Raw genomic sequence first — 1,153,433 nt, 5'->3', positions numbered from 1 at the left:
TACAATAGAAAAGTTAGAGAAAAGAAGAAGTTGAATATGTCGTGTAATCTAGGCATGCATTTTTTTTAGATTTTTTTATATAAGCATTTTTCTCAAAATTTTATCAAGAAAGAAAGACGAGAAGAATAACAAATGGTAATATTCAAGCCTACCACGTGTCATCTAGTCTAGAAATGTATTGTTTTTATAATTTTTCATGTAAGCAATTTTCCAAAATTTTATCAAAAAAATACTAGAAGAATAAGAGATGACAATATCCAAATCCATCATTTTATGTAATAACATTTTCATCCTTAACTATAGCCTTATGCAATATAAAAGTTTTAATTTTAATTTAAAAAACTAAAAAAATATTATTTTAAAACAATATTAATGTACCAAAGCATAAAAAATTTGAAGATATATTCATTCCATTTTAGAATCATACAATATATATATTTTTAATTATTAACTTATACCTTTATACCTGTATTTTGATTCATTTTACTAACATTATTATTATTATTTTAATAAAATAATAATAAAATTAATTAATATCTTAAATACATACAATAATGATAATTAATAACACCATAAATATATAAGGAAATCCACTATCCAAATAACCCTCTTAAATTAAAAAGAAGCGTAAAAACTTAAGACTCTCATAGCCATGCAACAACATAATAAATAATATCTTACAAATGCAATGACAAATCAGAGATAAAAAAAATGTAGACTCACCACAACTCAAACAAAAAAAAATCATTAATCTAATATTAACTTTAATATTTTGATCCTCAAAAAGGATTTTGAGAAAGCCGAAGGAAATTCCTAGTTATTAAACGTAATCATTTGTTAAATTAAAATCACATTATACTGTTGGACCTTTTGGAATTAAAAGGATATAAATGTACAGGAAGGACCCCCAAACCATATGTAATCGTTTAAATATTCAGATTAAAGAGGAAACCTTTTTTTTGAACCTGAGTTCCATGTAGAATGGGAAACAAAAAAATATAGTTGTCATAATTGCTTTTTAATTTTGTATTTAAAGGATGAAAAAAAAGAATGAAAAGGTTCCCAACCAAAAAATACCAAACAAAAACTCAAGGGAATTTGTTAAGTAAAACCTATTTGAATTAAGTAAATTAACAACTAAATATTATCGTTGACTATATAGAAATATTATCTTCCTTTACAAAGGTCATAATAGCTTAAACCTCTATAAGTCGAATAAGAAAACACCATGAAATTAATACCTTTTAGTCTTCTCCGCTCTTGCTTCCCATGCTGCTCTGATAGACATCTAAAACGGGCTCCATCGAATCTCTGGGGAAATTTCATCCATGGCTTTCCTGAATGTAGAAATGAGATCTGAATCAAATGGTTTTCGTGATTGAATCTACAGGAGTTGAGGGCGAATCCACCCCAGAGGAAGAAAAGCCGTTGAGAAATCCATTGCCGTTGTCGAAATTTTTCTTCAAATTCGTGTTGGATGTTGTTGAAGACGCCTACGAATTTTCGTATGCAATTTTTACGCCAGGGGTAACCTTGTGCCTTATATGTTGCATGGACCTTAGTCGGAGGAAGCAGAGTACAATAAGCAAGCGAGCTGCATTCTGTCAAATCAGAAGGTCGTGGTGTGGACTTTTGTCTGAGGGAGGGGAATGCATTAATCCAGGGAACTGCATGTCATCAAATACAAAGGTTATGGCAAAATTATCATGCATTTTTTTCTGGATCTTTTGCTAAGCCTGAGGTTATTGAAGCAAAACTTAACTCTGGCAAGCCACAAGAATCCTCATACACAACTTTCAATCAAGGGCTGGATAGACACTTCAATGTACAAGGACAAACTGATCAATGTTCAAAGTACATCCTCAGATTCATAACTCTATGGTCTTGATGTAAATTAGGAAAATTTGGTCTCATAAATGAGTACACTATTTATAGTCATACATGAGTTCAAACTTCAAACTGCTATAAGAAAAGTCTATGATTTTGCTTTTACAGGCCTGCTTCTGTGAATGTTAGACAGGCAATAGGTTCTTGTCGGCAATCAACAGCTTCAGCAAGCTAGCCACCCACTTTTCACCTCAGGTTTGACTGTTTCTTCCTACCTAAGGTCTTGTGTGTGTTGATATATAAAAAGAAACAATCAGGGTGCCTTAAGATTTATTTTTCATGTTAATATGGGCCAGTAATTCATTACCAAATAGAATGTACTTCTCATATGCTCTGGATCTTGACCTGAATGTGCTTGCAATTCATTGAGTGTAGTGGGAAAGCCCTTATTGTCTATGGGGGCGGTGTGCACCTTTGTTTTTGGGCATGAGCCAGCTGTCATGATTGTAGCTAGTCCGTGCCTAGGATGTCTTAAGATTTGTTTTTCATGTTAATGTGGATCAATAATGATTTATCAAATAGATTTTATTTCTCATCTGCTATGCATTTTGACATTTTGACAATAATGCACTTGCAATTATTGAGTGTAGTGAGCAGGGAGCCTGGCAAGGCCTCATTGTCGTCTTTGTCTCCGGGCATGGGCCAGTGGTTGCATGGAAGCTCCTAAATTCCTTCATAATGAGTGCATTGTTTTGTGTAATGCCTTTGGGTAGGTTATTAACAAAATTGTCTTTGTTGATTTCTTTTAATTGTCATGTAGTTCGGAAAATGCAAATTCTTTCACAATGAAGGTAATACTCTGCATATTATTAAGTAATTGTGTAAATTGAAATGTTTGCAACTTGTATAGACTACAGTAAATACTGTTGCAACCAGAGGAAGAACTGTTGAGAAATGATTCTGCAGATGCTGCCCTGGAAGGAACTACTCCTAAGCCAAAGAAAACTATTGGAAAAATTTAGGTTCAAGGTATAGTAGCTTTTATTCTTTTCATGGTTATTTTGTATTGACTTGATATGGATGCATCAATAATAAGTACAGTTGATTTGTTTTTATTCCTTATTTTCTAAATGGCACATATCTCGTTCTTCTTGAAAGGTAGTGAAAAAGAAACAAATAGATGTAGAGAATAGAGATCTATTGTGCTGTTATAATTTCCATCAAAATGTTTCCATTAAGTAGGTTTGGGAGTTTATGGTTGTTTGATTGCACTTGAAATAAAGCAAGTGAATGTAAAACACCTCATGATTCAGAAAGATAGTTTAAACTGAGCTTTCAATACATAATTTTTGATGCAGTGCGTAAAGTCAAGATCATGCCAGATATGCCATCCAGATGTAGTTTTCAGTCTTGTAGGTCATCCTTTCTAAATATGGAGTCCCTACGCTCCCGATCTTCAAATTTACAGTCCACAGTTTTGGCTGGATGGGAAGCAGTGAGAAAAATTTGTGTTAGACCCCATCCTCCTCTACGTGCCACATATTCTCAGTGTGGTCTTGCTTATGTGCAAGCTAGTGTAGAATACATACGAGAGGTGTCTACCCTTATAAAAGCAGGGGCGACATCACTTCGCAACAGCAAATCAAATGAAATGACACAAGGTGTGACTTATCTTCTATAACTTTGTAGAGGTTTTAGACCATCTTTGTCCATGTCTGGCTATTAAAAAAGATATTCAGTCACATAGCACAATTTGAACCTCTCTGTTACAGGGATGTAGGTTATTAACAAATTTTTCTTTGTTGATTTCTTTTAATTGTCATGTAGTTCGGAAAATGCAAATTCTTTCACAATGAAGGTAATACTCTACATATTATTAAGTAATTGTGTAAATTGAAATGTCTGCAACTTGTATAGACTATAGAAAATACTGTTGCAACCAGAGGAAGAACTGTTGAGAAATGATTTTGCAGATGCTGCCCTGGAAGGAACTACTCCTAAGCCAAAGAAAACTATTGGAAAAATTAAGGTTCAAGGTATAGTAGCATCTGATTCTTTTCATGGTTATTTTGTATAGACTTGATATGGATGCATCAATAATAAGTACAGTTGATTTGTTTTTATTCCTTATTTTTTAAATGGCACATATCTCGTTCTTCTTGAAAGGTAGTGAAAAAGAAACAAATAGATGTAGAGAATAGAGATCTATTGTGCTGTTATAATTTCCATCAAAAATTTTCCATTAAGTAGGTTTGGGAGTCTATGGTTGTTTGATTGCACTTGAAATAAAGCAAGTGAATGTAAAACACCTCATGATTGAGAAAGACAGTTTAGACTGAGCTTTCAATACATTGTTTTTGATGCAGTGCGTAAAGTCAAAATCATGCCAGATATGCCATCCACATGCAGTTTTCAGTCTTATAGGTCATCCTTTCTAAATATGGAGTTCCTACGCTCCCTATCTTCAAATTTACAGTCCACAGTTTTGGCTAGATGGGAAGTAGTGAGAAAATTTCTTGTTAGACCCCATCCTCCTCTATGTGCCACATATTCTCAGCGTGGTCTTGCTTATGTGCAAGCTAGTGCAGAATACATACGAGAGGTGTCTACCCTTATAAAAGCAGGGGCGACATCACTTCGCAACAGCACATCAAATGAAATGACACAAGGTGTGGCTTATCTTCTATAACTTTGTAGAGGTTTTAGACCATCTTTGTCCATGTCTGGCTATTAAAGAAAATATTCAGTCACATAGCACAATTTGAACCTCTCTGTTATAGGGATGTAGGTTATTAACAAAAATGTCTTTGTTGATTTCTTTTAATAGTCATGTAGTTCGGAAAATGCAAATTCTTTCACAATGAAGGTAATACTCTGCATATTTTTAAGTAATTGTGTAAATTGAAATGTCTACAACTTGTATAGGCTACAGAAAACACTGTTGCAACCAAAGGAAGAACTGTTGAGAAATGATTCTGCAGATGCTGCCCTGGAAGGAACTACTCTTAAGCCAAAGAAAACTATTGGAAAAATTAAGGTTCAAGGTACAGTAGCATCTGATTCTTTTCATGGTTATTTTGTATTGACTTGATATGGATGCATCAATAATAAGTACAATTGAGTTTTTTTTTTTCCTTATTTTCTAAATGGCACATATCTCGTTCTTCTTGAAAGGTATTGAAAAAGAAACAAATAGATGTAGAGAATAGAGATCTATTGTGCTGTTATAATTTCCATCAAAATATTTCCATGATCAATGTTCAAAGTACATCCTCAGATTCATAAATATATGGTCTTGCTGTATATTAGGAAAATGTGGTTTGATAAATGAGTACACTTGTTTATAGTCATACATGAGTTCAAACTTCAAACTGTTATAAGAAAAGTCTCTGATTTTGATTTTACAAGCCCACTTCTGTGAATGTTAGAGAGGCAGCAGGTTCTTGCCGGCAGTCAATAGCTTCAGCAAGCCAGCCACCCCCTCTTCACCTCATGTTTGACTGTTTCTTCCTACCTAAGGTCTTGTGTGTGTTGTTATATAAAAAGAAACAATCAGGATGTCTTAAAATTTATTTTTCATGTTAATGTGGATCAGTGATTCATTACCAAATAGAATGTACTTCTCATTTGCTCTGGATCTTGACCTCAATGTGCTTGCAATTCAGTGAGTGTAGTGGGCAAGCCCTCATTTTCTATGGGGGATGTGTGCACCTTTGTTTTTGGGCATGAGCTAGCTGTCATGATTGTAGCTGGTCCGTGCCCAGGATGTCCTAAGATTTGTTTTTCATGTTAATGTGGATCAATAATTATTTATCAGATAGATGTTATTTCTCATCTGCTATGCATTTTGACAATAATGCGCCTGCAATTATTGAGGGTAGTGAGCAGGGAGCCTGGCAAGCCCTCATTGCCTATGAGACCTGTGTGTGTCTTTGTCTCCGGGCATGGGCCAGTGGTCACATGGAAGCTCCTAAATTCCTTCATAATGAGTGCATTGTTTTGTGTAATGCCTTTGGTTAGGTTATTAACAAAATTGTCTTTGTTGATTTCTTATAATTGTCATGTAGTTCGAAAAATGCAAATTCTTTCACAATGAAGGTAATACTTTTCATATTATTAAGCAATTGTGTAAATTGAAATGTCTGTAACTTGTATAGACTACAACAAATATTGTTGCAACCAGAGGAAGAACTGTTGAGAAATGATTCTGCAGATGCTGCCCTGGAAGGAACTACTCCTAAGCCAAAGAAAACTATTGGAAAAATTAAGGTTCAAGGTATAGTAGCATTTGATTCTTTTCATGGTTATTTTGTATTGACTTGATATGGATGCATCAATAATAAGTACAGTTGATTTGTTTTTATTCCTTATTCTCTAAATGGCTCATATCTCATTCTTCTTGAAAGGTAGTGAAGAAGAAACAAATAGATGTAGAGAATAGAGATCTATTGTGCTGTTATAATTTCCATCAAAATTTTTCCATTAAGTATGTTTGGGAGTCTATGGTTGTTTGATTGCACTTGAAATAAAGCAAGTGAATGTAAAACACCTCATGATTCAGAAAGATAGTTTAAACTGAGCTTTCAATACATTATTTTTGATGCAGTGCGTAAAGTCAAGATCATGCCAGATATGCCATCTAGATGTAGTTTTCAGTCTTGTAGGTCATCCTTTCTAAATATGGAGTCCCTACGCCCCAAATTTTGCATGGAGCATAGGAAGAGAAACAAAGAAACATGCCAAGGCAGTGATGGTGTTGAAATGACTACACATAGTGAAAAAACTTACATGAGATCATGTTGTCTGTGTTGGATATGTGTTACCCTAAAGAACATTGGAGACGAAGCTCTGGAAATGTCAATGAGTTGACAGTAGGATGAGCTTGAGACACACGCGTGTAGACAGAATGTTGAATTCAAAATCAATCCACATATTGTGCTCCAAACATCATTCAATTACCCTCAAAATAGTGCAGGTTGACCACAAAGAAATAACCCTGAATTTGTGTGAATAAGAAACTTCCTCAAGGCCGAAATGTAGGTGATACGTATCTACAAAAGAAAAAAGACTGGATTCCTTTTAGGTAGGTGTCTTTCCAGGCATAAAAAATACTGGATTCCTTTGTTGAACTGACTTGGCCATCACCACCTAAGTCATTTTGGGAATTTTTGGCCTTCTTTTTGTTATTGTATGTATCGGTAGCATTGATGTTGTTTGCTTTATCCTTGAAAGATTGCCAAAAAGAATGTAGTTACACTGGTAATGAATCTCCGACCCTGCGAACAACAAGATGACCATAAGGACCATGGCCATCAAAAAACCCCATAGAAGATTGAATCATCTGAAACAAAATCCTGTGAATGATAACAAAAGAATAACCAGAATATGAACTTTTTATTTCCAAATTAGGACAGAGCAAAATTTTGCTAAAAAATTGGATATCGTTTGAACTGAAAAAGGAAAGGATAACTCTGGACATGAAAGTGTCAGAACATTTCATTTATGAGCTCTTGAGAAAAGAAAATTCACAGCATAAATGGCAATGTCCAAGAGTCGCATAGTAGTCCTTGCTCCATTCATTACTAAGGGCTAGGATACATGTTGTACTGAATAGTGCGTGCACATTGTTGTTAGGGCATACATGTAGATTGCATATGTTACATTTGACATTCTAAATAAGTACCCTCTTACATGAGGAACACACTGCTGTTTATTTTATGTTCAAAACCACCAACAAATAAGAGTAACTAATTTAGATATAAGCTACCAAACCAGTTTCAAATTTCTTACAGTAGCTAACTACATAAAATTATACATATAAAAAGCTTACCATACAAGTACTTCTCCAGAATATGAACCACGTGATGACTGGTTATTTAGAATAAATGCATGAAGTAGACCCTGAGCTGAGTGGGTTTGCTATGGAGTACCAGATATTCAGTCACTTTATATGATCGTGGTCTCACTTCAAGTAAGTTAAATTTTGCACCTGATATTTGTAGAAGGTAAATAAGATCTTGTTGATGAATATACTCACGAGAAGAGCTTTGAGACGATGCAGATACAATAAAGGATTGACCAAATCAAATCAGAAACCAAGAAGATGGTTTGAACAAATGGACAGCCAAGTGGCTTGTGCAGGTATTTAGAACTCACAATGTCTGCCACCATTGAACATTCTCTCTTGTCAATAATCCTAACAGGGAAATTTTAGCAACACCCTTTTCCCTGAATTTTCAATAAGAGGTGTAATGGCATGCTCAGTTATGACAACTTCAACTCTTGTTTTAGTAACAAGCCCACCAATTGATCTGATACACACAATGAGTGAAAATGAGTCAATATTACCAAACACTAATAAGGATAACTTGAAACTACAACCTGAAAACTAATTAAAGAGATATTGATCTTATCCGTACATTCCAGATCCTTTTGGCCCCCCTTGTTTTCTTGCTTTCTCTTCAAAATCGGGTAGATTCCTACCACTGATCTTTTGTCATCAGAAGGCATGTCAGAGAGACAAATCAACATTATACTTGGAGAAAAGGAGAGATTGGTTGAAGAACCGGGACTTATTGGATTGGGAAGGCTCTTCAAAAGCAATCTTTCCCTCTTAATTTTTGACCTAGGTGACTGGAGGGGAGGAGATTTTGCATGGAGCACAGGAAGAGAAACAAAGAAACATGCCAAAGTAGTGATGGTGTTGAAAGGACTACACATAGTGAAAAAAATTACATGAGATCATGTTGTTTGTGTTGGATATGTGTTACCCTGAAGAACATTGGAGACGAAGCTCTGGCAATGTCAATGAGCTGACTGTAGGATGAGCTTGAGACACACGCGTGCAGATAGAATGTTGAATTCAAAATCAATCCACATATTGTGCTCCAAAAATCATTCAATTACCCTCAAAATAGTGTAGGTTAACCACATAGAAATAACCCTGAATTTGTGTGAATAAGAAACTTCCTCAAGGCCGAAATGTAGGTGATACGTATCTGGAAAAGAAAAAAGACTGGATTCCTTTCAAGTAGGTGTCTTTCCAGGCAGAAAAAAGAATGGATTCCTTTGTTGAACTGACTTGGCCATCACCACCTAAGTCATTTTGGGCATTTTTGGCCTTCCTTTTATTATTGTATATATCGGTAGCATTGATGTTGTTTGCTTTATCCTTGAAATATTGCCAAAAAGAATGCAATTACACTGGTAATGAACCTCTGACCCTGCGAACAACAAGATGACCATAAGGACCATGGCCATCAAAAAACCCAATAGAATATTGAATCATCTGAAACAAAATCCTGTGAATGATAACAAAAGAATAATCAGAATATGAACTTTTTATTTCCAAATTAGGACAGAGCAAAATTTTGCTAAAAAATTGGATATCATTTGAATTGAAAAAGGAAAGGATAACTCGGAACATGAAAATTTCAGAACATTTCATTTATGAACTCTTGAGAAAAGAAAATTCACAACATAAATGGCAATGTCTAAGAGTCGCATAGTAGTCCTTGCTTGATTCATTACTAAGGGCTAGGATCCACGTTGTAATAAATAGTGCATGCACATTGTTGTTAGGGCATATATGTAGATTTCATATGTATTAGTAGCATTGATGTTGTTTGCTTTATCCTTGAAAGATTTCCAAAAAGAATGAAGTTACACTAGTAATGAACCTTTGACCCTGCAAACAACAAGATAATCATAAGGACCATGGCCATCAAAAAACCCCACAGAAGATTGAATCATCTGAAACAAAATCCTGTGAATGATAACAAAAGAATAATCAGAATATGAACTTTTTATTTCCAAATTAGGACAGAGCAAAATTTTGCTAAAAAATTGGATATCATTTGAACTGAAAAAGGAAAGGATAACTCTGAACATGAAAATTTGAGAACATTTCATTTATGAACTCTTGAGAAAAGAAAATTCACAACATAAATGGCAATGTCCAAGAGTCGCATAGTAGTCCTTGCTCCATTCATTACTAAGGGCTAGGATCCATGTCGTACTGAATAGTGCATGCACATTGTTGTTAGGGCATACATGTAGATTGCATATGTTACATTCGACATTCTAAATAAGTACCCTCTTACATGAGGAACAAAGTGTTGTTTATTTTATGTTCAAAACCACCACCAAATAAGAGTAACTAATTCAAATATAAGCTACCAAACCAGTTTCAAATTTCTTGCAGCAGCTAACTACATAAAATTATACATGTAAAAAGCTTACCATACAAGTACTTATCTAGAATATGAACGACGCGATGACTGGTTATTTAGAATAAATGCATGAAGCGGACACTCAGCTGAATGGGTTTGATCTGGAGTACCAGATATTCAACCACTTCATATGATCATGGTCTCACTTCAAGTAAGTTAACTTTTGCACCTGATATTTGTAGAAGGTAAATAAGATCTTATTGATGAATATACTCATGAGAAGAGCTCTGAGACGATGCAGATACAATAAAGGATTGACCAAATCAAATGAGAAACCAAGAAGATGGTTCGAACAAATGGACAGCCAAGTGGCCTGTGCACGTATTTAGAACTCACAATGTCTGCCACCATTGAACATTCTCTCTTGTCAATAATCCTAACAGGAAAATTTTAGCAACACCCTTCCTTGAATTTGTAATAAGAGGTGCAATGGCATGCTCAGTTATGACAACTTCAACTCTTGTTTTAGTAACAAGCCCACCAATTGATCTGATACACACAATGAGTGAAAATGAGTCAATATTACCAAACACTAATAAGGATAACTTGAAACTACAACCCGAAAACTAATTAAAGAGATATTGATCTTATCCATACATTCCAGATCCTTTTGGCCCCCCTTGTTTTCTTACTTTCTCTTCATACTCGGGTAGATTCCTACCACTGATCTTTTGTCATCAGAAGGCATGTTAGAGAGACAAATCAACATTATACTTGGAGAAAAGGGGAGATTGGTTGAAGAACCGGGACTCATTAGATTGGGCAGGCTCTTCAAAATCAATCTTTCCCTCTTAATTTTTGACCCAGGTGACTAGAGGGGAGTACATTTTGCATGGAGCACAGGAAGAGAAACAAAGAAACATGCCAAAGTAGTGATGGTGTTGAAAGGACTACATATAGTGAAAAAACTTACATGAGATCATGTTGTTTGCGTTGGATATGTGTTACGCTGAATAACATTGGAGATGAAGCTTTGTCAATGTAAATGAGCTGATAGTAGGATGAGCTTGAGACAGGCGCGTGCAGACAAAATGTTGAATTCAAAATCAATCCACATATTGTGCTCCAAACATCATTCAATTACCCTCAAAATAGTGCAGGTTAACCACACAGAAATAACCCTGAATTTGTGTGAATAAGAAACTTCCTTAAGGCCGAAATGTAGGTGATACGTATCTACAAAAGATCGCCAATAATATTCCTTAGAGGGAGGCAAGAACTCGCTTGAAGATAAGCCCATTCTACCTCAACCTAGAAATTCGAATTGACTTCAAAAAGGACCGAAATAGAATATTAAATGGGTGCTTGAACATTCCATAGAAATCTTTGTGAAGAAGGATGAATTCAGACCTTAGATTGTATTCTTTGAAGGTCAAACCCTTGCAAGGAAGCAGGCCAAATATGACCTCTAGGACCTGTGCATCTAGCCTCAGAAAGGGTCCAGAGAAGTCTACTAAAAGAGAGCGAAATAAGGGACAAAAAGTCCACTCAGTTGATTCCAAAATTCCAAAAAAAAAAAAAACATAACCAAAAACATAAAACATAAACCCAATCAACTCCAAAAAGGTGACCTATTACTACATGTGTGCGTGATTGCTAAAGGCTGCAGAAATTAGAGATGTGCTAAAGGCTGCAGAAATTAGAGGTATATGTATCAATGCTGTTGACAGTAAAAAGCAGAGTTTCCTTAGTGATATCAAATTTGATTGAACTGTGCAACAATAAGATAATTGTTGGGAATACTTTTTGTAAGCTAATTGTTGGCCATACTTTCTGTAAAATAATCTTAGAGGGAGGCAATAACTCACTTGAAGAAAAGCCCATTCTACCTCAACCTAGAAATTCGAATTGACTTCAAAAAGCACTGAAGTAGAATGTTAAATGGATGCCTGAACTTTCCATAGAAATCTTTGTGAAGAATGATGAATTCAGACCTTAGATTGTATTCTTTGAAGGCGAAACCCTTGCAAGGAAGTAGGCCAAATATGACCTCTAGGACCTATGTATGTAGCTTCAGAAAGGGTCCAGAGAAGTCTATTAAAAGAGAGTGAAATAAGGGACAAAAAGTTCACTCAGTTGATTCCAAAATTCCAACAAAAAAACATAACCAAAAACATAAAAGATAAACCCAATCAACTCCAAAAATGTGACCTATTACTACATGTGTGCGTGATTACTAAAGGCTGCAGAAATTAGAGATGTATGTATCAATGCTGTTGACAGTAAAAAATAGAGTTTCCTTAATGATGTCAAATTTGATTGAACTGTGCAACAATAAGATTATTGTTGGGAATACTTTCTGTAAGCTAATTGTTGGCCATACTTTCTGTAATATGTTTATTCTTTATCAAAGTATTCGTTTGTTGTATTTGTGTTCTTCAATTTATGCCTTACGGCGTTTCCTTTGCAAAATCTAGTGCAAATGCTAGTATTTAATTACCATGAATCCTCCCTTACCAAGGTGGCAAGATATTTTCTTAGGAGCGTAGTAAAAAGTCAATAAGAAAGAAGGAAAAAATTGAAAGATTATTTTATAAAGAGCAAGAAATGACATATATACTAATTATGTAATCTTAATTTTCCATACTTGAACTATACTAATTAGGTAAGCTTAATTTTCTATAGGTATATTATCATTTATTTCTATTATATTTTGAGAAAATGAAAAATGTGGTTTTGAATTTATAATAAAATAAAATTGTGATTTTTATAATTGAAAAAAATTAAAATTATTTAAAATATTTTAAAATTAAAATTTAATATTTATATAATTTCACTATATATTTTATAATTTAATATTATTATTATTTTTATTTAAATTAATTTAAAAAATAGATTTAATTTATTTTTTTCTAATATTTTAGATTTGTCTTAACTTTTATTTTTTATTATCTATATATAGATATTTTAATTAGTAGCTAAAGCTTCATATCTATACGATATGATACGCCACTTTCATTTACCTTTAAGAAACTTTAGAGGATTTTTTATATTATACTTTTATATCTACACACTATACACTTATTTTATTAAAATAATGTATTAGATATATTTACATTTAATTAAATATTTTAGAGATTATTTTTAATTATTTTAATTTTAAATAAATTTAAAAATTATATATTTAAATTTTTATATTTAATTATTAATTTATATAAATAAGGGCATTCAAAATTAAAGACTAACTCATTAAAATTAAAAGGAACATTCAGAATTGTTAACACATAAGTTCATATATATAAAATGTTTTCGCAAATTTATTATCGTGAAATATTCTATCAAAATAAAAGACTAACTCATTAAAATAAAAAAGAGCATTCAAAATTATTAACACATAACTTCATATATATAAAATGCTTTAGCATATTTATTATCGTGAAAGACTAAGTCATTAAAATAAAAAAGAGCCTTCAAAATTATTAACACATAACTTCATATATATAAAATGCTTTAGCATATTTATTATCGCGAAATATTTTATAATGATGGTGTTGATGAATTTCCCAAAAAAATGATATGGTTTATTAAATTCTAAGTATGTAAGAGATTAATTTTTAAGTAGGTAAGAGATTAAGAGAGTAAGATGGAGAGAAAAATATTCTAACAAAAGTATAAAGTCAAAAGTAAAAGAAATTAGTTGCGAAAAATCAATCGGAAGAAAATAATAATAATAAAAATATAAATAATAATAATAAAAATATAAATAATAATAATAAAATTATTAAAAAAATAAATAAGAAAACAAAAGGTTTAGATAATAAGGGAATTAAGGACTAAAATATAAATGAAAATTTATTCAAAATAATAAATAATTAATAGAAGTGAATAATTCTAATTATGTAGATAATAAGGACCAATTTGTAAGTTGCGGAAAGAGTTTGTATTCAAAATTCGTAGTCCTCAGAAGGATATTTCTAACAAGGTATTGTACGCGTCAAATGAAGATCGTATGCCAATGTTACAACTTTAGGAATTTGATGTACCAAAAGCTCACAAATTTTTGGTGCTTCATCTCCTAGGGTTATTTTTTTGGATGTTTAGGGATTTCTTTGTTTCTTAATAATAAAAAAGTCTTCAAGCCTCATTGTAACACACTTTAGAGGCATGTAGCCATCACATCTTTTTTGATAGATAAGCTATCATCACTTAAGCTTGTTTATTTCTAGCCTGCATGTAAACAATTTTAGTATTTTGTTACTAATGGATTGAAGTTTAGTTTCGTTGTAGCTTTGTGTTTCTATTTGAATATGGATTTCATTCCGTTCCTACATAAATCTGGTTCAAAGATACCACTATTCAAATGGAGCTAGTCCCAACTATAAATATAAACATGATAATATTTGCAATGGAATTTTGATGAAGACATTTACCATTTTATTAACATAGGATAAAATATTATAACTATTAAAATAACAGACACCATTGTAGAGCTTTCCTATGGTTATATACCAGAAAGAGATTTGCATACCTATTTGAACGTCAATTTACATAACCTTGAATACACTTATATACAAAATATATATACCAAGGTTTAGTGCATGACATGGTTCAAGCTAGCCTTTGATCAAAATTAAATGACATTATACCCAAGGGTTACTTAGGTTGTTAAGAGAAGTCTCTAGAGCTTGTAGCTTGATGGAAATTATTATCCATAATTCACTATTCAATAGCATGATCGAGTGTGAATTGCACTGCTTTAGAGTACTTGAAACATGTGTTCACAAGTATATATATTAGGTGTTCATTGTCCATGAACAATTCTCCTTATTTCATGTTTTATCTTTCTTATGCTTATCACATGCCATTTTTATGTTCATTTATTTTTTATGAATTCATACAGTTCCAATGTAGTCTTAATTAGGCATATCTACTTACAATTATTATTTTCAATTCAATGGTTACGAAATAGACTTCAATACCTAATTAGATGGATTGGAAAATATGGTATCTAAATATGTTCATGCCCTTGTTTAAAATCCATTCAAAGAATTTTTAGAAATGGTTGACTCATTATTTTATAAGAAGATGGCATACTTTTATGCCCATTACAAAAATGTTGTCACTCAATGAAATGGTTGACTCATTATTTTATAAGAAGATGGCATACTTTTATGCCCATTACAAAAATGTTGTCACTCAAAGAGCTTTGCTACAATAACAGAAGAATAGAAAAGGGGAGGCATTATCTAAGGAGAATGATGAATATATCCATGTTAATGAAAACAACAAAAGGATTTGTAATGCCCTACTTGATCCTATAAAGCTAATTTTGAATAGTGATTAATGAACCTGCAAATATTTACGTACAATTATTAAGTAATATTGGATATATCTACACTTTTGTATGTGTAATTTTATTTTAATAATATGATTTTTATTATTTATTTTTCAAATCAAATACCTATATTTTTATTCCCAATGTGTCTTCTCAAATCTACTTTTCGATAAGATATGGTCTTCTCCAATTTAAATCTAGACCAAATATTTATATTTATATTCTCAATGTGTCTTCTCAAATATACTTTGGATCAGATATGGTCTTCTACAATTTAATTATAGAATAAATATCTATATTTCTATTCCTAAAGTGTCTTTCCAAAACTACTTTTGGATAATATATGGCCTTATCCAATTTAATTCTACATAAAATATTTATATTTCTATTCCCAAGGTGTCTTCTCAAATTTAGTTTTGGATAAGATATGGTCTTCTCCAATTTATTTTTAAATTAAATATCTATATTTATGTTCCCAATGTGTCTTATCAAATCTACTTCTGGATAATATATGGTAATGTTAAGTGGTTGAGGGTGCTGAGAGAAAGAGACATAAAGGGAAAGAGGATTAAAGGAGAAGTGGGGGGAGTGGGGGGGATATCCTTGTTCGTTATTTTGCCATTAGAAGATTTTAATCTGGAGAGGAGGAATGTGATGAGAAAATAAGGGAGATAATGGAGAGAAAAATGGGAGAGGATCTATTTCACATTGTTGGTTTTAATTTGGACACACTACACCTAGTAGGAATTGGTTTTCTTGGGCTAGGGAACTTGTGGAGGTTCCTTGCGCTAGGAAATCTGTGGAGATTCCCTTGGCTAGGAAATCATTCCTAGTTGGTTGGGAGGTAAATTCAGCCTCGTAGCCCAACAGAACCATCTTAATAGATTCATAAGCATCACAACCAAGCTACTGATATAGATATTCTTCCATTTCTTTCTTCCATTTCTTGATTACTTATGTAAATTGTTGCAATGAAATTTCTTACTTGTTTAATATGTTGTAAGAAAAAAATTACTTATACATTATCATCAAACAATTGTTGAGCTATAAATAGGTTATTTTCCTTCTTATTATGTTTAAATTAAATAATAAATTTGGTTTAGTTAGAATACCTAGGTTAATTCCTCATAGGATTATGGTTGAAAATGAAAGCATTCTTGAAATAGTGGAATTTGCAGTGCCCCCTAAAAGAATGAGGTAAAATTTTAAGTTATCAATGCAATATTTACCCTTGTAAATTGTTATGTATTCCCCACACATAAATACACACAAAAATTATCAACCCATAAAATCAACTACTGCTTCAAATTAGGGTGCATGTAGAACCAGGAATAATTTAGAAGCACTTCCAACGGATGTCCAACCATCAAATTGACAACTTATGATACAAGGCCAAAATCCATGTTGCATTTTAGAAAAACCCTTCTTGTTTTTCCACATGATGAAACATACAACAAGGATTCTTGGTATCATTTGGCCATTCAAGCCCACATGATCCCTTTGCTTCAATTGAGAGACTAGTCAACCAAGGTTTTCATTCTAAACTAATAGCTACTCCTATTCTTTTTCTTCATAGAGTATCCATATTGACAAAAACATATATTACAATTTGAACATTCTTGGAAGCCTCAAAGTCCTTTGGATATGATCCATGAACTCATTTAAATTATGTTAAGTTATAGGTTCCAAGCTACAAAATCCATTTTCTTCAAATAACAATCCTAAGCGTTCCACTTTGTCTAAGCTAGTACAAAAAAAAAACAAAAAACATTGAATTAAAAATAGAAAAATTCTTCATCTATAAGGTTATAATATGTCCTTAAATCACATTCATTTATATAATAGAGGTTATAAAGAATAATTTCTATGCAACTATACCCAATATATGTGGTTTTTTTCCTTGTTTGTCTATTTGACATCCAAATGTAAGACACCCTGATGCATATGCACATGAATAAATATAAAGTGTGAAATACTCCAAAATAAATTAATAAAATAAAAAATGATTAACCATTTACTTTTTCTACATTTCAAATTAGTTAATTTTTTTTTCCTTGGGGCATGTTTTCCTACTATTTCTTAACATGCTAGTGTTCAAGAAAGAGATGAATTGTTGATTCAAGAAAAGGAAAGTCACTTTGGAAAAAAAGGATGAGATGAAAGAATTAAGTGGATGTGTTAACCTATGGGGCTTCACTCAATGAAGCTCCAACATATCATGTGTGTCTATGGCATACTAAATAATATTGTTAATTTGACTACATATTAGAAAATGCAACTAAAAATCACATTATTTAACCCCCTACCAATACGAACCAAATACACTTTCCCAATTTAAAAACACATATTTTCACTAAGTATTGAAGGTATCCATTTTTTCATTAATATTTTTTATACCCGTTTATATTTTTATCATTAATTTTAAGCCCAGTTTTTATACCCTTCAATTTAAAAACCATTTAACCCCTATTATATGCTTAATATATTATTTAATTTTTTCCCTCAATATATATGACCAAATATGATATATTACTCCACACTAAAACCCCAATGTGTTGATCTTAGAACAAATGCTTCAACACCTCTTCTATGTGAAAAAGATAAAGGCTCAGAAGCAACTTGTATATCTTCAATGGAGTAATAATAAAACGCTCATCCTTAATCATAAACTTTTGTTACATTTTTGTTTTTTAATATTGCCCTCTAATACATTAATGCTTGCAAAGCTTTAAATGCCTTCCTTGCCTAAACTATGTGAACCATGTGAGAAGACCTCTAAGGAAAGTTTTGAGTTTAATATTGGCTCAAATTTTCCTATGAATTTCATTGGCATGCCCAAAGACAACTCACTTCGGATTTTGACTTCTATGTTTGTTTGAAATAGAAGAAATTTTCAGACCAGCTCTGCCAATATTGAAGAAGAAGAACAAGTCCACGTAAGAAGAAAGGATGGATATTGCATGGGGGATTCACTCAATGCACCTCGAACATAGTACATGCATTTGTGGCATACTAAACAATACCCTTAATTTTAATACATATTGGAAAATACCTCTAAAAACCACATTATTTAACCCCCTACCAATACTGACCCAATACACCTTGCCAATTTAAAAACCCACTAATTTTACTAGATATTGTAGGTATCCATTTTTTCATTAACATTTTTTTATACCATTTTATATTTTTTCATTAAATTTGAGCTCCATGTTGAAAATGCAACAAGAAAATCGTAATTTAATGTGTCCTTGAAGTGAATTGTAATTCCACATCTCATGACAACTTGTAATAGTTAACTAAGTTAATTTGACTTAGTTAGCTCAGTTAATTCGAGTTGAGGGTATAACTAGAGTCATGTAGAGTGTCTCCTACAATTAGGAGAACTATTTGAGTTTATTTTGAGCTGTAATTATTTAATTAAGTCCAACTGAGTTAAAATCACTTAAACTAATTCCAACTGATGGATGAACTAGTGGCAGATCGAGCAATGAGGTGTAACCTACAACAGTGCAGTGTAACTTATTGTACTAGTGTGTAACTTACTGTAGTTGGGTGTAAACTATAGTAGTGGAGTGTAACATGCGGTAATGGAGTGTAACCTACAGTGTTCAACTAGTAAACTGAAGATTCACTCATAATTAACTCGTACATGTCAGATCAGAGAAAGAACCAGTTGATATTAGACTTTAGGGACAATGTACTATCATTTTAATTAAACTAACGGTCCATACAATCAGAGGAAGGCCTATGAGGATTGCGCAATTCATAATTGTGTAATTTCCCAAATAAATAGAGGCTACTTCCCAATGGTACAACACAAGGAAACAAGTACTTAGACAAGCAATAATTTGGCTAAGTATTGGCTTGATCTTGTTTGTGAAGTAGTGAGATAGATAGAGATAGTGCATAGGTTTCTCAGGCTTGATCAAAGCATTGTAATCTTCTCATATTTTTTTATTAATCCAATATACAAATAACAAAGGTTTTTAGCTATGGTTTTCCCTAGAAAATAATTTTGTTATGTGTGATTAAATTATTTCTCTTATGTGCTTTGTGATTTCATTGATCATTTATTGTTTCCGCTGATGAGTAGGGTAGATTCAAGTCAATTGTTTTAGTGTATTAAAATTTGTAGTTTTAATCTACAAGGAATTTCTACATGGTATCATAAATGAAATCACAATAGAAGAGGAGAATATGAGTTTGTCTTTTGCAGGAGAAATCAATTTTGCAGTATCATACTTCAGAGCCAGCAGGATTTCGTTCTATGGATTGAGACTCGAATATTCCCTTGAGGGTATTTTGAACTATATTGATTTGAAGGATAGGATGGAGGTACTGTTGGAAGACAAAGAGCTTAAGGATTTAATAAACAAAGATATTCCTCAGCCAGATTATGCTTAAGGTCTAGCAGTGGAGAAAGTGTGTGGCAAAGCCAAGAAGGATTATCCTAGAAAGAGTTCGAGATCATATTGTCTCAAACCTCCATGGTAAGGAGACTCCATTTTTATTTTGGAAGGCCTTGACAGACCTATTTCAAAATAGTAGTGACCAGAGGAAGCTCACACTGAAGCACAAGATGAGAAAGATCAAGGTGGAGAAGGGTGACACTATACCGAAGTACTTAACCAAGTTCACCCAATGTCGATATGAGCTTGTAAGTGTCGGTGTTACAGTTGCCAAAGACAATATCGTGAGCCTAGCACTTCTAGGCCTTCCCAAGAGCTGACACAGGTATGAGGACTTAGTTAATGGGAGAGAGAAGCTACCAGAGTGGGAGCATTTCTGGTCTGACTTGGTACAAGAAGAGATTTGGTAGAACACCAGAGATGGATCCTCATCCAAGTATGAAGATGAGGATAATTCTGCCTTAGATGGAAAGGCAAAGAAAGGGACGGTAAATTCATCCCATTGTAAATCATATTCCATTAAGGGTGGTAAGAAGGACCTGTCGAAGATTAAGTGTTTTCATTGTCATGAGCTAGGACAGTATGCCTCAAAGTGTTTGCACAAGAAGGCCAATAAGAATCCCAAAGGAGGAGCGATAGGTGAAGCTTTTGCTTCACAATTCAAGCTGGATTTCACCCTCATCGCTTGCATGGTGACATCAGTGACGGGTAGTGTGTGGTACCTAGATAGTGGAGCCTTATTCCATATGACCAATAATAAAGAGTTCTTCGGTGACTTGGAGGAGAAGGACCTCCAGATGCGCATCATGATGGGATATGATGGGAGTTATAGCACGACCAACATCGATACTATTACTTTTTATAGGGACTCTTGTTCTCTTCTCACAATAAAAGATGTCATATATGTGCTAGGTTTGAAGAAGAATTTTGTTTCAGTTGCCATGTTGGAGGACCATGGCTATGATGTGATATTTAGCAAGGGAAAGGATCTCCTTCATCACATAGCCTCAGGACAAGTGAAGAATATCAATATTTGGGTGAATAACCTTTACAAATTAGATGTAGAAGGTTGTGCTACTTTGAGCACTAAAGTAGAGAAGGTGCAAATTCGATACATCGATGAGTTATGGCATAGAAGATTGGGTCACTTGCACCATCGATATTTGAATATCATGAGAAAAATTCTACAGGACTTCCGAAGGGTACACTAGAGAAGAGAGACACATGCAAAGGGTGTACACTAGGGAGGTACACCAAAAATTCCTTTCATGATAAAGACAGTCAAGCGCAAGTGATCCTTGGTAGAGTTCACTCAGATGTGTGTGGACCATTGTCGACAATCTCCATGGCTGAGCACAAGTATTATGTAATATTTATTGATGATTTTTCTCATAAGTGATGGATTTCCTTCATGCGAAAGAAAGATCATACATTCACTAAATCTTATGAATTTAAAGCACTTGTCAAGAAAGATAATTGCAGGAAAGTTAAAACTCTCACAAGAGATAATGGTCGAGAATATGTGTCAAATGAATTCAATAACTTTTTTGCATCAGAAGGCATTCAATGGGATTTAATAGCACCTCATAACCCACAACAGAATGGGGTGTCTAAAAGGAAAAATAAAAGTATTATGAGAGTTGCATGGGTGATGTTACATGATCAAGGCGTACCGTTGCACTTGTGGGTTAGAGCATGCAACACAGTTGTTTATTTGCAGAACAGAAGTCGTCATCGAATTCTCTAGATGAGTACACTAGAAAAATATATTTCAGGTAAGAAACTAGATGTGGCACACTTCAGGATTTTTGGTTCATCAATATACTGTCATGTTACCAAGGATGCACAGAAAAAGCTAGAGCCAATAATTGAGTTGGGCATATATGTGGGGTTCATTGATACACCTCACAACTATCAAGTGTACCTTCCATCCAAGAGGATGACAATGTTTGGTAGAGATGTAAAGTTCGATGAAGAGAAGGCCATGAGATGTTTTGTTGAGAGGTAGCTTAAGTGACATGTGGATGAGGAGTTTTTAGCTCCAAATGAGGAACCTCATGATGATGTGGAGAAACCACATGCAAAGGAGCATAGAGTGGAAGCACCCACTCATGCAGACACTTCCAGAGATGGAAGGAAGTGCACTAGAGAGGCTGACATCTTGATGCATGATGCTAGAGAGAATGTGGGAGCACCCACATCACAATGCAGGTAGAGGAGGTCACGAGATCGGTACATTGACTACATGGCTATGATGAGAAAGAGTGTAGAGGTTGAGCCATCATCAATCGAGGAAGCATTGCAACAACCAGTATGGGTTGATGCCATGGTTGAGGAGTATTACTCCATTATCAGAAACAATGTTTTGGAAGCGGTCCCAAGACCAACAGATAAGTCAGTAGTGAGTTCCATATGGATTTACAAGGTAAATCAAGGAGCACATTGGAGTGTGGAGAAAAAAAATGCTAAATTTGTTGCCAAAGGATTCTCTCAGTTGGAGGGAATTGATTACAATTAGAAACTTTCTCTAGTAGCAAGGTACTCTTCAATAGAATTTATTCTAGCACAATAAGCGTAGATGGGATGGAAGATACATCAAATGGATGTGAAGAAAACATTCCTCAACATTATGATTAAGGAAGAGGTGTACACTGAGTAGCCAAAAGGAATTGAGAACTTCAATAGAGAGTCACATGTGTGAAGACTGAAGCGAGAATTGTATGGACTAAAACAAGAACCTCTTGCTTGGAACACCAAGATTGATAACTATTTCACCAGGTTGGGCTTCACCAGAAGTGAAGAAGATGTGAACCTTTACCATATTATGGTTGAAGGTAAATTGTTGATTATAGTGTTATATATCAATGATTTGATTCTAACAAGCAATGAGAAGTTGATAAAGTATTGCAAAGAGGATCTTGCAAGTGAATTTGAGATGAAGGACCTAGGCCTCACACATTAGTTTCTTGATATGGAAATATTGAAATGAGATGGGGAATTGTTTGTCTCTCACAGAAAGTATGCCAATGAGTTACTGAAGAAGTTACACATGGAGAGTAGAAAACCCATGGAGACTCCTCTAGCATATAATTGGAGGAAGGAAGATGATACTTCAGGTGAAGTAGTGGAGGCTACTATTTATAGACAACTTGTGGGTTCACTTATGTATTTGGTGAACACACGACTGGACATATGTTTTACAGTTAACCAACTTAGTCACTCCATGGTTAAGCCAACCAAACTCTATTGCAAGGCAAATAAACATTTTTTGATATACCTCAGAGGCATCACTCAGTTTGGTCTTTGGTACAAACGGATGGACAGTGTGAAGCTTCAAGTATTTACAGATATAGATTGGGCAGGGATACCATCTGACGGGAAGAGAACATCATGGGGATATTCAATATTGGGTCAACAATGATTTCTTGGTACAACAAAAAGCAGAGACGAGTTGCACTCAGTTTAGAAGAAGTAGAGTACATGGCTGCTAGTTAAGAAACTTATGAGGATATTTGGATGAGGAAGATCCTTGTTGGTTTATTTGGTCAGTAGATGGATCCTATAGTGACTTAATTTCAAAATCATAGTTGTATCAAACTCTATGAGAATCCAATTTCTCATGATTGGGCCAAGCATATCGACATTCGGTATCACCATATGACATTGTGTGCAAAGGAGAATCATGTTGCTAGAGTACATTCCTACAGAGGAGAAATATGAAGATATTTTGACAAAGGCACTGTCAAGATGAAAATTGAAGTTTCACAGAGGTAGGATTGGGGTAGTAAATAATCGCTTTCTTATTTAAAGGGATTGTTGAAAATGCAACAAGCAAATCCTAATTTAATTTGTCCTTGAATTAAATTTGCAATTAAACTATAATTCCACATATCATGACAACCTATAATAGTTATCTAATTTAATTTGACTTAGTTAGCTCAGTTAATTTGAGTTGAGGTTCTAACTAGAGTCATGTAGAGTGTTTCCTACAATTAGGAGCACTAGTTTAGTTTATTTTGAGATGTAATTATTTAATTCCATCCAAATGAGTTAAAGTTAGTTAAACTAGTTCCAACTGAGGGAGGAATTAGTGGGAGTTCCAGTAGTGAGGTGTAAACCACTACAGTGGGGTGTGACTTATTGTAGTGTGGTGTAAATTACTATAGTGGGGTGTAACCTGTTGTAGTGGGGTGTAACTTACTATAGTGGAGTATAGCCCGTGGTAGTGGGGTGTAGCCTACAATAGTGGAGTGGAACATGGAGTAGTAGGGTGTAAGCTCTAGTGATAAACTAGTAAACTAAAGGTTCACTTACAATTAACTCATGCATGTCCTATCAAAGAAATACCCGATTGAGATTGGAGTTCAGGGACAATGTACTATCAATTGTAAAATCATCTAAATTAAACTAATGGTGGATGCAAACATAGGAAGGCCTATGAGGGTTGAAGAATTCATAATTATGGAATTTCCCAATTAACTAGGGGATAATTCCCAAGGGAACAATGCAACGAAATAAGGACTTTGGAAATCAAGAGTTTGGCTAAGTATTGCCTTGAGCTTGCTTGTAAACTAGTGATATTGATAGAGATAGTGATGTTGCACCGACTTGAGAAAATCATTGTAATCTTCTCATATTTTTTTATTAATGGAATATACATATAGCAAGGGTTTTTAGATGTGGAATTCCCCATAATATAATTTTGTTGCATGATTGAATTATTTCTCTTATACGCTTTGTGATTTCATCAATCGTTTATTATTTCTGCTGATGAGTAGAGTAGATTCAAGTCAATTGTTTTATCATATTACAATTTGTAGTTTGAATCTACAAGGAATTTCTACACTCCTTTTTTTATACCCACTAATATAAAATCCCTTTACCCCTTGTTATATCCTCAATATATTATGGCATTCTTTCCTCAATATATATCCCCCAATACGAATTCACATGGTATGGTATTACTCACCCAATGAAGCCACCGTGGGATATTGTAGCTCAATTGCAGTTGAACATGGCATGTAGAGGTTGAGATTTCTATGTTGTTCATCTTTTTGTTTCAAAGAAAAAAAACACAGAATTGGTCATCTCTCATGACTGTATCTTAATTAAAGTATATGGGTTATTTTTGTTGTTCTACTAATTCTATCTGAGCATAAACCCTAATAACCGAGATTTTGTGATTGTATCACCATTTTTTTTTATATTGTTTCTTGGCTAAACCAAGGAGATTAGAAAGTCTATGATCCTTTAATGGAGACAGCCAAAATTCCTCACTACATGCCTACTTTTTCTTTCAGTCTTCAAGCCCTTCATTGAGAATAATCTCTCAACAATAATACTATTGGCATTTGTTCACAGTTGAATGTAGGAAACCCAAGTCAAAATAAAACCTATAATTTAGATAATGCAAGTCCAACCTAAATTCTATGTACTATTCACATAGTATGTGTTCTCATATGTTGAATTTGGGCATTCTTAATATAGTCTTAGTTTTTTTCAAATATGGTTCCTTTCACATTAAGTGTTATTGTTTACAAATGGGTTGTTGCAGTTTCCTTATGGTTGTTCTTGTAAGTAAATATGCCCCTTTGGGGTTATTATTGTTAATTAATGTTCTCCAAAACATGAGTTTTATTAAAGTATTCAATTATTTAGATAATTAGCAAGTTATAAATATATATATATATCTATCTATATATATATATATATATATATATATATATATATATATATATTTATATTTACCACCAAAGTTTCATTTTTTGAACATTTATGAAACCAGTGATGTGCATGCTTTAGCGTTAGTGGTGTAATAAGGCAATTTTGTCTAAGCACCCTCAAAGAGGAAATTTGTATAATGGTTAATTTTATTATACGGTTTTAAATGATTAATTTGAGTTTTTGGGGTCATTATTGATGCAAATTGAATTCTAGAAGAAACACAATGATCAAAGATCAAAAGTGTGTGATGTTGAAGGCATGGAAAACCTTATTGATATATATTTGATGTCAAGAATCTCTTTTGCATTATTTTGAGGGTTATGAGCACGTTTTAGTGGTTTTGGATATATGGTGAAAACATGTTCCAAGATGGATTTTTTGTGACCAGATTGATGAACTAGTTGGAGTAGAGCATGGACAACAATATAACAATAGATAGTTATTTAAATCCAAGACTTATATTATTTGAATATTGAGTGGATCCAGTGTCAAATATTTTGAAAGAGGTCCACAAGTAGTTGAAGAAGGAGATGAGTTCCTCTATTGAGGTTGGAGGCTGAATTGGATTGGAGCCTAGAGCAGGCCAGAGCTTGCTCATAATTGAGATTGGTACCTTAATCATGTTGGAGTCTATAACAGGTTTAATATTGCTCATTATTGAGGTTGGTGACTCGATTAGGTTGTAGCCTATTGCAAGTAGCATCTTGGATTTTTTGTGGATGGATGCCTGTAACAGGTCAGTCCCTGCAAATCTATGTAATGAATTGAAGAATAAGAATAACAATGTTTTTTTTTTTCTACTGTATGGGTTTACACATTAATTTTTTTGTCTACTTATGTTTATGTGAAGGATTCTTGATGTCTTATGGTGATGAGAGCTTCATGATTCAATGCATTATTTATTGATATGTTGCAAATGGTTATGATGCACTAGTACATAATTTTTCATTGATGAAAAGTTGTGAAATGGTTAAATCTTTCACACTAATTCAACCCAACCCCCCGAATGATCTTTGATCCAATATATATAACTCTTATGATTGTATTTATGGCTCCATTCAGATATATTTCATGCTTATTTACATTTTTATTTTTCCCTCTCATTCACCCTCCTCAAAATTCATATTTCATATTTATCCTCTATTCCTAAAATCATCTAATGTAGTTCTGATTACACACACCTCCTTCACAATTACACTTTGGCCTATTTGAATTTTATTTCAGGTAGATTCAGGAACCCTACATTTCTAAGGGCATATCCATGAAATTATAAAAAAATAAGACCTAATTTTTTTACCATGGGTACTTAGAGATCTTATTTAAGTCTTCGTAATATTTCATAGTCTGGAACATCTTAGAAAAATGTTATAGAAAAAATGCCAAGTTAGCATGTATGAAGAATATTTCATGAGCATTCAAGAAACCTAACTTCATCATATCATATCTTAGAAATTAAAACCAAAAAAGGTTTGAAATTTTTGCCATGGCTACAAGATAATATTCCATATTTCTTCTCCAAGTTTCACAGTTTCAAACCTCCAAGAAACAAAGTTATAGCAAAAATCCGAAGTGGACCTATTTGAAGTAGATCTGAAGAGCATTCAAGAACCCTAACTTCCTCATATCATATTTTTGATGTTAAAATGAAAGAAAGCCTAAAAATCATTACAAAGGATAAGAACATCTCCCCTATGTCTCCTCTATCTTTCATGGTCTAAAACATACTCGAAGGAAAGTTATAGAAAAATTTCCAAGCTAACTTGTAACCTTTGTAATGCATTTTTTTTCCCCATCTTGAAGACCCCAAGAGTGTTCCAAAACTTCTATTTTGCAACTCAAATAAATTCTTGCTTGGACACTATATAAATGCACTCATATATCCTTTATTTATAGTGTTTCTATGTTCACTAATGTGGATGACTTGTAGATAGGTTGGGCCAAAATGTACTTTCTCACTGGGCCAACTTGGTTTTGGTGGCCTGAATGATGTGATATAATATCTCATATATCCTCATTGTTATGGAGTTAGAGGGAGTAAAATATACCATTGAAAATGTCTCTAAATAAAATATTCAACCATACCTCTTATGCTTCAATTTTCTCTAGTTATTTTAGAGTAAAGATGCCTTTAAAGATATTTTTCATTTTCATTTTAAATATATTGTCCAACAATTTTCACTTTACAATATTTATCTTAGACATCTATAGTCTACCCTTGTCTTTCACATAAAGGATAATAATATTTATAGCAATCTCTCTTTTCGTCACTAATGGAATCCTTAGTCAATTCTACAACAATACTATAGTACTCCTTAAAGGTGAAAGAATGGAGGTGGGTTACACTTTTTTGAAAGACAGGGCACATTTAGATGGAAAAAAGATGTCTTGATCAAGCCATTTAAGTGTTCGATTGATCCTTTTTCAAGTGTTCAATTGATCCTTTTTTAAGCACAGAGTCGAGCTCCTTAGGCACTAAAAATGTATCTTGATCAAGGGTTAAAAACAAACCCTTGATCGAAATTTATGGCTCAGTTGAGCATTTTGGCTCAATTAGGCCATTTTTTTTATGCAAATAATCAAATAGGATGAGAAATCAACATCTACACTAAAATCAATGCATTTACTACAAAAAATCAAATAGGATTAGAAATAAACATATACACTTAAATCAATGCATCTAAATTATGCTCAAAGAAATCAAATATGATTAGAAATCAACATTTACACTGAAATCAATGCATCTAGTGCTAGCAATCAAATAGGATTAGGAACCAACATCTACACTGAAATCAATGCATCTAATGTAAGCTAAATAAAAAAATATTAGAAATTAATATCTTTAACGAAATTGATGCATCTAATGCAAGAAATGAAATAGAATTATAAATCGACATATACATAGTAATCAACACATATGATGCAAGAAATCAAACAGGATTATAAATCAACATATGTAAACTAAAATGAATGCATCTAGTGCAAGCAAGTTTCCTCCCTTTCTCCCCCCTACATCTATATTAATATCTCCCTCCATATATCCTTCTTTGCCTCTCTATCTCACCCCAACAAACACACACACTCTTGCTCTTCATATCTATCTATCTCTCCCTCCATCTCTCTATCTCTCTCTTCTTCCCTCTCTCCCTCTTCCATTTTTATATCTATCTTCCTCTATCTCCTCTTCTTCACCTCTCTATATCACCCCGGAATCATACACATTATTTCTCCATATCTATTTATACCTCCCTCCCTCTCCCTCTCTCTCTCCCTCTGTCTCTTCCCCTTCCCTCCCTCCATCTCCCCTTCTATCTCTCTTCCCTCTCTCTCCATCTCCCTTGTCACTCCCCCTCTCTTTCTCTCCCTCCACCTTTCTCTCTCTCTATATATTTCTTCTTACCTCCCTCTTTCTCACCCTTCAACTCCATCTCTCTCTTTCCCTCCCTCTCAAGTCCTCTCTCTATTCCTTTCTCCCCCACGTTCCTTTGTCTCTCCCACTCGTCACTCACTCACTCACTCACTCCCTCTTTCTATCTCTCTCGAGCTTCATGCTACAAACATATTGACTGTCTCCCTCCCTCTCTCATTCTCTCTCCCCCTTTTCTACATCTCTCCTTATTTGTCTTTCTATCTCACCTCCAAACATACACATGTTCTCTACATCTCTCTCTCTCTTTCTCTTGCTCTCTCTCCATATTTCTCTCTGTGTATGTCTTGAACTTCTTCATTCCCTATATTTTCCTCCAACTCCATCACTCAAGCTCCCTCTCTCCATCTTTGTGTCCCCCTCTCTCTATTACCGTTATCTCCCACCCTAAACCTCCCTCTCTCCATCTTTGTCTCCCCCTCTCTCTTTATTACCCTTATTTCCCACTCCCTCTCCTCTATATTTAAAAATTTATTTTTATTTCCCAATTGGTCTACTCCTATATTCATACAAAAAAGTTACAGCGAGGCTAGCCTCGAGAATTCATGCCATGAAGTTGGCATAGAGCAGTAAAACTTGACATCCTAACCATGGAACCGGCAAAATGACTTACATCAGAGAGAATAATTTCAAGGAACATTGAACATTCCAGAAAGACTCAAAAAAACTGACCCAAACAGCGATACCGGACTGAGTAAAACACTGCTGTTTCAAGGACCGATTTTTACATAAACAGAAACATAAACAGACCCCGACCTGTATCATAGACAAAAGCCTGAGACAGGCATGAACCCTGTGAATCGAAAAGGAGGTGAGCTTCGTCTTCGGAGGCAAAACCAAAAAACCAGAGGCGCTGACTGGTTCAATCTTCATCTGAGGTAGATGGTTGTTCCTCTAAAATTCGGCACCCAAATTGACCGGAGTCCATGGAGTCAGAAGAATGGACCGCAGAGCTTGAAGGCTCTCCTCTCGTGGGTTCGCTTGGGCTGACATTGGCTTCAGAGTGCGTAGTAGGCATGCCTCTGGTGACATGGCGCGGGGTGGCAATTTGACTTGCCAACCTCTGTTCCGCCGTAGCCCTCTGTTGAACTGCTCCCGAACCCGTGTTATGCTCACACCTTTCGATAGTCACAGAGACGATGAAGGAGGAATTTTCCAGTGAACAAGGAATGCGGAAGCGGGCAGTGGGATGCACGTGATGCATACAGGCTTCACCTCTATCTTGCCCTCTTCCCCTGCCCCTGCCACTTCTGGTGGCTGGAAAGACCGACGCATCTTCAGAGGGGTCCAGAGTGGTGGAGGAGTGCTGGTTGGTGGCTCGACCACGTGAACCGTCGCGCCTGCTTACCATTCTCAGCCTTTCTTTTGGCATTTTTATGGGATGGGGACTGTTAAACTGAGGAGGGAAGGCGGATAAATGACTGAGGGGTGTATGCACCGAGAGAGCCGAAGACTGAGCCTGTGAAAAGCGGTAAGCGTCAGGAACCAGAGCTGAATGGAGGCCAGAGATGGTAAAGGCACATATAGCCCTGCAGAGCCAGACCAACAGGGAAGCACTTTCAGCATGCACCAGTGCCGACGGGAAGCAGGTGGGCGAGCTATCACTCGGAGAGTCGCCCAGGACTGCAACCTTGATGGAGCCGAATGCATACGATAGAACAGCAACAATGAGAATTAAACTGAGCGCCATCGTGCCTATAACCAAAAGCAGGGAAGGCAGAGTTAATGCTGCCATTAATGTATTTGTGCGAGGCCAGCTTTCTAGGCCATGACTCATACACCTGACGCAGATGGGCTGCCACTTGCCCACCTTGCGCGCCTCCATCGTACCTCTATATCTGTCAATCACCCGCATCCAGGAGCGAGTAGTCCTGTTGCACCAGAGAAGTGCATTCATGTTTGAGTTTTTCATCATCTGAGTCGCCGAGAGGTCCTGAGAAATACAGGATCTGCTAGTTTACCCCTTGATTGGCCAGTCTATCTACTACTTTGTTGGCTATGTGTCTTACATGATTGAAGGTGATGCTTTGGGGGTTCCAGAGCTGTTCCTCCAAAAGTTCCAATCTGCTGAGCAGCCTCCAACTAGAAGCTATCTTGGCTGTCGAGGTACCTGCTTGAATCCTGGTGGTTGTTGTTATTAGGATAAGGGAGTCTCCCTCTACCTCTAATGGGAAGAAGTTTTCTTGATCTGCAATGCAAATCCCTTTCCACAGTCCTTCCAATTCAGCAGCGTTGTTGGTGTCTTTGCTGATAGTTCCATAGTAGATATGCAGTGCTACGCCCACATCGTTCCTGAAGACCCCCCCAAAGCTCGTCGACCCAGGATTGCCCTTGGCTGCCCAATCAAAATTCAATTTGTATGAGTTAGATGCAGGAGGAGACCAAGTGAGAGGAGAGGCAGAACTTGTTGGAGGACGAGCTTTGACATGGGACAAAAAGGACAGGTCCAGATTCCAGGCGTTCATGATGAGGCGTTCCTGAGGTGATTCTGGGAGATCCGTGTCTAGCCAGTGTCTGATAGCTAGAGTTTCTTGGATATTTTGCTTCAGAAGAAGCCACAGAGTCTCAATTGTCCTACTCATATTGTTAAAAATTATGTTATTCCTTTCCTTCCAGAGAATCCAGTAGAGAAAGCTTGGGATTAGATTCAACAAAGAGTTTAGAAGAGGGCTTTGAAAAGGGTGCTTTGGCCATTTTCTAATGGTATCTGTTATATCTCCCATCCGTTTTCCTGATCTTCTATTGCATTGGTCAGTTTTCTCCCATAACTGAGTAGCTAGAGGACAAGTCTCCATGAGATGCATGATGGATTCAGAGTTGAGATTGCAGTTGGGACATCTTGATGGGCCAATGAATCCCCTTTTTTGCAGATTGTCCCAAGTGAGGATACGCCTCTTACTTAAGAGCCAAAGAAAGGTGGAGACCTTAGGCCATATTCCTGGTTGACAGACCCGTTCCCAGAGCTGATCCTTGTCTGTCTGAATGGCTGGGTAGCGAAGCTAGTAAGCTTCCTTGGTGGTAAAAATTCCTCTTGGCATATGTCCCCATCGCAGTTTGTCGTGCTGATCTGAGTATTTGATTCTTCTATGATTTAACTCCTGATCGATCTCGGTCTAGGTTTCCCCTTGCCAATTGGCCTGCCAGGTGCTAGCGGGTTTCTAGAGTTGAAAGTCTTGGGGCGTTTGTTGCTGCCAGAATTGATGAACATGGGTGAGATTCACTTGCTGCATAGAAACCTGCCAGATTGGCTTATGGAAAAGAGAGGCTAGTTTTGGGAGCTATTGCCAAGAGTCCTCCTAGAACCTAGCTGTGGTTCTTGAATGAATTTCCTAGAAGCTATGGTCTTGAATGAAGGCGTTGTGAAGCTTGGCAGCATTCCAAATCAAAGAGCCTGGGGTTGTAGTGCTAATTCTTATGAGGTCATTCCATTGACTTCCTGGGGCATATTTTGCTTGCCATAGCTGCGCCCAGGGTATATGTGGTTTGGAGATCCAATTCCACCATATACGGGCTCCCATTGTGTTCTTGCTTTGGAGAGGGTCCCTTAATCCGATCCCACCCTTTGATTTTGGCTGGTAGACCTCCTTCCAATTAACAAGAGCCCATTTCCTATTGAGACCAGAAGATCCCCACAAAAAGTTTCTCTGTAGATTGCGGATTGCCTTAAGGACCCATTTTGGCACTGCCAAAATAGAAAAAAGATACAGAGGCATGGTCTGGAGAACAGATTTGATCAAAATGAGTCTGTCGGCCATATTGAGAGAGCGGAAAGTCCAGGAAGATAGTCTTGAATCCAATTTATCGAGAAGAGTCCTCCAGGAGGTGTGTTTTATGGCTGAGTCCAACAAAGGAGTCCCCAGTTATTTCGAGGGTAGCGCTGCTGTAGAGAATCCCAGAATACGAGGGATGTTCCTTTGAGTAGTGGCAGGGGTGTTAAAAAAGAAGAGTTGGGATTTGGAGGCATTGATAGAGGTACCAGAGGCTTCAGCGAAGAGAGAGAGCAAATCTTTGAAGGCTTTTGCCTCTTGAGAGGGGTGGCCAAAAAGCATAGTATCGTCTACAAACTGTTGGTGGGATAAGGGATGAAGACCAAGGGAGAAATGCCCTTTAGAGCTTGAGAGGATACGGCAGAGTGAAGCAGATGACTGAGCCCTTCTGCCATGAGGACAAAAAGGAAGGGGGATAGGGGATCCCCTTGACGAATACCACGAGAGGGGTGGAAGGGCAATGAGGGGGAGCCATTGAGCAGTACCGAAAAACAGGGAGAGGAGATGAGATTCATGATCCATCTTATCCAAGTGGCGTTGAAGCCAAATGCCAATAGCATCTGATGAATATAGTTCTAGCTAAGTTTGTCAAAAGCTTTAGAGAGATCAAGCTTTAGAATCATACCTGGCTTTTTTAGAAGCTTCAGAGAGTGGATTACTTCATTTGAAAGAATAATGCCATCCATTATCTGATGCCCTTCTACGTATCCAGTCCGCTCCAGCGAGATGAGAAGAGGGAGGAGAGGTTTGAGCCTGTTCGCTAGTACTTTGGAGATGAGCTTGTAGATGACGTTGCATAATGCAATCGGCCTATATTTGTTGGGCGTATTTGGTTCATCCCCGTTAGGAAATAGCACTAAGAAAGTGGCATTTAGGGAGGGGAGAATCCAGTGCATAGATCTTGATTCCTCCACTAATTCCCATACCTCTGTCTTGATGAGCTCCCAAAACTCGTTAAATAAATTGGCGGTGAAACCATCAGGACCAGGTGCCTTGCCATCCTTGAGTTGGGCCATCATAGCTTCTACTTCCCGCAATGAAATAGATTGGAGCAGTTTATTGTTGTGGTCCTCCGTTATGATTTTAGGAATGTGCTGTGTGATGGTTCTAATGGCTTGATCTCTGCTTCCTGGAGGTTCCCTAAGAGTTTCCTGAAAGTACTCTTTAAATTCCTTTTCCATGTCTTCATGCACTTCTAATCTTTCCCCTTGATGATTGTTGATGAATGCAATATTGTTGTGCATTCTTCTTTGAATGGTGGATCTATGGAAGAATTTTGTATTCTTCTCCCCTTCCTTGAGCCACCGAATTCTGGACTTTTGTCGCCACAGGATTTCCTCTTGTTGCCTACGTGCCTCAATTTTAGTCCAAAGGGTCCCCTCCTGATGCGCCTGCTCTTCTGTCCTTCCCTCCAAGATGATAGTCTGTTGAAGTGAGCACATTTGTTGTTCCAACTTTTTTCGATTCTCAAAAATGTTGCCAAACTGAGTACGGTTCCAGACTTTGAGAACTTGTTTTAGGTTTTTTAGTTTCTGTTAGAATTGGAACATTTTGGCTCCTTCAGGTGGGTAAAGGATTTCCAAGCCTCACTGACCACTGCTTTGAAGTTAGGATTTGAGAACCAAAAGGCTTCAAATCGAAAAGGTCTGTTGCATCTTGTACCTGGTCGTGACCATTGTAACATAATGGGCCAGTGATCTGATCCTCCTTGGGGCAATATGGAAGCGTGAAAGTCCCCTCCCAGGTGTATGGCATTGTCCGAGATGAGGGACTGATCTAGCCTGGAAGCAATATGCTGAGTACCCCTCCGCTTATTGGTCGAGGTATATACACCATTGGAAGTCTGAATATCCATTAATTGATTACTTTGAATAAATTCTTTGAAGTCGCTACTGTCACCTTCTAACCTTGATCTACCGCTGTGTTTCTCCTCCAGCGTCGTTATGATGTTGAAGTTGCCACCACCAATCCAGAGGGGGAACTGCCTATGAGAATTGAGAATTGTGAGAGTATCCAAAAGTTCTAGTTTTTGCTGTAAATTTTGCGGAAAATATACATTTGAGAGATGCCCGTGAATGTTTATCTCGATGAGGTGGAAGGATGCTTGGATGAGGAAGTGGGTAGCATGAAAGTCTTGAAGAGTGAGAACCTGCGGGTTCCACATAATTGCCAGCCCTCCGGAAGCTCCGGAGGCGTCTACTGAAACTGAGCAGCTGCCTGACCAGACCTTATTAAGGATTCTTTCTATAGCAGTGTTATTACTTTTCGTTTCTTGAAGAAAAACTAAAGATGGTTTTTCTTGCTGGATCAAGTTTTTTAACATTCTGTGTTTTGAGGGGCTATTGAGCCCTCTCACATTCCAAGAGATGAGCTTCATGAGGAACAGTGGGGTTGGGGTTTGTAGAACTTTGTCAACTTAGGGAATCGCCCGGATTCCATTAGTATTTCTCCTATGATAATGGTCCTTTGCAAATCTATTTTGCACCCTCTTTTCTTCATTTCTTTTAGAATTTTTTTTCCATCCCAGGGGCTTCCTACTTATATACCTAGACATTTATTGTGCTGAACTTTGGTGAGAACTCCTTCCAGCCTTTTGATTTGCCATGGGGGTATTGAATTGTATTCTTTCTGCTTGCATGTTGTTTCCAATTTGAGGATATCCAGACCTTCCAGACTAACATTCTCTGGATCCTCGTCCATTATTGTGGGAGTATTCTGATCTTCCATGGATGCGTTGTCATGCAGACTAAGAGCTAGAGCAGCATCTAGCTCCATTGAAGAAGACTGCTGGCCAGACTCTGGAACAGTTTTCTCCGAGGTAGAGGAATTTAGGCCAGTATCTCGAACATGTTTCTCTGAGTCAGAGGATATTAGAAGGTTGGAGGGAGCGGAGGCTGAGGATGGCCGAGAAGCTTTGATAATCTGGGAGGATGAGGGTGGGGAAGGGATCGCCTGAGGATCTAAGCTTTTATTCTCTGAGGGATCTTGAGAGGAGAGTATTATAAATCTGTTCTGGGATTCAGGATTTTTGGGGCTTTCTGGGGCCATAGGATTTTTCTTTGCATGCCACCGGCGATTAGGGACTTTAATGAATCCTTCAGAGTCTTTGCTAGTTTCATTAGCAGAGGATTTGGGCAGAGTATTCAGAGGACAATCCTGGAAGAGATGGCCATGTTCATGGCATTTTCGACAACGACAAGGAATATGCTCATAGTCTAATGGTTGAATCCATTCAAAATCATCATGAAAGAGACTTACTGAGTCTGCAAGAGCTTTGGTCAGATGCATTTGGACGTAGATCTTGGCGTATGAGGTGTATCTTCAAGTTTTGGTTTCCTCAACAACTTTGATGAAAACCCCCAAGCTATTGCCGATGTCCGTTAGCATTTCCTCTTTCCAGTATTCCACAGGAAGGAAGTACATTCGTATCCATACTGGAGCCCAACTGAAATCTTCTTTATCTGGGTTAAACCTAGCTTTCCAATCACGAAGGTACAAACCCGAGGAGTTAAAGAAGTACGGTCCGCCTTCAAATATGCGAGATTTGTCCTCCACGCAGTGGAAAATGGCCATGAAGAAGCCTTTGGGGCCAAGATGCAGAGTGACTTGTCCTTTGGGCTTCCATTTTGAACTGATCCAACCCTGCAGAGCCTTTTCAGTTGGCCAAAATCCAAGGAATTTGCTTATGAGCACATAGTCCTGCATAAATTGAATTTCACTGTTGATTCGATGACTAGGGAGATCGACTTTGATTCGTTCTGCAGCTTTCGGGATGCATGTTGCCAAGGTCGCCTTTGGCTGTGACGTTGGAGACTTTTGGTTCACGCCTTTGTCTTTGGCATTCACTTCACGTGCTGCTGAGGGGTCAGCTTCATTATTGACAAGTTCAGATCCCTGATCTGTTTATAGGAAAATGCCAACAGGGAACAGAGGTACTGCAGGCCTGGAAATGTCAGAGGCGGAAGCATTGAAAGGAGGGGGGGAAGATCCCGCCCCTCCCGAAGGCGCATCCATGGGAAAGAAGTCAACAGGAGCGCTGTGGCTTGAGCTTTGAAAACTAGGAGTAGGCAGGATTAGGGTTATCTCATAAGGAGCAGAGCGAGGCATTCACAAGAAAACTTTTATTTTGAACCATTTACAAAATTTTAAAATACTTTGACAATTAAAATATTATGTTTAACTTGTATTATTTTGATGTCATAAAACAATTTAATATTTTTATATAATACATATAATGCAACATTTCAAATATGTGTTGTACATTCACCTAGAGGGAAAATGATAACTTTCCATGGAAATATTATATAACATTTTCTGAAATATTAATGGTCGAGTTACCTCCAACCGAGAGACATAGAGAGATTCATGTATTCCAATCAAAATTTTTTAGGTTTTATTTCTTTAGGTAATTTTAGGTTATGATTACTTCAGGATTTTAAAAATATTATATATTTTATTATGTTAGATTTATAAAAAAGATAGGTTAAATAAAATTAACATATTGAGTCATCTTGTGTGACTCCTTTTGTGTTAATGAATCTTTCGTTGATGCCTATGACGTATATCAACCACATTTATTAATATGGTTGTGCTAGTATAAATTATAATATAACAAATTTTATATTATATTAAAGTTAATAATATTATATTAATCTAAAATTAATAAATTTAATAGTAACATTAAAACATATTAATATTAAATTTTTTATATTAATATCATATTTCATAACTTAATTTAATAGTAATAATAATAGTTTTATAATATTAATATTCAATTTAATAAGGTTTCTATATGACATGATGTGGTAAAAACTTAAATTTTAGACCTTTATTGATTCTAAAATCTAAATTATGGGATTCAATTTTTTTATATAAAGACTTGATCGAGCCCCTTTTAAGCACATATATGTCTTAATCGAGAGTTTACAAAATCCTTGATCGAGCTATTTGAATTTGAAATTTAAATGCTTGATTGAGCCTCTGAAGTCATAAAATCCACAATTTTAGCATCCTTTCTGTAAAATTTCTTGCGACAACATTTTGTACCCTAGTGGACTTAGGCAAAAAGTTGTCCTTAGGTGGTGAAGTTGATCATGTTGGATTCATGAAGGAATCCTCTATCCAATGGCATATGAGCGTGATATTTTCGAATTCATATGATATTTTTTAACTAATTTGTTTTAAATATAATGCTTGAAATTTTTTTGAACAATTTTAAAAACTTTGAATAAAAATTCAATATCATAAAATATACACAATGAAAAGATTTCAAAAAATACCACTATGTTCCTTTACGAGTCCTCTTAGAAACAATACTGTTGGTTTTATAATTTATTTAAATATTTGATAAAAATATCTTATGTGAACACGTGTTTGCAAAATGCAATTGAAATATTACCTCACCAATTTCAAAAAATAATAACAAAATATAATTTTGCATAAAAACTAAATTTTTAATACAAAAAACTTACCTCTGTTTGTGTAGATTAGGAATATCTATCTATCTATCTATATATATATATATATATATATATATATATATAGAGAGAGAGAGAGAGAGAGAGAGAGAGAGAGAGAGAGAGAGAGAGATAATTGCATATTTTAGACTAAGTTATGCTATGTGAACAAAAGCATACCTCTTAAGATTAGTGGAAATTCACAAGGACAAGCATTTCATTTAATGGAAAATTGACATATTATACAACACAAAATGTTTTTGCAAAAAATATCATTAGGACAACATAATTCTCCACTTGTCTTTTTACTCCAAATCGAAATTCATGGTGCTTATATGAATTTTGAGGGCTTCAATTTGATAAAAGAGGAAAAACTTGAAATTTCATCACCACATTTGGCCCAAAAGTGTAACCCATCTTCATGAATTCACCCCTAAAATTTAGTTGGTCATCCATCTTACTCCCCCCTATCTTTGGCGTCAATGAAAACTCAAGTTTCAACAAAATTGAGATCAATAAACATAGAAATTTCTCTCATGGACTTGGAAACTAAAAGGATAGATTACAAGCTTAAGCTATGACATGACCAGGTTATGAGCTTGGTCTATGGAATTTGTAAATGGCCATGAGGTTTGATGAGATTTCCCAAACTTCAATTTTTTTTTAGGATTATGGAATTTTAAACCTAAAGGTTAAAGTGCAATAAAGCTTGTGAGATAGAATATATATATCCCCTCAGATTGGATGATTTTGTGATTCATGATATAATGGTAAGATGTTCCGAAGAAATCACTTATAAAACAAAGGGTCGATGCGTTTGAAACCTAAATCTAGTTTCATCATCAGGACCAGGATGAGGAGAAAGATCAATGACCACTAATATATATCTTAGAGATGCAATGGTAAATTTCCAACAGTAAAGAAAGAACAAATAATAAAAGAAAGGTTAAGGGACAAAAATCAATTTATTTATTAGTTATTTTTTAAATTTTATTTTAATTTATTTTATTTTCAAATCTAATTATACAAAAAAAATGATAGACTCTAACAATTTCAATATTTTATTATGTGACCCTAAGCATTTCTAATATTGTGTTATATAATCTAATAAGATAAAAATATAATATCAATAAAAATTGTATTAATTTGAATTAATAATATTTATCTATTAATAAAGGAAAATTATGTGATACAATTATTATTATTAAAAAGCTAATAAATATAATTATAATAATACAATACTATAATAATAATAATATTATTATTATTATTATTAACCACTGTGTGATTAATATGGTTGAATTAGAAACAAGATATTTTTAATAAATTATTATTTTAAAATTAATACAAGTTTAGAAACCTAATACATTAATAAAACTAAAAAATATAATAAAATCACCACAATAAAGGAAAATAGATGTTAACCAAGAAAGAAGAAGGAATCGAGAGGGTTAATAACAAAGAGAATGGACCCACAAGCTAAGTAACTTCCATCCATTGTCTCTATTAAGAGTCTTACTCCTCTTTTCATTTTCAATGGCTTCTCTTAATTTTCAGTGACATAAATGATCAACTTTCGCAAGGAAATTAGAATCCTCTAAGCAAATTTGGTGCTTCGTTAATTCATTATGGTCTGCTAGAGAAGAGGAGTAGGTTCTATAGTGTCTAAGGCTTGCTGTGTGCTCTTGAATCCTTTGTGAAGCGGAATGACCAATCACTCCAATGTAGGGGGTTCCACAAGAATATGGAAGTAAATAAACACCCTTCATGCATTTGGGATCAATAGGGTATTTGATAGATCTCAAAGATCTACGAATGGTTTTTAAAGGTCTAAAGGTGGAGCTAATATTTTGTTTCCTCAAAATCCTAGCAATTTTGTTAGTTTTCCCTTGGATAAAGGGAAGATGGACACTATAGGACACTTCAACCACTTTCTTAGCTCTAGGTCCCTGACTATATTTTAAAAAGGCTCAAAAACATTGAAACTTATTATAACCATTCTTCTTGAAGATATTTAAGAGATGGTTTTTCTCATCCATCAGATGGTCTTCATCAGAAACCCTAAAATCCCTAGTAGCTAGAGTGTTGAGAACACCTAGTTGTTGGGTTGGAAAGTGATGAGATTTAGCATGAAGAAACCGATCATTGTGGGTTTTCTTACGAAAAACCTTGTGGGAGAAAGAACCATCATTTTTATTTGAGAGAACAACATCAAGGAAGGGAAATATTCCATTTATGTCACATTCCATGGTAGATTTAATGGAATCAAATTGATTATTGAGATGCTCGAAAAAAGATACCATTTTTTCCCGACCATGGGGCCATAAGTTTAAGGTATCATCAACAAATGTTTTCCAAATTTTTGATTTAAATCGAGCAGAAAATAAAGCCCTTGATTCAAAAAATTCCATAAAAAGGTTATCAACCACAGGAGAGAGGGGAGAACTCATCGCTGCCCTACATGTTTTCTCATTGTGGATTTTATGACTTCAGAGGCTCAATCAAGCATTTAAATTTCAAATTCAAATAGCTCGATCAAGGATTTTGTAAACTCTCGATTAAGACATATATGTGGTTAAAAGGGGCTCGATCAAGTCTTTATATAAAAATATTGAATCCCATAATTTAGATTTTAGAATCAATAAAACATGTAGGGCAGCGATGAGTTCTCCCCTCTCTCCTATGGTCGATAACCTTTTTATGGAATTTTTTGAATCAAGGGCTTTATTTTCTGCTCGATTTAAATCAAAAATTTGGAAAACATTTGTTGATGATACCTTAAACTTATGGCCCCATGGTCGGGAAAAAATGGTATCTTTTTTCGAGCATCTCAATAATCAATTTGATTCCATTAAATCTACCATGGAATGTGACATAAATGGAATATTTCCCTTCCTTGATGTTGTTCTCTCAAATAAATATGATGGTTCTTTCTCCCACAAGGTTTTTCGTAAGAAAACCCACAATGATCGGTTTCTTCATGCTAAATCTCATCACTTCCCAACCCATAAACTAGGTGTTCTCAACACTTTAGCTACTAGGGCTTTTAGGGTTTCTGATGAAGACCATCTGATGGATGAGAAAAACCATCTCTTAAATGTGTTCAATAAGAATGGTTATAATAAGTTTCAAGGTTTTCAAGCCTTTTTAAAAGCTAGTCAGGGACCTAGAACTAAGAAAGAGGTTTAGGTGGCCTCTAGTGTCCAACTTCCCTTTATCCAAGGGGTGACTCACAAAATTGTTAGTATTTTGAGGAAACAAATGATTGGCTCCACATTTAGACCTTTAAAAACCATTCTTATCTCTTTGAGAACTGTCAAAGACCTTATTGATCCCAAATGTATGAAGGGTGTTTATTTAATTCCATGTTCTTATGGAACCCCCTACATTGGAGAGAGTGGTCGTTCCATTTCACAAATGATTCAGGAGCACGCAACGAACCTTAGAAACTGTAGAACCCACTCCTCTACTCTAGAAAAATGTTCCGAATTAATGAAGCGTCACATTTGTTTAGGGGATTCTATGGCCCTCACGAAGGTTGGTCGTTTCCATCACCGAAAATGAAGAGAAGCCATTGAAATTGAAAAGAGGAGTAAGACTCTTGATAGAGACGATGGATGGAAGTTAAGTAGCTCATTGGTCCCTTCTCTTTTTCTTAAGCCCTTGGTTTCCTTCTTCTTTCTTAGTTAAGATCTGTTTTCCTTTATTGTGTTGAATTTATTATATATTTTAGTTTTATTAATGTATTAAGTTTCTAAAATTTTATTAATTTTAAAATAATAATTTATTAAAAATATATTGTTCCTGATTCAACCATAATAATCACATATTTGTTGATATTATTATTATTATTATTATAATATTTATTAGCTTTTTAATAATAATATTTTTATCACATAATTTATGCTAATATATTTTTATCGTATAATATTATATCATAAAATATTAGAAATTGTTAGGGTCATATAAAAAAATATTGAAATTGTTAGAGTCTATCATTTTTCTGTATAATTAGATTTAAAAATAAAATAAATTAAAATAATAAATAAATTCATAAATAAATAACAAATAATTTGGTTGTTGTCCCTTAATGTTCTTTTTATTAATTGTTCTTTTTAGACTAATGGAAATTTACCATTGCATCTCTGAGATATATAGAAGCCATTGATCTTGCTCCTAGTCTTTGTTCTTGATAATGAACCTAGATTTAGATTTGAAACGCGTTGACCCTTTGTTTTATATGTGATTTCTCCTAAATATCTTACCGTTATACCCTTATCATACATAATAAATTAAATAATAATACAAACTAAGAATAATATTTAAAGAGCATTATTTTAGAATTTCCCATCACCATAAAAGGATAAGTCATTTACCTTCATAGTGCTTCCTATTGCTCCAACATTATCAACATTATCTACATAATGTAAGTTTACATACTACTTCTCACGATAAGTAATTATTTTTAATAACATTTTCAAATAAACATTGCAAATCATACCAATCACATAGGCTTGTACAAAGCCCTAATTTTTTTTTTTTAAATAGAACTACAAATCCTTCGAGGGCTACAAAAGCATTTTTGAATTCACTCGATAAAAAATTTCAAGTGGTTAGCAAAGCACATAATTTCAAGTGGTTAGCAAAGCACATAGATTAAGTTAAAGTAGGAGTATCTTGGCTAATTTAGGGTGTTCTCATACATTATAAAATAAATTTTTTGTTTGATTGAACTAAGTCCAATATTTCTAATGACTAGGGTAAAACTCAAGAAATCTATGCAATAGCTCCTCTAATATGGTTGATGGTTATCTAACCATTATAAAAGTATTTTTTATAGAAAAAGTATCAAACCTAGAATATGATTCATCTAAATTCTTGACTAATTGAAATATATTCAAAACTTGGCATTCAAAGGGAGTAATCGTTTAATTTTGGGTTTATAGATCATTTTCTGCAATTTTATCCATGTTTCTTGTAAGCTTTTTATTTAGGTTTGAAAGACTAGGATTTTCCTAATAATTTGATAGGCATTGATATGCCTATGTAGGTACTAACGATATCAAGAAAAATAAAAAACGATGGACCCTCATGCTCGTTGAAAACAACCAAAAATGATAAGCTTAATTACGACAAACCCATGTAAACATGTACTAATGATTGCAAACATAACTTGTGACGAGATCAAACTATGTATTGAGTGAAAGTAACTAAAATCTAGAAGCTTAAATTAAATACAACCACAATAAACTAGGTATACATAATTAATCAAGTTAATATTTTAGTTTGATAAAGGAATAAAGATATGCTGAACTTGTGACAAGATCAAACTATATATTGAGTGAAAGTAACTAAAATTTGGAAGCTTAAATTAAATACAAGTTACAACCACAATAAATTAGGTATGCGTCATTAATCAAGTTAATATTTTAGTTTGAAAAAGGAATAAAGATATGCTTGTTCTAAGAAAAACAATGAATTAACAAATAAAGTTATTGATTAATTTTTCCCACATATCCTTTGTTATCAAAATAGAGATGATTCGAAATCCATTCCTTCTGATTCCAAAAGTTTTCTTGTATGATTTATTACTACCCCTATCCTTAGATAACGATTTAATGAGATAACCTTCTTACAAATAGCAATATGTACCAATATATCTTAATAACATTGCACGAAAAATTAAGTTGTTCAAGCAAGGTATTTTTGAGGAATTCTTAGGTGTTATTTTGAGTTATATCAAGTTTTTGAAATGATTGCGACTCCTGCATGCTATAGTCCCTATGTGCTTACGTTAAATTATATTTTCATCCAATAATAATGTAAGAATTTAGTGAGTATATTAGTTGCAAAACACTTCCAATACTATTGAATCAACTTTTTAAATAGAATTTAAAAAGAAGAAAAGAATAAAGTTGGTAGTAGATTTAAAAAATTAGTTTGGTTGTATACCTTTTAATCGGCTTACTACTAAACCTTTTATAAAATAAGAGAAAATTCAATGCCTTAAAGAACTTTTTGGAGATGGTGTCAAAACATATTGTAAACATAAATATGTTATTTAATGGTAGTTCACTCTATTCTCAAATGTTGTAAATCAAGTTGTATTTAAGTATTCAATCTTCAATATCTTAATTAAACACATCACAGTTCATAAATCAAAGTAAATTTAATAATTCTTAATAATATTAAATGAAATAGATATTCACCATGATATATTGGAATGAGCTTAATCTCTAAAGACGAAAACAACAAATTAACTATAACATTATAAATTAAATCAAAACATATTATATCTAAAGATAGAGAATCATGATCTATGTAAAATGAAATATTAAGAAGTTTTATTGTATTACATCATAACTTGGACATATGCTCAGAGAGTTCTCTTTGAAATGAGGAAGAAATGCTTATTTATTCCTAAACTTGATTTGAAATTGAAATAAAAAATATTAAATGAATATCCACAAGTTTATCATTTGATTATAACAATTTGCTTATAATTATTGAGTCAATAATATATCCAAGATATTTGGTAAAATCACAACTAATCTCTTCAAAAGCTCCAAGATTAATGATCTCAAATCCATATAAATGCTTCAATAGTTGAAGTGGAAATTCAAATTTGGAAAAAAATGCTAAAAAAGTGTATTAATACAATATATATCTGTTATTGTAATCACCAATAGACTTGCTCATTTTTTAAGGATAACTGAAAACATGTTATTTCCAAATATGTTATCATCAATTCACATAAAATACTAAAATATATGTATTGAAAAATGTTGCACCCAATCCCACACATAAACATAAAAATTAACTTAAAACAAGTTTAAGGGAAATTTTAAAAAATATGGTAATTTCCTTTGCTCGCCTCTATTCATAACTTGATCAATGTTTGTCCTGAAAATGTAGTATATTGAGACTCACGATAACATAAGTTTGAGATTGGATTTGAACTTAGGGGTTGATATGTCAAATATGAAACATAGAAGTGTAGTGTTAAGGGAGATTTGATATCAACCAGAGGTATTGGAACCTATAATGTTTCAACCAACTACTTAAGCTTAGTTAGCAAATCATGCTTTTGGAATTTTGCATAGAAATGATTTTTTCCCAGTTTTCATCATTATTTGATTTCCTTTGGTGCATGCTTTCCAAAAAGTTATGTAGAGGAATTTATTTTGTTTTTGGAATAATGTTTTTCCCACGAAATGCATGAATGGTTTTAATATTTCCCTAGTTTTACATCATTATTTGGTTTCCTTTGGTGCATGCTTTCCAAAAAGTTATGTAGAGAAATTTCTTTTGTTTTTGGAATAATGTTTTTCCAACAAAATGAATGAATGGTTTTCAATTCAAAATTTGTTTTTTCCTAAAATTGTTAGTGCCTTTAAATAATACTATGCACTACAAACTATTTTTCTCATTTGGTTTAAGTTTGATTTTTTGAAATGCTTTGAATTTTGGAAGAGGTGTCTAAATGTTCTTTGATCATAAATAATAACTTTAATTTTTTTATAGAGTGTCAACGTATTGCGCACTCACTAAGTCATGAAAACTTGTTATGCACTGCTTCATTATAAGTAGGGAGGAACAAAGTATGAACTAAACTTGGAAATATCATTTGAAAATGTCCATATATATGGTGGAACTTAGAACTATCTAGGAGATTGAGTCCCCTTATTACACTAATACACATCATGTTGGTCAATGCACTAGCTGTTCAAAACTATTCCATTTACTCACACTAATATCAACTAATTATGGAATAAGACAAGCCAAATGTTTGGAGCTTAAAAGTAATAATTGAAGGGATACCTCTATATGCTACTAATGATTGATCAATTCTTATAAGTAAGGATCATCTGTAATAGCCTGGAGGAGCTACAACTTCCTCATCCCATAATTTCTAAATAATTATTTTAAAAGAAAGTGTTAATAAAGGAAGCTTATATTTTTAAGGAAATGTAAATAAATTCATCAGGGATATGGATGCTCTTATCAGTGGAATAAGTTTACTATGCTAGGATGGCTTCATGAGGGATATTGACACTCAAGGATAGTGGAGAAACATCGTGAGAATATTGAAGTCCATGGTAAAATTAGCTTTGTGATCATAGATTCAAATTAAAACTTGGAGCACGATTTAAAATAATAACTACATAAGTTCTCCCTTTGCTTTAGCTAATGAGTTATTGTAGTTTGGGAATTTAGGCAAATTAGGTTTTCATCACTAAATAAAGTCTTTGTGTGGCCAACTATTCTGGATAAATTGTCTATCAATATATGGCTATGTCTTCATTTTGGTTACTCAAAAAATAGACATACCTTGTAAAAAATTATGGATTCTCCCAATGTGTCTCCATTTGTGGAGAACTCAACACACCTTAAAATTTTATTAACTTATAAAAACACATTAATTTTTATTTTTTTATCTTTAACTTTTCTTTTCTAAAATTTCAAGAAATTTCTAAGCCAAAGGATCAATAATAATTTTCTAGATCATTCATCAAAATAAACTTTTCACTTTTATTAGAGTGATAACTCCACTTTCTAAGCCAAAGGTATCAAGAAGAATCTTCCAGATAATTCATCGAAAAATAAAATTTTCACTTTTATTAAAGTGATAACTCTACTTCCCATTCTATTAAAGTTGCAAGTCTTCCATACTAATTTTTAAGCCTCGGAAGAGTGAACACATGATATATTTCAAACTGAAAATGATACTCTCAATTTTTTTCACAAAGTTAAAAGTGGAAAAAAAAATTCAAATTACACCAAAATTAAAATTCTAACTTCAGCAAAATTTCATTTGAAATTCAAGACCATCATTTCCAAACGTTTCTATTAGAGTGAAAGATGAAATTCTAATTGTATGAAAATTTAAATTCTAATTTTATTGAAAGTCAACTTTTACCTTTTATCAAAATTCAAAATTTCCCTTTTGTCAAATAAAAAAAAGGAGATTAGACTTCAATAACTAAAAAAATTATCAAAACAAAAGTCTCGTACATTAATGAAAACTAAGCTGCCTTTTTATAATTAATAAAGAGCATAATAAAAAAATACTTTGACCAAAACAAAAGTCTCTAAAGTACATCAATGAAAACTAAGATGTCTTTTTATAACTAATAAAGAGCATTAGATTTATCCTTAGTCTTTTCGTGGAGTTTGTCTTTCACCTTTCCTTCTATTTAAGTTATATTTGGTCTTTGGCAAGCTACCTTGTTGACATTTTGAAGTTTTTGGGACTTAATCGATAAGTTTGTGGTTTGCCCAATTAAAAATTCCACACTATAATCATTGAATGACATTGCTCTATAAATGTTTCAACTAACATAAATAACATTTTACTCTTCCAAATTTTGCATTGAATATGTTTCAACTAACATGAATAACATTTTACTCTTCCAAATTTTGTTTCTACTTTTCTAAATTTTGCTTAGTTTTTTTGGCGATAAAACCCATCATTAAAATGTTATCATCATTAAAATATGAATTCAACTCTATTTAGACAATTCAATATGCAATGTTGGTTTCATACCAATATTAGTGATAATTGATGTAAAAGAGAATGAATAATAGTGTTTCGCTTTCTTTAAATGGAGTAAATGACAAAATCGAGTAGATTTGTGTTTCTTATTGCAAAATAAATTCAACATTTTCGTTGTCCTCTAATATTCGCTAAATAATAGAGATAAATACCTTAATATCACTCACTCTAATTAGAAAAATATTACTTCAAAAAAATCAGCCCCCTACTTCTACCTAATAGCATAGCTCGACTACATGCCCGAAATTGATGTGATGGTTATGGTTTTTCTCCACTTGTCTACACAAACCATCCCCTAGCTTCTCTGTTAAAAAAATTCACTAAGGACAGAGGAGAGGAGTCTCCCTCTATAACACCCCTCCATTGTATGTAAAACTCGACTAACCTAAGCTTAGAAAAGTTAGGTCTAATGTGTAACAAGGAAAGCAAATACTTTATTTTTAAATAAATAAAATAATTTAATCACTTGGAAAAATGAGACACCAAGAGATGAGATTCTTACCAAATCCCATTGGTGAATGGGAATGGATAATTCTTTCATGATAACACTCCTAGATCCAATTCTAGATAAGATTAATTGATTGGAGATAAATATCCATTAAGATACTTAGCTGGAGAAAGATGCTAAGTTAATAAAAAAATAAAACCCTTGTGGGAGAGAAAGACAAACTTCTATTAGGAAAAGCCTTGCGAGAGATAAAGGTGACATTTTCTAAGAAAAGCCTAGGAAAATCGATAAAAATTTTCCATAAAAGTGGGATGTCGCTAATGGAAACCATATCATGAAAGAGGGTATTAAATACCAATTGAAGAGATCAACAAGAGGCAGTTTATCCATGGCAAGAACTCTCGGCTCGGGGGTGAACTGAAGGAAGTCAATTCTAGGTTGGGTGGTGGTGCTTAGTTTTCCAAGTGACATTATTTCCATTTCTCTTGTCGGATTCCATTGCATGGGATGTACTATATGTTGTTCCTTACCCTGTATATTGTCGAATTGTCTCAGCATATATGTATAGTTGCATGTGTGATCCTTGTGTAGGAGGATGATTGAATAATGATGCATGAGACAACTAGGTATGATGAATAAACATGTTTTTAAGGTTTCAACATATAGTGAGTGGTTCATGTTATTCATGCTAGGTCTTTTGCATCATGAATTGCATCCACTATAGGTCATATTAACTATTTATTCACTATAATTCGTATTGCATAAGATATATGTCAGTGATACTTTCAACTATGACAACAAGACTACGAACATGCTAGCTATAGTGTATTTATGACATTGTCTCCATTAATGTTTGTGTTGAATCCTCAAATGGAGGAAACTCGAGTGGAGGATCTTGAATGATCACTATTGATTCTTTCCTCTACGATGTGATATATAGAATTGCATGTGTTAACTTCGTTTATAAGATGACTATATATAGATGCATGTGACAACTATTGCATATAATCCAAACTAAACTTAGTGAAGGAACATAATATGTGGTTTTTAATATTGTGTTAAGTAGGTATCTGTCAATAGTATGTGGTTTTTAATATGGTGTCAAGGAGGTATATGAAAAATGGTATCAGAGCTCTAAGTTCAAGAATTTTGGCCTATGGGCCAATCCACCTTTATAAGATATAAATGAGTTGTTAGGTTCTATTCCAATGAGTTCTAGAGTAGTGCCTTGAGACATTAGAATTCATAAGGTTTGAAGTTGATTCTAAAATGATTTCTTGGAGGAGGGTTTTTGAATCCGAAGGTAACTTTAAACTGAGGTTGTAAAAGTTATGTATTTTGAAAAGTAGTTTAATGTTTTTATGACAATTATATATCATGATTAAGGTTTCAATCCTGCATGTTGTAATAAATATTCCTACGGATGTGTTTGTCTCCTACATATTCGACCAAGCATTGTTCCTCAACAATATGTGACCAAAATTCCTCTCATTGAGTATTTGAAATGGCCATTAGGTTGGCCAATAATTTCCAATAGACAAATTCCAAGTGATTTTCCATCGATGTCAAATTCAATGATTTATGGCTCTGAGGTGTAAACTCCTCTCCGAGGGTAGTTGAGCTTCAACTCATATAGACTCTTAGAGTGGAAGGCATGGGATTATCCTCTTTAGGAAACTCACTTGTATTTATGGTTCGTATTAATTTAAAAAGAAATCAGAATGCCTAATCTTACTATATTGAATGCCTATGCTAATTCTTTCCTCTCGATATAGTATGTGCATAGTAATGTGAAGTGTTGATGTGGAACATAGTAAATAAATCTAGTAATTGGAACCTAAAAGTCCACATCGATGATCCAGTATATATATATATATATATATATATATATATATATATATATATATATATATATATATATATATATATATATATATATATATATATATATATATATAGAGAGAGAGAGAGAGAGAGAGAGAGAGAGAGAGAGAGAGAGAGAATACATATTTTAATGACCATTGCAGTGAGTTTTAGAACAAATTACTATATGCATGAAGCACTAAAGAATAGTGTGGGTTGAGAGAAGAATTTAGATGTTTAAACAAGTATGGTGATTGGAGTGTTCCACAAAGACCATATGTTATATAGTTTCGATATGATTAGATCATGGGGTATGAATATTATAGTTACAATCTATTAAAAGGTAACCAACTAAATAAGCTATATATATATATATATATATATATATATATATATATATATATATATATATATATATATATATATATATATATATAAGGGCAATAAGTGAATATATGTTAATATAATTACAGTATTAAGATTCAACATAAATGTTACAATGTAAAGGGAACACTTTACTAATCACCTAAATGATATCAATCACATATGAAATAAAATTGTGTACATGAAGTAATCGTCGTGTGACTATGATTGACATTTAAAGACCATCCTGAGGAAAAGAAAAACGATGTAAATTCCATGAAGTGATATTTATTAGAATGATGAAACATATGGTATGGACATGACCATTATGGGAAATATAGTCAATATAGAAGACAAGAGGAGCAAAAAAAAAAAAAAAAAAACAAATATCATGTGCGTGTCGTCGAATGCGCGAGAATTTTTGTGTTCCCACAGTTTCCTCCACAAAAACGTTGTGCACTGCCAGCCTCGAACCTGTTACCCCACCTCGGGCACTAACTTGGCCTAATCCATAAAGATTTGTGTTTCTCACAACAATTCCAACAACGGTGGATGAAGTGTGTGTCCCATGGCCATATGAGTCCCCTGGACACATGAATCTATTCGATGAGTCTCCAATACCAACACCTCTATTATAGAAATTCCCTCAAAAATTTTTGGCTTCACGTGAAATTGGATGAGAGGGTGTCACCTGTTCCTTTTCATTTTGAGGGAACAGGGCGCAACCTTCTATTCCTTGATGTTTTCTGACTGGTTATATTCTTAATCTCAGAAGAAGAAACACTCACGCAAATGCATTAAATCTTCTCCCACAACTATGAAGTAATGTTTTTTTTCTCTGTGGCATCATATCATGGTGAGTCGTAGCAATGATTTCCTTTCAGTCACCAAGTTCAGGAGGATTAGGTTCATGAGAACGTGACATTGCTATTTCCCTTTCAATACTAGCTTTTTTCACTTTCTTTGTACACTGAGCTAGATTTTGAGAAAAGAAATTAGTGGATATCAATGTTGTCACAAGCAAAACACTTTTGTTTGGACAATGGTCACCCTCATATCCTTAGGTTCAATAGTGTTTATCCAAGATTTATCTCTTGTTCAAGTCACAACATGACCACCATGAAGTAAGAATATCTCAATCGATTGAAAGCATAACCATATCTTCCTATTCGGAATTGAAGAAGAAAATCATTGTAGGACTGTTGTTTCCTTCTACAAATTTGCAATGAAAATTGTTTGCATGTCTCATCCACTGATTAGAAGGGTTATCGGATTGCAACTAATGACCCTACCTATTTTTGAAACAACGCGTTGTTGCAGAATCATCTAGGTTGCATTCAGTGGGATAATGTTATCCTCACCTACACATGTATAAAACCTATCCTCTTTCTTACTTAACGCTTATCCTATCGATTTGTAGGTTTCAATATATATATTCTTGAAAGGGAAAAATCTATTGGCATTCAAAGATCAATGGGGTAAATAGGCCAAGGAAATCTACGGATAATAGTTTTTACTGGTAGCAAGTGCAGAGGCCCCCGAAATTTTTCTGAGGGGAGTTAGTTTTGTTAATTACAACAAAAGCATGCCATTAAATAAGTAAGATGGCGAGAAGTGATGTATTTCATCACAGCCACTATGAGTGGCTAGTTATGTAGTTGAATGTCCTTCATGCATGGTTTGATGATGAAAATATATGTCTATGTAGAGAGACAAATGTAGTTCCTGACAAAAAACACAAAAATAAATAAACAAAGAAATAAATATCACATCGGTGTCATTGAATGTCGCAATAATAATTGTGTTCCTACAGTTACCTCCGCAACAATGTTGTGCACTACTAGCCTCGAATCTGTTACCCCACCTCAAGCACTACCTTGGCCTAATCCATAAAGATTTGTGTTTCCCACAACAATTCCAACAACAGTGGAGGCAGTGTGCATCCCGTGGTAATCTGAGTCCCCTGAAGACACGTACCTATTCCTTTTGTCGGTGAGGCGGTGTCGGTTGTTCCTTTTCATTTTGAGGGAACAGGGCCCGACCTCATATTGCTCGATGTTTTCTGACTGGTTATATTCTTAATCTCGGAAGAAGAAAGGCTCATTGCAAATGCATTAAAACTTCTCCCACAACTATAAAGTAATTTATTTATTTTTTCTGTGTGGCATCATATCATGGTGAGTCATAGCAAGGATTTCCTTTGAGTCGCCAAGTGTGACACTGTTATTTCCCTTTCAATACTAGTTTTTTTCGCTTGCTTTGTTCACTCAACTATATTTTGAGAAAATAAATTAGTGGATATCCACGTTTTCATACAACAAACTCTTTTGTTTGGACAATGGTCACCCTCCTATCCTTAGGTTGGATAGTGTTTATCCAAGCTTTATCTCTTGTTCAATTCACAACATGACCACCATGTAGTAAGAAAAGCTCGATCGATTAAAAGCATAACCATATCTTCCTATTCATAATTGAAGATGAAAAGTGTTGTAGGATTGTTGTTTCCTTCTACAAATCCACAATGACAATTTTTTGCATGTATCATCCACTGATCGGAAGGGTTATCGAATTACAACTAATCACCCTACCTTTTTCTGAAATAGCTCAATGTTGTGGAATTGTTTAGGTTTCATTCAATGGGATAACGTTATCCTCACCTGCACATGCACAAAAATTATCCTCTTTCTTACTTAACACTTATCTTATCGATTTGTAGGTTTCAATATATATATTCTTGAAAGGGACAAATCCTTTGGCATTCAGAGATCAATGGGGTAAAGAGGCCAGGGAAATCGACAGACAATAGTTTTTACTACCAGCAAATGCAAAGGCCCCCAAAGTTTTTCCCAGGGGAGTTAGTTTTGTTAATTACAACAAAAACATGCTTTTAAATGTGACTAAGATGGTGGGGAGTGATGTATTTCATCATAGCCATTGTGAGTGGCAAGCTATGTAGTTGAATTTTCTTCATGCATGGCTTGATGATGAAAATATATGTTTATGTAGAGAGACAAATGTAGTTCCTGACATCAAGTAAATGTTGGAAGGCAGAGTTGGAATGAATCCTATAGGTATTGACATGGGAATAATGTGCTAGTGTGAATGAACATAGATTGAAATGTTAGATCTTGGTTGTCCATATGTGTAATTTTTCTTGCTACTTGAATACCATAGTTTTTCCATTGAGTACAGTGTGCTTGTGTTATGTATGACTAATAGTGTGTTGTGCAGAGGCTACATATCAACTATAAAGATTATAATTTCTATAGATCTTTTCATGGGCTAAGTTTAATGCATGTCGTATATGTGTAAACTCAGAGTTTGATTTATTTTCTTGAGTGTACAGTATTGATTCATTGTCAAGATACTGTTAGGGTCATTTTTTATGACTGTGTTTTGATGTGTTATTTATATAAGTAGATTGGTTTGTGTGAGCTCATGTAATTACGGTTGAATTGGTTAAATAGCCTAAATTCGTGATGTGGTTCCTTAATTCCGAGAGAGTGGAACTTCAAACTCTGTATGCTTTCTAAGGTAAGAGTATTACCAGTTTCAATTTTATTAAATGTCAATTTATTGAAATACTTAATCATAATTTCCTTGATGGCAAGAATATTGTTTCAGCTTATTCTGTATAGAACGGTCATCATGTAAAAACAAGAGTAAATAACGTGTATGCACTTGGAGTATAAAAGAGCTACACAGAGGTGGGTGTACAATTTTCTGTGAGATAATTTTTTTTTGCATCTCATAAAAATATAAATACTTGTTCTTCAAAATTAATTTACATTATGCTTGAAGGATGAATGTTTAGCCTTCTCGTTGGATACGCTGAGTGGATATTTCTAAACTCATGTTGTGATTGATGCCTATGTTTACATATATGTATGGCTTGCATGTAGGGCTCATTGGACGGTTACAATGAGATGCATTGATATTTTTACATGCATGGATGGATCAAAATTCTCACAATTAACCTGAGTGAAAAAAAAAAAAAAAAACTGATTAAGATGCTAGATATTCATATTCGAGCTTAATGAATGAACAAATTTGGAGGATCACAATATATTAGAGACTCAAAATATGTGGGGTATTGGATTCTTGAAAGATACAATAAAGGTAAAATATTAAACTATATCTATCTTATAATTCATTAATTAAATTAAGTTGCACTTATAATGAATTTCTCAAAGTCTTTGGATAGCTATAGTAGCAATGTGGGGAGGAGAAACCCTAAAAGGCTACACTGAAACAAATAATTTTGCAATGATGAATTGTGGTGGATTAAAGAGTAATGCAAGGAAATATCAAACCACTAACATGTTTATTATTTAATAAGTAGAAAAGTTCAAACCTCAATTGGTTACTTGTTATTGTGCGTAATTATCGAATGGTGTGAAGATTAAAATTATACCTATTATATGTGTGAAATTTTTTCAAAACTTAAGGTATTGTTGAATGCTCTTGTGAGGGCAAAAAAACTCTATACCATGATACTTTCATGGTTTTAAATGTTTATAGTAGACCGGGAGAAATAAACAACTTTGTAATAATTGACAAGTATGGTTATTGCATCGAAAGTGGGATGTTATACCAACAATATTAATGAGATATTCAATTTGATAACAGGTAGTACATCTATAAGGAGAACATATATATCATTGAGGAGTCAGAAGGTTCAAATACTAAATGCCTCAACAAAAGAGGAGTAAATATTATAACCAACTTAGGAAAAATAAAAGTATATAAATGGAAACTATGTAAATCATCAGGTAAAAAGTCCATGACATACTATCAACATTAACAAAGTTGATGGTTAATTAAGTGGGTTCCATCCTAGAATAAATTCTAAAGGTCTTGTTTAAGGATATATATTCATAAAGGTTCCAATGAAACATCATTAAGCTCATGAGGGACACGTCGTTGTATGAGACTATGTATTTGTAAAAAAATGCCTTTCAACTTAATATTTGATTGGTGCATCTACATGTAATCCATTTTGGAATGTATTTTTTACTGTTGGGGAAAATGCTATTGAAGGGAACTTAACTTTACAAAGTTATTATATTCAGTAACATATGCATATCTTGTTTGACATGCATAGTTTGTACCTACAAGTGTCCTTGAGTAAAAGAATATCTAAATAATTGTAACTAATATAAATAAGAAGCATAAATTATATGTTCAAATATAGACTGAACCAGGGTCAGAGTTGTCAAGAGTATGCACACATGAACTACAACTTATTGTAAGCATGAAGACATCATACATTAATAACGGTATGACCTTCATAAGTATGTCAATGGGATTGTCACCCAAAAGTACCAATACATAATTGAAGTGTAAAAGCAACTCCTAAGGCTCACAATTAATATTAGTAGGAAAAAATTAAATACAAGTTCAATGCCACATTATTGAGTCTACTCAAACTCCAATGGGTCAACTCAAAGCATGCAACCATAAAATTCACAATCTTGATGTGCATACCCATCCAGACATGGATGGAGTTCCGCTGATATCTTATAATAGGAATCTTTCCAATCTGAAGCAAGAAAAATATGCTTTTAGTGGAACGATTGTAGATTTGGAAAAGGTACTTCATATGGGAACAGATAATATTAAAACAATTTGTGTGTACATATAAACTTTATATGACAAACGTATATGGTGGTGGTTATACACTTGAATTAAAAATAGAGCAATTGAAATGCATCCTAATGACTAGTAAGAAGTACATCAGATTCAGAATATGACTGTTCCAAATTAATAAACCAATCTTTGGTAAACCATAATTTCTCACATTAATACCACTTATGATAATCAAGGGATATTAGGCTGGTTGTAAAATAATTAATGCATCAAGTAAAATGGAACATATAAAATGTTCTAGACAAGGAAGAAAGAGGATAACAAATCATACAACAACTAAGAAGATGATGGCTAAGTGGCACTAGTAATCAAGATTGTTGTGCACAAAGATATTGGGTATCTAGAAATTTATTCAAGTAAATGGACAACCGTATAATATGAAATGCATATTTTGTACCACTATCAAACAATCTTGAAGAAGTCTGCCAGTCAGATTGCATTAATAGTGTTGTTTGGTTCTGAATATGACAACATAACAAGTATTGCATAAACAACGTGGGAATTCATGTTAATGAATTTGATAATTGATAAATGAGTTATATTATTTTGTTTTCCAGGGGTGATTTAATGTTTAAGGTGAAGTGTAAACATGTAAATAACCTAGGTTCACACCTTGGTACACATAGTGCCTAAAAAATTGGAGGGTGTGGAGCTGAGAACCTTCATTTATAAATCATGTATAGGATATATATGTATTTTCATATTGATTGTTCAATTGGTTTTTAGACATACACAAAATTATTCATGGCCAACAACATTTTGGAAGGAGTGTAAAAAGAGCAACAGTAAAGCATATGACATAACTAGTTTATGTGTAGAGTACTTTTGAGTACCAAATAATTATTTTCCTAAAGATAAGGCTAAAAGTTTCTATTAAACCTCAAGTATAATACTCAAATTAATACTAGATTAAAATATTTTTATGATTGGGCGCAGGTAATTAAGACCCGATTTAGTGACAGAGTAAATTCCAAAACTCAAAGTTATTGGTATGATAAAGTTGTAGTATGAATGAGTTTGGTGAAAATATTCCACAACCGCAAAACACATGAAAAGGATTATCTAAATAAAATCACCTGAATACTTTGACATAAAAAATTATTTACTTATGCTCAGATTGCAGAAATTGAACAAGACCATGAAATTCCTTAATTTCCAATCGAAAAACCGAGCACAGTTTGGTCGAACTTGCCTAAAGGTAATATGAATAATTGAAGGAATTTTTGGCATAATACTAACATGGTTGAAAACATGTGGATGAAGGATATGTCATGCAGGTGATGCTATGGACATTGATATTGGGTACACGTGTATAGGTGGTACTGTGTACAAATGGTACATATGGTATTGGTATGGATGCACGTATTGCATGATAATATATGACATGTATAGTTGTGTGTGTGTAATTAACACTATGTGCAGGTGCACAAGATAGAAAAGAAATAACGCGGTGATCATCTAGAAGGGAAACCGACCTCGAGTGCATACAAAAGAAAGAAGCTAAGAATTGATTCAAGGATTAGTATCCATGTTTTATTTTCATTTTGTATGCATGTGATTATGATTCTGATCTATGTGGATTACATGTGGTCTATAATTGATGGATACATATGATTTATATTTTATGGTTATGTTGAGCTAACCTGATGTGATATTTTTATACCTGTTGATTAGTCAAATGTGCTAGCGTTTGGTAGCAACACAAAGGCATTGGAGGAATGCATTGGAAAAACGTGCATTTATTTATGTACAATGAACATGAGTAATCATACTTAAATGGCGGGAAATGTAACCCATAATTACTCCAATAGTAGTATTTTATATCAAGTTATGATATTAACTGTGGTAAACAAAGTTGAGTTTCTGCATCTGAAATCTCTCACAAAATTGATTGAAACAAATGTTACAGGTAACAATGGAAGGAGATTTTTTGGTAGAACTCCTTTGTAATCGATATCAATCGGAACACTTGATTTAGATAGCAAGGCCATGGGAGCCTGTAAAGTCAAGAAACAACTACCTGTGAATGAGAAAATAATGTTATAAAATGTAGTAGGACTTCGTGCAAAATCCTCTTGAACAAATGAAATTGATATCCAAGTTTTCAACAAAATATCACTGAAAAAAGTTGTATATTGAAAATCTGTTATCTTTAGGAGTTGTGGCTAAGAGTTGTAGAGAGTGGGCTGGAGACGACTTGCGCGCATAGCAGCAACCCCTGGTACAGTACTCCCTCCAACGCCATGGCCTCGGGAGGGGGCCTGAGGCCCCTCCTCCTTTGCCTCCTCCACTAGAGATCCTTGCATTCAGGAAGTTGATCGGTGATAGTAGTAAATGCCCAGCAAGGGAAACTCAGTGAAAGTTTGTAAAGAAACTCAACAACATCCCCATAGTCGTCCTGCCCATTGAAGATTCTTGCAGATCTGCTTTGAACTTAGCTGAAAGAGGGTTCATCGGTCAATTTATAGAGCTATGGCCTTCCCCCAAGGCTGTCGAGGCATGGGTACAGAGGAACTGGAGACCACTAGTAAAGAAAGGCATCGAAAGCTTCCTGGTTGGTAAGGGATTTTTTGTCTTTGTTTTTTATTCAGTAGAAGACATAAATATCATCCTTAGGAATCAACCATATTTCATGGGACCTCAGGGTTTGTATCTAAACTCATGGTCACTAGACTTTGATCCAACACAAGATGTGTCATCAGCAGTTCCAGTGTGGGTATGCGTCCCTCATAATCCACTGCACTATTGGAACCTGAAGTCACTAGAAACGATTGGTAACACCCTAGGAAAATAGATAGACAGAGCAGAGAGAAGGGATTAGTATTCATGTGTAAGAATATGTATCGAAGTCAACTTGGAAATAGGGTTACTTGAATCCATAAAGTGAACAATAGAAGACTGGTCTTACATCCAAGAGTTAGACTATCAGCAGCTACCATTCAAATGTAGAAATTGCCATTAATATGGGCATTTCGCAATATACTACAAAAAAAAGGAGGAGGAAGATCTAGAGAAGTAGAAAGGAGAAAAGTGGATCTAGGTGTAGAAAATAGTCCAGGCCAAGGTGAATAGGAGGAATAAAGGGAAAGAGGTACCGATGGAATTTGGAACCCTCTTAACAAGAATGGTTCATATATAGAATATTTTTCGGCATAAATCACATTTAGAAAAACCTTTGTCAAATAGAAGCAAGAGGAGAACAGCCAAAGACAACGACCTCAATAAACCCATTTGAAACCCTCAACACTTCAATCAAAATTCCAAAAACATAGATAGAGGAGATTATACGATAGGTCCCCTCACTTGAAATAGAAAAGAAGAACATAGAAGTAACCCAACTTGACTCCCCCGCGGGAACCTCCACCTCACCCACATATGCAGAAATGACAAGGAAAAAAACCCCGGAATCCTCTGGGTCATCGAAAGACGAGAAATGTGAGAGAAACTCCAAAAGAGTTGGAAGGAAATCTCATAAGGAAACTAGGGAAGAATAGGTGGAGAGGAAAAAAGTGCAAAGCAACCAATCCACCATTTAAATGTCTATCAGGGGAAACACCAGAACAAGGCCCTCTAAGGGGGGATCATCTCACTCCAATTCCATTAAATAATGAAACTAGTCTCTTGGAATTGTAGAGGCTTGGGGAACCCTTTGAAAGCTGAAGCAGTCAAAGATCTTCTGAAAATATAAACTCCTGAGATCCTCATTCTCCAAGAGACTAAGATTGAATGGGAAACCCTTCTTGAGATCGGAAAATTAAAATGGGGAAAAAATGTAAGAAAAGCCATTAGTTCAAGAAGTAACTCTAATGGCCTAGCAACTTTATGGTCAGAGGAAAAGTATCAACTAGAAAGCTGCTTTGAGACCCAACATTGGATATTCACTAAACTTCAGCACCTCTCTAGTAAGCTCTGCATCTCGCTCTTCAACCTTTATGTTCCAGTCCACCTTATAGAGAAGAAAGAATGCTGGAATACATTCTCTGATTTCTTAGACATTTACTCCCCTTAGAATATAATAGTGGCTGGAGATCTCAACCTTGTCAATGGTCCAAAAGAAAAGAAAGGTGGAAATAGTGGCAGGGACCAAATGCTTCCATTAGTAGAGGAGCTCATACTTCATTGGGATCTTCTGGAATTCAAACCGAAGAAAGGTATTTACACCTGGACAAACAATAGAGCTGGGTAGAACATATCTTTGCTCACCTAGATTGCTTCCTAGTGCAGATCTCTTTGTTGCTAGGAAGAATACTGATCTCCTTGAAAATTCTCCCAAAGCTGGCCTCAGATCACAAACCTATTCTCTTACAGTTGGAAGAGGAAGAAAATTTGGGCCCTATCCCCTTTAGATTCAGCTCGCTTTGGTAAGGGAAATAAGGTTCAGGGAAATTGTTTTGGAGGCATGGTCCATACCTATGACAAGATCTCCTAGCTTTGTGTGGGAGCTGAAACTAAAAATAACCAAGAGAACCCTAAAAAAATGGATTAAAGAACCCTCAAATTCTCCTACCAGCAATAGAAAGGAAAGAGTTTAGTTTTTATCAGATCTGAAAATGGATTTGGAAAGTAAAGAGATCTCTACTATAGATTTAGAAAAAGAACAAGCTGCCCAAATCAAATCATTTCGTGCTTTCCACAATGAAGAAGAGACTTGGAGGCTCAAGTCTCGTAGCCTGTGGCTTAAAGCTGGAGATTGAAATACCTCTTTATTCCATAGGCAATATAGAGCCTGGCTATGTCGAAACCATATCTATGAAATCACTTGCTCAGATGGGACTATGCTCAAAGGACAAGAACAGCTAAAAAATGTGGCAAAAGATCATTTCCAGAATCTGTATAAAGAGGAAGGGAATGGGAGTGAAGAGGTCACCTCTGAATTTCTCTCCCAAATTCCATATTTGGTAAGCAAGGAGGACAACAGTAGTCTTACGAAACCTTTCTCTGAGGAAGAAATTTGTAAAGTAATTTGGTCCATGGAACCAGACAAGGCACCAGAACCTGATGGATTCTCAATTCATTTTTACAAAATCTGCTGGGAAATAATTTGATCTTCTGAGGATGATTAAAGCTTTTCATCAAAAGTCTAAAGTGGGAGGAAGTATTAACTCTACCTTCCTTGCATTATTTCCAAAATAACTGAATCCAAGCACTTTTGACAGGTTTAGGCCAATCTCTCTCTACAATGCATCATACAAAATCCTGACAGAACTACTGGAAAACATAATCAAGCCACTACTTGGGAAACTCATTTCTCCCACCCAAGGCGGCTTTGTTAAAGGGAGACATATATTGGACAATGTAATATAGGTACAAGAAGTCATACATTCCAGTTATCTTCACTAGGAGCAAGGTATGCTCATAAAGTTAGACATGGCAAACGCATTCGACAAGGTAAATCTTTCTTTCCTGTACAAAGTCCTCCTTTCCTTTGGTTTCAGCTCTAACTTTGTCGATTTGATTAAATCTTTTACTAAAAAGCCATGGAAAACTCCTTTAGCTAATGGCAGAATAGCAAACTATTTCCAAGCCTCAAGGGGAATAATGTAAGGTTGTCCCCTCTCCCTTTTCTTGTTCATTCTGATGGTAGACTCGCTAAGTAGAAAAATGACAGCTGAAAAGGAAGCAGTGACAGCTCTAAGAGTCAGGTTGATGAAAGGGCTAGAGCCTCTCAATAATGCACTATTTGCAAATGACACTCTTCTTTTTGGTGGAGCCTCCATCAAGATAGCCAAATTTTACAGTGGAATTCTTCAAAAATTATGCAGCATATCAGGAGCTCCTATAAATAAAAGGAAAAGTGCAATATACGGGTGGAATGTGGATCAACAAGAAAATTACAGAATAGCCCTCTCCTTAGGCTTTTTGGGATTCACTTCTTGAGATAAAATCAAATATCTCAGGTTACCAATAACCCTGGGCCCTAACAAATTATCGCTGTGGAAAGAGGTAATAAGAAAAATTAAGTCCAAGATTACAGCTTGGGGAGGTCAATGGCTCACCAATGCTGGAAAACTCATCCTTATAAAATTTGTATTGTCCTCCCTACTAATTTATCAGGATTCCTTTCTTCTGGCTCCAAAGAAGATCATGGAACAGATCTCCAGACTTATCATGGATTTTCTGTGGACAGAAGGAAGAAGAAACCAAAGAAAATTCCATGTAGTGGATTGGGATACAGTTAAACGCCCCATATCTAAAGGAGGCCTGCAAATAAGAGACCCAGGCCTTGCCAATCTAGCTCTTGGAGGTAAAATACTTTAGACCCTCTTCTCAAATAGCAAACACCCTGTCAGTCAAGTCATAAGGAAAAAATATCTAAAAGGCTCATTCCTAAGGAACATACAGATAGATAACAGCATCAAAGGGACGTCGATATGGCATCTTTGCTGCCATGGGATAGAGTTCTTCCAAAAGCACTTGTATCACATTCCTGGCAATCGAAAAAACATGATGCTCTAGCAAGACATCATAATGGGATAGTCGCCTTTGAGCAAAAATGAAGCAATCAAAAAAATCAGGAACTGGCTCATTCGGTAAGGAGTCCTCACCCTGGTAGATATCTTGACATGGGATGAATCATGAAAATGACGAACTTGGGAAATCCCCTGAGTTCCAGATCAAATTCGTAGTAAAAAGACCCTCCTGGAAGAAGCGTTAACGGGACTGGCACCAGTTCACATGCGTTTGATGTACAAGTGGGGATGGTGAAAGACTAGAATCTACAACGCAATGCATGGCTTTTCCTCTCTTCAACCACAACAAGCTTTGAGCCATACTGCATCTGTGTGGAAACAAGTCTGGGACCCTCTCAGTCTCTCCAAAATAAATTTCTTCACCTGGGTATTAATGCATGCGAGAGTGGTAATTGGTGACAATCTGACTAAAAGAGGTATTCACGGGCCATATCGGTGTTCTCTCTGCTGCAAAGCCCAAGAAACCATGGAGCATGTCTTTGTGGACTGCTCTTTTGTTAAATAAGTCTGGGACTGCATCCTTCAAGGCCTTAATGTCTCGGCCCCATCGCAAGTCAAAGTAGCTAACCTTTTTAGCACCTAGAGAATGCATTATCCCCACATGACCCAAAGGAAAATATCATGGAAAAGAATCTGGAAAGCAATACCTAAATATGTGTGCTGGAAAATATGGCTTGCCAGAAATGACTAGATCTTCAACAACATTCTGAACTCTCCTTTGAAGGTGGCAGCAAAAGCAAAAGAATTACTCCTCGAGACTGTTGATGAGACCCAGAAATGGGTAACTATATGGGCTCATTTTTCCTCTTATTTCGATTTAATCCACCATTCTCATTAGTTTGTTGCATGTTTTTGAATATATTTATTCTAATACAATGAATTGGGTTAGTCACTTGCCATCTAGTCTAATAAGTGTTTTATGCAGATTTTTTTGGACAATTTTGGACAAAGACAAGGAATTTATGAGACAATGGCAGCCAAACTCGAGGAAAATAGGGAAGAGAACTTATAGGAGCAGTGTCTCCTTCATTAATGACCCCTTTCCTTAAATACTCCATCAGCAATTCGGAGCAGAAAGGCCCACATTGATGATTCCAAGGGGCAGCCGAGCAAGTCAAGTAGGACTGTTGTTCATCTTTAGTTCTAGGAATCCGAGTTCCTTGATTTTAGGAGGACTGTTGCAAGTCCCCATTTGTATAAATAAGAAGTCTTCGAGCCTCAGTAGGTTAGCCCATTATTAGTAGATTTTCGTACTTTTGTGCAACATTGTGTTCAACTCATTTTTGAGTTCTTTTTTAGAACAGTTTATGTGATGTAACTCCTATTTTTTGATAAATGAAGATGAAACAATTTTTGAACCAGCACTGATCTCTTTCAGAGGGCTGAAGCTCTTGGGTTAGGGCCCTAACCAAGCTTCCCAGCACCTCCTTTGTGTATTTATATGTTTCTTGTTTCCATTCATGAGTTAATTGTTGTTGCATAGATTCATTTTACTTTGTTAGATTAGGTTGCTTTTGATGATTAGCATAGTTGTTTTTGTATCAGTTGTGCAAGTAGGTTGCTAAAGTGATAAAATAAGATTCAAAAAGGCGACAACAGGCCCTGATATCCTTTCTCCCTTCCTAGGAATATCATTTGCGGTCAAGGCACTACTGCTGCCACCGAAAACACAATTTTTTCTCTTCCATGCAACTGCTAGTGTGATAACTTGATTTGGAAAAGTTGATATTAGTTTAGATTCACTTGCTTAGATCATTTCCTATTCTATTATCATAGTTCTCTCGCATGCTTTTATGTTCATAGGGTACTGTTCAACAATTTCTGTTTGTAGGTCAGAAATTAGGTAAGGCTAGAAAATATTTTGTTTTTAGTTCCTTCTTTGATCAGTTTTGCTAAGTAAATGTGCAGATCTCTTGTAGGACATCTCAGCTCACCATCCCTCCATAAAACAACTAGCACCAGCTCACTTCTCCTAGATTTCCCAAATCATTCGCAACCTTTCACCAATTTGCCCTAATTTCTGTGTTTTTGTCCATAAAGCTGTTTTCTTGCCATTTGAGCAAATCCAACCATCTCATTCATCCCTGATCTTCCTTGACAAGTTCTAGACACCTCAACACCTTCATCTAGCCTTCATTTCCCTTTTTCTATCATTTTTCCACCTTCAGAAATCCAAAAACAATTTTCAGCCTCCTCATGTAGATCCTCTTGTAGAACCTCCTGTAGATCCCTTGCAGCCTCATGTAGAATTTCCTATGAGTGATTTCTCGAAGTCTAACCGCAATGGAAGTCTTTAGAAGGGTACTAGGGGCTTCTTAGGACCCCTTGAAACCTTCCTCACCTTCTACAAAAGCCAACTCCAACTTTTTTTGCCACCAAACCTTTGCATAGTCACAACTAGTTAAATCACAAGCATAATAATTTCACATAAAAATACTCAAAAGTACAAAAAGATGATTTCTTCCCATTTCTTTTCAGAAGTAGCTTGAATAAATTCAATTTACCTTTCCAGTAGTCAATGGCACTCACTTCATTGGTTTCCATCTCTTTTCTTTCAAAAGTAGGGTTAGTGGATAAACTAGGGTTTGCTAGGGTTTGCATTTCATTTCAGTTTTCCTTCTCTCTCTGCAAGTAGAATAGCCCCTGTAGAGTTAGCATTCTTCCATCACAATTAAAAGATTCTTCTGAGAACTCATAGAAGTTGGCTTAAGCTCCTAGCGAACTTGCACCAGCTGATCAAGTGACAGCTTACAGTAAGAGCTAGTACTTGTGCATATATCACCGTCGCTTCCAAGTTTGTTACGAACTACAGGGTTGATAAAAGTAAAGAAGGAAGCCCCAGGAGTTGCAGCATTATTGCAGCAATATTGGAGCCCACCATTCTTTTTGGCGCCATTTCTATGAAAGCGTTAGAGTATTTTGTGATTACTGCTTTTCTTCTATTTTCTACTGCAACATTCTTCTAGGTAGTTTATTTAAGCAAAAGTAGAGTAGTTGTTTCATTTCAATTATGCAATTTCAATTATGAAATTTCAATTCTACAATTTCAATTGAACAAAGTAGATTAGTCATTTTCTACTTTCATTTTAATTCTGCAATTTCCATTTTAGCAAAGTAGATTAGTCATTTCCTACTTTCATTTCAATTCTACAATTTCCATTTCAACAAGCGTAGATTAGTCATTTCCTGCTTTCATTTACATTCTGCAATTTCCATTTCAGCAAGATTCATTTCAGTTAGTTGCAATTTGTTGTTCAATCAATTTCAGTTTTTTAGGTACAAGCAGAGATTAAAAAACAAAAATCACCCAAAAAGATATTTCCTTTCATGCCTCGTAGGAACAGAGACAATTCAGGAAAATTCCTACACAACACCCCCACCACATCACTAAGTCACCCTTCTCTCTTCTTTGGTGGCAGTGATCTAGAGGAACCTATAGGTGAACCTTCAGAGATATACGAAGATCATATAACAAAAGAAGAGCAAAAAACCATTCCTCCTGAGACCATGGCTGAAAACAAAAACGTTAGAGGAAATGGGGAAAGAATAGAGGGCACCTTTCTTATCCGGGAGACCAATGGGGACACAAAAATAAAAAACATAACTCTTTTAGCCTTACCTCACTTCCATGGACTGACTACCAAAGATCCTGATACCTTCTTGTTTGAATTTTTTGTTCTCTGTTGAACCTATGACTATGCAGAAGACGAGCAGAAGTTGAAACTGTTTCCTTCTACCCTAAAGGATGCAGCATTGCACTGGTTCATGAGATTGCCTGGAAGCAGTATCACAACTTGGGCTCAGATGCAGCAAGCCCTTAACAACAAATATCGGGACCATTGTAGGTCAAAGGATACAAAGGAAGAAATCTTCTGAATGATCATGGGAAGTGATGAATCTTTAGAAGACTATGAAGAGAGGTTTCAGCTCAGTTATAAAAGGGCTAGGTGCACACTAGACCCCAAATCTCTGAAGTTGGTCCTACTCAGAGGAGTCCCTGAAGACCTTCTAAATACCCTCCATCTGTTGGCTGGGGGAGACATCTACCAACTACCTTATGATGACATAAAGACTGTGTTTAGAAACCATTCTAGGGCAGCTAGAAAGAGAGGTAGGGGAAGTCAACCTTTACCCAGTACATCTTCATCCAGTTCATCCCTTAAAAACAAACTTGAGAATCGGCTGGAAGATTTCAAGAGCGATATGAGGCAAACTCTTGCCATGAAAATGGATATCGTGCATATCAAAACGAAATAAGAGAAAGCCGAGAGGGATTTGGCCATCATTTGTCCCAGGTGCACTAGAAAGCATCCTAGGAATGAATGTCCATTGCACTCTATAGAAGTGTGTTTAGTCTGTGAAGAAGACCATCCTACGAATCAGTGCCCTTCCTTGCCCGGAATTAAAGTTGCATATCAGGGGGCCGAAGGAGCCACTGAACCACTCTATTTCATGAACCAAAGGAGGCCACATGGACCCAGACCTTACCAGTAGGGAATGCAAGGGACATCCCAGACCTATTACAACCCTAATCAAGCCACTTCAATGCCTTCTTGGGTTCTGCCTACTCATCCTTCCTGGTCCACACCCCCTCCTTGGTCATATCCCTCTCAATACTATACTCCTCCAGTTGCTCATTCATTTCACTCTTATGCTCAGCCACAGCCTCAGTGGAGTGCACCTCATCAGGGGTGGAGGCCCCAATACAACTCTCCTCCTGCTCTTTTTCCTTGACGACCTGCTCAAGCGCAACCATTGCCTCCTGCTCCACCAACGAAACCCTAAATACCTGCTCAACCATACCCGAACCCAAATAACAGATAGGCCTGGCAGGTATATATTGGAGAAATATCATGCCTGACCTATGCTGTGGAGATTGAAGAGATTAACCCACGATCTAGGAAGGTTCTCCTAGATAGACAACCTGCTCCTAAGGAGGAAGAGGAACAAAAATGGGAAAGTGAATGAAAAGCCATTCCACCCTTTCCTAACAGACTAACAGGAACCACACAACCGACCCCAGAAGAAACTGAACTTCTAGGAGAACTGAAACAGTTATGTGTAAAGATACCACTTCTCCAAGCCATAAAAGATGTGTGTATATACAACAAGTTGATCAAGGAGAAGTGCTTCAGGCACCCAGGTAGGCATAGGAGAGATGCTCCAACTATCAATGTCATAGGACAACCGTCTGACCTGATGTTGGGGCAGGTAATCTATCCGAAATATCTAGACCTTGGGAGTCTAGATGTCCACATCAATGGCACCATAATCCTCCATACCCTGATTTATCTAGGGGCTACCATTAATGTGATGACCAAGGACACTATGCTCAAGCTCAACCTTTAGGGTTCCCTAAGAAAGACCACAACAGTACTGCAGTTAGCAAACCACTCCACCGTGACCCTTGAGGGGATTGTGGAAGATGTAATGGTCTCTATTGATTCTTGGGAGTACCCTGCTAATTTCCTGGTTCTCTAGCCAAAGGAAAAGCTCACTGGGTATCCTCTCATCCTGGGAAGACCTTGGTTGGCTACTGCAGATGCCTACTTCAGTTGTCGAGCTGGGAACATGACAATCAATAATGGGCATATGTCCAAACAGCTAGTCCTATATCCTCCTGCCCAACCTCTATTAAAACATGATTTACCCCTCTGGTTGGTGGAGGAATATGAGGATGAAGTCTATTCTGCACCATTATGTACAGTAGAGGCTACCATGGGGGACCCACAAACCGAGGATGATCTTATTGAAAACTTGATTCAGAATCCACCCCCTATGTGTTGCCATTAGAAGAGCTGGTGGAAGAAACCCAAGCCAATCCTTTAGTTGATCTCTGTGTGGTTGATTTGACCTCTCTCCGAGTTAAGAATGTGGAATTCGACCCAGAAAGAACCTTGAAGATCAACTCATCCTTATCCATCTCTCAGGAGAAAGAGTTGTGTAGCTTATTGAAAAACCACTTGGATGCTTTTGCTTGGAGCTATAAGGAGATGAAGGGATTCCACCCTTCAGTCTATACTCATCACATTCACATTAAAGAATATTGTAAACCAGTCAGGTAGCCTTAATGGAGGATGAATACAGCCCTTAAGGACATTGTCAAAGAATAACTACAAAAGCTGCTGGATGCAGGATTCATCTACACCATTTCTGACAGCGAATGGATCTCTCCTTTGGTGCTAGTGCCAAAGAAAAATGGGAAGTGGAGAATTTCTGTAGATTATCGGGAACTAAACAAGGTCACCAAGAAATACCATTTCCCTTTGCCTTTCATAGATCAAGTGTTAGATGGCTTGGCAGGGAAGAAGTTCTTCTCCTTCCTAGATGGGTTTAGCGGGTACAACCAAATCCAAATTAGCCTGGAAGACCAAGATAAGACCACTTTCATTTATCCTTGGGGTACTTTCGCATACCAGGTCTTTCCTTTTGGGTTGTGCAATGCTCCCACCACTTTCCAGAGAGTAGTACTGAGCATATTTGCTGAACTGGTTCATGATTCAGTGGAAATCTATATCGATGACTTCACCCCTTATGGTTCTAACTTCCAGGAAGCTTTGACTAACCTGGGAAAAGTTTTAGCCAAGTGCATTGAAATGAACATGTCCCTTAGTCCTGAAAAATGCGAATTCCTATACCTCCAATGCTTGTGGGTATTTCCCCGAGAACGGATTTTTTTTCAGTCTGCTAGGGTTCTGAGCGACCTTCCAACGACGCCGACAGCACACCAGGCAAGATCATCACAGGAGGTGAGAAAGCCTCTGCAGCGTTTCAGAGCTGCAGAGCACTAAGGCTATGCTATGGCACAACCTCTGGGGGGGGCGTCAGAGCCCTCCCCGTCGCAGAGTGACCCTGCGCAAAACGTCATTTTTGGTTCAGTGGACAAGGAAATCCTGAACAGGGGAAAAAAACCCCAAAATGACAACAAGGAAAATGGAAGACGGAAAGAAGGAGACAACGGTCCACAAGAAGGAGTAGAAAAGCCTGAAGAAGGCCTGAAAATTTCCTCAACAACGTGCAGACCTGTGGCCAAGGAGCGGCCATGAATAGAGCTGCCGGGAGACAAGATCGATAGAAGAATAGAGTATATGCGCGATCATGCCCTCATCGGGAAGTTCATAGGGTTCTGGCCTACTGACAAAGCCCTTTATGGTTGGATAGCGGCGAAATGGAAACCTAAAGGAGATGTCACGCTGCAGCTAGGGCCGAAAGGTTTCTTTACAACAATCTTTTTCTGCCAAGAGGATAAGTACAGAATACTAGTAGAAGGGCCCTATTTTGTTAACTCAGCTGGATTATACCTGAGGGAATGGATCCCCAAATTTAATCCAGATAAGGAAGATCTGATGTGGGCGCCAGTTTGGATCAGATTATACTCTCTCCCGGACGAATACTGGGATGAGGACATCCTCAGAGGGATCAGAAATGGGGTGGGAGAGTATATCAGAGCGGCAGAAGAAACCAAATCTCGTAAGTACATCTCCTACGCTCGAATATGTGTTTTCATTCGCCTCAATGAAGCTCTTCCAGAGTCTGTAACCCTCTCACATCGAGATGAAGAATGGATCCAGCCTCTCGACTATGAACATGTTCCATTTCGGTGTAGGAAATGTCATGCCCTAGGACATCTCTTTAGGGATTGCCCTCAAAATGTCCAAATCAGCATCCCTGACTCTTCTGGTACCCCTGGCCAGGATGGCTTCACTAAAGTCTCAAGCAGGAAGCGCTCTCACAAAAAGCCCCAAAATGGGTACAAACCCCAGCCTAACAAATCCCATGGCCCAGTAACCAAGAACAGCTTTGATATTCTTGGCCAATCCTCAGATGAGTTCCCTACCAATGCTGATGCCAACCCTGATCACCCTTCTTCCTCTTCACCTCCCCCTCCATCTAAATCCCCTCCCAAATCTATGTCCCCCATCATCATCCCCACCATTCTTAAACGAGATCAGGAAGGTACCGCAGAATTCCACAAGGAAATGGAAGTTGATGGAAAAGCAGACTTCCCCCAGAATCCAGAGACCAGCATTGAAGACAGCAATCAAGTGCAAATAATGGAAGAAGAGCCAGAAATCATAGATCTGAATGGCTTAGATATTTTGGAATTAGAGCTTGCATGCAAAAAGAAAGCATTCGATTCAATTCCAGAGCTCCAACTTAATAAGCTCGAAGTGATCATCTCACGAGCCTATCATCAGCACCAACTCGGGATACAACCAGGAAGCCAATGGGATGGAAATCTGCGCCCAAAGGACACAAAAAAAAGAGGGAGAAAGACAGATCTACAAAGAACGATAGAGATTGGGAAAATCCTGGTGGACTCAGGCAGATACGCTAAGTTGACAAAGTACTACAAGCCCTCTGTCAATGGTTAATCATGAAGCTAGTGTCTTGGAATGTAAGAGGGCTAAACAGCCCCGGAAAACTCAGGATGTTAAAAAACATGATAAAAAAGGAAAAGCCACAAATGTGCTTTCTCCAGGAAACTAAGTGTAACAGTACTACACTAGGCAGCATTCTTTCAAAAGCCTGGCCTGGGTGTCGCTCGGTTGCAGTAGATGCATCCGGAGCCTCAGGAGGATTAGCAATAGCTTGGCATACCCAAGCAGTATCCCTCTCAGATTTTCATGCAGCACACTACCTTATACAAGCGACCTTTCACATTGTAGGCACCAATATTCACGGTAATTTGTCAAATGTTTACTTCCCGCAAGACACAGGAAGTAAAGTAGCTCTCCTTGACACGATTGAAGCTCTAAGTAACAACAGAAGGCATCCACTGTGGATTGTTGCTGGGGACTTCAACATGATCACCAAAACTGAAGAGAAGATAGGAGGGAGGAGTAGAATGGAACCTGAAGTCAATCGCTTCAAGGAATTTATCCAATCTACATCTCTTATAGATATGCCGTTTTGTAATGGTACCTTCACTTGGAGCAATCGCAGAGCTGGCAAACATCAAATCGCCTCCAAACTGGATCGCTTCCTCCTCTCAGACAACGCGGTCCACCTAGGAGGAGACATCTCAGCAGCCATACTTGCTCACACTGGATCGGATCACTGGCCAATAGCTCTACAATGGCAAAGACCAGGTAACTTAATCAAAAGACCCTTCCGCTTTGAAGGATTCTGGCTTACGCATCCCACTTTCAAGGACTTTGTCAAGACCACCTGGGCATCGTTCATTCCCCCAGAAGGAGCAAAAATGTATCAATTCCAGCAAAAGTTAAGATTTCTCAAAAGTCACCTCAAAAGATGGAACAGGGAAACCTTTGGCAATATCTTCGAGGCGCAGCAAGAGTTAACTCAGGATCTGGAGGTTCTCCACCAAAAGATTATCTCGGAAGGGCACACGGAAGCCACTCTGGAGCAGGAACGACTCATCCATAGCCAGCTGGAGGATAGGAGAAAGCAGGAAGAAATCTACTGGAGGCAAAAGTCAAGAGTCAGATGGCTGAAGGAGGGGGAACGTAATACCAAATTCTTCCACAGAACTACAGTCCAGCGAAGAATGCATAACAATATACCCTTCATCCAAAACCAATCGGGGGCAAAAGTAGAGACACATGAGGAAATTGAAGAGGTGCTCCTCAATCACTTTCAACAGGTCCATCAAGAGCAAAGAGAAGATCGACGACAGGCCATTAACAAAATTATCCGCAATGTTCCAAAGCTCATTACGGAGGAACACAATGAACTCCTAATGCGCCCTATTCTTCCCCAGGAAGTGGATGAGGCAATGACGCAGCTCAAAGAAGGTAAAGCCCCTGGCCCAGATGGGTTTACTACCACATTTTTTCACTCTTTCTGGGATATGATAAAGGAGGAAGTCTGGCAGATTGTTGAAGAATCCAGGGCTATGCGCTGGCTTCTTCCCTCTCTCAACTCCACATTCATCACTCTCATCCCCAAGGAGGAGGATTCCATTACCCCTGATAAATTCAGGCCAATTGCCTTATGCAACGTCATTTACAAAGTCATATCAAAGGTCATAGCAAATCGGCTCAAACCCCTCCTTCCCGGGCTCATCTCTCCAGAACAGTCAGGGTACGTGGAAGGCCGACAAATTATGGATGGTATTCTACTCACTCACGAGATCATTCACTCCCTCAAGCACTCAAAGCAAGAAGGTATGCTTCTTAAATTAGATCTTTCGAAAGCATTTGACAAACTAAGTTGGAGTTATATACATCATATGCTAAAAGCTTTTGGTTTCTGCTCCTCTTGGGTACGATGGATCATGAACCTTATAATGTCCACTCATTTTTCAATCCTTGTGAATGGCATTCCCTCCCGCCCCTTCAAACCCTCCAGAGGTATTCGGCAAGGGGATCCCCTTTCTCCCTTTCTCTTTGTTCTTATGGCTGAAGGGTTAGGTCGTCACATTAAACAAGCCCTCCATTCTCATCAGATCAAAGGCATCTCCGTGCACAACTCCTCAGCCACCTCTCATCAGCAGTTCGTTGATGACACTATGCTCTTTGGTTATCCCTCTGTTCAAGAAGCCCTCCGTCTTAAATCCCTCCTCCAGGATTTTTCGGAAGCATCTGGCACGCATATCAACTGCTCTAAATCGCAGGTTTTCTTCTTTCATACTCCACCTTCGGTCAAATCTGCTGTAACTCACATCTTGGGCTTCCCCTCTGCTTCACTCCCATCCAAATACCTGGGCGCACCCCTCACGGCATCAGCCATTAAGCATCCCGTGTGGCGCTCCCTTCTTGAGAAACTTGAAAACCGTCTCAACCTCTGGACATATAGATCTCTTAACTTAGCCAGTCGAGTTGTTCTCATCAAATCGGTCCTGCAGGCAATGCCTCTGTACCTGTTCTCTATTCTAGCCGCGCCAAAGTGGGTACTAAAAAGCATAAGAAACCTTCAGCGTAATTTTCTATGGAGCAGCTCAGCCACCAATCGCAAATGGGCCCTGGTTAAATGGACCAATGTATGCCTGCCCAAAGACAAGGGGGGCATTGGGCTAAGGGACCCTGAGTACAACAATTCTATTATGAATGCCAAGATCTGGTGGCAATGGATCACTAACCCAGATAAGCCCTGGGTCAAAATCTGGACGGCCAAATATGCCGGAAATAGACCTCAAGAAGAACTCATCAGATTCACTCCTACCGAAAAGGGATCTCTAATATGGAATGCCGCCAAACAGCACTATCAGTTAATTCAAAAGCACAGCTTCTGGGAAATAAGGAATGGCCGCACTGCAAGATTTTGGACTGATGCTTGGAACCAAATGCCCAAACTCAAAAATGTTCTTCACCCTTCTTTGATACCTGAAAGGCAGGAGGAGCAACAGGAAAAAGTTCACCAATTCTGGTCGCCGGAAATGGAGTATGGTTTTAGAAAATGGAAACAGAGCAACCAAATTCTCAACAACATAGATGCTCGGAAGGAAGAAGAGCTAAGGATCGAGCTAAGGAAAAGAAGCATTAGGGAGGATAACGGTGGGGATATCCTCAGATGGGGATACCAACCCAAGGGATCCTACTCTACCTCAGAAGCCTACAAGGTGATATGCAACTCCCCCACGCCCCCAGACCCTTTGTGGAGGAAAATATGAGAGATCGGACCCTGGCCAAAAATCTCCTACTTTCTCTGGCTGGTCGGACATAAAAAAATTCTCACATGGGATAAGCTTAGAAAGCACAACTTCCATGGCCCCTCAATTTGTCATAACTGCTTTCAAAGTGAAGAGACTCTCCAACACCTCTTGGATACCTGTCCTCTAGCCAATCAACTTTGGGACAAGGTCAGTCTCAGATGCCAAATTAGTTGCAGAAGGGAAAACGACATCATCAACTCCATAAGACAATGGCCAAAGCATCCCTACAAAAGCAAGATCCTTAATCATTTATGGAGCATCATCCCGGGGATAGTCCTATGGAATGTCTGGAAGGAAAGAAATCAACGCATATTCAAAAACAAACGATCTCCTACTGAAGAAACCTGGAGCAGGATACACAGGAACATACAAGAGACGGTGGCGCTTCAAGTTTGGACTAAGGAAGAGCTCCCATCCACTGATAATGAACATAACATTCTAAACAATTGGCAGCTGCAGTTACCTCAAGAAACGCTCAAGAATAGCATACCTAACAGCAACTTCAAGGACATCTGCCATTGGAAAGCCCCCCCTAAAAACTCATATAAGTTGAATTTCGATGGGGCTTCCAAAGGCAATCCAGGGGCAGCTGGATTTGGAGGCATACTGAGGGACCATGAAGGCACTCCTATGCAAATATATTTTGGGAACATGGGGTGGGATACCAACAACTCAGCAGAGCTGGAAGGGCTTTGGCAGGGTCTTCAGCAAGCTTGGAATCTCAATCTTCAACCCCTGATTGTAGAAGGCGACTCCCAGATTCTTATCAACATGGCCATCCGTATACAGAACGGCTCGCAAGCGAGGAAAGTAGCCCCCAGTTGGAGACTAGAAGCAAGGCTAAATGACATAGCACAAAAGCTAAGCAACACCAGAGCCATCTCCTTTGTACACACTAAAAGAGAAAGCAACAAAATAGCTGACCTCCTAGCTAACATTGGGGTCGAGACCGAACACCCCCTTCTGTTCGGAAGCATGAATATCATTCCTAACAGGCAACAGCTCCAAGAATGTGAAAGCCTGATCCAAGGAGAGGCCGTCTCCCCGGATGCGGGTGTCACCGAGCCAGGACATGGTGAGCCACATGCCCAGCATGTGCCGCCACGTGATGAACAAAGAGATTTAATGCCCCTCGCCGCCGAGACGTTAAGTCGGGAGAAGCATTATGGAATCCTTAATGAGGACGCTGGGAACGATGGAGAGCCTGCAGAGAGAATTCAATGCGAGCAAAACCCAAGGGAATGTCAGCCGGCTTAAGAGGGAAGGAATGTTGCTGGTCTGGGCACAGAGTGCCGAGCAAGCAACTCAAATTTCTGAGGGAAAATGTGGCACGATTGATGCTGAGAGTGAAGGCATTCATTTGGATGAGGTTTGCTTCTTGCTTGCTTATCCTGGGCATGGTTTATGGGCAGTTGAGCTCTGCCTCGAGTCAATTTGGGGACTGCACTCAATTGGGAGTGAGCGCAGTAACAACAGGCCCTCAAGCACGGTTCTGGAGCAAGTTGAGGGCGGCGCTGAAGCCATGGCGCGATTGCGTGAAAGACAGCCGTGTAGGAGAGGTTCTGGGCGTGGTGAGTCTTCACGTCCCCCTGCAGCGGATGTCCACCATCATTGCTGCTGCTGCTATTGTTACAGAAGGGCGGGAGCCACACCAATTCCAGCCAGTCAGTTTTTGGAGGCCGGCAGCTCCAATGGAGGAGCGCCCATGCTTCCAGCGTTCGGCTCAGTCATTTTTACCCTGGGCAGCTCGCGGGATAATGCTGGCATTAACGCACACATCTCAGTTCTCTTTACGAAGGTTCCTGAGGAGAATGAAGAAGGAACGCAACCGGTCTCTGCTGAGATACTTCCAGAGGGCAATCGGGAGAAACGTCCAGTGTTGCAACCAACAACTGCAGAGGGTAATTCAGAGAAGGAGCTTCAGCAAGCCCCTACCCGACCTCAAGAGCAGGAGCCGCCGGCCACCGCGCAGGATCCTAGGGCAATGTGGGCAGGCATCCCAGAAGGCCAAGGCTGGAGCAGCATTATTGAGGAAAAACCTGAAGATTAACTCCCAGAGGCACTCTCTGGCTTACATTCCTCTCTCTCAGGTCTGGGATAGGTTCGGGGTCTTGGCTGGTATCTGGATTATGCTAAATTTCTATGTTTGTATACTTTCAGTTCTTGTTCATGTTAAGTGTCTGTCTGTTATGCGTCTTGGCAAAGTCTGTTATGAGTCTTTCTGTTGGATGCCCCTGCGCGGGTTGTTTTGTTTCTACCTGGGCCAATGAATCCCCTTTTTTGCAGATTGTCCCAAGTGAGGATACGCCTCTTGCTTAAGAGCCATAGAAAGGTGGAGACCTTAGGCCATATTCCTGGTTGACAGACTCGTTCCCAGAGCTGATCCTTGTCTGTCTGAATGGCTGAGTAGCGAAGCTAGTAAGCTTCCTTGGTGGTAAACATTCCTCTTGGCGTATGTCCCCATCGCAGTTTGTCGTGTTGATCTGAGTATTTGATTCTTCTATGATTTAACTCCTGATCGATCTCGGTCTAGGTTTCCCCTTGCCAATTGGCCTGCCAGGTGCTAGCGGGTTTCTAGAGTTGAAAGTCTTGGGGCGTTTGTTGCTGCCAGAATTGATGAACATGGGTGAGATTTGCTTGCTGCATAGAAACCTGCCAGATTGGCTTATGGAAAAGAGAGGCTAGTTTTGGGAGCTATTGCCAAGAGTCCTCCTAGAACCTAGCTGTGGTTCTTGAATGAATTTCCTAGAAGCTATGCTCTTGAATGAAGGCGCTGTGAAGCTTGGCAGCATTCCAAATCAAAGAGCCTGGGGTTGTAGTGCTAATTCTTATGAGGTCATTCCATTGACTTCCTGGGGCATATTTTGCTTGCCATAGCTGCGCCCAGGGTATATGTGGTTTGGAGATCCAATTCCACCATATACGGGCTCCCATTGTGCTGTTGCTTTGGAGAGGGTCCCTTAATCCGATCCCACCCTTTGATTTTGGCTGGTAGACCTCCTTCCAATTAACAAGAGCCCATTTCCTATTGAGACCAGAAGATCCCCACAAAAAGTTTCTTTGTAGATTGCGGATTGCCTTAAGGACCCATTTTGGCACTGCCAAAATAGAAAAAAGATACAGAGGCATGGTCTGGAGAACAGATTTGATCAAAATGAGTCTGTCGGCCATATTGAGAGAGCGAAAAGTCCAGGAAGATAGCCTTGAATCCAATTTATCGAGAAGAGTCCTCCAGGAGGTGTGTTTTATGGCTGAGTCCAACAAAGGAGTCCCCAGTTATTTCGAGGGTAGCGCTGCTGTAGAGAATCCCAGAATACGAGCGATGTTCCTTTGAGTAGTGGCAGGGGTGTTAAAAAAGAAGAGTTGGGATTTGGAGGCATTGATAGAGGTACCAGAGGCTTCAACGTAGAGAGAGAGCAAATCTTTGAAGGCTTTTGCCTCTTGAGATGAGGGGTGGCCAAAAAGCATAGTATCGTCTACAAACTGTTGGTGGGATAAGGGATGAAGACCACGGAGAGAAATGCCCTTTAGAGCTTGAGAGGATACGGCAGAGTGAAGCAGACGACTGAGCCCTTCTGCCATGAGGACAAAAAGGAAGGGGGATAGGGGATCCCCTTGACGAATACCACGAGAGGGGTGGAAGGGAAATGAGGGGGAGCCATTGAGCAGTACCGAAAAACAGGGAGAGGAGATGAGATTCATGATCCATCTTATCCAAGTGGCGTTGAAGCCAAATTCCAATAGCATCTGATGAATATAGTTCCAGCTAAGTTTGTCAAAAGCTTTAGAGAGATCAAGCTTTAGAATCATACCTGGCTTTTTCAGAAGCTTCAGAGAGTGGATTACTTCATTTGAAAGAATAATGCCATCCATTATCTGATGCCCTTCTACGTATCCAGTCTGCTCCGGCGAGATGAGAAGAGGGAGGAGAGGTTTGAGCCTGTTCACTAGTACTTTGGAGATGAGCTTGTAGATGACGTTGCATAATGCAATCGGCCTATATTTGTTGGGCGTATTTGGTTCATCCCCGTTAGGAAATAGCACTAAGAAAGTGGCATTTAGGGAGGGGAGAATCCAGTGCATAGATCTTGATTCCTCCACTAATTCCCATACCTCTGTCTTGATGAGCTCCCAAAACTCGTGAAAGAAATTGGCGGTGAAACCATCAGGACCAGGTGCCTTGCCATCCTTGAGTTGGGCCATCGCAGCTTCTACTTCCTGCAGTGAAATAGATTGGAGCAGTTTATTGTTGTGGTCCTCCGTTATGATTTTAGGAATGTGCTGCGTGATGGTTCTAATGGCTTGATCTCTGCTTCCTGGAGGCTCCCTAAGAGTTTCCTGAAAGTACTCTTTAAATTCCTTTTCCATGTCTTCATGCACTTCTAATCTTTCCCCTTGACGATTGTTGATGAATGCAATATTGTTGTGCATTCTTCTTTGAATGGTGGATCTATGGAAGAATTTTGTATTCTTCTCCCCTTCCTTGAGCCACCGAATTCTGGACTTTTGTCGCCACAGGATTTCCTCTTGTTGCCTACGTGCCTCAATTTTGGTCCAAAGGGTCTCCTCCTGATGCGCCTGCTCTTCTGTCCTTCCCTCCAAGATGATAGTCTGTTGAAGTGAGCACATTTGTTGTTCCAACTTTTTCCGATTCTCAAAAATGTTGCCAAACTGAGTACGGTTCCAGACTTTGAGAACTTGTTTTAGGTTTTTTAGTTTCTGTTGGAATTGGAACATTTTGGCTCCTTCAGGTGGGTAAAGGATTTCCAAGCCTCACTGACCACTTCTTTGAAGTTAGGATTTGAGAACCAAAAGGCTTCAAATCGAAAAGGTCTGTTGCATCTTGTACATGGCCGTGACCATTGTAACATAATGGGCCAGTGATCTGATCCTCCTTGGGGCAATATGGAAGCGTGAAAGTCCCCTCCCAGGTGTATGGCATTGTCCGAGATGAGGGACTGATCTAGCCTGGAAGCAATATGCTGAGTACCCCTCCACTTATTGGTCCAGGTATATACACCATTGGAAGTCTGAATATCCATTAATTGATTACTTTGAATAAATTCTTTGAAGTCACTACTGTCACCTTCTAACCTTGATCTACCGCTGTGTTTCTCCTCCAGCGTCGTTATGATGTTGAAGTTGCCACCACCAATCCAAAGGGCGAACTGCCTATTAGAATTGAGAATTGTGAGAGTATCCAAAAGTTCTAGTTTTTGCTGTAAATTTTGCAGAAAATATACATTTGAGAGATGCCCGTGAATGTTTATCTCGATGAGGTGGAAGGATGCTTGGATGAGGAAGTGGGTAGCATGAAAGTCTTGAAGAGTGAGAACCTGCGGGTTCCACATAATTGCCAGCCCTCTGGAAGCTCCGAAGGCGTCTACTGAAACTGAGCAGCTGCCTGACCAGACCTTATTAAGGATTCTTTCTATAGAAGTGTTATTACTTTTCGTTTCTTGAAGAAAAACTAAAGATGGTTTTTCTTGCTGGATGAAGTTTTTTAACATTCTATGTTTTGAGGGGCTATTGAGCCCTCTCACATTCCAAGAGATGAGCTTCATGAGGAACAGTGGGGTTGGGGTTTGTAGAACTTTGTCAAATTAGGGAATCGCCCGGATTCCATTAGTATTTATCCTATGATAATGGTCCTTTGCAAATCTATTTTGCACCCTCTTTTCTTCGTTTCTTTTAGAATTTTTTTTCCATCCCAGGGGCTTCCTACTTGTATACCTAGACATTTATTGTGCTGAACTTTGGTGAGAACTCCTTCCAGCCTTTTGATTTGCCATGGGGGTATTGAATTGTATTCTTTCTGCTTGCATGTTGTTTCCAATTTGAGGATATCCAGACCTTCCAGACTAACATTCTTTAGATCCTTGTCCATTATTGTAGGAGTATTCTGATCTTCCATGGATGCGTTGTCATGCAGACTAAGAGCTAGAGCAACATCTAGCTCCATTGAAGATGACTGCTGGCCAGACTCTGGAACAGTTTTCTCTGAGGTAGAGGAATTTAGGCCAGTATTTGGAACATGTTTCTCTGAGTCAGAGGATATTAGAAGGCTGGAGGGAGCAGAGGCTGAGGATGGCCGAGAAGCTTTGATAATCTGGGAGGATGAGGGTGGGGAAGGGATCGCCTGAGGATCTAAGCTTTGATTCTCTGAGGGATGTTGAGAGGAGAGTATTATAAATTTGTTATGGGATTCAGGCTTTTTGGAGCTTTCTGGGGCCATAGGATTTTTCTTTGCATGCCACCGGCGATTAGGGACTTTAATGAATCCTTCAGAGTCTTTGCTAGTTTCATTAGCAGAGGATTTGGGCAGAGTATTCAGAGGACAATCCCGGAAGAGATGGCCATGTTCATGGCATTTTCGACAACGACAAGGAATATGCTCATAATCTAATGGTTGAATCCATTCAAAATCATCATGAAAGAGACTTACCGAGTCTGCAAGAGCTTTGGTCAGATGCATTTGGACGTAGATCTTGGCGTATGAGGTGTATCTTCAAGTTTTGGTTTCCTCAACAACTTTGATGAAAACCCCCAAGCTATTGCCGATGTCCGCTAGCGTTTCCTCTTTCCAGTATTCCATAGGAAGGAAGTACATTCGTATCCATACTGGAGCCCAACTGAAATCTTCTTTATCTGGGTTAAACCTAGCTTTCCAATCACGAAGGTACAAACCTGAGGAGTTAAAGAAGTACGGTCCGCCTTCAAATATGCGAGATTTGTCCTCCACGCAGTGGAAAATGGCCGTGAAGAAGCCTTTGGGGCCAAGATGCAGAGTGACCTGTCCTTTGGGCTTCCATTTTGAACTGATCCAACCCTACAGAGCCTTTTCAGTTGGCCAAAATCCAAGGAATTTGCTTATGAGCACATGGTCCTGCATAAATTGAATTTCACTATTGATTCGATGACTGGGGAGATCGACTTTGATTCGTTCTGCAGCTTTCGGGATGCATGTTGCCAAGGTCGCCTTTGGCTGTGACGTTGGATACTTTTGGTTCACGCCTTTGTCTTTGGCATTCGCTTCACGTGCTGCTGAGGGGTCAGCTTCATTATTGACAAGTTCAGATCCCTGATCTGTTTATAGGAAAATGCCAACAGGGAATAGAGGTACTGCAGGCCTGGAAATGTCAGAGGCGGAAGCATTGAAATGAGGGGGGGAAGATCCTGCCCCTCCCGAAGGCGCATCCATGGGAAAGAAGTCAACAGGAGCGCTGTGGCTTGAGCTTTGAAAACCAAGAGTAGGCAGGGATTAGGGTTATCTCATAAGGAGAAGAGCGAGGCATTCGCAAGAAAACTTTTATTCTGAACCATTTACAAAATTTTAAAATACTTTGACAATTAAAATATTATGTTTAACTTGTATTCTTTTGATGTCATAAAACAATTTAATATTTTTATATAATACATATAATGCAACATTTCAAATATGTGTTGTACATTCACCTAGAGGGAAAATGATAACTTTCCATGGAAATATTATATAACATTTTCTGAAATATTAATGGTCGAGTTACCTCCAACCGAGAGACATAGAGAGATTCATGTATTCCAATCAAAATTTTTTAGGTTTTATTTCTTTAGGTAATTTTAGGTTATGATTACTTCAGGATTTTAAAAATATTATATATTTTATTATGTTAGATTTATAAAAAAGATAGGTTAAATAAAATTAACATATTGAGTCATCTTGTGTGACTCCTTTTGTGTTAATGAATCTTTCGTTGATGCCTATGACGTATATCAACCACATTTATTAATATGGTTGTGCTAGTATATATTATAATATAACAAATTTTATATTATATTAAAGTTAATAATATTATATTAATCTAAAATTAATAAATTTAATATTAACATTAAAATATATTAATATTAAATTTTTTATATTAATATCATATTTCATAACTTAATTTAATAGTAATAATAATAGTTTTATAATATTAATATTCAATTTAATAAGGTTTCTATATGACATGATGTGGTAAAAACTTAAAGTTTAGATCTTTATTGATTCTAAAATCTAAATTATGGGATTCAATATTTTTATATAAAGACTTGATCGAGCCCCTTTTAACCACATATATGTCTTAATTGAGAGTTTACAAAATCCTTGATCGAGCTATTTGAATTTGAAATTTAAATGCTTGATTGAGCCTCTGAAGTCATAAAATCCACAATTTTAGCATCCTTTCTGTAAAATTTCTTGCGACAACATTTTGTACCCTAGTGGACTTAGGCAAAAAGTTGTCCTTAGGTGGTGAAGTTGATCATGTTGGATTCATGAAGGAATCCTCTATCCAATGGCATATGAGCGTGATATTTTCGAATTCATATGATATTTTTTAACTATTTTGTTTTAAATATAATGCTTGAAAATTTTTTGAACAATTTTAAAAAGTTTGAATAAAAATTCAATATCATAAAATATACACAATGAAAAGATTTCAAAAAATACCACTATGTTCCTTTACGAGTCCTCTTAGAAACAATACTGTTGGTTTTATAATTTATTTAAATATTTGATAAAAATATCTTATGTGAACACGTGTTTGCAAAATGCAATTGAAATATTACCTCACCAATTTCAAAAAATAATAACAAAAAATAATTTTGCATAAAAACTAAATTTTTAATACAAAAAACTTACCTCTGTTTGTGTAGATTAGGAATATCTATATATATATATATATATATATATATATATATATATATATATATATATATATATATATATATATATATATAGAGAGAGAGAGAGAGAGAGAGAGAGAGAGAGAGAGATAACTGCATATTTTAGACTAAGTTATGCTATGTGAACAAAAGCATACCTCTTAAGATGTGTGGAAATTCACAAGGACAAGCATTTCATTTAATGGAAAATTGACATATTATACAACACAAAATGTTTTTGCAAAAAATATCATTAGGACAACATAATTCTCCACTTGTCTTTTTACTCCAAATCGAAATTCATGGTGCTTATATGAATTTTGAGGGCTTCAATTTGATAAAAGAAGAAAAACTTGAAATTTCATCACCACATTTGGCCCAAAAGTGTAACCCATCTTCATGAATTCACCCCTAAAATTTAGTTGGTCATCCATCTTACTGCCCCCTATCTTTGGCGTCAATGAAAACTCAAGTTTCAACAAAATTGAGATCAATAAACATAGAAATTTCTCTCATGGACTTGGAAACTAAAAGGATAGATTACAAGCTTAAGCTATGACATGACCAGGTTATGAGCTTGGTCTAGGGAATTTGTAAATGGCCATGAGGTTTGATGAGATTTCCAAAACTTCAAATTTTTTTTAGGATTATGGAATTTTAAACCTAAAGGTTAAAGTGCAATAAAGCTTGTGAGATAGAATATATATATCCCCTCAGATTGGATGATTTTGTGATTCATGATATAATGGTAAGATGTTCCGAAGAAATCACTTATAAAACAAAGGATCGATGCGTTTGAAACCTAAATCTAGTTTCATCATCAGGACCAGGATGAGGAGAAAGATCAATGACCACTAATATATATCTTAGAGATGCAATGGTAAATTTCCAATAGTAAAGAAAGAACAAATAATAAAAGGAAGGTTAAGAGACAAAAATCAATTTATTTATTAGTTATTTTTTAAATTTTATTTTAATTTATTTTATTTTCAAATCTAATTATACAAAAAAAATGATAGACTCTAACAATTTCAATATTTTATTATGTGACCCTAAGCATTTCTAATATTGTGTTATATAATCTAATAAGATAAAAATATAATATCAATAAAAATTGTATTAATTTGAATTAATAATATTTATCTATTAATAAAGGAAAATTATGTGATACAATTATTATTATTAAAAAGCTAATAAATATAATTATAATAATACAATACTATAATAATAATAATATTATTATTATTATTATTAACCACTGTGTGATTAATATGGTTGAATTAGAAACAAGATATTTTTAATAAATTATTATTTTAAAATTAATACAAGTTTAGAAACCTAATACATTAATAAAACTAAAAAATATAATAAAATCACCACAATAAAGGAAAATAGATGTTAACCAAGAAAGAAGAAGGAATCCAGAGGGTTAATAACAAAGAGAATGGACCCACAAGCTAAGTAACTTCCATCCATTGTCTCTATTAAGAGTCTTACTCCTCTTTTCATTTTCAATGGCTTCTCTTAATTTTCAGTGACATAAATGATCAACTTTCGCAAGGAAATTAGAATCCTCTAAGCAAATTTGGTGCTTCGTTAATTCATTATGGTCTGCTAGAGAAGAGGAGTAGGTTCTATAGTGTCTAAGGCTTGCTGTGTGCTCCTGAATCCTTTGTGAAGCGGAATGACCAATCACTCCAATGTAGGGGGTTCCACAAGAATATGGAAGTAAATAAACACCCTTCATGCATTTGGGATCAATAGGGTATTTGATAGATCTCAAAGATCTACGAATGGTTTTTAAAAGTCTAAAGGTGGAGCTAATCTTTTGTTTCGTCAAAATCCTAGCAATTTTGTTAGTTTTCCCTTGGATAAAGGGAAGATGGACACTATAGGACACTTCAACCACTTTCTTAGCTCTAGGTCCCTGACTATATTTTAAAAAGGCTCAAAAACATTGAAACTTATTATAACCATTCTTCTTGAAGATATTTAAGAGATGGTTTTTCTCATCCATCAGATGGTCTTCATCAGAAACCCTAAAATCCCTAGTAGCTAGAGTGTTGAGAACACCTAGTTGTTGGGTTGGAAAGTGATGAGATTTAGCATGAAGATACTGTTCACTGTGGGTTTTCTTACAAAAAACCTGGTGGGAGAAAGAACCATCATAATTATTTGAGATAAGAGCATCAAGGAAGGGAAATCTTGCATTAACCTCAAGTTCCGTGGTAAATTAATGGAATGCGATTGATTATTGAGATGCTCAAAAAAATATACCAAGTTTTCCTGACCAATTGGCCATAAGTTGAAGGTATCATCAGAAAAATATTTTCCACATTTTTGGTTTAAATCGAGCAAAAGCTAAAGTCCTTTATTTAAAATCTTCCATAAAAAGGTTAACAACTATAGGAGAGAGGGGAGAACCCATCGCTACCCCACATGCTTGCTCACAGAATTCACCTTCAAAACTAAAGAAGTTCGAGATAAGGCAAATATCTACAAGCTTAGCCAAAGTGGGATTTGTTAAGTGATTAATAACATCAATAACGTCTTTAATAGCGATGTTCGTATAAAGATAAACAATATCAAAACCAACCATAAAATAGATTTGGCTAAGCTTGTATAGATTTTCCTTACCTCTACCTTCTTTAGTTTTGAAGAAAAATTCTATGAGAAAACATGTAGGGCAGCGATGAGTTCTCCCCTCTCTCCTATGGTTGATAACCTTTTTATGGAATTTTTTGAATCAAGGGCTTTATTTTCTGCTCGATTTAAATCAAAAATTTGGAAAACATTTGTTGATGATACCTTAAACTTATGGCCCCATGGTCGGGAAAAAATGGTATCTTTTTTCGAGCATCTCAATAATCAATTTGATTCCATTAAATCTACCATGGAATGTGACATAAATGGAATATTTCCCTTCCTTGATGTTGTTCTCTCAAATAAATATGATGGTTCTTTCTCCCACCAGGTTTTTCGTAAGAAAACCCACAATGATCGGTTTCTTCATGCTAAATCTCATCACTTCCCAACCCATAAACTAGGTGTTCTCAACACTTTAGCTACTAGGGCTTTTAGGGTTTCTGATGAAGACCATCTGATGGATGAGAAAAACCATCTCTTAAATGTGTTCAATAAGAATGGTTATAATAAGTTTCAAGGTTTTCAAGCCTTTTTAAAAGCTAGTCAGGGACCTAGAACTAAGAAAGAGGTTGAGGTGGCCTCTAGTGTCCAACTTCCCTTTATCCAAGGGGCGACTCACAAAATTTTTAGTATTTTGAGGAAACAAATGATTGGCTCCACATTTAGACCTTTAAAAACCATTCTTATCTCTTTGAGAACTGTCAAAGACCTTATTGATCCCAAATGTATGAAGGGTGTTTATTTAATTCCATGTTCTTATGGAACCCCCTACATTGGAGAGAGTGGTCGTTCCATTTCACAAATGATTCAGGAGCACGCAGCGAACCTTAGAAACTGTAGAACCCACTCCTCTACTCTAGAAAAATGTGCTGAATTAATGAAGCATCACATTTGTTTAGGGGATTCTATGGCCCTCACGAAGGTTGGTCGTTTCCATCACCGAAAATGAAGAGAAGCCATTGAAATTGAAAAGAGGAGTAAGACTCTTGATAGAGACGATGGATGGAAGTTAAGTAGCTCATTGGTCCCTTCTCTTTTTCTTAAGCCCTTGGTTTCCTTCTTCTTTCTCAGTTAAGATCTGTTTTCCTTTATTGTGTTGAATTTATTATATATTTTAGTTTTATTAATGTATTAAGTTTCTAAAATTTTATTAATTTTAAAATAATAATTTATTAAAAATATATTGTTCCTGATTCAACCATAATAATCACATATTTGTTGATATTATTATTATTATTATTATAATATTTATTAGCTTTTTAATAATAATATTTTTATCACATAATTTATGCTAATATATTTTTATCATATTATATTATATCATAAAATATTAGAAATTGTTAGGGTCATATAAAAAATATTGAAATTGTTAGAGTCTATCATTTTTCTGTATAATTAGATTTGAAAATAAAATAAATTAAAATAATAAATAAATTCATAAATAAATAACAAATAATTTGGTTGTTGTCCCTTAATGTTCTTTTTATTAATTGTTCTTTTTAGACTAATGGAAATTTACCATTGCATCTCTGAGATATATAGAAGCCATTGATCTTGCTCCTAGTCTTTGTTCTTGATAATGAACCTAGATTTAGATTTGAAACGCGTTGACCCTTTGTTTTATATGTGATTTCTCCTAAATATCTTACCATTATACCCTTATCATACATAATAAATTAAATAATAATACAAACTAAGAATAATATTTAAAGAGCATTATTTTAGAATTTCCCATCACCATAAAAGGATAAGTCATTTACCTTCATAGTGCTTCCTATTGCTCCAACATTATCAACATTATCTACATAATGTAAGTTTACATACTACTTCTCACGATAAGTAATTATTTTTAATAACATTTTCAAATAAACATTGCAAATCATACCAATCACATAGGCTTGTACAAAGCCTTAATTTTTTTTTTTTAAATAGAACTGCAAATCCTTCGGGCTACAAAAGCATTTTTGAATTCACTCGATAAAAAATTTCAAGTGGTTAGCAAAGCAAATAGATTAAGTTAAAGTAGGAGTATCTTGGCTAATTTAGGGTGTTCTCATACTTTGTAAAATAAATTTTTTGTTTGATTGAACTAAGTCCAATATTTCTAATGACTAGGGTAAAACTCAAGAAATCTATGCAATAACTCCTCTAATATGGTTGATGGTTATCTAACCATTATAAAAGTATTTTTTATAGAAAAAGTATCAAACCTAGAATATGATTCATCTAAATTCTTGACTAATTGAAATATATTCAAAACTTGGCATTCAAAGGGAGTAATCGTTTAATTTTGGGTTTATAGATCATTTTCTGCAATTTTATCCATGTTTCTTGTAAGCTTTTTATTTAGGTTTGAAAGACTAGGATTTTCCTAATAATTTGATAGGCATTGATATGCCTATGTAGGTACTAACGATATCAAGAAAAATAAAAAACGATGGACCCTCATGCTCGTTGAAAACAACCAAAAATGATAAGCTTAATTACGACAAACCCATGTAAACATGTACTAATGATTGCAAACATAACTTGTGACGAGATCAAACTATGTATTGAGTGAAAGTAACTAAAATCTAGAAGCTTAAATTAAATACAACCACAATAAACTAGGTATACATAATTAATCAAGTTAATATTTTAGTTTGATAAAGGAATAAAGATATGCTGAACTTGTGACAAGATCAAACTATATATTGAGTGAAAGTAACTAAAATTTGGAAGCTTAAATTAAATACAACCACAATAAACTAGGTATGCATCATTAATCAAGTTAATATTTTAGTTTGATAAAGGAATAAAGATATGCTTGTTCTAAGAAAAACAATGAATTAACAAATAAAGTTATTGATTAATTTTTCCCACATATCCTTTGTTATCAAAATAGAGATGATTCGAAATCCATTCCTTCTGATTCCAAAAGTTTTCTTGTATGATTTATTACTACCCCTATCCTTAGATAACGATTTAATGAGATAACCTTCTTACAAATAGCAATATGTACCAATATATCTTAATAACATTGCACGAAAAATTAAGTTGTTCAAGCAAGGTATTTTTGAGGAATTCTTAGGTGTTATTGTGAGTTATATCTAAGTTTTTGAAATGATTGGGACTCCTACATGCTATAGTCCCTATGTGCTTACGTTAAATTATATTTTCATCCAATAATAATGTAAGAATTTAGTGAGTATATTAGTTGCAAAACACTTCCAATACTATTGAATCAACTTTTTAAATAGAATTTAAAAAGAAGAAAAGAATAAAGTTGGTAGTAGATTTAAAAAATTAGTTTGGTTGTATACCTTTTAATCGGCTTACTACTAAACCTTTTATAAAATAAGAGAAAATTCATTGCCTTAAAGAACTTTTTGGAGATGGTGTCAAAACATATTGTAAACATAAATATGTTATTTAATGGTATTTCACTCTATTCTCAAATGTTGTAAATCAAGTTGTATTTAAGTATTCAATCTTCAATATCTTAATTAAACACATCACACAGTTCATAAATCAAAGTAAATTTAATAATTCTTAATAATATTAAATGAAATAGATATTCACCATGATATATTGGAATGAGCTTAATCTCTAAAGACGAAAACAACAAATTAACTATAACATTATAAATTAAATCAAAACATATTATATCTAAAGATAGAGAATTATGATCTATGTAAAATGAAATATTAAGAAGTTTTATTGTATTACATCATAACTTGGACATATGCTCGGAGAGTTCTCTTTGAAATGAGGAAGAAATGCTTATTTATTCCTAAACTTGATTTGAAATTGAAATAAAAAATATTAAATGAATATCCACAAGTTTATCATTTGATTATAACAATTTGCTTATAATTATTGAGTCAATAATATATCCAAGATATTTGGTAAAATCACAACTAATCTCTTCAAAAGCTCCAAGATTAATGATCTCAAATTCATATAAATGCTTCAATAGTTGAAGTGGAAATTCAAATTTGGAAAAAAATGCTAAAAAAGTGTATTGATACAATATATATCTGTTATTGTAATCACCAATAGACTTGCTCATTTTTTAAGGATAACTGAAAACATGTTATTTCCAAATATGTTATCATCAATTCACATAAAATACTAAAATATATGTATTGAAAAATGTTGCACCCAATCCCACACATACACATAAAAATTAACTTAAAACAAGTTTAAGGGAAATTTTAAAAAATATGGTAATTTCCTTTGCTCGCCTCTATTCATAACTTGATCAATGTTTGTCCTGAAAATGTAGTATATTGAGACTCACGATAACATAAGTTTGAGATTGGATTTGAACTTAGGGGTTGATATGTCAAATATGAAACATAGAAGTGTAGTGTTAAGGGAGATTTGATATCAACCAGAGGTATTGGAACCTATAATGTTTCAACCAACTACTTAAGCTTAGTTAGCAAATCATGCTTTTGGAATTTTGCATAGAAATGATTTTTTCCCAGTTTTCATCATTATTTGATTTCCTTTGGTGCATGCTTTCCAAAAAGTTATGTAGAGGAATTTATTTTGTTTTTGGAATAATGTTTTTCCCACGAAATGCATGAATGGTTTTAATATTTCCCTAGTTTTACATCATTATTTGGTTTCCTTTGGTGCATGCTTTCCAAAAAGTTATGTAGAGCAATTTCTTTTGTTTTTGGAATAATGTTTTTCCAACAAAATGAATGAATGGTTTTCAATTCAAAATTTGTTTTTTCCTAAAATTGTTAGTGCCTTTAAATAATACTATGCACTACAAACTATTTTTCTCATTTGGTTTAAGTTTGATTTTTTGAAATGCTTTGAATTTTGGAAGAGGTGTCTAAATGTTCTTTGATCATAAATAATAACTTTAATTTTTTTATAGAGTGTCAACCTATTGCGCACTCACTAAGTCATGAAAACTTGTTATGCACTGCTTCATTATAAGTAGGGAGGAACAAAGTATGAACTAAACTTGGAAATATCATTTGAAAATGTCCATATATATGGTGGAACTTAGAACTATCTAGGAGATTGAGTCCCCTTATTACACTAATACACATCGTGTTGGTCAATGCACTAGCTGTTCAAAACTATTCCATTTACTCACACTAATATCAACTAATCTTATGGAATAAGACAAGCCAAATGTTTGGAGCTTAAAAGTAATAATTGAAGGGATACCTCTATATGCTACTAATGATTGATCAATTCTTATAAGTAAGGATCATCTGCAATAGCCTGGAGGAGCTACAACTTCCTCATCCCATAATTTCTAAATAATTATTTTAAAAGAAAGTGTTAATAAAGGAAGCTTATATTTTTAAGGAAATGTAAATAAATTCATCAGGGATATGGATGCTCTTATCAGTGGAATAAGTTTACTATGCTAGGATGGCTTCATGAGGGATATTGACACTCAAGGATAGTGGAGCAACATTGTGAGAATATTGAAGTCCATGGTAAAATTAGCTTTGTGATCATAGATTCAAATTAAAACTTGGAGCATGATTTAAAATAATAACTACATAAGTTCTCCCTTTGCTTTAGCTAATGAGTTATTGTAGTTTGGGAATTTAGGCAAATTAGGTTTTCATCACTAAATAAAGTCATTGTGTGGCCAACTATTCTAGATAAATTGTCTATCAATATATGGCTATGTCTCCATTTTGGTTACTCAAAAAATAGACATACCTTGTAAAAAATTATGGATTCTCCCAATGTGTCTCCATTTGTGGAGAACTCAACACACCTTGAAATTTTATTAACTTATAAAAACACATTAATTTTTATTTTTTTATCTTTAACTTTTCTTTTCTAAAATTTCAAGAAATTTCTAAGCCAAAGGATCAATAATAATTTTCTAGATCATTCATCAAAATAAACTTTTCACTTTTATTAGAGTGATAACTCCACTTTCTAAGCCAAAGGTATCAAGAATAATCTTCCAGATAATTCATCGAAATAAAATTTTCACTTTTATTGAAGTGATAACTCTACTTTCCATTCTATTAAAGTTGCAAGTCTTCCATACTAATTTTTAAGCCTCGGAAGAGTGAACACATGATATATTTCAAACTGAAAATGATACTCTCAATTTTTTTCACAAAGTTAAAAGTGGAAAAAAAAATTCAAATTACACCAAAATTAAAATTCTAACTTCAGCAAAATTTCATTTGAAATTCAAGACCATCATTTCCAAACGTTTCTATTAGAGTGAAAGATGAAATTCTAATTGTATGAAAGTTTAAATTCTAATTTTATTGAAAGCCAACTTTTACCTTTTATCAAAATTCAAAATTTCCCTTTTGTCAAATAAAAAAAAGGAGATTAGACTTCAATAACTAAAAAAATTATCAAAACAAAAGTCTCGTACATTAATGAAAACTAAGCTGCCTTTTTATAATTAATAAAGAGCATAATAAAAAAATACTTTGACCAAAACAAAAGTCTCTAAAGTACATCAATGAAAACTAAGATGTCTTTTTATAACTAATAAAGAGCATTAGATTTATCCTTAGTCTTTTCGTGGAGTTTGTCTTTCACCTTTCCTTCTATTTAAGTTATATTTGGTCTTTGGCAAGCTACCTTGTTGACATTTTGAAGTTTTTGGGACTTAATCGATAAGTTTGTGGTTTGCCCAATTAAAAATTCCACACTATAATCATTGAATGACATTGCTCTATAAATGTTTCAACTAACATAAATAACATTTTACTCTTCCAAATTTTGCATTGAATATGTTTCAACTAACATGAATAACATTTTACTCTTCCAAATTTTGTTTCTACTTTTCTAAATTTTGCTTAGTTTTTTTGGCGATAAAACCCATCATTAAAATGTTATCATCATTAAAATATGAATTCAACTCTATTTAGACAATTCAATATGCAATGTTGGTTGTCATACCAATATTAGTGATAATTGATGTAAAAGAGAATGAATAATAGTGTTTCGCTTTCTTTAAATGGAGTAAATGACAAAATCGAGTAGATTTGTGTTTCTTATTGCAAAATAAATTCAACATTTTCGTTGTCCTCTAATATTCGCTAAATAATAGAGATAAATACCTTAATATCACTCACTCTAATTAGAAAAATATTACTTCAAAAAAATCAGCCCCCTACTTCTACCTAATAGCATAGCTCAACTACATGCCCGAAATTGATGTGATGGTTATGGTTTTTCTCCACTTGTCTACACAAACCATCCCCTAGCTTCTCTGTTAAAAAAATTCACTAAGGGCAGAGGAGAGGAGTCTCCCTCTATAACACCCCTCCATTGTATGTAAAACTCGACTAACCTAAGCTTAGAAGAGTTAGGTCTAATGTGTAACAAGGAAAGCAAATACTTTATTTTTAAATAAATAAAATAATTTAATCACTTGGAAAAATGAGACACCAAGAGATGAGATTCTTTCCAAATCCCATTGGTGAATGGGAATGGATAATTCTTTCATAATAAGGCTTCTAGATCCAATTCTAGATAAGCTTAATTGATTGGAGATAAATATCCATTAAGATACTTAGCTGGAGAAAGATGCTAAGTTAATAAAAAAATAAAACCCTTGTGGGAGAGAAAGACAAACTTTTATTAGGAAAAGCCTCGCGAGAGATAAAGGTGACATTTTCTAAGAAAAGCCTAGGAAAATGGATAAAAAATATCCATAAAAGTGGGATGTCGCTAATGGAAACCATATCATGAAAGAGGGTATTAAATACCAATTGAAGAGATCAACAAGAGGCAGTTTATCCATGGCAAGAACTCTCGACTCGGGGGTGAACTGAAGGAAGTCAATTCTAGGTTGGGTGGTGGTGCTTAGTTTTCCAAGTGACATTATTTCCATTTCTCTTGACGGATTCCATTGCATGGGATATACTATATTTTGTTCCTTACCATGTATATTGTCGAATTATCTCAGCATATATGTATAGTTGCATCTGTGATCCTTGTGTAGGAGGATGATTGAATAATGATGCATGAGACAACTAGGTATGATGAATAAACACGTTTTTAATGTTTCAACATATAGTGAGTGGTTCATGTTATTCATGCTAGGTCTTTTGCATCATGAATTGCATCCACTATAGGTCATATTAACTATTTATTCACTATAATTCGTATTGCATAAGATATATGTCAGTGATACTTTCAACTATGACAACAAGACTACGAACATGCTAGCTATAGTGTATTTATGACATTGTCTCCATTAATGTTTGTGTTGAATCCTCAAATGGAGGAAACTCGAGTGGAGGATCTTGAATGATCACTATTGATTCTTTCCTCTGCGATGTGATATATAGAATTGCATGTGTTAACTTCATTTATAAGATGACTATATATAGATGCATGTGACAACTATTGCATATAATCCAAACTAAACTTAGTGAAGGAACATAATATGTGGTTTTTAATATTGTGTTAAGTAGGTATCTGTCAATAGTATGTGGTTTTTAATATGGTGTCAAGGAGGTATATGAAAAATGGTATCAGAGCTCTAAGTTCAAGAATTTTGGCCTATGGGCCAATCCACCTTTATAAGATATAAATGAGTTGTTAGGTTCTATTCCAATGAGTTCTAGAGTAGTGCCTTGATACATTAGAATTCATAAGGTTTGAAGTTGATTCTGAAAATGATTTCTTGGAGGAGGGTTTTTGAATCCGAAGGTAACTTTAAACTGAGGTTGTAAAAGTTATGTGTTTTGAAAAGTAGTTTAATGTTTTTATGACAATTATATATCATGATTAAGGTTTCAATCCTTCATGTTGTAATAAATATTCCTACGGATGTGTTTGTCTCCTACATATTCGACCAAGCATTGTTCCTCAACAATATGTGACCAAAATTCCTCTCATTGAATATTTGAAATGGGCATTAGGTTGGCCAATAATTTCCAATAGACAAATTCCAAGTGATTTTCCATCGATGTCAAATTCAATGATTTATGGCTCTGAGGTGTAAACTCCTCTCCGAGGGTAGTTGAGCTTCAATTCATATAGACTCTTAGAGTGGAAGGCATGGGATTATCCTCTTTAGGAAACTCACTTGTATTTATGGTTCGTATTAATTTAAAAAGAAATCAGAATGCCTAATCTTACTATATTGAATGCCTATGCTAATTCTTTCCTCTCGATATCGTATGTGCATAGTAATGTGAAGTGTTGATGTGGAACATAGTAAATAAATCTAGTAATTGGAACCTAAATGTCCACATCGTTGATCCAGTATATATATCTATATATATATATATATATATATATATATATATATATATATATATATATATATATATATATATATATATATATATATATATATATATATATATATATATATATATATATATATATATATATATATATAGAGAGAGAGAGAGAGAGAGAATACATATTTTAATGACCATTGCAGCGAGTTTTAGAACAAATTAATATATGCATGAAGCACTAAAGAATAGTGTGGGTTGAGAAAAGAATTTAGATGTTTAAACAATTATGGTGATTGGAGTGTTCCACAAATACCATATGTTATACAGTTTCGATATGATTAGATCATGGGGTATGAATATTATAGTTACAATCTATTAAAAGGTAACCAACTAAATAAGCTATATATATATATATATATATATATATATATATATATATATATATATATATATATATATATATATATATATATATACATAAGGGCAATAAGTGAATATATGTTAATATAATTACAGTATTAAGATTCAACATAAATGTTACAATGTAAAGGGAACACTTTACTAATCACCTAAATGATATCAATCACATATGAAATAAAATTGTGTACATGAAGTAATCGTCGTGTGACTATGATTGACATTTAAAGACCATCCTGAGGAAAAGAAAAACGATGTAAATTCCATGAAGTGATATTTATTAGAATGATGAAACATATGGTATGGACATGACCATTATGGGAAATATAGTCAATATAGAAGACAAGAGGAGCAAAAAAAAAAAAAAAAAAACAAATATCATGTGCGTGTCGTCGAATGCGCGAGAATTTTTGTGTTCCCACAGTTTCCTCCACAACAACGTTGTGCACTGCCAGCCTCGAACCTGTTACCCCACCTCGGGCACTAACTTGGCCTAATCCATAAAGATTTGTGTTTCTCACAACAATTCCAACAACGGTGGATGAAGTGTGTGTCCCATGGCCATATGAGTCCCCTGGACACATGAATCTATTCGATGAGTCTCCAATACCAACACCTCTATTATAGAAATTCCCTCAAAAATTTTTGGCTTGACGTGAAATTGGATGAGAGGGTGTCACCTGTTCCTTTTCATTTTGAGGGAACAGGGCGCAACCTTCTATTCCTTGATGTTTTCTGACTGGTTATATTCTTAATCTCAGAAGAAGAAACACTCACGCAAATGCATTAAATCTTCTCCCAGAACTATGAAGTAATGTTTTTTTTCTCTGTGGCATCATATCATGGTGAGTCGTAGCAATGATTTCCTTTCAGTCACCAAGTTCAGGAGGATTAGGTTCATGAGAACGTGACATTGCTATTTCCCTTTCAATACTAGCTTTTTTCACTTTCTTTGTTCACTGAGCTAGATTTTGAGAAAAGAAATTAGTGGATATCAATGTTGTCACAAGAAAAACGCTTTTGTTTGGACAATGGTCACCCTCATATCCTTAGGTTCAATAGTGTTTATCCAAGATTTATCTCTTGTTCAAGTCACAACACGACCACCATGAAGTAAGAATATCTCAATCGATTGAAAGCATAACCATATCTTCCTATTCGGAATTGAAGAAGAAAATCATTGTAGGACTGTTGTTTCCTTCTACAAATTTGCAATGAAAATTGTTTGCATGTCTCATCCACTAATTAGAAGGGTTATCGGATTGCAACTAATGACCCTACCTATTTTTGAAACAACGCGTTGTTGCAGAATCATCTAGGTTGCATTCAGTGGGATAATGTTATCCTCACCTACACATGTATAAAACCTATCCTCTTTCTTACTTAACGCTTATCCTATCAATTTGTAGGTTTCAATATATATATTCTTGAAAGGGAAAATTCTATTGGCATTCAAAGATCAATGGGGTAAATAGGCCAAGGAAATCTACGGATAATAGTATTTACTAGTAGCAAGTGCAGAGGCCCCCGAAATTTTTCTGAGGGGAGTTAGTTTTGTTAATTACAACAAAAGCATGCCATTAAATAAGTAAGATGGCGAGAAGTGATGTATTTCATCACAGCCACTATGAGTGGCTAGTTATGTAGTTGAATGTCCTTCATGCATGGTTTGATGATGAAAATATATGTCTATGTAGAGAGACAAATGTAGTTCCTGACAAAAAACACAAAAATAAATAAACAAAGAAATAAATATCACATCGGTGTCGTTGAATGTCGCAATAATAATTGTGTTCCTACAGTTACCTCCGCAACAATGTTGTGCACTACTAGCCTCGAACCTGTTACCCCACCTCAAGCACTACCTTGGCCTAATCCATAAAGATTTGTGTTTCCCACAACAATTCCAAAAACAGTGGAGGCAGTGTGCATCCCGTGGTAATCTGAGTCCCCTGAAGACACGTACCTATTTAATGAGTCTCCAATACCAACACCTCTGTTATAGGAATTCCCTCCAAAAAAAATTTGGTTGCAAGTGAAATTGGATGAGGCGGTGTCGGTTGTTCCTTTTCATTTTGAGGGAACAGGGCCCGACCTCATATTCCTCGATGTTTTCTGACTGGTTGTATTCTTAATCTCAGAAGAAGAAAGGCTCATTGCAAATGCATTAAAACTTCTCCCACAACTATAAAGTAATTTATTTATTTTTTCTGTGTGGCATCATATCATGGTGAGTCATAGCAACGATTTCCTTTGAGTCGCCAAGTGTGACACTGCTATTTCCCTTTCAATACTAGTTTTTTTCGCTTGCTTTGTTCACTCAACTATATTTTGAGAAAATAAATTAGTGGATATCCACGTTTTCATACCACAAACTCTTTTGTTTGGACAATGGTCACCCTCCTATCCTTAGGTTGGATAGTGTTTATCCAAGCTTTATCTCTTGTTCAATTCACAACATGACCACCATGTAGTAAGAAAAGCTCGATCGATTAAAAGCATAACCATATCTTCCTATTCATAATTGAAGATGAAAAGTGTTGTAGGATTGTTGTTTCCTTCTACAAATCCACAATGACAATTGTTTACATGTATCATCCACTGATCGGAAGGGTTATCGAATTACAACTAATCACCCTACCTTTTTCTGAAATAGCTCAATGTTGTGGAATTGTTTAGGTTTCATTCAATGGGATAACGTTATCCTCACCTGCACATGCACAAAAATTATCCTCTTTCTTACTTAACACTTATCTTATCGATTTGTAGGTTTCAATATATATATTCTTGAAAGGGACAAATCCTTTGGCATTCAGAGATCAATGGGGTAAAGAGGCCAGGGAAATTGACAGACAATAGTTTTTACTACCAGCAAATGCAAAGGCCCCCAAAGTTTTTCCCAGGGGAGTTAGTTTTGTTAATTACAACAAAAACATGTTGTTAAATGTGACTAAGATGGTGGGGAGTGATGTATTTCATCATAGCCATTGTGAGTGGCAAGCTATGTAGTTGAATTTTCTTCATGCATGGCTTGATGATGAAAATATATGTTTATGTAGAGAGACAAATGTAGTTCCTGACATCAAGTAAATGTTGGAAGGTAGAGTTGGAATGAATCCTATAGGTATTGACATGGGAATAATGTGCTAGTGTGAATGAACATAGATTGAAATGTTAGATCTGGGTTGTCCATATGTGTAATTTTTCTTGCTACTTGAATACCATAGTTTTTCCATTGAGTACAGTGTGCTTGTGTTATGTATGACTAATAGTGTGTTGTGCAGAGGCTACATATCAACTATAAAGATTATAATTTCTATAGATCTTTTCATGGGCTAAGTTTAATGCATGTCGTATATGTGTACACTCAGAGGTTGATGTATTTTCTTGAGTGTACAGAATTGATTCATTGTCGAGATACTGTTGGGGTCATTTTTTATGACTGTGTGTTGATGTGTTATTTATATAAGTAGATTGGTTTGTGTGAGCTCATGTAATTACGGTTGAATTGGTTAAATAGCCTAAATTCGAGATGTGGTTCCTTAATTCCGAGAGAGTGGAACTTCAAACTCTGTATGCTTTCTAAGGTAAGAGTATTACCAGTTTCAATTTTATTAAATGTCAATTTATTGAAATACTTAATCATAATTTCCTTGATGGCAAGAATATTGTTTCAGCTTATTCTGTATAGAACGGTCATCATGTAAAAACAAGAGTAAATAACGTGTATGCACTTGGAGTATAAAAGAGCTACACAGAGGTGGGTGTACAATTTTCTGTGAGATAATTTTTTTTTGCATCTCATAAAAATATAAATACTTGTTCTTCAAAATTAATTTACATTATGCTTGAAGGATGAATGTTTAGCCTTCTCGTTGGATACGCTGAGTGGATATTTCTAAACTCATGTTGTGATTGATGCCTATGTTTACATATATGTATGGCTTGCATGTAGGGCTCATTGGACGGTTACAATGAGATGCATTGATATTTTTACATGCATGGATGGATCAAAATTCTCACAATTAACCTGAGTGAAAAAAAAAAAAAAAAATTTGATTAAGATGCTAGATGTTCATATTCGAGCTTAATGAATGAACACATTTCGAGGATCACAATATATTAGAGACTTAAAATATGTGGGGTATTGGATTCTTGAAAGATACAATAAATCTAAAATATTAAACTATATTTATCTTATAATTCATTAATTAAATTAGGTTGCACTTATAATAAATTTCTCAAAGTCTTTGGATAACTATAGTAGCAATGTGGGGAGGAGAAACCCTAAAAGGCTACACTGAAACAAATATTTTTTCAATGATGAATTGTGGTGGATTAAAGAGTAATGCAAGGAAATATCAAACCACTAACATGTTTATTATTTAATAAGTAGAAAAGGTCAAACCTCAATTGGTTACTTGTTATTGTGCGTAATTATCAAATGGCGTGAATATTAAAATTATACATATTATATGTGTGAAATTTTTTCAAAACTTAAGGTATTGTTGAATGCTCTTGTGAGGGCAAAAAAACTCTATACCATGATACTTTCATGGTTTTAAATGTTTATAGTAGACCGGGAGAAATAAACAACTTTGTAATATTTGACAAGTATGGTTATTGCATCGAAAGTGGGATGTTATACCAACAATATTAATGAGATATTCAATTTGATAATAGGTAGTACATATATAAGGAGAGCATATATATCATTGAGGAGTCAGAAGGTTCAAATACTAAATGCCTCAACATAAGAGGAGTAAATATTATAACCAACTTAGGAAAAATAAAAGTATATAAATGGAAACTATGTAAATCATCAGGTAAAAAGTCCATGACATACTATCAACATTAACAGAAGTTGATGGTTAATTAAGTGGGTTCCATCCTAGAATAAATTCTAAAGGTCTTGTTTAAGGATATATATTCATAAAGGTTCCAATGAAACATCATTAAGCTCATGAGGGACACGTCGTTGTATGAGACTATGTATTTGTAAAAAAATGCCTTTCAACTTAATATTTGATTGGTGCATCTACATGTAATCCGTTTTGGAATGTATTTTTTACTGTTGGGGAAAATGCTATTGAAGGGAACTTAACTTTACAAAGTTATTATATTCAGTAACATATGCATATTTTGTTGGACATGCATAGTTTGTACCTACAAGTGTCCTTGAGTAAAAGAATATCTAAATAATTGTAACTAATATAAATAAGAAGCATAAATTATATGTTCAAATATAGACTGAACCAGGGTCAGAGTTGTCAAGAGTATGCACACATGAAATACAACTTATTGTATGCATGAAGACATCATACATTAATAATGGTATGACCTTCATAAGTAGGTCAATGGGATTGTCACCCAAAAGTACCAATACATAATGGAAGTGTAAAAGCAACTCCTAAGGCTCACAATTAATATTAGTAAGAAAAAATTAAATACAAGTTCAATGCCACATTATTGAGTCTACTCAAACTCCAATGGGTCAACTCAAAGCATGCAACCATAAAATTCACAATCTTGATGTGCATACCCATCCAGACATGGATGGAGTTCTGTTGATATCTTACAATAGGAATCTTTCCAATCTGAAGCAAGAAAAATATGCTTTTAGTAGAAGGATTATAGATTTGGAAGAGGTACTTCATATGGGAAGAGATAATATTAAAATGATTTGTGTGTATATATAAACTTTATATGACAAACATATATGGTGGTGGTTATACACTTGAATTAAAAATAGGGCAATTCAAATGCATCCTAATGACTAGTAAGAAGTACATCAGATTCAGAATATGACTGTTCCAAATTAATAAACCAATCTTTGGTAAACCATAATTTCTCACATTAATACCACTTATGATAATCAAGGGATATTAGGCTGGTTGTAAAATAATTAATGCATCAAGTAAAATGGAACATATAAAATTTTCTAGACAAGGAAGAAAGAGGATAACAAATCATACAACAACTAAGACGATGATGGCTAAGTGGCACTAGTAATCAAGATTGTTATGCACAAAGATATTGGGTATCTAGAAATTTATTCAAGTGAATGGACAACCGTATAATATGAAATGCATATTTTGTACCACTATAAAACAATCTTGAAGAAGTATGCCAGTTAGATTGCATTAATAGTGTTGTCTGGTTCTTAATGGGACTACATAGCAAGTATTGCATAAACAACGTAGGAATTCATGTTAATGAATTTGATAATTGATAAATGAGTTATATTTTTTTGTTTTCCAAGGGTGATTTAATGTTTAAGGTGAAGTGTAAACATGTAAATAACCTAGGTTCACACCTTGGTACACATAGTGCCTAAAAAATTGGAGGGTGTGGAGCTGAGAACCTTCATTTATAAATCATGTATGGGATATATATGTATTTTCATATTGATTGTTCAATTGGTTTTTAGACATACACAAAATTATTCATGGCCAACAACATTTTGGAAGGAGTGTAAAAAGAGCAACAGTAAAGCATATGACATAACTAGTTTATGTGTAGAGTACTTTTGAGTACCAAATAATTATTTTCCTAAAGATAAGGCTAAAAGTTTCTATTAAAACTCAAGTATAATACTCAAATTAATACTAGATTAAAATATTTTTATGATTGGGCGCAGGTAATTAAGACTCGATTTAGTGACAGAGTAAATTCCAAAACTCAAAGTTATTGGTATGATAAAGTTGTAGTATGAATGAGTTTGGTGAAAATATTCCACAACCGCAAAACAGATGAAAAGGATTATCTAAATAAAATCACCTGAATACTTTGACATAAAAAATTATTTACTTATAGTCAGATTGCATAAATTGAACAAGAGCATGAAATTCCTTAATTTCCAATCGAAAAACCGAGCACAGTTTGGTCGAACTTGCCTAAAGGTAATATGAATAATTGAAGGAATTTTTGGCATAATACTAACATGGTTGAAAACATGTCGATGAAGGATATGTCATGCAGGCGATGCTATGGACATTGATATTAGGTACACGTGTATAGGTGGTACTGTGTACAAAGGGTACATATGGTATGGGTATGGATGCACGTATTGCATGATAATATATGACATGTATAGTTGCGTGTGTGTAATTAACACTATGTGCAGGTGCACAAGATAGAAAAGAAATAATGCAGTGATTGTCCGGTATGGAAACCGACCTCGAGTGCATACAAAAGAAAGAAGCTAAGAATTGATTCAAGGATTAGTATCCATGTTTTATTTTCATTTTGTATGCATGTGATTATGACTCATATCTATGTGGATTACATGTGGTCTATAATTGATCGATACATATGATTTATATTTTATGGTTATGTTGAGCTAACCTGATGTGATATTTTTATACCTGTTGATTAGTCAAATGTGCTAGCGTTTGGTAGCAACACAAAGGCATTGGAGGAATGCATTGGAAAAACGTGCATTTATTTATGTACAATGAACATGAGTAATCATACTTAAATGGTGGGAAACATAACCCATAATTACTCCAATAGTAGTATTGTATATCAAGTTATGATATTAACTGTGGTAAACAAAGTTGAGTTTCTGCATCTGAAATCTCTCACAAAATTGATTGAAACAAATGTTATAGGTAACAATGGAAGGAGATTTTCTGGTAGAACTCCTTTGTAATCGATATCAATCGGAACACTTGATTTAGATAGCAAGGCCATGGGAGCCTGTAAAGTCAAGAAACAACTACCTGTGAATGAGAAAATAATGTTATAAAATGTAGTAGGACTTCGTGCAAAATCCTCTTGAACAAATGAAATTGATATCCAAGTTTTCAACAAAATATCACTGAAAAAAGTTGTATATTGAAAATCTGTTATCTTTAGGAGTTGTGGCTAAGAGTTGTAGAGAGTGGACTGGAGACGACTTGCGCGCATAGCAACAACCCCTGGTACAGTACTCCCTCCAACGCCATGGCCTCGGGAGGGGGCCCTGAGGCCCCTTCTCCTTTGCCTCCTCCACTAGAGATCCTTGCATTCAGGAAGTTGATCGGTGATAGTAGTAAATGCCCAGCAAGGGAAACTCAGTGAAATTTTGTAAAGAAACTCAACAACATCCCATAGTCGTCCTGCCCATTGAAGATTCTTGCAGATCTGCTTTGAACTTAGCTGAAAGAGGGTTCATTGGTCAATTTATAGAGCTATGGCCTTCCCCCAAGGCTATCGAGGCATGGGTACAGAGGAACTGGAGACCACTAGTAAAGAAAGGCATCGAAAGCTTCCTGGTTGGTAAGGGATTTTTTGTCTTTGTTTTTTATTCAGTAGAAGACATAAATCTCATCTTTAGGAATCAACCATATTTCATGGGACCTCAGGGTTTGTATCTAAACTCATGGTCACTAGACTTTGATCCAACACAAGATGTGTCATCAGCAGTTCCAGTGTGGGTATGCCTCCCTCATATTCCACTGCACTATTGGAACCTGAAGTCACTAGAAACAATTGGTAACACCCTAGGAAAATAGATAGACAGAGCAGAGAGAAGGGATTAGTATTCATGTGTAAGAATATGCATTGAAGTCAACTTGGAAATAGGGTTACTTGAATCCATAAAGTGAACAATAGAAGACTGGTCTTACATCCAAGAGTTAGACTATGAGCAGCTACCATTCAAATGTAGAAATTGCCATGAATATGGGCATTTCGCAAGATACTACAAAAAAAAGGAGGAGGAAGATCTAGAGAAGTAGAAAGGATAAAAATGGATCTAGGTGTAGAAAATAGTCCAGGCCAAGGTGAATAGCAGGAATAAAGGGAAAGAGGTACCGATGGAATTTGGAACCCTCTTAACAAGAATGGTTCATATATAGAATATTTTTCGGCATAAATCACATTTAGAAAAACCTTTGTCAAATAGAAGCAAGAGGAGAACAACCAAAGACAACGACCTCAATAAACCCATTTGAAACCCTCAACACTTCAATCAAAATTCCAAAAACATAGATAGAGGAGATTATACGATAGGTCCCCTCACTTGAAATAGAAAAGAAGAACATAGAAGTAACCCAACTTGACTCCCCCGTGGGAACCTCCACCTCACCCACATATGCAGAAATGACAAGGAAAAAAACCCCAGAATCCTCTGGGTCATCGGAAGATGAGAAATGTGAGAGAAACTCCAAAAGAGTTGGAAGGAAATCTCATAAGGAAGCTAGGGAAGAATAGGTGGAGAGGAAAAAAGTGCAAAGCAACCAATCCACCATTTAAATGTCTATCAGGGGAAACACCAGAACAAGGCCCTCTAAGGGGGGATCATCTCACTCCCATTCCATTAAATAATGAAACTAGTCTCTTGGAATTGTAGAGGCTTGGGGAACCCTTTGAAAGCTGAAGCAGTCAAAGATCTTCTGAAAATATAAACTCCTGAGATCCTCATTCTCCAAGAGACTAAGATTGAATGGGAAACCCTTCTTGAGATCGGAAAATTAAAATGGGGAAAAAATGCAAGAAAAGCCATTAGTTCAAGAAGTAACTCTAATGACCTAGCAACTTTATGGTCAGAGGAAAAGTATCAACTAGAAAGCTCCTTTGAGACCCAACATTGGATATTCACTAAACTTCAGCACCTCTCTAGTAAGCTCTGCATCTCGCTCTTCAACCTTTATGTTCCAGTCCACCTTATAGAGAAGAAAGAATGCTGGAATACATTCTATGATTTCTTAGACATTTACTCCCCTTAGAATATAATAGTGGCTGGAGATCTCAACCTTGTCAATGGTCCAAAAGAAAAGAAAGGTGGAAATAGTGGCAGGGACCAAATGCTTCCATTAGTAGAGGAGCTCATACTTCATTGGGATCTTCTGGAATTCAAACCGAAGAAAGGTATTTACACCTGGACAAACAATAGAGCTGGGTGGAACATCTCTTTGCTCACCTAGATTGCTTCCTAGTGCAGATCTCTTTGTTGCTAGGAAGAATACTGATCTCCTTGAAAATTCTCCCAAAGCTGGCCTCAGATCACAAACCTATTCTCTTACAGTTGGAAGAGGAAGAAAATTTGGGCCCTATCCCCTTTAGATTCAACTCGCTTCGGTAAGGGAAATAAGGTTCATGGAAATTGTTTTGGAGGCATGGTCCATACCTATGACAAGATCTCCTAGCTTTGTGTGGGAGCTGAAACTAAAAATAACCAAGAGAGCCCTAAAAAAATGGATTAAAGAACCCTCAAATTCTCCTACCAGCAATAGAAAGGAAAGAGTTTAGTTTTTATCAGATCTGCAAATGGATTTGGAAAGTAAAGAGATCTCTACTATAGATTTAGAAAAAGAACAAGCTGCCCAAATCAAATCATTTCGTGCTTTCCACAATGAAGAAGAGACTTGGAGGCTCAAGTATCGTAGCCTGTGGCTTAAAGCTGGAGATTGAAATACCTCTTTATTCCATAGGCAATATAGAGCCTGGCTATGTCGAAACCATATCTATGAAATCACTTGCTCAGATGGGACTGTGCTCAAAGGACAAGAACAGCTAAAAAATGTAGCAAAAGATCATTTCCAGAAACTGTATAAAGAGGAAGGGAATGGGAGTGAAGAGGTCACCTCTAAATTTCTCTCCCAAATTCCATATTTGGTAAACAAGGAGGACAACAGTAGTCTTACGAAACCTTTCTCTAAGGAAGAAATTTGTAAAGTAATTTGGTCCATGGAACCAGACAAGGCACCAGAACCTGATGGATTCTCAATTCATTTTTACAAAATCTGCTGGGAAATAATTTTATCTTCTAAGGATGATTAAAGCTTTTCATCAAAAGTCTAAAGTGGGAGGAAGTATTAACTCTACCTTCCTTGCATTATTTCCAAAATAACTGAATCCAAGCACTTTTGACAGGTTTAGGCCAATCTCTCTCTACAATGCATGATACAAAATCCTGACAGAACTACTGGAAAACATAATCAAGCCACTACTTGGGAAACTCATTTCTCCCACCCAAGGCGGCTTTGTTAAAGGGAGACATATATTGGACAATGTAATATAGGTACAAGAAGTCATACATTCCAGTTATCTTCGCCAGGAGCAAGGTATGCTCATAAAGTTAGACATGGCAAACGCATTCGACGAGGTAAATCTTTCTTTCCTGTACAAAGTCCTCCTTTCCTTTGGTTTCAGCTCTAACTTTGTCAATTTGATTAAAGATTTTACTAAAAAGCCATGGAAAACTCCTTTAGCTAATGGCAGAATAGCAAACTATTTCCAAGCCTCAAGGGGAATAATGTAAGGTTGTCCCCTCTCCCTTTTCTTGTTCATTCTGATGGTAGACTCGCTACGTAACTGACAGCTGAAAAGGAAGCAGTGACAGCTCTAAGAGTCAGGTTGATGAAAGGGCTAGAGCCTCTCAATAATGCACTATTTGCAAATGACACTCTTCTTTTTGGTGGAGCCTCCATCAAGATAGCCAAATTTTACAGTGGAATTCTTCAAAAATTATGCAGCATATCAGGAGCTCCTATAAATAAAAGGAAAAGTGCAATATACGGGTGGAATGTGGATCAACAAGAAAATTACAGAATAGCCCTCTCCTTAGGCTTTTTGGGATTCACTTCTTGAGATAAAATCAAATATCTCAGGTTACCAATAACCCTGGGCCCTAACAAATTATCGCTGTGGAAAGAGGTAATAAGAAAAATTAAGTCCAAGATTACAGCTTGGGGAGGTCAATGGCTCACCAATGCTGGAAAACTCATCCTTATAAAATTTGTATTGTCCTCCCTACTTATTTATCAGGATTCCTTTCTTCTGGCTCCAAAGAAGATCATGGAACAGATCTCCAGACTTATCATGGATTTTCTGTGGACAGAAGGAAGAAGAAACCAAAGAAAATTCCATGTAGTGGATTGGGATACAGTTAAACGCCCCATATCTAAAGGAGGCCTGCAAATAAGAGACCCAGGCCTTGCCAATCTAGCTCTTGGAGGTAAAATACTTTAGACCCTCTTCTCAAATAGCAAACACCCTGTCAGTCAAGTCATAAGGAAAAAATATCTAAAAGGCTCATTCCTAAGGAACATACAGATAGATAACAACATCAAAGGGATGTCGATATGGCATCTTTGCTGCCATGGGATAGAGTTCTTCCAAAAGTACTTGTATCACATTCCTGGCAATCGAAAAAACATGATGCTCTAGAAAGACATCATAATGGGATAGTCGCCTTTGAGCAAAAATGAAGCAATCAAAAAAATCAGGAACTGGCTCATTCAGTAAGGAGTCCTCACCCTGGCAGATATCTTGACATGGGATGAATCATGAAAATGGCGAACTTGGGAAATCCCTTGAGTTCCAGATCAAATTCGTAGTAAAAAGACCCTCCTGGAAGAAGCGTTAATGGGACTGGCACCAGTTCACATGCATTTGATGTACAAGTGGGGATGGTGAAAGACTAGAATCTACAACGCAATGCATGGGTTTTCCTCTCTTCAACCACGACAAGCTTTGAGCCATACTGCATCTGTGTGGAAACAAGTCTGGGACCCTCTCAGTCTCTCCAAAATAAATTTCTTCACCTGGGTATTAATGCATGCGAGAGTGGTAATTGGTGACAATCTGACTAAAAGAGGTATTCACGGGCCATATCGGTGTTCTCTCTGCTGCAAAGCCCAAGAAACCATGGAGCATGTCTTTGTGGACTGCTCTTTTGCTAAATAAGTCTGGGACTGCATCCTTCAAGGCCTTAATGTCTCGGCCCCATCGCAAGTCAAAGTAGCTAACCTTTTTAGCACCTGGAGAATGCATTATCCCCACATGACCCAAAGGAAAATATCATGGAAAAGAATCTGGAAAGCAATACCTAAATATGTTTGCTGGAAAATATGGCTCGCCAGAAATGACTAGATCTTCAACAGCATTCTGAACTCTCCTTTGAAGGTGGCAGCAAAAGCAAAAGAATTACTCCTCGAGACTGTTGATGAGACCCAGAAATGGGTAACTATATGGGCTCATTTTGCCTCTTATTTCGATTTAATCCACCATTCTCATTAGTTTGTTGCATGTTTTTGAATATATTTATTCTAATAGAGTGAATTGGGTTAGTCACTTGCCATCTAGTCTAATAAGTGTTTTATGGAGATTTTTTTGGACAATTTTGGACAAAGACAAGGAATTTATGAGAAAATGGCAGCCAAACTCGAGGAAAATAGGGAAGAGAACTTATAGGAGCAGTGTCTCCTTCATTAATGACCCCTTTCCTTAAATACTCCATCAGCAATTCGGAGCAGAAAGGCCCACATTGATGATTCCAAGGGGCAGCCGAGCAAGTCAAGTAGGACTGTTGTTTATCTTTAGTTCTAGGAAGCCGAGTTCCTTGATTTTAGGAGGACTGTTGCAAGTCCCCATTTGTATAAATAAGAAGTCTTCGAGCCTCAGTAGGTTAGCCCATTATTAGTAGATTTTCGTACTTTTGTCCAACATTGTGTTCAACTCATTTTCAAGTTCTTTTTTAGAACAGTTTATGTGATGTAACTCCTATTTTTTGATAAATGAAGATGAAACAATTTTTGAACCAGCACTGATCTCTTTCAGAGGGCTGAAGCTCTTGGGTTAGGGCCCTAACCAAGCTTCCCAGCACCTCCTTTGTGTATTTATATGTTTCTTGTTTCCATTCATGAGTTAATTGTTGTTGCATAGATTCATTTTACTTTGTTAGATTAGGTTGCTTTTGATGATTAGCATAGTTGTTTTTGTATCAGTTGTGCAAGTAGGTTGCTAAAGTGATAAAATAAGATTCAAAAAGGCGACAACAGGCCCTGATATCCTTTATCTCTTCCTAGGAATATCATTTGCGGTCAAGGCACTACTGCTGCCACCGAAAACACAATTTTTTCTCTTCCATGCAACTGCTAGTGTGATAACTTGATTTGGAAAAGTTGATATTAGTTTAGATTCACTTGCTTACATCATTTCCTATTCTATTATCATAGTTCTCTCGCATGCTTTTATGTTCATAGGGTACTGTTCAACAATTTTTGTTTGTAGGTCAGAAATTAGGTAAGGCTAGAAAATATTTTGTTTTTAGTTCCTTCTTTGATCAGTTTTGCTAAGTAAATGTGCAGATCTCTTGTAGGACATCTCAGTTCACCATCCCTCCATAAAACAGCTAGCACCAGCTCACTTCTCCTAGATTTCCCAAATCATTCGCAACATTTCACCAATTTGCCCTATTTTCTGTGTTTTTGTCCATAAAGCTGTTTTCTTGCCATTTGAGCAAATCCAACCATCTCATTCATCCCTGATCTTCCTTGACAAGTTCTAGACACCTCAACACCTTCATCTAGCCTTCATTTCCATTTTTCTATCATTTTTCCACCTTCAAAAATCCAAAAACAATTTTCAGCCTCCTCATGTAGATCCTCTTGTAGAACCTCCTATAGATCCCTTGCAGCCTCCTGTAGAATTTCCTATGAGTGATTTCTCGAAGTCTAACCGCAATGGAAGTCTTCAGAAGGGTACTAGGGGCTTCTTAGGACCCCTTGAAACCTTCCCCACCTTCTACAAAAGCCAACTCCAACTTCTTTTGCCACCAAACCTTTGCATAGTCACAACTAGTTAAATCACAAGCATAATAATTTCACATAAAAATACTCAAAAGTACAAAAAGATGATTTCTTCCCATTTCTTTTCAGAAGTAGCTTGACTAAATTCAATTTACCTTTCCAGTAGTCAATGGCACTCACTTCATTGGTTTCCATCTCTTTTCTTGCAAAAGTAGGGTTAGTGGATAAACTAGGGTTTGCTAGGGTTTGCATTTCATTTCAGTTTTCCTTCTCTCTCTGCAAGTAGAATAGCCCCTGTAGAGTTATCATTCTTCCATCACAGTTAAAAGATTCTTCTGAGAACTCATAGAAGTTGGCTTAAGCTCCTAGCGAACTTGCGCCAGCTGATCAAGTGACAGCTTACAGTAAGAGCTAGTACTTGTGCATATATCACCGTCGCTTCCAAGTTTGTTACGAACTACAGGGTTGATAAAAGTAAAGAAGGAAGCCCCAGGAGTTGCAGCATTATTGCAGCAATACTGGAGCCCACTATTCTTTTTGGCGCCATTTCTAGGGAAGCGTTAGAGTATTTTGTGATTACTGCTTTTCTTCTATTTTCTACTGCAACATTCTTCTAGGTAGTTTATTTCAGCAAAAGTAGAGTAGTTGTTTCATTTCAATTATGCAATTTCAATTATGCAATTTCAATTGAACAAAGTAGATTAGTCATTTTCTACTTTCATTTTAATTCTGCAATTTCCATTTTAGCAAAGTAGATTAGTCATTTCCTACTTTCATTTCAATTCTACAATTTCCATTTCAACAAGTGTAGATTAGTCATTTCCTGCTTTCATTTACATTCTGCAATTTCCATTTCAGCAAGATTCATTTCAGTTAGTTGCAATTTGTTGTTCAATCAATTTCAGTTTTTTAGGTACAAGCAGAGATGAAAAAACAAAAATCACCCAAAAAGATATTTCCTTTCATGCCTCGTAGGAACAGAGACAATTCAGGAAAATTCCTACACAACACCCCCACCACATCACTAAGTCACCCTTCTCTCTTCTTTGGTGGCAGTGATCTAGAGGAACCTATAGGTGAACCTTCAGAGATATACGAAGATCATATAACAAAACAAGAGCAAAAAACCATTCCTCCTGAGACCATGGCTAAAAACAAAAACGTTAGAGGAAATGGGGAAAGAATAGAGGGCACCTTTCTTATCCGGGAGACCAATGAGGACACAAAAATAAAAAACATAAGTCTTTTAGCCTTACCTCACTTCCATGGACTGACTACCAAAGATCCTGATACCTTCTTGTTTGAATTTGTTGTTCTCTGTTGAACCTATGACTATGCAGAAGACAAGCAGAAGTTGAAACTGTTTCCTTCTACCCTAAAGGATGCAGCATTGCACTGGTTCATGAGATTGCCTGGAAGCAGTATCACAACTTGGGCTCAGATGCAGCAAGCCTTTAACAACAAATATCAGGACCACTGTAGGTCAAAGGATACCAAGGAAGAAATCTTCTGAATGATCATGGGAAGTGATGAATCTTTAGAAGACTATGAAGAGAGGTTTCAGCTCAGTTATAAAAGGGCCAAGTGCACACTAGACCCCAAATCTCTGAAGTTGGTCCTACTCAGAGGAGTCCCTGAAGACCTTCTAGATACCCTCCATCTGTTGGCTGGGGGAGACATCTACCAAATACCTTATGATGACATAAAGACTGTGTTTAGAAACCATTCTAGGGCAGCTAGAAAGACAGGTAGGGGAAGTCAACCTTTAGCCAGTACATCTTCATCCAGTTCATCCCTTAAAAACAAACTTGAGAATCGGCTGGAAGATTTCAAGAGCGATATGAGGCAAACTCTTGCCATGAAAATGGATATCGTGCATATCAAAAGGAAATAAGAGGAAGCTGAGAGGGCTTTGGCCATCATTTGTCCCAGGTGCACTAGAAAGCATCCTAGGAACGAATGTCCATTGCACTCTACAGAAGTGTGTTTAGTCTGTGAAGAAGACCATCCTACGAATCAGTGCCCTTCCTTGCCCAGAATTAAAGTTGCATATCAGGGGGCCGAAGGAGCCACTGAACCACTCTATTTCATGAACCAAAGGAGGCCACATGGACCCAGACCTTACCAGTAGGGAATGCAAGGGACATCCTAGACCTATTACAACCCCAATCAAGCAACTTCAACGCCTTCTTGGAGTCCCCCTACTCATCCTTCCTGGTCCACACCCCCTCCTTGGTCATAACCCTCTCAATACTATACTCCTCCAGTTGCTCATTCATTTCACTCTTATGCTCAGCCACAGCCTCAGTGGAGTGCACCTCATCAGGTGTGGAGGTCCCAGTACAACTCTCCTCCTGCTCTTTTGCCTTGACCACCTGCTCAAGTGCAACCATTGCCTCCTGCTCCACCAACGAAACCCCAAATACCTGCTCAACCGTACTCGAACCCAAATAACAGATAGGCCTGGCAGGTATATATTGGAGAAATATCATGCCTGACCTATGCTGTGGAGATTGAAGAGATTAACCCACGATCTAGGAAGGTTCTCCTAGATAGCCAACCTGCTCCTAAGGAGGAAGAGGAACAAAAACGGGAAAGTGAATGAAAAGCCATTCCACCCTTTCCTAAGAGACTAACAGGAACCACACAACCGACCCTAGAAGAAACTGAACTTCTAGGAGAACTGAAACAGTTATGTGTAAAGATACCACTTCTCCAAGCCATAAAAGATGTGTGTATATACAACAAGTTGATCAAGGAGAAGTGCTTCAGGCACCCAGGCAGGCATAGGAGAGATGCTCCAACTATCAATGTCATAGGACAACTGTCTGACCTGATGTTGGGGCAGGTAATCTATCCGAAATATCTAGACCTTGGGAGTCTAGATGTCCACATCAATGGCACCATAATCCTCCATACCCTGATTTATCTAGGGGATACCATTAATGTGATGACCAAGGACACTATGCTCAAGCTCAACCTTTAGGGTTCCCTAAGAAAGACCACAACAGTACTGCAGTTAGCAAACCACTCCACCGTGACCCTTGAGGGGATTGTGGAAGATGTAATGGTCTCTATTGATTCTTGGGAGTACCCTGCTGATTTCCTGGTTCTCCAGCCAAAGGAAAAGCTCACTGGGTATCCTCTCATCCTGGGAAGACCTTGGTTGGCTACTGCAGATGCCTACTTCAGTTGTCGAGCTGGCAACATGACAATCAATAATGGGCATATGTCCAAACAGCTAGTCCTATATCCTCCTGCCCAACCTCTATTAAAACATGATTTACCCCTCTGGTTGGTGGAGGAAGATGAGGATGAAGTCTATTCTGCACCATTATGTACAATAGAGGCTACCATGGGGGACCCACAAACCGAGGATGATCTTATTGAAAACTTGATTCAGAATCCACCCCCTAGTGTGTTGCCATTAGAAGAGCTGGTGGAAGAAACCCAAGCCAATCCTTTAGTTGATCTCTGTGTGGTTGATTTGACCTCTCTCCGAGTTAAGAATGTGGAATTCGACCCAGAAGGAACCTTGAAGATCAACTCATCCCTATCCATCTCTTAGGAGAAAGACTTGTGTAGCTTATTGAAAAACCACTTGGATGCTTTTGCTTGGAGCTATAAGGAGATGAAGGGATTCCACCCTTCAGTCTATACTCATCACATTCACATTAAAGAATATTGTAAACCAGTCAGGTAGCCTTAATGGAGGATGAATACAGCCCTTAAGGACATTGTCAAAGAATAACTACAAAATCTACTGGATGCAGGATTCATCTACACCATTTCTGACAGCGAATGGGTCTCTCCTTTGGTGCTAGTGCCAAAGAAAAATGGGAAGTGGAGAATTTGTGTAGATTATTGGGAACTAAACAAGGTCACCAAGAAATACCATTTCCCTTTGCCTTTCATAGATCAAGTGTTAGATGGCTTGGCAGGGAAGAAGTTCTTCTCCTTCCTAGATGGGTTTAGCGGGTACAACCAAATCCAAATTAGCCTGGAAGACCAAGATAAGACCACTTTCATTTATCCTTGGGGTACTTTCGCATACCAGGTCTTTCCTTTTGGGTTGTGCAATGCTACCACCACTTTCCAGAGAGTAGTACTGAGCATATTTGCTGAACTGGTTCATGATTCAGTGGAAATCTATATCGATGACTTTACCCCTTATGGTTCTAACTTCCAGGAAGCTCTGACTAACCTGGGAAAAGTTTTAGCCAAGTGCATTGAAATGAACATGTCCCTTAGTCCTGAAAAATGCGAATTCCTATACCTCCAATGCTTGTGGGTATTTCCCCGAGAACGGATTTTTTTCAGTCTGCTAGGGTTCTGAGCGACCTACCAACGGCGCCGATAGCACACCAGGCAAGATCATCACAGGAGGTGAGAAAGCCTCTGCAGCGTTTCAGAGCTGCAGAGCACTAAGGCTACGCTATGGCACAACCTCTGGGGGGGGCGTCAGAGCCCTCCCCGTCGCAGAGTGACCCTGCGCAAAACGTCATTTTCGGTTCAGTGGACAAGGAAATCCTGAACAGGGGAAAAAAACCCCAAAATGACAACAAGGAAAATGGAAGACGGAAAGAAGGAGACAGCGGTCCACAAGAAGGAGCAGAAAAGCCTAAAGAAGGCCTGAAAATTTCCTCAACAACGTGCAGACCTGTGGCCAAGGAGCGGCCACGAATAGAGCTGCCGGGAGACAAGATTGATAGAAGAATAGAGTATATGCACGATCATGCCCTCATCAGGAAGTTCATAGGGTTCTGGCCTACTGAGAAAGCCCTTTATGGTTGGATAGCGGCGAAATGGAAACCTAAAGGAGATGTCACGCTGCAGCTAGGGTCGAAAGGTTTCTTTACAGCAATCTTTTTCTGCCAAGAGGATAAGTACAGAATACTAGTAGAAGGGCCCTATTTTTTTAACTCAGCTGGATTATACCTGAGGGAATGGATCCCCAGATTTAATCCAGATAAGGAAGATCTGACGTGGGCGCCAGTTTGGATCAGATTATACTCTCTCCCGGACGAATACTGGGATGAGGACATCCTCAGAGGGATCGGAAATGGGGTGGGAGAGTATATCAGAGCGGCAGAAGAAACCAAATCTCGTAAGTACATCTCCTACGCTCGAATATGTGTTTTCATTCGCCTCAATGAAGCTCTTCCAGAGTCTGTAACCCTCTCACATCGAGATGAAGAATGGATCCAGCCTCTCGACTATGAACATGTTCCATTTCGGTGTAGGAAATGTCATGCCCTAGGACATCTCTTTAGGGATTCCCCTCAAAATGTCCAAATCAGCATCCCTGACTCTTCTGGTACCCCTAGCCAGGATGGCTTCACTAAAGTCTCAAGCAGGAAGCGCTCTCACAAAAAGCCCCAAAATGGGTACAAACCCCAGCCTAACAAATCCCATGGCCCAGTAACCAAGAACAACTTTGATATTCTTGGCCAATCCTCAGATGAGTTCCCTACCAATGCTGATGCCAACCCTGATCACCCTTCTTCCTCTTCACCTCCCCCTCCATCTAAATCCCCTCCCAAATCTACGTCCCCCATCATCATCCCCACCATTCTTAAACGAGATCAGGAAGGTACCGCAGAAATCCACAAGGAAATGGAAGTTGATGGAAAAGCAGACCTCCCCCAGAATCCAGAGACCAACATTGAAGACAGCAATCAAGTGCAAATAATGGAAGAAGAGCCAGAAAGCATAGATCTGAATGGCTTAAATATTTTGGAATTAGAGCTTGCATGCAAAAAGAAATCATTCGATTCAATTCCAGAGCTCCAACTTAATAAGCTCGAAGTGATCATCTCACGAGCCTATCATCAGCACCAACTCGGGATACAACTAGGAAGCCAATGGGATGGAAATCTGCGCCCAAAGGACACAAAAAAAAGAGGAAGAAAGACAGATCTGCAAAGAACGATAGAGATTGGGAAAATCCTGGTGGACTCAGGCAGATACGCTAAGTTGACAAAGTACTACAAGCCCTCTGTCAATGGTTAATCATGAAGCTAGTGTCTTGGAATGTAAGAGGGCTAAACAGCCCCGGAAAACTCAGGATGTTAAAAAACATGATAAAAAAGGAAAAGCCACAAATGTGCTTTCTCCAGGAAACTAAGTGTAACAGTACTACGCTAGGCAGCATTCTCTCAAAAGCCTGGCCTGGATGTCGGTCAGTTGCAGTAGACGCCTCTGGAGCTTCAGGAGGGTTGGCAATCGCTTGGAATACCCAAGCGGTATCCCTCTCGGATTTTCATGCAGCACACTACCTTATACAGGCGACCTTTCACATTGTGGGCACCAATATTCACGGCAACTTGTCAAATGTTTACTTCCCACAAGACACAGGAAGTAAAGTAGCTCTCCTTGACACGATTGAAGCTCTAAGTAACAACAGAAGGCATCCACTGTGGATCGTTGCTGGGGACTTCAACATGATCACCAAAACTGAAGAGAAGATAGGAGGGAGGAGTAGAATGGAACCTGAAGTCAATCGCTTCAAGGAATTTATCCAATCGACATCTCTTATAGATATGCCGTTTTGTAATGGCACCTTCACTTGGAGCAATCGCAGAGCTGGCAAACATCAAATCGCCTCCAAACTGGATCGCTTCCTCCTCTCAGACAACGCGGTCCACCTAGGAGGAGACATCTCAGCAGCCATACTTGCTCACACTGGATCGGATCACTGGCCAATAGCTCTACAATGGCAAAGACCAGGTAACTTAATCAAAAGACCCTTCCGCTTTGAAGGATTCTGGCTTACGCATCCCACTTTCAAGGACTTTGTCAAGACCACCTGGGCATCGTTCATTCCCCCAGAAGGAGCAAAAATGTATCAATTCCAGCAGAAGTTAAGATTTCTCAAAAGTCACCTCAAAAGATGGAACAGGGAAACCTTTGGCAATATCTTTGAGGCGCAGCAAGAGTTAACTCAGGATTTGGAGGTTCTCCACCAAAATATTATCTTGGAAGGGCACACGGAAGCCTCTCTGGAGCAGGAATGACTCATCCATAGCCAGCTGGAGGATAGGAGAAAGCAGGAAGAAATCTACTGGAGGCAAAAGTCAAGAGTCAGATGGCTGAAGGAGGGGGAACGTAATACCAAATTCTTCCATAGAACTACAGTCCAGCGAAGAATGCATAACAATATACCCTTCATCCAAAACCAATCGGGGGCAAAAGTAGAGACACATGAGGAAATTGAAGAGGTGCTCCTCAATGACTTTCAACAGGTCCATCAAGAGCAAAGAGAAGATCGACGACAGGCCATTAACAAAATTATCCGCAATGTTCCAAAGCTCATTACGGAGGAACACAATGAACTCCTAATGCACCCTATTCTTCCCCAGGAAGTGGATGAGGCAATGACGCAGCTCAAAGAAGGTAAAGCCCCTGGCCCAGATGGGTTTACTACCACTTTTTTTCACTCTTTCTGGGATATGATAAAGGAGGAAGTCTGGCAGATTGTTGAAGAATCCATGGCTATGCACTGGCTTCTTCCCTCTCTCAACTCCACATTCATCACTCTCATCCCCAAGGAGGAGGATTCCATTACCCCTGATAAATTCAGGCCAATTGCCTTATGCAACGTCATTTACAAAGTCATATCAAAGGTCATAGCAAATCGGCTCAAACCCCTCCTTCCCGGGCTCATCTCTCCAGAACAGTCAGGGTACGTGGAAGGCTGACAAATTATGGATGGTATTCTACTCACTCACGAGATCATTCACTCCCTCAAGCACTCAAAGCAAGCAGGTATGCTTCTTAAATTAGATCTTTCCAAAGAATTTGACAAACTAAGTTGGAGTTATATACATCATATGCTAAAAGCTTTTGGTTTCTGCTCCTCTTGGGTTCGATGGATCATGAGCCTTATAATGTCCACTCATTTTTCAATCCTTGTGAACGGCATTCCCTCCCGCCCCTTCAAACCCTCCAGAGGTATTCGGCAAGGGGATCCCCTTTCTCCCTTTCTCTTTGTTCTTATGGCTGAAGGGTTAGGTCATCACATTAAACAAGCCCTCCATTCTCATCAGATCAAAGGAATCTCCATGCACAACTCCTCAACCACCTCTCATCAGCAGTTCGTTGAAGACACTATGCTCTTTGGTTATCCCTCTGTTCAAGAAGCCCTCCGTCTTAAATCCCTCCTCCAGGATTTTTCGGAAGCATCTGGCACGCAAATCAACTGCTCTAAATCGCAGGTTTTCTTCTTTCATACTCCACCTTCGGTCAAATCTGTTGTAACTCGCATCTTGGGCTTCCCCTCTGCTTCACTCCCATCCAAATACCTGGGCGCACCCCTCACGGCATCAACCATTAAGCATCCCGCGTGGCGCTCTGTTGTAGGGAAAAGTATCTGATTCGGATGACCCTATCCCACTCTAAGGGTGATAGTACCTCAGCAACAACTGTAAACAAAACTACTTAAGGTTTACTTCTTTATGAAAGCAAGAGAGAATGAAGAAATGCACTAACCGTTGCCTTGCGCTTAATATTTGCTCCAATCTCTTCTCTTTGCTGCTTGCTCCTAACTCTTTGCTCTTTTGCTGGCCCAGCTACAATGAGATCCTGCAAAATAACAAAGAAGGAAACTACAAGAAGCATGCATTCATAACTGATTCAAGGATTAGCATAAATCAAATATACAATCATCACAATACATCATTGAAACAAATGCACATAGAAGAACCTCAATAGCTTTTATTAATGGAAGAAGTAAAGTTCTGAGAAGGTTACAACCATTGAAGGCTCCAATCCAGCAACACCTCCTAGCAGAAATAATTTCTCCTCTTCACCTCCTTCAAGCAATCACCCAATAGTTCTATAGTGAAACCAACAGCATATCATTACTTTACACAAAATTCCAGCCTCCTAAGCTCATAGGAGAGAGCTCAATATATAGATGAATTGAGAAAGGACGAGTCAACTTGCAACTGATGTGTAGCTGCCTTGTGTCCTCCCTCTCTTCAGTTGATCTTCAGTTCTTAAGTCCACTTGGAGAACCTTGCTTCCACTTGGAGAAACAGAGCCTCTGACTCATCACAAGGCGAAATCCCTGATCCAAGTGTCATTTTTGGAAGATTCCAGAGCAATGACTCAGTGTGCCACTTGTCCCATCTCGCTCAGCGCAGGTGCCCTTTGTTCTACCTGCTTTGCAACACAGGTAAACCATGGAGGAGTTGAGTTTTAGCACAGAAGCCTAGTGGAGCACCTGCTTTGATTTCAGGATTGCTTGTTTTTGAGTGTTTTCAGGTGGAGAACTGATCTGAGAGCTGTTGGTTTGCTGACCTTGTTCCTCTAGGGGTAGGAACATCATGTTTAGGGACTTTGGATCCCTTGGATTATTGACAATTCATGCCTGATGCTGCAAGGCACAAAATTGTCTATAACAGATCCCCCCTAAAGTATGAGGTCGTTTATCGGGTGAAATGCTTTATTAGGAGGATCCGAAGTTCATTCAATCTGCTGAGAAGTGTCCTGTAATAAGATACAATACAATACATTATTTTTCATACTTTTTCATGATCTAGCTGAGGCGGGCATTCCCATGCTCAGCTTTATAAATTCATTTTGGTACATAGAACAGACGATCGTCTGATGGTAGACTGATAATTCTCTGCTGAAATTATCATCCTTTGAGAAGGATGATCATCTGCTGCAATGATGTACACATAAAATGTCTTTATATCCTGAATATATATCGCAGCCCGGATGGATGAAACTAGATCCGGGGTCTTCAATCTCTTCCGATCTTCACTCGATGTACAAGTCGGTCCATGTGAGAATTTCTTGAAGTCGAACATGGAAAGACATCACTTGATTACCGGTCAATGATGTAAACCGTTAACAAACGCGAGAGGAATCACCGATAAGGATGATGACCCTCAAGGTACAGCAGTACAATTCACATGGTGGGAATAAAGGACTTGGTGTCGACCACCATGTAAAATCTTCTGGTCGAAGGTCATTGATGTATACCTGTCGCCGGAAGTGAGAAACTTGCCATTGAGGCATGCAAGCTTCAAAGTACTGAAGGGGTTGTTCCTAGATCAACTCCTTGGATAATGAGCTGATGTCGACAAGGAGCGATCCGTCAAAGGAGGGCCTTAATGAATCCCACATCAGTGACACGGAACGGAGCTAGTGATTGTAATGAGGTGAAAACAAACTGTGATGTATGATTCAGGGTGGCGGTCATGAAATGGATGAAGGACAATGTATGGCAGTGGATGGGACACGGTTGACTCTTTGCAGAACAACATCTCTTGAACATATAACGACACTGATGTGATGGATCGGTAGCATTACCCCAAATGTGGATGGTGTGGCGAGGACCATGGTGATGAGACCGGTGAATGAAACGACCCAACCCGATGTGATACGGAGGACAAAGTGTCATGTTCAAGAGTGACTTGCTACCATTAAAGCTGTGAGGTTCTCCCAATTTTTCCCCAGTCATTGCTGACCAGTACCTCTTTATTTTTGTCAAGCTTGAGGAGGATAACATATGCTTGTTCTATAACCTGCCCTTCGGGCAAGCCCATCGCTATGTTTTAATGAGCCTAGCGATAGGGAAACTCGTTCTCGTCTAAAGACAAGTTTGTCGCTATTTAATGAATTTAACGAGTCTAACGACAAGGATAACTCGGTCCTTTTCATTTTTAGAGAGTCTGAAAAGGTACATAAAGTCAACTCCAGAATTCCTTTTTCGTCATCTAATCCCTTAAGTCCGAAAAAGTATAAAACAATACAGAAGGGATGAGTTTTCGGTACTTTTAACGAGCCGAACAAAACAAGCGCTCGATCTTTTTGTGCAATAATCCCTCAGGTCCAAAAAGATTAAAATCTAGAGGAGGGATAGCTCTTCTGGTCATTTAACGAGCTGGAAGGCCAAAAAACGCGGCAAACTTTTCATATTTTACGAGTCAGGAGAAAAGAGCTCAAAGAAGACTCGTCTTTTGAGGAACGAGTGATAAACAGGGATAGCAGCAGATTCCAGGTACAGGTTGGAATTTTCCAATCACGGCAGTGTCACAAGGATGGCTAAGTGAAATCACTCTTCGCAGCTGTTCCTCAAAATGGGTAAACAAACATATGGAGATGAACGATTGGCCAAATGAACGGATGGAGGTGAGACTGCAAGAACACGACCAAGGGCTTTAATATCGCTGTCAAAGGTTACATTTACCAAGGTTATTTACCGGTTCATTTTTCTGGGCGAGCTTGAACTCTAGGGGAAGATTGCTCACAACTTATGTTTATTTTTTAACGAGCATGAACTATGTGCTAAAACTGCTCGGATCTTGCGTTTATTTTTTAACGAGCATGAACTGTGTGCTAAAACTGCTCGATTATACCAGTCATAAGATAAGAAATGTCTCCTGTGAGATAGCTATTTTTTTTTTATGGAGCTTTATCTCACGAAGCTATGCTCCTAATTTGGCAAATTTTGACCTTTTCCCCACATCCTCTCTTCATGCAAGTTCGGAAACGACTAATCTAAAAAAACAGATAAATAACCGCTCTTTGCTTGCACTCCAAAAGGTTTGCATGCCCCCAGGTATAAAATAGAATTTCAAAGCTGCCCCTCCTCTCCCTCACTTCTGCTTCTCTTTGGGTGTTCCCAGCTACTTATCATCTTGCCAATCTAATGTTAACGATACTTGTCTTCTCGTTATTCTAAGGGATCTTACGCGGTACTTGTCTTCCCGTCGGCCCAGCTTTTAACGAACAGCTATTTGTGACAAGAGAAGAACACTACTCAAAGAAAAAACATTAATGTTATCGAGGGAGGCTTGCCTCTTTCTGGTTACCCGAAGAGTGGTTCTATTTGCTGCCGCAAATCAATCTTTTTCTTCGGCGATGTCTATCATTAGGTTACACAAGGATGGTTACAATTTGTTGCAGCAATAGAAAACTCATTCTTTGGAGGCTGCCCCTACTTATCCTTTAAAACATTTGTTTTAATGGGTGAGGCTTGCCTTTTATCCAAAGACGGTTACTACTTACTGCCACAAACGGATCCCCTTCCTTGGCAGAGCCTACTTATTTAGATAAAGATGAATGACCTTTGTCAAACAAGTAACCTTGACAAAAGAATCCTGTTCCAGAACAACCCCTCTTCCATCCACGGACGGGGTACGGACTAGTCATATTCTTTCGCGGAAATTCTACCCTATACCCAAGGTTTCTTCTGCCCAAAGCAGACCAGGGTGCATGCCCCCTGGGTTCCAGTCTCATCTTTCCGAATCACTCGCATTCATCGGGAAGTAGAACCGGGGGTGGAGGCATTTCTTGAGTGAATAAGCCGTTTAGGATTGGTATTTGACTATTTGCGATGCGAGATCCCGGAAATGAAAGTTGGTCTACGAGCTTGACCATCTTTCCTTCGTGTGGAAAACACATTACTCTAAAGAGTGAGGAGACTATAGCTCCCATGCAATATATATAGTCCCGTCCAAGGAGTAGGTTATAATCCAAGGGTCCTTGGACGACCATGACATTCATATGAACTGTCTTCTTCCTCAATGTAATCGGAACATTGGGGAGGATCCCTAAAGGGCGACTGGTTCCTTTATCAAAACCTGATAGATTTCTCATCTCAGGTAAAAGCACCGGGGAACCCAGTGCTTTCCAAGAAATAGAGGAAAGGATACTCACAGATGCCCCTTCATCAATGATAGTTCCAGCCATTACCATTCTATAGATTTGGACAATGATTCTGAATGGTATATTGGCTGGTAACCGGGGTCTGCCTAGTTGGTTCCAATCAAAGGACACAACCAGGTTGCTTGGTGGTGGGACCGAATACACGGCCGGATACGACCCTGACGATGTTCCTTCCTGCAATAAAGGAATAGGCGCATTGCCCTGATGCTCATCAGAGTCTGTGTTGATGAAAAGAATCTGGATGGTGTCATCCTTATTCTCTTCAGTGAGGGTGTCATTTGAAGATGAGTCTTCAATGACGGAGTCATTTGAGGATGAAACCTCTGAAGGAAGAACCGGGTCAACTACTGTTTCGACCTTTAGACTTTCGTCTGGTCTAGATTCAGTAGGTTCATTCTCAATGACCGACACTTCAGCTGACCACTTGAGCAGGCCAGCTGGATTTTCAACTATCGAGGGACTTGGCGCGAGTTTTTGGTATCCAGGAGGAAGTCGTGACGGTGAAACCGGACGATCTTCCAAAACTCTCTTTGCCTCATCTAAGAATGGACAACGGTGGATGGCGTGATCACCTTCACACAGCATGCAGGGTGATCTTGGTCTCCCTTTTCGTCCTTCACTCTCGCTAGTTGACGGACTGCAACCAACATGACTATCAGAGGTTGATGCTACCGGATTGTGCAACCTGGGGGACCAGTCCCTTAGTATCCGGGGAATACAAGGACAGTCACGGTGGAAGTGGGTCCCTTTGCAAATGACATATGGCGATTTAGGCCCGGTCGGCGCAGTGTGTGGATTTTTGTCAGATGTCTTTTGCTTGCCCCCAGTCGCCTTCGCCATAGGCCCCTTTTGCTTCTTTTCTCTCTTCTTCTTTTCCTTCTTCTCCATGGGAGGCTGACTTCTACCGGCTCTACCTTGTGAAGATGAAGGATCAGAGGAAGAATTGTAAGAAGTGGAAGGCTGGAGGGTAGCTCTAGACTGGTCTGACTGTTGATTTGACTGCTCAGGATTAGTGGTGATCTGAACTACATTAGCTGAAAAGAGCCATACAGGTAGGCCAATTGTCAATCCAGGAAGTGACAATGTGGCCATATGAGGCGCACCAACATCTCCCCAAGAGGAGAAGGGATTGGGACTTCCACCAAGGTGACTTCCTTGGTTGGTGGGCTCCATACTTTTCAACTGAAAGATCAACGTGGGAATAACAGGTGATTATGTTCCGATTAAAATAAATTTTATTAACGACACTTTAGACACAACTTTGCTTTTTCATGTTTTAAGAGTCAAGAAAAAGCTAAAGATGACTCTAGTCCCCTTCGATGTTTTAACGAGCCCGAAGTGACAAATGCTTGGATGGACTTTTTCAGTTATAGAGTTTGAAAAAGGCCAAAAGAAACTGCTCTGGAGTTCTAGGCAGAGGGTGTGCCAAACTTTTCGCGAAACCACAGAATACGTTTTACGGTACGGGTGGTCGATCTTCGTGAATGCTGTGTTCACTGCATCGCGATCAGTAGGGCGGCCGACACGGCTTCTTATGGATAAAGGCTTTGTTCCTATAGGGGTCTCCCAATATATACGCGATGGTACGTGGGAGCACAAGTCCGTATTAGTGCCACTGACTCTCAGGAGGAATCACCCACCTTCGTAGAGATCGACAGTCACTATGTTTAACGACGCCGGAACATGTCTCTACCTAGACCTCTATGTGTTTGTGTTATGTTACAAAGCGTTGTTATGTAAATTGAATTTATTTTAATGTTGATCTTGCTTAGCAGTTTGCCTTTAAGGATCACCACGAGATGTATGTAACAAATTCCTGAATGCAGTCTAAGATGAGAAGCAAACTTTTCAATCTTTCAACTTTGAAAATCTTAACTACTGAGGAGAAGAAAGGCAAATCTTTTCACACAGATCATAGAGCACACACTAATGCAAAATTTCCTAAATCAGCATGCAAACAGTCAAATGCAAAATGCACAATGCATGTATTTTCTTTTCCCTTTCTTAATGTTGATGTATTACAAAAAGAAAGTTGTTATATACCTTTGATTTCGATTTAAAGCGAAAACAAACAAGCTTGTCCAAAATCAAAAGACACCTTAAGATTTACCTATTTAATCACTGGAAATACATGAAATCAAACCATAATGATGAAAGTAAAAATACTAATCAGCTATGGACAGCAAACAAGCTAACTCTTTAGACCAGCAAAATGCCTAACACAGGTTCAGATCTAAGAGGCCAAAGCAAGACTAGTTTACTCTTCGTTATGGGAAATTGTAAATGATGTAAGAAATACAAAAGAACAAGTACAATTTCGTTATATAACAGAGGCGGAATGATGGCAAGTAAGGTTGGTTTCAGAACAGGTACAAGACTGGTAACTGGCTGCAAAATCTATAGTGAAAACAGGCAAGAAAAAGGGAGGAAACCCCACATGCACAAGGCAAAATTGGGCCAACGCAGGTGCTGCATAGCCAGTCTGGCTCTCAGCGCAGGTAGCCCCTTCAGGACCTGCGTTGCAAAGCAGGTAGCCTGTGTACTACCTGCTTTGGAAAACGAAAGTTGCGTTTTCACAGTTTCCGGGTCACAATTTTCTCAAAAATTCACAGTTTTTGCTCAATTCAGAAGCTATCAGTAAAGTACACACAAAGGGATGACAAGGAAGATGAAAAGCTATCACTAAGAGCTTACAAGGATCCTTGTAGATCAGCTCTTCAAATCATGAACATGCTCAGAAATGAGCTAGAGTAGTTGCCCTCTACTTCGCTTTTGATATAGTCAAAAGCTTTTCGATTTGGTATTCTTTTGTTCAGGAAATGAATAGCAAAATACTACAAACAATCAAACAGATACGATCCCCAGTGGAGTCGCCAGTTTGTTGTAGGGAAAGGTATCTGATTCAGATGACCCTATCCCACTCTAAGGGTGATAGTACCTCAGCAACAACTGTAAACAAAACTACTTAAGGTTTACTTCTTTATGAAAGCAAGAGAGAATGAAGAAATGCACTAACCGTTGCCTTGCGCTTAATATTTGCTCCAATCTCTTCTCTTTGCTGCTTGCTCCTAACTCTTTGCTCTTTTGCTGGCCCAGCTACAATGAGATCCTGCAAAATAACAAAGAAGGAAACTACAAGAAGCATCATGGAAAATTTTAGGGGCTAATGTTCGCCCAGTGGGCTAATTTTCCATGATTTTTCCACAAAAAAGATTCGCCAATTTCCAATTTTATAAAAGACGATTCGCCCAAATTTTAGAATATAAAATTATTTTACCTTAAAAATCGCCAACATTATATAGAGACTAAATATAAAATAATTATAAATTTGATTAATTTTACAAATATATCAATAAACATTTATAATTTGCATATTAGGGATTAGTGAGATTCGCCAATGTTTTAAACTTCAAGAAAATTTTCCATCCTTAAAATTTTCCTTGAGAAGCATGCATTCATAACTGATTCAAGGATTAGCATAAATCAAATATACAATCATCACAATACATCATTGAAACAAATGCACATAGAAGAACCTCAATAGCTTTTATTAATGGAAGAAGTAAAGTTCTGAGAAGGTTACAACCATTGAAGGCTCCAATCCAGCAACACCTCCCAGCAGAAATAATTTCTCCTCTTCACCTCCTTCAAGCAATCACCCAATAGTTCTATAGTGAAACCAACAGCATATCATTACTTTACACAAAATTCCAGCCTCCTGAGCTCATAGGAGAGAGCTCAATATATAGATGAATTGAGAAAGGACGAGTCAGCTTGCAACTGATGTGTAGCTGCCTTGTGTCCTCCCTCTCTTCAGTTGATCTTCAGTTCTTAAGTCCACTTGGAGAACCTTGCTTCCACTTGGAGAAACAGAGCCTCTGACTCATCACAAGGCGAAATCCCTGATCCAAGTGTCATTTTTGGAAGATTCCAGAGCAATGACTCAGTGTGCCACTTGTCCCATCTCGCTCAGCGTAGGTGGCCTTTGTTCTACCTGCTTTGCAATGCAGGTAAACCATAGAGGAGTTGAGTTTCAGCGCAGAAGCCTAGTGGAACACCTGCTATGATTTCAGGATTGCTTGTTTTTGAGTGTTTTCAGGTGGAGAACTGATCTGAGAGCTGTTGGTTTGCTGACCTTGTTCCTCTAGGGGTAGGAACATCATGTTTAGGGACTTTGGATCCCTTGGATTATTGACAATTCATGCCTGATGCTGCAAGGCACAAAATTGTCTATAACACGCTCCCTTCTTGAGAAACTTGAAAACCGTCTCAACCTCTGGACATATAGATCTCTTAACTTAGCCAGTTGAGTTGTTCTCATCAAATCGATCCTGCAGGCCATGCCTCTGTACCTGTTCTCTATTCTAGCCGCGCCAAAGTGGGTACTAAAAAGCATAAGAAACCTTCAGCGTAATTTTCTATGGAGCAGCTCAGCCAACAATCGCAAATGGGCCCTGGTTAAATGGACCAATGTATGCTTGCCCAAAGACAAGGGGGGCATTGGGCTAAGGGACCTTGAGTGCAGAAATTCTATTATGAATGCCAAGATCTGGTGGCAATGGATCACTAACCCAGATAAGCCCTGGGTCAAAATCTGGACAGCCAAATATGCCGGAAATAGACCTCAAGAAGAACTCATCAGATTCACTCCTACCGAAAAGGGATCTCTAATATGGAATGCAGCCAAACAACACTATCAGTTAATTCAAAAGCACAGCTTCTGGTAAATCAGGAATGGCTGCACTGCAAGATTTTGGATTGATGCTTGGAACCAAATGCCCAAACTCAAAAATGTTCTTCACCCTTGTTTGATACCTGAAAGGCAGGAGGAGCAACAGGAAAAAGTTCACCAATTCTGGTCGCCGGAAATGGAGTATGGTTTTAGAAAATTGAAATAGAGCAACCAAATTCTCAACAACATAGATGCTCGGAAGGAAGAAGAGCTAAGGATCGAGCTAAGGAAAAGAAGCATTAGGCAGGATAACGGTGGGGATATCCTCAGATGGGGATACCAACCCAAGGGATCCTACTCTACCTCAGAAGCCTACAAGGTGATATGCAACTCCCCCACGCCCCCAGACCCTTTGTGGAGGAAAATATGGGAGATCGGACCCTGGCCAAAAATCTCCTACTTTCTCTGGCTGGTCGGACATAAAAAAATTCTCACATGGGATAAGCTTAGAAAGCGCAACTTCCATGGCCCCTCAATTTGTCATAACTGCTTTCAAAGTGAAGAGACTCTCCAACACCTCTTGGATACCTGTCCTCTAGCCAATCAACTTTGGGACAAGGTTAGTCTCAGATGCCAAATTAGATGCAGAAGGGAAAACGACATCATCAACTCCATAAGACAATGGCCAAAGCATCCCTACAAAAGCAAGATCCTTAATCATTTATGGAGCATCATCCCAGGGATAGTCCTATGGAATGTCTAGAAGGAAAGAAATCAACGCATATTAAAAAACAAACGATCTCCTACTGAAGAAACCTAGAGCAGGATACACAGGAACATACAAGAGATGGTGGCGCTTCAAGTTTGGACTAAGGAAGAGCTCCCATCCACTGATAATGAACATAACATTCTAAACAATTGGCAGCTGCAGTTACCTCAAGAAACGCTCAAGAATAGCATACCTAAGAGCAACATCAAGGACATCTGCCATTGGAAAGCCCTCCCTAAAAACTCATATAAGTTGAATTTCGATGGGGCTTCCAAAGGCAATCCAGGGGCAGCTGGATTTGGAGGCATATTGAGGGACCATGAAGGCACTCCTATGCAAATATATTTTGGGAACATGGGGTGGGATACCAACAACTCAACAAAGCTGGAAGGGCTTTGGCAGGGTCTTCAGCAAGCTTGGAATCTCAATCTTCAACCCCTGATTGTAGAAGGCGACTCCCAGATTCTTATCAACATGGCCATCCGTATACAGAACGGCTCACAAGCGAGGAAAGTATCCCCCAGTTGGAGACTAGAAGCAAGGCTAAATGACATAGCACAAAAGCTAAGCAACACCAGAGCCATCTCCTTTGTACACACTAAAAGAGAAGGCAACAAAATAGCTGACCTCCTAGCTAACATTGGGGTCGAGACCGAACACCCCCTTCTGTTCGGAAGCATGAATATCATTCCTAACAGGCAACAGCTCCAGGAATGTGAAAGCCTGATCCAAGGAGAGGCCGTCTCCCTGGATGCGGGTGTCACCGAGCCAGGACATGGTGAGCCACATGCCCAGCATGTGCCGCCACGTGATGAACAAAGAGATTTAATGCCCCTCGCCGCCGAGACGTTAAGTCGGGAGAAGCATTGTGGAATCCTTAATGAGGACGCTGGGAACGATGGAGAGCCTGCAGAGAGAATTCAATGCGAGCAAAACCCAAGGGAATGTCAGCCGGCTTAAGAGGGAAGGAATGTTGCTGTTCTGGGCGCAGAGTGCCGAGCAAGCAACTCAAATTTCTGAGGGAAAATGTGGCGCGATTGATGCTGAGAGTGAAGGCATTCATTTGGACGAGGTTTGCTTCCTGCTTGCTTATCCTGGGCGTGGTTTATGGGCAGTTGAGCTCTGCCTCGAGTCAATTTGGGGACTGCACTCAATTGGGAGTGAGCGCAGTAACAACAGGCCCTCAAGCACGGTTCTGGAGCAAGTTGAGGCCGACGTTGAAGCCATGGCGCGATTGCGTGAAAGATAGCCGTGTAGGAGAGGTTCTGGGCGTGGTGAGTCTTCACGTCCGCCTGCAGCAGATGTCCACCATCATTGTTGCTGCTGCTATTGTTACAGAAGGGCGGGAGCCACAAAAATTACAGCCAGTCAGTTTTTGGAGGCCGGCAGCTCCAATGGAGGAGCGCCCATGCTTCCAGCATTCGGCTCAGTCATTTTTACCCTGGGCAGCTCGCGGGATAATGCTGGCATTAATGCACACATCTCAGTTCTCTTTACGAAGGTTCCTGAGGAGAATGAAGAAGCAACGCAACCAGTCTCTGCTGAGATACTTCCAGAGGGAAATCGGGAGAAACGTCCAGTGTTGCAACCAACAACTGCATAGGGTAATTCAGAGAAGGAGCTTCAGCAAGCCCCTACCCGACCTCAAGGGCAGGAGCCGCCGGCCACTGCGCAGGATCCTAGGGCAATGTGGGCAGGCATCCCAGAAGGCCAAGGCTGGAGCAACATTATTGAGGAAAAACCTGAAGATTAACTACCAGAGGCACTCTCTGGCTTACATTCCTCTCTCTCAGGTCTGGGATAGGTTCGGGGTCTTGGCTGGTATCTGGATTATGCTAAATTTATATGTTTGTATACTTTCAGTTCTTGTTCATGTTAAGTGTCTGTCTGTTATGCGTCTTGGCAAAGTCTGTTATGAGTCTTTCTGTTGGATGCCCCTGCGCGGGTCATTTTGTTTCTACCTGGGCCAATGAATCCCCTTTTTTGAAGATTGTCCCAAGTGAGGATACGCCTCTTGCTTAAGAGCCATAGAAAGGTGGAGACCTTAGGCCATATTCCTGGTTGACAGACCCGTTCCCAGAGCTGATCCTTGTCTGTCTGAATGGCTGAGTAGCGAAGCTAGTAAGCTTCCTTGGTGGTAAACATTCCTCTTAGCGTATGTCCCCATCGCAGTTTATCGTGCTGATCTGAGTATTTGATTCTTCTATGATTTAACTCCTGATTGATCTCGGTCTAGGTTTCCCCTTGCCAATTGGCCTGCCAGGTGCTAGCGGGTTTCTAGAGTTGAAAGTCTTGGGGCATTTGTTGCTGCCAGAATTGATGAACATGGGTGAGATTTGCTTGCTGCATAGAAACCTGCCAGATTGGCTTATGGAAAAGAGAGGCTAGTTTTGGGAGCTATTGCCAAGAGTCCTCCTAGAACCTAGCTGTGGTTCTTGAATGAATTTCCTAGAAGCTATGCTCTTGAATGAAGGCGCTGTGAAGCTTGGCAGCATTCCAAATCAAAGAGCCTGGGGTTGTAGTGCTAATTCTTATGAGGTCATTCCATTGACTTCCTGGGGCATATTTTTCTTGCCATAGTTGCGCCCAGGGTATATGTGGTTTGGAGATCCAATTCCACCATATACGGGCTCCCATTGTGTTGTTGCTTTGGAGAGGGTCCCTTAATCCGATCCCACCCTTTGATTTTGGCTGGTAGACCTCCTTCCAATTAACAAGAGCCCATTTCCTATTGAGACCAGAAGATCCCCACAAAAAGTTTCTCTGTAGATTGCGGATTGCCTTAAGGACCCATTTTGGCACTGCCAAAATAGAAAAAAGATACAAAGGCATGGTCTGGAGAACAGATTTGATCAAAATGAGTCTGCCGGCCATATTGAGAGAGAGGAAAGTCCAGGAAGATAGCCTTGAATCCAATTTATCGAGAAGAGTCCTCCAGGAGGTGTGTTTTATGGCTGAGTCCAACAAAGGAGTCCCCAGTTATTTCGAGGGTAGCGCTGCTGTAGAGAATCCCAGAATATGAGCGATGTTTCTTTGAGTAGTGGCAGGGGTGTTAAAAAAGAAGAGTTGGGATTTGGAGGCATTGATAGAGGTACCAGAGGCTTCAGCGAAGAGAGAGAGCAAATCTTTGAAGGCTTTTGCCTCTTGAGATGAGGGGTGGCCAAAAAGCATAGTATCGTCTACAAACTGTTGGTGGGATAAGGGATGAAGACCAAGGGAGAAATTCCCTTTAGAGCTTGAGAGGATACGGCAGAGTGAAGCAGACGACTGAGCCCTTCTGCCATGAGGACAAAAAGGAAGGGGGATAGGGGATCCCCTTGACGAATACGACGAGAGGGGTGGAAGGGCAATGAGGGGGAGCCATTGAGCAGTACCGAAAAACAGGGAGAGGAGATGAGATTCATGATCCATCTTATCCAAGTGGCGTTGAAGCCAAATGCAAATAGCATCTGATGAATATAGTTCCAGCTAAGTTTGTCAAAAGCTTTAGAGAGATCAAGCTTTAGAATCATACCTGGCTTTTTCAGAAGCTTCAGAGAGTGGATTACTTCATTTGAAAGAATAATGCCATCCATTATCTGATGCCCTTCTACGTATCCAGTCTGCTCCGGCGAGATGAGAAGAGGGAGGAGAGGTTTGAGCCTGTTCGCTAGTACTTTGGAGATGAGCTTGTTGATGACGTTGCATAATGCAATCGGCCTATATTTGTTGGGCGTATTTGGTTCATCCCCGTTAGGAAATAGCACTAAGAAAGTGGCATTTAGGGAGGGGAGAATCCAGTGCATAGATCTTGATTCCTCCACTAATTCCCATACCCCTGTCTTGATGAGCTCCCAAAACTCGTTAAATAAATTGGCGGTGAAACCATCAGGACCAGGTGCCTTGCCATCCTTGAGTTGGGCCATCGTAGCTTCTACTTCCTGCAATGAAATAGATTGGAGCAATTTATTGTTGTGGTCCTCCGTTATGATTTTAGGAATGTGCTGTGTGATGGTTCTAATGGCTTGATCTCTGCTTCCTGGAGGTTCCCTAAGAGTTTCCTGAAAGTACTCTTTAAATTCCTTTTCCATGTCTTCATGCACTTCTAATCTTTCCCCTTGATGATTGTTGATGAATGAAATATTGTTGTGCATTCTTCTTTGAATGGTGGATCTATGGAAGAATTTTGTATTCTTCTCCCCTTCCTTGAGCCACCGAATTCTGGACTTTTGTCGCCACAGGATTTCCTCTTGTTGCCTATGTGCCTCAATTTTAGTCCAAAGGGTCTCCTCCTGATGCGCCTGCTCTTCTGTCCTTCCCTCCAAGATGATAGTCTGTTGAAGTGAGCACATTTGTTGTTCCAACTTTTTCCGATTCTCAAAAATGTTGCCAAACTGAGTACGGTTCCAGACTTTGAGAACTTGTTTTAGGTTTTTTAGTTTCTGTTGGAATTGGAACATTTTGGCTCCTTCAGGTGGGGTAAAGGATTTCCAAGCCTCACTGACCACTGCTTTGAAGTTAGGATTTGAGAACCAAAAGGCTTCAAATCGAAAAGGTCTGTTGCATCTTGTACCTGGCCGTGACCATTGTAACATAATGGGCCAGTGATCTGATCCTCCTTGGGGCAATATGGAAGCATGAAAGTCCCCTCCCAGGTGTATGGCATTGTCCGAGATGAGGGACTGATCTAGCCTGGAAGCAATATGCTGAGTACCCTTCCGCTTATTGGTCCAGGTATATACACCATTGGAAGTCCGAATATCCATTAATTGATTACTTTGAATAAATTATTTGAAGTCGCTACTGTCTCCTTCTAACCTTGATCTACCGCTGTGTTTCTCTTCCAGCGTCGTTATGATGTTGAAGTCGCCATCACCAATCCAGAGGGGGAACTGCCTATTAGAATTGAGAATTGTGAGAGTATCCAAAAGTTCTAGTTTTTGCTGTAAATTTTGCGGAAAATATACATTTGAGAGATGCCCGTGAATGTTTATCTCGATGAGGTGGAAGGACGCTTGGATGAGGAAGTGGGTAGCATGAAAGTCTTGAAGAGTGAGAACCTATGGGTTCCACATAATTGCCAGCCCTCTGGAAGCTCTGAAGGCGTCTACTGAAACTGAGCAGCTGCCTGACCAGACCTTATTAAGGATTCTTTCTATAGAAGTGTTATTACTTTTCGTTTCTTGAAGAAAAACTAAAGATGGTTTTTCTTGCTGGATGAAGTTTTTTAACATTCTGTGTTTTGAGGGGCTATTGAGCCCTCTCACATTCCAAAAGATGAGCTTCATGAGGAACAGTGGGGTTGGGGTTTGTTGAACTTTGTCAACTTAGGGAATCGCCCAGATTCCATTAGTATTTCTCCTATGATAATGGTCCTTCGCAAATCTATTTTGCACCCTCTTTTCTTTGTTTCTTTTAGAATTTTTTTTCCATCCCAGGGGCTTCCTACTTGTATACCTAGACATTTATTGTGCTGAACTTTGGTGAGAACTCCTTCCAGCCTTTTGATTTGCCATGGGGGTATTGAATTGTATTCTTTCTGCTTGCATGTTGTTTCCAATTTGACGATATCCAGACCTTCCAGACTAACATTCTCTGGATCCTTGTCCATTATTGTAGGAGTATTCTGATCTTCCATGGATGCGTTGTCATGCAGACTAAGAGCTAGAGCAGCATCTAGCTCCATTGAAGATGACTGCTGGCCAGACTCTGGAACAGTTTTCTCTGAGGTAGAGGAATTTAGGCCAGTATCTGGAACATGTTTCTCTGACTCAGAGGATATTAGAAGGCTGGAGGGAGCGGAGGCTGAGGATGGCCGAGAAGCTTTGATAATCTAGGAGGATGAGGGTGGGGAAGGGATCGCCTGAGGATCTAAGCTTTGATTCTCTGAGGGATCTTGAGAGGAGAGTATTATAAATCTATTCTGGGATTTAGGCTTTTTGGGGCTTTCTGGGGCCATAGGATTTTTCTTTGCATGCCACCGACGATTAGGGACTTTAATGAATCCTTTAGAGTCTTTGCTAGTTTCATTAGCAGAGGATTTGGGCAGAGTATTCAGAGGACAATCCCGGAAGAGATGGCCATGTTCATGGCATTTTCGACAACGACAAGGAATATGCTCATAGTCTAATGGTTGAATCCATTCAAAATCATCATGAAAGAGACTTACCGAGTCTGCAAGAGCTTTGGTCAGATGCATTTGGACGTAGATCTTGGCGTATGAGGTGTATCTTCAAGTTTTGGTTTCCTCAACAACTTTGATGAAAATCCCCAAGCTATTGCCGATGTCCGTTAGCGTTTCCTCTTTCCAGTATTCCACAGGAAGGAAGTACATTCATATCCATACTGGAGCCCAACTGAAATCTTCTTTATTTGGGTTAAACCTAGCTTTCCAATCACGAAGGTACAAACCTGAGGAGTTAAAGAAGTACGGTCCGCCTTCAAATATGCGAGATTTGTCCTCCACGCAGTGGAAAATGGTCGTGAAGAAACCTTTGGGGCCAAGATGCAGAGTGACTTGTCCTTTGGGCTTCCATTTTGAACTGATCCAACCCTGCAGAGCCTTTTCAGTTGGCCAAAATCCAAGGAATTTGCTTATGAGCACATGGTCCTGCATAAATTGAATTTCACTGTTGATTCGATGACTGGGGAGATCGACTTTGATTCGTTCTGCAGCTTTCAGGATGCATGTTGCCAAGGTCGCCTTTGGCTGTGACGTTGGAGACTTTTGGTTCACGCCTTTGTCTTTGGCATTTGCTTCACGTGCTGCTGAGGGGTCAGCTTCATTATTGACAAGTTCAGATCCCTGATCTGTTTATAGGAAAATGCCAGCAGGGAACAGAGGTACTGCAGGCCTGGAAATGTCAGAGGCGGAAGCATTGAAAGGAGGGGGGGAAGATCCCGCCCCTCCCGAAGGCGCATCCATGGGAAAGAAGTCAACAGGAGCGCTGTGGCTTGAGCTTTGAAAACCAGGAGTAGGCAGGGATTAGTGTTATCTCATAAGGAGCAGAGCGAGGCATTCGCAAGAAAACTTTTATTCTGAACCATTTACAAAATTTTAAAATACTTTGACAATTAAAATATTATGTTTAACTTGTATTCTTTTGATGTCATAAAACAATTTAATATTTTTATATAATACATATAATGCAACATTTCAAATATGTGTTGTACATTCACCTAGAGGGAAAATGATAACTTTCCATGGAAATATTATATAACATTTTCTGAAATATTAATGGTCGAGTTACCTCCAACCGAGAGACATAGAGAGATTCATGTATTCCAATCAAAAATTTTTAGGTTTTATTTCTTTAGGTAATTTTAGGTTATGATTACTTCAGGATTTTAAAAATATTATATATTTTATTATGTTAGATTTATAAAAAAGATAGGTTAAATAAAATTAACATATTGAGTCATCTTGTGTGACTCCTTTTGTGTTAATGAATCTTTCGTTGATGCCTATGACGTATATCAACCACATTTATTAATATGGTTGTGCTAGTATAAATTATAATATAACAAATTTTATATTATATTAAAGTTAATAATATTATATTAATCTAAAATTAATAAATTTAACATTAACATTAGAACATATTAATATTAAATTTTTTATATTAATATCATATTTCATAACTTAATTTAATAGTAATAATAATAGTTTTATAATATTAATATTCAATTTAATAAGGTTTCTATATGACATGATGTGGTAAAAACTCAAAGTTTAGATCTTTATTGATTTTAAAATCTAAATTATGGGATTCAATATTTTTATATAAAGACTTGATCGAGCCCCTTTTAACCACATATATGTCTTAATCGAGAGTTTACAAAATCCTTGATCGAGCTATTTGAATTTGAAATTAAAATGCTTGATTGAGCCTCTGAAGTCATAAAATCCACAATTTTAGCATCCTTTCTGTAAAATTTCTTGCGACAACATTTTGTACCCTAGTGGACTTAGGCAAAAAGTTGTCCTTAGGTGGTGAAGTTGATCATGTTGGATTCATGAAGGAATCCTCTATCCAATGGCATATGAGTGTGATATTTTCGAATTCATATGATATTTTTTAACTAATTTGTTTTAAATATAATGCTTGAAATTTTTTTGAACAATTTTAAAAAGTTTGAATAAAAATTCAATATCATAAAATATACACAATGAAAAGATTTCAAAAAATACCACTATGTTCCTTTACGAGTCCTCTTAGAAACAATACTGTTGGTTTTATAATTTATTTAAATATTTGATAAAAATATCTTATGTGAACACGTGTTTGCAAAATGCAATTGAAATATTACCTCACCAATTTCAAAAAATAATAACAAAATATAATTTTGCATAAAAACTAAATTTTTAATACAAAAAACTTACCTCTGTTTGTGTAGATTAGGAATATCTATCTATCTATCTATCTATCTATCTATCTATATATATATATATATATATATATATATATATATATATATATATATATATATATAGAGAGAGAGAGAGAGAGAGAGAGAGAGAGAGAGAGAGAGAGAGAGAGAGAGATAATTGCATATTTTAGACTAAGTTATGCTATGTGAACAAAAGCATACCTCTTAAGATGTGTGGAAATTCACAAGGACAAGCATTTCATTTAATGGAAAATTGACATATTATACAACACAAAATGTTTTTGCAAAAAATATCATTAGGACAACATAATTCTCCACTTGTCTTTTTACTCCAAATCGAAATTCATGGTGCTTATATGAATTTTGAGGGCTTCAATTTGATAAAAGAGGAAAAACTTGAAATTTCATCACCACATTTGGCCCAAAAGTGTAACCCATCTTCATGAATTCACCCCTAAAATTTAGTTGGTCATCCATCTTACTCCCCCCTATCTTTGGCGTCAATGAAAACTCAAGTTTCAACAAAATTGAGATCAATGAACATAGAAATTTCTCTCATGGACTTGGAAACTAAAAGGATAGATTACAAGCTTAAGCTATGACATGACCAGGTTATGAGCTTGGTCTATGGAATTTGTAAATGGCCATGAGGTTTGATGAGATTTCCCAAACTTCAATTTTTTTTTAGGATTATGGAATTTTAAACCTAAAGGTTAAAGTGCAATAAAGCTTGTGAGATAGAATATATATATCCCCTCAGATTGGATGATTTTGTGATTCATGATATAATGGTAAGATGTTCTGAAGAAATCACTTATAAAACAAAGGGTCGATGCGTTTGAAACCTAAATCTAGTTTCATCATCAGGACCAGGATGAGGAGAAAGATCAATGACCACTAATATATATCTTAGAGATGCAATGGTAAATTTCCAATAGTAAAGAAAGAACAAATAATAAAAGGAAGGTTAAGAGACAAAAATCAATTTATTTATTAGTTATTTTTTAAATTTTATTTTAATTTATTTTATTTTCAAATCTAATTATACAAAAAAAATGATAGACTCTAACAATTTCAATATTTTATTATGTGACCCTAAGCATTTCTAATATTGTGTTATACAATCTAATAAGATAAAAATATAATATCAATAAAAATTGTATTAATTTGAATTAATAATATTTATCTATTAATAAAAGAAAATTATGTGATACAATTATTATTATTAAAAAGCTAATAAATATAATTATAATAATACAATACTATTATAATATTATTATTATTATTATTATTATTAACCACTGTGTGATTAATATGGTTGAATTAGAAACAAGATATTTTTAATAAATTATTATTTTAAAATTAATACAAGTTTAGAAACCTAATACATTAATAAAACTAAAAAATATAATAAAATCACCACAATAAAAGAAAATAGATGTTAATCAAGAAAGAAGAAGGAATCCAGAGGGTTAATAACAAAGAGAATGGACCCACAAGCTAAGTAACTTCCATCCATTGTCTCTATTAAGAGTCTTACTCCTCTTTTCATTTTCAATGGCTTCTCTTAATTTTCAGTGACATAAATGATCAATTTTCGCAAGGAAATTAGAATCCTCTAAGCAAATTTGGTGCTTCGTTAATTCATTATGGTCTGCTAGAGAAGAGGAGTAGGTTCTATAGTGTCTAAGGCTTGATGTGTGCTCCTGAATCCTTTGTGAAGCGGAATGACCAATCACTCCAATGTAGGGGGTTCCACAAGAATATGGAAGTAAATAAACACCCTTCATGCATTTGGGATCAATAGGGTATTTGATAGATCTCAAAGATCTACGAATGGTTTTTAAAGGTCTAAAGGTGGAGCTAATCTTTTGTTTCCTCAAAATCCTAGCAATTTTGTTAGTTTTCCCTTGGATAAAGGGAAGATGGACACTATAGGACACTTCAACCACTTTTTTAGCTCTAGGTCCCTGACTATATTTTAAAAAGGCTCAAAAACATTGAAACTTATTATAACCATTCTTCTTGAAGATATTTAAGAGATGGTTTTTCTCATCCATCAGATGGTCTTCATCAGAAACCCTAAAATCCCTAGTAGCTAGAGTGTTGAGAACACCTAGTTGTTGGGTTGGAAAGTGATGAGATTTAGCATGAAGATACTGTTCACTATGGGTTTTCTTACAAAAAACCTGGTGGGAGAAAGAACCATCATAATTATTTGAGATAAGAGCATCAAGGAAGGGAAATCTTGCATTAACCTCAAATTCCATGGTAAATTAATGGAATGAGATTGATTATTGAGATGCTCAAAAAAATATACCAAGTTTTCCTGACCAATTGGCCATAAGTTGAAGGTATCATCAGAAAAATATTTTCCACGTTTTTGGTTTAAATCGAGCAGAAGCTAAAGTCCTTTATTTAAAATCTTCCATAAAAAGGTTAACAACTATAGGAGAGAGGGGAGAACCCATCGCTACCCCACATGTTTGCTTACAGATGTCACCTTCAAAACTAAAGAAGTTCGAGATAAGGCAAATATCTACAAGCTTAGCCAAAGTGGGATCTGTTAAGCGATTAATAACATCAATACCGTCTTTAATAGCGATGTTAGTATAAAGATAAACAATATCAAAACCAACCATAAAATAGATTTGGCTAAGCTTGTATAGATTTTCCTTACCTCTACCTTCTTTAGTTTTGAACAAAAATTCTATGAGAAAACATGTAGGGCAGCGATGAGTTCTCCCCTCTCTCCTATGGTTGATAACCTTTTTATGGAATTTTTTGAATCAAGGGCTTTATTTTCTGCTCGATTTAAATCAAAAATTTGGAAAACATTTGTTGATGATACCTTAAACTTATGGCCCCATGGTCGGGAAAAAATGGTATCTTTTTTCGAGCATCTCAATAATCAATTTGATTCCATTAAATCTACCATGGAATGTGACATAAATGGAATATTTCCCTTCCTTGATGTTGTTCTCTCAAATAGATATGATGGTTCTTTCTCCCACGAGGTTTTTCATAAGAACACCCACAATGATCGGTTTCTTCATGCTAAATCTCATCACTTCCCAACCCATAAACTAGGTGTTCTCAACACTTTAGCTACTAGGGCTTTTAGGGTTTCTGATGAAGACCATCTGATGGATGAGAAAAACCATCTCTTAAATGTGTTCAATAAGAATGGTTATAATAAGTTTCAAGGTTTTCAAGCCTTTTTAAAAGCTAGTCAGGGACCTAGAACTAAGAAAGAGGTTGAGGTGGCCTCTAGTGTCCAACTTCCCTTTATCCAAGGGGTGACTCACAAAATTGTTAGTATTTTGAGGAAACAAATGATTGGCTCCACATTTAGACCTTTAAAAACCATTCTTATCTCTTTGAGAACTGTCAAAGACCTTATTGATCCCAAATGTATGAAGGGTGTTTATTTAATTCCATGTTCTTATGGAACCCCCTACATTGGAGAGAGTGGTCGTTCCGTTTCAAAAATGATTCAGGAGCACGCAGCAAACCTTAGAAACTGTAGAACCCACTCCTCTACTCTAGAAAAATGTGCCGAATTAATGAAGCATCACATTTGTTTAGGGGATTCTATGGCCCTCACGAAGGTTGGTCGTTTCCATCACCGAAAATGAAGAGAATCCATTGAAATTGAAAAGAGGAGTAAGACTCTTGATAGAGACGATGGATGGAAGTTAAGTAGCTCATTGGTCCCTTCTCTTTTTCTTAAGCCCTTGGTTTCCTTCTTCTTTCTCAGTTAAGATCTGTTTTCCTTTATTGTGTTGAATTTATTATATATTTTAGTTTTATTAATGTATTAAGTTTCTAAAATTTTATTAATTTTAAAATAATAATTTATTAAAAATATATTGTTCCTGATTCAACCATAATAATCACATATTTGTTGATATTATTATTATTATTATTATTATTATAATATTTATTAGCTTTTTAATAATAATATTTTTATCACATAATTTATGCTAATATATTTTTATCGTATTATATTATATCATAAAATATTAGAAATTGTTAGGGTCATATAAAAAAATATTGAAATTGTTAGAGTCTATCATTTTTCTGTATAATTAGATTTGAAAATAAAATAAATTAAAATAATAAATAAATAACAAATAATTTGGTTGTTGTCCCTTAATGTTCTTTTTATTAATTGTTCTTTTTAGACTAATGGAAATTTACCATTGCATCTTTGAGATATATAGAAGCCATTGATCTTGCTCCTAGTCTTTGTTCTTGATAATGAACCTAGATTTAGATTTGAAAAGCGTTGACCCTTTGTTTTATATGTGATTTCTCCTAAATATCTTACCGTTATACCCTTATCATACATAATAAATTAAATAATAATACAAACTAAGAATAATATTTAAAGAGCATTATTTTAGAATTTCCCATCACCATAAAAGGATAAGTCATTTACCTTCATAGTGCTTCCTATTGCTCCAACATTATCAACATTATCTACATAATGTAAGTTTACATACTACTTCTCACGATAAGTAATTATTTTTAATAACATTTTCAAATAAACATTGCAAATCATACCAATCACATAGGCTTGTACAAAGCCTTAATTTTTTTTTTTTTAAATAGAACTACAAATCCTTCGAGGGCTACAAAAGCATTTTTGAATTCACTCGATAAAAAATTTCAAGTGGTTAGCAAAGCACATAGATTAAGTTAAAGTAGGAGTATCTTGGCTAATTTAGGGTGTTCTCATACTTTGTAAAATAAATTTTTTGTTTGATTGAACTAAGTCCAATATTTCTAATGACTAGGGTAAAACTCAAGAAATCTATGCAATAGCTCCTCTAATATGGTTGATGGTTATCTAACCATTATAAAAGTATTTTTCATAGAAAAAGTATCAAACTTAGAATATGATTCATCTAAATTCTTGACTAATTGAAATATATTCAAAACTTGGCATTCAAAGGGAGTAATCGTTTAATTTTGGGTTTATAGATCATTTTCTGCAATTTTATCCATGTTTCTTGTAAGCTTTTTATTTAGGTTTGAAAGACTAGGATTTTCCTAATAATTTGATAGGCATTGATATGCCTATGTAGGTACTAACGATATCAAGAAAAATAAAAAACGATGGACCCTCATGCTCGTTGAAAACAACCAAAAATGATAAGCTTAGTTACGACAAACCCATGTAAACATGTACTAATGATTACAAACATAACTTGTGACGAGATCAAACTATGTATTGAGTGAAAGTAACTAAAATCTAGAAGCTTAAATTAAATACAACCACAATAAACTAGGTATACATAATTAATCAAGTTAATATTTTAGTTTGATAAAGGAATAAAGATATGCTGAACTTGTGACAAGATCAAACTATATATTGAGTGAAAGTAACTAAAATTTGGAAGCTTAAATTAAATACAAGTTACAACCACAATAAATTAGGTATGTGTCGTTAATCAACTTAATATTTTAGTTTGAAAAAGGAATAAAGATATGCTTGTTCTAAGAAAAACAATGAATTAACAAATAAAGTTATTGATTAATTTTTCCCACATATCCTTTGTTATCAAAATAGAGATGATTCGAAATCCATTCCTTCTGATTCCAAAAGTTTTCTTGTATGATTTATTACTACCCCTATCCTTAGATAACGATTTAATGAGATAACCTTCTTACAAATAACGATTTAATGAGATAATGATGATGGAGAGGAAACAATCCAAATTTATTATTTGGAGGATAAATTAAAAATCTGGTTAAATATGAATATGATTTGCAAGTAATTTTGATGAGTTAGATGAGAATTCAGAGGGTTCGCGTAGCAGACAAGGGTGACAGGGTCACGGACTGGTTTTGACCGTGGGCTAAGCGCGCAGACCTGCCAGGGCAGAGCATATCAGTTTGCTGGCACGGGTTGGGTTAGGTAAAAAAACCAGTGAGGGAGAACCTAACCTTGTGATATCGCCCTGAACGAAATGGGAGAGTCAAGGGGGGGGGAGAGATCCCCTCCTTCAAAAACGTGGTAATGGGGGAGACAAGTACGGGAGGAGAGCAGCATACGGAATGGGAAAATCAAATCCCAGTAATGGGCAACTTATGGCAGAAACGAATGAGAGGAAAATGCTTACCGAGGGCTCAGAAACAGCCTAGGTATGTTGTTCCGCATAATAAATTGGAGGAATACAACTGCTATATGAGGGACCATGCTCTAATCTGCCGATTTGTTGGGTATTGGCCTTCTGAGCGAGAACTCTACAGATGGATTGACCAGCGCTGGAGACCTAAGGGGCAGGTAGATCTCAAACTTGGTGCTCAAGGTTTCTTCACAGCAATATTTTCGAATTTGGAGGACAAGAACAGAATTTTTGAAGAGGGTCCCTATTTCTTGAACAATGCGGGTCTATTCATGAAGTATTGGGAGGAGAGGTATAATCCTGAAAAGGAGAAAATGCTTGATGCACCAATCTGGGTCAGGTTATTTGGGCTTCCTGATGAGTTCTGGGATCCGGAAATCTTGGAAGGAATAGGCAACTCGATTGGCAGCTTTGTCAAAATTGCAGAGGCTACGAAAAGAGGTAAGTATAATGCTTATGCGAGAATCTGCGTTTACATAAACCTGGCTGATCCCCTCCCAGAAAATGTTGAGGTAGAGTACCATGACGAAATCTGGAAATAGCCAATTGATTATGAACATATCCCTTTCCGATGCCGAATCTGTCATGAGTATGGCCATTTATATCGGCAATGTCCTCTTAATAAAGAGGAAGAGAGCAGGAAAAGTCAAGCGAATCAACAGAGAACCACCGGGAGAGCGGAGGATCCAGAGAGAGGATTTCAACAGGTAGTCAGGAAAAGAAGACCGAATAAAGAAGGACCAAAGACTCAATCTCAAAAGCAACCCAGTCAAGCAAGAAATCAGAACAAATATCAAGTATTGCAGAGCGAAGATGAAGAATATGAAGTAAATCTGGAAGATGATGCGGATCCAGAAAATATCCCAATGGAAATCTCAGGAGAGGAGAAAGGGAAAGGAACAACTAACAAAGGAAAAACAGAGGAAGAGGCAACAGAAACAGAATTAGTGGCTCAGATGGAAGTGGAAAACCAGCCTGAAACTGAAGCAGAAGAAGAGAAAATCATGAGAAGGCTGATCCAGGAGTGGAAGTATTTAGACAGCAGATTCATACCTGAAGATCAAAGGCAGCTATATAAGGAAGTATTCCAGAAATACAAAGAGAAAAAAGGAGAACCCCCGGATGCACCAGCAATGTTAGAGAGTGAGCAAAGGACTGAAGATAAAGGAACAGGCACCTCGGGCAAAAACAGCAGAAAAAGAGGCCGGAAACCAATGAGTGAAACGATCCAGACGGTGGGAGAGATATTGATAAACTCAGGTAAGGTGATACCTCTGTCGGAGGTATTCTTCCCCTCATATAAAAAGTTTTAAATGATAGTTGTCAGTTGGAATATTAGGGGTTTGAATAGTAGAGGTAAACAAAGGTATATGAAGGATAAGCTGAAAAAAGAAAAACCTAGTATTCTGATCTTACAGGAAACAAAGATTTTGATTCAACAACTTGAAGAAATCATAGAAAAAAGTAGATTACCATACCAAGTGATGGGGCAAGATGCAATAGGCTTTGCAGGAGGACTCGCAATCCTGTGGAACCCAAATGACATTACTATAGATAACTGGGTGAGTATGAGTGGAATCCTTTCTGGGCTGGGAAGGGTTGTGGGAACCAAACACCAGGTGGTTATTTCAGGAGTTTATGGCCCTCCGACCCCTGGGAATAAGGAACAGTTCATTAACGGTGTTAAATCGGTCCGTAATCTTTATCCTGAAGCTGCTTGGATTATTGGTGGAGATTTCAACCTGATCAGATCCTTGGAAGAGAAAAAAGGAGGGATAAGGAGGAGGGATCACTATATGGACAGATTTAATGAGATGATAGAAGAGCTCCGGCTAGTGGATATCCAGACCATTAACGGGATATACACTTGGAACAATAGAAGGGGAGGAAAAAACCAAATTGCTTCCAGATTAGATAGATTTTTAGTGTCTGAAGCCATAATGAATAAAGATGTTTTTGTGGAGGCCAAGATCATTCCATCTCTGGGATCTGACCACTGGCCGATTCGATTAGAGATTGACATCAAAAAGATCCAGGGGAAAAGGCCTTTCCGATTTGAAGCCTTCTGGTTAAGGGACCCAGAGTTCATCAAGAAAGTTGAGAATTGGTGGAAACAAAGTACTAGTCAGGGCAGATGCAGAATGCAAATGTTCCAGTTAAAATTGAGAGAGCTGAAAGGCAAAATCAAGAAATGGAACAAGGAGGAATTTGGCAACATTTTGGAGGATAAACAGAATCTGGAAGGGGAAATGGCTGATCTCCAACAGAAGATAATTCTGGAAGGAAGAACGGAGGAAAGCATTCTCAAGGAAGGGGTAATCCTCGGCAGATTGGAAGAGAGGAGGAAGCAAGAGGAGATCCTCTGGCGCCAAAAATCTAGGATAAAATGGCTAAGGGAGGGAGAACGAAACACTAAATTCTTTCACCAGGCCATGGTCAAGCACAGGCAGGGAAACATAATCCTATCAATTAAGGACAGAAATGGGGAAAGAGTGGTTGAACATAATGAAATTGAACAAGTTTTGACAGATCACCATAAAGAAATTTTAACTGAACCTCCAGTGGACAGGACGAGAGCCATACAAGAGATATGCTCTGCTATTCCTCGACTGGTCATTGAGGATCAAAATAAAGCGCTCATGAGGGCCGTGACCTTAGCGGAGCTGGAAGAAGTTGTGAAGGCAATGAAGAAAGGGACAGCCCCTGGACCGGACGACTTCACTGTGGACTTTTACCAGGCTGGTTGGCACTTCTTGGGACAAGAAATTCTGGATCTTGTTGAGGAATCAAGAATAAATCAAAAGGTATGGCCAGCTCTTAACTCTACCTTTTATGCTCTTATTCCGAAGGGAGACAACCTGGAGGAGGCTAATGGCTTTAGACCTATAGCTCTCTGTAATGTCATTTACAAAATAATCACGTCCTTGATTGCTAAAAGATTAAAACCTCTCTTAGACAACTTAATCTCGGCTGAACAAACAGGTTTCGTTGAAGGCAGGTAGATCCTTGATGGTCTTGTTATAACTCAGGAGGTGATCCATTCCTTGAAAGCTAAAAAACAAAGAGGTATGATGATAAAATTAGATTTATCCAAAGCATATGATAGACTAAATTGGAAATACCTTGTTGCAGTCCTGGAAAGATTTGGTTTTCACCAAATATGGATTGCTTGGATCTACAATCTGATATCCACTCCTCATTTCTCTATCTTGGTTAATGGAAGTCCTTCAAAAACTTTCAACGCCTCCAGAGGGATTCGTCAAGGTGATCCCTTGTCCCCTTTTTTATTTATCCTAGCTGCTGAAGGACTAGGGAGATTCATCAAACAAGAAAGAGCAGCAAATAGAATTAAAGGATTGCAAATTTGGGGAAATAACTTGCCCCTGACCCATCAACAATTTGTTGATGATATTATGCTGTTTGGGGAACCAACGGTAAGAGAAGTCCAAAATCTAAGGAGGATCCTTGATCTATTTTCAGCTGCCTCGGGGTTAGAAATCAACAAAGATAAATCCTGCATCTTCATCTTCAACACAATAGAACAGGTCAGATCCCATCTAATCAGAATTCTTGGATTCAAAAGGGGGGAATTACCCACCAAATACCTGGGCAATATCCTTGACTTCACTTCTAAAAAGTTGAAAAACTGGCAGGGAGTGCTGGACAAGCTTAATAACAAGATTGCCAATTGGACGTTCAGAGTTCTGAATATTGCAGGAAGAGTTATTCTTGCTAAGTCGGTGCTTCAGGCTATCCCTATCTATCCTTTATCGATTATGGCTGCCCCTGCTGGGGTTTGTGCAAAAATCAGAGAAATTATCCGAAAATTCATATGGAGTGGAGCTGATCAAAAGAAAAAATGGGCTTTGGTCTCATGGAATCAACTAACCGAAAGAAAAGAACAAGGAGGGTTGGGTTTAAGGGACCCGGAAATTCTAAACAAGGTCCTGGGAGCCAAGCTATGGTGGAGATGGCTTAGTGGAGGAACTGATCTATGGAAAACTATTTGGAGGACCAAATATAGAATGCCCAACTCACCGGTTGATATCATAAGACTACAAGAAATTCCCCGAGGCTCCACTATTTGGGAATTAGCCTCTCAAAACAGAGATCTGATTGACAAGCACACTTTCTGGGAAATCAGAGGAGGGTCAGAGGCAAACTTCTGGGAAGATAGCTGGAAACAACGAGAAAGGCTGAACAGCATTCAAATCCTTCTCCAAGTCCGTGATAAAATTGCAGGGAACAGACCGAAGGTAAAGGATTATTGGAAGGAAAATGATCTGTCGGAAGGTTGGAGGGTCTGGGAGGAACCGACAGATTGGGATCAGGGTCTTAATTTTGATCTCCAGGACGCATACCGGAAAGAAATGGGATCAAGGAAACTCAGAGTTTGCCATGGGCAAGATATCCTTCGGTGGGGGAGTTCAATGAAGGGGACTTTCTCTACCAAAGAGGCCTATTTTCTAATGGGGTCACAAAATGGAGGAGACAGGAATTGGGAATGGAAATCTATATGGGAAGCCAATTGGTGGCCTAAGGTATCTATTTTTGTCTGGCTAGCCACAAAGAATAAAATTTTGACATGGGATCGTATCCGTAAGAAGGGTTTCAATGGCCCCTCACAATGCTATCTGTGCAACAATGACGAGGAGGATAGAGATCATCTGCTGGTTCGATGTCCATATGCTGAGAGACTATGGATATCAACTAAACGATTGTTCAATAAGCCAGGATTCAACACTAGAGAATTTAAAGATACAATTTTTCAGTGGAATATGGAAACCTTCCATTGCCGGGTTGTCCAGAGGGCTTGGAACCTGATATCTACTTTCATTCTTTGGACGGTCTGGAAAGAACGGAATAGGAGGATATTCCAGAATGTGGCTAAAACTCCAGATGTAGTTTGGGCGCAGGTGGTAGAGTATACGAGGGAGACCATCCTAGTTGATAAATGGGAAAGTGATGACTGAAAGACTACTCCAGAAGAACAAGAAATCCTAAACAAACTTAATTTAAAACTGGAGATGGTTCACTATAAATGTTCGACCAGCAATGATATGAGAACTCAGAGTCCAAAGAAATTCTCGTACCCGAGGGACCAATTTATCAAGCTTAACTTTGACGGGGCCTCGAAGGGCAACCCAGGAGAAGCTGGATTTGGGGGGATCTTTAGAGACAGTAATAATCAAGTTAGGTGGATCTATGCCGAATGGGGGAGACAAATGACCAATAATGAGGCTGAGTTTTGGGCCCTGCACCAAGGTTTACGAATTGCCATTAGGAATGGCTATACCAACCTAGTAATTACAGGGGATTCGCAGTTGGCTGTGGACATGTTGAGGAGACTCAACAATGGGCAAGGTTGGGAGAAAGTAACCAAAAGCTGGAGGACCGCAGGCATTGTCCAAGAAATAGCCAGCTTGATTAAACGTATAGACTACAACATCATAAGCCATGTGCGTCGGAAAGGGAATCAGGCTGCAGACTGGTTGGCGAATTGGGGCTGCAATGGACGTGGTAGTTCAATTGACAGCCAGTGGAGAGCCATAGAAGGTAATCAGGAGTGGAAGGAGCTGGCAGACCTCATCAAGGTGGATCATGTTCAAGCCACGGAGGATAATGCGCGGTCCAGCGGGTCGGATTAATAGGGAGTTGTGGAGAGCCAGATGTAAGATTAGGATGCAATCGAGATTTGTCAAAAGCATCATGCCAGACAGCAGGACGAAGGACTTAGATCGGGGCGACAGTACTACGGTGACAGGTGAAGCGGTTGGGAATAAGTTCTCTCAACGCAAGGTTATAAATGCCCGAACTATGACTGGAGATGGAGGCGGCTCGTCAGGATTCACAGCAGAGGGAATGAGTAATGATAAGATGGCAGGGAGGAGTGGTTTACCAGAGAGTGACCGGCGGCATTCGATAACCGGTATCTTCTGCGTCCCCGCGGCAAAGAATACTCTATATAATCGAAGCGGGTTGATGGTGAAGGATTTGCGAGAGTTCATCATCCGGGCAAGAGGGGCGGGCTCCATTGAGAGGCATAAAACAGCAGCGAACAGTCCTGGAGACCAAGGATTGAAGAGGGACGATCCCCTGGGAATTATGGAGACTAGGCAGAGGTAGCGACAGGCGATGGAACATCAGGGCGTAGGGGAGGAAACCAGTGATAGAAAGGGCAAGAACCTCATGCAGGAGAAGCCTTCCTTCTCTGTTTGGGAGGCACAGGACGACTCGGAGGAAGACATCGCCCCGGACACGGCTAAGGACAGCGGACGTCAACACGAGCACCTGGTTGAGGAAGGAACCGAGCAGGTGATCGAGAACCCTGCGGGTGCTGAGGATATGATGATTCGGCGTTATGGGTTGAGGAAGCGCGGAACCGTTGCTGACAAAGGAGATGACCGGGCTAGCAAGAGAGCCCGTGGTCGAAAGGGGCATGGAAAGGAGGCTGGGGAAACTTCCAGGCGGGGGCCGGGAAGGAACAGGAAGCCGAAAGAGACTGCTACGGACCGTGTGCGCAAAGCCGAACAGGCTTTCCTTCGCCTTTCCAACCAGGCGGTTCGCAAGGTAATGCAAAGGCTTGAAGAGGAAGCCACCCAAGATTAGCCAGATGAGGAATTAGAAGACTGGACTTTCCTGCTGCACAACCCGGGCCAAACCAGAGGACGCATGTCCTTATATAAACAGTCCCTTCACCTCTACTGGGTGATGAAGGGAATCCTGGCCAAGGCGTTGCTGCAAGTGGTGAAGGAAATGGTGAATTTGGCTAAGGGAGGCCCTGACATCCGTCGGGAACTGAGTTTTCTGCGAGTAGCCATGCTGAAACAGGATGAAGCCATGATGAGGATGGAGGAGAAACTGAACACCATCCAGCAAATGCTAACTCGGGACCAGCCGGAGCAAGCGGAAGAGGCGTTGCAGCAACCTGCGGAAGACCATGAATAACTCAAGATATGTTTAGAACTTGCAAAATTTTTTGTGGTTATAGCTTTGTTTTTGTCAAAGATAGGAGAATGCATATCATACAAAGCAGTAGCTTTTGTAATAGTTTTAGTAAGTTTCAGGACTGCTTAGTTTATTTAGCAAATTCCATCAGACTGTGGACATATTTTTTTTGGGCTGCTATTAAGAATTACAGATGGAAATATGGCCCGGTTTCCCCTAGAGGGCGGGCAGATACTGTTTTATGAACTGATGTAATGTTCTTTTTGATCGAAGTAATAGAATGAGCACCATCTTAGCCTACAAAAAAAAAAAAACGATTTAATGAGATAACCTTCTTACAAATAGCAATATGTACCAATATATCTTAATAACATTGCACGAAAAATTAAGTTGTTCAAGCAAGGTATTTTTGAGGAATTCTTAGGTGTTATTTTGAGTTATATCAAGTTTTTGAAATGATTGCGACTCCTGCATGCTATAGTCCCTATGTGCTTACGTTAAATTATATTTTCATCCAATAATAATGTAAGAATTTAGTGAGTATATTAGTTGCAAAACACTTCCAATACTATTGAATCAACTTTTTAAATAGAATTTAAAAAGAAGAAAAGAATAAAGTTGGTAGTAGATTTAAAAAATTAGTTTGGTTGTATACCTTTTAATTGGCTTACTACTAAACCTTTTATAAAATAAGAGAAAATTCATTGCCTTAAAGAAATTTTTGGAGATGGTGTCAAAACATATTGTAAACATAAATATGTTATTTAATGGTATTTCACTCTATTCTCAAATGTTGTAAATCAAGTTGTATTTAAGTATTCAATCTTCAATATCTTAATTAAACACATCACAGTTCATAAATCAAAGTAAATTTAATAATTCTTAATAATATTAAATGAAATAGATATTCACCATGATATATTGGAATGAGCTTAATCTCTAAAGACGAAAACAACAAATTAACTATAACATTATAAATTAAATCAAAACATATTATATCTAAAGATAGAGAATCATGATCTATGTAAAATGAAATATTAAGAAGTTTTATTGTATTACATCATAACTTGGACATATGCTCGAAGAGTTCTCTTTGAAATGAGGAAGAAATGCTTATTTATTCCTAAACTTGATTTGAAATTGAAATAAAAAATATTAAATGAATATCCACAAGTTTATCATTTGATTATAACAATTTGCTTATAATTATTGAGTCAATAATATATCCAAGATATTTGGTAAAATCACAACTAATCTCTTCAAAAGCTCCAAGATTAATGATCTCAAATCCATATAAATGCTTCAATAGTTGAAGTGGAAATTCAAATTTGGAAAAAAATGCTAAAAACGTGTATTAATACAATATATATCTGTTATTGTAATCACCAATAGACTTGCTCATTTTTTAAGGATAACTGAAAACATGTTATTTCCAAATATGTTATCATCAATTCACATAAAATACTAAAATATATGTATTGAAAAATGTTGCACCCAATCCCACACATAAACATAAAAATTAACTTAAAACAAGTTTAAGGGAAATTTTAAAAAATATGGTAATTTCCTTTGCTCGCCTCTATTCATAACTTGATCAATGTTTGTCCTGAAAATGTAGTATATTGAGACTCACGATAACATAAGTTTGAGATTGGATTTGAACTTAGGGGTTGATATGTCAAATATGAAACATAGAAGTGTAGTGTTAAGGGAGATTTGATATCAACCAGAGGTATTGGAACCTATAATGTTTCAACCAACTACTTAAGCTTAGTTAGCAAATCATGCTTTTGGAATTTTGCATAGAAATGATTTTTTCCCAGTTTTCATCATTATTTGATTTCCTTTGGTGCATGCTTTCCAAAAAGTTATGTAGAGGAATTTATTTTGTTTTTGGAATAATGTTTTTCCCACGAAATGCATGAATGGTTTTAATATTTCCCTAGTTTTACATCATTATTTGGTTTCCTTTGGTGCATGCTTTCCAAAAAGTTATGTAGAGCAATTTCTTTTGTTTTTGGAATAATGTTTTTCCAACAAAATGAATGAATGGTTTTCAATTCAAAATTTGTTTTTTCCTAAAATTGTTAGTGCCTTTAAATAATACTATGCACTACAAACTATTTTTCTCATTTGGTTTAAGTTTGATTTTTTGAAATGCTTTGAATTTTGGAAGAGGTGTCTAAATGTTCTTTGATCATAAATAATAACTTTAATTTTTTTATAGAGTGTCAACCTATTGCGCACTCACTAAGTCATGAAAACTTGTTATGCACTGCTTCATTATAAGTAGGGAGGAACAAAGTATGAACTAAACTTGGAAATATCATTTGAAAATGTCCATATATATGGTGGAACTTAGAACTATCTAGGAGATTGAGTCCCCTTATTACACTAATACACATCGTGTTGGTCAATGCACTAGCTGTTCAAAACTATTCCATTTACTCACACTAATATCAACTAATTTTATGGAATAAGACAAGCCAAATGTTTGGAGCTTAAAAGTAATAATTGAAGGGATACCTCTATCTGCTACTAATGATTGATCAATTCTTATAAGTAAGGATCATCTGCAATAGCCTGGAGGAGCTACAACTTCCTCATCCCATAATTTCTAAATAATTATTTTAAAAGAAAGTGTTAATAAAGGAAGCTTATATTTTTAAGGAAATGTAAATAAATTCATCAGGGATATGGATGCTCTTATCAGTGGAATAAGTTTACTATGCTAGGATGGCTTCATGAGGGATATTGACACTCAACGATAGTCTAGAAACATCGTGAGAATATTGAAGTCCATGGTAAAATTAGCTTTGTGATCATAGATTCAAATTAAAACTTGGAGCATGATTTAAAATAATAACTACATAAGTTCTCCCTTTGCTTTAGCTAATGAGTTATTGTAGTTTGGGAATTTAGGCAAATTAGGTTTTCATCACTAAATAAAGTCTTTGTGTGGCCAACTATTCTGGATAAATTGTCTATCAATATATGGCTATGTCTCCATTTTGGTTACTCAAAAAATAGACATACCTTGTAAAAAATTATGGATTCTCCCAATGTGTCTCCATTTGTGGAGAACTCAACACACCTTGAAATTTTATTAACTTATAAAAACACATTAATTTTTATTTTTTTATCTTTAACTTTTCTTTTCTAAAATTTCAAGAAATTTCTAAGCCAAAGGATCAATAATAATTTTCTAGATCATTCATCAAAATAAACTTTTCACTTTTATTAGAGTGATAACTCCACTTTCTAAGCCAAAGGTATCAAGAAGAATCTTCCAGATAATTCATCAAAATAAAATTTTCACTTTTATTGAAGTGATAACTCTACTTTCCATTCTATTAAAGTTGCAAGTCTTCCATACTAATTTTTAAGCCCCGGAAGAGTGAACACATGATATATTACAAACTGAAAATGATACTCTCAATTTTTTTCACAAAGTTAAAAGTGGAAAAAAAAATTCAAATTACACCAAAATTAAAATTCTAACTTCAGCAAAATTTCATTTGAAATTCAAGACCATCATTTCCAAACGTTTCTATTAGAGTGAAAGATGAAATTCTAATTGTATGAAAATTTAAATTCTAATTTTATTGAAAGTCAACTTTTACCTTTTATCAAAATTCAAAATTTCCCTTTTGTCAAATAAAAAAAAGGAGATTAGACTTCAATAACTAAAAAAATTATCAAAACAAAAGTCTCGTACATTAATGAAAACTAAGCTGCCTTTTTATAATTAATAAAGAGCATAATAAAAAAATACTTTGACCAAAACAAAAGTCTCTAAAGTACATCAATGAAAACTAAGATGTCTTTTTATAACTAATAAAGAGCATTAGATTTATCCTTAGTCTTTTCGTGGAGTTTTTCTTTCACCTTTCCTTCTATTTAAGTTATATTTGGTCTTTGGCAAGCTACCTTGTTGACATTTTGAAGTTGACATTTTGAAGTTTTTGGGACTTAATCGATAAGTTTGTGGTTTGCCCAATTAAAAATTCCACACTATAATCATTGAATGACATTGCTCTATAAATGTTTCAACTAACATAAATAACATTTTACTCTTCCAAATTTTGCATTGAATATGTTTCAACTAACATGAATAACATTTTACTCTTCCAAATTTTGTTTCTACTTTTCTAAATTTTGCTTAGTTTTTTTGGCGATAAAACCCATCATTAAAATGTTATCATCATTAAAATATGAATTCAACTCTATTTAGACAATTCAATATGCAATGTTGGTTGTCATACCAATATTAGTGATAATTGATGTAAAAGAGAATGAATAATAGTGTTTCGCATTCTTTAAATGGAGTAAATGACAAAATCGAGTATATTTGTGTTTCTTATTGCAAAATAAATTCAACATTTTCGTTGTCCTCTAATATTCACTAAATAATAGAGACAAATACCTTAATATCACTCACTCTAATTAGAAAAATATTACTTCAAAAAAATCAGCCCCCTACTTCTACCTAATAGCATAGCTCAACTACATGCCCGAAATTGATGTGATGGTTATGGTTTTTCTCCACTTGTCTACACAAACCATCCCCTAGCTTCTCTATTAAAAAAATTCACTAAGGGCAGAGGAGAGGAGTGTCCCTCTATAACACCCCTCCATTGTATGTAAAACTCGACTAACCTAAGCTTAGAAGAGTTAGGTCTAATGTGTAACAAGGAAAGCAAATACTTTATTTTTAAATAAATAAAATAATTTAATCACTTGGAAAAATGAGACACCAAGAGATGAGATTCTTACCAAATCCCATTGGTGAATGGGAATGGATAATTCTTTCATGATAACGCTCCTAGATCCAATTCTAGATAAGATTAATTGATTGGAGATAAATATCCATTAAGATACTTAGCTGGAGAAAGATGCTAAGTTAATAAAAAAATAAAACCCTTGTGGGAGAGAAAGACAAACTTTTATTAGGAAAAGCCTCGCGAGAGATAAAGGTGACATTTTCTAAGAAAAGCCTAGGAAAATCGATAAAAAATTTCCATAAAAGTGGGATGTCGCTAATGGAAACCATATCATGAAAGAGGGTATTAAATACCAATTGAAGAGATCAACAAGAGGCAGTTTATCCATGGCAAGAACTCTCGACTCGGGGGTGAACTGAAGGAAGTCAATTCTAGGTTGGGTGGTGGTGCTTAGTTTTCCAAGTGACATTATTTCCATTTCTCTTGACGGATTCCATTGCATGGGATATACTATATGTTGTTCCTTACCATGTATATTGTCGAATTATCTCAGCATATATGTATAGTTGCATCTGTGATCCTTGTGTAGGAGGATGATTGAATAATGATGCATGAGACAACTAGGTATGATGAATAAACATGTTTTAAGGTTTCAACATATAGTGAGTGGTTCATGTTATTCATGCTAGGTCTTTTGCATCATGAATTGCATCCATTATAGGTCATATTAACTATTTATTCACTATAATTCGTATTGCATAAGATATATGTCAGTGATACTTTCAACTATGACAACAAGACTACGAACATGCTAGCTATAGTGTATTTATGACATTGTCTCCATTAATGTTTGTGTTGAATCCTCAAATGGAGGAAACTCGAGTGGAGGATCTTGAATGATCACTATTGATTCTTTCCTCTGCGATGTGATATATAGAATTGCATGTGTTAACTTCGTTTATAAGATGACTATATATAGATGCATGTGACAACTATTGCATATAATCCAAACTAAACTTAGTGAAGGAACATAATATGTGGTTTTTAATATTGTGTTAAGTAGGTATCTGTCAATAGTATGTGGTTTTTAATATGGTGTCAAGGAGGTATATGAAAAATGGTATCAGAGCTCTAAGTTCAAGAATTTTGGCCTATGGGCCAATCCACCTTTATAAGATATAAATGAGTTGTTAGGTTCTATTCCAATGAGTTCTAGAGTAGTGCCTTGACACATTAGAATTCATAAGGTTTGAAGTTGATTCTGAAAATGATTTCTTGGAGGAGGGTTTTTGAATCCGAAGGTAACTTTAAACTGAGGTTGTAAAAGTTATGTGTTTTGAAAAGTAGTTTAATGTTTTTATGACAATTATATATCATGATTAAGGTTTCAATCCTTCATGTTGTAATAAATATTCCTACGGATGTGTTTGTCTCCTACATATTCGACCAAGCATTGTTCCTCAACAAGATGTGACCAAAATTCCTCTCATTGAATATTTGAAATGGGCATTAGGTTGGCCAATAATTTCCAATAGACAAATTCCAAGTGATTTTCCATCGATGTCAAATTCAATGATTTATGGCTCTGAGGTGTAAACTCCTCTCCGAGGGTAGTTGAGCTTCAATTCATATAGACTCTTAGAGTGGAAGGCATGGGATTATCCTCTTTAGGAAACTCACTTGTATTTATGGTTCGTATTAATTTAAAAAGAAATCAGAATGCCTAATCTTACTATGTTGAATGCCTATGTTAATTCTTTCCTCTAGATATAGTATGTGCATAGTGATGTGAAGTGTTGATGTGGAACATAGTAAATAAATCTAGTAATTGGAACCTAAAAGTCCACATCCTTGATCCAGTATAGCTATATATATATATATATATATATATATATATATATATATATATATATATAGAGAGAGAGAGAGAGATAGAGAGTTAGAATACATATTCTAATGACCATTGCAGTAAGTTGGAGAACGAATTACTCTGTGCATGAAGCACGAAAGAATAGTGTGGGTTGTGAGAAGAATTTAGATGTTTAAATAAGTATGGTGATTGGAGTGTTCCACAAAGACCATATGTTATATAGTTTGGATATGATTAGCTCATGGGGTATGAATATTATAGTTCCAATCTATTAAAAGGTAACCAAGTAAATAAGCTATATATATATATATATATATATATATATATATATATTTATATTTATATATATATATATATATATATATATATATATATATATATATAAGGGCAATAAGTGAATATATGTTAATATAATTACAGTATTAAGATTCAACATAAATGTTACAATGTAAAGGGAACACTTTACTAATCACCTAAATGATATCAATCACATATGAAATAAAATTGTGTACATGAAGTAATCGTCGTGTGACTATGATTGACATTTAAAGACCATCCTGAGGAAAAGAAAAACGATGTAAATTCCATGAAGTGATATTTATTAGAATGATGAAACATATGGTATGGACATGACCATTATGGGAAATATAGTCAATATAGAAGACGAGAGGAGCAAAAAAAATAAATAAATAAACAAATATCATGTGCGTGTCGTCGAATGCGCGAGAATTTTTGTGTTCCCACAGTTTCCTCCACAACAACGTTGTGCACTGCCAGCCTCGAACCTGTTACCCCACCTCAGGCACTAACTTGGCCTAATCCATAAAGATTTGTGTTTCTCACAACAATTCCAACAATGGTGGATGAAGTGTGTGTCCCATGGCCATATGAGTCCCCTGGACACATGAATCTATTCGATGAGTCTCCAATACCAACACCTCTATTATAGAAATTCCCTCAAAAATTTTTGGCTTCACATGAAATTGGATGAGAGGGTGTCACCTGTTCCTTTTCATTTTGAGGGAACAGGGCGCAACCTTCTATTCCTTGATGTTTTCTGACTGGTTATATTCTTAATCTCAGAAGAAGAAACACTCACGCAAATGCATTAAATCTTCTCCCACAACTATGAAGTAATGTTTTTTTTCTCTGTGGCATCATATCATGGTGAGTCGTAACAATGATTTCCTTTCAGTCACCAAGTTCAGGAGGATTAGGTTCATGAGAACGTGACATTGCTATTTCCCTTTCAATACTAGCTTTTTTCACTTGCTTTGTTCACTGAGCTAGATTTTGAGAAAAGAAATTAGTGGATATCAATGTTGTCACAAGCAAAATGCTTTTGTTTGGACAATGGTCACCCTCATATCCTTAGGTTCAATAGTGTTTATCCAAGATTTATCTCTTGTTCAAGTCACAACATGACCACCATGAAGTAAGAATATCTTAATCGATTGAAAGCATAACCATATCTTCCTATTCGGAATTGAAGAAGAAAATCATTGTAGGACTGTTGTTTCCTTCTACAAATTTGCAATGAAAATTGTTTGCATGTCTCATCCACTGATTAGAAGGGTTATCGGATTGCAACTAATGACCCTACCTATTTTTGAAACAACGCGTTGTTGCAGAATCATCTAGGTTGCATTCAGTGGGATAATGTTATCCTCACCTACACATGTATAAAACCTATCCTCTTTCTTACTTAACGCTTATCCTATCGATTTGTAGGTTTCAATATATATATTCTTGAAAGGGAAAAATCTATTGGCATTCAAAGATCAATGGGGTAAATAGGCTAAGGAAATCTATGGATAATAGTTTTTACTGGTAGCAAGTGCAGAGGCCCCCGAAATTTTTCTGAGGGGAGTTAGTTTTGTTAATTACAACAAAAGCATGCCATTAAATAAGTAAGATGGCGAGAAGTGATGTATTTCATCACAGCCACTATGAGTGGCTAGTTATGTAGTTGAATGTCCTTCATGCATGGTTTGATGATGAAAATATATGTCTATGTAGAGAGACAAATGTAGTTCCTGACAAAAAACACAAAAATAAATAAACAAAGAAATAAATATCACATCGGTGTCGTTGAATGTCGCAATAATAATTGTGTTCCTACAGTTACCTCCGCAACAATGTTGTGCACTACTAGCCTCGAACCTGTTACCCCACCTCAAGCACTACCTTGGCCTAATCCATAAAGATTTGTGTTTCCCACAACAATTCCAACAACAGTGGAGGCAGTGTGCATCCCGTGGTAATCTGAGTCCCCTGAAGACACGTACCTATTTGATGAGTCTCCAATACCAACACCTCTGTTATAGGAATTCCCTCCAAAAAAAATTTGGTTGCAAGTGAAATTGGATGAGGCGGTGTCGGTTGTTCCTTTTCATTTTGAGGGAACAGGGCCCGACCTCATATTCCTCGATGTTTTCTGACTGGTTATATTCTTAATCTCTGAAGAAGAAAGGCTCATTGCAAATGCATTAAAACTTCTCCCACAACTATAAAGTAATTTATTTATTTTTTCTGTGTGGCATCATATCATGGTGAGTCATAGCAACGATTTCCTTTGAGTCGCCAAGTGTGACACTATTATTTCCCTTTCAATACTAGTTTTTTTCGCTTGCTTTGTTCACTCAACTATATTTTGAGAAAATAAATTAGTGGATATCCACGTTTTCATACCACAAACTCTTTTGTTTGGACAATGGTCACCCTCCTATCCTTAGGTTGGATAGTGTTTATCCAAGCTTTATCTCTTGTTCAATTCACAACATGACCACCATGTAGTAAGAAAAGCTCGATCGATTAAAAGCATAACCATATCTTCCTATTCATAATTGAAGATGAAAAGTGTTGTAGGATTGTTGTTTCCTTCTACAAATCCACAATGACAATTGTTTACATGTATCATCCACTGATCGGAAGGGTTATCGAATTACAACTAATCACCCTACCTTTTGCTGAAATAGCTCAATGTTGTGGAATTGTTTAGGTTTCATTCAATGGGATAACGTTATCCTCCCCTGCACATGCACAAAAATTATCCTCTTTCTTACTTAACACTTATCTTATCGATTTGTAGGTTTCAATATATATATTCTTGAAAGGGACAAATCCTTTGGCATTTAGAGATCAATAGGGTAAAGAGGCTAGGGAAATCGACAGACAATAGTTTTTACTGCCAGCAAATGCAAAGGCCCCCAAAGTTTTTCCCAGGGGAGTTAGTTTTGTTAATTACAACAAAAACATGCTGTTAAATGTGACTAAGATGGTGGGGAGTGATGTATTTCATCATAGCCATTGTGAGTGGCAAGCTATGTAGTTGAATTTTCTTCATGCATGGCTTGATGATGAAAATATATGTTTATGTAGAGAGACAAATGTAGTTCCTGACATCAAGTAAATGTTGGAAGGCAGAGTTGGAATGAATCCTATAGGTATTGACATGGGAATAATGTGCTAGTGTGAATGAACATAGATTGAAATGTTAGATCTGGGTTGTCCATATATGTAATTTTTCTTGCTACTTGAATACCATAGATTTTCCATTGAGTACAGTGTGCTTGTGTTATGTATGACTAATAGTGTGTTGTGCAGAGGCTACATATCAACTATAAAGATTATAATTTCTATAGATCTTTTCATGGGCTAAGTTTAATGCATGTCGTATATGTGTAAACTCAGAGTTTGATTTATTTTCTTGAGTGTACAGTATTGATTCATTGTCAAGATACTATTAGGGTCATTTTTTATGACTGTGTTTTGATGTGTTATTTATATAAGTAGATTGGTTTGTGTGAGCTCATGTAATTACGGTTGAATTGGTTAAATAGCCTAAATTCGAGATGTGGTTCCTTAATTCCGAGAGAGTGGAACTTCAAACTCTGTATGCTTTCTAAGGTAAGAGTATTACCAGTTTCAATTTTATTAAATGTCAATTTATTGAAATACTTAATCATAATTTCCTTGATGGCAAGAATATTGTTTCAGCTTATTCTGTATAGAATGGTCATCATGTAAAAACAAGAGTAAATAACGTGTATGCACTTGGAGTATAAAAGAGCTACACAGAGGTGGGTGTACAATTTTCTGTGAGATAATTTTTTTTTGCATCTCATAAAAATATAAATACTTGTTCTTCAAAATTAATTTACATTATGCTTGAAGGATGAATGTTTAGCCTTCTCGTTGGATACGCTGAGTGGATATTTCTAAACTCATGTTGTGATTGATGCCTATGTTTACATATATGTATGGCTTGCATGTAGGGCTCATTGGACGGTTACAATGAGATGCATTGATATTTTTACATGCATGGATGGATCAAAATTCTCACAATTAACCTGAGTGAAAAAAAAAAAAAAAAAAAATTGATTAAGATGCTAGATGTTCATATTCGAGCTTAATGAATGAACACATTTCGAGGATCACAATATATTAGAGACTTAAAATATGTGGGGTATTAGATTCTTGAAAGATACAATAAATCTAAAATATTAAACTATATTTATCTTATAATTCATTAATTAAATTAAGTTGCACTTATAATGAATTTCTCAAAGTCTTTGGATAACTATAGTCGCAATGTGGGGAGGAGAAACCCTAAAAGGCTACACTGAAACAAATATTTTTTCAATGATGAATTGTGGTGGATTAAAGAGTAATGCAAGGAAATATCAAACCACTAACATGTTTATTATTTAATAAGTAGAAAAGGTCAAACCTCAATTGGTTACTTGTTATTGTGCGTAATTATCAAATGGCGTGAAGATTAAAATTATACATATTATATGTGTGAAATTTTTTCAAAACTTAAGGTATTGTTGAATGCTCTTGTGAGGGCAAAAAAACTCTATACCATGATACTTTCATGGTTTTAAATGTTTATAGTAGACCGGGAGAAATAAACAACTTTGTAATATTTGACAAGTATGGTTATTGCATCGAAAGTGGGATGTTATACCAACAATATTAATGAGATATTCAATTTGATAACAGGTAGTACATCTATAAGGAGAACATATATATCATTGAGGAGTCAGAAGGTTCAAATACTAAATGCCTCAACATAAGAGGAGTAAATATTATAACCAACTTAGGAAAAATAAAAGTATATAAATGGAAACTATGTAAATCATCAGGTAAAAAGTCCATGACATACTATCAACATTAACAAAGTTGATGGTTAATTAAGTGGGTTCCATCCTAGAATAAATTCTAAAGGTCTTGTTTAAGGATATATATTCATAAAGGTTCCAATGAAACATCATTAATCTCATGAGGGACACGTTGTTGTATGAGACTATGTATTTGTAAAAAAATGCCTTTCAACTTAATATTTGATTGGTGCATCTACATGTAATCCATTTTGGAATGTATTTTTTACTGTTGGGGAAAATGCTATTGAAGGGAACTTAACTTTACAAAGTTATTATATTCAGTAACATATGCATATCTTGTTTAACATGCATAGTTTGTACCTACAAGTGTCCTTGAGTAAAAGAATATCTAAATAATTGTAACTAATATAAATAAGAAGCATAAATTATATGTTCAAATATAGACTGAACCAGGGTCAGAGTTGTCAAGAGTATGCACACATGAACTACAACTTATTGTATGCATGAAGACATCATACATTAATAACGGTATGACCTTCATAAGTAGGTCAATGGGATTGTCACCCAAAAGTACCAATACATAATTGAAGTGTAAAAGCAACTCCTAAGGCTCAAAATTAATATTAGTAGGAAAAAATTAAATACAAGTTCAATGCCACATTATTGAGTCTACTCAAACTCCAATGGGTCAACTCAAAGCATGCAACCATAAAATTCACAATCTTGATGTGCATACCCATCCAGACATGGATGGAGTTCCACTGATATCTTATAATAGGAATCTTTCCAATCTGAAGCAAGAAAAATATGCTTTTAGTGGAACGATTGTAGATTTGGAAAAGGTACTTCATATGGGAACAGATAATATTAAAACAATTTGTGTGTACATATAAACTTTTTATGACAAACGTATATGGTGGTGGTTATACACTTGAATTAAAAATAGAGCAATTGAAATGCATCCTAATGACTAGTAAGAAGTACATCAGATTCAGAATATGACTGTTCCAAATTAATAAACCAATCTTTGGTAAACCATAATTTCTCACATTAATACCACTTATGATAATCAAGGGATATTAGGCTGGTTGTAAAATAATTAATGCATCAAGTAAAATGGAACATATAAAATTTTCTAGACAAGGAAGAAAGAGGATAACAAATCATACAACAACTAAGACAATGATGGCTAAGTGGCACTAGTAATCAAGATTGTTATGCACAAAGATATTGGGTATCTAGAAATTTATTCAAGTGAATGGACAACCGTATAATATGAAATGCATATTTTGTACCACTATAAAACAATCTTGAAGAAGTATGCCAGTTAGATTGCATTAATAGTGTTGTTTGGTTCTGAATATGATAACATAACAAGTATTGCATAAACAACGTGGGAATTCATGTTAATGAATTTGATAATTGATAAATGAGTTATATTTTTTTGTTTTCCAAGGGTGATTTAATGTTTAAGGTGAAATGTAAACATGTAAATAACCTAGGTTCACACCTTGGTACACATAGTGCCTAAAAAATTGGAGGGTGTGGAGCCGAGAACCTTCATTTATAAATCATGTATGGGATATATATGTATTTTCATATTGATTGTTCAATTGGTTTTTAGACATACACAAAATTATTCATGGCCAACAACATTTTGGAAGGAGTGTAAAAAGAGCAACAGTAAAGCATATGACATAACTAGTTTATGTGTAGAGTACTTTTGAGTACCAAATAATTATTTTCCTAAAGATAAGGCTAAAAGTTTCTATTAAACCTCAAGTATAATACTCAAATTAATACTAGATTAAAATATTTTTATGATTGGGCGCAGGTAATTAAGACCCGATTTAGTGACAGAGTAAATTCCAAAACTCAAAGTTATTGGTATGATAAAGTTGTAGTATGAATGAGTTTGCTGAAAATATTCCACAACCACAAAACAGATGAAAATGATTATCTAAATAAAATCACCTGAATACTTTGACATAAAAATTTATTTACTTATAGTCGGATTGCATAAATTGAACAAGAGCATGAAATTCCTTAATTTCCAATCGAAAAACCGAGCACAGTTTGGTCGAACTTGCCTAAAGGTAATATGAATAATTGAAGGAATTTTTGGCATAATACTAACATGGTTAAAAACATGTCGATGAAGGATATGTCATGCATGTGATGCTATGGACATTGATATTAGGTACACGTGTATAGGTGGTACTGTGTACAAAGGGTACATATGGTATGGGTATGGATGCACGTATTGCATGATAATATATGACATGTATAGTTGCGTGTGTGTAATTAACACTATGTGCAGGTGCACAAGATAGAAAAGAAATAATGCAGTGATTGTCCGGTATGGAAACCGACCTCGAGTGCATACAAAAGAAAGAAGCTAAGAATTGATTCAAGGATTAGTATCCATGTTTTATTTTCATTTTGTATGCATGTGATTATGACTCATATCTATGTGGATTACATGTGGTCTATAATTGATCGATACATATGATTTATATTTTATGGTTATGTTGAGCTAACCTGATGTGATATTTTTATACCTGTTGATTAGTCAAATGTGCTAGCGTTCGGTAGCAACACAAAGGCATTGGAGGAATGCATTGGAAAAACGTGCATTTATTTATGTACAATGAACATGAGTAATCATACTTAAATGGCGGGAAATGTAACCCATAATTACTCCAATAGTAGTATTTTATATCAAGTTATGATATTAACTGTGGTAAACAAAGTTGAGTTTCTGCATCTGAAATCTCTCACAAAATTGATTGAAACAAATGTTACAGGTAACAATGGAAGGAGATTTTCTGGTAGAACTCCTTTGTAATCGATATCAATCGGAACACTTGATTTAGATAGCAAGGCCATGGGAGCCTGTAAAGTCAAGAAACAACTACCTGTGAATGAGAAAATAATGTTATAAAATGTAGTAGGACTTCGTGCAAAATCCTCTTGAACAAATGAAATTGATATCCAAGTTTTCAACAAAATATCACTGAAAAAAGTTGTGTATTGAAAATCTGTTATCTTTAGGAGTTGTGGCTAAGAGTTGTAGAGAGTGGGCTGGAGACAACTTGCACGCATAGCAACAACCCCTGGTACAGTACTCCCTCCAACGCCATGGCCTCAGGAGGGGGCCCTGAGGCCCCTCCTCCTTTGCCTCCTCCACTAGAGATCCTTGCATTCAGGAAGTTGATCGGTGATAGTAGTAAATGCCCAGCAAGGGAAACTCAGTGAAAGTTTGTAAAGAAACTCAACAACATCCCCATAGTCGTCCTGCCCATTGAAGATTCTTGTAGATCTGCTTTGAACTTAGCTGAAAGAGGGTTCATCGGTCAATTTATAGAGCTATGGCCTTCCCCCAAGGCTGTCGAGGCATGGGTACAGAGGAACTGGAGACCACTAGTAAAGAAAGGCATCGAAAGCTTCCTGGTTGGTAAGGGATTTTTTGTCTTTATTTTTTATTCAGTAGAAGACATAAATCTCATCTTTAGGAATCAACCATATTTCATGGGACCTCAGGGTTTGTATCTAAACTCATGGTCACTAGACTTTGATCCAACACAAGATGTGTCATCAGCGGTTCTAGTGTGGGTATGCCTCCCTCATATTCCACTGCACTATTGGAACCTGAAGTCACTAGAAACGATTGGTAACACCCTAGGAAAATAGATAGACAGAGCAGGGAGAAGGGATTAGTATTCATGTGTAAGAATATGCATCGAAGTCAACTTGGAAATAGGGTTACTTGAATCCATAAAGTGAACAATAGAAGACTGGTCTTACATCCAAGAGTTAGACTATGAGCAGCTACCATTCAAATGTAGAAATTGCCATGAATATGGGCATTTCGCAAGATACTACAAAAAAAAGGAGGAGGAAGATCTAGAGAAGTAGAAAGGAGAAAAATGGATCTAGGTGTAGAAAATAGTCTAGGCCAAGGTGAATAGCAGGAATAAAGGGAAAGAGGTACCGATGGAATTTGGAACCCTGTTAACAAGAATGGTTCATATATAGAATATTTTTCGGCATAAATCACATTTAGAAAAACCTTTGTCAAATAGAAGCAAGAGGAGAACAGCCAAAGACAACGACCTTAATAAACCCATTTGAAACCCTCAACACTTCAATCAAAATTCCAAAAACATAGATAGAGGAGATTATACGATAGGTCCCCTCACTTGAAATAGAAAAGAAGAACATAGAAGTAACCCAACTTGACTCCCCCGCGGGAACCTCCACCTCACCCACATATGCAGAAATGACAAGGAAAAAAACCCCGGAATCCTCTGGGTCATCGGAAGACGAGAAATGTGAGAGAAACTCCAAAAGAGTTGGAAGGAAATCTCATAAGGAAGCTAGGGAAGAATAGGTGGAGAGGAAAAAGTGCAAACCAACCAATCCGCCATTTAAATGTCAATCAGGGGAAACACCAGAACAAGGCCCTCTAAGGGGGGATCATCTCACTCCAATTCCATTAAATAATGAAACTAGTCTCTTGGAATTGTAGAGGCTTGGGGAACCCTTTGAAAGCTGAAGCAGTCAAAGATCTTCTGAAAATATAAACTCTTGAGATCCTCATTCTCCAAGAGACTAAGATTGAATGTGAAACCCTTCTTGAGATCGGAAAATTAAAATGGGGAAAAAATGCAAGAAAAGCCATTAGTTCAAGAAGTAACTCTAATGGCCTAGCAACTTTATGGTCAGAGGAAAAGTATCAACTAGAAAGCTCCTTTGAGACCCAACATTGGATATTCACTAAACTTCAGCACCTCTCTAGTAAGCTCTCCATCTCGCTCTTCAACCTTTATGTTCCAGTCCACCTTATAGAGAAGAAAGAATGCTGGAATACATTCTCTGATTTCTTAGACATTTACTCCCCTTAGAATATAATAGTGGCTGGAGATCTCAACCTTGTCAATGGTCCAAAAGAAAAGAAAGGTGGAAATAGTGGCAGGGATAAAATGCTTCCATTAGTAGAGGAGCTCATACTTCATTGGGATCTTCTGGAATTCAAACCGAAGAAAGGTACTTACACCTAGACAAACAATAGAGTTGCTCACCTAGATTGCTTCCTAGTGCAGATCTCTTTGTTGCTAGGAAGAATACTGATCTCCTTGAAAATTCTCCCAAAGCTGGCCTCAGATCACAAACCTATTCTCTTACAGTTGGAAGAGGAAGAAAATTTGGGCCCTATCCCCTTTAGATTCAACTCGCTTTGGTAAGGGAAATAAGGTTCATGGAAATTGTTTTGGAGGCATGGTCCATACCTATGACAAGATCTCCTAGCTTAGTGTGGGAGCTGAAACTAAAAATAACCAAGAGAGCCCTAAAAAAATGGATTAAAGAACCCTCAAATTCTCCTACCAGCAATAGAAAGGAAATAGTTTAGTTTTTATCAGATCTGCAAATGGATTTGGAAAGTAAAGAGATCTCTACTATAGATTTAGAAAAAGAACAAGATGCCCAAATCAAATCATTTCGTGCTTTCCACAATGAAGAAGAGACTTGGAGGCTCAAGTCTCGTAGCCTGTGGCTTAAAGCTGGAGATTGAAATACCTCTTTATTCCATAGGCAATATAGAGCCTGGCTATGTCGAAACCATATCTATGAAATCACTTGCTCAGATGGGACTGTGCTCAAAGGACAAGAACAACTAAAAAATGTAGCAAAAGATCATTTCCAGAATCTGTATAAAGAGGAAGGGAATGGGAGTGAAGAGGTCACCTCTGAATTTCTCTCCCAAATTCCATATTTGGTAAGCAAGGAGGACAATAGTAGTCTTACGAAACCTTTCTCTGAGGAAGAAATTTGTAAAGTAATTTGGTCCATGGAACCAGACAAGGCACCAGAACCTGATGGATTCTCAATTCATTTTTACAAAATCTGCTGGGAAATAATTTGATCTTCTGAGGATGATTAAAGCTTTTCATCAAAAGTCTAAAGTGGGAGGAAGTATTAACTCTACCTTCCTTGCATTATTTCCAAAATAACTGAATCCAAGCACTTTTGACAGGTTTAGGCCAATCTCTCTCTACAATGCATCATACAAAATCCTGACAGAACTACTGGAAAACATAATCAAGCCACTACTTGGGAAACTCATTTCTCCCACCCAAGGCGGCTTTGTTAAAGGGAGACATATATTGGACAATGTAATATAGGTACAAGAAGTCATACATTCCAGTTATCTTCGCCAGGAGCAAGGTATGCTCATAAAGTTAGACATGGCAAACGCATTCGACAAGGTAAATCTTTCTTTCCTATACAAAGTCCTCCTTTCCTTTGGTTTCAGCTCTAACTTTGTCAATTTGATTAAAGCTTTTACTAAAAAGCCATGGAAAACTCCTTTAGCTAATGGCAGAATAGCAAACTATTTCCAAGCCTCAAGGGGAATAATGTAAGGTTGTCCCCTCTCCCTTTTCTTGTTCATTCTGATGGTAGACTCGCTAAGTAGAAAAATGACAGCTGAAAAGGAAGCAGTGACAGCTCTAAGAGTCAGGTTGATGAAAGGGCTAGAGCCTCTCAATAATGCACTATTTGCAAATGATGCTCTTCTTTTTGGTGGAGCCTCCGTCAAGATAGCCAAATTTTACAATGGAATTCTTCAAAAATTATGCAGCATATCAGGAGCTCCTATAAATAAAAGGAAAAGTGCAATATACGGGTGGAATGTGGAACAACAAGAAAATTACAGAATAGCCCTCTCCTTAGGCTTTTTGGGATTCACTTCTTGAGATAAAATCAAATATCTCAAGTTACCAATAACCCTGGGCCCTAACAAATTATCGCTGTGGAAAGAGGTAATAAGAAAAATTAAGTCCAAGATTACAGCTTGGGGAGGTCAATGGCTCACCAATGCTGGAAAACTCATCCTTATAAAATTTGTATTGTCCTCCCTACTTATTTATTAGGATTCCTTTCTTCTAGCTCCAAAGAAGATCATGGAACAGATCTCCAGACTTATCATGGATTTTCTGTGGACAGAAGGAAGAAGAAACCAAAGAAAATTCCATGTAGTGGATTGGGATACAGTTAAACGCCCCATATCTAAAGGAGGCCTGCAAATAAGAGACCCAGGCCTTGCCAATCTAGCTCTTGGAGGTAAAATACTTTAGACCCTCTTCTCAAATAGCAAACACCCTGTCAGTCAAGTCATAAGGAAAAAATATCTAAAAGGCTCATTCCTAAGGAACATACAGATAGATAACAACATCAAAGGGACGTCGATATGGCATCTTTGCTGCCATGGGATAGAGTTCTTCCAAAAGCACTTGTATCACATTCCTGGCAATCGAAAAAACATGATGCTCTAGCAAGACATCATAATGGGATAGTCGCCTTTGAGCAAAAATGAAGCAATCAAAAAAATCAGGAACTGGCTCATTCAGTAAGGAGTCCTCACCCTGGCAGATATCTTGACATGGGATGAATCATGAAAATGGCGAACTTGGGAAATCCTTTGAGTTCCAGATCAAATTCGTAGTAAAAAGACCCTCCTGGAAGAAGCGTTAACGAGACTGGCACCAGTTCACATGCGTTTGATGTACAAGTGGGGATGGTGAAAGACTAGAATCTACAACGCAATGCATGGATTTTTCTCTCTTCAACCACAACAAGCTTTGATCCATACTGCATCTGTGTGCAAACAAGTCTGGGACCCTCTCAGTCTCTCCAAAATAAATTTCTTCACCTGGGTATTAATGCATGCGAGAGTGGTAATTGGTGACAATCTGACTAAAAGAGGTATTCACGGGCCATATCGGTGTTCTCTCTGCTGCAAAGCCCAAGAAACCATGGAGCATGTCTTTGTGGACTGCTCTTTTGCTAAATAAGTCTGGGACTGCATCCTTCAAGGCCTTAATGTCTCGGCCCCTTCGCAAGTCAAAGTAGCTAACCTTTTTAGCACCTGGAGAATGCATTATCCCCACATGACCCAAAGGAAAATATCATGGAAAAGAATCTGGAAAGCAATACCTAAATATGTTTTCTGGAAAATATGGCTCGCCAGAAATGACTAGATCTTCAATAGCATTCTGAACTCTCCTTTGAAGGTGGCAGCAAAAGCAAAAGAATTACTCCTCGAGACTGTTGATGAGACCCATAAATGGGTAACTATATGGGCTCATTTTGCCTCTTATTTCGATTTAATCCACCATTCTCATTAGTTTGTTGCATGTTTTTGAATATATTTATTCTAATAGAGTGAATTGGGTTAGTCACTTGCCATCTAGTCTAATAAGTGTTTTATGCAGATTTTTTTGGACAATTTTGGACAAAGACAAGGAATTTATGAGAAAATGGCAGCCAAACTTGAGGAAAATAGGGAAGAGAACTTATAGGAGCAGTGTCTCCTTCATTAATGAGCCCTTTCCTTAAATACTCCATGAGCAATTCGGAGCAGAAAGGCCCACATTGATGATTCCAAGGGGCAGCCGAGCAAGTCAAGTAGGACTGTTGTTTATCTTTAGTTCTAGGAAGCCGAGTTCCTTGATTTTAGGAGGACTGTTGCAAGTCCCCATTTGTATAAATAAGAAGTCTTCGAGCCTCAGTAGGTTAGCCCATTATTAGTAGATTTTCGTACTTTTGTGCAACATTGTGTTCAACTCATTTTCGAGTTCTTTTTTAGAACAGTTTATGTGATGTAACTCCTATTTTTTGATAAATGAAGATGAAACAATTTTTGAACCAGCACTGATCTCTTTCAGAGGGCTGAAGCTCTTGGGTTAGGGCCCTAACCAAGCTTCCTAGCACCTCCTTTGTGTATTTATATGTTTCTTGTTTCCATTCATGAGTTAATTGTTGTTGCATAGATTCATTTTACTTTGTTAGATTAGGTTGCTTTTGATGATTAGCATAGTTGTTTTTGTATCAGTTGTGCAAGTAGGTTGCTAAAGTGATAAAATAAGATTCAAAAAGGCGACAACAGGCCCTGATATCCTTTCTCCCTTCCTAGGAATATCATTTGCGGTCAAGGCACTACTGCTGCCACCGAAAACACAATTTTTTCTCTTCCATGCAACTGCTAGTGTGATAACTTGATTTGGAAAAGTTGATATTAGTTTAGATTCACTTGCTTAGATCATTTCCTATTCTATTATCATAGTTCTCTCGCATGCTTTTATGTTCATAGGGTACTGTTCAACAATTTCTGTTTGTAGGTCAGAAATTAGGTAAGGCTAGAAAATATTTTGTTTTTAGTTCCTTCTTTGATCAGTTTTGCTAAGTAAATGTGCAGATCTCTTGTAGGACATCTCAGCTCACCATCCCTCCATAAAACAGCTAGCACCAGCTCACTTCTCCTAGATTTCCCAAATCATTCGCATCCTTTCACCAATTTTCCCTAATTTCTGTGTTTTTGTCCATAAGGCTGTTTTCTTGCCATTTGAGCAAATCCAACCATCTCATTCATCCCTGATCTTCCTTGACAAGTTCTAGACACCTCAACACCTTCATCTAGCCTTCATTCCCTTTTTCTATCATTTTTCCACCTTCAAAAATCCAAAAACAATTTTCAGCCTCCTCATGTAGATCCTCTTGTAGAACCTCCTGTAGATCCCTTGCAGCCTCCTGTAGAATTTCCTATGATTGATTTCTCGAAGTCTAACCGCAATGGAAGTCTTCAGAAGGGTACTAGGGGCTTCTTAGGACCCCTTGAAACCTTCCTCACCTTCTACAAAAGCCAACTCCAACTTCTTTTGCCACCAAACCTTTGCATAGTCACAACTAGTTAAATCACAAGCATAATAATTTCACATAAAAATACTCAAAAGTACAAAAAGATGATTTCTTCCCATTTCTTTTCAGAAGTAGCTTGAATAAATTCAATTTACCTTTCCAGTAGTCAATGGCACTCACTTCATTGGTTTCCATCTCTTTTCTTGCAAAAGTAGGGTTAGTGGATAAACTAGGGTTTGCTAGGGTTTGCATTTCATTTCAGTTTTCCTTCTCTCTCTGCAAGTAGAATAGCCCCTGTAGAGTTAGCATTCTTCCATCACAGTTAAAAGATTCTTCTGAGAACTCATAGAAGTTGGCTTAAGCTCCTAGCGAACTTGCACCAGCTGATCAAGTGACAGCTTACAGTAAGAGATAGTACTTGTGCATATATCACCGTCGCTTCCAAGTTTGTTACGAACTACAGGGTTGATAAAAGTAAAGAAGGAAGCCCCAGGAGTTGCAGCATTATTGCAGCAATACTGGAGCCCACCATTCTTTTTGGCGCCATTTCTAGGGAAGCGTTAGAGTATTTTGTGATTATTGCTTTTCTTCTATTTTCTACTGCAACATTCTTCTAGGTAGTTTATTTCAGCAAAAGTAGAGTAGTTGTTTCATTTCAATTATGCAATTTCAATTATGCAATTTCAATTGAACAAAGTAGATTAGTCATTTTCTACTTTCATTTTAATTCCGCAATTTCCATTTTAGCAAAGTAGATTAGTCATTTCCTACTTTCATTTCAATTCTACAATTTCCATTTCAACAAGCATAGATTAGTCATTTCCTGCTTTCATTTACATTCTGCAATTTCCATTTCAGCAAGATTCATTTCAGTTAGTTGCAATTTGTTGTTCAATCAATTTCAGTTTTTTAGGTACAAGAAGAGATGAAAAAACAAAAATCACCCAAAAAGATATTTCCTTTCATGCCTCGTAGGAACAGAGACAATTCAGGAAAATTCCTACACAACACCCCCACCACATCACTAAGTCACCCTTCTCTCTTCTTTGGTGGCAGTGATCTAGAGGAACCTATAGGTGAACCTTCAGAGATATACGAAGATCATATAACAAAAGAAGAGCAAAAAACCATTCCTCCTGAGACCATGGCTGAAAACAAAAACGTTAGAGGAAATGGGGAAAGAATAGAGGGCACCTTTCTTATCCGGGAGACCAATGGGGACACAAAATTAAAAAACATAAGTCTTTTAGCCTTACCTCACTTCCATGGACTGATTACCAAAGATCCTGATACCTTCTTGTTTGAATTTGTTGTTCTCTGTTGAACCTATGACTATGCAGAAGACGAGCAGAAGTTGAAACTGTTTCCTTCTACCCTAAAGGATGCAGCATTGCACTGGTTCATGAGATTGCCTGGAAGCAGTATCACAACTTGGGCTCAGATGCAGCAAGCCTTTAACAACAAATATCGGGACCACTGTAGGTCAAAGGATACCAAGGAAGAAATCTTCTGAATGATCATGGGAAGTGATGAATCTTTAGAAGACTATGAAGAGAGGTTTCAACTCAGTTATAAAAGGGCTAGGTGCACAATAGACCCCAAATCTCTGAAGTTGGTCCTGCTCAGAGGAGTCCCTGAAGACCTTCTAGATACCCTCCATCTATTGGCTGGGGGAGACATCTACCAACTACCTTATGATGACATAAAGACTGTGTTTAGAAACCATTCTAGGGCAGCTAGAAAGAGAGGTAGGGGAAGTCAACCTTTAGCGAGTACATCTTCATCCAGTTCATCCCTTAAAAACAAACTTGAGAATCGGCTGGAAGATTTCAAGAGCGATATGAGGCAAACTCTTGCCATGAAAATGGATATCGTGCATATCAAAAGGAAATAAGAGGAAGCCGAGAGGGCTTTGGCCATCATTTGTCCCAGGTGCACTAGAAAGCATCCTAGGAACGAATGTCCATTGCACTCTATAGAAGTGTGTTTAGTCTGTGAAGAAGACCATCCTACGAATCAGTGCCCTTCCGTGCCCGGAATTAAAGTTGCATATCAGGGGGCTGAAGGAGCCACTGAACCACTCTATTTCATGAACCAAAGGAGGCCACATGGACCCAGACCTTACCAGTAGGGAATTCAAGGGACATCCCAAACCTATTACAACCCCAATCAAGCCACTTCAACGCCTTCTTGGGGTCCCCCTACTCATCCTTCCTGGTCCACACCCCCTCCTTGGTCATATCCCTCTCAATACTATACTCCTCCAGTTGCTCATTCATTTCACTCTTATGCTCAGCCACAGCCTCAGTGGAGTGCACCTCATCAGGGGTGGAGGCCCCAGTACAACTCTCCTCCTGCTCTTTTGCCTTGACCACCTGCTCAAGCGCAACCATTGCCTCCTGCTCCACCAACGAAACCCCAAATACCTGCTCAACCGTACCCGAACCCAAATAACAGATAGGCCTGGCAGGTATATATTGGAGAAATATCATGCCTGACCTATGCTGTGGAGATTGAAGAGATTAACCCACGATCTAGGAAGGTTCTCCTAGATAGCCAACCTGCTCCTAAGGAGGAAGAGGAACAAAAACGGGAAAGTGAATGAAAAGCCATTCCACCCTTTCCTAAGAGACTAACAGGAACCACACAACCGACCCCAGAAGAAACTAAACTTCTAGGAGAACTGAAACAGTTATGTGTAAAGATACCACTTCTCCAAGCCATAAAAGATGTGTGTATATACAACAAGTTGATCAAGGAGAAGTGCTTCAGGCACCCAGGCAGGCATAGGAGAGATGCTCCAACTATCAATGTCATAGGACAACTGTCTGACCTGATGTTGGGGCAGGTAATCTATCCGAAATATCTAGACCTTGGGAGTCTAGATGTCCACATCAATGGCACCATAATCCTCCATACCCTGATTTATCTAGGGGCTACCATTAATGTGATGACCAAGGACACTATGCTCAAGCTCAACCTTTAGGGTTCCCTGAGAAAGACCACAACAGTACTGCAGTTAGCAAACCACTCCACCGTGACCCTTGAGGGGATTGTGGAAGATGTAATGGTCTCTATTGATTCTTGGGAGTACCCTGCTGATTTCCTGGTTCTCTAGCCAAAGGAAAAGCTCACTGGGTATCCTCTCATCCTGGGAAGACCTTGGTTGGCTACTGCAGATGCCTACATCAGTTGTCGAGCTGGGAACATGACAATCAATAATGGGCATATGTCCAAATAGCTAGTCCTATATCCTCCTGCCCAACCTCTATTAAAACATGATTTACCCCTCTGGTTGGTGGAGGAAGATGAGGATGAAGTCTATTCTGCACCATTATGTATAGTAGAGGCTACCATGGGGGACCCACAAACCGAGGATGATCTTATTGAAAACTTGATTCAGAATCCACCCCCTAGTGTGTTGCCATTAGAAGAGCTGGTGGAAGAAACCCAAGCCAATCCTTTAGTTGATCTCTGTGTGGTTGATTTGACCTCTCTCCGAGTTAAGAATGTGGAATTCGACCCAGAAAGAACCTTGAAGATCAACGCATCCCTATCCATCTCTCAGGAGAAAGAGTTGTGTAGCTTATTGAAAAACCACTTGGATGCTTTTGCTTGGAGCTATAAGGAGATGAAGGGATTCCACCCTTCAGTCTATACTCATCACATTCACATTAAAGAATATTGTAAACCAGTCAGGTAGCCTTAATGGAGGATGAATACAGCCCTTAAGGACATTGTCAAAGAATAACTACAAAAGTTGCTGGATGCAGGATTCATCTACACCATTTCTGACAGCAAATGGGTCTCTCCTTTGGTGCTAGTGCCAAAGAAAAATGGGAAGTGGAGAATTTGCGTAGATGATCGGGAACTAAACAAGGTCACCAAGAAATACCATTTCCCTTTGCCTTTCATAGATCAAGTGTTAGATGGCTTGGCAGGGAAGAAGTTCTTCTCCTTCCTAGATGGGTTTAGCGGGTACAACCAAATCCAAATTAGCCTGGAAGACCAAGATAAGACCACTTTCATTTATCCTTGGGGTACTTTTGCATACCAGGTCTTTCCTTTTGGGTTGTGCAATGCTCCCACCACTTTCCAGAGAGTAGTACTGAGCATATTTGCTGAATTGGTTCATGATTCAATGGAAATCTATATTGATGACTTTACCCCTTATGGTTCTAACTTCCAGGAAGCTTTGACTAACCTGGGAAAAGTTTTAGCCAAGTGCATTGAAATGAACATGTCCCTTAGTCCTGAAAAATGCGAATTCCTAATGACTGAAGGGACCGATCCAGGTCATACAATTTCTCAGCAAGGATTACAGGTGGATCCCAACAAGATTGCCATCATCCAAAGGGTCAGCCCTCCTCAAAAGGTAAGAGATGTTCAGAGTTTCCTAGACTTAGCAGGGTATTATAGAAGATTCATTAAGGATTTTAGCAAGCTAGCCTCTCCATTGTTTGGTCTTTTGGGAAAAGATGCTAAGTTCATATGGACTGACAACTGTCAAGAGGCTCTGGATACCTTGAAAGGTAAACTGGTAATTGCCCTAATTTTGAGAGGTCCAAACTAGGCCGCACCTTTCTACATTCATACAGATGCCTCGAACGAAGTGATAAGAGCAGCCTTAGAGCAAGTTGATGAGAAGCTGCCTTATGCCATATATTTTGTAAGTAAAAACTTGTCCAAGGCAAAATTAAACTACACTGTAACTGAAAAGGAGCTCCTAGTTGTAGTCCATTCCCTAGATAAGTTCAGACACTACATCATCGGCTATCAAACATTCGTACACACTGATCATGCTACAATTAGGTATTTGATGAATAAACTAGATGTAAATGCTCGTATTATTAGATGGTTACTTTTATTGAAGCAATTTGATTTTACCATTGTTGATAAGTCGGGTAAGGAAAATGTTTTTTTGATTTTCTGTCTAGACTAGATCTGCCTACAGGTGAAGAAGGAATGGTGGATGATCAAATGCCAGATGAAAACCTATTTTCTATTTCAGTACTCTCTCCATGGTTTGCTGATATCGCAAATTACTTGGTTTCAACACAATTTTCGCCACACCTGTCCTCAAAAGAGAAGAGCAAGATCGTGAGGAAAAGTGCCCCATTCATCTGGATTGGGGGCAATCTTTTTAAACTTAGCCCAGATCGAATTCTTAGGCAATGTGTCACAGAGGAGGAAGTTGTTGACATTCTCCTAACCTCTCATGATGGGCCCTATGGGGACCATTTTGCAGCAAAGAGGACTGCCTTCAAAATTCTGCAAGCAAGTTACTATTGGCCCACTCTTCATCAAGATGTCAGGAGATATATCAGCCAATGTGATCGATGTCAAAGGATGGGGAAACCTACTCCAAGGCATGAGATGCCCCTGCAACCTCAAATGACTTTCAAGCCATTTGAGAAGTGGGGCATGGACTTTGTGGGTTCTATCAACCCTCCTTCAAAATAGAAATCTTACATCATTGTGTGTACTGATTATCTGACAGAATGGGTAGAAACAAAGGTGATTAAGGTAACAACAGAAGAAAAAGTAGCTGAGTTTTTGATGGAAAATATCTTCTACAAGTTTGGTTATCCAAGATAATTAGTCACAGATCAAGGGAGTCAGTTTACCTCCAATCTGATTGAAGACCTACTCACACATCACAAGATTAAGCACATAACTTTGACCCTTTATCATCTGCAAGCAAATGGACAGGTGGAAGTCACTAATAGAGCTTTGGAAGATCTTTTGACCAAGGTAGTGAGTAGCAGCAGAAAAGATTGGGCGGATGAATTGGTTGAGGCCACTTGGGCCTATAACACCACCTAGAAAACCACCACAGGGTTCACACCCTATGAGCTGGTCTATGGGAAGAAGGCTTTGCTGTCAATAGAATTTGAATATAACACATTAAGGATGGCAGCTCAGTTGGACCTAGATCTCAGCCATGCACAAAATGAAAGGTTACTTCAGTTAAATGGATTGGATGAACAGAGATTGCGGGCTCTTCTCTACTCAGAGGTAGTCCAACTTCAAAGAAAAATATGGCATGACAGACACCTCAAAGAAAAACAACTCTAGGAAGGAGATTGGGCGCTGCCGTATGATTCAAGATATAAAGATTTCAAGGGCAAACTAAGGACAAGATGGTTGGGACCGTACAGAGGAGAAAAATGCAATGACAATGGTTCAGTTCTGATCCAGACCTTCGATGAAGAAGACATCCCTATGCTTGTCAATGGGCATAGGTTGAAGCTCTACAGGAAGCCCCTCTCCAAGCAGGAATTCATTGAGAATTTGAGTAAAACAGTGTTGGTAGTGGAGAAGGTCTCTACCACGACTCCACCAACACCGTAAAAAAAAAAAAGAAACAAAAAAAAGAAACAAAAAAAACAAAAAACAAAAAAAAAAGATGAAAAAGAAAAAAACAGAGGAAAAAAACAGGAAAAAAAATAGAAAAAAAAAACTAACTTCTTTTGAATGCATTGCAGATTGCAGGAGGGTAATAGAAGAAAAAAGGACATGGCTAGGCTGCATACACCCTTGATAGCTCATTTCTCCATCACCACTGTCTTTTCCCAGGCCTTGGTCTCACTTGTTCTGGCAATTTTGAATCCTACAGAAAACTCTGTGCATTCTACAGTAGGCTCCTATAAAAACCATAGAGAGCTCCAAATCAAGTTCAGAGAAGAATCCAAGGGCTAGAAATTTGTCCAGAAGGCCCATGGACCTCCATGCCACCATTCATCCTCCTAATTCTCCATTCCATCCCTACACACCTACATTTCCACTCACTTCTTTCTTCCCTGCACAGAAAACACAGAAATTATGTTTCTTTTGTTTGTTTGTTTGTTTTTTTTTTTAAATGATGAATAAAACAACATCATTCTTCCCTTGTTTCTTACCTGATGCATTCTAGTTGTTATTCCTTTCCTTCAGAACCTTCCTCAGCTGTCTCTTCAATCCCTGCTCAAGCATTAGCCAAAAATTTTAAAGGGAGAAGAAGCTACAGGAAATCCTGCAGGATTCCTGTAATAGTTGATCCCTTTAAAAAAACAAGCTCCAGAGGTAGGATCAATGCAGCCAAGATGTATACAGCATGCAAGAGGCCATTCCTGATCTAAGATCACCAGCATGAGGTAGCGAGCCCACCAGTTCAGAGGCCACGGGCACTACCAACAGCAGCAATCAAAAAAACAAAGTGCCAAAGACTGGGCATGTAGAGCACGATAGCGACTAATAGGTAAGCGGCTAAACCCATTACTCTGTTGCATGAATATTATTTAGGAACTACATGAACCATTGAGATGGTCGCGATTAAACAAAATCGGTGGCCAGCTAAATGGCCACTCTCGTTCAGTTCAAACAAGCCTCGTCCAATTCAAACAACAGTTCAGAAGGTGCAATCAGCACGTGTGGTCCGTCAACTCAGGAAGAAAAACTCGTGAGAAGTAGTGGTTGCGGCGTATAATGGGAATGATGGAAGTGATGGCAGGTAAATGACATGAAATACCATAATGGCGCTGGAGTAGGGACCAACAGTCTAGATGGTGATAACATACCCTTCCTGCCACCTCACCTCGTCATTGTAGATCACGCCATAAGCTTAAGTACATTGTGGTAGAAGCCTCCACCATTGGCATTGACGAGTTCTCGGCTGCAACAACTCACCTACCACCTTCAAAACATCGAAATAGTCACTCTCTACCAGTTTTCAAAACCCTTCCACTTATCGAGCTCTACAGGAGCATTATCACACTCTACAGGAGTGGAAACACAGTCTACAGGAGCCTTTCTATAGGAAGGCCAGAGAGCAGCTCTGCAGAGGGAAAAATTCGAAAATTTTGCCAAATTCGAGCTCGAAAAAAGGTAGGCTCAGAAACCAACTCTGCATGTGATATATTTAGAAAAGGTGGTGGGATTTGAAGCAAAGTATTGGGTTGAAAAAGGAAGGGAAAGTGAAAACAAAAGTCTGCCTGTGTTTTTCTGAAATACATACAATCTCTCCATTTTACTCTCTGCACTAAAAGTATGTATTTTTTTCTTCCCCGTATTCTCCTGTAAAGAATGGATGGAACCATAGAAAACCAAGCCTGAAAAAAATTGAATTTGCATTGGGATGTCTGTCTATTTTGTGAGAAAGAAAAAAACATTGTTTTATATACTCTCTGTTTTGTCAAAATATTGATTTCCTTAGAAAGCCCGAGAAGTAAATTTAGGTTGAGAACACAGTTTGAAGGGCAGGAAATATACAATTTGTTTTTTATTAAAAAGAAGAAACACATACAACTCTCTCTAGTTCTAAAGAAAAATCTCAGTTGTTCCTCTATTTTCGGTTTTGAAAATTTGTTGCCTACCTCCTCACCTGAGAATTTACAACAGTCACTAAACATCATGATAGGGGGTTTTACGAGAAAGGAGCCTTCAAACTCCACCAAATTGCATGAACACCCAGAAGTGGTAGCCCTCTTTACTAGAGCAAATTGGATTCCTTTCTTTGAGAGAATTCATGGGTATGATGAGGAAGTGACCGAGGAATTTTTAATGTCTTTAAGACCCCATTCAAAGACCCATGCTACAGTCAGTTTCAGGGGTCTAACCATAGAGCTTACACCAGAATTCATCAGCAGAATCACAGGTCTTCCACTTGGGCTCCCCTGGAGTAAAGAAGAGAACCCACTAAGACAAGTTGCTAAAAAGATATTTTTCCAACCTGATGAACATCCTGTAGAGGATAAGAATGGGGTCAAAAGGACAAGTATACCTCATCCATGGGGTGAGGTCAGATACCAGATCATGAAATATATCTCCTGTGAAGGGAGATATAGTATAGTCTATGGTTATCATTTCAGATTATTGCATGAACTAAGATATGGAATGGACCTACCTGCATCTAGAAAACTCAGTCTCCCATATTTCCTCCTCCAATTTTTGATAGAGTGTGGCACCAAGTTGAATGCAGGGGTCCTAGACTAACTAGCCCACCATTGGCTCATTAAATTACTAGTAGAGGATGCCCTCCTCACGTACACCATCCCTATAGCCTGGGAAATTTTCAGGAACATGACTAGGGAAGATGACATAAAAACTCTCATAGATGACCTTAGTCCATCTGGTAGTGAAGAGGAGGAGTAGAAAGAGGAACTTGAGAAGGAAATCCATGAGGAAGCACAAAATATTCAATTAGAAGAAGAAGAAAAGGAGAAACAGAGAGAAGAGGAGAAACATGACACAACCACAGTTGAACCTAAAGCAGAGAGGAAAACAGCATCAAAAGTAGAGAAGAGGAAGAGGACAAAAGCTGAGAAGAAGAAGCCCAAGACAGCTCAGAAAAACGCTACCACAGGAAAGGGAGAAACTCAACAAGAAAAGCAGAAAACACCACCAGAGATAGCAGAAACAAAAATAGAAACAGCAGACACAGGAAAAACTGCAGAGGATGAAGATGAAAAGCAATAAGAAGAAGTGTCCCCTGAGACACTAGCAAGGGAAGTAGTAGTTGTTCTTGCTGCACTTAGCACTCCAGCTAAGCAAATGGGGAAAAGAAAAAGACAGACATCTATGCATTTCAAAGCTCGGAGGAGCACCAAAATTAAGGTGGGCAAGCCCTAGCCACCTTCGAAACAACCCATCATCATTTAAGATGCACCTACCATAACAAAGGAGGAATCTCCCTCCAAAATCTCCATCACTTACGAGAGAGGGAATCCTAAGACCTCCACCTAGAAGGAAAGGATCAAATTAATGGACTCTAAAGCAGTCCTATAGGAGGCACAAACCTCTCTATAGGAGACATTGGCCAAGCTCAAAGAAACTGAAAAACTGGGAAAGAAGGCAGAGGAACAGTCCCAAGATGAAGGTAAGGCAAAAGAGATACCAGAGCCTGGACCTCAGCCTAACTTAGGCTCCTACTACAATCTTCTGGAAAGTGGGAAGATCATCCCACAAAAATTTGCAGAGCCTCTTTTCTTCGAACTAAAAAAGGAAAGAGTCAGGACACACACCTGGATGCAGATTGCAAAATCCAAAGGGGTCGAAGACATAAGGCACATGGAAAATAAGTTGAGAGAGATGAGCAGAGAATTGAGCGTGGTAAGGCACACAGATAGCATCAGAAGAGCTCAACTACATGAAGAAAATGAATTGTTGAAAAAGCAGCTACAAGAAAGGGAACCTCAAGGAGGAAATAAGTTGTCAATCTTGGAAGGACAATAACAAAAAGAGGAACCCCAGGCAGATAGTGAGGCAATAGAGAGACAACAACAAGAAGAAGAACCATAGACAGATCGTGAGACACTGAGAAAACAACAGCAAGAAAAAGAATCCCAGGCAGAAACTGAAGTGCTGATTTTGAAAAGGCAGCTACAGGAAAAGGAGGCCCAGTTAGCTTGCATGGCCAGCTGGGCAATCGAGGCATTGCAGTGCAGAAAGCCAACCAAATCATATGCACTGTATGTCAAAGATCAGTGGCTCCAATTCTAGATTAAGACACTATCCTAGAGGGGCACAATACCATTTCAAGATTACGGTTAATATATGCATTTATGTGATCATAGCTCAGCTGAGGATAAAACAAAGCTAGAAGAATTTTACCTACACAATATGGCACTTACTGACATGAATTTATGGGATCTAAATGCTGGATTGGGAGAATTACAGCTAATGGCTATGGTTTCATGGATGAGCCATCATGAAAAGATAGCAATGGAAATTCAGAAAAAAATGGAAAAAGAGATAAGTGAGCCCTTGATGATTAGATCAGAATTAGTAGAACCCTTGGCTCTCATCTATTCCCACCAACACCTTGCATCTAATCCTCAAGTTCTCCCTGACTATGTTGACAAGCACAGGCTATTGCTCATTTCAAGGATATGGAGATATTGTTTGGCGATGACTGCCTTCATGCCTGCATGAGAAGGTGGAATACATTGCCACATAGCCTAAGGATCAGGGAGTATCACTCCCCAAACAGAATGCGGGAGGCCATGAGGAGAGTGCCCCTGTATAAGCACTCAATGCAAAACTTGAAAGCCAATTGGATTGGTCTTAAATTCAGTCCTCCATTGCTGCTAGGACTGTTGGAAGGAGTTGAGGAGGAAGAACAGAAACAATGGGAAGAAGTGGATAGGAAAGCAGGTTTCGATGATAGAGAGTAAGATATCACATCAGAGGCTTGGGATGTTATGGAATTTTTTAGAGCCATTAAAGATGAAAAGTTAGATTAGTTGCTCAGATGATGAGCAACCCATTCAGCAGGGTGGTGATGATGAGCCCTAGAAATGGGTAACTATATGGGCTCATTCTACCTCTTATTTCAATTTAATCCACCATTCTCATTAGTTTGTTGCATGTTTTTGAATATATTTATGCTAATAGAGTGAATTGGATTAGTCACTTCGCCATGTAGTCTAATAAGTGTTTTATGCAGATTTTTTTGCACAATTTTGGACAAAGAAATGGAATTTATGAGCAAATGGTAGCCAAACTCAAGGAAATCAGGGAAGAGGACTTGTAGGAGGGGTGTCTCCTTCATTAATGACCCCTTTACTTGAATCCTCCATCTGCAACTCGGAGCACAAAGGCCCACATTGATGATTCCAAGGGGCAGCCGAGCAAGTCAAGTAGGACTGCTGTTTATCTTCAGTTCTAGGAAGCCGAGTTCCTTGATTTTAAGAGGATTGTTGGAAGTCCACATTTGTATAAATAAGAAGGCTTCGAGCCTCAGTAGGTTAGCCCGTTGTTAGTATATTTTTTCACTTTTGTGCAACATTATGTTCAACTCATTTTTGAGTTCTTTTTTAGAACAATTTATGTGATGTAACTGCTATCTTTTGATAAATGAAGATGAAACAGTGTTTGAGATAGCATTGATCTCTTTTAGAGGGATGAAGCTCTTGGGTTAGGGCCCAACCAAGCTTCCCAACATCTCCTTTGTGTATTTATATGTTATCGTGCTTCCATTCATGAGTTAATTGTTGTTGCATAGATTCATTTTACTTTGTTAGATTAGGTTGCTTTTGATGATTAGCATAGTTCTTTTGTAGCAGTTGTGCAAGTAGGTTGTTGCAGTGAAAAAATAAGATTCAAAAAGGCCACAACAGGCCCTGATCTCCTTTCTCCCTTCCTAGGACTATGATTTGAGGTCAAGGCGCTACTGTTGCCACCAAAAACACAGTTTTTGCTCTTCCATGCAACTGCTAGTATGATAACTTGATTTGGAAAAGTTGATATTAGTTTAGATTCACTTGCTCAGATAATTTCCTATTCCGTTACCATAGTTCTCTCACATGCTTTTCTGTTCATAGTGTACTGTTCAACAATTTCTGTTTGTAGGTCAGAAATTAGGTCAAGCTAGAATAATTCTGTTTTTAGTTACTTCTTTGATCAGTTTTGCTAAGTAAATGTGCAAATCTCTTGTAGGACATCTTAGCTCACCATCCCTCCATAAAACAGCTAGCACCAGCTCACTTCTCCTAGATTTCCCAACTCATTCGCAACCTTTTGCCAATCTTCCCTAATTTCTGCGTTTTTGTTCATAAAGTTGTTTTCTTGCCATTTGAACAAATCCAACCATCTCATTCATCCTTGATCTTCCTTGACAAGTTCTAGACACCTCAACACCTTCATCCAGCCTTCATTTCCCTTTTTCCATCATTTTTCCACCTTCAAAACTCCAAAAACAGCTTTTGGCCTCCTCCTGTAGATCCTCCTGTAGAACCTCCTATAGATCCCCTGCAACCTCTTGTAGAATTTCTTGTGAGTGATTTCTTGAAGTCTAATCACAATGGAAGTCTTCAGAAGGGTACTAGGGGCGTCTTAGGACCCCTCCACACCTTCCTCACCTTCTGGAAAAACCAACTCCATCTTCCTTTGCCACCAAACCTCTGTACAGTCACAACCAGTTAAATCACAAGCATAATAATTCCACATAAAAATACTCAAAAGTACAAAAAGATGATTTCTTCCCATTTATTTTCAGAAGTAGCTTGAATAAATTCAATTTAGCTTTTTAGTAGTCGATGGCACTAACTTCATTGGTTTCCATCTCTTTTCTTGCAAAAGTAGGGTTAGTGGGTAAACTAGGTTTTGCTAGGGTTTGCATTTCATTTCAGTTTTCCTTCTCTCTCTGCAAGTAGAATATCCCCTATAGAGTTAGCTTTCTTCCATCACAGTTAAAATCTTCTTCTGAGAACTCATAGAAGTTGGCTTAAGCTCCTAGCGAACTTGCGCCAGCTGATCAAGTGACAGCTTGCAGTAAGAGCTACTACTTGTGAATATTGCACCGTCACTTCCAAGTTTGTTATAAACTACCGGGTTGATAAAAGTAAAGAAGGAAGCCCCAGGAGTTGCAGCGTTATTGCTGCAATGCCGGAACCCACCATCTATGGCCAACCGTCCCCTTAAAAATGATAACATGCTTCTCTCAGAAGAAAAAAAATCGATGGGAACTTATATATTTTGAGACAAGATAAATAACACCACTTGCGCCAGTAAACCTCTTGTATGGAGACTACGAGAAATGGGTGCAGATTTTCAAGCTTGGTGGAGGAAACAGGGTAAAACAACAATATTTTTTTATGGTGCATCCAAGGGCAATCCATGGACAACAAGAGCAAGCAGAGTGATCTACTCCCCAAAGGGTATTCGTGAAGATAGCTTCAGCCGGGGACATGGACAGAGAACCAACAACTAGGCAGAAATTCTTGGGTTGCTAAAAGCTTGTTAGATAGCACGTGAAAAAGGCATTAAGGAAATACAAGTCTTCAGGGACTCAGAAATTTTGATAAAGATATTAAATTTAGAGGACCACTTCAGCAATGCGGCGCTCAACAAGACACTTCAAAGGCTAAGATATGTGCTCCAAGACTTCTCTTCCTATCTCCTTTTCCATATTCTACGTGGATCAAATAAGGAAGCAGATGCAAAAGCAAACTTGGCATGCCTCCTACCACAAGTAACCTTAAGCAAGAATAATGAAGAACCAACATGGAACTTGATCCCGTAATATAGAGTGAATCTACATCTATGTGAGGAAAAGGAGAGTTGTAACTAAAAGGAATCCTAAATATTGTATTGATGGTTGTTTTGGTTTCGGCCCAAACGGTTTTAAATAATTAATATAATCATTATAGTTAAAAGAAAAATGTTATAAAATGTAGTAATACATTGAGGATGGTGTAAATTTAAGGGGGGGAGTATGTAACACCCCTCTATTTTATGTAAAACTCGGCTAACCTAAGATTAGAAAAGCTAGGGCTGATGTATAATAAGTAAATACTTTATAATTAAATAAATAAAATTATTTAATCATTTGGAAAAACGAGACACGAAGAGATGAGATTCTTGTCAAATCTCATTGGTGAATGGGAAGGGATAATTCTCTCATGATAATACTTCGATAAGCTTAATGGATTGGAGATAAATATCCATTATGCTACTTAGCTAGAGAAAAATGCTAAGTTAAGAAAAACATCAAATACTTGGAGAGAAAGGAAAGTTTATATGAGGAAGAGCCTCATAGGAGATAAAGGTGAGATTTTATGGGAAAAGCCTAGGAAAATGGATAAAAAAGATTTGTAAAACCAGGATGCTGCTAATGGAAACCATATCATCAAATAAGGTATTAAATACCCATTGAAGAGATCAACAAGAGGCAGTTTATCCATGGCAAGAACTCTTGGCTTAGGGGTGAATTGGAGGAAGTTGGTTCTGGGTTGGGTGGTGGTAGTTGGTTTCCAGGTGACATTATTTCCATTTCTCTTGTCGGCTTCCATTGCATGGGATGTACTATATGTTGTTCCTTACCTTGTAAATTATTGAATTCTCTCAACATATATGTATAGATTCATGTGTGATCCTTGTCTAGGAGGATGATTGAATAATGATGCATGAGACAACTAGGTGTGATGAATAATTATGTTTTTAAGGTTCCCATCATATAGACAATGGTTCAAATTATTCATGCTAGGCCTTTTGCACCATGAATTGCATCCACTAAAGGTTGTCTTAACTATTTATTCACTATGATTTGTATTGCATAAGATATATGTCAATGATACTTTTGACTATGATAGTAGGACTATGAACATGTTATATGACATTGTCTCCATTAATGCTTGTGTTGAATCCTCAAAGGAAAGAAACTCGAATGTAGGATCCTGAATGATCATTATTGATTCTTTCCTTTGCGATGTGATGTATAGAATTTCTTGTGTTAACTTGGTTTATGAGATGACTATATAAAGATGCATGTGACAACTATTTCATATAATCCAAGCCAAATTAATTGAAGGACATAATATGTGGTTTTTAATATTGTGTCAAGCAGGTATCTGCCAATAGTATGTGGTTTTTAATATGGTGTCAAGGAGGTATGTGACATCATCAACAAATCAGTTGTAGAGGTCAAATCCCCATTTGTGGCAAGCAAATCACAACTGGACAGAGGCTTAATAATAAAAAAAAGAAATTTACTCACGACAAAACAGAGTAAAACAAAATGGTTGTGGTAAAGCTAGTCATGAAATTTTAAAACCAAGTTGCAACAAAACATACTTTGGATTATATTTCAAAACATATGAAAATATACTCACATGATAAATTTGGAGGTTGCAGCTCCAAGTAAAACAAAGAGAAATCTTACTATGTTTTACGCTTCACTAGGGGTTGCAGAGTAACTCCCTATAAAACCCCGTAATTAACTGTTTTCATGCGCGCACCAATATTTGCTCCATGTTTTTCTCTTCTCTACCTCTTAGACTTACACACTCGACTCTACTTGCTTATGAAAATAATTTTTACATTCATATTTATCAAAACATACAACTTTGACTCATTAATAAATGTCAGAGTAAATATTTAAGACACGGGATGGGCGATTATACAAAATGAGTGGTTTTCTGAACTTACAGAGGTTGCGAATTGCAAGTAAGATTTGTGCAGTAAATGTTTACCCATACATATTTACTAACCCTTCATTAATTTCTTTAATTATGCGGAATGACTGGTTTGTACTTCTTATCAGAACTTGAGTTCTTCAACCTATAAACAAAATTGCAACCTGTAATTGAGATTAATTTTCCAACATTCCCCCTTAATCACAACTACTGCCATTGACAATGCCCAAACAATCTCTGAGATTAACAAAATTTTGACGTGCCAATGTCTTTTTGAAAATATTGGAAAAATGTTCTTGTGACGTACAGTGCTGCAACATAATTTCACCATTGTTAATCATCTCTAAAAAAATGATATTTAGCATCAATATGCTTTGTCCTCTTGTGAAAAACAAAATTATTTGACAATCCAATTGTGGAAGTGTTGTCGCAAAAAATAGTTATTGTTCCCTCTTGGTCATGGAAAATAACCCTCAACATCCTTCTCATCAAAATTTCTTGACACGTTGTTGTTGTTGCAGTGACATATTCAACTTATGTTGTTGACAGTGACACTATTGGTTGCTTCTTGGATGTTAATGAAATGGCTCCAAAACCTAAATGGAAAACATATCCTGATGTGCTCTTTCTGTCATCGACACTTCCTACCCAATCACTGCCAGTGTAACCAACTAACATAAAATAATTTGTTGCAGCGTACAAAATACCATTTTATTCTATCCCATTGACATACTTTAAAATCCTTTTATATTCTTTCCAATGTGTCTCCTTGGGTGTCTCCATGAATCTCGACACCAGACTTACTACATACATTATATCAGGCCTAATGGCAGTGAAATACATCAAGTTGGCCACCATACTTTTGTATAATGTCGAATTGACATTGTTTCTGCAATCTTTATTTTCCTAACTTCAACACCATGACAATTGGAGTTTGTGCGGGCTTGTTGTTCTGCATATTAAACATCTCCAAAATGTCTTCTACATACCTTGCTTAACAAATAAAATTGTCATTTTCTATTTTCTTCACTTCTATGCCCAAAAAATAACTTAACAACCCCAAGTCAGTCATTTCAAATTCACTCTTCATGACGTCTTTGAAATCTGTGATGAGGAAATCATCACTGCCTGTAAGAATCAAATCATCTACATATAAGACAACAATCAGAATCTTACCATCACTCTCTTTGATGTAGAGAGTAGGCTCACCATCATATTTATCGAATTCATTGTCCAACAAGTAAGCATCTCTCCTGCTATACCATGCACATGGTGCTTGCTTCAACCCATAAAGAGCTTTTCTCAACCTATACACGTTGTCTTCTTGGCCTTCTACCTCATAACCAGGTGGTTGTGCAACATATACTTCCTCTTTCAGAACTCCATTCAGGAACGTTGATTTTATGTCCATCTGATACACTTTCCATCTATATTGCATTGCAATTGACACGAATGTACCCACTGTCTCCATCCTCGCGACTGGTGCAAATGTCTCTACATAATATCTTGCAGGTTGTTGTATCCTTTGACAACTAGCCTTGCTTTATGCCTTTCAATCTTCCCCTCAATGTTTCTCTTGGTCCTATAGATCCACTTCACTCCAATGACTTATTTTCCTTGCAGAAGGTTCATTAACTCCCACGTGTCATTCTTTTCTATTGCTTCTATTTCTTCTTCCATTGTAACCCATTTTTCTTTTTTGACTACATATTCGAAATGGATTGGGTCATCTCCATGACAAAATAATGCAAATAAGGAATTCAGACCAGTGCTACTATCAACTTCATCTTGCTTATAACTTTCATTTAAATTTCTAGATTTTGGTCTTCTTATGCTTGCGAAAGATGGGCTTGACATGTTACTTGGTGTTGCACTTTGTGACATGCTTGGAGAAGCACTTTCTTGTCTGCACAACATTGTCCTATTACTTGTTGACTATGTTGCTTGCTGCCTTCTTTGTTACACTTGAATAAGAGTAGAGGGGGTCACTGTTGAGGAATTGCTTGCTGTTGTAAATTCTGCTTTGTCCTCACATGGTATACATGCTTTGACATTGACTGTGTTCTCTAAAATTCCATCCCATGCTTCCTCTTATATGAACTACACAACTTTATTGATTGTGACCTTCTTGGTTGATGGATTGTAGAGCTTGTATGCCTTGGACTCATCACTATATCCAACAAATATGCATTTCCTCCCCTTGTTGTCCAGCTTCTTCCTCAACTCATCCAGGACATGTGCATACACCACACATCCAAACACTCTCATGTGAGTCACACCATGCTTTCTTCCACTCCATGCCTCTTCAGGAACTACGTTCTTGACACTTTTGGTTGGACACCTATTCATGATATATTCTGCACAAGCGACAACTTCAACCCAATAATCATTTGGCAAATGTTTTTCCTTCAACATACTCCTTTCCATTTCCATAATGGTCCTATTCTTCCTTTCCGAGACACCATTTTGCTGATGTGTATACCTTGTTGTAAATTTCTTGTGAATTCCATGCTCCTTGAAAAATTGAAGGAAGTCATTTGAGATGTATTCACCATCTCTGTCAGTCCTCAAGACTTTGATGTTGTGTCCACATTCCTTTTCAACAAGAGCTTTTAATTGTCAGAAGCACTCAAACACTTCACTTTTGTGTTTTAGGAAGTAGGCTGATGTCTTCCTTGTATAATCATATATGAAAGTCAAAAGATAATGGTTGCCACCAGTTGATAGTGTCTACATTGGTTTACATAAACCTAAATGGAAAATCTCCAAAGGTGCCTTTGCCCTTATTGACTTTCTTGTTGGAAATGTCTCTCTATGTTGTTTTCCCAAGATGCATCCTTCAGATAGGTTGTCCTATTTTTCTACGAGTGGTAATCCATTCACATTGCTTTTCCTATGCAACAAATTTAGACCTCCAAAGTTGAGATGACCAAATATCAAATGCCATAACCAGTTTTCATCCTTGACCTCAACCTGAAAGTTTACTTGTGTGACAATTGCGTCATTTCCTTCATCCTCTTGTGAATTAATTGACATTTTTTCTTATGCACCTTCTTCCTTCAAATATAATTTTATCTTTAAGGGAAACATTATATTGGTGGTCATATGAACTTTTGCAATCGGTTGTTTGTTTGGAGGCTTACCCAAAATTGTGCACTCATCATTTTTGAAAAAGACATTGTATCCTTTTTCCATGAGTTGTGAAATTCTTCTGAGGCTATGCTTTAGAGCAGGGACAAAATAAACATTTGACATGTATTTATTCTCCCCCTTCTTTGTTAGAATATTGACACTACCTTTTCCCATGACAGAGACTTTTCTATCAATCCCTAATGCTACTTCACATTTCAGACTTTCATCTAGATTGGAAAACATTTCTATGTTCCCTGTCATGTGGTTTCTATAGCCTGAATCTAGAAACCATACATCACTTTATTTTTCTTGTCCTATATTACAAGCTAAGAACATGTTATCATGGTTCTAATTTTCCTTTGTGAAATTTACACTTGGTTTGTTACTTATGTCATATTGCTTATTTCTACATTCATTTGCATAATGATCATACTTCTTAGAGTACTGACATTAGACTTGAGATTTATTATACCTATGACCTTGTGCTTTATTTTGTCTTAGGCCTTGACTTGGATTTTGATTGCTACCTCTTCCGCTTGAACCTGAAGGGCTGCGTCTTCCACCTTTGTGTGGGCTTCTTCCTCTTCCTCTAGAATTTGATCTCCCTCTGCCTCTACCTTGACTAAATGAAACTTTTGTCTTGAAGGCATGATCCAATGAAGAGCTTGTTGCTCTATTCCGTCTATGCTCATGAGAAATTAGTGATGCATGAAGCTCATCCACTGAAAACTATGAGAGATCATTTGTCTCTTCTATGGCCAGAACAATGGCATCAAACCTTGCTGGCAGACTTCTCAAAAATTTCTCAAATATTATTCCTTCCTCAAGTGTCTCAGCATGAGACCTAATTTGAGTAACCAGTCCAATTACATGTGTAAAAAATGAGTCTACATTCACAGACTCTTTCATACAAATTTTCTGAAAGTCTCTCCTTAACATTTGTAGCTTTGACGTCTTAACTTTCGTCATGCCTTGGTAGGCTATCTGGAAATACTTTCATGAACTTCTTGAAAGATGTAGAAGAGTGATTTTGAATCCTTCTTCCTGTTGTCCCTTAACAAATCAATTTATTGTTGTGTCAAGGCAGTGTAAGTTGTTGCATCTGCTAGTCCTTGAAAACCATTATCCACCAAATCCCAAATGCCTTAAGAAGAAAACATAACCTTCATTGTTATAGCCCAGTAGTCATACTAATGTATCTGAGGATTAGTCAAGCTTGTTCTTGATGTTTTCATTTCTCACTGTTAAAAAAAAAATCTCTGTTGGAAAATACACTCCAAAAAAAATCTGCCCTCAAAACAATTGTTTTAACTTCTAGTAAAAACACTCATTTTTACACTAACAAAGTTTAACCCACTCTGATATCATGTTAAAGAAATTGAATAGGGGCAGAGGAGAGGAGTCTCCCTCAACAAATCTATTGGGGAGGTCAAATCTCCAATTGCGGCAAGAAAAACGCAACCAAACACAGGCTTAGAAAAAAACACAAAAATTTACTCACGACAAAACATAGTAAAACAAAATGGTTGCGGTAAAGCTATTCATCAAAGTTTAAAACCAAGTTGCAACAAAACATACTTTGGAGTATATTTAAAAACATACGAAAATACATTCGCATGATAAATTCTGACGTTGTGACTCCGAGTAAAACAAAAAGAAATCTTACTGTGATTTATGCTTCACGAGGGGTTGGAGAGTAACTCTCTGCAAAACCTCGTAATTAATTCTTTTCATGCACCCACCAATATTTTCTCCACGATTTTCTCCTCTCTACCTCTCATACTTACACACTCAACTCTATACTTACTTATGAAGATGAATTTACATTCATATTTATCAAACATACAACTTTGACTCATTAACACATGAGAGAGTAAATATTTAAGACACGGGATGGGCAATTATACAAAATGAGTCATTTTCTGAACTTGCAAAGGTTGAGGACTGCAATTAAGAGTTGCGTAGTAAATGTTTACCCATACATATCTACTAACCCTTCATTAAGTGCTTTAACTATCTGATGTGTTGCAGAATGGTTGGTTTGTATTTCTGCATAGAACTTCAGTCCTTCAGCCTACAAACAAAATCACAACCTGCAGTTGATGTGTACCACATGTATGGTTGTCGTTAGTCTAATTAATGCGTAGTTGGGATTAATTTTCCAAAATTCTCTTGTTGGAATATTCACATGGTTAGCCTCATCTCCCTGTATCTTCTATAAACATGATCTTGATGGTAATAGCTTCATCCCATACTGTCATCAATTCTTCGTCTAGCATTCTGGGCGATCACATGATGATGGCTTCTTTAGTTCCGACTTAATATTTGTGTGGCAATGACCCTTGTGTGGAGGCTAAGATGGGGAGAGCGATAGGAGCTAACATGGAAAATGTGTGTAAAATCGATTCTCTCCGCTTGAATAGGTTTCTAGGCGAGGCTACATTTTGTGATATTTTGATAAAGGTTTTTTATTCTTCTCCAAATCAAGTGTAAGTTCAAGTCAATTGTCACTTCAAAAAGTTCCTATGATTATAATTTCAATAGTAAAAGAAGTTATATCTCAAAGACCCTTTGAAATTAAAGAAAAAATGAAAAATAAAAAAATTATAATAATTATATATCAAACCCAAAACCCAAAACCACCCTCTGTAATGGATGAAACATTCAAATAAAACAATGTAACCATCTAGAGTAAACCCTAAATTTCCATATGATATTAGAAACAATAAAATCTGGTCATGATAACTAATTTTTAATTAGATATTTAAAATATGAGAAAATAAATGAAAGACAAAATAAATCAACTGAATGAAAATCCATTTGAATGAGTTAAATTAACAACTAAATACTAATATTGAGTATCACAAGGCAAATTAGCGATTAGCCATTGAATTCTATTAATTGTGGAATCCCTCCTTTTCTCGGGAAATATAATAAAAGAAATGCATATAAAATTCTTCTCATTTATAAAAGTTAGAGTAGCTAAAAAACTCTCTCGGTCGAATAAAAACACTTCCTGAAATTAATACCTCCTATTTTTTTTATTGATTGCCCTACATCTTACTTGCATTGACATGAAAGGTCGGTAGCGTTCTGCTCAAAAATCAATACATCCTACACAAACCATCGACTACCATTTCAGAAGTGATGTCTTCGGATGCTGAGCTTATGTATTTATGTGACATTTCACAAATTACCCCATTAGAAAAAGGCAAAGTATCCATTTGACATTTCATAAATAACCCATTAGAAAAAGGAAAATGGAGAAAGAGTATCCATTTCTTTTTATTGAAGGTAAATGATTGACTACCATTTCAGAAGTGATGTCTTCGGATGCTGAGCTTATGTATTTATGTGACATTTCACAAATTAACCCATTAGAAAAAGGCAAAGGACAGAGTATCCATTTGACATTTCACAAATAACCCATTAGAAAAAGGAAAATGGAGAAAGAGTATCCATTTCTTTTTATTGAAGGTAAATGACTCACTTGACCATGAAAGACCAGAAGGATTTACGCTTCACGGAGAGCAAGATGCAGAGTGGCATGCCATTAACATTATCACAATAGTAGATTTTGTGGAATTCAAGTGTGGTCTTTTTTTTTCGGAGTTCTCTGAATTTATGGGGCGATTAACATTGTGACAATAGTAGCGTGTGTGGAATTTAAGTGGTATTTTTTTTCGGAGTTCTTGAATTTATGGTTTTTTTGGGTAAGCAACAATACATCAAGTGCAAGTGCATTTATATTAGAGGATTTATATTCACGAAAACATGACATAATATATTAGTAGTTATATATGAGATAAAGGGTTTTATATTGGTAACTATAGAAAATGGAGCTCAAGGTTGATGAAAAAATATAAAGGCGTATAAAAAATGTTAATGAAAAATAAATAGCTATAATATTTAGCGAAAATAGGGGTTTTAAATTGGGAAGGTGTATTGGATTTGTATTAGTAGGGGGTTAAATAATGTGATTTTTAGAGATATTTTCCAATACATAGTCAAATTAAGGGTATTGGTTAATATGCCATAAACACGCTTGATATGTCAAAAGTTATTAAATGAAGCCCCCTGTTTCTGAATTGTTGAAAGAACTTAAATAAAATAACAACAATGATAAGTGTGATCTCACAATGATGGGTGTTCTCTCAGGCCCAAACAACGCAAATGAACTCCAGCCTTTACATCTCTCTGCAGAAGCCACAACAAAGAGAATCCAAGCCTGAGTACAACATAAATCTTTAATAACTTATTTACACCATATCGTTAATAAAGCTTGCAAATATCATTTGAAAATGTTCATATCTATTATGTGATCTCACAATGATGGGTGTTCTCTCAGGCCCAAACAACGCAAATGGGCTCCATCCTTTACGTCTCTTCACAGAAGCCACAACAACGAGAATCCAGGCCTGAGTCACAACATAAATCTTTAATAACTTATTTACACCATATCTTTAATAAAGCTTGTAAATATCATTTGAAAATGTTCATATATATTATGGAACATAGAACTATCTAAGATAATAAGTCCCCTTATTACACTAAGACTTATGCGATTGGTCAATGCACTAGTTGTTTAATGCCATGGAAGGAGGCGAGCCAAACGTTTGGAGCTTAAAATTAATAATTGAAGGTATATCTTTTTACGCTAGGAATGATTGATGATTATTATAAGTAGGGATGATGCCCACCAGCTTGGAGGAGCTACTACTTCTCTCATCCCATAATTTCTAAAGCATAATTTTAAAAGAAAATGATAAGAAAGGAAGCTTAGTTCTTTCTAGGGAAATGAAAATAGGGAAATGTAAATCGATTTATCAAGGCTATGGATTCTCCTGTAAGTTGAGTAAGGTCAATGATGATATTATGACTCTATGAAGGTTATAGACACTTGGGGATAGTGGACCACCATCTTGAGAATTTCATAAGTTTGCTTGGAAGAATATTGAAATCTAGGGTAAAATTAGCTTTCTAAACATAGATTAAAAACCTAAAATTTAGATATTCCTTGACAATATTAACTACACCAAGTTCTCCCTTTGCTTGAGCCAGTGAGTTATTGTAGTTCTAAAATCTAGGTAATCTAGGTTATAATCACTAAATAGAATATATTTGTGGCCCACTATTCCAGGTCATTTGTCTATCAAATTATGGCTACGTCTTCATTTTATTTATTTAAAAAATATAATACATTTGTAAAAATTCATGAATTCTTCCAATATGTCTCCTTTTATTAAGAGTTCAACACAACTTAAAATTTTATAAATTTATATAACCACTTTATTTTGTTCCTTTTGATCTTCAACTTTTCTTTTCTAAAATTACTTCTTTCACCTTAATAAAAATTACACCTATATATATTCCAAGGTTTTAATTGAAATTTCTAAACCAAGAGGTTCAAGAATAATCTTCTAATCATTCATAAAAAAAAATTGAGAGGAAACTCACTTTATTCCAGTTAAAACTCCACTTTCCATAATATTAAAGGTTACGAGTCTTCCATGATAACCTAGGAAAAACGACTTTCCATTGTATTAAAGTTTACAAGTCTTTCATGATAGCTTTTAGTCAAGAGTGCACACACTTTGATATATTTGAAAGTCCAAATACTACTCTAAAAATGTTGCTCAAAATTTAAACATTCATTTTGATGATAGTGGAAAGAAAATTGAGAACTCTACCAAAATTCTAATTCTAATTCTGCTCAAATTTTATTTGAAATTCAAAATTATTTTTTGGAAATTTTTCATGAACTTAAACCTTTTTCTTGATAAGAATGAAAAGTTAAATTATAATGAAATTTAAATTTAACTTGTACTTTTCCTAAAAATCAAATTTTAGCTTTATCATAATGAGCTTTGCTAAAATGAAAAAGAAATTATGTTTCAATAATTAAAAAAAAATCTTTATGAAACTTGACAAGTCATTTTGAGTAGTGTGTAATGTCCATCAATAAAAACTAAGTTATTTTTTATAAATAATAAAGAGCATTAAGCTTATCCTTAAGCTTTTCATTGAATTTGTCTTTCACTTTTCCTTCTATTTAAATTCTATCAAGTAGTGTGCGTCCATTAATGAAAATTAAGTTATTTTTTATAAATAATAAAGAGCATTAAGCTTATTTTTAACCTTTTCACGGAGTTTGTTTTTCATTTTTATTTTTATTTAAATTTTATTTTTAATATAGAATTTGTTTTTCACTTTTCTTTCTATTTAAATTCCATTTTTAATATGGAATTTGTATTTCACTTTTCTTTCTATTTAAATTCTATCTTTGACCAGCTAATCTTTGGCTGACATTTTAAAATTTTATAAAGAATACATAAGTTTTAGATTTGTTCTAACTAAAATTTTCACTTAATGACAACAGAATGACATCGCTCTATAAATGTTTCAACTAACATGAATAAGATTTTATTGTTCCAAATTTGGCTTTGCCTCTTGGCTAGAAAACAAATCATTAAAATATGAATTCAGCTTTATTTAAACAATTAGATGTGCAATACTAGGCTTTCTAGCAATATTAATTGACAATTGGTGTAAAAGCGGAGTGGCTTTCTTTGAATGCTGTGAATTGCAAAATTTAATGGATTTGTCTTTCTTATTGCAAAATAAACAGAACATTCTCTTTATCTTCTCATATTTGCTGAACAATACGAATAACTACTCATTCACTTTCATTCGAAAAATATTATTTAAAAAAGTCGACATCGTATTTCTACCGAATACCAAAACACAACTACATGGTCGAAATTGATGTGATGGCTATGGTTTTCCTCTACTTGTCTGCACAAACCATCCCCTATCTTCTCTTGGTGGCATATTCGCATGGTTAGCCTCGTCTCCCAGGATCTAGATTCTATAAACTTGGTCTTGATGGTAGTCGCTTCATTCCCTACTGTGATCGAGTGTCCCTAGTTTAGCATTCCAGGCAATCACGTGATGATGGCTTCTTCAGCTCAGATTTATTCTCTTCGCGGTAACAATCCTTGTATGGAGGCTAAGATGTTGAAAGCCATAGGAGCTAGCATGGAAAATGTGTGTAAAATTGATTATCTCCACTTGAATGGTTTTTTAGGCGAGGCTTCATTTTGTGGTATTTTGAAAAATGTCTCCACTTGAATTGTTTTTTAGCCGATGCTTCATTTTGTTGTATTTTGAAAAATGTCTCTTATTCTTTTCCCTCAAGTCAGCTATCCATTCAAGGGTTTCAATAATAAAATAGTGAAAAAATTTGTATCTTACGTACTTTTTGCAATTAAAAACTGACCATCCAAATTCAGAGTTACAATAAACTTACAATAAATCAAATAACATCTATTTTAGATCAGTGCAAGAAATTCATCTAAATTTATGTTGAAAATAATTTGAGGTTAATCATAAAATCACATGAAATTCAATAATTAAAAAAAATAATAAAACCATAAAGACTAAAATATATTCAATTCTAGAATGTTTACACTAATGGAAATTCAATAATTAAAAAAAAGAATAAAACCTTAAAGACTAAAATATATTCAATTCTAGAATATTTACACTAATGGAATGTAGTTTTTGAATATTAAACTTTACAATCAGGGAGACCAATAAAGTTTTGTGTTGTTAATTTATATAATAATATTTTTTATTTTTATTTAATTATTTTTATATTCACAATTTTAATATGTTAATTTTTTTTGTTTATATCATATATACTTAAATTATGTAAAGTTATATTTTTTTAAACACTTATAATACAAGTATAATGATAAATAAAATATAAAATAAAATATATAAAATAAACATTTCTAAATTAAAAAAATATTTTAATGTTAAAATTTTGTTGTTATTTTATATATATGTTAATGCTTATATAGGGCCAAATACTTTTCTGGTTTCCCCAAACAAGTTATGAATTTTTACCGGGTGAAGTTGTGTTTCACATCAATGCCAAATGTAACTAGCACCTGTTATACATATCATTGCACTAATTTTATCTATTATGATACAGATGTCAGACGTCATTGCTACAGAGCAGAATCAGAATTCTGTTCATTTCAGCTTTTGCAAGTATAGTGACTTATCTGGCCTTCCTTTTTACAATTTAGTGACAATATCTAAGTGGTTCTCGGACCATAATTCAATTCAAATTTGATTTTGGATGTCTTTTTTATCCTCTATGATCTTTTGATCAGGAAAGGATGTCGATATTTCTAAAATATATCTGATGTTAACATTGCCTACAAAAGACTCAAGGCAATTTCCATCTGCGTGGACCTTTTGGCCAATATTAGTGACCATTATGTATCATAGAAATATGTAATGTTATGTTTGCTTGATGTGCCTGGACACTGGTTGAATCTCAGTTCTCATGATGCTTTTCTGGTTTTATTTTCAAGAATTCTGAATTTCAAATGCCATGATAATAGGTCTATCTACCTAGTGATCCAAGATATCTCCTAATTTTTGTGTCAAACGTTTCAGCTTAGTGGAAAGTTTTTTTTTAGTAATTTCATAATGCTGAGTTATACTAAGGTTTACAATTCTCACACCCAAGTTCGGCTGGCATGGTTTTATTTTCTTAGTACTCCAAGGACAATACTACATCAAATAGTTCCGTTGAGCCATTAGGTCACTCATATGTGAAGAATGTGGAACATATGCCTCCTTTCTATTTTACCTTTGGCACAGTTTCATATTAGGATTTGTTTCATTTGATAAAATGTAGAAATAGAATTAAGATTGGGTACATATTGATAATAATTATTATGATCAAAAGTGATATAATAGTTTGTTGTTAAAAGTTGATGTTTCAATTAATAAAAAACAACTATTGGTGAGCTTTGCTCTACAACAGAGAGTCTGAGAATCTGAACCAGGAGAATATGGCTCTGCGTAACCCTCTACATATTCAATGTACATCACACATTATATAGCAATCATAGATTTAAAGAAGTTAGAACTGTACCCTAGAAAATATAAACTAACTCCTATCCTACCTGGAACCAATTCATTATTCTAAAATATTTTCCAATATCTCTTACAAGCGGATGTTCTTAAATGCCTAGTCCTGGAATAGGAAGTGACTGGTTCCAATCGCTAATTGGCCGGTTGTTCGGAATTTCTCAGTGTAACTTTATAATAAGTGGAACTGCGGAATCTACCCATTTGGTAATTGATCAAACATTCAAATAAAAGAGTGTAACTCTCTTGACTAAACCCTAAATTGGCATGTGAAGTCAGAAAAAAGAAAATCTCAATAAATAAATAATAAAAAAATAATATGAAATCTTCATAATGAAATCGATTTGAATGACGAAAATTGACAACTAAATACTTATATTGAAGATCATAAGGAAAATTAGCCATTGAATGTAAATAACAACTAAAGAAATGAAATCTTCGTAAAGAAATCGATTTGGGTGATGTAAATTAACAACTAGATACTAATATTGAATGTCATAAAGGAATATTAGCCATTGAATGTATTCGTCCTTTTCTGGAGGAATATAATAGATGAAATGGGTGTAGAATTTTTCTTATCTATAAAAGTCATAGTAGCTAAAAACCTCTCGACGTCGAATAAAAATACATTATAAAATTAGTATCTCTTATTTTATATCTTTCCATAGAGAAGAAAAAAAACATTTTTCATTAAGAAAAAAAGGATTACAGTCGAATAACTTCTTTAAACAACATCCTGATCTGATTTACATGAAGAAACAATGACAGAGGGTAGGAAAGACAAATTTGAGCGCTACATAAACTAGCCATGTTGACACAAAGAAGCCATGTTGACACAAAGAAACTACAGGAGGTCCAAAATGTCTATATACCCAGAAGTTCTACCTCGAAAATAACCAGCAATAAACTAAACAACCAGCATCAAACCAAAATAAAACGCTTGCCATAGGATAGGGCCAAAGGATTGCCATAGCATAAGGTCGGAAGAAAACATATTGAGCTTAAAAAAAACTGAAAGTGCTGAAGCTGATGACCAGAGGCGAGTTGAGGTCTCCCTCTTTTCAAGAGAAGAATACCTCCGATTTTATTTCTTGATTTCCATGCATCTTACTTGCATTGACATGAAAGATCGGTAGCGTTATGCCCAAAAAGTAGTACTTCATACACAAACCATGGATCGCCATTTCATAATTGATGTTGTGGATGTATTTATGTGACATTTCACAAAATAACCCATTAGAAAAAGGCAAAAGCACAGAGTATCCATTTGTCATTTATCAAAATAACCCATTACAAAAAAGCAAAATCACAACGAGTATCAAATTAAAGGCAAATGACTGAGTTAAGCATGATAGACTATTAGGATTCACGCTTAACGCTGGCCTAGAGGAGTCAAGCGAAGGAGAGCAAGATGCATACTGACACCGCCATTAACATTACAACAATGGGAGCCTTTTGTGCAATCCAAGTGCGGGATTCTTCCTTTGGGAGTTCTCTGAACTGTTGAGAGAATTTGAGCAGGATAACGGCAATAATTGCCGTGCTCACAAGCCCAGACAGCACGAATAGACTCCCTTCCCTGCGTCTCCTTGCAGAAGACGCAGCAGCTAGAATCCCGGCCTGACTCACCGCATAAATATTTAATAACTTGTATATGCCATATGAACGGTTAGCATGATCTCCCTCTAACTGCGAATTGTGTCGATTTCCGTCGTCTACAAGGTTTGCCGGCTGCAGTTCAGATGTCGGACTGCCATGCTGTGGATCTAATGGCGCACTATCTTCATTCCCACCATCCACCACGTCAATCCGAACCACCTCATCAATGTTATTCATCATAGCATGAACATTAGCATGATTTGAAGCATACTCCTCTGGTGTCTGCTCAAACTCCAGCTCTGGTGGTGTGAAGATCACATCGCCGTCGCTGTTGGGCTCCGTGTTCAGACGATCTGCCATGAGTAATCTGATCGGCCAAATCAAGCTTACAATTAGTAACTTCATTTCATATGAATATTAGCATGAAACAAAACCATGTAAAATATTCAACTTTTGAATTACAAGATATGAGCTTGAGATCAGGAAGCATTCCCAATTCCTATTCTGTAACGATTTCAACACCATAATAAAAGAAAAAGTATACAAGGTTATGCTGAACTTTAGGCACTGGAAGCTTACCGTACATGATGCGTAACCTCTTTTTTGAAAGCAGACAGCAGCCACTATTGGGCGAAGGAGTGCGAAACTCTGGGGACATGATGTAGGTCTGGGGATTTCCACAGCGATGAGGGTGACAGAAGGGCTGAAAACTGAACCTGGGCTAATTGAGAAAATCTCCCCCTGGTCGACTAAACCAGATCCCAACGTGGACCAGAAGGACCAGTTGATGCAGAAGCTCAACATGCTGCTGGATGTTCTAAATGCCGTCAAATCACAATATCTTTTGCGGTTGGATGGACCAGTTGATGCAGAAGCGTTCTGAATTCCCCCAAATCCCAAAGTTTTTGATGCCTGAAAAGCTAATTGAAACAGAAGCATACACTGCCTCACGGATGTTCTAAATGACCTCGAATCACAATTTATTTTGCAGCTGCGTGACGAAAGGCATGGATCTATACATAGAAAATGAAAGCAATTGAAATAACTCGAAAGATATGCCAAAATAGTTTTGGGAAAAAGGAAGCACAGAAGTTCTTGTAAATTAAACTCTTTTACGAATACTTTATTGGCTAACACCTGTTACTCTCGCAACATTTGTGCAGCCAAATGTAGATCTGCTCACTGAACCTAAGGACAGCCTTGTAAACGGTCACATGATACTGATTGATTTATTAAGCTACATAATAAACTATTTAGATGAGCATCATAAGTACCTTTGCAGAGGAACTTAATATGGATAGCAAGGGTGTACTTTTACTTCAACAGGTGACATCTGTTATGAACTAGGGAGAAGCACCTACTTAACATCTTTGTCCAATCTAAGGTTGATCATATATTTCTCCACTGCACTGAAATCCTAGGGCGTCCTTGTAAAATGACTCACAAGACTCCTATTGATAATCTCATCAGTTGAGTACAATTTATTTACACAGAAGTTAAAGATGAGTATTAAAGTGACCTTTATATAATAATATTCCGCAAATGGTGTCCCAGAACCAGAGCAAACGAATGAAGAGAGCAGCACCACTGGATCGGTCAAAGCACTAATCGAACTTGTTCTATTCTCTGTAATCAATGATAACGATACCAGTTAAATAATGTCTTTTATTGCACGATACCTCTGAAAATGGGCTTCTTAGTAGAATGGACAGAGCAGTACCACTGGATCGGTAAAAGCACTAGTGGAACCCTCGTTCTATTCTCTGCAATCAAATAATAACAATACGAGTTAAATAATGCATTTTTTGCAAGTGACATCCAAACCAACATATATTGTACTCCACTGGACTAAATCCCTAAGACAGGATTGTAAGATCTCACATGAAACTCTCCTTTCCTTATCAGTTAAATAAAGTTTCACAAATTAAACCACTGAAACTAAAGACTAGTATCAAAGATACCTCTGAAAAAGAAAGAAAGCTTGATATATATCCAGCGAAAGTGTCCCCGGAACAAAACTGGATCGAAATAGAGCAAAGGAACGAACAAGGGACCGAGCAGAACCAGAGTGGAATGGATAGATAACCCTTACCCCTCATCGTTAAATAATATTCTTTGCGCATGACTGGTAGGTGAAGTACTCTGGTCGGTGAAGTACTCACGGGTGTGCCCTAAAGAAGTCCCTGGAAATTTCCAAGCAATTGCTGGTGGGTCCAAGGTATTAGGTATTAAGTGGGAGTCTCTACTGCAACGGAGTAGAAGTAAAAGTAGTATAGTTGAATGTTGTGGCTCTAATTGCCCTACCCATTGCTAGGCGGGTGCATGGCGTGGTATAGTATCCTACGCAAAAGATAAGATTGGAAAACCCCTCTCGATGTATGTCTACTCGTAGACTCCTATGACGTTGGAAGGGTAGCATCCAATGTCTAAATGTAAACCCTATTAAGTTGGAAGGACGGCAGCCAATCCTTAGATATAGGTTGGGGGCATAAGTGATATATCCCATGCGCATTGTATTTATAGAGTGTTCACCCGCATTAATAATAGTTTATTTTATAAAAATAATGTTGGCTTGTGTACTAACAAATTTAATTTGAGATACTCTTATTAGGTAATTAAGTTTACAGAATAAAATATAAATATAAAATATATAAAATACTATGTTTAGGTTGAATGATCTAAATTGAAAGATGCCTTGTCGTTGTCACTCCGTTAACAAATGAAATTGTAAATGATAATATTTTTGAAATTGTAAATGATAATATTTTTTTATGTCTGAATCAGATTAGGTGTTTAAATTTTGTTTAAATTTTTGATTTTTTACATGAGCATGATTAAAATTTTACTATATCTGCAATTTAACGCCACATATCATAATGAGGAAAAAATAAAATTAAAAATATAAAAAATTATTAAAAATGGTTTGCATATAACTAATATTAAAAAAAATCCAAGGGAGTATTTGCTGTCCATTCTTGTAAAGGGCATTCATAATAAAGTGACACCATGGTTGTAATGTACTATATTAATAAAACAATCACTATTTTTTCATATAATATCATCATATAAATGATAAGATTAATTAATTTCTAAAGGTAATCTTCATATTATATTCATATAAATCATATCATTAAATAATTAATAAATGTAATCTTAATATTTTCATATTTAGCAAATAATGAATTTTGGCATGAGTAACAACATTTATGTTTACCGTTAGAACTATGCAATCATGGATATTTTTGTGTTTTATTTCATAATGTTAAATTGAAACTATAGCGATTCAAATTCCACATGAGCAACTTCATACAAAACGAAATGAGCTCAGTGTGAAAAAAAATTCAACACATTCGCAGATATGGGTGTTCATGAAATTTCATTTTGATAAAGACGTTTTGCTTCACCAACATACAGGTTCAAGGTTCATCATTCAATTCTTTTTATCTTCATAAATTTTATTAGGGTTTTATTTTATGAGGGTTTAATAGATTTGATTTGATATGCATGTTTTCCAAATGGATTTGATAGAGAAGTTCGTTTGGATGAAGTATACCCGTTGGATTTTAGGTTCAATTTGATTTGAAGAATTTAGCCCCGCCTCGGTTGTCAGATAAATTTTATCCCTCATTCATTTCCAAGTACTTTTAATTATGATTGTAAACTAACCTAGAAACCTATTGCTATTTCAACAATCTTCTCCATATTTGTTAATTTCTTCGTAATTGAATACGCCTATAAACAATTTGATTGTTATGTGATAGAATATGAGTGAACTCAACTAAATTCACATGTTCTATTATATGAATAATAATGGCCTAAAACTCAACCATATAGGCCTCGATTTTGGCCTTAAAAAATTGTGGTTCAACCTATAGTGGACTAGGGAAACAAAAAGAAAAAGAACAAGATATAATCTAAGAAACATGCTTAGCAACGACTTTTGTTTTGCCTCAATAAATTTGGGCTTACTTGACTTTAGGTGGTAGTTGTTACAAAACCTTAGGGTTCTTTGATTAATGTTTAATGGCATGAAAGAAGATGACTCTAGTCGCACTCCCATCGATGGACCAACGACTTATTGAAGAGAGAATATCATGTATACTTATTCTCAAGAGAAAATCAGAAATGTTTTGATGAAAGAACTTCTCGTGTGATATTTGTATGAATGTAAAGACTTCCACACAAAAAATCAGCTTGAAACACAGCCTCACCTAAGAAAACGTGTTGTGGTCTTAACCACTTTTGAATCTCTCATCACTGCCACATAAATGCCCTATAATAAAATTTTCAAAGTGAAAATCCTTGGAACGAAAGCCCTAAGTACGCCCCAAATAAAAATCTCTAGCCTAAGAGTGAAAACATGAAAATCGCATGGAAATATTGAAACGTAAGACAGTTGACTGTTTTTCCCAAAAAGTTCAACTCTAGGGTGTGCGATGTTGAAATCTAATTTCAACTACGCACCCAAAAACCAGAGCAGCGCCGGATGCCTACTCAGCAGCGCGGTGGATTGACCAGAATTCGGCACCGGAATTTTCTCGGAGCGATTTGCCGACGAAGGAATAATCCGGCAAGGAGCTCCGATATAATTTGGAGCCGACACGTGGTTCAGCCCTGACGTAACGCAACGTCACTTTCTCGGGTGGTAAAGCTCAGCAGTTAAGTGCCTTCCGATATCAACCTCCGTCGTCCGATCTGGTTGTGTGTTCTCCACCGTCGATCTCCGAAGTTGCAGCCCGTCCACGTCAAGTCAGAATTTTTGCGTGGAGTGTGGACAATGCTTGGTTGACTGTCGTCCTATCTGCGATGGAAGAATTAATGGTTTTTAATGGTTTTCGTATTGTTTGGTGGAGTCCCATTAATATGGGCATGGGCGCTTAGTTTTAACATAGTTTTTATATATATGCGTTGACCATTATTTTCATAAATACACATGGAACGAAAAAAAAGGTGTGCGTGTTTTTATATGTGTTGGTCATTGTGAAATGTGAGCGCGCGAGAGCTGAAGTGTATGCTGTAGTTTTTATTGAGTGGTGCCTGCGAGCAAGTTATTTTGGGCATGGTGGCTGTGCACAATGTGAGTGCGTTTTTTATATATGTAATGCCCATTAAAAACCAGAGGTGAGCGTGGTTTATATGTTTTATACATATATGTTGGCCATCGTGAAAGAGATGAGCGTAGATTGTTTTAAGTGTTGGCCATTGTAAAAATGATGGAGGCAGCATAGTGCACAGCAGTGCGTAGTAAAGCAAAGAGGAGATGAATGCACAACAGTGCTATCCGCAAAGATGAAAGGTGCAGCAGCGAAAGAGCAGGGAGAGCTCAGAATGAAGACCAGCATGTGAAGCAGGGGAAGATATTGCACAACAGTGCATAGATCTTTTTATGTATTGGATTTGCATGGAAATGCAAAAGAAAAGAGTGCTCAAGCATTCTTGAAATTGTGAATGTAATTTACTGCATATGTGTAAAAATAGTTTTACAGCAGTAATGTAAAAATGGGTTTTACAGCAGTAAACCCAGCACAGTGAACTCTCAGGTGGAGAGAAAAGACAGAGTTTTTGCTTTTGCTGAATGCAAGTTTTTGGTAGATCCCTCTGATTGAAAGAGGATGAATGTGTATCAGTGTTTTTGTTTTAATGAATTGAAATGATTTTATGGCTGTGTAATACTCTGTTCTGAGTTTTTTTTTGAAAGAGGTTCTCTGCAAATGATCCTGGAACAGTGGAAACAGAGCATTGCCTCTGTGGTATTTGCTTGAATGGTTTTTGGTATTTTCCCCACCCAAAAAAATACCAAACAGTGGTATCAGAGCTGGTCCAGGCTCTTTGATGGTGACAGAGCTAGTCCAGGCTCTTTGAAGACTCAAAGAAGCTGAAGGAAGGTGTGGTTGCAGCAGTCAAACTTCTCCAGCAGTGTGAAGACTCAGCCAAAAGAGTTAAGGTATTTTTCAAAGTTTTCCTTTCTGTTACTGTTAAGAGAACAGTCAATGATTTAAAAGAAAACACAGTCAAGTATTTAAAGCCTAGATAAGAATGGCGAGGTCAAAGAAGAAAGCCTCCAAGCCTGCTAAAAATGTGTCTCCCTCCTCTACTAAATTAGAAGGCAATCTGTTTGAAAGCATTGTATTTGAGGTTCCAAAGTTTGATGGAAACTTTGATTTATGGGAAATAATGATGAGGGCTTTCCTAATGTCTGAGGGGATTGAAGTCTGGGAGTCAGTGATTGATGACAGCAAGATGGATAAAGAATCCATGCAGTATGATGCACAAGCAGCAAAGACTATCTTGGATGGTCTCCCTGATTCAGTGAAGAGGAACCTTGGAAAATATACATCAGCAAAGGATATATGGGACAGACTGCATGACCTTCATGCAAAGGGAGCACTGACCATGACAATGAGTCAAGAAGAACCCATCATAGAAGCTGAGAATGAAAAGCTTGACCTCATCAAGCTTCAAGTAAAAGAAAGAGATGAAGATCTTGCCAAGGTTAAGAAGGAGCTTGATCAATGCAAGAGGAAGCATCATGAAGAAGTCATGTCTATGACAAATCAGTTGAACAGAGCAAAGAAGCAGGAAGACGCCTTGTCAAGTCAACTTGAACAAAGGCACAAGATAGTGAACAAACTTGTAGAAGAGATTGGACAGTACAAGGTAGAGGTCACCTCCCTTAAGTCTGAACTACAAGAAGCCAGGAAGCAGGCACAAGGAGCTGAAAAGAAAATGGAGAGCAGTCAAGCAGAAATCTCCAAAATGAAGACAAACATCATCTCTCTTAAAATAGTAGCAGCTGAAGCTACTCGTAGCAAGGAAGAAACTGAGGGACAACTAGCAAAGAAAAATAATGAATGTGAAAAGTTAGAAGAAGAGATTGTCCTCCTCAGGAAGAAGGTTGAAGGGATGAACAAAATAATGAAGAGCTCTCAAGCATTGGATGACATGCTTAGCTATCACAGATCCCCATTTGATAAATCAGGACTTGGGTATGTAGGTGAACCCTCAAACAAGGATGAGGATGCTTTAAGCAAAGGAGATGTGAAGAAGCCAGAAAGAGGTGGTGATGCTCCTAGTTCCAGCAAAGGCAAGGAGAAAAATGAAGGCAGCAATAGAGGAAATCCTGCTCCAAGTGGAAAACCAGCTCCAAGAAGAAATGTAGCTGATGTCAAAGAAGCAAGATGCAATGGTCATCAACAAAGGATCTCAAGACAACAAGGCTTCAGAAGTACATCAAGAAAACCTCCATCTCCCAGGTACCAAAGTTCATTTTATGGTTATTGTTATTCTTGCTCAAACTTTGGTCATATGGCAAAAGATTGTAGATCATTTCATAAAGATAAATGTTGTGGTCTTCGACAACCCACAAGAAACAACTTTAGAAGAAATCATGGAATGTTATTCATGAACAATGTTGAATGCTTCAAGTGTCATAACATTGGGCACATGGCACGAGATTGTAACTTGACATGGGCTCTTACACAAGCTAGTCCCACGCAAAAGAAGAAAGTTACACAAGTATGGAGAAGGAAGGAAAGGCAATCTGAAAACCCCTTGAACTCCCCAGTGGATCTAAATTTGTTTTGAGAAGAGTCTGCCAAAAGAAGACAAGCATACATTAAAGGGGAGCTTGTAGTTTTTTATTTGCTGAACTGTATTAACAGTCATTTGTTGATGGAGGATGTATTGCAGCGCAGCAGTTGCAAATGAAATCTTTGTTAATCCCTCTGAAAGGTAATATGCAGCAGTGATGAAATCAACAATGTTTTTGCTTTGTTTTTATGCAATATGCACAGAAATGCATAAAGAAGAAAAGATGCTAGCGCCTGAAATGTAAAGAGCAGCAGCGAGATAAGAGAAAAAAAATGCAAAGCATGGAGACCCTCACAGCAGTGGGAAGATAGAACATAAAACAACAGTTTTTGAATTTTTTTTTGTTATGGAGCACATGCAAAGAAATGCATAAAGAAAAACAGGGACAGCATAGTTTTAAAGCACATGGATGAATGAGAATGTGTATGGCAGCAGAAAAACGAAAGGAATTGCACAGTAGTGCATTGTATAAAATGAATGAAGCTGAAGATCGTGTGAAGCAAGGGTGCATAAGAAATGGCAGCAGCCCGTGTTAATTTTTTTTCGTGGAGAATGAAGTGCCAAGTGTATGTGCACATAGCAGTGCGAATTGCAGCAACAACACAACAGCAAGTGTATGGACAGCAGCAGCTTAAAGAAAAGTTTTCCCATCGTGAAGAAGGAGAAGCACACAACAATGCAAACAAGAAAGATGCAACAGCATTAAAGTTTTGTTGAAGAAATGAGATGTAATGGACAGCAGCACATGCAAAAGAAATTTTCCTTACAGCAGTAAAGGTAAATGTAATGAATTTGTTGTTCATTGAATTGAAATGCAACATATGCAACAGCAGTGAGTGTAAGAAATGTTTACACACAGCAGTGTAAATTTGTAAGTTGGGACAGTGTAATTGTTCCAGAAAAGACAGAGTATTTTGTCTTTGAAGAATGCACAGCAATGCAGAGTTTGTAAAGAAATGTAAGAGCAGTGCAGGTGTAAACGCAGTAGCGTGGAGCAGACACAGCAGTGTGGGGTAGATGCAGCAAAGAAGATGGCACAACAGTGCAGCAGAGAATATGCATCAGCATAAAAGAACATTGTAATGAGTTTGCACACACAGCAGTGCAATGATTGTTTGTTTTGGAACTGCATTTGAAGCAGTCATTTGGTGAAACCCTCTATCAAGAGGATGATGCTTTTCAGCATAGTCATTAGTAAATCCCTCTGTTAAGAGGAAGATGTTTTTTTATAACAGGTGAATCCCTCTGTCATGAGGAAGGTGCTCTTAAGCACAGTTACATGGTGAATCCCTCTGTCATGAGGAAGGTGCTCTTCAGCACATTGTAATGGTGAATCCCTCTGTCATGAGGAAGGTGCTCTTAAGCACAGTTTCAGGTTAATCCCTCTATCAAGAGGAAGACAACTTTGTTTGTTTGTGGAACTACATCAGAAGCAGTTGGTGAATCCCTCAATGTGAGGAAGTGCTTGGGTATGTTTGAATTCCCAGCAGTTGAAATTAAAGGGGAGTGTTGAAATCTAATTTCAACTACGCACCCAAAAACCAGAGCAGCGCCGGATGCCTACTCAGCAGCGCGGTGGATTGACCAGAATTCGGCACCGGAATTTTCTCGGAGCGATTTGCCGACGAAGGAATAATCTGGCAAGGAGCTCCGATATAATTTGGAGCCGACACGTGGTTCAGCCCTGACGTAACGCAACGTCACTTTCTCGGGTGGTAAAGCTCAGCAGTTAAGTGCCTTCCGATATCAACCTCCGCCGTCCGATCTGGTTGTGTGTTCTCCACCGTCGATCTCCGAAGTTGCAGCCCGTCCGCGTCAAGTCAGAATTTTTGCGTGGAGTGTGGACAATGCTTGGTTGACTGTCGTCCTATCTGCGATGGAAGAATTAATGGTTTTTAATGGTTTTCGTATTGTTTGGTGGAGTCCCATTAATATGGGCATGGGCGCTTAGTTTTAACATAGTTTTTATATATATGTTTTATATATATGCGTTGACCATTATTTTCATAAATACACATGGAACGAAAAAAAAGGTGTGCGTGTTTTTATATGTGTTGGTCATTGTGAAATGTGAGCGCGCGAGAGCTGAAGTGTATGCTGTAGTTTTTATTGAGTGGTGCCTGCGAGCAAGTTATTTTGGGCATGGTGGCTGTGCACAATGTGAGTGCGTTTTTTATATATGTAATGCCCATTAAAAACCAGAGGTGAGCGTGGTTTATATGTTTTATACATATATGTTGGCCATCGTGAAAGAGATGAGCGTGGATTGTTTTAAGTGTTGGCCATTGTAAAAATGATGGAGGCAGCATAGTGCACAGCAGTGCGTAGTAAAGCAAAGAGGAGATGAATGCACAGCAGTGCTATCCGCAAAGATGAAAGGTGCAGCAGCGAAAGAGCAGGGAGAGCTCAGAATGAAGACCAGCATGTGAAGCAGGGGAAGATATTGCACAGCAGTGCATAGATCTTTTTATGTATTGGATTTGCATGGAAATGCAAAAGAAAAGAGTGCTCAAGCATTCTTGAAATTGTGAATGTAATTTACTGCATATGTGTAAAATATTTTTACAGCAGTATGTGTAAAAATAGTTTTACAGCAGTAATGTAAAAATGGGTTTTATAGCAGTAAACCGAGCACAGTGAACTCTCAGGTGGAGAGAAAAGACAAAGTTTTTGTTTTTGCTGAATGCAAGTTTTTGGTAGATCCCTCTGAGTGAAAGAGGATGAATGTGTATAAGTGTTTTTGTTTTAATGAATTGAAATGATTTTATGGTTGTGTAATACTCTGTTCTGAGTTTTTTTTTGAAAGAGGTTCTCTGCAAATGATCCTGGAACAGTGGAAACAGAGCATTGCCTCTGTGGTATTTGCTTGAATGGTATTTGGTATTTTCCCCACCCAAAAAAATACCAAACATGCGATCAATAGATTTATGCAGGTAACACGATCGATATGCATAAGAGGAACGAAGCAGGAATTCTTGTTGTTGCGGTTGCATTAATACTGAACGGTACGACGATCTATAGGCCACAGTATCGAGACCCTTGCCATCCAAACTAGCTTAGCTTCAAAATAACAGAGAGAAAACCCAAGTAAAAATATCCATAGACTACCTCCGAATGACTCGAGTTTGGCTTCAGAAAATTGGGCTAAGCGTGTAATGAAGACAAACAGAAAAGCAACAAAATATAACCCACGAAATTGCTTCAAAAACTTCCTTCCATTTGGGATTAAATTAATAGATTTAAATTTATATTTATATTTAAAAATTTGAATTTAGTAGATTTAGATTTAAGTTTAAACTTAATCTATTAAATTTTAATTAATAGTTTTATTCAATCAATTTGTTCAATTAAGTTAATCAAATCGATTTTCCGTTCAATACGGCTATAAACAGTTTGAACTGAATACGAATTGGGTTCAATTGTCATAGAACTTTTGTTTAGAGGTACTTGTCTTAATAGATTTATTCAATTAATAGACTTGAATTTAAATTTAAATTTAATAGATTTATTTAATTAATAGATGAATCTATTACATAAAATGAATTTATTCCATAGATTAAATAGTTTATATGTTTTTTTTGTTTTCTATAAGGAAAAAAACTTTGGTTTTATTAATATATGGAAAAACCAGTATATCTAGTCTTTTAGGAAGCTTCATATCAAGTTCGTCATTTGTGAGAAAACAACATGTGAGCAATGCAACCATGATAAAAAAAATAGTAATAGTCAAAGAGAAAGGCCTCCAAGGCTACAGGCTCACACATGAATCCCAAATATTAGCCCCAATATCAGTACCAAAAAACAATAGATAGTCCATCATAAGTCCACGAACAGAAAAAGAAAGAGCATAAGCAAATAAAGAGTACGTTGGCATATGTGACCATGTAGTGTGATAGAAAGGGCAAGCACAATAACATAAAAAGCCAACAATAGACCATCATTAGGGGAGTGGCATGTATCCAATATCGATCGAGAAACTATCCATTTCCAGAGTAATATTAAAACTTTCAGTGGACGCCATTATACGCATCTTGGACATTATACTTGGACATGGCATATGGGATCGTATTGTGTTATCTATGGATGCGTTGTATAGATACTTTTTGGAATGTGCCCTTGAGATAAATGATGTTCCAGAGCCAACCCTGTACATGTGGATGTGAGATAGTGGAAATTCCCAGCACATGGTTGATAATGGCTTGTGAGTCACCATAGATCTTTAGTCTTTGAATATCCAGGAAACTAGCGAATCATAATAATCACCAAAGTTCAATTGCTTCATCTTTCATGTTAGCCCCCTATCTCTTTCCTAATGGATTCTATATTGTTGGTTTTGATCGATGCGAATCCACCCCTCGCATCCACATATACCTCCCTGTTGAGCACCATCAAAGAAACTGACCGATAAGGATATGTGCGGGCAATTTTTTCTATGTGAGGCTAAATGAGGCACAGTATTGGACAACAGAAGTGGTCTCAGCCATGTTAGAATGTTGTTGATAATCTGGTCCACATTGAGTGTTTTTCCCTAAAAAATAATATAATTTCTTGCCTTCCAGATTTCCCAAAATATCACCAGGGGTATTGCCATCCTATATTTGACCTGTCTACTCCTCCATATCAAGCATGCTTCTATAGAAACATGTGCATTATGAGTGAAAGAGATTAAAACAGAGGTCTTAGTCTACCCTTGTACAACAACTAGGGAAGACAATAGGATGTGCGAATTTCTCTCCTCCTCCCCCGTGCAAAGAACACATAGTCCAGGTCCATTTATGCCTCTCTTCCTTAGATTTTCCTAAGTCAGTGTCTTATTCTTCCATACAAGACAAGTGTATAAAATGATATTGATTGGGATCTATACCTTCCATATGGTAAACCAACAAATGTTCTGTGTGCTATGTATACAATTGCAAATGAAAAAGTAGGTATTAAAGATAGAGATAGAGCCTCATTGCAATTTACCCTCCCATTCAATCTAATGGTCGATCTCGGCTTTGCAAATATTAGAATTACGCATCGCATCAAGAATTATTTCCGAGGCCCCAACCACCTCCCTTGTCAATCCAGTTTCCTCTACCTTCTTCTGTATTGGAATGATCCCTGCCCATGTTTGGATAGCTCGAGCAAAGAAAAAGTACCCTTTCGAATTAAGGTTGCGTTGTGAGAGTATCAGAGTAATGCATCTCAATCCCAGATCCAGAATACGATCCTTGCCTATGATAATCTCCTTCCCCGAGCCAAATATCCAACATGCCCATTTTAAAATCCAGAATTTTACCTTATTGAAGCTGCCCATATGGTGGATCTAACCAGTTTCCCAATAATTCTCTCCCTTATCTAGTGTGTGAACTTTATTCCATTGAGATATTTGGATGTGATGGCATCTCCCCATAGGAATTTTCCGAATAATCCTCGCCATAAAGATTTAATTAGAAGGACCCAACCAAACAATTTTATATTCAACATACCCCAACCTCCTAAACACTTAGGCCTGGAGAGCTTTTCCATCTTTGTGAGGTGGAATTTGAAGGATTTTCCAGATCTAGCCCAAATAAAATTTGTCGTTATCCTATTTATTTTTGAAATGATAGTGGAAGGGAGATAGTAAATATGTGGGCAATATACCGCTAATTGTTGGAGGACCAACTGTGTGCGGGTAACTCTGCCTCTAAGAGTTAAGAATCTATGTTCCCATCCAGATATTTTTTGTGGAATCTATTGACAATCCATAACTAGTCATTGTACCTATAATTATTTGGCTTAATACTGAAACCCAAATATTTCAAACCCAAGTTGATCGATTTTTATTCCACACCAAAAAGGTTTGCAATATGTTCAATATCCTCATGTTTCCCCTCCCCATATAGTAGCATTGATTTTTCGTTGTTCATAAGTAGCCCTGAAGTGCTGCCAAACCTATAAAACATGTTATGTATGGTTTCCCACATAATCATGGATATCATACCAAATACAAGAATGTCACCTACAAAAAGGCTGTGTCAGATCCTAATGCCTTGACCCATAGTGAGTGCTCGAAAATCACCCCCCAAGCAGGCATTTTTAATTTTGTGGCTGAGTTCATCCATGGTCAGAATAAAAATAAATGGGGACAATAAGCATCCCTGTCATAGTCCTCTACTTGCCCCAAAGTATCTCGTAGGATATCCATTAATAATGACTACATATCTCACAGTGGTAACACAAGCCATTATCCACTCAATTTTGTGCATTTGGAAGCCAATTTTGTGTAAAACAATGCATATGTATGTCCAATCAACATTGTCATAAGATTTTTACAGATCCACCTTCATGACAATAGCTTTCATCTTCTTTATGTGGATGGAATGCATGCATTCTTGTGTCGTTGCAACCACATCATGAATCTTTCTGTCCTATACGAAACCATATTGCTTGAGGGAGACGTATGTGGATAATGTATTCTTAATTCTGAGTGCAATGATCTTTGAGCTCAGTTTGTATACCAGGTTTCATAAAGATATGGGCCTATAGTCATTGAAAACCCATGAGTCACCATGTTTTGGAATAAGTGCAATGTACATGGAGTTGATTTCCCTAGTGATGTGTCCTCCAAGTCTAGACTTTTCAACCATCTACTCTAAGTCTGGTCCCATTAGACAAAAAAAATGCAAGAAGAGCTCGACCGTCCATCCATTTGGGCCTCGGCATTTATCCTTGGTGAAATATTTAAGGACAGTGTGGACCTCCTCTAAATTTACAACCATATATAATTCCTCATTCTTATCTGAATCAAACATGGTTGGATATGAATCAGACCCCCAGATTTGGTCCATAATACAAGTGCCTTCTCTTGTTTTGTAGGCATCCTCGAAGAATGTTACAGCTTCCTGCTGGATCTCTGGTAGACTATGTACCATGCTGCCACTAGAGTCCTTAATGCCCCAAATGGTATTAACTTGTCCTAAAAAATTGGCATATCTGTGGAAAAATTTTGTGTTCCTGTTCCCCTCCTTTAAGCGCAATGCCCTGCTCTTTAACCTCACACTAACTTCCTGTACATGTAATATTTTTTGTTTCTTCACCTCCAAGTCTTTGATGTTATTAATGAGTTATGTGGTAGGGTTCCCCACATCCAGTGTCTGACCTAGTCTTTCCTGCTCCACTTTAATGTCTGCTAGCTCCTTAATCATATTTTTTTTCTTCCTGCGTTCCCACTTCCTTACCTCCTTTTTTAATCCGTGTAGCTTCCCAAAAATAACCTACATGGGGGAATTATTTGTATCCCTGTATTGAGTCCAGAAATCCCAAATCTCGGAAATAAAATTATCATCTTCTAGTCAGATATGTTTGAATTTGAAAGGCATGTCCAATATCAACTCCTCCCTCCTCCATAATAAAGTGATGGGCAAGAGGTCGAAAATGTATGTTTTCATGACCTCTGATTGAAGTAGGCCCATTCTCTCTAGTAGATCTTCATGTACGAGGAATCTATCAAGTGGCTTGGCAATGTGATGTGTTCCATCCCTACCATTGTGCTAGGTGGGAACCATTTTCTATGGTCTAATGTCCACTAGGTTATGATGAGAGAAAATTGATTTTAGTCTATCAGCAAGGGGATCCATTCCGCGTGTGGAGCCCCAACATTCGTTCTGTACAATGGTGGAATTTAAATCCCAAGCCACAATGAGGGATCGAATTTTAAGGATACCATGTTAGGTCCCTATAATACTAGTGGTTCCCCCATTACTATTGTCAATGTATCCCTTATTGTTATTATTGTGCCCATATTGTCCGCATATTGTTATTAGTGTGCCCCATAGAAACCCACTATTGTTATTGTTGTGCCCTTATGTTATTACTGTTAAGTCAGCTTGATTATATGGTGACCCATTCGACTCCTATATATAGAAGGGAGGTTTAGTCATTTGTATCATCCAAGAATTTTTCATTTGTGTAATGTAAAGGAGGTTTCCCCCTCGAAGAGGATGAATTCTAAGGCGTTGATCCATATTTTCTATCTTTTTGTGAGTTGGTTTCCTAACATTTGGTATCAGAGCTTTGGATTCTAGGGTTTCGCTGCTCCCAACAAGTCATCATGGAATTTTCGCTATAACTTTTATCTTGCGATGTTTACAAAGCTAAAACAAATGCCCATTTGAGCCGAAATCATTATGAACTTTGGGTCTGAATTTCAGAGCTTGTCTCGCTACAGTTTCGAAGATATGATCTGAGGAAGTTAGGGTTTTTGCAGACTCCCGAATTACATTCCAAACACGTGACCTGGGGAAAATTATCATAACTTTGTTTCTAAGCATCAGATTGAGATTTCGTAAGAAGTTTTAGAAAGAGTATAGCCTCTAGTCTTCTGTATATTAGTTTCAGGTACTGAGGTTGAAACAGTGACACGTGACACTTCATACAAGTTCGCTCCATTGAACTAGTCTATAATCAGGTCATTGTGGGAGATTTGGCATAAGTCTTCCTTGGAGAATCCAATATTGATAAGAATTGTGGGGTTAGAAAGAGGACTCAAAGTACTACTGCAAGACATGATTTCAGATATTCGAGATCCGCAGTTACAGAGATACAACAGATTTAATATCGAGCTCTTACAAAGTGAAAAAGAAGTGTGTAGTTTTTTTTAAATTTTGCATAAGATTGGTTCGAAAAATTTGTTTGAAGGAATTCAAAGGGAATAGTGAAGAATTATTAGCATTAACTGATGCCCCGAAGAAAGAAAATGGAAACACCTAGTAAGAAACCTGAAAGCTCTAGCATGACTCATGAAGAAGAGGAAGAAATGCAACATGATATATCAAAATTACAAGACCACGTACAACAAATTTCACTCTCACAAAAGGTAACTGAAGCCAAGATGAATGGCGTGGAAGATAATATGAATGGCATGCAAGTTAAGATGGATGGCATGGATGCTATGATGAATGGCATGGACGCTAAGATGGAAGGATTGAAGATAAAATTGAATAATTTGCTACAAGAAATGGTTACTAATGGTGAAAGGGTAGAAAAGAAAACTATTAATGAAAACAAAAGAAATGTTAATCATGATTTCATAGACTCTAATGTTGGATTGAAGATCCAGCATGTTACAAAGATCGATATGAGGAAGTTTGATTGCAAGGATCCTGGAAGATGGATACTACAGATGGAGCAATTTTTCGATCTACATAATGTGCAAAACACACAAAAGGTACGTATTGCAACTTTATATTTGGAACCAATTCAGTTTTTATGGTATCAATGGCTTTACTCTTGTAAACAAATTGTCACTTGGGAAATTTTTATGGAAGAAATGAGAGCACATTATGAGGATACAAAAAGCAAGACCTTGTTTAGCCAATTGATAAATATAAAACAAAAGGGTTTAATGATGGAGCACATTGAGGACTTCAAAAAATTGAACATAACGGTAAAATATATTCCAGAGGAGCATACGATTGATGTGTTCATAGGGACTTTAAAGGATAATATCCAACATGAGGTTCACCTTTGGGAACCTGATTCATTGGAGAAGGCATTCAGGTTAGCAAGAAAAATGGAAACCAAAATTATGGCGACCAGGAAGCCTACCACTCACAACTATAAAGATGGAAGTGTTGTTGCCACTAGCCTTCCACAACCTACAAGGTTGACACCACAAAAATTGGAAGAAAAAAGAGAAAAAGGTATTTGTTATAGTTGTGATAACAAATACACTAAAGGTCATAAGTGCGTTGAGAAGAAATTATTCTACATAGATTGTGAAGAGGAGGAAGAAAAGGAACAAGAAATGTCAAAAGAAGAGGATATACTCCAGGAACAAACCCTACATAAAGAATAAATGAAGTCGACCATATCTTGTAATGCATTGGTTGGAATTACCACTCTTCAAACTATCAAGATAGAAGGACATATCAAGAAGAAAAAGGTAATACTGTTGATTGATTCCGGAAGTACCCATAATTTTATTCTTTGTAAGATAGACAAGGAATTGAATTGCTTCCTATATCCAACACCAGAGTGTCAAGTGATGGTTGCAAGTGGAGGAACCATAAGTTGCTCTAGAAAGTGCCATAATATCAAGCTATCCATGGGAGAATATGTATTGAATAGCCCAATTCTTTACATTCCAATGGGTGGTGTTGATGTTGTACTAGGAGTCCAATGGCTATAATCCTTGGGTACAATAGCTTTTAATTTTTAAGAACATTTCATGAAATCCTGCATGGAAGGAAAGGAAGTTGAATTAAGGGGTATTGCAGGGAAACCGAGAAAGATAATCAGCTCTAACGGTATGACAAATCTTCTAAAGAAGGAACAACGAGGTGTAATTGCACAATTATGTTCGCTAGAGGTTCCCACATTGAAATCATATATTTCTCCAAATCTCCAAAAAGTTCATTCCAAGGTATTTGAGACTCCCACAGGCCTCCCACCTATTTGTGATCATGATCATGCTATTCATTTGATTCCAGGAATTTTTTCTCCAAAAATCAGGCCGTACAGATATCCCTATGCCCAAAATAGTGAAATTGAACGTATGGTTGCAGAATTACTAGAGGCTGGTATAATTCAACCTAGTCAAAGTTCTTTCTCTGCTCCAGTAGTATTGGTGCACAAGAAGGATGGATCATGGCGCATGTGTCCAGATTATAGGGATATCAATAAGATCACTATTAAAGATAAATTTACCATACCTGTCATTGATGAATTATTGGATGAGTTGCATGGATCAATTTACTTCACCAAATTGGATCTGCGTTCAGGATGTCATCAAATCAAAATGAAGACTAAAGACATTTAGAAAACAACATTTAGAACTCATGAGGGGCATTATGAAGTTTTTTTCATGCCTTTTGGCCTTACCAATGCACCTTCTACATTTCAAGGTTTGATGAATTCCATTTTCAAACCCTTAGAAAATTTGTGTTAGTATTTTTTGATGATATACTAATCTATAGAAAGTCTTGGAAGGATCATGTTGAACATGTTGACAGGGTGCTCAAACTATTGAAGGAGAAACAATTATATGCAAAAAGCTCCAAATGTTTCTTTTGAGTACAAGAGGTGGAATATCTAGGTCATATTGTATCTCATGAAGGTGTTAAGGTAGACCCTAGCAAAATTAAAGCCATTAAGGAATGGAAAATCCCACATCCATAAAGAATCTACGAGGATTTCTCAGGTTGACAGGGTATGATTGCAATTTTGTTAAGAATTATGGGAGAATAGTAGCACCTTTAACAACATTATTGAAGAAAGATGCATTTTCATGGGCTCGAGAAGAAACAAAGGCCTTCAAACATCTTAAAGAGGCAATGTGCCAAGCACGAGTCTTAGCTATGTCAGACTTCAAAAAACCTTTATTGTGGAATGTGATGCTTCAAGAAATGGAATTGGTGTTGTTTTAATGCAATATGAAAGACCCATTACTTTCGAAAGTCATCCAATCAAAGGAAAGTATTTACACAAAGCTATTTATGAGAAGGAAATATTGGAAATACTACATGCACTTAAGAAATGGCCACCCTACCTAATGGGAAGAAACTTCAAGGTAAAAACGGATCATGATAGTCTTAAATACTTTTTAGAAAAAATATTATCCTCTTAAGAGCAACAAAAATGGGTCACAAAGATGTTGGGTTATGGCTTTGAAATAATCCAAAAAAGGGAAGCAAAATGTTATGGAAGATGCACTCTCAAGAAAGGATGAGGATGTGGAAGCATTGTTGTGTGCCATTTCTATTATCTAACTAGATTGGATAAACGAAGTAAGGTATGAATCAAAGGATGATGAAGAAGTGTGGGAACTCATTCAAAAGTTACAACAAGATCCCAGTACATCTGATACATTTAGTTGGAAAAACGATTCGTTATGGTACAAAGATCGCTTATACCTATGTAAGAATTCCCAACTCAAACAAAATATTCTTATGGAATTGCACACTTCTCCCTTAGGAGGGCACTCAGGATTTTTAAAAACTTACCACAAGGTTAAGAAGGATTTTTTTTGGGATAGCATTAAATAAGATATTCAAAAGTTTGTGGTGGAATGTGTGGCTTGCCAACAAAATAAATTTGAAACAATTCAGACCCTAGGTCTATTACAATCTTTATCCATTCCAAGCCAATGTTGGGAGGAGGTTTCAATGGGTTTTATCATAGGTTTACCCAAGTCCGAAGGAAAGAGTGTCATCATGGTGGTAGTTGACAAACTTACGAAGTATGCACACTTTTGTGCATTTTCGCATCCATTTAAAGTCTGTATAGTTTCTACTGCATTTATGGAAACACTTCAAAAGATACATGGAAACCCAAAGATTATTGTAAGTGACAGAGATCCCATTTTCACTGGAAATTTTTGGATAAAATTATTTTCTTGTCTCGGTGCTCAGTTAGCTCATAGTTCATCTTATCATCCTCAATCTGATTGGCAAACTGAGATAGTAAACAAATGTTTGAAAGGATATCTTCATTACTTTGTATCTGATAAAAAGAAACAATGGGTCAAATGGTTGCCTCTAGTTGAATGGTGGTATAACACTTCCTTCCATACTGCAGCAAAAATGACCCCATTTATGGAAGTTTATGGATATCATCCACCATCCATCACATCATATTTAAGAGAAAATTCTAAGGTTCAAGCACTGGAACATCACATCAAGAATCAACAAAAAGTTCTCCAACTCTTAAAGGATAACCTCACGTTGGCACATAATAGAATGAAACAACATGCAAATCGACATCGCAGCGAAAGAAGTTTTGATGTAGGTGACTTAGTGTTCCTACGACTACAACCATATAAACAAATGTCCCTCAAGAAAGCTATGAAGGATAAGAAATTATCACCAAATTATTATGGTCCATATAAGGCGTTGCAAAATATTTGTACTATGGCATACAAATTGGAGCTTCCTGCAGCTTCCCGAGTGCACCCAGTTTTCCATGTTTCATGTTTAAAGAAGGCCATAGGTGACAAGCTCCTAGTTCAAACAATATTTCCAGAACTTGACGAGGAAAGAAAAATCATATTGGAATCGGAAGCAGTCACAGAAAAAAGAACTCGACAACTACAAAATCGATCAATTTCGGATTATCTCATCAAGTGGAAGAACTTGTCCATTGAAGATTCCACATGGGAGGATGAGAATTTTATACAGAAGAATCCATAACTACTCAAGAGGTGAGGACAATGCTTTTCGGAAGGAGAGGGTCATGTTAGGTCCCTATAATACTAGTGATTCGCCCATTACTAATGTCATTGTATCCCTTATTGTTATTAATATGCCCCTATTGTCCCCATATTGTTATTAGTGTGCCCCATAGAAACCCACTATTGTTATTGTTGTGCCCTAATGTTATTACTATTAGGTCAGCTTGATTATATTGTGACCCCTTAGACTCCTATATATAGAAGGGAGGTTTAGTCATTTGTATCATCCAAGAATTGTTCATTTGTATAATGTAAAGGAGGTTTCCCCCTCAAAGAGGCTAAATTCAAAGGCGTTGATCTATCGTTTCTATCTTTTTGTGAGCTGGTTTCCTAACATATCAACAGCCTCTAGTCTGTCCCAAAATGTAGCTCAATCCCGATACAGATCATATATGTAAATGATGTGGAAACGTCCCACCAGTACCCTTAGTCTACCAAAGAGAAAAATACCAGCGAAACAACTATATGCCTTGAAATTCACCCATCTCGGATTCCACAATGCTGCCAGTCCCCTTGAGAGACCAAGAGAGTAAACAACCACCATATTCTAGTCATGTAGCATTTTCCTAAAATACTTTAACACTTTCTGAGCATTAGTCATGGATTGTTGTAATAGAATAATGTGTGGATCAACAGAAACAAAAAGTCTCGGAGGGAAAGGTATTTATGCGAGTCCCTCAGATCCTACATGTTGAGGGAAAGGCATACAGTCATGTCGCCTGGAGGTCGGGCTACATTTCTCTAAGGGCCTCAGGTTCAAAGGTGTAGCTAATAGATATGGCGACGAGGGAGGAAGAATTAGAAAAAGAAAATGGCATGATCTTGGGCCTCCCACAAAAACGTTTGTTGTCTTCTTTATCCCCGCATCTCATTGTGATTTTAAGAGCTGAATTGGGGCTAATCTTGAGAGAAGTCTGAGGGTGATGCCGATGGATAGTTAATGATTTTAGGTCAAGGGCCGGATTGGAAAGTAGGAATTATATGTAGGAGGGTATAGGTGACCTGGGGGACTAGTGATTCACAGGAAGTTGAGTTTCTAGGGAGTAAGGTATTATCAGGCAATGCCAGAATAGTGGGGCGTGGAGGGGATGTCGAATGTTCAGTGGCTCATATAGGTGCTAGGGATAGTTGTGGTGGAAACACCAGCATAAGGTGTGGGGGAAAACTCAGGGGGATAGGTGGTTATTCTGGTAACAGAGGGCAATTAGCCGAAAGTATAGAGTCTAAGTTAGTGGAATTCAAAGGGGTCATGTGAGGGAAGGATGACTTAGAGAATGCAGAGGTACAGGATGGGTAATCCAAGGATCTCATACCAAAAGAAGTAGGAAGTTTGAAATTAGGGGTACCTAAAATTTGTTGTCGTGGTTTTCCTTTGGACCAGTTGGTACCCTCGTTCCAACCACCATGTAGCAAAACCTCCACCTGTGCATCATCCATCTAGGTCCGAGCCACGTCAGACATAACCTTCTTCCTCCAATGATAAAAGGCCATTGTGCCATGAGATGTCCAATGTGGTGGAAAATTAGAGAGTGAAAGGGAATGCACTAGAAATCCATCCTCTGATAAATGTGGATATTGTTCCAAACCAAATCAATGTGCTCAGGGAGTCCCTCGGAGAAACCCCTCTTAGGTAAGATCCGGGCAACCCATTTTTCTCTGGCCCCCAAACACTTTGGGTTTTCATAGATGAATTTTCTAATAACGTTTCCAATGTTAGTAAAAACCCTTCTAATCTATAATTTGATGGGAAGACTAGACATTTTAACCCAGATCAACTTGTTATGGAGGATATCCCTGCGTGGGTTAAATCCAACATACCATGGATGAATTGATAAAATCCCATGCCAGCACACCCATGGCGACTTGAATATTTTGTCCATATCCTCTTGATGTAAAAAGTGAAAATTGTACCAGGAATTCATGAGACGACTCACTGTAGGCATGTAGATGAGGAGAGATTTCCACTTAGTCGTCACCCAATTCCTCATCTCGTCCTCCTGTATGTCGGTGAAGTATCATCGAGCAACCAAGGCACATTTCTGAATGCTAATCACCCAGCCCAGGAGCACATTGTAACCGAAACTTAATAATTGCATCTATGAAGATGTCCCAACCACCCGACGTCTTCATTTGGTCTTAGGCCCACGAGAGTTGGTGTGTTGCTGTGTAAGCAATGGAGGATCTGCATGTGCAACACTTGTGTAGTCCCCCCTGTGTCATGTGGAATTAATATGTAACCCCACCAAATTGTAATTCTCATGTCCCCCCTCATCCCAGTGTGGATGGCATGGAATAGGTCGTGGGGCCAGTTTTCGGCCAGTAGGGCATGCTTCCTCAGCCATCAGGATGGCACAGATGTACGCCTCATGCTCTGAGGTGTCAGATTTGAAAAGCTATGGTGGGTCCATATACCCCGATAGGAAATACGTGGATGTCAGGTGGCCAATCCAGCACGTAAGGTTAGAGTAGGTAGGAAAAAATATGTGGCAAGGTTAGGTGTAATAAAGTTGAGTTGACGCCAGGAAGGACAAAAGGGAGAAGCTACATATCATTGGTAATTAAAAAAATAATCAAGAGCAGATACGATAGATACAATTCCCATCACAACCTAGGTTATGGAGCACCTAGCACTTGCAACATATACTGCACCAACCACCCCATCACCGCTTCACATCCCAATTTGGAAATTTAATAAAAATAGATATAAACATCCAAAAATATGAACCCATGCTCATAAAGGATGTTTGATAATTGGAATGAGACGACTACAGAATGGAGAGAAATAATCTGAAATGACGTTGCATCGAAAATATGCCCACCTCGACCGTGTGAACACAACCATCAGAAAATTTGAAACAATCATAAATTTTGTTTGTTATGTGATGAGGATGGAATATGCACAAAAATCTAGTATTACTGCCAGAAAAATTGCACCACCCTAGCCACTAGTTTCAGTGCTAACCATGGATAGTCCTAACTAAAAACTAGAACATTGATGGAGATATCATGTCGTGCAACAACATCCCAAGTATGCCCATCACTTGTTGCAACACCGGGCACCAAATTTTTTGTAGGGTCTGGAGATAATAAAAGTATCAAACCAACTTCACTAGAGTGTGGAGTAATTTGTGGTCTCTATACAGGAACCATGTTCTCGGTTCGTAGTGGGGTATGTAATTTTAAGGATGTCGACCCACAAAGGCATGTTGTATCCTTCTAAATAAGCTCAATTGGTCAGAGATGATGCAATATAGTATGTATAAGGAAATGAGAAAAATGATCACAATGTGAAATACCTCAGATGTGAGGATGTGAAACATTGCTAAGGGGAGGGAGGAGGGGAGATTGTCAATGTCCAGTCAACCACTAGAATAATAAAGGACATAGATGGAACCTCAAGTGAGAGGGAGTGACTTCAAAAATCAAGAAAATATCAGTGACGAAAGACAAAATAGTGGAGGAGTGGAGGTAAACATCAAACAAGTGGGAGGATCAGAGAAAGATTAGATCAGTGCACCTCATACACATATAAAAGTAATAACTCCCCTACAGAAGTAGTAGAGAGTGCCAACAAAGATCCTAGTATCAAAACCCTTCCCATGGAAACTCTTTTAGCTTCAAAATAACAAATAAAAAAACCCAAGAAGAAATCTTCATTGATTACATCAGAATGACTTGATTTTGCCCTCAAAAATTTGGGTAAAACCTAAAGGAAAGCAAACAGAAAAGCAAACAAATATAACCCAACAAAGTTCTTCAAAAACTGCCTTTGATTTAGGATTCAATTAATATATTTAATGTTTTTCCTTTCAATATGCCCATAAACACTTTGAAATCAATACTAATTGGGTTCGATTGTCATGTTTGGAAGTACTTGTTTTAATAGATTTATTCAATCAATACATTTAAATTTAAATTTAATAGATATATTTAATTAAATTAATAGATTTATTAAGGTGAGAATTGCAGTAGATGACGGAAGCCTTAGCAATGGAAATTTAGGGTTTGTGTCAGACACTGCAACGACAGACCTGTTGTGACCTCTGTGCCCCTGTAACAATAGAACTACAAGCACTGGCATCTTCATAAGAATACCAAATAGAGCTCTTGATATGGATTTCCTCCCGGGGGGGAACCCATGCCCCCCCCAATGATCAGACAGAACCTCCAAATCAGCCGATCAATGACGGAACAACAGATGGGGAATAGTAGAACGATTGGACAGAGTAGGCAAATCAGAACAACCAAAGAGAAGAAAAGGCACAGGAAGAAGCGGAAACGAACCAGAACACATAAGCGGCTAACGCAGGAACCAATGGAGGTCCTAAAGCAGCATCATCTACCTGCAAACTTATCGTAGTAGTAAGGCCAAAGATTGAACTTCCCAGTCAAAGAATCAACACTCAAATCCAATACATGAAGGATCATGCATTAATAGGGAAATTTATTGGCCTGTGGCCCACAGAGAGGGCCTTGCAGGGCACAATACATTGCAACTGGGACCAAAAGGTTTTTTCACGGTGGTTTTTAACTGTGTAGAAGACAGAAATAGGGTAATCGATGGAGGACCCTATTTCTTCAATGCTGTGGGTCTATATCTAAGAGAATGGATTGAGAGATTTAACCCTGACAAAGAGGATCTAAGCTGGGCACCAGTATGGATTCATCTATACTCCCTCCTGCTGGAATATTGGGATGAAGATTCTCTGAAAGACATAGGAAATGGGTTAGGGGAGTTTATCAAAATTATAGAAGAGACAAAGCTCAAAAGGTACACTTCCTATGCCCGAATCTGCATCTACCTGCATTTGAGTAATGCTCTACCGGATACGGTAAGTCTATTTCATGATGATTTTGAGTGGGTTCAAGCAATAGATTATGAACATGTTCCTTTCAAGTGTAGAAAATGTCATGCCCTTGGCGATCTCTTTTGAGACTGCCCACTAAATGTCAAACATAGATTCTGTACCTCCACAAAGAAACCTTACTCTGAGGGCTTCACCAGGGTAAAACATCAGAAAAAAAATCATAAAAAACCTACATCTCAATCCAAAACTCCTCCAGTCAACCCATACATTCCATTTAACAGAAATAGCTTTGACATCATAGCCCATCCTGTATCAATAGACCCTGAACCCCCTCTAGCCTCCACCGACTCTCTCAAGTCCAACTCCAAGGTCATTCCCACTGGTTCAAAGTATAACCAAAAGTCCTTGCACTCAAAGGAGACCATATCTTCCCCTCACAATAAGACTTCGATTTAGAATCCACATGGCATGGATATTGAAATCCTTCATCAACCACCCAACGCTTCAATGGACATGTTAACAGAAAATAGCAAACCTAATCCGATGGAGGAAGAACCTGAAAGCATAGATCTGGGAGATATAAACATTTTTGGACTAGAACAAGCTTGCAGGGAAAAGGAATTTGACAAAATCCTATATAGGTAGTTGGAAAGCTTGGAAGTCATTCTCTCAAGAGCACATCAACAAAGATCTCTTAGAATCCAACCAGGAATTCATTGGGATGGTAAAAGTATAGCAAAAGACACCAAAAAAAGAGGAAGAAAGACAGACTTATAAAGAACCATCCATATCAGAGAAATGCTAGTGGAATGAGGAAGATATTCCAAGCTTACAAAGTACTATAGTCTCATCCCCAATAATGAACTATGAAGCTCACATCATGGAATATAAGAGGGCTAAATAGCTCAAGGAAATACAGGATGATAAAAAACTTGATATAGCAGGAGAAACCTCAAATCTTATTCATGCAGGAAACAAAATGTAACACTATCACACTTGGCCAAACTATCGCCAAAGCTTGGCCACAAGGTCAAAGAACAACATAGGATGCTCTAGGAGCCTCGGGAGGGCTAGCAATAGCATGGGATGAACGAGCCATCATGCTCACAAACATCCATGCAAGCCATCATTTCATTCAAGCTGACTTCCATATTTTATGAACAAACATACAAGGTCACCTCACCAATGTTTACTTCCCCCAGGACACAGCAAATAAGTTAGCAATACTAAATACTCTAACATTGCTCAACTCCATGAGAACACATCCGCCATGGATAACTGGAGGTGATTTTAATACGATTACCAATTTGGAAGAAAAACGAGGAGGCAGAAGCAAACTGGACAGTGACAGTAAACATCTGAATAATTTCATCCAAAGCAATTGGATCATCGACATGCCTTTCAATAATGGCATTCACACATGGAATAATAGAAGAACTGAAACCCAGCAAATCGCTTCATGACTTGATAGATTTATGCTTTCAGATAATGAAATACATCTTGGAGGAGATCTTTCTGCCTCGATACACCACTTGATGGGTCAGATCACTGGCTAATCTTGCTTCAATGGCAAAGACTACAGAACATCACTCGGAGACCATTTTGATTTGAATCCTTCTAGCTATTGCATCCAGACTTCAAAAATCTGGTCCAATAAGTATGGAAAAGCTTTAGTATTCAAGAGGGATAAAAAATGTTTAAATTGCAACAAAAACTCAAATTCCTCAAAAAGAACATTAAGCAATGGAACCAACAAACTTTTGGAAATATTTTTCAGGCATAGCATGCTTTAGCTCAAGAAATGCAATCCATCCAGCAGATAATCATAACAGAAGGAAGCACGGAATCCCTCTTAGAGCAAGAAAAACACCTTTAGAATCAGATAGCAGAACGAGAAAAGTAGGAGGAAATAATTTGGAGACAAAAATCCAAAGTCAGATGGCTCAGGGAGGGAGAAAGGAATACCAAATTTTTCCATCGCACTACCATACAGAGAAGGATGCACAACAATATCGCTCACATTTAGAATCAGCAAGGAGAGCGATTGGAAAACCATAAGGATATTGAACAAGAGCTACTTGATCACTTAAAAACAGTTCATCAAGAACCAAAAATCGACCGATAGCCAGCTATAGAGAAGATCATTCAAAACATCCCAAGAATTATAATAGAAGAACATAATCAGCTTCTCCTAAGCCCGATTTCCCTACTGGAAGTTCAAACGGTAATGCAACAGCTTAAGGAAGGAAAAGCACCTGGTCTAGATGGTTTCACCTCCAATCTTTTTCATCACTTCTGGGACCTCATTAAAGAAGAGATATGGCAAGTAGTTGAAGAGTTGCGTACTCTTCGATGGATGCTTCCAGCTATGAATGCTACTTTCATTGCTCTCATACCTAAAGAAGAGCAATCTCTCACACCAGACAAATTCAAACCTATAGCTCTATGCAATGTCATCTACAAAATCATTTCTAAAGTCATAGCTTCTTGCCTGAAACCATTGTTACCTATGCTAATCTCGCCAGAGCAATCGGGCTATGTGGAAGGAAGGCAAATCACAGATGGTATCATTCTCACCCATGAGATCATTCACTCCTTGAAACATCTTAAAAAAGCAGGTATGCTCCTAAAAATTGACCTTTCAAAAGCTTTTGATAAGTTAAGTTGGACTTATATCCAAAGGATGCTGCAAGCTTTTGGCTTCTCTCCTCCTTGTATTAGATGGGTAATGAGAATGATAACCTCTCCTATGTTTTCCATTCTAGTCAATGGTGTTCCTACCAACCCCTTTCCACCATCCAGAGGTATCTGTCAAGGGGATCCTTTCTCCCCTTTTATTTTTGTCCTAATGGCGGAAGGGCTAGGCAGAAGTATCAAAAATGCTTTACCTTCACAGCAACTTAGATGAATTTCCTTCCCCAATACCCCTGCTTTTACCTATCAACAATTTGTAGATGACAATATCATGTTCGGTCATCCCTCCGTTCAGGAAGCCCTAAGATTCAAATCCCTTCTGAATGAGTTCTCTAACGCTTCTGGAGCAAGCATTAATAATGTTAAATCCCATATTTTTTTCTTTCATACCCCCCCCCCCCCCCCCATCACTCAATCCTCTATAGCACACATTTTTGGATTCTCAATCGCCTCTCTCCCTTCTAAATATCTGGGTGCCCCTTGACTGACTCTGCTTTAAAGCACTCCTCATGGAAATTGCTTCTAGACAAATTTGAAACTCATCTATCTTCATGGACCTATAGAGCACTCAACATGGCTTGTCATCTAGTTTTAATCAAATCCGTGTTGCAGTCAATGCCACTGTATCTCGTCTCTGTCTTGGAAACACCAAATTGGGTGCTTAAAAAAATAAAAAACATATAGCAGAACTTCTTATGGGGTTCCTGTAGAGCCTCTAACTTGCACCTAATCATCCATTATTACCTACAGCTTTTCCTCAATTATCTCTCTCTTTTGCCTTCTTTTCCTTATAAACCTACCCAGATCATTACATTTGATGTCTTTAAGCATGATTAGTGAACTTTGCTAATGTTAGACTTTTTGTCTAGATTTTTGACATATGCACAGAGATTCCGCAGCTGTCTGGCAATTCCGCAGCCATTCAGCGATTCCGCAGCTATCTGGTCATTCCGTAGCCTTTTCATTGATCTCTATGTTCCACGTGTCATTTTGCAAAACGAATCACATGGGCACGTGGGAATGAAGGTGTTCAAGGTTCCTGTGCTATTGGTTCGGTTAGCAACGTCACCCACAGCTCCGGTCAACGAGGGTCAAGCCACGGTCAACAAAGACAGCTCAAACGGTGCTGCGTGAGCTGATGGGTCACGTCACTCCAGATGGTGATTTATCCGTGTTACGCAGGTTATGGGAGACAGGATCCAACCTTGGATTCAATCTCCATGACAACCGTAAACCTCCAGATCATCCACGGGCCTAATTACGTGTTGCTGAACCTTTAATAAGCATGACAGTTAGTTAATTTTCAGTTTCTTGTTTTACGCATTAGGCAATCGTTCAGATGCCTATAAAAACCAGCGTCTGCGTACGCTTAATTTTAATCTTTAGTTGCTGCGTTTATGTTATTGTTATAATTTTAGTGTATTCAGAAACTCTGTTTTGAAGGTGCTGTTCTAGCACTCTTTACTGTAATTTTCTGCATATGGATTAATAGAAGACAGTGCTATTCTGACTTTTTCACGTAGCTGAGCCTCCTATGGGTTTTGTGGATGGAGGGCCCCCGTTCATAACAGCCCTTGTACAGTAATTTTATGTTCATGTTCTTGCCATTTCCTTATTTTGAATTCAGCACTTTCCTTTTCTTTGAAACATGTACAGTTTGATTTACTTTCACTGTCATTTCATTTCCAGCATTTACTTTGACTGATCAGGATTGTTTTCTGTAGGTGTTAACCCGGGATTGTGTGTCTTTGTGTATTTGCTTTATCTCTAGTGGTATTTTCAGTTGTCATATTCATAATTGCTGCCTTTACTCTGTTTTCTAGTTTAACTTCTAGTTTAGTTTCTCAAGTTGTATGCTAACAGATTGATGGTCTCCTTATCATAAGTTGTTTATCTTTAAGAGATCAGAATACTAATGAATTACAGCTTGCTTTGAGTAGTTTTGGACTTATATCATTAACTCTTTCTTCACTTGTTACACATTACACTGGATGTTGGAAGCAGAATGTTGAAGAAAGGCAAAGTGGTGTTATAATTTGTCATCATTACTTTTTAGACTTACATCTAGCTACTTCTTAATCGTGTTTCACATAGTACTATATGTTGGAAGCAGAGTGTTAGGAAGAGATGAACATTATCATTGGTCTTTAAAGTGATTTTCTTACCTTTTTATTGTAGCAACATGAGTAGTGACTAGTGCCATTAGAAAGTGGTTTTTCTGCTTTGCTTTCAGTTTCATTTCAAGTTATTTCTTTCAAGTTCTTTCTTTGCAAGTTTAGAAGGTAGTTAGAAACCACCAGTAACACACACTCACTCATTTAGAATTCACCTTACACACACTATCACTCATCTGTTTATAAAACTCCATTCCATCTTAGGAAGATAAATTAACCACAAACAACACCCCAAACGACAAAAAGCTCTAAGAGGTTGCTTAAGTACATATAGTACACCTTTACTTCATCAGCTTACGAGCCGCGGGTTGACAATTAATGACATCAATTTAGGAACACTAAATTGACTAAAAATTTTGGTGCCGTTGCCGGGGAAGTGAAATTAAGTAGCCAAATTCTTAGAAAAAAAAAACATAAAAAAAAAAAAAATTTCAAGAAAAGAAGTTGATAACCTATCAAAGTATGCTCTCCTCTTGCACTGCAAAGTGATCTGGAGGATCAGAAAAGAGAAAGTTATTGATTTAGTAGTTTCTTGAGTATGCTCTCTTCTTGCACCTAGAGTGACTTGGAAGATCAGAAAAAGAACTATTAACTTGACTTCAAGAAAAAATAAAAAATGACATGCATAGAGCTAGAGATTCTAGGGGAAGGTTTTTAGCTAGAGCTCGAAGTTCAATCTTCACAAGACCATCTGCTTCAAGGAATAGACAAGAAACACCTCCCTCATCTCTAACCGATACTCCTAGCCCTAGAATTCCTGGAATTCAAGAGCCAAGAATTGACTCCCCCACACCTTCTATTGAATTTGAACCAGAAGGAGACCCTTCTCTTTCTCCTACAGGAAGGCCAATTGTAATTGAGGAACTAGAATCATCTGAAGAAGAAGGAGAAATCTTTTCTCATTCACCCTTTGTAGAAGAACCAGAGGATATTGAAATCCCTAGGGGAACCATCATGACAGAGGAAGAAGGAGGTGGTAGAGGTAGGGGTAGAGGAGGAGGAGGAGACAACAATGGAGGAGGTAGAGGTCCCTTTGGAGGAGGAAATAGAGATGGGGATAACTCATTTGGGTTTCCTATTGTTAATGAGGATTCCCGAGCTACTATGAAAAACATATCGCCATCTGTCCTCCCAAACTTCCATGGGTTAAGAACTGAGGACCCTGAAACATTTTTATTTGAATTTGAAGTTGTGTGTCGAACTTATGACTATCTGGATGATACTCAGAAACTCAAATTGTTCCCCTCAACGTTAAAAGATCAAGCTTTGAAATGGTTCATGGGGTTACTCACTCAATCCATTAGGTCTTGGGATGAAATGAAACAAACCTTTTTGGATAGGTATCAGGACTATTGTACGCCTACTAATCACAAGGAAGAGGTATTTAAAATGATACAAAGAGAAGATGAGAGTTTAGAAGATTTACTTGAAAGATTTCAATATAATTTGAAAAGAGCAAAAATGAGTAACTTAGATGAAGAGACCTTAAAATCCCTCTTATTAAAATCCATTAGAGATGAATGGATAGATATCTTAAACATGATGGGGAAAGGGGATATATCTCAACTTTCACTTAGTGATATAGCAGAGCTATGTGTCCATCTCTCAAGGGGCAAATCAAAAACTCAAAAAGGGCCTAGAGATCCTTCTCTCCTTAGAGCAAATAAATCTGCAACAGGATCAGTAAGTAGGGCTGAAATCGGCAGTATGCTTGATGAATTCAAAACTGACATCTTAGGGAGTCTTAGTGAACAATTAGATACCCTTAAGATCCACAACAAATAAAAAGCAGAAGCTGAGGCTTTGGCCATTTTTTGCCCGAAATGTAGAAAGAAATATGCTTTAAGGGAATGTCCCTTGGATGCACACGTTGTAGAAACATGTGTAATTTGCTCAGAAACTCATGAGACCAAGGATTGTCCTTCAATTCCTGGCCTCAAAGCAGTCTTCAAGAGGATCCAAACACACTTGAATCTCTCTGTTTTGTTGCAAGGAGACCTTGGCAAGGGCAACAAAATCAAGGGTTTAACAACTCTATGAATTTTCAACCCCAACCAAATTGGAATCCTTGGCAACAACCCTGGTCTCAACCTCAAAATCCTTTTCAGTCATGGATGCAAAGCATGCAAAATCCTTATGGGAGACTTGCTCAATTCTATCAATATCCTCCATCTTTTCAGAACCAGCAAGCTCCACAACTTCCAAATCAAGGTCAACAACTATCATTGTCATATCCTCAACAACAACAACCTCCTCCACAAAACCAAAATTATCAACTCTTGCTTCAATCCCAACAGAAGTCAAATCAACTTCCCTCTCAGCCATTACCAAATCCCAATAATAGGAACCCTCAAAATGCTTACATGATGGAAGGTCAACCATTTGCTACCTATATGATTGTTCCTCTCAACGAAGTACAACTCAGATCAGGTAGAATCCTAGATCAACCTTCTATAAATGTGCCAAGCATTTCTGAGGAAGAATCTCTTAAAGTCAATAAGGGTTCTGAAGTTTCACTTCAAAACCAAAATGTCCAAAAAGAAAAAGAAAAAGAAAAAGAATCAACCTCCACAACCCCCATAGTTGAGCAACCTACATCTTTAGCTACACCTCCTTTTCCTGAAAGATTACAAATTGACAAAGGAGTGGAAAAGCAAATTTGGTTGCCTGACTATAACTTTCTAGATGAATTGAAGAATGTCTGTATCAAGATCCCTTTGCTACAAGCCATTAAGGAAATTCCCATTCTAGCGAAGACAATAAAGGAGTTGAGTTTGAAGAAAACAGGAAAGAGAACCAGAGATACCAAAAGGATACATCTGGTTGGAAAAATTGCAGACATTATGATGGGTAAGATTACCATGCAAAAGTATGTGGATCCTGGTAGTCCTATCGTCGAAACTCATATTAATGGGGTTGAAATCCCAAATACTTTGATTGACTTAGGAGCCGCTATCAACATCATGAGTAGACAGACCATGGATCAGTTAAAGCTTCCTAACCTTCTCTTTAAACCTACTTTACTGCAACTTGCAGATCGATCAATCATTAAACCTGATGGTGTATTGGAAGACATTCCAGTCTCTCTAGACTCTTGGGAATATCCAGTTGATTTTATGATTTTAACTCCCAAGAACAATCTAGGAGGACATCCTCTTATCTTAGGAAGACCTTGGCTAGCAACCGCTGATGCTTTCATCAGTTGTAGGTCTGGAGACATGTATATATCAGATGGTAATTCCACCAAGAAATTCAACTTGTATCCCCCAGCAAGAGCAATAACAGAAATAGGAGAAGATGAGTGGGTCGATGATGAGGATACTATACAACCTGTTCTAACCATCTCTGAGATTAGTGAAGACAGTCAAATCCTAAATACATTAGAAAATTTTGAAATATCTTTAGAATATGACTCTACACAATTTCAGTTAGATGCGGACATTGAATATCTTTCCTCTAGATAGATGTCTCTCTTCTCAATGGAAGAGTTTGGTAGTTCTACAGTTGAAATCCTTCCAGGAAAAACATTGAACATCAATAAAAACTTGGAAAGACTACAACAAGAAGAATTAACCAAACTTTTGCAAAAACATTCTACATCATTTGCATGGGAATACACTGACATGAAAGGAATCGATCCTAAGACTTGTATTCATCACATCTATATTGAAGAAAACAGCAGACCTATTAGGCAACCACAGAGACGGATGAATCCAAACCTTAGGGAAATCGTGAAAGAAGAACTTCAGAAATTGCTCAAGGTAAACTTCATTTACCCCATTTCAGATAGCCAATGGGTTTCTCCCTTGGTTATAGTGCCCAAAAAGAATGGTAAATGGAGAGTTTGCATTGACTATCGAGAATTGAACAAGGAAACTTTAAAGGATCATTTTCCTCTACCTTTTATTGATCAGGTACTAGACACTTTAGCAGGTAAAAAGTATTTCTCATTCTTGGATGGTTTTAGTGGGTATAATCAAATTCAGGTAGCACCTGAAGATCAAGATAAGACCACCTTCACCTGTCCTTGGGGAACTTTTGCCTACCGAGTACTTCCTTTTGGATTATGCAATGCACCTGCTACTTTTCAAAGGGCTATATTAGGTATCTTTTCAGATCTAATCCATGATTGTGTAGAGGTTTATATGGATGATTTTACAGTCTATGGTAATACATTTGAAGAAGCTTTGGAAAATTTGGAAAAAGTACTGATAAGATGTAAGGAAACAAATCTTTCTTTAAGTCATGAAAAGTGTTTTATGATGTTTACTGAAGGGATTGTTTTAGGACATGATATTTCAGGAGATGGAATTAAGGTTGATAAATCCAAAGTTGAGGTCATCTCCAAGTTACCTATTCCAAACTGCCAAAAGGATGTTAGAAGTTTTCTTGGGTTTACTGGGTATTATAGAAGATTTATTGAAAACTTCACCAAGATAGCATCTCCTCTCTTCAAATTACTTACAAAGGATTGTGAATTCAAATGGGATCCTGAATGCCAATCTGCATTTGAAGCTTTAAAGACAAGGATATCTGAAGCGCCCATTCTAAGAGGGCCAAATTGGAAACTTCCTTTCCATATTTCCACTGATGCTTCAGATACAGCTCTAGGAGCTGTTTTGGGACAAAAAGACTTGATCCCTTATGCCATTTATTACACCAGTAAAAATTTGACTCCCACCGAGTTAAATTATACTGTGACAGAAAAAGAGTTCTTAGCTGTGGTACATGCGATCAATAAGTTTAGACACTACATAACCGGCTATGAAACTTTCGTTCATACTGATCATTCTGCCATAAGATATTTAATGAACAAACCTGTTACTAATGGCAGAGTCACCAGATGGCTCTTACTTTTGCAAGAATTCAATATTACTGTGTTAGATAGACCAGGAAAACAAAATACAGTAGCTGATTTCTTGTCTAGAATCCAAAATGCTAACGAAGATTCTCCTGTAGAGGATAAGTTTCCTGATGAGTATTTGTTTGAAATAACTACTAAAACCCCTTGGTATGCAGATATTGCTAATTATTTGGTTACAGGGAAGCTACCTCCACATCTTTTTCCTAATGAAAAGAGAAAGATTATTCAGGAGAGTTCAAGTTACTCATCGATTTCTAATGAATTGTTCAAAACAGGGCTAGACTGTGTGATTAGAAGATGTGTTCGGGAAGATGAGATGCCTGACATCCTTAAGGCATGCCATGATGAGCCATGCGGTGGACACTTTACTGACAAGAGAACAGCCTATAAAATCCTTTCTTTGGGATATTATTGGCCTACTCTTTTCAAAGATGCAAAGCAATATGTCAGAAGGTGTGACGGCTGCCAAAGAATTGGGAGACCAACTCGTTCAAGTGAGATGCCATTACAGCCACAGGTACTCATCGAACCTTTTGAAAAATGGGCTTTAGATTTTGTTGGACCCATTAATCCGCCATCAAAACAAAAGAGGTATATATTGGTTTGTACTGACTATGTTACTAAGTGGGTAGAAGCAAAAGCTTTGCCTTCTGCCACTGAAAATTTAGTTGTTCAATTTCTTTTTGAGGATATTTTCACTCGTTTTGGTGTCCCAAGAGAAATTGTAACAGATCAAGGAAGCCAATTTACATCTAATCTGATGGAAAAGCTGATGGAGGAATACAAGATCAAGCATAGAACATCTACTCCTTACCATCCGCAAGCAAATGGTCAAGTGGAATCCACAAATAAAGTCCTTGAGAATATCATCACCAAGACTGTTCATCTGCATAGAAGAGATCGGGCTGAAAGGCTACCTGAAGCCTTATGGGCCTATAGAACTACATGGAGGAGTACCACAGGATATTCTCCCTATGAACTTGTTTATGGGAAAGAAGTCCTACTCCCCATTGAGTTCCAAGTCAAAACTTTCAAGATGGTAGTCCAGTTGGGGATGAATCTTTCAGAAGCCCAGAAGCACAGAATGGAGCAGTTAAATGAATTAGATGAGATAAGACAAGATGCCATTTTAAGAACCGATCTAGTTCAACATCAAAGAACAAAATGGCATGATAGATATATCAAGGAAAAGAAGTTTCAGAAAGGATATTGGGCTCTATTGTTTGATTCAAAGTTCAAAGACTTCAAAGGAAAGTTTCAAACTCATTGGCTTGGGCCATATGAGATTGATGAAGTCTTTAGCAATGGAGCAGTTCGAGTGAAAACTATTGATGAATTTCATACTCCTCTTATTGTGAATGGCCATCGCTTGAAGATCTACCAAAAGCCACTCTCAAAAGAGGAGTTTGTCAAGTTGTTTAAAAAAGATTCTGCAATCAGGTTGGTGGAGAAGAATTCTTCTCCTCCATCAGCCTAATCTTTGGTTTTTTTAATAAAAAAAAAAAGAAAAAAAAAAAGAGAGAAACAAAAAAAGAAGAAAAAAAAAAAAATAATAAATGTATAGGCCTGAAAACCAGTCTCTGATTGGCAGTCCTATGCAGAAAATCTGAGATGAAAATCAGGGTCACCTGACACCTCATATTTTCTAAACAAAAATCTCTTTTTCCTTCTTATTCCATCTCATTTCGTCATTTCATCCACTTCATTCACCATCTCATTCATCCAATCACTCTCACTTCACCTCATTTCTTTCCATCCATCCATTCATTACATTCCATTCCACCAATAAAGTCATTTTTCAGATTTACTTCACATAGCTAAAGTTGTTTTGTGCAGCCAGAGGGTATCACTGCAGTTTCCGCAGCCATTCAGCAATTCCACAGCTCTCTGCACCTGCATAAAAGAAACACAGTCTGTTTAAAAAGAAATTTGCAGTTCAGAAGTCATCAACAATAATTGGAGAAGAGTCATGCAGCAGCAATAAAACAGTGAAGGGTTAGTGGCAAATGAGCAAAAGCAATCCAAGCGCGGATATGAGGTATGATCTAAATTCTAAACCTACGGTTATAAACATTTTGCATAGTTTCCAGATTGTGTTTTTAGCCATTTCATGTAATGATTACCAGTCCTTCCCATCATGCGACCAAAAATCCACGTATCCCTCAAACTTAACGGTCCTTGTTCATCACGATTTTGAAACTCAATCACGGCTGCTCTTCCATTAAAGTTTTTGTACCTGAGTGACGTAGACAATTGTACTACGGCTCTCTGCGTCATGATTCCGCAGCCAAGTGTATACTCATGACCGATGCCTAAGGACCTAACCGTTTCTACCCATCATTCATAACCCTCCTACACTTGTATAATCTCATTCACGCTGGTTCATTTCCGCATTTCCCTTATTCCTCTGTGTTCACTACGCTGCCACCGTAACCATATTCTATTTCACTCTTTCCTCTTTGCTAAACTTTGATTACTGTTGAGAGTGTATTACGGCTGTTACATTGAAGCCGTAAATCTACTATGTTAAGACCACTGTTGAAGCCGTGTAACCCTTTCTCCAAAGTTTTAAAAACGAAGCTGCAAAACAAGCCAGAGAGCTGATGGGTAAACTCTTAAGGGCAGAGCCAGAGGGCTCCAAATTTCTGGAAGGATATCCCCAAGTTAAAGACGCTTTGCAGAAGGCAAATTGGCTCCAGTGCATCCAAAAATTCAAGGGTTACCACAGAGAGGTTACGAAGGCTTTTGCACGTTCTTTCAGAGACAAAGACAATCAAGTGGAGATAGGGGATCTGAAGTTTACAGTCACTGAAAGCAGTCTAGCACAGGCCACCTCACTACCACAAACTGGAGAAAGATGGTTCAAAAACCGATCAGTACAAGACCAACAATGGAAGCAAATTCTAAAGAATCCAGGTATGGACACCAACATTTTTACAAAAGGGATTCCTGTTAATTTTGTCAAAGAAGAATGGACAGCTTTACTTCTACTAGTACACAAATTCTTTACCTGTGAGGGAAGGTTTGGAATTCTATATGTTTACCATGCCAAAGTCATGATGCATTTCTTAGGAGATGACATTAACCTTCCATATTTTTTACTCTCAAGCCTTAGAAAAATGTGTTCAATAGTCCAAAGGAACCCAAGAAACATTGAGCCACATCTGTATCATCATGGGCTTGTTAAGATGCTAGTTGAAGAACAGTTGAAAGCAAAAGGAGATAGATGGGAAATATTTCTTATAAGAAATCATTTCCAAGAGATAGGGGAAGCCTCTGGTGGTTCACCTCAAGTGCCTAAAAAGAGTAGAAGGAAAAGAGGAGAGGAAATTACCCTAGAAATTGTTGCCCAAGTAGAAACTACTGCCCCTAAAACTGCTGTCCTTGAAACTGTCCAAGAAGAAACTGTCCAAGAACAGATTGAAGAAGAAATTGCTGCACATCATTCTGAACAAGAAATTGATCCTGGGCTTGCTGAAGTTACTAACCAAACAGCCCAAGGAATCATTACAGAAACCCTCTCAGAACTTGTCCAAGAAGCTGCTCAAAAGAGAAAGGAGAATAGGAAGAGACAAAAGAAAGATAAAGGCAAAGCTATAGCTCAAGAAACCTACCTTACTCCTGAAAATTCCAGTGAAGAGGACACTCAGCCATTAGCACATAGATTGGCCCAACTCCATGAGGCTGCCCTTTCCAAGAAGATGCAAAAACAAAAGCAAAAACCACAAAAGGAAAAACAGAGCATCACCACCGTGAGAAGGAGCAGAAGGCTACAAGACAAAGTGGGGACCACAAAGGGTAAGGAGTCACTCATTATTGACTTGAGCACACCTGAAAAGGTTGCTACAAGACTTGACTTTGAGAAAAGCCCTCCACATGTTGAGTATGTTGAGACTAGTCCTCCACGTGAGGAAAGTCCTTTTGAGCATGAACCTGAATATGAACATGGATCCGAATTTGAGCATGAGCCTAGTCCAAAGAAGTCACCAGAGATTGACCCAGATCAGCAAAAAGTTTATAATCACCTGGAGACGTTAGAACAAGCTGCTGTTGGTCCAAGCACTGTTCTACCTTTGGAGCAGCAAGTTCACTCACTCAAACAGGAAATTTTTGAGCTTGAAGTTTTAAATCGCCATATCATACAAGAGAATGAAAAATTGAAGGAGCAAGCTAAAGTGGACAAGATGGTCCACGATAATACCATGCTTCATCTGGGCCTGTGGCAAAGGAAAAACAAAAAGCTAAAGAAGAAATGCAGAAAGCTAAGTAGAGCCTTGGTCAATCTAAAGTTCAGATGCTTGGTCAGGAAACCAAGAGTCAATGTGGCCACACAGAGGAAGAGGAGAAGACTAGATGTCTTAGCAGAGGCATCTCAGCAAGTGGATTAAACAGTGTTTTTGATTGCATGAGGACATAGAATACCCTCGTAGTGGGGGTATGTAGAGCCTCTAACTTGCACCTAATCATCCATTATTACCTACAACTTTTCCTCACTTATCTCTCTCTTTTGCCTTATTTTCCTTATAAACCTACCCAGATCATTACGTTTGATGTCTTTAAGCATGATTAGTGAACTTTGCTAATGTTTGACTATTTGTCTAGATTTTTGACATATGCACAGAGATTCCACAACTGTCTGGCAATTCCGCAGCCATTCAGCGATTCCGCAGCTATCTGGTCATTCCGCAGCCTTTTCATTGATCTCTATGTTCCACGTGTCATTTTGCAAAACGAATCACATGGGCACGTGGGAATGAAGGTGTTCAAGGTTCCTGTGCTATTGGTTCGGTCAGCAACGTCACCCACAGCTCCGGTCATCGAGGGTCAAGCCACGGTCAACAAAGACAGCTCAAACGGTGCTGCGTGAGCTGATGGGTCACGTCACTCCAGATGGTGATTTATCCGTGTTACGCAGGTTATGGGAGACAGGATCCAACCTTGGATTCAATCTCCATGACGACCGTAAACCTCCAGATCATCCACGGGCCTAATTACGTGTTGCTGAACCTTTAATAAGCATGACAGTTAGTTAATTTTCAGTTTCTTGTTTTACGCATTAGGCAATCGTTCATATGCCTATAAAAACCAGCGTCTGCGTACGCTTAATTTTAATCATTAGTTGCTACGTTTATGTTATTGTTATAATTTTAGTGTATTCAGAAACTCTGTTTTGAAGGTGTTGTTCTAGCACTCTTTACTGTAATTTTCTGCATATGGATTAATAGAAGACAGTGTTGTTCTGAATTTTTCACGTAGCTGAGCCTTCTTTGGGTTTTGTGGATGGAGGGCCCCCGTTCATAACAGCCCTTGTACAGTAATTTTATGTTCATGTTCTTGCCATTTCCTTATTTTGAATTCAGCACTTTCCTTTTCTTTGAAACATGTACAGTTTGATTTACTTTCACTGTCATTTCATTTCCAGCATTTACTTTGACTGATCAGGATTGTTTTCTGCAGGTGTTAACCCGGGATTGTGTGTCTTTGTGTATTTGCTTTATCTCTACTGGTATTTTCAGTTGTCATATTCATAATTGCTGCCTTTACTCTGTTTTCTAGTTTAACTTCTAGTTTAGTTTCTCAAGTTGTATGCTAACAGATTGATGGTCTCCTTATCATAAGCTGTTTATCTTTAAGAGATCAGAATACTAATGAATTACAGCTTGCTTTGAGTAGTTTTGGACTTATATCATTAACTCTTTCTTCACTTGTTACACATTACACTGGATGTTGGAAGCAGAATGTTGAAGAAAGGCAAACTGGTGTTATAATTTGTCATCATTACTTTTTAGACTTACATCTAGCTACTTCTTAATCGTGTTTCACATAGTACTATATGTTGGAAGCAGAGTGTTAGGAAGAGATGAATATTATCATTGGTCTTTAAAGTGATTTTCTTACCTTTTTATTGCAGCAACATGAGTAGTGACTAGTGCCATTAGAAAGTGGTTTTTCTGCTTTGCTTTCAGTTTCATTTCAAGTTATTTCTTTCAAGTTCTTTCTTTGCAAGTTTAGAAGGTAGTTAGAAACCACCAGTAACACACACTCACTCATTTAGAATTCACCTTACACACACTATCACTCATCTGTTTATAAAACTCCATTCCATCTTAGGAAGATAAATTAACCACAAACAACACCCCAAACGACAAAAAGCTCTAAGAGGTTGCTTAAGTACATATAGTACACCTTCACTTCATCAGCTTACGAGCCCCGGGTTGACAATTAATGACATCAATTTAGGAACACTAAATTGACTAAACAGTTCCACGGGTCAGAACAGAAAATGGGAATTGGTCAATTGGTCAACTGTATGCCTTCCAAAAACATCAAGGGGGACTGGTCTCAGAGATCCTCAACACAACAATGCAGTAATCGGCGCAAAATTATGGTGGAAATGGATTTCGACACTGCATACACCCTGGGAAATCCTATGGATTGCCAAATATGCAAACAACCGCCCAACAGATGAATTAATAAGGATCATAGGCGAAGACAAAGGATCTCTAATATGGAACTCGACCACTCAACCTAAATCTCTTATCCAACAACACAGCTTCTGGGAAATAAGGGATGGCAATAATGCGCAATTCTGGGATGACTCTTGGTAGCAAAGATCAAAATTAAGGGACTTGATCGAACTTGATCAAGCACAATACTGGGCAGCACATCAGATGGAAACAGTTTGCAAACATTGGAAACCCACCCTCATTCAGGACTATAGACAATGGATGAGCTCACCACAAATTATCAGGTAAAGGAATCCTACTACACATAAGGACTTAGATAAAGAGCTCAACAACAAGAAAATCTGCTTCTCTGAAAAGAAGGATAAAATACGATGGGGATATAATGCCAGAGGCACCTATACCACTCAAGAGGCATACAAAATCCTCATTGGAAACCAAACAGTGAAAGATCCTCTATGGGATAAAGTTTGGTCCCCCAACTTTTGGCCCAAGGTATCCACTTTTCTATGGCTAGTTTGAAAAAAAAAATACTCACATGGGATAATCTAAGAAAAAAGAGTTTCCATGGTCCCTCCATATGTGCCAATTGCAAACATCAGGAAGAAACTATTCAACACCTCCTACATAACTGTGAATTGGCAAACAAACTCTGGGAAAAAGTGACTTTTAGATGCCAAAAATAAGGAAGAGATAAAGAAGACATTACCAATACCATCCGCAAATGGGAAATCAACCCGTTTCAAAGCAAACTGCTCAACTTTTTGTGGAAAATTATTCCAGGCCTTCTCATGTGGTCTATATGGAAAGAAAGGAACCATCACATCTTCAAAGATCAATGTACAACCTTAGAAGTTCTATGGAGCAGTTTCTGCAATAATCTTCAGGAAACTTTAACACTCCAAACTTGGACTGAAGAGGATTTTCCTACCTAGCAACAGGAACAGAATATATGGACAAATTGGAACTTGAGGATGAATCAGGCACAGGCCAAAAGCACTAGTCCCTCTTCCCATCATAGCTCCCCAAGCAATTGGACTCCTCTGCCACTTAATATGATTCAATTGAACTTTGATGGAGCGTCCAAACGCAACCCATGCAAAGCACAATATGGAGGAATATTTCGGGATCACAATAGCAAACCTCTTGTAATCTTTATGGGATCAATTGGATGTGATACGAACAATTCAGTGGAGCTAGAAGGGCTATGGCAAGGACTCCTTCTAGCCAAACAACAAAAATTATTTCCCTTAGTAATCGAAGTCAATTCTTAGATTCTAATCAATATGGCCAAATAGATTCTGCAGGGGACCCCTACAAACAAAGTGGTCAGTAGTTGGCGACTGGAAGAAAGGTTAGAGCTCATAAAACATTGCCTCAACAACAACAGAGCAATCACCTTCAAACACATTAGAAGTGATGGAAATAAAGTGGCAGATTTCCTGTCAAATTTGGGGTGGATTGTGATCAGACCTTGCACACAGGCTCATGCAATATTATTACTATGATTCCCATTCACAGGAACTCAAGGAACTAGTTCAAAGAGAGAGAATGCACTCGGATGCGAGTGATTAATGGGAATTCAATGCTAATAAGACAGGAGAACGACAGACGGCGGTGCCACATGGCCACTCCCGTCCTCCTTCATGCCAAATTATGGCAAAATACAAGTTACAGGCAGGCACCATTAAGCTGGTGCACTGGTCGAGGCAACCATATTAGGCTTAAGGCCATTGCAAATATCAACAACAATTCATTATCGCTCTCCCCGCTTGATTGCTCCTGCCCCCACAAGTTGAGGAGCTGAACACACGCACTGTCACAGGGCGATGCTGCTGGCTTCTATGCTGTGTGGATTTGGGCAATGGACACCACTTGACCCATTCCACCCACTATGCTTTGAATTTTACCCAGAATTCCTCTACCTCTAGCCCAATCAACACTAGAAACCCCAGAGAAAACGATACCCTATATGCTTCTAATTATGGTCATAACTCTATTATCCCCGCTCAAAAGATCAATAGCCATCCTGCTGGTCACGTAATGATGTGGATTAGGCATAGAATGTGTAGCAAACGTGGAAGTAGTCGAGGCTGTAGCACTCACCCAGCCACGCAGCCCGCCCCTGATTCAGAAGCCCCTGTCTCCTTCTCCTCTTCTGGCCAATTCAGAGGTCATCTCTCTAACAACTACCTGCATACCCATAGTGGAAGAGGCCGAGCACAGATTCATCATGCCCATAGAGTAAATGCTGCCACTCAAACAACTGACCCTCCTGATCTCCCTCACCCCTCTTACCACACTACCTAGTTTCACTTTCAGAGCATGATGAATCAACCAGCCATCCTCGCCACCATAACTATGGCTTTTAGTGAGGAATTAAATCAGCAGGAGGAGCAAATTTCTTAAACACAAGAACCAGAACCAGAGAAAGGGACGCTAAGCAGGCAGGAGAAGGCCGAGAAGTCGGGTGATACAGGAGCTGGAGTAAACACAGAAAAGAAAATTGTTTCATTTAGACGCAGAGAAAGATACGACAACACCCTGCATGGCGAGGATATGGCCAGTGGTAAGCATGCAGGAGATGAATGTAGGGGAGACACGCAAAAGGAAGGAGGTAGCCAAGGTGGCATGTCTGTTGCGGTGGCAGAGGAGGAAGACTACGTCTGTTGCGTTGTGGAAGAATTGTTGGACTGGGTGGACCACGGTTGCCACATAGTGGAAGAGCAGCCACCTAACGAATAGTGGGCTTCGTTGGACTGCTGAGAATGACAGGTGGGCATTGATGGAGTAAATCATGTTTTTCTTTGTTTTGAATATATGTCTCATTCGGACTGGATCACAACTGGGTTTTACCCATTTCATGCTAGCTAGAATCTGACTGGGTTTATACTCTTTTTGTTCATGAACTAGCTTTATTTAGGGACATTTGCTTATATGGTTGTAGCCGTAGGAATACCCAATCACCTACATCAAAACTTCTTTCACTGCGATGTTGATCTGCCTGTTGTTTCATTCTATTTTGTGCCAACACGAGGTTATCCTTTAAGAGTTGGAGGACTTGTTGTTGATGTTCGATGTGATGTTCCACTACCTGAACCATAGTATTTTCTCTTAAATATGATGTGATGGATGGTGGTTGATACCCATAAAGTGCCATAAATGGGGTCATTTTTGTTGCTGTATGGAAGGAAGTGTTATACCACCATTCAGCCAGAGGCAACCATTTGACCCATTGTGTCTGTTTATCAGATACAAAGCAACGAAGATATCCTTCCAAACATTTGTTTACTATCTCAGTTTGCCCATCAGATTGAGGATGATAAGATGAGCTATGAGCTAACTGAGTACCAAGACAAGAAAATAATTTTGTCCAAAAATTTCCAGTGAAAATGGGATCTCTGTCACTTACAATAATCTTTGGGTTTCCATGTAGCTTTTGAACTGTTTCCATAAATGCAGTAGAAACTGTACTGGCTTTAAATGGATGTGATAATGCACAAAAGTGTGCATACTTGGTAAGTCTGTCAACTACCACCATGATGACACTCTTTCCCTCAGACTTGGGTAAACCTGTGATAAAATCCATTGAAACCTCCTCCCAACGTTGGCTTGGAATGGATAAAGGTTGTAATAGACCCGGTGTCTTAATTGTTTCAACTTTATTTTTTTGGCAAACCAAACATTCCGCCACAAACTTTTGAATATCTGATTTAAGGCCATCCCAAAAAAATTCCTTCTTAACCCTGTGGTAAGTTTTTAAAAATCCTGAGTGCCCTCCTAAGGGAGAAGTGTGCAATTCCATAAGAATCTTTTGTTTTAGCTGGGAATTCTTACAGAGGTATAAGCGATCTTTGTACCATAACGAATCATTTTTCCAGCTAAATGTATCAGAAGTACTGGAATCTTGTTGTAGCTTTCGAATAAGTGCCCACACTTCTTCGTCATTCTTCCATTCCTCCCTTGCTTCGTTTATCCAATCTGGTTGGATAATAGAAATGGCACACAACAATGCTTCCACATCCTCATCCTTTCTTGAGAGTGCATCTGCCACCACATTTTGCTTCCCTTTTTTGTAGATGATTTCAAAGTCATAACCCAACATCTTTGTGACCCACTTTTGTTGCTCTTCAGAGGATAATCTTTGTTCTAAAAAGTATTTAAGGCTATCATGATCCGTTTTTACCTTGAAGTGTCTTCCCATTAGGTAGGGTCGCCATTTCTTAAGTGCATGGAGTATTGCCAACATTTCCTTCTCATAAATAGCTTTGCTTAAAAACTTTCCCTTGATTGGACGACTTTCAAAAGCAATGGGTCTTTCATCTTGCATTAGAACAGCACCAATTCCATTTCCTGAAGCATCACATTCCACAATAAAGGTTTTTGTGAAGTCCGGTGTAGCTAAGACCGGTGCTTGGCACATTGCCTCTTTAAGATGTTCAAAGGCCTTTGTTGCTTCCGGAGTCCATGAAAATGAATCTTTCTTCAATAATGTTGTTAGAGGTGCTGCTATTCTCCCATAATTCTTAACAAACTTGCGATAATACCCTGTCAACCCAAGAAATCCTCGCAGATGCTTTATGGATGTGGGGATTTTCCATTCCTTAATGGCTTTAATTTTGCTAGGGTCTACCTTAACTCCTTCATGAGATACAATATGACCCAAATATTCCACCTCCTGGACTCCAAAGAAACATTTGGATCTTTTTGCATATAATTGTTTCTCCTCCAATAGTTGTAGCACCCTGTCAACATGTTCAACATGATCCTTCCAAGACTTGCTGTAGATTAGTATATCATCAAAAAATACTAACACAAATTTTCTAAGGAATGGTTTGAAAATTGAATTCATCAAACCTTGAAATGTTGAAGGTGCATTGGTAAGGCCAAAAGGCATGACCAAAAATTCATAATGACCCTCATGAGTTCTAAATGCTGTTTTCGGAATGTCTTCAATCTTCATTCTGATTTGATGATATCCCGAACGAAGATCCAACTTGGTGAAGTAAATTGATCCATGCAATTCATCCAGTAATTCATCAATGACAGGAATGGGGAACTTATCTTTAATAGTGAGCTTGTTGAGCTCCCTATAATCCGGACACATGCGCCATGATCCATCCTTCTTGTGCACCAATACTACTGGAGCTGAGAAAGAACTTTGACTCGGTTGAATTATACCAGCCTCTAGCATTTCTGCAACCATACGTTCAATTTCACTTTTTTGGACATAGGGATATCTGTACGGCCTGATGTTTGGAGGAACACTTCCTGGAATCAGATGAATAGCATGATCATGATCACGCATAGGTGGGAGACCTTTGGGAGTCTCAAATACCTTGGAATGATTGTCCAGGACTTTTTGGAGATCTGGAGAAATAGATGATTCCAATGTGGAAACATCTAGCGAACATAATTGTGCAATTACACCTCTTTGCTCCTTTTTTAGAAGCTTTGTCATGCCATTAGAGCTGATTATCTTTCCTGGTTTCCCTGCAATACCCCTTAATTCAACTTCCTTTCCTTCCACAGAAAATTTCATGAAAAGTTCTTGAAAATTAAAAGCTATTGTACCCAAGGATTGTAGCCATTGGACTCCTAGTACAACATCACACCTCCCATTGGAATGGAAAGCATTGGGCTAGTCAATACATATTCTCCCATGGATAGCTTGATATTATGGCACTTTCCAGAGCAATTTATTGTTCCTCCATTTGCAATCATCACTTGACACTCTGGTGCTGGATATAGGAAGCAATTCAATTCTTTTGCTACCCTACAATGAATAAAATTGTGGGTGCTTCCTGAATCAATCAACACTATTACCTTTTTCTTCTTGATTTGTCCTTCTATCTTGATGGTTTGAGGAGTGGTAATTCCCGCCAATGCATTACAAGATATGGTCGGATTTATTTGTTCTTCATCTAGGCTTTGTTCCTGGAATATATCCTCTTCTTTTGACCTTTCTTGCTCCTTTTCTTCTTCCTCTTCACAATCTATGTAGAATAATTTCTTCTCAGCACACTTATGACCTTTTGTGTATTTGCTATCACAATTGTAACAAAGCCCTTTTGCTCTTTTTTCTTCCAATTGTTGTGGTGTCAACCTTGTAGGTTGTGGAAGACTAGGGGCAACAACACTTCCGTCTTTATAGTTGTGAGTGGTATGCTTCCTAGTTGCCATAATTTTGCTTTCCATTTTTCTTGCTAACCTGAATGCCTTCTCTAATGAATCAGGTTCCCAAAGGCGAACATCATGTTGGATATTATCCTTTAAAGACCCTATGAACACATCAATCCTATGCTCCTCTGGAATATCTTTTACCCTTATGTTCAATTTTTGGAACTCCTCAATGTGCTCCATTATTGAACCCTTTTGTTTGAGACTTATCAATTGGCTAAAAAAAGTGTTGCTTTTTGTATCCTCATAATGTGCTATCAATTCTTCCGTAAAAATTGCCCAAGTGATAAATTGTTTACGAGAACAAAGCCATTGATACCATACAAACTGATTTGGTTCCAAATATACAGTTGCCATACGTAACTTTTGTGTGTTTTGCACATTATTGAGATCGAAGAATTGCTCCATCTGTAATATCCATGTGGCGGGATCCTTGCCATCAAACTTCCTCATATCGATTTTTGGAATATGGTGATTCTTCGATCCAACATTAGCGTCTATGGAATCATGATTAACATTTCTTTTGTTCTCATCATGAGTTTCCTTTACTACCTTTTCACCATTAGTAAGTATTTCTTGTAGAAAATTTGTCAAATCTGTCTTCAAATCTGCCATGCCTGTCTTCAAATTAGTGTTCAAATCTATCTTCAAGTTGTCCATCTTAGCTTCCACGCCATTTATCTTAGCCTCCACGCCATTTATCTTAGCATCTGTTAACTTTTGTGAGCGTGACATTTGTTGCACTTGTTCTTGTAATTTTGATATATCATGTAGCATTTCTTCCTCTTCTTCATGAGTCATGCTAGAGCTTTCAGGTTCCTTACTAGGTGTTTGCATTTTCTTTCCTCGGGGCATCAGTTACCGATAATAATGCTCTACTATGCCCTTTGAATTCCTTCAAAATAAATTTTCAAACCAAGCTTAAGCAAAAATTTAAAAAAATCTACACACCTTTTTTCACTTTGTAGGAGCTTGATATTGCCTCTGATGTATCTCTGTACTTTCCAATCATCTAGTTCTGAATTTGTGATCTGTAGTAGCTCTCTATGTCCTCTTTCCAATGCCACCAGTCTGATCCAAATTGGATTCTCCAAGAAAGAGTTATGCACAATCTCCCAAGATGACCTGATTATAGACCTTTCCAGAAGAGCGAACTTGTATGAAGTGCCACGTGTCACTGTTTCAACCTTTGACTCTGAAAAATATATAAAAGAAAACTACAGTCCGTCCTTTTTCTGTACCTTCTTACGAAATTTCAATCCGATGCTCAGAAAGAAAGTTATGACGATTTTCCCCAGGTCACCTGTTTTGAATGTAATTCAGGAGTCTGCAAAAAGACCAACTTCCTCAGATCATATCTCCGAAAATATCGCACGAAAAGCTCTGAAAATTGGACCCAAGGTTCAGCGCGATTTCTTCTCAAATGGGTTTTTTTTGCGACTTCTGAAACGTCACAGAAAAAAGTTATAGCGAAAATGCCACGATGACCTGTTTGGAGCAGCGAAACCCTAGAATCCAAAGCTCTGATACCAAATGTTATGAAACCAGCTCACAAAAAGATAGAAAAGAGAGATCCACGCCTTAGAATTCAGCCTCTTCGAGGGGGCAACCTCCTTTACATTACATAAATGAACAATTCTTGGATGATTCAAATGACAAAACCTCCTTTCTATATATAGGAGTCTAAGGAGTCACAATATAATCCAGCCGACCTAACAATAATAATATAAAGCCACAAAAATAACAATAGAGGGATTCTATGGGGCACAGAAATAACAATAAGGGGGTAATAGGGGCACAACAATATAAATAAGGGGTATAACTATAATAGTAATGGGGTAATCACTAGTATTATAGGGACCCAACATACACTCAGACTGGATTCCTCTCTGTGGGCAGTCTTGTTTTTTGTATTCTAAGATACATACAAAGATAACTTTTTACTGCACCGTAGAGGCCAAAGCCTCCATGTAATTTTACTTTTTTACTTTAATAGACCAGCATTACTTAGAAAAAAAATTAATAGATTTATTCAACATTAAATCAATGTAGTAGATTCTAGAATTTTCTAGAAATTTGCAATAGACGTAAAATAAATAAATAAATAAATAGATCAAGTTAATAGATATATTTTATGTAATCCAAGAATTAGAACAATCCAAGAATTAGAACAAAAGAAAAGAAACAGACAATAAATAAATAGGCATGCATATTAATAGATTTGTTCAAAATAAATCTATTGCATAGTAATAAATTTATGCATACTAAAATCAATGTAATAGATTCATTCAATATAAAATCAATGTTATAGATTTATTCAATATTAAATCAATGTAATAGATTCTATAATATTTCATAAATTTGCAATCGGCATAAGCTCAACATAAAATAATAGATCAAGTTTATAATAATAGATACAATAATTTATTTAGAAAAGGACATAAAATAGGTCCATTTGTTTATGAAAGAAAATACCCCAGCTTTACAATGATTTGACTATTTAATTCATATAATTGTACAAATCATACTCCCCCTTCCATTTAAACCTATAATCTTCTTGAAAAAAAAATGTTCTTAAACCCATATAATTTATAGTATGAAACATGTATTTGTCATCCTTTAAAAGAATAGGATTTCTATACCATAGCAATATTAACAATAACACATCCAAAAAAAATCCAAGAATTAGAATAAAAGAAAAGCATAGAACCAACAAATGGATGGTAAATAGATGAAAATGTATAGTATATCCTTGAAAGCAACTCTTATTCTTATAAAGGTACAATCATCAAATACAAAATATATGTAATGCAAGATTAGGATTATAATATTCATCCAAGTGGTTGATTTTCAAGAATCTTCTTCCATATAGAGATAAATACAACTCTTCAAGCCTACAATAGCTTAAATTCAATATTGGAATTATAATATTAATCCAAGAGGTTGATTTCTAAAAATCTCTTTCCATATAGAGATAAATACAATATACAATCTATTTTATGTGACAGAATTTTTCAGTATCAAATCACAGCACCATTTAGCAATGCGATTTGTTTTATGTAATAAATTTATGTAAAATATATTTTAGGTAATAGATACATTTAACTAAAATCTATTTTATGTAATAGATTTATTTTATTTTATATATTTCAAATTATTTGTAGATTCAATTCATTATTTTATTGATGTCGATTCTATAGAAAGTTCAATATTTTATGCTTATTATTAATATTAATAGACATTGATAAACATAAATATTCAAAATTGGCGTAGAAATTATTGATCTTAATATTTATATTAATATTAATATTATTAATATTATTAATATTAAATATTTAAAATTGACCTAAAAATTATTAATATTAATATGGATATCATTATTATTATTGTTTCTATTTAAAAATTCTGATTGACTGATATTTTCACCTTTGTCCTGAGGATGAAGCACATTAGATGGTTCCAAATGTCAACCAACAATTTATAATCTGATTAATCCGAAAGACTTTATCAAATTATTATTATTATTATTTCATCTTTTAATATGTCTATTAATTAATATCGATATTAGTCTTTAATATTAATATGAAACATCATAACAATATTAATATTGTAAATGAATATTAATATTAATGTTAAACATCAATATCTCTATTAATGTTAATGTTAATTATTATTATTATTATTATTATTATTATTATTATTATTATTATTATTATAGATATTAATGTTAAACATAGAAATTCATAGAAAAATACATTTTGCATCTATACATTAGTGTCAACATTACCATTAAACATCAATATAAATATTTGTATTAAACATTAGACTTGATAAATTTAGGTTTATTTATGTTCAATAAGATTATGATTAAAATATTTGGCATTTTTATATCATTTGGTTCATATAGAATTGGGTTATTTTCTAACACGAGGTTTATAAGATTGAAATTAAAAAATTGATTTAATATTTATATTGAAAATGAAAATTGATATTAGCATTTAAAAAATATTAATATAAACATTAACATCAATATTAAATATAAACATTAATATAAACATAAATATAGGTTTATTAACATTAATAATATTGGATTGTAAACATTAGGTTTATAAAATTGTGAACTTTTGTTGAGTATTGTAATATTGTTATTATCGCTCATCTGATTTTATACAATATGTATGTGTGAAGTTTATTGTATGTGTAGATGCAAAATTATGTATGTGTGTTACTTTTAATATTATTCAACATTAATTCGAAATGGTTTTGTTGCTATCACATTTGTTTTTTTTATGTTAGGTGATTTCATTGTTTGATCATGGATCAATCTTTTTGGAGTTGACTTCCAATTGAAATTCTTGAAATTTTCTTGCTCTGATCCCTTTATCGGCTGTGATAAAGATTAACATTGTTTGTAAGAAATGGAAGAATGTTTTACAAAACCCTTTTTTCTTATTTCATTACAAGCACGTCTCTATAAATGAATTTAGATTTATGGTTCCTTTCCTCAATAATGAAGACAATTATTTTGTTGTTGAATACCTTAATCATAATGTGCAAATATCTCATTTTCATTTCTGATTCATAGATTCAAGATATAGAGTAGCGTCTACTGTTGGACCAATGGTAGTTTTATCCTTACCAATAGAATGCTCCCATTCACACAACTATTTTGTAATGAATCCATTTACAAAGGCCTTTAAAAATATAGGGTCAATACGAATTGGAGACTCGAGATTCTTTTCATTGTTAGAAAATGCAAGCAACAAAAAATATGACTCTGTTGTTCTAAAACATATATGTGATAGAATGCAATCTAAGTTTTATATTTGCAGTAGTCTTGATAGGGTTTGGTGAAGGGTTGATCTTCCATTTGGTGGCACTTCACCCCCTAATAATGGAGTGTTTTATAAAAGTAAATTGTTTTGGCTCTATCTGGAAAAAGGAGTATGAAGATTATCCTCGTTATGAGTATATAATATACTAGTTTGATGTAATAAAAAATGAATGGGGTCTTCCATTTATTCCAATAACTAACATATGGTCTATTTCATTAGAAATATATAGGAATCAGTTGGCATGCCTTTTCAATGATGGCTCCACCTCTGTATGGTCAATTGAAGAACTAAATAATTTCCAGTTAGGTCAATCACACATTAAATGAAGAATTTACTTGTTTTAAGATGATTGGGGCTTCAGATGAAAGTTGTTGGAATAAATTTCTACAAATATAAATGGAAAATGTCCTGGTAATCTTCCATTTCGAACAGTTCATGGTGTGGTTATTATGTGCAACTACAGTGAAGTTTCTTTCCTATTATATGACATGATGATTGACCTCTATTTTCTAATAGATATCGATAATTCAACTAATAAATAAATGTATGGGTTTTGGTAGCTAAAGCTGCAGGATTGGAATGATTTGATTGAGTCTAGAAATGTTTTTGCAATTACTACCTGTATGGATTCTGTCGATAAGATTCCACCATTAAATATGGATATGGATTCTTAGGTTATTATTCCTATTAGGAGTTCTTATCAATACTTTCATTTTATATACTCTCTATGGTTGTGGGAAATATTTCCATTTTTTTTACTTTACATACTTTGGGTCTACAGGTTAATAGTTTAAAATTACAATTGTATGGATATTTATATGGATCCCACTGAGAGTTCAGGAATATGTGTATGTATCGGATGTTGTATATATAACCTCACTGCAATTTTCTGGAAAATATTTCATATTGTATCCCTTTACCTTTACTTAATTACATGTAAATGTGTTTGGATGCTATGTAATTTTATTTGTTTGTATAATTATAATTAGTATGAGTTATGGTATATATGTTATTTCTATTAGTTTTTTCTCATTGATTCTTAAAAAATGTTATATCTTTATGTACATTTTAATATTTACATTTATATTTTGATAGTATATAGTTGCAAATATTTAGATATACTTCCAGGTCATATAATTCTTATAGTATTATGTTACAATTATATGGGTTTCCCAATATAATTCTAATATGAAACGGAAAATTTAGCCTTTTCTGTTTTAGTCATTTAGAAAAAACCATATTTATCTATAGCCATTTGAAAAAAAGAATTATAAATTTTGATAAGTTTATATGGTTGGAAAAATACCATACATGTGCCTTTTTCATTCCTCCATTTTTTTTTATATTAGCTATATGTTATGTTCCATGTTTATGGTTCCATAATAAATATGTTATTATTCATTGTAGACATGTCATCTTAGGGCACAAGAAAGCATACAAGAAAACAGAATTTGCCACCAGCATCGCATGACAAGTCTAATGGAAGTCATTGTTTATGGTATCGATAAAATAGGAAGCAATTAATGAGTGTAGGAGAGATACATATCATAGAAGAACGAGTGAAACCAATATTCAAAATAATTTTCTAATTCCTCATAAGTATCATACTAAGGATGATATCATGGAAATAACATTTCTCATTGATATTTCATTATCAGAATATGCTCCTCAATAGCATAATTTTTTTGTTTGATGCTCTCCAAAAAATGTTCATAATATTGGGGAAACATCTCGCAATCAGGAAGGACATTATATTGATAATGTGGATGAGAATTTTCACCCTAACCCTTCTGTGTCTACAATTCCATGTTTCGAGCAAGGCCAAAGGTTGCAAAACGTCCAGGCTGGTGGTAATGATGACATTGTATGTGATGGTTTGGATGATAGTTTAATTGGAAATTTATTTGATAATTTAGAGCCAGTTGATCGAAACATCTGATCTTCCAATCCCCCTTCTCAAAGTAATGTTGTCTCACCAAGAGAATCAGTCATCCCTGATAGAATTTCATGTGGAACAATGAAGGTATCACAATGATATTTTGATTTTGGCTGCAATAGTGATTGCTCTATTATATTCCTCTATTTACAATTTTTTTTTTTACTTAACTTATAAGGTATTTTCTTCTCTTGGAATAGGATACAACTCATTTTAATAGAGGTGTAGAAATTAACTCCCCAAGTGTTCCATCTACTAATATCAGAAGTGAAGATGAAGCATGTCATAACCTTCCTCTACATTCTCCTGGATGATCAAATTGGAAAACTAATTTAATGTTCAACATATTTGATTTGTATTCCATTTTTTGAATTTTTAATTGGTTTAACATTGAATTTTATTGCATATTTTATTTTCTTTGAACATGACACAACTCATTTCAATAGTGGCATACAAATTAACTTCATAGATGTTCCATCTACTGATGTTAGAAACGAGGAGGAGCCATCTCATAGTGTTTATCCATATTGCCAAATAAATGTAAATTTTGAATGCATTTGCTATTTTTCTCATTTTTTCATTTATAGTTAGTTGGACATTGTATTTTATAACCTTTTATGGAAAAACACAATTTTGTTTGATCAGGTTGGAGAAATTGAATCCAAAACATCAAATTGTCAAACTAATGTAAATGGTCAATGTATTTGATTTGTTTTCCAATTTTTAATATTTATTGGTTGGAAATTTAGTTTTATAATGTATTTTATTTTCTTGAAACAAAAAACAACTCATTTGAATAGAGCCATAAGAACTAACTCCCCAAATGTTTCATCCACTGATGTTAGAAGTAGAGAGAAACCATCTCATAGCCTTCATCCACATCACCAAACAAATGTAAATATTGAATGTATTTGATTCTTTTTTCATTTTTTCATTTATAATTAGTTTGACATTGAGTTTTAAAATCTTTTATGAAAAAGACACCATTTCATCCTCTTAGGTTCGAGAAATGCAAACAAGAAATTTGGAAAGACCCTGTCATAGATCCATTCCACATGTTCCAAATTTGGGAAGGGAATCTCATGTTGTTGAAGATGAAGTACAGTTAAGAAGAAACTTTAATCTTCCAAATAGTTTTGAACATGGTACGACTCATAGATATCATATTCATTTTGATGAAAATATGATTGTAGTGCATAAAATACTTCGAGCAAAGATAGATATCCTGTTAGTTGTCCAAGTGTGCCACATTTGCAAAGAATTATATCCTAGAATCTGGGTTTTGAGAGATTCTAATGGACCCGTTTCCAGACAATGTAAGAATGAAAAGGTGCCCATCATTTTCATCGATACAATAACATGGATCCTAGTGAGAAACCTCATATTTTAATAGTTTTTACTCAAGTTGAAGAAATTATAATAGCCTATGGGAATCCTATTTTGCATGTGACAAATGCTCGAGGTGGGCAATATAAGTATAGTGGCCAAAATTAGCTTTCCTCAAGATATTTCTACCATTGTACAAAGTCTTCCCCGACATGTTGAATATCTTGGCTTTATAATTGTGAGGATCCATGTCGCTCACTGTAAATATTATGAATGTTATGTCAAAATATCTCTAGTGATTGTTGTATTTCTTTTCAAAATCTAGCATGGTCAATATTATCAAGATGTTCTAATTGACTATGATTCAATGAATACTCTTCCCAAAATATCAACATATGTCTCCTCCAGGCTTAAATTTGTTGATTATGATATTGAATAATCTGAGATCAATACAACTAATAATGTAGGGTTTCCTATTGAGTGTTTTCCCTCCCATACTTATTTTGTTGCTCGCCTACCAAATAAATGGAGAGAAGTGGAAGAAATTAGAGCATTTCTTGATAATGTTGATTGTTCACTCATTCAAGAAATGGACTAGCCCAATATTTGAACCTCTCCAGTGAATGAATATAATACAGAGGGGTTATTAGATATCGAATTCCCCACATTTTTCCCCATTGGTGATTTTGAGTGGTTGCAACCACACATTTGTAGTGTTGAACTTCATGAGTGTGCATTGCATCTTATTAAATAATATGATCAGAGATTTGGAAGCCATCCTTGCTTTCAAGATTACCTATTGAACAAGATAATGCATCATCCGAGCCAAGCAACTGCTGCAGTTTTTGTAACGAAACATTTACATGATAACTCACCTATAACAATTGAAGAGTTGTGTCACCAACTTTTGGATTTACTAGATAATAAGTTGGTTGAGAATCTTATGTTGTTTGGTTCTTCTCTAAGAGGTACAAGGGCTTACTGTAATAAGTGTTGGGATTAATTTACTAACATGATTATTGAGTTGGGATGTCAATCTTTATTTTTGACTTTGAGTGTCACTAACACAAAGTGGCCACAATTGCATAACCTCATGCCCATACATTCACATTCTCATTTCTTAAATGCGCATCGTATGAAAATTGAGAATGTTATCCAATACCTTCGTATTTTTGCCATAATTATGCACCATATATTTAATATATTTCGAGAGGAAGTTATCCAAAAATATCTTAAAGCTAAAGACTTCTGGTACAGGTTTGGGTTGCTAAATTTACTTTCTATACTTTGTCAATTGTTTATTTACATTCTACTTATATTGTTTATAGTAACTATATATTCATTTTCTTCATATATGAGTCATAGAGGTTCAACACATATCCATGGTTTCCTATGCTTGCAAGGCACTCCTGACGTGGAAAGACTTGATTGGTTAAATGCTTTTGATGTATAACTTGCAAAGAGATTCTTTGGCAAGTATGTAATTGCGTGGAGTCCACGTGACATACATTGTCACAACATAATGGTTCCATAGACCCTCAATGATGACCCTTTCCTATTGAATACTGATCATATTTTCTCTTGCAAGCCTCATAATGATTATGAAGAATTGTTAAATTGTGTCCAAAGGCACACAACTTGTCGTGTAGATTCTTGTTTTCATGAAAAAGGAAATATTCACACATGTTAGTACAATGCTCCATGGGAACTTTGTGATGAATCAAGATTGTTCATAGATGATCAAGGAAGAAAAAATATGAGCTGACAAGAAATAATGGTAGGCTCAATGTATATAACATTGACCTTCTAACAATGTGGCATGCAAATGTTAATTGTTAACCAATGATTTCTCGGTATGTTGTCTTGAAATATATTGCTAAGTATGCATCAAAAGTAGAAAAAAGTCTTAAAGTTATCATCATATGTTAACTAAAATTTTAAATTCTATTGTCTCTGAGGGTCATGATTTATGTGCATACAAAAGGTTTCTTGTAGAAACGATTGTTTACTGTGACATTGGAGCACATGGAACGTGCCATATGTTTCTTAAGCTACCTCTTGTTGTTTATAGTCGGAAATTTGTTTCCTTAAATGTTGGAAGAAAGGTTTTCAGGAAAATCTCAAGGGATGGCCTGCAATGTTCATCTGAGAATACTTTTGTTCAACATTACCAAAAGATACCTTTTTCATTGAACACCTACATTTGATAGAAACAACAAGATATTTGGCATTTGATAGCAAGCGTAAACAAGGTCCATGGAAGCCTAGATATGTTCATGCTATTGTTCGAGTCTAGCCATGGTTCTATTCCTAGTGAGGCTTTAGATGACTTTGAAACCTTTCTTGGACAGAATTTCCCTTGTACAAGCCATTTTGTGACATTCCTACAACAATTGGCCTTTCAACTGAAATTATTATTAAAAATTGGAGGAATTTTCAATATCGAGCATGGAATGCTGATAGAAATCCATCAATTGTTGAAAATATTCAAGATGAAGAAGATGGTAAGTTTGCTAACCGGGAAATGAATCTTGAATATGATTTTTAGGAATGGCATCTTTTGTCTTGCTTGTTTCCACAAAATGATGTGAATGATTCTTATCTTCACACCCTTGGTCGAAGGGACCTTGATATATCCTTTAACTGGAAAAGTAAAACTATTTTTGATGATTTTGCAGAAGAAGCTATTAATTTAGAAGGAATGGACAATCAAGGGGTGATATTGTTGACCTTTCAAATAGAATAGTTGCATCTCTAGGTTCATTGACAGAAAAACAATGACTTGCTTTTGAAATTATTGTAAGGCACTTTGCTAAATATGAGAGTCGTGAAGCTCTTGTTATGATTGTTCAGGGAACTACAAGCACTAGAAAGTCTTTCCTTAACCAATGTATTTTTAAAGTTCTTTCTAATTTGTCAGGTAATGGAAGAAGTCATTTGCTTCTTATTTCCCCAACAAGAATAGTTTCTTTTAATATACATGGAAAAGAAATACACTCGACTCTAAAAATTCCAATTAAATATATGCAACCACTACAAGGGAAATCACTCGAAATATTATAAGAAGAAAATAGGAATATTTGATATATATTTATTGATGAAATGATATTTATAGGATCAAGGTTATTCATGGAAATAGATAATCAATTATGAGAAGCATTTCTAGAGAAAAATAATTGTCCTTTTGGTGGCAGATCCATCATCCTTGTGGGTGACCTTGAGATAAGCCTTTGTATGTAGGCAACGTAATACGGAAAGTCTTGTGGAAAAAAATCAACATTGTTGTCACTCCTGACACAATATTTCTCCAACGAGGGAATAATGAGAAAGAATCTTGTTTTCGCAGAGTCCTCAATAACATAAGAAATGAAGAATATTTCTTGAAGAATGGGAATTTCTCCTGTCACAGGATGATATGAGGTTGCATCCTAGAGAAATGAATTTATTTAATTCAGCAGTTCACATGTTTCCAACAAATAATTTAGTCTCCTTCCATAATAGGAATATAACACATATTTCATTAAAATTGGAATTATACCGTGGATATAGAATTTTTTTACTTTAACAAGATTTAGTTTTTCCAAAATTAAGAATTAGAAAATGATTTAATTCACTACTTTTAATGGATATATTCACTATTTTTGTGATAACATTATCATAATAAACTATATATATATATGTATATATATATATATATATATATATATATATATATATATATATATATATATATATATAGATACTTACGGAAGGAAATATTTCATGTCTTCGTGTCTTAATGAATAATAATAAGTTATTGCCAATTATTATATTCCTTTTTAACTAATTAGTAATATTTGTAATTTATTAATAATTATTATGATTAATAATAATTAATATTATTTACTGATAACAAATTACTAACTATTATTAAGTAGTTCATAAATGAATAAATTATTATTGAATAATGAAGCAACTAATTAATTAATTAAATTAAATTTATTAGAATTAAATAACATGGAGGCCCGTGATTTTTCACCTTATTGATCAACTAGAAATTGAATTATCTTCAAGACTTAGACAAAACAACTAATAATCAAGTAAAGGCCTATAACGTTCTACAAGGCATATTCCTAGTAATTAGAGAGAATATTCAAAATCTTCCCAATCCTTGGGAACTCCGCTATTATTATCTGTCATTTCATCCACAATAATAAAAATATCATGATAAACTATATATATATATATATATAAACTTGCATAACCAAATCTTTGATGTCTTAATCTTCAACTTACTTAGAATATTTCTTCTAATATTATTTATGGTTTATACTTAAAAAGTTGATTATTATTATTTTATCACCAAAATATTCTATATATTAGCATTATTATTTAATTTAATTAAAATATGATATAGTAAATAGCACACTATGTGTTGTGTCACTATTTTAGTAGAAGGTTAGAGACATTATACAGTGTCCATACAATTTATTTAATGATAGAATTATACCACTAAAATGTTTGTTACCATAACAATTTTAATATAAGGTATTATTACTAGTAATTTTGATTGTGTTGAATACCAGATTTTATTATATTAGGGGATTGAAAACATTTTATAATAGACAAGATAATTTTTTATATAAGGTTCATATTATGTTTAAATTTATTCTTTTAACAGAAAAAACCAATTGTAAAATAGAAATTATAGCAACATAATTTATGTCTATTAGTATTATTTATTGTTTTATATTAACTTAAAGTTACGTTGATCAAGGATCCATTATGAGTAATAAATTATGCAAAAACATTCACATAATATAATTAATAATAATCAATGGTTGATACTATTATTAACCTACATTTTAGTTATATTTTGATATTATGACAACTATCTTATCTATGTTTAAGTTTAGTAGATGACACCATCTTAGAGTGTCAAATATATCAAATTATTAAATAGCATAATCTCAATTTTGTGATCGTTATAATTTACAACAATTTCATTATTGTTATAGTAACCTATTTTTTTATGTTGAGATTTAAGTAAATATACCCTAATAGCCTATCATCTTGATGATCGAAGCATATATTTCTCCCATTGAAAGCATGGCATCTATATCTTATGTCTAAGAAGATGTTAAATAACATGGAAAGCGACAGTTTTCCTAAAATTGTTTGTAATCCTAAGTAAAACCACCATAAATTCAAGAGGAATGGCATAAGGATGAGCAACTTTGGCTAGACCATTGGGAGATAAAGGAGGAGATCATTTTGTAAAATAAATATATTAATATTAAAAATATTATTGCATCAAAATTTAATTATTATTAAATAATGGAGTGATAAAAAGTTAGAAGGTAAAATGAAACTAAGATATTATATTAAGGAGGTGATCAACCCAAATATTGAAAAGTAGAAGTATATAGACCTTGTTTTGAGCAGTGTAAATAAGAAAATAAACATTTTAAAATAAGAAAAAACTCTCATGACGTCCATGGTAAAACTTGGTGTACTGATAAATCCCAAGAACACTACGAGAGAAAAGTGTTTGTCACATTTGTAACACTCAAAGCATTGAATATTAAGAACACTAATTTTTCTTAGATTTTATATCTCATACTCTGATTAGATCTAAATTTCAAAATATGTGTGATAGTACCAACCTTCTTGACCTTCTAACTAAAAAAAACTATGATGATATTGAAATGCTTTTCTTAATGCTTTTCATTTGTAGAAATAAAATTCTAAATAATTATGAGTAATCACTATATGCCTTAGAGAGATCCGAGAGACCATATACACTCTTAGTGGATGTTAATCATCATCATCATCACCACCATCATCATTATATATTATTATAGGAAATTTACACCATTTTATATTTGACAACATAAAAGTAAATTATGAATTGGATCATTTATTTTAATTATTTATATTTTTGTGTTAAAAACTAAGGCGATTGAGGCTTGCTTCATGAATAATAAACTAATGTGTGAGATATTACTTATAAAATTATTTAATGACAATGACATTAAAAATGTTCAATTTATATTATTAATCATTGAGGATTGCTTCATGAATAATAAACTAACATGTGAGATCTTACTTATAAAATTATTTAATGACAATGACATTAAAAATGTTCAATTTATATTATTAATCATTGAGGATTGCTTCATGAATAATAAACTAATGTGTGAGATCTTACTTATAAAATTATTTAATGACAATGACAGTAAAAATGATCAATATATATTATTAATCATTTTAACAATCAAAACCAATTATGAATAAAATTAGCAATAGAGTAGCATAAATTAACTTTTTTCAAATACAAGAGGAAAGAGGGTAAATTGACTAAACCAATTTTTGCAAGTGTTTAATATTTATTCTTGAGCTATTTGAATATATTGAAGAGGACATATAATTGATATTTCTCTAAAACCTAGATTTCTTGCATTATCTCTATAGAAAATAATATTTATACTATATTAAAACTAAGTTCATCAAGATTTAACTCATGAATAATAGATTGCATAAGAAATTTACTATCTATAAAGTTATTTAATGACATATAAATATTGTGTTTGTTACTACTGTTAACTATTTTAATGTTGACACTAAGTAGCTACTTTGTCTATATTTAATGTTATACTAATACAATTTTGGCACACCTTCAAAGTCTATAAGAGAAAATATGTTGTAATTCTACTTGTGTCATTTGATAATAAAACCTTTTTTTTTACGAACTAGAACACAACATAGTACTATATGATTTATAATAAATATAATAAGAAATATTAAGGAAACTCACTTCAAAATTTATTTCAATTGTCTCGCATTTATTCATTAAGTTTTTAAATGGATTGTTTGAAATTAGCTACTCCAATATTGTTTTAATATACCAAGTCTAAAAGATGTATTTAAGTGCATTATTGAATTTGGCTATGCACTTTTGATATAGTGAGAATTAATGTTGATTTAAAAAACTTTGAACTTAAAAATTGAATGAAAGTGTCATGTAATTCAAAAAAACTATCTCACATAATTACATTGAATTTGAACCAAAATGTACATATATGTACTAAATAATATGAAACTCTTCAAAAAATAATATGAATAGAATATTTCATATACAAAAAACATTGAAAATTATTTCTGAAGTGTATTAATAGATACTTCAAAATACAAAATTACATTGATGAACCTTATCCACTTAATCTCAAGATACTCTCTCAAGTAGAACAAGAACAACTTCTACACCACATTTATTTATCTTGGTCTTCTTACAATGTTCTTTCTTTTTCATCCATGCCCAAACTATGGTAAAGTATTTGATACTTTAGAGCCAAGTTCTGTGTCATCAAGATTTCGTACCCAACATTGTTCTAAATGTTTCCCATGTATTTCCCTAAAATAGGTTTACATCAATCAACCTTTACATGAAGAGTGTCACTTCATTATCCTTGAAGATATCTTAGATGGATTTTTCCATCCAAATCATATCTCCTACATCCTCATTTCCTGATCTAACTAGCAACATCTTTCATTTCTCAAAAAAAATACCATAAAATTGAATGTTTCCTTTAGATTGTTACACTTGGGTCCAACATTTGTTGGTTCACCTGTCACATTATCAAAATATCCATCCATAACACTTGAGAGTACATGGAATGGATTATGGTCATCATACATAATTTTCCTTGTCTTGGGCCAGAAATCCTCAAAAGATGAATCACTTTCGTCCACTATTATATGATCATTATAAATTTCCACTAATGTATTAAGAACTTTTTCACAATACTCTATTTTTCCATTATTATATGACAATTGGTGAATCCTAATTGTCAGTAATATCTTTCCACAGTTTTATGTATGATGTTATTCCTTTAGTTCTTTCAAGTAGACATCATCCTCTTTGGGATGTATGAAAGATTTCCTCCTTGTGGGAAGTTTAGGCCAACCTTAATCATCTATATTCCACAACTCAATTAGTTCTAACTACTCAACATCTTTGACATATTCTATGTATCTCAGTACCAAAACATCATCGAGTATAAGAAATTGGAAGTATTGGACATTAGATGTCTCACTAGTGCATGTTTCCCCTACTTGATGTATCCATTAAAGAAACTTTTGAAGTAATACACCTTGTCAATAAGTTTAAGTGGAAACATTCACTTTTCTTCAATTGTGCGATATATATCCATTATTTCAATTAAACAATATACATATTTACTTTTCAAGTTGGAAGAAATTATTCCCTACGTTCCATCTATGTCTTCATGGGTGTGACCCCATGGGCAATAACCCAGCCTTTATAGTGATGAAGACACCAAAAGAAGATAAAAATGATAGAAACCTAAAAAGATAGTGATCCTTATTATCACTTGCTACATTGTCCAATTGTAACAACAAATGTGGAGGAAGAGGTTTAAAATCAACATTCTAGTATTTTGATCTTCCATGCCAATGTTTATATGTATTCTCCATCCTACATATTTGACATTTTTTATCTCTCTTCCACAAAAACACCAAATTCCATTTCACCTAGTGTACCCTCAACCATGTCATCCTGATGGACATTAACTATCATTCCTTTGGAAATGCACATGCTTGTTCCTTTGCATTCATGTGCAAGAGAAACATTTATACATATGAAGGTAACCTTATGCTAGGGAATATTTATGGAATGATCATGATAGTGAGATTCCAAATCAAATTCTCGCCAAATCTCATAAGTTTCCAATGCACCACGTAGTGTATTCTCAAATCTTGTTGTATGTGGTAGAGGAGTATCATGTTTTAACACCTTCTCAATACTAACGACTATGTATCTTTTCTTTACCATCATTCCATGTACCTTATTCCCAAGGTTTGTATTGAATATGGATCCCTCATGTATTTTCACTCCATCTTGAAAAAGATCTACCTTGTCTCCAAGATAAAATGCAGAAAAACCTTTTCCACCTATAAAACGAAGTAAATAAGCTTCATATTTTCTTAAACAAAGCATTTAGTATACTCTCAATAAAACATAGCACATGCTTCCAGATTTTGATTTACCTATGTTGAGCATCAAATCCATGATCTTCGATTGATGAATGTCCCCTTCATCAACATCCTCTGCAATCAAATGTGGTTAAGTGACATCAATTATCAAAACTATAACATAGTATGCATTAACCCATTCTTGAGCATAATAAGTTCCAGTCTTTTTAGATTAAACCCTTCTGAGCCCAATAACTTGACCATTAATTAGGAGGTCAACATAATCCCATTTTGTCAAAATTATTTTTTCCTTTGTAACTCGTACCAATTATATAGCAACTCAATTGTAATTTGTAATTATGATTTAACCATGTAAAGTGTGATTTTATATTTTAGCCAAACGCAACTTTCAAAAAAGTAATATGGATGAAATAATTTAGAATATTATGGTATTCATTTTATATTTACTAAAACATTGTTCTCTGTCATCTAGTGCTTGGTACTAAAACGTACTTTGCACAGGCCAACACACACACACACACACACACACACACACATATAAACCTAACTACTAGATATCTAGGTAGCTTTATAGAATGATAGATATTAATTCATATCAAACCACTAAGTTCTTATTTAACTTTGAAAATGGCACTTGTATTTTTTATGTATGTGTACAAATAATATTCATAAGAAATTTGTAGAAGTTGGAGAACCACAACATGTTCTTTTGGAAAATAAAAGTGTCCTAAATTGACAGCACATAAGATATTATAAAAAATCCCTATGTGAAGCAAAAATTGAATTTATATCTCACTTAGTAGGGATGTTTGATGTTTAAACTTGAAATTTGGAAATCATTCTAGAGGTTTTCTTCCAAATAAAAGTTTTAGTACTATAAATACTAGATAATTCTCATTTTTATTCTAAAAGGTTTGAAATTACATTTCAAAGCTTCAGTCCACTGTTATGACTCCTTACATTTGCACATATGAGGACATACTATTTATAATGGAGACATAGGGATATAAAACTTTAAAACCTCGAAAAGTGTAGATTTGATTTTTGGGAGATAGTTATATTGATGAAAAAAAGTGTGACCTTATGGATCTAGAAATTAGTGAAATTATTTTTTAAAGATCATAGCTATATAATAAAGAGGAGAGAAAAATAATACATTTTTATAAAAGGTTTGTGCTTGTCACTTTATAGTTGCATGCTTGTGAAATGAAATTAAAGAATATAATGCCTCAATAATACATTTGTTCTAAACTCCAAAATTGGATAGAGATCATATTTTCTACATGGAATAGTCCTTATCAAATGGGTGTTATATTTAATTATATCACAAACACAAACATATTTCAAACAACAACATTTTAGAGCAAAAGAAGTCTAGTACATTTTAGAGTTATTTCTAACTCAAACACAAACACATTATCAATAACAACATTACAAGGTGAGAGAAATCTAACATATGCAAGATTTCCTTCTATTCCAAACGAAAGAAAATAAGAATATTGTATGGTGGAAGAAACCTATCCCATGCCAGATTAACTTCTAGCACAAACACAAGCATGTTATGAATACCAACATTGCAATGAAAAAGAAATCTAGTACATGCTAAATTTCATTCCAGTAGATACAAAAGCAAAATGAAAGGTGAAACAAGTCTAACACATGTAATGAGCTTGTGTTTGTACAAGAAAAAAGTGTAGCGCATGTTAGATTTGTTTTACCTTGCAATGCATGTGTTTATGCTAGAAGGAAATTTAACGTGTCTTAGATCTATTTTACTTTGCAATGTTGGTGTTTCTAATATAAACAAATCTAAGACGTGCTACATTTATTTTACACTGCAATGCTTTTGTTTGTTATATAAAGAAATCTAGCATAGACTAGATTTGTTTTACTATGCATTGCTTGTGTTTGTGTTTTTTTTTACCATGCAATGCTTGTGTTTGTGTTTTTGTTTTACCCTATAAAGCTTTTGTGCTTTACTTTACACTAGATTTTTTTTACCTTACCATGTTTATGTTTGTGCTAGAAACAAATTTAGCGAGTTGCAGATTTGTTTTTACGCTATAATGTGTTTGTTTGTGCTAGAAACAAATATAGTCTACACCATATTTATTTTATCTTGCAATTTTTTTGTTTGTACTAGAAACAAATCTAACACACTAGATTTTTTTAACCTTGCAATTCTTTTGTTTGTATTTTTCTTTTACTTTGCAATAATTTTGTGTGTGTTCTTCCTTACACTAGATTTGTTTTACTTTACAATATTTGTGTCTATGTTAGAAATGAATCTAACATGTCACTAGAATTGTTTTACCTTGCAATCGATGTGTTTATGCTAGAAGGAAATATAGCATGTGATAGATTCATTTTACTTGTTAATTTTGGCGTTTGTGCTAGAAACAAATCTAGCACACACTAGATTCATTTTATCTTTCAATTTTTTTTTTCTTTAATGCTATAAAAAAATCTAACTTGTGCTAGATTTATTTACCTTGAAATGCCTATGTTTATGCTAGAAGGAAATCTACCTTGAGTTAAAAAAAAAATTACTATGCAATGTTGGTGTTTGCCTTAGAAAGAAATTGATTTTGGACTAGATTTCTTATACCTTGCAATGTTTATATTTGTGTTAGAAACAAATCTAATGCACATTACATTTGTTTTACTCCGCAAGGTTTTTTCTTATACTAGAAACAAATCTAGTGCATGCTAGATTGGTTTTCTCTCACAATGAATTTTTTGATGCTAGGAACAAATCTAACGTGCACGGTATTTTTTTTTGTTTGTCAAATTATCTATGATCCTCCAAGCTTGACTTGTGTCTTGTGAAACTGCAACCCAAGGGAATCTACTCTGTCTAAGTCACCCACGGATTGCACTCGACCTGGGCCACACATCCTTAATATGACTGGATTTTTTAGCATATCTCCCCCTAGCACAAACACAACCACCCGCTTGAAGTTTGATTCTAGGTCGCCTTGCTAACGAGGCTCATCCTCAACCTATTGTGCTAGTGGGACTTGACATAACACACACTACATTTGTTTTACCCTGCAATTCTTATGTTTGTGTTTTTGTTTTTCCCTACAAATCTTTTGTTTGTTGCCTTGAACTAAATTTGTTTTACCTTGCAATGCTTGTGTTTTTGCTAGAAACAATTGTTTCAAGCACTAACTTTATTTTACCTTCCAGTGTTTGTTTTTGTCTTAGAAACAAATCTAACATGCATTAGATTTGTTTTACCCTATAATACTTTTGCTTCTGTTAAAAACAACTCTAGCATGCGCTAGATTTATTTTACCCTACAGTGATTTCGTTTGTGCTAGAAACAAAGACTACAATGCTTTTGTGTTTTTCCTTGCACTATATTTATTTTACCTTACAGTGGTTTTTTTTATGCTAGAAAGAAACCTACCAAATGCTAGATTTGTTTTACCCTACAATACTTCTATTTGTGATAGAAACAAAACACAAGTTTTGTTTTACCCTGCAATGTTTTTGTTTTCGTTAGAAACACACCTAGTGCATGATAGACTTGTTTTACACTGAAATGGTTTTGATTGTGCTAGAAACAAATATTGCATGCTGTTAGGCCCCAATACTACTATTGTAATCCCTTATTGTTATTAGTACAACCCACTTATTATATTGATGTACCCATGTAGTGCCCATATTGTTGCTATTGTGCCCCATAGAAGCCCACTATTGTTATTATTGTGCCCTTATATTATTATTGTTATGTAGGCTCTGATTAAATTATGACCCCTTAGGATCCTATATATAGAAAGGAGGTCTTTTCATTTGTATCATCCAAGAATTGTTCATTTATGTAATATAAAGGAGGTTGCCCCCTCGAAGAGGCTGAATTCTAAGGCGTTGATCTATCTTTTCTATCTTTTCTTGAGCTGGTTTCATAACATTTGGTATCAGAGCTTTGGATTCTAGGGTTTCGCTGCTCCAAACAGGTCCTCGTGGCATTTTCACTATAACTTTTTTCTGTGATGATTCAGAAGTCACAAAAAAAACCCATTTGAGAAGAAATCGCGTTGAACCTTGGATCCGAATTTCAGAGCTTTTTGCATGATATTTGTGGAGATATGATCCGAGGAAGTTGGTCTTTTTTCAGACTCCTGAATTACATTCAAAAAAGGTGACCTGAGGAAAATTGTCATAACTTTCTCTCTGAGAATCGGATTGAAATTTCGTAAGAAGGTACAAAAACAGGACGGACTGTAGTTTCTTGTGTATATTTTTCAGATCCAAAGGTTGAAACAGTGACACGTGGAACTGCATACAAGTTCACTCTTCTGAAAAGGCCTATAATTAGGTCATATTGGGAGATTGTGCATAACTCTTTATTGGAGAATCCAATTTGGATCAGACTGGTGGCATTGGAAAGAGGACGTAGAGGGCTACTACAAGTCTCATTTTTAGAATTTAAAAATCCGTAAGTACAGAGTTACAGTCGTTTCAAGGTCGAGCTCCTAAAATCAAGAAAAAGCAAGATGAGGAAGTTTGATGGCAAGGATCCAGTAAATTGGATACTTCAGATGGAGCAATATTTTGATCTACATGGTGTACAACTGTTACAAAAGGCAGGTATTGCATCTTCATATTTAGAACTAGATCAATTTTTATGGTATGAAGGGCTTTGTTCTCATAAAAAATTTGTTACGTGATCAGTTTTCACAGAGGAAATGATAGCACATTATGAGGATACAAAGAGCAACACCTTCTTTAGAGTAACACCACAACAATTGGAAAGAGTAAAAGGGCTTTGTGACATAGTGGAAAGAAAAATTATGGAAACCAGGAAGCATACCCCTCACAACTATAAAGATGGAAGTGTTGTTTCTCCTAGCCTTCCACAACCTACAAGGGTTACACCACAACAATTGGAAGAAAAAAGAGAAGAAGGGCTTTGTTACAATTGTGATAGAAAATGCACTAAAGGTCATAAGTGTGCTGAGAAGAAATTATTTTACATAGAATATGAAGAGGAGGAAGAAAAGGATCAAGAAACATCAAAAGAAGAAGATATACGCCAGGACCCCAACCCAGAGAAAGAAGAAATGAATCAGACAATATCTTGTAAAGCATTGGCAAGAATTACCACTCCTCAAACTCTCAAGATAGAAGGACATATCAAGAAGAAAAAAGTGCAAGAAGTGAAAGGTCACATCGAGAAAGAAGAAATGAACCCAACCATATCTTGTAATTCATTGGTCAAAATTACCACTCCTCAAACTATCAAGATAGAAGGACATATCAAGAAGAAAAATGTTCAAGAAGTGAAAGGTCACATCGAGCATCAAGAAATGAATCGGACCATATCTTGTAAAGGATTGGAAGAAATTACCACTCGTCAAACTCTAGAGATAGAAGGACATATCAAGAAGAAAAAGGTTCAAGCAGTGAAAGATCACATCAAGCATCAACAACAAGTTCTCCAACTTTTAAAGGATAACGCCACTTCGGTGAAAAATCAAACGAAACAACAGGTAGATCAACATCGTAGTGAAAAGTGTTTTGATGTAGGTGATTGGGTATTTTTACTGCTACATCTCAAGCAAGCTATTTATGAGAAGGAAATGTTGGCAATACTACATGCACTTAAAAAATGGCGACCTTACTGAATGGGAAGACTCTTCAAGGATGAGGATGTGGAAGCATTGTTTTGTGCTATTTCTATTATCCAACCAGATTGGATAAACGAAGCAAGGGATGAATGGAAGAAGGACAAAGAAGTATGGCCACTTGTTCAAAAGTTGCAAAAGATCCCAATTCAAACAATATTGCCAGAAATTGAAGAGGAAGGAAAAATCATATTGGAACCTGGAGCAGTCATTGAAACAAGAACCCGACAGCTACGAAATCAATCAATTTCAGAGTATCTCATCAAGTGGAAGAAATTACCCGCTGAAGATTCCACATGGGAGGACAAGAATTTTATACAGAAGCATCAAGAACTACTCAAGCGTTGAGGACAACACTTTTTGAAGGAGAGGGGAATGTTAGGCCCCTATACTACTATTGTAACCCCTTATTTTTATTAGTACAACCCACTTATTATATTGATGTACCCATGTAGTGCCCATATTGTTACTATTGTGCCCCATAGAAGCCCAGTATTGTTATTATTGTGCCCTTACATTATTATTGTTATGTAGGCTCTGATTATATTATGACCCCTTAGAATCCTATATATATAAAGGAGGTCTTTTCATTTGTATCATACAAGAATTGTTCATTTATGTAATGTAAAGGACGTTGCCCCCACGAAGAGGCAGAATTCTAAGGCGTTGATCTATCTTCTCTATCTTTTCTTGAGCTGGTTTCATAACATTTTGTTTTTGTCTTGTGAAACTGCAACCCAAGGGAATCTACTCTTTCTAAGTCACCCACGGATTGCACTCGACCTGGGCCACACATCCCTAAGATGACTGGATTTTTTAGCATATCTCCCCCTAGCACAAACACAACCACCCCCTTGAAGTTTGATTCTAGGTTGCCTTGCTAACGAGGCTCATCCTCAACCTATTGTGCTAGTGGGACTTGACATAACGCACACTAAATTTGTTTTACCCTGCAATTCTTATGTTTGTGTTTTTGTTTTTCCCTACAAATCTTTTGTTTGTTGCCTTGAACTAAATTTGTTTTACCTTGCAATGCTTGTGTTTTTGCTAGAAACAATTGTTTCAAGCACTAACTTTATTTTGCCTTCTAGTGTTTTTTTTTGTCTTAGAAACAAATCTAACATGCATTAGATTTTTTTTACCCTATAATACTTTTTGTTCTGTTAAAAACAACTCTAGCATGCGCTAGATTTATTTTACCGTACAGTGATTTCGTTTGTGCTAGAAACAAAGCCTACAATGTTTTTGTGTTTTTCCTTGCACTATATTTATTTTACCTTACAGTGGTTTTTTATGTTAGAAAGAAACCTAGCAAATGCTAGATTTGTTTTACCCTACAACACTTCTGTTTGTGCTAGAAACAAAACACAAGTTTTGTTTTACCCTGCAATGTTTTTGTTTTCGTTAGAAACACACCTAGTGCATGATAGACTTGTTTTACACTGAAATGGTTTTGATTGTGCTAGAAACAAATATTGCATGCACTAGATTTATTTTACCTTACACTGCTTCTTTTGTGTTAGAAACAAATATAATGTGTGCTAGATTTGTTTGACCTTGCAATGCTTATGTTTCTGCTGGAAGGAAATATAGCACACACTAGATGTGTTTTACTTCCTAATTCATATGTTTGCACTAGAAGAAAATGTAACAGACATTAGATTTATTTTTTCTTACAATACGTGTGTACGTGTTAAAAATAAACACAACAGGCACTAGATTTGTTTTATTATGCAACATTTATGTTTTTGCTAAAAATAAATCTAACATACGTTATATTTGTTTTAACGTAGAATGTTTTGTTTTTATGCTAGAAATAAATTCAACACGTGCTAGATTTGTTTTAGCCTACAATGCTTGTGGTTGTGCTAAAAACAAATCCAACATGCCTTAGATTTGTTTTACCTTGTAATGATTGTTTTTGTTTCAAAAATAAATCTAACAAATTTTAGATTTGTTTTACCATATAGTGTTTAATTTTGTGCTAAAAGGAAATCTAGCACACGCTAGATTTGTTTTATATTGTAATGTTTGTGTTTATACTAGTAGGAAATCTATTGTATGACAAATATATTTTTCCTTACAATGCTTGTGTTTGTGTTAAAAACAAATCTAGCGAGAGCTAAATTTGTTTTATCCTACAATGCTTGTATTTGTGTTAGAAATATATCTAGCACCCACTATATTTGTTTTGCGCTGCAATTTTTGTGTTTGTGTTAGAAACAAATCTAGTGGGTGTTAGATTTGTTTTACCCTACAATGCTTGTGTTTTTGGTAGAAACAAATCTAGGTTACATCGGTTTTGTATTACCCTGCAATACTTGTAATTGTATTAGAAACAAATTTAGCATATAGTCCATTTGTTTTACCTTGTAATACTGTTTTCTATGATAAAAACAATTCAAATGCGTGCTAGATTTGTTTTACCTTGCAATGCTTTTGTTTATGTAACAAGGAAATCTAACATGCATTATATTTGTTTTACCCTTCAATGCTTATGTTTGTGCTAGAAACAAATCTAATGCGTAGCAAACTTTCTTTACCTTATAATGTTTTTTACTATGGTAGAAACAAATCTAGTACATTCTGGATTTATTTTGCCCTGCAATGCATGTAATTGTGCTAGAAATAAATCTAGCTTGAAATATATTTGTTTTACCTTGAAATACTTTTTTCTATGGTAGAAACAAATCAAATGTATGGTAGATTTGTTTTATCTTGTAATGTTTTTTTTTTTTTCTAAAAGGAAATCTAACACACATTGTATTTGTTTTACTTTGTAATGCTTTTGTTTGTGTTGGGAGGAAATCTAGCATGCACTAGATTTGTTTTTCCTTACATTTTTTGTGTTTTCATTAAAAAAAATCAAGCAAGTGTTATATTCATTTTACCCTACAATGCTTGTGTTTGTGCTATAAACAAATCTAGTGCACACTATATTTGTTTTACCCTGCAATATTTTTCTTTGTGCTAGAATCAAATCCAGTGCACACTAGGTTGTTTTTACCCTACAATGCTTGTGATTGTTGTATAAACAAATCTAGCACATTTTGGATTTGTTTTACACTACAATCACTACTACACCAAGGGCACTTTTAAAACATTTTTCTAAGATAAAAGAAATCTTTTTCCTTAAAAAGTCACTTTTTATTTTAATTATTTTACATTAAAATTTAATACCAATTGAGTTGTCTTAAATATATAATTTAAGAAAAAAAAATTTGGGACAAAAAAATTTTAAGACAAAAATTTATATTTAAGACAAAAACAAATTGAGACAAAAATATTTTAGACAACTTTATATTTGAGATAATGGCCACTTAAGACGAAACCAATTTAAGACAATTAACAATTAAGACAAAAACATATCAATTTAAGAAAATATTATTTAACAACTACAAAATTGACTCTCACAGTGTACCCTAAGTCAACCAGCTTGTGGGCTACTTTTGTATTGCACCTATACCAACGTTATTATTTCACTTTCCAGTCATGTTATCTTATATAAATACAACGACTTGTTGCTCTCTTCGTTTTGTGGGGGTAGGCGACTCTGAAGAACGTGAAAACTTTCCCAAGGAAGATTTCCCATACATTAATTACTCTTTTGTGCCTTCAATTTATGTTGATATGATTAGAGACAACTTGTATGCATTTACATTAGACACTACTACATGGAGGGGAATTTTATAAGACAAAATAAATCTTTCCTCTTAAAATTTTCAATATGAGGCACTAGTAGAAAAGGTAAAGGATTAGGGGTTCGTCTTTACACTATTCATGGGTTTTTTTGGAAGTAGAGTGATGGAGGTTGACAACTAATGGAATTTAAGGCGATGGAGGCCGACAGCAGAGGTGTACATTGTGAGAGGACTAATGGAGTCACTTTCAATGAATGTGGGTAGGTGGTAACATAGTTGGAGTACCTTTCAGGGTTTCCATCGATTGTGTTTTGATATGCTTTTTTGACTATTTTATTTATTTTGAATGCTAGTTATATCCATTGGTTGTTGTTATTAGCACATTGGTGTGATGGATTAGCAACATGGATTAGATTCACCTAAAGGATTGTTGAAAAATGTAGCAAGAAATTCTCAATTTGATTTTTCCTTGATTAAATTCAGAAAACTTGAATTTCCACATCAGCAGACAACTTGGATGCAATTAGCTTGTATGACATGGCTTGTGTCACCCATTTTACTCAATAAATTCATGTTGGAGGAGTTAAAGTTCAGTTACGCATGTGTGATTGCTAATTTGTAGCAATCACACTCAATTATCTCACGTTGTTTTCAATTAAACTAGTTCTAACTGTTGGAGGAAAAAGTGGAAGGTTAGTTGTGTAGTGGGACTTCAGTCAAATGCAGTGATCATCTAGCTAACTGATCAATCAGCCCAAAATAGCAAGTGCATGCAAAGAATTTGAGTTCTCCAACTATGGTGGAGATTCCAAGGCAGTGTAACATTAGTTATAGACTATTCTTGAGCGTATACGTGTTACATGCAGTCACATGATCAACCTTAGGAATTGCACAATCCATTTTGGAAGAAAACCTAAATAATAGGGGCCTAATTTCTTTAAAGGAATTGAACAAGGAAATAAGGGCTCAAGCAGAGGCAAAAATTGACAAAGTTTGGGTTTGAGCTTCTTAGTGGACAGAGAGATAAGTTATTCACTTACGTGTTGTGCACAGTTGAGTAAAGCAATTGTAATACATCTATATTCATCAAATTCATGCAAGAAGTAATTGGAGTTTTTAGCAGATTGCTTTCCCCAGGAACATATTGTGTGCATGTGTTTCATTTCTTATTACATGTCTTGATTTATTGTTCTAAATTGTGAATTAACTTCTGTAGAGTAGTAGAGTAGGTTTATATCTTATGTTTTTGAAAAAACTTCATGACCAGTTGCAAATATACATCATAATTTCTACATCGTATCATAGCAGGATTCACATTACAGCAGGAATTTCGAATTTGTTTCTCAAGAGGTTCGAATTTTTAGTTTAGTGTAGCAAGATATCTTAGGAGTTGAGAAGATGTCCTTCAACGACCTGAGTCTAGAGTATGCCTTGGAAGGTAGATCTAATTTCATTGACTGGAAGGATCTCATGGAGGAGGTATTCAATGACAATGGATTGCTAGAATACATCAAGAGATATGTTACAAAACCAGCAGAATCTGATGCCCAAAACCTTGCTTAGTCAAAGAAAGTTGTAGCCAGTGTGTGGAGAATAATATTGGAGGGAGTACGGGACCACATTATCAGCAATCACCCTGGGAAAGAAAATCCTTAACAGTAGTGACCATAAAAAGTTGGTGCTCAAGGATAAACTTTGAAATATCAAGATTAAAAGAATGACTTTGTCTTGTAATATCTAAGGAGGTTCACACAAGTTTGTGATGAGGTTGCAGGAGTTGGTATTATTATTTCAAAGGATGACTTGGTAGGAATAGCCCTTCTGGGCCTTCCCAAGAGTTTGCATAGCTGTCAAGATTAAGTGAATGGGAGGGAGAAACTACCGAATAGGGAAAAACTTATGGTACAATTTGGTACAGGAGGAAATAAAGAAGAATACCAAAGATGGGACCTCATTCAAGGGCAAGGATGAAGAAAAATTTTCATTGGTAGAAAAGGGAAAGAAGGGAAAAGGGAAGAAATCTCAAACCAAACCAGAATCCATCCAAAGGGGAAAGAAGAAAGGTTTGTGAAAAATTAAACGCTTTCATTGTCATGAATATGGGCACTATACCATGAAGTGACCACGGAAAAAGACAAGCAAGAACACCTTAGGAGGAGCAGTGGGTAAAGATTTGGCTTCATAGTTCGACCCTAACTTTACCCTTATAGCATGCATGTCCAACATAGTGATGGGGAGCATGTGGTACTTGGAATCAGATGCAATATTCCACATGACAGGGTGTAGATATTTTTTCAGTGACCTAGAGGATAAATATCTCGAGATACACATCAATCTCAGGGACGACAGAAGGTACAACATGACTGGTATTGGTACAGTCACCTTTCAAAGGGAGTCAAGCTCCCCTCTTAGGCTCAAGGATATCATGTTTGTTCTAGGTCTAAAGAAAAATCTCATCTCTGTTGCAGTTTTGGAAGACCATGGTTATGACATGATCTTCAACAAACAAAAAACATTCCTAAGACACATAGCCAATGGACAGGTGAAGAATATCAAGGTTTGTGTGAAGAATTTATGTAAGTTAGATGTGGAAGATTGTGTTGCATTAAGCACTAAGGAAGAGAAAGTGCAAGGCCACGATGTGGGTGAACGTTATCACATAAGACTTGGCCATTTACATCATGAAACCTTGAATATTATACAACAAATAGCCACTAGCCTCCCTAAAGGAGCACTTGAGTAGCAGGATGTATGCAAATGATGTACCTTGGGGAAGTACTTAAAAGCCGCATTCCATGATCAGGACAACAAAGCACATGTAGTCCAAGAAAAGATCCACTCTGATGTCTGTGGAACTTTCTCAATAACCTTCACTCCCAGACAAAAATATCTTGTCCTTTTTATAGATGACTTCTCACATAAGTGTTGGATCTCTTCATGCGGAAGAAAGATGAGACATTCTCCAAATTCATAGAATTCAAGTTGCTAGTTGAGAAAGAAACCACCAAGAAGGTGAAGGCTCTCAGGAGAAATAATGGAGGTGAGAATCTGTTGAATGAATTTAAAAAATTATGTGTGAAAGAAGGCATTCAATGAAAGTTGACAACACCCCACAACCCACCTCATAATGGGGTGGGTAAGAGAAAGAACTGTAGTATTTTGGGAGCAACGAGGGTGATGTTGCATGACCAAGGCTTACCTATACATTTGTGGGTTGAGGCATGCAATACAACATTATGTTTGTAGAACTGAAGTCCTCATCAGATTCTTGGCATGATTACACTGAAGGAGGCTTTCTCGAGAAGAAAGCGAGATGTGTCGCACTTCAAGATTTTTGGAGCCTCTGTGTACTGTCTTGTCTCCAAAGAATCAAGGAATAAGCTTTATTCAACCATAGAATTGGGGGTATTTGTGGGTTACATAGAAACTCCCCACAACAAACATGTGTACTTGTCATCACTCATAATTATATTTTTGTGAAGGGATGTAAATTTTGATGAGGAGAAAGCTATATGGTGCTCTCTTGAGGGGGAGCTTTAGATCCCACCAAAAGATGAGATTTTAGCTCCAAACGAGGGACCTCAGGAAGTTGTAGAGAAACCACAAATTATGGATCAGAGAGTGGATACGTCAACTAAAATAACACCTCTAGAGAAGGCAGAAAAATAAATAAGGAAGTTGATTGACTTGTGCAGGATGCGAGGGAGAATGTCAGATATCCTTCAAATTTCTATAAGAAAAGGAGGTCACTTGAGAGGTACACCGGCTACATGGCTCTTATGGCTGAGCTTATAGAGATTGAGGCATCCTATTTTGAGGAAGAAATAGAGCAACCTATATGGTTTTATACAATGGTGGAGGAATACAAATCCATTGCAAAGAACAGTGTTTTGGAAAAAGTTCCAAGACTGGCATATAAATCAATAGTGGGTTTCAGATGGATCTTCAAGGTGAAGGAGGAAATAGATGGAAACATAGATAAGTATAAGGCCAAATTTGTGGCCAAGGGGTACTCTCAAGTTGAGGGAATTGACTATGAGGAGGCCTTTTCTCTTGTAGCAAGGTACTCATCCATTAGATCAATTCTTGGTCTCGCTATGCAGATGGGGTGGAATATCCACTAGATGGGTGTAAAATTAACATTTGTCAATGGGGTTATTAAGGAGGAGGTGTACATAGAGTAACAAAAAGGTTTTGAGACATTTGATCAAGAGTCTCATGTGTGAATACTCAAGTGAACGTTGTACGATCTCAAGAAAGCACCTTGTGCTTGGTACACCAAGATCGATAGTTATCTCACTGGTTTGGGCTTCACCGTAAGTGAAGCAGATGTAAACCTCATCACATCTAGATAGAAGGTAAATTGCTTATTATTTCCTTAAATGTTGATAATTTTGTTTTAACTAGAGATGAGTACTTGACCATATCTTGCAAGGAGGACCTTGCAAGGGAATTTGGAATGAAGGACATGGGTCTCATGCACTACTTTCTCAGGTTGGAAGTATGCAAAGGTGATGTGGAATTGTTTGTCTCTCAAGGAAAGTATGCAAATGAGATATTGCATAGATTATACATGGAGAGTTTTAAACCCATGGAGACACCTCTAATGAGCAACTAGGGGAAGGAGGATGCCACTTCAAGTGAAATAGTGCTAACACTTAGCGGCAGCTAGTGGGTCTACTCATGTATCTTGTGAACACATGACTAGATATGTGTTGCGTAGTCAACCAAATAAGCCAAGCTATGGTTAGGTAAGCCAAACTATTTTGGAAGGAATCTAAGCATGTTTTATGGTACCTCAGAGGCACTACCTAGTTTGGACTATGGTACAGACAAGTAGAGGGAGTGATGTTGTGCAGCTTCATAGATGCAGATTGGGCAAGAAATCCATCAGAGTGAAAGAGTACATCAATTGGAAGTTTCAGTGTTGGGTCCACAATGGTTTCTTGGTACAACAGGAAAAGATATGTGGTGCTTAGCTAGACAAAAGCATAATACATGGTTGCAGGTCAAGCAACACGTGAGGCAATATGGATGAGAAAAATACTTGTTGGACTATTTTGTCAGATGATGGATCCAATTGTGATAATCAGAGTTGCATCAATCTCTATGAGAATCATGTATTTCATATATATCTAGTATCACCATTTACGGGACTGTGTCTAGAGGCAGATGATGTTGCTATACTCCATTCTTACAAAGGAGCAAGATGTTGACATTTTGACAAAAGCTTTGTCAAGAGCGAAGCTAGAGCTCCATAGGTTTAGGATAGGGGTGGTTGATAATCCCTTTATTACAAATATGGATTCTTCAAAAATGAAGTAAGAAATTCTCAATTTTTTTTTTCCTTGATTAAATTGAGAAAATATGAATTTCCACATCAACGGACAACTTGGATGCAATTGAATTGTGTGGCATGGTTTGTGTCACCCGATTTACTCACTAAATTCAAGTTGGAGGAGTTTGATTTCAGTTAAGCATGTATGATTGCTAATTTGTAGCAATCAAAGTCAGTTATCTCAAGTTGTTTTTAGTTAAACTAGTTCCAACTACTTGAGGAACTAGTGGAAGGCCAATTGTGCAGTGGGACTTCACTCAAACTTAGTGATCATTAGTTAACTAATCAATCAACCCAAAATATCTAGTGCATGGAGAATTTGAGTTCCCTAGATATGGTGGTGATTCCAAGGCAGTTTAACATCAATTATAAACTATTCTTGAGTGTACAGGTGTTGCATGCGGTCAGATGATCAACCATGGGAATTGTGCAATCCGTTTTGTAAAAATTCCTAAATAATATGGGTCTAATTTCTCAAGGAATTACGCAATGAAATATGGGCTCAAGAAGAGGTAGAAATTTACTAGGTCTTAGACAGAACTTCTTAGTGAGCAGAGAGATAGGTTATTCACTTGCAAGTTGTGCTTAGTTGAGCAAAGAAATTGTGATACATTTCTATTCATCGTATTAATGCAAGAAAACATTAGGGTTTTTAGCATATTACTTTCCCCATGAAAAGTTGTGTGCATGTGTGTTATTTCTTATTGCATGTATGAAATTTTTGTTCTAAATTGTGAATTAACTTCCGCACAGCAGTAGAGTAGGTTTACGTCTTGTAATTTTGATTAAAATTCATGAGAAGTTTCAAATCTACACCATAATTTCTACAAGGATAGTGGAGGAAAATTATAGAATATTCGTTAGTAGAAAATATTCCTACTTCAAAATATATATGACACCTTTTGCAAGAAGTAGACGTTGAGGATAAAAGATTAGATTGTGGAAGAATTAGTCACAAAATTGACAAGGGTGATAATTTTGGTTGCAGGGGTGGAGGTAGTTGGATTAAATGTAATTTTGGCCAGAGGTGTGTAGGTAGACAATTCATAGTTACTCCTTTGATTTTTGTCGATGATGTGTTACTCTTTGGTAGATTGACCTCTTTTGATCGGTATTTAGACTCAAGAAAAATATTAAATTTCATATGATTTCTGCTTACCTAGATGATGCATTGGTAATGGAGATTTATCATATTTTTGGTGTTATCTGCACTACATTAGACGCAGATTTTAAATATCTTAGATTTATGCTCCAACCTAATTGTTATGGAATTAAGGATTGGAGTTGACTTATAGAGAAAATCCACTATAAAATTTTATCATGGGCACACAGGTGGCTCTCCCTAGGAGGCAAGTTGACTCTAGTTTGAGCAGTCCTTTAGAGCATCTCTATATATTGGCTTCATATTTTCGCTCTGCCTAAGAATATCATTAAATGTATCTTTCTAGCTTCATCTTGGCATGGGACAATTTGTGTCATAAAGGAAAGAGTGGGCCTGGTTGTTTTTTACTCTATATGGAGGCAATGGATGACTGAACTCATCTATTTCTTTGATTCTCCTTAGCAAAATAAATTTGGAATGGTGTATTTAATATGTTGCATTTACAGGCAGATTAGAACTACTCTTTTGTGGTTGATTGTATTCGGTATTGGATTATTGAATATAAAACATTTGGACCACTTCGAATATACATTGGGGTTTCGACCCAAAGAATGCATTACTGTCCCAAGCTCCTTTGTTGTGATACATCCACCTCCATCCTTGTCAAACAAGCTAAAAGCCTCCCTGAACTCAGACATAACCTCCATCCCATATTCCTTTAGTAGATAAAATCCTTCTCTCATTTTCTGACCATGCCAATCTACCCTCCATCCCATATTCTATCATGAGCCCTGTGTAATCCACCATTTCATTCAAGGATGGGGATTTTGATGCGTACTCTAACCATTTTTGTTAGATATTTTCCCCCTTTTCTATCATAATGCTTAATGGACTACTAGAGGAATGAAGCAACTTCACATCAAGCATCTATGGGAAGAAGGAAGCTACTCCATTCAATGATCTATGGTCATTATGCAAAATCGATGTAGGATCAAGTGAGCAAGCTCAAGCATTTGCTACCATGGATAAAAGAAAAGGGAAGCTTGGTCCTTAGAAAAAGAAAAAGAACATGTTAACGGTTCAATGCTATGGATGTCATGAATACGGGAACTACAAGAGATATTGTCTAAAGCTCAAGAAGGATAACAAGAAAAGAGGAAGGGAAGAATCTTGTATCACTGAAGAAGTGGAAGAAGATGAAAAGAAGAAGTCCAAGAAGGAAGAAGTAAAGGATCTCTACTATGATTGAGATGATCTTCTTCACCTAGTTCTTGTCAAGTCTTTGCTCTTTAGTTCTTGTATAGCTATCATGGTAAGAAACATTAGAGGCAGGATAAGATGCATCATGTTAGGAGATGACATCATAAGAAGCATATGATATAAAGAAAGAGCTCGGGACATCATAAGAAGCTTGCAAAAGAGTTGAAGTAGAAGTCTATGCTAGTCACCTATAGTGGAAATGAGCTCTTGGTAGCCTCATTGGAAGTATACATAGCGCTTATGGATATAATAAATTCATCTAGTACATAACTCATCATACATCATTCAAAAGAAGCATTTGCAGGATAAGGATAGTGAAGATCCTGTATTGGAATCTTCATTGGAAGATTCACCCATTAGAGAAGGCAAATGTCTCACCAAGAATTCCACCTTGTGAGGGATTCATGGAATGATGATATGATGACAAGAGATTAAATCAAGTCAATATGATTGAAAAACTTTCAATCTAGGAAGCTACTGAAGGAAGTCTAGATGATCAAAAAGGAAGAAATGAGGTATGTATGCAAGGATAAATGATCTACCTTATATGCATGATCAAGAGAAAGGGATATCCTCATTTGGAAGGATGCATGAAGGTATGGTTCACATATTGATTAGATGAAATAAACATAATATGTCCTCATATGGAATATGAGGTTGTTGATAATAAAGGAGGGGCTAACGATGAAATTTCCTAGGGGTTAATAAGTGAAGAATGAAAGAAGAGATCGTGAAAAATGAAAATATGGCCACATGGAAAAGGAAGTAAACATTCAATTACTAGAAGAATTGGCTATGACATCTCCATGGAAAAGATATGAAGAGTCTGATGAAGTCTAGAAAATAAGGAGACCCTTGACATTTAATATATTTTTGGAGACAGATCCCAAACCCTATCTAAATGTGTGAATTCAACAATGGCAGTGATGCTAATCGCAAAACCTAAAATATTTAAAACATTAATTTAAGACGAAATAATATTTTTGTATTAAAATTATCATTCTTTTCTTAAGTCTTCTTTTCTTCAAAATTTTATTTTATCTTAATTGTTTTTTTCAAAGCCACTTGTCTTTGGCGCTTTTCAAAGCCCTTTTTCTTAAAATTTTATCATCTTATTCCGGATCTATTTCTAGTGCAGCCGTGCAAGTTCGAGCTTTCTATTCTGTGTGATCTAGGATCCTGAGAATTGTCAGGTTCCTCTTCTCTATCCTCTATGTGGTCTAGGGTCTTGAGGTGTCATGGCAAGAGGAATCTCTGCATCAAGCCACCCCTAAAATCTTTACAATGAAAATGCCCCACATCGAGCCACCCGTGAGCACTGTGATGCAACAGCTGAGAGGCGCCATTGCAAGGGCACTCTGCAATGAAAATTCTCCACATCAAGCCACCCTTAAGTACTCTGATGCAACATCTAAGAGGTGCAGGGCAAGAGGAATTTCTTCTTTGAGGCACCGCTGAGTGGTTCTACTACCCAGGTATGTTCAATGCCCTCTTTGGATTGGGGGAAGTCGGTAGGAGAGAAACCTCATATCCCTCATGCCCATGTGGGAATCCTTTGTTTTTTAACAAAAAATTCAAGGTATTTATTTTTACAACTCTTTGGGTTGTAGACATGTACTGAATGTGTCTTCCCTGAGAGGTCGAGCTCCAGAGTATCCCCGATAAGCAGCATGATGTAGAGAGTAGAAATAAGCCATGGATAAATTTGTATCAAGGATCGTGGGTTGATTACGCCTCAGCACACTCGTTGGGATTAACAAGTGAGGAAACTACTACTTCACAAGAACAATGAATGTGGATGGAGCTTGTAAGTACTATTTTTTATCTCTTCATATTAATTCTTAGCTGTAAGAATCTTGTTCATATGAAATTCATGTATATTGGGTTCAGAAACAAAACAATATTGTATGGAAATAATGAGAGACTAAAGTTTGAACACATGCTTTGCAAAATTAATATTTGTTGGATTACTTCAAATAGGAAAACAATTTCCATAAGTTGAATATCATAGTTGAATTTCAACTTTCATGGTTTCGTCGTGGTTCTTGGATCTGAAAAGGAATTTTATCGATGTACATTGAATAGGTAACTAAAATAGGGTTTCATTATATTTCCTTGGGAGAAACTTAGCATCCCAAAATGGTACCTTGATATCTGCCTATACAAGGGAAAATACCACATTTTTTTATTAGCTATCAAAGGTTAAGGCTTAAACTTGACTCCACTTGTTCACCTTACCTTGGCATAGGAGTCCCTATACTGAAATATTTCTTCCACTCTTACTGCTAAAACAAAGAAAATTATCATCACGTGGCCAGTAGCAAAGACAGATCATGAAAATGGGTTGTTGGTGGATAATTATTCCAAGATTCACATGGAAAATCATCAGTTAGGGTTGACACTTTTTGTTCTACAAAGAGGCCTTTCAACCCTACAAATAATCATGCTAAGATTAAGAGAATGTCCAAAACTAGGAAGGATTCCAGGAAGCCCAAGCAGTCAATATCTTTAGGTAAAAATCTCACAAAATTTCTAAGTTATCTCTTTATGGTTGGTGGTACCAAGAAGGAAAAGTGTTCATAATCTCCTTCTATAAGAGACTCCAATTCATATGATTATTTTGCAATAAAACCACCCTTTGTTTATTCATACTATTCTTCAATCTAATCAAGGCCATGTTTGAGTAAAACATCAAAAGGGTACTCAAACAAAAGGAGTGGGATGAGTCAAAATTCCATCACATTCTGCCCAAAAAGTGTAAATGTGGATTGGGAATTTCACCCATATAAGGAGAAGTGTCTCCATAGAACATAATGGTTTGATAAGATGTGGAATATGTAATTAAGCCATTATTAATGTGTCATAATTACTGTGAAGCAAAATTTCAGAATATGCAAGAATACACAAGAAATGAAAAAAATGCATAGCATAGGATGTGTTGTTAAGGAATGATAATGATATCAAGAATGAAATATCAATAATGATGTATTCACCAGATAGTCAACTTCCCAAGGCCTTGATGGCACAATGAAACATGAGACAACAATAAAGTGGACAAAACAATGAAACCGTGAGATCACATGGTTGATTTTCATTATGCATTAATATTCCCTATTACAAATTCCTCTTATCAGTGCTTTGGGATTAATAATCAGGTTAAAGAGAGTCTTTTTGTAGCTTATCTCTTGCTCAAGGGTTCTCAGATGATCATGTAATCGTGGATAGAGAAATGCATTATTGAGATAAAGAGTAGGGGGTGGGCGGCTATGCAATTAGTTAACATTGGAACTCATCCCTCTGTGCCACCAACTTTTGCAGTGGTATCATGAATATGGAGTAATTTACAAGGAATAATAAGAGGAGAGGTTAGAAAGATGAAAATGCTTTCGAGAAACTTATGTGAATTCTGCCCAAATATCTACCTTAGATTCACAATTAAGTGAAAGTTGCAATCATTTTTCAATTACTTTCTGATACAAGTCCTAATGCTACTACTAGCATGGATAGAAGTTATCATGACAAGCTATCAAAAATAGATTATGTGAGTTAGGACATGCAAAACCATAAAACTAAAACATGATCACAAATAAGGCCATCTCTAGACTCCATAGAATAGAATTTAAGTCTCCACATTAGGAACAAGAAAATTGCTCAAGTCATTAACAAGGAACCCAAGAGTGGAAGAAAAAGTTTTTCTTTGTGGGAGCCAAGGCTATTAAAATATGGAAATCTAGTCTCTTTAGAGGATTCATAGGAAGAGTTATATGATGTGGAGATATCCAATCTAGGATGCATCCACAAATGATAGCATAGTGGGTGATTCTGCAGCAAATTCTGCTCAGGGCTCATATGTAGAGTCATGTTCTTGGAAAAAAGAATAAGAGAGCCTTGTTTGTGGAGGTGTCCCCATGGATCTTAGAAAAGAGCCTTGGCAAGATTTTGTTGGAACTCGAACACAAAGGATAGAGAAATTTTATAAAAAGTTACTTATTCTAGGAGGTGATCAAGGGTTTAAGAGAACAAAAGCTGGTGGTATTCTAAGCAGTGCTTGAAACATGTGTTGCTAAGAAATGGAAAATATAGATTGAGAAGGTTTTTTGTCAAACCTTTCCAGGTCATCTGACATTAGGCGAAGATGGTCAAAATGCTTTGAGATGACTGTTGAATGAATATGCATGCCATAATATACCAATAAGATGGTGGAAGCTTACATGGACAAACTTGTTATTTTAAAAGGAATAACAAATGAACATGTGAGAAACGTTGTAATAAGAAATATATGTTTATGTTTATGCATAAATATCAAGAGGACCCAAGCAAGGTTTCTACAATTGAAGTTGACTTGAACTATATTATATTGGATGGAGAAATAGGATTCTTGATTAATGATGTGAAGTTGGAAATGGTTTTCATGGATATCATAAAGCTACATGATGGAACTCTATGGATTCTTCTAATAAGACAAAAAGATTGAAATCTAAACCATAAATTTGATAGTGGCATATAGTATGATGAAGATGACAACAAATTTAGAGAAGTGGGATATTGCACAGTTGAGGGATATCAACAAATGGAATTTTGTCCTTTTATTGTGCATTATTATTTATCATGAGCACTGAAACTTGTATGTTTGTGGGTCACAATGCAAATATCTTTTTATGCACTCTTAATTAACTTGATATTATCAACTATGATATTTTTTTATTAATTTTACATGTCTTTTTTCAATCAGATGATTGAATAGTACATTTAAATATTATCTTGTTGTGTATGAAGTGATAAGCCTTAGTAACAGTTTCCAAGGAACCTTTCCTGGCTTTGAATACTTGCAATAAACAAATTTTTCTCCTTAGATTGAATTAAAATTTTTATCTCATTCTAATCTATCAAGTTAAAATATCACAATGCTATTTATGTTCATATCTTTGACAACTTATTGGAAGGAGCAGTGGCTTTTAGGTTGCATCCACACATCGACCATGTAAAAAGGGCCTTTTAATGTGGAGAGCTCCACTAAAGAAGACTGTTCTAGATGGACCTGAGTACAATCTCTTACTTCCTGACAGCAAAGGCATTGATGCATATGATCAAACTGTAATCATTAATCATAGAGATCCATAGAGGACCTAATCAAACATAGTCAATAGTTACCTTATGCAGGGCACACAAGTACATGGTCAACTTGCAATAGTTGTCAAGAAGGTTGTAGATTTAAAGAGGGTTAACATGGCACTAAATGGACTCCTAGCTTCATGTGAAGCATTCGTCAATGGGGTTTCTGATCATGAGAACCTTCCTCAAATTAAAATATGCATGATGATTGTATCCAAGAGGAAGACATGGATGGATTTGAAAGCTAACAAGAAGGGCGTCAATGAGAACATTGTTGTATCTGGTTAGAAAAATAAGGGAAAAGGTAAAGTGCCTAGCAAGGGTAAGGGAAAAAGTGAGGAGTCAACCTCATAGTTAGTAAAGGTCCCAAGTAAAAATAAGTGCTTCATTCCTCATAATCATGGTCATTATGCGTGACATTGTCTATAATCTAGATTAGAAGATGGGTAAGTGGAAGCAACAAAAAAAGTAGGTAGTAGCATTTATAGAAACTTAGTTGGATAAGTTTGTTGGCATGCTTGAGAAGGATTTCCCAATGGTATCTTTCCTATCTATCAACACAATTCTTATGAATGTGTTGTATGTGAATATGGGGCTTCTCATCATATGGAACCAACCTGAAAATTATTCTCTAGTTTAACAAAGAAAGACTAAGTAGTATAACATGATCTTGGTGATGCCAAATACCTAGTAGCAAGAGTAGGTATTATTCTCTTCCACCTTGAGCTAGGTTTTAGATGTTGATGATGTTTTTCTTCACCATTACTGCAAAAGGAGCCACCAAAAATAAACGATCATCATGCCTATATTAGGGATTTTTACTTTGCTACCTTGAACCTTTGTGTCGATGGTAGGAAAGTATTGTATACAAGGCATCCTCTATGACATTTATCTAGTGGCTCACTTTCTACTACGTTTCTAGGTCATATGATCAATAAAACATCTTTATCATTATATGTTTATGATATGTAAGGATTGCAAAATGAATGAGTGGACATGTATTTGTACAATGCTTTAGCATTGAAGTATTGCATAGAAATATTATTGTTTGTTTCATCTTAAACTTGCCCAATTTCCAACAATAAACATTACCCTGGATGCATGCTCAAGAGTACGCACAATTAAGATTATGTTGCCATTGTCTGAGATCTTTTGCATACTTCGTGACACAAGACAAAATCATGTAATCAAAAGTTACTAATATCAAAAAATAGCCTTTTTTGTGCCAATGATTTCACCTTACTATACAAGTGAGAGAGTATGGGTTTGATCTATGTGAGGCCTGAATTCAGTATTTGATCCTGAAACTGATCTGGCTTGGCCCAAATTGTTGGCTCTCGTACCATAAACTACCCTTCAAACTCGCTCTTGTATTTTGTTAGTGCATTACATTACAATCCCAACTCAAACTCAAACTCAATTTGAAACCTTATTATTTCCAAAAAGATAAGTTAAGCATTAAATTTATTTTCTTATTTTCTATTATGTGTTATGTGCGAGGAGTTTCCAAAATCTTAATACTGATTTTTTTTTGGTTCATGGAAAAACTATCCTGCACTTGTTTTGGGTGATTGTTTATATTTTTTGAAATTGTGTCCATGCGCAAGCTCTCCTATGATGTATTTTACAATTTTTCCTGTGAGAAATGTATTGAAGAACTGTGTGTACACTGTAGGTTATGATTAGTTTCGCTATAATTGAGTATATATGTTGGTAAAAAATGAGAAGCATAGTTTTTATCTTTCAAATTTTGGATTTTTTAGACACTGAAACTTCTATAAAAATCTGAACTATGTCTTTCTTCATAATTTTTTTGAATTTTCCGCTAAAAAATGATATTTTGTGCTTTACATAAATTAGGGGTAAAAATCACATTTGTTTGATTTGTTTTAATCTTAGGTTCATGATAAAGTAAGTAAATCTTAGGATCATGAAAGAGTAATTTTGTCCTTAACGTCTTAGATTTTTATTTGCTGGATCAATCAAAAGCCTCCAACATTATAGTTTATACAATGTACTTTTAACTACATATAAGTCTATGTTAAGATCCATTATCTAGATTAAGGTACCTACCTACATATTAGTGAAGATATTAGGATTGAAGAGTAAAGTATAAGTTAGTTCTAATGGACTGCTTGCATAAGTGACCTGCCTATTTTTGGTTGGATTTTGAGATCGTGAAACTAATGGTTCACTCTGTGCTTCTTAGGTCCTCCTCTTTTTACTATGGGTTGGGAGGTCCATGGTTGCTACAAGAAAATATTAGATATCATGGTTTGCTTTCCATTGATTTTGCTCATAATTGTCCTAGTGACCCGGAATGCTCCAAAAAGGAATCAACAAAGTTGTAGGAGAGAGGGGTCTTCCTACTCAATCATCTATGTCTTACCTGAGGTAGAAGGTAAGATTATCCCAACCCTCCTAATGGTATTCTTGGTCACTCAGACACTCCAGAAGGTAGAAAAAAAGTTGTAGGAAAGAGGGTTCTCACTGTGTGTTTGTCTGAAAGGTCTTAATTTAGTTAGAGGGTAACATTATGCCAAACTTTCTAATGAAGGTAAGATACCTCACATGCTTCATTTTGAATAAGTCTTGTTAGCTCATCCTCAAAGGTCAACCTTATAAACTTAAGGTAAGTAAATTGTCCTTGATCTCTTAACTGAGCATAGCAATCTATTTGTCTTATTTTGTAAGAATGTTGGTTCTGATCGATAAACTATTTTTGGAGAAGCATTATGAAAGGATTTTTCTATAACTGTTGTGTTTTGTTGATTGATATTAGTTTTTTGATGCTTTGTCTCTATTTTAACGACCCAACTATGTATGGTAAAACATTCTGACACCACCTTCAGTATGACAAAACTGGTATTTACTACTATATTTTTATCTAGGAATATTAATCTTTTAAAACTTTTCCTTGTTTCCAAGCATATACTGTTGAGTTGGAAGCTGAAGTAACATAACTCAAAGAAGAGAACAAGGAATTACGAAAAAAACAGGCATTGTGGGAAAACCTATAATTGATATAAAGATCCATGGGATGTATTTCTTTATTTATATAGTTGGTTGTTTTGTTATCATAAAATCTATGTACTAATCATTAATGGATATTTTTGTCTTAAAAAAAGGCAGAAATGGATCAACAGCTAAAAAATAGGGATAAAAACCTAAAAATCTCGGTTTTCCATCTACTTGGATGAATATACATCTATGCACACCATTTGAATGTGGGGATTAATATTATTGTCATATCATGTTAGAATAATCTAGATAGCAGTTTTGAGGGGGTGTAACATGGTCTTAAACTTTTGTTGTTTACCCATGAACCCATTCATCACCATTTTCCTTAATTTCAATTACTTTTTATATATTCTACTAAGATGTTTGGAGAGGAAAGAAGCTTTAGCACTGTGTTGGTTAAATGTGATTGGTATTTGTTGATTTGATTCTTTTAATTCTTCATTGGTTCTTATATTTTCATTTTAATTTATTATTATTCACATTCACATCTAAAAGGTTATTTGTGATGGTTGAAGACACAAATAATTCATATTGAGGATTTTGGATTTGCAGATATGGGTGAGTTCTTCTAGGGTGAATATATGTGTGTGTGTGTGTGTTTTATCTAGCAAAAGATACACCAAAATTATGAGATTTAAAATCCCTCAAAATTGCAAAGTTATTGGCATATTTGTGTTGCAAGGGATTTTATTGTTTTGTTATTTTGGGTTCGACTTTAATGTAAATCTAGCTATTGTGTTTTCAACCATTCCATTCAAAAGTATCATTTTCAATTTACTAAGATTTGTGACAACTTTGTAAAGTGATTTTTCTAAATTTATTTTGAGACTGATTTTGATATAATTTCAGTTGTGATTTTAATTTGGATGTATTTTTATTTTAACTATTTAATTCAAAATTGTATTGTAATTATAAATGAACTAAAATTAATCAAAATTGCGAGTTATTGATATTTTATTTTCATTAGAGGAAATTTGATTTTAAAAACTTAACATTGAATTTCCATGTCATAATATATAATCCAGTCAAAATCTTTTAAAATAAAAAAGAGATTCACATACCTAATATGACTTCGCAAATTTTAATTATCTAATTTGGGTATAGTTGAATTTTTTTAATAATATGGTTTACCTACCTTAAACATGAATGGTGCCGAAATGACATAAAACTATATTAAATATTAAAAATAAAATTAATATTTAAAGAAGAGTAAATCATGGGTTGATTATTAATTAGAGAAAAAAAATAAAAAATTATAACTCATCTAATATTAATAATATAGTTTTCAATGCATAAAAATTTAGAAACATAATTCATAAAATTAGAAATATTTTAAATATTATATTTTTTCACGTTTAAGAAAACTACCACTTTCCATTTTCATTTATTGAGATTTTACATTTAATTTTGATACTCTTTCTTTCTTTCTTTTTATGTTTTAGAAATTTATTAATAATATAATATTTTATATAATATTAATAATATATTTTTCTATCCACAAATATTTAGAAACAAAATTCATAAAATTAGTAATATTTTTAAAATTTTAAATATTTATCAAATAAAATTAATATTTAAAAAAGCGTCAATCATGGGTTGATTATTAATCAGAGTAAAAAAATTAAAATGTCTAACTCATCTAATATTAAAGATATATTTTTCTATGCAAAAACATTTAGAAACATAATTAATAAAATTAAAAATATTTTAAATATTATATTTTTCAGAAAACTACCACCTCCCATTTCCATTTATTGAGATTTTACATTTAATTTTGATACTCTTTCTTTCTTTCTTTTTATGTTTTAGGCATTTATTAATAATATAATATTCTATATAATATTAATAATATATTTTTCTATCCACAAATATTTAGAAACATAATTGATAAAATTAGTAATGTTTTTAAAATTTTAAAATTTATCTTTTTTCAAAAACATTCATTTCCATTGTTTTTTTAGGATTTACCGCTTTTCAAGCTTTTTTAAGATTTCAAAATTTATGATTCTTCTCTCACTTTATAATTTTGAAAGAACTTGGATATTCTGGATTCTATACGAGGGAAGCAAGGAATTTTGAAATAGAATCAGAGGAATATGAGAATTTTTTTTAAGAGATTTACAGCTTTTCATTTACAGCTTTTTTTTTTCAAGATTTACAACTTTTCATTGTTTTTTAAGATTTCAAAATTTATGATACTTCTCTCATTTTATAATTTTCAAATTACATGTGATTCTGGGCCACTGGGCTATTTTGGATTCTACATGGAGGAAGCAAGGAATTTTGAACAAGAATCAGAGGTATATGAGAAATTATTTTTAAGAGATTTACCGCTTTTCATTTTAAGAATTTTTTTTCAAGATTTCAAAATTTATGATGCTTCTCTCACTTAGCTGTTATGGATTCTACGACACTTAGCTATTCTAGATTCTAAATAGAGGAAGAAAGGAATTTTGAACCAGAATCTGAGGAATATGAGAATTTCTTTTAAAGAGATTTACCGCTTTTCATTTTAAGATTTGTTTTCAAGATTTACAGCTTTTCACTGTTTTTTAAGATTTCAAAATTTATGATGCTTCTCTCACTTTATAATTTTCAAAGTACAGGTGATTCTACAACACTTGGCTATATTCTATGACACTTCACTATTCTAGATTCTACATGGAGGAAGCAAGGAAATTTGAACCAGAATCAGAGGAATATGAGATTTTTTTAAAGAGATTTACCACTTTTCATTTTAAGTTTTTTTTTCTTTTCAAGATTTACCGCTTTTCAAGGAATTTTGAACCAGAATCGGAGGAATATGAGAAACTTTCAGAGGGACTCTCTAGCAGGCAATGGAAATTAGGATCGAATTATTATTAATTTAGATAAGTATTATTATTTGTAAAACTTAATTGTTGTTTTAATCATGTAAACTTATTCTCAATAATAATAATAATTGAAAATTATATATATAACATGATATAAATATATATTAATATAAATGGTTATATAATGTAAGAGACCCTCATATTGCACCACAAAAGGAATCTCAATTAGCCTCATTACATATGGAAAAAACTAGGGAGAGGGTTTGTGAGGACTATCTTAAAAAAAAAATTAACTTGTTTATTAACTATTAGTTAAAAAAATGGGATACTTGCGGATGCTCTGCAACTAGGGTTTCTGCGATTTTAGGGTTGCTGTACTCACCTGCAATGGCAGGTCCTCAGGACAGCGGCCACCAGTGTCAGATCGTGGCAGAGTAGTATTCTACAGATCGCAGGTTTTGGCAGGCGGGTGCAATGAACCCCCTACAGGGGGAAGGAGGGGCGCCTCCTCCTACGAACGACAACCAGCAACGGAATATTGCGGGTTCAGAACAGGAACAGGAGCACGATGATGGTAGCAATAACAAAGGTCAGCAGAACCAGACAGAGCAAGCACAGCAAGACAAGCCGAAAGTAAGCTCGTCCACTTGTAAGCCAGTGGCTACACATAGACCCAAGGTGGAGCTACCGAGTCATCGCATCAATGCGAGAATCCAATATATGAGAGATCATGCTCTCATAGGCAAATTCATCGGAATATGGCCAAACGAGAAAGCGTTGAGAGCCTGGATAAATGTCAAATGGCATCCAAAAGGACACATAACCTTGCACCTAGGGCCGAAGGGATTTTTCACTGCAGTCTTCAACTGCTTGGAGGATAGAAACAGAGTATTCGAAGGAGGCCCTTATTTCTTCAACTCGGCTGGTCTATTTCTCAGAGAATGGATTGAACGATTTAACCCTGATAAGGAAGACCTGAGCTGGGCGCCGGTGTGGATCAGGCTGTACTCTCTGCCATTGGAATATTGGGAAGAGGACTCTCTCAAAGCGATAGGCAAGGTGCTGGGAGACTTCGTCAAGGTAGCAGAAGACACAAAGACGCAGAGATATACCTCATATGCGCGGATCTGCGTTTACATGGACCTGAAACAACCTCTTCCTGATACGGTGAGTCTTTTTCATGAAGATGTGGAATGTATCCAGTTAATTGATTACGAGCATGTTCCATTTAGGTGCAGGAAATGTCATGACCTAGGCCACCTGTTCAGAGATTGTCCATTAAATAGCAAACCCTCAGTTCAAAATGACCAGGAAAACACATCGTCAGATGGCTTCACTAAGGTGACAAATCGAAGAAGGGGAAACAAAAAATCAGTAGCACCCACAAAGACACCTTCAGGGGTTCAATCGAAACCTTCTACTAGTAATAGTTTTGAAGCGCTGGCCAATGAGGATCTGCAAGATCCAGACAATGTAACCCCCAATGAAAAAGAAGCCACTCAGGAAAAAATTCAAGGATCCCAATCAAAAAAGGGGGAAAAGAGTGTAGATCTAGAAGGCAACAAGCTCAAGACAACTTCAAAATCTAGGATCTGCAAGATCCAGACAATGTAACCCCCAATGAAAAAGAAGCCACTCAGGAAAAAATTCAAGGATCCCAATCAAAAAAGGGGGAAAAGAGTGTAGATCTAGAAGGCAACAAGCTCAAGACAGCTTCAAAATCTTGGAGCCTCCCTGATATGGATATAGATGGCACAAACCCTAGTATAGAAAAGGAGAAGGAAGATGATCACGAGCCTCAAATTATGGAGGAGGACACAGAATCAATAGATATTGGCGAACTAGATATCCTGGGCTTAGAACAAGCTTGTAAAACAGGGAATTTCGACAAAATACCTGAAAGACAAGTGGATAACCTAGTGGCGGTCCTCAATAGAGCCCAGAAGAAATATTCACTAGGAGTCCAAATCGGCAGTCAATGGGATGGGAAATTTATCACCAAAGACAACAAAAAAAGAGGACGGAAATCTACTCTAGAGAGAACCATCAAGATTGGAGAGGTTTTAGTAGAATCAGGCAGATATGCCAAGCTAACCAAGTATTTCAATACCAACCCCAAGCCTTCCCAATGAAGCTGATTTCATGGAATATTAGAGGGCTTAATAGCCCAAAGAAAGGAAGACTTTTAAAACGCATGCTAATGGAGGAAAAACCAACAATTCTCTTTTTGCAGGAAACAAAATGTAACTCGACAGTTTTGGAAAAAGTAGCAGCTAAAGCGTGGCCAGGGGGGCTAGTAACAGTTGTTGATGCTCAGGGAGCTTCTGGAGGTCTCGCAGTGCTCTGGGATGCAAGAATGATTCAACTAGCAAATATTCATGCTAATAAACATTTCATACAAGCTATATTCCATATAATTGGAACCAATATATATGGTCACATAACAAATGTGTACTTTCCTCAAGACACCCAACACAAGGTTGAAATTTTGGATGCTTTAACGCAACTTAACACAGAAAGGAAACACCCGCTATGGATTTCTGGAGGAGATTACAACATGATTGCATCATTGGAGGAAAAAAAAGGAGGGCGTTGTAGAATGAACAGGGAAGGAACTACACTAAAGGATTTCATTCGGGATAATTGGATGATAGATCTTCCTACCAATAATGGCCTATTCACCTGGAACAACAAAAGGGCAGCACCATTGCAGATAGCATCGCGTCTTGACCGTTTTCTAATCTCTGATAATGCAGTCCATCTAGGAGGAGCATTCACAGCTTCTATTCTTCCTTTTTCCGGTTCTGATCATTGGCCAATAGCCCTACAGTGGAACAGTCCTGGCTGCAATTCAAGACGTCCTTTCCGGTTTGAGACTTTTTGGTTAACTCATCCGGACTTCCATGAATTTGTCAGAACAACTTGGCAAAAATGTAATCCAACGGATGGCACAAAAATGTCCATTTTCCAAAGGAAGCTGAAATACCTCAAGGGGGAAATAAAACACTGGAATCACTCTGTCTTTGGTAATATTTTCAAAGTGAAGGATGCTCTCAATCAAGAGATGAAAGTTGTGCAGCAAAGAATGATAAATGAGGGACGTTCGGAAGATCTCACCAAGAAAGAGCAGTCCCTAGAAACTCAAATACTCGAAAGAGAGTTACAGGAGGAAACTCTTTGGAGGCAAAAGTCGAGAATTAGATGGTTGAAGGAGGGTGAAAAGAACACGAAATTCTTTCACAAATCCACAGTGCAAAGAAGAATGATTAATCAGATTTCTCATGTCAACAATGAACAAGGCAGAAAAATTGAAACACATGAAGGAATAGAACAGGTGTTCCTCGATTACTTCAAGAAGATGAATCAGGAACCTGACATAAATAGAACGGAGGCTATTGATAGAATCATCAGAAATATACCCAAATTAATCACTGAAGATCATAATACTCTCCTTCTCAACCCTATAAGCCTTCAGGAAGTGGAAGCGGCGGCACATCAGCTCAAAGCAGGGAAAGCGCCAGGACCCGACGGATTTACCTCAAATTTTTTTCACCATTTCTGGGATTTGGTCAAATGGGAAGTTTGGCAGGTGGCGGAAGAATCGCGAACTCTAAGGTGGATGTACCCAGGTCTGAATGCAACATTCATAGCATTAATCCCTAAAGAAGAGGAGTCCAACACACCAGATAAATATCGACCGATTGCTCTATGCAATATTATATACAAGATTGTTTCCAAAGTGATAGCTTCCAGATTGAAGCCTCTGCTCCCCCTTATCATCTCTCCAGAGCAATCTGGTTATGTTGAAGGGAGGCAGATTACGGACGGGATAATCTTAACCCATGAAATAATCCACTCTCTCAAGCACTTAAAAAAACCAGGTATGTTGCTCAAAATTGATTTATCTAAGGCATTTGATAGCATTAGTTGGGAATATATGCATAAGATCCTCCAAGCCTTTGGTTTCGCCCCCTCCTGGATCAGATGGATCAGTAGTCTTATTTCCTCCTCGTTCTTTTCTATTCTCATCAATGGTATCCCGTCGCCCACCTTCCGTCCCTCTCGGGGAATCCGCCAAGGGGACCCTATCTCGCCCTTTCTGTTTGTCATCTTAGCTGAAGGGTTAGGACGAAGCATTAAAGAAGCCCTCCTTTCACATCATCTCAAAGGGTTAGCTTTCCATCATACCCCTGCCTTTTCGCATCAGCAATTCGTTGATGATAACATGGTTTTTGGCCATCCGTCTGTTCAAGAAGCTCGATCTCTTAAATCTATTCTTGCAGACTTCTCGGAGGCTTCTGGAGCTCTCATAAACAAAGTTAAATCCCAGATTTTCTTCTTCAACACTCCACCCACCACCCAGAGAGCTATTGCTCGTATCCTTGGCTTCTCCATAGCTACCCTTCCATCTAAATATTTGGGTGCTCCTTTATTTTCCATGGCTCTCAAGCACTCATCGTGGAACAGTCTTTTAGAAAAACTGGAAGCTAGATTATCTCTCTGGACTCACAGAGCGCTGAATATGGCAAGCCGGCTGGTTCTAATTAAAGTTGTTCTCCAGTCCATGCCTCTTTACCTTTTCTCCATCTTAGCGGCACCCAAGTGGGTTCTTAAGGCCATCAAACAGCTTCAGCGGAATTTCTTGTGGGGGAGAACGGGACCTAATAGAAAATGGGCTTTAGTCAAATGGGAAAAAGCGTGTCTTCCCAAAAAAGCAGGAGGAATTGGGCTAAGAGACCCAGAACATAGTAATATGGTAATGGGAGCCAAGATCTGGTGGAAATGGCTCTCCAATCCTAGTACTCCTTGGGCCTCCCTTTGGACAGCGAAATATGCAAGCAATACGCCCATGGAGGAGAGAATAAGAATGTCAGAAGTCAGTAAAGGATCGGTTATTTGGAATTCAGCCATTCAACACAGAGATATTATTCAAAAGCACAGTTTTTGGGAGGTGAAGGATGGCAACACAGCTAGGTTCTGGGAAGACTCATGGCAGCAGCTTCCAAATCTTAGAAACACCATTCCAGAAATTGCTGATCAAAACATAAATCCACATGATAAGGTGAGCCAATTTTGGAACTCAAACAATGTCCAAGAACATAGAACGTGGAAAGAAGCCAAGCAGATAATACCTCACAGTCCGGAGCAAGTTCAAATCTCTCTTTCATTTGAACTTCAAAAAAGAAAAATTCTCACCTCGGCAGGCACGGATACTCTAAGATGGGGATATGAGGAAAGGGGTACCTTCACAACCAGGGAAGCGTATAAAATAATTATCAAAGAAAAGGTAATTAAGGATAACATATGGGATAAGATATGGAACCCCTCCATTTGGCCGAAGGTCTCAACTTTTCTGTGGCTGCTCTCTCACAATAGGATCCTCACATGGGATAACCTCAGGAAAAGGAACTTCTCCGGGCCATCTATGTGCCCCAACTGCAAACAGGAAGAGGAATCAGCACTGCATCTCATGCTAACCTGCTCGCTAGGGAGGAAATTATGGGAAAAAGCTACTTTCCGTTGTCAGAAGGATGGAAGAGTGATTGGGGACATCAAAGGGACTCTTCGCACCTGGAGCCAAGTGCCATATCAAAGTAAACTCTTAAATAAACTTTGGCAACTCATACCAGGACTTCTAATGTGGAACATTTGGAAGGAGAGAAACAGAAGGATATTCAAAGATCAAGCACAGTCGATAGAGCAGATTTGGATAGGACTGCACCATAATATCAAGGAAACTATGTCTATAAAAGGCTGGTCTAAAGAGGACTTCCCAACTCTCCCGCAGGAACAAGCCATATGGGAAAATTGGCAGATTCAACTAAAGCATCCGGGCTTCTCAAATGATAACCCCTCAAGGCATCCAGATTCTCCTCCAAGTTGGACTCCGCCTCCAATCAACGTATTTCAACTCAACTTCGATGGAGCTTCGAAAGGAAATCCTGGGAAAACAGGTTTTGGTGGGTGCATCAGAAACTACCAGGGAAATCCCCTAATTACCTTTGTCGGCTCAATTGGTTGGAACACCAATAATGCGGCGGAGCTGGAAGGTCTATGGAGAGGACTAAATTTGGCGCAGGAAAAAGGACTCTTTCCTCTTATAGTGGAAGGGGACTCTCAGATTATAATCAACATAGCCTTAAAGCTTATGCAGGGCTCCCCAGTGTATAAGGTAAGCAGCAGTTGGAGAATGGCCACTCGTCTAGAGATGCTCAAACAATGGCTTACTAATCACCAAGCTATCTCCTTTAAACATATTAGAAGGGAAGGGAATAAACTGGCGGACTTTCTTGCCAATCTAGGAGTGGACAGTGGAAAGGAATTCTTTGAAGGCTCAATCTCCAGTATAGCATCAGGGAATCAACTCTCTAACTTCAAAACCATAGTAACCAGTGATATGCAATCGAAGGAAGGATCACACCCGGATGCGGGTGTCTTAATGAGCTGTTAATGCTCAAGCAAATGACGCCGGCACCTGGCAAGTACGCGGGTTCGTTGGGCGATTTGTGGCAGGTTATTTACTGGCATCACAGCGGGTTAGTAAGGCGGTTCGTAGCAGGACATCACCTCGCATTTATGATGCATTGGGTTCAAGGCAAGCAGGGAGGGAATTTTAGGATGGTGAGATCCATTTGCAGCTCATATGCTCTGGCCGCTTCAGACAATTGCAGTGTTACTCGGGTGTATTTTGGCAGGGACATTCCCTGGTGGTTATGTATTCAGGACTTCGGCGCAGGGCAACGCAATTGGAAGCCTCCATGGTTTTACAACTGCATGCTCCTAGCCGGCTTCAGGTATTTGGCTCTGCTTTTCTTAGCAAATATCTGGTATAATCAGTTGATTATCCTCTGGTCCATCTCTGTAAGTAGTCTCACTTCGGTCTCTGTAGAGGGAGTCTGGGAAGGGTGTTCGTTTCAGTCAATCAGGGCGGGGCTTTATCTCATTTCGGTCCATCTCTGTAAGTGGTCTCATTTCGGTCTGCTTTCTTTAGCAATTATCTGGTATGGTCAGTTGATTTTCCTCTGGTCCATCTCTGCAAGTGGTCTCATTTCGGTCTCTGTCGAGGAAGTCTGGGAAGGGTGTTCGATTCAGTCAATCAGGGCGGGGCTATATCTCGTGGTTGGTTGCTTTCTCTGTGTTGGGTTTTCCATCGGGGTCTCTATTTCAGGGGTTTGTCCTCTCCAGTGTCCTACAGATAGCAGCGGGTCGTCTCTGTCTCTCCCTCATTCCTTTAGCACCTTTATTTGGTCTTTCTACTCCACAATGGTTTGGCCTCGTGGCATTTCTCGCCGGGGCAGTCTTTCAGCAGCTCGTGGATGCTCTCGGGGTCGTGGTGGCTCTAGTCCAAGGCGCATCTCCCCGTTAACCTCTGTCCCGCCAACCTCACCGCCTTCAGACCACTCTGGTCCGTCCCTTAACAGTTCCCTTCACTCAGCCCGCTTCAAATTTAAAAGCAGGCTCAACAAGCCAACAATCTCTGCTCTCATCACTGTCATCTTCTCAGAGGAAGAAGATGAGCTCTCAGATTCTGTTGAAACTTCTAAGGAAAGGCCTCTCTCTACAAATTCCAGTGACTCTCAGGGCAGCAAAGCGGGTGTTGTCCTCAACAACCCCACTGTGTTGCAGGAAGACGTGCAGCAAGAAGATTCACGCCATCAGCAAGAATCCTCTAATGAGGAAATCATTGCCTGTGCGCCGGCGCAATTCTCTGGCGTTCTGCACCTTGTGACTCCTCCAGGATGCAACATGATGGAAGTTGAAGATAATGTGATGGTTCATTGGGTCAGCTCACCCAGCAAGGCAAATGAAAAAGACACAGACTTGCCTACTCAGGATTAATGTCCTATGCCTCAGCAAGTCAACTCAGGATGTTAGTTTTTGGATGCTCTTCTCAGTTGGGTATGCTTACGATATCATATGTATGGTCTTTTATCATCCTCCAGGTCACGATTTTGGCTTTCTAGCTTTTTGTAACAGCCGCATAGTACTGCATTTTGTAATAGGGCGGCTCACAACAAAGTGTCGATGCTCTCTGGCTGTAATGGTTTTTGGGTCTATGTTTCTAATCTTTGTAAACAGTCGGCCAGGTGATAGGTGCAACAGTCTTTTTGACAGAGGGCTGGCTATGGCCCCCTCAGAGGTTAAAACCTCTCTGTAAATATTTTTCCTTTTATTATTAATAGATTAGTCTTTACTTACAAAAAAAAAAAAAACTATTAGTTAAAAAAATGTGAAAAGACAAGCAATTTTTTATAATAAAATATTTCAAATATTTGGAAAAATTTATTTGATGATGTTATTTTTTGTGCATATTTGTTTTTATATTAAAAAAAAAAGTTATTGTTAAAACAAATGTTACTAATTTTAATCATTTTTTATCAATGACTAAATTGATTCCTTATATCTAGGAATTTATATGATAGATTTGTCCCGTATATTTAGGAATTTATATAACAAATTTGAAACAATATATTAACTTTTGAATACCAAATTTTAATAGATCTTGTGTTAATAAACTAATTTAAATATAAAATATATATAGAGTTATTTTGATAAAAGTGATATTTATTTGGGTAATTTTAGTAAAAGTAAAATAATAAAAATGAAATATTAAAAAATTGTCTACATTAGATTATTTTATTAATTTTTCCTTAGGTGGTTATTTTTGAGTTGAATTTTCCTAAAAGTGAATTTTAATTGTATTATTATTTTGTTTAACCAAATTGTTTTTAATAGCTATTATTTTTATTGTTATTTTTATTGTGAATCTTTAAAGGATGCTAGCTCAATGGGAGAGTACTTGCTTTATAAGGAGGAGGTTGGTGGTTCGATACCACTGTGTCCTAATATGAAATAATCAATGATATTGTAGTTTATTTTTAATTAAATAATTTTAATGTTGGTTTATTTCAATGGTGAGATATTTTTCTAGATTCATTATTTTATATTGTCTCTAAAGAGACAAAATTGATGTTGTATTGTCTTTGAATGTAATTTTTTATTGTCTGTTGAGAGACAATAGTTAGGATCAAAGACATTGTCTCCTTAAAGACAATATGTCTTTAATCCCAACTATTGTCTCTCGAGAGATAAAAATGAAATTTTCTCTTGAGAGTCAAAAATGAAGATGAAATTGTCTCTATGGAGACAAAAAGGTTTGTGTTATATATTGTCTTTATAGAGACAATATTTTAAAACAATTTAATTTGAGACACCCACTTAAAGACAATATTTGAGACAATACACAAGTTTTCTTTTGTCTCAAGTTAAGACAATTTACTCAAAAATTGTCTTAAATATTGTCTTAAAACCCCCCTTTGTGTTGTAGTGAATGTTTGAGATTGTTCTAGAAAAAAAAAAAAGCTAACATGTACAAAAATTGCTTTACCCTGAAATGCTTGTGATTATGATAAAAATTAATCTAGCACCCACTAGATTCATTCTACCCTACAATGTATGTGTTTGTGGTAGAGAGAAATCTAGTGCACATTACATTTTTTTACTATGCAATGTCTTATTTTTCTTAGAAATAAATCTAACGCACGCTAGATTTGTTTTAACCTTGTAATGCTCATTAGAGGAATTTTGAAGTCTAAAATGGGCCTCTTAAGAAAATTATAAAGTAATAGTGGAAATAATAAAATATCATTACACTATATCATCAAATTTTAGAGGAAGAACAGAATATATATATATATATATATATATATATATATATATATATATATATATATATATATATATATATATATATATATATATAGATATATATATATTATTTTTCAACTCGTATTTTCAACTTATCTCCCTATGCGTTTACTCAAATTTCGAGCAGGAACACTCGTTGGATGAAAAATTGGATTCACCATCTAATGATTACCAATGTTGCATTCTTTCGATGAACCCTCTAAATGAAAAATGAGAAATACATGAAAAATGTGATTGCAATCATAGCTTCTCATGTATTTCTTATTTTTCGTGTAGCAAGGTCCATCAAAAGTTTGCAACATGGGTATTCCTTAGATGAGGAATTAATTTTTTCATCCAACAAGTACTCCCGCTTGAAATTTGAGTAAAACCTTAAGCATATAAGTTGAAAATACAAGTTTAGAAAGTAGTTTTATTGTTTTATTATTTTTTAATCTTTTTATTTTTTTACTCCAAAAATGGTGAATCATCCCCAATAGTTGACATCATCATCTTGAATCCTATTGGTTCTTATAAATTTTATTTTGGTTGTACATTTTTCTTTGGAGGGCCATTTTAGACCTCAAAATTTTTCTAATTTTGGATTTTGCTAGTAACAAATCTAGCATGCACTAAATTTGTTTTACCCTGTAATGCTTTTGTTTGTACTAGGAACAAATCTAACATGCATGGTATTTGTCTTACCTTGCAATGCTTGCTTCTATGCTTTTGTTTTACCCTACAATGCTTCTTTATTTTGTCTTACACTAAATTTGTTTCACCTCACACTGGTTGTTTTTGCACTAGAAACAAATCTAGCTAGCGCTAGATTTGTTTTACCCTGCAATGCTTATGTTTGTGCTAAAAATAAATCTAGTACACTCTAGATTTTTTTTACCACGTAATGCTCACGTTTGTGCTATAAACAAATATAGCACACGCTAGATTTGTTTTACCTTGCAATGCTTTTATTTGGGCAACAAACAAATCTAGCACTTACTATATTTTTTTATGTTATAATGTTTGTGTTTATGCTAAAAGGAAATTTAGCACATGTTAGATTTGTTTTACTTTGCAATGTTGGTGTTTGTGCTAGAAAAAATCCTAGCACTAGATTTGTTTTAGCCCGCAATGCTTTTGTGTGTGTTTATACCTGCACTAGATTTGTTTTACGTTAAAATGTTTTTGTTTATTCAACCCCTAGATTTGTTTTACCCTACAATGCTTTCTTTTGTGCTAGAAACAAATCTAACATATGTTAGATTTGATTTAATCTACAATTCTTTTATTTTTGGTAGAAACAAATCTAACACATGCTAGATTTGTTTTACCCTGCAACACCTTTGTTTTTGTTTGTGTTACAAATCTAGTTGGTGCTAAATTTGTTTTACCTTACAATGCTAGTGTTGGTGCTAAAAATAGATCTAGTGGGTGATGGATTTGTTTTACCCTACAATGCTTGTGTTTGTGCTGGAAACAAATATAGCATGTCCTAGATTTGTTTTTCCTACAATACTTGTGTTTGTGCTAGAATCAAATCTAACATGCACTAAATTTGTTTTACTCTGCATTTCTTTTGTGTGTTAGAAAAAAATCTAAAACGCACTAATTTTTTACCCTGCAATTCTTTTTATTGTGTTTTTTCTTACACTATATTCGTTTTACCTTACAATGCTTATGTCTATGTTGGAAACAAATCTAGTGAGTGTTAGTTTTGTTTTACCATGCAATGCTTTTGTTGATGTGGCCGAAGGTAGAGGAGCACAAAATCATCTAAATCAAAGTGGATGTATGCATCCATGACAGTCTCATTGCTAATGTGGATATTTCCTTAGATGGTTAGTCTAGGTACAAAAATTGGATTACTCAAAGATTCTATTTAGGTGTCATTGTTGTCACGAAGTTGGACACATTTAGAAAGATTGACCCAAATGGGGCCCTACAAAGTGGATCAGAACATTTCACTATAGCAATTCTCTCCTATCAATAAGGTTTGAAGAACTCCTCACTCAAAGGGGATCTATATAGGTTCAAGTACGTGCAACTCTCTATCATAGGTTTTATTTGACAGCCTTCCAACCAATAAGTAAATAATCCCCTCTCGCCCTCCGATTATTTTCTCATGTTATTTCTTTTAAGACCCATATCTACTCTACTATTGGTACCTCTTCCTCCATCCCCACTCCTAGATGGACTCTCCTCGACTCTTGTGGAGCCCTCTATCCATATATCCCTCTTCCCTACCCTATCGCACTCCCCTTCCTGTTCCTCTTCCATTGTTTTCAGGAGAGGAAATGCACCTATGCTCTCTGGCCTAAGAAGAATTATTTTATGATTCTCCCTTCTAGTGATAGCCTAGTGATGGACCCCCTTGCTATATGCACGGTTTGTAGAAAGTCAAATCTACTTAACCCTGAGGAGAAATTAAGAACTCTATGCAATAGCTCCTCCAATATAGTTGATGGTTATCTAAGCATTATAAAAGTATTTTCTATAGAAAAAGTATTAAACCTAGAATATGATTCATTTAAATTCTTGAGTAATTGAAATATATTCAAAAATTGGCATTCAAAGGGAGTAATTGTTTAATTTTGGGTTTATCCATCATTTTATGCAATTTTATCGATGTTTCTTGTAAGCTTTTTATTTGGGTTTGAATGACTAGGATTTTCCTAGTAATTTAATATCCATTGATATCCCTATCTAGGTATTAATGAAATCAAGAACAATAAAAAAAGATGGACCCTCATGCTAGTTGAAAACAACAAAAAATGATAAGCTTAATTATGACAAACCCATGTAAACATTGTCAAACCACGTAGTAACTCCTCAACCAAAATTGGTTCGTGTGTCTTATTCCATCAGGTAGGTAGTCATTATATACATGAGGGAGAGATTGTTCACTTCATCTCCCAATGACTGTTCATATTACTTATTTATCTATTTACATTATATTCACCCAATCCTGAGGATTAGGTGTCAACATTCCCCCCCTTAATATGAAGGGATGTTGGTGAGTCCAAGCATCATTCTGAATCGTTCAAGCTTTTATCTTCCAAGCGCTTTGGGGAAGATGTATGCAATTTGCTAATTAGTGGAACAATGACAGAGATGGATTGTTTTGGCCTCAACATGATGTCGAATCAGAGGATATTTAGTATTGATTTGCTTCGTTCGATCATGGAACTTTGGGTTCTTGGCCAACTTTATTGCAGAGGTATTTCCAATCATGAGTGGATTTGATTGTACTTGTTTTACCTGCAAATCTTCAAGAATTTTCCTAAGCCACACAATTTCTTTTGTTTCTTCAACTGCTGCCACGTATTCTGCTTCTGTTGTGGAATCTGTTGGAACTGATTATTTGCTTGATCTCCAGGAGACAGCTCCTGATCCAAGACTCATAGCATATCCTGAAGTAGATAGCCCAGTTTCTTTGTCTCCATCGAATTCTGAATGAGAGTATCCAATCAAGCTGAAGCCGTCCACCTGTGTATACTTGATTCCAAAGTCTTGGTTTCCCTTCAAGTACATTAGAACTCTTTTTTCAGTAGACCAATGTCCCTAAAAGGCTTTTGCATAAACTTGGAGAGCATTCCAATAGCAAACGAAATGTCTGGTCTGGTAGTAGTTAGGTAGTTGAGACTTCTTACAAGTTGTCTATACTTTGTTGCATCCTCAAATTCTTTTCCTTCAATAGATGTGAGCTTTAAGTTTTATTCCATTGGAGTAGTAAGAGGATTTCATTTTGTCATGCCAAATCTGTTCAACAGATCTCCAATGTATTTCTTTTGAGAAATAATATGGACTTCAGATGTTGGGTTACTTCAATGCCAAGATAGTAATGAACATAGCCCAAATCAGTCATTTCAAAACTTTTCCCCAATTCCTTCTTTATGGATGCAATGTAGCTTTCATTGTTCCCTGTCATCAAAAGATCATCTACATATACCACAAGATATACAACTGTTTTGCCAACTTTCTTGACAAATAAAGTTGCATCATCAAGATCATAATGTTTGAAATTGAGTTTCAGAAGATGCTCAGTTAGTTTTTCATACCAGGCTCACGGTGCTTGTTTGAGGCCATACAAGGACTTCACAATTTTGCATACTTTATTTTCATGTCCTTTCACAGCAAATCCTGTAGGCTGAGACATAAAAACATTCTCTTTTAGAACTCCATTTAAGAAAGCAGTTTTTACATCCATTGATGGACTTTCCAACCGTTATAAGCTGCTAGGGAAAAAAGTGTCTGGATGGTAGCCCATTTTGTGTGGGGGAAAAAGTCTCCTCATAATGGACCCCTTCCTTCTGTGGAAAACATTTTGGCACAAGCCTAGCTTTGTGCTTGTCAAGTGAGCCATCAGCTTTATACTTGTTCATGTAGACCCACTTGCAGCCAATTGGTTTAGTTCCTAATGGAGGATCAACCAGCTTCCAAGTGACGTTCTTTATGAGGGTATCATACTCCTTTTGCATCACTTCTTTCCATTCATCATGAGAAGAAACTTCTTTGAATGAAGTTGGTTCAAAAACTGTAGACAAGTTCAATTCACAATCATAAGAAACATCCATATCAACAGGTGAATTAGAGTCATCCACATCACCTCCATTCTGCCGGTTTGAATTTCTAGTTCTTGTCTTTCCAACCTCATCAGGATGAACACTTTCAAGTGTCTTTGTCAGCCACTTTGGGGGACCTTTTTCAAATCGTCCAAGCTGCTCCGCTGATTGAGTTGGGACTGAATCAAGATTGAGTCTCCCAATTCTATCAATCACATCACTTAAAGCATCATCTGTTGTTGGAGTTTCATGCGGGGGAGAGTGTTCCTCAGAAGAATATTCCACATGTTGATCTAGTATAGGAATCCCCCCTTCAAGATGTGGAATCTAATTATCAAATTCTTGAAATGATTTTTCTTTTGCTAATCTATCCAAGTGATCAAGTTGTCACTCAACAACACTGTCATTTTTGGATGATTCAAGAAAAATTAAATCTCTAGATACAACAAACTTTTTATTTACTTCATTATAGAGATGGTATGCCTTGGAGGTTTTTGAATACCCGAGGAAGACATACTTATGACTTCTAGCACCAAGTTTGTTTATATGTACCTTTGGTATCAAAGCATAATAGGTGGAACCAAGGACCCTGAGATGCTTTACCGAAGGAACATATCCATACCACATTTCATATGGAGTCTTGTTTCTAATAGCATTAGATGGACATCTATTCTTTATATATGCATCACATATAATAGAATCAGCCCAAAACATTATCTTTACATTTTTGAAGAAGAGCATGGATCGTACCATATTTAAGATTGTCCTATTCATTCTTTCAGCTACACCGTTCTGTTGGGGATTATAAGGTATAGTTGTTTGATGTTTGATCCCATGTTGGCAAAGATAGTTTTCAAATTCATTTGATGTGTGTTCTTTTCCATTATCAGTGCGAATAGACCCAATATGAGATTGTGCATCATTTTCAATCCATTTATGAAAATTCTTGAATGTTTGAAAAGCATCAGATTTGTTCTTCAATAAATAAACCCAACACATTCTGGTGTAGTCATCAATAAATGTCATCATATATTTATTTCGATTTGCAGAAGGAACAGGCATTGGACCACATAATTCTGAATGAATGAGTTAAAGTTTTCTATGTGCTCTTGAATGTGAATCATGAAAAGACTGTTTGCTATGCTTTCCTAGAATGCAAGCATCACATTGCTTAAGTTTCCTAGGAATTGTAGGCAAACTAGCAACACCATTTTTCTCCAACAAGTGGAGGTTGTCATAATTCAAATGTCCAAATCTAGCATGCCATAATAAACTTGATGGAAGAGTACCTTCTTCATGATGAGAATTGTATGAAAAATGTTGTGCACGAGCAGAGGTTCCTTGCAGCTTGAGAAGCCTTTCTTCTTCTATTCCCATCATGACAAGTGAGTGGTCAGATGCTTTTCTCACCTCAAGCTTGCCATCAAACATATGAATGGAGTGACCTTGCTGGCGGATGTGAACCAAGGACAGCAAGTTTCTCTTCAGCTGTGGGAGATATAGAACATGGTGCAGAAGAAAGTCTGGAAGACCAAGCAATTTAAGCCTGATTGTGCCAAGCCCTGATGGCTTGATTTTTGATTGGTCTGCAAAGTATACTGCTCCATCAACATTGTCAGTAAATTCTTCAAAAAAATATTTTCTATGAGTCATGTGGCAGGTTGCTCCTGAATCAAGCAACCAATCATTTTTCCAAGAAGCAAGTGAAGCATTAAATAAATCTTCATTTACTCCAATGTCACATTGTGCCACAACATAGTGAGTGGATTCAGGTGCTTTACCTTTGTCTGTATCATTAGTTTTACCTTTCTGTTGGTTTCTTTGCTGCTCAATTTTATCCCATGGTAGCTTGCATGTAGAATCATCATGTGATCCATTTCTTTTACAGTGAATGCAATGCAAATCTGCCTTTTCTCCTTGAGAATGTCTCCCCCCCGGCTCTGAAATATCTTCCTCTTCCTCTTTGACCACCTCTTCCTCTTGAAGAATCTTGAGCAGGATGTTTTTCTTTATGAGCAAGGCACACAGCCTCTTCAGAAGATTCAGGGGTTGTCTTCTCTCCAAAAGCTTTCTCTCTTTCAATAAACTTTTTCACAAGAGAGTCAAAGGTGATATCTTTGAGATTTCCTGCAATGACTCAAGATAATTGGAGTAAGTAGGATAAAGTGCCTTGAGAAAAGCGATAAGAGGAATATCCAATTCAACCTTAGTGGATTTGATATCATTCATTATAGACTTTACTTCAGATGCAAGAGCAAGAGGATCATTATTTTGCAGTTCAAGAGTGAAGAGTTTAATCATGAGTTGAACAACTTCAAGTGAAGAATGTGAGTCATAGAGTTCTTTCAGCTTTTGTAAGACTTTAAAGGTAGTTGAAAATGACGAAATATGGTGACTCACCTCTTCATTTACAGATGCCACAATTAATGCATAAGCTTTGTTTTTCTTGTTCTCCCAAATGACGAGCTCTTTGTCTGAGGTAGGATGTTTTGGTTCATTGTCTCTGTCTTCGACACACACTCCTTTCCACAACTCATTGAAAATGAGGGTGTGTTTTATCATCTGGGACCACTCAGGATAGTTCTCCTTGCCAATGAGAACTATTCCCATAATAGATATGATTGAATTCATACTGTAAAAAAAATTACTTCTGCTGATAGAAAAATACTTCTGCCAATATACAGTAAAATTGTACTTCTGGTGGTAATTAAAAATTACAATTCAAAGAAATATATTTTTGATATGACTTGACAGAAGATTCAATTGTCAATATGTGTGACTAATCCTTAACTTATTGCATCAAGGTTCAAGATCTCTTCAAGAAATATATTCTTATGTATCTTAGAGCAACTATAACTACTACGTGAGGTATGTCCACGCTACAGGCATTGTTTATAAATCATACTACATTGCAGATTCACGCAAACGTATATATATTGACATTCCATGGTAATCCTCCTCTTTCTGTAGCAATCCACATGCTCACGAATTCCAAAAAACGATAAGGGCCTTACACTTCCATGCAAATTACTATATAGACATAAGCCCCACCACTAGATTTCTCACATGCAATATTCAGATAACTGAAACATTTATTGAAATCTAAAAAGTCTTAGCTTCATTAAAATTTTCAAAGCACTGAAAAGACTTAATGCGTAGCACTTCACCGTAAGAAGACTCATACCCCGCATCTCCACCATTACAAAGCTTTATCAACGCAGGAGAGGTTCACCATTAACAACGCAACAGAGGTTCACCATTAAAAAGGTTTACCAATGGACCAACGTTCACGTCAGGTTCACCATTACAAAACAGTTCAACGAACCAGCGTATGGTTCAAAAAAAATTTGACAGCAGTGTACAACATATAGCAAAGAACTGTATGCATTCAACGGATAGAAGACAGAGTAGGAATAACTATGAGTGAGAGCAAGAGTTCATTAGGATAGTTCAACGCATGTCAGGCCAGCGTACAACACACAACAGTGATTGTGGAGGGGACAGAGAGCAGTAGGCAGTGGACAGAGAGCAATAGGAAGTGGGGATTACAACTATTTTGGGAGCTGGCTCTGCTACCATGTCAGACCAGGTAGTAACTCCTCAACCAAAATTGGTTCGTGTGTCTTATTCCATCAGGTAGATCTTCATATACATGAGGGAGAGATTGTTCACTTCATCTCCTGATGATTGTTCATATTACTTATTTATCTATTTACATTATATTCACCCAATCCTGAGGATTGGGTGTTAACAAACATGTACTAATGATTACAACCATAACCTGTGACAAGATCAACATATATATTGATTGAAAGTAACTAGAATCTAGAAGCTTAAATTAAATACAACCACAATAAACTAGGTATGTATCATTAACCAAGCTAATATTTTAGTTTAATAAAAGAATAAAGATATGCTTGTTCTAAGAAAAACAATGAATTAAAAAATAAAGTTATTGATGAATTTTTCCCACATCCTTTGTTATCAGATTAGAGAGGATTCGAAATCCATTTCTTTTGATTTCAAAAGTTTTCCTGTATGATTTATTACTACCCTTATCCTTAGATAATTATTTAATGAGATAACCTTCTTACAAATAGCAATATGTGCCAATATATCTTAGTAAAATTGCACGGAAAATTAAGTTGTTCAAGCAAGGTATTTTTGAGGAATTATTAGGTGTTATTGTGAGTTATATCAAGTTTCTGAAATACTTGGGAATCCTACATGCTATAGTCACTATGTGCTTATGTTAAATTATATTGTCATTTGAGGAATTCTTAGGTGTTATTGTGAGTTATATCAAGTTTTTGAAATGCTTGGGACTCCTACATGCTATAGTCACTATGTGCTTACATTAAATTATATTGTCATCCAATAATAATGTAAGAATTTAGTGAATATATTTGTTTCAAAACAATTCCAATAGTATCGAATCAACTTTTTAGTCTAGAATTGGCATTAGAATAAATAGAATTTCAAAGGGAGAAAAAAATAAAGTTGGTAGTAGATCTAAAAAATTACTCTGGTTGTATACCTTTTAATAGGCTTATTACTACTCAACCTTTTACAAAATAAGAGAAAATTCATTTCCTTTAAGAATTTTTTTGTGATGGTGTCAAAACATATTGTAAACAGAAATATGTTACTTAACTTTATTTCACTCTATTCTCAATGTCATAAATCAAATTGTATTTATGTATTCAATCTTCAATATTTTAACTATGGAAATTAAACACACCACAATTCATGAATCAAATTAAACTTGATAATTCCTAACAATATCAAATGAAATAAATACCCACCATGATATATTGGAATGAGCTCAATCTCCAAAGAGGAAAATGAAAATTTAACTATAACACCATAAATTAAATCAAAACATACTACACCTAAAGATAGAGAATCATGATCTATGTAAAAGGAAATATTAAGAAGTTTTATTCTATTACATCATAACATGGACATATGCTCCAAGAGTTCTCTTTGAAATGGGAAGAAATGCTTATTTATTCATAAAATTTACTTGGAATTGAAATAGCAAATATTAAATGAATATCCACAAGTTTATCATCTGATTATAACTATTTGCTAATAAGTATTGAGTAAATAATAGATTCAAGATATTTGGTAACAACTCACAACTAATCTCTTCAAAATATCCAAGATTTTTTCCATATATTGGACGATTGATTAATGATCTCAAATCCATATAAATGCTTCAATAGTTGAAGTGGAAATTCAAATTTGGAAAAAATGGTAAAAATATGTATTAATACAATATTTGTCTTTTATTGTAATCACCAACAAACTTGCCCATTTTAAAACATGTTATTTTCAAATATTTTATCATAAATTCACATCAAATACTAAAATATATGTATTGAAAAATGTTGCACCCAATCCCACATATAAACATAAAAATTAACTTAAAATAATTTTGAGGGAAAGTGTAAAAAATATGGTAAGTTCCTTTGCTCGACTCTATTCATAACTTGATCAATGTTTGTCCTCAAAATGTAGTATAGTGAGACTCGAGATAACATAAGTTTGAGATTGGATTTGAGCTTAAGGGTTGATATGTCAAATATGAAACATAGAAGTGTAGTGTTAAGGGAGATTTGATATCAACAAGTGGTATTCAAACCTATAATGTTTTAGCCAACTACTTAAGCTTAGTTAGAAAACCATTCTTTTGGAATTTTGCCTAGAAATGAATTTTTCCCAGATTTACATCATTATTTGATTTCCTTTGGTGCATTCCTTCCAAAAAGTTATGTAAAGGAATTTATTTTGTTTTTGGAATAGTGTTTTTTCCAACAAAATGCATGAATAGTTTTCAATTCAATATTTTTTTTCCTAAAATTGTTAGTGCCTTTAAATAATACTATGCACTACAAACTATTTTTCTAATTTTGTTTAAGTTTAAGCTTTTGAGATGCTTTGAATTTTGAAAGAGGTGTCTAAATGTCCTTTGATCATAAATAATAAGTTTAATTTTTTCTAGAGTGTCAACTTATGACACACTCATTAAGTCATGAAAACTTGTTATGCATTGCTTCATTATAAGTAGAGAGAAACAAAGTATGAACGAAACTTGCAAATTTCATTTTAAAATGTCCATATATATGGTGGAAATTAAAACTATCAAGGAGACTGAGTCCCCTTAGTACACTAATACACATCTTGTTGGTCAATGCACTAGTTGTTTAAAACTATTCCATTTACTCACACTAATATCATCTAAACTTATGGAATAAGACAAGCCAAATGTTTGGAGCTTACAAGTAATAGTTGAGGTCATATCTCTATACCCTACTAATGATTGATCAATTCTTATAAGTATGGATCATGCCTAACATCCTAGAGGAGCCACTACTTCCTCATCCCATAATTTCTAAAGAATTATTTTAAAACAAAGCGTTAGTAAAGGAAGTTTATAATTTTTAAGGAAATGTAAATAAATTCATCAAGGATATGGATGCTCCTACCAGTGGAATAAGTTTAGTGATGCTAGGATGGATTCATGAGGGCTATGGACACTCAAGGATAGTGGAGCAACATCGTAAGAATATTGAAGTCCATGGTAAAATTAGCTTTGTGATCATGGATTCAACTTAAAAATTGGAGCATGCTTTAAAATAATAACTCTATAAGTTCTTCCCTTTCTTTAGCTAATGAGTTATTGTAGTTCGGGAATTTAGAAAACTAGGATTTCACCACTAAATAAATTCTTTGTGTGGCCAACTATTCTAGATAAATTTTCTATCAATATATGGCGATGTCTCCATTTTGGTTACTCAAAAAATTGACGTGTGTTGTGAAAATTCATGGATTCTCCCATTGTGTGTCCATTTATTGAGACCTCAACACACATTGAACTTTTGTTAACTTATAGGAGCACATTATTTTATTTTTTTGATCTTCAATTTTTCTTTCCTAAAGTTTCTCTTTTTGAAATAATGAAAATTTTACCTTAATAAGTTTTTTTCTTTCTAAGTTTTTGAATCTCTCAAAAATTTCAAGAAATTTATAAGCCAAAGGTATCAAGAATAATCTTCAATATCATTCATCGAAATAAAATTTTCACTTTATTGAAGTGATAACTCTACTTTCCATTCTATTAAAGTTACGAGTCTTCCCTACTAATTTTTAAGCCTCGGAAGAGTGAAAACATGATATATTTCAAAGTGAAAATAATACTCTCAATTTTTTTCACAAATTTAAAAGTGGAAAGAAAAATTTCCTCCAAAATTAAAATTCTAACTTCAGGAAAATTTCATTTGTGATTCAAGACCATCCTTTCCAAACGTTTCTATTAGAGTGAAAGCTTAAATTCTAATGGTATGTAAAATTTAAATTCCAATTTTATTGAAAGTCAACTTTTAGCTTTTATCAAAATTCAAAAATGCCCTTTGCTCAAATAAAAAAAAAAAAAGGATATTATGCTTCAATAACTACAAAAAAATAAAAATAAAAATAAAAAAATAAAGATAAAAATTTATCAAAACGAAAGTCTCTAAAGTACATCAATGAAAACGAAGATGCCTTTTTATAATTAACAAAGAGCATAATAAAAAAATACTTTTATCAAAACTAAAGTCTCTAAAGTAAATCAATGAAAACTAAGATGTCTTTTTATAATTAACAAAGAGAATTAGATTTGTCGTTAGTCTTTTCGTGGAGTTTGTGTTTCACCTTTCCTTCTATTTAAATTATATTTCGTCTTCGACAAGCTACCTTGTTGACATTTTGAAGTTTTTATGACTTAATCCATAAGTTTGTGGGTTGCCTAATTAAAAATTCCATACTATAATCATTGAATGACATTGCTCTATAAATGTTTCAACTAACATAAATAACATTTTACTCTTCCAAATTTTGCATTGAATATGCTTCAACTAACATGAATAACATTTTACTCTTCCAAATTTTGCTTAGTTTTTTTTGGCGATAAAACCCATCATCATTAAAATATGAATTCAACTATACTTAGACAACTCAATATACAATGTTGGTTGTCATACCAATATTAATTGATAATTGATATAAAAGATAATGAATAATAGTGTTTGGATTTGTTTAAATGGGTAAATTGCAAAATCTAGTAGATTTGTGTTTCTTATTGCAAAATAAACTCAACATTTTCATTGTCCTCTAATATTCACTAAATAATACAGATAAGTACCTTAATATCACTCACTCTAATTAGAAAAATATTACTTAAAAAAAAATCAATAGCCTATTTCTACCTAATAGAATAGTTCAACTACATGCTCAAAATTGATGTGATGGATATGGTTTTTCTCCACTTGTCTACACAAACCATCCCCTAGCTTCTTTGCCAAAGAAGTTTACTGCGGGCAGAGGAGAGGAGTCTCCCTCTGTAACACCCCTCCATTGTATGTAAAGCTCGGCTAACCTAAGCTTAGAAAAGCTATGTCTCATGTGTAACAAGCAAAGTAAATACTTTATTATTAAATAAAATAATTTAATCACTTGGAAAAACGAGACACCAAGAGATGAGATTCTTGCCAAATCCCATTGGTGAATGGGATGGGATAATTGCTTCATGATAAGACTTCTAGATCCAATTCTAGATAAGCTTAATTGATTGGAGATAAATATCCATTAAGCTACTTAGCTGGAGAAATATGCTAAGTTAAGAAAAACATAAAAGCCTTGTGGGAGAGAAAGACAAACTTTTATCAGGAAAAGCCTCACCAGAGATAAAGACGAGCTTTTCTAGGAAAATCCTAGGGAAATGGACTAAAAATATCCATAAAAGAAATATGTCGCTAATGGAAACCATATCATGAAAGAGGGTATTAAATACCCGTTGAAGAGATCAGCAAGAGGTAGTTGGTCCATGGCAAGAACTGTCAGCTCAGGGGTGAACTGGAGGAAGCCGGTTCTAGGTTGGGTGGTGGTGCTCAGTTTTCCAGGTGACATTATTTCCATTTCTCTTGTTGGATTCCATTGCATGGAATGTACTGTATGTTGTTCCTTACCATGCATATTGTCGAATTCTCTTAGCATATATGTATAGTTGCATGCATGATCCTTGTGTAGGACGATGATTGAATAATGATGCATGAGACAACTAGTGATGATGAATAAATATGTTTTTAAGGTTGCATCTTACAGTCAGTGGTTTAGGTTATTCATGCTAGGCCTTTTGCACCATGAATTGAATCCACTAAAGGTCGTATTAACTATTTATTCACTATGATTGGCATTGCATAAGATATATGTCAGTGATGCTTTTGACTATGACAATAGGACTATGGACATGATAGCTATAGTGTATTTATGACATTGTCTCCATTAATGTTTGTGTTGAATCCTGAAAGGAAGGAAAATCGAGTGCATGATCTTGAATGATCATTATCGATTCTTCCCTTTGCGATGTGATATATAGAATTACATGTGTTAACTTGGTTTATGAGATGACTATATAGATGCATGGGACAACTATTGCATATAATCCAAGCTAAATTTAGCGAAGGAGCATAATATGTTGTGTTTAATATTGTGTAAAGGAGGTATCTGCCAATAGTATGTGGTTTTTAATATGGTGTCAAGGAGGTATGTGAAAAATGGTATTAGAGCTCTAAGTTTAAGAATTTTGGCCTATGGGCCAATCCACCTCTATAAGATATAAATGAGTTGTTATTTTATGTTCCAATGAGCTCTAGAGTAGTGACTTGAGATATTAGAATTCATAAGGTTTGAAGCTGGATCTGAAAAATGATTTATTGGGGGGTTTTTCAATCCGAAGGTAATTTTGAACTGAGGTTGTAAAAGTTATGTATTTTGAAAAGTAGTTCGATGTATATATGACAATTATATATCATGATTAAGGTTTCAATCCTGCATGTTGTAACAAATATTCTTACGGATGTGTTTGTCTCCTACATATTCGACCAAGTGTTGTTCCTCAACAATATGCAACCAAAAGTCCTCTCATCGAGTATTTGAAATCAATAATTTTCAATAGACAAATTCCAAGTCCTTTCGATCCATGTCAAATGCAACGATTTATGGATCTAAGGTGTAAACTCCTCTCTCGGGGTAGTTGAGCTTCAACTCATATAGAATCTCAAGGCATGGGATTCTCCTCCTTAGGCAACTCCCTTGTCTTTATGGTTCGTATTACTTTAAAAAGAAATCAAAATTCCTAATATTAATATATTGAATTCCTATGCTATTTCCTTCCTCCAGATATAGTATGTACATAGTAATGTGAAGTGTTGATGTCGAACATAGTAAAGAAATCTAGTAATTGGAACCTAAAGGTTCACATTGTTGATCCAGTAGATATATATATATATATATATATATATATATATATATATATATATATATATATATATATATATATATATATATATATATATATATATATCGATCGATAGAGAGAGAGAGAGAGAGGGATAGAATACATATTTTAATGACCATTACAGTGAGTTTTAGAACAAATTACTATATGCGTGAAGCACTAAAGAATAGTGTGGGTTGAGAAAATAATTTAGATGTTTAAACAAGCACGGTGATTGGAGTATTCCACAAAGACCATATGTTATATAGTTCCGATATGATTATCTCATGGGGTATGAATATTATAGTTACAGTCCTTTAAAAGGTGAACAACTAAATAAGCTATAGATATATATATGTAAGGGAAATAGGTGAATATATGCTAATATAATTGTAGTATTAACATTTAACATAAAAATTAGAATATAAAGGGAACACTTTACTAATCACCTGAATGATATTAATCGCATATAAAATGAAATTGTGTACATGAAGTAATCTTTGTGTGACTGTGATTGACATATAAAGACCATGCTGACGATAAGAAAAATGATGTAAATTCCATGAAGTGATCTTTATTAGAATGGTGGAACATATGGTATCAATATGAACATTCTGGGAAATATAGTCAATATAGAAGAAGAGAGGAGAAAAAAAATAATAAAAAAATCACCTCGGCGTCATCGAATGCCAGAAGAATATTTGTGTTCCTACAGTTACCTCCCCAACAACGTTGTGCGCTGCCAGCCTTGAACCTATTACCCCACCTCAGGCATTGGCTTAGCCTAATCCATAAAGATTTGTGTTTCTCAGAACAATTCCAACAATGGTGGAGGCAGTGTGTGTCCCGTGGCTATTTGAGTCCCCTGGAGACACAAACTCATTCGATGAGTCTCCAATACCAGCACATCTGTTATAGAAATTCACTCTTAAATTTTTTTTGGCTACATGTGAAATTAGATGAGGTGGTCTTGCCTATTCCTTTTCATTTTGAGGGAATAAGGCCCAAACTTGTATTCCTCAATGTTTTTTGACTAGTTATATTCTTAATCTCAAAAGCAGAAAGGCTCACTACAAATGCATTTAAACTTCTCCCACAACTATGAAATAATATTTTTTTCCTTTGTGGCATCATATCATGGTGAGTCGTAGCAACAATTTCCTTTCAGTTGTCAATTTTAGGAGGATCATGTTCATGAGAGTGTGACATTTCTATTTCCCTTTAAATACTAGTTTCTTTCACTTACTTTCTTCAGTGAGCTAGATTTTTAGAAAATAAATTAGTGGATATCCATGTTGTCACACCACGAATGCTTTTGTTTGGACAATCGTCACCCTCATATCCTTAGGTTGGATAGTGTTTATACAAGCTTTATCTCTTCTTCAAGTCACAACACGAGCACCATTAAGTAATAAAAGCTCGATCGATTGAAAGCATAACCACATCTTCCTATTCGGAATTGAAGAAGAAAATTGTTGTAGGACTATTGTTTCCTTCTACAAATCCATAATGACAATTGTTTGCGTGTCTCATCTGCTGATCGAAAGGGTTATGGAATTGCAAGTAATGGCCCTACCTATTTCTGAAATAGCTCATTGTTGTTATCGTCTAGGTTTCATTTAGTGGGATAACATTATCCTCACTTACACATGGATAACACTTATCCTCTTTCTTACTTAACGCTTATCCTATCGATTTGTGGGTTTCAATATATATATTGTTGAAAGGGACATATCTGTCTGCATTCAAATATGAATGGGGTAAAGAGGCCAAGGAAATCGACGAACAATAGTTTTTACTGCCAACAAGTGCAAAGGACCCCATAGTTTTTCCGAGGGGAGTTAGTTTTGTTAATTACAACAAAAACGTGTCCTTGAATCTGAGTAAGACGATAAGAAGTTATCTATTTCATCATAGCCATTTCGAGCAGATATCTATGTAGTTGAATTTTCTTCATGCATAGGTTGATGATGAAAATATGTGTCCATTTAGAGAGATAAAGATAGTTCCTGACGTCTAGTGAATGTTCAAAGAAAGAGTTGGAATGAATCCTATAGGTATTAACATAGGAATGATGTGCTATTGTGAATGGACATAGATTGAAATGTCAGATCCAGGTTGTTCATATGTGCAATTTTTCTTGCTACATTAATACCAGATCTTTTCCATTGAGTATGGTTTTGTTGTGTTATGTATGACTAACAGTGTGTTGTGTAGGGGCTACTTATCAACTATAGAGATTATAATTTCTATAGATTTTTTCATGGGTTGAGTTTAATGCATGTCGTATATGTCTAAACTCGAAGTTTGATGTATTTTTTTGAGTGTACAATATTGATTCATTGTTTAGATACTGTTGAGGTCATTTTCTATGATTGTGTGTTGATGTGTTATTTTTATAAGTAGATTGGTTTCTATGAGCTAATGTGATTATGGTTAAATTGGTTAAATAGAATAGATGCATGGTGTGGTTCCTTAATTCCGAGAGAGTGGAAGTTCAAAATATCTATGCTTGTTAAGGTAAGAGTATTACTAGTTTCAATTTTATTAAATGTTAATTTACTAAAATACTTCATTATAATTTCCTTGACGGCAAGAATGTTGTTTCAGCTTATTCGGTATAGAGCGGTCATCACGTAAAAACAAGAGTAAATGACGTGTGTGCAATTGCAGTATAAACGAGCTAAAGAGAGGTGGGTGTACAATTTTCTATGAGATAATTTTTTTTTATACATCTCATAAGAATATAAATACTTGTTCTTCAAAATTAATTTACATTATGCTTGAAGGATGCATGTTTAGCCTTCTCATTGCATACACTGAGTGGATATTTCTAAACTCATGTTGTGATTGATATCTATGTTTACATATATGTATGACTTGCATGTAGGGCTCATTGCATGGTTATAATGAGATGCATTGATATGTTTACATGCATGGATGGATCAAAATTCTCACAATTAAACTCAGTAAAAATTAAAAGTTATCTGATTAAGATGTTAGATATTCATAATCAAGCTTAACAAATGAAAAAAGTTGGAGAATCAGAATATATTAGAGACTCAAAATATGTGGGGTATTGGATTCTTGAAAGATAGAATAAATTTCAAGTATTAAACTATATCTATCCTATAATTCATTAATTAAATTAAGTTTCACTTATAATAAATTTCTCAAAGTCTTTGGATAGCTATAGTAGCAATGTGGGGAGGAGAAACCCTGAAAGGATACATTGAAACAAATATTTTTGCAATGATGAATTATGGTGGATTAAAGAGTAATGCAAGGAAATATCAAACCACTAACATGTTGATTATTTAATAAGTAGAAAAGGTCAAACCTCAATTGGTTACTTGTTATTGTGCGTACTTATCGAATGATGTGAATATTAAACTTCTACATCTTATATGTGTGAAAGTTTTTAAAAACTTCAAGTATTGTTGAATGCTCTTGTGAGGGAACATAAAATCTATACCATGACACTTGCAGGGTTTTAAATGTTCATAGTAGAGTAGGAGAAACAAACAACTTTGTAATAATTGTAAAGTATGGTTGTTGCATCAAAAGTGGGATGTTATACCCACAATATTAAGATAAAATAGCACACAGCAATATATTCTATATTTTTTGAATGAGGAAATTACACACATATTTATAAAAGCAGTAGTCTTAAGATAGGAATTCTATCTTAGACGTACAGTAGTGTGGTTGAGAGATTCTCTCAACCACACACTAAACTAGGAGAAACTAAATTCCTATTATGTAGGAACAAACTCCTCAAATGGAGAATTACAACCATAGACAAGTAGGAATTAATTATTTCTAACTCCCCCCCTTAATGACTACTTGTCATGATAGTGAAATCCACTAGCATCAGGCTAATTGCATGTACAGAACCTCCAAAACACAATCTGCCTCCCTCAAACAAATCCACAACTTCTCTGATCTGCCTCCTCTCGCAAATTGTCAAATGAAGATGAGGATTCCCGCGGATCCCCTTCTACTCAGAAAATTAAAAAATCATATGAGTCTGAGCCAGGTGTTTTGCAGTCCACCTGCTCAATTGAGCACAAAGCTCTCGTGTACAGTCGCCACAAAGGCATCTCAAGCCACAGAGGCGATTCTGCCACAAAGGCACCTCAACCACAAAAAACTCTATAAATGGTTTCTGGCTCACCACCAACCCTCACTTTACAATGACAAAAGATGGTTTCAGGCTGACCATAAACCATTACAAAGTGGTCATTCCACATTTTGGAGTTTCTGGGTACATACAATGACCATTACAACAATTGGTCTTGCTTATAACATGCTAGGAAGTCTATTCCACAAACCACACTGACTCAAACAAACATCTATTTTGTTGTCCACCATAAACGTTGTCGCTGCTCCTTTACCTCCTCTTTTCAATTGTTCATATCATCTTCAACATTATCTTTGGCATCTGTCTAATAGTTATCTTGGATTTCCATATTCCACACAAGTGATTGGTTAGAGTAGCCAATTCTATCCAAATCACTACACATCATATTGAGTTGGCTAGACTCAATATGTTAATCAATTCCAAGACAATTCTATTATCTATAAACAACATGATATTCTTTACACACAATTGAGAAACATATTTCATTTATCATGACCAAAGATATTTATGATTACCATCAGGAAAGCCTTGAGGAGTCATGGGAGATCCAAGGTTGCCACACCTCATGGGTTGAAGTCAAACTGATCAACCATTGTTGCACACGGCACCAGTCCACGCCATTGCTCCAGTTCTTGGAATACACTTTCCAACAGCTCAAAATCAATTTTATTAGACAAAATGAGAGCTTGTATCACAGAGAGAAAATCCTTCTCGAATGGCATCACCGAAGTCTTCAGACCCTTAATACTTTCTACAATCTCTAAAATGTTGGTTGTGCCGAAGTCACTGTCACTGCTGTAACAACCGCCATCTTGCCCAGAGCTTCCATTCTCCATGAAATCTTGCACCATAGCAGCTAAATCATGCTCGCTCTCATAGCTTCCCTTATCGCCAGAACTCAGAGAATAATTTGCAGCAAGATGCCGTAGGGATTGGAGGCCGCCAGGATGAATGACAGCCTCCCTTGACTATGTCAAAGCTTCTGTAAGGTTACTTTTGCTCTTAATGTAGGACTCGCCTCTACCTTCCAACATACTAGGTCCATCAGGCCCCAGTTTTGATATACCAGGCATTACTCGGAATATACAGGTAATGCACCAGCTCTTATATAAGAGGCGCTTCTAGCCCAGCCGTAACAAAGAAGAGCCTAACTGTAACAGATAAGTTTTGTTTTAGCAAACCTTCAACACGACCTTAAGGTAAAATCTTAAAATAGTCTCAAAAGAAATAAGAACAAAATTCCTTAGGGCCACGGTTCGAAGGCGATCCAGCGAAATATTCGAATCGCCTATCCATTGCTGAAGCTAATCCATTTCTGAAAATATCCACGCTAGATTTTCCACACCACGGGTAATCACAAATTCAAGCAATTAGAAGAGGTGCAATATACCTCATCACCGATCCCTGATCTGCCACTCTACTCGAGCAATCAATGTCTACCCAAAACAAAAACACGCCGGCGATATACCGAGATTTTTTTAGTCGTGCTGAGGGAGGACAAGAAAAACAATCACCCACAAAGACTACCCAATTCAATGGGCTATTGCTATTCCAATTTAACGGATCCATTCGCAGGAACAAGCCACAACTCAAACGAGTTGCTGCTCCATGCTCACCGCACCACTTAGGCCTTGATGCCACCAGCCACCACACAGATCCACGATCGATCCACTATAGCCTTTATACACAGACGATTGAGGCGTAAACACTCTTTGGCTTGACCCTGGGAAGTTAAACCAATGCTCCCATTATAGAGATCCAAGGCAGACAGCGACTCCACAACACTATAAACACAACAACACCAACGCTGTACGTAGACACAATCATTGCTGCTCCACAAATTCATATCTGTAGACACGAAACGTTAATGGGAAGACTCCCCTTCGACAAGAATAGCCTGATACTCCACAGACTCACCAGAAACGCTGCGAACCCTCCTTAGAATCTCAGGTAGCGGCTCGCGGCTCTTGACTCTCTCACTCCAGCTCTGGAGCTCCATGAATTCAACGCTTAACCATGGTTGAATAATGATGAAATCCCTGTTAATGATGTTGGGCCGCACCATAAAAGTCCATGACTGCACATTTCTCTCTAGGAAAGATCTGGTCAATGACAATGGCCACACAAACTCTCTGCAATCTCCGGCTTGAAGCTCCCAGGTAGCTTCCCCCCATAATTCAGCAGAGAGATTGGCCTCATAGTGCCCTTCCTCGTCGGCCATGGCAGATCCACACAGGTAGAAGATCTCAACACCAGCTTGCCTTCCTTTGCCAAACTTGATCCGGCAATCGAACGCTGGTGAAATCTACAAACAATTCAACAAAAATGGGTAGTATCTGCGACCCTACGAATCTTGAATGTTCGATTCCTTACATTCTTTCTGTAGTCTCCGGACACACATATCGCTTGCGGATTACCACCATAGGATCCTAACATCGATCCCGATCTACCAACAGATCTCCATGCGGTTGGGCAGAAAAAACTTCCGAGGCCAAACAAAAAATTCGGCTCTCAGCCCTTGTCACACCATGCTTTGCCGAAGACAATGCCTTTCCTTGCCACAAGCGGCAGCTCAGCGGAAGTCAGAAAAAGAAAGGCCTTCTGCAAAAGCAGCACAACAATTCAAGTTGCAGCAATCCAAGACCCGTCCTCTTCTCACACGAAAGTGATTCAAGAAGCACCGATGGTCACTCTCCAAAAAGAAGTGGCCTCCTACAGCCTCCTCACACGGTGGACTCAGCGCTACGTGACTACAGACTTGGCACGCCGGCGAAAAAATAAAGAACACGTAAGGCAAGAACTGTATCGGTGCGACTATGGCACTAGATCCACGCTCAATTTCTCTTGAAAATTGCGCTTCCAAAATCTGCTTCCCAGGCACATAGTTCTTCCCAGCTTTCACTGTTTAAGGTTACAGAAAGTCCTCAGACCTTGAATCCACCAGAACCCGGCAGATCAACCTTGATGCGACCTCCTCCAGGCATACGAGATACAATGCCCCAGGGTGGGCGCCAAAGGCCCCAGCAATGAGTCTGAAAGCAACGATCCACAATTCTCCCTCAGGCGGACACGGAGCCACCACGCAGCCACACTTAGCTCCAAGTTGTTAATCTCTTTATTTCCTTAGCCCAAGAGTGGCCAAGCCCTTACAGGCTCTGATACCAAGATAAAATAGCACACAACAATATATTCTATATTTTTTGAATGAGGAAATTACACACATATTTATACAAGCAGTAGTCTTAAGATAGGAATTCTATCTTAGACGTATAGTAGTGTGGTTGAGAGATTCTCTCAACCACACACTAAACTAGGAGAAACTAAATTCCTATTATGTAGGAACAAACTCCTCAAATGGAGAATTACAACCATAGACAAGTAGGAATTAATTATTTCTAACTTATTAATGAGATATTCAATTTGATAACAGGTAGTACATTTGTAAGAAGAATATATATATCATTGAGGAGTGATAATGTTCAAATACTAAATGCCTCAACATAAGAGGAGTAAAGAATATAACCAGCTTAGGAAAAATAAAAGTATATAAATGGAAACTATATAAATCATCAGGTAAGAAGTCCATGACATACTATCAACATTAACATAAGTTGATGGTTAATTAAGTGGGTTCCATCCTAGAATATTTTCTAAAGGTCTTGTTTAAGGATATCTATTCATAAAGGTTCCAAAATCATTAATATCATGAAGGACAGGTCATTGTATGAGACTATGTATTTGTAAAAAATGTCTTTCAACTTAATATTTGATTGGTGCATCTACATGTAATGATGCAATCCATTTTGGAATGTATTTTTTCCTGTTGGGGAAAATTCTATTGAAGGGAACTTAACCTTACCAAGTTATTATATTTAGTAACATATGCATATTTCATTGGACATGCATAGTTTGGACCTACATGTGTCTTTGAGTAAAACAATATCTAAATAATTGTAACTAATATAAATAAGAAGCACAAATTATATGTTCAAATCTAGACTGAACCAGGGTCAGAGTTGTGAAGAGTATGCACACATGCAATACAACTTATTGTATGCATGAAGACATCATACATTAATAATTGTATGACCTTCATAAGTAGGTCAATGGGACTGTCACCCAAAAGTACCAATACATAATGGAAGTGTAAAAGCAACTCCTAAGGCTCGCAAATAATATTGGTAAGACAAAATTAAATACAAGTTCAATGCCACATTCTTGAGTCTACTCAAACTCCAATGTGTCAACTCAAAGAATGCAACCACAAAATTCACAATCTTGATGTGCATACCCATCCAGACATGGATGGAGTTCGACTGATATCTTACAATAGGAATCTTTCCAATCTAAAGCAAGAAAAATATGCTTTCAGTAGAAGGATTGTAGATCTAGAAAAGGTACTTCATATGGGAAGAGACAAGATTAAAATTATCTGTGTGTATATATAAAATTTATATGACAAAAAAAATTATATGGTGGTTCTTATGCACTTGAATTAAAAATAGAGCAATTCAAATGCAACCTAATGACTAGTAAGAAGTACACTAGATTTAGAATATGGCTAATATGAATTAATAAACCAATCTTTAGTGAAGCATAATTTTTCACATTAATACAATTTATGATAATCAAGGGATCTTAGGCTGATAGTAAAATAATGCATGCATCAATTAAAATGGTACATGTAAAAGTTTCTAGACGAGGAAGAAAGAGGATAAAAAATCATACAACAACTAAGACAATGATGGCTAAGTGGCACTGGTAATCGTGATTGTTGTGCAAAAAGATATTGGGTATCTAGAAATTTATTCAAGTAAACGGACAACCCTATAATATGAAATGCATATTTTGTACCACTATCAAACAATCTTGAAGAAGTATGCTACTCAGATTGCATTAATAGTGTTGTTTGGTTCTGAATAGGGCAACATAACAAGTATCACATAAATGACGTGGGGATTCATGTTAATAAATTTGGTAATTGATAAATAAGTTATATTCTTTTGTTTTCGAGGGTGATTTAATGTTTAAGGTGAAGTGTAAACATGTAAATAACCTAGGTTCACACCTTGTGTTATAGACATTTTTGTGCCTTACATCTCTGAGCATGAAATGTCCATAAACCAAGGGATCTAAAGTCCCTAAAAGTGTTGTTCCTGCCCCTAAAGGAACAAGGCCAGCAAACCACAGCTTCTCACAGAAGTTCTCCACCAGAAACTGCTCAGAAACAGTCAAATCAGATCATTTCAGTGGCTCCACTAGCCACCTGCGTTGCAAAGCACCCCAGTACACTAGCTAGGTGCGTTGCAACACACTCAAATGCACTACCAGGGTGCGCTGAGTGGGAAATGACAAATGGCAGTGTCATTCCGCGAGGTGTAAAGACAATGGAAGCTTCCAGAATCTTCCTCCATGACACTTGCCTCACTGAGTTCGACCAGTGATGAGTAAGAGGCTCTCAACCTCCAAGTGGAAGCAAGAACTGACAGAGAGAAAGGACACTAGTCAGATGACAAGCTGACTCATCCTCTCTCCAAACATCTATATATGGATCCCTCATCCCAGAGATCCAGAGGCTGGAATTTTGTACATTGCAGAGAATTGTTGTTGGTTTGAGATTAGTGCATTGGGTGCTTTATGCTTTGAGGGAGGTGAAGAAGGGATTCCTTTGTTGGGAGTTTGATGCTGGATTGGGACTCACTTGGTTGTATCTCCTCCTGAACCTTGTTATTACATCAATAAAACTATTTGAGTTTCTCCTACATGCTTATGTGTCTTTGATGTATGATTGCATTAGTATGTTTAGCTTATATCTAATCCTAAGCTAGTTATGAATATGAATCCATGTCTTTGTGTAGTTTTCCCCTTTTGTGATCTTGCAGGAACTTGGTGAAGCTAGGCAAGCGAGAAAGAAAGTAGCTGGGAGCTATCAAAGAGAAGAGAAACCGGATCAAAGGACTAGCGCAAGACACCGGTTAGTCCATCTCATCTCTCTTCATTCTTAATTCATAAAGAAGAATACAAGAATAGTTGTTTCTGTTTGTTGCTAAGGCACTATCACACCTTATGTGGATAGGGTTGTCCTGAATAAGCACTTTTCCCCACAACAAATTGGCGACTCCGCTGGGGAGATCTGTCTAATTAGTTTATTTGTGTTTCTATTACTGTTTGTTTCATAGATTTACAAGTAGCAATCGAACTGCATCTACCATTTTCAAATGCAAAGTAGACAACTGCTACTTTGATCCACTCACTGGATTTGTCTATGATCTGAATAATGGACTCACAAATGATCTGATAACCCTTTGTGATAGCTCTTAGTCCTCCTTCAAATCATCCCTCTGATTTTACCTTGCTTGTTGCTTTGATTTGGCATAAAACCGTAGATTAAACTGCAAACCGTGACCCAGAACCCGGAGAGAACTCTCGTTTCTGCTTCAGCGCAGGCTCTGTGAAGAGACTCTGCATTTCAACGCAGGTCCCGAGAAGGCTACCTGCGCTACAATTCAGTTTCTCTGTGCAACAGGTGCGCTGATCAGCCTTTGCCCTGTGCAACTGAGGTTCTTTGCTCCGTTTTGTCCAGTTTTGATCTCTGATTTTTGCAGCCTGTGACCAGTGTAGGTACCTATCTGAAAACCCCTTTTCTCTGCCTTAATTCCGCCTCCTTTGTACAAAAAGACTGTAGGTGTTTTTATGTGTTTGTGACATCATTTACAGTTTTCCATTGCAAGAGTGAAATAGTCATACTGTAGCCTTTGATTTTGGTCTTAGGAGAAATTTCATTTGTTGTTGACAGTTGATTATACATTTACTTTGCTTTTGGTTTGAATTTGTCACTTTTAAATGTCTAAACAAGTATTATTTCGAAAATCGTAAAGTGTCGTAATCTCCTCTACCTTTTGATTTCGAAAAGTAAGCTTGTTTGTATTTGTCATTTGAAAGCGAATTCAAAGTTGTACAAAAACTTTCTTTTTAGGCATCAATATTAAGAAAGTGAAAAACAAATACATGCACTTGTGCATTTGCATATTGATAGTTTGTATGGCTTGATTTAGGAAAAGTGCATTTACAGTGTGCTCTTTGCTCTTTGAGAATAGATTGTGTCTTTCTTTTCCCCTTGTAGCTAGGATTTTCATTGTTGAAAAAGAGATAAAGATTTTCTTATCATCTTTTAGATTGCATTTAGGAATTATATCTACATCTCGTGGTAAACCTCAAAAGGCAAAATTCTAAGAAATATCAACTTAAAATAAACTGAATGAATCTAACAACGCTTTGGAACTTAACGCACAACATAGAGGTCTAGGCTAGAGACGTGTTCCGGCATCGTAAAACCTGGTAACTATTGGCCTCACTGATGGTTGGGTGATTCCTCCTGAGAGACGATAAGTGCCAGTACGGATTGTGCTCCCACATACCGTCGAGTATATATTGGGAGACCCCTATAGGCTTAAAACCTTTTATCCATAGGAAGCTATGTCGGCCGCCCTACTGATCGCAATGCACCGAACACAACATTCGGGAAGATTGACTGTCGTACCGTAAAACATATTCTGTAGTTTTGTGATTGGTTTGGCACACCCTCTACCTAGATCTCCAGAGCAGTCCCTTTCGTTCCTTTTCAGACTCCTTATCGGAAAAGGTCCATCTGAGCACTTGTCACTTCAAGCTCATTAAAAATCGAAGGAGACTAGAGTCATCTTTTGTTTTTTCTCGACTCTTTAAAACTGAAAAAATAAGTTGTGTCTAAAGCGTCGTAAAATTTATTTTAAACGGAATACTCATCACCCTTATTCCTACGTTGATCTTTAGGATGAGAAAATGGAGTCTACCAACCAAGGAATTCCCCTTGGTGGAAATCCTAGTCCCTTCTCCTCTTGGGGAGATGTTGGTGCACCCCATATGGCCACATTGTCGCTTCCAGGACTGACAATTGGCTTGCCTGTCTGGCTCTTCTCAACCAATGTCGTTCAGAACACCACTATTCCTGAACAATCGAATCAGCAGCTAGACTAGTCCAGAGTTACCCACCAACCTTCTACTTCCTCTAATTCTTCCTCTCCTCCTTCCTCTTCGCTTAATGGAGCTGGCAAAGCCAAAAGCCAAGTTCCTAAGGAGAAGAAGGAAAAGAAGAAGAAAGAGAAGAAGAAGAAGGAGCCAAAGGCGAACGGGGGAAAACGAGTGGCATCTAACGAAAATCCACACACTGCACTGACCAGGCCTAAATGGCCATGTGTCATATGCAAGGGAGACCACTTCCACAGAGATTGTCCTGGCATCCCTCGGATACTAAGGGACTGGTCTCCCCGCTTGCACAATCCGGTTGCGTCAACCTCTGATAGCCATGTTGACAACACACCGTCAACTAGTGAAAGTGAAGCCACAGGACAAAAAGGGAAAGCTAGATTTCCCTGTAAACTGTGTGAAGGTGACCATGCCATCCACAGTTGTCCCTCCTTAGATGAGGCTAAAAGAGTTTTGGAAGATCGCCCGGTTTCACCATTGCGACTTCCTCCTGGATATCAAAAACTCCTGCCAAGTCCTTCACCAGTTGAAAACCCGGCTGGCCCGCCCAAGTGGTCAGCCGAAGCACCTATCATTGAAGATAAACCATCTGAATCCATACCAGATGAAAGTCAAAAGGTCGAGGCGGCAGTTGACCCGGTCTTGCCTTCAGATGATACCGTCACAGAAGAGAATAAAGATGACACCGTCCAAATTCTCTTCATCAGCACAGACTCCGACGAACAAGGGGGCAGTCTACCCATTCCTTTATCGCAGGAAGGAACTTCGTCAGAGCCATACCCAGCCATCTACTCGGTCCCACCTCCAAGCAACCTAGTTGTCTCCTTCAACTGGAATCAACTAGGCAGACCCCGCTTACCAGCAAGTGTACCATTCCGAATTATCGTCCAAATATATAGAATGGTCATGGCCAGTACCATCATTGATGAGGGGGCTTCTGTGAGTATCCTTTCCTCTATTGCTTGGAAAGCGCTTGGTTCGCCACCGCTTTCGCCTGAAATGAGAAATCTGACGGGCTTTGATAAAGGAACCAGTCGACCTTTAGGGATTCTTCCCAATGTGCCCATAACATTGAAAAGGAAGACCGTTCAAATGAACGTGATGGTCGTTCAAGGACCCTTGGATTATAACCTACTCCTTGGACGAGACTATATTTATTGCATGGAAGCCATCGTCTCCTCACTCTTTAGAGTAATGTGTTTTCCGCACGAAGGAAGAGTGGTCAAGCTCGTGGACCAACTTTCATTTCCCGGATCACGCATAGAAAATAGTCATATACCATCCCTAAATGGTCTCTTCACGCAATAAATGTCTCAACCCACGGTCCGTCCTCCCGATGAGCGTGAGTAATTCGGACGGATATGATTGGAACCCAGGGGGCATGCGTCCTGGTCTACTTCGGTAGGAAAACTTTGGGTATAGGGTAGGTTTCCGCGGGAGAATATGACTAGTCTGTACCCTGTCCGTCTTGGAAGAGGGGTTATTCTAGAATAAGATTCTCTTGTCAAAGTTATGTGTTTGACACTCGTTGTCACTCACCTTTGTTTATTTCAGTAAACATCACCGAGGAAGTGTTTTATTCGTGCCGCGAATAGAGCAATATTTGGTAGCCTGAAAGAGGTAGGCCTTTCCTGATAGAACAAATGTTTTGTCTGCAAATTGAGGGGTAACCTTGAAATCATACTTTATACCTGGGGGCATGCAAACCTTTTGGAGTGCAAGCAAGGGGCGGCTATTTATTTTTAAAATTTTTAGGTCCTCCCTTTAAACCTGTAGGCTAACCCTTTAAACTCGTAGGGTTAGTCGTTTCCTAACTTGCATAAAGAAAGGATGTGGGGCAAAAATCTAAATATTGTCGTTTTATGTGAGACTTTCTTATCATATGACTGTATTATCGAGCAGTTTTAGCACACAGTTCATGCTCGTTAAAAAATAAACGCAAGATTGAGCAGTTTTAGCACATAGTTCATGCTCGTTAAAAAATAAACATAAGATTGAGCAGTTTTAGCACATAGTTCATGCTCATTAAAAAATAAACATAAGACCGAGCAAATGTTTCAACCCGCATTTAAGCTCGTTAAAAAATGAACTATCCTCCAGTAAATAACCAACGTGAATGTACCATTATTAGCGATTAAATCCTTGGTCGTGTTTGCACCGTCACCTCCACTTTTCTATTGGCCGATCATTCACCTCCATTTGATTGTTTACCCATTTTGAGGAACATCTGCGAAGAGTGATTTCACTAGCCATCCTTGTGACATTGCCGTGATTGGAAAATTCCAAACCTTACTTGGAATCAGCTGCTACCCATTTTATCACTCGTTCCTCAAAAGACGAGTCTTCTTTAAGCTCTTTTCATCTGACTCGTAAAATATGAAAAGATTGCCGAGTTTTGGCCTTCCATCTCGTTAAAGCGACCGGAAGTGCTATCCCTCCTCTAGATTTTAATCTTTTTGGACCTGAGGGATTATTGCACAAAAATATCGAGCGCTTGTTTTGTTCGGCTCGTTAAAACTATCGAAAATTCATCCCTTCTGTATTGTTTTATACTTTTTCGGACTTAAGGGATTAGATGACGAAAAATGAATTTCGGAGTTAAATTTACGTACCTTTTCAAACTCTCTAAAAATGAAAAGGACCGAGTTATCTTTGTCGTTAGACTCGTTAAAAGCATTAAATAGCGACAAACTTGTCTTTATACGAGAACGAGTTTCACTATCACTAGGCTCGTTAAAACATAGCGATGGGTTTGCTCGAAGGGCAAATTATAGAACAAGCATATGTTATCCTCCTCAAGCTTGACAAAAGTAAAGAGGTACTGGTCAGCAATGATTGGGGAAAAATTGGGAAAAACTCAAAGAAACTTTATTGGTAGCAAGTCGCTCTTGAACATGACACTTCTCCTCTGTACCACAATCGGGTTGGGTTGTTTCATTCACCGGTCACATCACCATGGTCTCGCCATACCATCCATATTTGGGGTAAATGCTACCAATCCATCGCATAAGTGTCGCCACATGTTCAAGAGAAGTCATTCAGAGAAGTCACCTGTGTCCCATCCACTACCATACATTATACTCTTTCATGACCGCCATCCCGAACCATATATCATCAGATCGTTTTCACATCCATCAAAAGCATTTGCTCCGTTCCGTGTCATTGATGTGGGATTTATTAAGGCCCTCCTTTGACGGATCGCTTCTTGTCGACATCAGCTCATTATCCAAGAAGTTGATCTAGGAACACCCCCTTCAGTACTTTGAAACTTGCATGCCTCAATGGCAAGTTTCTCACTTCCGGCGACAGGTATACATCAATGACCTTCGACCGAAAGATTTTGCGTGGTGTTCGATGCCAAGTCCTCTATTCACACCACGTACTGCAATACCTTGAGGGTCATCATCATTATCGGTGATTCCTCTCGCGCTTGTTAACAGTTTACATCATTGACTGGTAATCAAGTGATGTCTTTCCATGTTCGACTTCAAAACATTTCTCACATGGATCGACTTGTACTTAGAGTGAAGATCGGACGAGATTGAAGACCCCAGATCTAGTTTCATCCATCCGGGCTGCGATATATATTCAGGAAAATAAAGACATGGAAATGTACAGCCTTGCAGCACAGATAATCATCCTACCAAAAGGATGATGGCTCTATCAGAATCATCAGTCTACCATCAAACGACTGTCTGTCCTATGTACATGAAAATGAATTTATAAAGCTGAGCATGGGAATTCCCACCTCAACTAGATCATGAAAACAGTATGAAAATAATGTATTGTATTGTATCTTATTACAGGTCTCCTCCCAGCATTGAAAGAACTTCGGATCCTCCTAATAAAGCATTTCACCTGATAAATGGCCTCATACTTTAGGGGGCAACTGTTATAGACATTTTTGTGCCTTACAGCTCTGAGCATGAAATGTCCATAAACCAAGGGATCCAAAGTCCCTAAAAGTGTTGTTCCTGCCCCTAAAGGAACAAGGCCAGCAAACCACAGCTTCTCACAGAAGTTCTCCACCAGAAACTGCTCAGAAACAGTCAAATCAGGATCATTTCAGTGGCTCCACTAGCCACTTGCGTTGCAAAGCACCCTAGTACACTAGCTAGGTGCGTTGCAATGCACCCAAGTGCACTACCAGGGTGCGCTGAGCGGGAAATGACAAATGTCAGTTCCATTCCGCGAGGTGTAAAGACAATGGAAGCTTCCAGAATCTTCCTCCATGACACTTGCCTCACTGAGTTCGACCAATGATGAGTAAGAGGCTCTCAGCCTCCAAGTGGAAGCAAGAACTAACAGAGAGAAAGGACACTAGTCAGATGACAAGCTGACTCATCCTCTCTCCAAACATCTATATATGGATCCCTCATCCCAGAGATCCAGAGGCTGGAATTTTGTACATTGCAGAGAATTGCTGTTGGTTTGAGATTAGTGCATTGGGTGCTTTATGCTTTGAGGGAGGTGAAGAAGGGATTCCTTTGCTGGGAGGTTGATGCTGGATTGGGACTCACTTGGTTGTATCTCCTCCTGAACCTTGTTATTACATCAATAAAACTATTTGAGTTTCTCCTACATGCTTATGTGTCTTTGATGTATGATTGCATTAGTATGTTTAGCTTATATCTAATCCTAAGCTAGTTATGAATATGAATCCATGTCTTTGTGTAGTTTTCCCCTTTTGTGATCTTGCAGGAACTTGGTGAAGCTGGGCAAGCGAGAAAGCAAGTAACTGGGAGCTATCAAAGAGAAGAGAAACCGGATCAAAGGACTAGCGCAAGACACCGGTTAGTCCATCTCATCTCTCTTCATTCTTAATTCATAAAGAAGAATACAAGAATAGTTGTTTCTGTTTGTTGCTAAGGCACTATCACACCTTAGGTGGATAGGGTCGTCCTGAATAGGCACTTTTCCCCACAACACCTTGGTACACATAGTGCCTAAAAGCTTGGAGGGTGTGGAGTTGAGAATATTGTAACCTTCATTTATAACTTGTATATGGGAAATATATGTATTTTCATACTGATTGTTCAATTGTTTTTTAGACATACATAGAATTATTCATGTCCAACAACATGTTGGAAGAAGTGTAAAATGAGCAACAATAAAGCGTATGACATAACTAGTTTATGTGTAGAGTATTTTTGAGTACCAAATAATAATTTTCCTAAAGACGAGGCTAAAAGTTGCTATTAAACCTCAAGTATAATACTGAAAGTAGTACTATATTAAAATATTTCTTTATGATTGGGTGGAGGTAATTAAGACTGAATTTAGTGAGTGAGTAAATTCCAAAACTCAAAGTTATTGGTGTGATAAAGTTGTAGTATGAATGAGTTTGCTGAAATTATTCTGCAACCACAAAGCACATGAAAAGGATTAGCTAAATAAAAGCACCTGAATACTTTGACATAAAAAATTATTTACTTATGGTCAGATTGCAGAAATTAAACAGGACCATGAAATTCCTTAATTTCAAATCAGGAAATCAAGGACGGTTTGGTCGAACTTTCCTAAAGGTAATATGAATAATTGAAAGAATTTTTGGCATAATACTAATGTGGTTGAAAACACATGGATGAACGATATGTCACGCAGGTGATGCTATGGACATTGATATTAGGTACACGTGTACAGTTGTTACTATGTACAAACAATACATATGGTATGGGTATGGATGCACTTATTGCATGAAAATATATGACATGTATAGTTGTGTGTGTGTAATTAACACTATGTTCATGTGCACATGATAGAAGACAAGGCACTCGTTGATTGTCTAGTATGGAAACCGACCTCGAGTGCATACAGAAGAAAGAAGATCAACATATTGAGGATTTTTTCAAGCTTTCCTTCTTCTCTTCTATCCCAAGAGGAGCAAGGGTAACTCATTCCCCTCGGTAGCAAGAAGAAGAAGATTTCACCTTTCCAACGGCTTCGAATCTGTCACAGAGGCCACAGCTATGTGGGGTGGATGTTACTCAGGTGACAAGCACCTCAGAGCCAGAAAGAGGAGAAGGGACAGAAAATTTTGAGGATGAAGAACCGGAAGGGACTCCAACAAGCATATCCACAGGCGAACATCTCGCCAGGGCATCGTTGGGCGCAGAAAGAAAGCAGGGAGAAGAAATAGCTGTTGGTGAAGAGGAGGGACCTAGCGAAGCGATCCCGACGACTGATCCAACAAAATGGTCGGGCGAAAAGGAAGTGAAGCAATAAATAATGGAAGAGCAGGCGATGGAGGCAAACCCGATGTTCAGCACAACAGAAGCTGCCCGGGGGGATTTACCTCCAATCACTGAAATAGAGGAAGTACAGGTGAAACAGGATTGGGTAGAATTGTGTGCACAGTGAAAACTCCCAGTCAAACAGAGATACCAGCTACAGTTTAGTGAAACAATGCAGCTCAAAATGGAAGTCAGGAAATTGAGGAGACATGTATACAAAATGCAGAAATGAATAACGAAATACAGGCAGCAGGCTAAGAAGCCCAAGGCCGTAGGAGTCGAGGCAGGAACTCAGGTGGACCAGATAGTCACCACCTTGGCTGCCACTCAAACAGACCCGGTTGAAATATTGTTTGAGGGTCAGGAATATGCTTTAATAGCTGAGATACAGTCCTAGAAATCTATTGCAGCTCAATATAAAAATGAGATCAAAAGGGCCAAAGAAAGAGCCTCCACAATCATCTTTGGATATGTGGAGTGCATGGATGTCATGAGGCTAAAGCATGCGAAGCAGCAGCTCAAGTTGGATCAATTGGAAAAACAAGTGGCCAAGCTGAAGACAGATAAGGAACAGATGTTCAACTTGGTGCAAAAGGTTATGGCAAGTCGCCCCCTGCCTCTTGTTATTATTTATTTTTGCATGAACGTTTTCTTTTATTCTGCATAGAAAGTATTAAGAATGAGATCAGTTACAAGATATATGATGGTGTACAATTCCTTCGCATTTTGAGGAATCATGATATGCCCACTCAGCATCTGATGTGTGAGTTCTACTTGCACGGGTATCTACTACCGCTGGACAAATACTTTAACCTAGTTCCATATGTAGGGGACATCCATTTAAGGGCCCTTACTTCTTATGCTTTCAATCAAATTCATTGGCAGAAGGCTTGTAACACCTTTGAATCCAATCAGGTTACAAAGCCATTTATAGTAAGGGGAGAGCATGAGAGGTCAATGACAATGATAAAAAAACATCAAACCTTTTTGGGAATTGAGGGGAATAAAGATAGGATGGTGAGGACACAAATGTGGTGTCTTGATCTTTGCGTCAAGTAGCTCACCACATTTCAAAAATAGGCCCTTGATTGCTGTCAAAAAAGGTGGATGATGTCATTTACAATTGTCTAGAACAGGGAACCTTTTGGGGCACCAAATTTTACACGAGTACTTACCAGGGTGCCCAGATATGTGGCATGTGTCTAGACATGTGGGGCCCGGTGGATGGGAATCTGGTTCCAGTTTCCTATTCTTTGGTTGCTACTGAACTCTACACTCCAGCCTATGACGTTCCGAAGGATTGGTGGAAGGAAATTCTCCTTTCAAATGGGTTTAAGGCTCCAGGAACAGAGACTGTCTCAGAATATGCTAGCCGGGCTCCATGAAGCTTGCAGCCTACATAACCCAGACGTGTGGAGGCGACGGACTGCATGAGGAAATGTAGAAGGCTAGTTGGGGGGTGATGTTGGGTACCAAATAGGGTTATCTTTCTAACCATTTCCATTATCATTTTTGACCCTTTTTACTTATTTACCTAAATCGTTATGCTAAAACTATATGGTAAACACCCTTGACTTGTCCAATTGGAATATTTTAATTAATGAAGTAATTTCACAGAGACTTATCTATTGATGGAACTAAATCGTGTGTTTGACTGCATGTTATGAAACCAGCTCACAAAAAGATAGAAAAGAGAGATCCACGCCTTAGAATTCAGCCTCTTCGAGGGGGAAACCTCCTTTACATTACATAAATGAACAACTATTGGATGATACAAATGACAAAAGCTCCTTTCTATATATAGGAGTCTAAGGAGTCACAATATAATCCAGCCGACCTAACAATAATAATATAAAGCCACACAAATAACAATAGGGGGATTCTATGGGGCACAAAAATAACAATATGGGGGGTAATAGGGGCACAACAATATAAATAAGGGGTATAACTACAATAGTAATGGGGTAATCACTAGTATTATAGGGACCCAACATGCCCCTCTCCTTCAAAAAAGTGTTGTCCTCAACGCTTGAGTAGTTCTGGATACTTCTGCATAAAATTCTCATCCTCCCATGTGGAATCTTCAGCGGATAAGTTCTTCCACTTGATAAGATACTCTGAAATTGATCGATTTCGTAGCTGTCGAGTTCTTGTTTCTATGATTGCTTCCGGTTCCAATATAATTTTTCCTTCCTCATCAAGTTCTGGCAATATTGTTTGAATTGGGAGCTTGTCACCTATAACCTTCTTTAAACATGAAACATGGAAGACTGGGTGCAATCGAGAAGCTGCAGGAAGCTCCAATTTGTATGCCATAGTACCAATCTTTTGCAACACCTTGTACGGACCATAATACTTTGGTGATAATTTATTATCCTTCTTAGCTTGCTTTAGGGACATTTGCTTATATGGTTGTAGCCGTAGGAATACCCAATCACCTACATCAAAACTTCTTTCACTGCGATGTTGATCTGCCTGTTGTTTCATTCTATTTTGTGCCAACACGAGGTTATCCTTTAAGAGTTGGAGGACTTGTTGTTGATGTTCGATGTGATGTTCCACTGCTTGAACCTTAGAATTTTCTCTTAAATATGATGTGATGGATGGTGGTTGATACCCATAAAGTGCCATAAATGGGGTCATTTTTGTTGCTGTATGGAAGGAAGTGTTATACCACCATTCAGCCAGAGGCAACCATTTGACCCATTGTGTCTGTTTATCAGATACAAAGCAACGAAGATATCCTTCCAAACATTTGTTTACTATCTCAGTTTGCCCATCAGATTGAGGATGATAAGATGAGCTATGAGCTAACTGAGTACCAAGACAAGAAAATAATTCTGTCCAAAAATTTCCAGTGAAAATGGGATCTCTGTCACTTACAATAATCTTTGGGTTTCCATGTAGCTTTTGAACTGTTTCCATAAATGCAGTAGAAACTGTACTGGCTTTAAATGGATGTGATAATGCACAAAAGTGTGCATACTTGGTAAGTCTGTCAACTACCACCATGATGACACTCTTTCCCTCAGACTTGGGTAAACCTGTGATAAAATCCATTGAAACCTCCTCCCAACGTTGGCTTGGAATGGATAAAGGTTGTAATAGACCCGGTGTCTTAATTGTTTCAACTTTATTTTGCTGGCAAACCAAACATTCCGCCACAAACTTTTGAATATCTGATTTAAGGCCATCCCAAAAAAATTCCTTCTTAACCCTGTGGTAAGTTTTTAAAAATCCTGAGTGCCCTCCTAAGGGAGAGGTGTGCAATTCCATAAGAATCTTTTGTTTTAGCTGGGAATTCTTACAGAGGTATAAGCGGTCTTTGTACCATAACGAATCATTTTTCCAGCTAAATGTATCAGAAGTACTGGAATCTTGTTGTAGCTTTCGAATAAGTGCCCACACTTCTTCATCATTCTTCCATTCCTCCCTTGCTTCGCTAATCCTATCTGGTTGGAATAGAAATGGCACACAACAATGCTTCCACATCCTCATCCTTTCTTGAGAGTGCATCAGCCACAACATTTTGCTTCCCTTTTTTGTAGATGATTTCAAAGTCATAACCCAACATCTTTGTGACCCACTTTTGTTGCTCTTCAGAGGATAATCTTTGTTCTAAAAAGTATTTAAGGCTATCATGATCCGTTTTTACCTTGAAGTGTCTTCCCATTAGGTAGGGTCGCCATTTCTTAAGTGCATGGAGTATTGCCAACATTTCCTTCTCATAAATAGCTTTGCTTAAAAACTTTCCCTTGATTGGACGACTTTCAAAAGCAATGGGTCTTTCATCTTGCATTAGAACAACACCAATTCCATTTCCTGAAGCATCACATTCCACAATAAAGGTTTTTGTGAAGTCCGGTGTAGCTAAGACCGGTGCTTGGCACATTGCCTCTTTAAGATGTTCAAAGGCCTTTGTTGCTTCTGGAGTCCATGAAAATGAATCTTTCTTCAATAATGTTGTTAGAGGTGCTGCTATTCTCCCATAATTCTTAACAAACTTGCGATAATACCCTGTCAACCCAAGAAATCCTCGCAGATGCTTTATGGATGTGGGGATTTTCCATTCCTTAATGGCTTTAATTTTGCTAGGGTCTACCTTAACTCCTTCATGAGATACAATATGACCCAAATATTCCACCTCCTGGACTCCAAAGAAACATTTGGATCTTTTTGCATATAATTGTTTCTCCTCCAATAGTTGTAGCACCCTGTCAACATGTTCAACATGATCCTTCCAAGACTTGTTGTAGATTAGTATATCATCAAAAAATACTAACACAAATTTTCTAAGGAATGGTTTGAAAATTGAATTCATCAAACCTTGAAATGTTGAAGGTGCATTGGTAAGGCCAAAAGGCATGACCAAAAATTCATAATGACCCTCATGAGTTCTAAATGCCGTTTTTGGAATGTCTTCAATCTTCATTCTGATTTGATGATATCTCGAACGAAGATCCAACTTGGTGAAGTAAATTGATCCATGCAATTCATCCAGTAATTCATCAATAACAGGAATGGGGAACTTATCTTTAATAGTGAGCTTGTTGAGCTCCCTATAATCTGGACACATGCGCCATGATCCATCCTTCTTGTGCACCAATACTACTGGAGCTGAGAAAGAACTTTGACTCGGTTGAATTATACCAGCCTCTAGCATTTCTGCAACCATACGTTCAATTTCACTTTTTTGGGCATAGGGATATCTGTACGGCCTGATGTTTGGAGGAACACTTCCTGGAATCAGATGAATAGCATGATCATGATCACGCATAGGTGGGAGACCCTTGGGAGTCTCAAATACCATGGAATGATTGTCCAAGACTTTTTGGAGATCTGGAGAAATAGATGATTCCAATGTGGAAACATCTAGTGAGCATAATTGTGCAATTACACCTCTTTGCTCCTTTCTTAGAAGCTTTGTCATACCATGAGAGCTGATTATCTTTCTTGGTTTCCCTGCAATACCCCTTAATTCAATTTCCTTTCCTTCTGAAGAAAATTTGATGAAAAGTTCTTGAAAATTAAAAGCTATTGTACCCAAGGATTGTAGCCATTGGACTCCAAGTACAACATCCGCACCTCCCATTGGAATGGAATGTTGGCATTATGGTTCAGGTGTTGTCCTTGATGGCAACCCTTTCAGGTGGTAGATCACTGTTCTTCATGTCAGCAGCAAAGGTTGATGATCAGCTCTCATTTTATTGAAAAATTATGAAGGACGCAGGCAATCAGTTCAGAAGGTGCGTACCCGCAGGTGAACCATGGAGAAGCCGCGTCCAGAGACGCAGCCAAGCCGTTCAGGAGGTGCGTCCACCCAGTGCACACCTTTTAAGGCAGAGAAAAGCACACGTGGGGGTTTCTTGTGATTTACTCTTGGTATCTAGCCGACGGTATTGTGTTTTTAAGGTGTCAGCTCGTGGTATTGTTCCTTGATTTGAGGAGGAGCTTGCCTATATAAAGAAAAAGAGATCATTTGGCTTAGGTATGTCTTTGGTTGAATATCTTATGGGGTGAGATCTGGTCTAGATCTAAAAGGCGAATCTACTGAAGGACTAAGATCTCTTTGGCGCAAGATCAGATCTGTAGATCTGACTGTTTGGGTTACACTTAAAGTCTTGAAATCATTCTTACCCGAAGGGACGCAGGTACAGTGAAAGGAAAGTGCGCCGGGACGCAGTGCAGTAGAAGGAGACATGCGTGGGGACGCAGGGTAAAAAAAGTTCAGGTGCGTCTGGGACGTAGTTCAGTAACTGGAAATCTGCGTGGGGACGCAGGGCAACCAAGGTTTAGGTGCGTCCCTGAAGCAACAGGACGCGGCACGATAGTGTTTTTGGGTGCGTCCCTGAAGCAACAGGACGCAGAGCAGTTGAAGGAACAGTGCGTGGGCACGCGGCGCAGCAGAAGGATCTCTGCGGGTGGTCGCAGGAAAGCAGAAGGTGAACTGCGTCTATACGCAGGCCACAGAAGGGAAAACTGCGTCTCTGTTCTGTTGATTGTATTTCTCTGTTGATAAGGTGTTCTGGGTTAATTCTGTTATTGCTGATCTGATAACTGTAGTAGACAGTAACTGTTATGTACTTGATGATCATTTGATGCTTTATGAAAAGAAGTAGAGAGTTGTAGCTCTCTGCAGGTTGCAGCCTGCGTACTGGTAAAGGACTGCACCAGTACAAAATCATTGTAAAAGGAGTTTCTAATTTGAAAGAAGATAGAGACATATTGTAGCAGGTGGTTTTCACCCACATTGGGTTTCCACCTTACATCTTGTGTTCTTTGGTGTGACTATCTGTTTTCTTTGTTCATTCTCATTATTTTATGGTACTGATATGCAAGAATAATTCAAAGATCAAATAAGGAAGATTTGTTAAATTATTGATAATACTGATTCACCCCCCCCCCCTCTCAGTATTGTTTCCAACAATTGGTATCAGAGCCAGGTCCTTCAAAGAAGCTTGATCGCTTGAAGGTAGATCGTTCATCATGAGCAACTACGAGAGAGAAGCATCAATTAGGCCACCGATTTTTGATGGGATAAACTTCAACTATTGGAAGGTAAGAGTTACTGCATATCTTCAATCTCCTGGTACAGAAGTTTGGGATATTGTAGAAACAGGCTACGCTTTTCCTTCAGCTACTCCTACAGATCCAGCTGAGAAGAAGAAGTATGAAACAAATGCGAAAGCAGTCAGTACTCTATTAGGAAGTATATCCCAAACGGAATTCATGAAGGTAATGCACTTCAAATCCGCAAAAGAGATATGGGACAAAATGGTCACGAGCTATGAAGGAGATGAACAGGTAAAGCGTGCTAAACTTCAAACTCTCAGGATTCAGTATGAGACTCTCAAGATGTATAATGATGAAAGTGTGGCTAACTATTTTCTTCGGGTAGATGAGATTGTTAATTGTATGAAAAACTTGGGTGAAGAAATAAAAGAGGCCACAGTAATTGAAAAGGTTCTAAGATCATTGTCCCCCAATTTTGAATCTAAAGTGTCTGCAATAGAAGAAAAGGAAAATCTCCGAATTCTCACTATGTCTCAGCTACATGGAATTCTAACTGCTTATGAAATGAGAAAGGGAGGTCCATCAGATAGAAGGGAAGCTACTTTCAAGGCATCAGGCAAAGAAGATTATTATGAAGCAAGCCATGTTCCAGAAGAAGAGGAAGAAGAATCAAATTTTGTTAGAAATCTTCAAAGGGGTTCTGGAAGATTCAGGGGTAAGCTACCTTTCAAATGCTTTGCTTGTGGAAGAGTAGGTCATTATGCTGCAAAATGTCCTTATAAGGATAAAGGAAAGGAACCTTCTAGATGGAACAAGAAACAAAGTGCAAATAAGAAAAGCTATTACACCCATGAAGATAGTGATGGTTTATCAAACAGTGATGAAGATGAACAAGGTAATAAATATAAGTTGTTAATGGCATTTGAAGATGATGATTATATGGATGTTGTAGATGTGGATAACCTTTATGATGAAATTACTAGACTCAAGAGATGTATAGAAGAAAAGAATGTGATCATTGATACTCTACATTCTCAAATTGATGAAAAGGAAAAACATCTTGAAAAACTAGAAGGTGAAATTGTTGGTCTTAGAAAAGAGATTGAGAAAACAAAAGCTATTAATCTTAAGTTTGTCAAACGATCTGAAACTTTGGATGAGATTATCAATGTGCAGCAGTCTCCTCTAAACAAGACAGGTCTGGGTTATAATGGAGAAACCTCTCAAGCATCCACCTCAAAAAGTTATCTTGATGCGGCAAGAAGAAATGAACAAAAGAACAATGAAGATCATCAGGTAAAGCAGGGACGTATTACAAACAGAAACTATCAGGGGCAATCCATCTTAAGGGTGAACAAAAGCTACGACCAGCCACAGGTAAAATCTTCTTAGTTTGGTTCAAGAATAGATGAAAATAGAAATTACAATCAGTTGGCTGGTAGATTCAATAACCGCAGAAGCTTCTTCAATGGACAATGCTTTTCTTGCCATAACTTTGGTCACAAAGAAGCTCAATGTGTTGCATATAAAACAATCAAGAAGTATGACAGGGATTACAAAAAGGACCTATAACAACTTTTCGGTTCGTGAAAATGAAGTTGAATGTTCTATTTGCAATAATTTTGGTCATGAAGACTCTGAATGCAGGAGCAGGTTTCAACAAAAAAAGGAACAAGCCTCAAGCACCAAAACATGGAGAATAAAGGAACCTCAAACAGAAAGATGTGGGATAGCATTTTATGCAGAGGGACAGGAAAATCTATGGTACATTGACAATGGATGTTAGAAGCATATGACAGGTGATAAAGAAAAACTTGAGTCTTATTCTACTTTAGAAAAGGGAAAGAAAGTCTCTTTTGGAAATGATACTCCTGCAACTATAAAAGGAAAAGGCATTGCTCAGTTAAAAGAAAAGGTCAAGGCTGGAAATGTTTTGTATGTTGATGGATTAAAGCATAATCTTCTAAGTGTCAGCCAGATGTGTGATCAAAGAACCGAGGTTATATTCAGATCCAATGGATGTCTTGTTCGTGATCTTGATACAGGTAAACCAGTGCTCAGTGGAAAAAGAACTCCAAATAATCTGTACATATTTGAAGAAGGACAACAACAATGCTATCTGAGCAAGGATGAAGAGCACTGGTTATGGCATCGAAGGTTGGGACATCTAAGCTTCTCACAAATAAGGAAAGCATGCAAATATCAGGCAGTTCGCGATCTTCCAGATATCAAAATTCCTGACAACACCATATGCAAATCATGTCAGTTTGGAAAACAAACCAGAACTAACTTTCCAGAGAAAGAAGGGTCAGCTAGCATGCCTCTTGAGCTAGTACATACAGATACATGCGGTCCCTTCAGAAAAAGGACACCTCGAGGAGAAGAATACTTGATATTATTCATTGACGATTTCTCCAGGTTTGTCTGGTTAGGACTTATGAAGCACAAAGATGAAGCATTCGAAAAATTCAAATCTTTCAAAGCCTTGGTTGAAAATGAATCAGGTCACAAAATTAAGTGCCTCAGATCCGACAGAGGTGGGGAATTTACTTCAAATGAATTTTTCGATTTCTGTGAAGAACATGGGATAAGAAGAGAATTTTCTACAGCAAGAACTCCCCAGCAAAATGGAGTTGTGGAAAGAATGAACAGAACAATCCAACAAATGGCTCGTGCTATGCTTGATGAATCAGGAACTCCCGCAACTTTCTGGGGTGAAGCTGCACATGCTGCGGTTATTATTCTCAACAAAACAAATGTCCGGGTGAACAGCACTCAAACTCCTCATGAGCTCTGGAGTGGTAAAACTCCTTCGGTAAAGCACTTAAAAATCTTTGGGAGCAAATGCTATATCAAGAATACTGATGAGCAGCTTGGCAAACTTGAACCTAGAGCAGATGAAGGCATTCTTCTTGGTTACTCCCCATATAGCAAAGCATACAAATGCTACAATAAAAGACTTGGCAGAATTGTTGACAGCATTGATGTAGTGGTTGATGAGAAGGGATACATTCCTAGGCAAGTACATCGTGAAGACATCGAAGAAGATGAAGGCTACCCTCAAAGACAGAATGATGAAGAAGAAGAAGAACCTCAAGAAGAACCAGAGGAGCAAACAAGAATAGAAGAAAAGACTCCATCCAGATATGTTCAGAAGAACCATCCAGAATCTCAGATTATGGGATAGAAAGAAGCAGGTGTACAAACTAGAAGAACAGTTGCAGAAGCCTCAAGCTATTTGGCATTACTCTCCTCGACTGAACCACAAAATGTGAAGGAAGCATGCAAAGATGAATGTTGGGTGAAAGAAATGGATGAAGAACTTGAGCAGATCGAAAAGAACAACACTTGGGAGCTGGTTCCTAGACCAAAAGATAAGAATGTCATCGGGACAAAATGGGTCTTCAAAAACAAATTAAATGAAAATGGAGAAATAATTAGAAACAAAGCCAGACTTGTTTGTAAAGGATATGCGCAGCAAGAAGGGATAGACTTTGAAGAAACCTTTGCTCCTGTTGCAAGACTTGAGGCCATCCGAATGTTTCTTGCTCTCTCAAGTTTTCAAAACTTCAAAGTATTTCAAATGGACGTGAAATCAGCCTTTCTGAATGGAGACTTGGAAGAAGAAGTGTACATTGAACAGCCAGATGGGTTCATTCTTGGAAATGATTCAAACCTTGTATGCAGATTGAAAAAGGCTCTCTATGGTCTCAAACAAGCTCCAAGGGCTTGGTACTACCGCTTGGACAAATATCTTCATCAACAAGGTTTTTCAAAAGGATCAGCAGATAGCAATATTTATATAAAAGTTGAAAATGACAAATTGCTAATTCTTGTTGTGTATGTAGATGACATTATTTTTGGCAGCAATGAAGAAACTATGAGTCAAAACTTTGCCTTGGTCATGCAGAAAGAATTTGAAATGTCCTTGCTAGGAGAACTAACATATTTCCTTGGTTTGCAAATCCAACAAAAGGAAGGAGGAATCTTTTTATCTCAAACCAAGTATCTCAAACAGATTTTGAAGAAATATGGCATGGAAGATGCAAAACCAGTATGTACACCCATGGTCACAGGATGTAGCCTCAGTGCAAATGATGAATCTGCAGCAGTACATCAACCAACCTACAGATCTATGATTGGAAGTTTACTTTATTTGACAGGTACCCGACCGGACATCATGCATGCAGTTGGAATAGTTGGAATATTTCAGGCAAATCCGAAGGAGACTCATCTTTAGGCAGTGAAGAGAATCTTCAAATATCTTCAAGGGACTCAAAATTATGGCTTATGGTATCCTAGAGATACAAATCTTACTCTTCATGCTTATACAGATGCAGATTGGGCCGGAAGCATGGATGACAGGAAAAGCACAAGCGGTGGTGCATTCTTTATGGGTTCCAGATTGGTATCTTGGTTCAGCAAGAAACAGAGTTCAATTGCCTTGTCTACAGCTGAAGCGGAATATGTTGCTGCTGCATCTTGTTGCACCCAACTCCTTTGGATGATGCAGACTTTGCAGGATTTTCAAATCACTTGTACACCACCAATCCCCATCTTATGTGACAACACAAGTGCAATCAGCATCTCAAAGAATCCTGTTATGCATTCAAAAACCAAGCACATACCAATCAAGTACCATTTTCTCCGGGAACAAGTACTTGAACAGAAGGTCAAGTTGGAGTATGTTCCTTCTAAGGAACAAGTTGCGGATATTCTCACCAAACCATTGCCCAGGGACACTTTTGAATACCTCAGGCAAAAGCTGGGGGTTGTTGATGCATCATCTTATTGTTGAACCTTTTCTGATTGATGGTACAGGTTCAGGGGGAGCATATAATGCATTGTTGGAATTATGGAGGATGTTCAGAAGGGGATCTTGGAAATAGCTGCAATATGTCTCTATCTCTTTCATGGTGGATTTCTGGTTATTTGTTGCAGATCTGGAGGTGCATGAGCTTAGGGGGAGCATACCCTTTGCCCTTGATGTCAAAGGGGGAGAATGATGCTGAAGATTATGAGGTTGCCATCAAGTCCAAAGGGGGAGATTGTTGGCATTATGGTTCAGGTGTTGTCCTTGATGGCAACCCTTTCAGGTGGTAGATCACTGTTCTTCATGTCAGCAGCAAAGGTTGATGATCAGCTCTCATTTTATTGAAAAATTATGAAGGACGCAGGCAATCAGTTCAGAAGGTGCGTACCCGCAGGTGAACCATGGAGAAGCCGCGTCCAGAGACGCAGCCAAGCCGTTCAGGAGGTACGTCCACCTAGTGCACACCTTTTAAGGCAGAGAAAAGCACACGTGGGGGTTTCTTGTGATTTACTCTTGGTATCTAGCCGACGGTATTGTGTTTTTAAGGTGTCGGCTCGTGGTATTGTTCCTTGATTTGAGGAGGAGCTTGCCTATATAAAGCAAAAGAGATCATTTGGCTTAGGTATGTCTTTGGTTGAATATCTTATGGGGTGAGATCTGGTCTAGAACTAAAAGGCGAATCTACTGAAGGACTAAGATCTCTTTGGCGCAAGATCAGATCTATAGATCTGACTGTTTGGGTTACACTTAAAGTCTTGAAATCATTCTTACCCAAAGGGACGCAGGTACAGTGAAAGGAAAGTGCGGCGGGACGTAGTGCAGTAGAAGGAGACCTGCGTGGGGACACAGGGTAAACAAAGTTCAGGTGCGTCCGGGACGCAGTTCAGTAACTGGAAATCTGCGTGGGGACGCAGGGCAACCAAGGTTCAGGTGTGTCCCTGAAGCAATAGGACGCAGCGCGATAGTGTTTTTGGGTGCGTCCCTGAAGCAACAGGACGCAGAGCAGTTGAAGGAACAGTGCGTGGGCACGCGGCGCAGCAAAAGGATCTCTGTGGGTGGTCGCAGGAAAGCAGAAGGTGAACTGCGTCTATACGCAGGCCACAGAAGGGAAAACTGCGTCTCTGTTCTGTTGATTGTATTTCTCTGTTGATAAGGTGTTCTGGGTTAATTCTGTTATTGCTGATCTGATACCTGTAGTAGACAGTAACTGTTATGTACTTGATGATCATTTGATGCTTTATGAAAAGAAGTAGAGAGTTGTAGCTCTCTGCAGGTTGCAGCCTGCGTACTGGTAAAGGACTGCACCAGTACAAAATCATTGTAAAAGGAGTTTCTAATTTGAAAGAAGATAGAGACATATTGCAGCAGGTGGTTTTCACCCACATTGGGTTTCCACCTTACATCCTGTGTTCTTTGGTGTGACTATCTGTTTTCTTTGTTCATGCTCATTATTTTATGGTACTGATATGCAAGAATAATTCAAAGATCAAATAAGGAAGATTTGTTAAATTATTGATAATACTGATTCACCCCCCCCTCTCAGTATTATTTCCAACATGGAAAGCATTGGGCTAGTCAATACATATTCTCCCATGGATAGCTTGATATTATGGCACTTTCCAGAGCAATTTATTGTTCCTCCATTTGCAATCATCACTTGACACTCTGGTGCTAGATATAGGAAGCAATTCAATTCTTTTGCTACCCTACAATGAATAAAATTGTGGGTGCTTCCTGAATCAATCAACACTATTACCTTTTTCTTCTTGATTTGTCCTTCTATCTTGATGTTTTGAGGAGTGGTAATTCCCGCCAATGCATTACAAGATATGGTCAGATTTATTTGTTCTTCATCTAGGCTTTGTTCCTGGAATATATCCTCTCCTTTTGACCTTTCTTGCTCCTTTTCTTCTTCCTCTTCACAATCTATGTAGAATAATTTCTTCTCAGCACACTTATGACCTTTTGTATATTTGCTATCACAATTGTAACAAAGCCCTTTTGCTCTTTTTTCTTCCAATTGTTGTGGTGTCAACCTTGTAGGTTGTGGAAGACTATGGGCAACAACACTTCCCTCTTTATAGTTGTGAATGGTATGCTTCCTAGTTGCCATAATTTTGCTTTCCATTTTTCTTGCTAACCTGAATGCCTTCTCTAATGAATCAGGTTCCCAAAGGCGCACATCATGTTGGATATTATCCTTTAAAGACCCTATGAACACATCAATCCTATGCTCCTCTGGAATATCTTTTACCCTTATGTTCAATTTTTGGAACTCCTCAATGTGCTCCATTATTGAACCCTTTTGTTTGAGACTTATCAATTGGCTAAAAAAAGTGTTGCTTTTTGTATCCTCATAATGTGCTACCAATTCTTCCGTAAAAATTGCCTAAGTGATAAATTGTTTACGAGAACAAAGCCATTGATACCATACAAACTGATTTGGTTCCAAATATAAAGTTGCCATACGTACCTTTCGTGTGTTTTGCACATTATTGAGATCGAAGAATTGCTCCATCTGTAATATCCATGTGGCGGGATCCTTGCCATCAAACTTCCTCACATCGATTTTTGGAACATGGTGAGTCTTCGATCCAACATTAGAGTCTATGGAATCATGATTAACATTTCTTTTGTTCTCATCATGAGTTTCCTTTACTACCTTTTCACCATTACTGACCCTTTCTTGTAGCAAGTTCTTCAATTCTTCCATGTCTGTCTTCAAATCTATCTTCAAATTTACCATCGAATCCTCCACCTTAGCTTCCATGCCCTTTATCTTAGATTCCACGCCATTTATCTTAGATTCCACACCATTTATCTTAGATTCCACGCCACTTATCTTAGATTCCACACCATTTATCTTAGATTCCACGCCACTTATCTTAGCTTCTGTTAGCTTTTGTGAGCGTGACATTTGTTGCACTTGTTCTTCTAATTTTGATATATCATGTAGCATTTCTTCCTCTTCTTCATGAGTCATGCTAGAGCTTTCAGGTTCCTCACTAGGTGTTTGCATTTTCTTTCCTCGGGGCATCAGTTACCGATAATAATGCTTTACTATGCCCTTAGAATTCCGTTAAACCAAGCTTACATAAAAATTTTAAAAAAAAAACTACACACCTTTTTTCACTTTATAGAAGCCTGATATTGAATCTGATGTATCTCTGTAATTTCGAATCATCCAGTTCTGAAATTGCTACCTGTAGTAGCCTTCTGTGTCCTCTTTCCAATGCCACAAGTCTGAGCCAAATTGGATTCTCCAAGTAAGAGTTATGTGAAATCTCCCACAGTGACTTGCTTTTAGACTAGTTCAGTAGAGCGAACTTGTACGACGTGCCGCGAGTCACTGTTTCAACATTTGAATCTGAAACATACACACAAGAAACTACAGTCTGTCCTCTTTCTTTTCCTTTTTACAAAATTTCAATCCGATCCTCAGAGAGAGAGTTATGACAATTTTCCCCAGGTCACCTGTTTTGAATGTATTTCAAGAGTCTGCAGAAAGGCCAACTTCCTCAGATCATATCTCCAAAAATATCGCGCGAAAATCTCTGAAATTCGGACCCAAGGTTCAGCACCAATTCTTCTCAAATGGGTTTTCTTTGCAACTTCTGAAACGTCACAAAAAAAAAGTTATAGCGAAAATTCCACGATGACCTGTTTGGAGCAGCGAAACCCTAGAATCCCAAAGCTCTAATACCAAATGTTATGAAACCAGCTCACAAAAAGATAGAAAAGAGAGATCCACGCCTTAGAATTCAGCCTCTTCGAGGGGGCAACCTCCTTTACATTACATAAATGAACAATTATTGGATGATACAAATGACAAAACCTCCTTTCTATATATAGGAGTCTAAGGAGTCACAATATAATCTAGCCGACCTAACAATAATAATATAAAGCCATACAAATAACAATAGGGGGATTCTATGGGGCACAGAAATAACAATATGGGGGGTAATAGGGGCACAACAATATAAATAAGGGGTATAACTACAATAGTAATGGGGTAATCACTAGTATTATAGGGACCCAACACTGCAGCTTGGAGAACAGGAACCCTTGCTTCAACACTTCACAACAGACTGGTAACGGCCAGCCATAAGGAGGCCGCGTAGCTGGAGCCACGATCCCCTGGAAATATTCTCAGACCCTTATACTATTTCAGACATCGGGTGATGATGCCATTCCAACGGATGTATATTTTGAATGTGTTGTCACCCTGTTTTCAGGGAGATCTGTTAAGCTCCCTCGCTGTGTATAAAACACAGGTTTTTCCTATGAATGGGGTTTCTCCCATCACCATTGTAATCACTTATTACATAGTAATAAAATATCATCTCTTTTTCCATCCCAAACTTCTCTGTGATCAACACAACCCTGATCAGAGAGTTGGGCCCGCTCTCCTGATCAGGTGTTGTGTCATTGTGTGTTTATCATTTGATAGTTTATGCTTGCTGTTACAGTTGTGTGTGCGCATGGTTATTTCTGGAAGTTCTGTAGTTAGCTTAATTTCACAAGTCATGGTTTGAATCTTAAATCATGAACCCTTGGTCGGAACGGATTACTCATTGCACCTGCATATACCTTGCGCATTTCCTTTAAAGGATACGCACCCGGATTGATAAATTAATGTCAGAATAGGGTGAATAAATCTTTCATACCTGGACACCAACATTTTGGCGCCATTGCCGGGGAGGCTAACAAGGTGCAAACGATGATCCGAACCAACTAGAGGGTCAATCTCTCGTCTTGGGGATAAAACAAGTTTTCTCACCTTGCTTCAGGTCCTGAGCATAGGTATTCTTTCTGATTGTTTATTTTTGTTTTTCTGAGTAACTTTGGGCCACTCTCTTGTCCTGGGGGGGAGGAGTCTTTTGACGCCCTGCTCCAGTCCTTGAGTAGGATTTGTCCCTTTTTATTGTTGTGTGTTTCCTTTTGTGGGAAAACCCTAGCTGTTACCCTCGGGAGGGAAGAATCTTTTGATTCCCTACTTCAGATCTAGGAGTATTAGGGCTTCCCATGATGTGTGTTTGGTTTTCAGTTCTTTCCCAGGGAGGGAGGAATCGTTTGACACCCTGCTCTGGGCCTGAAACCTTATATTTTTGCTTGTTAGCTGCCTTCCTTTTTTTTTTTGTGAGTTCTCTTTGTCTTGGGGAAGGAATGGTCTTGTGACACCTTACTTCAAGATTGAAGCATTACAGGTTCATCCTAAGAAACTCCACCATACCAACTTTTGTATGAACAAAGAATCAAATAAGAGGGGCAAAGGCAGAGCCCCAAAGAGTGGAGGACCAGATCTGGGAAGAAAAACCTATATCCAACAGATCATAGCAAGGGATGAATCAGAAGCATTTTCTCGTGTAGCTGTGAGACCGGGGCCAAGAAGAGTAAAGTCTAAAGGACAGTTAGTGGAGCAACCAGCGCTGGGAACGACATTTCTAGGTGATTCGACACCTATAGCAGAGGAAGAAATATCTAGCAGTAGACTTGATCTGGAGAATCTTGCATTGGTAATAGCAGAGGAAGAAATTACAAGTAGAACACCAATAGGGTCAGATTTCTCTAGTAAAGGAAAGGAAGTTGCAACTGAGGGGTCAATCCAGTAGGCCTCAAGAAAAGGAAATGACGAAAAATTTGCATCACCAAGAGACCGGGGAAGTGCTTCTAAAGCAACTCGAGTCCCAGTAGTATGGAATCCTCAGCTGTCCTCCACAAAACCTGTTGAAATCCCTAGCGAGTATTGGAAGATATTCATGGCTCCCACAACCTATACCATTGATTTTCTGATTGGGGATCTGGGAGCTAGCATGCCTAAAAAGCCTATTCCATTGGCGGCTGTACCTAACTTTCATGGGCTCATCTCAAAAGATCCCAACACATTTCTATTTGAGATTGACATAGTGTGTCGAGGGTGTGACTACACAACAAATGCCCAGAAGTTAAAAAATTTTCCTTCTACATTGAAAGGAATGGCTCTGCGATGGTTCATGGGACTTGGGGGAAAATCCATTTCCACATGGGATGATATGCAAACAACTTTTCTAGAGAAATATCAGGACTACTATAAATCTCGAAACATCAAGGAGGAACACTTCAAGTTCACATAGAAAGACGATGAAAGCTTGGAAGATTGTGTGGAAAGGTTCAAGAACACCTTACAGAGGTCAGGCCATTCTACTCAGGATAAGGATATCTTAAAGATTATCCTCCTTCGATCCTTTCGAGAGGACTCGATGGAACTGTTGAACATTGTGGGAAAGGGAGACATCTCCAAGGAGACATTTGCGGATATTTCCAATTTATGTATTCAGTGCTCAAGGGGGTTTGCAAGGAATAAGCTTGGAATCAGATCAGCAAAAGGGAGGGGTTTTAGAAAAGCAGAAATTGGAAATCTACTAGACAACTTGAGGACAGATATCCTCAACACCTTGTTAGCCCAAATGGACACTTTGCAAGTAAAATAGAAGCAGCTCGAACAGGACAGGACCATGGCAATATTCTTCTTGAAGTGCAGGAAGAGACACTGGGAAAGGGAATGTTCGTTAAATGTGCAATCTGTGAGCTTATTCATGCGACAAGCTCATGCCCTTCCTTACCTAGCCTAAAAGCAGTATTTCAAGGAACAGGGGAGGACATGGAACAATTGTACCTCATGGGATCCAGGAAGCCATGGCAGCCTCGACCATTGATGGGAAATCAAGGTATGTACCAGGATCCATCTCAGTATTTCAATAATTACAATATGAATCCCCAGACGATGCCTTACCCACCCATGTGGCCACAATATCAGTATACACTGTGGCAGTAGTGGAACCCTCAAGCGAGTACGAGCTCTTCATGGGCTCCAAATTGGTGAGGGCCCCCTCCTGGTCAATTTCCTCAGCGGATGCCTCAGCAGATACCTCAGCAGCAGCTCCAATTACCCTCTAATGTGCCCCCTGGTAACCAGCTTGCCTGCCCTCAGCTGCCAATGCAACCCAACCTTAATCCCAATAATAAGGGAGCTCATCAAGCTGATGTCCTTAAACTACCTTCATATAGTATCTCCACTACAGATTTGTATGAAATGAATCTGCGATCAGGTCGGGCAGTAAATAACCCACCTCCTCCAATTATCATTGAACAACTTCATAGTGAAGGTGGGATAGTAGAGCCAATTAACTGAGATCCAAAACAAACTGTTGAGAACCAGGCACACCCTGTTAGACACCATCAGTTTGAACCGCCTTACCCAGAGAGATTACTTATCAGTAAACCAAACCCTCAAGTTGAGTTTGATTTATTAGGAGAATTGCAGAACTTATTTGTTAAAATTCACTTGCTACAGGCTATGAAGGATGTGCATATTTACGCAAAGACTCTTAGGGAATATTGTTCAAAGAAACCCCCCAAGAAGGCTAAAGATCCCCTCAGTATACATGTTATGGGAAAACTATCAGACTTCATGATGGGAAAATCAATGCCGACAAAATATGGAGATGTAGGGAATCCAATTTTGACAATACAAATTGATGGGGTAGAGATTCCAAATGTGTTGGTAGACCTAGGTGCTGCTATCAATGTCATCACCACTGAAGCTATGCATACATTAGGACTTCACAATTTGAAGCATACACCCAACAGTATTGGAATTAGCAGATCGATCTACAGTCAAACCTGTAGGGAAATTAGAAGATGTGACAATTTCAATGGATTCATGGAATTACCCCATAGACTTCCTGGTATTACATACACAATCTTCAGTGGGTGGTCATCCCTTGATCTTGGGAAGGCCATGGTCGGTCATGGCAGATGGTTACGTTAGGTGCCACTCAGGAAATATGGTTATTTCTAATGGACATAACACTAAGAATTTAGTGCTATATCCACTGGCAGAACCAAATCCACCCATAAAACTAGCAGGCAGCAACAAAACTGTATCTGTAGTTGAGGCTGAAACAGAAGATGAGGAAGTCAGACTAGTCCTCACTATTGCACAAGCCCTTCAGTTGAAGATGCAATTGGAAGGTGATGTAATCACTTCCTTTATGGGTGACCCCTGCTCCGTTTCAGAACCAAAACAGCAGATTTTAGAATCCATCCTAAGCTGTGAAGTTTAAGAAACTATGGAGATAGCGGAAGGATTAGAGGAACCACCTGCTGATACACCTCGTGAAAGCGTTCAAGTGGAATTGGAACCCGGGAAGACTTTGAACATTAATCCAAATCTGTCATAATCCCAAAAGAAGCAACTGATAGACATCCTACGAAAACATAAGGAGACCTTCGCCTGGGATTATGTAGACATGAAAGGGATCCCTGCGAACTTATGCACCCATCATATATATATCAAGGAAGATTGTCATCCTATAAGACAACCTCAGAGGAGAATGAATCCTGCATTGAAAAATGTGGTAAAAGAAGAGCTTCAGAAGTTACTGGATGTAGGTTTTATTTACCCTATTTCAGATAGCCAATGGGTCTCACCGTTAGTAATGGTTCCCAAAAATAATGGAAAATAGCGAATCTGCGTAGATTATTGGGATTTAAATAAGGCCACATAGAAAGACCATTTTATGTTGCCATTCATTGACCAAGTTCTAGACAAATTGGCTGGCAAGAATTTTTTCTCTTTTCTGGATGGGTTCAGTGGATATAACTATTGGAAATAATACTGAGAGGGGGGTTGAATCAGTATTATCAAGTTAATTATTTTTATTTCGCAATCAGTTTTGTATACACTACTTTAGTTAATGAAAACTGCACATATACGCAACTGCAGTTAAGGAAAATAGCATATAACTTGCAGACATACGCTGTTGTATTGAGGCAAACTTGCATATACGCTATTTTGAATTATTGAACTAGTGTGTATTCGTGCCTTTGCTTTGCTTAACCTACGTACAGATCTATAAAATATAATCTTACCCTTTTAAGTTATTCAGACATTAGTAATACCCAGATCATCAGTTTTATAGATCTGTTGGCATTATGATTTCTGGTATGACTGTATGTTACAGATGTTGTACTTGATGGCAACTCAAGTGGCAAGGCTCTCAGTTTGTTGAAAATTAAGAAGGACGCAGGAAACCAGTTCAGGAGGTGCGTACCTGCAGGTACACCATGCAGGGTCCGCGTCCAGAGACGCTGGCCAGCCATTCAGGAGGTGCGTCCACCCAGTGCACACATTTCAAGACAGAGAAAAAGCATGTGGGGGTTTCTTGTGTGGTATCTAGCCGACGGTTTTGTGTTTCTATGGTGTCGGCTCGTGGTATTGTTCCATGTTTTGGGGAGGAGCTTGCCTATATAAAGCAAAGGAGTTCATTTGGATTGTGCAATTGTCTTGGGTTGAATATCTTATTTGGTGAGATCTAGTCCAGATCTAAGAGGGCGAATCTTCTAATGGACTGTGATCTCTATGGCGCATGATCAGATCTGTAGATCTGACTGTTTGGGTTTGTTCTGAAGCCTTCATATCATTTATATCTAAAGGGTCGCAGGTTCAGTGAAGGGAAAGTGCGCCGGGACGCAGGTACTGTAAAGGGCAAGTGCGCCGAGACGCAGCACAGTAGAGAGAGACCTGCGTGGGGACGCAGGGCGATCAAGGTTCAAGTGCATCTCTGAAGCAGAAAGACGCGGCGCGAAAGTGTCTTCAGGTGCGTCTCTGTAGCGAAAGACGCGGCGCGATAGTATCTTTGGGTGCGTCCCTGAAGCAACAGAACGCAGAGCAGTCAAAGGAACAGTGCGTGGGCACGCAGTGGAGCAGAAGGATATCTGCGTGTGGATGCAGAGTAACAGAAGGTTAACGGCGTCTGGTCGCAGACCACAGAAAGAAAAACTGCGTCTCTGTTTTAAGATGTTCTGTTTATTGAATTTCTCTATTGATAAGGTGTTCTGGGTTAGTTCTGTTGTTGCTGATCTGATATCTGTAGTGATCTATATCTGTTATGTACTTGTTGATTATCTGATGCTTTATGAAAAGAAGTAGGGGGTTGTAGCTCCCTTCCAGGAGTAGACTGGAAAACGAGAGAGAGAGAGAGTTGTAGCTCTCTGCAGGTTGCAGCCTGTGTACTGGTAAAGGACTGCACCAGTACAAAATCATTGTAAAAGAAGTTTCTAAATTGAAAGAAGATAGAGACATATTGCAGCAGGTGGTTTTCACCCACATTGGGTTTCCACCTTACATCTTGTGTTCTTTTGTGTGACTATCTGCTTTTCATCCTTATTATTTTATGGTACTGACATGCTAAAATAATTCAAAGATCAAATAAGGAAGATTTATTAAATTGCTAGATAATACTGATTCACCCCCCCCTCTCAGTATTATTTCCAACAATTGGTATCAGAGCAGGTCCTTCAGAGAAGCTTGATCGCTTGAAGGTAGATCGTTCATCATGAGCAACTACGAGAGAGAAGCATCAATCAGGCCACCGATTTTTGATGGGACAAACTTCAATTATTGGAAGGTAAGAGTTACTGCATATCTTCAATCTCTTGGTACAGAAGTTTGGGACATTGTAGAAACAGGCTATGCTTTTCCTTCAGCTACTCCTACAGATCCAGCTGAGAAAAAGAAGTATGAAACAAATGCAAAAGCAGTCAGTACTCTATTAGGAAGTATATCCCAAATTCATGAAGGTAATGCACTTCAAATCAGCAAAAGAGATATGGGACAAAATGGTCACGAGCTATGAAGGAGATGAACAGGTAAAACAAGCTAAACTTCAAACTCTCAGGATTCAATATGAGACTCTCAAGATGTATAATGATGAAAGTGTGGCTAATTATTTTCTTCGGGTAGATGAGATTGTTAATTGTATGAAAAATTTGGGTGAAGAAATAAAAGAGACTATAGTAGTTCAAAAGATTCTAAGATCATTATCCCCCAAGTTTGAATCTAAAGTATCTGCAATAGAAGAAAAGGAAAATCTCCGTGTTCTCACTATGTCTCAGCTACATGGAATTCTAACTGCTTATGAAATGAGAAAGGGAGGTCCATCAGACAGAAGGGAAGCTGCTTTTAAGGCATCAGGCAAAGAAGATTACTATGAAGCAAGCCATGTTCCAGAAGAAGAGGAAGAAGAATCAAATTTTGTCAGAAATCTTCAAAGGGGTTCTGGAAGGTTCAGAGGTAAGCTACCTTTCAAATGCTTTGCTTGTGGAAGAGTAGGTCATTATGCTGCAAAATGTCCTTATAAGGATAAAGGAAAGGAACCTGCTAGATGGAACAAGAAACAAAGTGCAAATAAGAAAAGCTACTACACCCATGAAGATAGTGATGGTTTATCAAACAGTGATGAAGATGAACAAGGTAATAAATATAAGTTGTTAATGGCATTTGAAGATGATGATTATGAGGATGCTGTAGATGTGAATAACCTTTATGATGAAATTACTAGACTCAAGAGATGTATAGAAGAAAAGAATGTGATCATTGATACTCTACAATTTCAAATTGATGAAAAAGAAAAACATCTTGAAAAACTAGAAGGTGAAATTGTTGGTCTCAGAAAAGAAATTGAGAAAACAAAAGCTATTAATCTTAAGTTTGTCAAAGGATCTGAAACTTTGGATGAGATTATCAATGTGCAGCGGTCTCCTCTAAACAAGACAGGTTTGGGTTACAATGGAGAAACCTCTCAAGCATCCACCTCAAAAAGTTATCTTGATGCGGCAAGAAGAAATGAGCAGAAGAACAATGAAGATAATCAGGTAAAGCAGGGACAAAATACAAACAGAAACTATCAGGGGCAATCCATCTTAAGGGTGAACAAAAGCTACAACCAGCCACAGGTAAAATCTTCTCAGTTTGGTTCAAGAATAGATGAAAATAGAAATTACAATCAGTTGGCAGGTAGATTCAATAACCGCAGAAGCTTCTTCAATGGACAATGCTTTTCTTGCCATAATTTTGGTCACAAAGCAGCTCAATGTGTTGCATATAAAACAATCATGACTAGGGAAGCTCAAAAACAAAGAAGTATGACAGGGATGACAAAAAGGACCTATAACAACTTTTCGGTTCTTGAAAATGAAGTCGAATGTTCTATTTGCAATAACTTTGGTCATGAAGAATCTGAATGCAGGAGCAGGTTTCAGCAGAAAAAGGAGCAAGCCTCAAGCACCAAAACATGGAGAATAAAGGAACCTCAAACAGAAAGATGTGGAATAGCATTTTATGCAGAGGGACAGGAAAATCTATGGTACATTGACAGTGGATGTTCGAAGCATATGACAGGTGATAAAGAAAAACTTGAATCTTATTCTGTTCTAGAAAAAGGAAAGAAAGTCTCTTTTGGAAACGATACTCCTGCAACTATAAAAGGAAAAGGCATTGCTCAGTTAAAAGGAAAGGTCAAGGCTGGAAATGTTTTGTATGTTGATGGATTGAAGCATAATCTTCTAAGTGTCAGCCAGATGTGTGATCAAAGAACCGAGGTTATTTTCAGATCAAATGGATGTCTTGTTCGTGATCTTGATACAGGTAAAACAGTTCTCAAAGGCAAAAGAACTCCAAATAATCTGTACATATTTGAAGAAGGACAACAACAATGCTATCTGAGCAAGGATGAAGAGCACTGGTTATGGCATCGAAGGTTGGGACATCTAAGCTTCTCACAAATAAGGAAAGCATGCAAATATCAGGCAGTTCGCGATCTTCCAGATATCAAAATTCCTGACAACACCATATGCAGATCATGTCAGTTTGGAAAACAAACCAGGACTAACTTTCCAGAGAAGGAAGGATCAGCTAGCATGCCTCTTGAGCTAGTACATACAGATACATGTGGTCCATTCAGGAAAAGAACACCTAGAGGAGAGGAATACTTGATATTATTTATTGACGATTTCTCCAGGTTTGTCTGGTTAGGACTTATGAAGCACAAAGATGAAGCATTCGAAAAATTCAAATCCTTCAAAGCCTTGGTTGAAAATGAATCAGGTCACAAAATTAAGTGCCTCAGATCCGACAGAGGTGGGGAATTTACTTCAAATGAATTTTTCGATTTCTGTGATGAACATGGGATAAGGAGAGAATTCTCTACAGCTAGAACTCCTCAGCAAAATGGAGTTGTTGAAAGAATGAACAGAACAATCCAACAAATGGCTCGTGCTATGCTTGATGAATCAGGAACTCCCGCAACTTTCTGGGGTGAAGCTGCACATGCTGCGGTTATTATTCTCAACAAGACAAATGTCCGGGTAAACAGCACTCAAACTCCTCATGAGCTCTGGAGTGGTAAAACTCCTTCGGTAAAGCACTTCAAAATCTTTGGGAGCAAATGCTATATCAAGAATACTGATGAGCAGCTTGGAAAACTTGAACCTAGAGCAGATGAAGGCATTCTTCTTGGTTACTCTCCACATAGCAAAGCATACAAGTGCTACAATAAAAGACTTGGCAGAATTGTTGACAGCATTGATGTAGTGGTTGATGAGAAGGGATACATTCCTAGGCAAGTACATCAGGAAGATATCGAAGAAGATGAAGGCTACCCTCAAAGACAGAATGATGAAGAAGAAGAACCTCAAGAAGAACCTCAAGAAGAACCAGAGGAGCAGACAAGAATAGAAGAGAAAACTCCATCCAGATATGTTCAGAAGAATCATCCAGAATCTCAGATTGTGGGGCAGAAAGAAGCAGGTGTACAAACAAGAAGAACAGTTGCAGAAGCCTCAAGCTATTTGGCATTACTATCCTCTACTGAACCACAAAATGTGAAAGAAGCATGCAAAGATGAATGTTGGGTAAAAGCAATGGATGAAGAACTTGAGCAAATCGAAAAGAACAACACTTGGGAGCTGGTTCCTAGACCAAAGGATAAGAATGTTATCGGAACAAAATGGGTCTTCAAAAATAAATTGAATGAAAATGGAGAAGTAATTAGAAACAAAGCCAGACTTGTTTGTAAAGGGTATGCGCAGCAAGAAGGAATAGACTTTGAAGAAACTTTTGCTCCTGTTGCAAGACTTGAGGCCATCCGAATGTTCCTTGCTCTCTCAAGTTTTCAAAACTTCAAAGTATTTCAAATGGACGTGAAATCAGCCTTTCTGAATGGAGACTTGGAAGAAGAAGAAGTGTACATTGAACAGCCAGATGGGTTCATTCTTGGAAATGATCCAAATCTTGTATGCCGATTGAAAAAGGCTCTCTATGGTCTCAAACAAGCTCCAAGGGCTTGGTACTACCGTTTGGACAAATATCTTCATCAACAAGGTTTTTCAAAAGGTTCAGCAGATAGCAATCTGTATATAAAAGTTGAAAATGACAAATTGCTAATACTTGTTGTGTATGTAGATGACATTATTTTTGGCAGCAATGAAGAAGCTATGAGTCAAAGTTTTGCCTCGGTCATGCAGAAAGAATTTGAAATGTCCTTACTAGGAGAACTGACATATTTCCTTGGTTTGCAAATCCAACAAAAGGAAGGAGGAATCTTTTTATCTCAAACCAAGTATCTCAAACAGATTTTGAAGAAATATGGCATGGAAGATGCAAAACCAGTATGTACACCCATGGTCACAGGATGTAGTCTCAGTGCAAATGATGAATCTGCAGCAGTACATCAACCAACCTACAGATCTATGATTGGAAGTTTACTATATTTGACAGGTACCCGACCGGACATCATGCATGCAGTTGGAATAGTTGGAAGATTTCAGGCAAATCCGAAGGAGACTCATCTTCAGGCAGTAAAGAGAATCTTCAAATATCTTCAAGGGACTCAAAATTATGGTTTATGGTATCCTAGAGATACAGATCCTTCTCTTCATGCTTATACAGACGCAGATTGGGCCGGAAGCGTGGATGACAGGAAAAGCACAAGTGGTGGTGCGTTCTTTATGGGTTCCAGACTGGTATCTTGGTTCAACAAGAAACGGAGTTCGATCGCCTTGTCTACAGCTGAAGCGGAATATGTTGTTGCTGCATCTTGTTGCACCCAACTTCTTTGGATGATGCAGACTTTGCAAGATTTTCAAATCACTTGTACACCACCAATCCCCATCTTATGTGATAACACAAGTGCAATCAGCATCTCAAAGAACCCTGTTATGCATTCAAAAACCAAGCACATACCAATCAAGTACCATTTTCTCCGGGAGCAAGTGCTTGAACAGAAAGTCAAGTTGGAGTATGTTCCTTCCAAGGAACAAGTTGCTGATATTCTCACCAAACCATTGCCCAGGGACACGTTTGAATACCTCAGGCAAAAGCTGGGGGTTGTTGATGCATCATCTTATTGTTGAACATCTTCTTATTGGTGGTACAGGCTTAGGGGTAGCACATAATGCATTGTTGGCATTATGGAGAAGGAGATCTTGGAAATAGCTGCAATATGTCTCTATCTCTTTCATGGTGGATCTCTGGTTATTTGTTGCAGATCTGGAGGAGCATGAGCTTAGGGGGAGCATACCCTTTGCCCTTGATGTCAAAGGGGGAGAATGAAGCTGAAGTTTGTAAGGTTGCCATCAAGTCCAAAGGGGGAGATTGTTGGTATTATGATTTCTGGTATGACTGTATGTTACAGATGTTGTACTTGATGGCAACTCAAGTGGCAAGGCTCTCAGTTTGTTGAAAATTAAGAAGGACGCAGGAAACCAGTTCAGGAGGTGCGTACCCGCAGGTACACCATGCAGGGTCCGTGTCCAGAGACGTTGGCCAGCCATTCAGGAGGTGCGTCCACCTAGTGCACACATTTCAAGACAGAGAAAAAGCATGTGGGGGTTTCTTGTGTGGTATCTAGCCGACGGTTTTGTGTTTCTATGGTGTCGGCTCGTGGTATTGTTCCATGTTTTGGGGAGGAGCTTGCCTATATAAAGCAAAGGAGTTCATTTGGATTGTGCAATTGTCTTGGGTTGAATATCTTATTTGGTGAGATCTAGTCCAGATCTAAGAGGGCAAATCTTCTAATGGACTGTGATCTCTATGGCGCATGATCAGATCTGTAGATCTAACTGTTTGGGTTTGTTCTGAAGCCTTCATATCATTTATATCTAAAGGGTCGCAGGTTCAGTGAAGGGAAAGTGCACCGGGACGCAGGTACTGTAAAGGGCAAGTGCGCCGAGACGCAGCACAGTAGAGAGAGACCTGCGTGGGGACGCAGGGCGATCAAGGTTCAAGTGCGTCTCTGAAGCAGAAAGACGCGGCGCGAAAGTGTCTTCAGGTGCGTCTCTGTAGCGAAAGACTCGGCGCAATAGTATCTTTGGGTGCGTCCCTGAAGCAACAGAACGCAGAGCAGTCAAAGGAATAGTGCGTGGGCACGCAGTGGAGCAGAAGGATATCTGCGTGTGGACGCAGAGTAACAGAAGGTTAACGGCGTCTGGTCGCAGGCCACAGAAAGAAAAACTGCGTCTCTGTTTTAAGATGTTCTGTTGATTGAATTTTTCTATTGATAAGGTGTTCTGGGTTAGTTCTGTTGTTGCTGATCTGATATCTGTAGTGATCTATATCTGTTATGTACTTGTTGATTATCTGATGCTTTATGAAAAGAAGTAGGGGGTTGTAGCTCCCTTCCAGGAATAGACTGGAAAACGAGAGAGAGAGAGAGTTGTAGCTCTCTGCAGGTTGCAGCCTGCGTACTGGTAAAGGACTGCACCAGTACAAAATCATTGTAAAAGAAGTTTCTAAATTGAAAGAAGATAGAGACATATTGCAGCAGGTGGTTTTCACCCACATTGGGTTTCCACCTTACATCTTGTGTTCTTTGGTGTGACTATCTGCTTTTCATGCTTATTATTTTATGGTACTGACATGCTAAAATAATTCAAAGATCAAATAAGGAAGATTTATTAAATTGCTAGATAATACTGATTCACCCCCCCCTCTCAGTATTATTTCCAACAAGATCAAGTCATGCGCCAAATATAACATATCAAAATCACAAAAAGATACTTATCTTCAAGCCTTAAGATCTTGACCCATCAATAGAACTTATCCTTATCCTTGTGCTCAGATTCCTCCTTGATTCAGATTCAGCTATGCACCATAACCCAATGACCAGTATTCTAGATCTTGCTCTTCATAAGATATTCAATGCTTTAGTGAATGCCTTTGCCTAATGATCTCCTTCCCTTTTTATAGTCTTAAGCCTTACTCAATACCATGGTCCAAAACCATAGGTCCAAATACCAAGGACTAAATACCATGTACCAAAAATATGTTTTCCCACATTTACGCACTTTTCATTGCGTGAAAGTGCATGCATACGTATACGCACCTTTTGATCGGTGATCCCATGTGTATATGCGACTTGGTTAAATCGAACCTGCGTATATCTCTTTTTCCTTCATTCTGAGAGCCTGAACTGTGATCTGTCATTTGAGTAAGTTGCCATCAAGGATAACACCTGTGTCATAGTGCCAAACCTGTGTCATAATGCCAACAATATCCCCCTTTGGACTTGATGGCAACCCCAATTCACTCAAAGTCATTCTCCCCCTTTGACATCAAGGGCAAAGGGTTATGCTCCCCCTGAGTACATGTTGAAATCTCTTCTCTGTTGTGCTGTCCATGCTCCCCCTGACTGTAGGAAAGGCCTGCAAAAAGATGTTCTTTAAGAAAGAACATGACTCTATACATCATAAATGACCTTACTATCACCAAAGACTCATACATACATCCATCTCCCAATCAAGTGGGGATATACCAATATTGACTCATCAACCCAAACAAGGGATACACCAAAAGTTTACACATGATAAAACATGAACATTACATCATCCATCCCAGGCATAGTGGGGAAACCAACATAGGCCGTAACATGACCTTGAGAATAAAACAAATACATGATATAGAGGCTAGATATCTAAGACAAGACTATGATAGTCATCAGCAACTAACATCAGCAACATCTGTCAATCATCATTCTGACCGGCAACCATGATCTCCCTCTGCACCTGAAACAAGAAAAACTGTGAAATTGAACCAAGTTCTTCTAAGATAATGCCAACAACGCATTATTAGAAGTATATGCTCCCCCTGAATCTATGCCAGATGGTCTCTGTCAAACACATATCAAACTCTTTTCATCCTGATTCTATCCCACTATTTGTCTTCAAACCAACATATACGTGATTGTATCCACAGAAATTGGCGTATGTATGTGGATACGCTTCATGAAACTCGCGTACAACCACTGTTCTCTAAAACAAATAATTTCAACAGCAAGATGATGCATCAAATACTCCCAGCTTCTGTCTGAGGTATTCAAAAGTCTCCCTTGGCAGAGGTTTCATGAATATATCAGCAATTTGTTCCTTGGAGGGAACATACTCCAATTTGACCTTTTGTTCAAGCACTTGTTCCCAAAGAAAATGATATTTGATAGGTATGTGCTTGATCTTCGAATGCATAACTGGATTCTTTGAAATAATGATTGCACTTGTATTATCACATAAAATAGAGATAGGTGGAGTACAAGTGATTTGAATGTCTTGCAATGTTTGCATCATCCAAAGGGGTTGTGTGCAGCAAAATGTAGCAACCACGTATTCTGCTTCAGCTGCAGATAATGCAATTGAGCTTTGTTTCTTGCTGAACCAAGATACTAATCTGAAACCCATAAAGAATGCACCACCACTAGTGCTTTTTCTGTCATCCACACTTCTTGCCCAATCTGCATCTGTATATGCATGAAGTGTGAGATCTGTATCTCTAGGATACCATAAGCCATAATTTTGTGTTCCTTGAAGATATTTGAAAATCCTTTTAACCGCCTGGAGGTGTGCTTTTGGATTTGCCTGGAATCTTCCAACTGTTCCCATTGCATGCATAATGTCTGGTCCGGTACCTGTCAAATAGAGTAGAATACCAATCATGGATCTATAGGTTGGTTGATGTACTACTGCTGATTCATCATTTGCACTGGGGTTGCATCCTGTTACCATAGGGGTACATACTAGTTTCGAATCCTCCATCCCATATTTCTTCAAGATCTGCTTGAGGTACTTGGTTTGTGATAGAAAAATACTGTCTTTATTTTGTTGGACTTGTAAACCAAGAAAATATGTGAGCTCACCAAGTAGGGACATTTCTAATTTTTGCATCACCAAGGCAAAGTTTTGACTCATGTATTCTTTGTTGCTACCAAATATGATATCATCAACATACACAACAAGTATTAGCAATTTATCATTGTCAATTTTTATATATAAATTGCTATCTGTTGATCCTTTCGAAAAACCTTGTTGATGGAGGTATTTGTCCAGACGATAATACCAAGCTCTTGGAGCTTGTTTAAGACCATAGAGAGCCTTTTTGAGTCTGCATACAAGTGTTGGATCATTTCCAAGGATAAACCCATGTGGTTGCTCAATATACACTTCTTCTTCCAAGTCTCCATTCAGAAAGGAAAATTTCACATTGATTTGATATACTTTGAACTTCTGAAAGCTAGAAAGAGTGAGAAACATTCTTATCGCTTCAATTCTGACATCTAGTGCAAAATTTTCTTCAAAGTCTATACCTTCTTGTTGAGCATACCCTTTACAAATAAGTCTGGCCTTGTTTCTAATAACATCTCCATTTTCATTCAGCTTTTTTTTTAATATCCATGTTGTCCCTATGACATTTTTATCATTTGGTCTAGGAACCAACTCCCAAGTGTTATTCTTTTCAATCTGCTCAAGTTCTTCATTCATGGCCTTGACCCATCATTCATCTTTGCATGCTTCACTAACATTTTGTGATTCAATGGAGGAGAGCAATGCTAGATAACTTGAAGCTTCTATAATCGTTCTTCTTGTTTGAACACCTGCCTCTTTCTGCCCCAAAATTTGAGTCTCTGGATGATTCTTCTAGACGTACCTGGATGGAGTCTTTTCTTCTACCCTTATCTATTCTTCTAGTGCCTCATAGATTTCTTCTTCATCATTAGTTCGATTTGAAGTTGAAGGATAGTCACCTTCATCTTCAAAATCTTCTGTTTTTATCTAATTTGGATTGTCGCCTGCTTCATCAACCACTACATCAATACTCTCAACAGTTTTTCCAATTCTTTTATTTTAACACTTATATCCTTTACTTGGAGAAGAGTAACCAAGGAGAATGCCTTCACCTGCTCTAGGTTCAAACTTGCCAAGGTTTTCATGAGTCCTTTTGATGTAACATTTGCTTCCAAAAATTTTGAAGTATTTTACCGTAGGAGTCTTACCATACCAAAGTTCATGAGGATTTTGAGTGCTGTTTACTCGGACGTTTGTTTTGTTGAGAATAGTAATGACAGCAAATGCAGCTTCAGCCTAGAAGGTTGCAGGAGTTCTAGACTCATCAAGCATAGCATGAGCCATTTGTTGAACCATTCTATTCATCGTTTCCACTAGTCCATTTTGCTGAGGAGTCCTTGCAGTAGAGAATTCCCTTCTTATTCCATGTTCTTCATAAATGTCAAAAAATTCATCCGAGGTAAATTCCCCTCCTCGATCAGACCTGAGACATTCGATTTTGCGATCTGATTCATTTTCAACTAAGGCTTTGAAAGCTTCGTCTTTATGCTTCAGAAGTCCTATCCAACACATCCTGGAAAAGTCGTCAATGAACAATATAAAGTATTCTTCTCCTCGAGGTGACTTTTTCCTTGATGGACCACATAAATTAGTATGAACAAGTTCAAGTGGCTTACTAGTTGATCCTTCCTTTTCGGGGAAATGTGTTCTGGTTTGCTTACCAAACTGACATGATTTGCATATTGTATTGTCTGGTATTCTGATGTCTAGAAGATCGTGAACAGAATGATATTTACATGCTTTCCTTATCTGAGGGAAGCTCAGATGCCCCAATCTTCTATGACATAGCCAGTGTTCATCATTTTTTCTTAGATAACATTGTTGCTATCCTCCCTTGTGTATGTATAAATTATTTGGAGTTCTTATACCTTTGATCATAGTTTCTCCTGTATCAAGCTCACGAACAATACATCCATTTGATCAAAAGACTACCTCACTTCCTTGATCACACATTTGACTAACATTCAATAGATTATGACTTACACCATCAACATACATAACATTTCTAGCTTTGACCTGTTCTTTTAAAAGAACAGAGCCTTTACCTTTTATGAGCGCAGGGGTCTCATTTCCAAATGAGACCTTCCTTTCCTTTTCTAAGGCACTATATGACTAAATTTTTTCTTTATCACCTGTCATATGTTTCGAGCATCCACTGTCGATGTACCATTGATTTTCCTATCCTTCTACATATAAGGCTATACCACATCTTTCTGGTTGTGGTTCCTTCTTTCTCCATGTTTTGGAACCCAATGAAGCTTGCTCCTTCTGAGATGATTGCCAAAACCTACTCCTGCATTCAGAATCTTCATGATCGAAGTTGTTACAAATAGAGCATTCTATTTCATTTTCAAGAGCGAAAAAGTTATTGTAGGTCCTCTGCATGATCCCAGTCATGCTCCTTTGATTTCGTGCTTCTCGAGTCATGATGGTCTTGTAGGCAACACATTGAGCAGCTTTGTGTCCAAAATTATGACATTCAAAACCATTGGCCATTGAAGAAATTCCTGCGATTATCAAATCTACCGTCCAGGTGATTGTAGTTTCCATTGACATTCATTCTTGAGGCAAATTGAGAATGATTTACCTGCGGTTGGTTGTAGCTTCTATTCATCCTTGAAGTAGATTGACCCCGATTTACTTGGTGATCTTTGTTCATCCTTTGCTGACGATTGTCAACCTGTTCACTTCTCCTTACTACATCAAGATAACTTTTGGAGGCAGATGGCTTCTATGCTTGAGATGCTTCTTTAGTATATCCAAGACCTATCTTGATTAGAGGAGAACGCTGCACTTTGATAATCTCATCTATAGTTTCAAAACCTTTAGCAAATATAAGATTAAGAGCTTTTGTTTTCTCAATATCTTTTCTAAGTCCCACAATTTCACATTCTAACTTTTCATTGTGTTTTTCCCTTTCAGCAAGTTGGAATGTCAGAGTATCTATGATCATAGCTCTTCTTCTAAACAGATCATCTTCATCTATAGCATCCAAGAAATCATCATCTTCAAAGGCCATCAAAAGTCTATAATCATTACCATGTTCATCTTCATCACTATTTGAAAGTCCATCGCTATCTTCATGTGTGTAATATCTCTTCTTACTTACGTTCTGTTTTTTGTTCCATTTAACTGGTCCCTTACCTTTATCAAGCTTATCTTTATGAGCACATTTGGCTGCATAGTGACCGACTCTTCCACAAGCAAAGCATTTGAAAGGTAACTTACCTCTAAATCTTCTAGAACCCCATTGAAGGTTCTTGACAAAGTTTGAGTCTTCCTCTCCTTCTGTCATATGTCCTGATTCATTGTATTCTCCTTTTCCAGAAGCTTTGAATGTGGCTTCTCTCATGTCTGATGGACCCCCTTTTCTCATTTTGAAAGCTGTTAGAATTTCGTGCAGCTGTGACATGGTAATACTCTGAAGATTATACTTTTCTTCTATGACAGAAACTTTTGATTCAAACCTAGAAGACAAAGATCTTAGAACCTTTTCAACCAAAGTAACTTCTTTTATCTCTTCACCCAAGTTTTTTATGCGATTAACAATCTCATCTATACGTAAGAAATAATTAGTCACTTTCATCATTGTGCATTCTGAGAGTTTCATATTGAATTTTGAGAGACTGTAGTTTTGCACGTTTTACCTTATCGTCTCCTTCATATCTTAGAACGATCTTGTCCCATATTTCTTTGGCAGTTTTAAGCTACATCACCTTGATGAATTTTGATTGAGATAGACTCCCCAATAAAGTATTGATAGCCTTTGCATTTGTTTCATACTGCTTTTTACCAGCCATATCTGTAGGAGTTGCTGATGGAAATGTGTATCCTCCTTCCACGATATCCCAAACTTCTGTACCAAGAGATTGAAGATAGGTTGTGATTCTTACCTTCCAATAGACGAAGTTGCTCCCATCAAAGATTGGTGGCCTGATAGATTCCTCTTTTTCGTAGTTTCTCATGATGATAGATCTTCCTTCAAGTGATCAAGCTCCTTCTAAAGGACCTGCTCTGATACCAATTGTTGGAAATAATACTGAGAGGGGGCGTGAATCAATATTATCAAGTCAATTATTTTTATTTCAAAATCCGTTTTGTATACGCTACTTCAGTTAGTGAAAACGGCGTATATACGCAACTGCAGTTAAGGAAACTAGCATATAACCTGCAGACATACGCTGCTATATTGAGGCAAACCTGTGCATATGCTATTTTGAATTACTGAATTAGCGTGTATACACGCATTTGCTTCATTGAACCTGCATACAGATCTATAAAAGATAATCTTACCCTTTTCAATTATTCAAACATTAATAATACCCAGGTCATCAGATTTATAGATTAAGTCATGCGCCAAATATAACAGATCAAAATCACAAAAAGATACTTCTCTTCAAGCCTTAAGATCTTGACCCATCAATAGAACTTATCCTTCTCCTTACGCTCGGGTTCCTCCTTGATTCAGATTCAGCTATGCACCATAACCCAATGACCAGTATTCTAGATCTTGATCTTCATAAGATATTCAATGCTTGAGTAAATGCCTTTGCCTAATTATCTCCTTCCCTTTTTATAGTCTTAGGCCTTACTCAATACCATGGTCCAAAACCATAGGTCCAAATACCAAGGACTAAATACCATGTACCAAAAATAAGTTTTCCCACATGTATGCGCTTTTAATTGCATGAAAGTACGTGCATACGTATATGCATCTTTGGATCGGCGATCCCGCGTGTATACATGACTTGGTTAAAGGGAACCTACATATATCTCTTTTTCCTTCATTCTGAGAGCCTAAACTGTGATCTGTCATTTGAGTGAGTTGCCATCAAGGACAACACCTGTGTCATAATGCCAACAATAACCAGATCTAGATTGCTCCTGAGGACCAGGACAAGACTACTTTCACATGCCCTTGGGGAACATTTGCATACCAGGTCCTTCTGTTTGGCCTGTGTAATGCTCCTGCAACATTCCAGAGAGAAATTTTGGGAATCTTCTCAGACTTCATAGATGACAGTGTTGAAATCTATATGGATGACTTTACCCCATATGGAGACTCGTTTTTGCAAGGGTTGAAGAATTTGGAGAAAGTTCTCACAAGATGTATACAAGTGTGTATCTCTCTTAATACAGTAAAATGCCACATGATGATGGAAGAAGGGATCGTTCTGGGACATTTGCTCTCGGCTGAAGGGATCAGGATGGACCCAGCAAAGATAAAGGTAATTCTGCAGTTTCCAACACCTAAGATGGTCACATAAGTACGCAGTTTCATTGGTTGTGCTAGTTATTATAGATGTTTTATAGAAAATTTTGCAAAAGTAGCACACCCACTGTTTCAATTATTAACAAAAGATTCAGAATTTGTGTGGTCAGTTGACTGTGATACAACTTTTACAAAATTTAAAGAATTAGTCTGCAGTGATCCGATCCTTAGAGGGCCAAACTGGGCATTACCTTTCCACATTCATACGGATGCCTCTCAAACAGCAATTGGTGCGGTATTGGGACAACAAGAGGATAAGATACCTTATGCAGTCTACTATGTTAGTAAAAATTTGGCCCAGGATGAATTAAATTACACAGTGACTGAGAAAGAGTTCCTCGTTGTCATTTACGCCATCAATAAGTTCTGAAACTACATTACCAGGTATCCTACTTTTGTGCATACTGATCATGCAACCATCGGGTATTTAATGAAAAAACCTGTTACTCCTGGCCGTATTACAAGATGGTTGTTGCTACTCCAAGAATTTGATATTACCATAGTAGATAAACCGTGGAAAGACAATGTGGTTGCATATTTCTTACCTAGGATAGAACATGATGGTAAGGATACACTAATTGAGGATAATTTTCCAGATGATTTTCTCTTTGCAGTTTCTACTAACACTCCTTGGTATGTAGATATTGCTAATTATCTTTCTATAGGTAAAGTGCCTCGTCATCTGTCCTATAAGGAGCAAAAGAAGATAATTCACCAGAGTACTCGATATTCATGGATGGTAGGATATCTCTTCCATACAAGGGTTGACCAGTAGATTCGGCGTTGTGTGGTCGAAAATGATATTTCTGAAATATTAAAAGCTGCACATGGCGGACCCTATGGAGGACACTTTGTAGATAAAAGAATAGGTCATAAGGTGCTGCAAATGGGATATTACTAGCCCTCCATCTTTCGTGATGTTGGGATTATGTTCGAAGGTGTGATAGATGTCAACAAATGGGACAACCTAGGAAAGCAGATGAAATGCCTCTTCAACCCCATAAATTTTTGCTTGGTACGGGAATCCAAGGTAAATTGTATCAAACGGTGGATCGCAGTTCACATCTTCTATGATAGAAAAGTTGATGCAGAAATATGGGGTCAAACATAGAGTGACAACCCCCTATCATCCCCAGGTAAATGGACAAGTAGAAAGCACAAACAAGGTGTTGAAAAACATCTTACAAAGACAGTAGCAAGCCATCACTGGGACTGGGCACAGAAACTGCCAGAAGCTTTATGGGCATACACAATAACATGGCGGAATATAATAGGATTTTCTCCATTTGAATTAGTCTATGGGAAATTCCCCTCATTCCCGGTGGAATATGAGATTAGTACACTCAGAACAGCTCTAGAAGTAGGCCTACATCTATCAAAAGCTCAGAAACACCGACTGCAACAACTGAATGAGTTGGACAAGATTCAAGCAATAGCTGTCTAGAAAAATATTGCTATTCAACAACAGAGAATGAAATGGCACGATAAATTTATTAAAACTAAGGTGTTTTACATAGGGGATTGGGCGTTGTTGTATGACTCCCGATTCAAGGATTTCAAATGCAAGTTATGAACTCGCTGGATGGGTCCATACCAAGTGGATGCAGTGTTCGACAATGGAACAGTTAGACTGAGCACAATAGACGACAACCATACCTCGTTCTTAGTAAACGGGCATTGTTTAAAAATATACCACCGTCCAACCTCTAAAGATGCCTTTGTTGAAAATCTTTCTGCTGTGTCTGATTTAATGGTCATTGGAAAAGAAGAAACCCTCACTCCACCCTAAAAAAAATAAAAAAATAAAAGAAAATAATAAATAAGTAATTAAAATATATATATATAAATATATATAAATATATATATATATATATATATAGATATATATATATATATATATATATATATATATATATAGATATATATAGATATATATATATATATACTTTTGCTACTTACTTGTTTGTCTTTTGTAGGAATAACAAAAAAACATGGCGATGAGAGAAGTAAAAACCAGCGTTATTACTCCACCAAGTGCTTTCAGGAAGATTTGCTATATTTCCTGGTGCATTCCATTAAGTGTTATCCCTACACTAAGTGTTGTTATTTTACCAAGTGCTGTTACTCTGTATTTGCTGTTACTCCGCTAAGTGTCCTTACCTCAATAAGTGATGTACTCCGTTGTTGATGTTACTCCACCGGTGCCATTACTCCGTGACTATTGTTACTTCGCCGGTGCTATTAGTCCGTAACTGTTGTTACTCTGCCAGTGTCGTTACTCTATAACTGTTGTTACTCCGCCGGTGCCATTATTTCGTAACTGCTATTACTCCGCCAGTGTTGTTACTCCGCCGGTGTTGTTACTCCGTAACTGTTGTTACTCTGTCGGTGCCATTACTATGCAACTATTGTTACTCTGCCGGTGCCGTTACTCTGCAACTGTTGTTACTCTTCCGGTGCCATTACTCCGTAACTGATGTTACTCCACCGGTGCCGTTACTCCGTAACAGCTGTTAATCTGTAACTGTCGTTACTCCGTAACTGCCGTTACTCCCGGTGTTGTTACTCACTGTTGCTATTATTTCCGGTGTCGTTACTCACTGTTGTCATATTTTCGGTGCTATTACTCACTGTTGCTATTATAAACTGTTGCTGTCACTCACTGTTGCTATTATAAACTGTTGTTGTTACTCCCTTGACTGCTACTATTCTTTGCTGCTACTCCGTCAGACATTTTGATGCTACTCCACCATAAAGGTAGGTCCACAGGTACGTCTCCATCGATTTTATGGATTTAATTAAATATTCCAAAAGGACATTAAAACGTGTCATGGATGACTGTCATTAAGTTGTGGAGGGGGGGAACCGTCATAATAAATGACGACACATTTCGAAAAGCATTCATGACACATGACTTGGACCAATCTAATCGAATGATTTCGGTACCTTGTAATCATATTTTTGATATGTTGGGATGCGTATACGTATGCACCGCGTTGTATTAGTCAACCTCTCAACACTCTGCATTTAATCTCTGAAACATTCCTCAGTACCACCTTGATTCGCCATCATTACCAAATGTACCAGTACGATTTACCCGTTCTTTCTAAATCCACCATGAAGTTATATCATTTTCCAATGGTTTGGGGACCTGTCACTCTCCCTCGCCAGCCAACTGCAATCGTCGTGTTGATTTTGCCTCTATAACAATGGGTGCCCGATCTGTTTGACATGAACCTAAGGATACAAGGGAAATTCAAAACAATCAAGAAGCATGGCGTGTTTTAGAAAATGTGGGCTGGAATGTTTATTTTGATAGACTGAGGGGATGGAATGAAGAAATGACAGTAGAATTTGCAGTGAACTTGGGAGAAGGAAGCTCTTGGGTCCACGGGATTGAGATCCTTGCAACAGAAGAAGTTATCACGGAAGTTAGTGTGCTTCCTCAAGTCGGGCAGCGATGGTTTTTGAGAAGAACCACCCTTCCATAATTCCTCGAAGCTTTCCTACAGGCAGGTGAGAATATTGCACTGAAGGGTCAGAGTTATGACAAAAATTCGCTACCGCACCCATGGGGAGGAGTAGCGGGATTCGTCATAAAATACATGACATGCGAAGGTAGATACTCCACCATCTTCAAATACCACCATTTCATACTAGCCCACCTGCAATTTCCACAGGCAGAAGCTTTTTCAATGAATGTGCCGTATTTTCTACTGAGGAGCCTTCACCTAATGGTACATTCGGCTCAGGGGTCGCAGAAAATACTTGCAATCATCACTCATCACGGATTGGTCCAATTGCTGATAATGAATGCCATCAGTCAAATTCTGATTCCATGGGAGATGTTCTGTAACTCCACAGAGGAACAAATAGTAGCTACTGTGGCTGCTAGGGCAAAGGAACCTAAAGCCATGGAGGAAGATGTAGGATTCGATGAATATGTTGACCAAGAAGAGCCGAAAGAAATGGAAATGGAGGATGAAGAATTAGAGGCAGAGACGGCTCCCCAAGAACAAGCCGAAATTGGGGGCTCAATGGAAGATATGAAGTTTGACATACAAATTCTTACTAGTACCACGATCGGGGTTGTCCCAAAAGAACCAGCCCTGCCCATGGAACTAGCAGAACAAATGGATAGCATTATGGCCACGGAGATGGACCCACAATAGGTGGAAAGGGGCAACTGGGTCGATATGGCGACCGAAGAAACCCCACAGGGATCTCCTGCCACCATGGAGCTAAGGGAGGAAGACAACTCGATTGGAGAAGAGGCTATGACTACTCCAACCTGAGCGCCCATAGAAGAAGAACAAGGACATGAAGGTCCTGGAGTAAAGGAAATCAGAGGGGTTGAGGAAGAAGCACCAAGAGAACTAAGTTGTGAGGTCGACTCTGACCCACAAGAACTAGCGTCGACTTCGGGACCAAATATTGAGGATTTGTTCGAGCTTTCTTTCTTCTCCTCTATCCCAAGAGGAGCAAGGGTAACTCATTCCCCTCGGCAGCAAGAAGAAGAAGATATCACCTTTCCAATGGCTTCGAATTTGTCACAGAGGCCACAACTATGTGGGGTGGATGTTACTCAGATGACAAGCAACTCAGAACCAGAAAGGGGAGAAGGGACAAAAAATTTTGAGGATGGAGAACTGGAAGGGACTCCAACAGGCATATCCACAGGCGAACATCTCGCCAGGGCATCATCGGGCACAGAAAGCGAGCAGGGAGAAGAAATAGCTGTTGGCGAACAGGAGGGACCAAGAAAAGCTGTCTCGACGATTGAGCCAACAAAACAGTCAGGCGAAAAGGAAGTGAAGCAAGAAATAATGGAAGAAGAGCAGGTGATGGAGGGAAACCTGATGGTCGGCACAACAGAAGCTACCCAGGGGGATTTACCTCTAGCCGCTGAAACAAAGGAAGTACAGGTGAAACAGGAATGGGTAGAATTGTGTGCACAACAAAAACTCCTAGTGAAACAGAGATACCAGCTACAGTTTAGCGAAACAATGCGGCACAAAATGGAAGTCAGGAAATTGAGAAGACAGGTATACAGAATGCAGAAACAAATAAAGAAATACAAGTAGCAAGCTAAGAATCCCAAGGCCATAGGAGTCGAGGCAGGAACTCAGGTGGACCAGATAGTCACCCCCTCGGCTGCCACTCAAACAAACCCAATCGAAAGATTGTTTGATGGTCAGGAATATGCTTTAATAGCCAAGATACATTCCTGGAAATCTGCTGCAGCTCAATATAAAATTGAGTTCAGAAGGACCGAAGAAAGAGCCTCCACAACCATCTTTGGGTATGTGGAGCACATGGATGTCATGAGGCTAAGGAATGCAAAGAAGCAACTAAAGTTGGAGCAGCTAGAAAAACAAGTTGCCGAGCTGAAGATAGATAAGGAATAGATGTTCAGCATGGTGTAAGAGGTTATGGCATGTCGCCCCCTGCCTCTTGTTATTCTTTATTTTTGCATGAACGTTTTCTTTTATTCCACATGTAAAGTATTAAGAATGAGATCAGTTACGAGATAGAGGATGGTGTACAATTCCTCTGCATTTTGAGGAATCATGATATGCCCACTCAACATCTGATGTGTGAGTTCTACTTGCACGGGTATCTACTATGGCTGGACAAAGATTTTAACCCAGTTCCATATGTATGGGACATCCATTTAAGGGCCCTTACTTTTTATGCTTTCAATCAAATTCATTGGCAAAAGGCTTGTAACACCTTTGAATCCAATCAGGTTACAAAGCCATTTATAGTAAGAGGAGAGCATGAGAGGTCAGTGACAATGAAGAACAAGCATCAAACCTTTTCGGGAATTGAGGGGAATAAAGACAGGATGGTGAGGACACAAAGGTGGTGTCTTGATATTTGTTTCAAGTAGCTCACCACATTTCAAAAAGAGGCCATTGATTGCTGTCAGAAAAGGTGGATGATGTCATCTATAGCTGTCCGGAACAGGGAACCTTTTGGGGCACCAAATTTTGCACGAGTACTTACCAGGGGGCCCAGATATGTGGCATGTGTCCAGACATGTGGTGCCTGGTGGATGGGAATCCGATTCCAATTTCTTATTCTTTGGTTGCCTGTTGAACTCTACACTCTAGTCTATGATGTTTTGAAGGATTGGTGTAAGGAAATTCTCCTTTCAAATGGGTTTAAGGGTCCGAGAATAGAGACTACCTCAGAATATGATCTCGCGGGGCTCCATGAAGCTTGCAGCCTATAGAACCCAGACATACGGAGGCGACGGACTGCATGAGAACATGCAAAAGGCTAGTTGGGAAGAGATGTTGTGTACCAAATCAGGCTATTTTTCTGACCATTTTCATTATCCTTTTTGACCATTTTTACTTATTTACCTAAATCGTTGTGCTAAAACTATACGGTAAACACCCCTGACTTGTCCGATTGGAATATTTTAATTAATGAAGTAATTTCATGGAGACTTAACTATTCACGGAACTAAATCATGTGTTTGACTGCAGCTTGGAGAACAGGAACCCTTGCTTCAACACTTCATAATAGACTGGTAATGGTCAGCCATAAGGAGGTCGTACAGCTGAAGCCACGATCCCCTGGAACTATTCTCATACCCTTCTACTATTTTAGACGTCGGGTGATGATGTTGTTCCAATGGATGTATATTTTGAATGTGTCGTTACCCTTCCTTTAGGGAGATTTGTTAAGCTCCCTCGCTATGTATAAAACAGAGGTTGTTCTTGTGAATGGGGGTTCTCCAATCACCATTGTAATCACTTATTACATAGTAATAAAATATCATCTCTTTTGTCGTCCCAAACTTCTCTGTGATCAATGCAGCCCTGATCAAAGAGTTGGGCCCGCTCTCCTAATCAGGTGTTGTGTCTTTGTGTGTTTATTATTTGATAGTTTATGCTTGTTGTTACAGTTATGTCTGTGTATGGTTATTTCTAGAAGTTCTGTAGTTAGCTTAATTTCACAAGTCATGGTTTGAATCTTAAATCACAAACCCTTGGTTGGAACACATTACTCATTGCACCTGCATATACCTTGCGCATTGCCTTTAAAGGATACGCACCCAGATTGATAAATTATTGTTGGAATAGGGTGAATAAATCATTCATACCTGGACACCAACAGAAAGCTAGCTACAATGTATTTATGAGACTGTCTCCATTAATGCTTGTGTTGAATCCTCAAAGGAAGGAAACTTGAATGCTGGATCTTGGATGATCATGATTGATTCTTTCCTCTGCGATGTGATGTATAGAATTTCTTGTGTTAACTTGGTTTATGAGATGACTATATATAGACGCATGTGACAACTATTGCATATAATCCAAGCTAAATTTAGTGAAGGAACATAATATGTGGTTTTTAATATTGTGTCAAGGAGGTATCTTCCAATAGTATGTGGTTTTTAATATGGTTTCAAGGAGGTACGTGACACCCTCAACAAATCAATTTCATAGGTCAAATCTCCAGTTGCAGAAAGAAAATCACATCTCGACAGAGGCTTAATAAAAAATACAAAAATTTACTCACGACAAAACATAGTAAAATAAAATGATTGCGGTAAAGGTAGTCGTGAAATTTTAAAACCAAGCCACAACAAAACATACTTTAGATTATATTTCAAAACAGATGAAAATACATTCGCATGATAAATTTGAAGGTTGTAGCTCCAAGTAAAACAAAAGGAAATCTTACTACGATTTACGCTTCACCAATGGTTGTAGATTAACTCTCTCTAAAACCCCATAATTAACCGTTTTCATGCGCCCACCAATATATGCTCAACGATTTTCTCCTCTCTACATCTTAGACTTACACACTCCACTCTACTTACTTATGAAAATGGCTTTTACATTCATATTTATCAAAACATACAACTTTGACTCATTAATACATGACAGAGTGAATATTTAAGACACGAGATGGGCGATTATACAAAATGAGTGATTTTCTAAACTTGCAGAGGTTGCAGATTGCAAGTAAGAATTGTGTAGTAAATTTTTACCCATAAATATTTACTAACCCTTCATTAAGTTCTTTAACTATCTGATGTGTTGCAGAATGGTCGGTTTGTACTTTTGCTCAGAACTTCAATCCTTCAACCTACAAACAAAATCGCAACCTGCAATTGAGGTTTACCACACATATGGTTGTTGTCCGTCTAATTAATGTGGTGGGTGGGATTAGTTTTCCAACATCCCCCCTTAATGACATCTTTTGCCATTGATAATGCCCAAACAATATCTGATATAAACAAAAATTTCACGTGCCAATGGCTTTGTGAAAATATCAACAAAATGTTCTTGTGGTGTACAATGCTTTAACATAATTTCACCATTGTTAATCAACTCTCTAAAAAATGATATTTAGCATCAATATGCTTGGTCCTCTTGTGAAAAATATAATTATTTGACAATGCAATTGTGGGAGTGCTATCATAGAAAATAGTTATTGTTCCCTCTTGGTTCTAGGAAAGATCCCTCAACATCCTTCTCATCCAAACTGATTGGCACACTGTTGTTGTTGCAATGACATATTCAGCTAATGTTGTTGACAGTGACGCTATTGGTTGCTTCTTGGAGGCCCATGAAATGGCTCTAGAAACCAAATGAAAAACATATCCTGACATGCTCTTTTTGTCATCGACACTTCCTACACAATCATTGTCAGTGTAACGAACCAGCCCAAAATGATTTGTTGTGGCATACAAAATACCATTTTGTTTTTCCCATTGACATACTTTAAAATCATTTTAGCTTCTTGCCAATGTGTCTCTTTAGGTGTCCCCATGAACCTTTACACTAGGCTTATTTCATACATTATATCAGGCCTAGTGGCAATCAAATACATCAACATTCCCACCATACTTTTGTATAATGTTAGATTGACATTTTTGCTGCAATATTCTTTTCTTTACTTCAACCCCATGACATTTGGAGTTGGTGTGGGCTTGATGTTCTGCATATTAAACCTCTCCAAAATGTCTTCTACATACTTTGCTTAACAAATAAAAATGTCATTTTCTATTTTCTTCACTTCTATGCCCAAAAAATAACTTAACAACCCCAAGTGAGTCATTTCAAATTCACTCTTCATGACTTCTTTCAAATCAGTGACAGGGAAATCATCACTGCCTGTAAAAATCAAATGATCTACATATAAGACAATAATAAGAATCTTACCATCACTCTATTTGATGTAGAGAGTAGGCTCACCGTCACATTTCTCAAACCCATTGTCCAACAAGTAAGGATCTCTCCTGCTATACCATGCATGTGGTGCTTGCTTCAACCCATAAAGATATTTTCTCAACCTATACACCTTGTCTTCTTGGCCTTCTACCTCATAACTAGGTGGTTGCGCAACATATACTTCCTCTTTCAGAACCTCATTCAAGAACATTGATTTTACATCCATTTAATACACTTTCCATCTATATTATGTTGCAATCGACACGAATGTATCCACTGTCTCCATCCTCACAACTAAAGAAAATGTGTTCACATAATCTCTTGCAGGTTGTTGCTTGTATCCTTTGACAACTAGCCTCGCTTTATGCCTTTCAATATTCCCCTCAGCATTTCTCTTGGTCTTATGGATCCACTTCACTCCAATGACTTATCTTCCTTGCAGAAGGTTCATTGACTCCCATGTGTCATTATTTTCTATTGCTTATATTTCTTCATCCATTACTGCAACCCATTTTTCTTTTTTGACTGCATCTTTAAAATGGATTGGATCATCTACATGAAAAAATAATGAAAATAAGGAATTCAGATGAGCATTACTATCAACTTCATCTTTGTCATAAATTTCATTTAAATTTCTAAATTTTGGTCTTCTTATGATTGCGGAATATGGGCTTGACATGTCACTTGGTGTTGCACTTTGCGGCGTGCTTGGAGAAGCACTTGCTTGACTACACGACGTTGTCCTATTAGTTGTTGACTATCTTGTTTCCTTCTTTGTTATGCTTGAATAGGAGTAGAGGGAGTCACAATTGAGGAATTTCTTGTTGTTATCAATTCCTCTTTGTCCTCATGTGGTATACATGCTTTGACATTGACTGTCTTCTCTAAAATTCCATCCCATGCTTCCTCTTATATAAACTCACATCTTTGTTGATTATGACATTTTTGCTTGACGGATTGTAGAGCTTGTATGCCTTGGATTCATCACTATATCCAACAAATATGCATTTCTCCCCCTTGTTGTCCAGCTTCTTCCTCAACTCATCCGGGCCATGTGCATATGCCACACATCCAAACTGTTAGAAAATTATATATTACAGATCAATGGAACACATAAAATATATTGCAGAAATATAAACACAGAAAGCACATAAAACAAGAGAGACATAGATATACATGGTTCACCCAATTTGGGCTACGTCCACTAGGAAACAACCAGTACTTCCTTTTATATTATCCAACAAAACTAAAGAGATACAACCTACAGTAGATTCGTTGTAATTCCATATTTGCTCTCACACAAACTCCTCTCTCTTTTTCACTCAAAATACAAATCTACATAGATGCAATACAATTCTCTCATATATAGCGAGGGGTTGCCTTCTAGGGCCAAAAACCATAAATTAAACATAACTTCTACCATCAGATCTCGGCATAATGAACGGCCCAGATTGACTACGAAATTACAACATTTTATAAGAAAATTTTACATCTATTTTTTAGCTTCGGGGGCACTTCCCTGAATCCCCCGCTGGGGGAGGGACTCCTAAAGATCGATGTCTCCGCCCCCTAGACCCCCCTTGCAGTGAAAATATTACGCATGGCGTTGCCACCACATTACGAATTGGGGTCCAATGTAGTGATACTTCTGAATAAAGAAAATAATTAGGCTCCACACCAACAATTCCCCAGGGAGACTTATTATAACAACTCCACTACTACTTCATTTGTTGGAAAATGACTCCAATTTGGACCTGATTGTTTCTCATCTTCATAATCATACTTGAAGACCAATTGAAACCAAGAAAAACCTTGGTTTCTCCCTGGTTACAGCTTTTGTTAACATGTCTGTATGATTATGGCTAGTGTGTATCTTTTCCATCCTCAACCGTCTATCTTCCAACATTGACCATATGAAATGATGCTTGAGCTGTATATGTTTTGTCTTGGAATGAAATGCAGAGTTCTCTGCAAGATGTATGGCACTCTGGTTGTCACTATATAACTTACCCAACTCCTGCTTCTTACCCAATTCATCCAGAAACCTTTGTAACCAAATTATTTGTTTACTACCTTTTGTAGCAGTAACATACTCTGCTTCCGTTGTTGAGATTGCAACAATACTTTGCAGTTTTGAAACCAAATTGGCAATCGTTCGACCTATAGTAAACACATACCATATTGTGCTCCTCCTGTTATCTCTATCACCCGCCATATCTTCATCAACATATCCCTGTAGAGCAATGTTTGAACCACCAAAGCATAATGCTTGATTTTTGGTACCTCTCAAATACCTGAGAATCCACTTCACCACCATCCAATGTTACTTTCCTGGATTTTTCATGTACCTTCTTACAGCTCCAACTGCATGTGTAATATCAAGTCTTGTGAATACCATTGCATACATTAAGCTTCCAACTGCTGATGCATATGGAACTTTAGACATATAAGCCATTTCTTCCTGAGTCTTGGGACACACCTCCTTACTTAGTTTGAAATGGTTAGCCAAAGTTATACTAACTGAATTTTTATTCTGTATATTAAATCTTTTCAACACCTTTTCTATGTACTTTTGTCTGAGACAATGTTAGTTTTCAATTCTTCGTGTCTCTAGTTATTCTCATACCAAAGATTTGTTTCGCAGAACCCAAACCCTTCATTGCAAATGAGTTCTATAGTTTTCTTTTGAGCACATTTATTTCCTACATGTTAGAACTTGCAACAAGAATGTCATCTACATACAATAACAATATAATATAATTGCCATCATTTTTCCTTTTGAAATAAACACAATGATTAGAGTGACATCTAATATAACCTTGCTCAGACATAAACCTATCAAATTTTAGATACCACTGCCTTGGAGCCTGTTTTAAGCCATACAAGATCTTCTTCAACCTGCACATTGGTTTCTCCTTCGATTTTACCTCATATCCTTGTGGTTGTTGTATATATATCTCTTCCTCCAAATTCCCATGGAGAAATGTTGTCCTTAAATCTAACTTCTCAAGGTGCAAATATTCAGCTGCTACTAGACTTAAAATAGTTCCGATTGAAGTCATTTTAACAATACGATAAAATATCTCATCAAAGTATATACCCTTTTTCTGTAAACCCCTTCACCAAAAGTCTAGCATTATACCTTTTTCTACCTCCATCTTCTTCCTTCAACCTATAAACCCATTTATCCTATGATGTTGTTTTACCTGTAGGCAACCTGACTAAGTCCCAAGTCTAGTTATGTGCTAAGGAGTCCATCTCTTATTTCATGGCTTGCTACCACTTCTTCCTGGTTTCTACCTGCACTACTTCTTCATAACATTCTGGTTCACGAGAATCAGTGAACAATACATAATATAATGAAGGAGAGTATCGTTCAGGGGGTCTACTTATCTTGGTAGATCTTCTAACACCACTTTTAGACATTTGAGGTGCTTGTTGCTATTGTGGTTGTTTTTGTTGTTCTGGTTTTTGATCATTATGATTTTGAAGAACCTTCACTATTTCTGTGATCTCATCCAGCATTGTGTATTCTCTGTTTTCTTTTTCCTGTTTCTTTTCCTGCAGCTGATCCTTATACAAAACCTTTTCATTGAATATGATATCTCTGATGCTAATGATTTTGTGTTTTTCATAATCATAAAAGCTATAACCAAAACCATTAACACCATATCCAATAATGGTACATTTATTTGATTTTGTCTTAAGCTTTGTTCTATTTTCTTTATTAATGTGGACAAAGGCTTCACAACCAAAACTCTTTAAAAATGAGTAGTTTACCTTTTTACCTGTCCATGCCTCCTCTGGAATACCACCATCCAAGGAACTTGAAGCCCGTTTATTTATTAGATAAACAACAATATCTATAACATCTACCCAAAATTGTAAAGGCAATCCTCCATGCAATCTCATGCACCTTTCACGCTCCATGATTGTCCTGCTCATCCTTTCTGACACACCATTTTCTTGTGGTGTTCCTAGAACTGTCTTCTCTCTGTGAATTCCATTCTCTGAACAACACCTATCAAAATCTTTGCTGCAATATTCACCTCCATTGTCTGATCTGAGACACTTCAACCTTTTTCCTGTCTCATTTTCAACTAAATCTTTCCATTTCTTGAAAGTATCAAATACATCAGATTTATTTCGAATACAATAAATCCAGGTCTTTCTAGTTGCATCATCAATAAAAGTAACATAATAACGAGAGCCGCCGAGAGATGATACCTAAACATGTCCCCATACATTTCTATGCACAAGCTCTAATTTTCCGCTCTTCTTTTCTTTCCCAACTCTGAGGAATCTGACTCTCTTCTATTTTCCATAAACAAAATTTTCATATAATTTTAAATCAACATGCTTCAAACCTGGCAAAAAGTTTTTTGAGTGAAGAATTTGTATCCCCTTCTCACCCATGTGCCCAAGCCTATGATGCCACAATGTCGTATCTTGTCCTGTAGAGGTTAAATAATTAACAGAATTAGAAATACCATTACATAAGTATAATGTACCAACATTTTCTCCTTTTGCTATTACCAGGGATCCTTTAATGACCTTCCAGGTTTTATTTGTAAAAGTAGTCACACAACCTTCACTTCCCAACTACCCTATTGAAATTAGAATTTTCTTCAGATCTGGAACATGCCATACCTCCTTCAATAGCCATTGATTTCCATTCCGTTGTTTTATGAAAACAATACCCATTCCAATGATTTTATATGGTTTATCATCACCCAATCGAACCTGTTGAAAATATCCTTCAACGTAATCATGAAAATGCTTCCTATCAGGTGTGGCATGCAATGAGGCCCTTGAGTCTACCACCCAGGCATTAATAATATTTTCTAATGAAATAATGAAAGCATCTTGCAACACATCACCTGTCACATTCGCTTCATGATTGTTTTCTTGCTGCACATCTCCTTCTATTCCCTTCTGAGACTTGCCGTATTTCTTCAAGTGTCCTTTCCTCCCTCGTTTCTAGCACACTATCCCCGATCTGGACTTGGATTTGCCTTTCCTTGACTTACCGCGATATCCTGAGCTCTTTCCTCTTTCCATTTTTCTTCTCGTAGTCTCTAGTCAAAGCATTACCTGATGTCTCACTAGAGATTTTCTGTTGCATTTCCTCACTAAGGATTACACCGACAACATCATCAAACCTTAAAGTACTAGATCCAGAGATAGAATTACTAATGGCCATAACTAAACCATTCCAACTTTCTGGCAATGGGCACAGAAATAACAGGGCCCTAACGTCATCATCAAAAGTTACCCCTACATAACTTAACTGACTGGTAAATGTATTACATTCATTTAAATGATCAACAACAGATCCACCTTATGACATCTTCATATTAAATAAATGCTTATTAAGAAATACCTTATTTGAGGCCCAAGGTTTTTCATATAGTTTGGCCAATGCCTACATTAAACCCTCTGTTGTCATTTCTTTCGAAATATTAAAGGCTACTAATGCCGCTAGGCACATCTATATTGTTCCAAGTGCCTTTCTATCGAGAATATCCCATTCTGTGTCTATTATACTCATTGGCGTCTTTGTATTTCTGCTCAATGGTTGGTACAAATCTTTCTAGTAAAAATAATCTTCCATCTACATCTTCCATAGCTGGTAGTTTTGGCCGTTGAATTTTTCGACCCTAAACCTACCATCTTCTGCCATTTCTCCCACTCAAACCAGGAACCCTTCTCTCCTATGAGTTTATCAACCAAATAGACCATTGGCTCTCATACCAGTTGTTATTAAATTATATATTACAGAGCAATGGAACACATAAAATATATTGCAGAAATATAAACACAGAAAACACATAAAACAAGAGAAACATAGATATGCGTGGTTCTCCCAATTTGGGCTATGTCCACAGAGAAACAACTAGTCCTTCCTTTTATATTATCTAGCAAAACTGAAGAGATACAACCTACAACAGATACGTTGTATATCCCTCTTCGCTCTCACACAATCTCCTCTCTCTTTGTCACTCAGAATACAGACCTACATAGACACAATACAATTCAATCATATATAGCAAGGGGTTGCCTTCTAGGAAAGAAAAACCCTAAATAAACATAAATTCTACTGTGAGATCTCCACATAATGAACAACCCAGATTGACTGCAAAATTACAACATTTTACAAGGCAATTTTACATCTATTTTTTAGATTCGGGGATGCTGCCCCCGTTCCCCCACTAGGTGGGGGCTCCTAAAGATCGTTGTCAACCCCCCCTTGGACCCCCCTTGCAACGCAATTATTACGGGCGGCATTGACGCCACATTATGAACTAAGGTCCAATGCAGTGATACCTCTGAATAAAGAAGATAATCAGCCTCCACACCCAACACAAACACTCTCATGTGAGTCACACCATGCTTTCTTCCACTCCATGCCTCTTCAAGAACTACGTTCCTGACACTTTTGGTTGGACACCTATTCATGATATATTTTGGAAAAGCAACAACTTAAGCACAATAATCATTTGGAAAATGTTTTTCCTTCAACATACTCCTTGCCATTTCATAATGGTCCTATTCTTCCTTTCAGAGACACCATTTTGTAGAGGTGTATACCTTGCTGAAAATTTCTTGTGAATTCCATGCTCCCTGAAAAATTCAAGGAATTCGTTGAGATGTACTCACCACCTCTGTCAATCCTCAAGACTTTGATGTACTATCCACATTGCTTTTCAACAAGAGTTTTGTATTGTCGAAAGTGCTCAACCACTTCACTTTTCTGTTTTAGGAAGTAGACCCATGTTTTCCTTCTATAATCATCTATGAAAGTCAAAAAACAATTTCTGCCACCAGTTGATGGTGTCTACATTGGTCTACATAAATCTAAATGGACAATATCCAAAGGTGCATTTTCCCTTATTGACTTTCTTGTTGGAAATGTCTCTCTATGTTTTTTTCCCAAGATGCATCGTTCACATAGGTTGACCTGTTTTTCTACGAGTGGTAATCCATTCACCATGTCCTTCGTATGCAACAACTTCAAACCTCCAAAGTTGATATGACCAAATTTAAAATGCCATAACTAGTTTCCATCTTTGACCTCTGCCTGAAAGTTTACTTGTATGACAGTTGTGACATTGCTTTCATCCACTTACGAATTAATTGACATTTCTTCTTGTGCACCTTCTTCCTTCAAATCTAATTTTAACTTTAAGGGAAATATTCTATTGCTTGTCATATGAACTTTTTCAATCAATTATCTGCTTGGAGGATTATCCAAAATTGTGCACTCATCATTTTTGAAAAAAGACATTATATCTCTTTTTCATGAGTTGCGTAATGCTTATGAGGTTATGCTTTAGACTGGGGACAAAGTAAACATATGACATGTATTTCTTCCCCCTTCTTTGTTAGAATATTTACACTACCTTTGCCCTTGACAGAGACATTGCTATCAATCCCTAATTTCACTTCAAATTTCACACTTTAATCTAGATTGGAAAACATTTCTATGTTCCCTGTCATGTGGTTGCTACATCTTGAACCTAGAAACCATACATCACTTTATTTTTCTTGTGCTATATTAAAAGCTAAGAACATGTTATCATGGTTATGACTTTCCTTTGTGAAATTTACACTTGGTTTGTTACTTATGTCATATTTCGAATTTCTACATTCATTTGAATAATGGCCATGCTTCTTACAGTAATGACATTGGACTTGAGATTTATCATACCTCTGACCTTGTGCTTTATTTTGGCTTGGGCCTTGACTTGGATTTTTATTGCTGCCTCTTCTGCTTGAGCTTGAAGGGCTACCTCTTCCACCTCAATGTGGGCTTCTTCCTCTTCTTCTAGCATTTGATCTCCCTCTGCCTCTACCTTGACCAAATGAAACTTTTGTCTTGAAGGCATGCTCCAATGAATAGCTTGTTTCTCTATTCAGTCTATGCTCATGATAAATCAGTGATTCATGAAGCTCATCCCATGAAAACTGTGAGAGATCATTTGTATCTTCTATGGCAACAATAATCACATCAAACCTTGCTGGCAGACTTCTCAAAACTTTCTCAACTATTATTCTTTCCTCAAGTGTCTCACCATGAGACCTAATTTGAGTAACCAATCCAATTACATGTGTAAAAAATGAGTCTACATTCTCAGACTATTTTATACAAATTGTGTGAAAGTCTGTCCTTAACATTTCTAGTTTTGATTTCTTCACTTTCACCATGCCTTGGTAGGTTGTCTAGAGGGTGTCCCATGCTTTCTTGGACTTTGTTGCTACTGCAATCCTTGGGAAAATACTTTCATGAACTGCTTGAAAGATGTGGATGATGGATTTTGAATCCTTCTTCATGTTGTCCCTCAAAAAATCCCTTTTTGGTTGTGTGAAGGTAGTGTATGTTATTGCATCTGCTAGTTTTTGAAACCATTCTCTAGCAAATCCCAAATGCCTTGAGAAAAAAATAGAACCTCCATTGGTATAACCCAACAGTCATACTGAGGTATCTGAGGATTAGTCAATATTTTGCTTGACGTTACCATTTCTCATAGTAAAAAAGAAAATCTCACTGCTAGAAAGTACGTTCCAAAAAAAATTTGTGCTCAAAACAATTCTTTCAACTTCTAGTAAAAACACCCATTTTTACACTAATAAATTTTAACCCACTCTGATACCATGTTAAATAAATTTACTAGGGTTAGAGGAGAGGAGTCTCCCTCAACAAATCAGTTGTGGAGGTCAAATCTCCAATTGCAGTAAGCAAATCGCAGCTAGACGTAGGCTTAGAAAAAAACACAGAAATTTACACATGGCAAAACAGAGTAAAACAAAATGGTTGCGTAAAGCTAGTCATCAAAGTTTAAAACCAAGTCACAACAAAACATACTTTGGATTATATTTCAAAACATATGAAAATACATTCGCGTGATAAATTTGGATGATGCAACTCCAAGTAAAACAAAAAAGAAATCTTACTATGATTTACGCTTCACCAGGGATTGCAAAGTAACTCTCTCTAAAACCCCACAATTAATTGTTTTCACTCACTCACCAATAATTTCTCCATGATTTTCTCCTCTCTACCTCTCAGAATTACACACTCGACTCTCTACTTACTCATGCAAATGACTTTACGTTCATATTTATCAAAACATACAACAATGACTCATTAATACATGACTGAGTAAATATTTAAGACACGGGATGGGAAATTATACAAAATGAGAGATTTTCTGAACTTGCAGAGGTTGTAGACTACAATTAAGAGTTGCACAGTATGTGTTTACCCATTAATATCTACTAACCCTTCATTAAGTGCTTTAACTATCTGATGTGTTGCGGAATGGTTGGTTTGTACTTCCGCTCAGCATTGCAGTCCTTCAACCTGCAAACAAAATCACAACCTACAGTTGAGGTGTACCACACATATGGTTGTTTTCAGTCTAATGAATGTGGGGGTTGGGATTAATTTTCCAACATTCTCTTGGTGGCATATTCGCATCGTTAGCCTTGTCTCCCTGTATCTAGATTCTATACACTCGATCTCGATGGTAGTAGCTTCATCCCGTACTGTCGTCAATTCTTCCTCTAGCATTCCAAGGAATCACATGATGATGGATTCTTCAGTTCCGACTTAATCTCTGTGTGGCAACAACCCTTGTGTGGAGGCTAAGATGGGGAAAGCCATAGGAGCTAACATGGAAAATGTGTGTAAAATCGATCCTTTCCGCTTGAATGGGTTTCTAGGCGAGGCTTCATTTTGTGATATTTTGATAAAGGTTTTTGGTTCTTCTCCAAAGCAAGTGTAAGTTCAAGTCAATTTGAGTTCAAAAAGTTCCTATGATTATAATTTCAATAGTGAAAAAAATTGTATCTCGAAAACCCTTTCAAATTAAAAAAATGAAAAATAAAAAAATAATAATAATTATATATATATCAAACCCAAAACCACAACCACACTCTGTAATTGATGAAACATTCACATAAAAGAAGTTAACCATCTTGACTAAACCCTAAATTTCCATATGATAATAGAAACAATAAAATCTGGTTATGATAACTAATTTTTAATTATATATTTAAAATATGAGAAAATAATTGAAAGACAAAATAAATCAACCGAGTGAAAATCTATTTGAATGAGTTAATTGAGCAACAAAATACTAATATTAAATATCAGAAGGTAAATTAGCCATTAGCCATTGAATGCTATTAACTGTGGAATCCCTCCTTTTATGGGGGAATATAATAAAAGAAATGCATATAAAATTCTTCTCATTTATAAAAGTTAGAGTAGCTAAAAACCTCTCTAGGTCGAATAAAAACACTTCATGAAATTAATACCTCCTATTTTTTTATTGATTTCCCTACATCTTACTTGCATTGACATGAAAGGTCTGTAGCGTTCTGCTCAAAAATCAGTACGTCCTACACAAACCATCGACTACCATTTCAGAAGTGATGTCGCCGGATGCTGAGCTTATGTATTTATGTGACATTTCACAAATTAACTCGTTAGAAAAAGGCAAAGGACAGAGTATCCATTAACCCACTAGAAAAAGGCAAATGGACAAAGAGTATACAATTTTTTTAATTGAAGGTAAATGACTCACTTGACCCGGAAAGACTAGAAGGATTCACGCTTCACGGAGAGCAAGATGCAGACCGACACTGCCATTAACATTATGACAATAGTAGCTTTTGTGGAATTCAAGTGTCGTATTTTTTTCTCGGAGTTCTCTAAACTTATGGGGGGGCGTTAACATTAGGACAATAGTATCGTGTGGGGAATTCAAGTGTCGTATTTATTTTGGAGTTTTTTGAATTTATGGGGTTTTACTTCCGCATTTATATTATGGGTTTTATATCAAGGAAAATATGACATAATATATTAGCAGCTATATACGAGATAAAGGGTTTTATATTGGCAGGTATAGAAAATGGAGTTTAAAGTTAATGGAAAAATATAAAATCTTATAAAAAATGTTAATGAAAAAATGGATACCTACAATATCTAGCGAAAGTATGACTTTTTCAAATTGGGAAGGTGTATTGGGTTTGTATTGGTAGGTGTTTAAATAATGTGATTTTTAGAGATATTTTTCAATACATAGTCAAATTAAGGGTATTGTTTAATATGCCATGAACACACGTCATATGTGAGAAGTTATTGAGTAAAGCCCCGTGTTTGAACTATCGAAAAAATTTGAATAAAATAGTGACAATGATAAGTGTGCTCACAAACTCAAACAACGCAAATGGACTCCATCCTTTATGTCTCTTCACAGAAACCACAACAACGAGAATCCATGCCTGAGTCACAACATAAATATTTAATAACTTGTTTACACCATATCTTTAATAAATCTTGCAAATATCATTTGAAAATGTTCATATTTATTATGGAACATAAAACTATCTAAGATACTAAGTCCCCTTATTACACTAAGACTTATGCAATTGGTTAATGCACTAGTTGTTTAATGCCATGGAAGGAGGCGAGCCTAATGTTTGGAGCTTGAAATTATACTTGAAGGTATATCTTTATACCCTAGCAATGATAGATGATTATAATAAGTAGGGATCATGCCCACCAGCTGGGAGAAGTTACTACTTCTCTCATCCCATAATTTCTAAAGCATACTTTTAAAAGAAAACGATACGAAAGGAAGTGTAGTTCTTTCTAGGGAAATGAAAATATGGAAATGTAAATAGATTTACCAAGGCTATGGATGCATAATTTTAAAAGAAAACAATAGGAAAGGAAGTTTAGTTCCTTCTAGGGAAATGCAAATATGGAAATGTAAATAGATTTATCAAGGCTATGGATGTTCGTATAAGTTGAGTAAGGTCAATGATGCTAGTATGAATCCATGAAGGTTATAGATACTTAGAGATAGTGGACCAACATCTTAAGAATTTCATAAGTTTACTTGGAGGAATATTGAAATCCATGGTAAAATTAGCTTTGTGAACATGGATTAAAAACCTAAAATTTGGATATTCCTTTACAATATTAACTACACCAAGTTCTCCCTTTGCTTGATCTAGTGAGTTATTATAGTTCCAAAATCTTGGTAATATAGATTATAATCACTAAATAGAATATATGTATGGCCCACTATTCTAGATCATTTGTCTATCAAATTATGGCTAAGTCTTCATTTTGTTTATTTAAAAAAATTAACAATCTTTTGTGAAAATTCATGGATTCTCCCAATATGTCTCCATTTATTGAGAGTTCGCAACCTAAAATTTTATAAACTTATATGACCACTTTATTTTGTTTTTTTTATCTTTAACTTTTCTTTTCTAAAATTACTCCTTTCACTTTAATGAAAATTATACCTATATATATTCCAAGGTTTTAATTAAAATTTCTAAGCAAAGAGCTTCAACGTTTTAATTAAAATCTCTAAGAAAAGAGCTTCGAGAATAGTCTTGTAATCATTCATAGAAAATTTAGAGGAAACTCACTTTATTGAAGTTAAAACTCCACTTTCCATAATATTAAAGGTTATGAGTCTTCCATGATAACTTTTGGTCATGGGAGGAAAAATCCACTTTCCATAGTATTAAAGGTTACGAGTCTTCCATGATGGCTTTTAGACAAGGGAGGAGTGGACACACTCTTATATATTTGAAAGTGGAAATAGTACTCAAAAATGTTTCATAAAATTTAAACATTCATTTTCATCATAGTGGAAAGCAAAATGTGAACTCCATCAAAATTCAAATTCTAACTTTGCTCAAATTTTATTTGAAATTCAAAATTATTTTTCAGAAATTTTTGATGGACTTAAACTTTTTTGTCGATTAAAATGAAAAGTTGAATTATAATGACATTAAAATTTAAATTCTATTTTTCTTAAAAAATTAAATTTTACCTTTCATCCCAAGTTAGGAGTGAGCTTTGCTAAAATAGAAAAGGAAATTATATTTCAATAATTAAAAAAAAAATACTTTATTAAACTTGAAAAGTCACTTTGAGTAGTGTGTAATGTCCATCAATGAAGACTAAGTTATTTTTTATAAATAATTAAGAGCATAGGCTTATCCTTAAGCTTTTTATGGAATTTGATTTTCACTTTTCCTTCTATTTAAATTCTCTTTCACATGAAATTTGTCTTTCACTTTTCCTTCTATTTAAATTCTATATTTATATTTGAGAAACGAATCTCTTGTTTACATTTTAAAATTTCTATAGGGTTAACACATAAATTTGGATTTGTTCTAACTAAAAATTTCACCTGATAACAGTAGAATGACATCGCTCTATAAATGTTTCAACTAATATGAACAAGATTTTATTGTTCCAAATTTTGCTTAGCCTCTTGGCTAGAAAACCAATCATTGAAATATGAATTCAACTTTTTTTAAACAAGTAGATGTGCAATATTGGTCTTCGTAGCAATATTAGCTGATAATTGGCATAAAAGCAGAGTGAATAATAGTGTTTGGCTTTCTTTAATTGGATTAAATTGCAAAATTTAGTGGATTTATCTTTCTTATTGCAAAATAAATAGAACATTTTCTTTATCTTCTCATATTTGCTAAACACTACGAATAACTACCTTGAACCTTAACATCACTCACTTTCTTTGGAAAATTATTATTTAAAAATGTGGACATCCTATTTCTGCGTAATACCAAAGCACAACTACATGGTCGAAATTGATGTGATGGCTATGGCTTTCCTCTACATATTCGCATGGTTAGCCTCGTCTCGCCGGATCTAGATTCTACAAACTTGATGTCAATGGTGGTCGCTTCATTCCCTACTGTGATCGAGTGTCCCTAGTTTAGCATTCGAAGCAATCACGTGATGATGGCTTCTTCAGCTCAGAGTTATTCTCTTCGCGGCAACAACCCTTGTATGGAGGCTAAGATGTTGAAAGCCACAGGAGCTAGTATGGAAAATATGTGTAAAATTGATCATCTTCACTTGAATGGTTTTTTTACCCTGAATGTTTGTGGTATTTTGAACAATGTCTCTTACTCTTGACCCTCGAGTCAGCAATCCATTCAGGGTTTCAATAATTAGATAGTGAAAAAATTGTATCCTATAGACTTTTTGGAATTAGGAACTGACCACCCAAACTCACCGTTTGTAATTGATCAAACATTCAAGTAAAAGAGAGTAACCCTCTTGACTAAATGCTAAATTGGCATATGAAGTCATAAACAAGAAAATCCCAATAAAAAAAATGAAATCTTCATGATGAAATCGATTTGAATGACGAAAATTGACAACTAAATACTGATATTAAGCACCGTAAGGTAAATTAGCCACTGAATGTAAATAAGAACTAACGAAATGAAAGCTTCGTAATGAAATCGATTTGGGTGAAGCAAATTAACAACTATTGAAATATTAATTTACAACTGCGGTGCTCATTACCTAAGCTGAAAACCACCAAGCTCTTCGGACGGCTTTTGCTGTGAAAGTGGTATTCCGTAAATCTCACCCGATGCAATTAGAACCTGCCACACGTCAATTGTACTTTCTGCAAAACAACTTTCTAAATTGTACTTTCTGCAAAACAACTTTCTATCGGGACGTAACATTCGTTCTGTTTGGGTGAGCGATGATCGTTGGATTGGAGTGAAGTCATCTCGCCGTCGATTGAAGTCAAAGATGCATACAAGCCTCACCATGGAGTTTTTGTTTTGACCGGAAAAGTAATTAATGTAAAGTTATTGTGATAGGTAAAAGTTGGAAGAAATTTTAAATTTTAATGTTTTTATTCCTGTCATGTTTTTTGTGGTGTTGACCATTCTGTAATGAAACGGTGGAACGCACAGCAGTGCGAAAACGAAGACGAAGGTAGAAACCAGAACAGAACAGAGCACCGTGGATGTTTTGATGTCTTGTTTATGAATGAAATGAAGTAGCAGAAACATCGTGTGAGTAAGGAGAAAGGAAATGTTCAGCAGAGCCTGAATGTAAATTTTTTTTATTTATTTATTTTGAATATGAATGTAAAAGTGTAGCACCATATGTAAAAATCCTTTTTATTTTACAGCAGTAAATGTAAACAAAAATTTACACACAGCTGTGTAAATTTTTTTTAAGGAGACAGAGTAATTTTGTTGAAATGTTTTTGGTGAATCCCTCTGAGAGAAAGAGGATGAATTTTGTATCAGGCATTATATTTTAATGAATACAAAGCTTTTGTGGGTGTATGTAATACTCTGTTCTCAGAAATCAGTTATAGCTTCCCCGTGTTAAGATCTTGGAGAAAAACAGAGCATTGTCTCTGTGTTCAGTTAATTTGTTTTTGGAATTTTACCAGAAAAATTCCCAACAGTGGTATCAGAGCAGATCCAGGCTCTTTGAAGGAGTCAAAGAAGCTGAAGGAAGGAGTTTTTTTTTGCTGCAACAACTTCTCCAGCAGAGCGAAGTCTCAGGCAAAAGGATGCAGGTATTTCTCAGATTAGTTTTCTGTGTTACTGTTGAAGACAGACACTCAGTGATTTTAAATACAGTCAAGCATTTGAAGCATAGTTTAGAGAGCTAGAATGGCTAGCACTAGCACCAGCACTAGTATGGGTATTCTTAATACTCAACTCCCACAGTTTAATGGGAAAAACTATGATTACTGAGCAATAACCATGAGAGCCCTGTTTGCCTCACAAGATTTATGGGAATTAATTGAAGATGGTTTTGAAGAACCAGCAGATGAAAATGAGTTTAATAGATTAACTCAGGCAGAGAAGGATCTGTTGAAGAGCAATAGGAACAAGGATTCAAAAGCACTTGTATTTTTGTATCAAGCAGTGGACCAGAGTGTGTTTCCAAGGATAGCAGCAGCCAAGACATCCAAAGAAGCATGGAAAGCCCTCAAGACAACCTATCAAGGCATGGAGAAAGTGAAGACAACAAAGCTACAATTAGTGAGGAGAGATTTTGAGAATCTGTGCATGAAGGAGTTAGACAATATTGATTCATTCTTCACACATGTGATTGGTCTGGTCACACAAATAAGGACTCATGGAGAAACTCTTGAAGAAAGGAGGATTGTGGAGAAAATATTGAGGGTCCTACCCTCAAAGTTTGATGTGATTGTCACCACCACAGAAGAGACAAAGGATGTCTCAAACTTTTCAGTTGATGAACTTCATGCATCACTGACAACACATGAGCAGAGGTTGAGTAGAAATAAAAACTCATCTCTAGAGCAAGCCTTCAAGACCCAGATGTGCTTTGGAAGAGGAAGAGGTCAAGGGAGAGGAAACAAGAGAGGAAGAGGCAGAAGCCAAAACAAAGGTGGAAGAAACAGTCCAGCGAATGCTCAAGGAAGAGGTAGCTATCCAAATCGGAACCAAGGCCAAGGCAGCGACCAACAAAGTGGACAACATCATGCTCAAGGACAAAGGTATGAAAAATCCAATGTCCAATGTTATTACTGTAAAAAATATGGGCATTATGCAAATGAATGTAGGAAGAAGCAGCATGATATGACTAATAGATCAAGTGCAAATATCACTAGAGAAAATATCAGCCAAGATAATGTATTGTTAGCTTGTAATATGGCTGAAACAAACAATGATGATATATGGTTTCTAGACTCCGGTTGTAGTAACCATATGACAGGAAACATAGCCCTGTTTTCTGCTTTAGATCGAAATGTGAAATCACAAGTCACACTTGGGACTGATAGTAAAATTTCTGTTATGGGAAAAGGAGAAGTAAAAATATTTACAAAGAAAGGTGAAAAGAAAACCATAGCAGATGTCTATTATGTTCCTGGAATGAGATGTAACCTCTTGAGTATTGGACAACTTATTAAAAAAGGTTACAATGTTTTTTTTGTGAATGATGTATACACCATCATGGATAGAGCACCCAACAAACAATGCATTGCTGAAGTGAAGATGACAAGGAACATGATGTTCCCTCTCAAAATAAGGGCAGATTTGAGAAACAAAGAAGTAATTGCAGCAGTTACCCAGGAGGCTTTCCAAAGTGTATCAAAGGATGAAAACTGGTTGTGGCACTTGAGATTTGGACATCTCAACTTTGGAGGTCTTAACTTGTTGAATAGAAAAGGAATGGTAAGAGGATTACCATTGATAGAGAAACCGGACAGCCTTTGTGAAGGTTATATCTTGGGGAAACAACATAGAGAAAGTTTTCCATCCAAGAAAAGCATAAGGGCAAAAGCACCCTTAGAGATTGTCCACTCAGATTTATGTGGACCAATGCAAACTCCATCACTAGCAGGCAGCAAATATTTTCTAACATTCATTGATGATTTCACCAGAAAGACTTGGGCTTATTTCCTGAAGAAAAAAAGTGAAGTGTTTGAAAAATTTCGAAATTTCAAAGCACTTGTAGAAAATCAAAGCAAGCTGCATATCAAATTTCTAAGAAGTGATAGAGGAGGTGAGTATATCTCCAAGGAATTCCTACGGTTTTGTAGAGAAAATGGAATTCATAAGCAGTTTACAGCTAGGTACACCCCGCAACAAAATGGAGTTGCTGAAAGGAAGAACAAGACCATCATGGATATGGCGAGGAGCATGTTGAAGGCAAAGCATTTGCCAAATGATTATTGGGCTGAAGCTGTACACTGTGCAGTATATATTTTGAATAAGTGTCCTACAAAAGCAGTGATGAACAAAGTGCCGGAAGAAGCATGGAGTGGGAGAAAGCAAGGAGTCATCCACATGGAAGTCTTTGGATGTGTGGCTTATGCACACATTCCAGATCAGCTAAGGAGGAAGTTGGATAGCAAAGGGGAGAAATGTATTTTCATTGGATACAGTGAGGAATGCAAAGCTTACAGGGTGTATATCCCATCTACCAAGAAGTTTTTTGTGAGTAGAGATATTCAGTTCATTGAGGAGGAAGCTTGAGATGGAAGCATAGAGAAAACAATTAATATTAAAAATTGTTTGTCTCATGATGAAGATGATGAAGAGATGGCTGAAATGCATCCCCAAATAGCAGCGTCAACACAAGGACAGCAAGGGACACCCTTGAGGAGAAATGAAAGTGCTTCTTCAAGCACACCACAAGGAGGAAATACAAGTGCATCTTCTAGCACTTGCACACCGAATGAAAGAGGTAAGAAATTCATAAATTTAAGTGATATTTATGATGAAATAATGAATTCTTTGTTTGCCTTGTATTGTCATGTTGATGACCCTATTCATTTCAAAGATGAAATTAAAGATAAGAAATGGATAGAAGCTATGGATGAGGAGATGAATGCCATAGAAAGAAACAAGACATGGGATTTGGTTGAGCTACCAAAAGGTAAAGAAGTCATTGGAGTCAAATGGGTTTGCAAGACCAAGAGAAATGCTGAAGGCAAAATAGAAAGACACAAGGCAAAGCTGGTTGTCAAAGGATACAAGCAGCAGTATGGGAGAGACTATGAGGAAACTTTCGCACCGGTTGCAAGAATGGAAACCGTGAGAGTAGTGCTGTCCATAGCAGCACAAAACAAATGGGAAGTTTACCAAATGGATGTGAAGTCAACATTCCTAAATGGAGTGTTAATAGAAGAGGTTTACATTGAACAACCTCCAGGCTATGAAAAGAAAGACCATGAGCACAAAGTGTGCAGATTGAAGAAAGCTCTTTATGGGCTGAAGCAAGCACTAAGAGTGTGGTACAGTAGAATAGATTCCTATCTACTGGAAAATGAATTTGCAAAGTGTGAGGGAGAACCCACCCTTTACATCAAAGAAAATGATGGTAAAATTTTAGTTGTTGTGTTGTATGTTGATGATGTTATTTTCATAAGTAATATGAATATCTCATTGAAAATTTCAAAGAAGTCATGAAAGAGGAATTTGAAATCACTCACATGGGTTTGTTGAGATACTTCTTAAGAATAGAAGTAGATCAAAATGAAAATGGAATTTTTATCTCACAAGCAAAATATGTTAATGAAGTGTTGGAGAGATTCAATATGAAGGACAGCAAGGCAGTAATCACTCCCACGGTAATGGGATTAAAACTCAGCAAAGAGGACAGCAGCAAGGATTTTGATCCTAGCGTGTATAAGAGCATAGTTGGCAACCTTATGTATTTAACTGCAACTAGGCCAGATATAATGTTTGTTGTTAGTTTGATTTCCAGATTCATGGAGAGGCCAAAGGAAGCACATTGGCAGGCAGCAAAAAGAATTCTGAGCTATTTTAAAGGTACAAAAATGTTTGGCATTTTATATACTGTCTCAGAATGTTCACATTTAATTGGATACAATGATAGCGATTGGGCTGGAAGTGTAGATGATCAGGAAAGCACATCCGGTTATGTTTTTGACATGGGTTCAGGAGCTATTTCATGGGATTCTAAGAAACAGCCTATTGTAGCACTGTCTATAGCAGAGGCTGAATATGTGGCAGCTACAGTAGTAGCATGTCAAGCAGTTTGGATGAGAAGAATGTTAAGAAGCTTAGGCCAAGATCAGGCAAAAGGAATAGTGATTTTTTGTGACACTAGCTCAGCGATTTCATTATCAAAGAATTCGGTGTTTCATAAGAGAATGAAACACACTGACACAAAGTTTCATTACATCAGGGAATTGGTAAGAAATGGAGAAATTGTTTTACAACATTGCAGGACTCAGGAGCAGGTAGTAGACATTCTGACAAAGCCATTGGACCAGAAGAGCTTCGAATTTTTGAGGAAGTGTTTGGGTATGACTGAACGCCGAGCAGTTGAAATTAAAGGGGAGTGTTGAAATATTAATTTACAATTGCCGTGCGCAATAACTCAGCTAAAAACCACCAAGCTCTTCGGACGACTTTTGCTGTGAAAGTGGTATTCTGTAAATCTCACCCGATGCAATTAGAACCTGCCACGCGTCAATTGTACTCTCTGCAAAACAACTTTCTATCGGGACGTAACATTCGTTCTGTTTGGGTGAGCGATGATCGTTGGATTGGAGTGAAGTCATCTCGCCGTCGATTGAAGTCAAAGATGCATACAAGTCTCACCATGGAGTTTTTGTTTTGACTGGAAAAGTAATTAATGTAAAGTTATTGTGATAGGTAAAAGTTGGTAGAAATTTCAAATTTTAATGTTTTTATTCCTTACGGAGGTATGGGCATAGTAAAATGTATTTACGTGTTATGTTTTTTTATGTATTGCATATGCATTGTATGTGTCATGTTTTTTGTGGTGTTGACCATTCTGTAATGAAACGGTGGAACGCACAAGTGCGAAAACGAAGACGAAGGTAGAAACCAGAATAGAGCACCGTGGATGTTTTGATGTCTTGTTTGGGAATGAAATGAAGTAGCAGAAGCAGCGTGTGAGTAAGGAGAAAGGAAATGCTCGACAGAGCCTGAATGTAAATTTTTTTTATTTTGAATATGAATGTAAAAGTGCAGCACCATATGTAAGAATCCTTTTTATTTTATAGCAGTAAATGTAAACAAAAATTTACATTTTTTAAGGAGACAAAGTAATTCTGTTGAAATGTTTTTGCTGAATCCCTCTCAGAGAAAGATGATGAATTTTGTATCAGGCATTATATTTTAATGAATAAAAAGCTTTTGTGGGTGTATGTAATACTCTGTTCTCAGAAATCAGTTATAGCTTCCCTGTGTTAAGATCCTGAAGAAAAACAAACCATTGTCTCTGTGTTCAGTTAATTTGTTTTTGGAATTTTACCAGAAAAATTCCCAACAGCAACTAGATACCAATATTGAATATCATAAGGAAATATTAGCCATTGAGTGCATTCCTCCTTTTCTGGAGGAATATAGTAGATGAAATGGGCATAGAAATTTTCTTATTTATAAAAGTCATAGTATTCATAGTAGCTAAAACCCTCTCTAGGACGAATAAATAGACATTATGAAAGTAATAATATCTCATTTTATTTCTTTCCTTATAGAAGAAAAAATACATTTTTCATGAAGACAAAAAAGGATTACAGTGGCATAACTTCTTTAAACAACATCCTGATCTGATTTACATGAAGAAACAATGACATAGGGTAGAAAATGCAAATTTGTGCGCTACATAAACTAGCGATGTTGACACAAAGAAACTACAGGAAGTCCAAAAAGTCTATATACCCAGAAATTCTACCTGGAAGATGACTAGCAATAAACTAAACAACCAGCGTCAAACCAACATAAAACGCTTGCCATAGCATAGGGCCAAACGATTGTCATAGCATAAGGTGGGAAGAAAACATATTGAGCTTAAAAAAAAACTGGGAGTGCTGAAGCTGTTGACTAGAGGCTAGTTGAAGTCTCCCTCTTTTCAAGAGAAGAATACCTCCAATTTTATTTCTTGATTTCCATGCATTCTACTTGCATTGACATGAAAGGTCGGTAGCGTTCTGCCCAAAATTTAGTACTTCACACACAAACCATGGACCACCATTTCATAATTGATGATGTGGATGTATTTATATGACATTTCACAAAATAACCTATCAGAAAAATGCAAAAAGATAGAGTATCCATTTGTCTTTTGACAAAATAACCCATTACAAAAAAGCAAAACCACAATGAGTATCCAATTTCTTATTGAAGGTGAATGACTCAGTTAAGCATGATAGACTATTAGGATTCACGCTTAACGCTGGCCTAGAAGAGTCAAGCGAAGGAGAGAAAGATGCATACTGACACCGCACATTACAACAAAGAGAGCCTTTTGTGCAATCCAAGTGCGGTATTCTTCCTTTGGCAGTTCTCTGAACTGTTGAGAGAATTTGAGTAGGATAACGGCAATAATTGCTATGCTCACAAGCCTAGAGAGCACGAATAGACTCCTTCCATGCGTCTCCTTGCAGAAGATGCAGCAGCTAGAATCCCGGCTTGAATCACTGCATAAATATTTAATAATTTGTATATGCCATATGAACGGTTAGCATGATCTCCCTCTAATTGTGAATTGTGTCAATTTCCGTCGTCTACAAGGTTTGCCGGCAGCAGTTCAGAAGTCGGACTGGCATGCTGTGGATCTAATCGCGCACTATCTTCATTCCCACCATCTACGACGTCAATCCGAACCACCCCATCATTGTTATGCATCATAGCAAGAACATTAGCATGATTTAAAGCACACTCCCCTGGTGTCTGCTCAAACTCCAGCTCTGGTGGTGTGAAGACGACATCGCCGTCGCTGTTGGGCTCGGTGTTCAGACGATCTGTCATGAGTAATCTAATTGGCCAAATCAAGCTTTCAATTAGTAACTCCATTTCATATGAATATTAGCATGAAACAAAACCATGTAAAATATTCAACTTATGAATTACAAGATATGAGCTTGAGATCAGGAAGCATTCCCAATTCCTATTCTGTAACGATTTTGACACCATAATAAAAGAAAAAGTATACAAGGTTTATGTTGAACTTTAGGCACTAGAAGCTTACCGTACATGACGCCTAACCTCTTTTTTGAAAGCAGACATTACATGATGCGTAACCTCTTTTTTGAAAGCAGACAGCAGCCAATATTGGGCAAAGCAGTGCGAAACGCTGAGGACATGATGTCGGTCTGGGGATTTCCACAGCGATGAGGGTGACAGAAGGGCTCAAAACTAGAGCTGGGCTAATGGAGAAAATTCCCCCCTGGTCGACTAAACCAGACCCCAACGTGGACCAGAAGGATCGGTTGATGCAGAAGCTCAACACGCTGCTGGATGATCTAAATGCCGTCAAATCATGATGCCTTTTGCAGTCGGATGCACCAGTTGATGCAGAAGTGTTCTAAATTCCCCTTAATCCCAAAATTTTTGAAGTCTGAAAAGCTAGTTGAAGCAGAAGCTTAGAATGCCTCACGAATGTTCTAAATGCCGTCAAGTCACAATTTATTTTGCTGCTGCATGACAAAAGGCATGGATCTATACATAGAAAATGAAAGCGATTGAAATAACTCGAATGATATGCCAAAATAGTTTTGGGAAAAAGGCATCCCAGGAGTTCTTCCAAATTAATCCCTTTTACGAATACTTTAATTGTAACACCTGTTATTGCCAGGGCATAAGCACTTACTAACCAACATTTGTGCAGCTAAACGTAGATCTGCCCACTGAACCTAAGGACAGCCTTGTAAACGGCCACATGATACCGATTGATTTATTAAGCTACAGAAGAAACTATTTAGATGAGTATGATTAGTACCTTTGCAGAGGAGCTTAATATGGTCAGCAAGGGTGTACTTTTACTTCAAATAGTGACATCTGTTATGAACTAGGGAGAAGCAGCTACTTACCATCTTTGTCCAATCTAAGGATGATCATATATTTCTCCACTGCACTGAAATCCTAGGGCGTCCTTGTAAAATGACTCACAGGAGTCCTATTGATAATCTCATCAGTTGAGTACAATTTATTTACACAGAAGCTAAAGATGAGTATTAGAGTGACCTTTGAATATAATAATATTCAGCAAATGGTGTCCCCAAACAAGAGCGAACGAATGAACAGAGCAGCACCACTGGATTGGTCAAAGCACTAATCGAACTTGTTCTATTCTCTGTAAGCAGTGATAACGATACCAGTTAAATAATGCCTTTTATTGCACGATACCTCTGAAAATGGGCTTCTTAAGTAGAATGGACAAAGCAGTACCACTGGATTGGTAAAAGCACTAGTGGAACCCTCGTTCTATTCTCTGCAATCAAATGACAACAAGACGAGTTAAATAATGCATTTTTTGCAAGTGACATCCAAACCAACATATATTGGACTGCACTGGACTAAATCCCTAAGACAGGATTGTAAGATCTCACACGAGACTCTCGTTTCCTTGTCAGTTAAATAAAGTTTCACAAATTAAACCACCGAAACTAAAGATGACTATTAAAGATACCTCTGAAAAAAGAAAGAAAGCTTGATATATATCCAGCAAAAGTGTTCCCCGAACAAAATTGGTTTGAAATAGAGCAAAGGAACAAACAATGGGCGGAGGAGAACCAGAGTAGAATGTATAGATAACCCTTACCCCTACGTTAAATAATATTCTTTGCGCATGACTGGTAGGTGAAGTACTCTGGTCGGTGAAGTAGTCACGGGTGTACCCTAAAGAAGTCCATGGAAATTTCCAAGCAATTGCTGGGTGGGTCCAAGGTATTAGGTATTAAGTGGGAGTCTCTACTGCAACGGAGTAGAAGTAAAAGTATAGTTGAATGTTGTGGCTCTAATTGCCCTACCCATTGCTAGGGGGGTCCATGGCATGGTATAGTATCCTAGGCAAAAGATAAGAGTGAAAAACCCCACTTGATGTATGTCTAATTGTAAACTCCTATGACATTGGAAGTAGAGCATCCAATGTATAAATGTAGACTCCTATTAAGTTGGAAGGAGGCAGCATATATGTTGGGGCCATAAGTGATGTATCCCATGTACATTGTAACTATTGAGTGTTCACGTGCACTAATAATAGTTTATTTTATAAAAATAATTTTACTTTGCAATAATTTTACAAATTTAATTTGAGATGGGTAATTAAGTTTGCAAAATAAAATATAAATATGCTAATTAAGTTTACAAAATAAAGTATAAATATAAATTGAAAGATATCATTATACTTCAGTAGTTACTATTTAATCAACAATTAAAATTGTAAATGATAAATTTTTTGCATATCTAAATCGAGTGTTGAAGCTTTATTTAAATTAATTTTTTAAAGAAATATTATTAAAATTTTACTATGCCAATAATTTAAAATCACCTATAATAATTAGGGAAAAATGTAGCACCCTATCAAAATAGGGAAAAATAGGATTAAAAACATAAAAAAAATTTATTGAAAAGTGGTTGTTGTGTTCTTGACACTACAAAATGTGATGTTCAAATGGTGCCATCAAATGAGCTGGTTGAAATTTGCATGTAACCAAAATTAATTAAAAAAATCCGCATCATGGCTGTAGTATTTGGTGGCCATTCTTGTAAAGAGCATTAATTATAAAGTGACACCATGGTCGTAAGGTATGTTATTAATAAAACAATCACTTTTTCTTCATATAATATTATCATATAAATTATAAGATTAAATAATTTGTAAAGGCAATCTTCATATTATATTAATATTAATATTAATGATATATAATATGATCATATAAATGATAATATTAAATAATTTGTAAAAGTAACCTTTATATTATATTAATATAAATCATATGATTAAATAGTGAATAAATGTAATCTTAATATTTTTGTATTTAGAAAATAATGAATTTTGATATGAATAATAACATTTATGTTTATAGTTAGAGTTATGCAATCATGAATATTTTTGTGTTTTATTTCATAATATTAAAGTGAAATGGCTAGCCATTCACATTCTACATGAGAAACTTCATACAAAACAAAATGAGTTCAGTGTGAAAAAAATTTAAACACATTTCTAGATATGGGTGTTCATGAAATTTCCTTTTGATAATGAAGTTTTGCTTCATGTTTGTTGGATCTATTGAGGTTTTAGGTTCAATTTGATTTGAAGAATTTAGCCCAGCCTTGGCTCTGAGATCAATTCCAACCTCATTCATTTCCATGTACTTTTAATTATGATTGTAAATTAACCTAGAAACCTATTGCTATTTCAACAATCTTCTCCATATTTGTAAATCTCATCATAATTAAATACACCTATAAATAGTTTGATTGTCATATAATATAATATGCCTATAAACATTTTGAAGTCAACTATGTACTTTTAATTATGATTGCAAATTAACCCAGAAACCTATTGCTATTTCAACAATCTTATACATATTTGTAAATCACATCATAATTAAATACGCTTTGATTGTCATATGATATAATATGCCTATAAACATTTTGAGGCCAACTAGATTCACATGTTCTATTAGGTGAATAAGATAACCCTAGAACTCAACAATATATGCTTGATTTAGGTCTCAAAAAAAACTGGTTCAACCTATAATGGGCTAAGGAAAACAAACAGAAAAAGAACAAGATATAACCTAAGAAACATGCTCAATAACAACCTTTGTTTTGTCTCAAGAAATTTGGGCTTACTTCCCTATAGGTGGTAGTTGCTACAAACCTTATGGTTCCTTGATTAAGGTTTAATGACATGAAATAAGATGACTCTAGTCACACTCTCATCGATGGACAAACAATGATTTATTGAAGAGAGAATATCATGAATACTTATTCTTGTGAGAAAATTAAAAAAGTTTTGATGAAAGAATCTGTTTGTGATATTTGTATGAATGTAAAGACTTCCACATAACAGATCAGCTTGAAACACTTAGCCTCACCTAAGAAAACGTGTTGTGGTCTTAACCACTTTTTAATCTCTCATCACTGCCACATAAACGCCCTATAATAAATTTTTCATTTGAAGTGAAAATCCTTGGCTCGAAATCCCTAAATAAGCCCCAAATAAAAAACTCTAGCCTAAGAGTGAAAACATGAAAATCGAATGGGAAATATTGGAACGAGGCCACTTTTTAATCTCTCATCACTGCCACATGAACACCCTATAGTAAAATTTTCATTTGAAGTGAAAATCCTTGGCTCGAACGCCCTAAATATGCCCCAAATAAAAAACTCTAGCCTAAGAGTGAAAACATGAAAATCGAATGGGAAATATTGGAACGTAAGAGAGTTGATTATTTTTCCCAAAAATTTTAACTCTAGGGTCTACGATCCGACGATCTATAGGTCGCAGTATCGAAACACTTGCAATCGAAACTAGCTTAACTTCAAAATAACAGAGAAAACCCAAGAACAAATGTACATAGACTACCTCAAAATGACTAGAGTTTGGCCTGAGAAAATTGAGCTAAATGTGTAATGAAAGCAAATAGAAAAGCAACAAAATATAACCCAAGAAACTGCTTCAAAAAATTCCTTCCATTTGGGATTCAACTAATAGATATATATATATATATATATATATATATATATATATATATATATATATATATATATATATATATATATATATATATATATATATATAGATATATATATATATATATATTTCAGCAAGAAAAATAGTCTATTTTATATTATGTTAAAACAATACATAATTATGAAGGACAGATCGTCCTCATAAGCCCTATGGAATCCACTACATGACTATCTGTGGTAGAAAATATTCTATATACATACAACTGAACTATAGATTATAATTTGCGACAATTGTGGAACTACGATTTCTCTGCCATAACTACAAATATATCACAGAATTATCAAAGAGACACCAGGCTCTAGATATGTCATAAGACATTTACATATTCTGTAATTCAGTATGACATTCCTCATGTGTTTTCTTTACGGTATCTGAACCAAAATTTGTACAAAATTTTAAACAAAAACAAAAAGAAACAATGTTTTTTTTTTGAACTTATTTGTATTGGAGTTCTGTGCTTTTTATATAGTCTTCAGTGTCTTATCCTGGAAACTTTAGACTTTCTACTTTTGTCTCGTCTTCTCCCATTTTGATCATGATATACATTTCTCCTTTTTATATAGTCTTCGGTGTCCTATCCTGGCAGCTTTAGACTTTCTACTTTTGTCTCGTCTTCTCCCATTTTTATCATGATATACATTTCTTCTTCTGCGACTATTAGTCCCTTCTTCGATAAATCATCCGTTGTTTTGTTATGTGTCTTGTTAATGTGCTGAATGGATGGTTTCTCAAAGAAGTTCCATATGTTTTTTTATCCATCTCATTCAGCGTTCTAGGGAGACCTCTTGGATATTGTTCTTTCCATTTACATGATCTATTAAGCATTTGGAATCCCTAAAAAATTGTACTCGAGGGATATCCAAAACTTAATAAACCATAATAAGCCCCAAAGAGCAACAACTTCTACCTTCATGCTTTTTCCTTCTCCCCCATATCAATAAAAACAAGATTGGCTACAGTTTATTAAAAATATAAAGAAGATAGGGATATGTTATGATAGAAAAGGGAACTGTATTATATGGGCTGGAAAAAAGAAGAGTACAAGAGAAATAGAGGTGGCAGACTGTTATCTCAAAATATGCCAAAAGGAAGTTCAGAGTTCAGAAAATTGTTGGTTTTATAGCTTCTGGAAAATTAATGTCCCAATAAAAATTGTAATTTTCCTATGGCTAACGTGGAGAAACAAGAATCTCACATGGACAAACTTACAAAAGAAGAACCACCATGGTCCTGGGATATGCTATCTGTGCAGGCAAAATTTAGAGGATAATGATCACCTTTTTTTACACTGTCACAAATCTATTAATATCTGGAAACATTTCACCAGTAAGCTACAGATTCCTTTTATTCAGTTTAACACAATAGAGGAGTGGCTAAAATGGTGGAGCAATCAGAGTAAATGGTAAACGTAGGAGGATGCTCACTTTGGTTATATTCTGGGAAATATGGAAAAGTAGGAACCAGCTGATATTTGGTTCATTTAGAGGAGGGGAAAACATAATATATGATCTCATAGAGTAGTGGGTTGCAACTGGTCAGAATGTAGAAAGGAAAAAGAAAAGAAAGAGAAGGGAAATTTTCAGATCAACAATTATCCAGTGGGTTTTTTTGACGGGGTAGCTCAAGGAGGAAGATGTGGGAGCAGTTTATGTTTAAAGATATCATATTTATATTTATATTTATATTTAAAAATTTTAATTTAATAGATTTATTCGATTAATAGATTTAGATTCAAATTTAATCTATTAAATTTTAATAAATAGATTTATTCAATTAAATTAATATATTTAAATTTAAATTTAAATTTAATAGATTTATTCAATTAATAGATGAATCTATTACATAAAATGAATTTATTCAATAGATTAAATAGTTGACATGAATCTTTTTTTTTCTCAGTAAGAAAAAAATGTTGGTTTTATTAATATATGGTAAAACCAGTACATCTAGTTCCTTAGAGAGCTTTCATATCAAGTTCTTCATTTGTGAGAAAAGAACATGTGAGCAATGCAACCATGATGAAATAAGTAACAGTGAAAGAGAAATTCCTCCAAGGCAACAGGCCCACACATGAATCCCAAATATTAGCCCAAATATTAGTACCAAAAAACAACAGATAGTCCATCATAAGTCCATGAGCAGAAAAAGAAGTAGCATAACCAAATAAAGAGTACGTTGAGATATGTGACAATGCAGTGTGATAGAAAGGGCAAGAACAAAAACATGAAAAACCAACAATAGACCATCTTCAGGGTAGTGGCATGTATCTAGCATCAATGGAGCAACCATCCATTTCTAGAGTAATATGCAAACTTTCAATGGATGCCATTATACCCAGATTGGACATGGTATCTGCAATTGTATTGTGTTCTCCATGGATGTGTTGTATGGAAACTTTTTGAAATGCGTCCTTGAGGTAAATGATGTTCAAGAGCCTGGAAATTCCCAGCACATGGTTGATAATGGCTTGTGAGTCCCCATAGATATTTGTCTTTGAATATCCAAGAAACTAGCCAACAATAATAATCCCCAAAGTGCAATTGCTTCATCTTTCAAGTTAACCCCCCTTCCTCTTGCCTAATGGATTCTATATTGTTGGTTTTGATTGATGTGAATCCACCAATCGCATCCACATATACCTCCCTATTGAGCACCATGAAAGAACCCGCTGGGAAGGATATGTGTAGGCCATTTTTTCTATGTGAGATCAAATGAGGCATAGTATTGGACAACAACAGTGGTCTCATCCATGTTAGAATGTTGTTGATAATCTAGTCCACATTGAGTGTTTTTCCCTCAAAAATAATATAATTTCTTGCCTTCCAGATTTCCAAAAATATCACAAGGGGGATTACCATCTTATATTTGACCCATCTACTCCACCATATCAAGCAAGCTTCTATAGACACATGTGCAATATGAGTGAAATAGATTAAAATAGAGGTCTTAGTCCATATCTGTACAACAATCAGGCAAGACAATAGGATGTGTTAATTTCTCTCCTACTTTCACCTATAGAGAACGCATAGTCCTAGTCCATTTATACCTCTCTTCCTTAGGTTTTACTAAGTCAGTGTCTTATTCTTCCATACAAGCCAAGTGTATAAAATGATCTTTGATCGGGATTTGTACCTTCCAACATCTGGTAAACCAACAATTTTTTTGTGTGTTATGTATACAACTGCAAATGATAAGGTTGGTATGAGAGACAGAGATAGACCCTCATTTCAATTTCCCCTCCCACCCAATCTAATCATAGATCTCAGCTTTGCAATACCAGAATTACACAACGCATCAAGAATTCTTTCCCAGGCCCTAGCCACCTCCCCCGTCAATCCAATTTCCTTAGCCTTCTTCCATAATGGAATGATGCCTAACAATGTTCGGATAGCTTGAGCAAAGAAAAAGTACCCTATGGAATTAAGGTGGCATGTGAGAGCATCAGAGTAATGCATCTCGATCCCAAATCCCATAATACAATCCCTGCCTATGATAATCTCCTTCCCCTATCATTGAGATATTTCAATCTGATGATATCTCCCCATAGGAATTTACCGAATAATCCTCACCATAAAGATTTAATCAGAAGGGCCCAACCAAACAATTTTATATTCAATATACCCAAGCCTCCCACACACTTAGACCTGGAGATATTTTCCATCTTCCTAAGGTGGAATTAGAAGGATTTTCTGGTTCTAGCACAAATAAAACTTTTCATTATCTATTTATTTTTGAAATGATATTGGCAGGGAGATAGTAAAGATGTGCCCAATATACTGCTAATTGCTGCAGGACCAATTGTGTGAGGATAACTCTGCCTCCAAGTGTTAAGAATCTATGTTCCCATCCAGAGATCTTTTTGTGGAATCTGTCGACAATCCATAACCATTTTTTGGGATTCAACTGCGTTAAGTAAGTCATTCAAACGTATGACCATTTCCATGAGAGGTAGTCAGTTACGACTACCTCTCATGGAAATGGTCATACGACTACCTCTCATGGAAATGGTCATACGTTTGAATGACTTACTTAACGCAGTTGAATCCCAAAAAATGATATCTAATATAATGCACTGCGTAAATCCCCCATACTTAAATCCATAACCAATCATTGAACCTATAATTATTTGGCTTAATACTGAAATTAAAATATTTCAAACCTAAGTTGATCAATTTTTCTTCCACACCAAAAAGGTTTGCAATATGTTCAATATCCTCCTATTTCCCCTCCCCGTATAGTAGCATTGATTTTCCCTTGTTCATAAGTAGCCCTGAAGTGCTACCAAACTTGTAAAATATGTTATGTAAGGTTGCCCACATCATCCTAGATACTATGCCAAATACAAGAATTTCATCTACAAAGAGGCTATGTGAGATATTAATGCCTCGACCCATAGTGAGTGCTCAGAAATCATCCCCCAAGCAGGCATTTTTAATTTTGTGGTTGAGTCCATCCATGATCAAGATAAAAAGTAATGGGGATAGTGAGCATCCCTATCATAGTCCTCTGCCCGCCCCAATGTAGCTTGTAGGATATCCATTAATAATGACCACATATTTGGTAATGGTAACACAAGCCATTACCCACTCAATTTTGTGCATTTGGAGGCCAATTTTGTGTAAAACAATGCGTAGGTATGCCCAATCAACACTGTCATAAGATTTTTGCAGAGCCACCTTCATGACAACAACTTTCATCTTCTTTGTGCGGATGGAATTCATGCATTCCTGTGCCGTTGCAACCTCATCATGAATCTAGCTATCCTATAGGAAACCATATTGCACCAGGGATATGTATGTGGATAGTGTATTCTCAATTCTAAGTGCAATGATCTTTGAGATCAGTTTGTATACCAGGTTGAATAGAGAGATGGGCCTATAGTCATTGAAAGTCCCCAAGTCACCCTCTTTTGGAGCAAGTGCAATGTATGTGGAGTTGATTTCCCCAATGATGTTTCCTCCCAGTCTGGACTCTTGAACCATCTGCACTAACTCCGGTCTCATTAGATCAAAATAATGCAGGAATAACTCGATCGTCCATCCATCTGGGCCTTGCCATTTATCCTTGGTGAAATATTTACGGACGTTGTGGACCTCCTCTAAATTTGCATCCATGTATAATTCATAATTCTTATTTGAATCAAACATGGATGGATATGAATAATACCCCCATATCTGGTTCGAAATACAAGTGCCTTCTCTTGTTTTGTAGGCATCCTTGAAGAATGCTACAACTTCCTACTGGATCTCGGGTAGAGTATGTACCATGTTGCTACTAGAGTCCTTAATGCCCCAAATGGTATTAAATTACCTTCAAAAATTGGCATATATGTGGAATTGTTTTTTTTTCCTATCCCCCTTCATTAACCATAGTGCCCTACTCTTCAACCTCCAAGTGACTTCCTGTACATGTAATATTTTTTTCTTCTTGGCTTCCAGGTCTTTGATGTTATTAATTAGTTATGTGGTAGGGTTCCCCGCATCCAATGCCTAACCCAGTCTTTCCATCTCCACTTTAATGTCTACTATCTCCTTAATCATATTATTTTTCTTCCTGCGTACCCATTTACTTACCTCCTTTTTTAATGCGCGCAGCTTCCCAAAAATAGCCTGCATGGGGGAATTATCTGTATCCCTGTATTCCAGAAATCCTAAATCAAGTAAGTAAAATCATCATATTCTAGTCAGATACGGTTGAATTTGAAAGGCATGCCCAATCTCAACTCCTCCCTCGTCCATAATAAAGGGATGGGAAAGTTGTCGGAAATGTATGTTTTCATGACCTTTGATTGAAGAAGGCCCATTCTCTCTAGCAAATCTTTATGTACGAGGAATCTATCAAGTCGCTTGGCAATGTGATGTGTTCGATCTCTACCATTTTGCGAGGTGGGAACCATTTTCTATGGTATAATGTCCATTAGGTTATTATTAGAGGAAATTGATTTTCATCTATCAGCAAGGGGATCCATTATGCATGTTGAACCCAAGCATTCTTCCTGCACAATGGTGGAATTTAAATCCCAAGCCACAATGAGGGATCCAATTTTAAGTATATCAGTAGCCTCTAGTCTATCCCAAAATATAGCCTGGTCTCAATACAGAACATATAGGTTGAGGATGCAGAAACGTCCCATCAGTCCCCTTAGTCAACCAGAGAGCATAATACCAACGAAACCACTATATGCCTTGAACTTAACCCATCCTGGATTCCACAATGCTGCGAGTCCCCCTGGGAGACCAAGAGAGTCAACAACCACCATATTCCAATCAAGTAGACTTTTCTTAAAATACTCTAACATTTTCTAAGCATTGGTTATGGATTATTGTAATAGAATGATGTGTGGATCAACAAAAACAAAGAGATCTCTGAGGGAAAGGTATTTCAGCGAGTCCCCCAGACCCTGTATGTTGAGGGAAAGGCATAGGGTCATATCATTTGGAGGTCGGGATGTGTTTCTCTAAGGGCCTGAGGTTCAAAGGTGGATCTAATAGGGATTTTTATGAGGGAGGAAGAATCAGCAAAAGAAAATGGCATGATCTTGGTCCTCCCATGAAAATGTTTGATGTCTCATTTATCCATGTGTCTCACTATGATGTTAAGAGTTGAATTGTGGCTAATATTTAGAGAAGTATGAGGGCTTTTTCGATGGATATTTAATGATTTCATGTCAAGGGTTGGGTTGGAAAGTAAGAATTATATGTCTCTTTCTACTAAGTTCCTGGGGGAAGGTATAGGCGACTTGAGGGAGTGTGGTGATTCGCAGGAAAGCGAGTTGCCAGTGAGTGGAGTATTATTAGACTATGCCAAAATAGTGGGGCATGGAGGGGATGTCAAAAGTTCAGTGGCCCTCATAGGTGCCAAGGGAAGTGGTAGTGGAAACCCCAACATAGGGTGTGGGAAAAAACTCGGGGAGATGGGTGGTTATTTAGGTAACAGAGGGGATCTGACCGAAGCTATAGACTTCGAGTTAATGGAATTCAAAGGGGACATGCGAGGGGAGGACAACCCAGAAAATGAAGAGGTAGAGGATGGGTAATCGGAGGATCTCATACCAGAATAAGTAGGAAGTTTGAAATGAAGGGTACCCGAAATTTGTTGTCGTGGTTTTCCTTTGGACTAGTTGGTACCCTTATTCCCACCACCATGGAATAAAACCTTTGCCCATGCATCGTCCATCTTGGTTTTAGCCATGCCACACATAGCATTCTTGCTCCAATGTTTTTAAGGCCACTGTGCCAGGAGATGTCCATTGTGGTGGCAAATCAAACAATGGAAGGGAGTTCACAATAAGTCCAACCTCTCATGAATGTGGATCTTATCCCAAAACAAATCCATGTGCTCAGGGAGTCTCCCAGAGAAACCTCTCTCAATTAAGATCCAGGGAGCCTGTTTGTCTCTGGCCCCCAAATGCTCTAGGTTCGCATAGATCAATTTTCCCATAGTGTTTCCAATGTCAGTAAAAACCCTTCTCATCCAAAATTCGATGGGAAGACTAGGTAGTTTAATGTAGATCAACTTGTTACGGGGGGGTATCCCTCGGAGTTCAAGAAAATATACCATGGATGAAGTGATAAAATCCCGTGCCCGCGTACCCATGGAAACATGTGTATTTTATCCATATCCTCCTGATGTAAAAAGTGAAAATTGTACCAGGAATTCATGAGACGGCTCACCGTAGGCATGTATCTGAGGAGCGATTTCCACTTAGTCACCACCCAATTCCTCATCTCCTCCTCCTATATGTCAGCGAAATACCATCGACCCACCAAGGCATGTTTCTGAAGGCAGATCACCCCATCCAGGAGAACATTATAACCAAGACTTAGTAATTACGTCTGTGGAGATGTCCCGACCACCCGACGTCTTGGTTTGGTCTTAGGGCCACGAGAGTTCACGTGTCACTGGGTAAACAATGGAGGATCTACATGTGCAACACTTGTGTAGTCCCCCCTGTGACATGTAGAATTAATATGTAGCCCCATCAAATTGTAATTCTCATGTCCCCCCCTCATCCGAGTGTGCATGACGTGGAACAGGTCGTGGGGCCAATTTTTGGTTAGAAGGGCATGCTTCCTCAACTACCAGGGTGGTAAGGATATACGCCTCGTGTTTTTAGGTGTCGAATTTGAAGAGGTGCGATATTTCCATAGACCCTGATAGAAAATATGTGGATGTCAGCTAGCCAATCCAGCACGTAAGGTCAGAGTAGGTAGAAACAAACAGGTGGTAGGGTTAGGTGTAATAAAGTTGTATTGATGCCAGCTAGGACAAAAGGGAGAAGATATAGATCATTGGTAATTAAAAAAATAATAAAGAGAAGGTCTGATGGATACAAGTACCATCACCAGCTAGGTTATGTAGCACCTAGCACCCACGGCATATACTGCACCAACCACCCTGCCGCCTCTTCACATCCCAATTTGGAAATTTAATGAAAATAGGTAGAAACATATTCTAATACCAACCCCCACTAAGAAGGATGTCCGATAATTGAAATGAGATAACTACATAATGGATAACAATAATCTGAAATGGCATTGCCTCGGAAGGATGCCCATCTTGACAGTGTGAACACAACCATCAGAAAATTTGAAACAATCAGAAATTTTGATTGTTATGTGGCGAGGATGGAATATGCACAAAAATATAGTATTGTCGCCGAAAAAATTACACCACCCAAACATCTAGTTTTAGTTGTGAACCATGCATAGTCCCAATCGAAAACTAGAAAATTGAAGGAGATATCATCCTACATGGCAACATGAACAACAACATCCCAAGCACGTCCACCACATGTTGCAGTGTCAGACACTGAAGTTTTCGTAGGGTTTGGAGATAATAAAAGTGTCAATCCACCTTCACGAGAGTGTGGAGTAATTTGTGGTCTCTATACAGGAACCATGTTCTAGGTTTGTAGTGGGGCATGTAATTTTAATGATTTCAACCGATAGAGGCATGTGGTATCCCTCTAAATAAGCTCAATTGGTCACAATTGATGCAATATAGTATGAATAAGGCAATGAGAAAAATGATCACAATATGAAATATCTCAGATTTGGGGATGTGAAATATGGCTAGGGGGAGGGAGGAGGGGAGACTTTCAATGTCAAGTCAACCACCAGAATAAGAAAGGATTGTTGGCATTATGATACAAGTGTTGTCCTTGTTGGCAACTCACTCAGATGACAGATCATAGTGCAGCAGGTCAATAGCAAAGAATTAATGATCAGAGGGAGGTATACGCGGGTTCACCTTGACAAAGGAGCATATACACGCAGGTTAATAGACAAAAAGAAACGTATAACGTACACACACATTTTCGCAGAAGGAAAGGCATGTACATGTTGGAAAACTAAGTTTTGGTCCGTGGTATTTGGTCCATGGTATTTTGATCCATGGTATTGGTCCAGGGTATCTGGTTCGAGGTATTGACCCCAGGTTTTTGGTCCAAGGTATTGGTCCTAAGTGGTTCTGGACCATGGTATTGATAAAGGCCTAAAACTATATAAGGAGGAGAAGATCATTAGGCCAAGTGTGTGCAAGTATTGAATATCTGATGAAGTGTGAGATCCAGTATGCAGGTTATGGGTTTATGATGCTTTGCTTGATCTAAACCAATGATGCACCTATGTGGATGATGATGGATGATGGATCGAGATCTTAAGGCTTGGAATGTATTATCATTATGTGGTTTGATCATGGATAGACTAGATTTGAATACTGACACATGTTTTATTCTGTAAATTTTATGATCTGGGTATGACTAAATACTGAAATAGTTGTGAAGTTTATCAATTAGTATTTTTAGATCTGTACGCCGGTTCACTTTGATAAAAGTGCGTATACGCACTGGTTCAGCTCATCAGAGTAGCGTATACATTATGAAATATGATATCTGAATTTGCAGTTGGTTCTAGTGGATGTTGTAGAGTTATGGGTTTTTCTCTATGTTCTAGTGACTATGTTTTGATGACAGAGCTTTAGTGATTCATTTGTTGGGTGATTCAGAGATTGATGATTGAGTATTTAATGATTGGTTAATGCAATGTTTGTATTACAGTGGTGATTAATTTTGAGCTTCAATGTTGTTGATTGGTCCAGTATGAAAATTGGATGAAATGTGACCTTCATATTATGGTGTTGTGATCCAGGAGTATCCAGTCTGAAAATTTATGAAACATGGTCCGTGGAGGAAGAGTGAAGGTTGGAGCCTTCAGTACACTAGTTCCAACGTACTAGTAAACATATAGGCCAGTACAAGAGCCAAGGTGTTGGAGCTCCCTTCTAGTAGCAGCTGGAAAACGAGAGAGGGTTGTAGCCTTCTATAGGTCGGCACCTACGTACTAGTAAGTATATCAGCTAGTACAAGAGCCAGGGCGGTGTAGCTCCATTCCAGTAGTAGTTGGAGAATGAGAGAGGGTTGTAGCCTTCTGCAGGTGGGTTCCTGCATACTGGTATGAGTCTGCACCAGTACAAGATTGTAAACAGATTTTTCTTATACTAAAGGAAGACAGTAGTAGGTGGTTTTTGTCTCGCATTGGATTTCCACCTTATATCATTGTGTTCATGTGTGTTTCTTATGTGTGATGATCTGTTCTTTTTTTACTGCACCTGGCTACTGTTTATATGGTTAATAAAGTTCTGATGCACTGATTAAAGATCAACATATGATGAATTAAATGAATCATAAGTTTCCTGGATATACACTAGTTGCATTAATCACAGGTGCATGTACACACGCATTCCCTTAACTGAAGTAGCGTATATGAATCTGATTATGGAAATGAAAAGGTTATTAATTTGCTAATATTGATTCACAACCCCCCCCTCTAATTATTATTTCCAACATTGGTATCAGAGTAGGTCGTTTGGCAGAATCTTGATTGCTTGAAGGAGATCCATAGAACAATGAGAACGAAAGTGCATCAGAAGAAGAATACAACTCAAAGGAACAACGATAGCTTTCCATTAGGTGGAAGCATGTATTCAGATTCTGAATCACCTCAGATTGAAGATGAACAAGAAAATGAAGCATCAGATCAAATCATAGATCAACAAGATCAATTTAACAAAAGGGAGTGTGCCCTCAAAGAAGAAGTTACCAGATTAAAAGCTCATCTTGATTGTGCCTTCAAAGTACGTAAAATGCTGCAGGATGAAGTGATATCATTAAAAAAAAGCAAAATGAAGCAGATAAAAAACAAGAAAATGAGATTCTCAAAGTAAGGCAACATGTGGAAGAAGGAAGAAAGGCTGTAGAAATTTTGAAGAAGCAACATCTGGAAAAGGAAGAGAAATATCAGGTTGAGGTAAATATCTTAAAAGGTAAATTAGAAGAAAAGGATAAATTGTTACGATTTCAAGACAATACTAGAGATTTCAGATGATATTCTTAGTAGTCAAAGATCTCATGCCATCAAAACTAGTCTTGGTTTTTACGAATCTATTGAAGGTGGATCTAGCTCACAGGGTGAGGCAAGGAACTCCAATGCAAAACCTGAAATGCTCAACAAGGAGATAAGAGGTCAACCCCATCATCCACCAAGGAAAGAAATTCTTCAAAGAAAATGTTTTACTCATAACTATGGAAGTGATAAATGGTTATTTCCTCCGATAAATAATGTCGAATGTTTTATATGTCATAGTGTTGGACATGTTGTCGCCAGATGCAGAAGTAGAATGGTGCAAGACCATCGCACAGAAAGATCATCATGTTCCAGGTACTTTAAGGGATATTGTTTTGCTTGTAATATGTTTGGTCACAAAGCCATTGACTGCTATAGAAGGAATATGAAACATATGAGATGTTATGCATGTAACAAGCTTGGACATATAGCAAAGGAATGAAGGAGAAGATTTTGGGCACCATACCAAAAGGAGAAAACATCATCACAGTCGAAGATATAGAAGAAAAAGGAAGTACATTCAGAAAGATGAGGCATAGCAGAGTATACAGACACAGAGGAAGATAGAAGTGTGAAACTTTAGTGTTTTAAATCTCATATACAAGTTTCATGAAGGCAAGTCGCACATATACGCGAGTTCAAAGCTACATAGTCATGTATATGTTAGTTTGAGAAAAAACAGTGGGACAGACTCAGGAAAAGGGGTCTGATATGGTTCAGTCAAGTATTTGCTCTATTTGATGATGGTTACAATCTGCTGATGATGTGTGGAAATCTATTGGTACTCATAATATGTTATTTAGAAGTGCTTTTGATCCTCACAAGTTAACTTGATGTATATCTAATTGATGACGATGCGTTGATACTTCTTGCTAATATATTCATGATCATATTTGATAGTGAATAGATGGAATAGGTTCAGGGGGGGCACATGCTTCGAATAATGCATTGTTGGCATTATGGTTAAAAGTATTTGGTGATGATGCTTGTGTGTCTAAATGATACATCTTGCTATGTCAAATGATACTTGGGGTCACATTGGTGGTATTCAGATCGGATTCATGGATAATCACTTAAGTGACATATTATTGTTGGTTGGCCAAGAGAATGGTATTGCAAGTATACAGGTTGCTGATGTTGATGACAAATACTTATGGTGCAGATAATATATGGTGTATGATAGTTGATGACTATCATGGTCTTGTTTAGGTCTTTGGTCTAAATGTCTTTTATATCTTTTAAAGACCCATGAGTCATATGATGTAATTTGTACCCTCACTATGCATGGGAAGGATGATGTAATAATTTCTATTTCAGTCATGTATAAACATTTGGTATATCCCCACTTGGTTGGGTAGATGAGTAAAAAATGGTGTATCCCCACATGGTTGGGAGATTGATGTATGTATGAGTCATTGGTGATAGGAAAGTCATACTCACTTAGTTGAGTTGTAGAGTCATGTTATTCTTTTGAAAAATATTTTTTCAGACTCTGCATGTGCTCAGGGGGAGCAAGGATGGTTTGGTACATCTTAGCATGTACAAAGGGGGAGCTCAATCAGAGATTTCAGCATGTACTTAGGGGGATTATGGACAACATAATGTATATTAAGGGAGAGAAAATATTGCTCCGCCCTTTGCCCTTGATGTCAAAGGGGGAGAGTGACTTGGTGTTGTTGTTGCCATCAAGTCCAAAGGGGGAGATTATTGGCATTATGATACAGGTGTTGTCCTTGATGGCAACTCACTCAGATGACAGATCATAGTGCGGCAGGTCAATAAAAAATAATTAATGATCAGAGAGATATATGCAAGTTCACCTTGACAAAGTAGCATATACACGCGGGTTAACAGACCAAAAGAAATGTATAACGTACACACACAGTTTCACAAAAGGAAAGGCACGTACATGTTGGAAAACTAAGTTTTGGTCTGTGGTATTTGGTCCATGGTATTTTGATCCATGGTATTGGTCCAAGGTATCTGGTCTGAGGTATTAACCCCGGGTATTTGGTCCAAGGTATTAGTCCTAAGTGGTTTTGGACCATGGTATTGAGAAAGGCCTAAAACTATATAAGGAGGAGAAGATCATTAGGCCAAGTGTGTGCAAGTATTGAATATCTGATAAAGTGTGAGATCTAGTATGCAAGTTATGGGTTTGTGATGCTTGGCTTGATCTGAACCAAGGATGCACCTATGTGGATGATGATGGATCATGGTTCGGGATCTTAAGGCTTGGAATGTATTATCATTATGTGGTTTGATCATGGATAGACTAGATCTGAATACTGACACATGTTTTATTCTGCAAATGTTATGATCTGGGTATGATTGAATACTGAAATAGCTGTGAACTTTATCAATTAGTATTTGCAGATATGTATATGGGTTCACTTTGATAAAAGCATATATACACGCTGCTTCGGCTCATCAGAGTATCATTTACATTATGAAATATGATATTTGAATTTGTAGTTGGTTCTAGTGGATTTTGCAGAGTTCTGGGTTTTGCTCTATGTTCTGGTGACTGTGTTTTGATGACAGAGCTTCAGTGGTTCAGTTGTTGGGTGATTAAAAGGTTGATGATTGAGTATTTAATGATTGGTTAATGCAATGTTTGTATTGCAGTGGTGATTGATTTTGAGCTTCAATGTTGTTGATGGGTCTAGTATGAAAATTGGATGAAACGTGGCCTTCATATTATGGTGTTGTGATCCAGGAGTATCAAGTCTAAAAATTTATGAAACGTGGTCCCTGGAGGAAGAGTGAAGGTTGGAGCATTCAATAGGTCGGTTCCTACATACTGGTAAACATATCGGCCAGTACAAGAGCCAGGGGGTTGGAGCTCCATTCCAGTAGCAGCTGGAAAAAGAGAGAGGGTTGTAGCCTTCTATAGGCCGATGCCTATGTACTAGTAAATATATCGGCTAGTACAAGAGCCAGGGGGTTGTAGCTCCCTTTCAGTAGTAGCTGGAGAACGAGAGAAGGTTGTAGCCTTGTGCAAGTGGGTGCCTGCATACTGGAATGAGTCTGCGCAAGTACAAGATTGTAAACAGGTTTTTCTTATATTAAAGGAAGATGGCAACAGGTTGCTTTTGTCCCGCATTGGGTTTCCACCTTATATCATGGTGTTCATGTGTGTTTCTTATGTGTGATGATCTGTTCTGTTTTTACTACACCTGGTTACTGTTTATATGGTTAATTAAGTTCTGATGCACTTATTAAAGATCAACATATGATGAATTAACTGAATCATAAATTTATTGGATATACGCTAGTTGCATTAATCATAGTTGCGTGTACACGCGCGTTCCCTTAACTAAAGTAGCGCATATGCATCTGATTATGGAAATGAAAAGGTTATTAATTTGGTAATACTGATTCACCCCCGCTCCCCTAAAGTATTATTTCCAACAAGGATGTAGATAGAACCTCAAGTGAGAGCGAGTGACTTCAAAAATCAGGAAAATATCAGTGACAAAGGACAAAACAGTGGAGGAGTGGAGGTAAATATCAAGCAAGTGGGAGGATCATAAAAATATCAAATCAGTGAACCTCATACAAACATAAAAGTAATAATGTCCCTACATAAATAGTAGAGAGTGTATGGTCTGACTACCCCAATCTGCCACGTCCTTTTCCAAGAGGAAAAACACTTATATTGGCCTCGTTCCGAGGTCAAGAGAAAGATCATACTAACAATCAGATACAAGAAGTTCATGTGAGAAAAAATTCAAAACTTCATACCACCTTTCTACCATACATACCATCACACAGTGCAATGTAGTCACCCTTGAGTCGCCTTCCAGCCCTCTTTGTTAATAGATTTATTCAATTAATAGATTACATTAATCTAGTACATAAACTTGCTCAATTAATAGATTAAATATATTACATGAATCTATTACATAGATTTATTTAATTATTCAATTTATTTAATTTATTGAATGAATCTATTACATAAAATACAATTTATGTAATCCAAAAATTAAAACAATCCGAAAACTAGAATAAAAAAAAGCATAAAACCATCAAAGATGGCAGTATTGAAACCCTTTCCATGGAAACTCTTTTAGCTTCAAAATAACAAAGAAAAACCCCAAGAAAAAATCTTGCCATGGAAACTCTTTTAGCTTCAACATAACAAAGAAAAAACCCAAGAAAGAATCTTCATAGAGTACATCAGAATGATTAACTGGAGCTTGGCCTCAAAAAATTGGGTAAAATATGTAACGAAAACAAACATAAAATCAAAAAAGTATAGCCCAACAAACTACATAAAAAACTACCTTCCAATTGGAATTCAATTAATAGATTTAATTTTAAATTTTATAGATTTAGTAATTTATTCAATTAAATTTAAATTTAATGTAATCTATTAAATTTAATAGATGTATTCCATTACATTAATAGATTTATTCGATATTAAACCAATGTAATAGATTCTAGAATATTCTAGAAATTTCCAATAGACATATAATAAACTGAAAAAAAGAAGGTTAATAGATATATTTTATGTAATCCAAGAATGGGAACAATCCAAGAACTAGAACAAAAGAAAAGTATAAAACCAACAAATGGATAGTAAATAAATAAGCATGCATATTAATAGATTTATTCAATATAAATCTATTGCATATTAATATTTTATGTAGTGAATGCATTAGGTTTATGTTGGATTTATTATGTTTTATATTAGATTTATTTTATGCAATTACCAATGTAATTTATTTTATGTTACAGATTTATGTAAAATCTATTTTATGTGATATATTTATTTTATGTACTCCAAAAATTAGAACAATCCAAGAATTGGAACAAAAGAAAATCACAAAACCAACAAATAGATAGTAAATAAACAGGCATCCATATTAATATATTTATTCAATATAAATCTTTACATATTAATAGATTTATGCATAGTAAAATCAATGTAATAGATTCATTCAATATAAAATCAATGCTATAGATTTATTCAATATTAAAATCAATGTAATAGATTCTAGAATATTCCATAAATTTGCAATGGGCATAAGTTCAACATAAAATAATAGATCAAGTTAATAATAATAGAAACAATAATTTATTTAGTAAAGGACATCAAATAGGTCCACTTGTTTATGAAAGAAAATACCCCAACTTTACAATGATTTGACTATTTAATTCATAAAAGTGTACAAATCATACCCTTTCCATTTAAACCTATAATCTTCTTGAGAAAAAAAAATTCCTAAACCCACATAATTTATACTATAAAACATGTATGTGACATCCTTTAAGAGAATAAGATTTCTATACCATAGCATTGTTAACAATAATACATCCAAAAAAAATTCCAAGAATTAGAAAAAAAAAACATAGAACAAACAAATGGATGGTAAATAGACAAGAATGTATAGTATATCCTTGAAATCAACTCTTATTCTTATAAAGAGACAATCATAAAATACAAAATATGTGTAATGCAAGTTTGAGATTATAATATTCATTCGAGAGGTTGATTTTCAAGAATATTCTTTGATATAGAGATAAATACAAGCTTACGATAGCTTAAATACAAGATTGGAATTATAATATTGATCCAAGAGGTTGATTTTTAAAAATCCCTTTCCATATAGAGAAAAAACAATATATAAACTATTTTATGTAATAGATATATTCACAATAAAATCACAGCCACATTAATAGATATATTCACAATAAAATCACAGCCACATTTAATAGTGTGATTTGTTTTATGTAATAGATTTATGTGAAATCTATTTTAGCTAATAAATTTATCTATTACATTTAACTAAAATTTATTTCATGTAATAGATTTATTTTATATATTATATATAGATTTGTGTGATAGATTTATTTTATTTTATATATTTCAAATTATTTCTGGATTCAACTCAGTTTTTTTTATGGGAGGCAATTTTATAAAGAGCTCAATATTTATGCTTATTTTTAATATTAATAGATATTGATAAACATAAATATTCAAAATTGACGTAGAAATTATTAATATCAATATTTTTATTAGTAATATTATTAATATTAAATATTTAAAATTGACATAAAAATTATTAATATTAATATGGATATTATTATTATTATTTCTATTTAAACATTTTGACTAATTTTTTCACCTTTAACCTGAGGATGAACCATATTAGATGGTTCAAAATGTCAACCAGCAATTTATGATGTGATTAATCTAAAAAACTTTATCAAATTATTATTATTATTAGTAGTAGTAGTATTTCATCTTTTAATATGTTTATCAATTATATTGATATCAATCTTTAATATTAATATGAAACATCAACAACAATATTAATATTGTAAATCAATATTAATATTGATACTAAACATCAATATCTCTATTATTATTATTATTATTATTATTATTATTATTATTATTATTGGTAATAAATATAGATATTAATGTTAACATATAAATTTATAGAAAAATAAATTTTGCATGTACACATTAGTGTCAACATTACCATTAAACATCAATATAAATATTTTCATTAAACATTAGGCTTGATAACTTTAGGTTTATTTAGGTTCAATGACATTAGGATTAAAATATTTGGTATTTTTATAACATTTGATTCATATAGCATTAGGTTATTTTCTAACATTAGGTCGATAAGATTGAATTTTTTAACATTAAAAAAATAATTTAATATTTATATTGAAAATAAAAAATTATATTAATATTAAAAAGTATTAGTATAAACATTAAAATCAATATTAAATATAGACATTGATATAAACATAAATATAGATTTATTAACATTAATAATATTGGATTGAAAACATTAGGTTCATAAAATTGTGATTTTTTTTGTTGACTATTGTAATATTGTTCTTATCACTCACTTGATTTTATACAATATGTATATGTGAAGTTTCCTGAATGTGTAGATGGAAAATTAAGTATGTATGTTACTTTTAATTTTATTCACCATTAATTGAAAATTGTTTTTGTTGATATCACATTTGTTTCTTTTATGTTAGATGATTTCATTATTTGATCATGGATCTACCTTTTTGGAGTTGTCTTCCAATTGAAATTCTTGAAATTGTCTTCCTCTAGCTCCCTTATCGGTTGTGATAAAGATTAACATTGTTTGTAAGTAATGGAATAATTTTTTGCAACACCCTTCTTTTTTATTTCATTGCATGCATGTCTCTACGAACAAATTTCGATTTATCGTTCCTTTTCTCAATAATGAAGAAAATTATTTTTCTACTAAATACCTTCATCAGAATGTCAAAATATCACATTTTCATTTATGATTCATAGATTCAATATATAGAGTAGTCTCTACTATTGAAACAATGGTAGTTTTATCCTTACCAATATAATTCTCCCATTCACACAATTATTTTGTAATGAATCCATTTACAAAGGCCTTTAAAAACATAGGGCAAATACGAATTGGAGACTAGGGATTCTTTTCATTGTTGGAAAATGTAAGCAACAAAAAATATGACTAGGTTGTTCTAAAATGTATATATGATAGAATGCAGTATAAATTTTATGTTTGCAGTAGCCTTGATAGGGTTTGGAAAAGGATTGATCTTCCATTTTGTGGAAGTTCACCCCATAAGAATGGAGTGTGTTATAAAAGTAAATTATTTTGGCTCTATCTCAGTATACAATCTACTACTTTGATGTAATAAAAAATGAATGGGTTTTTTCATTTATTTTAATAACTAAAATATGGTGTATGTCATTAGAAATATACAAGAATCAACGGACATGCCCTGTCAATGATGGCTCCACTTCTGTATGGTCAATTGAACAACTGGATAATTTCCAATTAGGTCAATCACGCGTTGAACGAAGAATTGACTACTTCGAGGATGATTGGGGCTTCACATGGAAGTTGTTGGAAGAAATTTATATAGATATAAATGGAAAATGTCCTAGCTATCTTCCATTTCGAGCAGTCCATGGTGTGGCTCATATGTGCAATTGCAGTGAAGTTTCCTTCCTATTATATGATATGATGATTGACCTATGTTTTCAAACAGATATCAATAATTCAAATAATTAATAGATGTTTGGGTTTTGGTAGCCAAAGCTGCAGGATTGAAATGATTTGATTGAGTCTGGAAATGATTTTTCAATTTCTCCCCATATGGATTCCGTTGATGAGATTCCACCACTAAATATGGATATGGAGTCTTAGGCTATTATTCCTATTAGGAGTCCTTATCAATATTTACATTTTATATACTCTCTTTGGTTGTGGAAAATATTTCCATTTTTTTTACTTTACATACTTTGGGTCTACATGCTAATACTTTAAAATTAAGATTGTATGGATATTTATATGGCTCCCGCTCAGAGTTCAAGAAAATGTTTATGTATCGGATGTTGGATATTTAACCCCATAGAAATTTGATGGAAAATATTTCATACTGTATCCCCTTAAATTTACTTAATTACATGTAAATGTGTTTGAATGCTATGTAATTTTATTTGTTTGTATAATTATAATTAGTATGGGTTCTATTATACATGTTATTTCTATTATTTTTTTCTCATTGATTCTCAAAAAATGTTATATCTCTATGTACATTTTAATATTTACATTTGTATTTTGATAGTATATAGTTTCAAATATTCAGATATACTTCCAGGTCATATAATTCTTATAGTATTATGTTACAATTATATGGGTTTCCCAATATGATTCTAATATGAAACAGGAAAATTTAGACTTTTATTGTTTAGCCATTTGGAAAAATCCATTTTTATTTATAGTCATTTGAAAAAAGCCTTATAAATTTTGATAAGTTTATATGGTTGGAAAAATACTACACATGTTTTTCATGTTTTATATGGTTGACCAGAAAAAAACTTATGCCTTTTTCATTCTTCCATATTTGCTTATATTAGATATATGTTATGTTCCATGTTTATGGTTCCATAATAAATATGCTATTATTCATTGTACACATGTCATCCTAAGGCACAAGAAAACATAATCTGCCACCAGCATCGCATGACAAGTCTAATGAAAGTCGTCGTTGATGGTATCGATAAAATAAGGAAGGAATTAATGAGCGTAGGAGAGCTAGATATCATAGAAGAACGAGTGAAACCACTCTTCAAAATGATTTTCTAATTCCTCATAAGTATCATACTATGGATGATATCCTCGAAATAACATTTCCCATTGATAGTTCATTTTCAGAATATGCTCCTCGTCAGCATAACTTTGTTGCTCGATGCTCTCCTAACAATTTTCATAATATTGGGGAAGCATCTTGTAATCAGGAAGAACATCACATCAATAATGTGGATGCAAATGTTTAGCCTAACCCTTCTGTGTCTACAATTGCATGTTTCGAGCAAGGCTAGAGGTTGCAAAACATCAATGGTGGCGACAATGATGACAAAATATATGATGATTTAGATGATAGTTTAATTGGCCATTTGTTTGATAATTTGGAGCCAGTTGCTCAAAACATCTGATCTTCCAATCCCCCTTCTCAAAGTAATTTTCTCCTGGCAAGAGAACCAGCCATCCCTGATAACACTTCGCGTGGAAAAATAAAGGTAGCAAAATCATATTTTAATTTTGGATGTAATAGTGATTGTTTTATTAGATTCCTCTATTTAATTTTTTTTGTTTACATAACTTGTAAGGTATTTTATTTTCTTGGAATAGGATACAACTCATTTTAATAGAGGTGTAGAAATTAACTCCCCAAGTGTTCCATCTACTAATCTCATAAGTGAAGATGAAGCATGCCATAACCTTCCTCTACATTCTCCTCGACGATCAAATTGGAAATCTAATGTCAATGTTTAACGTATTTGATTTATTTTTCATTTTTTGACTTTTTAGTTGGTTGGACATTAAATTTTGTTGCATATTTTATTTTCTTCGAATAGGACAACTCATTTCAATAGAGGCATACAAATTAACTTCGTATATGTTCCATTTATTGATGTTAGAAGTGAAGAGGAACCATCTCATAAGGTTCATCCACATCGCCAAACAAATGTAAATGTTGAATGCATTTGATTTTTTTCTCATTCTTTTAGTTTATAGTTAGTTGGACATTGTATTTTATAACCTTTTATGGAAAAGACACAATTTTGTCTGATCAGGTTGGAGAAATAGAATCCGAAACATCAAATTGTCAAAGTAATGTAAATTTTCAATGTATTTGATTTGTTTTCCATTTTTTAATAATAATTGGTTGGCTTTATAATGTGTTTTATTTTGTTGAAACAGAAAGAAACTCATTTGAATATATCCATAGAAACTAACTCCCCAAATGTTCCTTCCACTGATGTTAGAAGCAAAGAGAAACCATCTCATAGCCTTCATACACATCACCAAACAAATGTAAATATTGAATTCGTTTGATTATTTTTTCATTTTTTCATTGATAATTAGTTGGACATTGAATTTTAAAAGCTTTTATGAAAAAGACACCATTTCATCCTCTCAGGTTCGAGAAATGCACACCATAAATTGGGAAAGGCCCTATCATAGTTCCATTCCACATGTTTCAAATTTGGGAAGGGAATCTCATGTTGTTGAAGATTGAGTACATTTTAGAAGAAATTTTAGTCTTCCAAATGGTTCTAAACATGGTCCGACAGATAGATATCATATTCATTTTGATGAAAACATGATTGTAGTGCATAAAATATTTTGAGCAAAGATAGATATCCTATCAATTCTCCAAGTCTGACACATTTGCTAAGAATCATATCCTAGAATCCAAGTTTTGAGAGATTCTAATGGACTCGTTTCTAGACGATGTAAGAATGAAAAGGTGCCCATTGTTTTTATCGATATAATAACATGGATCCTAGTGAGAAACCTCATATTTTAAGAGTTCTTACTCAATTTGAAGAAATTTTAATAACACATGCGAATCCTATTTTGCAAGTGACACATGCCCGAGGTAGTCAATATAAGTATAGTGGCCACACAATTAGATTTCCTCAAGATATTTCTAAAATTGTACAAAGTCTTCCCCGACATGTTGAAGATCTTGACTTTCTAATTGTGAGGATACATGCCGCTCAGTCTAAAGATTATGAATGTTATGTCAAAATATATCGAGTGATGGCTGCATTGCTTTTCAAAATCCAACATGATAAATATCATCAAGATGTTGTAATTGACTATGATTCAATGAATACTCTTCCTGAAAGATCAACATATGTCTCCCCCAGGCTTAAATTTGTTGATTATGATATTGAAGAATTTGAGATTAATACAACTAATAATGAACGGTTGTCTAGTGAGTTTTTTCCCTCTCATCCTTCTTCTTTTGTTGCTCGTCTACCAAATAAAAGGAGAGAAGTGGAAGAAATTAGAGAATTTCTTGATAATGTTGATTCTTCACCTATTCAATAAATGGATTGGCCCAATATTTGAACCTCTCCAGTGAATGAATATAATATAGAGGTGTTATTAGATATGAAATTCCCCACATTATTCCCCATTAGTGATGCTGATTGGTTGCAACCACGTATATGTAGTGGTGAACTTCATGAGTATGCATTACATATTCTTAGATACTATGATCAGACATTTGGAAGCCATCCTCACTTTCAATGCTACCTATTGAACATGATAATGCAACGTCAGAGCCTAGCAACTACTACAATTTTTGTAAAGAAAAACTTACGTATAAGTCACCTACAACAATTGAAGAGTTGCGTCACCAACTTTCTGATTTACCAGATAATAAGTTGGTTGAGAATATTATGTGGTTTGATTCTTCTCTAACATGTACAATGGAACACTAGATTAAGTGTTTGGTTGAATGACTAACATGATTCCTCGGTTGGGATGTCCATATTTATTTTTTTACTTTGAGTGTCGCTAACACAAAGTGGCCAAAGTTGCATAACATCATGCCCATACATTCACATTCTCATTTTTTAAATGAGAATCATATGAAAATTGAGAATGTTATCCAGTACCCTCATATTTTTGCCACATTTATGCACCATAGATTCAATATATTTTTAGAGGAAGTTATCCAAAAATATCTTAAATCTAAAGACTTCTAGTACAGGTTTGTGTTGTTGAATTTATTTTCTATACTTTGTCAATTGTTTATTATGATTCTATTTATATTGTTTGTAGTAACTACATATTCATTTTCTTCATATATGAGTGGAAACATAGAGGTTTAACACATATCCAAGGTTTCCTATGGTTGCAAGGCACTCCTGACTTGGAAATACTTGATTGGTCAAATGCTTCTAATGTATAACTTGCAAAGAGATTCTTTGACAAGTATGTAACTACATGGAATCCACGAGACATACATCATCACAACATAATGGTTCGATGGACCCTCAATGATGACCCTTTCCTATTGAATATCTATCATATTTTCTCTTTCAAACCTCATAATGATTATGAAGAATTGTTAGACCGTGTCCAAAGGCACACAAATTGTAGTGTAGATTTTTGTTCTTGCAAAAATGGCAATATCATCACATGTCGGTACAATGTTCGATAGGATCTTTGTGATGAATCAAGATTGTTCATAAATGATCAAGGAAGAAAAAATATGAGCCTTCAAGAAATGATGATAGGCTCAATGTATATAACATTGACCTTCTAACAATATGGCGTGCAAATGTCGATTGCTAACCAGTTCTTTCTCGGTATGTTTTCTTTAAATATATTGCTAACTATGCATCAAAAGTAGAAAAGGGTCTGAAATTTATCATCATATGTTAAATATAATTTTAAATCCTATTGGCTCTAAGGATCATGCTTTATGTGCACATAGAAGATTTCTTGCAGAAACGATTGTTAATAGTGACATTGGAGCACAAGAAATGTGCCATATGTTTCTTAAGCAACCTCTTGTTGTTTGTAGCTGGAAATTTGTTTCCCTAAATGTTGGAAGAAAGAGTTTCAGGAAAATATCAAGGGATGGTCTGTAATGTTCATCTGAGAATACCTTATTTCAACATTATCAAAAGATACCATTTTTCCTTGAGCATCTATCTTTGATAGAAACAAAAAGATATAGGACATTTGGTAGAAGGTGTAAACACGATCCATTGAAGCCTAGAGATGTTCATGCTATTTTTCATGTTTGGCCACAGTTCTATTCGTAATGAGGCTTTAGATGAATCTAAGAACTTTTGTTGGACAAAATTGCTCTTGTACAAGGAATTTCATGACATTCCTACAACAATTGGCCTTTCAACTGAAATTATTATTGAAAATTGGAGGAATTTTCAATATCGAGCATGGCATGCTGATCAAAATCCATCAATTGTTGGAAATATCAAAGATGAAGAAGATGATAATTTTTCTAACCAGGAAATGAATCTCGAAGATTATTTTTAGGAATGGCATATTTTCTCTCGCTTGGATCCACCAAATCATGTGAATGTTTCTTATCTTCACACCCTTGGTTGAAGGGACTTTGATATATCCTTTGACTAGAAAAGTAAAACTATTTTTGATGATGTTGCAGAAGAAGTTGTTAATTTTATAAGGAATGGACAATCAAGGGGTGATATTGTTGTCATTTCAAATAGAATATATGCATCTCTAGGTTCATTAACAGAAAAACAATCACTTTCTTTTCAAATTGTTTTAAGGCACTTTGTTGAATATGAGAGTTGTGAAGCTCTCCTTATGATTGTTCACGGAACTGCAAGGACTCAGATGTATTTCCTTAAACATTGTATTTTTGAATCTCTTTCTAATTTTTCAAGTAATGGAAGAATTCATTTGCTTCTTCTTGCCCCAACAGGAATAGTTGCTTTTAATATACATGGAAAAACAATACACTCAAGTCTAAAAATTCCAATTAAATAAATGCAACCACTACAGGGGAAATCACTAGAAATATTCCAAGAATAAATTAGACATATTCGATATATATTAATTGATGAAATGGTATTTCTAGGATCAATTTTATTCATGCAAATAGATACTCGATTACCATAAGCATTTCCAGAAAAAATAAATAAATAAATAAATAAAAATGTCCTTTTGGTGGCAGATCGATCATCCTTGTGGGTGAACTTGAGATAAGCCTATGTATGTAGGTAATATAATAGGGAAAGTATTGTGGAAAATTTTCAACGTTGTTGTCACTCTTGACACAATAGTTCACCAACAAGGGAATAATGAGAAACAATCTTTTTTTCATAGAGTCCTCAATAACATAAAAAATGCAGTACCTATTCTTGAAGATTGGGAGTTTCTTATGTCACGAGATGATATGAGGTTGCATCCTAGAGATAGGGATTTATTTAATTCAATAATTCACATGTTTCCAACAAATAATTTAGTCTCCTTCCATAATAGGCATATGTTAAAATCATTAAATTGTCCAATTACATGATGTATTGCTGAGATGATCCGGATTGAAATAGGAACGCAACAAATTACATATATAACCATAAGTACAGAGATGAAGAACAAATAACACTTCCTTTCATTAATATCAAATACTAAAAGATTCTTACAAACAAAATGGAAATAAGACTAGCTCGGGCAATGGTAACTTATCTCTAAAAAGAGATGTGGTGGCTACATGCCTCCGAATTGTGTTACAATGAGGCTCAAAGGCCTATTTATTATTGAGAAACAATGGAAAACCATAAATATCAAGAAATCTAACCCTAGGATATGAAGCGCCAAACTATGGGCCCCTTTTGGGTAAACTGGTACATCAATTTCCCGGGGTCGTAACTTCGGTGTACGATCTTTGTTTGACGCGCACAATACCTCGTTAGAAATATCTATCTGAGGACTAAAACTTTTGAATGACCAACATCGGTTAACGCCCCATGTTGGTTCCAATTTTCCCAAAAAAATTCGTTTAGGGCCTCAAAATGACTCCGGATGTTCAGGACCCGAAAAACTTCCAAATATAGTAATTTGTTCTAGAAATAGGGAAACCGAAAAACTGAGAGAAAAAATGGTGGGGGTCCAAGTGGAATAGGTGGGTGGCCACTAATATTGACCTGGATCATTGCTCCCCCCTTGGGAAGAAATGGTCCCCATTGCATTGAGTTCCTCCATGAGATGAGGAAACTTTTGTTGAACTTGGTCCCTCGTGAGCCACTTGCCCTGGAGAATGAGTTGGCTTGCTTTGATAACTCGATATAGTTGGATCCTTTTATGTCGAGTGTTCCTGATATGCGTGTCCATGATACGATTAGTTGTGTCTTGTTCCATGTAGTTTGGATTTAACTATGTAGGTGTGAGTTGTTCTGCAATGTTTGATGTGTCCAACGATGGAGGGAAGTATGGCTGAAGGTGGTCCACATTGAACACTGGGTGTAGGGTAAGGAATGGGGGAATGCTGAGCTCAAAGGAATTATCTCCCATAGCCTTGGTAATGGTGTAAGGACCATATGAGAGTGGTCTGAGTTTCCGATAGTCTCAGGTAAGGTGTTCCTTCTGTAAATTCAATTAGACTTTGTTTCCCTCGTAAAACGTGTGTGGCAACTGATGTTGATCATGTCGCTACTTGTACTGGGAATTTTATTTGTCCAGAATGTTTTGGACCTGTTAGTGGATGTGTTGGATTTGATCAATTAAGGTTTTTTCCTTATTGGCTTCGGACTAGACATGAGCCGAATCTGCCTCAGTAGCTTCAAATGGTATGGCCACATCACTGGGACATAGTGATTGGAATCCCAAGCCCACCTGAAAAGGGTTATGGCTAATTGAGCTTTGGCAAGCCTAATTATAGTTGTGCTAAACATACGGGATGCTCTCATCCCATGTGCATGGAGGCTTTCAGTTTTACATGCGCAAAATGTGTACGATCCTCCTGTTGACGACCTTTGTCTGGCCATCTGTTTGGGGATGGAAAGTTGTGGACATAGTGAGCTTTGTGTCCAAAATCAACCAGAGGCTGGACCAAAATGTACTGAGGAACCCGTTGTCCTGATCTAAGATGATAGACTCTAGGATCCCAAAGTGTACCCACACTCATTGAAAGAAGATTTTAGTAGTGGCTTCTGCTATGATATTCTTCTTACTGGCCGCCATAATGGCCATCTTCGAGAATTTGTTGAAGACAACAAAAACATAGTCATTGCCATGCTTAGTAGAAGGAAGGCCCGACATGTAATCCATGGAGATGGATTCCCAAAGTTGACTATGGGTAGGTAGCGGAGTACAGAGGCCTTGCTTCTTGATGGTCAGTTTGGAAATGGCACAGGTAGTGTAGGATCTGATGTACTTCCCGACATCCTGCCGAAGATTCGGCCAATAGAAATGCTTCTGCAGTACTGCCACCATTTTCTTGCCCCCAAAATTCCCAATGACCTTATTGTAGTGTGCTTCCCAAATCATCTTGGCACACTCACTTGAAGGAACACAAAGGTGTCCTAGGTGGCATAACAGGGCATCATGGAGGTGAAAATATGGAACTTGTCGATCCTCCAAGAGTGTTTGCTATGTGTGGCCTAATTCGGGGTTGCTTTTGTAGAGGAGTGTTCAATCAGAAGTCTCGTGCCCACAAGAGTCGAGCACAATTCTTAACACCATGATCAGTGGTCGGCTAAGGTAGTCTGTAACATTATCGGTGCTTCCCTTCTTGTACTTGATATTGAAATGGAAGTATTGCAGGTATGTGGACCACTTCTGATGGCGATCATTCTTCAACTTCCCTTGCATTTGTATGAACTACAGGGGTTGATGGTTTGTTTGGATGACCATTTCCTTCCCCAAAATGTAATGCCTCCATTGTCGGTAGGACCGTAAAATGGCATACATCTATTTGTCATAAGTGAGATACTTCTGGACTGTTTATGAAAGTGTCTCACTATGATATGCCAATGGATACCCTTGTTGATTAAGGACTACCCCAATAGCATAGTCAGAGGCATCTATCTCGATCTCAAATGGTTGTTGCAAGTCTCGTAATGTGAGAACTAGTGTAGAGCAGAGGGAGTGTTTCAACTCTGCGAATGCCTTCTATTGATATTTAGACCAAAATTTTTTTTTTTTCACTCCTCCCTTGGTGACTTGACTCAAGGGCCAAGTGATATGAGAGAACCCCAACACGAACCTGTGGTAGAAATTAGTAAGACCGAGAAAGATATGGAGTTGTGTTAGAGTGGTTAGGTTTGGCTAGTCCTGAATGACTTGGATCTTGGCTGGATCCACATGCACCCCCCATTTCACCAATAATGTGTCCCAGATACTGAACCTAGGTCATGCTAAAAATGCATTTCTCAAAATTCGCACACAAATTTTGTTGGCGCAGTGTTTGGAGAACCTGTCAGATGTGGTGGAGGTGCTCTTCCTAACTCTCGCTAAAGATGAGGATGTCATCCATGTATACCAATACAAATTAGTTAGTGAATGGCTGCAAGATGTCATCCATCATCCTCATGAAGGTTGCAGGAGCATTCGTCAACCCAAAAGGCATAACCAAGCATTCGAAAAGGCCCTCCTTGGCTTTGAAGGCAGTTTTCCACACATCAGAGGGTTCAATTGGTACCTGGTGATATCCAGACTTCAAGTCGATATTGCTGAAATATTTTTCCCCTTGAGTTGGTCCAGAAGGTCATCAATCTGTGGGATCGAGTACCTATGCGAGACAATGATCTTGTTTAGTGCTCGATAGTCAATAGAGAGACTCCAAGTCCCATCCTTCTTTTGTACCAACACGATCGGGCTCCAAAAGGGCAATGAACTTGGATGAATGTGACCTTTCTACAATAGCTCCTGAATCTACCTCTTGATTTCGTCGTTCTCCTGAACAGAGCACTGATAGATTGGTCCATTTGGCAATAGTGCACCTGGGGTCAGATCGATGGAGTGCTTGACCTGACAGTGTAGAGGCACCCCCACGGGGGAGGTGAAGAAGTCCTCATACTCCTCCACAACCTTTTCCATCTGCTTTTGTCATGTGGAGGGTCCCTGTTTGGAGGTCGTGGACACTGTCTTCTTTTTTCCTTGAGGGCATATCATCAGGAAAACAAATTTCCCGGTTTTGGAAATGATCTAACTACATTGTTTTGCAGTAACCAAAGAGATGGCAGTAGGCAGTTCTACCTCTATATCCTGTACAACTTATTTCCCAAGGTAAAAATAATAATGTGAGGCCTTAAATCATACACAACATGTCACTTCCATAAGTATGGTTAGCCTAATAATACATCACAAACATCAAGGGGAGCGACATCACATAATACCTCATCTGTGAAGGGCTTGATGTTTTATGGAAGGCGGCACTACTGGCTCACACGAAGATCTCGTCCTTAGTGAAGTCACATGATCGTGTATAGTTGTGGGTGTGTTGTGGTCAATAAGCCCAACCTCCTTACGACCTCTGCAGTAATGAAGTTCGTTCGGCTCCCACTGTTGAGTGGAAGAGGCGCTCCTCCTCCTCTGGATATTCAAGTTCCTCTTTCTGGATCTTCGTGGTGGAAACTGTGGTGTTAGGATCCGCATTGATAATCTACTTCCCTTTGTCGTTCTCCTTGACGGGTTCTGACTCAAAGTCAGAACATGCATCTGATTCTAAAGCCTTCAACTCAGCCACGAGTGAATGCTTGACCCGACACTCACTTGTGTTGTGAGTGTTGAAATATGGCAACAAGAATATTCCAATTTAATTTGTCCTTAAATTAAATTGTGAATTAAAATCAAATTTAGTCTTAACAGCTACTTGGAAATAATTAATTAATTTATTTTAAATTAATTAGTTGGAGAAATTCAAGTTAGAATTCTTTCTAAAGTCATGCAAGAGTTATCCCTTAAATTAATGAGATAATATTGAGTTATATTTGAGTTGTAATTAGTTAACTCAGTTTACTGAGTTAAGTATAGTTATATTAGTTCCAAATTGTTTGAGGAACTAATAGTGAGTTAATAGTCAGTTGATGCATTAATGCACTCAACTAGTGCTACTCTAGTTAACTGAAGAGTCCCCCATCAGAAACTCATGCATGTCTATTTTGAGAAAGATCCAGTTGAGATTAATATTCAAGGACAGTGTACTATCAGTTGCTTGTGTTTTCTCATGGAGAAAACTCATGCATGCAGTCAAGGATTCATCCTTGAGGATTGCGCAGTTTTGAAGGCTAGCTTTTCCACTTGGTAATAGGCTAATCATCCACAAGGAACAATGCATGGAAATAGGAGCTTGGAGGGTAGAGAGGAAGGTTGGAGAGAAGCCAAGATTTCCTGTGAGCATCTGTGAGGATTGTACTGAGAGCTAGCTAGCTGTGGGAGCTAAGGCTTTATATAATTCCTATGTATTTCCACCATGTATGATAATACAATAGTGTGGGGTTATCTGAGACTTTCCCCAAAGTATTTTCATGTGTATTGTGCCATTGATTCTTCTTCTTCTGGTTATTTTGTTCAGCTCGATCTTTAGGCTTCCGCAAATTGATAGAAGAAGTAGGTTATAGTATTCTTCTTTGATTTATATTGCATTATCAGGTTAACCTGTCATAGATTTTCTAAAATGAGTGGAGTTGTTATGGAACTCACACTACTTTCCCATGTCCTTTTTCGGCTTTGCGGTGTTGTTCTTTGCTTGGGGCTTTGGTGGGTTGTCCTAGGCTGCCTTGCCTTGGCTTTGTCCTTTATTTTGCGGTTTGGGGGAACCTTTCCCTTGCTTCAGATTCATAGATCTGAAGTCTCGCTTCTACTCATTCTTGATGGAATATTGGTACATCTTGCCGAGAGAAGAGATGTCCAAGAACTACATCTCATCTTGTATGTACTTGTGTAGGAAACAATGGCACTTGACTACCAAATGCTTCTCAGATACCTTGATACCTAACTTCGTGCGGAGGGTATGAAAAACATTGGTAAACTCCAACACATCTTGGTCCCTTCCCTGCCGCAACATGGTCCATTTTATGTATTTATCCTCATAGCTCCCAACATGGTAGTACTACTCCTTGATGGCATCTCGAAATGAATTCTAAGTAGGTGTAGATAAAAACAATGATTTTTTACTTTCATCCTTCTGCTCACAGTAGGTTTCCCACCAGTCCTTGATGTGGGGGGCGGCTTTGAGAAGAGAGAAAGTAATATTTTCTGGGTTGGAAAAATCATGAACAGAAAAGTATCCTTCTAGCAGATTTAACCATTTATGTACAACGTCTGAATCTATTTGGCCCTCAAATATGGGAATGTCGAAGTTTACTTGTACCTTAGAAGGAGTGGAGCCCCCAGAGTGGTTGTTGGATGTGGATGTGCCGCCCGCGGGTAACCGTTGAAGGATCTAGGTAAAGTTATCCATCATTGCATTCCTTTGTTTCTCGAAGGCCTACTTGAGCAATATTTTGATAGGATATCCTATTCCCTTGTCTTTCTTTTCTTTCCCCATGGGTGGTCGTCGAGGTTTGTGAGGATGATCTTGCAAAAGGTTCAACCAGATCTAGCCCTAACTCCATATATCAAGACCTTGTTGAGGACATGCAAATAAAAATAGAGAAAGAGCAGACCGCTTTGGTACCACTGATCCAAATTTAAATAGGAATGCAACAAATTACAGATATAACCATAAATACAGAGATTAAATAGAAATAAAACTTCCTTTCATTAATATCAAATATTGAAATATGCTTACAAGCATAATGGAAATAAGACTAGCTTGGGAAATGGTAGCTTATTTCTAAGAAGAGATGTGGTGGCTACATGCCTTTGAATTGTGTTACAATGAGGCTCAAAGGCCTATTTATTATTAAGAAACAATGGAAAACCCTAAACATCCAAAAACCTAACCCTAGGAGACAAAGCACCAAACTATGGGCCCATTTGGGTAAATTGGTACATCAACTTCCTGGGGTTGTAACTTTGTCATACAATCTTTGTTTGATGCGCACAATACCTCGTTAGAAATATCTATCTGAGGAATACAACTTTTGAATTTCCAAAGTTGGGTAACAAACCATGACGGTCCCCATTTCATGAAAAACATCGTTTAGGGCCTCAAAACAGCGCCGAAGGTTCAGGACCTGAAAAACGGCCAAAAATAGTAAATTGTGCTACAAATAAGGAAACTGAAAAACTAAAAGAAACAATGGTGGGGATCTAAGTGGAATAGGCGGGTGGCCACCAATATCCACCTAGATCATGAGAATTCAAGGCGTTTAGAAATCATTGGTGTTGATGATGATCATTTGGACTATGAAGTTTTGTTGTGTCATGGTCAACATGTTATGTTGACATGTAACTTTTGGGTTGAAGTTGGCTTGGTAAATTGTTTACTTAGTTATGTTGAGGATATATTTGATACGCTTACCTCAAAGCCACCTCAGCTTCTAATGTTCACAATTGTTCTTTTTTATAAGTATGTCGGTGTTGCATTTGATAAAATCAATCCAAACATTGTACCTATCACGCCAGTGATAAGAGGAAATGAAAAACAAATTCCTTTGAGGATGGCATGAGCTCTTACAATCTAGAAGTCACAGGGATTGACTTTAGAATGTGCATCAATTGATATTGTCAATAAAGAGCAGGAAAGCCTAACCTTCACAACCATATCAAGAGTGAAATCAATAGATGGTTTACGCATTGCACCGCCTTTCGCTTTTCAGCATTATGCCAAGATGAAAGATAATGCATATGTTACAATTAGGAAGAAAGAAGAGAAGTGATTGAAGTCCATATCACTATCACATGCAACTAATAATATTGTGAGGTATTTTTAGATTGTTTTTTAAATCGCTTTTATTGTACCTGTTATTTACTTGTAATATAATAATGATTTTCATATATTAATGAGATGAATACACTCATCATATTCATAGAAATATTTGAGAAAGTTGTTTTGATGCAGGAGCATCTGGTCAACAGGGTGAAGTCAGAGAGAGGACGGACAAGGTTTCTAAAAAGGACTGGAGATGAGGAATAGTTCACTAAACAGACAACAAGTCTGTCTCGTTCTTAAGTTTCTTTTCTTTCTTTGTTAGCTACATTATTATCTGTTGTTATTTTAGTTTTGTCCATTATGTCTGAAGTATTGTAATAGGTTCTAACTTGAAATGATAATAGTAGGTTAGAGTCATCAGACAGTTAACAATAAATTACTGTTGTAAAGAACAGACTAAGTAAACTAGTTAAACACCAAGAAAAGTCACGTATGTAGTAACTGCTGAACTGAAAATGAGCAACTACCAGCAGTTATCAAACTTCCTGGAAACAATGTATAAAAAGATAAGCAAGCAAACCCAGTGGGGTTCAGCAGCGGAGAAAACACAAAAGAGTAACAGAAAATAAAGAGATATTTCCTTCATTTTTTACAGTGCATAAGTAAACAAATAATTCTTGTATGCGTCCTCAGTAACACAAGACTGTGTGTAAAGTTCTGTATAAATAATTTACTTTTATTTGCATATACCAAAAGTTCATTACAGTATTCGATGAGTTACGAACTGGCAGAGTAAGAAAGCGAGCAAGAAGTGGAATCGACCAGCACCCACTACGGGTTCATACCAAGCAAACACAGTCACCAGGTAAGCACCAAAAACTGGCAGTGAACGAGTTTACTTCCCATTTAATTTTTACAACAAAGTATCTCAGCATAAAATCACATAGAACATTTCATCTCAGTGCAACCCAACAGCATTGCTGCAGACACCAAAACCCTCCTAGTTTACGGCCAAGGGTTTGACAAACCCAGAAACCCCAAACACGACAAAGGAACAGGCATTCTACATAACAAGCAACCATAACCCGTGACAGTGAACAAGACTCAATACATATAAGTAAACAAGAACAGGACTACCCGGAAGGAGTCAACGAATGCCATTGCCCACGAAACAGGGGACGGCCTCACCTGCAAAAGGTACCAAGGGCGGAAGGTTAGTTTTCTTTTAAAACCCTTGCATGAGAAGTAAAAAGTCGTAAAGATTGGAAACGAAATCACAGAGAATGAACACGAGGGCGTGACCATACCTGAGAGTGAGCCGTAATAGCAGACAAGAAAAACCTCGAACTAGAGAGTCCTGCTCACAGAGGGGCCGAAAAACGTTAACATCTCCACAAGTTGGGGTAAAGAAACTCCAGCATAGAACTGGAACTTACCTTATTAAATAGCCAAGAGTCAGAGAGGGAAGAACCCGGAGTTCCATCGACCCAGGTAACTATCGAGCTGAGCGAGCCGAGCACCATTACGCCATAGCAATTAACCACAAAGAACTGTCAAGAAGACCAGACCAGACGGTGCCCACGTAACCAAACAAAGGAGAGTGTTTACAGCCAGGAAAAGTGAAACGAGCATACGATGGAATAACAATAACTTACCAAGGAAACCAAGCGCCGGACAGACAAACCAACACAGGAACTACAGAGCACAGTCGAGCTCTCTCCATATCACCACAGAACAGGCGGAACCACATAGGGTTTCATCACAGGTGAACAACCACAAGCAGAGCAAAATAACACAAAAACCACCGAAACCAACCATCGGGAGATAGAAATGACCGCAAGGGCGTGAACAGAGTGACAAAATCAAGGCGGGGTTTGCCAGGATCCCGAGGAGAACAGGTGTCCAACGAAGGGGTGGAGAGAGTACATGCAAAGTTGATTGCATATCAGACAGTAATCAATTCCCAATTAACGCGTATATTGCCCAGTTCATAACGTTAAGTCCACATCAGCTGAAGCAAGGCGGGACCACGTGGGTTGGCCCCATCAAGTGGTATCAGAGCAGTGTTTTGAAGAAATAGAAGAGGATGGAAGTACCAAGATGAGGACGTGGAAGAGGTGCACGTAGAGGAGCAGATGAAGGATTGAGGGAACAGATCTGAGTTCTTACAGCTCGTTTGGAAGCGGTGGAGGCGGGTAGGCGAAGAGACCCGGAACTTGGAGATGACAATGAGGAGGAAGCAGTAACCGCTATAGACGGGTCAGACGAAGAAGCTCCAGAATTTAGACTGCTGCGATCAGTTCTGTTAGCCAACAGCAAGCCCAAAACGGAGATTTCTAATTACGATGGCAGTCTGTCCGCAGATGTCCTGTTGGACTGGATAAGCGAACCAGATAAATATTTTGAAAATGAGGAAGTCAGTGAGGATAGAAGAGTTAGATTCACTGCAACTAAGTTAAAGGGACACGCCCTCTTGTGGTGGGACAGTGTCCAAGCGGACATAAAACGAATGAATAAGTTGCTGATATGAAAATGGTCAAGGATGGTGGCAAAATTGAAGGGCAGATTTCTGCCAAAAGACTACCAGGTTGAATTATATCGGTGAGTACAGAATTTAAGGCAGAAGGGTATGACTGTCAAAGAGTACAAGGAAGAGTTTTACCGAGTAAATTTACGTGTTGGTTATACGGATGATACCCCAGAAAAAACAGCAAGGTACGTAAATGGCTTGAGGATGGAAATATTGGATGAAATCAGTATTCTTTCTCCCCGGAATATTGAAGAAGCCTTTCAGAGTGCTGTGAAGGCTGAGGAGAAAATCAACAGAAAACAGAACAACAGGAGAGGGAGAGGGAATGGCAGAGGACGAGGACAGTCCTACGGCAGAGGAAGAACTGCCGCGAACAACGAGGAAGGCAGCAGTTCCAAAACTTCGGGGACAACAGAGAAAGGAGAAAGCACCAAAGGAGGTCGGTCATATCAGCGAGGACGAGGAAATGGCCGCGGAAGAGGGACTAATGTCCAGTGCTACAGGTGCCATAAATGGGGGCACAGATCCTTTGAATGTCCAGAAGTTGAACATGCAGGCCAGAGGGGAACACTTGTTGCACAGCCAGAGGAAGCTGAAGCACAACCCCGGGAAGTGGAAGACATGGCGGAAACAGGAGAAGCTTTGATTTTGAATAAAGTGCTGTTAAAACCAGCCAAGGAGGTGGCTGAACCAACACAACGGAAAGCACTATTCCGGACAGTTTGTAAATCACATGGAAAGTGCTGCAAATTGATAATAGACAGCGGAAGTACAGACAACTTGGTTGCCACTGAGATGGTGGACAAGCTGGGACTGAAGCGGCTAAAGCTCCCCACACCTTACAAGGTGTCGTGGCTACAGAAAGGCCACCAGCTATTAGTTGATGAACAATGCGAGGTAGAATTTCACATTGGCAAGTACCACGACATAGTGGTCTGCGATATTATGCCAATGGACGTGTGCCATATACTGCTTGGAAGACCATGGCAGTATGATCGGAAGGTGACACACGATGGGAAGACAAATTGTTATAAATTTACAAAGGATGGGATCAAACACACACTTGTACCCATCAAAGAGGAAGACACAACAGAATCAAGCGGAACAAAGGCACTGTTAATTGGAGGAAAACAGTTTGTAAAACAGGTTGAGGAAAATGAAGTTAATTTTGCAGTTGTGAGGAGGATGAAGCCAGTGTTGCTGAACTTGGAAAAATCAGAACTGCCCAAAGAAATACAGGAGCTGTTGGAAGAATTCCAAGATATTGCGGCTGATGAGTTACCTGATAAATTGCCTCCCAAAAGGAGTATCAGCCATCACATTGATTTTATACCAGGAGCAAGCTTGCCAAACAAGGCAGCGTACAGGATGAGTCTGAAGGACAATGAAGAAGTACGCAAACAAGTGCAGGAGTTGCTGGATAAGGGACTGATCAGAGAAAGTCTGAGCCCCTATGCAGTACCAACAATACTTGCACCCAAGAAAGGTGGAGAATGGCGAATGTGCACGAATTCGCGGGCTATAAACAAAATTACGATTCGGTACAGGTTTCCCTTGCCTAGAATGGACGACATGATTGACTGTCTTAGTGGGGCAGCTTACTTTACAAAAATAGATCTGAAGAGTGGGTACCATCAGATCAGAATTAGGGAAGGAGACGAATGGAAGACAACCTTCAAGACCAACGAAGGACTGTACGAATGGCTGGTCATGCCGTTTGGGTTGAGTAACGCTCCTAGTACTTTTATGAGATTGATGAATGAGATGTTAAAAGAATTTATTGGAAAATTCGTGATAGTTTATCTGGAAGATATTTTAATTTTCAGCAGGACGAAAAGAGAGCACCTTTAGCATATTCGAAGGGTATTCGAGAAGCTGCAGCAGAACAAACTGCTGATAAATTTGAAGAAATGCACTTTCTTGCAGAAGGAGTTGATCTATCTAGGATTTGTAGTTGCAGAGAATGAGTTAAAGATGGACCCAGAAAAGATTGCAGCAATCATGAGTTGGCCGTCACCAAAGAATTTGTTTGAGGTACGTAGTTTTCACGGTCTACCAAGTTTTTATCGAAAATTCATTAAGAATTTCAGTGAAATCTGCGCACCAATGCTAGAGACCATCAAAAAGGCCAGCCAACCTTTTTGTTGGACCAAGGCGGCAGAAAACAGTTTCCAACTTTTGAAGTGGAAAATAATGGAGAGGCCGATTTTGAGACTGCCCGACTTTAGTAAACCTTTTCAAGTTCGTTGTGATGCAAGCGGGATAGCTATTGGCGCTGTGCTCAGTCAAGAGGACAGACCAGTGGCGTTTTTTAGTGAAAAACTAAATGAGAGTCGGCAAAAGTATTCGTCATATGACAAAGAGTTCTATGCAGTGGTCCAAGCTTTGAAACATTGGAGGCACTACTTACTAGGCAATGAGTTCGTCTTGTTTTCCGATAATTCAGCATTACAATATGTAACGCAGCAGCACAAGTTGAACCATAAGCATGCCAAGTGGGTGGAATACTTGCAGAGTTTTACTTTTGTGTTAAAACACATAAGTGGGCAAGCCAACAAAGTGGCAGATGCTTTAAGCAGAAGAGCCTTGCTCTTACAAGAAAGTGGCATACAGGTGATGGGATTTGAATATCTGAAGGATTTGTACCAGATGGACGTGGACTTCAAGGAAGCTTTTGAAGCTTGCCAAAATCCTGTATTAAGGAATACAAGCCCATGGCTATATTATAATTTACAGGAAGGATTATTGTTTTGAGGTGGGCAACTATGTATTCCGGACTGTTCGATGAGGGAAAATCTAGTGAGAGAGAAACATAGTGGTGGACTAGCGGGACATTTTGGCATCGACAAAACTTTGGAGCAGCTCGGGCATTTTTATTATTGGCCAAAAATGAGCCGGGACGTACAGAGGTATGTAACCAGATGTAAAATCTGCCAACTGGCGAAAGGACACAGCCAAAACACTGGACTGTACACACCCCTACCTGTTCCAAGCAGGCCGTGGGATTCGGTCAGCATTGATTTTGTCCTAGGATTGCCTAGAACGCAGCGGGGATATGACTCAGTGATGGTGGTGGTAGACAGGTTCTCGAAAATGGCTCATTTCATTCCTTGCCGGAAAACTAGTGACGCCACATACGTGGCACACCTGTTTTTTACAGAAGTAGTTAGATTACATGGCTTACCTAGAACTATTGTTTCAGACAGGGATGTGAAGTTTACAGGACATTTTTGGCGCACCCTGTGGAAAAAGTTGGGCACGCAATTAAATTTCAGCTCTGCGTATCACCCGCAGACTGATGGACAGACAGAGGTGGTGAACAGGAGCTTGGGAAACTTATTACGAAGTTTGACAGGAGAAAATTCACGATTATGGGATTGAGCTCTTGCCCAGGCAGAATTCGCTTATAACGATTCGCCCAATCGGAGCACCGGATTTAGCCCATTTCAGATTTTGTATGGTATGCATCCTCGGGGGGTACACGAACTACGAGATTTAGGACAGCTAGAACGGAGAAGTGCAGATGGGGAAGATTTTGCTGAAGCAATGAGTGAACTTCATGAGAAAGTCAAATTAAAATTGCAGGACAGCACGCAGAAATACAAACAGCACGTAGACACAAAGCGATGGGAGGTGCATTTTGATGTTGGGGACGAAGTCCTTGCGCATCTGCGCTGGGAACGGTTTCCTAAGGGCACATATAACAAGTTGAAATACAAGAAAATCGGTCCATGCAAAATTCTGCGAAAGTTTTCAGCTAACGCGTATGAAATACAGCTGCCACCTGACATAGGCATATCACCTATATTCAACGTGGCAGACCTGTTCCCATATCATGCCCAGGCGAAAGATGATAGTATGGTACAGCCAAAACGGGACACCCAGTTAGAGAACAGTCTTTGGAAGAAGCAGTTGCCTTCGGTCCGGACCCATGAAATTGAAGGAATCCTCAGCACCCAGGTAGCCAAGAAGACGTGCAGGAAGGAGTATCTGCGTTACCTCGTCAAGTGGAGAGACCGTCCAATGGAGGACAGCTTGTGGCTCGACGCGGCGCAGATTCAGAAGGCTGGTTACTCGGTGGAGGAGCTCATGGAACGGAGCCATGAGTTCTCTTTTACCCCGGAAGCCTGATGCAGGAGCATCTGGTCAACAGGGTGAAGTCAGAGAGAGGGCAGACAAGGTTTCTGAAAAGGACTGGAGATGAGGAATAGTTCACTGAACGGATAGCAAGTCTGTCTCGTTCTTAAGTTTCTTTTCTTTATTTGTTAGCTACATTATTATCTGTTGTTATTTTAGTTTTGTCCATTATGTCTGAAGTATTGTAACAGGTTCTAACTAGAAATGATAATAGTAGGTTAGAGTCATCAGACAGTTAACAATAAATTACTGTTGTAAAGAACAGACTAAGTAAACTAGTTAAACACCAAGAAAAGTCACGTCTGCAGTAACTGCTGAACTGAAAATGAGCAACTACCAGCAGTTATCAAACTGCCTGGAAACAATGTATAAAAAGATAAGCAAGAAAACCCAGTGGGGTTCAGCAACGGAGAAAACACAAAAGAGTAACAGAAAATAAAGAGATATTTCCTTCATTTTTTACAGTGCATAAGTAAACAAATAATTCTTGTATGCGTCCTCAGTAACACAAGACTGTGTGTAAAGTTCTGTATAAATAATTTACTTTTATTTGCATATACCAAATGTTCATTACAGTATTCGATGAGTTACGAACTGGCAGAGTAAGAAAGCGAGCAAGAAGTGGAATCGACCAGCACCCACTACGGGTTCATACCAAGCAAACACAGTCACCAGGTAAGCACCAAAAACTGGGAGTGAACGAGTTTACTTCCCATTTAATTTTTACAGCAAAGTATCTCAGCATAAAATCACATAGAACAGTTCATCTCAGTGCAACCCAACAACGTTGCCGCAGACACCAAAACCCTCCTAGTTTACGGCCAAGGGTTTGACAAACCCAGAAACCCCAAACACGACAAAGGAACAGGCATTCTACATAACAAGCAACCATAACCCGTGACAGTGACCAAGACTCAATACAGATAAGTAAACAAGAACATGACTACCCGAAAGGAGTCGACGAATGCCATTGCCCACGAAACAGGGGACGACCTCACCTGCAAAAGGTACCAAGGGCGGAAGGTTAGTTTTCTTTTAAAACCCTTGCATGAGAAGTAAAAAGCCGTAAAGACTGGAAACGAAAACACAAAGAATGAACATGAGGGCGTGACCATACCTGAGAGTGAGCCGTAATAGCAGACAAGAAAAACCTCGAACCAGAGAGTCCTGCTCACAGAGGGGCCGAAAAACATTAGCATCTGCACAAGTTGGGGTAAAGAAACTCCAGCATAGAACTGGAACTTACCTTATTAAATAGCCGAGAGCCGGAGAGGGAAGAACCCGGAGTTCCATCGACCCGGGTAACAGTCGAGCTGAGCAAGCCGAGCACCATTACGCCATAGCAATTAACCACAAAGAACTGTCAAGAAGACCAGACCAGACGGTGCCCACATAACCAAACAAAGGAGAGTGTTTACAGCCAGGAAAAGCGAAACGAGCATACGATGGAATAGCAATAACTTACCAAGGAAACCAAGCGCCGGACAGACAAACCAACACAGGAACGACAGAGCACAGTCGAGCTCTCTCCATATCACCACAGAACAGGCGGAACCACATAGGGTTTCATCACAGGCGAACAACCACAAGCAGAGCAAAATAACACAGAAACCACCGGGAGATAGAAATGACCGCAAGGGCGTGAATAGAGTGACAAAATCAAGGCGGGGTTTGCCAGGATCCCGAGGAGAACAAGTGTCCAACAGAGGGGTGGAGAGAGTACATGCAAAGTTGATTACATATCAGACAGTAATCAATTCCCAATTAACGCGTATATTGCCCAGTTCATAACGTTAAGTCCACATCAGCTGAAGCAAGGCGGGACCACGTCGGTTGGCCCCATCATGTTTACATCATTTTTCATTTTGTTCAATTTAGTTTTTTTCTTTTTCTCGTCTCTTCAAGTGGCTATTGTTCTTTTGTTTACAATTAAGCATTCAAACATAAACAACCAGTTATATGAACCAACCATTGAAAATCAATTTAATTAATGGTTCATATTGATATTAATATTGTGGATTCATATTATATCATGAATTAAAAAATTGTGGGTTAAATTCTATTAATATTAATATTACCTTCCAATATTAATGAAAAATTTGGCCACCATACCAAAAATTACCAATATTAATATTGGTAGCTAGTATCTCTATTAATATGTCTATTAGTTCAAATTTTATATTGATATTAATATTAATAATGTTTAATATTAATATTAAACAAATATTGTGTTTATACATTAATAGGAACACCAGTTTTAAACATTGATGTAAATTTTTTAATTGAAGATTAGGTTTAATAACTTTAGTTTCATTTAGGTTGAATGACATCAAGTTTATAATTGTAGATATTTTTATATCATTTGGTTCATGTAGCATTAAGTTATTTTATATCATGATGTTTATAAGATTAATTTTTTTAATATTAATAAAAATGAGTTTAATGTTAATATTTATATCAAACAAAAACATTGATATTAATATTAAACAAAAATATTAATATAAACATTAACATTAATTTAAATACAAATATAGGATTATTAAGATTAAAAATATTTTATTTTAAACATTATGTTTACAAAATTGTGAATGTTTGTTGGCTATTGTAATAAGGGTTGTATCGCTCATTTCATTTTATCACTTATTTCATGTGTACAAAATGTATTCCTAATGAGGTTTATATTTGTAGAAATATTTATATCATTTGGTTCATGTAGCATCAGATTAATTTATAGCATGACATTTATAAGATTAAGTTTTTTAAGATTAATAAAAATGGGGTGTTATGTTTTATGTATAGATATCTATATATGTGTATACTTAAGTTTTTGTGTGTGTGTATTAATTTTTATTATGTCATTTTTTTATTTCAAATGTAGATATGGAGAATAATGATGTCATCTATTATGCCAAAGTGGTGCACAATATTGTTGGAGCAATAAGTTTTCTTTCGTATCTTCAGAACAAGTTTGATAGAAAACATGACTTTCATCCTGCTTTTATTGATGCAAATCTTTGTGTGCTAGTTGAAATGAAAATGGATGTAAAATAATTGTTGCATGCACACTAGAGGGACTCTAGGAGGAAACAAGAAGGGACTGGTTGGAAAGCGTTAAGTATTGTTATCATTAACCTGTTGATTTGAGTTGGTGTTGCTTTTGTCAGTGGTCTAGTTGTGTTTTAGAAGAGGCTGTTTGATAAATGAATATTGATGGAGTGTTTCAAGTTCAGTTTTGTAGCGGAACTATTTGATGTAAGGACAACAAAAAATATAAGTTAATTTCAATTCTCTTTCCCTCGATGGAATGTTGGTGAAATTGATTTTTTTTCTCATTGTTGTTGTTACATAGAAAACTATATATCTCTATTCTTAAAATGTCATGTTGTATTGTTCTTATTTAAATGAAATATGTTCAATTCAGATGTTTTTTTTGTTCCTTTCCTATTCCGACTTCGTGTTCTCTCAAAATACATATTGCTGAATTTTTTGCATTTATGTTCCTTTGCTCCAATGACGGTGTTACTATTTTATTTTTTTCTCTTGGATTTGTAATTGTATGGGTGTTTTTTGTATGGGTCCATTTTCTTTGTTGATGCCTTTCATAAATGAAAATATTAGTGAGGTTTATAATATTAATGTTGGGCCTACATGCTCTTGTTGTTTATATCAATATTGTTGAGGTTTATACTATTACAACATTCATGTATTGATATTAATGTATTTAGGCTCTAAAATTTATTAATTGTTTATAATGTATTGATATAAATCTGATATTATCATTGTCTTGATGGTTTATCATGTTTTAATGGTCTATGGTGTATTATTATTAATGTATCCATATTAATTTTTTTTATTGATGTCTTAAAGGTTTGCAATGTGGTTCTTATATTGTTTTTGGTTTATGGTTTTTTTTATTCTTTTTTTATTATTGAATTATTTACATCTATAATATTAATGTTAGGGATTTAAGGTTTAAGGGATGTCAAATATTTAATATGACATATATTCTCCCATTTTGAAAACTACCATCATGAGCCTTGTCGAACATTGCGTTATAACAAACATTGTCTTGATATGAAAACCATAATCAACCATGGTCCAATGTCACATTGTAACAAAGAGTGTCTAGATATGAAAATCAACAATGATTAACCATGGTCAATGATGTTTATTTTTTGATTTGTAATATTTATGTTGGGGTTTAAACAACTTGGGTTTATAATATTAATCCATTGGGGTTAATATTATTCGCTTGCATTTATAATCTCTTGGGATTTTTAGTATTTATCCATTACGATTACTGGTGCCTTGGGTTTATTTTATTACTCCCTTGGGTTTATTGATCAAAGGGTTCATATATCTAAGGTTTATAATATTAATCCTTTAATGCAATATAAATCCCTTGGGTTTATAATTATGGTCAACTGTTAGGTTTATAAATAACCTCGGTTTAAAATGATGGGTGCAATATCATTTTTTTGTGTTTATTTATCTAAGGGTTCGATTTCCTAGGGTGTAATATTATTCATAGGGTTTATAATATTAATCCTATGGTTTAATATAAATATGATGTGTTTATAGTCTCTTTCAACCATGGTCAACCATGGTCCAATCTCAAATTGTGAAAAGGATTGTCTCAATACATCAATTAATCATTGTGAACAATGGTGAAATGTCGCATTGTGACAAAGATTGTCTCAATATAAATATGAAACGTGGTACAATGTCACATTATCACAGAGATTGTTTCAATTTGAAAATTAACCATGGTCAACCATTATCAACCATCGTCAACCATGATCAACCATGGTCTACCATGATCAAATGTCACATTGTGACAAAGATTGTCTCACTATGAAAATCAACCATGGCTAACCATGGTTGATTTTTCTTTGTTAATCCATTATGTTCTTAATATTGATACCTTGTGTTTTTTGATCCCTTAGGTTTAAAATATTTTTCCCTTGGGTTTACTAATCCCTTAGGTTTATAATATTAAATGCTTGGGTTTATTTAATTCTTAAGTTTATAATATTAACAATTCCTGGGGTTTATCATTTAATCCCTTGGGTTTATTAATCAACCATCGTCGACCATGGTTGATCATGGTCTACCATGGTCGAATATCACATTGTGACAAAGATTGTCTTAATATGAAAATAAATCATGGCCAACCATGGTCATCCTTGGTCCAACATCGCATTGTGATAAATATTGTCTCAATGTTTAAATCAACCATGATCAACCATGTTTATTTCACGATTTATAGTATTTATCAAGGGTTTATATACTTAGGGTTTATAATATCATTCGCTTAGGTTTAATATTATTCCCTTAGGTTTATAAACCCTTCATGTTTTAGTATTAATCCCTTGGCTTTATTATTTCCTTGGGTTTGTAATATCAATCTCTTGGGTTTATTGATATAAGGGTTCATATTCCAAGGAAATAAATTACTCATAGGTTTTATAATATTAACCATTGGGTTTAATATAAATCCCTCGTGTTTATAATTATGGTCAACCATGGTCCAACATCACATTGTGACAAATATTTTGTCAATATGAAAATAAACCATGGTGGAATGTCGCATTGCAATAAAGGTTCTGTCAATATTAAAATGGGCCATGGTCAACTATGTTTATTCTAGGGCTTATTAGTTCCTTGGGTTTATAATATCAATAATCCCTTGGTTTTATTAATCCATTGACTTTAAAATATTAATTCTTAGGGTTTATTAATTTCTTAGGTTTTTAATATTAGTTTGTTGGGTTTACTGATTCCTTGGAGTTTATTAACCGCTTGGGTTTATTAATCATTTGTATTTAGAATATTTATCTGTTGGGTTTATAATATTAATAATCCCTTGGTTTTATTGATCCTTTGTGTTTATAATACTAATAATTCTCTCGTTTTGTTTATCCATTGGGTTTATAACATTAATTCCTTGAGTTTTATAATTCTTTGGGTTGGTAATATTAATCCCTTGGGTTTATTAAACCTAAATATTAAGGGTTAAATATTAGTCCTATGGTTTAATATTAATCCCTTAGGTTTATAATGTCTATCACATTGGTTTATTCACTTTTTGGGTCTATAATATTAACAATCCCTAGTGTTTATTGATCCCTTGGTTTTATAATATTGATAACCATGTGTGTTTACCAAAAAATTTGGATTTAAAATATTAATGCCTAGGTTTTATTAATCCCTTTTATTTTTAATATTGGTCACTTGCATTTTTTTATCCCTTAGGTATATAATATTTTTCGCTTGGGTTTACTAATTCCTTAGGTTTATAATAATAAATGCTTGGGTTTATTTGTTCCTTAAGTTTATCATATTAATAATTCCTTTGGTTTATCATTTAATCCCTTGGGTTTATTAATCCCCTGAGTTTAAAATATTAATTACTAGGGTTTATTAATTGTTTGAGGTTTTAATATTAGTTTTTTGGGTTTATTGATTCCTTGGGTTTATTAAGTTTCTTTGGTTTATTAATTATTTGAATTTATAATATTAATTCTCTCGGTTTATAATATTAACAATTCCATTGATTTTATAATATTAGTTCCTAGGGTTTATTAATCCTTTGAGGTTTTAATATTAGTTTGTTGGGTTTATTGATTCATTTGGTTTATTAATTGCTTTGGTTTATTAATCATTTGTATTTATAATATGAATTCCTTGTGTTTATAATATTAATAATGCCTTGGGTTTATTGATCCTTTGTATTTATAATATTAATAATCCCTTGGGATATTAAACCCCAATATTAAGGGTTAAATATTATTCCTAGGGTTTAATATTAATCCATTGGGTTTATAATGTTTATCCCTTTAGTTTATTAATTTGTTAGGTTTATAATATTAATGATCCCAAAGGATTATTGATCACTTGGGTTTATAATATTTATAATCATGTGAGTTTATCAATCATTTGTTTTAAAATATTAATTCCTAGGCTTTATTAATCTCTTGTATTTTTAATATTGATCCCTTGGGCTTGTTGATCTATTAAATTTTTAATATTTATCCTTTGGGTTCACTAATTCCTTGGGTTTGTAATTGTAATATCCCTCCTTTGTATAGTAATATAGATTTGACTAAGCTATATTATATAAAATGGCGGAAATCCATGGGGCGGGGGGGGGGGGGGGGTGGGGGAGGGAATATTAGAATAAATATGTAAACGAATATTTATTAATAAATATATGAGATGTATGTACTTGGGAATGGGACCCCTAGAAATGAGATACTTGTCATGCCTTCATGATAAGAATTCTAGAAGAAATTCTAGATAAGATTAATGGATGGGAGAGAAAGATCCATTAAGTTGTTTAGCTGGAGAAAGATGCTAAACGTGAAAAAAAACTCCGCAGGGGAGAAAGGAGGGATTTTATGGAAAAACCTAGGGAAGTGGATAAGAAAAAGTCCACAAAGAGGGATGTATATAATGCAAATTTATCACGAAAACAAGGTATTAAATACATGTTGAAGGAATCAACAAGTGGAAAGGATTCCTAGGCAAGAAGTCTCAGCTCAAGGGGAACTAGATGTGTAGTTTATGGTTGGGTGGCTAGTGTGCTCATTAAGTACAATTTACTGTAATTATTCTATCTAGGAGATCTATTCATAAATTTCATGTGATTAATTCAATAAATTGTTGTAATGACTCTGTAAATGCTTCAATATAATAGTTTATGTTGTTATTGGAATGTTTCCATATTATGCTTAAATAGCATTGTTGTATATTTATTTTAGAGAGAAGGCTTAGTGAGTAAATAGAAAATATTCTTTACCATTATGATGAATACATTATGCCAATAAAGAACCATATACAGAAGAAAAAAAATAAAAAAAAATAATAAAATAATAAAATTAAAAAAAAAAATTAATAATAATAATAATAATAATAGTAAATAAAAAAAAAATAATAATAAAAAAAAAAAAAAAAAAAAATATATATATATATATATATATATAAAAAAAAAATAAAAAATAAAAAAATCTCATATTTTAATGAAAATTTATTTAAGTATAGATATATGAGATGATTTTGATAAATTGAAAAGGATTGTAATAAGTATTGGAGTGACGTCAGTTCAAAGTATTATCAATTAACAAAGGTGTGAAATAGATGCGATTAATATTCATCATTAATATATTCATGGTGTATGAAATTAACTCGAGCTAAGGGCTATTGGACTTATTCTTAACCTGCAAGTATATTGAGTTTAGAAAAAAAAATAAGATAATGGGGAATGAACAATAATCCATGAACATAAGCATATACCATCGGGTCAAACCCACAAACTAAGAGGAAAGAGTTCATTCATATGGAGTGAAAAGGGAGAAGTCGACGTAGTATGTGAATACCCTGGTACTCTGAACAGAAATAACCAAAAATGAGTGGAGAAAGATGCCATAATTTCTAGGTTTCTTTTTATAGATGCAGGTTTGTTTTTATAGACGCAATGTTAATAAGTGTAATGGCAGAAAATCTTTGTTCTAGAAATCACCAAACTGATAACACACAGTAGTTATCGGAGACATAGAATGGGACCATTCAAATCATTAAAGGATATTTATGCATCTTTGTAAGAATTATGATAGTCCACTCGCAAAGATATCTTCTTAGTATAGAAGCGACACAACAATTTATTTCTATGCTGAGTTGTTATTTTAATCACTATGGCAGTTAGATAAGTATACATGAGTTGGGTCATAGAAATAATAACAATAAAATGGTATAAAACAAAACAAGAAAGGGTTACCTTCTCCCTCTTACAAAAGAGGAAAAGCTTATGTAAGAAATATCCTTACCTTTTACTTACATATCACCTCCATTGATTAGAGCATAAATATACTAAGCCATGCCACTCAAAATTATAATATGGCATCTATCCAAACTTAACAAATCTATACAAATAAAATAGAACCACATATTTTTAGAATATTATACCCAGTCCTCAATGATTTCATTCTTAAGAACCTGTATCAAATGCTAACCAACATATGCTATGGTAAAAAGAATGAAATAGATAATAGATGTTCCAATATTTTGAATGCATATCGATCATATTACACATAAGCATAGATTGATAACTGTAGAGGAAAAGAACTTTAAAAAATGGTGAAACATGATCACATAGCTAGTTGTTTATGCCTATTATTTACACTTAAGGTAAGGACTATATATATAAATATTCCATACCCTATCTGGACAAATCCCACTCAACACTGAATCTCAGAATATCTTAGAAGGAAGTGAATCTTGGGGCCAGTAAACAGGAAAAGCCAACCTGGACAGGGATGGTGAAAGTTAGCTAGGAATGTAGAAATTTTAGTTGGCTCAGCTGGGAGGAAAGAGTAAATACCTACAAGATCTTACCATTAGAAAAAAAAGTTAGTTCCAGCTTTAATTGGGCCTTATGAATAAAATGTGACCACACCACTAGGAATGCCAGAAGAATTTTCCATGTCCTTGGAAACATAGTAAAAATAATATGTTCATAGGAAATGGTAGAACCGTCTAGCGGCTGATATAAGAACTCAATGAGTCGTGACCTGTACTAAGACAGTGTCTGCGAGGCAAAATAGAAAAAATGCTTGAAAATGAGTAAATGAAACCTAGAAGTTACTTACTCTCACCTGCCGAACTTAATGGTATCATTGGGAAACCAGCGTTGGAGGCGTTATTTACACTTATACATAGAAATAAAATTTGGGTACACTTACATGAGCACAGATTTAACCAAGGATTATTGACGTTGGTAAGTGTTTATCACACCATGAAACACCTCATAAAACTTCATAGGAGCATACTATTGTTTAAGTAAATAATATTAATTACTATTCATATTAATAATCTTTCAGCCTCCATTCAATATCGAAGATGAGTGATCCGTGTCAAGTACCTCTAAATGTACTCTTGCCCTAAGTGGGAAGATATTAACAAGGGATACATTCAAGTATTACAGTGCAAAAGGGTGATAAATACCAAGTAACTTTAGAGATAATGTGATACTTGACGTATACCATAGGGTATTAATTCTAATGTGGATAAAAAGCCATTTTCAAGTAGGGTAGGAGATAAAAAAAAAATTACAAAGTGTCAACATATGGTTATAACTGGATACATTGAAAAGCCATCCTTTATAAATAAAAAATTGTAAAACTTTTTAACATCTTGGCTATGTTACAAATGGTATCGAAGCCCAAGCTACACCATTAGGCTTAAAGTATCCAACATAGAGAAAAAGAAAAAAGAAAAAAAAACTAGTCAGGACGAATTAGGGAATAGGGATAGAAATAGAAACTCTCCTGAGTTTGGAGGTTGTCGTACAATTAGGGACAAGAACCATTCTCCATCAAGCCATATTCTTCAAAGTATATGAATTGAAGGTTAGTTATATTAATGGTAAAGTGTCGATCCAATAAGTGAACGGTTAAAAATTAACATTTTATGAAAGTAGAGTTGTATCTGGAAATTGCAATGAAATGTTGTGTGTGAGATGGGGAGTTACAGGGGAGGTGCATGGTGGTGGACACCTGAACGCCACTTTTTCTTGATACTAAAACTCTGCTGCTAGGTATTGAACAATTGACACCATGAGGGAGAAAAGGAAAATGATATTGTTAGGGTTACGAGGATTGGGATGACAGCACAAAGCCCAAGATCATTTGAATCATCCAAGTACCCAATCATTGGAATGTGCAGTAGGCCATGTGAGGAGTACCACTCATCACATGAGCCATGGCACCAAGTCTAATTCTAAGTCATCAAATTAATTTAATTAGTGGACACTTGGCATGTTTATATAGTCTTTTGTTCGATGAGCATAATGATCAAAATAACTCTAACATTGCTCAGTGCTCTCTCCCAGGTATATGGAGTGTAAACCCGAAATGGTAATGCATAGTACAAGTCATGTATTAACCAAATAGTGGTGGTAAATTCACCATAGGTTAGACATTAAGAAAGGGTAATATTCACAAATAATGTGAAATGTTAAGACCCTTGGTTGCATATTATTGGGATGGTTTTAGCCAATGACTTCTAACCAGTGTCTATAAGTAACATTAAGAATGCTTTGAGGACATAAAAATGTGAGTCAACATGAGAACATACTAGAATATGGATACATAGTCTGTGAAAATGATATGGTTGTAAGTGAGAAAGGTTAGAGATTAATATGGTAAAAATATATAACTTAAGATCAATATTTAGTGTTGGGCATAGAAAGTAGTTGTGTACTTGTTGTCTGATTAATATATATGAAAAATCATAGATAAGGTTGGTTGAATATGTAGTCTCTTCTTTATATCATCGTAAGCACATAAGGAAAAAAAATGATTGGATAAATATGAGCATTGGCGTAGCATTGACTTTGAATATTCATACAAAACCAATCAAAAATATTAAGGGTAATGAAAAACAATGAGCCTCATGCTCGGATTGAAAGAATTTTCCTTAACACCTTAGAGAAAATATACATTCACATAGGATTGGTCCTTGCTAGAAAAACGTATTGTTACAATAATAGTAGGCTTGAACAAAAGTGTTCACTGATCTTTAGATAGTGTTGTGGGAATTAAAAATGTCACTTAATTATGATATGACAACTGGAGTAAAATAATGTCAAGTGTATCAAAGAATCATAAATGTAGAGGAATTTCTTTGCTATGAGATAACTTCTAAATAAGCAAATCTTTCATTCTGAAGATTTGAATTTGATTGTTTGGATTGGAGTCAAAATGACTAGTTTTCAGTAGGATATAGACTTTGTTTCTGTGTTTTCTTCCCTGTAATTGGTAGGTCAAGGAAACCCTATGTTTGTTATACAATGTTGTGATAATGAATATGTGTATTGATATAGACATACATTCTATTAAACTGCTAAGCCAATTATATAATTTGATTTGAAATTTTTTGAATTTCTACTCTCTATGCCAGTGCTTTAAAGTTTATAGGAAGAGTGAATTTGAGAATGAAAATTGACATTAATTATGTATATATTTATGGCTAAAACATCAGACTAAGCTACAAACTACTCTTTTCCTTTGAGCATAATCACTCATATCGACCTTATGATAGCATGGTTACCTCTAGTAATCAAGATTTACATAAAGCATTAATCTCGTCACTACCAATTGACTGCTATTAATAAAAATGTTATACAAAATAAACTGATGTCTAAGAAATGTTATATGAAATAAATTGATATTAGCTTCAAAAGTTATAAATAAAAACCTATACATGGAACCTTTGGAGAATATCACATAGATAAATTCAAAAATATATGAACTTGATTTCAATTCACACCTATGACAAATTATGGAAGTGCAACTTCTTGTTTCATATATAAAATTTAAATGTGATAATCATTATTTTTTTCGACTGATTAAGGATGTGTCTAAATGGATGATATGATCTACTCTCTATGGGAATAGAGTGATTAGAGCAGTATTTCCCGATACTAAGGCTAAGGAAGTGTTTGTTATTGTTTGAGATAAGCATATGTAACTAAAAAATTGCTAAATTTATTAATACCTACAGCCTCCAGTAAGGCTGAAAGGTCAAGAAATATAAGAAACCTAAGGCCAAAGAGTGAAGAGAATCACTCAAAGTAGTGAAATGTGCTGGGGAAAATGTGTCCCTTAAGGTGATATGTGTGTTGGACACATTTCTGCAAGAGAAATAAGGGTTGGAAAATGTTGGAGTGCATAATAAATCTATGAGGGTATGAGCCATTAATAAGTGGCAATGGGAATAGTAATCTTACTTAGTAAATTTTACATGATATTGGATACCACTTAGAATCTACTATAGGTTATGATAGTAGGATAAAGTAATTATTAGAACAACTAATAAACATTCTGAGAAAATGAGATTTTCTACCAAGAAACCAGGTAGTTGAAATGAGTAATCTCGTCGATTTAGGAAGTTGGAAGAAGGAATCACTTCTAGAGAAGTATATAATGGAATCAATGACAAAGTCTATGTAATAAAATAAGGGGCAATAATGTAAGAAGAGACTGGGACCAGCTTGGGAATGAAATCAAAAAGAGATCTATGTGTAGACTATTCTACTTCTCAATATACTAGATCTCAGTGAAGTGATAGTAGAATAACAAAATAATGGTTAAAGATGATATTAGATACAAAACAAAGCTAATAAAATTCAAAATAGTAGTAAATATAAGACTGTAACAATCACAAAAAAAATTGAAATAGAAACCTACAGGGGTGAAGGAAAATAATCAAGGTATCATACAGTGGGAAATGCGTTAAGCTAATAGTTGGTGAACAATGAAACACTGATTAACTACCAGTATTGGTAATGCTGAAAAATTAAAAATGGGCATCGTTGGGTTCACTTGTGGGTTATTTTAATCATAAACTTAAAAAAAATAGCTAAAATAGTGGTTGCAGAAGTGATAAAATCATATATAAATTATAAAATGCGGCAAGAAATTCCTTGTAAGTTGATATTTTTTTATGAGAAATGTGCAAGAAATATATCATTATGTACCTTGAAGTTTATGAATAAGTCATGTCTACGATAATATGCATGGCTTTAGATCTATTCAAGTAATATATATTATTGGTACTGATCTTATTGGTTGCATGTAAGAAGTATGTTGAATGCAGTTGAAAGTTATGCAACATATATATTCAACATATATGCTAGAGAAGGGGATGGAATGAATGCAAAAGTATGGTTGTTTCCTAGTTGCGTCATCACCCCAAATAAAATAAAAATAGGGTTATAATGATGGAAAATATTGAAAGACAGGATGAAGTGCCATTTGGTTAAGAGAAGAGGAATTTTTGCTAACAATACAAAGGGTTTTGCAGCATACTAAAATTGCACAGAAGCAATGGAACTAGAACTATAACATACTAATTAGTATTTTCGTTTCATATTTGAAATTGTAATATTTTCATATATATCGTCACTTACAAAACAAGTACATAATAACTTCCATCAATTTTTTTTGGGAACTACTACAGAGAACGTTGAAGGAGATCTTAAGGAAAAATTCGTGGAATCTTAGACCAGAAATAGATCCGGCTATGGAATCAAGTTGTTTCTCGGGATAAAAGTGCAATGATATATGGGAACAAGGTTTTGAGAAACAAAACTGGATGGTGAACACCGAGGACGGTGTTAGTAAAAAGGGAGGAGAGTATAATATCCCTTTTTTGTATAGTATTGTTGATTTGACTGCATTATATTAGATAAAATGGCGGCAAATCCATGGGGGAAAAATATTAGAATAAATATGTAAATGGATATTAATTAATAAATATAAAAAATGTATGTACTTGGGAATGAGATACCTAGAAATGAGACACTTACCATGCCTTCATGATAAGAATTCTAGACGAAATTATTGATAAATTTAATGGATGGGAGAGAAAGATCCATTAAGTTGTTTAGCTATAGAAAGATACTAAATGTGAAAAAAAAAAACATAAAATCTCCACAGGGGAGAAAGGCAGAATTTTATGGAAAAGCCTAGGTAAGTGGATAAGAAAAAGTCCACAAAGTGGGAGGCCACTAATGGAAAATTTATAATGAAAACAAGTTATTATATACCTGTTGAAGGAATCAACATGGGGAATGGATTCCTGGGCAAAAAGTCTCATCTCGTGGGGAACTGGAAGTGAAGTTCATGGTTGTGTGGTTGGTGTGCTCACTAAGTATGATTTGCTATAATTATTCTGGTTAGGAGATCTGTGCATAAATTTGATGTGATTAATTCAGTAAATAATTGGAATGATTATGTAAATGATTCGATGCAATAGGTTCTGTATTTATTCAAATGTTTCTGATTACTCTTAAATATAATTGTTGTATCTTTCTTTTAGAGATAAGGCTTAGTGAGTAAAAGGGAAAATATTATTTACCATTATGATGAATACATTATTTCGTAAAGAATAATATATAGAACAGATAAAAAAAAAAACACAATCTCATATTTTAGTCAAAAGTTAAAGGATAGATATATGAAATTGTTTTGATAAATTAAAAGATGATTGTAATAAGTATTTGAGTGAATTCAATTCAAAGTATTATCAATTAACATAGGTGCGTATTATATGTGATTAATATTCCTTTTTAATATATTCCTGGTGGATGAAATTAACTGAGGGTACAACCTATAGGAGTTATTCTTAACCTGCAAGTCTATTGAGTTTAGAAAAAAAAGGATAATGGGGAAAGAACAATAATCCATGAACATAAATGTATACCACCAGGTTAAACCTATAAACTAAGAGGAAATATTTCATTCATATGGAGAGAAAAAGGAGAAGTATATGTAGCATGTGAATGCCCTAGTACTCTTAAAAGAAATAACCAGAAAACAGTGGAGAAAGAGATCATAATTTCTGAGTTTTTTTTATGGACGTGGGATTATTTTAATGGACGAAGTGCTAATCAGTGTAATGGTAGAAAATCTTCGTTCTGGAAACCACCAAACCGATAGTGAAAAGCAATTATCAGAGATAGAGAATGGGACCATTGAAATCATTAAATGATATTTATGAATCTTTGTAAGAATTAGGATAATCCACTTGCAAAGATATCTTCTTATTATTGAAATGGCAGACCAATCTATTTCTATGTCGAGTTGTTATTTTAATCACTATGGCTGTTAGATAAGTATACATCAATAGGATCATAGAAATAATAACAGTAAAATGGTATAAAACAAGACAAAATAGGGTTACCTTGCCCTCATACAACAGAGGCAAAGATGACGTAAGAAATATCCTTAGCTTTTGTTGGGAATAATACTGAGAGGGGGGAGGGGGGGGGGGGGGGGGGGGGGGGGGGGGGGGGAATTAGTATTTATCAAATCAATAAATTTTTATTTTCATACTCAAATTTATATACGCTACTTCAATGAAGGGAACTCGTGTGTGCACACAATTATCTTTAAGGCAACAAACGTATACCCAGTGAACTTATGATTCAATTAGTTCATCATATGTTGATCTTTAATCATTGCATCAGTACTTTATTAACCATTTAAATAGTAAACATGTGCAGTAATAATAGAATACATCATCACAAATAAGCAACACACATGAACACTAATATTTAAGGTGGAAACCTAATGTGAAACAAAAACCACTTGCTGATGTCGTCTCTGTCTTCTTTTAATATAAGAAAGACATGCTTACAGTCGTGTACTGGTGCAGACTCATACCAGTACGCATGCACACACCTGCAAAAGGCTATAACCTTCTCTCATTCTCCAACTTCTACTGGAAGGGAGCTACAACCCCCTAGCTCTTGTACTAGGCAATATGTTTACTAGTACGTAAGAACCGGCCTACAGAAGGCTCCAACCTTCACTCATTTTCTAGTTGCTACTGGAAGGGAGCTCCAACCCCTTAGCTCTTGTACTGGCTGATATGTTTAATAGTATGTAGGTGTCGGCCTACAAAAGGCTATGACCTTCTCTCTTCCTCCAAGAACCATGTTTCATAAATTTCTAGACTGGATACTCCTAGTACACAACAACACAATATGAAGGCCACCTTTCATCCAATTTTCTTGCTTGACCCATCAACAACATTGAAGCTCAAATTCAATCATCACTGTAATACAACCAATCACTAAGAAACCATCATCACTGAAGAAAATCACAGTCAGTCAATCTAAACATTCAGAACATTGTCACCAGAGCATAGTCACTAGAACACAGAGCAGAACCAAGAACTTTGCATTAACAACCAAAACCAACTGTAACTTCAAACATCATTTTTCATAATGTATATGCTACTTAGATGTTTTGAACCAATGTGTATATGCACTTTTACAAAAGCGAACAAGCATATATTTTTGAAAATACTAACTTAAAACTTCACATCTATTCCAGACTTCAGTCATACCAAGATCAAAAAATTTACAAAATAAAACACGCGTTAGCATTCAAATCTAGACTATCCATGATGAGAATACATAGTAATAATTCATTTCAAGTCTTATGATCTTGATCCATCATTAGATCTCATCCATCATCAACCACTTAGGTGCATCCTTAGTTCAGATTAAGAAAACCACCAAAAACCCATAATATGCATATTTTCTTTTGATCTAACTCTTCATCAAATATTCATTATTTTCACATCTAGCCTTTGGACCTTATCCTTCTTATATTCTTAGATCCTTTGTCAATACCTCAAACCAAAAACTCATATCAATACCTCAAACCAAATACCTCGGACCAAAACCTCGGACCAATACCTAAGACCAATATCTTCGACCAGAAACCTCAAACCAAAACCTCAGACCAATACCTCAGACCAAAACATTGATTCTCCATCCCATACGTGCTTTTCCTTTTGTGAAAGTGCATGTATAGGTACATGCTCTTTCTATGAGACCGCATGTATACACTACTTGGACAAAGTGAAGTAGTGTATACTTCTTAAACCATTATCTTTCTTCCATCTCTAGAGTCTGATCTATAATCCTTTGTTGTTAACTTGTTACACTATGAACTGTCATCTATGTGAGTTTCCATCAAGGACAACACCTATATCATAATGGCAACAACTTTTACTTACATATCACCTCCATTGATTAGAAAATAAATATACTACGGTATTGTAAATGGTAGAAACTATGTTAATAGAAAAAAAAAAAAAAAAAAAGCCACCGAAAATTACAGCATGGTGCCTATCCATACTTAACAAATCTATACAAATAAAATAGAACCACATATTTTTAGAATATAATACCCATTTCTCAATGATTTAATTCTTAGAAACTTCTATCAAACGCTAACCAACGTATACTATGGTAAAAAGAATGAAATAGATAACAATTCCAATATTCTAGATGCATATCAATCAAATTATACATAAGCATCGATTGATAATTGTAGAGGAAAAGTACTTTACAAAAATGGTGAAATGTGATCACATAACTAGTTGGTTATGCCCAAACTTTAAACTTAAGGTAAGGATTGTATATATAAATATTCCATACCCTATCTAGACAAAGCCCACTCAGCACGGAATCTCAAACTATCCTAGAAGGAAGCAAATCTCGTGGCGAGTAAAAAGGAAAAATTGACCTGGACAGGGATGGTGAAAGTTAGCAAGGAACATAGCAATTTTAGCTGACTCAGCCATGAGGAAAGAATAAATACCTACAAGATTTGACCATTAGAAGAAAAAAAAATAGTTTCAGGTTTAATTGGGCCTTATGAATGAAATGTAACCACACCATGAAGAATGGCAAAGGAATTTTACATTTCCACAGAAACTGAGTAAAAACAAGATCTTTGTAGGAAATATTGGAACCCTCTCGTGGCACATACAAGAACTCAATGAGTCGTGACCTGTACCAAGATAGTGTCTGTGAGGGAAAAATAAAAAAATCTTGAAATTAAGTAAATGAAACTTGGAAGTTACTTAGTCTCACCTGCCTAAAGTAATCGTATCGCTGGGAAACCAGAGTTGGAGGCATTATTTACACTTACATATAGAGATAAAATTTGGGTCCATGACCAGGAGAAATGCAATCCCTATCAGTCAAATAAATGCAAATGGAGATAAAAACCATAATGTAAACCATAAATCTTAACCATAGTCACAAGAAATATCAAAATGGTACATTGGGGTTTTACCCCATGATGGTAGTAACTTGAAAAAAAATATGATACCTAGAAAGTAGAATGGAAGGTGTAAATGGTGAAGCTAGCACCCCAAACGAACAATGAGAAACGTCTCTTAATTTCTTAAATTTTGTAGTGATGCTTGAGTAAGAAACCTAGATGGTGACAATCAAACCACCATGTCATTAACTAAATATTTATCATCACTTGACATTGAAGGTAAATAAACTCTCCATTTTAATGTCATAACCGAAACATAAATATAAAAGGGAGGTGCAATAGAAATCATTTCATCAAGTAATTGAAAGTCGAATTCCAAAAAGAAAAAAAAAGGTACCTGGAATCGTAAGGAAGAATAATGGCCCCAACTCAGATCTTTATCTAGCTCCCAAAAAAATTTCCAACCTTCGCGTGCTCTGAGCTCCACAGAAGCAAGACTAGAACCTTCACAAGTGGAATGGTGAAAAAAGTGCTAAAATAGCCGCAGTTACTTGAAACTGGAAGAGGCATTAGGGTTAGAGCTATGGTAGAATGAGATCCACCATTGATTTACCTGACCCCATCCCACTGCCTATGCAGAAAATACTAACATGTTCCGCTGGATATCACATGCGAATAACACAGGTGTTAGGTCGGATTACACAAAACCAAGTATGTAATTTAGATCGCTGAATAGATATGGCTCATGAGGATAGATTTAACCAAAGGATTACTAACCTTGGTAAGTGTTTATCACACCATGAAACACCTCAGAAAACTTCATAGGGAGCGCACTATCATTTAATTAAATAATATCAATTACTATTTATATTAATAATCTTTCAACCTCCATTCAATATCAAATATCGGTGATCTGTGTCAACTACCTCTAAATGTACTCTTGCCATAAGTGGGAAACTATTAACAAGGGATACGTTTAAGTATTACAATGCAAAAGGGTGATGCACACCAAGTAACTTTAGAGATAATGTGATACATGAGGTATACCATAGGGTATTAATTCAAATGTGGATAAAAATCCATTTCCAAGTACAGTAGGATATTAAAAAAAATATTGCAAAGTGTCAACATATGGTTCTAACTGAATACATTGACAAGCCATCCAACGGTAATTTAACTCCATGACCCAAATTTTACATGTATGACCATAAACATTATCTGATATTTTATCATATGAATATAGCATAAATCCATATTAACTTCAAATCTATCAATCTTCGATCCCACGTCGATCCACTTAACTTTGGATCCATAAAGTGGATTGGTTCTTGATAGATCCGTAGTTAAGATGGATCTTGATAGTTAAGATAGTATATAGCATATGAATTAATTATGAATAATCTTATAAGCTGATATAATATGTTAATGCAAATTACAAATAAAGATATTCAATTACAAATAGTTTACATTATGATTGATCTTAATCTATCTTCTTCTTCTTTTCTCATAGTATCACCTGATAATTTGCCATCTTTTCATATCGTTGATATGAAAAGGGAGGCTGAAATCGTAGACCATTTAGATCTTTAACTCGAGATATAGTAGTAAACACCATACCTTGTCTCTCTTTATTCCAAATATTAATTGTACCTTTCTCTAAAGTCAACCCTTGTGGCTTATGGATTGCTAAGCCCCAAGCAAGTTTCAAACGAAGTTGTTTTATCTTACATCTTTCAATAGGTGTAATAGGATGTCTTGAGCTGATTATTCATCCCATGGTACTCCCTTATAACTATTAGATCTTACTAAAATATATATGGGTGGCTTTGGGGTGAAACTCCACAGTTATACACTTTTTTTTCTACAATTCCAAGAGCACCATTTACAAGTCCTACATTAGTCTATATATTTGATGTAAGCATCACTGGAGCTCCAACTGAAATAAGCAACTCATGTTCCATTTATTCCTCATCTATTTCCATGTAGTCGTTTTTTCCTTTTGCAGAAACACTAGTTACAATTAGAGAATTAGATTTCTTAAACAAAGTTTATTATGATTGTGTACATCATCATTTGTTGAAAATAAACATATTTCATTATTGAACGACTCTATTATGGAAGGATCCAATGATGTATTTGTATGAGTCATAAGTAATTTCTGGTGTTCCATAGTTGGTATTGCATCTGAGTGAAAGCACGGAGCTGGGCTACACTTTTTTTGCGAAAAAGGGCACGTTTGGGTGAAAAAAATGATACCTTGATCAAGCCGTTTAAGCGCTCAATTGAGCCATTTTTAAGTTCTCTATTGAGTCATTTAAATGTTCGATCAAGCTCCTCAAGTGCTAAAAAATAACTCAATCAATCTATTTGAATTCAAAATAGCTCGATCAAGCTTTTTAATTATGAAAATCAAGTTCTTGATCAAGCCTCTTGAGTCCTAAAATCCACAATTTGAACTCCCCTTTTGCAAAATTTCCTGCAAAACCATTTTGTACCCTAGCGGACTTAGGGATAAATTTGTCCATTAATGATAGAGTTGATCATGTTGGATTCATGAAGGAATCCTCTATATAATGGCATATGAGTTTGAAATTTTTGAATTCATATGATATTTTTCATCTAATTTCTTTTATACATAACATTTGAATTTTTTTTTGAACTGTTTTAAAGAAGTTGAATAAAAATCAATATCATAAAATATACCCAATGAATTTTTTTTAAATGCCACTAGCTTTGTTTATGGGTCCTCTTCAAAAGGGTACTTTTGGTTTTCTAATTTATTTAAATAGTTGAAAAAAACCTTATATGAACACGTGTCTGAAAAATTCAATTGACATATTACTTTTCCAACTTCAAAAACTAATAAAAACATATATTTTTGCATAAAAAAATAAATTTTTAATGTGAAATATTTAACTCTCTGTGTACATCAGATATATATATATATATATATATATATATATATATATATATATATATATATATATATATATATATATATATATATATATATATATATATCTATATATATATATATATATATATATATATATATATATATTAAATTACACATTTTAGACTAAGTTGTGATACGTGAACACACAAATACCTCTTAAGATGTGTGGAAAATTGCAAGGAAAAATATTTCATTTAATGGAAAATTTTCATATTATACGGGATTAAATATTTTTGCAAAAAATATCATTATGACAACAACATTATTCTCCACAATTTGTATTTTTACTCTGAATCAAAATTAATAGTGCTTATATGAATTTTGAGGGCTTCAATTCGATAAAAGACGAAAAACTTGAAATTTCATCCCCACATTTGGCCCAAAAGTGTAACATCTTCATGCTTTCACCCATCCCTTACGTTCACCAACAAATGACTAAATTATATTTTTTTATTCATTTATCCATCTTGTCGAAACACAATATCAACCATCACAACCATTATGAATGAGTTCCATAATTCTCTTGCAACATTGTCACATGCATATATAAGTTTATCTATAATGGGTGGCAATTGTCCCAAATCCTAACCGATATAATTGACTTCCCACCAAAAGGAATGTTACCATTTTATGGGAAAGCCTATCGAAGTCTTGAATCAATGTTTTTTAATAGATTTCTTCCAATGAAACTCATTTCATCTATCAAAATATATTTCACATGCCTCATCTCTTCTTGTAATGTAATTAGACATGATCTTTGTAGAGGTGTTACGTGTTTGATTGGCAGTTGAAGTGTAGAATGAATTGGTGTTACAGATATGTTGAAAGTTGCAACTCTTGTATGAGCTAAAATAAGTAATGGACTCTTCTCAGGAAATGACATGGTTTCAAGTGCATTTTTAATAGCTCCAATAAAATAAGACTTTCATGTACCTGCATTTCCTTGGATTATCATGCGTAGTGGATCAACCCATAATTTATAATAATTATGAATGATAGTAAATGTTTTTCTCAGCTTAACCCCAAGACTTTTGAAGTAATAATACTTTTCATGTTGGTTAGTGTGAATGGAATTCAACTTTTGGTTTTCATATGTGAAATTCAGCTGGATCAATTGGAGGCACTAGATTGCGATCAAAATGCCATGTTTGGTGTCATATATCTTCTGAATTATGCACAATATCATCATATGTTTGACCAATATCTCTTCCAAAATCATGAAGGGACCTATATAATACCAACTCAAACCAAACAAATTCAACAAACCTTTCATCTATTCGATTAGGAATTGAGCTAAATCGAGAGAAGACACGTACAATAGCTACATTCTTTTCCGATAACCATTTTTTTCCATGTCGACGTTTGTCATATGACCATGATTTTTCCACATCTATCAATGCAAGGTGGTCAATGTGGGCAAGACGCTTGGTATATGCATGAAGAAGTGAATTTCCATTGTTAGCATTATATGTCTCAACAAGTACTTTTTTGAAAACCTTCATACCAACATTTAGGACCTAAAATTGATGACTACATTTAGAAAAAGGGAGCTCCAGAAGTAAATGAAATGTCTCTTGTGCACCTATATCTCTATCAATAATGGTTTCACACAACAAACTCCTATATGAATATGTTTTGGTTCATCTAGATTTTTAATAGAAGAGAGACGCATCAACACATCATGAAATGTTTTTTATTCTTTTTCAGACTTCATTACATATTTTTCTATGTAATTACTGATGACATGCTTCAAAAGAATGGGTTGTAAATCTATATTAGTGTTCACATCATCAAAATTTCACGGTTGTGTTTACTCAATCCATCATCATTTCATCTTGGTTCATACTTCTATTCATCCTTTTCATCAACATAAAGTTTTGACTCATCACATAGATCCCATGGTGCCTCTTATTGACATACCAATATTCCTACCTTCTTTCGAAGGCAAGATCTCTCATTTCAAGTGATGTGACGCTTAACACAATTAAAAATTTCTTCATAATCAATCATAGGATCATATTTAAATATTTGTTGTGTGCCCTTTAAGCAAGGATTATCATCAATATTGAGTCTAACTTGAATATTTATTGAGTCTAAAGAGAGATGGAGAGAGAGAGAGTGACAAAGTATAGGTGAGGTAGAGATGGAGAGAGAGGTAGAGAGGAGAGGAGGGAAGACAGAGTGAAGAAGAGGAGAGAGAGAGAGAGGGAAAGAATTATAAGAGAGAGAGGGATACATAAATATAGAGGATGTGAGAGAGGGTGAGAGAGAAAGATGGAGATATAGATATGGAGGGGGGGAAGTGGGGAAGAGAGAGGAGGGAGATAATGACAAAGAGAGAGAGATGGGGGGGGAATAAAAAGGGAATTTGGAGGGAGAGGAAGAGAGAGAGGACTTGAGAGAGGAAACGAGAGAGGGAGGGAGAGAGTAGAGCAGGAGGGAAAAGAGAGAAAGAGGGAGAGATGGATCTAATCTGGATATGGTATGTGTGTATATAAAAACTAGCCTAGATCCATCTTAACCTCATATCTATCAAGGTCTAAGAGTGATAAAATCTATTTTCGCCTTAAAAGAGGTCTATATCTCAAGAGATTTGATACCTATTGGCACTTGATAGATCTAGGTTTAATATGTATCTATGTTGGTCTATCTTTTATTTATTTGAATCAAGGATTATATATAGTTTTAATTTTTAATTTCATATATAAATTAAATGTGAGGCTAGGAGGTAACTCCTCAATACAAATTGTGTTAATTCATTAAGATTACTCATGGTTATATACAGGAGGGAGAGACTCTTGGGCTTCACCTCCTGATGTCTCTTCATTTTCAATTATTTACTATTTACATTATTTACAAATGCTCACCCAGTCCTAGAGATTAGGTGTCAACAATCCCCTCCTTAATCTGAAGGGATGGTGGTGAGTCCAAGGATCATTCTGAATCTTTCAAACTTTTCTCTGCCAAGTGCTTTAGTGAAGATGTTTGCAATATGTTCATTAGTGGAACAATGGTGTAGATGGATTGACTTGACCTCAACATGATGTCAAATCAGATGGTATTTTGTATTGATGTTCTTCGTTTGATCATGGAACTTTGGGTTCTTGGTAAACTTTATTGCAAAGGTGTTCTCAACCATGAGTGGAGTTGAATGTACTTTTTTTACCTAAAAATATTCCAGAATTTTCCTTAGCCACACAATTACTTTTGTTTCCTCAGCTACTGCCACATATTCTGCCTCTTTTGTGGAATCTGCTAGAACTTATTATTTGCATGATCTCTATGAGACAGCTCCTGATCCAAGACTTATAGCATAACCTAAAGTAGATACCCAAGCTTCTTTGTCTCCATCGAAGTTTGAATCAGAGTATCCAATGAAGATGAAGTCGCCCACCTTTGTATACTTGAGTCCAAAGTATTGGGTTCCCTTCAAGTACTTTAGAACTCATTTTGCAGCGTACCATTGTCCCTCACAAGTCTTTTTCATAAACCTGGAGAGGATTCCAACAAAAAATGAAATATTCAGTCTGGTAGTAGTTAGGTAATTGAGATTTACTACAAGCTATCTATACCTTGTTTCATCCTCAAATTCTTTTCCTTCAATGGATGTGAGCTTTAAGTTCTGTTCCATTGGAGTAGTCAAAGGATTGCACTCAGCCATGCCAAACTTGTTTAACAGATCTCCAATGTACTTCTTTTGAGAGAAGAATATATACTTCAGATGTTGAGTTACTTCAATACGAAGAGTGAACATAGCCCAAGTCAGTCATTTCAAAACCTTTCCTCAATTCCTTCTTTATGGATGAAATGTATGTCTCATTGTTCCCTATCATCAAAATATCATCTACATATACCACAAGATATACAATTTTTTTTCCAACTTTCTTAAGAAACAAAGTTGCATCATCAAGATCATAATGTTTGAAGTTGAGTTTTAGAAGATGCTCAGCTAAATTTCATATCCGACTCGTGGTGCTTGCTTGAGGCCATACAAATATTTCACAAGTTTCCATACTTTATGTTCATGTACCTCACAAGAAACCCTTTTGGTTAGGACATAAAAACATTTTATTATAGATCTCCATTCAATAAAGCAGGTTTTACATCCATTTTATGGACTTTCCAACCATTATGAGCTCCCAAGGCAAAGAGTGTCTAAATGGTAGCCTGTCTTGCTATGGGGGAAGAAGTCTCCTCATAATTGACCCCTTCCTTCTCTAAAAAACCTTTTGACACAAGCCTTGCTTTGTGCTTGTCAAGTGAGCCATCAACTTTATACTTGTTCTTATAGACCCACTTGCAACCAATTGGTTTGGTTCCCAATGGAGGTCGAACCAGCTTCCAACTGCCATTCTTTATCAAGGCATCATACCCCTTTTGTGTCGCTTCTTTCCATTCATCATGAGAAACAACTTCTTTCAAAGAAGTTGGTTCAAAATATATACACAAATTCAATTCACAATCATAAGCAACATCCATATCAATAGGTGAATAAGAGTCATCTATATCAACTCCATTTTGCCTAGTTGAATTTCTTGTTCCTGTATTTCCAACCTCATCTAGATGAACACTTTCAAGTGTCTTTGTCAGCCATTTTGGGGGACCTTTATGATATTCTCCAAGATACTCAGTTAACTGAGTTGGGATTGAATCAAGATTGAGTCTCCTAATTCTGTCAATCAGATCACTCAAAGTATCATCAGTGGTTAGAGCTTCATGTGGTGGAGAGAGTGTTTCAAAATAAGATTCCACAGATTTATCTAGTATAGGAATCCCCCCTTCAAGATGTGGAATCTACTTATCAAATTCTTGAAATGATTTTTCATATCTGAATCTATCCATGTGATCAAGTTGTTGTTTAACAACATTTTCAACTTTGGAAGATTCAAGAAATATTACATCTCTAGATACGACAAACTTCTTATTAACTTCATCATAGAGACGGTATTCTTTGGAGGTATTTGAATACCCAAGAAGATACACTTATGAATCCTTGCACCAAGTTTGTTTCTTTGTACCTTTGGTATTCAGGCATAACTAGTGGAACCAAAGCCCTTGAGATGCTTTACCGAAGGAATGTGGCCATACCACATTTCATAAGGAGTCTTGTTTCTAATAGAATTATATGGACATCTATTCTTTACATATACAACACATATAACTGCATCAACACAAAACATCAATTTGACATTCTTGAAAAACATCATGGAACATACCATATTTAAGGTTGTCCTATTCATTCTTTCAGCTCCTCCATTTTGTTGGGGATTATAAGGCACAGTTGTTTGATGTTTGATCCCATGTTGGTGAAGATAGTTTTCAAATTCATTTGAATTGTATTCTTTTCCACTATCAGTGTGAATGAGACAATATGATATTGTGAATCACTTCCAATCCATGTATGAAAGCTATTGAATGTTTGAAAAACATGAGATTTGTTCTTTAATAAATAAACCCAACACATTCTGGTGTAGTCATCAATAAATGTCATCATATATTTATTTCCATTTGCAGAAGGAACACACATTGGACTGCATAAATCTGAATGAATGAGTTCAATTTTTCTATGTGCTTTGGAATGTGAATCATGAAAACACTGTTTGCTATGCTTTCCTAGAATATAAGCATCACATTGCTTAATTTTCGTAGGAATTGTAGGAAAACCAGTAAAACACAATTTTTCTTCAACAAGCAAAGGTTGTCATAGTTCAAGCATCCAAATATAGCATGCCGTAAAAGACTCGATGGAAATGTACCTTCATCATAATGAGAACTGTATGATAAATTTTTTACACGAGTAGAGGTACCTTGTAGCTTCAAAAGCATTTCTTCTTCTATCCCCGTCATGACAATTGAGTGATCTGATGCTTTTCTGAGCTCAACCTTGCCATCAAACATATGAATGGAGTATCCTTGCTTGCGGATGTTGACCAAGGACAACAACTTTCTCCTTAGTTGTGGGAGATATGAAACATCATGCAGAAGAAAGTCTGGAATACCAAGAAATTTGAGCCTGATTGTGCCAAGGCATAATGGCTTGATTTTTTATTTTTCTATGAAGTATACTGCTCCATCAGCATTATTAGTAAATTATTCAAAAAAATATTTCTAAAAGTCATGTGGCAAGTTGCTCCTAAATCAAGCAACCAATCATTTTTCCAGGAAGAAAATGAAGCATTAAACAAGTCTTCATTTATTCAAATATTACAATGTACCACAACATAGTGAGTAGATTCAGGTGCTTTACCTTTCTCTTTGTCATTGATTTTACCTTTGGCTTGATTGATTTCCTACTCAATTTTGTCCCAAGGCAACTTGCATGTGGATGCATCATGTGGTCCTTCTCTATTGCAATGTATGCAATGAAGATCATACTTTTCTCCTTGTGAGTATCTATTCCCCCTGCCTCTAAAATTTATTCTTCCTCTTCCTCTTTGACCACCTCTTCCTCTAGAATAATCTTGAGCATGATCGTTCTCTCTATGTGCAAGACACACAACTTCTTCATAAGACTCAGGAGCAGTGTTTTTCTAAAAAGCCTTCTCTCTCTTAACAAACGCTTTCACAAGGGAGTCAAAGATAATCTCTTTGACATTTCCATTTGCTTGCAATGACTCAAGGTAATTTGAATAAGTGGGATAAAGTGCCTTGACAAAAGCTATAAGAGGAATGCCTAGTTCAACATTAGTGACTTTGATATCATGCATAATTGATCTCACTTATGATGCTAAAGCAAGAGGATCATCATTTTTCAATTCCAGACTAAACAATTTAATCATCAATTGGACAACTTCAAGTTCAGAGTGTGAGTCATAGAGTTCCTTCAATTACTATAAGGATTCAAAAGCATTTGAAAATGGTGAAATATGATGACTCACCTCTTCATTTACAGATGTTTTATTCAAGGCATAGGTATTGCTATTCTTGTTTTCCCAAATCGTGAATTCCTTATCTGAGGTAGACTTTGCAGGTTCATTATATCATTCTCCTACACAAACTCCCTTCCACAGCTCATTGAAAATGAGAGTGTGTTTTATCTTCCTTGACCATTCAAGATAATTCTCCATTCCTGAGAGAACTAATCCAAAAATAGATATCAATGAATGCATTTTAAATATGTGTACTCTACTACCAATATAAAAAATTGTACTTCTGGTGGAGAAAAAATGCAGTTTTAGTGTAAAAATTGTAAAAAAATTGCACTCTGATATATAGGACAGAGGTATTACTTTAGGGAGTTGTAACTTGGGGGAGGTATCATATGTGGGGTGGGGGGGGGGGGGGGGTGGGGGGGGGGTGGGGGTGGGTTGGTTATGAGGGGAAGGGTGATGATTGGTGGGGGAGGTTATATCCGAGTGATATAACAATTGTGATACCATTTATGGCATAAAAACCAGGAGTGGATAGGTGTGATGCCGGTGAGGGTATTACACAGAGTATGGAGGGAGGTAATACCTCAAAGTGTTATTAGTTGTATACAAGAAGCGACTTTGATTGATACTAAGGCAGAGGCTTTCATCAAATCAAACCTAGTCTAGTGATGTGAATATACAACTTACCGACTTTTCCGGCTCTTTAACCATTAACGGAGAGTCAAGGATTTTCGCCATGAAAAATTTCTTCAGATTTTAACATTGATGCGTTATTACTATAGTGATTTTGAATTAGAAATGATGGAGAGTGACCTAGGTTGCATGTCTGACATGGTAAATTTTAGGGGAAAATTTTAGCCCAAAGGCGAAAGTTGAGGGGTTTTGCATTTTAGAATGGCGAAATTTTTATTAAAAACCATTTTCATATAGTTAGCCCCATTTTTATTTAAAAAATAATTAATTTTTTGATTTTAGTCCAAAATAAAAAATGGTAGATAAACCAAGCGAAGCTTCATTTGGCCCAAATCGCCTAGTTTGGGAAATTTTATTCCCTTAAAATCACCAAATTTTCAGATTTGCACCTGGTTTGGGAGATTGTATTCCCTTAAAATTGTTACATTTTTTATTTACAGTGTTAAATTCATTTGTAGTGGCCCCGCTTTTGGTTTTTCTGGTTTGGGAGTGGTGTGTGAGGTTCGATTTGGTCCTGGAAGGTTAGATTTGTTTTCAAATGGAGGAAGCTCCCTGTTTTCATAGATTCATGGTGTATAAAATTGCTTTCAAATCAGGTTTTCAATGTTCATGGTCTATAGTTTCAGTTGTTAGATTTCTGTTCACAAATCTGACTCTTTCAAATCAGGTTTTTAATGTTCATGGTGTATAGTTTCGGTCCTCATATTTCTATTCACAAATCCTACCCATCATACTAGTACTAATCACTCACATAGGATTGTAGCAGAGAAGCTAGGACTAAGGCAAAGAATTAAGTAGTAGGAGCTTGTCAGCTAGGACCTTGAATTAGGCAAGGATCATGATCAAATCTACTTTGTAACTCATCAATTTGATCTAGTTTCGGTGCTCGTATTCACTTTCATCACTCAGCAAGAGCCTAGAGTTTTCAACTGAATAGTGATTCAACTAAATCAAGGTATTCTGAGTAGAAAGTGGCCTAACAGGCTCATATCTACCCACTGTAGGAAGCCAAAAGGCCTCAGGGCTTGTGCAAGAGTTTTTGGGGGACGAAGCCCTAGAGGAGGCCAAAAAAGACCTCAAACCTTGACCAGTAGTAGGTGAAGTGACTTAAACAGAGAGCAGGCCAAAGAAAAATAAGCCTCATAGGGATGAGTGTGTACATTTTGTGTGGAATATTCCATTTCTTGGCGACTCATTGCAACCAATGCCAGATATACATTTTGCGCAGAATCCTGCATTTCTTGGTGATTTGTGAATCAGAATCTAAAGGGGTTTGGCATTCCAGGAAGGGTGATGATTGGTGGGGGAGGTTATATCCGAGTAATATAACAATTTTGATACCATTTATGGCATAAAAACCAGGAGTGGATATGTGTGATGTTGGTGAGGGTATTACAGAGAGTATGGAGGGAGGTAATACCTCAAAGTGTTATTAGTTGTATATAAGAAGAGACTTTGATTGATACTAAGGCAGAGGCTTTCATCAAATCAAACCTAGTCTAGTGATGTGAATATACAACTTACCGACTTTTCCAGCTCTTTAACCATTAACGGAGAGTCAAGGATTTTCACCATGAAAAATTTCTTCAGATTTTTGCATTGATGCGTTACTACTATAGTGATTTTGAATTAGAAATGATGGAGAGTGACCTAGGTTGCATGTCTGACATGGTAAATTTTAGGGGCGAATTTTAGCCCAAAGGCGAAAGTTGAGGGGTTTTGCATTTTAGAATGGCGAAATTTTTATTAAAAACCATTTTCATATAGTTAGCCCCATTTTTATTTATAAAATAATTAATTTTTTGATTTTAGTCCAAAATAAAAAATGGTAGATAAACCAAGCGAAGCTTCATTTGGCCCAAATCGCCTAGTTTGGGAAATTTTATTCCCTTAAAATCACCAAATTTTCAGATTTGCACCTGGTTTGGGAGATTGTATTCCCTTAAAATGAATACATTTTTTATTTACAGTGTTAAATTCATTTGTAGTGGCCCCGCTTTTGGTTTTTCTGGTTTGGGAGTGGTGTGTGAGGTTCGATTTGGTCCTGGAAGGTTAGATTTGTTTTCAAATGGAGGGAAGCTCCCTGTTTTCACAGATTCATGGTGTATAAAATTGCTTTCAAATCAGGTTTTCAATGTTCATGGTCTATAGTTTCAGTTGTTAGATTTCTGTTCACAAATTTGACTCTTTGAAATCAGGTTTTTAATGTTCATGGTGTATAGTTTCGGTCCTCATATTTCTATTCACAAATCCTACCCATCATACTAGTACTAATCACTCACATAGGATTGTAGCAGAGAAGCTAGGACTAAGGAAAAGAATTAAGTAGTAGGAGCTTGTCAGCTAGGACCTTGAATTAGGCAAGGATCATGATCAAATCTACTTTGTAACTCATCAATTTGATCTAATTTCGGTGCTCGTATTCACTTTCATCACTCAGTAAGAGCCTAGAGTTTTCAACTGAATAGTGATTCAACTAAATCAAGGTATTCTAAGTAGAAAGTGGCCTAACAGGCTCATATCTACCCACTATAGGAAGCCAAAAGGCCTCAGGGCTTGTGCAAGAGTTTGTGGGGGCCGAAGCCCTAGAGGAGGCCAAAAAAGACCTCAGACCTTGACCAGTAGTAGGTGAAGTGACTTAAACAGAGAGCAGGCCAGAGAAAAATAAGCCTCATAGGGATCAGTGTGTACATTTTGTGCGGAATATTCCATTTCTTGGAAACTCATTGCAACCAATGCCAGGTATACATTTTGCGCAGAATCCTGCATTTCTTGGCGATTTGTGAATCAGAATCTAAAGGGGTTTGGCATTCCAGGTAAGCCGCAACCTTGTTCTTGTTTGTTTGCAAGTGAAATTCAATTCACAAATTGATATTAGTGTATACATGAGTATTTTCTGTTAGTTTGTAGGCATTTAAGATTTGATAATGGAGTTAGTAGGTCACCTTCCTGTTAGGCTTAATTTTTAGTGTGGATTCCATTGAATACTAGTATTTTACAACCAGTTTAGAGGGAAATTTAAAGAGCCGAGATACTATAAGATTGGTAACATGAATTTAGCAGGATTTTCAAGTGTCTAATGTAGTGGTAGACTTTAGAAGCTCAAGGATTTTAAAAAAAAGCAAGACACGAGTAATGGGACGATTCAATGAGCTGGTTGCTGAGGGAAAGGTAGAACCATGAATATGATCTGGGACAGTGGCAGGTGCTTGATAATAATCCATTCCTTGCAACGCAGTGGAAATGGAAATAGAATAGATAGAAATAGAGGAGTTGGCTTGTTCGCTGGAGAACTTGTTAGTTGGGAAGCTCACTAGGAGAATCTGAGCTAGATGGTGGTCTACTGAGTTGGGCGCAGCATGGGAAACATAAGCCCTTTATCGGAAAAGTGCATTATGGTGGAGAGGTTATTTCTTTCATTAGAATTTCAAAACACAATAGGTGCTAGCTATTATTTCCTTCCAGTACAACTCCCTATCGTACAGGGCTACCCTCCCTAGATCCAGTTTTCTCCTGAGTGACTAGAGCAATTGACTGTACTCCATATTACCCTGTCACTAGCCCCATGGTTTAAATTTTCCATCCAGCCATAGAGGCAAAAAGGCAGCTCGAGATCTTGTAACCTAGGTTGAAATGGTATGCCAATTATGATTTCTAATTGTAGATGTAGATCACAATATGTATATTTTTCTTCATTATTGAATTTTTTATGGCTCAAAATCTTTTCATCCATTCTCTTCCATCCATATTATATATTTGTATGCCTTATCACTAAGGGAATTGAAAGGAAAATAGAAATAAAATAGGGCTTTTCCATTCATTACTTTCCTCTGCCTATAGCATACCTTATTTTCCTTATATCCAAGTTTAGTTCCAGTGCATGTCTCTTTTACATGTTAATTAAGGATATTGGTTTTTTTCATATTATAACAATATTCAGTTTTTCATGTATAACATTTGTATTTTTTTGGTTTTATAAGTGGGTTGTATATACATATCTTCCTTCCTTTCACTCATACCCACTTGATTTTAAGATTTCAAGTGTTATTTAATTGGTTTACCATCACTAAAATTGATGTTCTTGTACATTATTTATCTCTATTGTTTATGGTGGAGAGATTATTACTTTCATTATAATTTCAAAACACAATAGGTGCTAGTTATTATTTCCTTCCAGTACAGCTCCCTATCGTACAGGGCTACCCTCCCCAGATCCGGTTTTCTCTTGAGTGACTAGAGAAATTGAGTGTATTCCATATTATCCTGTCAATAGTCCCATGGTTTAAATTGTCCATCTAGCCATAGAGGCAAAAAGGCAACTCGAGAACTTGAAACCTAGGTTGAAGTGGTATGCCAATTATGTTTTCTAATTGTAGATGTACATCACAATATGTATATTTTTATTCATTATTGAAGTTTTGATGGCTCAAAATATTTTCATCTGTTCTCTTCCATCCATATTATATATTTGTATGCCTTTTCACTATTGGAATTGAAAGGAAAATAAAATAAAATAGGGCTTTTCAATTCATTACTTTACTCTCCTTGTAGCATACCTTATTTTGATTATATCCAAGTTTAGCTCAAGTGCATGTCTCTTTTACCTGTTAATTGAGGATATTGGTTTTTTTCATATTATAACCATATTCAGTTGGTTATGTATAACATTTGTATTTTTTTTGGTTTTATAAGTGGGGTGTATATACATATCTTCCTTCCTTTCACTCATACGCACTAGATAGTAAGATTTCAAGTGTTATATAATTGGTTTACCATCACTGGAATTGATGTTCTTGTACATTATTTGTCTCTATTTTTCATTTCCATTATGGTGTCCATGTAGAACCTTGTCAAAATTGTTGTTAAAGAGGAAAACGCTCATGCAAACAATAATATACCAAACACATATTTTGTAGGAATCAATTGGGAATGTTATGTTCTGTCATGATTCTATTATAAATAATGATTTACAATTGAAATTGAAACTTTAGTATTCCCCCTTGTAGCCTCACCTTAGCATAGCTGACATCCCTCAACCTTAGATAAACCTTGTGATGATGGATGGGGAGAAAGTCAAAAAAGGCCTACCTTTGGGATTTCCAATTGGCAAAGCAAACATAAGAAACCACTAGCCCTACCATTACCTTAGTCAACTCCTTTGTTAAATATCAACTACCTAATGATATTAAATATCCCTCACTAAAACAAGCAACTAATGAAAAAGGAAAGTAACCTCGGGTTAAATCCTCAAGTTTTGAATCTTCCTAGTTTATCTCTACTCCTCTAAAAGGAAAAACCGAGTGTTAGGTATGTTATATATTGTTTTTATAACTATCCCCATTCACGATTCATCCTTAGAGATAGCAGGGGGGGTCTATGGGGGTGGAATCCCCCACATCCAAAGGGGTCATAGGTGAGGTATAGGCCTACCTTGGCTAAGAGGGCGGGGGGGGGGGTAGTACCTCTACCTAAATAGGGGTTCAGGGGAAACACCCCTAAAAAACATTGGGTAGTTTTTTGAATTGATTTTCAATGTGTTATGGCAAAGTTTTTTCTTTTCGTGGTTTTATGGCACATGGTGGTTCATCCCATGGTTTGTATTTCCAATTAAAAAACAACATTACTTTTCTAATCTAGGGTTAATGGATTAAGGGTTTGTTGTGTTGAATAATGTAAATAGCCTCGGTCTTCATAAATTGTACTTGTCAAAATAAAATTTATTATTAAAGAAAATGACTTATTAAAGCATGGGTTTCATGCTTGGGTCAAAGTTTTCTAAGTCAAAGCCTCCATTGAAGGCTTCTAGTTTTTTTCTTGAGTCATTAGAGTCATTGACATTTTTATTAGACCCTTGATGGGATTTTGTATCATGTAAAAAGAATTACTTTTGAGTCAAAAAGGTAATTTCTTACCTCCACACCAAGTCATCCCTGTCCCCATGAAGTTGGCCTACATTAGGGAAATTCAACTGAGTGAAAAGGCTATATAATGAGAGGCAATTCAATCCATTTGTCACATTCACTCATCAAGTTTGATCTTGATGGAAGAGAAGCAGAAATATAGCGAAGTAGCTATAGAAGGACAAAGTTTGCTAGGAAGACCTAATTTGAGTTTGTGTTCCATCTATCTCTCACACATGCGAAGCTTCTAGGAAGTTGTTGGGGCCAAAATTTTGTGTCTACTGCAAATCCAAAATTCTAATGTTGGGGTTCAAAGTTCTGCAACTAGGGGTGCGAAATTCTAGACAGAAGTTGTTGTTGGGAGGTTGTCATTTGAAAACTTTGATAAGGAGCATCTATTGAAGGGAAGGGCTGACTTGGTGATTGGAGGAGGTCTTTGTCTAGGTCTAAGAATTCTAGAAGTGTCTCATGTTTATTTGAATCTACTGAAAGAAGAGTTTTTGACCAGGTTTTCCCCTTATAGTGAAATTTCCCTAGATAAGTGCCTCCATATTGTGTCTCTTATTCTTATGATCCTCATATATATATAATTTGGTAATTTCTTTATGAAATATAAAATAAATTAAGAAGTAAGAGAAGCCAACATAATTCACAAGTAATTATCAAGAAAGAGGAATAAAACCCTAATTCACATAAGCATTGATTTCTCAACATGGTATCGGAGCTAAGGTCGAATAAGGTTGGATATATTATACCTGACCTTAAATGCGTACAGGAAGGTTGGAGATATTATTCATGAATTTAAGGTCAAAGGGGATATTATACATGGCATAACTTCTTCCTTCCTGCACGCATTTTGTAAAGTCGAGCCATAGTTGAAATTGCTATAGTGAGATATAAATCAAATTACTCTTCACATCCAAAAACATCGACATACACAAATTCCCATCTCATAATGGTGAAATATATGCAGAGACCAATATCTTATCCCTGCTTATATATTGAAATGGCTGATGTGGTATTATATATAAATCAAATTATTCTTCACATCCCAAAACAAAGACAACTACATGTGCAGAAAAAAATTTCATTTGACATTCACATCTATCCATCCCTGCTCTTATATATCTAGATTAAGGGAGAAAAAGATAATATATATCTAATTTAGGGAGTGAAAGTGATATATATCTAGATTAAGGGAGCGAAAGTTGTGTGACAAACTGTTAGGGCCTAAATATACCTCAGGTTGAGAAAGGCAGGTCTAGGGTAACATCAAACCACACTTAACCTGGTAGCTAGCCCTACCAGGTTGAGAGAGGGCTCTCTCCTTGTCAATCTCAGGAAAATATGGCCAATAAAGCTTGAGATGACTGATATAAAGACTAATTTTAGGCTAGGTATATACTTAGAGGAGTTTGATTGAGTTTAATGGTGGTTTGCTGGATTAGATGTGAAAGGCAGTTTTGGGTCCGGGGAATGAGCTCAATTTTGCAGAGGTTTCTGTGGGGCGAGGTAGGCAAATGGTTTAGTACTTCAGATTAGGGGTAATGGTGAGTCTTGAGACTGGTTAGGAGTTGGAGAGGGCATGAATGTGTCTTAAGTCCTCTTCAAACAGTAGAAAACATGTAAAACTAATGAAACCCTAAAGTAGAGCACTGCAACATCATTGATTTCCACCTTTATACTTGATTCATTTAGTTAAGTAGAAAAGAGAGAGATAATGGCACACATAAACATATGATAACTTGAATCACAGAAGGAAAAACAATACTAAGTCACCTTGCCACAAAAATCCCGCAAAATGCTGCAAACCCTGGTCTATTTCCTTGCCAAACTGTAGAGATGATGTACAATAGTGCTCAAAGCATTCACAAGAGTCCAACCTTGACAAATGACTGAAAAAACACATGATATAGACCTCCAAACCACCTGTGCTACCCATCAGGGGTCGAATCCATGAGAATATGGGTGATTTCAACCATATCTAAACTAGGAACACAAAAATAGGTAGTGGAACAGCTTGCCTCTTAAACCTAGGAAACTGATTCATTCAACTCCAAACCACCTACAACTAATGTATCTACCTTATCAAGTCAATTTTTATCATTTTTACATCATAATACATCAATTTACATCATGTCACATCATGAATTTGACCATAAGAGAGAAAAAGTCAAACTAGAAGAAAACTAGGCGAAAAATAGAGTTTTTGAGCAAAATTGGCACTCTTTCATCCTATGCGTAGTGCCACTTTTCTGTGTGTAGAAATTTTTTCCAAGCTGATTTTGGAAGGCTTCCTGACATCCAAATTGGTTGCAGGATAGCTCGTTGGAAAGCCCTATAAGTCTACATTCTAGAACAACTTGAATATTTTTATTTGGAGTCCATTTTCCTTCCAAAATTGCAATCTCCCAAGACTACTTCCTATGTGGCCAAAAAGTGGTAGAGAGGGCATTTTTGAGGTGTTTTTGGCCCTTTAAGTGACCCAAAACTTGTCAAAATTTCCTTGTAATTTTTTAGCATGCTTAACTTTTCATAAGGAATCCAAAAATGCCAACTTTTCTTCAAATGGAGGTCCCCATCAAAAGCGAGCGCCATGTGGTGCTACGCACCTGTTGGAAAAGCCTGTGTTAAAAATTTCTATGCGTAGCGCCACTGATTCTCTGCGTAGCGCCATTTTCAGATCACGTTTTTGAGCCTTCCAGGTGTCCAAATTGGGTGCACGATAGCTCGTTCGAAATATTATATAGTCTAATTTCTAACACAACTTGAATGTTTTAATTTGGAGTTCATTTGCCCTGTCAAAAGTCAAATCTCCCAAGACTGGTCAAAATGTACAAAATGAGGTTGCCTAAAGGAAGAGTTCCGTTGCAGTCCACTGTTGAAGGTCTTCCTCAAATCCAAATTGAGCTCATGATAGCTCATTGGAAATATCTTTGTGTCTAGTAATCATTTGACTCATCAAGCAAGTGATTTGGCCAACCAATCTAGGAGAATTCTTTATTTTCCCAAGGCCACTCTAGAGGTGAAGCAACCCTCCTAAGGCAACTTTATTTTTTACATTTCTCTACAACCATGACACCTGTGTAAAAAGTGAAGTAGTTTTCTCTTCCTTGGCCTATTTTGGACGAAAACCTCTCTCAGTTTTTCCAAATTCACTTTTCCTCGCTCAAAAACATCATTTGAGTAAAACCTATCCCGATGTGTGGAACAGGGGATTTGTCGCAATGAAGTGAAATGAAAGGGATAAGGGGCTTATAGATTCTTGAGAAAATTTTGGGAAGTATGGAGGGATGTTAGGAAGTAGGGGAAAGTGGAATTTCAAATATTGAGTGAGGGGAAGGGGTCCAAAAGGAAAAAACACAGGTCTAGCCTAGAAAATTATCAAATTGTAGCAAGAATGTAGGGTTTGTGCAAAAATGAGGAATTTGAGGGATATCAGTGATGGGAAGTGTTTAATAAGGTACATTAAGGATAGGGGAAGGTGTATGAACATCAGGATACAAGTTTTGTTGATGATTTGACCATCGAAGAGAAATTACCTTCAAAACCCTAGGAGAGGGAAATGAACCTTACCTAGGCACAACTGAAGCATGAACAAGCTGTAAAATGACCCATTGGAACCTGACATGATTATGAAAACCCTTGGAATGATAGTACACTCAGCTGAATGGTGACATGAACCTCTTGGGAAGAATCACTGACAGTTTCATCATCCGTCTCATATGTTGAATCTGTTTCCATGCTTGCAAATGTGGAGTGTAGAATGATGAGTATGAAGATATTTTCTCAAGAATAGGTGACTGATGTTTTCTTCTTTGGGATTTGATGGGTTGATTGATAGTATAAGTACAAAGGAAGGTTTTTATGAGGGTTGTAGGGTTACTAGGGAATGATAGGGTTTAGGAAATGAAAATTAGGGTTTGGGGAATAGTGAGAGTTAGGTATAGGGATTAGGATTTAGTGATAGGGGGTAAGGTGAGTGTCAATGGGAGAGGGAAAGGGGAAGGGATTAGGGAAATTTAGTGCAGAGGGATGGGATGTGGGAAAATCACACAAAGGAGTAAAAACAACTAAAACTACAAAACCCTAGACAGTTTTGTCAAGGCAACTTCGAGGTAACTAGGGTTTTATTTTTGAAGATTCAAAACACCATCAAGGATGACAAAACCTCTTTCTATGGTAAATGGGAGGATGTACTTACTTGAATGGATGTTATTTGCAAAATTGGAGCTTTAGAAAATTGATGCCATGAATTTTTAGCTTGGCTGACAAGTGCGTCGTGCTAATGCCCAGGTGCATTGCGCCCGTTGAAATTTCTTTACAAATCCTGCACCAGGTGCATAGCACCTAGTAGGTGCGCCGCTCCAATGCCCAGGTGCGTCGCGCCAGTGAGAACCCTTGAAATTTGTTGCAACTTTGTCCTTTCTCTCCTCAAAATGCGATTTTCTTCTTGTTCTCTCTCTCTTTGGCATAAAATGAAGTTTTCTAACACAAGGATTACTTTATATACATTTGGACTCTAATTTTCATTTAGAAAACCCCACTTTCTAAAGTTCCCTTTTCACTTTGCTTTTAAAAACCCTGTTTTTACAGTTTGGCTCTTTTTTGTCATTTGATGGACTAGTGCTTGGATTTTCTTGTCTTTTTTGCAAGAGCTGGAGTGGTGGAGTTTGGCAAGGTGACCCAAGGCTGCAGATGATGCTTTATTACATATGAAAACATTAAAATTACATGAAATTTCTACATGTAATGGAAAAACCCTGTTTTCATCTCAAAACAGAGTTTTGAGGTAAAAACCCTTTATGGAGCAAATCATCAGTATAGTTTGTGATTTTATGAACTTATTAAACATCTTCACGTGCTTGTTGACCTCTTATTGAGCTTTTGAAGACCATGGTGACAAAACCCTAGACCTAATGAGACCTAAAAACCCAAAAATGACTTCTGCAAATGAAATGAAATAAAAATGACAGAAGATGACTTGTGCATGTGAAAATAGGGCAGAAGATGAAGGGCATGAGGGAAATTGACAAAGAACCACCACCATCAGATGATCCATGACCTAATGGAGTGTAGCTGATCGGATGAGACACCTAATATGCATGCAAAAAGAGAAATTTGATCACTGATAGAGAGATGAAGATACCGACACTAACATTGGCTCCAATGGGGATGGTAGCTCCCGAGAGGTGCCAAGAACCATAGATCTCTGGAAAGTATATTAGTGCCTTATTCCATTGGGCAATGGAGTCAATAACTTCCACAAACTAAAACCAATATGTTGACTTAAAAATAACTCAATTATAAAGACTGAAAACTGACTCGATACTAAAACACAACTGACAAAATGGAAAATATGCTCAAAATGGAGCTTATTCAATAAAACCTAATCTAATTGTTCCATTAATCACCTAATCAAGTGAAATGAAACAACCAATGGAATCAAGTAAATATTTCGGCTTCTGTTTGAATTCTTCGCAAGTGCTTTCTTATGAACCATAAGAGAGAACTACTGAAAGGCAACTCCTATGAAAACTTCTAAATAGATCCGTTGAATAATAGGGATTCTCTATCCACCTCCAAAAACACTAAGGATCCTGAAATTCATGTGCACCAGGACTTAGCTCATCCAATGGATTACTTTTCTTCTCCTCGTACCTTGAATGCAAACTTTCATCTGAGCTTTGTATGAGACTCCTGCTGAAAATGACAAAGAAACCTGCTGTCAAATCAAGTTTGTATCAATACTTTTGTCAAGCTCACAGTTAGCTAATGGAGAAGGAATTTGACTGCAGACATCATCCAACATGTGAGCTATTGGATCATGAAAAACTTGAAAATACTGCCACAACCCGTTTTCTATTGGCTCCGATGAGATTACATGATTTTCTACAAGATGCTCATCCTTTACTGAAAATGTACTTGCAATTTTTCCTTCAAAAACTGAAATGATTCAAAACAGAAAGGTACGGAATCATATTGCATCATTTGATCATATGTTCCAACTTCCAAGTCTTTATTTACAAATTGACAATCAAAGGCATTTGGGGACTGCAAATCTGGATATGAAAAGTCTTGAGCAAGGTTTTCATTGCCCTCAAAAAGCTACAGATCAAGACTTGTCGGTAGTTGATTTCTGATTGCATGAATGTTGTCTCTGATGAACTGAAATGAAGCAGAACAAAAAGGCAAATATCCTTCACTTACTTCAACATTTGCTACACTTTCCTCATCGTTTCCATAGCTGACATGCAATGGCTGAACACTGTATTTGAGCTGCTGAAAATGAACTTCCTCCTTCCACAAACTAGCTGCTGATTTATCTGCAAGATTAGCTTTGTTTGGAGAACATAATCATCATCATACTGATCAAATTGAGGCAAATCATCAGTAAAAAATACATCATCAAGCATGCATGTCATATCAACAGATCTCTCTTCTCCAAGATGATCTATAAAACAATCATTATCAGATCTATGACAAGTGGGATAAGAAAGAAAATGTTTTGGATCAGCCACTTGTTCTTCTTCAATCAGTGAGCCATGGTGTTGAAAATTATACTCATTCCTCGTAGTGATCTTTTGCATCATCTCTTCCACTACACTTACCAAAATGTCAAGCTTTACCTCCAAAGATGTCAATTCCTCTGGATCTATGTTCTTCATCTCTTCTTCCTTCAACTTTGCCCTCTTGTTCAACAAATGAGTCTCTACATCTACTGCATTGTTCTGCATCTCTCATTGCCCTGATGATGGACTCACCTAGCTAGTCCGAAACGTCGGTTTCCTAAATTGCTCACAGGTTTTCCATTAACAAAAAAAAATCTCTCCAAGTGTTGCAAGGTTCCTTTCCCTCAGCTGAAACTCCATGCCAGATCAAAAGCTTCTCGATAGTGCAAGAGAGCGGATCCAGGAGGAGGTCTTATATTAATTGGCATCGAAAAATAGACTTTGTCTCCCCTAGCAATCTTTTCAGCTAGTTATACTCTTCTATAATCAAGAAAGGGTTATGTATGACCACCCACCTGTCGAGGAAAACTTTGACGAACTGCTGGAAATCTGAGATGCTCACATCAGGCAGGGTTTTGAACCAACTCTTGACTTTTCCTTGCAAAGAAAGAGCAAAAAGCCTAATACTGACATCCTCTTCATCAACTTCAAAAAGGTCAAGAAAAGACTCAAAATTCAATACATGTCTCTCAACAGTGATGTTGTTACATTCACCATCAAATCTTGGTAGATATAGGTCATGATTTTTAGGGAAAGCATGGGATATAGGAGGTAAGATCAGAGGCTTGTATCGATCTGCAATTTTACAAGGTATAGGGGTATGTACAGAAGGTGTAGAATCAGTCTTGGTCTCTTGAGGCTCATCAATTTGAAGACAGTCATCACAAGATTTAGGAAAATGGTCTTAATCAAGCCCAAAGGCATGCAAATATTTGCTATTCACAATCTTCAAAGGGAAGGAATCAAATGCAGGCTGAGGATATTTTCTCAAATACAATATACTTTGTAAAGCCTTCTTGACATTCTCGAGAAAAGAGAAGAAATAATTTATAAAAAAGAACAAAGTGTCTTGGATGAAATTCCAACTTGAATACCTGATCTTTCCATATTGTCCTTTCATGTTTCTGCTAATTACGTTCATCCTCCAGTCGAGTCCTTGGATCTGATCGCGTAAACTGATTTAGAGTCGCCAGGTGAATGATTTCAACCTTTTGGTGTCTGATCATTGTCCACCATCAACAATTATATTTGAACTTGACTACATTTTGCTGAGGAAACCAGATGTTCAGTTCATAAACTAAACTGGAGATTGACTGAAGCAGCGTTCATCTATTATGCACTTGTAGAGCAAGAGCAGTTCGAAGGCTACCTGGCTAACTTCAGGCACCATCGGTAGTTTATAAATAAAAAAACAATAATAAACAAACAAACTTTTCATTCCCCAGTATGGTCACCAATATGTTACAGCCTAAATCTACCTCAGGTTGAGAAAGGCAGGTCTAGGGTAACATCAAACCACACTTAACCTGGTAGCTAGCGCTACTAGGTCGGGAGAGGGCTCTCTCTTTGTCAATCTCAGGAAAATATGGCCAATAAAGCTTGAGATGACTAATATAAAGACTAATTTTAGGCTAGGTATATACTCATAGGAGTTTTATTGAGTTTAATGGTGGTTTGTTGGATCAAATGTGAAAGGCAGTTTTGGGTCCGGGGAATGAGCTCAGTTTTGCAAAGGTTTCTGTGGGGTGGGGTAGTAAAATGCTTTAGTACTTTAGATTAGGTGTAATAGTGAGTCTTGAGACTGGTTAGGAGCTTTACAGGGCATGAATGTGTCATGATTCCTCTTCAAACAGTAGAAAACATGTAAAACTAATGAAACCCTAATGTAGAGCACTGCAACATCAATGATTTCCACCTTTATACTTGATTCATTTAGTTAAGCAGAAAAGAGAGAGATAATCGCACACATAAACATATGATAACTTGAATCACCGATGGAAAAAAAATACTAAGTCACCTTGCCACAAGAATCCCACAAAATGTTGCAAACCCTAGTCTATTTCATTGCCAAACTACAGAGATGATGTACAATAGTGCTCAAAGCATTCACAAGAGTCCAACCTTGACAAATGACTGAAAAAACACATGATATAGGCCTCCAAACCACTTGTTCTATCCATCAGGGGTCGAATCCATGAGAAGAGAGCTGGTTTCAACCATATCTAAACTAGGAACACAAAAATAGGCAGTGGAACAACTTGCCTCTTAAACCTAGGAAACTGATTCATTCAACTCCAAACCACCTACAACTGATGTATCTACCTTATCAAGTCAATTTTTATCATTTTTACATCATAATACATCAATCTATATCATGTCACATCATTAATTTGACCATAAGAGAGAAAAATTCAAACTAGAAGAAAATTAGGCGAAAAACAGAATTTTTGAGCAAAATTGGCACTTTTTCATCCTATGAATACCGCCACTTTTTCTGTGCATAGTGCTTTTTCCAAACTGATTTTGGAAGGCTTCCAAGGTCCATATTAGGTGTAGTATAGGTCGTTGTAAATCCATATGAGTCTAATTTCTACAACAACTTGAATTGTGTGATTTGGAGTCCATTTTCCCCTCCAAAATTGCAATCTACCAAGACTGCTTCCTGTGTGGCCAAAAAGTGGTAGAGAGGGCATTTTTGAGGTGTTTTTGGCCCTTTAGGTGACCCAAAACTAGTCAAAATTTCCTAGTAATTTTGAGCATTCATAAATTTTTATAAGGAATCCAAAATTGCCAATTTTTCTTCAAATGGAGGTCCCCATCAAAAGCGAGTGCCACGTGGCGCTACGCACCTATTGGAAAAGCCTGTGTTAAAAATTTCTTTGCTTAGTGCCACTGAGTCTGTGCATAGCACCGTTTTCAGATCACGTTTTGGAGGACTTTCAGGTGTCCAAATTGAGTGCACGATATCTCATTAGAAACATTATTGAGACTACTTTCCAACACAACTTGAATTTTTCAATTTGGAGTTCATTGGCCCTGTCAAAAGTCAAATCTCCCAAGACTAGTCAAAATGTGTAAAATGAGGCTGCCTAAAGGGAGAGTGTTGTTGCAGTAAACTTTTGAAGGTCTTCCTCAACTCCAAATTGAGCTCATGATAGCTCATTGGAAATTTATTTGTCTCTAGTAATCATTTGACTCATCAATCAAGTCATTTGGCCAACCAATCTAGGATACATCTTTAGTTTTCCAAGGCCACTCCAGAGGTGCAGCAACCCTCCTTAGGAAACATTAGTTTTTACATTTCTCTACAACCATGACAATTGTGTAAAAAGTGAAGGAGGTTTTTCTTCCTTGGCCTATTTTGGACAAAATAATCTCTCAGTTTTTCCAAATTCACTTTTCTTTGCTCAGAAACATCATTGAGGAAAACCTATCCCGATGTGTCGAACAAGGGATTTGTCGCAATGAAGTGAAATGAAAGGGATAAGTAGCTTATAAATTCTTGAAAAAAATTTGGGAGGTAGGGGAAAGTGGAATTTCAAATATTGAGTGAGGGGAAGGGGTCCAAAAGGGAAAAACACAGGTCTAGCCTAGAAAATTGTCAAATTGTAGCAAGAAAGTAGGGTTTGTGCAAAAATGAGGAATTTGAGGGATATCAGCGACGGGGGAAGGTGTATGAACATCAGGATACAAGTTTTGTTGATGATTTGACCATCCAAGAGAAATTACCTTCAAAACCCTAGGAGAGGGAAATGAACCTTACCTAGGCACAACTGAAGCATGAACAAGGTGTAAAATGACCCATTGGAACCTGACATGATGATGAAAACCCTTGGAATGATAGTACACTCAGCTGAATGGTGACATGAACCTCTTGGGAAGAATCACTGACAGTTTCATCATCCCTCTCATATGTTGAATCTGTTTCTATGCTTGCAAATGTGGAGTGTAGAATGATGAGTATGAAGAGATTTTCTCAAGAATAGGTGACTGTTGTTTTCTTCTTTGGGATTTGATGGTTGATTGATAGTATAAGTACAAAGGAAGGTTTTGATGATGGTTGTAGGGTTACTAGGGATTGATAGGGTTTGGGAAATGAAAATTAGGGTTTGGGGAATAGTGGGAGTTAGGTATAGGGATTAGGGTTTAGTGATAGGGGGTAAGGTGAGTGTCAATGGAAGAGGGAAAGGGGAAGGGGATTAGGGAAATTTAGTGTAGGGGGATGTGATGTGGGAAAATCACACAAAGGAGTAAAAACAACAAAAACTACAAAACCTTAGACAGTTTTATCAAGGAAACTTTGAGGAAACTAGGGTTTTATATTTCAAGATTCAAAACACCATCAAGGATGACAAAACCTCTTGCTATGGTAAATGGGAGGATGTGCTTACTTGAATGGATGTTATTTGCAAATTTGGAGCTTTCTAAAATCGATGGCATGAATTTTTAGCTTGGCTGACAGGTGCGTCGTGCCAATGCCTAGGTGCGTAGCGCCTGACAGGTGCGTCGCACCCATTGAAATTTATTTACAAATCTTGCACCTGGCAGGTGCGCCGCGCTAATGCCCAGGTGTGTCGCGCCGGTGAGAACCCTTGAAATTTGCTGCAACTTTGTCCTTTCTCTCCTCAAAATGTGATTTTCTTCTTGTTCTCTCTCTTTAGCATGAAATGAAGTTTTCTAACACAAGGATTACTTTATATACATCTGGACTCTAATTTTTCATTTAGAAAAACCTACTTTCTAAAGTTCCATTTTCACTTTGCTTTTAAAAACCCTGTTTTTGCAACTTGGCTCTTTTTTGTCATTTGGTGGACTAATTCTTGGATTCTCTTGTCTTTTCTGTAGGAGTTGGAGTGTTGGAGTTTAGCAAGGTGACCCAGGGTTGCAAATGATGCTTTATTACATATGAAAACATTAAAATTACATGAAATTTTTACATGTAATGGAAAAAACCCTGTTTTCACCTCAAAACAGATTTTTGACGTAAAAACCCTTTATGGAGAAAATCATCAGTAGAATTTGTGATTTTATGAACTTATTAAACATCCTCATGTGCCTGCTGACCTCTTATTGAGATTTTGAAGACCATGGTGAAAAAAACCTAGAACTAATGAGACCTGAAAACCCTAAAATGACTTCTGCAAATGAAATGAAATAAAAATGACAGCAGATGACTTATGCATGTGAAAATAGGCCAGTAGATGAAAGACATGAGGGAAATTGACAAAGAACTACCACCATCAGATGATCCATGACCTAATGGAGTGCAGATGATCAGATGAGACACCTAATATGCATGCAAAAAGAGAAATTTGATCACTGATGGAGGGATGAAGATACCGACACTAACACAGACCTCGCTCACTATGGCCCAGAGAAACCGCAAATCATCGAGATAGAGAGAAGTTTGTTAATCTAGTAAGAACCAATATAAGTGGTAGCGTTATTGAAGATATGGCGTTCGTGATGCAAACTACAGAAGGAATTGCAAATGCTCACATAGAATTCCCATTTAACACATGCAAATTTCATTGATTCACCCACTTCTTAGCATGATAGATGGCTACACAAATGTAAAACAACAAGGGAATTCTACAACAAATCGATATGAAATTTACTCATTTAACAATGGATTTCATGCTAGATCATACCTACATTCAAATCCATGAGGATTAATATTCTATTTTCTATACAAAATTCAAAGAGTCACTAATTTTTCTAATAGAATTTGTCCAAAGCCAAACTAGTAAACCAAAAGGACTAAGATACACCCGCAAGGATGATGTTGTTTCCATGTTATACAAATGAATTATTATTTTTTTTGTCTCAAAAGTTAATAGTTTCCCATTATCATTGTTAAATAATTTTTTTGAAATTTCATTTTGCCTCAAAGTTAAATTTCTGATATATGTTCTTTCAATGTTCACTCAATTATTTTGCAAAGTACAATTGTATTTTCTATGAACAAGTGAATTTATATGAATCATATCTCAACGATTGGAAACTATTGATGCAAGTTTGCAGATTGATTTGAAATTTTACTTGTGGAATATTCAGTGAGATGTCAAAAGATAATCGTGGGAAGAAATTGTTGGGTCCCTATAATACTAGTGATTACCCCATTACTATTGTAGTTATACCCCTTCTTAATATTTTTGTGCCCCTATTGCCCCCATATTGTTATTATTGTGCCCCATAGAATCCCTCTATTGTTATTTTTGTGGCTTTATATTATTATTGTTAGGTCGGCTGGATTATATTGTGACTCCTTAGACTCCTATATATAGAAAGGAGGTTTTCTCATTTGAATCATCCAAGAATTGTTCATTTATGTAATGTAAAGGAGGTTTCCCCCTCGAAGAGGCTGAATTCTAAGGCGTTGATCTATCTTTTCTATCTTTTCTTGAGCTGGTTTCATAACATTTGGTATCAGAGCTTTGGATTCTAGGGTTTCGCTGCTCCAAACAGGTCATCGTGGAATTTTCGCTATAACTTTTTTTCTGCGACGTTTCAGAAGTTTAAAAAAAAACCATTTGAGAAGAAATCACGCTGAACCTCGGGTCCGAATTTTAGAGCTTTTCGCGCTATATTTGCGGAGATATGATCTGAGGAAGTTGGTCTTTTTGCAGACTCCTGAATTACATTCCAAACAGGTGACCTGGGGAAAATCGTCATAAATTTCTTCTGAGCATCGGATTGAAATTTCGTAAGTAGGTACAGAAAGAGGACAGACTGTAGTTTTCTTGTATATATTTTTGAGAGTCAAAGGTTGAAACTGTGACACGTGGCACTTCATACAAGTTCGCTCTACTGAACTAGTCTATAATGAGGTCACTGCGGGAGATTGTGCATACCTCTTTCTTGGAGAATCCAATTTGGATCAGACTAGTGGCATTGGAAAGAGGACACAGAAGGCTAATAAAGATCACAATTTCAAAACTGGATGATTCGAAATTACAGAGATACATCAGATTCAATATCAGGCTTCTACAAAGTGAAAAAAGGTGTGTAGTTTTTTTTTTTTGTGTGCGTAAACTTGGTTTGAAGGAATTATTATTGGTAATTGATGCCCTGAGGAAAGAAAATTCAAACACCTAGTAAGAAACCTGAAAGCTCTAGCATGACTTATGAAGAAGAGGAAGAAATGCAACATGATATAGCAAAATTACGAGACCAAGTGCAACAAGTGTCACTTGCACAAAAAGAAACAGAATCTAAGATGGATGGTTTAAATAAAGATGTAGAAGCTAAGATGGATGGTTTAAAGAAAGACGTAGAAGCTAAGATGGACGATTTGAAGATAGATTTGAAGACAGACATGGAAGAATTGAAGAAGTTGCTACAAGAAAGGGTCACTAATGGTGAAAGGGTAGTAAAGGAAACTCATGATGAGAACAAAAGAAATGTTAATCATGATTCCATAGACTCTAATGTTGGATCGAAGACCCACCATATTCCAAAAATCGATATGAGGAAGTTTGATGGCAAGGATCCCGCAACATGGATATTACAGATGGAGCAATTCTTTGATCTCAATAATGTGCAAAACACACAAAAGGTACGTATGGAAACTTTATATTTGGAACCAAATCAGTTTGTATGGTATCAATGGCTTTGCTCTCGTAAACAATTTATCACTTGGGCAATTTTTACGGAAGAATTGATAGCACATTATGAGGATACAAAAAGCAACACTTTTTTTAGCCAATTGATAAGTCTCAAACAAAAGGGTTCAATAATGGAGCACATTGAGGAGTTCCAAAAATTGAACATAAGGGTAAAAGATATTCCAGAGGAGCATAGGATTGATGTGTTCATAGGGTCTTTAAAGGATAATATCCAACATGATGTTCGCCTTTGGGAACCTGATTCATTAGAGAAGGCATTCAGGTTAGCAAGAAAAATGGAAAGCAAAATTATGGCAACCAGGAAGCATACCACTCACAACTATAAAGACGGAAGTGTTGTTGCCCATAGTCTTCCACAACCTATAAGGTTGACACCACAACAATTGGAAGAAAAAAGAGCAAAAGGGCTTTGTTACAGTTGTGATAGCAAATACACTAAAGGTCATAAGTGTGCTGAGAAGAAATTATTCTACATAGATTGTGAAGAGGAAGAAGAAAAGGAGCAAGAAAGGTCAAAAGAAGAGGATATACTCCAGGAACAAAGCCTAGATGAAGAACAAATAAATCCGACCATATCTTGTAATGCATTGGCGGGAATTACCACTCCTCAAACCATCAAGATAGAAGGACAAATCAAGAAGAAAAAGGTAATAGTGTTGATTGATTCAGGAAGCACCCACAATTTTATTCATTGTAAGGTAGCAAAAGAATTGAATTGCTTCCTATATCCAGCACCAGAGTGTCAAGTGATGATTGCAAATGGAGGAACAATAAATTGCTCTGGAAAGTGCCATAATATCAAGCTATCCATGGGAGAATATGTATTGACTAGCCCAATGCTTTCCATTCCAATGGGAGGTGCTGATGTTGTACTAGGAGTCCAATGGCTACAATCCTTGGGTACAATAGCTTTTAATTTTCAAGAACTTTTCATCAAATTTTCTACGGAAGGAAAGGAAGTTGAATTAAGGGGTATTGCAGGGAAACCAGGAAAGATAATCAGCTCTAATGGTATGACAAAGCTTCTAAAAAAGGAGCAAAGAGGTGTAATTGCACAATTATGTTCGCTAGATGTTTCCACATCGGAATCATCTATTTCTCCAGATCTCCAAAAAGTCCTGGACAATCATTCCAAGGTATTTGAGACTCCCAAAGGTCTCCCACCTATGTGTGATCATGATCATGCTATTCATCTGATTCCAGGAAGTGTTCCTCCAAACATCAGGCCGTACAGATATCCCTATGTCCAAAAGAGTGAAATTGAACGTATGGTTGCAGAAATGCTAGAGGCTGGTATAATTCAACCGAGTCAAAGTTCTTTCTCTGCTCCAGTAGTATTGGTGCACAAGAAGGATGGATCATGGCGCATGTGTCCGGATTATAGGGAGCTCAACAAGCTCACTATTAAAGATAAGTTCCCCATTCCTGTCATTGATGAATTACTGGATGAATTGCATGGATCAATTTACTTCACCAAGTTGGATCTTCGTTTAGGATATCATCAAATCAGAATGAAGACCGAAGACATTCCGAAAAAAGTATTTAGAACTCATGAGGGTCATTATGAATTTTTGGTCATGCCTTTTGGCCTTACCAATGCACCTTCAACATTTCAAGGTTTGATGAATTCAATTTTCAAACCATTCCTTAGAAAATTTGTGTTAGTATTTTTTGATGATATACTAATCTACAGCAAGTCTTGGAAGGATCATGTTGAACATGTTGACAGGGTGCTACAACTATTGGAGGAGAAACAATTATATGCAAAAAGATCCAAATGTTTCTTTGGAGTCCAGGAGGTGGAATATCTGGGTCATATTGTATCTCATGAAGGAGTTAAGGTAGACCCTAGCAAAATTAAAGCCATTAAGGAATGGAAAATCCCCACATCCATAAAGCATCTGCGAGGATTTCTCGGGTTGACAGGGTATTATCGCAAGTTTGTTAAGAATTATGGGAGAATAGCAGCACCTCTAACAACATTATTGAAGAAAGATGCATTTTCATGGACTCCGGAAGCAACAAAGGCCTTTGAACATCTTAAAGAGGCAATGTGCCAAGCACCGGTCTTAGCTACACCAGACTTCACAAAAACCTTTATTGTGGAATGTGATGCTTCAGGAAATGGAATTGGTGTTGTTCTAATGCAAGATGAAAGACCCATTGCTTTTGAAAGTCGTCCAATCAAGGGAAAGTTTTTAAGCAAAGCTATTTATGAGAAGGAAATGTTGGCAATACTCCATGCACTTAAGAAATGGCGACCCTACCTAATGGGAAGACACTTCAAGGTAAAAACGGATCATGATAGCCTTAAATACTTTTTAGAACAAAGATTATCCTCTGAAGAGCAACAAAAGTGGGTCACAAAGATGTTGGGTTATGACTTTGAAATCATCTACAAAAAAGGGAAGCAAAATGTGGTGGCAGATGCACTCTCAAGAAAGGATGAGGATGTGGAAGCATTGTTGTGCGCCATTTCTATTATCCAACCAGATTGGATAAATGAAGCAAGGGAGGAATGGAAGAATGACGAAGAAGTGTGGGCACTTATTCGAAAGTTACAACAAGATTCCAGTATGTCTGATACATTTAGCTGGAAAAATGATTCGTTATGGTACAAAGATCGCTTATACCTCTGTAAGAATTCCCAGCTAAAACAAAAGATTCTTATGGAATTGCACACTTCTCCCTTAGGAGGGCACTCAGGATTTTTAAAAACTTACCACAGGGTTAAGAAGGAATTTTTTTGGGATGGCCTTAAATCAGATATTCAAAAGTTTGTGGCGGAATGTTTGGTTTGCCAACAAAATAAAGTTGAAACAATTAAGACACCGGGTCTATTACAACCTTTATCCATTCCAAGCCAACGTTGGGAGGAGGTTTCAATGGATTTTATCACAGGTTTACCCAAGTCTGAGGGAAAGAGTGTCATCATGGTGGTAGTTGACAGACTTACCAAGTATGCACACTTTTGTGCATTATCACATCCATTTAAAGCCAGTACAGTTTCTACTGCATTTATGGAAACAATTCAAAAGCTACATGGAAACCCAAAGATTATTGTAAGTGACAGAGATCCCATTTTCACTGGAAATTTTTGGACAGAATTATTTTCTTGTCTTGGTACTCAGTTAGCTCATAGCTCATCTTATCATCCTCAATCTGATGGGCAAACTGAGATAGTAAACAAATGTTTGGAAGGATATCTTCGTTGCTTTGTATCTGATAAACAGACACAATGGGTCAAATGGTTGCCTCTGGCTGAATGGTGGTATAACACTTCCTTCCATACAGCAACAAAAATGACCCCATTTATGGCACTTTATGGGTATCAACCACCATCCATCACATCATATTTAAGAGAAAATTCTAAGGTTCAGGCAGTGGAACATCACATTGAACATCAAAAACAAGTCCTCCAACTCTTAAAGGATAACCTCGTGTTGGCACAGAATAGAATGAAACAACAGGCAGATCAACATCGCAGTGAAAGAAGTTTTGATGTAGGTGATTGGGTATTCCTACGACTACAACCATATAAGCAAATGTCCCTCAAGCAAGCTAAGAAGGATAATAAATTATCACCAAAGTATTATGGTCCGTACAAGGTGTTGCAAAAGATTGGTACTATGGCATACAAATTGGAGCTTCCTGCAGCTTCTCGATTGCACCCAGTTTTCCATGTTTCATGTTTAAAGAAGGTTATAGGCGAAAAGCTCCCAGTTCAAACAATATTGCCAAAACTTGACGAGGAAGGAAAAATTATATTGGAACGGAAGCAGTCACAGAAACAAGAATTCGACAGCTACGAAATCGATCAATTTCAGAGTATCTTATCAAGTGGAAGAACTTATCCGCTGAAGATTCCACATGGGAGGATGAAAATTTTATGCAGAAGTATCCAGAACTACTCAAGCGTTGAGGACAACACTTTTTTGAAGGAGAGGGGCATGTTGGGTCCCTATAATACTAGTGATTACCCCATTACTATTGTAGTTATACCCCTCCTTAATATTGTTGTGGCCCTATTGCCCCCATATTGTTATTATTGTGCCCCATAGAATCCCTCTATTGTTATTTTTGTGGCTTTATATTATTATTGTTAGGTTAGCTGGATTATATTGTGACTCCTTAGACTCCTATATATAGAAAGGAGGTTTTCTCATTTGAATCATCCAAGAATTGTTCATTTATGTAATGTAAAGGAGGTTGCCCCCTCGAAGAGGCTGAATTCTAAGGCGTTGATCTATCTTTTCTATCTTTTCTTGAGCTGGTTTCATAACAGAAACCATCAAGGCAAATGGATGTATTATCATACTTTCAAAAGGCTCCATCCAAAAATACACATTCTCTTCATGATTCAAGCTCCTTTGAATAATCTGTTATTGAGAGAGAAGTTAACTCTTGTGGAAATGCATTTGATATCCATACGATGGATGGAATAATATGTCCCTCAAGTGATCAGGGTGAGATAAATGTAGTTTCAATAGAAATTAGTAATTAAAATGTTAAAGAATTTTCATTGGAAGGGGACACAATCCATTCGCGAAAAAGGAAAAGAGGTCAGTGGACCATAGGGAGACGATTCAAAGAAAATTGGGTCTCAAGTTTTCCATTTATTGAAGAAATACCTCCTAGAAATGAGAACAATGTTTTCTGACAAGTTAGATGTATTGCATGTAGTTGGAAAACTCAAAAGGTAGTGAAATTTCAGATGAAGCTAGATAGAGTACAAAAGCATGCAGGAAAGGTGTATGAAAATAAAATTGTAACTGGTAAAGAGAAATCTATTGTTAGATGGAAATCTTCTGAGGAATGTCGACATGTGGAATATGCAGAAGGATATAAAAAGTATTTAATAAGTAAGAGGAAACTTGAGGCAAGCAGAGGAACCATCATATCTCTATTTGAAAAGACGACGGAAAGAAGTTTTTTATCCAAAACGATACAATTGAGCACTGTATTTCACATCTTATCTAAAGGTTGTCCTATCATAGATTATCCAGATCACATGAAGTTGCTATATTTTCTTCAAGTGCCAAACTTTCCATCTTCTCATTGGTCTGTAACTAGTAGTTGGGGATGGACAGGATATCTAGCTCAAGTAGAAAAAGATGATTTGAAAGAGAAGATTGCAAATGCTAGGTTTTTGGCATTGTCTTTGGATGAGGTTACATCTATAGATAATAATTCATGGATTTTCATGAGCATTTATATGGTTAATGACCATATTAGGCATTCATATCTACTTGGCATTAAAAAGATGAGAGAGACTTCTATAATTAAAAATATATATGAACTTGTTCTTAATGGTTTGAAGGAAAGTGGTATGGATCATTTAATGATTGCAAAAAAGTTGGTATGTGTTGGATCAGATGGAGCATCGGTAATGCAAGGACAAAGGAATGGCCTTTGTGTTAGGCTACAACCATCAACTTCACCATATATGCTTAATATTCATTGTATGGCTCATAGGATGAATCTCACATTTAAAATAGTAAGCAAGTGTCCATCAGTTTCAAAAGTTGAAGATCTTGTACGTGAGACTCATGCACACTTTTCTCGTAGTCCCAAATGATATTTAGAGTTTCAACAATTTTCATATGGTATTACGGATGGAAAAAAACTACAGAAAGATGTTGATACAAGATGGATCTCATTAAATGGACCAGCTCAAAGACTATTTAGTGAGTTCAAATCTTTGGTAGGGTTGATGTATGAAAATCGCTACAATGTAGACAAAGCTCAAGATCTTCTTTCTTGACTAACTAATATAGAGACAATATTGACATTGGCTAAAATTCTTCCTATGCTACATGAAATGAATGTCCTCATGAAAATGTCTGACAATCGCACAATGTATATTGCGGAATACACAAAAGTGAGAAAGTCAACATGTCTTGCATTGGATAATTTTTATATGATGCCAAACTCTTTTACTGGTCCAAAGTTTAAAAGTTGGACTGAGATCATCAATATAGAAAATACTGAAAATTTTTTTACGTTTGATGAAAAAGGGATACTATGTATCGCAGTGCATGGCTATATGGTTCCCTTTCATTATATTAGTAAGACAGGATGAAACACCAAAGATTTCCCTGTGTCAAGAGACCAATTTGATAATATTGTGATTTTAGTGTGACAAAATTTGATAGAAATTGCAAGATCACTATCAATAGAGATTAGAGAACGGTTTCCTCGAGATGAATTGTTGGAGGCCATGTGTGTGGTATACCCTCAATATTGGAACAATTTTCAATGTCCAAGAACTTTAAAAGCCGATTTTCAAAAAATATTAAAATATTTAGTAGACCATTTTTGCAAGAAAGTCTCGATACATGAAGAAGAAATTGAAGGTATTTTAGATTCATCAAAATTGTATCAACAAGGTGGACGCTTTGCTGAAACAATGTGGAAGCAATATCCTTTTTTGGAGAATCCTAATGAAAATGGTGCTATAACAAGATTATGGACTACTTTAAGTGCTAGCCAATACCTGCAAGAAAACATATCAAAATATTTCAAATTAGCAGATTTGTGTCAAAGCATGATTTTGGGATCAGTGGAGGATGAGAGAATGTTTAGTGCATTATCATTCTTGAAGTCAAAGTTGAGGAACAAGCTTGATAAACATGTGGATACATGTTTAATATTATATGTAACAAAGTATGACATTGACAATTTTCCATATGAAAGAGCGCTAACTCTTTGGCTATCAGATTGTGACAGAAGGGGATAAAACAATATAAAAAATCTCTCTTATGAACATGATATAGAACATAATGTTTTGGAGGCTCATAATGATTGTTCATTTAGAGAAGATCATGTACACAATTTAGAAAATGAGGACCAAGATGAGAACTGGGAAATTGAAATACCCTAGGACTCTTATTTTGGTATACATGTTCCATTGATCATGCAAGATTACCATATGTCAAATTCAGGTAAAAATAGGTTCTATATTTGTATTTTTCATTGTAACATTGCAGCAACATTACTTTGATGCATGTTATTTTAAGACTGATGTTTCATATTTAATCATTACATTATTTGTTTCTTATCTGTGACAGGAAATAACGCTAGATTTGGTGAGGTTGGGACCTATTTCTTTTCACATAGATAGTATATGACTATTATTAAATGATAAATAACAAATTTAGCAAGAGTTTCAAGTCATTTGTTAGCCATTTCTTGTCTTCCATTTGTCAACCATGTTTTCAAGTCTTTCAAGTACTAATTTGTTTGGGTCCCCACATGTCCTTAGGACCATTAAGGGATGAGATAACATGAGTCAGTCCAACTCATGCCCCGAATTTACTTTTTACCTATTGATGTAAGTGTTTTGTTACCACTTATCACCAACAAAATTCTACCATAACATAACCCAACTTGAAGAAAACACTTCTCATCTTCCTCTTACATAAATGCTCTATGGATCTCCCTACTATACTTTCTTGAGAGCAACATCCCTTCTTGGTAGGTCTCTCCACCATACCACTAATCGCACAATAGAAACACACTAGTAACTACCACATTCTATAAATATCTCTAGTCTCAGTTATTGGTGTCCTTGTCACACTTGACCAATACAATCTTGTAGGTCTACTTTTTATCATATCTTTATTTTTTGTTATTTTGTGTATTTAACTTTAGCACCATCCTAGAGTAACGAGTTAGTATCCTTTGGATTTGATCTTTGATTGGAAATGAAGTCGGATTTGATGAAGCTGTGACCTATTTCTTTTCACATAGATAGTGTCCTAGTATTAAATGATAAATAACTAATTTAAGAAGTCTAACGCTAAGACACAATGGGCTTATTCAAGTACATGAAATTGCGTTGATGTCTAGCTCTGATATCTTAGGAAATTTTAGTGGTTTGTTTGCTACTTGTTAGAGGATTTTGTCAAGTTTGAAATTGTTGGTTTGTTTTGGTAAGATATTTTTAGTTGCTTGACTCATTTCATGCATATATCGATAGATCTAGTTTTATTTTTATAATTATTGTTGTTTTCTTTATATATTTGGTGGTTTGAGGAAAGATATTTGATTTCCTTTCACTTTGTGGCATGATTTCAGCATCTTCACCTTTTAGAATATAGTAAAATATTATTCTTATTTTATGTTTTCTTGGAAAATAATTATTGATATTTAGAAAGGGAAATAAGCCCTGGGTAGCTAAGAGAAGAGAAAAATAGTCTATGTACTAGGTTCTTGCGCATTCATCGTAGGAGACCTATTGGCATGAGATAGACATTCCTTTTATGCAATTGCACTTTATCAAGGTAGAGTTGCATTCACTGACCTGGGAAGAACAGTGACAGCTGATCATAATGCCAAGGAGATTATAATTTTGGTTTCAAAAGCAAGATTGTGAAAATTGTTTGCACTAGTTCTTATTTTGGTCATATTTACTACCAAATTTGTGTCTTGCTGATTTTTTACATTTGTAATGACCTTGTGCAGAGTTGGTTTGAAGAGCCCATTGTTAGGGCGAGAAGACTCTCTACAAACCACAAGGACTACATTGTCTTGGACGACCAATTCTTGGAGGGCACTCAATGTTCTTGGTTTTGTCGAGTCTCTTCGCTCGAAGCGCTAATGGATACAATGGTATGTCCATAACATCACTTAATTTGATCCTCTTTACTAAACTCCTAATACCATTTCAATACATCAAATTGTTCTGTTTTCATGGAATTCAGAGATACATCAACAACGTTATTTTGTCTTGGAAATACTAAATTATTTTGTTATGAGATCACCTAGTTTGAGTTGTTCTATGCGGCCACCACTTGATCCTTTAACAAGCATTTGAAATTAAAAGTATAATAAATCTCTTTTAGTTTCTTTCCAGAAGAAGATTGCTACAAGCCAATGAATATTACTGTGATTAAACTAGATGTTGCACTTAGTACCATAGGCCTTGTAATAGGGTTGCAATCCATTTCAGTCTATGGCAGTAGACTAATTTTTAACTGCTCCATGTACCCACATATGATATAATATACTACCCACATAATTGTAACACTTTGAAATCAGTTCTATATTCTTTATTTCTTCAGGTGAAAGAGAATTACAATTATCCTTTTTCATTTTTGGCCTTTTGAATATACAAAGAGAAAATTTCTTAACACTATTTCTTAAATTGACAATAGTTTTACCATTATCTTATACAAGAGTGGAGGTAGTCTTATATTTTACTTATTTCTCGGTAGTTGTTCTCCTTCAGAAACAACATCTTCCTTCAACAAATAAATTCCAACTTGTGCAAAGGAAAGTTGATGTTTAGTAGAGGTCCCATACGAGATCCTCTAATGGAGGTGTAGTAGTTTAGTAGGATCAATCGATGAGGTGCATGTATGAATGTATTTTCTTCAATTAGGAAGGCACAGTTACCCATCCGCGGGAGGGCATGCATGAATGTCTATTTTGTTAATGGTGCAGTTTTCTAAGTGTGTTGCGTGTATGAGTTCATGCGTTCAGTCTACCCTACTCGGTCTTGAATTTGAAGCAGTGTTATCCACACATGATGGTGATATCCACTAGGTGCATTAGGGTTAGGGTTAGGGTTAGGGATATTTGATGAAGCTAGATTCAATGGTTCAAGTACTATAAAAGCTAGATTGAAGAATTGCAAAGAAATGATTGGACACACATCTCACTCAAAAATGACGACTCAAAATCCCTATGGAACCTTGCGATATGTTGCTATGGATAGTGCTTACCTATGACTTTATACCTCTACAACTTTAGCTGAGTTCTGTAGGGGGGAATTATAATTTCCCCTAGAGCTAATTCCCCCTACTACTTGACCTCATGGAAGATATGCTCAGATAGTGGAGCGCGAGGAGGTCAGGTGATTTTTATGCACACATGTGAACCCTTAAAAATGCCATTCCTAGGCTAGGGTGGAACACTATATCTAGAATAGATTTCTTGCTAGTTTTACACATTTACCTCATGTTGTTCTCAACTCGAGCTACCATTCTAATTCAATCAAGAATCTCCCACATATATTTCATTACATGTATATCCTAATGTTGGAGGCTTCTGTTAAGTAGATTGCATGTATCATAATATTGGAGTTCACGCTCCTACTCAAGTAAAATCAGCATGAGTGCAACCTGTCTTCCCACAATATTTCGTTGTTTATCTTATGCATCTATTCACTTTATTAAAAAGGGAAATGAGTGACATCCATGGAGGACTAGTGCTCTACCCTCTAATCAAGATGTTTATCAGCAGATTTCTCTAGTTATTGAAGGAAAACAACAATTACGAGGGAGGGATGTACTTTAGAAGAGCCTACTTCCAGCCTATGGTTGTAATTATTATTGGAAATCAAAGTATGTAATTGCCAACAGGTCTGTGATCATAACTAGAAAGAAGTCGATACTTTAGAAAGGTTGCGCTGTAATAGAGGTTGTTTCAGTTTACTTCCAATTTGTTTAGAGCATGCATAGAATGATACTGTCATTGTAAAATCGACTTAGACCATGGTTAACACATGCAAGATAAAAACAACAATGTGAGAAGAGGTAAACTCCACATGAGGTATTTTGAGCAGATTTCATACTTCTAGCATGCAATTAAGTTTGTTTATCTTAGAGAAAGGAAGAGTATCAATGGGGTGAGGGAGGTGATGGGTGAGTTAAAATCATGCAGAAAGGCAGTTAGATCGCCATGTAGAGAATATTCTACTTCAATTTGGATTCTATTTCAATTTGATCCCTTTCTCTCTCACACACTCTAGTCCAAGAACATTTTTCTTTGATTAGTTTTTGTTCTCTAGCCACCAAATCTTGTCTACTCCAAGAACATTTTTCAAAATGATGTGAATAACACCTATCAAAGTGGAACAAATTTTGGTTGCTACATGAGTGTTTCTTAAAATGAGATCATCCTTACACAATATATATTATTCCAAGTGGATTGCTACAACTACTCATAAATAGGCGCTTTTTTTTCCATTGTCAATAGATCCAAGCCCATAACTAGTATTTCTTAAAATGTTGGCATGATACCTTTTATGTTGGTCGAAGTATAATTACAAAAATTTCTTAGAGAAGGTCCTGAAGTGAGGTATACATATGGCTTCCTTAGTGTTGTTAGTAGTTGTTTCTATCTCCTTAAAAGAGTTTCCAAAGTGTTGCCATAATCCAATTCTCAAACCACTACATAGTCATCATTTGAAAGTAGATCACTTGGTGCTCATGTGGAGGGTTGAGATGCTATATAAGATTAGGGAATATTGTTGGTAAATTTAACGAATATAAGTGATTTTTCTCATGCCAATGTCACCTTCAAATTCACTTTCACAAAGCTGTCACAAAGTACTGTTCATGGGGCCTCTCTACTGGAATAAAGTGTGATGCTGTTATAAGTGTCGTTTGAAACATATCTTGGGAAGAAAATAGGCTTAAACCAAGAAATGTTGCTCCATTCTAGTTGTAATGCAAGTAGCCTTGCATAATATTCACCTTCCAGACTTTAGGTACAGAGTGTTGTCATAAATATCTTGAAAGACTAATCTAGAGCAAGATCAAATACGCACAAGAGTCAGGAATCTACAACAAGGCCGAATCATCAATATGTTGTATTGTTTCGCTGAAGAAGCCATAAAATTCACCTTAGACAGGCATATAAATACTTTTCCTATTAAATATGAAGAGAAGTTGGCCCTAATTTCTCCATTGGAAACATGCCAGGTCTATTAGAAATGAGTTTATTTTAATGTTTTGATTTTTTTAGACTGATGTAGATTTACAAAATAGGGCATTGATTTTTTCCATTTATCAAAAATTGGAAAGCAATGATATTACAACTATAGTAGACACCTTGAGCTATGTAGAAAAGTTCGCAACAATGAGACTTTCTTATAGTTTTCTTAATGTAGAATTCATAAATGTTCCAAGATCTTTTGCCTTGTATTTGACAAGGTACAACTAAAATTCATTAATATACATCATAAAATATTTTGCACAAGTGTTGCAAAAGTTGTACTTAACAATAAATCAAGAAGGGCATGAGAAAAGAAAATCAGGGAAAAATTATAAAACCCAGCAAGAAATTGAAATAAAAAACTAGAAAACGTATAAAAGAGAAAATTTATGCTTATATGAAAAGTAGGAGCTTGAAACCCCATGAGGTGAGGGAAAACCTGATTCTCCATAAGTTTGAGACTTTGTTAACACAAGAGTAAATATTGTGACAACAATATGGTCATCAAGAGATGAACGTGTCACTTGTGGGAGTTGCTCTTGGGTTGGAAGGTTAACACTCCTTACAACAACCTAGCCTAGCCCCAATTTACATTTTTTTTTTTTTGGAATATATATCCTCGCACTTCCTCTTATTCTGAGGTTTGTACCCAGAGTAAACCGAAATTATTTGGGGCTCGAGGCAATCAATAATACCTTCAATAAGAGGTCAACATGTCAGTTGTGAGAATTGGTCCTAGGTGTGGAGGGATAAAATTCCTCCTTAATTTCCTAGGCTAGACCCAATTGACCAAAATGATTTTTGCAAAATATATCTCGAGAAAACCCAGGGAAATTTTCCTCATTTTAAGGATGGCACAGAGGGTTAAGAAAATTCCTTAGGGCCAAAGGCCATATCAACATGTCACTGGCGGGAATAGAACCATTGTAGGGAGGATAACAATCATTCCACCTAACTGGTGGAGCTAGACCCAATTGACATCAGATGTGTTTGCAGTTATACAAAGGTGTACAAATTTTGCAAATGAGTTTTTTGGTGTCTTTGGACAGTCTAATTTTGCTCTTATTTTGGTTGTTTTCTAGTATGCTGGAAAAGAGTAGTTGTTTCTTTTTCCTTTTTACTTGAAACTTTAAAGGATCTTAAAAAATAGTTCAATAATGGTAGATGGCCCTTAGTACGCTAGCCAAAAAAAAAAGTCTTACTAACTTAAAACTTCTCCAGGAGGTCCCACCTTACCGATTTTCAAAATGGTGTAGTCCAAGAGTCCCAGAAGAGCTTATCCATCCACTTGAATTTCAATGCCTATTCCAAGTGACAAATGAAATACTATTCTACTAGTAAATTGTTCCATAAATAGAGCAATGACTATGAGGGGCTTGTTGGGATTCTAGTTCATTTGAACTTCACACAAGTCTGTTTCTCCTAGTATTATTTTCCATGTTTGATGCATCTGTGAGTTGCATTTTCTCCCTTTTGAATGCAAATAATGGAATTTTTGCACTACATTAAATGATGATTTCCTAAATTAATTTCGAGTCCCCTATTAGAGGAGGTTAGAAGAGGGCTTCTTGATAGGATTAATGATTAAGACTATGTGTCATGTTTTGGGCCTTATACACGGTGAAACTGCAAGATCTTTAGAAGTGAGGGAAGTTGGGGTGAAGTTATGGGCTTGAAGAGAGGGAAGTTGGGGTTCCATTGTATTGCATAACTTTTGCACAACACTCAGCAGGGATCTTAATTTGGCCAAGCATCATTGATCTTAATTAGCTCTACGATTATTCTTGCATAGATCATCCCATCAATAATATTTACTTTTTTTCTATTGAACTCATTGGACATTCAAGTTTTATTTCCATTTGAAATACATATGGGAGGCATGGTGATATTGATGCATGATTTAAGACCTTCTTCACTCGTTTTGCATTCAACAGCATTTGGCAACTGTGGTTTCAAGTCTTGAGCTAGAAAGAATTGATCTTCTCTTGGTGAGGACAAACATTATCTTTGTTATTTGGAATATGATCAAAGGATGTCAGGTAACAATTTTTCTTAATGTTGACAACTTTGTTGCTTGTTTCTTTGTTTTTCTACCATGATGTTCCTCATAGAAAATGTTGTGCCTGGAGCCTAGTAGATGCATCACTACTCGTAGTGCTCAGGAGCACGAGTATTTCAAAGATCTAGGTTCTGGACCCTGACCTGTATATTAGCTGTGGGGATAAAAAGTTTATTGGCCTATTGTAGCATAGCTTGCATCATCTCACTAGTGAGTTGCTCTTTGGAGACTGGTAAATAGATGGAAACCTGTATAAGTAACATGATCAAGTATACCATGTTTAGAAAAAAAATATTTTGCCTCATTTGTTAAGGATTTACACCAATGGTGTAGTTGGATTGTGGTTTTTAGAGTTGTTCAAGGCTATTGAACAAAACTTTATTTTGCAATTAAGTTGTTTACGATTGTAAAATATGACTGATCATTTGAAATTCTTTGCCATCTATTGTTACTGATGGGGTATTTTATAATATTGTGCAATTTGGTTTTCTATGCTTTATAGCGTGAGTATTTACTTGTTATGGTGATGTGTAGAGGATATGATATTCAAGAGGTTTTTATGCTAGTTTTGATGATAACATCTCAATGGTGATGGAAGCCTTGCTTTGAATCATGCATGGTTCCAATGGTGAACAATGAAAGAGAACACTTATTTTGGATTCTAACCATGAAACATTTCTCAAAAGTCTAGCCCATAGAAAAAGGTGAAATTTTGTATATAAATGATGTTTGTTTCTGAGCAATAATTCTTGTTAAAATTTGCAATATGATATATATTAGTGACTCTGTTTTTGAAGCACGTTTTTTGCTTGGGAGGCATAGTTTTTTTCCAGTTATATTTCAAAATTTAAACCTACTTATTCTTGATGGTTTTACAAAGGCTTTTAGTGACATTGTATTCCTTGTTGAATGAATGCTAGGGGTGCCTTGTTGAGAATAAGGGTATCTTCTATGATATTGATGTCTTTTCTTCAATGGATTTCATGCACCATATGTTTGCATTGATGATGAAGTAACTCTGTGATTATCTTGATCTACATGGATAGCTCATTGTTGGTGTTGTTTTCTCATGGGTATCACTGCATTATTGAGCTCTTTGGATTAATGATGGAGATGATCCCTACGCGTTGCTTCATGTGATCCTATGCTTTTTCAGAAGAGGTTGGCTAAGTAGTTGATCATTGATTTTCCATTTTGGATGTAGCATTCTCTTGTTTGTGTAAGAAATTATCCCTGAATTTAGGTTCTTACATTGTTTCATTGGTCATTGACATGTCTTCTTGCTAAAGTTGTTTTGGTTATGATCAAGTTGTGTGAAGTTTTAACAGTGTTGACCCTCTTAGTTTCTTTGTGGTTAGGTGCATGTTCCCTAAAGAATTTCTCCTTTGAGTTTAGGTGCATGTTCCCTAAAGTGATTTGGTTTCGATACCTTAAATACAAACCTTATGCAATCATTGAATGCTCTTGTTTCGATCATCAATGTCTTTCTTGCACTTGATTTCTTATAACTAGGTGTAAAATTCCAAACAAGGAAACTTCCCAATTGACCAAAAGTTTCTGAGCTTTTCAGTGAATATTTTAGCTAGAAATTTTTTCAAACGCATCATATAGATGTTGTTGTAGGTGTTATCTTATGATAGTGAATAAATAGCATATCATTGAAATCCCAAAACTGTTCAATCTGATATATTCATTACTTAGAAACTTACATACAGGTGATACATATAATTTTGACCACCAACTCAACACAATATTACAAGGAAATAGATTCTGGAAGCACAGTTTCTTGTATTTGACAGAAGCAAGATTTACAAGCCTCCATCCTACCAACATTACATGCACAGTAGGCAGTGAAAGTCGTCCAGGGCTCCTAACTGATACACACAATTTCTTGACACTTTTTCCTTATGTTAACTAGTCCCAAAGGGTCCATATATCCTCCACGCAATAGTGTAAATCACAGCTACATCTAGCTGTGGTAATACAACTTACCAAAGTCTCAAATAAGGCCCCCAAAGTCTCAAATAAGGTCCAGCTGTGGTAATACAACTTACCAAAGTCTCAAAGTCTCAGATTAACCTGTAAATTTCTTCCTAGACTTTATTGTTTTACTCTATACATGGGTAGTATTTAATTGAATAATCAGTTGTGTTTTTATTTTAAAATTACATTGGAATTTATGCAATATATTTTATGTTATGAGCAGAGTCAACAGTGTCTCAAAAGGGTGACGTATTAGCATGATCTTCAAAAATCCTATTATAGGTGTATTCCCATTACCTATGCCTCCCCATTGGCGCCTTATTCCTTCCTCATTATCAGATGCATGTTTAGATCTAGGCATAAGCTGCACAGATTTAATCCAGAAGTTGAGCAGGATGTTGCTTCATACCTTTTTCATTTTTTTTGTTGAGGCCTAGGGTTAGCACATGCAGGGCTTGGTGCATGGGTTCAAGCTGTCGAGGGAGATTCCAGTGATAAGGGATCAACGGGATAACCAAACAAGGAAGGGGGGAGGGGACACCATTCCCTATAATATGAATCTTGTGTTTTGGATTATTATATTTATAATGCACACTTGACATTGTCTCATATTTAGCCTTTCTCCATTGATGGGTAGCATATAGATAGATCTTCAGGTCATACCATTCAAACAAAACCCTCTCAGTTTAGCTTTATTCCTTTTAACAAAGCTACTTTTCGTGCCAACTGTGCTTTTATTTATTTTAAAATTCAGTGGAGAGATCCTTGCACTATCTCCACAGTATATTCCATGAACATTGATGATTTTTGCACGTTTCATCCATTCAAAATTAAATGAAAATCCATCTATTCTTATCTCTTAAGCCTGCATCAGGTGCTCTATTTTAGGATGGTATCCAAGGTAAACCCAAATTCTTTGGGGCTCGAGGTAATCAACAATACATTCATTAAGAGGTCAACATTTCACTTGTGAGAATTGGTCCTAGGTGTGGAGGGATAACATTCCTCCTCAATTGCCTCGGCTAGACCAAATTGACTAAAATTCTTTTTGTAAAATATATCCCGAGAAAACCCAAGGAACTTTGCCTCATTCTGAGGATGGCACCCAAGCCTAAGCAAATTCCTCAGTGCCAAAGGCCATATCAACATGTCATTGGTGGGAATAGAACCATTTTAGGGAGGATAACAATCATTCCACCTAACTAGTGGAGATCTCCCGGATAAGCTTCTCGGCCAGGTGGTCTTCTTAATAGAAGAGACATTTGTCAATAAGCTTGTGCCTGTTTGGAGAGATCATCATAAATGATTGATGTGTGTTGTTTTTTATACATGAAGTATTCAGCCAAAGTTGCTCCTGTATAAGGGGCGAGATATTGTAATGTAGCGGGAGAATCCACAGTTTCCGCTACCACAATGGTATATGCCATTGCGCCACGTTCTTGGAATGTATTAACTACCTAAGCCACGGAAGAAGCTCTTTGACCAATTGCTACATAGACACAGATTACATTTTGACTCTTTTGATTAAGAATAGTATCTGTAGCTACTGATGTCTTGCGGGTCTGTCTGTCCCTAATAATTAATTCTCGCTGACCACGCCCTATAGGAATCATAGAATCTAGACCCAATTGACATCAGTTGTGTTTGCAGTTAGACAAAGGTGTAGGAATTTTGTTAATGAGTTTTTTGGTGTTTTTGGAGAGTCAAAGATTGCTCTTATTTTGGTTGTTTTCTAGTATGCTGGAAAAGAGTAGCCGTTTCTTTTTCCTTTATACCTGAAACTTTAAAGGATCTTAAAAAATAGTTCAATAATGGTAGATAGCCCTTAGTACACTAGCCAAACAAAAAAAAGTCTTACTAACTTAAAACTTCTCCAGGAGGTCCCACCTTACCGATTTTCAAAGAGGTGTAGCCCAGGAGTCCCAGAAGAGCTTATCCATCCACTTGACTTTCAATGCCTATTCCAAGTGACAAATGAAATACTATTCTACTAGTAAATTTTTCCATACATAAAGAAATGACTATGAGGGGCTTGCTGGGATTCTAGTTCATTTGAACTTCAGACAAGTCTGTTGCTCCCAGTATTATTTTCCATGTTTGATGCATCTGTGAGTTGCATTTTCTCCCTTTTGAATGCAAATAATGGAATTTTTTCACTACATTAAATGATGATTTCCTAAATTAATTTCTAGTCCCCTGTTAGAGAAGGTTAGAAGAGGGCTTCTTGATAGGATTAATGGTTAAGACCATGTGTCATGTTTTGGGCCTTATACAAGGTGAAACTGCAAGATCTTTAAAAGTGAGGGAAGTTGGCGTGAAGTTATGGGCTTGAAGAGACAGAAGTTGGTGATCCATTGTATTGCATAACTTTTGCAGAACACTTGGCAGGGATCTTGATTGGGCCAAGCATCATTGATCTTAATTAGCTCTATGATTATTCTTGCATAGATCATCCCATCAATAACATTTACTTTTTTTCTATTGAACCTAGTGGACATTCAAGTTTTATTTCCATTTGAAATACATATGGGAGATGTTGTAGCTCATTTTGGCACAGCTAAAATGTCAAAGACAAGAGAGAATCATTTTGTTATTTCTTCTGATGTTTCACCAGAAATAGTGAAGTCGAACAACTTTAAAATGAAAAGTTTAACTACAAAGAATTGGTCACTCAAATAAGCAATAGTTGTAGTGAATATTGGCATTTACAGACTACTGAAACAGAAAAAGATATTCAAATATCTCTGCCCAACTAATCATTGATGAGGAAGAAGAGGTTTCTTCAGATGATGACTTGTTTACAGATGATAATGATGAATGTGATAATAACATTGAAGGAGAATTAGAATCAGATAGCTTTATAGACGATAGGATAGAGCCAACAGTAGGATCTACTCGATCTGAAGGTGATCTAGTTGACATAATGGCGGTCTACAGGAGGTCCTTATTTACACAGTCACCACTAGCTGAAGAGTGGAATCATTGGGCTCATTCTTGTCCGGAACAAGACTATGATGGGAGTGGAAGTTCAGATCCTTCAAGAAGTGCTAATGCTTCTATAGATAACAATATTGGATGTCATACAAGGTATTTGGATGACATGTGTAGCGAAAACATGTTTGCCCAATACGCATGCTTTGGACTTGCACTGTTTTGTGAATCCAGTTTCCTTCTCGAACAATGCAACTGACGTCAAGCAGTCAAGTAGGACATACATGGAAGCATCTATTATAGATAATTGCATTAATGGAAAATTTAATATGAAAGATCATATGAAGCCAGTGAACAGAAGAAAGAAATCACTATGTAAACCAATTTTCGCAGGTGGCTTAGTAGGTGAATTTAGATTGCTTACTCTTGGAAATCGAAGCCAAATTTTAAAAATCCACGATCTGGGTTTTGTGTAGAAGGGCCCCAATTGACATCAATGTAGGAAATTTCTAGAAATTCAAACCGGTTTCACATATTTTCTGAGTTCTTTCAAACACTAGTTTTCATAAAAACACCCTGTAAACTATGTATGATCACTGGAATTCAATTTTTCTTTTCAATTTTGAGCAAAGAGAAAAGTGGAAAGTCAACAAGAGAAATTTTTTACAGACAAGCTGAAAAAATTTCACATGGGAAAAGATTTGATTTGGCATTGATATTGTGAAAGGAACCCAAGTCATCGAAAATGCTAATTTTGGCATGTCTCTAACCTCACAGATTAGCTCAGGGACAAACCTATTTTTGGGTGAGATGTTTAGCATTGTAAGACTGTTATCCAGGGGAATCAAGTAAGAGCCATTTAGGAAATTTAGACTGATCTTCTAATTGGGTGGATTGTAGGGCAAAGCTTTAATTCATGTTGGAAATTATTGTAAATGATACCAGAGCACCATCCTCTGCATTGTCTTCAGGGTTTGATGTTAATGTCAGAGGAATTTCTTCAGAAGTGTCATCTAGGCAAATGAGCTTGGTCCCTGTTTTACCTATTCTAAAATTTGGTAGACCTTTAATGAAGGGATAACTGAGCATCCGTGAAAATTCTAGGCAATCTAAGTAGCATTTGAGTTTCCAAATCGATGGCTCATGATAAAAAATTTCTAAATCAACATAAGCCCAACAGCACAAACCACATGGGATTTATGTGAAGAAGTGCCTCCAGGGTTGGTTTTTCCCAATCCACTTATCAAAAGATCAAAGGTCAATATTTACTACGGCATTACTCATCCTTATTTCCCAAAACCACCAGAGGTACTCCCGCAAGTAGTTTCCAATTTTGATAAGTGACATATGTGTGAAAACAGTTGGGATGCACGACGATATTCACCCTCAGGCACAGATATGGGCCCGCATATTAAATGCGTATACCTAAAGACCCAAAATGTATATGTTGAGGCCAAGAGTTTATTTTAGAGAATAAGGTCTATATATATATATATATATATATATATATATATATATATATATATATATATATATATATATATATATATATAGATACATACATACATACATACATACATACATACATACATACATACATACATACATACATACATACATACATATATATATATATATATATATATATATCTGTATAATTTTTATATATGTAATAGTTTCAAATAATTTCAAACAAGAAATAGTTTTATAACTGTTATGAAAGCAGTTTATTAACTATTTTGAGAAATCAATTTCTAAAACTGATTCGATAGTTAATCAAAGAGGGAGAGAAAAATCCCGAAAAGGGGGGCTGAATTTTGGAGAACCTGGAGACAACACTATTTTGTACTTAATGAATTGATGATTAATAAAAGAATCAAGAGTTTCCATACATGCTGGGTACGATTTTGTTATTTCTCAATTGTGTGTCATTTCTATTTATTCATCTTTTTAAATATGGTAATGAAGCAGCTGGTCTTTATTTACTAATGTAAATGAAGTTAAAATCCTTAAAGGCGCTCCCATATTTAAAACCTCTTTTCATATGTTTCCTCTAGATTACAGAGAATAGTTCCTATTAAACCCAACATATTGTCTTTAATTTCCTTACATATTCTTCTCATCACATTCATATTCAGCATCTCATGACATTTTAAAACTTTCCAAGTCATCTAAATATTGAGAATTCAAGGTCAAGTCCTTTAGACTCTTCAAATAAGGAATTGAACAGAGATATAAGTAACAAGCATAATAAATTATTAATGTCTTAGGCACAATTTCTACACAGCTAGGAAATTGGTTTCCTAAGGGACAACAGGAGACATGGTGATATTGATGCATGATTTAAATCTTTCTTCACTTTTTTTTCATTCAACGGGATTTGGCATCTGTGGTTCCAGGTCTTAAGCCAACAGGAATTGATCTTCTCTCGATGAGGACAAACATTATCTTTGTTCTTTGGAATATGATCAAAGGATGTCTGGTAACAATTTTTCTTAATGCTGACAACTTTGTTGTTTGTTTCTTTGTTTTTCTTCCACCATGTTCCCTCCCAAAAAATGATGTGCCTGGAGCCCAGTAGATGCATCACTGCTCGTAGTGCTCTGGAGCATGAGTATTTCAAAGATCTAGGTTTTGTACCCTGACCTGTATATTAGATGTGGGGATAAAAATATTATTAGCATGTTGTAGCATAGTAGGCATCATCTCACTAGTGCATTGCTCTTTGGAGACTAGTAAACTAGATGGAAACCTATATAAGTAACATGACCAAGTATACCATGTTTAAAAAAAAAAAATTTGACACATTTGTTAAGGATTTGCACCATTGATGTAGCTGGATTGTGGTGGTTCTAGTTCTTCAAGACTATTGAACAAAACTTTATTTGGAAATTAAGTTGTTTACGATTGTCAAATATGACTGATCATTTGAAATTCTTTGCCATCTGTTGTTATTGATGGGGTATTTTATAATATTGTGCAATCTGGTTTTCTATGCTTTATAGCGCGAGTATTTACTTGTTATGGTGATGTGTAGAGGATATGATATTCAAGAGGTTTTTATGCTGGTTTTGATGATAACATCTCAATGGTGATGGAACCCTTGCTTTGAATCATGCAAGGTTCCAATGGTGAACCATGAAAGAGAACACTTATTTTGGATTCTAACCACAAAACTTTTCTCAAAAGTCCAGCCCATAGAAAAAGGTGAAATGTTGTATATAAATGATTTTTTTTTATGAGAAAGAAGTCTTGTTAAAATTTGCAATACGATATATACTTGTGACTCTATTTTTGAAGCACGTTTTTTGATTGGGAGGCATAGTTGTTTTCCAGTTATACTTCAAAATTTAAACCTACCTGTTCTTGATGGTTTTATAAAGGCTTTTAGTGACAATGTATACCTAGTTGAATGAATGCTAGGGGTGCCTTGTTGAGAATAAGGGTATCTTCTATGATATTGATGTCTTTTCTTCAATTGATTTCAAGCACCATATGTTTGCATTGATGATGAAGTAACTCTGTGATTATCTTGATCTACATGGATAGCTCATTGTTGGTGTTTTTTTCTCATGGGTATCACTGCATTATTGAGCTCTTTGGATTATGATGGAGATGATACCTGCTCGTTGCTTCATGTGATCCTGTGTTTCTTCAGAAGAGGTTGGCTAAGTAGTTGATCATTGTTTTTCCACCACGGATGTAGCATTCTTTATTTGTTTAAGAAATTATGACTGAATTTAGGTTCTTACATTGTTGCATTGGTGATTGACATGTCTTCTTGCTAAATTTGTTTTGGTTATGATCAAGTTGTGTGAAGTTTTAACAGCGTTGACCCTCTTAGTTGCTTTGTGGTTAGGTGCATGTTCCCTGAAGAGTTGCTCCTTTGAGTTTAGGTGCATGTTCCCTAAAGTGATTGGCTTTCACTACCTTAAATACAAACCTTATGAAATCATTAAATGCTCTTGTTTCGATCATCAATGTCTTGCTTGCACTTGATTGCTTATAACTAGGTGTAAAATTCCAAACAAGAAAACTTCCCAATTGACCACAAATTTCAGAGTTTTTTAATGAATATTTTAGCTAGAAATTTTGTCAAACACATCATATAGATGTTGTTGTAGGTGTTATCTTATGATAGTGAAAAAATTACATACCATTGAAGCTCCCAAATATTTCAATCTGATATATTCATTACTCAAAAATTTACATACAACTGATACATATAATTTTGACCACCAACTCAACACAATATCACAAGGAAATAGATTCTCAAAGCACAATTTCTTGTATGCAACAATAGTAAGATTTACAAGCCTCTAATCCTAACAAGATTACATGCACAGTAGGCAGTGAGAGGAAATATTAAAATGGGTTAAACAATAGAGTGAATCAGGGCATCAATGATGTATAGTGGATGTATACAAGTCTTTTTTAATTTGGAATTGCATATATATTTGATTTTTTTTTTAGGAAATTCACATGAACATATCTAAGTGACACGACCATATTTTTGGATGATATGACTAATAAACTTGTAACATTGATTAATGTGTTTCATCTAGGAAGATTTGTTTTTGGTACCTATTGGCATAGAACCAGCCAAATGTCCAATGATATTGGAAACAACTAGTTGATTTAACCTCTTTGGCTTTTATATATTTGAAATATATTTTTATATGCTTGCATATTAGTCATACATACCGCATTTGAATTACTAGGCAATAGTGGAAATACCTTTTTAAGTGGTCACACATTAGTCCTGTTGTGAATTCGATGTCCACCTTGGGCAATTAGAAAGAAAGAAGCACAAAAGAAAGGTGAAGTTGCAATGGTGATTATTAAGTTAGTTGTTAAAAAGTTGCACACTTAATGAGATAGACACTTATTGATATATAAAGATGGAGAATCTATCATCCTTCCTTATTAAGTGCTCCCCACTTCCTTAGTAGGAATTACAATATGACTTTTTGTTTAAAACTAAGATCAATTGATCAAAATTTTATCATCAATGTCATAAAGCTCTGACATAACTATATCCAGTTGACATGAATTATTCAACGATTGCTTAAATAGATAGTCCATGCACCTAGTATAAATAAAACAAGAAATAGTTAATCCCTTGTGCACTTTACAAAATGGTTTTTTCTTGCTTAATTTTTGAATTATAATCGAGTGCATTAAAAGTTAATTGGAAAGAAACACATAAATAGGGATTGCATGTATGAGATATTTTGTATTTTTTAGTTGAATAGCTAGTTACATAGTCAACATTGATATGTAGTGTTGGTTGGAAAATATAAAATGTTTAGAATGATTAGAGAGAGAGGAATACATATGACCCCAAGGAGATGATCCATGCAAAAGAAACAATAAGAGGATGAGTTTGTTTTGATACATTCCTCTAGGCTCTAGAATGAAGGTCCCATAACAATATTACTTCTACCAACCATGATAACATCTATATTTACATGTTTTAGTTTGTCATGAGTGCCCTTACATGGAATTTTTTTTCCTAATTAGCTCTTCTTCACTTGAGGTAGAGAGTGATCAAGAATGAAAACTACGTAAGCAATACATAGAGGCATGGAGCAAGAATATGTAACAAACACATGACAAATTTGTTATTCATGAGTGATATGTTGAAAATGAAAAACAAGTTTAATACTCAAGGCTTTATTATTTTATGAAAAACAAGTTTACTACTCAATGTCTTTTTATTTTATATTATTTGTTAGAAGATAAAAAATGTGAAAGAATAAAATTACCAGATGAGGTATTTTAAAGCTAAAGTGAATTGGTTTCTACCTATTCAATACTATTGAATTCATTCATTGTTTAGAAATAAATTCAACGGGATGATATACCAACATGAAAACACAAATAAACAAACCCCATCCTTATTCTTCTACTACTAGTATTATGGAAACCCAAAACCCTTCTATTGCTAGGGTTTTGACCTAGGAATATACTTGTTTTGGTTTTTTATGGATTGCTTAACAAGGCTTGAAGTGATTACAAGAAATACTCATTATGAGTTTTGTTAGCCCTTTGCAAAGTATCTATTATTTAGTGAGATTCGCCAAGTTCTTATAAAATTTTATAATTCTGTGAAATATTCACCTTGATTTTACAAGATAATATAATATGGTGAAAGATTCGCAAAAAAAAAAATTATATATACATATTATATTATTGATAAAATTTCCTTCCATTTTTCCTCTGTATCATGGGGATTCGCCCATTTATTATACATATAAATTTAGGAGGGTTCTTCAAATTTTCCCTAGTGTCTGATTCATTCACATTTCGAGACCATCGAGGTTACCTGAAAGTTCAGGCGCTTACCCTAGAAGTATATCCAATCTTCTTATGTCTTGTAACCAGCTCTTCAAGAAAAAACAAGTCTCCCATATGATTTCCATCAGTTAACGCATGCTCTGGATTGTTTAACCAATAGGCGGGACTACGGATGCGGGATGGTGGAGGGGCCACGACATATGCAAAGGGAGTAAACAGTCACCGAAATGCAATAGAGGTTTCAATGTCAAGCAACGTGGAGTATTAAACAACGTTTGTGGGTGCGCAAATACCAAATGCATAGTAAGCTAGTGGTGAGGGAGCGTTAAAGAAAATGTGAATGTACACCAAATTATAAAACATGTAGAGGACAAAGAGCATAGGAATGGAGAATATGGAAGATTATAGAAATGGCAGAAGGGAGTTACAAGGGCAGAATGGGAAGCCAAAAATGGAGCTGGCTCTGATACCATGTCAGGTCAGGATGTAACTCTTCAATCCAAGTTGTGTTTATTCATTAAGATTACTCATGGTTATATACAGGAGTGAGAGACTCTTGGGCTTCACCTCCAAATGTCTCTTCATTTTCCATGATTCACTATTTACATTATTTACAAATGTTCACCCAATCCCAATGATTAGGTGTCAACATTAAATATAACAACTTTTGAGCGAGTTACATTAAGTTATGGTCTTCTCATTTTTTTATCATAGTTTTAATATTATTTGCACAAAATCATTGTCTTTTTTTATCACTAATGATAATTTGATTTATGTATTGTATTTCTTTAACTGATAACTTTACATATATAACTAGTAGTTTATATTTACTACATACATTATATTAGGTAGCTTGTAGATTGTATTTTATTATTTATTAACCCATACTTTTAGGTATATTAAAAATAGCTTAGGTTTTAGTGTACATATCCCATTAGCTAGTTTTCTAGGTTTTTCCCCTGGTTCTCTTCTTCGTTAGAGGAAGCATCCAAAGGCTAACAGAGCCTTAAAACTCATCGAGAGTAACCACACCAAACATATTGGGCTATTTAAAGAGCCTTGGTCTGGGTCACTTCTCCTTTGTTGACAAAAGTCATAAAACCCACATCAACACTTACCAATTGGAAAAACGTATTAGATGGAAATTTGGTACAATGAAGCAAAAAAGTGAATGTATAATTGAGTGGTGTGGCTATAATAATTAACCTACCAATTTCTTGGGGGTCAATGGTGTTAAGCTAGACAATCTTAGGAAAAAGATAGAATGAAATTTCAATCATTCAAAACTTAATAGATGGTATATTTCTAATCATATGTGGATTTACACCAAAATGTTTGAAAAATAAAAATCCTCTCAAGTAAGGAGGGTATGTAAAAATCCTCTCAAGTGAGGAGGGTATTCACTCCATAGAGATAAAGGTGTTTTGCATTTATTGGAACTAAGATGAACTAATAATACAATCAATAATTTTGAGCTTGAGATAAAATGATACACAATAAAACAAAATAATTTGACCATATGTTAACAAGTTCAACTTTATGTCACTCCATAGATAACTAGGTTTTCGAAACAATATCAATTCATACTAGGTTTTCGAAACAATATCAATTCATATATATATATATATATATATATATATATATATATATATATATATATATGCTTCATATCACATTGACTTTTTAATATTAAAATTATCACACACATTTAAAATATATCTATTTTCATAATAGATTTTCATAGGTTTAAAAAATATATATTTTGTGATAATAACACAATTTGTTTTCCTATATAATCAAACATATTAAAAATTTAATAAAATCATTAATTTTAAATAAAGTAGATAATGATGCCAAGAATAAATATCCAAACAATAGCTAGCTTTAGTTTTTGAAATTGGAATGCATTACGCGTTTAGGGAACGAAACAAAAAGGTCGCCAAGAAAATCACACTATGAAAATGGAAAAATGGAAGAAAAAAATTTGCACACATTTTCTTCCGACGATTTATGCCTTCAACATCTTTCTTAACGCTCGGGTAGCCAATGGTGATAAGTTAATGGTTCTTGGTAGGATTATCATTGCCACGATTCGACAGTACAGAAGATAACAACACAGAACGGATTTGTCGTCCAAAACAACAATAAAAATCAGCCAGACGTCCAATAGCTGTAGTCTAATCAGCGCAGTTTGTAAATTTGTCTTGAAAATCATCGAAATTTTTGTAAGATTTTTATAAAATCTGGCAGTGATTTTTGTAAAATTTATTAGTATCAAATTTCAAGAATTTAAGTGCCCTACATATTTCTGATGGTGTTGAATCTATTTCCACCATAAAAAATGATTGAAACACTGCTACTGCCATATTTTTAAAAATTATTTTGGTCATCCAGTTATTTAATAAACCTGTTTGTGGACAACCAGCAGTGATAAAGTTAACGAGAATGGTTCTAGGTTGGATCATGGTTGATATTTACCATGTAATTTGGAGTATACTCTAAATGTACTACATTTTTTTCATCTCAATGAAAATGTTCATACCCATCAAAATATAATTATAACACCCCAGAGAAAATTGAGTAATGAAATATTGAGCCATAAAATTTTGGGAACTCTCATGTTGTTTATGACTAACACAATCATATTAATAAATATGGTTAATATACTTGATAAGTATATAGGTAAATTTTTCACTAACAAATATAAAACCAAACTCTAAAAATGTTATCCAATTTTAAAAGTAGTTTTATATTTTGAATTTATTTAATTTTATTATATTTATTATTTTTATATTATTATTATTAATTTGTCAATAAAAATTAATTTGACGATTAAATAAAATTGTGATCTTCTTAAAAAAATATATATTGTAAGCTAACACCATATCAATAATTTCTCTTTATTTCAAATGAGAAGAAAACTGACTTTTTTTCCTCCACAAGGATAATTATCATCACTAATTTAATTAAATTATTATTTAAATTTTAACATCATTATATTTTATTATGAAAAAAAAAACAAAAGTGTTTTCCTATTAATTTAACCAATTTCAATAGCAATCGTCCTGATTCCATCCCAATTCATTCTATTAAATTATTCTTTTATTCATTTTACCATCGAAACAAAAACCTCCAATCAAATTCTTAACCATAGTTGACGGTGCATATTTATATGTGACCGGAACTTGTGATCAAGTCACACGTGGCAATATACTGGACCTTCTAATTCTTTCCGAGATTTAGTTAATAGATTGGCCATATAACTAGGAAGGTGTTTCGATTACCATACATGAACTACCGGATTCTTTTGGAGTTTTAGCTAATAAATTGGCAATACAACTAGGAAGGCGTTTCAAATCCAGTTTACTGTAGCCCATTTGATATCTTTGAATTCCAAATCTAATAAGTTATTTTTAGATTTAATAATATATTAGAATCACATTTTATCTACTTATTTATTTAAAAATCAAAATTCTTTAAACCATACGTACCAGATCGTTTAATTAATAATTAAAATCAATACAGATCGTTGATCACATAGATGATAGTTAAAAATCAAACCAAATCGTTGAACAAAGGCATGATTGTCAATGGAAGGGGTGCATATTGAATGGATAATCCTTCAAAATTTGAGTAAGTCTTTCGTATAGTCTTGCATATTGCATGGATAATCCTTCAAAATTTGATTAAGTCTTTCGTATATTGTTCATTGATAGATTAAATTATGCAATCTAGCAAATGTCGTATTCCTTTTCATACATTGTATTGCAATCTAGCAAATATTGTGTTGTTTTCGGACGTTGTATTGTATAATTTTGTCGATTAATATCGAATTGTTTTAAGTATAGTAACATTTATTAAGGTTGATTAGAGTCGTTCGTAGTTGAATATGGTTATGTTACATTGCGAATATAACTTGGTTTATTTATGTCAAATGATTAGATTAATTAATGGTTATTTTGCATGCGACTTGTAAAAAAGATTGTCTGATTACGGGATTGGCTTATGATGTTTTTTATTTTGTGTGTTGCACTATAACATTATTTTGGTTTATTTATGTTTAATTATTATATTTAAAAATCATTACGGTTAATATTGATGTTTAATTTTGATTAATTATAGTTCGTTAGGTTGATTTTAGTTAGCCATGGTTGATCTTGTTAGAGCCAAGATGCACATCAGTCAAAATAAACATACATACATAGCAAATAAATCATGCACAGAAGACAGCAGATTAACGTAGTTCACCCACGCAATCTGGGCTACGTCCACCAAACATAGGCATCGGCAATTCTTTATTATCAAACAGGAGATTACAAAATAATATTTTCCTCACAAACTCTCACACCTCTCAAACAATCCGTATGGATACCTGTTTTATAGCTAAGAGAATCTAACTGCCTCATAAATCCTCTCACATCAAATATAGGATGCATTAACTCCCTCCCAACAACCTGGAGCTAATCTAGCAACAAATTCCTATTGTTGTCACACACTGAGATTTTTGCCTATTTTAATGAAACAGAAAATCTCAACAATCTCCACCTTGACAACAATTAGCTTGATGCCATGTTTGTTTATTATTTTATATTTTCTGCAAGCCAAGAGAAGCCAAACACCAACGTAGCTTCTCTAACAAAACTGGTTTCGTGAACACGTCTGCACAATTCTCCTTTGTATGCACCTTTTCAAGAGAGACTCCCCTTTCAGTGATTATCTGTCTTACAAAATGGTATTTGATCGGTATATGCTTTGATTTACTATGATATGCCGAATTCTTAGCCAAATGTATTTCACTTTGACTGTCACAAAATAACTTGCTATCCTGCAGCCTACCAAACTCACCAAACAAACCTTTCAACCAAATTGCTTCTTTGCAAGCATGAGAAGCAGCAATGTATTCTGCTTCAATAGTGGATAAAGCAACAATGTTCTGTAGCTTTGACATCCAGCTGATAGCTCCATCTGCAAGAGTAAAGACATACCCTGATGTTGACCTTCTCTTATCCAAATCACCTGCAAAATCGGAATCAACATATCCGCAAACAAATTCACTACTCTTATTGTAAGTGATACAATAACTACTTGTGCCTCTCAAATACCGAAGCACCCATTTCACTGCTGACCAGTGTTCTTTACTCGGATTTGCCATATACCTGCTGACAACCCCAACTGCATGTGAAATATTTGGGCGCATACACACCATCGCATACATTAAACACCCTACTACATTAGCATATGGAATTCGAGACATAAATTCCTTTTCTTCATCTGAATTAGGACATAAACTCGAAGAAAGCTTGAAATGGGAAGCGAAAGGGACTGACACAGGCTTCACATTATTCATACCAAACCTCAAAAGTATTTTCTCAATATACTTTTGTTGTGATAGCCATAGCTTACCATTGCTTCTGTCTCTGAAAATCTCCATGCCCAAAATCTATCTTGCTAATCCTAGATCTTTCATATCAAATGTCCTTGCCATCTGAGCCTTCAACCTGTTGATTTCTTCTATGCTTTTGCTTGCTAAAAGCATATCGTCAACATACAATACTAAGATAATGAATATGCCATTTTTAAACTGTTTAAAATAAACACAATGATCATATTCACTTCTAACATATTTCTCACTCAACATGAAAGAATCAAACTTCTTATACCACTGCCGAGGCGACTGCTTCAGGCCATATAATGACTTCTTGAGCCTGCAGACAAATTTCTCATTGCGATGTTGAACAAACCCTTCCAGTTGTTCCATATAAATTTCCTCATCTAAGTCTCCATGTAGAAATGCCGTCTTAACATCTAACAACTACAACTCTAAATCAAGCAAAGTCACTAATGTTAACACAATTCTAATTGAAACAATTTTAACCACTGGTGAAAAAATCTCATGAAAGTCAATGCCGACTTTCTGAGAAAACCCTTTTGCAACGAGCCTCGCTTTGTACCTGTCTTCCGTATCATTCACGCCCTGTTTCAGCTTGAAAACCCATTTACACCCTACAGTTTTCCTGTCTTTCGGAAGCTCAACCAGATCCCTTGTGCCATTCTTACCTAAGGCCATCATTTCGTCCTTCATGGCTGCTTTCCACTTGTCACTTTTCGAACCTTCTATTGCTTCCTGATAGCACAGAGGTTCATCGTCATTAGCAGTAAATGCAACTGAAGTAACATAATCATCATACCTTCTCGGTGGCCATTTGATTCTTGTCAACCGCCTTAAGGATGTTTCTGGCACTTCCTCGATTGGCTGTCTACCATCTGTATGAACTTCTTGACGATCAGTATCTGAGACCTGTTCATGATCTATACTTGAACCCTATTCATGTTCTGATTCTGAAACCTGTTCATGACTAGTATCTGAGCTATGGTCATCATGACTATCATTAGAAATGCTATCAAACTGAATGTGCTGAAAGTCAGATACATCATCATGTTTCAATCTACTATCTACATCTAACTGTACAAGAGAGGATTCATTAAACTTTACATCTCTGTTGATGATGATTTTACGGGTAGTAGTATCCCACAATCTATATCCCTTTGTTCCAACACCATACCCAACAAAGATATACCTTTTAGACTTTGGATCTAATTTAGTTCACTGATGTTTAGGCACTAGAGCATATGCATCACAACCAAACACTCTGAGTTTAGAATAGTCACAAGGGTGTCCTTTCCATACCTCTTGAGGAATCTTGCAGCCTATCGCCGTCGATGGAGATCGGTTTATCACATAACAAGTTGTTGCCACCGCTTCCGTCCACAACTCCTTTTGCAACCCAGCGTTACTTAGCATACTCCTTGCTCTCTCTAAAAGAGTCCTATTCATGCGTTCAGCAACTCCATTTTGCTGAGGAGTATAAATAGTGGTCTTATGTCTCTCGATCCCTGCATCCTTGCAATAGCTGTCAAACTCCTTGAAAGTAAACTCACCACCATTTTCAGTTCTTAAACATTTTATTGTTCTACCAGTGCTGTTTTCTACCAATGCTCTAAACTGCTTGAAAACTGAAAAAACATCAGACTTCCTTTTCAACATGTAGACCTACACTTTCCTAGAAAAGTCATCAATAAATGATACAAAATAAGATGAACCACCATATGAGGTTATAGGGGCTGGTCCCCAAACATCTGAATGGATATAATCAAGTATGCCTTTACTAGTATGTTTGCCTGTTTTAAATTTTCGCTTACTTTGTTTTCCAAATAGACAATGCTTACAGAAATCTAACTTTCCAGACTTTAGATTTGGAAGTAACTTGCGATCAGCCAAAATTTTTAACCCTCTTTCACTCATATGCCCCAATCTTTGATGCCATAAGTTAATGGAACTACTATCATGTTCAGACACCGTAGACACATAATCTGACCCTGTACCTCCTTCTAACTGAAATAGATTTCCTACCTTCTTAGCTTTCATAACTGGTAAAATACCTTTGTAAATTTTCATTACTCCACCTTGAATTACAATTTTATATCCATTTGAATCAAGTGCTCCTAATGAAATCAAATTTTTCCTTAAATCTGGTACATGCCTCACATTAGTTAACATTTTAGTTGTCCCATCAAACATTTGCAGTTGTATACTCCCAATCCCCACAATATTACATGTTACATCATTACCCACGTACACAACACCATCATCAATTGATTTATATGTCTTAAACCAGTCTTTATGAATACACATGTGGCTTGATGCACCGGAATCTAACAACCAATGTTTACCATGATTTGACACATTAAGTGGTAATACTTCATCACTCATACCTAAACCAGATGCCGAACTTGTATCTGTCGTATTTGCCTCCTTCTTCTCTGTCGAAGAATCTGCTTTAGAAGTTTGCTGCTGTCACTTCCAGCAGTCCTTCTTTAAATTCCCTGATTTTCCACAAAACCAACACTTTAGCTTACTCTTCTTCCCTTTCGACTTTGAACGTGAGTCTCTCGGCCTACTGGAGCGTCTTTCTTTCGAACGACCTCTTACCATCATAGCTTCTGATGTAGAGGTTTCTGAATGCGACCTTCTCCTTGTTTCTTCCGATAGTAAGGATGCAACTACATCATCAAACTCAACAGTTTCTGATGAACTAAGACTTATAGAAGTAACAAAATGATCCCATGACTCGAGCAACGAGCACAATAAAGTAATAGCTTTATCCTCGGATTGAATTTTTACTTCTATACTTTGTAATTGCACAAGAAGAGTATTAAAAGCATTTAAATGATCAGCAATCGATGTACCTTCCTTCATTCGCAAACTGTACACCTGTCACTTTAGGAGAATCCTATTGGTTAAGGATTTGGTCATGTACAGTTTTTCCAGTTTCGTCCACAAACCAGTAGCTGTTGTCTCCAACACGATATTAAACAGGACATCATCAGCCAGACACAGTCGAATAACACTTATTGCTCTTTCATCCATCTCGGCCCACTCATTATCTGTGATGTTGTAAGGCTGTTTGGATTTGCTAAACAATGCCTTTACCACACCATGTTGGACAAGCAAATCGTACATCTTCACCTTCCAGATCTCGAAGTTATTTTTGCCATTAAACTTCTCAATTTCAAACCGGGCACTCTGAGTTTTCGCCATCTTGTATCAACCAAAAAACAATAATCTCCAAATCCAACTATTAAATACCAGAAATTAATATATAAAAAACTGCCTATGCCTTATATGACACTGCCTTTGCCTTTTAAAAAAAAAATTAAAAAAAATTCTATGCCGTTGTACCATACGTTCACATACTTCAGAAATTCATGGCACAATTTTTATGATATCAATAACTGACATTGGCTCATGAATTCATACACAAAAAAAGAATTCAACGCAGAACATATATCAGAAATCCAAAAGAACTCCAACATCCGCTCTCACTAGTCCCAGCATTCTAAACAAAAAACCTTGCCATCAACCGAGACAACCGAGACAACAATGCGTGGTCAAAGGGGACCTGTTATGTTAAATTTGCAAAGTTTTGCAAAGACACAGATAGAAAACCGCATAACAGCGTGTTGTAATAAAATTCTGTTGTGAAAAACCGCATCACAGCGTGTTGGAATTAAATTCTGTTGTCTTCTGCTTAAATAAATTAGAGGTATAGGCGATGGAAATTTAAGGCACGCGTGATCATAGTTATCATATCTCAACAATTTTCATGCATCCAATACCATGCTGGAGTTTTGACGATTTCAAGAAACTGTATGTAAACTATAATCAGCTGACCTGGTTAAGAATCGAACCCGTGAGCGATTTATGGCTCGCTCTACCTGCAAATTCAATTGCTGCAGGACATCATACGCACTCTCCACGCAGCATTAACACGCAGGTCTGACAAATCGTCCTCCACACAGCAATTGATCAGCAACGCACCAACAAGGTTTACACAGCCAGCGCTCCACAGCCACAGTGCAGTTCCACCGACCCGTCACTCCTCCGCTGCGCACTCCTCCAACCTTGCTCTGATACCATTTGTTAGAGCCAAGATGCACAACAGTCAAAATAAACATACATACACAGCAAATAAATCATGCACAGAAGACAGCATATTAACGTGGTTCACCCAACCAATCTGGGCTACGTCCACCAAACATAGGCATCGGCAATTCTTTATTATCAAACAGGAGATTACAAAATAATATTTTCCTCACAAACTCTCACCCCTCTCAAACAATTCGTATGGATACCTGTTTTATAGCTAAGAGAATCTAACTGCCTCATAAATCCTCTCACATGAAATATAGGATGCATTAACTCCCTCACAACAACCTGGAGCTAATCTAGCAACAAATTCCTATTGTTGTCACACATTGAGATTTTTGCCTATTTGATTATGGTTTGTCATGTTTAAGTATGCTTTAATTTTGTTAACAATGTTTGAATTTTGTTGAGTATGAATAATCATTTTTTATTATGGATGACCATTTTATACTTTGGTTGATTTTGGTTGACCATTGTTTATCATTGTTGACCACATTGTTTGTGGTTGATTTATGTTACACTGCTATGTTCATGAATGGTTATAGGTTGTAAAAGGGCTATGTGGTATTGCAATGTTCCTCAAGGGTTGTGTTACATTAGATTATCACTTCTATGAAATTGCTATATTCCATAATCATTATCTCACATTACAATGTTTCTTCATAGTTATGACACATTGATAAATATCACTGCAATGTTCATGAATGGTTATAGGTTCAAAAAAGGCTATGTGGTATTACAATGTTCCTCAAGGGTTTTGTTACAATAGATTATCGCTTCTATGAAATTGCTATATTCCATAATTATTATCTCACATTACAATGTTTCTTCAGAGTTATGACACATTGCTAAATATGGTTGTTGTGATTGTAATTTGAGGGTTTTCTTTTGTAAAATATTTGACGTTATAAAAAACGACAAGTTAGTTCTACCAATAATAGACATGCTAGAAAATAAAATTGAAAATCCATCTAGAATATGAGGGAGACCTTATCCCATAAGGTTACATTTAAAAATAATAAAATAAAACAATACCTACATTAATAAATTAAAAAAGAGTAATAACAACAAAAATCTATGTCCCTATATATAAAATATTTCAAATTTTATCTTAATTTTATATCAAATTTATATCAACATATAAATTAATTGACAGTTTTTAGTACGAGGAAGATATGTAATTCCTCCATTACTTAATATGGAGTTGACAGGTGATATGTAAAAATAATATTATTAATAACACATGATGTGTAATTCATTCTATGTTTAGTTGACATGTAATATTAAAAAAAAAATAATAATAGAAAAATATTTAATGCCAACCATAAATAAATATTTCATGGTTGATATGAAATAAAATAATTTTATATCAACTTCATATAGAGAAAAATAAAATAATTTAAATTAAAAAATTTCTTATATTTTCTAGAAGATATGTAATTTATTCCATTCTTAATATAAAAATTATAAAAAATATTTAAAAAATATTAATAACAAAAAGAGTTTAACTTGAGTTATAAATAAAGTATTTCACTCTATGTATAGAGATTCTTTCTAATTGAGGGTATGAAGGACATTTGTAGTTCCTTGAATTTTTAATATAAAGTTGAAAAGTAACATTTTAAAAAGTATTAATAACGAAAAAAATTAGATGTATCTATATACAGGGGCATATAACATTTTCAAATTTATTAATAACAAAAATATTCAATATGTATATATAGAGAAAACGAGATTGTATACTATAGATATATCTTTTCTACTTCCAAATATGATGACGCATGATTAATATTTTAATGTGAAAAATGTATATATAATATAAAACAAGTGCGAAAAAAAATAGTTAAAACATTTTATTAGTATATTACTAAAAGATGGCATAGATCCATCTTAAGATGGATTTTCTAAGAGCTAAGATGAAACACATCTCTATAGGTGTAAGCATTTCTTCAATTTTAGCACTGAGAGAAGGTTTGCATCTTGAGAGATTTTATCTCTCCGAGCTCTTTTTAGATTAGGAGTTAAGATGGATCTATGTTACTTTATTATCATCATTTATAAAAAGAAAAATACAACTACATGTTAAAAAGGTTTAATTAATATATTTACAATTTTTTTATATAACTCTAATTTATTTAATTTTAAATACCACCCTTTATATGAAAAAAGCATAAATGTAAATAAAAAGATGAAATAGAAGAGAGAGCTAATCTGAACCAAGATCTATTCTAGTAAGCCCTTTTAGGAATCAATTCTCTCTCTCTCTCTCTCTCTCTCTCTCTCTCTCTCTCTCTCTATATATATATATATATATATATATATCTATATATATATATATATATATATATATATATCTATATATATATATATATATATATAGATCACATTGAAATAATTTTATTATCATTACTATTTTTAAATTCTACATGTTAATTTCATATAAAAATTTAATGAATTACACATCTCTGTTTTATAATTATTATTGAGAAATAATTGAATTTTTATTTTTTCAATTTCCTTTCCTCTTTCCAGTTTTTTCTTTAGATATTGAAAAATATATCTGTGTGTTTTTTTAAAGATTGAAATAAACTAGTTTAAATGAATATTTAAATATTTTATTTTAGTTTGTATTGATTTTGTAACAACCTTAACTCCTAAAAAAAAACCTACTTGGTAATGTAACTATGTAATTAATTTGACGAAGGACCTGACCCTTTTATATGTTAAACCCATACATGGTTATTAGTGTTATATTAAACATTTGGCTTGCATGAATTGATTAAGGTTTATGTTTAATGTTGTGGTGGTTCCGCTGGCTCTCCTCGCTGGACCTCCACATAGTCTGCCACGTTGTAATCTATAATAACTCTCCTCGAGCCGATCAACCTCGGGTAGGCCCCAAGGTCCTTTCCTGTCATATACGTTCGTCTCCTTGTTGGCCATTTGGTTCTATGTTAATGCCCTTAACTGCAACTTCTCGGAAAGGTCTCAAAGTACTGCACCTAGCTTTCCATCCGCCGTTGGATCCGTTTAGATCTACTGTCTCAATGCATTAGGTTTGGTAGGGGAGTTTAATGACCTTCTCATCGGTGAGGGAGGTTCATTTGATTGTGTCCCAATTCGACTCTTGGCTCTACAATGGTGACCTACTGCATTTCTCAATCATGCTTCTATCCGCAACTCCAGGTACTTAGTAAGCCCCTTCCTATTATTACCTCGACATTTCTTCATTAAGATTCCTCTGTCGATGCTAAGGTGCACTGTGGTAATTTATGAGGATGTGTGATAGGTTTTTGGTATGCTCTAGAATAGGTTTAATGGCTACGGCATGGATTCCAAAACCCTGGTGGAGAGGGTCGATTCTGCGGCAGCAAGAGGTAAGCATTGCTTCTTTTCATAGTATTGGCATTAAGGTTTATTTTCCACTTTCTTTCTACTGATACTACTTGGTGCATTTATAGGTTCAACCGCCACTTCGAGGGATGTCCAACTTCCACTCAGGTAAGCCCCTTCAATTTATCACAAGGCTTTCATATGGAAATCAAGACTTTGCAAGATTCTGGGTCCTCACTATCAGTGTTTATTGTGTAGGTAAGCCCACTGATGGCTTGAACCCTTTGTTTGGCATGGCGCTTTTGGAAGGTAACCACCTTACTAAACTGCGCTTCATTGTTCGTTTCCTAATTGGGTTTGGATTCTGAACTTCTCTATGCTTTAAGCTCTTTGAGCCAGCTTTCCATGATAGAGGGTTTTAAGGAATGTCAATAGATAAGGTTTAAGGCTACAGCCAGAGTGTGTGCTTTTGATAAAGATTGTATTTATGTTATTTTGAAACTATCGACCTTTGAAATGCCAACATAGTACTTGGATTGGTTATTTAATTCCATGCATTTCTTCTATGGAAATCTACAGGACATTTCTTGGCATAAGATTTGTAAATTTATCTATATTTAGACTAATGTATCAAGCCCAGCATGGAATCTCGACTTCTAGTACTTTTTTGGTTATGAGATACAGTTCTATGTTGTATCAGTTTTAATGAATTGATTTTAAGGGTTTTGTATGCAAACCATTCGACTGCATTATTATTTTATGGCTATTGATACTAGGTTCTTTAAACGAAGTCTTTCAGTTTCTGTTTAAATATAGTTGATGTTTAATAGCTCATAGGTTCGGGGTTTTAACAATACCTGAGTACTTGGCTCTTGGTGACTTCCTTCTCGAACTTGTCAGAGAGCCAATAAACCCTAGGCCGTTGCATAAGTAGCATAAACTGTAGGATAATTGTTGATTATGTTTATAAAGTTTCCTTCTGTCATTGATAAAGAAAGATTACCAGTGTGCAACCTGAGAACTGATATTTTGTATATTGTGTGTGATTTTCCACTGACTGTGCAAATCCAGTGCTATAGAAAATACAGAAAGACCAGACAGGAATATTGATTTAATGTTCTTTCTTAGCATGTTCTTCTGAATTTAATCATTAAACTATCTATTGTAAATATCTTGCCTAGTAAGTTAGTACATTTGCTACTTTTTCATATTTCAATTATATGTAAATGTCTGCTCATAATGCATGGTATCAGAGATAGTATTTCCTACTCTCTTTAGAATTAGGAAATGTTAATTACTACAATCGAGTTTATTAATGTACTTTTTGTTGTAACAGTAAACAATCTATCCATTCCTAGTAATAATGATTGACATGGTAATATCACTTATCTGTTTTCTTATAATGCACGTAACTTTTTATTTTGGAAGGTCTCACCACCCAACCTCAAAACTGGAAGTTATGTCCAGATTCCCCCTTAGAGCTCTTCCACTTCTGTCAATGATGAATAGTTGGGTACCTTGGGTGTTAGGACTTTGTCCAACATCAAGTATCATACCCCACAACTGTTATCACAGTTTTCTTTCCCACTGGTTAGGTTTGCCCAGCTCCAGGAGGAATTCATCACAATTCAATTCCTCTAACACCCTCTAGCGTTATGTCCTTTTTCCTCTTAAAGGAAAGGATGAAGGAATAGTTGTAACTATTTTTAGAAGTTAATTCAATTGTTTCTCTAGTCCTTTAACAAGCTGATCCAAAATATTTTAATTAATACTTAACAACATTTATTCTGGATTTTCGGCTTAATATTTTTAACAATTCAGATTAAAACAAAATAAAATTAACAATGATAAATAAAGTTGGTAAAAACAATTCATGACATATCATTGTATGTTACAGCTACCTCCCCTTGAGAGGAACATCGTCCCTGACATTCTTTCCTCTAAGTAAACAGTGTAGGATAAGCTTTTCACACAGCTTCCTCTTCTTCCCAAGTAGACTCATCTGGGACAAAGTACTTCCATTGCACTTTAACTTGGGTGATGGCTCACCTCTGCAAGGTGGTTTCTCTCCGATCGAGGATACAAAGAGGCTCTTCCAGAAATTATTCCTCGGGTTCTACCTGCACATTCATAATCTAATGTCAAAAATTCCTATAAACAACAATTCTTAATATATTGATTCCATTCTATCATTACCTGAATACTTTCCCAGTAAATAATATGTTGAGGGTTGTATACGTATTTTTTTAATAAGGATACATGAAAGACATTGTGGACTCAGATGTGGCTCGAAAGTGCTAGCTTGTATGCCATGAGCCCAATCGTTCTAAAATCTGAAAAGGTCCACAATACCGTGGTGCCAACTTTGCACAACCTTTCCATTGTAAGGTTATTTTCCAAAGTTTAACCTTCAAATACATGTGATCCCCTAGCTGGAATTATTGATGACTTCTCTTCTTATCTGCATACACCTTTTTCCTATCCCGCGCCGCCTTTATGTTCCGACAAACCTTCTTAACAATGGCCTCCATTTCAGCTAACATATTAGGGCTCAATGCTAATTTATTATCCAAACTGTTCCAGTCCGTGGGTACCCAACACTTTCTTTCATATAGTACTTCGAAAGGGCTCATACCCAATGATTCGTGATGTCCATTATTGAAGCTGAATTCTACCAAGTGGAGGTAATCCTCACACTTCTATGGTTGTTGCATTACAAACATTCTCAACATGTCTTTCAAGGCTTGATTCACTCGCTCTATTTGACCATTTGTCTTAGGATGGTAGGAAGTGATGAATTAGATCTGGGTACCCAACCCCACAAATAGAGTTTTCCAGAAAGCGGATGTAAATTTTACATATCTAATCGAGATCACCACTCGAGATATCCTGTGTAGTTGGAGGATTACTCTCATAAATATGTCTGCAATCTCCACTGTTTTATAGGTGGATTTTATAGGAATGAGATGAGTGGTCTTTCTCAGCTTGTCCACCACAGCCATGATTGAGTCATGTTTCTTTTTAGAACGAGGTAATCCAACGATAAAGTCTAAAGTGATTATCTCCCATTTCCATTCCAAGATGGGTAATGGTTGCAACAGAACAACAGGATCATGCTTTTCCTTCACCAACTGGCACTCTAAGAATTTGGATAAATATTCAGCCACATCTTTTCTTAAGCTTGGATAGAAATAACTTTTCTTGATAACAGCAAATACTTTCTAGTATCCTGGGTAGGTGACATAAGGCTTCCTATGAAACTCAACTAATAACAGGTGCTTCACAAATTTTTGGTAAAGAATATAAATTCTATTTGTGAATGCTAACAATTTGTCGAGGTTAATTGCATACTCACAATGTACCCCTTTTTCCTAAGCTTCTGAAGCTTGCTACCATAGGAATGCATATTCTGGATCTTTGATGGATGCCTCTCGGATATCCTCTGGTAGGTGAGATTGTGCTTGACTAAAATGTACTTCATAGATGCAATGTATTTTTCTGCTTAAAGCATCTGCTACCTGATTTTCTTTTCCTTTGAGGTGCTTCATGTCAAAATCAAATTCACTCAAGAATGCAGTCCATCTAGCCTGCCATGCATTTAAATTAGACTGATTAAAGAAATTTGTCAGACTGTTATGGTCAGTTAATAACAGAAATTTCTTTCCCAGAAGGTAGTTTCACCACATTTTTAATGCATGCACTACTATGGTCAACTCAAGATCGGAAGCAGAGTAGTGTTGTTCATAATCCTTCAATTTGCATGACCCATAGGCAATGACCTTTCCTTCCCGAGTTAATACTCCACTAACACCCTCTTTACTTGCATATGTACATACTACAAAGGATTTTTCTAGATCTGCTACTTTTAGCACTAGAGCAGTTGTAAGAAGTTGCTTTAGCTACTCAAAACTTTGTTGGCATTCCATTGTCGAGTGGAAAGCACACCCCTTTTTCTGAAATGAAGTCAACATAAAGGATGTTTCTGAAAAGCCTTTAATATATCGGTGGTAATACCCTACCAAGCCTAAGAACGATCTTATGTCGGCAACATTTTTTGGTGTGGCTCATTCCGTAATGGTTTTGATCTTCTTTGGATCCACCGCTATTCCTTCTGCTGATATAACATGGCCTAGGTACTGGATTTGATTTTTATAAAAATCACACTTGCTAAACTTTGTGTACAGCTGGTTATCTCACAAAATCTACAATAATGTTCTCAAGTGTTGCTCATGTTCCTCCTGATTTTTTGAATAGATTAGTATATCATCGATAAAAATTAGTACAAATTTATCTAGAAATGGCTGGAAAATGTCATGCATTAGGCTCATGAAAGTGGCTGGAGCATTGTTAAGGCCAAAAGGTAGTACCACAAACTCGTAATGTCCATAACGAGTTAAAAATGTGGTTTTACAGATGTCTTCATCCTTTATTTAGATCTGGTGGTAATCAGAGATTAAATCAATTTTAGAGAACACGCTAGCTCCCTACACTTGATTAAATAAATCATCGATACGGGGTAAAGGGTACTTATTCTTGATGGTTAGCTTATTTAGCTGAAGCTAATCAATGCATAATCTTATGGTTCTATCCATTTTTCATACAAATAACAAAAGGGCTCCCCAAGGGGACACACTAGGGCGAATGTACCCTTTATCTAATAGATTTTGAAGCTGCATTTTAAGTTCTGTTAACTCATGAATTCTCATACGGTAGGGGGATTCCGAAACATAGGCTTCTCCAACCACTAGCTCAATGGTAAAATCAATATCACGCCTTAGTGGCAATCAAGTGATGGATGCAAGGAACATGTCTACGAAATCCTGAATTACACAAATATTCTCTAAAGAGGTCATCTTATTTCTATCATTGATGTACCCTACATGGACAACATAGATCTAGCAACCTTTCCTTATGCATATTATGAGCTAGTTAGCAGTAATAGGGCATAATTTGATATTTTTTTTTATTCCTCGAATTTATTTTCACTATCCTGACTCAGTAAGATAACTTACAAATTTTTCTTTGCAATCCACCAGGGACCAGCAACCTTCCAACCATTCCATCCCTATTAATACATCATATGAACCCAGGGGAAGGATATTCAGATTAACCTGGATGGGTTGTCCTGAAACTGTTATAGGGCAGTTTTATGTTTTGGAAAACACCTTCCTTTTTGTTCCAGTGGCTAGGTGAACTAGCCAAGACTTCTTAAATTTACTGCTTTGCAACTGACATTTTTCTACCACTTTAGGACTAATGTAGCTTAGGCTAGCACCTGGATCAAATAAAATAGAAACAAGTTGATCAGCAATCATACCTTCACATTCGATCATGGTGGGCTGGTATTCCGCCTGATGATCGTCCACAGTAGCATTAATTCTAGGCATGCTCCTTGCAATATCTCCTACCATAGAGGCTTATTGCATTTTGAAAGTTATTTAGTTCGAGCTTTGTGTGGGTGTCTTTTATAATAATGTGCTTCCCCACATCCCCAGCATTGCAATGACAACTTTGGTGGCTATTCAGTAGCAATTTTTCTAACCCCCTCAGGTTTGTCTATTCTCAGTGTATGTCTGAGCTGTGGACAGACTTCTTGCAAATTTTCTGAAAATCCTTTGCTGATTATTTCTTCCATTTACGACTTTCTATTTCCTGTTTAGTGGTAATTTCCTCATTTTCTTACCAATAGCTCCTTTAGATCCTTCATTTTTCTGCTTCATCTGTTAATAACAGATGCCGACTTTTCATACTGCATTGTCCATTGTTCTAGGATAACCGAATTCAAATTTTTCCTTCATGAAGTTGGAAAAACTGCTAATAAACCACTGAATCTTAGCCTTTTCCTCTTGCATATATGGAACGTATCGCAACAGGGAAGTAAACCATTTTACATAGTCATTCATTGTCAAGGCTCATAGTCTTAACTCATGGAACTCTTTTTCCTTTTCATCATAGTAACATTCCATTAGATATTTCTCTTTAAAATGTTTCTCGAATTCTTGCCACGTTATTTGTTCCTCATCAATCTTTATCATAGTTTTAATTTCTTCCCACCAGATGGGGGCCTTTCCCCATAATTGTTAACCTGCGAGCCGTGCTTTGAATTTGTTAGTATATTCATAAATATGAAAATATTTACCCATGTCTATCAGCCAAGCTTCTGCGGCTTCTTCAGACTCTCCTTCAAACAACGACAATTTGATCTTCTTGAAATCGCCCTGTAACTTTGTCTTCTTTCTTTTAGAATTACTTTGATCGGATACATTATCTGAATGCCCTTCTTCTTCCTCCTTATGGCCTTCCACTGATTTTGCATTATCTTCCCCATTATGGGTAGTTGGCGTCTTTTCCCTATTCTCTGTACTAGGGTGTGGTCCCCGCTGATTTTGTTAGTTAGACATACTTTTAAGGATCTCCTCTTGTTCCTGCCTTAATCATTCATTTTCTGTCCTTAGGTTCATCATCTTTACCCATAACTATTCTACTGTTTCAAGTAGGGCAGCGTTATCTTGTCGTGATTCTTCTTCGAGTTGTACCCATAGTTTTGGGTTGGCCTCCGCATAAGGCACTTCCGTCTGGCTCGAAAATATCTCTCTCTCTCTCTCTCTCTCTCTCTCTCTCTCTGTTCATATTCAACCACACTCAGTTTATTTTTATTTCATCAATATTAAAGTATCGTAACTTAGTTGGATGTTAAAATAACCCATAAGTCTCAGTATGTGAGCCTAGGCTCCGATACCATTTGTAAAATCATGAAAGTCATCATGATGTTAAGATGGAACAAAAAGACAACATGAAAATCAAATCTCTAATTTCAATAAAACACTAGGAAGTCTAAAAAAAATGGTAGAAAGGAAAAGATAAGAAATTATTTTATAATTAGCCCATTCTGTAGATGTACTTTCTTTTGTTTGTATTATGATTTGAACACCTAAACATTGTGATTTTTCACTCCGTGAATACTTGACATGGTGGGGTCTTCACTTCATGAACACCTAATAGCATGTGTATCTTTGAGTTATTAAAAAATACCCCTACTTTCAAAAATATAAATATATGTACCTCTAAACTTTTTGTTAATCAACGTCACATTACAGGTTTATTACATAGTTAATAATACGATTTGTACCTAGACTTTATGTTTCATAGTTTAAAGCTCATTTTTTAATTGAAGGAAGAATAAAGTTAAGTTTTATGAAAAATTATAATTATTTTTCTTGGGAAGAAAAAAAATCTACCTCCTTACCACATTAACATTCTACCTTATTAACATATCATTTCTAAATATGATTGATTCTTTTCTTTTAAATAAAATAATGAAGTAATTCTAACCAATAATGACTATCTTCACTATTGATTAATTTAATTAAATTTTATTATTTTTTTAAAAAGGTAAAAATTACCCAAGTATGAATAACATTCCACATGGTTGTAGATATTTTACTTCAATTATTGTTTTATGATAAGCCTTTCTTAGGGAAGGTCACCAATAAATTAGTTATATCTTGAAATAAAATACTGAAATTAGTGATTGAAACAAAACGAGGAGAAATCAAGCCAAATCACTTGGTTGTGAAAACAAAGATGAAAAACTATTACCTGCCGTCAATCACAAGCTTGATTCAAATTCAAAAGTGGTGCCTATAATATGCTATGGATTGAATCAGTATGAAGGCAGTTTAGAACACTGTTAAATAGAGTTCCTTTTTCAAAGATAATGAGACCAATATGAAATGTCCTAACCTCTGTTAGGGAAAGCGATGATCATAGACATCATTATATTGTAAGACACACAAACTGGAAACCAAAATCAAATGTATATTAATTGATTTCAATCAATGATGTACAATATTTACATATTAATACATACACGAACTAGTTGAATTAGTTCTAGGGTATTCTTCGACTCCATTACCTACTCAAACTAATGAAATATTTAAACCCAAGGATCAGATATCTAAGATTCCCCCCTTAATTCGAAGGGATGTACCAGTGCCCAAGAATGAGAGATCAAAATACAAAAATGCACATTAGACAAGAGTTGAATGTCTCTCGGAAATGGTTTTTAAGGATGACCACAAACCAAGGTGGGAGAACTAAAGGTCTCAACCAACATCAACTCTTGAACCTTCATAGTAGTTCTCAGAACAACAAAAAATGTGGTTTTAAAGTGACCACAAACTATGGCATCTATCAATGTGGTTCCTCAAAAAATTCCAAATATACGAGTGCTCATTCAAGAAAAACTTAATCAACTCAATCAGAAAGAACTAAAGTTTCACAACACTGGATCTAACTGGTATAGCTTGTGGCTCAGGCTCAATGTAAACCTCTAACTTAGGCTCACTTTAAATCACGAACTTGAACATGTAGCAGACCATCAACAATTCTCTCCTTGTCAGATACAGGGTGAGAAGTATTCTTCATCACCACAAGGTTGGTTATCACTCTCAAACATATTCTTTGGTATGACCTATAAATCTTCTTGACTTTTATCATCCAATCCCAAGAAGCAATCCATCTGAAATTTAGTTGTTCTCTTGCAGTAGTCTTCTTTCTGGAACATCTATTTGTATGGTGATTGCACTTTCCATAATGATCACATGGGTGTGTTAGCTCTGCTATAACTATCATCTTTGAAGGCCAAATATAAGCTTGGTCGTATTGATTATGCTCAAGGGAAAGCTCACAACGGTCATCTTCCTTCTTCCTGTTTACTCCGCTTACTCTCTTTCACCCCTGCTGCCTCTGTTTTTCCTCTAAAACCCTTATAAAGTTGTGTCCACATGACCCCGTGCTTCCATAACCCCATCATCACCTTTAAATCACAGTCCTTCACTCTTCCCACTGATCCAACGGCTCATATCACGTCAAATAAAGTGACTCGCGTGATCAAATCGCCACCGTCTGATCGTCTCCACCACGATCGAACGACATGTTATCACTGAAAAAATTTCAAAAAACAATTTGGACAACTTGTATGGTTTCAAAGTTGTAATTCAGTCTAGGTCAAGTCATTTCTATTGTTTTATTTAGGGAGTCTAAAACATAGGATAGAGTCTTGTTCCCTTTGTTAAATATGGTCAACAATCTTGTTTTACCCACCCTTGGTCCCACATTTATTCAAAGTGTCATGTGTTAAGGCTGTTTCAAAAATTACATGCACTACGAAATCAACTAGGAGTTTTCGTAGCGCAAACTCACAAAAATACACTATGTGTGCTACGAAAACACCTAGACAACTTCGTAACTAAGAGATTTCGTAGCGCAAAACATAGAATTTACACTGGTTGCGCTACGAAATCAGGGATTTGTGCTAGATCTGGTCTAGCTGTCTTTTCCATCAAAATTCGTTAATTTTCATGACCATGTGTCAGTCCTTGAACCATGCCTATCACATGCATCCATTCATTCTCATTATTAAAGTCGTTAGGTGTCTTGGTATGCTTAGGTTGCAAGTTTCAAAAAGAGCCAAGTATTCACAGTTATGATTTAGGTTTGGGTTCATGCATGAGGAGCACATTGACAGGTGTTCAATTTGAATTCTTTGAAGATCAAGCGAGGCAACTTTCCTTATCCATTGCAAGCGAGGCAGCTTTCCTTATCCATTGCAAGCAAGGCAGTGATCGAAATTGAGACGGTGCAGGCTTCTTTAATATTCACATTGTAGGAATTCCATGGAGGGGACTACAGAAAGAAAGGAGCCCACAATACCATTAGTAATTCAAGACACACCCCAGCAGGCTAAAAAAGGGAAAGGTCAGATCAAAGAAAAGATACAAGAACAATTCACAGGTGAAACGGTACAAAGAAGAATAACCAGGAGCAAGTTAGCTAAAAGAAATCACACAACAATTTTGAACAAATTCATGGCAGATGGAAAGGCCATTTCAAGCCAAGAAAATATCAAGAGAGTTGAATTTTTGGCCTCAAGCTGTGTTTTTAAAATTACACAGTAGTTTCGTAGTGCGCTACAAAACTGCTATAGCTACACATTATGATTTCATGGACCATTGTTGAAAGGCAAAGCAAAATATTCTTGAAGAGGAATCTCTACAAAGGATCATTTAAAAGTGTCAACATTCAGCAAGGGCAAAACAAGTAGAGGAGAGACATTTTTGAACTCCAAACTTTATCAGTCAACTTCTCATTCAAACTGTCTTCTTGTTTTTACCAATCAACTTCTAGAAGAGTTTCTGAGCAGTTGAATGTTGGCATTATGATTCTGGTTTGGCTCTATGGTACAGGTGTTGTACTTGATGGCAACTCACTCAAGTGGTAAATTTCTATTCGGGCTCTTAAAATGATGGAATATAAGAGGTTCGCAGGTGCATCGTTCAAAAGGTGTGGACCCGCAGGTTCGCCGTCCAGGGAGTGCGGACATACCCGCAGGTGTTATAGACATTTTTGGGCCCTACAACCCCAAGCATGAGATGTCCATAAATCAAGGGCTCCTAAGTCCCTAAAAGTGTTGTTCTAACCCCTAAATGAACAAGGTCAACAGATTACAGCTTCTCCCAGAAGTTCTCCATGAGAAACTGCTCAGAATTGGTCAAAACAGGATCATTTCAGCTGCTCCACTGGTTAGGTGCATTGCATTGCACCTAAATACACTGTTAGGGTGTGTTGCATTTCAAAAGTCCCTTCTGTGGGGTGCGATGGGAGCGAAATGACAAATGGCAGTGTCATTCCGCGAGGTGGAGAGACAATGGAAGCTTCCAGAATCTTCTCCTATGACACTTGCCTCACTGAATTCGACCAAGGATGAGTAAGAGGCCTTCAGTCTCCAAGTGCAAGCAAGAACTATCAGAGAGAAGACACTAATCAAATCACAAGCTGACTCATCCCCATTACAGATATCTATATATGGATCCCTCATCCCAAAGATCCAGAGGCTGGAATTTTGCGTATTGTAAGGAATTGTTGTTGGTTTTTTGAGACAAACATCAGATTGTTGGGTGATCTATGCTTTGTTTGAGGTGAAGAGGGGCTTCTTTGCTGGGAGGATGATGTTGGGTCAGGAACCACTGGTTGTAACTCCGCCTGGACCTTTTCTTGTTTATCAATAAGAGCTATTTGAGTTTTCCTCCATGCTTTTGTATCATTAATGCTTGTTACATTTGTATGGTTAACTTAAATCTGATCCTAAGTTGTTTATTAATATAGATCCATGTCTTTGTATAGTGTTCTTCTTCTGTGATCTTACAGGTACTTTGTGAAGCTAGGCAAGTAAGGGAGCAGGTAGCTAGAGACTATCAAAGAAGAGAGGGATTGGATCAAAGGATTAGTGCAAGACACAGGTTGGTTCTTTCTATTCCTCTCTATCTATAGTTCATAAAGGAAATACAAAAGTAGTTTTTCTCTGTTTGTTTCTAAGGCAGCTGTCACACCTTAGTGGGATAGAGCAGTTCTAAATAGACACTTTTCCCTGTAACAAAATGGCGACTCCACTGGGGAGCTAATTAGTTTTTTTGTTTATCATTCTTTGTTTGTTTGTTTCATAAACTTATAAGTAGCATTCGAACTGCATTTGCCATAAAAAATGCAAAGTAGACAACTGCTGCTTCAATCCATTCACTGGATCTGTTTATAATTTAAACAACTGATTCACAAACTATCTGATTGCCCTTGTGATAGCTCTTAGATCCTCCTTAGATCTACCCCTGATTGTTGAATTACTGATTGCTTTTTACTCGGCCAAAAACCAAGAACTGAACTGCAAACTGTGACCTGGAACCCGAACAGAGTCTCATTTCTGGCCCAGCGCAGGTACTATTCAGAGATTCTGAATTTCAGTGCACTTCCCGAGTGGACAACCTGTGCTGCATTTCAGATTCTCTGTGTTACAGGTGCACTGATCAGACTATCTCTGTGCAATTGTGGCTTCTGTGGTTCATTCTTTCCAGTTCTATTCCTGAATTTTGCTGCCTGTGATCGGTATATGTCTGTTTGAAACCCCTTTTCCTTGCTGTTATTCCGCATCCTTTGTACAAATGAACTGTAGATGTTTTTGTGTGTTTGTTGAGTCATTTACAGTTCTCCTTAGAAAAAGTAGCGTAATCGTACTGTCGTCCTTTGATTTGAATCTGTCGTAAGTGTCGATTTCAATCGTAGGAAAGAGTTTGATTGTTGTTGATGGTTGATTATCCTGTTACTATTGCTTTTGGTCTGAATTTGCAATTTTCTAGTGTTAAGAACGAGTGTTCATTTCAATATCGTAAGGTGTCATAATCATCTCTATTTTTGATTTCGAAAAAAGAGCTTGTTTATATTTGTCGCTTGAAAAGAAATTCAGATTTGTACATCAACTTTCTTTTTAGCATCAATACTAAGAAAGTCGAAAACAAATACATGCATGTGCATTTGCATATAAACAGTCTGTTTGGCTTGATTTAGGAAAGTGCATTTACAGTGTGCTCTTTGCTCTTTGTGAAAAGATTATGTCTTTCTTTTCCCCTAGTAGCTAGGATTTTCATTGCACAAAAGAGATAAAAGTTTGTTTATCATCTTTAGATTGCATTTTAGGAATTACATCTACATCTCGTGGTGAACCCAAAAGGCAAACTTCATAAAAAAGATCAACTTAAAATAAATTCAATGAATCTAACAACGCTTTGGAACTTAACGCACAACAATTAGAGGTTTAGGCTAGAGACGTATTCCGGCGTCGTAATGCCTGGTAACTGTTGTTCTCACTGATGGTTGGGTGATTCCTCCACTTTGAGATGATAAGTGCCAGTACGGACTTGTGCTCCCACGTACTGTTGAGTATATTTTGGGAGACCCCTATAGGCTTAAATCCTTTATCCATAGGAAGTCGTGTCTGCCGCCCTGTCGATCGCAATGCACTGAACACAGCATTCGGGAAGATTGAATGTCATACCGTAAAAATTATTCTGCAGTTTTACGATTGGTTTGGTACTCCCTCTACCTAGACTTCCAGAGCAGTCCCTTTCGTTCCTTTTCAAACTCCTTAACGGAAAAGGTCCATCTGAGCACTTGTCACTTCAGGCTCATTAAAAATCGAAGGAGACTAGAGTCATCTTTTGTTTTTTCTCGACTCTTAAAAACTGAAAAAACAAGTTGTGTCAAAGCGTCTAAAATTTATTTTAAACGGAATATTCATTACCCCTTTCCTACGTTGATCTTGGGTTGAGAAAATAGAGTCCACCAACCAAGGAATTCCCCTTGGAGGAAATCCTAGTCCCTTCTCCTCTTGGGGAGATGTTGGTGCACCCCATATGGCCACATTGTCGCTTCCAGGACTGACAATTGGTTTGCCTGTATGGCTCTTCTCAACCTCTGTCTTTCAGAACACCACTATTCCTGAACAATCAAATCAACACGAGTCCAGAGTTACCCACCAACCTTCTACTTCCTCAAATTCTTCCTCTCCTCCTTCCTCTTTGCTTGATAGGGCTACTAAAGCCAAAAGTCAAGTACCTAAGGAGAAGAAGGAAAAGAAGAAGAAAGAGAAGAAGAAGGAGGCAAAAGCGAATGGGGGCAAATGAGTGTCGTCTAACGAAAATCCACACACTGCACCGACCAGGCCTAAATCACCATGTGTCATTTGCAAGGGAGACCACTATCACAGAGATTGTCCTTGCATCCCTCGGGTCTTAAGGGACTGGTCTCCCCATTTGCACAACCCGATGTCGTGAACCTCTGATGATCATGTTGAAAACACACCGTCAACTAGTGAAAGTGAAGCCCCAGGACAAAAAGGAAAATATAGATTTCCTTGTAAACTGTGCGAAGGCGATCATGCCGTCCACCGTTGTCCCTTATTAGACGAGGCTAAAAGAGTTTTGGACGATTGTCCAGTTTCACCGTCACGACTTCCTCCTGGATATAAAAAACTCTTGCCGAGTCTGTCACCAGTTGAAAACCCGGCTGGCCCGCTCAGGTGGTCGGCTGAAGCACCTATCATTGGAAATAAACCATCTGAATCCATACCAGACGAAAGTCAAAATGTCGAGGCGGCAGTTGACCCGGTCTTGCCTTCAGAGGTTTCATCTTCAGATGATACAGTCACTGAAGAGAACAAGGATGACACCGTCCAAATTCTCTTCATAAGCATAGACTCCAACGAACATGGCAATTTACCCATTCCTTTACCACAGGAAGGAAGTTCGTCACAGTCGTACCCAGCCGTCTATTTGGTCCCACCTCCAAGCAATCTAGTTGTCTCCTTCGACTGGAATCAACTAGGCAGACCCCATTTACCAGCTTGTGTACCATTCCGAATTATTGTTCAAATATATAGAATGGTCATGGCTGGTACCATCATAGATGAGGGGGCTTCTGTGAGTATCTGATCCAGGTGGATATTGGTGGGCACCTGCCAAGTCCACCTGGACCCCCACCATTATTTCTATCAGCATTTTCAGTTTCCTTAATTGTAGCACAACTTACTATTTTTAGCAGTTTTTCGGGTCCTGAACTTCCGGAGCCGTTTTGAGGCCCTAAACGACGTTTTTTGGGAAATCTGGGGCAACATGGGTCTATGGACCGACGTTGCCTCCCAAAGTGGCAGTGCTCGGATAGATCTTTCTAACTAGCTATTGTACGCGTCAAACGGAGATCGTATGCCAAAGTTACGACCCTGGGAAGTTGGTGTACCAATTTACCCAAACAGGGCCCACAGTTTGGCATTTCATCTTCTAGGGTTAGGTTTTGGAATGTTAAGGGTTTTCCATTGTTTCTCAACAATAAATAGGCCTTTGAGCCTCATTGTAACACAGTTCAGAGGCATGTAGCCACCACATCTCTTCTAAGAGATAAGCTACCATCGCCCTAGCTGGTTTATTTCCATTTCTGGTTGTAAGCATATTTCAGTATTTTCCATTAATGAAATGAAGTATTATTTCTGCTGCATCTTTGTGTATATGGTTATCTCTGTAATTTGTTGCGTTCCTGTTTAAATCCGGATCAGTGGTATCAGAGCGGTCTGCTTTGTCTCTGTTTTTCTTTGCATGTCCCCAACAAGGTCAGGATATAAGGAGTTAGGGCTTGAACTGGTTGAACCTTTGCAAGGCCAGCCTCGGAAATCCCGACGGCCTCCCATGGTGGATGAGAAGAAAGACGAGGGGGCACGATATCTCATCAAAATCTTGCTCGAAGAAGCCCTCGAGCGACAACGGAACGCGATGATTGACAGCTTTGCCCAGATCCTTCAGCGGCTACCCAGAAGCGACGCATCGGCTTCCAACAGCTACTCTGGAAATGCCATGCCCTTTAAGGTACAAGTTAATTTTGAAATCCCCATATTCGAGGGTCAGATAGACGCAGATGCCGTAGGTAAATTGTTAAATCTGCTAGAGGGTTATTTTTCTGTTCATGAATTTTCGAGTCGGGAAAAGATTGTTTTCGCTCTTCTCAAAGCAGCCCCCCACGTCAAGGACTGGTGGGAAACCTACTGCGAGCAAAAGGATGAAAGTACTGGCTCACTATTTTCAGCCGCGCCCACCTGGAATTCATTCCGAGAGGCCATCAAGGAGCAGTACTACCCTGTCGGAAGCTATGAGGATGAATACATAAAGTGGACCACACTGCGGCAGGGAAGGGACCAAGACGTGCCGAAGTTCACCAATCTTTTCCATACCGTTCGCACAAAGTTGTGTATCAAGGATTCAGAGCAACATTTGATACTCAAATACCGTGGCTGCCTGCACCAGTACATCCAGGAAGAAATACAATTCCTTAACATCTCCTCGCTCGGTGCAGCATACTGATATGCCGTCAAGGTCGAGCAGAAGTTTAAGCAAAAGAAGCGAGACTTTGGATCTGCGAATCCAAAGCAGGGGAAAGATGCCCCTAAACCACAGAACAAAGGACAAGGCCAAGGTGGGGTAGCCCAAGACAACCCGCCGAAGCTGCAAGCAAAGAAGAGCGCCGCGAAGCCGAAAAAGGACACGGGAAAATGGTGTGAGTTCCATAAGAGCACCCACAACACAAGTGAGTGTTGGGCCAAGCAGTCACTGGTGGCTGAGCTAAAGGTTTCAGAATCAGATGCATGTTCCGACTCTAAGTCAGAACCCGATTAGGGGAATGACAAAGGGAAGAAGATCATTGATGCGGATCCCAACGCCACTGTTGCTACCGCTAAGATCCAGAAAAATGAACCCGAAGATCCAAAGGAGGAGGAGCGTCTCTTCCGCTCCCAGATGTGGGTAAAGGGCTCCCCGATACAGTTCATTGTTGATAGTGGGAGTCAAAAGAACCTCATTTCGGCAGAGGTCGTGAAGCGGTTGGGCTTACCGACCACAGCACATCCACAACCATACACCATTGGGTGGCTTCACCAAGGACGAGATCTTCGCGTGGGCCAGCAGTGTCGCCTTCCATACAACATCAAGCCCTTCACGGATGAGGTATTGTGTGACATTGCTCCCCTTGAAGTTTGTGATATATTATTAGGACAGCCATACTTGTGGAAGCGACATGCTGTGTATGAATCAAGGCCCCGTGTTGTTATTATTACATTGGGAAATAAGTTGTACAGGATACCAGAGGTAGCACCATCTACCGCCATCTCTTTGATTACTGCAAAACAATGCAGTAAGATCATTTCAAAAACCAAGAAATTTGTTTTCCTGATGATATGCCCTCAAGGAAAGAAGAAGACGGTGGCCACGGCCTCCAGACAGGGTCCCTCTGCATGACAACTACAGATGGACAAGGTTGTGGAGGTGTACGAGGACATCTTCACCTCCCCTGCAGGGGTTCCTCTACACTGTTAGGTGAATCACTCCATCGATCTGACCCCAGGTGCGCCGCTACCCAATGGACCAATTTATCGGCGCTCCATTCTGGAGAACAATGAAATCAAGAGGCAGATTCAGGAGCTCCTGCAGAAAGGTCACATCCGTCCGAGTTCATCGCCTTGTGGGAGCCCGATCATGTTGGTACAGAAGAAGGATGGGACGTGGAGACTCTATATTGACTATCGGGCGCTGAACAAGATCACTGTCTGTAATAGGTACCCGATCCCGCGGATTGATGACCTCCTGGACCAACTAAAGGGGGCGAAATATTTCAGCAAGATCGATCTAAAGTCAGGATATCACCAGGTACCAATCGAACCCTCTGATGTGCGGAAGACTGCCTTCAAATCCAAGGAGGGCCTTTTCGAATGGTTGGTTATGCCTTTCGGATTGACGAATGCTCCTGCAACCTTCATGAGGCTTATGTATGACATCTTGCGGCCATTCACCAACTCCTTTGTTGTAGTATACTTGGATGACATTTTGATCTTCAGCCAGAGTTGGGAAGAACACCTCCACCACATCCGACAGGTTCTCCAAACACTGCGGCAACACAAGCTATGTGCCAATTTGGAGAAATGCACTTTTGGCATGACCCAGGTTCAGTATCTGGGATACATCATTGATGAACAGGGGGTGCATGTCGATCCAGCCAAGATCCAAGTCATTCGGGATTGGTCATCTCCAACCACTCTAACAGAGCTCCGCAGCTTTCTAGGTCTTGCCAACTTCTACCACAGGTTCGTGTTGGGGTTTTCTCATATTACTTGGCCCTTGAGTCAAGTCACCAAGGGAGGGGCGAGAGCAAAATTCTTTTGGTCTGAATCTCAACAGAAGGCATTCATGGAGTTGAAGGATTGCCTCTGCACGGCACCAGTGCTCACGTTACCAGATTTACAACAACCATTTGAGGTCGAGACAGATGCCTCTGACTATGCTATTGGGGCAGTCCTTACTCAACAGGGACATCCAGTGGCATATCACAGTGAAACACTTTCAGACACAGTCCGAATGTACCCCACTTATGATAAAGAGATGTATTCCATTATACAGGCCTGCCGACAATGGAAGCATTACATTTTGGGGAAGGAAACAGTCATCCACACAGACCACCGACCCCTGCAGTTCATATAGACCCAAGGGAAATTGCAGAATGATCGCCATCAGAAGTGGTCTACATACCTGCAACAGTTCCACTTGAATATCAAGTATAAGAACGGCAGCACCAATAATGTTGCATATTTCCTCAGTCGACCACCGATCATGGCGTTAACCACCGTGCTCAACTCTTGTGGGCACGAGACTTCTGATTGGCCACTTCTCTACAAAAGCGACCCAGAATTCGGCCACACATACCAGACACTCTTGGAGGGTCGGCATGTTCCAGATTTTCACCTCCAGGATGCCCTGTTATGCCACCTGGGTCACCTTTGTGTTCCTTCAAGCAAGCGTGCCAAGATGATTTGGGAAGCACACTACAGTCGTGCTGCTGGGCATTTCGGGTCTCGAGAAAACAGTGGCAGTACTGCAAAATTATTTCTATTGGCCGAATCTTCGACAGGATGTTGGGAAGTACATCAGATCATGTACTGCCTGTGCCATTGCCAAACCGACCATCAAGAAGCACGGCCTCTATACCCCGTTGCCTACCCCTAGTCGACCTTGGGAATCCATCTCCATGGATTACATGTCAGGCCTTCCTTCCACTAAGCATGGAAATGAATGTGTTTTTGTGGTCGTCGACAGGTTCTCGAAGATGGCCATTATGGCGGCCTGCAAGAAGAATATCACAGCAAAAGCCACTGCTAAACTCTTCTTTGAACGAGTGTGGGTGCACTTTGGGATCCCACAGTCTATCATCTCAGATCGGGACAGTCGGTTTCTCAGCACATTTTGGTCCAGTCTCTGGTCAATGCTGGACACCAAACTCACGAAGTCCACAACCTTGCATCCTCAAACTGATGGACGGACAAAGGTTGTCAATAGGATGATTGTGCACATTCTACGCATGTATAACTCAAAGCATCCACGCACATGGGACGAGAGCCTCCCCTATGTTCAGCACAGCTACAACCGAGCTCTTCACAACTCCACTAGCCATAGCTCTTTTCAGGTGGGTTTGGGATTCCAACCACTATGCCCCATTGATGTGGCCATACCACTTGCAGCTACTCACATAAATTTAGCTCATGTCCAGTTCGAAACAGATAAGGCCACTAGCTTCATTGAGCGCATCCAACATATTCGCCAGCAGGTCCATGACATTCTGGAGAAATCAAATGCCAAGTACAAGCAGCGACATGATCAACATCGGGTGCCACACAAGTTTCAGGTGGGCGACAAAGTCTGGTTACATTTGTAAAAGGAACGCCTTACTGGAGCCTATCGGAAACTAAGACCACTCCGATATGGTCCTTACACCATTACTAAGGCTATGGGAGACAATGCATTTGAACTCAGCATTCCCCCATTCCTTGGCCTGTACCCAGTGTTCAATGTGGACCACCTTCGGCCATACTTTCCACCATTGCTAGACATATCCGACATTGCAGAACAGCTCACAACCACAGAATTAAATCTAGATTGCATGGAACAAGCTGCAACTGATCGGATCATGGACAGTCAGATCAAGAACACTCGCCAACAAAATATCCAACTGTATCGAGTTGTCAAAGCAGGCCAACTCCTTCAGCAGGGCAAGTGGCTCACCAGGGAACAAGTTCAGCAAAAGTTTTCTCATCTCATGGAGGAACTCAACGCAATGGGGACCATTGCTTCCTAAGGGGGGAGGAATGATCCAGGTGGATATTGGTGGCCACCTACCAAGTCCTCCTGGACCCCCACCATTGTTTCTCTCAGCATTTTCAGTTTCCTTAATTGTAGCACAACTTACTATTTTTAGCAGTTTTTCGGGTCCTGAACTTGCAGAGTCGTTTTGAGGCCCTAAACGACTTTTTTTGGGAAATCTGGGGCAACATGGGTCCATGGAACGATGTCGCCTCCCAATGGGGCAGTGCTCGGATAGATCTTTCTAACGATCTATTGTACGCGTCAAATGGAGATCGTATTCCAAAGTTACGACCCTGGGAAGTTGGTGTACCAATTTACCCAAACGGGGCCCACAGTTTGGCGTTTCATCTTCTAAGGTTAGGTTTTGGAATGTTAAGGGTTTTCCATTGTTTCTCAACAATAAATAGGCCTTTGAGCCTCATTGTAACACAGTTCAGAGGCATGTAGCCACCACATCTCTTCTTAGAGATAATCTACCATCGCCCTAGCTGGTTTATTTCCATTTCTGGTTGTAAGCATATTTCAGTATTTTCCATTAATGAAATGAAGTATTATTTCTGCTGCATCTTTGTGTATATGGTTATCTCTGTAATTTGTTGTGTTCCTATTTAAATCCGGATCAGTATCATTTCCTCGACTGCTTGGAAAGCGCTTGGTTCGCCATCGCTTTTGCCTGAGATGAGAAATCTGACAGGCTTTGACAAAGGAACCAGTCGACCGTTAGGGATCCTTCCCAATGTGCCCATAACATTGAGAGGGAAAACCGTTCACATGAACCTGATGTTAGTTCAAGGACCCATGGATTACAATCTACTACTTGGACGAGACTATATTTATTGCATGGGAGCAATTGTCTCCTCACTCTTTAGAGTAATGTGTTTTCTGCACGAAGGGAGAGTGGTCAAGCTCGTAGACCAGATTTCATTTCCCGGATCACACATAGAAAATAGTCATATACCATCCCTGAATGGTCTTTTCATGTAAGAAATGTCTCAATCTCCAGTCCGTCCACCCGATGAGTGCGAGTGATTCGTGGGGACATGACTGAAACCCAGGGGGCATGCATCCTGGTCTGCTTTGGCAGGAAAACTTCGGGTATAAGGTAGGTTTCCGCGAGAGAATATGACCTCCGTACTCCCGTCCGTGATTGGAAGGGGGACTTGGACTGGAACAAGATCCTCTTTTCAAAGTTATGTCAGGGACGGTCACACCATACCATCCGCTCACCTTTGTTTATTTCAGTAGACATTGCCGAAGAAGTGTTTTGTTTGCGCTGTGAATAGAACAATCTTTGGGTAACCTGTAAGAGGTAGGCCTCTCTCGATAAAACAAATGTTTTAACGGACTGAAGAAGGGGTAACCTTGAAACTCTGTTTTATACCTGGGAGCATGCAAACCTTTTGGAGTGCAAGCAAAGAGTGATCATTTACCTGTTTTTAGGATTGGTCGTCTCCTAACTTGCATAAAGAAAGGATGTGGGGCAAAACTCTAAAAGTTTCCATTTTTATATGAGACATTCTTATCATACGACTGGATTAATCGAGCAGTTTTAGCACATAGTTCAAGCTCGTTAAAAAATAAACATAAGACATGAGCAAATGTTTCCACCCGTGTTTAAGCTCGTTAAAAAATGAACTATTCCCCGGTAAATAACCATCGTGAATGTAGTACTTCAGCCATTAAAGCCTTGGTCGTGTTTGCACCGTCACCTCCACTTTTTCATTGGCCGATCATTCACCTCCATTTGATTGTTTACCCATTTTGAGGAACAGCTGCGAAGAGTGATTTCACTAGCCATCTTTGTGACACTGCCGTGATTGGAAAATTCCAAACCTTACCTGGAATCAGCTGCTACCCGTTTTATCACTCGTTCCTCAAAAGACGAGTCTCCTTTAAGCTCTTTTCAACTGGCTCGTAAAATATGACAAGATTTCCGAGTCCTTGGCCTTTCCATCTCGTTAAAGGGACAGGAAGTGCTATCCATCCTCTAGACTTTAATCTTTTTAGACCTGAGGGATTATTACACAGAAAGATCGAGCCCTTGTTTCATTCGGGTCGTTAAAAGTAACGAAAATTCATCCCTTTTGTACTGTTTTATACTTTTTCGGACTTAAGGGATTAGATGACGAAAAAGGAATTTTGGAGTTTCCTTTACGTTCCTTTTCAGACTCTCTAAAATTGAAAAGGACTGAGTTATCTTTGTCGTTAAACTCGTTAAAAAGATTAATAGCGACAAACTTGTCTATAGACGAGAACAAGTTTCACTATCGCTAGGCTCGTTAAAACATAGCGATGGGTTTGCCCAAAGGGAAAAGTATAGAACAAGCATATGTTATCCTCCTCAAGCTTGACAAAAATAAAGAGGTACTGGTCAGCAATGACTGGGGAAAATTGGGAAGAAAACTCAAAGAAACTTTATTGGTAGGAAGTCGCTCTTGAACGAGACACTTCCACTCCGTGTCTGAGTCGGGTTGGGTTGTTTCATTCACCGGTCACATCACCATGGTCATGTAATACCATCCACATTTGGGGTTAATGCTACCAATCCATCACATCAGTGTCACTGATATGTTCAAGAGAAGTCATTCAGAGAATTCACCTGTGTCTCACCCACTACCATACATTATACTCTATTCTTTCATGATCGCCACCCTGAACCTTATATCACCAAATCGTTTTCACCTGCATCAAAATCATTTGCTCCGTTCCATGTCATTGATGTGTGATTCATTAAGGCCCTCCTGTGACGGATCACTTCTTGTTGACATCAGCTCATTATCCAAGAAGTTGATCTAGGAACAACCCATTCAGTACTTTGAAGCTTGCATGCCTCAATGGCAAGTTTCTCACTTCCGGCGACAGGTTTACATCAATGGCCTTCGACCGAAAGATTTTGCGTGGTGTTCGACGCCAAGTCCTTTATTCATACCACGTGAATCGTACTGCAGTACCTTGAGGGTCATTATCATTATCGGTGATTCCTCTCGCGCTTGTTAACAGTTTACATTATTGACTGGTAATCAAGCGATGTCTTTCCATTTTCGACTTCAAAACATTTCTCACATGGATCAACTTGTACTTCGAGTGAAGATCAGACGAGATTGAAGACCCCGGATCTAGTTTCATCCATCCGGGCTGCGATATATATTCAGGGAAATAAAGACATTAAATGTACATCATTGCCGCACAGATAATCATCCACTCAAAAGGATGATGGCTCTACCAGAATCATCAGTCTACACTCAGACGATTGTCTGTCCTATGTACATGAAAATGAATTTATAAAGCTGAGCATGGGAATGCCCGCCTGAGCTAGATCATGAAAATAGTATTAAGATAATGTATTTTATTGTAACTTATTACAGGTCTCCTCCCAGCATTGCATGAACTTTGGATCCTCATAATAAAGCATTTCACCCGACACCAAAAGGTTAACGGCCTCATACTTTAGGGGGCAACTGTTATAGACATCTTTGGGCCCTACAACCCCAAGCATGAAATGTCCATAAATCAAGGGCTCCTAAGTCCCTAAAAGTGTTGTTCTAACCCCTAAAGGAACAAGGTCAACAGATTACAGCTTCTCCTAGAAGCTCTCCATGAGAAACTGCTTAGAATTTGTCAAAATAGGATCATTTCAGCTGCTCCACTAGCTAGGTGCATTTCATTGCACCTAAATACACTGTGAGGGTGTGTTTCATTTCAAAAGTCCCTTCTGTGGGGTGCGATGGGCGAGAAATGACAAATGGCAGTGTCATTTCGCGAGGTGGAGAGACAATCGAAGCTTCCAGAATCTTCTCCTATGACACTTGGCTCACTGAATTCGACCAAGGATGAGTAAGAGGCCTTCAGTCTCCAAGTCGAAGCAAGAACTATCAGAGAGAAGACACTAATCAAATCACAAGCTGACTCATCCCCCTTACAGATATCTATATATGGATCCCTCATCCCAGAGATCCAGAGGCTGGAATTTTGCATATTGTAAGGAATTGTTTTTGGTTTTTTGAGACAAACATCAGATTGTTGGGTGATCTATGCTTTGTTTGAGGTGAATATGGGCTTCTTTGCTGGGAGGTTGATGTTGGGTCAGGAACCACTGGTTGTAACTCCTCCTGGATCTTTTCTTGTTTATCAATAAAAGCTATTTGAGTTTTCCTCCATGCTTTTGTATCATTGATGCTTGTTACATTTGTATGGTTAACTTAAATCTGATCCTAAGTTGTTTATGAATATAGATCCATGTCTTTGTATAGTTTTCTTCTTCTGTGATCTTACAGGTACTTTGTGAAGCCGGGCAAGTAAGGGAGCAAGTAGCTAGAGACTATCAAAGAAGAGAGGGATTGGATCAAAGGATTAGCGCAAGACACAGGTTGGTTCTTTCTATTCCTCTCTATCTATAGTTCATAAAGGAAATACAAAAGTAGTTTTTCTCTGTTTGTTTCTAGGGCAGCTGTCACACCTTAGTGGGATAGAGCAGTTCTAAATAGACACTTTTCCCTGTAACAAAATGGCGACTCCACTAGGGAGCTAATTAGTTTGTTTGTTTATCATTCTTTGTTTGTTTGTTTCATAAACTTATAAGTAGCATTCGAACTGCATTTGCCATAAAAAATGCAAGGTAGACAACTGCTGCTTCAATCCATTCACTGGATCTGTTTATAATTTAAACAACTAATTCACAAACTACCTGATTGCCCTTGTGATAGCTCTTAGATCCTCCTTAGATCTACCCCTAATTGTTGAATTACTGATTGCTTTTTACTCGGCCAAAAACCAAGAACTAAACTGCAAACTGTGACCCGGAACCCGAACAGAGTCTCGTTTCTGGCCCAGCGCAGGTACTGTTCAGAGATTATGAATTTCAGCGCACTTCTCGAGTGGATAACCTGCGCTGCATTTCAGATTCTCTGTGTTACAGGTGCGCTGATCAGACTAGCTCTGTGCAGTTGTGGCTTCTGTGGTTCATTCTTTCCAGTTCTATTCCTGAATTTTGCTGCCTGTGATCAGTATATGTCTGTTTGAAACCCCGTTTCCTTGCTGTTATTCCGCCTCCTTTGTACAAAAGAACTGTAGATGTTTTTGTGTGTTTTGTTGAGTCATTTACAGTTCTCCTTAGCAAAAGTAGCGTAATCATACTGTCGTCCTTTGATTTGAATCTGTCGTAAGTGTCGATTTCAATCGTAGGAAAGAGTTTGATTGCTGTTGATGGTTGATTATCCTGTTACTATTGCTTTTGGTCTGAATTTTCAATTTTCTAGTGTTAAGAATGAGTGTTCATTTCAAAATCGTAAGGTGTCATAATCATCTCTGTTTTTTATTTCGAAAAAAGAGCTTGCTTATATTTGTCGCTTGAAAAGAAATTCAGATTTGTACATCAACTTTCTTTTTAGCATCAATACTAAGAAAGTCGAAAACAAATACATGCATGTGCATTTGCATATAAACAGTCTGTTTGGCTTGATTTAGAAAGTGCATTTACAGTTTGCTCTTTGCTCTTTGTGAAAAGATTATGTCTTTCTTTTCCCCTAGTAGCTAGGATTTTCATTGCACAAAAGAGATAAAATTTTGTTTATCATCTTTAGATTGCATTTTAGGAATTACATCTACATCTCATGGTGAACCCAAAAGGAAAACTTCATAAACAAGATCAACTTAAAATAAATTCAATGAATCTAACAACGCTTTGGAACTTAATGCACAACATTTAGAGGTCTAGGCTAGAGACGTATTCTGGCGTCGTAAAGCTTGGTAACTATTGTTCTCACAAATGGTTGGGTGATTCCTCCACTTTGAGACAATAAGTGCCAGTATGGACTTGTGCTCCCACGTACCGTCGAGTATCTTTTAGGAGACCCCTATAGGCTTAAATCCTTTATCCATAGGAAGCCGTGTTTGCCGCCCTATCGATCACAATCCACTGAACACAACATTCGGGAAGATTGACTGCCGTACCATAGAAAGTATTCTGCAGTTTTGTGATTGGTTTGGTACTCCCTCTACCTAGACTTCCAGAGCAATCCCTTTCATTCCTTTTCAGACTCCTTAATGGAAAAGGTCCGTCTGAGCACTTGTCACTTCAGGCTCATTAAAAATCGAAGGAGACTAGAGTCATATTTTGTTTTTTCTCGACTCTTAAAAACTGAAAAAACAAGTTGTGTCAAAGTGTCTAAAATTTATTTTAAACGGAATATTCATTACCCCTTTCCTACGTTGATCTTGGGTTGAGAAAATGGAGTCCACCAACCAAGGAATTCCCCTTGGAGGAAATCCTAGTCCCTTCTCCTCTTGGGGAGATGTTGGTGCACCCCATATGGCCACATTGTCGCTTCCAGGACTGACAATTGGTTTACCTGTATGGCTCTTCTCAACCTTTGTCTTTCAAAACACCACTATTCCTGAACAATCGAATCAGCATGAGTCCAGAGTTACCCACCAACCTTCTACTTCCTCTAATTCTTCCTCTCCTCCTTCCTATTCGCTTGATAGGGCTACTAAAGCCAAAAGTCAAGTACCTAAGGAGAAGAAGGAAAAGAAGAAGAAAGAGAAGAAGAAGAAGGAGCCAAAAGCGAATGGGGGCAAACGAGTGTCGTCTAACGAAAATCCACACACTGCACCGACCAGGCCTAAATCACCATGTGTCATTTGCAAGGGAGACCACTATCACAGAGATTGTCCTTGCATCCCTCGGATCTTAAGGGACTGGTCTCCCGTTTGCACAACTCGGTGTCGTCAACCTCTGATGATCATGTTGAGAACACACCGTCAACTAGTGAAAGTGAAGCCCCAAGACAAAAAGGAAAATATAGATTTCTTTGTAAACTGTGTGAAGGTGATCATGCCGTCCACCGTTGTCCCTTCTTAGACGAGGCTAAAAGAGTTTTGGACGATCGTCCGGTTTCACCGTCACGACTTCCTCCTGGATATAAAAAACTCTTGCCGAGTCCATCACCAGTTGAAAACCTGTCTGGCCCGCTCAGGTGGTCAGCTGAAGCACCTATCATTGAAGATAAACCATCTGAATCCATACCAGATGAAATTCAAAAGGTTGAGGTGCCAGTTGACCCGGTCTTGCCTTCAGAGGTTTCATCTTCAGATGATACAGTCACTGAAGAGAACAAGGATGACACCGTCCAAATTCTCTTCATAAGCACATACTCCAACGAACATGGGGGCAATTTACCCGTACCTTTACCGCAGGAAGGAAGTTCATCAGAGTCGTACCCGGCCGTCTATTCAGTCCCACCTCGAAGCAACCTAGTTGTCTCCTTCGACTAGAATCAACTAGGCAGACCCCGTTTACCAGCTAGTGTACCATTCTGAATTATTGTTCAAATATATAGAATGGTCATGTCTGGTACCATCATAGATGGGGGGGCTTCTGTGAGTATCCTTTCCTCGACTGCCTGGAAAGCGCTTGGTTCGCCATTGCTTTTTCCTGAGATGAGAAATCTGACAGGCTTTGACAAAGGAACCAGTCGACCGTTAGGGATCCTTCCCAATGTGCCCATAACATTGAGAGGGAAAACCATTCACATGAACATGAGGTTAGTTCAAGGACCCCTGGATTACAATCTACTCCTTGGACGAGACTATATTTATTGCATGGGAGCAATTGTCTCCTCACTCTTTAGAGTAATGTGTTTTCTGCACGAAGGAAGAGTGGTCAAGCTCATAGACCAGCTTTCATTTCCCGGATCACGCATAGCAAATAGTCATATACCATCCCTGAATGGTCTTTTCATGCAAGAAATGTCTCAATCTCCAGTCCGTCCTCCCGATGAGTGCGAGTGATTCAAGGGGACATGACTGAAACCCAGGGGGCATGCATCCTGCTCTGCTTCGGCAGGAAAACTTCGGGTATAAGGTAGGTTTCCGTGAGAGAATATGACCTCCTTACTCCCGTCCGTGATTGGAAGGGGGAGTTGGACTGGAACAAGATCCTCTTGTAAAAGTTATTTCAGGGACGGTCACGCCATACCATCCGCTCACCTCTGTTTATTTCGGTAGACATTGCTGAAGAAGTGTTTTGTTTGCGCTGTGAATAGAACAATCTTTGGGTAACCTGTAAGAGGTAGGCCTCTCTCGGTAAAACAAATGTTTTAACGGACTGAAGAAGGGGTAACCTTGAAACTCTGTTTTATACCTGGGGGCATGAAAACCTTTTGGAGTGGAAGCAAAGAGTGATCATTTATCTGTTTTTAGGATTGGTCGTCTCCTAACTTGCATAGAAAGGATGTGGGGCAAAACTCTAAAAGTTGTCGTTTTTATATGAGACATTCTTATCATACGACTGGATTAATCGAGCAGTTTTAGCACATAGTTCAAGCTCGTTAAAAAATAAACATAAGACATGAGCAAATGTTTCCACCCGCGTTTAAGCTCGTTAAAAAATGAACTATTCCCCGGTAAATAACCATCGTGAATGTAGTACTTCAGCCATTAAAGCCATGGTCGTGTTTGCACCGTCACCTCCACTTTTTCATTGGCCGATCATTCACCTCCATTTGATTGTTTACCCATTTTGAGGAACAACTATGAAGAGTGATTTCACTAGCCATCCTTGTGACACTGCCATGATTGGAAAATTCCAAACCTTACCTGGAATCAGTTGCTACCCATTTTATCACTCGTTCCTCAAACGACGAGTCTCCTTTAAGCTCTTTCCAACTGACTAGTAAAATATGACAAGATTGCAAAGTCCTTGGCCTTTCCAGCTTGTTAAAGGGACAGGAAATGCTATCCCTCCTCTAGATTTTAATCTTTTTGGACTTGAGGGATTATTACACAAAAAGATCGAGTGCTTGTTTCATTCGGCTCGTTAAAAGTATCGAAAATTCATCCCTTCTGTATTGTTTTATACCTTTTCAGACTTAAGGGATTAGATGATGAGAAAGGAATTTTGGAGTTTCCTTTACATTCCTTTTCAGAATCTCTAAAATTGAAAAGCACCGAGTTATCTTTGTCATTAAACTCGTTAAAACGATTAATAGCGACAAACTTTTCTATAGACGAGAATGACTTTCACTATCGCTAGGCTCGTTAAAACATAGCGATAGGTTTGCCCAAAGGGCAAATTATAAAACAAGCATATGTTATCCTCCTCAAGCTTGACAAAAATAAAGAGGTACTGGTCAGCAATGACTGGGGAAAATTGGGAAGAAAACTCAAAGAAACTTTATTGGTAGCAAGTCGCTCTTGAACATGACACTTCCACTCCATGTCCGAGTCGGGTTGGGTTTTTTCATTCACCGGTCACATCACCATGGTCACGCCATACCATCCACATTTGGGGTTAATTCTACCAATCCATCACAACAGTGTCGTTGATATGTTCAAGAGAAGTCATTCAGAGAATTCACCTGTGTCTCGCCCACTACCATACATTATACTCCATTCTTTCATGACCACCACCCTGAAACTTATATCACCAAATCGTTTTCACCTCCATCAAAATCATTTGCTCCGTTCCGTGTCATTGATGTGGGATTCATTAAGGCCCTCCTATGATGGATCACTTCTTGTCAACATCAGCTCATTATCCAAGAAGTTGATCTAGGAACACCCCATTCAGTACTTTGAAGCTTGCATGCCTCAATGGAATGTTTCTCACTTCCGGCGACAGGTTTACATCAATGGCCTTCGACCAAAAGATTTTGCGTGGTGTTCGATGCCAAGTCCTTTATTCACACCACGTGAATTGTACTGCAGTACCTTGAGGTTCATTATCATTATCGGTGATTCCTCTCGCGCTTGTTAACATTTTACATCATTGACTGGTAATCAAGTGATGTCTTTCCATGTTCGACTTCAAAACATTTCTCACATGGATCGACTTGTACTTCGAGTGAAGATCAGACGAGATTGAAGACCCCAGATCTAGTTTCATCCATCCAGGTTGCGATATATATTCAGGGAAATAAAGACATTAAATGTACATCATTGCTGCACAAATAATCATCCACTCAAAAGGATGATGGCTCTACCAGAATCATCAGTCTACACTGAGATGATTGTTTGTCCTATGTACATGAAAATGAATTTATAAAGCTGAGCATGGGAATGCCCGCCTGAGCTAGATCATGAAAATAGTATGAAGATAATGTATTGTATTGTATCTTATTACAGGTCTCCTCCGAGCATTGAAAGAACCTCAGATCCTCATAATAAATCATTTCACCCGACACCAAAAGGTTATCGGCCTCATACTTTAGGGGGCAAATGTTATAGACATTTTTGGGCCCTACAACCCCAAGCATGAAATGTCCATAAATCAAGGGCTCCTAAGTCCCTAAAAGTGTTTTTCTAACCCCTAAAGAAACAAGGTCAACAGATTACAGCTTCTCCCAAAAGTTCTCCATGAGAAACTGCTCAGAATTGGTCAAAATAGGATCATTTCAGCTGCTCCACTGGCTAGGTGCGTTGCATTGCACCTAAATACACTGTGAGGGTGCGTTGCATTTCAAAAGTCCCTTCTGTGGGGTGTGATGGGCGAGAAATGACAAATGGTAGTGTCATTCCGCGAAGTGGAGAGACAATGGAAGCTTCCAGAATCTTCTCCTGTGACACTTGCCTCACTGAATTTGACCAAGGATGAGTAAGAGGCCTTCAGTATCCAAGTGGAAGCAAGAACTATCTGAGAGAAGACACTTATCAAATCACAAGCTGACTCATCCCCCTTACAAATATCTATATATGGATCCCTCATCCCAGAGATCCAGAGGCTGGAATTTTGCATATTGTAAGGAATTGCTGTTGGTTTTTTGAGACAAACATCAGATTGTTGGGTGATCTATGCTTTGTTTGAGGTGAATATGGGATTCTTTGCTGGGAGGTTGATGCTGGGTCAGGAACCACTCGTTGTAACTCCTCCTGGATATTTTCTTGTTTATCAATAAAAGCTATTTGATTTTTCCTCCATGCTTTTGTATCATTGATGCTTGTTACATTTGTATGGTTAACTTAAATCTAATCCTAAGTTGTTTATGAATATAGATCCATGTTTTTGTATAGTGTTCTTCTTCTGTGATCTTACAGGTACTTTGTGAAGCTGGGCAAGTAAGGGAGCAGGTAGCTAGAGACTATCAAAGAAGAGAGGGATTGGATCAAAGGATTAGCGCAAGACACAGGTTGGTTCTTTCTATTCCTCTCTATCTATAGTTCATAAAGGAAATACAAAAGTAGTTTTTCTCTGTTTGTTTCTAAGGCAACTGTCACACCTTAGTGGGATAGAGCAGTTCTAAATAGACACTTTTCCCTGTAACAGCAGGTTATCCGTTCATAAGGTGTGGTCCCCCAGTTCACTCACTCCAATGCAAAGAAGCGCGCTCTCGTGGGGTTTCTTATGTTTGGCCCATGGTATTTAGCCCGTCGATTCATGATCCTATGGTTTTGGCCCGTGGTATATGATCTAAATTCTTGAACCCCAATTTGGATCCCTTGTATTGGTGTTTGATGGTTTTGTCCCATGGTGTGAATAAGGGATTGACTATAAAAAGGGGAAAGAGATCACTTGACGGATCACTTGTGAAATTTGAATATCTTAAGATCTGAAATTTTGGGTGTTTTTACAAAGCTAGATCTAAATCAAGGAGAAAACTTAAGGCGAACCTATTGACAAGTCGTGATCTCTCGGGCGCATGATCAGATCTGTGGATCTGATTGACTGTGGCACATTGGAGGACTGTTAATTTGGCCATAATCAAAGGTTCGGAGGTCATCCATTGCTTAGGTGCGGGGGTACGCAGTGCAGGAGAATACGAAGTGCGGGGGTACACAGCAAAACGAAAGGCGCGATGCGAGGTACGCAGCGCAGAAGAAAGCATAGCATGGAGATACGCAGAGGCACAGAAGGAACAGTGCAGAGGCTCGCGGTCAGATGGACAGCGCAGTGCGTATCTGAGTTGAGGTATGAAGTTCAGGAGAAGAAGAAGGTGCGGTGGTACGCAAAACAACAGAAGGATACAGTGCGGATCTGCGTAGTTCAAGCATAGAAACATTGCGATATTCGCAGGTTTATATCGGTGAAGTTGGAGACCTGTCTTGAAACATTTGTTGGCTGTCTTTTATCTATTGTTGCAGAGTTCTGGGTTTAGATTTCTGGTATTACTTTTCTGTTTACAACATTTTGAGAATTTGGGTGATTCATTGGTTGATTGTATAAGGAGATTGGGTGATTTGCATGTGCTTGATGATTATTTGATCTTCTTGGATCCAGTCTAAAAATTAATGAAACATGGTCCTTAAAAAAGAGATAAGGGGGTTGTAGCTACCTTCCAGGAGATACCGGAAAACGAGAGAGAGTTGTAGCTCTCTGCAGGTTGCAGCCTGTGTACTGGTAAAGGACTGCACCAGTACAAAATCCTTGTAAAAGAAGTTTTTAATTGAAAGAAGATAGAGACATATTGCAGCAGGTGGTTTTCACCCACATTGGGTTTCCACCTTATATCTGGTGTTCTTTGGTGTGCTTTACTTGTTCTTTTTCATTTTTATATGGCACTAACATACAAATTAATTAAAGTATAAATCTGGAAGGCATATTGAAAAGAATTTGATAATACTGATTCACCCCCCTCTCAGTATTATTTCCAACATTGAAAACTCCTCTCTGAAAAGTGAAAGAGTTTTTAATTCCTAAGATACTTAAGTACAAAAACCTCTTCTACTTTCTTCAAATCCATTATGATCTGGGAGAAATGAAGGACCAAAGTTGCGCTACGAAACTACTGTAGGTGCAGTGTTTCACAAGCATATTTCTCTGTTTTACACCTGTTTTTCAAAGACACATTATGGGCGGTAGGAAAGATGTTTCAAAAAACCAAGAGAGGCTTTTGTTCAATACGCATCGGTTCACAAAAGCCTCCTTCAGGTTTTCCAAATAAAGTTTTTATGAGAAGATATGAGCTCTGTCCCAAGACCTATTTTTCAGCCAAAAGAAATCAAGGAAGAGTCTCCTAGTTTCTAGGAACAGTAAAAGAATGAGTCATCAAGGGCCAGCTGGAGGGTTATGAGCATCATCAAATTTGAATTCATGGAGTTATAGGTGTCAAAAGGGGTGTTTAATTCCTAGATAAGGTTTTTTTAATCATAATGAGGAGTTACACTCCTAATTGTTTTAGGTCTCTAGGACTGCTAGTTAGCTGTCATTTGCATTTAATAGTTAGCTTTAATTGTCAATAGGTGTTAGGTCAGGTAGAATTCAAATTTTCCTCATCCTAGAGGAGGAATCTAAGTTATGTAAAGAGCTCTATATATAGCAAATCATCTGATGTACAAAGGGTTGGAAATTTTCAGAGAAAGACTCATATTGTGCCATTGTAGAAGATTATGTTTTTATGAATGCAGGCTTTGGCTTTACTTCTCAGGATCAAGAAGGAGTTCAATGGTGGCTTGTTTATGTTTTTCCTTATTTCCTTATGTGTAGTAGTATGAATGTATGATACTTAGAACTCATTGACATGCTCTAACTTCCTTCATACATTCATGGACTGTGTTTTCCTACATGTCTCTATGTGTTAACTGATATTTTAAACTTTGATGCCCTGACTTCCATGTTTAGCTGACACTATTATCATACTAAGATTTTCTGACTCCATAAGCCCAATGGATGTTTTCTGATTGTTTTTCAACCACTTACATTTTTTCATTTGTTGAATACAGTTAGCCATCTAATCCATTATCAATATCATTAATCATTTGAGATAGCCCTCTCAGGTTGAGGAGGCTAAGCCTCATCCAAAAGTAGGTTTGAAATATTTATTCAAAGTCTTCCTGATCAGCAGCCTATCAGGGGTGGATTTTGTGATAACACGGCATTTTCTCTCCCCGCATCCACGAAATGTCGGGACGTTAACGCGCGATGGAAAGTGGTTTCCTCTCTCCTCCGCCACCACGCGTGACACTCTGAATGGGATCATGCACAGTTGTCCTTTTATTGCACAACGTCCTATGGCAATGCAATCAAAACTGCTTACTGCTCAAACCCACGTTCCCACCCAATAACATCCGCTCGCCTTCTCCATCCAACGACCGTTGGATCTATATGCTTGAGATCCAACGACCCACGTTCATTCCACCCCCACTTTTGCCAATAGCCCCCACCAAGCCATCTCTGCCATCTATCCGCCCAATCTGCTGACCAATCTTACTCCTTCATCCGACTCGTCCACCTGCTATGCAGTCCGCGTCCCTTGAATGTTTTGTGCACCCGAAGGACGAAGGTGACCAGTCTTCCAGTACTATTTGCAGTTGCTCCTCAACCACCATATTTAACAAACAGTATGGCCAAGGAGGAAAAGGATGGAGCATGAACAGATAGTTGCATTTAACAGTTATGGGGCCTCATTGATACAAGCACTCTAGCTACCCGAGAGGACAGCAGAGCACAGGAAAAGATCAGATTCATCCACTAAAGCAAGAAAACACACTCAGAAGCTCCATCAGGAAACTAAATGTGGTTGGTGGTCAATTATGACCCCTCCATACCTAGAATGGCCAAGTGCCTTTGTATTGAAACTCTATATATACCCAGAAACAAGATGTAATCAGGGTTGATGGTTGATGTTTTGGTGTAAGGTCCAACTTATGGAGACTGTAACTATTTTGATACTCGCAGAATCTCGTCTTCATTTTCAGCTAATACAAGCTTCTTTTTTTGTTAATTGCTCACTTTCTATTACTCTCCTCTTCTAAGTTGTGCCTGATATGTTGTATTCCCGAACTCTTGATGTTTAGCATTAGAGTAGCTGTCATCCTATCTCTGTGTTAAAATCTAGTGTGTATCATTAAATGAGTTATTCAGGTTTCTCTTCCTCTAGTGCCAGAGAGCTATCATCCTATTTGTGCACCAAGAGGATTAGATTTGCAGACTTCTTTATTGGTTGTAGTCGGCCATCACATGGTCTTGCGCATCTACTGGTGTGATTAGTATTCTCCATATTCACCCAATCTTAAATTGTGAGTAGTTGGTGGTCTAAAGCCTTGTAGCCTGGGGGTGTTCACACATGTCTTGAGTCAAGCAAAGTATAAGTGGTTATCTAGCTTGCACAAGCATCATTCCGTCCATTCATCCATTTGCAACAATAAGTTGAATTTATATGTTCCCAGGCATCTCCGAGCTACAACCTAGCAGAGTTTCTTGGGGTGATAACATAATTGCGATGTTGCCGGGGAAAGGAGATTGAAGCTCAGCTTCCCTGGGAGAACGACACAGTTCTAGCTTTGATGATAGACAAATTCTAGACACATTTCTGGTTGTAATAATCTATCTGGAAACTCTACTAGAGGACCAACCTAGTGGCGACCCCAAATTACAGTTCTGGCTCAGTTTGTGAGGCATACTCGGAGGACTCCTAAGAAATCACCAGCTGACCCAGTGCCTAACCCTGAGAAGATTGTTAAGCAAAGAAAAACATCACAGAAAGGACCATCAGGATCAGGTAAGCCTAAACGATCTTATGTATCTCTCAACAATAAGATTATAGCTGAGAATGTACAGTTTGAAGATATAGAGCCTAGCATTGTTAGTGAAGAAATACCCTCAAAGATTCATAAAGCTCCTTGTTCATCCAGTTCCCCTTTGGATCTCAGTCCAAAGAAAGCTTCTAGTACAGTCCATCATATTCTTTTGTCTCTGTCATCCATTTCACTACTCCCTACCATTCAAACTGTTAGTATCCTTCCACCTACCCCAGCCATTGCAGGCCAACAAGCACCCAAAAAGATGGAAATAATCATAACTGCTAGGTATGGACCCCTGGTCTTGCTTGTTCCTTTGAATGCCATGCCTGCAGGGGAGTATCAGAAATACATGCCCAAGTTCACTGGTACAGAGGGAGTAATAGTTGAAGAACACCTAGAGTCTTTTTATAGTTATGCTGATAGCCTAGATATTAGTGAGGATGATGTTTGGAAGAGAGTGTTTGTCCAGAGCCTTGATGGAGAGGCTACAAAGTGGTTCAGAGAATTGACCCCTAGGTCTATAGCAGACATTGAAGCCTTAGATGATGTATTTTTGAAGCATTGGGGAGATAAGAAATACCTGCTCTATTATCATATTGAGTTTGGGAACCTCAAAAGGGAAAATGGGTAACCATTGTCTGATTTCAATAAAAGATTCAATCGTATGTATAGTAAAATACCAGATAAAGTAAAGCCTGCTCCCACCTCTACCAAACTCACCTATGCCAATGCTTTTGACTCTTATTTTTGCTTGTTGTTAAGAGAAATAAGACGCGCCACTCTAGCTAAAATGCAAGATGCAACTTTAGAGGTGGAATCTAATATCACGGCTGTAGAAAAGCTCAAGGTTCATGCTGATAGAAGGAGGAAGAGAGGTGAGGCTTCTTCCTCCTCTGCTTCATCTTCAGCACCTAAGTTAGACAAAATGACTAAAATGATAGAGTCATTGGCTGCTTAGATATCTAAGCTAAAGGTTGAGCAGAGCTCTGGAAAGGCAAGGCTTCCAAACACATTTGCTCCAAGAAACCCAAATCCATTCAAAAGAGAAAATGAACAATTGCAGATCATTCAAGGAGGTGAAGAAGCCACTGAAGAACAAAAGGTTAAAGGTCCCTTCTAGAACGTAGTCATGGAGGAGGAGCAGTCTGAAGAAGAGGATGAAATCCATTGCATGGAAGATAAGGGAAGTGCTACCTTTTTGACATTGGCTGCCTATGAAGAATCATTACTATAGGACAAAACTAGTCAAAAGTGGGACAGAGAGGCTGTTCTACAGACTGATGAGCCGCAAAGATATAATCTGAGGTCAAGAACAAACAATGTTAAGGAGAATCCTGCCCAAAGCGTTTTTGTCCCAACAGAGAAACAGAACATCAGACAGAAGAAGCCAGCAACTGATCCAGTCATCCTCAAAGCACCAGCTCAAGAGGTAAGAGGTCTTAACAAGTCCCCTTACCCTTCCAACTTCGAATCAGAAGTTCGAAAGTTAAAAATATCTGTGCCTCTAATAGAACTTATAACCTATCTTTGATGCCCTTGAGCTAAAAGCCTCACAAGCCTCTCATGACTATGTAAATTTGCAAGATGATAAGCCTACAGTCATGCTTAGCCCAATGACCGAACCTGTTGATAATAGCTCCCCATCATTCTATGTCTCCTTGACCATTCATGACAAAACCCTCCATAAGTACCTGTTGGACACAGAGGCCAGCCACAATCTGATGCCTAAAGCTGTCATGGAAGAGTTACGCCTTGATACCACTAGACCATATCATGATTTATTCTCATTTGATTTAAGAAAGGTAAAATGCCTAGGATTAATAAAAAACCTAGCCATTACCCTAACTCAGCTCCCCATGAAGAGCATGATGATGGACATTGTGGTAGAAGATGCCCCCTCTACGTTTGGCGTGCTGCTATCCAGAGGGTATATTAAGAGGTTGGGTGGAACATTACAAAATGATTTATCTTATGCCATTGTCCCAGTCTTTGGAGGAGAAAGTAGGAGATTGTATAGAGAAGCACAGCTGGCCTACATCATCAGTGATGAGAAGAATCCTTCTAATCATCCCATTTATGCTGTGGATACCGATTTTGGAGCATGTATCCTCCAAATTGGAGAATCCCAGAAGGACTCATTGCAGATCAAGAAACCAATGGCCCAGGCTGAGGGAGAGCAAGGAACTTAGGTTTGGGAGATGTTATTTGATGGAGCATGTTCAAGGGAGACTACAGGAGCAGGGGTGGTGCTGATTTCTCCAAAACAAGAAAGCACACATCTACCTTTTAAGCTAACTTTCCAAGCCACCAACAATATAGCAGAGTATGAGGCTCTGATATTGGGCCTTAACGCAGCTAAAGACAGAGGAATCAGGAACATAAATGTGTTTGGAGATGCTGATCTTATCATTAAACAAGTGAAAAAAAGATTTCAAGCAAAGCACCCAAGGCTGAAAGCATATAGAGATGACGTATGGAGACTTAAAGATTCTTTTAATAGTTTTTTCATCCCATACATTCCTAGAGTCAAAAATTAGCTCACTGATTCCCTTACTGTGTCTACTAGCATGTTTATCCCTCCCATGCCTCCCAGACTAGTTTATGAAGTTCAAATGAAATATAGACCATCCTTGCCTAATAATGTCCAACATTGGAAATTTTTTGAAGATGATGAAAAAGTGAATAGATTTCTACAAGTCATTGATGAATTCTCTTATATGCAAATTGATCAAGAGAATGAAGCCTTGGAAGAAAGCCCCCAGTCCCAGCTTAGAAACAAAATTAGCAAAAATAGCATTGTCCAACTACCCAACAATCATAAACCTAAATGCCTAGTTCCTTTAGAAAAGTTGTTTGACTAGAATGATGTGCCTTATAAGGTTGCCCCAAAAGAAGATCAATCTCCAATCCATAAGCATAATATAGGGAGTCCAGATCATCCAAGATATATAAATTTGTCCACCCATCTATCTGTTGCCCAATGTTCTGAGTACTACAATTTAATGAAGTAATTTGTTGATGTTTTTGCCTGGGAATATTATGACCTAAAAACTTATGACAAAAAGATCATCCAACATAAAATTCCCTTAGAGAAAGACACCATCCCTTTCAAGCAAAAGCTGAGACCAATAAATCCTTTACTCCTCCCTTTGATTGAAAAAGAAATCAAGAAATTAATGGCTGCCAAAATCATAGTCCCTCTTAGATATTCAAAATGGGTAGCCAATTTGGTAGTGGTAAGGAAGAAAAGTGGAGAAATCAGGCTCTGCGTTGATTTCAGAAACTTAAAAAAATGCTCTAAGAAAGACAACTATCCTCTACCCAAGATGGGGCATTTGTTGCAGAAGGTCTCAGGAGCCAAAGTGATGTCTTTCCTGGATGGATTTTCAGGGTATAACCAGGTTGCTGTGCATCCAGATGACCAAGAGAAGGCTGCATTCACCACTCGTTGGGGCACTTTTATGTATTCCAAGGTGCCTTTTGGGCTGATGAATGTTGGAGCCGCCTTTCAGAGAGCTATGGATATAGAATTTGTGGGAGAGAAGGATAAATTTGTCCTTGTCTACCTTGATGATATAATAGTGTACTCCAGAAGCCATCAAGACCATTTGCAGCATTTGAAGAAATTATTCCTGAAGTGCAGAAGGTTTGGGATTTTAGTCAATCTTAAAAAGTCACAGTTTGCTTTAGAAGAAGGCAAGTTGTTAGGACATATTGTTTCTGCTGTAGGTGTCAGAATCGACCCAGAAAGAGTAAGAGCAATACAGACCTTGTTTATCTCGAGATCAAAGAAGGATATCCAGTACTTTCTGGGCAAGATAAATTTTGTAAGGAGGTTTATTCCTAATTTTTTAGAACTTGTAAAACACATTACCTCCATGTTGAAAAAGGGGTCAGAGATCAAATGGACTAATGCAGTAAGAAGATCCTTTGAATCCATTAAGAAAGCTATTATGGAAGCTCCTACTTTAATTAGCCCAGATTACAACAAGGAGTTCCATATATTTTCATTTGCCTCTGATAACACCCTTGTAGCAGTTTTGTTGCAAGCAAATGAGGAAGGCTCAGAGCATCCAGTGGCATTTTTTAGCAAAACCTTAAGGGATGCTGAGCTGAGGTATGATATCATTGAGAAACAAGCATATGCTCTTATAAAATCTTTGAAAGCTTTCAGAATTTACATTCTGCATTCTAGGGTAATTGCGTATGTGCCCTCTGCTTCAATAAAAGATGTCCTAATGCAGCCTGATGCTGATGGAAGAAGGGCTAAATGGATTGCAAAGCTTATTGAATTTAACATAGAATTGAAGCCCACCAAGCTTGTCAGAGGTCAGGGCCTTGCTAGATTAATGGCTGAAGAAAATTGCAGAATGTTGGATATGAATTTGATAAGCACAAATTCAAAGGATGGTCAAATAGGAAAGGAAATAGCTGAAGCAGGGAAAAATCAGTCATTGGCAGAAAATCTAGCTTCTTGTGAATGGTACTCTGCAATAGCTCAATTCTTGCTGAAGCTAGAAGTTCCTCCAGGCCTTAGTTCAAGCCAGGCCAGAACTATGAAGCTCAGCGTAGCTAAACACTGCATTCTTGAAAATTTGCTATACTAGAGGGACCCCTTTGGAATTCTTTTGAGGTGTCTGGACAAAGAAAAATCCATGGAAGTGATGCAACAGTTTCATTCCAGCTTATGTGGAGGGCATCATTATTGGAAAGCTACATCCCATAAGATCCTCAGAGCTGGGTACTATTGGCCCACCTTATTTTCTGATGTCTTTCCATTTGTTAAATCTTGTGACAGGTACCAAAGATTTGAAGGGAAGCAGCAATTGAAGTCCCTACCCTTAAAACCCATACATGCTAGTGGCCCTTTTCAGCAGTGGGGCTTGGATTTCATTGGAGAAATCAATCCACATTCCAGTGGCTAGCACAGATGGATCTTAGTGGCCACTAATTACTTCGCTAAATGGATTGAGGCCATCCCTACCAGAAAGGTTGATCACCATGTGGCCATGAAGTTCTTAACAGAGAATATCTTCACTAGGTTTGGCTATCCACATAAACTAGTTACAGACAATGCAGCAGCCTTTAGGGAAAAAGAGTTTGTGGACATGTGTGACTTAATGGGAATTAAGCTAGCCCATTCCACCTCATACTACCCTCAGGGAAATGTTCTAGTAGAATATTCCAACAAAAGCCTGATAAGGATAATTAAAACACTGTTGGAAACCAACAAAAATTATTGGGATTCTAAGCTCAAATATACACTGTGGTCGGACAGAGCAACTACCAAGAAATCCACAGGGAATTCTCCATTCAGGCTGGTATATGGGACTGAGGTTGTGTTCCAAATTCAGTTAACCCTCCCTGTGGCAAAGTTCCTGCAAGAAGAGCAAAATGAGGAAGATGACATGGCAAAAAGGATCACTGATTTAGCAAAGGTACATCAAATCAGAGAACAATTGGTTGAAAAGTCTGAAGCACAACAAAAGAGGATCAAGGAAGCATTTGACAGGAGGACAAAAGCAGACATTTTTCAGGTTGGAGACTTGGTTCTTAAGTGGGATGCACTAAAGGAGAAGAAAGGCAACCATGGGAAGTTTGATGCTCTGTGGACTGGGCCTTTTATCATTTCTCAGATCCGGGGAAACAATACTTTCATGCTGCAAAATATGGAAGGAGAGATAGTTTTTGATGGCCCGGTCAATGGGTGGTTTTTGAAAAAATATGTTGTTTAAGGACTTTGGCCTTAAATATGTAAATATGTTGTTTTATCAGTTTTAGTGTAAGCTTAATTAGACTCCATGCCCAATGGAACACTAGGAAACTTTGCTAATCTAGTTTTTGTAGGAAAGGCAATGGTTTGCAATTCTTGAGGCCTCACAAGGAGGATCTCATCCCCAGAAGGAGCCAATTTTAGCTCTACTATAATTGTGGTCTTTGAAGGCCAAATTTAAGCTTGGTCGTATTGATTATGCTCAAGAGAAAGCTCACAATGGTCATCTTCCTTCTTCACCTTTACTCCGCTTACTCTCTTTCACCCCCGCTGCCTTCATTTTACCTCTAAAACCCTCATAAAGCCGTGTCCACATGACCCCATGCTTCCATAACCCCATCGTCACCTTTAAATCACAGCCATTCACTCTTCTTTCTGATCCAACGACTCCTGTCACGTCAAATAAAGTGACCTGTGCGATCAAATCCCCACCGCCCAATCATCTCTGCCATGATCGGACAGCATTCGCTCTCCCTGCGTCCATGAAGTGTTGGGACATTAACGCACGATGGAGAGTGGTTTCCTCTCTCCTCTATAGCCACGTGTCACACTCTAAATGGGATCGCACACCGTTGTCCTTTTATCACCCAACGTCCTACGACGGTGCGACCAAAACCACTTACCGCTCAGATCCACGTTCTTGCCCGATAACATCCGCATGCCTTCTCCACCCGACAACCGTTGGATCTATCTGCTTGAGATCCAATGGCCCACATTCATTCCGCCCCCACTTTTTCCGATAGCCCTTACCAAGCTATCTCCGCCATCTATCCGCCCAATCCGACGGCCAATCTTGCTCCTTCATCCTACTCATCCACTTGTTATGCAGTCTGCATCCCTTAACTGTTCCGTGCACCCGAAGGACGAAGGTGACCAGTCTTCCAGTACTGTTTGCAGTTGCTCCTCAACCACCATATTTAACAAACAATATGGCCGAGGAGGAAAAGGACGGAGCACAAACAGATAGCTGCATTTAACAGTTATGGGGCCTCATTGATACAAGCACTCCAGCTGCCTGAGAGGACAACAGAGCACAGGAAAAGATCAGATTCATCCACTAAAGCAAGAAAACGCACTCAGAAGCTCCATCAGGCAACTAAATGCGGTTGGTGGTCAATTATGACCCCTCCATACCTAGAATGGCCAAGTGCCTTTGTATTGAAACTCTATATATACCCAGAAACAAGATGTAATCAGGGTTGATGGTTGATGTTGTGGTGTAAGGTCCAACTTCTGGAGATTGTAACTATTTTGATACTCGCATCGTCTCATCTTCATTTTCAGCTAATACAAGCTTCTTTCGTTGTTAATTGCTCACTTTACATTACTATTCTCTTCTAAGATGTGCCTAATATGATGTATTCCTGAACTCTTGATGTTTAGCATTAGAGTAGTTGTCATCCTATCTTTGTGTTAAAATCTGGTGTGTATCATTGAATGAGTTATTCAGGTTTCTCTTCCTGTAGTGCCAAAGAGTTGTCATCCTGTCTATGCACCAAGAGGATTAGATTTGCAGACTTCTTTACTGGTTGCAGTCGGCCATCACATGGTCTTGTGCATCTGCTGGTGTGGTCAGTATTCTTCATATTCACCCAATCTTAGACTGTGAGTAGTTGGCGGTCTAAAGCCTTGTAGTTTGGGGGTGTTCACGCATGTCTGGAGTCAAGCAAAGTAGAAGTGGTTATCCGGCTTGGACAAACATCATTCCTTCCATTCATCCTTTTGCAACAATAAGTTGAATTTATATGTTCCCAGGCATCTCCGAGCTACAACCTAGGAGAGTTTCTTGGGGTGATATCAGGGTGAACATCAAAACATTGATATTTCACATTTCCAACTCTGTTACATTGTTGGCATCGATTAACTTGTTCTGAAACAACAACACCAAGAAATCCAACACTTCAAAATTGTATAGATTTTGAAAAATCAAGTATGTGAAAAGATACAGTCAATAAATTATATCTCAAATCAGTTATGTGTTTATTATGAGTAATCTCTTCCCACTTTATTATAAAATTTTGGTGAATGACAAGTTTCACATCTATATGAAAATGACTTTCGCATACACTTACCTAAACATGACGTTGCCCTACACCCAAATTTGCTCTTGAAATCACTTCATTACTCTAATCATTTTCTGACCAATGATTAGGTTAAAAAAAATTATTGTTATGAACAAGAAGAGGTTCAAAATTCTTCTTTTGTAATTCATGTAGTTCATCTCATTGAAACTAGGACTCTAGCTCCAAGAATTCAATTTTCCTTTTAGCATTTTGCAAACATGTTTGGATGTCAAATAGTGTGTCGTTTTTACTTGGACACAGTTATGAATAGTAGACGACATTAAATTGTTCAATAACTGTAACAAGTGATTGATTTTGGCCATTTCCTCCATCAATCAACTTTGAAAAGATGGTGTCATCTACCGCTAAAAATGCACCCAATATAAATTAATTTACAACGATTTAACCGAGTGTCAAGTTAAACCAAAAATGCACCTATTTACAACATAATTTCAACGAAAATTTATCATATTGCCATAAACAAAATGTCGTCACAAATTCCATAAATATATCTTCCAAAATTGTCTTTACAAATATTTAAACTTGTGACCTTGTGATCTTTAACATACCAAATGAGCTCTTCTAACTACAATGTATTTTCTTTCCTTGATTTTATACTAAAAAAAATTATAATTTAAACTTCACTTGACATACACATGAACTCGCATAGCCAATTATTTCATATACTAAGCAGCCAAAAGATTCTTCAAACAGATTCTTTTCAAATTTTCGAATATATGAAGTACTCCTCTAAAATAAAATATAAATCCTTTTATCATTTTGTTTCAAATAAAAGTGGCCTCGTGATTTGATGGTGGGCTTTAAAAATAATCCAACATAGAACTATGTTGAAATATAATTGTTTCCCTGTTTCTTTTTCTCTTCGAGTTTTAAAACTTAATTTAAACCAAAACAAACTTGTACTAAATATTTCCACCACTTTTAAGTCCAAGGTAATTAATTTCAAAATTATCCACTTTTATTTTTACTTTCTCATTTCACATTTTTTTAACTATTTTCTTTTTTTAAATATAATAAATGAAGTATTTCCACCACTTTTAAGTCCAAGGTAATTAATTTCAGAATTAGCTACTTTTAATTTTACTTTCTCATTTCACCTTTCTTTAACCATTTTCTTTTTCATAAATATAATAAAAGAAATGAGAAATATTTTCTTTAATCACAGTTTGATATAGTTTCCATTCACTTGAGACTCACAATTTTTTCTCCTATTAGCTTTCACATTTATCTGATTCTCTCTATTCACTTTCACCTATCTGACTCTACTTATTTGTTTGTTCACTTTCACCTTTCTGACTCTGCCTCTTTCTCTGTTCACTTTCACCTTTCTGACTCTACTTCTTTCTTTGTTCACTTTGACCTTCTCGCTCTGCCTACTTCCACACAAAGATGTTGTTTCTTGATGTAATATAAAATATATAGGAAATGTATTCACCTTACTCCTCAAATTATATTCACCTTACTCATTGTCTCATATTCTGAAAAATGTCTCCATATTCATTTTTTTTACAAATCCTTGTCAAAAACATTTGTAAATATTTTTTTACCTTCACTTTCATGAACCTGGAAGTAAAAATAAAAATCAAAGATATATTTTCCTTGATCTAAAATTCTTGAAAATACCTCGTATAAAATTTTAAAATTTTGTGAATTTTCTTTTACCAGCTTTTACCCTTTGATAAATCTTTGCCACATTTTCATCACCAATTCTAGCATCCAAAATATCTTTAAAATATTATTTTAACCTCCAATTTCCAAAAAAAATTATTTAAAAAAAGCTTCTTTCCGACTAACTTCATTTTTTTATCACCATGCCTCTATGCCACTCTTCCTTTTTAGTTGAAGATTAATAAAAAAAATCCATTCGATTAAAATAATAATTCATACATTTTCTTTATGCTACAACACTATTTCTCCATTACAGACTTCTCCAGGTAACTGGTTCTTCTTGCTTCAACATAAATTCCACATGCCTTTTTCTCATTTTAATTCAAAGATGCACCAAGCTCTCCATACGTTAGCACTCATCTATCCTTTTTACAATGCCATAGAAGGACTACCACGAATGAGTTCAAAGTATGTGAAAATAGGGACACTAAGGAAGGCCACAAAACAAGTGGCTCAACTCAATCAACATGATGGATAAATTCTGCTCTGATACCACTATAAGACATATCAACTGGAAACTAAATAAATTGTATATTAATTAATCTCTCAATTAGTGATGTAGAATGTATACATATTAATACATATAGGAAACAATTGAACTAGTTTATGTTTTTTCTTGGACTCCAATAGCTGCTAAAACTAATCAAATCTTTAACCTCGAGGATTAGTTTTCTAACAAATTTACTTACAAGGATAACCCCAAAGAAACTGGAAGAACCCATTTGTAAACAATAACACTTAACAAAAACTAGATTTGAAAAAATATAAGACTATATTAAGAATTCCCAGCTTCAACTTACGATAACACATACTATGTGAATAGTGCATAGAATATAGGTTGGCCCTGCATTATCTCAATTATAGGTTTGATTGCAACTTGAGTTTCCTACATTCAACTGTGAATAACTGCCAACACTATTATTATTGAGAGATTATCCCCAATTAATGGCTTGAAGACTAAAATAAAAAGTGGGCCTGTAGTGGAGAATTATGGTTGTCTCCATTAAAGGATCACATGCTTTCAAATCTCCTTGGTTTAGCCAGGCAACAAATATGAAAAAATTTGGTTATACAATCAAAAAAGCTTAGTTGTTAGGGTTTCTCCTCAAATGAAATTAGTAGTACAACAAAAACAACCTTGATATAATAATTGAGATACATCATGATAGATGAACAATTATGTGTTTTTTTCTTTTTTCTTTGAACCAAAAAGTTGAACATCGTAGAAATCCCAACCTCTACATACCATGTTGAGATGCAGTTGAGACATAATATCCGTCCTTTCTTCTCATGTGGACTTCTTCTTCTTCTTCTTCAATGTTAGCAAAGTCGCATTGAAAGCTTCCCCTATTGCAAACAAACATACAAGTCAAAATATGAAATGGGTTATCTTTGGGCATGTCAATGAAATTCATACGAGAATTTGAGTCAAGATTAAACTCAAAAATTTCCTTACAGGTCTTCTCACATGGTTCACGTAGTTTAGGCAAGGAAGTCATATGAAGAATAACAAGCATTAATATATTAGAGACCAATATTAAAAAAAAAAATGTAACAAAATTTTACAATTAAGGATGAGGGTTTTATTATTACGTCGTTGAAGGTATACAAGTTTCTTTTGGGCCTTTCTCTTTTTCACTTAGAAGAGGTGTTCAAACATTTGTTCTAAGTTCAACACATTGGGGCTTCAATGGGGAATCATACCATACCATGTGCATATTTGGTTGTATATATTGAGGGGGAAAATGAAATAATATATTAATCATATAATAGGGGTAAATGGTTTTTATATTAAACGGTATAAAAATTGGAGCTCAAAGTTAATGAAAATAATATAAAGGGGTATAAAAAATGTTAATGAAAAAATGGATACCTTTAATATTTAGTGAAAGTAGGGGTTTTTAAAATTGATAAATTGTATTGGGTTAGCATTGGCGGGGGGTTAAATAATATGATTCTTAGAGGTCTTTTCTAATATTTAGTGAAATTAAGGGTATTGTTTAGTATGCCAAGAACAAACATGATATGTTAAAGGTTCATTGGGTGAAGCTCTGTAAGTTAACACATCCACTTAATTTCTTCATCTCATATTATTTTCCAAAGTGACTTTCCTTTTCTTGAATCAACATTTCATCACGTTCTTGAATACTAGTATGTTAAGAGATAGTAGGAAAATATGACCCCAAGACAAAAAAAAATTAACTAATTTGAAAAGTGAAAAGGATAAATGGTTAATTATTTTTTATTTTATTAGTTTATTTTGGAATATTTCACGCTTTCTATTTATTCCTTTTCATATGCTTCAGGGTGTCTTGCATTTGGATGTCGCATAGAACAAGAAGGAAAAAAGCCACAGATATAGACATTGAGTATAGTTAAATAGAAATTCTTATTTACAACTCTATTATATAAATGAATGTGATTTAAGGATATCTTACAAACTTACAGATGAAGAATTTTATATTTTTGATTCAATGTTTTTGGTTTTCTTTTTTGTGTTTGTTGTGTCAAATCTTAGCAGTTGTGATTGTTGTTTGAAGAAAATACATTTTTTATCTTAGAACATGTAACTTAACAAAATTTAAATGATTTCATTGATCATAGCCAAAGAAATTTGAGGCTTCCAAGTATGTTCATATTGTAAGATATTTATTTAACAATATGGATACTTTGTGGAACAAGAGAATAGGAGTAGTTATTACTTCAGGATGAGAAGCTTGGTTGACTAGTCTCTCAATTGAGGCAAAGGGATCATGTGGGCTTGAATGGCTAAATGCAACCAAGAAATCTTGTTCTTTATTTCATTATGTGGCAAAACAACAAGGGTTGTTATAAAATGCAACATGGATTGTGACATGTATCATAAGTTGTTAATTTGATGGCTCTATCCCTTGGAAATACTTCTGAAGTATTCTTGGTTCTACATGCACCCCAATTGTAGGCATTAGTCCATTTGAAGGGTTGATAATTTTTGTGTGTGGGGGCCAAATAGTTAAAATTCAATAATGCACACTAATTCTTCATTCACATCAAATAATGTTACATATAAATACATGTCTCAAGATAGTAGACTATGTTGGACACACAATCACTTGCTTGAGAGAATATCTCAACCACACACCAATCTAGGAAACATATCAATTTAAACTACTCTTAACATTAAGAAATAAATCCTTTACATAGAAATAATCACAATTGAGACAAGTAGGAATTATATTTTCCAAGTCTCCCCTTTAATGGCTACTTGTCTCAATCTCAATCATCAAAGATATACATCTGCTCCAATCTACAAATTACACCTTGTACATTGTTCATGTATACATCATCAAATTTTCGAAATCCATATAAAGGAACAACCATCCACCAGAATGCATGGGTACCTAACTGCTGCAACCGTTGCTCTAGTAGGAAGTCCTTCACCTACATGATTTTGAGATAGGGTTCCTAGGGTTAAATTTTGTATTTCCTTTTTGTATAATCTAAAGTCTCCATGATTCATGGAAGCGGAGCATGAAGATAATAAGATTCAAAGGGGCTTTATTCCCTTAGGTTGTTAGGTTTTAAGAAGGTTTTGAGACCTTCCAATGGTCCACGAAGCATGGTATTGTACAAGGAAAAGCCTATAAATAGAAGAGTCATAGCGAGTCTAGGAGGGTAACTTAAGGTAGAAGAGCATTGCCTGAGAAAGAAAGCTAAGAGAGGAAAGTTTGTTTCCTTCACTTAGGCGAAGGGGAAGGCTCCTACAGCTAAGTCTATGGAGACCTTGGTAAGTCTGCAAGCTGAGTGCACAGGCCCCTGCAGCTGAGTGCGCTGGGAAGAAGAGTATGTACTTTGAAGATTGCATCTAATAAAGACAATATTGATCGATACTTTTCATATCCATTATCTATATTTACTTCTGCAATTTAAGTATTTTCACTCTGTATCTAGAATTGTATGAATAAATGTTTATTTGATGCACGAAAAGAATAGATCAGTGGAATTTATGCACGTTATGACCATTGAATAACCTTAGCAAATACATAGCTACTCTTTATAAGATTTACTATTATTAACTGTTTTGAAAGGGTTAGGGTTCGCGAATACAGAATAAGCCCTATAAGCCATAGGAACCCATCGCAAAGACCTCTGGATGAAGAAACCTAGTTTTGTCATCCCCCAATACTGCTTTGGGTGAGACTACAGCCTGTGCTACGCTGGTTCTTACCGAAAGGGCTAGCAGTTTAGGGTTTTTGGTTGGTCATGGTTGATAGAATATTGCTCAGTACTAATAGCCAAGATGTAGGAGAAAAAGACTCAAACACCTATGCAAAATATTCCGATGATGAGGGTGAGGCCTCGCGCAGAAGAGCACAGAATTAATATAGTGACGCAAAGTGGTATTACCATTGGAGAAGATAAAGGAAAGTAGCCAGAAACTGAAGGATGGGTACGCAAGGTTGCTGAGAAGGAAGTGGGATTCGATCTAAGTCGAGCTAAGGAAACCTTTATGGAAGTCAAAAAGAACTTTGCTCAGGCCGCTACCTAATGCAGGAGCATTCAACCCAAGAGAAAAACATTGTAATTAGTAGACATAGGGGGTCATCTGTTTTAGGGAAATTAGTTTCCTAGGTATCAAGTTAATGTAATATTTAGGCTTTTAAGTGCATTTAATTAGATAATGGGAGAAGTTGTAAGTGCTCTCAAATAAATGAGAACATGAGTGGTGAATAAATGACACAAGAGTTAGAAGTCAATCAGGACTCTTTTGACAGTTCCATGATTCAAGGAACAAGAGAGAGCTTTTAGGAATTAATTAGATTAGAAGTGGATAGAGGATTTAGGAGTCAGTTTAGCAAATCTAGGAGTCAACCCAGGAATAGTTCAACTGAACCACTCTGAGCATATATGTAAGCCTATGGGCAGAGATAAAGAGAGGAGGCCACAGATATTGAAGATTAGGCATGTGAGAGACAGAAGTCTCATTTTGTAATCATTGTTGATATTTATGAATACAATCAATTCAATTTCAAATTGGAATGTGTGTTTCGAGTGTTGAATTGTATATGAACTCGTAGGTTCTGTAACAGGGTTGTAGGCAGTGTTTTGAGGAACACGCAGAGGGAGAAAATGATACATAGATTTGTAATGGATCATTAAATCCAGACGAAGATTAGAGGAAGCTTTGGGTTGAAATAGCGAAGTGAGATTTCGCATAAAATCAAGCTTTGAGGGAGTTGAGCAGTGGAAACAGACAATAGTGTTCTGAAGAACTCTGCAGAGAAGAAGAACAAGACAGAGGGTTATAATGGGTCTTTGAATCCATTCATGGTCAAGTCCAAAAGGACAAGGATTGAAGGAACACGTAGAGTTAAGCTCAAATGAGAATGAATTGAGCAGCAGAAGAGCGTAAGGCGGAACCTTGGGAAAACCAGAAAACCATAGGAAACATTGAAAATGGTGGAAAAATTCTAAGTAAAGGAACAAGTGGAGAAGTGAAGTTAGTTGCTCAGGAGCCGTTAGATCTGTGAGATGAATGGTCTTGATCATATCATGTCGGCAGAGTCCTTTTGGAGGCATCGACATCGGCGAGCGATGGCTGATTGACCATGGAGCGTTGGATCAGGACCAGATCAATAGTCACGATTGAAATAGAAATCCCATTTCAGAGGAGGCAAAGGGTTGGCACCGATGGAATAGCAAAGGGTCGACAGCGATATTGCGATATCGCTATAAACCGATCGACGATTGGGTAATCAGAGATCGGTGTAGCAGAAGAGTGGCGCGGTAGAGAGTATAGTGTAGGAGTGGACCCGACGACAGATATAATGACAAACGTATAACATTTGAAATCTTCTTTTGTGTTTCAGAGTGGGGTTTTCCTTTCTATTTTCATAAAAGTGTTGCCGAGCCTTTTAAGGCTTATGCGTTATATTACCACCCCTGATAGTTTCATATCGGAAGGGAAGGGGTTATACGACACACAAGTGGTAAGACCATGGAAGGAGCTGATAGCTGGTTGCGATAGAAGTACAGCCTTGGAATCTGTGCAGAAGTTATAGGGAAGGTGGAAAAGGTATGCTTTGCATACGTTTCCCTTTGTAAAGGGTTTTATAAGGAAATAGCACTGATAAATTTATTTCACGTATAAAATATATATTAACCAATGTTAAGTGAAGGGAAGGTTATATATGTGTGTGTAAAGGGTTTTGAAGGCTTAAACTAAGGTTTAGAAGGGTTTTGAAGTCCCGATAAGAGAGATTGAAGCAGTCTTTAATAAAAAGGATAATGAAGGTTAAAGGAAAGTTAATGGGTTAATGAGTGCTGATAGGAAGGTTCAGGCGAGGTGATTGAGTTCCAATACAAAGGAATTGTGGCTAAAAGGGCGTTAACCATTGATGGTTGTAGATTTGACTCGTTAGAGAGTTAAATATCTAGGACAATTGTGTGGATGCATCTTTATGCATACTGTGGGTATATGCTAGGTAACCTTGGCATCATTTTGCTAAGTATGGGTATGTGCGGGGGTAACTTGGCATCATTAGTGGTATCAGAGCAGAATTGCTATCAGAGAAGAAGATTAATCAGAGCGGATTTGTAATCTATAAGGGGAACTTTTGAAGTTCTCAGGAGAGTAGACAGGAACACAAGATTCCTTGAAGGAAGGAGAAATAAATATTGCTTAATGCAAGTTCTGAAGGAAAGAGAACTTGGAGACAAAACAAAGGACAATCCATTCAAAGGACAGCTAGAATGGTGAAACAAGATCATGATGAGATCTTGAAAGTGGGGTAATATGTTATGTTTTAAATTGAGAATGTGTGTTTTTTATACCAATGCACAAGTGACAGCAAGAGAAGCTGTAAGAGAATAACTAGATGTGTTCTTGAAGGTAGAGTAAGGAAAATACTCTAAAGGATAAGTGGCAGTGTACCTGAAGAATCCAACAAGAGATTGGACAAACACTACAACAAAACCAGCGATTAGCGTCCCTTTTTACTTCTTTTTTTGAATCTAGAGCCCATTTTTGGTGCTATTTGCATCCATTTATCAAATATGGTGCAAAACTTGACACAAAATTTGCATCAAGTTTTGCACCAAATCTTACACCAAGTTTAGCACCAGGTATTGCAATATGTTTTGCACCACGTTTTGCACCAAATTTTATGCCAAGTTTTGTGTCATCCTTTACACCAGGTTTTGTTCCAGGTTTTGCATCAAGTTTGGCACCTAATTTTGTTTGACATACTTTTGCATCCTCATTTGCATCCACTTTTTGCACCTACACTTGCATCAACTTTTGCATCGACTTTTTCATCCTTTTTTGCATCGTTTTTTAAATCATTTTTTGCATCCATTTTTTCATCCATTTGTGCATCCCTTTTGCGCCAAGTTTTACATCGTGTTTTCTATCTAGTTTTGCATAAAGTTTTGCATCTACTTTTGTTGCATCCACTTTTCCCTCTTGTTTGGCATCCATATTTACATCCTCTTTTGCATCTGTTATTGTACCCACTATTGCATCTAATATTTTTGTGCCACAATTAGCGCCTAGTTTGGCACCTCCTTTTGCACCCACTTTTGATTATAATTTTGCATCCACGTTTGCATCCTCATTTGCGTCTAGGTTTTCATCAACTACTACATCTATTTTTGCATCCCTTTTTGTATCCAATTTTCGACCGGGATTTGCATCGGGTTTTGTGTCTCGTTTTGCATCTACTTTTGCATCGACTTCTATTGCATCCACTTTTGCACACAATTTTGCATCCACTATTGCACCCATTTTAAATTTCACTTTTTGCATCCCTTTTTACATCTTCATTTGCATCATACTTTGATTCTTTTTTTGCATCTATCATTACATCCACTTCTGTTATGCCACAATTTGCACCATGTTTTGCACTCACTGTTGTATCCATGTTTGCTTCCAATTTTGCATCCATGTTCACATCCTCTTTTGCATCAAATATTGCATCTATTTTTGCATTCACTTTCATGTCAGGTTTATGCATTGGGTTTTGCATCTCGTTTTGTATCTACTTTTGCATCTACTTACATTATATCCATTTTTTGCATCCAATTTTGTTTTGCCTGTTGCATCAATTTTTGCTTCCACTTTTACATCCATTTTTGCATCTTATTTTGCATATTTTTTGTCTATTGTTACATCCACTTTTGTTGCACCATATCTTGCGCCTACCATTGCAACCACATTTGCTTCCACGTTTGCATCCCCTATTGCATCCACTTTTTTTTCATCCATTTTTGCATATAATTTTGTTTCCGTTGTTGCATCCACATTTGTTTCACCACAATTTGTGCCAAGTTTTACACCTACCATTGGACCCATGTTTGCTTCCACTTTTGCCTTCATGTTTGCATCCAAGTTTGCATTGACAACTGCATCTACTTTTGCATCCACTTTTTTGTCAGGTTTTTCATGTTGTTGTGCATCTACTTATGTTGTATCCACTTTTCATCCAATTTTACTTCTATTGTTGCCCCCATTTCTATGTTTGCTTTTGCATCCCTTTTCCAACACTCATCATATTTTCTGCATTGATGATATTCCTTATGGCATTGACAATTATGAACAATTGATGACAATGTCAATAATATTGACAATGATGAAAATGAAGATGATGGCGATGACATGAATTGTGATTATGATGATAAAGAAGATAGTGGTTACAATGACAATGATGATGATGGCAATGATTATGATGATGATGATGCTAATGACGTTGGCGAATCTTCCCAATTTTAGATGTTGTCATTGTCATAATCATAAGCATTATCTTTGGTGTCATGATCATCATTTTCATCTAGGTCATCATCAAAAACAATAATGGCATGAATGATGATGATGCATGATTACAACAATGTCGATAGAAATTACATTAATGATGATGATGGGGATGATAAAAATGACAATGACGATGATAATGGTGGTGATGATGATCATCATCGATCATCTGTCAAAAATAGAGTTGTTATTTCTCTTACGTATATCAATGTGTCCTAAACAACCCTTTTCTAGCACTGATCACATATTTGGGTTGATGATATATCTTACAACATCTACAATTATGAACAATTGCAAACAATGTCCATAATGATGATGATGATGGCATGAACGGTGATTATGATGATAATGTAATGATGGCAATAACAATGACAAGGATGATGGTGATGATGATGACAATGATTATGATAATGAGAATGACCTTACAATCTTATGGATTCGTGAACAATTACTAGTTTCAATACCATCTTCTGGATATGTATTACTATCATACTTTTTAAATTTTTTGTCTCTCTTGAGGTATCTTACTATAATGGTGTTGTCAACACTAGAAAGATATCTTGTTGTAATGGTGGTTCTAATGTTAGCACTAGCAAAGTTTAGTAGGGAGGATGCTACTACAAGAGGAATTCCTTCTAAGTGACTATGGCATTCAAAATGAGGCTTTATGGGCTGCTTGTTAACACATGTTCTCATGCTCATATAAATTAATGTGAAAAGTTGCTTTAATTGGTTCCCATGCATAATTGATATTGATAATGGGGTGGTATAAAATTGTAATGGGCATATCCGTTAGTTAGTTATGATGGGTCAACAACATTGAAACCATCCAAGTGACATTTCACCTTGGAACAATCGTCGCTCGTGCGAAAACACAAAGTTTATGTAAATGAAAGTTGTCATTGTAGTGGAATTAAAACCATCGAGAAATATCAAAGAAGACGCTGCCTACCAGTTTTGAAAGACACCCAAGGCATTGAACAACTATTTGCGTTAGGATGTAGTGAGGGAATCGAAGGAAATTTGGCAGCCCTAAGTTGCCATTACTATTGCCAATCACACATTCAATAGTAACCATAAAAGGTAGCCACATATAAACAGAACCTCGAGGTGTTGACAGTCAGAATCTATTGTAATAGCTTTGACGTATAGTCACTCTAGCTCTCCATTTTCCTGTAACTTCATACCTCTCAATCCTTTCTTCTCCCTCACAAGCAATTATGTTCACTGTGTTGAACTCGAATGAGGCATCCTCTCAAGAGGGGTTATTGGCCCACATAACAAAGGCACACACAGCAAGAGGGTTATTGAGCCTACACAATGAGGGCATACAACACAAGAAGGTTATTGAACCTATATATCAAGTTTTCCTAGGTTGGAATTAACAACAAACCGCTCTCATTCCCTCCAGCTCCTCGCTTTATTGTAGCATAGCCTCACACACTAATGTGACCTTCCTTTTTAATGCTAGAAGGTCGGCTTGAAACTAGTGACATTGTCATGGGCATCTATCACTTGTAAACTTGGTCACAACTCCAGATACCTCAAATACTATTGGCATCTCGTCCATGGGTGGCTCCTCCTCAACAGATGGCTCTATGTGTGTAGGCTCTATCTTCTCCATCAAGGTGTCACTTGGGGCTATCAAAGAGGTCTCTAATAAAAGTGACTCACGTGCCACATCAGGTATATCAATGTGCTCCTCACCATCCCATGGGCTCTCAACATCATGCTCAACCTCCTCCTCTAGCTCTTGATATATGAATCTAGGTCTCCACCAACAAAAGTGCCCCCTGGTCTCACCCTCTAATTGTCTCTGTCCTCCCTGCTCCCTTGTAGGAGATCTGGTACCCTGATCGCTTTCCCCACATGATGTAGATGGTTGCACCCCCATGGTCTGCACACCCCTCATGTCTCTGCTGTAAGGGTGAGGATGGGTTTGGTCTGTCACCCTCCTCAACAGGGACAACCTCTCATCGTTCCAATGAATTCTACCCCAGAATTTCTACATACTGGGTTTCCATTGAGCCATGGGTTTGTCTCTGATTTCCCTTGTCATTGTGCACTCATACCCAAAGCTTCCATGATCTTCCAGCTAGTTTCTCACAGATGGGCTAGGATCATGCTCTGATACCACTGTAATGTTCCAAACTTAAATAAACAGTGATATGCAAAGCAAAAACGATTTACAACACAAAATTTTAAACAATCTACAAATGCTCATAAAAACTCCAGAAGTAAGAACTAGCTTTGCCATTTTATTAATCAATGGAGCAAATACAATAGTATGGAGAAATGAACCTAGGCTTGCCTCAATGGCAAGTGTGACAGAACCCAGGTGATAATATTGTTGAAAATAACAACAAGAAATGATAAAAATAGAATCCATAATATTCGAATTTTAATTTGTCCTTGAATTAAAATTGTGAATTAAATTCGAATTTAGTCTCACCAGCTGCTTGGAAATAATTAATTAATTGATTATGGATTAATTAGTTAGAGAAATTCAAGTTAGAAGTTTTTCTGCAGTCATGCAATAGTTAATCCTTAAATTAAGGAGATTATCCATTAATTAAGGAGATAATATTGAGTTATATTTGAGTTGTAATTAGTTAGCTCAGTTTACTGAGTTAAGTCCAGTTAAATTAGTTCCAAACTATTTGAGGAACTAATTGTGAGTTCAGTCAGTTAATGCATGCATCCAACTAGTGTACTCCAGATAATTGAAGATTCTCTCATCAAAAACTCATGCATGTCTATTCTGAGAAAGACCCAGTTGAGCTAAATGTCAAGGACACATTACTATCAGTTGCATGAGTTTTCCTGTAAAGGAAACTCATCCATGCAGAAGGAATAAGGTTCCTTGAGGATTGCGCAGTTTTACAAGGTGTGAGATCAGTGTGAGTGATCAATGTTACACTTGGTAACAATAGGATCAACTAGGAGAAACAACGCAAGGAAATAGGAGGCTTGGAGGGTAGAGGAGAAAGTTTGTGAGAAGCCTTGTTTGCCTGTGAGCATCCATGAGGATTGTACTGAGAGCTGGCTAGCAGTGGGAGCTAAGGCTTTGTGTAATTCTGAGATATTTCCACCTTGTATGATAATACAGATAGTGGGTTTTTTAGCTGAGGCTTTCCCCTAAGTATTCTTATGTGTTTCATGTGCATTAATTCTTCTTCTGGTTATATGTGTTCCGCTTGATCTTGCTCAAATCTATTAAGCTTCCGCAAGTTTGATTATAGAAGTAGATTAAAGTATTTTGCATTAGTTATATTGCATTATTAGGTTGATCTACAGTCAAAATTTCTACAAATACAATGATCACAAATGTTGGAAACGACTGCTCCTCTAATTCTCTGCGATACTAAGAAAACTACACTACTTGCTGGAAAGGGACTGTAAGAAACTCCACCTACAATGCTTAGAAAATGTTGCAAATTTAACCTCAAGCTCCTTGAACAAAACCCACAAAAAGCAAAAAGGGTTCGACCTATCTCCGAGCCAAAGTCAAACCCACAAAATGGTGTGAATTCCCCAGTTAACTAGTAATTCACCCTATTATAAGAATTAGGATTTCAGGCCCTAATAACATCTGGAAAATTCTGAAATTTTAACCATGGACTCCTCTCAAGAAACCCAAAAAAACCCACGAAGGAATTTCGTTGGTTTAGACTTCTGAAATTCGACCCCCTTGGAGCCCAGCTTCAGCAGCAACTGCAAACTCGGCCTGCTGGAATTTTCCTGTAAATCCTCTCGGAAATGGACCCAAAGTGTTGGACTAACCTCTGTTATGAATCCTTTGACTTCCCAGATGGGCTTTCGGCCTATGGCATCTGCTCCTTAGATCCAAGAAATCGCTGGACTGACCCTCTACGTTGTCCCCAAGCCCAGTAATTCAAATTGCTGGGATATTGGCTCTGCTGGTTCCAAAAATCATAAGAAATGTTGGCCCTTTGCTTCTCTCCCAATTCTCTAACTCTCCCGGAAAATGCTTGATCATTGATAGCTCCAAACTCCCCCTACGTATTCTCTAGCTAGCCAGAAATATGCACTCCCTGTTGTGGTTGAATGGTAGTGCTATAACACACTCTCAAACTCTTGAAATACTTATGGAACTGCCTCTCTAGGGCGGGCACAAAAGGTCCGTCGAAGTAGAGGTTGAATCTCTTGCTTGAGAGATTCATGGCTAAACAACCGGTTGACTCAACTAAATGGCAGGGCGAACAATCAAGTAATTTTGATTGCCAGGTGTAAGAATGAAACCAAATGAGAGCTCCCTCCTCCTTTTATCCTTGTGGGTCTTGCTTGTCTCATGTGGGCCCCTCCGTCCAACACTTCGAATTCCCTCTAAGACATTTGAATGGCCTAGTTCAAATTCTCATGTGGGTGGCCCCCACCTGCCACTAGCAACCAAATTAAGTCAAATTTCCTCCTAAGTTCCTAAGTTGAAAATGCTGGGTTCTTTCCCTTAGCCAAAATTGTGCAAAAATGCGTGGAAACACCCTGTTACAAATTTGCTTGAGAAGGGACATGACAATTTTTATCATTAGAGTTCTCATTTTGACGTCATAATTTTAGTTAAGTCGATGACTATGTTTTCACCTACCAACCAATAAGAGAATAAATAAAACCTACTTTAAAAAACAACATTTTAATACTAAATTTCTCAAACTATATCAATATAAGGTAATCTAAGGTATACAACTTTGAATGACACCCTATATATTAACTACTCAATCATTGAAAACAATCCCTATATATGTCCCATAAGAATATAATAATGTATCTTTCAAATGGGTTTAGGTGGTTTCAAGATGGTTGGAAGGTATGTTAATAATGTATCTTTCAAACAAACCATCCCTATATGTGTCCCATAAGAACATAATAATGTATCTTTCAAATGGGTTTAGGTGGTTTCAAGATGGTTGGAAGGTATGTTAATAATGTATCTTTCAAATGGGTTTAGATGGTTTGACAAGATGGTTGTAAGGTATGCTTTTGCATTCTCCCCACCTAAGTTCAAATTCTCGATTAGACTCTAGTTCATTATGAAAATGCTATCGAAGTAGATGCCCCTTGTGAGTGAAACCTCCTTTATGAATACATCTTTAAACATATCAAACGTTGCTAATTCATACATTTCTTGCTAAACACCTCGCATCACTTCAGTGGGAAATATGATGGTGGAAAAGAACTGAATAAGCTTGGGAAGAACGGGTGTGTACATTTTGCACGTCTGGGGTAGTGGAATCAGAAAAACATTTCATTTTGGAATGTGATGCATTCAAAGACATGAGAGAAAGTTATGGGAATACGTTAACATTGGTTTATTGGCACTGTCTTTTCAACGATGGGATTGTTCGAAGGTTGAGCAAGCTCATCATCAATTTGAATAAAAAAATGGAATTGCAAAAAACGAAAAACAAAATACTAATAGCCCCATAAATTATTTTTAGTCGATAAATATTAAAATATCATTTCATTTCCTTTCTCAAACCAAGTCATAATTTTCTTTCAAAATGTTGTCACTAAAATAAATCTATAATTACCTTAGTATCTACCCATTATTGATTCCTCGATTTAAAAAAAATAAAAATGTTTCAAACAAATATACCGTTAAAGGGGCTTGAAGTGTTTGAGCATTTCCTCCCTACAATTGTATTAAATGTAATTGATATGCCCTAATGCATCCGGTACGAGGGTTTTAATCCGCTTCACCTATTTTATTTCGAGTAAAACGCCGTGGCGGGAGGTCGCGATACAACTCAACTCGAAAGGAATTGGATTTAGGATTTGTTCACTCTGCGGAGAAACAGTGAAATCGTCGTGGCGGGAGGTCGCGATACCACTCAACTCGAAAGGAATTGGATTTAGGATTTGTTCACTCTGCAGAGAAACAGTGAAATTGCAAGGCAGGCTGGTATGGATGACAGAGGGAACGCCGCTCCAGCTGTGCAAGGAGGCGGTTATAGGGTCATTGTGAGAAACAATGAAATTATAATAGAGAGAGGGAACGCCGCTCCAGCTGTGCAAATCAAGCATGAAGGCGGTCTCAGCGTCTTTTTGAGAGACAACGAAACTATAATAGAGAGAGGGAACGCCGCTCCAGCTGTGCAAGAGGATCAGATCCGTTTGATGGTCAGAGGCTAGGTATTTGAATTATAACCTTGATAAAAATAAAAAGAGGCCGACGATGCTTTTTTGGGCGAGGAAAGCTTTTTAATGGTATTCTCAGGGTTTTTTTTTGGGTCTAAGGTTCTGAGAAGCTTTTCATAGGTTGCCAAAGCTATAAATTTGTCTGCTAACCTTTTGCCCGTACAAATTTCTGTTTTAATATAGTATCTAAGTTCTGGTTATTAATTCTACCGGCTTAATATCTTAAAAAAAGGGTTTCTACCTTGCTTATATAACCATCATGAATGCTTCTGGTGATTTAGCTTTTCTGTTTTGCTCGCATAAATTCAAAGCTTGATCTCATATTTTGGTGACTTTCCCTTTTATTTTGGTATTCTTCGAGACTTGTGTTACATATTGTTTTTCTATTTGTTCAGGTTCCACCCAATTGTTAGCTTATTTTGATGTTTCCTATTATCACTCTGTCTCAAGCATGTCTTCCCTATTCTTGGAATAATAAAATGTAGTGTAGACTGCTTTCAACACTCGTGGAGAATCCCTTGGATTAAGAAGCTGCGGATGGTGGGTATTTATTCCGACAGTCATCAAAGACTCGCACCTGATCCCAACTACTTGAAACAGAGCATTGAATGGTGAAATTTCCCACGAGGGTAAAACATGTCTCAGATGGATTTGAACCTCCGTGGGTGTATGAAACACCCCTCCTTACGGGAACCAAGCTCCTATTGATTATTGTTAACTAATTGCTAAATTTTTGTCTAATTGTTGCTTTTTGTGGACTTCTGTCGAGTAATTTTACTATGATGAATCAACTAATATTACTTGCTGCATTTTATTTTAATTTTGATCGATATTTGGATGCCATGGAATATCTTTTTTCTTTTTCATCTGCTAACAGTTATGTGGTTAAACAATAATTTTATTTATCAGTAATCATCTGGAGATCCAATTCCTCAGTTTTTCTTTTCTTTGTTTCTTATTGGACCTAGATCTTGCCCTTCTAGGAGATATTTCTATAGAAGGCCAAGCAAATAATTTTAGATAAGATAATTGATATATATGGGATATGAAGGGCATGCTGCTACCCTCTTGAGCCTCGCAACGAGCTTTTTTAAATTTAAGGAAATAATTTGGATTTTCATGAATTTTAAGTGGGATAGATGTTAAATGGAAACTTTGTTCTCTTTTTTGTATTAAATGCTTGCTTCTAAGTTGCATAAATGTGTAAACATCTGAAAGTTTCTGAAACGCCTGAAAATGTGACCCCTTCAAAATGGAAATGTGGGGGAAACCCCATATTTTTTTTTTTAACTAGAACGAGAACATTTGTATCAATGAAAATCTGCTTTGTGAATGCAGCAGTTACATCAAAGGAGGAACTATTTCCATTTGTTAATTCACAATCCTATCCATCTTTGGAATGCCCACTATGTCAAAATTTTGAGTTCCTTTATGTCAAAACTATTATTCCTATATGTATATACTATATAGGCACCAAAAGAACATACAAAATTTGAAAGCATTTACAGACCAACATGCTAATTCTCGGGAGGAGGGGTGACATCGCTGGGTCCAAATCCCCTCTTCTGAGGGGACACTGTTACATCTAGATCAGGAGAATCTTGAGCTACATTGCTAATGACATTGCTTGAGAAAGTGGATTCGGAGGTCTGCTTATCGAGTGGAGTTTGTAGGCCTTCAATTTGTTGACAAAGACTAGAGAGTTCATCCTCAATTCTGTGCATCAAAGTTCGATGTTCAACCAATAACTCCATAGCAGTGGCCATACTAGATGAGGCACAAGGCAAAGAAAGTATTCTTGGGTTAAGGGTTTCTAGATAGTGGATAGCTAGAGGAGGCAAGTCATGTATGTGCATTTCAATATCCAAATTTTGTTTAATTGAACAACTACATAGGTTTATGGTAAGCCATTTGTGGCCATAAACCAAATTATTCCTCTTGAATGTTTTGGCCTTGGTACAATTCCAACCCTTCCACAAGGTGACAGGGGATTGCAGACCTGACTTGATAAGGAGGGATTAAGGATGAGTTTATTATGATTGGTAAGCCTGAGCCAAAATTATTAGAACTAAAATTAAAATTGAGACTAGATCAAAAATCAGTAAAAAAACAATAATGAAGAACTATTCAATCTGTCATGGGACTGTGCAGGTGGGTTTAGGTTCATCGAACATTGGTCTGGATTGGACTCAGTTGAAAAGGTGTTGAACTACTCGGTTGTGAATTGATTTAGGACCCTTCACTTGATAATTGCTTCAAATTGGTTGAACTTGATCCAATCTAAGTGGTTTTGATAACCTTGGTTTGAACTTTGAATGACTCTTTTTAGCACAAGGCGAGTGACCTAGTCTTCAATTTGTGAGTAAAAATGCTTTTGTTTGTGTTAATGCCTCTTGAAAAATTGAAATATGTTTATCCTTAGCTTTTCTAGTTCAAGAATAGCTTGATAGCCTTCTAGGCTCTTCACATGCTTTGATATGGATAGGGATCAAAGGCCCTTTGATAGGGATAATGATAGGTTTTGCCTTTGAGCAAAAGGATAGGGATCACTATAAGGAGTATTCATCGAAAGACAAACCAAAATTGAACCTTTGGCCTCTCTATTTCAAGAATAGCTTGATAGTCTTCTAGGCCCTTCATATGATTTGAGTGACAAAGGCCTTTTTTATGTTAACCATGGTTGAGATGGTAACATGAGTTTGTAGTTTTAAGTCATACCATGAATTCATGCCGATAGGACAATTTTACACAAGAACCTTCGAGGCCTCATTTCTCTAAGCCACTAATAATTCAATTTTTGCACAAGGCCTAAGCTTGGGTATGCGTTTTGATAATCCCCATGGTCCCTAATCATTGGAATGCAATAATGTTCTGATTTTTCTGTAAAAGCTCTTACTACCCTCCATTTTTACTCGTAGCCACAAATTGTTTTCTCCACTGATTGAGCGGAATTGGCAAGAGGAAGAATATATATGAATTGTAGTAAGGATTTTAGTAGAGATTTGGGATTTGGTAGCTAGGGTTAATGGCTTGGTGAATCATTTTCAATTTTCTTTTGAACTCTTTGGATGACCATCTTGTATAATTATTTGAGGGACCTTTCAAATTTGATTAGGATGCCCAAAAACTTAAATATTTGACTTGAATGTATTTGAATCCCTTACTGATCTGTCATTCAAATAGAAATGTTGGCTTTGTCTAAAAAATTTGGTTTTGGTCCACTAAATTATAGTTCTAGAGGCTAAGCCAAATATTTGAAGACAATTTATCATGTAGGTTATTGATTTCTATTCCCCTACAAGATCTTGAGAAAAAAATCATCGACAAAGTCCCCATTGACTGGTTGCCCAATTCACTATTCAGGAGATGATACCTTTAGTTAATCCTTGGCCCTTGTGAGAGATGAAATAACACAAGGCCCCAACTTCCATCTCACTTAGACTATAGGAGCTGATGAGTATCCTTGTTGGAAAAATTGAAAGAGTGCAACTTGTTCAAATTTACTACTGTTCATTGAGAGACATTCTTTCCTTTCAGAAAATAGTTCCCATGACACTAGGGAAGTTGGGGCCAACATTGAGATTCTCGAGCATAGCCAGGATGAAATGCCGCTCAACCCTGTTATATGCTTTTTGAAAGTTAATTTTGATGAATAAAGCATTGAGGCTTGAGAATCTGAATCACTTGAATCTTTCCCATATGGCTATAATATTGCCCAGAATAAATCATTCCCCAATGAAGGCTATTTGTTCTAGATGTATGATCTTAGTAAAATGTGCTTGACATGCATGGTTAGGCCTTGGCTAGAATCTTGTAAGAGACATTGAGGTGGGTGATCAATCTCCAACTTGTGATAAGGTCCCTAGACTTGGGGATGAACCAAATGACACCTTTGTTTACATTGTTCCCTTAATGATTGTTATATAGGCGTTTTTCTACACTTGAAGCAAGTTTGGCATGATAATGTCCTAGGATGCCTTATAAAATTCACACAAAATTATCCAATCTAGATGTGTGTGACTGCAAAAAATGTTGCAAGTGAGCAGTTTTTAGGTGATAATAGATGATTTATCCTCTGCCATATTTGGCAAGGTAGTTTTCAAAAAATTTCAGATCAATGACTACTCAAACATCCTTTTTTGGTTTCAGGAACCCTATGGGCTATATCCATACAAAGTCTACATGACTACCTTTGTTCCTCAATAAGGCCTAGAGATTGAAATTCCATGTTGTAGTAAGAGACAAATTGTTGTTGATATCGTCCTATTTGTTGGGCTTTCCATTTGGAATACTGATTGTAGATATCTTCTTTGTAATCAATTTTGATGTTGAACACTTTCAAAACTGAATAAAGAGATGAGAATTGTTGTTGAGGAGGAAGAAGACAGGAAAATACAAGAGGTATAAGTCTTTTAAGATAGCAGAGATTGAATAATATTATTAGTAAAGAAGTAGCTAAGAAATCAGGTTAAAGGAAACACAATATAATACTCAACGATAGGAAGAAAAAGGTAAAAGAGAGTATTATTAAACATTGAAAAATAATCATAAAGACAAGAAGATTAAAAAGTTTTAACTAAAATAAAATTAAAATTGAATTGATGTTGAAGGTGAGAACGAGTAAACAAGAAAATGTAACTAAAAATAATATTCTAATTAACAAAGTTTGACATTGATAATGAATGAAAACGTGAATGGAATAAATAAACCAAAAGCGTTAATCAACAAGTAAATGAGAAACACGTGGGAAAGTAGAAGGGTAATAAAACATAAAGAAGTACCTAAATAACTTGAAAAAAATATGTAATGAAAATAACTAGGAAGAAGGGGTCAAATAATAAGAAGATAGGTAGATACTGAAAAGAGGGAGAAAGGATAGAATTGTAAAGAAAAGGGAAATAGATTAAACAAAAGATAGGAGAAGACAGAATGGTTATGGAGAAATAAGAATGAGGAAAAGGATGAAGCAAAGAGATTGAAAAAATAATAAATCTATTGAAGGGATAAGGAAAGTGGGAGAGGGAGGAGTGAGGAACAAAGGCAAGGGAACAAAGTATGTGAGATCTTTATGGGCAGAAATGTGATAGATGGTGGGCTGCTAAGGTTGAATGAGCTTGAAGCCATCTTCGCGATTCAGGTTATTGGGATTTCTTTTGTTCTTATAGTTTGTTAGTGTGATGGTTAATTTTGGCTAAATGTGTTGGTTAAGCCTAGTTTTATTTGCATTACCAGTATGGTAATGTCTTTTAGACCATGGTAAACAAATTGTTCACTCACTATAATTGTAAAAGTCCTAAGTAACTTCAACACCAAATGGCAAAACCTTATCAAAACATCAATCTTTGAATCCTACAATCTACAAACATATACTGCAGAAAAATAAAAACAATGAGTACACATATCTCAACTCTCAATCACATCTATCTTCTATGGAATATGGAAAGAAGAAAATACATCATAACAACTGAAAACCAAAAAATCGCTAACCAACACAGTGGCGTGCTGTGTTTTTTCTTTATAGAATAGGAAGGCAAAGGAAGATACAATATATTTGGTCACATGCATGAAGTGCTCAAGGTAACTCAAACAAACCCTAACCCCCATCCAATCACCTAGTGTGCCCAGCTGCATGGATCCATGTGACAGTTAAGTATACCTCAACTGGATGATGAACTGGAACATGCAAGCATGGATCCATGTGACAGTTAAGTATACCTCAGTTGGATGATGAACTGGAACATGCAAGCATGGATCCCTTTCCTTATGAACTGCACCCTTGCTCAACGTAACTCAAACAAACCCTAACCCTCATCCAATCACCTAGTGTGCCCAGCTGCATGGATCTGTGACAGTTAAGTATACCTCAACTGGATGATGAACTGGAACATGCAAGCATGAATCCCTTTCCTTATGAACTGCACCCTTGCTCAAGGTAACTGAAACAAACCGTAACCCTCATCCAATCACCTAGTGTGCCCAGCTGCATGGATCTGTGTGACAGTTAAGTATACCTCAACTGGATGATGAACTGGAACATGCAAGCATGGATCCCTTTCCTTACGAACTGCACCCTCTACCCAAACTGGAGTTTTACCCATGCAGGTATTTGTGCCCTACCTAAGAATAGACATCTGAAAATTCATTAACAGTGAACAATGCACAAGAATAGGAGAAAAATTGTAGACCAAGTACTCAAGATTTTTCATTAATATCAGACTGTTTGGTAATTACAGTCAAACCTGAGATTCAATCTCAGGGGCTCCAACCACGTTTCACTGAAGTTTTTACACTATTGAATTCTGTCTCCTTGAAAAATGCTCCCTAGGCCTGAGCATGCATGTACATGCTGTCCACACTAGGATAGAAATGAGGTGTAACTCCTTCAATATGACCCACGCTGTCCACAATAGGATAGAAATGAGGTGTAACTCTTTCAATGTGCCCCGCATCAGAAAATGCATATTATCCATAATCGAAGGTGTCACCATTACCATGGCTGCTTGTCGTCATCATTATCTTATAATAACCTCTGCAAGTTGTTGTTTTCCATTGAATGAATTAAGAATACACACTCTTTCAAATGCATGTGTCTTTTCCACCAGATTTCCCTGAGATTCACTATTCACTCGCTGCTTGAGGAATCTGATCTGAGGTGTCATCATTACCATGGTTGCTTGCCCTCATCAATCTCCCATAATAACCTCTACAAGTTGTTGTTTTCCATTGAATGAATTAAGTATGTGCGCTCTTTCAAAAGCATGGGTCTCTTCCATCAGATTGCCCTGAGATTCCATGTTCACTCACTACATGTGGGATCTGATCCTGCATTGGTGTACACTTCCACATTCCTAGCTCTTGAAAATTTGCAAAAGGAGGTTTGAAAGAAGTGTTTATACTCTTGACCAAAATAGCAGACTCTCCGATCCCTAGCTGATGCAAACTTTAGCTGAATTGAGATCCCCTGCAATTCATGCAAAATATAGTTTCCTAGTTTTCTTGCAAGCTTTGTTTAAGGAATGAAAAACTGATTTAGAAGAAGAAATCATCTGTGCATGTGTATGCTAAATTTTAATATATTTTTCTTCTATTTACTGTTTTACAGCTAGTGTGTAATGGTAGCTGTGTTCAGAATTTATATTTCTCTGTTAATTAAATTTTACAATTGATTTATTTGATTGAAGAACACAAGGACAGCATCACTGAGGGGAGGAAAATTTATAATAACTTGTGATTATTAGGCATGGTGCATTGTTGTCATGGCTTGGGAGGTTTGCATCTGTCAAACAACTCTCAATTCAAATAGCCCTTGCAACCATGGAAACAAAGAGTCATTAGAATCAGTTTTGCAACCATGGTACTTTAAGATAGATTAACTGGATTTTTTGAAGCACCTACCACTTGAAGGGATGTGAGGAGGCATCTGGTGGACTTAGAGGGGTCCTAAAAGAATCCTTTGGTATGCAGGAGAAGTAACCCATACCTCGTTCATATTTTACATTTTAGGTTTATTTTGCTTGAGCAATTTCTTTTTGTTAGCTCCACTGGTGGAGCCTTAATAATAAATATTAAGGATGTGGGTCCAAAGTTTGAACTGTAGTCACTGCTGTGATGATTCTGGTTCTGTTTCTTGGAGAATTAATGCTATTCTCAACCAAAAATAATTATGGTCACTATTCTCCCAAGGATATAGGTAACCTACCGGTGCCAAGAGGGCTGAAATCAGGAAAAGTGACAATACATCTTACCTAGATTATCATATTGATATTTACTGTGACTAGATTGATTCATTATCCTTTTGGTTGTACTTACCCATGGGTTTTATTTTGCTCTTATTACATTCCTGAAAGATTTGCGGAAGATCTCAAAGCGCTCTTCTTTGTTTAATCTGTTTGTAATGATTGTTTTCCAAAATATGCTTGCAAAAATATGCTTGATCTCGCAATTGACTTTTGCCCCCACATTCAGCAGAGTGGAGATGATATTATCAAAAGTTCATTAGATAAGAAAGCAGAGCATCCTCATTCGGGTGCCTCACATAGTATATCATACAATTGGATCCTTTCATGAGCTTGACAATTCCAACAATGAGCCAATAGCTTGCCCCCCCCGCCCCTCCTCATCAGGGTTAGAGGACATTGACATCATCCCATCACTCTCTTTTGCTTAGCACCAAGCTTTCCAGATTACCAGTATAGACTCTCCAATTGTATCTCTATGTTTATGCTACTTTTAGATTTCCAGTGCATTATATATATATATATATATATATATATATATATATATATATATATATATATATATATATATATATATATATATATATATATATCTATAATCATTTAAACTGTGTTTAGGTTGAGATCAGCTCCAATGGTTGATGGAAGAATGATTTGTCTAATTGTAGGATGTTATCAATAGGTTTGTGCAAGGCTCTGTCTCACTAAGTGCCTTACGGAATAATTTTTACCCTTCACAAGTGGCTCCCACTCTCAACCCCTCTCCATTAAATCGACCCCTCTCCATTAAATTTGAACATGACATTTCATGAGTTAAATCCAACACAAACTACTTGATCCACACTAGATAGGTTTATTCTATTGTTAAATTTGAAAATGACATTTTATGGGCTAAATCCGACACAAACTGCTTGATCCACACTTGATAGGTTTATTATATTGATATATATATATATATATATATATATATATATATATATATATATATATATATATATATATATATATATATATATATATATATATATATATATATATATATATATATATATATATATCTATAGATATATATAGATATATATAGATATATATATATATATATATATATTTGTTTTGGTTACACTTAAACTACACAATTGTCATTGTTATATTTTTTTAACTTTATTTTTTCTCACTTTAGGAGTTACTTTTAAAACAATGCATTTTATTTATTCTATTGTTGTATATATATTTTTGTTTTGGTTACACTTTAACTACACAATTGTCATTATTATATTTTTAAACTTTATTTTTCTCACTTTAGGAGTTACTTTTAAAAAACGCATTTTATTTATATTGGATATATTTTTTAATTCCATTGATTTGTTTGTATCATCATTGGTTGAAGATCAGCGAAAGTAATGTGGTGTTCGTGGCAGAAGATGAGCTAATGCGCATTCTCATATTGATGCGAAACTTTGTGCTTGGATATAAGCAAATTGTTGAGGGTGATTGGAAAGTGGCAGCAATTTCTTACAAGTCATATGATCTAGAAGGGAAAACTATTGGTTCTATTGGTGCAGGGCGTATTGGCAAAGAACTACTTAAGCGTTTGAAGGTATTCATTCTTAGGATCTAGTACTACTTCATGATGTTGCAAACTTCTTTTCAAAAATCAGTGCTCCATAATTCTTACGCATGCATGTTGTTTGTTTCAAAATTTCAATCTAATAATAATAAACATTACATGATGTTGAATTGAATTGCGTTCCTTTGTACATCCCTTCAATTGTAAGCTTCTTTACCACGACCGTCTTTCTATTGGACCCGAATTGGAAAAGGAAACTGGAGCAACATTGGAGACAAATCTTGACGAAATGCTACCTAAATGTGATGTACTTGTCATTAATATGCATCTTTCTGACAAAACTAGGTGCGCCTTATCACAATTTCATAAATAATCTCTCCCATTATTCACTCAAACATCAATAGCACCTATATATTTTGTACAACTTGTGAACAAAAACCTAATTATTGTTTCTCTTGCCCTTTCCTTTTGGTTACAGTAGGGGAATGTTAAACAAGGAAGGTGTTCTCTACCAAGCCTAGCTTTTCTCTCAGAATCTTAACATCCCCTTTGCAAAGGGTTTCATTAGAATGACAACAACCCGCATTTAAAGAATTTCTCCACCCATCCTAATTAGAAATACAATTTTGGGTTCTCTACTAATTTTCTCCACACCCATTTAATCTAACAATGGACATAGAGCATGTATATTTATACTTGTGTGTTGGAAATACCATTTTATACTTTAATGTTTATTATTTTTGTTTTATTATTATTACTTGAATTTCTTCTTAACAAGTGGTTGTGTTTCTTTTGGTTTTAGTGAAAGTATGGGCTCCAATGTTGGCTCTCTTATTATGGAGTATAATTCATCTTTGAGAATTTTTCAATTATTAAAGTAGGTTAGTCAATTGCTTAAAATATTAAATTTATTTCAAAAAGTTTTTGTTACTTTATAGGTTAGACACTGGCTTGAAATATTAAACTTATTTCAAAATGTTTTTGTTACTTTATAGATAAGGCGTAGATTTCTTGGCTCTATGATGAAAATAATGAAGGGAAAATACATGTTAATATGTTACTTGTGCTCTTTTACTGAAAAATACACGGTGAGAGAAAAATGTATATTATGCTAATTGAGGAATGTTTTTCACTTGTCGAACTTATAGTATTGAATTTAACACACTAACACTTTACAACAATGAACTAACAATATTCATGATGAAAATATCAATATGGAAGATTTATCTGCATAATGAAAAAGGCAATGTGGAAGATTCCAATCACGTTCCAAGGCATGTCTTAAAATGTGGATGTGACAAAAGGTTGTTGTGGAAGTTGTTGTTTGTATATGGAAAATTTCTTGATCATTGTGTATAATCCTAATGTTGATAGATATGTCTAGTAAATGCTTCCAGTTAATGGGGCATTGATTTGAGCATTCAATATATTTTTATTCTTTATCAAAGTATTCTTTTGTTGTATTTGTATTTTTCAATTTATGCCTTACGACGTTTTCTTTGCAACATCTGGTGCAAATGCTAGTATATCTTACCTCATTTTATGGTAAACATTGTATAACAAAAACATGCGTTGTGTTATGTAATTAATACTAACATGTAATATTGATTTTTTTTGTCAGAATGCTATAGGTAATGATTGCCAAGATGATGATCCAAATTATGTTCAACATATATCAGGAGATGATGAGGATGAGGATGAGGATGATGGTGGTGAAGGAGGAGATGATGATGATAGTTGCGGTGTTGGTGATGATGTGGATCAGAGTAATGAGGATGGTCAAGATGATCATGAGGATGATCTTGGTGGTGGTAGCTAGGCATGCACATGCATTGTTTTTTATGAAGAAATTATTGTGTAGAATGACATTGTTATGTTTAGATGGGTGTTGTGAATTTACCCTATATCAATGAGACATTTTGATTTTGTAATCATACGATGAGTTTGATTTATGTATGTTGTTAATTTATCGTAGAATAACGATATTCATGAAATATTTTGATTTGTTAATCATATTTGAATTTTACTTGTTTTGATTAAAAATAATACTGATTGTATTAGTATTATGTTGCTATTTTATACATGTTTTGAAAATTGTTAATGACACATTCTTATTTTTTGGATGGATGTTGTCAATTTTTCTTAAATTTCTTTACAAATCATTTTGAATTGTGATATCTGCTTTAATGATATTTAGAAACTATCATATATTTCACTATGAATCTATAAAGGGGGTCATATATGTAAAGAAAAATATACTCTATATAAGAAGTCAAATGCGGATGTAACCATGGATGCAAAATTGAAAGTAAAATTGGATGTTAAACTAGGAATTAATACAAAATGCAAACAATTGACATACAAAGTGTTTTAAATTAGAAGTGAAAAATTGTGCAATAGTTGACACAAAGAAGGGAACAAAACATGGCATACAAAAGGATATCAAATTGGGCAAAAACAAGGACACATAAATGGGCACCAAATTAGATGCAAAAAAAGACAACAACTAGATGTAAAATAAGATGCAAAGTTGAGTGTTAAAAAGAAGCAAAAAACGTTACAAATTAATATGCCAAATGATGATGCAAATAATGGTGTAAATTTGGGATGCAAACTTGGGTGCAAAAAAGGAAAAAAAAAAAAAGATGTAAGAAAAGACATAAAACAAGATGCAAAATGGGGCTGAAAAAAGGTGAAACCAAGGATGCCATATTGGATGTAAAAAATGATTCCTAATCACATGCAAATTTAGGCTCGAACTCAGACACAAAATTATATGCAAATGTGGACACAAAATGAGGCAAACAAAGATGCAAATTTGGATGGTGAAAACGATGTAAAACTAGACACCAAAAAAATGCAAAATTGGATGAAAAAGTCGGTGTAAATAATGGTGCAACATTGGACACAAGTAGACACAGAAAAATGGTGCAAAAAGGGGCATAAAATAGCTTAAAATTGGATGCAAAACTTGGTGCAAAAACAAATACAAAAGTAGACGTAAAAAATGGCTCTAAATTGAATGTACCATTAGACACAAAATAAGATGCAAAGGTGGACACAACACATGACTCAACATAAGATGAAAATATAAATGCAAATTTGGATGCTCAAAATGATGTAACATTAGATGCAAGAGATGGTGTTAAAAATGATGCAAAATTGGATGAAACAAATGACGCAAAATATGGTGCAAAATGAGATGGGAAAAATGGAGACAAATCAAACGTAAATGTGGATGTAAAAAATGGTCCAAAAAAAGATGCAAAAATGGGCACAAAAATGGATGCAAAATTTGGTGCTAAATCAAATTCAACACATGGTGCAAAGATAGGCACCAAAGCTGGTGCAAAAATAGAAGCAAAAACTAGTGTAAGACTAGATACAAAACTTGGCATAAGACTAGATGCAAAAACTGACACAAAATGGATGCATAAAAAGACGTTAAATTGGATTCAAAATACAGTGTAAACTTGATGCAAATGATGGTGCAAAAATGGAAGCAAAGTATGACACAAAATAGGAAGCAAAAGAGAATGAAAAATAGATGCAAAAAATGACACAAAACTAGAAGCAAAACCTGTCATAAAATAAGATGCAAATCTTGGTTCAAAATTTGACGCAAAAAATGATGCATAGTTTGGTGTAAAAAATGATGCAAAATCTAGCGTGAAAAAAGATGCAAAATCAGGTGCAAAAAAGGACGCTTTAAAAATTGTACAATAGAGCCAGATTTAGCGCCAGGTTGCTCATCACAATTACAAAAAAAATGCACTAAAATCTGGCGCTAAATCTGGCGCAAATCGCTGGTTTTGTTGTAGTGAAAGAGGACAGCTGAAGTGTTCTCAAGAGAGAGTGAGAGATTGCAAAAGCCTAGAAGGAGCAAAGGTGTTGCTTAAGAGGAGGTTCTAGACAAAGGACCGTGCTTACCAAAAGACTGAGTGAGGAGAGCTTGGTGAGGTAAGTTACAACAAGGAGGACTTGTTGTTGCAGAGGTTTTAATGCATCTCACAGTAAATAAGTGAGGAGCTCATGAAGAAAGAGGAGAAGAATATGACTACTGATAGTCATAACAGAGGTTCAGAGAGAAGCCACAACAGAAGATATGAGAAGAAGGATGCCAAAGCGAATGGAAAGAGGATGAGTCAAGAGGAAATTGACAAAGAGATTACAGAGTTAAACAAACAACTCAATGCATTTAGGAGGATACTAGAGGAAAACCAAAGGCTAGGTTGGATCTTGAGGAAGAAGCCAGTGGAATGGCATAAGATGCAGAAGAGGCTACAATGAAAGCAAGTAAAATGGCTGATGGGAAAACTCAAGGAAGTTGAGATGGAAATGGAAAAGTCCATTTGTGAACCAGAACAAGGAGAAATTCTGGCACTGAAGATAAAAAATGGAGATCAAGTGAAGATCTTATGGACTATTGGGATAGTTAAAAATAGCATGAGGAGATGCTAATATAGGGTGAAGTTCTGAGTGATGATGAAGACTTGAAGACTGAAACTTCAAGTGAGGCCAAAGGGTCACATGGTTTTAAATCTGACAATTTGTGTATGGTTGCGGGTGAAACAAGTGAAGGACAATTTGCTGATATTGTCATAAAGGAGGAAGAAGACAAGCATAATCTAAATTCTATTTTGAAAGAAGATGAGATAGATAAGTCTCATATACAGTTGGAGGAAGATATCAAGAAACCAAGTGAAGGACTTGAGGAGATTGAAGAAGAGAACATCAAAGAATTTTTGAATCATATGAAGGATTTGGAACAATAAGGAGATATGATGGTTGAAACATCAAGTGGGACCACAGGGTCTTATGTTTTTAAAACTGATAGTTTGTCTGTGGATGTAGAACAAATGTAGGATTATATTAATGCAAATGGAAAAACAAGGATAGCTCTTGACGAAGATAAATCGCAAGAGACTGAAGGAAAACTTGAAGAAGAGACTATGTTAGCTGAAAACATAGTAAAGGATCATCAATTCACTATGATGATAGGCACAGTGGAAATAGCCATGGAAGTTGTTGAGACAATCAAGGAAAAATAAAGACATATATTGAAAGATGTTAAGAAGGAAGAAGTCTATGCAGAAGACTTGGCAAAGGGAGAAGGGGTATTCATAAAAGAGTGTTTTGAAGAGGATGAACAATCTTTTGAAGCTGCTAGAAGTATGGAAAAGTATATTTCAAAAGATAAAATCTCTAAAGTAGAACAGGATGAAGAATGTATCTTAAATAAGAGAAGCAATGACTTTTTGTAGCAAAAAGAACTTAGGATTGGAAGTGATGATGAGATACTTCCAAAGTACCACAAAGAAATTGCATTGTTGGAATATTTGCTAGAGAATTCAGAGTATGACACCGTGATTGCAGGAGAAAGAGTTCACTATGGTGGACAAGACCAGGAGGGCATCAATAGAATAGATGGTGTGGAAGAGAGACTAATGGGCAGCCTCATGAATTCTTTTGAGATTTCAAATCAGCATACTGATGTGCTGACAGAGGAGAAAGAAAAAAAGCAGCAAACTGAGTTGTTGCCAAAGGAAAATAAGGCACAATAGCCTTATGTTTTAGATTATAAAAAATGTTTTGTGAGTGCAGGTTTTGTTGCAAATGCTGGAAGAAATTTCGCACAAGTGAACAACCAAGTAAAGATGAAAGAAGAAGAATCCATGGGAAAATTTAATCCATGGAACAGAGATGTTAAATTGTTGGAGTGAGTGCTGGACAATCATGATTCAATCATGAAAGAGGGTAAGGATGATAGGGAGGTAGCAAAATTGGAGGCAATGTCTAAACAGGTAGCTAGCAAAGTAGAAGCTAGTACAAAAGCCAACATAGGAGTCAGAATAGTAAGAAAAGCAAGAGTTGGCATAAGAGACAACAATAGCAACCTGAAGCAAAGAAAAAGAGCAAGAAGTAAGTAGCAGAATATGGACCAATCCAAATATTTACTGGAAAGAGAAATTGAAGAAATGTGGAAGTTGATGATGCAGCAACTCAAATGGAGGAAAATGGTAACAACAGGAAGCATGATTAATCAAAGTTTGAATCTGATTGACAAGGAGAAGAAAATGGAGCAAAAGAAAACAGACATACAACAGCAGCAAAGGGACAAGGCATTTGGGCCGTTACAGAACAAAGTATGGGATCCAAGAAGACAAAGATCAGAAGACACATGATCAGGAGATCATGAATATTTTCTACTCTAGGAGTCTAATGAAGGAGCATTCAACCCAAGAGAAAAACATTGTAATTAGTACAAATAAGGGGTCATGTGTTTTAGGGAAATTAGTTACCTAAGTCTCAATTTAATGTAATATTTAGGCTTTTAAGTGATTTAATTAGATAATGAGAGAAGTTGTTAGTGCTCTCAAATAAATGAGAACATGAGTGGTGAATAAATGACAAGAGTTAGAAGTCAATTAGGACTCTTTTGACAGTTCCATGATTCAATGAACAAGAGAGAGCTTTTAAGACTTAGTTAGATTAGAAGTGGACAAAGGATTTAGGAGTCAGTCTAGCAAATCTAGGAGTCAACCCAGGAATAGTTCAACTGAACAACTCTGGGCATATATGTAAGCCTATGGGTAGAGCTAAAGAGAGGAGGCCACAGATATTGAAGATCAGGCCTGTGAGAGATAAAAGTCTCATTTTTTAATCATTGTTGATATTTATTAATACAATCAATTCAACTTCAAGTTGGAATGCGTGTTTCAAGTGTTGAATTGTATATGAACTTGTAGGTTCTATAACAGGGTTCTAGGCAGAGTTTTGCAGAACACGCAGAGGGAGAAAATGATACAGAGATTTGTAGTGGATCATTAAATCCAGTAAAAGATCAAAGGAAGCTTTGGGGTGAAATAGCAAAGTGAGATTTCACATAAAATCAAGCTTTGATGGAGTTGAGCAGCGGAAACAGATAGCAGCGTTTTGAAGACTTGCATAGAGAAGAAGAATAAAATAGAGGGTTATAATGGGTCTTTGAATCCATTCAAAGGAACTGGTCAAGTCAAAAAGGATAGTGATTGAAGGAACACGTAGAGTTAAGCTCAAATGAGAATGAATTGAGCAGCAGAAGAGTGTAAGGAGGAACCTTGGGAAAACCTGGAAACCACGGAAACATTGAAAATGGCAAAAAAATTACAAGTAGAGGAACAAGCGAAGAAGTGAAGTTAGTCACTCAGGAGCTGTTAGATCTGTGAGATCAACGGTCTTCATCATATCATGTCAGTGAATTCCTTTTGGAGGCATCGGCATCGACAAGCGATGGCTGACTGACCGTGGACCGTTGGATTGGGACCAAATCAACAGTCACGATCGAAATCACAATCACATTTCAGAGGACGCAAAGGGTTCGCACCGGCGGAATAGCAAAGGGATGACAACGATATTGCGATATCACAAATAGATTGATCAGTGATCGAGTAATCGGAGATCGACATAGGAGAAGAGTGGCATGATGGAGAGTATAGCGAAGGAGCGGACCCGACGACAGATATAGTGGCAAACGTATAACATTTGAAATCCGCTTTTGTGTTTCGGAGTGGGGTTTTCCTTTGTATTTGTGAAAAAGTGTTGCCAAGCCTTTTAAGGCTTATGTGTTATATTACCACCCCCGATAGTTGCATATCAAAAGGGAAGGGGTGATACAACACACAAGTGGTAAGACCGTGGAAGGAGCCGATAGCTGATTGCGATATATTTACAGCCTCAGAATCTATGTAGAAGTTGTACGAAAGGCGGAAAAGGTATGATTTTCATACATTTCCCTTTGTAAAGGTTTTATAAGGAAATAGCGCCGATAAAGGTATTTTATGTATAAAATATATATTAACCAACATTAAGTGAAGGGAAGGTTATATATGTGTGTGTAAAGGGTTTTGAAGGCTTAAACTAAGGCTTAGAAGGGTTTTGAATTCCCGATAAGAGAGATTGAGGCAACCTTTAATAAAAAGGATAATGAAGGTTAAACAAAATTGAATGGGTTAATAGTCCTGATTGGCAGGTTAAGGCAGGGTGATTGAGTTCCAATACAAAGGAACTGTGGCTAAAAGGGCCTTAACCATTGATGGTTGTAGTTTTGACTCCTTAGAGAGTTGAATACCTAAGACAATTGTGTGGATGCATCTTTATGCATACTATGGGTATATGTTGGGTAACCCTTGCATCATTTTGCTAAGTATGGGTATATGTTGGGGGACGCCTGCATCACTACCTCAGGAAGTCAAGAGAAGTCTAGCAAAAAAAATGAACTACAAGATGTAGATCCTTTGATATTAGCTACCTTCTTGAAGACTTGTATGAAGTTGTTATAAGATATAAAGGTGGTAGAAGAGCTCCAAGAGTTGATTGATAATTGTACAATGTTAAGACTCCTAAAAAACAATGCGCAGTAGGAAAGGTGGGTGAAAGCAAGAAGCGAACAAGTTGTGAAATGAGGCTAACGTAGCAAATAAGAGAGCACGAAATGGATCAGTTAATTCTCAATCTAGGATCTGATGCAAATGTGCTACCAAAATAGACTTGGAAGAGAATGGGAAGACTTGCGTTGTAGTAGTCTCATATCCAACTACGCATGGAAAATAAACATAATATTACTCCTATGGGGCGCCTGTATGGGGTTACGGTGGATATTTAAGGAGCGAATGCGCAAGCCGACTTTGAAGTGATCAAGATAGTGGATGATAGTAATCCTTACCCTACATTATTGGGCATTGATTGGGCCTTCGACATGGATGTGGTCATTAATCTTAATAAACGCAGAATGACATTTGAGAGGAAGGCACTGTAAGTAATTTTTCCATTAGATCCAACTAAAAGTGTGCGATACATAGAACTAGTCCATGATTACGAGGAAGAGAATGATCTAGACCAGATATATAAGATCACTGCGCATAACAAGGACTGGATTAATCCTATAGGCAATGGATGAATCACTTGGGATAAAGATAGCTCCTGCACTTTAGACTCCAACGAGGAGCTTGAGAATTGGTAGAATAGATTGCACGAAGTCTCCTCACTACGCTACAACATGTTGACGCAATTGCTTCGTTGCATATCCATGGAGTTACGAAATTTTCCACATTATTATGGTCTATATGGTGTTAACCATTTTTTGGATAAGTTTGAAAGGGATGTGCCAGAAGAGTATCAGTTGCACGCACTGGATCTAACGTCAATACAGGAGAATGATGAAGTTGAGGTTCGGGTATGCCAATACCAATATAAAGGAAAAATACACACGAAAAAATGATTCGTGTGATAATTTGGCATGATGGAGTAAAGCATGGGGAGAGGAACCTCAACCTGAATGGGTGCACATCTTTTGTCACACTTTGGATACCATTTTGATGAACGAATACCTAGAGACTGAGTTGTACCATGGGACGACCGAGTGGGATATCTTGAAGGAAATTTTCCTGTTGACCTTTAGCTTTGAGGATGGATTTGAATGTATTGATGATGCACTCCAAGAAATTAAGGCTGCAATCTTTACAATGCCTGAGGAACTGGTAGAATGGGTTCAACTAGACTAGAATATGTAGCTGCACCATGCGCTGGAATGTTATAACATGACCGCAGATGAAGAAGAAGATGACCCTAGAAATATCAACATTCCAAAGTCTGAAGGACAGTGCGAGGTTGAAGGACCCAAAGAAGGAGTGCCTGACATAGTAGATCGTTTGAAGACTAGAGAGGTAAACATTGCATTGGATGCACAACCACAATTTGTGAAAATAGGAAACTGTTGTGATGAGGATACAGTTGATAAAGTCACTGAACTTCTCCATGAATGCCAGGACTTGTTTCCCACCAAATTCTTGGATCTGAAAGGGATAATATGGAAACTGGGTTTAATGAATATTAATTTTAAGTCAAACATGAAGCCTGTAAAATAATGACCCTACCATTTGAATCCCAAATATAAGGAAAAGGTGTGCAAAGTGTTGGACAAAATTCTAGAGGCTGGGATCATTGAGCCTACGCAGGAATCAGACTGGGTGAGTCCTATGGTAGTCCAGGAAAAGAAGCAACAAGATGAAATCTTGATATGCATCGATCTGAGTAAGCTAAATGATATGTGTGTCCACAACCTATTTCCAATGTCGTTTAAAGATGAAGTATTGGAGAATGTTGGAGGGTAGGAAGCCTACCCATTCACTAATGGGTACTCGGGGTACCATTATCTCAAGATCGCATCGAAGGATGGTAACAATACCACCTTCACAGCAAAATGGGGGTGTTTTGAATACATGGTAATGCCATTTGGACTAAAGAATGCACCTGCGATCTTCTCAAGGGTAGTAATTACAACTTTTAAGGAAGTAATTGACAAGTTCTTAGAAGTCTACTTTGATGATTGGACATTATTTGGTTTGGTAAAGCACCATGTTGCAAGTCTATGCCTTGCGTCAAATACCTGTCGCAGAAATCAGAACGCCCTAAATCTGAAAAAAAATTCATCTTCTATGTTCCTTATGGAAAATTCCTAAGTCATGTGGTTTGCAACCAGGGATTGATGGTAGACCCTATAAAGATAGTTGTTATTGTTAACTTGGAGGCCCCGAAAAACGAAAATAGTTGCATGTGACATTGGCCCAATTGGGTATTATAGAAATTTTATCAAGGCATATGTGCAAATCACCACACTAATGGAGAAACTGTTGAAGAAGGACACGACATTATGGTGTTCCTAGATTGGAAAATGGAGTTTCATGTTCATGGGTATGCTTCTTGTATTGCGCTAGGTGCGGTGCTGACCCAAACAGGTGAAGGCGATATTTATCATCTTGTAGAATTTTGGATTAGGAAATTGTCAAAGGCAGAGAATAACTACTCGAAAGGACTAGCAATGGTGTATGCACTATAGAAATTATGACACTATCTGTTAGGTGCACACTTCAAGATGTATACAAACCATTCTTCTCTAAAATACCTCATGAATAAGCATGTGTTGGGGGGAAGATCTGTAGATAGTTGTTGCTCTTTCACGGGTATGATTTTGAGGTGATTGTGAAGCCCGGACAATTGAATGTTGTCCTCCCCATCTATTCCAGATTGAGACTAGTGATGAGCCTATCAGTCTGGAAGAAGGATTTCCAGATGTGTAGATCTTTGTTGTTCGTGTTGTAGACGATCACTTTTTTGATATAATCTAGTTTTTAAGAACTAGCATAGCCCGAGAGGGATATTCTACACACCAGAAGAAGGAGTTGGTGGTTCGCATGGCTGATTTTCTATGATCACTAGACACCTATATAAAGTGGGCTCTGATGAAATATTTCACTAATATGTCCCAGATTTTGAACGACCAAGAATCCTCGCAAAAGAACATGGAGGAGTGGTGGGAGGACACTATGCAGGCAAAGCGACCACGCAAAATATCCTATGTGGGAGGCATTGGTGGCCAACAGTGCATAAGGATTAAAAATCTTATTGTAGGGGCAATGCTTACCAAAGGATAGGGAAACCATCACAGAGGGATGAGTTTCTCTTAAATCAACAGCTAAATTTGCAGGTGTTTGACAAATGGGCAATTGATATTGTGGGTGTAATCCAGCCACTGGTGAAAAAAACCAGCACATGATACATTATTACTACAACTGAATACTTGAAGCAATGGGTGGAAGTGAAAATGGTAAAGGACTGTAGCCTCGAAACTACTACGAAGTTTATTTTTGAGTTTACCTTGTCTTGATTTGGCTGCCCTAAGATATTAATGAGTGATAGGGGCAAGCAGTTCTTAAATGAGACCATTGCGGTGATGCTTGAGGAATTCCATGTCTATCATTAGAAAAGTACTACTTATCACCCTCAAGCCAACCTCGGGGCTAGAGACGAAATAGAAGTCGGATAAATTCACCCATGTGGATCCGTTAGTCCTCACTAAAGGGGGCTTAGACGAAATTGGCGACAAGGTCCGAGATGCCACAACAGAATTATGGACCCAGTTTGAGTAGCAATATTAGTGGGCACTGTGAAATGTACAGAAGGATCTGTGCGAGATGCAAATCTAGACAGGTCGAGTACAAGTGAGTGTAGGCCAAGAGAGCATGATTCAGGCAAGTCAGCATCAAGCGAACGCGACAGTGTTGGACATGGAGTGGACCTTAGATCTCCTTGTGATTCAATTTCCAAATAGGGCCCTGCATGCAGAAACAGATGAGGCAAAATCCCAACTCTCACAGATCAAGAATCTGGGCCTTAACCTCACAGCACTCCCTATCGAAACCTTGCATGAGTTGCACCAAGGAGTATCAGATGAGCTAAGGGTCATGGAGCAGCGCATGCTATGGGTGATTAATGAAGTAAAAATGAAAAACCAGCAGATCTTTGAAGAAAAGGCACAGCCACTGAGGGAGAAGGAAGAAATTCCTACATGCAGCCAGCACTTAGAAGTAGCAATTACACAAGTGTGTAATGAGTTGCCTGAACTTAACATTGCAGCTGATGCAGCACTGATAGAAAAGATCACAAATCTGGCTAGAGCAGTCAAAGAGTCCAAAGATGAAATTGACTGAGTCTGACTTGAGTTATTGCTACAAATTTCAGAGCTGCAATTGAAGTTGTAGTTGACAATTACGCGAGAGGTATGAAAGAAATGCGGAGCTGCTATAAAGGAAGGAATGGCCACACTAGAAGTAGTAGCCAATGACAGCACAGAGTTGTTCAAGCATGCCATGGAGCTATGGACTTCACTGCAAGAATACCCCACTCTATAGAATATTGGCATAGAACCGAGAGAAAAAAAATGCAGTTTGATGTAATTAAATTGAATGCACAAATGTTGGCACCAACGTAGCGGTTTGTGAGACTACATGAAGGGAAGAAGACTCAAAGTGAAATTGAAGAGTTGCACCAGAAAGAGGCCATTCTGAGGAAAAGAACACAGCCTTGGATAGAGGAGGCTAGCCAGCTGAATCTATCCATGCAAAGCAAGCTTAAGGGCATGGAGCAGACTCAAAGGACCATGGGCCTCGCAGTGAAAGGCCCTACTATAAAGAAATTAATTAAGGAAGTGTAGTAGGAAGCTACACAGGGAACAGTTGATCTAGAGGTTCTGAAGTTTGAATTTCACGAACTCCAAGTGAAGATTGAAGTGCTAGCTGAGTGACTCGAGGACGAGCCACCAAATTTTGTTAGGGCCCTGTTGGGATGGGGTACCTAGGGTTAAATTTTATATATCCTTTTATATAATGTAAAGTCTCCATGATTCATGGAAGTTGAGTGTGAAGATAATAAGAGTCAAAGTGGCTTTAGTCCCTTAGGTTGTTAGGTGTTAAGAAGGTTTTGAGACCCGCCCATGGTCCGCAGAGCATTGTATTGTAAAAGGAAAAGGCTATAAATAGAATATTCATAGTGAGTCTAGGATGGTAACTTAAGATAGAAGATCATTGTTTGGGCAAGAAAGCTACGATAGGAAAGTTTGTTTCCTATACTTAGATGAAGGGAAAAGCTCTTGAAGCTGAGTCTACGGAGACCTTGGTAAGTCTGCAAGCCGAGCATGCGGGCCCCTGCAGCTGAGTGCACAGGGAAGAAGTGTTTATACTTTGAAGATCACATCTAATAAAGAGAGTTTTGATCCATACTTTGTGTATATGTTTATCTATATTTACTTCTACAATTTAAGTATTTTAGCTCTATATCTGGAATTGTATGAATAAATGTCTATTTGATGTGTGAAAAGAATATATTAGTGGAATTTATGCATTTTATGACTGTTTAATGACCTTGGCGAAGATATAGCATTGCTATTAACTGTTGCGAAAGGGTTAGGGTTCACGAAGATAGACTAAGCCCTAGAAGCCATAGGAACCCATCACACAGAACTTTGGATGAGAAACATGGTTCTAACATCCCCCAATATTGCTTTGTGTTAGACTGTAGCTTGAGATATGCGGGTTGTTGCTGAAAGGGCCAACAATTTACGGCTTTGTTGGTTGGTGCAGCTAACTTTGAAACTAGGTCAGGGCCCCTCTACCAAACAATGTATGGTTCATTCAACTTCTTGATGAACTCTATTTGACTTGGTCCTTCACACTTTGAGATTATTCCATCTCACAATCCCCCCCCCCCCATTCGAAGACTCAATTCTTTGATTACATATCAAGCTTAGATACGAGTACACCTACCACCATCGTACCTATCGAGTGGTTGATTCCATAGCTTGATGTCACTAGGGAACACATAAAAAATGGATATGCATGCCTCTTTGGGTCTTACATCCATATGCCTTTTTAATATATTCCAACCTTAAGAAGATGGTAGGTACATAAAAAAATTCAATGACCACAACAGACAATTACAAAGAAATATATGACATGTAGACTTGCTATAATTATAATGTATGACTCATACTTTATCACAGTCATGAATCTATTCTAAAAACTCAAACAAACATTCACTTGGTTGTCCAACATAATCTATGTTACTACTCCTTTACCTCATCTTTTGAAATTGTTCACTTCATGGGCATCTTTGTCTAATTAAATCTTGGAGCTCCATGGTTAACCTATCATTTGTTAGAGTAGCTAAATCTAACAAAAATAATTTCATATTGAGATGGTTAATCTAACTATGTATATTGATTTTAATTCCAAGATACTTTCACCATAAAAATATCATTTACCCAAACATGTACAAACAACCATGCTTTGAAACAAACAATTGAATTTATATTAGCTTGCTATACATACAAAGATGAGGAAGAGTGTTTTATAATCTAAGCAGTCCATTCATTTTCGTAGCTCCCATGGAAATCCGATTGAAAAGAAAACAAAAAGGGATGAAGCCACTTATGAGAATGTCTCTAGCTTTGTGTAATTTTGAGTGACTTATCAAAGGGAAACTATCTTTAAAAGAAAGTCTGCATTCCAACAATGTTAATAAATGCTCCAAAATCAGATCTCTAATAAAGGCCCATCAACTCTTTCACTCGAAACAACGCCCTCAAACCACTTCACATGCTTCATGCTACAGTTGCATCAGTGAGAAAAACGCACAACCAACTTTCTAAAAAAATTGATGCAGGCTTACATCAACAAAAGCCCCAAAATAGAAAATATTAGGGAAGGCGTGGTAACAACAATCTTTTGGATTTGAACAATGTTGGACAACTACATGCTTGACACAGTCAAACCATGGTGGAAAACTATTACTGGCTCCACACACCCTCGGCTCACTCACACGAACTCCACATGACCTCGACTCACTCACATATGCACAATCAATAATTTCTTCTCACAAGGAAAATCCATCGAGAAAGGCACTCCACCATGGACAATGCCATAAAGACTTGGCTCCACTAGGTTATCATCTCATGCATCCCCATCATTTTGTGGCTCTTCCAAAGTCGCACAAACCTAGCCATAAGATTCCTTCAAGAACATTGATCTCGGATTTTAAATACTCACGTATCTACAGTTGATGGTAATATAAATTCTCAACAAGTATGTTGTTGTTGTTGTGGCTATCGAAGTAGTCATTACCATTAATCTGCATAGAAACTGGATAATGTCGAAGCACTTAACATATAGTTTGTTTTATCAATCAACTAGTGGTCATCACTTTCCAACAATTCCCTACAACAGTGTTTGTCCAACGAACACAAATCTATGGATCTAGAGACACCATCAGTGCTTCTCGAGAGCCTACAACTCTTCTCTAGGTGTGCAGGTTAGACGCACCATCACACGTTTTACCGGCCAACTTCATTAATAGGTGGGACAATGACTCTTCCAAAGTCACATCAATGCAATCAATAGAAAACTCTGAAAACTCTAGAAACATGTGTCCACAAAGCAAGTTTATTTCTATTTCCCTCGGCCCCATCACATCGGGTTCACCACAAGAGTCTCCACGATTCAGTCCAGTAGCAAGCATAACATGATTTCTTTTGAATTAGCCACATAGGCACTAAACAAATCGAAAACCGATGGACAAACAACCCGAACAATAGCATTATACAAAACACTATTCTTATTTTCCCTCGACCCACCAGTGGCAAGGCCTAGACCCATATGGGATTTGATGCCAAGATCAAATTTGAATAATGCACACTAATTCCTTATCCACATCAAATAATGTTACATATAAATACATGTAGTGCTGTCTCAAGATAGGTAGATTATAGTGGACACACAATTACTTGTTTGAGAGAATATCTCAACCACACACCAATCTAGGAAAATTCTAGATCTAAACAACTCCTAAACATTAGGAACAAACTCATTTACAAAGCAAGAATCAAAATTGAGTGATGCAGGAGCACTCACTCTCAAAGATCAAGCTCGAAGTATCTAATCAAACATAAAGGTCTAACTGTTAGCCCAAGAAGGGGCCATTGTAAAATTTCATGTAAAATAATGTTTATTTCTTAGCAAGCGTAGATAGGGAATCTATTTAGTTTTTAGGTGTCAGTTAATGATATGCCTAAATAAATGGATGACTTGAAAGAGCAGTTTTTATTTGTAGTTAGTAGTTGAATGAGTCATAAGTTAGATATAAGGATAGTTTTATTAAAATGGAAGTTGTTGCATTAGTCTAGGAACTAATTACAGGTTTGTAGGAGTTGGTTGTGAGAGTTGTATAAGCTCAGATTTGTAGTAGAAAAAGGAGATGAGATCAATGAGAGAGAGGTCTAGGGTGGGGCAAAATGAAGTGGTCAATTCAATTTATATCTAGCCAAAGGAGATGAACAAGATTTCAATTAAGGATATAAGTACAGAAATATTAATTAATGGATTTCATTGTTTTGTTATTTCCTTTGTATGGAAATAATCCAAACCTGAGCATTGATGGCTAAGTAAGGGAGAGTGTGAGAAAAGGCCAAGCATGAGGCCGAGTCTTTGTAAAATATATTGTTATTAATTAACTATAGGAAGAGATTGATTTTCATTTGATTTTCAGTCTATGTGTGTGTTTTTTCATTAGTTACAATGATAAGTGCAATGTTAGTATATCTTTAACTGTGCGTTACAATTTTGAGAATAATTTTGTGTCGCTTATAGCCAAGACAGGGCAGAGACCTTGCATCTGACCCTGCGATTGAAACTTCTGACTTGGAAGAGCAACTAGTTTGAAAAGAAGAAACCATTGTTGGAGGAAGATCCTGCATTGAAGAAATTCTACTTGCTCAAGATAAATGCAGAGCCGTGAATTATGTGTGAGATCTATGGAATTTTAGGAGTAGTCAATGTGAGGTTGTGTGGTGTTTTCTTCAGTATGGAGAAATCCTCTCGGTCACTAGATTTCCTTGTATATATGCCAATTTATTTTTAGTGTCATCGCAGGTGTGGATGGTTTGTGGTCGAAGGGTTAGAGATTTCAGACCCATAGGATATTGACATAGGTCGTTGGCATTATGCTGAGACCTTGAGAAGAATTTCAGGAGAGAATCAGTTGTTGTGTAGTCAATGATGGCTATATTGTGTTGCAGATCTTAGGCGAGAACCCAATATGAATGGATGGATAGGCAATATCAGTTTCATCGTGGTTCCGCTTATTTTTTAGCAATTTCAATGTAGAGGATGAGATGTGGTTAATAATATCATTGCTATGATTTGTGTTGCAGTGCGTAGAGTTCTGTTAGTGGAGAAATAAGAATACAGAGGATGTTGTAGTACACTTCTAAAAGCAGGAAAAGGGTGTAGAAGTGGGATAGATATTTTTAAAGATTTAACCTGTATCATTTGTTATCAGAGTTTGGTTAAAGCTCTTTTTAATTAAAGAAGAATTGTGTGGAATGCAAGTGTGATTGCAAAAGAAAGAGGAGTTCAGTAAAAGCAAATGTGCTTCATATAAAATTGACGAAGATATTGCAAAGAGGAGATCAGGTTATTTAAATCTAATAAGTAGAAGGCATGACAAAAGGTGAGATCAAGTGATACTCTTAAGAAGAGATTTCAGAAGCATAAAAAAAGCACATCGATGTTGGTTTTCTTGAGGAAAATGGAGATTCAATAGAATGTGAAGAGTGGATGGATAATGCTGGTGAAATCATACAGGTATTGTTTTATTTAACTCTGAATGAAAGACTGGAAAAAAAAGTGGGAGTGAACCTAAAGAATATGACTGGAGGTTGGACAGAGAGGACAAGAGTGTTCTCAGAAGGAAGCTTAGTAGAAGCATTTTAAAGTGGCCATAGAAATTTGGCAGCAACAAGATTTTGAAATCTTGGAATGGTCTTTGTTTTAAATATCATTAATATGCAGGTAACAAAAATCACTGAAACATCTCAGCAAAAAGATCACAGCCTTAAGAGTTGTGATGAAGGAAGCCAGTAAGGGTTTCTAAGAGAGTGTGGCCAGAACCTAGTATTTCAGTTGTGATCAAAATACAAGAGGATAGTTGTGTTCTCTAAGGTGTAGATGAGTTCAAGCCTAGAAGGAGCAAAGGAATGATTAAAGAGGTTCCAAACATAGAGAGCCAGTGCTTGCTAAAAGACCAAGTTCAAAGGAAAGTTTGGTGAGGTAAATGGTAGTAGGGAGGACTTGCTGTTGCATAGGCTTAGTGTAGCTCACAGTGAATAAGTGAGGAACTCATAAAGATGATGAAGAATATGACTAATGATAGTCATAGCGGAGGTTCCAAGGAAGACCTTAACAAAAGAAAAGTGAAGAAAGAAGATGTCAAGGAAAATGGCATATGGGAGTAGTTGACTGAAGAAGAATATGAGAGGGAGAAGGATGAGATAATAGTCCATATTGAAGTACTGATGGAACTGTTACAGAGGAATGAGAAAGACCAGAGGTGTGGTTTTTGTATGAGAAGAAAGATAAGGTTGCATAGGCTACAAAAGAGGAACGATAAAATGATGGATGCTCGACTGAAGGAAGAATTACTCAGAATAAGTGAGTATTAGGAGGAAGACTTGAAGACTAAAACTTCAAGTGCGACCAAGAGGTATTATGGTGTTAAATCTGATAACTTGTGTATGTTTACAGGTGGAACATGTGAGGAAGGACAATTTGCTGACATTTTCATCGAGGAAGAAGGCAGGAAGAATCTAAACTCTATTATGAAAGAAGATGGGATAGATAGGTCTCATTTAAATGTCCATATACAGTTGGGGAAAAGTGTTTCTTTTCAGCATATTGTAAGGGGTAAGAGCAAAGAAAGTTTGACTTATGATGATGGCCAAAAGCAAGAAGAAGTGGAGAAGGATATCAAGCAACCAAGTGAAGGGCTTGAAGAGGCTGAGAAGAAGACCATTGAATATTTTTTGAGTCATGTAGAGGACTTGGAACAATAGGAGGACTTGATGATTGAATCATCAAATGAGATCATGAGGTCTTGTGGTTTTAAAACTAACAAGTTATGTGTGATTACAGGTATTGCAGAAGACAAACCATCCTTTTGAACTATCTTGAGTGAGGCTAAAAGTTGCCAAGAAAAGTATGATGATGACTGTCTTTCAAATGAAGATCAACATGATTTATGGTAGTAGAAGGAGTTCATAAATTCCTTTCTTAATGAAGGAAGTATCTTCAATGGAGATGATACAGTTATGTGTTACGATGAAGAACCTGTTATTGGTAAGGACAAAGAGAAATTGGCTTTCTTGAGTGGCCAACAGGGAAAATTTTAAGGATGGAAAATTATCTTGAAGTTTAAAACATTGGCAATTCTCACTAGTCCCCAATATGCAAACTATAAAATACTTATTTATATATTTGTAAAATGATTCAAATTTATAATGAATTTATATACAGTATCTATATATTGTTGGTAATTTTTAGGGCAAAATAATTTTATTTTGTAAAATTTGGGCAAATCTTTTTTAGAAAAAATAAAAAATAGCGAATGTTTTTTTTGGAAAAATCATGGAAAATTAGCCCACTTGCAAATATTAGCCCCTAAAATTTTCTATGGTGACCAAAGAAAGACTGTTGGACAAACATCTAAAGCTGTCACACAGATGGAGAATCAGGCCTTTATTCTAATGAAGATTGAAGAAGTAGTGTCACCAAGAAATTGGACTCGTGACAAAGAATAAGATAGCGAGGATTGTATAGAATTTTTGGGAGAAATTCCAAGTGAGATTGCAGATTTGTGGCATAAGTTGAGTCTTTTGGAGAAAAGGTTAGAAAACCAAAGAATAAGTGTCCAAACTATAAAATTAGAGCTGAATGAGAATGAAGAGGTTGTCATGGATGACAAATGTGGAAAAGAAGTTGTCAAAAATGTTGGCAAACAGAGAAAACATGGTGAAACATTTATGCTTAATGAATTAGTTGATTATGATGTACTGGATAACAGAGAATAAAGGATGGATGAGTATACAGTCATGAAGATGATAGGCAGTAAATATGAAGATATGAAGCAACAAGTGGAAGTTGCAGAAGAAGATGTTCATTATTGTGAATGAGAGCGAGGAGACATCCATGGAACGAATGATGTGGAGGAGGGACTAGCTTACAGTCTCGTGAATTCTTTTGAGAATTTAAATCAAAATACTGATGTGCTGACAAAGGAGTTAGAGGCAAATTCAGAACATCAAATTGAGATGTTTCTAGAGAAGCAAAAGTCAATAAGGCCTTATATTTTTAATTCTGATAATTGGTGTATTATTGTAGGTTGTGATGAAGATACTGCTGCAAAGCCTAAAAAATATTTGGCACAGGAGAACAGTCAAATGAAGGAGGAAAAGTAAGATTCCATGATAGTACTTAAACCATGGAATGAAAACATTAAACCATTGGAAAGTAAATTTGCAGACAAGGAGCAGAAATTAGATGTTGCAGAGGGAGATATCTTCAAGGATATTCAAGAAGTTTAGATGGAAGCAATATCTATAGCAGTATCTAGAGCAATCTGAAGAGAAATAGCAGATGCTGAAGCAAAAAGAGCTGAAGAAAGTAATCAATAGTTTAAATATGAAAGGGCAACGTGCAAAGAGATGCAGTGGCATAGTAATAAAAGAAATATGTGTTATCAGCAGAGGATTGAACTACAAGAGGCCATAGATGAACTATGGGATTTGATGAAAGTACCTAAGAAATGCTACAACAGAGCCAAGCAAGTAATCCACTGTAAAGTTGAATGGAGGGTGAAAAATGATGAAGGTAAAGACAGTGGAGCACTATCGCATAAGGTGTGGAAGCCTCGAAGGTTATAGAGAAAGAGAGATGAAGACAATGAAGCTTATGGACAACAGGAAAAAAAAGTTTGGGACCTTGTAGGTTTTCGTCATCATATGAAATCACATGATCAAGAGATCATGAATGTTTTCGACTTTGGGAGTCTGATGCAAGAGCATTGGCTCTCAAAGATCAAGCTCGAAGTATCTAGTCAAACCTAAAGGTCTAGACGTCAGCCCAAGAAGGGGCCATTGTAAAATTTCATGTAAAACAATGTTTATTTCTTAGCAAAGATAGTGAATCTATTTAGTTGTTAGGTGTCAGTTAATGATATCCCTGAAGAAATGGGATGACTCGAAAGAGTAGTTGTTGTTTGTAGTTAGTAGTTGAATGAGTCATAAGTTAGAGATAAGGGTAGTTTTATTAAAATAGAAGTTGTTGCATTAGTCTAGGAACTAATTACATGTTTGTAGGAGTTGGTTGTGAGAGTTGGATAAGATCAAATTGGCAATAGAAAAATAAGCATATGAGATCAACGAGAGAGAGGTCTAGGGGTGCAGCATGAAGTGGTCAATTCAATTTATATCTAGCCAAAGGAGATGAACGAGATTTTAATTAAGGATATATGCAAAGAAATATTTATTAATGGATTTCATTGTTTTGTTATTTCCTTTGTATGGTAATAATCCAAACCTAAGCATTGATGGTTGAGTAAAGGAGAGTGTGAGAAAAGGCCAAGCATGAGGCCGAGTCTCTATGAAATATTTTTTTATTAATTAACTACAGGAAGAGATTGATTTTCATTTGATTTTCAGTCTATGTGTGTGTTTGTCCATCAGTTACAATGATAAGTGAAATGTTAGTATAGCTTTAACTGTGTGTTACAATTTTGAGAATAATTTTGTGTGGCTTATAGCCAACACAGGGCAGAGACATGGCATCCGACCTTGCCATTGAAACTTCTCACTTGGAAGAGCGACTGGTTTGAAAAGAAGAAACCATTGTTGGAGGAAGATCCTGCATTGAAGAAATTCAAGTTGCTCAAGATAGTATTCGGTAAATGCAGAGGCGTGAATTCTGTGTGATATCTATGGAATTTGAGGAGCAGTCAATGTGAGGTTGTGTGGTGTTTTCTTCAATATGGAGAAATCCTCTCGGTCACTAGATTTCCCTGTGGATATGCCAATTTATTTTTAGTCTCATCGCAGGTGTGGATGGTTCGTGGTCAAAGGGTTAGAGATTTCAGACCCATAGGGTATTGACGGAGGTCGTTGGCATTATGCCGAGACCTCGAGATCGATTTTTGGAGAGAATTGGTTGTTGTGTAGTCAGTGATGGTTGGATTGTGTTGCAGATCCGAGGCGAGAACCCAATTTGAATGGATGGGTAGCTGAGATCAGTTCTCTCGTGGTGTCGCTTCTTTTTGAGAAATTTCGATGCATAGAAAGAGATGTGGTTAATAATATCACTACTATGATTTGTGTTGGAGTTTTTACATTTCTCTCAGTGGAGAAAGAAGAATACAAAGGATGTTGTAGCAGACTTTTGAAAGCAAGAAAAGGGTGCAGAAGCAGGATATATCTTTTTAAATATTTACCCTGCATCACTGAGACAAGTAGGAATTATGTTTTTCATTGATCACTCCTAAAGGACTTCAAGGGTTGTAAGTGAGTTTAGATTGTAAGATATTTATTTATCAATATGGATACTTTGTGAAACAAAAGAGCAAGAGCAGCTATTAGTTCATAATGAAAAACTTGGTTGACAAGTCTCTCAATTGAATAAAAGGGATCATGTGGGCTTGAATGTCCAAATGGTACCAAGAATCCTTGTTGTTTATTTCATCATGTGGCAAAACAAAAAAGGTTGTTCAAAAATGTAACATGGATTCTGGCATGTATCATAAGTTGTCAATTTGATGGCTCCATCCCTTGGAAATACTTCTGAAGTATTCCTGGTTCTGCATACATCCCAAATGGAAGCATTATTCCATTTGAAGGGTTGATAATTTGTGTGTGTGGGAAGCCCATACATAGTAGTTTAAAAGTGGAAATATTTCATTGATAACTTAAAATGTTACCTCTTTCTTTTAGGGAATACTACAAAGTCCATTGTTTTAAGAATGATTTCATTTTCAACGACAATCGTTTTGTTGTTTTCTTTAACATGGATCTATTCATCATTCTCCTTAGATAATGCTTCCCTTTTGTCTTGTTCTATTATTCTGTTCAGCACTGTTGGGGTAAAGCTCTATGAGCGACAATATTTTTGTAATGGGCATAAAAGTATACAACCTTCTTAGCCACGAATGAGTCGAACGTTTCCAAAAATTCTTTTACTCATTTCTGAAAAATTCTTTGAATGGAATTTAAAAAGCGCATGAACATATTTAGATACCGTATTTTCCCATTCATCAAATTGAATGGAATTTCAACAAGGACATGAACATATTTAGATACCGTATCTTCCGATTCATCAAATTGAATGGTATTTAAACAAGGACATGAACATATTTACATACCGTATCTCCCGATTCATCAAATTGAATGGTATTTAAACAAGGACATCTCCCGATTCATCAAATTGAATGGTATTTAAACAAGGACATGAACATATCTAGATACCGTATTTTTTAATTCATCAAATTAGGTATTGAAGACTATTTCGTAACCATTGAATTGAAAATAATAATTGTAAGTAGATATGCCCAATCAAGACCACATTGGAACTGTACGATTTCATAAAAATTAAATGAACATAAAAAGAACAGGTTATATGCACAGGAAAGATAAAACATGAAATAAGGAGAATTGTTCATGGACAATGAACACCCAATACATGTACCTATGAAGGCATGTTTCAAGGGAAATTCACACTCAATCATGCTATTAAATAGTGAATTTGATAAGCGAAGTATGGGTAGAAATTTCTGTTAGGTTACAAGCTTCAGAGACTTTTCTTAAGAATCTAAGTAACCCAAATAGTGAATTTGACAAGCAAAATATGGATAGAAACTTACGTTAAGTTACAAGATTTAGAGACTTCTGTTAATAATCTACGTAACCCCTGGGTTTAGTGTCATTTAGTTTTGATCAAAGGCTAGCTTGAACCCTCTTATGCACTAAATCTTGGTTTATAGATTTTGCATATAAGTGTATTCAAAGTTATGTAAATTGATGTTCAAATAGGTATGAAAATCTTTTTTTGGTATATATCGGTAGGAAATCACTACACTCGTGTCTATTATTTTAATACTTATAATATTTTCTCCTATGATCAATTATTTCATCAAAAGTCTATTGCAAATTTTATTATGTTTATATATATAGATGGGTCTAAGTCTATTTGAATAGTCGTATGTTTGATCTAGATTTTTTTTTTGCAGAAATGAAATAGAAATTCAAATAGAAACACGAAGCTACAATGAAAATTAAACTTCAATTCATTAATAATAAAATACTGAAATTGTTTACCTATAGAATGAAAATAAATAAGTTTAGGTGATGGTAGCTTATCTCCGAGAAGAGATGTGATGGCTACATGTCTATGAACTATGTACAACGAGGCTCGAATACCTTTTTATTATTGAGAAACAAGGAAACCGTAAACATTAAAAAATGTAACCCTAAAAGATGAAGCACCAAAAATGTGTGGGCTCTATTGGGGTTAGTTGGTACATCAACTTCCCAGGGTTGTAACTTTTGCATATGATCTCCATTTGACACATGTGTTACCTTGTTAGAAATATCTATGTGAGGATTACAACTTTCAATTACAAACCTTCTCAACTACCTACATAGTCAACCCTGATTATTTACATAATTAAAATTATGAGTTTTTTATTATTTTTATTTATTCTCTTTTATTATTTATTTATTATTTTGAATCAATTTTCATTTATATTTTATTCCTTAATTATCTTATTACCTAAACCTTTTATTTTCTTATCCCATTAGTTGTTCTTTTTATTGTTATTATTTTCTTGTCATTGGTTTCTAACAATTAGTTTCTTTGGCTTTTACCTTATATCATTGTTAGAACAATTTTCTCTTCAACTAAATCATCCTCATGACGAAACATATTGGTTGGTTCAAAAGTAATACTTCTCTTTAAATATTTGTACTCAGAGAAACCTCCATTCAAACAATTTTATAGCATTTTGCCTTTTAAAAATTAGAACACCAATATAATAATATTTAGTGATATTTCATGGTATTAAAAGTTAATATTAAAAGTTAAATTTAAAGAACTGTATGTGTGATTTAATTTATATTAAGGTTATATTCTTCCTCCTATATTCCCATTTAATTTTATTTTCAAAATATTTATTACAATATTAATATCTTTTTATCTTTTATATGAGCTAAATTATAATGATTTATGGATGTTTTTCTTAATATTTTTTTGGCATAACAATAAAATGTTAATAAATTAGAATTAATTTCTTACCTACTTAAGATTTAATCAACACCATCATTATAAAATATTTGAAAATAATAAATATACTAAAACATTAATTAATTAATTAATTATATATATATATATATATCAACGGATTGATAATTTTGAATTCTCTTTTTAATTTTAATGAGTTGATGCCTTTAGTTTAAATTAATAATTAAATATTTAATTTTTAAACTTATTAAAAATTAAAATAATAAAAAAGAACTTCCAAATTTTTTATTAAATGTAGATATATTTAATAAATTATTTTAATAAAATATGTGTCTAGTGCGTAAATATTATTATTATTATTATTATTATTCATTTTTAAGGTCACGACTAAGCCAGACACCAAATTGGTGTATAAGACCCCCTTGTTTGTGGGACAAGAGACCCATTTCCGCGCAATGATTTGACTGCTAAGTCTACGAAGGCATACATACTCTACCCCTTTACCCCTCTAGTTTTGAACCTATGACCTCTTAAGAACAAGCACATGCTCTTAACCATTAGGTCCACTCAAACTGTATATAAAAAATATAATATAAAAACAAATTCTAAAATTTCTTAAATGTAAATGAAAATAGCATATCATATAGATATGAAGTTTTAGTTATCCAATAAAAAAAAATTATATAATATTTTTATTATTAAAATATTATTATATTTTAATTTTAAATTTTTTTAATACGACACTAAAGAAATAAAAATAAGAAAAATATTAAGTATTAAAAAAAATTGTCTTTTTAAAATTAATTTAAATAATAAAAATAACCATATTAAATTAATTATATAAATATTAAATTTCAATTTCAAAATATCTTAAATAAATTAATTTTTCCCAATTATAAAAATCACAATTCTATTCCATTATAAATTCAAGACCACATTTTTCATGTGCTCAAAGTATGACCTAAATAAATGATAATATATATAGAAAACTAAGGTTACATTATTAGTATACGTTAAGTATGGAAAATTAAGATTACATAATTAAGATTACATAATTACTGATTCTTTCATCAAAGACTCTCATGACTTTGTGAATCTCATTAAGAAGGAGAAGTTAGAACGTGATGACATCCTTGTGAGCTTTGACGTGGTTTCCTTATTCACCAAGATTCCTCTTGAAGAAGCCATTCAGGTTATAAAAGAAGTTACTGATCCCGGGACTGCAAGGTTGGCCGAAATCTGCTTGCGATCAACAGTTTTCACCTTCCAAGGAACTTACTATGAGCAAACTTCCGGAGTGGCAATGGGATCCCCCCTTTCGCCGATCGTGGCCAACTTATACATGGAATTCTTTGAAAAGAAGGCACTGGAATCTTACCCCCTAAAACCAGCATGGTGGAAGCGGTTCGTCGATGATACTAATATAAAGTGGACCCATGGTAAAGCAGAGCTTGACAAGTTTTTTATTCACCTAAATTCCATCTCCTCAGAAATAAAATTCACTATGGAACTTGAAGAAAACATGAGCATTCCTTTTTTAGACATCCTCATCATAAGGAAAGAGGATGGCTCCATAGGGCATAAAGTCTTCAGAAAGTCAACCCATACAGAAAACTACCTCCACGCTGATTCCCACCATCATCCTGCCCAGAAACTTGGCGTTCTTAACACTCTTGCTGTCAGGGCCCTCCAAATCTCTGACGCTGATCATCTGAATGAAGAAAAGAAGCATTTAGTCTCAACCTTTAAGAGTATAGGCTACAAAGAAAACGAGATAAAAAGAGCAATTCAGAAAGCCGAGAAAAGGGTGTTATCTCATGAACCTAGGTCCCGGGATCAACCTGAAGGTGGTAGGGTTTTTCTACCTTACATTCATGGAGTTACAGATAAGATTGCGAAAATCCTAAGAAAGAAAAACATTAGCACGCAATTCTCAGCCCCTGGAACTATCAGACAAGGCATGAGATCTGTCAAAGATAATGTTGATAAACATCAACTTAAAGGGGTCTACAAAATTGACTGCTCATGTGGAAAAAGCTACATCGGTGAAACAGGTCGCTCCCTACAAACAAGGCTAAAGGAACATGGTGCTGACATTAAGAATGAAAGGTCTCGTACTTCCGCCCTGGCTGAACACTCCTCAAAAACTAAGCACCAGGTCTGCTTGGAAAGCGCCTCTATTATTGCTAAGGAAGAGCAACACCATAAGCGAAAGATCAGAGAAGCTCTTGAAATTATCAAACACCCGCATAATCTCAACAGAGACAACGGTATGGAAATTAGTGGTAGCTGGCTCCCCCTAATCAGAAAAATTAACCCGGTATCAGTATGATTACAAGAATATTAATAATATTAATAAATAGCTAACTCCTATTAAGCAATCTCATTCTAATTTCTTTGATTATTATTACTAATTACTAATTATTATATGAATAATAATAATTAATGATATGATCATTTTAATTTCACTATCATTAATTATTATGTTTCGAATTAGTAATTAGTATATTAATAATAATAATTTTTAATAATATTAATATCAATTTCCATCATACTAATGGTATCTAATTAATCATTCTCAATATTATTTATTATTTGAATTATGGATTAATATGAGAAATTAATATTAAGAATGATTTGATCATTTTTATATCATCTCTCTATCATTATTATTAAATTTCTAGTTATTAATTAGTATTTTAATAATAATAATAATTATTAATATTATTATTATTAATATTAATAATAATATTAATATTAATATTAATAATAATAATTATGAATAATACTAATATTTATTTCTATCATACTAAAGGTATTTAATCATTCTTTATATTAATTTATTGGATTATGATTGGTTGTTTCTTTTTACTAATTTTTATATTAATTATAATAATTAATGATATAATCATTAGAATATCATTTATCATTAATTATTATAATGCTTATTATTAATTAGTATATGAATAATAATTTAAAATAATAATAATAATAATAATAATAATTAATAAATAGATTTGTAACAAGAACAACCACTAGAAGGGACCACTTTAAACAGAGGAGAGAAGCGATGTCGAACCCTAGCTACGCCGTCTCCATGCCCTCGGCCGCCGTCAACTCTCGGCCTGCTCTGAGCGAGAAGGGGTTAGAGGGATCAGGGCAAAAACTAAAAAGCTGTATCTCAGATGCAGAGACACAACACGACCAAGCCAGGATCGCCGGAACGATCACCAGCACTGCTATCCCCATGCCCCATGCCACCGTTGGGTCTCACATAGTTCCGGATGCAAAGGGGTTGGAGAGATATGGGCACAAATCAATGGGATTCCACTCAGTGGCAGGCATACAAGATTTCCCAGCCATGAACTATGAAGCCGTAGATCTAAAAGGGCTTGCAGATTTCTTTGCTATGCGCGCAGGGATAGCCCGGCCCTGAACCCCTGCTCCCATGGCATGCCTTTGCAGCCCCCTTCCGTTTGTTGGAGCAGAGGACAAGAAAGTTCCTGCAGATGCCTTAACTCTTCCTCTGATCATGGCCTCCAGAAAGGAAGGGACGGTACCAAACAGAGGCACGCCGCCCCTGTTCATTAGACAAATACAGGAATCAAAAATATATCAAGGTACTTGTCTACCTTTTCCACAGATCGGTGGGGGAAAAAAGCTTTCAAAATCTTCCTCTGCATTCCAGATACAAATCAGGCTCCTTTCAGGAAAAACTATGCTACAATGGGTTTGCTAGATAGATCAAGTGCGGAATCTCAAGCATGCACTGGACATCAAATTGGGGATCCCCTCTGCAGCTCAACGGCTTCTCTTCGAAGGTAAACATCTTGAGGATCTCTTTCCTATTTCTTTTTATGGCATTGAGAAAGACGCATCTATTATCTTAACCCTTCGTCTTCGAGGAGGTGCTGTGGGGGAATCCTCCTCAGCTAAGGCTTTTTCGTATAAAGATGTTGTCCATGCCAAATAGACTGAAAAGATAGATCCACCAATGCAGACTTCACCCAAGCCTTTTTTGGTTGACAAAGTGGAGGAGGTCCCCTCGGTTGAGATCTCCTACCCGGATCTTGAAAACGATACCCATAAATTTGTTGAACGAGCCATCATCTGCAGATTTAATGGGCTCTGGCCGCGCTCACAGGATCTTTATGTCTGGATCAAGGACAACTGGACTGATCGTTGCAAGGTCTACTTCTGTGCAAAGGGATACTTTATAGTACTGTTCGATGACCTAGAGCACTGCTACAACGCCCTAGACGAAGGCCCTTGGTTCATGGGTTCAGCCGGCCTTTTCCTAACTCCATGGTTTCCAGACTTTGACCCAGCTTCAGCAATCATCACCAAAGCCCTGGTATGGATCAGACTTCCAAATCTCCCAGTTCACCTGTGGCGTACAGAAGTTTACAGGCAAATAGGTAATGCCTTGGGTAGCTTTCTAACGGGAGATTACAAGAGAGAGCGGCAGGGTCTCTATACATACGCCAGAGTTTGTGTAGAGCTTGATTTAAGCAAGGGATTGCCAGAATACATCAATCTCAAAATCAAGGACTTTGTCTGGCTCAGTTTCTAGAGTACGAAAACACTGCCTTCAGATGCCGCCACTGTCACCTAATGGGGCACTTGCATATCTCCTGCCCTTCGCTGACAGCAAAAGCGAAAAAGGGCCTCTTCCCTCATTCTAAGCCCAAGCGCTGGACTCCCTGTCCGCAGCCGCCAGCTGGAAGTTCCAGCCCCCCAAGTATGGAAAAGGAGGAAAGAGAGTCAGAACCAGATCAGACGCCGCAGCCGATGGATCCGCCCACGGACAATAAGGGGAACTCCCATGTCTCTGCTAACTCCCAGAAACGTCCTCATGAGACTTCGTCCTCTGATTCAGAGAAGGAGTCCCCGATGATAGAGAACTCCAGTCTTCAAGTTGTTCTAGCCCATCCTCCCCATGAGGGCTAGACAAAAGTTAACAAAAAGAAAGGGAAAAAACATTGTGGTGTAGTCACTGTCCCGCAGGGGTAATAGCCTGTTAGTTAGTTCTTGCTCTCGAATATTCTGTTGTAGTTGAGATTGTTTCTACCCTCCGAGACCGAGGTTGATGATTCCATCATTTCCGGTCTGTCGGTCTTTTGTTTTTCCTGTAGCTCTGTGATTGTATCTTTCTTCCGGGACCGAGGTTGATGATTACATCATTTCCAGTCTGACGGTCTTTTGCCTCTCCTGTTTGTACTATATTTTACTTAATAGATTTAGTCTTTACCGAGAAAAAAAAAATAATAATTAATAAATAAATAAATAAGTCAGCCGACTCTCATCTATTTTTTCAGAGCCAACATTCATCCTCCTCTCCTCATTTCTATTTATCCCTCTAATAAGCTCTTCTCCTATCAAAGCATTCAAGTTGTCCTGATGATGGATCCCATTTGGGATTTGAAACGTTGGCAAAAAATTGTTCTTACTGTGGATTCTCCGGTAACTCATTCAAAAATTAGTATATAGGTCATTTCTTGCCCTTTAAAAACGAATCCTTTGTCTTTTTATTTTTCCCTTTTTCTTAGTGACTTTTGGCTACGCTCTTAAGAAAATTTCTTGCTAGGTTACTAAGACATGATTCATGGTAATTAAATATAACTCAAAATGAAGAAGATCAAGATTTTTTGCACTTGTATGATCCGGATTATCCACAGTTTGGTGCTCATTTTGTCCACTATAAGAAGAGCTCAGGATAAGGTCCTCTCCAAGCGTCCTCCTGAAGACAAGAAAGAAAAACATGGGAAAGTTTACCTTCCATTCATCCAAGGGATTACAGATAAGATTGCAAAAATTTTAAGGAAGAATAACATAAACACTCAATTTACAACATGTGGAACTATAAGGCAAATGATGAAGTCGGTTAAGGATAACATTGATCGTCAACAACTCAAGGGTGTGTACAAGATTAATTGCTCTTGTGGCAAGAGTTATATTGGGGAAACAGGTCGGTCTCTGAAGATAAGACTAAAAGAGCATGCAGCTGATATAAAGAATGAGAGGTCCCGTACATTAGCCCTTGCAGAACACTCGTCCAAAACCAAACATCATATGTGTTTGGAAGACGCTAAAATTATTGCAAGAGAGGATAATTATCATAAAAGAAAAATCAGAGAGGCCATCGAAATCATGAAATTTCCTCAGAACCTCAACAGGGACAATGGGAGTGAAATCAGTGGAAATTGGCTTCCCCTGATCAGACAAATAAACCCCTCCATGGAGTATCAGGGATTTTCATATTAATAAATTTAATGAATTAATTTAATTAAATTTAATTAATTAAATCAAAATTAATTAAATTAAATTAAAATTAAATTAATTAAATCAAAAATTAAATTAAAATTAAATTAATTTTAATTTGATTAATTATATTAATTAAATTAATTTTAATTAATTCTAAATAAAAATAGAAATTAAATAAAATTACTCAAATAAATAATAATAACCTAGAAAATTAACTGAAATAAAATGAAGATTATAAATTAATTAATTAATTGATTAATTAGATAATTAGGGCTTTATAAGCTAAACAATGAAAAATGATAAATAACAATAATAAAATAAAAATTTATTAATTAATCAATTAAATTGAAATTAATTAATAAAAATAAAACCATTGAAAGAATTATAAATTTATTACTTAATTAATTTTAAAATTAAATTTAATTAGATTAATTAAATCAAAATTAAATTAATTAATTTAATTATTTAAATTAGTCAATTTATAAACTAAAACAATTAATAATAACAAATGATTAAGATTTGATTAATAAATAAATAAAAGATTATAAATTAATTAATTAATTGGAAATTAGGGCTGGATAGAAAAATTGGTAAATAACAATAAATAAAGTTAATAATAAAGAAATTTGGATAGAATTAAAATTAAATTAATTAATTAATCAATTAATTTCAAATTAATTAAATAAAAATAAAAATAAAAATAAAAAGAATTAAAAGGAATTATAAAATAAATATAAATAAATTAAACCTATTTATGAATTAAATTTATCAATTAAAACATTTTTAATTGATAAGTTTAATTGAGTCCCTGTTACCAAACAATTAATAATAACCAATGATAACATTTGATTAATAAATAAAAGATTATAAATTAATTAATTGAAAATTAGGGCTATATAGAAAAATTGGTAAATAACAATAAATAAAGTTAATGATAAATAAATTTGGACATAATTAAAATTAAATTAATTAATTAATCAATTAATTTCAAATTAATTAAATAAAAATAAAAATAAAAATAAAAAGAATTAAAAGGAATTATAAAATAAATATAAATAAATTAAACCTATTTATGAATTAAACTTATCAATTAAAACAATTTTTAGGTTCGAGGTAAAACAATAGGAATAAATATATTAATTAATAAAAAAATTTTATAGAACTATTATATAAAAATAAAATAAATAAGAAATCATATATATAATTGTCGGCTTCTTTATAAATTAGGGATCTATTTATTCCCAGGTCAGAAGACTCTTCTCTCAATAAGCTTTCATTCATATTCTATCTAATTTAGTCCTGATGATGGACCCCCTTTCGGGTTTGAAACGCCCCTTTGGGGTTTGAAACGTCCACATAATGAGCACCAAACTATGGATAATCCGGATCATGCCACTGTAATCCGGATCATGCCACTGCAAAAAACTACCACAGAAGCTTAAAATCTAACAAAAAGATCAAGATTGTTAAAACCTTGTCTCAATAAAAAGTATTAATTTTAGGATAAAAGGTATTAATTTCATGATGTCCTTTTATAGTGTTTTTTATTATGACCTTTGTAGAGGAGGATAACTCGAAATACATTTCTTGTATTTACATTTATATTTAGTTATTAATTTACCTCATTCAAATAGAATTTACTTTTAAAATTCCTTTGAGTTATTATTTCATATTTTTTTTGAAAAACTTTTCGTTTTTTTTTTCCGTGTAACACCCTCTTTTCATGTAAATATTGTTATGGTTATATGTTTAAAAAAAAACAATTAATGTTGTAATTGGTTGGTTGGGGGTTACTAGGAAGAAAAAAAAAATGTAGATCAAATTTTTCTTGTAATAAATAATTGAGATTTTAAGTTGGGAAATGTGGGAAAAGGAAGTTTGTAAATTTGAAAATTAAATATTTAGATAATCATCCACTCAGTTAAAGATAAATACTGAGGGAATAATAGGAGAGGAAAGCAAATTTTTTTGAATTGTTAAACAAAACATATTTTTCTTACTTTTCTAAGGAAAAGAAAAAACAACCTGGGCTAAGGGGATAAGCAAACCTGTGAAAGGTAGGACGCTGCAGAAACATTTGTTGACAATTATGTATATGAGACATGATTTGGGTACTAGAAAGAGGTTGCTGAAGAAAGGAACAAATGTATAGATTAGGGAGAACTAGAAGATTTGGTCATGGTTGGGAGGAACAACATCTCCCAAGTTTCATTTTCTAGTTAAACTATCGATTAGAAGTTCATAGATGATATTTTATTTTATACTGAAACTTATGTATTTACTATAAGATTTTAAATTAGGATAGAAGTAGTTCACGTACTGTTTTTCATGGTTGAATTTCGAGTAGAAATTGGATGCAGTAATGCGTAACAGTATGATAAATGCATGAATTGGAAATAATACATGTGATTGAACTTAAATGGTAGTACATGCAGTAATGAATAACAATATGATAGATGTATGAATTTGAAACAATGCATGTGATTGAAATTAAATGGTAGTACATGCAGTAATGAATAGAGGTAAAGTAGTTGTATAATTATGTGTCCACTGAAAAACAGAAAAAGAAAGGAGTGAATTGTTTCTAAGCTTCACAATTGGTTATAACTAAGTGGTGAAATATATTTTCTAAAATTGAATGAACTTTGATAGTGTACCATTACCGAGCTTAATCAAGAGGAGATCTTAATATTAAGTTTATGGGGATTAGTACAAAACTACAAATTTATTAATAGTCAATATGCATGGTGGATTATTAGAGGAAATTATTCTCAAGACCATCGGTCTCCAGTAAAGGATTATGTAGGTATGGCGATGCTTAAATATAAGAATGGTAGGTTTCCCATAACAGTCAGCACAAGAATTCTAATGGATAGAATTCGTGAGAGAAAGAGCACTTGTAGAGGCACGTAGGAGCAGTCGAGCTTATAAATTAGTTTGTACAAACAAAAATGAGCTAGCAACAGATAACTTGCAATGAAGGGGATTGTTTTATATGGTTCCTAGAAAATTACCAGTGATAATAAACACAATAGAGGAACAACCTTATAAAAGACCATTCGAAGAACTATTCCAGAGGTAACAATCTCAAATTCTAACCAACACTTAACATAACCATATCTGTCCAATTGGAGAACTATATAAACTTCTTACCCATAAATAATTTATAGAATTTTGTGGGTAATAAACATAAAAAAAATATAAACTTTAAATGGTAGAATACTCAGGGAATGATTAGATGGTACAAACAATTATATCACATGAATAAGGGTCGATTCGTAAAGCAGTACCATTCCGAGTCATACAATGCGACCTGGAAAGCTAGCGAGACGACAGTGAATGCCTTGCTAATGCCCAAACAATTTGGATTATGTAATTTTACTTTAAACTTATCTCAAATGGATTTACTTTAAACCATCACCTAGATTGTTTATAATTATCATTAAACCCTATTAGCAAATGAAAAACCTAAAAATGAAACTTAAATGGAATCAGAAGACAAGATCGTCTTGCTCAACAATATAAAGAAATAGTTATTATTGTTGACAATACTTAAGAATAGCCCAATAGAAGGGTATTATTAAAAGGGATATGATAGAAAATTGTTATAAATAAACATAAATTCCCATAATTTAAACTGAAATAGATCGAAGCTTACACCATCTAAAGGTTGCCATAATAATGTACAGGTAACTATTAAAAATATAGACACCATAATAACACAGTTATAGTAGAGATGCAGACATAATGACGATAATGTAATAAATGTATATAGTATACCATGACGCTCATGCGGGGTCGATGGTTACAAATCACAAAACCATTATAGACTGAGGTGAAGACCACATCATTTCCCAAAAGAAACCAAGAAAATACATGACACCCGATTACAATTATAAGTGCTCTGGTCATTATTTGGCAATTGCAGAGATGCTATATAAAAAAAAATTAAAACCTGAAACCAAAACGTGAGTGGAGAATTAAGACTACAGTGAGAAATATCGGGTCATATGTCAGTCTTGGAATCTCGAATCCAAATTAGAAGAGCTCGTCAGGTCATTGTGAGGAGGGAGGTAACTCCACCTACATGTAAGCATAAGGGTATCGTTAATTGCTTAAGGAGAAACTAGAAATTGTATTCAAATTTTAATTGAGGAAGAAACTTTAAGACAAATTTGAAGGTAGACTTAGAGACTACCTTTGTGTACCCAGTAGAGGGAAAATGGTTACGTGGAAACATTACGAGTGGAACCCGCCAATGAGTGAAGGGTATACCTGCATAAATCGAACACAAGTAAATAACCTACTAACAGTGACCCGAGGATTAAAATAAGACAATATGGAAACCATAGCAAGCCACTGAGTTAACGAATGTAACTATAACCTAGTGAGGCGAAGGAGGATGAAAAAACGGTTGAGGATGGAACCCTGGTACATGGGGAGTTGTTCTCTTCCTCTTTAGGTAGCCAAGCGAGGACACCTGTAATAGAATGACCAACATTTAGAGAACACAATCTTAACCATTATCGAGTGAAAGAAACCATGAGGTACCTAAGCATGGAGTTTAACCAGAATTTCTACTGAGTTTCGTGTGTTACGAACAAGTTTAAGAGGTTTATTTCGACAACCTCCACAAAAGCTATGAAATGGGAAGGAAAAAGAGTTATAAAGTTGCCACAAGAATGAATTTCTTCAGAGTCGAAACAATAGGGAGTTTTACGTTCCTATACCAATTGGAGTCATAATTTTGAATTGGCTAAGCTTGAACCTTGTAATATTGTACATATCTTTTCTTTCTGCAAATGTTTGCCATATTAAAAAATTAAAAAAATGTAAAGAGGCTATGTCCTAAAAGAAATATCAAAGGACAAAAAGAATAAGAAAAGATCAAAAAATGAAAATATATGAAACCCAAAAACAAAAACAAATCATGAAAGTGTGCAAGTCTAAATGCCACTACTATTTTAATTCTTTAATGTCTTAAGTTGTGTGCAGCTTGTCATACATGCCACAACCCATGGTAGTCACACTGTTTAATCTTGACTATTTCATTCTTTCAATTTTATAGTTATAGTTAGAGAATAAAATCTGACCAAACATCTTAATCATGGAAGATCAAGAGTTAGGGAGAGAAATAAAATGTGCTCATAAGATTAATATGAGCCATAGGATGATATAAGGTTAGAACTAGATAGTTTAATTTTTAAAAGAAAAAAGGATTGATAAGCGTTTGCTAGCCTAAATGCACCCAAATAAATGAACAGAAAATATCAGGGTAAGTAATGGGTAAGTAGAAGAAAGGTTGTTGAAGTATAAAGTTGATTGCACAAAATCACATTTATCATGCTTAAACATGTCTTTCAATGTGCATGAGAAGTAAAAAAAGCAGAAAACAATGGTTTACAAGTTCATCTAATTAACTCCCCCTCATTCATTTAATCCCTATACTTACTAATTTCCCCATCTACAAGAATGTTCTAGTACTAAAAATCTTTCAAGTCATAAAGGCTCAGAGCATTTCTCTAACTTTTGGTGGGACCGGACCCTCAGCTTAATGACTTATGGACATCAAGTGTTAGAATTCTCTTCATAAAATTCATTTCTGTTCATTACTCTAGTAAAACCCCTTTTACTAAGGTTAGACTATGTTTGCCTAGGAAAAGTAAACAATCCCATGTAAAATTCCATTATGTTCAAAAAACCAACAAAAAGATTTTATCCTAAGTATAAAGCATATGTGAATAAAATGCGCAAAAAATATATTTATGCTTAGGGGTATGACCACTCCGCCCAATTCATTTCATATTCACTTTTTAACATAATTATATATATCTTGATATACCTTTTCCCGTATATTAAATAAATCCCATATATAAATATCCCGACCCTTAGTTTAATTATAAACTATAGTTATAGCCCCTATTTCATACCCCCGACAAAAGCTTCTTAACTTACCAATTTTAGGTAACTTAAGATAATCCCGTCATTGAACCCCGCTCGATCGTTTAATCTCATCCTTAACTCTAAATAATCCCAAACCACCAAGGTTTAAATCCCTGGACACCCTGAAACCTCTGCCCATTTCATTCATGCATATTTGTCACCTAACTACTATCTAATCATCATCGTCCACATCCAACAATCCACAGCCATATCGGGTTCACCCGACACCTGACCTTTACCTGCTCGATAAAGTGGTTTTTCCCTGGACCCCATATGCTACATGTCACGCGCTAACATAGATCGGGTGACTCCTCTAAAATACCACCTTCTCCATGAAAGCGGTGTAATGGCCTGGGAAAACCACCTCCTCGCCCAACCTGAAAAACCACCTACTGTTCATTTGTAAATTACCTGCCAAAAAGTAATAGTTGCTTAATAAAAAGGCCGAGAACCCCTATTTCGCCTTTTTGACTCATTTTATCTGTAAACCATTGCAAACCATTGTGACACCTGCAAACGCTGAAATCACAAATTGACCTCAAAATTCCACTCCTGAAGAAGTTGCAGAGACCCCAATCAAACTTTGAGTTCGTACCAGAGCTATTCAAACTTCCCCAGTTGCCGTGAAAACCAAATTTGAAGTCAATTCACCCAAAATCCAGGTATTTGAAGACAAACTACCAAACATCCTTCCAATTTGAAAAAGTTCAATCTTAAAGTGTTTTAATTAAGTAAAATTAATTGAAAATTACTTTAAAATTAAAAGCACATATCCAAACCCTTCTGAAAGTTTCCAAATGGCCTTCAAAACCTCTGATATAAACCTATACTGTCAAATTCAAATCCACAAGAACTGAATTATGACTGCCCCTGTTGTCATGGATGTCAGACCTATCACAACTCCCCATTTGGACCTTGACCTCCTTCCCCTCCCAGACAAGGATTTTCAATTCAAAGACATAGTTGCCTAAGAACTCCTGCTTAAAATTAATTGTTTAAGTAAGCACCGGTATCTAAACCATACTGATGACATTGGCCTTTGGGAGTCCAACTTACCCAAATACAAGTTTCCTCAAGTACATGTTTTCCCTAAAATAGTTCATATGTCCCATGCTTGTTACATTCCCAGTGAAAGAGCTATAATGTCCCCAGACCAAAAGATCTTGTTTTATATTATAGTTGAGTCAATTAATGAGATGTTGCAAGTTCAACCAGGTCCCAACCTGACCCCACTCTCCATTGGGGATTTGATAGACCAATACACCAAATTAAGTCCATCTAGACTGGCCCAAATATTACAAACTTTTGTTTTAGAGAAGCAACATATTCCTACAGATGCCCCTCCGTATGTTTCTGCCATTTTCTTTGATAGGGGCAAGCAAATTATAATGATGATATCATGTATCCTGGTCTATGCAACAAATGAATTCACTAATGAACTCATCCTCGCCTTCATGTCCATTTCCACCCCAGGAAAGCCACTTGCTACTTTGTACAATTATGCCTAGTTCATAGCTGAAAGGGTGCATGAACAATTCACCAGAATGCATAATGAGCAGGGAAAATTTTAAGAACCCCCCCTAAATTTATAAATATAATAAATGGGCGAATCTCCATGGTATATAGGAAAAATGGAAGGCGATTTTAGCAATAATATAATATGTATATATAAATTTTTGGCGAATCTCTCACCAGGCATGGCGAATATTTTACTCAATTATAAAATCTTGTAAGATCTTGGCGAGTCTTTCACTAAATAATAAAACTTTGTAAAGTCCGAGTGAATCTTAGCATAGGCTACATGTTGGTTTAATTCCCCCATTAAAATAGGCTACATTCCAGGTGAATATCATGGGTCAATACCATGTGCCAAATTGGTGAATACCATGGGTCAATACCATGTGCCATTTTTATTTTTATTAATTCTAATATTAGGGTTAATAATGGTTTTTTGCATGGTATTAATAACAATCTAGTCCATGGTATTTGTCCCATAGTATTTTGGCCATAGGTTTCACCTAAATATAACCCATTTTTTGAGTGTTCGTAAATATAAGGTGACTTATGGAGTAAATATAAAAAAATGTTTTATTTGTTTACCATACCTCTCGTTTATTTATATTTTTATTAATTTACCATACCTCTTTTACAAATATGGTATTTCGCCCATAGGATTCACTTAAATAAAACCTCTTTCTTGAGCCTTCATAAATAGAACGAGGGTTATGGACTAAATATAAAAAGAGGTTTTATTTATTTACGATATGTCTAGTTTATTTATATTATTATTTATTTACCATACCTTTTGAGTAAATATAAAAATAAGTTTTATTTATTTACCATACCTTTTGAATAAGTATAAAAAGAAGTTTTATTTATTTACCATACCTCCACTTTACTTATATTTTTATTTGTTTACACCCTTACATGTATATAAGGTGACTTATGGAGTAAATATAAAAAATGTTTTATTTATTTACCATACCTCTCATTTATTTATATTTTTATTAATTTACCATGCCTCTTTTATAAATATGGTATTTGGCCCATAGGATTCACTTAAATAAAACCTATTCTTGAAATTGGGCGAATAGATTCACTTAAATAAAACCTATTCTTGAAAATGGGCGAATGGAAGGTTGTAAGTCCTAATTTCAAGGGCTAAATTTACCTTTTTTACCCTCTCCCTTAAAATAAGGTGGGCTATTTGAGGTGATTTGTAAAAATGTACTATGATACAAAATATTCGCCCACTAAAAATTTAAAACCCCTTAATTTCGCCAAAGGGCGAACATTCGCCCCTAAAATTATCCTTGATAATGAGAGAGTAGTAAAATACTCATCTGTTCTTTACCTCATGTTTTTATACTATGAGTCAGATAGATTTCCCTTCACCATCTAGACGCTGGATACTAGAGGCCAACCCAGGTCTGTTATATTTTGGACACCATTATTCCGAAGGTATGCATCACCATACACCTACACAGACTTCATTGACTCTTTTTTCCATCAAGTCATGACCATGCTAATAGGAATCCCTCCACCTAGAATAACTAAGGTGGGAGATTGGTATCTTTACCAAAATCACACTGAAATAAGGATATATGGTTGCCATCTTGCCCCATACAAGCTGCCCAAATACCTCCCCATGATGTTATCTTATCTAGAGTATTATAGGTAGATAATGAACTTGGATGAGATCAACTTTGTCTCAGCCAAGAAAAGGTCTCAGTTCAAGGTCAAAAACTAGTTAGGCCCTTCCATTTTCAATTCTAGAGAGGCGGGGAAGGAAGCAAATCAAATTCTGAAACAAATGAAGTTTCAAAAAAATTTCATGTTGAGGTATGACCCTCAAGAGTTTATGACCAAACTGAGAAAGAAGGTCAAGTTAGCACCTTACATTCATCACCCTATACCAGAAATAGAGAGATACACCAACCAGTCTGAATGGTTGGAAAACACTCTCATAGACAAATATAGTACAAAGGTAGATGTTGAGAATTCCTTGGTTGATTTAGAGAGATAGCTTGATGAAAGCTCATTTCTCCAGGTACCACAACAAGAAAGAACCATGAGCACCCCTCCTATTATGCAAACTCTTCAGAATGAGGAAAAGAATCCAAAAAGGAACAGAGAGGAAGCCTCCATTTCAGGCATGGACACTTCCAATGTACAGTATGAAGCTAGCCAGAGTAAGAGACGTAGGCTCAATCTTGTTTCAGAACGCGAAGATACAAAAGTCTCAGTAGAAATAACAGATGCTGAGCTAGACCTGAGCAAAGGCACAGCCCCATCTAGGGAAACACATGAACCATCTACATCACAGACTCAACTTTTGGAAAGGCAGCTCAGTGTAGAAGTATCCTCATTCAACAAACCTGTTGATAGAGATATAGGCATCAAGGACAGGTTTAAGGAGATTAAAATGAGAAATGAGAAACTAAAGGCACAATCCTATGCACAGTATCTCAAGCTTACACACCCTAATCAAAATAGGTTGATGTCAGCTTTTGACATCATGGAAGGAAATATGCAAATGTCTTTCATACATATGACTACACAACAACGAGGAACAACAATAGATTTCAAGAAAACAGAATTTGAGGTATTGGAAAGGGTTATTCATCCCATTGACCAAATTTAATCTCATAAACAAGCTAAAGAAATGATTTACTCCACCCTTACAGGAAAAGCCATAGTTGCCCATCAGCTGCAAAATTCACTGAGCAACAACTCGGCCCAATATCAGTTGGAAAAGGCCTCTTCACAAGCCAAAGACACCAGAATAAAGTCTTTGGAAGAATTAGTAATTGAGTTGGGACATGATCCCAAAGACATCAAGGCTACAGAGCAACTTATCAAAAATAAGAATGAGGACATTGCAACCCTCAAGAAATAGTTGAAAATGCCTCAACAGCACCCCTAGACACAAGAAGTTTTGGAAAGCCAAACAAAGCATGAAGAGTTGATGGACTTGGTCTTGAAGCTAAATGATCAGTTGAGGGAGACATAAAAGGAATTGGATAGCCTAATACAATTAAAACAAAATGATCATGGAACTACTTCAGTAAATGTTATCCCAACAATCACCATGGTTGTTCCTTCCACATTGGCAGCCTCATTGGCTCCCACAACTCCAATACCCACAACACAGCCAATTTCTACAACATTGACATCAGCAGCAGGTACATCAGGTAATGAAGCAGCAAAATTGGTTAAGGCTATGGAAGACATGTCCCTACAAGCCACAAAAATGAATTTTCTCAAAGAGAAAGTGACAAGCTTGGAAACTCATTACAAGCTTTCCAAAACCATGCACAAAGAAGAAGTCCAAAAGGCTACTAGGATGAGTGAAAGGTTGAAAGCCTTAGAGAAGGACTTAACACTAGAAAAACCCCTTGGACAAGCTAAGGAACAACTATGGGCCAATATCATTGACTCTGTCAATGATATTTAGCCATCTATTCAAGTAATTTTTGAGAAAATAGATTTGATAAAGCTGGCTACAGAGGCCATCCAAAAAGTCAAAGAAGAATTAAGAGAAATGCCAGAAGAGGCTACTAGAATCATCCACTTCCTTAATGGCAAGAATACATATGAACTTCAAGAATTGGAAATAGAAGACAAAACAGAGGCCATTTTGGAGGTCAGAAAGGTCCTCTCCAAGAGAAAATTAATGCAAAATTTGGAGGAAAAGTGTCAAAATATGCAGGTAGCCATTGACAGATTTATGGCTAAGTTCTTAATTTTGAGAGAAAAGAGATTACCCAATCCCTTAGTGATAAATGACAAGCTCATGACCCAAGAGGATTACAACATGAAAATCATAGAGGTAGTAAAGGATCAAGTGAATACATCATCAATGAAGGTATTTCCAATAGGCAACGCACTTTACCAGACATTTGAAAACTTGTTTTACCTCCAGCATGAGGTAAAACACTTATTCATCAATAAACCTACTTTTTCCAAATACACCGAGGCAGATGAAGTATATAGAAAAATGCTAAAAATCAAATTACTTGATGTTGAAACATGGGAAAAATTGACTGATTTACTATAGTAAAATGTAGTAAAAAATTTAAGGAACAGAGAAAGTAAAATAGCAAGGTAAATGATGAAGACGGGTCAACAGAGCTAAAGTGTATCAGAGTCAAATTGTATCATATGAAAGCCTAAAGTAAATGAAGCTTCCAGGGTGAAAGATCAAACAGCAGAGCAGCATAAAGGGCTAAAGATCAAAGCATAAAAGCCAGCAATACCAAAATAAAAGGGACATCATGAAATAGTTCAATAGCTATATCTATCTTCTTGCAAGAAGATATTATTATTTCCTAGATTAAATCTCAAATTAGTTTGAGATATTTTGTAAAACGCTTTTGTATAAATACTTCACAGTTTGAAGTATATAGTGTGGAATTTATTAGACATCTTTTTAGACTTTTGATGAGAAGACCCAGAAGCTTATTGTATCATTGCTAAGCTAGCAAGCTGGTTAATAAATAAAGATCAGACATTTCCAACGATTCATGTGTTGAGCAAATTTCAGACAAGTATTTTCAAGTGTTATTGTTTTTGTTTCTCAAAAGTTATTCATAATATTAAATTTGTTTCTTAATATAAATGTTAAAGTTGGAATAATATTTCAAAACTTATTTAATCATACACTATCTTAACATTTAAACATTCGAATGTTTTCTTCTAATATTTAAATTAAAGAATTATTAATTGCTCTTTGGTTTAGATTGTTTTCATTATTTAATCCATATTAAAGGATTCTTAACTGCCCTTTGATCTTGATCATCCCTTCCTTCTTCATTCATTTCCCGGTCTGAGAACCCTTAATTTCTCTCTCACCCTGAGTGAAACTATCTCATCCTTCTATTTCAAAGATCTGTACTACTCTCTATTATCATTCCCTTAGGACATTCCCTTTAGTGAAGTTAATCCAGTTTTGCTTCCTTTTAGTTTGACTCCATAGCCCAATGGTCTAAAAGACATCATTCTATCCATATGTTTAAAGAATCCCTCCACCCCATCCCAAATACAAATCAAAAACCTCTAGAACAATCATAACTAGCCTAAAACCAAAACAAACAAGGTTAAATCATATAGAGAGAGCCCTGTCTGAGTCTAGGTTGGCTAGAACCTAGGCTCCAAAGTTAGTTAGTGGTTACCTCAGAAATTTCTTTCTTCTGAAAAACTTCTGGAGAAAATTTCAAAGTGATAACAAGGACGGTTGGAAACCCCAAAGATATCATGAATTAGCTCATGAAGGAAGAGGAGGCAGAGTAACCCATGACTAACAGACGGTAAACCAGAACTCAAGACTAGACAAACGAATAGGGAAAGAAAACCACCTGGTAGTCGAAGTAAGGATGTCATGTCACGAAAAGAGGGACGTCTTCACCAGGCGACTGCAGAAGGTGTATATCACGAAGTCATGGGGGTGAAACCATTTTTAGAGTAGCCTAGTCGCCAATTGCAAGAATGAGGAGAAATGAAGTCTCTGGAGGAGGGAAAGGAGAATGAGGTGAAAGCTAAGTATAGGACCCATGTCGCTTCGACACAATGCTAACTCTTGGTTGAATCAAATACGGTTGGGAGGGCATACAAACCATGCATCGTGGAACCACATGGGTATTTCACCAATTATTACATATTCACTAAGATTTAAGTTTACTTAAGCTTAGACGAAAATATTTAAGTTAACCTAAGTTCCAAGGAAATACAGCGCTACGTGTATAATCTTATACCAAGGTGCCCAAAATATTAGGTGCATAATATGATACTCATGTGCATGAAAAGGTAAGTAAAAAAACTAGTAGAATGGAGCTTAGTGGTTAAACTAACATAGTGGTGCCAAAGTCCTCATTTGGATGCCTAACCTAATATAAGATGTCACATGATTGTGAACTCTTAAGGGTATAACCAAAATGGTGAAACCCATAACAATGAACCCAAGCAAACAATAAGAATGGAACAATGACTATGATAGTCGTAATTCCATTCAGTAACAATAGTGGTAGGATTAAGTTCTTGTCTCAGAGATATATAGAATAAGAAAAAAAATTAGCACTTATTGTGAGATTAGAACTGAAGCTAGGTATTTTACAAGTGGTATCAGACCCCAAACACTAAATTGGGCCTTGAGGGCATCGACTGTTGAAATTTTATATATAGATATACATAAGTAGGTAGAGTAGAAGAACAAATACCATGTAAGTGGTTAATAATTCTTATGTGTTTTAAGCTACCAACAAACTAAACACTGCAGGATGACAGAAGACACACCTCAAATGAATAATGAAGGTGACGAGTTGTATGTTTAATTAGAGGAAGGAAGTACTCCACTTCCCTCCTAGCTAGTTGACCTAGTGAAGATCCTGAAACAAGAAATATTGTACTTAAGAAGAAATAATGAGAAATTACTAAGAGATAGTGCAGAACAGGAGAAGATGATTTGAGAATGGATGGAGAAATCTAGTCACAAAAGCACTGAGATGGAAGGAAAAAAGAGAAAAAAGAGAAACAAAGTCAGATAAATCAGAAAGTGGATGGATTTAGATCAAACATCCCAAAGGGCTCTAAAGGGAAAAACAAAAGTTGAGTTATATGGCGAGTTAAGAAAGATTAAACATCCTACCTTTGATGGAGAAAAGGAAGAATATGCAAAGGCTTGGTTACTGAACATGATCAAATACTATCAGGTGTATGAATATGAAAGAAACTTGAAGGCTCAGTTCACCATTTACCAGTTGCAAGAGAAGGCTACCTTGCACTGGGATGTGGTCAAAAGTGTACATCATTTAGAAGAGAAGACTATATCGTGTGAATAATTTCAAAATCATTTGAAGACCTGATATTTAAGCAAAATATCCTATGACAATCGTGCCAAAGAATTCCATGACGTGAAGTTGGGACAATTGTCCATCAATGAATTTGTGACAAAGTTCACAAATTTGTTGCATTATGTATCGTCTATTAAGGAGGAAAAGAACAACATACAATGGTTTCTGAACTGCTTGCCAGTTTCATATAAGAAGTGTATTGAGCTTGATCAGCCAAAAAAATGGATGAAACGGTAAGGAAAGTTATGTTGTGTTACCAGCAGTTTAGAAACAAAAATGATAATGGAAAGGCTTGGTTGAATAAGGATAAAAACAAGCCAGCAATGAGTTTCAAGAAGTTAAGTTATGGTATGTTCTATGCTTATAACAGTTTACTTCTTTTCCTTATTATATTCCAAAGATTAGCAATCACACGTACATAAAGTAAAGTGCAGATAGAACATTAAACGATCGACAGAAAACAAGCCAAGTCAAGAGACACAAGATGTGGCGCTAGCCAGGGACAAACACCACAATGTGTGGGGAAACCCTTTGATCAAATCTTCTTTTATCTTCAATAATTTAGCAGAGAGAAATAGTACAATAAATTGATTCATATCAGCAGTAGCAAACCCTAGATCAGCAGCATCAGCATTAGCGGCTTCATTATCAAACTAGGGCAGACCATATCTCACAAACCGACCGTCGGATTGACTTCATTCCACCACCAAAAGTTTCGGCTTCCAGAGGAGGTTCAAATGAACCTATAGCGCAGTTGCGATGAGGAGATATTCTAGGCCATGCATGTCAATATTTACTTCTGCAGTTGTAGCCTCAATTTCAGCAGTTTCCGTCTTCAAACTAGGGCTGTCGATATCTTGCAAACTGTTCGCCGGATTGAATTCATTCCACCACCAAAAGTTGTGGATTTTAGAGGAGGTTCAGATGAACCTACAACGCAGTTTAGATGAGGAGATCTTCAAGGCCATGCAAGTCAATCTTTACTTCTGCAGTTACAGCTTCAAATTCAACAACGTCCAACTTCACATGTGTGAGAGAGAGACCCATTTCAGCGCAGTAGAGAAGAGACTCATTTATGCGTAGTAGAGAGAGAGAGAGATATGTGATGAGATGAGTGAGTCCAAATGAGGAAAGGTCCTCTTATATTTATACACAACGTTGGTGGGTGAATAGATGCGACTGTTGGGCTTCTGAGCCTACATGAGTTGTAGGTCGGCTTGATAATAATTCCATAATCAAAATAAATTCATATCTCCATGAATACTTATCGGAATCGGATGATGTTTATATCAATCCTACACCTCTTGATGAGAGGAATCTAATAAAAATATTATCAGCCATGAATAAGATGACCCACATGAAGTTTTGCCCTGGTTGCCAATTTTAACACTCCCTCTCAACCATGGAGAACTTCATCTACAATCTGTCTATCGGTCGTTACTGTTCATCCATCAAATGCACTGCCCTGTACAGCCTTACCCTTGCCCTGCTCTACTCTATTCTACCTGTTCTGCTTTGTCTTGTTCTGCCCTGCACTGATCTGTACTGTTTTGCTCTGTCTTGCTCTGCTCTTGCATTGTTCTGTTCTGCTCTGCTTTTCTCCGAATTATGAAAAAGAAGAAATGATCGAGGATGTATCATACTAACTCAAAGTTAGTCTTAGAGTATGTACCACTGGTCCCAGACCAGTCTCAACCAACCCAAAGTCAGCGTCATAGTGAGTACAACTCCACTAGTCCTAGACTAGTATCATCCTCCACTGACTCAAAGTCAGTCTCAGAGTGCGTACCACTGGTCCTAGACCAGTCTCAGCCAACTCGAAGTTAGCTTCATAGTAAGTACCACTCCTACCACTGGTCCCAGACCAGTATCGCAGTCTCAGAGAGTGTACCACTGGTCCCAGACCAGTCTGAACCGACTAGAAGTTAGCGTCATAGTGTGTACCACTCTCACTGGTCCCAGACCAGTACTGCACTGACACGAAGTCAGTCTCGGAGTATGTACTACTGGTCCCAAACCAGTCTCAACCTACCCGAAGTCAGCGTCATAGTATGGTACAACTCCTACCACTGGTCCCAGACCAGTATCGCAGTCTCGGAGAGTGTACCACTGGTCCCAGACCAGTCTCAACGAACCCGAAGTCAGCATCATAGTATGTACCACTCTCACTAGTCCCAGACCAGTACTGCACTGACGCGAAGTCAGTCTCGGAGTGTGTACCACTAGTCCCAGACCAGTCTCAACCAACCCGAAGTCAGCGTCATAGTATGGTACAACTCCTACCACTGGTCCTAGACCAGTATCATTGATCCCAGATCAATGGAGGTCATCCTAGCGTAGGGAGTACGGTAGATACAACGATGCATCCATTGGTACTACTATGGTCCCTAACTTCATTTCCCTGCTCATTGATCAGATGAGAGGTACTTCCCATGAGTCCTAGACTACATGGGTAGGATGCCTCGACAGCAGAACTAATCAATCCTGTCCTCACAGGAGAACACGTCAATCCTGCTACAATCTCTGTGGAGAACACATCAATCCAGGTTGCCATGGAGAACACATCAATCCAGGCCTCACAGGAGAACTAATCATCCTGCTACACAGGAGAGCAAATCATCATGTTCCACAAGAGAGCGAATCATCTTGTCCCACAAGAGAGCGAATCATCTTGTTCCAGTGTGCACCACCAGGAGAGGGTGAGTCACCCTGTGGTCATATGTTGCTCCAGTAGGAACTGCAAGCCCTCAGAGCTCCTAGAGCTCAATGTATGCAACATGCAGGACCCTTGTACAAAGGTTTCTTGCCGACTCCAAGTCGTTTGGGAAAATCACAGATTAGATCTTTCCTCGGGGCTTTGACAAGGTGTATCAACCTGTACATCATCTTAATGTGATGGAGCTTCCTTGTTCATCGACTTACCATATCCCAGATGATGTCTATATGCTGGAGCAATTGACGAATACGGGATTCCTCAATAATCGAATCCCACCTCTGGTTGTTACAGAGAATCACAGTGGTATCCAATGTAAATCCAAACAGCTCACTGAAGAGCTTTCTCAACCAGACTGCCTCACACGAGGTTATGCTAGCAACAATATATCCTGCTTCGGCGGTGCTCAAAGCCACCGACTTCTGCTTCCTGCTCATCCAGGATATCGAAGCAGATCCCAAGGTGAAACAATACCCGAAAGTGCTCTTACGGTCCACCACACTGCTTGCCCAATCAACATCAGTATATCCAAGTAGTCTCACATCTTCGGCAGTGTATCTTAATCCATGAGAGATTGTGTCCTGAAGACATCTCAGAAGATTCCTGGCATCAATCCAGTGAGGCTCAACCAAATATGAGCTCACAATGCTAACTGCAAAACATATGTTCGGACGGAGGTTCACCAAGAACACCAATGTGAATGAGTTTTTGAAACTCATAGGCATTTCCCAAGTCTGGTCCGACATCACTACCATATAACTTCTAAAAGTTAAGATCCTCAAGGTAGTCACAGGCTTGCAGTCCATCATACCGAATCTTTCCAATATATTTACCACATATTTTCCTTGAGATAGGAAAATTTCCCTTCGCTTCTGCCACACTTCAAGTCCTTGGTCCTTCATTTCAAATTCAGAAGCCATCTCCCTCTTACATTTGTGAATGAGAGGGTTTGCACCTGTTAGGAAGAGGTCATCCACATACAGCACTAGTATGAGAGGCTTGTCATCTTGAACCTTAAAGTAAAGGTTAGGATCGGCTTCACTCCTAGTGAATCCCAGCTTCATCAAGTAGCTATCGATCCTCTCATACCATGCTCGGGGTGCTTGCTTTAGCCCATAGATAGCCTTCTTCAACCTGCATACATGAGATTTTCAATCATAAATCTCAAATCCTTCAGGTTGCTCCACATAGACCTCTTCTTTGATAGAACCATGCAAGAACACAGTCTTAACATCCATCTGATGTAGGTTCCATCCTTGTGAAGCCACAAGAGCTATGATCAAGTGGATGGTCGTATATCTGGCAACAGGTGCAAATATCATAGTCTATACCTCCCTTCTGGGATAAACCACGAGCAACAAAATGAACCTTATACTTTTCCATACTTCCATTTGCTGCATGCTTTATCTTGTAAAGTTGTTTTGAAGTAACAATTGTCTTGTCTAGGGTCTGGGAACTACTTCCCAGACATCATTCACCATAATAGACTCATATTCTATGGTCATAACATCCTTCCATAGTTAGTGCTTGATGACATCTGAGAATGATGAAGGTTCATTTTGTATGATCGTGCTCATGATGGTCAGGTATCCCTGATACTTGTTAAGTTTCTTACTTTGATGGAAGGTTCCTCAAGGTGCAGCATGTCCTTTAGCATCGTCAAGTATCCCCCTAAGCCATGAAGCCCTCTTCCTAGAAGAGGAATGCTCATGTGGATGAGGATCAATCGGATCCATGGGTTCTTCTACATCAAGCATTGATTCATCATCCTTTTCTTTCGGTTCCCTGGTGTCGGCTTCTTGAGAGCTCCTCAAAGTCGAAAGATTGTTCACCTTGCTGAGAGCCATATCTTCGTCAAAGGTGACATCATGACTAATTATGACTTCTCTTTGACCGGCTACATAGATTATATAGCCTTTAGTATTTTCACCATAGCCCACGAAAATTCCCTTCTTTCCAGATGCACCCAATTTATTTCTTTTCTCTTTCGACACATGAAAATATACAAGGCTTCCAAAAATTTTAAAATGAGAAACATCAGGTTTCTTACCAGTGAATTTTTCTTCAGGAGTCTTGGAACCCAACGCTTGATGAGGGCATCGATTTTGTACATATACGGCGGTGATTATAGTTTCAGCCATAGAAAATTTGGAAGTCTTTGATCATGTAGCATGGCCCAGATAGCTTCCATCATCATGTGCTTCTTCCTTCCCACCACACCATTCTGCTCAGGAGCATGTGGTGTAGTAGTCTCCCTCTTAATGCCAACCTCACGTATGCCTGAGTAAACCAATTGTAATATATCGAAGGTCTTACTTTGGCTTGAGGGGAATGGTCCCCTTTTGAGCTTTCCTTCAGCACATCCTGGACATACACCTTCTTTCTTGATCCGGATTTAAACAGGAACGCAACAAATTACAGAGATAACCATATACACAAATATGCAGCAGAAATAATACTTCGTTTCATTAATGGAAAATACTGAAATATGCTTACAAACAGAAATGGAAATGAACTAGCTAGGGCGATGGTAGCTTATCTCTGAGAAGAGATGTGATGGCTACATGCCTCTGAACTGTGTTACAATGAGGCTCGAAGGCCTATTTATTGTTGAGAAACAATGGAAAAACCCTTAACATTCCAAAACCTAACCCTAGGAGATGAAACGCCAAACTGTGGGCCCCGTTTGGGGGTAAGTTGGTACATCAACTTCCCGGGGTCGTAACTTTGGCATATGATCTCCGTTTGACGCGTACAATAGCTCATTAGAAAGATCTATCCGAGCACTATCATTGTTGGAATGGGCAACACCAGTCCATTCCATGGACTGGTGTTGCCCCTAGATTCCCCAAAAAACGTCGTTTAGGGCCTCAAAATGGCTCTGGAAGTTCAGGACCCGAAAAACTGCTAAAAATAGTAAATTGTGCTACAATTAAGGAAACTGAAAATGCTGAGAAAGAAAATGGTGGGGGTCCAGGTGGATTTGGCAGGTGGCCACCAATATCCACCTGGATCATTCCTCCCCCCTTAGGAAGCAATGGTCCCCATTGCGTTGAGCTCCTCCATGAGATGAGGAAACTTCTGCTGAACTTGTTCCCTGGTGAGCCACTTGCCCTGCTGAAGGAGTTGGCCCGCTTTGACAACTCGATACAGTTGGATATTCTGTTGGCGAGAGTTCTTGATCTGTGTGTCCATGATCCGATCAGTTGCAACTTGTTCCATGCAATCTGGATTTAATTCTGTGGGTTTGAGCTGTTCTGCAATGTCGAATGTGTCTAGCAATGGTGGAAAGTATGGCCGAAGGCGGTCCACATTGAATACTGGGTGCAGGCCAAGGAATGGGGGAATGTTGAGCTCAAATGCATTGTCTCCCATAGCCTTAGTAATGGTGTAAGGACCATATCGAAGTGGTCTCAATTTCCGATAGGCTCCAGTAAGGCGTTCCTTTTGCAAATGCAACCAGACTTTGTCGCCCACCTGAAACTTGTGTGGCACCCGATGTTGATCATGTCGCTGCTTGTACTTGGCATTTGATTTCTCAAGAATGTCATGGACCTGCTGGCGAATATGTTCGATGCGCTCAATGAAGCTGGTGGCCTTATCTGTTTCAGACTGGACATGAGCTGAATTCATGTGAGTAGCTGCAAGTGGCATGGCCACATCAATGGGGCATAGTGGCTGGAATCCCAAACCCACCTGAAAAGGGCTATGGCCAGTGGAGCTGTGAAGAGCTCGGTTGTAGCTGTGCTGAACGTAGGGGAGGCTCTCGTCCCATGTGCGTGGATGCTTTGAGTTATACATGCGCAGAATGTGCACAATCATCCTATTGACAACCTCTGTCTGGCCATTGGTTTGAGGATGGAAGGCTGTGGACTTCGTGAGTTTGGTGTCCAGCATTGACCAGAGACTGGACCAAAAGGTGCAGAGAAACCGACTATCCCGATCTGAGATGATAGACTGTGGGATCCCAAAGTGCACCCACACTCGTTCAAAGAAAATTTTAGCAGTGGCTTCTACTGTGATATTCTTCTTGCAGGCCATCATAATGGCCATCTTTGAGAACCTGTCGACGACCACAAAAACACAGTCATTTCCATGCTTAGTGGAAGGAAGGCCTGACATGTAATCCATGGAGATGGATTCCCAAGGTCGACTAGGGGTAGGCAACGGGGTATAGAGGCCTTGCTTCTTAATGGTCGGTTTGGCAATGGCACAGACAGTACATGATCGAATGTACTTCCCAACATCCTGTCGAAGATTCGGCCAATAGAAATAGTTTTGCAGTACTGCCACTGTTTTCTCAACCCCGAAATGCCCAGCAGCCCGACTGTAGTGTGCTTCCCAAATCATTTTGGCACGCTCGCTTGAAGGAACACAAAGGCGACCGAGGTGGCATAATAGGGCATCCTGGAGGTGAAAATCTGCAACCTGCCGACCCTCCAAGAGTGTCTGGTATGTGTGGCCGAATTATGGGTCGCTTTTGTAGAGAAGTGGCCAATCAGAAGTCTCGTGCCCGCAAGAGTTGAGCACGGTGGTTAGCGCCATGATCGGTGGTCGACTGAGGCAATCTGCAACATTATTGGTGCTGCCCTTTTTATACTTGATATTCAAGTGAAACTGTTGCAGGTATGTAGACCACTTCTGATGGCGATCATTCTGCAATTTCCCTTGGGTCTGTATGAATTGCAGAGGTCGGTGGTCTGTTTGGATGACCGTTTCCTTCCCCAAAATGTAATGCTTCCATTGTCGGCAGGCCTGTACAATGGAATACATCTCTTTATCATAAGTGGGGTACTTCCGGACCGTGTCTGAAAGTGTTTCACTGTGATATGCCACTGGATGTGCATGTTGAGTAAGGACTGCCCCAATAGCATAGTCAGAGGCATCTGTCTCGACCTCAAATGGTTGTTGTAAATCTGGTAACGCGAGCACTGGTGCCGTGCAGAGGCGATCCTTCAACTCCCTGAATGCCTTCTGTTGAGATTCAGACCAAAAGAATTTTTCTTTCGCCCCGCCCTTGGTGACTTGACTCAAGGGCCAAGAAATATGAGAAAATCCCAACACAAACCTGCGGTAGAAGTTGGCAAGACCTAGAAAGCTGCGGAGCTCTGTTAGAGTGGTTGGAGAGGGCCAATCTCGAATGACTTGGACCTTGGATGGATCGACATGCACCCCCTGTTCATCAATGATGTATCCCAGATACTGAACCTCGGTCATGCCAAAAGTGCATTTCTCCAAATTGGCACATAGCTTGTGTTGCCGCAGTGTTTGGAGAACCTGTCGGATGTGGTGGAGGTGCTCTTCCCAACTCTGGCTGAAGATCAGAATGTCATCCAAGTATACTACTACAAAGGAGTTGGTGAATGGCCGCAAGATGTCATCCATTAGCCTCATAAAGGTTGCAGGAGCATTCGTCAATCCGAAAGGCATGACCAACCATTCGAAGAGGCCCTCCTTGGATTTGAATGCAGTCTTCCACACATCTGAGGGTTCAATTGGTACCTGGTGATATCCTGACTTCAGATCGATCTTGCTGAAATATTTCGCCCCCTTTAGTTGGTCTAGGAGGTCATCAATCCGCGGGATCGGGTACCTATTACGGACAGTGATCTTGTTCAGCGCCCGATAGTCAATACAGAGTCTCCACGTCCCATCCTTCTTCTGTACCAACACTATCGGGCTCCCACAGGGTGAAGAACTCGGACGGATGTGACCTTTCTGCAGGAGCTCCTGAATCTGCCTCTTGATTTCATTGTTCTCCAGAACGGAGCGCCGATAAATTGGTCCATTGGGTAGCGGCGCACCTGGGGTCAGATCGATGGAGTGCTTGACTTGATAGTGCAGAGGAACCCCTGCCGAGGAGGTGAAGATGTCTTCGTACTCCTCCACAATCTTGTCCATCTGTAGCTGCCGTGCAGAGGGACCCCGTTTGGAGGCCGCGGCCACTGTCTTCTTCTTCCCTTGAGGGCGTATCATCAGGAAAACAAATTTCCTGGTTTTGGAAATGATCTTACTGCATTGTTTTGCAGTAATCAAAGAGATGGCGGCAGGTGGTGCTACCTCTGGTATCCTGAACAACTTATTTCCCAATGTAATAATAATAGCACGGGGACTTGATTCATACAGAGCATGTCGCTTCCACAAGTATGGTTGTCCTAGTAATACATCACAAACTTCAAGGGGAGCAATGTCACACAATACCTCATCCGTGAAGGGCTTGATGTTGTATGGAAGGCGACACTGCTGGCTCACGCGGAGATCTCGCCCTTGGTGAAGCCACCCAATGGTGTATGGTTGTGGATGTGCTGTGGTCGGTAACCACAACCGCTTCACGACCTCTGCCGAAATGAGGTTCTTTTGACTCCCGCTATCAACAATGAACTGTATCAGGAAGCCCTTTACCCACATCTGGGAGTGGAAGAGACGCTCCTCCTCCTCTGGATATTCGGGTTCATTTTTCTGGATCATTGCGGTAGCAACAGTGGCGCTGGGATCCGCATCAATGATCTGCTTCCCTTTTTCATACCCCTTATCGGGTTCTGACTCAGAGTCGGAACATGCATCTGATTCTGAAACCTTTAGCTCAGCCACCAGTGACTGCTTGGCCCGACACTCACTTGTGTTGTGAGTGGAGCTCTTATGGAACTCGCACCATTTTCCAGTGTCCTTTCTCGGCTTCGCGGCGTTGCTCTTTGCTTGCAGCTTCGGCTGGTTGTCTTGGGTTGTCCCGCCTTGGCTTTGTCCTTTGTTCTGTGGTTTAGGGTCACCTTTCCCCTGCTTTGGATTCGCAGATCCAAAGTCTCGCTTCTTTTGTTTAAACTTCTGCTCGACCTTGACGGCATACCGGTATGCTGCGCCGAGCGAGGGGATGTTTAGGAACTGTATTTCTTCCTGGATGTACTTGTGCAGGCAGCCACGGTATTTGAGTATCAAATGTTGCTCTGAACCCTTGATACCCAACTTTGTGCGAAGGGTATGGAAAAGATTGGTGAACTCCGGCACGTCTTGGTCCCTTCCCTGCCGCAGCGTGGTCCACTTTATGTATTCATCCTCATAGCTTCCAACAGGGTAGTACTGCTCCTTGATGGCATCCCGGAATGAATCCCAGGTGGGTGCGGCTGAAAATAGTGAGCCAGTACTTTCATCCTTCTGCTCGCAGTAGGTTTCCCACCAGTCCTTGACGTGGGGGGCTGCTTTGAGAAGAGCAAAAACAATCTTTTCCCGACTCGAAAATTCATGAACAGAAAAATAACCCTCTAGCAGATTTAACCATTTATCTACGGCATCGGCATCTATCTGACCCTCGAATATGGGGATTTCAAAATTAACTTGTACCTTAAAGGGTGTGGCGTTTCCAGAGGAGCTGCTGGAAGCCAATGCGCCGCTTCTGGGTAGCCGCTGAAGGATCTGCGCAAAGCTGTCCATCATCGCGTTCCGTTGTCGCTCGAGCGCTTCTTCGAGCAAGATTTTGAAGGGATCTCCTGCCCCCTCGTCTTTCTTCTCGTCCGCCATGGGAGGCCGTCGGGATTTGCGAGGCTGGTCTTGCAAAGGTTCAACCAGTTCAAGCCCTAACTCCTTATATCCCGACCTTGTTGGGGACATGCAAAGAAAAACAGAGAAAAAGCAGACCGCTCTGATACCACTGATCCGGATTTAAACAGGAACGCAACAAATTACAGAGATAACCATATACACAAATATGCAGCGGAAATAATACTTCGTTTCATTAATGGAAAATACTGAAATATGCTTACAAACAGAAATGGAAATGAACTAGCTAGGGCGATGGTAGCTTATCTCTGAGAAGAGATGTGATGGCTACATGCCTCTGAACTGTGTTACAATGAGGCTCGAAGGCCTATTTATTGTTGAGAAACAATGAAAAAACCCTTAACATTCCAAAACCTAACCCTAGGAGATGAAACGCCAAACTGTGGGCCCCGTTTGGGGGTAAGTTGGTACATCAACTTCCCGGGGCCGTAACTTTGGCATATGATCTCCGTTTGACGCGTACAATAGCTCATTAGAAATATCTATCCGAGCACTATCATTGTTGGAACGGGCAACACTAGTCCATTCCATGGACTTGTGTTGCCCCTGGATTCCCCAAAAAACGTCGTTTAGGGCCTCAAAACGGCTCTGGAAGTTCAGGACCCGAAAAACTGCTAAAAATAGTAAATTGTGCTACAATTAAGGAAACTGAAAATGCTGAGAAAGACAATGGTGGGGGTCCAGGTGGATTTGGCAGGTGGCCACCAATATCCACCTGGATCATTTCTCTACTTGGAATTCGGGCATCCCTGTTACCATCTGTCTTACATCGCGTAGAGCTTGTAATGAAGGTGGGCAAACCTTCGATGCCAAAGTTTGGACTGAAGAGTTGTGTCACAAGACATGACACCTAGCGGACTTCCATCAACCTGATATAATGAATCAACACTAAACCCAAGAGTAAAGGCATCTTTAACATTATTTTTCCATATACATACCTTGCCATTGCTGAAGGTTACCTTGTAGCCTCTGTCTTCCATTGCCAAGATTGACAATAGGTTCCTTTTGAGGTCAGGTGCATTTAATACATCCTATAATTTCTATCCTTCTTGAATGCTTGTCCTCTTCCTTGATTCCCAGCTCTCCTCTTACCTTTGTTGTTGAATTTGTCATTCCTTTGATTGCCATCAGAGGGATTTCGAGTTGCACCACTGTACCATGCTTCTCTAATCATGATTATCATCATGCTGCCCATGTCCATGATTTTATCCATCATAATGCTACTCAAACTAGTGTGCATCATCATCATTCTATCCTATATGTCCATGATCTCATGTTGCCCTTTATGTCCATGATCTCATTCATCATGATGCTCATGATCTCATACATAGTGACTTGCTTTATTGCAAATGTAACATCGTCATTTTCTTCTAGCCTTAGGTCCAGCCTTTCCTTTTGATTTAGTCCCGGAATTATTTCTTTTCTTTGCATGAGAAGAAAAGGCAGTAGGAGGACCTTTAGGCATGGGCATTTCTTGCAATTCTTCCCTTGTTTCTTCTTGAATGCATCTAGCCATTAATTCTTTGAAACTAGGAATTACATTATAGTTCAGAAGAGTAGTCCTTAACACATACCATTCGGATGGTAATCCAGTCTATCGTAGATTTCCTTAGAGGTGTCCAGTTCAGAGATGTAGGCCACCAAGTGCTTGTAGATAGAGTCCCGGATGATCTTCTATTTTGACTTCTTCGATTTTCCATTTGTTCCAGGCAGCAGCGGATGCATTTGATGGAGGCTCAACAATATTGCCTCTCACATGATCCAACACTCCTTGATTCTCAAGGGTTAGATCGATAGACATATTCCATCCGTGATAGTCAGCTTTCTCACGGAGCTTGTCTCCAGCAGGAAAGAGTGTTGAGGACCCCATAGTTCTTTTAGGATAGCCTTGCCAATATTCTCTTCAATGATTGCTCTTGCTCTTGCTCAGGCTTTGTCTTCACCTCAGCTCTGATACCATGTTAAGTTATGGTATGTTCTATGCTTATAACAGTTTACTTCTTTTCCTTATTATATTCCAAAGATTAGCAATCACACGTACATAAAGTAAAGTGTAGATAGAACATTAAACGATCGACAGAAAACAAACCAAGACAAGAGACACAAGATGTGGCGGCTAGCCAGGGACAAACCCCACAATGTGTGGGGAAACCCTTTGATCAAATCTTCTTTTATCTTCAATAATTCAGCAAAGAGAAATAGTACAATAAATCTGATTCATATCAGCAGTAGCAAACCCTAGATCAGCAGCATCAGCATTAGCGGCTTCATTCTCAAACTAGGGCAGACCATATCTCACAAACCGACCGTCGGATTGACTTCATTCCACCACCAAAAGTTTCGGCTTCTAGAGGAGGTTCAGATGAACCTACAGCGTAGTTCAGATGAGGAGATATTCTAGGCCATGCAAGTCAATCTTTAATTCTGCATTTGCAGCTTCAGTTTCAGCAGTTTCCAGCTTCAAACTAGGGCAGTCGATATCTTGCAAACCGTTTGTCGAATTGAATTCATTCCACCACCAAAAGTTGCGGCTTTTAGAGGAGATTCATATTAATCTACAACGCATTTTAGATGAGGAGATCTTCTAGGCCACGCAAGTCAATCTTTACTTCTGCAGTTACAGCTTCAAATTCAACAGCTTTTGGCTTCACATGTGTGAGAGAGAGACCCATTTCAGCGCAGTAGAGAAGAGACTCATTTCTGCGCAGCAGAGAGAGAGAGAGATGTGATGAGATGAGTGAGTCCAAATGAGGAAAAGTTTTCTTATATTTATACACAACATTGGTGGGTGAATAGATGCGACTGTTGGGCTTCTGAGCCTACATGAGTTGTAGGTCAGCTTGATAATAATTCCATAATCAAAATAAATTCATATCTCCATAAATACTTATCGGAATCGGATGATATTTATATCGATCCTACACCTCTCGATGAGAGGAATCTAGTAAAAATATTATCGGCCATGATAAGATGACCCACATGAAGTTTTGCCCTGGTTTCCAATTTTAACACAAGAAGTACACGCCTCAGTACTTCAAAATTTTCGGCAAGGATCACGGAAAGAAGAAGGTGGGCCAAGGGAATGTGTCTTTTTCAGCACAGTCCTTTACAGGATCAAAACCTATGGAGTTAAATAGTAAGAGGAATGGTGGAACCAAGGAGTGAGAACCTTTAAAGTCTTGGGGTTTCTGGGTATCCAAATTTACTCAAGGACTGCCCACATAACCCTAGATCAGTCCAAAATATTCAGATCATTCAAGAAGCATTAACTATTAATGATATGGCTCGAAACATTCCTAAAATTAGCGCGTCACTAAAAGACAGGTAAGTTGAGCACCAATCCACCATGATTGAAATCAAAGGTAATATCCTGAACCATATTGTTTCTGTATTAATAGATTTGGGAGCTAGTTTAAGTTATATTGGCCTAAAAATGGTAGAAAAGTGTAGTCTCAAAATTCAAAAATTCAAAAATCCCTGATTGGTCCAATTAATGACCATTACCAAAAGACAATTCATCAATAAAACAAAACAGTGTTGTATTAATCTAAATTGTTATGTCACTGCAAGAGATTTAAATATTCTGCCTTTGGGATCATATGACATACTAATAGGCATGGATTGGTTAGAGAAGAAATTCATTGTCATAAAATGCTTAGAAATAATAGTTCAATGTGTAGATCAAAACGGACAGAATTGGTTAGTCAGAGGGAAACCAAAAATTGTGTCAGACTGTTAAATCACAACGTTACAGTTAAAAATGAATGTTAGGAAAGGATGCCAACTGTAGTTCATGCAAATAGAAAATAATGTACAGCTGACAGAAAAAGAAACAATGGACAATCTACCTGTGATGAAATACTTTAAAGATGTCTTCCCAGAGGAAATTCCGGGATTAGCCCCACATAGAGACATAGATTTTACTATTGACCTAGTACCTCGGGAAGCTCTAGTATCCAGAGCACCCTACATAATGAGTACCCAAAAATTAGTGGAATTAAAAATGGAGTTACAAGAATTACTTGATAAAATTTATATAAGACCTAATGTCTCCCCATGGGGGCCTCCAGTGCTTTTCGTGAAGAAAAAGGATGGTACTCTTAGAATGTGTATTGATTATTGTCATTTAAATAAGTTAACAATTAAAAATAAATACCCACTACGGTGAATAGATTATTTGTTCGATCAGGTGAGAGGGGCAAGCATTTTCTAAAAGATTGACCTGAGAACTGATTATCACCAATTACGAATTAAGGATGAAGACAGATACAAGACAACTTTCCGGACTAGATATGGACACTATGAGTTTGTCGTGTTTTTGTTTGGCCTCACAAATGCACCAGAAATGTTTATGTATATGATGAAAAGTATATTCCGTCCCTATTTGGATAAATTTGTATTAGTGTTCATAGATGACATATTGATTTATTCCAAAAGTGAGGAAGAGCATAAAGAAAACTTGAGGATAGCACTCCAGACTCTAAGGGAGCACTGATTGTATGCCAAACTTAGCATGTGTGAATTCTACAAGGATAGAATTCAGTATTTGGGACATATTATTTCCCAAGGGGATTAGCTATGGATCTATAGAAAATCAAAGCTATCATGAACTCGCTAGTATCCAAAGACGTACTAGCAGTGTTGTCCTCTATGTGGGTAGCGGTTTATTACCATTTATTTATCGAATATTTTTCTAAATTGGCACATCCTATCACATCTTTGCAGAAAAACTTAATCAGGTTTAAATGGACAACCAAGTGCCAAGAAAGCTTCGATGGGCTGAAGTTATTATTGACCACAACTTCTATGCTTAAAATTACAGAACCAGATAAACCATTCAAGGTGTGTACGGATGCATGCTTGGAGGGGTTAGGGGGAGTGTTAATGCAGTGTAAGGTAGTGATAGGTTATGTACCTAGAAAATGAAAAGTGTATGAGAAGAATTATGTCGTGTGCGATTTGGAATTGGAAGCAGTAATACATGCATTTAAAACAGGAAGGCATTACCTTTTGGGAAGAAATGTTACTTTAGTGACTGATCACCTTAGCCTGAAATACTTCTTCAGTCAGCTAGATCTAAATGCTAGACAAGCAAGGTGGTTAGTGTTCCTAAGTGACTTTTATTTTTAAATTAAGAACATTCAAGGGAAGGAGAATAATTTGGATGATGCCTTGAGTAGGCAGGCACATCTGGCTCTAGGGGTGGCTATTAGTAAAGTAAATATGGGAATTTTAGAATAGATTAAGCATGTTGTACCATAAGACCTTCAATATCAGGAACTTCATCAGAAAATGCTGCAAAAAGGAGTATTTGGATATGTGGGAAATGGAGAAAAATTACTTACATATCGAAATAGAATATATGTACCCAATGAGGGTACCTTGAAACATACAATATTTGATGAGTACCACAAGACACCCCATGCAGACCATCCAGCATACCAAAAAATGCTGACTGCATTAAGAAAAAAATATTTTGGCCAGGAATGAAAAGAGATGTGGCAGAATATCTAAATAAATGCATGGAATGCTAGCCGGTTAAAGTGGAACATCAACATCTTGTTGGATTATTGAACTCTCTACCCATGCCAGAATGGAAATGAGAAACTATTTTGATAGATTTCATTATCGGATTACCCCAAACAAAATGTCAGCGTGACTCCATTATGGTAGTAGTAGATGTATTAACAAAGGCCACTCATTTTATACCGGTGCAGTCCACTTTTGGGACCGCTTAAACAGCTAGTGTTTTTATGCAAGACATCTTTCGATTGCATGGAGTGCCAAAATCTATTGTGTCAAATAGAGACCCAAAGTTCACTTCCAAATTCTAGAAGGCTCTCTTTGGACAACTGGGTACTCAACTAAAATTCACTACAACATATCACCTACAAACAAATGGTCAAAAAAAAGGAACAAATCAGTACTTTGAAGATATTTTGAGAATGTACATAATGCACTAGCATATGAAATGGGAATATTTTCTCCATCCTGCAGAGTTTTCCTATAATAATAGTTATCAATCTAGTATTAAAATGAGCCCATTTGAAGCCTTATATGGCAGAAAATTCCATACGCCTCTTAGTTGGCACCAACCAAACGATAAGCAATGATTACGACTAGATGCATTACAGGAAATGGAATATTGGGTGAGGAAAATCCACTAGAATATCAAAGAAACTCAAGATCGATAGAAGAGTTATGCAGACAAGGAAAGCGTGCATAAAGAATTCAAACTGGTGGATCATGTATTTTTATGGGTAAAACCCCAGAATAGTACACTCTAAATTGAAACCTGTCCTAAATTGGCCCCGCGCTATTATGGACCTTTTGAAATCCTAAATAGAGTTGGACCTGTAGCTTACCAGCTAGCTCTACCTATTCATATTAAAGTGCATAACATATTTCATGTATAGTTATTAAAAAAATATGTCCATGATCATTCTCACGTGGTTTATTGGAATGTGATACAGGTAGAACCTGAAGGAGACTTCCTATCTAAACCACTTTGTATTCTAGATCAGAAAGAGACCATGCTCTAGAATCGAGTCATCTCTCAGGTTAAAGTATAATGGAAGTACTTTACTCCTGAGGAGGCTATATGGGGGAAGGAGGATTTTATGAAGGAAGAATACCCAAGTTTTTTTCGTTAAAATTGTTGGACATGTAATAACAAATGGAACACCAAGGATGGTGTTATTTTGAGAGGGGGAAATTGTATCACCCTCTTTTCATGTAAATATTGTTATGGTCATATGTTTACAAAAAAAAAGCTAGTGTTGTAACTAGTTGGCTTGGGGCCACCGGGAAAGAAAAAAATGTAGATCAAATTTTTCTTATAATAAATATTTGATCTTTTAAGCTGGGAAACATGGGAAAAGGAAGATTTTGAATATGAAAATTAAATATTCATATAAGTATCCACTTAGTTGAAGATAAATACTGAGGGAATAAATTTGTGGAATAGAAAAGCAAATTTTTTCTGAACTCTTGCAAAAAAACAATTTTTTCTTACTTTCCTAAGGAAAAGAAGAAACAACCTAGGCTAAGGGGATAAGCAGACCCCTAAAAGGCAAGATTCTGCCAGAGAAACCTCTGATGACCATCATGTATATGAGACATGATTTGGGAACCAACAATATGTTGTTGAAGAAAGGAACAATCTTCTAGATCGAGGGGAACCAGAAGATTTTGTTCATGGTTGGGTGGAATAGCATCTCCCATGTTTCATTTTCCAATTAAACCATCGGTTAGAAGTTCATAGCTGATATTTGGTTTTATACTGAAATTTATGTATTTACTATAAGATTTTGAATTACGATAGAAGTAGTTCATGTACTTTTGTTCATGGTTGAATTTTGAGTAAAAATTTCATGTAGTAATGGATAACAATATGATAGATGCATGAATTGTAAATAATATAGGTGATTAAAATTAAATGATATTACATGCAGTAATGAGTAGAGATAAAGTAGTTCTATAATTCTATGTCCACCCAGAAGGAGAAAAAATGTAGATGGCAACGAATTGTTTCTAAGATTCACAATTTGTTATAATTAAGTAGTGAAATATATTTTCTGAGAGTGAATGAACTATGATAGTGTACAATTACTGGGCTTAACCAGGAGGAGATCTTAATATTACATCTTTGGGGATTAGTACAGGAATACAAATTAATGAATAGTCAATACCCCTGGAGGATTATTAGAGGAAATTATTCTCAAGACCATCGGTCTCCAGTAAAGGATTATGTAGGTATGATGATGCTTAAATATAAGAATGGTAAGTTTCCCATAACAATGAGCACAAGAATTCTAGTGGATAGAATTGGTTAGAGAAAGCGCACTTGGAGAGGCACGTAGGAGTAGTGGAGCTTGTAAATTAGTTTGTTCACATAGAAAATAAGCTAGCAACAGATAACATGCAATGAAGGGGAATGTTTTATATGGTTAATAGAAAATTACCAATGATAATGAACATTGTATAGGAACAACCTTATAGAAGACCATTCGAAGAACTGTATCGAAGGTAATGATCTCATAGTGTAACCAACACTCAACAGAACCATATATGTCCAATTGGAGAACTTTATAGACTTATTATACAAAAACAATTTATAGAATTTTGTGGGTAATAAACATAAAAAAAAATATATAAACTTTAAATGGTAAAATACTTAGGTAATGAGTAGATGGTATAAACAATTATATCACAATCAAAAGGGTTGATTGGTAAAGAAGTACCATTCCGGGTCGAACAGTGCAACCTAGAAAGCTAGCGAGATGGTGGTGATTGTCTTTATAATACCTAGACACTTGGGATTATGTAATTTTACTTTAAAATTATCTCACATGGATTCTACTTTAAACCATTACCAGTATTGGTTATAATAATCATTAAACCCTATCAGCAAATGAAAAACTAAAAAATAAAACTTAAATGGAATCAGAAGACAGGATCATCCCTCTCAAGAATATAAATAAAGAATTAATATTGTTGACAATACTTAAGAACAACCCCAAAGAAGGGGATTCATTCTCTCTAAGAAATTAAAAGGTATATGACAGAAAATTGTTATAAATAAACATACATTCCAGGAATTTAAAGTAAATAGATGGGAGAGCTTACACCATCTAAGGGTTACAATAATAATGTACATGTAACTATTAAAATTATAGACACTACAATAACGCAGTTATAGTAGAGTTACAGACATAATAACGATAATGTAATAAATGTATATAGTATTTCATGGCACCCATGCTGGGTCAATGGTTACAAATCACAAAACCATTATAGACCGAGGTGAAGACCCTGTAGTTGCCCAAAAGTAACCAAGGAAAGACATGAAACCTGATTACAATTATAAGCACTCTGCCCATTATTTGGCAATTGCAAAGACACTATAAAAAAAATAGAAAACCTGAAACCAAATCGTGACTGGAGCATTAATACTACACTCAAAACAACTAAATCCATATTAGACGACTGAGACCATAGTTGTGAAACAGGGGAACAACCTTTAGGGGCATAGGTTAGTGCTTGAATTTCAAAGCAAAAGTAGAAGAGTTCGTCAGGTCTCTGTGGAGAGGGAGTCAACTCCACCTACATGTAACCATAAGGGTATTGTTAATTGCCAAGCGAGAAACCAGAAATAGTATTCAAATTTTAACTCAAGATGTAAGAAACTTTAAGACAAATATGAAGGTAGAATTAGCGGTTACCTTTGCACGCCTGACAAAGGGAAATCGGTTACACACCTTGGAAATATTATGAGTGGAGCCCCCCAACGAGTGGAGGGTATACCTGCACAAATCGAACACATGTAAATAACCGAATAACAGTTACTCAAGGAGAAAAATAAGAAAATCTGGAAACCATAGCAAGCCATCAAGTTAAGGAATGTAACTATAACCTGGTGAGGTGAAGGAGGAAGGTAAAAATGCTTGAGGATGGAACCCTAGTACATGGGAAGTTGTTCCTTTCCTCTCTAAGTCACCAAGTGAAGACAAGGTCACAACTGGAAAGAAATGATTGAGATTTAGAATGAAAAAAAAACTAGCATAAATAAATTATAACACAATCTCAACAATTATGAAGTGAAAGAAAAAATGAGGTACCTGAGCATGGAGTTTAACCAAAAGTCCTGCTAAGTTCCGTGTGTTACAAAGCATTTTAAGATGTTTATTTCGACAACCTCCACATAAGCTTAGAATTGGGGTGGAAAAAGAGTTATAAATTTTCCACCAAAATGAGTTTCCTGAGAGTCAAAACAATGGGGAGACCTAGAAACCCCAAATGCATCATGAATTAGCTCACAAGGGAAGAGGAGGTAGAGTAACCCACAACTGACCAAGGGTAAATCAGAACTCAAAACCAAACAAACGAATAGGGAAAGGAAACCACCAGGTAGTCGAAGTAAGGACATCACACCACGAAAACAGGGATGGGTTCACCAAGCGATTGTAAAAGGTGTAAATTATGGTTGCATGGGGGTGAAACCCTCTCTGGCGTAGCCTAGTCGCCAACTGCAAGAATGAGGAGAAATGAAGTCTCTTGAGGAGGAAAAATGAGAATAGGGTTAGAAAAATGCAAGGAGAACCATTGATTTGGCCCAAATCTGAAATCACCATTGGATCGAGGTGAGATAACCGAGATCTAATAGGAGGAGATGGGTAGCGATGAGGTGGTAGCTGAGTATATGACCCATGTCACTTCGTCACATAGCTAACTCTTGGTTGAATCAAATACGACTGGGAGAGCATACAAACCATGCGGCGTGGAACCACCTAGGTATTTCACCCATTATTACATAGTCGCTAAGTTGTAGGTTAACATAAGCTTAGACAAAAATATTTAAGGTGAATTAAGGTCCAACGAAATACAACACTAAGTACATAATCTTATACCAAGGCGCCCAAAATATTAGGTGCATAATATGATACTCACGTGCATAACAAGTCAAGTACATAAACTTGTAGAATGGCGCTTAGTAGTTAAACTAACATAGTGGTGCGAAAGTTGTCATTTGGGTGCCTAACCTAATATAAGATGTCATATGATTGTGAACCATTGAGGGTATAACCAAAATGGTGAAACCCATAAAAATGAACCCGAGCAAATAATAACAATGGAATAGCCACTATGATATTCTTAATGCCATCCAATGACAACAGTGTTAGGATTAAGTTCTTGTCTCAGAGATATATAGGATAAGAAAAAAGAAAAAAAATAGCACTTCTCGTGAGATTAGATACTGAAGCTGGGTATTTTACATTTCTCATCCTTTAAATATGAAATTAAAAAGTAGTTACAACAACTATATTTTCTTATTTCTCATTCTACACGGAAATTCAGGTTTAAAAAAAGAAGGTTTCCATTTTAATCTGAATATTTCAACAATTACATATGGTTTTCATTTAACAATATGATGTGGGTTTCATTTAAAAAATGATTAATTTTAATAACTATGCATTTCCTTTAGGTTTTCTAAAAATCCTTTTTGAGGTTCAAAATATAAGATCTATATTGGAGTAATGATATTGTTTTTCACTAGTTGTGAGTTAACATTTTTTTATTTTTGATTTGTCATTTTATTTGTAAGAGATTTTTTATTGTGTTCTTGCATGATTTTGAGAGTTTTAAGTTCAATGCTTCCTTTAATTCAAGAGGTTACTTTGACAGTGGATTTCCTTGCATATTTATGGTGTTTCTAGTTGTTACTATTATATGTATTTAAGATATTAATTAATTTTACCATTATTTCATAATAATAATAATAATAATAAAGATGATGATGATGTTAAAATGAGTCAAAGTAAAAAAAATCTTACATTGTATCATTATAATATGGAATGAATATGCCTTCAAATTTTTCATGCTTTATTACATCAACATTGTTTTAAAATAATATTTTTTAGTTTTTTAAGCTAAAATTAGAATATTTATATTGCAGAAGGCTACATTCAAAGGATGAAAACGATGTTACATAAAATGATAGTCTTGGATATTTCCATCTCTTATTCCTCTAGTATTTCTTCCATGATAAGATTTTGGAAAATTGCTTACATAAAAAATTATAAAAACAATACATTTCTAGACTAGATGGCATGTGGTAGTCTTGAATATTGCCATTCCCTATTCTTCTAGTATTTCTTCCTTGATAAAATTGTGAAAAAATGCTTACATAAAATAATCTAAAAATAATACATGTCTAGACTACACGACATGTTCAACTTCTTCTTTTCGCTAACTTTGTTATTGAAGGAGACTTTTTGTTCTCTAGCCCAAGCTTTGATTGTTTTTAATGAATTATGTGCCACACCCTCCAATCCCAGTTTGTGTAGCTCTAGAGGTTCTGGTAGTTGGTTGTTTGCTTCATTCCATTGTATCCTATCATGTCACATCTCACTCTTTTGATGGGTGTTTTCAATTTCTTCTAGTTCCATTTTGGCTCATCCATGGGTGGGTCCAAGTTAGCTAGCTCATCCTTTCTAATCACTTAATGTTTTTCCTTGGTGTTGGCACATAAGTGATCTTCACTGGTGCTTCCTAGCTTATTTTATCCATTTTGGGAAATGTGCTAATAAATTCCCTATTTCAAAGCAAACTCTATACTGAAAAGATACATTTTCATAATCCAACTTTTGTGTCAAATATAAGTTTTTACATGTCAAATTTATTTCTACCTAAAACCTTTTGTTGAATTTCATTTCCACACATATTCTAGCAGATGTTGCAATATTGTGGTTCTTTGTTTCCTTGATTTTGCAATGGAATTCTCCAAAGACATTGGTAATGAATAAGATAGAGGGTAAAACACAAATATGTAAAGGGAAATTTGCAAATATAACCCACATAGGTGCTAAGCATAGTGTTTCTATCATTCAAAAGAGGATGTATAGGGTTTCATACATAACCCAAAATTTCCCCAAAATTATCTCTTGAGTTTAATATTAGAGCCTTATCTTCTACAAGATCAAACACACGACAATGGAGAACATCTTTGCACAAGGGTAAATAAAAGATTCTACATTTTATCTTAAATTCCGATAATTCTAAATGTAGTCGTGTAGCTCAACTAGATGTGTCCAAATACCAATGAAGTGGCATACACGTCCATTTGTCTTGTAAAATGATACCCAAGATACATTTTTTTTACTATAGAGAGTAATTAGTGGAACCTCTTGAACCAATAATTGACTTAAGGAAAAAAAGAATACCAGACATTTTTCAAAATATCACAAAAATGAAATTAAATTATCAATACCACATGCCCAAAAACTTATAACCAATTTGATATTATATACCAACTGTATCTTGCAATAAGTTCTAATGTGTATTAATAAAATCAGTGCGATTAAAGCAAATGAGAAAGTGCAATACAGAATCTATGTCATGGGGAATTTAGAATAGTGAAAAAGCTCACCAGCGATGGGTAGTTGCTTTTCCTTTGTAACGTTCTTTTAACTTTTTATGATTCATGTATCCGTTGTTGGGTAGTTGTTTTTCCTTTGTAACGTTCTTTTAACTTTTTATGATTCATGTATCCATTGTTGCATGGCTCTCACAATTTACCTTGGACTCACACCGCAACTACCACGAAATTTCCTGTTACTACTTTCGCGTGCACCCATGGATAATTCAAAGAGGGGTCATGCACCCACACAAAAAAACCCACTATTTAGGGAGAAGGGCGTAAGTGATTCGATGTTCACTTTCCGTGATCGATCCATCCATTCATTCATTCTGGATTTCCATCGTATGTTCGATCTATTTGGATCTATTGTTCATCCAGAGATAAAGTCGCAAAATATATTCAGTGGTTGTTCAGAGGTATCTCTAAAACTAGTGTAGTGTTTCGGTAAGTTTGGCGACGACGAAGAGTTAAATAGGAGAAAATGTGATGCATGTCCGTGGGAAAAATATGCGTGGAAACTTGTGAGTCATTTCTTCTGTCTCGCATAGTTTTCTAAATGTGAGTGGCCTTCAAATGGATAGAGAGCCTTACGCGAACAACCCTTCTGTTTCTGTTGTTGGGTCTCCACCATGAAAAGCGTAATGCTCCGACAATGCAACTATTAAAATACCAAAAATTAAACCTAGCTTTTGTTCGTATTATTTTGCTTAGAAACAATGATGGTTTTCACCTGTGTTATTTTTATGGAAAGCATGGATTGAATTTGACTCTGGATTTGCCTCTTAATTTGGTTATCAAATGTAGCTAAAAAATGGTTTGCATTAAAATGTATAAAACTTTTCATCGAACAATCAAAATTGTCAAATATAAATTGTTTTCAAATTTTAATTTTACACGCACTAAAAAGGTTTAACACTTTTGCTTTTAAATTTTTTTCTTTTATATTAAAAAGTAACATTAAATAAATAAAATTTAAATAATATTAATAAATATATTTTTAATTTTTTCCTTTAAATATAAAATAAGTATAAAAGAATTATTAAGTTTAAATAATAATAATAAATATATTTTAGTTTTTTTTTTCTTTTAAATATTTATATATTCCTACTAAAACAAATATAAATAATAATTGGCTTTCTTGGTGGTTAAATCTTAATCATCTCACTTGTGAGCTTTGTTACTTTTTCTCCATTGAGCATGAATAACAAATATTATGTCCCATATTCTTCCAACGGCTTCTTTCTGTTGACATTACTATGGATGTTATTGTCAATATTATTTTACTAGACAATTTCGCAGATATACAGATCTTTTGCTTGACTATTCATTTGGACATCGTTAACATTACTATGGATGCTATTATCATTATTCTCCGTGACATTCTCACAGATATTCTGCCTTTATTCTGCTTTTATTCTGTTTGATGCTTTTGACATTAAGATGGATGACGAGCTGTGACTTTGTTTTATCTTTGGATTTTTATTTTTTATATAATGTAACTTTAACAAATTGCACCGGGAGAGTCAAACAAAATCTTACCATTGGTTTAGCATTAATAAATTAATATACATTTAAATGAACATTAATAGATTAATATAGAAGTTTATTTTTTAATTTTTCAAAAAAATATCCATCTAAATAGAACTTTAAAAATATCCATCTAAATAGAACTTTAATTTATTGTTAATTTATTGGGATAGGCACTAACATCATATAGGTATCAATAATCTTATTAATTGTGAATTGAATTTTATATTAGAAATCATTATTATGTAATAATTTAAATCATAAATGTATAATAAGTGCGTAATTTCATTGTTTATATATGTTGTGATAGATAAATCAAATCACTCAGAAAATATTAAATTCATATATTTTCAGGTGTAGTTTAATTTAGAGATTAAAAAAACAAAAAAATAGATAGATCAAATCACTCAGAAAATATTAAATTCATATATTTTTAGGTGTAGTTTAATTTAGAGATTAAAAATAAATTAATTAATTAATTAATGATATTTTTTATTTATTAATTTTAATCAAAACTTCGGAGATATTTTAAAATTTTGAATTTAAAATATTTAACCTAATTCCAATGCTCTAAAAAAAATTAAAATATTAATTTCAGAAATATATTTTTAATAACAAAAAATAATAATCTTATATAAAATTCTATTTCTACACTTAAATAAAAACTATTTCATCTTTAAATTAAAATATACCTATATTTTTATAAGAAACCAAAACACTACAAACCTACCACATTAGTCCTTATTTATCATAATAGATCGCGATAAAAAAAGACCAAAAATAAAAATGGATAATATATTCAAAATACAATCAAACACATCAATTTGATACTAAACTTATATGATATCATTATCGTTAGACATAATACAAACTCCTTTTTACGTTATATTGAAAAATCTTTTTGCACGACTCAAATTTATGTAAATAAATTCTCCAAAAAACAACATATTTCCTAATCGTATCATTTCCTCAGAATAAGTCTTTTGTAATTAACTTTCATTTTATTTATGATTATAAGATACCATAGGATTCTTTTTTCTTTGTTCATATCATTTAAAAAAAATCATATATTAGATTTTGAAAGCATATTAATATAAATAAAAATTGAGATAGGTACAAATAATACTGGTTATGAAATTATACATTAATATTAAAATATTATTTGTTCAGAGTAACAAATACATATTAAATGGAATATATTGTTGGTTCAAAGTAACAAATACATATTAAATGGAATATAAGAAAAAATTATTTTTATTAAAAATATAATATAATTTTATTGTTTTTACATTTTGATGTGGAAATTTAATTTTAAGCAGTGTTATATTATATTAAATTATTTTTTTTATATTTATTTATTTTGTGATATTATGATAAGTTGAATTTGTTAAAATATATATTAATTCAATCATATAGATTAAATAGTTGTAAATAAAGATAGCATTAAATACATATTTAATAATATTTTTTTTTATGATGTTAAGATTAAAAAAACTATTAAAAATAATTAAATTATAATATTATTATAAAATAAATTAAGATATTGATGGTGGTGGTGGTTAACGTCCACTGAGACCAGACATGTATATATATATAAACATGTCTAGAGATTATTAGTCATGGATTTTCTTAATTTGTAAATAATGTAGACCTGTTACAATATTATGGTTGAATTCCATGACTTACTAATCTTGAATTTCCAAAAAAACATAATGCATGTTTATGTGACACATGTCCATTGAAATTAGAGTACAAAACACAATTACAACTACTAAAAAAATATCTTAGGCATGTCCAACAAATAACGAGAACATCCTATATCTACAAAAAATTTAGTCAGTTTTTCCATTTCAAGTTTTGATGAGTCGACGCAGCATTGCCTCTTCAAATCTGACTACGTTGAGGTGGTGTGAAGTGAGGCAATGAATATGGTGGAAGGTTATGTTGTCTGAGGTAGTGAAATATTTATCTCTAACATTCCCCTCCTCAATTATTTCATCAAAAAAGAAAAATTTGCTAAGGGTAAATATGTCTTCAGATTGGTCTTCTGATAATTTAACTCCAAAAGCATTTCCTTGAGTTGTTATGATCTTCTCTTTGGGCTATCTTCACAACAAGCATTCTTCTTTTCTATCATGTAATTGCATATAATTTACTATTGATGTCTATATAAAAATAAATCCATCTACCATGGTACATGGGTGTCATCTATTATACTCAATAGTTCTTTAGGAATCCTTTTAATCTACATGGTGCATCAATCATGTTAAAATCTCTCTGACTTGGTCTCTTACATTCCAACTCCATTATACATTTTAACTTTTTGATTACACGTCAATCCTAGATATGAGTACACCTACCACCCTTGTACCTACCTCATGATTGATTCCACAACTTGATGCCACATCCTCTCTCTAGCTATGAGGGATAAACACTACAAGCCTAATAAAACAACTACACATGAAACTTAGATATGAGTACACCTACCACCCTCATATCTACCCAGTGGTTAGTTTCACAACTTGATGTCACATCTTGTTTCTAGCTATGATGGATAAACACTAAAGGCTAGACTTAATAGGGCTTACAACACAAATGGGGAAATCAAATTTGGGGTGTAGGGTACAACCGATAATGCACCTCTTACAATACAAATGACTCATTATAACAATCTCAATTCAAATACAACAAACACAAAGATTAACAATATTCTCATGTGAAAATCCTCTACTCAAACATATAAACCCATTTACACTTCATCGCAATGCATAACTTCCTACTTTACCTCCTTTTTCATAATTTCTACATGTTGTTGGTGCTTTTATGAGCCCTCTTTGTCTTAATTATCCTCTACAATTATTCACACCATATGCATCTTCAACATATTGGTTCAATCTTTTTCTTAACTCCAATTATTATCTTAGATGTTCATAATTCCTTGACATTTGTTAGAGTAGAAAATTCTAACAAAATAACTTAATATTGAGGTAGTTGATCTCAATATGTATATTAATTTTTAACTCCAAGACTTACAATAAAACAGTTTAAAGACAATTAAATATCACCATGATCCAAAATTCCTTTAATATATATAATTATGCCCATTATTAAAACCCTAAGTTTTCATCAAAACTACAACAAATTGTTGTTGGTCCCTCTTCTTCTTCGTGTTAAATCCATGCATCTAATTTTCCATTGGAACACTTGGCCCACCTCCATACCAAATACATGCTTTATGCTTTAGGATCCTAACTTCCAAATAAAACTCATTATCATTCTAGCACCTTCTTCAAATATGCTAGTAAGAATATTAGTTTTCGCCTCAGATGTCAAAGACAAAATATCCTTTCCTAAATCTTGAACAACTCCCAATATTTGGCTAACACGGTCCATTGATGCAAGCAACAATTGTCTCAAGAGAGTGCAAAATATATTCTTTTAATTTTCTATTTAATTTCATTTCACCATTTGTGAAAGGTAATCATTTGAAGGCTTTATCTGCTGCAATTCCTTTATTCAGGCAATGGGTAGAAGAAGGGGGCCCCTCGGACCATTTTTCGATATATCTTGAGCTCTCCAAAGCCCCCTCAAAACCTCCAGCTCCTTTCAAATTCAATGCCTCCTGGCTACAAGAAGAATCATACAACAAATTGTTCCAAGACATATGGATTCATCCTGCCAGAGGTTCCCAAGAGAGTAAAGGTTTTTTATTTATGGAAAACCTCAAAAGACTGAAAAAGGCAACTATTACATGGGCAAAGGATAGAAAACTAAAGCAGAATGAAGACCTATCCAAGATAAACGAGGAACTCCAAAAGCTCGAAAGCATAGAGACGGATGGATATGCGACTCATGAATCAAAGGAGAAAATTGTAGCACTGGAAAAGCACAAGAATCAAATCCTGCTGGCAAGAGAGGAAGAATGGAGGCTTAAGAGCAGAGCAATCTGGCTCAAAGCTGGGGATGACAACACCAGTTTCTTCCATAATTATGCAAAAGGAAGGAAGAGTGCAAACACCATCTGGCGCTTAAAATCCGAAGAAGGAAGGGAGGCTAAGACTTTTGAAGCTCTTTCAACCCTTGGAGTGAACCATTCCAATCTTTATTCAGAGACAATGGTGAGATCACCATCGCGGAAGTAATCCAAACAGCGCAATGTTTTCACAGATATGTGGAGGAGGAAGATGCAGATTTCCTAATGGAGCCGGTTACGAAGGAGGAAGTGGAAAGTGTCATAAAATCCATGGCAAAAGAGAAAAGCCCCGGGCCGGACGGTTGGTCGGTAGAGCTTTTCTCGCACTTCTTTGAGCAGATAGGAGAAGAAATAACAGAAGTGGTGGAGGAATCAAGACTAAAAGGAGAAATTTATAGTCCCTTCAATGCAACTTTCATTGCTCTCATTCCAAAAAAGGAAGCCCCGGAATCTTTCGAGGACTTTAGGCCCATCTCCCTTTGCAACAGTATTTATAAAATAATTGCAAAAGTGATAGCTCTTAGGATCAAACCAATTCTATCAAGGCATATCTCACCTGAACAATTTGGGTTCCTGAATGGGAGACAAATTCATGAAGCAATAGGGGTGGCTCAGGAGGTCCTTCACAGTGTAAAGATGAAAAACAAGAAGGGAGCTGTAATAAAAATTGATTTATCAAAGGCCTTCGATAGGATAAACTGGTCATATATCCGCCTGCTCCTAACGCACCTCAGTTTCAAAGTGGACTTCATCAGATGGATTATGGGGTGTATCACAGATGTTAGTTATGCAATCCTCATAAACGGTGCTGCTACCCCTTTCTTCAAAGGACAAAAAGGGCTGAGGCAAGGCTGCCCTTTGTCCCCCCTGCTTTTCCTTTTGGTGGCTGAAGGTCTAAGCCAGCTGATACATAAAAGTAGAAGGGAAGGTAAGATAAAAGGTATAGAGGCAGCAGTAAATCTATTCATATCTCATCTTCTCTTTGTAGATGATATTCTGGTCTTTACTAATGGCTCCATAAATGATTTAAAGGACCTAAAAAATATCTTTGACCTCTTTTTGAAAGCTACCGGAATGCAGATCAATCCCAGGAAATCTCAAATCATTGTGGAAGGGCTAAACAGACAAGAAAAGGAGCAGTTCAGCTTGTACTTTCCATATGAAATGTGCAATATGGTATCTCCGTTTAAGTATCTAGGATTCTGGTTGAAGCCAAACGATTACAGGAAGGAAGATTGGTCTTGGCTAATTGCAAAAATTGAAGCTAGAATTAGGCACTGGAGCTTTAAATGGCTTTCCAGAGCAGGGAGATTGACCTTGATAAAATCTGTGTTACTAGCCATCCCAGTTTACTAGGCAGCTTTAACATGGGTCCCTAAAGGTGTGCTGGAGAAAATTAGGAGAATCTGTAGCAGATTTTTGTGGGCAGGATCCAAAGAAACTTCGGTTCTCCCTTGGGTTGCATGGGAGAAAGTGGCGAGACCAAAAGACTGGGGCGGTTGGGGGATAAAAAGCTTGCCTGATTTCAGACTTTCATTGGCAGCTAAATCAGGGTGGCGTCTCATTAAGATGGAAAATCTCTAGACTAGAATAGTTAAAAGGAAATATATAGACCCAACTCCTTTGGAAGTTTGGATCAGGAACCCAGTCAAGAGCAAAAAGAATGTGTTGGCAATCTGGAAAGAAACTCTGGAGTCTTTTAAAGTGATCGAACAAGGCCTAGCATGGAAAGTCAGGAACGAAGAAAAGGTAAAGATAGGAAAGGATCCCTGGGTTGGCTGTACCGAAAACTATGCACTTACCCCTGAACTGGTTCAGCAGTTAGAGGATAAAGGGCTTCTTTACCTTAGCCAAGTGGCAAATCCGGGATCTTCATCCATCTGGGGTCAAGCTTGGAAGAATGGTGAAGATTTGGATCTGGAGCAAAGATGGTGGAACGAATGGAGTACCTTTACTCAAGAACTCTTCAGAACAAATGTCCGGCTGAATGATAGACAGGATGAGTTAATTTGGGCCCATGCAGACTCTGGGGAATACGCTCCAAAGAGTGGATATAATTTCCTTATGTCAAGAAAAGGATGGGGAAATCCGGAGTGGTGGTCAAAACAGCTATGGAAACTTAAGAGCCCCCCAAAGTCAAAAATCCTGTTCTGGTGCATTCTAAAAAGCAAAATCCCAACTTGGGACATCCTGCAGACCAGATTCATGCACGGGCCTGGGAGATGCACCTTGTGCAAATCAGAAGCAGAATCTATAAACCATCTTTTCATAAAATGCCCAGAAGCTATTAAAATTTGGGGCGAGGTAGGGAACCTCTTGAACAAAAAGTTAGAATGGGATGGAAACTCTGTGCAAGAAGCTTGGCAGAAGTGGTGGCACTCTCATCCAAACGGGAACCTGCGCAACCTCCCTCTCATCATTAGCTGGGGTATTTGGATAGCCAGGAACAGGAGTATTTTCCAGGATAAAGGAATTCCCATAGCTATCACAGCAAGTCAGAGCACTGCCATTTTTTCTAGTATCCCTGAGCCTAAGGAAGCCCACCCCCAAAGAATCATTCCAGAATTGCAGATCACAGAAGGAATCCCCTGGGCTTTCTTCGATGGTGCATCTCAAAACAATAAAGCAGGAGCAGGTTTAGTCATCAATGAATCCCCATCGCATGTCTTAAAAGCTTCTGTGGGTCTTGGAACTGGCTCCAATAACTTTGCTGAACTTCTTGCCCTGAAACTCCTTATATGTTGGCTCATTCAAAGGCGCACCCTCATAATTCAAATTTTTGGGGACTCCCAAATAGTGATCAGATGGGTAAATGGACAAAGTACTTGCAGCAACCAATTATTAAAACAAATCCTGGGAGAAGTTCAGAGATTAAAATCTTATTTTAACAGTTTCTCTCTTCGCCACATTTTCAGGGAAAGGAATGAATCAGCGGACCAGCTTTCTAAAGACGGTCTACAACAGGATTTGGGCAGCTGGAAGATTGTAGAAGAAGACCAAGGCCAAACCAGAAGATCAGAACAGCCGCCCTATAATCAGTCTATCTAATACTCTGGCAGAATTTTTTGTTTACTCTACTCTTTCCAAAATTTTTGTAATTACATACAAACTTATCAGCAATGGTATCTCGACTTTTAAAAACTTCTTTATCGGGTGTCGGGCTGTTTTCCTCTATGTTGAGGAGGCCCGGCATGCTGGAATTTTTGTGCTAACAGTCCTCTGGTTTTCAGTATAAGAACGGCACCTCGGTTCAGAGGTTAACAGAACAGCTTCAGCACCTTAGAAACAGGTGTTTGCATAAGTCAGAATTTTTTGTAAAACAGTCTTGGTAATCCCTCAGACGGATTAGTGATGCTTCAGCATTTGCAATGTAAACTTTTTATAATCTTAATAAAAAGTTTCGTTTTTTCCTTTGGAAAAAAAAAGGTAATCATTTGAGTGCTTTCTTTCTCTATTCATTCGTCAACCATGGTCCAACGTCACATTGTGACAAATATTTTCTCAATATGAAAATAAACCATGGTGCAACGTCGCATTGTGACAAAAATTGTCCCCGTATGAAAATCAATCATGGTCAACCATGGTCCAAATTCTCATTATGACCAAGATTGTATCAACATGAAAATCAGCCATGGTCAACCATGATTATTTCACCATGGTCCAAATTCACATTATGACAAAGATTGTATCAATATGAAAATTAACCATGGTCAACCATGATTATTTTAGGGTTTATAATATTTATCTTGGAGTTTATATATGGAGAATTTATAATATTAATCCCTTGGGTTTAATATTATTCCCTTGGGTTTATAATGTCTTGGGTTTTCAGTATGAATTCCCTTGATTTATAATATTAACCCGTTCGGTTAATATTATTCCCTTGGGTTTATAATCTCTTAGGGTTTTAGTATTAATCCGTTGGGTTTATAATATCAATGCCTTGAGTTTATTAATCTAAGGGTTCATATTCCTAGGGTATAATATTAGTCATATGGTTTATAATATTAATCCCTAGGTTTAATATAAATCCATTGGATGTGTAATCATGGTCAACCATGGTCCAATGTCACATTGTGACAAAGATTTTCTCAATATGAAAATCAACCATGTTCTGACATCGCATTATGACAAAAATTGTCCCCATATGAAAATCAATCATGGTCAACCATGGTCCAATATCGCATTGTGACAAATATTGTATCAATATGAAAATCAATCATGGTAAACCATTGTCAACCATGATTATTTTAGGGCTTATGATATTTATCTTGGGGTTTATATACCTAGGGTTTATATTATTAATCCCATGAGTTTAATATTATTTGCTTGGGTTTATAATACCTTGGGTGTTTAGTATGAAGCCCGTGGGTTTGTAATATTAATCTCTTTCATTTAAAATTATTCCCTTGGGTTGGTAATCCCTTAGGTTTATTATTCCCTTGGGTTTATAATATCAATCCTTTGGGTTTATTAATCTAAGGGCTCATATTCCTAGGGTATAATATTTTTCATAGGGTTTATAATATTGATCCTTGTGTTTAGTATAAAATCCATTGGATTTATAATCATTATCAACCATGGTGCAATGTCACATTGTGACAAAGATTTTTTCAATAATAATTAATTAATTAATATATTATTTAACAATAATTAATAAAAATTATAAAGAAAATTTATATAAATTATAAAGAAAATTAATAAAAATTATAAAGAAAAAATATATTAATGTTAACAATAATGAATATATATTACAATTTATATTTATATAAATTAATTAATACCAATATTGATGATGATGATGATGATTAATGTTCACTAAGACTAGTGCATTCTATCAAACCTTAAGAAAAAGAATAATCTAATTGTAATTCTTTAGAATCTTATTTCTATGCTAAAAAAAAAGGGAAAAAATTGCACCAAGATCACTATAGTTGGGTTGACTAACAAGTCAAGAATATTGGAAGTGTGACAAATGTTTAGGAAATGAGAGTGGATGTGAGTAACATTTGGACAATATAAAATAAATTGTTTTTCATCGTCCACCCTCTTAGTATCGCAAAGCTCACAAATTCTAATCTCCTGGTAGCCTTGCGAGTAGACCACTACAAGGTTTCACTTCGAAGCTCATGAGAATTAGTTCTAATTTAAGTAATGTTCATATTTTTCTTCGAGTTGGTTAAAACAAAAAGATAATTTTGGTTCTCAAGGGTGGGGAGGATCACCTCCTTATAATATCTTAGATTCCTTTTACCCATCAACTCCTTATCATCCCATAGTTTATCCTTAAATTTGGGGGTGATAGTATCTTTGACACTATCCTTGCTTTAGAGGATGATCTCTTCATTTATTGCCCAATGGTTGAGAAACGACCAGGCATCCTTATGCCACCCACGCTTGAGGCAAAGGTGGAGGTTTTGACTAAGTTAGAAGCAATTTTAGGAAGCCTCTTGTATTCCATGTTGTAAATATTCTTCTTATAGATTAGATACTTAAACATAACATTGCTTTCAATAGGGGAGAAGCCATCCTTGATCAGGAGGACAGGATACGAGGCATTTTCCTTGATTTGGAGATTGTAGGTTATGAATTTATTTTGAATAGTCTCAATCTTTCTCCATGAATCTTTGGATATATTACAACCACAAACTTCACAACTGTATAGGACATGGGTGATGAGGGTCTCAAAGATGAACCTTCTTTTACTCCAAACACAAACATCACCAACCTTAAAATTGTTTTCAAGCTCATAATAAGATTTCCAACCTCCAATAACCCTTTTCTCAATGTTCTAATTCAAGTTGACCTGATAAGGAATGTCAATACCCAAATTGTCATACACCCCACACATATACCCCACACCTACATATTTTTTTTACTTTTTCTTAACTAGTTAGCACTAATATAGTGATTCTTGAATTAATTTGGCTCATATTACTTTGTCTAACTACTCCCTAACTGAGTACATTCTCTATAATGGAATATCTCATTCTATTGTTGAACAATGTCTTCTACCTTTCTCAAAAGCACCTTCAGGGTTCATCTCTTAATTGAACACCACCCAGGTTGACCACTTTTGATATTTTTACTCCTTTAAGGAATTTCACTAAAGTGTTTCCTTCCTGAGACACATATCGTATTTATTTCCTACAAGTTAGGGTATCCTACTTCAAATGTATCACACATTCCTTGTGGTGTCATGTTATTTTGTGGAAAAAATTCATTATATTAACCTTCTTCTCCTTCTCTTATCCTAAATATAATATCCCTCACGTGCGATAGTCATATTTCTAGCTTACTAGAATACAATTCTTTCAAACCTTGCTATATTATAGATGGTTCTTAGATAAGACACCTCTCCTTTGAATATTTCAATAGAGGTTTTAGTATGAAGAGATTTTTGGGGTGAGGTGTTTCTATGACGCATATATATATATATATATATATATATATATATATATACATATACTTTCCCCCTCTCAATATCCAAGTTCTAATACCCAACTACTACCTCGACTTCCTATTGAGACAAGGTAACACTAGTGATATACAATTATTAAATGCAGTTTAATTATGAATTAACTTAAGTGACTTTGTGATGTGTGTCAAACCACTTCCCTCATGGCATGGTGGAATAGACAAAGTTGGGGAGATGGTTATGTTTTCCGTGTCTCATTGGTTGATTTCCACATTATCTTTTCCATGTGACATTCACATGAATGACTATTGTCTCCTTGAATGTCTAAGATCTAATTTTTTTGTTTGAACAACGAGTATTTACTTGATGAAACCCTAGCCCTTTAGTAGCATTGTTAGCTACCTAATCACTTCTCTTTCTTATTCTATTAATCATTTATTCCTCTTTCTTCACTAGAGAGGTGGTGTCGAGACACGCACATGTTGTCATTGTGGCGAATGAAAGTGTAGGGATCTGGTTCTCTTCTGGGAGTATGTGGCTCTCACATCCTCTTCCACCCATGGAGTATTTAGTGTAGAGCCCACTGGTACTCCCTCATCAAATTTGGTTGTGTACATTAAAAGGATTTACTTTTTTGTTCTATTGTTGCGGTTTTTTGTATTTTCATTCACTAACTTTCCACTCTTTTTTGGTAAGGTTTTTCTATCACCACTCGAGCTCGTTCCACAGCCTTCAGTCCTGCACTTTCAACTTCTAGAGCCTAATTTCTTGGCTCAGTCATTGTGGATCATAAGGTAAACTCCCAATTTCTTGGTACATTATTGTTTGGTTTTGTTTGCCATCCCATTTTTGCACTGTATATCGAAAGGTGTTGGTTTGATTTTTTTTGTTTTTTTTTTGTTTAGGCTCGCTTTGGTCTTTAATGTATGATGACTAGATTTGACCCTTGGTTAACATGGTGACGGCTTCTGAACTCAACTTAGAGGTTAATGACCCCCTTCCTTCCCTCACTTCCTTAATAGTGCTACCCTAGACAATTCCAGTTGTCTGGTACTTGCAAAAATTTTACTTATATTTATTTACATATTTTGGTGGGAATCAACATTGTTTGGTTGCTTCCAGGAGAAAAAACGGTCCATACTGTTATCCTTTCACAGGTATACCTCCTCTCCATTTTCTCTTGCATTTTTCCTGAATTCGTTTTTCAATTTCTCCCTCCACCAACTGGATATTCAACTCATATTGCTTGCCTTCGTTCTACATGTACCTATATTCAATTTCTTTTTATTCTAATGCCCAGCATAAATAGGGGTCTTTAACATCTCTTATTTGCTTAAAAGGGGAAAATGGAATTTTTAGGCAGCAAAAGAAACTCACTCATGATTATAGTGGATTTTTTAATTTTATTTCAACTGTGATCAGGCTTATTATGCCCTATGTAATAATATTTTTTTCATTTATCATCTACTAACACATTGGATGGTTCTATAGTACCAATTTTCTCTAATAAGAATAAGTAAAAGTATTATAATTTTTGAATTTAAAATTATAAGCATACGAACTTATTATTATGTCTACATATTCTTATTTTGGTTAATATTTACTTTTTAATTATTTTCGCTTATACACCATTATTTTCACGAACCATGTTTTGTGTTGTTATTTGATTACATGAGTATTTATAAATGGATTACAATAAATTGGAATTTCCTTAGCTCAATCTTGTGAATTCTCCTAATATTTATATCTTTATATTCCCAATACTTGGATTTATTTCCTGAGTAATAAATTCATGCAAAAGGACAAACTTTGTGTGTTTGTGCCACTATATATAGGTCTTGAACTAATAATTATGCCATATCAAAACCTAGTAGTAAATTTGGTCTACGCAATAAGTTTTATTTTCAGTTTAACAAGTAATAATTTCATTACCATTCTGTTGATTTTACTGGTAATGCCTAAAACATATACACTTGTACCAAATAATCACCTTGCCCATATCGACTTCAATTTTTTTTAAATGGAATTTACTCATAAAATATACAGATATTTACTAACTGAGCGGAATTCGTGAGTTTAGAAAATTTCTTGTTTGAAAAACAAACCCCAATACGCTCTAGTCAAGTCATTTCCCTTCCTTCATAAATTGATATATAAATCCTCACCGAGTTCACTACATGATAAATTTCATGTATTCTAGCTTATTGCTCGAGATTCTCCACAAGTTTCGACCTTTCAGTGTTTTCCTTATTCTTTTCTCCACGCAGGTTGTAGTGGTATAATTAATACCAACATAAGGAAATATTATTCGTATTAACATAGATTTGTTGTTTTCTCTTCCCTTTACCTCGCCATGGAAATGAAAACTTGCCTTTACCCACCTCAACACGTTTTTGAATTCTCAAGTGTGTTCGGGAATATCGATAATAAAATTGACCACAAGTTCCTGGTCTAAGGTGTCTACCATGATATTTCATACATTTACACGATTGCAAATTTCCATACCCATTTTCTGCACTAAGTCGTGCCATCTACTTAAGATTTCTATATAAGATCATTACCCAAAATTATGTTCAATTACTTATTTCTAATGCACAATTTGGAAGAAATGGAAACACATTTTGATCATTATCCACACATTTACCGATACTAACAACCAACAGAAAAATAAAGAAAACAAATTTCTAACTGAGAATGCTAATGGAACAGAACTAGGAAGAAACATTGTCCTCTCAACCATGAGTTGATCCTCCATTTCCCCTGAGCTGAGATATCTTGCCAACAGAATCAACAACCCCAATTTATTCTAGATAATGTATTTTATACACTTCTTCCCTAACAAATTTTTCCTTTGTGGCATCTCACTTTTCTGGGTTCTGAGAACCCACTTTCTTAGCCTTTCTTTCTCTTCTTCTTTTTGAAAAAGATATTTCCTCCTTTTCTTCTTCAATGCCTGCCTTTCTCTCCCACGACGCTTAATTCCGCCCTTAGTGTTTTTCTCTAACACAGTGATTTAATAGATTCTCTCTCCCATCATATTAAATACTTTTGATCAACTACCTGAGATTTTTAGGAGTTATTTAAGGGAATATTGATTTGATCTCATCCACCAATGCTAGTTTGCGGATCTTGGCAACAATCTCTTACTCTAGTGTTTCTTTCCCAAGTAGTTTCTAGATTTTATTTTCATTAATAAAATTCATTTATTAAATCATCATACTTTATTGTTTACCTTAATTCAATTCCACCATGTCTTTCTAGCCGTCACATCTAAAGATAGTTTAATCTAAAACATAAAGATATTTACCTGGAAATAGAGGAGTATTACATCTTCCCCGTCTTTTTAAATTAACGTTGTGCTCAGTGTTTATTGTTCAATTGCTTCATTATTGGACAATGTTGGGTAAGATTCTTTCATTGTATCCTTCCACTCCCAAGTAGCCTCCTCAACTATAAAGTCCCTCCACTACACTTTAACCCAAGAGACGACTCGACTCCAGAGTAAGATATCTTTCCGAGCAAAGATGCATAGTGGCTCTACCAAGAAATCTTCTTCGGATTCTACTTGTATCAAATTCCAATAAATCATGTGAAAATTATAATGGACATATTTTTTTAATAAAGACACATGAAATATATTTTTCAATTTAATATGTTTGGGAGAAGTGAGTTCATATGCTACTGGGCCAATTTTTTCTAGGATTTCAAAAGGCCCACAAAATTGAGGTGTTAATTTTGCAAAGATCCCTGTTCTTAATGTATTTTTTCTCGATTTTACTCTTAAGTAAACATGATCTCCAATCTTGAATTCTTTATGCATTATTTTCTTATCCACATATATTTTCTTCCTATCGTGTACCATTTTGATGTTTTGTCTAATCTTTGGGCACTCTGTCTCAATACCAATCTATCCTCCAACAGACTCCAATTGAGAGGGGTATGACATTTCTTCCATAGAAAGCTTCAAAAGGACTCATTTTTATTAAATTTTGGTAGGTGTTGTTGTAAGAAATTTCTACTAAATGCAAAAAGTCCTCCCATTTGGTAGGCCTATCCATGACGTACATTCTCAACATATCTTCCAATGTTTGATTGGCTCTCTCTATTTCTCCATCAATTTGAGGGTGATATGCCGTACTAAAATTTAGTTGAGTGCCCATACCGCCAAACAAATATTTCCAAAAGTTGGAGGTAAATTTAACATCCCTATCTGATACTACCATTTGCAGCACTCCACGTAGTTAGAAAAATTCCTTCATAAAATTATTAGCATTCTATGTTGTTCCATAAGTAGACTGTACTAGTATAAAATGTGTTTCTTTACTCAAAATTTCTACCACTACCATGATGAAATCATGTTGTCACTTTTTCTTTGGTAATCCTATTATAAAATCCAATAAAATCACTTCCCATTTCCATTTTGGAATGGGCAGTGAGCTCAACAATCCAACAGGGTGTTGTTGTTCCAACTTTGCTTGTGGACATTCTATACATTTTGCTAAGTATGATGCCACTTCCCTTTTCATGTCCGGCCAAAATAATTCTTTCCTTAATGTCGTTATAATATTTTTATATTCGGGATGGTATGCATATGGTTTCTTGTGATATTAATCTAATATCATTTCTTTTAAATCACGCACATTAAAGACATAAAATCTATTTATATCGGTTAGAAATTTTTCAAAATTTTATGCATATCCAAGAATTACCATTTGCTGCAATTTTCTATTGAATTTCTAGGTATTTAGGATCTTGTTGTTTCAAATTTTTTACCTTTTGTACAAAATCTGTACTAATATTGCTCACAGATATTCCCAATAACACATGTGCATGCTTGCTTAAGGCATTTTCTATTTTACTTTCTTCACCTTTTATTTGTTTAATATCTAACTCAAACTCACTAAGGAAATCCAACCACCTTGCCTATCTAGTATTTAGATACAGTTGACTGAAAAAATATTTCAAGCTGATATGATCTGTCACCAAAGTGAATTTCTTTCCTAAATGATAGTGTCTCCACATATTTAGATCATGTATCATTGTAGCCAATTCGGAATCATATACAACATAATTATTTTCTTTTGTTTTTAGTTTCCTAGACTCATAGGATACTACAACATTTTCTAGCATAAATACTCCCCCAAGGCCTTCCAAACAAGCATCATTACAAATAGTGAATTCCTTATTTGGGTCTACAATTTTTGGTATAGAAGCTAAAGTCAGGAATTGTTTTAACTTGCCAAAATTTTCATGCCATTTGGCTATCTGCTCAAACTTTGCTCCCTTTTTATGAAAATATGTAATAGCGTAAGCCAATTTTGAGAAACCTTCTATAAATCATCGATAATATCTGTGATTCCCATAAATGAGTGAATATTGACACATCCTTAGGTGTGGGCAAATTTATAATAGCCCTAACCTTCTCAGGATCAAGAGGTAGTCCCTCCTTTGAAATGATGTGACCCAAATATTGTATTCTCTTCTTGTAAAACTCACATTCGCTCAGTTTTGCATATAGCTTATGTTCTCTTAATGTTTGTAACACTAACTTCAGATGTTCTTGGTTCTCTTATTCATTCTTGGAGCACACCAAAATATTATCTATAATACTAGCACAAATTTATCAAGGTACTTATAGAATACATTGTTCATTAAACACATAAAGGTTGTTGGTGCATTAGTAAGACCAAAGGGTAACACTACGAATTTTTAGTGGTCATATATGGTTCTAAAAGTTGTCTTATGAATATCTTCATCTTTTATTCATAGCGGGTGATAAACGATCCTTAAATAAATCTTTGAAAATATAGTTTCTCCCTCACTTGATAAAAAAATCATCAATATGGGGAATAATATATTTATTTTTGATAGTTAGTTTATTCAATTTTCGATAATCAATGCACATTTTGAATGTGCCATCTTTTTTCTTGACGAATAGAGAAGGAGCCCCCATGGTGAAACATTGGGTCTAATTTAACCTTTATCTAGCAGTTCCTATAACTACATCTTCAGTTTTAGTAGCTCTGGTATACTCATTTGGTAAGGGGCTCTAGATACTCGGGTGGAACTTGGTAAAAAATCAATGGAGGAATCTATGTCTCTATGCGGAGGTAAAACTGGGATCTCCTCTAGAAAAAGATCTTATTGTCTCTATAAATTGTTTTTGTGGTTACTATTTATTAATTTCCACTTGCACCATGTATAACTAAAATCCTTTTCTTGCACTCCTTTTCAACTGTAAAGCTGAAATTTGTCTGACTAATATTGATTTTCGTATTCTTCTGATTAACTATGTTTTTCCATTTTGACTCACATAACTCACTTTTTTATCCAAACAATTTATAACAGCTCCATGTTTTTCCAACAAGTTCATTCCTATTAACGCACAATAGGACCCTAAGGGAAAAATATTTAAGTTTATTTATGTGTAATAACCATTAATTTAATGGTAAATTGTCTTACTTGACTGGTTACCCTTCCTTTTGTGGTGGTTTCTAATTTTACCAACCATACAGTGTTGAACTTTTCATATTTTAATTCACATATTTCTACAAGTTGGGAACTAATATAACTTAAACTAGCTCATGGATCAATTAAAAAACAGATTGTTTTAAAATGGTACCTTCAATCTCAATAATGATATATTGATGCTCAACCTATTTGTCCTTGAGTGCAACATGGATCCTGGGAATGTTTCTAACAACATCATTCACCATTATTTCTTCATGAACAACTTCAATATTTTAAATAGATCGTGGATTATGCAGGCCATCTCTTAATATGTGTAGTTCACCACACCCCCAACACTTAAATGATTCTCTCTCATTGACCCAAATGATATTTTTTTGTTTGGATCCATGGGTTTTGACCTAGTTTGAGACTGTACCAGCTAATTTAAATTTCCCTTGTTGAATTTCTTCCATTAATGGCCCCTCCCAAAATTCTTAAGGTAAGAGGGTTTCTATCTCTTTGTGCTCATTACAGTCTTGTTTTTGTCTTTACTTTGCCAAGATTTTAAGCCTTCACCTCTATTATTCAACTTTTGGTAGCAAAATCTTGTTTTCCTTACAACTTTATCCATTGTCTTAGGATTGTTAAACTTGATTCTTTCTTTGTAACGAAATCGTAAGCAATTAAAAAATCATTGTACCTTAGCTTTCTCCTCTTTAATATAAGAGTCACACCGCAGTAAATTGGTAAATTATTCCACAAAATCATCCATTGTTAATTCTTCTTTCCTTAATTCATGAAATTCCTTGGCGTGATCATCATAGTATCTTTCATTCAAATATCACGATTTAAATTGTTCCTAGAACTCCTCAGAGGAAACTATTTTTTCATCCAATGTGTTCACACCTTTGGCCTCTTCTTGCTAGAGAGCAGCTCTGCCTTGCAGCCGATAAATGTCTAATCTAGACTTCACATTACTATGATACTCATAGACTTGAAAATACTTGGTCATGTTTAGGAGCGAAACATGTCCAGCCTCCTTCTTTTCCCCATCAAAAATAGGATGTTTTATCTTCTAAAACTCCCCTTGCATTTCCATCCTTCTCTTTCTGTTTTGTGCATTTGTGGAAGTTCTATTGGAATCACCTCCACTTTCATACTTCTGTGGCTCCATCTCAACATTTTTTCTTTTTGGTACCTCGGGTTCAATTACTTGGTGACCATACTTTTCTATCAATTATCTTATCATTCTTACTTTCTCTTCACTAGCTTTTAGCAGGTGTTCATTAAAACTCTTGAGATGAGCAACCTCTTATTGTAGATTTCTGATAACATCCATAAACTGAGAGCTTGGTGGGGTACTTTCGTTTCCTAATTCTATATATAACTCCTCTCCTTCTGCTACATGTGGAGTATGATCCTCTACTATTTTATGAGGGTTTTATTCACTTGAACACCTTAAAATCAATACAAACTATTATTAGAACATCAATTTATATGGTGGTTCCTTTCAGGCCTAGTTTTTGAACTAGGCTTTGATAACATATGTCACACACCCCACACATATATTTTTTTCTCTTTTTTTTTGAACCAATAATAACTAAGATAGTGATTCTTGAATTAAATTGATTCATATTACTCTGTATAACTACTCCCCAACTTAGTACATTCTCTGTAATGGAATATCTCATTATATGGTTGAGCAATGTCTTCTACCTTGCTCAAAAACACCTCCAATTTTCACCTCTTAATTAAACACCACCCAGGTTGACCACCTTTGATATTTGTACTCCTATAAGGAATTTCACTAAAGCATTTCCTTCCTCACACACATATCATATTTTATTTCCTTACAAGTTAGGGTATCCTTCTTCAAGTGTATCACACATTCCTTATGGTGTCATGATAAGTTGTGGAAAAGATTAATTTATTAACCTTCTTCTCCTTATATTATCCTAAACATAATATTCCTCACCTGAAATATCCATATTTTTGGGTCACTAGAATACAGTGCTTTCCGAGCTTGCTATATTATAGATGAGACTTAGAGAAGACACCCCTCCTTTGAATACTTCAATAAGGGTTTTAGTATGATGATATTTACAAGATGAGGTGTTGATTGATATATATATATATATATATATATATATATATATATATCTATATATATATATATATATATATATATATATATATATATATATATATATATATGCGCCTACCTCGACATCCTATTGAGATAAGGCAATGCTAGTGATATACGATTGTTAAATGTACTTTAATTATGAATTAACTTAAGTCACTCTGTGATGTATGCCAACCCCCTTCCCTCATGACATGGTGGGATAGACAAAGTTGGGGAGATGGTTATGGTTTCGATATCTCAATGGTTGATTGCTATGTTATCTTTCCCATGTGACAATCGCATGAAGGAGTATTGTCTCCTTCAATGGTTAAGATATAATTTTATTTTTTGAATGGAGAGGATTTACTCGATGAAACCATAGCCATCTAGTGGTGTTGTTAGATTCCTAGTCACTTCTCTTTGCTAGTTTGTTGAGCATTTATTCCTCTTACTTTGACAGAGAAGTTGCGTTGAGACACCGATATGTGGTCGTTGTGGTGAATGAAAGTGCAGGAATCTAGTACTCTTCGGGGAGTATGTGGCTCTCAAATCCTCTTCCACCCATGGAGTGTTTGGTGTAGAACCAACAAGTACACCCTCATCAAACTCGGTTGGTTACTTTAAAAGGATTTACTTCGTTGTTCTTTTGTTGGGGTTTTGTGTATTTTCGTTCACTAATTTTCCATTCATTTTTGGTAAGGCTTTTCTTTCGTCTCTAGAGTTTGTTCAACAACATTTTTTTCTACACTTTGAACTTCCAAACCCTAATTTCTTGGCTCAATCATTGTGGATCATAAGGTAACCTCCCAATTTCCTGGTACATTATCGTTTTGTTTTGTTTTGTTTACCATCTTGTTTTCCAATTATATTTCAAAAGGTGTTGTTTTGATTTATTATTTTCTTCTTCAACCTCGCTTTAGTATTTAATGTATGATGGCTACTAGTCAGCCTCGGTTAACACAGTGATGGATTCGAAAATTGACTTATAAATTAATGACCCCCTTCCTTCCCTCACTTCCTTAATATTTCTGTCCTAAATGGTTCGAGTTGTTTGGTGTTCACAAAAACTCTACTTATATTTATTTACATATTCTGGTGGGCATTAACATTGTTTGTGGTTGCTTCTAGGGGAAAAATGATCCATACAATTATCCTTTCATAGGTATACCTCCTCTCCAATTTCTCTTCAACTTTTCCCTAAATATTTTATCAATTTATTCCTCCACCAACTACATATTTGAATCTTGTTGCATCTCTTCATTATACAGGTACCTATATTCAATTTATTTGTATGCTAATGCTAAAAATAGAGACTTCTACCATGGTTGACAATTTTTATGTGGACAGCGGTCGGTCTATGCTAACTTATGTTCTCTTTTCTCCTCTTTTGAGTGTTACGAGCTCAATAGATGGTTCTTTTAGAGGGGTCTTTACGATATCTTTTTTTCTTAAAGGGGAAAAATGAATTTTTTTGGCAGCAAAAGAAACTCTCCCATGATTGTAGTGGATTTTTTAATTTTATTTCAACACTGCTTAGGCTTATTGAACCCTATGTAATATTTATTTTTTTTCATTTATCATCTACATACCCACTGGGTGGTTCTACTATACCAATTTTCTCTGATAGGAATAAGAAAAACTCCTATAGTTTATGAAACTAAAAGTGTAAGCATAGGAACTTATTATTCTATGTGCATATTCTTATTTTGGTTAATATTTCCTTTTTAGTTATTTTCACTTGTACACCGTTACTTTCATGAATCATGTTCTATGTTGTTACTTGATTACCATAATGTTTATAAAGGTATTACTATTCAATGGAATTTCCTTATCTCAGTCTTGTGAATTTTTCTAATATTTATATCTTTATATTCCCGGTGCTTGGATTGATTTCCTAAGTAATAAATTCATGCAGAAGAACAAACTTTGGTGTGGTTATGCCACTATATATAGGTTTTGCATTAATAATTATGCTAGATATGAAACTAGTAGTAAATTTGGTCTACGCCTTCAATTTTATTTTCAATTTAACCACCAATGAATTCATTACCATTCTGTTGATTTCCCTAGTAATGTCTAAAACCTATACCCCTCTATCAAATACACACCTTGCCAATATTGACTTCATTTTTTTAAATGGAATTTACTAGTAAAAGTTGTAATAGGTATTTGTTGACTAAGTTGAATGCGTTGGTTTAGAAAATTTCTTGTCTCAGAAACAAACCCCAATATGCTATAGTCAAATCCTTTTCCATCCCTTTGTAAATTGATAAAAACATCCTTGCCAAGTTCACTACATGATATTTTCCAAGAATTCTATCTTATTATTCAAGAATCTCCACGAGTCACGTCCATTCAGTACTTTTTTTCCACGCATGTTGTAGTGATCTAATCAATAACAACATAAGGACATATTAATTGTATTAACATAAATGTGTTTTTTACTCTTCCCTTTACCTAGCCATGAAAACAAAAACATTCCTTTACCCACCTTGACACGTTTCTGAATTCTCAACTGCATTTGGGAATATCTAGAATAAAATTGACCAAAAATTCCAAGTCTAAGTTTCCTACCATGATATTTCATACATTTACTCGATTACAAATTTCCATACCCATTTTCCATACTGAGTCAGACCATCTACTTCAGATTTATTTAGCAGATCACTACCCAAAATATATTCAATTAATTATTTTTAATGCGCCATTCGAAGGAAGAAATGGAAACAGATTTTGATCATTGTCCACACATTTACGGATACTAACAATCAACAAAAAAATATTGAAAACAAATTTCTAACCGAGAATGTTGCTGAAAATAAACTGGGAAGAAACACTATCCTCCCAGAAATTAATTGATCCTCCAGTTCCCCCAGAGATGAGATTTTTTGCCAACAAAATTAACAACCCCAATTTATTCCAAATAATGTATTTCATATATATCTTCCCTAGACAATATTTTCTTAGTGGCATCCCACTTTTCTGGGTTCTACCATCCCACTTTCCTAGACTTTTTTTTATAGGTATTTCCTCGTTTTTCTTTAAAGCCTACCCTTCTCTCCCATGGTGCTTTATTACACCCTTGCTCAGTGTTTTTCTCCAACTTAGTGATTTAATAAATTTTCTCTCCCATCATATCAAATATTTTTGGTAAAATCCTAGGGATTTTTAGGAGTTGTTTAGGGGAATATTAATTCGATCTCATCCACCAATGCTGATTTCCAGATCTTTTAAAGAATTTTTTACTCTAGTGTTTTTTTCCCAAGTAGTTTCTAGATTTTATTTTCATTAATGAAATTCATTTATTACATCATCATACTTTACTATTCACCTTAATTCAAGTCCACCATGGATTTCTAACCATCACATCTAAAAATAGTTAAATCTAAAACAAAAATATATTTACATAGAAAAAAAGGGGTATAACACAAATATTTATAAGAAGAGACTTCTCCAAAGCCATTGTTATCATAGAAGAAATTTCCATTGGTGATATTTTTGGATTTAATTATCATGATTTTTCCCTTGTCGGTATCAACTGTCACACCCAACTTGGATAAATATTCATGAATATTCTTAATTTTCTTGTCTAGGTTCTATTGGGGGCCCCGAAATCGGGTCGAAAACAAGGGGGATACCCACCCGGTCGGGAACCTGGTTGGCGGCTCCGTATCCGTTTGGTATAGCGGGTCCTCTGGAGATAACGGGACCAGCTTCCCGTTCTAAGGGGTGTGTGTGTAGAAATAATGATGTATGTGTGGGGGGATGAAAAATAGGAAATCTCTAACTATTCTTTAACTAATCTAGTTCTAAATTCTGAAATGATTCTATATTACTTTGATCTAATAAAGACAGTACTTCTAATCTACACTAACCTGGGGCAGAATTTTTCCATTATGCAATCTAGAAAGATTTCTCAGAATAACTGGTAATGAAGATTATTCAGCTATTATGAAAATATAAATCAATAAAGATGAACCTTCTTGCGTAAAAAGTTAAACAAGATGATTGTGAACAGCATATTGCATAATCAGCTATTTATGTATCAAGCGTAAATCAACGACTCCACCGTACAAAAGTGCCAAATGGTAGTCCACTCATTCATACGTTAACATATAAATAACATCAACTGTATATTACTCAAAGGATGCAAGTAAAAACTAGTCAAGAGATAAAAGTACCATTTATGACTGATTTAAACCTACAGACTCTAAGCAATAATGATCTATCTCTACTTGCTTCTAATGCCTACTAAGAGTACAGAAGTGCAACATCAGTAGCAGGTATTAAAATGCAAACATAAATAAATCTCGATCCGTCCATTCATCAAAAACCCCCTCCGATGGTGCAGAAGTGCATGTTCTGAGGACAAGTTTTTTGACAAAATTACGGACCCTTCTCCAATGCAACGAGAAGGGTTAAATACTACTAACTACTCAACCTTAATTACATAAAACTAGGGAATCGGCTTCAAATGACTGCCCTTCTACTAAAAGCAACTTTATTTCTAAACTTAAAATCTAATTTCTGACCGTTTCTGTATATCTCTTTAGTGCTGTCAACAGTGCAACATTTTCCTGGGAAGAGTCGGCTGGCTGCTTTCTTCTTTCGCTCGGGAGATAAAAGTGGAAATGAAAGGAGCTGGCACTTCCTCCCGGCAGACCAGAAGATATTTTTGAAAACCTTTCTCTAGCTGGATGTATTCGCTGCGCGTATACTTAGCACAATCCAGATTCTTCTCGAACTGATTTTGCTGTTGTTGTTTTCGGTTTCCGGTCGTGCGAATGACTGAGTGGATTAGGAGTCGTGTTGTATGGACATCTCCCTATTTTAAGAATTATTTCCGTTCTTTGTCCCAGGTTTCCTTGAAGCATCTTCCTTCTCATGCGCTTCTTTCTCTGCTTTACCAAGTCTGAGCTCCAGGATATTTCCTGAACATGCTGCTTTTGTGTGCCTTTGACTCTAAGTCCTCGATAGTTCGGTTTCATCAGTGCCGGTTGGCTGATAGTCTAGAACCAGCGATTCTGCTGCATGCGGCATCCATTTGCGGCGGCATTCTCTCTCTGCTATCTGATTGGCGTTTGCCTCTTTCCTTCAAATGTTTCCTGCATATAAGCTTATATTAGTTGCGTGTCTTGCAGTCTATGCAAAGAAGAAGGGAAATGAAAAGACTTGACGTGAAAGTACTGATCTCTAATAAATGTATAATCCTGACATTCATCATGACTTCACTCTTCGATAAATGTAATGCAGTCATTCCAAGATACTCAAGCATGCGGTCATTACATTCCTTTTAAGGCGCGCACTTAATCGTGGGTTTATCGTGTGATAAGTCTTTTCAGATCGCAGATCGCAGCCATCGCAGATCGCAGATATCGTTGTTTTTTGTTTAAAGGTTACGCCGCATAGCGCGATGCTTGCGATTTGCGATATCGCATATCGGCGATCGGCATTTCTTGAAGGTCTTCTTTTTAGAGGGGCGCGTGCGATGCATGCGATGCGATGAACTTCGTATCGCTCCGTTGCAGTTTTGCCTTTCGCGCTTGAGCAATGTTTCAGCCTTTCTTTGCGATGCGATTTAAGCCTTAGGGAGAGAAATACAAAAAACTTTAGAAAAAATATTTTTTGGGATTTTTATTGAGGGTCCCCTCTTTGCTTGACATTATTGCTAATGTTAAGTGAAGAAGGGGGGTTGTTGGTGACCACAACAATGGCGATTCACTAGGAAGAACCAGTTATCTCTGCTTGTTCTATTGCATTTTCACTTCCAAAACAGAAAAGTTTTCTTATGCCTAAGTTTTGTTATGGACAGATAGAGTATTACCTTTTATCCTGTCTATGATGTTTCGTCACAACTTCTTATTTCATTCTGATTGTTTGTTTCTTCTGGGTTATTTCTTGTATTCATACTTAGTCATTACTCAGTTTTTTCAAAGACAAAATAAGGTCTTCTCTGCGTACTGGCTTTGTAAAGTATATTCCTCTGTTGCAGGTAGAGCCTCTGCTACCCGCAAGCGTCCATAGCCTCGACAGGGTTACCATGTTATCCAGCAATGATCCTTTTTCCTGCTTGAGGTTATTTACAACATTCTAGAGAAAAATCCTTTTGACACTTTTTTCTTTCTTTTTTGATTTTTTATATTCTCTAAAGGACAATGTCTTGGTTTGGTGGCCAAATTATGACACAGTCATCCACTCGATTTACACTTTTGCTGAACAAGTTGGCTCGTGATGAGACCCCTTGTCTTTCGATTGCAACAATCTTGAGTCATTTCCCTGTTTTGATAGACAGTAGTGGAAAAGTCAGCAAGTTATAATATCTGTGATCATGATAAGCCGGCTCGCGATGAGACCTCTTATTCTTTGAGATACAGTGTTTTCTTGGATTGTTTCTCTGGGTGCTGCGATTCTCCTTAGCAGGGAGGAAGTCATTGTTTTTCCTTAAGAAAGCTCTGGACGACAAAAAGAGTTTAAGAACAACAGTTTTGCAGGGAATACTTATTTTGCTATTGATGATACTTTTCATTGCATTGGCATAAAACAATTTTTTGCCAAAAGTTACTTTCATCCCAGATTTCTTTGTAAAGTTGCAACTAACATCGAATTCAGGCTAAAGCTAACCCTACCTGTCAATAATAAAATTCAGATTTTCGAAAAGTTTTGCTATTTATACAAGTGAAATCAAAATCTGATAGAGACATGGTATGTATCTTCATGAATACTATTTATGATCCTTCACAACCAACCTTATTTATGAAAAATGGAAAACTAATGTGAAAGAAAAACTAAAATTAAAATTATTCTACAAAAACAGAAGGATGACCTTCTATGGGAAATATACTTTGAGGATTTGTCCGTTTACAGGCAGAGAATCTCTCCTGCCTGTCAAGTCCTGCAACACAAAAGTCGATGGGCCTAAGACTTCTACGATTTGAAAAGGACCAAGCCATAGCTTCTGGAATTTCGTATGCTTACCCTTTTCTTCGTGAGCCTTATCCCACTTCAAAACTAAGTCACCTATCTGAAAGATTTTTCTGGTTATTATGTTCGAATCAAAAGAGGATTTTATCAGCGCTTGGTGGTGAGCATGGGTTTTCTTGGCCTACTCTCGTTGTTCTTCTAACTTGATTATTTCCATTTGTCTTAGTTGTAAGGGAGAAGTAGGTACTTCGTCAATGTATTGTACTAAGGAGAAGGAGGGAATGAGTAAGTGAGTAGGAAGAACTGCTTCTCTCCCGTAAACCAAATTAAAGGGAGAAGTTCTGATAGAGGCTTTTTTAGTAATTCTGTCTGCCCATAAGGCGTTTACCAGCGCTTTGTGCCAATTCTTTTGGTTTTGGTCGACTGTCTTTTTGATGATCCTGATTAGGTTCTTGTTCGTTGATTCAGCCAACCCATTACCTTGAGGATAGTAGTTGGCAGAATACTTTAGTTTGAACCCTCTTTTGAGTGCGAACTCAGTCATGGTATTTCCAGAAAAATATGAATCGTTATCGAACATTAAGGCCGTTGGCAATCCAAACCTAGTTATGATAAATTGGTCTATAAATTCAATAATATTTTCAGAGTGGACTGTCTTGAGAGGAACTGCTTCTACCCATTTGGTAAAATAGTCGGTAGCCGTAAGGATATACTTATGCTTCTTAGAAGAGTGAGGAACGATCTCACCTATTATGTCCAAGCCCCATTGACTGAATGGTTGGTCGATGTTAACCGGTTGTAGTGGCATGGGCGCTTTTCTCTGTTTTCCTGCAGCAGTCTGGCAGATTTGGCATTTTCTTACGTGATTGTAAGAGTCTTTGAACAGCATGGGCCAGTAGTATCCTGCACGTAAGATCTTGTGTGCAGTGGCTTCCCCAGCATAGTGTCCACCTGCTGGTCCATCGTGAAGTTCCTGCAAAACCTTTTCGGCTTCAGTTTTCTCAAGACATCTAAGAAGCACAGAATCATAGTTTCTTTTAAACAGGACATCATTTATGAGCTAGTATTGTTTAGATTTTAATCTCAAAGCTCTTTTCATGATATGATCTAACCGTAAAGGAGCATATCCGTTCTTAAGAAAATAAATAATGTCGGAATATAACGATGCTGTGTCGTTTAGGCTTACCTCATACGCGTTTTCCTCTTTAGGCGATTCTTCGGGGATTTGCGATGCTCCAGCTAACATTTTGTAGAAGCCTTGGCCTCTTACGATGTGTGTCGGCTTGATTTCCAGGTCATATTCTTGTAAGGCGGTGATCCAATTCGCTCTCTTCTCACCCACATCTTTCTGAATCAGGAGGTTTCTTACCGCTGGGAATGGTACTATGACCTTTGTATGAGCCTTTAGCAAAAAGGGTCTGAAATATTTGACCGCTTTGAAAACGGCATACGCCTGTTTCTCTACGTCCGAATATTTCAACTCAGCGCCTTGTAAGTTTGAGCTAAAGAATGCGATTGGGGCTTCTGCCTTTTCTTGGTTTGCCTGGGTCAAGATCGCAGCGTACGAATTTTCTGAGGCAAACGTGTATAAGGTGAATGGTTCTGAAAAATTTGGGTTTGCTAGGGATGGAGCGTTAATGATGGCTTGTTTGATTAAGTTAAACGCTTCGTGTTCGTCTAGACCCCATTTAAAAGTTGAATTCTTTTTTATCATATTTTGTAAGGGCGAAATAATACGTGAAAAATCCGGGACAAATCTTTTCACAAAATTGATCTGTCCTAGGACGGATTGCATGGTCTTTTTGTTATGGGGCATGGATATCTGGGAAATTTCTTTGATTCTGTCGGGTTCTATGTGGATACCAGATTTTGACACTATGAACCCGAGCAATTTCCCTTCGCTTAATGCAAAGAAAGACTTCTTTGGATTGAGCGAGATCCCATACCTCAAGCATCTTTGAAAGATCTGCTTCAAATCTCTGAGATGGTTAATTCGTTTTCTGGAGTACACTGTTATATCATCTAGGTAAATCACTACTGACTTGTTGACTAATCCTTTAAACGCAATGTCCATGGCTCTCTTGAAGGTAGCCCCGGCATTGATCAGGCCAAATGGCATCTTTCGATATGCATAAGTGCCCCACTTGGTTCGGAACGTAGTCTTTAACTGATCGTCGGGATGCACCAGTACTTGATTGTATCCTGAAAATCCATCCAGGAATGACATCAATTTTGAGCCTGCTACTGCCTGTAGAATTTGCTCCATAGGTGGAAGGGGAAAATTATCCTTCTGACAGGCTTTGTTGAGGTTTCGGAAGTCAATACATATTCTAATGTCTCCGTTTTTCTTCCTAACGGGTACCATATTAGATACCCATTTGGAATGCCGAACGGGGAAAATTATTTTAGCTCTCAACAACTTATTAAGCTCGGTTTTTATCTGATTTTCTAAGTTAGGGTGCATTTTCCTGAGCTTCTGCTGGACGGGCTTCTCATTGTCAGTCATAGGGATAGTGTGCTGAATGATAGAAGTGTTATAAGTTTTCAGCTCATCGTAGTTCCAGGCAAAGACGTTTTTGTACTGTCGTAGCAGACGGATATATGTTGACTTTTCTTCAGGAGCTAGGCCTTGACCTAGATTGACGTTTTGGGGTTTCTCGTCGGTTCCTAAGTTCACTGATTCGTAGTTCAGCGTTGAACTGTAAATTTTGGCGTTAGCTGACCTTTTGAACCGACTTTTCAAGTCATATAAGTCCTCTAATTTGACCACCGATTTGGGTATAGCATTGTCAGTGCCACTTTGTTGTATTTGGTGATCGTGACAGTCTTCGTCGATTATCTGGTTTGTGTAAGATCCTTCAGAGGTGAGGAAGCTTACGATGTCTGGGTCATCATTAAACACTCTCCAATTGGTGATATTGTCAGGAATGGAAGGTTTAAAAATTAATTCTACGGAAAACCTATCAGGACTAAACTCTTCAGAAGGAATAAGCCTAGAGGCTACGTTAGCCAACAGGTCTGCATTTGCGTTTTGAATTCTTGGAATTGACGAGATGTTAAATGCTATAAAATGTGAAGTGAGATCCTGCACTAACGATTGATAATGCTTTAAATGACTAGACAGGCAGTGTATGGTGTTACGTACCTGTTTTACGATGATCTCGGAATCTCCAAAGACTTGAAGATACTTAACATTTAGTCCGATCGCTTTGTATAGACCTTAAACTAAGGCTTCATACTCTGCTGTGTTGTTCATGCAATCGAACTCAAGTCTGCATGTGAGCATAATTTTGTTCCCGTCGGGGTTGATTAGAACGCATCCTGCTCCTGCTCCTTCGTTGGATTTAGATCCATCAAAATATAATGTCCAAAATAAAGAAGTATTTACAGAATTATCTAAAAAACTAAAACATTTCGAGTCATCAGTTTGAGAGAAGTTTTCAACTTGCGATAAAACTGAATTCTCTAAATAAGGTGAAATATGAGCACTGAAATTGCCTAAGAAAGAATCTGTTGCGTAATTGCCTACAATGCTACTATTGTACGTGATGGCCTCATTTTCTCCTTCTAGCTCCGTCACTATGTATTTTTGGTGCAATTCTCGTTCAACTTTTATCTGGTTTGGTTTACCATTGTATGGTAACCACATGTGTGACCAGTCAGTTGAAAAATACCCGTGAAGTTTCTCTGACCAATCCCTGCTGAGAATTAAGCCATAGAACTCAGGGATATCAACTACCAGAATGTCGATAACCTAACACACTTTTGGGTTAGACGACAATCTTATAGTCACCTGATTTAGTTCACCAATCACTTCGACTTGTGATCGATCAAGCTGAACTATTCGTACCGCGGATTTTTGAGGTTGCACACTTAACTTGGCACATATTGACCTTGGTAAGATATTTGTTGAAGCACCAGAATCGACCAAGCAATTGTGCACGTTTTTGTTGAAGATTTCGTATGTGAGGAGAAAAGGAGGGGTATGAGATCTCGATCTACCTCCAATCAAGGCGATGTCATTGGGATCAATCTTATTGATCGTATTGATTGGAGGTCTTCCCAAATTGTGGGAAGCTGCAGCTGTAGGTAAAGGTGTAGTAGGCACAGCATGTAATTCTTTCATCATGAGTTTCTGCTGATGCTTCAGTTTACTCAATTTGTACAGAGTGATATTAGCCCTAGTCTTCTTCATATCATCAATGATGTTATAGTCCATTTCATCCGACACTATTAGTGTTCTTGATGGAGGTGTCTGTTCAGATTGGACTGGGCTAACCTGGGTCGCTTTAGCAGTTATCTTTTTATTTACGACCCTGTCTTTTGTTGCAGGGCTTACGCCCTTTTGTTTTGGGGTAGTTTGGGGAGGATCAAGCTGGTTTCTGCTTCTCATGCTAACAGGGAGTGCTTCTTGATCCTCTTCCTGTGGGAGGATGAAGTCCCACATTCCTTGAAGCTCTACGACTTCTTCCTCATCGATGTGCCCTTCAATGGCATTCTCTTCTTCTTCATCTTCTTCAGATTCAACGTTTGAGACAATACTGGGTGGTTTCACCTCGATGGGAGGATTTCTTTTAAAAGTCCTAAAGGGCTTTTTTGAAGAAGTCTCAGCTACTTGCTTCTTGATATCGACCATCTCATTAGACATGACTTTCAAAACTTTTTGTAATCCTTCCAAGTCGAAAGGATCTTTTTATTGCTTCTTCTTGGTATCTTCTTTGAAAGAGATCTTCTTTGATTTGCGCTCTTCCAAAGCGGATCTCTTTTCTAGGGCTACTACGCGTTTTTCCACTACTAACGCTTCTGTCAAATTGTCAACTAGCGTGGTTTTATTCGCCCTATCTACGAAGATAGCTAAGTTCGGAGGTAAAGCTGTGATGTACCATTCACATCTAACTTCCTCGTTGGGTTGTGAGGCAGCGGGGATTTTGTTGAGGATCTTGTTGAACCGTAAGTTAAAATATTTGATAGGTTCTCTAGCCTCAGCCTTAAGATTAGATAGGTCGTTAATCAATGTTGCTGTGGATCGGTCATCACCAAACTTAGTGAGGAACTGACTTTGGAAAATGTCCCAGCTTGTGATGGATCCGGAAGGTAACGAGAAGTACCATGACCCGGCTGTTCCCTGCATAGTATAGGGGAAGAGCCGGACGACAGCGTCTTCGTTAGTAACTCCGTTGAGGTTGACCGAAAGCATGAAGTTATTGATATGTTCTTCGGCTAACATTCCTGCTTCTGGGTTAAATTTAGGTAGCCATTTCTCCGAATGGGCCAGTATAGGACTCAAGGGAGGCGGCATCAAAACCGCCCCCGGATTGTTCCAAGGAGACTGAGCCATCGCAGAGTTGCTGGCTAATGGAAGTGTAGAAACTGACCCTTGATACTGAGAAGGTGAAGAAATCAGGATCTTTGATGTTTGAAGAGGAAGGTTCGTGGGAGATGGGAAAGTGAGTTGGAATGGAGGAGTGGGTGGTTGACTTCGCCGTGAGAGAGTTGATACGGACGAAGTGGATGAAAGAGTCTTACTGTCAGACTCTTGGGGTGTTTTCCTTGCTCTTTTTCTGGTAGGAAGAGGGAGTTCACTTGGCTGTATGCCAAATTTTTCACTCTTTAATCTGGTAAGGGGATGAGCAGGGTTATACTGCGAAGTCACGCTGCTTTTAGATCTCTCAGACCTCTGGTTAAAAATAGAGAATCCCTGGGGCTTACGAATCAAATTTTGAATTTCAGGGGGCTCAATAATAGATTGGTCTGATATATGCGAATATGTAGCAGTGGTAGATACTCGAGCGACTTCAGATTCCGGATTAAACCGTGTAGGGGAAGTCGGGGGAGTTGGTGAGGGTGTATTACTCTCAGAATGGTTTTTAGATATTGCTTTTGATGCCATTCATAGTTCAGGCCCTCCTTCTAGCGCCAAATATGTTGGGGGCCCCGAAATCGGGTCGACAACAAGGGGGATACCCACCCGGTCGGGAACCTGGTTGGCGGCTCCGTATCCGTATGGTATAGCGGGTCCTCTGGGGATAACGGGACCAGCTTCCCATTCTAAGGGGTGTGTGTGTAGAAATAATGATGTATGTGTGGGGGGATGAAAAATAGGAAATATCCAACTATTCTTTAATTAATCTAGTTCTAAATTCTGAAATGATTCTATATTACTTTGATCTAATAAAGACAGTACTTCTAATCTACACTAACCCGGGGCAGAATTTTTCCATTATGCAATCTAGAAAGATTTCTCAGAATAACTGGTAATGAAGATTATTCAGCTATTCTGAAAATATAAATCAATAAAGATGAACCTTCTTGCGTAAAAAGTTAAACAAGATGATTGTGAACAGCATATTGCATAATCAGCTATTTATGTATCAAGCATAAATCAACGACTCCACCGTACAAAAGTGCCAAATGGTAGTCCACTCATTCATACGTTAACATATAAATAACATCAACTGTATATTACTCAAAGGATGCAAGTAAAAACTAGTCAAGAGATAAAAGTACCATTTATGACTGATTTAAACCTACAGACTCTAAGCAATAATGATCTATCTCTACTTGCTTCTAATGCCTACTAAGAGTACAGAAGTGCAACATCAGTAGCAGGTATTAAAATGCAAACATAAATAAATCTCGATCCATCCATTCATCAAAAACCCCCTCCGAGGGTGCAGAAGTGCATGTTCTGAGGACAAGTTTTTTGACAAAATTACGGACCCTTCTCCAATGCAACGAGAAGGGTTAAATACTACTAACTACTCAACCTTAATTACATAAAACTAGGGAATCGGCTTCAAATGACCGCCCTTTTACTAAAAGCAACTTTATTTCTAAACTTAAAATCTAATTTCTGACCGTTTCTGTATATCTCTTTAGTGCTGTCAACAGTGCAACATTTTCCTGGGAAGAGTCGGCTGGCTGCTTTCTTCTTTCGCTCGGGAGATAAAAGTGGAAATGAAAGGAGCTGGCACTTCCTCCCGGCAGACCAGAAGATATTTTTGAAAACCTTTCTCTAGCTGGGTGTATTCGCTGCACGTATACTTAGCACAATCCAGATTCTTCTCGAACTGATTTTGCTATTGCTGTTTTCGGTTTCCGGTCGTGCGAATGACTGAGTGGATTAGGAGTCGTGTTGTATGGACATCTCCCTGTTTTAAGAATTATTTCCGTTCTTTGTCCCAGGTTTCCTTGAAGCATCTTCCTTCTCATGCGCTTCTTTCTCTGCTTTACCAAGTCTGAGCTCCAGCATATTTCCTGAACATGCTGCTTTTGTGCGCCTTTGACTCTAAGTCCTCGATAGTTCGGTTTCATCAGTGCCGGTTGGCTGATAGTCTGGAACCAGCGGTTCTACTGCATGCGGCATCCATTTGCGGCGGCATTCTCTCTCTGCTATCTGATTGGCGTTTGCCTCTTTCCCTCAAATGTTTCCTGCATATAAGCTTATATTAGTTGTGTGTCTTGCAGTCTACGCAAAGAAGAAGGGAAATGAAAAGACTTGACGTGAAAGTACTGATCTCTAATAAATGCATAATCCTGACATTCATCATGACTTGACTCTTCGATAAATGTAATGCAATCATTCCAAGATACTCAAGCATGCGGTCATTACATTCCTTTTAAGGCGCGCACTTAATCGTGGGTTTATCGTGTGATAAGTCTTTTCAGCTCGCAGATCGCAAATCGCAGCCATCGCAGATCGCAGATATCGCTGTTTTTTGTTTAAAGGTTACGCCGCATAGCGCGATGCTTGCGATTTGCGATATCGCATATCGGCGATCGGCATTTCTTGAAGGTCTTCTTTTTAGAAGGGCGCGTGGGATGCATGCGATGTGATGAACTTCGTATCGCTCCGTCGCAGTTTTGCCTTTCGCGCTTGAGCAATGTTTCAGCCTTTCTTTGCGATGTGATTTAAGCCTTAGGGAGAGAAATACAAAAACTTTAGAAAAAATATTTTTTGGGATTTTTATTGAGGGTCTCCTCTTTGCTTGACATTATTGCTAATGTTAAGTGAAGAAGGGGGGTTGTTGGTGACCACAACAGGTTCTCATGGTTTCTAACAAGAGGAATGATATCATTGTTGTAGAGGAGAAGAGTAATGATAATACCACCAAGCTCGGTCCCCTTGCACCCCGCGATTTCCAAACACTCCTCTAGCTTATCGATATAAATACCAAAAAAGGTAGTGGCAAAGCGACACCCTTGCTTAACCCCGATATTGCATTTAATATATTTACACCACCATTAATTGGTTTTAAGATTGGAAACAACCGTCTCATATAGGCAAATCAAAACAATATTCAAGTTAGGAAGAAACATTATCTCATCAAGTCTTTGCCAAATCTTATCTCGAGGAACAGTGTCAAAGGATTTTCTAATGTCCACAAACAAACAAAAGAGATCAACTTTACTATTGTGACATTCCTTGGCAATGATCCTTATTAGAGTGAAAAGATGGGCGATAGTCAAGTGGTATCTCTTAAAACTAACTTTCCCTTTTTCTCTTTCACCATGGATTTCAAGCTATTGGCTAATCTTCTTTTCCAAAATGAGACCATGTTAGGATATTTCGGCACATAGGAAATAGCTAAGTATAACTTGGTCTAGTGTAGAGTTAGGTAAAGTGTGTTTCTTTACTATGTACTTTTGTAACTTACAATTTGATGGTCACAATATGTTCTAGACATGAAGTGATCTAACAGTTCATTCTCTCCTTAGTATTACCGATAGTTGATCTGTGGTTTAACACTCGATTGATCCATGATCTCTATTTAAAGAGCATGGAGGGTCATTTGTAGGGTGACCATTCATGAGAGAATCTTATGTAAATTTTCTTTCTTTTATTAGTAAATTTCCTGAAGTGGCCATGTTGGCTCAAGTCGTGGACTGTTTCCCTCTTTGATGGTTTTAACCATGTCAATAATATTGGTGTATTGATCTATGATCTATTTGTGAATGTTGTCCTTTGGTGTTTTATCTAAGGAACTTACCCTGTAAATTCTTACATTGTATCAAAGCTATTTGAGGGCCACATCTGTTGGTGATCCAAATCGGAAGCTGGTACAATTGCATCCGGCTGTCCTTTCCTAGATCTATTGTTTCTAATAGCTTTCAGGCTGAGAGGACTGCTCTATTGTGTTAGGAGCATCTGTTCTAGTGGAAACCCCTTTTGTTTCACACAAAAAGGTTTCTAGCAGCCCTATCTACGTCATTTTTAACATCTAGAGGTATATAGTCTTTATTTGCAGTTTTAGTCATTTATCTCTCTGTTTATTTTGGTTTATTTATTTGTTTGTTTTTTATTACTGGATCTATACCTTCTATTTTTGTGTATGATCTTTGCCCCATGACTCTGTTCGATCTGGGAAAATCAAAAACAAAAAGGAATGAGTTTTCTCATGTGTATGCTCTTTTCTATCGTGCCTTAGTGTGATCTCATTAAATCAGAAACATTGAGGAAAATACTTAGTTTCCACGGAAAGCTAACTTCAAGCCATAAGGTTTGGTTTTTTTTTGTATGTCCATGTTGGGTTGTGTAGGTCTTTTTTGTAGCCAAAAACAAATTTTTCAAGTAAGCATGCACCCCAAAGCTTCAGTGACTAAAAATAAAAACCCTTCCTCTTTTCTAAAAATTACTAACCTTTTAAACTAGCTCACTTGGTCCAAAGCTACTTTATGAGAATAGAGGTCTTGAGTTCAAGTCTTTCTTTTTGTTGAGTTGCTTTTTCAAAAAACACATGTAACTTACGTTTTAAAGTTATGTATGTAAAAGTGTTCTCACCCATTATAAAAAGTGAGTCACTGATAATTCTAAAGTCTCTTTATCTTTTATTTGAGTTACAATTTAATGGGTAGCTCATAAAGTACCATTATAAAAGTGACTCACTTATTTATAAAAGAGGGTCACATAATTTTTTTTAATGTAAGATAATTAGATTGAGTTTGGAAAGTGGGGTGGAGGGCGGGGGCATTTTAAATATAACATTATCATTCACTTTCGCACATTCACACACTTCATCGGTGTCAGGCCAGGGTAACTCCTCATTTGAACGAGAGAAAACTCTGATTGATTTTTTATTCATTACCTAGCACTTTATTTATACAAATACAAAATGGATCAGTTCATCTTCTAGATGACTGTCCGGCTTCACCTCATCCGTTTCAGATTAGGTGTCAACATTCCCCCCCTTAATCTGAAGGGATGTTGGTGAGTCCAAGCATCATTCTGAATCTTTCAAGCTTTTCTCTTCCAAGTGCTTTGGTGAAGATGTCTGCAATTTGCTCGTTTGTGGAACAATGACGGAGATGGATTGTTTTGGCCTCAACATGATGTCGGATCAGATGATATTTAGTATTGATGTGCTTAGTACGATCATGGAACTTTGGGTTCTTGGCCAATTTTATTGCAGATGTGTTATCAATCATGAGTGGAGTTGATTGTATTTGTTTTACCTGCAAATCTTCAAGAATTTTCCTGAGCCACACAATTTCTTTCGTTGCTTCAGCTGCTGCCACATATTCTGCTTCTGTTGTGGAATCTGCTGGTACTGATTGTTTGCGTGATCTCCAGGAGACAGCTTCTGATCCAAGACTCATAGCATATCCTGAAGTAGATACCCCAGTTTCTTTGTCTCCATCGAAGTCTGAATCAGAGTATCCAATCAAGTTGAAGTCGTCCACCTGTGTATACTTGATTCCAAGGTCTTGAGTTCCCTTCAAGTACCTTAGAACTCTTTTTGCAGCAGATCAATGTCCCTCACAAGGCCTTTGCATAAACCTGGAGAGGATTCCAACAGCAAATGAAATGTCTGGTCTGGTAGTAGTGAGGTAGATGAGACTTCCTACAAGCTGTCTATACTTTGTTGCATCCTCAAATTCCTTTCCTTCAGTAGATGTGAGCTTCAAGTTTTGTTCCATTGGAGTAGAAAGGGGATTGCACTCTGTCATGCCAAATCTGTATAACAAATCTCCAATGTATTTCTTTTGAGAAAGAAATATGGACTTTGGATGTTGGGTTACTTCAATGCCAAGATAGTAATGAACATAGCCCAAATCAGTCATTTCAAAAAAATTTCCTAATTCTTTCTTTATGGATGCAATATAGCTTTCATTGTTCCCTGTCATTAAAAGATCATCTACATATACCACAAGATATACAACTGTTTTGCCAACTTTCTTGACAAATAAAGTTGCATCATCAAGATCAAAATGATTGAAGTTGAGTTTCAGAAGATGCTCAGTTAGTTTTTCATACCAGGCTCGTGGTGCTTGTTTGAGGCCATACAAGGACTTCACAAGTTTGCATACTTTGTGTTCATGTCCTTTCACAGCAAATCCTTCAGGCTGGGACATAAAAACATTCTCTTTTAGATCTCCCTTCAAGAATGCAGTTTTTACATCCATTTGATGGACTTTCCAACCGTTCTGAGCAGCTAGTGCAAAGAGTGTCCGGATGGTGGCCCATTTTGCTGTGGGAGCAAAAGTTTCCTCATAATCGACCCCTTCCTTCTGTGCAAAACCTTTTGCCACAAGCCTAGCTTTGTGCTTGTCAAGTGAGCCATCAGCTTTGTACTTGTTCTTGTAGACCCACTTGCAGCCTATTGGTTTGGTTCCAAATGGAGGATCAACCAGCTTCCAAGTGCCATTCTTTATGAGGGCATCATACTCCTTCTGCATCACTTCTTTCCATTCATCATGAGAAGCAGCTTCTTTGAAGGAAGTTGGTTCAAAATCTGTAGACAAGTTCAATTCACAATCATAAGTAACATCCATATCAACAGGTGAATTAGAATTATCTACATCACCTCCATCTTGTCGGTTTGAATTTATGGTTCCTGTTTTTCCAATTTCATCAGGATGAACGCTTTCAAGTGTCTTTGTCAGCCATTTTGGGGGACCTTTCTGAGATGGTCCAGGCTGTTCTGTTGATTGAGTTGGGTCTAAATCAAGATTGAGTCTCCCAATTCTATCAATTACATCACTTAAAGCATCATCCGTTGTTGGAGTGTCATGCAGGGGAGATTGTTCTTCAGAAGAAGATTCCACATGTTGATCTAGTATAGGAATCCCCCCTTCAAGATGTGGAATCTGATTATCAAACTCTTGAAATGATTTCGGTTTTGTGAATCTATCCAAACGATAAAGTTGCCGCTCAACAACACTGTCAGATTTGGATGATTCAAGAAAAATGACATCTCTAGATAAAACAAACTTTTTATTTACTTCATTATAAAGGCGGTATGCTTTAGATGTGTTTGAATACCCCAGGAAGATACACTTACGACTTCTAGCACCAAGTTTGTTTCTATGTACCTTTGGTATTAAAGCATAGCAGGTGGAACCAAATATCCTGAGATGTTTTACCGAAGGAACATGTCCATACCACAATTCATAAGGAGTCTTGTTTCTTATAGCACTAGATGGACATATATTCTTTATATATGTAGCACATAGAACAGCATCAGCCCAAAACATTGTCTTTACATTTTTGAAGAAAAGCATGGATCGTACCATATTCAAAATTGTTCTGTTTATTCTTTCAGCTACACCATTCTGTTGAGGATTATAAGGCACAGTTGTTTGATGTTTAATCCCATGTTGGCGAAGATAGTGTTCAAATTCATTTGATGTATATTCTTTTCCATTATCAGTGCGAATAGACCCAATATGAGATTGTGCATCATTTTCAATCCACTTATGAAAATTCTTGAATGTTTGAAAAGCATCAGATTTGTTCTTCAATAAGTAAACCCAACACATTCTGGTGTAATCATCAATAAATGTCATGATATATTTATTTCCATTTGCAGAAGAAACAGGCATTGGACCACATAAATCTGAATGAATAAGTTCAAGCTTCCTATGTGCTCTTGAATGTGAATCATGAAAAGACTGTTTGCTGTGCTTTCCTAGAATGCAAGCATCACATTGTTTATGTTTTCTAGGAATTGTAGGCAAACCAGCAACACCATTTTTCTTCAACAAGCGGAGACTATCATAGTTTAAATGTCCAAATCTAGCATGCCATAATAAACTTGATGGAAGTGTACTTTCATCATGATGAGAAACATATGAAAAATGTTGTGCATGAGCAGAGGTTCCTTGCAGTTTAAGGAGTCTTTCTTCTTCTATACCCCTCATGACAAGTGAGTGGTCAGATGCCTTTCTTACCTCAAGCTTGCCATCAAACATGTGAATGGAGTGACCTTGCTGGCGAATGTGGACCAGGAACAGCAAGTTTCTCTTCAGCTGTGGGAGATATAGAACATGATCCAGAAGAAAGTCTGGAAGACCAGGCAGTTTAAGCCTGATTGTGCCAAGCCCTGATGGCTTGATTTTTGACTGATCTGCAAAGTATACTGCTCCATCAACATTGTTAGTGAAATCTTCAAAGAAATCTCTCCTATGAGTCATATGACAGGTTGCTCCTGAATCAAGCAACCAGTCATTTTTCGAAGAAGCAAGTGAAGCATTAAACAAATCTTCATTTACTCCAATGTTACATTGTGCCTCAATATAGTGAGCGGATTCAGGTGCTTTACCTTTGTCTGTGTCATCAGTTTTACCTTTCTGCTGGTTTCTTCTCTGCTCAACCTTGTCCCATGGTAGCTTGCATGTAGAAGCATCATGTGATCCATTTCGTTTGCAGCGAATGCAATGCAGATCTGCCTTTTCTGCTTGAGGATGTCTGCCCCCCCTGCCTCTGAGGTATCTTCCTCTTCCTCTTCGTCCACCTCTTCCTCTTGTAGAATCTTGAGCAGGCTGCTTTTCTTTATGAGCAAGGTAAACAGTCTCTTCAGAAGATTCAGGGACTGTTTTCTTTCCAAAGGCTTTCTCTCTTTCAGCAAAATTTTTCACAAGAGTGTCAAAGGTTATATCTTTAAGATTTCCATTTGCTTGTAAAGACTCAAGATAGTTAGAGTAGGTAGGATAGAGTGCTTTGAGAAAGGCAATAAGAGAGATATCCAGCTCAACCTTAGTGGATTTAATATCATGCACTATAGACTTTATTTCAGAAGCAAGAGTAAGAGGATCATTATTTTTCAGTTCAAGGGTGAAGAGTTTAATCATGAGCTGAACAACTTCAAGTGCAGAATGTGTATCATAGAGTTCTTTCAGCTTTTGTAAAGCTTCAAAGGCAGTGGAATAGGATGAAATATGACGACTTACTTCCTCATTTACAGATGCTGCGATCAATGCAAAGGCTTTGCTGTTCTTGTTTTCCCAAATGGCGAGTTCTTTGTCTGATGTGGGCTGCACAGGGTCTCTGTCTTCTTCTCCAACACACACTCCTTTCCACAGTTCATTGTAGATAAGGGTGTGTTTTACCATCCGGGACCATTCAGAATAGTTCTCCTTGCCAGTGAGAACTATTCCGACCATAGAAATGATTGAATGCATTCTGTGAAAAAAAATCTCTGCCAGAAACACTTTTGTTGATAGAAAACTTCTGCTGGGGAAAAAAAATTCTTATATGATAGCCTTATGCATTTTATTTTCTTCTAACATTCCATAGCATATATATATATATATATATATATATATATTATATATATATATATATATATATATATATATATATATATATATATATATATATATATATCACTGCTCACATATATATCATTGTTCAAAAAACAAAAGGCGCTCAAATACTGCTCACATATATCACTGTTCACTGCTCACATATATCACTGTTCAAAGGGCGCTCAAATACATATAACTGCTCACATATATATCATATATATATCACATGAAAACGCTGTCTCAGTTAAAGTATATACCCATAGCTTTTTTTTTTTAAAACGCATTCTCAGTCAAAGTATATACCCACAGCTCTTTTAAAAAAACGTAGTCTCAGTTAAAGTATATACCCACAGCTCTTTTTTTAAAAAAATGCAGTCTCAGTTAAAGTATATACCCACTCTGAAATGGTTCCTCCAGTACTCGGCCTTGTCTTTGCCTGTTGACAAATGCTGGAATGAAATCTGGAATCTGAAGAGTATAATGCTCATTTCATACCATCCAAATCATAAAAACCTGTCATCAACTGTTATAGTGCCATTCTATCATGCGTTATTGAAACATTTGATTGAATTGATTGACTGTAATGCATGCACAATTATAACTCAAAATCTGAAGTTCCGAATCAAAGTAGTCAACAGAATTTACATCCGGAGTAAATAACAAATAGTTATTCTAAATCCAAGACGATGTAACAATAACGAATATCCAGTGAGTATGGTGACCATCCAACGCAGTCTCGAGAACAGTCTTTAAAAAACGCAGCGATACCATTTAGAACAGTCTTAAAAAAAACGCAGGAGTCTTTAGCAACAAATTTCTGAGTGTTTTATCTTAGCGGATGAAGGACTCCGCACCATTAAAAAACGCAGTCCACTTGAACAATAGCCCAAACATTTTACATCAACATTGTTTGGTTTACAAAAACGCAGTCCATCAAATAAACAACGTAGTCCACAGCACTTAGCATACTCATACCTCCATTAACAAAACGATACCTCAGTTTCACCAACACGCAGTAATGAGAAGAGTCTCGCAGCGTCCTTCCAGGAAGTGTCAAGCGCCTTGCAGCTGGATTCAAAGTACTGGCAGCAACGTACGTATTGGCAGCAACGTAATAACAGAGGGCGCAGAGAGCATATGCAGTGCTGGTGTGTCAGATAAACGCTAAGGCAACGTATTCAGGCTTAGAGGCGCAGAGACAGGTATGTCAGAGGTAGCGCAGAGAGCAGAGGTGGCCAGCAGGAGTTACAGCTAATTTTAGGGACTGGGACCTGAGCTCTGATACCATGTCAGGCCAGGGTAACTCCTCATTTGAACGAGAGAAAACTCTGATTGATTTTTTATTCATTACCTAGCACTTTATTTATACAAATACAAAACGGATCAGTTCATCTTCTAGATGACTGTCCAGCTTCACCTCATCCGTTTCGGATTAGGTGTCAACAATCGGTATCTTCAACAACTTTTCTTCAAAAAGCCATAACTTCTTCATCCGGAAGCCATTTTCAGAGCCGCTTTTTTTAATCAGCCTATTTTTTTGAGATATTTCCATTGGAACACTTAGTTTTAGCATCTACAGTGTAAGTTTCTGTTAAAATGGAAAGCCCATGCCAAGTTATTTTTGGCAGCACCAATTACTTCCAATGGTGGTCCTACATTGTGGATTTATTTAGAAATGTCTTTACAGAATAGCCTCAGGGCAAGAAACTAAAGCTAAAGATGAAGATAAGGTAGCCAAATGGAAAAATAGGCAAGATCAAGAACATGGGTTGATAAGGGTGTCTATTTCCCTAGACCTTAGATTTCATATCGCAGAACTTGATACCCCTAATGAATCAATGAAACATGTCACTAAAGTTTTTGGAATTAAAATGAAATTAGAGCCCATCAACTTGAAAATGAGTTTCTTACATTGGACCCTAATAATTTTTCTTCCATTGAATATTTTTTATCCAAGTTCAAGACCCTTATACTTCTCTTGGAAGGTTTTAAGGTTAAGAAATAAGATGGTAGCCTTATCTATTCCATTCTTACTAAGTTTGGACCAACATACTCTGTGCTTATTTCCACCTTCCATTCTTGAGAGAAGCCTTTATTTCTCAAAGACAAGGCTACAAGTCCCCCTCTTTTGATGACTTTTTTGATTCTTTAATAAGAGAACAAGAAAAAATCTTACATCTTGGTATTCTTAATCTTAGAAACTCTTCTAAGAAAGCCTTAGTCACCCAGCAACAACCAAATTCAAAGAATCCTAAGAATTAGTATCGTAAAAGGAATGGCCCTAAACCAAACAAGCGTCCTAAGCAATTTCAGTCTCAAAATGAGAAATCAATTCAACAAAATGATAAGGAAAATAAAAACAAAGAGAAGAAGACTAATAGACATTGCAATTTTTATAATCAAGATGGCCTCTTAGAACCCAAATTCTTTAAGAAGATGGAAGCCATGGAAGTAGCAATGAATAGCATCCATTTAGAGCACTCTTCAACTTCAACTTCAACTTCATCACCAGGAATAACACTTTCTGCATGTGGTTTTCAAGCATCTCGATCTCATTATGCACTAAATGTGTCTTGTTCTTATTAGTCTCATGAGTGGATGCTTGATTCTAGAGCTTCTTATCACATGGCCAAAAACAAAGCCATGTTTTCTTCTTTAAATGATTATAACACCAAAAATATATATGTTGGTGATCATAGATCTCTTAATGTTGTACGGACTGGAACTGTTCATCTAGACAATGATCAATTTAATGATGCATTATGTGTTCCAACCTTATCTTGTAGCCTTTTATCTGTATATCAAATAACTCATTCAGGTGAAGTTAAAACCGCTGAGTTTTCACCTCACGGTGTTGTAATTAAGGACCTAAGAGATCCTAAACAAGTTTTAGCTACTGGCAGTTCTGATGATTCTACAAGGTTGTATAAGTTTAACAACTTTAGGTCATCAACTCTTCCCTCGGTATTTGTTGCCCATAATGATGAACTGAGCAAACTTTGGCATGATCAATTTGGTCACTTAAACTATCGCATCCTTCAAAATCTATGTAAAGAAAATATGGTGACAAGTCTTCCTATGGTATCTTGTAGAGATCGTGTTTGTTCTGGATGTGTACATGGAAAACATCATCGGGACAGTTCTGAAAAATGTGCCTCTTCACATACCTCATCCCCCATTACAGCTTATTCATAGTGATTTATGTGGTCCACTTGCAGTTGTTTCATTCTCGGGCTACAAGTATTTCTTAACTTTCATTGATGATTTCTCCAAACGAACTTGGGTATACTTCTTAAAACTCAAGAGTGAAGTATTTAACATGTTCCTAGCCTTTAAGGCCTTTGTTGAGAAACAATCTAGACATCAAATTCTTAAGATAAGATCTGATAATGGTGGAGAATATGTTAACAACAAATTCATCAACTTTTGCACTGAGCATGGAATTCAAATGCAAAATATTATTTCATACACTCCACAACAAAATGCTGTAGCTGAAAGGAACAATCACACTTTAAAAGAAATGGAAAATTGTATGCTTCAATCTAAAGGACTTAGTCTTAATTTTTTGGGCAGAAGCAATTAACTACGAAAATTGCATTGTAAATCGCACTCCTAATAAGGTTTTAAAGAATATCACTCCAGAAGAACCATGGATCTCAAATAAACCATATGTAAGTCACTTTCGTGTTTTTGGAAGTGAAGTGTGGGCCCATATTCCCGATGAGAAACATAAAGCCTTAGAACCTAACAGTGAAAAATGTATTTTTTTTGGATATTCTGAAGATGTCAAAGGATATAGACTTATTCCACTTAAGTCCAAAAATGTTATCGTTAGAAGAGATGTAAAGTTTGCTGAAAATATATCGGCCTACGAGCCTAGTTTTGCAGATGCGCCCCCTCTCTCTATCCATTATACTTTTGAAAATATTTCTTCTTCAAATGATGACAATGAGGATGACAATCCTCCTCCACCTTCTCAGGATCCTCCTTCAGTTACTCATCATCCAAAATGGGTCCGTGCTACTACGGATGCAGTAGGTGCTCTTGCAGGTGATCCTACAGATCAACGACATACACATTCTCAGTTCGACAGAGCCTCTTCTTTACTAGCTCAAGCTTCAACGAATTATGATCTTGACACCTTTGCAGAAGCTTCAAGTCATCCAGATTGGGATCCAACTATGAATGAAGAATATCTTTCGTTATTGGCAAATGATACATAGGATCTTGTTTCTCTTCCAAAGGGATGAAAACTTGTTAGATGAAAATGGGTTTAGAGAACCAAGTTTGGACCAGATGGAAAAGTTGATAAACATAAAGCTCGTCTTGTTAATAAGGGATTTCACGAGTTGAAGTCATTCACTATACTAAAACCTTACCCCTGTTGCCAAAATTAACTCTATCTGCCTTGTTCTTTCCCTTGCTGCCTCTTTCAAATGGGAAGTCCATCATATGGATGTTAAGTCTGCCTTCTTGCATGGGGACTTGCATGAAGAAATCTATATGGAACAACCACCTGGATTTATAAAAACAGACTCCAGCCTTGTATGTCGGCTTGAGAAATCCATTTATGATCTCAATCATGCCCCCTGGGCTTGGTATGCCAAAATGGATAGATTTCTTTTAGATACTGGATTTTCTAGATGTCATTCTGACAATAGTATCTACACCAAGAAAGTGGGTAATTCTCTTATCATTCTTGTTCTTTATGTTGATAATCTTATCCTTACTGGTAGTGATCCCAACCTTATAAACCATGTGAAGTCCAGCCTTAAAAATCTGTTTGAAATGACAGACTTAGGACACTTGCATTATTTTCTTGGTCTTCAAGTCTTGCAATTCAAGGAAGGTATTTCCCTTTCCCTGTCCAAGTATGCATGTGATCTTCTATGCCACTTTCACATGGAAGATTGTAAGTTAGCCCCTTCTCCATTTCAGTCTAGAGTCAAACTTTCAGTCACTTGTACTTCCCCTAAAGTTGATTCTACCTTATACCGTCAACTTGTAGGAAACCTTTTGTATTTGACCTATACCTGTCCTGGCCTTTCCTTTGTTGCTCGACTTATTTCTCGGTTTATGAAAAACTCACATGGAATTCATTGGAAAGTAGCTAAAAGAATACTTTGTTATGTTCGAGGTACAATTCAGTTTGGGATTCATTACAATGTAGAAGCATATCCTCTATTGGTTGGTTTCATTGATTTCGATTGGGTTGGTGACCTTGATGATTGGAAGTCTATTGTAGGGTATGTGTTCACTTTTGGTTCTAGACCTATTAGATGGGCTTGTAAGAAACAAAGTGCCATTTTTCTTTATTCGGAAGAAGCAGATTATTGTGGTGCCGTATAAGCTAGTAAGGAATCTGCAGAAACAAAGTTCCATTTGTCTTTCTTCAGCAGAAGCAGAGTATTGTGGCATCGTATTGTGGCTTCATCAGATCATGTCAAAGTTTGGCTTTTAGTAGCAACATCTGACTACACTTTGGTGTGATAATCAAAGTGCCATTCAACTATGCAAAGATCCATTCAAACATCAATGCAACAAACAAATTAAAATACACATGCACTTCATCAGAAACCTCATTCGTGACCATGTTCTTGAAGTGCAATATTGTTCAACAGATGATGAAGTTGTAGACATCTTTACAAAGTCTCTCACAGAGGTGAAGTTTACTAAACTTCGATTTATGGTTGGATTTAAGGAGTTTTTCACTAGGGGGAATAGGCTCTAATGCCTCCTTCCTTCTCCTATTGTGTCATATTTGTACATCTTTCAATCCTATCTCAAGTGGTTCTTAAGGGGGGATGTTAGGATATTTTGAAACATAGGAAATAGTTAAGTATAACTTGGTCTAGTGTAGAGTTAGGTAATGTGTGTTTCTCTACTATGTACTTTTGTAACTTACAATCTGATGGTCATGATAGGTTCTAGACATGAAGTGATTTGATAGTTCATTCTCTCCTCGATATTATCGACACTTGATTTGTGGCTTAACACTTGATTGGTCCATGATCTCTGACCGTTCATGAGAGAAGCTTATGTAAATTTTCTTTCTTTTATTAATAAACTTCTTGAATTGGCCGCATTGGCTCTGGCTGTGGATTGTTTCCCTCTTTCAAGGTTTTAACCATGTCAAGAATACTGGTGTATTGATCTGTGATCTGTTTGTGAGTGGTGTCCTTTGGTGTTCTATCTGAGGAACTTACCCTGTAAATTTCTACAGACCATAAAACTTGGCTAAGATGTGGCTAATCATAATGGTCCTGTAATTAGAGGGAACAATTATGTCCCTATTTTTAAAGATAGGCACAATAAGCCTTTGTGTCCAAGGCTTAGGGAATCCATCCTTTACAGCTAAATTGAGAAGCTTGTGTAGATGAGGAATGAGGATAGATATTCCTAGCTTTAAGATCCCATCTTGGTATCCTTCAATGTCTTTATCTTTCCCACTAGCGATCTTATTAATCCTAGACTTAATTTCCTCAAGAGAAAAGAAATATTTGTTAATAAGAGTGCTAATGATGTTGTCCATGGTGTCAGGGGAGTCATACAACTTCATAAGGTAGATGTCCCACTTTTCTAAGGGGATCCAATGCTTATCTTTAGATTTATGAACAAACACATTCCACCAAAACATTATAGGAATAAAGATAGAAAGGTGAAGAAGTTTCTCTTGTCCCTTATTAATATATGACCTCTTATTCTTGTTATTGAGGGCTTTGTATATACTAATATTTCAGAGCTTTACAATTTCATTAGGAGCGTCTCGAATAATTTTCCTAGCACTTTTATAGTCTTTGTCATACCAAGGGTTCGGAGTTCTATTAATCTTATTATATGGAACCTCAGTAGAGAACTTGTTAATAGTATGGAAAGGGTAGTAGTAAAATTGTGATAAGTTTGATCAATATTATTATTATAAGCCAAGGAACTTAAATCCCTTTCAAACTCCTTTAAGAAAATATCTATATTACTCTCATTGAAACAAGTGTGTCTTTGGCTTTCATTAGTATCCTATATGTGGCTTGTATTCATAACAAGATTGACAGTTAAAGACAAAGGCTTGTGGTGAGATAAATTAATAAATAATAATAATGATAATAATAATAATTTTATTATAATAGTTAGTTTTTTAATATTATTATTATTATTATTATTATTATTTTATATTTACTGATATTAATATTATCATTAATATTATATTTATACCATTAACGCCTATTGTGTTTTTCAACCGCATTTATCAACGTGGTTGTACTAGCTATATTAAATTCACACCTACAACCTATCTCAACCACATTTATTAATGTTGTTATGCTAATATATAATATATGGAGTAATTTTTAAGTATGAATTTTGGAGTTTTCTATCGATTTCTAGTTGGAATCTGATGAAACATTTGTGGCCAAATATTAGTTTTTTTAATTGCATATATGGATTCAGCACCCGCAAAAACCTTTGGGGGACTTCGATTGTGAATATTTCACCTATTTCAATGAATCTTTACCATAATCTAGACAAATTAGATTGGAAGATAAATCGGGAAACTTTCAAAAAAATCACACAAAAACTATTTTATATATATGATGACGATGTTGTTGTTGCTACTACTTAATGTTCTCTAAGTCCAATGCAATTTATCTGACCTCAAGAAAATAAAAAGAATCTAATTGTGATTCTTCAAAATCTTATTTCTATGATCAAAAAGAAGGGAAATAAGTGCTTGAAAATTGATATAGCTGGGCTGACTTAATAAGTCAAAAAGATTGGAAGTGTGGAAAATGTTATGGAATTGAGAGCGGATGTGAGTACGAGTCAGGAAGTCTAAAAGAAAGTGTTTCTCATATTCCACCTTATTAGTATCACAAATCTGACAAATTCTATCATCCCAGGAAGTCTTGGGAGTATACCACCGCAGAGTTTCACTTCGAAGCTCATGAGAATTAGTTCTTATCCTATCAATGTTCATTTTTTCTTAGTGCTACCTAACACAAAGAGATAATTCTAGTTATCAAGGGTGGGTTTATCACCTCCTTATAGTATCTTAGCTTCCTTTTACCCTTCAGCTCCTTATCATCCCATAGCTTGTCTTTAAAATTAGAGGTAACAATATCTTTAACACTATCATTTAATCCCCCAATGGTTGAGACAAGACTGGGCATCCTTATGACACCCACGCTTGAGGCGAAGGTGGGTGTTTTGACTAAGTTAGAAGAAATTTTTGGGAGCCTCTCAGATTCCATGTTGTAAAGCTTCTTCTTATACATCACATATCTAAAAATAGTTGTACTTTCAATGGGGTACAAACCAACTTCAATCAAGAGGATACAATAGGGAATATTTCCCTTGATATTGATGTTGTAGTTTATGAATTTCTTTTGAATCATCTCAATAGTTCTTCATGACTTTCTAGATATATTGCAACCCCAAACTTCACATCCGTATAAGACAACAGGGGTGACAAGGGTCTTAAAGATGAACATTTTTTTAACTCCAAATGAAAATATCAACCAAATTACAAGTGTTTTGAAGCTCATAATAACCTTTCCAGCCTCGAATAATGTTTTTCTCGATGTTGTAATTCCAGTTGAGCTGATGAGGAAAGTCAATACCGAAGTATTTATTAGAATAAGCCTACTCTAAGCAATGGTTATCATAAGCTAAACTTCCATGGGTGATCTTTTTGGATTTAATGGTCATGACTCTAGTCTTGTCCGTATTAACTCTCATACCCATCTTGGAGGAGTAGACATAGAGAGTTTGATTTTTTTGTCTAGTTCGTCATGGATTTTTGTAAGAATGATATTATCAGCAAAAAGGAGCAGATTAATTATTATACCAGCAAGCTCGGTTCCTTTGCAACGTGTAGTTTCTAGACACTCCTCTAGCTTTTCGATGAAAATGCCAAAAAGGGTAGCAAATAGGGGACACCCTTGCTTAACCTCGATATTTCATTTCATATCTTTATACCACCCTTCGTTGGTCTTAAGTTTGGCTATGAGAGTCTCGTAGAGGTAGATCATAGCAATCCTCCATTCATGAGGAACCATGATCTCTTCAAGTCTTTCGTAGAGCCTATCTAGAGGAAAAATGTCGAAAGTGTAGGTTTTAACCCCGTACAAAAAAATTTCCAGGGTACTACCCCAGACCCCATAGATGGGGGGCTACCCGCCCCCCTCTAATTAATACCAACATAAGAACATATTAATTGTATTAACATAAATGTGTTTTTTACTCTTCCCTTTACCTAGCCATGAAAACAAAAACTTTCCTTTACCCAACTCAACACGTTTTTGAATTCTCAAGTGCATTGGGAATATCTAGAATAAAATTAACCAAAACTTCTTGGTCTAAGTTGTCTACCATGATATTTCATACATTTACTCGATTACAAATTCTCATACCCATTTTTTGTACTAAGTCAAACCATCTACTTAAGATTTCTTTAGCAGATCATTACCCAAAATTATATTCAATTAATTATTTCTAATGCACCATTCAAAGGAAGAGATGGAAACAGATTTTGATCATTGTCCACACATTTACAAATACTAGCAATCAACAAAAAAATAATGAAAACAAATTTCTAATTGAGAATGTTACTGAAACTAAACAGGGAAGAAACACTATCCTCCCAAAAATTAATTGATCCTCCAGTTCCCCGTGAGATGAGATTTTTTGCCAACAAAATCAACAACCCCAATTGATTCCAAATAATTTATTTCATATATAGCTTCCCTAGATAATTTTTTCTTAGTGGCATCCCGCTTTTCTAGGTTCTAAATGATTTAATAAATTCTCTCTCCCATCATATTAAATCCTTTTTATAAAATCCTAGGGATTTTTAGGAGTTGTTTAAGGGAAGATTAATTTGATCTCATCCACCAATGTTGATTTCTGGATCTTTTAAAGAATCTCTTACTCTAGTGTTTATTTCCCAAGTAGTTTCTAGATTTTCTTTTCATTAATAAAATTCATTTATTACATCGTCATACTTTACTGTTCACCTTAACTCAATTCCACCATGGAATTCTAATTGTCACATCTAAAAATAGTTAAATCTAAAACAAAAATATATTTACATAGAAACAGAGGAGTATAACACAAATATTTATAAGAAGAGACTTGTCCAAATAAATTGTTATCATAGATGAAATTTCCATTAGTGATCTTTTTGGATTTAATTATCATGATTTTGCCCTTGTCGGTATTAACTTCCATACCCATCTTGGAGCAATATTCATGAATATTCTTAAGTTGCTTGTCCAAGTTCTCATGGTTTCTAGCAAGAGGAACAATGTCATTGACGTAGAGGATACGAGTAATGATAATACTAGCAATCTCAGTCCCCTTGCATTGTGCGATATCAAAACACTCCTCTAGCTTATCAATATAAATACCAAAATGGGTAGGGTCATAGAGATACCCTTGCTTAACCCCAATATTGCATTTAATATATTTACACCACGATTCATTGGTTTTAAGAATGGAAACAACCGTCTCGTAGAGGAAAAAAAAACAATATTCAAGTTAGGATGAAACATTATCTCATCAAGTCTTTGCCAAATCTTATCTCGAGGAAAAATGTCAAAATATTTTCTAATGCCCACAAAGAAACAAAAGAGATCAACTTTACTATTATGGCATTCCTTGACAATGATCCTCATAGTGAAAAGATGGTTGATAGCCAAGAGGTACCTCTTAACACTAACTTTCCCTTTAACTCTTTTACCATGGATTTCAAGCTAATGGCTAATCTTCTTTTCCAAAATGAGACCATGTTAGGATATTCTGACAGATAGGAAATAGTTAAGTATAACTTGGTCTAGTGTAGTGTTAGGTAAAGTGTGTTTCTTTACTATGTACTTTTTTAACTTACAATCCAATGGTCATGATATGTTCTAGACATAAGGTGATTTGACGGTTCATTCTCTCCTCGGAGTTATCAACACTTGATCCATGGTTTAACACTTGATTGGTCCATGGTATCTATTTAAAGAGCATGGAGGTTCATTTGTAGGGTGACCGTTCATGAGAGAAGCTAATGTAAATTTTCTTTCTTTTATTAATAAATTTTCTAAAGTGGTCGCGTTGGCTCAAGTCATGGACCTCTTTGAGGGTCTTAACCACATCAAGAATATTGGTGTATTGATTTGTGATCTATTTATGAGTGGTGTCCTTTGGTTTTCTATCTCAGGAACTTATCCTGTAAATTCGTACATGGTATCAGATCTATTTGAGGGTCACATTTGTTGGTGATCCAAATCGGAAGCTGGTACAACTGCATCTGACTATCCTTTCCTAGATCTATTGTTTCTAACATCTTTTGGGCCAAGAGGACTGCTCTATTGTGTTAGGAGCATATGTTCTAGTGGAAACCCCTTTTATTTCATGCGAAAAGGTTTCTGGCAACCCTACCTACGTCATTTTGAATATCTAGAGGTATACAATCTTTATTTATAGTTTTAGTTATTTATCTCTCTGTTTATTTCGCTTTATTTATTTGTTTGTTTTTTATTACTGGACCTATACCTTTCATTTATGTGTATGCTCTTTTCCCCGTTACTTTGTTAGATCTGGGAAAATCAGAAATAGAAGGGAGTTTTTTCATGCGTATGCTATTTTTTGTCACACCTTAGCGTGATCTCGGAAAATCAGAAACATTAAGGAAAATATTTAGTTTCCGATGAAAGCTAACTTCAAGCCATAAGGTTTGTTATTTTTTGTATGTCCATGATGGGTTGTGTGGTTTTTTCTGTAGGCAAAAATAACTTTTTCAAGTAAGCACGTACCCCAAAGCTTCAGCGACTAAAAAGAAAAAACCCCTTCCTCTTTTCCAAAAAATACTAACCTTTTAAACTAGCTCACTTGGTCCAAAGTTACTTTATGAGAATAGAGGTCTTGAGTTAATGTATTTCTTTTTGTTGAGTTACTTTTTCAAAAAACACATGTAACTTATGTTTTAAAGTTACTTTATGTAAAAGTGTTCTCACCCATTATAAAAAGTGAGTCACTTATAATTCTAAAGTCTCTTTATATTTTATTTAAGTTACAATTTAGTGGGTAGCTCATAAAGTACAATTGCAAAAGTGACTCACTTATTTATAAAAGTGGGTCGCATAATTTTTTTTTTAATGTAAGCTAATTAGATTAATTTTGTAAAGGGTTGTTGTTGGGAAAAGTATCCAATACGGAATGACCCTATCCCACTCTAAGGGTGATAGTACCTCAGCAACAAGCAAGACAAAGCTATCTAAGATTGTTGGCATTATGATGCATGTGTTGTACTTGATGGCAACTCCCCTCATAGAAGACCATCTCACTTATATACATTCAGAAGAGATATCAGATGTAACATAATACATAGATGCAGGACAGCTCAAAGGAATCAAATGGCAAGTTCTTAGTAAGCTTTGCCATCAAGTCCAAAGGGGGAGATTGTTGGCATTATGGCTAAAGTGTTGTCCTTGATGGCAACCCATTCAGGTGGTAGTTCACTATTCTTCAAGTCAGCAGCAGAAGTTGATGATCAGCTCTCATTTTATTGAAAAATTATGAAGGACGCAGGAAGCCAGTTCAGAAGGAGCGTACCCGCAGGTACACCATGCAGAAACTGCGTCCAAGGACGCGGGCCAGCCGTTCCGGGGGTGCGTCCACCCAGTGCACACATTTCAAGGCAGAGAAAAGCACGTGGGGATTTCTTGTGTGGTATCTAGCCGATGGTTTTGTGTTTCTATGGTGTCGGCTCGTGGTATTGTTCCATGTTTTGAGGAGGAGCTTGCCTATATAAAGCAAAGGAGATCATTTGGATTTGGCAAGTCTTGGGTTGAATATCTTATGAGGGCTAGATCTGGTCTAGATCTAAACAAGGCGAATCTACTGATGGACCGAGATCTCTTCGGCGCATGTTCAGATCTATGGATCTGATTGTCTGGGTTACTTCTGAAGTCTTGAAATCATCTATGCCCGGAGGGACGCAGGTGCAGTAAGGGTTCAGGTGCGTCCGGGACGCAGGAGCGAAGAATTTCAGGTGCGCCGGAACCAGATCTCAAATCAATACACCAGTATTTTTGACGTGGTTAAAACCCTCAGAGTGCAAGGAGGGAAACAGTCCACGGCCTGTCCCAACGTGGGTACAGACAATTTATTAATCAAAGAATGAAAATTTACATAAGCTTCTCTCATGCACGGATTACCCGAACAATGACCCTCCATGCGCTTTAAATAGAACTCATGGACCAATCGGGTGTCAAGCCACGGATCAAGTGTCGGTAATACCGAGGTGAGAGTGAACCGTCGGATCACTACATATCGTGACCGTCGGATTGTAAGTTACAAAATGTACAACGGTAAAGAAACACACTTTACCTAACTCTAACCTAACTCTATGCTAGACCAAGTTGAACTTAACTATATCCTATGTGTCGGAATATCCTAACATCCCCCCTTAAGAACAACTTGGGATAGGATTGAAGGATTTACAAATATGACACAATAGGAGAAGGAAGGAGGCACTAGAGCCTATCCCCCCTTAGTGACAACTTCTTGAACTCCAAGCATATATCGAAGTTTAGTGAACTTCGCCTCTGTGAGAGCCTTTGTGAAGATGTCTGCAACCTGATCATCCGTTGGACAATATTGCACTTCAAGAACATGGTCATGAATGAGCTTTCTGATGAAGTGCATGTGTAGTTCAATGTGTTTGCTGCGCTGATGCTGGACTGGATCTTTGCATAGCTGAATGGCACTTTGATTATCACACCAAAGTGTGGTTGGATGCTGCTGCTCAAAGCCAAATTCGGATAGGATCTGACGAAGCCACAAGGCTTCCTTACTAGCTTCCACGGCACCACGATACTCTGCTTCTGCTGACGAAAGAGAAATGGCAGCCTGTTTCTTACAAGCCCATGTAATAGGTCCTGAACCAAGAGTGAAGACATAACCGGCAGTAGACTTCCGATCATCAAGGTCACCAGCCCAATCAGAATCAGTGAAACCAACTAACAGAGGAGCTGCTTTGGCACTGTAATGAATCCCAAACTGTACTGTACCTCGAACATAACGAAGTATTCTTTTAGCTGCTTTCCAATGACTTTCACGGGGGTTTTGCATAAAACGAGCAACAAGGCCAACAGCAAAGGAAAGATCAGGACGAGTATGGGTTAAATACAAGAGTTTTCCGACAAGTTGACGGTATAAGGTAGCATCAACTTCAGGAGAAGTACAAGAGACTGAAAGTTTGACTCCAGACTGAAAGGGAGAAGGGGCTGGCTTACAGTCTTCCATGTGAAAATGACGAAGAATATCACAAGCATACTTGGACTGGGAAAGGAAAATACCTTCTTGGGATTGCAAGACTTGAAGACCGAGAAAATAGTGTAAGTGTCCTAAGTCTGTCATTTCAAATTTCTTTTTAAGGCTGGACTTCACATGGTTTATAAGGTTGGGATCACTACCAGTAAGAATAAGATCATCAACATAAAGAACAAGGATGATAAGAGAGTTGCCCACTTTCTTGGTGTAGACAGTATTGTCAGAATGACACCTAGAAAAGCCAGATTCTAAAAGAAAGCTATCCATTTTGGCATACCAAGCCCGAGGAGCTTGTTTGAGGCCATAAAGGGATTTCTTAAGTCGACAAACGAGGCTGGAGTCTGTTTGTATGAAGCCAATGGGTTGTTCCATATAGATTTCTTCCTGCAAGTCCCCATGCAAGAAGGCAGATTTAACATCCATTTGATGGACTTCCCATTTTAAAGAGGCAGCAAGGGAAAGAACAAGGCGGATAGAGTTCATTTTGGCAACTGGAGAGAAGGTTTCAGTGTAGTCAATGCCTTCAACCTGTGAAAAGCCCTTAGCAACTAGACGAGCCTTATGTTTATCAACTTTCCCATCTGGTCCATACTTGGTTCTGTAAACCCATTTGCATCTAACAAGTTTGCGTCCCTTTGGTAGAGGAACAAGATCCCATGTATCATTTGTCATCAATGAATGATATTCTTCATTCATAGCTGCTTCCCAATGTGGATGGCCTGAAGCTTCTGCAAAAGTGTCAGGATCATGATTTACTGGAGCTTGAGCCAGTAAAGAAGAGGCTCTTTCAAACTGAGAACGTGTACGTCGCTGATCTGTAGGATCACCGGCAAGATCACCTGCTGCATCCCGAGTAGCACGGACCCATCTTGGAAGTTGAGGATCCTGAGAAGGTGGGGGAGGATTATCATCCTCGCTTTCATCATCAGAAGAAGAAATGTTTTCAAAGATAGAAGAGATAGGAAGAGGTGGCACATCCGCCGGACTAGGCTCGCAGGCCGATTTATTTTCATCAAATTTTACATCTCTTCTAATGATAACATTTTTGGACTTAAATGGAATAAGTCTATAACCTTTTACATCTTCAGAATATCCAACAAAAGTACATTTCTCACTCTTAGGTTCTAAAGCTTTATGCTTTTCATCTGGAATATGGGCCCATGCTTCACTTCCAAACACACGAAAGTGACTTACATCTGGTTTAATGGAACTCCAAGCTTCTTCTGGAGTGATATTCTCTAGAACCTTAGTAGGAGTGCGATTGATTATATAATTTGCACAATTAATTGCTTCGGCCCAAAAACTAAGACTGAGTCCTTTAGATTGCAGCATACAATTAGCCATTTCCTTTAAGGTGCGATTTTTCCTTTCAGCTACACCATTTTGTTGTGGAGTGTATGGAACAGTATGTTGCATTTGAATTCCATTTTCGGTGCAAAAGTTGATGAATGCGTTTTTAACATATTCTCCACCATTATCAGTTCTTAGCTTAAGAATTTGATGTCCAGATTGTTTTTCAACAAATGCTTTGAAGGCCAAAAAAGTGCTAAATACTTCGCTCTTGAGTTTTAAGAAGTATACCCAAGTGCGTCTAGAGAAATCATCAATGAAAGTTAAGAAGTACTTGCAGCCAGAGAATGAAGCAACAGGAAGAGGACCACATAAATCACTGTGCACAAGCTGTAAAGGGGCTGAGGCGTGCCAAGAGGCACGTTTGTCAAAACTGTCCCGATGATGTTTTCCGAGTACACATCCGGAACAAACACCATCTTTGCAAGATACCATAGGAAGACCTGTCACCATATTTTCTTTACATAGATGCTGAAGGGAGCGATAGTTTAAGTGACCAAACCGCTCATGCCAAAGTTTGCTCACTTCATCATTATGAGCAACAAATACTGAGGGAAGATGGGATGACCCAAAGTTGTGAAACTTATACAACCTTTTGGAATCATCAGCAAGACCAGTAGCTAGAATCTGTTTAGGATCTTTTAGATCCTTGATTACAACATCATGAGGTGAAAATTCAACAATTTTACCTTCACCTGAATGAGTTATCTGATAGACAGATAGAAGGTTGCAGGATAAGTTTGGAACACATAATACATCATTGAACTGACCATTGTCTAGATGAACAGTTCCAGTCCCTACAACATTAAGAGATCTATCATCACCAACATATATTTTTGGTGTTACAATCATTTAAAGAAGAAAACATGGCTTGGTTTTTGGCCATGTGACAAGAGGCTCCAGAATCAATGAGCCACTCATGAGAATGAGAAGAAGAAGAAGATACATTTAATGCATAACCAGACTGAGATGATTGACGATGACATGCAGAAAGTGCCGTTCCGGAAGTTGAAGTTGAAGTAGGCTCCAGATGGATGTTATGTTTCTTCATTGCGGCTTCCAAGGCTTCCATCTTCTTAAAGCATTTAGATTCTAAGTGGCCATCTCGATTACAAAAGTTACAATGTCTGTCAGTCCTCTTCCATTTGTTTTTATTGGTCTTGTCATTTTGCTGAAATGATCTTTCATCTTGAGGCTGAGTTGGTTTAGGACCATTCCTTTGAGGATAAGACTTCTTAGGATTCTTTGAATTTGGTTGCTGCTGGGCGGCTAACGCTTTCGAGGAAGAGTTTCCAAGATTAAGAAGACCAAGGTGTAAGAGTTTTTCTTGTTCTCTTATTAAGGAATCACAAAAGGAGTCAAAGGAAGGGGGTTTGTAGTCTTTGCCTTGACAAATGAAAGCTTCCCTTGTAGAATGGAAAGTGGAAACAAATACAGAGTAGGCTGGTCCCAACTTAGTAAGGATGGAATAAATAAGGTTACCATCTTCTTTCTTAACTTTAACACCTTCCAAGAGATATCTAAGGGTCTTGAATTTGGACAAGAAATCTTCAATGCAAGAAAAATTATTAGGATCCAAAGTAAGCAACTCATTCTCAAGTTGATGGGCTCTAATTTCATTTTTAATCCCAAAAACTTTAGCAAGTTTTTCTAATGCTTCATGAGGAGTTTCAATTTCTGCAATGTGGAATCTAAGATCAGGAGAAACAGACATTCCTATCAAACCACGTGCTTGATCTTGTCTATTTTCCCATTTTTCGGCCTTGTCTTCATCTTTGGGTTTCTTCTCTTGGTCTGTGGCTATTCTGAAGAGACCTTTACTTCTAAGTAAATCTCCCATGTAGGCTACCCATTGGAAGTAGTTAGTGCTGTCAAGAATGACTTGGCATGGACTTTCCATTTTTTGAAAAAAAACTGAAGCTGAAGATGCTGAAAGTAAGTGGTCCAATGGATAGATCTCGAAAAAATAGGCGGTTTTAAAAAAAACGGCTCTGAAAAAGGCTTCCGGATGAAGAAGATATGGCTTTTTGAAAAAAAATTGTTGACGTTGCCGGCAAAGTGCGCGAATGTGCGGGAATGAAAAAATCCGCCCCCACAAAATGGAGACTTGAACCCAAGACCTCTACTCTCTTAAAAAGTCTTTGAACCAATTGATCTATACAAAATATTTGAGAGAGAGAGAGAGAGAGAGAGAGAGAGAGAGGGGGGGGGGCCTCGATTTGCGTGCTTGCCTTGGGAAGGCTCTTTTCCCCTACAAAACACAAAACACAAAACCTAACACGAATATGCAAAGAAAAACGAACCTTACGGCTCAAAGTTAGCTTTAGCCAAAAAACTAGAATTTTTAAAAAAAATCTCAAAGTTAGCTTTTAACCGAAAAACTAAATATTTTTCTCAATGTTTCTGATTTTCCAAGATCACACTAAGGTGCAGGGAAAAGAGCATACGCATGAGAAAAATCCTTTCTTTCTGTTTCTGATTTGCCCAGATCGCACAGAGTCGCAGGGCAAAGAGCATACGCAGAAATGAAAGGTATAGATCCGGGAAAAAAAAGGCTAAATAAACCGAAACCGAAATAAGCAGAGAGAAAATGACAGTAAACTGCAAAAAAAAACACTATATACCTCCCGATCTGAAAAATGACGCAGCTAGGGCTACCGGAAACCTTTTCGCGTGAAACGAAAGGGGTTCCTCACTGAAACAGATGCTTCGAACGCAACAGAGCAGTCCTCTCGGCCCGAAAGCAGTCAGAAACAGCAGATCTAGGAAACGACAGCCGCATGCAGTTCTACCGGCTTCAGATTTGGATCACCAACGGACGCGGCCCTCAAATAGCTCTGATACCATGTAGGAATTTACAGGGTAAGTTCCTCAGAAAGAATACCAAAAGGACACCGCTCACAACCAGATCTCAAATCAATACACCAGTATTTTTGACGTGGTTAAAACCCTCAGAGTGCAAGGAGGGAAACAGTCCACGGCCTGTCCCAACGTGGGTACAGACAATTTATTAATCAAAGAATGAAAATTTACATAAGCTTCTCTCATGCACGGATTACCCGAACAATGACCCTCCATGCGCTTTAAATAGAACTCATGGACCAATCGGGTGTCAAGCCACGGATCAAGTGTCGGTAATACCGAGGTGAGAGTGAACCGTCGGATCACTACATATCGTGACCGTCGGATTGTAAGTTACAAAATGTACAACGGTAAAGAAACACACTTTACCTAACTCTAACCTAACTCTACGCTAGACCAAGTTGAACTTAACCATATCCTATGTGTCGGAATATCCTAACACGCAGAAGGGTTCAGGTGCGCCGGGACGCAGGCAGTTCAGTAGACTCAGTGCGACGGACTCAGGCTAGCAGTTGAGCAGAGTGCGTCCAGGACGCAGGCCAGCAGTTGAGCAGGGTGCGTCCAGGGACTCAGGCCAGCAGTTGAGTAGGGTGAGTCCGGGACTCAGGCTAGCTGTTGAGCAGGGTGAGTCCGGACTCAGGCTAGCAGTTGAGCAGGGTGCTTCCTTCTCTTAAAATCTTTGTTTATCATTGTTGTATTCTGGGTTTGGTCCTATTATTGTTGATCTGGTTATTTCAGTTGATTGGGTGTTTCAGAAGGTTGTTTGAGCTTCAATGTTGTTGTTGGGTCCAGTATGAAAATTGGATGAAATATGGCCTTTCAGTTTATGGGTTGTGCTTCAGTGTATCCAGTATGAAAATTGATGAAACGTGGTACTTGAAGGAGAGAAGATTGTAGGCCGGCGCCTACGTACTAGTATCTAAGCTAGTACAAGAGCTAAAGGAAATCTTTGGAGCATTGTAGCAGGTAGTAGCCTGCGTACTAGTAAATGGATCTGCTAGTACAAGAGCAAAGGGGGTTGTAGCTCCCGTACTGGTATAAGGCTGCACCAGTACAAATATTGTAAAAGAATTTTCTTATTAAGAAGAAGATTGAGATGACTTGCAGCAGGTGGTTTTCTCCCGCATTGGGTTTCCACCTTACATCATTGTGTTCATGTGTGTGCCTTATGTGTGATGATCTACTTTATGTTACTGCATCTGTTAACTGATAATATGGTTGATAATGTTCTAATGCACTCATTGAAGATCGATTAACTTAATCATAAGAAGTTGTGGAAGTAGCATATATGAATCTGATTATGGAAATGAAAAAGTTTTATTAATATGATAATACTGATTCACCCCCCCCTCTCAGTATTATTTCCAACAATTGGTATCAGAGAAAGTCCTTTGATAGAAGCTTGATCGCTTGAAGGAGATCCGTGGAACAATGGGAAAGAAGCTTAAGAAGAAAGCTAATAAGAAAAAGAAGTCATCTCAGAAGAACTATGACAGTGGAAGAATCGATTGGGGATTAGGCATAAGAAGCTCTTCAGATTCAGAATCAGATTCAGAGTCATTATCAGGTATGAATGTGTTATCCTCTAATGTTCCAGCTATATTTCCTTGTGAAAGAGATGAAAGTGATAGCGAAACTACTGAATTTGCTCTTATGGGTGAACAAGAAAGATATCAAATAGAGGCAGAATTTAAAAGGCTGACAGACAAAATTAGAGATCAACAAGATCTATTGAACAAAAAGGAATGTGATTTCAAAGAAGAAGCTACCAAACTAAGGGCCCAACTAGAAGAAGGAAACAAGGTAAGAAAGCTACTCAAGGACAAGGAAGACCAATGTCAAAAATTGCAGCATGAAGTGACATCATTAAGAAAAGAAGTCAACGAAAGAAGCACAACCATCAAGAAACTCAAAGATAGATCCAGCTACTATGAAAATCTTGAAGCTACAATCCTCTCACTAAAAGGAGATCTTGAAGAATCAAAGAAGCAGAATACAGATCTACTCCAAGCTATTGCAAAACAAGAAAATGAAGTCACCAGCTTAAAATCTCAACTAGAATGTGCCTTCCGAGTTCGTCAAATGCAGCAGGATTTGTATGAAGAACAAGAAAAAGAAATTCTCAGACTAAGGGAACAAATGGAAGAAGGAAGGAACGGTGAAGAAGTTTTGAAAAAGAAATCTCTTGAAAAGGAAGAACAGCTTCAGGTTGAGGTAAATATCTTGAAAGGTAAACTAGAAGAAAAGGATAAGCTTTTACGATTTCAAGATAGCTCTAAAGTATTGGATGATATTCTTAGTAGTCAAAGGTCCCCTACTATAAAGACTGGTCTTGGTTTCCATGAATCTGTTGAAGGTGAATCTAGTTCACAAGGTGAGGCAAGAAACTCTAAAAGGAAATCTAAAGTGATCAATGAAGAAGTGAAAGATCAATCTCATCATCAACGAAGGAAAGAGATTCCTCAAAGAAAATCCTTTACTCCTCCTATGAATAATGTTGAATGTTATGCATGTCATAATCTTGGACATGTTGCAGCTAGATGTAGAAGAAGAAGAGTTCAAGACCATTATGCAGAAAGGTCATCTCAATCAAGGTACTTTTATGGATATTGCTTTGCTTGCAATATGTTTGGTCACAAAGCTACTGATTGTTACAGGAGGAATATGAAACATGTAAGATGTTATGCATGTAACAAGCTTGGACATATAGCCAAGGAATGCAGGAACAAAGTTTGGGCACCATATCAAAAGGAGAAAATGTCATCATCACGCTTGAAGATATGGAGGAAGAAGGAAGTACAGTCAGAGAAAGATGGCACAGTACAATGTACAAACATACCAGAATCAGAGGAAGCTGAAAATACAGGACGCAGTGCAGTAACAGGAGACCTGCGTGCGGACGCAGGCCAGACCAAGTCCAGGTGCGTCCAGGACGCAGTTCAGTAACTGAAAATCTGCATGGGGACGCAGAGCGACTGAGGATCAGGTGCGTCCCTGAAACAAAAGGACGTGGCGCAATAGTAATTTTGGGTGCGTCCCTGAGTAAAAGTACGCGGCGCGATAGTGTTTTTGGGTGCGTCCCTGCAGCAACAGGACGCAGCGCAGCAGAAGATGAAGTGCGTACCTGTCTCAAAGCATTTATTGGCTGATTCTTTTTTAACAGATGGCACTGGTTCAGGGGGAGCATATGTCCTAAATGCATTGTTGGCATTATGGTCCTTGGTGACAATGTTTATGATTCATCTTGCTATTATGAGTTGGTCACATGATCAGATGTATGGTTGATTCTCTAATGATGCTTGTATGAAGTCTTTATTATCCTTGGCACATATATGGATGAGGTTGGCTGATTTCGTGATTGATTACTCAAAGTCGCATTGTTGGAGACATGATGATGATGAGTTACTCATACGCATTTCATGATGATGTTAACATGAGCATGATGCATGAATTCTTTCTTGGCACAAATGGATGAGGATTGTTGGCTGGATACAGGGATGATTATTCATACATATGTTGATTGATGCTGATGTTTTCATTTGATGGCCCTTGATTCATGTAGATCTGGATGGTTATGAGTTGATGTTGACAGATACTATGGAGCAGATTATACAGTGATGTTGTTTGTCATGATCTTTATATGTTTGGAAGGTCGTAGCAAGACTCATGTTGTAATGGTCTATCTATTATAGTCATTTCTTCAGGTCATGTAACGGCCTATGTCCCCCACTATGCATGGGATGAAGATGTAATGTATTTGGTTATCATATTTCTGATTTATTCCCACTTGGTTGGATGGATGATCCTTATTGTGATGGGTGATAGGAAGGTCATTTATGATATATATAGATTCATGTTCTTCTTGTAGAACATCTTTTTGCAGACCTTGCTTACAGTCAGGGGGAGCTTGACCATGAACAAACACCATATAGCAGAGCAGACATCTCAGCTGGTTCTCAGAAAGACCATTATCAGATTGGAGCACCATGACATATACAAAGGGGGAGCTCATTCAGAGACTTCAGCAGATCTGGTTCATAGTCAAAGGGAGCATGTTCTTAGGGGGAGCATACCCCTTTGCCCTTGATGTCAAAGGGGGAGAGTGATCTGGTGTTGTTGCCATCAAGTCCAAAGGGGGAGATTGTTGGCATTATGATGCATGTGTTGTACTTGATGGCAACCCCCCTCATAGAAGACCATCTCACTTATATACATTCAGAAGAGATATCAGATGTAACATAATACATAGATGCAGGACAGCTCAAAGGAATCAAATGGCAAGTTCTTAGTAAGCTTTGCCATCAAGTCCAAAGGGGGAGATTGTTGGCATTATGGCTAAAGTGTTGTCCTTGATGGCAACCCATTCAGGTGGTAGTTCACTATTCTTCAAGTCAGCAGCAGAAGTTGATGATCAGCTCTCATTTTATTGAAAAATTATGAAGGACGCAGGAAGCCAGTTCAGAAGGAGCGTACCCGCAGGTACACCATGCAGAAACTGCGTCCAGGGATGCGGGCCAGCCGTTCCGGGGGTGCGTCCACCCAGTGCACACATTTCAAGGCAGAGAAAAGCACGTGGGGATTTCTTGTGTGGTATCTAGCCGACGGTTTTGTGTTTCTATGGTGTCGGCTCGTGGTATTGTTCCATGTTTTGAGGAGGAGCTTGCCTATATAAAGCAAAGGAGATCATTTGGATTTGGCAAGTCTTGGGTTGAATATCTTATGAGGGCTAGATCTGGTCTAGATCTAAACAAGGCGAATCTACTGATGGACCGAGATCTCTTCGGCGCATGTTCAGATCTGTGGATCTGATTGTCTGGGTTACTTCTGAAGTCTTCAAATCATCTATGCCCGGAGGGATGCAGGTGCAGTAAGGGTTCAGGTGCGTCCGGGACGCAGGAGCGAAGAATTTCAGGTGCGCCGGACGCAGGCGCAGAAGGGTTCAGGTGCGCCGGGACGCAGGCAGTTCAGTAGACTCAGTGCGACGGACTCAGGCTAGCAGTTGAGCAGAGTGCGTCCAGGACGCAGGCCAGCAGTTGAGCAGGGTGCGTCCAGGGACTCAGGCCAGCAGTTGAGCAGGGTGAGTCCGGGACTCAGGCTAGCTGTTGAGTAGGGTGAGTCCGGACTCAGGCTAGCAGTTGAGCAGGGTGCTTCCTTCTCTTAAAATCTTTGTTTATCATTGTTGTATTCTGGGTTTGGTCCTATTATTGTTGATCTGGTTATTTCAGTTGATTGGGTGTTTCAGAAGGTTGTTTGAGCTTCAATGTTGTTGTTGGGTCCAGTATGAAAATTGGATGAAATATGGCCTTTCAGTTTATGGGTTGTGCTTCAGTGTATCCAGTATGAAAATTGATGAAACGTGGTACTTGAAGGAGAGAAGATTGTAGGCCGGCGCCTACGTACTAGTATCTAAGCTAGTACAAGAGCTAAAGGAAATCTTTGGAGCATTGTAGCAGGTAGTAGCCTGCATACTAGTAAATGGATCGGCTAGTACAAGAGCAAAGGGGGTTGTAGCTCCCGTACTGGTATAAGGCTGCACCAGTACAAATATTGTAAAAGAATTTTTTTATTAAGAAGAAGATTGAGATGACTTGCAGCAGGTGGTTTTCTCCCGCATTGGGTTTCCACCTTACATCATTGTGTTCATGTGTGTGCCTTATGTGTGATGATCTACTTTATGTTACTGCATCTGTTAACTGATAATATGGTTGATAATGTTCTAATGCACTCATTGAAGATCAATTAACTTAATCATAAGAAGTTGTGGAAGTAGCATATATGAATCTGATTATGGAAATGAAAAAGTTTTATTAATATGATAATACTGATTCACCCCCCCCTCTCAGTATTATTTCCAACAAAGATTTCTTCTTTATGAAATCTAAAAAGAGGAGAAAGAGATCCACTAACCGATGTCTTTCGCTAATGGTTGATCCAATCTCTCTTCTTTCTGCTTGCTCCTAGCTCCTTGCTCTTTCACTGACCCAGCTACACCAAGATCCTGCAAAATGACAAGAGAGGGAAACTACAAGAAGCATACATTCATAACTAGTTTAAGGATTAGAATAAACTAAATACACAGGTATAACAAGACATCATTGAGATACATGCATATAGAAGAAACTCAAATGGCTTTATTAATGGAAGAAGTAAAGTTCAGGAAGTGATACAACCATAAGAGGCCCAATCCAGCATCACCTTCCCAGCAGAAAGGAATCTCCTCTTCACCTCCTTCAAAGCAAATCACCCAATAGTTCTAAACTCAAACCAATAGCAATTCTTTGCATTCACAAAATTCCAGCCTCCAGATCTCATGGGAGAGAGATCCATATATAGATGTTTGGAGAGAGGATGAGTCATCCTGAGATGTGACTAGTGTCCTCTCCCTCTTTCAGTTCTTGATTCCACTTGGAGGTTCTTGCTTCCACTTGGAGATTTGGAACCTCTTACTCATCACCAGTCAAATTCCTTGATCCAAGTGTCATTTTGGAAGCTTCCTGGGCATTGACACATTGAGGAATGAGCCTTCCACTTGTCGAAACTCGCTCAGTGTAGGTAGCCTTTGTTGGAGTTGACATTCAACGCAGGTGGACAGTGGAGCAGTTGACATTCAGCGCAGATGCTCAGTGGAGCAGTTGACATGATCCAGAATTGGCTTGTTTTTTAGTAGTTTCAGGTGGAGAACTTCTCTGAATTGTTGTGGTTTGTTGGCCTTGTTCCTCTAGGGGTAGGAACAACATGTTTAGGGACTTTGGATCCCTTAGATTATGGACATTTCATGCTTCATGCTGTAAGGCACAAAAATGTCTATAACAGTTGCCCCCTAAAGTATGAGGCCGTTTATCGGGTGAAATGCTTTATCAAGAGGATCCAAAGTTCATGCAATTGCTGGGAGGTGACCTGTAATAAGATAAAATACAATACATTATTTTTCATACTGCTTTCATGATCTAGCCGAGGCGGGCATTCCCATGCTCAGCTTTATAAATACATTTTTCTGTACATAGAACAGACAATCGTCTGATGGTAGACTGATAATTTTCTGATGAAATTATCATCCTTTGAGTAGGATGATCATCTGCTGCACATGTCAATGTCTTTATTTCCTGAATATATATCGCAGCCCGGCTGGATGAAACTAGATCCGGGGTCTTCAATCTCGTCCGATCTTCACTCTAAGTACAAGTCAATCCATGTGACAATTTTTTGGAGTCGAACATGGAAAGACATCGCTTGATTACCAGTCAATGATGTAAACTGTTAACAAGCGCAAGAGGAATCACCGATAATGATGATGACCCTCAAGGTACTGCAGTACAATTCACGTGGTGTGAATAGAGGACTTGGCGTCGAACACCACGCAAAATCTTTCGGTCGAAGGTCATTGATGTATACCTATCGCCGGAAGTGAGAAACTTGCCATTGAGGCATGCAAGCTTCAAAGTACTGAGGGGGGTGTTCCTAGATCAACTTCTTGGATAATGAGCTGATGTCGACAAGAAGTGATCCGTCAAAGGAGGGCCTTAATGAATCCCACATCAGTGACACAGAACGGAGCTAATGATTGTGATGAAGGTGAAAACAATCTGTGACATATGATTCAGGGTGGCGGTCATGAAAGGATGAAAGATGATGTATGGCAATGGATGGGACATGGTTGACTCTTTCTGAACAACATCTCTTGAACATATAACGACACTGATGCGATGGATCGGTAGCATTACCCCAAATATGGATGGTATGGCGAGACCATGGTGATGTGACCGGTGAATGAAACAACCCAACCCGATGTGGTACGAAGGAAAAGTGTCATGTTCAAGAGCGACTTGCTACCATCAAAGCTTTGAGTTTCTCCCAATTTTTCCCCAGTCATTTTTGACCAGTACCTCTTTATTTTTGTCAAGCTTGAGGAGGATAACATATGCTTGTTCTATAACCTGCCCTTCGGGCAAGCCCATCGCTATGTTTTAACGAGCCTAGCGATAGGGAAACTCGTTCTCATCTAAAGACAAGTTTGTCGCTATTTAATGCATTTAACGAGTCTAGCGACAAAGACAACTCGGTCCTTTTCATTTTTAGAGAGTCTAAAAAGGTACGTAAAGTTAACTCCAAAGGTCCTTTTTCGTCATCTAATCCCTTAAGTCCGAAAAAGTATAAAATAATACAGAAGGGATGAATGTTCGATAGTTTTATCGAGCCGAACTAGACAAGCGCTCGATCTTTTTGTGCAATAATCCCTCAGGTCCAAAAAGATTAAAATCTAGAGGAGGGATAGCTCTTCCGGTCGCTTTAACGAGCTGGAAGGCCAAAACTAGGCAAACTTTTCATATTTTACGAGTCAGATGAAAAGAGCTTAAAGAAGACTCGTATTTTGAGGAACGAGTGATAAACAGGGATAGCAGCAGATTCCAGGTACAGGTTGGAATTTTCCAATCACGGCAGTGTCACAAGGATGGCTAGGTGAAATCACTCTTCGCAGTTGTTCCTCAAAATAGGTAAACAATCAAAATGGAGGTGAATGATCTGCCAAATGAAAAGTGGAGGTGACGGTGCAAACACGACCAAGGCTTTTATGGCTGATGAATTTACGATCACAATGGTTATTTACCGGTTCATTTTTTCTGGATGAGCTTGAACTCTAGGGGAAAGCTTGCTCACAGTTGCATTTATTTTTTAACGAGCATGAACTCGTGCTAAAACTGCTCGATCTTTGCGTTTATTTTTTAACGAGCATGAACTTTGCTAAAACTGCTCATTTTTTACCAGTCATAAGATAAGAATGTCTCCTCAAGATTCTATTTTTATGGAGCTTCATCTCCTAAAGCTTTGCTCAAATCCTTTCGTTATGCAAGTTCGGTTACGACTAATCCTACGAGTTTAAAGGGTTAGACCTACAGGTTTAAAGGGAGGACCTAAAAATTTAAAAAATAAATAGCCGCCCTTGCTTGCACTCCAAAAGGTTTGCATGCCCCCATGTATAAAGTACAATTTCAAGGTTACCCCTCCAGCTTCTCACATCTGCTTTTCTTTGGGTGTTCACAGCTACTTGTCTCCTTGCTAGTCTAGTTTTAACGGGACTATACGAGATCACAAGAGAACAGCTACTTGTTTTCTCGCTAGCCTAACTTTAATGAATTCTTGCAAGATCGCAAGAGAACAGCTACTTGCGACAAGAGAACAGCTACTTGCGACAAGAGAACAGCTACTTGCGACAAGAGAAGAACACTACTCAAAGACAAAACATTTGTTTTACCAGGAAAAGCCTACCTCTTTCAGGTTACCCAAAGATTGTTCCATTAGCAAATTAAACAGAACATTCCCTGGCGATGTCTACTGAAGTAGACAAAGGTGAGTGAGGCGTTGCCTCAAACACATAACTTTGACAAAAGAATCTTGTTCCATAACAACCCCTCTTCCTTCTTTCGGACGGGGTACGGACTAGTCATATTCTCCCGCGGAAAATCTACCTTATACCCGAGGTTTTCTCTGCCCGAAGCAGACCAGGATGCATGCCCCCTAGGTTCCAGTCCTATTTTCCGAATCACTCGCACTCATTGGGAAGAAGGACTGGGGGTGGAGACATTTCTTGATTGAATAGACCATTCAGGGTTGGTATGTGACTATTTGGGATGCGTGATCCCGGAAATGAAAGTTGGTCTACGAGCTTGACCATTCTTCCTTCGTGTGGAAAACACATTACTCTAAAGAGTGAGGAGACTATTTCTCCCATGCAATATATATAGTCTCATCCAAGGAATAGGTTATAATCCAAGGGTCCTTGAACGACCATCACGTTCAGTTGAACAGCCTTCCCTTTCAATGTAATGGGCACATTGGGGAGGATCCCTAATGGTCGACTGGTTCCTTTATCAAAACCCGAGAGATTTCTTATCTCAGGCAGAAGCGCTGGGGAACCCAGTGCTTTCCAAGCAACAGAGGAAAGGATACTCACAGATTCCCCTTCATCAATGATAGTGCCAGCCATTACCATTCTGTATATTTGGACTATAATTCTGAATGGTATACTGGCTGGCAACCGGGGTCTGCCTAGTTGGTTCCAATCAGAGGACACAACCAGGTTGCTTGGTGGTGGGACCAAATACACGGCCGGATATGATCCTGACGAATTTCCTTCCTGCGATAAAGGAATGGGCGCATTGCCCTGATGCTCGTCAGAGTCTGTGTTGATGAAAAGAATCTGGATGGTGTCATCCTTATTCTCTTTAGTGAGGGTGTCATTTGAAGATGAATCTTCAGTGATGGTGTCATTTGAAGATGAAGCCTCTGAAGGCAGACCAGGTCAACTGCCGTTTCGACCTTTGGACTTCGTCCGGTCTGGATTCAGTAGGTTCATTTTCAATGACTGACACTTCAGCTGACCACTTGAGTGGGCCAGCTGTATTTTCAACCAACGAAGGACTTGGCACGAGTTTATTATATCCAGGAGGAAGTCGTAACGGTGAAACCGGACGATCTTCCAAAACTCTCTTCGCCTCGTCTAAGAAGGGACAACGGTGGATGGCGTGATCGCCTTCACACAGTCTGCAGGGGAATCTTGCTCCCCCTCTTTGTCTTGGACCTTCACTTTTGCTGGTTGACGGTAAGCATTCAACATGGCTATCAGAGGTTGATGCTCCCGAACTGTGCAAACGAGGGGACCAGTCCCTTAGTATCCGGGGAATACAGGGACAATCTCTATGGAAATGGTCTCCTCTACATATGACACATGGCGATTTAGGCCCGGTCAGTGCTGTGTGTGGATTTTTGTCAGATGTCTTTTGCTTGCCCCCAGTCGCCTTTGGCTCCTTCTTCTTCTTCTCTCTCTTCTTCTTCTCCTTCTTCTCTGTGGGAGCTTGGCTTTTGCCGGCTCTACCTTGCGAAGAGGAAGGATTGGAGGAAGAGTTATAAGAAGTAGAAGGCTGGTGGGCAGCTCTAGACTGATCTAACTGTTGACTCGACTGTTCAGGAAACGTGGTGTTGGTTGAGGATAGCCAAACTGGCAGGCCAATTGTCAGTCCTAGAAGCGACAATGTGGCCATGTGGGGCGCACCAACATCTCCCCAAGAGGAGAAAGGACTAGGATTTCCATCATGGGGAATTCCTTGGTTGGTGTGTTCCATGTTCTCAACCTAAAGATCAACGCAGGAATAGGAGGTGATTATGTTCCGTTTAAAATAAATTTTATAACGACGCTTTAGACACAACTTGCTTTTTCACTTTTTACGAGTCGAGAAAAAGCTAAAGATGACTCTAGTCTCCTTCGATGTTTTAACGAGCCCGAAGTGACAAATGCTCGGATGGAATTTTTCCGTTATAGAGTCTGAAAAAGGCCAAAAGGAACTGCTCTGGAGTGTTAGGCAGAGGGTGTGCCAAACTTTTCGCAAAACCGCAGAATACTTTTTAAGGTACGGGCGGTCGATCTTCCTGAATGTTGTGTTCAGTGCATTGCGATCAGTAGGGCGGCCGACACGGCTTCCTATGGATAAAGGTTATATTCCTATAGGGGTCTCCCAATATATACACGACGGTACGTGGGAGCACAAGTCCGTATTGATACTTATCGCTTCACCGTGGAGGAATCACCCAACCACTCAACGGTAAGATATCACGTTTAACGACGCCGGAACACGTCTTTAGCTTAGACCTCTATGTGTTTGCGTTATGTTTCAAAGCGTTGTTATGTTCATTCAATTTATTTTAGGTTGATCTTGTTTAGCAGTTTGCCTTTATGGATCACCACGAGATGTATGGTACAACTCCTAAATGTAGTCTAAAGATGATAAGCAAGCTTTTTCAATCTTTTCAACATATGAAAATCTTAACTACTGAGGGAAAAGAAAGACATCATCTTTTCACACAGATCATAGAGCACACACTAATACACTTTTTCCTAAATCAACATGCAAGCTGTCAAAATGCAAATGCACAATGCAGGTATTTCTTTTCTCTTTCTTAATATTGATGTTTATAAAAAGAAAGCTGTTGTATAACTTTGAATTCGATTTCAAGTGAAAACAAACAAGCTTTTTGTCCAAAATCAAAAGACACCTTAAGATTTACTTGTTTCAACACTAGAAATACACAAATTCAAACCATATGACGAAAGTAAAAGCTCAATCAGCTGTGAACAGCAAACAAACTAACTCCTAAGATCAAAACGACACTTATGACAGGTCTAGATCTAAGAGGTCACAGCAAGACTAGTTCACTTTCGTAATGGGAAACTGCAAATGATGTAAGAAATACACAAAGAACAAATACAGTTTCTTTATACAACCGAGGCAGAATAGAGGCAAAGAAAGGTGGTTTCAGATAGGTACATTGACTGATAACAGGCTGCAAAAACAGGGATGAAAACTGAGCAAAAGACACAGGGAACCACAGTTGCACAAGGCAAAGACTGTTTCAGCGCAGGTGTAACATAGAGGTTTTGACATTCAGCGCAGGTAGCCTTCACGGGACCTGCGTTGAAATGCAGAACCTCTTCACTGGGTCTGCGCTGAAACCAGAACGGGAAAGTTCCGAGGTTTTGAGCTACGGTTTGCAGTTAAAATCACAGTTTTTGGCTAAATCAAAGCTAGAAATCAAGTACACACTAAGGGATGATTCAAAGGAGGATGAAAAGCTATCACTAAGAGTTGTTTAGTGTACTTGTGGATCAGCTCTTCAGATCATAAACAGGCCCAAAAACTGGGCTAGAGTAGCTGCCCTCTACTTTGCATTTGAAAAATCCAAATGCAGTTCGATTCGGTACTCCCTGAGTTTATGAAATGAATAGCAAAAACACAAACAAACCAAAAAGATACGATCCCCAGTGGAGTCGCCAATTTGTTGTTGGGAAAAGTATCCAATATGGAATGACCCTATCCCACTCTAAGGGTGATAGTACCTCAGCAACAAGCAAGACAAAGCTATCTAAGATTTCTTCTTTATGAAATCTAAAAAGAGGAGAAAGAGATCCACTAACCGATGTCTTCCGCTAATGGTTGATCCAATCTCTCTTCTTTCTGCTTGCTCCCAGCTCCTTGCTCTTTCACTGACCCAACTACACCAAGATCCTACAAAATGACAAGAGAGGGAAACTACAAGAAGCATACATTCATAACTAGTTTAAGGATTAGAATAAACTAAATACATAGGTATAACAAGACATCATTGAGATACATGCATATAGAAGAAACTCAAATGGCTTTATTAATGGAAGAAGTAAAGTTCAGGAAGTGATACAACCATAAGAGGCCCAATGCAGCATCACCTTCCCAGCAGAAAGGAATCTCCTCTTCACCTCCTTCAAAGCAAATCACCCAATAGTTCTAAACTCAAACCAACAACAATTCTTTGCATTCACAAAATTCGAGCCTCCAGATCTCATGGGAGAGAGATCCATATATAGATGTTTGGAGAGAGGATGAGTCAGCCTGAGATGTGACTAGTCCTCTCCCTCTTTCATTTCTTGATTCCACTTGGAGGTTCTTGCTTCCACTTGGAGATTTGGAACCTCTTACTCATCACCAGTCGAATTCCTTGATCCAAGTGTCATTTTGGAAGCTTCCTGGGCATTGACACATTGAGGAATGAGCCTTCCACTTGTCCAAACTCGCTCAGCGCAGGTAGCCTTTGTTGGAGTTGACATTCAACGCAGGTGGACAGTGGAGCAGTTGACATTCAGCGCAGATGCTCAGTGGAGCAGTTGACATGATCCAGAATTGGCTCGTTTTTGAGTAGTTTCAGGTGGAGAACTTCTCTGAATTGCTGTGGTTTGTTGGCCTTGTTCCTCTAGGGGTAGGAACAACATGTTTAGGGACTTTGGATCCCTTAGATTATGGACATTTCATGCTTCATGCTGTAAGGCACAAAAATGTCTATAACAAGGGTGGGGGATTTTTTTTTTAAATATAGCATTATCATTCACTTCCGCACATTGACGCACTTCATCGATATCTTCAACAACTTTTCTTCAAAAAGCCATAACTTCTTCATCCAAAAGCTGTTTTTTGAGCCGTTTTTTTAATCAGCCTAATTATTCGAGATATTTTCATTCGAGCACTTAGTTTTAGCATCTAAAACTTCATTTTCTATTAAAATGTAAAGCCCGTGCCAAGTTATTCTTCGTAGCACCAACTACTTCGAATGGTGGTCTTACATTGTGGAGTTACTTAGAAGTAAATTTCTTTACAAAATAGCCTTAGGCCAAGAAAATAAAGCTAAATATGAAGATAAGGCAGCTAAATGGGAAAATAGGCAAGATCAAGCATGTGGGTTGATAGGTGTAGGTTTTAACCCCATACAAAAATTACCTGAATACGGATTCTAAAACACAGAAAATAAACAATGTGAGAACATAACACATAAAACACATATACACAGAGATTTTCCCCTGGATCCCAAAACTGAGACTACCAACTTGATTTTTCATTATGTTCCTTTCAATGTTACAATACATATTTATACATGCTGAAGCATCCAATACCATGGACCGAAAACCATCATGTCCAAGGCCATGGACCGAAAACCATTGCGTCCAAAACCATGTGTGAAAATCATGCACAAAACCATAGGTGGGTCTGCCCAATCTAACATAGGGTCCAAAACCAAAATTTTCCAGGGTGCTACCCCGGACCCCATAGAGTGGGGTTACCTACACCTGTCAAAACCCTTCTGACCCCCCCCCACGCTACGAAATCGGCGCAACAAAAAGGGGCCTCCGCCCCCCTTCTAACCCGCCAATTAGCTACGTCGGCTAGTCGTGGAAAGAATATAACATAACCCAACATTCCCGCACTTGTTGTTTTCTTTCCACCGGGGGCCAAAAGAGAGCTTAATCATTTATCAAGCCCTAAAACGCCCATTGTTTCGCTACACCAAGAGAACTTCTCAGAGCTCACAGATTTTGTCAACGCATCTGTAGTATTATTCAAAGTGTCCATATTTACCAGCAACACCTTTTTGTCTTCTATCATATCGCTCACAAAGTGATATTGAACATCAGTGTGCTTTTTCCTTGAATGATATGCAGGGTTCTTTGCCAAGAAAATTACACTTTGGCTGTCACAGTCTATCCTTATAGCTCCATGTACTAACTCCATACTTCAACACAATCTCTGCAACCAAATTTCTTCCTTGCTTGCATGAGTGGCTACCATGTATACTACCTCTGTAGTTGATAGTGCCACTACAGATTGTTTCTTACTCATCTAACTGACTGTACCTCAAAATAGGTTAAACATATACCCACTTGTAGATCTTCTCTGGTCCATATCTCTAGCCCAATCTGCATGAACAAAGCCATGAATATCCAACACTTTGTCAAATCATAGTCTTCCTTGGTAGCACAAACCATAATCACTAAAGCCATGCAAATACCTTAAAACCTGCTTCACTATTGTCCAATTCTCCTTCCCTGGTTTTGACATAAACCTGCTCAGTACTCCCACTACATGTGCAATGTTGGGTCTAGTACAGACCATTGCATACATCAGGCTACTGACTGCACTTGCATATGGAACACATGACATATCCTCTTCCTCTTCTTGTGTCTTGGGACATTATTCAGTAGATAACCTCACACCTATAAGAATCGGAACCTTCACCGGTTTACTATCCTGCATATTAAACCTCTGCAATATTGTCTTGACATACTTCCCTCTAGTTTAACCATAGCTTCTTTGTATGATCTCTTTTAATTTCCGTGCCCAAAATATAGTTTACAGCACCAATTTCTTTCATGTCGAATTTGGAGGACAATTGGGTCTTCAAATCCTGGATAATTTCTTTGTCATTTCCAACCAACAACATATCATCCACATACAAGACCAGATAAATAACACGGTCACCAATTAATTTAAAATACACACAGTGATCTACTTTGCTTCTGGTGAAGCCAAGTCCCCATATAAATGTATCAAATTTCTGATACCACATCCTTGGTGACTATTTTAACTCATACAGAGACTTCTTTAACTTGCATACCAGTTCTTTCTTACCCTTCACATCAGAACCTTTAGGTTGCTTCATGTAGATCTCCTCCTCCAGATCCCCGTGAAGAAATGTTGTCTTCACATCCATCTATTCTACATCAAAATCAAAAGCAGCAACAACAGATAACAACAATCTAATAGAAGCTACCTTGGCAACAGGAGAAAAATTATTACCAAAATCAATTCCTCGCACCTGGTAATAACCTTTTGCTACCAATCGAGATTTGTATTTCTCCACCTTTCCTTCTGCATTTGTATTCTTCTTGAGCACCCATTTGCTGCCAATGGGTTTCCTTCCAGCTAGCAACTCCACTAGATCCCAGGCCTCATTTTTGTACAAAGATGCCATTTCATCAACCATGGCCTCTTTCCAGAGTTTTCCATCCTCTAAATCTACTGCTTCCTTCACAGTTCTAGGATCATCATCAGTAATAGATAAAGAAAAATTTGAACAGAAAGCAGATGGACTATACCTTTCTGGCTACCTTCTTTCTCGAACTAATCTTCTCACACCCGGAGTTTATGGCTCTTCATCTTCTGATTCCCCCTTTGTTGTAGAGTTTGATTCTTCCTCCTTAAGCTCAAACTCTATCTTTTCAGGTTTCTTTGATTGGACTTCATGTTTAATAACATATTTTACCTCTCTGAACACCACATCTCAATTGTACACAACCTTCCTTGATACTGGGTTCCAAAGCTTATAACCCTTTAAACCATCATTATACCCAATAAAGATGCACTTTTTAGATTTACTATCCAACTTGGTTCATTTCGCCTTTGGAACATGTACATATGCATCACATCCAAATACCCTCAGATGTGAAAGAGAGGGTTTCTTACTAGTCCGTACCTCTTGTGGAGTCTTATCCTCCAATGCTAATGAAGGTGATCTATTGACTAGGTAACATGCAGTATTGTTATAGACATTTTTGTGCCTTACAGCATTGAGCGTGAAATGTCCATAATCTAAGGGATCCAAAGTCCCTAAACATGTTGTTCCTACCCCTAGAGGAACAAGGCTAACAAACCACAGCAATTCACAGAAGTTCTCCACCAGAAACTGCTCAAAAACAAGTCAATTCAGGATCATGTCAGTGGCTCCACTGGCTGTCTGCACTGAATGTCGAAGCCAACACTGGCTACCTGCGCTGAATGTCAAAGCCAACACTGGCTACCTACGCTGAGCGAGAGTAGACATGTGGCAAGATCATTTCTCAAGGTGTCAAAACCCAGGAAGCTTCCAAAATGACACTTGCCTCAGGGAATTCGACTATGATGAGTAAGAGGTTCCAAATCTCCAAGTGGAAGCAAGAACCTCCAAGTGGAATCAAGAACTGACAGAGGGAGAGGACACTAGTAAGATCTCAAGCTGACTCATACTCTATCTAAACATCTATATATGGATCTCTCCTCCATGAGATCTAGAGGCTGGAATTTTGTTATTGCAAAGAATTGTTGTTGGTTTGAGACTAGAATCATTGGGTGCGTAATGCTTTGAAGGGAGGTGAAGATAGGAATTCCATTTTGTTGGGAAGGAGATGCTGGATTGGAGCCCTCTAGGTTGTATCTCTTCCTGAACCTTGTTATTCATCAATAAAGCTATCTTGGTTTCTCCTATATATTGATGTATCTTTGATGTATGATTGCATTAGTACGTTTAGTTTACTTCTAATCCTGAACTAGTTATGTTTATGAATCTATGTCTTTGTGTAGTGTTCTTCTCTTGTGATCTTGCAAAGACCTGTTGAAGTTGGGCGAGCAAGAAGACAAGTAGCTGTGAACTCCCAAAGAGAAGAGAAGCCGGATCGAGGGACAAACGGAAGACACCGGTTAGTCCATCCATCTCTCTTCATTCTTAATACATAAAGGAAGAATACTAGAATAGCTGTCTCTGTTTGTTGCTAAGGCACTATCACACCTTAGGTGGATAGGATCGTCCTGCATAGGCATTTTTCCCCACAACAAATTGGCGACTGCACTGGGGAGATTTGTTTTAGTCATTTTATTTGTGTCTCTATCATTGTTTGTTTCATAGGCTCAACAGCAACAATCGAACTGCATCTGCTCTTCTCAGTTGCAAAGTAGAGAGTTGCTGCCTTGATCCAATAACTGGATTTGTCTATGATCTGAACAATGGACTCACAAATGATTTGATGATCCTTTGTGATAGATCTTAGTACCCCCTCAAAGCATCCCTTTGATTGCACCTTGCTTGTTGCTTTTATTTGGCCTGAAACCGTTGATTAATCAGCAATCTGTGACCCAGAACCCAGTGAGAAACTCTCGTTTCTCTTTCAACGCGACCCCTATGAAGGGATTCTGCATTTCAACGTAGGTCCCGTGAAGGCCACCTGCACTGAATGTCAAAACCTCAGTGTTGAGGTTGCGCTGATCCAGTTTTGCCTTGTGCAGCTGGGGTTCTCTGCTCTCTGTTGCCCTGTTTTGATCTCTGTTTTTTGCAGCCTGTAACCAGCATAGGTACCAGTCTGATAACTCCTTTTCTCTGCTTAAATTCCGCCTCCTTTTGTACAAAAAGACTGTGAGTGTTTTTATGTGTTTGTAGCGTCATTCATAGTTTTCCTTTGCATGAGTGAAATAATCATCCTGTAGCCCTTGATTCAGATCTGTTGATTGTGATCTTAGGAGAGAGTTCATTGGCTGTTTGCAGTTGATTATACATTTGCTTTTGCTTATTGGTTTGAGTTTGTCTCTTTTAAGTGTCGAAACAAGTGTTCATTTCGAAAGTCGCAAAGTGTTGTGTTCTCTTCTACCCTTTCTGATTTCGAAAAAGTAAACTTGTTTGTACTTGTCATTTAAAAGCAAATTCAAAGTTGTACAAAAAGCTTTCTTTGTAGGCATCAATACTAAGAAAGTGGGAAACAAACACCTGCATTGTGCATTTGCATCTTGATAGTTTGCATGTTTGATTTAGGAAAAGTGCATTAGAGTGTGCTGATTGCTCTTTGAGAAAAGATGGTGTCTTTCTTTTCCCTTAGTAGCTAGGATTTTCAAAGTTGAAAAGATATAAAGCTTGCTTATCATCTTTAGACTGCATTTAGGAATTGTATCATACATCTCGTGGTGATCCAGAAAGGCAAACTTCTAAAAATATCAACTTAAAATAAACTGAATGAACTTAACAACGCTTTGCAACATAACGCACAACATAGAGGTCTAGGCTAGAGACGTGTTCCGGCGTCGTAAAGCCTGGTGACTGTCGATCTCGTTGAAGGTGGGTGATTCCTCTTGAGGGACGATAGCGCCAGTACAGATTGTGTTCCCACGTACCGTCACGTATATATTGGGAGACCCCTATAGGAATATAACCTTTATCCATAGGAAGCCATGTCGGCCGCCCTACTGATCGCAATGCACTGAACACGGCATTCAGGAAGATCGACCGCCCGTACCTTAAAAATTATTCTGCGGTTTTGCGAAAAGTTTGGCACACCCTCTGCCTAGCACTCCAGAGCAGTTCCTTTTGGCCTTTTTCAGACTCTATAACGGAAAAAGTCCATCCGAGCATTTGTCACTTCGGGCTCATTAAAACATCGAAGGAGACTAGAGTCATCTTTAGCTTTTTCTCGACTCTTTAAAAGTGAAAAAGAAAGTTGTGTCTAAAGCGTCTAAAAAATTCATTCAATTCGGAAACACTTTCCCCTTTTGTATTTTAGTTGATCGAGTAATCCGCAATCGTGGAAGAAAGTCAATTGAAACCCCGTCGTTCGCGGAGGCTTGCGAGTCAACTGTCTTTGTCTCCGGAATCGAAAACAGTACGGACAAAGCGAACTCGTTTAACCGGTTCGAAATCTCCTATCAAAGTTAGAACAAGTGTTCCAACAACATCTGAGATTCCGGTTACTCCAAACATTTCTGGAAACCCTGCCTCTATTGAAGAAGTTCAACAGCCACAGAGGGACAGTGACACTGATCCTAGTCTGAGAGAAAATACTTGCATTACTGAACCAGTTCCATCGGTAACCGCTTCAGAGAGTCTTGCTCCTCAAACAACTGTCGCTGTCGAATCAACCCCTTCTTCGGCACCAGAAATATTTTACGGACCTGACGGTCTTCCTCTTCCACCTGGTTTGATTACGATAGAGGAAATTGTAGAAGACCCACAAGCAAGTACTCCAACCCATTTTGGAGTAGGGGTCACTCTATTTCCTTCTACATCAGAAGTTAGTCTATCACCAGTGGAAGTTCCTGTAGAATCGCTAGGCAATCTATTGGATAGACTCAAAATGTCTGAACAATCGTCAACATCTAGGACTGTGTCGAATGACACAGTGACAGTAGAACTCCCTGCCGTCACTCCGACAATGTTTGTCGGAGTACCATCTATCCCAACTAGCTCGCAACCGCTAGAAGGAGTCCACCCAGGGACTATTTCGACAGTGTGGTCTGTTCCAGTTTGTTCCTCCGGAATAATATCCAGAAACTCTTATGTTGAGACTCGACAAATTGATCCTTATGGAGGTCAATTTGGGCAATCCAGTCCCCAAGGGCAAACAATCCCCTTGAGTTCCAGATTGCTACCGTATGGGGGGCAGTATGCCCTTTCATTACCCCCTCTGGGAGGGTATCCATACGGGAGTTCTCAACAGTATTCAGGTTATACTGGAGTTACAACAAGTGGTTGGGTACCTATGCTACCCCAACAGCCAAGAGTTGTGTATTCTATGCAACAATGTGTACCTATGTCGAACATCCCGACAACACCAACTATTGTAACAGTGTCACAAGTTCAAACGATGCCTGTTGTATGTCAACCTCAGGTTTCTCAGGCTGTAATGCAACAGCCCCTTGACCCTGTGACACAACCACAATTGCCAACTGGTGGGGCGACACAGGTCCAAACGAGTACAATTACCCCACATCTTGGTCCGCCGGTTAGTATAGCGCAGCAGAACATGGCTTCACAACCGTGGCTGGTGTAATACCAACAACCACAATTCCAGCAGGTGTACCAAGGTTCTGAGTAGCAGATCTTTGCGAACAATGGACAACCGTACATTCAAAACGGTCAAAACCAACCGCTTTACAGTGGTCAAGTCCACCAACCGTATCAGTCATACCAACATCAATTACATTATGTTGGTATGCAAAGGCCTACTGCTCAGGCGATTCCATCGTATCCTGGGTATGCTTCACCTAACCTGAATCAACAGTTACCATTCGTGGCAACTTTAGAGTTACACGATTTACACCGGTTAACAAATGATCCAATTGCTTACGCCCCTTGGTGGCCAGCGATTCCTCACAAACTTCCATCAGACATTCCTAAATTTAATGGAAATCCAGGTGAAGACCCATCGAATCACGTGATGACTTTTCATCTGTGGTGTTCATCAAACACCCTGAACGATGATTCGATAAGGCTTCACCTTTTTTAGAGGACATTAACGGGTCCAGCGGCTAAATGGTATATTGAATTACCTAGAGCCTCGTTTGATAATTTCAGCTCCCTGGCCACTACTTTTTTAACCCATTTTCAATTACCGATAAGGTACGAAACGGGAACGGAAATCTTAACAAACTTCAAACAGACAACAGCCACTCATATATCCGATCATATACATGAGTGGCGTCGTCGTCGTAGGATGGTGAAAACGTACGTTCCCGATCAGCTATTAGCTGAATGGTTTATCAAGTCGTTACTTCCTTCCATAACGGAAGATGTGGCCAAGGGGGGAGTCGTAACGGAGGAGCAAGTTATTGCTCGTACGCAATATCTTGACTTAGTCTACACTCAGTCTGGCACGCTCTACGACAAAATACCTGACGCCCCTAGACCGGAATTCTCAATTCCTCCTCCTCCTAAGTCAAATAGTGACTCTCATGCCGGCGATGGTGTGATTGGCACGGCAAACGCGAAATCAACAAAGGCTTCGTCAAAGAAAGCCCGTAAGACTTCAGATCAAAATGCAAAAGAAGAAATTCTTGCTTCGGAAGTAAATTCCGTATCAGCAGATAAAGGCAAAGAAACCAATCAACCAGGAAGCAAGAAGAAACAAAACAAAGGGAATAAGAAGAAACAAGGTGAGTCATCTCCCGGGAAAACTTCTTCAAACCCTCCTCGGAAAGGGAAACCAAAAAGTCCATGTATGATATGTGACGAAGATCATTGGACAGCCGATTGTCCATACAAAGCTGAGCTGAAAAGGTTATTCAAAAGTTCGCAAACCTCAGCTGTGTTAACTGATCCGTTTCCCAATCCAGGTCAAAATCTGGTTGGTAGTGGAAATGCTTCCCTGTCGCAAGTGCTAATGTTGTCGATCTCCAAGCAACAAAATGATGCTTTGATTTCGACAAGGAATAAAGATTATGGGAATCCACAGCTGTCGAACGACAAAGGTAAAGATCAACCAAGTAGTTTGACAACAACTTCGACCGAAGTTGTACCACCCATCATTCCTGAATTAACAATAAAACCGCCAAAGGGAGTAGTACACAAGTCGACATTTAATCCTCGCACCAGAGTGGCGCAACATTATAACATAGTGGAAGATTTGGCCCAATCGCCATCCGCTATGTCGACTCTTGAAGTACTACAAAATTGCCCATCCCAAAGGCAGGCTTTGTTATCGGCTATTGGTGGGGTTGATCCTAAGGATTCCAATCTTGTATCCTTCGACCACAAAGGATATGATCCTCAGTTACTAGCTCAACTACCTTTCCTTATTCAAGTGAAAGCCCTCAACAAAACTGTTCACCGAACAATTATTGATGAGGGGGCATCTACATGTATCATGTCGATGAGTTGCTGGAAAACTCTAGGATCTCCAACCTTGTCGCGATCTTCGACGACATTAAAAGCATTCGACGGAAGGACGTACACCCCGTACGGTATCCTAAATAACTTGAAGGTTGAACTAGGAGGAAAAACAGTGGAAATAGATGTTGAAGTCATCGATGGGAATCTTGACTATAACATCCTACTGGGAAGACCATGGATATATGCCATGGCAGCTGTAGTGTCGACTTATTTTAGGAAGATCGCATTCCCTTTTCAAGGAGGGATTACGGTCGTCAACCAACAAGACTTCCTCCCTAATGGTTCACAGGTTACAGGAAGCATTCCCATGATCCATGGAAGCAACCATTCGCTTCAAGACATCGGAGTAGGCCTACTGAAAGACCCCACATTAATGGGAACTTTCGCACTTCCACCTCCCATCTATATAGGAGAAATAGCATTCGTAGTAGCCTGCAACATGATATCTTCCACGAAGATCTCAGAAGACGATATCGACATGGATCATGCAATGGTTTTGCCCCCAAGCCCAATAGAAATATTGTAGCAATCAATGTTTCGGGCATGGGAGGCGAACCCAAGTCAACGCTCGTCGAGCGTTCGCGTAGATAGGTCTACAGAATATGGTACCCCATTAGATCCTTGGTCGAAAGTACATGGGACTGACGAAGGAATCCTACAATCAATGTTGATTGAGGGGACACCATGGAATGATTGCCACCATCGTTCCCTTCTTCCAAAATATGAAGAAGATACTCAACATGACCTTTATCACCCTTTAGTCTTTGAATTCCTATCAAATACTGTAAATACGGTGGATTTCGAGCGAAATTTATCCAATATTGAAGAGACTATAGCCATAAATATCTCGACTAAAACAAATGTTGTAGAGAATATTTATGTCGGCAAAGGTTGTTCTCCTTCAGAACTGGAAATATATAACGCTCTTTTTCGCGAGTTCAGAGATGTCTTCGCTTGGTCATATGATGAAATGCCAGGCATTGACTCGAGTATCGTTGAACATGAAATTAAGATGTATCCTGATGTCAAACCGGTAAGACAATGGCTTCGGCAGGTGCACCCCAAGAAAGCCGCTGCCATTAAGGCAGAAGTTGAAAAGCTTCTCCATGCTGGTTTCATCTACCTGGTTCCTCTAACCGATTGGGTATCAAATATTGTCCCTGTTATGAAGAAACAAGGGACAATTAGAGTGTGTGTCGACTATAGGGATGTAAACCAAGCTTGTCCGAAAGACAACTACCCTACACCCTTCATCAACCAGATAATTGATGAATGCGCCGGATGTGAAATCTTTTCATTCATGGATGGATTTTCCGGGTACAATCAAATAAATATCCGCCCAAAGGACCAGTCAAAGACTACATTTATTTGTCTGTGGGGCACATTCACTTATCGAAAATTACCCTTTGGTTTAAAGAACGCAGGGGCGAAATTTCGGAGGGAAATGAATTAAGCCTTCCATGACATCAAGAACATCGTTCAACCATATCTCGACGACCTTCCAGCTCATTCGCAAAAGCAGACTAATCATCCGCAGCATTTAAGAGCGATATTTCTACGTTACCGACACTACAAGATAAGACTCAATCCGCACAAATGTGTGTTTTGCGTCAGTTCTGGTCGTTTACTTGGCTTTGTAGTCTCTAAGGATGGGATTCGTCTCGACCCTTGCAAGGTTCAGGCAATCATTAATTTTCCTCCACCTTCAAATTTGCTTCAGATTCAGAAACTCCAAGGGAAAGCAAACTTTCTGAGGAGGTTCATTCCAAATCACCCAGAACTTGCTAAAGGTTATACTTGTCTTTTGAAAAAGGATGTACCTTTTGTCTGGGATCAGGTGGCGCAAGCCTCCTTTGATGCTCTGAAAGATTCTCTAGTAAAAGCATCATTAATGTATGCCCCAGACTATCAAAGAGATTTTAACCTGTATCTGGCTGCAGCGGATACGACCATTGCGATGGTTTTAGTTCAAGAAGTCGATGGAATTGAACATCCTATATATTATTTAAGTAAAAACTTGAATGATACAGAAAGCAAATATTCTTATGTTGAAAAACTAGCGCTTGCAGCTGTTCAAGCGATTCAAAGTTTTCGACATTATGTCCTCTTTCGGAAAACTACCATTTTATCAGATTGCAACCCCATGACTTATATACTGTCGCGACAGTTGCTGGGGGGCAAATATTCAAAATGGATAGCGATCCTTCAAGAGTTTGATCTGGAATTTGTAAAATCCAAATCAAAGAAAGCTCTAGTTTTCGCAGAATTATTGTGCGATCTCCCATCGTCGTCCAACGATGAAACATCCGAAGAATCAATCGTGGACGAGAATTTGTTTCTGATATCTACAAGCAATGAGTGGTATGGAGATATCATAATTTATCTCCAAACCCAAAAGTTCAGGCCTAACACCTCTCACTCTGAACAGAAACGTATACGATACCAAGCTAAAGACTACATGATCGTCGGTGATACGCTTTACCGTCGTGGTATCGATACAGTTCTGAGGAGGTGCCTCACCCATGAGGAGGCCGAAAAAGTCCTGAATGAATGTAATTCAGGCGCGTGTGGGGGGCATCAATCTGGATATGCAACAGCACAAAAAATCCTACGAGCAGGATACTTCTGGCCAACCATGTTCAAAGATTGCATAATCGCAGTCAGAAGTTGCCATGCTTGTTAAATTTTTGATAGCAAAACCAGAAGACCACCCACACCTTTACAGCCAATAGTTGTTGTTGGGCCTTTCGCCAAATGGGGCATCGATTTCATGACATGTAACCCCACCTCGACCGGGGGGCATGGGTATATTATAGTCGCCGTTGACTATTTTACCAAATGGGTCGAGGCGATGCCTACATTAGATAACACTGGTGAAACAGCTGCCCTTTTCTTTTTCAATCATGTAGTCGCCAGGTTCGGGGTACCACAGGCTATAGTTACAGATCATGGATCGCATTTTCGTAATCACATGATGGTTGAATTAGCTGCCAAGCTAGGGCTATCTCACGACAGCTCTACCCCGTATTATCCGCAAGCCAACGGATAAGTTGAAGTGATCAACAAGGTCCTGAAGCGTATGTTGCAAAGGATGATCGGAGTTCACAAAAGAAGGTGGCACCTAATCCTGTACTCAACCTTGTGGGCTTACCGAACATCAGTAAGAAATGCGACCAGGTTCACACCTTTCCAACTGGTGTATGGCCTGGAGGCAGCCTTACCAGTCCAGTGCAAAATTTCGTCTCTTAAACTCGCAATCGATCTCCTCCCCGGAACTTCAGAAGAAGAGGCCCGTTTCTTGGAATTAATCCAATTGGATGAAACCCTTCGTGACGCCGCTTTGGCTAACGAAGCCCATAAGAAACGAGTCAAGGCGCAGTTCGACAAAAATGTCAAACCCCGTGTCTTCTCAGAAGGTGACTTGGTCTTGCTTTACGATCAAGATCCGACAAATTGGGAGCAGGTAAATTTAATTCTTTATGGATGGGCCCTTATATTGTTAAACGAGTGTTAGCAAAAGGAGCCTACGAGTTAATGGATTATGACGGAATTCCACTGGCGCAACCTCGCAATGGGTTGTACCTCAAGCGTTACTATGCTTAAATAGTGACCAATATACATGCACCTCGATTTGCATTATTATGCTGGGGGCATGCAAGCATAAGATTCGAGCAGTTTTAGCATACAGTTCATGCTTGTTAAAAAATAAACGCAAGATTCGAGCAGTTTTAGCACAAAGTTCATGCTCGTTAAAAAAATAAACGCAAGATCCGAGCAGTTTTAGCGCATAGTTCATGCTCGTTAAAAAATAAACATAAGATTGAGCAATGTTTTTCCGCGTTCAAGCTCGTTAAAAAATGAACTATCTTCCGGTAAATAACCACTGCGAATGTAACATTATCAGCCATTAAAGCCTTGGTCGTGTTTGCACCGTCACCTCCACTTTTCATTTGGCCGATCGTTCACCTCCATTTGATTTTTTACCCATTTTGAGGACCAGCTGCGAAGAGTGATTTCACCTAGCCATCCTTGTGACACTGCCGTGATTGGAAAATTCCAACCTGTACCTGGAATCAGCTGCTAACCCTATTTATCACTCGTTCCTCAAAAGACGAGTCTTCTTTAAGCTCTTTTCAACTGACTCATAAAATATGAAAAGATTGCCGAGTCCTTGGCCTTCCAGCTCGTTAAAGGGACAGGAAGTGCTATCCCTCCTCTAGATTTTAATCTTTTTGGACCTGAGGGATTATTGCACAAAAAGATCGAGCGCTTGTTTTGTTCGGCTCGTTAAAACTATCGAAAACTCATCCCTTTTGTATTGTTTTATACTTTTTCGGACTTAAGGGATTAGATGACGAAAAAGGACTTTTGGAGTTAACTTTATGTACCTTTTCAGGCTCTCTAAAAATGAAAAGGACCGAGTTATCTTTGTCGTTAGACTCGTTAAAATCCCTAAATAGCGACAAACTTGTCTTTAGACGAGAACGAGTTTCACCATCGCTAGGCTCGTTAAAACATAGCGATGGGCTTGCCCGAAGGGCAGGTTATAGAACAAGCATATGTTATCCTCCTCAAGCTTGACAAAAATAAAGAGGTACTGGTCAGCAATGACTGGGGAAAAATTGGGAGAAACTCAAAGAAAACTTTGATGGTAGCAAGTCGCTCTTGAACATGACACTTTTCCTCCATACCACAATCGGGTTGGGTTGTTTCATTCACCGGTCACATCACCATGGTATCACCATACCATCCATATTTGGGGTAATGCTACCGATCCATCGTATCAGTGTCGCCATATGTTCAAGAGAAGTCGTTCATAAAAGTCAACCGTGTCCCATCCACTGCCATACATTATCCTTCATCCTTTCATGACCGCCACCCTGAACCATATGTCACAGATCGTTTTCACCTCCATCAAAATCATTAGCTCCGTTCCGTGTCATTGATGTGGGATTCATTAAGGCCCTCCTTTGACAGATCACTTCTTGTCGACATCAGCTCATTATCCAAGAAGTTGATCTAAGGACAACCCCTTCAGTACTTTGAAGCTTGCATGCCTCAATGGCAAGTTTCTCACTTTCGGCGACAAGTATACATCAATGACCTTCGACCGAAAGATTTTTCGTGGTGTTTGACGCCAAGTCCTTTATTCACACCACGTGAATTGTACTGTAGTACCTTGAGGGTCATTATCATTATCGGTGATTCCTCTCGTGCTTGTTAACGGTTTACCTCATTGACCGGTAATCAAGAAATGTCTTTCCATGTTCGACTTCAGAACATTTCTCACATGGATCGACTTGTACTTAGAGTGAAGATCGAACGAGTTTGAAGACCCCGGATCTAGTTTCATCCATTCGGTCTGCGATATATATTCAGGAAAGATAAAGACATTTGACATGTACATCATTGCAGTAGATGATCATCCTACTCAAAGGATGATAATTTCATCAAAATTATCAGTCTACCATCAGACGATTGTCTGTTCTATGTACAGAAAAATGAATTTATAAAGCTGAGCATGGGAATGCCTGCCTCAGCTAGATCATGAAAGCAGTATGAAAAATAATGTATTGTATTTTATCTTATAACAGGTCTCCTCCCAGCATTGGATGAACTTCGGATCCTCCTGGATAAAGCATTTCACCCGATAAACGGCCTCATACTTTAGGGGGCAACTGTTATAGACATTTTTGTGCCTTACAACATTGAGCATGAAATGTCCATAATCTAAGGGAGCCAAAGTCCCTAAACATGTTGTTCCTACCCCTAGAGGAACAAGGCTAACAAACCACAGCAATTCACAGAAGTTCTCCACCAGAAACTGCTCAAAAACAAGTCAATTCAGGATCATGTCAGTGGCTCCACTGGCTGTCTGCGCTGAATGTCGAAGCCAACACTGGCTACCTGCGCTGAATGTCAAAGCCAACACTGGCTACCTGCGCTGAGTGAGAGTGGACATGTGGAAAGCTCATTTCTCAAGGTGTCAAAACCCAGGAAGCTTCAAAAATGACACTTGCCTCAGGGAATTCGACTATGATGAGTAAGAGGTTCCAAATCTCCAAGTGGAAGCAAGAACCTCCAAGTGGAATCAAGAACTGACAGAGGGAGAGGACACTAGTCAGATCTCAAGCTGACTCATCCTCTCTCCAAACATCTATATATGGATCTCTCCTCCATGATATCTAGAGGCTGGAATTTTGTTATTGCAAAGAATTGTTGTTGGTTTGAGACTGGAACCATTGGGTGCTTAATGCTTTGAAGGGAGGTGAAGATAGGAATTCCATTTTGCTGGGAAGGAGATGCTGGATTGGAGCCCTCTAGGTTGTATCTCTTCCTGAACCTTGTTATTCATCAATAAAGCTATCTTGGTTTCTCCTATATACTGATGTATCTTTGATGTATGATTGCATTAGTATGTTTAGTTTACTTCTAATCCTGAACTAGTTATGTTTATGAATCTATGTCTTTGTGTAGTGTTCTTCTCTTGTGATCTTGCAGAGACCTGTTGAAGTTGGGCAAGTAAGAAGACAATTAGCTGTGAACTCCCAAAGAGAAGAGAAGCCGGATCGAGGGACAAACGGAAGACACCGGTTAGTCCATCCATCTCTCTTCATTCTTAATACATAAAGGAAGAATACTAGAATAGCTGTCTCTGTTTGTTGCTAAGGCACTGTCACACCTTAGGTGGATAGGATCGTCCTGCATAGGCATTTTTCCCCACAACAAGTATCCACTGCCTCTGCCCATAATTCTTGTCCCAACCCGACACCATTGAGCATGCTTCTTGCCCTTTACATCAATGTCTTATTCATACTTTCTGCAACTCCATTTTGCTAAGGTGTATATGGAGTAGTCTTTTGCCCTTCTATACCACACTTCTTACAAAATTCTTCAAATTCCTTGCTACAAAACACTCCACCATTATCTGTCCTCAACACCTTTATCTTCTTCTCTATCTTATTTTCCACGAGAGCTTTAAATTCTTTAAACCTGTTAAAGACTTCATATTTCTTCTTAAGGAAATATATCCATGTATTCCTTAATAATTCATCTATAAATGATACATAGTACACAAAATTACCCAGTGATGGAACCTTCACAGGTCCAAACAGATCACTGTGCACAAGCTCTAATATTCGTTTCGCCCTCTTACTACTAGAGGAGAAACTCACCCGATTCTACTTCTCATATACACAATTTTCACAGAAATCAATATCCAGAGAGCTATCACTCATACCTTCTACCATACCTTTACCATGAAATATTTGAAGGCCCTTCTCTCCAATATGTCCAAGCCTTTGATGCCACATCATGGTTTTCTCTCGAGAGACCACTAGATTTTCTGCTCCACTTTCAGGAACCACAGAACTGTTGCACCCACCAATAATAGTGCTACCTTGTAGCTTGTACAAAGTTCCAATCCAAACTCCCAGCATCAATACGAGTGCTCCTCGAACCATTTTGCAGGTATCATTCTCGAACACTGTTTTTACACCTGCATCATCCAGCTTACTTATAGTAATCAAATTTTTGGCCAATGCAGGAATATGCAGAACACCCGGAAGTGTTCTAACCCTTCCACCTTGCAACTTTAACTTTACTTTTCCATGACCAATGATTCTAGCCTTCCTATCATCCCCCAAGAAGACATCACCACAATCATATTTCTCATACTCACAGAACCACTCTCTACGGGGAGTGAAGTGAAAGGATGCACCTGATTCAATCAACCATGCCTCATGATCTACATCTGTACTTGAAGAAGCTAAGTACACATCTACACCTTCATCTGAGGTGTTTTTCGCCTCTGCAGAAGGAGAATCATCAGATCCCTTTCCTTTATCAGGAGCTTTAGATTTACAATCCCTCTTGTAATGCCCTTCCTTTCCACATTTCCAGCACACCACCTTTACAGGATTTCCTGGAGATTTAGATCTCCCACTCGATGAATTATTTTTGTTTCTGTTCTGGGACCGTCCTCGTATAGACAAGGCATAACCATTCTGGCTCTCCATATTTTTCCGTCTCATCTCCTTCATCAGCAAGAATGAGACTATTTCATCAAACTTCAAGGCAACTGCATTGCTACCTATTGCAATAACCAGACTATCCCACGAATCTGGTAGAGAATAGAACAAACTGATGCTCTTATCTTCATCTGAAATTTTAATATCAACATATAATAACTGACTTACCACAGTATTAAATTCCTTCAGATACTCTATCACCAAGTCTCCATCTTTCATCCTCAAGTTATACATCTTTTTCCGTAAGAACAGTTTATTCACTAGAGACTTAGATTTGTACAAAGTCCCTAACTTGTCCCACAAATCCTTGGTCGTAGCTTCCCCTGATTGAATCTAAGACACACAATCGTATTGTGCTCTTTGCCTTCCGATCCAACTTCTTCCATTCTTCATCAGACACTCCTGTTGGTTTAGTACCCAGATCTACCACGATCCACCGATCTTTATCCACCAACAGATCCTCCATCTTGAGTTTCCACAACTCAAAACTCTGACCATTAAATTTCTCGATCTCTATATTTCCACTGCTCGCCATCTTCTTTCACCACCAGAATCAATCTCACAGATCTCCCACTGAGTAGGGCCTACCACAGGCCCGAGCGAAACCCCTCAGCAACAAAGGCATCCCCTTGAAGCCAAAACAACTCTGATACCAAATGTAGGTTTTAACCTTGTACAGAAATTACCTGCATACGAATTCTAAAACACAAAAAATAAATAATGCAAGAGCATAACACATAAAACACATATACACATAGATTTTCCCCTGGATCCCAAAACCAGGCCTAATAGCTTGATTTTTCATTATGTTCCTTTCAATGTTATAATACATATTTATACATGCCGAAGCATCCAATACCATGGACCAAAAACCATCGTTTCCAAAACTATGGACCGAAAACCATCATGTCCAAAACCATGTGTGAAAATCATGCACAAAACCATAGGTGGGTCCGCCTAACCTAACATAGGGTCCAAAACCAAAATTTTCTAGGCACTGCCCTGGAACCCATAGAGTGGGGTTACCTACACTCATCAAAACCCCTGTGAGACCACACCCCCCCCCACCCCCCGCTATGCAATCAGTACAATGAAGAGGGGGCTCCACCCGCCTTCTAACCCCCTAGTTAACTATGTCAGCTAGTCGTGGAAAGAATATAACACAACCCAACAATAAAGATGTCTATCTGTCTAGACCTTATATTTTATATTGCAAAACTTGATACCCCTAATGAATCAATGAAACATCTCACTAAAGTTTTTGGAATTAAAATGAGATTAGAGCCCATCAACTCGAAAATGAGTTGCTTACGTTGGACCCCAATAGTTTTTCTTCCATTTAATATTTTTTGTCCAAGTTCAAGACCCTTAAACTTCTCTTGGAAGGTTTTAAGGTTAAGAAAGGAGATGGTAGCCTTATCTATTCCATTCTTACTAAGTTGGGACTAGCCTACTCTATGTTTGTTTCCACCTTCCATTCTTCTAGAGAAGCCTTTATTTCTCAAGGACGAGACTACAAGTCCCCCTCTTTTGATGCCTTTTGTGATTCTTTAATACGAGAACAAGAAAAACTCCTACATCTTGGTATTCTTAATCTTGGAAACTCTTCTAAGAAAGCCTTATTCATCCAACAACAACCAAATTCAAAGAATCCTAAGAAGCAATATCCTAAAAAGAATGGTCCTAAACCAAACAAATGTTCTAAGCAATTGCAATCTCAAAATGAAAGATCAATTCAGCAAAATGATAAGGCAAATAAAAACAAAGAGAAGAAGACTGATAGACATTGCAACTTTTGTAATTGAAATGGCCACTTAGAATCCAAAATTTTTAAGAATATGGAAGCCTTGCAAGCAACAATGAGGAAGCATAACATCCATTTGGAGCACTCTTCAACTTCAACTTCATCTTCAGGAATAACACTTTCTGCATGTGGTTGTCAGGCATCTCGGTCTAGTTATGCATTAAATGTATCTTCTTCTTATCATTCTCATGAGTGGATGATTGATTCTAGAGCTTCTTATCACATGGCGAAAAACAAAGCCATTTTTTCTTCTTTAAATGATTATAACACCAAAAATATATATGTTGGTGATGATAGATCTCTTACTGTTGTAGGGACTTGAGTTGTTCATCTAGACAATGGTCAACTTGATGATATATTATGTGTTCCAACCTTATCTTGTAACATTTTATCTATATATCAGATAACTCATTCATGTGAAGTTAAAACAGTTGAATTTTCACCTCACGATGTTGTAATTAAGGACCTAAGAGATCTTAGATAGATTTTAGCTACTCGTAGTTCTGATGATTCTACAAGGTTGTATAATTTTAACAACTTTGGGTCATCAACTCTTCCCTCGGTATTTTTTGCTCATAATGATGAAGTGATAAAACTTTGGCATGATCGATTTGGTCACTTAAACTATCACTCCCTTCAAAATCTACATAAAGAAAATATGGTGACAAGTCTTCCTATGGTATCTTGTAGAGATGGTGTTTGTTCCTGATGTGTACGTGGAAAACATCATTGGGATAGTTTCGAAAAATGTGCCTCTTGGCATGCCTCAGCCCCCTTTATAGCTTGTGCATAGTGATTTATGTGGTCCACTTGCAGTTGTTTCATTCTCTACCTACAAGTATTTCTTAACTTTCATTGATGATTTCTCCATATGCACTTGGGTATACTTCTTAAAACTCAAGAGTGAAGTATTTAACATGTTCTTGGCCTTTAAGACCTTTGTTGAGAAACAGTTTGGACATCAAATTCTTAATACAAGATCTGATAATGGCGAAGAATATTTTAATAGAAAAGTCATCAACTTTTGCGCTGAGAATGGAATTCAAATGCAATATACTATTCCATATACTCCACAACAAAATGGTGTAGCTAAACGGAACAATCACACTTTGAAAGAAATGGCTAATTGTATGCTTCAATCTAAAGGACTTAGTCTTAATTTTTTGGGCAGAAGCAATTAATTGTGCAAATTACATAGTAAATTACACTCCTAATATGGTTTTAAACAATATCACTCCATAAGAAGCATCGAGCTCAGCTAAACCATATGTAAGTCACTTTCGTGTTTTTGGAAGTGAAGCATGGGCCATATTCCTAATGAGAAACATAAAGCCTTAAAACCTAAGAGTGAAAAATGTATTTTTGTTGGATATTCTGAAGATTTCAAAGGATATAGACTTATTCCACTTAAGTCCAAAAATGTTATCATTAGAAGAAATGTAAAGTTTGCTTAAAATATATCATACTACGAGCCTAGTTCGGTGGATGTTCCACCTCTCTCTATCCATTATACTTTTGAAAATATTTCTTCTTCATATGATGACAACGAGGATGACAATCCTCCTCCACCTTCTCAGGATCCTCCTTCAGTTCCTCAGCCTCCAAAATGGGTCCGTGCTACTACAGATGTAGCAGGCACTCTTGTAGGTGATCCTACAGATCAGCGATGTACATGTTCTTAGTTCAATAGAGCCTCTTCTTTACTAGCTCAAGTTTCAGTGAATTATGATCCTAACACCTTTGCAGAAGCTTCAAGCCATCCAGATTGGGATGCAACTATGAATGAAGAATATCGTTCATTATTGAAAAATGATACATGGGATCTTGTTCCTCTTCCAAAGGGATGAAAACTTGTTAGATGAAAATGGGTTTACAGAACCAAGTTTGGACCAGATGGAAAAGTTGATAAACATAAAGCTCGTCTTGTTGCTAAGGTTTTTTCACAAGTTGAAGGCATTGACTATACTAAAACCTTCTCCCTCGTTGCCAAAATGAACTCTATCCACCTTGTTCTTTCCCTTGCTTCCTCTTTCAAATGGGAAGTCCATCATATGGATGTTAAATCTACCTTCTTGCATGGGGACTTGCATGAAGAAATCTATATGGAAAAACCTCCTGGCTTTATACAAATAGACTCTAGCCTTGTATGTCAGCTTAAGAAATTCCTTTATGGTCTCAAGCAAGCCCCTCGGGCTTGGTATGCCAAAATGGATAGCTTTCTTTTAGATACTGGCTTTTCTAGGTGTCATTCTAACAATATTGTCTACACCAAAAAAGTGGGTGAGTCTCTTATCATTCTTGTTCTTTATGTTGATGATCTTATCCTTATTGGTAGTGATCCCAACCTTATAAAGCATGTGAATTTCAACCTTAAAAATCTATTTGAAATGACAGACTTAGGACACTTGCATTATTTTCTTGGTCTTCAAATCTTGCAATCCAAGGAAGTAATTTCCCTTTCCCTGTCCAAGTATGCCTATGATCTTCTACGCCACTTTCACATGGAATACTGTAAGCCATCCCCTTCTCCCTTTCAATCTGGAGTCAAACTTTCAGTCACTTGTACTTCCCCTAAATTTGATGCTACCTTATACCGTCAACTTGTAGGAAAGATTTTGTATCTGACCCAAACCCATCCTAACCTTTCCTTTGTTGTTCGCCTTATTTATTAGTTTATGGAAAACCCACATGAAAGTCATTGGAAAATAGTTAAAAGAATACTTCATTATGTTCGAGGTACAATTCAGTTTGGGATTCATTACATTGTAGAAGCATCTCTTCTATTGGTTGGTTTCACTGATTCCGACTGGGTTGGTCACCCTGATGATCAAAAGTCTACTGCAGGTTATGTGTTCACTCTTGATTCTGGACCTATTACATGGTCTTGTAAGAAACAAAGTGTCATTTCCATTTCTTCAGCAGAAGCAGAGTATTGTGGCACCATAGAAGCTAGTAAGGAATCCTTGTGGCTTTGTCAGTGTTAGGCCCCTATACTACTAGTGTAACCCCTTATTGTTATTAGTATAACCCACTTATTATATTGATTTACCCATGTAGTACCCATATTGTTACTATTGTGCCACATAGAAGCCCACTATTGTTATTATTGTGCCCTTACATTAGTATTGTTATGTCGGCTCTGATTATGTTATGACCCCTTAGACTCCTATATATAGAAAGGAGGTCTTTTCATTTGTATCATCCAAGAAATTTTCATTTATGTAATGTAAAGGAGGTTGCCCCCTCGAAGAGGCTGAATTCTAAGGCGTTGATTTATCTTTTCTCTCTTTTCTTGAGCTGGTTTCATAACATTTGGTATCAGAGCTTTGGATTCTAGGGTTTCACTGCTCCAAATAGGTCATCGTGGAATTTTTGCTATAACTTTTTTTCTGTGAAGTTTCAGAAGTCGCAAAAAAACCCCATTTGAGAAGAAATAGCACTGAACCTTGGGTCCTAATTTCAGATCTTTTCGCACTATATTTGCCGAGATATGATCCTAGGAAGTTGGTATTTTTGCAAACTCCTGAATTACAGTCCAAACAGGTGACCTGGGGAAAATAGTCATAACTTTCTCTCTAAGCATTGGATTGAAATTCTGTAAGGTACAAAAAGAGGATGGACTTTAGTTTCTTTTATATCTTTTTCAGAGCCAAAGGTCAAAAAATTGACACGTGGCACTTCATACAAGTTCGCTCTTCTCGAAAGGTCTATAATCAGGTCATCTTGGGAGATTGTGCATAACGCTTTTTGGGAGAATCCAATTTGGATCAGACTGGTGGCATTGGAAAGAGGACACAGAGGGCTACTATAGGTAGAAATTTCAGAACTTAAATATCCGCAAGTACAGAGTTACGGTCGTTTCAAGTTCGAGGTCCTAAAATCAAGAAAAAGCAAGATGAGGAAGTTTGATGGCAAAGATCCGGTAAATTGGATACTTCAGATGGAGCAATATTTTGATCTACATGGTGTACCACTGTTACAAAAGGTATGTTTTGCATCTTCATATTTAGAACCGGATCAATGCTTATGCTATAAAGGGCTTTGTTCTCATAAAAAACTTGTTACGTGGTCAATTCTCACGGAGGAAATGATAGCACTTTATGAGGATACAAAGAGCAACACCTTCTTTAGAGCAACACCACAACAATTAGAAAGAGTAAAAGGGCTTTATGACATATTTGGAAGTAAAATTATGGCAACAAGGAAGTCTACCCCTCACAACTATAAAGATGGACATGTTGTTCCTCCTAGCCTTCCACAACCTACAAGGGTTACACCACAACAATTGGAAGGAAAAAGAGAAAAAGGGCTTTGTTACAATTGTGATAGCAAATGCACTAAAGGTCATAGGTGTGCTGAGAAGAAAATATTTTACATAGAGTATGAAGAGGAGGAAGAAAAGGATCAAGAAACATCAAAAGAAGAGGATATATGCCAGGACCCGACCCCAGAGAAAGAAGAAATGAATCAGAACATATCTTGTAAACTATTGGCAAGAATGACCACTCCTCAAACTCTCAATATAGAAGGAAATATCAAGAAGAAAAAGGCGCAAGAAGTGAATTATCACATCAAGAAAGAAGAAATGAATCCAACCATATCTTGTAATTCACTAGTCGGAATTACCACTCCTCAAACTAGCAAGACAGAAGGAATATCAAGAAGAAAAATGTTCAAGAAGTGAAAGATCACATCGAGCGTCAAGAAATGAATCCGACCATATCTTGTAAAGGATTGGAAGAAATTATCACTCCTCATGTTAGGCCCCTATACTACTAGTGTAACCCCTTATTGTTATTAGTACAACCCACTTATTATATATAAGTACCCATGTAGTTCCCATATTGTTACTATTGTGCCACATAGAAGCCCACTATTGTTATTATTGTGCCCTTACATTATTATTGCTATGTCGGCTCTGATTATGTTATGACCCCTTAGACTCCTACTATATATAGAAAGGAGGTCTTTTCATTTGTGTCATCCAAGAATTGTTCATTTATGTAATGTAAAGGAGGTTACCCCCTCGAAGAGGCTGAATTATAAGGTGTGGATTTATCTTTTCTATCTTTTCTTGAGCTGGTTTCATAACATTTGGTATCAGAGCTTTGGATTCTAGGGTTTCGCTGCTCCAAACAGGTCATCGTGGAATTTTCGCTATAACATTTTTTCTGTGACGTTTCAGAAGTCGCAAGAAAAACCCATTTGAGAAGAAATCGCTCTGAACCTTGGGTCCGAATTTCAGATCTTTTCGCGTGATATTTGCGGAGATATGATCTGAGGACGTTGGTCTTTTTCCAGACTCCGGAATTACATTAAAAATAGTTGACCTGGGGAAAATCATCATAACTTTCTCTCTGGGGATCATATTGAAATTTCTCAAGAAGTTACAGAAAGAGGACGGAATTTAGTTTCTTGTATGATATTTTTTTATCCAAAGGTTGAAACAGTGACTCGTGGCACGTCATACAAGTTCGCTCTACTGAACTAGTCTATAATCAGGTCATCTTGGGAGATTGTGCATAACTCTTTCTTGGAGAATCCAATTTCGATCAGACTGGTGGAATTGGAAAGAGGACATAGAGGGCTACTACAGGTCACAATTGCATAACTTAAAGATCCGAAAGTACAGAGTTACGGTCGTTTCAAGGTAGAGCTCCTAAAATCAAGAAAAAGCAAGATGAGGAAGTTTGATGGAAAGGATCCGGTAAATTGGATACTTCAGATGGAGCAATATTTTGATATACATGGTGTACAACTGTTACAAAAGGTATGTATTGCATCTTCATATTTAGAACCAGATCAATTTTTATGCTACAAAGGGCTTTGTTCTCATAAACAACTTGTTACGTGGTCAATTTTCACGGAGGAAATGATAGAAAATTATGAGGATACAAAGAGAAACACCTTCTTTAGAGCAACACCACAACAATTGGAAAGGGTAAAATGGATTTGTGACATAGTGGAAAGCAAAATTATGGAAACCAGGAAGTGTACCCCTCACAACTATAAAGATGGAAGTGTTGTTTCTCCTAGCCTTCCACAACCTACAAGGGTTACACCACAACAATTGGAAGAAAAAAGAGAAAAAGGGCTTTGTTACAATTGTGATAGAAAATGCACTAAAGGTCATAAGTGTGCTGAGAATAAATTATTTTACGTAGAATATGAAGAGGAGGAAGAAAATGATCAAGAAACAACAAAAGAAGAAGATATACGCCAGGACCCCACCCCAGAGAAAGAAGAAATGAATCAGACCATATCTTGTAAAGCATTGGAAAGAATTACCACTCTTCAAACTCTCAAGATAGAAGGACATATCAAGAAGAAAAAGGTGCAAGGAGTGAAAGATCACATCGAGAAAGAAGAAATGAATCCAACCATATCTTGTAATTCATTGTTCGAAATTACCACTCCTCAAACTATCAAGATATAAGGACACATAAAGAAGAAAAATGTTCAAGAAGTGAAAGATCACATCGAGCATCAAGAAATAAATCCAACCATATCTTGTAAAGGATTGGAAGAAATTACCACTCCTCAAACTCTAGAAATAGAAGGACATATCAAGAAGAAAAAGGTTCAAGCAGTGAAAGATCACATCGAGCATCAACAACAAGTTCTCCAACTTTTAAAGGATAATGCCACTTCGGTGCAAAATCAAACGAAACAACAGACACTTAAGAAATGGCGACCTTACCGAATGGGAAGACTCTTCAAGGATGAGGATGTGGAAGCATTGTTTTGTGCTATTTATATTATCCAACCAGATTGGATAAACGAAGCAAGGGATGAATGGAAGAAGGACGAAGAAGTATGGCCACTTATTCAAAAGTTCCAAAAGATCCCAATTCAAACAATATTGCCAGAAATTAAAGAGGAAGGAAAAATCATATTGGAACCTGGAGCAGTCACAGAAACAAGAACCCGACAGCTACAAAATCGATCAATTTCAGAGTATCTCATCAAGTGGAAGACCTTACCCGCTGAATATTCCACATGGGAGGACAAGAATTTTATACAGAAGCATCAAGAACTACTCAAGCATTGAGGACAACACTTTTTGAAGGAGAGGGGCATGTTAGGCCCCTATACTACTAGTGTAACCCCTTATTGTTATTAGTATAACCCACTTATTATATTGATGTACCCATGTAGTGCCCATATTGTTACTATTGTGCCACATAGAAGCCCACTATTGTTATTATTGTGCCCTTACATTATTATTGTTATGTCGGCTCTGATTATGTTATGACCCCTTAGACTCCTATATATAGAAAGGAGGTCTTTTCATTTGTATCATCCAAGAATTGTTCATTTATGTAATGTAAAGGAGGTTGCCCCCTTGAAGAGGTTGAATTCTAAGGCGTTGATCTATCTTTTCTATCTTTTCTTGAGCTGGTTTCATAACAGTCAGATTCTATGAGAGTTTCGCTTTCAGCAGCAGCATCCGACTACACTTTGGTGTGATAATCAAAGTTCCATTCAACTATGCAAAGATCCAGTCCAACATCAGCACAACAAACACATTGAACTACACTTGCACTTCATTAGAAAGCTCATTCATGATCATGTTCTTGAAGTGAAATATTGTTCAACAAATGATCAAGTTGCAGACATCTTTAGAAAGGATCTCACTGAGGCAAAGTTTACTAAACTTCGATTTATGGTTGGTGTTGAAAATAGCAACAAGAAATTCTAAAAATAGCATTCAGAATATTCCAATTTTGATTTGTCCTCCAATTATAATTATGAATTAAAATTCGAATTTAGTCTCACCAGCTGCTTGAAAATAAATTCATTAATTCATTATGGATTAATTAGTTGGAGAAATTCCAACATGAAGTCTTTGTGAAGACATGCAACGATTATCCCTTTGATTGAGGAATTTATCCCTTAATTAAGGAGATAAGGATGAGTTGTATTTGAGTTATAATTAGTTAGCTCAGTTAACTGAGTTAAGTCCAGTTAAATTAGTTCCAAACAGTTGGACGAACTAATTATGAGTTCAGTCAGTTAATGCATGTGTGCATGTAACTAGTATTCTCGAGATAACTGAATATTCTCTCATGAATAACTCATGCATGTCAATTCAGACAAAGGCCTAGTTGAGATTAAAGACAGGGATAGAGTACTATTAGTTGGAGGAATTTTCCTATAAAGGAAACTCATCCATATAGAAGGAATTCATTCCTTCAGGATTGCGCAGCTCAGACAGTGTGTGAGAGTAGTGTCACACAAGGTTACAACAAGAGCACCCATGGAAAACTGTGCAAGGAAATAGGAGACTTCGAGGACAGAGGGAAAGGCATATGAGTTGTCTATTCTCTCTATGAGTTGTGAGGGATTATACTGAGAGCTGGATAGATGTGTGAGAGCTAAAGCTATGTGTAATCTCTGAGATATTTCCATTATATGATAATACAGATAGCAGGGTTTTTAGTTGAGGCTTTCCCCAGAGTATTCTTATTTGTTTCATGTGTGATTGAATCTGCTTCTCAATTATATGCATTCTTTTTTATCTTGCTCGGATCGATTAAGCTTTTGCAAGTTTGATTTTAGAAGTAGATTAATTATTTTGCTTTAGTATATTGCATAATCAGATTAATCTATAGTGAGAATTTCTACATGGTATCAGAGCAAAGGTGATCAGAGTTGTGAACCGCATATTAAGAAGGAAGAAGTTCAAAGTTTGAAGTTCTTGATTGCTGGTCTAAAATCGATTTCTTATCACATCTCAAAGTTCACCAATGGTGTTGAATGGCTTGAGACTTGAGTATCCCCTGGATGGTAGCTTGAATTACATAGCATGGAAGGATCACATGGAAGCAGTATTAGAGGTCAATGGTTTGAAGGACTTCATTGATCAAGAAGTCCCCAAGCCAGCAGCAGCTAATGCCCAAGAATTTGCGGAATGAAAGAAATGTGTAGCAAGAGCGAGGAGGATTCTTCTGGAGTGGGTTCGAGACCATATTTTTTTGAGTCTCCATGGTAAGGAGACTCTGTATTCAATGTGGAAGATATTGAAGGACATATATTCGAACAATAGTGACCAGAGGAAGCTGGCGCTCAAGGATAAGCTTCAAAAAATCAAAATGGAAAAGGGCGATAGTATTTCTACATATTTGAACAACCTCACCACTTCCATGGATGAGCTTGGTAGTGTAGGAATCATGATATCGGATGATGATATGGTGAGCCTTGCTCTGCTTAGTCTTCCAAAGAGCTGGAATAGCTACCAAGTCTTTGTGAATGGAAGGGAGAAACTGTTGGATTGGGAACGATTTTGGTTGGATCTCATGCAGGAGGATATCAGGAGGAGCACACGAGATGGTTCTTCATCCAAGGAGGATGAAGAAAATCTCGCCTTAGCAGGTAAGGCAAGGAAAGGGAAGGAGAAGGATTCTCATCCCAAATTGAACTCTTCTCATGGAGGGAAGAAGATTGACAAATCTAAAGTGAGATGCTTTAATTGTCATGAGGTTGGCCATTATGCAACTAATTTCCCATTGAATAATTCCAAGAAGGGATCCTTCGAAGGATCTGAAGGTGAGGAATTGGCCTCTCAATTCAAATTGGATTTTACCCTCATTGCATGCATGCTTTCATCGATGATGGGTTTTCGTTGGTTTCTTGACAGTGGAGCCTCATTCCACATGACCGATGATAAGAGTTTGTTCAGTACCCTTGAGGACAAATACCTCTAGATGCGCATAAAGATGGGTAATGATGAAAAGTATAGTGTTTCAGGAGTAGGCATAGTTGCTTTTCAGAGGGAGCATAGAGCACTTATTACTTTGATAGATGTGAAGTATGTGCCTGGACTGAAGAAGAATTTGGTATCGATCACGATGTTGGAGGACAAAGGCTACGATGTTGTCTTAAGTAAGGGAAATTTTTTCCTTAGACACATCACCATGAGACAGGTGAAGTAGATCGGTTCACAAGTCAAGAACATGTATGCTCTTCAGGTTCAAAATGCATGCATAGCCCTAAAGAACAAGGCAACTATTAGAGACTTGGTGGTTGATAGGGAGAGTAAATTATTTCTCAACATGCAGCCACAGAAGAAGTCTCAGACAATTATGGAGGAGCCACAATTGGTGAAGCAGATTCAAGAAGTTGTGGAGCAACCACAACAAGAGAAGCTGAGAGGAGACTGAGTGGAGGCATCCACTGATGCAGAGACCTCCAGTAGGGGGAAATTTCGACCCAAGTGGGCAGAGGGATCACATGCAACCATACCTCCAAGTGTGAGGTGGGGTGATGTGGAGTGATACTCCCAAGAAGGTTGAAATAGGGGTAAGGTCCTTGAGGTGCCCGTCCTCTTTGATTAGACCTTTCTACGGGAGCCCCGACGAGGAGTAGAAGGATTGGCTGAGTGGGTATAGACAGATGCAGATGGAGCAGCAGAGAGAGCTACAATGCAAGAATCCCAAGACAACACAGAGCTAGCAGGCTGCAACAATACAAGAGGCATAGGAGTGTTGAACAAGTGTAGGATGGCACAGCGAGGTGTGCAATGGTGCGAGATGCAAGGAGTGTTGCAGCAATGTGAAGGTCAGAGAGGGAGCACTTATCAGTGGCAAAGGGAGATTCGTCATCAGAGGGTGTTTCTAGCCCAACAGGGAGGTCAGTTGGGAGATCAATTGCTCACTTCTCAGTAACTGAGTTGTAGTGCAGTAGTGGGCAGAACGATGCAACGTGATGAGAGGAGGAATCAGTGGGATTGATTTAGTCAGAGATCAAAGTGATAGAGGCTAGAGCAGTCAGATACTGAAGAGCACAGAGGTGCAAAGTTTTCAGTTGACAGAGGCAATAGCAGTCAAAGACTTTGATGACATAGGCATCATACTAATTCAGGTTCGATATTTTTTGTTTCTAGAGTTACTAGAGCAACAACACTAGAGAGAAGTGTTGCATACAGAACATTCCAAAGGTTCAAGATCAGGATCAAGTTGAATTGCTTTCTTGTTGAGAGGGAGTGTTGAAAATAGCAACAAGAAATGCTAAAATTAACATTCAGAATATTCCAATTTTGATTTATCCTTGAATTAGAATTGTGAATTAAAATTCGAACTTAGTCTCACTAGCTCCTTGAAAAATAATTAATTAATTCATTGTGGATTAATTATTTGGAGAAATTCAAACATGAAGTCTTTGTGAACACATGCAATAGTTATCCCTTTGATTGATGAATTTATCCCTTAATTAAGGAGATAGGGATGAGTTGTATTTGAGTTATAATTAGTTAGCTCAGTTAACTGAGTTAAGTCAAGTATAATTAGTTCCAAACAGTTGGAGGAACTAATTGTGAGTTCAGTCAGTTAATGCATGCATGAATGTAACTAGTGTTCTCCAGATAATTGAATATTCTCTCATGAATAATTCATGCATGTCAGTTCAGAAAAAGGCCCAGTTGAGATTAAAGATAGGGACAAAATACTATCAGTTGGAGGAATTTTCCTATAAAGGAAACTCATCCATGCAGAAGGAATTCATTCCTTCAGGATTGTAGAATTCAAACAGTGCCTTGGAGCAGTGTGTGAGAGCAGTGTCACACAAGGTTACAGCAGGAGCACCCGGGGAAAACTGCGCAATGAAATAAGAGGCTTGGAGGACAAAGGGAAAGGACTATGAGTTGGTTGTTCTATCTATGAGCAGTGAGGGATTGTACTGAGAGTTTCATAGCTATGTGAGAGTTAAAGCTGTGTGTAATCTCTGAGATATTTCCATTGTATGATAATAAAGATAGAGGGGTTTTTAGGTGAGGCTTTCCCTAGATTATTCTTTTTTGTTTCATGTGTGATTGAATGTGCTTCTCAGTTATATGTGTTATGTATGATCTTGCTCAAATCGATTAAGCTTTCACAAGTTTGATTATAGAAGTAGATTAAGTATTTTTCTTTAGTGTATTGCATAATCAGATTAATCTACAGTGAGAATTTCTACAATTGGAGTTCATGAAGTTTTCACTAACAGAGGATAGGCTCTAATGCCTCCTTCCTTCTCCCATTGTTTCATATTTGTACATCTTTCAATCCAATCTCAAGTTGTTCTTAAGGGGGGATGTTAGGATATTCTGACACATAGGAAATAGTTAAGTATAACTTGGTCTAATGTAGAGTTAGGTAATGTGTGTTTCTTTACTATGTACTTTTGTAACCTATAATCCGACAGTCATGATATGTCTTAGACATGAAGTGATCCAACGGTTGATTCTCTCCTTGGTATTACCGACACTTAATCTATGGCTTAACACTCTATTGGTCCATGATCTCTATTTAAAGAGCATGGAGGTTCATTTGTAGGGTGACCGATCATGAGAGAAGCTTATGTAAATTTTCTTTATTTTATTAATAAATTTCTTGAAGTGGCCGCGTTGGCACCAGCCGTGGACTATTTCCCTCTTTCATGGTTTTAACCACATCAAGAATAGTGGTGTATTGATCTGTGATCTGTTTGTGAGCGGTGTCCTTTGGTGTTCTATCTAGGGAACTTACCCTGTAAATTCCTACAGACCATAAAACTTGGCTAAGATGTGGCTAATCATAGTGGTCCTATAGTTAGAGGGAACAATTATGTCCCTATTTTTAGATAGGCACAATAAGCCTTTGTGTCCAAGGCTTAGGGAAGCCATCCTTTATAGCTAAACTCAGAAGCTTTTGGAGATGAGGAATGAGGATAGATATTCCTAACTTTAAGATCCCAGTTTGGTATCCTTCAATGTCTTTATCTTTCCAATTAGCAAGCTTATTAATCCTAGACTTAATGTCCTCAAGAGAAAATATATCTTCCTTAATAAGAGTGCTAACGATGTTGTCCATGGTGTCCAGGGAATCATAAAACTTCATAAGGTAAATGTCCCACTTTTCTAAGGGGATCGAATGATTATCTTTAGATTTACTAACAAGCACGTTCCACCAAAACTTTTTGGGCACAACTTTAGAAACGTGAAGAAGATTCTCTTGTCTCTTATTAGTATATGACCTCTTCTTCTCATTATTGAGGGCTTTGTATATACTAATATTTAAGAGCTTTACAGTTTCATTAGGACCGTCTCAAATAATTTTCTTGGCACCTTTATAACCTTTGTCATACCAAGGGTTCGAAGTTTTATTAATCTTATTATATGCAACCTCAATAGAGAACTTGTTAATAGTATGGAAAGGGTAGTAGTAAAATTCTGATAAATTTGATCAATATTGTTATTATAAGTCAAGGAACTTAAATCCCTTTCTAACTCCTTTAAGAAAATATCTATATTACTCTGATTGAAACGAGTGTGTCTTTAGGTTCCATTAGTATCCTATATGTGGCTCGTATTCATAACAAGATTGATAGTTAAAGACAAAGGCTTATGGTGAGATAAATTAATACATAGTCATAATAATAATAATAATTTTATAATACTTATTTTTTTAATATTAATATTATTATTATTGTTTTATATTTACCGATAATAATATTATCATTAATATTAGGTCTACACCATTAACGCCTATCGTGTTTTTCAACCACATTTACTGATGTGGTTGTAATAGCTATATTAAGTTGATGCCTACAGCCTATCTCAACCACATTTATTAATGTGGTTGTGCTAATATATAATATATGGAGTAATTTTTAAGTATGACTTTTGGAGTTTTCTATGGATTTCTAGTTGGAATCTGATGAAAAATTTATGGCCAAATATTAGTTTTTTAATTGCACATATGGATTCAACACCCGTAAAAACCCTTGGGGGACTTTGATTGTGAAGATTTCACCTATTTCAATGAATCTTTACCATATTATAGACAAATTAGATTGGAAAATAAACCGGGAAACTTTCAAAAAAATCACACAAAACTATTTTATATATATGATGATGATGTTGATGTTGCTACTGCTTAATGTTCTCTAAGTCCAATGCAGTCTATCTGACCTCGAGAAAATAAAAAGAATCTAATTGTGATTCTTCAAAATCTTGTTTCTACGATAAAAAAAAAGAAGGAAATAAGCGCTTGAAAATTGATATAGTTGGGCAGACTTAATATGTCAAAAAGATTGGAAGTGTGGAAAATGTTAGGGAATTGAGAGTGGATGTGAGTAAGAGTCAAGAAGTCTAAAAGGAAGTGTTTTTCATATTCCACCTTATTAGTATCACAAATCTAACAGGTTCCATCATCCTAGGGAGTCTTGGGAGTAGACCACCACAGAGTTTCACTTCGAAGCTCATGAGAATTAGTTCTTATCCTAGCGATGTTCAGTTTTCTTAGTGCTAGCTAACACAGAGAGATAATTCTAGTTATCAAGGGTGGGGTTGATCACCTCCTTATAGTATCTTAGCTTCCTTTTACCCGTCATCTCCTTATCATCCCATAACTTTTCCTTAAAATTAGAGGTAATAATATCTTTAACATTATCCATTCTTCCCATGATGATTTTCTTCTTAATCCCCCAATGGTAGAGCCAAGACTCAACATCCTTATGACATCCATGCTTGAGGCGAAGGTGGGGGTTTTGACTAAAGTTAGAAGAAATTTTTGGGAGCCTCTTGGATTCCATGTTGTAAAGTTTCTTCTTATACATCACATATCTAAACATAGTTGTACTTTCAATGGGAGACAAACTAACTTCGATCAAGAAGATACAATAGGGAATATTTCCCTTGATCTTGAGGTTGTAGGTTATGAATTTCTTTTGAATCATCTCAACATTTCTTCACAACTCTCTAGATATATTGCAACTCCAAAGTTCACATTTGTATAAGACAACAGGGGTGACGAGGGTCTCAAAGATGAACCTCTTGTAGAGTTGAGGCTTATGTGATCCATAACAAGTTTATGATAGATTTTTCGGCGAAAATCACATGAGAAACCATTTGTCGACGCGTTTCGAACCAACCAGTGTGGTTCATCGTCAGGACAAGTTGAAGAACATATCCAACTTAGCCTGTTTAAATAGTTAGAGCAGAGACACCAACGGTTACCTCGCCAAAGGTTGACTTAAGGAGCAAGGTCAAATTTAGTTATAATAGGTAAGAAATAAATATCTAAATATATCAATGATAAATTATAATATAATAATAAATAAATCAAAAATAAATAAAAATATATAAAAATATAAATTTAGTTATATTAGGTGTGAGATAACTAAATAAATATATAAATATATAAATAAAATAATAATAAATTATTTATTTATAAATATATAAATATATAAATAATAATAAATTATATTTATTTACTTATTAAATAAATTAATAAATATAATAGCAAAAGTAAATTATTTATTTAATTTATATAAATGGTATTATTAGTGAGGTAAATAAATATAAATTCATATATAAATATATAAATTTAGTTATATGAAGAAAAATAATAATAAATTATTTATTTATTAAATAAATATATAACTATATAAATGAAGAATTAAAAATAATAATAATTATTTATTTATTTGTTTATTTATTAAATAAATGAATAAATATATAAATGAAAAGATCAACAAAATTACAATTTTTTTCAAGCTCATAATAACCTTTCCAGCCTCCAATAATATTTTTCTCGATGTTGTAATTCCAGTTGAGATAATGAGGAAATTCAATACCAAAGTATTTATAAGAAGAAGCCTACTCTAAGCAATGGTTATCATAAGAAAAATTGCCATGGGGGATCTTTTTGGATTTAATGGTCATGACTTTAGTCTTGTCGGTATTAACTATCATACCCATCTTGGAGCAGTAGACATGGAGACTTTGAAATTTTTTGTATAGGTCGTCATGGATTTTTGTAAGAATGATATTATCAGCAAAAAGGATAAGAGAAATGATTATACCAGTAAGCTTGGTGCCCTTGCAACGTGCAGTTTCTAGACACTCCTCTAGCTTTTCGATGAAAATGCAAAAGAGGGTAGGGGATTGGGGAAACCCTTGCCTAACCTTGATACTGCATTTCATATCTTTAGACCACCTTTTGTTGGTCTTAAGTTTGGCTATGACAGTCTCATAGAGGTGGATCATAGCAATCCTCTGTTTCTTGAGGAACCATGAGCTCTTCAAGTCTCTCCCAAAGCTTATTTATAGGAATAATGTCGAAAGATTTTCTAGATTCCACAAAATAACATAAGAGATCGACTTTACTATTGCGACATTCCTCTACAATGATCCTGAGAGTGACAAGACAGTCGATAGTCGAGTGATGTCTCTTAAAACCATCTTTCTCTTTATCTCTATACCATGGTTTTTGAGCCAAGGGCTAAGCTTCTTTTCCAAAATGAGCCCATATAGCTTTGCTAGGATGTGGCTAATCATAATGGTCATGTAATTAGAGGTAATGCTTTTGTCCCCATTTTAAAATATAGGAACAATAAGGATTTGTGTCAACATCTTAAGGAAGCCATGTTTTACAGCCAAATTGAGAAGCTTATGGAGATGAGGAATGAGGATAGATCTTTCCATTTTAAAGATATCATCTTAGTATCCTTTAATATCTTTAGTTTTCCCCTTAATGAGCTTATTAATCCTAGACTCAACGTCAAGATGCTCTTATCTCTTATTAATATATATCTCTTCTTCCTTTTGATGAGAGATATGTATATACTCATATTCTAGAGCTTAATGAATTCATTAGGAGCATCTCTGATCGCTTTCTGGAAATTTTACAGTTCTTTTCATACCAAGGATTGGAAGTTCTATTATTCTGCTTATATGAAGTCTCATTAAAGAACTTTCTAATGGTAGTGGAAATGGTAGTAGTAAAATGGTAATAAATTTGATCAATATTGTTATTATAAGTTAGGGAGCCTAAACCCCTTTCTAAACCCCTTAAGAAAAGGTTGACATTACTTCTATCAACGTGAATATGTATTTTTCTTTAACTGGTCTCCTGCATGTGGGTGTTGTGCATAACAAGATTAAGGGATAAAGACAAATGTTTGTGGTCACATTCAAGCTCGTACCCGCTAAGTAGCTCAAAGTTTGTAATACAGTTGAGGAAGTGGTTGTCATAAATCACATAATCCACAACACTGCTACTCAGACCATTTAAATAGGTCATGTGACCGAAGGAAGGCCATTAGTTAATACCATGACATATGATTAGGTCTTGTGAACTACAAAGTTTGAGGAGCTCAGTGCCGAATATGTTCTCGATCATGTCTTCAGAGTTTCTTTTGAATCTATTAGCTGAGTTACCATCCTCATCAAGCCATAAGGGATCGGGGTTAGAGTTCTTACTTAACAGAATAACTTGGTTAGTAGTAGTTCTAGCATTAAAGTACCTAAGAAAAATGATATTGCCTTCATTCCTTAGGTTGTAGATGTTTTTTTCTAAGGTATTGAAAATACAATTCTTATCCAAGTTGTTTTTCTTATAAGATGTAGAGTATATAAGAGAGAAATAGCAGATTGCAAGAAAGATCTTATTAATGGTAGAATCAATGATCTCGATCCAAATGTATTAATTGAAGGGGTCACTTTTATGAAGTCAGATGTGAGAGGAAACATTGTTCCTTATATAATAGGCTATACCACCAAAACCCTCATGCTCCCAAGTTTCAACTAAAAGAATAATATCAATATAACTCGATATCCAACTTAACATAGGACCTTAACACCATGGAAAAGCATGAAAATTCCAGAAGAGGATCCAGGGTGATGTTAGTCCCTCTTTATCACTCATGCTTGGGACTCTATCTCTAATAATAACTTTCCTATTCCTCATTTCCCTTCTTTTCTTGCCTCCTTACCTTTTCGACTTCTTTCTTAAGTTCATCTTGGTTTTCTGGAATGTGATCTTCATTTATAAAGATTTTTTATCCTTTTAAGCTTGGAGATTTCCTAAGTATATCTAGTTTATGGTCATTACACCTAACCTTGACATGGATTAGTCTTTGGTTATGCTCAAATATCTTTCCTACCCTTGTTTCTTCTGTGACATAAGTTGTTTGAATTTGGGATTTTGTTTTTAATTCTTCCTTTACTATTTCTAATGTGTTTCATTGTTTTTTTCTTCAATACCAGCAATTATAAGGTGTCAGACTCTTTTGTGGTGTTCATCATCGAGTACAATTAGTTTATTAATTTCTTCTTTTGTGGGTTTAATATCTAATCTATTCCCCGTGTTATTTAGGGATGAGTTATTATGTAGTTGTTATTTTATATTTTTAATCTAGCTTCTCAAGGTGACATTTTCTTGAACCATTAATTGTTTAGTATGTTCTATTTCTTGAATTCTACCTTTCATTCCATGGAGTTTAGTCCGGAGTGTGATTATTTTATCTTCTAGTGATTTGTTTTCAAGCATTGTAGTTAATTCTAGTTTAAAATGGTTCTCTTTCTTCTCTTCATCCTTCTAATGATTCGATGTACTCATAAAAACTATGTAAGGTAATTTTACTTGGTCTCCTTTTGCTAGAGGAGGTTTAGAAATGTGACAGAAAGTACTCATAGTGTAAATAAGAAAAACTTAAGAAAAAAGGGTAAGTAGGAATGTATGCATTTGTAAGAGAAATCAAACCACTACAAAGAAGAACCACTTGAATCACATGGTATTATCTTGCTTAAATCTAAGCAAAAGACTTCGATCCAATGCTACATGGTTTTGTGTTTAAATATGCCACAAAGTTTAGATACCCGCCGCCAAAATGCTAATTTATATATATACCACCTTAGAGATTTTAGTGCTTATATAGGCCGCTAAATTTATATAGACCACAAAAAATTTGCCTACTGCAGAGATCAATGTCATTCACCTACACCAAATATCAATGTGATTACTCAACCACAAAAATATATACTATTGGAACCATAGAACCATAACAAAGTTCTTGTCGAAGTTCGCCAAAGCGTTAGAGATCAAATACAGGAAGTTGTATAGATATATTACGAGCGAGCCGCAGAGAGATATTTTTGAAAATCAAACTATGCAGAGAAATCGAATGCCTTTGGACCGTAGAGTAATCAAATGTCTTCGCAGGCTTGCACCGCAGACTCACACGTGAGATAGGCTCACTATATGCACCACAAACTAGGAACTCCACCACAGAAAATTGGTCATGATATCCGAGTGAATACAACAGAATTCAAATGCCGCAGAGAGAGATATCAAATGCGAACCACTGAAGGCGCACCGAGAAATCAAATGCTACAAAGAGACAAATCAAATGCGATCAAGCATATATATATATATATATATATATATATATATATATATATATATATATATAGATATATATATATATATAATTGTATTTCGTTATTTATTGTTTTTACATTTTATGCGGAAATAATATTATATTAAATCTATTTCATTTTGTTCACCAAGTTATCATCTCGTGATGTTAAATCGATTTTGTTAAAATATAAAATATATTATTATATATATTATATTTATATTGGAGTAGTTTTTAAGTGCGATTTTTTTGGAGTTTTCAATGAGTATTTGGGGAAAAAATTGTGGCAAAATATTGATTTGTGTTGTTTAAACTGGTTTTTTGACTGCATATATGTATTGAGCACCCTCAAAAACCACTGAAGCGCTTCAATTGTGGAGTTCACCACCCAAACCTGTAATTTCAATAAATTCTTGCCAAATTGTAAACAAATTAAATCATCCGAAAATAAACATTAACATTTTGTAAATCAAAATTAAATCAAATTTTGTAACTTGAATTACCTATTGACATTATATCAAAATAAATTTGTTAAGAGACAATGAACTTAAAACTATTATTAGTGCATATCAAGACTCGACATATACGATGCACACGGGATATGTCACTTATGCCCCGAGCCTATATCTAAGGATTGGCTGCCCTCCTTCCAACTTAATAGGGGTCTACAATTAGACATTGGATGCTCTCCTCCTAACGTCATAGGAGTCTACGATTAGACATACATAGAATAGCGTCCTCGAGGGTTTTCACCCTTGTCTTTTTCCGAGGGTACTATACCACGCCATGGACCCGCCTCTCAATGGGTAGGGCAATTAGACCTACAGCGTTCAAATATACTTCTACTCCCTTGCACTAGAGACTCCCACTTCTTACGTTGGAAATTTCCAAGGACTGCTTTAGGGTACACCCGTGAGTAATTCACCTACGGGTCATGCGCAAAAAGAATATTATTTACCCATAAGGCGTAAGGGTTTCGATTCACAGTTATCCATCCATTCCACTCTGGTTCTGCTCAGTCCCTTCTTCGTTCCTTTGCTCTATTTCGATCCAGTTTTGTTCCGGGGACACTTTCGCTGGATATATATCAAGCTTTCTTTCTTTTTTCAGAGGTATCTTCAATACTCGTCTTTAGTTTCAGTGGTTTAATTTGTGAAACTTTATTTAACTCAGAAGGAAAGGAGAGTCTCATGTGAGATCTTACAATCCTGTCTTAGGGATTCAGTCCAGTGAAGTACAATATATTTTGGGTTAGATGTCACTTGCAAAAAAGGCATTATTTAACTGGTATTGTTATCATTTGATTGCAGAGAATAGAACTGAGGGGTTCGATTAGTGCTTTGAGCTTTACGGTGGTACTGCTCTGTCCATTCATTTCCTTTTTTTTGGTTCAGTTTCGCTTGGGGGCGACATTTGCCGAATATTATACTAAGAAGCGCATTTTCAGAGGTATCATTATCATTTAATTTCAGAGAATAAAACAAGTTCGATCAGTGCTTTGACCGATCCGGCGGTGCTGTTCTGTTCATTCATTTGATCTTGTTCGAGGACGCCATTTGTTGAATATTATTATATTAGGAAACGCATCTTCGAAGGTCACTCTGATACTCATCTTTAGCTTCCATGTGAATAATTTGTACTCAAGTGATGAGATTATCAATCCTTGAGCGAGTCTTGTGAGTCGTTTTAGAAGGAAACCGTAGGTATTCAGTCCAGCGGACAAATATATGATCACCGTTTGATTGGACACATATAGTGAGTAGGTGCTTCTGCCTAGTTCATAACACATGTCACCAGTTGAAGTAAAAGTAAAGTAAACCTCATAGGTTAAGACAGGTATACCTCATATTGAGTTCGTCCGATGCTCATCTCAATAGTTTATTCTGTAGCTTAATGTATCAGTCAGTATCGTGTCGCCATTTACAAGGATGTCCTCAAGTTCAGTGAGCAGATCTACATTTGGCTGCACAAATGTTGGGAGAGTAACATTTGTAAAAGAGTTTAATTTAGAAGAACTTCTGTGATGCCTTTTTCCCAAAACTCTTTTGGCACGTCTTTCGAGCTATTTCAATATCTATATAGATCCATGCCTTTCGTGCGCAGCCGCAACATAAATTGTGATTCGATGGCATTTAGAACATCCGTGAGGCATTGTAAGCTTCTTCTTCAACTAGACTTTCAGGGTTAAAAAAGAACTTGGGATTTGGGGGAATCTAGAACACTTCTGCATCAACTGGCCCATCCAGCTGCAACAGACATTGTGATTTGACGGCGTTTAGAACATCCAGCAGCATGTTAAGCTTTGGCGTCAACTGTTCCTTCTGGTCCGTGTTAGGCTCTGGTTTAGTCGACCAGGGTAAGGTTTTCTTTATTTGCCCAGCTTCAGTTTTCAACCCTTCTGTCACCTCCAGAGCCGCGGAAATCCCCAGATCGACATCATGTCCCCAGAATTTCGCACTTCTTCGCCCAATAATGGGTGCTGTCTGCTTTCAAAAGAGAGGTTACGCATCAAGTATGGTAAGCTTCAGGCCTAAAGTTTAGCATAAACTGTCATACCTTTTCTTTTATTATGGTGGTGAAATTGCTAGAAAATAGCAATTGGGAATGCTTCCAGATCTCAAGCTCATATCTTTAGTCGTTCATAAATTGTTTTTTTTACAAGGTTTTGTTTCAAGCTAATATACATATGAAATGGAGTTACTAATTGTAGGCTTGATTTGGCCAACCAGATTACTCATTGCAGATCATCTGAACATTTTGGAAAGAGACGCTGACATAAACGGCCACGGCGATGTCGTCTTGACACAACGAGAGCTGGAGTATGAGCAGATACCATCGGAGTATGCTATAAATAATGTTGTTATTGCTATTGCTATGATGCAGCTCATGCAAGTTCATAACAATAATGAGGTGCTTCGACTGAACGTGGTAGATGATGGTAATGGAGAGAATACGCAATCAGATCCAGAGCATGCCAATCCGACAAAATTCGCAGTTAGATGGGGCCTTATGGCATATACAAGTTATTAAACATTTATGCCGTGAGGCAGGCCGGGATTCTAGCTGCTGTCTCTTCCGCGAGGAGACGAAATAGAATGGAGTATATTCGTGCTGTCTGGGCTTGTGAGCACAGCAATTATTGTCGTTATAGTGTTCAAATTCTCTCAACGGGAGATTTCACAAAAGGCTACCATTGTCGTAATGTTAGTGGCGGTGTCACTCTGCATCTTGCTCTCCTTCGCTTGACTTTTCCAAGCCATAGCTAACAGTGTGAATCTCCCTGGTCTTGAGGGTCAGGTGAGTCATTTACCTTCAATAAGAAATTAGATTGGAATTAAATTTTCATAATTTAATTGAGGTTTATATCATTAATATCAAATTTTTGAGACAGTTTTTCGGCCATAATCACATCAAAATTTATTTGTATGTTTTTGAACCAGTAGTGTCATTCATTGTCACTATAACATGAAGATCAAGGCAATAAGTTAAATAGAAAGACAGATCATTCAAATAGCTAGAAAGAAACAACCACTATTGACCAAAGGAAATGGCAACAATTCACTGGGCCATTTCCTTTGGTCAATAGTGGTTGTTTCTTTCTAGCAATTTGAATGATGAGTGTCTCTATTTAATTTGTTGCTTTGATCTGGTTTTTCATCTTATCATGAGGATGAAGCACACTTACATGTAAAGTTATTTGTTCAATTATGAATGTTCATTTCAATTTTAATTAGTTGTTCTTTTCTTATTTGTAACATTTAATAATTAATTTTTTTATTTATATCTAATTTTTAAATCTTTTTAAAACTGAAACAATAAAAATGAATTTTCAAAATTTTTAATTAAATTATATTCTCTAAACTTGCTTAAATTTAAACTAAAGTGGCTTATCATATAGATATAAAGTTTTAGTTAACTAATGAAAAAATAAAAACGTAATTTTAAACAATATTGTTATTAAGAACAATCTTAGTACGATGAAAAAAAGATTTGTTGTTTGAACCACAGATCGGGAAGAAATTGCTCTTCTAGGATTTCACCAATGGTCGGCGCTAAAGGCTTTGGAAATGTAGGGTTTGCAACAATTTAGAGCTGATATCTCGAGAGTTTCCCAACTCTAGTGAAACCAATCTAAGGGAAATCAATTTGTCTGCAGGTTTCAAACTAGTATCTTATTTTCTCGCTTGTGAAAATGGTACAAGAGAAGATGCACATTCCACATGAATTCTTTTCACTCATTCATGGAGGATGATAATTTCAGGATTAGAATGTGTCCTAATTCAAGCAGTTGTGATCCAATAATCCCACCACCATCACAAGAATATAGTTGTCAATCTAGGCTAAGGGGATGGGGAAATGAGAATTTGTGCAATATAAGTTGGTTGATGCAAAAAAGCTTCTAAGATGTGATTTTATCTATATTAGACCTGGGTTGTGGTGGTTTAGAGGCATAATCCTTCCACTAGGTTTTCAAATTCACATTTGTCTTAAGCAAAATTAATGATTGAAGGCATTTCAATCCTCAGTGAATACAAGATTTTCAAGGATGCCATGATGGGTTGTGGTGGTTTAGAGGCATAATCCTTCCACTAGGTTTTCAAATTCACATTTGTCTTAAAAGAAATTAATGATTGAAGGCATTTCAATCCTCAGGGAATACAAGATTTTCAAGGATGCCATGATTTACATAGTAGCAAGAATTCAAGGTGGAGGCAAAGGGGAAGGTGCATCCATCTCACCCAACCAAGAATGTTTAAATACGATCTAAAACCAAGGCCTCCTTCGCCTAACCTTAAAGATTTCTTTGGATCGATATTTGTGGTTTAGCAGTTAGTCAAAACCCTCTCTCTTGAGGTGCAAAATATTTCAATTAGTTTCATAGTTGCAAACTATGAGTAGAAAGTGCTTATATCTCATTTCAATTAGTTCTAGCCTTCTTTATTGGCTCTCAAGGAGTGGCTTCACCATAATTGGTCTCCAGATGTTGAGGTACATTTTTGCTCAAAAAGGATTTTTATTGTTATTTTTATAAAGATAGGGGACCAGGAGAAGTTTTTTTTATTAAGGGCCCTGATTTTGGGGTCAATCTAGTCTCTCCCTTCAACCTTGGCTTCCCAATTTTAATCTTCTAACTATTTCAAATCTGGAAACTCTAGTATGGGTGAGGTTTCCTAATTTTCCCATCTATTTCACACATCCAATTGTTTTAGAAGATTTGGGAAAATTTTTAGGCCACTTCATAAAGATTTGATTCAAAAAGGATTTTAAAGTGAATTAACACATTCATTCACGTTTATGTTGAAGTGGGCCTTAATAAAGGTTTTCCGGATAAAATCCTCATTAAATGGGGAGATCGGGTTTATTCCCATAAGGTGGATCATGAAAATATGACTTTTCGTTATAGTTCTTTCCAACAGCAAGAACACCTAGAGAATGATTGCCCATATTCATAAGGAACCTCTTTACACCCCAAAGCAAAGAAGAAAAATCGTAGATGGAAAGATCCAAAATGATCGAATGGTTCTAAGTCCATTGTGACTCACAAGTCAGGTGATTCTTAGAATCAGAAGACTTTTAGAATCAGAAGACCCTTGATGACAACATTGTTATTTCAGACCCAAGTAAGACTAATGATATGCCATCTCAACCATCCGGGGGGGGAGCTCAACCGTCAATTAGTATGGCACCAAATCTAATTCTTAGAATCGGAAGACTCTTGATGCTAGCCCTGTTATTTCAAACCCAAGTTAGACTAATGATATGCCATCTCAACCATGAGGGGGGAAGCTCAACTGTCAATTAGTATGGCACCAAATCTAGCCATAATTTTTGCAGCTACAAAGAGTGGGAAAAAATATACCGACGAATCAGACCATCCAAATGGTGACAAGTTGCCAACAAATAATGGAAACATCTCAAGGAAAGAATGTGGTTATCTTAGACAATTCCTCAATTTGGATAGACATTTGGAAAAGGAAAGGCAAGAACAAGGCAATGTATAATCTTGGAGTCTAAGTCTAAGAAAGAAAAATGTAATGTTGTGTAATGTGTAGCGTGATTAGGGAAAATTTAATGTATTATAATGTAATGTAATTTTTCTGAATCAATAGGAAAAAAAATAGTATTAAAAATATATATTTGATTATTATGAACAATATAATTATTATTTACATTTTATTAAAATATAATATAATAAAAAATTAGAACGCAAGAAAAAAAATATTAAAAAATATAAATTATAATTATATAATAAAATTATATAAATATTAAATTTAAATTATAAATTAATATATTTTTTTGTTCGATTATAAAAATTATAATTCTTCTATCCTAAATTCAAACCCACATTGTTCATTTGCCCAAAAACATGATAAAAAAAAAGAGATACTACAAATATGGAAAATTAATGTTGTTTAATTAGTGTACTTATCATTTCTTGTTCTTTAAAAACTAATCATCGTCTTTCTCCTTTTCCCTTTTTCTTATTAACTTCTTCCTCGGTTACTAAGAAACTTTTTACGAGGTTGCTCAATAAGATTTCATGGTAACTAAATAAGTCTTAAAATGAGGAGATCAAGATCGTTAAAAGGTAACAATTCCTTATTTAAATAGAAAGCATAATTTTATGATGTCTTTTTATTAGACTTATATACTACAACCTTTGTAGAGGAGAACAACTCTATATCCATTTTTTTACAAACTTTTTCATATTCAAGTTAGTATTTATGGGCTGATTTACCTTTATTCAAATGGATTTCTCTTAAATTCCCTTCAGTTTTTATTTGGTTTTTTTAGGAGGGAAAAAACTTTTCTCATCTTTTTCTCATCTTTTAAATATAAAATTAAAAAATAGTTATGATAACTATGATTACGTGTTTCTCATTTCACATAAAAATTCAGGTTTTAAAAAATAAGGTTTCCCTCTTTATGTTTCATGAATTACATATGTTTTCGGGTCCTTTCTGTACATTTATGTTCTTTTAATACCAAGTCTAACAATATAACATAGCTTTTATTAATAAAGAGTTATCATTTTTCCTGGGCTTTCCCAAAGAGATTTTAAGGGTTAAAATATTAAAAGTTAATAATAGATTCATAATTTTCTTGGTAATACTTTTTTATCTTTTAGTTATCATTTAATTGGTAAGAGATTCTTTATTGTGTTTTGCATTATTATGAGGGTTTCAAGTTTTATGCTTCTTGCAATTCAATCTATTTATTTTGATAGTGAATTTCCTTGCTGTTCATATTTAATGTATATATTCATGACATCAATCAATTTTATCATCATTAGATCAAAATAATAATAATGTTGGTAAATGAGTCAAAGCGTATTTATACCTATAATTCAATTCTTTTTTTTACATTATATCATTCTAAGATAGAATGAATATGCCTTCAAATTTTCCATGCTTTGGTACATCAACATTGTTTTAAAGAATACTTTTTTAGTGTATAAACTAAAATTGGAAATTTAATTTTACATGAAAGGCTATAGTCAAAGATGAAAATGATGGGCTTGGATATTGCCATCTCTTATCCTTCTAGTATTTCATCCATACTAAAATTCTCAAATATTGATTACATTCAATAATATATATAAAAACAATACATGTCTAGACTAGATGACATGTTCAAATTTTTGTCTTCGCTAACTATGCTATTTTAGGAGACTTTTTCTTCTCCACTATCATTGTCCAAGCTTCGATTGCTTTTGATGATTTATTTGCTACCCCCTCCCATCCTAATTTGTCTAGCTCTAGAGGTTCTGTTTTTTTTTTTTGGTCGTTGGTTGTTGGCTTCATTCCACTATACGCTATCATGCCACATCTCACTCTTTTGATGGGGTGTTCTCAATTTCCTGTAGTTCCATTTTGGCTTATCCATGGGTGGGTCCAAGTTAGCCAGGTCATCCTTTCTAACCACTTAATGTTTTTCCTTGGTGCCAACCCATCAAGTGATTTTCAGTGCTGCTTCTTAGTTTTCCTTAGCCCTATTGAGAAATGTGCTATCGAATGCCATATTTGAAAACAAACTCTATAGTGAAAATATACATTTTTATAATGAGAATTTTTGTGTCAAGGATAAGTTTTTACTCATCAAATTTATTTCTACCCAAAACCTTTTGTTGAAGTCCATTTCCACACATATTCCAGGATATGTTATGATATTATGGTTCTTGGCTTCATTAATTTTGTAATGTAATTCTCCAAGGACATTGGTAATTGATCAAATAAAGTGTAAAGCACAAATATGTAATGGGAAATTTGCAAGTCTAACCCACATAAGTGTTAAGCATAGTGTTTCTACGATTCGATCGAAGCACAAGGTATAAGGTTTCATATATTATCAAGATTTTCCCCAAAATCAACTTGAAACAACTCTTGAGTACCTTCGTCTTCTACAAGATCAAACACTACAATAAAGAACGTCTTTGTGCAACAGTGAATAAAAGATTCTACATTTTATTATAAATTTCTATAAGTCCAAATGTAGTTGTATAGATCAACTAGATATGCCTAAATACCAATGATGTGGCATACAAAGCTATTTTTATTGTAAAATGACACCTAAGATAGAATTTTTTTCATGATGGAATAGTAACCATTGAAACCTCTTGAAAGAAGAGTTATGATGGTGATCCCAAGAGGGTTACGTGGCAAGACTTACGTGGCAGATGGCCCATCCTTGGTCCTTCCCATGATGGCACACACCAAGGTTTGGTGAGGGTTTATGGCGCCTTCAATGCGCATTCGGCCCAAGGTTGGTCTTGTTCTATGTGAGCATAGCTTCTATGGTATGGCTCGACCTAGGCTCATCTGTGTTGTTGTTCGTTTGAGTTATGCTTCTGTTTCTCTATGGCTCGTCTGGTTCGACTCTAGAAAGAAGATGGGTCTTTGTTGCCCGCTATCTTCTTGGTTCTTCTTTGATTCTAGTCCTCTATCGTTTGCTAGTTATATGAATTTTTTTCGTTGGACCTGGTGGCTGTTGTACACCTGGTTTTCCATGGAGGTCTCAGGTTTGGTTTGTCATTTTGGGTATGCCTTATTTTGACTATCCGTGAATGATTATTTTACAACTTGCAGATGATGTTTTCTAACTGGGTTTTGGTCGCATTTGACAAGCCCTCCACCTGTTACTTTCATCGATGGCTTCGATGCTTATTTGACAGGTAAAAAACCTGTTTCGATTCCACTTTTTCGCCTTCCTGTAGTTTTTATTAACGACCTTGCTCCTGGTGAGAAAGCTGTGGTATCATGGCACTTCAGTCGTTGGTTACACTCAAGTTGGGGTTTCAACTCATGGCTGTTGTGGAGTCTAGCCTCCCCTTTAGGTATTCGCCATGGGTCAAGTTCCTTTTTTTTCTCTGGTGTTGTGGTGTGCTATATAGCTATGCTTCCTCTCTAGCAATATTCCTTTCACTGTGCAGGTATCCCTCTTCTCTTTACTGTGGCTATAAGGGGCTGGCTCTCGGGGATGAAATGTTGTGGTCTCGTCCTTGAAGATTTGGATCTGATGTGCCTAAATCGGGTAGGGTCCTTCCTTCACTACACTTTGCAGTTGCATTTTGGTTTTGGGCTATAGTTGATTAACCCTTGTGGTTTCAGTTTGTTGGTCTGTCGATACTTGGTCACCTCCTGTGCAATGAGCCCATCCTGTCAATTTTTTTTTATGTTATGGGGATGTGTTTCGGCATTCTGTTGTTGGTTGTCATGTCTGTTGTTTCGTTTGTGTATTGCTTTGGTCTATCTAGGTTGTGGAAACCCTCCTCGGCCTATCTAGTTTGTGTAAAGGACTGTTGGTTATGTTTTGAGGGCTCTGTGTCTTGACGCCTATGTGGAATCTAGAAGTTTTGTCATGTACTTCCATGGACCTGATGAATATATATATGCTGTAAATTTCTAATTTAAATCAATAGTATGTATTTGGTCATGTACCTAGATGGTTTGGCTCTGTCGTATTTGATCCTTTCATTCTCAGTGCGTAGTTTGAATGTTAACCACACAATTTGTTGTTTAATTGCTATGCACAGTAATTTATACTTGTTGCTTCTAAAACAGTGAATGCATGTAAGCTTTATTTAAATTCATAAAAAAAAAAAAATTTGTTCGGAGTTATGCTTTCTTTCCTTTTATTCATCTAGACGACAACAACCACACTTTTGATTCTAGGTTGCCTATTTATGCTTGTTGGCAGCCTCATACTGTTGAGGAACCACCCTCAGTTACATTATAGTTACTTTATCGTTTCATTTCTAACTTATTTTAAACAAATCCTATTCTAACTATTATTCAGTTTACAAATAAAAACATTGGCTATAATAGCCTTCATTTAAGAAATAAAAATAAAACTAACTAAAAGTGAACTTAATCAAAACAGCTTGTCCAACTGTTGCCTCCCTCGTCGGATGCTCCTGCATCAGGCTCCCGAGATGAATGAATCTCATGGTTCCTGTCCACGAGCTTTTCAATCGAGTACCTGACGCTTTTAATCTGGCCTGCATCCAACCAACAACTATCCTGAATTGGACAATCCTTCCATTTGACAAGGTATTGTAAGTACTCTTTCCATCGAGTCTGCCTGGCCACCTGAGTATCCAAGATTTATTCGATCCCTAGAGGCATCTGTTTGACCCATGACTCAATCTCTCCCTGGGTGTCCCGTGTGCGTTCTGTTGAATTGTCCTCCACATTAGCAGTAATGTAAGGGTATAGGTCTACCACATTGAAGATGGGCGAGATCCCTATACCTGGGGTAGTTGCAGTTCATATGCATTTGCAGAGAACTTTCACAGTATCCTGCAAGGTCCTATTTTTTTTAGTTTTAGTTTGTTATATTCACCTTTAGGAAACCTTTCTTTGCGTAGATGTGCCAGTACCAGGTCCCCTACATTGAATTTCACTTCCCGCCATTTTAAATCTGCCTTCTGTTTATACCTTTGGTTGTTGTCCTGTAATTTGGATTTCACTTGTTCATGAAGTTCGTTGATCACCTTCGCGAAGTCTTCACCATCAACACCCCTTTGTTCCAACCGACCTAAATCTCGTAACTCGTGCACACCACGGGGGTGCATCCCGTATAGGATTTGGAAAGGACTTCTTCCCATACTCCTGTTGGGTGAATCATTATAAGCGAACTCTGCTTGTGCGAGTACACGATCCCATTGTCATGAATTTTCACCAACCAGACTACGTAATAGATTCCCCAGACTTCGGTTCACCACCTCAGTCTACCCATCAATCTGTGGGTGAAAAGCTGAGATGAAGTTTAGTTTGGTATCTAGCTTTTTCCACAAAGTCTGCCAAAAATGACTTGTGAACTTCACGTCCCAATCTGAAATAATAAACTTCGACAAGCCATGTAATCTGGCAATATCTGTGAAGAACAAGTGTGCTACATGTGGGGCATCATTGGTCTTCCTATAGGGAATGAAATGCGCCATCTTGGTGAAGTGATCCACCACCACCATGATTGAATCGAACCCCTTCTATGTTCTTGGCAAACTTAAGACAAAGTCTAAACTGATTGAGTCCCATGGTCTGTTCGGAATAGGTAGGGGTGTATGTAATCCTATATTTTGACTGTGTCCCTTTGCAAGCTGACACATCTTACACCTAGCCACAAATCCTTATACGTCTCTACACATTTTCAGCCTATAATAGAAGTGGCTCACTTGATCCAAAGTCTTATCAATGCCAAAATTTCCGGCTAAACCCCCATTATGTTTTTCCTGGATTAAGTTTTCCCTCATCAAACATTCTGAAATACACAATTGTCCTCTCCTGAACAGTAATCTTTCCTGTATTTTATAGTCTATCCTTGAACTGTAGTCCCTCAATAGTGGATTCTGGCAAGCTTCATACGCTTCCTTAAAGTCTACATCTGTTTCATACATATCCTTAAGATGCTCCAATCCTAACACCTGCACTCTTCTTTCCTATAAAATCAAATTTCTCCTGCTTAATGAATCTGCCACTTTGTTGGCTTGACCGCTGATGTGTTTCAGTACATATGTAAAACTCTGGAGGTACTTCACCAACTTCACATGTTTATGGTTCAGCTTGTGTTGTTGCATAACATACTGTAATGAAAAATTGTCTGAAAACAAAACAAATTCATTCACCATCAAGTAATGTCTCCAATGTTTCAGTGCTTGGACCACTACATAAAATTCGTTGTCATAAGACATATACTTCTGCCTACTCTCATTCAACTTCTCACTGAAATATGCCATGGGTTTTTCCTCTTGGCTGAGTATTGCTCCAATGGCTGTCCCACTAGCATCACAACAAACTTGAAAAAGTTTGTTGAAATCTGGAAACCTCAAAATTGGTCTTTCGGTGATCTTCCTTTTCAGCAGCTGAAATCTCTTTTCTGCTGACTCTGTCTAATGAAAAGGTTGATTTTCCTTTTTAACAGTATCCACCATGGGTGCCCAAAACCCACTGAAATATTTTATAAATTTTTGATAAAAACTCACCAACCCATCAAAACTCTGCACTTTAAACAAACTCCTAGGGGATGGCCAACTAACTATGGATGCAATATTTTCCAGATCCATTTTTAATTCGTTTTTTGAAATCACATATCCTAAATAAATCAATTCTTTCTTTAAAAAATTACACTTCTTCAAATTTAACAGTAATTTGTTTTGTTGCAACTTTTCCAGGACATACCTGACATGTCAGAAATGTTCTTTCTCTGTCTTACTGAAAATAAGGATATCATTAAGATATAAAATCACGAACTTTCCAATTTATTCCTTCAACATCTCGTTCATCAAGCGCATGAATGCGCTAGGTGTGTTTCTTAGTCCAAATGGCATGACCAGCCATTCATACATGCCTTCATTGGTCTTGAAAGTTGTCTTCCATTCGTCCCCTTCATGAATCTGAATCTGGTGATATCGCTTTTCGAATCAATCTTCGAAAAATATGCTGCTCCACTCAAATAGTCCATCATGTCATCCATCTATGGTAAAGGAAACATGTACCTAATAGTGATCTTATTAATTGCTCAAGAATCAGTGCACATCCGCCATTGACCTCCTTTCTTGGGAGCTAAAACAATTGGGACCACACAAGGACTTAAACTCTCCTAAATCAAACCTTCATCCAACAACTCCTGTACCTGCTCACTGATCTCTTCATTGTCCTTTGGACTCATCCGGTAAGCATCTTTGTTTGGTAAACTAGCCCCTGGAATGAAATCATTATGGTGACTGATACTCCTTTTTGGTGGCAATTTATCTGGTAGACCATCCACCACAATGTCACTAAACTCCTACGACATATCCTGTATCTCCTCCAGTAAGTCAATAATCTTATTATGGATTAACACCACTCTTGGCCTTCACACAATTGCATATTTTACCTCATCATCTCCAATCTGATGTAGAAATTTTTTTCTTCCTAACAGTAATGCTTTTGTTCCACTATTTTCTACCGTATCCTCCTCTTTCATGGGTACCAGTGTATGCTTTATCCCATCCTTTGCAAACTTGTAACAGTTTGCCTTCCCAAAGTGGACAACTTTCGTGTCATACTACCATGGTCTCCCTAGCAGTATATGGCACACATCCATTGACATGATATCACAACTTACTTTATCCTTATACCTACCAATGTGAAACTCCACTTCGCACTACTCATCAACCAGCTGTTGGTGTCCTTTTTGTAACCTAGACACCCTGTATGGTGTTGGGTGCTTCGATATTTTTAAACCCGAGTTTTCTACCATTTCAGTGGCTACCAGGTTTCCAGTGCTCTTGATGTCAATAATCAATTTGCAGCATTTCCCATGTGATTTACACATAGTTTAGAACAGTGCTTTCCGTTGTGTCAGGTCAGCTAACTCTTTAGCTGGTTTCAACAATACCTTGTTTAACACTAAGGATTCTCCCATTTCAGACATGTTCTCCACTTCTTGTGGCGACACTTTTGCTTCTTCCGGTTGAGCAACATATGCTCCTCTTTGCCCTACTTGATCACTTTCAGGACATTCAAAAGACCTGTGTCCCCACTTGTGACACTTGTAACACTAATAGGAATTTCCTCTGCCTTTTCCATTACCTCATCCCCGTTGGTAAGGCCTTCCTCCTCTAGTGTTAACTTCTTTTGCAGTTGGTCTTGTAGGTTTTGAACTGTTGCCCTCTTCATTGCTGTTGATAGTTCTACCTCTGCCAAAAGACTATCCTCTTCCTTTGCCAGATCCACGTCCTCTTCTGGCATTCTGATTTCTGGCAATATTTTCTTCTGCCTTCAAAGCAATTTGATAGGTTTCCTCTATGGACTTGGGAAAAGAATACTAATCTCATCTAGTATCTCCATCTGTAAGCCATTCAAAAACCTTGTTGTCTTTTCCGGGGTATCTTCAACATAACCCGCTCATAGGTTCACTTTGTAGAATTCTTTCGTATAGTCCTTCACTTTCATTGCTCTTTGCTTCAGGTTCTGCACCTGCCTATACAGAGCAATCTGATAATATTTGGGTAGAAAATTACTCTTCGTCTTGGAAATAATCTTGTTCCACTTTTTGATCAATGGTTTATTTGACCTTCTCCTTTCTGCCTGCACACTTTCCCACCATAGTGCTGCATGTCCTTTTAGTTTGGTGGCTGCAAACCTAACCTTCTTATCTTCACTGATTTCTTCACACTCAAAATATTTATCCAGCTCACTAATCCAGTCCAACAATACCTCCATATATAAACTGCCATCATAATTGGAAATCTATGGCTTCGGCTTGCTACTTGCCAACAAAACTGATCTTAATAATTTTATCTTTGGTCCCTCGTCATCTGACCCATCCATCATGGCTGCAACTTCTTCTTCACTATCATCACCACCTTCTAGATCCCTATGCCTCCCTGCTTCGATTGCTGCCATTCAAGCACTTAGGACCCAGATTTCTTCTCGCAGTCCTTCATCGGCTACTCTCTTGATAGCTCTTCCTCGACCTCTTCTTCCTACTTCCATTTTTTTTATTTTTAGAAAAGAACTTCCTCTGATGCCAAAATTTGATGTTGATCCTGAGACGATGGCGTGGCAATACTTACGTGGCAGATGGCCCATCCTTGGTCCTTCCAGCGCTAGCACACACTGAGGTTTGGTGAGGGTTTATGGCACCTTTAATGTGCATCCGGCCCGTGGGTGGTCTCATTTTGTGTGAGCACAGTGTCTATGGTATGGCTTGACCTGGGCTCATCTGCATTGTTGTTCGTTTGAGTTATGCTTTCATTCCTTTATGGCTCTTCTGGTTCTGCTCTGGAAAGAAGATGGGTCTCTGTTGCCCGCTATCCTCTTGGTTCTTCTCTGGTTCTAGTCCTCTATCGTTTACTAGTTATATGAATGTTTTTCGTTGGACCTGGTGGCTGTTGTACACCTAGTTTTCTGTGGAGGTCTCAGGTTTGGTTTTCCATTCTGGGTATGCCTTATTTCGACTGCCTGTGAACAATTATTTTACAACTTGTAGGTGATTATTTCTAACTAGGTTTCGGTCGCATTTCATAGGCCCTCTGCCTATTACTCTGTCGATGGCTTGGTTACTTATTTGACAGGTAAAAACCCTGTTCTGATTCCACTGTTTCGCCTTCCTGTAGTTTTTATTAACGACCTTGCTCCTGGTGAGCAGGTTCTGGTATCATGGCACTTCGACAGTTGGTTGCACTCAGGTTGGGGTTTCAACTTGTGGCTTGTTTGTGGAGTCTGGCCTCCCCTTCAGGTATTCGTCGTATGTCATGTTCCTTGTTTTTTCACTGGTGATGTTGTGTGCTATATAGCTATGCTTCCTCTCGGAAAATCTTCTTGTCACTGTGCAGGTATCCCTCTCCTCTTTGTTGTGGCTGCAAGGGATTGGCTCTTAGGGATGAAACGTCGTGGTCTCGTCCTTGAAGATTTGGATCCAATGTGCTTAAATTGGGTAGGGTCCTTCCTTAACTGCATTCTGCGGTTGCATTTTAGTTTTGGGCTATAGTTGTTTAAATTTTGGGGTTTTAGTTTGTTGGTTTGTCGATACTTGGTTGCCTCCTGTGCAACGAGCCCATCCTATCCATTTTGTTTTTTGTTCTGGGAATATGTTTCAGCCTTTTGTTGTTGGTTGTCATGTTCGTTGTTTCATCTGTGTACTGATTTGGTCTATTTGAGTTGTTGAAACCCTCCTCGGCCTATCTCGTTTGTGTGAAGGATTGTTGGTTATTTTTTGAGGGCTCTTTGTCTTGCGGCCTGTGTGGAATCTGGAAGTTTTGTCCTGTACTTCCATGGACCTGATGAATATATATATATATATATATATATATATATATATATATATATATATATATATATTGTAAATTTCTAATTTAAATCAATAGTATCCATTTGGTAATGTACCTGAATGGTTTGGCTCTGTCATATTTGATTCTTTCAGTGTCGGTGCGCAGTTTGAATGTTAACCACACAATTTGTTGTTTAATTGCTATGCACAGTAATTTATACTTGTTGCTTATATGTCACACAGTCAACCACATACATAAAAAAAATTTACTGTATGCTTATATAACTACTCTTCTTATGCTTTACTTGATGCATCTATAATGTCTGTCGCATATTTATCCACATAGCATTATTATACATACAATATATGAATACAATACCACATATTAAACACTTTATTAATTCTCTGTTAGTTTCGGGGGTAATCATGGTTGACATGTGTTATGCCACGCAACATATGCCTTGTCATGGTTTACGGTATAGTTCTTTGACCTTTCGGTGGAGCTTAGCTGTTAGTCCACATCATTGGGAGTGTTTAATGCGGTGCAGGCATTGGTGGTCCTGCCGCAGCTCTTGTAGGCGCCAACACAACCCTGTCTTAATGGCACCCGTCCTTATAGTGCGAGGTGGCACTGCTGGACGCCTTTGGCCATGTGATGTCTCGTTCCTTGAGTCCTCGGCCCTTACGCCTGACCTTCCCGCCTTGGATGAACGGTCGAGATTACACCCGTGGATCGAAGGGTTGAGATCCAATCTAGGGTTTACGGCACTACAAAAGCTTCAACAGCGTGGTAACAGGGTTTATTGTTTCGTTTAATTCCTCCGGTTCTGTCTCGGCATCTCGCCTTTGGTCTCTCTCACCAACGATACCCTCTTAGACTGTAGCCACTCTGGAGCTGTGCAGTGGCCGCCTTCAGCACTACACAGGTAAAGATCTTCGGTTCTGCATGTTCTCTATGTATTTGCAGTAAGCTTAATGGATATGAAATCTTACAGACTTACAGTGTTTATATTTTATACGAATTCTTACGTTTTTGAATGTTTTTGCTCCTAGGCACGCAACTGGTGTTGCGATTCCACTGAAGGTGTCAAGCAGCTGTGCATGACAGTTTTCCCCTCGCAGCGGTTACAGGTAAGCTTCACCCTTGTCTCTGCTCCTTTATGTAAAGCTTAACTGCCTCAGGAGTTTAAGGTTATCTAGATTATGGTTGCAGACTGCCGCTCCATGAGGGCCTTATTGCTGCGCCGGCCGAGGTATGCTCCTCAGAGAGCCCTCAAGACCTTTATTAGTTTTCTTTTGAGACTGGTCAAGTCCATACCTCCAAATTTGTTAATGAACTATGCAGAACTACCATAGGTTCGCTTGCATGTATTTAAGGTCTTCTCTATTGTTCACACGACTGCCCCTTGCGGCATGCTCTATTTATGATTTGTCATTTCTGTCCTTAGATAAGAGGTTTTCGATTCTGGTCCTGGAGCACAGACCTATAGAGTGAATCTCGACTTGAATGAGGGTTTAGATTTCTTCTAAAGGACTTCTGGTCCATTCAAGACTTTTACTCGAGTTTTGGACTGTGTATAACCTATACTTTATATGGCTGAGACTCTATTTGCGCCTCAGGGCTGTACCCATTTGATATACTCATGAATATATATACCCTCTGTTTCTGATTTATCATTTCTAACAGTGTAAGGGTTTTTACCATCAGATGCTGGATTGTTTACTTTTATAATGAATCTTCGTATATGACTCTGTTATAGCGACTGCTCCATGCTATTACTCTGTATCGTTATGCATCTATCTTACTTGTTATGGTTGTTTAATATTCATTCGACTGTACATACAGCATTATTTGATCAACATGCATTCAGCTAACTATATAACAATATTTGTACTGCATGTAATCGAATGGTTCTTTCCTTCCGCTATGGAATATATCGCACCTCATATATATATCTAAGGTTCTTTTATTGCGTTGCATACATGGTTTATCCGGTATATGTAAGCATATCTCTTTCGCCTTGCATGCACAGACTTTTTGTATAAATGAATATATTTCCTATTTCAGTTTAGTACACAGGGTTTTAGATGCATAAATGTATGTTTCTCTCTCGATTTACATACACAGGGTTTCATAAACATGATTATTTGCTCGTCCAGTTTATCGCTCCACGGAACTGGCTTCATATAACCGTGGTTGCTAGCACTGTATTCTTGAGATTATGGGTTGTTGAAATGTCATAATAAATTCATTTCTGTTTTGCACAGCTATCAAGTTAACGATGTTTGTCTGGTAAACTTTCTGTGTATTTGCGGTTTCATTAGACATTTGTAGTAACTAACCGAAGGTTTCGATTATTCCTCCGTCGACAAGGTAGCATCTGACTACCGTCAATGTCCACCTATTCAGATTCAGAGGTTCAATCCTCACTCTGTCGACACACTCAGGTTGTTCCCTGATCATTTATTAAGATATATGATGCAGTTCTGTTAAGGATAGTTTACTCACTGTTAAATAATAACTCGCTCCTATACACGAGCTTATGCTCTGCCCGTCTTTCGGTAACCGGTTCTTGGTTACCTTCACTGGTTCCTATAACCAGTTTTTTTTTTAACTACATCTTCTTATGTAGGTTTATCTACAGTCAACCAGATTTATGACAGTCTGTCTTTAATCATTAATCATAACTACACAGTTCTTAACATTATAACAGTAACTAGGAAAGAAACTTGCTTCTTGTTTAGCTACTGTACGTTCACTGTATTTTTATATTCAAACAGAGACTCTGCAGTGGAAACCGTACCTGGTCCGCCAGTATCAGAATGGTTTCTCAAGCAAGTCACCTGTGTTTGTTTATGCTCTTCCACCCAGCCATGAGACCCATCTCTCAGACGGAATTCTCCCCCCGAGCCCTCCTGCAGGCCTCCAGCCCTCAACAGGATTTGCGCACTATCTGTGCCTGGTTATCTGGTCCTAACCAGACTTAACCAATTTTCTTCCTGTTCTCTTTCTTTTTCCTGTTCCTGGAAAAAGAATCTCTTCTGTCTGTCCTCACAGCACAGAACTCCCTCCCTCAGTCAGGACTTTTCCTATTTTGGAGGGTAGTTTCCATCAGTTATCACAACTGATCTCTTTCTTTAAGATTCACCTCTTAGAGGCTGCCAGCATTTCAAGAAATATTTAAATTAATTTAATTAAAAGAAATAGTTTGTCACAGTTTTGTTTAAAACATAACAACAACTGTATTACTGTCTTTTACCACAGTAAACATTCACAATTACATATCCTGGGGTCATTACATCTCCCCCCCATGTGATTGGGCATCGTCCCGATGTCTGTCACCCTTAAACAAATTCGGGTAAGCTTCTCTAAGGAGTTCTTCATCCTCCCAAGTGGCCTCTTCAGGCCCATAATGTTGCCACTGCACCTTAGCTTGGGAAATAACCCGTTTCCACAGCTGCACTTCTCTCCGGTCGAGAATGGTCAGTGGTTCGACCAGAACCTCGCCTTCCGGCTCGACCTGCAATCAACAACAAACTAAGTTATTTTCTTGTTCAGGAACAAAACTTATCTAGAGTGACCAGATTAATTCTTACCCGAACATTCTGCCATTGAATTACATGCTTAGGATCGTATACGTATTGTTTCAATACGGAGACGTGAAAAACATTATGGATCCTAATATGGCTTGGTAGAGCGAGTTGATAAGCTACCAGCCCCACCCTTGCCAAGATTTGAAAAGGTCCAAAATAGCGGGGTGCAAGTTTGGCACATCCGCTCCACTGCAAGGTACTTCTTCTGGGTTGGATTCTAACAAACACATGATCCCCAACTTGGAATTCTTTGAACCTTCTTTTTCGATCAGCAAAACTTTTCTGTCTATCCTGAGCGGCTTTTAAGTTGGTACGCACTCTTTTTACCGTTTCTTCCATTTCCTTGAGCATTTCAGGACCAATTCGTAACCTGTCCTCAGGTCCACCCCAACTTGAGGGTGTGCGGCACTTCCGCCCATACATGACCTCAAAAGGACTCAACTGTGTTGAGGAGTGATACCCATTGTTATATGCAAATTCGACCAGGTGGAGATATTCTTCCCATTGGGTTGGCTTCATCATAACACATGCTCTCAGCATGTCCTCCACAACCTGATTCACACGCTCCGTTTGGCCATCTGTTTGGGGATGATAGGCTGTGCTAAAGTTCAGCTGTGTTCCCAGTTCAGCAAATAGTGTCCGCCAAAAGGCTGATGTAAACTTAACATCACGATCGGAAATGATTACCTTCGGAAGTCCATGCAATTTGAATATATTTTGCATGAAAATATGGGCAATTTGCACAGCCTTATATGTTGATTGCACAGGTATGAAGTGTGTTGCCTTACTCAATTTATCCACTACCACCATAATGGAATCATTATTCTTCTTCGTCCGAGGCAATCCAGTTATAAAATCCATGGAGATAGTCTCCCATTTCCATTCCGGAATGGGTAAGGGTTGTAGCAGCCCTGCTGGATGCAAATGCTCCGCCTTGATCTGCTGACATTCTAGACATCGTGCTAGATACTCAGCTACCTCCTTCTTCATTTTTGGCCAGTAATATTCTTTTCGAAGAGCGGTAACCATTTTCTGGTATCCTGGATGCCCGGTATAATGGCTGATATGAAATTCATCCAGAATCAGCTTCTTAATACTATCTTCATTGGGTACATACAGCTTTTTGTTAAAGTGCAGCATTCCGGCATCATCCAGCTCATATCCTTGTTGTGTTTCCTTACCAGAAAGTTGTTGTATTTGCTGTTTAATTTGCTGGTAAACAGCATCACGTTCAGCTGCTGTTTTTATCTTTTCAAATAAAGTACTCTGCCATTTACTAACTGAAATCTTGCACACGCATTGTACCTTTCGACTTAATGCATCAGCCACTCGGTTCTCCTTCCCTTTTAAATGCTTAATTTCAAAGTCGAATCCACTTAAGAAGTCAGCCCAACGAGCTTGCCTCGTGTTTAAAGTGGGTTGGCTGAAATAGTTTGTTAGGCTGTGGTGGTCTGTTAGCAACAGAAATTTTCTTCCTAAAAGATAGTGTCGCCACATTTTCAGGGCATGAATAACAGCCGCTAGCTCCAGATCGTAAGCAGAGTATTTCTGCTCATGTTCTTTCAGCTTCCTTGATTCATATGCAATGACTCTTCCCTCTTGCATCAGCACCCCTCCCACACCTTCTTTACTTGCGTCAGTGCAGACCACGTAATCCTTATTAGGATCAGCTATACTCAATATGGGTGCTGTGGTGAGTAAGTGCTTGAGCTGTTCAAAGCTCTTCTGACATTCTGAAGTCCACTTAAACACTTTTCCTTTCTTTTGTAAGGAGGTGATAGGGTATGCTACCCTCGAAAAGCCTTCAACAAATCTTCTATAATAACCCGCTAGCCCCATAAAGGACCTAATATCTGCCACGTCCTTTGGTATGGGCCACTCCATTATAGTTCTGATTTTTTCAGGGTCTACTGCAATTCCTTCCTTTGTGATTACATGGCCCAAGTATTGTATCTCTTCCTTGAAGAAATCACACTTACTAAACTTTGCATACAATTGATGCTCTCGTAAAGTTTGCAGCACCAATCTAAGGTGTTCCTCATGCTCCTTTCTAGATCGTGAATAAATCAGGATATCATCTATGAATATCAACACAAATTTGTCTAAAAATCTATGAAACACACTGTTCATCAAACACATGAAAGTAGCAGGTGCATTGGTCAGACCAAAAGGTAGCACCACGAATTCGTAATGCCCATACCGCGTTCTGAAAGCGGTCTTAGCGATATCCTCCTCTTTAATTCTGATCTGATGGTAACCAGATCGCAGATCGATTTTAGAGAATACCGTCGCTCCCTTCACCTGGTCAAAAAGTTCGTCGATCCTAGGCAAAGGATATTTATTTTTTATCGTGAGCTTATTCAGCTGACGATAATCAATGCACATCCGAAAGGTTCCATCTTTCTTTTTGACGAACAGCACTGGGGCTCCCGAGGGTGATACACTAGGACGGATGTAATTTTTATCTAACAGTTCTTGCAGTTGCATTTTTTATTCTGTTAGTTCTGGTACGCTCATACGGTAGGGTGCCCGTGATATAGGTGCTGCCCCCGGAATCAGTTCAATGGTGAAATCCACATCTCTTTTCAGTGGTAATCCCGGTACCTCCTCGGGAAAAACATCTGCAAATTCTTGCACCACCGGAATGTTACCCAACGTGGCGGTTTTATCCTTCTGATTAGCGTAACCCACCTGAATAGCATAGATTTGACATTTCTTTCTGATGCATTTAGCTAACTAAGTTGCTGTAATGGGTCAAATCTGTACAGGATGTTTGATTCCTTGTAACTCCTGCTGCTCCCCACAGTCATCCTTATAGTAAATAGTTTTTGTCTTGCAATTCACTAAGGACCAGCGTTTCTCCAGCCAATCCATCCCAATCAGGATATCATAGGAACCCAACGGTAGTACATTCAAATCTGCCACTATTGGCTGTCCGGCTATGGTTAAGGAACAATTATTTACTTTGGCCAAGACTCGTATTTTGGCTCCTGTAGCTAGTTGGACCAGCCATGGATTCCTGAACTTTTCAGCTTGCAGTTTACACTGTTCTACTATTTTTGGGCTAACATAACTTAAAGTAGCCCCTGGGTCAATAAGAACAGCTATAGAGAGGTTTGAAATTTTACCTTCAAATTCAACCATAGATGGCTGGTACTCCGCTTGGCGGTCCTCCAACGCTGCATTGATTCTGGGTACACTACGTGCCACATCCCCAACGGTCGATGCTTCATGAATCTGGGATATCTGGTCTGTCCCCTTTCGCTGTGGGCAGTTTTTAACATAGTGAGGCCCTCCACAGCCCCAGCATTGAACTGGAGGCCTGGTCATTCCCTCACCTTCTGGTCTAGCAGGCTGCTCACTCACTCTGTTTTCACTTCCTGGTCTAGTTCGGGGCGCACTTCTTGTTACAGATCTGCTGTTTAATCCTTTACCAGCTCCCTTATTTCCATTGCTGCGACCTCCCTTGCCGCTTCCAACCATTCGACTGCTCCTTTTTTCATTCCATCTTTTATTCGAAGTATCCCCCTTCTGCTTACTCTGCTGATAGCAGATCCTTGCTTTACGAATAGCCTCATCCATGGTCCTAGGATTGTCAAACTCAATCCTCTCCCTTATATACGCAGGTAAGCTGCTCACAAATCTTTGGACCTTAGCTTTCTCCTCCTTGATGTAAGGTACATAACGTAGCAGGGAGGTAAAACGATTAATGAACTCGTCCATGGTCTGCTGGCCTAGTCTTAAGTCATGAAATTCCCTTGCCTTCTCATCATAGAAGCGCTCAGTCAGGTACCTTTCTTTGAAGTATTTCTGGAACCTCTCCCATGTAATGGTTCGTTCGCTGACCCCCTTGACAATCTTAATTTCCTCCCACCACAAGGTTGCCTTACATTGTAACTGGAAGATTGCTAGTCTCGCTTTCAGGTTATGGTCATATTCATACAACTGAAAATATTTATTCATATTTATTAACTAGGCTTCAGCAGCTTCCTCCTGTTCGCCATCGAAATGTGGGGGTTTAATCTTCCGAAATTCTCCCTGCAGTTCCATCCTCTGACGTTTTGAAGTTTGCTGCTCTGGTACATTGTCTGAATGATCCTCCTTGCCCTCTGAAATTTCAGGTTCATCCTGATAATTTTGTTCTTCTTTCGTCCTCTGCTGCTCCGCGCTGGGGTTAGATAGAGGTGGATTCTGCCTGTCCGACAAGCTCTTCAGAATCCTTTCTTGTTCAACTGTTAAACGCGCGTTGTCCTCTCGCAACCGTGCCATCTCATTCTTCAATTCTTGAACCGTTTCCAGTATTGCCAGATTGGTGCTTCGTGTTGCCTCACCCAACTGTACCCACAACTCCGGGTTCTCCTGAGGATTACTGCCGGGTCCTTGCATTTTGTCTCCTCACTGCTTTAACTGTTAACTGTTGTAATTCTGTATTTTATCCCTTCATAAACAGAACAACAGTTAGATGAATTATTAACTCACTTACATATGCATGGTGTAGGCTTTCACAGTGAAACATGTTTGCCTGAGGCCACAGTGTTGAAACTGGGCTCTGATACCAATTTGTCACACCTTCAACCACATACATAAAAAAAATTTACTGTATGCTTATATAACTACTCTTCTTATGCTTTACTTGATGCAACTATAATGTCTGTCACATATTTATCTGCATAGCATTATAATACATACGATATATGAATACAACACCACATATTAACACTTAATTAATTCTCTGTTAGTTTCGATGGTAAACATGGGTGACATGTGTCATGCCACGCAACACATGCTTTGTCATTGTTTTTCGGTCTAGTCCTTTGACCTTTCGGTGGAAACTAGTTGTTAGTCTACATCATTGGGAGTGTTAATGCGGTGCAGACGTTGGTGGCCCTGCCGCAGCTCTTGCAGGCGCCAACACAACCCTGTCTTAAAAGCACCCGTCCTTATAGTGCGAGGTGGCACTGCTGGATGCCTTTGGCCATGTGATGCCTCGTTCCTAGAGATCTCGGCTCTTACGCCTGACCTTCCCGCCTTGTATGAACGGTTGAGATCACACCCATGGATCGAAGGGTGGAGATCCAATCCAGGGTTTACGGTACTACAAAAGCTTCAGCGGCATGGTAACAGGGTTTATTGTTTCGTTTATTCCTCCGGTTCTGTCTCGGCACCTCGCCTCTGGTTTCTCTCACCAGTGATACCCTCTTAGACTGCAACCACTCTGGAGCTGTGCAGTGGCCGCCTTCAGCACTACACAGGTAAAGATCTTCGGTTCTGCATGTTCTCTGTGTATTTGCAGTAAGCTTAATGGATATGAAATCTTACAGACTTACAGTGTGTTTATATTTCATACGAATTCTTACATTGTTGAATGTTTTTGCTCCTAGGCACGCAACTGGTGTTGCTATTCCACTGGAGGTGTCAAGCAGCTGTGCATGACAGTTTTTCCCTCGCAGCGGCTACAGGTAAACTTCACCCTTGTTTCTCTGCTCCTTTATGTAAAGCTTCACCGCCTCAGGGGTTTTAAGGTTTCTAATTTATGTTTGCAGATTGCCGCTCCATGAGGGCCTTATCGCGGCGCCAGCCGAGGTATGCTCCTCAGCGAGCCCTCAAGACTTTTATTAGTGTTCCTTTAATACTGGTCGAGTCCTTACCATCAAATTTGTTAATGAACTATGCAGAACTACCATAGGTTCGCTTGCATGTATTTAAGGTCTTCTCTATTGTTCACACGACTGCCCCTTGCGGCATGCTTTATTTATGATTTGTCATTTCTGTCCTTAGATAAGAGGTTTTCGATTCTGGTCCTGGAGCACAGACCTATAGAGTGAATCTCGACTTGAATGAGGGTTTAATTCCTTTAAAAGAACTTTTGGTTCGCTTAGGTTTTCACTTGAGTTTTGGACTACGTATAACTTATAATTTTTATACGGCTGAGACTCTATTTGCGCCTCAGGGCTGTACCCATTTGATATACTCATGAATATATATACCCTCTGTTTCTGATTTATCATTTCTAACAGTGTAAGGGTTTTTACCATCAGATGCTGGATTGTTTACTTTTATAATGAATCTTCGTATATGACTCTGTTATAGCGACTGCTCCATGCTATTACTCTGTATCGTTATGCATCTATCTTACTTACTATGGTTGATTGATATTCATTTGGTTGTATATACAGCAATGTTTGAACAACATGCATTCAGTTAACTATATAGCAATATTTGTACTGCATGTAATCGAATGGTTCTTCCCTTCCGCTATGGAATATATCGCACCTCATATATATAGTTTTAAGGTTCTTTCATTGCGTTGCATACATGGTTTATCTGGTATATGTAAGCATATCTCTTTCGCCTTGCATGCACAGACTTTTTGTATGAATGAATATACTTCCTATTTCAGTTTAATGCACAGGGTTTTAGATGTATAAATGTAAGTTTCTCTCTCGGTTTACATACACAGGGTTTCATAAACATCATTATTTGCTTTCCCAGTTTATCGCTCCACGGAGCTGGCTTCATATACCCGTGCTCACTAGCACTGTATTCTTGAGGTTATGGGTTGTTGAAATGTCATGATAATTTCATTTTCTGTTCTATACAGCTTTCAAGTTAACGCTGTTTGTATGGTATTCTCTCTGTGTATTTTCCGTTTCATTAAACATTTGTAATATCTAACCGAAGGTTTCGGTTATTCTTCCGTCGACAGGAAGGTGGCATCTGACTACCGTCAGTATTCCCCTATTCAGATTCAGAGGTTCAATCCTCACTCTGTCGACACACTCAGGTTGTTCCCTGATCATTTATTAAGATATATGATGCAGTTCTGTTAAGGACAGTTTACTCACTGTTAAATAATAACTCGCTCCTCTACACGAGCTTATACTCTGCCAGTCATTCGATAACCAATTCTTGGTTACCTTCCCTGGTTCCTATAACCAGTTTAACTACATTCTCCTATGTAGGTTTATCAACAGTCAACCAGACTTATGACAGTCGGTCCTTAACATTAATCATATCTACACAGTTTTAATATTCCGACAGTAACTAGGAAAGACACTTGCTTCTTGTTTAGCTACTGTACATTCACTGTAATTTTATATTCAAACAGAGACTCTGCAGTTGAAACCGTACCTGGTTCGCCAGTATCAGAATGGTTTCTCAAGCAAGTCACCTGTGTTTGTTTATGCTCTTCCACCCAGCCATGAGACCCATCCTTCAGACGGAATTCTCCCCCCGAGCCATCCTGCAGGCCTCCAGCCCTCAACAGGATTTGTGCACTCTCTGTGCCTGGTTATCTGGTCCTAACCAGACTTAACCAATTTTCTTCCTGTTCTCTTTCTTTTTCCTGTTCCTGGAAAAAGAATCTCTTCTGTCTGTCCTCACAGCACAGAACTCCCTCCCTCAGTCAGGACTTTTCCTGTTTTGGAGGGTAGTTTCCATCAGTTATCACAACTGATCTCTTTCTTTAAGATTCACCTCTTAGAGGCTGCTAGCATTTCAAGAAATATTTAAATTAATTTAATTAAAAGAAATAGTTTGTCACAGTTTTGTTTAAAACATAACAACAACTGTATTACTGTCTTTTACCACAGTAAACTTTCACAATTACATATCCTGGGGTCATTACATTATACTTGTTGCTTCTGAAACAGTGAATGCCTGTAAGCTTTCTTTAAATTCATTAAAAAAAAAATTGTTCAGAGTTATGCTTTCTTTCCTTTTTTTTCATCTAGACGGCAGCGACCCCAGTTTTGATTCTGGGTTGCCTATTTATGCTTGCTGGCAGCCTCATACTGTTACGGAACCACCCTCAGTTACATTATAGTTATTTTTCAGTTTCATTTAGTTTCATTTCTAACTTATTTTAAAAAAATTCTAACTATTGTTCAATTTATAAATAAAAATATTGGTTGTAACAGCCTTCATTTAAAAAATAAAAATAAAACTAACTAAAAGTGAACTTAATCAAAACAACTTGTCGAGTTATTGCCTCCCTAGTCAAATGCTCCTGCATCAAGTTAACTTGAGAGAGAAAAATCAGAAACATTTTTCAAAATATCAAAAATAAAAATTCATCCAAACTTTACTATGAAATTTTTTAACGTGTAAAATACTTTGTTATAATAAAATTTCTTAACTTGTAAAAATAATTTGTTAAAATGCCATATATCAACACCATAAATTATCAATACCTAACACCCAAAAATATAATAATTCATTTTATATAATATTTATTCATGTAACCATCACTATCCTAACCAGTTCTAATATCTACCAATAAAATCACTGCGATAAAAGCAGAGAGAGAGAGAGCGGAAGTGCAACCGGGAATTCTTCTATTAAACAAAGAATCTATGTAGTTGGGAATTTACAATAGTAAAAAGCCTCACTGATGGAAAGTTGCTTCGTTCTTTGTAACGTCCTTGTAACTTTTTATCATCCGTGTAATGTTTTTTTATCATGTATCCGTTGTTGCACGTCTCACAATATACGCGGACTCACACGGCAACTGCAGCGAAGTGGCTGGTTACTTGTTTTGCATTCACCCACGGATCGCATAATCCGTTGTTGCAAGGCTCTCGCAATTTACCGTGGGTCCACGTGGCAACGGCCGCGAAGTTTCATGTTACTATGTTTGGATTCACCAATAAATAATTCAAATAGTTGCGATGCACCCACACGAAGAGACCCATTATTTAACGAGCAAGTCGTAAGGGATTTTGTGTACACTTTGTGTTATCCATCCAGTGCATTCTGGATTTCCATCGTACGTTCAATATATTTGGATATAGTGTTATAGAGAGATGCCCTCGCACCACAAGCAGTTATTTAGTGGCATGACACATAAACATACTGAAATAGAATTTAAAGTCACGGTACTAGAAAATTACCTCGAGCGCCATGGCATCACTCACTGAACCTTATCCCAGTTTGTCTTCCACCTACACCCTCTAAAGAGTATTTGTTTAATCTTTTCTCCGTCACCTTTTCCACTGCCCTGTCACTCTTAGCAACCCTATGCGACTTTAAGCGCCCTATGACTTACTCTCAGCGCCCCTACAGTACAATATTTGTTCATTGTTCGTTACCTTTTCCACTCTGATGAGACTTTAAGTGCCCTGTGACTTACTCTTAGTGCCCCCGCAAGTTCATTTTAAGCGCCCTTTTACTTACTCTTAGCGTCCCTACAGTACAATATTTGTTCATTGTTCTTCGTTCCCTTTCCATTCTGATGTGACTTACTATTATCAACCCTAACAAAGACTCTGATGTAGCTTACTTTTACTTTGTGCCCCAAAAAGAAAATTAGTTATCTTTTCTTCGTTAGCTTTTACACTATCGCGTGACCGAAAAAGAACATTAGTTCTCTTTTCTCCCTTACCTTTTACACTATCGTGTGACCGAAAAAGACATTAGTTCTCTTTTCTCCCTTTACCTTTACACTATCGTGTGACTTTCAGCGCCTGTGACCTACCGTCTCAAACAAATAACTACATAATATTTTCTACTTTATCTTTCCACGGTGATGTGACTTACTCTTACCTCCACAAACAAATTGCGATTTACTCTCTGCAAGCCCCCCCAAAACTAATGTTTTTCCTTTCCAAAGTGGATATTGGTTGGACTCATATAATGGATCGCCACCTTCCACATATTTCTCCTATATTACACTTTTTTCATTTTTATAATTTAAATGTTTTTTTAATCCCATGTAACTAAATAATTTAGTCTTTATCCAAAGGATAGAATATTGGTCTTATATTACTCTTTTTCATTTTTATAATTTTAATTTTTTTTAATCCCGTGTAACTAAATAATTTAGACTTTATCCATATTTCTCCTATATTACTCTTTTTCATTTTTATAAAAAAAAATTAATCCCATGTAATTAAATAATTTAATCTTTATTCTATATGCAAGGATACATTATTAACAAGTGTATAGTTAGTCCTTACCACTTAATTTAAAGATAGTTAACTTGAATAGAAAATAATAAAATTAGCAATTGCATGAGAGTTGCAAAGGAACACCCTCACAATAGTACACAAAGTTTATATTTGAAAAAAATTGAAACCCCTTGAGCTTTGTATTTATGATCCTTTATAACCCTTTCAGTTTCTTTAGCCTCTCACTATTTTGTGCAACAAAATTTTCCATATCCACCTACAATCCAAACAATCAACAATTTCTTAAAACAAAGTATTTAACTAAATCTAAATAAAACTTTGAATAAAATCTAAAAATAAAATTAAAAACTAATTTAAAGGTTTTTTTTTTTTTTGTAAACTGAGGCAGAATCCTATTACTGGAAAAAGATATTACATACATAGGCAGGTCGCCACCCGCCCAGAAGGGAAACCGGGTGCCCATCGAAAGTTTTTAACAACCATCCAGAAAAAATATATGACCAGTCGATCCAATCATGCAAAAAAACCCTCTATTCTTACTACAAACAAATTGTTCTTGACTGGATACATTACCATCTAATATTTCAAAAGACGAAAGACAAAAAGCAAAATATAAAAACCTCCATGCAGCAACTACATATTCTACTGGTTCATGGTATCTGGCTTGGGCTCACTTTCTACCTTGACCTCCATTCCACTCGCTTTAAACAGCTGCAGCAACTTGTCCATTTTCCTGTCTTGCATAAGAAGAGTTACTTGAATATTCTTCAGCTCCCTTTTGAGGGTTGGCATTCCTTGAGCCAGCTCCACCATTTCCATGGCTACTTGCTCCATGGCCTTGGCTAATAATCTTTTCATGCCCCAATAAACATGTAATGACTGCTTGTATAAAGACATTCTCCCTCTTGTGTGCCCCGGGTCAGGAAGAAACCGCTCCCAATCCTCCATTTCAGGGTCTGAGATTTCCTGCATAACATCTTCCTCCATGTGGTCAATAATTCTTCTGATATTCGGGTTTGTTTCATGTAGATATGCTTCCTCTGCCTCCCGCAATTTTCTCCTCATATCCTTTTTGCCTCTCTTCCTACCTCTGACCTCACTGGCTGATCCTTCCCCATATTCAGATCTTGAAGCTCTACTCCCTCGACCTCCACATGCTCTAGGCCTCCCTCTACCCCTCTGGTTACCACGTCCCCTCATTCCTCTGCTTCTTCCACACCTACCACCCTTTTCCTCCTCATCGTCTTCCGAATCTTCATCGTTATCTCCCCTGTCTCCCATTTCCTTACTACACTGTTTTCATTTACCTACCTTTCCACCCGATGTCGGATGTTGCTCCTCCTCTGCAATATAATCTCGGATATCAAATTCCTCCTCCGAGTCATCCGGAATGTCAAGGTAAATCTTCTGCAAGGTTTCCTCAACAACGTTTTTCCCTTTCTTATCCAAATTCGCCCCCTGGCTTCGCGTCCGCCTGCCTTCTCCCCTCTCTAGGTTCACTGCCATATTGCTTATCAGCAAAAGCGTAACGCGCCCCTTCGCTTTGCTTCTATTCACTCCCAAATTCGTCCTTGTCACCAGTCGACTGTAAACAAACAGTAAATTGGTAGCTCTCCCCCTCGCTTTGCTGCTATACACACCCAAATTCGTCTTTGTCTCCAGTCGAATGCATGCAAATAGTAATATAACCCTGCTCGGCCACCTTTCCTCCTGGAGAATTCGTTGTTGCCTGTCCTCATTAATACACGTCTCATTACCTGTATCATGATGTGAGACGTACCCTGACCGTCTGACGCTTCCACCTCACCTCCTCGGTACCTTACCCCCTGTTCTTCTTGGGATGATCATTCCTCCCATGGGTCGATTAAACTCACCGTCCCTGATTTCAATTTTGTATACCCGCATCCTCATACACCCTGAGCGAACATTAATTACCCTGTCTTTTCCCCTCCTATCCATAATGAGGAGGCAACTAATCCATCCTTTCATGCGCAAACGCTTCATCATTATCCTGCCTTAATATTGATGTTAAATCATTCCACCGTGGATCCTCCTGAATTGATAACCAGCTGCCATCCATTACCCTGTTCGGCGCTCCACTTCCCCAATTGGCTAAGAAATCGGCTGCTCAATTACCCTGCCTCAAAACATGATTTATCGTTATATAATCAATCATTCGCAGCAACCCTTCGATGTCCTGTATAATCCCTGCTGTCCGCCAACTCTTCGCCACATGATCCCAGCTTTTTCCAGCTCTCAATTTCTATAACATCTCGATCGTGAGCTGGGAATCGCCTTCAATTTCAAGGTTCCTATATCCATTTCGCAATGCAATTCGAATTCCATTATAGACTGCCCATAATTCTGCTTCGTTGTTCGTCATTTCCCCTCCCCATTCAGCATACGTCCATCGTGTAATCCCTCTACTATCTCGAAAGATACCTCCCCATCCTGCTTGACCAGGGTTACCCTTCGATGCCCCATCGAAATTCAATCTGATCCGACTATCACCTGGGAATCTAAAATGATTTGGGTTGTTCATGCAGTAACTAATTCTCCTGTCTGTATTGGGATAGATCATCGTAAAGTCAATATTTAATTTGGAGAGTATTCGATGTTCTTCCGAATTTAATTTCCAATCGTCTTCACTTCAGACTTCAGACAAAACCGTTTCTTTGATCGATCTACATACTTCATCCCAAATTCTTGCTTCTTGGCTTCGTTTGTCTCTAAAGAGTCTTCGATTTCGCTCTTTCCACACTTCCCATATTACAAAACCAACCGCTAAAGTCCATAACCTCCTGACAACTTTACTTTGAAAATTCCCTTTCCCCCATAGAAGTAAGGTGTTCCTAAGGCTATCTGGATCCCTGTTTGATTTACCAAAGAGTACCCGAATTTCCTCCCACAGACTTTGAATATATATACATCGATTCAGTAGGTGTTCCTGAGTCTCTATCTCTTTAATACATAGGTAGCACCTTGATGGTCCACTCATTCCTCGTTTCTGAATATTGTCCCAAGTCAGAATCCATCCCCTGCACACCATCCAGGCAAAATATGTTACTTTTGGCCACCATTTTCCTTCCCAAATCTTTTTCCAATCCATTGGTTCATCCTCCCTTTCCTCTTTCGTAGCCCAGTAATATGCTTCTTTGACTGTAAACATCCCCTGCATTGCTTTACCCCATCTAAGGATATCTTTACCTTCTCGGATCTTAATTTTCCTCGATTCTATTTCTCTGACATACACTTGCGCAGTCTCCAGACTTATACTATCATCCCATTCCTGCGGTCTTTTCCAGACTCTCCAAATATCATTTAATTCTGCTCTTCTCCAATAATCCCTTACATATTCCAGTCCTGCTCTTTGCGTTGTTGCTTGGATTTCCTGCAGAGGTTGGTTTCTATCCAGCTTATCACGCTGTTGCCAACCTTCCTCCCAAAACCTTGCTGAACTTCCTTCGCGGATTTCCCAAAAGGCTAGGTCCCTAACTAGATCCTTATTATTTCTTGCTAACTCCCATATTTGTGATCCTCGTGGAGTTTCTGCTATTCGTAGACGCCCTTCAGTTGTACCTGGCATATCATATTTTTGATTCCATATTCTTTTCCACACATCAGTTCCCCCCTGTACCCATCTCCACCATAATTTCGCCCCTAAAACCTTATTTACGATTTCCAGATCTCTTACTCCAAGGCCTCCTTCCTCTTTCCGCTTGATTACATTCTTCCATGAAACCAAAGTCCATTTTTTCTGTTGCTTAGGGCCCCCCCAAAGAAATTTACCCAATATTTCTCTCAATTTAGAAAAAATGCCTTTGGGAGCAGCCATAATGGGCAAATGATATATGGGGATGGATAATAATACCGATTTTAACAGAATAACTCTACTTGCTATATTCAACAGTCTGAACGACCAACTGGCTAATCTTTTCCTGATCTTTTCCAATAAGCTTTGCCAATTCTTTATTCGGTTTGAGTTTATATCCAGCTGCATGCCCAAATATTTTGTAGGTAATTCTCCCTGTCTGAAGCCTAGAACTCTGGTTAAATGAGCCTTGACAGCTTCAGGTGAATTAAATATAAAAGTACAAGATTTATCATTATTAACCGCCATACCTGAAGCGTTCATGAAAACTTCTAAGACATGTTTGAAACCTCTTACCTCTCTAAAGTTTAAATTAAGTTAAATTAAAGTAATTAACTAAAAGTAATCTTAAATAAAAATTCAATTTAAAATAACTCAAACTATAACATAAATAGATAAAATTCAAATTTACATCCTAATATTATCATTAAAAAAAAATTAAAACTATTAAATAATAAAATCAGAAATCAACATTACTAAATCAAAGTTAAATACTAAAGCTTAAACCAAAATTAAAATAAATTTAAGCTAAACTAAATTAATTTTTAACTATAACTAATGAAAGCTAGTAATATAACTAAAATAGCTTAATCTAAATAAAAGTAAATTAACAAAAAAACTAAAATGATGACCATAGACCATAGCTATTAAAAGAGTCATGACATAAAATGAAAGAAAACTATAAAGTTCATAAGTTCCAAAGAGCCCATCACTTATTTCATATTATCATGAGAGATATGTTGAATTCGAAGCTTTTCAAGTAACCCTTGTACATCGTATACAGTAACCATGCCATCGACATCACTTTGCAAGGTATTTAAAATTCAAGATAGGTCCCATGTTTGAATAGAGGTCATGTATCTTCTATTTACAAAATCATTGCTTGTTTCATCAATCATACCTTCGAACAACGTGTATTTTCCAAGATGACATATAATATGTGGGTCTTTTGGATTGCAATGTTTAGGAAAATTAGTTTTCATTATCTCATAGACCCAAACAAAAACATAAAAGTTGTAGAAGGATTGGAAAAAGCAACTTACTTGGGTCAATCGTGGTTATGGTAGCACAGTGATAAAGTCGCAAGATCCATCTGATTATGGTAGCCACAACGTTAAAGTCACAAGATCTGGCTGCCATGCCTGTCTTGTCGTAGTAGTTATCGAAGGCATAGGAAGCATGTTGTTGAACATTATCAGGATAGTAGCAGGGTTGACCCTGCAACAAAGAAGATTTATCAAGTTGGCCAAGATCGCATTCCCAATCCAAAGCAACTTGGAGAAGTTTAGGGTCAGCCTCTTCCATTGATATGGAATAAGTCTGAATGGTAGTGTCATTAGCAAGAATTGTACCAACATTTGTTAAATGTAATATGTACAATGGATATTTATTGGCATATAAAGTCCCCTATTTTTCTCAGAAATAGGATATGATCTCATATCCTCGTTGAATAATTCATAAATGTATGTATTGACTAGAATGCCAGGATGTCTAGGAGCTCCTGCATTGTTGAGGACATGCCTAACTTGATTATTGTTGTAAGTGTCGGCATTGTCATCTATCAATAGGTTCAATTTGGACACACTTTGAGGGCCATCCTGTCTCAAACACCACCACTAGAATGTTTGCGAAATTCAAGTCAGCCATGGCAAAGTATGCAACATCAATCATGAACAATGCCCACTACTGAATGCATGCATAGAAGGTTTCTCAAACTCTCCAATGAAATCGATAATTAAAATCTAAATTATTAGTTTTTAAAAATCCTATGTTATTATGATTAATTTTTTTAAATCTGAGCGAGATTAATCACAATTAAACGTTATCACTCTAATTCTCAACCTCTTAAATTAAAATTAATTTCTAAAATATCATTTTCCATATAAAAAAATAAAATCATTCATTAAATTATTATAATGAAAATTTAATAGTTTGATATCTTTAAAATTAAAAAAAATAACACAATTTCCTTTCAAATTCATTAAAATATCCACTACATATTTCTTTTATTTTGACGTAAATATAGCGTTTAACTTGGAATTTTCCAGTTTAATAATTCAGGTGGGTTTTTTTTATGAAAAGGAGGCTTTAGTATTTATGCAAATATGCTTCAGGAAAAGTATGAAGGGGGAAATCGAACAAGAATTGTTTCCAGAGAAACCAGGCTTACTTTCCTATCCATTTGGGCTTGCCTAGCATGATAAGAACACGAGAAGTTAGACAACCTTGATCTTTCAACATCCTCTAGAGTAGCTAATAGCGTAGACTCACCTTCAATTGCGTATAGCAATTTTCAGTTGTTTCGAGGTGACTCAAACAAGTTTTCAGATGTGGTTGGTTTGGGAAATAATTAAGAAACAAAATTTGTATAATGAATACCAGCTTCTATGGAAGCATATCCATATGATTGAATTCTAGTGGGTAGTTTCCCAACTTAAAGGATCATTGTATACATCTCATTTATAGAGAAAACACATGGTTAGAGAAAGAGTGTGCATCTATTTTTACTACACTTTTGTTCAGGCTTGAAGTGGATTTCTTGAGATTGATTCTACTGATTGAGGAGGTTGAGATCAAGCCTTCTCCTTTGTATTCAAACCACCTCATGGTTTTAGGGAATACAAACCATGGCAGGCCCTAGCTCACGACTCATATTATACTTTAGGAATGATTCATATGAAAATAGCAACACAAAACCTTTTGCATTGAACTAATCGTTGCCCTAAGTTTCTCCTAGGAAGAAACCTATTTATGTTCCCTACCAAACCATTAGGATCACGATGCTCCCCGGGGCCAAGTGGTCAAATGTGGTGTCTCTTCAAAGAGAAATTCCCTATATAGTATATATTATGATATCTAAGGGAGATATCACTACCTATTACATTACAACAAACCTTACATATTTATTTCAAACCCCAACCTTTGTAATTACTTAGAGCAGATTTATATGATTTATAAGATAGGGTTACAAGATTTATGGCCAAATGTTAGACTCAAACAAACTAGTTAGTCACTATGACAAGTGAGAGGTTACTACTTCACCTCTCACATGGAGCACTTGACATAATTGATCCGACATTTCCCCTGAACAATAAGACCTTCATTGGCTGATTCAGGGTCAACCTCAAGCGTTGTTGGTGTTAAAAATAGCAACAAGAAATTTCAATTTAATTTTTCCTTGAATTAAATTATGAATTAAAATTGAAATTCTATTCTGATAGCAAATTGTATTAGTTAATTAAGTCAAATTGACTTAGGAAATTCGAGTTGGAAGTCTATCGAGAGTCATGTAGAGTGGTCCCTAAATTTTAGGGGCCCAGGTTGAGTTCTTTTGAGTTGTAATTAGATAACTCAGTCTAACTGAGTTATAGTCAATTAAACTAGTTCTAACTGTTGGAGGAACTAGTAGAGATCTAGTAGTGGAGTAGTGCACTAGTGCATCCCTACCACCATGCAAGTTAACTGAAGATTCACTCATAAATAACTCATGCATGTCAGTTCAGAGGAAGACCCAGTTGAGACTAGAGTGTAGGGACAATGTACTATCAGTTGTATAATTTTTTGAGTTGTACAGATGGTGCATGCAATCAGTTGAGGACCTATGTTTGGATTGTGCAGTTATGGAGGAAGGATTTCCCAATTAAATATGGGCTAATTCTTTCAGAAATTGCACAAGGAAGTAGGTGTTATAGACATTTTTGTGCCTCGCGTCAAGGAGCAGGAAATGTCGATAATTACAGGGATCCTCAGTCCCTAAACATGTTGTTCTTACCCCTAAAAGAACAAGGTCATCAATCAACAGCACTTCCAATCAGTTCTCCACCTGAAAACACTTCAGAACAGGCTTATTTTGGATCATGTCAGCTGCTTAACTGAGCTTCTGCGCTGTATTGCAACTATCCCACTCTGTACCTGCGCTGGAAGTCAAAAACAATGAAGGCTACCTGCGCTGGGCGAGATTGGCCAAGTGGCACAGTCCTCCTGCAAGGTGTCAATTGCCCAGGAAGCTTCCAAACTGACACTTGGGTCATGAGATTCGCCCTGTGATGAGTAAGAGGTACTTGATCACCATGTGTAAGCAAGGATCTCCAAGTGGACACAGGAACTGAAGATTAACTGGAGATGGAGAGGACACAAGGCAGCTTCATGTCAGTCTCAAGCTGACTCATCCTTTTCTCTTCTCTCCTATATATAGAGCTCTTCTATGAGGTCTATGGAGGCTGGAATTTTGGTATAAGCAAGGAGGTGCTGTTGGTATACTGCCAGGATTATTGGGTGATTGTTTTACTAGAGGTGAAGAAGAGAGTTCTTGCTGCCGAGGAGGTGCTGCTGGATTGGGGCCAACATCATTGGTTGTAACTTCCTCTGGAACCCTGTTACTTTCTATCAATAAAGTTTGCATGTTCTTCTATATACTTGTTTTACATAGATGCTTTTGTGTTTACATGTATATTTGATGCAACCTAATCCATGCTTCAATTATGATTGCTTGTATCTCGTAGTTTGCTCCCTTTTGTTGTGCAGATTCTGTGTGTAGCTGGATCGGCTTGGAGAGTAAAGAGCTGGGAACGGGATACAAAGCGAGAAGGACAAGGATCGACTAAGCGCAAGACACCAGGTTGGTTGATCCTCTTTCTATTCTCTCTGTGCTTTCATAAAGATGAACATGAAAACTTTGTCATTCAGTTGTTGCTAAAGTCTGTCACCTTTAGAAAGGGTTAGTGTCATCCGCATCGGATACTTTTCCCCACAACAAACTTTTACGATCTCAAAAGGTTATTTACCGGTTCATTTTTTCCATGAGCTTGAACTCTGGGGGAAACATTTGCTCACACTTTTCTATTTTTTAACGAGCATAAATTCAGGCCTAAAACTGCTCGAATTTCGCGTTTATTTTTTAACGAGCATGAACTATATGCTAAAACTGCTCGATATACCAGTCATAAGAACGCCTCCTATAAGGACCAATTTTTATAGAGCTTATGCCTTACTACAGCTATGCTCTTATTTTGGCAAATTTTACTTCTGCCCCACAGGCTTTCTTTCATGCAAGTTTGGAAACGGTTAATCTTAAAACCAGATAAATAACCACCCCTAGCTTGCACTCCAGAAAGTTTGCATGCCCCCAGGTATAGGATAGAATTTCAAGGTTGCCCCTCCTCTCTCCTACTTCTGCTTTTCTTTGGGTGTTCACAGTTATTTGTCATCTTGCTAATCTAATGCTAACGATACTTGTCTTCTCGTTATTTTAAGGGGTCTTACGCAGTACTCAGACTTCCTGTCGGCCCACTTTTAACAAACAGCTATTGTGACAATAGAAGAACACTACTCAAAGATAAAACATTTGTATTATCGAGGGAGGCTTGCCTCTTTCTTATTATCCGAAGAGTGGTTCTATTCGCTGCCGCAAATCAATCTCTTTCTTCGGCGGTGTCTATCATTGGGTTGTCCAAAGATGGTTACCCTCTGTCACAACAATACGGTCTCCTTCTTAGTTTACTGCCCCTGCTTATCCTTCAAAACATATGTTTCGATGGGCGAGGCTTGAATTTAAAGATGGTGACTACTTGTTACAATAAGGGAATTCCTACTTGGGCATTGCCCACTTTTTTAGACAAAGGTGAATGATTCCCAAACACATAACTTTAACAAAAGATCATTATTCCAGAACAACCCCACTTCCTTCGGACGGGGTACGGACTAGTCATGTTCTCCTGCGGAAATTCTTCCTTGTACCCGGAGTTTCTTCTGCCCGAAGCAGACCAGGGTGCATGCCCCCTGGGTCCTAGTCTTTCTTTCCGAATTACTCGCGCTCATCGGGAAGGAGGACTGGGGGCGGAGGCGAATCTTGAGTGAACAGACCATTTAGGATTGGTATTTGACTATTTGCGATGCGGGATCCCGGAAATGAAAGCTGGTCTACGAGCTTGACCACCCTTCCTTCGTGTGGAAAACACATTACTCTAAAGAGTGAGGAGACTATCGCTCCCATGCAATAAATATAGTCGCGTCCAAGGAGTAGGTTATAATCCAAGGGTCCTTGAACTACCAACACGTTCATCCTGACGGTCTTCCCCTTCAATGTAACAGGTACATCGGGGAGGATTCCTAATGGTCGACTGGTTCCTTTATCAAAACCTGAGAGATTTCTCAACTCAGGTAAAAGCGCTGGGGAACCCAGTGCTTTCCAAGCAATAGAGGAAAGGATACTCACAGACGCCCCTTCATCAATGATAGTACCAGCCATAACCATTCTATAGATCTGGACAATGATTCTAAATGGTGTACTGGCTGGTAACCGGGGTCTGCCTAGTTGATTCCAATCAAAGGATACAACCAGGTTGCTTGGTGGTGGGACCGAATATACGGCCGGATACGACTCAGATGATGTTCCTTCCTGCGATAAAGGAATGGGCGCATTGCCCGGATGCTCGTCGGAGTTGGTGCTGATAAAGAGAACCTGGATGGTGTCATCCTTGTTCTCATCAGTGAGGGTGTCACATGAAGACGACACTTCGGTGACGGTGTCATTTGAAGACAGGTCTTCAATGACGGAGTCATTGGACGATAGAACCTTTGAAGGAAGAACCGGGTCAACTGCCGTTTCGACCTTTAGACTTTCGTCTGGTCTAGATTCGGTAGGTTCATTCTCAATGACTGACACATCAGCTGACCACTTGAGTGGTTCAACTGGATTTTCAACTATCGAGGGATTAGGCGCGAGTTTTCGGTATCCAGGCGGAAGTTGCACCGGTGACACCGGGCGATCTTCCAAAACTCTCTTTGCCTCATCTAAGAATGGACATTTGTGGATGGCATGGTGACCTTCACACAATAGACAGGGTGATCTTGGTCCCCTTCTTCGTCCTTCACTCTCGCTAGTTGAGGGAATGCAATCAACTTGACAACCAGAGGTTGATGCTACCGGATTGTGCAACCTCGGGGACCAGTCCCTTAGTATCCGGGGAATACAAGGACAATCACGATGGAAATGGATCCCTTTGCAAATGACACATGGCGATTTAGGCCCGGTCGGTGCAGTGTGTGGGTTTTTGTCAGTTTTCTTCTGCTTGCCCCCAGTCGCCTTCGCCAGAGGCTCCTTCTGCTTCTTTCCTTTCTTCTTCTTTTCTTTCTTCTCCTTTGGAGGCTGACTTTTGCCGGCTCTACCCTGCGAAGATGAAGGATCAGAGGAAGTATCACAAGAGGTAGAAGGCTGGTGGGTAGTTCTAGATTGTTCTGACAGTTGATTCGACTGCTCAGGATTAGTGGCGATTTGGACAACATTAGTTGAAAAGAGCCAAACAGGAAGGCCGATTGTCAATCCTGGAAGTGACAATGTAGCCATATGAGGCGCACCAACATCTCCCCAAGAGGAGAAGGGATTTGGACTTCCGCCAAGGTTACTTCCTTGGTTGGTGGGCTCCATACTTTTCAACTGAAAGATCAACGTGGGAATAACAGGTGATTATGTTCCGCTTTAAAATAAGTTTTATTTACGACGCTTTTAGACACAAACTTGCTTTTTCATGTTTTAAGAGTCGAGAAAAAGCTAAAGATGACTCTAGTCGCCTTCGATGTATTAACGAGCCCGAAGTGACAAATGCTCGGTTGGACCTTTTCAGTTATAGAGTTTGAAAAGGGCCAAAAGAAACTGCTCTGGAGATCTAGGCAGAGGGTGTGCCAAACCTTTCGCGAAACCACAGAATACGTTTTACGGTACGGGTGGTCGATCTTCGTGAATGCTGTGTTCACTGCATCGCGATCAGTAGGGCGGCCGACACGGTTTCCTAAGGATAAAGGATAAAAGCCTATAGGGGTCTCCCAATATACGCGACGGTACGTGGGAGCTCAAATCCGTGTTAGTGCCACCGACTCTCAGGAGGAATCACCCACCTTCGTAGAGATCGACAGTCACTATGTTTAACGACGCCGGAACACGTCTCTACCTAGACCTCTAGATGTTTGCGTTAAATTCCAAAGCGTTGTTATGTAAATTGAGTTTATTTTAATGTTGATCTTTCTTAACAGTTTGCCTTTCAGGTTCGCCACGAGATGTATATATACAACTTCCTATATGCAATCTAAGAATGAGAAGCAAAATCTTTTCAATCTTTCAACTTTGAAAACCTTAATCTACTTGAGGAAAGAGCAAGACACAACGTTTTCCACAGATCAAAGAACACACACTAAAATGCACATTTTCCTAAATCGTCAAGCATACAGTCAAATGCAAAATGCACAATGCATGTATTTCTTTTCGTTATCCTTAATGTTGATGCTTAACAAAAGGAAACTATTGTATGATTTTTGAATCAACTTTCAAGTAGAAATAAACAAGCTTGTCCACAATCAAAAGAACACCTTATGAAAGACTTGTTTTAAATACAGGAAAAGTATAGATTCAAACCATAAAGTGAGAAGCAAACCAATCCAAAACAGCTATGAACAGCAATAACACTAACTCATAAGATCGCAATCTAAGAGGCCACAGCTACTAGGTTCGCTTTTCACAATGGGAAATTGTAACTGAAACAAGAAATACTGAAAGAACGTTTACAATTTCATCACACAACTGAGGCGGAATAATGTCAAGGAGAAGTGGTCTACAGCAAATACAATAACCAGCAAGCAATCAGTCAAAACAAGTGCAAACAGGGCCAAGACACAAAGGAAGAGCTGAGCTAGACTAAGGCCAACTGGACCAGCGCAGGCACTGGTCTGCCAGTTTCACTCTCAGCGCAGTTCCCGAAGGGAGCACCTGCGCTGTAATGCAGACTGCCTGTGGACAGCCTGCACTGACTTACGAGAGTTACGTCTGCTAAGAATTCCGGGTCATAAAAAGCTCAAAAATGTACTGTTTTGACTGAAATAAAATGCTATGGGTTAAGTACAGGCTAAGGGATGATCAAGAGGATAAAGATCTATCACAAAGAGTAAGGATTCATCTGTAGATTAGCTCTTTAAATCTTGAATTTGCTCAGCAAAGGAGCAAGAGTAGCAAAAACCCTCTACTTCGCTTTTGATAGAGTCAAAAGCTTTTCGATTCGGTACTCCTTTCTTCAAGAAATGAATAGCAAAATACTACAACAACAAGATACTAGGATCTCCCCAGCGGAGTCGCCAGTTTGTTGTGGGGAAAAGTATCCGATGCGGATGACACTAACCCTTTCTAAAGGTGACAGACTTTAGCAACAACTGAATGACAAAGTTTTCATGTTCATCTTTATGAAAGCACAGAGAGAATAGAAAGAGGATCAACCAACCTGGTGTCTTGCACTTAGTCGATCCTTGTCCTTCTCGCTTTGTATCCCGTTCCCAGCTCTTTACTCTCCAAGCCGATCCAGCTACACACAGAATCTGCACAACAAAAGGGAGCAAACTACGAGATACAAGCAATCATAATTGAAGCATGGATTAGGTTGCATCAAATATACATGTAAACACAAAAGCATCTATGTAAAACAAGTATATAGAAGAACATGCAAACTTTATTGATAGAAAGTAACAGGGTTCCAGAGGAAGTTACAACCAATGATGTTGGCCCCAATCCAGCAGCACCTCCTCGGCAGCAAGAACTCTCTTCTTCACCTCTAGTAAAACAATCACCCAATAATCCTGGCAGTATACCAACAGCACCTCCTTGCTTATACCAAAATTCCAGCCTCCATAGACCTCATAGAAGAGCTCTATATATAGGAGAGAAGAGAAAAGGATGAGTCAGCTTGAGACTGACATGAAGCTGCCTTGTGTCCTCTCCATCTCCAGTTAATCTTCAGTTCCTGTGTCCACTTGGAGATCCTTGCTTACACATGGTGATCAAGTACCTCTTACTCATCACAGGGCGAATCTCATGACCCAAGTGTCAGTTTGGAAGCTTCCTGGGCAATTGACACCTTGCAGGAGGACTGTGCCACTTGGCCAATCTCGCCCAGCGCAGGTAGCCTTCATTGTTTTTGACTTCCAGCGCAGGTACAGAGTGGGACAGTTGCAATACAACACAGAAGCTCAGTTAAGCAGCTGACATGATCCAAAATAAGCCTGTTCTGAAGTGTTTTCAGGTGGAGAACTGATTGGAAGTGCTGTTGATTGATGGCCTTGTTCTTTTAGGGGTAAGAACAACATGTTTAGGGACTGAGGATCCCTGTAATTATCGACATTTCCTGCTCCTTGACGCGAGGCACAAAAATGTCTATAACAGTAGGGGCTTGGCAGGCAAAAAAATTAGCTAAGTGTTGGCTTGAGTTGGCCTATGAGGGAGAGAGTTATATCATACTTGTGCAAGGATTGCTCTAGTGTGAACGAGTATTGTATTTTCTTCTTAGTTCTTCGGGTTAACGCAATATAGATATGTAGGGTTTTGAACAATTGCTTTCCCCAGAGAAATATTGTGTTATGTGCGATTGATATTCTTCCTCTTTATGCTTATTGTTTTCATTGATCAGTTTTGGTTTCCGCTGAGAAGAGTATAGTAGATTCTTGTCTTGTGTTTTAGTATATCACATGAGCTATTGAATCTAAATAAACAATCTACATGGTATCAGATCTGAAGATGGTATAGAAGAGGAGAATTCGAGTTTGTTGTGTAGGTGAAAACCGAATTTGCAGTTCATACTTCAAACTCAGCAATATGGATTTCTACATTTTGAGACTTGAATATGCCTTGGAAGGAAACTCGAATTACATAGTCTGGAAGGACAATATGGAAGTGGTGTTGGAAGACAATCGCCTCAAGGAATTCATTGATCAAGACATTCCTAAGCCTCTAGCATCATATGCTAAAGATCTGGTTGAATGGAGAAAGTGTGTGGAAAAGGCAAGGCAGATTATCCATAAGGGAGTTCGAGATCGCATTTTCTGGAGTCTCCATGGCAAGGAAACTCCATACTCAATGTGGAAGACATTGACAAACTTGTTTCAGAATAGAAGTGACCATAGGAAGTTGGCACTGAAGATCAAACTCAAGAAGATCAAGATGGAGAAGGGAAACTCTATTATGAAATACTTGACCAAGTTAACTCATTTTCATGATGAGCTTGGAATCGTTAGGATTACTATTTCTGAGGACGATATGGTGAGCCTAGCTCTTCTTGGACTTCCCAAGAGTTGGCATAGTTCTTAGGACTCTATTAATGAGAGGGATAAGCTTCCAGATTGGGAATAGTTGTGATCAGATTTGGTACAGGAAGAGATTCAGAGGAACACCAGAGACGGATCCTCATCAAAGACTGATGATGAGGAAAATTGTGCCTTAGCGGGTAAGGAAAATAAAGGGAAAGGGAAGGTGTCCCATTCCAAATTTAATTCTTGTCATGGACGCAAGAAGAAGGACATGTCAAAATTCAAGTGCTTGCATTGCCATGTGCCGGGAATTTTTTTTGCAAATTTTCCTCTCAAGAATTCCAAGAAGAAGCCCTCAGGAGGAGCACAGGTGAGGCTCTTGCCTCACAATTCGAACTGGACTTTACCCTCATCGCATGTATGGTATCATTGATGATGGGTAGTGTATGGTACCTAGATAGTGGAGCTTATTTCCACATGATTGGTAACAAGGATCTCTTCAGTAACTTGGAGGATAAGGATCTCCATATGCATATTGAGATGGGTGATGACGGGAGGTATAGTGCTATCGATTCTCCTCCAATCGGTGAAAGTCCATAAAGGGCAGGGAGCCTTAGTTGAGGTGACAGTCGGTTATCACTCGATGGTTGTCCATGACCTAGTATTTTCTCTGTAGGATCCACTCTTAGGACCCCTGCTAGTTTGAGAAGTAACATTTTGGCATTGTTTTCAGGGTCACAAGATGTGTGTCTTGTTTCACTTATGACATCATTGATATTTGTTATTGGTGACTCAATTGGAAGAACGAAGCCCTAATTCTTCATTGAAATTTAAATTAAATGCTTGTAGCATGAAATAAGCATTTATCTAGGCATCTTTAAATTCACCCTCGTGACTCCTACATAATTTACAAGTATATCTCAATAAGATGTATTTCTTTGATGATTTTCCTGCTTTTGACATTACTAGCATCCCTAAGCACCTAGATCATGTCACATGAAGGATGGTACGTGGGGTGCTTGTGTTTGATAGTGATCCACTCTCCACAATTGATCATTTAGAAATATTTAGTTCACATAGTTCAAAGGAGAAAGTGGTCCATCAGGATGTCCTTATGCTATTGTTCATAAGTTTTCTCCATGGTCATAACTCATGGTTTCATAATCATGAACCTAGGAGCATATTATTTATTGAGGAGTCTTTGAAGGCTTTCTTAGAAATTTTCAAGTGTGCCTCGCATTAAAATTTCAAGATCAAGCCTTCATTGAGCATCATCATCACCTTGGGAATCTAGATGATGAGTAGGATTCCCTTGGCCCACATGATGAAATATGCATGATGATGATTCTAAAAGGACATGTGATAGGGACGGTGAGTTTGTAGAGAATGAAGCTAAGGTTAACCCTACCTTTTCTAAGAATACTACCTTTGGTGATCTACCCTTTGAAGACCTCGGAGAAGGTGAACCCATAGCCACTTTAAACATTGATACAATGATTACTTATTCAAGAAGGGAAGTGGGAGATTTGTTTCGACAAGGACTCTATCTATGACATCGATGGTGAATATACCCATAGGACCCTTATTTTTCTTCACAATCCTAGGGTGGTAGTAGAGTCCCATGTGGACCCTTTCCTCAACCTTTCTTACATTATCACTAATAATGAGGAGTCTTCCATATCTTCTAAGTGCGATCATGGGCCACCGGTGAGTTTTATCTCTCTAACTCATTGTTCTCCCTTTCCTACTAATCATGAGAAAATGTTGGTCATAAATCATGACATAAATGATGAAGACCATGATGGGTGTGATATCCCTGAGATTTCCATCCACAAAAATCCACTTAAGCATAATTTGGCCACTTATAACAAGAAATGTACCACAAAATGCAAAATATGGCTGAGACATACAATTTAGCACGTGAGAAAAAGCTAAACATGAGATCTTCCCTTCATTTATGGCCATCACCCTAGTTCCTATGGGCCCTAGATGAGCCCCCTCCACATTAAGGAAACCATTATTGTCCTAAAACTTGGGAGAAAATGAGTTGTCCCACCTTAAAATGGGGTATCTATTGCTATATTCTATACATCATGCTCTCATCCCCTGGAGCCTCGAGCAATTACGAAGAAAAAACAATCAAAGGAAAAAGGCATATGAAGAAAAGTGGAAAAAACAAAGGCCAAGGTAACTCATGTACCATAATTTTCTCCCTCCTACACACATATACCCAAGTGTTGGCTTCCCTCATTGTAGCTAGCCTTGTGCCATGACATGTGGCCTGGATCCTTCCCCTAATACCCACTTCATTCCATCATTATAGCACATGCCACATACCCATTAATGGATATACCATGGACATGTCACCCCCTTTCAAGGCCAAAACCACCTAATAAGGTCTTTGGTTAACCCCCTTATTGAACTCAGAGACACATGTACATGCCAAAGCCCACTATGGAAGGGCATGCCACCATGAATTTCACACTTTATTCCATGATTTATAAGCTCTTTCACTTGATTACTCTAATGATTTGTTATATTGGAGGGCAAGGGGATGTGTTGGATCTTTTGTAGGATTGCAGGTGGGTCTCTGTTTTTATGTTTTGTCTCCCTATACAAGGTCCAAGCCCTCGAAAGTGCCACATTGGCACTTGTATGGTGAGCATTGAGAGCCATGGGCCTCCACCATAGAAAATATTAATTCATGCACCCCTAGCACTATTCAATGATTGCTTGTATTCCACCTTTTGGATGAGGATGATGCACTGGGTTCACCATGCCTAATGGGCTCCACTCTTGCACGATACACTTGGCAGAGGTTCCAGGATTTAGATGAGGACATGTCTCACTACAAGAGATAGAGGGAGGGATTATGTCATCATCATATCCCTTACAGATGATTTACATGCATTATTGATCCACTTGGAGACCCATGAGAATGTCCTTGTACCAGCACACCCACTTGGGAGCAACACAATGACTTTCTTGGAAAACAAGGGGCCACCACTTGTCCACTATGATTTGAGTCCATCCTCCCACCATGGCACACTTTTGATTTCATTAGGCCTTCTCAATGGCCTAACGACTCATTATATTGATTATTATGCCATATTGAGAGGCTTATTTTATGTTGTTGAGCTATCTTGGTGGGCTTGTCACCAAGTCATGTCATTATTATGTATTATTTTATTATTTGGGGTTAAATTAGCCCAGTTAGGAAAATTGAATCCCCTTTAGATTTGTATAAATATGAGATAGGCTCATTCTAACCTCTCATCATCATTTGGATAGGATTGGTATCTCTTAAGATATTGGTAATTGATAAGTGTTTTCATCATGGGTTGGGAAACTTAACTGGGCCCAAGCCCACCAAAGGATCATATTGACATTCCTAAGGGATGCGTTGAGAGCTATGGGACTCTATCATGTGTTAGAGAATAATTTCACACCATAGGCACCTTCAACGCCCTCAGTAGTCTATTCATTGCCCCTTAGTAAAGTATTGCATATGTTATCTAATGCAAGGAATGTAATGAATGTTCCTATTGAGTGAATGTCTTTGATTCTTCATGAAACTCCACTATATCTTGAAGAGGGTAAAAGCTTGAAATTGGTACCTAGGGAATTGATTTTGAGACTCCTTGGAAGACGGTTTATCTTATCTTAAGCATCTCAAGACTCCATTGCCCAAAGGAGTAGGAACTAATCCATGGATTTTTTTGATCAAAATTCTCTTTCTCCATATTTTCCCTTCCTAAATTTTGGTCCCCTAAAGGTAGGGCAAAAATATAGAGCTTGCAACGAAATTTTAGGGAGGTTATTTTTCGGGAATCCTAGGGTCCAAAAATCAACCTCAAGGTCTAGGCTACCTATGCTCCAAGTATGGTGGGATCTGCCCGATTTTCATCCATAAAATATCTTGCCTTGGGTGCTACTCCAAGAGGAAAACCTAGGTCTTTCTCTCTCACCTTGGGGACTTCTTGGAGGGTTTTATGAGCTTAGTATTCTTTGGAATAAATCATAAAAGTCCCTTTCTTCTCTCAGGCTTTAACCTTGTGAGTACCTATTACCATCAAGAAACCTCAAAACCCTAGTCCTTGTGCCCTCTTTTCTTGGTTTTTTCATAGAGAGTGGTTTTCTTCTTTGAAGCGTCGTACATTTATTAAGCCTCTCTTCGAATGATCTCTAGCTCCATCACCTTGACCCTTCAAAACTATAATATCTATTATAGGTGATCACAATCATACCAGGACACCTTCCATTGGTCAAAGTCCGTAAGGAACAGGGCCCCTTAGTTGTGGTGATAGTGGGCCATTGTCCCAATGTTGTCACTTAGTATAGTAGTTTTCTTATAGGATTTCCACCCTTAGGGACCTACTAGATTTTGTGGTAACATGACTCTTTTTCAAACATTTGATTGGACCATAACTTAAAGGTCTTATTGTAACCTTTACGTAATATAATGCCATGTAAATAACTGCATCACATATTTCATGTCATAATTTATGGATATGGTTCCAATTCATACATGAATTTTAGATATTTGTGTATTTATTTTTTAATCCAAAAATAAAATCATTAAAAAATATAATTTAAGCAAGTCTTTACATAAAAATGGATAAAAATAAGATATAAATAAATACATTTATCGGGAGCCACTTCCCACCATTATTTATCTTTTCCTCGACACTTTTGTATGAAAAAAATTGTAGATGTGTAGACTTACTAGTGGTAACTATTATCGCTCAAACTAACAAGGGTCCTAGGAGGGGATCCTATAGAGCAACTACTAGGTCAAGGGGAAACAGTGGAGCGATATCCCACTCTCATCTTGGCTAAGGCTCCCTGTTTTTTACGAAATATCATCGATAGGAGGAGACCCAATATGAAGGGAATCACCTAATGAATGAACCAATAAGAGGATAAGGAGTGACTCCTAAGGCCTATTCAAAAGAGAGGCTAAATTAAATAGCTTTCTTGCCTGAAAAGAAAGGTGATATTCTCACAGGGAGGGTTATGAGGATTCTTGAGGTTATTGTCTTGGAATATATCTTTTCAAGAGATTTCCTAGACCCGAGAATCCTTATGAATAAATGCTCTTTATTTGATCTTTGTGGAATTAGAGTTGTAAGGTTGAGGTACCACATAGGACCAAGTGGATCCAAAATAAAGTCAAGGATGTGGATTTGATCAACCAAGGAGGGGCTTTACCTAATTATGGAAGAGAATAGGACCAAAGGATGAATTTTTTTTTCGAGAATTTAATGCAAAGATCCAAAGAAGGGCACTAGCCAAGGGAAACCTATGGCAATAAATGATCCTGGATCTAGGGCTTGCTATATCTCAAAAACCAACCATCGGAATTTCTTGAAATTTGGAGGGCCTCCAAAGAAATCCCTAGCGCAATTATGGACAAAAGATTGAACCTTTATACAATGAGAGAAAAGTGATGGCGTAGGTGACCTATGGAGGTTGGGCCTAGAGAGAGGAGAAGTGAGAGAAATATTCTTTAAACGTGATCAACTATGGAAATATTAATGCCTTATCCCTTAGGAGAGATGCAATCAAACAAAATTTATAGTTTGGAAAGGATTTACTTAATCAAGGAGGTCTTTAAGAAACTTTGCATGGCATTAGGGCATGAGAACAATGACTCAAGGTCTTTATACTCCGATATGCAATAATTGAAGACTTATCAAGATGTATTCAACAACAATAATCTATAGGAACATTCATCCATTCATACATGGCCCATGCAATGACACAACGCTAGAAAAGATTAAAATGTGCACAATTTCGTATAGAAAAGCAATAAATTTCAAACTTGTATAGCGAAAATCCCAACAACATTTCATGTGACAAAGTAAATAACAAGAATAAGCATGAAAAATATTACTTACATGTACAAATGAGTATATACAATCATCAAATTATGCCAATAATGAAGCTCCAAGATAAAAGAGATAGATCCAAACATCAAAATTCATCCATGTAATCCAAACTCGTCCTCCAAAAGGGAATGCAAAATTCTCAAGTAGCTACTAAATCCAAATCCAAGTGATGATGAGAGAATGAATCACCTCTCATATATTTATACAATCTCTAATGAGTTTGATTTGCCTAATTTGGCCTAATTGAGCCCCAAATAATAAAATAATATGCAAGAATAACATCCCTTGGTGACAAGCCCACCAAGATAATTTAATAACATAATAATAAGTCTCTCAAGAGGGTAGAATAGTCAATAAAATGAGTCGTTAGGCCTTTGAGGAGGCCTAATGACGCCTTGAGTGTGCCATGACGTGAGAATGGACCTAACACATAGTGGACAAGGGGTTAGCCCCTTGCTTTCCAAACAAATCCTTGTGGTGCTCCCGAGTGGGCATGTGTGCACAAACACATCCTCATGGTCTCCAACTGGATTGAAAATGTCTATAAACTATCTGTAAGGGCTAGGATGATGACATAAGCCCTCCCTTTGTCTCTTGTAATGAGATACATCCTCATTTGGACCCTGGAACACGTACCAAGTATATGGTGCAAGTGTCGAGCCATCTAGGCATGGTGAACCAGGTGCATCTTCCTCACCCAAAAAGGTGAAACACAAGCAACCAATGAGCGATGTTGGGGTCCATGAAGTAATATTTTTTATGGCAGAGGCCCATGGCTCTCAACGCTCACCCTACAAGTGTTAATGTGGCCTTTCTAAGGGATATGACCCCATATAGGGAGACCAAGCCCCAAACGGAGACCCACCTACAATCCTTCATATGATCCAATGTGTCCCCTTTCCCTCCAGTACAACAAATCATTAGAATAGTCAAGTTAAGAGCTTACAAATCATGGAATCAATGCAGTAGTTCATGGTGGCATGCCCTTCCATAGTGGGCTTTGGTGAGTACAAGTGTCTCCAAACTTAATAAAGGCGTTAACCAAGGACCCTATTAGGTTGTTTCAGCCTTTAAAGGGGGTGACATGTCTATGGTACATCCATCAGGTGATAGGTGGCAAGTGATATAATGATGGAGCAGAGTGGGGATAAAGGGAAGGATCCAGGCCACATGTCATGGGAAAATAGGGTAGCTATAATAAGGGAAGTCCACACTTGGGTGTATGAGTCTAAAAGGGAGAAAATCGTGGTATGAGTTACCTCGACCTTTGTTTTTCCACCCTTTTTCATATGGCTTTTGTCTTTAATTGATTTTTCTTCATAACTGGTCAGGGCTCTAGGGGATGAGAGCATGATGTATAGGATAACAGTAGGTACTCCGTTTTAAGGTGGGGAATTTCATTTCCCACCAAGAGTTTGGATAGTCATGGGTTCCTTAATGTGGAGGGCACTCATCTAGGGCCATGTTGTCTCACATAACGTCTAAGCACCGCGACAACGACTCAGATCGGAGATTGTCACTCTGATCCCCAATCTCTTCATTTAAGTTGTCTCCCAATAGCAGGGTAAGGGGGGTAGACACTACGGGAATGGACTGGAGGAGAACTAGTTGGGAACCAACCAGTTCGGGAGATACAGTCAAGCGACCAAGTACTTGTTTTAGATTTAGCAAGACTTATAAGATTCGATTAGAGTTAAATAATTGATACTACTACCTTATGGAGTCCACTGTGTTGGTAGGAAATTTAGGACCAAGTAATTGATTAGCAACTGCTGCTTGGATGAATAGCCATCTTATATGAAATGCACATCTTAAAACTAATATGAGATACAAGAATCTTGGTTAATTTTAGTTAAATTCCTATCTAAGTTTTAACCCTTCGATCATTTCTATATTGAGCCTGATTCCGTAGTAAATGGGAAAGAGAAGATAACGTGAAGAACACTAAGGTGCGATTAACGATACCTCTCCTGAGAATCTAACATACCTGATGCCTGCATCGCTGCAGAGAGTTGCGGCTCTGACAACTGCAACGTCACCATTTTAAGTACTATTAAAAGCAAGTTTCTCAAGCAAATATGGATGGGTACCTATCTTTCTATCAACGAAGCCTATGTTCGGAAGTAAATTTTTAATCATGCAAGGCTAACTTAATATGAAAATGCACAATATCAAATAAATATTCACTTCACTAGATTGAAAGATAAACTTCTCAACAATAATATAATTCCTAATTAAATTGTAAGTTTATCATTTTAATTTATCTAGATTCTTTCCAATGCAATTATAGCTCAAAGAGAACAAAAACCTCTTCACAATTATTTAATATCAATGCCAATTATATAGATGCTAAAAAATACTCAGTTTAGGAAACAAAAGATATGCAATTTACCACAATTCCATGAAAGAGTACTTAACAATTACTTGAAAAATTCTCAAAAAATTTAAAATGCAATAAATATCCAATAATTCAAGTAATTAAACCACGCTTACAGTTAATTAAATAATGAGCAATCTCAATAGATGTTAAGCACAAAAAACCCAATGTCAGTGATTTTAAAACTTAGCGTGCAAAATACCTAAGCTCTTAAATTTCGAAAAGTAATTGCCATGAGAAACCATGAAATTCAAATGCTATACACTTAAAACAATTTCAAATTAAAATGAATTTCTTTATTTCCTATTGTCAATCTTTAGAGATAATATATAAAAAAAAATAATAAAAATAAAAAAAAATAAATTAAATTTGCCTTGAATATAGAAGAAATTTAATTTTACCCCTCAAAAAAATTGTTTTAAAGAATTTTAAAAAATTCCAAACCCTTATTACAAAAAACCCCAAAAAATGAACTTTAGATTTAAAAAATTATATTATTCCTTCGACAAATTTAATATGATAAAGTTTATGAATGAAGGTTAAAGTTTTAATGTGGCAAATGTGAAAATAAAAAAGGCTTATTTAAATTTTCAATGGGCCAAAGGCCGCATAAAATTTTTGATTTGAAATTTTAAAACCTTGAAAAAATCAAAGCCACACTAAATAAAATCAAATAAAGCCACACTAAAAAAATCAAACTTTCAAAAAATAAAAGCCACACTAAAAAAATTTAAAATCATAAAGAATGAGCGAAATAGAAAGGGATGTCGGGTTTCGAAGGAGATTAACGAAACAAGAGGAAAATCATATGGAGAAGAGAGAGAAGGGATTAGAGGAGCTCTGTGAGATGCGTGAGGGATGGCAAGGACGAAGGAACACATTGCAAGTGGAGGAAAATGGGGCTGCAAAGGAAGGACGTAGGAAAAGGATGACATGTGGAGAGGAGAGGGTAGCGAAGGAGAAATACAAGGAGGAAAAACGCAGGAAGATAGACAAGGCTGGGGTCGCATATAAGAAATCACGACAGGGTAGTGGAGGGGAAGGGAGAAAGGGTTCGTAGTTCTGAGGGCGAGTCAAGGTAGATGCAGCATATGGGTTGAGGGACGCGATGCGAAGAGGAGGTAAGCCGCGAGGTAGGGAGCAGTAAGGTTTGTTTTTTTTAGTGCAGGTCTGGAGGCATCAGAAGAGGGAGGAGTTGGGACGTAGAAGAGGAAAGGAGATGTAGCGAGGAAAAGGGTTAACAGAAAAGAAAAAAAAACGCAGAGAAAATGAAGAGGAGAAACCCACGTGGAAGAAGGGAGATGGGGGTTTGCAAAGAGAGGAAGAACTAGTGAGGGAGAAAAACATAGAGATAATGAAGGCTAGCAGCAAAAGAAAAGAGAAATTTGGCAACGAATTTGCAGAGGGTGAGGCCCAACAATTTATGAAATACTTCAAAAAAAAATTGCCCAGAAATTTATTTTAACAATCTCAGAGAAATTTTATAAACAAACCAAGATTTAAAATTATTTCCTGCACAAAATATATTTATGAGACAAGATCTTTCCCTCCAGGGCCTATATCTTCCCAAAATCTTGAAAACAATCCTTGAAATAACTTTCAGATCAGCACCTGCAAAATAAACAAATAAAAAATACCGAGATCCCTGCATACAAAAATAAATAAAACTCCAAGACCCCAAATTAGAAAAATCTCAGATCCATACAAAATATTTATAGATCTATGCACAAGATTTGTGGATTTATAAATCTGAGGAGTTTGAGTCCAACTTTGCTCCCAAATATTAATATCTAAGGCTCTTACTAGACAGATCTATCAAATTTTCCACAAAATATTAAAAGATTTTGGTTTTTTAGAGAGGTACTAGCCCAAAATCACTCTGCAAAAAAAATAAATAATAAAATAAATAAATAAAATAAAATAAAAAATAAAAATAAAAATAAAAATAAAATAAAATAAAATAAATATAAATATAAATAAATAAATAAATAAAAAATAAAAAATAAAAATAAAAAATAAAAAAATGAAATGAAATAAAATAAAATTAACCATTAGATAAATCCTAAAACTTATATGAGGTAGGCTCTTCAAAAAATATGTGTTGAGAGTTGGCTGGTCCAATCGAGGACGATCTCGAAATGCTCAATGAAAACATGAGAGATCTTCTACAAATACTAGATCAACCAAAAAACCAAGTATACAAATAGAATAACAATAAAATTCTAAAGAAATAGAGATACTTTCTAATACAATCAAAATTAAAAATGTTATCCTAAATCCAACGAACTGAACAAGATACTTGTATTCAGATTATTCTAGAAGAGCTATTGATTGATAGATTTCACATTATATTAAACAGAAATTATAAACGATGTTGCAATAGATTCATGAAGAAGAACACCACCGCAAATTGTAACCCCAAAGACTTTTGCATTTATTCTAGAAAATAGACTAGAGAGCTAGAGAGCTTAGTACACGATTCAAAGGTAGGATGAAAAAATAGACTAACATCGACCTCTAATTTATAGATAAATTATCCAACAACTAGTTGGCTTGATCCCTGTCAAATTAATCTCTACCATTCATAAAGGTTTAATTAACCTTCAATCATCACTACCGAAATTATTATTTTTTTTGGAAAAATTGAATTTTTCATTTAATTGATTTTTTATTAACTCAAAATTAATTATTTTGAGTTAATTTCCTCAAAATTTTGACTTTGACTTAACAATCAAGGCCCAAGAATCCAAAGTTTCTTGATTTCTTCAATATTGCCTTGATCGGGGACCTTCAAAAATTAACTTCTTTAAAACCCACAAATTTCACCGTTAGAGAACTTAATTTTACCTTGGACACAAAATTAATTATATTTATGGCTTATGATTTTAATTTAATTTTGCGAGAAAATTTAATTAATTGACTTATGAGGGCATTTATAATTTTTCCAGCCCTCTAATATTTAGCCATGATGTCTAATTTTATACATGAATATTTTACAATTTAATACATGAAGGGAACACCCATTGGTCATAGACCCTCAAATATCTACCCAATTTTGTGACTCAAAATATGATCTAGTAGACTAAGTAATATGTAATAAAATAGTCTAGCCACTTAACTAGGATTATTCCCAAATTAATTTTACAAGGACTCCATAAAAAACACTAGGACTAACATAATATCTTGACAACAAAATACACCCTATCTTTAGGGTGAGGTTGAAGGGAAAAACCCTGCCAATCATTTGTGTCTAAAGACAAAAATGAATCAATGAGACGAAAAACCTCATACAGAAGAAATTGTCACCAAAATACTATGCTTACCTAGGTTGTTACATAAATGATGGTCTCACTAAGATCATTTACATTATAACCATGCAGAATGGGTTTACATTTTTAACAAATTGCTTAGTAATGATGAAAATATGAATGATGTGAACACTTGAACATGATAGATCTCTTTTGCAAAAAAAAGGTGTACTGCTATGGGGTCGTTGACACAATGTGGTTAACATCTATCTCATCTTAGGCACATGTTGCTTCATTGGAAAAATGTGAGAATCCAAAATCTGCATCCAAGCAATTTAGAAGATTATATAGGTAGTGCCTATCCAAAATTCATCATATAACATTAAGAACATGAAAATAAAAGCTATTCATTTATTAACTATTTTATTAACATGAAAATATAAATTTAATCTAACTCTAAAGTGAAAATGTTGAAATAATAGGGTGTAATGTTAGAGATGCAATACAAAGGATGCCTTGTCGCATCAAATGTGTTCAGTATAATGCATACTGAGCATTTCTTTCTTTCTGGTAAATATGTGGGTTGTTTTTCAAATGTGCCATGCATGATCCTACATATTGTAGGACTTTATCTTATCCAAAAATTGAGTCGCTCTCGGCCATCAAATGCATCAAACCGCTTCCTTTCGCTTTTTCGATTTTTTCTCTTCTTTTGGGTGGTATGTGATGTCACCAATGAGACCATTATAAATTTCTTCTCTTGATCTTGAAGATGTCTGGATGAAAGACCTGAAGAATCTGAAGTATGCCCAATCTTATTCTGAATATAATTTGTTGATGGTGATACATAAGCTCGGTCTTCCTTAACCAAAGTCAACTTGTCCTTAATGGGAAAAATAACCTCATTGTGATGAGATGAGAAATGCTTCGATGGAAGGGGAGATTTGTGAGTTGTGATAAACCATTTGTTCTTTGATATAACCTGAAGTCTCAGAACTTGTGCGTTTTTCATCATTTGCAACTTATCCTGAAGAGCGATCTTTTCGATTATGATGGCATCAATCTGGTTAGAGTGTTCAACCTTCATAACATTGATTTCCTTGGCATGGCTTTCCTCCATGGTCAATTATTTATTCTCAAAACATATCTGAACAACTTACATATCTTTTATTAATTGCACTTGCTTTTCCTCCATTACTAACAATTTTTTCTGAAGAGAAATATGACCAACTTCCATGTCCTTCATCATTGTGAGTACTGATTTCTTTCTCATGATGATTATGCATGTCAGTCCTTTTAGCCTCCATATTTTGAGCACACTTTTCTACTACCGTGGCTATGTAATTGGAGTGATTAATTTTCATGATTCCTATCTCCTCATCACGTTTTTCTAGCTGGGTGTACAAAGTTTTCATATCCTTGGCGTAATCAGGTACCAGTTTTTCTTCATTAAGTTCCATGTTTTTTATGAGCTGATTTAGTTCTTTAATAAGATTCTTATCATTTTCCCTTTCATTGTTGATATAGATTTGAAAACTTGTTCATGTTTTTCCATTATCATGGATTTGTCTTGCAATAGTAAAATTGGATTCATCATGAGAACATTCACAATCCCCGTAGTATGGAATATTTGATATGGAGAATTGTCTTGAAATCTTTCGTTGATAGTTGGGTTCTTTACAAGATCCTTTTGCATAGTACTAGGGTAACAAGGTGAGCCACCTTGTTTCATATATCTATCCTTAAGAGCATTGATGATGTATTGTAAAGAAGTGAAAGAATCCTCAGGATAATTATGAAACCAATCCATAGCATCACCTTCTAAAGAAAAAGAAAAGAGACACATCTTGACATCTTCATGATTATATTGTGAATGAAGACAATATATGGTTATTATATGAGCAACCCTGGAGAGATGCTTTCCAACAGTGGTTGAATCACCACTCGAGAACAAAGGTAATTTATGAATGGTCTCTTCTGGCATAACATTAAGAAAGTTAGTAAAATGAAACAGGGCAAGCAAGTCATCCATGATGACTTGATTAAAGGGAAAATGAGGAACCAAATGGATGTTAGAGAGATACCGTTGCTCAAGAAAATAAAGAGATCCCTAAGAAGCGAGCTTCTAGCAGAAATTCTTGTAAGAAATGAAAGAAGTGGAGTCGCCACTTAAACATGAAACTAGCTCTAAGATCCAAAAGGCAAAAACTGAAAGGTTAGTCAGGGAGAAAAAAATGGATATCGGAGAAGGTTTCTTATCTGAGAAATAATAGATGAATAAGTGGAGTCATCACCCAAACAAGAAACAAACTGAAATTTCCAAGTGCCAAATGAAAGATGAAAGGATTAGCGAGATGATGAAAGATAAGGTGATGAAAAGATGAAGAAATATAATGATGTCATAAAATGTAGCATTGATGGGATAAGAAATGACAAAAGACTGAAAAGATGAAGAAGAATGTCAGAAAGTCAAGGTAATGAATTGGTCACGACAACAGTACGAAAGAAATGTTGTGCCGCTTGATAGGCTAATGAATGGCAGAAAAGATTAGAAGATTAGAAAAATTGTCGTGAGGACGAAGGACAGAAAAGCCGTATCCCCAGCAATGGTGCAAAAAAATGTTGTCGCACAGAATGTCTAGGTACCACGACAACGGCTTAAATCATGGGTTATCACTCTAATCCCCAATCTCTCCATTTAAATTGTCTCCCAATAGTAGGCTAAGGTGGGCAGACCCTACAGAAATCGAATGGAGGAGAACTAGTTGGGAACGAACTAATTCAGGAGAGACAGCCAAGCGACCAAGTACTTGTTTTATATTTAGCAAGACTTATAGGATTTGATTAGATTTAAACAATTGATACCAGTGCCTTATGGAGTCAACTATCCTGCTGAGAAATTTAGGACCAAGTAATTGATTAGCAACTGCTGCTTGGATGAATAACTATCTTATATGAAATGCAGATTCGAAAACTAATCTGAGATGCAAGAACGTTGGTTAATTTTAGGTAAATGCCTATCTAAGTTTTAACCCTTCCATAGTAAATGGCAGAGAGAAGATAAGGTGAAGCACACTAAGGTGTGATTAATGACACCTCTCCTAAAAACCTAACATACCCGGTGCCTTCGACACTTTAGAGAGTTGTGGCTCTGACAACTGCAAGGTTGCCATTTCAAGTACTATTAAAAGCAAGCTTCTCAAGAAAAGATGGATGAGTACTTTTCTTTCTATCAACCAAGCTTATTCTTGGAAGTAATTTTTTAATTATGCAAAGCTAACCTATTATGAAAATGCACGCGATCAAATAAATATTCACTTCACTAGATTGAAAGATAAACTTCTCAGCAATAATATAATACCCAATTGAATCACAAGCTTATCACTTCAATTTATCTAGATCCTTTCCACAATTATAGCTCAAAGAGAACAAAAACCTCTTCATAGTTCTTTAATATCGATTTCAATTATATAGATGCTAAAAAATACTCACTTTAGGAAACAAAAGATATGCAATTTACCACAATTCCATGAAGGAGTACTTAACATTTACTTGAAAAATTCTCAAAAAAAATTAAAAATGCAATAAATATCCAATAATTCAAGTAATTAAACCACGCTTAAAGTTAATTAAATGTCGAGCAATCTCAATATATGTCAATCCTAAAAAACCCAATGTCAATGATTATAAAGCTTAGCATGCAAAATCCCTAAGCACTTAAATTCTAAAAATTAATTACCATGAGGAACCATGAAATTCAAATGCTAGACACTTCAAACAATTTGGAATTAAAATGAATTTTCTCAAGTGATCCAATCCAATATATATATATATATATATATATAATAAATAAAGAAAGAAAGAAAAATCATATTTTCCTATAGTCAAACATTAGAGATAACTTAAAATATTTTAAATGTGTCTTGACTATAGAAAAATTTAATTTTACCCCTAAAAACTTTTTCTCTAAAGATTTAAAAAAAAAAAGCCCAAAAAAATTAACTTTAGATTTAAAAAATTATATTACTCCATCAATTTAACGCGATAAAGTTTATGAATGAAGGTTAAAGTTTTAATGTGGAAAATGTGAAAATAAAAAAGACTTAATTAAATTTTTAATGGCCCAAAGGCCACATAAAATTTTTAATTGAAAATTTTAAAACCTTGAAAAAATCAAAGCCCTATTAAATCAAAGCCACACTAAATAAAATCAAATAATGCCACAGTAAAAAAAATCAAAGATAAAAAATAAAACATAAAAAATCAAACTTTCGAAAAGTCAAAGCCATGCTAAGAAAAATTAAAATCTTAAAGGATGAGCGAAAGAGAAAGAGATACATGGTTTCGAAGGAGATTAACGATGGAAGAGGAAAATCGTATGAAGAGAGAGAGGGGACGAGGGGATGAGAAGAGCTCTACGAGATGTGTGAGGGATGATGGGGAGGATGGAACACATTGTAGGTCAAGGAAAATGGATCTGTGAGGGAAGGATGCAAGAAAAGGATGGCACATGCAAAGGAGAGGGCAGAGGCTTGAGCAGTGAAGGGAGAAATATGCGGAGGCGCCGCGAGCATGAGGGAGGAAAAACATACGAAGATAGACGAGGCTAGGGCTATAGATAAGAAATCATGATAGGGCAGTGGAGGTGGAGGGAAAAAGGGACACAGACCTGATGAAAAGTCAAGGCAGATGCAGTGTATGGGTTGACGAACGAGATGCAAAGAGGAGGTAAGCCACAAGTTAGGGAGGAGCAAGGTTTTTTTTTCGATTGGAGGTTGTAGGTAGCGGAAGATAAAAGGGGACGCAAAGAAGAAAAGGGTTAGCAGCGAAAAAAATGTTGAGAAAATGAAGAGGAGAAACCCACGCAGAAGAAGGTGGATGGGGTTTTGCAAAGAGAGGAAGAAACTGCGAGGGAGAAAAATGCAGAGAATGAAGGCTAACAGCAAAAGCACAGAGAAATATGGCAACAAATTTACAAAGGGTGAGGTCCAGAAACTTATGAAAAACTTAAAAACAAATTGCCCAAAAATTTATTTTAATGCACTCAAAGAAATTTTATGAACAAACCCAGATTTAAAATTCTTTCCTACACACAAAATATTCCCGAGACAAGATATTTCCCTCTAGGGCCTCGATCTATCTCAGATCTTGAAAAATTTCTTGAAAGAACCATCAGATCAACACTTGAAAAAAAAAATGCCTTGATCCCGACATACAAAAATAAATAAAATCCCAAGACCCCAAATTAGAAAAAAGCTCGAATATATACAAAATATTTACAAATCTATGCACAAGATTTGTGGATCTACAAAATTTGAGGAGTATGAGTCCAACTCCGCTCCTGGATCTTAAGATATAAGGATCTTATTAGCCACATCTATCAAGATTTCCACAAAATATTATAATATTTTGGTTTTTTAGAGAGGTACTAGCCCAAAAAGACCCTGTAGGAAAAATTAATCGTTAGATAAATTTTGAAGCTTATATGCGGTAGGCGCTTCAAAAAATATGTGTTGAGAGTTGTCTGCTCCAACCAAGGACTATCCCCAAATGCTCAATGAAAACTTGTGAGATTTTCTGCAAACACTAGATCAACCATCAAACCAAATAGAGAAATGGAATAATAATAAAATTATGAAGAAATAGAAATACCTACTAATTCAATCAAAATTAAATGTTACCCTAGATCCAACAAACTAAATAAGATACTTGTATTCAGATTATTCTAGGAGAATTATTGTTCATAGTTTTCACATAATATTAAGCAGCAATTAAAAACAATGTTACCATAGATTCATGAAGAGGAACACGAGTGAAAATTGAAACTCCAAAGACTTTTGCCATTATTCAAAGATCGGATGAAAAAATAGACTGGCATCGACCTCTAATTTATTGATAAATTTTCCAACGGCTACTTGGCTGTTTCCCTATCAAATTGATCTCGACCATTCATAAATTTTTAATTAACCTTTAATCATCATCGTTGAAATTATTTACTTTTTGACGAAAAATCGAATTTTTGATTTAATTGATTTTTTATTAACTCAAAATTAATTATTTTGAGTCAATTTCCTCAAAAAATTGAGTTTGAATTAACCACCAAGGCCCAAGGGTTCAAAGTTTCTTGATTTCTTTAATATTCCCTTGGCGGGGACCTCCAAAACTTAACTTTTTTAAAACCCACGAATTTCACCATTGGAGAATTTAATTTTACCTAGGACACAATTAATTAAATTTCTGGCTTGGGATTTTAATTTAATTTTGCCAGAAAATTTAATTAATTGACTTGTGAGGAGATTAATAAATTTTCCAACCCTCTAATATTTAGCCATGGTGTCTCATTATGGGGGACCATGCACTAAATATTTTTTACATGAAGATTTTACAATTTAGTACGTGAAGGGGGAACACTCATTCGTCATAGACCCTCAAATATCTACCCAATTTTGCGACTCAAAATATGACCTAGTAGACTAAGTAATTTGTAATAAAATAATCTAGTCAATTAGTTAGGGTTATTCCAAAATTACTTTTACAAGGACTCCATAAAAAACGTTAGGACTTACTTAATATTTCATTGACAAAATCCACCTTAGCTTTAGGGTGAGGTTGGAGGGAAAAACTTTTTTGATCATTTGTGCCTAGAGACACAGATGAATTATTGAGACAAAAAACCTCCTAAGGTAAAAATCGTCACCAAATAACTATGCTCACCTAGGTTGTTACATACACCAGCTTAGATCCATCTTAACTCTGGGTCTATCAAACACCGAGAGGGATCAAATCTCTCGACGTGCAAAACTCTTTTTTTATTGCAACACCTGAGGAATTGTTTGCACCTTGATAGATTTGATCCCTCATGACGCTTTATAGATGCTGAGTTAAGATGGATCTAGGTTGGTTTCAGTCGTGTGAGGCAAAGGAAAATCTATCGCAAACATGATTAATTTTATCACTAATATGTAAATACATTTAACATTAATATAATCATTTAAAATTTGCTAAATATGTATGAGATTAATCTGTTCATTTTAATTTTAAATTTTCTTAGTTACTTCACTTTGACGAGATGATAAATATTCTTAATAATTTTAATTATGAAAATTGATGAAATAAAAATTTTGAATGCAAAGTGACAATGTGATAGTGTTTAATGATAGAAAATGTGAATAATAAGAATTTAGTCAATTACAATTAGTCTTCATTGTGATCAATCTCAAACTATTTTTTTCTACTATTCTTATTGTCACCCTTGTTAGTTTTGTCATTTTTTCATATTGATTGTATGAAAAGAACAGTTGAAATTGTAAACTATTTAAAAATTTAGCTTGAGTAGTTGTAGTAAACATCATTCCTTGTCTCTCTTTCTCTCCAATATTAATAATTTGAATTACTATAACACAAAAATCAATGTACATTAGCAATAATTTTGTGTGCTTACACTGAAATCAATGCACATTGTTAATCCAATCACTTTAAAATTAATGTACCATCATAGATCCAATTACCTCAAATCAGAAATCAGTGTCTACACTAAAATCAATGCATCTAACACAAGCAATCAAATAAAGTATGAAAACAACTTCTACACTTAAATCAATGCATCTAATGCAAGCAATCAAATATGAATAGACATAACCATCTACACTCAAATCAATGCATCTAGTTTATGTAAGAAAATAGGATTAGAAACTAACATCTACAGAAAAATCAATGGATTTATTGCAAGAAATCAAATAGGATTAGGAATCACCATCTACACTGAAACCAATGCATTTAGTGCAAGAAATAAAAAAGGATTAGAAATAATTTGCATTGAAATCAATGCATCTAATGTAAGCAATCAAATAAGATTATAAATTTCCATCTACACTTAAATCAATGTATGTAGTGCAAGCAATCAATTAGGATTAGAAATCACTATCTACACTACAATATAGGTATTTAGATCAAGCAATCAAATAGGATTAGAAATAATATACATGAATATCAATGCATCTAGTGCAAGAAATCAAGTAGGATTAGAAATTACCATCTACATTGAAATCAATGCATATAGTACAAGAAATCTTCTTCCATCTCAACCCCTCCATCTATATATTTATCTCCATCCATCTCTCCTTATTTGTCTCTATATCTCACCCCCCAAAAAACAAGCTTTCTTAATCCATATTTATCAATCTCTTTGTCCCTCCCTCCCTCTCTCCCTCACTCTCTTCTTCCCTCTCTTCACTTTCCATCAATATCTCTATCTCCCTTTGTCTCTCTATATCACCACCAAAACATACACTCTCTTTCTCTAATCTGTCCATCTATCCCTCCCTCCTCCTCTCCCTCACACTCTCTCTCTTTCTCTCTTCTCCTTCTCTCCCTCTCCTCTGCTTCTCTCTCTTTCATCCTGTTGTCCTCTCTCCCCATATTTATTATCACTCCCTCTCTCTCCATCTCCCTTATCACTCCCTCTCTCCCTCTACCTTTATCTCTCTATGTCTTTCTTCTTACCTCCCTCTCTCTCCCACTCAAACTTCATCTCTCTCTCCCTCCCTCTCTCCACTCTCTCACATCCTCTCTCTTCCTTCCTCTCTCTCCCTTTCTCTCCCACCTCTTCCTATCTCTCTCTTCACCCTTCAACTCTATTACTATATCCCTCCCTCTCTACTTCTCTCCCCCCTTCTCTCCATCTCCCCTTATTTGTGTCTTTATCTCACCCCCAAACATATACACTCTCTTTCCATCTCTCCCTTGTCACTCCCTCTCTCTCTTCATTTCTCACTCTATATGTCTTTCTTCTTCCTCTCCTCTCTCCCCTTACAACTCATCTCTCTATCCCTCCCTCTCCCCTCCTCTATTGCTCCTTCTCTCCTCCTCTCTATCAAATCTTCTCTCTCTTCCTTCCTCTCTCCCTTTCTAAATCCTCTCTCTTCCCCCACCGCTCTCTCTCTCTCTCTCTCTCTCTCTCTCTCTCTCTCTTTCTCTCTCTGTTACTATATCCCTTCCTCTCTCCTTTTGTCTCCTTCTCTCCCCCCTTCTCTCCATATCTCCCTTGTCACTCCTCTCTCTCCACTTCTTACACTCTGTCTTTCTTCTCCCCTACCTCTCTCATCCTTTGTCTCTCTCCCTTTATCTCCTACCCCCCTCTCTCTCTCTTCCCCTTCTCTCCCTCTCCCTAGCCTATCTCTCTTTCCTCCTATTGTACTCTCTCCCTCTCTCTCTATCTTCCTTATCACTTCTCTATCTCTCTCCACCTTTCTCCCTCTATGTCTTTCTTATTATCTCCCTCTCTCTCCCCCCTCCAACTTCATTTCTCTTTTCCTCCCTCTCTCCACTCTCTCACATCCCCTCTCTTCCTTCCTCTCTCTCCCCCTTCTCTCCATCTCTCCTTTTTTGTCTCTTTATCTAACCCCCAAACATAAACACTCTCTCTCCATCTCTCCCTTGTCACTCCACCTCTCTCTCCACTTCTTGCTCTCTATGTCTTTCTTCTTCACTCCCTCTCCCACTACAACTCCATGTCTCTATCCCTCCCTCTCTCCCTACAACTCCATCTAGCTATCCCTCCCTTTCCCCTCCTCTCTCGCTCCCTCTCTCCTCCTCTTCGTCAAGTCCTCTCTCTCCCTTTCTCTCCTACATCACTCTCTCTTCCTTGATCACTCTCCTCTCTATCATGTCCTCTCTCACATCCTTCTTCTCTCTCCCTTTCTCTCCTACCTCCCTCTATTTTCCGTCATCATGCACTCACTCTCTCTATCTCTCTCTTTCTCTCTCCAACTATGTTACTATATCCCTCCCTCTCTCTTTTTCTCTCCCCTTCTCTCCTTTGTATATTTATCTCACCCATAAACATATAAACTCTCTCTCCATATATCTCTTGTTACTTCCTCTCTCTCTCTCGAGTCTCCACTTCTTACTCTCTATGTATTTCTTCTTCCCTCCCTCTCTCCCCCTTCAACTCCATCTCTATATCCCTTCCTCTCTCCTCCTCCATCTGTCTCTCCCTCTACCCTCCAATCCTCTCACTATCTCCCTCTCTCTCTCCTTCTCTCTCTCCCCTCTCCATCTTTGTGTCTCTCTCTCCTTCTCTTACCCTTATATACCTCTTTCATTCCTCTCTCTCTCTCTCTCTCTCTCTCTCTCTCTCTCTCTCTCTCTTTCTTCATTCCTCCTCTCCCCTCTCCTTCAGTTTATCTCCTTCTCTTCCTTGTCACTCCTCCTATCTCTCCACCTCTATCACTCTATGTTTTTGTTCTTCCCTCCCATAATATATCTAGAATTAATATATATCATGATATATTAATATATATATTATAATATAAAAAAAAAATAAAAAATTATTAATCCAAAGTTATTAGATTTAATAATATTAATATTTAAATATTAATATTAGGGTTAATAATATTTTTTGCATGGTATTAATAATAATTTGGCCCATAATGTTTATATTGGTAAGGGAAGCTAAGTAACCTGAGAGGAACCGATGCAGCGATCATCCCGCCTGCAACACTTTTGAGAACCCTAATCACCGATCGCCTCTGACGGCTCGAGCTCACGCCGCCGGACTCCTTCTGAAAGCCTTCAATGGCAAAGCCTGCAGGAGGGGAGGGCTCTGCCCCCCCTCCTCTTGACACTCCAAACTCTGACACGGAACAGCACGCGACACCTCTGACCCCTTCTGGCGCGGTCCCTGAAGCTGAGCAGGGAGGACAAAGAACGCATGGAAAAGAGATACCTACAGCCCAGAATGATACGGTGAATATAGAAAAAGAGGCGCACCAAAAAGCTTCTTCGTCACAGCCAAAGGCGACCTCGGCCACCTGTATTCCGAAGGCTGCAGAACGCATCAAGGTTGATCTTCCAAGTCACCGCATCAACGGTGAGATCCAATACATGCAGGATCATGCGCTAATAGGAAAGTTTCTTGGATTCTGCCCTACTGAAAAGGCATTGCAGGGCTGGATAGCCTCAAAATGGAAGCCCAAAGGACAAGTTACCCTGCAACTTGATCTCACGGAGTGGAAGCCAAGATTTAAACCTGATAAAGAAGATTTCAACTGGGCTCCAGTATGGATACGAATGTATTCCCTCCCAATGGAATACTGGAAAGAATAAACGCTTGCAGACATTGGCAACAAACTTGGGACCTTCATCAAAGTTGCGGTGGAAACAAAAACCCACAAATACACCTCGTACGCCAGGATCTGCGTTCATATGCACCTGACTAAGGCTTTAGCTGACTTGGTAAGTCTCTTTGACGATGAGTTTGAATGGACACAGCCTTTAGATCATGAGCATATCCCCCTTCACTGCCTCAAATGTCATGAGCATGGCCACCTCTTCCGAAACTGTCTGCTGAACTCGCCTAAAGCCTCTTCCAATGACACCAATAAAGACTCAGAAGGTTTCACCAAAGTTCCTAACCGTCGTAGGCATGCCAAGAAAAGCCCGGCTATCCCTGATAATGCCATCAAATCAGATTCACAGAACAGATTCTCTTTGCTTGCTTCTCAAGATCCACAGGACCAACCTAGCTCTGATCCCTTGGAGAATATTTCTATGCCTTCATCTTCCCTTAACCCCTTAGCCCCCATGCAGTCCTCAAATCTAGTCTCTTCTCACCACGCACCTAACCCTCCCTTGGATAATTCTAAAATGGTTTCAGATCACAGCCCTTTCCCCTCTTCCCAAGGGAAATCTGTGCTAGATTTTAAACAGCAAGCCTCGGCCATGGACCTAGATGCAGTGCTTGCTCTCAGTCTTTAGGAAGACGCAGATGAGGAAGACCAGAGCCCCCCTATCATCATGGAGGAAGATTTGGAGCATGTTAGCCTAGATGGTCTTGATATCTTCAAACTTGAAACGACCTGCAAACAAAAAGAATACAACTCAATTCCCCCTTGGCAAATCGACAGACTTGAAGGAGTCCTGACCAAAGTGCAGCACAATAAAAGTCTGGGTATACAAGGAGGAAGCCCCTGGGATGGAAAAAAAATGCTCAAAGAAACCAAGAAAAGGGGACGTAAGACAAATCTACAAAGGACCATAATAGTGGGAGAAATACTTATGGAATCGGGGCGATTCCCTAAGTTGACAAAGTTCTATAAACCTAAACCTCAGTTTCCATGAAGCTCATCTCCTGGAATGTGAGAGGACTCAACAACCCCTCAAAACATCGGATGATCAAAAACCTGATTCAACAAGAAAAACCATCCATAGTTTTTCTTCAAGAGACAAAAAGCAGCAACATAGCTATTGAAAGAATTCGAAACAAGATCTGGGCAGGTAGCCGCTCAATTTCAGTTGACGCCTCAGGGGCTTCAGGCGGACTTGCCATTCTGTGGAACCCGCAGACTCTTTCACTATATGATTTCCATGCCACCCATCATCTTATCCAAGCGTCCTTCCACCTCATCGGCACCAACATACATGGGCATCTCTCAAATGTGTATTTTCCACAGACTATTCAGGAAAAACTAGATCTTCTGGAAACAATCTCTATCCTAAATGAGAATAGGCAGTTTGCCCTCTGGATCGGCGGAGGAGACTTCAACATCATAAAATCTATGGAGGAGAAAAAAGGAGGCAGAATCAGGCTCGACAGTGACAGCATTGGCCTCAGAGAATTCATTCAAAGAAATCAACTCATGGATATTCCGACCTCCAATGGAATTTTTACTTGGACTAATAAGCACCGAGGCATTCATCACATAGCCTCTAGGCTCGATAGGTTCCTCATCTTGGATAATGTAATCCACCTGGGAGGGGACTTCAACGCTTCCATCATACCCCAAGGAGGATCCGATCACTAGCCAATTTTGCTACAATGGTCCAGGCCAGGCTCTCGCAGCAATAGACCCTTCCGATTGGAAGCCTTCTCGCTCACAAATCCGAATTTCAAGACAGTGGTAAGAGAGGCATGGAAATCTTATATACCGCCAGAGGGGGCCAAAATGTATCAATTCCAACAAAAATTGAAAAACTTAAAACAAGTCCTCAAAATCTGGAATTGCACACATTTTGGCAACATACAGGAGAATCGCCAGAGACTGGAACAGCAAATGAAAGCACTTTAAAAAACTTTCATTCTAGAAGGCAGAACAGATGAACAGACACAACAGGAGCAGATCCTTTGGAATCAAATTGAAGAGTGCAGGAAACAAGAGGAAATTCTCTGGTGTCAAAAATCCAGAATCAGCTAGCTAAAAGAGGGGGAGAAGAACACCAAATTATTCCATAAAACCGCCATCCAAAGGCGAATGCACAATAACATTACATTCATAAAAAATCAACAAGGGGAAAGAATCGAAGCACATGAAGATATAGAGAAGGAATTCACAGGCTACTTTTAGGACATTCTCAGGGAGCCCACAGGCAACAGAGATGAGGCAATTAGAACCATCATGCAACACATTCCTCGAATCATAATAGAGGATCACAATAATAAACTGCTTTAGCCTACGTCACTAAGGGAAGTTGACGAAGCCATGGCCCAACTTAAAGATGGCAAGGCTCCTGGGCCTGACGGCTTCACAGCCAATTTCTTTCATGAATTTTGGGATCTCATTAAAGCTCAGGTTTGGGAACTAGTGGAGGAATCAAGAATCATGCACTGGATTCTTCCTGCCCTCAATACCACCTTCATAGCATTGGTTCCCAAAGGTGAAGAACCAAACAAGCCTGAAAAATATAGACCAATTGCGCTATGCAATGTTATCTATAAGCTCATCTCAAAGGTAATAGCGAACAGGCTTAAACCTCTCCTTCCACTACTCATTTCTCCAGAACAGACGGGATATGTAGAAGGACGGCAGATCATGGATGGAATAATTCTATCAAATGAGGTGATTCACTCATTAAAGCTTCTAAAAAAACCAGGTATGATACTAAAACTGGATCTCTCTAAAGCCTTTGATAAACTTAGTTGGAATTACATTCACAAAATGCTATTGGCTTTTGGTTTCAGTGCAACTTGGACCAGATGGATCATGAACCTAATTTCCTCTCCGAGCTTCTCTGTCCTGCTGAATGGTTCACCCTCCTCTCCTTTCCACCCCTCTCGTGGCATTAGGCAGGGGGATCCTCTTTCACCTTTCCTCTTTGTTCTAATGGCAGAAGGGCTCAGCAGGCTTCTCAAATCCGTTGTTTCCTCCCAAGCTCTAAAGGGAATCTCCATCCATGGTCTTAATCCTCAGTCCCATCAGCAGTTTGTTGATGACACTATGTTATTTGGTCATCCCTCCTCGCAAGAAGCCTCTGTCTTCAAATCTCTGCTCTCCCTCTTCTCCGACGCCTCTGGCACATCCATCAATGCCTCGAAATCTCAGCTCTTCTTCTTCAACACCCCCCCCCCCCCTCTACGCAAAGGAATATTGCCAGAATTCTGGGGTTCACCATATCCAAGCTTCCATCTAAATACCTAGGGGCACCCCTATCGGACTCTGCCATCAAGCATGCTTCTTGGAGGTCTCTCCTAGATAAATTAGAATCAAAGCTCTCGTCATGGACTTTTCGTGCTCTAAACATGGCGGGCAGATTAGTCTTAATCAAATCGGTCTTACAAGCAATGCCATTGTATCTTTTTTCCATTATGGCAGCTCCAAAATGGGTCCTTAAAGCCATACACAACCTTCAGCGCAACTTCCTTTGGGGCTCCTCTGGACTGAACAGAAAATGGGCTCTTGTTAACTGGAAAGAAGTCTGCAAAATCAAATCAGAAGGAGGTCTAGGATTAAGAGATCCTCTCCAAAGCAACAATACAATGGGAGCATGAATGTGGTGGAATTGGATCTCCAAGCCACACTCACCATGGGCCAGACTATGGCAAGCAAAATATGCCCCGGGAAGTCAATGGACCGATCTCATAAGAATCAACTCCACAACCCAGGGATCACCAATCTGGAACACTGCAAAGCTTCACAGCAATTTCATTCAAGAGCATAGCTTCTGGGAAATTCACTCAGGCACGACGGCAAGGTTCTGGGAGGATTCATGGCAACAACTCCCAAAACTGGCAACTTTATTTCAAAAGCCTCATTGGCAAATTCACATGCAGTAGGCGAACCTCACCCGTGTTCATCAATTCTGGCAACAATCCACACATCATGACTTCCAAATCTGGAAACCAGCTATCCTCTGGCAGATGGACTGGCAGGGAGAAACACATTCTGACATCGATCAAGAACTCACCTACAGAAGAATTTGTTACTCCAACCAGCAGGACAAATTAAGATGGGGTCATACTCCCAAAGGAACATTTACCACTAAAGAAGCTCACCAACTACGCTATTCAGAAAGCCAGACAAACAAGGACCAAATTTGGGAAAAATTCTGGCAACCAGGACTATGGCCCAAAACTTCAAGTTTCTTATGGCTTCTAAGTAAAAGGCGCATACTCACTTGGGACAACCTGCTCAACCGTTGATTTATTGGGCCATCCAGATGCCCAAATTGTAATCTCAACTCTGAAACCATAAGTCATTTAATGGAAACATGTCCGCTAGCTACGCAACTTTGGAAGAAAGTTGAAAAATGCAACATGAGATCAGAAGCAAGGATGGAGGATGTAACAGAAACTATAAGGAAATGGACTAAGAACCCTTTCAAAAGCCAGCTTCTCAACTCTCTGTGGAGTCTAATACCAGGCTTTATATATTGGATTCTCTGGAAGGAACGAAACTACAGAATCTTCAATAATTCCTACCGGTCAATAGACGCTCTGTGGCTCATCTTCAAAAAAAATTTACAAGAAACTTTAGCCATCAGAACCTGGTATGATACAGATCTGCCAGAATCTCAGCAGGAACGTAATATACTGAAAGAATGGAATTTAGACCTCTCCTCTTTAGCAAAGGTCAACACCCGTCCCACAACTAGCACCGCCTCTCCGCTATCCTGGTCCCCACCGTCAATCAATTCATACAAGCTGAATTTTGATGGGGCTGCCAAAGGTAATCCTCAGCCTACGGGATTTGGGGGAATCTTCAGAAGCTACACAGGAGCAATATTGCATATATTCTACGGATCAATTGGTAAAGACACTAACAATGCAACAAAATTGGAAGGACTCTGGGAAGGGATTTGCATAGCAGAACAAAAGCACTTCTTCCCTCTTGAGGTCAAAGGAGACTCTTTCATTCTTATAGCCGCTGCTAAAAGAATACAGGCAAGGGCTACCGCAGTTAAGGTAGCATCAAGCTGGGGATTGCTCAGTAGACTTGAATCACTGGAGGAAAAGCTAAAAAATCCCCAAAGCATAACCTTCCAGCATGTAAGAAGAACAGCAAACCAAGTAGCAGACAGACTGGCTAACCAGGGCATATCTCAGCTACTTCCCTACTTCTCAGGTTCTCTTGACATGGTAGAGGATGACCAACTCAAAAAGGACTGTATTTCTTTGGTGCAGAAAGATCTCTCCCTCCCGGATGCGGGTGCTTAAAAGGCATGGCAGCTCACAGGTGGTGCGTCACATGGGCATGTGTCAGCCCTTGCGTGCCACGCAGTACACTACAAAATGTTTCAAATGGGTGCATGAAGGAACTTCAATGCGGGTATTGTTACTAGTCTTGTCCTCCTTAATTGGCCTCCTGGTAACCTGTGCGATGGCGCTTCATATTCCGGGAGCCTTTGTTACATTTACGCATTCATTTGAAGTTGTTGGGCACTCCACTACAACGCTGGAGCACTCCTCGGTGATGTGGGGGATTGCACAGGGAAATTCTTGCTCTGTGCCCAACTCAGGTATTGTCCCAAGCTTGAGAGTGGTTTACAAGCATTGTAAGCCAAATTCTGCGGCCCCCGTCTTGGTTAATTTCTCCTCTCCCGGTTTCTGCAAGCTGGTTCATCCTCTGAATTTAGCAATGAGGAGAGAGCGTCTTAGAATGAGCTGTCGACGAGGAGGCTCTCGCGGTCGGGCTACCGCTCATAGGACTGGCCCCATTTCTCCTTCTTCCTCCATCGAAGTTACATTTGAGAAGCATCGCCTCCATGGCATAACAGCGGGATGTGGTAGAGGGCCTGGGAGCGAAAGCATAACAGAATGTGGACATGAAGCGCACCCCACAGTCAGGTATCGGATACCCTACACACTCGCCAACTCCACTTTCATTGTATCTATTACTGTCGAGCACTGTGATAATCTCAGAGGTCAAGCGGAAGTAAATCAGGAAAACCCACCACCAGCTCAAGGGACAATGCCCACTATTGATCTGCAACGCCTTGCTATGGAAAGTTCCACCCTGGTTATTCAAGCAGGCCTTGTGGGTCCAAGCGAGCCTGCTCAGGGGGTCCCTACTTGCTCAATGGTCCATCTCTCTAACTCGGATGACTCCCGGCAATTTGGGTGCAGGGTGGAGGAAGAGCCCTACACCACGGACGATGATTAATCCAATCAACTAGTTCGCTCTCAGCAACCTGGAAGTGGGAGAATTACTCTGTCTTCGAATCTTGTTTTCTGTATGTGTTTGGCTTTAGTCTGGATTTTAAAATCTATGTGTCGGCAATATGGATCCATATGTCTGTTAGTCCATGTTTAAGTAGTGTTCAGTGTCGATATGTTCGTTTGTCTCAGCATGTCCATGTTCAGCATCCAATTTTTGAATATGTTCAACTTTGAGTATGTATAAATTTGGGCAAACTGTCAATCTCTCGGCAGGATTTGCAGGGCCATGGCCTTGTTGTAACACTGATGTAACTTTTTGACTTTTTGTACCATAATAGAAATAGCCTAATTTAGAAAAAAAAATAAAAAATAATTTGGCCCATAGGCTTGGTAATAATTAGATGTTGATTTCTAATCATATTTGATACTTTTTTATTTATTTACCATACCTCTTTATACCTCTTTTATAAATATGGTGTTTGGCCTATTGTATTAAAATTGTAGTTGGCCCATAGGCTTCACTTAAATAAGACCTATTTTTTGAGTTTTCATAATTATAAAGAGGTTTATGGAATAAATATAAAAAAAAGTTTTATTTATTTACAATACCTCTAGTTTATTTATATTTTTATTTATTTATCATACCTTTGGAGTAAGTATAAAAAAGAGGTTTTACTTATTTACCATATCTATTTTTTGCCTCTCTCTCCAACTATGTTACTATATCACTCCCTCTCGCCTTTTCTCTCCTCTTCGAAGTCCTTCCCACACTTCACACTGTGCCAAAATGCTTCCTCACAAATAGAATTCTATACTTCATTTTTGTGTTAAATTTATATAGATACAGAGAGAGAGATTTCATTAAGGCCGACATTAGTTTAGATTAGATTAATTTTTATTAAATGTTAAATATGTTAAATGTTAAACATTACATGTTTACATTTACGTTTTTACGTGAGATATACCCTCATACATGCTTATGTTTATGTTTACATTTACATTTACATTTACGTTTCTATGTGGGATCTACCCCATACATGTTTACATTTACATTTACGTTTACGTTTTTATGTGAGATCTACCCCCATACTAGGTTGTAGAGCACCTCTCTGTGCAATGATGGCCTTACTATGATCATTTACATTATAACCATGAAGAATGGGTTTACATCTTTAGCAAATTGTTGACTCATGATGAAAATATGAATGATGTGAACACTTGAACATGATAGATCCCTTTTGCGAAAAAGAAGTGTACTCTTATGGGGTCGTTAACACAAAGTGGTCAACAGGCCCCTAGGAACTAGGGTGATGGCCATAAATAAGGGGTAGAGCTCACGTTCAGTTTTTCCCACATGCTAAATTTGTATGTCTTGACCATCTTTTGCATTTTTTGGTACATTTCCTATTGAGAGTGGCCAAAATATTATTTTTCTTTTCTTTTTGGATGCATCAACCTCTCGGGCATCGTTATAAGCCCAACCCAAGATGTGGACAAGGGTGGGGGGCTAAACCTATATGGACCCAATGGACCCATGTGGACCTAGGTGAGAAAAAATGATGAATGTGGTTAGAATGAGATGAAGGGAATGATGTATATGGTGTTGGGAAGTAGGACCACGCAACCAAAATTAGGGTTTCCCATGTAGTTCCAACCCTAAAGCTAATGGCTAGTAAAGGACATCCTATAGGACTATGATACAATGGTAACCACCAGCTCGGGCGGAGGAGACAAGAGTACAAACCTAGCCCACTCTTTCCACCGAATTCCCCCACCAATCCATGCCTAAAAGTGTCCATAAAAAGTAACGAAAGTTACTCAACTATACCAATGAAAAGCCATACCTTCAGGGTCAGAAGGCCCACCTTCAAACATACAATCATAATAGATGAGAAAGGGACAACATGGCTACCTCACATGGTGGAGATAATGGCACATCGAGCTATCTGGTGGTTGCAAGGGGTTGTTGGATGCCGACAGAGGACCATCTAGGGGAAGCATTTTCTCCTATATACACTACCCATAGGTGGTGGGTAACATCTGGCTCCAACTAGGACATGATCTCTCAGAGAGGTGCATGAAACTACTCGAATGGGAGGTCATGAGAACATCAACAATCTCTTGGTACCGCAGACCCATTACCTACACATATCAAACACCAAGCACACAAGGAAACATGTTTTTGTGGTGTCTTATGATCACCCATGCTTAGTATTAGGCCATGAAAATCTACAAGAAAGTAAAATGCAAATTTAATCTAAATGCAACTTATCTATCATGAAAATATCATATGATGTTAGTTCTAATTAGAAAGTGAGAATGCAATGCATCGTACCCTAACATGCACACAAAAATGCTAAAAATAAGTGGAATCATAAAGCCAGTGTAACCAACACATCATTAAATCAATATAAACATGTATTCCTATATGATTATTCATGCAATAGTTCCCAGCGACAATGTAGACACAAACATGTGAGCAATGATGCGGGTGGAAGGGGGGTAAATATGATACACGCGTGTCATAAAAATGAACCATGGGTGAGGGAAAGGAGATAAAACTAGAGGTGTGAAGCCTCTCTTCTAGGCACATGATAGAAGAATGAGTAAACAAAGTTAAGAACTCCCTATCGTAATCATTGCTCACGATGTTATTCTTAGTAGATTCCACAAGGTTGTGATGGGAGTGAAAATGAGACTAAGGAAAAGAAGGGGCACAAGAAGCAGGTTGCTCAATGTGATAGTCACATTTGAGTGGGGTGACGATGATGTGCTCATAATCCTGAGGGCATGAGGGGGGGTAAATGATACATCTTGCAGATGGCTCCTCCTCAACTTCACACCAAAAGGGGGAAGGGATCACTATAAGAGATGGCATGGACAGGGCTCACAAGCAATGCAGCTAAGTCATTGGGATCCTCGAGAGGACAAGGGAAATTAAGGCCATTATCAATGTCATTATCAGTATCATAAACTAGGCCTTCTATTTCCAATAAACTTCATGCATGGGAAAATAGTGATCCTCCACTTCCATTATGTGAGTAGATGTATCATTATGAGTAATGCCCTAGAGAAAAGGAGAATAAAATTCAACTTCATCGTCCTTATCAGTATCATACATAGGATCATTGTCAAAGTGATGGTTGAAAACACATTTTACCTTGTTCATACAGAGGAATTCGGAAATGTCAATATCATAGGGGACCATAATAACCATATCCTCTAGTGCCTTTCCTCAAATGATAGGCCCTACATCATCATGTTCATCTTTGTGGATTTCAATGGAGTCATCATTCATATCAAGATTTCTGAAAAATTTCTTCACTTACTTGGTTATCCCGCTTTTCCTCAAATCACCCTCATTACCAGGGAAGTGGGACTTCGCTCCTTCCCTCTTCTCCTAGAGAACAATAGCTAAGGTATTTATTACATGATCTTGGTATAATGCTTCCAGGAAGAGGGCTTTAGTAGGGTTCTCTCTATATTCACATTTCATTTTATAGAGCTTCTCCTCTTGCTTGTATAGATGGAACGATAATTCCTTAGCATTATGTTCATTTACTAACCCCTTTCATGACCCACTATATTTTTCCATCCTTTCTTGCAGGGTCTAGAGTTTTTCAGGGTCAAACTCTTTGTCACCCTCAGAGAAGATGTTCCCCACCTCATTGTTATTGGCTTCCAATTCTATAACTGATATTTTCTCATCATCCTAGCTTTCTAGATCATATTAGTCATCTAAATCCTGATCTGGTAATAAGCCATATTTTTCTTCAATCTTGTGAGACAAGGAATCGAATGCACCAGTGTAATAGGTAAGTTTAGAGAAGAGATAATTCGTGGGGATTTCTTCATAATCTTGTCTTATGTTGTGGAGGTTTAACCTACTTTTGTTATAAAATTTGACTAAGAATTCTTAATTCTCATGCTCTATTAGATGATCACAAAGTTGATCCCACAAATCCAATCTTTCCCATAGGGCTTGGACTTCTTTGGGGCTAATGTCATGGATACTTTCTTAATCCATTTTTTATGATTTTTCATATAATGCGAGAATGGATTTGTTAGGGTTAAATTCTTGCGTCACCCTACAACCATTAACTTTCAAATTCAATGAAGAACTAGAGCTTCATTCTTCCAATGGAGTTGCCAAGAATAATACGTCGATAATGTCATATGGGGGACAAGGCATAGGTCTCGTTCCCTAGAAACAACACCAAAATTTTACATTTCTAACTAGCAAGGGTCCTAGGAGGGGATCTAGGGGAACTACTAGGTCAAGGGGTGATAGTGGAACGATAGCACACTATCAGCTCAGTTAAGGCTCCCTATTTTTTATGGACTTTTACTGATAGGAGGAGACCCATTATGATGGGAATAACTAAATTAATGGATCAATAAGAGGATAAGGAGTGACCCCTAAGGCCTATTCACAAGAGAGGCTCAATTAGATAGCTTTCTTGCTTGAAAAGCAAGGTGATATGCTCTATAGGAAGGGCTAAGAGGATTCTTAAGTTTAAGGTTTGGAAAAATATCTTGTCAAGAGATTTCCTAGACCCGAGAATCATTATGAAGAATGATCATTATGTGATCTTTGTGAAATTATATTTGTGAGGTTGCGAGACCACACAGGACCAAGTGGACCCAAAACTAGGTCAAGGGTGTGGAGTTGATCAACCAAGTAGGGGTTTGACCTAATTATGGAAGAGAAGAGGACCAAAGGACAAATCTTCTTTCGATAATTTAATGCAATGATCCAAATGAGGACACTAGTCAAGGGAAACCTAGGGCAAGAAATGATTCTTGAGCTAGGGCTTATTATATCTCAAGATCCCACTGTCGAAATTTATTGAAATTTGGAGGGCCTCTAAAGAAAAAACTAGCGCAATTATGGACAAGGTATTGAACATTTTTATGGATAAAATGAGAGAAAATTGATGCCTTAGGTGACCTATGGAGGCTAGGCCTAGAAAGAGAAGGATAGGTGAGAGAAATATCCTTTAAAATTGATGACCTACGGAAGGAATACTGACATATACTTTGGGAGAGATGGAGTCCATTAGAGGAATTTTGAAGTATAAAATGGGCATCCTAAGAAAAATGTACAACCAAAATAAAATTTATAAGAAACAATAGGATTCAAGATGATGATGTCAACCATGAGGGATGATTCACCATTTTTTGAGTAAAAAAGTAAAATTACTAAAAAATAATAAAACTATTTTTTCAACTCATATTTCAACTTGTCTCCCAAATGTTTTACTCAAATTTCAAGCAGGAGTGCTTGTTGGATGCAAAATTTAATTCCTCATCCAAAGAGTACCCATGTTTCATACTTTTTATGGATCATACTACACGAAAATGAGAAATACATGAAAAACATTATTGCAGTCACGTTTATTTATTTATTTATTTATTATTTTTCATGTATCAAGGTCCATCGAAAGTTTGCAACATGGGTACTCCTTGGATGAGGAATCAAATTTTGCATCCAACAAGTGTTCCCACTCGAAATTTGAGTAAATCCATAGGGACATAAGTTCAAAATACGGGTTGAAAAAATAGTTTCCTTTTTTCCTCTTAAATTTGATGGTGTAATCTAATATTATTTTATTATTTCCACTATTATTTTATAATTTCCTTAGGGGGCCCATTTTAGACCTCATAATTCCCCTAATGAAAGAGAATTTATATTTTGGAAATGATTTACCCAATCAAGAAGACCTTTAAGGAACTCCGCATGGCATTAGGGCATGAGAACAGTTACTCAAGGTCTTTATACTTCAATATGCAATAATTGATGACTTATCAACGTGTATTCAACAAACAATAATCTCTAGGAGCATTCGTACATGACCCATGCAATGATGCAATGCTACAGAAGATCAAAATTTCCACAACCTCGTATAGAAAAGCAATAAATTTTAGACTTGTATAGTGAAAATCCCAGCAACATTTCATGTCACAAAGTAAATAACAAGAATAAGAATGAAAAATATCACTTACATGTACAAATGAGTATATCCAATCATAAAATTATGCCACTAATGAAGATCCAATACAAGAGAGATAGATCCAAACATCAAAAATCATCCATGTAATCCAAACTCATCCTCTAAAAGGGAATGCAAAATTCTCAAGTAGCTACTAAATCTAAATCTAGGTGATGATGAGAGAATGAATGACCTCTTATATATTTATACAATTTTTAATGAGTTTGATTTGTCTATTTTTCCCTACTTGAGCCCCAAATAATTAAATAATGTGCAAGAATAACATCCCTTGTTGACAAGCCCACCAAGATAGCTTAATAACATAAGAATAAGCCTTTCAAGAGGGTAGAATGATGAATAAAATGAGTTGTTGGGCCTTTGTTGAGGCCTAATGAAGTCCATAGTGTGTCATGATGTGAGAATGGACCTCAAACATGGTGGACAAGGGGTTGACTCCTTGTTTTCCAATCAAATCCTTGTGGTGCTTCCCAGGGGGCGTGGGAGTACAAGGACATCCTCATGGGCCTCCAAGTGGATCAAAAGCATCTATAAACCATCTGGAAGGGCTAGGATGATGACATAAGCCCTCTCTTTGTCCCCTGTACTAAGACACATCCTCATTTGGACCTTGGAACACATACCAAATGTATGGTTCAACTGTGGAGTCGTCTAGGCATGGTGAACTAGGTGCATCATCCTCATCTAGAAAGGTGGAACATGAGTAATCAATGAGTAGTGTTTCGGATCGATGAAATAATCTTTGCTATGGTAGAGACTCATGGTATTCAATGCTCACCCTACAAGTGCCAATGTGGCCCTCTCAATGGCTAAGACCCCATATAGGGAGACCAAACCCCAAATGTTGACCCACCCACAATCCCACATAAGATCCAATGTGTCCCCTTTCCCTCCAATACAACAAATCATTACAATAGTCAAGTAAAGAGCTTACAAATCATGGAATCAATGGGGCACTTCATGGTGGCATGCCCTTCCATAGTGGGCTTTGGCATGTACAAGTGTCTCCAAGCTCAATAAGGGGGTTAAACAAGGACCTTATTAAGTTGTTTCCACCTTTAGAGAGGGTGACATGTCCATGGTATATCCATCAAGTTGTAGATGGCAAGTGATATAATGATGGAGCAGAGTAGGGATCAAGGGAAGGATCCAAGCCACATGTCATGGGACAAGAGCGTAGCTATAATAAGGGAATCACACACTTGGGTATATGAGTGTATGAGGGAGAAAATCATGGTACATGAGTTACCTTGGCCTTTTTTTTCCACCCTTATTCATACACCTTTTGCCTTATTGATTTTTCTTCATAGCTTCTCAGGTCTCCAGGGGATGAGAGCATGATGTATAGTATAGCAGTAGGTACCCCCTTTTAAGGTGGGGAATTTCATTACCCACCAAGGGCTGGGACAATCACGAGTTTCTTAATCTGGAGGGGACTTATCTAGGGCTCCTAAGAACAAGGGGATGACCATAAATAATTGGTAAAGCTCATGTTTGACTTTTGTCTACGTGCTAAAATTGTATGTCCCTACCATATTTTCCATTTTGTGTCACATTTCCTATTGAGAGTGGCCAAATTATTCTTTTCCTTGTCTTTTAGTTGCATCAACCATGAGGAAATCATTCCAAGCTCAACCAAATGTGTGGACAAGGTGAGGGGGAGGCTAACCCTATGTGAACCTAGTGGACCCATGTGGACCCAAATGGGAAAAATGATGAATGGGGTTAGAATGAGCAGAAGCGATTGATGTATATGGTGTTGGGAAGTGGTACCATGCAACCAAAATCAAGATTTCCCATGTAGTACCAACCCTAAAGCTAATGGCCAGTAAAGGAGATCACACAGGACTAGGATATAAGGGTAACCACCAAATCGGGTGGAGGAAACAAGAGTACAAACCTAGCCAACTATTTCCGTTGAATCCCCCCACCAAGCCATGCCCAAAAGTGTCCATAAAAAGTAAGGAAAGTTACTCAACTATACCAATGAAAAGCCATACCTTTGGGGTCGAGACGCCCACCTTCAAACATACAATCATAACAGATAGGCAAGGGACCACATGGTTGGCTCAGGTGGCAGAGATAATGGCACATTCAGCTATCTGGTGGCTGCAAGGGATTGTTGACTACCAGCGAAGGATTGTCTAGGAGAAAAAAATTCTCCTGTATACACTACCCACAGGTGGTGGGTAACAGTTACTACCCACCAAATTTTTTTGCAAGTCATTGTGCCTCAACAATGAATTAATTTATCCACTTCAAATCTCAATTTATTAGCTCCTTCCAAAGCTAGGCTATAGGATTCAACTTTCTTGTTGACCACTGTTTGCAATTGAAACATATGAAGTCGACATTTATTCTTTTTTCCTAACATTTAAAAAATGTTGGCATACAATCTTTCCTAAACGCCTACACATCTCCCCCATACCCTGTTGTAGAGCATCTCTTAACGGAATCATCAGGATATCGTATCTTAAATGAAGCCAAAAATGCAAGAAGAATTAATTGGTCTATTTTTAACAATACAAAAATTTCTAACTACTTAATCTGGTTTGCTCATGTCCCTCATTGCTTTAAACCAAGGTCACTGGAAACTGGTTCCTCGCTCCCATTTGTAGGCAAGAAATATTTTAGAAACCAAAATAGGTATTAAACTCCCTAGAAATTTTTTTGGGGTATTTCTATCCCCGAAAACACCTCAGAAGACCAAGGCATTTACTATATAAGATACCAAAGCTACATGATTCCCAGGCAAAAAAATGAAAAAAAAAAAATAATTTTTAAGGGCACCCAGAGGGAATGAGGCCAGCATATAGCCTATTTGAATGTCAAAAAAACCCTAAAACAAAAAGAAATAACCTAAAAATTCCCAAAACAAACTATTAACTCATTTTAAGTGTTTTGGGGTTTATGTATTCGCAAAAATTTGAATTATCATTTCCAATGAAACTCGAAAACAATTTCCCATTTCAGGTGGCTTTTCTTTAAACCTATCAGAGACCCATTCTTTCTTTGCATGTGAAAAAACCAACGAAAAGAAGATAGACCAATGTCAATTAAAATGAAAAAAATGGAGATTTTCTTTTATAATATCTAAGCTTGGTATTTGCAATTCATGTTGCACTGGTTAATTTATTAACTAGCCTGGTTTTTTTCCTCCAATGGTTTAGAGAATATATAGAAAAATAATAAATGGAATCCTATATGATAGAACAGAATCCATCGTGTATCATAGATGTCTTGGAAGCTTTTAATTTGCGGTGGAAGGAAGGGAGATTAAAATTTACATTTTTGAATTTTTCTTAAAATATTACAGTGTTAATAATATAGGGAAAGCATTTTAACGTAGCAAATCAACATTTCACTACAAAGGAAGGCTCAAACCCAATGCCAAATTCTTATTCACTCGTATTCGTTAAGGCCTATATGTCACTGGTATAAACACTAGTTATACACAGTGATTCAGCAAGCACCAGTATTTGCTTCAAAGAAATAGACACTGCTTAACGGGCCATTCATTTAGTGGTCATAGACATGGTTTGAAACTAATCTTTTGGAATTATGATACTGACTTCTGAACTTTTTGTATATGAATGAATTTGGCATATTAAAAAAAGGATCCAAGAAATAACATGATTATTAAATTCAATTATGTAGGTGAAATCCCAATTAGATAATCTCGCAAAAATAAACATAAAAATAGAGTGTGGAAAAAAATACCTGTATTCATAGAGAAGATTGAATAATAGTGCACTTTATTTGCCTCGAGAATCCCGTAAACTTCTTTCTTTACCTAGTTACTTCCTCTAAGTGGCTATTATCTTGGCATGTTAATAAAACTTTTACAAATCTGAATTATCTTTCTTGCATACTTTACAAGTCATATTTGGCACTAATCCAATAGTTTTTAGGTCATAAAATTATTAATGTGGATCATTGTGATCCGTACTTTTATCCTCGAAGTATAAAGAATCCAATCACTTATATGTGGTGTTGGAAGTAATGCTTGCATGTCATGTGTGAGTTGTCATTATGAGTGCCTAGGTGTTAATCTAGAAATAATAAGTTTCTTAAGTGTGAGTTGTAATAGCTATCTAGATGTGTCGTTTTCAGTAATCTAGATACTATAAATATGTAATCCTTGATATCAATAAAATACTGCGAGTGTGTGATTTTTGTTGTGTGTTCAATCTCTCTCCTCTCTTCTATTTTTCTAATATGACATCGGAGCCTACTCTGACCTGAATCCCTTAAAGGAGCACGAGAAAGATATGAGAGTGATAATAGCAGATTCTCTGTAAATAAGTAAACTAAGGTAGGAGAGTGGATTGTCTTCATGATTTTTTTATGTTAGTTTAATAAATTGTTGTTGAGGGATTTGTCAGATCTGTAGGTCTTTGTAAAGACATTTGTGATGTTCCTATGTGTTATAATTGTAGTCGGTGAAGCTTTAGCTGATAAGAATTCCTTTCTGCTCACTCAATCTGTAACTTTAAGGATGGATGATTGGACGATTGTAGTCAACAAATACTGTAATTTTTCTTCAGCCTTTGGGAGATCAAACGAGGACCTAATGTTGTGTAATGTATGACAATTACAACAACGACCGTAGTGGGATTAGTGGTGTGTTTCTGCCAGTAAATTTCGTGACCGAGAATTTCTATGTGACCTACAAATATCCGTAGCACAGTTCCAATTGCAGAGTGAGGGATGTCTGAGGTTATATTCTCACTACTCATCGCATCAGGACGCAAATGCATAACTTGCAGAACTATGATGGGTGGAGGATGGAAAGGGAGTCTACAGTCAAGCCCTGCGCAAGCTTCCTTGATATGATGCAGACGACCTTAAAAAATGGAGAGCTTGCAGAACTACGATGGATGGAGGATGGAAAGGGATTCTACAGTCAAGCCCTGCACAAGCTTCCATGATATGACACAGATTTAAAAATGGAGGAAGGATCTCTCTTACGTTGCAGAAATAAATGGTTTTGATGGATCAGATGTATCACGGTGTGAAGATAAGTGCCTTGAGGAGAGCTTTGAACTCTGCAACCTTCACATGGAATTGAAAGCAAAACAACTCATCGGAGACGTTGTGGAAGGGTTATGCACAGTTGGTTAAGTTTAGTGGCCAATCTTCGAAAACTCAATCGCTTTGGTTTTCAAAATGAAGAAGTTGAGCGCCGTGGAGAATTTGATAATGGCGTTTGTTCCTATATTATATTAAGCTTTAATATATTGGTGCAATTTTGGTTTGATATTTAGTGGTAATTATATTTGTGTTGTTTTTATTTATAAAATAAATAAATAATGAAAAATCATAATGAATAGGTTATTTATTTAATAGATTAATGTGATTTGTCATGTTTCGAGAGCATTAGTCATAGGTAGCTTTTAATAAGGTAAATCTAGTGTGACCTTTCGTGTTCCGGGAGCATGAGCACAGGTTATTTTATGTAAGTTCAATTTGTAGAATTATTTGCTGAAGACATTTTGTATACATAATGTTATCCTAGATAATTGATGAAGGCTATGGAGGGTCGTGGATTGTGGTAGTGCCATAGGATGGTTCAGTATCGAGACTAACCGATTGCGCTCTGGGAGGTTGAGAAGCGCCAATTCTGCAAAGTTCATCAACGATGGTAAGAGGTGGTTATGTCTTAAATGGAGGTCAAGTGATAGCTCGAAGATGTCGTAGTGAAAGAGCAGTGTTTGCGAGATTCCAGAGTGGGTGTGGGTGCTGATGATGACCATATCAAACAAAATCTTACAAAGATTTATTTATTGTTTTAATGTGGGTTTTCTATATTTTGTACATGTAATCATTAAGGGAGGGTGTTAGAAGTAATGCTTCCATGTCATGTGTGAGTTGTCATTGTGAGTCCCTAGATGTCAATATAGAAGTAGTAAGTTTCCTATGTGTGAGTTGTAATAGCTATTTAGATGTGTCATTGTTAATAATCTAAATACTATAAATATGTAACCCTTGAGATCAATAAAATACAGTGAGTGTGTGATATTTGTTATGTGTTCAATATATCTGCTCTCTTCTATTTTTCTAATATGTGGAAACCTTAACTTTGCTATATATTTTGAGAGATTCACATTATTGAAGTAAATCATCACTCTCATTGATTAATTACTAATTAATATTTACTCAAACTCTATTGTTAATAGATTAGGGATACCCAATGGCCTTTGAGAGTTATCCAAAAGTGAAGGTTAAATTGTGTCGAGATGAAAGTGGCACAATTCCCGTCCATCACCCCAAGGTAGCATTAGTGTTGGAATTTCCACTTGGATTCTAGCTTAGGCAGTAACGAGGCACATTATATGTTATGAAAATGCTCACAAAAAGATAGAAAAGATAGATCAACGCCTTAGAATTCAGCCTCTTCGAGGGGGCAACTTCCTTTACATTACACAAATGAATGATTCTTTTATGATTCAAATGACAAAACCTCCTTTCTATATATAGGAGTCTAAGGAGTCACAATATAACCCAACCAACCTAATAATAATAATATAAAGGCACAAAAATAACAATAGAGGGATTCTATGGGGCACAGTAATAACAATATGGGGACAATAGGGGCACAACAATATTAATAAGGGATACAACTACAATAGTAATGGGGTAATCACTAATATTATAGGGACCTAACATGCCCCTCTCCTTCAAAAAAGTGTTGTCCTCAACGCTTGAGTAGTTCTGGATGCTTCTATATAAAATTCTCATCCTACCATGTGGAATCTTCAGCAAATAAGTTCTTCCACTTGATGAGATACTCCGAAATTGATCGATTTCATAGCTGTCGAGTTCTTGTTTCTGTGAATGCTTCCGATTCCAATATAATTTTTCCTTCCTTGTCAAGTTCTGGCAACATTGTTTGAAATGGGAGCTTGTCGCCTATAACCTTCTTTAAACATGAAACATGGAAAACTGGGTGCACTCGAGAAGATGCAGGAAGCTCCAATTTGTATGCCATAGTACCAATCTTTTGCAACACCTTGTATGGACCATAATACTTTGGTGATAATTTATTATCCTTCTTAGCTTTCTTGAGGGACATTTGTTTATATGGTTGTAGTCGTAGGAATACCCAATCACCTACATCAAAAATTCTTTCGCTGTAATGTTGATCTGCATGTTATTTCATTCTATTATGCGCCGACATGAGGTTATTTTTTAAGAGTTGGAGGACTTGTTGTTGATGCTCGATGTGATGTTCAACTGCTTGAACCTTCGAATTTTCTCTTAAATATGATGTGATGGACAGTGGCTAATATCCATAAAGTGCCATAAATGGTGTCATTTTTGTTGTTGTATGGAAGGAAGTGTTATACCACCATTCAGCCAAAGGCAACCATTTGACCCATTATTGCTGTTTATCAGATACAAAGAAACGAAGATATCCTTCCAAACATTTGTTTACTATCTCAATTTGTGCATCATATTGAGGTTGATAAGATGAGCTATGAGCTAACTGAGTCCCGAGACAAGAAAATAATTCTATCCAAAAATTTCCAGTGAAAATGGGATATCTGCCACTTACAATAATCTTTGGGTTTCCATGTAGCTTTTGAATTGTTTCCATAAATGTAGTAGAAACTGTATTGGCTTTAAATGGATGTGATAATGCACAAAAATGTGCATACTTGGTAAGTCTATCAACTACCACCATGATGACACTCTTTCCCTCATACTTGAGTAAACCTGTGATAAAATCCATTGAAAACTCCTCCCAACGTTGGCTTAGAATGGATAAATGTTGTAATAGACCCGAGGTCTTAATTGTTTCAACTTTATTTTGTTGGCAAACCGAACATTCCGCCACAAACTTTTGAATATCCGATTTAAGGCCATCCCAAAAAAGTTCCTTCTTAACCCTATGGTAAGTTTTTAAAAATCCTGAGTGCCCTCCTAAGGGAGAAGTGTGCAATTCCATAAGAATCTTTTGTTTGAGTTGGGAATTCTTACAGAGGTATAAGCGATCTTTATACCATAACGAATCATTTTGCCAGCTAAATCTATCAGATGTACTGGAATCTTATTGTAACTTTCGAATAAGTTCCCACACTTCTTCATCATTATTCTATTCCTCCCTTGCGTCGTTTATCCAATTTGGTTGGATAATGGAAATGGCGCACAACAATGCTTCCACATCCTCATCCTTTCTTGAGAGTGCATCTGCCACCACATTTTGCTTCCCTTTTTTTAGATGATTTCAAAGTCATAACCCATCATCTTTGTGACCCACTTTTCTTGCTCTTTAGAGGATAATATTTGTTCTAAAAAGTATTTAAGGCTATCATGATCCATTTTTACTTGAAGTGTCTTCCCATTAGGTAGGGTCGCCATTTCTTAACTGCATGTAGTATTGCCAACATTTCCTTCTCATAAATAGCTTTGTGTAAAAACTTTCCCTTGATTGGACGACTTTCAAAATCAATGGGTCTTTCATCTTGCATTAAAACAACACCAATTCCATTTCCTGAAGCATCACATTCCACAATAAAGGTTTTTGTGATGTCCGGTGTAGCTAAGACTGGTGCTTGGCACATTGCCTCTTTAAGATGTTCGAAGGCCTTTTTTGCTTCTGGAGTCCATGAAAATTCATCTTTCTTCAATAATGTTGTTATAGGTGATGCTATTCTTCCATAATTCTTAACAAACTTGCGATAATACCCTGTCAACCCAAGAAATCCTCGCAGATGCTTAATGGATGTGGGGATTTTCCATTCCTTAATGGCTTTAATTTTTCTAGGGTCTACCTTAACTCCTTCATGAGATACAATATGACCCAGATATTCCACCTTTTGTACTCCAAAGAAACATTTGGATCTTTTTGCATATAATTGTTTCTCCTCCAATAGTTGTAGCACCCTGTCAACATGTTCAACATGATCCTTCCAAGACTTGTTGTAGATTAGTATATCATCAAAAAATACTAACACAAATTTTCTAAGGAAGGGTTTGAAAATGGAATTCATCAAACCTTGAAATGTAGAAGGTGCACTAGTAAGGCCAAAAGGCATGACCAAAAATTCATAATGACCCTCATGAGTTCTAAATGTTGTTTTCAGAATGTCTTCAGTCTTCATTCTGATTTGATGATATCTTGAACAAAGATCCAACTTGGTGAAGTAAATTGATCCATGCAATTCATCTAGTAATTCATCAATGACAGGAATGGGAAACTTATCTTTAATAGTGAGCTTGTTGAGCTCCCTATAATCCGGACACATGCGCCATGATCCATCCTTCTTGTGCACCAATACTAATGGAGCAAAGAAAGAACTTTGACTAGGTTGAATTATACCAGCCTCTAGCATTTCTGCAACCATACGTTCAATTTCACTCTTTTGGGCATAGCGATATCTGTACGGCCTGATGTTTGGAGGAACACAATGTGGAATCAGATGAATAGCATGATCATGATCACGAATAGGTGGGGGACCTTTGGGAGTCTCAAATACCTTGGAATGATTGTCCAAGACTTTTTGGAGATCTGGAGAAATAGATGATTTCAATGTGGAAACATCTAGCAAACATAATTGTGCAATTACACCTCTTTGTTCCCTTTTTAGAAGCTTTGTCATACCTTTAGAGCTTATTATCTTTCCCGGTTTCCCTGCAATACCCGTTAATTCAACTTCCTTTCCTTCCACATAAAATTTTATGAAACGTTCTTAAAAATTGAAAGCTATTGTACCCAAGGATTGTAGCCATTGGACTCCTAGTACAACATCAGCACCTCCCATTGGAATGGAAAGCATTGGGCTAGTCAATACATATTCTCCCATGGATAGCTTGATGTTATGGCACTTTCCAGAGAAATTTATTGTTCCTCCATTTGCAACCATCACTTGACACTTTGGTGCTGCATATAGGAAGCAATTCAATTCTTTCGCTACCTTACAATGAATAAAATTGTGGGTACTTCCTGAATCAATCAACACTATTACCTTTTTCTTCTTGATTTGTCCTTCTATCATGATGGTTTGAGGAGTGGTAATTCCAGCCAATGCATTGCAAGATATGGTCAGATTCATTTCTTCTTTATCTAGGCTTTGTTCCTGGAGTATATCCTCTTCTTTGGACCTTTCTTGCTCCTTTTCTTCTTCCTCTTCACAATGTATGTAGAATAATTTCTTCTCAACACACTTATGACCTTTAGTGTATTTTCTATCACAATCGTAACAAAGCCCTTTTTCTCTTTTTTCTTCCAATTTTTGTGGTGTCAACCTTATAGGTTGTGGAAGACTAGGGGCAGCAACACTTCCATCTTTATAGTTGTGAGTGGTATGCTTCCTGGTTGCCATAATTTTGTTTTCCATTTTTCTTGCTAACCTGAATGCCTTCTCTAATGAATCAGGTTCCCAAAGGTGAACATCATGTTAGATATTATCCTTTAAAGTCCCTATGAACACATCAATCCTATGCTCCTCTGGAATATTTTTTACCCTTATGTTCAATTTTTGGAACTCCTCAATGTGCTCCATTATTGAACCCTTTTGTTTGAGACTTATCAATTGGCTAAAAAAAGCGTTGCTTTTTGTATCCTCATAATGTGCTGTCAATTCTTCTATAAAAATTGCCTAAGTGATAATTTGTTTATAATAGCAAAGCCATTGATACCGTACAAACTGATTTTGTTCCAAATATAAATTTGCAATACGTACCTTTTGTGTGTTTTGCACATTATTGAGATCAAAAAATTGCTCCATCTATAATATCCATGTTACGAGATCCTTTCCATCAAACTTCCTCATATCGATTTTTGGAATATGGTGGGTCTTCGATCCAACATTAGAGTTTATGAAATCATGATTAACATTTCTTTTGTTCGCATCATGAGTTTCCTTTACTACCCTCTCACCATTAGTAAGTATTTCTTGTAGAAAAATTGTCAAATTTGTCTTCAAATCGTCAATTTTAGCTTCCACTCCCTTTATCTTAGATTCCACACCATTTATCTTAGCTTCTGTTAGCTTTTGTGAGAGTGAAATTTGTTGCACTTGGTCTTGTAATTTTGATATATCATGTAGCATTTCTTCCTCTTCTTCATGAGTCATCCTAGAGCTTTCAGGTTGCTTACTAGGTGTTTGCATTTTTTTTCCTCGGGGCATCAGTTATCGATGATAATGCTCTACTATGCCCTTTGAATTCCTTCAAAATAATTTTTCAAACCACGCTTAAGAAAAAATTTAAAAAAAATCTACACACCTTTTTTCACTTTGTAGGAGCTCGATATTGCCTCTGATGTATCTCTGTAATTTCGAATCATCCAGTTCAAAAATTACGACTTGTTGTAGCACTCTTTGTCCTCTTTCCAATGCCACCAGTCTGATCCCAATTGGATTCTCCAAGGAATAGTTATGCCAAATCTCCCACAGTGACCTGATTATATACTAGTTCAGAAGAGCGAACTTGTATGACATGCCATGTTTCTCTGTTTTGACCTTTGGCTTTGAAAAATATATATAAGAAACTACAGTCCGTCCTCTTTTTGTACCTTCTTATGAAATTTTAATCTGATGCTCAGAGAGAAAGTTATGATGATTTTCCCCAGGTCACCTGTTTGGAATGTAATTCAAGAGTCTGCAAAAAGACCAACTTCCTCAGATCATATCTCCGCAAATATAGTGCAAAAAGCTCTGAAATTCGGACACGAGGTTCAATGCGATTTCATCTCAAATGGGGTTTTTTCTCGCTTCTCAAATGCCACAGAAAAAAGCTATAGCGAAAATTCCACGATGACCTATTTGGAGCAACGAAACCCTAGAATCCAAAGCTCTGATACCAAATGTTATGAAACCGGCTCACAAAAAGATAGAAAAGATAGATCAACGCCTTAGAATTCAGCCTCTACGAAGGGGAAACCTCATTTACATTACACAAATGAATGATTCTTTTATGATTCAAATGACAAAACCTTTTTTCTATATATAGGAGTCTAAGGAGTCACAATATAGCCCAGCCGACCTAACAATAATAATATAAAGGCACAAAAATAACAATAGAGGGATTCTTTGGGCACAGTAATAACAATATGGGGACAATAGGGGAACAACAATATTAATAAGGGATACAACTACAATAGTAATGTGGTAATCACTAATATTATAGGGACCTAACATTATAGAGTCAGATCTCACATTGGATGGCACTGCTAGAGGCAAAATTAAAGAAGAAGCTGCAGGATATGAGGTGAACCTGAGACTCCTATGCAATTGAAACTACAAGGGATGGGGTTGATAGTAGGCATGGAAAAAAGCGGGGGAACATTCATGGACATCCAGATTATTAGGAATTTGAAGATATCATTGCAAGTTGACTCTTGAAAAAATCTCATGCAAAGGATGGTGACTCATCTTGGAATTTTGGATTTGGTTCTGATTCCTCCTATTCGGTCTACTTCTTCTTCTATGGAATCCTCTCATGGAACATATTTGGACACTACTCAAGCTTTAGACACAGAGCAAATACCTCCTGGGACTGTGAGGATCAGCTCCAGGAAAAAAATTCCTCAAACAAAAAGCAATTTCCTAAAAATTTCAACAATTAAAACTATGAAATCTTCTAGATTTTTTTTATGTTATAAATCCTTTTAAAGAAATTAATATGGTGTTTAGGTATTTCCAAACATTTATAAAGTAACATTTCCAACATTGAATCTTGAAAAAAGTTTTCCATTTCAAGTGACTTTGCTTTAAACCTGCATTCTTCCCTATTCTTTCTTTGCTCGTGACAAAACCAAGGAAAAGAAAAAGGACCAACCTCAATTTAAATGAAAACATTTGAGATGGTATAATATCTAAGCATGGTATTTGTAATGCATACTGCACTAATTTATTAACTAGGTTGGTTTACTTCCTTCAATGGTTTATATTATGCATAGAAATGAATAAATGACATCGTGCACGATAAAAGTAAATCCGTCACGTATAATAGATTGCTTGGAAAATTGATTTGTTGAGGAAGGAATGGGGATTAAATTTATATTTTTCTTTCAAATATGATAGCATTGGTAAGACAGGGAAAACATTTGAAGACAACTAATCAAATAGACAGCTTCTAGGAAAATATAGATCCAAATAAATCGGATCACCGGCTCACAACACAAACTACGAAGACATAACTCATGACAAATAGACTCAAAGACTAAGTACAAGAATACAACTCATCAAATCTATCTAGACATATCTTTTCTACATTGTTCCAAAATCCCCCCTTAATGGAGAAATGGATTTTCAACAAGGCATAGTTGTTGTCTACATATTTCAAAGTTTATCTTTCCAAGCGGCTTGGTAAAGATGTCAACAACATTCTCTCTTGTATTACAATACATTAAATGAATCTCGTTTCATTGTATCTTTTCTCTTACAAAATGATGTTGGACGTCAATATGTTTTGTTCTTGCATGATAAATTGGATTATTTGCGAGCTTCAAGGAACTCTGGTTGTCACCTTTGATGCTTATTGGTCCTCTTTGTTTTTCTCCAACATCTTCAAGAATCCTCCTTAACCAAATAGCTTCAAAAGTTGCATTGGTCAAACCTTTGTATTCAGCTTCTGTGGATGATAAAGAAACATATGGTTGTTTCTTACTGCTCCATGATACGACCCCTGATCCTAAATTGAATGCATATCCAAAGGTTGATCTTCTATCATCAAGATTTCCAGCCCAATCTGAATCAGAAAAACCTACCAACTCAACATCAGATTCATCAGAATACAAAATACCAAAATAAAGTGTTCCCTTCTAATATTGAAGGACTTTCTTTGCTTCTTTCCAATGGATTTCACGAGGCTTAGCCATAAATTGACTAAGGATACCGACAGATTATTCTATATCTGGCCTAGTAGTGGTGAGGTAGTTCTAACTTCCCACCAATTGACGATACAAAGTTCCATTCACTTCTTTAGATCCACCATCACTATACAACTTGGAATTATTTTTAAAAGGAGTAGGCATTGGTTTTCCTTCAAACATATGAAATCTTTCAAGGATTGTATTTGCATATTTGCTTTGTGGGATGATCGTCTTACCAGATTCCCTCCAAATTTCAAGACCAAAACAATAATGCAATTCACCAAGATCCTTCATTTCAAATACTTGTGACAATTTAATATTAATTTCTTCAATCAACCTGAGTGCACTGCCTGTTATGATAATATCACCAACATACAAACATATGAAGGAAATGTCCCATCTTCATCTCTCTTTATGTACAAGTTAGGATCACTTTTTATTCTTACAAAACCTTTGTCATAAAAGAATGAATCAACTTTCAGATACCAAGATCTTGGTGCTTGTTTCAAACCATACAAATCTTTCTCTAACCTGCAATCAAGATGCTCTTGTCCTTGCTTTACAAACCCTTCAGGATGAACGAAATAAACTTCTTCTTTTAATTCACCATTCAAGAAAGCAGATTTGACATCTGAGTAATGAATTTTCCAATTTTGTTTTGTAGCTAATGCAATCATGATTCTAATTGTATTGATTTTAGCTACAAGTGCAATAGTATCTTCATAATCAAAGCCTTCTTTTTGTGAATAGCCTTTTGCAACCAATCTAGCTTTATACTTATCAATAATACCGTCAACATTAAACTTTGGTTTGAAAAACCATTTGCATCCTATGGGAACTTTATCTTTGGGCAATTCTGTTAATTCCCATGTGTGATTCTTCATTATAGAGTTGTATTTATCATTCATTGCATATCTCCATTCTTTATATTCTTTAGCTTCTTTATAACATGAGAGTTCTACAACATTCATTACATGAGACATTAATGCATAATCTTTATACCTTATAGGTGGTTGAATTTGATGTGATGACCTCCTTAGAGTTTTATTGCTTTCATCCTTCTTCCTGCTTTGTCGAGTCCCTTGTTCTCTTCTTGGAGTGTCATGACTGATCGATGCATCCTGCTCTTGAACCTATACCTGTTCTTGTACCAGTTGTTGTATATGTTCCTATTCCTATTCATAACATGCTTCTATTTTGACATAATCATCAATATCATGTCATACACCTGTGTTATTCATTTTATCACCTTCATATACCTTTTCATGAAACACCACATCCATGTTTGCAAGCAATCTATATGAAATAGGATCAAACAACTTGTATGTCTTTTTATCATCACAATAACCAATGAATGTGCACTTAATCGAATTTGCATCAAGTTTTCTTCTTTCATCTTTTAGAATATGTGCAAATGCCTTGCACCTAAAAACTCTTAAATGATTCACTTTTGGTTTATATCCATAAAATGCTTCAAAAGGAGTTTCTAGATCTAAAACTTTGGTCGCACTCCTATTTTTCAAATAAGCAGCAGTATTAATGGCTTTATCCCAAAAACCATTAGAGATATTTTTACCTTGAAGCATACTCCATGCATATTCCACTAGTGTTCTATTTTTCCTCTCAACAACTCCATTTTGCTGAGGTGTATGAGGCACTATAAATTGTTGTAGAATCCCATGACTTTTGCAATATTAATTAAAATCTCTTGTTTTGTATTCTCCCCCCTGATCAGATCTCATAATTTTGATGTATTTCCTAGTTTGTTTTCCCACCATGTTTTTGAATTCCTTAAAGTATTCAAAAACATCACTTTTATTTCTTATGAAATATACCCAAGTGTATCTAGATCTATCATCAACAAAAATAAGAAAGTACAATTCTCCTCCAAGAGATCTAGTTTGCATAGGTCCACATACATCAGTATGAATTAATTCAAGTATTTCTCTTTGCCTTTTTTCTTCATGTATAGGAAATTCCTCTCTATGTTGCTTGCTAAGTGCACATGCTTCACATTCAACATGATTATTCTTCATAACAGGAAGACCTTCAACCATTTTTTTTCTTTGAAGTAACATTAAATCATTGTGATTTAAATGCCCATACCTTTGATGCCATAACTTTTCTGTTGACATTGTTGTAGATGCCAATGCTTGATGCCCTATCCTGGTCACATTCAACTTATACAAGCCTCCAACTCTAGTACCTATGGCAATAACCTTGTAGTGATCCTGGATATCTTTTACAACACACTGTGACTTGACAAAGTACACCTTCAGATCTTGATCAACAATAGTAGAAACATAGATTAAAATCATTTTTATACTAGGAACATACATAACATCATGGATTTTCCTCTCTTTTCCATTAGGTAACACTACACCTATTATTCCATATCCTTGAACTTGAAGGGATCTATTATCTCCTAGATAAACACATGTTCCATGAATTTTCTCATGATATTCATCAAACCAATGCTTATTACAAGACATATGGAGTGATGCACCAGAATCAATGAACCAAGAATTCACATCATCAGTTTCAGCAGACAATGCAGCATCAGAAACAAATAATTTGGGATTTTTAAATCCATCATTGATTAAGGTGTCTTTGTCCTTTTATTTCTCTGCTTAGACTCATTATATTTCCTTTTATAGAAATCTTTAGCATGATGTCCAGGTTTGCCACAATAACAACAATCATCATTTCTCTTATCATGAACTGGAAATTTAGATTGTGCCATACCTTTTTGCTTTGCTTGAAACTTTCCTCTTTTGCTTTTGTCCCATGGATTTCCTTTGTATGGTTGCTTACCCTTGGCTACCAATGCCAAATCTGAATTGTTTGAACCCAAATTGAAGTTCTTCATCCTATCTTCCTCTTGTAGAAGAATACCTGTCAATTCATCAAAAATAGGAGGCTTCTCTCTAGTTGAAAGACTTGAAACAAAAATTTGATAATCTTGCACTAAGTCATTTAATGTGATGGTGACCAAGTCAGTATTGGACACATTTTCACCAATGTCTCCTAAATTATCACTTAGCTCTTTGACACGGGAAATGGAATTGCTTATACTTTCATTGGTATCCATTTTAATTGGCAAAAGTTGGTCTTGAAGAACAAAATCCGGTTAGTATTAGATGTTTCAAACAAGGTTTTGAGAACATCCCATATTTCTTTGGATGGTTTACAATCCCTAATATGAGGAATGATGTTGTCCTTAACTGACATTCATAGAAACACCTTTGCTTTTGTTTCCCTTTTTCTCCCAATTTGGAATAGCTGCAGCAGCAGTGGGTTTGGGCTCCGCCCCACTCACTATGGGCCACAAATTATTTCCCTCTAAAACTATTAATACCTTGAATTTTCAATTTCCATAATTTCCTCCATAAAGCCTTGTGGAATCATTCAAATAATTTTAAGCCAAAAAAATGACATAATGACAAAAAAATTGTCTCCAATCAACAAAATGCACCCAAATCCACCAGATCTACATCCAAATTCACAAGATCCAAAACCAAATTCACTAGATCCAAAACCAAACGCACAGGATCTAAAAATAAAAAAACTTAATATTTCTTCAAGTAAAAAAGCAAAGCCAAAATTACTTCTTATTACTCCTTTTTTTTACAAAACCTTGTTTCCAGAACTTTAAGCCAAAATTACTTCTTATTTCTCCTTTTTTACCAAACCCTGTTTCCAAAAAAATACTTTCCCTTTTTTAACCAAATATGCCTTTTCAACAACAATTTTTAACATTCACCCAAAAAAAGATATTTAACTCTTTATACCTCATAAATTCTTTTTCACCATGAAAAACCGAATCCCATACAACTCCTTTAATCTACTGCACTATACTCTTCATAAAAAAGTAAATTCACTTTATGGTTTGGAAAATTGTTTTGGAAACATAATAATCAAACCAACGACTCACCAACGTGGAGAGAATACAGTTGAATAAAAGATCAAAATTCTTCTCACACCTTCTAGAGCTTTACAAATAGCTTCACAAACTGCTTCTCACACCTTCTAGAGCTTTACAAATAACTTCACAAACTTCACGCCACCCCTAGTGTTACAGGGAAAAGTGTCTATATAGAACTACTCTATCCCACTAAGGTGTGACAGCTGCCTTAGAAACAAACAGAGAAAAGCTACTTTTGTTTTTCCTTTATGAATTATAGATAGAGAGGAACAGAAAGACCAACCTCTGTCTTGCACTAATCTCTTGATTTGATCCCTCTCTTCTTTGATAGTCCTCAGCTACCTGCTCCCTTGCACGCCCAACTTCACGAAGTACCTGTAAGATCACAGAAGCATAGCACTATACAAAGACATGGATCTATAATCATAAACAATCTAGGATCAGATGTAAATTGACCATACAAATGTAACAAGCATCAATGACACAAAAGCATGGACGAAAACTCAAATAGCTTTTATTGATAAACAAGAAAAGAGCCAAGATGAGTTACAACCAGTTGTTTTGACCCAGCATCAACCTCCCAGCAAAGAAGCCCCTCTTCACCTCAAACAAAGCTTAGATCACCCAACAATCTGATGTTTGTCTCAAGAAACCAACAACAATTCCTTACAATATGCAAAATTCCAGCCTCTGGATCTCTAGGATGAGGGATCCATATATAGATATCTGTAAGGGGGATGAGCCAGCTTGTGATTTGATTAGTGTCTTCTCTCTGATAGTTCCTCCTTCCACTTGGAGACTGATGGCCTCTTACTCATCCTTGGTCGAATTTAGTGAGGCAAGTGTCACAAGAGAATATTCTAGAAGCTTCCATTGCCTCTCCACCTCGCGGAATGACACTTCCATTTGTCATTTCTTGCCCATCGTACCCCACAGAAGGGACTTTTGAAATGCAACACACCCTCACAGTGTATTTGGGTGAGATGCAACGCACTTAGCCAGTGGAGCAGCGGCAATGATCTTGTTTTGACCAATTCTGAGCAGTTTCTCATGGAGAACTTCTGGGAGAAGTTGTAATCTGTTGACCTCATTCCTTTAGGGGTGAGAACAACACTTTTAGGGACTTAGGAGCCCTTGGTTTATGGAAATTTCATGCTTGGGGTTGTAGGGCCCAAAAATGTCTATAACAGTTGCCCCCTAAAGTATGAGGCCGTTAATCTTTTGGTGTCGGGTGAAATGCTTTATTATGAGGATCCGAAGTTCTTTCAATGCTGGGAGGAGACCTGTAATAAGATACAATACAATACATTATCTTCATACTGTTTTCAGGATCTAGCTGAGGCGGGCATTCCCATGCTCAGCTTTATAAATTCATTTTCATGTACATAGGACAGACAATCGTTTGAGTGTAGACTGATGATTCTGATAGAGCCATCATCCTTTTGAGCGGATGATTATCTGTGCAGCAATGATGTACATTTAATGTCTTTATTTCCCTGAATATATATCGCAGCCCGGATGGATGAAACTAGATCCGAGGTCTTCAATCTCGTCCGATCTTCACTCGAAGTACAAGTCGATCCATGTGAGAAGTGTTCTGAAGTTGAACATGGAAAGACATCGCTTGATTACCAGTCAATGATGTAAACTGTTAACAAGCGCGAGAGGAATCACCGATAATGATAATGACCCTCAAGGTACTGCAGTACAATTCACGTGGTGTGAATAAAGGACTTAGCGTTGAACACCACGCAAAATCTTTCGGTCGAAGGCCATTGATGTAAATCTGTCGCCGGAAGTGAGAAACTTGCCATTGAGGCATGCAAGCTTCAAAGTACTAAATGGGGTGTTCCTAGATCAACTTCTTGGATAATGAGCTGATGTTGACAAGAAGTGATCCGTCACAGGAGGGCCTTAATGAATCCCACATTAATGACACGGAACGGAGCAAATGATTTTAATGGAGGTGAAAATGATCTGGTGATATAAGGTTCAGGGTGGCGGTCATGAAAGAATGGAGTATAATGTATGGTAGTTGGTGAGACACAGGTGAATTCTCTGAATGACTTCTCTTGAACATATCGGCGACACTGATGTGATGGATTGGTATCATTTACCCCAAATGTGGATGGTATGGTGTGAACATGGTGATGTGACCGGTGAATGAAACAACCCAACCCGACTCGGACATGGAGTGGAAGTGTCATGTTCAAGAGCGACTTGCTACCAACAAAGTTCCTTTAAGTTTTCTTCCCAATTTTCCCCAGTCATTGCTGACCAGTACCTCTTTATTTTTGTCAAGCTTGAGGAGGATAACATATGCTTGTTCTATAACCTGCCCTTCGGGCAAGCCCATCGCTATGTTTTAACGAGCCTAGCGATGGTGAAACTCTTTCTCGTCTAAAGACAAGTTTGTCGCTATTTAGTGATTTTAACGAGTCTAACGACAAAGATAACTCGGTCCTTTTCAATTTTAGAGAGTCTGAAAAGGAACGTAAAGGTAACTCCAAAATTCCTTTTTCGTCATCTAATCCCTTAAGTCCGAAAAAGTATAAAACAATACATAAGGGATGGATTTTCGATACTTTTAACAAGCTGAACAAAACAAGCGCTTGATGTTTTTGTGTAATAATCCCTCAAGTCCAAAAAGATTAAAATCTAGAGGAGGGATAGCGCTTATTGTCCCTTTAATGAGCTGGAGAGGCCAATGGCTCGACAATCTTTTCATATTTTACGAGTCAGTTGAAAAGAGCTTAAAGGAGACTCGTCTTTTGAGGAACGAGTGATAAAACGGGTAGCAGATGATTCCAGGTAAGGTTTGGAATTTTCCAATCACGGCAGTGTCACAAGGATGGCTAGTGAAATCACTCTTCGTAGCTGTTCCTCAAAATGGGTAAACAATCAAATGGAGGTGAATGATCGGCCAATGAAAAAGTGGAGGTGACGGTGCAAACACGACCAAGGCTTTAATGGCTGAAGTACTACATTCACGATGGTTATTTACCGGGGAATAGTTCATTTTTTAACAAGCTTAAATGTGGGTGGAAACATTTGCTCTTGTCTTATATTTATTTTTTAACGAGCTTGAACTATGTGCTAAAACGGCTCGATTAATCCAGTCGTGTGATAAGAATGTCTCATATAAAACGGCAACTTTTAGAGTTTTGCCCCATATCCTTTCTTTATGCAAGTTAGGAAACGACCAATACTACGAGTTTAAAGGGTTAGAGGTCCTATAAATTTAAAAAAAAAAAATAGTCGCTCTTTGGTTGCACGCCAAAAGGTTTGCATGCCCCCAGGTATAAAACAGAGTTTCAAGGTCACCTTTTATTCGAGCTGACAAAACATTTGTTTATCAGGAAAGGTATACCTCTTTCAGGTTACCAAAGATTGTTCTATTTAGCGCGTAAATAAAACACTTCTTCGGCGATGTCTACCGAAATAAACAAAGGTGAGCGGCGATGCTCGCCAACCCACATAACTTTGACAAGAGGATCTTATTCCAATCCAAATCCCTCTTCCAAACACGGACAAGAGTACGGAGGTCATATTATCTCACGAAAACCTACCCTATACCTAAAGTTTTCCTGTCGAAGCAGACTAGGGTGCATGCCCCCTGGGATTCAGTCATTTCCCCCCGAATCACTCGCGCTCATCGGGTGGACGGACTGGAGATTGAGACATTTCTTGCGTGAAAAGACCATTTAGGGATGGTATATGACTATTTGCTCTGTATGATCCGGGAAATGAAAGTTGGTCTACGAGCTTGACCACTCTTCCTTCGTGCAGAAAACACATTACTCTAAAGAGTGAGGAGACAATTGCTCCCATGCAATAAATATAGTCTCGTCCAAGGAGTAGATTGTAATCCAGGGGTCCTTGAACTACCATCATGTTCATGTGAACGGTTTTCCCTCTCAATGTTATGGGCACATTGGGAAGGATCCCTAACATTCGACCAGTTCCTTTATGAAAACCTGTTAGATTTCTCATCTCAGGAAAAAGCGATGGCGAACCAAGCGCTTTCCAAGCAGTCGAGGAAAGGATACTCACAGAAGCGCCCTCATCTATTATGGTACCAACCATAACCATTCTATATATTTGAACATTGATTAGGAATGGTATACTAGCTTGTAAACGGGGTCTGCCTAGTTGATTCCAGTTGAAGGAGACAACTAGGTTGCTTGGAGGTGGGACCGAATAGACGGCCGGGTATGACTTTGATGAACTTACTTCCTATGGTAAAGGAACGGGTAAATTGCCCCATGTTCGTTGGAGTCTGTGATTATGAAAAGAATTTGGACGGTGTCATCCTTGTTCTTTTCAATGATTGTATCATCTGAAGATGGAACCTCTGAAGGAAAGACCGGGTCAACTGTCGCCTCAACCTTTTGAATTTCATCTGGTATGGGTTCAGATGGTTTATCTTCAATGACAGATGCTTCGGCCGACCACCTGAGCAGGCCAGCCGGATTTTCAACTAGTGACGGACTCGGCAAGAGTTTTTTATATCCAGGGGGAAGTCGTAACGGTGAAACCGAACGATCATCCAAAACGCTTTTAGCTTCCTCTAAGAAGGGACAAAGGTGGACGGCATGATCGCCTTCGCACAGTTTACAAGGAAATATATATTTTCCTTTTTATCCTGGGGCTTCACTTTCACTAGTCGACGGTGTGTTTTCAACATGATCATCAGAAGTTGACGACAATGGGTTGTGCAAACGAGGAGACCAGTCCCTTAAGATCTGAGGGATGTAAGGACAATCTCTGTGATAGTGGTCTCCTTCAAAAATGACACATGGCGATTTAGACCTGGTCAGTGCAGTGTGTGGATTTTCACTAGACGACACTCGTTTGCCCACATTCGCTTTTGGCTCCTTCTTCTTCTTCTCTTTCTTAGGTACTTGACTTTTGGCTTCACCAGCCCCATCAAGCGAAGAGGAAGGAGGAGAGGAAGAATTAGGGGAAGTAGAAGGTTTGTGGGTAACTCTGGACTCGTCTAGTTGCTAATTCGATTGTTCAGGAATTGTGGTGTTCTGAACGACAGAGGTTGAGAAGAGCCATACAGGCAAACCAATTGTCAGTCCTGGAAGTGACAATGTGGCCATATGGGGTGCACCAACATCTCCCCAAGAGGAGAAGGGACTAGGATTTCCTCCAAGGGGAATTCCTTGGTTGGTGGATTCCATTTTCTCAGCCCAAGATCAACGTAGGAAAGGGTAATGAATATTCCATTTAAAATAAATTTTAGACGCTTTGACACAACTTGTTTTTTCAATTTTTAAGAGTTGAGAAAAAACAAAAGATGACTGTAGTCTCCTTCGATTTTTAATGAGCCTGAAGTGACAAGTGCTCAGATGGACCTTTTCCATTAAGGAGTCTGAAAAGGAACGAAAGGGATTGCTCGGGAAATCTAGGTAGAGGGATTACCAAACCAATCGCAAAACTGCAGAATACCTTTTACGGTACGGCAGTAAATCTTCCCGAATGTTGTGTTCAGTGCATTGCGATCGATAGGGTGGCAGACATGGCTTCCTATGGATAAAGGATTAAGCCTATTGGGGTCTCCCAAAATATACTCGACGGTACGTGGGAGCACAAGTCCGTACTGGCACTTATCGTCTCAAAGTGGAGGAATCACCCAACCATCAGTGAAAACAATAGTTACCAGGCTTTACGATGCCGGAATACGTCTTTAGCCTAGACTTCTAAATGTTGTGCGTTAAGTTCCAAAGCGTTGTTAGATTCATTGGATTTATTTTAAGTTGATCTTGTTTATGAAGTTTTCCTTTCGGGTTCACCACGAGATGTAGATGTAATTCCTAAAATGCAATCTAAGATGATAAACAAACTTTTTATCTCCTTTATGCAATGAAAATCCTAGCTACTAGGGAAAAGAAAGACAGAATCTTTTCACAAAGAGCAAAGAGCACACTCTAAATGCACTTTCCTAAATCAAGCCAATCAGACTGTCTATATGCAAATGCACATGCACGTATTTGTTTTTCGACTTTCTTAGTATATGAATGTTAACAAGAAAGTTGATGCACAAATCTGAATTTCTTTTCAAGCGACAAATATCAACAAGGTTCTTTTCGAAATCAAAAAATGGAGACGATCACAACACCTTACGATTTTGAAATGAATACTTGTTCTCGACACTAGAAAATTACAAATTCAGACCAAAAGCAATAGTAACAGGATAATCGACCATCAACAGCAATCAAACTCTTTCCTACGATTGAAATCGACACTTGCGACAGTTTCAAATCAAAGGGCGACAGTACGATTACGCTACTTTTGCAAAGGAGAACTGTAAATGACTCAACAAACACACAAAAACATCTACAGTTCTTTTGTACAAAGGAGGTGGAATAATAGTAAGGAAAAAGGGTTTCAAACAGACATATAATGATCACAGGCAGCAAAATTCAAGAATAGAACTGGAAAGAATGAACCACAGAAACCACAACTGCACATAGCTAGTCTTATCAGCGCACCTGTAACACAGAGAATCTGAAATGTAACGCAGGTTGTCCACTCGGGAAGTGCGTTGAAATTCAAAATCTCTGAATAGTACCTACGCTGGGCTAGAAACGAGACTCTGTTCAGGTTCCGGGTCACAGTTTGCAGTTCAGTTCTTGGGTTTTGGCCGAGCAAAAAGCAATCAGTAATGCAACAATCAGGGGTATATCTAAGGAGGATCTAAGAGCTATGACAAGGGAAATCAGATAGTTTTTGAATCAGTTGTTTAAATCATAAACAGATCTAGTAGATGGATTGAAGTAGTAGTTGTCTACTTTGCATCTATTATGGCAAATGCAGTTCGAATTCTACTTGTAAGTTTATGAAACAAACAACAAAGAATGATAAACAAAAAAACTAATTAGCTCCCCAGTGGAGTCGCCATTTTGTTACAGGTAAAAGTGTCTATATAGAACTGCTCTATCCCACTAAGGTGTGACAGCTGCCTTAGAAACAAACAGAGAAAAGCTACTTTTGTTTTTCCTTTATGAATTATAGATAGAGAGGAACAGAAAGACCAACCTCTGTCTTGCGCTAATCTCCTGATTTGATCCCTCTCTTCTTTGATAGTCCTCAGCTACCTGCTCCCTTGCACGCCCAGCTTCACGAAGTACCTGTAAGATCACAGAAGCATAGCACTATACAAAGACATGGATCTATAATCATAAACAATCTAGGATCAGATGTAAATTGACCATACAAATGTAACAAGCATCAATGACACAAAAGCATGGAGGAAAACTCAAATAGCTTTTATTAATAAACAAGAAAAGAGCCAAGAGGAGTTACAACCAGTAGTTCTGACCCAGCATCAACCTCCCAGCAAAGAATCCCCTCTTCACCTCAAACAAAGCTTAGATCACCCAACAATCTGATGTTTGTCTCAAGAAACCAACAACAATTCCTTACAATATGGAAAATTCTAGCCTCTGGATCTCTGGGATGAGGGATCCATATATAGATATCTGTAAGGGGGATGAGTCATCTTGTGATTTGATTAGTGTCTTCTCTCTGATAGTTCCTGCTTCCACTTGGAGACTGATGGCCTCTTACTCATCCTTGGTCGAATTCAGTGAGGCAAGTGTCACAAGAGAAGATTCTGGAAGCTTCCATTGCCTCTCCACCTCGCAGAATGACACTGCCATTTGTCATTTCTCGCCCATCGCACCCCACAGAAGGGACTTTTGAAATGAAATGCACCGTCACAGTGTATTTGGGTGAGATGCAACGCATTTAGCCAGTGGAGCAGCTGCAATGATCCTGTTTTGACCAATTCTGAGCAGTTTCTCATGGAGAACTTCTAGGAGAAGCTGTAATATGTTGACCTTGTTCCTTTAGGGGTTAGAACAACACTTTTAGGGACTTAGGAGCCCTTGGTTTATGGACATTTCATGCTTGGGATTGTAGGGCCCAAAAATGTCTACAACACCTAGTTCAGTGAACAGATCAAAATATCCACAATTTTATGCCCCGAATAACCACCTAATAGTAATGGATTGCACCAATTAGATCGTTCTACAGTCTCATCCAATTAGAAAAAATGGAGAGTAGCTATGTAACAACAAGCTCTCACAATTGTTGATCTCACAACCCTCACATATCTGGGTCTTCTTGTTCTCGGATCTGAAGCCTCTCTATATCTCCATCTCTGGCTCTGATACCATATTAGAAAATCATAGATATGCATAGGAATGAAATAAAATCTTGTAGTTCAAACCGTTTGGACAATCAATACATTATATAGGCACACATAAACAACTTCTAGGACAATCTAGATCCAAATAATTGGATCACCAACTCACAACACAAACTACGAAGAAACAACTCATGAAAGATTGACTCAAACACTAACTATGAGAATACAACTCATCAAACCTATCTGGACATTTCATTTCCACATTATTCCAACACTAAAGACTCAAGTCCAACCAGGAGCTTTTTCATGACAGATGCGGAGAAGAATAAAAAAATACCTTGAACTCCTCATAGAGTTTTATCTCCCATGCATACATTGTCTTAGAAGTTAATGAAAGACTGATCGAAATCATGCAAAATTCCTCTGAAAAGTCACTACCGCGATCATCAACGCCATCCTTTGAACTTGAAGTACAAAGATTTCTGGATGATGATGACTATTGAGATGCTCTAGACTGATGCCAAGTAATTACAGTCATTGCCTTGAAAGGAGGTTCTGCATTGAGATACATGAAATAGGAGAATTTACTAAGAATTACCCAAATGTAAAAGGGAAAATTGTTCATTCATAGGATTGAAATGCACATAGTTGGGCTAGAGATGCAAGCTAACCATATACATCTTGGAGAGCTAACATATGAAAGTTCACAACTTCATAATTTTAAAATTAAAATTATTTGATCCATATACCATGGAACTCAATCACTATGGGGTACGGGCAACAAGATAAACCATAGGGAAAGAAGACTATGCATTTCCATGATATTCCAGTTTCATCGATGAGTTTCCAAATGAAGGTGACAAATTGCAACAAAAAAATAATTAAACTGAAACAAACAAAAACTATGTAAAACTACAAGAAAATTGGAGGAGCATTCATAAAAGACAGATTACACACAAAAATCATTAGTATATTGTAATAAAAGCTATATTACAAGGCACATAAATAAATAGTGCTAATGAGATCTAAACTATTCCAAACAAGGAATTCTTAGTTGAGAAAATATCTCAACAAATTCCAACAACTAATCAACCTAATCTATCAATTTACTAATATAAGCATTATTTCAAGTGCCGTATTTAATGCTTACATTTACATCATTACAAAGATTATTACAAAAATTACAATTCACAATTCACATTTGTCTCACTCGTCGGCACTTATCCCCACTCTGAAGTCTCCCGGACAAGGTTCTTTTCACCACCACAATATTTGAGCTTCCCATTCAACTCATTTAATACAATCACCTCTAACCATCTTTGATGAACTTTGTATAATTGACACTTCTCGATCTCCCAAAGGACAATCTAAAGATTGAATTGTATGCAGTAGTCAATTATGCAACTGACCTTTCTACACACATAGATTTCATAAAAAAACCCATAACTGATGCTCTTGATGGCTGAAACACAACAAGATCCATCAACGAATAACAAATTCACACAATCAAATTAACGATATTGTTCCCTCTATGCCAAAAAAACATTGAGAAACAATAATTTAATTATATTCATCTGGTCATTAATTGGTTAGCACCCTTCACAAAAACAAATAATATGCATAACTAAAACATACATAATTGAATATGATGCCTGCAAGTTATATATATCGGGAATGCACAATGTATTATCAAATTGTAGATTAAGTTGTTGTTGTGGAAAAACTGTTGATATTTATGTAAGAGAATTCAAGTGTAGCGGAATTGGACGGGCACATTGAAGATAATTCTTCTTTGCTAGTGGAAGATTTGTTTACATCTTGTAACCAGCAAGTTAGGTTAGTAATTTCATATGGAAAAAATATATTTTCAGCTCAGTGATTTGTGAATCACAACCCTTTTGAACAATTGGATAACTAAAATAATTTTTTCACTGCTAAAATCATCCAACTACGATGGCAGTTCGAATGCCACAGTGCCATGTATATCAAAGTGCTGAACTTCCATATTAGGGCACACAGCAAAAAAATCCCAATTAAAACCCACATCTACTGCAAAAACATAAACCCTGAAATGCCTTCGAAATCAAAATCATAGACATAAATCATCTTGGTCAGCATCTACAATAGCCACTTGCAGATAATTTTTGTAAGCCTCAATGAAAGGGTAAGGATCAGTGCTCCACGTGAATGTCGTTGGTGTTGACAGGATCGTAGTTGCGCACTTACAAACTTTTGAGAAAGAGGGATGGTGTTGCGATTTGCAGACAAAATATTACACACCTGAGTATGGCATAGAAGAAGAAGTGATTCCTTGTTCTTTCATTTCCTCAGACATGTCGACACATAACACATTTAACATGTGTGATATTGTCTCCACTCATTTTCAAGAGTTGAAATGATTCTCCCCACCACATAAACTTTGCAACCAGTCTCTTGACACACGTCACAAATGCTGCCTCACTCGACTTAGTAGGTCTTGGATGATGGTCTCTGCAAGGTGTTAGACTAGAGCATACATAACACACATCAGATTTATACTCAAAGACTTAGTCGGCAATAGCAGAGACTAATTCATAGAGACAAACAAATGGAGAAACAACAAGATTACTTAGTCAGAAATAGCAGAATAGATAAAACAATCACTGGAGAAAAGAAATCACTTTGCATTACATAATAGGCTTGGGCCTTGGCTTGCTTGCTTTCCTTGGCCAGAGAAATTACAAATTTATAGAGACAGAAGAAGGATCTAGAATCCTGTATGTGATTCAGATGGAGATCTGGAATGATCTAGAAACGAATGGCAGTGTAGGAACATCTAGAATCCTGGAGATCTAGAAACTAATGGCGTTGTAGAAGAATCTAGAATCGTCCATGTGATTCATGAATTTGGCTTCACACACTTAACATTCTCCCACTTGAAGCCAAATAAGAGTCATCAAGTCACACCGATTCCTACCATGCCTCTACATAAATCATGTTTATTTCGTGGTAAAATATTAGTGAGCGTATCAGCAAGGTTCCTATCTGTATGGATATTTTCCAAGGATAACTGTTCTTCCTCCAACACATGCCAGATCCAATGGTACCTTAAGTCAATGTGCTTGGTTCTTGAATGAAATGCTCAGTTTTTCGGCAAGTGAATGACACTCTGACTATCAAAATATAACACATACTTGTCCTGCTTTATTCCTATCTCTCCTAGGAATCGCTGCATCCACAACATCTCTTTACAAGCTTCTATTGAAGCTATGTGCTCTGCTTTTGTTGTCGAGAGGGCTACTATTCTTTGTAGCCTTGACACCCAAGATATTGCTGCACCTACAAATGTAAACAAATAACCTGTAGTGGACTTTCTGGTATCCATATCTCCAACCATATTTGCATCTGTAAATCCTTTAAGCACAGTCTTATTATGACCAAAACATAAACAATAATGACTAGTACCCTTGAGGTACCTCAAAATCCATTTTACTGCTTGCCAATGATGTTTTCCTAGATTGGCAAGGAACCTACTCACTACTCCCACTGAATATGCAATGTCTGGTCGTGTGCATACCATGGCATACATCAGACTGCCAACTGCTGAAGCATAAGGAATCTTGCTCATCTATTCTTTCTCCTTGTCATCAGTAGGACATAATTCAGTACTCAACTTGAAGTGGACTGCAAGGGGTGTACCAGCTGGCTTGGCATCCTTCATATTAAATCTGTCAAACACCTTCTTGATATATTTTTCTTGTGACAGCCACAACCTTTTGTTTTTCCTGTCACACATAATCTGCATGCCCAATATCTGTTGTGCTGGTCCCAAATCCTTCATTGCAAATTTGCTACCCAAATCTTTCTTCAAACTATTGATCTTATTCTTATCATGCCCAACAATCAACATGTCATCCACATATAACAATAATATGATATACTTTCCTTGATCATACCTCTCTATATAGACACAATGGTTAGCTTCCAACCTCTTAAAACCATGTTCCATCATGAACGAATCAAATTTCTTGTACCATTGTCGAGGTGCCTATTTCAACCCATAGAGACTCTTCTTCAACCTACAAACAAGGCCTTCTTTGCCTTTTTCTATGAAGCCTTCTAGCTGCTCCATATAAATTTATTCCTCTAATTCACCATGAAGGAATGTAGTTTTTACATATCATTGTTGACATTCTAAGTCTAAAGCAGCAACTAGACCAAGAATTACTCTAATGGATGACATTTTAACAATAGGTGAGAAAATTTCAGTGAAGTAAATACCTTCTTTTTGGGCAAAACCTTTCACCACTAGCCTTGCTTTATACCTCTCCTTCTTTTCATCACCTTCATCCTTAATCCTGTACACCCATTTTTTTTGTAGAGCCTTTCTACCTTTTGGGAGCTTTACCAACTCCCAAGTTTTATTTTCCTACAAAGAGTTCATTTCTTCTTCCATTGCTTTCTTCCATTCTTTATTGTGCTTGACTTTACAAGCTTCTTGAAAACAATTAGGTTCACCTTCATCAGTGAACAAAATATAGTTTGAAGGAGGATATCTTTGTGAAGGCTTATGAGATGTAGAAGATTAGTGAACCAACTATGGTGGTGCATTATCAGGTTGAATCTCTTGTAAAGGTTCCTGCAAAATTTCTTGTTGTTCATCATTTTCCACTTGTTGTTCTTCATGCTCCTGAATTTGCTATTCATTTTCTTGTATTGGTGGTATGTTTTCCTGCTGCTCTTCAAACCTGTCAATAACCTTCTTGACCTCCAACTCACCTACAGTCCTCTTGAACATTTCTGACTCATTAAATATAACATCCTTGCTTCTAATAATTTTATGTTTGACTGGATCCCATAGATGATAACCAAAATCTTCACCCACATATCCAAAAAAATTGCATTTCATAGATTTATCATCTAGCTTAGTACTATTTTCTTTGGGAATATGTACGAATGCTTCACATCCAAAGATTTTCAAGTGAGAATAATTCAAATTCTTACTAGTCCAAACTTCTTCAGGGATACCGCTATCTAAGGCTGTAGTTGGAGATCTATTTATGAGGTAGCAAGCAGTGTTGACTACTTCAGCCCAAAAATTCTTCTCCAAACTAGAATTGGACAACATACTTCGCACATTTCCATAATGGTGCAATTCATCCTTTTTGCGACACCATTTTGTTGAGGAGTACTAGGCACAGTCTTCTCATGCTTTATGCCAAACCTGTTACAATATTCCTTAAATGCATTTGAGCAATATTCTCCACCATTACCTGTTCTTAAACACTTCAGCAATTTGTTAGTCTCTCTTTCAACAACAACATGGAATTTTTGAAATATTCCAAACACTTCACTTTTATTTTTCATAGGATATGCCAAAACCTTCCTGGATGCATCACCTATAAATGTTACAAAACATGATGCTCCTCCTAATGATTTGATGTTAACAGGCCCAAACACATCTGAGTGTAACAATTCTAACACATTTTTCTTTCTGTCATGGCCACCTCTAAGGAATGAAACCCTTCTTTGTCTACCATATATACAATGCTCACAAAGGTCAAGATTGTAGTATTTCAAATGTGACAATAAATTTTTATCAACAAGGATTTTTAAGCCCTTCTCGCTCATGTGACCCAAACGCTTATGCCACAGATCTGTTGAATTTCCTTCTTTTGTGACAGCAGCCAAATCTGATTTTCCTATCAGTGTCTTCAATGTGTATAATGTTCCTATCTTGGGTCCTTTGGCTATGACCAATGCACCTTTGCTAATTTTCCAGCCTCCTTTTCCAAAGCTTGTCAAATAGCCTTAATCATCCAGTCGTCCCATAGAGATTAAACTCATGCACATTTCTAGTACATGCCTGACCTGTTTCAAAAATGTATTTCGTCCATCTTTCATCTTGATTTGGACATCTCCCACTCCAACAATACTACAAAAATGATTATTCCCCAAATGCACTCTACCATAATCACCAGGATTATATGAAACAAAACTATCTTTGCATGGGGTTACATGGTGAGATTCCATAGAGTCAAGGATCCAATCAAAGCTACTTCTAGATGTATATGCACATGCATCCTCTACTAAAATAGTAAACAACACATCACCATCTGTGGCTACAACAGTAGTCTCACCTTCATTTGTGTTGGATGACTTGTGATTTGTACTATATGGTCTCTGATCCTTTTGTCCTTTCTTCCAGAATTGACATTCTTCCTTCATGTGCCTGGGTTTGCCACATTGAAAGCAGATGATTCTACCTCTCCTTGATTTTGATCAGCCTCTTGATCTTGATTGCCCTTTCTAGCCTTGATCCATTCTCCTACCACAATCAGCTAGAGCTAGAGCCTCTCCTCCATGGTTTTCTGCAATTGACTTGCATCGCAACTCCTCATTCATTAAACTACTGCTAACATCATCAAACTTCAGGGTCCCTATAGTTGTTGAAGTGCTCATAGCCACAATTAAATTTTCCCAACTGTCTAGCATAGAACACATCAGCAATATGTCTCTAATTTCATCATCTAAAATGATTTTAATAGAGGCAAGTTGATTAGTAATAATATTAAATGCATTCAAGTGCTCAGCAACTAAAGAACCCTCCTTTATTTTGAGATTATAAAGCTTCTTCATCAAGAACACTTTGTTTGATGTTGTGTTCTTCGCATATAGATCATGGAGCTTCTTCCATAATCCTTCTGTCGTGTTTTCTCCGGACACATTGAAATACACATTCTTTGCTAAATATTGGCGGATTGTTGCAATTGCCCTTCTATCTAGCTTATTCCACTCTTCATTTTTCATCGATGAGGGTTTCTTTGTTGTGCCCTCAATCGGCAAATACTAATCCTTTAAAATTAGTATATCCTCCATCTGTGATTTCCATAGGGAAAAATTAGCCCCGCTCAACTTCTCCATATCTGTAACTGTTGTCTCCATTTTCAATCAAATTCACGCCCCAAAACACAAAAACTCCACTTAAAAATAAAACTTTAATTATTACTCTTTCTCCTTTTAGAATATACTTTTCAAAATTCCAACATATAATTATATATTTTCATAATAAATATAAAAACATATATAATGTTTTGACCTTTTCACATTTCACACATACATATGTTGGTTTGAGAAAAAACTTTACGTATACGTGCAAGCTTGATGTAAAAAAAACTTACGAACACCACGTTTCAACTCCAAACTCCGCGGATCTCCACGTTTCAAACTCCAGCAACACGTTTCAACATAGATCCGCGACCTTGTTTTTTTTGCAGCAACTTCCTTTTAGTTCCAACGTTCCTCAGCTATTTCTTGGATAGATCCTTCAACAGCTCCAGGGGTAACAACCAACGTTTTAATGAATGCTACCAGAGTAAGGAAGTGGCACTATGTGGCTTGCACAGTGGATATTCGACCCTGGCTCTGATACCAGTTGTTATACCAGAGCATACATAACGCACAACAGATTTATACTCAAAGACTTAGCCGAAAATAGCAGAGAATAATTCATAGAGACAAACAAATGGAGAAACAACAAGATTACTCAGTCAGAAATAGCAGAATACATAAAACAATCACTGGAGAACAAAAATCACTTTGCATTACATAACAGGCTTGGGCCTTGGCTTGCTTGCTTTCCTTGGCCAAAGAAATTACAAATTTATAGAGGCAAAAGAAGGATCTAGAATCCTGTATGTGATTCAGATGGAGATCTGGAATGATCTAGAAATGAATGGCGGTGTAGAAATATCTAGAATCCTAGAGATCTAGAAACTGATGGAAGTGTAGAAGAATCTAGAATCCTGCATGTGATTCATGAATTTGGCTTCACACTTAACACAAGGGCCTTCGAACCTATCCCCTCCTAGGCACGTCCAGCGAATACTAGAAGATACAGTAGTGACTCCCTCGATCAGCAAGTCCAATGCCCAGACAAATTGCTTCAAACTTTGTAGTGGTTAAAGGCAAACCTGGAAACCACTGCAACATCTATCTCACACAGAAATCTTACAAATAAATAAATATGATATCACACTCTAAATCACGCTATAATAATGCTAATCTAATTATTTGCAATGGCTCAAGCATCACAATTTTCACATCTTTCTTGGCTTTCCCTTGAGGAGTCATGTGCATACCAACAAGAAAATAGGAGAATTGGAGTAGATAGGCTGTACAAATTAAAAAAAAAAGAGAGTATATATTGTAATTAAAGCCAAATTATAAGGCATATAAATAGTGTTTATGATAGATTTTAAATAAAAAATTGCTATTTGGAAAAATCTCTCAACAAATTCTTATAACCAATCAATCTAATCTATTAATTTACCTAATTCAAACCATCCAATCTATCAATTTACTAATGTAAGCATTACATTATTTCAAGTAACCTCAATAAATTCAATCAGCTCAACATTTCACCACAAAAGCAGGTTGAACCCCATACTAAATTCTTATTCAACCATATAGTTTAAGGTTAAGGCATATATGTGACTGGTATATAGACTTACTTCTATAGAAAGTGATTTAGCAAGTGCCAGTATTTGCTTCAAAGAAATGGACATTGCTTAATAGGCCATACATTTGGTGGTCTTGGACATGGTTTGAAACTAATCTTTGAGAATTATGATACAGGGTTCAAAACTTTGTGTGCAGGAATAAAATGGGAAGAGTATATACCTTATTCCAGTAAGCTTGAGGATTTACGGCCTTGTGAATATGAGACTGTCAATAAACATCTTCCGTTACCACATAGGGCTAAAAAGAAACATAAAAAATAAAGATCATTATACAAATTAATAAAACAAAAGTTAATGCATTGGAATAAAATGCGGAAATGTAACTTTTCCACATTTTTTTTTTCTATTATTAATTTTAGGAATGTAGTATCTAAAAAATTTGAGTATTATAGAATTTTTCAACGTATAATTTTTTAGTTTTTTTAAGGTGATTTTTTGAAATTTTTGAGTAGGTTTTTTTTTGTTTTATTTCTCTAAAATTTAATAAGAATTTATTGAAATCACAAGCTTTAGTAAGTGTTGAATCTTAAAATCCATACTAAAACTTAAAACACCGACATAAATTTCCAGGGCTAGGCCAATGCAACCTATTGTAATAAAACATATTGCAATCAACACCATAATAATGAAATTTCATTGTACAACAAATGACATTACTTGTCTCGAGAAGCAGGGGAAAAATGATCACGGCAGACACCACTACAGAGAGAAGTTGTAGTCTAACGAGCCGAAGGAATTTCCCTGAAAATTGTGGAAATTCCGGTCATATTTAAAGAAATTCAGTTGAATTCGTGTCCCAAAGCCTATCGCCCTATTCTTAGAAAATAATGTAGCGACGGCAGTGAGCATTACTCCGCGGCCAATGGTCAAAACATGTACTAAGTATTGTATGATATTTGTATTGTTAGCACGGATCCGATCTAATTTTGAACTCTGCCCAACAACATTAGGGAAAAGCACCGGGTTATTCATTTTCAATTGTTGGCTTCCGAAGGAACATTCCCAATGTTGTTGGATTGACGCGCCATGAAGATCCTAAGTGACAAAATCAAGGCTTACAATTAGAAACTCTATTTGAAAAGCTGGGTGGAGTATTCTAGATATGGAGTGGTCTAAGGAGGTGGAAGAATTTGAACAGAAGGCTAAAAGTGTTTTTGTTGTTGGAAATAATAATCCAAACCACTGCAATAAACAACCTAACAACAGTCATACTTGTCAAAAGTATTTTTGCAGGTTGAGTCTCTGTTTGAAGATGGATTCTGAAACATAACAAGGAATTTAAAGCAGTCAATATACTTTGGTAAATAGATATGGGCAAGCTTTCATTAAGAGACTCTTTCCCACACTCCATAAGCACCTGTGTGACTCTGATTACACTCAACAACAAAAGCATATTAATTACTTTGCTCTGTCATAAATTTAATGTAAAATCGTATGTTGAGTTATATATGAATGTAAAAGTCATTTTGTAATAGGTTAGAGAGTGAGAGGTTAGAGAAAAAGAGAGCGCAAGTCTCTGGAGAGAAAATGGTGGAGAAAATTTTGGTGGGCACGTGAAAACAATAGTTACAGTATTTTATTGTGCATTATTCCGCGTGAAATTTTAGTTTTTACTTAGTGAATGAGCCACAGCCTCATGTGAATGTATTTTCATGTTTTAGAATTTAATACTAAGTTTTTATTGTTTTTTTCGAAACATACTTTGTAATTTTTTCCATGAGTGAATATTATTCATTAAGTCTTTGAAATAGCTTCACGGTGCGCAAAGGTAGCTGCATGCAAAATCAATTCCGCGGTGCGCGAAGGTAGATGCGTGAAATCAGCTTTGCGGTGTGCGAAGCTAGCTACCCAAAAGTAGATTTGCAAAAGTCATAGCTCTCTACCCCTCGGCAAAAATTAAATTTCCTAAATATTTCTAACATGGTATCAGAGCAAATTAAATATTGCTAGTGTAAAAACAAGTGTTTTTACTAGTAGTAAGAATTGTTTTGAGGGAAGATTGTTTTTAGGATATTTACCAGCAGGTAGAAAAAAAAAATTACGCTCAGAAATGGCAACATCAAGCACAAGCTTGACTAATTCTAGAATACCTCAGTTTAATGGAAAAAATCATGATTATTGGGCTATTACAATGAAGCCCCTGTTTTCTTCTCAAGACATTTGGAATTTCGTGGATAATGGTTTTCAAGAACCAGGAGATGCAACAATTTATCTCAACAAGAAAAAGATGTGTTAAGGGACAAGAGGAAGAAGGATTCAAAAGCTCTATTTTATATTTTCCAAGAAGTTCATGAAAGTATTTTCCCAAGGGTTGTAGTAGCAACGAAATCCAAGCAAGCATGGGACACCGTCCAGACAGCTTAACAAGGCATGGAAAAAGTCAAGACAACAAAGTTGCAAATGTTGAGGAGATATTTTGAAACAATTTGTATGAAAGATTCTGAGAATATAGACTCGTTTTTTATACATGTACGTGGGTTGGTTACTCAAATCAGGTCTCATGGTGAGACACTTGAGGAAATAATAATAGTTGAAAAAGTTTTGAGAAGTTTTCCAACAAGGTTTAAGGCCATTGTTGTGGCCATAGAAGAGACAAAGGATCTCCCACAATTCTCAGTGGATATCCTTAATGCATCATTGATTTCTCATGAACATAGACTGAATAGAGAAACAAGCTTCTCATTGGAGCATGCCTTCAAGACACAAATATCATTTGGTCAAGATCGAGGTAGAGGAAGATCATACGCCAGAGGAAGAGGAAGTGTTAATTTTAGGTATGTTCTATTCTTAAAGAAATTTATTTCAATTTTCACAGTTAGTTCCATATCTTTTCCATAGTAGCAATCACATCAGCATTAAATTAAACTGTAGATAGAACATAAACATAAATCGTAGAAGACAAGCCAAGACAAGAGGACACAAGATGTGGCACTAGCCAGGGACAAACCCCAATGTTGGGAAACCCTTGATCAATTCTTCTTATATGTTCTTCAATAGTTCAGCAAAGAGAGAGAGAGATAGTACGTTTACAAAAAAAAGTCAGCACTTTGACTTATCTAGATAAGAGCATAGATCATCTCTAAGAAGATGATACATGAGATCAGTTGAAGACATGTTGCTTCAACTAATTCTCTAAGGTGACTCCTTCACCTATCGTTGTTCTACATTTCGTCTTCATGCTGCACCTCACCACGCTGCATCCTGCTACACCCATCATCACTATGCTACATCTCATCACGCTTCATTAATCATGACTATACCCATCACTATATTGCATTATGTGCCATTGCTGCACCATGTTGCCATCCTGACCTATGTGTTGGCTGCACCTTGCTTTCTTGTTGTCCCTTGTGTTATCACTCAGATTTTCCCAGAAGTTGTAAGAAGGGGAAAGGGGTCTGAGGTAACCACAAACCAACTTTTGGGTACAGAATCTAGCCAATCTGTACCTAGAGAGGGCTCTCTCTTTTAGATTTAGCTTTGTTTTATAAGGTTTTAGGCTAGTTATGAAAGCTTTGAGATTTGATTGGATTTGGTGGTGAAATTCAGTAGCAGAGGGGTAGAACTGAATAGTTTAGTCCATTGGGCTAATGGAGTCAAAGAAAATGGCTCAACTGGATTTGGTTTCTCAACAAAGGATGGCTTCACAGGGCAAGATAGCTAAACAGGGAGCAAATAGAGACTTGAAAAGATGGGATGGACTTAAAAGGGATGAAGGGCAATTAAGAATCCTTCAACATATTTTAAGAGAAGAGAACTTGACTAATCACCAATAAAGAGAAATTAAGAATTCTTTACTAAATGATTAAAATGAATAAACTAGGAAACATGAGCAATTAAGAATTCATTGTTTATGCTAGTTTAGAAGAAAACATTGAGAACAAAAACGATTGAAGACAGATTGCACTTAAGCACTTTCTGAATTATTCTTTTTCATTTTAATATTCAGATATGGAACATAATTGATATAATAAACAAGAAAAAATAGCACATGAGATATAAGACACTTATTTTTCTGGTGTTCAACACATGAATCCTATGAAAAGTCCTTTGCATTAATTCTTTATCCAGCCAGCCATGCAAAATTTGTCCAACAACACTTTATTCCAAAATAATCAGTTTTACAGCAATGTCTAAGAATCCACCCTCAATACTCTAAACGAGGGAGTATTTATACACAAATTTTACAATAAAATATCTCATAACAAAGTGAGATATAATCTGAGATGACTAACTAGAAGTTACATGAAGATAGGGCCAGATAGTCTCGTAGATAACAGATAGAGGCAAATGGATTGTTTGTTGTCCCTATTCTTGAGAGTGTGCTGGAGTTAGGCCCTATGATTTGGCATCTTGTTGTCTTTGATGTAACTCTGTGCTGGCTACTCTGTTTTTATCTTCTTACTGATACACTTTACCTACATCTCATACTCTTTACCTACTGATCTTTGTTTATCCTGCTTCACCCCCATTCACTATAGTAAATAACCAAAATTTACTTTTTACCAAAGAGAAACTAAAAAATTTCTAACATTTCTTCCCACCATTTTGGTTGTGGTATTTTGGTTTTTTGAAGTTTTCTAAGGGTTTCATCTGTTTCAGTGTACCTGAAAAAGGTAGGCTGAATAGGAAAAAAGTGCTTTATTTCATGCTCAACATAGAATAGGCTCTCTAGACTATCATAGAGAACTCTGCCTATAGGGAGTGCTTTTAATGCTGAAGCACTTGTTGATGAACTTGCCTGGTTTCCTGCATATTGATTCAATTTGTCCACATAATCTATATGCCTCATTAGTTTGTCATTAATAACTAAAGGACTAGGTAACCCTTTACTCTACAAAATACCAAATCTCTCCATAAAAGCATTCATTTCCTCCTACATGTCATGGCATCTTCTTTCTAAATTTTGCATCAAAGTCCTTTTAGTTAATACCCTTTTGACTTCAAGAATGGTGTCTATTATGTCTTCAATGCCTAGTTCTTGAAGCTGGTACTTATTCTTGTTATTCAAACAATGTATGAGCCTAGTGGCTTCCTCAGGCATTTTTCCTAATTCTGCTCTTGACTTTTGAATCTCTTCTCGGGCTGCCTTTACCAACTCTATCTACTCAAAAATTATTTGGATTGATGGCCAAACATCATTTATTGACTGAACGATGTTGGCCCATAGAATCTTCTTAATGTCTGTCAGAGGCTTCTCAAATGTGAGATATTTTTCTAATGATTTCACCTTGTTTTCTAGTCCTTTGATTTCCTTGTATTTTCTGCAACATTTATCTTTGAGAGATCATACTTTTGCTCTAAGTTGGCATACTGTTATTTTACCTTTTTCAGCTCTGAAACTTGTAGTTTCATTTCTTCCATTGATTTTATTAGCTCCTCTGTACTTGGATTTGAAATCCCTGCTGATGTTGTTCCTGTTCTTGTACCTGCTTCTGTAGTTGGACCTGTGACTGCCTCAGCTGTGGCTGCTGGAATATTTGGTGCCAGAGCTATACCAAGGGTTGAAGAGACTCCAGTTGAGACTACTGGTATCACATTGGGAGGATGAGAGATCAACTCTCCCTACTTGTCCTTCAATGATTTTTCTAGTGCTTGCTCAGTTTCGTTTACTCTTTCATTGAGTTTTAAGACTAAATCCATTAGCTCTTCTTCAGACCTTTGCTTTATAATCTCTGCAGTCTGTGGATGTCTTGTAGGAGGCAACTTTAGCTATTTTCTTAAGGCAGCTATGTCTTCATCTTTCTTTTTAATCAAGGCTTCTACACCCTTCACATCTTTCAAATCATGGCCCAACCCAATGATTACTTCCTCTAAAGACTTTATTTTTTTGTCTTTAACCTCGAGAGGAGGCTTTCTCCAGCTATAATTAGGCAGTTGTATTGTTCAGAGAATTCTCCAATCTTAGGGCCATTGTAACCTTACTAGTCAATGTAGAATAAATCATTTCTCCCATTTGTCTGTGCAACTCAATCTGGTCCAAAGGATGAATGTCTGATGCCATGACTTCAAAATTGGTTATGAGATAGTCTGCTGCTGATTGAGGTTTTGCTACTTTAGGTTTGAAGTAACTCATTATCATTTTACCCTCTTTGATGTCATAGGCTGACACAATATGTTTTGATTAGTGGGAGCCATTTTCAAATATTTATTGTAAACTTGGGGCCTTAATGGATTATTTTTGGCTTTTATTTCTATAAACTTCTTCTTGATATCTGAGGTGTCCTTTCCTGGTGGCCTGAAAGATGATACTTTTGTACTTTGCTGTCTCTCTAGCTCCTGTCTCTGTGAGTTAGTGGATGTCCCACCTACTGGGGAAGTTTGATGGCTATCTACTCCTTCTTTCCTTTGACTATCAGTAGTATCTTCAATGAATTCTTCCTCTAAGAGAGGATTTATCCTTTGCTTTTGGCACCAGGCTGTTCTGAGGGTCCACTGGCAGGGGTAGCTGCTTCCCTGTCTCTCTTTTTGTTCCTTTCCTCATTCAGAGGAGTCTGCAAGATTGGGGGTTCTCCAACATTGCCTTGAATTGGAGAAGTGTGCATTTGGGCCTGTTCCTTAGAAGTTTTTGGCTGTTTTGACATTGTAGATTGCTCTGTGGCTTGAGTACTAGTCTCCGGTTCCTTTCGCTTAGATATTTCTGTAGCTGGTGTACTGGTATCCTGTGAAGGCTACTGAGATGTTCTAGCTGTAGAGGCACTAACCCCTGACCTTTGAGAAGATTCAAGTCATACCTGCCCAAAAGAATCCAGGTCAAGTGTTTTCTCAAGATCTCTCATAACATTCTCTATATTGACCTGTTCACTATCATTTTCTACTAGGGTCCCTTCCCTCCATTCATCCATATTGGAAAATTGTTCAATCTCTGGGATTCTATGGTGTATATATGGTGACAGCCTGTGCTTCATTCTTCTATCACAGATAAAGCTATTTGGGTCATATGGCATCCACCAAAAACTTTTGTGCAACTTAAGGTGATCTTCTAGAATTCTCTCTGCTTCTCTCCATGCTTTCCTAGTTTTATAAACAAAAGGGGCTAACTGATTTTTGATCCTAAGTTGAGCTTTCTTTTTGGCATTGTAAAAGTGGACCAAATCTGAATTTATCATTTGTCTGAAATATTCCAATGCAAACAGTCTCATTGGAACATACTTTGGTAACTTGAAAGGACAAAGTTCACACCCATAGATCCTGATTTCTGTATGGTTTTTGTATAGATACCAGTCACCTATCCTTTACTGCTTGGAAATATGAAGAATCTTATTAATATCACCATTGATCCTAGGAGGGGAAACTCCTGTCAATAAGGTGGCTGTTGGATGAACAAACCGATCAATGAACTCATTATAGGAGTAAAGGCACTCATAGGTTTATGGAAAATGGAAGTCCAAAAGATAACAGACCTTGGATTTCCTTTAGTATCAAGCTTCATGACAGGGAAAGGGAAATTTTCTGACTGAGAATAAAGCATGAGATAATATATGAAGGTGGTATATTTGAAAACCCCTTCATTGTCCAGTCTCATGAGTTGTTCATGAATTTTGTCAGCAATATGGGAGGCATAATCATATTTAACAGCAAGGGGTTGTCCAGAAGTAAAGATTGACAATAACACTAGGGTTACCTCATCAACAAATTCACTATTGTTGAAACCCATAACTAAAGATATCATATCAACAATAAGTCTTCCCACATCTGTGAAGAAGGTTTGCAGATAAGGAGGTGGGCCTTGGGGTTGATATTTCTCTTGCATGAAAGTCTGATAGAGGAGATTGAGTTCTAATTTGGATACATGAGTTGATTTTTCAAGCAAATAACCAATGGAAATGGGAGTGAGAGCTTGACCTGGGTGAAATTGCAACATTTCCTTGATGGATTCAGCAGTTACTGAGAAAAGAACTGTTTGGCTTGGGGACATAACTGCTCTGCGGGTAGGGTCATAATTGGCATGGCATTAATGAATTATATCAGGAAAAACATGAACTAAGGGGAGATAGTACCTGGGAATATTGGATTCCCACAGTCCCAGGACATCAGAGCCATTCAAGTAGTTATCGCTAATTTGTCAAGAGAAATTGAGGTAATTTTTGTCAGAGGAAAGGTCTCTTATTTGGAAGTCTTTATCTGCTAAGGGCAGATGATTCAAATATTTATGAGGGGCACTAATAGGTGCAACATTCAAAGCCACAGGGGTTTCCATTTCTAGTTCTTGTGGATTTAGAAATGGAATTTCAGGTTTTCTTTGAAAAATGGGCAAAACAGTGGGTTTAGAAAGTTAATTGACGAGAATAATAACTGAATTATTACAATTTTCGTATTTTTTCATCAATTTACCATTGAAAACTTAGAACTTGCAGGGTTTATTTGGAAATCGGATAAATACCTGTGTTCGGGGAATGAATAGTGAAATAACAGGTACCGGTAGTGGCTAACAGGTTCTGGGTTGTGTCGGCTACGAGTTTTTCAGCAAGTTCGTAGTTGAAAGCTTTGAACTGTTGACCTCGACGTTATTTACATGGGAGCACAGGTTTGCAGTATGAAACAATGAAAATGACTTATTCGTTTGTTTTATTTACAAATTCAAGGGTTGGCAAGGTTTTTTGGTTTTCGGGCAGATGACGTCAGCGGGGAGTGACATGACGGTTTTTGTCGTATGCGGGAAGGTGGTAAGTGGTTTCACATCGCACCGCTTTTGGAGAAGGGCAGTAATGAGCCTCGGACCAGCGATTCCACAGATTGTTTGACGCGTGGCAGAGGCGCTGTGTGAAAACCACTTTGTGATCGCGCGCTAAAGCGCAGTCACAAAGGGGTGTGCGATATTGATAATAGTCATGGGATATGGAAGGTGTGATCGGATGGCTGATGGGAACCACGATGCGATGGGGTTTATCAACAGCGGGCCCAACACAATTAAGGTTTAATTAATTATATCGGGAGTGGTGTGATAGGTCGGGGAGGTTCTTACTTAACCGTGAGGGTTAATTAATTCCTTATTAATGCAGTGGGGGATTAGGGTTGTTAACTAGTTACGGGTTAACTAGTTAATCCCATTTAAAATGTATTTATGGTTATAACTAACCAAAGGGGCGGGATATTTAGAATTTTGGGATTTTTTAATAGTTTAAATAATACAGAAAAGGGTGAATTTTTGTGCGGGAGTTATATAATATAAGTTAATAGTTAATATGGTAATGTAACAAAAGCGCCAAGTAAAAAACATTAAAGTGTGTTTAACTTAGGCTTAAAAAAGGGTTTTTATGAGAGATTATGTAATTTTCCTAAATAAAATAGGATTTTACTTAGGAAAAGACTTATGAAAATGAATGAATGATTTATGAATGATTTAAAGTACTTAGGCTTTTTTAAATTATTGGGCCGAGGGTTCGATCCCTCCAGAAGTCAGAGAAATGCTCTGAGCCCCTCCAATTTAGCAAATACCTTGGTACTTAGGGGAAATTAGTGAATAATTAGGGAAAATGAAAAGTGGAGTTAATTATTCTGACTTTTATTTGCTTGAGATCCTTTCAATGTACTGCATGCTTTGGTATTGTGATGAGAGTGAAAAATAAACACATTTAGAGACATCATTCATCACATGTGATTCTGCAACATCAACTACCTACCCTACCTACTTTATCCTAGCATTTTTACTTCTTTATTTGGGTGCACTTAGACTGGCAAACCCTTATCAAATCTTCTTTTTATTTTACATGGCAAAGCCTATCTAAATCTGCACTTATTACATCCAATGGCTCAGATTAAGCTGTTGAGCTCCTTTTATTTACTCTACCTATCTACTTATCTACCAAGATTACACTGTTTGTTCAGATATTTATTCTCTATTTCTACAGCATAAAATTGAAAAATGAATTAGCTAAGTTTAAACAGTTTGACTATTCATGAATTGTGGCATAAGTGACAAGCTGCACACAATTGTTTATTACACAAAGTGAAAAAGTAGTGGCATTTAGACTTGCACACTTTCTTGGTCTTTCTTTTGGTTGGGGTTCATTTTCTTTCATTTTTTCAACCATTTTTATTCTTCTTACCCTTTGATTTTTCTTTTATTGTATACCCTCTTTAAATTTTTTATAATTTTTTGATTTTTTGAGAATATCTAAAACCTTTGCAAAAATAAAAGGTATGAACATATTACAAAGCTCATCAAGTCAATCATGACATATGACACCTATTGGTATAGGGTCCTAACAGTGGCTCCACTTGGGGATGGATTTTCTTGGTGAAAAGTCAAGAACAGTAGATCAGATGGCCTTTGAATGACTTTGACTGTGTTCTGCAATCTTCTTTTCCTGCTGCTTTATTATATATATGACAATAATACCTCTGAAGCTTAGGTCATTCTCTTCGGGCTTCAACTTCACAAGTTACTGTCCAATCCAATAGTGACATTACAAAGGATATAGTATGTACATGTTAATCATCATGGTAAACTTAATAGGTAGGATCAAAGTAATGTTTTATCATTCGACCATTCACTGGTCCTTCTTCTGATGTTGTGCCATCCAAGTTCTTCAAATAATATGTATTGTTTCCTTGTAGAGCATGGATAATGTATGGACCTTTCCATAGGAAGTCAAACTTCCCATGTTTCCCTTTATCCTCTCTTCTGGAATCCCATCTTAGCACTTTGTCTCTAGGATGGAAATATTCTTCTTTAGTTCTTCTATCAAATATATTCTTGAGTTTTTCCTGCCATATTTTGGATCTTTGGTATGCCTCCTCTCTAGTCTGCTGTAAATTGATGGTCTGATTTATCCTCCTTTTGATATCATTGGGTTCCACTTGAGCTTCTTGGAGTAGTTTCATAACAGGAACTCCTAATGATGAAGGAAATACAGCCTCCATGCCATAGACTAATTCATAAGGACTAGTGCCAATGGATTTCTTGGTAGTAATCCTGTCTGCCCATAATGCGTTTATCAGTTTCTTATGCCAAGTATTTTTATTTTCTTGCAACAATTTTTTAATGATATTTATGAGGCTCTTGTTGGAGGATTCAGCGACTCAATTTCCTTGTGGATAATAAGTTTTGGAATGGCCTAAGGTATTGTGGTATTTATTACAAAAACTGATCATCTTTCTTGATTTAAAAGCTGCAGCATTGTCAGTTATGATTTTTGTGGCGTAGCCAAATCTAGATAATGTGTTGGTTTCTAGGAAACTTATGATAACTATATCTGTGGCATCTCTAGAAGGTATGGCCTCTATCCATTTGGTAAAATAATCAGTGGCAGTAAGGATCCATTTATGTTGGCCAAAGGAGGGAGGATGGATTTCTCCAATGAATTCAAGACCCCATTGTTGGAATGGTTTTTCAGTAGAGACGGGTTTCAGGGGTAAAGGTAATAATTTTCTCTTGCCCTCAAAAATTTGGCATTTATGGCAAGAGGTGACAAATTTTTTCACATCAGCAAACAAAGTTGGCCAATAGAAACCAGCCCTTAAGATCTTATCCGCAGTTGATTTCCAGTAGAGGTATCCACCACAATCTCCTGCATGAAAATCTTGAAGTATCTTGTCAGCTTCATTTTTTAGCAGATAGTTTAATAAGATTCCTTCATGAATTTTCCAAGAAAGAGCACTATCTAAAATACAAAAATTTAAAGCTTTCATCTTTAAAAACCTACCTTTTGTTCTGGATAACCCTGGAGGAGCTTGCAGGTTCTGTAAGACATAAATTATATCAGCATACGAAGGTGAATCTGAAAAGGCCTGACTAATCTGTGGAGTCGCCATCTCTTGTTTGTCATCCAGTTCATTTATATCCAGGGCTTGACAATTGGTTTCTGCCATAAGTTTGGCCAATCACTGTCCTTTTATCAATTTTGTAGGTTTTTTTTCAATATCATATTCTAATATGGTAGCAATCCATTTGCCCCTTTTTCCGTTAATTCCATCCTAGGTCAGGATGTCCTTGAAAACAACATTTGGTACATAAGCTATCACATGAGAATATAATATATAAACTCTAAAGTCCTTAATTGCTTTAACAAGTGAAAATGCCTGTTTTTCCATGATTTTGTATTTCAGTGATGCATCTCTTAGTGCTTTACTAAAAAAGGCTATAGGTTTTTCACATCCTTGGTTGTCCTTTTGTAGTAAAACAGTTGCTATAGTGTGCTCTAAGGCAAAAGAAAAAATTATGAAATCTCTATCAAATTGGGGACTTGTAAGGACCGATGTTCTGGTCAAAGCCATTTTAATTTCTTCAAATGCTTGTTTGGCTTCTACTATCCATTTAATACTTGAATCCTTTTTTAACATATCATTAAGTAACCTAATCAGTTCAGCTAAATTAGATACGAATCTTCTCAAAAAATTTATCTTTCCTAAAAAGGCTTGAAGTTCCTTGATGCTTCTAGGATGAAGTATCTGTAAAATTGCTTCTTTCGAATGCCATCCTTTGAAATGATGTGACCTAAGAGCTTATCTTCTTTCAAGCCAAATAAGGATTTCTTAGGATTTAAAGAGATACCATATTTTCTGCATTTAATAAATACTTGTCTGAGATGGTCCAAATGTTGCTTATCTGACTTAGAAAAAACAGCTAGGTCATCTAGATATATGACAAGAAAATCATGGATCTCTTTAGCAAATGCAATATCCATTGCTCTCTGGAAAGTAGCTCCTTCATTTTTAAGCCCAAAAGGCATTTTAATATACATAAATATGCTCCATGGTGTGGTAAAGGAAGTTTTTTCTTGGTCATCAGGGTGAACTAGAATCTGGTTATACCCTGAAAATCCATCCAAAAGTGAAAGCCTAGAAGCTCCCACTACCCTTTACAAAATATGATCCATCTTAGATAAAGGGTAATTATCCTTCAAAGAAATTTTATTCACATTTCTTAGCTCTACACATAGTCTTATTTCACCAATTTTATTCCTAGTAGGTACTAAATTAGATACCCACTCTAAAAATCTTATAGGTGCAATTATCCCTGCCTCATACATACGTTTAATTTCTTTCTCAATCAGTGGTAGTAATACAGGGTTGATTCTTCTGAGTTTCTATTTGAATGGTTTATGGTCTTCCTTCAAAGGTATGGTATGCTGAATTATTGAGGTATCATATGATTTCAAATCCTCATAACTTCAGGCGAAGACATCCTGGAATTCTCTCATTAGTTCAACATATTTCAACGTTTGGTCAGGAGGTAAAGACTTTGATAGTTTTACCATTTTTGGATTTTCTTCTGTTCCTAAGTTATATTCTTCAATGTCTAGTTTTAGTGGTTCCATTTTTGGTTTCTTAGGAATTTCATTGGAATCAAAGAGGTCCTCTAGAGGGGTTAATCCCTTAGGCAAATGATTGTCTTTTAGATCAATGAATTTTGTTTCATCTTCCTTTATCTCATCAAGGTTCATCTGTTTTAAGTCTTGAACTTCCTGTTTGGTGAAAGTTGTGGGATGAAGCATTTGAATTGAACCTTCTTCTACAATGTTGGCATCTACCTCATCTATCTGTTTTGTGTTACTGTTTGCATCAATATCTCTGTGACTATGAGAAAATTATTTAGCTAAAGTTAGAAAGTTATTAATTTGTTCATCATTTTCGAAAACTTGCCAATTATTTAGATTGTCAAGGATAGCTGGCCTATGCCTAATTTCAGCAATGAACTGATGATTAGGTTCGAAAGGTAATTTACATGTGCTAGCAAACATGGCCAGACAGTGAGCATGTAAGTTATGCTTTCTAGGTACTACTGCAAGCTTAGTTTCCAAAAAAGTATTAAGAATCTCTATGACTGTTCCCTTATAGTATACTAATATAGGATCTCTAGTAAGGTACTTTCCTTTAATCTGATTAACAATTAATTCTGAATCACCTATAACAGAAACTCTAATGGCTCCTAACCTTTTAACAAGTTTAAGTCCTAGCAAAAGAGCTTCATACTCTACCATATTATTGGTGCATTTAAAATTTAGCCTGTAGGAATGGCCTTCAACATGGTCATTTTCTAATTTGTGCACCCAAATTCCTGCCTCTGCTCCTAATTTGTTGACTGAACCATCAAATTCTAAATGCCAAAGAATTTCATGGATATAATCAGTGTCAAGGATGGTGTGAATTTGTTTAACTGGAGGTTTCAGTTTTTTATTCTCATCAAGTTTATCTTTGTCATTTGATTTATCATTTGTATCTAAGATTTCCTAGATCTAAACACTTGTTTTTCCTATTTCAATTTCTTTTGGCTTTGCTGCTTAAAATTGTTCATTGTTGGCAGGATTGATTTCGGCATTGTATAGAATGAATGAATCCATATCTGAGTGTACTGAGTAGATAGGGAAATTTTGTGGTTTCTCCTGGCTACTTACTACATATTTCATTAATGTCTCTTGGTATAGCTTCTTAGGTTGGTCGAAAACAGAGATAGTAGCATAAGACATGTCCAACTATAGTGATCCTTGAAGTTTAGCACCCCAAGACCTGGATAATAACATTCCATATTTTGGAGGAATATCTGCTACTATTATATCCATCAAGATTGTTTTGGCAGGGTATTGAACTAAAGATACACACAAGTCTTTTATTAATCCTAAACATCTCACTTGGCTTGAATCAAAAGAAAAGAGATCTTTATATGGTCTAGTGATGTCAAGATCTAATTTCTCCATTACAGACTTGGGCATTAAGTTGTGAGATGCCCCAGAATCAAACATAGCATTATGGAGGATTTTTTCATGAATATTTAAACTCACATAGAAGGGAGGAACACTTCCTTCTAAGTGTTTCCCATTCACTTCAGGGCCAAAGATTAGTTTTGGTTGGTCATCAAAAACATTTACAGAGTCTTCAGTTCTAGTGATTTTAAGTGATCTATTAATTTGTTCTCAGTAGGCATCATGTTTAGCTAATTCAGACAGTGGAACAACTACCTTTAGTTTGCCTACTTCAGTTTCCAGATTGAAAGGCTTTTCTGTTTGGGCTTTAGTGTTTCGAACAGTTGGATTCTCTCTATTTTCTGGGTTTTCTATGTTTTTGTCTTTTTCAGGAGTGAGATCAACATTTACATTTTCTCCTAAATTAACTTCTGGAGGTTCTTCCACAGTTGCCTTAGAAGTAAGGGGAATGGAAGAGTCTCTGTTATTCGGTTGATTGTCAGACACATCTACTATTATGGGATTAGAAGGGTTATTGTTAGGTCTAGATAAAATTTGTACATGTGGAGGGACTGCTTTACCTTTGACAGATGTTTTGGAGCTTTCTGTTTGTTGTTTTCAGGAACATCAATTCTTCTACTTCTCAAATTATATTGTTTGTGCACTTCGTAGATAGCTATGTCATATCCCTCCCTAAAGTCAAACGATTCTCCTGACTGAGTTTGAAATTGTTTGAGGATATGAGCCTCTTGATCATATTGAGTTAGAAAAACTTCTCCTTCATTGTTAAGTCCCATCAGATTTATTTGAGTATCTTCAGGGGGATCCTCAAAGCTGGAAGCTTCTATGTAATTCTCTTGGAAAGGGGGACTAATGTTCTGATTTGGACTAGTTTTCCCAGGGTTCTGATTTTGGTTTCTTCGGAAATTGGGATTCCTCCCTGTGTTGGCTGGCTGACCATCCCAAGTGGATTTTCTTTCTATTGTTCCCACTCTATCCCCTAGTCTTTCCATTCCTTTGATTATAGCATCCAGTTTCTGTTCAATAGGTGAAGCTTCTTCTTTCAGTGGTATCCTTCTTTCACTTCTAACCTTGGCACGTTTTGACATCAGATTAGCTTCAACACTGACAATTATACTTTTCATTTATTCTAAAGTTATAGGGGCTCTTTCCCTTAGCTGAAAAGCCACATCTAAATCAAATCCATATGGGAATTTGATCAGGGCCAAATCGGGTGGGGGTCTGAGGTTTTGAGGAATTGCATTGTAAACATCATTGAACCTGGTGTAGTAACCTTGCACAGTTTCATGGGTTCCTCCCTTGAGGTTTTCATACTCAGATAAGATCTGCAGAGGGTCTTTCTTCTTCTCCCAACGATTTAAGAATTGTGTATAAAGGGTTTCTAGGCTATCTATGTTGTTTGCCCTTAGAGCCCTAAACCAAGTTCTGACTTCACCTGTTAAACTTTGAACAAATATGCTCATTCTTACATCAGTAGTATTAATCTCATATATTTCAAAATAGTCAATCATTTTTTTGGTATGTTGTTGAGCTGTGTAGGTGCCAGTACCATCAAATAAAGTGATTTTACTTTGATAGTCTTGGGGCATGGCACCTAGACTGGCAGGTAAAACCTGGGGGGTATACCTGTTTTCCATGGCTGGAGGTAATGAAATAATAGATGGAGTAGGGGTGACAATGGGAATGTGGGTTGTGGATGGAGGAGTAGAAGGAGGGGTTTGTGGTGGAGTGGTTTGGGTCTGGGATGTAGAAGCAGCAGTGACTGTAGAGGGATCAGGTGTTCTCTCAGAAGTAAGCTCAGATTGTATTGAATTCTGTAAATGTCTGTTTATTGAGAAACTAACAGCTTCAAATTGTAACTCTTCAATAAACACTGGGTCTGGAACCAAGTGAATCAATTCGGAGTCAGAAAATGTTACAAATAAAGAGGTCTCAAAAAACTCATCAAAAGGTTCATCCTCGAGATAAATCCACCTATCAGGGCAGGATCTTGACCTAAAGATGGGTCCAGAACTAGCACTACTTTCTTGACTTTCCTGTCTCCTAAGAATTATGGGAATCAGATTGGGGTTCTCAAACACGAGTGGTGGATTTGGATCAAGATTTTACCTAGTGCAACGAGTCCTTTCTGAAGCCAAATTTCTTGGTTCTGATTTTTTGAATTAATTGCAACAATAACTTCTGTGATTTCTTTAAGATGTTTCAGATTTGAATTAAAACCTTCCTAAAGATTTGTTTAAATAAGAAACTAGTTCGTGTTCAGTTCATAAACTAGACCGGAGATAGACTGAAATAGCATTTAGCTACTTATGCACTTGCAAATCAAGAACAGTTCGAAGGCTCCCTGGCTAACTTCAGGGTATGTCTGTAGTTTATGAATTAAACAACAATAACAACAAATTTTCGTTCCCCTGTGGATTCGCCACTATGTTATCACTCGGATTTTCCCAGAAGTTGTAAGAAGGGGAAATGGGTTCGAGGTAACCACAAACCAACTTTTGGGTACAAAATCTAGCCAATATGTACCTAGAGAGGGCTCTCTCTTTTAGATTTAGCTTTATTTTATAAGGTTTTAGGCTATTTATGAAAGCTTTGAGATTTGATTGGATTTGGTGGTGAAATTCAGTAGCAGAGGGGTAGAACTGAATAGTTTAGTCCATTAGGATAATGGAGTCAAAGAAAATGGCTCAACTGGATTTGGTTTCTCAACGAAGGATGGCTTCACAAGGCAAGATAGCTAAAACAGGGAGCAAATAGAGACTTGAAATGATGGGATGGACTTAAAAGGGATGAAGGGCAATTAAGAATCCTTCAACATATTTTAAGAGAAGAGAACTTGACTAATCACCAATAAAGAGTAATTAAGAATTCTTTACTAAATGATTAAAATGAATAAACTAGGAAACAAGAGCAATTAAGAATTCATTGTTTATGTTGATTTAGAAGAAAACATTGAGAATAAAAACGATTGAAGAGAGATTTCACTTAAGCACTTTCTGAATTATTCTTTTTCATTTTAATATTCAGATATAGAACATAATTGATATAATAAACAAGAAAATAATAGAACATGAGATATAAGATACTTATTTGTCTGGTGTTCAACACATGAATCCTGTGAAAAGTCCTTTGCATTAATTCTTCATCCAACTAGCCATGCAAAATTTGTCCAACAACACTTTACTCCAAAATAATCAATTTTACAGCAATGTCTAAGAATCCACCCTTAATATTCTAAACGAGGGGGTATTTATACACAAACTTTACCATAAAATATCTCATAACAAAGTGAGATATAATATGAGATGACTAACTAGAAGTTACATGAAGATAGGGCTGTATAGTCTCGTAGATAATAGATAGAGACAACTGGATGGTTTGTTGTCCCTATTCTTGTCAGAGTGTGCTAGAGTTAGGCCCTATGATTTGGCATCTTGTTGTCTTTGATGTAACTCTGTGCTGGCTACTCTGTTTTTATCTTCTTACTGATACACTTTACCTGCATCTCATACTCTTTACCTTTTTATCTCTGTTTATCTTGTTTCACCCATGTTGACTGTAGTAAATAACCAAAATTTACGTTTTACCAAAGAAAAACTACAAAATTTCTAACATTTCTTCCCACCATTTTGGTTGTGGTATTTTGGTTTTTTCAAGTTTTTTTAGGGTTTCATCTATTTCAGTGTACCTAAAAAAGGTAGGCTGAATAGGAAACAAGTGCTTTATTTCATGCTCAACATAGAACGGGTTCTCTAGACTGTCATAGAGAACTCTGCCTGTAGGGAGCGCTTTTGATGTTGAAGCACTTGTTGATGAACTTTCCTGGTTGCTTGCACATTGATTCAATTTGTCCACATAATCTATATGTCTCATTAATTTGTCATTAATAACTAAAGGACTAGGTAGCCCTTTACTCTGCAAAATACCAAATCTCTCCATAAAAGCATTAATTTCCTCCTGCATGTCATGGCATCTTCTTTCTAAATTTTGCATCAGAGTCCTTTTAGTTAATACCCTTTTGACTTCTAGAATGGTGTCTATTCTGTCTTCAATGCCTAGTTCTTGAAGCTGGTACTTATTCTTGTTATTCAAAAAATGTATAAGCCTGGTGGCTTCCTCAGGCATTTTTCCTAATTTTGCTCTTGTCTTCTGAATCTCTTCTCGGGCTGCCTTTACCAACTCTATCTACTCAAAAATTATTTGGATTGATGGCCAAACATCATTTATTGACTGAATGATGTTGGCCCATAGAATCTTCTTAATGTCTGTCAGAGACTTGTCAAATGTGAGATATTTTTCTAATGGTTTCACCTTGTATTCTAGTCCTTTGATTTCCCTTGGTTTTTTCTGCAACATTTATCTTTGAGAGATCATATTTTTGCTCTAAGTTGACAAATTGTTCTTTTACCTTTTTTAGCTCCGAAACTTGCAGTTTCATTTCATCCATTGATTTTATTAGCTCCTATGTACTTAGATTTGAAATCCATGCTGCTGTTGTTCCTTTTCGTGTACCTACTTCTGTAGTTTGACCTGTGACTGCCTCAATTGTGGCTGCTGGAATATTTGGTGCAAAAGTTGTACGAAGGGTTGAAGGGACTACAGTTGAGACTACTGGTATCACATTGGGAGGCTGAGAGGTTGACTCTCCCTACTTGTCCTTCAATGATTATTCTAGTGCTTGCTCAGTTTCATTTAGTCTTTCATTGAGTTTTAAGACTCAATCCATTAGCTCTTATTCATACCTTTGCTTTATAATCTCCGCAGTCTGTGGATGTCTTGTAGGAGGAAACTTTAGTTGCTTTCTTAAGGCAGATGTCTTCATCTTTCTTTTTAATCAGGGCTTCTACACCCTTCACATCTTTCGGATCATGGCCCAACCCAATGATTACTTCCTCTAAAGAATTTATTATGTTGTCTTTAGCATGAGAGGAGGCTTTCTCTAGCTGTAATTGGGCAGTTTTATTATTCAGAGAATTCTCTAGTCTTTGGGCCATCATAGCCTTACCAGTCAATGTAGAATAAATCATTTCTCCGTTTGTTTGTGCAACTCAATCTGGTCCAAAGGATGAATGTCTGATGCCATGACTTCAAAATTGGTTCTGAGATAGTCTGTTGCTGATTGAGGCTGTGGTACTTTAGGTTTGAAGTAACTCATTATCATTTTACCCTCTTTGATGTCATAGGCTAACATCAATCTATTTTGATTAGTGGGAGCCATTTTCAAATATTGATTGTAAACCTGGAGCCTTAATGGATCATTCTTGGCTTTTATTTCTATAAACTTCTTCTTGATATCTGAAGTGTCCTTTCCTGGTGGCCTGAAAGATGATACCTCTGTACTTTGTTGTCTTTCTAGCTCCTGTCTCTGTGAGCTAGTGGATGTCCCACCTACTGGGGAAGTTTGATGGCTATCTACTCCTTCTTTCCTTTGACTATCAGTAGTCTCTTCAATAAATTCTTCCTCTGAGAGAGGATTTAGCCTTTGCCTTTTGGCACCAAGCTATTCTGAGGGTCTACTAGTAGCGGTAGCTGCTTCCCTGTCTCTCTTTTTGTTCCTTTCTTCATTCAGAGGAGTCTGCAAGATTGGGGGTTCTCCAAAACTGACTTGAATTGGAGAATTGTGTATTTGGGCCTATTCCTTACGAGTTTCTGGCTGTTTTGACATTATATATTTCTCTGTAGCTTGAGTACTGGCCTCTGGTTCCTTTCCCTTGGGTATTTCTATAGCTGGTGTACTGGTATCCTGTGAAGGTTGCTGAGATGTTCCAGCTGTAGAGGCACTAACCCCTAATCTTTGAGAAGAATCAAGTCGTACCTGCCCAAAAGAATCCAGGTCAACTGTTTTCTCAAGATCTCTCATAACATTCTCTATATTGACCTGTTCACTATCATTTTCTACTAGGGTCCCTTCCCTCCATTCATCCATATTGGCAAATTGTTCAATCTTTGGGATTCTATGGTGTATATACGGTGACAGCTTGTGCTTCATTCTTCTATCACAGATAAAGCTATTTGGGTCATATGGCATCCACCCAAAACTTTTGTGCAACTTAAGGTGATCTTCTAGAATTCTCTCTACTTCTCTCCATGCTTCCCTAGTGTTACAGACAAAAGGGCCTAACTGATTTTTGATCCTGAGTTGAGCTTTATTTTTGGCATTGTAAAAGTGGACCAAATCTGAATTTATCATTTGTCTGAAATATTCCAATGCAAACAGTCTCATTGGAACATACTTTGGTAACTTGAAAGGACAAAGTTCACACCCATAGATCCTGATTTCTGTATGGTTTTTGTATAAATACCAATCACCTATCCTGTACTGCTTGGAAAGCTGAAGGATCTTCTTAATATCACCACTGATCCTAGGAGGGGAAACTCCTGTCAATAAGGCGGTTGCTGGATGAACAAACTGATCAGTGAACTAATTATAGGAGTAAGGGAACTCATAGGTTTTATGGAAATGGAAGTCCAAAAGATAATAGACCTTGGATTACCTTTGGTATCAAGCTTCATGATAGGGAAAGGGAAATTTTCTGACTGATAATAAAGCATGAGATGATATATAAAGGTGGTATATTTGAAAACCCCTTCATTGTCCAATCTCATGAGCTGTTCATGAATATATTTAATAGCAAGGGGTTGTCCAGGAGTAAAGATTGACAATAACACTAGGGTTACCTCATCAACAAATTCACTAATGTTGAAACCCATAACTAAAGATATCATTTCAGCAATAAGTCTTACCACATCTGTGAAGAAGGTTTGCAGATAAGGAGGTGGGCCTTGGGGTTGATGTTTCTCTTGCAAGAAAGTTTGATAGAGGCGATTGAGTTCTAATTGGGACACTTGAGTTGATTTTTCAAGAAAAATACCAATGGAAATGGGAGTGAGAGCTTGACCTGGGTGAAATTGCAAAATTTCATTGATGGATTCAGCAGTTACTCAGAAAAGAACTGTTTGGCTTGGGGACATAACTTCTCTGCGGGTAGGGTCATAATTGGCATGGCATTAATGAATTATATCAAGAAAAACATGAACTGAGGGGATATAGTACCTGGGAAGATTGGATTCCCACAGTCCCAGGACATCAGAGCCATTCAAGTAGTTGTTGCTAATTTGTCAAGAGACTTTGAGGTGATTTTTGTTAGAGGAAAGGTCTCTTATTTGGAATTCTTTATCTGCTAAGGGCAGATGATCCAAATATTTATGAGGGGCATTAATAGGTGCAACATTCAAAGCCACAAGCGTTTCCATTTCTAGTTCTTGTGGATTTAGAAATGGAATTTCAGGTTTTCTTTGAAAAATGGGCAAAACAAAGGGTCTAGAAAGTTAATTGACGAGAATAATAACTGAATTATTACAATTTTGGTCCTTTTTTGTCAATTTACCCTAGAAAACTTAGAACTTGCAGGGTTTCTTTGGAAATCAAATAAATACCTATGTTCAGGGAATGAGTAGTGAAAAAACAAGTACTGGTAGTGGCTAACAGGTTCTGGGTTGCGTCGGCTGCGAGTTTTTCAGCAAGTTGGCAGTTGAAAGCTTTGAACTATTGACCTCGACGTTCTTTTCATGGGAGCACAGGTTTTCAGTATGAAACAACGAAAATGACTTATTCGTTTGTTTTATTTACAAAGTCAAGGGTTGCCGGGGTTTTTTGGCTTTTGGGCGGATGACGTCAGCGGGGAGTGACATGACGGTTTTTGTCGTATGCAGGAAGGTCGTAAATAGTTTCACATCGCATCACTTTTGGGGAAGGGCGGTAATGAGCCTTGGACTAGCGATTCCACAGATTATTTGACGCATGGCAGAGGCGCTATGTGAAAACCACTTTGGTGGTCACAAAGGGGTGTGCGATATTGATAATAGCCGTTGGATATGGGAGGTGTGATCGAACGGCCGTCGGGAGGCGCGATGCGATGAAGTTTAACAATTGCGGGCCCAACACAATTAAGGTTTAATTAATTATATCGAGAGTGGTGTGATAGATTGGGGAGGTTCTTAATTAACCGTGAGGGTTAATTAATTCCTTATTAATGCGGTAGGGGATTAGGGTTGTTAACTAGTTACGGGTTAACTAGTTAATCCCATTTAAAATGTATTTATGGTTATAACTAACCAAAGGGGTGGGATATATAGAATTTTGAGATTTTTTAATAGTTTAAATAATACAGGAAAGGGTGAATTTTTGTGCGGGAGTTATATAATATAAGTTAATAGTTAATATGGTAATGTAACAAAAGTGCCAAGTAAAAAACATTAAAGTGTGTTTAACTTAGGCTTAAAAAAGGGTTTTTATGAGAGATTATGTAATTTTCCTAAGTAAAATAGGATTTTACTTAGGAAAAGACTTATGAAAATGAATGAATGATTTATCAATGATTTAAAGTACTTAGGTTTTTTAAATTATTAGGTCGAGGGTTTGGTCCCTCCAGAAGCCAGAGAAATGCTCTGAGCCCCTCCAATTTAGCAAATACCTTAGTACTTAGGGGAAATTAGTGAATAATTAGGGAAAATGAAAAAGGGAGTTAATTATTCTGACTTTTCTTTTCTTGAGATGCTTTCAATGTACTGCATGCTTTGACCTTGTGATGAGAGTGAAAAATAAACACATTTAAAGACATCATTCATTACATATGATTCTACAACATCAACTACCTACCCTACCTACTTTATCCTAGCATTTTTACTTCTTTATTTGGGTGAACTTAGATTGGAAAACCCTTATCAAATCCTCTTTTTCTTTTACATGGAAAAGCCTATCTAAATCTGCACTTATTACATCCAAGGGCTCAGATTAAGCTGTTGAGCTCCTTTTATTTACTCTACATATCTACTTATCTGCCAAGATTACACTGTTTGTTCAGATATTTATTCTCTATTTCTACAACACAAAATTGAAAAATGAATTAGCCAAGTTTAAATAGTTTGACTATTCATGAATTGTGGCATAAGTGACAAGCTGCACACAATTGTTTATTACACAAAGTGAAAAAGTAGTGGCATTTAGACTTGCACACTTTCCTGGTCTTTCTTTTGGTTGGGGTTCATTTTCTTTCATTTTTTCAACCATTTTTATTCTTCTTACCCTTTGATTTTTCTTTTAGGGTATACCCTCTTTACATTTTTTAAATTTTTTGAATTTTTGAAAATATGGAAAACATTTGCAACAAGAAATGGTATGAACATATTACAGAGCTCATCAAGTCAATCATGACATATGACACCTATTGGTATAGGGGCCTAACACCTTGCTTGCTTGTTGTCCCTAGCATGCTTGTTCTTGCATGCTAGTTGTCCCTTGGATGCTAGTTGTAACATTGCATGCTTGGTGTATTTTCTGCTAAGTACCATACAACTGTCTCGATTTTAGTTAGTTGTCCCTTACATGCTGCTCTCCTTCAGAGACAGATGCTCCCACTGTTCCAGCAATTCTGGTTGTTCTAGCTATTTCCGCTAATTTTCGATAGTTCTGGCTGCTCCAAGCAGTTCCCAATAGTTTCGGCAGTTCCAGCAGTTCTGGCAGTTCCAGCTTTTCTGGCTTTTCTAGCCATTCCGGCAGTTCTAACTATTCTGGAAGTTGCGACTGTTCCCAGACGTTCCAACAATTCCGGTTTTTCTAGCAGTTTTTTATTTTCTGGCTTTTCCAGCTTTTCTAGCTATTCCTGGCTGTTCACAACAGTTCTTGGTAGTTCCTGTTGTTCCCAGCAGTTTCGACAGTTGCGGTTTTTTCGGAAGTTTCGGTTTTTCCGGTTTTTTTGGCAGTTCTGGTAGTTCCGTCTTCTTCCCTTAGGATTAGCGCAGCGTTAACCCTTAGGATCTCTCCTCCTACTAAAACCCAAAGACAAGTAGAGAGAGGAAGAGAAATGACTTGAAGAGCACCAATATTTATATTAAAACGTTAAGCACATGTGGAGTATATTTGGTTGTTGGCCGACCTTGATGAATTGTCTTATAACACAAATAAATTCATAACTCCATGAATACTTATCGGAATCAAATGATCTTTAGATCAATCCTACACCTCTCGATGAGAGGGATCCAAGAAAAATATCAGCTTCCATAAATAAGATGACCCACATGGAGTTTGGCCCTAGTTTCCAATTTTAACACTCCCTCTCAACCAGGGAAAACTCCATTCGTTGATCGATATGTCTGACTGTACTATCACTGCAATCAATGCCCTGCATTGGTCTGCTCTTCTCTGATCTGCTGACCTATACTTAGCTATGCTCTACTTAGATATTCTCTACTTTGCTTTGCTCTAATTTGCGCTGCTTTGACTATGAAGAAGAAGAAATGATCGAGGATGTATCATATAATCCTCCACTGACCCGAAGTCAGTCCCAGAGTATGAACCACTCTCACTGATCCTAGATTAGTATCATTGATCCCAGATCAATGGAGTTCATCCTAGCATAGGGAGTACGGTAGATACAGCAATGCGTCCATCGATAGTACTACTATGGTCCCTATCCTCATTTCCCAGCTTATTGATCAGATGAGAGGTACTTCCCATGTGTCCCAGACTGCATGGGTAGGATGCCTCGACAGGAGAACTAATCATCCTATCCATAGGAGAACGAATCATCCTGTCAATGGATGCCATGGAGAACTAATCATCTTGGTCCACAGGAGAACAAATCATCATGTTCCACAGTTTCCGCGGAGAACAAATCATCCTGGCCCACAGGAGAACTAATCATCATGTTCCATAGTCGCCACAAAGAACAAATCATCCTAGCCCATGATGAGCCCCAAATTTGGTAACTTTTTGGGCTCATTTGGCCTAACTACCCTTGTTCAATCCTTCATTTTTCATAACTTATGCATTATTTTTTATTATGTTTATGTCATTTGTACGAATAAGGGTAGTCACTATTCCTAGGTGGCTAACACGTGCTCATTTCAGGATTTTTTGACACATGTTGAAGCAACACTGAGCAGACATGGGCTAGGAGACAGCCAAGCTTGGGTTGAGGATTCATAGGGGGGTTGTCTATGGCATTAAATAGCCTCCCTTGGGATCTTCACCCCCAACTCCGAGCTCCAAAGGCCACCAAAACCGGATCTAGAAGGCAGCCAAGCAGATTTCTTGGAAGGAGTTGTTCACTCACAGTTTGGGCAGCCAAGTCCCATAGATTTAGGAGGCCATCTAGGGCCTCATAGTGTATAAATGTTAAGGCTTCAGCATTCAAAAAGGACTTTTGAAAAACTCTTGCATATTCTGCACTACGTGCTGCTAGCTCTGTTTTGTTCTTTTGTAGCGATTATTGGCATAACTCTTGACTTATGATTATTTTTTGATAATGGGAAGCAGTCAGATTTGATATCAGCTCTGAGTTTTTTATAGGAGCCATAGCTCTCGGGGTTGGGCCCAACCTGAGAGCCTAGGGCCTCCTTATTTGTATTGTTATCTTTCCTTTTATGCATCTGAAACGAAGTTTGTTGAGCTAGATTTAGTTGTGTTGGTTAAGTAGGTTATTGTTGAAGAATAGAATTACTTCATATGTGTAGAATAGATTGATAAGATAAATATTGATAAAATCTCCAGAAAAGGGTTGCCTGCACTCTCAGTTTCACCTCTCCCTTATTGGATCAGGGGCTGGAATTGTGGAACCAGTGCTGCTGAATAAAAGCACTAGTTTGCTTGACCATGCAATCATTGGTGTAATGTTTTTCATTTGTAGAAGTTAGTCATGCATTCAGAACTTTTTAGATGTTCCTTTGATTAAGTGTTGTAAATGGTTCTCTTCGGAAATAAAGCTGTTGTTCATTTCTTTCGTTGACAGTTTGGATAGATTAGCTAAGATTTCGATTGTATGCAGGATTTGGTTGATTCAGTTAAGTGCACACCTTGCAGGGCATATCCATCTTTCTCTCATCCACCTAAGCTTCGTCCAGGCCAGCTCCTCCATCTCCTAGTTAGCTTCTTCGTCTCACAACTACTCTTCTGTCCACGTAACCCTACCTTCTTGCTCTTCCATTGCCTTAGCCTTCCTTAAGACAAGTTAGCTCTCCACACCCTCTCATCACTTCATCCATCAGTGACTGGGTCATCTCAGACCCCTACCCTACCTCCCTATCCATTCATGCATCCTCTTTCACTCACTTATCTTCCAAAATCCAATGTCAGAACATCCTGTAGAAATTTCTGAACATCCTGTAGAAATCCCTGAAACATCTTGTAGAACCCCTGATGACTTCCTGTAGAAGCTCACAAGTGAGGTTGCTGGATAGCCAAACTTGGTGAAACTCTCTGGAAGGGTGTTAGGGACTCCTTAGACCCTCTCTGAACCTTCCCAACCTTTTCCAAGCATTTCTCCTCCTTGATCCACCCCTGCACAGTAAGAAGCCAGTTAAATGTACATGTATGATAATTTTGATAACGTAATCAAAAATACAAAAAGATTTGTTCTTTAGATAGAGATAGCATAGGCATGTGCATTTCACCTTTGTAGAAGTAATGGCATCTTTTTCAATAGTTTGCATCCTCTCCTTTGCATCAGTAGGACTAGCTGGTAGAATTAAGGTTTTCTAGGGTTTATGTTACTCTTTGACTTTCAGTTTCTTTCTGCAAGTAAATCAGCGTCCTTTGAGTTAGCTTCCATCCATTAGGTACAAAGCTTCTTCTAAGAGCGCATAGAAGTTGGCTTGAGCCCCTAGCAGACTTGTGCCAGCTGACCAAGTGACAGCTGCGGCAAGAGCTAGTAGTTGTGCATACAACACCGTCGCTTCCAAGTTTGTTACGAACTACCGGGTTGATAAGAGTAAAGAAGGGAGTCCCAGGAGTTGTAGCATTATTGCTGCAATACTGGAGCCCACCATCTTTTGGCGTCGTTGCCGGGGAGGCGTCAGAGTATTGGTGATTGTTGCTTTTCTTCTTTTTCTACACTTGCCTTCTACTAAATAGTTTATTTCATTTTCCATTCTGCAATTTCATTTCCGCAAAAGTAAAATAGATATTTCCTGCTTTCATAGATTAGCAATTTCAATTCTGCAAGCATAGACTAGCATTTTCAGTTCTGCAAGCGTAGACTAGCAATTTCAATTCTGCAAGCGTAGACTAGCATTTCATTCCTGCAATTTCATTTGAGCAACGTAGCTTAGTCCTTTCCTTCTTTCATTTCAATTCTGAATCTTCATTTCAGCAAGATAGCTAGTTGCAATTCAATCTATTTTAGTTTTGCAGGTACAAGCAGAAAAAGAAAAAAGCAATCAAAAGCCTTTCCATCTCATGCCTCGTAGGAACATAGATAAAACCGGAAAATTCTTACCCAACACCCCCACCACTTCACTGAGTCACCCTTCTCTCTTCTTTGGTGAAAGTGATCCAGAAGAACCTATAGGCGAGCCTCCTGATACATACGAAGATCCTATACCAGAAGAAGAGTTAGAAACCATCCCACCTGAAGCCATGGCTGAAGATGGAAGAGAAGATGAGAGAATAGAAGGTGCCTTTCCCATCCGAGAGACCAATGGAGACATGAAAATGAAAAACATAAGCCCCTCCGCTTTACCTCACTTCCATGGATTGACTACTGAAGACCCTGATACATTCTTGTTTGAGTCTGTTGTCCTTTGTCGAACGTATGACTATACAGAAGATGAGAAAAAACTAAAACTCTTTCCCTCTACTCTCAAGGATGCAGCATTACGCTGGTTCATGGGATTACCTGGAAACAGTATCACCACTTGGGTTCAGATGCAGCAAGATTTCAATACCAAATACCGGGACTATTGTAGGTCCAAGGAAGCAAGGGAGAGATCTTTCGGATGACCATGGGAAATGAGGAGTCTTTAGAAGATTATGAGGAAAGATTCCAACTTAGCTATAAACGGGCCAGGTGCACACTTGTCCCTTAATCTCTCAAGTTGGTCCTGCTCTGAGGAGTCCCTGAAGACCTCCTAGATACCCTTCACATGCTAGCTGGAGGAGACATCTACCAACTACCTTACGAGGATATAAAGACTGTGTTTAGAAACCACTCTAGGGCAGCCCGGAAAAGAGGTAGGGGAAACCCCCTTTCAGCTAGTGCTACTTTCTCCAAGCATGAGTTTGTTAATCAGCCGGAGGACCTCAAAAGTGAGGTGAGACGGACCATTTCCATGCAACTTGATACATTCTGAATCCATCAAAATAAAGAGGAAGCTGAGAGGGCTTTGGCCATCTTCTGTCCTAGGTGTATAAGGAAGCACCCTAAGAACGAGTGTCCCTTACATTCGGTAGAGGTATGCTTTGTTTGTGAGGAGGACCACCCCACAAACCAATGCCCAACCTTACCTGGGTTTAAGGCCATGTATCAAGGAACTGAGGCACCCACTGAAATCTCTACTTCCTCAACCAAAGAAGGCTGCATGGACCTAGACCTTACCAGCAGGGGATGCAAGGGACATCCCAAGCCTATTATAGCCCCAACCAATATGCTCCTATGCCTTCTTGGCGGCCCCCTTCTCATCCTTCCTGGTCTGTGCCTCCTCCATGGTCTTACCCACCTCAATACCATACTCAGCCCACTACTCATTCGTTTCACTCACATGTCCAGCCACAGCCTCAGTGGAATGCACCTCAACCGGGGTGGAGGCCCCAGTACAACACTCCTCCCACCATTTTGCCTCCACCACCAGCTCAGCCACAACCATTACCTCCTGCTCCTCCGAGACAACCCCAAATTCCTGCTCAACTGAACCCGAACCCCAACAAACGACAGGCCCAGCAGGTATATACCGGGGAAACAACCTGCCCTACCTATGCCGTGGAGATCCAGGAGATCAACCTGTGATCCGGGAAGACTCTTCCGGATCGCCAACCTCCTTCCTTAGAGGACGAGGAACATAAACAGGAAAGTGAACCCAAGACCACTCCACCCTTTCCTGAGAGACTAACAGTAACCACACAACCCGACCCAAAGGAGAATGAGCTTCTGGGAGAACTCAAACAATTGTGTGTAAGAATACCACTTCTACAAGCCATCAAATATGTACCGATATACAACAAATTGGTTAAGGAAAAGTGTTGCAGGCACCCAGGCAGGCAAAAAAGAGATGCCTCAACCATCAATGTCATAGGACCACTGTCTGATCTTATGTTGGGGCAAGTAATCTGTCCAAAGTATTTGGATCCTGGGAGTCTTGTAGTTGATGTCCACATCAATGGCACTATCATACCCCACACTTTGATTGATTTAGGGGCTGCCATTAATGTGATGACCAGGGATACCATGCTCAAACTCAACCTTCAGGGTTCCTTAAGGAAGACCTCGACAGTCCTGCAGTTGGCAGATCGCTCCATCGTGACTCGTGAAGGGATTGTGGAGGATGTCTTGGTCTCTGTTGACACTTGGGAGTATCCTACGGACTTCTTGGTTCTTCAACCAAAGGCAAAGCTTACCGGATACCCCCTTATTTTTGGAAGACCTTGGCTAGCCACTGCGGATGCTTACATAAGCTGCCGAGCAGGAAACATGACCATCAAAAATGGTCCTATGTCCAAGCAACTAGTCCTATACCCTCCTGCCCAACCTCTATTAGAGCATGACTTACCACTTTGGTTGGAAGAAGGAGAAGAGGATGAGGTGTACTCTGCACCCTTGTGCACCTTAGAGACCACCAGGGGAGGTCCTCAAACTAAGAATGATTTGATTGAGACCTTGATTCAGAATCCGCCTCCCAGTGCATTGTCCTTAGAGAAATTGGTGGAAGATACTCAAGCCAGCACCTTAGTGGACCTTTGTGTGACCAATCCACTCTCTCCTAGGGTCAAAAATTTGGAGTTTGGCCCCGAGAGAACGTTAAAGATCAGCTCCTCCCTATCTCCTTCCCAGGAAAAGGAGTTGTATATTCTGTTGGCCAGTCATCTAGATGCTTTCGCATGGAGCTATAAGGGGATGAAAGGAGTCCACTCTTCGGTCTGTACCCATCACATCTACATCAAGGAAGATTGTAAACCAGTCAAGCAACCTTAGAGGAGAATGAATCCAGCCCTTAAAGACATTGTCAAAGAAGAACTGCAAAAACTATTGGATGCAGGATTCATCTACCCCATCTCGGATAGCGAGTGGGTGTCCCCTCTGGTGTTGGTACCCAAGAAGAATGGGAAGTGGAGAATCTGTGTGGACTACTGAGAACTGAACAAAGCCACCAAGAAACACCACTTTCCTCTGCCTTTCATAGATCAAGTGTTGGATGGACTAGCGGGGAAGAAGTTTTTCTCTTTCCTAGATGGGTTCAGCGGGTATAACTAGATCCAAATCAGCCCGGAAGACCAAGATAAGACCACCTTCACTTGTCCTTGGGGTACCTTTGCTTACCGAGTCCTTCCCTTTAGGCTATGCAACGCTCCTGCCACTTTCCAAAGAGGAGTATTGAGCATCTTTTCTGAGCTGGTCCATGATTCGGTGGAAATCTATATGGATGACTTCACTCCCTATGGGTCCAACTTCCAAGAAGCATTGTCTAATCTGGGAAAAGTCCTAACCAAGTGAATTGAGATGAACCTGTCCCTTAGTCCGAAAAAATGTGAATTCTTGATGACTGAAGGGACCATGCTAGGACATACCATTTCTCGCCAAGGATTGCAGGTGGATCCTAAATAAATTGCTCTCATCAAAAAGGTTCCACCTCCTCAGAAAGTAAGAGATGTTCAGAGTTTCCTAGGCTTAGCAGGATATTATAGAAGATTTATTAAAGATTTTAGTAAGCTAGCCTCGCCACTGTTTGGCCTCTTAGCAAAAGATGTTGAGTTCAAATGGATGTACGACTGTCAAAGGGCTCTGAATGAATTAAAGGATAAGTTGGTGTCTGCCCCGATAATAAGAGGTCCAAACTGGGCCCTACCTTTCCACATCCACGCTGATGCCTCAAACAAAGCCATAGGGGTAGCCTTAGGATAGGTTGAACAAAAACTCCCATATGCCATATATTTTGTCAGTAAAAACTTATCCAAGGTAGAATTGAACTATACTGTAACTGAGAAAGAGTTCATGGCTGTGGTCCATGCCCTGAACAAGTTCCGACACTACATCACTGTCTATCAAACATTTGTACATACTGATCATGCTGCAATTAGATATTTAATGAATAAACCAAATGTGAATGCTCGTATTATTAGATGGTTACTTCTGTTGCAGCAGTTTGATTTGACTATCGTTGACAAACGAGGTAAAGAAAATGGTGTTGCTGACTTCTTGTCTAGATTGGATTTACCTGCAGGCGAAGATGGAACAGTGGACAACCAGATGCCAGATGAACATCTGTTTGCTATCTCAGTACTCTCCCCATGGCACAGTTCCCTCCACATCTATCTTCCAAAGAGAAAAGCAGAATTGTAAGGAAGAGTGCCTTGTTCACTTGGATCGGAGGCAACCTGTTCAAACTTGGCCCCGATCAGATCTTAAGGCGTTGTGTAAGGGAGGAGGAAGTCTTTGACATCCTCCTAACCTGTCATGATGGGCCTTGTGGAGGACATTTTGCAGCCAAGAGGACTGCCTTCAAAATTCTACAGGCAGGCTACTATTGGCCCACGCTTCATCAAGATGTCAAGAGATATATCAGCCATGTGACCGATGCCAAAGGATGGGGAAGCCAACCCCAAGGGAAGAAATGCCTCTCCAACCTCAAGTGACTCTTGAACCATTCGAGAAGTGGGGCATGGATTTTGTGGGTCCTATCAATCCTCCTTCAAGGCAAAGGTCTTACATCATTGTGTGCACAGACTATCTGACAAAGTGGGCAGAAACCAAGGCAATCAAAGCAGCGACAGAAGAAAAGGTGGCTGAGTTTCTAAGAGAAAACATCTTCTACAAATTTGGTTACCCAAGAGAGCTAGTCACCGATCAAGGAAGCCAGTTCACCTCCAACTTAATTGAAGATTTGCTTGCTCATCACAAGATCAAGCATAGGACTTCACCCCCTATCATCCTCAAGCAAATGGGCAAGTGGAAGTCACCAATAGAGCATTAGAAGGGATTTTGACTAAGGTGGTGAGCAGCAGCAGAAAGGATTGGGCAGATCGCCTGGTTGAGGCCACCTGGGCTTACAACAATGGTGAGCTCCAGTATTGTAGCAATAATGCTACAACTCACAGGGCTTCCTGTCTCTAATTTTATCAACCCGGTAGTTCGTACAAACTTGGAAGCGACGGTGCTGTATTCACAAGTACTAGCTCTTGTCGCAGCTGTCACTTGGTCAGCTGGCACAAGTCCGCTAGGGCTCAAGCCAACTTCTATATGCTCTCAGAAGAAGCTTGCTAAATGATGGACGAAAGCTAGCTCAAAGAAAACTAATCTACTTGGAAAAAATGAACTGAAAGCAAACCAAAGCATGGAAACCCTAGGAAACCCTAATCTGACTAGTTTAACCTCTATGATGCAATAGTGAGAGTGCAGATGTCTAAGAATGATGCCATTACTTCTAGTGATGTGGAATGCATGAACTCAAACTACTTTCATTAAAGAGAACTTTGTTTTTATGTTTTTGCTTGAATGGTTGGAGTGATTGTGATTTTGTTCTTATTAGGGTTTGGTTGTGCAGAGGTGGTGCAAAGGGAAGGAAAGCTTGGGAAAGGTTGGGGAGGCTAAGAGAGGTCCCAGGGGATCTCCAACATCATCCCACAGAAGTTCCTCACATTCAGAGGCTCAGCAACCGAGTGAGTGGTCTCCTATAGGATGTCTGCAGGGGATTCTACAGGAAACTCAGGAATCCTACAGGAAGTCTATGAATTTCTACAGGATGTCCTACCGTGGGTGTTTTGGGTGATGGTGAAGTGATGGAATGGTATGGGGGGAGATGTAGGATGGGGATGAAGCTGATGAGGGCTCGGGAGTAGAGAAATAGGATGGAGAACGAGTGTATGATGTTGGTTGGTGGATGGAAGGCTAGAACAACGAAAGGTCAAGAAAATGAAGCTACGTGGGGAATGGAGGTGTTTGGAAGATAACCGAGCTGAGCAGAGGTCAAGGATGTGGCTTTAGGCATGGCTAAGACGAAGAAGAAGGAAATGGAATGATGAGGAGCAGTGTAAATAAAACAAATTGCTTATGACTGTCACCAAAAATGAGAATCCATTAACCTATGCTACCTGTGCTATGAACTCAACGAACAACAATGTAAATCGTAAAGAGAAGTGTGCATGAAGCTGTGATGAAGGCGTATGGTTCAAGAGTGAAGTGCATGGAAAGATCTATCATGACATTGACTGTGTTGCAGCGTGCATAAAGGTAAAAGACTGCGTTTTTTTTGGTGGTTGGTGTAGACTGCACCCCAATCTCCAAACAGAGATGGCAGTGGAGGCTCTCTCAACCTTTTTCTTGGAGCTCCAATGAGTTATCAACCTCCTATTCTAGCTAAACAACTAAAAGCAATTTAACCATAAATTAAACTCACTCAATCTCATAAAAACTAAATCGGCAGACTGTAATTTCGAATTGCATGTTAAAGCAAAGAAACAAAGTGCTGGAGCCAAAAGGAAAATAACATTACAAAACAGAGGAGATCTATTGCTCTCAGGTTGGGCCCTAACCTGAGAGCTATAGCTCCCTTAAAAGCTCAGAACTAGATCCAAATCTGCTTGCCTTTATTCATATTCAAAAATCTAATGTCATGCCAAAACTGGCTTACACAAAAAACAAACACCAAGCTTGTAACTCGTGCACAGCAATTACAATAGTAATCCCAAGGTTCAAAAAGCTTCTAACATAAGCTACGACCTGCATATTTATACACAATGATGATCAGGCTGGCTTCCTTCATTCGTGGGGCTTGGCTGTCCAACTGAAGTCAAACTGCTGTGAAACTGCTGATCCTGTAGAACGTGTTGGCTGCCTTTGAGCTCGGTGGGGAGAGTTGTTGGAGCTCGGAGTTAAGGTGATAATTACGAGGGAAGTCATTTAAGGCTGTAGACAACCTCCCTATAAACCTGCAATGTCACCTTTGTTGTCTCCTTGTCTCCATTTACGTGGTCTTTTGCTCTCTTTAATGCCAAAAACCTGAAATCACCATGTATTAGCCACACAAATATAATGCCTGCCCTTCTTCCTACAAACACACGAATATACTAAGAAATGAATGCATAAGTAGTAAAAGATGAATGGTTGAGCAAGTAAAGTAGGCCAAAATGAGGCCAAATTGTACCAAAAATTGGAGCTCATCAAACACCACTTGGAAGACCACAACCGGTTTCACACCTTATGAACTGGTCTATGGGAAGAGAGCTTTGCTGTCAATTGAGTTCGAGTACAACACATTGAGGATGGCAGCTCAGCTGGACCTAGATCTCAGCCATGCCCAACAAGAAAGGTTATTGCAGCTGAATGGGCTAGATGAACACAGAATGCAGGCCCTTCTCCACTCAGAAGTGGTTCAACTTCAGAGGAAGATATGGCATGACTGGCACCTTAATGACAAGCAATTCCAACTGGGAGATTGGGTGTTGCTGTATGATTCCAGAAACAAGGATTTCAAGGGGAAGCTAAGGACAAGATGGTTAGGGCCATATGCAGTGGAGAAGTGTAATGATAATGGGTCTGTTCTTATCCGGACCATCGATGAGGAAGCCATCCCCATGCTCGTCAATGGGCATCGACTAAAGATCTACAGGAAACCTCTTTCGAGGCAAGAGTTCATCAAAACTGTGGAAAAATCAGTGCTGGTCATAGAGAAGGGTTCTGCCTCTGTTTTGGGCATACCCTGAGCATCCAAAAAAAAAATCATAATAAAAAGATCCTTGGGTGAAAACCTTTCTGAGGTTCCCAAGGCAAACGGTAGGGGTGAAAACCTCATTGAGGCGCCCCTGTTGTCTCTCTGAAAAAATTAGAATAAAAACAAAAAGACCCTTGGGTGAAAACCTCTCTGAGGTGCCCAAGGCAGATAGTAGGGGTGAAAACCTCATTGAGGCGCCCCTGCTGTCTCCTCAAAAAAAAAAAAAGGAGAGAAAAAAACCAAGGAAAAGAAAAAAGAGGCAGAAACAGAAAAACAGGCTCAAGCTTTGGAAATGAATGCAGGTTGCAGGTATTCCATGCAGAAAATGAGGCCTCTCAACTCAAGGATAAGGGTCCCTACCATGCTACCAGGTGATCTCACCAGCACTCCCTCCAGAAACACTGATTTCTTCCAAGGTTTGGGCACGGTCTGGTCATAGTTTAGCCTCCTACAGGAAGCTACAGGACTTTCTAGAGGAAGTTCTGTATTTTTACAGGAAACTTCCTCTAGAATCTTGCGACGGGCCAAGACCGACTATGTAGAAGAATTTGAAGCCCGAAGTCCAATAAGGAGGTATGCAACCAATGTTTTTCTCCATCACCCACTCTTGTCGCCTCCTTCCACCACCATTGCTGCCATACGATTGAAATACCTACGCAGTCAAACCAGAATGTTGGACTCTCAGAAGAAATCATTTTCAAATGAAAAACAAAGCATGCAGAGGTCGTTGCGCTACCTGTCAGGGCAATCTAAAGACCCTGCAACCGTGAACGTGACTCCACCGTTTCAGCATGCACCCGAGGACGAGAAACGGCGCAGTTGATCCGGCTAGACCGCACACCATGAAGATACCTGAAACACGTGAGCCAGCGCATGCACCATCCACAGCCAAGCAACCGGTCCCGTAACCAGCAGCAGTCAGCGAAAAGGAGCTCCCGTGCCTGTGCACAAAGCGGCAGCAATCGGATCCGTCACCCTCGTCTTGAAGCATGAGAAAAATAACGTCACGGCCGCACAGGTAAGTGCCTCACCCTGTTTCGTCAAATTACATGAACAATGCTTTAACATGTGTGTAAATATGAATAAATGGGTTGAGAAAGTCAGGTAGCCATTCAACTAGCCACCACAACTAGCCCGACAGCCTCGTCCAATCCGAAAATATTTGGGTGTGTCGACGAGGCAGGAAATGGACACGTGGGAAGAGTCCAGTCGGAGAGAAGTGGCGATCTAACAGGAGTGGCGGCGGTAGATATGCAGGGAATGATTCGGCAGTCAAGCAGACATGCAGTGGAATGATCACAGGTGACATCGGCCAATGGCTCGACGGGGACAGCTCACCCTCGCGCCATGAGTTCCGCGGAGATTCAAATCTACCGGCAAGATCGCGCATGGCGCGCTACATTCATTTATTCCCAACCGCTTTGTAGCCGAGTACGCATCCGCAATTTCCTGAAGGTTGATACTCCGAGTTCTCAGCCTGTTCAAACGTCCTGTTGTTGCACAGAATGCCCAAAACCACTGAAGCACTCCCCAGAACCCGTGCACGACTTCTACAGGAAGCTCAACGTTACAGAGAAATTAAACTTTTCACATCAAAGGTGGCAAGTCTGGAACTAGGTAAGCCTAAACATAGTCCTCCCATGCAATTGGTTCGAAATGTGGTGAAGTCGACGTATCAAAGGGGTAGAAAACCGTAAATTTCAGTCTGTGCATGAATTTGCAAGTGTCTTCTTATTTCTGCATGAGAATTGTCGTCGTAGTGTGTATGCGGGATTTTCTACAGGGTTTGGTTCATAATTGAGCCACTGTCAAGGCTCACCTGCAGACAGTCATGAATTTATAAACTATGTGCATGATAGAGGCGTAACTCTGCGCTCTGTCTAAGGAAATCCCAAAGATCCATCTTTTTATACGCACCAGCTAGTTCAGGCCAACACAACAAGCTTTTACCATGCCGGGTGGGTTCATCAGGAAAGAGCCTACAGACTCAAAGAAGCTACGGGAAACCCCTGAGGTGGTAGACCTGTTTTCTCATGCACGATGGATGTCATTCTGTGACAAGCTTCAAGGTCACGATAACGAGGTTGCAGAGGAATTCTTGTGATCCTTGCAGCCAAAGTCCAAAACGTTGGCTGTTGTCAACTTCAGAGGTTTGACCCTCAGACTTACCCCACAGTTCATTACCATGGTCACTGATCTATCGATGGGGGTACATTAGGATAAGGAGGAGAGAAAACTGGGCCAGAAGGCTAAGAAGGAATTCTTTTTGCTGGAGGAGAAATTCTCAGAAGACAATAATGGAGTGCGAAGAACCAGCCTACAGCCATTCTGGAGTGAGGTCAGCCTCCAAATTATGAAGTACATCACGTGCGAGGGGCGGTTCAACATCATGTATGGATACCATTTTTGGCTGCTCATAGAACATAGGCACCAAATGGACCTACCCTCAGAGAAAAAGTTGAGCATCCCTTACTTCCTCCTGCAGTCCATGACTGAGTGTGCCACTAAATTGAGAGAGGGGACGCCAGATCAGATATCCCATCATGGGCTCATTAAGCTACTCATGGAAGATGCACTCCACACGTATGCCATCCCTCTCTCCTGGGAAACCTTCTGAAATTTGACTAAGGATGATGACATCCGAGTGTTGGATGAGGAGCTCACCTCCTCTAGCAGCGAGGAGAAGGAACCAATTCAAACAGAGAAGAAAGAGAAAGGCCAAGAAACCATGGCCAAAGCACCAAAGAAGGAGCACAAGGGAAAACAAGAGGAAAAATAAGCTGCCAAAACAGAGGGTGATAAAACCACATTAACCCCCAGGGAGAAACGACTACAGAGCAGGGTGGAAAGGACTGAAAAGGTCCATGTCAGTGAGGGCACCTCTAAGGCAGTCTCAGCAAAATTGAAATAAAAAGCACCCTCAGCCAAGCAGGCTAAAACGGTGCCATCCGTTTCTATAGGAAAATTGAAAACGGCTTCTACAGGAAGCCACAAATCAGCCACTACAGGGCTTTCTACAGGAAGTCCTGAGAAAAGAACACAGAAGGAGAAGACGGCCAAAATTCTTGCTCGGAAGGAAGCAGCTGTGCTGGCCACCCTAAGTACCTCTCCCAAGCCAAAGGAGAAACACAAAAGGGAGACTCCTCTATATTTCAAAGCGAGGAGAAGTGTGAGAATTAAAAATGGCAGGGCCCAACCTCCATCTAAAGACCCAATTACCATCGAAGACACCCCTACCTCACCAAGGGAGAAGTACCCCTCCAAAGTATCAGTCACTTATGAGCGGGGGAGCCCCAAGACAACTACCTGGAGGGAGAGAATGGAAAGGTCGGCGTCAAAAACCCCTCTACAGGATGCTGAAGCAGTTCTATAGGAAACTTTAGCCAGGCTCAAGGAGACCGAAAGAATGGAGGGGGAGGCAGCCACCTCACCACAAAGGGAAGCAGAGGTAGAACACATCATGGAGCCTAGACCCCAGCCCAGCTTGAGCTCTTATGATAACTTTTTGGAGGCTGGGAAAATTATTCCACAAAAATTCACAGTGCCGCTTTTCTTTGCGCTGGAGGAAGAATGAGTGAGGACCCACACATGGATGAGGATAGCTAAATCTAAAGGAGTAGCAGATATAGGCCCCTTGGAGGAACAACTCAAGGAGGCCAGAAGGGAATTAGCTATGGCCAAACACGTGCGAAACTGCCAGTGAGTATTTCTACAGGAAGAGAATGAGAAGCTCAAACTGCAGCTACAGGAATAGAGGAAAGAAAGGGGCACAGCATCAGAGGACACTACAGCAGATCCTCAAGGCAAATAAGGAATGCAAGTTGGTCCTGAGGAACTAAACCAGCATCTATAGGAAAGGGAATTGCAAGCAGATATAGAGATACAAGCTCTCAAACAGCAGTTGCAAGAAAAAGAGGCACAACTGGCCTGCATGGCCAGTTGGGCTGTGGATGCTCTACAATGTAGGCAGCCGGCCAAATCTTATGGCCTATACCTACGGGACCAGTGGCTGAAATTCTAGATTAATGCATTAGCATAGAGGAGTATCTCCCAGATCCAAAACCCCCAACAGTTCACAGATTTATGTAACAGTAGCTCCTCAGAGGACAAGGCCAAGCTATCAGAGTTCTACCTCCATAATTTGGCCCATCCTAATGTAACTTCATGGGATCCCAACACAGTTGTGGGAGATATGCAGCTAATGGCATTTACCTCATGGTTAAACCACAAAGAAAAGAGAGCGACAGAGGTCAAAGATGTTATGAACCGGGAGTTACATGAACCACTGTTAATCAGAGCAGAGCCAGGGGACCCCACTGCATTGATATCCGCCCACCAACACCTAACAACCAACCCGCAGGCTTTTCTAAAATATATGGATCAACAGGCTCAGGCTATAGCACATTTCGAGGATATGGAGTGACTACTAGGGGACAATTGTGTTCATGCTTGCACCCGGAGGTGGAACACATTGTCCCACAACCTCAAAATCAGGGAGTATCACACTCCAACTAGAATGAGGGAGGGCCTAGTACGGATACCTCTCTACAAGAAGTCCATGCAGAACCTCCAAGCCAGCTGGATCGGCCTCAAGTTAAGCCCACCTTTGCTTCTGGGATTGGTAGAAGGAAGCACAGAAAAAGAAGAACATAAGCAATGGGAAGAGGTGGAAAAGAAGGCCGGGTTCCATGACAGTGAGGAGGATACTACTTCAGAAGCCTGGGATGTGAGAGTGGCGGTTAAAGCAATGAAGGACGAGGAGTTGGATTAGTTGCTCAAGGATGAGCAATCATTTTAGCAGGGGGGTGATGATGAGCCCCAAATTTGGTAACATTTTGGGCTCATTTGGCCTAACTACCCTTGTTCCATCCTTCATTTTTCATAACTTATGCATTATTTTTTAGTATGTTTATGTAATTTGTACGAATAAGGGTAGTCACTATTCCTAGGTGGCTAACACGTGCTCATTTTAGGATTTTTGACACATGTTGAAGCAAAACCGAGCAGACATGGGCTAGGAGACAGCCAAGCTTGGGTTGAGGATTCGTAGGGGGGTTGTCTATGGAATTAAATAGCCTCCCTCAGGATCTTCACCCCCAACTCCGAGCTCCAAAGGCCACCAAAACCGGATCTAGAACGCAACAAAGCAGATTTTTTGGAAGGAGCTGTTCACTCACAGTTTGGGCAGCCAAGTCCCATAGATTTAGGAGGCCAACTAGGGCCTCATAGTGTATAAATGTTAAGGCTTCAGCCTTCGAAAAGGACTTTTGAAAAACTCTTGCATATTCTGCACTACGTGCTGCTAGCTCTGTTTTTTTCTTTTGTAGCCATTATTGGCATAACTCTTGACTTATGATTATCTTTTGATAATGGGAAGCAGTCAGATTTGATATCAGCTCTGAGTTTTTTTATAGGAGCCATAGCTCTCGGGGTTGGGCCCAACCTGAGAGCCTAGGGCCTCCTTATTTGTATTGTTATCTTTCCTTTCAGCACTGTGATTTTCCTTTTATGCATCTGAAACGAAGTTTGTTGACCTAGATTTAGTTATGTTGGTTAAGTAGGTTACTGTTGAGGAATAGAATTACTTCAGATGTGTAGAAAAGATTGATAAGATAAAGATTGATAAAATCTCCAAAAAAGGGTTGTCTGCACTCTCACTTTCACCTCTCCCTTATTGGGGCAGGGGCTGGAATTGTGGAACCAATGCTGCTCAACAAAAACACTAGCTTGCTTGACCATGCAATCATTGGTGTAATGTTTTTCATTTGTAGAAGTTAGTCATGCGTTCAGACCTTTTTAGATGTTCCTTTGATTAAGTGCTGTACATGGTTCTCTTTGGATATAAAGTTGTTGTTCATTTCTTTCGTTGACAGTTTGGATAGATTAGCTAAGATTTCGATTGTATGCAGGATTTGGTTGATTCAGTTAAGTGCACACCGTGCAGGGCATATCCATCTTTCTCTCATCCACCTAAGCTTCATCCAGGCCAGCTGCTCCATCTCCTAGTTAGCTTCTTCATCTCACAACTACTCTTCTGTCCACGTAACCCTACCTTTTTGCTCTTCCATTGCCTTAGCCTTCCTTAAGACAAGTTAGCTCTCCACACCCTCTCATCACTTCATCCATCTGTCACTGGGTCATCTCAGACCCCTACCCTACCTCCCTATCCATTCATGCATCCTCTTTCACTCACCCATCTTCCAAAATCCAATGTCAGAACATCTTGTAGAAATTTCTGAACATCATCTAGAACCCTTGCAGACTTCCTGTAGAAGCTCACAAGTGAGGTTGCTGGATAGCCAAACTTGGTGAAACTCTCTAGAAGGGTGTTAGGGACTCCTTAGACCCTCTCTGAACCTTCCGAACCTTTTCCAAGCATTTCTCCTCCTTGATCCACCCTTGCACAGTAAGATGCCAGTTAAAAGTACATGTATGATAATTTTGATAACGTAATCAAAAATACAAAAAGATGTGTTCTTTAGATAGAGATAGCATAGGCATGTGCATTTCACCTTTGTAGAAGTAATGGCATCGTTTTCAATAGTTTGCATCCTCTCCTTTGCATCAGTAGGACTAGCTGGTAGAATTAGGGTTTGCTAGGGTTTATGTTACTCTTTGACTTTCAGTTTCTTTCTGCAAGTAGATCAGCTTCCTTTGAGTTAGCTTCCATCCATTAGGTACAAAGCTTCTTCTAAGAGCTCATAGAAGTTGGGTTGAGCCCCTAGCGGACTTGTGCCAGCTGACCAAGTGACAGCTACGGCAAGAGCTAGTACTTGTGCATACAGCACCGTCGCTTCCAAGTTTGTTATGAACTACCGGGTTGATAAGAGTAAAGAAGGGAGTCCCAGGAGTTGTAGCATTATTGCTGCAATACTCGAGCCCACCATCTTTTTGGCGTCGTTGCCGGGGAAGCATCAGAGTATTGGTGATTGTTGCTTTTCTTCTATTTTTCTACACTCGCCTTCTGCTAAATAGTTTATTTCATTTCCATTCTGCAATTTCATTTCCGCAAAAGTAAAATAGATATTTCCTACTTTCATAGATTATCAATTTCAATTCTGCAAGCGTAGACTAGCAATTTCAATTCTGCAAGCGTAGACTAGCAATTTCAATTCTGCAAGTGTAGACTAGCATTTCATTCCTACAATTTCATTTGAGCAACGTAGCTTAGTCCTTTCCTGCTTTCATTTCAAGTCTGCATCTTCATTTCAGCAAGATAGCTAGTTGCAGTTCAATCTATTTCAGTTTTGCAGGTACAAGCAGAAAAAGCATAAAGCAATCAAAAGCCTTTCCATTTCATGCCTCGTAGGAACAGAGATAAAACTGGAAAATTCTTACCCAACACCCCCACCACTTCACTGAGTCACCCTTCTCTCTTCTTCTGGATCGCCAACCTCCTCCCCTAGAGGACGAGGAACATAAACAAGAAAGTGAACCCAAGACCACTCCACCATTTCCTGAGAGATTAACAGTAACCACACAACCCGACCCAGAGGAGAATGAGCTTCTGGGAGAACTCAAAAAATTGTGTGTAAGAATACCACTTCTCCAAGCCATCAAAGATGTACCGATATACAACAAATTGGTTAAGGAAAAGTGTTGGAGGCACCCAGGCAGGCAAAAAAGAGATGCCTCAACCATCAATGTCATAGGACAACTGTCTTATCTTATGTTGGGGCAAGTAATCTGTCCAAAGTATTTGGATCCTGGGAGTCCTGTAGTTGATGTCCACATCAATGGCACCATCATACCCCACACTTCGATTGATATAGGGGCTGCCATTAATGTGATGACTAGGGATACCATGCTCAAACTCAACCTTCAGGGTTCCTTAAGGAAGACCTCGACAGTCCTGCAGTTGGCAGATCGCTCCACCGTGACTCCCGAAGGGATTGTGGAGGATGTCTTGGTCTCTGTTGACTCTGTGGAGTATCTTGCGGACTTCTTGGTTCTTCAAACAAAGGCAAAGCTTACCGGATACTCCCTTATTTTGGGAAGACCTTGGCTCGCCACTGTGGATGCTTACATAAGCTGCCGAGCAGGAAACATGACCATCAAAAATGGTCCTATGTCTAAGCAGCTAGTCCTATACCCTCCTGCCCAACCTCTATTAGAGCATGACTTACAACTTTGGTTGGAAGAAGGAGAAGAGGATGAGGTGTGCTCTGCACCCTTGTGCACCTTAGAGACCACCAGGGGAGTTCCTCAAACTGAGGATGATTTGATTGAGACCTTGATTCAGAATCCGCCTCCCAGTGCATTGTCCTTAGAGAAATCGGTGGAAGATACTCAAGCTAGCACCTTATTGGACCTTTGTGTAACCGATCCACTCTCTCCCAGAGTCAAAGATGTGGAGTTTGGCCCCGAGAGAACGTTAAAGATCAGCTCCTCCCTATCTCCTTCCCAGGAAATGGAGTTGTATATTCTGTTGGCCAGTCATCTAGATTCTTTCGCTTGGAGCTATAAGGAGATGAAAGGAGTCCACCCTTCGGTCTGTACCCATCACATCTACATCAAAGAAGATTGTAAACCGGTCAGGCAACCTGAGAGGAGAATGAATCCAGCCCTTAAGGACATTGTCAAAGAAGAACTGCAAAAACTGTTGGATGCAGGATTCATCTACCCCATCTCGGATAGCGAGTGGGTGTCCCCTCTGGTGTTGGTACCTAAGAAGAATGGAAAGTGGAGAATCTGTGTGGACTACTGAGAACTGAAAAAAGCCACCAAGAAAGAGCACTTTCCTCTGCCTTTCATAGATCAAGAGGGTGATGGACTAGCGGGGAAGAAGTTTTTCTCTTTCCTAGATGGGTTCAGCGGGTATAACCAGATCCAAATCAGCCCGGAAGACCAAGATAAGACCACCTTCACTTGTCCTTGGGGTGCCTTTGCTTACCGAATCCTTCCCTTTGGGCTATGCAACGCTCCTGCCACTTTCCAAAGAGCAGTATTGAGCATCTTTTCTGAGCTGGTCCATGATTCGGTGGAAATCTATATGGATGACTTCACTCCCTATGGGTCCAACTTCCAAGAAGCATTGTCCAATCTGGGAAAAGTCCTAACCAAGTGCATTGAGATGAACCTGTCCCTTAGTCCGGAAAAATGTGAATTCTTGATGACTGAAGGGACCGTGCTAGGACATACCATTTCTCGCCAAGGATTGCAGGTGGATCCTAATAAAATTGCTCTCATCAAAAAGGTTCCACCTCCTCAGAAAGTAAGATATGTTCGGAGTTTCCTAAGCTTAGCAGGATATTATAGAAGATTTATTAAAGATTTCAGTAAGCTAGCCTCACCACTGTTTGGCCTCTTAGCAAAAGATGTTGAGTTCAAATGGACGGACGACTGTCAAAGGGCTCTGAATGAATTAAAGGATAAGTTGGTGTCCGCCTCGATATTAAGAGGTCCAAACTGGGCCCTACCTTTCCACATCCACACTGATGCCTCGAACAAAGCCATAGGGGCAGCCTTAGGACAGGTTGAACAAAAACTCCCATATGCCATATACTTTGTCAGCAAAAACTTATTCAAGGTAGAACTGAACTATACTGTAACTGAGAAAGAGTTCCTGGTTGTGGTCCATGCCCTGAACAAGTTCCGACACTACATCACTCGCTATGAAACATTTGTACATACTGATCATGCTACAATTAGATATTTAATGAATAAACCAGATGTGAATGCTCGTATTATTAGATGGTTACTTCTGTTGCAGCAGTTTGATTTGACTATCGTTGACAAACCAGGTAAATAAAATGTTATTGCTGACTTCTTGTCTAGATTGGATTTACCTGCAGGTGAAGATGGAACAGTGGACGACCAGATGCCAGATGAACATCTGTTTGCTATCTCAGTACTCTCCCCATGGTTTGCTGATATAGCAAACTATCTGGTCTCAGCACAGTTCCCTCCGCATCTATCTTCCAAAGAGAAAAGCAGAATTGTAAGGAAGAGTGCCTCGTTCACTTAGATCGGGGGAACCTTGTTCAAACTGGGCTCCGATCAGATCTTAAGGCGTTGTGTAAGGGAGGAGGAAGTCTTTGACATCATCCTAACCTGTCATGATGGGCCTTGTGGAGGACATTTTGCAGCCAAGAGGACTGCCTTCAAAATTCTACAGGCAGGCTACTATTGGCCCAAGCTTCATCAAGATGTCAAGAGATATATCAGCCAATGTGACCGATGCCAAAGGATGGGGAAGCCATCCCCAAGGGACGAAATGCCTCTCCAACCTCAAGTGTCTCTTGAACCATTCGAGAAGTGGGGCATGGATTTTGTGGGTCCTATCAATCCTCCTTCAAGGCAAAGGTCTTACATCATTGTGTGCACAGACTATCTGACAAAGTGGACAGAAACCAAGGCAATCAAAGCAGTGACAGAAGAAAAGGTGGCTGAGTTTTTAAGAGAAAATATCTTCTACAAATTTGGTTACCCAAGAGAGCTAGTCACCGATCAAGGAAGCCAGTTCACCTCCAACTTAGTTGAAGATTTGCTTGCTCATCACAAGATCAAGCATAGGACTTCCACCCCCTATCATCCTCAAGCAAATGGGCAGGTGGAAGTCACCAATAGAGCATTAGAATGGATTTTGACAAAGGTGGTGAGTAGCAGCAGAAAGGATTGGGAAAATCGCCTAGTTGAGGCCACCTGGGCTTACAACACCACTTGGAATACCACAACCGTTTCACACCTTATGAACTGGTCTATGGGAAGAGAGCTTTGCTATCAATTGAGTTCGAGTACAACACATTGAGGATGGCAGCTCAGCTGGACCTAGATCTCAGCCATGCCCAACAAGAAAGGTTATTGTAGCTGAATGGGCTAGATGAACACAGAATGCAGGCCCTTCTCCACTCAGAAGTGGTTCAACTTCAGAGGAGGATATGGCATGACCGACACCTCAATGACAAGCAATTCCAACCGGGAGATTGGGCACTGTTGTATGATTCCAGAGACAAGGATTTCAAGGGGAAGCTAAGGACAAGATGGTTAGGGCCATATGCAGTGGAGAAGTGTAATGATAATGGGTCTGTTCTTATCTGGACCATTGATGAGGAAGCCATCCCCATGCTCGTCAATGTGCATCGACTAAAGATCTACAGGAAACCTCTTTCGAGGCAAGAGTTCATCAAAACTGTGGAAAAATCTGTGCTGGTCATAGAAAAGGGTTCTGCCTCTGTTTTGGGCATACCCTGAGCATCAAAAAAAAAAAATCATAATAAAAAGATCCTTGGGTGAAAACCTTTCTAAGGCTCCCACGGCAAATGGTAGGGGTGAAAACCTCCTTGAGGCGCCCCTGCTGTCTCTCTGAAAAAATTGGAATAAAAACAAAAAAACCCTTGGGTGAAAACCTCTTCGAAGCGCCCAAGGCAGATAGTAGGGGTGAAAACCTCATTGAGGTGCCCCTGCTATCTCCTCAAAAAAAAAAAAAATGAGAGAAAAAAACCAAGGAAAAGTAAAAAGAGGCAGAAACAGAAAAACAGGCTCAATCTTTGGAAATGAATGCAGGTTGGAGGTATTCCATGCAGAAAAGGAGGCCTCTCAACTCAAGGATAAGGGTCCCTACCATGCTACCAGGTGACCTCACCAGCACTCCCTCCAGAAACACTCATCTCTTCCAAGGTTTGGGCACGGTCTGGTCATAGTTTAGCCTCCTACAGGAAGCTATAGGACTTTCTACAGGAAGTTCTACATTTCTATAAGAAACTTCCTGTAGAATCTTGGGACAGGCCAGGACCGACTGTGTAGAAGAATTTGAAGCCCGAAGTCCAATAAGGAGGCATGAAACCAATGTTTTTCTCCATCACCCACTCATGTCGCCTCCTTCCACCACCATTGTTGCCATACGATTGAAATACCTACGCCGTCAAACCAGAACGTTGGACTCTCAGAAGAAATAATTTTCAAATGAAAAACAAAGCATGCAGAGGCCGCTGCGCTACCTGTCAAGGCAATCCAAAGACCTTGCAACTGTGAACGTGACTCCACCGTTTCAGCATTCACACGAGGAGGAGAAACAGCTACAGGATGTCCTACAAGAATCCTGTAGCAGTTGATCCGGCTAGAGCACACGCCATGAAGATAACTGAAACTCGTGAGCCGGTGCATGCACCATCCACAGCCAAGCAACCGGTCCCCTAACCAGTAGCAGTCAGTGAAAAGGAGCTCCCGTGCCTGTGCACGAAGCGGCAGCAAGCGGATCTGTCACCCTCGTCCTGAAGCATGAGAAAAATAACGTCACGGCCGCACAGGTAAGTGCCTCACCCTGTTTCGTCAAATTACATGAATAATTCTTTAAAATGTGTATAAATATGAAAATGAATGGGTTGAGCAAGTCGGGTAGCCATTCAACTGGCCACCACAATGAGCCCGACAGCCTCGTCCGATCCGAAAAGCTTTGGGTGTGTCGATGAGGCAGGAAATGGACACGTGGGAAGAGTCCAGTCGGAGAGAAGCGGCGATCTAACAGGAGTGGCGGTGGTAGATATGCAGGGAATGATTCGGTGGTCAGGCAGACATGTAGTGGAATGATCACAGGTGACATCGGCCAATGGGCTGATGGGGACAGCTCACCCCCGCGCCACTAGTTCCGCAGAGATTCAAATCTATCGGCTAGATCGCGCATGGCGCGCTACACTCATTTATTCCCAACCGCTTTGCAGCCGAGTACGCATCCGCAATTTCTTGAAGGTTGATACTCCGAGTTCTCGGCCTGTTCAAATGTCCTGTTGTTGCATAGAAGGCCCAGAACCACTGAAGCGCTGCCCAGAACCCGTGCACGACTTCTACAGGAAGCTCAACGTTACGGAGAAATTAAACTGTTCACGTCAAAGGTGGCAAGTCTAGAACGAGGTAAGCCTGAACATAGTCCTCCCATGCAATTGGTTCAAAAGGTGGTGAAGTCGACGTATCAAAGGGGTAGAAAACCGTAACTTTCAGTTTGTGCATGAATTTGCAAGTGTCTTCTTATTTCTGCATGAGAATTGTCGTCATAGTGTGTATGCGGGATTTTCTACAGGTTTTGGTTCATAATTGAGCCACTGTCAAGGCTCACCCGTAGACAGTCGTGAATTTATAAACTGTGTGCATGATAGAGGCGTAACTCTGTGCTTTGTCTAAGGAAATCCCAAAGATCCATATTTTTATACGCGCCAGCCAGCACAGGCCAACACATCAAGCTTTTACCATGCCGGGTGGGTTCATCATGAAAGAACCTACAGACTCAAAGAAGCTACGGGAAACCCCTGAGGTGGTAGACCTGTTTTCTCGTTCACGGTGAATGTCATTCTTTGACAAGCTTCAAGGTCACGATGACGATGTTGCAGAGGAATTCTTGCAATCCTTGCAGCCAAAGTCCAACATGTTGTCTGTTGTCAACTTCAGAGGTTTGGCCCTCAGACTTACCCCACAATTCACTAGCAGGGTCACTGATCTACCGATGGGGGTACCTTAGGATAAGGAGGAGAGAAAACTGGGCCAGAAGGCTAAGAAGGAATTCTTTTTGCCGGAGGAGCAATTCTCAGAAGACAAGAATGGAGTGTGAAGAACCAGCCTACAGCCGTTCTGGAGTGAGGTGAGCCTCCAAATTATGAAGTACATCATGTGCGAGGGGCGATTCAACATCGTGTATGGATACCATTTTCGGCTACTCACAGAACTTAGGCACCAAATGGACCTACCCTCAGAGAAAAAGTTGAGCATCCCTTACTTCCTCATGTAGTCCATGACTGAGTGTGCCACTAAATTGAGAGAGGGGACGCCAGATGAGATATCCCATCATGGGCTCATTAAGCTCCTTGTGGAAGATGCACTCCACACGTATACTGTCCCTCTCTCCTAGGAAACCTTCCGAAATTTGACTAAGGATGATTACATCCGAGTGCTAGCTGAGGAGCTCACCTCCTGCAGTAGCGAGGAGAAGGAACCAATTCAAACAGAGAAAAAAGAGAAAGGCCAAGAAACCATGGCCAAAGCACCAAAGAAAGAGCACAAGGGAAAACAAGAGGAAAAACAAGCTGCCAAAACAGAGGGTGACAAAACCACATTAACCCCCAGGGAGAAACGACTACAGAGCAGGGTGGAAAGGACTGAAAAGGTCCATGTTAGTGAGGGCACCTCTAAGGCAGCCTCAGCAAAATTGAAAGAAAAAGCAACCTCAGCCAAGCAGGCTAAAACAGTGCCATCTGTTTCTACAGGAAAATTGAAAACGGCTTCTACAGGAAGCCAGAAATCAGCCAGTACAGGGCTTTCTACAGGAAGTGTTGAGAAAAGAACACAGAAGGAGAAGACAGCCGAAATTTTTGCTCGGGAGGCAGCAGCTATGGTGGCCACCCTAAGTACCTCTCCCAAGCCAAAGGAGAAACACAAAAGGGAGACTCCTCTATATTTCAAAGCGAGGACAAGTGTGAGAATTAAAATGGGCAGGCCCCAACCTCCATCTAAAGACCCAATTACCATCGAAGACACCCGTACCTCGCCGAGGGAGAAGTGCCCCTCAAAAGTATCAGTCACATATGAGCGGGGGAGCCCCAAGACAACCACCTAGAGGGAGAGAATGGAAAGGTCGGCGTCAAAAACCCCTCTACAGGATGTTGAAGCAGTTCTACAAGAAACTTTAGCCATGCTCAAGGAGACCAAAAGAATGGAGGGGGAGGCAGCCACCTCACCACAAAGGGAAGCAGAGGTATAACACATCGTGGAGCCTAGTCCCCAGCCCAGCTTGAGCTCTTATTATAACTTTTTGGAGGCTGGGAAACTTATTCCACAAAAATTCACAGTGCCGCTTTTCTTTGCGCTGGAGGAAGAACGAGTGAGGACCCACACATGGATGAGGATAGATAAATCTAAAGGAGTAGCAGATATAGGCCCCTTGGAGGAACAACTCAAGGAGGCCAGAAGGGAATTAGCTATGGCCAAACACATGGGAAACTGCCAGCGAGTATTTCTACAGGAAGAGAATGAGAAACTCAAACTGCAGCTACAGGAACAGAGGAAAGAAAGGGGCACAGCATCAGAGGACACTACAGGAGAACCTCAAGGCAAATAAGGAATGCAAGTTGGTCTTGAGGAACTAAACCAGCATCTATAGGAAAGGGAATTGCAAGCAAACATAGAGATACAAGCTCTCAAACAGCAGTTGCAAGAAAAAGAGGCACAACTGGCCTGCATGGCCAATTGGGCTGTGCATGCTCTACAATGTAGGCAGCCGGCCAAATCTTATGGGCTATACGTACGGGACGAGTGGCTGCAATTCCAGATTAATGCATTAGCACAGAGGGGTATCTCCCAAATCCAAAACCCCCAGTAGTTCACAGATTTATGCAACAGTAGCTCCTCAGAGGACAAGGCCAAGCTATCAGAGTTCTACCTCCATAATTTGGCCCTTCCTAATGTAAATTCATGGGATCCCAACACAGTTGTGGGAGATATGCAGCTAATGGCATTTACCTCATGGTTAAACCACGAAGAAAAGAGAGCGACAAAGGTCAAAGATGTTATGAACTGGGATTCACATGAACCACTGTTAATCAGAGCAGAGCCAGGGGAACCCACTGCATTGATATCCACCCACCAACACCTAACAACCAACCCACAGGCTTTACTAAAATATATGGATAAGCAGGCTCAGGCTATAGCACATTTCGAGGATATGGAGCGACTACTAGGGGATTATTGTGTTCATGCTTGCACCCGGAGGTGGAACACATTGTCCCACAGCCTCAAAATCAGGGAATATCACACTCCAACTAGAATGAGGGAGGGCCTAGTACGGGTACCTCTCTACAAGAATTCCATGCAGAACCTCCAGGCCAGCTGGATCGGCCTCAAGCTAAGCCCACCTTTGCTTCTGGGATTGGTAGAAGGAAGAACAGAAAAAGAAGAACATAAGCAATGGGAAGAGGTGGAAAAGAAGGCCGGGTTCCATGATAGTGAGGAGGATACTACTTCAGAAGCCTGGGATATGAGAGTGGCGGTTAAAGCAATGAAGGACGAGGAGCTGGATTAGTTGCTCGAGGATGAGCAATCATTTTAGCGGGGGGGGTGATGATGAGCCCCAAATTTGGTAACATTTTGGGCTCTTTTGGCCTAACTACCCTTGTTCAATCCTTCATTTTTCATAACTTATGCATTATTTTTTAGTATGTTTATGTCATTTGTACGAATAAGGGTAGTCACTATTCCTAGGTGGCTAACACGTGCTCATTGCAGGATTTTTTGACACATGTTGAAGCAAAACCGAGCAGACATGGGCTAGGAGACAGCCAAGCTTGGGTTGAGGTTTCGTAGGGGGGTTTTCTATGGCATTAAATAGCCTCCCTCGGGATCTTCACCCCGAACTCCGAGCTCCAAAGGCCACCAAAACCGGATCTAGAAGGCAGCCAAGCAGATTTCTTGGAAGGAGCTGTTCACTCATAGTTTGGGCAGCCAAGTCCCATAGATTTAGGAGGCCAGCTAGGGCCTCGTAGTGTATAAATGTTAAGGCTTCAGCCTTTGAAAAGGACTTTTGAAAAACTCTTGCATATTCTGCACTACGCGCTGCTAGCTCTGTTTTGTTCTTTTGTAGCCATTATTGGCATCTCGGGGTTGGGCCCAACCTGAGAGCCTAGGGCCTCCTTATTTGTATTGTTATCTTTCCTTTCAGCACTGTGATTTTCCTTTTATGCATCTGAAACGAAGTTTGTTGACCTAGATTTATTTGTGTTGGTTAAGTAGGTTATTGTTGAGGAATAGAATTACTTCAGATGTGTAGAACAGATTGATAAGATAAAGATTGATAAAATCTCAAGAAAAGGGTTGCCTTCACTCTCAGTTTCACCTATCCCTTATTGGATCAGGGGCTGAAATTGTGGAACCAATGCTGCTCAACAAAAACACTAGTTTGCTTGACCATGCAATCATTGGTGTAATGTTTTTCATTTGTAGAAGTTAGTCATGCGTTCAGACCTTTTTAGATGTTCCTTTGATTAAGTGTTGTACATGGTTCTCTTTGGAAATAAAGCTGCTGTTCATTTCTTTCGTTGACAGTTTAGATAGATTAGCTAAGATTTCGATTGTGTGAAGGATTTGGTTGATTCAGTTAAGTGCACACCATGCAGGGCATATCCATCTTTCTCTCATCCACCTAAGCTTCGTCCAGACCAGCTGCTCCATCTCCTAGTTAGCTTCTTCGTCTCACAACTACTCTTCTGTCCACGTAACCCTACCTTCTTGCTCTTCCATTGCCTTAGCCTTCCTTAAGACAAGTTAGCTCTCCACATCCTCTCATCACTTCATCCATCTGTCACTGGGTCATCTCAGACCCCTACCCTACCTCCCTATCCATTCATGCATCTTCTTTCACTCACCCATCTTCTAAAATCCAATGTCAGAACATCCTATAGAAATTTCTGAACATCCTGTAGAAATCCGTGAAACATCATGTAGAACCCCTGCAGACTTCCTGTGGAAGCTCACAAGTGAGGTTGCTGGATAGCCAAACTTGGTGAAACTCTCTGGAAGGGTGTTAGGGACTCCTTAGACCGTCTCTGAACCTTCCCAACCTTTTCCAAGCATTTCTCCTCCTTGGTCCACCCCTGCACAGTAAGAAGCCAGTTAAAAGTACATGTATGATAATTTTGATAACGTAATCAAAAATACAAAAAGATGTGTTCTTTAGATAGAGATAGCATAGGCATGTGCATTTCACCTTTGTAGAAGTAATGGCATCTTTTTCAATAGTTTGCATCCTCTCCTTTGCATCAGTAGGACTAGCTGGTAGAATTAGGGTTTGCCAGGGTTTATGTTACTCTTTGATTTTCAGTTTCTTTCTGCAAGTAGATCAGTTTCCTTTGAGTTAGCTTCCATCCATTAGGTACAAAGCTTCTTCTAAGAGCTCATAGAAGTTGGCTTGAGACCCTAGCGGACTTGTGCCAACTGACCAAGTGACAGTTGCGGCAAGAGCTAGTACTTGTGCATACAGCACCGTCGCTTCCAAGTTTGTTACGAGCTACGGGGTTGATAAGAGTAAAGAAGGGAGTCCCAGGAGTTGCAGAATTATTGCTGCAATACTGGAGGCCACCATATTTTTGGCGTCGTTGCCGGGGAAGCATCAGAGTATTCGTGATTGTTGCTTTTCTTCTATTTTTCTACACTTGCCTTCTGCTAAATAGTTTATTTCATTTTCCATTCTGAAATTTCATTTCCGCAAAAGTAAAATAGATATTTCCTGCTTTCATAGATTAGCAATTTCAATTCTGCAAGCATAGACTAGCAATTTCAATTCTGCAAGCGTAGACTAGCAATTTCAATTCTGCAAGCATAGACTATCATTTCATTCCTGCAATTTCATTTGAGCAACGTAGCTTAGTCCTTTCCTGCTTTCATTTCAATTCCGCATCTTCATTTCAGCAAGATAGCTAGTTGCAGTTCAATCTATTTTAGTTTTGCAGGTACAAGCAGAAAAAGCAAAAAACAATCAAAAGCCTTTCCATTTCATGCCTCGTAGGAATAGAGATAAAACTGGAAAATTCTTACCCAACACCCCCACCACTTCACTGAGTCACCCTTCTCTCTTCTTTGGTGACAGTGATCCAGAAGAACCTATAGGCGAGCCTCCTAAGACATACGAAGATCCTATACCAGAGGAAGAGTTAGAAACCATCCCACCTGAAGCCATGGCTGAAGATGGAAGAGGAGATGAGAGAATAGAAGTTGCCTTTCCCATCTGAGAGAACAATGCAGACATGAAAATGAAAAACATAAGCCCCTCCGCTTTACCTCACTTCCATGGATTGACTTCTGAAGACCTTGATACCTTCTTGTTTGAGTTTGTTGTCCTTTTTCAAACCTATGACTATACAGAAGATGAGTAAAAACTGAAACTGTTTCCCTCTACTCTCAAGGATGCAACATTACGCTGGTTCATGGGATTACCTGGAAACAGTATCACCACTTGGGTTCAGATGCAACAAGCTTTCAATACCAAATACTGGGACTACTGTAGGTCCAAGGAAGCCAAGGGTGAGATCTTTCGGATGACCATGGGAAATGAGGAGTCTAGAAGATTATGAGGAAAGATTCCAACTTAGCTATAAACGGGCCAGGTGCACACTTGACCCTGAATCTCTCAAGTTGGTCCTACTCCGAGGAGTCCCTAAAGACCACCTAGATACCCTTCACATGCTAGCTAGAGGAGACATCTACCAACTACCTTACGAAGATATAAATACTGTGTTTAGAAACCACTCTAGGGCAGCCTAGAAAAGAGGTAGGGGAAACCCCCTTTCAGCTAGTGCTACTTTCTCCAAGCGTGACCGATCCACTCTCTCCCAGGGTCAAAAATGTGGAGTTTGGCCCCAAGAGAACGTTAAGGATCAGCTCCTCCCTATCTCCTTCCCAGGAAAAGGAACTGTATAGTCTGTTGGCCAGTCATCTAAATGCTTTCGCTTAGAGCTATAAGGAGATGAAAGGAGTCCACACTTCGGTCTGTACCCATCACATCTACATCAAAGAAGATTGTAAGCCGGTTAGGCGACCTCAGAGGAGAATGAATCCATCCCTTAAGGACATTGTCAAAGAAGAACTGCAAAAACTGTTTGATGCAGGATTCATCTACCCCATCTCGGATAGCGAGTGGATGTCCCCTCTGGTGTTGGTACCCAAGAATAATGGGAAGTGGAGAATCTGTATGGACTACCGAGAACTGAAAAAAGCCACCAAGAAAGACCACTTTCCTCTGTCTTTCATAGATCAAGTGTTGGATGGACTAGCGGGGAAGAAGTTTTTCTCTTTCCTAGATGGTTTCAGCGGGTATAACCAGATCCAAATCAGCTCGGAAGACCAAGATAAGACCACCTTCACTTGTCCTTGGGGTGCCTTTGCTTACCGAGTCCTTCCCTTTGGGCTATGCAACGCTCCTGCCACTTTCCAAAGAGCAGTATTGAGCATCTTTTCTGAGCTGGTCCATGATTCGGTGGAAATCTATATGGATGACTTCACTCCCTATGGGTCCAACTTCCAAGAAGCATTGTCCAATCCGGGAAAAGTCCTAACCAAGTGCATTGAGATGAACCTATCCCTTAGTCCTGAAAAATGTGAATTCTTGATGACTGAAGGGACCGTGCTAGGACATACCATTTCTCGCCAAGGATTGCAGGTGGATCTTAATAAAATTGCTCTCATAAAAAAGGTTCCACCTCCTCAGAAAGTAAGAGATGTTCGGAGATTCCTAGGCTTAGCAGTATATTATGGAAGATTTATTAAATATTTCAGTAAGCTAGCCTCACCACTATTTGGCCTCTTAGCAAAAGATGTTGAGTTCAAATGGACGGACGACTGTCAAAGGGTTGTGAATGAATTAAAGGATAAGTTGGTGTCCGCCCCGATACTAAGAGGTCCAAACTGGGCCCTACCTTTCCACATCCACATTGATGCCTCGAACAAAGCCATAGGGGCAGCCTTAGGACAGGTTGAACAAAAACTCCCATATGCCATATACTTTGTCAGCAAAAACTTATCCAAGGCAGAACTGAACTATACTGTAACTGAGAAAGAGTTCCTGGCTGTGGTCCATGCCCTGAACAAGTTCCGACACTACATCACTGGCTATCAAACATTTGTACATACTGATCATGCTGCAATTAGATATTTAATGAATAAACCAGATGTGAATGCTCGTATTATTAGATGGTTACTTCTGTTGCAACAGTTTGATTTGACTATCGTTGACAAACCACGTAAAGAAAATGTTATTGCTGACTTCTTGTCTAGATTGGATTTACCTGTAGGTGAAGATGGAACAATGGACGACCAGATGCCAGATGAACATCTATTTGCTATCTCAGTACTCTCCCCATGGTTTGTTGATATAGCAAACTATCTGGTCTCAGCACAGTTCCCTCCACATCTATCTTCCAAAGAGAAAAGCAGAATTGTAAGGAAGAGTGCCTCATTCACTTGGATCGGGGGCAACCTGTTCAAACTTGGCCCCGATTAGATCTTAAGGCGTTGTGTAAGGGAGGAGGAAGTCTTTGACATCCTCCTAACCTGTCATGACGGGCCTTGTGGAGGACATTTTGCAGCCAAGAGGACTACCTTCAAAATTCTACAGGCAGGCTACTATTGGCCCACGCTTCATCAAGATGTCAAGAGATATATCAGCCAATGTGACCGATGCCAAAGGATGGGGAAGCCAACCCCAAGGGACGAAATGCCTCTCCAACCTCAAGTGACTCTTGAACCATTTGAGAAGTGGGGCATGGATTTTGTGGGTCCTATCATCCTCCTTCAAGGCAAAGGTCTTACATCATTGTGTGCACAGACTATCTAAAAAAGTGGGCAGAAACCAAGGCAATCAAAGCAGTGACAGAAGAAAAGGTGGCTGAGTTTTTAAGAGAAAATATCTTCTACAAATTTGGTTACCCAAGAGAGCTAGTCACCGATCAAGGAAGCCAGTTAACCTCCAACTTAATTGAAGATTTGTTGGCTCATCACAAGATCAAGCATAGGACTTCCACCCCCTATCATCCTCAAGCAAATGGGCAGGTGGAAGTCACCAATAGAGCATTAGCAGGGATTTTGACTAAGGTGGTGAGCAGCAGTAGAAAGGATTGGGCAGATCGCCTGGGTGAGGCCACCTAGGCTTACAACGCCACTTGGAAGACCACAACCAGTTTCACACCTTATGAACTGGTCTATGGGAAGAGAGCTTTGTTGTCAATTGAGTTCGAGTACAACACATTGAGGATGGCAGCTCAGCTGGACCTAGATCTCAGCCATGCCTAACAAGAAAGGTTATTGCAGCTGAATGGGCTAGATGAACATAAAATGCAGGCCCTTCTCCACTCAGAAGTGGTTCAACTTCAGAGGAAGATATGGCATGACTAGCACCTCAATGACAAGCAATTCCAACCGGGAGATTGGGCGTTGTTGTATGATTCCAGCCACAAGGATTTCAAGGGGAAGCTGAGGACAAGATGGTTAGGGCCATATGCAGTGGAGAAGTGTAATGATAATGGGTCTGTTCTTATCCAGACCATCGATGAGGAAGCCATCCCCATGTTCGTCAATGGGCATCGACTAAAGATCTACAGGAAACCTCTTTCGAGGCAAGAGTTCATCAAAACTACAGAAAAATCAGTGTTGGTCATAGAGAATGGTTCTACCTCTGTTTTGCGCATACCCTGAGCATCCAAAAAAAAAAATCATAATAAAAAGATCCTTGGGTGAAAACCTTTCTGAGGCTCCCAAGGCAAATGGTAGGGGTGAAAACCTCATTGAGGCGCCCCTGTTGTCTCTCTGAAAAAATTAGAATAAAAACAAAAAGGCCCTTGGGTGAAAACCTCTCTAAGGCGCCCAAGGCAGATAGTAGGGGTGAAAACCTCATTGAGGGGCGCCTACTGTCTCCTCAAAAAAAAAAAAAAAAAAAAGGAGAGAAAAAAACCAAGGAAAAGAAAAAAAAGGCAGAAACAGAAAAACAGGCTCAAGCTTTGGAAATGAATGCAGGTTGCAGGTATTCCATGTAGAAAAGGAGGCCTCTCAACTCAAGGATAAGGGTCCCTACCATGCTACCAGGTGACCTCACCAGAACTCCCTCCAGATACACTCATCTCTTCCAAGGTTTGGGCACGATCTGGTCATAGTTTAGCCTCCTACAGGAAGCTACAGGACTTTCTACAGGAAGTTATGTATTTCTACAGGAAACTTCCTGTAGAATCTTGGGACGGGCCAGGACCGACTGTGTAGAAGAATTTGAAGCCTGAAGTCCAATAAGGAGGCATGCAACCAATGTTTTTCTCCATCACCCACTCCTGTCGCCTCCTTCCACCAACATTGCTGCCATACGATTGAAATACCTGCGCAGTCAAACCAGAATGTTTGACTCTCAGAAGAAATCATTTTCAAATGAAAAACAAAGCATGCAGAGGCTGCTGCGCTACCTATCAAGGCAATCCGAAGACCCTGCAACCATGAACGTGACTCCACCGTTTCAGCATGCACCCGAGGACGAGAAACGGCTACAGAATGTCCTACAGGAATCCTGTAGCAGTTGATCCGGCTAGAGCACACGCCATGAAGATACCTGAAACTCGTGAGCCGGCGCATGCACCATCCGCAGCCAAGCAACCGGTCCATAACCAGTAGCAGTCAGTGAAAAGGAGCTCCCGTGCCTGTGCACGAAGCGGCAGCAAGCGGATTCATCACCCTCGTCCTGAAGCATGAGAAAAATAACGTCACGACCGCACAGGTAAGTGCCTCACCCTGTTTCATCAAATTAAATGAATAGTGCTTAAAAATGTGTGTAAATATGAAAATGAATGGGTTGAGCAAGTCGGGTAGCCATTCAACTAGCCACCATAACCAGCCCGACAGCCTCGTCCGATCCGAAAAGCTTTGGGTGTGTCGATGAGGTAGGAAATGGACACGTGGGAAGAGTCCAGTCAGAGAGAAGCAGCGATCTAATAGGAGTGGCGGCAGTAGATATGCAGGGAATGATTTGGCGGTCAGGCATAGATGCAGTGGAATGATCACAGGTGACGTCGGCCAACGGGCTGAGTTCCGCAGAGATTCAAATCGACCAACTAGATCACGCATGGCGCGCTACACTCATTTATTCCCAACCGCTTTGCAGCCGAGTATGCATCTGCAATTTCCTGAAGGTTGATACTCTGAGTTCTCGGCCTGTTCAAACATCTTGTTGTTACACAGAAGGCCCAGAACCACTAAAGCACTCCCCAGAACCCGTGCACGAGTTCTACAGGAAGCTCAACATTACTGAGAAATTAAACTGTTCACGTCAAAGGTGGCAAGTCTGGAACGAGGTAAGTCTGAACATAGTCCTCCCATGCAATTGGTTCGAAAGGTGGTGAAGTCGACATATCAAAGGGGTAGAAAATCGTAAATTTCAGTCTGTGCATGAATTTGCAAGTGTCTTCTTATTTCTGCATGAGAATTGTCATCATATTGTGTATGCGGGATTTTCTACAAGGTTTTGTTCATAATTGAGCCACTGTCAAGGCTCACCCGTAGATAGTCATGAATTTATAAACTGTGTGCATGATAGACGCGTAACTCTGCGCTCTGTCTAAGGATATCCCAAAGATCCATCCTTTTATATGCGCCAGCCATCTCAGGCCAACACAACAAGATTTTACCATGCCGGGTGGGTTCATCAGGAAAGAGCCTACAGACTCAAAGAAGCTACGAGAAACCTTTGACGTGGTAGACCTGTTTTCTCATGCACGGTGGATGTCATTCTGTGACAAGCTTCAAGGTCATGATGACGAGGTTACAGAGGAATTCTTGCGATCCTTGCAGCCAAAGTCCAAAACATTGGTTGTTGTCAACTTCAGAGGTTTGGCCCTCAGACTTACCCCACAGTTCATTAGCAGGGTCACTGATCTACCGATGGGAGTACCTTGGGATAAGGAGGAGAGAAAACTGGGCCAGAAGGCTAAGAAGGAATTCTTTTTGTCGGAGGAGCAATTCTCAGAAGACAAGAATGGAGTGTGAAGAACCAGCCTACAGCCGTTCTGGAGTGAGGTCAGCCTCCAAATTATGAATTACATCACGTGTGAGGGGCGGTTCAGCATCGTGTATGGATACCATTTTCGGCTACTCACAGAACTTAGGCACCAAATGGACCTACCCTCAGAGAAAAAGTTGAGATTCCTTTACTTCCTCCTGTAGTCCATGACTGAGTGTGCCACTAAATTGAGAGAGGGGATTCCAGATCAGATATCCCATCATGGGCTCATTAAGCTCCTCGTGGAAGATGCACTCCACACGTATACCGTCCCTCTCTCCTGGGAAGCCTTCCGAAATTTGACTAAGGAGGATGACATCTGAGTGCTGGCTGAGGAGCTTACCTCCTCCAGCAGCGAGGAGAAGTAACCAATTCAAACATAGAAGAAAGAGAAAGGCCAAGAAACCATGGCCAAAGCACCAAAGAAAGAGCACAAAGGAAAACAAGAGGAAAAACAAGCTACCAAAACAGAGGGTGACAAAACCACATTAACCCCCAAGGAGAAACGACTATAGATCAGGGTGGAAAGGACTGAAAAGGTCCATGTCAGTGAGGGCACCTCTAAGGCATCCTCAGCAAAATTGAAAGAAAAAGCACCCTCAGCCAAGCAGGCTAAAACGGTGCCATCTGTTTCTACAGGAAAATTGAAAACGGCTTCTACAAGAAGCCAGAAATCAGCCACTACAGGGCTTTCTACAGGAAGTCCTGAGAAAAGATCACAGAGGAGAAGACGGTCGAAATTCTTGCTCGGGAGGCAGCAACTATGCTAGCCACCCTAAGTACCTCTCCCAAGCCAAAGGAGAAAAGCAAAAGGGAGACTCATTTGTATTTCAAAGCGAGGAGAAGTGTGAGAATTAAAACTGGCAGGCCCCAACCTCCATCTAAAGACCAAATTACCATCGAAGACACCCCTACCTCGCCAAGGGAGAAGTCCCCCTCCAAAGTATCAGTCACTTATGAGCGAGGGAGCCCCAAGACAACTACCTGGAGGGAGAGAATGGAAAGGTAAGCGTCAAAAACCCCTCTACAGGATGCTGAAGCAGTTCTATAGGAAACTTTAGCCAGGCTCAAGGAGACCGAAAGAATGGAGGGGGAGGCAGCCACCTCACCACAAAGGGAAGCAGAGGTAGAACACATCATGGATCCTAGCCCCCAGCCCAGCTTGAGCTCTTATTATAACTTTTTGGAGGCTGGGAAAATTATTCCACAAAAATTCACAGTGCCGCTTTTCTTTGCGCTGGAGGAAGAACGAGTGAGGACCCACACATGGATGAGGATAGCTAAATCTAAAGGAGTAGCAGATATAGGCCCCTTGGAGGAACAACTCAAGGAGGCCAGAAGGGAATTAGCTATGGCCAAACACATGGGAAACTGCCAGCGAGTATTTATATAGGAAGAGAATGAGAAGCTCAAACTGCAGCTACAAGAACAGAGGAAAGAAAGGGGCACAGCATTAGAGGACACTACAACAGAACCTCAAGGCAAAGAAGGAATGCAAGCTGGTCCCGAGGAACTAAACTAGCATCTACAGGAAAGGGAATTGCAAGCAAACATAGAGATACAAGCTCTCAAACAGTAGTTGCAAGAAAAAGAGGCACAACTGGCCTGCATGGCCAGTTGGGCTGTGGATGCTCTACAATGTAGGTAGCCAGCCAAATCTTATGGCCTATACCTACGGGACCAGTGGCTGCAATTCCAGATTAATGCATTAGCACAGAGGGGTATCTCCCAGATCCAAAACACCCAACAATTCACAGATTTATGCAACAGTAGCTCCTCAGAGGACAAGGCCAAGCTATCAGAGTTCTACCTCCATAATTTGGCCCTTCCTAATGTAACTTCATGGGATCCCAACACAGTTGTGGGAGATATGCAGCTAATGGAATTTACCTCATGGTTAAACCACGAAGAAAAGAAAGCGACAGAGGTCAAAGATGTTATGAACTGGGAGTTACATGAACCACTGTTAATCAGAGCAGAGCCAGGGTACCCCACTACATTGATATCCACCCACCAACACCTAACAACCAACCTGCAGGCTTTACTAAAATATATGGATCAGCAGGCTCAGGCTATAGCACATTTCGAGGATATGGAGCGACTACTAGGGGAAAATTGTGTTCATGCTTGCACCCGGAGGTGGAACACATTGTCCCACAGCCTCAAAATCAGGGAGTATCACACTCCAACTAGAACGAGGGAGGGCCTAGTATGGGTACCTCTCTACAAGAAGTCCATGCAGAACCTCCAGGCCACCTGGATCGGCCTCAAGCTAAGCCCACCCTTGCTTCTGGGATTGGTAGAAGGAATCACAGAAAAAGAAGAACATAAGCAATGGGAAGAGGTGGAAAAGAAGGCCGGGTTCCATGACAGTGAGGAGGATACTACTTCAGAAGCCTGGGATGTGAGAGTGGCGGTTAAAGCAATGAAGGACGAGGAGCTGGATTAGTTTCTCAAGGATGAGCAATCATTTTAGCAGGGGGTGATGATGAGTCCCAAATTTGGTAACATTTTGGGCTCATTTCGCCTAACTACCCTTGTTTAATCCTTCATTTTTCATAACTTATGCATTATTTTTTAGTATGTTTATGTCATTTGTACGAATAAGGGTAGTCATTATTCCTAGGTGGCTAACGCGTGCTCATTTCAGGATTTTTTGACACATGTTGAAGCAAAACCGAGCAGACATGGGCTAGGAGACAGCCAAGCTTGGGTTGAGGATTTGTAGGGGGGTTGTCTATGGCATTAAATAGCCTCCCTCGGGATCTTCACCCCTAACTCCGAGCTCCAAAGGCCACCAAAACCGGATCTAGAAGGTAGCCAAGCAGATTTCTTGGAAGGAGCTGTTCACTCACAGTTTGGGCAGCCAAGTCCCATATATTTAGGAGGCCAGCTAGGGCCTCGTAGTGTATAAATGTTAAGGCTTCAGCCTTTGAAAAGGACTTTTGAAAAACTCTTGCATATTCTGCACTACGTGCTGCTAGCTCTGTTTTGTTCTTTTGTAGCCATTATTGGCATAACTCTTGACTTATGATTATTTTTTGATAATGGGAAGCAGTTAGATTTGATATCAGCTCTGAGTTTTTTATAGGAGCCATAGCTCTCGGGGTTGGGCCCAACCTGAGAGCCTAGGGCCTCCTTATTTGTATTGTTATATCTCCTTTCAGCACTGTGATTTTCCTTTTATGCATCTGAAACGAAGTTTGTTGAGCTAGATTTAGTTGTGTTAGTTAAGTAGGTTATTGCTGAGGAATAGAATTACTTCAGATGTGTAGAACAGATTGATAAGATAAAGATTGATAAAATCTCTAGAAAAGGGTTGCCTACACTCTCAGTTTCACCTCTCCCTTATTGGATTAGGGGCTGGAATTGTGGAACCAGTGCTGCTCAACAAAAACAGTAGTTTTCTTGACCATGCAATCATTGGTGTAATGTTTTTCATTTGTAGAAGTTAGTCATGCGTTCAGACCTTTTTAGATGTTCCTTTGATTAAGTGTTGTACATGGTTCTCTTTGGAAATAAAGCTGTTGTTCATTTGTTTCGTTGACAGTTTGGATAGATTAGCTAAGATTTCGATTGTATGCAGGATTTGGTTGATTCAGTTAAGTGCACACCGTGCAGGGCATATCCATCTTTCTCTCATCCACCTAAGCTTCGTCCAGGCCAGCTGCTCCATCTCCTAGTTAGCTTCTTCGTCTCACAACTACTCTTCTGTCCATGTAACCCTACCTTCTTGCTCTTCCATTGCCTTAGCCTTCCTTAAGACAAGTTAGCCCTCCACACCCTCTCACCACTTCATCCATCAGTCGCTGGGTCATCTCAGACCCCTACCCTACCTCCCTATCCATTCATGCATCCTCTTTCACTCACCCATCTTCCAAAATCCAATGTCAGAACATCCTATAGAAATCCCTTAAACATCCTGTAGAACCCCTGCAAACTTCTTGTAGAAGCTCACAAGTGAGGTTGCTGGATAGCCAAACTTGGTGAAACTCTTTGGAAGGGTGTTAGGGACTCCTTAGACCCTCTCTGAACCTTCCCAACCTTTTCCAAGCATTTCTCCTCCTTGATCCAACCCTGCACACAAGAAGCCAGTTAAAAGTACATGTATGATCATTTTTATAACGTAATAAAAAATACGAAAAGATGTGTTCTTTAGATAGAGATAGCATAGGCATGTGCATTTCACCTTTGTAGAAGTAATGGCATCTTTTTCAATAGTTTGCATCCTCTCCTTTGCATCAGTAGGACTAGCTGGTAGAATTAGGGTTTGCTAGGGTTTATGTTACTCTTTGAATTTCAGTTTCTTTCTACACGTAGATCAGCTTCCTTTGAGTTAGCTTCCATCCATCAGGTACAAAGCTTCTTCTAAGAGCTCATAGAAGTTGGCTTGAGCCCCTGGCGGACTTGTGCCAGCTGACCAAGTGACCGCTGCGGCAAGAGCTAGTACTTGTGCATACAGCACCGTCGCTTCCAAGTTTGTTACGAACTAGCGGGTTGATAAGAGTAAAGAAGGGAGTCCCAGGAGTTGCAGCATTATTGCTGCAATAATGGAGCCCACCAGCCCACAGGAGAATTAAGCATCATGTTCCATAGTTGCCACAGAGAAGAAATCATCCTCGCCCACAGGAGAGCTAATCATCCTATTCCACAGTTGCCACGGGGTATCACAGGGGAAGGTTGAACCTATCATCCTGTACATAGCGCACCACTAGGGGAGGGTGAGTCGCCATGTTGTCGTATGTTGCTCCAGTAAGTACCCCAAGCCCCCCAGAGCTCCCAAAGCTTAATGCATGAAAAATGCAGGACCCTTATAAGTGGTCTCTCAACGACTCCAAGTCATTAGGGAAAGTCATAAATTTGACCTTTCCTCGTGGCTTTGACAAAATGTCTGCAACCTATACATCAGTCTTAATGCAATGGAGCCTCCTTGCTCATCGACTTTACCATATCCCAGATAAGGCAGTATCTAATGTCTATCTATTGGAGCAATCATCAAAGACGAGATTCCTCAATAATCGAATCCCCCCTCTGTTTGTCACAGAGAATCACAGTGGTATTCATCATGTGTACAAACAACTCACTTAAGAGCTTCTACAACCATGTAGCTTCACACGAGATCATACTCGTAGCTATGTATTCCATCTGGTTGGTGCTTATAGCAATTGACTTCTGCTTCTTGCTCATCCAAGATATCGAAGTAGAATCCAAAGAGAACTAGCACTGAGAGGTGCTCTAGTGATCCTCCACACTTTCTACCTATTTAGCATTCGAATAATAATGCAGTTTCATATTTCCGGCAGTGTATCTCAATCCATGAGAGATTGTGCCCCAAAGATATCTCAGAAGATTCTTGGCACCAATCTAGTGAGCCTCAACCAAATATGAGCTCACCATGTTAACTGCAAAACATATGTCCAGACGGAAGTTCACCAAGAACATCAACATAAATGAGTTTATGAAACTCAGAGGCATTTCCCAAATCTAGTTCGACATCACTACCATATAACTTCTGAAAGTTAAGATCCTCGAGGTAGTAACAGGCTTGCAGTTTATCATTGCACATCCGGAATCCAACTCCCTCTTACTTCTGCAAATGAGGGTCGGCACCTGTCAGAAATAGGTCGTCCTCATAAGGTGATGGTATACGAGGTCTATCATCCACAACCTTCAGTTAATGGTTTGGATCGATTTCACTCCTACTAAATCTCAACTTCATCAGACAACTATCAATCCTCTCATACTACGCCCGGGGTGTTTTGCTTCAAGCCATAGAGGGCTTTCTTCCACCTCTATACATGAGATTCTCAATCATTAATCTCAAACTCCTTGGGTTGTTCCAAACCTGTGGACCTGCTGCATGAGGGGAATGGTCCCATTATAAGATTTTCCTTCAGTACATCTCATACATGTACCTTCATGCTCTACTTGAATTCAGACATCCCTATCACCATCTAACTCACATCAAGTAGGGCCCCATAGGTATAGCTCCAATCTTATAGATGCGATATTTCAATTGACATGATCCCCAATGGACCATCCTGCAACTTGATACAAATTGCCAGCCCTGAACCCATGAGAAAAAACATCTTTAAAAATTCTATTTTTTAACACATAACTTTCCATCGATGAATGCCACACTGGAACCTTTGATTCCATTTCCGAGATGGACACCAAGTTCTTCTTGTAATCAGGTACATAAAAGAGATTCTCTAAATGAATCAAGTTACCCTCATTCAATTGAGGGTTAACATTCCCTACACCCTTTTTCTGGGATAGGTGGCATCGACTCCAAGTATAATCCCATAATTGTTTCCATCTCTACCAAATTAGAGAGTGCACCAATCTATCGGATGAAGTGCCTTGAAGCACTGGGTTCCTTTCTTTCTTTTAAGAGCCGACCATTTCCTTGATGACCTACATTACCTGTCATTCCTCTTATCATTGAAGATGTACCTAGAATGATTGTTATCTTCATCAAGAGATGTGTCTTTTTCGTTTAGACACTCCTTCGCATAATGGCTAAACTTATTGCAACCAAGGCATCTGCTTTTCCTTCCACCCTTAGTTCCGGACTTCCCAATGAAATTATCTTTAGGTAGGCCATCAGAAACTTCCGCTGCACCATTCTGATAATATTCTCTGCTTCAACTTCACCCTCGGTGAATTTGAAGAGGGATGAGGAATCCACTGATCCTTTTGTCCTTTCCCAACTGTCTTCGGTGATTTCTCTTTCACTCTTGTTTGGGCATTGTCTTCACCTCAGCTCTGATACGATGTTAATTTTAGGTATGTTCTATGCTTAGAGCAATTTATTTCAATTTTCACAGTTAGCTCCATATCTTTTCCAGATTAACAATCACATCAGCATTAAAGTAAATTGAAGATAGAACATAAACATAAATTGCAGAAGATAAGCCAAGACAAGAGGACACAAGATGTGGCGCTAGCCAGGGACAAACCCCAATGTGGGGGGAACCCTTGATCAATTCATCTTATATGTTCTTCAATAGTTCAGTAGAGAGAGAGATAGTACGTTTACAACAAAATTCAACACTTTGAGTTATCTAGATAAGAGCAAAGATCATCTCTAAGAAGATGATACATGAGATCAGTTGAAGACATGTTGCTTCAACTGATTCTCCAAGGTGACTCCATCACCTATCATTGTGCTGCATTTCGTCATCATGTTGCACCTCACCACGCTGCACCATGCTACACCCATCATCACTATGCTGCATCTCATCATGCTTCATTAATCATGATTGTACCCATCACTATATTGCATTATGTGTCATTGTTGCACCATGTTGCCATCATGACCTATGTGTTGGCTGCACCTTGCTTTCTTGTTGTCCCTTGCTTGCTTGTTGTCCCTAGCATGCTTGTTATCCTTAGCATGCTTGTTGTTGCATGCTAGATGTCCCTTGCATGCTAGTTGTAACATTGCATGCTTGGTGTATTTGCTTCTAAGTACCATACAACTATCCCAATTTTAGTTAGTTTTACCTTGAATGTTGCACTCCTTCAAAGATAGATGCTTCGGTAGTTTTGGTAGTTCCAAATGTTCCCGGCACTTCTCGGCAGTTCCGACAGTTCTAGCAGTTTCAGCAGTTGTGGCTTTTCTGGATTTTCTGGCAATTCCAGCTGTTCTGACAATGCCAGCTGTTCTGGCTGTTTCGGCTATTCCCGGATGTTCCGGCAGTTCCGACAGTTCCGATTTTTCTAGTAGTTTTGGCTTTTCCGGCTTTTCTAGCTTTTCCGGTTGTTCCTGGGTGTTCCCGGCAGCTCCCGACAGTTCCTATTGTTCCCGGCAGTTCTGATAGTTCCAGTTTTTCCGGCTGTTCTCGGCAGTTCTGGCAGTTCTAGTTGTTCTCGACAATTATGATTGTTCCTGCAATGCTGGCTTCTGCTCTCATGATCAGGGCAACGTTATCCCTTAGGATCTCTCCTCCTACTAAAACCTAAAGACAAGTAGAGAGAGGAAGAGAAATGACTTGAAGGCCACCTCTATTTATACTAAAATGTTGAGCACATGTGGGGTATATTTGGTTGTTGGCCAACCTTGACGAATTGTCTTATAACACAAATAAATTCATAACTCCATGAATACTTATCGAAATCTGATGATCTTTAGATCAATCCTACACCTCGATGAGAGGGATCCAAGAAAAAAATCAGTTGCCATAAATAAGATGACCCACATGGAGTTTGGCCCTAGTTGCCAATTTTAACAAGAAGAAGCCCACACAGAGGTGGAAGAAGCAGCCCTTCAAGTTCAAGTGGAAGATGCAGCAATCAAAATCCAAGTCAAAGCCCAAGCCAAAATCAAGCACAAGGTTAGAAGTATGATAAATCTCAAGTCCAATGTCATTACTGTAAGAAGTATGGTCATTATGCAAATGAATGTAAAAAGAAGCAATATGAAATTAGTAACAAACCAAGTGTAAATTTCAGAAGAGAAAATCAAAACCAGGATATCATGTTTTTAGCTTGTAATGTAGCACAAGAAAAACAGAGTGATATATGGTATCTAGATTCAGGGTGTAGCAACCACATGTCAGGAAACATAGAAATGTTTTTTTTATCTAGATTAAAGTGTGAAATCTGAAGTGACATTAGAGACTGATAGCAAAGTCTTTGTCATGGGAAAAGAAGAGTTAATATCCTAACAAAGAAGGGGGAGAAGAAATACATCTCAGATGTTTACTTTGTCCCTGGTTTGAAACATAACCTCATGAGCATTGGACAGCTCATGCATAAAGGCTACAATGTCTTCTTCAAAAACGATGTGTGCACAATTTTGGATAGGCCTCCAAGAAGACAGCTGATTGCAAAAGTTCAGATGAAAAACAATAGAATGTTTCCCCTAAAGTAATATCAGATTTGCAGAAAGAAGGTGCACAAGGTGATTACCCCATTACTACTGTAGCTGTATCCCTTATTAATATTATTGTGCCCCTATTGTCCCCATATTTTTATTACTGTGCCCCATAGAATCCCTCTATTGTTATTTTTGTGGCTTTATATTATTATTTTTAGGTCGGTTGGATTATATTGTGACTCCTTAGACCCCTATATATAGAAAGGAGGTTTTGTCATTTGAATCATCCAAGAATTGTTCATTTGTGTAATGTAAAGGAGGTTTCCCCCTCAAAGAGGCTGAATTCTAAGGCGTTCAACTGTATTTTCTATCTTTTTGTGAGCTGGTTTCATAACATTTGGTATCAGAGCATTGGATTCTAGGGTTTTGCTGCTCCAAATAGGTCATCGTGGCATTTTCGCTATAACTTTTTTTCTGCGACGTTTCAGAAGCTAAAAAAACTCCATTTGAGACGAAATCGCACTGAACCTTGGGTCCTAAATTCATAGCTTTTTTCACTATATTTGCAAAGATATGATCAGAGGAATTTGGTATTTTTGCAGACTCCTGAATTATATTCGAAACAAGTGATCTAGGGAAAATCATCATAGCTTTCTCTCTGAGCATCAGATTGAAATTTCGTAAGAAGGTACAGAAAGAGGATGGACTGTAGTTTATTTTGTGTATTTTTCAAAGCCAAAGGTCGAAACAGTGACTTGTGGCACATCGTACAAGTTCACTCTACTGAACTAGTCTATAATCAGGTCACTGTGGGAGATTTGGCATAACTCTTCCCTGGAGAATCCAATTTGGAACAGACTTGTGGCAATGCAAAGAGGATGCAAAGGGCTACCATAGGTCACAATTTCAGAACTAGATGATCTAAAATTACAAAGATACATCAGATTCAATATCAAGCTCTTATAAAGTGAAAAAAGGTGTGTAGTTTTTTTTTAAATTTTTGCAGAAGCTTGGTTTGAAAAATTAGTTTGAAGGAATTCAAAGGGCATAGTAAAGCATTATTATCAATAACTGATACCTCGAGGAAAGAAAATGAAAACACTTAGTAAACAACCTGAAAGCTCTAGCATGACTCATGAATAAGAGGAAGAAATGCAACATGATATATCAAAATTACGAGACCAAGTGCAACAAGTGTCACTTGGACAAAAAGGAATAGAATCTAAGATGGATAGTTTAAAGAAAGATGTAGAAGTTAAGATGGATGGTTTAAAGAAAGGCGTAGAAGCTAAGATGGATTGTTTAAAGAAAGGTGTAGAAGCTAAGATGAATGACGTGGAAGCTAAGATGGATGATTTGAAAACAGACATGGAAGATTTGAAGACAGGCATGGAAGATTTGAAGACAAATTTAACAAAGTTTCTACAAGAAATGATTACTAATGGTGAAAGGGTAGTAAAGGAAACTCATGATGATAACAAAATAAATGTTAATCATGATTTCATAGACTCTAGTGTTGGATCGAAGACCCACCATATTCCCAAAATCGATATGAGGAAGTTTGATGGCAAAGATCCCGCAACATGGATATTACAGATGGAGCAATTTTTCGATCTCAATAATGTGCAAAACACACAAAAGGTACGTATTGCAACTTTATATTTGGAACCAAATCAGTTTGTATGGTATCAATGGCTTTTCTCTCATAAACAAATTATCACTTGGGCAATTTTTACAGAAGAATTGACAGCACATTATGTGGATACAAAAAGCAACACTTTTTTTAGCCAATTGATAAGTCTCAAACAAAAGGGTTCAATAATGGAGCACATTGAGGAGTTCCAAAATTTGAACATAAGGGTAAGAAATATTCCAGAGGAGCATAGGGTTGTTGTTTTCATAGGGACTTTAAAGCATAATATCCAACATGATGTTTGCCTTTGGGAACTTGATTCATTAGAGAAGGCATTCAGGTTAGCAAGAAAAATGGAAAGAAAAATTATGGCAACCAGGAAGCATACCACTCACAACTATAAAGATGGAAGTGTTGTTGCCCCTAGTCTTCCAAAACCTATAAGGTTGACACCACAACAATTGGAAGTAAAAAGAGCAAAAGGGCTTTGTTACAGTTGTGATAGCAAATACACTAAAGGTCATAAGTGTGCTGAGAAGAAATTATTCTACATAGATTGTGAAGAGGAAGAAGAAAAGGAGCAAGAAAGGTCAAAAGAAGAGGATATACTCTAGGAACAAAGCCTAGATAAAGAAGAAATGAATCCGACCATATCCTGTAATGCATTGGCTGGAATTACCACTCCTCAAACCATCAAGATAGAAGGACAAATCAAAAAGAAAAAGGTAATAGTGTTGATTGATTCGGGAAGTACCCACAATTTTATTCATTGTAAGAGAGAAAAAGAATTGAATTACTTCCTATATCCATCACCAAATTGTCAAGTGATAATTGCAAATTGAGGAACGACAAATTGCTCTAGAAAGTGCCATAATATCAAGCTATCCATGGGAGAATATGTATTGACTAGCCCAATGCTTTCCATTCCAATGGGAGGTGTTGATGTTTTACTAGGAGTCCAATGGCTACAATCCTTGGGTACAATAGCTTTTAATTTTCAAGAACTTTTCATCAAATTTTCTGTGGAAGGAAAGGAAGTTGAATTAAGGGGTATTACAAGGAAACCGAGAAATATAATCAGCTCTAACGGTATGACAAAGCTTCTAAAAAAGCGACAAAGAGGTGTAATTGCACAATTATGTTCGCTAGAGGTTTCCACATCGGAATCATCTATTTCTCCAGATCTCTAAAAAGTCTTGGAAAATCATTCCAAGGTATTTGAGACTCCCAAAGGTCTCCCACCTATTCGTGATCATGATCATGCTATTAATCTGATTCCAGGAAGTGTTCCTCAAAACATCAGGCCGTACAAATATCCCTATGCCCAAAAGAGTGAAATTGAATGTATGGTTGCAGAAATGCTAGAGGCTAGTATAATTCAACCTAGTCAAAGTTCTTTCTCTGCTCCAGTAGTATTGGTGCACAAGAAGGATGGATCATGGCACATGTGTCCGGATTATAGGGAACTCAACAAGCTCACTATTAAAGATAAGTTTCCCATTCCTGTCATTGATGAATTACTGGATGAATTGCATGGATCAATTTACTTCACAAGTTGGATCTTCGTTCAGGATATCATCAAATCAGAATGAAGACTGAAGACATTCCAAAAACAACATTTAGAACTCATGAGGGTCATTATGAATTTTTGGTCATGCCTTTTGGCCTTACCAATGCACCTTCTACATTTCAATGTTTGATGAATTCAATTTTCAAACCCTTCCCTAGAAAATGTGTGTTAGTATTTTTTGACGATTTACTAATCTACAACAAGTCTTAGAAGGATCATGTTGAACATGTTGATAGGGTGCTACAACTATTGGAGGATAAACAATTATATTTAAAAAGATCCAAATGTTTCTTTGGAGTACAAGAGGTGGAATATCTGGGTCATATTGTATCTCATGAAGGAGTTAAGGTAGACCCTAGAAAAATTAAAACCATTAAGGAATGGAAAACCCCCACATCCATAAAGCATCTGTGAGGATTTCTTGGGTTGACAGGGTATTATCGCAAGTTTGTTAAGAATTATGGGAGAATAGCAGCACCTCTTACAACATTATTGAAGAAAGATGCATTTTCATGTACTCGAGAAGCAACAAAGGCCTTCGAACATCTTAAAGAAGCAATGTGCCAAGCACCAGCCTTAGCTACACCAGACTTCACAAAAACCTTTATTGTGGAATGTGATGCTTCAAGAAATGGAATTGTGGCTGTTTTAATGCAAGATGAAAGACCCATTACTTTTGAAAGTCGTCCAATCAAGGGAAAGTTTTTACAGAAAGCTATTTATGAGAAGGAAATGTTGGCAATACTACATGCACTTAAGAAATGGCAACCCTACCTAATGGGAAGACACTTCAAGGTAAAAACGGATCATGATAGCCTTAAATACTTTCTAGAACAAAGATTATCCTCTGAAGAGCAACAAAATTGGGTCACAAATATGTTGGGTTATGACTTTGAAATCATTTACAAAAAAGGGAAGCAAAATGTGGTGGCAGATGCACTCTCAAGAAAGGATGAGGATGTGGAAACATTGTTGTGCGCCATTTCTATTATCCAACCAGATTGGATAAATGAAGCAAGGGAAGAATGGAAGAATGATGAAGAAGTGTGGGCACTTATTCGAAAGTTACAACAAGCTTCCAGTACATATGATGCATTTAGCTGGCAAAATGATTCGTTATGGTACAAAGATCGCTTATACCTCTGTAAGAATTCCGAACTCAAACAAAAGATTCTTATGGAATTGCACACTTCTCCTTTAGTAGGGCACTCATGATTTTTAAAAACTTACCACAGGGTTAAGAAGGAATTTTTTTTGGATGGCCTAAAATCGGATATTCAAAAGTTTGTGGCGGAATGTATGTTTTTCCAACAAAATAAAGTGGAAACAATTAAGACCCCGTGTCTATTACAACCTTTACCCATTCCAAGCGAATGTTGGGAGGAGGTTTCAATGGATTTTATCACAGGTTTACCCAAGTCTAATGGAAAGAGTGTCATCATGGATGTAGTTGACAGACTTACCAAGTATGCACACTTTTGTGCATTATCACATCCATTTAAAGCTAGTACATTTTCTACTGCATTTATGGAAAAAATTCAAAAGCTACATGGAAATCCAAAGATTATTGTAAGTGATAGAGATCCCATTTTCACTGGAAATTTTTGGACAGAATTATTTTTCTTGTCTTGGTACTCAGTTAGCTCATAGCTCATCTTATCATCCTCAATTTGATGGGCAAACTAAGATAGTAAACAAATGTTTGGAAAGATATCTTCATTGCTTTGTATCTCATAAATAGACACAATGGGTCAAATGGTTGCCTCTGGCTGAATGGTGGTATAACACTTCCTTCCATACAACAACTAAAATGACCCCATTTATGGCACTTTATGGATATCAGCCACCATCCATCACATCATATTTAAGAGAAAATTCTAAGGTTCAAGCAGTGGAACATCACATCGAATATCGACAACAGTCCTCCAACTCATAAAGGATAACCTCGTGTTGGCACAGAATAGAATGAAACAACAAGCAAATCAACATCGTAGCGAAAGAAGTTTTGATGTAGGTGATTGGGAATTCCTACAGCTACAACCATATAAACAAATGCCCCTCAAGAAAGCTAAGAAGGATAATAAATTATCACCAAAGTATCATGGTCCGTACAAGGTGTCGCAAAAGATTGGTACGATGGCATACAAATTGGAGCTTCCTGTAGCTTCTCGAGTACACCCAGTTTTCCATGTTTCATGTTTAAAGAAGGTTATAGGTGACAAGCTCCCAGTTCAAACAATATTGCCAGAACTTGATGAGGAACGAAAAATTATATTGGAACCGGAAGCAGTCATAGAAACAAGAACTTGACAGCTACAAAATCGATCAATTTTGGAGTATCTCATCAAGTGGAAGAACTTACCCACTCAAGATTCCACATGGGAGGATGAGAATTTTATACAGAAGCATCCAGAACTACTCAAGCATTGAGGAAAACACTTTTTTTGAAGGAAAGGGGCATGTTAGGTCCCTATAATACTAGTGATTACCCCATTACTATTGTAGTTATATCTCTTATTAATATTGTTGTGCCCTTATTGTCCCCATATTGTTATTACTGTGCCCCATAGAATCCCTCTATTGTTATTTTTTTGGTTTTATATTATTATTGTTAGGTCGGCTAGGTTATATTGTGACTCCATAGACTCCTATATATAGAAAGGAGGTTTTGTCTTTTGAATCATCCAAGAATTGTTCATTTGTGTAATGTAAAGGAGGTTTCCCCCTCGAAGAGGCTAAATTCTAATGCATTCAACTATCTTTCCTATCTTTTTGTGAGCTGGTTTCATAACATTTTTCCAGTAGTTTCGGCTTTTCCAGCTTTTCTGGCTATTCCTGGCTGTTCCCAGCAGTTCCCGATAGTTCCTGTTGTTCCTGGAAGTTCCAAAAGTTTCGGTTTTTCCGGCTGTTATGGTTTTTTCAGCTTTTCTGGCTATTCCCAGCAGTTCTGGTAGTTCCAGCAGTTCTAGTTGTTCCCCATAGTTCTGACCGTTCCTGTAGTTTTGGCTTCTACCCTGAAGATCAGAGCACCGTTATTCCTTAGGATCTCTCCTCCTACTAAAACCCAAAAAAGAGTAGAGAGAGGAAGAGAAATGACTTGAAGGCCACCTCTATTTATACTAAAACATTGAGCATATGTGGGGTATATTTAGTTGTTGGCCGACCTTAACGAATTGTCTTATAACACAAATAAATTCATAACTCGATGAATACTTATCGGAATTGGATGATCTTTAGATCAATCCTACACCTCGATGAGAGGGATCCAAGAAAAATATCAGTTGCCATAAATAAGATGACCCACATGGAGTTTGGCCCTAGTTGCCAATTTTAACAGGAAGAAGCCCACACAGAGGTGGAAGAAGCAACCCTTCAAGTTCAAGTGGAAGAGGCAGCAATCAAAATCCAAGTCAAAGCCCAAGCCAAAATCAAGCACAAGGTTAGAGGTATGATAAATCTCAAGTCCAAGGTCATTACTGTATGAAGTATGGTCATTATGCAAATGAATGTAAAAAGAAGCACTATGACATTAGTAACAAATCAAGTGTAAATTTCAGAAGGGAAAATCAAAACCATGATAGCATGCTTTTAGCTTGTAATGTAGCACAAGAAAAACAGAGTGATATACGGCATCTAAATTCAAGGTGTAGCAACCACATGTCAGGAAACATAGTGATGTTTTTTGATCTAGATGAAAGTGTGAAATCTGAAGCGACATTAGAGACTGATAGAAAATTCTCTGTCATGGGAAAAGGAAGAGTTAATATCCTAACAAAGAAGGGGGAGAAGAAATACATCTCAGATGTTTACTTTTTCCCTGGTTTGAAACATAATCTCATGAGCGTTGGACAGCTCATGCAGAAAGGCTACAAAATCTTCTTCAAAAATGATGTGAGCACAATTTTGGATAGGTCTCCAAGAAGACAGTTGATTGCAAAGGTTCAGATGAAAAATAATAGAATGTTTCCCCTAAAAGTAACATCAGATTTGCAGAAAGAAGGTGCACAAGCACAACTATCTATGAACTCAAAAGAAGATGGAAAAAAAGAGGCAGCTGTCACACAAGTAAACTTTCAAGTAGAGGTAAAAGATGAAAACTGGTTATGGAACTTGAGATTTGGACATCTCGACTTCGGAGGTTTGAATTTGCTGCATAGGAAAGACATGATGAAGGGTTTACCACTCGTAGAAAAACTAGACAACATATGTGAAGGATGTATCTTGGGCAAGCAACATAGAGAGACATTTCCAACAGGAAAGTCAATGAGGGCAAAGTCACCTTTGGAGATTGTCCACTTAGATTTATGTGGACCAATTTAGACACCACCAATTGGTGGCAATCACTATGTATTGACCTTCATAGATGACTACACAAGGAAGACATGGGTCTTTCTCCTAAAACAGAAAAGTGAAGTCTTTGAGCGCTTTCTCCAATACAAGGCTCTTGTTGAAAAGCAAAGTGGACACTACATCAAAGTCCTTAGGACTGACAGAGGTGGAGAATACATCTTAAATGACTTATTCGATTTTGTAGGGAGCATGGAATTCACAAGCAATTTACAACAAGATATACATCGCAGCAAAATGGTCGCGCAGAAAGGAAGAATAGGACCATTATGGAGATGGCAAGGAGTATGTTGAAGGCAAAGCATTTGTCAAATGACTATTGGGCTGAAGTTGTCGCTTGTGTAGCATGTATCTTTAATATATGTCCAACCAAAAGTGTCCAGAACATTGTTCCTAAAGAGGCATGGAGTGGAAGAAAACAAAATTTCACTCACATGAGAGTTTTTGGATGTGTGGCGTATGCACATGTCCCTGATGAGTTAAGGAAGAAGTTGGACAACAAGGGGGAGAAATGTATATTTGTTGGATACTGTGATGAATCCAAGGCATACAAAATCTACAATCCATTAACCAAGAAGGCCGTAATTAGCAGAGATGTGCAGTTCATAGAAGAGGAAGCATGGGATGGAAGTTTAGAAAAGACAGTCAATGTCAAAGCATGCATACCACATGATGACAAGGAGGAATTAACAGCAGCAAGTAATTCCTCAACATTGACTCCCTCTACTCCTATTCAAGTGCAGCAAAGAAGGAAGCAAACAACACCATCAACAAATAATAGGATAGTTTCGCACAGCCAAGCAAGTGCTTCTCCAAGCACATTAAAAGCGTGACACCAAGTGACATGTCAAGCCCATCTTCAATAAGCACAAGAAGACCAAAGTTTAGAAGATTAAATAAAATTTATGAGCAAGATGAAGTTGATAGTGGCGTAGGCCTGAATTCCTTATTTGCATTATTTTGTCATGTAGATGACCCAATCCACTTTGAATTTGCAGTCAAAGAAGAAAAATGGGTTGCGACAATGGAGGAAGAAATAGAAGCAATAGAAATGAATGACACATGGGAGTTAGTAAGCCTTCCAAAAGGAAAACATGTTATTGGAGTGAAGTGCGTCTATAATACCAAAAGTAACATTGAGGGAAAGATTCAAAGGCACAAAGCAAGGCTAGTTGTCAAAGGATACGTGCAGCAACATGGAAGAGATTACGCAGAGACGTTCACGCCAGTCACCAGATGGAGACAGTGTGCGTAGTTGTGGCGATTGCCACGCATCACAAATGGAGAGTGTATCAAATGGACGTAAAATCAGCGTTCTTGAATCGAGTGTTGAAAGAGGAAGTGTATGTCGCACAACCGCCTCGTTATGAGATTGAAGGCCGAAAAGACAAAGTTGAGGAAAACTCTTTATGGGTTGAAGCAAGCACTGCACGCATGGTACAGCAAGATAGATGCTTAATTTTTGGACAATTTGGTTTTGACAAATGCGACGGTGAGCCTACTCTCTACATCAAAGAGAGTGAAGGTAAGATTCTCATTGTCGTCTTATATGTAGATGATTTGATTTTTACAGGCAGTGATGATTTCCACGTCACTGATTTCAAACAAGTCATGAAGAGTGAATTTCAAATGGCTTACTTGGGATTATTAATATATTTTTTGGGCATAAAAGTGAAGTAAACAAAAAATGGAATTTTTATCTCTCAAGCAAAGTATGTGCCAAAAAAATTTCAAGGGTTTAAAATGTAGAACAACAAGTCCAAATCAACTCCAACTGTCATACGGTTGAATTTGAGCAAAGAAGATTGCAGCAGCAATGTCAATCCGACATTATACAAAAGCATGATAGGCAGCTTGATGTATTTGACCGCCACTAGGCCAGATATAATGTATGCATTAAGTTTGGTGTCAAGGTTCATGGAGACACCCAAGGAGACACATTGGCAAGCAGCGAAAAGGATTTTGAAGTATGTCAATGGGACAAAACAGTATGGCGTTTTGTACATAGCAACAAGTGATTTCAGGCTAGTTGGTTACACTGACAGTGATTAGGCAGGCAATGTCGATGACAGAAAGAGCACGTTAGGATATGTTTTTCATTTGGGTTCCGGAGCCATTTCATGGGCCTCCAAGAAGCATCCAATAGTGTCAGTATCAACAGTAGAAGCTAAATATGTCGCAGCAAAAGCAACAACGTGTAAGGCAGCTTGGATGAGAAGGATGTTGAGGGATCTTTGTCATGACCAAGAGGGAGCGACAACTATTTTCTGTGACAACACCTCAGAAATTGCATTGTCAAAGAATTCTATCTTCCATAAGAGGACCAAGCATCAGCTAAATATCATTTTATTAAAGAGTTGATTAATAATGATGAAATTGCATTGAAGCACTGCAGGTCACAGGAACAATTTTCTGATATTTTCACAAAACCATTGGCATGTGAAAGTTTTTTTTATTTCAGAAACTATTTGGGAATTGTCAATGGCGGCAATTGTGATTAAGGGGCAGTGTTGGAAATAATAATCCCAACCACAACAATAAACAACATGACAGGAGCCATACTTGTCAGAAGTATTTTTTCAGGTTACGTCTCTATTTCAAGATGGAAGGACTAAAGCCATGCGTGAACCATTCTAAAATGCAACAAGGAATTTAAAGTAGTCAATGTAGTTTGGTAAATAGTTATAGGAAACAATTCATTCAGAGACTATTGCCTACACTCTAGAAACACCTGCATGATTTTGATTACACTCAACAACAACATCATATTAATTACTTTTCTCTATCATGAATTAAATTTAAAATCGTATGTTGAGTTATATATGAATGTAAAAGTCATTTTGTAATAGGTTAGAGAGTGAGAGGTTAGACAAAAAGATAGCGCAAATCTCTGGGGAGAAAATGGTGGAGAAAATTTTGGTGGGCACATGAAAATAACAGTTACAGTATTTCACTGTGTGTTATTCCGCGTGAAATTTTAGTTTTTACTTAATGAATGAGCCATAGCCTCATGTGAATGTATTTTCATGTTTTAGAGGTTAATACTAAGTTTTTATTGTGTTACTCCAAACATGATTTGTTATTTTTGCCGTGAGTGAATATTATTCATTAAGCCTCTAAAATCAGCTCTGCGGTGTGCGAAGGTAGCTGCACGAAATCAGCTCTGTCGTGCGCGAAGGTAGTCGCGCAAAATCATCTTCACGGTGCACGAAGGTAGCTTCCTGCAAGTAGCTTCGTGAAAGTCATAGCTCTCTGCCCCTCCACGAAAATTAAATTTCCTAAATATTTCTAACATTTGTTCCTATATTATATTCAGCTTTACTATATTGGTGAGGCTTTGGTTTGATATTTAGTGGTAAATATATTTGTGTTGTTTTTATTTATAAAAGAAAAATGTTGTAAAATTACAATGAATAGGTCATTTATTTAATAGATTAATGTGATTTGTCATGTTTTGGGGTTTGATATTTAGAGGTAATTATATTTGTGTTGTCTTTATTTATATATTAATGTGATTTGTCGTGTTTTGGGAGCATTAGTCGTAGGTAGTTTTTAATAAGGTCAAGCTAGTGTGATTTGTCGTGTTCTGGGAGTTTGAGTACTGGTTATTTTATGTAATGTCAAGCTATAGAATTGTCTTCTGAAGAAATTTTGTATCAAGAATGTTATCCTAGATAACTGATGAAGACTACGGACGGTTGTGGATTAGATGATGGTGGCAGTGCCATAGGATGGTTCACTATGAAGTACGAGACTGACCCGTTGCGCTCCGGGAGGTTGGGAAGTGCCAATTTTGCAAAGTTTATCAACGATGATCAGAGGCGATTATCTTTTAAATGGAGGTCAAGTGAGAGCTCAAAGATGTTGGGGTAAAAGAGGGGTGTTTGCGAGATTCCAGAGTGAGTGTGGGTGTTGATGATGACCATATCAAGCAAAATTTGACAAATATTTATTTACTGTTGTAGTGTAGGTTTTATATATTTTGTACATGTAACCATTTAGGGAGGGTATTGGAAGTATACTTCTATGTCATGTGTGAGTCATCATTGTGAGTCCTTAGGTGTTAATATAGAAGTAGTAATTTTCCTATATGTGAGTTGTAATAGCTATTTAGATGTGTCGTTGTCAGTAATCTAAATACTATAAATATGTAAGCCTTGAGATCAATAAAATACAGTAACTGTGTGATTTTTGTTGTGTGTTCAATATCTCTACTCTCTTCTATTTTTCTAATATGTAGAAACCTTAACTTTGCTATATATTTTTGAGAGATTCACATTATTGAAGTAAAGCATCGCTCTCATTAATTAATCACTAATTTATATTTATTCAAACTCTATTATTAATAAATTAGGGATACCAAATGGCCTTTGAGCGCTGGCCAAAAGTGAAGGTTAAATTGTGTTGAGATGACAGTGGCACAATTCCCGTCCATCACCCCAAGGTAGCATCTATGTTGGACTTTCCACTTGGATGCTAGCTTAGGCGGTAACCAGGCACATTGTAGAGTCAGTTCTCACATTGGATGGAACCACTAGTGGCAAAATTAAAGAAGAAGTTGTAGGAGATGAGGTGAACACTCATGTGAAATTGACACTGCAAGGGATGGGGTTGATCTAAGACTTGGGAAAAAGAGGTTGACACATTCATGGGCGTCTAGCTTATTCGGAATTTGGAGATATCACTGCAAGTTGACTCTTGAAAACAGCTCACACAAAGGATGGTGACTCATCTTTCCATTTTGTATTTGGTTCTGATTCCTCCTATTCGGTCTAATTCTTCATCTGTGTCATCCTATCATGGGACATCCTTGGACACTGCTCAAGCTTCAAAAGAAGAGGGAAGCCCTCCTGGGAGTGTGAGGATCAGCTCCAAAAAAAAAAATGCAGGCTTGAAGATGTTTAAAAGAAGCGATGACTTCATTCTTTGTTTTAATTTCTTTGTCACAACATGCTTTTTAGAACTATATGTTTACTTTTCTAGTTTGTTAGCCATTGTAGCTCATGAATTGTAGTAGGTGTCTTTTGGCTCATTGGTAATTATAATCAGATTTTTCAGCCTGAAGCATTTTTTGTTAGAAGGACAAAGACTTTATCAATGTTTTGTAATCGTTGCATGGCTTAGGCACAACCCTCTTTTATTTCTAATAGAATGATCTTAATTGTTTCTGTTAAACAAAGTCAATGAAACAAAAGCATTACCCATTACACAAATACCTATAGACACTTGTGAGTTGTGAAATGACAATCCAATCTCAATTCCCAAAAGAGCAACAGGACCATGAAATATTCCCTGTAAAAGCTAACATGAACGTCCACATGAACAACCTAAGTATGGCAAAATACCTTGCCTATGCAATCTCTATTTCCATTAAACTATTTATGATAATGGTTGAGCCTACCACCTAATAGAATCTTTAAAGAATTAAGGGTTGTTGTTACATTGTTTTTTTATAAAACAATGACAAATTTTAAGGCATGGGGTTTTATTCAATGAACCTTTTCTATATCATGTGTTTCCTCAAAATACTAAAAAATATCCTTAATTTGATTAATATTGGAAAATACTTTAAAAAATCACATTATTTAACCCCCTACCAATATAACTCAATACAATTTTTCAATTTTAAATTCTCTTATTTCACTAGATATTGTAGGTATCCATTTTTCCATTAACATTTTTTTATACCCCTTTATATTTTTAGATTTTCATTAACTTTGTGCTCCATTTTCTCATTAACATTTTTTTATACTCCTTTATATTTTTAGATTTTTACTAACTTTGAGCTCCATTTTTTATACCTGCTAATATAAAAAACCTTACTCCTAATATATGCAGAATATATTATGTCATTTTTTCTTCAATATATATCCCTCAATATGAACCGATGTAGTATGATATTGCTCCTCCTCGTGAATGTTTAAATTGAAATCCGAGATAAATTAAAATTATTGATCATTGGGATATCGTATTTCAAAATAATCCAAAAATGCAAGATGAATCAATTGGTAGATATTCAACAATAGAAAATTTTTTGACTACTTAATTTGGTTTAGGCATATCCCAGGTTGCTTCCTCGCCCCCATTTGTACGCAGCAATTGTTTCAGAAACTAAAATAAGTTTTAAACCGTGGAAATTTTCTAGGCCATTTTTGTACCCAGAAATGCCCTGGAAGACTTTCTGAGGCATTTCCTCTCTAAAAATACCAAAACTACATGTTTCCCAACCAGAAAATGAAAAAAGAGAAATATAAAGGTACCTAGAGGGAATGAGGCCAGTATACAACCTGTCGAGCTTATCTCGATTGCAGGTAGCTTGACCACCTCTATGTGGAAAAATGGGCCCCTCCATCTCCGTCATGGTCTCCGTTAATAATCTATCCAATGTCGTGGCGGAAAAGTTTTAGAATTTTTTTGTGGAGTTGGGTAAGTGCTGGTGTACGTCGAATTAATTGTCAAGTTAATGTTGCAAGTGACAGGTCCAGGACTCTTTCCAATTCCCAACTCCCCCCAAAATGAATTCAAATCATCCATTTTCAGTGACAATTTTTTAATTCTTCCTGTTATCCTTCCAGATCCCTTTCCAATCCCCAACTCCCCTCTAGATGAATTCAAATCATTTATTTTCAGGGGGCGGTTTTTCAATTCTTGCGGGTATCCTTCCTTCAAAGCTGAGGCCTGCAACTCTATGCAGCGATATGGAAGAAGCAATGATGAATAGATGGAGCTTTAAGAAACTGAGAGATGCTTGCAACGAATTGGGCTTCTTCCATATTATCTATAGCGAGTCGGCACGCATCATCTTCCAAGTTTTGGCCATAAATCTCCGTATGTTTTTTTTTCTTTCTATTATGAAAAATTAAAACCTGTACTTATGAAGTTAGCCATATCCAAAATAAGTGTTTAATAGTTTTTATCATGTCTTGTAGAGAGACGATCCAGAAATACATGTCCAAGATATAACAAGATGATGTGGGTGGCATACCCAGCCCATTCCTGGATCATTAGGTCACTCTTTATAGGTGAGAAACTAAAATATTTTTTTTGTTTTCCAGGCTATTAGAATAGGGTTGTAGGGGTATTCAAACAAATATTGATTTAAATATTAATTAGAATTAGGTTGTAGAAGAATACTTAAACAATAGTTAATGTAAAATTGAATGCAACATTTGAAGTAATGGCAAATACTGCAGCCCAGAGCACCTGTGGTTCATGGCGAATCCAAGAGGAATAGGTTGTCTATACACTTATTTTTGTTATTTTCAGAGGAAGCGGAAATTGGTACTCCCTAAGAACTGATCACCTAGGAGCATCGCCAACTATATAGAGCAGTTACAACAAGTCGAGATCTCAAGCTGCATGCAATGCAAATATGCGATGAAGTATTGGCAGGTCGCTTACTAACCATGGGTTATTGTGAATGGATTAGTCATTAGAGTTACTATGATGTTAACACAAGAATGTGCATTGGACTTCTGTTTTAATAATTTAATAATGAACCAAACGCTTCTGGTTTCCATTTTTTTTACTTCTAGATTATGCATTAATTTATCAATGTTTATGGCTTAACCGTTAGAATTTCAATGGACCATGATGTAACACAATAGTGTGCATTGGACTTCTTTTACTTCTAAATTATGCATTCATTTATCATTGTCTTATATCCGCTTGTCTTAACGGTGTCTTTATTGGCATGACACATTTCTTTTAATAAATTTCAAATTTTTTACTTTTATGTTATGCGTATTTTTTACTTTTATGTTATGCGTTAATGTCTAAAACTTGGTATTTAATTATTATTATTTTTTTTATAAAATACAAATTTAGTTTATGTTTAGAAAAAATTTAACTTAAATAAATAATATAAATTTTAATAAAATATAAAATAATATTTGATATTTGGTTAATGTTTAAAAAAATGAAATTAAATAAATAATAAAATATTAAGATTAGAGATTATTATATTAAAAGAAAATTTATTTATAAAATATAAAATAATATTTGATATTTGGTTTATGTTTAAAAAAATGAAATTAAATAAATAATAAAATATTAAGATTAGAGATTATTAGATTAAAAGAAAATCTATTTATAAAAGAGAATAATACTTTTTGTTTCTGAGAATTAGAAATTATTTAATTTTTGTATTTGAGAATTAGAATAAAAACTAAGTAACAATTTAATTATGTTGATAGACGTGTTTATTTGAAGTAAGACTTCTAAAATGTTTATTTAATTATTAATAATTTTTAGGTGGATGATAGAGATTTAACCTCTACATAATATTTATAGTAATATACATAAATCGAAGGCTAATATTTATTTGCAAGGTTTGTACTTTTAATTAAATTGATCAATTAAAAATAATGTCATATGAACTTAGTTGGTTCATATGAATAAATAATTTAATTAGTTTTTTTAACCTTTTTTAATTTTAGTAATATTTATAGTAATATACATAAATGAAAGGTTGATATTTATTTGCAACGTTGTATTTACGTGTCTAGGTGACATTATGCACAACCACAAAAATGCAAATTCTGCACCTGAGGAGACCAAAAAATTTCTAAATGACTTCCAAGAGGAAATCACCTTTGTTGACTACTTTCGAGCATGATGGTTGGATAGAATAGGTCTGATTTCTGTAGCTTTAATTTTCATATTTTTTATATAATTGTATTGACTATTGACATACTTTATTTTGTGTTAATCAAAAATGTGGGCAAAATGTTGTCATCACTTAAAGCATGCCAGACAAGAAACAAATGGTGCTATTGAGTCCTACCATTCACATTTTAAACAAGTTCTTTTGAATTCAATACGAGAAACTTCACATCGTCGAGTGGATTGGTTGGTGCATCAATTGTGTTCAGTGGTCCACATTTTTTATTGGTAGCATCGATGTGTAAAGTGTAGGTTTTAACCCCGTACAGAAATTACCTGCATACGAATTCTAAAACACAGAAAATAAACAATGCGAGATCATAACACATAAAACACATATACACAGAGATTTTCCCTTGGATCCCAAAACCGGGACTACTAGCTTGATTTTTCATTATGTTCCTTTCAATGTTATAATACATATTTATACATGTCGAAGCATACAATAGCATGGACCGAAAACCATCGCGTCTAATACCATGGACCGAAAAACCATCGCGTCCAAAAAACATGTGCGAAAAGCATGCACAAAATGATAGGTGGGTCCGTCCAACCTAACATAGGGTCCAAAACCAAAATTTTCCGGGGCACTGCCCCAGACCCCATAAACTGGGGTTATGGGTGCCCTTCAAAACCCCTGTTAACTACATGGAAAGAATATAACACAACCCAACATTCTCCCACTTGTTGTTTTCTTTCCACAGGGGGCCACAAGAGAGCTTAGTCATTTTCCCAGCCCTGAAATACCCATTGTCTCTCTACACCAAGAGAACTTCTCAGAGCTCACAAATTTTGTCAATGCATATACAGTATTATTCAAATTGTCCACCTTTACCAGCAACACCTTTTTGTCTTCTATCATATCCCTCACAAAGTGATACTAAACATCAATGTGCTTTGTCTTTGAATGATATGTAGGGTTCTTTGCCAAGAAAATTTCATTTTGGCTATCACAGTCTATCCTTATAGCTTCCTGTACTAACCCCATACTTGAAAACAATCTCTGCAACCAAACTACTTCCTTGCTTGCATGAGTGGTTGCCATGTATTCTGCCTCTGTAGTTGATAGTGCCACTACAAATTGTTTCTTACTCATCCAACTAACTGCACCTCCAAATAGGTTAAACACATACCCACTTGTAGATCTTCTCTGATCCAAATCTCCAGCCCAGTCTGCATCAACAAAGCCACGAATATCCAACACTTTGTCCAATGCTAGTCTTCCTTGGTAGCACAGACCATAATCACCAGTGCCACGCAAATACCTTAAAACCCATTTCACTGTTGTCCAATGCTCCTTTCCTGGTTTTGACATAACCCTGCTCAATACTCCCACTGCATGTGCAATGTCGGGTCTAGTACAGACCATTGCATACATCAGGCTACCGACTGCACTTGCATATGGAACACGGAACATGTCCTCTTCCTCTTCTTGTGTCTTGGGACATTGTTTAGCAGATAACCTCACACCTACAGGAATAAGAACCTTCACCGGTTTACTATCCTGCATGTTAAACCTTTGCATTATAGTCTCGACATACTTCCTCTGGTTTAACCAAAGCTTCCTGTTTGCCCAATCTCTTTTAATTTCCATGCCCAAAATATAGTTTGCAGCACCAAGATATTTAATGTCGAATTTGGAGGACAATTGGGTCTTCAAATCCTGGATAATTTCTTTGTCATTTCCAACTAGCAACATATCATCCACATACAAGACCAGATAAATAACATGGTCACCAATTAATTTAAAATACACACAATGATATGCTTTACTTTTGGTGAAACCAAGTCCCCGTATAAATGTATCAAGTTTCTGATACCACATCCTTGGTGATTGTTTTAACCCATACAGAGACTTCTTTAACTTGCATACCAGTTCTTTCTTACCCTTCGCTACAAAGCCTTCAGGTTGCTTCATGTAGATTTCCTCTTCGAGATCCCCGTGAAGAAATGTTGTCTTCACATTCATCTGTTCTACCTCAAAATCAAAAGCAACAGCAACAGATAAAAGTAATCTAATAGAAGTTACCTTGGCAACAGGAGAAAAAATATCACGAAAATCAATTCGCGGCACCTGGGAATAACCTTTTGCTACCAACCGAGCTTTGTATTTCTCCACTTTTCCTTCTGCATTTGTCTTCTTTTTGAACACCCATTTGGTGCCAATGGATTTCCTTCCAGTCGACAACTCCACCAGATCCCAAGCCTCTTTTTGTGCAAAGATGCCATTTCATCAACCATGACCTCTTTCCAGAGTTTTCCATCCTCTGAATCTATTGCTTCCTTCACAGTTCTAGGATCATCATCAGTAATAGATAAAGACAAATTTGAACAGAAAGCAGATGGACTATACCTTTCAGGCTACCTTCTTTCTTGAACTGATCTTCTCACAGCCGAAGTTTGTGGCTCTTCATCTTCTCATTCCTCCTCTGCTGTAGAGTCTGATTCTTCCTCCTTTAGCTCAAACTCTATCTTCTCAGGTTCCTTTCATTGGACTTCATGTTTAATAACATCTTTCACCTCTTTGAACACCACATCTCGGTTGTACACAACCTTCCGTGTGACTAGGTTCCAAAGCTTATAACCCTTTAAATCATCCTTATACCCAAAAAAGTTGCACTTTTCAAATTTACTATCCAACTTGGTTCATTTCTCCTTTGGAACATGTACATATGCATCACATCCAAATACCCTCAAATGTGAAAGAGAGGGTTTCTTACCAGTCCATACCTCTTGTGGAGTCTTATCCTCCAACGTTGATGAAGGTGACCTGTTGACCAGGTAACATGTAGTATCCACCACCTCTGCCCAGAATTCCTATCCTAACCCAGCACCACTGAGCATGCTTCTTGCCCTTTCCATCAACGTCTTATTCATTCTTTCTACAACTCCATTTTGCTGAGGTGTATATGGAGTAGTCTTCTGTCGTGCTATACTACACTTCTTATAGAATTCTTCAAATTCCTTACTACAAAACTCTCCACCGTTATCTGTCCTCAACACCTTTATCTTCTTCTTTGTCTGGTTTTCCACCAGAGCCTTAAATTCTTTAAACCTGTCAAAGAATTCAGATTTCTTCTTAAGGGAATATATCCATGTATTCCTTGAGAAGTCATCTATAAATGATACATAATACACAGACTTACCTAGTGATGGAACCTTCACAGGTCCAAACACATCACTATGCACAAGTTCTAATATATGTTTCGCCCTCTTACTACTAGAGGGGAAACTCACCCGATTCTGCTTCCCATATACACAATTTTCACAGAAATCAAAATCTAGAGATCTATTACTCATACCTTCTACCATACCTTTACCATGAAGTATCCGAAGGCCATTTTCTCCGATATGTCCAAGCCTTTGATGCCACAATATGGTATTCTCTCCAGAGACCACTAGATTTTCTGCTCCACTTTTAGGAACCATAGAGCTATTACACCCATCAATAACAGTGCTACCTTGCAGCTTGTACATAGTTCCAATACAAACTCCCCGCATCAATACCAGTGCTTCCCGAACCATCTTGCGGGTATCCTTCTCGAACACTGTTTTTACACCTGCATCATCCAGCTTGCTTACAGAAATCAGATTTCTGGCCAATGCAGGAATATCTAGAACACCCGGAAGTGTTCTGACCCTTCCACCTTGCAACTTCAACTTTACTTTTCCGCGACCAATGATTCTAGCCTTCCTGTCATCCCCCAAGAAGACTTCACCACCATCATATTTCTCATACTCGCAAAACCACTCTCTATGGGGAGTGAAGTGAAAGGATGCACCCGAGTCAATCAACCATGCCTCATGATCTACATGTGTACTTAAAGAAGCCAAGTACACATCCCCACCTTCATCTGAGGTGGTTTTCGCCTCTGCAGAAGGAGCCTCATCAGATCCCTTTCCTTTTCCAGGAGATTTAGATTTTCAGTCCATTTTGTAGTGCCCTTCCTTTCCACATTTCCAGCACACCACCTTTACAGGTTTTCCTGGAGATTTAGATCTCTCACTCGATGACTTATTTTTTGTTTCTATTCTGGGTCCGCTCTCGTACAGACAAGGCATCACCATTTTGGCTTTCCATATTTTTCCGTCTCATCTCCTCCATCAACAAGGATGAGACTATTTCATCAAAATGCAAGGCAGTTGCATTGCTACCTATTGCAATAACCAAAATATCCCACGAATCTAGTAGAGAACACAACAAACTAATGCACTTATCTTCATTTGAAATTTAATATCAACAGATGCTAACTGACTTACCATAGTATTAAATGCATTTAGATGCTCTATCACCGAGTCTCCATCTTTCATCCTCGGGTTATACAGCTTTTTCCACAAGAACAGTGTATTCACCAGAGACTTAGATTGGTACAAAGTCCCTAACTTGTCCCACAAATCCTTCGCTGTAGCTTCCCCTGATACATTCAGCAATACTGAATCTAAGGCACACAATCGTATTGTGCTCTTTGCCTTTTGATACAATTTCTTCCATTCTTCATCAGACAGTCATGTTGGTTTAGTACCCAGATCTACCACGATCCACTGGTCTTTATCCACCAATAGATCCTCCATCTTAAGTTTCCACAACTCAAAACTCTGACCATTAAATTTCTAGATCTCTATGTTTCCATTACTCGCCATCTTCTTTCACCACCAGAATTGATCTCGCAGATCTCCCACTGAACAGGGTCTACCACAGGCCCGAGCGAAACCCCTCAGCAACAAGGGCATCCCCTTGAAGCCAAAACAGCTATGATACCAAATGTAGGTTTTAACCCCATACAAAAATTACCTGCATACGAATTCTAAAACACAGAAAATAAACAATGCGAGATCATAACACATAAAACACATATACACAGAGATTTCCCCTGCATCCCAAAACCGGGACTACCAGCTTGATTTTTCATTATGTTCCTTTCAATTTTACAATACATATTTATACATGCTGAAGCATCCAATACCATGGACCGAAAACCATCGTGTTCAATACCATGGACTGAAAACCATCGCATCCAATACCATGGACCGAAAAACCATCGCATCGAAAAAACATGTGCGAAAATCATGCACAAAACCATAGGTGGGTCCGCCCAACCTAACATAGGGTCCAAAACCAAAATTTTCTGGGGCGCTGCTCCAAACCCCATAAAGTGGGGTTACGGGTGCCCTTGAAAACTCATGTTAACTACGTGGAAAGAATATAACACAACCCAACACAAAGGAAAATGGTTTCCATAGAAACTATAAGGTGGAGAAAATAGAAGCTCATTCATGGCTAAGGGCACAATCTATTCTAGATTGTAATGTGACATGCACCACTCAGATTCTTTAATAGCATCGGTGCAAAGCCAACATGATATAGATAAATCATATATCGTATGCCATTCAAGTTCAAGTTTTGCTATGTGTGATTGTGATTGGGCGAAAAATGGATATCTTTGCAAACATGTCACCAAGGTTAGCATGATGAGGGAAAAAATACAGTTGGAACAAGAAAATCTAGAAGCAAGAATCAATGCAGCAACCCAAAACTAGGTGATTTGAGTATTTCATTGAATATGTAAATCAATAATAATAAATAATAGTCATTGTGATCTAATACCGTACAATGTTTTGTTCACAGATACGTGAAAATGATGACTTTGAAAGTGTGGATAACTTGGATGTTGATGTCATGGTAATAATTTAATAACTCTATAGATTTTATATTTGTTATCGCTCTTTTAATATTGTTCTAACTAGTTGTTTTTTTCTTTGTAGGTAAATGATAATGTTAATGTTTCCATGGATTCTTATGTTGATGTCATGGTAATAATTTCATAACTAGGTTAATTTTATGTTTTTTATCACTCTTTTACTATTGTTATGACTATTTTTTGTTTTGTTTTGTAGGTAAATGATAATGTTAATTATGTTTTTTTATCACTCTTTTATTGTTGTTATGATTGTTTGTTTTTTTACTTTGTAGGTAAATGATAAGGTTAATTATTCCATGGATTCTTCCACTAATGTTGATCGAAGTCACAAATGAGAAAAGATCTCACAAAATATTAGGCATATTTTTTAGTCACTTATGCAGTTAACTGGTGATGAGTCACATATGCACTTCTTAGAAAAATGCATGGAAGATGTTGCAAGTGAATTCAAAACAGCGTTGACATCAACCACGTTGGGGTTGGACCATCTAGCTGCTCCATCTCTTCAACAAGTGCAAGATGGATTTGGATATAAACTTGGGCATGAAAGAGATTTCTTGGAGAGGATGGTCACTCGTAAGCGCTCATATACATCATCTAGCTCTGCACAATTTCATCCTCCAACACAAGGTTCAAGAAGGAAAAAAACATTTGCTAATGAGCTTGATAGAGCTGCTACAAGAGAGAATAAAAGAAATACAAACATATGAAGGTGAGAATTATATATCTCAAATGTGAATGTTAGTTTCAAATGTTTTAATTTAAAACATGTATAATCTAAACTTGCAAAGAAATGCCAAGGAAGTTATTTATTATATGGTTGGTAATGTAGGATCTAAAAAGTTTTTTAAAATAGTTTCAAATGGAATAACTAAACTAAGAAGTTTGACTTATGTACCAACATCTATCATGTTCATCTTTTTGGTAAACCAACATCTATCATGTTCATTTTTTTGGTAAACATGATGTTTTTCCTTGCATTTGTATTTTCTTTCCTTGTTGCAACTCCTTGTTTTAAGTGTAGTATGTGCACAAAGATATCATTAATTTACTTAGTATTTTGATTTCATTAATTTTCTTAGTGTTTTTATTTCTTTGCAATGCCAGCATGGGAGAGATTAAAGCTATGGAAGATTGAGTGTTTTAACACCCTAATTTGCAATTTTGTTGGTTAAGTAATTATTTTTCTCAATGGTTAGATTGATTTAGAGGCCCGAGTTATATTCCGCACAATCTCCATCTAGTGTAATCCAAAATTAAAAATAGACATGCTAGTTTGGAGATTCTCTTATAACTCTAAATCTGGCAAGAAAGAATTATCTTATCGCAAGATTGCTTGTGTGAATCTGGTGGGCCTTGAATCTAAATGCAAACTTCTAAAAATTATATTATATTATAGTTAATGTGAATTTTCTATTATATGAATTAATTCTTTTAGATGTTTTTCGTTGGGCATTATTTTTGGATTTTCATTTCAATAAAAGTAAGGGAATATATGTTTAAATTTCATCGTAGGTGTAATTTTTTATCATGATATTTGATAATATCAATTATTTTTATTTATTTATATTAAATTATAAGCATATCAATATTATTTAAATTCCAAATTTAGAAATTTTATATGTCATCAAAGGATTTGTTAAAAGTAATGATATTTAAGAACATATTTTATTTAATTGTAACTTCAATTTAATTTATTTAACATTTCCAAGGATACTATAAAAGCTTGATTATCTTTGGCTATGGAAATATCACAATAGTGACAAGGTCAGAATACAATAATATCATCTTTTGTAGTGGAATAGGATAACTTATGGGTTTAATGTATTTTTTTAAAAGAAAATTGTGAACTAGCTAGTCCTTAAAGCGTCACAATTTTTTTCTCTAACACGATTTTGGTTGCAACAACATTGAGTTATGTTTATATAGAGTATATATTATAATTAAACATATATGATAATTAATAATAAATTATTTATTATCAAACTCATATAATATATTATCATATTATAAGTTGAATGGGAAAATTATAATAGATGAGTTTATGTATACTAGGATTGTATTTTTATTCATTGTTAAATTAAGTTAGAATATTTTATCTAAAAAATATTTGAATATTTTTTATTTGGCTAGAAACATTTTGATTAAAATGTTAATTTAGTTTGGTTTTATCCATTATAATAGTTTACAAAAATTAGTAAATGAAGTATTATAATGTTTAGAAGATATTTTATTTTGGATAAGAATTATTACATCACCTTTCCAATCTTATATTAAAATACCTAACATTAGGAATAAAGCTAATCATAATACATAATTAATGAAATATATTATAAATTATAGATAATATTTATTAATAATAAAACTTTATGAAGTATTTGACAAAAAAGCCTGCACATATCTATATCATAAGTATAATCTACATAATATATGTAGGCCTTCTAGACTACTTAGTCATTACAAAAAAAAAAAAGTCATTATGAGTTTTGATGTCATATTATAAATTAAACCTTAATTTGTTACATTCATAGATTCTTTCTCTTCCTAATGTTTTGGAGGTATCTTTTCTCTTGTAAAGTTATTTAAGGTTCTCATTTTCTTAATAACAAATCATTTTAACATTTAATCTATAAAAACTCATATCATGAGTGGGATTTATCATATCATTGTGAAATGCCACACAAAATAATGTAGACAAAGCATCATTCTATACTTATTTATTTCAATGAGTTTCCTTTCATATTCCTAATAATTGTAGATAATTTACCAAATATTTATTCTCGAAATGCCTCTCCCCTAATTTTGTAATATCATTAAAAGTTGACATTTTTATTCCCGTCTTGTAAGCTAGTTTCCAACATTTATGTGTTTCTTCTTGCATCGAGTATTATATTTATATAAGTATCTATTTTTTTAGCCACCCTATATCCTAAAGATTCCATGGTACATTTTTGTTCTCAACAATAGGCTTAGTGTTTGTTAAGTCGGGCTTTCAATATCTTGAAATACTAATCCAAAACCTTAGTGTTTTAGTTACAACCCATTTTCTCTTAAAAATATTATTGGCTAGAATACTCCATGATTATACTAACCCCTATTTAACTTTATTACAATTTTGTTAAATTTTGAAATAATCATGTCATTTGTTAGTTCACAATTGTACATAGAAAAAATATGAATTTTAACAAAAAAATCAAACTATAATAATTTCCTTTAAAGAAAAATATATCAAATAAAAATTACTTGAATAAATTTGAAATCCTATTTTTTTTTAACATTATACAAGTAATTTTTCAATCAAAATTTCTTTGATCTTAAAAAATCCATGTCTCATTCTCTGTATGTAAAAAAAAAATATGAGTCACTGAAATCTTACATCCATGGAAAATATACTTTTATCCTTAGAAAATATACTTTTAGTATAATTTACATTTTACAATGATCTAGAAAATCATAAATACATAATGTCATGATAATATTTCTTTAACATTAATATATTTTTTTCTTTTTACTTTAATCAAAATCACAATAATAATTCCATTGAGTGACACATAAATTATTTCTCAAAACTATTGTTGCTTTCTTTTTATTCAAAGCAAATGAATTATTCATAATTAAAACATATATCCCAACAAACAAACATGTCCAATCTTACAGAAATGGATGGAAGACATCACAAATGAGTTCAAAACAACATTGACATTAACAACTTTAAGGTTGGACCGTCCAATTGGTCCATCTTTCCAACAAATCCAATATGGATTTGGACATACATTGGCGTATGAAAAGGATTTCTTGGAGAGGATGGTCACTCATAAGCACTCATATACATCATCTAGCTCTGCACACTTTTCTCCCTAACACAGGGTTCTAGAAGGAAAAAAAACATTCGCTGATGAGAATGATAGCACTATTACTTAAGAGAATGAAAGAAATACAAACATGTGAAGGTGAGAAATATGTACCTCAAACATGTCTGTTAAAATCAAATGATTTATTTAAAACATGTTTCATATAAACTTACAAAGCAATGCTAGAGAATTTGATAATTCTATGGTTGGTAATAGGGGATATGAAAAGCTTGTTAAAGGTTACTTCAAGTGAAACAACTAAACTAAGAAGTTTGAATTATGTACCAAAATCTATTATGTTCACTTTTTTTTATAAACTCTCTCATCGAAGAGAAATTAAAAAGGAACATGAAAGATCACCTCCACAAGGTGTATGACTGTGTGGATAGGGAATTTCTCTCAATGATCTTGTATAAAAATGGTATTTTGCACAAGCAAGTGAAGTGGATAATATCTTCCATAACATCAACGTCTATGGTTTTTCTCATCAACAGGGTGCCAACTCATTTCTTCAAAATTTATAGGGGGCTTCACCAATGATGTGCACTATCTCTGCTTCTTTTCATTCTGATCATGGATGCCTTCAACAGGGGATTTAAGGCAAGGTTTGAGGAAACATTGATATATGGATGCAAAGTATCCAAAGGATGAAAATTTTCTCAGCTGATGCTTATTTATGAGGCATTGTGTGCTCGTGAATCAATACTCTCTAAGTGGGTCGCTTTTCATAGGATCTTCATGGATTTCGGTAAATCTTTTGGGCTCTACATAAAAAAAGACAAAAATTGAACTAATAGATGTGGTGGTGGATGACCTAGAAGTACTTGAAATAGCTTCACTGTTTGGAATAAAAATAATCTCTATGATAGATGGTTTTAAATACCTGGGATGTTTTCTAAACCTCAACAAGTACTTATTGAATGATTGGGAATGTCTTCTCTCTAAAAGAAAAAAAAAAAATTTGTTTTGTTCAGACCAAAGATGGTTGACATTGGGTGGAAGAGTCATTATGACAAAGGTTGTCTTGACTGGCATCTCGATCTACTAGATGCATCTCTTTCATCTTCCCTAATATTTCATTAACAAGATAGACTCAATGGTGGCCAAGTTTGTTTGGTTTGGTTTTTGGTGCAATAAAGAGGATTCATCTAATTGGGTTAATGTCCATTGCCAAGTCGATTGTATGTGGAGGCTGGGGCATTATTGACACACAATCCTTTAACCTAGCCCTTTTCGCAACAAATTTGTGGAGGTTATTTTGTGAGAAAGGGCTCTAATAGAGCATATGAATACAAATACTCTCTTCAATGCATAATCGAGGAATGGATTGTTGAGGGGGCACCTTCAGTTAGTCGACGTTCCAAGATTTGGAGAAGTATTAGAGTTGTCCTACCATGGCTAAGCAGTGACATTCGATGGGTGATTGGAAATGAATAAAGGATCCACATTGGTTTGGATTCCATCAAGGGTTTCAGTGGATGCCACTCCCTTCCAATACAAATAATCAAATCTCTCTCCTATATGGCACTGAACACCCTTGCTGGCCTGTGGGAGAGATATAGACTTGTCTGTGTTGCTCAGGACTGGTCACATGCATGGCAGATTGGTTTATAGGAGGACAAGACAGCTGAGTGGGAAGACTATCACAGTATTCTATGCATGGTTTGGATAAACTAGTGTTGGGGTGGGGAGGGGGGCAAACGGTCAATGACAAAATCCCTCTCAAGGAGGCCTATGACCACATCACTTCGACCTCTCTTCCCCTACCATTCACAGAATTCACCTTGCTCATTTGGAAATGGGATGCTCCCTTGAAGCTAAAATGCTTCTCTTGGCTCGCCATCCATAATAGAGTATTGACCTAGGACAATATTCTCAAGAGAGTCTTTTTTGACCCTCGATGGTCCCTGCTTTGCAGGTTGGATTCGGAGAATGGCCCACACCTATTCCTGCGCTATCATTTTGCCTCTAAAATGTGGGCATAGGTATCAATTCGTTTTGGAATCCCTACTATTAGTAATGTACCTTCCATCCATGATTGCGTACTCCTTTGGAAATATAGAATGAAGGCCTACAAGATTGTCCCTCTCGATGTTCTACGGGGCATCTGGAGGGCTTGTAATGACCTTATTTTTTAAGGAAAAGCTCTAGACATCAAACGAGGTACTATAGGTATAGTGGAATTTTTCCAAGAGATTGTCTCTTGGCAAACAAAAATCCCTCGTCGATCTATCTCTTATTCTGATGTGGAGAGAATTTATCCATTATGTTCCTTTGATGGGGCTTCCTCCAGTGGTGACTATGAATGTGCGGTTGTTCTTCAATTTGACCTAGACGTTCACTTCCATTTCTCTTGGTATGGTGGTAGAGGACACAACGGTAGCGCTGAGTTATTAGCTCTTTGGGGCGCCCTTCAATGTGCTTCCTCGCTTGGCATTGACAAAATCTTAATCATTGGAAACTCTTTATCTATGATTAACTGGGTGAAAGGAATCTCATCTCTTGATGTCCCTTATCTCTACAACTGGCTGCTTTAGATTAGGAATTTCCTACCTCTCATCCCAGAAATAAACTCCAGGCATGTCTACTGGGAACAAAATTTGGAGGTAGATTCTCTTTCCCCTCTAGGCCTCTCCATCTGCCTTAGATTCATGTTCTTTGAACTCTTTTATGGTGGTTAGAGCAATGACATGGTTTTTTTTAGATCTAGTTCCCTCCCCTATCTTTGGTTTTTCTTTTGTTTCCATTTTTGCATTGAACTAAATGGCTTTTTTTTGGTTTCGCCTATTTATTATTTCCTTTTTTGTTGTGGTCAGTGATGCATCTCTACTCTCTTTCGATTGATGATTTGACACTACAATAGATTATGTCATGACACAGATGTTGGTGGAACATACTTACTCTTGTCTGCAATCTATCTTGTAAAGAATCATGAATATGTAAATCTTTTTCTTTATTGAATGGAAGTTATGTTTTTTCGTCCAAAAAAGGAGATCATTTGCTATAAATTATTTATTCTTGTAAAAAAAATTATTCATGATGATTACCATAAAATATTTGAGGATCGTATTCAAAATCGTAGATTGATTCAAAATTTTTAATACAACTCTTTCTTTTGACTCCCTCAATGTTTAATGACATTAGAAACACTTTGGCGAACTTTTTAAAATATGATGTAAATGATTCATTATGAATTGTTCATGTATGCAAACAATTGTATCAATATTGACTTGTGTAAAAGTCTTCCAAACTAAATGAAGATGAAACATGAAAATTTTAAATAAATTTAATACTTGGATTAGAAAACTATTTTTAATAATTAACACAATCATTATCATTAAAAGAGTAGTCTAACAAGGCGGAAGAATTGCCCAATCGCCGTCCGAAAAACATCCAACTCTGAAACAGAAACTAAAGACGGCGCCAACGACAGTGCCGAAAGAAATAGGTTAAAGGTCTAAAAGAGAAGAATTGCAAACACAACAGAGCAAGGCTTAATACACAGGGACATAGTCGTCCCAGATTCACGAAGAAATAAAAACAGGATGCGTGAAATCGTTGCACGAGGCCAATATTTAAAAACATTTTTGGGGTTTGACCCTGTGTGCGAGTACGAGTTCGGTTGCCCATTCCTGCATGGCCACGTGTAATCCACGTGTAATGAGTGGAGCGGAAACCGGCTGTTCCCACAATATTTTTGCGGCACGGCCACGGCGGAAACCGGCTATTGCCACAATATTTAAAACATTTTTGGAGTTTGACCCTGCTGCATCGCCGCGTGTAATGAGCGGAGCTGAAACATCCGCTCCCAAGTTTCCGCTCCCTCATTACACGTTCCATCCGAGCACCCGAACTCGTACTCTCACACAGGGTCAAACCCCATCCCAAGTTTCCGGTCCCCTCATTACACGTGAGGGAATGAGCAACCGAACTCGTATTCAAACCCCAAAAATGTTTTTAAATATTGGCCTCGTGCAACGATTTCACGCATCCTGTTTTTATTTCTTCGTGAATCTGGGACGACTATGTGCCTGTGTATTAAGCCTCGCTCTGTTGTGCTTGCAATTCTTCTCTTTTTGACCTTTAACCTATTTCTCTCCGCGCCGTCGTTAGCTTCTGTTCTCACGCTGTCAATAATTTTGCAGGGGCCTGAAATACTGGAAGAGTCCAGCATCATCAATAAAGATCTTGATTTTAGTCTCAAAAGGTATATTGTATTAAGTGGCTGATTCAGTCCACTTTGTCCTTTTTTATATCCTACTCTTTCATTTATATTCATCGATGGATTATAGCTTATATTTGCTCTTTAATTTATACATCAATGGATTACTGTTTATATCTTGCTCTTTCATTTATACATCAAAGGATTACTGGTTATATTTTACTCTTTCATTTAGTGTTTGTTTATATCTAGAATACTCCACATAGCTTTTCAAATAGAGTTTCTGATTGTACGCCTTGATTTTTTCATTTAGGATCTCCATGGCGGGTCAATCCAACAACAATGGGAATGTTCCCTTGGAAGTCCAATTGCAAATGAATCCGATCCGTGCCAACAATACAGATGACATAAACTACTTAGTAAATCTTTTCGCCACTACCCACGGAGTAATTTTCACTGGGATAGCTACACTCTTTTCTAACAATAGGCCGGCAGGCTTTGGGACGCGGATTCAACTGAATCTTCTCTCTGTGTTGGTGTCTGCAGTGATCATTGTTCCCCTGCTTGTCATATCCTTTCAAGAGTTCAAAGTTATGAGAGGCAGGGGACAAGTGATGTGGTTTGTTGTAGAGCGAAGTGCCATAATAATGGTCTTGATTGCAATATCAGTCTGCCTTTTGTTTTTTTACAATGGGTTGCTGTCGCCCACTTGCTAGTGGATCTCGCCTTTGCAAGTTGCAACGGTTTGCTGCACTGGATTTAATATGTTGTCATGGGATTGAGTATTTAATGTTCTAGCCCTTTCAGCGATTTACTGCAGGGCATTTAATAGTTTTATCAGAGGATTGGGGTATTTAATAGTTTTATCAGAGGATTGGGGTATTTAATGTTCTAGCCCTTTAAAGGCTTTGCTTCAGGGTATTTAATATTTTATCTTAGGATTGGCGGTATTTAATGTTGTCTCGGTTGAGCATCTATAATGATGTGCAAACCGAAATCAGATCTGGTACCCTAGTTACTTTTATTTTTAGAAACAAGATCCGATGAACCGACCAGAGATGTTTTCTAGAATATAGCTATAAGTGTGTGGGGTATTTGCGTGAGCTAATCGATGCATACACATACGATTTTCTGGTGCTTATATACGCATGATGCTTATATTCTTTTTGTGCATGACGTCTCCTTTTAATATTCGTATATGAACATGGATAGTCAGATATGAGGGATGTTTTCTTGTTTTTTATTTGAAATTACGGATATAATTTTTGAATTTGTTTTTTTGAACGTGAAGATATAATTTCTCAGGAAATTGGGAATTTTAGTTATTAACGAAATTCAATGGTTTAAAATAATTTTTTGAATATATAAATAAAGTTAGATTTTTTTAGATTTTCAAGTGTTTGAATTTTGAAATTTTGATTTGTGTTATTTAAATTGGTTTTTTTTATTGTATATATGGATTCAGTACCCTAAAAACCTCTAAAGCACTTAATTGTTATGGGTTATTCTTCAAATTTCTAATTTCAATAAATTCTTACCAAATTTTAGAAAAATTAGATCAGAAAAACCCACCCCAAAAACTTCCAAAAAATAACCTTAAAAAATTATATTTGGAAAAATTCCATAATACTCAAATTTTTTACCTACGAGATTGCTAAAATTAATAATAAAAAAAACGGAAATGTGCAGAAGTTACATTATCGCGTTTTATTCCAATGCGTTAACTTTTGTTTTATTAATTTGTATAATGCTCTTTATTATAAACAATAAAAAAAACCCCTAAAGTTCACGGCTTCGAAAATTGTTTTTTAATGTGTAACGTGTTCTTTATCAATATGTCAAGGCCCTGCCTGCACACAGTGAAGAGGATGGAATACTACCGTATTTGCGCCCGTAGAAGGCGACATGGCTCGGCACTGCCAGGCGCTGATGTTGTTGATGCAAAGCGGCCGGAAATCACGCCTCCGAAGGGTGCCATAACGAAAAAGGTCTTTCAGTGTAATTGGAAGACGAGCAAGGGGAAAAGCCCAGTTTCGAATCTGCGGAGAGGGCGTGGATTCTCTAGTCTATTCTAGCAGTCATTGCTTCCGCCATTCTGACTAGTTTCTAAGTCTTCCGCCTTCAGTCTTCTCCATATTTTTCCGTTTCTTTTTAGCCCTATGTGGTAACAGAAGATGTGTATTGACAGTCACATATTCACAAGGCCGTAAATTTCCAGGCCTACTGGAATAAGGTATATACTCTTCCCATTTTATTGCTGCACACAAAGTTCTGAAACCTGTATCATAATTCTCAAAGATCAGTTTCAAACCATGTCCAGGACCACCAAATGTATGGCCTATTAAGCAATGTCTATTACTTTGAAGCAAATACTGGCACTGGCTGAATCACTTTCTGTAGAAATAAGTCTATATACCAGTCACATATATGCCTTAACCTTAAATTATGTGGTTGAATAAGAATTTAGTATGGGGTTCAGCCTGCTTTTGCGGTGAAATGTTGAGCTGATTGAATTTATTGAGTTTACTTGAAATAATGTAATGCTTACATTAGATTGGATGGGTTAAATTAAGTAAATTGATAGATTGGATGTTTAAAATTAAGTGATTGGATGGGTTAAATTAAGTAAATTGATAGATTGGATGTTTAAAATTAAGTAAATTGATAGATTGGATGTTTAAATTAATCTAAATTGATAGATTAGATTGATTGGTTTATAAAAATTTGTTGATAGATTTTCCCAAATAGCAATTTTTATTTAAAATCTCTCATAAATTGGCATTAATTACTATATATATATAATGTGCTCCAATTCTCCAATTTTCTTGTTGGTATGCGCATGACTCCGCAAGGGAAAGCCCAGAAAGATGTGAAAATTGTGATGCTTCAGCCATTGTAAATAATTAGATTAGCATTATTATAGCGTGATTTAGAGTGTGAGATCAGATTTATTTATTTGTAAGATTTCTCTGTGAGAGAGATGTTGCAAGTGGTTTCCAGGTCTGCCTTTAACCGCTACAGAGTTTGAAGCAATGCGTCTGCGCTTTGGACTTGCAGATCGAGGTAGCCACTACTGTATCTGCTAGTGTTCGCTGGACGTGCCTAGGAGGGGATAGGTTCGAAGGCCTTTGCAGAGACCTTCATCCAGGACCTGCTAAGTCAAGTAAGGCAGCGTTGGTGACGTGTGTCAAGAGACTGGCTGCGAAGTTTATGTGGGCAGAATCATTTCAACTCTTGAAAATCCCAAGGATGCGTGTGGGCAGAATCATTTCAACTCTTGAAAATGAGCGGAGACAATATCGCACATATTAAATGTGTTATGTGTCGACATGCCTGCGGAAATGAAAGAACAAGGCATCACTTCTTCTTCTACGCCATACTCAGGTGTGTCATATTTTGTCTGCAAATCGCACCACCATCCTTTTTCAAAAGTTTGTAAGTACGCAACTACGATCGTGTCAAGACCAGCGACATTCAGGTGGAACGCTGATCCTTACCCTTTCATTGAGGCTTACAAAAATTATCTGCAAGTGGATATTGTAGTTGCTGACCAAGATGATTTAGGTCTATGATTTTGATTCCGGAGGGATTTCAGGGTTTATGTTTTTTACAGTACATGTGGGTTTTGTTCGGGATTTTGTTGCCGTGTGCGCTGATATGGAAAGGTCAGCAGTTTGATATACGTGGCACTGTAGCATTCGAACTGCCATCGCAGTCGGATGATTTTACCAGTGCAATAATTATTTCAGTTATCCAATTGTTCAGAAGGGTTGTGATTCACAAATCACTGAGCTGAAAATATTTTTTTCCCATATGAAATTACTAACCTAACCTGCTAGTTGCAAGATGTAAACAGATCTTTCACTAGCAAAGAAGCATTCTCTTTAATGTGCCCGTCCAATACCGCTGCACTTGAATTCTCTTACATAAATATCAGCAGTTTTTCCAGAACAACAACTTAATCTGCAATTTGATAATACATTGTGCATTCCCGATATATATAACTTGTGGGCATCATATTCAATTATGTATGTTTTAGTTATGTATATTATTTGTTTTTGTGAAGGGTGCTAAACAATTAATGACCAGATGAATATAATTAAATTAGTCTTGCTCAATGATTTTTGGGTAGAGGGAATAATATCGTTAATTTGATTGTGTGAATCTGTTATTGGTTGATGGATCTTGTTGTGTTTCGGTCATCAAGAGTATTAGTTACGGGTTTTGTTATGAAATCCATTTGTATAGAAAGGTCAATTGCATAATTGATTGCTGCATACAATCCAATATTTAGATTGTCTTTTGGGAGATCGAGAAGTGTCAATTATACAAAGTTCATCAAAGATGGTTAGAGGTGATTGTATTAAATTAGTTGAATGGGAAGCTCAAATATTGTGGTGGTGAAAAGAACCTTGTCCAGGAGACTTGAGAGTGGGGATAAGTGCCGACCATTAAGACAAATTCACTTGTGAATTGTAATTTTTGTAATACTCTTTGTAATGATGTAAATGTAAACATTAAATAGGGCACTTGAAATAATGCTTATATTAGTAAATTGATAGATTAAGTTGATTAGTTGTTGGAATTTGTTGAGATATTTTCTCAAGTAACAATTCCTTGTTTGGAATAGTTTAGATCTTATTAGCACTATTTGTTTATGTGCCTTGTAATTTAGCTGTGATTACAATATACTAATGATTTTTGTGTGTAGTCTGTATTTTATGAATGCTCCTCCAACTTTCTTGTAGTTTTACATAGTTTTTGTTTGTTTCAGTTTAATTATTTTTTTGTTGCAATTTGTCACCTTCATTTGGAAACTCATCGATGCAACCGGAAGATCATGGTAATGCAGAGTCTTCTTTCCCTGTGGTTTATCTTGTTGCCCGCAGCCCATAGCGATTGAGTCCCATGGTATGTGGATCAAATAATTTTAATTTTAAAATTATGAAGTTGTGAACTTTCATATGTTAGCTCTCCAAGCTGTATATGGTTGCCTGCATCTCAGACCCAACTATATATTTCAATCCTATGAATGAACAACTTTCCTTTTTACATTTGGGCAATTCTTAGTAAATTCTCTTATTTCATTTATGTCAATGCAGAGCCTCCTTTCAAGGCAGTGACTGTAATTACTTGGCATCAGTCGAGAGGATCTCAATAGTCATCATCATCCAGAAATCTTTTCGCTTCAAGTTCAAAGGATGGCGTTGATGATCCCGGTAGTTTTGGAGGACTTTTGCATGATTTTGGGCAGCCTTTCATCAACTTCTGAGAGAATGTATGCATGGGAGATAAAACTCTATGAGTTCAAGGTATTATTTTAGTCTTCTCCGCATCTGTCATGGAAAAGCTCCTGGTTGGACTTGAGTCTTTAGTTGTTGGCTTCAAATGTTTTCCCTGTCTTGCCAATGCTATCGTATTGGAAAGAAAAATATAAATTTAATACCCATTCCTTCCTCAACAAACCCAGTTTCCAAGCGATCTATTATACATGGTGGCTTTATTTTTATCATGCACGATGTCATTTATTGTTTCTATGTACAACATAAACCATTGAAGGAAGTAAACCAAACTAGTTAATAAATGAACCAGTGTAGCATGCATTACAAATACCATGCTTTGATATTATACCATCTCAAATGTTTTCATTTAAACTGAGATTGGTCTTTTTGCTTTTCCTTGGTTTTGTCACGGGCAAAGAAAGAATGGGGAAGAATGGAGGTTTAAAGCAAAGTCACCTGAAATGGAAAACTTTTTTCAAGATTCATTGTTGGAAATGTTACGTTATAGATGTTCGGAAATACATAAACACCACTTTAATTTCTTTAAAGAGATTTATAACATAAAAAAAAAAAAAATCTATAAGAGTTCATAGTTTTTATTGTTGAAATTTTTAAGAATTGCTTTTTGTTTTAGGAATTTTTCACATTCAAACAGGAGGTTGTATGCTGGCCTCATTCCCTCTGGGTGCCTTTATATTTCTCTTTTTTTCCATTTTTGGACGAGAAACATGTAGTTTTGGTATTTTTAAAGAAGGAAATGCCTCAGAAAGCCTTCGATGGCGTTCCTGTGTACAAAAAATGGCCCAGGAAAATTTCCACGGTTTAAAACTTATTTTAGTTTCTGAAACAATTGCTGCCTACAAACGGGGGCGAGGTGTCAGGAATTTCTGGTTATTCCAAACAAAATACAGTGGAAAAATCCTCTGTTTCCACTGTTCAGAATTTTCTGATAAATTCTGAAACAAAAATATGAACAGAGAGCAATACTCTGTTTTCTGATAATTCAAAAACTCAAAAACCGAGCATAAAATAATACTCCACTTTGCCTCAGGATCACAAACTGATCAAAATAACATTCTGGTTTTGACACAGGAAAATACTCTGTTTTTAACTCAGAAAAACAGAAAAATTCGTTTGCTGGAAACGGTGTTTCAGCAACACAGTTTTTTTCAGTTGCTGAAACAGGTGTTTCAGCAACGGTGTTTCAGCAACGTAAAAATTTTGACGTCAAGTATTTTTTGAGTTACGAGCTGTTTCAGCAACTAAAAATTTTGACGAAATAACTTTTGGTGAAACAGAAACGCACAGAAAGGAATTTCTATTTATGAAAGTAAACCAACACATAAAACTAAGTCTTCCTCACGTAGAGGGATCTTCCTAACAGATTACAACAGGAACACTTCAGTTCCAGAAAACATTTATCTCAGAAAATTTCAGCACTGCTGTGCAATATAAAAAACTTACAAAACTGCACTTCTGTGCATTTCACTGTTCTGGAAATATTTTTCTTCACGCTGCTGCGTGCTCTCATCCGCTCTCTATCTCTCTCATATATTTTCTACTTCTGTTTCTGTTTCTATTTATAGTGCGGGAAAGGTTCTTCACCGCCTTAACTTGCTGATAAAGTTTCTGCTGTTCATAATTAACAGATTTGATTTCTTGCTGTATTTCTTGAGTCGGTTGTGCTGAAACCCAAGACTGATAAATGTTGTTACGGCTCGAGGCTGGTTCTTATCTCTTTCAGCCGTCTGCTCATTAATACGCTTGCTGAAAAGTAACGGTGTGGCGCTGGATCTGATCTTCTTCATTCAGGCAACACAAAATTAATTAAAGAGTGAAAAGATGGTAATAGCGGTGATTTTAACAGATCGGAAAAAAAATGTGGGGCGCCGGATAAAGACAAATGAATAAAGTAAAATAGCTGCTGCTGCTGCACAGCAGTTGGAATTAATATTCCAACACTCCCCTTTTAATTTCAACTGCTGGGTTATCAGTCATACCCAGAAGTTTCCTTAAAAACTCAAAACTTTTCTGATCCAATGGCTTTGTCAGAATATCCGCAACCTGTTCCTGAGTCCTGCAATGTTGTAAAATGATTTCTCCATTGTTCACCAATTCTCTGATGTAGTGAAACTTTGTGTCTATGTGTTTTGTTCTCTTGTGGAATACAGAGTTCTTAGATAATGCAATAGCTGAACTATTGTCACAAAAAATAACTGTTGCTGTTGCCTGCTCCTGGCATAGACTTCTCAACATTCTCCTCATCCAAACCGCTTGACATGCTGCTGCTGTAGCTGCCACATACTCTGCTTCTGCTGTAGACAATGCCACAATTGGCTGTTTCTTGGAAGCCCATGAAATGGCTCCTGAACCTATGTGAAAAATGTAACCAGATGTGCTTTTCCGGTCATCTACACTTCCAGCCCAATCACTATCTGTATATCCAACTAAATCTGAACATTCTGAAACAGTATAAAATATGCCATACCTTTTTGTACCTTTAACATACCTCAGAATTCTCTTTGCTGCCTGCCAATGTGTTTCTTTTGGCTTCTCCATGAATCTGGAAATTAAACTAACAGCATACATTATGTCTGGCCTAGTTGCAGTCAAATACATGAGGCTGCCAACTATGCTCTTGTACACACTAGGGTCAAAATCTTTGCTGCTGTCCTCTTTGCTGAGTTTTAATCCCATCACTGTGGGAGTAATTGCTGCCTTGCTGTCCTGCATGTTAAATCTGCTCAACACTTCATTTACATATTTTGCCTGTGAAATAAAAATTCCATTTTCATTTTGATCTACTTCTATTCCTAAGAAGTATCTCAGCAAACCCATGTCAGTCATCTCAAATTCTTCTTTCATAACTGATTTGAAATTTTCAATGAGGTAGTCATCATTTCCTGTAAAAATCACATCATCAACATATAACACAACAATTAAAATTTTACAGTCTTTTTCTTTGATGTAAACAGTGGGTTCTCCCTCACACTTCTCAAATCCATTCTTCAGTAGATAGGAATCTATCCTACTGTACCACGCTCTTGGTGCTTGCTTCAGCCCATAAAGAGCTTTCTTCAATCTGCAGACTTTGTGCTCTTGGCCTTTCTTCTCATAGCCTAGAGGTTGCTCAATGTAGACATCTTCCATTAATACTCCATTCAAGAATGCTGACTTCACGTCCATTTGGTAAACTTTCCATTTGTTTTGTGCTGCTATGGACAGCACTGTTCTTACTGTTTCCATTCTTGCAACCGGTGCAAAAGTCTCCTCATAATCTCTCCCATATTGCTGCTTGTATCCCTTGACAACAAGTCTTGCCTTATGCCTTTCTATCTTTCCTTCAGCATTACTCTTGGTCTTGTAGACCCATTTAACTCCAATGACTTCTTTACCTTTTGGTAGATCAACTAAATCCCATGTCTTATTTCTTTCTGTGGCATTCATCTCCTCATCCATAGCTTCTATCCATTTCTTATCTTTAATTGCATCTTCGAAATGAATAGGGTCATCAATATGACAATACAAAGCAAACAAAGAATTCATTCCTTCTTCATAAATATCACTCAAACTTCTGAATTTCTTACCTCTTTCATTCGGTGTGCAAGTGCTTGTAGATGCACTTGAATTTCCTCCTTGTGGTGTGCTTGGACAAGCACTCTCATTTCTCCTCAAGGGTGTCTCTTGCTGTTCTGTTGTTGGTGCTGTTGTTTGGGGATGTGTTTCAGCCAACTCCTCATCATCATCATCATCATCATGAGACAAACAGTTTTTAACATTAACTGTTTTCTCTATGCTTCCATCTCAAGCTTCCTCTTCAATAAATTGAACATCTCTGCTCACAAAAAACTTCTTGGTGGATGGGATATACAACCTGTAAGCTTTGGATTCTTCACTGTATCCAATGAAAATACATTTCTCCCCTTTGCTGTCCAATTTCTTCCTTAGCTGATCTGGAATGTGTGCATAAGCCACACAACCAAAAACTTTCATGTGGGTGACCCCTTGCTTTCTCCCACTCCATGCTTCTTCTGGCACTTTGTTCATCACTGCTTTTGTAGGACATCTATTCAAAATATATACTGCACAGTGTACAGCTTCAGCCCAATAATCATTTGGCAAATGCTTTGCCTTCAACATGCTCCTTGCCATATCCATGATTGTTCTGTTTTTCCTTTCAGCAACTCCATTTTGCTGCGGGGTGTACCTTGCTATAAATTGCTTATGAATTCCATTTTCCCTGCAAAAACGTAAAAATTCTTTGGAGATATACTCACCTCCTCTGTCAGTTCTCAAAACCTTGATACGCAGCCCACTTTGATTTTCTACAAGTGCTTTGAAATTTTGAAATTTTTCAAACACTTCACTCTTATTCTTCAGAAAATAAACCCAAGTCTTTCTGGTAAAGTCATCAATAAATGTTAGAAAATATTGGTTGCCTGCAAGTGATGGAGCTTGCATCGGTCCACATAAATCTGAGTGGACAATTTCTAAAGGTGCTTTTGCTCTTATGCTTTTTCCTGTTGGAAAAATTTCTCTGTGTTGTTTCCCCAATATACAACCTTCACAAAGGCTGTCTGGCTTTTCTATCAGTGGTAATCCTCTTACCATTCCTTTTCTACTCAACAAATTAAGACCTCCAAAGTTAAGATGTCCAAACCTCAAATGCCACAACCAATTTTCATCCTTTGGTACGCTTTGGAGAGCCTCTTGTGTCACTGCTGCAACTACTTCTTTATTTTTTAGATCTGCCCTTATTCTGAGAGGGAACATCCTGTTCCTTGTCATCTTCACTTCAGCAATACAACATTTGCTGGGTAATCTGTCCATAATGGTGCATACATCATTCTCAAAGAAAACATTGTAACCCTTCTGAATAAGCTGTCCAATACTCAAGAGATTACACTTCATTCCAGGAACATAATAAACATCTGCTATGGTTTTCTTTTCACCTTTCTTTGTAAATATTTTAACTTCTCCTTTTCCCATAACAGAAATTTTACTATCAGTCCCAAGTGTGACTTGTGACTACACACTCTGATCTAAAGCAGAAAACAAGGCTATGTTTCCTGTCATATGGTTGCTGCAACCAGAATCTAGAAACCATATATCTTCACTGTTTGTTTCAGCCATATTACAAACTAACAACACATTATCTTAACTGATATTTTCTCTAGTGATGTTTGCACTAGATCTATTACTCATATCATGCTGCTTTTTCCTACATTCATTTGCATAGTGCCCATATTTTTTACAATAATAACATTGGACATTGGATTTTTCATACCTTTGTCCTTGAGCATGATGTTGTCCACTTTGCTGGCTGCTGCCATGGCCTTGGTTCTGATTTGGATTGCTGCCTCTTCCTTGAACGTTTGCTGGACTGTTTCTTCCACCTCTGTATTGGCTTCTGCCTCTTCCTCTCTTGTTTCCTCTGCCTTGACTTCTTCCTCTTCCAAATGACATCTGGGTCTTGAAGGCTTGCTCTAGAGATGAGTTTTCATTTCTACTCAACCTCTGCTCATGAGTTATCAGTGATGCATGAAGTTCATCAACTGAAAATTTTGAGAGATCCTTTGTCTCTTCTATGGTGGTGACAATCACATCAAACCTTGAGGGTAGGCACCTCAATAGTTTCTCTACAATCCTCCTTTCTTCAAGAGTTTCTCCATGAGACCTTATCTGTGTGACCAAACCAATTGCTTGTGTGAAGAATGAGTCAATATTGTCTGACTCCTTCATACGCAGGTTCTCAAAATCTTTCCTCAGTAACTGTAGTTTTGTTGTCTTCACTTTCTCCATGCCTTGATAGACTGTCTTGAGAGTTTGCCATGCTTCTCTGGATGTCTTGGCTGCTGCTATCCTCGGAAACACACTCTCATGCACTGCTTGATATAAGAATACAAGGGCTTTTGAGTCCTTCTTCTTATTGCTCTTCAACAGCTCTTTCTCTGCCTGAGTTAATCCAATAAACTCTTCTTCATTCGCTGGTTCTTCAAATCCATATTCAACAAGTTCCCATAAATCATGTGAAACAAACACAGCTCTCATGGTTATTGCCCAGTAGTCATAATTTTTCCCATTGAACTGTGGGAGCTGGGTATTGAACATACCCACGCTGGTGCTGGCCATTCTTGCAATACTTGACTGTAAAAAAAAATCACTTAATTGTCTTCAGCAGCTACACAAAAAACTAATCTGAAAAATACCTTGACAGCGTTTTCGCTTTGCTGGATAATTTGCTATAGCAACAAATCTTCTTTCAGCTTCTTTGATGTCTTCAAAGAGCCTGGTCAAGCTCTGATACCATGTCGGGAATTTCTGGTTATTCCAAACAAAATACAGTGGAAAAATCCTCTGTTTCCACTGTTCAGAATTTTCTGATAAATTCCGAAACAAAAATATGAACAGAGAGCAATACTCTGTTTTCTGATAATTCAAAAACTCAAAAACCGAGCATAAAATAATACTCCACTTTGCCTCAGGATCACAAACTGATCAAAATAACATTCTGGTTTTGACACAGGAAAATACTCTGTTTTTAACTCAGAAAAACAGAAAAATTCGTTTACTGGAAACGGTGTTTCAGCAACACAGTTTTTTTCAGTTGCTGAAACAGGTGTTTCAGCAACGGTGTTTCAGCAACATAAAAATTTTGACGTCAAGTATTTTTTGAGTTACGAGCTGTTTCAGCAACTAAAAATTTTGACGAAATAACTTTTGGTGAAACAGAAACGCACAGAAAGGAATTTCTATTTATGAAAGTAAACCAACACATAAAACTAAGTCTTCCTCACGTAGAGGGATCTTCCTAACAGATTACAACAGGAACACTTCAGTTCCAGAAAACATTTATCTCAGAAAATTTCAGCACTGCTGTGCAATATAAAAAACTTACAAAACTGCACTTCTGTGCATTTCACTGTTCTGGAAATATTTTTCTTCACACTGCTGCGTGCTCTCATCCGCTCTCTATCTCTCTCATATATTTTCTACTTCTGTTTCTGTTTCTATTTATAGTGCGGGAAAGGTTCTTCACCGCCTTAACTTGCTGATAAAGTTTCTGCTGTTCATAATTAACAGATTTGATTTCTTGCTGTATTTCTTGAGTCGGTTGTGCTGAAACCCAAGACTGATAAATGCTGTTACGGCTCGAGGCTGGTTCTTATCTCTTTCAGCCGTCTGCTCATTAATACGCTTGCTGAAAAGTAACGGTGTGGCGCTGGATCTGATCTTCTTCATTCAGGCAACACAAAATTAATTAAAGAGTGAAAAGATGGTAATAGCGGTGATTTTAACAGATCGGAAAAAAAATGTGGGGCGCCGGATAAAGACAAATGAATAAAGTAAAATAGCTGCTGCTGCACAGCAGTTGGAATTAATATTCCAACACAAGGAAGCAACCAGGGACATGCCTAAACCAGATTAAGTAGTTAGAAAATTTTCTATTGTTGAATATCTACCAATTGATTCATCTTGCATTTTTAGATTATTTTAAAATACGATATCCTAATGATTAATAATTTTAATTTATCTTGGATTTCAATTTAAACATTCATGGGGAGGAGCAATATTATACTATATTGAAGAGAAAATGACATCATATTGAGGGATATATATTGAAGAGAAAATGGCATAATATATTCAGCATATATTAGGAGTAAAGGTTTTTTATATTAACAGGTATAAAAAATGGAGCTCAAAGTTAATAAAAATATAAAAAAATGTTAATGAAAAATGGAGTACAAAATTAATGAAAATCTAAAAATATAAAAGGGCATTAAAAAATGTTAATGGAAAAATGGATACCTACAATATCTAGTGAAATAAGATAATTTTAATTGAAAAGTTGTGTTGAGTTATATTGGTAGGGGGTTAAATAATGTGCTTTTTATAAGTATTTTCCAATCTTAATCAAATTAAGTATATTGTTTAATATTTCAAAGAAACACTTGATATAGAAGTTCATTGAATAAAACCCTATGTCTTAAAATTTATCATTGTTTTATAAAAAAACAAGGTAACAACAACCTTCCAGGCTCAACCATTATCATAAACACTTTAATAGAAATAGAGATTGCATAGGCAAGCAAGAATGGAATTTGATGGGCAAAATGCCCGTGGTAACGCATTTTACCCGTATTTCACATTTCAAATTATCGTGTATCTGTTTTTTCTAACGTGCTTCAAACACATGAAAACGTATTTTTGACGTTCAACTATTTTTCAAAAACGTCCTTGTGGTCATTTATATTCACTTTTTTTTTACCACCTACTAGTACGCCCATTTATTTTCACTTGTTTTTTTCCACCTACTAGTACCAGTGTCGAATGCTCCAGGGCCACGCGGCATTGGCAAGTTGGCATTTATTTGGAACTTGGAAGCTACGCCCAAATGGTGGCGGTCTGATTTCGTTAGCTTTTGTATGGTGGCGGTTTGATTTCATTAGCATTTGTACGTCAATCGTGCAGCTTTTAAGGGTAAATTAATTTTATTTTAATAGCAGGTCACTCATATAACTTCTCATTTTACTTGGACAACTTTCATATTACTCTCAGAACTGTCATCATTTTTGTAATCTGAAATACATTCTGCAGATATTTGTGGTTATCGCTGGAGGCAAAGCAACTCATTTGATATTTAATATGCTTTCTGGTGTTTGATATGATTTGGGTTTTGGAGAGCACTAGCAGGCCTTGGATATGATTGGGGTGATTTGGGTTTTGACGATCAGAGAAGAGAGGGAGGCCAGAAATAAGAGGACTCGGCGAAATAAATGACCAGAAACACAATGGGGTTTGATATGATTTGGATTTTAACGAGCAGTATGGGGGACGCGAGGAAAAGAGGTTGGACAGCAAAGCAATCAAGAAATTAGTGAAAACGAATACCATGGTAACTGAAATCGACACTCAGAAGCACAATCTACACGGACTATAACTATCCAACATATGCTTGACTCCCTCGGTGGAATAAACCAGAAAGCATGTTGGGAATTTCTGATAATTCCAAACAAAAAAACTGAACAGAGAATGATGCTCTGTTTTTACACAGGACCTTAACACAGGGAAGCTAACAAGTTGTTTGCTGGAAAGAACAGAGTTTTCACACACTCATAAAACTTTGTGTTCATTAATAAAATTGCAGTAGCGGTTACAAAATAAAAGATCTTCCTCTCAACAGAGGGATTACACGAGGAACGGTTCAGTTCCACAAAAAGAACAAATTACTCTGTCTTTGTCTTCACAATATTACATTGTTGTGTGTAAATTTTTTCATTCACGTTGCTGCATTCCAAAATAAAAATTTGTCTCTGCATACAAACTTTCTTTACACTGTGTAATTTTTTTCTCACGCTCTGTTGCGTGCTTCCCTTGCATTTCCTTAACCAAAAAAATACCCATGCTTTCACGCTTCTACATATTACATATTACATTGCATATTTTTTAACAATAAAAAAAACATGACCATACTTTTCTTTTAATTGTGCCATACTCCCGTACATAATAAACTAAAATCTTTTACCTACATTTACGAACCTCAGTTAATTTTATTTATTGTTTTACTGGCGGTCAAACAAAATTCATTTCACGTCAAGTCATAAGTTTCTCCATGGTGCAGGCCTGTACACAACCATTGATATGCCCTTCATTAATCGGACGGTTGTTGACGATATCACAAGGCCCATTTCTGTCTAACTTTATGCTCCGATGAAAACCGTTTTAACAAAACTGATGTGGCACGTGTCAATTGATGATTGTTATCGCTGCGTTCGGAGGGAAAACCACTTGCTCGTGAAAAGCGGTGCGATGGAAGACTGGCGGTTTTCTGGAATAAATGCGGCAGTTGGAATTATAATTTCAACACTCCCCTTTAATTTCATCCACTGGGTTATCAGTCATACCCAAACATTTCCTCAAAAATTCAAAACTTTTCTGCCCCAATGGCTTGGTCAGAATGTCTGCAACCTGCTCCTGAGTTCTGCAATGTTCTAAAACAATTTCTCCACTGTTTACCAATTCTCTGTTGTAATGAAACTTTGTTTCAATGTGTTTCGTTCTCTTATGAAACACAGAATTCTTGGATAATGCAATAGCTGAGCTATTGTCACAAAAAAACACAGTTCCTTTTGTTTGCTCTTGGCATAAGCTCCTTAACATCATTCTCATACAAATTGCTTGACATGCTGCTGCTATAGCTGCCACATATTTTGCCTCTACTGTAGACAACGATATAATAGACTGTTTTTTAGAATCCCATGAAATGGCTCCTGAACCCATCTGAAAAACATAACCGGATGTGCTTTTCCGATCATCTACACTTCCAACCCAATCACTATCAGTGTATCCAATTAAATATGAACATTCTGAAGTAGTATATAAAATGCCAAACCTTTTAGTACCTTTAACATACCCCAGAATCCTTTTTGCTGCTTTCCAATGTACTTATTTTGGCCTCTCCATGAATTTGGAAATCAAACTAACAGCATGCATTATATCTAGCTTAGTTGCAGTCAAATACATGAGGCTGCCAACTATGCTTTTGTACAAACTACGATCAAAATCTTTGTTGTTGTCCTCTTTGTTGAGTTTTAATCCCATCACTGTGGGAGTGATCGATGCCTTGCTCTCCTGCAAATTAAATCTTTTCAACACTTCATTAACATATTTTGCTTGTGAGATAAAAATCCCATTTTCATTTTGTTCCACTTCTATTCCTAAGAAGTATCTCAGCAAACCCATGCCAGTCATTTCAAATTCTTCTTTCATGACTGTTTTGAAATTTTCAATAAGATAATCATCATTACCTGTGAAAATAACATCATGAACATATAACACAACAATTAGTATTTTACCATCATTTTCTTTGATGTAGAGGGTGGGTTCTCCCTCACAATTTTCAAATCCATTTTCCAGTAGATAGGAATCTATCCTACTGTACCACGCTCTTGGTGCTTGCTTCAGCCCATAAAGAGATTTCTTCAATCTGCACACTTTATGCTCTTGGCCTTTCTTTTCATAGCCTAGAGGTTGTTCAATGTAGATCTCTTCCATTAACACTTCATTTAAGAATGTTGACTTCACGTCCATTTGGTAAACTTTCCACTTGTTTTGTGCTGCTATGGACAGCACTGCTCTCACGGTTTCCATTCTAACAACTGGTGCAAAAGTTTCCTCATAGTCTCTCCCATACTGCTACTTGTATCCTTTGACAACAAGTCTCGCCTTGTGTCTTTCTATTTTGCCTTCAGCATTACTCTTGGTTTTGTAGACCCATTTAACTCTAATGACTCCTTTTCCTTTTGGTAGTTCAACTAAATCCCATGTCTTGTTTCTTTCTATGGCATTGATCTCCTCATCCATAGCTTCTATCCATTTCCTATCCTTAATTGCTTCTTCGAAATGAACAGGGTCATCAACATGACAATATAAAGCAAACAAAGAGTTCATACCTTCAATTGCTGCCTCTTGCTCATAAATGTCTCTTAAATTTCTGAACTTCTTATCTCTTTCATTTGGTGTGCAAGTGCTTGAAGAAGCATTTGAATTTCCTGCTTGTGGTGTGTTTGGAGAAGCACTTTCATTTCTTCTCAAGGGTGTTTCTTGCTACCCTTGTGTTGGTGTTGTTGTTTGGGGATGTGTTTCAACCATCTCCTCATCATTTTCATCATGAGACATAGAGTTTTTAACATTCACTGTTTTCTCTATGCTTCCATCCCAAGCTTCCTCCTCAATGAACTGAACATCTCTACTCACAATAAGCTTCTTGGTGGATGGGTTATACGGCCTATAAGCTTTGGATTCCTCACTGTATCCAATGAAAATACATTTCTCCCCTTTGCTGTCCAACTTCTTCCTTAGTTGATTTGGAATGTGTGCATAAGCCACACATCCAAAAACTTTCATGTGGGTGACTCCTTGCTTTGTCCCACTCCATGCTTTTTCCGGTACTCTGTTCATGACTTCTTTTGTAGGGCATATATTCAAAATGTACGCTGCACAGTGTACAACTTCAGCCCAATAATCATTTTGCAAATGCTTTGCCTTTAACATACTCCTCACCATATCCATGATTGTCCTATTCTTCCTTTCGGCAACTCCATTTTGCTGCGGAGTGTACCTAGTGGTAAATTATTTATGAATTCCATTTTCTCTACAGAAACGTAGAAATTCTTTGGAGATATAATCACCTCCTCTATCAATTCTTAGAACTTTGATATGTAGCCCGTTTTGGTTTTCTACAAGTGCTTTGAAATTGCAAAATCTTTCAAACACTTCACTTTTGTTTTTCAGGAAATAAACCCAAATTTCTCTTGTAAAATCATCAATAAATGTTAGAATATAGTGGCTGCCTGCAAGTGATGGAGTTTGCATCGGTCCACATAAATATGAGTGGACAATCTCTAAGGGTGCTTTTGCCCTTATGCTTTTCCCAGATGGAAAACTTTCTCTGTGTTGTTTCCCCAAGATGCAACCTTCACAAAGGTTGTCAGGTTTCTCTATCAATGGTAATCCTCTTACCATTCCTTTTATATTCAACAAGTTAAGACCTCCAAAGTTGAGATGTCCAAATCTCAAGTGCCACAACCAATTTTCATCATTTGGTTCGCTTTGGAAAGCCTCTTATGTCACTGATGCAATTACTTCTTTATTTTTTAAATCTGCTTTCATTTTGAGAGGGAACATCTTGTTCCTTGTCATCTTCACTTCAACAATACATTGTTTGTTGGGTGCTCTATCCATGATGGTGCATACATCATTCACAAAGAAAACATTGTAACCCTTTTGAACAAGCTGTCTAATACTTAAGAGGTTACATTTCATTCCAAGAACATAATAAACATCTGCTATGGTTTTCTTTTCACCTTTCCTTGTTAAGACTTTTACTTCTCCTTTTCCCATAACAGAAACTTTATTATCAGTCCCTAGTGTGACTTGTGACTTCACATTCTGATCTAACATAGAAAACAGGGCTATGTTTCCTGTCATATGGTTACTGCAACCGGAGTCTAGAAACCATACATCTTCACTCTTTTCTTCAGCCATATTACAAGCTAAAAACAAATTATTTTGGTTGATATTTTCTCTAGTGAGATTTGCACTAGTTCTATTACTCATATCATGCTGCTTCTTCCTACATTCATTTGCATAATGCCCATATTTTTTACAATAGTGACATTGGACATTGGATTTATCATACCTTTGTCCTTGAGCATGATGTTGTCCACTTTGTTGGCTACTTCCTTGGCCTTGGTTCTGATTTGGATTGCTGCCTCTTCCTTGAGCATTTGATGGACTGTTTCTTCCACCTTTGCTTTGGCTTCTGCCTCTTCCTCTCTTGTTTCCTCTGCCTTGACCTCTTCCTCTTCCAAAGAACATCTGGGTCTTAAAGGCATGCTCTAGAGATGATTTTTCATTTCTACTCAATCTCTGCTCATGTGTCATCAGTGATGCATGTAGTTCATCAACTGTAAAGTTTGTGAGATCCTTTATCTCTTCTATGGTGGTCACAATCACATCGAACCTTGAGGGTAGGATCCTCAATAGTTTCTCCACAATCCTCCTTTCTTCAAGAATCTCTCCATGAGACCTTATCTGTGTGACCAAACCAATCACATGTGTGAAGAAAGAGTCAATATTATCTGACTCCTTCATACAGAGGTTCTCAAAATCTCTCCTCAGCAACTGTAGTTTTGCTGTCTTCACTTTCTCCATGCCTTGATAGGCTATCTTGAGAGTTTCCCATGCTTCTTTGGATCTCCTAGCTATTGCTATCGTTGGAAACACACTCTCATGCACTGCTTGATACAAAAAACAGAGGGCTTTTGAATCCTTCTTCTTATTGCTCTTCAACAGATCTTTCTCTGCCTGAGTTAAACTGTTAAACTCATTTTCATCTGCTAGTTCTTCAAAACCATCCTCAACAAATTCCCATAAGTCTTGGGAAGCAAGAAAAGCTTTCATGGTTATTGCCCAATAGTCATAGTTTTTCCCATTAAATTGTGGGAGCTGAGTATTAAAGATACCCATGCTATTGATGGCTCCAACCATTCTTGCACTCTTAACTATGCTTCAAAATACTTGACTGTGTATTTAAAATAGCTAACTTTCTTCAACAGTAACACAAAAACTAGCTTGAGAAATACCTTGGATTCTTTCTTAACTGAGTCTTCACTCTGCTGGAGAAGCTGCTGCAACAAGAAATCCTTCCTTCGGCTTCTTTGACACCTTCAAAGAGCCTGGACAAGATCTGATACCATGTTGGGAATTTCTGATAATTCCAAACAAAAAAACTGAACAGAGAATGATGCTCTGTTTTAACACAAGATCTTAACACAGGGAAGCTAACAAGTTGTTTGCTGGAAAGAACAGAGTTTTCACACACTCATAAAACTTTGTGTTCATTAATAAAAATGTAGTAGCTATTACAAAATAAAAGATATTCTTCTCAACAGAGGGATTACACCAGGAACGGTTCAGTTCCACAAAAAGAACAAATTATTCTGTCTCTGTCTTCACAATATTACACTGCTGTGTGTAAATTTCTTCATTCACGCTGCTGCATTCCAAAATAGAAATTTGTCTCTGCATACAAACTTTCTTTACACTGCTGTGTAATTTTTTTTCTCACGCGCTGCTGCGTGCTTCCCTTACATTTCCTTAACAAAAAAATCCCCACGCTTCTACATATTACATATTACATTGCATATTTTTTGACAATAAAAAAAAAACATGACCATACTTTTCTTTTAATTGTGCCATACTCCCGTACATAATAAACTAAAATCTTTTACCTACATTTACAAACATCAGTTAATTTTATTTATTGTTTTACTGGCAGTCAAACAAAATTCATTTCACGTCAAGTCATAAGTTGCTCCATGGTGTAGGCCTATACACAACCGTTGATCTGCCCCTCATTAATCGGATGGCTGTTGACAATATCGCAAGGCCCATTTCTGTCGAACTTTATGCTCCGATGAAAACCGTTTTAATAAAACTGCTCTGGCACATGTCAATCGATGATTGTTATCGCTACGTCCAGAGGGAAAACCACTTGCTCGTGAAAAGCGATGCGATGGAAGACTGGCGGTTTTCTGGAATAAATGCGGCAGTTGGAATTATAATTTCAACAAAGCAAAGTCGCAAAGGATTCAACACTCATCCAAATTATGCCGATTCATGGTGATGCCCTTTCCTTCCCTGTAGGTCGCGGCCTTCACCTTTGTGGATGGTGCTTTTTCTCACAATTCTCTTGCATGGTCTCTCACTAAGTCAACTATATGCAGGGTTATTAGCTAGAGAAAAAAGGTTTCTATCAACAAGGAGTTTTAGGGTCCTCCAGAGTCCAGACAGTCAACAGAGGAAAGGGATTCGCCTCCAGCCTGATAATCTGCTTCCGTCATTCACAACACTTGAGAAATCTACTAGTACTCAACGCAAATACAACTTATTAGCATCCAGGTTAGCGTTCCCTTTCAACCATGAAACTCATTAATACAGAACAAACTATAATGTTCACATAATACATTTAAGCACAAAATACAATGTTTACAAAAATTTGTTGTCTATCGCCAAAAACCTCCCATTTAAGTGGTTTGATTTGAAATGGATTGTTAAAATCAAAATGGTTTAATTCAAAAGATTAAAATCTCATTCGATGAGGGCTGAATACCAATGCATCAAACTTTAAAAATAAACTTCAAAAATAAGTTAATTCGATTGGGTTACGCCATTTTCTAAGAAAATGAGTGATGGTCTAAGGTACATGAGACAAAACAACATTGAACTTAGGCATATCAAATCAACATGAAGAGGATCTTATGGCATAATAATCGCTTAGCGAACGTGTAATGCCAACCATGGGAATTAACCGAACAACCTCTCATGATAGTCTCATCCACCGTGGGAGTGCTCTCTGCTGCTCTCGGAAATGATTTTCAATATGGGCAACAAAGCCCTGCATCCGGGTGAAGTCAGTTTTGAGATGACTGACATTTTCCCCATCTCAATGATATCCTTCATTTTTCGGATGACTACACCAATAATAGGGCCTGCAACATTGGTTGCCGCTAAGTTGGCTACCGTTCCAATTCCAAAAGTTGCCGCCATGCAGAAAATATATGTAGATTAAAGAAAAAGCACTAAAAGCAAAAGAAGGGGCAAATGCAAGCGTAGCGCAAGACTGTGGCAGTCCAAATCGTGTAACAATTGTACATCTGTACTTCCTCTCTTTCATTTTGGCATTATATATGGGTGCAGCAATATGCCCATCGGTTCGATATGGGAATATCAACACGCGCACACTTTGCCTTCCGATCCTGTCTCCACAAGGACTATAACCGCGCGCGAACTTTTTCAATAGCAGAGCACTATTACTACTTTTGATCATCGATTAATCTAGGCGTTCAATTTCCCATTCTTTCAATGGAAAATCTTTGAATCTCATTAATTTTTTGTGGCTGTAGCAATTTGGGTGGATTTAGCAATCATGGGAGGGCTTGAATCTCATTAATTTTTTGGGGCTGTAGTAATTTGGATGGATTTAGCAATCATGGGAGGGTTTGAATCTCATTAATTTTTTGGGGTTGTAGTAATTTGGATGGATTTAGCAATCATGGGAGGATGGAAAAATTATGGCAACTTAATTTTCAAATTAGTAGTCTGGTTAGTATTATTGGTTGATATTTTTAAATATAGGTTTATCATTACTGTTATTCAAAGGAAATCATGTTCGCTGGAACTATAGTCATATTTCCTGGAACTACTTACTGATAGTTAAAGAAAACCATGTCTCTTGGAACTACTCATTGATGGTCGGTAAAGGGCAAGCTTACTCACTGATGGTCGGTAGAAGGCAAGCTTACTCACTGATGATAAGAAAATCATATCTCTTGGAACTACTCATTGATGATCTATTAAAAACTAAACTTACTCACTGATAATCAATAAGAAAGTAATTTTACCATCTTCCTAAATACACCTGTAAAATTATCCAAAAATCTTTAATATAAGCTTTCACTCTTACCAGATTCCTTGAAACCCTGAAAAATTAATCTAAATATAAAAACACCTTAAAACCCTGAAAGATTAATCTAAATCAGAAAAACAGAAACTCTTAATCTTGAAACATAATCTATTTCCTTAAATCAGAATAACACAACTTAAAAAAACACAGTTTCACAATCATGAAAGACATTTACATTACAGTCTCATATCGATAAATGTGTAATTTTCAGGGTTTTTATATTTCGAGTCTCAAATCTAAACTACAACAATACTTTAAAATCTTTTAATGCGGGGTGAGATTAAAATTTTATTTCTTGTAACTGTCATGTCAATGTTTTTCTGGCGCGAGGAAATCTGTACCTAACTGCTTTCGCAGTATAATTGTGATTTTTTACCAAACAAGAAAAAGTAATGGCCGCCGTGTAAGACGAGTGGCAGTTTTTTAATAAAGTATCTATTGGCGAAAGGTTAATTTATTATGAGAACGTCATTCTTGACGAGCAAAATTTTATATAAAATGTGTTTTTTATAGAAATCATAAAGGCCAAAACATAAAAAAAAAATTATATGGCGGATAAAAAAAAAATCCCAAATTCCAACCCTGCATCCAATAAAGAGTTTGTGTTTATTTGATTTTTCACAAAATAACCCATTAGAAAACTTCAGTTGAAAAAAAATATATCGAAATTGGTGTCATTGATTCTGAGTTTACGTATTTATGTGATTTTTCACAAAACAACCCAGTAGAAAAAACGAAAAGGACAAAAGACATCCAATAAAGAGTTTATGTATTTATGTGACTTTTCACAAAATAACCTATTAGAAAAAGCCAAAAGGACAAAGGACATCCAATCTCTTATTGAAGGTAAATGACTCACCTGACCCTGAAAGACCAGGAAGATTCACACTGTTACCTATGGCTTGGAAAAGTCAAGTGAAGGAGAGCAAGATGCAGAGTGACACCGCCACTAACATTACCACAATGGCAGCCTTTTGTGCAATCATTATAACGACACTATAACCACAATGGCAGCCTTTTCAACACTATAAACACAATGATTGTGGTGCTCACAAGCCCAGACAGCAGTAATAGACTCCATTCTCTTCTTCTCCTCGCAGAAGACACAGTAGCTAGAATCCCGGCCTGACTCACGGCATATATATTTAATAACTTGTATATGCCATATGACCGGTTAGAATGGTCTCCATCTGACTGCGAATTGTGTCCATTTTCATCCTCTATAACGTTTCCCGGAAGTAGTTCAGATGTCGGATTGGCATGCTCTGGATCTAATTGTGAATTCTCTCCATTCACATCATCTATAACGTTTACTCGAAGCACCTCATTATTATTATGAACTTGCATGAGTTGCATCATAGAAATAGCAATAACAACATGATTTATAGCATACTCCACTGGTATCTGTGCATACCCCACTTCTGGAGGTGTCAAGACGACATCGCTGTCGCCATTGATCTCAGCGTCTCTTTCCAAAATGTTCAGATGATCTACCATGAGTAATCTGATCCGCCAAATCAAACGTACAATTAGTAACTCAATTTCATATGTATATTAGGATGAAACAAAGCTATGTAAAATATTCAATTCATGAATGACCAAAAGATATGAGCTTCAGATCTGAAAGCATTCCCAATTGCTATTCTCTAAATATTTCGACACCACAATGAAAGAAAAGCATGACAAGGTTTAAGTTGAACTTTAGGCACTGGAAGCTTACCATACTTGATGCGTAGACTCTTTTTTGAGAGCAAACAACACCCACTATTTGGCGAAGCATTACGAAACTCTGGGGACATGATGTCCAGCTGGGGATTTCCACGGCGATGAGGGTGACAGAAGGGCTGAAAACTGAAGCTAGGCTGATATAGAAAATCTGACCCTGGTCGACTAAACCAGAGCCCAACATGGACCAGAGAGACCAGTTGATGCGGAAGCTCAACATGCTGCGGAATGTTCTAAATGCCGTCAAATCACAATATCTTTTGCAGCTAGATGGGCCAGTTGATGCAGAAGTGTTCTAAATTGCTCCAAATCCCAAAATCTTTTGAAGCCTGAAAGCCTAGTTGAAGCAGAAACTTACAATGCCTCACAGATGTTCTAAATGCCGTCGAATCACAATTTATCTTGCAGCTGCGTGACGAAAGGCATGGATCTATACATAGATATTAAAAGCAATTGAAATAACTCGAAAGACATGCCAAAAGAGTTCTGGGAAAAAGCCATCAAAGAAGTTCTTCCGAATTAATATTTTTTAGGAATACTTTATTTGGTAACACCTGTTAATCTCCCAACATTTGTGCAGTGAAATGTAGATATGCTTACTGAACCTAAAGACAGCCTTGTAAACGGCCACATGGTACTGACTGATACATTAAGCTACAGAAGAAACTATTGAGATGAATATCAGAGGAACTCAATATGGTCAGCAAGGGTATACCTAAACTAACCTGTGAGGTTTACTGTACTTTTACTTCAACTGGTGACATCTGTTATGAACTAGGCAGAAGCACTTATTTACTATATTTGTCCACTCCAACGGTGATCATATATTTGTCCGCTGGACAGAATACCTATGGCTTCCTTGTAAAATGACTCACAAGACTCCCTCCAGGATTGATAATCTCATCAATGCAGTACAATTTATTCAAACAGAAGCCAAAGATGAGTATTAGAGTGACCTTTGAAGATTCGTTTCTTAATATAATAATATTCAGCAAATGGCGTCCCCGAACAAGAACAAACAAATGAACAGAGCAGCACCACTGGATCGGTCAAAGCATTAATCGAACTTGTTCTATTCTTATAATCAACGATAACGACACCAGTTAAATAATGCCTTTTATCGCACGATACCTATAAAAATGCGCTTCCTAGTATAATATTCAACCAATGGTGTCCCCAAGCGAAACTGAACCGAGAAAAAGAGGAAATGAATGGACATAGCAGTACCACCGTATAGCTCAAAGCACTAATTGAACCCCTTGTTCTATTCTCTGGAATCAAATGATAACAATACCAATTAAATAATGCATTTTTTGCAAGTGACATCCAAATCAACATATATTGTACTCAATTGGACTAAATCCCTAAGACAGGATTGTAAGATCTCACATGAGACTCTCCTTTCCTTATCAGTTAAATAAAGTTTCACAAATTAAACCACTGAAACTAAAGACGAGTATTAAAGATACCTATGAAAAAAGAAAGCTTGATATATGTCTAGCGAAAGTGTTCCCAGAACAAAACTGGATCGAAATAGAGCAAAGGAACGAAGAAGGGACCGAGCAGAACCAGAGTGGAATGGATGGATAATTGTGAAACGAAACCCTTACCCCTCATGGTTAAATAATATTCTTTTTTGCGCATGACTGGTGGTGAATTACTCACGGGTGTACCCTAAAGTAGTCCTTGGAAATTTCGAAGCCATCGTTGGGTGGGTCCAAGGAATGAAGTGGGAGACTGTAGTGCAACGGATTAGAAGTATAGTTGAAGGCTGTGGCTCTAATTGCCCTACCCATTGAGAGGCGGGCCCACGGCGTAGTATAGTATTCTAGGAAAAAGATAAGGGTGAAAACCCTCTTGAGGACGCTATTGTATGTATGTCTAATCGTAGACTCCTATGACGTTACGAGGAGAGCATCCAATGTCTAATTGTAGACCCCTATTAAGTTGGAAGGAGGGCAGCCAATCCTTAGATATAGGCTCGGGGCATAAGTGATATATCCCATGTGCATTGTATATATTGAGTCTTGACATGCACTAATAATAGTTTCTTTTATAAAATAAGTTTACCGTGTCTTAACAAATTTATTTTGATATAATGTCAATAGGTAATTTGATTTATAAAATTTGATTTAATTTCAATAATGTTAATGTTTATTTTCTTACTATTTAATTTGTTTAGAATTTGATAAGAATTTATTGAAATCACAAGTTTGCTTAGTGAACTCTTCACAATTGAAGTGCCTCAGTGGTTTTTGAGGGTGCTCAATGCATATATGTAGTTAAAAACCCAATTTAAACAACAGAAATCAATATTTTGGCACAATTTTTTTCCCCAAATACTCACTAGAAACTCCAAAAAGTTGCACTTAAAGACTACTCCAATATAAATATAATATATATAATAATATATTATATATTTTAACGAAATCAATTTAACATCCTGAGATGATAACTCGGTTAACAAAATAAAATAGATTTAGTATAATATCATTTCCGCATAAAATGTAAAAACAATAAGTAAGGAAATACAATTATATATATAAAATGGTTCACATTTGATTTCTCTCTTTGCGGCATTTGATTTCTCGGTTTGCCTTTGGTGGTTCGCATTTGATATCTCTCTTTCCGGCATTTGATTTCTCTTATATTCACTCGGTCATTGTGACCAGTTTTTTTGCGATGGTGTGCCTAGTTTGTGGCGCATATAGCGAGTCTATCATGACCAATTTTCTGCAGTGGCCTTGCTAGTCTGTGGCGCATACAATGAGTCTATCTCATGTGTGCATTTGTTGTGCAAGCCTGCGAAGACATTTGATTACTCTACGGTCCAAAGGCATTCAATTTCTCTGCACACTTTGATTTTCAAAAATATCTCTTTGCGGCTCGCTCGTAATGTATCTATACAAATTATTGTATTTGATCTCTGACGCTTTGGCAAACTCCGACAAGAACTTTGCTATGGTTCCAATAATATACATTTCCGTGGTTGAGTAATCACACTGATCCCTGCAATAGGCGAATCACATTAATATCTGCGATAGGCAAATTCTTTGTGGTATATATAAATTCATCGACCTATATAAATACTGAAATCTCTAAGGTGGTATATATATAACTTAGCATTTCGGTGGTGGGTATCTAAGCATTGTGGCATATTTAAACACATAACTCTGCAGCGGCGGATCGAAGTCTTTTGCTTAGATTTAATGAAGATAAGACAATGCGACTCAAGTGGTTCTTCTCGGCAGTGGTTTGATTTTCATTTGTGGCCGAAGTCATTTCTCTTACAAATGCATACATTCCTACATACCTTCCTCTTCTTAAGTTTTTTTTTATTTACACTATGAGTACTTCGCCTCACATCTCTAAACCCCCTCTAGCAAAGGGAGACTAAGTAAAATTACCCTATAGAGTTTTTATGAGTACATTGAATCATTAGAAAGACGAAGAGAAGAAATATAACCATTTTAAACTAGAATTAACTATAATGCTTGACAACAACCACAAATCTTTAGAAAATAAAATAATCACACTTGAGACTAAACTCCAAGGAATGAAAGGTAGAATTCAAGAAATAGAACATACTAAACAATCAATGGTTCAAGTAAATGACACCTTGAAAAGCAAGATTAAAAATCTAAAAGAACAACTACATAATAACTCATCCTTAAATAACATGGAGAATAAATTAGATATTAAACCCAAAAAAGAAGAAATTAATAAACTAATTGTACTCTATGATGAGTGCCATGAAAGAGCCTTACACCTTATAATTGCTGGTATTGAAGAACAAAACAATGAAGACACATTAGAAATAGTAAACAAACAACTAAAAACAAAATCTCAAATTCAAACAACTTATCTCACAAAAGAAATAAGGGTAGGAAAGATATTTGAGAATCACCAAAGACTAATATGTGTCAAGGTTAGTTGTAATGACCATAAATTAGATATACTCAGGAAATTGACATGCCTAAAAGGATAAAAAATCTTTATAAATGAATATCTCATTCCAAAAAACCAAGATGAACTTAAGAAAGAAGTTAAAAAGGTCAAGGAGGCAAGAAAAGAAGGGAAATGGGCAATCATTAGGAATAGGAAAGTTATTATTAGAGATAGAGTCCCAAACATCAGTGATAAATAGGGACTAGCATCACTCCAAATCCTCTTCTAGAATTGTCTTGCTTTTCCATGGTGTAAAGGTCATATGTTAAGTTGGATATCGAGTGATATTGATATTATTCTTTTAGTTGAAACTTGGGAGCATGATGATTGTAGGGTCCCTCACCTTGACTTATTCACTCTTTGGTCGACTTGGAATAATAAATCCTCCCAGAGGGTTTTGTTGGTATAGCCTATTATATAAGGAACAATGTTTCCTCTCACATCCGACTTCATAAAATCGACCCCTTCAATTAATACATTTGGATCAAGATATTTGATTCTACCATTAATAAGATCTTTCCTGCAATTTGCTATTTCACTCATATATACTCTACATCTTATAAGAAAAACAACTTGGATAAGAATTGTCCTTTCAATACCTTAGAAAAAGACATCTACAACCTAAGGAATGAAGGCAATATCATTTTTCTTCGGTAGATATGCTAGAACTACTACTAACCAAGCTATTATGTTAAGTAACAACTCTAACCCCGACCCTTCGTGGCTTGATGAAGATGGTAACTTAGCTAATAGATTCAAAAGAAACTCTGAAGACATGAAGGAGAACTTATTTGGCATCGAGCTCCTCAAACTTTGTAGCTCACAAGACCTAATAATATGTAATGGTATTAACCAATGGCCTTCCTCTAGTTAGATGACCTATTTCCATGGGCTGGGTAGTAGTGTTGTGGATTATGTGATTTTTGACACCCATGTCATCAACAGTATTACAAACTTTGAGCGACTTAGCGGGTACAAGCCTGAATCTGATGACAAACATTTGTCTTGATCCCTCAATCTTGTTATGCATACCACCCACAGTTAAATCAAAAGACACATTCACGTTGATAAAAGTAATGTCGACCTTTTCTTAAGGGATTTAGAAAGGGGTTTAGGCTCCCTGACTTATAATAACAACATTGATCAAATGTATTACCATTTTACTACTACCCTTTCCACTACCATTAGAAAGTTCTCTAATGAGACTTCGTATAAGAAGAATAGTAGAACTTCTAATCCTTGGTATGACAAGAAATGTAAAATTGCCAAAAGGAGATCAGAGACACTCCTAATGAAATCATTAAGCTCTAGAATATAAGTATATACATAGCTCTCATCGAAAGGAAGAAGAGATCATATATTAATAAGATATAAGTGCATCTTCTCCACCTTTCTAAAATTGCACCCAGAAATTTTTTACGGAATGTTCTTGTTTGTAAAACTAAAGATAATCATTCTATCCCCTTTGAAAAGTGGGACAATTATCTCAAGAAGTTATATAATGTTAAGAAATTTACTGCATAACATAAATAATTACTGAGAGGAATCAATATAAAAATAACCAGCAACAACTATAAACACATAAACACAAATGTTTATCCGGGAAAACCCCAAATCTGGGAAAAACCCAACCTAATAAGATCTCATTAGCATTGGCCAAAAACCCTAATCCGACCAAGTGAGCCTTCACCGCTCACCTCCAGGTCTTGCATTACAATGAAGTCCTTCCAGCTTTTTATAAGTTCCATTACATATAATACCACGGGTAGAATACTATGGGTGCACAATACCATGTGCCCCAAAACCATCACTGTTTAACCTAGTCAACTTTGACTCTATCCTGAGTCAAGTTTACCTAACAATTCTCCCCTTAAACTTGACTTGGGGTTCCCTGACTAACTCCAGCCAAACCTGCTAAGTGAGACAATCCCACTCACTCTAGCTCTTACCCCCCTCAAAGTTTTTACCCAGGGTATTGTTAACCCGACACCCCCCTATCACTTAGACTAACCCAGACTTTACTGGTGATCACCTAGGGGTACAAATGTCTTACTAGGTCTTACAGTAGTATGCCCATTTACATGTAATAATTTTGACTTCATTATTATTATTATTTTTTGTTTATTCAACTCTTGATCAAAGGTAATTTTCTAATACTGTGACTTTAAATTCATTAAATAATTCAAATTTATATCATTATTATAGATTTTTTTATTAATTATTGATTAGTTTATTTGAAAATATAATATTATATATTTATGCATTTATTTGAAAATCATAATTTTTGTGATATTAAATAATATAAATATAATATAATTGTGTATGATAAAACTTGCACACCACAAAGATTTATGAGGACAACATGTATTAATATACAGTGTGAGTGCGCCTAAGGGTTAAGGCGATTTGTTTTCTCCTAAAAAATTACATGTTTAAAACAAAGACGCAGAAGAATAGAATATGTATACCATTATAAACTTAGTAGACAAATTAGTGCCCAACAAACAAGGATCTTATACACCAATTTGATCCATACCTTAAAATTAAATAATAATGATATATTTAACTCTTTCTATATGACATTTTAAATTTTAATTATTCACGTGTTGATTTATCTAAAATTGGGGTTTGCCAAATTTAAAACTAAAAGTTTACATCCCACAGTTTGAGGCTTATGTCAAGGTCCCGCTGCTTAACCCTATGTGATCGCGAAACAATAGTTTTAGTGATACCTTTGAAAAACCGCAAAATATTCCGTGCGAGGGCATCTCTCGATAACACTATACCCAAATAGATTGAACGTACGATGGAAATCCAGAATGGAATGGATGGATATCGCAAAGTATACACAAAATCCCTTACGCCCTCGTTAAATAATGGTTTTTTTTTGTGGGTGCATGACAACTATTTGAATTATCTATGGGTTATCGCAAACGTAACCACAGGAAACTTCGCGGCAGTTGCCACGTGGGCCCAAGGTAAATTGTGAGAGCCTTGCAACAACGGATTGTGCAATTCATGGGTGAATGCAAAACTAGTAACGGGACACTTCGCTGCAGTTGCCGTGTGGGTTTGGGTATATTGTGAGAGACGTGCAACAACGGATACATGATAAAAAAACGTTACACGAATGATAAAAAGTTACAAAGAAAAAGCAACTTTCCAATGACTGAGGCTTTTTACTATTGTAAATTACCAACTACATAAATTCCTTGTTGCACTTCCCCCCTCTCTCTTCTTTAATCGCGGTGATTTTATTGATAGATATTAGAACTTGTTAGGATAGTGATTGTTATATGAATAAATATTATATAAAATGAACCATGCCTTTTTTTGGTCCTAGGTATTGATAATTTATGGTACTGATATATGGCATTTTAACAAAGTATTTTTACAAGTTACGAAATTTGATAGTAAAGTTTGGATGAATTTTTATTTTTTGATATTTTAAAAAATGTTTTTGATTTTTAACTCTTGAACAAAGAGGTTCCAATGATTACTATTTTATAATGAAAAAAATATATATCTTAGGTATCTTTTTACAATACAAATAGATTTATATGCCACATCATTGGTATTTAGGCATATCTAGTTGATCTATAAAACTACATTTGGATTTATGGAAATTTATGATAAAATGTAGAATCTTTTATTTACTGTTGCACAAAGATGTTCTTATTATGGTGTTTGATCTTGTAGAAGACTAATGTCTCATATTAAACTCAAGAGCTGATTCAAGTTGATTTTGGGGAAAATTTGGATAATGTATAAAACCTTTTTCTTTTTTTTTTTCTTTTTTTTTTCAGAGGAAAAATCATAATAGATTATATTTAGACAATATAAAAACCATCATAAGTTACAAAAGGGTGGCAAGAGAAGCCACGATCCAAGACATCTCGAGAAACAAGCATAAGTCAGATGTCCGATAAGGCAACCTTGTACAGAAAGACAAATAGCTCATCATGGAAACAAAGAACTGAGAATACAGGAGCATCCATATTACAAAACATAAAGAACTGAGAATACATGAGCATCCATATGTATGAAACCTTATACCTTGTGTTTCGATCTAATCGTAGAAACACTATGCTTAGCACTTATGTGGGCTAGGTTTGCAAATTTCCCTTTACATATTTGTGCTTTACCCTTAATTTGATCCATTACCAGTGTCCTTGGAGAATTACATTACAAAATTAATGAAGCAAAGAACCATATTATCATAACATATCCTGGAATATGTGTGGAAATTGACTTACAAAAGGTTTTGGGTAGAAATAAATTTGATGAGTAAAAACTTATCCTTGACACAAAATTTGCATTATGAAAATGTATATTTTCACTATAGAGTTTGTTTTGAAATATAGCATTTGATAGCACATTGCCCAATAGGACTAAGGCAATCGCTTGATGGGTTGGCACCAAGGAAAAACATTAAGTGATTAGAAAGGATGAAGTAGCTAACTTGGACCCAACCATGGATGAGCCAAAACGGAACTACAGGAAATAGAGAACAACCCATCAAAAGAGTGAGATGTGGCATGATAGCGTATAGTGGAATGAAGCCAACAACCAACGACAAAAAAAAAACAGAACCTCTAGAGCTAGACAAATTAGGATGGGAGGGAGTAGCACATAATTCATCAAAAGAAATCAAACCTTAGACAATAATAGTGGAGAAGAAAAAGTCTCCTCAAATAGCATGGTTAGTGAAGACAAAAAATTGAACATGTCATCTAGTCTAGACATGTATTGTTTTTATATATATTATTCAACGTAATCAATTTTTTAGAATTTTAGTATGGAAGAAATACTAGAAGAATAAAAGATGGCAATATGGAAGCCTATCATTTTCATCATTGACTATAGCCTTTCAAGCAATATTAAATTTCCAATTTTAGTTTGTAAACTAAAAAAATATTCTTTTAAAATAATGTTGGTGTATCAAAGCATGAAAATTTTGAAGGCATATTCATTCTATCTTAAAATGATACAATGTAAAAAAAAGAACTTTGAATTATAGGTATAAATACACTTCGACTCATTTTACCAGCATTATTATTATTTTGAGCAAATAATGGTAAAATTGATTAATGTCATGAATACATACATTAAATACAACTACGAACATAAATTATGCAAGGAAAGCCACTATCAAAGTAAATAGGTTGAATTGAAGGAGGCATAGAACTTGAAACCCTCATAATAATGCAAAACACAATAAAGAATCTCTTACCCATTCAATGATCACTAAAACATAAAAAAGTGTGGACTCACAACTACTAAAAAAAATCATTAATTTATTATTAGCTCTTAATATTTTGACCCTCAAAATCTCTGGGGGAAATCTAGGGAAAATGCTAACCATTTATTAATAAAAACCTTAGACCTTTTGGTATTAAAAGAATATAAATGTACAAAAAGGATTCCAAAACATATATAATTAATGAAACATAAAAAGGGAAATTTTATTTTTGAAAACCTAAGTTTTTATGTGAAATGAAAAACACTTTGGTTATCATAACTATTTTTTAATTTTGTATTTAAAAGATGAGAAAAACACTGAAAAAGTTTTTCCTCAAAAAAACCAAATCTATTTGAATGAGATAAATCAACAAATAAATACTAACCTTGAATAAAAAATAACATTGAATAAAAAATAAAATAAATATAGAGTTGTTCTCTACACAAGGTTTTAGTATATAAGTCTAATAAAAAGACATCATGAAATTAATACTTCCTATTCAAATAAGGAATTGTTACCTTTTAACAATCTCGATCTCCTCATTTTAAGACTTCTTTACGTACCATGAATCTTTTCTGAGCAACCTCGTAAGAAGTTTTTTTTTGTAACCGAGGAAGAAGTCAATAAGAGAAAGGGAAAAAGAGAGATGATGGATTAGTTTTTAAAGAGCAAGAAATGATAAGTATACTAATTAAGCAACTTTAATTTTTTATATTTGTAGTATCTTTTTTTTAATAAGAATGAAGAATGTGGTCTTGAATTTATAATAGAAGAATTGTAATTTTTATAATTGGACGAAAAAAACATTAATTTATTTAAGATATTTTGAAATTGAAATTTAATATTTATATAGTTTTATTATAAAATTTATAATTTATAAATTAAATGTGTTTTTTAATAATTTTTTTTTTTCTTTTTTCTTTAGTATAGTATATTTTTTATAAAATGTAAATAATAATTGTATTGTTCATAATAATAATATATATTTTTTAATATTATTTTTTTCCTATTAATCTAAAAAAATTACATTACATTATAATATATTAATTTCCCCAATCACCCTACACACTACACAATATTACATTTTTCTTTCTTAGACTTAGGCTCCAAGATTATACATTGGCTTGTTCTTGCTTTTCCTCTTCCAAATTTCTATGAGCCAACTACATCCTTTTCTTGAGATGTTTCCATTGTCGATTACTTGAGCATATTTTTTTGCTCCTTGTCACCATTTGGATGGTCTGATTCGTGGGTATATTTTTTCGCACTCTTTGTAGTTGCAAAAATTATGGCTAGATTTGGTGCCATACTGGAGGTTGAGCTTCATCCCCTGATGATTGAGATGGCATATCATTAGTCTGACCTAGGTATGAAATAGAAGTGCTGGCATCAAGAGTCTTCTGATTCTAAGAATCACCTGACCTGTGAGTCACAATGGACGTAGAGCCATTCAATAATTTTGGATCTTTCCATCTACGATTTTTCTTCTTTGCTTCAGAGTGTAAAGAGGTTCCTTGTGAATATGGGAAATCATTCTCTAGGTGTTCATGTTCTCTTTATGATGATGATTTTGCTACTTTTGAAAAACACACTACAGGAATTGGTTCAAGTTTTATGAAGAAAATGGGGTATCAAGAAAAACGCCTCGACATTAATGGCCAAGGCATTGTCAACCTGATCAAAGTACAAGAATTTCCTCGCTATGCAGGAACTTTTCATGTCAGAAAGGAGGTTGGAGAATGCTCGAAGACAACCAATGACAAATTAATGAAGGTTGATGGGAGTGCCTTTAAAAATTATAGTGATAGTGAGGATTCCGCGAGAAGTTCTCCTTGTCACGAACACACCAGGAGTAAGAGCTAAAATAAGGTATGAAAAGTTTGGAGGAAGAATCAGTGTAGTCACTGCAGTAAGTATGGACATTATAAAGCCACATGTCAGATAATCCATGACCAAAAAGAACCTGTGAAGGAAGAATAACCGGTTAATGAAGAAAGTCAACTATAAGAAGAGAACCATTCACATGGTTTGGTAAGAAATGGGTATCATTTTTAAGTAATTGAACATGGCCACATTTTGCAAATCACATGTTCTGAAACAATTGTAAAAGTGATGAAGTGTTTTCCATCACTTATGAATGCAACATGATGATGTCTTTCACATTTTTCATTGGTAGTTTGGGTATGGTTTATGTTATGATTCTAATGTAAAATTGACCAATAAGTGCGATATAAACTCTTGGCAAGTATGGCATTGTTTGGGTCATGATTAGTCTTGTATGTAATTTGCAAAGAATGTACTAAAGGTTTTCATTAAATGTAGGTGTTTGTTCATCATTTATGGCTCCAAAATACAAAGGTGAAGGAGAAGGAAGTCTGGCCTGAAAGGGCACTTGTTGTGTAGATGAGGTAGTACCACAGATTCCAGATTGTGTTCATGCTTTTGGTGGACCAAAAGCTCCTCAGTGGGGAGGAATGATCCGAGTGGATCTTAAAAGGCTCAATTTTTTAAGTGATTGCATCTCAACAATAATGGTACGAGGTTATAGAGCTTTTCATTACAAAACCAAAGGTGCAAATGACACCTCAATCAGAGTTCGTATGACCATTCTATCACTGTAAGAAGTTTGCAAGTTGTAAGTACGCGTGGGACCAACTTTACGTATGTGGCGACAAAATTACCAATCAACCTCTGACATGTGGTGCACCAACATTGGTCTCTTAGCCCTGCACAAAATACAACACCAAATTATTAAAAATAATAATATAATAACAACAAAAAAATAATAATAACAACAAAAAAATATGTGGTTATTATATTAAATAATATGTTTATAAAAATAGCCATAAACTTAAGTTTCATGCCTCAAACAAATTATTTCAAGTCAAAAAAATAATAACCTAGGGCATTAAATCATGTGCTATAATGGAAAATGGTGTGTTAACCATATATAACATATGGTATGGTGAATTAAAGTCATATGGGCAAAAGTTATATGATAAAACGGTTCCACATGTGACGAATTTTGGCAAAGTATACATAACCATGGGATATAACCGTTATGGAAAACCATGTCAAATGGCGGGAATGGTGGAGTCAACGCGAAACGGTTAATGGAACGTTGAAAAGTGGAATGAAGAGGTTATTAATACAACAGGTTTCGATGAATAATAATAAATATATGCAAAAAATGGATGGGTTTGCAGGTTTGAACCCACGACCCATCCAATTGCAAATGACTTTAGAACCACCTACCAATCATGGTGCAAAGAGGGCACCCACTGTTGACTTTGCTTGAGGTTTTGTACTTAAGGATTATTTGCAACTAGAGGATCATTGTTGACTCTGCTTGAGGTTTTGTACTTAAGGAACCTTGCAGAAATAGCAGAACCAGCTCCACAACAGGCACATTTTTTGAGACAAATATTCGGGGGGAATATTTCATAAAATATTCCCATGCAGAATCAGTGAAGAATCTTTGATATTCCCTAGAGGGAAATTTTTGAAGTTGTCAGAATCATGCCAAGTTGATACTCATTTTTCTTAGTTTTTTGCTAGGAATGTGATGGTGTGATCAGATTCTTCATCTGAGTAGCATAATTTCACTTTTCTTGCAAAAGAGAATCTTTGAGATTCCTGGGGAGCCCAAATTTGACCGAGTGAGAAGAGGGTCAAGTTCACAGTCATATTTCATGATTTTTTGCCAGTAGTTCAACCATGCAGTCTATTTATTTAGCAGACGTGTACATTTTTATGCCATCTCCAGCAGTGGAGGTGTAAGGTTTCATTTGTAAATTGTTTGCATTTTTTTATTTCACTGAAGATTAATGAAGGAGGCCTCCCCACGTTGAGCAAGGCCTAGAGATGTAACCTCCACTAGGTGAACTCTCTCATCAACTTGTTTTGTACCTTCTTCCTCTCATGGTTGTATTTATTTCCCCTTCTTTTATATGTATGCATTCATGGTTACATGCTCTTTTATATGCAACTTCTTATGCATCCTTGAAGTGAAAAGATCCAGATCACTTGTGTAGGAGAGTAAGACTTTGAGTCTAGAATGCATAGTAGAGTGTATTTACTTTAGGCATGCATACACCCTAGAGTGAAATATATAGCCATGTATCATCATGATTTTATCATTGGGTCAAGATGCTTGAGGATTCATTGTGATAGGCTTGCATACGAGGAAGAGTCATTGGTCTTAGTCATGCATGGGAGAGGGTCTCTTGTATTGTTGCATCCATGCATGGGAATTTTAGAGTCATTGGTGTAACTCCTATATGTACTTGTATATATAAAAACATGGATTTTAATATCCCTTGGTTGAGCCATACATGAGAGTCATTTGTTGGGAATGCATAGTAGTGGATTATAAATTTTTGTAATGCGAGAACATGTGTGTGCAATATTATAGCATTGTACTTTATTGTCTCTATCATTTGGTCTGTTGGTCATGTAATTGCAATATTAGGTATGTATTGAAGAGTCATATTTTAACCATTGGTCTTCGATATAATTTATATAGCCATGTGATATGTATATGAAGCTTTGTACATTCATTTGGGTATAGTTGGTTGAAGTCTTAGTCTAGTTTGTGGCCTCATGCATGTGGCAAGGAGGAAATGGTGGCAGTAAATCCTCTTGAACAACATCTTGGATGAGATGTTTGCAATCCCAATACATGTTCACGAGGAGTATGTTCAACATAAATAAGGCATGGTGTTGTCTTTGTTTGCATGTGGAAATGATTTTACTTGATTCTAATGACTATCTTGCATATGTTGGTAGCTGATTTGATTTCATTAACAAAAAATTGGTATCACTCTTTTGTATTCAGTGGTTTCATCATAGTGCTTCAGTGAATATTTGACCACCCTTTTACATTGATGTCAAAAGGTGAGAGTATCACAACAACTAGTAGACAGTGAAGACCAATAAGTTATTAGTGATTAAGATCAATTTGATGGAATAGATGAAGGTTTCCATCAATGCCAAAGGGGGAGAATGTTGGAAACATAGTGTTGGCATTAATGTCAATCCTGGAGCAAGTTGTGTTAGCATTGATGTCAACATGCTTAATGACCATGTGCATAAGTTTTCCTGATGATTGCCAAAGGTGGTTGTATATGTACTATAGGTGCCTGAGGAAGTGTTGAAGTAGTAGAAGCAATTTTTGGGAAAATAAAGTTAAATTTTACCTAGTTACAAGTAGTGGCAAGATTTTCCTTGAGTCACAGAGAGGCACTTTCCTAGTGCTACGATATGCTCACATTATTCCTGTGCATTTTTTTGCATGATGGCAGTTTAGTGCTAGTGGCACTCTCCTGTAGGTGGAGAAAAAGACATCCACACACAAATCCATTGTAATTTCCCAAGGTAGTAATGTAATAGTGGAATGGTTAAATTGCCAACGTAGAGTGTGTGAACATGATGATTTATTTGACTATGTCATAGTGGCATTGATCTAGTCTACTAATTGATTAAAGCTTAGTGGTTGATTTGGTTAAGGGAGTGGATTGCATTGATCATATTGATCTAGTATCATAATTGACTTGATCTGGTCATGATGGTATGACTGCTTTAATGATTTGAAGCACTAGATATTATGGTTAAATGATCTTGGAATGTATTTATCCAAAGGTTATATTTCATGAGGTGTGATGGTTTGATTGTGTGTGAGATCTAATGAAAAGTTGAAAAGCTACTGCATGATCCTTGTGCAAGTATGAAGAATATTTTCCTATAGGTATGACCACAACAATTTAGACTTGATGATAGAGATATTTATGAATGTATTATATGTATGTCAAGTGCTAAAGTGTGTGCTTGTCAATGTGACAATGCACAATATAGGATTGGTTTTTAATGCAATGAAGTGGCTATGTTGTAGAGTGCATATGACAAAGTATGGTTCGTTGGTGTGAGTGAACAAAGCAGAGTGTGTGGACTCATAGCATAAGACCCTGATCTAGTGCGTATGTAAGAGTGCCAATTTGTTGAGATAGAGGCTTGAATGTTAGTTGATGTGTGTTGGAAGGTTTGACAGATCATTTTCTAGTGGAGGAGTGTGCATGGGTTAGAGTATCTATGTTTATGTGCTAATAGTGTGTTGCAGAGGTGACATATTTATATTGCAGACATTTTATAAGTTATGGATGAGTCTTATGTTGTTTTTCATTGTGTATGAGCCTAGTGTATATGTAATCTAAGTAAAACTCTTGGGTCTAGTATATGAGAACATGAATGTACGATGTTGAGTGAGTCTATTTAGTGAGAAGGTGGACAAGATTTTTGTAATGCAGATTAATTTCATTAAAGTCTTATTATTTGTTTTTGGTGAACTAATATATTATTTTGAGTGAAAATAATGATATGTGATGTTGCTGTAGTAGTTTGTATGTTGAGTGAGGTAGATTGTCAGATTTTAGCATATGATGTGCAGGGTATGGTCATGAAATTAATTGTATGAGAAAAGTATTATGAGTTAGAGTGATGTTCATGAGGTTTATTAGGTTTGATGAGAAATGAGTATTGAGATTGATTGTATGAGAAAAGATTGATTAAGAGAGATTGCATTCAAAGTTTGTATCGGTTATTGAAAGAAAGAGTCATAGTGGTTCCAATGTGAAAATGGGATGAGACATGGCCTATAGTGTTTGATTTTGTCGCATGTGGACCCAGTTTGAAAATTTTGAAACATGGTCCACATGAGCTTGAAGGTTGGGGACTTTAGTGAGGCAAGTGGCACCTTTTTTATTTCGGGTGTAGTGGAATCCTTCAGCTTGTGGCTTAATAACTTGGGAGTAGTGGCTTCCATCCAGTGGTGGGTGGAAAAACTATTGGGTGTTGGGGCATACACCAGGTGGTGGCATGTAGCGGGTAGTGTCTTGCATAGTTATGGGAGTGTGGCTTCTAGTGCGTGGTGGTATGCATAGTTCAAGATGTGGTGGATTTCGTGAGGTAGTGGCCTAAATAAAGTATTTTCTCGCATGATCATGAGTTATGGCTTGCATGTTGATGGTGTCTAATCATATGATGATGTAAACTAATATTTTAATGATAAGATGAATAAGATGAAGACAAGCGGATGGTGGTTTTTCTCCTGAAATGGTTTCCACCTTATATCTTGTGTTGATGTGTTAATGTGGTGTTATTCATATTTTATTTGGTCTTATGTATTGATTCTCATGGTTATATGCTTATGATGTTTGCTTAAATATAATTTTTTGATGTGTTGTTATCGTTGTATAATCAGTTAATGTGAAATAAAAAGGAAAAAATGGTTAAATTGATCCATATTGTATAATATTTATTGACTGCCCCTCCTCATAGTATTGTCAAGCTTCCAACATTTACCACTAATTTCTTCTAGGATTGTTAGAAAATTCTTTGGTATGATTTTTTTCAAGTAACAAAAGACTCTCAATGCTCCTCCTTTATATTAACAACACTTAATTCTACCTTTATATCTCTTATTCCCAAAAGAATCCCACATTTATTCTACTTCATATTTTAGGCCTATTTCCCTATGTAATGTTATCTATAAATTCATTTCCAAATTTATTGCAACTTGACTAAAACCCATTCTCCCCATTCTTATATCTCTTGAGAAAATTAGTTATCTGGAGGAAAACAATTATGGATAGCGTAATACAAGCCCATGAACCATTCACTCACTTAATTCCAATAGGTCTCCAGGTATGCTCATCAAACTTGATATGCCAAAATCATTTCAAAAATTAAGCTAGAAATTTATTTTTCACAAACTCACTGCTTTTGGGTTCCTAAAATGATGGATTCACTGGGTTCTTACTCTCATTTCCTAAATAATTCCTTCTAGCAAAAATGGGTCTCTCCACCTATTCCTTATGGTAGACTCCCTTTGTCCCTAATTTCTTCCCTTCTAGGGCTTCTTTCTGCCCCACCCCCTCCGAGAGGACTTCATCAAACTTAACTTTGAAGGGGCCTCGAAAGGAAGTCTAGGCAAAGCAAGTTATGTTAGATTATTTCAAAATGCTAATGGAAAATTTCTACATGTTTATGTTGGTTCCATAGGCCTCAACACTAATAATGTTGCTAAAATGTGGGCACTAGAGTAGTGTCTCTCAATTGCTATCTACAAACAATTTTACAAGCTCGATGTTGAAGGAGATTCAAATATCATTATCAATAGCTTCCACAAAATCCAATGTCGATCAGATCCTTCCAAAGTCTCCAAGAGTTGGAGGTTGGAAGCTCAAACAGGTAATATCACAAAACTCTTGGGAAAAATTAGAGCTCCTCTCCTCTATCATGTTCACATAGAAGGAAATAAATTGGACGACAAGCTAGAAAATTTTGGTCTCAGCGTAACAACTCATCCACTTGACTTGGATTCGAATGAGGATATTTTGTAATACATTCAAACTCATTGTGAAGATCTAGTTATGAAGGATGTTATCCCCTAAGGAGGCTTCCAAGGAGTGGGAGTTCCCCCCCACCTTGATATTATGGTATTACCTCAAAATTTCAACATACATAAAATAAATATATCATTGTTTATGCAAAAATTGGTTTCAATCTGCCGCTAGGAAAACTAGATATGTTGATCGTTAACTGAAGTTCAAGTTATGTCAAGTCAAAACATCTAATATTAGAAACAACTAAAATTACCATATACTTGACTACATAAGGAAATAATATAGGTTCCAGATGGCATAGAATGAAATCAAGTGTCTGAAGGTGTAACTGACATTGGGTCCTAAACATTAGTATTAGTTCGAGAATTAGGTTTTCTGTCACACCAAATGTGGCTTTCCAGATGAGATAGCCGAGCATCTAAGCTAACAAGGTAGGAGCATTAATACCATTGCACCTACTTGATTTCATTCAAAGAGGAGATGTTATCATTGTTATCTTTATGCTTTTTCTTCAAGATCTTACCCAGAAAAGTTTTAATCTACCAATGGAACTAAATGGAGTTCAAGTATTGGTTCCATATTCCTGTGGTATGACCAGGGTCAACAACCCAATTTGCTACCTCCACTTGGATTTCCAAGTCTGAATAAGCTTGAAGGTCAACAATTATGAGGGATTGAAGTTGATAGATTTCTTCATGAATTTTATGGGGTGTGGCAGAATGGAAGATGGTTTCAGCTTCTTGGGCATGGAATTGGGCTTGAGGCCTTCATAGCGGGCTTATGTGTACATCCCCCTAGTCCTTGTGCTTTCGCTACCAAGGCATAATGCACCAGAATGGAAATTTCTAAGTTGGATAGCTTAACCACAACAACATGGGACTTGGAGGAATAAGGTTGAGAAAAATTGCAAGGTATAAAAACCAAAGGAGTTCATAAAATGAGGGTGGGAAAGGCCAATATATAGAGAAGAGAAAATACAAGGAGCGAATAGATGAAATTATTTTAGTAGGGCCTAGAATATACCAGGAGAAACCATAATCTTGACCACAACCTAATTGAGTTGAATTTGAGACCAAGCCAATGAATATCCACCAATAAGAAACAAAGCCAAAGAATAATATTAATGATCCATACGGATAAGAAAATACCCCAAATTTTCCAGCCCATCAAACCTCGATTGACAGTGTTGTGTTCAGAAGGAAGAAAAATGCCATAGGTTCCTATAGCTACTAGCTTTGAAGTAGCCAATGAAGTCTCGGCATTTGTAATATATCTCTATCCAAAGGTTGATTCATGATCATTGGTCAGCTACCAAATTATGTGCTATAAACCTCCGAACCTAGAGACTATTATACCTTGCATGCAAGCGTATGTTAATTCTAGTCCATTGCAAATGCTAACAATCATGCCCAGTTAAAAGCCCATGAATTACGCCATGAATCTTAGAATTTTCCACCACACAAAGACCTTTATCTATCAAAGGCCTAATGGAATTATCTCACCTATGGTGGGTGAAAGGTCCAAGCATACCAGAAAATCTAGGGAGTAAGCTCTCCCATTATAGAGGATTCAAATGAAGGAAGGATTGATATTGGAATGGGGATAATGTATGTATTTCATATGCATGTTGCACAGGGAGGGTTGGCCATGCCACCCACACCCTTGAATGTTGTGGAAGGTGATGAGGTGGCAAGCTCCCCCCGAGCTCAAACATCCCATCAATAAACACCTCGATCAAGGGTATTTATAATAAATTTGAAATTAAAATAAATTAATTATAATTATAATTTTATAAAATTTATTTGCAAAACAACAAGTCCAAACCAACTCCAACTGTCATAGGGTTGAATTTGAGCAAAAAAGATTGCAGCAGCAATGTCAATCCGACATTATACAAAAGCATGATAGGCAGCTTCATGTATTTGACCGCCACTAGGCTGGATATAATGTATGCAGTAAGTTTGGTGTCAAGGTTCATGGAGACACCCAAGGAGACACATTGGCAAGCAACAAAAAGGATTCTGAGGTATGTCAATGGAACAAAACAATATGGCATTTTGTACACAACAACAAGTGATTTCAGGCTAGTTGGTCACACTAACAGTGATTGGGCAGGCAATGTCGATGACAAAAAGAGCACGTTAGGATATGTTTTTCATTTGGGTTCCGGAGCCATTTCATGGGCCTCCAAGAAGCAGCCAATAGTGTCATTGTCAACAGCAGAAGCTGAATATGTCGCAGCAACAACAACAACGTGTCAGGCATCTTGGATGAGAAGGATGTTGAGGGATCTTCATCATGACCAAGAGGGAGCAACAACTATTTTCTGTGACAACACCTCAGCAATTGCATTGTCAAAGAATTCTGTCTTCCATAAGAGGGCAAAGCATATTGATGCTAAATATCATTTTATTAGAGAGTTGATCAACAATGATGAAATTGTGTTGCAACATTGCAGGTCACATGAACAATTTGCTGATATTTTCACAAAGCCATTGGCATGTGAAAGTTTTGTTTATTTCAGAAACTGTTTGGGAATTGTCAATGGCGGAAATTGTGATTAAGGGGGAGTGTTGGAAATAATAATCCCAACCACAACAATAAACAGCATGACAGCAGCCATACTTGTCAGAAGTATTTTTGTAGGTTACATCTCTGTTTGAAGATGGAAGGACTAAAGCTAGGCGTGAACCATTCTGAAACGCAACAAGGAATTTAAAGCAGTCAATGTACTTTGGTAAATAGATATGGGAAAGAATTCATTCAGAGACTATTGCCCACACTCTAGAAACACCTGCACGATTTTGATTACACTCAACAACAACATCATATTAATTACTTTTCTCTGTCATGAATTAAATGTAAAATCGTATGTTGAGTTATATATGAATGTAAAAGTCATTTTGTAATAGGTTAGAGAGTAAGAGGTTAGAGAAAAAGAGAGCGCAAGTCTCTGGGGAGAAAATGGTGGAGAAAAGTTTGGTGGGCGCATGAAAATAATAGTTACCGTATTTTACTGTGTGTTATTCCATGTGAAATTTTAGTTTTTACTTAGCGAATGAGCCATAGCCTCATGTGAATGTATTTTCATGTTTTAGAATTTAATACTAAGTTTTTATTGTGTTACTCCAAACATACTTTTTATTTTTGCCGTGAGTGAATATTATTCATTAAGTCTCTGAAATCAGCTTCGTGGTGCGTGAAGGTAGCTGCGCGAAATTATCTCCACCACGCGTGAAGGTAGTCGCGCAAAATCAGCTTCACGGTGCGCGAAGGTAGCTTCCTCAAAGTAGCTTCGTGAAAGTCATAGCTCTCTGCCCCTCCGCAAAAATTAAATTTCCTAAATATTTCTAACATTTGTTCCTATATTATATTCAGCTTTAGTATATTGGTGAGGCTTTGGTTTGATATTTAGTGGTAAATATGTTTGTGTTGTTTTTATTTATAAAAAAAAATGATGTAAAATTACAATGAATAGGTCATTTATTTAAAAGATTAATGTGATTTGTCATGTTTTGGGGTTTGATATTTAGTGGTAATTATATTTGTGTTGTTTTTATTTAAAAAAAAATGATGTAAAATTACAAGTAATAGGTCATTTATTTAATATATTAATGTGATTTGTCGTGTTTTGGGAGCATTAGTCGTAGGTATTTTTTAATAAGGTCAAGCTAGTGTGATCTGTCGTGTTCTGGGAGTGTGAGTACTGGTTATTTTATGTAATGTCAAGTTGTAGAATTGTCTTTTGAATAAATTCTGTATCAAGAATGGTATCCTAGATAACTGATGAAGACTGCGGAGGGTCGTGGATTAGATGATGGTGGCAGTATCATAGGATGGTTTAGTATGAAGTACAAGACTGACCCGTTGCACTCCGGGAGGTTGGGAAGTGCCAATTTTGCAAAGTTCATCAACGATGGTCAGAGGCGATTATCTTTTAAATGGAGGTCAAGTGAGAGCTCGAAGATGTTGTGGTAAAAGAGCAGTGTTTGCGAGATTCCAGAGTGAGTGTGGGTGCTGATGATGACCATATCAAACAAAATTTGACAAAGATTTATTTATTGTTGTAATATGGGTCTTATATATTTTGTACATGTAACCATTTAGGGAGGGTATTGGAAGTATACTTCTATGTCATGTGTGAGTCCTCTCTATGAGTCCTTAGGTGTTAATATAGAAGTAGTAAGTTTCCTATATGTGAGGTGTAATAGCTATTTAGATGTGTCGTTGTCAGTAATCTAAATACTATAAATATGTAAGCCTTGAGATCAATAAAATATAGTAAGTGTGTGATTTTTCTTATGTGTTCAATATCTCTACTCTCTTCTATTTTTCTAATATGTAGAAACCTTAACTTTGCTATATATTTTTGAGAGATTCACATTATTGAAGTAAAGCATCGCTCTCATTAATTAATCACTAATTTATATTTATTCTTACTCTATTATTAATAAATTAGAGATACCCAATGGCCTTTGAGCGCTGGCCAAAAGTGAAGGTTAAATTGTGTTGAGATGACAATGGCACAATTCTCGTCCATCACCCCAAGGTAGCATCTGTGTTGGACTTTCCACTTGGATGCTAGCTTAGGCGATAACCAAGCACATTGTAGAGTCAGTTCTCACATTGGATGGCACCACTAGAGGCAAAATTAAAGAAGAAGCTGTAGGAGATGAGGTGAACTCGAGACTCCTGTGCAATTGACACTGCAAGGGATGGGGTTGATCTAATACTTGGAAAAAAGAGGTTGACACATTCATGGGCATCTAGCTTATTAGGAATTTGGAGATATCACTGCAAGTTGACTCTTGAAAACAACTCACACAAAGGATGGTGACTCATCTTGGCATTTTGTATTTGGTTCTGATTCCTCCTATTCGGTCTAATTCTTCATCTATGTCATCCTCTCATGGGACATCCTTCGACACTACTCAAGCTTAAGAAGTAGAGGGAAGACCTCCTGGGAGTGTGAGGATCAGCTCCAAAAAAAAACGCAGGCTTGAAGATGTTTAAAAGAAGCGATGACTTCATTCTTTGTTTTAATTTCTTTGTCACAGCATGTTTTTCAGAACTATATGTTTACTTTTCTAGTTTGTTAGGCATTGTAGCTCATGAATTGTAGTAGGTGTCTTTTGGCTCATTGATAATTATAATTAGATTTGTCAGCCTGAAGCATTTTTTGTTAGAAGGATAAAGATTTTATCAATGTTTTGTAATAGTTGCCTAGCTTAGGCACAACCCTCTTTTATTTCTAATAGAATCTTAATTGTTTCTGTTAAAAAAATTCAATGAAAAAAAAGCATTACCCATTACACAAATACCTATAGACACTTGTGAGTTGTGAAATGACAATCCAATCTCAATTCCCAAAAGAGCAACAGGACCATGAAATATTCCCTGTAAAAGCTAACCTGAACGTCCATATGAACAACCTAAGTATGGAAAAATACCATGCCTATGCAATCTCTATTTCCATTAAAGTGTTTATGATAATGGTTGAGCCTACCACCTAATAGAATCTTTAAAGAATGGAAGGTTGTTTTTACATTGTTTTTTTATAAAACAATGATAGGTTTTAAGACATGGGGTTTTATTCATTGAACCTCTGCTATATCACGTGTTTCCTTGAAATACTAAACAATATCCTTAATTTGATAAATATTGGAAAATAGTTATAAAAATCACATCATTTAACCCCCTACCAATATAAGTCAATACAATTTTTCAATTTAAAATTCTCTTATTTCACTAGAAATTGTAGGTATCCATTTTTACATTAACATTTTTTTATAGCCCTTTATATTTTTAGATTTTCATTAACTTTGTGCTCCATTTTTTCATTAACATTTTTTTTATACTCCTTTATATTTTTAGATTTTTATTAACTTTGAGCTCCATTTTTTATACCTGCTAAAATAAAAAACCTTTACTCCTAATATATGCAGAATATATTATGTCATTTTTTCTTCAATATATATCCCTCAATATGAACCGACATAGTATGATATTTCTCCTCCTCGTGAATGTTTAAATTGAAATCCGAGATAAATTAAAATTATTGATCATTAGGATATCATATTTAAAAATAATCCAAAAATGCAAGATGAATCAATTGGTAGATATTCAACAATAGAAAATTTTCTGACTACTTAATTTGGTTTAGGCATGTCCCTGGTTGCTTCCTCGCCCCCATTTGTAGGCAGCAATTGTTTCAGAAACTAAAATAAATTTTAAACCGTGGAAATTTTCCTGGGCCATTTTTTTACCCAGAAATTCCCTAGAAGACTTTTTTAGGCATTTCCTCTCTAAAAATACCAAAACTACATGTTTCTCGACCAAAAAATGAAAAAAGAGAAATATAAAGGCACCCAGAGGGAATGAGGCCAACATACAACCCGTCGAGCTTATATTGATTGCAGGTAGCTCGACCGCCTATATGTGGCAAAATGGGCCCCTCCATCTCCGTCACGGTCTCCATTAATAATCTATCTAATGTCATGGTGGAAAAGTTTTAGAAATTTTTCGGGGAGTTGGGTAAGTGCTGGTGTACGTCGAATTAATTGTCAAGTTAATGTTGCAGGTGACAGGTCCAGGACTCCCGATCTCTTTCCAATTCCCAACTCCCCCCAAAATGAATTCAAATCATCCATTTTCAGCGGCAATTTTTTAATTCTTCCGAGTATCCTTCCAGATCCCTTTCCAATCCCCAACTCCCCCCTAGATGAATTCAAATCATTTATTTTCGGGGGGCAATTTTTCAATTCTTGCGGGTATCCTTCCTTCAAAGTTGAGGCCTGCAACTCTATGCAGCGATATGGAAGAAGAAACGATGAATAGATGGAGCTTTAAGAAACTGAGAGACGCTTGCAGCGAATTGGGCTTCTTCCATATTATCAATTGCGAGTCGGCACGCATCATCTTCCAAGTTTTGGCAAGAAATCTTCGTATGTTTATTTTTTTTTTGTTATGAAAAATTAAAACATGTACTTATGAAGTCAACCATATCCAGAATAAGTGTTTGATAGTTTTTATCATGTCTTCCAGAGAGACGATCCAGAAATACATGTCCAAGATATAACAAGATGATGTGGGTGTTCTCCAGATCCAAACAAAGGAAGGAGAGTGAGTTGATACTGAGCCCATTCCTGGATCATTAGGTCACTCTTTATAGGTGAGAAACTAAACTATTTTTTTGTTTTCCAGGCTATTAGAATAGGGTTGTAGGGGTATTCAAACAAATATTGATTTAAATATTAATTAGAATTAGGTTGTAGAAGAATACTTAAACAATAGTTAATGTAAAATTGAATGGCACATTTGAAGTAATGGCCAATACTACAACCCAGAGCACCAGTGGTTCATGGCGAATCCAAAAGGAACGGGTTGTCTATAGACTTCTTTTTGTTATTTTCAGAGGAAGCGAAAATTGGTACTCCCTGAGAACTGATCACCTAGGAGCATCGCCAACTATACAGAGCAGTTACAACAAGTCGAGACAACCTACATGCGATGCAAATATGGGATGAAGTATTGGCAGATCACTTACTGACCATGGGTTATTGTGAATGGCTTAATCGTTATAATTACTATGATGTTAACACAAGAGTGTGCATTGGACTTCTGTTTTAATAATTTAATAATGAACCAAATGCTTTTGGTTTCCATTTTTATTTTACTTCTAGATTATGCATTAATTTATCAACGTTTATGGCTTAACTGTTAGAATTTCAATTGACCATGATGTAACACAAGTGTGTGCATTGGACTTCTTTTACTTCTAAATTATGCATTCAATTATCATTGTCTTATATCTGTGTGTCTTAACAGTGTCTTTATTGGCATAGCACATTTCTTTTAATAAATTTCAAATTTTTTACTTTTATGTTATGCGTTAATGTTTAAAACTTGGTATTTAATTATTATTATTTTTTTGATAAAATATAAATTTAGTTTATGTTTGAAAAAACTTAACTTAAATAAATAATATAGATTTTAATAAAATATAAAATAATATTTGATATTTGGTTTATGTTTAAAAAAATGAAATTAAATAAATAATAAAATATTAAGATTAGAGATTATTAGATTAAAAGAAAATTTATTTATAAAATATAAAATAATATTTGATATTTGGTTTATGTTTAAAAAAATGAAATTAAATAAACAATAAAATATTAAGATTAGAGATTATTAGATTAAAAGAATATCTATAAAGAGAATAATAATTTTTGTTTTTGAGAATTAGAATAAAAACTAAGTAACAATTTAATTATGTTGATAGATGTGTTTATTTGAAATAAGACTTCTAAAATGTTTATTTAATTATTAATAATTTTTAGGTGGATGATAGAGATTTAACCTCTACATAATATTTATAGTAATATACATAAATCAAAGGTTAATATTTATTTGCAAGGTTCGTACTTTTAATTAAATTGATCAATTAAAAATAATGTCATATGAACTTAGTTAGTTCATATGAATAAATAATTTAATTAGTTTTTTTAACCTTTTTAAATTTTAGTAATATTTATAGTAATATACATAAATCAAAGGTTGATATTTATTTGCAACGTTGTATTTAAGCATCTAGGTGACATTATGCACAACCACAAAAATGCAAATTCTGCACTTGAGAAGACCAACAAATTTCTAAATGACTTCCAAGAGGAAACTACCTTTCTTGACTACTTTCAAGCACGATGGTTGGATAGAATAGGTCTGATTTCTGTAGCTTTAATTTTCATATTTTTTGTATAATTGTATTGACTATTGACATACTTTATTTTGTGTTCATCAGAAATGTGGGCAAAATGTTGTCGTCAGTTAAAGCATGTTGGACAAGAAACAAATGGCGCTATTGAGTCCTACCATTCACATTTGAAACAAGTTCTTTTGAAGTCAATACGAGCAACTTCACATCATCGAGTGGATTGGTTGGTGCATCAATTCTGTTCAGTGGTCCACATTTTTTATTGGTGGCGTCAATGTGCAAGGGAAAATGGTTTCCATAGAAACTATAAGGTGGAGAAAATAGAAGCTCATTCATGGCTAAGGGCACAATCTATTCCAGATTGTAATGTGACATGCACAACTCGGATTCTTCAATAGCATCGGTGCAAAGCCAACATGATATAGATAAATCATATATGGTATGCCATTCAAGTTCAAGTTTTGCTATGTGTGATTGTGATTGGACGAAAAATGGATATCTTTGCAAACATGTCATCAAGGTTAGCATGATGAGGGAAAAAATAAGGTTGGAACAAGAAAATCTAGAAGCAAGAATCAATGCAACAACCCAAAACCATGTGATTTGAGTATTTAATTGAATATGTAAATCAATAATAATAAATAATAGTCATTGTGATCTAATACCGTACAATGTTTTGTTCACAGATACGTGGAAATGATGACTTTGAAAGTCTGGATAACTTGGATGTTGATGTCATGGTAATAATTTAATAACTCTATAAATTTTATATTTGTTATCACTCTTTTAATATTGTTCTGACTAGTCATTTTATTCTTTGTAGGTAAATGATAATGTTAATGCTTCCCTGGATTTTTATGTTGATGTCATGGTAATAATTTCATAACTTGGTTAATTTTATGTTTTTTATCACTCTTTTACTATTGTTATGACTATTTTTTGTTTTGTTTTGTAGGTAAATGATAATGTTAATTATGTTTTTTATCACTCTTTTATTGTTGTTATGATCGTTTGTTTTTTTTCTTTGTGGGTAAATGATAATCTTAATTATACCATGGATTCTTCCACTAATGTTGATCCAGGTCACAAATGAGAAAAGATCTCACAAAATATTAGGCATATTTTTGAGTCACTTATGCAGTTACCTAGTGATGAGTCGCATCTGCACTTCTTAGAAAAACGCATGGAAGATGTTGCAAGTGAATTCAAAACAACATTGACACCAACCACGTTGGGGTTGGACCATCCAGCTGCTCCATCTTCCAACAAGTGCAAGATGGATTTGGATATACACTTGGGCGTGAAAGAGATTTCTTGGAGAGGATGGTCACTCGTAAGCGCTCGTATACATCGTCTAGCTCTAGACAATTTCCTCCTCCAACACAAGGTTCAAGAAGGAAAAAAACATTTGCTAATGAGCTTGATAGAGCTGCTACAAGAGACCATAAAAGAAATACAAACATATGAAGGTGAGAATTATATATCTCAAGTGTGAATATTAGTTTCAAATGTTTTAATTTAAAACATGTATAATCTAAACTTGCAAAGAAATGCCAAGGAAGTTATTTATTATATGGTTGGTAATGTAGGATCTAAAAAGTTTTTTAAAATAGTTTCAAATGGAATAACTAAACTAAGAAGTTTGATTTATGTACCAACATCTATCATGTTCATCTTTTTGGTAAACCAACATCTATCATGTTCATTTTTTCGGTAAACATGATGTTTTTCCTTGCATTTGTATTTTCTTTCCTTGTTGCAACTCTTTGTTTAAAGTGTAGTATGTGCACAAAGATTTCATTAATTTACTTAGTATTTTGATTTCATTAATTTTCTTAGTGTTTTTATTTCTTTGCAGTGCTAGCATGGGACAGATTAAAGCTATGGAAGGTTGAGTGTTTTAACACCCTACTTTGCAATTTTGTTGGTTAAGTAATTATTTTTCTCAGTGGTTAGATTGATTTAGAGGCCCGAGTTATATTCCACACAATCTCCATCTAGTGTAATCCAAAATTAAAAATAGACATGCTAGTTTGGAGATTCTCTTATAACTCTAAATCTGGGAAGAAAGAATTATCTTATCTCAATATTGCTTGTGTGAATCTGGTGGGCCTTGAATCTAAATGCAAACTTCTAAAAATTCTATTATATTAAAGTTAATTTGATTTTTCTGTTATATGAATTAATTCGTTCAGATGTTTTTTGTTGGGCATTATTTTTGGATTTTCATTTCAATAAAAGTAAGGGAATATATGTTTAAATTTCATCATAGGTGTAATTTTTTATTATGGTATTTGATAATATAAATTATTTTTATTTCTTTATATTAAATTATAAGTATATTAGTATGATTTAAATTCCAAATTTAGCAATTTTATATGTCATCAAAGGATTTGTTAAAAGTAATGATATTTAAGAACATATTTTATTTAAGTGTAACTTCAATTTAATTTAATTAACATTTCCCAGGATACTATAAAAGCTTGATTATCTTTGGCTATGGAAATATCACAATAGTGACAAGGTCGGAATACCATAATATCATCTTTTGTAGTGGAATAGGATAAATTATGGGTTTAATGTATTTTTTTTAAAGAAAATTGTGAACTAGCTAGTCCTTAAAGTGTCACAATTTTTTTTCTCTAACACGATTGTGGTTGCAACAACATTGAGTTATGTTTGTATAGAGTATACATTATAATTAAACATATATGATAATTAATAATAAATTATTTATTATCAAACTCATATAATATATTATCATATTATAAGTTGAATGGGAAAATTATAATGGATGAGTTTATGTATACTAGGATTGTATTTTTATTCATTGTTAAATTAAGTTAGAATATTTTATCTAAAAAATATGTGAATAATTTTTATTTGGCTAGAAACATTTTGATTAAAATGTTAACTTAGTTTGGTTTTATCCATTATAATAGTTTACAAAAATTAGTAAATGAAGTATTATAATGTTTAGAAGATATTTTATTTTGGATAAGAATTAGTACATCACCTTTCCAATCTTATATTAAAATACCTAACTTTAGGAATAAAGCTAATCATAATACCTAATTAATGAAATATATTATAAATTATAGATAATATTTATTAATAATTAAATTTTATTATTAATTTGACAAAAAAAACTGCACATGTATATATCATAAGTATACTCTACATAATATATGTAGGCCTTCTAGACTACTTAGTCATTACTAAAAAAAAAAAAATTCATTATGAGTTTTGATGTCATATTATAAATTAAACCTTAATTTGTTACATTCATAGATTCTTTCTCTTCCTAATGTTTTGGAGGTATCTTTTCTCTTGTAAAGTTATTTAAGGTACTCATTTTCTTAATAACAAATCATTTTAACATTTAATCCATAAAAACTCATATCATGAATGGGATTTATCATATCATTGTGAAATGCCACACAAAATAATGTAGGAAAAACATCATTCTATGCTTATTTATTTCAATGAGTTTCCTTTCATATTCCTAATAATTGTAGATAATTTACCAAATATTTATTCTCGAAATGCCTTTCCCCTAGTTTTGTAATATCATTAAAAGTTGACATTTTTAGTCCCGTCTTGTAAGCTAGTTTCCAACATTTATGTGTTTCTTCTTGCATCGAGTATTATATTTATATAAGTATCTATTTTTTTAGCCACCCTATATCCTAAAGATTCCATGGTACATTTTTGTTCTCAACAACAGGCTTAGTGTTTGTTAAGTTGGGCTTTCAATATCTTGAAATACTAATCCAAAACCTTAGTGTTTTAGTTACAACCCATTTTCTCTTAAAAATATTATTGGCTAGAATACTCCATGATTATACTAACCCCTATTTAATTTTATTACAATTTTGTTAAATTTTGAAATAATCATGTCATTTGTTAGTTCACAATTGTACATAGAAAAAATATGAATTTTAACAAAAAAATCAAACTATAATTTAATTTCCTTTAAAGAAAAATATATCAAATAAAAATTACTCGAATAAATTTGAAATCCTATTTTTTTTAACACTATACAAGTAATTTTTCAATCAAAATTTCTTTGATCTTAAAAAATCCATATCTCATTCTCTATATGTTAAAAAAAAAATGAGTCACTGAAATCTTACATCCATGGAAAATATACTTTTATCCTTGGAAAATATACTTTTAGTACAATTTACATTTTACAATGATCTAGAAAATCATAAATACATAATGTCATGATAATATTTCTTTAACATTAATATATTTTTTTCTTTTTACTTCAATCAAAGTCACAATAATAATTCCATTGAGTGACACATAAATTATTTCTCAAAACTATTGTTGCATTCTTTTTATTCAAAACAAATGAATTATTCATAATTAAAACATATATCCCAACAAACAAACATATCCAATCTTACAGAAATGGATGGAAGACATCACAAATGAGTTCAAAACAACATTGACATTAACAACTTTAAGGTTGGGTCGTCCAATTGGTCCATCTTTCCAACAAATCCAATATGGATTTGGACATACATTGGGGTATGAAAGGGATTTCTTGGAGAGGACGGTCACTCATAAGCACTCATATACATCATCTAGCTCTGAACACTTTTCACCTTAACACAGGGTTCTAGAAGGAAAAAAACATTCACTGATGAGATCGATAGTGTTGTTACTTAAGACAATGAAAGAAATACAAACATGTGAAGGTGAGAAATATATACCTCAAACATGTCGGTTAAATCAAATGATTTATTTAAAACATGTTTCATATAAAATTACAAAGCAATGCTAGAGAATTTGATAATTCTATGGTTGGTAATGGAGGATATAAAAAGCTTGTTAAAGATTACTTCAAGTGAAACAACTAAAGAAGTTTGAATTACGTACCAACATCTATTATGTTCAATTTTTTTTTTATAAACTCTCCCATCGAAGAGAAATTAAAAAGGAACATGAAAGTCCACCTCCACGGGGTGTATGACTTTGTGGATAGGGAATTTCTCTTAATGATCCTATATAAAAATGGTATTTTGCACAAGCATGTGAAGTGGATAATATCTTCCATAACATCAACGTCTATGGTTTTTCTCATCAACGGGGTGCCAACTCATTTCTTCAAAATTTATAGGGGGCTCTGCCAATGATGTGCACTATCTCTGCTTCTTTTCATTTTGATCATGGATGCCTTCAACAGGGGAGTTAAGGCAAGGTTTGAGGAAACATTGATATATGGATGTAAAATCTCCAAAGGATGAAAAATTTCTCAGTTGATGCTTGTTTATGACGCACTGTGTGCTCATGAAACAATGCTCTCTAAGTGGGTTGCTTTTCATAGGATCTTCATGGATTTCGGTAAATCTTTTGGGCTTTACATAAAAAAAGACAAAAAATGAACTTATAGATGTGGTGGTGGATGACCTATAAGTACTTGAAATAGCTTCACTGTTTGGAATAAAAACACTCTCTATGATAGATGGTTTTAAATACTTGGGATGTTTTCTAAAGCTCAGCAAGTACTTATTGAATGATTGGGAATGTCTTCTTTCTAAATTTAAAAAAAAAAAGGAAAAAGAAAAAGAAAAAAAAAAACTATTTTGTTGGGACCAAAGATGGTTGACATTGGGTGGAAGAGTCATTATGACAAAGGTTGTCTTGACTGGCATCTCGATCTACTAGATGCATCTCTTTCATCTTCCCCAATATTTCATTAACAAGATAGACTCAATGGTGGCTAAGTTTGTTTGGTTTGGTTTTTGGTGCAGTAAAGAGGATCCATCTAATTGGGTTAATGTCCATTGCCAAGTTGATTGTATGTGGAGGCTGGGGCATTATTGACACACGATCCTTTAACCTAGCCCTTTTCTCAACAAATTTGTGGAGGTTATTTTGTGAGAAAGGGCTCTGATAGAGCATATGAATACAAATACTCTCTTCAATGCATAATTGAGGAATGAATTGTTGCAGGGGCACCTTCAGCTGGTTGACGTTCCAAGATTTGGAGTAGTATTAGAGTTGTCCTACCGTGGCTAAGCAGTAACATTCGATGGGTGATTGGAAATGGATAAAGGATCCACAGTGGTTTGGATTACATCAAGGGTTTCAGTGGATGCCACTCTCTTCCAATACAAATAATCAAATCTCTCTCCTATATGGCGATGAACACCCTTGCTGGCCCGTGGGAGAGATATAGACTTGTCTGTGTTGCTCAAAATTGGTCACATGCATGGCAGATTGGTTTATAGGAGGACATGACAGCTTAGTGGGAAGACTATCACAGTAGTCCATGCATGGTCAATATCAACTTATCACTAAGTTTGGATAAGCTAGTGTGGAGGTGTGGGGAGGGGGGCAAATGGTCAATGACAGAATCCCTCTCAAGGAGGCCTACGACCACATCACTTCAACCTCTCTTCCCCTACCATTCATAGAATTCACCTTACTCATTTGGAAATGGGATGCTCCCTTGAAGCTAAAATGCTTCTCTTGGCTCGCCATCCATAAAAGAGTATTGACCTAGGACAATCTTCTCAACAGAGTCTTTTTTGACCCTCGATGGTGCCTGCTTTGCAGGTTGGATTCAGAGAATGGCCTGGGCACACCTATTCCTGCGCTATCATTTTGCCTCTAAAATGTGGGCAGAGGTACCAATTCGTTTTGGAATCCCTACTATTAGTAATGTACCTTCCATCCATGATTGCGTACTCCTTTGAAACTACAGAATCAAGGCCTACAAGATTGTCCCTCTCGATGTTCTTTGGGGCATCTAGAGGGCTTGTAATGACCTTATTTTTTAAGGAAAAGTTATAGACATCAAACGAGGTACTATAGGTATAGTGGACTTTTCCCAACATATTGTCTCTTAGCAACCAAAAATCCCTTGTCGATCTATCTCTTATTCTGATGTGGAGAGAATTTATCCAATATGTTTCTTTGATGGGGCTTCCTCCGGTGGTGACTATGAATGTGTGGTTGTTCTTCAATTTGACCTAGATGTTCACTTCCATTTCTCTTGGTATGGTGGTAGAGGACACAACGATAGCGCTGAGTTATTAGCTCTTTGGGGTGCCCTTCAATGTGCTTCCTCGCTTGGCATTGACAAAATCTTAATCATTGGAAACTTTTTATCTATGATTAACTGGGTGAAAGGAATCTCATCTCTTAATGTCCCCGATCTCTACAATTGGTTGCTTCATATTACGAATTTCCTACCTCTCATCCCAGAAATAAACTCTAGGCATGTCTACCGGGAACAAAATTTGGAGGTAGATTCTCTTTCCACTCTCGGCCTCTCCATCTGCCTTGGGTTCATGTTCTTTGAACTCTTTTATGGTGGTTAGAGCAATGACATGGTTTTCTTTTTAGATCTAGTTCCCTCCCCTATCTTTTGTATTTTTTTGTTTCCATTTTTGCATTGAACTAAATGGTTTTTTGTTGGTTTCGCCTGTTTATTATTTCCTTTTTTGTTGTGGTCAGTGATGCATCTCTACTCTCTTTCAATTGATGATTTCACACTACAATAGATTATGTCATGTGACAGATGTTGGTGGAACATACTTATTCTTGTCTACAATCTATCTTGTAAAAAATCATGAATATGTAAAACTTTTTCTTTATTGAATGGAAGTTATGTTTTTTCGTCTAAAAAAGGAGATCCTTTGCTATAAATTATTTATTCTTGTAAAAAAAAATATTCATGATGATTACCATAAAATATTTGAGGATTGTATTCAAAATCGTAGATTGATTCAAAATCTTTAATACAACTCTTTCTTTTGACTCCCTCAATGTTTAATGACATTAGAAACACTTTGGCGAACTTTTTAAAGTATGATGTAAATGATCCATTATGAATTGTTCATGTATGCAAACAATTGTATCAATATTGACTTTTGTAAAAGTCTTCCAAACTAAATGAAGATGAAACATGAAAATTTTAAATAAATTTAATACTTGGATCAGAAAACTATTTTTAATAATTAACACAATCATTATCATTAAAGGAGCAGTCTAACAAGGCGGAAGAATTGCTCGGTTTCCGTCGCCGCCCGGAAAAACGTCCAGCGCCGGAACAGAAGCTAACGACGGCGCCGAGAGAAATAGGTTAAAGGTCAAAAAGAGAAGAATTGCAAACACAATAGAGCAAGGCTTAATACACAGGCACATACTTGTCCAAAATCCACGAAGAAATTAAAACAGGATGTGTGAAATCGTTGCACGAGGCCAATATTTAAAACCATTTTTTGGGTTTGGCATCACCAGATGACAGTGGAATGTGAGTGCCACAAAAGGGGTTAGCTTCGGAGGAATTGCCCAGTTTCCATCGCCGCCCGGAAATAGCTACCCTAGTGAACATTACTCCGTGGGTAATGGCGAAAAGATGTACTAAGTAGTTTATGTCATCTGTATTGTTGGCACGGATCGGATTCATTTGCAACTGGACTTCCAAGGGAACATTCCCATTGTTGTTGGATTGACCCGCCATGGAGATCCTAAATGAAAAAATCAACGCCTACAATTAGAAACTCTATTTGAAAAGCTACGTGGAGTATTCTAGATATAAACAAACACTAAATGAAAGAGTAAAATATAACCAGTAATCCATTGATGTATGAATGAAAGAGCAAGATATAAACAACAATCCTTTGATGTATAAATTAAAGAGAAAATATAAGCTATAATCCATCGATGAATATAAATGAAAGAGTAAGATATAAAAAAGGACAAAGTGGACTGAATCAGCCACTTAATACAATATACCTTTTGAGAGTAAAATCAAGATCTTTATTGATGATGCTGGACTCTTCCAATGTTTCGGGCCCCCGCAAAATTATTGACAGTGTGAGAACAAAAGCTAATGACGGAGGCAAGAGAAATAGGTTAAAGGTCAAAAAGAGAAGAATTGCAAACACAACAGAGCGAGGCTTAATACAGAGGCACATACTCGTCCCAGATTCACGAAGAAATAAAAACAGGATGTGTGAAATCGTTGCACGAGGCCAATATTTAAACCATTTTTGCGGTTCATTAGGAGAATTTTTATGGAGATTCTCCTAATGGATGTTTTTTTGTTTTTTATTTGAAATTACGGATATAATTTTTGAATTTGAATATATATTTTTGCACAATGTTTTTCTGAACTTGAAGGTATAATTTCTCAGGACATTGTGAATTTTAGTTATTAACTAAATTCAATGGTTTAAAATAATTTTTTGAATATATAAATGAAGTTAGATTTTTTAGACTTTTCACGCGTTTGAATTTTGAAATCTTGATTTGTGTTATTTAAATTGGTTTTTTTATTGTATATATGGATTCAGCACCCTAAAAATCTATAGGACACTTAATTGTGTATGGGTTATCTTTCAAGTTTTTGATTTCAATAAATTCCTGTCAGATTTTAGAGAAATTAGATTAAAAAACCCACCCCAAAAACTTCCAAAAAATAACCTTGAAAAATTATATTTTGAAAAATTTTATAATACTCCAATTTTTTACGTACCACATTGCTAATATTAATAATAGAAAAAACGGAAATGTGCAGAAGTTACATTACCGCGTTTTATTCCAATGCGTTAACTTTTGTTTTATTAATTTGTATAATGCTCTTTATTATAAATAATAATAAAAAAACCCTAAAGCTCACGGCTTCGAAAATTGTTTTTTAATTTGTAACGTGTTCTTTATCAATATGTCAAGGCCCTGCCTGCACACAGTGAAGAGGATGGAATACTACCGTATTTGCGCCCGTAGAAGGCGGCATGGCTCGGCACTGCCAGGCGCTGATGTTGTTGATGCAAAGCGGCTGGAAATCACGCCTCCGAAGGGTGTAATAACGTAGAAGGCGGCATGGCTCGGCACTGCCAGGCGCTGATGTTGTTGATGCAAAGCGGCTGGAAATCACGCCTCCGAAGGGTGTAATAACGAAAAAGGTCTTTCAGTGTAATTGGAAGACGAGCAAGGGGAAAAGCCCCAGTTTCGAATCTGCGGACAGGGCGTGGATTCTCTAGTCTATTCTAGTAGTCATTGCTTTCGCCATTCTGACTAGTTTCTTAGTCTTCCGCCTTCAGTCTTCTCCATATTTTTCCCTTTTTTTTTAGCCCTATGTGGTAACAGAAGATGTGTTCGTAAATTTTCAGGCCTACTGGAATAAGGTATATACTCTTCCCATTTTATTCCTGCACACAAAGTTCTGAAACCTGTATCATAATTCTCAAAGATCAGTTTCAAACCATGTCCAGGACCACCAAATGTATGGCCTATTAAGCAATGTCTATTTCTTTGAAGCAAATACTGGCACTGGCTGAATCACTTTCTGTAGAAGTAAGTCTATATACCAGTCACATATATGCCTTAACCTTAAATTATGTGGTTGAATAAGAATTTAGTATGGGGTTCAACCTGCTTTTGCGGTGAAATGTTGAGCTGATTGAATTTATTGAGTTTACTTGAAATAATGCAATGCTTACATTAGTAAATTATAGATTGGATGGCTTAAATTAAGTAAATTGATAGATTAGATTGATTGGTTTATAAAAATTTGTTGAGAGATTTTTCCAAATAACAATTTTTTTATTTAAAATCTCTCATAAACACTATTTATATGCCTTATAATTTGGCCTTAATTACTATATATATATATATATAGGGTTTAAATTAAGTAAATTGATAAATTAGATTGATTGGTTTATAAAAATTTGTTGAGAAAATTTTCCAAATAACAATTTTTTATTTAAAATCTCTCATAAACACTATTTATATGCCTTATAATTTGGCTTTAATTACAATATATATATATATATATATATATATATATATATATATATATATATATATATATATATATATATATATTAATCTGTGCACCCTATCTGCTCCAATTCTCCAATTTTCTTGTTGGTATGCGCATGTCTCCTCAAGGGAAAGCCCAGAAAGATGTGAAAATTGTGATGCTTGAGCCATTGTAAATAATTAGATTAGCATTATTATAGCGTGACTTAGAGTGTGAGATCAGATTTATTTATTTGTAAGATTTCTGTGTGAGAGAGATGTTGCAGTGGTTTCCAGGTCTGCCTTTAACCGCTACAAAGTTTGAAGCAATGCGTCTACGCTTTGGACTTGTAGATCGAGGGAGCCACTACTGTATCTGCTAGTATTCGCTGGACGTGCCAAGGAGGGGATAGGTTCGAAGGCCCTTGCAGAGACCTTCATCCAGGACCTGCTAACTCTGTTGAAATTGTAATTTCAACTGCGCGACAGTTGAACGGCGCAACATTTAATTCGCCCAAAACAGCTCTCGAAAACCACTGAACCTTTTCGGACCGCTTTTGGTCACCAAGCAGTTTTGGTACAAACTCATCCGATGCAATAAAATTTTGCCGCGCGTCCACTGTACCTTTCACAAAACCACTCTTCTATCGGAACATAACTTTCGTTTGATTTGGCCAAGCGATGATCGTCCGATAGCGAGGATGGATAATGACCGTCGGATTGAAGTCAAAGATACATATAACGCTGATCATGGACATTGCGTAAAATTTTGGTTGACCGCCGGTAAAGTAATTTAATGAATTAATTGTGTTCGTAGATAGTAGGTGAGATGTCTAAGTTTTAATGTTTTTTTTGCACGAACATATGGTGAATATTAAAGACAGGTATGGTCATTTTGTTATATGATATACGCAATGTAATATCCAAAAAAATAGGAGCTCGTGTGTTATTGTTTTGTAGTTGTTTTTTTTAGTGAGTTGACTTTGTGTATGTAAGAAAAAGGGTTACCAGAGTCTCTTGTTATTGAGATGCACAGCAGTGCATAAGAAGAGTGTTGCTCATTGTAATGTAAGGTGTGTTGACCATTCTGAAATGAAGCTGTAGAACGCACAGCAGTGCACGGGTGTAATGTGTTAAGTGCTGAAAGTTTTTGTAATATGCAAAGTGCATAATGTGATTTTTATTTTTACAGCAGTATATGTAAAAGGTTTTCACAACAGTAAATGTAAATGAAAATTTTACACAGCAGTGTAAAATCTCAAGAGGAGACAGAGTAACTTTTGTTGAATCTCTTTTTGGTAAATCCCTCTGAGTGAAAGAAGATGAATGTTATATCAGGTATTATATTTTAATGAATACAAATCCTTTTATGGGTGTGTAATACTCTGTTCTCAGAAATTTGTTTTTAAACTTCCCTGTGCAAAAGATCCTAGAGAAAAATAGAGCATTGTCTCTGTGTGCAGTTTGTTTGTGTGTTTTTGGGATTTTACTAGAAAAATCCCCAACAGTGGTATGAGAGCAGGTTTAGGCTCTTTGAAGGTGTTCAAGAAGCTGAAGAAAGGAGTTCTTTTGCTGCAACAGCTTCTCCAGCAGAGTGAAGACTCAGTCAACAAAGGATTCAGGTATTCCTCAAAGTTTCTTTTGAGTTATTGTTGAAGAAACAATCAGTGTTTTTAAACACACAGTGAAGAATTTAAACCATAGTTGAGAATGCAAGGAATGGCCAGCACAAGCACCAGTATGGGTATGTTTAACACCCAGCTCCCACAGTTTAATGGGAAAAACTATGACTATTGGGCAATAACCATGAAAGCCCTGTTTGTCTCTCAAGATTTATGGGAATTAGTTGAAGATGGCTTTGAAGAACCAGCAGATGAAAATGGTTTTAATAGGTTAACTCAGGCAGAGAAGGATCTGTTGAAGAGTAATAGGAAGAAGGATTCAAAAGCCCGTGTGTTTTTGTATCAAGCAGTGGACCAGAGTGTGTTTCCAAGGATAGCAGTAGCCAAGACATCCAAAGAAGCATGGCAAACCCTCAAGACAGCCTATCAAGGCATGGAGAAAGTGAAGACAGCAAAACTACAGTTGCTGAGGAGAGATTTTGAGAATCTGAGCATGAAGGAGTCAGACAACATTGACTCATTCTTCACACATGTGATTGGTCTGGTCACACAGATGAGGACTCATGGAGAAACCCTTGAAGAAAGGAGGATTGTGGAGAAACTATTGAGGGTCCTACCCTCAAAGTTTGATGTGATTGTCACCACCATAGAAGAGACAAAGGATCTCTCAAACTTTTCAGTTGATGAGCTTCATGCATCACTGATAACACATGAGCAGAGGTTGAGTAGAAATGAAAACTCATCTCTAGAGCAAGCCTTCAAGACCTAGATGTCCTTTGGAAGAGGAAGAGGTCAAGGCAGAGGAAACAAGAGAGGAAGAGGCAGAAGTCAAAATAGAGGTGGAAGGAACAACCCAGCAAATGCTCAAGGAAGAGGCAGCAATCCAAATCAGAACCAAGGCCAAGGCAGCAGCCAACAAAGAGGACAACATCATGCTCAAGGACAAAGGTATGAAAAATCCAATGTCCAATGTTATTATTGTAAAAAATATGGGCATTATGCCAGTGAATGTAAAAAGAAGCAGCATGACATGACTAATAGATCTAGTGCAAACATTACTAGAGAAAATATCAGCCAAGATAATGTATTGTTAGCTTGTAACATGGCTGAAACAAACAGTGAAGATATATGGTTTTTAGACTCAGGTTGCAGCAACCATATGACAGGAAACATAGCCCTCTTTTCTGCTCTAGATCAGAATGTGAAATCACAAGTCACACTAGGAACTGATAGCAAAATTTCTGTTATGGGAAAAGGAGAGGTAAAAATATTTACAAAGAAGGGTGAGAAGAAAACCATAGCAGATGTCTACTATGTCCCTGGAATGAGATGTAACCTCTTAAGTATTGGACAACTTGTTCAAAAGGGGTACAATGTTTTCTTTGAGAATGATGTATGCACCATCATGGATATAGCACCCAACAAAAGATGTATTGCTGAAGTAAAGATGACAAGGAACAGGATGTTCCCTCTTAGAATAAGGGTAGATTTGAAAAACAAAGATGTAATTGCAGCAGTCACCCAAGAGGCTTTCCAAAGCGTGCCAAAGGATGAAAATTGGTTGTGGCACTTGAGATTTGGACATCTCAACTTTGGAGGTCTTAATTTGTTGAGTAGAAAAGGGATGGTAAGAGGATTACCATTGATAGAGAAACCGGACAGCCTTTGTGAAGGTTGTATCTTGGGGAAGAAACACAAAGAAAGTTTTCCATCAGAGAAAAGCATAAGGGCAAAGGCACCCTTAGAGATTGTCCACTCAAACTTATGTGGACAAATGCAAACTCCATCATTAGCAGGCAGCCAATATTTTCTAACATTCATTGATGATTTCACCAGAAAAACTTGGGTATATTTCCTTAAAAACAAAAGTGAAGTGTTTGAAAAATTCCGAAATTTCAAGGCACTTGTGGAAAATCAAAGCGGGCTGCATATTAAAGTTTTGAGAACTGATAGAGGAGGTGAGTATATCTCCAAGGAATTCCTACGATTTTGTAGAGAAAATGGAATTCACAAGCAATTTACAGCTAGGTACACCCCACAGCAAAATGGAGTTGCTGAAAGGAAGAACAGGACCATCATGGATATGGCGAGGAGCATGTTGAAGGCAAAGCATTTGCCAAATGATTATTGGGCTGAAGCTGTAAATTGTGCAGTTTACATTTTGAACAGGTGTCCTACAAAAGCAGTCATGAACAAAGTGCCCGAAGAAGCATGGAGTGGGAGAAAGCAAGGTGTCACCCACTTGAAAGTTTTTGGATGTGTGGCCTATGCACACATTCCAGATCAGCTAAGGAGGAAGTTGGACAGCAAAGGGGAGAAATGTATTTTCATTGGATACAGTGAGGAATCCAAAGCTTACAGGTTGTATATCCCATCTACCAAGAAGTTTTTTGTCAGCAGAGATGTTCAATTCATTGAGGAGGAAGCTTGGGATGGAAGCATAGAGAAAACAGTGAATGTTAAAAATTGTTTCTCTCATGATGAAGATGATGAGGAGATGGCTGAAACACATCCCCAAACAACAGCACCAACACAAGGACAGCAAGGGACACCCTTGAGGATAAATGAAAGTGCTTCTCCAAGCACACCACAAGGAGGAAATTCAAGTGCATCTTCAAGCACTTGCACACCAAATGAAAGAGGTAAGAAGTTTAGAAATCTAAGTGACATTTATGATGAAGGAATGAATTCCTTGTTTGCTTTATATTGTCATGTTGATGATCCTATTCATTTCGAAGATGCAATTAAGGATAAGAAATGGATAGAAGCTATGGATGAGGAGATTAATGCCATAGAGAGAAACAAGACATGGGATTTGGTTGAGCTACCAAAAGGTAAAGAAGTCATTGGAGTTAAATGGGTCTACAAGACCAAGAGCAATGCTGAAGGCAAAATTGAAAGACACAAGGCAAGGCTGGTTGTCAAAGGGTACAAGCAGCAGTATGGGAGAGACTATGAGGAGACTTTCGCACCGGTTGCAAGAATGGAAACCGTGAGAGCAGTGTTGTCCATAGCAGCTCAAAACAAGTGGAAAGTTTACCAAATGGACGTGAAGTCAGCATTCCTAAATGGAGTGTTAATGGAAGAGGTTTACATTGAACAACCTCTAGGCTATGAGAAGAAAGGTGAAGAGCACAAAGTGTGCAAATTGAAGAAATCTGTTTATGGGCTGAAGCAAGCACCAAGAGCATGGTACAGTAGGATAGATTCCTATCTACTGGAAAATAAATTTGAAAAGTGTGAGGGAGAACCCACCCTCTACATCAAAGAAAAAGATGGTAAAATTTTAATTGTAGTGTTGTATGTTGATGATGTGATTTTTACAGGTAATGATGACTATCTCATTGAGAATTTCAAATCAATCATGAAGGAGGAATTTGAAATGACTGACATGGGTTTGCTGAGACACTTAGGAATAGAAGTAGATCAAAATGAAAATGGAATTTTTATCTCACAGGCAAAATATGTAAATGAAGTGTTGGGCAGATTTAATATGCAAGAATGCAAGGCAGCAATCACTCCCACAGTGATGGGATTAAAACTCAGCAAAGAGGACAACAACAAGGATTTTGATCCTAGCTTGTATAAGAGCATAGTTGGCAGCCTTATGTATTTAACAGCAACTAGGCCTGACATAATGTTTGTTGTTAGTTTAATTTCCAGATTCATGGAGAGGCCAAAGGAAGCACATTGGCAAGCAACAAAAAGAATTCTGAGGTATGTCAAATGTACTAAAAGGTTTGGAATTTTATATACTGTCTTAGAATGTTCAGATTTAATTGGATACACTGATAGTGATTGGGCTGGAAGTGTAGATGATCGGAAAAGCACTTCCGGTTATGTTTTTCACATGGGTTCAGGAGCCATTTCATGGGCTTCTAAGAAGCAGTCCATTGTAGCATTGTCTACAACAGAGGCTGAATATGTGGCAGCTACAGCAGCAGCATGTCAAGCAATTTGGATGAGAAGGATGTTGAGGAGCTTAGGCCAGGAGCAGGCAAAAGCAACAGTGATTTTTTGTGACAATAGCTCAGCTATTGCATTATCAAAGAATTCAATGTTTCATAAGAGAACGAAACACATTGATACAAGGTTTCACTACATCAGAGAATTGGTGAACAATGGAGAAATTGTTTTAGAACATTGCAGGACGCAGGAACAGGTTGCAGACATTTTGACAAAGCCATTGGACCAGAAAAGCTTTGAATTTTTGAGGAAGTGTTTGGGTATGACTGAATGCCCAGCAGTTGAAATTAAAGGGGAGTGTTGAAATTGTAATTTCAACTGCGCGACAGTTGAACCGCGCAGCATTTAATTCGCCCAAAACAGCTCTCGAAAACCACTGAACCTTATCGGACCACTTTTGGTCACCAAGCAGTTTTCGTACAAACTCATCTGATGCAATAAAATTTTGCCGCGCGTCCACTGTACCTTTCATAAAACCACTCTTCTATCGGAACATAACTTTCGTTTGATTTGGCCAAGCGATGATCGTCCGATAGCGAGGATGGATAATGACTGTCGGATTGAAGTCAAAGATGCATACAAGGCTGATCATGGACATTGCGTAAAGTTTTGTTTGACCGCCGTTTACTGCAGCAGGGTAATAAATGTTATTTACTCCGGTTCGTAGGATATTGGTAAAAGATTTTAATTTTAATGTTTTTAATTCTTACGGAGGTATGGGCATAGTAAATATGTATTTACGTGTTATGTTTTTTTTTATGTATTGCATATGCATTGTATATGCTATGTTTTTTGTGGTGTTGACCATTCGAAAAAATGAAAAGGTGAAAACGCACAGCAGTGCAAAGAAAATGAAACTGGAGCAGCTTGCAAATGGAGCATAGGTTTTTCACACAGCAGTGTGAATGGGAATGCACAGCGTGGTAATTTTTGTGGAGCTCATGCATTGGAATGCATAGCAGTTTTATGTAATGTGAAGAACGGATTTGTAATTTTTATTTTTACAGCAGTATATGTAAAATGTTTTCACAGCAGTAAATGTAAATGAGGTTTTTACACACAGCAGTGTAAAATCTCAAGAGGAGACAAAGTAACTTTTGTTGAATTTCTTTTTGGTTTATCCCTCTGAGTGAAAGAGGATGAATGTTGTATTAGGCATTATATTTTAATGAATACAAATCTTTTTATGGGTGTGTAATACTTTGTTCTCAGAATTTTTTTTAAACTTCCCTGTGCAAAAGATCCTGGAGAAAAACAAAGCATTGTCTCTGTGTGCAGTTTGTTTGTGTGTTTTTGGGATTTTACCAGAAAAATCCCCAACAAAGTCGGGTGAGGCAGCGTTAGTGGCGTGTGTCAAGAGACTGGCTGCGAAGTTTATGTGGTGGGCAGAATCATTTCAACTCTTGAAAATCCCAAGGATGCGTGTGGGCAGAATCATTTCAACTCTTGAAAATGAATGGAGACAATATCGCACATATTAAATGTGTTATGTGTCGACATGCCTACGGAAATGAAATAACAAGGCATCACTTCTTCTACGCCATACTCAGGTGTGTCATATTTTGTCTGCAAATCGCACCACCATCCTTCTTTTTCAAAAGTTTGTAAGTGCACAACTACGATTGTGTCAAGACCAGCGACATTCAGGTGGAGCACTAATCCTTACCCTTTCATTGAGGCTTACAAAAATTATTTGCAAGTGGATATTGTAGTTGCTGACCAAGATGATTTACGTCTACGATTTTGATTCCGGAAGGATTTCAGGGTTTATGTTTTTACAGTAGATGTGGGTTTTGTTCGGGATTTTGTTGCTGTTTGCGCTGATATGTAAAGGTCAGCAGTTTTATATACGTGGCATTGTGGCATTCGAACTGCTATCGCAGTCGGATGATTTTACGAGTGCAACAATTATTTCAGTTATCCAATTGTTCATAAGGGTTGTGATTCACAAATCACTGAGCTAAAAATATCTTTTTTTCCATATGAAATTACTAGCCTAACCTGCTAGTTGCAATATGTAAACAGATCTTCCACTAGCAAAGAAGCATTCTCTTTAATGTGCCCGTCCAATACCGCTGCACTTGAATTCTCTTACATAAATATCAACAATTTTTCTAGAACAACAACTTAATCTCCAATTTGATAATACATTGTGCATTCCCGATATATATAACTTGTGGGCATCATATTCAATTATGTAGGTTTTAGTTATGTATATTATTTGTTTTTGTGAAGGGTGCTAAACAATTAATGACCAGATGAATATAATTACATTAGTGTTGCTCAAGGTTTTTTATGGCGTAGAGGGAACAATATCGTTAATTTGATTGTGTGAATCTGTTATTCCTTGATGGATCTTGTTGTGTTTTGGCCGTCAAGAGCATCAGTTGCGGGTTTTATTATGAAATCTATCTGTATAAATAGGTGAGTTGCATAATTGACTGTTGCATACAATCCAATATTTAGATTGTCCTTTGGGAGATAGAGAAGTATACAAAGTTCATCAAAGATGGTTAGAGATGATTGTATTAAATGAGTTGAATGGGAAGCTCAAATATTGTGGTGGTGAAAAGAACCTTGTCTGGAAGACTTGAGAATGAGGATAAGTGCTGACCAGTGAGACAAATGTGACTTGTGAATTGTAATTTTTGTAATAATCTTTGTAATGATGTAAATGTAAGCATTAAATAGGGCACTTGAAATAATGTTTATATTAGTAAATTGATAGATTAGTTTGATTAGTTGTTGGAATTTGTTGAGATATTTTCTCAACTAACAATTCCTTGTTTGGAATAGTTTAGATCTCATTAGCACTATTTATTTATGTGCCTTGTAATTTAGCTTTGATTACAATATACTAATGATTTTTGTATGTAATCTGTCTTTTATGAATGCTCCTCCAATTTTCTTGTAGTTTTACATAGTTTTTGTTTGTTTCAGTTTAATTATTATTATTATTATTATTATTATTGGCAATTTTAGCTTTGATTACAATATGCTAATGATTTTTGTGTGTAATCTGTCTTTTATGAATGCTCCTCCAATTTTCTTGTAGTTTTACATAGTTTTTGTTTGTTTCAGTTTAATTATTTTTTTGTTGCAAATTGTCACCTTCATTTGGAAACTCATCGATGCAACCGGAAGATCATGGCAATGCAGAGTCTTCTTTCCCTGTGGTTTATCTTGTTGCCCGTTGCCCATAGTGATTGAGTCCCATGGTATGTGGATCAAATAATTTTAATTTTAAAATTATGAAGTTGTGAACTTTCATATGTTAGCTCTCCAAGCTGTATATGGTTGCTTGCATCTCAGGCCCAACTATATGCATTTCAATCCTATGAATGAACAACTTTCCTTTTTACGTTTGGGCAATTCTTAGTAAATTCTCTTATTTCATCTATGTCAATGCAGAGCCTCCTTTCAAGGCAGTGACTGTAATTACTTGGCATCAGTCGAGAGGATCTCAATAGTCATCATCATCCAGAAATTTTTTCGCTTCAAGTTCAAAGGATGGCGTTGATGATCCCGGTAGTTTTGGAGGACTTTTGCATGATTTTGGGCAGCCTTTCATCAACTTGTGAGAGAATGTATGCATGGGAGATAAAACTCTATGAGTTCAAGGTATTATTTTAGTCTTCTCCGCATCTGTCACGGAAAAGCTCCTGGTTGGACTTGAGTCTTTAGTTGTTGTCTTCAAATGTTTTCCCTGTCTTACCAATGCTATCGTATTTGAAAGAAAAATATAAATTTAATGCTCATTCCTTCCTTAACAAACCAAGTTTCCAAGCGATCTATTATACATGGTGGCTTTATTTTTATCATGCACGCTGTCATTTATTCGTTTCTATGTATAACATAAACCATTGAAGGAAGTAAACCAAACTAGTTAATAAACTAACCAGTGCAGCATGCATTACAAATACCATGCTTAGATATTATACCATCTCAAATGTTTTCATTTAAAGTGAGATTGGTCGTTTTGCTATTCCTTGGTTTTGTCACGGGCAAAGAAAGAAGGGGGAAGAATGGAGGTTTAAATCAAAGTCACCTGAAATGGAAAACTTTTTTCAAGATTCATTGTTGGAAATGTTACTTTATAAATGTTCGGAAATACCTAAACACCATTTTAATTTCTTTAAAGAGATTTATAACATTAAAAAAAAATCCACAAAGAGTTCATAGTTTTTATTGTTGAAATTTTAGGAAATTGCTTTTTTTTTTTTTTGGGGAATTTTTGACATGCAAACAGGAGGTTGTATGCTGGCCTCATCCCCTCTGGGTGCCTTTATATTTCTCTTTTTTCATTTTTGGTCGGGAAACATGTAGTTTTGGTATTTTTAGAGAGGAAATGCCTCAGGAAGTAACCAAGGCGTTTCTGGGTACAAAAATGGACCAGGAAAATTTCCACGGTTTAAAAATTATTTTAGTTTCTGAAACAATTGCTGCTTACAAAGTGGTCAGAAAATTTTCTATTGTTGAATATCTACCCACTGATTCATCTGCATTTTTGGGTTATTTTGAAATACGATATCCTAATGATCAATAATTTTAATTTATCTAGGATTTCAATTTAAATATTCACGAGGAGAAGCAATATCATACTACGTCGGTTCATATTGAGGGATATATATTGAAGAGAAAATGACATAATCTATTCAGCATATATTAGGAGTAAAGGTTTTTTATATTAGCATGTATAAAAAATGGAGCTCAAAGTTAATAAAAATCTAAAAATATAAAAGAGTATAAAAAATGTTAATGAAAAAATGAAGCACAAAGTTAATGAAAATCTAAAAATATAAAGGAGTATAAAAAAATGTTAAAGGAAAAATGGATACTTACAATATCTAGTGAAATAAGAGAATTTTAAATTGAAAAATTGTATTGAGTTATATTGGTAGAGGGTTAAATAATGTGATTTTTATAAGTATTTTCCAATATTAATCAAATTAAGAATATTGTTTAATATTTCAAGGAAACACGTGATATAGAAGAGGTTCATTGAATAAAATGCCATGTCTTAAAATTTGTCATTGTTTTATAAAAAAACAATGTAACAACAACCTTCCATTCTTTAAAGATTCTATTAAAGATTCTATTAGGTGGTAGGCTCAACCATTATCATAAACGCTTTAATGGAAATAGAGATTGCATAGTCAAGGTATTTTTCCATACTTAGGTTGTTCATGTGGACGTTCATGGTCCTGTTGCTCTTTTGGGAATTGAGATTGGATTGTCATTTCACAACTCACAAGTGTCTATAGGTATCTGTGTAATGGGTAATGCTTTTGTTTCATTGATTTTGTTTAACAGAAACAATTAAGATTCTATTAGAAAAAAAAGAGGGTTGTGCCTAAGCCAGGCTGCTATTACAAAACATTGATAAAGTCTTTGTCCTTCTAACAAAAAATGCTTCATGCTGACAGATCTGATTATAATTACCAACGAGCCAAAAGACACCCACTACAATTCATGAGCTACAATGCCTAACAAACTGGAAAAGTAAACATATAGTTCTAAAAAACATGTTGTGAAATTAAAACAAAGAATGAAGTCATCGCTTCTTTCAAACGTCTTCAAGCGTGCATTTTTTTTTTTGGAGCTGATCCTCACACTCCCAGGAGGTCTTCCCTCTGCTTCTGAAGCTTGAGCAGTGTCCAAGGATGTCCCATGAGAGGATGACACAGATGAAGAATTAGACCGAATAGGAGGGATTAGAACCAAATAAAAAATGCCAAGATGAGTCACCATCCTTTGCGCGAGCTATTTTCAAGAGTCAACTTGCAGTGATATCTCCAAATTCCTAATAAGCTAGATGCCCATGAATGCGTCAACCTCTTTTTTCCAAGTCTTAGATCAACCCCATCCCTTGCAGTGTCAATTGCACAGGAGTCTCGGGTTCACCTCATCTCCTACAGCTTCTTCTTTAATTTTGCCTCTAGTGGTGCCATCCAATGTGAGAACTGACTCTACAATGTGCCTGTTTACCGCCTAAACTAGCATCCAAGTGGAAAGTCCAACACAGATGCTACCATGGGGTGATGGACGGGAATTGTGCCACTGTCATCTCAACACAATTTGACCACCACTTTTGGCCAGCGCTCAAAGGCCATTGGGTATCCCTAATTTATTAATAATAGAGTTTGAATAAATATAAATTAGTGATTAATTAACGAGAGCGATGCTTTACTTCAATAATGTGAATCTCTCAAAAATATATAGCAAAGTTAAGGTTTCTACATATTATAAAAATAGAAGAGAGTAGAGATATGGAACACACAACAAATCACATACTTATTGTATTTTATTGATCTCAAGGCTTACATATTTATAGCATTTAGATTACTGACAACGACACATCTAAATAGCTATTACAACTCACATATAGGAAACTTACTACTTCTAGATTAACACCTAAGGACTCACAATGACACTCACATATGACATAGAAGTATACTTCCAATACCCTCCCTAAATGGTTACATGTACAAAATATATAAAACCCACATTACAACAATAAATAAATCTTTGTCAAATTTTGTTTGATATGGTCATCATCAGCACCCACATTCACTCTGGAATCTCGCAAACATCGCTCTTTTACCACAACATCTTCGAGCTCACTTGACCTCCATTTAAAAGATAATCGCCTCTAACCATCGTTGATGAACTTTGCAAAATTGGCACTGCCACCATCATCTAATCCATGACCCTCCTCTTCATCAGTTATCTAAGATAACATTCTTGATACAAAATTTCTTCAGAAGACAATTCTACAACTTGAAATTACATAAAATAATTAGTACTCACACTCCCAGAACACGAAAGATCACACTAGCTTGACCTTATTAAAAACTACCTACTACTAATGCTCCCAAAAGACGACGTATCACATTAATCTATTAAATAAATGACCTATTCATTGTAATTTTACATCATTTTTTTTATAAATAAAAACAACACAAATATAATTACCACTAAATATCAAACCCCAAAACACGACAAACCACATTAATATATTAAATAAATGACCTATTCATTGTAATTTTACATCATTTTTATTTTATAAATAAAAACAACACAAATATATTTACCACTAAATATCAAACCAAAGCCTCACCAATATACAAAAGCTGAATATAATATAGGAACAAATGTTAGAAATATTTAGGAAATTTAATTTTCACGGAGGGGCAGAGAGCTATGACTTTCGCGAAGATACGTTCGGGAAGCTATCTTTGCGCACCGCAAAGCTGATTTTGTGCAACTACCTTCGCGCATGGCGGAGCTGATTTCGCGCAGCTACCCTCGCGCACTGAGGAGGTGATTTCAGAGACTTAATGAATAATATTCACTCACAGAAAAAATAACAAAGTAGGTTTGGAGTAACACAATAAAAACTTAATATTAAATTCTAAAACATGAAAATACATTCACATGAGGCTGCGGCTCATTCACTAAGTAAAAACTAAAATTTCACGCGGAATAACACACAGTAAAATACTGTAACTGTTGTTTTCACGCACCCACCAAAATTTTCTCCACCATTTTCTCCCCAGAGACTTGCGCTCTCTTTTTCTCTAACCTCTTACTCTCTAACCTATTACAAAATGACTTTTACATTCATATATAACTCAACATATGATTTTACATTTAATTCATGACAGAGAAAAGTAATTAATATGATGTTGTTGTTGAGTGTAATCAGAATGGTGTAGTTGTTTCTAGAGTGTGGGCAATAGTCTCTGAATGAATTATTTCCCATATCTATTTACCAAAATGACTGCTTTAAATTCCTTGTTGCGTTTTAGAATGGTTCACGTCTGGCTTTAGTCCTTCCATCTTCAAACAGAGACGTAACCTGCAAAAATACTTCTGACAAGTATGGCTCCTGTCACGTTGTTTATTACTATGGTTGGGATTATTATTTCCAACACTCCCCCTTAATCACAATTGCTGCGATTGACAATTCCCAAACAGTTTCTGAAATAAACAAAACTTTCACATGCCAATGACTTTGTGAAAATATCAGCAAATTGTTCCTGTGAACTGCAGTGCTGCAACACCATTTCATCATTGTTAATCAACTCTCTAATAAAATGATATTTAGCATCCATATGCTTTCTCCTCTTATGGAAGACAAAATTATTTGACAATGCAATTGCTGAGGTGTTTTCGCAGAAAATAGTTGTCACTCCCTCTTGGTCATGACGAAGATCCCTCAACATCCTTCTCATCCAAACTGCCTGACACGTTGTTGCTGTTGCTGCGACATATTCAGCTTCTGCTGTTGACAGTGACACTATTGGCTGCTTCTTGGAGGCCCATGAAATGGCTCCGGAACCCAAATGAAAAACATATCCTGACGTGCTCTTTCTGTCATTGACATTGCCTGCCCAATCACTGTCAGTGTAACCAACTAGCCTGAAATCACTTGTTGTTGTGTACAAAACGCCATACTGTTTTGTCCCATTGACATACCTCAGAATCCTTTTCGCTGCTTGCCAATGTGTCTCCTTGGGTGTCTCCATGAACCTTGACACCAAACTTACTGCATACATTATATTCGGCCTAGTGGCAGTCAAATACATCAAGCTGCCTATCATGCTTTTCTATAATGTTGGATTGACATTGCTGCTGCAATCTTATTTGCTCAAATTCAACCCTATGAAAATTGGAGTTGGTTCGGACTTGCTGTTCTGCATTTTAAACCCCTGCAAAAATTTTGCCACATACTTTGCTTGAGAGGTAAAAGTGCCTTTTTTTGTTTACTTCACTTCTATGCCCAAAAATCCCAAGTCAGCCATTTCAAATTCACTCTTCATGTCTTGTTTGAAATTAGCGATGAGGAAATCATCACTGCCTGTAAAAATCAAATCATCTACATATAAGACGACAATGAGAATCTTACCTTCGCTCTCTTTGATGTAGAGAGTAGACTCACCGTCACATTTTTCGAAACCATTGTCCAAAAAATAAGCATCTATCTTGTTGTACCATGCGTGCGGTGCTTGCTTCAACCCATAAAGAGCTTTCCTCAACCAATATACTTTGTCTTTTTGGCCTTCAATCTCATAAGCAGGCGATTGTGCGATATACACTTCCTCTTTCGACACTCCATTCAAGAACGTTGATTTTACATCCATTTGATACACTCTCCATTTGTGTTGCGTGGCAATTGCCACAACTACGCGCACTGTCTCCATCCGGCGGCTGGCGTGAACGTCTCCGTCTAATCTCTTCCATGTTGTTGCATATATCTTTTGACAACTAGCCTTGCTTTGTGCCTTTGAATCTTTCCCTCAATGTTACTTTTGGTCTTATAGACCCACTTCACTCCAATAACATGTTTTCCTTTCAGAAGGCTCACTAACTCCCATGTGTCATTCATCTCTATTGCTTCTATGTCTTCCTCCATTGTCGCAACCCATTTTTCTTCTTTGACTATATATTCAAAGTGGATTGGGTCATCTACATGACAAAATAATGCAAATAAGGAATTCAGACCTGCACCACTATTAACTTCATCTTGCTCATAAATTTCATTTAATTTTCTGAACTTCGGTCTTCTTGTGCTTATTGAAGATGGGCTTGACATGTCACTTGGTGTCACGCTTCGCAGTGTGCTTGGAGAGGCACTTGCTTGGCTGCATGAAATTGTACTATTATGTGTTGATGGTGTTGCTTGCTGCTTGCTTTGCTGCGCTTGAATAGGAGTAGAGGGAGTCAATGTTGAGGAATTACTTGCTGCTGTTAATTCCTGCTTGTCATCATGTGGTATGCATGCTTTGACATTGACTGTCTTTTCTAAACTTCCATCCCATGCTTCCTTTTCTATGAACTGCACATCTCTGCTAATTATGACCTTCTTGGTTAATGCATTGTAGAGTTTGTATGCCTTGGATTCATCACAGTACCCAACAAATATACATTTCTCCCGCTTGTTGTCCAACTTCTTCCTCAACTCATCAGGGACATGTGCATACGCCACACGTCCAAAAACTCTCATGTGAGTGACATTTTGTTTTCTTCCACTCCATGCCTCTTCAAGAACAATTTTCTAGATGCTTTTGGTTAGACATATATTCAAGATATATGTTGCATAAGTGACAGCTTCAACCTAATAGTCATTTGACAAATTCTTTGCCTTCAACATACTCTTTGCCATCTCCATAATGGTCCTATTCTTCCTTTCTGCCAGACCATTTTGCTGCGATGTATATCTTGTTGTAAATTGCTTGTGAAATCCATGCTCCCTACAAAATCAAAGAAAGTCATTTCAGATGTATTATCCACCTCTGTCAGTCCTAAGGACTTTGATGTAGTGTCCACTTTGCCTTTCAACAAGAGCCTTGTATTGGCGAAAGCGCTCAAACACTTCACTTTTCCGTTTTAGGAGAAAGACCCATGTCTTCCTTGTGTAGTTATCTATGAAGGTCAATACATAGTGATTGCCACCAATTGATTGTGTCTGCATTGGTCCACGTAAATCTGAGTGGACAATCTCCAAAGGTGCGTTTGCCCTCATTGACTTTCCTGCTGGAAATGTCTCTCTATGTTGCTTGCCCAAGATAAATCATTCACATATGCTATCTGGTTTTCCTATGAGTGGTAAACCCTTCACCATGTCTTTCCTATGCAACAAATTCAAACCTCCAAAGTTGAGATGTCCAAATCTCAAGTTCCATAACCAGTTTTCATCTTTTACCTCTGCTTGAAAGTTTACTTGTGTGACAACTGCCTCTTTTCTTCCATCTTCTTGTGAGTTCATAGATAGTTGTGCTTGTGCACCTTCTTTCTGCAAATATGATATTATTTTTAGGGGAAACATTCTATTGTTTTTCATCTGAACCTTTGCAATCAGCTGTCTTCTTGGAGGCCTATCCAAAATTGTGCACACATCATTTTTGAAGAAGACATTGTAGCCTTTCTGCATGAGTTTTCCAATGCTCATGAGATTATGTTTCAGACCAGGGACAAAGTAAACATCTGAGATGTATTTCTTCTCCCCCTTCTTTGTTAGGATATTAACTCTTCATTTTCCCATGACAGAGACTTTGCTATCAGTCCCTAATGTCACTTCAGATTTCACACTTTCATCTAGATCAAAAAACATTTCTATGTTTCCTAACATGTGGTTGCTACACCCTGAATCTAGATACCATATATCACTCTGTTTTTCTTGTGCTACATTACAAGCTAAAAACATGCTATCATGGTTCTGATTTTCTCTTGTGAAATTTACACTTGGTTTGTTAATAATGTCATATTGCTTCTTTCTACATTCATTTGCATAATGACCATACTTCTTACAGTAATGACATTGGACTTGAGATTTATCATACCTCTGACCTTGTGCTTGACTTTGGCTTGGGCTTTGACTTGGATTTTGATTGCTGCCTCTTCCACTTGAACTTGAAGGGCTACTTCTTCCACCTCTATATGGGCTTCTTCCTGTTAAAATTGGAAACTAGGGCAAAACTCCATGTGGGTCATCTTATTTATGGCAACTGATATTTTTCTTGGATCCTGCTCATCGAGAGGTGTAGGATTGATCTAAAGAACATCTTATTCCAATAAGTATTCGTGGAGTTATTAATTTATTTGTGTTATAAGACAATTCATCAAGGTTGGCCAACAACCAAATATACCCCACATGTGCTCAACATTTTAGTATAAATAGAGGTGGCCTTCAAGTCATTTCTCTTCCTCTCTCTAGTTGTCTTTGGGTTTTAGTAGGAGGAGAGATCCTAAGGGATAACACTACCCTGATCTTGAGGGCAAAAGCCAGAACTACAGGAACGGTTGGAACTGTCGGGAACAACTAGAACTGCCAGAACTGTCGGAATAGTCAGAACTACTGGAACTACCGGGAACAGCCGGAAAAGCCGAAAAAACCATAATAGTCAGAAAAACCGGAACTGTCGGAACTGCCGGGAACAATAGAAACTATTGGGAACTGCTACGAATAGCCGAGAATAGCCGGAAAAGCTAGAAAAGCCAAAAAAGCAGGAACTGCTGGAAAAATCGGAACTGTTGGAACTACTGAAACTGTCGAGAATAGCCGAAATAGCCGGAACAGTCGAAATTGCCGGAACTACCAGAACTGCCGGGAACTGCAGGGAGTAGCCAAAACTGTTGGAACTGCCGGGAACAGCCGGAACTGCCAAAACTGCTGGAGCATCTATCTCCGAAGGAGAGCAACATGCAAGGGACAACTAACTAAAATTGGGACAGCTGTATGGTACTTAGAAGCAAGTACGCCAAGCATGCAATGTTATAGCTAGCATGCAAGGGGCAACTAGCATGCAACAACAAGCATGCTAAGGACAACAAGCATGTTAGGGACAAAAAGCAAGCAAGGGACAACAAGAAAGCAAGGTGTAGCCAACACATAGGTCAGGATGGCAACATGGTGCAACAATGACACGTAATGCAGTATAGTGATGGGTACAGTCATGATTAATGAAGTATGATGAGATGCAACATAGTGATGATGGGTGCAGCATGGTGCAGCGTTGTGAGGTGCAGCATGATGACGAAATGTAGCACAATGATAGGTGAAGGAGTCACCTCGGAGAATCAGTTGAAGCAACATGTCTTCAACTAATCTCATGTATCATCTTCTTAGAGATGATTTATGCTCTTATCTAGATAACTCAAAGTGTTGACTTCTATTGTAAACATACTATCTCTCTCTCTGCTAAACTATTGAACAACATATAAGAAGAATTAATCAAGGGTCTCCCCACATTGGGGTTTGTCCCTGGCTAGCACCACATCTTGTGGCCTATTGTCTTGGCTTGTCTTCTGCGATTTATGTTTATTTTCTATCTATAGTTTACTTTAATGCTGATGTGATTGCTAATCTGGAAAAGATATGGAGCTAACTGTGAAAATTGAAATAAATTGCTCTAAGCATAGAACATACCTAAAATTAATATGGTATCAAAGCTGAGGTGAAGACAATGCCCAAGCAAGAGTGAAAGAGAAATCACCAAAGATAGTTGGGAAAGGACAAAAGGATCCATGGATTCCTCATCCCTCTTCAAATTCATCGAGGGTGAGGTCAAAGTAGAGAATATTATCAGAATCGCGCAGTGGAAGTTTCTGATGGCCTACCTAAAGATCATTTCATTGGGTAGTTCGAATCTAAGGGTGGAAGGAAAGGCAGATGCCTTGGTTACAATAAGTTGGGCCATTATGCAGAGTAGTGTCCGAACGATAGAGACACATCCCTTGATGAAGATAATAATCATTCCATGGACATCTTGAATGATAAAAGGAATGACAGGTAAAGTAGGTCATCAATGAAAGGGTTGACTCTTCAAAGAAAGCAAGGAACCCCAGTGCTTCAAGGCACTTCATCAGATAGATGGGTGCACTCTCTAATTTGGTAGAGATGGAAACAATCGTGGGATTATACATGGAGCCGATGCCACCTATCTCGGAAAGGGTGTAGGGAATGTTAACCCTTAAATGAATGAGGGTAACTTGATTCATTTACAAAATCTCTTTTATGTACCTGATCACAAGAAGAGCCTGGTGTCCATCTTGGAAATGGAAGTCAAAGGTTTCAGGGTTGCATTCATCGATGGAAAGGTATGTGTTAAAAAATAGAATTTTCAAAGATGTTTTTTCTCATGGGTTCAGGGCTGGCAATTTGTATCAAGCTGCAGGATGGTCCATTGGGGATCATGGCAATTGAAATATCACATCTATAACATCGGAGTTATACCTATGGGGCCCTACTCGATTTGAGTCAGATGGTGATAGGGATGTCTGAATTCAAGTAGATCTTGAAGGTACATGTATGAGATGTACCGAAGGAAAATCTTATAAGGCGACAATTCGCCTCATGCAGCAGGTCCACAAGTTTGGAACAACCCGAGGAGTTTGAGATTAATGATCGATAATCTCATGTATACAGGTGGAAGACAACCCTCTATGGCTTGAAGCAAAACACCCCAGGCGTAGTATGAGAGGATTGATAGTTGTCTGATGAAGTTGAGATTCACTAGGAGTGAAACCGATCCAAACCATTACCCGAAGGTTATGGATGATAGACCTCTCAAACCGACACTTTATGAGGATGACCTATTTTTGACAGGTGCCAACCCTCTCATTTGCAAAAGTAAGAGGGATTTGGATTACGGATGTGGAATGATAAACTGCAAGCCTGTTACTACCTCGAGGATCTTAACTTTCAGAAGTTATATGGTAGTGATGTCGGACCAGATTTGGGAAATGCCTCTGAGTTTCATAAACTCATTTGTGTTGATGTTCTTGGTGAACTTCTGTCTGGACATATGTTTTGCAGTTAACATGGTGAGCTCATATCTGGTTGAGCCTCACTAGATTGGTGCCAAGAATCTTCTGAGATATCTTTGGGGCACAATCTCTCATGGATTGAGATACACTGCTAGAAATATGAAACTGCATGACTATTTGAATGCTGACTGGGCAGAAAGTGTGGAGGATCACTAGAGAACTTCTCAGTGCTGGTTCTCTTTGGATTCTACTTCGATATCTTGGATAAGCTAGAAGCAGAATTTGGTTGCTATAAGCACCGGCCAGACCGAATACTTAGCTACGAGTATGATCTCGTGTGAAGCTGCATGGTTGTAGAAGCTCTTAAGTGAGTTGTTTGTACACATGATGAATACCACTGTGATTCTCTGTGACAACCAGAGGGGGGATTCGATTATTGAGGAATCTCATATTTGATGATTGCTCCAGCAGATAGACCAATACTGCCTTATCTAGGATATGGTAAGTCGATGAGCAAGGAGGCTCCATTGCATTGACATTGATGTATAGGTCGCGGACATTTTGTCAAAGCCACAGGGAAAGGTCAAATTTATGACTTTCCCGAACGACTTGCAGTCGTTGACAGACCTTCTTATAAGGGTCCTACATTTTTCATGCATTGAGCTCTGGGAGCTGTGGGGGGATTGGGGTACTTACTGGAGCAACATATGACCACATGGCAACTCACCCTCCCCTGGTGATGTGCTATGTACAGGATGACAGGTTCAACCTTCCCCTGTGATACCCTGTGGCAACTGTGGAATAGGATGATTAGCTCTCCTGTGGGCCAGGATGATTTCTTCTCTGTGGTGACTATGGAACAGGATGATTAATTCTCCTATGGGTTAGGATGATTTGTTCTCTGTGGCGACTATGGAACAGGATGATTAGTTCTCCTGTGGGCCAAGATTATTTGTTCTTTATGGAAACTGTGGAGCATGATGATTTGTTCTCCTGTGGGCTAAGATGATTAGTTCTCCATGGCATCCACTGATAGGATGATTCATTCTCCTATGGACAGGATGATTAGTTCTCCTGTCAAGGCATCCTACCCATGCAGTCTGGGACTCATGGGAAGTACCTCTCATCTGATCAATAAGCAGGGAAATGAGGATAGAGACCATAGTAGTACTATCAATGGACGCATCGTTGTATCTAACGTACTCCCTATGCTAGGATGACCTCTATTGATCTGGGATCAACGATACTGATTTGGGATCAGTGAGAGTGGTTCACACTCTGGGACTGACTTCGGGTCAGTGGAGGATGATATGATACATCCTCAATCATTTATTCTTCTTCATAGTCAGAGCAGAGCAAAGCAAAGCATATCTAAGCAGAGCTAAGTAGATCAGAGTAGAGAAAAGCAGTGTAGGGCACTGATGGCAGTGATAGTATAGTCGGACATATGGATCAGCGGATGGAGTTCTCCCTAGTTGAGAGCGAGTGTTAAAATTGGAAACTAGGGGAAAAATCCATGTGGGTCATCTTATTTAAGGCAGCTGATATTTTTCTTGGATCCCTCTCATCGAGAGGTGTAGGATTGATCTAAATATCATCTGATTCCAATAAGTATTCATGGAATTATGAATTTATTTGTGTTATAAAACAATTCGTCAAGGTTGGCCAACAACCAAATATACCCCACATGTGCTCAATGTTTTAATATAAATAGAGGTTGCCTTCAAGTCATTTCTCTTCCTCTCTCTACTTGTCTTTGGGTTTTAGTAGGAGGAGAGATCCTAAGGGTTAACGCTGCCATAATCTTGAGGGCAGAAGGCAAAACTGCAGGAACTGCCGGAAATGCCAAGAATAACCAGAAAAACCAGAAAAAATTGAAACTTCCGGAAAAACCACAACTGCTAGAACTGACAGGAACAATAGGAACTGCTGGGAATAGCTGGGAAAAGCCGGAAAAGCCAAAAAAGCCAGAAAATCTGAAACTGTTGGAAAAACCAGAACGGCCAGAACTGTCAGAACTTCCGGGAACAGCCGGAACTACCGGAACTGTCGGAACTGCCAGAAAAGCCGGAACAGCTGGAACTACCAGAACTGTCGGAACTACCAGCAACTGCTGGGAGCAGCTAGAACTGTTGAAAATTGGCGGGAACAGCCGGAACTTCCAGAACTGCCAGAACAGTCAGAGCATCTGTCTCCGAAGGAGAGTAGCATGCAAGGGACAACTAACTAACATTGGGACAGTTGTATGGTACTTAGTAGCAAATACACCAAGCATGCAATGTTACAGCTAGCATGCAAGGGACAATTAGCATGCAACAGCAAGCATGCTAAGTACAACAAGCATGCTAGGGACAACAAGCAAGCAAGGGACAACAAGAAAGCAAGGTGCAGCCAACACATAGGTCAAGATGGAAACATGGTGCAACAATGGCACATAATGCAGTACAGTGATGGGTACAGTCATGATTAATGAAGCATGATGAGATGCAGCATAGTGATAACGGGTGTAGCATGATGCTGCGTGGTGAGGTGCGGCATGATGATGAAATGTAGCACAATGATAGGTGAAGGAGTCACGTTAGAGAATCAGTTGAAGCAGCATGTCTTCAACTGATCTCATGTATCATCTTCTTAGAGATGATCTATGCTGAAAACGTACTATCTCTCTCTCTCTGCTGAACTATTGAAGAACATATAAGATGAATTGATCAAGGGTTTCCCCACACTGGGGTTTGTCCCTGGCTAGCACCACATCTTGTGTCCTCTTGTCTTGGCTTGTCTTCTGCAATTTATGTTTATGTTCTATCTGCAGTTTACTTTAATACTGATGTGATTGCTAATCTGGAAAAGATATGGAGCTAACTGTGAAGATTGAAATAAATTGCTCTAAGAATAGAACATACCTAAAATTAACACTTCCTCTTCCTCTAGCATATGATCTTCCTCTGTCTTGACCTTGACCAAATGATATTTGTGTCTTGAAGGCATGTGTAGGTTTTAACCCCGTATAGAAATTACTTGCATATGAATTCTAAAACATAGAAAATAAACAATGCGAGAGCATAACACTTAAAACACATATACACAGAGATTTTCCCGTGGATCCTAAAATCGGGACTACCAGCTTGATTTTTCATTATGTTCCTTTCAATGTTACAATACATATTTATACATGTCGAAGCATCTAATACCGTGGACCGAAAAACCATCGCGTCCAAAACCATGGACCGAAAACCATTGCGTCCAAAAACATGTGCAAAAATCATGCACAAAACCATAGGTGGGTCCCCCCAATCTAACATAGGGTCCAAAACCAAAGTGGGGTTACGGGTGCCCCTCAAAATCCCTGTGACCTCCCCCTACCTCTAACCCTTGGTTAACTACGTGGGCTAGTCGTGGAAAGAATATAACACAGCCCAACATTCTCCCACTTGTTGTTTTCTTTCCACAGGGGGGCACAAGAGAGCTTAGTCATTTATCCAGCCCTCCAATGCCCATTATTTATCTACACCAAGAGAACTTCTCAGAGCTCACATATTTTGTCAATGCATCTGCGGTATTCTTCAAAGTGTCCACCTTTACCAGCAACACCTTTTTGTCATCTATCTTATCCCTCACAAAGTGATACTGAGCATCAATGTGCTTTGTCTTTGAATGATATGCAAGGTTCTTTGCAAAGAAAATTTCACTTTGGCTGTCACAATCTATCCTTATAGCTTCCTATACTAACCGCATACTTGAACACAATCTTTGCAACCAAACTGCTTCCTTGCTTGCATGAGTGGCTGCCATGTGTTCTGCCTCTGTAGTTGATAGTGCCACTACAGATTGTTTCTTACTCATCCAACTGACTGCACCTCCAAATAGGTTAAACACATACCCACTTGTGGATCTTCTTTGATCCAAATCTCCAGCCTAGTCTGCATCAACAAAGCCATGAATATCCAACACTTTGTCCAATCTTGGTCTTCCTTGGTAGCACAAACCATAATCACTAGTGCCATGCAAATACCTGAAAACCTTCTTCACTGTTGTCCAATGCTCCTTTCCTGGTTTTGACATAAACCTGCTCAATACTCCCACTGCATGTGCAATGCCTGGTCTAGTATAGACCATTGCGTACATCAGGCTACCGACTCCACTTGCATATGGAACATGGGACATGTCCTCTTCCTCTTCTTGTGTCTTGGGACATGTTTGGTCAATTTAGAGTGTCCTAAATTGCTATATTAATTGTCAATCCGGGAGTCGTAAACTGTCGAAGTGCGGCGCACTATATGTGCAAGATAACCTATTTCTTACTTTTTGTCATTTTTAATTTTTAGTTTGTTTTTGGGTTTATCTTCGTTGATTCCCTAATGTGAGATGGAAATTATACAAGACAAGTATGGATATAAATGTTCAAGGCAATGATGTCCTTTAAAATGATTTCCAAAACTTCAAACTTTTCAAAAAGGTTTTAAAACATGCAATGATGAAATTAATTCCTAAAAGAGAATGAAAATGTGCCACTATTCTAATTAAATAAACAATGAACTATTGATCATGAAACCCATTATACTTGCTGCTATCTAAATACAAAAGAAACTGTACTCAAAGAAATCCAAAAATTGCAAGAAAAGTAAAGCTAAAGTCAAATTACATCAACTCATATTTTGACCCCTCACCATTAGTCTCGCTATGGCTTTCGGAGGTAATCATAAACAACTTGAGCAATCTGATATCTAATTTGCAGAAAAATAAACTAATATCAAATTACACACTCATACTTCAATCCCTCACCATTAGTCTCGCTATGGCTTTCGGAGGTAACTGATAATGACATGAGCAATTTAATATCTAACTTGCAGAAAAATAAACTAATATCAAACTACACACTCATACTTCAATCCCTCACCATTAGTCTCACTATGGTTTTCGGAGGTAACTGAAAATGACATGAGCAATTCAATAACTAACTTGCAGAAAAATAAACTAATATCAAACTACACACTCATACTTCAATCCCTCACCATTAGTCTCGTTATGGTTTTCGGAGGTAACTGATAATGACATGAGTAATTTAATATCTAATCTAACTAATAGAGCAAATGGACAAAACTGAAATAAATAAAACAGTGCTGGAATTAAAAATTAAGAAAAATAAATCAGCAGAAGGACAAGAATGATTCCATGTCATTAGTCATTGTAAAACTATGTGCAAATGCCCAGGCTGCCTACTGTAATCTAGAACAAAGACACTAATCAGTTAATAGCAGTATAAAACATGAAAAATTATGGACATAAATAAAGTGTTAATACCATAAGAAATGAAATATATACAACTGAATGATTATGGCATAAGGAACGTAAAGAAATAAAGCATGAAACTATACAGCAATAAACAAAACCTCGATGTGTATAGGGGCCCTCTACACAACCTCAGAAAACAGCTATCAACCACGAATTATGCTTATGAATAGAGTCTTCTCATGTATTCAAAACGTAGTCATAACAGAGAAATAATGTCACGGTACAGTGGGCTTTCTTAACAGCAAAATGACATTACAAAGACTAACTATTATGCGTATGAGAACGCATTATTTATAGCAAACGTTTACATAACTGATTTCCTAAGAACTTCATTGACAGAGGACACGTGAACAACGACGTCGAGGGATCTAGCATCATGGCTGCCGTGGTGATTAAATCTATTAAGGATGGTTGTTGGATTCGCCTTATGGAGCAATCCACAGGTGTTGATATGTCCCCAGAGATCTAGGAACGGCCACGCAAGTCTTCACGTGGTGAAAAACGGAGTCCTGTTACCGTAAGACTCTTCTGTTGACCACCGCTTGACCCTCGTTGACTATGGCCTCCTTTGATGAATTCGACTGAGCCAATAGGACTCGGTCCATGTCCACGTCATTTCCAACCTACCCATGTGGCTCAATTTTCCTGAAGACACCTGCAATATAGACTTTAACAAAAAGGCTGCAGAAAGTTGAACTGACTACAGAAAGTGACAAGATTCCGCAGCTTATGAGCAAAAATCTAATTCAAACAATAGACACAAAACATAATTAGGAAACCACTTTATATGCTCTTTTAAACTAATATGCACTGATGTTGACAGCTTAGGAGGTCCAGGTAAATAGAAAAAGTCTAGAAAAGTGTATAGGAAAGATGTAAGTTTGGGACTCAATATACCCCCACTGTGAAGGTGTTGCATGTCCCCATGCAACCAAAATTTTGATCATCCTCCCTTTAGTCGATGTGCTCTGAAGCTTCTGCCAGTACATCCAGTCCTCTTCTCCTCTTCCTTGGTACTACTACCATCCTGGGCTTCCTCATCAAGCATCTGAATTTGAGACTGATCAATTCCCTACTCAACTTCCTGCACTTTTTCTTTAATTTCCTGTTCTTTTTCTACCACAATCCTAGATGTAACATAGTGTTGTCATGAATGATCTTGTCCAATCTACTTTGCTCCTTTAATGCTTCATTTTCATTTTTAATATGTCTGTTTAAAACCTCCAATTCAAAGACTTCTTGTTTCAATGATTGGACTAGAGCTTCTTGTTCTGTGTGAGGCTGAATGGATGATGTGCTTGGACCTGCAGCTGTCTTCTCTAAGGATTCTATATAATCATCCATCTCCTGCTGATTTGGGTCTACCTCGGGTGTAGCCTTCCTTGGGCTGACCCCAAAATCTTGTTGAGAAGGGCTGATTTCAAACTCTGGCTGAGAAGGACTCATGTCAACATCTAGCTGTGAAATGGAAGTATGGTGTGGGCTCTGGTCAGGAGAGGTTGCTGGAGGATTTTCTGGGGTTTCCTCCCCCAAATCAATAAAGTGGGGTCATTTGGTTTTTATTGTCTTTAATTTCCCTTTAAGCCTAGAGCTTTTTCTCACATGCTGTGGACTAGTATCTTCCTCCATACTCTGTTTTTCCTTTCGTTTCTTCTTGGCTGCAGCCGCTTGTTCTCTAAGATAAGCTAACCTTTCAGACAATGTTTGGTGATCTTCTTTTTGAGAAGGCTCTACAGTTTGAGATACAGCTTCTATGTCTCATTTCCTTTTCTATTTTCTTTGGTTTTTATCCTTGGTTCTTTCCAGCCTCTCTTCTTGATCAACTTCTTTGGTTTTGCTAATAGGAGGATCTTGAATTGTTACACTTGTCTCCTTCCTCCTACTCCTTCTTTCTTTACTGCTCTTAGGTACCTTGGGTGGCTCTTGAAAGTAGTTACTCACCAAAAACCGTTCCCAGGTGTCCTTATTTTTCTTCAATTGGTCTTAAATTAGAATTCTCACAAGCCCATGATGACACAAATGGGGTTCTATGTCTTCTATATTCTTTTGGACTGTTGTGCACATCTTTTTCAAGCTCAGCAATAAAAAGTAGGGCAGATTGAGGGTTTGGTTTTCTAAAAAGTTCATTAATAACCGGGTATGATACATATACATTGCCCCAAAATAGCCTTCATAAGTAATGAACTTTTGAATATTTAACAGTAAGCTGGCCCACTCCTCTTTTAAAGCATGGACAGTAATTCCTTTTTTGAATATAGTTACGTCCATACCTGTGTTGCGTAGTATGACTCTCCAAGCCTGCTCGTCAAAGCTCTTGTTCTTGAACCAGTGTTCACCTTCCTGGGGAAGTTCTGTAGTAGTTGTTATGGATGCCTCGGTGATTGTAAACTTAAGGTCCCAAATTTTCACCACATGGCCATTAAAAGACCTCCCAAAAGCCTTTTTAATCTCCTTATTGTGGCCCTTAAATTTTTGAATGAAACGTAGCCATCTTGCCTTCTTCAGTAAGTCTTTCACTTGCAGGTATCCTTCCAAAAACTTAGGCCCTTCCGGTTCTGCCCTCAATAACAGACCCATCCCTCCTTAAAATTCTTCTGCTTGAGGAGGGCTTAGCGGAAGTGAGACGGCTAGTTATGGGAGTGAACAGAGTCTATGGAAAAAAAACAGTGACTGTGAGCGGAAAAACAGAGGACAGGCAGCGGAGGTGAATTCGTAAAATGGGGTGAAGGCTTATGTGAGCACGGTGGAGATGCAACCGTGATGTTAATAGAACAGTAGGGAGAGTACAATGCATCCGGCAGAATTTTAAATTGGGTGGCTACAGAGTAGATGCAAACACGTTCCTAAAACGGCTGCGAATTTTGTGCGGCTGAGAAGAGCCGTAGTCAAATCGTCCACGTCCTTATGATTACAGGTGGAGTGTTAAGATGCAGCCAAAACAAATTAAATCCGAAGGCTAATCATAAGACCGTTTGGAAAATAAATGCATGGTTTGTGGAGGAATGTCGTGGAAATATTATGGAGCTATCATGGCAATCATTGCATATAGTGGAGCTTATGGTTTAATAACTATGCAAAAATGTGTTTTGATTGCTATTTGAAAGAAATTTTTACTCATACCTTGGAATTTTTGCCATTTGTTGTCCATTAACCCTTGATCAACTGCTCCTTATTGATGCCTTTAGGTGCTCCATGTCTTCATAATATGTCCTCGGTCATACCTGCATTTGCTTTCATGATTATTGAACTAACATCTTGACTGTTATTTTGAAAAATAGAGTGGTGGTTGCGGAAACTGACACAACAACCACTTGACGGAATGGAGATGGAGAGATGATAACTGACTGAGTGAAAATGGTCATGAAAGAAACTTTTATTGGTGAAATGAAATGAAATGGATAAGATGGAGTGGCATGAAATGAAGTGGAGTGGAATGAAACGGAGTGGAGTGTCACAAAACTTGTGAAATGAGAGAGAGAATTCTTTCTTCTTTTTTTGGAAAATATAGGGTGTCAGGTGTTCCTGATTTTCACTCTATATTTTCTGTATAAGACTACCAATCAGTGATTGGTTTTCAGGCTTATACAATTTTTTTTTTTTCAAACAAAAAGGAACAAAGGCTAGGCTGGTGGAGAAGAAGGATTCTTCTTCACCAGCCTTATTGCAGAACTATCTTGAAACATTTTGACAAATTCCTCTTTTGAGAGTGGCTTATGATAGATCTTTAGTCTGTGGCCATTCACAATAAGAGGAGTTTGAAATTCATCAATGGTTTTGATTCTTACCGCTCCATTGCTAAAGACTTTGTCAATATCATATGGCCCAAGCCAATGAGTCTGAAATTTACCTTTGAAGTCTTTAAACTTGGAATCAAATAACAATGCCCAAACTCCCTCTTGAAACTTATTCTCTTTGATGTATTTATCATGCCACTTAGCTCTTTGATACTGAACTAGATCAGTTCTTAGGATGGCTTCTTGTTTGATCTCATCTAGCTCATTCAACTGCTCCATTCTATGCTTTTGGGCTTCTGATAGATCCATCCCCAACTGTACTGCCATCTTGAAAGTTTTAACTTGAAACTCAATGGGGAGCAGGACTTCTTTCCCATAAACAAGTTCATAGGGAGAATGTCTTGTTGTATTCGTCCATGTAGTTCTGTAGGCCCATAAGGCTTCAGGAAGCCTTTCTGCCCAATCTCTTCTGTGTAGATGAACAGTTTTGGTGATGATGCCTTCAATAACTTTGTTTGTAGACTCCACTTGACCATTTGCTTGCGGATGGTAAGGAGTAGATTTCTGTGCTTGATTTTGTATTCTTCCATCAGCTTCTCCACCAGGTTAGATGTGAATTGACTTCCCTGATCTGTCACAATTTCTCTTGGAACACCAAAGAGAGTAAAATTATCCTCATAAAGAAAACTAACAACTGAATTTTCAGTAGTAGAAAGTAATGCTTTGGCTTCTACCCATTTAGTGACATAATCAGTACATACCAATATATACTTCTTTTGTTTAGATAGTGGATTAATAGGTCCAATGAAATCTAAAGCCCATTTTTCAAAGGGTTCGATGAGTACCTGCGGTTGTGTTGTGGCCAGCAACAACCCCCCTTCTTATTTAGGATTATTCCTAAATCTAAATAAGTGGGGACCCTTAGTTCAAAAAATCTAAAAAAATCAAAGTAGTGTTTAAATTTCCTTTTCAAATAAAATTACCATCATAAGCTTAGGAAACCCCCTTGGAAAATCTAAAAAGCTAAGTTTTATGATAAGGTAAAATGCAAATCTTTCGTTAGGAAATATCGCATCGCATAAGATAGCGGGATGCGACCTTACAAGCACAATTCCAACATTAGCAAGATCGCGATATGCGATAATAAACAAATATCACATCGCATTCAGCACAACTCACATTGAAACACTTTAAAATTTGCCGATATGCGATGACGCCGATTGCCAGATTGCATTTCGCAGAAAACGGGTTAACAAAGATTGTCATACATAATATTCCTGCGATTTGCGATATTGCGATATTGCGATTTCACAATACAGCTATAATACAATAATGCGATGTCATGAGCTCTCAACTTTGCGATTTTACGATGTTGCGAAGCAAATCGCAAAATCGCTCCATCGCAGATCTCTCGGGCGTGTTATTCAAGAAAAGTATTTTCCCTAAGCTGACACCTGGTTATGCGCTTTAATGCTAATAAATGAGTTAGTTTCCAGTTATTAATGGAATATGGGATCATGCTTATTGGAAGAATCATTTCACATAAGGTGGTATACTGCATATGTCTGCGACATTTAAAACTTTCCCATCACCCTTCCTTGTCATTCATTTTCACTTCACTTGTGAATTGCAAGAATGGAGAGCAGAGACCAATACGAAGCAATACGCCGGATAAAATGGGAAAGAAAAGCAAAGCCCCGAGCACTGAAGAAAAGGAAATGGCGCCCTTGTATACAGACACGGCTTGTAACAGAGACGCGGGAATAGCTACGTGGGAAGGCATGTATAATCTTCTCGAAGAGGAGAATCCCACAGTAATGGAAGTAGCTGCTACTGCGGGCTCAAATGGTTCTTCTGAAGCATCCCTTACGGAGCTAGCTTGCTCATTCTTACACCGGATAACAACAAGACCCAAAATTCTCCCATACACTGACATGGTCAAGTGGGTACAGGACAACGTTGAGATTAGAAACAGACAGTTTAAAACTCAAGGTCAAGAGCTTTCAGAAGTATTATTTTTACAAATTTTGAACTTTATATCTGCTAAAAAGAAAAAGACGAGGGAAAAAGAGCAGGTGCACCAAGGATCAATGAAAACCACAAAGAAATGCTCTTTAATAAATGGGACGAGCAAATCAGGGAGGCAGAACAAGTAGCAAAAGGAGCAGCCACGATAGCAAGCAGTATTATTGATTGTGTAAATGAAAATTTGCACAGGGCAAATTTGATCGCAGAGACCACTCTAGGATATTTACCTAACACATAGCAACTAGCGGTAGATTGGAAGCAGAGAGCTCAAGAAAAGGCAGAAGCAATCCAAGGGTTAACCAAGTTAAACTGGGATTATTACTGGGCATACTTGGTAAAGCCACATAGCCAGTGGATGACTGTTAAGTGTATCATTAATTTGGCCGAAAAGATGGCGCCAGCTCTTGTCGATTTGGTTATCTCAGCTCAGCTAAAAGCGGAAGTCATCCAGTCGACTCTTCTCAAACAGATGCTGCATGCCTGCGATTTCAAGGACCAAATACAGAACTAGTTTAATTTTAGATTCAATTTTAGCTTTAATTTTGTTTTATTTTCCTGAAAAGAGGACGGTCATTTAAACCGCATCCTATATTTTTGTAATAATTTATTTTTAGAATTAGTTAGTAGTATTTAAACCCTTCTCATGCATTTAGAGAAGGGTCCTTAAATTTATCAAAAACGTATCCCCAGAACATGCACTTCTGTACCCTCTGAGGAGGTTTTGATGAATGAATGGAACAAGATTTATTGATGTTGGCATTTGATATCCGCTATTGATGTTGCACTTTTGTACTCTTAGTGGATGTTAGATCAAAAGGAAATAAATCGTTATTGCTTGAAGCTCATGAGTAGGACTAGTTATAAATGGTATTTCTATCTCTTAACTATTTCTACCTTCTGTTAGAGTGATTTCCAGTTCAGTTATTTATATATTAATGTATGAATGCCTGAGTTATCATTTGGCACTTTTGTACGGTGATAGCTATTTATTTATGCTTAGTGTATGAATAGCTCATTATGTGATATGTTTTTCACAACTGTTTCGTCTAACTTTTTATACGAAGTGGTTCATCTTTATTGAATTCTTTTCTCATAATAGCTTAATAATCTTTATTACCAGTTGTTGTTTGAAATCATTTTAGATCGCATAGAGGAAGGGTTACACCCCGGGTTAGTGTAGATTTACATATTCCTGTTTATTAGAATATAATTATTAGATTAGAATTAGAGTTGAAGTATTCCATTTAGAAACTGTTAGAAACAGAAATATCAATCTTTCCCCCACACACACACTGAAATTGGGAAACTAGTCTCATATCCCCAGTCGGACCCACTATACCAAACGGAAAAGGAGCTGCCAACCAAAGTCCGGATCGGGCGGGTATCCCCCTTGTTGTAGACCCGATTTTCGGGGCTTCAACATATTTGGCGCTAGAAGGAGGGCCCGAACTGTGAATGGCAAGTAAATCTAAATCTAAATACCGTTTTGAGAGTAAATCGCCCTCACCATCTCCTCCGACTTCTCCATTGCATTTAGAAACCTTAGATCTAGAGTTAGAAGTCGCTGGATCAACAACCGCTGCTACAAACCTTTACATTTCAGAAAAATCTACTATTGAACCTCCTGAAGTTGAATCTTTGATTCACAAACTTCAGCGATTTTCAATATCTCCTTAAAAGTCTGATAAATCTCAAGGTAGCGTGACTTCGCAATATAATCATGCTCATCCTCTTACCAGGTTAAAGAGTGAAAAGTTTGGTGTTCATCCAACCGAATTACCTCTACCTACTAGGAAGAGAGCAAGAAAGTATCCTAAAGGATCTGATAGTGAGACTCTTTCATCATCATCATCCATCTCAACCTCTTCACCGCGAAGTCAACCATCCACTCCTCCACTTTAGATCATCGTCCATCAGCTTATTGCAACTTCCTCAACTCCTTCTCAACCATATGGAGTCATAATATCCTCATCTTCTCAACCACAAGGATCATCTTCTGCACTTTCCTCTGTTAATAGTTCAGAAATGGCCCAAACTCCATGGAATAACCTAGGGGCAGTCTTAATGCCTGCACCCTTGAGTCAGACACTGGCCCATCCTGAAAAATGGCTGCCTAAGTTTAATCTTGAGGCAAGCATGCTAGCAGAAGAACATATAATTAACTTTATGCTATCCATAAATCTCAATGGAGTTACCAATGAAGATGTTGTTGTTCGACTTTTTCCTTATACTCTGCAAGGAATAGCTAGATCATGGTATTTCTCATTACCATCTGGATCTATTACTAGTTGGGACATCTTCCAAGAACAATTCTTGACCAAGTTTGGTGACGACAGGTCTACAGTGACACTGATCAATGACTTGTCTAACCTTAGGGCCGAGCCAAGAGAACCCATCAAAGATTTTAATCTACGTTTCAATAAAATCTTAAACAAAATTCCTACTGCTTCTCAGCCCAGTGAAGAAGTGTGAAGTGAATGGTACATTATTGCTTTACCATCAAACTTAAAAATCTTTGTTGATAGGGCTAACAAACAAACCTTAGTTGAAACAATGAAGGAAGCAATAGCAATAGAGAAACGTATTACGGCCTTAGAAAAGAAAAATGCGATGGAAGAACGAAAATCTAAGAAGGTTTCTTTCAAAGAAGATCCCAAGAAAAAACAACCAAAAGATCCATTTGATTTAGAAGGATTACAAAAAGTTTTGAAGACCATGTCTAATGAAATGGTCGACATTAAGAAGCAAGTAGCAGAAACTTCTTCTAAAAAGCCATACAGGCCTTTTAAAATAAATCCTTCAACTGATTCCAAACCCCCTAATGCTATTTCAAATGCTGAATCAGAAGAAGAAGAAGAGGAAAACGCTATTGAAGAGCATACCGATGAAGAAGAAGTTGTTGAGCTACAAGGTATGTGGGATTTCATCCTCCCAAATGAAGAGGATCAGGAGGAATTCCCGGTTAGTACTCGCAGTAGAAATTAGCTTGATCCTCCTCAACCTACACCTAAGCCAAAGAGCGCAAGCTCAATGACTAAGGATAAAGTCGCAGCCAAGAAAACATCACCTAAAGCGACTCAAACCAGCCCAGTCCAAACAGACACATCTACTCCATCTAAAACGCTAATCGTTTCGGATGAAATGGAGTATAATATCGTAGAAGACATGAAAAAGACTAGGGCCAATATTACTCGTTTTGAATTGAGCAAGTTAAAACACCAACATAAAGTACTTTTGAAAGAATTACACGCTGTACTAGTTGCACCTTTACCAGCTGTTGTAATCTCTCAAGCTTCTGATGATATGGGAAGACCTCCAACTAGTAGGATGAATAAAGTTAATCCAAATGATATCACATTAATTGGAGGAAGATCGAGATCGTATACTCCCCCATTTCTCATTACCTATGAAATTTTCAATAAAAATGTGCATAATTGCTTAGTCGATTCTGGAGCTTCATCAAATATTTTTCCAAGATCAATTTGTGCAAAATTGAATGTTCAACCACAGAAACCCGCTGTGCACATATTTCAGCTAGATCGATTGCAAGTTGAAGTGATTGGTGAGTTAAATCAGGTTACCATAAGGTTGTCATCCAACCCAAAGGTATGTCAATTCATCGACATTTTAGTTGCTGATATTCCTGAATTTTATGGCTTAATTCTTAGCAGAGATTGGTCAGAAAAACTTCATGGATACTTTGCAACTGATTGGTCGCACATGTGGCTCCCTTACAATGGTAAACCCAATCAAATTAAAGTTGAACGCGAGCGACATCAGAAATACATAGTAACAGAACTCGAGGGAGAAAACGAACCAGTAGCATATAATTCTAACATCATTGGCAACTACTCAGTAGATTCTTTCCTAGGAAATTTCAATGCTCATTTTTCACCATACTTAGAACATTATTTTTTATCTCAAGTGGAAAATTTTTCACAAACATATAGTTCTAAATGCATTAATTTTATAGATAGTCTTGTAAATAAATCTTTGTTTTGGAAACTATTTTTTGATGGTTCTAGGTCTAACGAAGGAGTAGGAGCAGGATGCGTATTAGTAAGCCCAGAGGGAGATAAGACCATGCTAACTTGTAGACTCGAATTCGAGTGCACCAATAATACCGCAGAATACGAAGCTCTAGTCCAAGGGTTGTACAAGGCAATCGGATTAGACATTAAATACCTGCAAGTTTTCGAAGATTCTGAAATTGTAATCAGACGGGTACGAAATACTATACATTGTTTATCAGGTCATTTAAAACATTACCAATCTTTAGTTCAAGATCTGACTGAACATTTTATAGCATTTAATATTTCATCAATTCCCAGACTCCAGAATGCTAGCGCAGACCTCTTAGCCAACGTAGCTTCCAAGCTCATTCCTTCAGAAGATTTTAGCCCTAACCAATTTTCAATTGAGTTAATTTTTAGACCATCTATCCCTGATAACATCACTAATTGGAGGATCTTCAATGACGATCCTGATATCGTGAGTTTTCTCACATTTGAAGGATCCTACACCAATCAAATAATTGACGAAGACCAACATGACCAACAATTGCAACAGGATAGTACTAACAATGCTATACCTAAATCAGTAGTCAAATTAGAAGACCTTTATGATTTGAAAGATCGATTCAAAAGATCTACCAATTCAAAACTCCAAAGTTCAACTTTGAATTATGAATTAGTAAATCTAGGAACTGATGCTAAACCATAGAACATCAACCTAGGCCTTGGCCTAGCCCCTGAAGAGAAATTAGCATATATTCGTCTCTTGAAACAATACAAAGGTGTTTTTTCCTAGAATTATGATGAACTCAAAATGTATGACACCTCCATCATCCAACATACTATCCCAATGATCGATAATGAAAAACTTGTCCAACAGAAGTTGAGAAAGATCCATCCAAATTTAGAAAACCAGATTAAAACTGAACTCAATAAGTTATTGAAAGCCAAAATAATCTTTCTAGTTAGACATTCTAAATGGGTTTCCAATATGGTACCTGTTAGAAAGAAAAACAGAGATATCAGAATCTGCATTGACTTTCGAAACCTTAACTAGGCCCGCCAAAAGGATAATTTTCCTTTACCTCCCATGGAACAAATACTGCAGGCAGTTGCGGGCTCATAATTAATGTCATTCTTAGATGGATTCTCGGGATACAACCAAGTTCTGGTACACCCTGAAGATCAATTGAAAACGACATTCAGAACCAAATGGGGCACATACGTATATCAAAAGATGCCATTTGGTTTGATTAACGCAGGTGCCACATTTCAAAGAGCCATGGACATTGCATTCAAAGGGTTAGTTAATAAGTCAGTGGTAATCTATTTGGATGATATTACTGTTATTCCAAGAAACGAAACAACCATCTCAGGGATTTAAAACAAATCTTCCAACGTTGTTTAAGGTATGGAATTTCGCTTAACCCGAAAAAATCCTTTTTCGCATTAAGTGAAGGAAAGCTTTTAGGATTCATATTGTCAAAATATGGAATTCACATTGATCCCAACAGAATCAAAGAAATTTCCACAGTCCCCCTACCTCACAACAAGAAAGCCATGCAATATTTCATTGGCCAGATCAACTTTGTAAAGAGATTCATTCCAGACTTTTCAAGAACTGTGTCTCCTTTACAAGCCATGCTTAAAAATAACGCAAACTTTAAATGGGGCCAAGATGAACATGAGGCTTTCAGTCTGATCAAACAAGCCATTATCAATGCTCCATCGTTAGCTACTCCAAATTTTTCCAATTCTTTTATTTTGTACACTTTTGCCTCAAATAGATCATATGCTGCAATACTCACTCAAGCAAATCAAGAAAAGGTGGAAGCCCCAATTGCTTTTTTGAGTTCCAATTTACAATGTGCTGAATTGAATTATTCAGATGTGGAAAAACAAGCTTATGCTGTTTTTAAAGAAATTAAATATTTCAGACATTTTTTACTCAAAACACATACCAAGATCATAGTATCCTTTCCAGCGGTAAGAAATCTTCTAGTATAGAAGGATGTGGGTGAGAAAAGGGCCAATTGGGTTACTGCCTTACAAGAATATGATGTTGAAATCAAACCAGCAAGTATTGTAAAAGGCCAAGGCTTTTGCAAAATGCTGGCAGGAGCATCGCTAATACCTGAAAATCCATCTGAAGAGGTACAAGTGTACGAGGTAAGCCTAAATTATGTTGAGTCATTATACGCTGATATTATTTATTATTTAAAAAATGGATATGCTCCTCCAAATCTTGATCACACCAAGAAAAGAGCCCTGAGGTTAAAATCCAAACAATATCAACTTGTAAATGACGTTCTTTTCAGAATAAATTATGATTCTATTCTACTTAGATGTCTTGAGAAAGTTGAAGCTGAAAAAGTTTTGCATGAACTCCACGATGGGCCAGCAGGTGGACACTACGCTGGAGATGCAACTGCTCACAAGATTTTGCGCACAGGCTATTACTGGTCCACATTATTTAAAGACGCACATAACTGCGTAAGGAAATGTCAGGTCTGCCAAACTGCTGCTGGAAGACAAAAGAAGCCATCCTTGCCACTGCAACCAGTTACTATTGAACAACCTTTCGATCAGTGGGGATTGGACATAATAGGTGAGATCGTTCCTCACTCTTCTAAACAGCATAGATACATCCTTACAGCAACAGATTACTTTACCAAATGGGTAGAAGCAGTTCCACTCAAGACAGCTAACGCTGAAAACATCATTGAATTCATAGATCAGTTCATAATCACCAAGTTTGGATTGCCTTCAGCTTTAATGTTTGATAATGCATCATACTTGTCTGGAAATGCGATGATTGAGTTTGCACTCAAAAGAGGTTTCAAACTTAAATATTCTGCCAATTACTATCCGCAGGGCAATGGTTTAGCTGAGTCCACAAATAAGAACTTAATCAAAATCATCAAACGAACCATTGACCAAAATCATAAGAATTGGCATAAGTCTTTAATATATGCTTTATGGGCAGATCGAATAACGCAGAAAGCCTCTATCGGCACTTCTCCCTTTAATTTAGTTTATGGGAAAGAAGTAGTTCTTCCAACACACCTGGCAATTCCCTCTTTAGCCTTAGTTCAGTACATTGATGAAATACCAACTTCTTCTTTACAACTTAGGCAGCTGGAATTAATTAAATTAGAAGAACAATGAGAACGGGCTAAAGTAAATCACGCTCATCATCAAGCATTGGTGAAAGCCTCTTTTGATTCCAATATGGTATCCAGAAAAGATTTTCAGATGGGAGATCTAGTTTTAAAATGGGACAAGGCTCATGAAGAAAAGGGAAAACATACAAAATTTCAAAGAATGTGGCTTCGTCCTTTTCAAATTGTTAGAAGTCTTGGGTCCATCTACCTTCATGTTACAAGATTTAACAGGGAAAAGAGACTCTCTACCTGTTAATGGTCAGATTCTCAAAAAATATTTTCCATAGAAGATCAGTCTTCTATTTTTGTAGAGTAGTTGTTTTTCCTTTCATAATAAAACCGGTTGTAAATGGTTACTTTTGGAATTTATGAAAAATACACCAATTCTCTTTCAAATTTTTATCTTTCGCTTGTATAAATAGCAAATCTTTTGGAAAATTGATCTTCATTATTGAAAGATGTAGTTAAAAACTCTAGCCTAGATATGATACTAGTTTCAACTTCATAAAATTTGATGAAAACAACCTTTAGTGAGAAATTGTTTTATATCGATGCAATGAAAGGTATCAATAAAAAAATAAAGATTCTCTGTAGAACAGCTATTTCCAAAAACTCTACTATTTTCGTCCAAAGCTATATTAAGGAAACAATGACTTCCTCCCTACTAAGGAAATCACAACTTTCAGAGGAACAATCCAAGGATACACTTTATCTTAAAGAGTGAGAGATCCCATCACGAGCCGGCTCATCATAATCACAGATATTATAACTTGCTGACTTTGCCAATACTGCATACCACAATAGGGAAAAGACTCGGGATTGTTGCGATCGAAAGACAAGGGGTCTCATCACGAGCTAGCTTGTTCAACAAAGTTATAAATCAAGTGAATGACTGTGTCATAAATTGGCTACCAAACCAAGACATTGCTCTTTAAGAATAAAAATAAAATAAAAGCAATAAGTGTGGATGTGGATTCTTCTTTGAGAATTGTAGGTTTCTTTAAGTAGCATAAAGGATCATTGCTGGGTAATAGGTAACCCTGTCGAGGCTATAAACGCCTGCTGGCAGCAGAGGCTCTACCTACGACAAATGAGCATATTTAAAACTGGTTTACAGAGAAGACTCTATTTTATCTTTGCAAACCAAGTAATGACTGATGTAAATACAAGGACTAGCTTGAAGCAGCAAATAATCAAAGTTGAAAATAGTTGAAACAAAATGCCATTGACAGGTTAGAATATAATGTACTTTATCTTTCTATAATAAAGTTTAACTTTCTGGGAAATTTTCTGTTTTGGAAGTTTTGAAATTTCAAAAAAGCAGCAGAGATAACTGGTTCTTCCAAGTGAATCGCCAATTGTTGTGGCCAACAACAACCCCCTTCTTATTTAGGATTATTCCTAAATCTAAATAAGTGGGGACCCTTAGTTCAAAAAATCTAAAAAAATCGAAGTAGTGTTTAAATTTCCTTTTCAAATAAAATTACCATCATAAGCTTAGGAAACCCCCTTGGAAAATCTAAAAAGCTAAGTTTTATGATAAGGTAAAATGCAAATCTTTCCTTCGGAAATATCACATCGCATAAGATAGCGGGATGCCACATTACAAGCACAATTCCAACATTTGCGAGATCATGATATGCGATAATAAACAAATATCGCATCGCATTCAGCACAACTCACATTGAAACACTTTAAAATTTTCCGATATGCAATGATGTCGATTGCCAGATCGCATTTCATAGAAAACAGGTTAACAAAGATTGTCATACATAACGTTCTTGCGATTTGTGATATTGCGATATTGCGATACAGTGATAATACGATAACGCGATGTCATGAGCTCTCAACTTTGCAATTTTGCGATGTTGCGAAGCAAATCGCAAAATCGCTCCATCACAGATCTCTCGGGCGTGTTATTCAAGAAAAGTATTTTCCCTAAGCTGACACTTGGTTATGCGCTTTAATGCTAATAAATGAGGTAGTTGCCAGTTATTAATGGAATATGGGATCGTGCTTATTGAAAGAATCATTTCACGTAAGGTGGTATACTGCATATGTCTACGGCATTTAAAACTTTCCCATCACCCTTCCTTGTCATTCATTTTCACTTCACTTGTGAATTGTAGGAACGGAGAGCAGAGGCCAATACGAAGCAATACGCCGGATAAAATGGGAAAGAAAAGAAAAGCCCCAAGCACTGAAGAAAAGGAAATGGCACCCTTGTATACAGACACGACTTGTAACAGAGACGTGGGAATAGCTACGTGGGAAGGCATGTATAATCTGCTCGAAGAGGAGAATCCCAGAGTAATGGAAGTAGTTGCTACCACGGGCTCAAATGGTTCTTCTGAAGCATCCCTTATGGAGCTACCTTGCTCATTCTTACACCGGATAGCAGCAAGACCCAAAATTCTCCCATACATCGACATGGTCAAGTGGGTACTGGACAGCGTTGAGATCAGAAACAGACAATTTAAAACTCAAGGTCAAGAGCTTTCAGAAGTATTGTTTTTACAAATTTTGAACTTTATATCTGCTAAAAAGAAAAAGACGAGGGAAAAAGAGCAGGTGCACCAAGGATCAATGAAAACCACAAAGAAATGCTCTTTAATAAATGGGACGAGCAAATCAGGGAGGCAGAACAAACAGTAGAAGGAGCAGCCACGGTAGCAAGCAGTATTATTGATTGTGTAAATGAAAATTTGCACAGGGAAAATTTGATTGCAGAGACCACTCCAGGATATTTACCTAACTTACAGCAACTAGAGGCAAATTGGAAGCAGAGAGCTCAAGAAAAGGCAAAAGCAATCCAAGGGTTAACCAAGTTAAACTGGGATTATTACTGGGCATACTTGGTAAAGCCACATAGCCAGTGGATGACTATTAAGTGTATCATTAATTCGGCCAAAAAGATGGCGCCAGCTCTTGTCGATTCGGTTTTCTCATCTCAGCTAAAAGCGGAAGTCAGCTAGCCGACCCTTCTCAAACAAATGCTGCATGCGTGCAATTTCAAGGACCAAATACAGAAGTAGTTTAATTTTAGATTCAATTTTAACTTTAATTTTGTTTTATTTTCCTGAAAAGACGACAATCATTTAAACCACATCCTATATTTTTGTAATAATTTATTTTTAGAATTAGTTAGTAGTATTTAAACCCTTCCCATGCATTTAGAGAAGGGTCCTGAAATTTATCAAAAACTTATCCCCAGAACATGCACTTCTGTACCCTTTGAGGAGGTTTTGATGAATCAATGGAACAGGATTTATTGATGTTTGCATTTGATATCTGCTACTGATGTTGCACTTTTGTACTCTTAGTGGATGTTAGATCAAGAGGAAATAAATCGTTATTACTTGAAGCTCATGAGTAGGACTAGTTATAAATGGTATTTCTATCTCTTAACTATTTCTGCCTTGTGTTAGAGTGATTTCTAGTTCAGTTATTTATATATTAATGTATGAATGCCTGAGTTATCATTTGACACTTTTGTACGGCGATAGCTATTTATTTATGCTTAGTGTATGAATAGCTCATTATGCGATATGTTTTTCATAACTGTTTCGTCTAACTTTTTATACGAAGTGGTTCATCTTTATTGAATTCTTTTCTCATAATAGCTTAATGATCTTTATTACCAGTTGTTGTTTGAAATCATTTTAGATCGCATAGAGGAAATGTTACACCCCGGGTTAGTGTAGATTTACATATTCTTGTTTATTAGAATATAATTATTAGATTAGAATTAGAGTAGAAGTATTCCATTTAGAAACTGTTAGAAACAGAAATATCAATCTTTCCCACACACACACACTGAAATTGGGAAACTGGTCCCATATCCCCAGTCGAACCCGCTATACCAAACGGAAAAGGAGCTGCCAGCCAAGGTCCGGACTGAGCGGGTATCCCCCTTGTTGTAGACCTGATTTTCGGGGCTTCAACAGGTTGCAATGGCATTTCATTTGAAAGAGTCGGTTTCCCTACTCTTTGGCAGCTGTCGCACCTTTTGACATATTCTTTTGTATCTTTGAAGAGGGAAGGCCAATGATATCCTAAAGAAAGGTTTTATAGGCTGTCCTTTTGTCAGCAAAGTGTCCGCCACATACTTCATCATGACATGCCTTAAGGATGTCAGGCATTTCATCTTCCCTAACACATCTTCTGATCACAAGATCTGGCCCTGTTTTAAACAATTCGTTAGAAATCCATGAATATTTTGAACTCTCCTGAATAATCTTTCTTCTTTCACTAGGAAATAGATGTGGAGGTAGTTTCCCTGTAACCAAATAGTTAGCAATATCTGCATACCAAGGAGTCTTAGTAGTTACTGCAAATAAATATTCATCAGGAAACTTATCCTCTACAGGAGAATCTTCTTTAATATTTTGGATCCTAGACAAGAAATCAACTACTGTATTTTGTTTCCCTGGTCTATCCAACACAGTAATATTGAATTCCTGTAAAAGTAAGAGCCACCTTGTAACTCTGCCATTAGTAACAGGTTTGTTCATTAGATATCTAATCGCAGAATGATCAGTATGGACAAAAGTTTCATAGCCTGTTATATAATGTCTAAACTTATTGATTGCATGAACAACAGCTAAGAACTCTTTTTCAGTCACAGTATAGTTCAACTCAGTGGGAGTTAAATTTTTATTGGTATATTAAATGGCACAAAGAACTAAATCCTTTTGACCCAACACAGCTCCTAGAGCTGTATCTGAAGCATCTGTAGAAATATAGAAAGGAAGTTTCCAATTTGGCAATCTCAAGATGGGTGCTTCAGATATTCTTGTTTTCAAAGTTTCAAACGCTGATTAACAATCAGGATCCCATTTGAATTCATAGTCTTTTGTAAGCAATTTGAAGAGTGGAGATGCTATTTTAGTGAAGTTCTCTATAAATCTTCTATAGTACCTAGTAAATCCTAGAAAACTTCTAACATCTTTTTGACAATTTGGAATAGGCAACTTGGAGATGACTTCAACTTTTGAACTATCAACTTTAATCCCATCCCCTGGAATGTGATGTCCCAAAAAATACCTTCATTAAACATCATAAAGCATTTTTCATGACTCAATGAAAGGTTTGTTTCTTTACATCTTATAAGGACTTTTTCCAAATTCTCTAATGCCTCTTCAAATGAACTACCATAAACTGTAAAATCATCCATATAAACCTCTACACAATCATGGATTAGATTAGAAAAGATTCCTAGTACTGCTCTTTGGAATGTTGTGGGTGCATTACATAATCCAAAAGGAAGCACTTGGTAACCAAAATTTCCCCAGGGACAGGTAAATGTGGTCTTATCTTGATCTTCAGGTGCTACCTGAATTTGATTATAGCCACTAAAACCATCCAAGAATGAAAAGTACTTTTTGCCTGCTAGTGTATCTAATACCTGATCGATAAAGGGCAAAGGAAAGTGATCCTTCAAGGTTTCTTTATTCAATTCCCTGTAATAAATGCATACTCTCCATTTACCATTCTTTTTAGGTACTATAACCAAAGGAGAAACCCATCGGCTATCTGAAATTGGGTAAATGAAGTTTACATTGAGTAGTTTTTGGAGCTCTTCTTTCACTATCTCCCTAAGGTTTGGATTCATCCTTCTCTGAGGTTGTCTGATTGGTCTACTATTTTCCTCGATGTAGATGTGATGAATGCAAGTCTTAGGGTCAATACCTTTCATATCAGTATACTCCCATGCAAATGCAATAGAATGTTTTTGCAAGATTTTGGTTAGCTCTCCCTGTTGTGATTTTTCCAAGTTTTTGTTAATATTCAATGTTTTACCTAGAAAAATCTCAATGGCGGAACTACCAAACTCTTCCATAGAGTAAAGAAACATTTGTCTAGATGATAGATACTCAATGTCAGAATCTAACTGAAATTGTGTGTGGTCATATTCTGAAGATGTTTCAAAATTTTCTAATGTGTTCAGAATTTGACTATCTTCACTGATTTTGGAAATGGTAAAGACAGGTTGTATAGTGTCCTCATCATCGACCCATTCATTATCTCCTACTTCTGTAATTTCTTTTTCTGGAGGATACAAATTGAATTTCTTTGTCGAACTACCATCAGAAATGTACATATCTCCAGATCTACAACTAATGAAAGCATCAGTTGTGGCTAGCCAAGGTCTTCCTAAGATGAGTGGGTGCCCTCCTAAATTACTCTTGGGAGTCAAAATCATGAAATCTACTAGATATTCCCAAGAATCTAAGGAGACTGAAATATCTTCTAATACACCATCTGGTTTGATAATGGATCGATCTGCAAGTTGCAGTAAGGTAGGTGTAAAAACAAGATTAGGAAGTTTTAGCTGTTCCATAGTCTTTCTACTCATAATGTTGATAGCATCCCCTAAGTCAATCAAAGTGTTTGGAATTTCTACCCCATTTATATGTGTTTTGACAATTGGACTACCATGATCTACATATTTATGCATGGTAATTTTTCCCATCATGATATCTACAATTTTTCCTACCAGGTGAATTCTTCTTGTATCTCTTGGTTTCCTTCTTGGTCTTTTGAGACTCAACTCCTTTATTATTTTTGCTAGAATAGGAATCTCTCTAATGGCTTGTAGCAATGGTATCTTGATACAGACATTCTTTAATTCATCTAGGAAATCATAGTCATGCAACAAGATTTGTTTTTCCACTCCTTTGTCAATTTGTAATCTTTCACGGAAAGGAGGTGTGGATGAAGATGTAGGTTTCTCCACTATAGGAGTTGTGGGGGTTGACTCTTTTTCTTTTTCTTTTTGAGTGTTTGGGTTTTGAAGAGATGCTTCAAAACCTTTATTGGCTTTAAGAGAATCTTCCTCAGAAATACTTTGCTTTTGAGCATCTATAGAAGGTTTTTCTAAAACTCTACCAGATCTAAGTTGTACATCATTGAGAGGAACAATCATATAGGTAGGAAATTGTTGTCCTTCTACCATATAAGCATTCTGAGGATTTTTGTTATTGGGATTTGGCAATGGCTGGGATGGTAGTTGATTTGTTTTTTGTTGGAATGGAAGTAAGAGTTGAGAATTTGGATTTTGTTGAGAAGGTTGTTGTTGTTGTGGAAATGGCAATGAAAGTTGTGGATTTTGATTTGAAAGTTGTGGAGCTTGTTGATTTTGAAAAGATGGAGGATATTGATAAAATTGAGAAAATCTCCCATAAGGATTTTGTATACCTTGTACCCATGATTGATATGGATTTTGAGGTTGGGACCAAGGTTGTTGCCAAGGATTCCAATTTGGTGGGGGTTGAAAATTCATAGGGTTATTAAACCCTTGATTTTGTTGCCCTTGTCAAGGTCTCCTTGAAACAAAGCAGAGAGACTCTATTGAATTTGGATCTTCTTGAAAGACAGCTTTGAGCCTAGGAATTGAAGGAAAATCCTTGGTCTCATGGCTTTTTGAGCAAATCATACATGTTTCTACAACTTTTGCATCCAAGGGGCATTCCCTTAGAGCATGTTTCTTCCTACATTTTGGACAAAAGATGGCCAAAGCTTCAGCTTCTGATTTCTGCTTGTTTTGTATTTTAAGGGTGTCTAGTTGTTCACTAAGGCTGCCTAAAATATCGGTTTTGAACTCATCAAGCATATTGCCAATCTCTGCCCTACTTACTGATCCAGTTGCAGATTTGTTTGCTCTAATGAGAGAAGGATCTCTAGGTCCTTTTCCAGTTTTAGATTTTCCCCTTGAGAGATGGACACATAGTTCTGCTATGTCATGAAGTGGAAGTTGAGAAATGTCTCCCTTTCCCATCATGTTTAAAATATCTATCCATTCATCTCTAATGGCTTTTAATAGAAGGGCTTTCAAGGTCTCCTCATCTAAGTTACTCATTTTTTCTCTTTTCAGGTTGTATTGAAATCTTTCAAGTAAATCCTCCAAGTTTTCATCTTCTTTTTGCACCATTTTGAATACCTCATCCTTATGACTGGTGGGCATGCAATAGTCCAGGTATCTATCCAAAAATGTTTATTTCATATCATTCCAAGTCCTAATAGACTGAGTGACTAATCCCATGAACCATTTCAAAGCAGCTCCCTTCAATGTTGAAGGAAACAATTTGAGTTTTTGAGAGTATTCCATATAGTCATAAGTTCGGCACACAACTTCAAACTCAAATAGAAATGTTTCAGGATCCTCACTTCACAACCCATAAGAGTTTGGGAGGACAGATGGTGAGATGTTTTTCATTGTGGTATGAGATTCCTCATCAACTATAGGAAATCCAAACGAGTTATCTCCATCCCTATTTCCCCCATTGTTACCTCTACCTCCTCCATTGTTTCCTCCTCCTCTACCTCTACCTCTACCTCCTCCTCCAAATCCGTTTACTACTTCCTCTGTCACGATAGTTTCCTTCGAGATTTCAGAGTCCTCTGGTTCTTCTACTAATGGCGAATGAGGAGGAATTTCTCCCTCTTCTTCTTCAGGTGATTCTACTTCTTTGATTACAATATGTTCCCCTGTAGAAGTAAAGAAAGGTTCTTTCCCTAAGTCAGATTTGATGGATAATGTGGGAGAGTCTCCTAATTTAGCTACTGCCCCTTGAATTCCAGGAATCCTAAGGCTAGGAGTGTGAGTTGGAGATGATGGAGGTGTATCTTGTCTATGCCTTGAAGTAGATGGAGTTGTAAAAATCGAACTCTTGGCCCTAGCTATAAACCTTCCCCTAGAATCTCTTGCTCTATGCATGTCATTTTTTTTTTTTTTTATCTTCAAGTCGGGCTAATAATTCTCTTTCTGATCTTCCAGATCACTCTAGGTGCAAGAAGAGAGCATACTCAAGAAATTATTGAACCAATAACTCTCTTTTCTGATCCTCCAGATCACACTAGGTGCAATAGGAGAGCATACTTTGAGAAGTTATCAATTTTTACCTTCCTTGAATATATATATATATATTTAAGAAATTGGCTACCTAGTTACACTTCCCCAGAAACGGCGCAAAAATGTTTGGTCAATTTAGAGTGCCCTAAATTGCTATATTAATTGTCAATCCGGGAGTCGTAAACTTTCGAAGTGCGGCGCACTATATGTGCAAGATAACCTATTTCTTACTTTTTGTCGCTTTTAATTTTCAGTTTGTTTTTGGGTTTATCTTCGTTGATTCCGTAATGTGAGATGGCAATTCTACAAGACAAGTATGGATATAAATGTTCAAGGCAATGATATCCTTTAAAATGATTTCCAAAACTTCAAACTTTTCAAAAAGGTTTTAAAACATGCAATGATGAAATTAATTCCTAAAAGAGAATGAAAATGTGCCACTATTCTAATTAAATAAACAGTGAACTATTGATCATGAAACCCATTATCCTTGCTGCTGTCTAAATACAAAAGAAACTGTACTCAAAGAAATCCAAAAATTGCAAGAAAAGTAAAGCTAAAGTCAAATTACATCGACTCATATTCTGACCCTTCACCATTAGTCTCGCTATGGCTTTCGATGGTAACTGATAATGACATGAGAAATTTAATATCTAACTTGCAGAAAAATAAACTAATATCAAACTACACACTCATACTTCAATCCCTCACCATTAGTCTCGCTATGGCTTTCGGAAGTAACTGAAAATGACATGAGCAATTCAATAACTAACTTGCAGAAAAATAAACTAATATCAAACTACACACTCATACTTCAATCCCTCACCACTAGTCTTGCTATGGTTTTCAGAGGTAACTGATAATGACATGGGTAATTTAATATCTAATCTAACTAATAGAGCAAATGAACAAAACTGAAATAAATAAAACAATGCTGGAATTAAAAATTAAGAAAAATAAATCAGCAGAAGGACAAGAATGATTCCATGTCATTAGTCATTGTAAAACTATGTGCAAATTCCCGGGCTGCCTACTGTAATCTGGAACAAAGACACTGATCAGTTAACAACAGTATAAAGCATGAAAAATTATGGACAGAAATAAAACGTTAATACCATAAGAAATGCAATATATACAAGTGAATGATTATGGCATAAGGAACGTAAAGAAATAAAGCATGAAACTATACAGCAATAAACAAAACCTCGGTGTGTACAGGGGCCCTCTGCACAACCTCGGGCAATAGCTATCAACCACGAATTATGCTTATGAACAGAGTCTTCTCATGTATTCAAAACGCAGTCATAACAAAGAAATAATGTCACGGCACAGTGGGCTTTCTTAACAGCAAAATCACATTACAAAGACTAACTATTATGTGTATGAGAATGCATTATTTATAGCAAACGTTTACATAACTGATTTCCTAAGAACTACGCTGATAGAGGACACGTGAACAACGACGTCCAGGGATCTAGCATCATGGCTGCCATGGTGATTAAATCTATTGAGGGTGGTTGTTGGATTCGCCTTGTGGAGCAGTCCACAGGTGTTGATATGTCCCCAGAGATATAGGAACGGCCACGCAAGTCTTCACGTGGTGAAAAACGAAGTCCTGTTACCGTAAGACTCTTCTGTTGACCACCGCTTTACCCCCGTTGACTATGGCCTCCTTTGATGAATTCGACTGAGCCAATAGAACTCGGTCCATGTCCATGTCATTTCCAACCTGCCCATGTGGCTCAATTTGCCTGAAGACACCTGCAATATAGACTTTAACAAAAAGGTTGCGGAAGTTGAACTGGCTGCGAAAAGTGACAAGATTCCGCAGCTTATGAGCAAAAATCTAATTCAAACAGCAGACACAAAACATAGTTAGGAAACCACTTTATATGCTCTTTTAAACTAATATGCAATGATGTTGGCAGCTTAGGAGGTCCAAGTAAATGGAAAAAGTCTAGAAAGGTGTATAGGAAAGATGCAAGTTTGGGACTCAACAGGACACTGTTCAACAGATAACCTCACACCTACAGGAATAGGAACCTTCACTGGTTTACTATCCTGCGTATTAAACCTCTGCAATATTATCTCGACATACTTCCTCTGGTTTAACAAGAGCTTCCTCTTTGCTCGATCTCTTTTAATTTCCATGCACAAAATATAGTTTGCAGCACCAAGATCTTTCATGTCAAATTTGGAGGACAATTGGGTCTTCAAATCCTGGATAACTTATTTGTCATTTCCAACTAGCAACATATCATCCACATACAAGAGCAGATAAATAACACGGCCACCAATTAATTTAAAATACACACAATGATCTGCTTTGCTTCTGGTGAAGCCAAGTCCCCGTATAAATGTATCAAATTTCTGATACCACATCCTTGGTGACTGTTTTAACCCATACAGAGACTTCTTTAACTTGCATACCAGTTCTTTTTTACCCTTCACGACAAAGCCTTCAGGTTGCTTCATGCAGATCTCCTCTTCCAAATCCCCGTGAAGAAATGTTGTCTTCACATCCATCTGTTCTACCTCAAAATCAAAAGCAACAACAACAGATAAAAGTAATCTAATAGAAGTTACCTTGGCAACAGGGGAAAAATATCACCAAAATCAATTCCCAGCACTTGGGAATAACCTTTTTCTACCAACTGAGCTTTGTATTTCTCCACTTTTCCTTCTGCATTTGTCTTCTTTTTGAACACCCATTTGCTGCCAATGGTTTTCCTTCCAGCTGGAAACTCCACCAAATCCCAAGCCTCATTTTTGTGCAAAGATGCCATTTCATCAACCATGGCCTCTTTCTAGAGTTTTCCATCCTCTGAATCCACTGCTTCCTTCAAAGTTTTCAGATCATCATTAGTAACAGACAAAGCAAAATTTGAATAGAAATCAAATGGACTATACCTTCCTGGTTGCCTTCTTTCTCGAACTGATCTTCTCACGGCCGGAGTTTGTGGCTCTTCATCTTCTGATTCCTCCTCTGCCGTAGAGTCTGATTCTTCCTCCTTTAGCTCAAACTTTATCTTCTCAGGTTCCTTTGGTTGGACTTCATGTTTAATAACATCTTTCACCTCTCTGAACACCACATCTCGATTGTACATAACCTTCCTTGTTACTGGTTTCTAAAGCTTATAACCCTTTAAACCATCCATATACCCAATAAAGATGCACTTTTCAGATTTACTATGCAACTTGGTTCGTTTCTCCTTTGGAACATGTACATATGCATCACATCTAAATACCCTTAGATGTGAAAGAGAGGGTTTCTTACCAGTCCATACCTCTTGTGGAGTCTTATCCTCCAACTCTGATGAAGATGACCTATTGACCAGGTAACATGCAGTATCCACTGCCTCTGCCCAGAATTCCTATCCTAACCCGGCACCACTGAGCATGCTTCTTGCCCTTTCCATCAACGTCTTGTTCATTCTTTCTGCAACTCCATTTTGCTGAGGTGTATATGGAGTAGTCTTCTACCGTGCTATACCACACTTCTTATAGAATTCTTCAAATTCCTTGCTGCAAAACTCTCCACCATTATCTGTCCTCAGCACCTTTATCTTCTTCTCTGTCTGATTTTCCACGAGAGCCTTAAATTCTTTAAACCTGTCAAAAACTTCAGATTTATTCTTAAGGAAATATATCCATGTATTCCTTGAGAAGTCATCTATAAATGATACAAAATACATAGACTCTAATATCTGTTTCGCCCTCTTACTACCAGAGGGGAAACTCACCCGATTCTACTTCCCATATACACAATTTTCACAGAAATAAAATCCGGAAAGTTATTACTCATACCTTCTACCATACCTTTACCATGAAGTATTCGAAGGCCCTTTTCTCCAATATGTCCAAGCCTTTGATGCCACAGCATGGTCTTTTCTCCAGAGACCACTAGATTTTCTGCTCCACTTTCAGGAACCATAGAACTGTTGCACCCATCAATAACAGTGCTACCTTGCATCTTGTACAAAGTTCAAATCCGAACTCCCCGCATCAATACCAGTGCTCCCCAAACCATTTTGCAGGTATCCTTCTCGAACACTGTTTTAACACTTGCATCATCCAACTTGCTTACAGAAATCAAATTTCTAGCTAATGTAGGAATATGTAGAACACCTGGAAGCGTTCTAACCCTTCCACCTTGCAACTTCAACTTTATTTTTCCATGACCAATGATTCTAGCCTTCCTGTCATCCCCCAAGAAGACATCACCACCATCATATTTCTCATACTCACAGAACCACTCTCTATGGGGAGTGAAGTGAAAGGATGCACCTGAGTCAATCAACCATGCCTCATGATCTATATGTGTACTTGAAGAAGCCAAGTACACATCCCCACCTTCATCTGAGGTGGTTTTCGCCTTTGTAGAAGGAGCCTCATCAGATCCCTTTCCTTTGTTAGGAGCTTTAGATTTACAGTCCCTTTTAAAGTGGCCTTCCTTTCCGCATTTTCAGCACACCACCTTTACAGGTTTTCCTGGAGATTTAGATCTCCCTCTAGATTTAAATCTCCCACTCGATGACTTATTTTTGTTTTTGTTCTCGGACTGTCCTCATACAGACAAGGCATCACCACTCTGGCTCTCCATATTTTTCCATCTCATCTCCTCCGTCAGCAAGGCTGCGACTATTTCATCAAACTGCAAGGAAGTTGCATTGCTACCTATTGCAATAACCAGACTATCCCACGAATTTGGTAGAGAACACAACAAACTGATGCACTTATCTTCATCTAAAATTTTAATATCAATAGATGCTAACTGACTTACCACAGCATTAAATGCATTCAGATGCTCTGTCACCGAGTCTCCATATTTCATCGTCGGGTTATACAGCTTTTTCCGCAAGAACAGTTTATTCACCAGAGAGTTAGATTGGTAAAAAGTCCCGAACTTGTCCCACAAAGCCTTCACCAAAGCTTCCCCTGATACATTCAACAATACTGAATTTGAGAAAAATAATTGTATTGCGCTCTTTGCCTTCCAATCCAACTTCTTCCATTCTTCATCATACACTCCTGCTGGTTTAGTACCCGGATCTACCGCGATCCACTGATCTTTATCCACCAATAGATCCTCCATCTTGAGTTTCCACAACTCAAAACTGTGACCATTAAATTTCTCGATCTCTATCTTTCCACTGCTCGCCATCTTCTTTCACCACCAGAATCGATCTCACAGATCTCCCACTGAACAGGGTCTACCACAAGCCTGAGCGAAACCCCTCAGCAACAAAGGAATCCCCTTGAAGCCAAAACAGTTCTGATACCAAATGTAGGTTTTAACCCTGTACAGTAATTACCTGCATACGAATTCTAAAATACAGAAAATAAACGATGCGAGAGCATAACACTTAAAACACATATACACAGAGATTTTCTTCTGGATCCCAAAACAGGGACTACCAACTTGATTTTTCATTATGTTCCTTTCAATGTTACAATACATATTTATACATACCGAAGCATCTAATACCATGGACCAAAAATCCATCGCGTCCAAAACCATGGACCGAAAATCCATCGCGTCCAAAAACATGTGCGAAAATCATGCACAAAACCATAGGTGGGTACGCCCAACCTAACATAGGGTCCAAAACCAAAGTGGGTTACGGGTGCCCCTCAAACCCCCTGTGACCTCTCCCCCCCCTCTAACCCCTGGTTAACTACGTGGGCTAGTCGTGGAAAGAATATAACATAGCCCAACAACATGCTCCAATGAGGAGCTTGTTGCTCTATTCAATCTATGTTCATGAGAAATCAGTGATGCATTAAGCTCATCCACTGAAAACTGTGGGAGATCCTGTTAGAGTCGGTCTTGAGCCCTCCATCAGCGATCAAAACTCTTTGCATTTGCATAGGTAGGTGTCTCATCAGTGTCAATTTTGCATCCCATTAGGCATGCCATAACCTTGATGGAGGAGCTGGTGTGTTTACACCCCTCTTGGCATTGTTGGATCAAGTCATTTCAGTCATTAAGCTCTTTCAAAGCTTGTCTTGTCTTGTCTTGAGGTCAAATTCCTAGGTCTAGGGTTTTGGTCAAATATGTTTACAAGGTCATGTGTCTGAAAGTCAATGAGTATTCAGCAAGCCAGAGGGATGATTGTAAAGGTTTTTATCTGGTACAGTTAATTTTCACCTTGGATTTAAAAACTCTGTTTTTAAAGCCAAGGTCATTTTTCAAATTTTTGTAAAAAGTGATGAAATTTCAAAAGACTTCAGCGGACAATATGCAACCCTGGTCCCCTTGCCAAGATCCCTCAGATGATCTACCTGCAAAAAGAATCAAGCCAAAGCACTAAATGAGTCAATTTCAGGACAAAGGAAACCAAAAAGTCAGTTTTATAAAGTGTCAAAGAGAAAACATTAGAAAGTGGGTTTGAGCATGAATTTTTTTCAAATAAAACCTATAAAGACCCAAGCTCCCTCCTTGCACTCTCATTGTGCATTCAAAACCCTTGCAAGAGAGATTGGGCGAGCTTCCAAGCGAATTTGAGCGAAACTGGTTGAAATCGGGGTCAGGACAGGCGCGCGACCCGTCAGGCCAAGCGCGCGACCCATCAGAGGGGCGCGACCCGTCAGGAGGCTTCCCGCAGTGCATTTTTTCAACGAGCGCGACCCATCAGGCACGCACGACCCGTCAGGAGGCTTCCCGCAGTGCATTTTTTCAACGAGCGCGACCCATCAGGCGCGCGCGACCCGTTGGGCGAGGTGCGCGACCCGTCAAGCTGCCTCCCTCCAAACTCATTTCAAAATTTGCTCAAGCCCCTCTAACTCATCAAATCGATTGAGGTAGGCTCTTTAAACTTGTGAATGGTTGCTGGTTAGTTGGAAGACATCATGAGTGTATTTTTAATGATCAAATTGTGCAAGAAAAAATCACTTCATATGGCTGTATGTAAATTTGTAAAAAGATGCTAGGGTTTATTGTTGTTTCATTGTTTTTCCCCTTGTAATTATTCTCTTCATTCCCATTTCATTTTCCCTATATTTCCATGTCAATTTCCCTTTTAAATTTGTAAAGAAAATAAACCCTACCCCTTTTCCCTTTAAAAAAAAAAAAAAAAAATCACGTCCTAACCCTATCTCTCCTTATGCCCAAGTAAACATATGAATTTGATGATGTATATGCAATGATGTTTACAGTATATTTCCCTAAATTCCCTGCTGTATACATATTTTCCCATTTTCCTCGTAAAAATGTCCCTCCCCTAACATTTCCCTCATGTTCCTTGTCCCTTTGAAACAGCATATAAATCAACTTTTTACAGGCAGAAATAGCAGTACAGTTTGTCCACTTTGCTCCTTAAAACAATGTCAGAAACCGAAACTTATGAGCAAAGTGATGACCAGTCATTAGCCTCAGAGATTTAGGTACAGAGGAGGCCTCATAAGGGTGGTAAGGGTGGACATCATAAGCGAGAGGAGCCCACTTCTTTGGCAGAGTTACAGGCCTGTCCTATGGCAGTCACATGTTTTCAGTATATGTCTTGTTATGAGTTCTGTGAGAGGATCTCTCGGATTCAGCACCACAGAGAGTTGGCTCGCCTATTTGTTTTACACTTGCATGATGGACATGTCAACCTTGCAGGGGTGAACTTTACATTGACACCCGAGGTGATCTCACATGCCACAGGGATACCTAATGTTGGGGAGGTGTGGAATAAGCGCAAGATGTTAGATAGTGTTCACTTTGAGCCTTTTGTCTGGCCACCATTCATGAGACATTTGGCAGGTGTGTTTCCATTCAGGTTTCTCCAGAGCGAGTATGCTCCCATGATGAGGCTCATTATGCATTATTTTACCTGTGAGGGCAGATTTTCACAGGTATATTCATATCATATTCGCCTCTTGATGCACTTCACCCGAGTGAGGATGATGAACATCCCTGTTTTCTTCTATCAGAACATTCAGAGGATGGTGCCCATGTTGCAGAGGAAGACCCCGGCACAGCAGTACAGGAGCCTTTATCATTATGGTTTGATTCAGCTAGTGGTGTTACATCAGTTGGCTCAGGAGGGCATCTCATGGGAGGAGTTCATCTCTCGTGAGTTTTTCACAGCACCATCATCGCCACATCCTGAGGTTATTCATGAGGAGGGAGGAACATCACAGCAGTATGACATCCCTGTCACTAGACATGTCAGCTCCTCACCTCTGGTTACCTATCAGAGAGGCCCAAGGGCCTTATTTGCAGCATCTCGGCGAGTACTATCTCCACAGCAGGTGGAAGGGGTCTTGCCTTCTTCATCGGCTCAGCGAGTGTTATCTCCACATCAGGTGGAAGGGGCCTCGCTTTCTTCACTAGCACAGGTACCAGAGAGGGGCAAGCAGCCCATGATTGATGAGGGGCCATCAGGAATTCCAGATACTGAGGTTATTGATCTTGAGGCCAGTTCTCCTAGCCGAGAGGCAAAGGAGATCATTCAGCATCTCAGAGCTGAAAATGATGTCTTACAGAACAGATTAGAGGGTGCACAATGGACCATCACATACCTGGAGCAGCGCAACAAACAGTTGGAGGAGGAGAAAGCACTTGATGAGCTATGGAGGATTCGTAGTGACCGAATCTTGAACCGAAGAAGACCCGGTGATCCATTGTCCGCTGAGCGAGAGTCCATGCTCATCCAGGTAAATGCACACTTAGAGAGGCTATTGGCTAAGGCCAACCAAGAGAAAAAATTGTTGAGGAACATGAAGAACCATTATTGGGCGAGAATGCATGTGTGCAAGGCCAAAATGAAGATGTTTCAAAGGCGGTTGACTGAGGCTCTAAAACGGAGAAAGAGGCCAAATCCCCTCCGTATCTTGGCTGAGGCTTCACTCAAGGATCAAGGCACTAAATAGCCTAGCCACAGCACAAATCCCAAGAAATTTTGAGAATTTTGGGTGAATTTTGGCATTTTTTGGCAATTTACAGGTTTTTGCACATTAACGGGTCTCACCCCCCGCGCGACCCTTCATCAGGGCAACTCCTTTTGACCAAAACTCAGCATTTCCAGATTTTTCATGCAAAGTTACATATGCTTATGGATGGACTTGAGATTTTGTGAAGTTTTGGGCCTCCAGAAAGTCAAAAAACTAGCAAAAAATGACTTTCTGCCACTTTTTTGAACTGCAAAAAGCTGTCTTGGGAGAATTGATTTTTGATAGGGCAAATGAACTCCAAATTCAAACATTCCAGTTGGGTTGGAACGTAGACTCACAGACCTTTCCAACAAGCCCACTTTTGCTCAATTTTGCCACCTGAAAGTGCCCCAAACATGGCTCCAAAGGCGCGCGACCCGTCATGCAGAATTTTTCAAAAATGCACTATACAGCCCAGAAAACGCAGATTTGACTCAGTTTGACTTTTTGGGGTGAATGATGATTCTCTTTGATGTAATTATGGTAATTTTTAGACACTTTTACTCTTATGTAACATTTCTAGAAGATTCATTCATGAAAAGGGTAAATATTAAATGAATGAATTGGTTTCCAAGTTTATAGAGGCAAGTTGTTTTGATTACCTAGTTTGTAGTGCTTAGTTTAGAAGTGGTTGAAACAGCTCCTAGGATAGTGAGCTCGACCCATGGAGGCAGGGAAAGAGGTTAGATCATCTATATTATGTACTTTCTTGCTCATTTTCATGGTTGGACTCTTGAGGGAGCAGCTATCATTGTATTATTCACTGTATCTCTGCAATTTTTGGCTAAGGAAGACCAGGGTTTTGCAGTCCTCTTTGGGATTCTTGTGGACTCATGTGTTGATGGTGTGTTTCTCAATGTTCTTGTAAGCTTGTTATGTGATTCATATCCTTTCTTTTACTTCTGCACATTAAACAAATGAAGTGTTAAAGTAAGAATTCATGCTTGCCATGCTCTGCTTTTAAGTTTGTTTAATTTCAATGTTTTCTACTGTCTAAAGAGAATTCAAAGTTATTGTTTGCTCTCTTTAGCTCTCTTCCTTTCATTCCTGATCATCCACCTCAAATCAAAGGCATCAACACTGTCTCCTACCTCGCCCCAAGGAACCCCCTGCAGAAACTGTGTCCAATCCCCGCACCCAAAATTGCCCTCTCCTCAATTTGCCACCAAAAACCCAAAAAACCCCAAATCAAACTCTTTGATCAATTTACTAGCCTAAAATCAGTGTTACCTTATTGGTCATCTCATCTATTGAAGATTTTACGAGATAGACCGGAGAGAGCCTTCTCCTGCCCCGCAGGGCTAGCTACGAGGCTAAATGGTTTGATGTTGCCTTGAGGTTTACCTTTCTCAGCCTGAGGTGAAATTTCAAGCGCTAACATACTGGCGACCATACTGGGGAGAACAAACTAATCGTTTGCTCATTGACGTGTTATTTCATAAGTCTTAGACGGAGCCTGAAGTTACGCCAGGTAGCCTTCGAAAACGCTCTTGTTTTACATCAGCGTTAGTAGATAAACGCTGCTTCAGTCAATCTCCGTGAGCTTGTGAACGTAGCGCTTCATTGACACTTTATCCCAGTATAATTGTTAACTCTGAGCCGTGGATGATAGGTTGAGAGTTTTCACAGGCTGAATGCTTTTTCTTTCCTAGTCTTTTTGAGAAAACAAGCTGGCTACAGATCCTAGACCCATTTTCAAATCTCATTCATGCCCAACTATTTTTTATTATCTTGAAGATTTAGATTTTGACGAAAGCTTTGAGTTGTCTCTGTTTAAAGCCAAGTCTGAAAGTGCGCTCGATTCTCTAGTTCTTGACCCTGATTTTGCAGCTGCTATTGAGTTTGAGAGACATAACAAATTGGTTGAAAATTTCATCTTAAGACATCTCCAGTCATGTGTTAAAGCTACTACCCTTGCTTATTTTGTTGAGAATATCTCTGATCACATTGGATCTACTATCACGGCTCACGAAGAGTCTTACCCTCCTTATGTTTCAGTCTCACCTATAATCACCTATCCTGAATCAACAGTCGGTTCTCCTCCTACTTCTCCTACTCCTCCGACTCCCCCAACTCCACAAAATACACCTCCTCTTATTATAATCCCTGCTATCACAGCTCCTCCTCCTCATACTCATCCTACTCCCCCTCCTAGAGCAATGGCTGCCCGGTTTGCCCCACTGGTTTTTCCTGCAAATCTTCATGATATGCCAGCTGATTATCAAAGTAAAATCCCCATGTTTGATGGCACTCCACAAAGTATTACCGCTCAGCAACATATTGACAAGATGACCACTTTCTTTGATCTATATGAGTTAGATGAAGAAGATGTTACCATGCGGTTGTTCGTGCAAACATTTGCAGGAGAAGTTAGAAAATGGTTCAGAGGGTTGACAGCTAACAGCATTGCCACTTTGGAAGCACTTCAGAATCAGTTTTTAGATAGATGGGAAATCAGAAAGGATCCGCTTCAAATTAATGCTGAATACAACAACCTCAAGCGTAATCCGGGTGAGTATGTTCAAGATTACATAATCAGGTTCAATACAGTTTATAATGCTATTCCCGATGATTTGAGGCCATCTAGAAAATCAGCACTTCTTAAGTTCCCGGATGGTTTCGATCCGGAGATGGCTTACTCATTGAGAGACAGAGATCCACCTACCTTGGAGGAGATGCAGAAAATTGCTGTCAGTGTTGAGGCAAATTTGAATGACAAAAGAGCAAGGATGAAGGCAGAAAAGCGAGTCACAATCAAAGAGGAAGCATCCACTTCAAATCAGTTACTTCGTGATGTTGAACAGATAAAGAGGGCACTTGAAAAGGTTACTATTGACAAGCCAGAGCCCCAGATTCGTAATCCCAATTTCAGAGGTCAACAACAGCAACAATATAGGATCAAGCAGCGTGAAACAAAGGCACAAGAGGCAGCAGTTCAGCAGCAAATGAAAATTCCTTTTCAGCAGAATTTTGTTCGCCAAGAATCTGAGGATGAAGGTGATAATGTTGGAGAGGAAAATCACTTCTTCACTCCTGATGATATGCCCACTTATATTACAGAAGAAGACGAGTTGCAGAGTAATTCCATCTTTCCCCAAGATGAGCATTATATTTTGTCAAACGATGCAATACTTGAAGAAGAATCCGAAGAGTATCAAAGAGGATATTTGAATGCTTTATCAGCTCAGCAAGGTCAGCAAAGGCAATTGAGAAACCGAGCTATTCCTATAAATCCCGTGCAGAAAAAGAAAGACATTGCAGCAAAGAATGATTCGGTTTCCCCACACGCAAAAGGAAAAGACATAGTCGGTCCTTCAACGAGTCAATCATCACCAGCAGTTAAGATGGATCAGCCATCAAATGCACCAAAGGATAAAGCTGAAAAAAGAGATAATCCGGCTAAAGAAGGTGAGAAGGTTTCAGTTTTCAGTTTGGAGAATGAGATCGCAAAGTTGAAAGTGCCCATTCCTTTGACAGAAATCATGAAGAATAGCACCTACCGAGGCCAGCTCTCCAAGATGTTGAATTTTGATCCAATGCTAGACATGGTGAATGTACAAGATGATCAGCCGGAGTTGATTTTTGGGCCAGCTTTAAATGGTGAGTCTCCTGAAAGTGATGTTCCTCCATTTTACATCAGTTTGCGATTGCATGAGTTTGTGTTGCACAATGCCATGTTTGACTCGGGAGCTTCGCATAATTTGATGCCGAAAACGATCATGGAGAAGCTGGGACTTGACATCACAAGGAAGTATCATGATTTGTATTCGTTTGATTCCAGCTGGGTAAGATGTATTGGCTTGATCAAAGACTTGGTTGTGAGTCTAGATCAAATTCCAGCGAAGAATGTTTTGATGGATGTGGTGGTGGCGGATATTCCTCCACGGTTTGGCATGTTTCTGTCGAGATCATGGGGAGCCAAGCTCAAAGGTACACTTCAGCTTGATTTTTCATATGCCACAATTCCAGTTTTCGGTCAAATGAGGAAGTTATATCGGGAACAAAAGATGAAATACATGATTACTAGTAAGGAAAAGCCCGTCAATCATCCTGTAAATTATGTACAAACAGATTTAGAATCTTTTGTTTTGTTTGCGGAGAATTTCAATGAGGTAGACAATCAGTTAGTTCAAGTATAAGATATACCAGACATTTCAGAAAATTTCAGAGAAGTTTTGAGAAAGGAAAGTGAAGAAAGGTCTACTGTCATAAGGCCAATTGCTGAAACAAATGGGCAGCAAACAGAGCATGCATCAACATCAGATTTTCAGCACTTAGAAGATGATGAGGATGGTCTTTGGACCATGGATTTTGATGGCGCAGTGGGCAGCGATGGTGCTGGTATAGGTGTGTGGATTCGAAGCCCATTTTCAGTCCAAAACCAAGTTCCAAACAAGGTACGGGTATGTTCTTATAAATGGGCATTTGATTGTTCAAATAATGAGGCGGAATACGAAGCTCTTATTGCTGGTCTGAAAATCCTTCGGAAGTTGAAGGCAAAGAAGATAGCGGTATATGGCGACTTCGAGTTGGTTATCAAGCAAGTGAAAGGTGAATTTCAGGCCAAACATCCTCGTATGCGAGCATATCGGAATGTTGTCCTAGATATCTTAAAGAGGTTTTCAGAACATACTTTGACATGTGTGCCCCAGATTCAAAATGGTGTTGCGGATGCATTGGCTAAGGCAGCAAGTAATCTGAAAATACCCATGAATTCCAGCAATAAGTTTGAGATATATGTGAAGCATCGTCCTACAGTTCCAGATAATCAAAGGTGTTGGCAGGTTTTCCAAGATGACGAAGAAATCAAAGATTTTCTGCAAATTGAGGGTAAATTCGAAGACATTTCAATAGACACGGAAGCTGAAGGAGTAAATCAAATGGATGTGTTGCAGCTCAAGGACAATTACATTCCTAAAGGATTGATTCCTTTGGAAGAATTGTTCGATCAAGATGATGTGGCCCGCAAACCAACTTTGAGGCCAACGGACGAAGGTGTTGAAGATGTCAATCTTGGGACAGCTGAAAATCCAAAGATGGTGAAGCTCTCGAAAGCATTGCCGCCAAAGGTAAAGAAAGAGTATATCAGATTATTGTCTACGTTTTCTAATGTTTTTGCATGGGACTATTCAGATTTGAAAACTTATGACACAAGTATCATTCAGCATACTATTCCCATAAAGCCAAATCAAAAGCCTTTCCGACAAAAGTTGAGAAGAATTAATCCTAAATTGCTGCCATTGATTGAGAAGGAAGTCAACAGGTTGTATAAGTCAGGAATCATAGTGCCAATCCCGTTTTCTGATTGGATTTCCAACTTGGTCCCCGTGAGAAAGAAGACCGGCGAGATTCGCTTGTGCATAGACTTCAGAAATCTGAACAAGGTGTCATTAAAGGACAATTATCCGTTGCCCAAAATGGACCACATGTTGCAGTGGGTAGTGGGGGCATCAAGGATGTCATTGCTTGATGGTTATTCCGGGTATAATCAGATTTTGGTACATGAAGATGACCGAGATAAGACAGCATTTACTACTCCATGGGGTACATTTCATTATGCCAAGATGCCGTTTGGATTGAAGAACGCGGGTGCCACATTTCAGCGGGCAATGGACATGGCCTTTGCAAATGAGAAAGATGTATTTTTAGTTGTTTATCTTGATGATCTGACCGTGTTTTCTAAATCAGATGAAGAGCATTTGTTTCATTTGACTAAGGTGTTTCAAAAGTGCAGAAAGTATGGCATCTCATTGAATCCGAAGAAGAGTCTTTTTGCTATGAGCGAAGGCAAGCTACTGGGCCATATCATTTCTAAAGATGGCATTCGTATAGATCCTGCACGGGTGGAAGCAATTCAGCAATTAGAGCAGCCCCGTAGCAAGAAAGAAATTCAGTCCTTCAATGGTAAATTGAATTTTCTGCGTCGCTTCATCCCCAATCTTGCCGAACATCTTAGAGAGATAACCAATATGCTCAAGAAGGACAGCGAGCTCAAATGGACCGAAGAGGTGGTGAAGTCTTTTAATTTGATAAAGGTAATCTTATCTTCAGCCCCAACTTTGATCAGCCCAGATTATACACAGGATTTTATTTTGTTTTCATTTGCCTCTGAGCATACGTTGGCAGCCGTGTTGATGCAAAAGAGAGATGGAGTTGAGAGTCCCATAGCTTTTTTCAGCCGCATCATAAGAGACGGAGCGCTGAATTATAATATCATTGAGAAGCAAGCATTGGCGCTGATCAAAGCTTTAAAAGATTTCCAGGTATACATATTGAATTCTCATATTTTAGCATATGTTCCTAATGCAGCTGTTAAGGATGTTTTAGTGCAAACGGAACCGGAAGGAAGAAGGGGTAAGTGGATCGCTGCAATATTAGAGTATGATGTAGAAATTAAGCCTACCAAGTTGATTAAAGGTCAAGGTCTTGCTAATTTGATGGCTGAAACAAATCTTCACGTCCTTGATATCAATTTGATTGCTGCCTTGTCCGATGAAGATGAAGAAAATTCAGTTCTACAAGTATCTGATATCTTTGTGTCTTCTCCTTGGTATGCTGATATAGTTTATGTGCTTCAAAATTTGTCTTCACCCCCTGGGATGCCTAGAAACAAAGCTAGAACATTGAAGCTAAAGGCTGCCAAATTTTGCATTATCAAATCAGCACTTTATTGGAAAGATCCCGGTGGCATATTGCTGAACTGTTTGGTCGAAGAAGAAGCTAAGACAACCGTAGAAGATTTTCATAAAGGTGACTGTGGGGGTCACTTATTTTGGAAGACCACGGCTAATAAGATCTTGAGAGTTGGTTTCTATTGGCCTTCTTTATTTTTTGATGTGTATAAAGCGGTAAAGAGCTGTCATGAATGTCAAATTTTTCAAGGAAAGCAAAAATTACAGTCGTTGCCTCTCAAGCCCATTGAAATCAGCGCACCATTTCAACAATGGGGCTTGGATTTTATTGGCGAAATCCACCCAGCATCTTCCGGGCAACATCGATGGATCTTGACCACCACAGATTACTTCACAAAGTGGATTGAAGCCATTCCCACCCAGCAAGCCACGGACTCGGTAATTATCTCTTTTCTTGAAAGTAATATATTGTCACGTTTCGGCTGTCCACATAAGTTGATTACAGATAATGCAGCAGCATTCAAATCGAAGAAGATGGTTGATTTTTGCTATAAATATAACATCAGCTTGGGGCATTCGACTGCCTACCATCCGCAAGGTAATGGGCTGGCTGAATCTTCGAACAAATCTCTAGTGAACATCATAAAGAAATTGCTGGAAATAAATAAGAAGAGCTGGCACAAAAGGCTAGTAAATGCATTATGGGCTGATCGGGTAAGTCAAAAGAAGTCAATTGGTATGTCACCTTTTGAACTGGTTTATGGAGTAGATGCAGTGTTTCCTACTTCACTTAGTGTTCTAGTAGCCAAGTTGTTTCAAGAAGCTGGTGGTGAGGAGGATCCTATGCAACGGCGGATCAGTCAAATGATTCATTTACAGCAGACACGAGAAGAGGTTCATCAGAATTCCCTTAAGTTGCAGAAGCGCATAAAGAAAATCTATGACAAAAAGGCCAAATCAGATGATTTTCATATTGATGATGTTGTTTTGAGATGGGATGCCCATAATGAAGACAAAGGGAAACATGGAAAATTCGACAACTTGTGGAAAGGTCCTTACAAAATTGCAGCATACCGTGGTCCAAATGCTTTTCTTCTCAAAGAAATGAACGGTGAAGAATGTCTCGGTGAGTCGGTGAATGGCCGGCTGCTCAAAAGGTATCATGCTTGAGCATTTTCTGCTCTAATCACTCTCATTGTAATTACCATTTTATTTTCATTCTGCAGCAAGTGTGAAACTGATCTCCCATCTTTAGTTTGGGGCCCGCGGTGAAGGCTATAATTCTGAAAATGGTGATTAGTTGGTGTGAGTTTTTCAAGTTCTTTCAGTCAGTTTATTTTCTGCATAAAGTGAATTAGTTAGTGCCAAAGTTAGTCTAGGATTTCAGTCAATTGTCCAAGTCAAATAAAGTTGTTCAAATTTGGTCACATGTGTAAAAGTTGACTCCATTGCCCAATGGATAAAGCACTGGTATGCTCTCCCAGAGGTCTAAGGTTCTTGGTACCTCCAAGGAGCTACCATCCCCATTGGAGCCAATGTTAGAGTCGGTCTTGAGCCCTCCATCAGCGATCAAAACTCTTTGCATTTGCATAGGTAGGTGTCTCATCAGTGTCAATTTTGCATCCCATTAGGCATGCCATAACCCTGATGGAGGAGTTGGTGTGTTTATACCCCTCTTGGCATTGCTGGATCAGGTCATTTCAGTCATTAAGCTCTTTCAAAGCTTGTCTTGTCTTGTCTTGAGGTCAAATTCCTAGGTCTAGGGTTTTGGTCAAATATGTTTACAAGGTCATGTGTCTGAAAGTCAATGAGTATTCAGCAAGCCAGAGGGATGATTGTAAAGGTTTTTATCTGGTACAGTTAATTTTCACCTTGGATTTAAAAACTCTGTTTTTAAATCCAAGGTCATTTTTCAAATTTTTGTAAAAAGTGATGAAATTTCAAAAGACTTCAGCGGACAGTATGCAACCCTGGTCCCCTTGCCAAGATCCCTCAGATGATCTACCTGCAAAATGAATCAAGCCAAAGCACTAAATGAGTAAATTTCAGGACAAAGGAAACCAAAAAGTCAGTTTTATAAAGTGTCAAAGAGAAAACATTAGAAAGTGGGTTTGAGCATGAAATTTTTTCAAATAAAACCTATAAAGACCCAAACTCCCTCCTTGCACTCTCATTGTGCATTCAAAACCCTTGCAAGAGAGATTGGGTGAGCTTCCAAGCGAATTTGAGCAAAACTGGTTGAAATCGGGGTCAGGACAGGCGCGCGACCCGTCAGGCCAGGCGCGCGACCTGTCAGGCCAGGCGCGCGACCCGTCAGGCCAGGCGCGCGACCCGTCAGGCCAGGTGCGCGACCCGTCAGGAGGCTGCCCGCAGTGCATTTTTTCAATGGGCGCGACCCGTCAAGCGCGCGCGACCCGTTGGGCGAGGTGCGCGACCCGTCAAGCTGCCTCCCTCCAAACTCATTTCAAAATTTGCTCAAGCCCCTCTAACTCATCAAATCGATTGAGGTAGGCTCTTTAAACTTGTGAATGGTTGCTGGTTAGTTGGAAGACATCATGAGTGTATTTTTAATGATCAAATTGTGCAAGAAAAAATCACTTCATATGGTTGTATGTAAATTTGTAAAAAGATGCTAGGGTTTATTGTTGTTTCATTGTTTTTCCCCTTGTAATTATTCTCTTCATTCCCATTTCATTTTCCCTATATTTCCATGTCAATTTCCCTTTTAAATTTGTAAAGAAAATAAACCCTACCCCTTTTCCCTTTAAAAATAAAAAAAAATCACGTCCTAACCCTATCTCTCCTGATGCCCAAGTAAACATATGAATTTGATGATGTATATGCAATTATGTTTACGGTATATTTCCCTAAATTCCCTGCTGTATACATGTTTTCCCATTTTCCTCGTAAAAATGTCCCTCCCCTAACATTTCCCTTATGTTCCTTGTCCCTTTGAAATAGCATATAAATCAAATTTTTACAGGCAGAAACAGCAGTACAGTTTGTCCACTTTGCTCCTTAAAACAATGTCAGAAGCCGAAACTTATGAGCAAAGTGATGACCAGTCATCAGCCTCAGAGATTGAGGTACAGAGGAGGCCTCATAAGGGTGGTAAGGGTGGACATCATAAGTGAGAGGAGCCCACTTCTTTGGCAGAGTTACAGGCCTGTCCTATGGCAGTCACATGTTTTCAGTATATGTCTTGTTATGAGTTCTGTGAGAGGATCTCTCGGATTCAGCACCACAGAGAGTTGGCTCGCCTATTTGTTTTACACTTGCATGATGGACATGTCAACCTTGCAGGGGTGAACTTTACATTGACACTCGAGGTGATCTCACATGCCACAGGGATACCTAATGTTGGGGAGGTGTGGAATAAGCGCAAGATGTTAGATAGTGTTCACTTTGAGCCTTTTGTCCAGCCACCATTCATGAGACATTTGGCAGGTGTGTTTCCATTCAGGTTTCTCCGGAGCGAGTATGCTCCCATGATGAGGCTCATTATGCATTATTTTACCTGTGAGGGCAGATTTTCACAAGTATATTCATATCATATTCGCCTCTTGATGCACTTCACCCGAGTGAGGATGATGAACATCCCTGTTTTCTTCTATCATAACATTCAGAGGATGGTGCCCATGTTGCAGAGGAAGACCCCGGCACAGCAGTACAGGAGCCTTTATCATTATGGTTTGATTCAGCTAGTGGTGTTACATCAGTTGGCTCAGCAGGGCATCTCATGGGAGGAGTTCATCTCTCGTGAGTTTTTCACAGCACCATCATCGCCACATCCTGAGGTTATTCATGAGGAGGGAGGACCATCACAGCAGTATGACATCCCTGTCACTAGACATGTCAGCTCCTCACCTCTGGTTACCTATCAGAAAGGCCCAAGGGCCTTATTTGCAGCAGCGCGGCGAGTACTATCTCCACAGCAGGTGGAAGGGGTCTCGCCTTCTTCATCAGCTCAGCGAGTGTTATCTCCACATCAGGTGGAAGGGGCCTCGCTTTCTTCACCAGCACAGGTACCAGAGAGGGGCAAGCAGCCCATGATTGATGAGGGGCCATCAGGAATTCCAGATACTGAGGTTATTGATCTTGAGGCCAGTTCTCCTAGCCGAGAGGCAAAGGAGATCATTCAGCATCTCAGAGCTGAAAATGATGTCTTACAGAGGAGATTAGAGGGTGCACAATGGACCATCACATACCTGGAGCAGCGCAACAAACAGTTGGAGGAGGAGAAAGCACTTGATGAGCTATGGAGGATTCGTAGTGACCGAATCTTGAACCGAAGAATACCCGGTGATCCATTGCCCGCTGAGCGAGAGTCCATGCTCATCCAGGTAAATTCACACTTAGAGAGGCTGTTGGCTAAGGCTAACCAAGAGAAAAAATTGCTGAGGAACATGAAGAACCATTATTGGGCGAGAATGCATGTGTGCAGGGCCAAAATGAAGATGTTTCAAAGGTGGTTGACCGAGGCTCTAAAACGGAGAAAGAGGCCAAATCCCCTCCGTATCTTGGTTGAGGCTTCACTCAAGGATCAAGGCACTAAATAGCCTAGCCACAGCACAAATCCCAAGAAATTTTGAGAATTTTGGGTGAATTTTGGCATTTTTTGGCAATTTACAGGTTTTTGCTCATTAACGGGTCTCACCCCCCGCGCGACCCTTCATCAGGGCAACTCCTTTTGACCAAAACTCAGCATTTCCAGATTTTTCATGCAAAGTTACATATGCTCATGGATGGACTTGAGATTTTGTGAAGTTTTGGGCCTCCAGAAAGTCAAAAAACATGCAAAATTTGACTTTCTGCCACTTTTTTGAACTGCAGAAAGCTGTCTTGGGAGAATTGATTTTTGACAGGGCAAATGAACTCCAAATTCAAAAATTCCAGTTGGGTTGGAAAGTAGACTCACGGACCTTTCCAACAAGCCCACTTTTGCTCAATTTGGCCACTTGAAAGTGCCCCAAACATTGCTCCAAACGCGCGCGACCTGTCAGGCAGGGGCGCGCGACCCGTCAGGCAGAATTTTTCAAAAATGCACTGTACAGCCCAGAAAACGCAGATTTGACTCAGTTTGACTTTTTGGGGTGAATGATGATTCTCTTTGATGTAATTATGGTACTTTTTAGACACTTTTACTCTTATGTAACATTTCTAGAAGATTCATTCATGAAAAGGGTAAATATTAAATGAATGAATTGGTTTCCAAGTTTATAGAGGCAAGTTGTTTTGACTGCCTAGTTTGTAGTGCTTAGTTTAGAAGTGGTTGAAACAGCTCCTAGGATAGTGAGCTCGACCCATGGAGGCAAGGAAAGAGGTTAGATCATCTATATTATGTACTTTCTTGCTCATTTTCATGGTTGGACTCTTGAGGGAGCAGCTATCATTGTATTATTCACTGTATCTCTGCAATTTTTGGCTAAGGAAGACCAGGGTTTTGCAGTCCTCTTTGGGATTCTTGTGGACTCATGTGTTGATGGTGTGTTTCTCAATGTTCTTGTAAACTTGTTATGTGATTCATCTCCTTTCTTTTACTTCTGCACATTAAACAAATGAAGTGTTAAAGTAAGAATTCATGCTTGCCATGCTCTGCTTTTAAGTTTGTTTAATTTCAATGTTTTCTACTGTCTAAAGAGAATTCAAAGTTATTGTTTGCTCTCTTTAGCTCTCTTCCTTTCATTCCTGATCATCCACCTCAAATCAAAGGCATCAACACTGTCTCCTACCTCGCCCCAAGGAACCCCCTGCAGAAACTGTGTCCAATCCCCGCACCCAAAATTGCCCTCTCCTCAATTTGACACCAAAAACCCAAAAAACCCCAAATCAAACTCTTTGATCAGTTTACTAGCCTAAAATCAGTGTTACCTTATTGGTCATCTCATCTATTGAAGATTTTACGAGATAGACCGGAGAGAGCCTTCTCCTGCCCCGTAGGGCTAGCTACGAGGCTAAATGGTTTGATGTTGCCTTGAGGTTTACCTTTCTCAGCCTGAGGTGAAATTTCAAGCGCTAAAAGATCCTTTCTCTCTTCTATGGCCACAACAATGGCCTCAAACCTTACTGGAAAACTTCTCAAAACTTTCTCAACTATTATTATTTCCTCGTGTTTCACCATGAGATCTGATTTGGGTAACCAACCAACTTACATGTGTAAAAAATGAGTCTATATTCTCAGACTATTTCATACAAAGTATGTTAAAATATCTCCTCAACATTTGCAGCTTTGTTGTCTTGAATTTTGCCATGCGTTGGTAAGCTATCTGGAGGGTCTCCCATACTTGCTTGGACTTCGTTGTTGCTGTAACCCTTGGGAAAATACTTACATGAACTGCTTGGAAAATATAAAATAGAGCTTTTGAATCCTTCTTCCTCTTGTCCCTTAACAAATCTTTTTCTTGTTGAGATAAGTCATTGTATGTTGCTGCATCTCCTGGGTCTTGAAAACCATTCTCCACCAAATTCCGAATGTCTTGAGAAGAAAACAGGGCCTTCATTGTAATAGCCCAATAATCATAATTTTTTCCATTAAACTAAGGTATTTGAGAATTAGTCAAGCTTGTGCTTGATGTTGCCATTTCTGAGCATAAAAAAAACTTTCTACCTGCTGGTAAATATGATAAAAATAATCTTCCCTCAAAACAATTCTTAATGCTAGTAAAAGCACTTGTTTTTACACTAACAATATTTAATCTGCTCTGATACCATGTTAGAAATATTTAGGAAATTTAATTTTTGCGGAGGGGTAGAGAGCTATGACTTTCGCGAAGCTACTTTTTGGTAGCTAGCTTTGCACACCGCGAAGCTGATTTTGTGCAGCTACCTTCTCGCACAGCGGAGCTGATTTCGCGTGCAGCTACCTTTGCCCACCGCGAAGCTATTTCAGAGACTTAATGAATAATATTCACTCACGGAAAAAATAACAAAGTAGGTTTGGAGCAACACAATAAAAACTTAGTATTAAATTCTAAAACATGAAAATACATTCACATGAGGCTGCGGCTCATTCACTAAGTAAAAACTAAAATTTCATGCGGAATAACACAGTAAAATACTGTAATTGTTGTTTTCACGCGCCAACCAAAATTTTCTCCACCATTTTCTCTCCAGAGACTTGTGCTCTCTTTTTCTCTAACCTCTCACTCTCTAACCTATTACAAAATGAATTTTAAATTCATATATAACTCAACATACGATTTTAAATTAAATTTATGACAGAGCAAAGTAATTAATATGATGTTGTTGTTGAGTGTTATCAGAATCATGCAGGTGTTTCTGGAGTGTGGGAGATAGTCTCTGAATGAATGCTTGCCCATATATATTTACCAAAGTACATTGATTGCTTTAAATCCTTGTTGTGTTTCAGAATCCATCTTCAAACAGAGACCCAACCTGCAAAAATACTTCTAACAAGTATGACTGCTGTCAGACTGTTTATTGCGGTGGTTGGGATTATTATTTCCAACAACAAAAACACTTTTAGCCTTCCGTTCAAATTCCTCCACCTCCTTAGACCACTCCATATCTAGAATACTCCACCTAGCTTTTCAAATAGAGTTTCTAATTGTCAGCCTTGATTTTGTCACTTAGGATCTCCATGGTGTGTTAATCCAACAACATTGGGAATGTTCCTTCGGAAGCCAATAGTTGCAAATGAATAACCCGGTGCTTTCCCCGAATGTTGTTGGGTAGAGTTGAAAATTAGATCGGATCCATGCTAACAATACAAATATCATACAGTAGTTAGTACATGTTCTGACCATTGGCCATAGAGTAATGTTCACTGGAGTCGTTACATTCTTTTCTAAGAATATGGCGACAGGCTTTGGGACACGTATTCAACTGAATTTCTTTAAATATGACCGGAATTTCCATAATTTTCTAGGAAATTCCTTCGGCGCGTTAGACTACGGCTTCTCTCTCTGTTGGTGTGATCATTTTTCCCTTGCTTCTCGAGACAAGTAATGTGGTTTGTTGTACAGCGAAATGTCATTATTATGGTGTTGATTGCAATATGTTTTCTTGCAATAGGTTGCTCTGGCCTAGGCCTACAAATTTATGTCGGTGTTTTAAGTTTTAGTATGGATTTTAAGATTCAACACTTAATAAAACTTGTGATTTCAATCAATTCTTATAAATGTTAGAGAAATAAGACAAAAAAACACCTACTCAAAAATTTCAAAAAATCACCTTAAAAAAACTAAAAAATTATACATTGAAAACTTCTATAATACTCAAATTTTTTAGATACTACATTGCTAAAAGTAATAATAGAAAAAACAAAAATGTGAAAAAGTTGCATTACCGCGTTTTATTCCAATGCATTAACTTTTGGTTTATTAATTTGTATAATGCTCTTTATCATAAATTAAAAAAAAAAAACCCTAAAGTTCACACCTTTGAAATTTTATTTTTAATTTGTTTCATGTTCTTTATCAATACGTCAAGGCCCTGCCTTCACACAGTGAAGAGACTCGAATACTGTCGTATTTTTACCCATAGAAGCGACATGGCTCGGCTCTGCCAAGGGCTGATGTTGTTGATGCAAAGCGGCTGTAAATCACACCTCCTAAGGGTGCCATAACGGAGAAGGACTTTCAGTGTAATTGGAAGACGAGCAAGGGGAAAAGCCCAATTTCGAATCTGTGGAGAGGGCGTGGATTATCTAGTCTATTCTACCAATCATTACTTCCACCATTCTGACTAGTTTCTTAGTCTTTCACCTTCAGCCTTCTCCATATTTTTCCGTTTCTTTTTAGCCCTATGTGGTAACGGAAGATGTTTATTGACAGTCACGTATTCACAAGGCCGTAAATCTTCAACCTTACTGGTATAAGGTTTATACTCTTCCCATTTTATTCCTGCACACAAAGTTTTGAAACCTGTATCATAATTCTCAAAGATCAGTTTCAAACCATGTCCAGGACCACCAAATGTATGCCCGAGTAAGCAATGTCTACTTCTTTGAAGCAAATACTGGCACTTGCTGAATCACTTTCTGTAGAAGTAAGTCTATATACCAGTCACATATATGCCTTAACCTTAAATTATGTGGTTGAATAAGAATTTAGTATGGGGTTCAGCCTGCTTTTGTGGAGAAATGTTGAGCTGATTGAATTTATTGAGGTTAGTTGAAATAATGTAATGCTTACATTAGTAAATTGATAGATTGGATGGTTTAAATTAAGTAAATTGATAGATTAGATTGATTGGTTATAAGAATTTGTTGAGAGATTTTTCCAAATAAATTTTTTTTTATCTAGAATATCTCATAAACACTATTTATATGCCTTATAATTTGGCTTTAATTACAATATATACTCTCTCTTTTTAATCTGAACACCCTATCTACTCCAATTCTCCAATTTTCTTGTTGGTATGCGCATGACTCCTCAAGGGAAAGCCCAGAAAGATGTGAAAATTGTGATGCTTGAGCCATTCTAAATAATTAGATTAGCATTTTTATAACGTGATTTAGAGTGCGAGATCAGATTTATTTATTTGTAAGATTTCTGTGTGAGAGAGATGTTGCAGTGGTTTCTAGGTCTGCCTTTAACTGCTACAAAGTTTGAAGCAATGTGTCTGTGCTTTGGACTTGCAGATCGAGGGAGACATCACTGTATCTGCTAGTATTCACTGGACATGCCTAGGAGGGGATAGGTTCGAAGGCCCTTGTAGAGACCATCATCCAGGACCTGCTAAGTCAAGTGAGGCAGCGTTGGTGACGTGTGTCAAAAGACTGGTTGCGAAGTTTATGTGGTGGGCAAAATCATTTCAACTCTTGAAAATCCCAAGGATGCGTGTGGGCAGAATCATTTCAACTCTTGAAAATGAGCGCAGACAATAACGCACATATTAAATGTGTTATGTGTCGACATGTCTGCTGAAATGAAAGAACAAGGCATCACTTCTTCTTCTACGCCATACTCAGGTGTGTCATATTTTGTCTGCAAATCGCACCACCATCCTTCTTTTTCAAAAGTTTGTAAGTGCGCAACTACGATCCTGTCAAAACCAGTGACATTCAGGTGGAGCGTTGATCCTTACCCTTTCATTGAGGCTTACAAAAAATATCTGCAAGTGGCTATTGTAGTCGCTGACCAAGATGATATATGTCTATGATTTTGATTCCGAAGGGATTTCAGTGTTTATGTTTTTTCAGTAGATGTGCGCTGATATGGAAAGGTCAGCAGTTTGATGTACGTGGCACTGTGGCATTCGAGTTGCCATCATAGTCGGATGATTTTACCAGTGCAAAAATTATTTCAGTTATCCAATTGTTCAAAAGGGTTGTGATTCACAAATCACTGAGCTGAAAATATTTTTTTTCCAATGAAATTACTAACCTAACCTGCTAGTTGCAAGATGTAAACACAGAAAATGCATAAAACAAGAGAGAAACAGATATACGTGGTTCACCTAGTTTCGGCTACGTCCACAGAGAAATAGCTAGTCCTTATTTTATTATATTATCCAGCAAACTGAAGAGAGACAACCTACAGCAGATCCATTGTAACACGCTCTTTGCTCTCAATCTCCTCTCTCTTCCTCACTCAAAATACAAATATACATAGACGCAATACAATTCCCTCATATATAGTGAGGGGTTGCCTTCTAAGGCAAAAAACCCTAAATTAAAAATAACTTCTACTGTCAGATCATCCGCCTAATGAACGGCCCAAATTGACTAGAAATTACTAGACTTTTACAAGACAATTTTACATCTATTTTTAGCTTCGGGGGTGCTGCCCTCAAACCCCCGCCGGGGGACCATTGGTCCCCGGACCCCCCAGCCAGGGGGGATTAGCCCCCCCCCCCCCCCCCCCCCCCCTGGGACCCCTGCGAGGGGCACAAGTCCCCCCCGCACCGCCGTGCGTGGAGGGGTGTACAATCTTCCTGGGGTATACATCCGGCTGAAACCTTTGAATACAGAAGATAATTAGGTTCCACACCCAACAATCTCCCACTTGGAGACTGATTATAGCAACTCAACCGCTGCTTCACTTTCTAGACAATGACTCCACTCTGGACCTGGTTGTTTCTCATCTTATTCATCATACTTGAAGACCAATTGAAACTAAGCATATTCTCAGTTTCTCCCTGGTTACAACTTTTGTTAGCATATCTGCAGGATTTTGGCTAGTGTGTATCTTTTCCAGCTTCAATTGTCCATCTTCCAATGCTGACCGTATGAAATGGTACTTGAGCTGTATATGTTTAGTCTTGGAATGAAATGCAGAGTTCTTTGCAAGATGTATGGCACTCTGGTTGTCACTGTATAACCTGCCCAACTCCTGCTTCTTACCCAATTCATCCAAAAACCTTTGTAACCAAATCATTTCTTTACTATTCTCTGTAGCAACAACATACTCTGCTTCTGTTGTTGAAAGTGCAACAACACTTTGGATTTTTGAAACTCAATTGACAGCTGTTCCACCTACAGTAAATACATATCCTGTAGTGTTCCTCCTGTTATCTCTGTCACCTGCCATATCTGCATCAACATATCCCTGTAGAGCAATGTTTGAACCACCAACGCATCATGCTTGATTTGTGGTACCTCTCAAATACCTGAGAATCCACTTCACCGCCATCCAATGTTCTTTTCCTGGATTGTTCATGTACCTACTTACAACTCCCACTACATGTGCAATATCAGGCCTTGTGCAGACCATTGCATACATTAAGCTTCCAACTGCTGATGTGTATGGAACTTTAGACATATGAGCCATTTCGTCCTGAGTCTTGGGACACGCCTCCTTAATTTGAAATGGCTAGCCAAAGGTATACCAACTAGTTTTGCATTCTGCATATTAAACCTTTTCAACACTTTTTCTATGTACTCACTTTGAGACAATGTTAATTTGTGATTCTTCCTGTCTCTAGTTATTCTCATACCAAGGATTTGTTTTGCAACACCCAAATCCTTCATTGCAAATGAGTTTGCCAATTTCCTTTTGAGCACATTTATTTCCTGCATGTTAGAACCTACAACAAGCATGTCATCTACATACAAAAACAATATAATATAGTTGTCATCCTTTTACCTTTTGAGATAAACACAATGGTCAGAGTGACATCTAGTATAACCTTGTTTAGACATAAACCTGTCAAATTTTAGATACCACTGCCTTAGAGCATGTTTTAAGCCATACAAGCTATTCTTCAACTTGCACACTAGTTTCTCCTTCCCTTTTACCTCATATCCTTGTGGCTGCTGCATATATATCTCTTCCTCCAAATCCCCATGGAGAAAGGTTGTCTTTACATCTAACTGCTCAAAATGTAAATCTTCAGCGGCTACTAGAATTAGAATAGTTCTGATTGAAGTCATTTTCACAACAGGAGAAAATGTCTCATCAAAGTCTATACCCATTTTCTATGCAAACCCTTTCACCACAAGTCTAGCTTTATACCTTTTTCTACATCTATCTTCTTCCTTCAACTTGTAAACCTATTTATTCTACAATTTTTTTTTACCTGCAGGCAACCTGTCTAACTCCCAAGTCTAGTTATGTGCTAAGGAGTCCATCTCTTCTTTCATGGCTTGCTCCCAAGTCTAGTTATGTGCTAAGGAGTCCATCTCTTCTTTCATGGCTTGCTCCCAAGTCTAGTTATGTGCTAAGGAGTCCATCTCTTCTTTTATTCTTGGTTGTTTCTACCTGCGCTGCTTCTTCATAACATTCTGGTTCACCAGAATCAGTTAACAATACATAATATAATGAAGGAGAGTATCATTCAGGGGGTCTACTTATCCTGGTAGATCTTCTAACACCACTTTCAGGTGTTTGAGGTGCTTGTTGTTGTTGTGGTTGTCGTTCTAGCTGTTGATCATTATGATTTTCAGACACCATCACTTTTCCTGTGATATTGTCAATCATTGTGCATTCTCTGTTTTCTTTTTCCTGTTTCTTTTCCTGTAACTGATTCTTATACAAGACCTTTTCATTGAATATTACATCTTTGCTCTTAATGATTTTGTGATTTTCATAATCATATAAGCGATAACCATAATCATTAACACCATATCCAATAAAGGTACATTTCTTTGATTTTGCCCCAAGCTTTGTTCTATTTTCTTTATTAATGTGGACAAAGGCTTCACAACCAAAAGTCTTTAAAAATGAGTAGTTTACCTTTTTACCTGTCCATGCCTCCTTTGGAATACCACCATCCAAGGAACTTGAAGGCCCTTTGTTTATTAGATAAACAGAAGTGTCTGTAGCATCTGCCCAAAATTGTAAAGGCAATCCTGTATGCAATCTCATGCACCTTGCACGCTCCATGATTGTCCTGTTCATCCTTTCTGACACACCATTTTCTTGTGGTGTTCCTGGAACTGTATTCTCTCTGCGAATTCCATTGTCTGAATAGTACCTATCAAACTCTTTGCTGCAATATTCACCTCCATTATCTGATCTAAGACACTTCAACCTTTTCCCTGTCTCATTTTCAACCAAAGCTTTCCATTTCTTGAAAGTATCAAATACATTAGATTTATTTTGAATACAATAAATCCAGGTTTTTTTGGTTGCATCATCAATAAAAGTAACATAATAACGAGAGCCACCTAGAGATGATACCTGAGCAGGTCCCCATATATCTGTATGCACAAGCTCTAATTTTTTGCTCTTCTTTTTTTTCCCAACTCTAAGGAATTTGACTCCCTTCTGTTTTCCATAAACACAAGTTTCACAGAATTTTAAATCAACATGCTTCAAACCTGGCAACAAATTTCTTGAGTGAAGAATCTGCATTCCCTTCTCACTCATGTGCCCGACCCTATGATGCCACAATGTCGTATCTTCTCCTATAGAGGTTAAAGCATTAACAGAATTAGAAATACCATTGCATAAATACAATGTACCAACCTTTTCTCCTTTCGCTATTACCAAGGATCCTTTAGTGACCTTCCAGGTTTTTTCTATGAAAGTATTTACGCAACCTTCACCTCCCAACTGCCCTATTGAAATCAGATTTTTCTTCAGATCTGGAACATGCCTTACCTCCTTTAATAGCCATTGATTTCCATTTTGCTATTTTATGAAAACTGTACCCATTTCAACGACTTTACAGGGTTTATCATCACCTAATCGAACATGTCCAAAATCTCCTTGAACATAATCATGAAAATGTTTCCTATCAGGTGTGGCATGGAATGAGACCCCTGAATCTACCACCCAGGCATCAATAATATTTTCTAATGAAAGAACCAAAGCATCTTGCAACACATCACCTGTTACATTCGCTTCATGATTGCTTTTTTGCTGCGTGTCTCCTTCTTTTCCCTTCCAAGACTTGCAATCTTTCTTCAGGTGTCCTTTCTTCCTGCATTTCCAGCACACTATCCCAGATCTGGACTTGGATCTGCCTTTTCTTGACTTACTGCGATATCCTGGGCTCTTTCCTCTTTCCATTTTTCTTCCCTTAGTCTCTATAGTGAAAGCATTACCTGGTTGAGCCATACATGAGAGTCATTTGTTGGGCATGCATAGTAGTGGATTATAAATTTCTGTAATGTGAGAACATGTGTGTGCAATATTATAGCATTGTACTTTATTGTCTCTATCATTCAGTTAGTTGGTCATGTAATCGCAATATTAGGTATGTATTGAAGAGTCATATTTTTAGCCATTGGTCTTCGATATAATTTATATAGCCATGTGATATGTATATGAAGCTTTGTACTTTCATTTGGGTATAGTTGGTTGAAGTCTCGGTCTAGTTTGTGGCCTCATGCATGTGGCAAGGAGGAAATGGTGGCAGTAAATCCTCTTGAACAACATCTTGGATGAGATGTTTGCAACCCCAATACATGTTCAAGGGGAGTATGTTCAACATAAAGAAGGCATGGTGTTGTCTTTGTTTGCATGTGGAAATGATTTTACTTGATTCTAATGACTATCTTGCATATGTTGGCAGCTGATATGATTTCATTAACAAAAAATTGGTATCACTCTTTTGTATTTAGTGGTTTCATCATAGTGCTTCAGTGAAAATTTGACCACCCTTTTACATTGATGTCAAAAGGGGAGAGTATCACAACCACTAGTAGAGAGTGAAGACCAATAAGTTATTAGTGATTAAGATCAATTTGATGGAATAGATGAAGGTTTCCATCAATGCCAAAGGGGGAGAATGTTGGAAACATAGTGTTGGCATTAATGTCAACCCTGGAGCAAGTTGTGTTAGCATTGATGTCAACATGGTTAATGACCATGTGCATAAGTTTTCTTGATGATTGACAGAGGTATGATGAGGTTGTATAGGTACTATAGGTGCCTAAGGAAGTGTTGAAGAAGTAGAAGCAATTTCTGGGAAAATAAAGTTAAAGTTTACCTAGTTATAAGTAGTGGCGTCATTTTCCTCGAGTCACAGAGAGGCACTTTCCTAGTGCTACGATATGCTCACATTATTCTTGTGCATTTTTTTTGCATGATGGTAGTCTGGTGCTAGTGGCACTCTCCTGTAGGTGGAGAAAAGACATCCACACACAAATCCATTGTAATTTCCCAAGGTAGTAATGTAATAGTGGAATGGTTAACTTGCCAACGTAGAGTGTGTGAGCATGATGATTTATTTGACTATGTCATAGTGGCATTGATCTAGTCTACTCATTGATTAAAGCTTAGTGGTTGATTTGGTTAAGGGAGTGGATTGCATTGATCATATTGATCTAGTATGATAATTGACTTGATCTGGTCATGATGGTATGACTGCATTAACGATTTGAAGCACTAGATATTATGGTTAAATGATCTTGGAATGTATTTATCCAAAGGTTATATTTCATGAGGTGTGATGGTGTGATTGTGTGTGAGATCTAATGAAAAGTTGAAAAGCTAGTGCATGATCCTTGTGCAAGTATGAAGAATATTTCCTGTAGGTACGACCGCAACAATTTAGACCTGATGATAGAGATATTTATGAATATATTATATGTATGTCTAGTGTTGAAGTGTGTGCTTGTCAATGTGACAATGCACAATATAGGATTGGTTGTTAATGCAATGAAGTGGCTATGTTGTAGAGTGCATATGACAAAGTATGGTTCGTTGCTGTGAGTGAACAAAGTAGAGTGTGTGGACTCATAGCATAAGACCTTGATCTAGTGCATTTGTAAGAGTGTTAATGTGTTGAGATAGAGGCTCGAATGTTAGTTGATGTGTGTTGGAAGGTTTGACAGATCATTTTCTAGTGGAGGAGTGTGCATGGGTTAGAGTTGTTGAGATAGAGGCTCGAATGTTAGTTGATGTGTGTTGGAAGGTTTGACAGATCATTTTCTAGTGGAGGAGTGTGCATGGGTTAGAGTAGCTATGTTTATGTGCTAATAGTGTGTTGTAGAAGTGACATCTTTATATTGCAGGAATTTTTTAGCTTCTTCAGCGTCTTTAGATGGTTTCAGCTTCTTGGGGGTGCATCTTTGAATATAGTCTAACCACCACCTTAGTCATGGCAGTCTAATAGCACTACCTCATTATGTAATTTTATATCTTAAAGATCATATATATAATTAAAATAGCGTTCAATAAATGAATAAAATAGAGAAAGGATACCACGTTCTTATTTTTCTATATGTGATATTTGGGATGTCAGTTATTTTCAATTTTTTTTTTTAAAGAATTGAATAGAAGTAGATAAATAAAACCAGTAATATCAGATCTACTCGAACATTTCAAAATTATTAATTATGATATAAATAATTTATATCGATAAGAAGAAAATTTCCAAATTCAGATGAGCACAGAGTGGAGTCAACCCTGGCTCAAAATATGGAGCCGAAAACTCTAAGATCTCTGAGGATCAACAGGGATCTTACATGTCATCATGTTCTTGAATTCAAGAAAATCCAAGAGCCCGTTGGAATCCGAATCATATGTACATATCATCTTCTGGCAGTTTTCTAGATTTCCCCCCTCCATGAATCCCAGATTACAGAGCACCCGTTGAAGCTCAGTGGAGGATATGAAGCCGTCCTTATTGATATCATAGACCTTGAAAGCCTCCATCAAATCCTCACACCCATCCCCATTGCCCAATTCATCTTCTGATCTGGTATCGTCCAGAAGAAAGTGACAGAGCCCAACAAATTCATCAAATGTTAAGCTACCGTCTTCGCTCTGAGACATTTGTGCAACCACACATTTTAAGTCTTCTTCTGAAATATCGATCCCAATCCGACTCAGGGAGCGATACATCTCAGTTACAGTCAGCCTGCCGTCGCAATTTTCATCGATCGTTTCATACAGTCTGCGAATTTCGTCGATATCAATAGAAAGCGCCATTAATGCTGTAAATTATCCGGAGCAGCTATTGCGAGAAGTAATGAAAAATGCAATGCCAGATTTCCCAATATATAGGAGAAAACTGATCATTATTTCATAGGCGATATCGGCTCCTGGGCTCTCCTTCGAGGTAACTTGGGAGCAATAACAACCTCATTATGCTTCTAGTGACCATTGACGGCGTTAGGAAAATTGGGGAACTGAAATTATGAAGAAGCTTCTGGAAATTATGACGAAGCTTCTGGACGGATCGCGCGCCGTCGATCAGATGTTGGGCTCTGACGGTCTACCAAATCGTGTGGAATGGAGACAGTGAGAAGAAAGAAGATTCTGGGAAACTCAGCAATGGAAGTCACGCAGAAGTCAGCGACTCTGCACGAGGATGGCCGCTGGTGGAGCCCAAGAGAGTAAAGGAAAAAACGGATGGATCCCAAACGTCAGCAACTCCACGCAGGCATGCACGCTTCGACCAGGCGTTCGCGCGGACATGTGCGCAATAACAATCTCATTCCGCTTCGGCGTTAGGGAAATTGGAGAAATGAAATTATGAAGAACCTTCTGGATCGATCGCGCGCTGCTTTCGCCCACTGTCACACCGTCACTGTAATTTATGTCATAGATTTTATAAGTCTTTCTTCTAAATATGAATATTTGCTGTAGATCCTACTCCTTGAGTCACTTTGAGCTTCTTTAGATGGTTTCAACTTCTTGGGCGTGGAATTGGGCTTGAGGCCTTCGTATAGGGCTTATGCCTACATCCCCCTAGCGCTTGCGCTTTTGCTACCAAGGCATAATGCACCAGAATGGAAATTTCTAAGTTGAATAGCTTAACCACAACAACATGGGACTTTGGAGGAATAATGCTGAGAAAACTTGCAAGGTATAAAAACCAAAGGAATCTATAAAATAAAATGAGGGTGGGAAAGGCCAATGTATAGAGAAGAGAAAATACAAAGGGCCAACAGATGAAATTATTTTAGCAGGGCCTGGAGTAGGGCCTGGAATATACTAGGAGAAACCATAATCTTGGCCACAACCTAACTAAGTTGAATTTGAGACCAAGCCAATGAATATCCACCGATAAGAAACAAAGCCAGAGAATAAGATTAATGATCCATACAGATAAGACAATACCCCGAATTTTCCAGCCCATCAAACCTAGATTGACAAAGTCTTGTGTTCAGAAGGAAGAAAAATGTCATAGGTTCCTATAGCTACTAGCTTTGAAGTAGCCAATGAAGTGCCGGAATTTGTAATATCTCTCTATCCAAAGGTTGATTCATGATCATTGGTCAGCTACCAAATTATGTGCTATAAACCTCCAAACCTAGAGACTATTATACCTTGCATGCGAGCGTATGTTAATTCCAATCCATTGCAGATGCTAACAATCATGCCCACTTAAAAGCCCAAGAATTAAGCCAGGACTCTTATAATTTTCCACCACACAAAGACCTTTATCTATCAAAGGCCTAATGGAATTATCTCACCTGTGGTGGGTGAAAGGTCCAAGCATACCAGAAAATATAGGGAGTAAGCTCTCCCATTATAGAGGATTCAAATGAAGGAAGGATTGATATTGGAATGGGGATAATGTATGTAGTTCGTATGCGTGTTGCACAGGGAGGGTTGGCCATGCCACCCACACCTTTGAATGTTGTGGGAAGTGATGAGGTGGCAGACTCCTTTTGAGCTCCAACATCCTATGAATAAACACCTCGATCAAGGGTATTTATAATAAATTTGAAATTAAAATAAATTAATATTAATTATAATTCTATAAAATTTATTTAATTAGTCGAAATATTTTATTTAGCTAATATATAAAATGGTAGAAAATTAATTTTATAATAATAAATTATTTGTGATCATAAATTATAAAGAAATAGTGTACTAAAAAAATTTAACACAAAAAAATTCACTATAATATCTAAATTGAATAAAGTTTTTCTTAATTGTGCTCTACAGTCCAATGTAAGATGACGTTGGAGTGGTGTAAGTGTTTCTAAACATACAACTTAATTAAAAAATAATAAAAGGTTAAAAATCATATAAAGCCGAGTATTGAGTAGTTGTTGTAATCTTTGTAAATGAGTATAAACATTTAAATGTTGGCTCAATAAATAATAAAAAGTTAAAAATAATAAAATTTGATTTCTTATATGTAATTTTGTTTTTATTAATAAAATTAGTGACAATTTTTTAAATAAAACAAAACCATTATATACATATTACAATAAGGTATATAAAGTATAAATTAATATGGGTAGTCTAACTTATACATGAAATAATCATTTTCACCTTAATTCATAAAAATTGGACAATACAATTTCAAGATTTTTTGTTATTTAAAATACATTTTTGAATGCATAAATGGATAACCATTTTCACTTGAATTCACCAAAATTCGACAATACAATTTCAAGATTTTTTGTTATTTAAAATACATTTTTGAATGCATAAATGGATTTAGCGCCCTTGAAAACCCTTGGGGCACTGGAAGATTAAACTATTTAAACTCAAGTTTTTAAATTTTTTTATAGAATTTTGATTAAAATTAACCAGAAAAATGGTTGTGAAAAAAGGTAATTTCATCTATAAGTTAGACTACGCCTAAATTAATATCCTTTTTACCGTATAAGTTAAAATATTGATTTTGTAACCATACTTAATTTAATTAATAAGCACATAAAAATTTAATACTTATAATAAATTTACAATATAACAAGATTCTTAACTATGGATATTCACCTACGCTTTACCATGAATATTATTAACTTGTGACTAGGCTTTGTTATCATGTCCACATGTCCAAAAACCATAACTTGTTTCATAATCTAAATATTTTATTTTAATTTAATTTTATAACGTTTTAAAAATAAATTTAAAACAAAAAAGTTATAATTATTTTTGAGATATATTTAAACTCCCTACCCTCACTATTACTAAAATTACCTTAGATAACCATATAAGTTTAATCAAGGTTTTAATGAAATTAAAAATGGGAATACTTTTAGACTTAAAGATGTGAAATTTGTTATAAATATTATTAATAAGAATCAACATATATCTATTTCAACTAAGAATCTATCAAACAATGAAAGAAATTAAATTTCTCAAAACTCAAACATTTCCTCAAATTTTACATTAAAAAAATTTGAATTTTAAAAAATTTAAATTAAGATAAATCTAAAGTGTTTTGAAGTCAATTGTAATAATGATAAAATCTAAATCTAGAAATACCTAAACTGATGCCATAAATAAATAAAATAATACAATAAATAAATAAAAAACGTTTTAAAAATAAAAATAATATAATATTATCAAAATATTTAACATGATATTGGATCAATGTTTTTCTAAAAAATTTTCACTTATTTATTTATTTATATGAAATTGGAAAAAATCTTCCAAATTAAATGCTAAAGGTATGTTCAATTATCTTTTTCCTGGGAACTTTTTCATCCTTAAAGTTAAGACGGCAACCACAAAACATAAAACCAAAAACACAAAGGTTAATAGCATGGCACAGAAAGTCAAACATTAATTATTTTATATTAACACTTCACAACAAAGCGAGTGAGGTTGGTTTAAAGTCGCCGACACAGCATCTTACCTACTTCGTTTTACTTATTCTAGTTGTGTTTAGCTTAATTGTTTTATTTATTTGAGTGGTTTGTTTTACTTATTCTACTTGCGTTTAGCTTAATTGTTTTATTTATTTGAATGGTTTTTATTTGAGTGGTTTTTAGTGAAATTTTTTGGATTTTTTTGGTTTTTATTTAATTTTGACAAAAAACTATTGAAATCATGTAATTTCTACCTAAACGAAATAATTTATTCACCAAATAAAAATAAACAAAAATAAAAACAGAATTCACATTGCTCAAATCTAATTGTAAATGTTAACAAGTAGTTTTCAAAACAAAAATATGGATTCATCAAAATCAAGATGGGTTAGAAGAAACACTTTGCCATTTGGGTTTGCAACGGGACGACTGGAACGAGGGCCGGATGCACTACCATTCCCTGTGACATGGATTTTTTGGACTTTTGCGTTAGCAGCGCCTAACCAGCCATACATAAGGTATTCAATGCGCTGGGAGATGCACGGGACATAGCCCACTAACACGCGAATTGCGTAAGAAACACTTTGCCATTTGGGTTTGCAACGGGACGACCGGAACTGGACTGAGGGCCGGATGCATTACCACTCCCTGTGACATGGACTTTTTCGACTTTTGCGTTTGGGTTACAAGAAACTCTTTGCCATTTGGGTTTATAAACGCAAAATTATATTTATGTTATTGTTTACATCATTTTTTTTTGTCAACACTGTGATTCACAAAATTCTGCTATTAATTAAAACTAATTAAAAATATATATTATTTTTGTTTTTATTATAATTTAGGTTATTTTTCAATTTAAAAAATAAAATATTTTATTAACAGAGAAATGCAAAATAAGACATCATTATAAAATATAATTATAAGTTAAGTTATAAAATATAATTAAATAATAAATATTTATTTGTTTATGTGAAAGGTCAAAAACATTTTTCTAAATCATCTCACCATTCAAATTATCTGGAAAGTTTTTGGCTCTTTATCGCTATAAACACTAATGTTTTTACCTCTTCCCCGTCACGTGTAAAACTCATCCGGAGAAGATTTTTGGTTCTCTATTATTGAAGATTTTAACTAGAGTAGATTCATTTTAATCTAAAATTTGCAAAAAGGTTTGAGCGTGGATAGATTTGAGCCTTCTAAATATTTAAGGAATTTAGATGAGGATGAATCTACTCTAATTTTTTTTTATATATATTAAGTTGAGTATAGAAAGAATGGCACATTTCCTTTATTTTTAGCATCACAATCAAATATATTTTAATCATAAGGAAAAATTTATTTTCAATTATTATATATATATATAATTGATATTGAAATATTTTCAACATAGGCATTGTAATATTTTATTTATTGGTTATATTTTCCACGTTGAAATGCTTTTTTTTTTAGTTAGCAGAAGGCTTCCTATTTCAACTTAAGGTGCAAGAAATGCTTATCAATAGTTGTAGTGAGTTAGAGAGTTTGTTCAATTGCATTGACTTTTAATAAATTTAAAAAATTTGATGTCTGAATGCCTACCAATTTCTTAGGGATTTTTAAAGCATACCTAATTTTATAAGAATTGCCTTATATCTTGGTTGTAAAGGATAGAAACTCTTCAACACTTAGGTTTTTTATCAGACTTGGGATTCTTAAGGGTTAAGTAAAATCAAAATTAATAACCAACCTAGATCCATCTTAACCCGGATCTATGATCTATCAAGCGCCTCAGGGATCCAATCTCATGAGGTGATAACTCTTTTTTGAGTGCAAAACTTGAAGAAAGGTTTGCACCTCGAGATATTTGATCCCTCTCGGTGCTTGACAGATTCGGGTTAAGATGGATCTAGGCTAGTTATATATTACTATATAATATCTATATTCATATCTATGTTTCTCTTTCTTATGCCCTCTCTCTATCTCACACCCCAAATGGACACACTCTCTCTCCCTCCCTCTTCCTCTCTACCTCTCTCTCATCCCCTTCTCTCCTTCCTTGTCTCTCCTTCTCTCTCTTAGTCCTATCTCTCCCTTCCTCTCCTACCTCCCTTTGTCTCTTCCCCCATCACTCTCTCTCTCTCTCTCCCCCCCATCTATGCCTCTCTCTCTCTTGCCCCTCTCTCCCTATCTCTCTCCCCTCCTCTTCTCTCTCTTCCCTCCTCTCCTCTCTCTCCATCTCTCCCTTGTCACTCCCTCTCTCTCTCCACCTATATCTCTCTATGTCTTTGTTATTTCCTCCCTCTCTCTCCCCCTCCAAATCCATCTCTCTCTCTCTCCCTCTCTCCTTCTTTCTCTCCCCTCCCCTCTCTCTTCCTTCCTCTCTCTCTCTCTCACCTCCCTCTCTCCATCTCCCCGATCACTCTCTCTCCCTCTTTCTCTTCTCTCCAATCCTCTCTCTTCCCCCATCTCTCTCTCTCTCTCTCAAACTATGTTACTATATCCCTCACTCTCTCCTTCTCTCCTCCTCATCTCTCTATCTCTCTTTCTTTGTATCTTTATCTCACCCCTAAACATACTCTCTCTCTCTCTCTCTCTCTCTCTCTCTCTATCTCTCCCTTGTCACTCCCTCTCTCTCCACTTCTCACTCTCTATGTATTTCTTCTTCCCTCCCTCTCTCCTCCTCTCTTGCAATTCCTCTCTCTCATCCTTACTCTCTCTCCCTTTCTCTCCTACCTTCCTCTCTCTTCCCCCATCTCTCTCTCTTTCCACCCTCCAATCCTCTCACTATCTCCCTCCCTCTCTCCTTCTCTCTCTCCCCCTCCATCTTTGTGTCTCCCTCTCTTACCCTTCTCTACATCTCTCACTCATCTCCCTCTCTCTCTCTTCATTCCTCCTCTCCCCTATCCTTAAGTTTATCTCTGTCTTTCCCTTGTCAATCCCCGTATCTCTCCACCTCTATCACTCTATATTTGTTCCACCCTCCCATATATATATATATCTAGAGTTAGTATATAACATGATATAGTAATATATATTATAATATAACAAATTTAATATTGTATTAATCCAAAGTCATTAAATTTAATAATATTAATAATATAATATATTAATATGAATATTAGTTTTAATAATAATAATAATAATAATAATCTTTTAATATTAATATTAGGGTTAATAATGTTTTTTTGTATGGTATTAATAATAATTTGGCCCATGGTATTTGGTCCATAGGCCTCACCTAAATAAAACCTATTTTTTGAGTGTTAGTAAGTATAAATAGGTTTATGGAGTAAATATAAAAAGAGGTTTTGTTTATTTAATATGCCTCTAGTTTATTTATACTTATATTTATTTATCATATCTTTTTTATTTAGCATGGTATTTGGCCCATAGGCTTGGTATATAATTAGATGTTGATTTCTAATACTATTCGATATATTTTTATTTATTTATCATACCTCTTTATACCTATTTTATATTTATTTATTTACCATACCTCTTTTACAAATATGTTATTTGTCCCATGGTATTTGGCCCATAGGCTTCACCTAAATAAAACATATTTTGTGAGTACCTAGTATGGGGGTAGATCTCACATAAAAAAGTGATGTTTAACATTTAACGATTTTAATCTAATGTCGGCCCTATTTAAAAATCAATCTAATTATTAGTACGTATAAACACAAAATAAATTTAAAATATAAAGAGGATTACAAAATATTTTATTTAGGTGAAGCCTATGGGCCAAATACCATGGGACAAATAATTATTAATACCATGGGACAAATACCATATTTATAAAAGAGGTATGGTAAATAAATAAATACAAAAGAGGTATAAAGAGGTATGATAAATAAATAAAAATATATCAAATAGGATTAGAAATCAACATCTAATTATATACCAAGCCTATGGGCCAAATACCATGGTAAATAAAAGAGATATGATGAATAAATATAAATATAAATAAACTAGAGCCATGGTAAATAAAAAAAACCTCTTTCTATATTTACTCCATAAACTTTTTTATACTTACTAACACTCAAAAAATAAGTTTTATTTAGGTGAAGCCTATGGGCCAAATACCATGGGCCAAATTATTATTAATACCATACAAAAAAAAACATTATTAACCCTAATATTAATATTAAAAGATTAATATTAATATTATTATTATTATTACTAAAACTATTATTAATATTAATATATTATAATATTAATATTTTTAAATTTAATAACTTTTGATTAATACAATATTAAATTTGTTATATTATAATATATATTAATATATCATGATATATACTAACTCTATATATATATATATATATATATGGGAGAGAAGAACAAAGACATAGAGTGATAGAGGTGGAGAGAAAGGGGGAGTGACAAGGGAGAGATGGAGATAAACTTAAGGATAGGGAAGAGGAGGTGTTGGGTAGCGGATCCCCCAATAGCGGGTTTTTGGGGCTTAAAGCTGAGTTTTGGGTCAATGTAATGTAAGACCCTTCAAAATGTGGGCGCGAAGCGCGAGAGTCTAGGGTAGTCCACCCTAAAATATTGTAATTTAATATAGAATGTGTCGGCCTACCCATGGCCCGCGGACCATGGGAATGTATAAATAGAGCAAGGCTCTAAGTGTAGAAGATAGATTTTGTTCTGATCTTAAGAGCTATGGGTATTTTAATGCGAATTTCGCTCTAAGTCTGTAAGTTTGAGTCGTGGTGGATAGTAGTAAGAGTAGGCTCTGCAGGTGTGTGCACAGAGGCCTGGTAGAGTCCACAATCGTGTGCGTGAATCCCTGCAGCTGAGTCCGCAGGGAAAAGTTGGGATTGTAACAGAGAAGAAGAGTTAATAAAAGATAAGTGTTTCTGAAATATTGTGCATCTGCTCGTAGATCTGTTTGTTTATTCTTCTGTTATGGTTTTAGGCATCTCTCTACAGTTTATGGTTGCACGCACTTGTTATGAATATTGGATGATTGATAAAGACTCCTAAATAAAGTCAGATCTATAATAATAACATACTAAGGGTAAGGGATCTAGACAGCGCCTCTTCGCGCTCGGTACGAGAGATACACGAAGGTCAAACACTTGCGCGGAGTAGTGCGAGCATGCAGGATCCAATCATGACCTTTCCAGACCTCATCAAGACATCCCTAGGGTGCGGAAACTTGGTTCCAACACCCTCCCATACTACCTCGGGTGAGACCTCAGTCCGCGCTCCGTGGACTGTTGCCGAAAGGGCCGGTAGTGCAGGATTTGTTTGGCTAAATCACTTTTGAACCTGGGTTAGGCCCCAATAAGCCAACAAATGGTTCCGTTGCCGGGATCGGGATCTACCTAAGGGATGTCTGATGTCGAAACACTGGAACCCCACAAAGAAGGAAATTGAAGATTGGTTGGATCAGAAGCTTCATGAGTTTGTGACACAGGAAAACAGAACTCTGCAGATATCCGAGAAGAGGTGGTTGGATCGCTACATATATACGGAAATCCACAAGATCTTCTTCACGTCCTTCTCTTTAGAGCTGTATGATTGGATTGCGCGGTTAACCGATAGCTAAGGTAGGTATAAGCTCAATCAACCGATAATGTGGACTCCAGAGTTAGTACGCAGACTAGAGGCATCAGAAGATAAGATCGCATGGGTCGTGGACCATTGGCTCGACCGGATAATATGGGGGTTCATCACTGAGTTCGCAGTAGACACGACCGTAAGCTATAGCGAAGCATAATGACATTTTCTCAAGGGACCACAAGGTAGGTACATCAAATCCCTGAGTACCTGGATTATGATGTTGTTATGTGAAAAGCGGGTTATGCGAATACATCAATGAGTGGAACAATGCGGATCGGAAATATCTACAAAGGGATCGAAGGGTTAGGGAACAATCCTTTAATTTCACCTTCGTGAGAGAGCGAGGAAGAGCACGCTCGGATTTCTCCGAGAAGTGCAGTCAGTTTGATCAGGCTGTGCATTCCACAGTTATCACCTCCACTTACGCCATCACCCACTTCACCCACTTCACCTCCATCTTCAACCACCCCATCTCCACTAAACCTGCAGTTCAGTATGGTGAACGTGATAAAGCTACCTGTATTCAAACGAGTAGGGAACAAGGATCCAAATCAATTCTGGTTCGTGGTAAGAGCAGTGTGGGAAGCACACGGGGTTGCAGATGACAACATTAAGAAGGCCACATTGATAAGTGCGCTGCAGGATCACGGACTAACATGGTATATCAAGCACTCGAGCAATCACCTAAATGTAGGAATAGTGGAAATCCAGAACGCGCTGAACAGAGAGTTTAGCCGACCGAGGTCAGAGACATAGTCAATCATTGGGTTTAAAGAGATCGCAATTATTTTAGGCGAAACCCCTTGGGATCTAGATTAGAGGCTGAAAAGTACGATCCGTGAGGCTAATATGACACTGACGAATGCACAGCACCGTGCATGGTTTGTGGTGTCTTTGACACCACACCTGAGGACGACGTTGTCACAGTAGAAGCTTTCAACCTAGGTAGAAGCGTTGGAAATGGCGATGAGGTTGCATGAAATACCGATACAGGATTCGGGGTTGGGAGTCCAAAAAATCCACGCACATCTACAAAACTTATGCTTGGAGATGCAGAGTTTGAAGCAGGATAGGGCACCACAGCCAGAAGTGTGCGAAGAAGTGTGGTGCATAAAATGTAAAGGCCAGGGCCACGATAAGGATCAATGTCCGGTATTCGCGAACTACTTGGCAGGAGGAGAACCAATGCCGTTGATACTAGAGGCATAGGCAAGGCCAAGTGTGGCACCCACGCTTTGGTGCATGATCTGTCAGGGGGGAGGAAAACACATGACAGACAACTGTCATTTGTTGTATAAGTATACATGGACTCCCCAGCAGCTGTTTTCCAAGTTTTGTAGATCGGTGGGCCACGACGAGCGTACTTGTCGCAGCTACGAGTTAATGATGGAGCAGACCCCAACATATAGAATGAAGACGGAAATGCGAGGCCTCGGCCCAGTTGTGGGGATGGTGAGCAGGGGATTTCAAGGGTGAGGTCAAGGACGAGGGGGAATGGGGCTAGGAAGGGGCCGTGGACAGTTAATATGTTACAATTGCGGAGGACCAAAGCACTACGCTTGCGATTGTACCAACTCGAAGATACTATCTTGTTCATACTGTGCTCAATTCGATCATGAAGCAGTTGATTGTCCTACGCTGATCGCGTAGATGCATGAGAAAGGGGTACTCCAGCCTACTCCGACGTAGAATATTCACATGATGAGGTCTCAACTGCGCGAAGAGGAGCCAAATGTGAATATGGTGCTGTGAAGCGGCGCGACTACAGGAGAAGATAAGGGGAAGTAGCCTGAGAAAAATACATGGGTTCGCAAGGCTCCTACAAAGGAACCTAAATTTGACTTGGAATGTGCAAAGGAGACATTTATGGAAGCTAAGAAGAGCTTCGCGGAGGCCTCTACTTCAGGTAGTAAGGATCAACTGGAGCCGAAAATGGATCCTTCTATGCTTACTAACTTTTTAGAGACATGCATAAGGTTGTTGTGCGACGATAAAGCAGTTAAAGGACTACAAGAGCTGATCACTAGGTGCACAGGGTTGGATGGACCGTGTGTAGTCCAAAAACTGGGAAAGAATGCATTGCGCACCAGGAGGGAAATGAGATTGATGGCATAGATTGGCGAGTATGAAATGGATCAGGTAATCCTGGACCTGGGTTTGGATGCGAATGTGTTACCAAAGCAGATGTGGGAACACATGGGCAGGCTCGCATTACAGTGGTCTCCTATTCAATTACGGATGGCAAACCAACAAAAGATCTTGCCCATGGGGAGATTGCAAAGGGTAACAGTGGATATCGAAGGCGCGAGCACACAAACAGACTTTGAAGTAATAGAGATTGTTGATGACAACAATCCTTATCCCGCATTGCTAGGAATAAACTGGGCCACAGATATGAATGGAGTCATCAACCTGATGAAGTAGAAGATGATATTCGAGAAAAAGTCTCTATGCATACTAGTTCCGCTGGATCCAGCCAAAGGAGTGCGCTACACTGAATTGGCGTGCAATGATTATAGCGACGATGAACTGGACTGCATTTACCAGATAACAGCGCAAGACCAGGATCGGGTGAACCCGACAGTAGACGAGAGAATCTCATGGGAGCGTGACAGTTCTTGTACTTCGAATTCAGATGAAGAAATAGATTGCTTGCAGAATTGGTTGCACGAAGTAATAATGCTGAATTGCAACATGATGGTTAGATCACTGCGGCGCATGACGACCGAAGCAAGGGAACTGTCGACATATGATGGGATAACAAAAATGGATGAATTCTTAGAAAATTCTGAAAGCACAGTCCCAGAACAGTAGTAGTGTGGTGCGCTAGAATGGGCATTGTGCGTGACAACCGCGCAATGGGGAAACATACATTGAGGACTGTGGGGAACTAGTGCGAATGTAGAAGATGGATACGCTTATGACGTGGAAGTCCCCAGTGTCGAACGCGAGCTGTGCAGTGATGACGAAACAGTTTGAGTGCTCACATGTGTCGATGGGTGCAGACGTGTGTTGTGCAAGCATACCCCAGATTAAGGATCGAAAATCAAAACCCGACGTGGTAGCAGGGAACACGACGCATATTCCACAACAAGGCATTCAAAAAGCTATGCGGAATTATGAACAATGCTCACCAGGTGGGGCGAACTGACTAGGACCTGCGTGTACCAATAGTTCGATGGGTCTATAGGGCCATAAGCAAAAAACGGAGCATGAAAATGACCCCAACACCAACGGGAAGAAAGGAAACCAGGAGAGTAGAGAAGAATCACTAGACTGCAGCTCCCATAGTTGGGATAGGACGCGAGGATCGGGGTACGAGAATTAGGCAGTTATAGGAAGCCATTCGGTGAGGGAGCTTGAAACTTCATAAACTTGATGAAGATTGGGCATGGCTGAGGAAGAAAAGCATGACATTGGATGAAGAAATCAGCGAACTAGAAACCGAAGTCGCACAAACAAGCCGCAAAAAATTAAGCATGATGGGACCAATTCTAGCCAGCCATGCTACTGCATTAGAAGGAGTTGTGACCCTGCTATCATGGCTACGACCGCACCTTACTAAATAGGGGAGCATACCATACGAGGAAAAACACGACGCATTAACGGATGTAAGGGTATTTGAAGGGTGCCTGCGGCCTGGGTTAGCAAGAAAATTGAAGCCTCGCACTGGGGGTGCAACCACCTAACTATCTGTAGGAAGCACAGTCTCAAAACTCCAAGCAGTTGAAAGAGGGCGCGGGACTATAAACAAATCTGCAAGAGAGTTGCACGGAAGGGAGGTTCTGCGTAGGGCCAATATGTCATAGGAGTCGTGTTCACGCATAGGGGGCTGTGTTGCTACGCAGGTAGACTGGGAGGTGATTGTTGATGTCATTGTTCATGACAAGAGGTCCAATTTAGGGCAGAAAGGAGCGGGCGGCGGGCCATTAAGACATGAATTAAGAGCTAGATTCGGGATGATTTGCCGCCAAGAAGGTATTAATGACTCAGAAGTGGAGGGAATGGTCAAATTCAAATTCAAATGTTACTATAAAATCCCTTGGGTTAACCTCGAAGCAACGCTTAGTTGTTTGAGATTTGAGCCAGTACAGAGCAGCGAGTACCAAGCTACCTTGCCTCCCGTGAGTACGTGACCAAATGAATCCAGCGTAGAAGAAATGATGACTGCGAGAACTAGAGTGAGATTCACGGAAGTTACCCCAGAGCCCCGTGTGACCCAAGAGGAGCCTAGAGAGGCAGCAATTGCACCAGAGGTACCAAAGTCCCCACGAACGCCACGACCATAGAAAAACAAGCAGCCAATGGGGCTAGTCCAGGTATCACCACGGAACCCACGAGTTAGTAAATTATCAATGACAGAGAAGGGCAAAGCTATCACCATTGAAACAGAGGAGGAGGAGGAAGATTTACAAGCCCTGATTGCCCAAATTGAAGCACAGGACGATGAGGCGGAGAATGTTTCCCAAGTACCTTCAGCGATAAAGTTAGACACCTACATCCCCCCGTGGAAAGGGACAGCCAAGATACTGAAGGGCCTGGAGGCCACGGAGAGTGCTCTCCAGACCCCGCTTCTTTTGGACGAAATAAGATTTGATGGTCTGCCGCTGGAACGGGTGCCTAATACAAAATTCGAAGACTGGGATCTCACGGACAACGAGAAGTTCCCATAGTTGGCCGTGGAGCAATTATTGTAGCAGAAATGGTTATGCAGTGTGGAGAAGGTTGGGATACTACATTTGCGGTGGATACCCCACTACCACCACGTGCCCATCACGATTTTTGTCATCCAACAATTACTGTGTCTAGTACATGATGGGTATCTCTGGCTGGACGAGCCGATTCCTATCACGTCCGACTTAATTCACCAGATTTCTTGGCTGCCCATCAAAGGAAACAATCCCATAGCAATAGCAAGAAAGAGCGACGACTTAGCCCTCGTGGAAGCGATGAAGGCCAAATATAAGCTGGAGAAGAGGAAGTGAGGGTATGTAATAGCAAGCATCAAGGACAAAGGGGTGTGCGTAGCCACCCAGCTGCTGGCCGGCAAGCTCATGAGGAAATTCCATGCAGACGAGGTGCCAGCATCTGTAATTGCATTGGCGGAGTAGTGTGTAGAGGGGGTCTAGTTCAATTGGGCGCAGTTTCTCTGCGATGAATTTTTGACAAATTGTAGGGAGGCCCAGGAGTAGGGTAAGACCTTCCACTACGCGTGGTTGCTCTTATCCATCCTGTTGGTTGCAGGGGAGCTGTCGGGGGACAGCCAGTTTCCCACCATTGAGAGGAACCTACCCGAAGCTGTGAGGTACACCTCGCTCTGGGTGACGAAAGACGCGATGAGGGTTCGTGAGATCAAGGTGTTTTGGGTGTTCATGGAGGCGAGCATTCGAACATGGATCAACCGCAGGTCGCGCTTGTCCCTAATAATATACAACAGTTTGCAAAGAACAATCGAGTTCAAGGAAGATATGCATAATCTGTATATCTGAGCGCAAAAGGATCCAGCCAGAAGATGGGTGAAGCTTCTGCTCATTGCAACAGATGATGTAATCTTTGACGTAATGGCAGCATGGTTTCCGGAGTGGCGTACTCCAGACTTGGCAGAACTAGAAAAGATTGTAGCACAACAGCGGAAGAAGGAAACCAAGATGCGCATCGCAAAGTTGGTGGAAAGGAAGCGCCAGGAATAGGAAGTGGCCACGCAGTGGAAGGCGACTAAGGCAGCCGCGACAACGTAGACGAAAGAAACCACAACCGCGCCCATCGAAGAGACTAAGGAAGGTCAGGAAATGTCCACACAGCAGGACATACAGGGGGAGATGGAGACACAGGCACGTATAGACCTTACAACAAAATCGACCCAACTCAAGAGGCCACGCGTCCAGGAGCAGCCAACCACACGCAAAAAGATAAAGACAATGAAGACCTTGGAGGGAGACCTTCTTGATAGTAGCGAACCAGTTCGTGATGTCACTAAGGATGCTCTGGAAGAGTTGATGATGGAGTAGACAATTGTGTTGGGAGTGCTCAGAGTGTAATTACAGGCATTACAAGTGCATCCCCCCAGGAGTGATGACGCAAAACCTTGCGAAAGGTACATCCGCAGCTGAGCAGATGTTGCGCACTCACACAACGAACACTTTGGTGTTACCAGAAGGCGCCGTCTTAGCAGAAGCCGAAGGTGACATGAGGGGCTGGGGGTTGAATTTGGCCGCCCTCCCTAGAGAAACCCTATACCAGCTGCAAGATGGGGTCACTGCTGAGCTTCGC

The 1,153,433-nt window shown here is 37.3% G+C and overlaps 5 protein-coding genes, 2 long non-coding RNA genes and 1 pseudogene across 11 annotated transcripts; 5 read left to right on the top strand and 3 right to left on the bottom strand.

The window, feature by feature from the left end:
- The first annotated feature begins 70,905 nt into the window (after window positions 1–70,905).
- Window positions 70,906–75,336, top strand: LOC149255642 (uncharacterized). The gene is made up of 3 exons (XM_089455096.1): window positions 70,906–71,781; window positions 72,070–73,986; window positions 74,533–75,336. Exons 1-3 carry the CDS (start codon window positions 70,906–70,908, stop codon window positions 75,334–75,336), a joined length of 3,597 nt encoding a protein of 1,198 aa, XP_089311222.1.
- A 40,287-nt stretch (window positions 75,337–115,623) lies between these two features.
- On the top strand, window positions 115,624–116,559 carry LOC149255641 (uncharacterized). Its single transcript, XM_089455095.1, has one exon. The coding sequence runs from the start codon at window positions 115,624–115,626 to the stop codon at window positions 116,557–116,559; it is 936 nt and encodes a 311-aa protein (XP_089311221.1).
- Window positions 116,560–199,758: 83,199 nt separating this feature from the next.
- Window positions 199,759–202,236, bottom strand: LOC149255640 (uncharacterized). Of its 3 annotated transcripts, XM_089460545.1 has the most exons (5): window positions 202,083–202,236; window positions 201,842–201,884; window positions 201,641–201,747; window positions 200,701–201,134; window positions 199,759–200,488 (listed from the first exon to the last, which is right to left on the bottom strand). In XM_089460545.1, exons 4-5 carry the CDS (start codon window positions 201,058–201,060, stop codon window positions 200,408–200,410), a joined length of 441 nt encoding a protein of 146 aa, XP_089316671.1. In that variant the 5' UTR covers window positions 201,061–201,134; window positions 201,641–201,747; window positions 201,842–201,884; window positions 202,083–202,236; the 3' UTR covers window positions 199,759–200,407. The 3 variants fall into 3 exon arrangements, with proteins under 3 accessions (XP_089316671.1, XP_089316669.1, XP_089316670.1); XM_089460543.1 differs by lacking the exon at window positions 201,641–201,747 and having other exon boundaries at window positions 201,801–201,884; XM_089460544.1 differs by lacking the exon at window positions 201,641–201,747 and having other exon boundaries at window positions 200,701–201,112; window positions 201,801–201,884.
- A 200,075-nt stretch (window positions 202,237–402,311) lies between these two features.
- Window positions 402,312–404,749, bottom strand: LOC149255639 (uncharacterized). Of its 3 annotated transcripts, none has more exons than XM_089457261.1 (3): window positions 404,638–404,749; window positions 404,193–404,439; window positions 402,312–402,984 (listed from the first exon to the last, which is right to left on the bottom strand). In XM_089457261.1, exon 3 carries the CDS (start codon window positions 402,975–402,977, stop codon window positions 402,720–402,722), a length of 258 nt encoding a protein of 85 aa, XP_089313387.1. In that variant the 5' UTR covers window positions 402,978–402,984; window positions 404,193–404,439; window positions 404,638–404,749; the 3' UTR covers window positions 402,312–402,719. The 3 variants fall into 3 exon arrangements, with proteins under 3 accessions (XP_089313387.1, XP_089313388.1, XP_089313386.1); XM_089457262.1 differs by having other exon boundaries at window positions 404,355–404,439; XM_089457260.1 differs by lacking the exons at window positions 404,193–404,439; window positions 404,638–404,749 and adding an exon at window positions 403,198–404,181.
- A 198,321-nt stretch (window positions 404,750–603,070) lies between these two features.
- On the top strand, window positions 603,071–605,091 carry LOC149255638 (uncharacterized). The gene is made up of 2 exons (XR_016266396.1): window positions 603,071–603,169; window positions 604,761–605,091. It is a non-coding gene; the product is annotated as an uncharacterized LOC149255638 (long non-coding RNA).
- A 27,523-nt stretch (window positions 605,092–632,614) lies between these two features.
- On the top strand, window positions 632,615–633,193 carry LOC149255637 (uncharacterized). Its single transcript, XM_089455093.1, has one exon. The coding sequence runs from the start codon at window positions 632,615–632,617 to the stop codon at window positions 633,191–633,193; it is 579 nt and encodes a 192-aa protein (XP_089311219.1).
- A 152,379-nt stretch (window positions 633,194–785,572) lies between these two features.
- Window positions 785,573–787,842, top strand: LOC149255636 (uncharacterized). The gene is made up of 3 exons (XR_016266395.1): window positions 785,573–785,679; window positions 785,878–787,084; window positions 787,297–787,842. It is a non-coding gene; the product is annotated as an uncharacterized LOC149255636 (long non-coding RNA).
- Window positions 787,843–1,137,507: 349,665 nt separating this feature from the next.
- Window positions 1,137,508–1,138,148, bottom strand: LOC149255635 (calmodulin-like protein 3 pseudogene; annotated as a pseudogene).
- Between the last annotated feature and the right edge of the window lie 15,285 nt (window positions 1,138,149–1,153,433).

Source organism: Pinus tabuliformis, chromosome 7 (genome assembly GCF_031772625.1).
Source record: "Pinus tabuliformis cultivar Carrire ecotype Pingquan chromosome 7, CPIR1, whole genome shotgun sequence".
NCBI classification, from domain to species: domain Eukaryota; kingdom Viridiplantae; phylum Streptophyta; class Pinopsida; order Pinales; family Pinaceae; genus Pinus; species Pinus tabuliformis.
This window is presented reverse-complemented; position numbering and strand designations above follow the sequence as displayed.

Bases quoted from the DNA above. Each gene is read 5' to 3' on its own strand.
- LOC149255642 (XM_089455096.1), top strand. From the start codon at position 70,906: ATGATAAAAAAGGAAAAGCCACAAATGTGCTTTCTCCAGGAAACTAAG. The intron at 71,782-72,069 runs GTTCTCCACCAA...CACTTTCAACAG, and splicing joins AGTTAACTCAGGATCTGGAG to GTCCATCAAGAGCAAAGAGA. The intron at 73,987-74,532 runs GTGATATGCAAC...AACAATTGGCAG, and splicing joins CTACCTCAGAAGCCTACAAG to CTGCAGTTACCTCAAGAAAC.
- LOC149255641 (XM_089455095.1), top strand. From the start codon at position 115,624: ATGATAAAAAAGGAAAAGCCACAAATGTGCTTTCTCCAGGAAACTAAG.
- LOC149255640 (XM_089460543.1), bottom strand. From the start codon at position 201,060: ATGCTTCTGTTTCAATTAGCTTTTCAGGCATCAAAAACTTTGGGATTT. The intron at 200,489-200,700 runs GTAAGCTTCCAG...TTGGCCGATCAG, and splicing joins GAGGTTACGCATCATGTACG to ATTACTCATGGCAGATCGTC.
- LOC149255639 (XM_089457260.1), bottom strand. From the start codon at position 403,235: ATGTCTGCTTTCAAAAAAGAGGTTAGGCGTCATGTACG. The intron at 402,985-403,197 runs GTAAGCTTCTAG...TTGGCCAATTAG, and splicing joins GAGGTTAGGCGTCATGTACG to ATTACTCATGACAGATCGTC.
- LOC149255637 (XM_089455093.1), top strand. From the start codon at position 632,615: ATGCAGACTTCACCCAAGCCTTTTTTGGTTGACAAAGTGGAGGAGGTC.